The following is a 1,000,000-nucleotide window of genomic DNA, read 5'->3' on the forward strand; positions in this document are numbered from 1 at the left end:
TCGCATTTTTTTTAATTGATAGAAATGTTTAATTTATACTGTATATGTACCTTAGTAGGACTAAAAGTCGTTTTTTGTTGTACTTAATGTGAACTTGCTTAATGCATGGTGGCTATATAATAAATTAATACATTATTTCCAATATTAACTAAATTGTCAAATTTTAGTTATTAATGAATTAAAGATTAATATAATCTGCCAAACAATTTGTATCAACCAGTATCAGATTATAAAATATTTATATTAATATAATATTTATATAATATGTGACTGTAATAAAAAATATTAAATGTATGTTTTCAAAATAAGTACTGATTATATGATTTGATCAGATTTTATTTTATTTTATGATTAAGGTGATTTCAATGGAAACAACAATAGAAAAGATAGATTGCAAAGGAAAAGCAAAAACACATTACAGTATAGATGCATGCTATATAATGTTGCATTGTTATTTTATAAATTGCATTGCTTAGTTTAAAGACAAAAAACAAAACATTCATTAATGTTATGCAGTAAAATCTATCTTATCCATTTATTAAAACTAAAATTAAAAAAATTATTGGAAACAATAAAACACACCAGTACAGATGTGAAAACCTTTAATAGCTAAAAACAAAAGAACACTCTAAAAAACTACTAAAAAAATTGCTAAAGTAAAGATCATAAAATTTAAGTGCAGAAAATAATATTTTTGAATATTGTGGATGTTTTGAATGTTTAGATCATTTATTTAGTCCCTAAGTGCTTTCATTTTTCTTTTCAAATCTTCTCTTGAAAAGATATAGAGAGACAGCGACAAAATATACTCCGTTCTTCATGAGCATTATACCATATGCATAGAGAAACAGATACAGACTGGGTGCTTCATCCGTGGTTTCTATAATAGGAAAAAGCACATTTAAATCTGTTACACATACGGTATATGCCTGTTTTTATTGTTCATGTAACAACAGTTTTGGTTTTGTTTATTTAATTTTGAGCCATTAAGGCACCATGTGATTCAAATGAATGCAATTTAGACAATTTATGCATTTATTCACCTGATTTCTGTTTTTCCTCTGTGTTCTCCGTTGTTGTTGGACATGTTGGTTGGACAGGATCACCCCCATTCCCAGCTGAACTTGTACCTTCATTTAAAACATCAGAAAATTATTTTAATTATTTAATATGTAGGCTACACATGTACAGTATATATAGCCTAAAAAAAATCAATGTTAAATTATTTTACAGTTTTGTTCATCAATCTTCATATCACACTATACTTATGTTCAGCAAATAAGTGAAACAAGTAAATAAGAAAAGCTATAAAGACAACTTTAAGCAGTAGAAATGTATTTGTTTAATTAAGATGAATCGTTTCAGTCCTTGGCATGTTACAGTAATTGTGTAAAGTTTATTTATTATATTAGTGTTTTTTCAAATTACCTTCATTTATTTCAGCTGTTTTGGGTTCCTTGGTTCCTTCATGATCAACAGAACATTTGTATTTGTTGTTGTTGTTGATCATGTCTTTATCTACAGTAATCATACTTGTCACGAAAACCTTTGGATGTGTTTTATTGCCAACGTCGTCCCTCTGTTCAATGACTTGTTGATCTGGGACGTTAGACCATTCTCCTCCTGATGAGCTCTTTGTTTGCCATGAGAATTTCACCAGGTCAGGAAACATATTACTGGCTTGACATACCATTGTTCTTTTATCACCTTGGATTTTTGATGGTTTGTATGCATTCACAGTTGGCTCTATAACCTTGTCCTTTCCTGATACTTCAGAGAGAAACATTCACATTTTAGAAGATGCTTTTATTAAATATGACTTGCAAATAAGGTAACCATTTGTCTTAGGGACCAACAATAAGCATTATTAAATCGATAATCAACAGGCAAAACTAATTTGTGAACCCACCTGTAAAACCTCGGCTAAAGTCGCATAATCTAATTGTGAGATTATGGGGTGGTTTCCCGGACAGAGATTATTTTAAAACAGGACTATCCTTTGTTTAATTAGGAAATATAACTAGTTTTAACAAACATGCCTTACTAAAAACGTTACTTGTGTGCATTTTGAGGCAAAAAAAGGAACTGATGTATGTTAAGATATGTCAGTGCAAGTTGTTTTCAGTTTGAGCTCTTACATTTATTTTAGTCTATAGGACTCGTCTAATCCCTGATTTTGTTCATCTTTATTCACTTTACCTGCACTGTAAAAAATGCAGCATTTTTGTCAAATCAACATATGTTTTTATGTTACTTTAATTTAACAAATTATAACATATTTAATTAAATGAAACAATTTCAACTTGTTTTCATAAGTTATGTCAACTTATCACAAGTCAAAATTTAAAATAGTAGGTTGAATTGACTTATCAAAACCAAGTTGTTTTAACGTCATGCTGCATATTTTTACAGTGCTGATTATTGTATCATTCATTTCAGGAACCTCTTTTCTGTCATTAAAAACACTGACAGACATAATGATGGTACGTTAACAATCAAGTAAACATAACAAAATAATTAACATTTTGCTTTTTGGATCCATAAAATCTTAGTTTGTTTAACTTATTAAAATCAATAAACTTCAAAATTCAAGTAAAATTAGCTTTAAATTATCAGTACAAAATGCTGGAATACCCATAAACCCTTGCACCTGGAAATTGTGGATTATTTAATTTTGGTCAAAGAATAAAAGCTGATGGGACATACAAACTGTTGTTAATAAAATATCTTAGTTTTAATCTCTTTGTAATATTATTGATGTTGTTCTGTTGTAAATTATAGTTTAAAGTAACCTTTCAGGTAATGTTTGCTTTGGCATACATGCACCGCATTCAACTTATTGTATTTCTCTTCACTACAGTGACAATATATGTAAACAATCTAGTTTACTGTGTGCTCCACTGGAGAATTATTTTTAGTCAGTCATGAATTCCTTTCTACTCCAAGTTTGGTGAACTTAACAATTTAAGTTCAGTCTATATGACCACAAAATTAAGTGATCTTAACTTTACAAGTTTTGAGAGACCAATTACTCATTTTATTTGAGGGAACGAGTTTATTCAATCAACTCAGTTCACAAATTGCACAAGCGACAATCAGGTAGTGCCGCAAGACATTAAAATTGTGATATTAGCCGTTGGTTATTTTATTTTTTCATGTCATCACCGAAATTTCAGGAACAGCTTTTCAATTTTGTAGCTCAACTTCTGAAAAGATAATCATCCTATTTTAAATATGTTATTTAAAGCTTCTCTTATGGGAAAAAAAACTGGTGCCTGATGATCTTCAAATCTGAAATCTAAATAGGTTATATAACACATACAGCAAAGCGTAACTAACAGAAGATTATGTAGATAAAAGTTTTGATATATTTACGGTAGGACAATTCACAAAATATCTTCATGAAACATGATCTTTACATAATATCAGAATAATGTTTGGCATAAAAGAAAAATCTAGCATTTTTTGACCCATACAGTGTATTTTTGGCTTTTGCTACAAATATACCAGTGCTACTTATGCATGGTTTTGTGGTCCAGAGTCATTATCATTATCTAATTTTTGATGAAGGTGGCATTTAGCAACTTTTGCATCCGAGCCCTATATATATACAGTACTGTGCCAAAGTCTTAGGCCACCAGACTTGTTGTTTTAGAAGTTTTAATGTCCATATTTATTTTTCAATCTATTTTATTAAACAGAAAATACAGGGAAAAAAATTCAGGACTAAATGTCTTCTTTAGGCATCATAGGTGTTTAATGTGACCTCGTTTGGGACCAACTTGCATCTTGAGTAAAAAGAGTAATTTCTTTAAAATTAGAAATTTTATTTTATTTAGGTTTAAGAGATTCTGCAGTTTCCTGCTTTTGCTCAAATGGAAGGGGAGTTTACCCTAAAAACTTGACACATCAGTTTACATTTTTATACAGTTTTTATATACACATTTCCTGTATTTTGTGGATGTATTCCATTAAAGAGACTAAGAAACAATTATATATGATCACTATAACATTGCAAAAACAACAAATCTAATTCTGGCATGGTGGCCTAAGACTTTTGCACAATACTGTATATAAATATTTTTTAAAAAACTGCTTAATTTCTCAAAAACATGATTGAAATTCATCAAATCTTTGATATGGCCTTAGTCAATATTGGGGATAATTTCACCAAATATTCTTTACTTGAATGATTTCATGTTAAAAATGGTAAATTACAAAACATTACTTTAGGTTTTCACAGGGGCTCATTTCTCTACATATCTGACTATGGGACCAGACAGGGTTTAGATTAATCCAGGATTAGGCATTAGTTATTTTAGGACATTTAAGATGTTTTTACAAACAAACCTTACAAAAAAAACTATACTGGTGTGCATCTTGAGACAAGACAATGGCACTAATATATGCTAAAATATGTCAGTACAAGGTGTTTCGGAATTAAAGCAGCTCAAACATGCATTTTACTCTGGGACTACGATAAGCCCTGTCCGGGAAACCGCCCCATATGTTTAAAATTATAAAATTAAATAATTTTGTAAAGAAGAATGCAATATTGCTTTGTTTCCCTACCTGTCACAATCAGTTTTGTTCCAGCTCCAAAGCGTTTAATCCAGTTGCCCACTCAGATTAAATCTATTACAAATACTACTGAATAATGCAACACTTACTAACCATTAACTAGAATTAATAGTAATATACTATTTTAACTTTATTTTCTTATGTGAATAATCCAAACTGACTGTAATAAGGAACTACCTGGACTGGTTTAAATCTTTTTAGGTTACTCTCAGTATTGTTAACTAAATAATAAAATTATCTAAATTTCAAGGGCATTTTAAACTGTATATATCTTTATTGCTGAAATGTCTTTTTTAAAAATCTTTTTATTGAATTTAGGTAGTTGTTGTTACATTCAAACTCTTCTGGTACTGTATATTTATTTCAATGTTTTATACTTTTTTGACATGCGCATCATAATTAATAGACCTTTACGGGAATTTTCCCGTTAAATATGTCACATATCACTGAAACAGGATAATTTCAGCTTTAACGTGGTATTTGATACAGAGACAGGATAATTATACACAGGGTTCAATTGTGCTGGAGCTTTAAATATACGTTTGCTTTAAAGTAGAAATTTCACAAAAACATAATTTTTTGATACTAAAAGTCATCAAAATTTGACAAGACCTTGGTCAATGTTATAGATATCAAGGTATTTTCACAGAATGTTCTTTACTATATATTTATGATTTTATGTTAAAAAATTTGCTCAAGCAATAAATGACCAAAACAATTGACTTTAGCTGATTTTCTCAGGCAGGGTCACATTTCTGTACACATGACTTACACAATAGAACAATTAAAGGGAGTGCTCAACCAAAAATAAAAATTGTCAATATTAATTCACTCACGTTGTTGCAAACCTGAATAAATTTCTTTGTTCTGATGAACACGGAGGAAGATATTTTTAGAAATGTTTGCAACCAAACCCCCATTGGTCCCATTGATTTCCATAAAAAACAATTCTATGGAAGTCAATGGGGCTTCTGATCGGTTTGACTACAAACTTTTCTCAAAATATCTTCCTTCATGTTCATCAGAAGGTTTGTAACAACATGAGAGTGAGTAAATGATGAGAGAATTTTCATTTTTGGGTAAACTATCCCTTTAACATTTGTTTGTGACAGTGGTTTAAATTTCATGATAAAATTTGACATAATTTTACAAAGAAGAATGCAGTATTGCACCGTTTCCTACCTGTCACAATCAGTTTTGTTCCAGATCCAAAGCGTTTGATCACGTTGCCCACTTAGATTAAGTCTATTACAAATACTACAGAATAACACAACCCCTACTAACCTGCTAGACATAATGGTAATACACTACTTTTACACTACATTTTTCTTATGTGAATAAACAGACTGTGATTATTCAAGGACACGCCAGGTTTTAGATCTCCTTAGGTTACTCTCTCTCTATTGTTAACTAAAGTATCGTCTGGAAAAATAATCTCAAGGGCATTAAAAACACTTAAAAACGAACAAGCAAACAATAATTATACAAATTTTTCCTTACCTGTCACATACAGTCTGGTGCCTGAACCAAAGACTTTCCTGTCTCCCACAGTCATTTGTTGTTGAACAAAAACTCTTGTGCAAAGCAGATTGTGTGGTAGCCTCTATAGTACCCCGATGTACAGTTTCTCTGTAGGTTTGCAAACAATTTGCAAACAAAAACTGACCCTTAAAGTGCTTTAACATTTTTTTTTTATTAAACTCTGCAAAGAACAGATCCAGCAGCAGTTGTTCTGTATACACAATGTATTATCACACTGTTGCCAGTAGGGGCTGTAATCGTTTGTTTATTACACTAAAATAAAAGGCAAGCCATGATGTCTCAAAGCTATTGCAGGACAACTAGAGCTTTCTCACTGAGTATACTGGAGACAGACACACATAAATATGCTGTTACTAATCGCTCATCTGAGCAAGTGCTTTCTTAAATTAAAAATCCTGTTAATAATCCCAATAAAGCCTAATGGTGTTTCCTCCCCTCCTGATCAGTAGCAGGATTTCCGTAATTCATCTAAGGCTGGGTTCACTCTAAAAATGGCTGGGTTATTTTTGACTCATGTTGGGTAAAATGGACACAACACACCACTTGTTTATAATTCACACAACTGTTTTAACCCAATTGCTGGGTTATTATAACCCATGGTTGCATAACAACAACCCAACATTGGGTCATTTTTAACCGGTGCATGTGTTCTGTCCAATATTTACAAAACATGGGTTCAAGTAATCCAACATTTATAAGAGTATATGAATCCTATAAATAAATATTCCCTAATAAATCTCCATCAAATATAGGTGAAAACATTTTTGTTTTATGAAGTGTAAGTGTGGTTTGTGGTTCATGATTAAAGCAGGAAGCTTGCAAACTTTTTGAACAAGGTTTCAGTATTTTTAATTTATGTGTGCTACCTGAGATCCAACAAGCACAGTAATATATCCCAGAATGCTCTGTTTGCAATTTGAGTATTTTCAGAGCTATATTTGACGCTGACTTTATCTGGGTTTTAAATGAATCATCATTATTATTAGCATCTTTGTTTGCATTTCCATCACTGATTGATGAATATAAAATTCGCTTTAATGTTTCTCCCTTTTTTTGTTGATACCAGTGAATATAGCTCAGGCAGTTTGACGGGAATTGGCAGTCTATAGTAACTGTTTTATCCTCAGCTTTGACCTCTGACATTTTCTGTTCAAGCTTCTGATCTCCATCCACTATAAGCAAAAACACACATTAATCTAGAAAATATGCTAGAACCACAGGAAAGGTAAAAACCAACATAAAGGACAAAATATTGAATCACTAAATAAATTACTCATTATTCAATTTTAGTGTGTGTTAACCAAATATTTATAAGTATATAACAAATTAGTACATACCTCTAAATATAAGATAAATGAGAAAATATAACTGCAGTAATAGAGTCATGGTCACAGAAAGCGTCTGATTAACGTCTGTCTTGATTCTGGTTAGATTTAATTTCTGTGGGAGTTTTACGCTATTGAGTTTCCGTCCACGTGCTAATCTGACTTTCATAACACACAAAATATTATCACAATGTTACCAGTAGGGGCTACATTGGTTTCTCTTCAATGCTTGTAATTCTCAGACAACTGTAAATCTTTTCTGTTATGTAAGTAGTTCACCTGCTTTGGTTATACACATGCACATTTGTGGTTTTTTACCCTTACTGTATTTCTATTCCAGCAAGCACAGGTTTGAATCAGTGCTGCTTTAAACCTAACCTGCACAAAATATTATTAACAAAAATATCAAGTCAGTTCTTTTTAAATATTTTTTTTTTCAATTATTTTTAAAATAAACCACCATTTTAGTTTGATTTTATTTTGTCTGAAATCACATGAATTGGTTTATATGTGTTATGTTTACCTCTCTTCATTGCTCTTGGCCCCTCTGATCCCAGAGATAACAGACTAAGAGGCAGAAGTGTTGTGGTTTAGTGTTGAAGAATGAGTTTTTGTGCAAGCCTTCAGTATATTTACACGCTGTGCTGTCTGAGATCCAACAAGCACAATAATATGTTGCCGAATGTTGTTTGGTCAGATGATTGACTTTTAAAACAAAGCGATTTGGATTGATATTTTCTGATTTAAAGGATGAATCCCCAGATTCATTTTGTGTGACTCCGTCACTGATTCTTGAGTACAGAATTCTTTTAAGGGTTTCTCCCTCTTTTTTCTGATACCAGTGGATGTAATGTTCACACTCTTTTGGAAAATCACAGTTAATGATGGCTACTTTTTCCATTGATTTGGTCACTGAGATTTGCTGATGCATCTCCAAAACTCCATCCACTGAAAGAAACACAGACATAGCCTATTGTTAATGGTGGTTATCCTTCTTATAATGCTTTAATACATATACAGCTTTTTAAACTTTAAGTCTTACCTCTACATATCAGGTAAATAAGCAATAACAATGCTAACTGCAGTTGAAGACTCATGATGTCTGAGAGAAAATGGAGATCTTCTGTCGTTTCCCGTAATGATGAATGTATTTCTAGAGTTAACAAATTAGAGACCGCTTGAGTTTCCTATTTTTATGTTTATCTGAGTTTATCTCATGCAAGTCCACAGCAGGGTCAGAAATGAACCAGAGCTCAAATATTTGAAATTGATGTCAAACAAAGATATCCACAGTATGTATGGTGTCTCTGCAGACACTGTAATGACCTCTAGTTGTGAACTATATGTACTACTCTCAAAGGGAAGTGTTAACTAGTTAGCTTATGTGATTTTTTTGTATTATCACTAACACCCCTCAGCATGTTCACAACCAGTCCTACATGTATACAATCTATAATAATATATAATAGCCTCAGTAAGTTGTGGATTTTGTATAGCTGTTCTCGTGCATAGAAAAAACAACAACATAAAAGTCATGTTTGCAATTTATGTGACAGCATTTTTAGAACGTCTTCCGTTAATCTGGAATATAAGCATTTCTTTGGCTAATTTTATAAAAAAAAGTCATTATAGTTTTATATATCAGTTTTGGAGGAAGAGTTGTGGTTTATGCAGTTTTTGTGAAGGGTTTGGTTTTTTACAGTCACTGTGCTGCCAGAGTTGGGCCAGCATGCACAGAAATAAACTCCTGAATCTTCTTGTTTTAGTTGGGTGATTTTTAAAGCAAAGTGATTTGATGCTTCCTTTTCTGATTTTATTGACTCAAAATCAGCATCAAGCATTGTGGATCCATCACAGATTTCTCAGTACAGCATTCTCTTAAAGGTTTCTCCATCTTTTTGTTGATACAAGTATATGTATAGCAGTCTGAAGGGAAAATGCAGTCTATAATGGCTAACTTCTCTTCTGCTTTGTTCAGTAAGATTTTCTGCTGCAGCTCAATTGCTTCATTCACTGCAAAACCAAATGATCAAGATATTACTTCAATGAAACTGTATAGAAGAACATTATGTAGTGATATAAAAATGCTTTGATTTAAAAAAAATTTTTTTTAATACATAATACAATATATGACCACAAAAAACCCTTACCACTGATTATCAGATAAATAAAGAGAAAAACAAATAACTTTAGAAGGGCACTCATGTTGACAGACAGAGTCTAGATAGCTTTGTGTCTTTTCAAATCATTGCTATGTGTTACAAACAGGAAACGTTATCCCTCATGATAAACTGAGTTTGCGTTGTGGTTCATGGTACAGATGTGATTCCATTTTTTTCATCATTATTTAAAGAACTATCAGTGTTTCTCAACCACCCAGCAAACACAGTTATGTGGGGCTCACACATGGGGTTACACATGGGCTACAGGAGTACATGGACTCAGAGTGGACATTTTATCTGGGACCCATGTTAGGCCGGGCCCACTGGCAGGGCCGGTTCTAGATATTTGGAGGCCCTAGGCAAAATTTATGTTGGAGGCCCTATACACCCCTCTAATTTTCAGAATAATATGAGAATGTGTTTTTCTACCTTGTAAGAAATCATTTAAGCACTAAAGTTATTAAACATGTTTTTCCCCATTGCTTTTCCTTTTTATGTTTTTATCAACAAATTGATTCACTTTATGTTCAAATTTAATTAGAAATTATGCAAAACCACATGTATTAAACATTTTAAGGCAGTCAAATTTATTAAAAACACCACCTTTTTGGGATAATCTCCAAAGAGTAAAATTTAAAAGACAACAGTACATTGCAAAAACCCTAACCGTAAAAAACTACAGGTGAACAGCTCCTAGAAAACTTTTATTGTTTTTTATTTTAGCTGGGTATAAAAAAGAATTTCCCTCTTACTGAACCAATATACAGTATAAAGTTATCTATCAGACTATGTATATATTCATAGATTGCAATACCTTTTTATAGGCTACCTTAAATATCCATACAAATCAGCTGCCACTAGAAGTTAAACAAACAAACTACTTTCATGATTTCAAAACTAAAATAAAGTGTAGAGGACTTACAAGATATACAGACAGTTTACTTTAGGTAACGCCAGTTTTGTTTGCTGTTTGACTTTCAATACCACCATTTTTAACTTGACTATTTTGATTGTCAGCTCCCAATGCAATGCTATCGTGCGCACGCATTCAAAGTGTCTAAACAGAGTCAGCAACACTCAAGTTTGATCTGTCCTGAAATTACATTGATACACAGAACAAAGCCAAGTTTATTTTTAAAATGCATTATTTCAAAATACCTGCATCATGTACGTCTTTGCATGACGCTTTTGCGAAGCAGGAAACAAAAGACGTGATAGCCTCTTTCAGTCACTTAAAGTCGGTCAGCTGCAGCGATTTGAATGCTGTTTATCTAGGCTTCTTTAACTTGACGAGTCAACTGCCTGCGGTTCTTGCGGCGTCAGCGCCGCATAAAGTTGAACTCAACCTTAAAACTTTATTTAATGCTGTCAGTAGTGATTGTCGAACTAGCGCACATGGATTTAGCAGTTATGGAGGCCCCCCTTCCAAGCTTGAGGCCCTAGGCATTCCTACTCTGCCTATAGGTAGCGCCGGCCCTGCCCACTGGGGGCCTCAATAAACTTCCTAAAATTATTTAGAATAAGACAAAACAAATAAGCTAAAGCAATTAAAAATCAAGAAATTTCTTAGTATTTGGTTAGTTTTGTAATGAATATATGATCTGTCTAGTTATGCCAAGATCTAGTATATTTTATCGGGTAGAAATTATGAGTGGGAGGGCCTTCAAATTTTGTAGTGAACAATAGGGGGGCCTTAAATTTAAAAACATTGAGAACCCTTGATGTAGAACTATTGTTAATGCACAGTAACTATTAATACTACTATGATTTATACCACGGCCCTGTTGAATGCTTTATTCTGATTGGCTGAAAAATGTTGTTGATTATTTTTCTGTAAACCACATACCTAATTTTTTAAATGTCTTAAAAATAGGTACCAGAGCAATATTTGTGGTAAAAGTGGTATAAGAGGAATAATTGACTCCGATCCTTTGAATTATTTGAAAATAATGCACACCCGCGGTGTAATGGCACTCACACCACCTTGGGTGTGCATTATTTTCGAATACTTCAAAGGCCCGTCGTCAATTATTCCCTACTTATGTAATGCAGTCCAAAGCAACAAATATGGACATCTCTAAACAAATGAGTGTTATAAATCTTAAATTAAATGCACTTTTATTATGATGCCATTTTTTCATTAGGCCATACAGATTTTATGAGACTAAGCTTTTATTTCTCCATGCTATATACTGTACATTCACATTCGGACAGTTATGAGCAGGATTGCATGTGCAGGACTCCCACTGACCTCTTCAAACGAATGTTTGAAATGTTTTGTTTAAAAATGGTACGATGTAGTGAAAAAATGCCAAAAAGTTTAAGAGCTATTTAAAGAACCTTTAAATGTATTATTTTGTCGAGGATCCGAAAATGGTTCTTTTATGGCATCGTTGTGAACAACATAAGCACTTTTTTAAAAAGGGAAATAAGATATACAGTTGCAACAACAGCGGGAAGTATGTTTTTATAAAGTGTCAAGAAGAAACATCATTACTACATTACTTGCTTGCTTGTATTACACTTAAGTGACACTGCTAGTAATGTGTCTTACATTACCTTGGTTTTCTGGAAATTTCTTTATGAGGGAAATGCAATGACATGGCTGTGTCTGTGATTCATTTCTACCCTTCCTTTACTGTAAAAAATTATATCAAATCAACATGTTACTTTAACACAACAACTTAAGTTAATTTTAACTTGTTATTCTAAGTTATATCAACTTATCACAACTTAAACCTAGTCAAAACTTAGAAAAATATAGGTTAAATTAACTTATGCTTATGCTGCATTTTTTACAGTGTTCTAGTTTTCTAAGAGTAAACTGTAAGTATGTAACCAGGGTGAAACAGGTTGAAACTGTTTAGATTATACAGCAAATAATCTAGTTTTGTTTATGTTTTTATATTTCTACATCAGCCTTCACTTAACTGCTATACATTAAACTGCTCGTGGTTGCATTGCTCAGAGATGATCTGTCTTTACTGTAATAACAGTTTCATTCTGGTTTCCTGTTGTGAGTTTCTCTCAGGGTTTATGTATCAGATGTAATAGTTTTATCTCACTGTGGCTGCCATCCCAGGCTGCACAGTAAAAAACACCGGCATGCTCCTTCTTTATTACTCCAAGTTTTATGTTGTAGTTATTTCCAACTTTCTGACCTTCAAATTCATTTGCATCTTTTACGACGCTGCCAGTAGTAGCACTGATGTAAAGCAATCTTTTTAATGTTTCACCGTCTTTCTTTAGGTACCAGTGGACATAATTGTTATTGCCCAGGTCTGTTGCTTCACATTTTATATCTACAGTTTTTCCTTCTTGTTTTATCCAGAACGCCTGGGGTTGTTTAAATTTCAACCCTTCAGCACCTGTGATTTAATAAATTGAAAATAAGTAATTTAACTTTTATTAAATTGTATTTAATAAGTTGCTACATTCAGGTTTAATTACTATGATACTGAAGTGTACTTACCATAGATCATTAAGATGATAACTGTACACACATATATCAGCATCTTTCATTTAGTTATAATAAGAGACGGCAAAGTACTGTATGCTTTATGGGATTTCTTGTACTCCCTATGCTGTGTTGTAATAATTTCTGAAATTGTCCATTTACACTTTGTTGATGTCATTTCCTGAGGTGGAGTTATAATAAATGTCAATTTTTTTCATACATATTATTTATAAATCAAACAGGAAGCCAGTATAAAATGCTTTAATAAAATGGATTCCTCTTTACAACACCTGACTGTTATATCAGATGTTCATAATGCATTCTCTTAAAAATACTGCAAGTAAATTACAAATTCGTAAAAAACTTGGACAGAGTTTTAATCCTCTTTGACAGCTCAACAGCACCACACACTGCTGAAGATGATCTATGTGTCAAATAAACATTTATTTATTTACATAAAATCTGCTACAAAATGTTTCTCAGTGCAGTAAAATATAAACGTATAGAAACATATTTCATTTTGTTTAAATGACAAACTTACATTTACACCTTGAACAAGATTCAAATATAGTTTGCTAATGTTTTCCTGACACTGAGTAAACCTAATAACCATGTGTTTAGCACACACATACATTCATAAATATATGTAAAGTGATGGGAATAGTATATAATACATATTTTCTTTTCGTAACCGATTAAACCAACACATATAAAGTCTATGGTACAAAATGGAGAAATGAAACTTAAGGTGTTTTTTCAACATTAATTTGCAAAAATGCCAACTAAAGCACTATGCATGTGGTGTGTGACTTTATTTTTATTGTTTTTATTTTAATCATCACATTTCTGAATTATGGCCACTGTTACTTCAAGTAATCAATTCTTGAGTGACTGAGTTGATCCATCACCTTTATATTGTCACTTGCTACTGTTTTATTTATTTATTTGTACAAATGTTAATGAAAAACATTAAGTTACTGTTAACTGATATACTTACAGTAATAGACTATCATTGTATGCCTATCTAAAAACTGTGTAGGAATGTTTAAACTCATGGGGGGCTGTTGATGCCTCTATAAAATAATCCCCTAGGTGATGATGTTAAGCAGCAGGTTTTTGTAAAGATTTCCTCTCTTTATTAACACTGTGTGTTGTTGTCTGAACCCCAGAGCGCACAGTAATACATCCCCGAATCCTCCAGCGCGAGGGCTGAGACAGTGAGGGTCACTTCATTTTGCTTTATCGCTCCAGTGAATCTGCGGCCGAAAGCTTCCTCGGTTTTGGGTGTTGTAGTTCCAGCCTCGAAATACATGATCCTCTGGAGAGCTCCACCTGATTGAGCTCTGTACAAGTGAAGAGCTGTGGACTTAAGAGTCGACTGATCCACGATGCATTTGATTCTAACTGATCTACCTTTTGCTTTAAATGCCTGGCGTTCAGGATACTTGATCTCCTGATTCATACATTTATCTAAAATCAATAACAGATTCAGTCAACGTGTGTTTATAAACAAGAAATGCAGCAGAATAAAGAAAGGGTTGCAATCTCACCTATTAACACAACTAACAGACAACATTTCATCATCCAAGACATTGTGACATTAAACCCGGTCGTCCAGAAACTTGATGAATTATAAACGACATCGGACAATCTGACGCTGTCAAGAACACGAGCTGTCCTGTGCGCATATGACGTCATTACCACAAAAACGCCTTCACACGAAACAAAACGAAAAAGATCCAGGTTAGAGATTATAAACTTAACGGTGTAAACAATTTATAGATGTAAGAAAACCATAATAGGGTAAGAGTTTTAAACAAAAAGAAAAAATTATAAAGTCGAAGTAAGGCATAGCTTAAGAAGTGGTTTTGAAATCGGCTACTGCTAGAAAACCCCGGTTAAAATAAAACATTCTTACACTAGTACGACAAATAGGCATAAACATGGCAATTTTTGTAAGGGACCCTCATACGCTTGTATCTTGCAACCCACCGTCTGTCTTTTATTAAAATTGTATTAAACCTGCCTGTATATATTTTATTTTATATTTAAATTTGACTGTGTGGAAAATAAATATGTAAATAAATAATAAAAAATACGGAGCATACCAATAAAATAGGAAAACTTCTAAAAAATATCTCTTTGTAAGGCTTTGTCTAGGGATAAGTCTTTCTGTATTAAAACCTTGAAGTCATGCTTTTGTTTAGATGAGCAGTTTATATTCTTTATGCTAATGCAATACTTTATGCGGTGCAAGAGACGATGATTCACAAACAAAAAGTGTGAATAAACAACACACTGCTATTGTAGCTCTATTGCAGAAAGTAAAAGACAAATGTTGCCCCCTTGCGCAATCCAGGTGTTATTACAAATAAAGTCATATTTCATAAACTGTAACTTTTACAACCATTACATGTTGATAATGTGCCGTTCCTGTAGATGAACCCTAAAACTCTGAGTTCTTTTTTAACTTTACAGACAAATCAGCACAGATACATATAGCTACATTAAAGAAATGCTCTACAATACAAACACAAGAGTGAGGCTGTTTTTGTCTCAGAACCAATGTTTGTATTAAAATATCATCTGAGGAGATACAGATTCAAATGTTGACACTGAAACATATTGTGTAAATTTATGTGTCAGAATGTAATATTAGTATTGTCTCGAAAGAACTACAGGAGACATATTCTGACAGAACAGAGGAGGTTTCCCCAGTTTGCTTTCATGGGCAAAGGATACAAATATTTTAGTGCGTCATTTGGCCTAGCCATAATGCCCCCCTTTCACAAAATGTGTGGATGCAGCATTGTCTCCTTTGTGACTCCAGAGTATCCATATTCTCCATATCCAGTATTCTCCATATCTGGGGACATGTCCCCACCACTTTTGGAAATGGCTAATTTTGTCCCCACCACTTTTTGAAAGTATTTGGTAAAAATGTTCTGAAAAATCAAGCGAACAAGGAAATGTTAAAGGTTTATGTTAAAATGTTTAAATGTTAAAACATGCAATGGAGTTTAAAACAATGTACATTGTCTAAAAATAGTAACTTAAACAAAACATTTTACTGATTCTAAAATGACCAAAAAACATGTATGCGCCGATACACTTTTTTGCCCATTATTGATGCGCCGTTTTTCAATATTTTTCCTGTCCTGCCATAATGTTTTTTCATCTGATCTTTTGTCCCCACCACGTTTCAACACAAACTGATGCCCCTATCCTGATGCTGAGACTGAAGGCCAAAAGAAGTGTCCTTTCTTCTGCTCAGAGAACCTTGTTATGGCTAGTTATGGCTGAGAAGCAGAAACTTTCATCCCAAAAAACCATGGGTGGTAAGGGTTACATGTCAAAACTTTTGCTGCGTCTGAAACCGCCTACTTCATACTATATAGTACGCGAAAAGCAGTAGGCGAGGCGAGTAGTATGTCCGAATGCATAGTATTCGAAAAACAGTATGTGAAAAGTACCCGGATGGCCTACTACTTCCGGTTAGATTTTGCAGTGTACATACGATGGACACTTCACTATCCCATGATGCCCCGGGAGAGGAGTTATCCAACGAAGAAGAAGAGGCATGCGGCTGTTTTCGCGCTGGAATGACATGACATGAAGACGACGTATGTCACGTGATGTAGCAACATGACGGATGTAGTACGTCGTCCGAATCTCATTCATACTACCAAGATTCATACTATACAGTACCTACTGTTTTAACAGCAAGTAAGTAGGAACTTCATCTTATTCAGTACCTACTGTACAGTTTGCGGTTTCGGACGCAGCCTTAGTAAACTTTCTATTGAAAATAGACCCGGTTTCTCACTTTTGGTCCCACTATCGGGACGTGTCACCATTGCAGTGTTCTCATGATGGATGCCTAACCCTAACCTAGCTCTGAAGCACTTCTTTCCACATCTAAAGGGGCCAACACATTCTAGTACAACACTGTGGTGTCTTATTTAAACCACCAGGGTGATCTGAGTTTATGCTTCCCTTTTAAGCTGGTGTAGCAGACTCTGCTTTGGAAAGAGACCAAGCTTCTCTCCGTCAAAGCGATGTACGTCCCATGGCATACCAACAAGAGTGCAAAAATTCTGTTAAGGCACGGGCTGAGGCATATAGGGAGTAACGTTCATTCAGGTGCAGCCATGGGGATGTGGATCTGTTTGTGTCAGATGAGCCGACCCACTCTGTCTCCTTTGGTTCATCCTCACTCCTCCAGCTCCACTGAGGCTGAATGCAACAAATGTGGCCAAGACTCTATTTGTATGTTATTCTTCTGAGTCTGACTGTTGGCTAGGCTTTGTCAGGAACGTCTACTGGTGGTTGCACCATTCTGGCCAACAGGATGTGATTCTAGACAGAGTTCCTTGGGAACCAGTACACGTGAGACCTGCAACCTTTAAAGCTGACCAGAGATTTTGGGAACGGAGATGTTGCCCTCTGCAGGTCACCAGCTTAGGTGCTGGTCTCTCAGCTCAACTTATTGAGACAGCTCTCTCTACTAGAACTATGTATGCCAGTGAAGCCTCTTTTCTTGGTGATGTAAGCTACCTTTTCTTTTGGCTCTTGCAAACTCTGAGGGAGCAAGAGAGCAGCGCATAGCCCAGGCACACAACAGGGAGGTTGCAAGCCCAGGCAGGGCTGATGATAGTGGCAGGATTTCTAGGACCATCAGACTCAGGACCACTGGAACAGGCACCTCTGGGACCACCAAAACTGGCACATCTGCATCCCTTTAAAGTGCATGTGTGTCCTGAAATGCAACGTTACAATAACTGAGAAGATAAGTGAGTGGAGTCTGTGACGGCTTAAGATGTTGGAGTAGCATCGATAACGCCTGAAGGTTTTGAAGGTCCTACAGATGACCATCATGGATGAGACTTTATTTGTAGTGATCATTGATCTGTAAATCAAGATGAAATCCAGAAAATCTGTGAAATTGGCAATGTCCAAAAGTTTCTGAATGTGGTCCTTGAGGGTTTGAGTTCCCTGGCAAAAACGAATGACGGCAACTGCTGGATCCATGGTCGGTCAGTCATTCTGTTATGAATGGCAGGCAAACAGGCCGGCTAAGGGATGCGGATCCAGATATAGTTTAAGATTTATTACAAGTTAACAAGAAACCAGGTAATCCAACAAATAAAAGGGGAAGGAACAACAGGAAACAAGAACCACAAACAAGTACTTCTATAAATACATTCACTTGACTGACCAAGGGAAACACAGAATGAGACTTCTTTGACAGTCTTGAGGTTTATAATGTGAATGTGAGAAAAATGTTGTTGAATGTTTAGCTAAAGTGAAATAGTTTTGGGATGGTGAAGTATAAATAAGTATCATTATGACACCACTGAGCATGTTCAAAAAAGCCCTCTGTGTACACTCAGGTGTAAATATTCATTTTAATATCTGAGCCTCTGTATGTTCTGGTTTTAAAATTATTTCTGTGTTTCATAAACATTACAGCATTTTCAGAAGTTTGTTAACCTGCAAGAAGTATTAATGGATTCACACGTCTTATATCATGACAATATTACTACTGTTTGTTGCTGTGCTCACACAGCAGCTAATTTGTATAAAAAGTCATTGTAGTTATTTTCTTACAGTTTTGGAGGAAGAGTTGTGGTTTATTCAGTTTTTGTGAAGGGTTTGTTTTTTTATAGTCACTGTGCTGCCATAGCTGGGCCAGCATGCACAATAATAAACTCCTGAATCTTCTTGTTTTAGCTTTGTGATTTTTAAAACAAAGTGATTTGATGTTTTCTTTTCTGATTTTATTGACTCAAAACCAGTATCATGCTTTGTTAATCCATCACTGATATCTGAGTACATCATTCTCTTAAAAGTTTCTCCATCTTTTTGTTGATACCAGTGGATATAATACAAGCAGTCTGAAGGGAAATAACAGTCGATAATGGCTAACTTCTCTTCTGCTTTAGTCAGTGAGATTTTCTGTTGCAGCTCAATTCCCTCATTCCCTGCAAAACCGATACGTCAAGCTATTATTTCACAGAAAAAATATAATAAAACATTAGGTTAGGTGAAATTTAGTAAGTTTAATAAATATGTTTTGATTTCTTGGATCGATGTATGACCACATTAAAACACTTACCACTGATTATTAAATAAATAAAAAGAAAAACAAATAATTTCAGAAGAGCGCTCATAGTCACAGGGAGAGTATAGAGAGCTTGAAAGAAGGTGGAAAGAGAGAGAAGGTGAAATTCATTTCTACTGTATGTACATAAAACAGGAAGTTGTAATGATATTGAGTTCCCTGCCCACATGATAAACTACAGTTTGTATTGTGGTTCATGATACAGATGTTCTTCTAAAAATGTTTAGTAATGTTCAGCAGGTTCAATGTTGATCGAACATTTCAGGCATATAAAGATTATGTGCTCTTTAATTCATTTGCATTTATTTATAGTAGGAAATGATGCAGTTGTGTGAGAATAAATCTGCACTCAGTTCTCACTTTAATAGAAAAGTACCGGTTGCATGCATTTTATTATTTTAATAATAAAATTAACAAATATGAAATATTTACAATAAAAGAAAATTATACACTATATACAAAACATCATCTGATGAATTACCTTGGACACATCATGAGTGTTGTTTCCAGGAGTCACGGGGTGTTTCAGGTCTAGCAACAGACATTCTCTTCCTAGAAACCCAACCGAGGCTGATCAGACACCGGCCTGTGTCCAAGTGATGTTCTACTGCCCCCCACTGCTCTCCCCTCTGTAACCAGAGCCATCTATGGCTCTTTTTCGATAAGCACCTGTTATGCCCAGTGTGCCATAGGCCTTGCTCAGGAAGTGACTGGCAAATCCCTTGCTGCCCACCTCTACTGGCACCTACACCTGGTATTCCATCCGTTCCTCCGACAATCCTCAACCAGCTCTTGGTATTTCTCCCTCTTTCTCTCTTGAGCCTCCTCCTTCCTCTCCTCCCAGGACACTATCAGCTCTAACAAGATCAGTTTGGTAGCCTCAGAGACCAAGATGATATCAGGTCTCAATTTGGATTGGGTAATGTGTGTTGGGATTTTCAGCTACCTTTTCAAGTCGACTGCCATCGCCCAGTCCCGGGCCTTTGTCTGTAGCTTGAGTGTATCGGCAGTCCTTGACTTTCTTGCTGATTGCCTCAGTGATATATTTGAGGATCTGGTTGTGCCTCCATCAATGCCAGCCCTCACTTAAAGGCATTCCATGCAGTTTGATGTTTTTGTCAAACAGCGACCCCTAGAGTCACTGGGGAAAACTTGCAACTGTCGTAATTTCGCACGCCCACTCTGTACGTACCTTCAAGGATAGTGTTGGGCGTGAGATGGACTCCGAAGATAATGACCAGGGAATGTTTCACAATTTCATACAAATATTAGGCTACTGCATGTCTACTAAACTACAGATGTTGGTAATAGGATAATATGAAGTTTATGCCAAGTGTAGAGTAGGCATATAATAATAAAAGTAGCCTACCGCGTTTGCTGGCTTATTACGTTTACTTAATCACAAGTAAACAGTCTATAGTCTAACGTTATGTCTACTGTATAATTTCATTTGTTTTTTAATTGTAATGTAAACATTACAAAATGCATTGACAAAGTTAATTGTATACGTTGCATTATTTCATAACATTGGCCGTTATTCGTTGGCCATAAGAAATCGAAATTAGACAAATGACTACGTACACATCACAACACAACACTTGAGTTTAGATGGCCAAAAAAAAAAATGTAAGAGAAACGAGTGTTTGTTAGCAAGTCTGCTAAATGCTCTTATGATCGTAAGCTAGCTAGACCCTTGTTGAAGTTATTTTACTGGTCTAATTATCAACACTGGATGAATGAACAGCTTAGTAAAAAAATACATACTACAAGCAAGCGCAACCACATACAACATAGACCGCAAACAAATTTACAAATTAGAGATTTACTTACTTGTCCATCAACAAGATCGCCAGATCAGCATCCCTTTTGCATCCAGCGCTGTCTATTAGCTCACGCCAACGAGTAAAAACCTGACCGAGTGGGACTCTTGTCCGGTTCCTAACTCGGGTCAGATTCTCTTTTTCGCTTTCTACTCTCTTCCGAACGGGTTTTCTTAGCTGTTTCCCTCATCGAGCATCACGTCTCAAGTGCGCGCGTGCAGTTGTTGTTACAGGCTTGTTTGACTTCATGCAGCGCTGCAGGAACCGACAGCCGGATGACGTCAAAGTGCCGTCTCGGATCATTCTCGCGGTACTTTTACGTCATCCGACTGCCGGTTCTTGCAGCGCTGCACGAAGTCGAACAAGCCTAACGTGTGTGACGTCGTTGCCGTAAAGCAAGTCGTGATTCTCGCGAGATTTGTCAGGGGCGGTTCTCTCAAGCTTGCATTGCTGGTTTTGGTAGCGGCGTCCTTCCCGAGCTTCAACAGGGGGATGATTCGCCATACTATGACTTCGTTTACCATCGAAATGACTTTGAAGCTGTTATATTAAGGTAAAATAACTGCATAGTGTGTCTTTAACACCTTGGAGCAGCTGCTCAGGATGTGTTCTAATGTCCCTATTTTTGAGCAGAGGGGGCATTAAGGTGTTTCTATTTTGCCCCATGTGCACAGGTTGCATAGTCTTGGGAGTACATCATAGACCCCCTGAATCAGGAACTTGATTCTCTGGGGGTTCCACTTTCAGATGTCCTTCCAGGTGACACTCCGCTCCATCGACTGCTCCCACTTCAGGTGCCCTGTTGCCACAGGGCCACTGCTCTGTGTGTTTACTCTTCCTCGACTAAAGCTTGCACCTCCTCCTGTACCAGTCTCTGCCTTTCCTTTCTGCTTGCCGAGTGATATCAGGTCACTGTTAGGCTCCCAAGTCCTGATCTGTCTTGTGCCACTGTTCCAAGTATGGTCTGGGCGTAAGTCGAGTTTCTGCTTGCTGGACTGCATTGGCTGCACTCCACACCCTTACTGTCCATACAACTATCCCTGCGCCGGACACTTTGGCATCTCTGCATCCAGAGTACTGCAGGAGTTCTCGTGCCTGTGCAATGATGAACTCCTCTCTGACTGAGCTAAAAATGAATTCCAGTTTGCTTAGGCTATGAGGTAGACCCAGCCACCTGCGTAAATAGCTGCTCAAAACCTTCTACCACAGTCTTGGGGACTTCATAGATAAGCAGAGGCCAGAGGATTCTTCGGAGGATTCCATGCTGGTAGACCAAGGCCTTGAATTTTCCCAGAAGCCCACACTTATCAACTGTTTTCAGCCATCCCTTCAGGTCAGTACCTGCCTTGATGGATTCTCTGTCATTCATTCTGCAGTTGAAGACCTTCCCAAGGCTCTTCACTGGTCTTTCTGTGACTGACGGGATTTGATGTTCACCCAGTCTGAAGAAGAATCGGTCTGATAGCTTCTCCTTCTTCAGAACCAAAGACCTGGACTTTGCAGGTTTGAAGCTCATGCATGCCCACAACATAAGTCTCTCCAACCCCTAGAGGATCCACCTGGCTCCTGATACAGCTGTTGTTGTCACTGTTAGGTCATCTATGAAGGCTCTTTTTGGAGGTTGTCTTACTCCAGACTTGCTGAGGGGACCTCTGCACTCTGATTTAGCTGCCTTGACCAGCATGTTCATTGCCAGCACAAAGAAGGTTACTGAGATGGTACAGCCAGTGATTATCCCCACCTCCAGCTGGTGCCAATCAGATGTTAGTTGGCCAGTGGGGACTCTCAAGCTAAACTCGCGGTAATAGTCCAGGATGAGATCTCTTACCTTCTACGGTACATGGTGTTTCGCCAGTGTGACCTCCACCAACTTGTGGGATTTTGAGCCATAGGCGTTGGTGAGGTCCAGCCACAGTACAGTCAGGTCCCATCTGCCTTCTCTTGCTACTGTGATGAGCTGGGTTACCAGACAACCGGGAACTCCTGGTATACCTCACTTTTGGACAGACATGTCGATGTACAGTAGAATAAAGCTTTACAATTGTAAACAGTGAAGAAGACATGTGCAATATTATGGAATACAATGTATTGAAAGTGCAGATGCTTAAGTTGTACAGGAATTTGCTTGAGGTTTATTCAAAGAGTGTAGGTAGTGTAAACACAATAAGAATCTGCAGTCATATTAAAAGTGACATTACCTAGTCTGTGACATATGTATTTTGTTTACTTTGCCATTGTAAAGAATGCTCCCATGTTGATTAACTGATATTTGATTTATGTAACCATAATTTCTATGGTTGCATTGCTCAGAGATGATGTCTTTACAGTTTCATTCTGGTTTCCTGTTGTGAGTTTCTCTTTGGGTTTTTGTATCAGATGTAGTAGTTTTATCTCACTGTGGTTTTCCCAGGCTGCACAGTAATAAACGCCGGCATGCTCCTTCTTTATCTCTGCAAGTTTCAGCTCGTAAGAATTTTCAGTTTTCTGACCTTCAAATTCATTTGCTTCTTTTGTGGTGATGCCAGTAGCAGCACTAATGTAAAGCAATCTTTTTAATGTCTCACCGTCTTTCTTTAGGTACCAGTGGACATAATTATTATTGCTTAGGCCTGATACTTCACATTTGAAAACTACAGTTTTTTTAGCTTGTTTTGTCCAGGAAATCTGATTTTGTGTTAATGTCAAACCTTCAACACCTGTGAGAAAGTCAACTGAAAATATGAAATAAGTAATTTGTTGAATTTTTTATTAGTCGTTACATTCAGGTTTAATTACTCTGATACTGAAGTGTACTTACCATAGATCATTAAGATGATAACCGTACACATGTATATCAGCATCTTTTATTTAGTTATGTAAGAGACTATACAGAAAGCTTTATGAACTGTCTTGTACTCCCTATGATGTGTTGAAATAATTTCTGAAATTGTTCATTTACACTTTGCTGATGTCATTTCCTGAGGCGGAGTTATAATCCAGTTTTTCACAATTGCTAAAACACATTTTTTTAAAACAATGCCCACTTAAACACACAAACCAAATCTTCAAACACCATTCACAGAACCTCTCAAAATTATTTAATCTGTGCTCAAATCAAGCAATGCTTTCAGATGATACACACAATCAGTCAACATAAAACAGTGCAAAACATTCATTAGACACAAAATATAAAAAAACACAGCATCCAAGGCATACTGAAAAACACATGTTTATTCTGTATACCAATACACTTTACACAAAAATATGTAGTAATCACTAGTTACTGTAGTTTAGTGAATATAGTGTATACTCTAGTACTGCAAGTAAATTTATTGTAAGTTTCGAATGGTTGTGCAGCACTTGTATCCTGAAGAAATTCAGCATTCCAACTACAAAATAAGAAAAGAAAAGAAAGTCATCTTACAATACCAAAAAATGTGCAACTGCAAAATTAAAGTCAATGAGAAATTAATTCTGTCTCAGCATCCCAGTGTCTTTATGCTGGTCTGACCACAAACCTTCATCCACATTACCAACTCTTCCTCATACTCTTACTCTTTCTCTTCATCCATCACCTCTTCCTCTAACCTCATAAGTAGTGAATGAGTTTTGCAAATAGGGTTCAACTACCTAAACATCTTTATGACTTTGATAAAAGAGTGAATGATTGGACAAATGGGTTTAGGCCACTGAAAATTTAAATGGGTTTCAGTATTTTAGCAATTCAGAAAAAAATGGCAGTACCTTTTCAACAGTACAAAATAATTTTAAAGTTTTTTTATTCAAATTAATTCCTTTTTGACTTGAATCTTATATCAGATGTTTGAATTGGATTCTCTTGAAATTGAAGTTTACTGTTTTTGACAGCTCAACAGCACCACACCCTGCTGGAGATGATCTCTGTGTTAAACAAACAAACAAACAAGCATTATACCAATACTATAACTATTGCACAGCTCCTATTGAACTGTTTACCTTAAATGTTTTAATGAGTTAGCAAACAAGCAAACAAAAGTAATTTATTTAGTAAACAGACATATAAAAATGCCCTGTTTTAATTTTGTTCATGAAGTGTGAAGATCTTTAGGAATTTCATCCTAAATAACTAAAGGTTGAAACTGGGTATACAAAAGGATCAAGTCTATGTCCAAATGTGAAATCGAATTACAAACATACAACCGAAAATTACAATATCTTTCAGTTAATGTATAGTGTGTGAGTTCATTTTGTCACTGTGGTTGCTCGTGTCCCAGTAAGCACAGTAGTAAACTGCAGCATGGCTCAGTTTTGTGTTGCTTAGTTTAAGATTATAAAGTTGTGTTTTATCTACAGTGAAATCACTTGCTTGTGGATTATTTGGATCATAGTTGACATTACCAGATTCACTGATATACAGCACTCTTGACAGAGCTTCACCTTCTTTCTTTTGATACCAATGGATATAATTCCAGGATTGTAAATCAGTCACTTTGCATGGAAAATAGGAAGTTTTTCCCACTGCCTTAACCAAAGCTTGTTGATCTTGTCTCAAAGTCACCCCCAGGACAGCTGCTTTATTTAAATAAAACCCAGATGTCAATACAATAAAATCAATCTGTATCTCACTTTAGGTAAAAGTTGTAGTAAATGCTTAAATTAAAATTTTACAGTACCTGGGATCTCTGAGAGCAGGGAAAAATAAATGTACAGAAACATCATTCATCTGGTTCAAATGAGTTGTTTACAGTAAACATACTCAGCCTTGTATTTAATGTTTGCTGATGTCATTTCCTGAAAGGTCCTCAACCACTCCATACAACCAAGTGAGTGTATTGTTTTACCTCCTTCACAAAATGAATCAACGGTTGCTCATTTATTTTGTCCCTTGCTATCGTTTTATTAAATTATTTTTAGGCTAATCTTTGAACTATAATTTAAAGATTGACATATTTTAAAGGATATTTAAAGATTAAGATTGATTACTGTTTGTGATTTTATATTTTAAAAAGCTAAATTACTATTATTATATGGATACTTCAATTATTTCAATTGCATACAAGTCACTTGAAAGATACACTAGGTCTACTACAGTATATATTTTATTACTAATATGCTTGCACAAAGGTTACAACTAGTCATTGCGCAAACAATGCCTATATTTAAAAAAAGTCAGGAGACATGGATACACTTTGAAACAATGTTTAAAGTGATACTCATAAATGTAAATGTCGCTCATGAGGGACTGCTGATAAAATAAACCCGTATTTGGTGATGTCAGCAGGTTTTTGTATAGATTTCCTCTCTTTATTAACACTGTGTGTTGTTTGAACCCCAGCACGCGCAGTAATACATCCCCGAATCCTCTAACACGAGGTTTGAGATAGAGAGGCTCACTTGATCTCGAATCGATGCAGTGAATCTGCTTTGGAAAGCATTCTCGTTTTTGGGTTTTGTGTCTCCAGCTTCGAAATGCAGGATCCTCTGGAGAGCTCCACCTGACTGAGCTCTGTACAAGTGGAGAGCTGTGGACTTAAGAGTCGACTGATCCACGATGCATTTGATAATAGCTGTTCTACTTTTTGTTTTAAGAACAAAGCGTTCAGGATACTTGATCCCTTGATTCATACATTTATCTAAAAACAATAACAGATTCAGTCAACATGTGTTTTTACGCAGCTAATAATTAAGCAGAATAATAGTTGAGTTACCATCTCACCTATCAAAACCACTAACAGACAACATTTCATCATCCAACACATTTTGACGGTAAACCCGGTCGTCCAGAAACCTGATGAATTATGATTTATGAACGACAGCGGGCAATCTGACGCGAAACTGTCCTGTGCGCGTATGACGTCATCACCACAACAACGCCACCACACGAAACTAAACGCATGAAGAAAAGTCAGAATTTACTAAACTTAAAACTTGTTTATGATAAAGATGCTGCGTTTTTATATATATAAAAAACTCGTAATAGTGTTAAATCAGATAAATTATTATCAAATTTTAATTTAAATGTAAATAATTGTAATAATTTTCGAAGGCTTTTGAAACAAAATTCAAAATAATTAACAAAAGGCCTACTGATAGAGTAAACACATAGTTTTAGCCAGTTTTTCTATCAAATGCAGCCTTTGTCTTTAATACTAATTTCTTCTTTAAACATTCTCTTATTTTAATGTCTGGAAAAACAGGACATTTCTTAGCTAATCTATAAATAAATAAATAATATGCAAAACTAAAGCTATGGGATGACTTCTTGCCAGTAAGTCTTCTGTACACATAGAGACTGTACACATATTTGTTAAACAACAACAAAAACTATGAATAAACCACACACTGCTGGAATAATGAAAGAGGATCACAGAAAGTATAAGACAAATGTTGCCCCCTTGCTTAACCCTGATGTAATTACAAATAAACCCTTATATGAACATTGATCATAAACAACAAGTCATGATTTGTGAAGCTATTGTATGTTCAACACATTTATATTAATTTTAAAAAGTCACAAAATTATTTTAGCATTAGCTTACTTGTGTGCTTAGAGAACCATACAATTTGTTACATGTTGATAAGGTACTACAAAGATGAACCTTTAAACTTACAGTAGCCTATATGAACTCTATTCAGTTTACAGATAGATTAGGACAGGTCACAGAATTACATCAGACTAGTCGTCTCTGCACAATTTTAAGTTTTACGGTCTAGATCTGAACTCAACTACAGGCTGTCATAGTTTGTATATAAGGCTTACAATGCAAGGCAACCCTGAGTGTATTATTGTAGGACAACTAGGGCTATTTTCACAGGCCCTTTATGAGGGGGTCCACACTGAGTACCGTATCTTATATGGGCTTAAACACACAAATAGTTTGTTACATGTTCCATGATTTTAAGTTTTTCATGATTTTCCTGTTGATTCCCTGAGTTAACCCTGTTGGTGTTCTCTCTTTTTTAGCAGGAAGAGTTCCTTGATACATCTCTATAACTAATTCCCCCAATTAAAATGCATATGCACATCTTCACCAGCTGTAGTTGGAAACTAGTTATTATTTCATGAAATGTAAGTGTGGTTTGTGGTTTTTGATTAAAGCAGGAAGCTTTCAGAGTTTTTAAACAGGGTTTCAGTATTTTTAATTACTGTGCGGCCTGAGATCCAACAAGCGCAGTAATATAGCCCAGAATGCTCTGTCTTTAGACTGGATATTTTCAGAGCCATATTTGACCCTGACTTTTGTATTTTAAATGAATCATCAGTATTAGCATCTGGGGTAATAGTTCCACTACTGATTGATGAATATAAAATTCTCTTTAATGTTTCTCCCTGTTTTTGTTGATACCAGTGAATATAGTTCAGGCAGTTTGAAGGGAATTGGCAGTCTATAATAACTGTCTTAGTCTCGGCTTTGACCTCAAACATTTTCTGTTCCAGCTTCTGATCTCCATCCACTACAAGCAAAAATACACATTAAATTAGTTTGTACTGTATGTTAAAACCCAATGAAATGCATAATTGCCAACATAAATTACGAATTACTGAATCACTTCATGAATCACTCAAGAGTACAAAAATTATAAAGAAATATGTATTAAATATCAATACATACCTCTACATATAAGATAAGTAAAAAACACAAAGTATAGCTGCAGTAATAGAGTCATGGTTACAGAAAGTGTCTGAATAACGTCTGCCTTGATGTCTGGGTGGATTTAATTTCTGTGAGTAACAAATGGGAGGTTTACACTTTTGAGTTTCTGTCCTCCTCCTAATCTGAGTTACATAACAAAATATTATCACACTGTAACATTGGTTTATTTTCAATGCTTGTAATTCCCAGACAACTGTACATAATTCCTGCTATTTGAACATGTGGTTAGTTGTACACATGCATATTTATGGGATTTTACCCTTTCTATAAATATAATTCAGCTTGCACAGTGCTGCATAAAAATAAATTTTATAAACAGTCGGATTGGTTTTGTTTTCTTTCATTTATTTTTTAACATATTCAACCTACTATTTTAAGTTTGGGCTTGTGAAAAGTTGACATAACTTATAAAATCAAGTTGAAATTGTTTTACTTATATTTTTATGTTACTTTAACATAAAATTTGACAAAAATGCTGCATATTTTTTTACAGTGCACATGGGTTTTGTCAATTATATATATATACCTTTATTCATTGCTTTTTGTCACTTTTTGCCACTCTGATCACAAACATCCCAGACACTGCCTATCACTGAAAAAAAATTATTCATTACATTTACTTAAATTTTTTAAGGTAAGAGGTCGCAATCAATTTATTTAAGCTACATTTAAGCAAAAGTTTTTTATTTTGTTTGGTTTTTCTATTTTTTGTTTTGTTTAAATGTAGCTTAAATAAATTGATTGCGACCACTTACCTTAAAAAAATTAAGTAAATTGAATGAATCGTTTTTTTCAGTGTAAAGTAGAGTTGTGGTTTATTCAGTTTTTGTGAAGGGTTTGCTTTTTTATAGTCACTGTGCTGCCAGAGCTGGGCCAGCATGCACAATAATAAACTCCTGAATCTTGCTGTTTTAGCTTGGTGATTTTTAAAACAAAGTGATTTGATGTTTTCTTTTCTAATTTTATTGACTCAAAACCAGTTTCATGTGTTGTGGATCCATCACTGATTTTTGAGTACATCATTCTCTTAAAAGTTTCTCCATCTTTTTGTTGATACCAGTGGATGTAGCTATAGCAGTCTGAAGGGAAATAACAGTCGATAATGGCTAACTTCTCTTCTGCTTTAGTCAGTGAGATTTTCTGTTGCAGCTCAATTGCTTCATTCACTGCAAAACCAATATGTCAAGCTATTACTTCACAGAAATTAATAAAACTAAATAAATGTAAGATGAAACCAGGTTGAAATGATTCGATTACTTGGAACAATATAATGTCACATATTAAAACAATAACTTACCACTGATAATCAAATAAATAAAGAGAAAAACAAATAATTTCAGAAGAGCGCTCATAGTCACAGAGGGAGTCTAGAGAGTTTTGTGTCTTTTATTGGAAGAGAGTGAAATTTATTTCTATAAAACAGGAAGTTGTAATGCTGTTGAGCTCCCTGCCCTCATGATAGACTGAGTTTGTATTGTGGTTTATGATACTTAACTATGACAGAGATACTAAACAAACTGCAGGATGCTACTAAATACTTACACATTTTGGACAGTGACCTCGTGTCTAAAAGTTACAACAAAACCTAGAAATCAGCTGAATCTGTAGTCAGACAAAGTCAGACTGAGCATTGAGAACACAACTAAGATTATTCAGTGGTCATTTTGTTTCATTTCTGAATAAAATTCCCTGGTAAAGAAAGATCAATGGTGCAATCTGAAATGGATTCTGGAGTTTTCTCTCTGTAGCATTTTTAGTCTTTTGTTAAATTTTGCTTATTATTTCTGCCAAAGTTCAGCAGAACATATCCTGGTGACCAAACATTTTTTTGCAAAGCTTTATAGTTAGATCTATAAATTCTGTGACTGCACAGGAGAATCATCCTTGCTGATACTGTCTGTTGAAGACATCATTACATGTAAGGATAAATTGACGACAGGCCGTTGAATGAATCATTTATTCATTTAATTAAAATCTTATTATTAAATATAATTAATAAATATAATAATTAATATATATAATAATACAAATATTATTATTATTATTTTTAATTGGACTGGAGTACATTTTTTGCTTATATCACAAACATTGCTCTGGTGGTTATTTTAAGACATTAAAATAAAATAAAATAAAATTTTGGAACCAATCATAAAATAAAGCATTCAAAAGCCCCGTGGTAAGTGAACATAACCAACACTTAACATTTTCGCTTGGGTTTAGGGTTAGATTTGGGTTTTGCTTAAGGATGTCATTTAATATATAAGATTCTCCATATGTTTTGTCTATTTTTAAATCATGGTCGCTTGGAGTTGAGGTTAGAATCGGGGATTGTGTGTCATTTTATGTTACAAAAAGTTGTTCTAACCCAAAACCCAAGCGACAATGGTCAAAAAACAGAACACAAATGAGGAACCAATAAATAAAATGACACAAAAAGATGCCCCATATAAGTGAACAGGAAGGACTGGCGCATCATATGCACGCAAAATTGGAATTTGGCATATCTATTGCACAATAATAACACTGCGTGTTATTTGTACGCATTTTAGTGAGAATGGGCTGAAAACAACAACAGAAATGCTGTGTAAAATTTAAAATTACAGTTTTTTTAACAGTGCACTATTGTTTCCTCCTTTTTATGTAAACCTCGTGCATGCAAAAGACCACAAAAAAAGACTAATCTCAACATAACACCAACTGTGATGTTACAGAGATGTACGCCCCAACATTAAATTACACATTAAATTAAGTACAATGTTGTTACAATGCTACAAACAAAGTTGTGACTGCTGAGTTAGCGCCTTATGCTAGTTAATGGTATATGCTAGCGTTTAGGCAGCATGTAGAATTTAGCATATTATTTCAATGCATTCTTTGGCAGCTTTTAATATAAACCTCAACTTTAATATGAACAAAGTTGAAGAAACTTTTGTATTTGTATGTGTTTTATTTGTCTTCCTTCTACCTATTCTTATAGTTCCCAACAGGCAACTGAGAGTACTGTGGTGAAAAGGTTGAACCTTTCTGAATAAGTACAATCATTTAACAAATAGTTATTTTGATATTGTTTTCTATTTCCAAATTTTATGACCACCAGCCTATATTATATTGTTAACTATAAATGTAAACCATGTGTTAACCTGTGTTATATGTTTGCCTATTCTGATTTTATAATTTCTACACTAAACTTCTTGTGGTTGCATTGCTCAGAGATGATCTGTCTTTACTGTAATTACAGTTTCACTTTGGTTTCCTGTTGTGAGTTTCTCTCAGGGTTTATGTATCAGATGTAATAGTTTTATCTCACTGTGGCTGCCATCCCAGGCTGCACAGTAATAAACACCGGCATGCTCCTTCTTTATCTCTGCAAGTTTCAGGTCATAAGAATTTCCAGTTTTCTGGCCTTCAAATTCTTTTGCATCTTTGGTGGTGATGCCAGCTGTGGTCATGTAAAGCAATCTTTTTAATGCCTCACCGTCTTTCTTTAAGTACCAGTGGACATAATCGGTGTTCAGGTCTGATACTTCACATTTGAAAACTACAGTTTTTTGAGGTTGTTTTGTCCAGGACATCTGACTTTGTTTTAATGTCAAACCTTCAACATCTGTGATTCAATCAAGTGAAAATTAGTCATTTGTTGTTTTCAATGAGTTGTTATCTTCTGGTTTATTTATTCTAATACTAAAGTGTACTTACCATAGATCATTAAGATGATAACAGTACACACATATATCAGCATCTTTCATTTAGTTATGTAAGAGACTATACAGAAAACTTTATGAGATTTCTTGTACTCCCTATGCTGTGTTGTAATAATTTCTGAAATTGTTCATTTACATGTTGCTGATGTCGTTTCCTGAGGCGGAGTCATAATATATGTCAACACCTTTTCTATAAATGATATTATTTATACATCAATCAGAAAGCCAACATACAAAAGTATCAGATGCTTATAAAGGATTTTTTATGAAAATGGATTCCTCTTGACGACACCTGACTGTTATATCAGATGTTCAAACTGGATTCTCTTAAAATGATTGTAAGTAATTTACAATACAAATTCATGAACACCTGAATAGTGTTGTAACACTGAAATCCTCTTTGACAGCTCAACAGCACCACACACTGCTGGAGATGAATAAACAAACTGTATACAAATACTACAAATATTGCACTTGATTTTTATAAAAATAAAATAATAATAGTATTTATACACAAAGTCCCAGTAAGCACAGTAGTAAACTGCAGCATGTCTCAGTTTTGGGTTGCTTAGTTTGAAATTATAAAGTAGTGTTTAATCTACAGTGAAATCATTTGCTCGAGATCAGTGTTTGCATTTCATCAGCTCATTTGCATTATAAAGGACGCAGGCAAAAACGGCACCTTTTTGCTTGCATCTATATAAAGTGGCAATTTTAACATGCTATAAAAAATTATGTGTGGGGTATTTTAAGAATGAAACTTCACATATGCACTCATACACAAGTATAGTATTAGCTGACTTGTGTGCTGAGAGATTTGTTACATGTTGATATTGTGCTATAAATATGAACCTTTAAACTTACAGTAGCCTATATGAACTCTTTATTCAGTTTACAGATAGATCAGCACAGATCACAGAATTGCATCAGAGTAGTCGTCTCTGCACACATTTTAAGTTTTTGGGTCTAGATCTAGCTCAACTCCAGGTGGTAATAGTTTGTATATAATTACAATACAAGGCAACCCTGAGTGTATTAATCACAGGCCCTTTATGAGGTGGTCCACATTGAGTATATGAACCTAAACAATCAACAACTAAACACTAAAAAATTTTGTTAAATGCTGCATTAATTTTTGGTTGATGTTCCAACATCCACTCATCTGAGCAAGCTGTTTTCTTGCTTTCTGACAGTAAAGATCCTGTTGATTCCCTTAACCCTATTGGTGTTCCCTCTTTTTTAAATTCATCTCTATTAATAATACATTTATACCCCCAATTAAAATGCATATGCAAATCTTCACCAGCTGTAGTTGGAAACTAGTTATTATTTCATGAAGTGTAAGTGTGGTTTGTGGTTTTTGATTAAAGCAGGAAGCTTTCAGAGTTTTTGAACAGGGTTTCAGTATTTTTAATTACTGTGCCGCTTCCTGTGTCCCAACAAGCGCAGTAATATATTGCAGAATCCTCTGTACTGGATATTCTCAGAGCTATATTTGACCCTGGCTTCTTCAGGGTGTTAAATTGTTTTATATCAATATTAGCATCTGTGTTAGCAGTTCCACCACTGATTGGTGAATATAAAATTCTCTTTAATGTTTCTCCCTCTTTTTGTTGATACCAGTGAATGTAGGTGTCACAGTTTGAAGGGAATTGGCAGTCTATAATAACTGTCTTAGTCTTAGCTTTGACCTCAAACATGTTCTGTTTCAGCTTCTGATCTCCATCCGCTAGAAGCAAAAAGACACATCATTAAATCACTGTATGTTAAAACCCAATGAAAGAATTATGACAAATTATTGAATCACTGCATGAATCACTCAAGAGTCCAATAAAATGTTTGTGTGATAAAAAAGTATTAAAAATCAATACATACCTCTACATATAAGATAATTAAAAAACACAAAGTATAGCTGCAGTAATAGAGTCATGGTTACAGAAAGTGTCTGAATAACGTCTGCCTTGATGTCTGGGTGGATTTAATTTCTGTGAGTAACAAATGGGAGGTTTACACTTTTGAGTTTCTGTCTTCCTGCTAATCTGAGTTACATAACAAAATATAATCGCACTGTTACCAGATGGGGCTACACTGGTTTCTCTTCAATGCTTGTAATTCCCAGACAACTGTAAATCTTTTCTGTTATGTAAGTTCACTTTTGAACATGTGATTGGTTGTGCACATGAACATTTATGGGATTTTTTGTCTTATTTGTATTAATTGTAAAATCAGATCATGCAGCATGAAGTCAAAAGAACTTGGTTTTGTGAGTCAACCTACTATTTTAAGTATTGGCTTGTGAAAAATTAACATAACTTTTAAAATCAAGTTGAAATTGTTTAACTTATATTTGTATGTTACTTTAACTTAAACAGATATGTTGAATTGACCAAAATTCTGGATATTTTTTTACAGTGATGGTTTTGTCAAACATGTTGGCCTTTCTTCATTGCTCTTTTTTATCACAAACATCCCAGACAGAGTTGAACTCTTAAAGAAGAGTTGTGGTTTGGTTATTAAAAAATAGTTTTTATACACTGTAAAAATTCCTTGCTGCACATAAATTATTAAGTTTAATCATCTTGAAATCGTAAGTTATTTGAATTTTTTGAGTAGTTAGAATTCACCATGAATTATACAAATAAAGTTGTAAGAAATTAAGCCTATTCAAGTATATTTTTTATTTGAATTTATACCAACTACTCACTTCATCAGAAATAGCTAACCGATAATATTGTAACCAGTCTACAGTATATCCATTTCAAGTATAGCAAACATAACAACAAAAAACATGAATTTTATTCACTTTAACAATGTTTTTGGTTTATTTGTTCTCTTAGAAAAAAACAGCATAAAAATAAATTTAATAAGCTGTGTTTCATAAGCATGATCGCATTGAAAGAACTTCTTCTGTTGAACAATACCAATATTATGACAATATTACTTTGTTGGTCTCATACATTATATGATAAGATATGATAAAAAATTAATTACAGTTTTGTATATGGAGGAATAGTTGTGGTTTATGAAGTTTTTGTTAAGGGTTTGGGTTTTTTACAGTCACTGTGCTGCCATACCAGCATGCACAATAATAAACTCCTGAATCTTCTTGTTTTAGTTTGGTGATTTTTAAAACAAAGTGATTTGATGTTTTCTTTTCTGATTTTATTGACTCAAAACCAGTATCATGTGTTGTGGATCCATCACTGATTTTTGAGTACATCATTCTCTTAAAAGTTTCTCCATCTTTTTGTTGATACCAGTGGATGTAGCTCCAGCAGTCTGAAGGGAAATAACAGTCGATAATGGCTAACTTCTCTTCTGCTTTAGTCAGAGAGATTTTCTGTTGGAGCTCAATTGCTTCATTCACTGCAAAACCAATAAGCTATTATTTCACAGAAACTGTATAAAACATTAAGTAAATGTAAGATGAAATCAGGTCGAAATGATTCGATTACTATGAACAATATAATGTCACATATTAAAACACTGACTTACCACTGATAATCAAATAAATAAAGAGAAAAACAAATAATTTCGGAAGTGCGCTCATATTGAAAGAGGGAGTCTAGAGAGTTTTGTGTCTTTTATTGGAAGAGGGTGAAATTTTTTTCTTTAAAACAGGAAGTTATAATGCTGTTGAGCTCCCTGCCCTCATGATAGACTGAGTTTGTTGTGGTTTATGATACTAAAATATAATAGAGAGATACTCCAAAAACTGCAGGATGCTAATAAATATTAACAATAATACAGTTTGGACAGTGACCTCGTGTCTAAAAGTTACCACAAAACATAGATATCTGCTGAATCTGTATCTAGTCAGACAAATTCAGAATGAGCATTGAGAACACAGCTAAGATTTTTTATAAACTCTGCTTATTTTATTAATGTGTTGTAATAATTTCTGAAATGGTTCATTTACACATTGCTGATGTCATTTCCTGAGTTATAACACATGTTAATGCCTTTTCCATAAATGATATCAGAAAGTCAACATGAAAAAGACTCAGATGGTTATAAAATGATTTTTATGAAAATGGATTGCTCTTTATCACACCTGACTGTTATATCAGATGTTCAAACCGGATTCTCTTAAAATGATTGTAAGTAATTTACAATACAAATTTGAATAGTGTTGTAATACTGAAATCCAGCTCAACAGCACCACACACTGCTGAAGATGATCTGTCTGTCAAATAAACTGTATACAAATACTACAAATATTGTACTTGATTTTTATAAAAAGAAAATAATGATAGTATTTATACACAAAAGTTTTTCCCAAAGCTTATTGATCTTGTTTCAAAGTCTTTATATATGCTAAAACTACATACACAAGTATAGTATTAGCTGACTTGTGTGCTGAGAGAAGCAGACAATTTGTTACATGTTGATAATGTGCTATAAAGATGAACCTTTAAACTTATAGTAACCTATATGAACTCTTTATTCAGTTTACAGATAGATCAGATCACATTGCATCAGACTAGTCGTCTCTGCACACATTTTAAGTTTTACGGTCTAAATCTGAACTCAACTCCAGGTGGTAATAGTTTGTATATAAGGCTTACGATACAAGGCAACCCTGAGTGTATTAATCACAGGCCCTTTATGAGGCGGTCCACATTGAGTATATGAACCTAAACAATCAACAACTAAACACTAAAAAATTTTGTTAAATGCTGCATTAATTTTTGGTTGATGTTCCAACATCCACTCATCTGAGCAAGCTGTTTTCTTGCTTTCTGACAGTAAAGATCCTGTTGATTCCCTTAACCCTATTGGTGTTCCCTCTTTTTTAAATTCATCTCTATTAATAATACATTTATACCCCCAATTAAAATGCATATGCAAATCTTCACCAGCTGTAGTTGGAAACTAGTTATTATTTCATGAAGTGTAAGTGTGGTTTGTGGTTTTTGATTAAAGCAGGAAGCTTTCAGAGTTTTTGAACAGGGGTTCAGTATTTTTAATTACTGTGCCGCTTCCTGTGTCCCAACAAGCGCAGTAATATATTGCAGAATCCTCTGTACTGGATATTCTCAGAGCTATATTTGACCCTGGCTTCTTCAGGGTGTTAAATTGTTTTATATCAATATTAGCATCTGTGTTAGCAGTTCCACCACTGATTGGTGAATATAAAATTCTCTTTAATGTTTCTCCCTCTTTTTGTTGATACCAGTGAATGTAGGTGTCACAGTTTGAAGGGAATTGGCAGTCTATAATAACTGTCTTAGTCTTAGCTTTGACCTCAAACATGTTCTGTTCCAGCTTCTGATCTCCATCCGCTAGAAGCAAAAAGACACATCATTAAATCACTGTATGTTAAAACCCAATGAAAGAATTATGACAAATTATTGAATCACTGCATGAATCACTCAAGAGTCCAATAAAATGTTTGTGTGATAAAAAAGTATTAAAAATCAATACATACCTCTACATATAAGATAATTAAAAAACACAAAGTAAAACTGCAGTAATAGAGTCATGGTTACAGAAAGTGTCTGAATAACGTCTGCCTTGATGTCTGGGTGGATTTAATTTCTGTGAGTAACAAATGGGAGGTTTACACTTTTGAGTTTCTGTCTTCCTGCTAATCTGAGTTACATAACAAAATATAATCGCACTGTTACCAGTAGGGGCTACACTGGTTTCTCTTCAATGCTTGTAATTCCCAGACAACTGTAAATCTTTTCTGTTATGTAAGTTCACTTTTGAACATGTGATTGGTTGTGCACATGAACATTTATGGGATTTTTTGTCTTATTTAATTAATTGTAAAATCAGATCATGCAGAATGAAGTAAAAAAACCTTGGTTTTGTGAGTCAATTCAACCTACTATTTTAAGTTTTGGTTTGTGAACAGTTGACATAACTTATAAAATCAAGTTGAAATTGTTTAACTTATATTTGTATGTTACTTTAACTTAAACAAATATGTTGAATTGACCAAAATGTTGCATATTTTTTACAGTGCACGTGGTTTTGTCAAACATGTTGGCCTTTCTTCAGTGCTCTTTTTCTGATCACAAACATTCCAGACAGAGTTAAACTCTTAAAGAAGAGTTGTGGTTTGGTTATTGAGTTTTTATACACTGTAAAATTCCTTGCTGCACATAAATTATTAAGTTTAAACTTGAATTCATAAGTTATTAGAACTTTTTTGACTAGTTAGAATTCACTATGAATTATACAAATAAAGTTGTAAGAACTTAAGCCTATTCAAGTATATTTTTTATTTGAATTTATACCAACTCCTCACTTCATCAGAAATACCCGATAATATTGTCTATATCCATTTCAAGTATAGCAAACATAACAAAAAAACATGCATTTTATTCACTTTAACAATGTTTTTGATTTATTTGTTCTCTTGCATGGAACAAAAAACAGCATAAAAATAAATTAAATAAGCTGTGTTTCATAAGCATGATCACATTATCAGAACTTCTTCTGTTGGACAATACCGATCTTACATATTATAACAATATTACTTTGTTGGTCTCATACATTATATGATAAAAAATGATAAGAATTTAATTACAGTTTTGTATATGGAGGAATAGTTGTGGTTTATTCAGTTTTTGTGAAGGGTTTGGCTTTTTAAAGTCACTGTGCTGCTATAGAAGTGCCAGCATGCACACTAATAAACTCCTGAATCTTCTTGTTTTAGTTTGGTGATTTTTAAAACAAAGTGATTTGATGTTTTCTTTTCTGATTTTATTGACTCAAAACCATCATGTGTTGTGGATCCATCACTGATTTTTGAGTACATCATTCTCTTAAAAGTTTCTCCATCTTTTTGTTGATACCAGTGTATGTAGCTATAGCAGTCTGAAGGGAAATAACAGTCGATAATGGCTAACTTCTCTTCTGCTTTGGTCAGTGAGATTTTCTGTTGCAGCTCAATTGCTTCATTCACTGCAAAACCAATAAGCTATTATTTCACAGAAACTGTATAAAACATTAAGTAAATGTAAGATGAAATCAGGTCGAAATGATTCGACTAGGAACAATATGTCACATATTAAAACACTGACTTACCACTGATAATCAAATAAATAAAGAGAAAAACAAATAATTTCAGAAGTGCGCTCATAGTGACAGAGGGAGTCTAGAGAGTTTTGTGTCTTTTATTGGAAGAGGGTGAAATTTATTTCTATAAAACAGGAAGTTGTAATGCTGTTGAGCTCCCTGCCCTCATGATAGACTGAGTTTGATGTGGTTTATGATACTAAACTATAATAAAGATACTCCACAAACTGCAGAATGCTAATAAATACTTATAATAATACAGTTTGGACAGTGACCTCATGTCTAAAAATTACCACAAAACATAGAAATCTGCTGAATCTGTATCTAGTCAAAGTCAGAATGAGCATTGAGAACACAACTAAGATTATTTAATAAACTCTGATTATTTTATTCAGTGGTCACTTTGTCTCCTGTCTGAATATCTGTGCAATCTGAAATGGATCTTGGAGTTTTATCTCTGTAAAAAAAAATGTCTTTTATTGAATGTTGCTTCTCATTTCTGCCATACTGTAGTTTAGCAGGACATAATGGTGTTCGAACATTTTTTGCATAGCTGTATAATTACATCTACAGGATATAAATTCTGTGTCTGGACTGGAGGCATGCTTGCTGATACTGACTATGTTGTTAACACTTTACAATAAGGTTCATTAGTTAACATTAGTTAATGTATTACCTAACATGAACAAACCATGAGCAATACATTTGTTACACTATTTATGAATCTTTGTTAATGTTAGTTAATAGAAATAAAGCTTTAAATTCTTTGTTCATGTTAGTTCACAGTGCATTAGCTAACGTTAACAAGATATTAATAAACAAATATTAATAAAAGCTGTATAAGTGCAGTTCATTATTAGTTCATGTTAACTAATGTAGTTAACTAATGTTAACAAATGAACCTTTTTGTAAAGTGTTACCACTATGTTGAAAAGATCATTACATGGTGAACATATAACCTTAACACTCTTTACTTGTATGTATCATTGAATATATATATATATATATATATATATATATATATATATATATATATACCTCTCTTAAATATAAACGTTTGAAGAAACTTGAACATGAAGAAAGTAAAGAAACTTTTGTTTTATTTGTTTTCCCTCGGCTGCGTTTTCCTGAGCAAGAGGTAACTACTGGGGTGAAAAGGTTTATCCTTTCTAGATTAGTACAATAATTTAACAAATAGTTATTTTGTTATTATTTAATAGTTCCACATTATATGATCATCAACCTTTATTATATTGTTAACTTTGTAAACCATGAGTTAACCCGTGTTTAATGTTTGCATATTTTGTATTTGTAACTATAAACTGCTTGTGGTTGGATTGCTCAGAGATGATCTGTCTTTACTGTAATTACAGTTGCATTCTGGTTTCCTGTTGTGAGTTTCTCTCTGGGACACGAGCATGCTCCTTCTTTATCTCTGCAAGTTTCAGGTCATAAGAATTTCCATTTTTCTGGCCTTCAAATTCTTTTGTCATTTGTTGTTTTTAATGAGTCGTTATTTTCTGGTTTATTTACTCTGATACTAAAGTGTACTTACCATAGATCATTAAGATGATAACAGTACACACATATATCAGCATCTTTCATTTAGTTATGTAAGAGACTATACAGAAAGCTTCATAAGATTTCTTGTACTCCCTATGCTGTGTTGTAATAATTTCTGTAATTGTTCATTTACACGTTGCTGATGTCATTTCCTGAGGCGGATTCTTAATAAATGTCAACACCTTTTCTATAAATGATATCAGAAAGTCAACATAAAAAAAGACTCAGATGCTTATAAAGGATTTTTTATGAAAATGGATTCCTCTTTATCACACCTGACTGTTATATCAGATGTTCAAACTGGATTCTCTTAAAATTATTATGAGTAATTTACAATACAAATTCATGAACACCTGAATAGTGTTGTAACACTGAAATCCTCTTTGACAGCTCAACAGCACCACACACTGCTGAAGATGAATAAATAAACTGTATACAAATACTACAAATATTGCACTTGATTTTTATAAAAAGAAAATAATAATAGTATTTATACACAAAGTCCCAGTAAGCACAGTAGTAAACTGCAGCATGTCTCAGTTTTGTGTTGCTTAGTTTGAGATTATAAAGTTGTGTTTTATCTACAGTAAAATCATTTGCTCGAGATCAGTGTTTGCATTTCATCAGCTCATTTGCATTATAAAGGACGCACGCAAAAACGGCACCTTTTTGCTTGCATCTATATAAAGTGGCAATTTTAACATGCTATAATAAATTATGTGTTGGGTATTTTGAGATAAAACTTCACATGTGCACTCATACACAAGCTGACTTGTGTGCTGAGAGAACCAGACAATTTGTTACATGTTAATTTGCTATAAAAATGAACCTTTAAACTTATAGTAGCCTATATGAACTCTTTATTCAGTTTACAGAAAGATCAGCACAGATCACATTGCATCAGACTAGTCGTCTCTGCACACATTTTAAGTTTTTGGGTCTAGATCTGAACTCAACTCCAGGTGGTAATAGTTTGTATATAATTACAATACAAGGCAACCCTGAGTGTATTAATCACAGGCCATTTATGAGGCGGTCCACACTGAGTATAAAGGCCTAAACACTCAAAAAGTTTGTTAAATGCCACATTAATTTTTGGTTGATGTTCCAACATCCACTCATCTGAGCAAGCTGTTTTCCTGCTTTCTGACAGTAAAGATCCTGTTGATTCCTATTGGAGTTAACCCTATTGGTGTTCCCTCTTTTTTAGCAGGAAGAGTTCCTAAATTAATCTCTATTAATAATATATTTATACCCCCCAATTAAAATGCAAATGCACATCTTTACCAGCTATAGTTGGAACTAGTTATTATTTCATGAAGTGTAAGTGTGGTTTGTGGTTTTTGATTAAAGCAGGAAGCTTTCAGAGTTTTTGAACAGGGTTTCAGTATTTTTAATTACTGTGCCGCCTGAGATCCAACAAGCGCAGTAATATATTGCAGAATACGCTGTACTGGATATTTTCAGTTGCATATCTGAATCTGACTTCCTCCGGGTTTTAAATTGTTCTGAATCAATATTATCCTTAGCAATTCCATCACTGATTGATGAATATAAAATTCTCTTTAATGTTTCTCCCTCTTTTTGTTGATACCAGTGAATGTAGGTGTCACAGTTTGAAGGGAATTGGCAGTCTATATTAACTGTTTTACCCTTGGCTTTGACCTCAAACATGTTCTGTTCCAGCTTCTGATCTCCATCCACTACAAGCAAAAAGACACATTAAATTACTGTATGTTAAAACCCAATGAAAGAATTATGACAAATTATTGAATCACTGCATGAATCACTCAAGAGTCCAATAAAATGTTTGTGTGATAAAAAAGTATTAAAAATCAATACATACCTCTACATATAAGATAATTAAAAAACACAAAGTATAGCTGCAGTAATAGAGTCATGGTTACAGAAAGTGTCTGAATAACGTCTGCCTTGATGTCTGGGTGGATTTAATTTCTGTGAGTAACAAATGGGAGGTTTACACTTTTGAGTTTCTGTCTTCCTGCTAATCTGAGTTACATAACAAAATATAATCGCACTGTTACCAGATGGGGCTACACTGGTTTCTCTTCAATGCTTGTAATTCCCAGACAACTGTAAATCTTTTCTGTTATGTAAGTTCACTTTTGAACATGTGATTGGTTGTGCACATGAACATTTATGGGATTTTTTGTCTTATTTGTATTAATTGTAAAATCAGATCATGCAGCATGAAGTCAAAAGAACTTGGTTTTGTGAGTCAACCTACTATTTTAAGTATTGGCTTGTGAAAAATTAACATAACTTTTAAAATCAAGTTGAAATTGTTTAACTTATATTTGTATATTACTTTAACTTAAACAGATATGTTGAATTGACCAAAATTCTGGATATTTTTTTACAGTGATGGTTTTGTCAAACATGTTGGCCTTTCTTCATTGCTCTTTTTTATCACAAACATCCCAGACAGAGTTGAACTCTTAAAGAAGAGTTGTGGTTTGGTTATTAAAAAATAGTTTTTATACACTGTAAAAATTCCTTGCTGCACATAAATTATTAAGTTTAATCATCTTGAAATCGTAAGTTATTTGAATTTTTTGAGTAGTTAGAATTCACCATGAATTATACAAATAAAGTTGTAAGAAATTAAGCCTATTCAAGTATATTTTTTATTTGAATTTATACCAACTACTCACTTCATCAGAAATAGCTACACAATAATATTGTAACCAGTCTACAGTATATCCATTTCAAGTATAGCAAACATAATAAAAAAACATGCATTTTATTCACTTTAACAATGTTTTTGGTTTATTTCTTCTCTTGCATAAAAAACAGCATAAAAATAAATTAAATAAGCTGTGTTTCATAAGCATGATCGCATTATAAGAACTTCTTCTGTTGGACAATACCAATATTATGACAATATTACTTTGTTGGTCTCATACATTATATGATAAGATATGATAAAAAATTAATTATAGTTTTGTATATGGAGGAATAGTTGTGGTTTATGAAGTTTTTGTTAAGGGTTTGGGTTTTTTATAGTCACTGTGCTGCCATACCAGCATGCACAATAATAAACTCCTGAATCTTCTTGTTTTAGTTTGGTGATTTTTAAAACAAAGTGATATGATGTTTTCTTTTCTGATTTTATTGACTCAGAACCAGTATCATGCTTTGTTAATCCATCACTGATATCTGAGTACATCATTCTCTTAAAAGTTTCTCCATCTTTTTGTTGATACCAGTGGATGTAGTCCCAGCAGTCTGAAGGGAAATAACAGTCGATAATGGCTAACTTCTCTTCTGCTTTGGTCAGAGAGATTTTCTGTTGCAGCTCAATTGCTTCATTCACTGCAAAACCAATAAGCTATTATTTCACAGAAACTGTATAAAACATTAAGTAAATGTAAGATGAAATTAGGTCGAAATGATTCGATTACTTGGAACAATACAATATGGTCACATATTAAAACACTGACTTACCACTGATAATCAAATAAATAAAGAGAAAAACAAATAATTTCAGAAGGGCGCTCATAGTGACAGAGGGAGTCTAGAGAGATTTGTGTCTTTTATTGGAAGAGGGTGAAATTTATTTCTTTAAAACAGGAAGTTGTAATGCTGTTGAGCTCCCTGCCCTCATGATAGACTGAGTTTGTTGTGGTTTATGATACTAAACTATAATAGAGATACTTCACAAACTGCAGGATGTTAATAAATACTTATAATAATACAGTTTGGACAGTGACCTCGTGTCGAAAAGTTACCACAAAACATAGATATCTGTTGAATATCTAGTCAAAGTCAGAATGAGCATTGAGAACACAACTAAGATTATTTAATAAACTCTGCTTATTTTATTAATGTGTTGTAATAATTTCTGAAATTGTTCATTTACCCTTTGCTGATGTCATTTCCTGAGTAATAATACATGTTAATGCCTTTTCCATAAATGATATCAGAAAGTCAACATAAAAAAGACTCAGATGGTTATAAAAGGATTTTTATGAAAATGGATTCCTCTTTATCACACCTGACTGTTATATCAGATGTTCAAACCGGATTCTCTTAAAATGATTGTAAGTAATTTACAATACAAATTTGAATAGTGTTGTAATACTGAAATCCAGCTCAACAGCACCACACACTGCTGAAGATGATCTGTCTGTCAAATAAACTGTATACAAATACTACAAATATTGTACTTGATTTTTATAAAAAGAAAATAATAATAGTATTTATACACAAAAGTTTTTCCCAAAGCTTATTGATCTTGTTTCAAAGTCTTTATATATGCTAAAACTACATACACAAGTATAGTATTAGCTGACTTGTGTGCTGAGAGAAGCAGACAATTTGTTACATGTTGATAATGTGCTATAAAGATGAACCTTTAAACTTATAGTAGCCTATATGAACTCTTTATTCAGTTAACAGATAGATCAGCACAGATCACAGAATTACATCAGACTAGTCGTCTCTGCACACATTTTAAGTTTTACGGTCTAAATCTGAACTCAACTCCAGGTGGTAATAGTTTGTATATAATTACAATACAAGGCAACCCTGAGTGTATTAATCACAGGCCCTTTATGAGGCGGTCCACATTGAGTATATGAACCTAAACAATCAACAACTAAACACTAAAAAATTTTGTTAAATGCTGCATTAATTTTTGGTTGATGTTCCAACATCCACTCATCTGAGCAAGCTGTTTTCTTGCTTTCTGACAGTAAAGATCCTGTTGATTCCCTTAACCCTATTGGTGTTCCCTCTTTTTTAAATTCATCTCTATTAATAATACATTTATACCCCCAATTAAAATGCATATGCAAATCTTCACCAGCTGTAGTTGGAAACTAGTTATTATTTCATGAAGTGTAAGTGTGGTTTGTGGTTTTTGATTAAAGCAGGAAGCTTTCAGAGTTTTTGAACAGGGTTTCAGTATTTTTAATTACTGTGCGGCCTGAGATCCAACAAGCGCAGTAATATATTGCAGAATCCTCTGTACTGGATATTCTCAGAGCTATATTTGACCCTGGCTTCTTCAGGGTGTTAAATTGTTTTATATCAATATTAGCATCTGTGTTAGCAGTTCCACCACTGATTGGTGAATATAAAATTCTCTTTAATGTTTCTCCCTTTTTTTGTTGATACCAGTGAATGTAGGTGTCACAGTTTGAAGGGAATTGGCAGTCTATAATAACTGTCTTAGTCTTAGCTTTGACCTCAAACATGTTCTGTTTCAGCTTCTGATCTCCATCCGCTAGAAGCAAAAAGACACATCATTAAATCACTGTATGTTAAAACCCAATGAAAGAATTATGACAAATTATTGAATCACTGCATGAATCACTCAAGAGTCCAATAAAATGTTTGTGTGATAAAAAAGTATTAAAAATCAATACATACCTCTACATATAAGATAATTAAAAAACACAAAGTATAACTGCAGTAATAGAGTCATGGTTACAGAAAGTGTCTGAATAACGTCTGCCTTGATGTCTGGGTGGATTTAATTTCTGTGAGTAACAAATGGGAGGTTTACACTTTTGAGTTTCCGTCTTCCTGCTAATCTGAGTTACATAACAAAATATAATCGCACTGTTACCAGATGGGGCTACACTGGTTTCTCTTCAATGCTTGTAATTCCCAGACAACTGTAAATCTTTTCTGTTATGTAAGTTCACTTTTGAACATGTGATTGGTTGTGCACATGAACATTTATGGGATTTTTTTGTCTTATTTAATTAATTGTAAAATCAGATCATGCAGAATGAAGTAAAAAAAACCTTGGTTTTGTGAGTCAATTCAACCTACTATTTTAAGTTTTGGTTTGTGAACAGTTGACATAACTTATAAAATCAAGTTGAAATTGTTTAACTTATATTTGTATGTTACTTTAACTTAAACAAATATGTTGAATTGACCAAAATGTTGCATATTTTTTACAGTGCACGTGGTTTTGTCAAACATGTTGGCCTTTCTTCAGTGCTCTTTTTCTGATCACAAACATTCCAGACAGAGTTGAACTCTTAAAGAAGAGTTGTGGTTTGGTTATTGAGTTTTTATACACTGTAAAATTCCTTGCTGCACATAAATTATTAAGTTTAAACTTGAATTCATAAGTTATTAGAACTTTTTTGACTAGTTAGAATTCACTATGAATTATACAAATAAAGTTGTAAGAACTTAAGCCTATTCAAGTATATTTTTTATTTGAATTTACCAACTCCTCACTTCATCAGAAATACCCGATAATATTGTCTATATCCATTTCAAGTATAGCAAACATAACAAAAAAACATGCATTTTATTCACTTTAACAATGTTTTTGATTTATTTGTTCTCTTGCATGGAAAAAAACAGCATAAAAATAAATTAAATAAGCAGTGTTTCATAAGCATGACCACATTATCAGAACTTCTTCTGTTGGACAAAACCGATCTTACATATTATAACAATATTACTTTGTTGGTCTCATACATTATATGATAAAAATGATAAAAATTTAATTATAGTTTTGTATATGGAGGAATAGTTGTGGTTTATTCAGTTTTTGTTAAGGGTTTGGGTTTTTTATTGTCACTGTGCTGCCATACCAGCATGCACAATAATAAACTCCTGAATCTTCTTGTTTTAGTTGGGTGATTTTTAAAACAAAGTGATTTGATGTTTTCTTTTCTGATTTTATTGACTCAAAACCAGTATCATGTGTTATGGATCCATCACTGATTTTTGAGTACATCATTCTCTTAAAAGTTTCTCCATCTTTTTGTTGATACCAGTGTATGTAGCTATAGCAGTCTGAAGGGAAATAACAGTCGATAATGGCTAACTTCTCTTCTGCTTTGGTCAGTGAGATTTTCTGTTGCAGCTCAATTGCTTCATTCACTGCAAAACCAATAAGCTATTATTTCACAGAAACTGTATAAAACATTAAGTAAATGTAAGATGAAATCAGGTCGAAATGATTCGATTAATAGGAACAATATAATATGGTCACATATTAAAACACTGACTTACCACTGATAATCAAATAAATAAAGAGAAAAACAAATAATTTCAGAAGTGCGCTCATAGTGACAGAGGGAGTCTAGAGAGATTTGTGTCTTTTATTGGAAGAGGGTGAAATTTATTTCTATAAAACAGGAAGTTGTAATACCGTTGAGCTCCCTGCCCTCATGATAGACTGAGTTTGATGTGGTTTATGATACTAAACTATAATAAAGATACTCCACAAACTGCAGGATGTTAATAAATACTTATAATAATACAGTTTGGACAGTGACCTCATGTCTAAAAGTTACCACAAAACATAGAAATCTGCTGAATCTGTATCTAGTCAAAGTCAGAATGAGCATTGAGAACACAACTAAGATTATTTAATAAACTCTGATTATTTTATTCAGTGGTCACTTTGTCTCCTGTCTGAATATCTGTGCAATCTGAAATGGATCTTGGAGTTTGTCTCTGTAAAATATTCAGTCTTTTATTGAATGTTGCTTATCTTTTCTGTCATACTGTAGTTTAGCAGGACATAATGGTGATCGAACATTTTTTGCATGGCTGTATAGTTAGATTTACAGTATATAAATTCTGTGTCTGGACTGGAGGCATCTGAGACTATGTTGTTAACACTTTACAATAAGGTTCATTAGTTAACATATAACAAATTATTTTGTTATCGTTTAATATTTCCAAATTTTATGACCATCAGCCTATATTATATTGTTAACTTTGCATGTAAACCATGAGTTAACCTGTTTAATGTGTGCATATTTTTTATTTGTAACTATAAACTGCTTGTGGTTGCATTGCTCAGAGATGATCTGTCTTTACTGTAATAACAGTTGCATTCTGGTTTCCTGTTGTGAGTTTCTCTCAGGGTTTATATATCAGATGTAATAGCGTTATTTCACTGTGGTTGTTTTCCCAGGCTGAACAGTAATAAACACCGGCATGCTCCTTCTTTATCTCTGAAAGTATCAGGTGGTACGAATTTCCATTTTTCTGGCCTTCAAATTCTTTTGCTTCTTTTATGGTGATGCCAGATGTGGAAATGTAAAGCAAACCTTTTAATGTCTCACCATCTTTCTTTAAGTACCAGTGGACATAACCAGTGTTCAGGTCTGATACTTCACATTTGAAAATTACAGTTTTTCTAGAAAGTTTTGTCCAGGATATCTGACTTTGTTTTAATGTCAAACCTTCAACACCTGTGATTAAATAAACTGAAAATTAGTTATTTGTTGTTTGTAATGAGTTGTTATCTTCTGGTTTATTTACTCTAATACTGAAGTGTACTTACCATAGATCATTAAGATGATAACAGTACACACATATATCAGCATCTTTCATTTAGTTATGTAAGAGACTATACAGAAAGCTTTATGAGATTTCTTGTACTTCCTATGCTGTGTTAAATTAAAATAATTTCTGTAATTGTTCATTTACACATTGCTGATGTCATTTCCTGAGGCGGAGTTATAATAAATGTTAATGCCTTTTCCATAAATGATATCAGTAAGTCAACATAAAAAAGGCTCAGATGCTTAAAAATTATTTTTTATGAAAATGGATTCCTCTTGACGACACCTGACTGTTATATCAGATGTTCAAACTGGATTCTCTTAAAATTATTGTAAGTAATTTACAATACAAATTCATAAACACCTGAATAGTGTTGTAATCCTCTTTGACAGCTCAACAGCACCACACACTGCTGGAGATGAATAAACAAACTGTATACAAATACTACAAATATTGCATTTCATTGTTATAAAAAGAAAATAATAATAGTATTTATACATAAAAGTCCCAGTAAGCACAATAGTAAACTGCAGCATGTCTCAGTTTTGTGTTGCTTAGTTTGAGATTATAAAGTTGTGTTTTATCTACAGTGAAATGATTTGCTTGTGGATTATTGGGATCCGGGATCATAGTTGACATTACCAGATATACAGCAGTCTTGACAGAGCTTCACCTTCTCTCTTTTGATACCAATGGATATAATTCAAGGATTGTAAATCAGTCACTTTGAAGTTTTTCTTCCTTACACAAAGCTTGTTGATCTTGTTTCAAAGTCACTCCAACAGCTGTTTCATTTAAATAAAACCCAGATGTCAAGATAATAAAAACAATTTTAACGTTTGTAATAATCTTAAATTTAAATATCATCGAACTGTACCTCACTTTTGTAAGTCACTTTGGCAAAAAGTGTAAATAATTTAAACTAAAACTGCATGTGCTATGTGATTTTTCTTCATGTGCTCTGCAAGCTGTGCATTTGCGATTTATCATTTTATTTTAATCATCACACTTCTAAATTATGGCCACTATAACTATAAGTGAGCAGTGTATGATACTATTTTTTATTTGTTTGTTTATCAATCTTAAATTTATGATTTTTTTAAAAAAAAATGTTAATTTAAACCCTAAAACCCAAACTGAACCTTTAATTTTGTGATTTCATTTTTTTTTTAAAAGCAATTGTTATTAATTTTATCAATTGAATTATTACAGTATAAGTCACCTGAAAGAGGCATATACAGTATATTATACTGACATAGGTACAGCTAGTGTAGGTTACGGCATGTCTATCTAAAAAGTGCGCAGTGTTTCTTTTGAGATATGGATACACTTTAAAGCTGTTAAAAACAGTTTACAATGACACAATGTTCCCTGTATAAGCATACAATTCATTCATGTAGACTAAATGACGCTCATGGGGGGCTGTTAAAGTGTTGATTAAAATAAACTGGTATGTGATGATGTTAGCGGGTTTTTGTAAAGATTTCCTCTCTTTATTAACACTGTGTGCTGTTGTCTGAACTCCAGAGCGCACAGTAATACATCCCCGAATCCTCTAACTCGAGCCTTGAGATAGTGAGGGTCGCTGTATTTTGACGTATCCCTGCACTGACTCTGCCGCGGAAAGCTTCCTCGATTTTGGGTTTTCCAGCGTCGAAATACAGGATCCTTTGGAAAGCTTCGCCTGATTTAGCTCTGTACCAGTGGAGAGCAGAGGTCTGTTCCGCAGTGCATTTCACCATACCTGATCTACCTTTTGTTCTAATAACCTGCGGTTCAGGATACGTGATCTTTTGATTCACACATTTATCTAAAACAATAACAGATTCAGTCAACATGTGTTATAAACAACAAACACCAGCAGAATAATTAATATAAGGGGAAACTACAACCTTACCTATTAAAACAACTAACAGACAACATTTCATCATCCAAGACATTGTGACAACAAACCTTGTTGTCCAAAAACTTGAAGAATTATAAACGACAAAAGACAATCTGGCGCTATTGTTCGCGCGCTGCCCTGTGCGGCTTACGACGTCATCGCCACAACAACGCCTTCAAAAGCAAACCACGAAAGAAAATATCATTTGAGAGTTACCTACATAAACCATCTTTCTCTGGCTAATTGGCATATAATTTAACGCAGTTATTTACCTGATCCTGATCTATTATCAACATTATAGCCTAGTTAATTTATGTCAAAACAAGCCCTAGTATAAGACGCTGGGGCACTTTTATTTTGAACATGATTTGTGACCAATATGCATTTATATATTTAATTTGATTTTGATTTATTTTATGTGGAAAAGCAGTAACACATACAATAATAAACAAATGGAATAGGCCTACAACAAATAGGCCACAATAACAAAACTGATGGGATTTCTTGATTCCAAAAAATCTGAACAGTTTCTGGAACATATCTGTGATTAAACTTTAAAGATATACTTAAGTTCAGATGCGCAGTCCGGTTTCTTTGTGATAAATTACAGAATATTACTGCATTGCATAAAACATAACATGAACCTACTATTCCGACATTTTTAATGTTAATACTGCACACTGCTAATGTATAGCCGAGAGGAACAAACAGTATCACAGAAAGACAAATGTTGCCCCCTTGCGCAACTCGAGTGTCATTACAAATACAACCAGGCCTATATTATAAACTGCAACTAACGTTGTTAAACTGCACAAACACTGACCAGTAATTATCAAACAAGTATATATGATTTGTGGAGCTATCACACATTGTATTAGAATTTAAATAACTGTGAACAAAATGCAGTATTAAATTTGCTGTGTGCAGATAAAAGACTAATTTAAAACAACACTAAAGAGTTTTTGCTCTTTGCTCCCCCTACAGGTTGGAAACGGAGTTGTACATTACCACTGTCGTAAATAATTTAGCCTACTGCAGGAAAGCTGGCTCTAATTTGATTGTAGGTCTGCCGTAAAGCAAGTTTTTGTAGTTTCCACTAGAACTACAGGACCGTTTCGAGTGGATGAACGACTGAAACTTTTTTGGAAACGTTATTTGAAGGTAAAAAAAATCTTGCTTTAAACAACAGTGCTTTAATATTTAGAAAAACCTACTGTTACATGTTACTTTGCTTTTCATGAAAATGAACCTTAAAACTCATATGAACTATTCTTTATTCACTTTACAGATAAATTAGCACAGATATGTACATCACAGAAATGCTCTACAGTGAGGTTAACAATACAAACACAAGAGTGATGCTGTTTTTGTCTCAGAACCCAACAGTAATGACAATGGCTACTCTATCAAGCCATCACATATATTGCATATTTTTTAGATTCCCCACCCGTAAACTTTCCCACTTTTCATTGGCTTAAAAATATAAAGTTAAATAAATACAATTTCCTCGATCGTGAAACAGCATTCACAAATTAATCTTTCCACATCCGTTCAAGAATAAATTCTGAATAAATGTAACTGTGAATATAATACACATATTGTAGGGCGCTACATTTTGTGTTTTGCAAAGCTGAATTTGCCAGGTGCAATATTTCAGATTTCATCTCAGAACATTTTTTCATGCTATAAACTGAACAGATATCCATTTTCTTCAATGAATTTGGCATAAACACTAAAAGTCTTGTCCCAAAACAATATCAAGTATGCCAAATACCACCACCAGAGCCGCGCACGGCCAGCCGTGAAACTACAGAGAACACTAACAATGATGCAATGTAACATTTATATCCGAAAGAAAACACCTAAGTTTCGTGTAACACTTAGAATGGTTAAATAGATCATATCACTACAAATTCTGCTCAAATCCGCTGCAGGGCAACAAAGTCAATACAACACACTTGGTGCAGAGAGGATTAGGTATTTTTTGTCGTCAGAGGGGAAACTTTCACTTTAGATCAGACAGAGATTACATGTGGAGGTCACCAGAGATCCAACAAAGCACACATCAATTCATTGCTGTTCACAGCTAAACAAACAAAAACAAGGATATCTTGGTTTCGCGAGAAGGGTTGACCATACTATCACGTCATGCTTAGATATTTTCTGAGTAGTTATTTGTTATTTGTATCTCCACTTGCTTCATTATTTCCTTTTACGTGTTATTTCCAGGTCTGATTGACAGCTGTCATCAGTACGTCAGACTTCCCGTTGGGCAGGTCTGTCTGCAAATGTCCAGATCCGCATGCCGCTAAGGGTGTTTAATCCAGACGCTGTGTAAAGTTTTCAGGAAACAGTCCTTTGTGAGCCGAGGTACCCAGCTGTAACCATTCGCTCTCTTTCATACCAGTGAGCCAACCGGCATCCTAAAGACATTCAATACAATGACCAATAAAAGACATAATTAGTTATTATTAATTCTGTTTCCCCCCCAAAAAATGTTCCACTTTATCTTTGAGATCTTTTTATTTTCTGGCTACTACATTTGCAAAAAAGGAAATCTTGCACAGCTTGCAAAGCCAATTCATAAAATTTGACCTGCTGATTTTCTCTGAGAATAAACAAGTACTGCTAAACCATCAAGACGAATCGCACCTGATCTTCAGGATGTTCTGTGGGTACTACCAAAACAATGTCTCCTTTTTTCAGCTCCAGCTCATCTGGGTTTGCTGCTTCAAAATCATGCAATGTTTCCACCTACAGGACAATATCAAAGTGAGTAAATCTACATAAACATACAAGCTCAGATCTTTATAAGCTCTATAATGACCTTGTAAAGGAAGCCACGGGGCATTCCAGAGGGGACGTCTTCAGGTGTCGGGCATTCTGGTATCACTCCGTTACCGCTTGCTGTTATCGGAGATGTGAAATCACCATCACGATCATCATCACCCTCATTGCTAGAGGCAGGTTCAATAACAACTGAAGGGATGGGCATCTTCTCCTGAGATGACACAAATATATATGATCACATTTCAGTGGCAAATAAAATACAGATCTTGTTTACCCAACAGTATAACTTTGCCCAATGCTTTCACAAAAATATACGATACACAAAAAAGTGAATGTATAAAGGGGATATTAATTGAAAACCTAATTGGTTAAAATAAAAAATATTTAGATATTAACTCTCAAAAATGCTGCCAGTAAGGCTATAAGTTAACCTACTGTATGCTTGGATGTTTTAACCCATTAACCGTCTGGGTTAATGTAACTCAGCACTTAAGAGTGTTCGTCCCTTTTGAACAACGCCGGGGGTAAAAATAACAAAACAGATTTGTGTCCATGCATTTTAATTTTAAATATGATGTAGTGATTACATAGGAAACCCAAGTCTTGGTGTGCACAGCTGAATATCTACCTCCTCTTTCCCATTGTTTGCAGCACTTTCCTTACTGGTTTCATCCCCCGGTTGGGGCTCAACATTACCAGGGACATCTCCTGGTTCGGACTCAATATGATCAGGAACATCTCCTGGTTGGGTCTCAACATTATCTGGTTCATCTCCTGGTTCGGACTCAACACTATCAGGCTCTTCTTGTTTGACATCTACTGAACTGGCCTCTTCCTCCGGTTTGGCATCTATGGTCTAGAAGAGGTGCCCAGGAGTGAGAGCCAGTGTTTTAAAACACTCAACACAACCACTCATGTGGATGGATCGGTGCATACAGTAGCACCACACAGGGGGGCACTCGGAGTGTCACAATGGAGGGCTACAGGAGTCAGTTTAACAGCTGTGGTTAAAACTGTCCTGGGAAGTGAAAGGTGATGAGTCAGTTCTCCTAACAAACTGACTTGAGTTTCACCATCGGTAAAGGTAAAGTTCACCAGATGGTATGAAGGGCTGGGATATCATGATTCATAGTGGATGACCACTGTCTAATGGGTGAGGTTATATGGGTAAACATTCATTTATAATATAGATAAGAATGTATTTAAATATCGATGAACACCATTAGATGTTCGTAAAACCTTTAATACACTGTTCGAAAAAATGATCCACTAATATTAACTCTTTATGTGCAAAGGTGTACTTTCTGAAAGGGTAACGCCCCAGCATGGTACCTGTTTTTTGAATCAGTGTATATTTAACCATGTACTATAACTTTAATTCACAGTCCATACTATTGTGACACTGTATTTAAAAAGCTTAGTTTAACTCGATATACATACTGTAGTATAAGGACGTTGCAAAAAACAAAGATTCTCATTTAATTATGACTCAAGAATAAAATGAAAAACAATTTGTGCTCCATTACATTTCAAAACTATGCTATGCATTAACACAAGCGATATATAATGACAGCTGAACATGAACATTTGTAAAATCACTGCCCATTATGGTGATGTGAGAATGGGGTCACCATGGAAACCAAAAATGATCATTATTGGGTAAGAGGGGTAATAACAGTTATCAGCTAAGTCGCTATTTAAAGGTTCGGTAAGCAGGAGGAACTGTGTGCTTATATCATCTCTGTGTCATTGGTATTAATGTGCGCAACCTTAAAATGGTTCAAACGCTTGTAATAGAACAGAGCAGCAAAAAAAAAAAAAACATGAAATGAAAAGTAAACTTACTAGTACAATCTGATTTAGCTGAAACAGTGGCTCGAGTCTTCTCTGAATCTAACAACAAAACATTGTGTTTGAAGCTAATAAACTCTTATGTGTACAGTAATATCACTATTGCTTGTTTTAGTGCTGTAGTAAATGGACTGCCAACTGTTGCAACCTAGATTGTACCTTCACTAACTTAAAACACATACACATATACAAAAACATGGCTTGGAGGTTTTGATTAATGGCACAGCACATTTGTCCATCCACCAACAAACACTGTTCATGAGACAAAAATCTAATTAAATAGTAACAACTACTGTATAACTAATGTGACCACCATTCTGTTGCAAGGTTTTTCAGGCAACAATTTGGTAATCACAACAAGTCTGTTTCATATGAAGCCAGATGAAAATGGTTTCTAAACGCATTATAGATGTAAGAAATATATTGCTGTTACACAAAGACTGTGAACTAATTGTGAAGTTACACCATTTAACAGTTTTTCCACATTTCTGTGTTCAGGATTATTTGCTAACACAATCACGAGCATCCATTCAGGGGCCGATGTTTGAAAGTTGAGAGGGACTGCTCCATTTTGATAACTTGTTTTATTTATTTGCTGTTTTTTGCAACATGATCTCACGGAAAGTCGTGTTATAGTCACGCAAAATTTTATTGATATATTGTGTCCATGGCACGAAATTCAGCTTTTTTTGTGCCTTGAGCACGAATGTCTTTTCCGTGACACTCTTTCCCCTTTATAAATAAGTATTTATAAATAATTGTTGTTTGGGGTTGGGGTTAGATTTGGGGTTAGGGTGTCTAAAAATGCAACAGAAAGTGAAAAAACAATGAGAAAACAATACATAAACGAAAAAGAAAGTCGTACCATGGACACGAGAAACTATTTATAGAAATTCGAGTGACACGAAAAAGACGAAAAAAGCAAAATTTTGTGCCATGGACACAAATGAATTAATACAATTTTGCATGACTGTAACACGACTTTCCATGAGATCAGTCAAGTTTTTTTACCCATCAAATTTGGCTGGGTGGTTAATCACAAATTGTTCTGGGGTGTGACATACTCAAAACACATTTAATATCAGACTTTACATGGACTTTTTTGACCAGACTTAGTCTAGAAATAATTTATACTGAGGCTGCATTTTCTACCATGAACTAAATATTAGCTATATAGTTTTATAATGTTAATGTTAGTTAATACCAATAAAGTTGTTTATGTTACTTAATTGTGCACAACGTTTGGTTTTAAAAAGGTATTAACAATAAAATGAACATTAACTAAAAAATGTTTCGTGTTGTTTAGTTCATGTTAGGTAGTGCATTAACTAATGAAAACAAATATTGTAAAGTGTTTCTAATACATTTAGATATGGCTTCATGATGAAACAAAATAAAATAAAGTACAAATTAACATTTAAAAACTGTTTTACATAACATAACTAGTCTTGTTACCATGACAACACTGAAATAATTAATTTAATCAATTAGACTTATAGTTACCGGAGTCTCTTCAATGGGAGACTCTTTATCTTCTGCAGTAGCCTATAGACAAAGAAATGCTATTATCAACATTACACATTTATTTATTCATATTACACATATAATGTCTAGTGTCACTTGACTGAATTGTTTCTTATGTAAAGAAAAACTGAGCCCAGATCAGTTAAGAACTCATTCAATCATTAAACCTGGTGTGTAAAGTTGGTCTTTAGTGGTAGCCTTTATATGTATCTGTGTAAGAGTCTGGATTCATGTAAAAATCCTGTTTAACTAATAACATGTGATGCAGTTATAGGAGAAGTAAAACTGTGGGATTTGATAATAGACAGCAATAGTGACTTAATATTTGGAACGCATTGATTACCAGAATTGTCTCTGATGATGTCTCCTCTGTTTCTTGGATTGGAGGAGATTCCTACATGCGTATAATAAAAAACAATCATGCTATCTCCTTTTACTGACAAAAAGTTTTTCTCTTGTCATATCCTGGATCACATACATTAAAGGATGCATTTGGTCACTTTACTGTTACTTTATAGGTGCAGTAAAGGCACAAAACATTTCCTGATGATACAGAACAGTCAGTTTGTTAGATAAGAAACCAAGATCATATGTGACGATGCTGCATATGACTTGAGCTTCTCTTACTGTATGCCACTTATATGTGGCATGAATTATAATTACCGGGGATGCTTGATCAGGTTGCTCCTTTTGTATGTCTTCAGTTGGGAGCTACAGAATGATGGTTAAGATCATTTAATCAAAATTTTTTTATAATAATGATAATAATCTAAACAATGATGATATAGTGTTAAGATTAACATTAAAATTGTCTTAGGAGTCTGATGATAAAACGTTTAGTAATGTGTGTCTGCAATCTTAAGCATTCAATCTGAAGTAATGCAGAATAAAAAACCATTTCAAAATGAGATATTGGGACATAAAAGTGTCTTGGTTTACCTGAAATTACCAAGTTAAACAAAATAAAAGCAGAATAAAAACAACACATTGAAAAACAAAACAAAAAAACAAGTTATGTCTATAAATAAAATAAGCAATTACTGAAAATAAAAAAATAAAATATCACAGATAAAATCTGCATTGGGATTCAATGAAAAGCACACCAAATTAATTAAAGCAAAAAACAAAACAAAAAACTTGACAAAGATCCAATAATTCAGCCACTTTTCTTCCTATATTAAACTTATCAGGGGTATAAAAGCACATACCTCAGTCTGCTCAGCTGCTTCAGTCTCAGCAGACACTGGAGACTCCACAGGGCTCTTTATCAACAACACAATACACAGCGTATGATCAACAACTCCAGCTCTCATTAAAACAGTAGTAAAATAACAATGTTTTAAGCCCTGATGCAAGACGATAATGATGACAGTGATGGCGATGACGATGCTTTGTGATGCCGATTATAAAAAAAAATTTTTGACAAAAATGATGAGAATAATGATGACGATGTGATGATGATGACATCAGAAGTATGACACTTTACGGTCACTCACAGTGGCTGTTTCTGCAGGAGGGCTTGAAGCAGTGATCTCTGCTGGTTGGGTGTCTGTAGGGGGGGTGGTGACGGGGCTCTCAGACACCTCAGGGACCTCAGGTACTGAGGCTGGAGCCGCTTCAACTTCTTCTTCAGTTACATCAGCCTCTGGGGCCTCAGCCTCAGACTTAATACACATTTACAAGAAGATAATAAGACTTCCCAGTGGGACTTTCCACATTCGGGTAATGACCCTAAGGTTTAATTCAGTACACTCAAAAAAATTAGTGCTAAACAGAACTAAAAGCTCGTAAGTATAGGTGAACCATTTTAGTGCTATATAGCACCTATGAACTGAAGCACCTATGAAGAACCATCCGAGGGTTATATAGCACCACTATAGCACCAGATATGGTTCTATATAGCACAATATGGTGCTACACAGGTACTAAATGGCACTTAAAAATAGTTCCTCTATGATTACGAGCCAGTGAACCACTTTTAGTGCCATTTAGCACTGTTTGTTTTAAAGCGTATGTAAGGACAGATGCTCTTAGTACATTCATTGGAATAAATTGTTTTAACAAAAATACAAAAAGCAAACACAATACGTGACCCTGGACAACCAAACCAGTCTTCAGTAGCACAGGTATATTTGTAGCAATATAGCCAACATTACACTGTAATCACAATGATCGATTTTTCTTTTATGCCAAAAATTATTAGTATATTATCTAAAGATCATGTTCTAAAAACATATTTTGTAAATTTTCTACCATACATACATTTAAACTTTTTTTTTGTGAGTGGATGCAATGCTAAGGACTTTATTTTGACAACTTTAAAGGCGATTTCCTCAATATTTATATTTTTTGCAACCTCAGATTCCAGATTTTATATAGTTGTATCTCAACCAAATTGTATCCTATCCCAACAAATCACACATCACACGCAAGCTTATATACAGCTTTCAGAAGATTAAAAAAATTGACCCTAATGATTGGTTTTGTGGTCCAGAGTCACATATGTTCCTACATTTGAGAAACCAAAAACATAAAAAATAATGATACATAAATAATGATAATACAAAGATACATTTATGGTACTCATTGAACAGTTGATTTCTTTCAGGGATGAAAAAAGCACCGTTGTTAAAATCTACCATTACTATCTAAAGATTTCCAACTCACCATCTTATTGAAGTCAACTGCAAATGTTGGGAATGTTGCATCCGTCTAAACGAAAACAGACAATAAAGGAAAGGACATAAGCAAATTGAAATCTGAAACATGCAAACAGCTAGAATTATTGTTTGATAATAAATGTATCATGAATCTCTCATGGAACAGGAATTAGTTAGGGTCACACAAAAGGGCCAATATTACTTCTGAACACCAGGTATCAAATGCTTATTTTATTAATAAACATTTTCCTTAAAATGGATCATGCAGCTGAATGAAAATTGGCTAAGAAATTGTAAGGTTTATCAATAAATAAAAAAAGAAAATATTATGTTCCAAAGTTCCAATTTAAACAAAACCTCAATACTAATACAATCACATTAGCCAATGTAGCTTTTAAGTTTGGCCACAATTCATGATGCAATGACAGCATCAATTTTCTTATAATTTCTATTCTAAACTAAAAGTAAATTTTTACTGTCCTATTTACCTTAGAAAATCCATTAAAAGCCTTGTTGGACACCTAAACCAAATTAAAAGTAGTTAAAATATCATTTTGATTGTACAAACCTTCAACACTGAAAATATACTTCAAACTAGTAAAACTAACAAGCAGTCAAAGCAAGCAAAGGAGAGAGAGGAGAAAAGGGCTCGGGGCTGCAGACTATGGGATTGGTTCCAGGGTCCATGAGGTTTTTCATAGCAGGAAAATGGTACTTCATCTGTAGGCAGGAAAAGAGGGAAGTATTCCTGCTGTAATCTACTCTAAACACTAAACTAAGCAGTGGCAGGAAGTCAGGTACCTCTTCCAGCTCTGTATCTATCTCGTGGTATAACTTTCCGTATCTTCGGTTTGCGACTTCGTCTTCGGACAGGTCTGAGTTCTCGGGCTCTTTAAGACCACCAGAGGTACCTTTAGGATCAGATGTTTCATTCGGTCCAGGGAAAGATGCAAAGGGCTCCTGAGGTAGGCTGCTGGACTCACCAGGCCAGCTTGATGTGAAGTTTCCTTGTACATCCGAGGAGAAGAAGCCACCGCTATCGTTCACCTCTTGCCAGGAGCCCTTGCTGGAGGAGTCCAAGTCAGCAGCTGGTGCAGAAAAAGCTGCCCACCCGTTGGCCTGTCCGCTTTTGTCATCTTTTACTTCTCCACCTATCTCATTTGGTCCTGTGGTTTCCCAAGCACCTGCCCACCTGTGGTTGTCCACATTGGTAAATGGATCCTTACTACTTTCATTGGCAAAAGGATCACATGTGGTATCGATAACAAACTGGTCCTGGTTGCTCTCAACAGGAAAAGGGTCTGATAGGAATTGTGTGGCAAAGGGGTCTGCTGTCCACCCTGTTACACCTGCTGCTTGGGTCTCTGCAAAGGGATCAGAATCAAACCCACTTTTATCGCTCTCTGGAGCAAATGGATCACTCTCTGAAAAGCCCTTGGACTCTTGCTCCAAAGACTTTATTGAATCCGTCACGGATTGTCCAAAAGGATCTTTGTCTGAGTTAGCGAAAGGATCGTTACCTGTACCAAATGGGTCATCCCCTGTTGGGGCAAAAGGATCATTCCCTATACCAAACGGGTCAGTTCCTTCAGTGCTAAATGCATCTGAAAGTTGTCCAATGTCATCAACGCCCTGAGGACAGTCTGAATCTGGCTTCTCAGTGCTGTTTTGTTCCAGTTCTGACATACATGTTTTTTCCCCATCTGGCTTTACGTTCTCCATGGGATGATCCCAACTGCCGGCAAATGCATCACCACCGAACCCAGAGTCATCAGTGGTTATTTTCTTGAGAGCAGTGTCACCTGCACTCGAGTCTGCAAAAGACTCTTGGATCACAGGTTTAGATTGTTCTGGATTTTCGGTGTATGCAGATTCAAGCTCATCATCAGCACTTATCCACCCCCCATTTTGTCCTGGGCCATCTCCCCATTCTTCAGCAGTCTCATACTCTGACCCTGACCCATCTACATCAACCTGACCAGACAAGCCCCATTTGAAATCCTCTCCCCCATCCTGATCTAGGTGCAGCTCCTGCTCGGTGGCATCCTGAATCTCTTGACCAAACTCATTAGTAAAAATGATTCCAGGCATGGATTGCAAGCCCCCTGTCTCCTCTGCCCTTTTCTCCTCTGACCCACAAGCTGTCTTTTCTTCTGCCCACTCCACTTGATTTGTGGCCCAGTCTGATTCGTCTACCCCCTCCTGTCCCTGTCCTGGATGCTGCTTGGCCTCACCACCCCCCACAGCACAAGGATCACGGTCTGGGTTTGGCTCAGGGTTGTTTTCCGAATCCCAGGCTCTAACCTCATCTGTGGTTGCCTCTCCCTGAGGCTGTGGTGCTTCTGCTGGAGGCCAGCCATCTGCAGGTGGCCAACCCTGTCCATCCACGGCAGGCTGAACATTTGCAGATTCCTCGGCACCCGTGGTTGCAGGAGATCCAAAATCAGCTGCCCAGTTGGCAGTAAAGCCAGCATCTGCAGCCTGATCAAGAAAAACAGGTAGAAAGTAAAACAAAATCTTTCCTATGACAAACTCAGGGATCGGGAGCAAAAAGAAATAATGTTTAGACTTGAAAACAATGTCATACTAAAGAAATGGCAAACAGATTTAGTCTGTAACTAAAGTATTTTATCTTGTAATTTAGTCTTGTAATATGGCTGGTTAAATGACCATTTAGGAAGACGCTAACTGCTATTTCTCGAAAGTCTAATTCTGCCCTGTATTAAATACATTTGAAATTGCTTTTTAACCCAGACATTCATGACATGATTACTTACAGGCTGTGCAGGCTCAGCATTTTCCTAGAAATGAACAGAAGTATGTGATGTCAAATTCATGCTTGTCTTAGATGCATTTTATGAATGCTTAAAAGAACAGAAAATACTTTAAATCTAAACCATTTCAGGGGGATTAACTGTGACATTTACATTTAAGCAATTATCCATTTTATCCAAAGCTACTTACGAAAGTGAGAAATATGACTAATAGCAAGATTTTTCTCCTTTACATTCGTACATAATGGGGCCCTATCATACACCTGGTGCAATGCAGCGCAATGCAATGCAAGTTTGAGGCCAACGCAGTTCTTATTTTTACATCCAGTGTCACGTTGTTTAAATAGAAAATGCATTTGCGCCCATTTGTGCACTCATGGGTGTGCTGGCTTGAAAACGATGTGTGTTGAGATGCGTTGTTGGTGCGTTGCTATTTTGAGGCAACTAAAATAGAGTACGCTATTGACCAACTAAAACCTTGTTTAAAGTCTAAATCAATGGCGCAATACTGTTTTTGTTATTTAAAGAGCGTGTTAGTAATATGCGTCTATAAACGGGACGACAACATTTGTTTGCTTATTACACACGGATGCGCAGCAGTACACAAACGTTTTTAAATATAAAAAATTAAAGGAAGGTAAAATGTAAAAGATGCACTTTTATGCATGTTTGTAAATTATTCTTATAAATTTTTTTTTTTTTTTAGATTACAGTGATCATGCATCATACTTCATCAGCAATTAAAACACAGTTTATTTTACTAAGTACTCCATTACTGAAAAAACAACTTTTAAAGAGAACCAAAGCGTTAATTACAAAAAAATGTAACACAATTTTTTAACATCAATCTTAAACTGGTGGTCTTCTTCCTCTGCTTACAGTTTTTCTGCTTACAAACTCCGCCATGTAAATAGGGACTTCACCTTGGCGCGAGCGCAACTGACATTTAAATAGGATGGGAGATGAGATTTATCTCATTTGTTTATTGCACGTTACCCCCAAAACACACCCATTACTCATTACAAGAATAGGAACAACCCTTTTAGACTGTGTGCCAAGCGCATAGACCATTTTTCCTATCGTTAAACTAGAAAAAGTGGATTCGGACATGCCTGAAGTGCACTTGCATCGTGCAGTTTAGGGTGTTTTCACATCTGTAGTTCGGAACCCCGAAAGTAAACAAAAAGGAGGAAAATACAGCAGACAACGTGGACATACGACTGCGTGCTATAATTATGTCCGTGGTTGTTATACATAGGTATACCACGGGTCTGTTGAATGCTGTATTCTGATTGGCTGAGAAATGTTCTGTGAGTATGCATTAATTTCTGATAACCGCACACCTAAATTGTCAAATGTCTTAAAAATAGGCCCCAGAGCAATGTTTGGGGTAACCATGGTATAAGAGAAATAATTGACTCCGGTCCTTTGAATTATTTGAAAATAATGCACTCCGCTTCGCGTCATGCCGCATTGCATCTTGGGTGTGCATTATTTTCTTATAATTCAATGGCCTGTCGTCAATTATTCCTTATTTTGTATACAGCACTCTAGAAAAACTGTTCATTTCCAGAATGAATCACGGATGCGGCTTGAAAACAACGTTTTACTGCACTACAAACGGCGAAGACACCAAATTTCTGAGGCTCCGCCAGCACCGCCTCGCAATCTAGGTATGTCCGCGGTCTGTCATTGTGCTAATATTGCTAATGGAAACTGTCAATAAACAATTCCTCATCAGATAATGCACTGCGCAGCTGACTACGGCAGCTGGTTTAGTCCAAAATGCGCAGTACTTTTGCAGTTAGGTTGGTTCAATCTAGGATCGTGTTCTCACCACAAACAAACCGCTTTAGAGTTCGTTTGAAAGCGTACCGAGACCACCACTTCAAGGAGGTCTTGGTCTGCTTGTTTGGTCCACTTTTGGTGCGCACAAGAGTTCGATTGCTGCACTCTCACCTGCCCGAACGAACCGCACCAAGTGAGCAATCGATGATGATTTAACCGAACTAAATGAGGCAGGTGTGAAAACACCCTTAGACCATACGCTCATCCTACATAATGTAAAGTACATTTTGTGAAAATATAATCTTGATATCTTCAATATTGACTGAGTAAGATCATAACAAAGATTGAAATCAATGATTGAAATCATACTTTGAGGCTCCTAATTTCAAAATTAGATTATGAGACTTTAGCCTGGATTTCAAACAGGCTTACATATATTTTTGTTTTTGTGCTAAGAACACTTTACAGGAATTAAAACATGAAACAACAAGCAGCAAACTTACCGCCCAAAGGTCCCAAGATAATGCCTTTTGAGAAGAAATTAGTTGTTATTAATATTATATGAGAATTGTACAATTTAACAAGTCATGCAAGTTGTGCTTTTTGCTAAGGATTTTATCACATTAATTTGAATTTAATTCAAGATAGCAAACCAGAAATCACAGTGTGAAAAGGCACCTGAGACATGGGTGACTGGGTTTGCCCGATAGGTGCATTGGCATCAGGCTTGAATGGATCAAAATCCATGTCCAGGAGAGATTCTCCAGGTTTCTCGTTTGGCTAAAACAGGAACAAAAACAGACTTACTACTAATTATGTAATTATTTATCTAATTATGTGATTAAATATGGAAACAACTTTCTGGATATGTCATTCCCAAATAAAAAACATGCATAGCACTAATGAATGGTTGATCCCAAAAACCTTGCACTTTCTTGATGTTTTTGCAGTTTATGTTTCTTGTGGTCTCTTTAAAATAAGCAATAAGCTCTTTCTTTTTAACCTCAATTGTACATATCACTGTAAAATTACAGCTCAAATTAATTTGATTCACCTGTGGTGATGTAACGCTGATCTCAGGAAAGCCTCCATCGAAAAGGTCGATTATCTGCTCCTGGTGTAGCTCTCTGGTTGGAGTAACTTTTGGAGGAGGAGGTTTTGGAGGTCCCATCTTGAGCTGATCATAACAAATATAGACATATAGCGAAATTAATAAATACTGGAAAACTATCATTGACAACAACATCAATGCAACACTTCACATTTCACAAATACGATAAGCCTACAGTATGTGACCTCTTTAGCTGCTACTGATATAGATATATAAATATATGCTCTGTGATGTGTGTTCTTAAATCTTACATACAAACTAAGAGTCAAAGAGTCAAAGAGTTTCAGTGTACATCATCACTATACCTGAATGACAAACAATATGTTGATGAAAAATGATGACAATGCAGTCCGTGATTCTTCACAGACTACTATCAGTACTAGTTCAGTTCACTTCACAGATATAAATGAAGCATGCAGATCGTCGGGTTGTCGAATGGAGACGGTTCAAATTGGTGATTAGGTCAGGACATTTCTTACAAATATCTGGTGTATTTCGGGCCCTACTTGTGAAGGTGATTTGGGTCGAGGTGGGCCAGGGGATGTGGGCCTCAGTGTGTGGTTGGGGCTGGCAGCTGGGCTGCTGTCTGAACTGTCATCGTCAGGAGGGGTGGGAGTCCTGGCTAATCGCAGTGGTCCAGAGTCACTGTCAACACAAAACATTGACATCACCACAACTATTTAGTAAACATTCAGCACATTGTCTTTTATTCTGAATATGTTCTTTTTGTAAGATTAAAGCCAAAAATGCACATAACAGCTCATTATTGGCTATAATCGAGATATCAGCACCTACCATCGAGTATACATCACTGTCCTAGTTTAGTCATCTGCACAACAAATCACATTTTTCTATTTACAAAGGATTTTTACTTTTAAGTGTTCTTTCTCCAAGGAAATGCACTTAGAGGAAATAAACCTTAAAAGCAGTGGTTCTCAAACTGGGGGCGCAAGATGGTGCCAGGGGGGCTTCAGTTTTAGGACATTTTATAAAATGCATTAATCCATCATACATATTAGTCGATATATTGGGCCGATATTGGCAAATTTTATGTGTATCGGCATCGGCCGATATGTGGCTGCCGTGTTCGCCGTTTTTTTTTTTCGGCATTATTTACAGACAAAGTGCTGGAAGCCGCAAGCGATTGCAGGTCATGTGACTTAAGTTTTTTAAGTTCTATAAATGTTAATTTTTTAAAATTGAGACTTATAACATTTGGCATCATCACTGTGTCATTTTTATGATGTAAATTGAGTGAGCAAAAGCAGTATCGGCTCCAAATATTGGCAGCCTGTATTGGTCATCGGCTAAGGCTGATGAAACAAAAATCGGTATCGGCATCGGCACTGAAAGATCCATATCGGTCGATCCCTAATACATATTGTGTAATAAAACCTCAGACAATAAGGCAACTTACCAACAGCACTACATTGTATCATTTAATATGTTTTGTTTAATCCAAATTCTAAGTTTAAGATTGTTTTATGCCATTAATTTCTTTGGGGGGCAGCGAAGGGATGCCCCCTCCAAAGGGGCGAAAAGTTTGAGAACCACTGCTTTAAAGGAAGTGTACTCTGTCTACAAATACTACAATAGTCTATGCTTACCGTTTCATTCTGTAACCACAAGACACAAACAGAACCAAACCACATGAATGCTTGATCTTTAAATCTTGACAAAATTATGACTATTGCATGTTTCTAATATGTTGTCTTGTCAACATCTTTATTGTAAGTAATAAATAAAAAAAATCTGTCAAAAAATGACCCCTATAGCTGACACTGGGGCCGTTCCCCTTTAAAAGTACACATTTGCGCCTAAAGAGGTCATATTAGTACCAAAGGTACATATGGCGCTTTTCCATTGCATAGTACCCCACGGTTTGATTTGGGTCCGGTCGGGTCAGCTCCCCTCATTTTGGCTTGGTTAGCTTTTCCATCAAGTTTAGTAACACTTGGGAGGGGGAGGGATTATAGGCGTGTTGTTATATTTGCGCTGCCTAATGCTGTGACATCATACAAGTGAGATCATCATTGTAGATTCCCATACATTCATTTATTTCTCAGTCCGCCACAAATTTAAAATTGACCACAAATAGATGTTTGCACATTGTGTTTATCACTACCACTAAACACCCGTGGCGTCAGTTGACACGCTCTGCCGAGCCTCATTTATGTTGTATTTAAGCATATATGCGGACGTGCACGTCGCAAATGTGCCACCACAAACTGCAAGTCTGGATAAAAACTTGTATGGTGTTCCTGATTCTCAACATGTGGATGTTTTCACTTATAGCACAGCACAGATGACAACATGTTTGCTTGAGACAGCGCAAGCTAGCATGAAGGTAAAGCTAATCTTTTATATTATAGCGATGACGCTGGTAGTGACGATTCTCACAGACAATCAGTGATCTACAGTGTTTTCGCGTCACGTTTGGTATCAGCTCGGGTCGCTTGGAACCTGACCGAGGTCGTACTAAAAAAAGGATCGGGTACTACGTGCTGCACCCAGTGAAAAAGCCCCCAAAAGTAAGCTGACCCGACCCAAACCGTGGGGTACTATGCAATGGAAAAGCACCAATATTGATACTAAATGTATCCATATCTGTACCAGCTAGACTTTTATTTCATCTGTGAATATGAATATAGTGCGGTGAAATTAAGACCTTGACTTACCTGGGTGCGCCTTGAATGGTGAACATTTTATCAGAGTGCTGCTCAGCGAGTTTATTCATCACTTCATACAGCTTGTGACAGAGCTGAATCCAAAACAAATAGAAAATTAGAATTAGAAGGAAAAAAATAATGCCTCTGGCTGCTGTGTAACATTGCATTCAGTTACTGTGGTGCTATATACTATTAAGCTAAGATTATTCTGATGTCTTTTATAAGCATAAACTTGCAAAGCACTCACTGATGTTAACAGAATGTACATCATAACTGCCACCAGTATAATCACCATTACAGATATGTGATGCTCAAATTTCTAGATGATCAACAATAATCACGAAGGGAAACTAATCTGCTCTTTGCTTTTGCAATCACATCATAGCCTACAGCAGTGTGCACCGATCACATCAGAGCCAGTGGCAACAAGAATTCATGTTGGGAGAATTTAATATGTTTCTTTTTTATTTGCAATTACTGTAGTATTCTCAAGGCAAACATTCCTACAGTATCAACACTTTTGCATGCAGATGGCTTTCTGTACTTGAAAACAATGCATGTATCTGTAGCACGGCATATTTTGCCTCTCAGCTGATAATCCAAATAACTAAAAACTGTTTTGAGCTAAACTGCATTGCCCTTCTGGCTATTAAAGCATTTAGCAATGCACTGACGCCCACTGATGGGCACATGCTGTCTAATAATACATTTATATGTGTGAACATATAAATTGATTGAGGGGCAGATAAATTGTCCAAAGATCGACTTGATCCGAACAGGCACAAAGTTGCACCATGAATGGCTTTAAAAAAGTTTATTTGTATAGCACATTTCATGAGACAAACATCTAATTTTGGCTATATTTCTGAGATGCTAGTAAGCTGATTTGCTTATTGCTTTCACATGACTACTAAAATTAAGGTCAGACACCAAGATTTGTGACCTTTTTTGGGTCTTTAGACCCTTAGAGTCAAGATATGTGTTAACCTTGAGAGTTATTTCCAAATAGAATGACTTCAATTCTGTCTTTGTTTAACTGGAGGAAGTTTTGACGCATCTAACTGTTAATTTCATCAATGCACTGACGTAGGGAGTCAATAGGGCTGTAGTCATTGGGTGACAGGCTTAGTATATCTAAGTGTCATCTGCATAACTGTGGTAAGCAAATTCGGTTCTTTTTCATTATTTGACCAACTGGGAGCATATACAAATTAAACAGAAGCGGTGCAAGAATTGAGCCTTGTGGGACTCCACATGTCGAGCGCAATATGTTAGACTGCAATGTTACTTTAAACAACAAAATAAATGTTTTCATTTTTACCTGCATAAACCGCAGCTTGGTATGTTTATAATTATGACCTGTACTAAAATATATAGGAATCTTACCAGCATAAATAACCAAGCATTTCCTAACAGCTGCCGTATAGCATATACGTGCATATATTTTTTGAGCAGCATCACGATCAATATTCATCCCACACAAAAAATTCACAAGAGTTATTTGTCACTGGTTAAAAAGCCGGCAGTGATATTTTGTAAAGAAAAAAGTTTCTCTTCAACAATTGTGCATTCAGATGAGAATTGCAGCAGATGCACTGCATTGCCAAATAGTTAAATGGCCCCATAAATATCTCTCAGAGGCTCATAAGTGTCTCCTCTGTGATTTAGAAAATGCATACAAATACAAAGATGTCCATCCATCATAAGATATTGCTGTGGCAGAATCGATCAGCTGGACTCGGAAAATTAAGATTCAGATGATGCATGAGAGTCACAGGTTGCCTGCTTTAAAAACAAAGCTCATAATCTAACAAAACGTATGACAAATCACCATTAATAATTCATCTTTAAAACTCTTATGCAGCAGGCACTGTTCTCACAATATATATAAGTGCTGGTGTGGTTGATTTCACAGCAAGACTTTATAGTGTGTTGCCTGTTTTTTCCTGTAGCCATTAACAAATTCAAGAAAAAAATGTGTAGCATTTAAAAATGTGTTTAGATTTTAAATGCAAAGTAGTACAATCAACATCATGTTTTGGAGGTTTTTTTTATAAGCTTTATAAAATGAAATAGACTCACAAAAGAGATCTCCTTATGGAATCTGGCTTCCAGGCCTGAGACGTTCTTGAAGGTGCTTACATAGAACCCAACCCGACTGCAAAGAGAGAGCGAGACGAATACAGATTAGACTTTAGCCTTCAACAAGTGTGCAGTGAATTAATAAAGCATCTAGAGGAAAAAACTGAGAGTAGGAATATCCACAAAATATGAAAATTGCACTGCAGGTGTGTAAAGATGCAAATGTTAAGCCCTAAAACAAACCAAACAATAATTTAGCAGCACAAGTGAATCCTATCAAAAAATCATATCAGCACCACAATATTCTGAGGTCAACATGTAATCATCTGAGCACTAATCTGAATCTGGCATTGAGGGTGGGGATGTGTCTGTGCTGGTTACATCCCTGTATCTTCTTGGTTTAAGACCTGGAATAGTCAATACATAGATGTTACATTCTTTTATAATACAAACCTGAAGTAAAATAAGGTTATATCTTGTTCATCTGTCTTTGTATGTTTAAATGAAAGGAGCGTGGCTGCATGCCTGGCAGAGAGAGGAAGCTGTCGTTTGGATAGATTATGTAACCAGACTGCTTCTCCCGTAAGCATAAAGACTTCACTTAGCTCAATAAAACATACTGCTTACCACAGCATATTCCCCAAAACATATAACCACAAGCCGATTCTACGTACACATTTCTTGTGTTACTGCATTGGCCTGTAGCTCAGCAAGACGTTAACAATGCAAGGATGTGGATTCGATTAAAGACACTGAGTCTATACTACTACACAGTATTGCGCAACACAGCAAATATTTCTCCGTCTACACATAAATTATTACATAAACGGTTACTACAGAAAAGCACTGGTGCTGTAAATAAACTCTTAGGTAATGCTAGAGACGATATGCTGTACACTTACAACATAATCGTTTTTATGTGATACAGTAAACACAGACTCTCGGCCCATTACATTGCTCACTCATGTGTAATTTCCAGCAATTTAGTTTTGACAGCCTACCACATGCAGTATATCACATCAAACCTGTTATTATCATGAATGAGAATATTGTCCGGATCCTACACAAACCACTTCAGATTCAGTGATGCAACAAATCAAACACCACCCTCCAACCCATACTACACTCCATGTATCCATGTCCAATCTATACATGCAGATTAATTTCTATACTCTGCTATTGCATCCACAGTAAGTTTTGCTTGAGTTTAGTTCAATTTCCCTTGAAAGTGTTAATAAAATAAAACACCTCACCTCTTTTGTGTGCTGTAGCGATGACATGAGTGTTCACAACTACCATGCTGTGTTACCAATGGATAAAATACTGGGATGCAAATGTGAAGACCTTTGCTAAAATCAATATTCATTGGCTAAAGCCGAAAGCACATTACACTCGGCATGATACAACAAGCTTAAGTTATGTAAGACATTGACGGCTAATTATTGATCTCGGCTTGGAATTCTGTTCACAAGTTTTGCATTGTTGCAAGCGGTAAAGAAAACACATTGTGGAACAAACAAACAAGGATTTTATAGGATTTTAATCCATGCATGCAGAGTGTCAACAATGCAATCAAATTTGGAAGGTAAAAACGAGACATTTAGTTTGATAAATCATATTAAACCATTTATACTATTCCATCTTACATGGAAATTGGCAAAAATAGAAAGAATAATATAGATATGCAAACAAATACTGTGAACAAGAATATAAAGGGATTGTTCACACAAAACTGAAAATTGTGTCATCATGTTGTTACATGATGTAACTGTAAAACTTTCTTTGTTTTGCTAAACATAAAGGAAGATATTTTGAGCAATTTCTGTAACCAATCAGTTTTTGGGCACCATTGACTTAGTATTAGTATTTTTTCCTACTATGGAAGTCAGTGGTGCTCCTGCTAACAGCTTGATTACAAATATCTTCCATTGTTTTCAGCATAGCAAAAAAAGTTATACAGGACTGTAAAAAGTTGAAGGTGAGCAAACAATGACAGAATTTAGATTTTTTTGCTGAACTATCCCTTTAAGTAAAAAAACAGTAAACCAGAAAAAAAGCACTCCGTCTGCCTAACCCAAATGTAGGCTAACCAAATTAGATGATTCTTTATTTTATTTAAAGTCTAGCTAATAAAATAATAACTCTTCAACACATATTTTATTATATGTAAGTCAGACAAAAAGTATCTCACCTGTCCCAGAGTGTAGGCAGCTCATCCTGCAGACCAACGTTCAGATCATCAAAAACCCTTTGGGCCTTTTTCAAATCCTCCTCTGCCTAAGTGCACAGACATATACATTAAAGCTACATCTCAAATCACAGCATACCTTATTTACAAGGTCTGCATACTGTATATTGCAATCAAGATATATTTTAAAAATGAAATGCAATTCAAACACATTCAAGCTGAGAAGAATCGTGTACTTTAGCTATCTTCTTCTCGCTCCGCACTGTAGTAGCCTGCAGGGTCTCAAGATGGTGCCTCGCACTGTCATAGTCAATTAACTTTCTGCTTCTCTTTGCTACCCGCGTCTAAATGGGAAAGGAAAACACTTGCGGTTACTATGGTTACCATTCAGCCAGAAATACAGCTATTTATTTACAGCACTATAAATAATATGACCGATGAGAAGGAAATGAAAACAATCCACCCTTTCCAAACTTAAAGTTCATTCATGGGATGTACACAATATAATGAAATGGGCACCTTAAGATCTGGAAACTGTGTCAGGTACATTTCCAGTGCGTTTAGTGTAGAGTCGACAAGCTTCTCATGAAAGTCCTCCCATAGCGCATCACAGTTCTACAGAAAGAACAGAGCAGAGATCAACCGAACATTACAGCGCTGCATTGGAAGATCAATAGCACAATAGTGAATTTGCATAAATGTGATGCTGTAACTCCTGCGACATAAATCCATGACTAAACTCATCCTTTTATGATTCAGCCGGAGTTAAATTAAAACATAATTATGCTATTGTTCATTCAAAGATAAAGCTCAGCAAATCAGCATCAGAAAGCTGAGTTCATTTTGCTTAAGAGAAGTGTGAGTAAACAAAACATTTGTGAAAAATATATGAGTGACATCTTTGGATAAATGATTATGTTGAGTCACAGCCCTGCACTCTCATGACATACAGTATGTCATCATTCACTATTTATAGCACTAACCCACAAACGACAATCTCTGTGTGCAGTTGATAGAAAAAGATAAGATGTGATATTTTGATGAAAAATCATTTTAATGACATCACAATCACAGTGAAATGTCATTTATATGAGAAGAGCATTTTCACTCTGCTGTTATTAGCAACCGCACCGTATCAAAGCATATCATATTTATTTTGGTAACACTTTACAATAAGGTTATATTTATTAACATTAACAAATGCTTTAGCTAACATTAACTCATAATGAGCAATATAGTTTTGTTTATGCCAATACAATTGTTCGTGTTAGTTCATTGTGCATTTCAAGTTCAAGTTCTGTTCATTTTAATAACACCTGGAAGTCAACCAAAGTGCCGGGCAATGGCATCAAGACACATAAAACAAAATAGCATAAAAATATATGAATAGAGGTAATAACAAATTTAAATAACATCTTGTTTGAATAAAACAATATCAAGATAAAATCAATTAGGGGATAGCGGGGTAAGTTGTCACACTGTTCATAACTGACAACTTACCCTGCTCTCCCCTAATAAAAGCCAAATTAAAAAGGTGATTTTTTAAACATGTTTTAAACTCTGTTTCCTTTTATCTAGTGCGAGGAATTTGAAGAATAGCTTTTTCCTCTAAACGTAGTTGCCTCTTTGGGGTACAGTATATGGGTAAAGTAAGTTTGTAATATATAGCGGTGCTAAATTGTTCCAAGCTTTGTAAAGAAGTAGAAGGATTTTAAACTCAATTCTGTATTGGACAGAAGAGGTGTAATATGGTCGAATTAGAACGAATATGTTAAAAAATACAATCTTATTGTAAAGTGTTATCATAAGTTGTATATGATATGGTACATAGGCTGCATAAAAGAACCCTAATTGTACAGCAATTTGGATACACTAAAGTGATATTATTTTAGACTTTAAGGGGTGGTTTCCCGGACAGGGATTAGACTAGTCCTAGACTAAAATAAATGTAAGAGCTGTCCAAACTGAAAATAACTTACACTGACATACCTTTAAATACATCAGTGTCCTTTGTTTTGCCTCAAAATGCACACAAGTTATGTTTTTATTTAGGCATGTTTGTTAAAACTAGTTATATTTCCTAATTAAACTAAGGCCTAGTCCTGATTTAAGCTAATCTCTGTCCGGAAAACCAACCCTAAAAGTACAAATGCCCCAGGTGTAGTGTTTAAGTATTGCCAAGACCTCATGCTTGATCAACACGTCTCTATTTTGGGACAGGAATATTCTGATGTTTTTAATAATATTTTTAATTGATCTGTATTTAGATGAGCATGACACCCATCAATGGTTACTAGATGTCAAGTGTTTAATTGTCACTCACTTCCTAAACAGTATATTAAACATATAAAAACAGCACATGAGTATTCAACACCCTGCCCTGATCCTTCAGCAGCTACACGTGCAGATCCTCAACAGTACTCATGACCTTTGTTGTCACCACTATTTAATATATATTTTCCCCTGCAGACTAGGAGTAACTAACTTAATATAGCTTTTCAATCATAATGAATAAATATAGTAGCTATAATTTTGTGTACCTTTCCGATGGTCATGACGTCATCCTTGCCATACCATTCAGGCTCATATACTTCATGTAATGACTCTGTCAGGTTCATAGAAGCTTGCTGCATCGCTGCAATAATAACAAAACAACAAGTTTGTTTAATACTTACTAAACCTGTGCATGTGTGTGAGGTTTTTTTTTTACAGTAGTTTACCTTTCACAGCTGCTATGTAAGCCTTCATCTCCCTCTGTAGCCTCACACCTTCAGACTATGAATCAGAACACAACAAATATTTATTGTATTATTTATCACACCAGGTATAAAATCACACAATGACATTACATTCAATTTCATTATTTATCGACACCAGACTTTCTTTATAGAATGTTAGTAAATGTATACATTTGTAGAAGTGAATCATCAAAGATTTTCTCTTTGTGGTAAGTGGCTTGGATTAAAGCTTCAGCTAAATGCCAAAATGTAAATGTAATGATCATAGTAAAACCCCGTTATAAAGTTGTGTAACGGTTAATACTTCACTTTAAGTTCAGAGAAAATTTTCTCTCACTGTTTATATCATAAAACAAATCTTCAAGCAAAAGAAAACAATTGCTGTCCATGGTGCTGAAATGGCATCACATTGAAAACACACACAGCTATAAAATATGTGCAGGGCACCATCACAGTGAGCTTTCCAGATGGAGATCATTTCATTTTGCGACAGCAAGGAGCAGATAAGAGATTTCAAATGCACAAATGAAAACCTTACTCCCCTGAATGAAGTTACACAATGCATCTCTATTTTCTTTAGTCAAAAATGCGACAGCACAGTCCAAAATACTAACTTTGCATAAAAATACATCAGAACTTATGTCTGGAATACTACAGGTGTTTTGGCAAACAACTTTTTATGTATCAGCACAAGGGTAATTACTGTAAAACTGTAAAAAATATTTTTTTGAATTTATAAATAACTATGTTTTACAAACAAATAGTATTTTGTATTTATACTTCCAAATGTAACGTTTATTTCAATGACTTACAGTTTCTTTTTTATTATTTGTGCTCAAATACATTTGTAAATTTAAATGAAACTGCTCAAGTAATATTAACTTTGTGTTTTGTCTTCGAAATCACTTGACAAATTCAAGTAAAAGATACTTACTAACCCAGATAATAGATGCGCATGCAGTCTTTCCGAGTTCAAGAAAGAAGTGGCATAAGTAGACATAACTGACTAGGCAGTGGTAAGTTATGCTTTGCATGGGACGCCATATAAAGAGTAAAATTTGAAATCAAACACTATTTTATGTGTTTTAAGAAAGACTTGTTCGTGTTAAATGTTAAATTATCTTTAAAATATTTAAAAGAGTTTCTTCTTGGAGTTTTATCATCATTCAAAAGAGTGCTGCTAGTGTTTAGGTGACACATTGAATATCATGATGTGTATTAATTCACTTAATGATCATTAACTGTGCTTATGCCAGTACTGAAACCAGTCTCTTCTTACTTGCTCAACGTAATGTGGTATATAATAATAAATATGTAAAGAAAAGTAGAAATTTTACATGATTAAATCAGGAAGATTCCAAGTAAATCCTACTCTTTTTCAGTTTATTTGCAAGTATATTTGGTGTTTTTAATTAAATTAAATTAATTAAAATATAACCATTTAAAAAATACATGACTCTTGGCACCAAATGTGCCTGTAATTATATAATCACCCTCATAGCACTGTGCTTTTTCACTGGTTAAGATACTTTAATGCTCACCAATGCGAGTATAGTTAGCACAATCTTGCAGTGTATTTTGTGGACACAACTAATTGTTGTCATTATGATTAATAGGGATGCACTGATGTGTATTATCTTGACACTTCTGATGTGGCTCCATGGGTTGTTTTATAAGCAGTGGATGACTCAGATTGGCAGCATATGTTTTATGGTTTTGGTTTTGGCAGCACCTGGTATACACACTCCAGCTGTAATGCAGTGATTGACTCTGACTCAGCATATGTGATATTGGACCAATTCATTCTGCACGTACACCGTGGCGACCAAACCAACCCTTGGAGACTACAGAATGTACAAACTATAGCATTAAGACTGCACACCAGTTTAAAGGAACCCATAAATGAAGAAGAAATTACAGGAAAATAAATTAGGGGGAAGTTTTATTATTATTATTAATATTATTATTAAATAACCAATTAAAGAGAAATATTGAGAATAGTTTTCTGAAAGCAGTGGTGCACTGGCGTACCCACACATAAAGAAGACTAATAGGGATTAGTGAGGATGGTGTGTGGTGGGATTAGACTGCTGTTTTTCCTCAGTAAAAACACACTCTCTGAGATTTCTCTCACTACTATCGTCCATCAAAGCCTATTGAGGTCTATTTTTCTGACCATGTTAGTTTCCTCCATATACTCTAGGTCTATTGTTGCTATACATGTCAAATGAATTTACAATGTAAATGTAAAACTGTCATAAGATTGTGCTACATTAATGCACTGATTATGGAAAATCGTATCTATGCCGAACACCACAGCAGTGCCTTTTAGTATTATGGCATTAAATCTTTGTAGTGACGACACTTAAGTAAAATTATGCACGTGGCAAAAGAGATTTCATCCCATATGTACATAGCAATCTTCCAAAAATTTGTGAATAGACATTTTCTCAGCAATACTGATCTTTTATATTAAAACAATAAGAATATATTGGCAAATCTATGCTCGTGAAGAACATTGTGGTTCTCTGCTGCAGGTGGGAAAATAATGCAGCACAGGATTCAGCCAATGAGCCATTACCCATTCAAAACCAGAAGTCTTATCTTACCTCCTGTCTTTTGAAGTTCTGCACACACTGCTCAAACTGTTCATCTTTTGTCTCATCTGCCTTTCCCAACTTCTGCAGAACCTGAAAGCAGAGCAAAAGTAGTTACATTTCGTAAAGTATTAAGTGAGCATTGCAGGTTGAACTGACTGGAGGTTATTTAAAAAATGATCAGCGTTTAACTGATATAAAACAATCAACATATAAAATGAAAGCACACAGGTGTTATCTTAGCCTGGCTCCGCCCTCCTTCGTGCTTCCGCTTATTTTTCATTTCACTTCAGCAGTACGTCTGGGATGGCTCTATAGAGTTTCGTTTTCTCCTGCAAAAATCTGCAGGACCAATCAGCGAACAGATGGGGGTGGCTAAGAACGATGACGTTGAGGTCGTGCGTCAGTTTGAGTTGTAGTTCAGTAATGGCAGCGGAGAAAGACGTGAGAAAAGCTATTCGGTCCGTTGTTGCAAAACTGCCGAATATACAGAAGTTAAAGCCGAAGCAAGAACCAGGTTTGCTAACTTTTATTTGTCTGATTATTCTGACTTGTTGTTTCCGGGACGGTTTCGGTGCATGATATACGTCACGACCACATGTTAGCGATTGGCTTTGGCAGATCCTGAGTGACTCTGGGCATATCCAATAGTTTTAAACTTCAACAATGGACCCTCCTTAACGGAAGTAACGCTTTGCAATGGAGCGTGGCCAGACTCTCTGTACAAATGAAATGAATGTACGAGAGTCTGGTTGGACCAGGCTAGTGTTATCTGCCCCTTCAACCCAGTATCACAAAATTAAGTACCTATAGTCACATAAATTTGTGAGTCTTTTGCGTGACACTGACACTCATTTCTGTTTACGTGTCACTGTCATTTATTTGTTACTCAACTGTTTTCTCCTACATTGTCGCTTTAATTTAGGGTTAGATTTACATTAAATGACATCCTTACCCAAACCCAACTCTAAACCTAATTCCAGGCGACAATGGTTTAAAAATCATAAAATATAAAAAAAATTCATGAAAAATGGTATAATCCAATACTTAAAGTGACATCCTAACGTAAACACCAAATCTATCCCTAAAGCGAAGCGCAAATGGTTTGAAAATAGGACAAAACAGTTGAGTAACAAATACGTGACAGTGACACATAAACAGAAATTTGTGACATGTTCACGCAAAAAGGCGGAAAACCGTGTTAGTGTCATGCAAAAGACTCACAAATTTACGTGACTATAGGTACATAATTTTGTGATACTGGGTTGGACCCTTACATGTTTGCTTACCTGAGGTATAGTGTATATTACCCTGAGGTGATATGGTTTATACAGAAATACTAAATAATATTTGAATAAGCAAAAGCCACTTGCTGCTTTTAGAAACACAGGTATTGTATAATAAAACCGATGTTGTTGAGCACAACACATAATCTGTCATATCTTATAAAATATTACAAATGTCTATCTAAAGCATAGCTTAACCAGACGATGCAACGTTCTCACTATTCTTCCTTGAGGAAATCCACAAACAACTTCGGATCATGACGAAGAGGACAGGACTCCCTCTGGATGGTCCAGAATAAAACAAAAGCTGAGCAGGAGCGGGGGAGGAGGAACGGACATAAATTAGGATTTCTAGTATGTCAGGTTTCTTAGCCAAAAGAGGACATCACATGACCTACCCACAATGACTAACACATAAAAATGGTTGTCATCTGTTACTCAGCTGCAGCATTTGATGACAAGAAATTAAATGAAAATTCTGCCAGCATTTACTCAACCTCACGTTTCCATTCAATACATTTAAATAGTGACTGAAGCATTTAACATTAACATTCTTCTGAATATCGAATGCTTCCTGTTGACCGGGCCAAATGCATAAATGTAAAAATGCAACAAAACTGCAACTACTCTTTGATTCAATAAAGCAGTTCTACAGAGAACCACAATCTACATAATGACTGAATACATGCACTGAATATAATAGAAGTCTTTATGGCGTATTACAAAGGCAATTGGTGCTTTGGTTTGGCAAACAAACACATAGTGCTTTATCAACATAACTCTGGAAATTTCTATCTCTACAATCGGCCCAGATGTTGTATCAGTAGTATGTCTTTTCATACAGGCTACAAAGCAAACAACTTCAATACAACTTTGCTTTATGTGTTAATAACAATTAGCTTGTTTTAGAATCAACCTCACCCACTGCAAAAAATGACTCTTTTATTTAGTACTTTTGTCTTGTTTTCAGTACAAATATTTAAAAATTCTTAAATTAAGATGCATTTTCTTGATGAGCAAAATTACAAGTGAGAAAATAACTAGTGATGCACCGATGTATCGGCCGCCGATATTTATCGGCCGATTTTTTTATGAATTTGAAACCATTGGCATATCGGCAATAGCACGAGAAAGGCCGATACCGATTGTTTATTAATTAACTGCATAAAGAAATCCATTATATGTAAAAAATGAGTTAATGTTGTTAATAAAATAAATGCTGAATAGCAAAAACCACCTTTGAAGGTTGTCAAGTAACATGTTGTCTTATTATATTTGTTTTAGCTTAATTTGTGCCCCTCTTATTATGTTGGTCAGTTGAATGTTAATTAGATCCAATCCATGTTCAGTAAAAATAATTTGATGCAGAAATAAACTAGCTAATAGACCAACTGTATAGTATTGTATACAAGTGTTTAATATCGGTATCGGACAGAAGTTGTCTGTTTAAATCGGTATCGGTATTGGCCCAAAAAAATCCTATCGGTGCATCCCTTAAAATAACTCTATTTTTACACAAAAAATATATATAATTTAAGTGAATTTGTCCTTAAAACAAGCAAAAATATCTGCCAATGGGGTGAGAAAAAAATTCTTGAAATACGTTTACTTTTTGCTTGTTTTAGGCACAAATTCACTTACATTTTATATTTTTGTCTAAAAACTAGACTTATTTTCTTAGATAATTTTGCTTATCAAGAAAATACATCTTGATTTAAGACATTTTAGATATTTGTACTAAAAACAAGATAAAATACTACATAAGAAAGTCATTTTTTTGCAGTGCAATAATAGGTTATATAATCAAATCAGATTCAACAAAATAGTTGCATAAGTACATTATAAATTCAGTTTTTTTACTAATGCAAAGCTATATGCTAAGTATTTTGGATGATTTTTATGGTAATTTGTATAGAGCTTAATATCCCCAGACCTCATTTACTTTGTGTTTCACACAAAAAATAAATGATAGGAAAGGGTGCGTAAATGATAACAGAAATATCAAAATTATTAGAGGAATGAATGAGATATTCCTTTAAGGTAAAATTCATATACTGATAACCCTGTTTTATTATTTTACATAATCACATACATTTTCATGTAAATCAAAAGCAAAAGCCTTTAGTGACTGTTACTGTACCTCACACCACGTGTAAAAGCGTGCTGCACGAGTATGTTGCGTGAGGCTAGGTCCGAAAACCACCAATGTGGTCCCCTGGGTATATGAATAAGGTCACATACAAAGGCTTCACTATGCTGCTGGGTGATAATGACTAGCCATCTGTTTTCCTTTGTAACAAACTCACTCACACATGTTCATTGATAAAGGCTTTGATATGGATCAATATAGTTAGTGCTATCACAATACACATCAGAACATGATGTCACCAAAGGCAAGTGATTATAAAAGACATTGTTAAAACTTTAAAAGAAATGTTTCTGAATGATGTTTGCTCTAATAAGATAAATAATAAAGGCACATATAGCATTATTTGATAAAATCCTTTTACAGTTTTACAGCAGTCTGTATACACTGCTGAGGGAAAAGCTAAAGAAATATCCCTGGCTGTCACTGGGGAAGAACACCTATGCACCTAAAGACCTCATATTAGTACATCAGAGGTACCAAATGTATACAGATCTGTATTTAAATTGTACATGACAGTGTACTATTTATTATTTGACATTTGCTTATATTGAAATATACTGCTGTACTATAGCTATCTAAATATCTTGAAAAGGGCAAATTGGACAAATCTACTGTAAAGACGCAATGCCCAGCCTGGAAACACTATACAAAAGAAGCAGCCAGCCTATGAAATATTAACACAACTTTGGCCTCAAAAACAGACACTACATCATTCACTCTGTCTCATTCACATAGGTATCACATTCTACTTCATGTTAAAAAACCATCTTTGGAGTGTTGTTAGATAAATATTCAAACAAATCGATCATGCATCCACTTTATTGCGATGCAGACAAGAATATGCACAAAATATATAAAAAACATTAAGACACAATGCAGCATCCAATTCTTTTTAAATGCTGCAACAAAGACTGCATATTGTCACAACACTGCAATGCCACAGTCTTCATGTGACAGAAAGCAATAGGATTATGAGTGATCTCTGTTCATTCTGAGGTATTTTGTCCTTACAGGACTTGGATTAAAGGATCTCTTACACTCCTTATCATGTTATCTGCCCCTTGGCCGGATTCTTTCCATAGGGAGTAAACTGTATACCTGCTTATAAACGTACTCATCTAAGGAATCATGTTGCATAGATATTGTGAGCAGCAGAGTGCACATTCCTAAATTAAAGCATGTATGAAGCCAAAATATATAGTATTTGAATATTCATAGGCTATTTTATTTGAAAAGAAAATGGTTTGTTCCAACAACTTATGGTTGGGTGAAATACAGACTAACCCAACTGTTAAGATTGAAGTAACCTATGTGAGGTTCATTGGTTCAAAATATGGACATTTTCTGGGTTAATTTAAACTCAGCGGTTGGGTTTGTACATATTTTACCAACAAAAAGCACTTTTAGGTTTTCATCAAAGGTTGATACATACAAACATTGCAATTGTTGTGTATACACTAGACGTAGGATACTGTAATAAAAATGACATCAAATATTGCATTATTTTGGTAAGTGGCTATAGCTTTATCTATATTAGAGAAAATCATCCTCCTCATAAAATGTGACAAACGTAACAGAGAATTTGAAACACAAATGATGTTTTGTACTTTCAATGTCAATACTGCTGGCCCTGAGTATGTGAGTTAACTGTGGATATTAAAAGAAAAACAATCCTCTTACAGCAGCTCGGCTAGGGGTGGGAAAACCATTACTGCTCTGTGTTTAACAGGCACCTTTGGTTTACCAGCTGACAGACATTTCACATTCAAAAAATAAACTGCGCAAGCAACTCATCAGTAATGCCACCATCACATCCTAATAAATACAAAGGCGTTGGCAGATATTGTCAAACATGACAATCGGGATCAAAATGCACTTCCTATTCTATTTATAAATATCACGTTTGAAATAGGAAGACATCGTGACACGTCTCTCTACACGCAGCAGGCCTTTACTGATCTCGTGGCTACTCGGAAATCTCCCCCTGCTAGTATTCATACCGCAAAGACGAGGGCATCCCCCACTTCCCCTTCTTCTGACCTTGCAGGAAAATGACACTTTCTACCAATACCTGAGGTAAATTATGCAAGAAATGCAAAGAAAGGCGATGAAGAACAAAACATGTGATACTCAGATCCAATATGACAAGGAATGAATGGCAGCAGAATGGCAAACTGTAATGTGTCTCTTATCCTTGACACATTTTAAATCAGAAGAAGATTAAAGTAGATAAAGCGCTTTGATCGTATTCAACAGTTAAGACCATAAAGTACTACAATATCTTGCGATGCGGTTTTGAGTGGCACTACTATCATGGAGCATCTTTATTATATGCGCTTTTAAATGGCAGTGCTGGGTAAGATTGCAGTCTACCAACGAGCACCAACAACCGAACGCATTTTTGACGCAGATGCTTGTTAAATAAAGATGGAGAGCGAAAATGCAAAATCCGAAGAAAGAATAAAGAAACAAAATCAACATTTTAGGTTAAATCACACGCGTATATCTCCTACACGGAGGATCCCCGTTGACAGCTTCCTCTAGGCACCAAACTGTTTTCATTAAACGTCTTCTAACCATCAAATTTGTACAATTTTTAGATTCATACCTTTTCTTGCGCACGACTGATCCTTTTTTGGACGTTTTTGGCAAATATGCCCGTCTTTATTTCAGCCATAGTTGCTTGCGCTGAAACGAGAGAGGCGACGTTTCAGCACCTCGAGAGCAGAGGAAAGCAGAGGGGGAGGAGCGGCATTTAAAGACACAGTACACACAACTGAGCCATACACAAAATCAATGTACTTCATTTTAGTTATTATGCTGCGTACCAAATACTTTTGAGACTGATATAAAGTTGATCCAGCATCAGGGGAGGGCAAGCTTTAAAAAACAGCTGGTTTTGGTTTATAAAAAGGAAGTACTTTTAGGCAAATCACGCACCGCAGTTATGTTTGATACTGGTGAAGTATTTTGCTGTCCATTCTGTGTTAAACACGTGACATTTTAGAGATTTCATTTCTGTTTTGTTGCCGTGCTTGCATCCTCATTTTCTTTCATTTTTGTCCCTGCAGCAGCAGACAGTGAATACAACCGCACTGCACACTAGCGACATCTACTTGACTGTGATTGTATTGCGTCAAGTTACCAATTCTGGACCAAAATCCTAACTAAAAAACGCAATTTTTAATACATTAATACATAAACTGCTTTGCGGGCCGGATAAAAGTACTTTGTCCATATCTGGTATAAACGCTTAGTTTATAAAAAACATTAAATGTCAGATTAAAACTGAGCTTTAATACATATCATAGCAGTAGCATGTAGTAACTGGTAGAACGTTGCAAGTAAATGCTGCCATCTAGTGGACGGAAAACAACTTACATGAGCTGTACTGCTCAGGATGAATGCTATTTGGGCCTATTTTGGTCGGATTATTTTAAAATCAAAACACACGCAACTACTTGATCGAAGAAACCTTAAATGCTCATACTATTAACACAAAAACAATAGTAATACTAATAATACTAATACTAAACTTTAATACCCTTTATAAAACCCGTTGATTTCGCAAGCCTTAAAAAAACGAAAAAAAAAAAAAAATGTTGCGCAACGAATATATATAGTATAACGAATATATCAATGTAACGTTGAGTCGTTGTATTTCTTTGAGGGAAACAAGTTAACTATAGTAAAGTTAAGCGGTTGCGTTTCAGAAAACTACATTTCCCACAATTCCTCGGTTAACAGGAAGTATGTGTGTGTAGGTGTTCATGACGGTAATTTGATATACTTTGTAGTGAGTGTTCAGAAGGCCAGTAAAAACAGGTAATATAAATAACATGTATATAAACTCCTTGCACGATTTACTGCTTTTATCTAGATGTGGTTACCGTTTTGTTATCAGTTTAAACTTATGCTCGATGAAATATTAGGATGTGACAGTATGCGGAAGTGATTCTGCTTGTTACTTCTTCTGGCATCGTCTGTTTCAGGTAAATTATTACATCAAAGCTTTATACTCGGTAGTAAATGCATGTTTCTTCCCCTTTACATCAGCCCGTCATGCAGGCATGCAGGTTGGGCGTCTCTGCACGCGCGTCATGAGTGCAAAATATCCAAACTGGACTAATCAAAAACATGAACAAAAAAGTAAATTCTGGTTGTGATTCTGCTCTCCAGAGTCATTGCAAAAAAGCCAGAAAGGATCACGGGTATGACCAGAGCTCAAATTAATTAGTTTATTTACCCACATAAAAAAGAAATAAAAAAACAGAAGTATACTTTGGTACAGTATTTACTATAGTAAACTCCAGTAAAACACCTAGATAATATTTACCTAGTAAATATTAAAGTATGATATAGTATTTACTAAAGTTAATTAATACTAACATATTGTAAATAGTAATATTTACTAATATACACTAATATGTTGTAGTGTAGTAATTACTATAATACAGTACTACCGTTTATTATAGTAAAACTTAAGTATACTAAAGTTTTTCCTGTAAGTATTCATTGTATGTGTGTGTGTGTGTGCACATGTCATTTTATTTTGTATAACATGGTTGGTGTCCTCTGTTAGATCTTCTCGGGGCACACAAGGTCAGAATGTCGACGTGAAGGACCAGGCAGCTAAAAAAGATGACGGGAGCTCTGAGCTCAACCTCACTATGCATGAATGTAATGTTGACAATGAGCCATCCCAGCAACATCTGATGAGCACATCAGCTGATGAAGATGATAAGGGGTACTCTTGTCAACCTCTATGTTTTATTTGCCTTAAAGACAAATAAAATAGTCACACAGAACAGCATAACTTTTTCACATCAGCTCCGCTTGTAGTGAGTTTCACATAACCAATGTCTTATTATTTCGCAGTGAGTTGGACCTGTACAGAGGAGAAGAGGAATTAGAAAAGGAACTGCTGGAAAAGCACCTACCAAAGTCAGGTAGTGCTGTGTTTTATGGGAAACGCAATATACAGTAGTGTTGGATAGGTTCCTCCCTAATGTATCACTAAATTGCTTTGTCTGTTATGCTATTGTTGTCTTTAGTCTCCTCTGTAGCCGTTGCCGATAGCCAGAGCAGTGTTTCACCTCCCATTGATCTTCAAACTTACAGCGAGAGAGAGTGGAAAGGCAACACCTCAAAAAGTCGTCTTATACGAATGGTAAGCATCTAGGGATGCGTTTCTCTCACACACTATGTGATGTTGTTTTATTTGTGGAAAAATAAAGGCCTATGCATTTTTTAGGGATATGATGCTATAGCCGATAAGTTCAATCTATGCACTGTAAGAGGTGATAACTACTGTGCATTGAGGGCAACGCTCTTCCAGGTGCTCAGCCAGTCTAAGCAACTTCCTGTCTGCTTACAAGAACCAGACATAACTGAGGTAATTAAGGGGTGCTTATATTATTGCAGGCTCATTCAGATGGTTATATTTTTAATTATTTGAACAATTTGGTACTCATTGTCATGGATCACAAGATGTTACATGCCAGAACAATATAATATTTTCTGTATTAATTGTCTTATATAGTTGAAAATCATGATTTTTGTCATTAATATGGACATGTAATTTTATTATAAATGTTGGGTGCATTATTAATGTCCTCTGTCGTAGTGGCCAATGCAACTGGAGTCTGATGTGGATTTAATTAGGGAATGGCAATTTCCATTAGAAAGCAAGAAGAACAAAGTGGAACTATTGCAACATTGTTTGGAGCTGCTACAGAAAAGGGTAACTTGTTTTATTGTGTGTAAGAGAGGGCAGTCAAGATATTTTGAGGAATGTCCTTAACCTATCGTGAGCCCCATTCACTTCCATAGGATTCTTTTTTCCTACTATGGAATTGAATGGTGCCCACGGACGGTGACAGAATTTTCCCTTTAAAACCCAAAATAATAGGGCTGTCACAATAGGGCTGTCACAATGATTAAATAATCGTCTTATCGCGATTGTTTGACCACATCGCAATGATTTCAGATCACCGCAATGATTGCACTTCTCTCTAATAACACAAGGGGGAGCTGCAGCGCCTGTATAGACGAGACAGTATCAGATGGCGCTTCTTAACTAACAGTGCAATGCGATACATTGCATAACCATTCAATACAGTGGAAATGCTGCCAAACTTTGATAATGAACTGCCAGGTAAAACATACATTTCCAAAACAGCAATTCCAGATTTAAGGAAGTGAAGGATGCTATTCTTTAGGATCTGTAAGAAATTGAGCAGCCACTACAGACCAGTACCTTAGTATGATCGGCAAGTTTATTTTGATTACATTTTTATTTTCAGTTATTTTTTCAGACACTTTATTGTGTTTATTTCTTATGAAGAATTTTCAGTTTTTAAAATATATTTTCATTAAAGGAACAGTATGTAGGATTGTGGCCAAAACTGGTATTGCAATCACAAAACGTGTGGCTAAAACTGGTACTGCAATCACACAGCTGGTGGCCAATATACCAAACGACAACATAAACATCAGTTGAGGGCTGCAACTCCACTTTTTAAATGACAATATCCTGGCCGGACTGCTGTTGTCAGTGATATAAGTATTTTAAATGAAAAGGATTTCTTAATGTCTAGTGACATTTCAGGGCCATTTAATGATTAATTGATATAAATTTCTTACATACTGTTCCTTTAAATAACTACTTTTAAATATGTGTTATGTGTATTAATATTTACTGCCAGGTAAACCTTGCAAATTTATTTTAATATATTTAATTTAAATAATTACAACTTGTTAAAATTATTTTATGAACTAAAAAAGTATGAAAATTAAATGTCAAAGCAATAAAAAAACAATTAAGTCACAATTTATTAGACAATTAACCGTCAGCCAAATTTCATAATTGTGACAGCCCTACTAAATAATGAAAGCGGTTTCATTTAGCATCTTTAATATGGCCACCCTTTGTCTAGAATTGGTAAATTTGTATTCTTTATCAAGCATCTTCTTGAGGTCTTACTTACCATGAGATGCTTTTAAAACGGTATTGAAGGAATTCATATCTATACTGGCTTATTTGTTTCTATTATTTGTTTCAAGTCAAGACTTACATTTTAAAATTATAGTTTTTTTTATATACATTTTATTTTAGTTATTGCCAGAAAATATAAATTTCTTATCATAGAAATTATAATCATATTTTAATATGAACATACAATTTTACATTTCATGTAATATTGTCTCTAGTGGCAGGAGGCTGTCCAGTGTAAAAGTCCCCAGGAGAGGGAACGCTTTTGCCAGCAGGTGTTTAAAGGTCACGATGAGGAATATGAACTTCTGGAAGCTCTGAAGTTTTTGATGCTGAGGACTGCCATTCAGCTGCATTCAGATATGATGAAGGGCTCTGATGTACCAGAGTTCTGCTGGCTTCTCTTTGCTCGTGACTCTTCCAAAGGCCCCAAATCTCTCCTCACCAACCACGTCAGACACGTAGGCTTCAGTGGTGGGCTGGAACAGGTTGGAATGCTGATTTTAATGTTAATATCTATAAAAAAAAATATGCTTTTTGGTTGTGGTTTAAATTGTTGAAGCATGTTATGCTTTACTGAACGAACCTTTTTTTTGATAATTTTAAGGTGGAGATGTGCCTTTTAGGTCATTCCCTACAACACACGATCGAAGTTTATCGGCTGTACAAATATGACACAGAGGAGTTCATCACATACTACCCCAATGACCACAGAGAGGAATGGCCTACTCTGTGTTTGCTTACAGAGGATGACAGACACTACAATGCACTTGTGCCCAAAAGGTCCTCCAGATTTGATGAGCATGGTAGGCCAAAATGGAAACAACCATCAGATGGACAATCAGTCAAAACCACACAGCTGTAAAGACAGATCTCAGGAGTTGCAATGTTTTCCAAATGGCATTTGCTGGATTTTTCTTGTTTTCGTTTTAAAAAATTATTTAATTTCATGTTCTGTCATTTCAAATCTAAGAATGAAATGAAACGTTTCTTAACAAAAAATTGTGCAATTGTTTTATGCCTGCACATCTGGCTGGTATGGAAAAAAAGAATAACAAAGTTAATAAATACTTTGCATATTATAGTTAAAGTGTGACTTTTTTAAGCTCTTTATTATTGTCAAGTGCATTTTAAACAGGGTGGACAAAAAATTAGAAACAGACACAGCTTGATAGTTCATACATTGTATGATGCAGCTGACAATAACTCACATTAACTGTTCACTGAACTTTTTCTGGAATGTCAAAGCAAGAGGAAAAACGCGTTCAAACTTGTTCAGTGCTGTTCAAAAATGTGCAACATGAACCATGTTATAACATGTTATGGTTTGCATTAATTATATTATGAGTATAGGGGAAATGCATGAATGCTGCTGTAATCTTAGGTATACAATGCGTGTGTGCGTGCGTGTCAGATCGTGTTCTCTTCACAAATATATAAAAGTAACACATTTGAACTTGCATGCTCATCTTGTAAGTTCAAAACGGATCATTAAAACATGAAATGACGGATAATAATTTACAATGATGGAATTTTACATTGATGTCCTACTGAAAAATCCAGCTAAGACATGTAAGCCGTTTTAGCTGGTCTCCCAGCTTAGTTTTAGCTGGTATTGCTGGTGTAGCAAGCTGGTCAAGCTGTGTTTTGGTCACTTTTTAAGCTGGACTTAGCTGGTCAGGCTGGAAGACCGTGTGTGTGTGTGTGTGTGTGTGTGTGTGTGTGTGTGTGTGTGTGTGTGTGTGTGTGTGTGTGTGTGTGTGTGTGTGTGTGTGTGTGTGTGTGTGGGTTGGTCTATGTGGTTTACGAGGACATGAGTGTATAATGACATGTTTATTATGCTATAAAGGTGGTTTATGGGGACACAGAGAGTGTCCCCATAAACTGAAAAGCTAAAAAAAACATACAGTTGAAGGTTGATTTTGAGTTTGCCCCCACAAATTTTTTTGTGGGTGGGTAAATATTCCCTTAAAATTAAACAAAATTTTTTAGGTGAAATATTCGCGCGCTCTGCAGCGCCACCTGCTGGAGAACACAGGTTTTATGCCCCTATTTCATACTTGAGTGTGACCATTTCAGCTAATACATCAGCTAATAAATCTAAAATTTTCCACATATTTTTGCAACTTATTGTTAATTACTGATATTTTACGTGACGTAAAATGGCGTAAGATGGAGCAGAGGCGGCAATATAATATTACTTTTTTTTTTTGTTCAGACGTCACTGGCAGTCTTTTTATTACCAACCGTAAATACCTGATTGTTTTACAGTTGTGTTTTTTGTGTCCCGGAGATTTCTTTCTGGTGACGTAACAAAAGAGGCGTGGCCAGTATGCACCAAACGTCCCCCACGTGCTGTTGAGGAAGGATGATTGAAGTACAGTTAACCGAGTGGCCATCATAATCTCCAGCAGAATAACGGCAAGGCCTCCGGTTCCTCGTATCTGACTCAGCCGCTCCGTCACATCTAGTAATTCACGTACGCGACCGATCATACGCGTTTCTCTTCCTCGTCACCACTGATGGATAAACAATGGAGAAGCGGTCAGCAGAAATTTCTGGCGCCCCTATGTTCCCATGCACGGGATCATTGTTTATGATGCTGTTGTTGTGTAGGAGGGCAGGGACGGACCTGATCTCGTCGGATTTCTGTTAAAAAGCGCTCACAACACGACAGGCTGTGACCGGCCTCGCATCCCTTTCGCTCCGCGCAGCAGCAGCTGATGGTGCCGCTCTCCTCCCGAAGAAAACATGGTGAAATTCCCGACGCTCACGCACTACTGGCCTCTCATCCGATTCCTGGTGCCTCTGGCTATCACCAACATAGCCATCGACCTCGGCGAACAGGCAAGTGTAAAATACACATATGTATAAAGTGCACAGATGTATAAAATACAGATGTGCGTGTTGTTGCGACGTGACGTTTACGTTGCGTATCGGACGATGAAGCAATGGCTTCCTTAAATCTGTCACCTTTCGGTGTGTTCATTCATTGTACATAATAAAATAATCGTCTATATATGCAGTTTTCTGAGAGAATTATGTTGGGATGTCACGGTGGCTTTTTGTAAACAGGGCATCACAAACAACACGAGCCGATCAGCTGTGTGTTCATACTGCTTTAGCTACAATAATGTGTACACTGAACAATGTAAAGGCAATAATATGATAGAGATGAATGTGCGCTTTTAGGATATCACCTCTGCGTGAACTGGCCTTGTTTTTGTCAACCATTAACTAATGTAGGGTGGTTTAATAGTTTTATCTCGGTCAAAAAGCTTCTAATAGGCAATTGGTTTCGTTTATAACCAAAAAAGGCTTTGGATAACTGCTGGTTTTATTAATGTTATTCAAAACTCATTTTTCTTAGGGTGGTCGTGCTTTTGTGTCGTAATGAAACATTACTGGACTTTAATGCTATGAGCCTTTGCTTTTATTATTTTAATGCACCAATGGAAAATAAGCTAAATCCTGGTAAAAAAATATTATTATTGTCATATTTGTTATGTATTATTGTCATACATAACAATGCTAAGACAATTGTGTCCTTTGGCAATGGTTCTCCAACTTTTCAGTGTGCGGCCCCCCCCCCTTGTGTATGGTGCATCCTTTCATGCCCCCCCCAAAGAATGTATGACAAATATTACAAAACTTAAAATTTGAATGAAACAAAACATAATAAATTATACAATGTAGTGCTGTTGGTCAGTAGCCTTATTTTTCTGGGGTTTAAATACACAAAATTTATGATAAATTAATGTATTTTATAAAATGTGATTATACTGGGGTCCCCCTGGCACCATCTCAGGGCCCCTAAGGGTGCCATGGCTCCCAGTTTGAAAACTGTGTTATGGTCCCACTTTGCATCAGTTGTCTATAATTACTATATGGGTAGGATAAATGTACTGTGTACATGTGTAAAACCCACCCCTAAACCTACCCTGGGTTAATTTTTTTGATATTGAGATTTATTTATTACCATCATCTAAAATTTGAATAAATAAGCTTTTCATTGATGTATGGTTTGTTAGGATAGGGCATTATATTTTGCTGAGATACAATTATTTAGAGTCTGAGGGTGCGAAAAAATTTAAATATTATGAAAATCGCCTTTAAAGTCCAAATGAAGCTTTTAGAAACTGCATCCACTCCAAAAAACTTAAATTGTGAGATATTTACAGTAGGACATTTACAAAATATCTTAATGGAACATAATCTTTACTTAATATCCTAGGTTTTTGGCATACTTGCTAATTTTGACCCATACAATGTATTGTTGGCTATTGCTACAAATATATCCATGCAATTTAAGACTCAGGGCTCAACGCAAATATTTTTTTATACTGGCTCGGTCGGGCCAGTGGTTCATGTATTTACTTGTCCTGCCAAAATTTTCACTGGCCCCGGTAAAAAAAATGTCTGTGTCACATATTTAAAAATAATAATTCAAGTAAAATATAATTGTACACATATACAACAATCATGTTCCAACTAAAAAAGGTTCCCAACTTTTCTGTTTTACCTGTAAACTGACATTAAATTTTGCAAAATATTGCATCGTTTCTTTTTTACCCAAGTAAATGTCTGCTTCCCAGATGTTAAATAATATACATTGATGAAAATATATTTTAGTGACTGAGGGTGAAGCACTGGCCCGATCGGGCAAGTGACAATACTTTTTACTGGCCCGAACGTCTCTCACGCTTGCCCCGGGCAACCGGGCAGTCCTTTATGTTGAGCCCTGAGACTGGTTTTGTGGTCTACACTGTCAGAAAAAAATGTACAAAACTGTACCTTTTTTGTCGCTGGGGTGGTACACCAAGGTACCGTTTTGTACCTTTTGAGGTACATTACTGTTCCTTAAGGATCTATTGTGTACCTTTAAAGGTACAGTTAACTGTTTTGTACCCCTTAAATTTAACTGGTACAAAATTGTTCCTTAAGGTACACAAAAGGTCCTTGGAGTATAATATTGTACCCCATAAGGTACAACATTTCAATTTGTTCTTTTAATTTTAGTTTGTCTTTTCCAGACACAAATTCATCTGTATCAAAAATGTTAACACAAACTATAATAGTTCAACTGCCCACAGTAACAGACCGTTATTATCTCAGTGCACATTGTTGTAAGGCGTTGAGCAAAGAATTGGCAGACAGAGACACAGATAAGAAAAGAAGTTCACATTCTCACGAAGTTCACTTTCTCACATACACTTCTTGCTGCTTTCAACGAATTGTTTGCAGGTGCAAATGAAAGAAGAAACTATTTAGCAGTAAGTGTAGAGTAAATGCTGTTTTACACAGAGTTTTAATACACTGTTTGCATCCTTGGAAAATATGAGCAATAAATTGATTAATAAATTAATTGATACATTTTTTTGTCTTTTGTTTGAAGAAATATTATTTTGAATTAATAAAAAAAAAACTCTGATCTCCCAGTCAAACACGTGGAAAAAATACAGTGTTAACAAAAACAAATATTTGTTAAATATGTGTATTGCACAATAATTCCCACCCTTTTATACAACACTTTGGACTTTGTTTTTTCTGCTCGGAGTGTTTGAATAATATCTAATGATTTGTTAGACTCACTGATGCCACACTGTAAAAAATACTTTGCTGCCTTAAAATTTTTGTTGAATCAACTCAGATTTACAAGTCATGTCAACAGAGATGAGTTGTCACAACTTATAAAATATAGTTGAGAAAAGTCAACTTAATTTTATAAGTTATAACAACTCACCTGTAGTTATAACAACTAATCTCTAGTCAAGATAAATAATAGTAAGTTGAAATGACTTGTAAATCCAAGTTGATTCAACAAAGAATTTTAAGGCAGCAAAGTTTTTTTACAGTGCATGTATCCTTACAAGACAACATGATGTCATGAGAATACATGTGTTTTACGTAAAGTGTGGTTGTACCACACACTCAAACGTATAATATTGATGTGTTGACAGGACACATACATTAGATATTTACATATTAACAGCTTTACAGACGTACAGACTTAAAATAGCGTTAAAATAGCAAATAGGCATTGACGTTTCTTATTAATGGCATGTTTTCAGATGTATTTTTACTTTATTTAAGACAGTTTACTCATTTACCTAATGAAATGTTCATGACTTTCAGAGAATTATATTAAACAAGACTACACTTTAAAACTTTAAAATGGTTCTCCCTGGCTGCGTCCGAATCCACATACTCCCTGTACTTAACGAGCCAGTACATACATTCACGTTAGTATGGACCTCATCCGCCATGTTGACGTTATCATGTGACCTATGACGTAGTAGCCTTCAGGTGGATGACATCACAATATCACGTCTTCTCCGTATGATTTCTGGAATCGCTCTCACAATACTTTAATTTCATCCTCCTGTTGGTCCTTGCAGCGGTGCCCTCAAACAAACCTCATAACGGGCATAAAAATGTATGTGTTTGTATGAAGGACAGGTGAACTAACACCTGATTGCATCAGTAACTTGACAACTCTACTTTGTACAGTCTCTGTTAGTGTTTACAATGGTTGAAATGTCTTGACAAAGGAGAGTCAGGCAGCTGCTCAAAGATCTTGCCTTTGGAGAAGATTGTTGGTTTTATACTCGGGAAAAATAAGTAAGAATTAAGATCTTTCTAATCTTAAATCTTTCTCTAAGATATTACACCCCAGAATTACATTGCTAGCCCACCCCAAAAGTTATGCACAACCATGTGAATCTATAGACTTTTAGTGAAGCAATGATGTTATTTTATTTACCTAAAACTACAGGAAACATGAACAAAAAATGAATAAATAAAACCATCACAGTAAATTAAAACATATAGAACTGAATACCATATAAAAAACTTTATTCAAATGTATTTTTCTAACAAACCATTACATATTTACTGCCGTCACAACACAGCTGTGGCAATTCTGCAGCTTTATTTTGATGAATCAGTTGAGCACTTTGTGGGATATCCTGATGTCAGGGTGCTAAGTAACATCCCTGCGTATCACCGAAATCACCCCATTTTAGGGCCCTGTCCCAAATGGCACACTCCGGACTTGTGGACCTCCTCAGAGTCCACACTTTGATGACATCATGTAGTGCAGACCCTAGGGACCCTTGACGCGAGTCCAAGAGGGTGCACCAAAGTATTATTTTGGGACAGACTCGAGTGTCACGCCGGAAATATGAAGAGAAGTTGCCCATCAGTGTGACCTCCTCCCTTCCGTCGTCTGATTTCTCTTTCGCAAGGACTTCTGGTTTGGTAAAGTGCGCGAAGCCTGCTGCATCAAGAGTTCAAAGGGGGCGCTGATGAGCACACAAAAATGACAGATTCGTAGACTAAGCGAGCACGTGCAATTTAAGGCCACGAGACCGAAAGTCCACATAAAGTGCGCCATTTGGGACAGGGCCTATAAATACTGAGGATTCGGACATACTACTCTGTTCACGTACTGTTTCTCCTACTATATAGTTGATAAGTAAACGTTTTTTTTTGGACGGTATTTAGGAACACATACCTCTTAATCTCGCGAGAAATTGTCCAAAATCCCGGTAATTCTTGCCTACCGTTTTATGTATACTGAGGTTTCGGACATACTTTTCGTTCGCCTACTACTTTTTGCCTACTATATACTATGATCGTATGCGGTTTTTGGATGCAGCCCCTGTATCAGCGTGGGTTTACTCCTGGTACTTCGGTGTCCTCCCACAGGCCAAAAACATGCAAGTTAGGTAAAATTAGGGATACTTAATTACCCCTCCCCCAACTTGTGTATCTAATTTGTATGGATTAACCGGTTCTCACAATGAATATAGCCATAGATGCTGGTATGGTATAAAGAAAGAAAGAAAACTTTAAAATGAGCAACATTTAAACATTTTGCAGTATCTAGTTTGTTTCCCATGACACACAAAAGGTGTTTGTTTCTATACAGTCTTCTCCTATGCAACAATTATTACACCTTAACACAACATTAATTAACAAAATATGTTATTTTATTCAATTAAATATTCATATGATTGCGAGGAACAGATCCAAGTTCAGTCCAGTTCAGTTCTCAGCAAAACCATAAACATCAAATAACGCATTCGTAATGAATTCACATTCAAATATTGCCGCTCAAGAAGCTTTATGACACATTGCTTCATGGCAGTGATATCAAACGCACATTGGGTTATGCGTGCATGCGTGGATTAATAACTTTAATACTTCTCTGTACTTTATATACCACTGAGAGGACCACGGCTACAGCACATCGTCATTTTAACTCCTTTTGGTACTGCTTTTGAAAATTTGCCGTAAATAAATTATAGTGATTACACTGTCTGCTATGCTTTTTTATTTTAAACAATACTGTACATGATTTTAATAAACTGTTTTGGGTAGGACTATTAGCAAAATATTTTTAAAATGCTATATTGTTAATATTGTTACAAAACGCACACATGTCTATTATGTTGTATAATATAAAAAGAGTACAATTTATTTTACATTTTTGGTATAAAAACGTTTTGGGTTTAGAAGGTTTGTGGTAGGGTTAGGTTGGTGACATTATCGATAAAATGGTTAAATGACAATTATACAGCAATCTTAATGGTATGAAAGATTTGTAAATGTTTTCCGTTTCGTAGCCATAAAAGAGTAATAAAATACGTCTACATTGTGCAATTCAGCCTTTGTTTAAACAGCCAAAAAATATTTTTGTGTTTTTGAAAGTTACTTATTAATACTATTTATGAGACAAGGCTGTACAAGATGTTCAGGTCCTCAGAAAAACATCCCCAAAACATTATATTGATCTGTGGACAATAAACCTACTTGTTTTTTGCAAAAAGCTCTTTTAATTTTTTTGAACAGAGAACTTGATCCCACCTAAAGTTTAAGTCATTTTTGCAAACCTTTAAGTTTGTTTTTGAATGAGACTAGAGTCTTTTTTTCATTTAACTTAATCAACAGCGTTTGTATAATAGCCACTTTTTATAATAATTTTGAGTTTTGCTTTACAACTATATTTCTTGGTCTAACCCATCTAGATGAATAATGTTATAAAGGAAATGTTACCTTATTTATGGCCGTGATGCATGAAATCTGTTAATTGGGAATATATTGTACAGCAAATTTATTTTACTCATATGAATTCATAAGAGTGCCAATAATTGTGACAGACATATTAAATTAATATATTTGTTTTGACTGTTGTGTTTGTGATTGTTTGTTACTCACAAGAGCTGAACATTTCTGGTAATATTTTAAACAAATGATCAAAACCTTAAATACATTTTTCGTCACAACCCTCATTTCTCATGTTTACCAAAGCTGCCATCATTTGCTGAGTATGCTACACTATAGGAAGCTACTGTTTGGAGATGCAACAATCTTGTTTACAGTAAATGCAAATGGTGGTCAGTCACACAATGTAAAAATAGAAGTGATGTGCTATTTTTTGCAATGGTGGGATGATTTAGTGAAGATAGTCTTTTCTAATAAGTTTGTCTATTTTCAGTTTAAATAGACACTGCTATTTTGGGACAGGTTATTTTCTGTTATATTACACTGTATTCCTGAACAGTACAATGTAATCATTTAAAAGGAGTGAACTGTACTTAAACTTGTCAAAACATTTTTTAAACTTAAAGGTTTTATGTGTGTTTAACATGTAAAAAAAATTATCTACTTATTTTTAAGGTGAAAATGAGTAGATCATAGTGTGAAATAGTGTATAAATGTATATTTAAGTGTGCATGGCATTCTTAAATATCTTTTTTAAAATTTACCAAAAATATTAAGTAAAATATCTGTTACATTTTTAGCCATTTTATTTTGGTTTGTTACAAATGACATTTAGAGATTATAAGTAGTTACTTCAATCTTTTATTTAAGTGATATCTAAAGCCACTGAGTCTTTTATACATTGTTTCTCAAACATCCTATGTATTCCTTCCAAACAAAGTCATTTCAATAGCACAGCCTCATTTTAACAAACACTGCAAATAATTGCAGACTTTTGGTGGTTGTGATGAGATTTATGGCATTCAATTTGCCAGGTAATCTAAGAGTCTTGCACTGCAAATTTACTTTAGTTAAAAAAAAGTTAAATCAACACGATTGGTTGAGGAAGCTTTCCAGCATGCTTTTCATGAGCCTGCATTACGAGAGCATTTTTTATCAAGTATTTTATGTGGTTTTCAGTAAAACGAGAGACTCTATAGCGTTAAACATTCATTAAAGTTGGAGATTTAGAAAAATGAGCTTTTTTAGTTTTGTGGTTACCAGAGTACTTAAGTATTTTAATTATATTTTTCAAACATCTGTACTTTATCAGAGTGTTTGTCTTGGGAAAAAGTTAACTACATTATAAAGCATAAAATCATACTGTTTATTCCTTTTATATTGTATATTAAAATTTATTTAATACCTAATTACGTTAAAATTGTATCCTTTCATACTTTTACCAAAGTAAAAGTTAATACTTTTTAGTTAAGTAAAAGTAAGAATATGTTTTATGTACTGTACTTACATATTAAATGTAAAACAAACTTTTTTTTTTAGATTTTTCGCATTTATGAATTGTAGTTAAGTAAAAATTATGATATTTTGCTTTGGTATGTATGTTTTCCAAAGAAAAACGCTGATAAAAAACAAATACTTGAAAAAATTATTAAAATACTTCACTACCACCTCATGGTGGTCACCATAGTTCAGAAGTGTAGTGCCTGTGGGCTATATGTCAGATATGTGTTATCATATAAACAATAACTGTGTGAAAGTCTGCTGAGCTTAGTATCTTGACACTTACACTTTTCTTAATTTCATGATTCACATTATGCATTTCTGTGAATTGTGAACAAAAAGTATATGGGAAATCATTAAAGGCACACCATGGAACTTTTGGCCACTAGGGGGTGCTAGACATGTATTTTTTTACATCTAGCGCCTCTAGAGGCCACAAGCGCCGTAGCACTGTTGCAAAGGAAAAGAAGACAACTCTTTAGGTCACAAAATGTGCCTTCCAGCAAGTCATGTGTCAAAAAATTTTTAATTTAAGGGTTTTTATTTTTTTTAAAGATCGCGTAGTTCACGTTTACAAGCCAGTTGTAACGGTGGTGGCTTGGTTAAAGTTTATATAAAAACAAATTGCCTTAAATGGGAATCGAACCCCAATCGCCCATGTCGTAGGGCCATGATGCCACCACGGCGCCACAATGTCATGTGATATAATTCTCTCTTAACTCTCCAAGTAGCCTCCAGTAAAATTCACATAAAAAATAGTGTTCGGGTGCCAGACAGTACTTATATATGCAAGCATTTTAATATTATTTACTAGTACAAAAGTAAATAATGAGGGCCAAGTCAGCATCGGTCAAAAAACCCTCCTCCTTCTTAAGTTCACGCCAGCGAGCGAACACTGGCCCAATATAATTGATCCTCGTCCTTCTTTTTATTCTGTCACTCTCCCCTTTTCTCTTTCTGGTCTCCTCCGACAAAATCTCGGGTTTCTTTTTCTTAGTTGCTGCTTCGGCCATGACAAAAACATCAGGAAAATAAATAGTTGCGCTCTCACGTCCGAATTTGAGGAAGTGGAGAAACTGCCGTAGGCTATGCCGTAAAGCAGATTTTTGTAGTTTTTTGTTTTGTGCTCAGGTTACTACCCGAAACCCCAGGTTTAAAAGTACGAGTAAAAGCGATACAAACCCTGTCAGGCTATGGTGGACATGTCATTCAACCTATTTTAACTCGATGTACCATCACAAGGGTCTTGAAAATATATTATGAAGGTTGACAAACTACAAAGTGTCACTTTGAGGCTGTTTACACTTGGCATTAACATGCGTTTTCGTCGATCGGATCACAAGTGGACGACGTTAATGCCAGGTGTAAACGGTGTTCAAAACGTTTTGAACGCGTCCACTTTCGACCACTTTCAACCACATTCAGAGGTAGTCGAAACCACTTTCGATCGGATCGCTTTGGAGTTGCGGAACGCAATGTGGTTGAATGCGTTCGAACAGCCACATGCGACCGCCTTCTCTCCGCCCATTTATCTAATCTGAGGTATTAAACACTAATTTTACGTCTTTTTTGATTTCTGCCGTGAACATACGGTGAATAGCTCTATTTTTAGCCTTTCATTGATTAAACTACTGCGGGGTGTTCTCCGTAGTTTCGTTTTGAAAGCGTGAAAGTTGCGCGATCCTATTTCATCAATTGCGCTGAAAATTCAGAGAAAGCTAAACAAATAAACGTACAAAACACTGTGCAGCATGTATACTTGCTAAACAAGCAGCGGGCTCCGACATAATATAAGTTTGCGTCCATATAAACTCATAATTACTCCCGCTCGCGTTTGAATGACAGCAGAGAGACTCGCCCACCGTCTCACAGACCACCCCCTCACAGTATTCAGGACAGATTCGGTCGAAAGTGGACAAAAGAGACGGATTTAAATACCAGGTGTAAACGCAATGTGTCTCTCTCGTCCACTTGTGATCCGATCAATGAAAACACATCTTAATACCAAGTGTAAACAGCCCCTTTAAGTACAGAATACAAAGGATAAATGGTAAACAGTACTTATGGCAAACAGTGGCAAACAGTAGTTTTAAGAAGTGTACTTAAATATTACATAAAATGAAATTTAAACTTTTAAGTTTGGATTAATTGTAATTTATAAAAATTATTTACACAACAATTTGATTTGGTTTACCTAAAACTTTGTAGAAACCGATTACATCAAAAAAATTGAGTACTCCAGTTTTGCAGTGCATGCAAATGATATATTGAAATTTAATAATTGAATCAATAATAGTTTAGCTAAACATATCATCTATTCTTTTCTGGATAGAAACTTTTAAGAAGATCCAGTTTTTAGCAACATCCAGTTAAAGAAATTGTGCAGTCATTTGGAAAATCAGTACTTGAGATTTGAATATAAGTGTGTGTGTTGTCTTTCTGTCAGTACCGAAATCATTACAGAGATAAAAGAATATTGGTGCCATCGGTTTAAAATCTAGGACAGGCGATCAAAGGTTATTTAAATTACAAACATTTTTATTAGCTGTGACCTGACACATTTCCTAGTCATCATGTCATGTGTTTGATATATTCTGGCATAGTTTCAAATGAAGTGCAATGTTTACTGCTTTTATTATAACTATAGACCGTTTCAGCAGTAACAACATAAACAAGCGGCTGTCGCGGTCCGCACGTAACTTCCGGTAAACTCCGCTAAGAATAAATAACAACAAAGTTCTTTAAACATAGTTTATTTATATAACAAGCAAAAAAACAACACATAGATTACCTAGGAAACCAAAACATTTGTTATTTTCGACGAGGCATTCATTCAAGAGATCAGTTTAGTAACTAGTCAGACCATAAAAAAAACGAAACCGGAAGTAAGGTTCGGATCCAGACGTGTATCACGTGCGTCCGATGAAACCGTCTATACAATCGACTGTAACAGTTTATAGTACAACATGGTTGTATTTGTTAACATTACTAAAAACATTCTCTATGTCATGAATTCTTCAGCATTTAAAAGCTGTAACTCTTAACATTAATGCACAATGGACTAACATGGACAATTGTATTAACAAAGATCAAAAACCTATATTGCTCATTGTTAGTTCATGTTAGCTCATGCATTTATTAATATTAACAAATACAACCTTATTGTAGAGTGTTACCCAATCGACCATGTGACTCTTGAGACACGTGTTCATAAGCCATTCTTATTTATAATACAGTGTTGTTCATTAAAGCTGACAGTTTTATTCAGTACTGATGTTTAGCAGGCCAGGGTGCACTGAAAAAACGCAATATATGTCATGTGCTATGTTTTCATACTAATACAGTTTTTAAAAAGCAGTAATTTGCGGTTTTGGTCCAGTGGTTCAATTTATTCAGTTTAGTAAATAGTGCTTTTGGGAATTTTTTTTTTTTCTTTTTTAGGGAACCATTGCCATGAAAGGCATTTAGTCAATTGATACTACACAAGTGTTTTGTATCTTGGGGATAAAACCCTCTTTGTGTAGTAGAATCCCATGAGAACGATAGTCCATTGATAGTACATTCATCCTTTTACAAGATCTATCAACATAGATAATAGGGCTAAATCTAGATTTCAACCTTTATTTTGATCACTACACTCGGCTGGGTTTAAAATAACCCTACATTTTTTTTAAAAAATCAATGCTAAATATAAATCTATATAATATTTTGTTTTTCATTTGTAGGCTTTAAACAGGGGAATTGCAACAGTCAAAGAAAATGCGGTGGAAATGCTTGCCAGTTATGGCCTGGCTTACTCCCTCATGAAGTTCTTCACGGGTCCTATGAGCGACTTCAAGAATGTAGGGCTGGTGTTTGTGAACAGCAAACGGGACAGATCCAAGGCGGTCCTGTGCATGGTTGCTGCGGGAACTGTGGCCATCATTTTCCACACTCTTATTGGTCAGTCTACTCTATTATATGCATCTGTTCTTGCCTTTTGATTTCTCTGTGCACTTCTTTATGAAGAATGTTGCAGGTTTTATTATAATGAAATAGCATATCTTAAATTGCAAATAGTTTTTCGAACAAATCGGTCATTACTGAGAGTTTTAGAAAGCAGTTTTGTGCCTGGAGAAGGATGTCCCTAGCCTAGAAATCTAGACGCACCCTAGCGGCCGCAAAATATATTTGCTGCCAGGGTTTAGTCTAGGCACTCACAATACACTTAACCGGTCCAAAAACCAAAATTTGGTCAGGCCAATCACATCGTGTGTAGCGTCTGTGGGGCGGGCTTAACATGATGACGACAGAGCTGCAACGGTTCCTACTTGAAAACAGAGAATGGCTGCTGCTGCTGGCGAACAGCTTTCTTTTGAAGCGGCTTTGGCCGCGACTCTGGAGGACTGGAGACTTATGTTTTTCTTTGAGAGAAGAGCAAATAAACCCTACTGAAGTCCTTTTTAAGCAAGAAAGATGTGTTTGGAGTTTTGCCGACTGGTTACGGTAACTACGTCACCTTCTTCGTTGCTCTGATCCGTCATAGCGCTATCCTATTGCGTGCAGAGGCATTTTGAGGGACAACCTTATATCCCGCCCCTTGCATTGAGCCGTTTGTGTGAAGAGTTGCCAGACCTTACATCTTGATGTAGGTCTGGCTAACCAGGCTAGGATGTCCCACCAAAACTAAGGTGTCTTTAACAAATAATGTTTTTGGTTCTTTAAGCAGGTGGACCTCACTAATCTTACCAAATGTGTTTTGAGTTTATTTGTCACAAAAACATGACTCCACAAAGGATAAACATTATTTTGTCAAGGATAAATACATTTATTTTGTTGACTGAAGGTTTTTTATTAAAAAGCCTGCTTTTTTACGGTTATTACACGCCTGCTCTGTGTACCCTCTTTGAACAGACAGACCTCTCTCTTAAACAAACTGTCCAAACTTTACTTTACCTTACATTACCTTACATTACCACACGGCACATAACCTACATACGAGGTACGTTAACATACTTTATTTTTAGATCGTTGTTCATCCTACGTAATTATATTGTCATTAAACAAATTGTGCAAAATGCTGCCCTCCTACACTGCAGAAAATAAATGTAATTTTGGCAACCATACTTACTAACAAATAGGTCTTTACAAAAAGTTGAATGGGCTGTGGTTAAAAAAGACAAGTTATCTTAAGACAATCTACTTAAACAAATATTGATGTAAGAAAAGACGAAAGCTTTGTTGGCAAACTGAAAGATTATCATGTTTACTTCAGAATGTAAATATACTGTTGTTTGGTTCTAACATTATTATTTATATTATGTTGACTTGTGAAAGTCAACATGCTGTTGTTTGATTTAAATTAGTTTTATTATGCTGGCTTGACAAAGCCAACCGTTGTTTGGTTTGGACATCATTATTATTATGTTGATTTGATGAAACCAACTTATTGATCTGCTATTAAAGTCGGCATTAGTGTTGTCACGAACCAAAATTTTAGTAGTTGGTGAAAATGTTTACTGATGAACATCATCCTTAGTCTGCTGCTTTAAAAGACAAATACAATAAACTTCAGTAAGACAATGAATTGAACATAGATGCATATACAACATTAGATTACTGGCACTAAATAACTTTTAAATAACAAAACTAAGCAATTATATTACATTTACAAAAAACTGATTATAGTACCTGGCAGGGATGCTAAACAATTAATCGCGATTAATCGTTAGCAGAATAAAAGTTTTTGTTTACATCACATATGTGTGTAAACTGTGTATAATAAATATGTATATATATAAATATGAACACATTCATGTATAATTGTAAGAAAAAAAAATGTATATATTAAGTATTTATATTTATATATAAAATAATTTATACATAAATATACAAATGTATATACACATGTAAACATTTCTAAAACATATACATGCATGCGTGTACATTTATTTATACAAATTTATTATACATAGTTCACACACATATATGATGTAAACAAAAACTTTTATTCTGCTAACGATTAATCGCGATTAATTATTTAGCATCTCTACCTGCATATTAAAGATAAATGACATGCTAGCCATACATTTATTATTTTCTAAGACACAAATTTTGTATATATCATCAAAAACAATCTGCTAGGGGTGTGACGAGGACTTGTGTGATGAGAAATATGCATCGCGAAAATAATTATGTCACAAGATTTCTCGTAAAGGTGAAATGCTGGCCGTTTCTTTAACAAAAGGCTACATCCTTTGGAGGTCGCATTTGTAGACTGCATAAGTCATAAAGAGTGTTTTATTAGAGAATATTAATAATTATAAAGTTCAATATTATATTTAGTTAATCATAAATTGTTGTAATATGCTTATGACTTGTGAATGTAATGCTCAGTTAACTGAAATAAACCAGGCTTGATGATGTATGCAGTCTGCATGCGACCTCCGGAGGATGCAGCTTTCTGTTTGAGAAACGGCCACTGTCCTACTATCAGCATAAAGTTACATTTCTGGCTAAATCTTTTCCAGTGCAATGTGCATGCATTATATTCTGTCTTTTACTGCGTGTGCTTTATTGTTTGGGTTTCCAAATGTTCGTCTGAGACACGTTGTGTTTGCTGATCAGTGTCGGATGTGAAGCGTCTCAGTAGATTAAACCCTTACTCTGACTTTACATGATTTTATCTCTGCATGTTCTGCTCAAGAATAACAGTGGCTGTATCAATTCTGTTGTAAAGAATTGGACAGATATTACATTTAAACATTGTTTGCCTAAAAGTAAGCATCTAAAGTGAAAGTAACAGAAGCGTGTCCGTTAGCGCCCCCTGCAGGCATTTGTTATAATAAATAAAGGTGTTTTTTATTACAAAGGCTACCTAAATATTAATTATTGTAATGTATTTATTACTTACAATTATTATTGCATCTTCATTATTATGTAATTGTAAAAGTTATTGCTTACTTGGGTCTATTTTTATTACCAAAAAATATCTGCTGTGTAAAATTGTGTTTTTTCATTTATTTTGCCCCTGTACAAGTATTTAAAGCATTAAATAGTTAATAAGGACACCCGACAGCATGAGCATTAAGGGGGTTGCACACCGCACTCGCAACTAAGCGCCACGTTGAGTCACGTCTAGGACAACTCCGAGGTATCGTACACCGGAAGTCCACACTAAAAAGAGCTTACTTGTAGAGTTTTGCTTACTTGTATTTGTATATCGCCCTAAAACACTATGCTAACATGATTGTGCTATGTTAAAGATAGCGTCTACTTCAAAATGCAAATAATACGTTAGTGGCCAATGATAATCGCTAACGATTTGGGACAAATATGATGGTATTCAATGTTAAACTATGGGAGTGGCGCTCTGTGGCACAACAGGGATTTGAGCAGCGTCCTGAGTAAGGAGTGTGTGTACTCATAGAAAACAATGTGTTCTGTTTTTTTAGAACGCGAGCCGCTGAGCTGCGCGTCCGGTGTGCGACCTCCTTTAGCCCCGCTGGTACTGTACTACTACTAACCACAGGGTTTCCCGCAGCATATTTCAGTTAAGGAGGCCGCCTAAGCTTGAAAACCCTACCGCCTTAACTAACAAATTTTCTGCGGGAAACCCTGAACCATTAAGTTTACAAACGGGGGTTTATTTAGTCCAACATTAAAATGAAAATACGCCATAACACTCATAATGCAAATGCAAGCAAAGCTGAAGCTCACCTGCTTGGACTCCAATGAATCCAGATGTCTGCCTTTAATGCGTTTCCTCATTTCATCCCGACACTTTGCTCATTCTCTCAATGATCAGCCTTAAATCTAAAGTATTTCTGTACGCAATCTGCACATATTTAATGATTTTGTGGAGTGCTTATCGAATCTTTTTGTTGCGATCATGAAAAGTTTCTGACTGGCAAAAATAAGAATTTGATTTCATGGGGACTTTAAAGGGGAATTCCGCCCTAAAACGGAATTTAGGGTGTTTTTTCGTTGTTAACGAGTCAAACTTTCATTTAAAAGCATATTTATGACTAAAGAGCAACATTTAAGATATTTAAGATTTTCGTTTTCTGGTAAACTGGCCTTTGAATGGGAGTGAATAGGGCATGTCGATTGAGCGCACAAAATCTCTATTTTTACAACACTAAGGAGGCTCGACACAACGTGATACTTTACTCGAAGTATCACGTGGGTCTCTACACATGAACGCGAGCATTGAGAACATTGTTTGTGTACACAGATTTTAGTAAAAGCGAAAAGTTTGGAACAACTTACCGTGCTGTTAAACTGCGTCCCGCCGCCATCTTGCCAGTCATGAGAAATCGATCTCAGAATGCGACATAAGGAGGAAGGAGAGTAAAGATGGATAGCTCCTAAAGCATAGTTCCATATAAATGCACGGATAATTTGTTGTTTTGTCTCAAGTGAAAAACAATATTGACCCTGTAGTTGAAAAGTAGCGTCCTATGGAGTCCATTCAATCGCATTCTGAAATCGATTGCTCATGACTGGCAATATGGCGGCGGGACGCAGTTTAACAGCACGGTAAGTTGTTCCAAACTTTTCGCTTTTACTAAAATCTGTGTACACAAACAATGTTCTCAATGCTCGCGTTCATGTGTAGAGACCCACGTGATACTTCGAGTAAAGTATCACGTTGTGTCGAGCCTCCTTAGTGTTGTAAAAATAGAGATTTTGTGCGCTCAATCGACATGCCCTATTCACTCCCATTCAAAGGCCAGTTTACCAGAAAACGAAAATCTTAAATATCTTAAATGTTGCTCTTTAGTCATAAATATGCTTTTAAATGAAAGTTTGACTCGTTAACAACGAAAAAACACCCTAAATTCCGTTTTAGGGCGGAATTCCCCTTTAAGTTTAATAAGCTTAACATTATTCTTCCGCTGAGATCCCTTTGTTTTTTTATTTTAACTTCCAATTTCCCAAACAGGTCCAATTTCCCTTTGACTTATATTATTGTACTGTTGAAATGAGCCAACACCATTTTTTTGTCTTTATTTTTGTGTCCTTGAAGAGTACTTTGGGAACGGTATGCCATTTGTAGGGGCGTTTCAAACGTTTGTGATCACATGATCTTGGGTTATGAGTTCTCATGATGAATTTTGAAAGAAATGTGTTGAATGATTTTGGCATTACATCCAAATTTAGGTGAAATAATTTAGTTTGTCTTTATTTTAATGCCACACAATGCTTCATGACAGGGATAGAATGATTTAAAAGAGTTTAAAGCTAGTTTTTTTTCAATGGAAAATATGTTAATGGTAGCTACTGTTTATTTAAAGACTATATTTACTTACCACTAAAAAGAGCAAAAGAAGCATTAATTTATTATACTTATATTAAATTATGTTTATTTTAGGCCGTTTATATGGCTGTCTAATGACTATTATTCATGGAGATGAATTTTATCCCCACCGGGATGAAAAAATAATTAATCAGAGGCAGGGATATAAAGACCAGAGGTGGACATAATCCCCCCAACAAATCGCACCCTGGCCTTATACTTTCAATGAGCTCAATTCAACTGCTTTCCTTCGAAAGGAGTAGGGCATAGTCATGCTTACTTTAATTTGTATATCGCCCTAAAACATACTAAATTTATGCTAACATGATTGTGCAACAATGTGCTAGCTTCATGTTAAAATATGCTGGCATAATGTTAAAACGTGCTAGCTTCATACTATAATGGGCTAACATCTTGCTAAAACTTGGCATCCTATGAAAACATGTTTTAACATGATAGCATCCTGCTAAAAAATGTTAGCATAATACATGGTAGAATCATGTTAAATATTAAAATATTGAGTGTTAGCTTCATGCTCTTCATCTGTAAAATATGTTGAACTTGTTACCATCATGTTAGAAAATGTCAAACCTAAAAAATGTTTAAACCATTTTAAAAGACTTTGTCAAGCCTACATGTTACTTCATAAACTTTTTTATCGATAGATGTCAGTTTGCGTACCAGGGCCTAGTGCATTTGCATTTACCCAAATAACAGTATTTACATACAGAGCAACAAAATCTGATTTAGAGCTCATTGTGCCGTGGCTCATGAGCAATCCTGATTTGAGTGCTTGTCCATTAACAAAATAGTGTCAGGCACTGAGAGAACATTGCTATGGTAACCTGATGGATATAGGATATAAACCAACAACCACTTGGATGAGAGCATGAATTTTTAATCAAAGAGCCACCACCTGTCCACAGTGCTTAATGATGGGCTTTTAAATGAAGAAGAGAGTGTTGTTAGCATACCATGACTACTCTTCATCATCTTATTGTGTCGTCAAAGTGTATAATACACACAGTGAATAGCGGATAGATAGATGATTCCCACAGGCTTGGAAAACCCAGATATTTCAGAGGCGTTTATAATTATTATTTTCAGGCCCCAAATTATATTTGTGTTTATAAATTGTTATGTGTATATTACTGGCAGCAGTAATATATATTAATCATGCTGTATTTTTTCTTGTTTAGCCTACACAGATCTGGGCTATTACATCATCAACAAGCTGCATCACGTGGACGAGTCTGTGGGGAGTAATACCCGGAGGGCGTTCCTTTACCTGGCTGCTTTTCCTTTAATTGATGCCGTTGTAAGTGACATCACTACTTTATCTGTAGATATGCGGTTGTAAAAGATTATCTTCTGGCCGTGAAATTTGGCTTGACTGTCTGGCACAGATGGACGGAGAGAAAGTGTGTGTGTGTGTGCGTGAGTGCTTTTGTGTGTGTGTATGTGTATGTGTGTGTGTGAGGCAGGCAGGCAACGCAAGCTTTTTAGATCTGGAAAAACTATGTTGTGGAACTGCATTGGGTCCACCTTCCTTATTTGATATCAAATTAATATTTTTGAAAAAATGAATACATAAATGAAGTTAAGCTTGGCCTTCCTGCGTAAAAAGGTGTTAGGAACAATGAAATTATGTGATAATTACTATTTGAATCAATAATGTTTATTTAAATAGCTTGCAATGTAAGCATAATAAGATCATAAATATATTAATATGATAATATGTGCATTGCTATTTCAGGTGAGGCATAAAATGCTACCTTGAGTTTAATGTGACCTTATCTGTAATAAAGTCATAAGCTTAAGAGCATGAAAGTTTGATTTCAGTCACTGATTTCAATTAAATTTTAAAATGGCCTTACTCAGTCAATATTAAAGAAATCAAGATTATATTTTCACATAATGATCTTTACATTATGTTGGATGATTTTATGTAGAAAACAGTAAATAAAAAAGAGCATATTGGACTGATCCCCTTGAACTCTATTGTATTGGAATTGAATGTAGCTCTTGCTTGTATTTTTAGGCCTGGACTCATGCTGGAATCCTTTTGAAACACAAGCACAGTTTTCTGGTGGGATGTGCCTCTATTTCTGATGTTGTTGCACAGGTAAACATCAGATAACTGCATTTGTTAACTAAATAAATGTCCCTACTGGTAGCAGCCCATGCTGTAGAAATCTTGTCCTTGTAGCGTCATTGGATTTAATTTGCACGATAACCACCCATTTCTGTAGCTTAATTTGCATCTGTAGCTTGGTAGAGCATTGTGTTAAAGGTCCTGTTCTTTCTGTGTTTTTGAAGCTTTGATTGTGTTAAAAGTGTGTAATATAACATGTGTTCATGTTTCACGTGTAAAAAAACGCAGTACTTTTCACACAATTTACTTATCTGTATACCGCTGTTTTCACTGTCCTCAAAACAGGCTGATGTCTTCCTTCTTCTATGAAGTCCCTCCTTCAGAAATACGTATCGAGTTCTGATTGTGTAGTTTTTTTAGTGCATTGTTATTCGATAGCAGCTTAGCTTAGCAGAGCCGTTTGAGCTTAGCTGGCGACTGACGTATTCCTGTGGGCGGAGTTTAGTCAAAAACTCTTATATTGGCGTCAATAAATCGGGAAGTAGAGGGCTGTAGTCCAAACCGACCGTTCGCTGTAGGCTTTGAAAGGGGAATTCTGTTAAAGAAAATATATCGCCTGGTAGTGAACTTTGAGCTTTATCATTTTACATGTATTATTTATGCTCTAACAGCAACATTACACACTAACTTAAAGGTCCAGTGTGTAAATTTTAGTGGCATCTAGTGGTGAGGTTGGGAATTGCAACCAATGGCTTAATCCACTGCTCACCCCTCGCTTTTGAAACACATAGAAAAGCTAAGGTAGCTGCCACCGGACAAACATGTCACCGTCTGAGACAACTTTACAAAGTAAAAAAATTGTCCGTTAAGGGCTTCTGTAGAAAAATGGTGGCACAAAATGGTGACTTCCATGTAAGGGGACCCTCGGTATATGTAGATAAAAAGGTCTCGTTCTAAGGTAATAAACACATAACGGTTCATTATTAAAGGTCTTTATACACCCCTGATAATATAGTTTTGTATATTATTTTGCATTTCTGCCAAAAGATCCTTCTAAAAATTACACACTGCACCTTTAAGTTTGAAAAATTGGATCAGGAAAAACGGGACCTTTAATCATTTTAACTGTGCTTGCACAAACGATGTATAGGGTCGTTGCACTAGTCTTATAGTAGATTTTGTTATTAAGATAGTTGGGTTTGAATAGTAGACTCTGTATGTGACGACGAGAAAGGGCTAAATATCACTGCAGGTCACTTTTTACATTGTAGTCTCTCTTCCTCTCCCTTTCTGTAGATTGTGTTTGTGGCTATTTTGCTCCACAGTCGTCTGGCGTGTGTCGAGCCCTTGTTGATTCCAATCATCTCTCTGTATATGGGGGCCTTCGTACGCTTCACTGTTGTTGGTCTAGGGTACTACAGACACATACATGACAACATCCCAGACTCCAGCGGGCCTGAGGTTGGGGTAAGTACAGTTGCTCTTTCACAACTGACACAAAGTCAATGAACAAATGTCCACTGCATAAATGTTTTATTTGCTAAAGTATCACAGCTACATTGTTTAGTTTTTTCTCCATTTAATTCATAACTCATTGCTCTGCCCCCTAAAACCCATGTATTATCTCTTCTTTGTGTAATAGGGGGATGCCACTATTAAAAAGATGCTAAGCTTTTGGTGGCCACTGGCTCTAATTCTGGCTACGCAGAGGATTAGCAGACCCATCGTCAATCTGTTTGTATCGCGAGATCTGAAAGGAAGCATAGCTGCCACAGAGGTTAGTTTGTCCTATACAAACAAAACACATAATTGTGTCTCTACAATATTTACATACATTTTTAGGCAACACTTTATAAAACACTTTTTCATCAGCCCTACAGAGTTGGATATAGTGTGTCTGTATTTAATAATGCATTCAATTTGTATAGCTCAGCATCTTTGTATAGCTCAGATAATTGAGTTTTACTCAAACTGTTTTGTATTTAAAGGACATTTGCTTGTTCTTTTATCCGTTTGTTAAGTCATGACGAAAGGAATACGGTTTCCGGGTCAAGGACCCCACTCATTTTAATAGAGGATATTATTTAAACAGCTGTTTAAGAGCACTATTTATTCATATCACACATTTCTGCGAAAAAATTGTACACTGCAGTCTCCGAGCTCATAGAAACCCTGACAGCAATATATTAATAATTCATAAAAATCAATTTCCATGAGTCCATGTCTGTTCATCTCGGATTTTGTTATGGAGATAAAAATTAGGATTAGGTGTTTTTGAGAGTTTTGCATTATGATGCAACTGCGATTTTTCTGTTATTTCCCTATTGCATTTGAGAGAGTCCCAAAAGTGATGCATGACGTCAGATTTAACAAGCGGATTTTGTTCCCAAACCATACATAACAATTGTGATTCCAAAGCAACTACATTTTTAAAATCAACTTTTTTGTTGCTGTTTTTTACTTCAGATGATCTTGTGGTGTTCAATATGACTTAAATCTTGCTGTTATGCTGTTTTCCAGGCTGTTGCAGTTCTCACAGCAACATATCCAGTGGGTCATATGCCGTATGGTTGGCTAACTGAACTCAGAGCTGTTTACCCTGCATTTGATAAGGCAAGTTTTGCTGTTATAAACTAACTTAAAGGCGCTCTAAGCGAATTGACGCGTTTTAGACCATAAAACATTTTTTGTTACATACCGGAAACATCTCCTCACACTATCTGCTTGCTGCCTGTCCGCTGATCAAACTGTAAAAAAACGCGATCTCTGTAGACAGCCCAGGCTTCACAAACGGCAATATCAACATAGTGGCCAAACCTAGCAGCACAAAACAAAACAAAGTATTCCAGCCAATAAACGACAAAAAGGATTTGGGGGTGGGGGTTGGGCGCGTTCATGAAAGCACGGAAGGGATGGGGAGGGGGAGGAGTTAGCTACGCTGCGTCTGTTTGAAAACAGTTCAAACGTCAACAAAAACTAACGTCTCGCAGATTCGCTTAGAGAGCCTTTAAACACAAAGGGGTGGTTACTGGAGTTTAGATTAAGCCAGAACTAGGCTTTCTATATTTTTTATGACTTTTAAGTTCATCACAAAAGCACAATTCTGCTGTGCATCAGTGGCATTGATATATTCTAAGATAGGTCAGTGCAATCTGTTTTTAGTTAAGACAGCTCAAACATGCATTTTAGTCTTGGACTAGTCTTAAAGCGGAAGTCCACCCTAAAGCAACATTATGCTCCAACACTATATTTCATGCCATATATGTAGTTGATTGTGCTGCCATCAAATGTACTAACTCCATATAAAAAATTAAAGCTTTTAACTGCTACAGTAACGGTGATTTGACGCGTCATCAAATCACCGGAAGAAAAATGCACGACTACATTAATTCTGAATGTTCTAAATGGGGGCGGGTCTTGAGGCGAGATGATTGACAGTAGATGATAACGTTTTTGATTGACAGCTGCACAGGAGCTAACGTTAGCTTGCTTTGCTCGTGTTTATAATAACAAAAACATGATAATAACTTTCTACGTAGTATGTTTACCGTAGTTACACAAAACAAGCAACAACTAAGCCAAATGATGTTTTAGATATTTTAACAATTTTACATTACCTGAGTCCGCGGAAAAACTGGGCTGAAAACAGTACTCAAAATCTTCCTGACGAAAGTGCTGGCTGCATATTCAAAGTAGTGTAGTGGTGGCTCAGCTGAGGGTCGCGTTGATGTCAACAATAAAAACTCCCGGTGGCCTGAATTTGTTGTCCTTACATCCACATACTGCACAGGTTCTAGTCATCTTTTATCGAGGGCTTTGGTGATTTCCCCCTCAGAGACGGTTAAAGCGGAGTTACTCTTTGGATGCGTTCGTCTGCCGGCTAACTTCAAGTTGACTTGAGTTGATTTGAGAGCTAGTTGAGCGGTAAAAGAAGTTATTAGGCTTGTTCAACTTCATGTGGCGTTGCAAGAATCGACAGCGGGATGACGTCAAAGTACCGCGAGAGCGATTCGCGAAATCATACGGAGGAGTTTGCTTTTAAATCCCTTTCGCGGAACCTTGACGTCATCCAGCTGTCGGTTCCTGCGGCGCCACATGAAGTCAAACAAACCTGACGACTGCATCGAACAGTGGTTAGTGGGTGGAGCTAATAAATCAGTTTCGCGCAGTGCATTCTGGTTAATTGTGTCCATTAAAGACCGTTACGAAAATTCCGCTTCAACACACTATCAATCTAATAATAGAAATCGTGCAAATTTATTTATTTTTCCTCATGTATAATGCAAAGTGGACATAAATTACCCGTGATAAACAGGCTAAAATGTCTAGATTGGACTTCCCCTTTAAGCCCTATCTGGGAAACTGCATCAAAGAGTGTCAAATCTTTATCATCCTTTGCATGTATAATTATGGGGTGGTGTCCCGGACAGGGTTTAGATTAATCCAGGACTGGGTCTTAGTTATATTAGGCCATTTAAGTAGTTTTTCATGATAAGCTAAGTATGGGAAACCGCCCCTAAATCATTCTAATTACTCCTCTGCATCTTTTCTTCCTGATATCCTGTACCAAACCCATGGAAAGAAGAGTCATTTATTTATTCCAGACTGCCTGTCGCAAAACCTTTAGGGATGAGAAAATTTATTTGGGGGTAAACCGAGTGGGCTCATGGAAACAAACCTTCAACTAAAGTCCCTAAGACTGTAATTAAAACCGATACTGTGGTGCAGTGTTATTTATGGATTTACTTAACTACAGGACCCATATTTAGTGAATCTTCAGGATGTGTGGGAATGATCTCTAGCTGGGGCTGGGAGGTATATTGGGTTTTGATATCGTAAGCTTTCCAACCAGCTCACATGTTTTGCAGCTGTATATTTTTGAACAGGGAAGAAGCTGTTTTAATAAAAGTGACTGTGACATCTCACCCGAGGCTTTAACTTGCATGTAAAAATTGTTTACGCTTTGTAGAAAACATTGAGAACTTTTTTTTTTCATTTTTATTATTATAACGTGTACACTGTTTTCTTCTTATCTTCCCCTTTTTCTTTGTTTCATGTTTCAGAACCCAAGCAACAAGTTGACCAACAGTGGTACAATTGTGACAAAGTCCCACATCAAGCGCTTCACTTTTGTTTGTTTGGCTCTTTCTATAACAGTAAGTTTATCTACATAGTACATACTCAATTTCAGTTCTTCTGTCTGCTTTATTTTTAGATTTTGGTAAATTTGGTTGACAAATTGTTTTAGACCAATACTGTTTTATCTGCAATAATCATTTAGATGAATTAAATGAATTAAAAGGACAAACTTCCTTCAAAATCTTTTAAAGGGGTCATATTATGAGATTTTTTTAAAGATGTAAAATAAGTCTTTGGTGTCCCCAGAGTGCGTATGTGAAGTTTTAGCTTAAAATACCTCACAGATAATGTATTATAGCATGTTAAAATTCCCATTTAGGTGCGATAAAAAAATGTGCCATTTTTGGATGTGTCCTTTAAAATGCAGATGAGCTGATGAAATGCAAACACTGATCACGATGATGGTGGTTTGTTGCATTTGAAACTCAATTGTGCTTTCAATCCTTTTTTCTACCTTTTTCTCTCTGCGCTAAATGGCAGTGCTGTGGTTGGATAGTACAGATTAAGGGGTGGTATTATTGTAATTGGCTTTGCTACCTATCTTACAAAACAGGTGATATCTGAACAACCTAATTTTTCACATGCTTGCATAAAATGGTTTACCAAAACAAAGTTACTGGGTTGTTCTTTTCACGTTTTCTAGGTTGATCTCTAGCGGGACCCAATTATAGTACTGAAACATGGAAAAACTCACGCTATGACCCCTTTAAAAATAATCAGCATGGTGCTTCAGTGTGTGTGTTTGTCTTCCTATATAAAAGAAGTCACAGATGAGATACCTTTAATAATATATTCCTTAAAATAGATACCTTAAAATGAATAATCTCAATTATTTCTCCTGGACATCAATGATCACATGTCAGATATAATTGAAAACGAGACAATTTCAGCTTTCACGTGGTATATGACACATAGACAGGCAAAGTATGGTTCAGTTGTAATGCAGGGTTAATGCTTGTTTTCAAATCGGAAATTCTCCAAAACATCATTTTCCGAGAGCAAAATTAATCAAATCTTTGACATGGCCTTATACTCAGTCAGACGTATTAAGGTGATATTTTCACCAATTGTTCTTTACTTTCTATAGGATGATTTTTGTGAAAATGACTTAAGCCGAGGTTTTACAAGTGGGGTCACCCAGGGAAAAGACTCAAAAAACAAAAATATGTCTTCATTAGAGTTTCAGAAGAAATCTCAATTTCACAAACTGAGCTTAGATATCCCAAATCTACAATCAAAAGTCAATATTCCAAAGTCATAATTTTGACATTTCTCAATTTACCCAAATCCAGAGTATTTTACATTCAACCTGCATTAATTGTATAGCTCTTAATGTATTTTACTACTTTTTTTTTTCAGTTTTTCCATTACTTTATTTCTTAACTGACCGAACACCATTAAAGGCACACAAGGCAAGTCTGAGTATTATTTCTCTACTAGCTCCCCCTAGTGTCTGGGAGTAAATGCGTTCTATATCTAAAGACTATACGAGACTGAAGGATACCGGGTCGGATACAGCGAACTTGCAAGTGGGGTATTCTTCCTACAGACGGTTGGGGCGGGCGAGAGAGTCTTCATTCGTCATGTAATGAGTCATTTAAAGGAACAGTATGTAAGAAATTTATATCAATTAATCATTAAATGGCCCTGAAATGTCACTAGACATTAAGAAATCATTTTCATTTGAAATACTTATATCACTGACAACAGTGGTCCGGCCAGGATATTGTCATTTAAAAAGTGGAGTTGCAGCCCTCAACTGATGTTTATGTTGTCGTTTGGTATATTGGCCACCAGCTGTGTGATTGCAGTACCAGTTTTAGCCACACGTTTTGTGATTGCAATACCAGTTTTGGCCACAATCCTACATACTGTTCCTTTAACCATATACCGACTTACGAAGATGATTTATTAACATAAAAATGCTGCCTTGTGTCCCTTTAAATCCTCTGAGCTATGAAAGAGTAGCCTACACATGTGAGCAATACAATGTTTCTCTGGGAAACACTGTAAACATTATCTGTCCTTTTTTAAGATATTTCAATTTTAATATTTTCTTCATCCCCTCATTTCAAAATACATAGACAAAAAATCCACAGGGCTATTGTCTAACTACCAATATACTCATAGCTGTAAGCTCAAACCAAGCCAAACCTAAGGAGTGTGATCCTGTTGTAAGTCAGGCTAAATGTTTTATTAATGCTCTGTCTTTGCACCAACAGGGTCAGATCTTCTCTTCTGACCTAGATAAAAACATGTGTAGTATTACACGGCAGTCATCATGTTATCATGCTTTATTTTCACTTGTTTCTCAGTGATCTGAAGCGAGAATGTTGACCATATGAGTGTGTGTTACTTATAAAGTAGCTGTTCCCTTTAATCCTTAAAATAAGTACGGTTCTGTCTAGATTAAATGCTCCACAAATTCTCTGTTATGGAGGGGTACTGTAATTTTTTTTAGATTTCATGTAGTTTCTGTTTAGACATTTTTTTCTTAGTAATGGATGCATTTTCTCTTAGGACTTGACTGATGGTTGGTTTGTGTTGTTGATTGAACTGCCCATGAGTTTTGCTCTCATGTCAACATGTCTGCATATGCGTGTTTGTGCAGACATTTTCCATCCCAGTACTGTTTTATTTAAAGCTCTGCTGAAAATGCAGTGTGCTCAAATGGATGTAAACAGTGCAAAATAAATGTGTTCTTTAAACATGAGCTTTCAGCCAAATAGGTAAAAGGTTTTAGCAGACTGATATTAAGTGAAGAATACTTGCTTCCAGATGCATGCTAGCTTTACCTAATTAAAGACAACCTTTCAAACTTAATCAGTTCCCTCATGGACATTTACTTGAGAGTCCACTTTGCAAAAGATTTTGAGATTTGTTTTAACAATAGCAAATATTGTTAGCAAATATTATATAAATATACTAGCAAAATTTGGTGTGGTTCATGCTTGCAAAAGGGAATAACAATCTGCCAAATGGATAAGATTTATATATATTCTAGGATTTCTTACTAGAAAATAATTAAATAAATATTTTTATATATTTGTTTATATTTTCCTGGCTCTTGAGAAACCTTTAATTAATCCCATTATAATATTTATAAAAAAAAAATTTCAATGACATTAGACAATGTGAATGCCCTGATAATCAGATTTACCTCTCTTCTTCAGCTCTGCTTTATAGTGTTCTGGGCACCACACATTTCTGAGAAGATTCTGGTGGACATCATAGGAGTGGATCAAGCCTTTGCTGCGATGTGCATCGTCCCATTAAGGATTTTCTCATTCTTTCCTATTCCAGGTATAGCATTTACAACAATTTCCAGAGAAGCACAATTATTACACGATTTGTAAAACAAAAATGACCCTGTACTGGGGAAAACATTGTCCTCCATTTTCAAATGAAGCTAGCTTTGCATCTAAATCTTTGGTAATGCTTTAAAATAAGGTTGTAGTTGTTAACATTAATAAATGCATTAGCTAACATTAAGTAACAATAAGCAATATAGTTTTTAATCACTTATTAGCACATGCTGAAATTAAGATGAACTAAGATTAATAAATGCTGTAGAAGCATTGTTCATTGTTAGTTCATGTTAGCTAATTCATTAACTAATGTTAGCAAATACAATCTTATTGTTAAAGTATTACCAGAATCTCTTTAAGGGTTGCCCGCACAGAGTCTGTGGTTTGCCTGCCAAAGCACATTCTATTAATAGCCTCAATTTTAATATTAATAATTTTAATAATATTCATATTATTATTGCATATTATTTATATAAGCTTGTCATCTTTTATGCATGTTAACATTTTAAACAATGATAAAACATATCAACAAGTCCAATAAAATAAAATAAAGTAAAAAAGTAGCCCTCCCTCCAGATTGTTTTATCCCTTGTGGTAGCCCTTGCTTTACAAAAAGGGTCGGAGGTTCATCATCGAACAGATGATCAAATAGGGATTATCTGCTTTTTAAAAAGTGGTTTAAATGGTCTTAAAGGAAATGAAAGAGCAAATGAGCTAGAAAAATAAATAAAAGCCAATAAATGAATGTACAAATGTTATAATACTTTCATTTTTGCATTGTGCAGTACTATTGGCAGTTAAATCTAAAATATACTGTGGCCCTTAAAAGATTTGGATACTTGATATAAGTCCTATTTAACATGGATGATATAACAAATATGAAACTCTTTGTTTATTTTAAAGAAATATGTGTAAAAAAAAATACAATAAAAATACAATATTGAAAAATAAAAAGGATTAAAATAAGATTTACTTTATAATATAGACCAAATTGTTTAGAATCTAAATGATGGTGATTTCCATTTTCAATCCATGCACATAATACAATTTCTAAGCAGTTGGGTAATATTCTTGCCAATCATTGTAAAAAAAAATACTTAGTCAAGTCAGACATTTTCAAGTTTTTTTTTAAGTGTCGTCTTAAAGGAATATTCAATTTTCTTAAAAGAAAAAATCCAGATAATTTACTCACCACCATGTCATCCAAAATGTTGATGTCTTTCTTTGTTCAGTCGAGAAGAAATTATGTTTTTTGAGGAAAACATTGCAGGATTTTTCTAATTTTAATGGACTTTAATAGACACCAACAATTAACACTTAACTCAACACGTAACAGTTTTTTTCAACGGAGTTTCAAAGGACTCTAAACGATCCCAAACGAGGCATAAGGGTCTTATCTAGCAAAACGATTGTCATTTTTGACAAGAAAAATAACAAATATACACTTTTAGATCACAACTTCTCGTCCAGATCCGGTCGTGATGCTTCAGCGTGACCCCACGCAATACGTCATGACGTCAGGAGGTCACAGAGGACGAACGCGAAACTACGCCCCAGTGTTTACAAGTGTTGAGAAAGAGAACCGTTCCTACGTTGTCGTATGTCAACTGATACTAATTAATGTCTTTGTGTCAGTTTATTGTTTAAAATGGTCCGCAAATGTGCGTTTTATATATGTAACACGTGACCTCTCTACGTCACTACGCATTTACGTTAGGTCGCGCTGGACCGTATCTAGACAAGAAGATGTGCTTTAAAAGTGTGTATTTGTTATTTTTATTGTCAAAAATGACAATCGTTTTGCTAGATAAGACCCTTATGTCTCGTTTGGGATCGTTTAGAGTCCTTTAAAAACTCCATTGAAAAAAACTGTTAAGTGTTGAGTTAAGTGTTAATTGTTGGGCTCTATTAAAGTTCATTAAAATGAGAAAAATCCTGCAATGTTTTCCTCGAAAAACATAATTTCTTCTCAACTGAACAAAGAAAGACATCAAGATTTTGGATGACATGGTGGTGAGTAAATTATCTGGATTTTTCTTTTAAGAAAATTGAATATTCCTTTAAGCCCACCGCTATATGTTATCACATGATTTTCCCATGAGACTGAATTTACATAAGCTTATGACTTTGTTGTAATCCCAACAGTAACAATCCGTGCTCACCTGACTGGTTGGCTCATGACCCTAAAAAAGACTTTTGTCCTGGCACCCAGCTCTGTTCTCCGCATTATTGTTCTGATCACCAGTCTGATAGTACTGCCTTACATGGGGTAAGTGTATTACATAGACGTTAATCCATTTTGCAGACATTTTAACTTCACTCACAGTGCATTTAATGTATAACTCCCATAAGTATGTGAGTGAGCAAAGTGAAATATATCTCTCTCTCTACTGTTATTGTGTAACAGTGTGGGCTACAGACTTTAAATTGAAAAGTTTTTTCACCACTTACATTTTACAGGGTACACGGGGCCACACTTGGAGTAGGATCCCTGCTGGCCGGTTTCGTCGGGGAATCCGCTATGGTTGCCATTGCATCTTGCTATGTGTACCGAAAACAGGTAAAATAACAGAGAGGCCTATAGGTTTACTCCTATGTGACTATAATTACTAAACAGCTTGCCTGCTTTGTTAATGAATACTTTAACAAGCACTCCGTCTGCTGTGAATGCATAAACTTGCCCTTCTGTACTGTGACTATTACATTGTGATATATTGTACTTATAGCCTATACATTTACAAACATGAAAGTGATAAGTGGTGGTTAGGTATTTTATTTATACTGTAGTAGTGCATATATAAAATGTACATTTAGAGAAGACCAGGACAAGTTATCATATAAATACGATTTATACATCGGATAAATTTCAATAAATGTAAATCTGGGGCTAAAGTCTCATAATCTAATAAGCTTGATTTTAAATCATTGATTTGACATGACCTTTACAAAATTTGTCCCAAAGTCATTTATATTAATGTGTATTCTTTTTGTTCACATTAAAGAAAAATAAAGACTCTGATGAGGAACTGACCTTGGACGAGGAAGACTTAGCCCCCATGAATGAGGTCAGAACCGGGGACCACATGGATGACATTGTGGAGTTAAATGAGGATGAAGAAGAGTTAGAGGAATACTGAGCAGTGGATTCTGGGCTGAGCAGGATGCATTGTGGTAATCTGGAAGCCTCTGCATTTCTGGGCAGTGTTGTAATGCTTACTGTACCCCGCTGCTCTTTCCCTTCTGCCACAGTGGGATAATGTCCAGTTTACCTTTTCAGTGTGCGCACAGTTTAAAAAAACACAGAAAGAGAGAGAGATTTTGCTCTCATATTATAATGATCTGAGAGCAGCATATCCTTGTTGAAAAGCCGTTACAGTAAATCCGCAGACATACAAACGTGTTCATGTCTTCCAGATCCCATCCGGAGAATCCCGATGCGGGACAGTGAAGATATCTATTTGTACCAAAGCAATGTTGTGATCAAACTCTTATTTTCCTGAATGCTGATCTTTATTTTGCTGCCGTCCCACTTGTTTTGAATTTTAAAGGAAGGACGAACAACATGTATCCGCTTGGAATGTATTTTTTCTTTTTTACTTCTGATATTTAACAGAAATAACTGACTTGAAAGACTTTAGAGGTCCAGTGGCAGAACTTGTTGCTGCAGTTTTGGGCCAACTGACATTTTTTGACAGGAAATTAATATCAACAGAGGATATACATATAAATATATATATATATATACAGATTTTTATTGAAATTAAGAATGATTTTAATGGATGTCATAGTAAACAACAGTTTCAGAGTGACTAATGTTTGGAGTTTATGGGTCATGAGGGACTATTTTTTAAATACACAGATGTTGTAGTTGTTTAAAGTATGATACATTTTGTATGGGTGATGTTGTGAAATGTGTATATTGTAGGAAAAGAAAGAATTGGACTGTGTGTTTTCATAAGTGTCTATTGCAGTATTTTTTATTATTTATATTTAATTTTAATTTAATTTGGACACTTTTGTATCTCAGGATGTTTGTGATGGGAAATACACTTGATAAGTACAAAGTCCTGGTATTGATCCCTCCCCAATGAGCTGTGTTTTTTTTCTCTCTCTATGAACAACAATGCACAACTAGTAAGGATGTCATAAGTTTGTGTTTGTTTAATTTAGATTGTTGTAGTGAAGTCTGCTTAAGCTTGTTCTGTATTTACAACTTTTTGGACAACGCAAAGCAGAAAAAATGACATGATAGAGCAAAGCATTACAGCTTGGAAAAGAAAGTGTGCAATCCTCTGTCATTAAACAGTAAAAATGTGGTATAAAGTGGTCTTTGGTGAGGTTCTTATGCTGTGTTCTGTAAAAAAATTGTTTTGCAGCTGAACAATCTTGAAGTGACTTGATGGATAAATGAAGGGAAATGTACTGTAACAATAAATTATACTGACACATTCACATACTGACAATGACATCAAATCCAAACGTTTTAATGGGTGTTAAATGAGCGCACATTCATTTTAAAATGGTGCAAGGACTCACCCTAGCGGGGAGAGCTGGCACTGCAGTGGTGTCTGAACACTGATCATAAGATCAAAGAGCCGCAGTGTAGTTACACATTCACTCACATGTTTAGAGGATCACATTTATTTTTGCTTAAACATTTTTTAAAGGATCAAGGCAAACATAAGTAATGTTGCACATGTTGGTCGATAGAATTAAGATGGTAGTGGTTTAGTTTGGATGTTGTAATGTTTCTTTAACCTCTTAAGACATACGTGGACATTACATTTTTTATTGTTGTTGTTGTTTGCACCATAATACTTAATTCTGTGTAACTGGAACCTGTTGTACACAAACATGTACAATTACACTGCTTCTTGTTCTAAGTCAGAAAAATATTTGGTTATTATATTTATTGGTTCTTCCTAAAATAGCTGGAAGAAATCTGAAAAAAGACAAACCAAACCAAAGGAGGTTAATTAAATTGTTTGTTGTAAATGTGCTAAATAAACAATTACTAAAAATTTCTATGATTAAGTCATTTGTTAATTTTGTAATAAAGCTCAGCAGTATTTTACATTGAATAGAAAGTTTTCATTATTGATTTAATGTTTTTTATATATAAAAACCTCTACTTAAGTATAGTCAACAATGTGCAATGTTACTTATTTACAGAATGTCCAATATTATTTACTTTCACTGCCATTGATAATGTATATACTCTACAAAAGGCCACAACCACCAGCTTTGTTGATTAAGCAAAATTTTTATGTCCATCCATATTTATTTTTCAAGACACAAACAGAAAGTACAAGAAAATATGTGCATAATATTAAAAACAAAACAATTTTCAGAACTAAACGTCTTCAGGGCAGGCATCAGTTGGTATTTAGTGTGACCTCTCCTGGCACTAAACACATCTTGAGCTTTTTTAGGGAGACTGGAGTCCTAAAGTAATTCAATTAGAATTAGAAATTAGGATTTAATTTCACTTAAAGTGGACATTTTACAAGACTTTTTTATGATGTAAAATAAATCTTTCGTGTCCCCAGAGCACATAATGTGAAGTTCTAGCTCAAAATACCATGTAGATAATTTATTAGCATGTTAAAATTAACACTTTAGGTGTGAGCAAAAATTTGACGTTTTGGGGTGTGTCCTGTTAAATGCAAATGAGCTGATCTCTGCACTAAATGGCAGTGGCAGATTATGGGGCTGTATTATCCCCTTCTGACATCACAAGGGGAGCAAAATTTCAATTACCTGTTTTTTCACATGCTTGCAGAGAATTGTTTACCAAAACTAAGTTACTGGGTTGATCTTTTCACATTTAAAAAGATCATAAACATCATAAACATGGAAAGTCAGATTTTCATGATATTTCCCCTTTAAGAGATCCTGCCGGTGCCGGCTAGTGCTCAAGTGGAATGGGAGTTTACCCTAAATACTTGACACTTCAGCATTTACTTCAATACTGTTTTAATACTACATACAAATTTCCCGTATTTTCGTGTTGTATTCTAATAAAGAGACTAAGAAATAATTATATATGATCACTATAACATTGCAAAAACAACTAATTTAATGATGCATGGGTGGTGGCCTAAGACTTTTGCACAGTATGTAGAAAGTCTGATGTGTAAACTTTCTTACTGTGACTAAAGCTGATTTGAGAAACGCACAAGAATTCCAATGTACATGTAATGAAATGTACCTGTGCAAATGCCAATAAAAGTTGAACTTGAAATTTGAACCAAAAACTCAAAATAACGAAAAATTCCAATCAAAGTAAACAACAACGCTTTAATTAAACAAAAATCTCATACATTTACTTTGCTAAATCTGCTGTGGGAATCTGATGAGCTGTTAAAAAAATGCTTCTCCTCGATTCATGATAATAAGACACCGAAGGTCCAACACTATGTACAGTGCTATGCATTCCTATGGGGTCAGGCTTCAAATAGGGTCCAAGCTGCAGGCTTTCCCTGCACAACCTGGCACTGAGACAAAAACCTAGTAACCTAAAAACATAGGTCCCAGGACAAATCTCCCCTGTCCCCTTGCTCTCAATAAGTCTTCACAAACATTTGACAGCCCTTTGTGTAATTAAAAATCCACACGTGACCTGTAAGGAAATTATTTATTATTTTATTATTCAAATTATTTTGTATTTTTATTACATAACATAAATAAAAAATACATTTAGATGCAGCTACGATAAAATCAAAGTTTTTCTCATTGTCTTTTTGAGAGGCAATAGGCTTGCTCAATGATTTTACTAAAGCCCTAAGCATTTTAAGACATATGGCCACTAGAGTGCAGTACTATCCACTTCTTGACAAAATATTTCCCTATTAGAACAAGATGACAAACTATATTTGGTATTTTTTTATTTAGTATTGCACTTCCTCTATTCTGGATTTTAAATATTTGTGGTTATCCTTACGATGACGATAATCTAAATGAATGCTGATGACACTATTACTGTATTGCAAAAAATATATATAATTAAAATAATTCTAAATATGACACCTGAATATGATGCTTAAATAATTACATAATGTTCAATACTTTAGCAAAGATCTGGGTCAGTTATTATGGTCAGATTAATCAATTATTAATCAGTATGATTAAAAAGTGTACCGTTTCAGTGGTTACATTTCAGTTGTCTGTGTTAAGTGTACAATTTTACATTTTGACACAAAACATTTAGAGCTACAGACAGCTGTGATGGGACCTTGTAAACTGTGTAAATAAAAGGTGTTGCCCTACTACTTTCTACTCTTCACAGATTCTGAGCGGTGTTTTCATAATAACTCCGCCCCCGGGAAACGCACCATCATAATCACTCCGCCATATAATATAGCTCCACATATGACTCGTTTAAATTAAGCAAAGACGACTTTTCAATGCCTTTATTCATTCCCGCATATATTGCGATTGCGTTATGTGTTAGTCAAACTGCCAAAAGGCGACATTTGTCTTTTGTACATTGTACTACGTCACGTGCATTTGGCGGGAAGGCGCAAGAATATCTAGAGTAAGGAAAGAAAAAAACAATCGCTAGTATTAAAGCCCGCGGGAGCAGCTGTTGGAAATCCTGCAGTAAATGACAAGCAGGCGCAGGGTTTGATCACAGAAGAGAGCAGACGCCGGTACTACCCACTCCCACTTTGGACTTACTTTCACTTGATAGTTCACATACTGACATTTGACTGTTGTCAGTTTTCATTCAGTTTAACCACGGCTACGGTAAGTTTATTTGAATTGCGCTTCATTTCCCTTTTTGTGGGGTTTGAGTATTTTTATTTGGTGAATTGTTGGTCATTAAATATGTATTCGTTATTAAATACATAATAATTCACTGTTAGCAGCTATGCTTTTAAATGAATTTGTTAAAAATGTGAATGGTAAAGTCGTGGTGTACATATATGTAGTTTTATAATAATTACTGATCTTGATAAATTTAATACGTTTTGTGCACTAAGTTTACTTGCTGGCTCATTGTCTTTATAACCTGTGGTTTTATAACTGTGAATTAAGTCAGTATTGGGTCAGTAAACATAAGTTACAGTACTGGGTCTGAAAACTTTAGCTTAAAATGGATGTGCGGTGTCATCGTTTAAAGGGCGAGATAGTAACCATGCTTGCTTTTTTTTTACAGGCGCTCACCATGCCGCTGAGTTCAAGTATGGCGAGTAAAAATTACGATTACGACTACGACTCCTATCAGCCTTATTTTTATTGCGACAACGAGGACGAGGATTTTTATAACCAACAGCACGGTCAACCTCCGGCGCCCAGTGAGGATATATGGAAGAAATTTGAATTGCTTCCCACACCCCCACTTTCCCCTAGCCGGCGACCCTCTCTGACGGACCCGTTTCCCTCTACTGCCGATCAGCTGGAGATGGTGTCGGAATTTTTGGGGGACGACGTAGTGAACCACAGTTTCATTTGCGATGCGGACTACTCCCAATCTTTCTTAAAGTCTATTATCATTCAGGACTGCATGTGGAGCGGATTTTCAGCCGCAGCCAAACTGGAGAAGGTGGTGTCGGAGAGATTAGCGTCGCTCCAGGCAGCGAGAAAAGAGTCATCCAGGAGTGACTCGACAGACAGCTGTCAGTCCAGTCCAAACGTTGGTTACATTCAGGATGTGAGCAGTCCTGCCTCGCAGTGCATTGACCCGTCGGTAGTATTTCCCTTTCCGTTGACTGACAGCTCAAAAACCTGCAATCAGTCCACGCCGGTTCCCACGCCACTGCCACTGGATACCCCGCCAAACAGCGGTAGCAGCAGCAGTAGTGACAGTGATTCTGGTAAGTACCATTTACCGTTTGGACTTTTAAACTATTGGCTTTTAAAATGGCTTATTTGGATGTTTTGTGGTTAAAGCGAGTGTAGGAACTCCCTCCCCTCCCACTACGACAGTGAATAAGTGCAATGCTATGTATCATTTATCTGAGCGCTGCTCTGAATGTTAAACTAACTGTTTAACTCTCTCCCCCCAAACAGATGACGAGGAAGAGGAAGAAGAAGAAGAAATCGACGTCGTCACGGTGGAAAAGAGAAAGTCTGTGAAGAAGTCCGATTCAAACGCGACGCATCAGAGCCCCGTCGTCCTCAAACGGTGTCACGTTAACATTCACCAACACAACTACGCTGCCCACCCATCCACGCGGCACGAGCAGCCCGCAGTCAAAAGGATTAGATTCGAGAGTAGCAGCCGGGTGCTCAAACAAATCAGCCATAACCGAAAATGCACGAGTCCGAGGACGTCGGACTCGGAGGATAACGATAAGCGCAGGACTCATAACGTGCTCGAGCGGCAGCGGCGGAACGAGCTCAAGCTGAGTTTCTTCGCGTTGAGAGACGAAATTCCCGACGTGGCCAACAACGATAAGGCAGCCAAAGTAGTGATACTAAAAAAAGCAACGGAATGCATCATAAGCATGCAAGAGGATGAACACAAGCTCATCTCGCTAAAGGATCATTTAAGGAGGAAATGTGAACGTTTAAAACAGAGACTCGAGCAATTGAGCAATTCTTAAGTTGCTTGGACTTTTATTTATGGACTTAACTTGTTTTAAGCATTTGAGAGGTCTTTGTATGCTTGTGGCGTTCATACGAAGGTCTCAAGGGTGTGGCAAGTAATGACAGCACCTGAACGTTGCAGCACTCTGACGTTGATTTATACGATTACACTGCCTCAATTGAATATGTAATGGAGGTTTGACTATTTGTATTTAATTTTATTTTTAAGTATGAAATGGTCTGCGGTTTCACTTCGCTGTTGGCCTTAACTTAAACATTTTTGTTTTTTGTATGTTTGTACATATTGCACATATGTATTCAAGATGCTGTTGATTTCTCAATTATAAAATGCATTTCTCTATAAAATTGTGTGTTTTTGCTAATTTTGTCTTTTTGGTCTTACATGATGACCCTCATACTGTCAATTAGGTAATTTAAGGACATGCATCCACGTGCATTTTGATCTCTATTGGATTTGGCACTCTTTCAATGCATCAAGATCCAGTGTTGCACTTAACATTGACATTGGCATTTGTCACTTGTTTTTAGGATGACTAATGCTCTTCAGGATTCTGTCTACTATTTACAGGCATAAAAGCCAGTGTATTACATAAGACACTTAGACTGAATCACACATCTACTCTGTCAGCAATCTTTTAGGGCTCTTGGCAATATTGAATCAAATCCAAATGTATTTTGAAAGTAGGGTGAGCTTTAGTCAATCACACATTATCTTACCACAAAACAAGATTATCTTTAATTGACTAGCCATTTTGTAATACTTTTTCCAGTGTAGGTTTCCTTTCAATATGAAGCACAATATCTATGGGTTAAAACCTATGTTTGTTTATTGTGAAACTTCATACAACACTAGCCAACATTTAAAGTGGATCAAAACCTTTCCTAAAAGTTTTAGTCTTAACCAATTCCTAATACTTGTCGTCTTAACACAATTTTGATTAATGTTTTGGATTCACTTCAATTGTTGAGGTGTATATGTAGTCTGTGCAGTAGAGCAGTCACTTTGATTTTGAAGCTCCATAGGAGTGTCTAGGAAAGCCAGCTTGGTCTTGTGGGTTGGTGTAAATTAAATCGCTAGGCAGAATGGATTAATCCGCATACAATGCTGAGACCTTAATGCACTTGTACACTTGGGAAGATATCAGCATCAGTAAGAAAGAAATTGCAAAGACAACCTCCGTGCCGTATATGTTTGCTCTTACTAAAATAACCTGATGATGACTCAATCAAACAACTACAAATGAACCTCTTGCCCCTTGGTGCATTAATGTACAAAGGCAAAAGATGTCATGTCAGCCTTGAAAGATCTAGTAATTAAATGCACACAAGTTTTGTCTTCACACATACACACGCCCATAAATGCTTTCTTATCATGTGTTGCAAATACACAATAAGTGTGGGAGATAAGCATTGTCATAAACAGCCATGGATTAAAGTGGCTAAGCAGAAAATGATTAAGAGCTCACAATATGTGAAATTTATCATAGTGTCTTCTATCTAAAGCTGTTAATAGTTTTAATGTGCCAAACACTTCGGCGTTTACAATCAATCACTATGAACATTAAACTCAATATATATGATATATGACCTCGATTAAAATTTACAAGGTAATCCGTGATAATGGATGAAGCTGGTGCGCGGTGACGTCAAGCCTTGATCTGACTATGCAGAGCGGAGCGCGCGTGCTGTTGCTGCTGCTGAGAGAGAGCACATGGAGGAGAGAGCACGAGCACTTAGCAGCATTGCTAATGTAGCCTGAGTCGCAAAAATATTCAGAGATGAGGAACGTTTATATGTGACATTCATATGGACTGATTTGTTTGAGGCGTCTAACACGGTAAGTTTCTGCTGCATTTAAGATGTATCAAGGAGTTGTGAAACAAAACCTTAGCTTTAGCAATGTGCTCAGACTTATGCCACAGGTGCAGGGATTTCATTTCGCTTCAGATGCACAAATCAATATCAGTCTGGATGGGAAACTCGAAACGTTATTCTCCACTAATTTTTATTAATAATACGACCTTATATTGCGCAGCGAACCTGAGCAGTGATTTATTTGTTTTGATTTATCTGTGGCAAGTACTTCACGTCTTTTCCTCTTTCTGTATACTGCTATTTGCTGTGGTTATGCTTAATCACATGGTATTATTGGCTCATATAAGTTTTTTTTTATGTTATATACCGAAATACATTAAATTTAGAGTTGTTTGGTCTTGGGTCCAATGGATATGAAAGCTAATACAGTCTTCTGTAGGGAAAAAAATCTGGCTGTCACTCAACATAGTTTATGTGCTTTGCAAAAACGTCACAGTTGCTTTCATCTTTCCAGAATAAAAGCTTTTCTTTCAGTCCATTGAAAACGTACAATATTTACTTTACACAAGTCAGGCAAACAGATTTATTAACAATTTTATGATACAACAAACTATTAAACAATGTCATGAAGTAAAGTTAACTGTGGTTAAATTTGTAAGCAATGGCTGTCTTCCCATTACAATGTTTTCGTTTGTACAATGTGTTTACGGAGTTTGCAAATAAGTTTCCAAGACACTCTGTCTATCATTGGATTTAGGCCTATCCTGTAAAAGATTTACGATCCATGGTGAGTCGCCAAGAGGAGGTCACTTCAACAGTGTGATGATATCAATGGTGGTATATCAAGTAACAAAGTCCATTTAGTGGACATGTTCACATACATCTCATTTTATATTATAAAGAAACATTGTACTAATCCATAAATTTAAAGCCCTAAAGTTGACCCTTTAGCGTCACTTAACTATTCTCTCTTGTGCAAAGCTGTTCCTAACATGTCCCACGAGAGCAGACCTGACTCAATTTCAGTCTGTTACGTTGTTGTAGATCTGTCACTATGATGTATTGTGGGCCGGCCGTTTACCCTGAGCCCATTTCAGTTTGGATTTGATGCCTACAGGATATCCTGTGGTAAAGGAGGTCATCTGTGTTGACCCAGGGTCTGGGGGATGACCATTTTATTCAGAGATGGCTAAGTAGTACAGCATTGTTGACATATCATTTGTCTTTCATATGCAGCTACTGCTGACTTCATTATTTATTGATCATGAAGCATGGACTCAGATGCACCTTGGGAGATGTAGCAGCTGTTGGAGCAGACAGAAGTGATTGCTGCAGCAACATGGTTGGATTAGTTTTGATTTGATGAGCACGAATGTTGAACTGAATATGTTGGATTACACTTTGTGGAAGTTAATGATCCAGAAACAGTGCTGGCAGGTTCTGCTCCCTTATGGGACACAAGTTTAGTGTTTACTGTGTGGTTTAGAGGGCATTACAAATTTCATCTGATCATAAAATATAGAGGCAGTTAAGTGTTCCAGCAGAGTTGAATAATATTGTGAATGTTTGTGGCATTTAATGGCTGCATTTGGATATCTGGTTTAAAAGGATAGAGTGATTTTCGGATTCACCTCGAAAAGACGAAAATACAGTCAGTCAGGTGCAAAATATACAGGGCCGTCACAAGTTCCCTCATATTTAAACACCAAATGTCCAGAGATACCAGAGAGCCATACGAGCATTACATCTTGACTGAGAACAGGTGAGAGGACGACATGACACAGCTAATTGCTCAAATCATAGCAAACGACTTAAAGGGTTAGTTCATCCAAAAATAAAATTGTCATTAATGACTCGCCCTCATGTCTTTCCTAACCCGTAAGATCTCTGTTCATCTTCGGCACACAGTTTAAGATGTTTTAGATATAGTCTGAGATAGGGCTGGGTATCGATTCAGATTTTCCAGATCGATTCGATTTCGATTCACAAGCTACCAAATCGATTTCGATTCTCGATTATATTTTCGATTCTGGTTCTCGGACCGGTTTTTATATTCTATTCAACTCAATGAATATAGATTTAATACAAATACTATATTAATAAAAAGAACAATGAACAGCAGGTTACAAGTGAGTAATTAATAAAATCGACGAAGCACCTGAAACCACCATTTTAAGCACTGAATGAATGAATGACAGGCTTGCCTCTTGCTCCTTGGTAACATGCGCTAGGCAAAAAAGAGGGTGACATCTAGTGAAGAAGACTAGTAATTTGATTAATGTTAATATTTCGTTCAATGTTTGAAGAAATAAATATGAAAGAAAAAATCAATTCTGCTATTTGAGAATCGATTCTGAATCGACCACGTTTTAAAAAACGATTAATCGAAGAATCGATTTTTTTGCCCAGCCCTAGTCTGAGAGCTTTCTGACCCTCCACTGAACATGTATGTACTACTGTCCATGTCCAGAAAGGTAATAAAAACATCATCATCATGGGGCTTCTGTCGTGTTATTAGGTGCGTCCAAGCTTCATTTTGGCGTGCATCTGAGGGAGATACATGCTGTATTCAAGCTATTCTAGATTGTATGTATTTTGGTATTGCTATATATTTTTAAATGGTGCGTAAGTCTGCATGTCCTAATCCAGGGGTGTCCAATGTCAGCAGTCACCCAGTAAGCAAGCCAAATGGGCGATAGTGGCAAGAAAACACCCCCTAAAATGTGGTGGGGGTGTAAGAAAATATCGATACACGTGTGTATCGGGATATTTTGTTTGCAGATACTGTGTTGTTTTCCAAAAACACATTATCGTGTTTTTTGTTGTTGTTGTTAAATATTCATTCCAGTTGTTTCATTTTCAGTGTAAATCTCGACTAATAAATAGCAGTCTACTTATCTTTAAACTTCAGGAGTGACTGAGGACCTAGGACCTGTACAGGACCTGTTTTAAATGGTCAGTCGGGTCAAGTCCTAGTTTAATTACTTTGGGTCCCAGTTAAGATAAACACTCTTGCTGCGTCTTAAACCGCCTACTTCGCGAAAAGCAGTAGGTGAGGCGAGTAGTATGTCCGAATAGTATTAAAAAAAACAGTATGCGAAAAATACCCGGATGACCTGCTACTTCCGGTTGGATTTTGCAGTGTGCATACGATGGACACTTCACTATCCCATGATGCTCCGGAGAAGAATTATATCCAACCAACTCGTCACGGCTGTATTCGCGCCGAAATGACATGACGTGATGACAACGTATGTCACGTGATGTAGCAACATTGCGGATGTAGTATGTCCGAATCTCATTCATACTACCAGGATTCATACTACACAGTACCTACTGTTTTAACGGTAAGTAAGTAGGTACTTCATCTCATTCAGTACCTACTGTACAGTATGCGGTTTCGGATGCAGCCTCTGTGTAAATCCCAAATCAATCGGAGAACATTTGGCCATGATCAGAGTCAGTGAGCTCTAACGCGCTACAGTGCATGTCCAGTCTCATGATCTCCTACGGTTTCTGTAGCGACTGACTAACAACTGGCTTCTGTTTCAAAAGTCACGACCATGCACTACACTTTTTCTCTCCCCCTTTTTTATGAATGAAACGTCTTTTAATTTCTAAAATGTTTGCTTAGGCCGCCGCCGTGTCTTTCTCATATGCTGCATGGTCTTCAGGATGTCTTGATTTTAAATGGTAAATGATAACTTGTGGTGCTATATGTTTTCCCGTCTTTCTCTGACACTTTAAAATGCTTTTACCAACATGTCTGATGCATTTTTGCGCGCCTCTCACTCTGCGATGGTTAATTTGATCACGTCATGAAAGACCTCATTGTAATTTATTCAGCCTTTTCACTTGTTCGGCCAAACACCGAAAATTAGTTTTTTGCTATTTTCGGTCGAATAATGTCGGTTGCCGAACATTCGGTGCATCTTTAGTAATGGCAGAAAGTTTTAAATTATAAGTAATAAGTTATTATTACATTTTGGAATAAAATGAATCTTTTGAGGCAATTTCATTTATTATATGTACTACACAGTTGTTCCTATTTTTGATTTTCTCTTTAAATAAGTTGACCCAATGCATAGATTTTCACATGCGTAGTAAGGGTGTCACGATTTCGATTTTAAATCGAAATCGATCGAAATTAAGTCACAACCTCAAACTTTGAACTAAAAAATGGGATCGTCGATGCTGCCACGCCCCCATGTCACGTCCAGCCGGCTTGCCAATCGGGAAAAATAAACCTCTCAGAAGTGCCGTCCAGCGGAAGGCGATTTATATTTTAAACACGAGGGATGTATTGCTACAACTCCTTAAAATGCATATCATAAACAGGATTACTACCTAGTGATCTGCCTTCGGACAGAGCGCAGCTCTCTGCACGTGCACGAGAAAGCCGCCAAGATGCAGTGGTTTATATATTAAACAAAAGGTATAGTTTGCCTCAGCTCGCATGAAACGCATAAAACTGCACAAAGACATAAGGATTACTACTTTAGTTTATGTTTAGACTTTGGACAGATGCGAGAGCGTGTGCACGTGAGACAGAGAGAAGCGCAGCTGCTTATGACGCACCAGATTTTATTTCAGATAATAGGAGTCCAAGTCGCGCGCATTAAGTCTATCTGCGTGCAAGAAGGAATCCTCTCTCTACAAGTTCTCTCGCGTAAAGTACAGCCCACAAACCCCCATGCGAGGAAAAGCATGCAATGTGCATGTTAATGTGAAACTATAATAATAAAAATAATAATAATAAAGGCAAATCATTTTTTGTCTTTAAAAAAAATTCATTTAAAAATTGAGAATCGAATTGAATTGTGACATCAGAATCGAAAATGTAATCGAATCGAGGATTTGGAGAATCGTGACACCCCTAATGCGTAGTGTTACAATACTTGGCTCTGACTCAAAGATGAAACGTGTGTGCGCAAAAAAATGAGTTGCATTAAAATTAAACCATAAATTATTTAACAATCAAATATTTTCACTTTTTTCTTTTAAACACACATTATTCTTCGAAAACTGACCTAAATCAACACCTAGGTGATCTCATAACAGTTCACTGTGACGTTCTTCGGTCAAGCCGCTTAACCACAGCCAAAACTGTGTCTCTTTCATTTCCATGACCAGACAGTGTGTGTTTGTCTCGATAACAAAGTATAGTGAAATCTTTATTTAAACTTTGCATGCTCCTGCTGAGTAAGTTATAATTGCCTGTTGCAGTGGTTTTCGCGGTTGAGCCAGGCTTGGCTCTTTGTACCCAGGGTTCAATCGATGGGTGCGAGGTTGGCGTGGTGCTAATGCCAGTGAGTCTTATCCTGTCCTCGCTCTGGGGGTCAGCATGGCCACTGGCGGCCTCCCAAATACTGAGAGAGAAGCAGCACATTCTCCATGTGCTACTGTCGTATTCGCAGTAGCTTTTTAGGGATTGATATGAAACTCAATCTTTGGTAACGGTAGGCGTCCATAAGAGGCTGTTAAGTGCTCAGCTGTTATCTGTTGCATGGTTTGTAAAACTTGTCAGAGACCCGATTTGTCCTGTCCTGGTGCTCTAGCTCATCACCTTTTACTTGGTTATCACCGTAACACAAACCTAGAAACATCTGGAAAAAAGATTTTTACTTTGCTCATGACACACACGCATTTAAATCAAAATATTGTTTTAGTGTATTACTCTTGAATCAACAAGTTGCTTAAGCTTTAAAGAGGGTGGGAACATATCACATGGCACATGTTTTATCTACCAGCCTCTTATGGATCGGATTGCAATTCCTCAAGTTCATGTTTAGCTGCGGCAAAGTGAGCGGTCTTCCCTTTCATGTTTAGGATGAGTAGTTGAGGTCTCAATGGCCTGGACTCTCCCGCACAAGCCCTGTGTGTCCCCAGGGAGGCTTGAATTGCCCTGGCCGGTCCCTGTGTAAAGGAGAGGAGATAGCCGGCCATCTGGAGAACATGATACGATCACTACTGGTTCCTGCCGTTTTAAAGTGCCTCATCATCCCCCACTACCACATCTTGCTTGGCCTTAAGACATTTTTAATGGCAAGTTATCAGCTGTCATTTAGTTTATATCTCGTATTTCCATTATTTTGTATGTGGCTCTGATAAACTCTACTAAAACATAGAATAAGGAGGGTTTTTCAAATTGTCCTTGGTGTGTATTGTATGTTTGTGTTTTTCGCATGTGATGATTGGTCTGTGTGTTTTTAGGCATTAGAGGAGTATCATGTTCTTCTGCATGCACACAACGTATAGACATATCGCAGTCAAACAAACACAATGAATAATTTAACCTGGCTCATATGGAGCGCCAAATGGACGAACAGAACCACCATGGGAACTTTATACTGAAAAATAACATTTCTATATATAATTGTCTTATATCATCTGAAAAAAATAAGTGATATGTTTCCTTTGTCTACTGTATTTGAATGCATTGCTGTAACATTGGGATTAAAGTTATTTTTAGCCTTTATTGACATTTGCAGCACTGATAGTCGCATGGTGGACGTCCAGAAAAGAGAATAAATGTGTCTGAGCCTAATTTGGCGAGATGTCCTGTTGTGAATTGAGGAATGGTTTTAAAGGTGTTAGTTTTACTGGCAGGGGGCTCTCCAAAATAGATGGCAAAGTACTTGGAGATGACAAGTAGTGCTTTAGCTGTATTGATGCCCTCTTGAGTCATATGATGTAATGGTGCCTTGCAATAGATCTTGCTGTAGAAAAGAGTCATATGAAGTATGTTCCCAGCAGCTAAAGGTCAAGAGCTTATAGATGGTTTCATCGGACGCACGCGTGTTGCCGCTAAAACCGTCTATAGTGAGTGAGAACAGGCCCTTAGTTCTCTTGAGTGATATGTTGGCACATGACCAGATGAGTTCATCTTTTCTTGTGTTTTGTGATGCATAAATCTCTGTAATTAGGCTTTTCTTTATTGTGACACAAAGGCGACACTATGGGGGTATTAAAACAACAAACTGTACTTGAAGATGCACATACAACAGTTAAGGCTGTAGGAAGACAGCTGGACAAACAGTTTCATCTATTTCCCCTTATCCTTCCCTGGAGGGAGCATCAGGTAATAACCCCTTGAAGGTAGAATGCAGTAAAAGTTTTGCACAATATACCGAAATAACAGAAATACCACAGATGTGCATGGCATATCGCATTTTTCTTCAATACCATGTAGACATATATTGATGATATTTGAATAATGCACCATATTATGTTGACTAAAATAAAGACAATTGATTGGTGAAGGCTGCACAGTTAATAGCTATGTGTGCTTTGACTGCAGTAATAAGTAAGTAATGAATAATTGACGACTGACTGGCCATTTAAAATATAAAAAAAATTATGCACACCCAAGGTGGTAATGTGGCACAATAAGATGCAGACACCACGGGTGTACATTTTCAAATAATTCAAATGGCCGGAGTCAATTATTTTGCTTATACCATGGTAACTACAGACATAGTTATAATTATTTTAAGACATTAAGACAGGTCATGTGTGCATGTATTGAAAAAATAATGCATACTCCTGTAACATTTCTGAACCAATCAGAATAAAGCATTCATCAGCCCCGTGGTATAATACTTAGTATTAAATGAGGTTTCATATACAGCATGCCTACATGTATAGATATGTAAGAAAAATTGCAATATTAGAAAGATATGCACTGATTTTCATGACATTCTGATTTCGAGCCGTTCCTTTTGTTTATAGTTGCGCAAGCAATAACGGCCACATTAGAAATAGCTCCTAACCGGTTATTCATCAGCTGCAATTTAATTCCTTCCAATAAATGTGATCCGTTTTATAGAAAGGCTGGGGCCCGAACTGCCCATGCCTATATTGATTCCTGCCTTGCATCCGCAAATGACAAGTTTATGATATTCCACTGTGTGCAGGACTTTGCTCGAATACGTTTCCTGACCAACTACCTAACCCCCTGCTGAACCACCATAGTATTATGCATACGTATAGTTGGAGAAACTAACTGGCTTGTCATGACTGTTTCCCGAAAACAGAGTAAGTTTGTTGCACATCTTTCGTTTGAACCATGTTGGTTTAACAATATAGTTGATGATGTCAAGTAGGGGGTGGATTACTAATGAATCTGTTTAGATTGATTTAATGTCAAATTATTGTGGTAATTAATGTACATTGCATCATTGCGTCTGCTTTTGTTGTCGTCTCAACAAAAATGTAATTGGGACTCTCAACTTTTTTTGAAAAGCCTGAAAGTATTCCCCTTGGTAACGTTCAATAGCTGGGGACTATTTTCGGGCACTGCGTAATATCATTGCGCTTGCTGCAGCCATGTTACGGCAGCAAAGTCCTTGGTTATTACGCCAGAATGAGAGTATAGTTCCTAGCCATATCTGCCTAGAAAATCTTCCCTAATTTTCCCTGAATCTTACTACACCATGTAACTACAGATGAGTCAAGTTTTAAATAGGAAAAATATCGAAACTATTTGGTTATTTTTTTTTAGGTGCGATGCTAATGGACTAATCGGATTCAATGGGTTGTGCTAAGCTATGCTAATAGTGGAAGCACCAGACCAGAGATCAGCTGAATGGATTCCAAAACGGTAAGAATCGAATGTTTAACTCTAGGGAAGCTGAAAATCGCAAAAAAATAATTTTCGGTGTTCGGCTGAACAAGTGAAAAATCTGAATATATTTTACTAAACAATGAGGTGTTTGATGACCAATAGCAACCAGCGCAGAGTAAGAGGCGCGCAAATGCAGCAAACATTTTGGTGAAAGCATTTTTAAGTGTCCGAGAGAGACGTGAAAACATACAGCAGCACTGCATGTTTTATCTATCATTTAAAATCAAGACATTCTGAACACCATGCAACGTATGTGAAAGACACAGCGGCGATCCTGTGTATCTGCTTAATGCACAAGCACGGAGAATGAGAGACTTGAGCTCTTCATCTCATGTCATATGAGAAGAGGAACGACGAAGAGCAACTGCAGTATCTAATAAAACCTTCCTAGAATCAGTAAAGTCCTACAATGACAAACACGCTTATTTTAAACGAGAAAACAATACCTTTGCTGAGACTGATTCGGATGAGTCAGCAAAAACAGATCAGTTATGGTGGAGTGCTTCACAAATGGATTTAAACTGATAAGGAAGCCTCTTGTGTGTGCTTTGATTTACACACTGTGTGTGTTTGTATGTTTTTCTTGGTGATTTGTACATTTGCTTCCCCTTTCTGTTTCTCCTTAGTGTGTGATCTTTTTTAGACAAATCAGGGAGACCCCCTTCACCAACCGAATCTCATGAGTGCATTTTATTTGAATGTTGTGTGTAAGCTGCGCATACTTGTGGGCCGGGTATACTTCTAGCATCGCATTTGTGCAGGGCTCCCACGGGTCCTTGAAATCCTTGAAAGTTTGTGAATCTGGGGGAATTCAAGGCCTGGGAAGTTTTTGAAAATATACATACATAAATACAGGTCATTGAACGTGCTTGAATCTATTTTATGCAAGAAGTTGTCTGGATATATTATCCTAACCCTTTTTGAATAGTTGTATTTGACACATGAAAACGTCTCAGGTTACTTATGTTGTTCCCTGAGAAGGAAACGAGACGCTGCGTCTCCCTTGCCATACTTACTGCGTCCCTGTAACGCGGTTTTCTGCAATATTTCAGATAGCGATATACTTCCTGGCTCCCGCATCACCCTGTCTTTGTCATAAGCCTCACCATTGGTTGAATTTGATATACACATTCAGATGCACCTGGAGGCTTCCCCAAAGTGTCACCTCAGTGATGTGTCCCTACATTTAGTCCTTGAATTTGAGGGTATTGGACCTGAAAAGTCCTTGAAAGGTCCTTGAATTTGAAGTTAACTAAGGTATGGGGAACCCTGTTTGTGATTCAGACAGGTGTTTTTAGTAGGGTTGGTACCAAAACCCAGTGCCTATATGGCGTTTATCTACCGGACAGAATCAGAACACAGATTCCAATGCATTCAACTGAAACATTTAGCTGTATGTGGCGCAAAAAGCACAATCAAACTAGCACCGCACTAGCCTGGGTGCCAGCCGATCTTAGCCCCGCCCACAACATTTTGAGGAACGGGAAGATCGGTCTGGAGTTTCACCGTTGAGTTGCTACTATGCTCGACCCAAAGCTGGTCGAACCAATCAAATTGTCAGGGCGGGCTTTATATGATGATGGACAGATGATCAGTAACGTAAATCAACCACGTCACCAAAGAGCGCGTGTGTTGAATCTGTTGTTTACAACGAAATGGCTGCCGCGGTAGAAATCAGATGTGTGGACTCTGACATTGAGTCTGTTCTAAAAGATATCGACAGAGCATTGATTTTAAAAGAGGAACAGAGAAACGCGAGCAAGGCATTTGTTGATGTTTTTGCCGTCCTACGGGATTCGACAAAAGTTGTCGCACTTATGAAAGATCAAGTTAAAGAAGCAACTAAAATGGGTATCACGGCGATGCAACTCGGTGTGCACGACGAGATGGATATAACAAGCAAACGTAATGGGTATCGTCGTGGATGAAGTTCAACTAATGTACAAATGGTAAGAGATAGTCTTACTGTATGACTTAATGTGATATAAATGAAATGTTGTAAACATAGTAGGTGTTGATGTACGTTCGCAAACTCAGACTTGTAGTGTGTGTCGTAGCGAAATAACTAGCAGTTCGGTCAAGCTGCAAATACGTCATTTCAACATACGTCTCACACCCCGTTGCTCTGATTGGTCGTAGGTCTATCCAATTGAGTGCAGAGGCATTTTTCGGTTGAGACACGCCTCATAATTATAGCTCAATGGAGCGGTATCAGACTCAAATTCTGACTAGAATTGAGTATGACAACGTCAGGCTAGCACCGCACATGATCGCCAGTTGAATGATACTGCACTGATATGGTGTAAATAATTTTCTGACTTACAAAATTTATGTGAATGTAAAAGTTGGAAAGCTTTGATAATAGGATTCAAGTTTCATTTCTTTGCTTAACTTAAATGAGTTTGAACACATTTTATATTGTTGCATGTTGTAGTTTTATATTGATAAAAAACCTGAGAACCAATCATGTAAGGATCTTTAGATTTACTTCAATTTTTGTTGCTGCAATTAGAGAAAGCTAATATGGTAACGTTTCTACAGAAGAATTGCTGAAACGTATTACTTTACTGATGTTTTTTATTAGTACTAAAACTGTTGATATAGGAGGCGGCAGTCAAGTTCATGTGGAAAGCGGCAAAATGTGGGTGGTTTCACGGGTGGATAAAAAAAATGTGAGGTAAATTCCAAATGCCGTTTTTGCGCCCTTGAAGGGCACTTTGGGAAGGGGATGTCACATAAGCAGTCTATCCAAATAAAGAGAATAAAAGTGTATTTTAATTGGCCACACTATGAGACACAATTGTGCAACTTTCTCTAGAGTTTATACATCAAGAGTTCTGATCTTCGAAAGGATTAGTGAATAGGCTTGATCGCTTTCTAGAAATACCAATGTGTTCGCGTATAATTTTAAGCCTGCTCATAGCAGCTTTAGCGTGGCTGTGTAAAAAAAGCTTTAAGTTATTAAATCCATGTATGCCATATCCTTTTTTTTTTTGATTGAGGAGTAATTTGTGGAGCTACTTACTTTTTAGGGCCATGTCTTGATTTGTCGTGTGAAGATCCTGTGGTCATGCTGTGGTCATGCTGCCCATGTACGATTTTACAGGCCAAACTTCCTCGGCTGCACCATACAGACTTTTCCTGGAATCTTGAGGAAACTTATGGATTTCTTCCATGCCGAGTCTTCTTGGAATCAAGTTTTTTATTCTTAGAGATGCTTTTGGGAGTCTTGTTTCAGCCACATGTCACCGACCATAAGTCCTTGTGGAATATTCAGCACTTGAGAGTTCATCTCTGGGCATCCTTACAACTGGTATTAGTGTTGCGTTGGCCTCTGACCAGCTTTTTGCGTTATGTCAAAGTTGAGCGAGATGTTTCTGCATTTAAACAGACCAGGGTGGTTAAGGAGTCCATGGAGGTTTCCTCTTCCTAGTAGAGGACATTTTAAAATCCGTATGTATCCTTTAATAACTTCAGCGTAAGCCTTCTTGGAAATAGAGGGGGTGGTAGGATAAGAGTTAATTTTACAGATTATCAGAGAAAACTGGAACAAAGATCTTAATTGCGCATAGTGTTCTGTATAACGTCTTGTTTCTTTTATTATGGCCATATCATGATATTTAGGAGTTTAGGTGGAAATAATCAGCTGCTACTTTCAGTCCCACTTGAATACTTTTCCCTTTACATTTGTGGTGTTTTGGGTGGAAAGCCTGATCATAGGCCCTCAAACAATGAGCCAATATTCTGTGGAAAGAAAATTATCTTAAAGTTTGGCTTGACTCCATTGTATTTCCAGTAAACTCTTCACTTTAAAGGCTTCTTGTACTTGTGACTGTTGGCCACCCAAAGCATACAGTAATTGTATAATGGCTTTGAATCTCTTTCCTTAATAACAGGAAAAAAGTCAGAAGTATTGTGTCAGATTTTTTCCAGTAAGTTTAGTGTAGGGGTGGGCGGTACCAGGACGTGCTGTGGTGCCTTGGGAGTAGCGGCCCAACTGTTTAAGTAGATTTTTAATAAAGCAGTGTTGATTTTGTTCGCTTCTGGATCCTCTATGTTTCAGAACCTGGCACTGCTTAAGTAAGCCACGGGCTTGTTTTCGCCACTGTATACAGATCACAACTCCTGGAATATAGCCTTTGGCAGGATTGCATTATGCATTATGATAGCCTACATGTGCATCATCTTAAAGGCTCTCTAAGCGAATCTGCGAGACGTTAGTTATTGTTGACGTTTGAAACTGTTTTCAAACAGACGGAGCGTAGCTAACTCCTCCCCCTCCCTTCCGTGCTTTCATGAACGCGCCCAACCCCCACCCCCAAATCCTTTTTGTTGTTTATTGGCTGGAATACTTTGTTTTGTTTTGTGATGCTAGGTTTGGCCACTTGTTGATATTGCCGTTTGTGAAGCCTGGGCTGTCTACAGAGATCGCGTTTTTTTACAGTTTGATCAGCGGACAGGCAGCAAGCAGATAGTGAGGAGATGTTTCCGGTATGTAACAAAAAATGTTTTATGGTCTAAAACGCTTCAATTCGCTTAGAGCGCCTTTAAAAAAAAGCTGATTAAAAATGGATTGAAGTGCGATCTGAGCTTTTCGTTTTGTGTTTCTGTGGACAGCGCATCTCGGGAACGGAGGTAGCTATGACTTTTAAGACTTGGGTAAACACCCGTGGGGTCTTAAAAAAACCCTAACATTCAGAAAGTTAAATTTAAGTCCTAGGATAAAAATATGGGCATTTTAAGGCCTTAAATATAACTTTCTGAAGGTTAGTTTTTTTCTAAAGGACAAGTTCGGTATTTTACACTTAAAGCCCTGTTTTCAGATTGTTTATGATGAAATAGAACGGTTTTGACTGAAATTTGGACATATGATGCTGACCCGAGAATTTTCGGTTTCTGTTGTATCAGCCCCCACTTCTACAATGGCTGCATAGGTGCACTGGAACAATCCTTCCTAAAATGCATTAAACTTTCGTTTACAAAGACGTGAAACTCACAGAGTGATCAGGGGTGTTCACTGATATGCTGACACAAAAATCGCTGCAAAAGATGCTTTATAACCAACATATAAATAACTCAAATGCACAGGCCGCTAAACACCCCCTGCGTCAAGAATGAGATAATAATATTAAGCCAATGCTCTCAGTACATATTATTCATTCATCAAACACTTTCACTTCAAATCCCTAATCCTGCCCTTAGGCCTTTCAGAAATACCGGTTTATTGGAAGAGTCCATTAAAGACTGATAAAAAGTGCTTATTTACAAAAATACATGTCAGATGCAGTTAGAGGGTTTTGCATCTAAGCTCCTTATATATTTCATGTTTCTGGGAAAAGAAAGTACATCACAACATCTTCTGAAAGTGAACAGCCATGTTTTACTGTTGTATAAAAAAATCGGACATTTAAACAGCTGTGTTTTCAGTGTTTCCTCTAGGATTTTTTTCAGCTGTGGCGGCAGGGGGCGCCCATGATGATTATAAATGTAAAAAAAATGTTTAATGTAGAATATAGGCTACAGTAAACTAACATGTATTTTTTTATAATTTTCACGCTGTCATTTACTTTTCCTTATATTTATAGCATATTGCTTTTCTATGTTTGATCTAAACTGTATTTTCTTAAAAAAAAAACGTTACACAGCTACGTACGTAGTTCGGATATTTCATTGTAGTTTTAATGTAGTGTGCATTGCAAGTTCGTCCTCGTGTTTAGCGTACAGAGCTGTTACAAAGTCATGCTGTCCTGTTTGATAATCCGCACCGCTGTGATTGACAGAACAACCGACCAATTATCCGACATCAGCAGCAATTTTATTTCACACCCGTACCATTTGACATAAAGACTGTGACTCCGAGCCGGTCACACCGCAAATCGCGCAGTTAAATATAAACCTTTACCGGTCTTCAGACAGATCTTAAACACAAATAAGCACGGGACATTTAAAAACGAGTCGAATTTTGGTCTTTGATGTTAGACCCGCATTTTACTCTTGTCTAGTCCCGACCTGCATCTACAACACAAATGACACGCGAATAGCCTATTACACCCGTTAGATCAAATATTATGCGGTTCATCCGCGGGTACCCCGACCCTGCTGTTTCGTCTGAAAACCGATAAAACAGTCTCACCGTCTGCCTCAAGTTTCTATTACCAACGTTCTTCTCTTCCACGGGAATAATGTAAGTTTCCTTACAAACAGGTTCGACTATTAATGTCTTGCAGTCGCATATAAGTAGTATTCAGTATTTAGCCTTTTGTTTTTGGACAAATATCTTATCATTTAATGTGAAACTTTGTGAGTGTAGATCTAAAGCACAGACGATTGACTGACAGCTGAGCGGTCACTAGCGCGCTGCGCTTATAGCCTATACTGAATAACTAATGGCCAGATAAGTTGATAATATGAGTACAGTGATTCCAAATGAATGTCCAAAAAACTCGTTATATGTTAAATCAAAAGTTTAATAATGTCTTTTCTCGCAGCCCTGAGCTGTGTTGGTGTAGATATGCGCCGGTGAACATAATATGCGTGATGACCTTGCAGCTTAAATTACCCTAAATTTATAGTCATAAAGATAAAAGTAAAACAACATTCGAAACTGCAAATTATGTATTTTTATTTGTGTAAACTCACAATAAGGAGAAAACCTTGTGCTTATTTATAATCATTAAAAACATGACGTGCTTTCTGCTGGTTTGGTTTTAGAGCGCGTCACAAAAAAAGAACAGAAACTCAAATACTTTTTTATTCGTTTTGTCAAATTAATAATTATTTAAATTATTTTATTATTATTTCTCAAAACAGAAACGTGATAATCCTCTGTTGATTTAAATCTATTTGTGCATGAAACTAAACCCATGGAGGAAATTATGATATTTTAGGAGATTTATTTATAAATGAGTGAACAACGCAAATCCAGAAAGGAATTTATTTCTAGACAGCCAGTCTCGCAGAGCGGACATTTCGGTAGCTTTTTTGCGAGCTGCCGCTGTGGGTTTTGTCTAGAAGGGATACAGCAAATGCCGAAAAGTTAAGGATTAGATTTGGAGGTAGGATTATTAGGATGAAAACAGCGGTTCTGGCTAAATTAGATACAAATACATCCTACAATTGTGTGAAATTTTGTGTTTAGAGTTGGGTTTGGTTAAAGGATTAGGATAAAACAGTGCTCATCCAACGAGATTTCGTTTGCTGTATCCCTTCTATCCACAACCGCAGGCGTGGCGGGGATGTTTTAGGAGTGGCGGGCCGCCACGGTTGAATGTATATAGCGGAAACACTGGTTTTATTGTTGCATATAATCAACAACCTAAACAAATAAACATTAATAAATAAGATGAATATAACTGCTGTCATCCACAGTTGCACATGCACTTTGAATATCCTGCTCACATCCATCTGCCAAATACTGTTTTATCCGCATGGACCTAAAACTTTGACCATACATGTCAAAAATAAAATTAAACCTCTCATTTACCGCAAACCATTGGGATACGTATATTGTAATATGTGCGTTTGTGGTATTTCAACCAATTCCGGATATTGCACAGCCACAACTACTTGTCCATGCTTTGGTCTGATTGGTTCTGGGTTACGTAGCATTTTTGCTTTCATTGTCCACAGAAAAGTAGTTAGTAAAGTCTCTGGACCCAATGTGCACACAATGTGACTTGCGCTATAGACACAGCACCCTCTTAGTTTGTAAGATCAAGGATTGAGATGTTCAGAAAATCCACTTGTCCTGCACCGCCTGTCATGCTGTGTTATATAATCTAATTGAAACCAGTTAGTTCTTAAAAAGCCACAAGCCAAAATAAGAGAAACGCCCTACAGCCAGAGAAAAATCAAGACACTTAAAAGTTATGGCACTGCTTTTTTCTCTAGTGATGGTCTTGGATTCCTCATAGTTGCCAGTTTAGAGTTTCTCAAGCTTCGTCCCAGTCTGTATTCTCTTTTGTATCTGTTGATTACGAATGAGGTGTCAGTCTATGTCAGTTTGTCTTTCCAACCATGACAAAGTGATTTACTAATTTAGCCCTTCTATCCATCTGTGTCTCCTTCCCTCTCATGTTCCCTCTTTTGCTGAGTCACGACGTGTATTTTAAGAGCTGATGCTCGAGATCGCAGTGGTATACTGGGATTCGCTTACACCTCGTGGAAGAAGGCACAGCAGTCGTGTTACAAGAGGAATATCTAAAGCAGGACAAACGATGCGGTTAACTGTGTGTACTCTTATTAGCATGTAGCAAAAACCCAGGAGTCCAAACTAGGACAGAGTTGAGAGGCCGGCGGTTTCTATTTTAGATCTTCAGTCTGTAATGTACACACTTAAGATGCCAGATGTCTTAATATATTCCTTCTGCGCTCAATCCAGTACATGGATCAGCTCTGTTTCTTGACCAGAGCGAGCGGCAAGCCCACGCACTGTTTCTGGTGCAGAACCGCTAAAAGCGAATGCTTTCTTTCTCCTCTGCCATTTCATTTTTTTTTGTCCTTTTAGTCTCTAGCTTCAGGTATGTTTTAATTCTTGGCCAGCTTCCTGGAAGACATTGCTTGTGCCAAGAAGAGAAAGCGAAGGGAGGAATGCCGAGACAAATGTGTAACCCTTTTTATAAACCGATATCTTGTGTCTTCAGTAAAAAAGAAATAAGACAATCAAGGACTTGAAGATTCCCGTCCTTCTAGTGGAAAAAAAACTCAAAACTATGCCACGTCCCAACCCAGAAGGCCTTGTGCCAGCGCGGCTAAACACGCTTTTACCGAAAACAGGCTGGAATTATGATGTCTGTGTGAACAATGCACCGGCTCAGCTGCCAAAACCTTAGACCTATGACCAAACACACATCAGAAGTGAGACTGTATTGTGTAACAGCATGACTGGTTTTACAGATGAGTAATTTTAGCATCACTTAGATACATTTTAACATAGTGGTCGTCAAATGATTTACTGTAGATGTAGAATTATTAGAATTGTTGTATGTTATGTGTACTGTATGAAGTGGCCAGTGAGGGCAGTTTGTATCGATGTAGGATAGGTGAGATTGTCTACGGATGCCATAATTCTCAATATAATATTGAACCGTTGGTACGACCTCCACGGGCAAATCCACGCATATGAATTGCGGCCTTTTGGTTTATGCGCCAAATCAGTTAGTTTTATTATTCCCTCCGCATCTGTTTGTGTGTCTGCAAATCCACGCACCTCCCTCGAGTAAATATCAAGTCACTATGGACTACAAGTGGCTAATGGTGCTTTCCCCATTGCATAGTACGCCATGGTTTAAGGTCGGGTCAGCTCACCTCACGCTTGGTTAGCTTTTCCATTGAGTTTAGTTACACTTTGGAGTGGGAGGGATATATATGTTGTTATATTTGCGCTGCCTAACTCACTGCTGTGACATCATACAAGTGAAAGTGTTGTTGGAATGCTATACATCTCCATACATTCATTTATCACTCATAGGGCTGAAACGATTCATCGAGTTACTCGATTCAAAAAATTCCTCGAGGCAAAAATTCTGCCTCGAAGCCTCGTTAAATTCCTATGACGCGCACTACACGCGCCGAGATCTGATTCACACGGACCGTTGTTCAATGTTCAGGAAGCACATCATAGCGCGTGATACATTTTGAATTTAGTTGGCGCGATGACGGAGAGTAAATATGTCCATAAACGGCAGAGAGAGAATGTCTAAAGTTTGGGATCATTACATTCTTATCATTACATTCAGCATCTGAACCGAAAACATCCACTGCTCATCACCAAGGGTCGCTAAAACAAGGAAACGTAACTTTCGCTGATTTTAATCCCATACTGTATTTGTAGCGATGTCGTTATGCGGTTTGACTAGATATGATAATTTCAGCTGCATGCATTCACTGTATAAAGCTGGACGTGATGTTGTGATTTTTCGAACGGATTCTTAACCTAAAATGCACCGCAATGCAAGTGATGCAAACCAAATGCAGCGTTCTATTGAAAATTAATGTATGTATTTCTGCCGTACCAAAATGCAATGAAGCAACTGAACGTCTGACCGCACACGCACAGGTTGTTACCATAGCAAATAAGCTCACCCCAGAAATTATATATTATTTGTTAGTAGCCTAATGGGAAATGCTGCAGGTGTAGAAATGTACATAAACCAGATATTTACTTTGATGTCAGGGCTAGATTACAGTATGAAACCTGTTGTGCATAAATTAAAGTGCTTAATTGTTGGCACTGACACTTATAAACACTAAATGGGTAAAAATTGAAATAAATAGGCTTATTTTTTGGAGCTAAATGTCAATACCTCTGTTTTTTTTTTAGAAATAAAAGCCAAATGCTTGAACATTTTACAGCCACGTCATTTTCGTTATGCATTATTTGTTTTGGTTGTTTAAAAACACACATAAATTTTTTATCCGATTACTCGATTGATTCAGTGCTAGATTAATCGATTAAAAAAAGAATCGATAGCTGCAGCCCTAATCACTCAGTCCACCACAAAATAAAAATTGACCACTACAAATAGATGTATGCACATCGCGTTTATCCCTACCTCTGTCTCACATGACAGTTTCTGTACAAACACTCATTGCATCAGTCGACGCGCTCCGCTGAGCCACATTTAAGTTGCATTTAAGCATATATGCGGACGTGCGCGAATGTGCCGCCACCAACTGCAAGTCTGGAAAAAAACTACAGTGCTCCTAGTAAAAAATGAGTAAAGGGGTAAAGGGGTCTGGAGAATGGGAGGCACCGTTTCATGTGGCCCAGAAATAATAAAGGTTATTTGTGTAGATAACGGTCTCCATATAGATTAACCTTTATTATGAGATCCTATAAGGAACCTTGTCTGTAGGATATCCTGATGTTATTTAATGAATGGTTATTGTATTATGTGCTTTAATATTTCTGTTCTTTATTTAGCTCATGGCCATGTAAAAATGAACACAAGGTTGGGGCTCCGGCCTTTATGTTACCTTATGTGCACCAACATGTTCAGTCACGGCGCTCATGCCAGCAACCAGTCTCCACTCTGTGACATCATGCTATAACATAAAGCACATGATGAATGAGAGTTCAAAGCTTTTACCACAGAGTTAAAGGGAAACTATAACTGGGACTGCCCAGCAAAGGGTCACCGGGGTCCCGGAGACTGGAAAAATCATGGCGTGCTCATCTTGAGACATTGGTCATCGTTGAAGGGTTGCACCATCTGCGTCAACCAATAGGAAAATAGTTCAATTGCTTAAGGGCTAATTTTGTTATTTGTATCTCAGCATGTGAGCGATCAAGACCAAAGTAAAGAGCACACCCCTAAAGCAGAGGGGACACCTGTTGTGCTGGCAGTCTATCAAGGTTTAATTTATGAAGCGCAGCTGTAGCCCGGAGTCACTGACTTGCGTTGACCTCTCGATAGCTGTGTGATCTAGACTCTTCTGGCCTGGGGTAAAAGGGCTTTACGGTTCACTTGCTTCCTCTGTCATGTTACTTGTATTACATGTCTTGTGTTACTAATATTCCTACCATATTTTATGCCACGTCATGTGTTTGAAAGGTCTCTCTCCCTAACAACAGAATAATTATGGTAAATGCTTTCATTAATTCACAGCTCTAAACATAACCTATAACCATGTGATTTAGTTGCTCAACTGGTATCAACAGTGCCAAGGTCATGGCTTCGATTCCCAAAGTAACTTTGGATGACAGCATATGCTAAATCAATAAATGTAGCAAAATTTGATTTCAGCCAGGATATTCAGATGTTTATGTTTTGACCATTTAACACGAAACCACAGATATAAGACCAGCGGACACAGGAAAGGTTTTGTGACGGAAGTGTGGGTAATTGAGTTTCCTTCCACTAAGAGCTGTTTATAGAGAGCTTTCTCTCTTTCATTTTTTTTAAAAAGAAGTCTGTGTGGATTTGCGAGACGCGGTGAGACAGAGACGTGATTGTATAGACGAAGGTTCGAACGTCGTTTCTCCGCTAATGCCAGCTAAGATGAATATTGGTGTCCAGGAGCCAACACACATCGAGTCTGTTTATATAAACTTTGTGTTCTCCTTCTGTTCTCTCTCTGTTCTCTTGCAAACTCGCACACAGAGTCTATTCATAAAAGCCCTCACACATACACACACACAGGCGCTATTTATACGATTTCTCTCACACTTATGGCGCGCACATGCCTTTTTAAACTCCACGGTAGTTCTAGATATGTCTCTGCTGCATCAGGGAACCAAAGGTTTGAAGGTGTGTGTAAGTTAGTGGCCTGTAAGTGGATTGAGTTTCATGAGTGAAAGGCCAGCGGTCTACTGCAGGGCTGTATAGTTCAGCTGCAGTGATATGTCAGTGGCGTTCTGTCAGATTGGACCCTTCCTCTCCTTATTGGCGCCAGCCTGCCCTGCCTGACTTTATAGACCTGCTCACTGGGGAATTGGCATGTTTAAATATTTGTAAGGGGAATGTATAAGCTTATCGTCAATATCTCATTGTGCATTGTGAACTGGCTGCCATGTCTTATTAGTATTACTTTATCAGTCTGGATGAAGTAAATCGGAATTAAAGTTATTGTTCACGTGAGCTTTCATTGTGGTGTATTGTCATGGATCAGCCATTAATACTGTAGCCATTAATAATAGTAGATTGTGTTGCTGTTGTTTTTTCCTATTGTTATGCAAAGCAGAAAATTTGGCTATTATTCATATCAATAGTCTGATCTCTAATTTATAAATTTCCCTGATATAACACTTTTGTGTAATACTGTTAATAAAAATAATAACATTTTGTTATGGCTGTAATATTAGAGTTACAACAACTAATCATATATTTGATAAAAGCTGAAAATATTTAGTAATGAAAATGTTATCATCGATTAGGTAAGTCTGTGACGTCACTTGCCCGCCTCTTTAAACATTTTTGAGATAATTTAAGTGAGATAATTTAAGTTGAAAAAATAATTAAACCAATTAAAGTATTTTCTTAAGTTGATCCAACTTTTACTTTTTACAGTGTACAGCGCAATCTCCTTGTTAATACAGCATGCCTCACTGAGTGTTGCAATGCTGCGTTCACACCAGACGCGGTAGAGGCGTCAAGCGCAAGTGATTTCAAAGTTAAGTCAATGGCTATGTTTACATGCACAAAATTTTAAACCACTGAAGGTTACGACGATACAGTTTACTTAGGGCTGAATGATACATCGAATTTTCATCGTCAACACGATATGAACTCACACGATGAACACATTGCAACAGACAGCCTTGACGCGATGAATGAAGGGAAACGGTAAGCGCATGTAATAAACATTTGACCTGTCACGTTTAGTCCTGAAGACATGGTTTGCGCGTTCATGCTATTAGACCAATCAGGGAAACCCCCAAGTCAGCTACGCTCAGATTGATTTGTGAGGTGTCAGTTGCGACGCTGTGCCTGTTAGCAAAAACGATGGCGGAGGAAGGAGAAAAGAGTGAGGAAAATGTGTTGTCAGACGAAGACCTCGTTGTGAAAAGGAACAGCACTTCAGCTATATGATGGAATTATTTTGGATTTAGGAGAGATGACGCCGCAAACACAGGTACTGTGGAAGCGGTGATTCACATATTGCGTCTATTGCGCGCTCAAGTTCATTATTTCAAATGTATGTGCGCTCTGGAAGCGCCGCGGTCGCGACTCTCACGCAGTGCGACACGCTCGTTTTTTCCAGGTATTTCAAAAACATTTTAACTTTTCAGAATGACACAAGCGCAGCGTGCAGGTCATGTGACAATGACCTACGTGTCTAGCGTTTTCCACGCGTTTTTAGGTGCGACATGTGAATGGCCCCTAAAACATGAAAAAATATAAAATATTTATCGCAACTCATCGTCATCGCAACATTAAACAATGTCATCGCACATCGCAACTTTTCCTCACATCGTGCAGCCCTAGTTTACATGCACCCTTAACATTGCAATCTGATTAAAATGTTCGTTTACATGTACATTCTATAGAATCCGAACCGAACGTCTGCGCAAGCGCACAGCCAGGGTTGCCAGATGCGCATATCAGAACCATCCCAAATGGATATTAAAAACTAGCCCAAAAGCATCCCAATGACTATTCACAGTCCAAATACCAATAAATAATGAATGAAATACTTTCATCTGTTACCCGCAGAAAAAAACAACTCTTGGAAACCGTTTAAACAGTAGCTCAAATCTAAACTCTTAAAAAGCAGAGGACTTGGCAACGCCTCGCTGCGGACAGCATCTCTCGTCGAGTTTAGGCTTTATCTCTGGATTAAAGTCAAAGCGGAGTTGGAGAAAGTTGTTCTGAAGAAGTTTTCAGATATAGGTGATGAAAACACACTTTTCAAAAGTCACAATGCTATTTTAGTGCTTTAAGTAGCCTAAAGGGCACCTTAACACCGCAGCATGTACATCGCGTGACCCCAGTAACCTTACCTTAATAATGCGTGATGCCACTGCATTGCTATTGTGTGTTTCTGTGACGAGAATCATGTGATATAAGAGTTTAATATAAGACGTGAACTTGGGCACACATGTTCTGCAAATGTGCACAAATGTATTTTTGCATCCGATTGAGAAAATAATACGATTCCCGCGTTTACATGCATACTTTTCTCCTGCGGATCGGATCACAGATCGGAGTACACCACCCCCTTCAATACGATAAAAATTTGCATCCGATTGTCCTCAATCGTATTGATTAAGGTGTTTACATGAAGGCTTTTCAATACGATTGAGCCATCAATACAATTACAAATGGATTGTTTGGTTGCATGTAAACGTACCTAATGTAAAGACGCATTTACGCACGTCTGGAGGTCTCACAGCGCGAATGAGGCGTTTGGCGCGGTAGACTCGAATCCGCCTCATTTGCGCGTCTAGTTAGCGCGAATGACGTGAATTGAGCTATGCCTTGAGAAACATGCGAGTTACAAAAACTGATCTTTTGCAGAAAATTGCACCGCATTAACCAATCAGGAGCTTGCTATAGAAGTGACGTGATTACAGGAAGAATCGCAGAAGCCCCTCCCATGACACAAATGCCATTACGTGTAAATGTCTCAAATGACTAGAGTTCATGCGTGGCTTTCATGTGCGAAAACTCAAAACGTTCACGTGTCCAACTACGTGCGACTACCGCGTTTTTGCCGCCTCTACCATTTTGCTGTGAATCTAGCATAAGTTGCACGATAATGCGACACAACATGGAGATTGACAGGGGCGAAGGCAATAGCGCATTTGTTAATAAAAGTTTAATTTCTTAGATTAAGTTTCTTTGTTTGGAGGAGATGCGCCTGACTTTGATGTCACAGACCAAACTAATCGATAATGCCATTCGTTGCCATAAATGAATTTTTTTAATATAAAGAGAATTTAATGTGTTACATTTATGCATTTGGCAGACACTTTGACATACAATGCATTTAATCTAGGCCTACATTTTATTTATCAGTAATATTTGTGTTTCCTGGGTGTCGAATCAGGAACTGTGCGATGCATGTTGCTATACCAATTGAGCTACAGGAACACTACAATATATTGAATATGTGATCCTGCAGCCTATTGCTGATTCTGCCCATCTTTAGCCAACATGAAAGGACTCTGTATGTGATGTTATCTCTCCAGTGAACTCAAGAAACAGGAACTTACTGCAACACTTGTATGCTTTAGCTTTATCCCATAGTGCAGCTTTGATCTCTGTTATACGAGCATGAGGTCCCAGCTGCATGCACAAGCACATTGTCTTAATGATGTCAGCGTTCATGCCGAATTCCTGCGTACCCACGATAGAAGCTGTGGATTTAACCCTGTGGCGTTACTTTTGTCTCCCCAGCATCCCATGTACCTCCATTTACATATTGTTCCTGGAATGGGGCCCATGGGAATAACTCTGCCCATGTTGTAGATCTGATAGCAAAGCTGTTTTTTGTCGCAATGGAGATTTGTTTCCATTAGCCAGAGGTTCCGCTCAGCTGAGAGGGTTAGCAGAGTACACACAGACAGGAAGATGTCACATTCATCCCCATTATAGATAGCAAAGTCAGCTGAGCACAGAGAGTAGGGGGAGGGCAGAGAGAGAGGATGGGCGGGGCCTATTGAAGGGGGCTGATCTCTTTCCAATATGGGTTTGAGAAGGTTCATTGAGTTCAGAGTGAGTCATCACACCACAGACCTCTCGGGTGGGCAGATCAGCAAACCCTCCAGTGTAAGGGAAATATTGTATACGGTAGCATTTTCCCTATAGGTTTTAGCTTGGGTTTCTGTGTGGGGAATTTGCTGCTGACAAAAATGTATTAGTTTATTGGTGAGTAGTACACATGGGTAGGCAAATGAGGCTGTTTACTTGTTGGCAATTTTTGATAAATGCTAAATATTGTGTGATTTCATTTGGACTTTCTAATTCGCTTTACAGTTCTGCTTTTGTGCCATAAACATGAATGGAGACACATTGTGTCATTTATTCATTGAAAATTTTTATTTGCACAGTTATACTTGCATTGATATAGAATTGGTTATTGTTAAAGTCCTTATAAAGTCATATAGATCTTAGTATGTGTTAATCCAACCAAATTTGAATGATGGAAAAAACACCAAGTAAATAAAATAAGTTATAAAGTTCTTGGGAAAAATGGGCAGCTTTTTCTACTCTCAAGCTGTGGGGCGTGTCCGCTGTCAGCGCTAAACCACGCCCACTCGCGGGAAAGCTGCCAAATACCGCTACAACCTTAATGGATGCTCGCGATTGTGTTAAGGGCGGGGCCGTGCTCTGTGGCTCAAGTGCTTAAAACAATCCTGAACTCAGAAATGATGATAAATGGCACATGCAATTATTACTGTAGGATTCATGTATATTGCTTCACGTTCACAGCTCATCTAAGAGATAAGATTTACTTTACACTTTTGGGTTTCTCTATTTAAGTATTTAACTAGCCAGATTAGTTGATCATGTATATTAATCTTGACATCCTGACAACATTTCTGATTTATTAGAGTTTCAGTTGTATTCAAAGTCATTTGCATTTCCCTGCACATTTCCAGAAATCTTTCGAAATAGTTGCGTTCAAGTCTCTGCATGTTTTATTGTAGGTTAAATAGTTACAACAACGCTCAGACCGTTAACATTTGCATTGCAAATCTCTTTACTGTCATCTGATATTGATGTCTTCTATGGATTTTCATAACCGTTTTAAGTTTACAGGCTTATCAACAACTGTTTGTGGTTTCCTTGAGTTCTGCATATGGGTTAACATAGGTAGTAACTGAGACAACTATTTTCAACATTGTTTTAAGCCTGAACATAAAATTAACATTTGTGAAATATACTGTTTGTTGTGTATACTGGGAATGTCTTCTATCTTATATCCATTAACATTGGTTCAATTATTTTATATAATTATATCATCGTACAGTATTTCAAATAATATTTTGTATGCTAATCATGAATACATGTTTGTTTAAGCTCATTTTTTTTACTGAAAATATTATCAGCTTTTTGATATTATAGAAATAAGCAGGCATAAATCCATTCCTGATCACTTGCCAGGTGTGGATTGTGAGTGTATTGTATTCATAATTTTTCCACAACAATGTACCATGTTCATATTTTCCTGAATGAACAGGACCCAACACTCTGACTCAAACGTTGAGGCATCACGGATTTCCTCTTATTCACTTGTTTTGGCATTTGGACACTTCCTTTTCTATCTATTTGTTGTCACATCCCATTGTCCAAAGTTAGGAGACAGGAAAACAACACTTTGGTGTTTTATTTAAAGAACAAAGCAAGATTTTTGTACATCTTCCTAATGTAATTGCATAAAAGGTTGGATATTTTTTTCTACGGAAACCAGTTTTTTAACCTGGTGACAGGTGCAGTTTTATTTGCATTGAAATAAATTGAATGATATAAAGATAGTATCTCTAGCAGAAGCCTGTGGCAATATAAGTGGTTGTCACTCTCAGACTGTAGTTTTACAAAGTCTGTAAAAGTTTAGCTGCTGGGCTGAAGCACATAAGTGTCCTCCAATGTGAATTTTTTTTTTTTTTACGGCATACACATCTGAATAAGGCACTTTTCCCCAAGCTGATATATTTGAGGAGATCAATGCCTTCCTTTTCGACACTAAGATGCAAACAATGGCATACTGTTTGCTTATATCTGATCAATTAAAATTAGGAGAGCGGAACTAAATGTTGCGTAATTGACAGCCACCAGAAGGAACTTGAGATATATTTGAACGTCTAAGTGTCTTATAATGGGGAACATCCTCTTTTTATATAGGCTACAGTCTTCCATTCTAGACACCGGTCTGAATGATTAATCATTTTATTATGCAGTACAGATGAGTCTGTTTAAACATTTTAGCTGTGACAAATCGTGTGGTTCATCTTTATAAAGCTTCCTCATTTTTCCGCTCACAGTAGAGAGGTTTGAATAAAGCACTGTGCACTATGTAAGTTAGTTTATGTGGTTGAAAACACCGGATCTAGTTTGCAGGTAAATAACAACCTCACCAACCTTGAGTAAATTCTAGATCGACTGTAGACTTGAGGATTAATGGGAAGGAAAATTGAATGGCTGCTAATTCAATATTGTGCACAGGCAACCGAAATTCTCTTTTCTTTTATCCATTTGAGCTCGAGGACAGAATTTCTGCAAAAATGTCCTTTTGACACAAATCAAGGCAGTATTTTATCATTTAAATTCTGAAATTGTTTTCTGTCACAAATTTTCCCTACTCAAGGAGTGGCCAAAGAGTTTGAGAACCATTGCGTTAGGGGATTTTAGTTTTTATTTGGTTCCTCTTTTCTGGTTTCAGCTCCTTTAAAATTTGTTGCGAGACTCTTAGTTTAAATAGGTCACAGAGGTAAACATCAGTGGTGTCAGATGTTAACACCTAATACAATGCAAGCATGCATATGTAATGGAACCCAAGCAAAAGTTTCTTTTGTGGGAGTCAGACGACTACAAGATGGTCTTTGTCCTACAGTGGTTTAATTATGACTGATCTGACTTTTAAAGTGATTGGTTGAATATAAAGGTGAAGCTTGTAATTTTGTCTAATTAAATTATTTTTCAAGTGTGCAATTTTTCAATGCCAGTTGTGCGAGTTAATGTAAATGTAAAAGCCTAATGTAGTACTACTCCCAAAGTAATTATGTGCCACTTTTTATACATTGCGCTGTCTTTTTTTTATCTTTAAATGAAGACTGCACAACCATTGCTAAATTGAGCCTTTGCAGAAACTCTTATCTTAAAGGATTAGTCCATTTTCTTGGAAAAATCCACATAATTTACTCGCCACCATGTCATCCAAAATGTTGATGTCTTTCTTTGTTCAGTCAAGAAGAAATTATGTTTTTTGAGGAAAACATTCCAGGATTTTTCTCATTTTAATGGACTTTAATGGACAGGAACACTTAACACTTAACTCAACACTTAACAGTTTTTTTCAACGGAGTTTCAAAGGACTCTAAACAATCCCAAACGAGGCATAAGGGTCTTATCTAGCGAAAAGATTGTCATTTTTGACAATAAAAAGAAAAATATGCAATTTTAAACAACAACTTCTCTTCTTCCTCCGGCTGTGTGCTGCGTCAGGCGACCTCACGTTATTGCGTAGTGACGTAGAAAGTTCACATGTTACATATATGAAACACACATTTGCGGACCATTTTAAACAATAAACTGACACAAAGACATTATTTAGTATCATTCCACATACAACAACGTCGGAATGGTCCTCTTTCTCCACACTTGTAAACACTGGGGCGGAGTTTTGCATACGTCATCCGCAACCTCTTGATGTCATGATGTATTGCGTGGGGTCAGCTGGCGCATCACAGGACCGGAGCAAGATGAGAAGTTGTGCTTTAAAAGTGCATATTTTTTTTTATTTTTCTTGTCAAAAATGACAATCGTTTCGCTAAATAAGACCCTTATGCCTTGGTTGGGATCCTTTAGAGTCCTTTGAAAAAACTGTTAAGTGTTAAGTGTTGGTGTCCATTAAAGTCCTTTAAAATGAGAAAAATCCTGGAATGTTTGGACTAATGGACTAATCCTTTAAATAAAAAATAACTATAAACCAAGAAATACAGTTTTTTTTTTTAATTGAAATTCTTTATAATGTAGATTTGTCTGTAAGTGTGCCAGCTCTAGTAAAAATATGCAAACCTAATATGCTAGTGTAGACCTTGGGCTGTATGTGATGTTAATAAATTACAATGTTAATAAAATCTTTTCAAGTAAGAAACACTTGAAAAAATATTATCTTTTCATTAAAAATCCTTTATCATCTCATGGCTACATACATAAAGTTTTTTTTTACTTTTTGTATGTAGTTATGGGAAATTAAAGACATTTTAATGGACAGGAGTGCCATGGTCACCCAGTGATTTGTTGAGGTACTTTGATAAACCCTACAATAGAGCAACCTTTACATTACATTTCTCCAATACTATACACATCTGCCAAACTACTAAAGAAATCTGTACATGTGATTCATTGTCGTGAGACAGGTTAGTTTTACCCTACTGATGATGTGTTGTTGCAATAGTAATCCTGCTCAGTACGAGAGGAACCGCAGGTTCAGACATTTGGTGCGTGTGCTTGGCTGAGGAGCCACTGGTGCGAAGCTACCATCTGTGGGATTATGACTGAACGCCTCTAAGTCAGAATCCCCCCTTAATGTAACGATACCGCAGCGCCGCGGGAACCCGATTGGCCTGGGATAGCCGGCCCGCGAGGGCCCGGCGAAGAGAGCCGTTTGCGACGGGGCCGGGGCGCGGCCGAACGAGTGCCGTCCCTCTCTCGACACGCACCGCAAGTTTGTGGGTGACCTGGTGCTAAAGGACTCGTAGACGACAACAACAATTTGAATCACACAGTCGATGTGTTCAAAGGATTATACACATTTACAATATTGGAAAAGTTCTGTATCTTCTGAACGTATTGGTTACATATGAGTGAAGCAGGCCTCTTAAAATGGTCAATCAATGACGTAGGATCGTTTTAAGCTTGGCATCGATTTGCTTTGAAGCCCATCTCATGTTTGTGGTTTTAAGTCATGGTTTTTTGTTGTTTTTCTTTACTCAAGTTACCATATTGGAATGGTAAATTCAGACGATAGCTGTGAATTACTCACTCTTTCCCCGAGCGTGTGTAGGGACCCCCCCTTTCAGTGGACCATGGCCAAGTATGTACTACACAGGCAGGCCTGCATCATTTAAATACAGCACAGTAGTTTCCAAGCACACGCACAACTCTGACCGCATGGAGTGAGACACCTGATCTGAGCTCTCTCTCAACGGAAAGAGAAACCAAACCTTACTATCAGACACAAATAGTATGTAACAAAACCCCAGACAATCGCTAGTGTTTCTTTTTTTATAACACTTTAAAAGGAAGTTTCTTACGTCAAGTTTAGAAGACATTCATTTATTTTGTCACCCCACCTGGATTTTTTTTCTCCACTTTGCATGAGGTTAAAAAGCTGTCACTGGGACGGTACCCTTTCAAAAAGTACCCATTTGTACCTAAAGACTGAATATTAGTACTGCTAATGTATATATTGCTACCAAGTATAAACATATCTATAGCTAAAAATGGTACATAATAGGACTGTTTAAAATATACAGCATTTGTACCGTAATTGACTTATAGAGCTAAATTAAGAGCTGTCATCCATGTACTGTTCCAGGCTGTTATACATGAATACATTTATCTATAGCTATGCATTTTCTATTAATGTATTTAACAAACCAGCAATCTAATATTAAGATCATCATTTGCGATGATGCACTGTATCACATTCATGTTCTTCGATAGTATGCGGTCAGTCATAGTTTCACCGTAGGGTAAAAGTCGACCGCAGATGGAGCGGAAATGAATCAGATAGACACAGCCTTTAAGGTTTGGTTCTTGATCAGATGACTCTGATTCTTTACAGCCCTCATTTGGAATCTGATCATGACTCCAGCTGACGGAGATGGGATCTCATGTGAGTGCTGTGTGCTAATGCGCGTGACGTGCGGCTGCTGTGCTTCTTGAGCAGATCATCGCTGGAAGCCAGCTGAGGAGTCACAGCCAGTCCCAAAATGGAATTGGAGTGAAGCAGCACTCTGCTGTTGGACATGACACAGCAGGTGGCCCTCCCAACATAGCGATCACAGAGGGGAAAAATCACACGTGAAGGTGCCGTAATGTTTTCGCCTTCTGCTATCAGGTCATCTGAGCCCGTATGGTTACGAAATACTTCTCATCTTGGTCGTGTCCTTATATAGTTTAAAGAATTACGACTTGGCCCGCACAAGACCTCGAGATCTGTGCCAGCAGAAACTTGAATCCTGTTGGACGTCATCATTTGCAAAGTTTTATACATTCCCCACTTTTGCATGTTTAAAATGTTTTGACTTAAAGCAATACCTTACACGGCTGTGACATTTCCTTGCACTAGAGAGGTTTTTAGGCGCACAGGAATTGAAAACCAGCGATTCTGTTTTTCCCATGGCACGCAGGACATTTCAGAGCGCCTGTGCTTTAATGACGCACTCAGATTTATGTCATTAGATTTAAGAAGGTTGCGGTCATGACCGTGTTGCACTTCGTAATCAGCCTCTTTTTTTGTCCACCAATCATGCGGCTTGTTATAAATGAGTAAAAATAAATAAATAAATCAGTAAACTATTGCCCGCCGATGATGCTATCATGTATCTGCGATGTCACAGGCTGGCATGACGATCTCAAAATGGGGAATATCGGCCAACACTAGGGCTGTAATCACGTGTCCCATTTAAAAAGGCCTGTCTAAAATCGATTCTACATTGTAAGGTTGTGATTTTGTTTCATGCGCAGCTTGTGCATGTACTATGGCGTTTTGGTCAGTAAGAAGTCCTTATCAATCTAAAATCATTATGAGTCGGAGTCGTTTATAACGTGCATTTAAAAAAGCAACACTCGTTAAACAAAATCATTCAAAATATTCTTAATTATCATGAAAATACCTGAAACAATCTGAAGAACGGCGATATAAATATTCTTTTATTTTCTGGAAAAGGGTTTGTAATGCTACTTCTGTGGCACATTGGAGTTTCTGCACGAGAGCGCCCTCTGGCTTTTGGATGTGGCGGCATTTCACCGTAATTCATTCAAATTCATTCATTGAGAAAACGCGCATTTGCACGATAAATTGTTACAGCCCTACCCAACACACCTCTGGCAATGACTGCTCACTGCGTTAAAACTCTTCCGTGAATCGCTAGAGTCCATAGCAGAAGCTAGTTATTACAGTTTATAAAGTTTGAATAATGAATATTTTTTTACACAATTACATCGATTACCCGCAGAAGACCTTTATTAAGCCATGTGGATTACATCTGTGAAGGATGAATGCACTTTTGGGGGGTTTAAAGTCAGAAATTGTTCCCTGTTTTCTACCATTAAAAAGCTTGGTCAAGAGTAAGGACATTTAGTAGGGATACTCGATCGATCGGCATCGGACAATAATTGCATTAAATGACTCGATCGGTAATCGCTAAATTTGCCAATCTCGTAAACCGATTTTTCTGTTTACTTTTGTCATCATAGGGATCCTGAATGCGGCTGCAGTTAGAGAGCATTTTTTTTACGTAGTGCGAGCATTTTTATATTGCGTTGTTCATGTGCGACATGCAGATTTGGATTTCTCTCTCTGCCTTTACAGAGACAGTGTATTTTCTACGAGCATGCCCTCCGGTCCTAGCGCGACGCGTTTTCACATCCCCATCAAACAGCGTATACAACACACATCTATCGCGGACAATTGCATCCTTGTGCCAAAAGTTTATTATTTGCATTCGTTTTAAAGTTTTGACCATTTAAACTTTCTTTTTCCTCACAGCTGCTCTTGTCTGCGTACACCCACCGCACGCACACACAGCGGCCTGTCATCAGTGCACGTGAACAGAACGATCTCTCTCACGTCTTAAAGCTGCAGTAACCTAATTCATCTCTCAATAAAATCACTCTTTGTTCTTTACTTAAGAACTGTTATACTTCATACGAATGCGTGGGTATTTAATTCATACAGTTAAGACTGTGAAGTGTTTAATTTTCATTACTTTTAATAGACATAAGCCTTTTTAAAGGCTTTTTAAATTTCTCTCTGCAGAATAAATATTTGTTGTGCTTATATATTTGATTCTCTATTAAAACAATAATATACCTAATTACTGCAAGTAATATAACAAAGGCAACATCTGTGGTATTACTTTATCTAGAAAAAAATGTTAATAGTTATAGTCATTAAAGAGATTGCATATCAACTTGAAAAAATTAGATAACAAATCGGTAATCGGTATCGGCTGCAAAAATCCTGAACGGAGCATCCCTAACATTTACTAAACTCTGAATGTGCTTGTCTGAAAGATGATGGATATGTGTATCCCAGATTGCTTGAGGGTGAATAAATCATGGGGTACAGGGTTTTTAGCAGAAAATTTGTAAGTTAAGGTGATAGGGTTGGGCAGGTGGACACGGTCAGGGGGACGTGGCAATCAAATGGGCGGGGCTTACTGAAATGAAAATATTTTTTATTTAAAACACTCAAATAAAACTTAATTTTGAAAAAACTATGACAGAAAATGAACACATACTAGACTATTAATGAATTAAATGTTTTTAACAGAGACCTCTAACGAAAATAGAAGTGAAACTAAAGGGTTAATAAACACAAACTGTAGCATTTTGTCTGGCGAACAATGATAGATAGCACGAAGATTGTAAAAACTGATTATTTCCCACTATTAATTACATTAACTTAAAGGAGTGTAAGGAGTGTAGCATGTAATTAATGCACATAAATAAGGTGAGCAAGAGCGCTCAACAATTATATTGACTCAACAGGTACGTGCAGGTTGCTCAAACAACAAAAATCACCTGCTAACTTACTTTAAATTTGCAAGAACTATACACTAATACAATTACAGGCTTAAATAAACCCACAACATAAGTCCACTTACAGTTCTCACGGACACACACGTTTTATCAACTACTATTCTCCGAGATGCACTTGACGGCCTTTTGTGCAGCAATTTTTTTTTTTGACGACCTAGTTAAGGCGGTAGGGTTTCCCAGCTTAGGTGGGCTGCCCGAACTGCAAAGTGCTGCTGGAAACCCTGGGGTAATTTTGATATTTGCCTTGAGTATCTCTTTTTAAGGTAACTTGAATATAGAAAATGAAAAACAAAATATCAAATCGTGTGCCATCAGATTATATGTGGATTCTGTGTGGGCCAATTTGACAGCATGGGATCTCTATTATCAGTGAACACAATGTGCAGATGTTAGTTTATTATGTGTTTGATGGGAAGGTTTATTCTGAGAGGGTGTGAAAGTGTTGCATTGAAACAGAAGGGAGTGTCGGAGGTCAGTCCAGGTGAGCATGTTCTCATGTGTCACTGTGTATAGCTTTATTGACTTTCCCTTTGACACAATAAATATTATAAACACTAACAGCTCATTGTCCTTTTCACTTCACTTCCATATATTGGTCTGAAGGCGTTAACTTTTTTTATTATCCAAGTCAAACAATCTTTGTTGCCTTGTGGATTTGTGAATAAATAAGTTGAATAAACACCTTTTTACACATAAGGTCAGTTAGTTAGACTTAAACCACCGTGGTTAACCAAAGCAAACAAGGCATCTTTTTTCAATACTTGAGTACAGTACATTCACAAGGACCATCTATATAACCTGTTTGTGTGTCAAATCACCATTTTGCTGTTGCTCCTCCATGTCTGTTATTGTAATGTTGTGACATATTATGTGTGAAACTTCTTTAAAGACAATGAGACTATTAAGGACGTAAAAATGGTATCTTTCTCACGGCTACAATGCTGAAGAAAGGTCTTTGTTGTTTAGTGGTTTCTTAAAGGCTTAGTCCGTTTTCTAAGCCTTTAAAAAAATCCAGATAATTTACTCACCACCATGTCATCCAAAAAGTTTGTCTTTCTTTGTTCAGTCGAGAAGAAATTATATTTTTGGAGAAAAACATTCCAGGATTTTTCTCATTTTAATGAATCTTAATGGACCCCAACACTTAACATTTTTAATGCAGTTTAAAATTGCAGTTTCAAAGGACTTTAAACGTTCCCAAACGAGGCATAGGGGTCTTATCTAGCAAAGCGATTGTCATTTTTGGCAAGAAAAATAAAAATGTGCACTTTTAAACCACAACTTCTCGTCTTCCTCCGGTCCTGTGACGCGCCAGCGCGACTTTACGTAATTGCGTAATGACGTGGAAATGTCACGTGTTACATATATGAAACGCACATTTGCTGACCATTTTAAACAATAAAGTGACACAAAGACATTAATTAGTGTCATTCAACATACAACAACGTTGGAACGGTCCTTCACACTTATAAACACTGGGGTGTAGTTTTGCATACGTCATCCGTGACCTCTTGACGTGATGACATATTACGTGAGGTCGTGCTGTCGCGTCACAGGACTGGAGGAAGATGAGAAGCTGTGGTTTAAAACTGCATATTTTTGAAACAATCATTTTCCTAGATAAGACCCTTATGCCTCGTTTGAGATCATTTAGAATCTTTTGAAACTGCAATTTTAAACTGCGTTAAAAGTGTTAAGTGTTGGGGTCCATTAACGTCCATTAAAATGAGAAAAATCCTACAATGTTTTCCTCAAAAAACATAATTTCTTCTCGACTGAACAAAGAAAGACATCAACATTTTGGATGACATGGTGGTGAGTAAATTATCTGGATTTTTTTAAAGAAAATTAACTAATCCTTTAAAGCAGTGCCTCTTCCACATAGGAGGTGTTCCTAGACGTTTGTGTCTCCAGTGGGTGTCACTGAAACTTTACAGCAGCTTGAGGGTCTTTACCCTTCTGACCCCCAGCTTTTCTCATGACCACCAGCAACCTCTTCTGTTTTTAACATGCAATTCGCAGTGCAAGACTCCCTGTCGAATTCACCTAGAGGTATGGGATATTCTTGGAGTGGATTCTGGGACGAATCCAAGAACAGACAGTTTTCGTGCTTTTCTTTGTTCTCTTGTATGATACTGGCACCTTACCGTAAGCACCACATATAATTCTGATCCCGATGTGTGCAATTGTCCTGTCAAGTTGCTCTTGTGCAGTGGGGGAATTAAATACGTTACAGGGATTAGGCATTTTCACAGGGTGTGCATGCAGCTGCGACAGTAAAACCTTTGCTGTCAGCAGCTGATAGTGATCTGTGTTTGCAATGCAGCATCTGCATAATCAGTATGCATGTCTGTATTCTCAGGGTAGGCAAGTTCTCTTGTTCATACAAGGTGGAATTTTCTCTCTGATTTTACATCAACCAAATAGACCCTTTTTCAGTTAGTAAACATTGTGAATTTTTTGTGGGTGGAGTTTAGGTGGAAGCAGAAAGATTGTTGTCCGCTTCACTAACGCTAACTAGCTACATTTTGTTAATTTGTTTGTAAACGATGACTGGACAAAATCCAATTTAATCTGTCTATGTAAGGTCACACACTGTCCAGGACCGCTTATACTATTTGAATAAGTTAACTTTATTTGACAGAACCAGGTTTTGCTGACCTGCACACATTCACTCAATGGAGGGACGATATGACGGGATTATCTCCAGTTGAGTGTCCTGACATCTGCATATTTCGGGCATGTATATTTAAGAGAAATTGAGGTAGTATTAATCATTATGGAGCAGTTTCCCCAGACAGGGCTTAGTCTAGTCCCAAACTAAAATGCATGTTGGAGCTGCCTTAATTTAAAAACATTTTGCCCTGACACATCCATCATAACATATATCAGTGCCTTTGTATTGTCTCAATATGAATATCAGTATTGGTTTTTGGTAAGGTATGTTTGAGTATTTTTTTTAATGTCCAGTCCTTTCGTTTTATTGTTCAACCACAACTGATGCAGTGTTGATCCAGGTAAAAAAATCACTTTACGAATTTCCGTATTTTCTGAACTCGACTGGATGACCCGTGTTTTGTTGAGAGAGAGAAAGAGAGAGAGGTGTTGAGAGAGAGAGAGAAAGCGAGAGAGAAAGAGAGAGAGAGGTGGGGGTCGGGTGACCGTGAAGATGATGTACGCGTCATAAACTCATCATACATCCAGCGCGGCAAACTGGATGAACTGCAGCACATACGGAGCAGCCAGGGAACTACACTGTGACCAAAATGGTCGCATATGCTTATAGCACACTGTAAAAAAATTCCGTAGAAATTGCAGCTGGGTTGCCGGTAATTTACCGTAGATTTACATTTATGTTATTTACTGGCAAGAGTTTGTTCAAAGTTAAATGAACATTAAACATTTACAAGTCTTTGTCTTAACAGAATAAAACTAAAAAAACAGCATCAAGCAAAACATTCTGGGAAACAAAATCTGAAGCAAAAAACAGAAAAAGGTTGATGATGATTTCTGGTTCCCAGAATGCTTTGCATGAGGCTGTAATTGTATAGTTTTATTCTGTAAAGATAAAGACTTGTTAATATTTAAAATTTATTTAACTTTGAACAAACTCTTGCCAGTAAATAACATAAATGTAAATCTACGGTAAATTACCGGCAACCCAGCTGCAATAACATTGTAATTTCTACGGAATTTTTTTACAGTGCATCCAAGTTGGCTTCATTTTGCGTGCAAGCACGTTGTGTCTCTCCCGTTGAGTGTCCGTTCACGTGCTCTCTGTTTCTCAATGAATTTGGGTGCGACGCGAAGCAAGCTCAGTGTCACATTGTATCCTTTCATGTTTCTGAACTTGAGCAGAGTTTTACCATTAGAGGTCTTTCTTCACTGAGTACGCGGGACCCGTACGGTTCCGGGTTTATATTTTAAATGGTCAGTGGGGTCCGGGTCGGTCCTAGTTCATTACTTCGGGTCCCAAGTCTGATTAATATTGTGTGTAAAACCCGAGTCCATCGGAGAACGGCCGCGAGCGCTACTGCGCTAAAGCTCGAGTGCTGTTTCAGACCACGCGCCGCTTCATTTTCTTTATCCCATTTTTTTATAATCTCACTAGTAATAGACCATATCTTTACTAAAATCTAAACAGTTTGCACAGAGATTGTAGCAAAAAGCAGTGCTGAACGAGCAAAGCTCTAGCTCACTCAGGATATAAAAAACGCAAAGCTGTAATGTAAAGTCTGTCATCGGGACAGCAAGTAGACTTTTAAATCTGAAATAATGAGTGGATTAAGCTTTTTTAATCGGCAAAAGAGAAATAGAAAGCAGAAGCAGTAAAAGTGTCTAATATAAATTATTACCATTATAACATCAGTCACATTTATAATCTATAGACCTGCACTGTCTATTAATAGGCTATACATAGTATTGTATATTGAGTTTGATAAAAGGGGTCATCAAATTACTTAATATATCAGTGCAAAAACATTAAGTGTTTTCGTGGTGCTTTGACAAACAGTGTCAGCTTTGTTTATGGCAAAGAAAGTTTGTGGTGGTTAGATTAATGAACTATAATGTGAAATTAATATTAATGTTTAATAAATCAAAGTATTGTGTTGTGTCACACATTATTAGTTCTTTGTCACATGTATAGTATACCATTTTTTGTCGGTGGATAATGATTGCCCTTTTCACCAGCTACCACCACAAGTAAATTTCAGATGGGAAACATTGACTGATGTTAGGGTTTTTGCGAGATTTTGTGGCATCAGGTATGCAATAAAATTTTAATTAGAGCCTGTACTAAAACATGATTATGATATTTATCACAAGATGATGATGTATTTGCTGCCTCCAGTTTTCATTTTGTTTTGCCTCTAGCTAGCGCAGTGATGTACAGTAATCATGACGTAGGCTCCTAAAGGGTCTATAGACTTGGGTAAGCTTGGTAGACCTTCAAAGCGTTTGGGCTACTAATGGCAAATGAGAAATTTGGAGAGCCATGCATATTGATTTTAAAAATGTTGTAAAAGTGAACCTAATCAGTTCTTGTCATGGTTTTGTGTTATGCACACTTGCAGTGCACACACGTGATATTGGCATTGTGTTTACTGATGACAGATATGGCTAACTTAAAAGAAATCCAAATCCACTTTATTTATATAGCACATTTTATAAACACAAAGTTTCCAAAGTGCTGCACACAAAAATCAGAATATACGAAACAATTTATAAATATAAAATACAGAAGATAAAAATAACAAATACCACAAAAAGGACCACATGACTCAAACGCAGTTAAAAGCTAACGAATAAAAGTGAGTCTTTAGACGAGACTTAAAACACTCAACTGTAGGAGCAGTTCGGACATGGAGGGGCAGAGCATTCCATAGTTTAGGTCCTATGACAGAAAAAGCCCTGTCCCCCCGAGTTTTAAGTCTTGTCTTAGGGACTGCAAGCTGTAGCTGGCCTTCTGACCTCAGTGTCCGGCGTATAAATTTATGCGTAAAAAGAAATGTGTTCGGACAAAGCAAATAAATCAATCTGAGCAAACAACTGAAACTGGTGCACACAAATCTAATGTGAATGTAGTTTCAGTAATATTTTCTTTGTTGTATTTTTATATAATTAAACTGGCTATTTTAATCCTAATATAATAGACATCGGAGATATGTTTATAACAAAAGGTATGTTTGTATTAGGGATCGATGTTTATACAACAATTTTGTAACTAACTAGTCTAAAAGATAAAATGCCCTGCGAAGACAGTTCAAACACCTGTGTGTTAAACATGCATCTTGTATAAATGCAATCCATTCATTTAGTAATATACCGCAATCCCATCATTATGGCATCTAAATAAAGCTTATAAATATGTGGTGCGCTGTGGTAATGTTTAACATGTTCTGATGCGCCAGCTCCAAATTTAATTATGATAATTTTCCTCCCTGGTATTATCTATTCAGTATCGTAAACCCTCTCTCTCAACATTACTGACAAAAGCGAGGAATGTGCTGCTACACTAAGATGATAAAAATAAAATCTTAATAAATGCAACACCATGTCACAGTTCTCTTAATAGCTCAGGTATTTATTAAGAGCGAATGGGATCACAGCAGCGGAAAACTGAAGCAAATGGCGCGATGGACTTTTGCTTGCTTCAGGCAGCTTTATTATCTCCTCTGTTAGCTACTGTACATGCTTTTGCTGATTATGGTTCAGTGTAATTATGAGCTTATGCCAGTTTCGTAATGTGAAATCAAATTAAACCGAGTTTATTTTCTAGCGCATATCTCACAAAATTTGGCATATTGCCAGTTACAAATGCCAGTTATTTTTCATAGTTTCATTGACCATCAAATAAAATGACAGAAATACGAGGAAACTGACAAAACATGAAGCTTCAGCAGGTTTTATTTCAACAGCCTGAAAGAAACCTCCCTTTCACTCCTAACATGAAAATATCTGTTTTTCATTAATAAAAACTTGCAGAATAATAGGTTGTAACCTAGATTATCAAGCCCTTGTTGGGCGCTATAGCAAAATCAGCTGCGTTTCATAGGAATTGAAACCATGTTAGTGCGGCACTACTATGATTTTGCTCCCTGCACAATGGATATGTATTTGCGGATTGGTTGATATGCGATTTTCTTAGTTTTTAAATTATCGAAAATGTGAAATGGAATTTAGGAAATACGGATTGTAAAGGGGATCGCACACCGGCCGCGCAGCTCAGCGCCGCGCCGTTCGGAAAAAATCGAACACATTGTTTTCTATGAGTATACGCACACCGGCGCCGCCAGGTGGCGCCTGTCCGCGCCACCCAGCTGTGACTCAGTAAGTTGCTGAAATCCCCATCGCGTTACACAGCGCCACTCACATAGTTTAACATTAAATAACATCATATTTGTCCCAAATCATTAAGGATTAACATTGGCTGCTAACGTATATTTTGCATTTTGAAGTAGACGCTATCCGACTTTACTCGGTTTACAATACCTCCGAGTTGTCCTAGACGCGACGCGACGCTAAGCTGCGCGGCCGGTGTGCGATCCCCTTAAGGCCTCAGACAGAACTTTTTAGTTTTCTTCCAAATACTCCACACCTTGCTCGTCTTCCAGTGGTAATTTTTGAGCCATGTGCAAATGCGCCACTGACATGAAGAAAACCCACATGAAATCTAAGGTAAAATGTTTTTGTTTCCATTTAGATCATAGACTGTACAAAAATATGGACGTAGTGTCAGTCATTGGTTTATGAAGGTCAATTTTAAAGCTTAAAGTAGGCGTTGCCTGCGTCGCCATCTTGACTGTGTGTCAATGTGAATCACTCGTGGATAAGCGAAAATGGGTAAAGGGGCGGGACATGGGTGAAGCTGAGGTGTCTGGTTGCTGAACCACGCCCGCCTAGCTCGATTCTAGTGACAGCAGTGGCTGTTCAACCGTCACTCAAGTGGCCACGCCCTTAATTATGCAGAACTTTAAGGCTTAATATAATTTAAACGGATGACTTGTATTTGCCGTATCCGTCTTGTCCGTATTTGCTTCATCAGAGAGATCGGAACATTGTCCCTGGGTTCAGATGCATTTTTTAAAAACAATTTTATTGTTTGTTTCAAACATTTCACTTTAATCTGTTACTTTATGTTTTCAATCGAAATTAAAATGACAGTAATTTGAACAATAGAATATTTGTACTTTTTCGTGTAGTCGGTTGGATATCGAGAACCTGTTCCATTTTAGAACCGGTTCCAAAAAAACATCATCCAGGAATCTATACATGAATATCAGCTGACGTCACTCACTTGTCTTCCGCCATTTTGAGGACCTGAAGTGGTCGCAAAAGAACTAGAAGTTATGCCTTCAATATGCTGTGAGCATCAATATCGCTATTTTAACAACACTAAGAAGACTCAACACAACATGATATTTTGCTCGAAGTATCGCCTGTGTCTCTACACGTGAACTCGAGCATTGAGAACATTGTTTGTGTACACAGAGTTAACTAAAAAGAAGGTTTTGAACAACTGACTTTGGATGGTTTGGTGTCCGCTCGCCACCTTCTTCCCAGTCAGATGTATCGATCTCCAATTGCGACGTAAGTAAGGGAGGAGAGTAAAGATTGATATCTCTTAAAGCATAGTTTCATAAAAATGCACGGATAATTTGTTGTTTTGTCGCAAGTGAAAAACAATATTGACCTTCTAGTTGAAAAAGGAGCCTCATATGAGATTCATTCATTCACATTCGGAAATCGATTATTTACATCTGGCAGAGATGACGAGCGGACACCATAACAGCCAAAGTCAGTTGTACAAAACCTTTCTTTTTAGTAAACTCTGTGTACACAAACAATGTTCTCAATGTTCGCGTTCATGAGTAGAGATCCAGGTGATACTTCGAGCAAAGTTTCATGTTGTGTTGCGCCGCCTTAGTGTTGTAAAATAGTGGTAGTTCGGTAGCAGCGGACAGCGGCTGGAAGAACGCATCAGGGATCGAGTAGGCATCACACCCTAATCAACATATTTTTTTAAAGTAGCGTTTATTTTCATGACAGTCGAGATGCGACATGTTGTCTTTTGTAGCCCTTTACTGTATCCGTAAGAATCATAGACAGTAAAAGATAAGAAATCCTTGAATTGTAGCAAGGTAGCCAATGCTTGTCAATAGCCTACTGGTATTCGGTAGGTCCTCAAGATGGCGGCATGACGTAAAAGGTCACATGACTGAAATCCATCTATATAATACGCACATTTCGATTCTGTTATTGATTCCTGACTTTTACAGTCATTCTCGCACGGCGAACAGAAGTGAGCGTTTTGTATTTGTATCTTATCCGCCAGGACATAACGTTATGACGAACCTTCTCATATTACGCATATGTGCAGTACATTACACTCTGCACTTTGACTGCAGCAAATGTTCAATAGTCTGGTTAAACTATTATGGTATGTTAAGGATATTTAGTGTAAGGGAGGCAATACCTCTAATTTGATGAAACATTTGCTTCAACACAGCGCTAAACTGAAGAAAAAATTTAAATGTCCCAGTCCTCTACAGTGCACCAGATACAGCATCTCACACTTGGGTACAAAACACAGATTCACCTTTGAATAAAAGCTGCATACTTCTGGATAAACTGACATCTCTTTTGTAAGACAAAGATGATAAAAATTAGGCAGCTAACTGTTACTTGACAAAATATTTAAAAAAAATATTTAAAATGATATAATTTGTATCATTCATTCTGGCACTTTTTTAAAATGTATTTTTTAGATGAACAGTTTCAGCAAAAAGAATAAAATGAAAAAATCTTGAAAATATTTGCTCTTTTCTCTAGCAGAAATTGAAGAGAACCGGATTTTATAAGCGGAATTGGTATCGGAATCACTCAAATTTAAACAATACCCAAACCTAATCCCTTTGAGTTTGTATTGCTTGTTTAGTGTTTGGTCTTTAGAGTACAGAATGAACCCTGAATGTTATGTTCCAACTGATAACCGTGTGTTTATCTGAACAGTTCAGTAGGTTATTGATTCACCTGGGTTATTTGAATATTGCGGTTGAATTTGCTTAATGTCAACCTGTTCATGTCAGTGTTTGCAAATACTACGTAATTGCTATGAATGATGAGAGACCATAAAGTTGTCCAAGCTTGCCTACTGCAGAACTCGACACCCTTATTTGTTGAAAAAATTCATAGCGCAAGGTCCACAAGTCTTGGCAGGGAAAGCTGTTTAAATTACGCTCACTTTCAGGATAAATTATGCAGTGAGAACAGAAGAAGATTCACAGATCTTTCCATTGAAGGATAATTGTTTAAAAGGTAATCTCACAAATTGAGCCATTACAGTATTGCAAATCCCACAAGAAAGCATTTTCATGAATCGGTTCTGGAAAACAAAAAAGGCAATGAATAGTTATTTAAATATTTACTGACCTATATTTCATGACCTCTTACTAGAAAACAAGTCATACCCTTAGCAGTGAATCCGGGAAGGCAGGATTTTCATGGCTTTGTTAGATGAGTGTGACATTCTCAGATTTCATGCAGTTATTCAACAGCTGGTGGGTCGATGCCATCTTCACATGAGTCACGTGGAGCTACAGTCACCTGACCCGTGTGGCGGTATTGTTGTCGGTGATTGACATTTAACTGAAGAATTACTTCCAGACTAAATCATCTGTTTGTAGATGCCCAGAACAATAAGATCTCTGTGGGTTTTATTTGCTTGGAATAAACTGTTAGTCACGTGAATGTTTTCATGTTTGGCAGTGTCTTATATTTAATGCCTCAGACTGTGGAAGTGCCTTGTAAATAATATAACAAGCTTTGGACTTTGTCATCAATGGGAAATAAAATATAGTGCTCTTTTTCAAAGGAGTTGTGGCGACAAGAGTAACAGTGCTGATTGCAGTTTTCTCCAGGCTGTTTTTTGCCCGCAGGACATGTTATAACCTACACATTGCCTTGACCCCTGTTAAAAGATGAAAGAGATGTTTAACTCTCCACAGCACTGCAACAAATTCCTCGAGATCAGTACAGACTGACAGTAAACTCTTAGCAATATTTCATCTCTCATTGCTTTCTGATTGTAATGTGGTAACCAGGGTGTTACAGTACCTAGCCTGTTTGTAATGTGTTTGAACATAATTCAATTTAAATTACCATATTTGTGTACTAGAAATGGCACATTTGTACTGTCTGCTTGTAAAGACAGGTGTCTCGTTGGATTGTTTTAGTATGCTAGTGCAGTGGTCTGGTAAATACAAAGTAACATTTGTTTACGGAGTGACGTTGTGTATTATCTTATCACTGCACTGATAGCGGGCTGAACATGACTCTTGCTGATGGATTTAAAGGATGCCGGCGGAAATTAGAAATGATACGGACAGGAGCTCCAGAACGTTGGTAAATGAACCTTGACAGCCTGCATGAAAACACCAGACGTGATTGGCAGTGTAATGATACCGATGTGATGTTTCAGCGATACGTCAATGTTATGATGATGATGTTGCATTATCTCGAAACGGCAGACTATTTTGATGTGAAAGTGCTGAGATTAGACTCTCACTCATACACAGTCTAACATCATGTGCCAGACTTGCACTATGGGGGCATTATGGATGCGATGGGAACCAACCAGTCCCATTGTGGTACAAACAAGGAGCCTTAGTGCATGAGTGCTGTTAAAATACTCCTCACTGCTCCTAGTTACTCCTTCTGTTTTAGGTTTTCAACCCAAACACTTCTCTTGCATTTTTGTGATGGTGTAATGACGGTGATACACCAAACAGATGGATTTACCCACACTGTAAAAAATAAATTGTTGGCTCAATGAATTATTTCCACAGAAATTTTACTTTCACTCAATTTCTGACTCCAAAGTGTTTCCTGGATTGATGTTTTTTAGTTGGCCCAAACTTGACTCAAATATAAAAAAGTATGTTTGCTCAACTAGCTTTATAGTTCATTCAACTAAAATGTTTTAATCAGTTGAATCTTTCAAAAACTTACAGCATAGACTCTGTCAATTCAAATTTAAGTATTTAGTCAATGTTTTATGTGTTACTTCAATTAATATTTATTATTTGGGAATTTTTAATAAACTTTTTAAAATTATTTATCAAATAATTTATGCTGGTGTTGTTAACAAATAATTATCTTCAGTCACATAAAAACAAAAGCTTTATTCACTTATCATACATTCTGAACATACAGAATTAAGTCTTCTCTAAATAGAAGGTATAAAACAGTCCAAAAGCACTCCAAAGTCAGTCAAAACATCTGAAGGGCCATTTAGGAGAACTTCTTTCGCCATGTATCCCTCTGGTCTGCCTCTCCACATCATCACCGCTCTGGTTTGATAAACAGAGGAATATAAATACACACACACATAGGTGCACTTTAATGTTAAGGAATCTGAGCAGCATCCAGAGTCACAGTGTACAGCCGCAATCAGATACCGCCAGTGTGTTTACATTCATAGAAAATAATGTGTTTGATTTTTAGATACATGGCGCTTCTCGCCTGTTGTAAGACCCCATTAACAGTCAAGTTTTAGTTTTGCTCCCAACTCTGTATACTCATAAATAATAACAGAGATGAGTTACGGGATTACAGTTGTTTTAATGAAAAAACAACTGTGCTGACTGATCAACAAAGTCATGTCGTTTTGATAAGATCAACCTGTATCACGTATGATGGTTTGTCATGTTTGTGGGAAAGGAACATTTTGATCAGATGCGGCTGAACTTCGATAATAAAGTCCTCTGTTCCGACCAAAATGTGTTTCCCCGGTGCTCTTTTAAAAACCCACAGCACTTCTTAGCTCCAGTTCTTTTATTAAGAAACCCCGAGCAGTTAATGGCTGCTCTGCAGATTTCATTTTATTATCACTAATAAAACTTTATGGCGGCAGTGTTTTTCTTTTTTTATTGCGGTTGCAGATTTTACAGAGAGTTAAGTGATGCTGTTTTTGTAAATATAATGACAGTATCCTTCGATTAGTTGTGCCTGCTTAAGCGAGCAGTGCTTGTGTTAAATACATGGTTCATATTTTAAACCTTATGACATTTTTCCAGGAGATGTCAAGGATTTCTGTCCTGTCCTGTACTTCCGACATGGGCATGTAACCACTAAGCATCCACTTATTACAGCTAATACATTTACATTCACGCATTTATTCCAAATGAAATACCTTTTAGTCAGTAGTATGTATGTACCTTGCGCTGATATTACCAATTGAGCTATAGAATTGGTACAACATATAGCAACACGCTAGAAAAAAAACCCATGACACCCATAGCAAGGAAAATGTACACATTTAGTTTACGGTTCTTAAGACGTCACGTTATGTAAAGATGTTTACATTTAGTACTGGGAAATCCAGAGGGGGGCGGAGCATTTCTCATCTCCTCCCACAAGAAAAAGTCCAGTGAGAGACATTGAGATTAAAATTCACCTCTTTGCTACTGACTCATCTGCTCCTCTTCTCACTCTCTGAAGTGAGTCTGGTGTGGGCGTCCTGTACTTGCCCGTGATCTTTCTGGCTACGCTGCTTCGGTGCTGGCATTAGCGAGACCTCTTTGGCAGGGTTTTGTTGTTGGCAGAGCCAGGCGTGGTTGGCTGTGTGTGTTTGGTTGCCAGAAGGTTGCAAGTAGTCTGCCCTGGCTCCAACTGCTTGTTCTCACAGGACTCAGTGTTTGTTTTTGACTGCTCCACCAGTGCGTAGTCTGCTACCGGTGTGTTTTCTTGTATACAGTATGTGAATGTGTGCCCATGCATGCCTATATGTTTAGTGTTGTTGTAAATAATCTGTTTAAACTGAAGTGTTTAATGTCTGCACCATTAGTGCTAAATGGTAATGAAAAAAATAAATTCAAGTGCCTGACAGTTCAGACACCACTCTTTTTGGAGTCATCCTATAAATGCCTTTGCCATCAAGTTAAATATGCATGCAGAGACAAGAAAGTATTATAAAGGTGAGATGGCGATGTTTCACCTTTATGGTTTTGATCCAAATAGTGTAATCCCCAGACAGAGTCCAGTTTTTTTTAAACCACCACCTTTTCGTCTCCTCTCTCGTCACCTCTAGCTGTGAAACAACCTGCTGAGATTTCAATTTTCATTTGATGATGCATTGACCTCATTACATAGATCATGCAAGCCTGAAATAGCATCATAAAACCACTCGCGTACAAGTCCTTAAAGCATGTAATGATAGGGATCTGATATCTTCAGCTTTAAATCACAAGGTTTGATTTATGCTAGTGCATCAGTCATAGTACACATCCTGTCCTTGATATGTAGACTGCACAGATTGGAGAACCTCTCTAAATATATTATGAATAACAAAAGATTCTGAGTCACACATCTATGTTTTCTGCTATTGTTCATGGCCTATAAATGGACAACTTGTAATCAGGGTACACAAACAGCTTTAAGACGGAAAATATTAAAAACAGTAGCTTTCACTTAGAATTTTAAGGGCAACATCGCTTCTAGATAACTCCAGATTTAACTTGTGTCATGATAATTTTCCGCTTAAGTCGAAATCGTTTAACTTGTAGAGATGACGCGTTTGAGTCAAATAGTGCGCGTTTGCATAATTCCTCCGCTATTTGCCTTAAATGTGTCATCCCCGCAAGTAGAAAAACCTATTTACTTTCGGTTGTAAGATGAAACAAGATGTTTAGATGTCATGCATACTATTTGGTTTAATCATTTGTAAATATAATGTCACATGTCAGAGCTCAACCAACGCAAATAATTTTTTGTACTGGGCCAGTGGTTTAGGTTTTTACTTGCCCTGCCAAAATATGGATACAATATAATTGTATCCATATGCATTTTATTCATCATTTGTTAAGACAATTTGCAATTTTATATGTAAACTGTAATTTTACAATACTCTTATCAGGATCAATAGTTGCAAGTATATTAGGATTTAACTGTTGCGTCAACTTGTAGAGCAAAAAGACATTAAGTTAAAGGGGCGGTGAATTTGTCGATTTTATTGTTTTATACTGTTGCCTGATGTCTACTTATAATGTCCGCATGGTTTTTTACATTCAAAAACATCAAAAACAATAAGTAATAGGCTATTTTGTAACATGGATTAGTGGCTCTCTGGAGAAATGGTTCGTTTGAAGAGGCGGGCCGCATTGAAGACCTGGACGTAAACACCCAGTGCTATGATTGGACGGCTTCATTCCCCGTCATTACATGTGGGGAAATGTTTTAAAAACATTAATGTGATAAAAATAGCAGCCGAACACAAATATGTTTGAGCCACAAAAGATTCTGGGTGCTAAATATGATACACATAAATGACAATACGTATATTAAAGTAGAAACAAAACTCGACGTGACTAAATTACCGTATACAACACAGTAAGCGCGCATCAGAATCTAAACTACAGCTAATAAATCCTTATCAATAACTTTGTATATTTCGATTGTGCTTGTGAAGTTGCTTTTACATTCACGTAATGTTAAATACCACAGTTATATGATAAAAAATAAGCTTTGTTGAGTGTTTGACCTTTCAAACGTAACTCGCCTAAATTACCGTATACAACACAGTAAACGGGCATCAGAATCTAAACTGCGGCTGATAAATCCTTCCTTATAACTATTTTTGTATATTTCTACCTTTAAATTACAGTCGTATTGTTAAGTGTTGTACCTTTATTAATCGTTTAATGTTTTTAGTAAATTAAAACAGTCAAACAAACGTGTTTAGACACGGATGTTACAACAGGACATATCAAGTGATCTCTTCTAACAAAGCAATAGTGAAATGCAGTAACTTAAATAAAGTAAAATGTCTTACTGTGTATAATGCTGTGTCATTGTTGTCAGATCCAATATAAGTGGTGCTTTTAATCACAGTCTCTCTGCAAATCCAGCATCGACTTCTTTACAAATAAATCCGTGTACACAAAGTTAACAAACACTCCCCACACGAGCTGGAACTTCTTAAAAAGCAAACTTTTTCCATGCATTTAATGTTATGTTCCAAGCCTCCGAATTAAAGTATTTAGCTTCTGTGTTGTTCCCACGCGGTTCTTCCACAACCGAAAATGCGTTTCCAGTCTATCATAACAGATCACCGCGTCAAAATAAAAGTCTCTCAGAAAAAATGTATTTAAAAGTCATTTTGGTTACATTTGTCAATCTTTAAAGACATATTTACTTGTTGAGACACAGCGAAGCTGTGGGCGGGGCTACAAAAGTGGTCCTTGTATTTGGCTATGGGGCGGTGCTTCAATTCTACTTTGACGTCATAGATTTCCAAATTCCACACTGGCTTGTTTTACTGGCTTGGTGCCAAAAACTGTTATATTTCAGTAGCACGGACGTTTTCAGTTCTGAAACTTGCAGGATGTTCATTTAAGTATGATGACCTCTTATATAACAAATTATCAAGTTAAAATTGAGTATTTGATTCACCGCTCCTTTAATGAACCAATATTAATAAAAAAGTGCTATCAAAATACTGTGTTGATATGTCTCTCGATGCGCTTAAAATAGTTTTCATTCAAACGTCTCGCCATTAAGTTCAGTGGACCAGATGAAGGGTTATCGGCAACCCTTTTAGACACCATGCACACTATGTTTTGTTTACGTTAGTTGCTTGTTCCAGCCAAAAAGCCTCCCAACTTGTCTGCTTTACCTTGAAACTGATTGCAAACTGCAAAACATTTTACCATAGTAAATGTCGCTTCCAAGATGTAAAAAAAATATATGGCGCTGTCATCTTAACGTCTTTTTGCTCTACCAGTTGAGGTAACACAACACACGCAATAGCGTCCAGAACAACCAATAAGGTAGGACAAACCTCATGACATTGCCGAGAAGTTAATGTTCATTGTATAAGAATACATACAGAAAAATGGCCACAGGCGAAAATATATTTTAGTGACTGAGGGTGAAGCACTGGCCCGATCGGGAAAGTGACAACACCTACTAGGGCTGTCAGTTTTGTGAAAAAATCATTTTTGATTTTTTATATATAAGTGTATAAAAATCTAAAAAGACGTTTCCATTTTCAACGCCAAATAATGGACAAACATAGAGCGCTGGAAACGCACAAGTCAGCAATATTTCTTTTTTATTGTCATTAAGTTTCGTGCAGAATAACAAACAGCAACAGCGGAACATAGTGTAGTGGAACATTCTCGAAAAAAGTATGCAGAGTGGACTGCTGCCATAAATGAAAAATATTAATGCAGGCTTCAAACCGGCTGCATTTATGATTTTATGAATTATTTTAAATAATGATTTGATCCATTTCAAACAACTGTTCAAAAATGAAACTTTAAATAGACTTACTTGAAGTTGAGAACATGCTGTGTGTTTTTTTTATTAAACGTAACCGACACTTAGGCGGCACTAGGCAGGCATAATGAAATGCGCAAAAAGGCTAGGGCCATTACAAATTATTGGTCAGGAAAACAAGTCGATCAACATTGTAGGGGTCCAGAGCAGAGCGCTGTTCATTCACTATATATGTCCATCTGTTGAGAAGACGCACTCCGACCGCACTGATGTCCCAGGGAAACTTGTGTACTTCGTTGCCAGCAGGCAAGGTGGGGGTATTTCGTACTGCCAATCTTCTATCACAAAAGCGGGTCGCTGTCAGCTCGCAAGGGTGGCTCCTTGTCATAACTCATCATCTCCTGTAAGGTCATAATTTCGACGCTCTCTCGTTTTGCACAGGTTTATTGACTTTGTCCTCCATTTTCTTTGCAAAACACTCGATGCAGCGATTAAAAGCGTGAAACTATAGGTGCGTAAAATTGCTGGGTATTTTCTGTCTAGCTTTCGCACACCTACTGCACTTTTGGAATTCTTTATTTTCTTTTTCTGCTTGTTTGTGAGTTCTGTTAAATCTATATTTTTATTGTTTTATTCTTTTAAAATTAATAGTGTCCATATTTGTTTAAAATCGATTACCTATTTTCGTTTTCGAAACTTTTTTTGGTTGGTCCGATCGATTGTGCACCGATTTTCGAACGAAAATAGACCGCTCTAACACTTACTGGCCCGAGCGTCTCTCACACTGACCCCGGGCCACCGGCCAGTCCTTTATGCTGAGCCCTCCATGTTATGAAAAAAGATTTATATTTAATTTTTGTGTAATATAACAATACCTGTCTAAATGATTTGCAGTATCCAGGTTACTATTGTGTTATTAGTTTTGATTGGTTGTTATCTGGAAATATCACGACTGGCCAATCAGAATCAAGCATTTCAATGAGCCTTGTAATTAACCTAAATATAAAGTAGACTTTAAAAAATAGCATAGTTAAATGAACATTCCATTTTTTTTGAAAATATGCTCATTTTCCAACTCCCCTAGAGGTCAACATTTGATTCTTACCGTTTTGGAACCCATTCAGCTGATCTCCGGGTCTGGCGTTAGCACTTTTAGCATAGCTTAGCACAATCCATTGAATCTGATTAGACCATTTGCATCGCGCTTAAAAATAACCAAAATTTGTGCTAAGCTGTGCTAAAAGTGCTAGCACCAGACCCGGAGATCAGCTGAATGGATTCCAAAACTGTAAGAATCGAATGTTTAACTCTAGAAGAGCTCATTTTGAAATGCATATTTTCAAAAAAGTAGAGTGTCCCTTAAATGAAATAAGAGTTTGGTGACTTCTTTTGAATCATTTAAATTGATTCATCTCCAGATGATGAGAATGATAGTGTTGTTCACACCGAGGGGGGGTAATAATTTGTTTAATACTGTGTGGTATTGACCAATAACCTAGAGGATATAATAATGTAGACACTTGTTGTGTGACACAAAGGTCCTTAAAAAAAGAAACTGTAGGGTTTAAATGACAGTCTGAAACCCAACTAGCCTATTTGTTAACAGGTTTCTTTTCCTGTGCGAGTTCACTGTGTTACATCCGCCAGGTTAATGAGTTCAAAGCTATTATCTTCCTGCATGAAAGCTTGAATAATAATGCTGGAATACCAATTCTGGTCACCCTAAACACCTGTAAAACACATTTTTTTTGTCTTTTATAGGTCTAAAGGAAGATGCTCAGGATGTAAGCAGCTTCGCAAATAAGAGACCTCTTCAGCATCTGGGGGCTTGTTGTTTGAGTCTGAGGTAAATGGCCCTTTGCAGTGACACATATCACCCTGGAAGAAACATTCACACCTCTTCTATACGTTTTTCTCAATTCGGTGTTCGATTACAAGAAACCTCAGGTATCTCAGCGTAGAGTGAAGAAACTAAGAGTGAAAGTGTGAGGCACAACACATGAATGGGGCACTCGATGGGGCCCAGCTCTCACAAAAATACCCTGTGCTTCCTGTGCATGTGAGTAATTCTGAGAATTACCACCCTGCTGTCACATTCAGTTTACAAGGAATTAACCCCTCAGATACATTGAGACACATTGAACTTCATCTTTGATCTAAAAATTGACATTTTTTTCAAGTGTTCGTCATATCATTTGTTTAAACAGTCTAGTCAATATTAAGTGCATCTGGTAAGGTAAGTATAGAAATGACTTGAGCGTGACTTAACATGGGGGAGCACCTGTCATTATGGAAAGATTGTGACTTCTCACAGCAGATGGTCCGATGAACTTTCGGAAGTAATACTGTTCATACACACTCGCTTTATGCAGAAATAAGTTTTTTGTTTCAAAGGAAATTCTACTATAAGCAACTTAAAGCGTTACTTAAAGTGAGTAGAGCATTTATAATCCTCTGTATACAGTAAGTGTGTCTCTTTAAGACGCAGAACAGAGCGATGGATGTTCTGTTCTCCGTTGACAGATAAAAGCAGGAAGTTCTCCCCACCCAGATATGAACAGTAATGAGTTGACAGAGATAGGTGATGCAGAAGTGTTTTGTAAGGTTCGGTGTGGAGTTATCTCGCCAACAGCAAATACTTGTCTTTATGATAGAGCTGGCAGGTCTGTAGTAATCTCAGCCTGACTGAGCCACGGCTCTTTCCTGAGAAGCCAATCTCAGTGCTCCTCCTGCGCAGACCAAACCAAACACCGGCGTTATCACTCGCCTCATGCAGGAATCTGTTGGGAAATAACGGGCAGACGTTAACAAATACCTTTTTTAGAGTAATGTTTTGTTTTTGAGAGCTGATGGATTTGCGTTTAGATGGAAGTCTGTGGTGACTTGAACAAAACAGATCCTCACGTGCTTTCGTACACAAGTACTAATGTGACAGTAAAGGCCAAAACTGCTAATTGTTGGGGTGCATCTGCTGTTCAAATGACAGGCAAGGTCAGATTCAGTTTAGTGGTCCTGTTCCCAATGCAAGCCAAGAACTGAAGACAAGGTCAAATTCCATCTTGAGATTAAACACAACATCAACATTACAGGGTGGATGGGAAAAAACGTATTGTTAGACTTCATGCCTGTTGGGCTGAAAAAAGCTGGAGACTAAACATAAACTTGAAGATTCAGCCTTTAAAATGAATCATGCGACTTAAAATATTTAACCAGTTTTAAAGAAGAGGGAGAAGTGAAACTTTTTGTTTCACAATCCTTGTTGCCAAAGTTAAACTTAGTACACACTGTAAAAAAATCCTTGTATTTACAACTTTAATTGTAAATTCTTGAATGTTGAGGATGAAGAGTTGCTATACATTTTTAAAGTTATTTCAACTTTATTTTTACATTTATAGCAACTCTTCACTGGTCAACAGAGTGCTGCAAAGATGATGGCTGTGTCTCAATCAGCTCCCTTGTTCAGTAGACAGCACTCATCAGGGATTCGGCCATTTTAAAAGAAAGTTTTAAAACTTTTATAAAGATAAACATTTGTTTTAGTTTTTAATATAAGCACACATCACTAGACAGGAAGGGGTCTACTTAATATTTAAATGTAATATTCCTCTTAATTTATGCACGGATATGTAAGAAAATAATCAAAGTGTTTTTATAATATACTTGAACACATGAATTTAAAAATTAAGTCAGAGAGATGTTGGTTTTGCCGGTTGTTGATGAATAACAGCTGTGAATTTTCACAACGCACTTAAGCAGACGCGTCACCAGGAAAATAAGTGAACAGTGTCCCAATGTGCCCGGACCTGCATACATGATATACTGATTCATGACCTCTGGAACTTGGGAGCGGATTGAGATACAGCCGGCGTATTTTTATAGGCCACCCGGAAGTTAGCGCATTAAAGGGATAGTTCGGCCAAAAATGATATTAAACCCATGATTTACTCACCCCCAAGCTGTCCGAGTTGCATATGTCCATCGTTTTTCAGACAAACATATTTTCGGATATTTTAGAAAATGTTTTAGATCTTTCAGTTGATTAAATGTAATGTTACGGGGTCCACCCATAGTCCACAACCTTCAAGTCCAAACAATTGCGTCCATCCTTCACAAAATAAATCCAAACGGCTCCAGGATGATAAACAAAGGTCTTCTGAGGGTAATCTACGCGTGTTGTTGTAGAAATATCCATATTTAAAACTTTATTAACGAAAATAAATACCTTCCGGTAGCGCCGCCATCTTAGACTCCTCTGTATTCAGGAGAGAGTATCAGCGTAGTGTACGCACTTTTCTTAGTGACGTATGACAAATTCTGAGGGCGGGGGCACAGAGCAGCAGCAGAGTAGCCTCCGTAAGTTGCGTAAGCTCTCATCCTGAATGCGGACGCGACTAAGATGGCGGCGCTTCCGGAAGGTATTTATTTTGTTAATACAGTTTTAAATATGGATATTTCTACAACAACACAACAACAGGTCGTGGACTATGGGTGGACCCCGTACCATTACATTTAATCAACTGAAAGATCTAAAACATTTTATAAAATATCCGAAAATGTGTTTGTCTGAAAAACGATGGACATATGCAACTCGGACAGCTTGGGGGTGAGTAAATCATGGGTTTAATATCATTTTTTGCCGAACTATCCCTTTCATTTTTTCCATAAACTTATTACAAAAAATAAGATCTGTGTTTAGCAAAACATTTTGTCCAACAAGTTAATCTTTACATATGAATACAATCTTTATGAATTTTGAAATGTAAATGCGTTTCCTGGAAATACAAAATGCTGAATTTTGACTTCAACATTTATAAAAAATTGTGTTTATCTGTGAAGACTATTTTGTTGGAGTGTAAGTGTCATAAGCTTTTGTTAAAGACACAGCTTATTTTTTGCACTAATCCAAAAGTTTATGGGGAAAATGAATGGGCTTTTTAGTGAGGGAACCAGTGTCCCACTAACTTCTGGGTTAGCCTACAAAATATGTCACCCCCGCGGCACTCTATAAAGTTGAATTTAATTGTAATTTCATATTGATTCAACTTAAAAAATGTGCAACAGGGAATTTTTTCAGGAACATTAAAGCAGTTTTTAAACAATAGTTCACCCAAAATGTACAGTACTGTGCAAAAGTCTTAGGGCACCATGCTACCATTAGATTTGTTGTTTTTGCAATTGTATAGTGATCATACTGTATATAATTATTTCTCAGTCTCTTTATTAGAATACATCCAGACAATACAGGAAATGTGTATGTAGTTTTAAAAACAGTATAAAAGTATAAGCTGAAGTGTCAACTATTTAGGGTAAATTTCCCTTTCACTTGAGCAATAGCAGGAAACTGCAGGATCTCTTAAACCTACAGGTATATGATATTAAATCCTTATTTCTAATTCTAATCAAATGACTTCAGGACTTCAGTCTCCTCAAAAAAGCTCAAGATGTGTTTTGTGCCAAGAGAGGTCACACTGAATACTGACCGATGCCTGAAGAAGACATTTAGTTTTGAAAATTTTGTTTTTAATTTTGTGTACATATTTCTTGTATTTTCTGTTTGTATCTTAAAAAAGAGTGAAAAATAAATGTGGATGGACATTAAAACTTTGCTAAAACAACAAAGCTGGTGATGGTGGCCCAAGACTTTTGCACAGTACTGTATTTTTCATATTTTATATTGGTCTTTGTTTTGATATGTTAAATAAAATTTGTCTAACATTTCTGCCCAGCATCTCATTGGAAGGTGAAAAATATAGGTTTAGATTAACATGGTGGGCGTAATAAAGACATCATTGATTTTTAGGCCAACACTTCATTTTTAATATTTTTTTGCATGGGCTCTTTATACATAATGACGCACGCTTAACTAAGACTAAACACAAATTCCTCTTTTAGTCTAAACCTCTCGCTCGCTCGCGTTCTCTGTGTTTATTAGGAACAACTGAGATGAAGTCAATGTTATGATAAAGGTTGTGTTTGGGTGTTGGGGTTTGGATGTGGTCAGACCTTTGTTGTTGTTATTCGCTCTCTGTGGGAAATCTGCTCTTGCGACGGACATGGGTCTCAATATGTTGTTGTTTCTGCTACCTAGAAACAACACTTTCTCTTTTAAGTGAGATGTAGGGTGTTATGTAATCCTTGATAAACCGCTGGGTTTCAAATTCCTGAGTAGCTGGAATGCTGAGAAGGACCAGATCTTTCCTGTAGAGTCACCATGACCCTGTTTGTCTAACTTCATTTAAAAAGAATGCTAAAAGCCGCTAAACAACAGACACTTTGAAGTGTCTGCTGTGCTGACAGACTTTTGTTAGAAAGAAACTGAAGACAGGAATTTTTAGATCACACCTCCTTCAATTCAGTAGATCGCTTTCCCATCATGAATTGTTGTTATGGGAACAACTACAAATCCAGTCATGGAAGCGATAGCAGAGGTGTGTGAGGTTGTGAATTTTAATGATGTAAGACAATCTTTTGCACATCATGACAGTTTTTATTTAGCCAGATTGAAATCTTGTATTTGAAGGCTCTAGTTTTGTAATAAAGATATATGTGTGCCGTGGAGGTGTAGTCATCCAGAAGCTGCTAAATCCATGTGAATTGTCTGATGTTACTAAAGGTGGGATTTTCCAGGAGTAGGGAATTCTCCTGCCTACGTTTAGTGTGAAACCTGAGCTGTGGTGTGTCTGCGCTACAGCTGGTCAGGTTGCACTGTAATAGACTGTAAAATATTCTGCGGTGCTGGAGCATTTCAGGTCAGCCCTGCTATTAGCAAACAAATGTGGAGTAACGTCTGAAAGGCTAAAATGAACATAAACAGATGATCGGGATGAATTACAGTAGGAGCACATCTCTGCTGTCTCCTGTTAAAACACAGACTCTGTTAAGCAGATGCTGTGGTCGATTGCCATTTCTCAGTACATTTTGTCCGATGACAGTGAGGCATTCTAGGAAAAATCCTTCTAGGAAAAAATGCAAACGCCATAGATCTCCACTGCAAGTGAACTTTGTCGTCTCCTGTTTCTTTACTCCTGACTGTATGTCTGCCTGTTTTCTTTATGTCTGGTTTTTTTTTTGGTTGGTTTGCGGGATAAAGGTGATAATAGGGTTTTAAACTAGTTGAAGTTTTGCCATTTTAGTCAATAAAATGGTGGTCTTGCATACTTAAAAGAACACAGATGACGCGCTTACCTTATGTGTCGTTTACGGAGGTTTCTCTCAACACGCTACTTGACATGAAACGCATGTAGAGTGCTAAAAAGGCCAAATCTCTTCACCAGAGTTGTTTAAAACGGTTTACGATCTATTTGCCGAATTGTTTTAGATGCGGATTGCAACTCTTAGCGCACATTCAAAATTCGGTTTATTTAGATCCCGTGACCCGCACCCAGCCCATAAAGATGTGTCGGGTGTATGATTCTTGGGGACTTCGATACGGTTAGCTGATGTTATAAACGCAATTGTACTTAATCGTGGAAGTGCATGTGCGCTTTTGTGCTCATTTAAGGTAGATTCACATTATAAGCGGCTTTGTCGCTGTGTGTCGCTCGTCCGTTTCAAAAGAGTCGTTTCTTAATCTGGTTGTCATAAACAAATGAGTATCGTCCACTCTAGTAACTGACGAGTGACGGATGACCCGATATCCACTGCTTCGTTCTCATTAGTAGTCACCCCGGAAGTCGCTCATAATTTGCATAAATTTAAACATTTCTCAACTTTGTTGCAAGCCTGGACAGGCCCCATACAGTCGCCAACGATCACTTCGCTCGTGTCCCCGGAAGTCACCAAGCTTCTGTTGAAATCAATGAGATCGCTTCGCTCTGCAACTGCTAGTCGCTGCTAGTCTGAATGCAGCTTTACCCCTCAGTCACATTAGCTACAAGAGACAGAGCGACAGGCTACCATCCATTTTCAAGGGAGGGGCCGTTTGCCAGCGACGAGCTCGCCGCTGCGCAGAGCAAGGTGGGGCCAAAATAGACAAGGCGGCTATTTTATGCAAATGCTGAGCCATGCAACAAAGCGACTGCCAATCAAAGTGAAGGGGCAGCGTGACGTATCTAATAAGTTTGGCATTTTATCTCATAGATTTTGTTACTTTTATCAAGAAATAAATACTTTGAAATCCAAAAATGTTAACGTAACATAATCGTTCTTGTCACTTAACAATACCTCTGAAGTGAATTTTAAATACCGCTTTTAGATACTAGCCAAGGAACCCCCCTCAAGCAAGTGCGTAGCTAATGTGACTCTAGGGTTAAACTGATGACAAGCATGAATGACGCACTTTAAGTGTTGATGCTGATCATTTCTGCTATCCTCTGCAAACTTTGTTGGTACATTTTACGTATTTTTGCAGAAGACATGCCCAAGTGGGTTTCTGTATTTATTCTTTGATAACAAAACCAAAAGTTTAAATTAAAAAAACTAAGATGAAGCAAACAACTCCATTTTGTCGCCTTCTCATTTAAAGCCGCTACATAGCAACATAGCCCTGCTGCAGCTTGATGACATAAGTGTACCGCAGTTCAAAACCAAATAATATTATGCAAACAGAGATCGACGGGGGAGTAATTGAACTCTGGTTTGGACCAGGCAATTGAACGAAATATGAAAACACCCAAGTGTACTGTTTAAGCTCCAACGAGATCCTGACCTCACGCTCCAGGACTTGATTATTCTCACAGGGTTGCTCGATCCTTTAACACGAGTAGACGTTTGGATGGATGGGTGCCTTTCTGAATAAGGACGAGATGATCATATTACTGTCACCTGAGATGGAAGGAATTCATTCCTTAGATCCTTAATGCTTCATTTACTCAGCAGTGAGCTGAAGGTGGAATGATGGGAGCAGAGACTGAGAGATTTGGAATGGGAAATAAGCAGTAAATTTATCGCACACAGCGTCTGTGTAAGAGTGAAACCTCTTTCACCTGTTCATTTTTTCCCATAGAGATCTTGAGAGAATGAGGAATAGGAAAGAGGGGCTTTTATTTTAAAATAGTTTCTTTGCTTTTGAGTTGGAGCCAAAATGTCACAGATTGATTTTAGGTGGAGTGGAAATGTTAAGCATCCCTGAAGAAGCTATTGGATAGATTTTTTGGAATAAGTTGCACTACAGTTTTCCTAGACAGATGGAGAAATGTGGTGTCGCGGTGAGGGAAATTCCCTTGTTTTGATTTTGTGTGGCTCACTAGCAGGGTATGCAGTTTTACTGCCTTTATTTATTAAAATCATTCAAATAAAATTATTATTTAAATCCAGAACAATGAGGTGCATTGAGGTAAACTGTAAGGTGCGACATGTTTTTCCCTTTATGAGAAAAAGATTAACATAAGCTATACTACAAGTGAACTATAATGTATGGCGGAAGAGCACTTAAGGGCTCGCTATAGTCGTGCGTAGGTCCTACGGCGTAGCAGCAACGGCGTAGGTTCCGCGTCGGTTTTCATTTCACTTTTGCGTCGTCGGCCGCGTCGACGTGCAAACACAAGCGCGACCGCTGGTGGGCAGTATCCACGCGTGTAACCACAGTAGCAGCGCAATTGTCAGAGAAGAAGAAGCTTGGCAATTTAACCCACAAACGAAGAAGAAACAGCAACTTGTTGTGTATAATTTGAGAAGACCAGCAATGCTGGAAATAAATAAACAGCGAATTTTGTTGCAGTTTGAGTTAAATCACTCCTCAACTTGGCTCATCTTTGTTTTCACCGTCACAAACGGAAATACCTATGACGCAGTTTTTTTTACCTCACGGGAGGGGTTCTGGTGGACCAATCACAGCGCTTGCGGTCCGCGCAGATCTGACGCGCTGTTAAAATTTTTGCGAGGAGCGCGTCAGGCTACGCAGAGCTACGCACGCACGACTATACATCGCCCTTTAGTTTGCACCACTTTGACCCTTTGGCGCAGTGACATCATCAGTCCTCTTTTCACTGAGTCTGAACAAGAGGGGGGAGTTCACAGGAGTGATGATGTTACTGCGCCAGAGGTCGAAGCGCTGCAAACTAAGTGCTCTTCCGCCATACAATGTAGTTCTCATTTTTTATCCACTTAACAAAATCGCCAGATTTATTTTGTGCCACCATACTTACTCATGTAACTACTCATGTAACAGTCTTTAAATAGAGAAAACATGGAAGTGTTTGGTGGCTTCTAAATTGATCCCTGTTTGGATCCTAAGGAATGAATGGGGCTAGGCTAAATGCTAACACATTCATGACGCGCTGTACAAAGATTAAGTGCACACATTGAAAAAAACAGGGATGTATAATTTGATGTAAGAACATAGTAAAATATTGAAAAACGGTGTAGTTTTCCTTTAATGTTGCTATTAGCAATCAATTGTATTATGGCGCTTTGTATTTGTGTTGATCAGTTAAAGTAATTTTAAACTTTAAAACTGCATTTACATGCAGACAACGCTAATTCTGTCATCTCAGTTTCACTTTGCGTGTTCAGGGCTATTCACACATTCATTGTATGATGTAACGAAATATGAAAAACCTAGTATTACATCTTGAATTGAAAAATGTACGAAAAAACTAATTTCTCTTAAATCCTGACTTTTTTGCCTTTATACATTTATAATGTGTAAAACAAGAAAGGCATAGCTTCATGAATTTAACATTATAATCGCGGTTGCTTGTCATCATGCGGTTGGCTTGTCAGTGGTGCAGTAAAACTGCATTGCAGTTACCGCGACAGCCCTAATGTGGTGTTTTTTTCTGTAAATCTATCATATAAGCTGATAATAAAGCTTTTAAGGTTAGGAACATCAGTATTATTGGATACATTTCTCATGAAGTTGATATTGTAAAGACAGCAAATTGTTTACAAACTTAAATAATTGGCTACACAGTAGACAGTTTTTATTTGGCTTTGAACTTTTATCTGGGGACCCCTTAGAACATTATGGGGGTCCCCCCCCCCCCGGTGTGAAAATCCCTGCTTTAGACTACAGTAAATGCACTGACTTCAACATTTTCAGTATGACTCATTTTGTGATGTTGATAAACATCCAGATTCTCTATAAAAATGTATTACAATGGTTGTGTGAAAATTCCTTTTGTTGGCCTTTAGCCAGTTTACTTCATCTTCTTTCATTTTAATTAAGCTTCTTTCAACTGCTAAATGATGAATGGAGAAAATCTGATTCAATTTCACACATCTTAATTTATCTCTGTTATGTCTTTCTATCTCATTTTTGTTTTTCTTCCTTATTGTGTAAATGTACAGTACTGTGCAAAAGTCTTAGCCAACATGCCAGAATTAAATTTGTTGTTTTTGCAATGTTTTATGGTGATCATATATAATTGTTGATCAGTCTCTTTAATGTAATACATCCAGAAAATACAGGAAATGTGTATGTAGTATTAAAAACTGTATAAAATTATAAACTGATGTGTCAAGTTTTTAGGGTAAACTCCCCTTCAGCTTGAGCAATAGCAGGAAACTGCAGGATCTCTTAAACCTAAATTAAATTAAATCCTAATTTTTTATCTGAAAGAATTTTTTTTTTTACTTCATTCTGCTCAAAAACGCTCAATATGTATTTAGTGCCAACTTGAGGTCACACTAAACACTGGCGATGCTAAAAAAAAGACATTTAGTCCTGAAAAATTATTTTTTGTACATAATTCCTGTATTTTCTGTTTGTATTTTAATAAAATGGATTGAAAAATAAATATGGATGGACATTAAAACTTCAAAAACAAGTCTGGTGGTGGTGGCCTAAGACTTTTGCACAGTACTGTACATGTGACTGTCCAATTTACAGATTAAAAATGGCAACATTCATCATACTTGATCTTTATTTTTGTGTATGTTTTTGCCCTTTCCTTAATCTGATATATTTTGTTCTGTTGGCTTTAAAAGTAATCACTCTTACAGCTGGTTGCCCGTCACTTCTACAATGAATGACTCTGTTTGCTGAATGATTCAGCATTAGTGAATACAGGATTTTGTTTTCCCGCAATCCTGTTTACAGATCATGTACTTTCAGTTCACGTGCACACATACGCATACATGTTTACTTGTTTTCTAGAAAGCACCCTGGTATCAGTCGCTTACCCTGCCATTGAAGAATACGGTGAAAAGGTTGTGATAAGACCCTACTGTGGGACGGCCTGACCTTCAGAGGATTGGACTGAACTTGGACAGCAGTGAGGCAGGGAACATGAGGCACTTACCTGGGTACGTTGCCCTGCCAAACATCAGGAGTCATACCGGCATTGGTGACATCAAACTATGATGTCACTCAGACTGTTTCATTGGACAGAAGCATGTGCAACCTGATCCTAAAGGGTGATTGTATTGAATGTAGTTGTTTTATTAAAAAGGTGTGTTTTAACTGAGCCTGCCAATTTATTGTTTAATTTCATAGTAATTGGAGAACGAAAATATTTATTAAACAAACAAGCAGTGTTAACTTTAACTTTAAGTTAAGCTTAATGTCTATTGATCCATCCCACATTAAAATATTATGCAACAAAAAAATGAAGTAACATAAAATAAGGGTGTAAGTAAATATTGTTACATGCAAGCATTGTGATATTTTGTTTGGCAGTACTGCATCGGTACTCTATTTATTTTTTTGCATAAAAATCTTTTTATGGTAGTTGTTTCCTTTTTCATCCTGACCACTAGATAGCATTTGTCTTATCTCGAACCCTAAACAGTGACAGAAAGAACTAGCATAGGGGTGCACCACAAATGTTTTTGCTATGGTTTGCATTTGGTGGTGTGTTCTCAATGACAGCTTTCCTAAAATTATATCCTATAATACTCCTAAAATAGAAAATATCCCAAAATATTGCCCAGCTTTACAGCAGCGCAACATATCGCATTGCAATCCTAATATAAAAGTATGACTCCATACTTCATAATGCTGTTTAACACCAATCTCTGTCTCTCCATACTGTACACCAAGTTTCTTGGCTTAATAAAGGTTGAAGACCCCTGGCACAAGCGCAATATGTTAAAACCCAGAGTGACCCAATAAACTATAATACCTAACATGCATCTTAATCTGCATCAGATTTCAAATATATTTACAGTGTATTGTGATGATGCCTTTACTGTATGTTGTAATTGTAATGAGATGGTTTGATTTAATCCAGAGCTATCTGTTCATCTATAGAGCAGCGGATTGTTTGGAGCCCAGGTTAATGGGATTGCTTCAGATCTGCTGTTAGGGATTAAGACACCTCCCCTTTAGATTAATGCCCATGCCAGGAATGATGGGAGTGCGGGATTCTTCCAGTAGTAATAGCGGGAGGGGGCGTGGTCAGCGGATGACACGCCCACTCTGGCTAGACTGTTTTGTCTGTGGATTCTCATAATCCTCTTTCTCTTACCATGACCATGTGATCACCTCTAACAAAATCCATGAATTTTAGGCACCAGACCTGTTGAGGGTATTATGTGATGCAAACTGAAAAATCCAGATGCAAGGACACAAGTCTTAGTTTGTGCATTTGGTAGTACACCCAAGAGATCACAAGCTTGGCAAATTTGTTGTTAACAATAGCTCAGTGGTCAAGGAATGTGTTTGCGATTCAGTTCGACTGCAAAACATCTCGATCGGATATTTTCCATCCTACACTCAAAATGCTTCCTCTTTGCAGTGGAGAGGTTGTGTATCCGTTATCCCAGACTGTCAGCGCTTACAAACTAGACCAGATTCCTTTGTAAAGTGGTCTCTCGTCTCTATCACGGGACATTGTTACTGGGTGGTCCTGTCACAGAAGTGTAGTGCATAACTTGCCAGCTTTTCCTCAGGTACTTTTCAGCATTACACACAGTAGCACAAGTTATTTGCACTTGAAAGGGAGCCTCATATCTGTTTTAATATAACATTTGCAATATGCCGCTCTCAACATTTTCATTCATTCAAAAGCGACTTACAGTGCATTCAAGTTATACATTTAATCAGAATTGTGTGATCCTGCACATTAACTGCAGATTTAGTCAGTTTTTCAACGACAGAAAAATGCTATTTAACACTTATCACTTTCTCTTACCCCCTCCTCTGACTCCGTTTTTATCTAAGGGCAGCAGGCCAGGCACACGTGTAACAGCGCTCAGAAGAAGGCCAGTTCAGTGGAAACCAGCATGCAAACACTCAGTAAAGGACACACAGACCCAATGTCAGCAAATATTTGGTCACCGCTTCAAAGGGAAGCGACAGGCAATTTGAAACTGAGGAACGGACGCATTCTGAGTGCATTGAGAGCTAATTGGATGCAGAAGGTTTATGGTTTTATAGTGATTGTATGAATGCTTTAGTTTGTGAATCTGCTGTATATTTTTAGAGGCAAACTGTGCTGCTGAGAGGTGGACTAATGAAGGGCCTGAAGTGAATGTGATGTTTCGAATGCCGTGTAATTAGATGGATTGTTGAAGCATTTATAGTTTCCGCTCGGCTCTTTCTGTGCTCACTGTGTACTGAATCCAGCCCTGTAGATCAGCAACTGTGGTCAACGGCTTCAGTGGGTCACAAATAGATAATGAAGGGTGTACACGCTGTTCCCACAAGGGGTATAGTTAAGAGAAAACAGTGTACCAGGCATGTTTATTTGGGTGATCAGTTTCGTGTTGGACAGTAATTGAGGTTTTGTATGCAGCCTATTTTTTTTTTTATAGAATAGTTTATTCATTGTTCTGTCATTATTTACTCACTCTTTGTGTCTTTCCTGTGTGTTATTATTTTTCCATTTAGTATGACAGGGGACTTTTGTTATGTAAAAAATGTATCCAATACAGCAGTTTGTCAAACTCCAAAAATGGCACTCTGACCTTACTGATGATAAAATGTTATCGGTCATTTGTTTTATTCATGGAAACGATTGCACTTTTCATACACAAATATCCGCTTAAGTGGCGCAAATACCCTTTGAGTGTGTGGGGGGGGATTTTGATACAACTCTTACTATACAACAGGTGAAAATATTAAATAAATAAATTGTTATAGCAGTTTAAATTTATTTGAATAAATAAAAATAATTCCAAAACACATTAATTTTAAAAATACAATTATAAAATGTAAATATTTTACAAAAGTAATAATGCAAACATGAAGCCATAAGTCTCAAGTAGCTCTGATCCAAATTTCCAAGTTAAAATCCCCAAAAGTTTTGGTTTGTGTCACACTTTTAGTGGTTTTACCAACAACGGCCACTAGGTATCAACGGTTTGCTGCATACTCTTGTCACAAATTAATAAATTACCGTCACTGCATTATTATTACTGCAGAGTGGTTTTGAAATATGAAAACAACATTCTTAGAGCTTTCCAATAATATATAGTTTGTCATGATTGTTTAGGTTTAGAACAGGGTATATTAGTGCTATACATATGTAAAAACAAATTGTGTCCACGTGACATTTTAGAAACTGATTCTCGCTACATCATAATTATCCCAAAACAGTGATGCAATATGAAAACTACACTCTTAGAGCTTTCAAACAATATATAGTTTGTCAGGATTGGATAAGAATTTACATGCAAAACACTAAAGTAAATGTAGGCGTCCCGCTGGCGGGACAATGACATTTCGTAGGATATAAAAGTTTTGAGGCACACTCTCATCATAAATGAATCAATTACTCTCCCTACATAATTTATTTTATAAAACGCTGTTAAAATATGTATTTTAGAGGCTTAGACCTTTCCAACAATATATAGTTTGTTGTGATATACATAAAATTTACATGGAAAATATTGAAGTAAACTTAGGTGTCCTGCTTATGTATTTTTTAAAGTGTTTTTCACACTGCAATGTTTCAGATCATGAAACCAATTTAAATATTAATCAAATAAAACGCAAGTAAACACAACATGCCCTCAAAATCTAATAACTGGTTGTGCCACCCTTAGCCGCAACAACTGCAATCAGGCGTTTCTGATAACTTGCAATGAGTCTGTTACAGCACTGTGGAGGAATTTTGACCCACTCATCTTTGCAGAATTGTTGGGAGTAGGGAGGGTTTTTCGAGCATGAAGCACCTTTTTAAGGATTGACAGTCAGGACTTTGACTAGGCCACACCAAAGTCTTCATTTTGTTTTTCTTCAGCCATTCAGAGGTGGACTTGCTGGTGTGTTTTTGATCATTGTCCTGCTGCAGAACCCAGGTTCGCTTCAGCTCGAGCCGAGGTCATAAACAGATGGCCAGACATTGTCCTTCAGGATTTTTTGGTAGACTGCAGAATTCATGGTTTCATTTATCACAGCAAGTCTTCCAGGTACTGAAGCAACAAAACAGCCCCAGACCATCACACTACCACCACCATATTTTACTGTTGGAATGATGTTCTTTTTCTGAAATGCGGTGTTACTTTTACGCCAGACATAATGGGGGACACACCTTCCAAAAAGTTCAACTTTTGTCTCGTTAGTCCACAGAGTATTTTCCCCAAAAGTCTTTGAATCATCAAGATGTTTTCTGGCAAAACTGAGACCTTTATGAGCCTTTATGTTCTTTTCGCTCAGCAGCTGTTTTTGGCCCACTCTGCCATGCAGGTCATGAACACTTTCCTTACACTAGCACTTTTTCATGGGGGTTTTGTCTTGTCTTTGATGACTTTTTTTATTTGTTTCATGATCTGAAACATTAAAGTGTGACAAACATGCAAAAAAAATCAGGAAGGGGGCCCATTTTTACACTGCTGTATGTGTATGTGTATATATATATCAAGTTTATAGAGTTCATGCATGTGAATCTGAAAACGAACATCTGCGCACAAAAACCATTCTCATAATGTTTCAGTCTGAGGCAAGACACTGTAAAACATTCACAATCCGTGCTTAAAATCATAAAAAAGAGATTTTGCTGAATGAGGGTTCATCACGGGGTTAACTCCTGGCAACAGTCACAACAGCCTTGATCCATGTGGATTGCTTGACATTGCATCATTTATCTGTTCCTGTATTATTGCAGTTAATGTGCGTCAGAGTGAGGGAGAGGATAAGGAAATCCCCCTCTGCCACGTGGGATTTGAACCGGTGACTGCAGTTTGGCTCAGACTCTCTCTTTTGCCTTTTAATGCGAGAGGTCTCGGCACGCTTGGCTGCTGGCTTTTATCCCTGTGTCTCTCTCACTACACACCTTCCCGTGAAGTCTGGCTCCCTTTATTTCCTTTAAGATGAATGTCCCTGTGGAGCTCTTGTGGCATTTGAGTAAACTACAGCTACGTTACGGGTTCAAGCCCTGCGATGATTCATGGAATGGGAAATATGCTGGAATCTCATGCTGTACACTGTTTGGCTTGTACATTTCATATTTTACACAATGCATTCCTTTTACGGGACTGTAAAGCGGTCGTCTGTGGATGGATAAATGATGATCATCTCTTGAGAGGGATCTGTTATCTTATTCTCATTTAATGTTTCTGATTTATCGTCTTCATTTTCATCAGCTCAGTCATCTTTCTTTCTTCTATCAAATTCAGTTCACAGAAATAACATTTCACATTGCTTAACTGTCATTAAAGGTGACCTTGGTTAATTATTGATCGGGTCAGATGATTACAGTTCTGACCTCTGTATTGCAATGTGTTTTTGTCTCGGATCAGATTTAAGTCCTGCATTCTTCCTTTCAAAGTCCATAATTATTGTTGAGAGAATGTTGATGCCTAATATTGTAAATGGAACCCACCCACCCACGCACCCCAATCGCCAATAAATATCACTATGACATCTATTATCTTTATTGCTAGTTATCAAGATGACAAATAAACATTATTACTACAAATAAACATGAAGCGAGGCTTTGTTTTACTCTATTGGGGGTTATTTTGTAATTATGGTCAGCTTATTGCACCCCTGCTTACCAAATAAATGGACATGTAATATTGGGGTTGAAATTATATTATTCTGTGGGAATAAAGAGGGCTACGAGAGACGTAAAACTAGAAAATTGCTTCCTTTGATCAACAATGGCTCATTAAAAATGTTGGGTTGTTTCAACTCATGCTTGGGTAAAATATGGATAAACTCAGCAGTTTGTTTAAAATAAGTTTGTTTAATATCCATATGTTATTTAGCTATGGTTTGACCCAGTTAAAGTTCAACCTAACAGTTTTTTTACTTTTATCAACACTGAATCTAATGACACACATTTTACTATTCAGAATGGTTATTGGGCAATCTCAGGTACTGTAACTACTGTAGTTTAATATTTTTAAATGGTTTATTAATCGAAGATAGACACATTTTGATAACAAGGCTGAAAGTAGCAGGGCTGACTGTTTAGCATATATTTTAAAAAATACATGAAATATAGCTGAATGTAATATGGTGTTTATACCTGGTATTTAGAGGTGTTTTGGTCGATCGGATCACAAGTGGAGGAGAGAGACACATTCTTGTTTAGACCGCTATATTATATCAGAGTCCATTTGTATGTGTTGTTAGTAAACATGTTGCACAACGTTTTGTATATGTAAGTGCTTTTAATATTACAGCAGTCGCTTAAATAATCTTGCTCGCAAAATCAAAACAAAAATCAATGAGGTGGAGAGCATTCCCAGTTTATCAATGAAAGCCTAAAGATCGCACTGAACACAGTGGGTTTGTGCTTGAAGTCAGGACCAAAACCTAAAAACATTGTACTCTGGAAATCACATTAGATCAATAGGCGGAGATAGGCGTCTCTTATAGTTGCTTTAACACGTTCGACCACAAGAGCGTCTACACCACACTTGCAATCCAGTCGAATGCGTTTTTAACTATGTGTTAAAAACAACACATTAGTGTTGATTCTTCAGAATCCACCCATCTCTCTGATATTATCAAAACAACACATTTTTTGTTACTTTTAACACAACTTGTGTTTTATTTTAAAACAAAATGACACACAATGTGTTAAAAGTACACATAATGTGTTCAAAGCTTAACACAAAAACGTGTAAAAAATTAACACAGAGTGTAACTGTGAATGGGGTCGAAAGTGGACAAGCTAAAAAATTTTCACACCTGTATTTAGCCTCGTCCACTTGTGACCCAATCAACCAAAACACATCTTAACACCAGGTGTAAACAGTCTCAAATATGTGCTAATAGAAGTACGCTGATCAAATTCTAGTGATTTGCCAAATTTTTTTATTTTAAAATAAATAGATAACATCAAAAAAATAATACTATGGTAACAGGACAACACGTTGAGATCCCAATGTATTGAAATATACAGAAAAGTAATTCATGCATAAAACATTGTAAAATGTAAGTTGGGTCACGTATTGAATACTGTAAATTTTATTGACCCTTTTTATATATTTTTATTTATTTTTTGTGTTGTATGTGTTTTTATTCATCAATTATTATTGTAAATGTAATATTTCCTTTATGGTATGACTTTCTATTATGACTTATTGTCACTATTAGTAGAATCACTATTTAATTATTTATCCAATATTTGTTGGTCGCTTTTATGTTTTGTCTTGTTGGTTGTAAGATGTATGTAAATGTTAAAAATCTATGAAAAACGATTAAAAGAAAGAAATCTACAGAAAAGAACATGAGAAAATTATTATTTTTTTAAACTTCTCAACTTCAATCTCAAGGCCTTAAAGGTCACGTTCTTCCTGATACCATTTTTTAAACCCTAGTTACATGTAGTGTGTAATCTTGCTATAATATCATAAATAATACCTGTAAAATGATAAAGCTCAAAGTTCACTGCCAGGCGATATATTTTCTTCAATAGAATTCCTCTTTAAAAGCCTACAACGAACGGCCGGTTTGGACTACAGCTCTCTATTTCCTGCTTTAATGACGTCAGTTCGTTGACTAAACTCCGCCCACATGAATACGTCAGTCACCAGCTTTGGCTATAAACACAATCAAAGCTTCAAAATCACAGACAGAACGGGAGCTTTAAGAAGATTCAGATGTTGCAATCTCCTGTTGAAAATGTGTCTTTTGAAATAAGGCGAATGTGTTCCTGTAAAGGACTGAGTGAAACAAAAATGTGTAAATATTATGATTTTTTTTATTGATATGAGAGCAGAGATGATATATGGAGCCACACAAAAATGCCAAAAAATAAAAAGAAGGACTTTATGCTTTACATTTAAAGAAAAAGTAAGATAACAAATGCCATTTTTTAGTGTTTTATGCACTTTTCATAAATTTTTTAAATTTAAATAGTGTAAATTTGGTGTAAGATTACTTTGCTTAAAAATAACATTTATTTTAGGGTTGGTTTTCTTGATTTTTAGGCATATAATGTGATGTCCTGGAGACAAAACTATTAGCGATTCCTGGAATGGCTCCCATATTTTACCCATGGGTTGAAACAACCCAGCATTTTTTTAATGCAGTGTTACAGGCATTTGATAACATTATTTGTTTTGTTTGTTTTTTTTTATATTGCATGTACAATATTAAAATAAATTGATAAAATGAATTACATCATGACATCAACATACAGTACAGACATTTAAAACAATATTTGATTTTGACTGACCAACCTTAAAGGTGCAGTGTGTAAATTTTAGCGGCATCTAGTGGTGAGGTTTCAAATTGCAACCAACAGCTTAGTCCCCTGCTTACCCCTCGCTTTTGAAACACATAGAGAAGCTACGGTAGCTGCCACTGGACAAACATGTCATCGTCGGAGACAACTTAGTAAAACAATTTGTCCGTTAAGGGCTTCTGTAGAAAATGGCGGCACAAAATGGTGACTTCCATGAAAGGGGACCCTCTGTGTATGTAGATAAAAAGGTCTCGTTCTAAGGTAATAAACACATAATGGTTCATTATGTAAAGGTTTTGTATATTATTTTGCATGTCTTTCAAGAGATCCTTCTAAAAATTACACACTGCACCTTTAAACAAAATCTCCAGAAAGCTATGAAAAGCCTATATCAAATACATAAACGCATTTGGCCGATGCTTTTATCCAAAGCGACTAACGGTGCAATACAGAAAAACATTTCTTATCAGTATCTGTGTTTGAACCCACAACCTTTAGCGCTGCTAACGCAATGCTCTACCACTGAGCTATACAGGAACACAGATTCATCCGTTGCTGTATCAGACATGCAAATTGACACTATCAGACTGATGACCTGGTCAACTGTGGCCTCCCTGAATGAGAAGCATGTGAGGAACATCAGTCCTCCATCACCTTGACCTTTCCGTGGCATTTTCCCATTAGCCCGAGACCCCTGACCTAAATGCTTTCGTAAACACTCATGAAATGAACCCTTCATGTGTGTGAGTGTGCTGACTCGGCAGCAGTCGCTCCATGTCAGTATCAGTTTGATTAGTCTGTCTTATCCGTCCAAAGCCAAGAGCCAAGGTTGAGTGAGGTGACACCTGTCACTTGTTTGTAGTTTGTGAGAGAATGATGAATGATGGTGTAATGGTTAAACCCCATTGTAGACAGGTACAGAATTAGCTTCAATGATGACCTTATGATTTACAATCGTTGCATTACATAACCGTGCTTGTTTCAGCTTCCTGAACCTTTAAAGTTCACACGTTGGATGAACTGAAGCATCCCAGTCCTTGTAAAAGCAATTGGGTATTTCCAGGAGCTTTATGAAGTGTGTATGTCTGTCATAGTCCACAGGCATGCTGCTGGTGCTGTGCAGTGTTGGCAATGAGAATGTGCTGACATTCAGTGGCACGCTGCATCTCTCGGGTGGCCAGACGGCTCCTGCTGACTCAGCGCCAATAAATGGCCTCTTCTCACTCACTATTTATGGATGTCTAACTAATGTGGTGAATGAAACTCGTTCATTTTAATGCTCCATTATTTTGATATAGTGGATTTAAATGGCATTCTTAAAAATGTTTGCAACCCCGCTTTATTCTGTAAAATGAATAGTTTGCCCAGAGTGCTGTATACAACTATGTAGTATACAGGTATAACAACCATACTGAAAAAACAACTTCTAAATGTACTTAAAAAAATCCTTGTAACAATTTGCACAAACTTATTTTTAGTCAAATTTACTGCTTTTTTAAAATACAACTTGCCTACTAAAATTAAATAAAATCTACTTAATAATGCATGAAAAACATTTGTTAAATAATTTAAGGTATAGCGGAGGATTTTCTTTTTCCAGGTGGATCATCAAGACTATTGGTCATCCAAGTTGTCAATCATTCTGGTGATATGTTTACGTAAGGCCGTCGTACGTGCTCGTCCCTAGGTTCACTTTCTGCACATGCGCACTTTCAGGTGTATATGTGTGGTTAGCTACGGTTTCAGCCATTCATTGAAGCTCGCATTCTCATCGAGTGTTTTTCAAAATGTCTGAGGGTCGCAATGAAAAAGTGCCTACGAATTGTATGAGAAAGGCCTCTAAAGAAAGAAACAAGACCAGAGTTATTTTGGGAGAATTTTTTTACACAGGTTGGGCTTCCCACTGATGCCTCGGTAACAAAGTTTCTACTCGACAGGTAAAGTTTGGCATGCTATTTGGAGAAATCCATTTAAAATCACTGCTAGTAAAAGTTGATGTAAGTTATTAGCGGTGCTAGCCCTGGCACAAGTCACGAACCACGCAGACACGGTAAACAGAGCATGCATGAGAAGAACTAGGCTCGTGCATGCTCTCTCGTGCACACGTTTAATAGGCGTTCCCTCTCAGGAGCAGGTGGAGTGTTGTGCAGTTGCATTTTTTTTAAAAGCCGAGAGTGCTTTTCCTTTCTAAAATTCAGGAAAATCTTCTGCTATACCTTTAAGTAAATATCACTTAATTATTTTTATTTTATAATTTAGATTTATTTTAATCGTTTATGTAAAGTCTATTACTTTTTGGAATATTGAAGCATTGCTGTCCTAAAAATATTAAATAAATCTTATTTATGGTTGTAAGGTAGATTGTATTTACTGTTTGTTATTTTCTTTAACATAGTACAATGGACTTAGTTACTTGTTGTGTTAAAAATGGCATTACAAAGTCACTCATTGAATAAACTTTATTCTCCACAGAAACACATACAAAACTGTGTTTTTGACGTGCATTGTCAGCACTGTGAAGAAAAATACAATAAAATGTACTAAACAGGGTTAATGTAAAGAAACACTGATTACCTGAATGGTCACTTCACAAAATTATAATTTACAACAAAACAACATCAACAATATAAGAGCTTAAACAACATTTTACTAACAAATATTTAAGTTAAGTTCTTATTCTGGGATAAAGCTTAAAAAATCTAAATATTCAGGCACAAATTATTGTGGGTATTCCGCAAATACATTTAAGTTCATTTTACTTCAATATTTTAGTTTAATGGATTTTATACGCTTAAGTTAAATGACTCGAACACGCTAAAGTTTTTGATTAAAATGTACTTCATTATTTTGGACTATGTGCAGTGACTATAAAACAGTTAAATAATACAAGAAAATATATAATATGACTTACTATTCACACAGTTCATTTTCTACATGAATTAATTGTGTATTCATCATCATTTTACTTAGAAAAATCTAGTTCTAAATAAATGTTAATATTACTATGTAAAAAATGAGGGTTGATCTATATATTTAACTACACTAAAACGTTTACGTGCACAAAGTTTCAGTGCACGAACATAATTACAGCACACAGTTTGCTGTATTTTCCTCCTTATTGGTTACCTCCAGGGTTTCGTTGGAATTTCCTGCAAGTTGATTCTGACCAATCGAGAAGCAGTTAAGGAAATGCAATCAAAGACATGTGGCCAATGAGTGATGTGGATGTTACCACATGACTGCATTTTGGTTCGTTTCAACTGGTGCGGACCAGAGCAATTGGTGTGGTGTGAAAAGGAACCAAAATTGCCCAAAAGCTACAATGTATAATTTTTTGCCTTTGGTTCGGACCAAATAAATCGAACCACAGATGTTAAAGCACCCTTAGAAGAACCGTTTCTTTCATGTCTTTTTAGAAAAGTGCAGTATAAGTTAAGTCAGCACAGCAAAGTTCTAAAAATTAAGATTTGTTTAATAAAAGACTTTTGCATGGTGTGTGACATTTCGAACATGCAGGATCTTCATTGGACAGTACTGATTTGCGAAACGTCACACGCCATGCAAAAGTCTTTATTAAATAAATCTTAATTTTTGGATCTTTGTTGTGCCGACTTTACTAACACTTTCCTGGTAAGATTTTTAGTCAGGCACCCATGTGAGGTTGATGTGCATGCTTTTTGTTCTTCAGATGTAAAAGTTTGTTTATGGAACCATTCAGCCAAAAATGTTTCTTCTATGGCATTGTGACGCACCTTTACTTTTAAGAGTGCAGAAATATGGAGAGGAGTATAGATGTAAATATACACTTTTAAAAAAAGGTTCCTTATTCACACTATTCGTACGCCCCATGACGCTTTGCGCGAATTATAGGTGCGACTTCCAGTGAGTACTTTCACTGACCCGGCGTTTTCCATGATGATTACGGTCATAATATTTCATGTATGAGCCAGTGTGAGAATGAAATTAAGAAGTGTCCTGATACATCACATGAAGATATATTCAATCGTTTCATGTTGTTCCTCGGGGGTGAGGGGTCTTCAATGAGCAAATATAAAAGCACAGAGACATGCCGGTGGGACAGTCAGTCGAGTGTTTAATACATGGAATATACAGAGACTTCTTGTTTTTAACCTTTTCAGGTGATGCTTTAAAATGTCACAACTGACCCTGCTGTGAGTTTTTTGTTAAACCGCAATTTTTAATCGACTGAGTTTTTATGGCGACACATCAAGTTTCACGCGATCCGACAGCAGCAATATGCTTCTCATTCAACACATTGCAAGTTATTGAAACAAACCATAAGTAACATATAAAACTACTATTACATGTTTTCAGTATTGTTTTCGTTTTATGGAAATATTATTATGCAGTAGATAAGACATGAGCTTATGAAATGATTAGCTTATTCTTAAAAAAATCATTTAAAACATAACAAATGGAACGTTACGCATAAACACACTATTATAAACATTAACTAATAAGCAATTAATGTCTATATATTATGTACTGTAATCTCATTTTTGTAATAATATATATTGTAGCAGAATAAATAAATCAGCATATTTTTATCAGCATAATATGATGTTTCTGAATAATTATTGTATTTATTGTTCCCTATCAGTTTCTATGAAATGTTTTACTGGATGGATGTGTGGATACAGTTAATAGATGCACGTGCGCCACATACACATTCAGTTCTTTTGCGTGAATTATGGTTAAAACAATTTTTTTGTAGAGATTTACTGCGTTTGTATCATCTATTATGGCGACCCATAACTGCACAAGTTATGCCGGTCTTCCTGGATTTCATAATAAGCATTAAAATGCCAGTCAAAACGGCAGACTCGTATCCCCTCGCAATAGGACTACCATTAGCTGTAATGGCTCACCGGAAGTTTTACCCATATGAGCTCAAAGATGGCGTCGCCCGCATTTATGTCAGGAATAGTGTGGACAGGTTCTTTGTGGGGCTGTATGGTTACATAAAGAAAACCAAAAATGGCATTACTTAGAAGAACCATATTCAGAACTGTTATTTTTATGTGTGTATCCAAGTACATGGTTGGTTAATGACACATAATGATGACTTTGTGTTCAAGCTATTTTATGTAATAATACCAAATCATAAAACAATAATACACGACTTGTTTAATGTTTAACCACTGGTTCAATCCTCAGTACACTGTTAAAAACCCCAATAAAGATCAACCATAATACCCAAACCCCCGCTGAGGCCGTGCCATGCCTAAAAACGAAAATGCTCTCGAGAGTTTACCTTTTTATTTCTCTTTGTTCAAGAGACAATTGGTCCTTGGAGGGGTCTGCAGAGAGAATACTGATGTAACACAGAGATCAACCAATAAAATAGAGGTCATGCAATACACGCTTAAAAATTAATGGTTCTATAAAGGATTCTTCACAGCTATGACATAAAAGAACCTTTCTTGATTCCCTAAATAACCATTTAGTCAGCAGTTTACAAAATAATAATTTCTGTCTTACCTTTTTTTGTAGATGCGTTTTTGCGCAATGTATCGGTTTCGCATCTGGCCCGAAGTTAACTTCCAGTCTGTGTTTGTTTAATGGTCTGGCTAGTGGCTAAACTATATACCTTGTGGAAGATAAATATGTTTTGGTTTCCTAAAAAAAGTGAAACCAAAAGTTTCTTTGAATGTTGTTGGGCTATAAAGAACAAACATGTTAGGAATCTTTATTTAAAAGAGTGTAATTGATATTCAATGGTGACTCTTGAGGATTAAAAGTGATCAATAGCCGTGTCGACCTCCAGACCAAACGCTGCATGTTAAAAAGTAAAAAATAGGTCCAGTTTTATTTTTTGTGGAGGTCTTTAGGACACAAGGAGGTGAGTGTTGTCAAATGAGCTCTTGCATCCCCGTGAGATGGGTAAGGAGGATTTATTAGCCTTTATTTATGTACAGAGGAGCATACAAACTGGTTCACCATCCTCAAGGTCATTTTTCCAGTGATTTGTGTGCAGATCAGCTAAATTAAAAGTGCAGTATGGGCAGTATTGTAGACATCATTCATTTAAATTTCTCTAAATGCTCCCAAAATATTTAAAAGGTCAACAATGGCTTGGCACATGGCGGTATAAATCTATAGAGACGCAGACTCCGGTTTCTAAGCCCCTTTAGCCCCAAGAGCTCATCATTTATCTAACATGTCCAGCAGGATGTGGAGCACCTGAGCCAGTTAGTCAGGATGTGATGGATCACCGTACCTTCTGCCTCAGCTGTTTCCTGCTGATCCTCTAACCCAAACCCTCTTCCTCCCCCTCATACTGCTCTCACACTCTGCCTATCTCTGTTACTTTTGCCTACCGATCTCCCCATCTCTGCTTATCTCCTCATCTCGCCGCTATCCCTGCACCCAGCTGGGACCAGTTCTTCCATCAAACCCAATTGTCTTTTCGAGCTGACAGTTCCCTCCACACACCCGCAGTTGACCTGCTCTTTATTTATGTTGCCTAAAATAGCTGGGCTGTCAGGGTATCTGTGCCACTGTAGCACGGTATGAAGTATTAACTTTATCAAAGTCACTGGCAATGTCTCAGTGCTGCTCGAGTCTGTCACCAGGCATTTCTCTGTGTGATGCTTCTAAAGTCTCTCTTGAACACTAAAAATATCAGCAGTTTCCTCAAAAAACTCTCACACAGGTAAATGATGAAGATGAGAACATATGTCAATTTATTATTATTTATTAAACAAAGAGTTTTTTATTACAAAAGCATTCGTGTTGTGGGTTTAAATGCTTAACAATTTCTCATAACATTTAACTTTGTAAATATTAAAATTTAGGACTCTTGGAATTGGCATTTTATATTTACATTTTTTCTATTTTTTAGTTTGTTATTATCAAAACGAATGATAATCATTAGCCAGTTTGTGAATGTTGTAGCATTCTTTGGCATTTATAATCTAGCTTGTGTATAGGGTTAGCTGTTCGCTCTGACATTTCTTACAGATTTTCTGGATAAATTCCACACAATGGTTCATGCAGTGAATCCAGTGGACAGCTGTGAAAAATCAAGATTAAACAGATAGACACACACACACACACACACACAGAGAGAGAGAGAGAGAGAGAGAGAGAGACAGACAGACTGAAAGTCAGATAGATTGATAGACAGGCAGAGAGTCAGACAGACTGACTAAGAGTCAGACAGACAGACAGATAGATGGATAGAGGAAAAGTCAAACAGACAGATGGATAGAGGGACAGACAGACGGACTGAAAGTCAGATAGAAGGATAGACTGACTGAGAGTCAGATAGATGGATAGACAGACAGACTGACTGAGAGTCAGATAGATTGAGAGATGGATAGACTGAAAGGTAGATAGATAGACAGACAGATAGATAGATGGAGAGACGGATAGACAGACAGACAGACTGGAAGTAATATAGATAGACAGACAGATAGATAGATGAATAGACGGATAGACAGACTGAGAGTCAGACAGACAGATAGACTGAGAGTCAGATAGATGGATAGACAGACGGATAGATAAATAGACTGACTGAAAGTCAGAGATGGAAAGACTGATAGACAGACAGACAGACAAAAAGTCAGACAGACAGAGAGATAGACAGACAGACAGAGAGATAGACAGACAGACAGACAGACAGACTGACTAAGAGTCAGATAGAAAGGTAGGTAGGTAGGTAGGTAGGTAGTAGACAGACAGACAGACTGAAAGATAGATAGACAGACAGACAAGATAGATGAAGAGACTGATAGACTGACTGAGAGTCAGATAGGTAGGTAGTAGACAGACAGACAGACTGAAAGATAGATAGATAGACAGACAGACAAGATAGATGGAGAGACTGATAGACAGACTGACTGAGAGTCAGATAGACAGACAGACAGACAGACTGAGATAGACAGACAGACAGGCTGAGAGTCGGATGGATGGATGGATGGATGGATGGACGGATAGACAGACTGACTGAGAGTCAGATAGACAGACAGACTGGAAGTCAGATAGATAGACAGACAGATAGATAGATGGAGATACGGATAGACAGACTGACTGAGAGTCAGATAGACAGACAGACAGACTTGAAGTCAGATAGATAGACAGACAGATAGATGAATAGACTGATAGACAGACTGAGAGTCAGACAGACAAATAGACTGAGAGTCAGTCAGATGAATAGACGGATAGATAGATGGATAGACTGACTGACTGAAAGTCAGATAGATGGATAGACTGATAGACAGACAGACAGAAAGTCAGACAGACAGAGAGATAGATAGACAGACAGACAGATAGACATAGATAGATAGACAGACAGACAGACTTGGAGTCAGATAGACAGACAGACAGACAGACAGACTGAGATAGACAGACAGACAGGCTGAGAGTCGGATGGATGGATGGATGGATGGATGGATGGATGGATGGATGGACGGATAGACAGACTGACTGAGAGTCAGATAGACAGACAGACTGGAAGTCAGATAGATAGACAGACAGATAGATAGATGGAGATACGGATAGACAGACTGACTGAGAGTCAGATAGACAGACAGACAGACTTGAAGTCAGATAGATAGACAGACAGATAGATGAATAGACTGATAGACAGACTGAGAGTCAGACAGACAAATAGACTGAGAGTCAGTCAGATGAATAGACGGATAGATAGATGGATAGACTGACTGACTGAAAGTCAGATAGATGGATAGACTGATAGACAGACAGACAGAAAGTCAGACAGACAGAGAGATAGATAGACAGACAGACAGATAGACATAGATAGATAGACAGACAGACAGACTTTGAGTCAGATAGATAGATAGGTAGGTAGGTAGTAGACAGACAGACAGACAGACAAGATAGATGGAGAGACTGATAGACAGACTGACTGAGAGTCAGATAGACAGACAGACAAAGATAGACAGACAGACAGGCTGAGAGTCAGATAGATAGACAGACAGATAGATAGAGAGACGGATAGACAGACTGACTGAGAGACAGATAGACTGAAAGGTAGATAGATAGACAGACAGATAGATGGAGAGACGGATAGACAGACTGACTTATAGTCGGATAGATAGACAGACAGACAGACTGGAAGTCAGATAGATAGATAGACAGACAGATAGATTAATAGACGGATAGACAGACTGACTGAGAGTCAGATAGACAGACAGATAGACAGACAGACAGACAGGCTGAGAGTCAGATAGACAGACAGGCTGAGAGTCAGATAGACAGACATATAGATGGAGAGACAGATAGACAGACTGACTGAGAGTCAGATAGACAGACTGAGAGAGACAGACAGACAGAGATTCATATAAGTAGTTAGGTAGACAGATAGATGTGTTGTGGTTGGCTAGAGTCATGGTGATACTACATCAGTTTCACTACAGATACAGCTCTGACTGAAGTTCATTCACTGAAGGGCAGTGGGCAAGCCAACAATATGATGATGTGCTGTGTCTTTCTCTGGGGCAGGTCATATGAAAATGAATCAATGTGTCTGCGTCATGTATCCATCCAGCTATTTTACTTTTTACGGAAAACTGATATAAATGCTTTCATAATTGAACAGTAAGACGTTTTAAACTATGAAACTTGCTGGATGTATTAATGATACCAAGTCCTGCTTTAAGGTAATCAAGGCAAATTTGACCTAATGCAATAACTTTTTTAAAAATGCTAAGATGCAAAGTTTCAACAATTTATACATTTCAATTATTCAAAAATGTAATGCAATCGATTATACAAAATACAAATTCATACTCATCTAATTGCCGTCTTCAGCAAATTATGGTCCTCCTCATAGCATTTGACTTTGGTTCCAGTTATAACAATTCCCATAGAGATATCAACACTTGAGCTAGTCGGGTTTTAATTAGCCCATTGGATAAAATTGGTGTAAGTGCCAATTAACATCAGCGTTTGAGGCAAATTAATGTTATAATCCACGCCAATTCTCTTCATATAATTAGGTTTGTGGTTAGGAAGAAAAGAAGAAATCAAGGTTATGTAAAACTGAGCAGTACACAAAACAGTTACAGAAACACAATCTGAAGTATTTGAGTATTTTAAACATTAATTTTTCAACGATCAACAGTTTGTGGAATGGAAAGAATGATCTGTGCCACACATGGGCCCTCAGCATCCCCCAAAAAACACTTTTTACTTGCATAAAGGCGGTTAGGCTAAAAAGGCTCTTGTTCTCTATGCATCAAATAGTCCTCTATTTCTATTTGGATCGAGATTCAGTCTGTTTAGAAAGACGTTATTTCTTAGATTCTGAAGCTGTCCTGTTCACGACCGCTAAGCAGGTGCGCGTCAGCTGGACTCGGCCTGTCCTGCGGCCAAGAGTGGGATAACAAATGGCTTGGGGGCAGTTGGATAGAGAGAGAGGCTTAAAAGGAGGAAAACAAGAAAGGGGCACAATTCTTGCCCAGAGACCCTCATTAGGGGCAGAAAGGCATGTGAGGGAGTCAGCTGCTGGGTGATAAAGGCAGCTGGAGGCAGCCAGAAGAAAGCGGCACAGTGAGGCTTGTGTGGGACTGGACATCGGCCAAGCCCAGAGGCCCTCGCTAACATTATATAACCCTACTGTGGAAAGAAAACATAGCTGCAGTACAGCTAGACGATATATGACCAGGAGAAGGGTATGCTTTGAATTATAAACAGCCAATTTAGTGAGGGGAAAGTGCTTTTTCGCTCCGAGAAAGTTGTAAAGGCAATAATGGTTCTCCCTGTTGCAGCCTGTGAAATACGAATTTTCTATATAAGACATTTTTTAAATGTACTGAGAGGGCTTTAAATTATTTTGTTATGTTAACATAATGCACACATATTTGCGTGGTAGTTGTGCATGGGGATTTTTATTTTGCTTTATAGGTTTGCCTTGAATTTAACCATGAGGATATTGTTGCTTCATACCGGCCTTGACAAAGAATTTAGTTACAGTGAGGCTGTGGCCAAGGTTACATTTTTGCTTGTATACACTGAATAGCAGTGTTTTCCATTTACTATGCATGTGATGGATTTAATCCATTTATTATTAGATTTTTACTGTTTTCTTTGGAAAAGAAAAACTACATTTTGTCCATGTTTAGGAGTACCCTAGCATATATAGATGTAAACTAACGGTAACGGACACACAACTTCCATTTTAATCTCTTTAGACATCAATTAGACAACCTTTGAACTTGCCTTTCACAACAGCCGTGTACCTCTCAATAAACAGAGCGTCTGTTAAAAAGAGGAATTCACATGCATATCTAAGGTGACATTTCTGCTGAGCACATTCAGCCAGCCGTAAAATGACAATAGCAGGCTTAGCATTAACTCCAACCCCCTTGTCACATCTCTCTCTGTTAAAATGCTGCTCTCATCACTTATCCAGCGCTCATCCACCCGACATGTACAGACATATCCCATCCCTTTACTATTCCCAGTATGAAAAACCCTAGTTTAGGTCCCACAAGATGAAATTCTGTATGAAATTTGATATTCAGTCAATGAAAGAGGCATTATAGGTCCACACACTTTCTGTGGCTATCCTTCTCAAACTTGGGGGTGTGAAATTGTGCCAGGGGGCACTTAGTTTTATGACTTTTTTATAATAATTATCATAAATTCTGTTTATTTAAACCTCAAATAAAGCTACTATCCAACAACACTACATTGTATAGTTTAATATGCTTTGTTTAATTAAAATTGTACGTTTATGTCATGACGTTTCTATGGGGGGCCATGAAGGGCTGCACCCTACACAAGGGGGGTGCATGCCAAAAAGTTTCAAAAGGTAGTAATATATCAAATGAAACGCTTTTGAGAAGTGTTTTTACTGTACAGGCAAGTGTTGGTGCTGTCTCCTAGTTTTAGTGTTAATGGCTTTGTTCACCAACCTTTATTTTCATACATTTTATTGTCAGGCCTAGGGATGTTAACAATTAATCGATCTTCGATTAATTGACGATAAGAATAAAATCGATAAAACTTAACGATTGTCGAAAAAGCAAGCACATGTTTTCGGCGCCTGCGCAAAGCACATACACAACTTATGGAAAAAATTAAGCAAGCGCGAAGAAGTTAAACTAGTCATGATCCCAACGATGCTCGATGCCAAACACACACCTGGGCTTTTTAACCAGCATTTGAGACAAAGCTGGCTGCTAAAGCAACGAAACGGCATCCGCAGTGGATCTGAGAGGGTCCGATGCCGAAAATGCAAACAAGGATACTGAAAGCAAAGACCCTTTTCAGGGAAGCCTACAAGATTAGCATAGCAACGCTGCTAATGGTGCTATACACAGGGAAGGAGACCAGAAGCCGTTTTTAATAAACAGATTAAAATGTAAAACTTAAATTCTGGCAAGAAACTAAAATGTAAACTGTAACTGACTGTCGTTACACTCTGAACGCCCGCAACATACATCATTGATCATCATCATTATTGACTGGCTGAGGCGCTACACGTTAAACACTGTTGTGGGTTTTCTAATGGAAGCTTGAAATCGTCATAGTATAAGCATCTTTGCTGAAAGTACGCCGCAGGTCTAAAGCGGTCTGAGGTGACGATGGGAAAAGTGCCCTTCGTGTGCTTCTTGGATATAATTACAACAAGCGGTGTATCAACGACTCCGAAAGTTAGGTGAACAACTAGAAAAATAACATTTGATTATAATGAAACTTTTATTTTGTCATGGACTCGCTGACTTTCATCCGACTGTGAGGTGGGGTTTAATGTGTCTATTAGTCATTATAATTCATTACGAGATTAAATAGATGATTTTTGTAAAAACACCAACCACACTGACTCCTTTTACAATCCCACTAGCATGTTATTTACACAAAATAAAATCTTTTAATTTGCATGAAGCATTTTTATGCACACTTATGTCATTTACTATATGCCACTGATTACTGTTAACGATTATTGGATTGATTGATTGTTAATTTAAATGATCATTGAATATTTTGACATCCCTAGTCAGGCTAGCCCTCCACTTGTGCTACAGTAGTGTAGTGTTTTTTTTTAAGACAGTATCTGCAGTTGCACTTGACAAAATGTTGCATAAAAAATTATGTAGGATACTCGTCAATCAAGAGAAAATGCTTCCCTGTCCATGACGAGTTTTTCCGGCAATCCGTATTTCCTCTTCAACTTATAAAACCCGGAAGCAACCCCTTGGGGCAAATAGTAAGATCTCTGTGCAGGTTTTGATCATGCTCTGAATCTGATCTCTATCAAAAGTTCTTCACAAAAATGCAATTATCTCAGCTTTTTGCTCAAAATTTGATGTTTTTGAAGAAACCTGGTGATTAAAGAGAACAAATGAAGGTGGGATGAAAAGTAGACGGTCTGTCCTTTCATTTGATATATTGTATGTTTATATATTTAAAGAAGAACATTTCCCTTCTGGAAGGCATTCAACTTTTGTGAAAACCATAAAAATCCTGGCACTGGCTGGCCTTTTTTTAGAAACGTTGGCGGGAAAAGAGTTAAAATATTGCTGTCGGTAATTCCATGAGCCTGGAGACTGCAGTGTGTACATTGTGAGTTTATAAAATTTGGGTCAAAAAGGGACAAACCCAACCTGTTAGGTGGTAATTTAACCTTTTCTGGGTTGTTTTAACCCAAAATGCTTGGTTGATTTAACCCTTTTGGGGTTCAATATAAACATTTACTGGGTTAAGTTAATTTAACCCAACAGCTGGGTTTAAAATAAACCTGCATTTATTAGAGTGAATTTTAAACCTTTTTCCAGTCTTGAGTCAGTATTTGTCTGTTTGTATTGTCAGAAATCTGCCACTCTCTGCTGACGCTGTGTTAATCTGGACTGGCTTGTCTTGAATCAAACATCAGAGACTGTACACTAGGTGTCAAATTCAATCTTTGCCTTCCCTGTAGATCTGAGACAAGCGCTCTCCACCACAGGACACACAGCACAGGTTTAGCTGAGTGTTAACACATTTCTCCTCAGGTTATCTTTGGGGTTTTCTGCACACTTCCCAATTCCCAATCTTGTGTTTTTTCACTGTACTTCACTAAGCATGCATTAGCAGTTAAAAAAAGCTAGTTATTCATAATATTTAGCTTCATATTAATTGAGAATTTATATGGTGTGCCCGCCAAAGCACATTCTATGAATGGTCTCAATTGCAATATTCATTTATTACATATTTTTATATTAGCTTGGCTTCTTTTATGTACTGTTTGTTAACATTTTAAACAATGATAAAACATATCAACAAATAAAACAAATCAAAAAGTAGCCCTCCAGATTGTTTTATCCATTGTGGTAGCCCTTTCTCACAAAAAGGTTGGAGACCCCTGCTATAGACAGCTGCAGGGATGACATTTTTGTCAGGAAAACCTGAAAATGAGTTTGCATTTCTCTCATCCCAAAGTCATTGGGTTTGTGAATGGGGTTTTGGTTCAACTCCTTAAATAAGATCTGTAGTTAACACAAGCTTAAAATAATGTAACATATTGTTCTATGACATAAAACCCATCAAATTGTACCTCAATTTTTTATTTTTTTTTATTTTTGCTTGTTTTTACGTGTCTTTGAAAGGACAGTTGCAACAAATGTTGTCAGGAACTTTAAGCATCATCAGTCATAAAAAATCTTACAATAAATCCAAACAATTAAACATGGGCATAATTCCCTAAAAAAACGATTCATCTACAGAGTATTTCCTTATCATGTTTTTTAAATGATTTAATAAAGTTTGAAAGCTTGAGCCTTACAAAAATTAACTATGGTTTACATGGTTACTGTAGTAAAACCATGGTAACCACAAAATAGCCATGACAACCATGGTTTTCAAAAACCGTGGTTAAACCATGGTAAGTGTAGTAAAACCATAGTTTTGCTGATAGTAATCAATACACCAAAAACCATGGTTACTACACTTTTACCACAGTAAAACCATGGTTAATTTTCGTAAGGGGAAGCTTGTTGGAGTTAAGCAACAATTGTGTAGTTAAAGTCTTTAGTAAATACATTTTTTGGTTTCACAGATAAGGCTTCGCTAAAGCCTGGACTATGTTTAAGCATCTTTAATAAACACGCCTTAGAAAAAGACGTTTCTGGTGTTGTGTATCTTGAGACTAATTTTAAGATCTGTCAGTGCAAGCTTGTCTCAGTTGCGACAGCTCAAACATGTGTCTTGGTCTAGCCTTTTATTTTTGATACTCCAAAACCCTACGAAAAAAAATCCCATTGACTTTTGCAGAGGGAACCCATGTGAAACTAACTTCTAGTAGTGCTGCACAATTAATCGCATCGCAATCGCAATGTCAGCCTGTGCAATTATATGACAGCAAAATGTTGCAATTATATTTAATAAATAAATGTGTGGACTTGTTACTCAAACTTTCTGATAACAGTTTGATGATTTTCCTTGCTGTTTAAAAAAATAAAGAAAAATGAACAAAAAAGGCAGTGCACGTGTGGCATGCACGTGTGTGGGGTGCGTCGTCACTTATACCAGAGCGAAGATAGATGCAGAGGAGATTGACAGTGATCTGGTAGCTGAAAAAAATCTACGTCTGTTGTATGGCAGTATTTTGGATTTAGGATTACTGACACTGAGCAGTTGCTACATCACGTGGCAATACGAAAACATTTCTAGTTTTACAAATACAAATTTTAGCTAAACTGTGTGTGGATTTTCCTTAAAACCCATCAAGTTGACTCATGATACCATTAAGTATAATCGCAATCGCACATCGCAATTTTAGCATCAATAACCGCAATGGGAAAAATTACCCAAATCGTGCAGCCCTAACTTCTAGGTTGGTCTACAAAAGAAAGTCATCCCTAAAGCTCTCTATTAATATGGCAGAGATGCAGGATTTATAAATACACAAACCTACAAAGCCAAACACAACATCAGTATCACATTTTTACATTGGTACTGTCTTATAAAAGCACTGCTATTCAATCATTTCATGCCCTATAGCCTGGAGTGTTGGTCTGTGATTTGTGATGGAAGAAGATCAAGAATGTTCTGTTAATGGACCGTGAAGACTTGCTGATAGTCTGTTGGCCGTTATAGCTTGTGATGGTGTCAACGGGTTCCTCGTGCCCGCAATTGGTCTCGTTTCTTGGGGGCTCAGTCAAAGGCCATAGAGAAGAGTCTGTGTAATCTCTCTGTTAAAATGAAGAGATTTGGCACATGATGACTCTTTCATTGCGTTTACGGAGGGCGCAATTCATTGATTAACACATAGCCATCATTCAACAATGCCATATATTTAACTGTTGTAGTCCATCTTAAAAACATATGGCACTGCAGGGATCAGTGGTACGTGGGTTTATTTCCTCTTAGATGGCACTTTGAGTTTGACCCTCAATTAGTTTTTTACACTCTTAAGTCCTTAAGGGAGAGGATTTTCTGAAGAACAAAGAGAGTCTTATCTGCAGTAAAACTCAACACAAAAAAACGCCTCTTCACCTCTCAGCTGCAATATGAAGGACCCCTGGAGGACAACAGGGATTTTATTAGGGCAGCCATATTATTTAAATGTGGCTGGTTTGTTTGTTCACATGCTGATGAAAGAAGTGAACATCTGGTAATTACACTTAAACAAGGTTTACTTTCATCTTCCTTTAAGGAATCAATCCACCCAAATATGTAATTTCTCACTTTATAGTACATGTTTTCCTGTATACAGTAGCTCATTGCATTAGCTGCGCAAAAGGTCATGGATGTGAACCCAAGGATTACACATACGGATACATAAATGTATATGCTTACCTTAAAATGGAAAACAGTTTTGGATAAAGCATCTGCAAATGTAAATGACTCTTCCTTAGCTGAACAGTCAAAGGTATTTGAAATAATATCCTTGCTCTTCTTGAGTGGGATCAACATTTAGAAGCTTCAAAAGCACATCCATCAATCATGAAAGAAACCCAAATGACTGTTGGATAAATAAATGTCTTCTGAAGCAAATCAGTGCTTTTTGATAGAAAACAATTAATTTTTTATTTACTACAATCATGGCGAACAATATGCCTGTTTTGTCACATGAAACGTAACGGGAAAACACTGTAGATCACTGAATGGTCTGAGAGAATCGTCACTACCAGCGCCATCGCTATAACTTAAAAGATTAGCTTTACCTTCGTGCTAGCTTGCGCTGTCTCGAGTAAACCTGTTGTCATCTGTGCTTTGCTGTACGTAAGTTCGCAAACTCCCTTTTAGCAATGAAAAACATCCACAGATTGAGAATCAAGAACACCATACCAGTTTCTTCCAGACTTAAAGTTTGTAGCGGCATGTATGTGATGCGCACATCCACATTTATGTTTAAATGCAACTTAAACTATGCAATGGAAAAGCTCCATTATTCACCCTCCCATTCTTTCTTTCTTTTTCAAGTTAGACCTCCAGCTTCATAGGATCACTCAATCTATGTCATATAAAAAATTAACAAGAGAAAAGACACAATACTTTAAAATTATAAATAATTGAAAAAATATTATTTTAATAAATAGATATGTAATAGTGTACATTTATTTTTATTTTTTATTAATTATTTAAAGGGGACATATCATGAAAATCTGACTTTTTCCATGTTTAAGTGCTATAATTGTGTTTCCCATGCTTCTATCAACCTATAAAATGTGTAAAAGATCAACCCAGTAACTTAGTTTTGGTAAATCATTCTCTGCAAGCATGTGTAAAAACGGTCATTGAAATTTGGCCCCACTTGTGATGTCAGAAGGGGATAATACCGTCCCTTAATCTGCACTATCCAACCACGACACTGCCATTTAGTGCAGAGATCAGCTCATTTGCATTTAAAAGTGAACACCCAAAAACGGGACATTTTTGCTCACACCTACAAAGTGGCAATTTTAACAAGCTATAATAAATTATCCATATGGTATTTTGAGTTAAAACTTCACATATGTATTCTGGGGACACCAAAGATTTATTTTACATCTTAAAAAAGTATTGTGAAATGTCCTCTTAAAATTATTACCTTTTTTTCATGCTTTTATCTCCTGGTATGGGGACTAAAATGATGGGCACCCCAGTGGTTCAGTGTTTGGCATTGGCACCGTTGTCTCACAGCAAGTTGGTTTCTGGGTTGTGCCTGTCCAAACCAGGGAGCCTTTCTATATGCTATATATTTCCCCCTAGTCTAAAAACATGCAGATGAGTTAAATCAGAGTCACTAAATTGCCCTTAGATACGTGGGTGTAAGTATGTTTTTTCTGTGAATGTGCGTGCATGTACAGAGTGTACCCTGACTGCGGCCTAAGATGCTGGGATAGTCTCCTTATATAGGATGAGTGGGTTTGGAAAATTTAAGATCTTTTAGAAGAGTTTTGCTACTTCGCACCACACTGAAAACACATTCCCTGAATGTCTGCTGCTGTGATCTTCTTCTGAGTCTCTCGTGACTTGACCACAAAGGAAATGAAATTCAAGGTTTACACTGAAACTAGAAATAGAGTCTGGATTTATCCTGATCTGACATCTGCCACATCCGAGTTGTTTAAATAACAGAGGGTTCTTTCTATTAAAGACATGTTGACAATCTTGTTGTTGAAGGAATTATAAGCAGAGGAATGACTAAACATCTGACAGCTGCAGGCCAAGCCTGGCATCACTGAGGAGGGAGGAAAGCAAAACGGGAATCTCTAATTTGGCGCCAATGTTTCCAAACCCAAAGCAGCAGTGAAGAACAGCATTGAGAGTGAATGAAAGTCATTTTATCCCTGCTCTCCGGCTGTGGCAGATTGTCTTTTGTTCATTCTTTGCAGCGGAGTCACAGCGCTCGACTCTGTGTAAGTCTGTTTGCTTAAACTGCTTCCCATGTACCAGCTGCTCCTCTGGCAGACCGGCGTTGCGATCACCATGGCAATGCCCAGTCATGCCTGTGATGGGATTGGCTTGGCACGGTGCCAGGATAATGAGGTAGCGCAGTCTCATTCGTTTTCTGTGCGTTCTTTATCTTTGGTGATGGATTGGAGCGCCAGAGGCCTTGAATTGATGAAGGACACATTTAAGGTGTAAAAGTCATGTGCCAAAGCCAGTTAACTGCCCTCACCAGCTGTTTGTGAATCTGTGCCAGACTTTGACAGAGGCCAAACGTGTGCGTGTGTTTCAGGAACAAGACCCTACTATTGTGTCTTACCGGGAAGGGTTTCAACTACTAACTACAGTAGTTGGGGCATATGGCAACATCTTTGGCACTCAGTCTCAAAACTTCATCTCTTGTTTGAGCGAAATGGACGCTTTTGGTCACGCCGTGAATTAATCAAATAGAGAGGGTGTCCGGGTGGAATTGAATGTCTCGTATAATAAAGCGTGATATCAGTTGTCATAGTTCTTCAAAGTCAAAGTGTCTTCATCATAGATCACAGCTGAATCATTATGGCTCATTCATTAGTGCCATTCACTTAAGCATCACAGTGCTGGAATATCTTATTACTCTACTGTAGTAAAAGGTTTATACATATTAAAATTTCTTCACAAGGCCTTAGAAGAACCATTTTTGGTTTCACAACGAACCCGTAAGTCAGCGTTTTATAAAATGATTTCTCTCTTACATTTTTGTGGTCTGTAAAACAAAAAACCTTGTTCTGTGGATGTTAAAGGTTCCTTATGGAACCATACACACAAAAAAAATGCTGGGTTATTTTCAACCCAGCGTTGGGTCAAAAGGAGACAAACCCAGCCAATGGGATTAAATTAACTCAGAAAATGTCAAACATTTTGCTTTGAAACAACCCAGCATAGGAGAAATTACACCCCATCAGGTTGGGTTCATCCTTTTTTGACCCACTACATTTTAAGAATGTAGTGATCAGAGGTACTTGTTTAGTATGCACATTGTGCCTATTAAAGGATTATTAGGAACACCTGTTCAATTTCGCATTAATGCAAATATCTAATCAACCAATCACATGGCAGTTGCATCAATGCATTAGGGGGTGTGGTCCTGGTCAAGACAATCTCCTGAACTCCAAACTGAATGTTAGAATGGGAAAGAAAGGTGATTTAAGCAATTTTGAGTGTGGCATGGTTGTTGGTGCCAGACGGGCCGGTCTGAATATTTAACAATCTGCTCAGTTACTGGGATTTTCACGCACAACCATTTCTAGGGTTTACAAAGAATGGTGTGAAAAGAGAAAAACATCCAGTATGTGTCAGTCCTGTGGGTGAAAATGCCTTGTTGATGCTAGAGGTCAGAGGAGAATGGGCCGACTGATTCAAGCTGATAAAAGAGCAACTTTGACTGAAATAACCACACGTTACAACTGAGGTATGCAGCAAAGCATTCGTGAAGCCACAACACGCACAACCTTGAGATGGATGGGCTACAACAGCAGAAGACCCCACCGGGTACCACTCATCTCCACTAAAAATAGGAAAAGAGGCTACAATTTGCACAAGCTCACCAAAATTGAACAGTTGAAGACTGGAAAAATGTTGCCTGGTCTGATGAGTCTCGATTTCTGTTGAGACATTCAGATGGTAGAGTCAGAATCTGGCGTAAACAGAATAAGAACATGGATCCATCATGCCTTGTTAACACTATGCAGGCTGATGGTGTAATGGTGTGGGAAATGTTTTCTTGGCACACTTTAGGCCCCTTAGTGCCATTTGGGCATCATTTAAATGCCACGGCCTACCTGAGCATTGTTTCTGACCATGTCCGTCCCTTTATGTCCACCATGTATCCATCCTCTGATGGCTACTTCCAGATGGAATATAGCACCATGTCACAAAGCTTGAATCATTTCAAATAGGTTTCTTGAACATGACAATGAGTTCACTGTACTAAAATGGCCCTCACAGTCACCAAATCTCAACCCAATAGAGCATCTTTGGGATGTGGTGGAATGGGAGCTTCGTGCCCTGGATGTGCATCCCACAAATGGAACTCCAAGATGTTATCCTATCAATATGGGCCAACATTTCTTAAGAATGCTTTCAGCATCTTGTTGAATCAATGCCATGTAGAACTGAGGCAGTTCTGAAGGCGAAAAAGGGTCAAACACAGTATTAGTATGGTGTTCCTAATAATCCTTTAGGTGAGTATAGAATTGATAGTGCACACTAAATCCACTCTTGAGTATTTTGGATAAAAGCATTCGCCATATGCAAAACTATCTTTAAAGAGTTCTTTAAAATATTGCAGGTGACACCTGATGGTGTTGGTTGAGATAATGCTGTGGGTGCAGAGCTGCAATCTTAATGCTATTTATAGGTGTTAAAATCTTAAAAATACAAAGCAAAAAAATAAATGTTTAGTCACTAATTCTTAAGAGTGTATAGTTGTGCGTAGGTCATGGCAAATTGAACGCAATACTTTACCAACTGAACTACATGAACACTACTTATAGATATTCGTAGAAGCAACTTTCTTGTATGTACTGTACCTCACAGCATTATTGGTAATGAGCCCACGACTATTCTTGAGCTGATGTGTATTCTCGGATCAGGCCGTTCTGTACTCACTGCTAGATGTGACAGAAAATAGCACCGTGTGATTGGCTGCACTCCCTTAAAATTCCTCATGGGGGATATATGGGGCACCAAGTGGCCCTTTATAGGACAGTAAAGGCGACACGTCTTGCAGATGAATGAATGTAGAGGGGTTGGCCGAACAAAGCACAATAGCAATATTTCTTTGTTTCACAGCTCACATCTGCGCATTAAACTGGCATTGCTTAGATGTAATATCAGACAAGAAGTTCATGGACTTAAAATGTTTGTTTTTTCTACAATATAAATAGCAACAGAAGGGGAAACCTCAATATAGTTAGTGAAAGACGCGTGGTTTTATTGGCGAGCGCAAACAACCATATCCCGGTTTAAAGCAGCTCTCTGAAGTGTAACTAGAAACAGGCAAAAGCTTTTGTTGCTCGACTGCAGACAGCAAGCAGACCGAAGCGACAGCGTGAGCTGTCAGATAAGGAAACCTGCGAGGGAATTGAGAAGAGTTTTGAAGCGCCTGCCAACACCTGAATACTATAAATAAGAGTGCTTTTTATTTTAATCTTTTGGTATGTATTAAAGTTAGTTCCCACCTGATTTGTTCAAAGGCAGACATGTGAGAGATCTAGGAATAAGACTGTACTGCACCTGTCATATGCCTGTTTTACTGAGAATCACAAGACGATTCTTTCTCTGAATCAAGGTCAGTGGCATAACAGTCTCTTTGCAATGCGACTACATGTTTCAAGCAAAACATAAAGAGAGATATAAATAGACATACAGTAAGCATTCATACAACGTGACCATCCAGCAAATGGTGGGGGTTTTATATCCCCACGTAGAATACTGTTATCTTTTTGCACTACTAAGGACATTTTGAATGCTTGCTTCTCATTAGGTACATCAGTTTGTAATAGTATTGATGGATCAATCAGATTGAGAGCCTCCATGTAAACATCTTAATCAATACGGTTGATGTCGCAAATTTCGATCGTAAAGGGGTGGTGTAGTACGATCTGTGATTCGATCATTTGGAAAACTGTATGCATGTGAACGCGTGAATGGTAGTATTTTCTCAATCAGATCAACTTTCTCCAACTTAACTTTGACATTGCACACTTATCCAGAGATAAAGCGTGAAATCGACCAGAGATGCTGTGCGTTGCGTTGCCAGGTCCTTTGCTTTTTGCGGACTCCATATTTGTGCTACTTTGAAACTGTTTCAGCAAGTAGATTTTTTTTTCTTCGGGTTAAAGATGAAATTATTTTGTTTATTTTTGGTATCTGGGATCATTGGGATGCTTTTGGGCTAGTTTTGAACGTCCATTGGGATGGTTTTAATATGCGAATCCGGCCACCCTGGCTGGGTGCTTACGCATACCTTTGGTTTGGATTATATTAGGGCTGGGCATAGATTAATCTAGAGATTGATCTCATACAAATAAAAGTAATTTTTGCATAATATATGAGTTTGTGGTGTGTAAATATTATGTATATTTAAACACACATACATGAAAATACATTTGAGAAATGTTTTATTTATATATTGTTTTTTATTTATATATAATATAGAATATATAAAAATATAAATACATGTATATAAACATGTAAATGTTTCTTAAATACAAACATGAATGTGTGTGTATTTATATATACATAATAATTACACACAGCACAAATGTTATATGTTATGCAAAAAAAGACTTTTATTTTGTATGAGATTAATCTAGATTAATCTATGCCCAGCACTAGATTATATAGAATATATATGAAGAGTTTGGTTCCAAAACGAGAGAACCTGTTTTTTAATTGTGCATTCCAATTACTATTAATCACACTGCTGTTGATTTTTTTTTATTTAAGCCTTTAAAACTTAAAAATACAGCAAAGTAGCACAATAAAACACAATAAAAACATGATGGCATAATAATGAACATGTTTCGACAAAAATTGGAACCAAACTCTTTATATTTTGTGCATGTAAACATAACCAATGAAATCCTTTAAAAAAAAAGAATAATTGCCATTATAAATGCATAGATGGTATTGCATACAGTTATTTGGTTGCTATTGTACTGTTTTTAAAGCATCTTTGCTGGCCACATACCTGTACTTCCTAAAGAAGTGTTTTAAAATTGTGTCTATGAATTTTTTGTGATTTACATAAAATCATCCTACATAATGTAAAGAACATTCTGTGAAAATATAACTTTGATATCTTTATTATTGACTTAGTAAGACTATGTCAAAGATTGAAATCAATGTTTTAAATCAAACGTTAACCTGATTAAGATCAAATTTCCACCTTGTGAGGTACCCTGCATTATTTGACAGAAAACTTCATCGAATACAACAACTCAAAAACAAAAAGCTAAACATTTCACATATCTTTGGAAAGCTGGAATTCTTGTGATTCAGATCATGTAACCATTTTAAGATGCAATCAACACAGCAGGTACAAGTTGTGTCCTTTTTAGGCATTTTTTAGCCTTTTTCAGGAATTTTAAGGGGTTACGAGATATTAATTAACTAGACCCTTTAGGAACGTTTCAGTATGTACCATTAGGTAGGTACAAATATGTATACATTTGGTACCAATATGTACCTCTGAGGTACTAATATGAACATTTAGGTCCTTTTTGAAAGGTTACCAATTACAGCTGGGGTACATATTTGACTATTGTTTCTGAGATTGTATACACACTCTGTAACATCTCTTAAATCATCCATTTAAAGTGTTTGTTTGTAGCGATGTACCAGTGATCTCTAAAGTGAAAGGTTATCTGATAAAACTGTTGTACCCTGCAGCTATTTACTAAAGGCCTTGCACAATGTGCTCTGAAAACACTTTCATTAGAGCACTATTATAATTAAAGCAAACAGCAAACTGTATGTCACCGCATTGTGCGGTATTTTGATTCGCTGTTTACAGATCGTGTTGCTCTAAAAATAACGCCTGCCAAAAACAGAAATTCAAAGAATATTACTAAGAGTATTTACACTGGCAGGTATCCAGTATATCATCATATTATTCATGCCACACCGAAAAGCATTCATTACACACATGCACATCTAGCCATTTGTTTTAGATGAAAGAGCCTCATTTGAAAGAATGCTGCCTACTGGCATGATTATGCATATGGCATTGCCTCTTCAGCACTTTAACGTGTGAAAGATTGTGCCAAGCAAGAAGACGTTACCTCTTAGTGAATGCACACAGGAGAAAAAATCCCATCATGTTAGCGGTGTGAACGTTAAAGTTTACTCAGGGTGTGCCTGACTCAGAGTAACACAATGTACCTGTCCCAGTGATCTAACAAAAGCTGGTAAGTCTCTCCTCCCAGGTCAGTGTGCCAAAACAAAGAAATTCGTAGGGTCGTTCCCAGGCCAGATTTAACTGCTGTCATTTATCAAAAAAAAGCTATGTAATTCTGAAAGCATGTTCTTATCAATACAGATCACTTAAAATCTCATGTCCATATCTGGACAGTAAGTATCAGGTGCCTTATATTTAATCTTATGACTATTTATGAACTAAATGTAAACTTTGTAACATACATTAGTTATCTTACATTCAATTTATTTCATTGTATGTATGGGGCTCTTGAAGAAATCAAAATGCAACATGAATGAAAAGACATTTGTATTCAGTAAAAAACTACACCTTTGTTTTAATGACCCTTGTAAGGATGACAATTATATAGCTATTGATCAGGTTGACATGACTCAATTGACTTTTAGCTTACAAGATGGTGACAATCTATTTAGTTGAATATTAGTTAAAGAGCAACTATGGTCCAATTTACGTTTTTACATTTGTTGTGTAAGTGTGTATTAGTACATGTTAACGAAATGCAAAAGGTACAACCCACAAAGAAAATGATGACGCGAGTTATCGTCTCCAACGTAAATCTCTTTTCTTGGACTCCAATAAACACACGGATTGTAGGCAACAGTTTACTTCCTGGGATTGGTGATGTAGTAAAGACCGACATTATCATAATTCCTCCCGCTTCGGACTCACAGCCTGTAAGTTAACTCCTGTTAGCATTGCATTGTGAGCGAATCTTTCAAACATGGTAAGGAGCGTCACATTTCCGGCTGATGTCAGAGGTATTCAGGCCAATCACAATGTAAAGATTAGCTGGCCAATCAGGGACACAGAGCTTTTCAAATCAATGAGTTTTGTACAAAATCGGTGCATTTCAGGATGAAAGGGAAATCTGGAGCTACTAAAATGTACCGTATGTTAAAAGTAATGTTTTTTCACGTAATAAACCAAATACACAAAATAAGGTTGTTTTTAGCAATGAAATAGGTGCACATATTGACAATCAACAGGCAGTTTCTGTAACAACACTTAAAATGCACTTTATTGTCAACAGGCAGTTAGTTGAGTGTTTGTTACTGGTTTGTTGAGCCACTGTTGTTGAATGTCAACTAATGCACTGTTGACATGCTACAGAAAAATAGCAGATAAGCAAAAGAGTGTCAACAGATGGACTATCAAAATAAATGTTATCAAACTGTCTATTTTTTATCAAGCCTACGCCCACTTTGTTACACAACAGAGAGTTTTTGTGTGTTTTGATTAGGACTAAAGTAACTGGAATTTGAATGTGTTAATTTTTCAATTACTGCAGAATATTTATTTTACACATCAAGTCTTTGCGAGTCCAAGCGTAACCAATAAAGTTAAAGTGACAAAGAACATAATGGTTAAAACAGGAATAGAGGTATAAAAACAGGAATGATAAAATCCTTTAACGTGGTGTCAAGTCCTGTTTATATAACTGTCATTGTGGCAGAAAAAAGCTTTGTCACTCAGACTGTGCATCTTTCATCACATGATGTAATCGGATCCTGTGCAGATCTGCTTGAATAAGCCGTTGTGTTGTTTAATGTCTGCATGTTTTCCACCATAATATTTAGGGATCCTATTGGGGTTCCATAAGAAAAAGAACGTTTGGTTTTTGTTCAGAAATACTATTACTATCCGATATAAGACTTATTAAACCTACAGCCCTGTAGTAATCAGATTCCCTAACAAATTACTCTGATGAACTAAGTAAGGAATAATTGACGACGGGCCATTGAATTATAAGAAAATAATGCACACCCAAGGTGCAATGCGGCACGACACGAAGCGGAGTGTGCATTATTTTCAAATAATTTAAAGGACCAGAGTCAATTATTCCTCTTATTCCATGGTTACCACAAACATTGCTCTTGACCTCAACAAATATAATTTGTCATTAAGTGTTAATACTCTGTTAAATAGTTTTAAAACAAGATCATGAATATAAGTTTCCTCCATGTGTTTAACAAATAATCATTCAATAATAATTTAATAATTAAAATTGATAAAATTATATTTTATTGCATCTGGAGACCGATTCACCTAAAATGCAGCATTGGGTCCATATCACTGCAAAGTTAATTACATTAAATTAAATTGATTAAATTTTTTCTTTTATGTCAGAAAATATCAGAACCCTCTGTGTGAGGACGTTCTGTTAGTTGTCAGTTTTTTGTGTATTGTGTACATACATAAATTTAAGCATAATCTTTTTACGTGTCTGTTGCATTTTGTTAAGGTATTTAAAATTATTTGACAGAGTATTAACACTTAATGACATTTAAATGACAGTTAGTTTAATGTAATGGTAACCCATAAAGCTAGGTTCTTAAGTTTGATGTTTACTCTGCTATGTCATGTTTATGATTTATGACATAAGTTATGATATATTGGTTTATGTCAAGTTGTCCTAACAAAGACAATTCAAACAATGTCATCTTTGCATTAAAAATGACATAATTCAACAAATGACACTTAATGACAGTTGTCATAAAATCTCCTTCATGTTCATGACACGTGTCATGTCATGATTATGAAGGTGTCATGTCAGCCTTATGAACACCCCTTCAAGTAAAGTTTTACCTATTCTTTTCACACAAATGCAAACAATGAAACAACTGGACGTGTCAATAAGCTCTTCACTTAACTGCTTGCACAGCAATGCATCATGCACAATTTTACTCATGTTTTTTACTTGTATTGTCACACCCAATGTTTTTGCCGTTTGCTACATTCCAAACAACTCGGATTTAGGATATTTACCACTTCAACCCAGAAATGGCGCTCTTTTAATGTAACTACACACTTTAAACTTTTTGGTGCTACTAAATCATTTGTGACAACGTTTTAATGTTACTTAATAATTCAGATGTTATCTCCGGTTTTGAGGTGGGAAATTTCCTAAATGCCAGTTGATTGAAACATAGCATTTGTATTTAATCTACCCACGCAAATAACAAAATTCACCTCTGTCGTGCACACACCATAAGACGTTGCCAAGGTGGACTGCATTGAATGCAATAAGGATTTCAATTCTTACGGTTAAATATTTTTTCTACAAAAGTGCTAAAAGAGTATTATGTATTATTCTCAAGAAATCCTAAATAAAGTGAACAAAATTGCTCAATTTTCATACCTAGTAATTAATTTAAGTTGATTTAATTACAGTATGACTTTAATCCACACATTTCTTTAATGTACACTTAAATCAGTCTCACTACACCCAGAGATGAGTTATGGTGAAGCCTAACAAGTTTAAAAATGAAGTCAAGTGAAAACGCTCCTTATAAATTAAATAACTGAACCATATATGAGGTTATGGTTCAGCTTATAAGGAAGTCACCAATCGATGGGTTTTCTGTTTCCTAAAAATAAAAGCTATCACAGCTTCACATCAGCTGGATGGTGGGCTGAGTTACAGGAAACCGACTGGGGCATCTGTTCACTCCAGAGTACGGCGTAATGAGAACCAGCGCGTGTACTGTAAAGCACCACCCTCATCCTTAAGTAAGCATTGTTTAGCGGACTCTAAATGATGTGGTTGGTTGTGAATAATTCACTTCGTGGTAGGATGTTTTCAGTGACAGCAGATGGTCGACGCTAAGCCCGAAAAGCCACAAAAAAGGAGCAATGTAAACTATTATACAGTGGTCTCCCGCTATAGTTAAACCTCCTTTTTATTTTTACGGATGGAGGGGTTCAAATCACAGCGTTGTAATTGGTGGTTGCTCAGCTCTATCACTCGCGATTGCCACACAAACGTTAGCTGTTAACTATCTTGTCTTTCTTTGAGAGGGAGTTGAACTTGGGCCGAGAAACCGCAGTGACTATTGTAATTATGTGTCGCATGTGACACAGCAGTTAGCTGACTTGGGGGCTCGCTAATTTGCACGAATGCATTAGATGTCATTCCTCGCCACCCTTTATTCTGCCTGGACACAGAGTCCTCTTTCAGGCATTGGTATGTCAGAGAGACTCAAACAGTCGACCTTTCCATCTCCCCAAACTGCCTCCAGACGCTACAACAATAAAGGAAACATGGAGACTATAAAGGTTTTTATAGTATCCGGTTCAAACGTAGAGATGTGTCACAGTTAGTGATGTATTAAAGGGCTTGGCAGAAGTTGTGAGGTCTCCAAATGTTAGTGGTGATATATATGCTCAAAAGCATGCCGGTTCAGATTTGGATCACAGGGAGGTACTACAGTAGGATCCTGCTGAGGTGTCCCATTAGATAATGGACTCTAGTGTGCTACCACTGTACTGTAAATAGGCAGCATTTTAAGATGTTGTGCTCTTGAAGTGAAGGTTGCTTCAACTCATGGTTGGGTAAAATATGGAGAAACCTAATTGTTGGTTCAAATTAATCTATCAAAAGTCCATACTTACCTCAACCATGGGTTGAAGCAACCCAGCATATGTTAATTTGTAATGTTTGGGTTTGTCCATATATGACCCACCGAATCATGGGTTAAAACAACCCAGCATGTACCAAAAATGGGTACAGTATTGTTGTTGGGTTATAATGTGTTGTGACCTTCACATTAGAAAGTAACACAGCTTTTTATATGATATTTTTTAAAGCCTGAGTAAGCCACACAGTGCACACAACTTCTTGGGTGTTTTCAGGATGCTGTTGCAGATTGGGAGGTCGTGAAAATGAAATTACTCAACACAGTCCTGACATCATGCTCACAGGGCCTCTGTTGATGAAAATGGGGCACCTCTGCGCTCTCAGACCCGTGTGAAGCATTTGCTTATGAGGACAGAAATGCTTCTCTGTCTTACTTTCCTAAGACACTGTTGGCTCCAGATGATGGTTGTATGCTCGGCACATGTATTTGAGCTTCAGTGCATGAGGGGTGTGTGCTCCTTGTGGCTTTCAAAGAGTGCGGGTGGGGGCTTGAGATTTGAATCATACGAAATTCGTGTGTATCATATGTTCCATAGCTAGTAATGCTACACAGATAGAGGCTGTTTACACTTGGCATTAACATGCGTTTTCGTCGATCGAATCACAAGTGGACGACGTTAATGTCAGGTGTAAACGGTGTTCAAAACGTTTTGAACGCGTCCACTTTCGACCACTTTCAACCACATCCAGAGGTAGTCAAAACCACTTTCGATCGGATCGCTTTGGAGTTGCAGAACGCGTGAAAGTTGCGCAATCCTATTTCATCAATTGCGCTGAAAATTCAGAGAAAGCTCCAACATATAAACATACAAAACATTGTGCAGTATGTTTACTTGCTAAACAAGCAGTGGACTATGACATAATATTAGTTTGCGTCCATATAAACTCATAATTTCTCCCGCTCGCGCTTGAATGACAGCAGGTTGTTAAACAACGGCGTAGCTTGATGATGCTGTGAAAGAGCGTGGAACAATGGGAGCTGTAGTCTTCACTTTCGATAGGAATCGATCTTACAGGACTTACAAATCATGTTCATGGTCATGGATAACTATTACATTGTATTGTAACCCCACAGTGTGGCTTGATATGCTGTAAAATATGCAGCATTGATGTCAAATCAACATATATTTTTGTGTTACTTTAACTTAACAAATTAAAGGGGACAGAGAATGAAAAACCATTTTTACCTTGTCTTTGTTGAATAATGGTAGTCTACCCGCATTCACGAACATACAAAAAGTGCTAGACATGCTAAACATCTCAGTCTCATAGAAATTCCTCTTTTAGAAATGTCAGCCAGAAAACGGCCCAATCTGAAAAACTGATGCTTATGACATCACAGGCATCTCATTGCCCCTTCACTTTAAAATAATTGGCTACATTTTTTGAGTGGCAGCAAAGTCAGCCAATCAGTAATGAGATTGCAAGTCAAGCCAGTAGGGGGAGCCAAATAGGTGCAAAACCACTTGTTTAAAATCCCCCACCCTAATAGAGCTATCTGAGAGATGTTTTTAGGAAGCTTCTAAGGCATTACAGACCCAAACAAAAAAAACTTTGTCTACATGACACATCACAGAATAAGGATAAATACCCCGTTCAATCATTCTATGTCACCTTTAAGTTCAACGAAACTTAAAATAGTAGGTTGAATTGACTTGCAAAACCAAGTTGTTTTAAAGACGGGGTGCATGATTTTTTAAAAACACTTTGTAGCCAATCAGCAGTAAGAGGTGTGTCTACTACCAACATCATTGCCTGGGTTACGTATGTGTGGGGCGGGTCTATCAAAAGAAGGTCCAGATTCTATTAGGGTTGGGGCGTGTTTGTTTAGGTGATTTTAAATATCAGCATTGGCTTTCAGAGATCATGCACCCCGCCTTTAACTTCATGCTTCATTTTTTTCAGTGTAGAGCATCAACAGATTAACATGCTAGACGTTAAGGGAGAACTGGGGCGAAAGTAACGCTGGGCGAAAGTAACAAAGCGATTTTCTCAGAGCCGTGATTTGCATTTAAACTATGACAGCATCTTTAGCATGCAACCCTTGACAGAGCTGACAAATATCGCGTTAATTCCTTACCGTTTTGCGCGTGTAGGTCCGGAAAGCTGTTTTTGATCATGATAAATAAATTCTTGAAGGGTTAATGTTTTTCTTATAGTGTGTTGTATTTCTCGTTTCATGTGTGACAATAATGATCAATCTACAAGTTATTAAGTGCTTTAACACATCTTGAAGTTTGACTTCTCAGAGTTTTTCAAAATAAAAAGGAATTGGGTTTAAATGTCAGAAGTTCCTGTCGGGATGAAAGTAACACTTGTTTCTTTTGTCCCGGTGTTAATACTGTTGCATTGTGTTGAAAATGTATAATATTTTAATCTGATTTAATTACATTTTTGTAGTGTGTATACTGTTGAAATGTTTTTATTCTCAGCAATTCAAGTTTGTACTGTCGGGTTGATTTTAAAGGATTTGATCGAACTGAAATTTAAAAAGGAAATGGAATTGAATGATTTTTTTGCACAGATAAAAGAAAAAATATGTTTGCAGTTACATATTAACAATGTTATAGTCACGTTTATTTACTAAAAACAAGTGTAACACAAAAATCTGTCTTGTTCTGTTGTGTTACTTTTGACCCATCTGTGTGTTATTTTTGTCCCTGCTTATATAATTGGGTCAAAAGTAACAATGCACTACTTCGGTTCAAATTGATATTATACTTAAGTCATTTTACATTTGTTCAAAATCCCACCTGGTATTGATAGACCACACTTGTGAGTTATTGACTACAACAAAAATATTTCTCTGTCTTTAAAATTAAGTTTTTCTGAAAAACGGTACTTCTTAGTCCTGTTGAACTGTTGCTTTAAGCAATGTGTCATTTGTAGCTCACCAGGCCAACTAATTCCCTTCAGCTGCTCTCTTCTGCACAATGAGCAATTTGTGACACATCTTGTTATGTGAGTAAAAACCAGAAGAGGGAAGGAAGAGGAGCAAAAAGCAGCGGAGAAAGACGTCAGGATGGTAAAAAGTGGAACCAGAGGAGATAAAGACAGAGGAAAAGAAAGAGAGATATTTTTAGGAGTCTCCTCTCTGACCACTTCAGTGGCTGGGGCTTGATGCCTGGAGCTTCTGGTTTCATTGTACAACCCATCATCCACACAGACGCCATTTATCCGAGTGGAGACAGGGCTCACTTTGTCTGTGTGCACCACAGTGAGGGTACCTAAAGACAACTTTAGCCTCAACTACTGCTGCTCAATAAAAGGGAAAAGCTGTATCGAGGCCACGCTCCTAAAAATAACGTTCCCAGTTTAATTAGGCAACCTCAGGATTCCTCTGGATCCTGCCAAGAGACCGTAACGTGGAGGGGAATCAGGGTCAGCTGTGACATTCGGAATGAGCGCATAACCAAAAGTCATCTTTGATGGGCTATGTGCTTTCTTTTTCATTCATTTGATGTGTTATTGTTGCGATACAGAACGCCCGGGACTCAATTTTAGATGGATTTATAGAATAGTCTTCATTTTAAAGAGTCACCGAGGTTGACCCGCTTGGCTCATATGGGTCTTGTGTTTCACTGTACACATGAGAAATGGTGCCTGTGGGAATTACAATTAACAGGCCGGTCTGGAGAACCCTGGGACAGTTTAACTCCGACTCGGCCCTGACCAATGTTAATAAATGATGAGGAACACATTACCTTTGTCTAATGATTCCATAGGCTTCTTATTAATAATGTAAAACTCTATATCCTCCGTGCTTATGTGTAGTTCCTGTGGGAACTGTACAAGAAAAAAATCCTGCAGGCGTGTTGAGGTGACATTATACGCTATTAAATGTCAGTTTGCGACAGTGATTGCTTGGTTGACATCGCAGCTCTTTTGTTATTTATTTGTGTGTAACTGCAACAACATTCCTAAAATATTCATTCATCAGTAACTTCCACTTTTATGACCATGACCTTTATCTTAATTCGGTTAATGCGATTACACTCTTATGTTTCTTATTTTTCAAGGTCTATGACTAAGGTAATGATTTCCCACAAACTAGCCATGCATTTAAACCATGCATTTTATGTTTCGCTGATAGTGGAAACTTCTTTTAAGCATTGTATCTATGTAACACAGCCTCTTTCTCTCTCACACATACTTATTCCCATGCATAGTCCAAATTGTAGATGCATAATATGGGTGATTCTCACGAAAACTTGGTTTTAAAAATGTCAAGCATGAAAATTTAAAAATTGCTTACATTTACTTTTTTTCCCACCAGACATTGAAAAACAAAGTCTGGAGTAAATGGGAACATTAATTTAAACACTTTTACTTATCATTTAACACTTTTTGTAACATAATTTAAATCTCATTACCGCAACAGTCAGAAAACATCAACACTGACATATTTTCAAAATGACATGACAAACCTGAAAGAACATAATTTGGAGATTCTGCACATGCATTTAAAAAAAAAATATTATGCTTCTATTAATTAAATTAACATTTAATAAGCATATGTCGCGGTAATGATAATCAAAATGTCGTGTAAGCATTCTGACAAGACAATATTTCAAATTAACTGTAAAAAAATGATCTTACCTGGTAGCCATCTTGAAGTAACTGGTCCATGTGCTTGGTCACTCAAAATCAAACTTTATTAAAATTCTGTATGTGTGCTTAAACTGTTCTCAAAAAGTGTTGCGGAGGATGAGAACATCAGGCATGGACACATCATTTTCCTAATTTTTCTTCATTATTATTATACATGAATATTCAGTAAATATTTTTTCTGTCATCTAAAGTAGTCTAGCAAAACATCCATTTATTTTTTTCTAAATATTTTTGTGTTAATTTGATTAAATTACAACATAACGCATGTTCAAACACAGCCGGACACATTGCGGTAATGAGAATTTCAGCAGAAAATGAGATAAAATTGACAAATTATAAATTCTTATGTTGAAATCACACATTGTGCAAGGTAGAACACAGTATTGTGTTAATTTTGATAATTTTTAATATTACTATATTACACATTTTATAGCTAAAATCATTAGTGCCGTGGTGTTTCAATGGTTTCGTGAGAATCACCCATATACTGAATCAATAGCCATTGCTGTAGTGTAATGGGTTTTTGGATGATATGGGTTAATGAAAGTCTCGTCTTTAGTTACTGCCCCATGTGTTGATCTCCTATTTTGAGCATGTCAACAATTAGCATTGATAGGAAGCAATTACAGGGGTCAGAGGTCAGGTGATTAGGAGTAATTATGGAAAGAGGATTCGTTGAATATCTGAACATGCTTACACGAGGTCACTGCTCAACATCTAATGTGACAGTCGAACGGCTCAGCGACTTTTTGAGAAGCTGATTCATCTGTTCCTTCTGCACTTTGAGAAATGACTAAATCATTGTAATAAATATTCACATCAGGGCTCCCGCTGTGATGCTTTTGTTTGTAATCATTAAACTTCACTCGATGCTAACAGGATTTCACCAAAGCAATCGAGCGTGAGATCATTTCTGTGTCCTGCTTTTAACTTGTGTAAAAATAATGAGTAATGATTGGCTGATGTTAATTAAGCTCTTGACTGAAAGTGCTGGGGTGTGTCGATGTTGTTTTGATCAGTCGTCTGTAAGGCACCGAGCTACAGTAGTGTAGTTTCCACAGTTGTTGTTACAGGCATTGTTAAACCATCATGAATTTATACAGGATCTCCTTTAAGGGATAGTTCACCCAAAAACTCCAAGGACCCCTTAATGGATAGAAAGAAGGAGCAGGGACCCCCAGTAGTACATGTCGCAAATTAAGACTGGATTAACATACTTTGTTATGATGGTTACATTACCAAAATATTTATAATATATACAAATCATTTTTGGTATATACAGTCACACGCTGTTACCTATGTTACATTTATTGAAGATTTTAAAATGGTAATTTTATGCTTTTCATTTCATTCAAGTTTTATTATAGCATATAAAAATAATGCATTTTTGTTTGATGGCTAATTTCATTTTTCCCAATTTGTTTTATTTAACCAATTTTTGGAGGAAACACAGTAACACATCTGTGGACCCCCTTTAGAAGACCCATGTGTTAAACACAACAGAAGATATTTTTTATAAATGATGGTATGCTCACAGTTGACAGTACCCATTGACTTCCATAGTAGGAAAAGCAAATACCATGACAGTCAATGGGTAGCGTCAACTGTATGTTTACCATTATTTATCAAAATATCAACATATGGAGAGCAGTGTTCGAAATGAGAGGGGACTGGGGTGGTCCCGGACCTCCTATAAGCATTGAGGGACCCCCTAAATAAATTGGGGGGTCCCCTGGTTTCTATTCAAATTAAAATACTACATGAATTTAAAATGCAAGCCCTGCGCCGCCACAAAGCGATACTGTCCATTATTTTCCCAATTTTGCAATAAACGAATCAACAAGATTTTTTTCTGTATGAAATAAATGTAAACTCTCAAGTGCGCCTCACACTGTTTTCTGAAGGAATTGACAAATGAGTCAATGTCTCTATTTTCACCTTGTTTATGTAAGAATCTTTAGTTATTATCTTTAGTAATCTTTAGGGTCAGGGGCTTTTAAAAAATTCTTCTCAAACTCTTAATTCACACTAATCTTTGACATAATTCGAACACTGAGGAAGAGTCAATGATGACATCATTTTCATTTTTTGTGAACTATCCCTTTAACAATAAGAGGCTGTTTACACTTGGCATTAACATGCGTTTTTGTCGAACGGATCACAAGTGGACGACGTTAATGCCAGGTGTAAACGGTGTTCAAAACGTTTTGAACGCATCCACTTTCGACCACATTCAGAGGTGGCCCCTTTCGATCGGATTGCTTTTGTAGTGTAAACGCATATGTGGTTGAATGTGTTTGAACAGCCACACGCGACCGCCTTCTCTCCGTCCATTTATCTAATCTGAGGTTCTGAACACAAGTTTTACATCTTTTCTGACTTCTGGCGTGAACATACGGTGAACAGCGCTATTTTTAGCCTTTCATTGATAAAACTAAAGCGTCTGATCTCCGTAGTTTCGTTTTGAAAGCGTGTGAAAGTTGTGCGATCCTATTTCATCAGTTGCACTGAAAATTCAGAGAAAGCTCTAACATACACACGTACAAAACACTGTGCAGCATGTTTACTTGCTAAACAAGAAGTGGACTCCGACATAATATTAGTTTGCGTCCATATAAACTCATAATTACTCCCGCTCGCGTTTGAATGACAGCAGAGAGACTCGCCCACGGTCTCACAGACCACCCCCTCACAGTATTCCAGACAGAAGCGGTCGAAAGTGGACAAAAGAGACGGATTTAAATACCAGGTGTAAACGTAATGTGTCTCTCTCATCCACTTGTGATCCAATCGATGAAAACACATCTTAGTGTAAACAGCCCCTAAGAAACGTTCCTAATGTCTGAATATTTTTGTGCATTTGCGTATTTTTGGGTGGGCACTATTTAGTTTTATGGATTTACCTTATGTACATTTACAGTTTCCACTGTAAATGTACATAAGGTAAATCCATATTATATATACACTCACCTACACTGAAAAAATGATTCATTCAATTTACTCAATTTTTTAAGGTAGATGGTTGCGATCAAGTTATTTAAGCTACATTTAAACAAAAGTTTTTTTTTTAAAGGTAGCTTAAATAAATTGATTGCGACCACTTCCCTAAAGTTAATTGAGTTAATTGAATGAATCATTTTTTTCAGTGTGAAGGATTATTAGGAACACCATACTAATACTGTGTTTACCCCTTTCGCCTTCAGAACTGGCTTTATTCTACATGGCATTGATTCAACAAGGTGCTGAAAGCATTCTTTAGAAATGTTGGACCATATTGATAGGATAGCATCATAGCATCCAGGCCACGAAGCTCCCATTCCACCACACCCCAAAGATGCTCTATTGGGTTGAGATTTGGTGACTGTGGAGGCCATTTTAGTACAGTGAACTCATTGTCATGTTCAAGAAACCAATTTGAAATGATTTGAGCTTTGTGACATGGTGCATTGCCCTGCTGGAAGTAGCCATCAGAGGACATGGTGGTCATAAAGGGATGGACATGGTCAGAAACAATGCTCAGGTAGGCCGTGGCATTTAAACGATGCCCAATTGGCACTAAGGGGCCTAAAGTGTGCCAAGAAAACATCCCCCACACCATTACACCACCACCAGCAGTCTGGACAGTGGTAACAAGGCATGATGGATCCATGTTTTCATTCTGTTTACGCCCAAATTCTACCATCTGAATGTCTCAACAGAAATCGAGACTCATCAGACCAGGCAACATTTTTCCAGTCTTCAAATGTCCAGTTTGGGTGAGCTTTGTGCAAATTGTAGCCTCTTTTTCCTATTTGTAGTGGAGATGAGTGGTACCCGGTGGGGTCTTCTGCTGTTGTAGTCCATCCGCCTCAAGGTTTTGCGTGTTGTGGCTTCACAAATGCTTTGCTGCATACCTCGGTTGTAACGAGTGGTTATTTCAGTCAAAGTTGCTCTTCTATCAGCTTGAATCAGTCGTCCCATTCTCCTCTGACCTCTAGCATCAACAAGACATTTTTGCCCACAGGACTGCAGCATACTGGATGTTTTTCTCTTTTCACACCATTCTTTGTAAACCCTAGAAATGGTTGTGCGTGAAAATCCCAGTAACTGAGCAGATTGGGAGCACTAAACAACCATACCACGCTCAAAATTGCTTAAATCACCTTTCTTTCCCATTCTGACATTCAGTTTGGAGTTCAGGAGATTGTCTTGACCAGGACCACATCCCTAAATGCATTGAAGCAACTGCCATGTGATTGGTTGATTAGATAATTGCATTAATGAGAAATTGAACAGGTGTTCCTAATAATCTTTTAGGTGAGTGTATATAGACAATATTTTTACATTAAGATGTTTTTATTTTAATACAGTACAACTGTTTATTGTTTGTTCATGTTACTAAAAACTAATGTTAAAGGAATATTTCGACCTAATATAAAAATTGTCTCATAATTTATACATCATCTTGCCATCCCAGATGTATACAACTTCCATTTTTGAGATGAACACAAACTAATAATATTAATTAATATATTAAAATGCTGTGCTCACAAATTCAAATATGACTGTTAAATATGACTGAGTGTTAAAAAGTACCTAGTCCTAGTCACTGAAACAGCATCGAAAAAGCCTAGACATCCAGTCAAGACCAAATAACCTTTGTAAATGCCACCCCATTAGTTTAAAGACCTAAAAGTTCAATTTTCTCGTGAAGCAAACATTACATTTAAAAGGTTTATTTCTAGCATTGGTAAATAAATGTTGCTTTAGTGAGAGATCAGATTTGTCAGGGAAATACCGTGGAGGGAAATATTGGAGGACTTGTTTGTGATCATGGAAATGTAAAATGAGCGCTGCTGTTGACAGAGTAAAACTCCCCCTCAGGACTTTCTCATAAATCAACAAGGTGCGCTGACCAACGTCTCCATGGATATTTCTGCTTCCAAGAAGCAGGCAACACATTCATTTCCGATAATCTCCCGGGCCTGATGCTTTACAGAAAGCCATATCTATCACGTGTTAAGTGCTTAATTATTGGACTTAATTACCAGATTTACATTAATGCCTTTGGCACCTTTATTCAAAGCTACACATTGTATCAGTATGTGTGTTCACTGGGGATTGAACCCATGACCTTTTGTGCTGTTAACGCAAAGCTCTACCAACTGAGCTACAGCAACAGTTGCACTATAGCAACAGTTACAACAACCAGATGCAGTAATGCGTACAAATATGTATACACTGTATACACAACTGTAGTGCATTTGAACACATAACACAGCACAGTAGTTTTCATGATGCATACTTTCCACACGCGCACATTCCTCAGCTTCAGGCAAACCAGCGCCGGCCCCGCATTCCTGCTCTCACATGGATGCCGTATGTGTTCTCCACTTTCTCAGAAGAGGCTCTTCACTCTGCTTGCTATAAATCATACTTTGTAGCCTTGTGGACCACACAGCAATGATCTCAGCCCATGTAGGCCACAGGCGCTGAAGATGGGCCATTGAACGTAGAGACGATATACACGACAGGAAATGAAGTTAATAGGGACTCTCCCAAATTCTTTAGAGAAATAAGTGCCCTCTGTTGTGGCAAGCTCTGGAAGTTGTCCAGAATTACTAAAGATCAGAAGCAAGTGACACACTGATTATTATTCAAGTAATATTGTAAAAGAGTATCAATCAAGCTTTATTTGAAGTCTAATAGGTGTACTTGTCTTGAAGCAGGCCAAAGTGTAAGCCAAAAGTAGAAAAGCAAGTATCTTCATGTTCCTCTTATGGTGTGTTATGACAGGTTATCCCATCATCATCATTCTCTGAATGAAAAACATCCTTCAATGACCTTCTGTAACTCTACACTGAAATCCTGAGGCTTACATTAATAACTGGTTGTAAGTAGCTACTGCTTAGATGTTTCATGCATGAAACTTGGCATATCACACAGAGTCTATATTAATCCAGATGAAGGGCATGTTTTTAAGAAATGCGGTATTTTGGAGGACCACAACCAACCACTTTATTAAATCAATTTGAAAAGAGGCAAGTCATTTAAAACAAGTTGCCTACAAAACAAATGCAAAATTTTATAACGCTAAAATATATCTAACCTACTGACAGCTTTTGTTTAAGTCCCACCTGTGAATCTATCGAACTCATGGCTTATAAACAGAATAGGGGTTCAGTTCAACAAGGGCCTCTAACATGTAGTTTCGGCAACGGGTCGGCATGAACCTTGCCAAATTAAGAACAGGAGCATCATCATGGACAGCAATCATTATCTTTATGTATCCGTTGCAATATAAGTGTCTGCATTTGCTGCAGAAGAGGAAGCTGCAAATATAATAGGCATACTTTTTGTTATAGGTAGTTGATGTCAGAAAAAAAATAGTCCCTATTTGTAACTGGGGTGATACCCTTTCAAATCTTTGTACCTAATGAGTTCCTAATAGTACCTTAGAAGTACTTATACAACGGGCATGTTGAATGCTTTATTGTGATTGGCTGTGCAGTCTTCCACAAGTATGCGTTATTTTTCGATAAACACACACCTGACCTGTCAAATGTCTTCCAGATCAATGTTGTTACCGTGGTATAAGCAGAAAAATTGACTCCGGTTCTTTGCGTCGTGCGGCATTACCACCTTGGGTGTGGATTATTTTCGAATAACTCAATGGCCTGTCCTTAAAGGGGTCATATCATGAAAATCTGAATTTTTACATGTTTAAAGGAATATTCCATTTTCTTAAAAGAAAAATCCAGATAATTTACTCACCACCATGTCATCCAAAATCTTGATGTCTTTCTTTGTTCAGTCAAGAAGAAATTATGTTTTTTGAGGAAAACATTGCAGGATTTTTCTCATTTTAATGGACTTTAATAGACACCAACAATTAACACTTAACTCAACACGTAACAGTTTTTTTTTAACAGAGTTTCAAAGGACTCTAAACCAGGGGTTCCCAAACTTTTTTTCCTGCGCCCCCTTCTATGTCCCAACCGGGTTGGCGCACCCCCAATCCCCACTTCAAAAAAAAAAAAAAAAAAACACCGCTAAAAAGATTTGTTTTTAAAGACTCATGTTTAATCATGCGCAAATAACCAGGGGCCGGTTGCAACAGCCGGACATTAAGAAGTTGGGTTTAAGTCCTACATCGAGCTTAGCTACGTCTGACATTGTGAAAATATTTACGCGTGTTGCACCATCTGAAACTACGACCAGACGCAGCTACGCTCAGCGTAGATTAATGCGCGCCCCCGTGTATGCGTTTAACCACTGTGATATTTAAATGCCATTCGAGTTTACTATGGTAAAAAACTTACACTTACTGCCGTCAGCTAATAGATGATATATGAGAGTTTCCTCATGTTTACCAGTGCGCTCTCCTTCTAGATGCATGCGTAACGTGCAGACCCATCATTCACGAAAGCCTTTACTGTTCGCACAAAAGGTGTATAATAGTTTGCAGATTCATTATAACAGCTCAAGTTTAAAACAAAATAAAATGAAAGCTTTTAATAAGTTCCCTACAGTGTCTTTTTAAGTATGTATGTATTTTATTATATAATTCATTGGCGGTCTCTTTACCATGCATGAAAACACATTGCTCGCGTATCCTGTGCATTAGACATGCCCATGATTCGTCACATTTCATTGTTTCTATTTGTGCCATAAAAAGTCTCTCTCTCTTGGTCCCCCTCCTCCTTCGTGACTAACAACTTTATCATAAGATGTCCCACACTTGACAGTTTCCTTGATTTCAGCCAGTTAAGCATATTTATAATATATATGGAATGAATGAAACGAGTTGGCACGCATATAGCGGCTGCAGTGCATAACAGAAGAGCAGTGCGTAGAAAAAGACAGCAGCTGTCTTCTACGTTTCTATCAAAAACTAATTAAGTATAGTTTTTTATTTAAAATAAAAGCGATTACAAAGGAAATGTTTACTGTTCATTTATTTATTGTATGGAAAAATCCCACTTAAAGAAACAGACCGCCATTACATTTTTCCTCTCGCGCACCCCCTGGTGGCAGCTCGCGTACCCCTGGGGGTGCGCGCACCACACTTTGGGAATCCCTGCTCTAAACGATCCCAAACGAGGCATAAGGGTCTTATCTAGCGAAACAATTGTCATTTTTGACAAGAAAAATAAAAAATATGCTCTTTTAAACCACAACTTTTCGTCTAGGTCCGGTCCTGCGTGACCTAACGTAAATGCGTAGTGACGTAGGGAGGTCACGTGTTACATATATAAAACGCACATTTGCGGACCCTTGTAAACAATAAACTGACACAAAGACATTAATTAGTATCAGTTGACATACAACAACGTAGGAACGGTCCTCGTTCTCAACACTTGTAAACACTGAGGCGTAGTTTCGCGTTCGTCCTCTGTGACCTCTTGACGTCATGACGTATTGCGTGGGGTCACGCTGGCGCATTACGACCAGATCTAGACTAAAAGTTGTGGTTTAAAAGTGCATATTTTTTATTTCTCTTGTCAAAAATGACAATCGTTTCGCTAGATAAGACCCTTATGCCTCGTTTGGGATCGTTTATAGTCCTTTGAAACTCCGTTGAAAAAAACAGTTAAGTGTTGAGTTAAGTATTAAGTGTTGGGCTCTATTAAAGTCCATTAAAATGAGAAAAATCCTGCAATGTTTTCCTCAAAAAACATAATTTCTTCTCGACTGAACAAAGAAAGACATCAAGATTTTGGATGACATGGTGGTGAGTAAATTATCTGGATTTTTCTTTTAAGAAAATGGAATATTCCTTTAAGTGTTATAATTTGGTCCCCAGTGCTTCTATCAACGTAGAAAACGTGAAAAAACAGCCCAGTAACTTTGTTTTGGTAAACTATTTTTTGCAAGCATGTGAAAAATGAGGTTGTTCAGATTTCGCCTGTTTTGTGAGGAAGGTAGCAAGGCCAATTACAATAATACTGCCCCATAATCTGCACTATTCAACCACGGTACTGTCATTTAGTGCAGAGAGAAAGAGAGAGAGAAAAAATAATCGAAAGCACAATTGAGTTTCAATTGCAAAAAACCACCATCATTGCAATCAGTGTTTGGATTTCATCAGCTCATTTGCATTTTAAAGGATACGCCCAAAACCGGCACATTTTTGCTCGGACCTACAAAATGAGCATTAACATGCTATAATAAATTATCAGTGGGGTATTTTAAGCTAAAACTTCATAAACATAAATGTCACCTACACCTTTAGAAAGAAAATGGCACAAAAATGATCTGTGCCTAAATTGCATATTAGGACCTTTTAAAAGGGTCCTGCCACAGTTACAGTTTGGGACCATTGTTTGACATTTTTCCGGACTGTGGATACACTACAGGTGTTTCTAAATGTCCCGGGAGGATCCTCGGAAGCCAGAATTTCGAGGACGCTATGTCATCGACATCCGTTGAAGGACTGTTCCAATGTCGAAGATCCTCGGAAAGTCCTTCGTTTGAGAAATATCCCATAAACAGGAAAGGATGCAGCATATGTGTAGCCTTCGCATTCTGAAATTACCCACAATCCTATGCGCGCAGCGCCAAAAGCGCAACTTTTCACTGACGTAATGACGCAATGACGTGCACTTGCTAGCCTGTTCCACTTACGTGTTCTCCGAATGCTAAAGAGGAGCCTCGCCTAGCCTCTGAAGGAAGTGACTTGTAAAGACCAGTCCTGGAAGTATTGTTGACATTGAGAAACACCTTCTTTCAGACTTGTACCACCATGTGCCGTTGTTCCTCACTGTAATGAAACCGTGTCGAGTGCAACCCAGCAGTGTAATACCCGTAATGGCAGCAGACTTTAGGTGTTGGCATTGAGTGCAGAGTGCTAAGTAGGGTATCTGATAGCTTTATCTGGACCACTTTAATTAAAGTGACTGAGGTTTTTTGGTCGATCCAGAATGTGGTTGAATGTCATTGTTACAGTCAATTCTCAGAGCTCACATTTACCATATGCCACACACAGAGCATATTGTGAGTTCTTCAATAAGTAAAGCTCACATGTAAAATGTGATTTTATGCTTATTTATTTTTTTCTTATTATTATAGGAAAGAACATATTGATTTATAAGCACTTTTTCATACTGTAGTCGTCCTGTACTGGATGTTCCTTGAGCTCTAATCCCTGCTGACTTGACAATTCCAGTAATCTCCAGATGAATTTATTCATTTTTAATTTCACAGCACTGACTTATTCATCACCCAGACGTCTGTGTAATCCATTTTTTTTTACATATGTAATGTTGTAACGTCTGTGAAGTCCCAGTGACAAAACATTGTTTGTTTTGAGGACACTGGACATCTGCCCTACCAATAAAACACTTGAGCAGGATCAAAACAGTAGCTGGCATAAGTGCTATTTAAAAAACTGTATTTGTGATGACCCAAAGTCCTTGTCCCCTTTTTAGTAGAGAGGGGGAAAATCGCGCTCCAACACTATTTAGTTGGGTTAGGTATGATATGCGTGCACCCTGTGTTGTACATCGATTCAATGACCTCTGTTTTCCAGTAAAGCTGCGGTTTGGGGTTACCTGTGCTCTTCGGTTGTACAGCACACTGCGGTTACACAGGAGGGGGGGTTAATTCACTCTGAATGAAATGAAATTTGTGGCGCTGAGAGCCCCTGTGCTCCAGCAGCAGTCATGCTGTGCCGATGACAATGTCAGAGTCGATTACACCCAATGTGGGATGAGCATCTTTTTTAAAAGGAGCAATTATGAAAGACACCTGCTGCTTTTGTAACCATTATAAAGGGACACATTGACCAACAACAGTAAAGGGTCTGTGTGTAAGCACATGTTCATGTTTTTCTATACTGTACCATTACTCCTTTGTGACACATTTAATATCACACTGCAAAAAAATCTGAAAATATTTCTCAAACCTTTTTTACGGGAAAGGGAAGTCTGTATATTTTAAATAATAGATTGCCTAATGGTTTTAGTCGGTGATTTAGTCAACGTTCAGGAGAATAGAAGATGGCTGCAAAGTTAATACCCGATGAATGAACACCACAAAAATCATGTGAAATTTTATTTTATTCGACATTATTTTTATAAAAGCAAGTATTAATATCTTATCTTTATCCTGGGATACAGCATTTTCAACCCAGTGTTGGGTCAAAAAGCGATGACCCCTGGCGGTTTGGTTCTAATTCAACCTATCCTGGGTTGTTTCAACCCAAAACGTGGGTTGCTTTCTGGGTTAATTGTAATCTAATTTTAAAACATACAGATAATTTTCCTGACAAACAACAAAAAAACTATATTTTTGCAATGCATGTGATAAAAACAGTATTTTGTTCAACACAGATAAATCCACATTTCTCATACTGCAAGGCCTGACTTGCCTCCGTGTATAAAGACATTGGTTGCAAACTCAAGAAAACCACATGTGATAGCTTTAGATTACACCTAAAAGCGTCTGTGATGGCAGCATGCTGTGGTGTTGACCGGCTCTGGCGGAGGTCATGATGAATGCTCCTTTCACAACCGAACCTGCAAACTATTACGGATTGTGAATGGAGGGTGGTCTGAATGAGAGCTGACCACAAGAGGATAAAGAATAAAACATGTGGCACACAGTAGCTAGACGAATCCCAGAGTTCACAAGAATCCAGTGTGGTCACAACAAGGTCTCTTCATCATTACAGTGTTTACAGTGTTAACACATATTTACTTAGATGCAGTTCAAGCACAACAAACTGTGCCTCAAGGGCCTGTTCTAGGCCCTTTATTGTTCCGACCCATTGTTTACGGCATGATATGGTTGTAAATAACAAGTGTTGTATTGCTTCTCAGTTCCTTATCTTAAAGGAGCACAGTTTAGATGAATGTTCAAAGAGCATTTATGCGTGGGCTGTTATGTGCTGATATGCTCTTAATGTATAACTTTATTATTTTGTTTTTAAATACAAGGTTTTACTTTTGTTCCGCCATTTTGAAGTACAATTTATTGTTCATTCAAACGACTATTATGACATGAAAGCTCTTTTAAACCAATTGATCAACCTGCAAGTGTGATATACAGTAAGTACAATTTTACAACCCAGTACGGTAAAGCTGGTTGATAATGTATACTTGACAACAGGAGATAAGGATATTAGAGAGCAATAGCAGGGGATATACACAGGAAACAGACATGGCAGCTGTGCTTTGTTCTCTGTGTACATAAAATGCCGACCATTTCTTATCTGAAAGATATATGAGTGGGTTCCTGCTTTCTCTTGGCACACATTTACAGACTGTTATGTGCCTGGCATAGATTCAGCATTTGCTGAGGAAGGAAATGCCATATATGGTCCCACGAATTTGGCGCCTTCTGACACATTACAACATATATAGCTGATGCTCTGTATGTTTTTAACTATTTGTGATCCTGTCTGTGAAATCCAGGTTAGAGTATCATAATCTAATCCTGGGATTAGAAACATCAAAGTTGGATTTTGTATTGATTTTAATATTTTTTATCTACATTATGTTCTTTACATTATGTAGGATGATTATATAGAAAACAGTAAATCACAACAAAATGACTTTAGCTGGGTTTTATACTGGGTCAAATATATCTGTCTGTTTTGGAGAGTAAAATTGAATGCAATTTTACAGTTCACACTTTCACATAGGTTCCCTAGCAAATTAATAAATTTTGTAATTTATGCCAGAGGCAGGTTTTTTTGGTTATGCAAATTATTGGCATTACTTCACAGTATTTTAAACTGAAAAAGCCACACAAGCAAACTTTTAAGAAACCACAAAACCATAAATGATCGATGAGTCCAAAAATATTTGAATAACATCAAATGATTCGGAGCACAATGCACATTTCACATTAAATGCAAATAAAAGCGTTATTGCAGCAGAGGACGCCACCCACACTGAAAGTTTTAATTCATTCAGTTCATTGCTGTATATCACATTTCACTACATGTAGTAAGGAAGTATCAGCACTGAATATCTGTCGCATGCTGTTTCACTGCTTTGATATCTAAACACTTTTAACCGACAGCTGTTGAAAAGCCTCTTTACACTTTATCCTTGAGGTCAGTCCTGTGTAACGTCTTTAAATGGCGTACTCTTCTCATTATTACCGCTGTAGACTTGTTATGTCTGACTGCGGATAACCTGATACTAGACTTCTGTCGCTGCTGACTCATAGATATTTGTCGCTGTCACTCAGAAGTCATTGTAGTGAGAAAAAAAAAAAGAAATAATCTGGGCTTTGACTCATGAACTTGCTATTTTTATAATAAGAGGTAACAATGAAGTTGAATTAATAGTGGATGCATTAGCAATGAACATTTTTTACAGCATTTATACTTTGCAATAAGGTTGTAACTGTTAACATTACTTAATACACAATAAAATAACAGAAATGTTTGTGTTGCTATTACCTAACAATGACAAAGATTAATAAATGCTCATTGTTCATTAATATATACATTAAATACTATGCAATAATGTGAATTAGTTGTATTATCATTAAATGCTGTTAAAGTGTTGTTTATCGTGAATTTATTGCATGCCACCGAGTTTATAATCAGTTGTAATAGAGACTTGAGTCTTAACACAAGTCTTAAAGGCTTTTGGCGTTGTAGGGTTAGGGTTTAGTGTTTTTCTGGCCTGCAGCTCCAAACACCAGCACACTGATGTTTCCTGTCATTGGAAGAGCTGGATTTTTCCAGCTGTTATCAGTGTGACATTTGAAGTGGGACTGGCTGAATAAAGGCATCCTGCCAGTGAACAACAAGCTAAAACTGGGTCAGGTAGTTTTGCCAAGCAGCTGGAGCAGCAGGCACACATGTGGGTTACATCTGAACCCTACGGCAGTCGCTTCATCACTGGCTAAACAGGCAGTGTTTTGTGTATAAATGCACCTACTATGGAAACTGTTTTCAGACGGCCTTCCATAGCGCAGTTTAGGTGTAATACCTTGAAATAAATTCAGGTGAGCTTTCACCAAGCAAATGTTTAGTCCAACAATGCAATTTCTTAGTAGAAGTGAAGTTATATGAAACACAAATATCGTTGTTTATAAACAAAAAATGAACTCTTATAACTTTCCATCGGATGCTATTTTTTATTCTTTCCACCATTCGAAGAACTGGATGCACAGAATTATAGAATATTTTAAGAAGCAAAGCATACATTCAGTCTTTTAAAATCTGAACAAATAAAAGTATTTGTTACCTAGTGTGTAAAAACCCATCTAAAGTCTTTAACAATAGTTGCGTTTCCATTACCCTTCAAATTGCGTAAATTGATACAGCAAATTGAAAATTTGCCCAATGGAAACACATAAATTTTCCAAAAACCTTTATATTGCAAAATGTTTTATGCCTGAGTTGGGTGCTCTTTTTTTAGTAAAAGTGAAAAAGAAATGTATTGCAAAAATTTTAATATGGGACTGCGCAGACTGAAAGGTCGATGACATTAAAAAGTGACAGTGATTTGTAAGCATACAGAGCAGTTGACACTCGAATCACTCTTGTGCCTGTCCCAAATGACACACTCCGGACTTATGGATTTCCTCAGAGTCCACACTTTGATGTTATCATGTAGTGCAGACCCTAGGGATCTTTGACGCGAGTCCACAAGATGCACCAGAGTCGTACTGTATTTTGGGACAGACTCGGGCGTCATGCCGGAAATAGGAAGAGAAGTTGCTCTTTCCTAAGGACAGTGCGGGCTTCGCCAAAGACCATGGCTGCATCCGAAAACTTAGGCAGCTGACTTGTTGCCTCGCTTCCTCATGAGGCAATGACTTTGGAGGCATGAAGGCAGCTAAGAGAAACGCTTTCGGACACACTTTAAAGGCAACTTGTTTGAAATCTAAACAGAAAGCGCCTTTGTGATATAACTAAACACATATTTGAAAACTACAATACTAATTTCTCGCTAGAAATGCAATTAAAAGGTGTAAAAAGTGAAAATATAAATTTATTTACACTAAATTGGTGCTCCTTTCTCGACCAATCACATGCCCCATGCGCGCAAACTTAATTTTGGGACAAGATCTCAGGAGTCAGGAAGTAAACCTAACACTGGATTTGGATAAACATTTGCTTGGTGAAAGTTCACCTGGATTTATTTTAAGGTATTACATTATTTTTTTATTACAGATAGAGTCACATGTTAGCAGACAGTATGTTGGTTGCATTCTTATCTTCATACCTTTGTGTATTTCCTATATACAAGGCCGATTTTTCACTTTCTTGCACATGCTTTCGATAATATTGTTTTAAATATGTTTAAATGTATGCATTTTGCATTTGAGATAAATGATTTAATGCCTTTAAGGTGTGCCGTTTTTCATGTGTTAAATGCTATATTACAGAATACTACAACAATATTAAAGGAATAGTCCATTTTCTTAAAAGAAAAATCCAGATAATTTACTCACCACCATGTCATCCAAAATCTTGATGTCTTTCTTTGTTCAGTCGAGAAGAAATTATGTTTTTTGAGGAAAACATTGCAGGATTTTTCTCATTTTAATGGACTTTAATAAAGCCCAACATTTAATACTTAACTCAACACTTAACAGTTTTTTTCAACAGAGTTTCAAAGGACTCTAAACGATCCCAAACGAGGCATATGGGTCTTATCTAGCAAAACGATTGTATTTTTTGACAAGAAAAATAACAAATACACACTTTTAAACCACAACTTCTCGTCTAGATCCGGTCCAGCGCGACCTAACGTAAATGCGTAGTGACATAGGGAGGTCACGTGTTACATATATAAAACGCACATTTGCGGACCCTTGTAAACAATAAACTGACACAAAGACATTAATTAGTATCAGTTGACATACAACAACTTCGGAACGGTCCTCTTTCTCAACACTTGTAAACACTGGGGCGGAGTTTCGCGTTTGTCCTCTGTGACGTCATGACGTATTGCGTGGGGTCACGTTGGCGCATCACGACCGGATATAAACGAGAAGTTGTGCTTTAAAAGTGTAGATTTTTTATTTTTATTGTCAAAAATGACAATCGTTTAAATAGATAAGACCCTTATGCCCGTTTGGGATCGTTTAGAGTCCTTTGAAACTCCGTTGAAAAAAACTGTTAAGTGTTGAGTTAAGTATTAAATGTTGGGCTCTATTAAAGTCCATTAAAATGAGTAAAATCCTGCAATGTTTTCCTCAAAAAACATAATTTTTTCTGGACTGAACAAAGAAAGACATCAACATTTTGGATGACATGGTGGTGAGTAAATTATCTGGATTTTTCTTTTAAGAAAATGGAATATTCCTTTAAATATTACAACATACTACTAAATATTACAAAATGGGCTACAATAAAAGTATGTGAGACGCCATCAAAGCAGCTCCTGTCTGTCTGAAAACATGCAAGGGTTGCAGTGCAGACACCACAGACTACACTATAGGAGCTTGTTGTCTGTAAAGGTCCTAACAGCTGATCGCAGTTTCCTAAAACGCCAGACACATAAAGCCAAGCTTTCATAGTTCAACTGACTAGTACCAAAACGGCAGACTCTTTATGTCCTTAACCCCCAAAACCATAAAATCCTGTCGTTTGTCACCCTGAGGTGTAAACAAGGCTGTGTCTGGGCAGAAGCGGCCTTGGGCGAGCTGTGTCATTTAGACACTGATCTGTGAACTCCAAGCATCTGTCATTGAACATGGGTGGTAATGGGATTTACTCCAGTATACGGAATTGCAAAGAGATCGAATTCTGGGCCAGGTGCTTGCTCACACAAAAAGATCATCATTCGAGACATGAATAGAAGTTAACACAGTATTGGATGTACTGTACATCAGATGCAGTGATAAGCTTGTGTTTATAGCTATAAGGGGTCGTGTTTATTGAGATGCTTTGTGGTAAGGGTGAACACTTTGGTATTATAAAGATATATAGAGTGTGGTTACACTGGGCTGGTAACCATGTAGGCTCTCTCTCTCTCTCTTTCTCTCTCTTTCAGTGTTCAACTTCATCTCTTTCTCTCTCTAACAGGGTGTGCGGGCGATCGTGGCCAGCTGCTCTGTCTGCTGTAAACAGTGTGGAGCAGATTACTCTAATGCCCCATAATCATGGTTACATAACTAACACACTCATCCTTTGTTTTGATTTCAGATTTTCTCCACTCGCATCTCAGCTTTCCCATCAAACAATGTAGCATTGTAGTAAAAGCAGCGCTTGCTTTTAGCTTTCATCAGCTTTCAGTAACAAAGTCGTATCTCGAATCTCGTATTTCAATCTAATATCTTTAAACATCATCCTAAGATCATGTGCATACATGAAAATCAATTGTTTCGTTTTTCCAAAGCTCAGTTGACAGCAGATGTCAATAAATGTCATACAGTTTTTGAGTACAATGGAGGGCAAGTTATTAAAGTAACAGGATGGTAAAACAGCATGTGGCTTTTGTCAGCAAGCTAATAAATAGCTTTCGTGATCATTTAGGAGGTGATTTAAGGTGGAAAGGGGATGCAGGGTGAAGTTATTAGGCCATATGGAGTTTTGGGATGTCTGCTTCATCTTCTTAAAGGGCAAGTTCATTCCTGTTTATCCTCCATCAAGGTTTTGGTTCATATACATTTGTATTGAATTAACACATTTATTTAGTCTCTCTGTGACCTTTAATAGTTAGGTATTTTCACATGCGCTTAAACAAGTGCTATTTTATCTAGACTTTAGACTTAACTCTCAAACAAGCTCAAAAAATTAATAAATACATAATTATTTACATTAAATGAGGCATACATGGGGTTCACATTATGGAATTCTAAACAAAATAATGAAAGTAAAGCAATCTGACATTTGTACAAAACATCTCAATGTTACAAATATACTCAATATTAGTATATTAGTCAGTTGTCACCCTGTCTGTGTAATCCAGGTTAAAGTCTAATAGTCTAGTTATGAGATTAGGACCATCAATGTTTGATTTAACTCATGGATTTGACATGACCTTACTCAGTCAATTTAAAAGATATCAAGGTTATATTTTGTTTTATTTTATTTTTTCACTAAATGCTCTTAACATTATATTGGATGATTTTATGTAGAAAACAGTAAATGACAAAATGATATGATGTTACTTTTATTAAAAAAAACCTCTAAAATTCTTTCCGTTTCTTTTTTCAAGATTTAAATTAGATTTAGCATCTTAGATGGATCGGACATGTGGCCTCACATACAGTATGTTTATACCATACACATTTAGAGTATATGTGACATGTGTTGTAGTCATATATGTTATAATGTGACAGCACAGAATAGTTTCCCAGACCCCGCGGCCCCTCACATCCTGTCAGACTTATAGAAAAAGGGTTTCAAAGTGAGCCGTTACCCATATAGCATGACTGCGGCACACCTGTCACGCTGGCAGTTAAGTTTCAAAATGAGCACAATTCCTGGAATCCCACCGTTTGAGCGCCAAAGGGAAATGGACAAGATGAAGCCTCCCCCTCCCTCTGTCCTTCGCTGTGGGCAAAGGGAGAAAAAATGCAGTTGCAATACTCAATAAAACAAAATCATATGGAGTTGTATACATATACTGTAGTGCAAATCTACAGCATTCATGCAGAACAATATTTTCAGGATTTTACATTAACCTCACAATATGTGATGTCTGCTTAATGGAATGCGTTGCACAAGCCAATTATTTATTTTTTATTAGATGACTTTTAGTTCATTTTTTTCCTTCATAAGCCTCACTCATAAAGTTTGAACTTTTGCAGTGGGTTCGAACCCAGGGCTCAGACATGCTGATAAAAAATGTGTACCTTGTTATGCACTGTAAGTCGCTTTGGATAAAAGTTCATGCGTAAATGTGATGATTTTGTGTGAATTGCCTTCATTGTCATTCTGAAACTAAATCCGCTTAAACCAGTTACTCTTCCCATAAAACAATAATCTTACACATTTCTCCACAACACTTTATCTTTTTATTGTACTAGCGGCACTTTGATGACAATTTCATTGCTCTGCTTTGAAGATACAGTATATATACCATACTGTATCTTCAAAGAAGAGCAATTATTATTACACAACTAATGGATCACACTGTTGACACTTCAGTTCTGAGATTTGAAGTCTGACAGTACACTTGGTGTGTTTAATCAGTTAAGATGACAAACATTATTTTTTATGGATAATAGTAAAAGTGAAAGCACAGTACTTTATATACGTAGACGTTTGCTATTTCTTTGTGCCATTTCAGTTATTTTAATCCCAGATTTTGGCAAAAAAAGGGATAAATTCAACCTGTTGGGTTGCAATTTAAAGGAACACACAATATGCTCATTTTCCAGGTCCCCTAGAGTTAAACATTTGATTTTTATATTTTTGAAATCCATTCAGCCGATCTCTGGGTCTGTTGGTACCACTTTTAGCATAGCTTGGCACAATCCATTGAATCTGATTAGACCATTAGCATCGCGCTAAAAAATAACCAAAGAGTTTCGATATTTTTTCTATTTAAAACTTGACTCGTATGTAGTTATACCATGTACTTAGACAAATGATATTACACAGTGCCCGAAAATAGTCCCCTGCTATTGACAGTTACCAAGGGGACTATTTTCGGGCGCTGCGTAATATCATTGCGCCTGCTGCAGCCATGGTATGGCAGAATGAGAAAATAGTTCCTGGCCATATCAGAAAATCACAACTTTTAATTTTCTGTTGGACTTATGCTGCGTTTACACCAGCCGCGGTAGAGGCGGCCAAAACGCGGTATTTGCGAGTAGTTGGACGCTTAAACATTTGAGTTTACTTGCTTCATTCGCGTGTGAAATTCTAGACATTCATGTGGAAATTCGCGTCATGGGAGGGGCTTGCGACTCTGCTGAGACTCTGCCACTCCGCTTGCTTCCTGTAATCACGTCACTACTACAGCAAGGTCCTGATTGGTTAACCCGGCGCGGAAATCCGCCATAGTTCAGATTTTTCAACTCGCGTGTTTCCCGCGGCAACGCTCAATTCGCCCGGAACGCCCAATTCGCGCTGCGCCTTCCGCGCCATTCGTGGCGCGCCTACAGTGTGTACCGTGTCGCAGATTGCATAATCGCGTCTTTGCATTGACTTAACATGTAAATCACCCGTGCTTGCCGCCTCTACCGCGGCTGGTGTAAACGCAGCATTAGTACACGATGTAACTACAGAAGAGTCAAGTTTAAAGTTCTAAGCTATGCTAAAAGTGGTAGCGCCTGACCCGGAGATCAGCTGAATGGATTCCATAACGGTAAGAATCAAATGTTTAACTCTAGGAGAGCTGATAAATTAGCATATTTACAAAAAAAGTTGAATGTCCCTTTAACCTATGCTGGGTTGCTTTAATCCATTGTTTGGTAAAATTAACATTTCTGGATCCGTTTTACCCAACGGCTGGGTTTGTCCCATTTTGGTGACCGCAGATCATTTTAAGTGTGTATGGTGTAGTAAAATGTGATGTTTCTTAGCATGTTTAAGAGTTTACATGTTTTGTTCATTCATCCTTAATGACAATTAACTATAAAACCTTTAAAAAGCTTTGTGCGTTGTGTAATATCAATGGCATTCTACTTATTTATAATGGCAGAAAATGTATCGTATGTCGTGTAAACTTCACATCACAGTAGTTTTGCGTAAAAATCGCATTATAGGTTTGGCCCGTGGACAACTAACAAAATTTCTTCAATTATTTCATGCTATTAAATTATTTTCCACCTTACAAGTGACTCACCAAAGCCAAGACATCTAAAGAGTCGCTGGCATCAGATCAACTCTCTGTGATAGGATTAGATTAGAGTATAGATTCTCACATGAGCCGCACATATTGCTCTCTTCTTTCATTGTATTAATTTCAGTCAAACATGAGGAGGTCATGATCTCTTCCGCCTGTAATGGGCCGATTTGATTTGTTTCTGTGAAAGACGGCTCTTGTTTCAAAAGCAGCGCTGAAATCGAATCTCTCCTAAAGAGAGTTAAGAGCGCAATAAAAGCTTATAATTATTCAACAAAACTGTGACTGAGATCTGAAGGGTGAAGCTTGTGGTGTAGAGTTACAGCAGAAAGGTGTACGGTTATTTATTTCTTTTAAAAGCCAATTATGGGAACCAACATTATGTAGGACCCAAATTGTTTGTATGTTCCTATGTTCTGACCATTTCCATTTGTTCACCCAATATGAACATTTTCGAAGGTACTTTTATCTCATATCTGCTTTATTTAAAACCCACCCATCATATTTCACGACAATCCAGGCCAGTGAGTCAGCGAACCTTTTATCTATTACCTTTGTGTAATAGTATTAGTTACTGATGGTTTTATCCAAAGCAAAACACAATACGTAAAGTGACAGGTTCCTCTGTAATGCTTCATTGTGACTGAACTGAATCACTCAAGCAAGAAGTATGTGATGTGAAACTAAACTCAAGTGCAGATGTTTGTACTATAATGTGACTGAGGGATCTTTTGTGTCAGACTAAGTGAGTTTAACTCGCCGTCGACTGAGATCTTTCGGGAGAAATGGCACAAGTCCAGCACTGTGTGCTATTTATCATCAAATGAGCGAATGAGAGGAGGATGTTATGGAAACCTTATAAAAAAGCCCCTGTTGAGTTCGAAGTCACCTCACACGGAGGTGAAGAATTGATGACCCTCGCTCGGCCTCTTAACACATCCTGGGAAGTGAACGCATGGTAGCCTTGAGAGTTCAAACTCGGTGCACGTGCCCAAGTGCCTCTATTTTCATTTCCACTCATGTGGATAAAGAGAGAAAAAAACAAATTCAGTGCCGGTCCAGGCGGTGCGGTCCTTCTCTGAAGATCCGACTATATATCCTTATCAGCCACACTCACCCTCTGTTGTCCCGTTCAACATAATACTTCCTTTGTTGGCAATGTTTACTGTGCAGTTCCTTATTGCACAAGAGTAACTGTCACAGACTTCAACTGAACAGAACAGAAGTGTGAGTGTGTGTACATATCAGCAGGGAAGTATTGTTTATTTACACTGGTGCTAAATCGGCAGCCTGCAGGAGTCATGGACCAAAGCCATGGGAGATCCCCAAAGACAAAAACTTTCCCTCTAAATACATCTGATTTATAGCTGGTACAATGAGAAAAGAGCACCTCTGTGGTTTGCTGGTGTAATGCTCTATTGTATTACAGAGGATTGTTTATTACAGAAATTATTATTTACTGTTAAAGGTGCACTAAACTAATTTTTGTTTAAAGGGGGAATTTCACAAGACTTTTTAAGATGTAAAATAAGTCTTTGGTGTCCTCAGAGTACGTATGTGAAGTTCTAGCTCAAAATACCATATAGATCATTTATTATAGCATGTTAAAATTGATACTTTGTAGATGTAAGCAAAAATGTGGCATTTTGGGGTGTGTCCTTTAAAATGGGCGATTAAAGGGGCGATTAAGGGGCGGTATTATACATATCCATCCATCCATCTATCAATATATTCATATATCTATCATCCATCCATCTATCATCCACCTATCCATATATCCATCCATAAATCCATCCATCTATCCATCCGTCTATTCACATATACATCCATATATCCATCCATCCATTCATCCATCTGTCATCCACCTATCTATCCATCCATCTATCCATCTATCCATACATATATCCATCCATCTATTCATATATCCATCCATTCATCCATCTGTCATCCACCTATCTATCCATCCATCTATCCATAAATACATCCATCCATATATCCATCTATCCATATATCCATCCATTTATTCATATATCCATCCATCTATCATAAATCAATCCATATATCCATCCATCCATCCATTAATCCATCTATCCTCCACCTATCTATCCATATATCCATCCATCCATCCATCCATCCATCCACATATCCATTCCATTCATCCATCTATCATCCACCTATCTATACATAGTGTATATCCATCCATCTATCCATATATCAATCCACCTATTCATATATCCATCCATTTATCCATCCATCCAATTATCCTCCACCTATCTATCCATATATCTATCCATCCATCCATTCATCCATCTATCATCCACCTATCTTTACATATATCCATCCATATATCCATCCATCTATCCATATATCCATCCACCTATTCATCTATCCATATATCCATCCATCTATCTATATATTCATCGATCTAAACATATATCCATCCATCCATATATCCATCCATCTATCATAAATCAATACATATATCCATCCATCCATTAATCCATCTATCCTCCACCTATCTATCCATCCATCCATCCATCCATACATCCATCCACATATCCATTCCATTCATCCATCTATCATCCACCTATCTATACATATATACATCCATCTATGCATATATCAATCCACCTATTCATATATCCAACCATTTATCCATCAATCCATCCATATATCCATCCATCCATTAATCCATCTATCCTCCACCTATCTATCCATATATCCATCCATCTATCCATATATCCATCCATTCATCCACCTATCTTTACATATATCCATCCATATATCCATCCATCTATCCATATATCCATCCTTCTATCCATATATACATCCATCTATCCATATATCCATCCATCTAAACATATATCCATCCATCTAAACATATATCCATCCATCCATATATCCATCCATTCATATATTCATCCATCTATGCATATATCCATACATACATCCATCCATATATCCATCCATTTATTCATATATCCATCCATCTATCATAAATCAATCCATATATCTATCCATATATCCATCCATATATCCATCCATTCATATATTCATCCATCTATGCATATATCCATACATATATCCATACATATATCCATAAATACATCCATCCATATATCCATCCATTTATTCATATATCCATCCATCTATCATAAATCAATCCATATATCTATCCATATATCCATCCATCCATCCATCCATTAATCCATCTATCCTCCACCTATCTATCCATCCATCCATCCATATATCCATCCACATATCCATTCCATTCATCCATCTATCATCCACCTATCTATACATAGTGTATATCCATCCATCTATCCATATATCCATCCATCTATTCATCTATCCATATATCCATCCATCTATTCATATATCCATACATATATCCATATATCCATCCATAAATCCATCCATTCATATATCCATCCATCTATTCATATATCCATACATATATCCATATATCCATCCATAAATCCATCCATCCATTCATATATATATGTCACAAGGTGACGATCTTTTTTTTTTTAAGGGCGGAACCAAAGTTTGGGAAGTTTTGGTTCCGCCGGAAAGTTTCCCCATCGGGCCATATATGAGGACGGACCTTCTTACTTCCTGGTTGCCAGGACGACGGAATCAGGGCTTGACGAGCCGCAGGTGAGAGAGATTAAGGTAGCGAAATATGGTTGGAGGCTGTTTGAAATAAAAGGGCTCTGCTGAAACACAAGGAGGGTAGTTGTTGTTGGGCACAAGCTCCATTTGCTGCCTAGGGCAGAGAGAATTCACACGCTCCGTCCTTGGAGGAGCCGGAGGGCGCCGTTGATCCACGGAGTGCTTATAGCCAGAGGAAAGAGTGCGGCAGCCAAGAGAGGCGAAAAGGACGGAGCTGTGGTATTTAAAGGAGCACTGCACCACGAGGACGCTTTGTGGATACTACTGTAAGAGGAAACCCTGTGGGTAGAAGAAAACAATGGAGATTGTGACACGCTTGGAGTAACCAAGGAGGAAGTAAACGAAGCAGTGTGTGAATTATTTACCAAGAGGACTGCTGTGAGTATTGGCTCTGGATTTAACTGAAGCAATAACTACTAACCTGTGTATTATCGAACGCCTCCAGGAAGGCGGCCCTACCCCTGATCTAGCGTGGTAGGTGAGCCGCAGGAATAAGTGGATTGAGCAGCCGTAGCAGCAGAACCAAAAGCTCCGACCGTAGTACCATCGCCCCCATCCAACCTTAGTGAAGTGGAGGACGTCGGGCGTCTCGTGTGTACACTTGTAGTGTGGTGGGTGAGGCTATGTCATTTTGAAAAACCTTTCACGTTGAAGTGGTGCTGTGTATTTGCTGTGGGTTGCTGTGCAAGTGCTGTGTGTCTTGTCAGACGTACCCCGCATCATCCTTCTACTGAGGAGGAGACGGAGAGGCTGACGGTTGTGAGTAACCTTAATTATTGTGTGCTGGGTGCGATTCAAGTGTAAAGTGACGGCGTGGGTTTTGGAAGGCGCCCCGTCTGTGTGTCGACAGTTACAGAGTGTGGCGGTGAAGACTTGGAAGCTGGCAGTGCATGTGTGAGTACCACCTCGAACCTGTATATTGCTATTTTACCTGTGTGTTCTATCTTGTGGCAGAGCGAGAGGCGAAGCAGTCCCGCCGCCCGTGGCCTCTACAAAGGGGCGCCCCTGTCCGGTATTCGATCGGCCTACGGGCATTGAGGATAGGGCAGCGCTCGGCCCGGTGAGACGGTGTGACAGTTCGCCCCCTGCTGATCAGTGCATCCGCCGAGAGGGTTTTGCCCCCGGCGACCCCTAGGAAAACAATCGTCGTTTGCCTTTCTGTGCAGGCCAGCTGTCGTAAGCCCGCCCTCGTATATTGTCGAACAGAACGTCAGTAGAACGAACTGTGAACAGTCATACCTGCCCCGAGCTGTAAACAGCAGAGAGGTGAGAAGTATCCAAGTTGCACTAACTGTGTTATTGTGTCCAAGCTGCCTGTAAAGGAAGAGAGAACGAGAGTGAACGTCAGTAGAACGAACTGTGAACAGTCATACCTGCCCCGAGCTGTAAACAGCAGAGAGGTGAGAAGTATCCAAGTTGCACTAACTGTGTTATTGTGTCCAAGCCGCCTGCAAAGGAAGAGAGAACGAGAGTGAACGTCAGTAGAACGAACTGTGAACAGTCATACCTGCCCCGAGCTGTAAACAGCAGAGAGGTGAGAAGTATCCAAGTTGCACTAACTGTGTTATTGTGTCCAAGCTGCCTGTAAAGGAAGAGAGAACGAGAGTGAACGTCAGTAGAACGAACTGTGAACAGTCATACCTGCCCCGAGCTGTAAACAGCAGAGAGGTGAGAAGTATCCAAGTTGCACTAACTGTGTTATTGTGTCCAAGCCGCCTGCAAAGGAAGAGAGAACGAGAGTGAACGTCAGTAGAACGAACTGTGAACAGTCATACCTGCCCCGAGCTGTAAACAGCAGAGAGGTGAGAAGTATCCAAGTTGCACTAACTGTGTTATTGTGTCCAAGCTGCCTGTAAAGGAAGAGAGAACGAGAGTGAACGTCAGTAGAACGAACTGTGAACAGTCATACATGCCCTGAGCTATAAACAGCAGAGAGGTGAGACGTATCCAAGTTGCACTAACTATGTTATTGTGTCTGCCTGTAAAGGAAGAGAGAACGAGAGTGAACGTCAGTAGAACGAACTGTGGACAGTCACATATACCCGAGCTGCAAACAGAGGGGTGAGAAGTATCCAAGTTGCACTAGCTGTGCTATGGTGTCCAAGCTGCCGGCAAAGGAAGGGAGAACGAGAGTGAACGTCAGGAGAATGAACTGTGTAAAGACTCACTTGGTGATGAAGGAGGAGAGCCTGGAGTGGCCGTCATTTTAAGTTCCCCCTTTTTCCCTTCCCTATTTATCATTTTTAATTAAATTAAATAAAGTACATTTTAATTTATGCTTACCTTGTGTGTCTGGTCATTGGGGTGGCTTTGGGAATCTCCTCGAGGTGGAGAAAGGGGCGTGACCTTATTTACATCTGGGTCCACCCCTACCTGTGACAGATTTGGCGTAGTCGGCAGTCCACCTCGGGTCGAGACCAAGGTCCCCCAATGGCCCACCACGTTTTTAAAAAAAAAGCTCCCATCAACCCTTTACCGGTCCCCAAACAACGCGTTCTCGGGACGAGAACGGATTGGCGGGGGGGGATGTCACAAGGTGACGATCTTTTTTTTTTTAAGGGCGGAACCAAAGTTCGGGAAGTTTTGGTTCCGCCGGAAAGTTTCCCCATCGGGCCATATATGAGGACGGACCTTCTTACTTCCTGGTTGCCAGGACGACGGAATCAGGGCTTGACGAGCCGCAGGTGAGAGAGATTAAGGTAGCGAAATATGGTTGGAGGCTGTTTGAAATAAAAGGGCTCTGCTGAAACACAAGGAGGGTAGTTGTTGTTGGGCACAAGCTCCATTTGCTGCCTAGGGCAGAGAGAATTCACACGCTCCGTCCTTGGAGGAGCCGGAGGGCGCCGTTGATCCACGGAGTGCTTATAGCCAGAGGAAAGAGTGCGGCAGCCAAGAGAGGCGAAAAGGACGGAGCTGTGGTATTTAAAGGAGCACTGCACCACGAGGACGCTTTGTGGATACTACTGTAAGAGGAAACCCTGTGGGTAGAAGAAAACAATGGAGATTGTGACACGCTTGGAGTAACCAAGGAGGAAGTAAACGAAGCAGTGTGTGAATTATTTACCAAGAGGACTGCTGTGAGTATTGGCTCTGGATTTAACTGAAGCAATAACTACTAACCTGTGTATTATCGAACGCCTCCAGGAAGGCGGCCCTACCCCTGATCTAGCGTGGTAGGTGAGCCGCAGGAATAAGTGGATTGAGCAGCCGTAGCAGCAGAACCAAAAGCTCCGACCGTAGTACCATCGCCCCCATCCAACCTTAGTGAAGTGGAGGACGTCGGGCGTCTCGTGTGTACACTTGTAGTGTGGTGGGTGAGGCTATGTCATTTTGAAAAACCTTTCACGTTGAAGTGGTGCTGTGTATTTGCTGTGGGTTGCTGTGCAAGTGCTGTGTGTCTTGTCAGACGTACCCCGCATCATCCTTCTACTGAGGAGGAGACGGAGAGGCTGACGGTTGTGAGTAACCTTAATTATTGTGTGCTGGGTGCGATTCAAGTGTAAAGTGACGGCGTGGGTTTTGGAAGGCGACCCGTCTGTGTGTCGACAGTTACAGAGTGTGGCGGTGAAGACTTGGAAGCTGGCAGTGCATGTGTGAGTACCACCTCGAACCTGTATATTGCTATTTTACCTGTGTGTTCTATCTTGTGGCAGAGCGAGAGGCGAAGCAGTCCCGCCGCCCGTGGCCTCTACAAAGGGGCGCCCCTGTCCGGTATTCGATCGGCCTACGGGCATTGAGGATAGGGCAGCGCTCGGCCCGGTGAGACGGTGTGACAGTTCGCCCCCTGCTGATCAGTGCATCCGCCGAGAGGGTTTTGCCCCCGGCGACCCCTAGGAAAACAATCGTCGTTTGCCTTTCTGTGCAGGCCAGCTGTCGTAAGCCCGCCCTCGTATATTGTCGAACAGAACGTCAGTAGAACGAACTGTGAACAGTCATACCTGCCCCGAGCTGTAAACAGCAGAGAGGTGAGAAGTATCCAAGTTGCACTAACTGTGTTATTGTGTCCAAGCTGCCTGTAAAGGAAGAGAGAACGAGAGTGAACGTCAGTAGAACGAACTGTGAACAGTCATACCTGCCCCGAGCTGTAAACAGCAGAGAGGTGAGAAGTATCCAAGTTGCACTAACTGTGTTATTGTGTCCAAGCCGCCTGCAAAGGAAGAGAGAACGAGAGTGAACGTCAGTAGAACGAACTGTGAACAGTCATACCTGCCCCGAGCTGTAAACAGCAGAGAGGTGAGAAGTATCCAAGTTGCACTAACTGTGTTATTGTGTCCAAGCTGCCTGTAAAGGAAGAGAGAACGAGAGTGAACGTCAGTAGAACGAACTGTGAACAGTCATACCTGCCCCGAGCTGTAAACAGCAGAGAGGTGAGAAGTATCCAAGTTGCACTAACTGTGTTATTGTGTCCAAGCCGCCTGCAAAGGAAGAGAGAACGAGAGTGAACGTCAGTAGAACGAACTGTGAACAGTCATACCTGCCCCGAGCTGTAAACAGCAGAGAGGTGAGAAGTATCCAAGTTGCACTAACTGTGTTATTGTGTCCAAGCTGCCTGTAAAGGAAGAGAGAACGAGAGTGAACGTCAGTAGAACGAACTGTGAACAGTCATACATGCCCTGAGCTATAAACAGCAGAGAGGTGAGACGTATCCAAGTTGCACTAACTATGTTATTGTGTCTGCCTGTAAAGGAAGAGAGAACGAGAGTGAACGTCAGTAGAACGAACTGTGGACAGTCACATATACCCGAGCTGCAAACAGAGGGGTGAGAAGTATCCAAGTTGCACTAGCTGTGCTATGGTGTCCAAGCTGCCGGCAAAGGAAGGGAGAACGAGAGTGAACGTCAGGAGAATGAACTGTGTAAAGACTCACTTGGTGATGAAGGAGGAGAGCCTGGAGTGGCCGTCATTTTAAGTTCCCCCTTTTTCCCTTCCCTATTTATCATTTTTAATTAAATTAAATAAAGTACATTTTAATTTATGCTTACCTTGTGTGTCTGGTCATTGGGGTGGCTTTGGGAATCTCCTCGAGGTGGAGAAAGGGGCGTGACCTTATTTACATCTGGGTCCACCCCTACCTGTGACATATATATCCACCTTTCTGACATCACAAGGGGAGCCAAATTCTATGTTTTCACATGCTTGCAGAGAATGTTTTACCAAAACTAAATTACTGGGTTGATCTTTTTCATATTTTCTAGGTTGATAGAAGCACTGGGGACCCAATTATAGCACAAAAAAGTCAGATTTTCATGAAAAGGACTAAATGGGTGCAAACGCCAAAAGCTTTATAACCAGTTGTGACCACAATGTTTGCTTGCTGGAACATGGTCAATTGTACAGCATTTACACTGTAAAAAGTTAAAAGTTGGTTCAACTTAAAATATTTCAATTGGTAGCTCTTAAAAAATTTAGTTTTTTTAACTTAAAATTATGTTGATCCAACTTTTCACTTTTTATAGTCTAAGAGCCATTATCTCGCAATAAATGGCCTGTTGAAGTTTTTGCTGAAGAAATACACCTCTAAAGCAGATTTGTTAGCTCATAAAAATGACTTAATCTCAAAGTCATGATCGGAAATCTATCCAAAAAGACTTGGGGTTATCAAAAAAGAAGAGAGGGTTAATGTTTAAAGTGGCAATTTGAGTTGCACATGAATTCGACTTGAGCTTTTTTCATAAAGTCTTTAAAACCGATCAGTGCTAAAACATTTCCTTAAAATTTCAACAACAGTAAGTCATTTCTGCGCAGTTCTAGATGTGTAATATTATGAGTCCAGGCAGTCAGACACAAACAGATCTGCTGTCTGCTATGATATGAGATTATGCACAGGTGTGTGAAGCCAGCATACTTTCTGCCCTTTAACTGTATAAAATATAAACATGGATTATGGTGGCTCATGTGCTGAGGGCATAGTTCATCAAACTCCTAAAAAAATCCAGCTTTTTTCACCCTCATGAAGTTCTAAACCCGTATAACTTACTTTTGTCAAACAAAAGAGGAGGAGTTTGAATAGTCCTGCATGCTTTTACATAATCAATCCCAATCACCCAAAACTTCTCTCATTTATTTACTCACCATCATGTTATCCCGGATGTACAAAGGTGGCAATCAACAATTGACATCTTCAGTCTTTATTCCAATATTTTATCAAAGATGCATTAAAATGTTTGTATGCATGTTGCATTGATGAGTTTGGAGTATACTGAAGATTAGCTTTGAGAAAAAGTAAATGTATTATGTATATATTTTAATAAAACTATTAGTTTCCTTTTAGTTTAATGTTTTGTTCATTTTGTACTGTATATATTTTGATGATTTAATCTATTGAGCATTAAAGTAAATATTATAGAAATGTTCCCATACACCCGGATATTAATTTTGGCCACCACTGTATATGACTTTATTTCTTTTGTTAAATACAAACAAATAAATTTGTATTAAAATGTCATCATGTTATCTTACAAAATACACATAATAAAGTAATAATTTATTGCATCATGTCGGTAACATGAAATCTCAGTGGGTCTTGCGCAACACACAAAAATGTATTTATTGATCCTCAGTAAAACGATGGCATTTAACTATAAAATGATGTGCCCAAATGAAGTAAGGAAGTCATAGGATGGCATGAGGGTGAGAGTAATGTTTGGAAAACTATTTTATTAATGAGGAATAAGATACATTTTAATCTTTTAAACGGATGCATAAGCACCATAAAACTATTGTAATAATTGTTTGAATGATTTTTGCACTACAGACTGAAGTCATTGTTTGCTGCCTTCCATCAATCTTTTGAGTTAGATTCAATGAATTATTTGTTCGTGAGTCAACACAGTTCAACTTACAAACTTAATCATTTGTAGTGGTTAACACATCGGGAAATGTTATAAGTGATACAGATAGGGGTTTGAGGGTGAGATAATAATAATCCAGTTTAATGGATGTGTAAACTTGAAAACTGTACAGCTTGTAAACCTCACTCCTTCATCTCAAGAGCTGCTTTATTTAGAGCGCCCAACTCCCATACTGGACTGACTGACTGACCGTGCAGGACCAGAGTGATGTTGTGACCCGGATGGGAGGGTTAGGGGGTTAAGTGTAACCACATGAAAAAAAGTGATGTTTTTACAGTTTGCTGGATTGTTGCCACGCTCCGTGTGAGGAGAGAAACCCGTTTGCACCTCTTTGATATTTAAGAGTTAGAGTTGAACCAAAGTGAAGATAGACCTGACCCAGGGTCATGGAGCAAGGCCAGCCACTGGTAATAGTAACTGAACTGTGATCACTGAAGTCCAAATGTCTTCCGTGTGCAAATATGGAAAAGAAAGATAGAAATACCAGAGGTAATGAGGCCATTTGTTGATATAAGGGCTGCACACATGTCAGAATGTTGCTCAAAGGGAAACTATTGTTTGCCTGGTTATTTCAAGTTAAATCATTCACAAAAATCTGTTATTGAGTGTATAAAGGGAAGTGCTGCTTCCTGGTAGTAAAAATAATGTATTAATCAGACATTACTTGTCTGATGAATCATATAAAGAGCTCTGGTCCAAAAGCCGCAAAACGCCACACTGAGAAAAGTGGATCAACTTAAAAAATTACTTGAAAAAAATGTTTTTTCAACTTAAATATTTCACCTTAATGAAACTAAAGTGTAATTTTAAATTGGAAACACCAATAAAAAAAGTAATTTTTTTAAGTTGATCCAACTTTTTACAGTGCACCTCCACCAAAAATTATATTAACCAAATGTTCTCATTACATATTATACATTTTTTAAATACTTTCTCTTTAAATTCACTTAATCCCAGCCTCAGGTTAATGCACTTGCATCTGAGCACTTCATATCTGCTTCTCAGCATATATTTTTTTCACATTTAATGTTTATGTGATGGACTGTTAGCAAACTCAAAATGTAACTAAAAATCGAGAGAGTATATGTACATATGTAAATTAAAGTCAGAGACATCAGAAGTTAAGTCATTAAGTCAGAAGTTATTTAAAATATAAGCATAACATTTAAAATGAGTTCATTAACTTTAATGTACTGTATTCAGTGTTTGGTTAATATCTTGTATTTTTGCTTTAATGATTTCACAAGTTTGTTCAAAACCTGATGAGTCATGTTTTTTCAGCATGATTTGGCCTCTTTTGTGCATCTTTTATTAAAGTACAAAGTATTCATATTTAAGATTTTTCACCATTATTTTTCTTTTTCTTAAAAAATATTTATAAAACAAAATGTACATGTTTAAACTAGCTCTTTGATCTTTTTTAGATCTCAGTATTGATAAATAATCATATTAGGCATAACACACTGTAGATGTTTTTTTATTATTATTATTTGTCATTTTTTTAGATAGAGTACAAATATAAATGTCTCCCCATTTATTCTGCTGTAAACAAGCACAAATAGAAAATGCTGTGCATCATCCTCATGGTCTATGATAACACTCTCTGACATCAATATTTTAGCAGGTTTCAATTGATCTTTACAGCATTCGTTTTATCCCACCCCCCTTTTATATACACCAGTAAACAGAAATCAATACTGCGCCTGTTGTGAAATTGTTTGATACTATTAAAGATTATTGATCATAAAAGAGATCTGATACAGGATGAATTTTATCTCATGTAATCCTTCCCTCGCCGTGGCAAGGACTTTAAAAGTTATGATTGCCTCTCAAACCACAATGCAACTATATGAGTCTTGGGTTTGTGAAGTGGCCATGGAGATATTAGATACATAAATAGTGCCTGACGTGAGATTTACCCATAGGGCATAAGCTGGTGCTGTTGCTCCACCTGCAGGTCTTATACATTGAACCTAGTTATTGGATAGTCAACAAGTAAATGACTCCCAGCACTGCTAGAATAGAAAACATATTCAAGATTCAATGTATTGTTTGTTTTTGTTGTATTGTTGACAGACAGACAGACCTTAAGATTGACATTTACAACAAAAAAAAAAATGTTGCATTGTTTGACAAGATTGGCTTGATACATGGACCATAAATTAAACTTTTAGATTCAGCTTTTGCTCCAGATGACACAAGCACATCATTCATGACTTCAATCTGATAAACAGAATTTGTCCTCTTTGTAACTGTGATGACGGGGGTATAAGGGTGAATCAGACACAGATACAGTATTTTGACTAAAGTGGATTAGGGTGTACACTACCTAATTACAATAATACGATTACACATTGACAGCTGGACAACTGCCACAGTCCACACAGAGTGCACTACAGCTCACCCTAATACACACACACACACAACATAATACTGAGATATTTTAAGTATACAAACTGAGTATACTACTATTGTTGCCACACAGCAAGAAGGTCCCCGGTTCCAGCCCAGGTGGAGTTTCTGTGTCTCTGAAAACTCCAGTTTCCTCCAAAAACATACAACTTAGTTAAACTGGAGATACCAAATTGCCCCAGCCCCTGGATTAACTTGTGTAGATCATCTTGAATGAATCAGCTATGAATATAGCCATAGATGCTAAAATGGCATGAAGAAAGGATAAAAAAACTCTTAACAATATACAGTATAGCCTACTTGCTGTATTGCTTTCCTCACTGTTGGAGATATTGGACTCACTTTACTTAAAATGCCTACATATATAACTGTACTGTTCTCGAGGGGTTAATACTGCTTTTTATTTCATGCTGAAGCGTCTTACTATACTTTAGTTTACAGATGAGAGAAGACATCCCTTCAGGAGCAGTGTAGTGCTTTCATGCAGGTCTTCCCATATGTATACATAGTGTGTTCGGGCACTGTATGGATTTACAATACACTGTCTTACAAGTTACTGCTGCCATCTACAGATGTACGGCTGCACTCTTTCATGTCATGTCTGTTACGTATGTACAACACACAGAGAGACCACACGGGGAAACAAGAGTGTGTCAGAGGGTTCGATACAGTTATGAGGACAAAGCGGAGATCAATCAATCTAAAAACATGCTTCCCATAACAGGATGTGGGAGTGTGCCGAAATACACCAGATCCAGCTCAAATCTGACTCACAGCCCAAACATTACAGTGCTGTTACAGTGCATCACCATTTCGATAAAAAGGAAAAGTCATACATTCTTGTGTAGGCTTTCACAGCCATTAAAAGTCAGAAACATTCCTCCTCATGTGATGTACTTAACACACATTTGATTTTAATATATATGTGACCTTGTCTGTGAAAGCTCATAAGTGTCAAAGTTTCATTGATTTCACATTGATTGCAATCTTTAACATAACTTTACTCATTGCATTAGCATTGTAAAGGTTGTTTGGTTTGAAACCTAGAAAACACATATGGCTAAAAATGTGTAATTTAGATGCACCGTAATTCACTTTAGATGAAAGCAGCTGCTAAACGCATACATTTCATTCAAATATAATTTTGCCACATCTTGCAAACTTGCTGTTGTAGTTTTACAACTAATTGTTAATGGTATTAAACTACTTTTAAAATAATCAACTCTTCTGGCACTTTAGAAAATGTGACAATCAAATACATATCTAACAGAAAAAGGTACAAGAAGGTACAAAAGTGGTACCTTTTCAAAAAGTTCATATTGATACCTCAAATGTACTCATTTGCTGTACCAAAATTCTACACTGAAAGAAATTATTCATTCAATTTACTAATTTTTTTAAGGTAAGTGGTTGCAATCAATTTATTTAAGCTACATTTAAACAAAAGTTTTTTATTTTATTTTACTTTACTAATTTTTTTTGTTTAAATGTAGCTTAAATAAATTGATTACAACCACTAACCTTAAATAAATTGAGTAAATTGAATGAAACTTTTGTACCTTTTTTCTGAGAGTGTGGGTTGTTATTTTGAATTCTCTAACATACTGTGAGTGCATTCAAATGTTTCTGTGCTTCTGCACTTACACTAAAAAAATTTTTAAAATTGAATGTTGGGTTTAATTAAAAATATTATGTCAACAGGTTCCACACAATTTGTTTAAGTAATCTCAACAAACAATAATTAAGTTTTACAAAACAAGTTTAAGTAAACTTAACAAACTTTTGTAGAAACAAACAACAATTTAGTTAATTGAACATGAAAAATGTAATTAGTGTTGACAAAAATTTTGAGTAGTGCCATTTTATGAACTTCAACCCCTTTAATTGGGTTTTAATAAATCCATAACATCCAATCAATCAATCAAAGTGTAGCTGCTCAATACAACTTATCATATAAACCTTTATTTAATAACAGTTTATCAAATATTTCACAAAAATATTTTACATGCAATGTTACAATTTCAAACTGTTTGTTTGTTTGTTTTGTTTTAAAATATATCAGAACAAGTTCATTTACTTATACTTGGTCATTTATTACTCAGGTATTTATCTATCCCTGCGTTCCAGTTCGTTTTTTTATGAACTTCCCTCGCTAACTTCCCTCAGTCTCGTTCACTCGGATGTACGTCATTGCTCACGTCTTACGAGTGCCCACTACTGCTGAAACACTTGAAGTAGGTTCAAATGGATCGCCCTAATCCCTTGATCACATGTAAAGTGGGGACAGCCCCTCCATGTGCAAAGCGCGAGTTGCTGAAGTGACGTCACAATCGTGATGCATTGTGGGACATGGAGCTGCCTGAAGTGTACATATGAAGTAGACTCGCTCCCTCGGTCAAAATCGAAGGAGCGAGGGTATGTCCATACAAACTTCCCTAGTCCACTTGACAAAGTGGAACGCACTTCAAAATGGCGACAGGGATTCACCTGAGGGGAAGCGTTTAGGGAAGTTCGCGAGTGCGTGTCTAAAACTGGAGTGGAACGCACCCCATGTCTGTATTGGTCTTATTAATCTGTTACTTTTATGCAACAATGTTATGTTGGCTGAACAAATACATTTTAAATAAAGCTGACATGAAAAGACATACTTTTTTGTTGAATGAACTAGATTAAATTAAGTTCACATTGTTAAATTGATTTTTTAAGTAATCACAACGTGAAAGGGTTAAGTCAAATTGGCGAAAGTGAAAGTTTTTTTAGTGTAGTTTGCTAGAATTAAAAGCAGAAGTTGTGATCTAATGAACATATGGTGTTTGGTCTACATTATGAAGCCCATGCTGCGAGGCAGTGCATTGGAATTATGGGTCACACCCAGGGATATTGTCAGGAAGTCATTGCAAGTGTCTCGTTCACAGAGACAGCGAATAGACAGGGATTTGGCCCCACAACGGCCTCCTGGGAAAACCGTCCAAGCTCATCAGGAAAGCCATTAAAAAAACAGCGTGCTTCCGACTAGGAGAGAGAGAACAGTGGGAGCAAGAATCACACATGCTACAGGAGGGAAAATATGTGCTTGTTGATGACACACGCTGAGACAACCAAACAGAACGAAAGTGTGTGTGTGACCTCAACCCAGAGCTGATGACTGAGACAATAACACTGCAGAGGACGCAGATACTGAACAGACTGAATGACAATAGAAACCAGGAGGAGCGCAGTGCTAGAGTAACGGATATCAATACTCCAAGCAGAGCAGGGAATGCATTACTCATACTTCTCTATAACAAACTCCCACTTCCTGAGCAGGAATTATGTTTCATTCGGATTAACCAGTTGACCATCAAAGGCCAATGGACAGCCTGGATTTTCCAAATGTTGTGGGAGATGTTAACGTAACAGTTGGACTTGAGCAGGATTACACCGAAATCCACAGTACCAAACGGTCCTAATATGTACCATTTAGGTACAGATATGTATGTGTGATGTACTATGCATTCTTTAGGTAAAATACAAATATGCACTTTTTTTAGGGTTAACACCCCAGTGACAGCTTTTGTATCTATTTCTGAGCGTGGTATAATCGAAACTGCATTTAAATGTATTGTTTATTGCTCCAGCTGTTCCCAATCCTTCAGTAATCCATTGGGATTTAAAGAGTGAGTTCACTAGAATACAGCCTGGTGACTGGACTTCATTATACTTTTCAAGACAGCAGACGACTCAGGACCAGATCCGCACCGGATCTGTCGACTTCGGACCAAATCCAGTACGTATCCAGCCCGGAATCATCTGCTGTCTGGGATAAGTTGCTGGAATAGACACTGGAAAGAACGATTCATAATCCTGATATTCAATGAAAAGGACGAGTACAGGGAATCAAATTCGTTTTAAGAGAACCGTGCACTTTTAGAAACAACGGTATCAAAGCTGTCACTGGGGCAGCACCCTTTCAAAAAGTACACCTACATTGGTACTTTAAAGGCTCTCTAAGCGAATCTGCGAGACATTAGTTATTGTTGACGTTTGAAACTGTTTTCAAACAGACGGAGCGTAGCTAACTCCTCCCCCTCCCCCTCCCTTCCGTGCTTTCATGAACGCGCCCAACCCCCACCCCCAAATCCTTTTTGTCGTTTATTGGCTGGAATACTTTGTTTTGTTTTGTGATGCTAGGTTTGGCCACTTGTTGATATTGCCGTTTGTGAAGCCTGGGCTGTCTACAGAGATCGCGTTTTTTTACAGTTTGATCAGCGGACAGGCAGCAAGCAGATAGTGAGGAGATGTTTCCGGTATGTAACAAAAAATGTTTTATGGTCTAAAACGCTTCAATTCGCTTAGAGCGCCTTTAAAGGTACATATAGGACCTTCTTAAAGGGTACCGTCCCAGTTGTTGAATGATTTTTTCGGACATGTGTGATAGTTTAAAATGTTGGCCATTCAGGGTCCACTCATTAGGTTAAAATAACTTTATTCAGTTCAGTTGTTAATAAAAGTCACAGTAAAATTTCTCATTAAAAAGCAAACAGTCAAAATACATTAAAAATGTTCCCGTCTGGCTGCTCAGTCAGCCGTAAAGAACACAGAGATGAATTCAGCTCATCTTCGTCAGGCGGCACCACATCAAAGCGGCTTTATTGAAATCCAAAGGTCACACAATTTGAATTCTAACAGAATAAGATGTAAAAAAAACCCAAACTACAACAATTCAAATAAAAACAGACAGTTAACAGTAGCTGCCACATGTTAAATGGCTTACTCTCGTACTACAAAAATTGCGCAAGCGTCTCGTCGAATGTATTTCAGTGGTAACACTTTTAGTAGATACTGTCAAGCTTGTAACATGTTTTTAATTTGCTTGGAGGTAGTCTCATCATTCAAATGTTTAGTTGTGTACCTGTGAAAGTCAAGAGACAATAAGCAGCTTATAAAAAGTCATTTGTGAATCAGACTGAACTTGCTGCCGTATAAGTCATTAATAATGCAATAAAAAAGTCAAATGCATACTGATATTCACCAACCTGAGTGCATTGAGAAGGCCCTCCACGCTGTTAGGCGGCTGAAATCGCAGTACCTTAATGCATCCTTTCATCTATATCATCATACAAACAAAGGTTAACACATGGTGTCATATAAACAGTATAATTCACATGATAATAATAATAACAATGCAATAAAGGGCATACATCGATTTTGGAGGATTTGACGAAGGCTCCGGCCGGATGGACGTAGTCGTACAGAATGATCACACCCACCATCACACGCAGACAGAATAAAACTGTGTCCTCGCTAGCGAAACGAGTGCGGTACTCCCTGATCAATACACACAGGGAATGGATCAATTACAACTGTTACAAGACGAAACAGGAGAAGGATTAAACATAAACGTGTCAACTTACGGTGTCTCTAACATGACTTTACACACACTTGCCATTGTACTTAGACAATCTGTTGTGTTCTCGACAGGCAGCTCTGCATGCTGATCAAAGGGAGAGAGAGAGAGAGAGAGAGAGAGAGAGAGAGAGAGAGAGAGAGAGAGAGAGAGAGAGAGAGAGAGAGAGAGAGAGAGAGAGAGAGAGAGAGAGAGAGAGAGAGAGAGAGAGAGAGAGAGAGAGAGAGAGAGAGAGAGAGAGCAAAACTTTCATTGGTTACAATAGTTTAGACTGAGGAAACTGACAGTGCTTCAGATTTTTATTAGCTAAAAGTGTATTTCATTTAATATAGTGGCCACTTACCTTTGATACGAATTTAGTCGTGGCATCGCTTAACGTTTTGAGCATGGGCGTGGCATTGGCGTAAAAGAGAGACATGCGATTGGCCAGTTCGTTGTCAACCTCATTGTGCTCTTCTGCCTTTAGAAAGAAAGAAGGCAACACGGTTCATTTCATTAATGCTTGAAATGTGAAATATATCCAACTTTTAGATTTAAACAAAGGGGGTCAAGTAGGGCCACCTGGCTTTTTAGAGATTATGTATGAGCTTTTCCTTGGTCAGCTTTCTTCAAGTAGTAAATCAGGAAAATGAAAGTGGAAATCGGGCATTCGCATGTGCTGAAAAAGCACAAAATATTTCATTCATTACCGTATGCGAAAACCAAATGTAAATCCTGCTTTAATCCGCAGACACGTCCAGAATTCCTAATACGCATGTTTCATGAGATGAAATGTGGCATCATAATTATTCTTCGTAGAGAGCGCGCTTTTAATTGCTGAGGCGAGGTTAAGCATCCTTGGTGTCAGAGCCTCCCTGATGAAGCAGCAGCCGCTAATGAGACTTAAGCCATCTTAACACGTGTCAGCTGAATGATAAAAGTACCCAAATAGGGGAGAGGACAAACGTAAGAGACGTTTGCCTGAGTCAGGACTTCTGCCGTTACCTAATGATCCAGACCATTAGAGAACAGAAGAGCTCTTATTAACCTCTATGACACAGGGGAAGGGGGCATTACTAAAACATAAGCCCTGTGATAATGAGAAGGATTTGCATAGGAGCATGGAGATTTAGGCACACTTACTGCTTGATTATTGATACGCATGCGACTCAGGGTTCTTCTGTAGTAGCTGAAGTCATTCTGAATGGCCGGGTTGGTCATCTGACAGAAGAGAAGCTGAGAGTTTAAATACAGAACTGGCACATGAATGTTGCTGAATATGGGCATATCAAATGGACATTATGATACACTGAAAATTTTATCTACTGCCGGTTTTGCTGGCAGACATCATCGGTAAAGTAATGTAGATTGTAATAGATTCTCTATAGATTTTTAACTTGGATTGGCTTTCTAATTAGTTTTAACCAAACTTGGTGTTCCATTAGTTAAACTAATTAGTGAATCATGTCCAATAAATCCTATCGAAAGGTTTTCTTTTATAAAACTACAAAAAAAATTGTTACCGAATGGTGTTTCAGTGCATTTCCTGCATATAGAAAAACTTAAAGGTACACTCCACTTTTTTTGAAAATATGCTAATTTTCCAGCTCCCCTAGAGTTAAACATTTGATTTTGGCCATTTTGCAATCCATTTTTTTTTATATTTTTCCTGTTTAAAACTTGACTCTTCTGTAGTTACATCGTGTACTAAGACCGACGGAAAATTAAAAGTTGTAATTTTTTAGGCTGATATGGCTAGGAACTATACTCTCATTCTGGCGTAATAATCAAGGACTTTGCTGCCGTAACATGACTGCAGGAGGCGCAATGACATGACGCAGTGCCCGAAAATAGTGTCCTGCTATTGAAAGTTACCAGTCGGTTTTAGTACACGATATAAACACGACTGCAGAAGAGTCAAGTTTTAAAAAGGTAAAATTTTGAAACTGGTTATTTTTGAGTGCGATGCTAATGGTCTAATCAGATTCAATGGATTGTGCTAAGCTATGCTAAAAGTGCTAGCGCCAGAACCGAAGATCAGCTGAATGGATTCCAAAATGGTCAAAATCAAATGTTTAACTCTACGGGAGCTGGAAAATTAGCATATTTTCAAAAAGGTGGAGTGTCCCTTTCAGGGTCTCAATTAAAAAGGTGCAGTGTCACGTGGTTAGTGCAAAGAAAGTGAACAAATAGGTCATTGAAATTTGGCTCCCCTTATTATGTCAGAAGGGGATTACACCCCCTTAGTCGCACGTAGGTCCTACGGCGTAGCCGCGACGGCATAGGTTCCGCGTCGGTTTTCATTTATACTTTTGCGTCACCGTCCACGTCAACGTGCAAACACACCCGCAGACCGCTGGTAGGCAGTAACCACGCGTGTAACCACAGTAGCAGCGCAAACGTCATAGAAGAAGAAGCTTAGCAAGTTAACCCACAAACGAAGAAGAAACATTAACTTGTTGTGTATAATTTGAGAAGACCGGCAATGATGGAAGTAAATAAACAGCGACTTTTGATGCAGTTTGAGTTAAATCACTCCTCAACTTTGCTCATCTTTGTTTTCAACGTCACAAACGGAAATACCTATGACGCAGTTTTTTTTACCTGACGGGAGGGGTTCTGGTGGACCAATCACAGCGCTTGCGGTCCGCGTAGATCTGACGCGCTGTTAACATTTTTGTGAGGTGCGCGTCAGGCTACGCAGAGCTACGGCGTAGGACCTACGCACGACTATAAATCGCCCTTTAATCTGCACTATCCAACCACTGCTCTTCCATTTGGTGCAGAGATCAGCTCATTTGCATTTAAAAGGACACACCCAAAATGGCACATTTTTGCTCACATCTACAAAGTGGCAATTTTAAACCTACAGAAAAGACACAGCTGTGGAATGATCTCTTTTTATCCTCCACACAGATCCCATACTATCAATATACTCTCTCTCTCTCTCTCTCTCTGTCTCTGTCTCTCTCTCTGTCTCTGTCTCTCTCTCTGTCTCTGTCTCTGTCTCTGTCTCTGTCTCTGTCTCTGTCTCTGTCTCTGTCTCTGTCTCTGTCTCTGTCTCTCTCATATCATGTTCTATTTGCTTGACTGCTGTGATTTTTTCAGCCTCTTCTACTGATCTACAATTCACACTTCCTTCTTGTCTTTGCTATCTCACAGTCTTCTCTTTTTTTTATCATTTCTGGACTTGAAGGCTTCACTCCAGCAGTACGGATGAAGCAGATTAGAAAGGATTAGACCTAAATGCTGCAGACGCACAGGTGCAGGTGTGAGGAACACAGCGTGACACGAGGTTGCCTGGTTACCTTTAGTTCATCAAAGCGCAGCGTAAAATGCAGGATCTCAGCGAACTGTCGAGCCAGAGCCTGCTCCTGCTCCAGATGTTGGGTTGGGCTGCAGCGTGAGCTGGTGAGAAATTCAAGCAGGCCTTGCAGAGCATCTTCTACAAGACAAATAGAGACAGAAGTATATGATTAAACTGACTGATATCATAAATACAACACAGGACGAGTTCACGTTCACATTGCCATCTGCACTGACGTTAGGTCAGCCTAAAGCTTTGATGTTTCACCAGAGCCTCTCCAGCAACTGGCTGCTGTTTATGTCTGATTAAGGGCCATGACACGTTTAATGAGGCCATGATCTATTTTTCAACATCAGTCCTTCCATCTGAATTACGTCAACCCACTGTCTAACAAAACCACACAGACACCACAATTTAGTGAATGAAAGTACTTTTTTACCTGACTGGACGGCAGATGTCATGTGACTGAGATTAGAAAAGGGTAATCGAGTTAAAATTTCCTATTGCTGCTCCACATATGATTCACTGGATTTTTATGGACAGTTCATCAATATATTTACAGACAAAAATATTTATTAAAGGTGCATTGTGTAACTTTCAAAAGGATTTCTTGACAGAAATGCAATATAATATATATAACTATATTATCAGTGGAGTGTAAAGACCTTACATAATGAACTGTATTGTTTTTATTACATAATGCTATGTACACAAAAAATGCGGGGCATTGTGTTACTCGCTCTAGATTACTTGCGTAATTAAACTTCATGTCGTGAATTTTTCGCTTGATATGAATATTTTCAACTTTGAGGCGAATATCAAGTTTTTTTGGTGCAAACGCGGCGCCCATATCGCATCATTCGCATCGCCCCAAGCGAGGACGCGTCGATCGCATCTTTGCATTGACTTTGTATGCAATCTACTTGCGCAAATTGTTGAACTCGCGTCTAGTGTGAACTCACAGTTAGAATGAGCCGTTTTTATTTACATACACCGCAGGTCTCCTTATATTGGAAGTTGCTGCCATGTTTCTACAGTAGCCCTAAACGGACAAACTGATCAACAGAGCGTGTTTCGCCCCTATGTTGTTTTAGACGACGACATGTTTGTCCAGTGGCGACTACTGTATGCGTTTTGAAATTGAGGGGTGAGCTGCTGATTGCAATTCACAATCTCACCACTAGATGCCGCTGACATTTACACACACCACCTTGTAAATATGCATTTTGATAACAATGAAATTAATAACCTTGGCTTGACAGACTTTGAAATACATTTGTGTTAAGATTTTTAAAAACTATGAAAAAAACAACACGGATACAATGTGGAAACTAACAGTGGGATTTTCCAGAATCACTGTAAAATCCACCCAAAGAATCAACACGAGCGTCACATACAGTACTGAGGTCTAGGTTTAATGAATTTGTTACTATGTTACGGTAGATCTGCGCTGTTTTGCTAGACACGGGAAAAGAAATTGGCCTTGCCAGAGGAGCAAACTAATCTGATTATGATGGACCGCTGCTCTGTGTCAGGCTGGTTTCCTACGAACATGCAATAAATCTAATCTGAAAGACACATTGAAGTATTTTAAAAACCAAAACACAACTCACAGTTCATGCATTTTATAACTTGTCTAACTAGGATAAATTCAGGAACATGCATGTACAGTAATATGAAATTGAAAAACCAAATACATGCAGTAAGAAAACTAAACCAGCTTGAGGTAGAAACCGTGAGTAGCGTAATTTCGGTTCTCTCATTACATGTTGAATTGAGAAATGCATAAATAAGATAATATATAATATGATACTGAATGAAAGACAGCTACTCTGAGCATAGTTTTATAACCTCACTATTACTATACGTATATTATATGAATCATTTGGGGATGAATAGCTATTTACGATAAATATCCTGGTATTTTTTTTATAAAGTGGAATTAATGTTTCCATGCTAGTCAGAGCCTCATGTAAGACAATCACCTTGTTTTCACATTTGATCATTTGACAAACGGTTTGTTGGGTCTTTGGCCCATATATAAACACGTCAAATGGTCTCAGGCCCTAAAAGTGTAAAATTCTTTATAAAGAGGTCTGGGACCCTATTAAAGCTTAAGTGAACCAAAAATGGATCCTCTTCTGGGGACAGAGACAGTGTGAACGCTTAGAGAGCTCAGGCATTTTTGACATAGTTCACCACTTTGTCCACTTTAAGGGGTCTGAGTTTGGTTCTCTTAAAGAGGTCCCTAAATCAGCATATAATGAAAATAACATTTAAAGACAAAGTTACTAATGCAAAGGATAGTCATATCAGACCATATACAGATGACCTTGTTTCATCCTGTATCCCATTGGGAAAAATACAGATATATTACCAAAACTTGATATACCTCCCAGCCCTACTCACAAATACTTGATTCTGATTGGTCATTTGCTACTGCAGTCCGATATTTTTTTGTGGTGACTGTTAGTTAAACTATTTGTTTATTCAACCGCAACCCATTTCCTACATGTTTTATGACTCTCTTTGCATCTTTATCACATAATATATTACAATAGGTTAAATCAATACTTCCATTTATGTATCTGGTAAGCAGACATAAAAATTCCTTCAGCTTATATAAAACCACCTTCTCAGTATTTATTTTACCATACTGAGCCGACTCTACTGTACATTATCCTTTCTATAGCGGGACAGCTGACGTAAGTGTGTACAGTAATGTGTCATACTTTGAGCTACATAGCTCAGAGCAGCTGATAATCTACACATTAAAATGGTAAGTGGGTCAGTAGACCATATATCATCATTCAAGAAAAGCATCTTTTAAGAGGACGTTTATTTATCACCTGTACCTTTAGGTAAGTATTGCTATTTATAGTTGTGCTATGCACTTTAAATGATAAAAAACATACCCAATTTTAGTGAGAACTCATAAAACTTCTTTAGTTTGCCCACTAGTGGGACCACAGCGGTCCACGCTCCCTCTTGCACACGCTCATCATTCGGATGCTGAATGGCCTGCGGGGACAACGTACACAGTCAAACACAGCTGGGGATGTGAAAACATTTTTTACAATATTAGTAGGAATAAAAAATGAATTAGGGAACTGTTTCACACCACAAGCACGCGCAGCGGGTATTTATTTGCATGCCCATATAAGCAGGTCAAAGCTGTGCACATGAGCAGACTAATTTTTCTAAACGGTTCTCAATCGCTCACTGCTAATATCCATTTTAATGGCGTTATTAAAGGAAGTACTTGATGCTTATAATGGGCGCTATATGTAATGTACTGCGTGCCTGTACACATGCTGATGTCTGAGGAATTAATAGATTAATGCATTATGGAGACTGTACTTGCCTGTCTGATGGCTTCACCTGCTCCGCTATAAGACTGCAGATCCTGTAGTATGGTTACAGACTCTTTTAGCACCTTATTGACCTCCTCCCATACTCTCCTCTCAGCGTCTGTGGGCTTGGCATCTGCAGAGCAGAGAGAATGCAGAGGAGAGATCAGACCTGATGCTGGTATCGTCATAGCATTCTAGTAATTTGGGGTTAAGTGTACTTTGGGATAAAAGGTCTTTGGATAAATTATTATTTACTTGATCTGTGAAACCCAGCTACATGTAAAGTCATTTTTTTGTGATGTAAATAATGTAAACCATTCAGGAAATATAACCTTGATATCTTTACTATTGACTGAGTAAGGTGAAATCAGTGACTTAAATCAAACTTTGATGCTTCAAATCTCAAAATTTCACAGACAGGGTCACATTAGTTTAAATTAAATGAATAGTTCACCAAAATAATGAAAATTATGTCATTATCTACTGACCATCTTAGAAAGGATGTGTTAAATTTGTACACATCTTTTTGCATTAAGCTTTTAACACATTATGTGTAATTATAACACATTATGTGTCATTTCGTGTTGATTTTGTGTTAAATATAACACAAGTTGTGTTAAAAGTAACACAAAATGTGTTGTTTCAATAACAACACAGAGATGGATGGATTCTCGGACACATTTATTCTAAGAGTGTACAAACCTGTATAAATTTCTTTGTTTTGCTAAACACAAAGGAATATATATATATATATATATATATATATATATATATATATATATATATATATATATATAAATAATAATAAAAATAATAATAATAATAATATTAACTCCTTGAAGAACAATAGGGTCCTTGGTGCTCGGGCCCTGAAAACAGGAAACAGGAGCACCATTGTCTTCAATAGTAGGACAAAAAAATACTATGAAAGTCAATGGTGCTCAAAAACGGTTTGGTAAGAAACATTGTTTATTTTCATTTGTGTTCAGAGAACAAAGAAATGTATACAAATTTGTAACAACTTGAGGGTGAGTAAATGATGACATAATTTTTTTTGGGGGGGGGGGTAAGCTATCCATTTAAAACGCGTATGACTGCATAATAAGATGGTAAAATCTTGCAACAAATCACATTAAATACATTTTAAGATGTACAGTACTGTGCAAAAGCCACCACCACCAGACTTGTTGTTTTAGAAGTTTTAATGTCCATCCATATTTATTTTTTCAATCTATTTTATTAAGATACAAACAGAAAATATAGGAAATATGTACACAAAAAAATAAATTCAGAACTAAATGTCTTTAGGCATCGTCTGTGTTCAGTGTGACCTCTCTTGGCACTAAACACATCTTGAGCGTTTTTGATCAAAATGAAGTAAAAAGAAATTAGGATTTAATTTTATTTAAGTTTAAGAGATACTGCAGTTTCCTGCTATTGCTCAAGTGGAAGGGGAGTTTACCGTAAAAACTTCACACATCAGTTTACATTTTTATAGGTTTTTAATACTACGTACACATTTCCTGTATTTTCTGGATTTATTCTATTTAAGAGACTGAGAAACAATCATATATGATATGACCACTATAACACTGCAAAAACAACAAATCTAATTGTGGCATGATGGCCTAAGACTTTGGCTGTACTTTTTTACAAGTACAGTACTGTGTGTACTTGTGACACAACAACTCAAAAGGCACAAAAAATACACTGAAAACAATTCAGTAAAGTAAAGAATGATTTGGCAAATTGCACAAATTCATTCATATTGTGGAAAAAACACTTACTTTCAAAGTCTATGAAAAAGTTTCCTGTATTGTTATCAATGTCTCGTGTGAGAACCTTTATCAGATTCCCCATCCTTAACCTAAAGGAGATGGGAAAATAAAAAAATTACTTTAATAGTTCAATTTTTGCAATTGACAGACAGGTCTTTGCAACAACTGTAATTCTTCCTGAAAGTTCTGAATCAGTAAGTCATTGAGAATTAAATAGTATTGCTGCATCTTCTCTTTCAATAATATTAGTATGCATTAGTGATGCGCGGGTCGTCTCGTAACCGACGGGCCCCGCGGGTTGTGTTGGGGCGGGTAAAGAAATTGTGACTTTGCGGGGAAGGTCATTAAAAAAAAACAAAAAAGCATGTATGTTGCGTCCAATTCCTTGTAGAATATATTAAATATTTGTGAATATTTTCATATTTTATTAGGTTTTTTGATAAGGTTAAATTACATAACTTCCCCAACTTAACTTGCACAACGTAACTTGATATCCCAAAACCTTTGGCGTCATGTCACAGAAGCGCCAAGTAGCTCCCGTCGCCAGCCACAACAACAAAACAAACGGAGAATTAAAAGATGAAAGACGATCTGCGGGAAAAATTAAGGTAGGGAATCTCTGAATAGATAATACAAACGCTGCTTTGTAAATGTTGAAAATGTTTATCATTTATATTAATATGACCATGCTGGTTTCTATGGTTCATTCGCGTATGTTGTTGCCAGTTTACAGGGCGATGTAATCTAATGGCTGTTTCCAAGCACTTTTAGGCTGAAATAAAGCCTCTTTTTATTTACATTACAAATGCCTAGTATGTCTATTTTAATGGTCGCGGGTGCGGGGCCGGTTGTAAAAATAGATACAGTGCTGCGGGGCGGGTTGGGGCGGGCAAATATTTCATAAAAGCGGGACCTGGGGGTTGGAAAAAACGCTGACCCGCGCATCACTAGTATGCATGTGCAGTGTGAGATGCGTGTAAAGAAAGTGCATTCTCAATATTTCTGAACTTGGAGCACTGCATACCTGTTTTAAAAGCTGTAAAGAGATAAATCAACACACTAATGGCATCCACACTTTAACCAAAAGTATCCACTTCAGCTGAAAAATATACACAAGGTGTCTCTCACAAGACATTTTGTGCAAAAGCAAGCTTCTTTAGTTCATTTTCTATTTGCTATGAGCGGCATTGGGTGGACTTCTTCAATCAATAGAGTATTGAATTGAGCAAAGCCGCTCCCACTGAAATGCGTAGATTTTATTTTACATCTTACAGTTTTAATAAATTAGTCCTATTTTCAACCAAGAACTTCAGGCCCTGTATAGAAACAGTACATTACAATTTTTTTTTTATGCATATTTTAGTTTTTGCGTGTGTTAAATGCAGTAGCAGAATGTATTGTAAGCCGCATAGTAATCACAATTAAAACCGACTTCCTTCTTGCCCTTCAATATGCATATATCAATAACCGTGACACCAGCACATGTGACAGCAGCAGCATCTGGCCACACTAATGAGTATGGCAGTGAACATCTGTTACGGGCAGTATAGTGAACCCTGCTGTATTTTCCTCCATACATGGTGGATTCCTCCATACTACTGCAGGTGAAAGATGCTGAGAGTGTCAAACAGTCATGGGTGGATCCTACTGCAGGATCATGCCGCCCCCTAGCAGTCAAAGCATTTCCAGAGTTCAACCGTGACAATCCGACCGGATCCCCTCCCTGTGTGCCAAATCTTCAAATCATATGTTCCCTATAAAGAGTGCGATCTCATTCTGATTCACCCGCTCTGACTGTTCCTGAGTCAAAGCCCCCGCGGTGACTTCAAGTGAATCATTACATGCAATAGATGAAATAACATGCAACATAAACAGCGTGTCATTCGGAGATCAAAGGCAGACTTCAAACAGAGATGCGTCGCTGCACCGTCTCGCTCTGTATGTTGAAAGTGGGTAAATAGGTCGATGCTGCGGCTTACTGACCTACAGTACGACGCACACTGCCGGGTACACGGGGGTGTGCTGCCTATACATCTCGGCATAATCGTGTTTATATGGCATTTAGGGATAAGCCAGAAGGGCTGGGGTAACTGTCTTGAAGCCCCCTGTCAGCTTTACACCCCTCACGTGAGGGGGGGTGGATGGTACCATCTAAACTGAGGTTTCTCATTTGACTACAACAAAACCACCCTGGAATCCCATTGGCTAAGGGGAGAGTGAATACTCTGCTGTTTCCATGGAGCCTAAAAATATTTTTCAACCCAAAATGTGCCGCCGTCCAATAGGAGACGAGCACAGGCGAACAGTAGTACTCTGAAAGGGTACTACTAAAAAGATTCAAATAAATGAATCATGAGTGTAGTATTTGGAAAGACAAGATTCATTCATTCAAGAGTGCAATAATTTTGTATTTTGTACTTTAATTTCAATTTTTGACATTGACATTTTTCACTGACTGTTCTTTATATTATGTAGGATGATTTTAATTACAAAAAATTACTTAAATTCGGATCCGCTGTGTCTGCAATGCATTATGGTCTGACGTTCTGGGTGTGGATGCAGTTTTCTGTCCACTGCAGCACTTGTGTGTCAGTGTGCGACGGCATGTGCATCCACGTGCTCTCGTCTCTACTATTACTACTACTACCGCCCAACCACAGAGTAATCCGACCCTCACCCCCCCCCCCCCCCCCACCCCCCTCACACGACACACAGTGGGAAGGGAAGTCACGTGTGTTCAGAGGAGGCGAGGCTCTGCGGTTTCAGGCAGTCTGCGGCAGTGCGGAGAACAGATCCAGTGCGTCTCCTGACCCAGATTTCTCCCGTGACACGTCACACCGGGTTAACATTAACCCCAGAATGACAGGACACGAACGGATTTGCTGCAAGACGCCTTTGGGAGTCAAGGCTGTCGACACAGCACAGGCACGCAGAAGCTCTGTGTCTTTCATTATGAGCAAATTAGTTACGCAAATATTGCTGGGAAAATCTTTATCTGAATAAGACTTTAAATCTGAATCTCACTTGCATATTAATATCGGTTTATCCGACTAATGGATGACAACAGAGTCTTACAATCTATAATGTTATTATCAAACGTGACTCAAACAGTACATGTTAACAGTGTGTGTGTTGCATGGGATTGAACCCATGACCTCTGCGAGCGAACTCAGTGCTCTATCAGCTGAGCTCCAGAAACGTATTCATGTATTGGACAAATTAAACATTTTAATAGATTTATATAAAAAAATTGTTTCCTATTAAAAATAAATACAAGTCAAAATGACTTGAAATTAATTCCTAAGCTCAGAATAAAAACATCACTAAAGTGTGAGTTTTAGTTTGACTGACCAATAGGGAAGTGCTAAATAATTTTGCAATTGCGACTCTATAGGCACAAAAATGACACCCTCTAAATAAAATAACAGCACGACTGCAGAAATGCTACCCCTCTTAAAGGTCAAGGTGACCCTTTCTACCAGCATCATTACTCAAGCAAACAAGATATTTGCTTACGCCGTCAGCCCAAAACCAGAGTTCGATGTCCTACCATCAAAAGGGAAAGCGCCACTGGCACGTGTCCTGAATAAACAGACAGTCTACACATGGACAAGGCATGCAGGGCTGAACTTGTCAGCAATGAGTAAGAGCGGTCACTTCTCTTTTGGAAATTCTGACATCCGTTTCCTTCCTCAGATTTTATTATTTGTTATCAACAAATAGATGTAATGACACAAATGCTAGGTTTAATTAGCAATGACACGTTTGTTAAGAATTTGTCTGTTGTGAAATAATATTTCTGAGCCATTGTGCATTTTTCTTGAGATTTGTCTGTTATAAACTCATAATGCTTTAGGGCCGGCGGTGTTCTTATTTTCAGCTGTGGCTACAAAAACCAAATGTAGCTGATGATGAACCTTTGCAAGGAGCGCAGCTGAACTTTGGATGAACTTGAGATTGAACCCCATCTTCCCTCGCAAAACACATCGTCCTACTGCTTCACCTCTGTGTGAACATACATAGATGAGAACTACATTGAGTCCTTCTGGCCAGAGATACAACAACCACCCACAAACCCTGGAGGACAACACTGGAGGTGTCACTAATAAGATCTGACAGAAAACTTTTAATTCAGATATTTAATAAATGTTATGCTAACATGCTTTGTATAATATTAAAAGATATTGTGGCTTTAAAGAAGACATTAAAAAAGCTGGTATGACCTTGAAATAATATGGGTGTAATGTTTCACATCTACTACATAATATGGAGTTGTGTTTGGGGGTAATTGCTGAGGAAGGTTTTTATTGCCTCCTGGTGGATATCAGATGTTATTGCATTAAATTAACCTGCAGGATGACAAACTTTTGACATTTAAACTAGTGCAATTCGTTAATGTATATGAAACCTATATTATATATAACGTATTGTAGTATAGTACTATATTAATATAATTTATATATTATAATATTTTGGTAAAATGGCAAAAAATGAAACAAATAGTGTTTGGAGTTTGTGCTGATCTGTAACAACATAAAATTGTCTTGACATAAGAACAAACCTTTTCATATAAAGATTAAATAGTGAGGTGGACAGATAGAAATAACATAATGAATGAAATTAGCGTTCAGACTTAGGATGTGACTGGTTAAAGGGATAGTTCACCCAAAAATTAAAAATCTGTAATGATAGAATCCAAAAACACTGAGACGAACAGACCCAGTTCCTGCTGCAGTGAAGCTCTTCAAACCACTGATCTACTATGGAGGACCACAAGAGTCATGCAAAATGTAATAAAGAACTTCAATATTTAATAACTACCTGAACAATAAAAATAGCATTTGTTTAAAAATTCATTAATTGATCTATAAATAAATAGACAAAGTTACAAAAAAATCATTATGTAACATTTTATTAGGCAATAAAAAGTGAGATTATAAAAATAATGTAGAAATTAAATATTAATCCATTAATAAATAGTTTTGTCACGGAAAAGCTAAATAGAGAGTTTAAAATGAAAAGCAAATCGAATAGCGAAAAGAATAAGGAGAATTGTCGAGAAAATGAAAACAGAAATGTTTCAATGTTCAATTTATAAATCCAGTTATTTATTTCTCTTTTTAAAACGCTTTTTGAAATACATTTTGAATTTCCATTATTTAATTAAGAATTTGTAAATGCAATTTAAAATGATGAACTTATTGAGTGTTTTATGTTGTTTTTGTAAATTGTTATATTAATTTGAACTATTTATTAATGGATTAATATTTCATTTCTACATTATTTTTATAATCTCACTTTTTATTGCCTGATAAAATGTTACATAATGATTTTTTTGTAACTATGTCTATTTATTTATAGATTAATTAACTATTTTTTAAACAAATGTATTAATTGCTATTTTTATTGTCCAGGTAGTTATTAAATATTGAAGTTCTTTATTACATTTTGCATGACCCTTGTGGTCCTCCATAATCTACTGGCATCCATCATCGTTGTGACCAGCCGATGTCTGACCAGCGACCACAGAGCACTTCCCATTATTTCTAAATTTTAAATTCTTAAAGTTTATCATTTTCTTTTGTTAATTGATCACCCAGGCACAACCAACGCTTCCTTTAACTTTTATTTAAAAGTATTACAATTTTTAATTCACATACATTTTTATAATATAGTACTCAGTATATAGTATATTTTATATAGCATCAGCTATGTCTGACTCTCTTTCAAGAGGTTTTTTCTCCCAATGAGTTTTCCCCATAGGGTTTTTCTTCTAGGAGTTTTTTGTCAACCCCTTGGGCATGGGCGTCGGAACCATTATACGTGGGTGGGACAGGACCCACCCACTTTTTAAGACCAATGATAATGGACCCACCCACTTTTTCTCTACTTAAGCGCATTTGTCTGTTCCCTTATCAATGCAAAATCCATTCCACTAAAGCAGGAATCCCCAACCTTTGCTTTTTACACCGCGGACCGTTTCAGCTTTTTAAAAAAAGTCGCGGAGGGAGGTGCTGCTGAGTTGCTGTTCAAACAAAGTGCTGAAAAACCTCCTTTGCGAAATGAATAACGTTAAAAACGGAGGTAAAGGTCAAACATCCATGCATTAGGAAAATCAATAACTGCTTTATTTATAGTATATTTTCTATAGACGTGTAAAACCATATTATGGCGAATTATTTTACTTTCACTGTTTCACGAGTTTGCCTGCCTATTTAGTCTTAATAATTAACGGTAAACGAACTCTTGCTGTTTTTAAAGGCAGCTCGAACATTAGGTCGACTCGAGCCCCAAGTTCAAGAAACAGAAGAAAAAAAACGGAGGAGATGAGGAGGACAGATATGAATTGCGGAGGCACGGAGACGTTAAGTTTAGCATATGCTTTTATTGATAATAATTGACACACTAAATGTGGTCCCTTTCAAACCGTTAAAAGTATAGACTACTCGTTAAAATATTATTACTGCAGTAAAATAGTTTATTTTGATTAAAATTATCCAGCGATCGTGGCACCATAAAGTTTTTTTTTTTTTTTACAGAAGCCTGCAATTACTTTTCATGCGATTATAACGTCTTCACGTATTAACATTATTTGCGAGGTACATTTGCAAATGATTCATAAAGTCATACCTCTGCAATTGTTTAATCGATTGTGTTTTAGAAGTACATATATGCTCAAACTCTTATGACAGCATGTTCCCGACGGATACCATTAAATATATTGATCTCATTTCCAGAACTCACATTTATATTTCTCTAAGAGAGAGAAAGAGAGACTGGGTATAACAAATAAAAAGGGTATACAAAAATTGTAACAGTTACCTTCATTCGTTTTTCTTACCTTTTATTTCCTCAAAATAAAAAAGAAACATTGTAGCCTACTGTCAGCAGAGAAAAAAAATGTCACACAAAAAAATAAATGAAATATGACAGCTGCCATTATTTGCAAAATTTTCAAAGGGCTATTACCAGAATTCTGACCGCAATACTGTCTTTTATTTAAACGCAAATGTTCAGGTTAATTAAAAGGAAACATGAAAATTGCATTTATTGCAGTAAATGTATTTTCGGGGGGGGGGGGGGGGGGTGTTGACGTGGGGACCCACCCACTTTTCATTTGCTTCCGACGCCCATGCCCTTGGGAGTCAGCTGACATTAGAAGTACATAACGTAACATATGCATTACATTATTACTCCCCTCACTAGTACGGATTAACTTTAGCCACTGTACTTTGCTACCTTGTTGACCATCCTATGTTTTTTTCCTGTTTTTATTAATGTAAAGCTGCTTTGGAACAATTAAGCAATTGTGAAAAGCGATATTTAAAAAAAACCGAATTGAATATTTATGTGCTGAACAAAAGAAGAAATCTAATAAATGATGTTAAGCACACACAGTTAACGGAACCCATTCACTTCCATAGTATTTGTTTTCCCTACTATGGAAGTCAACGGGTACGTCAAATGTCTGCGTACCATCATTCATCAAAATATCCTTGTTTGTGTTCAACAGAATAAAGGAACTCGTGCAGTCATTTGTATGACTGTATGAGTCATTCAACTCATTTTCATTTTTGGGTGAACTATTTTAAGCACCGTGCTTCAGTGTGTTGAAGTTTGTGCATTACAGGAATTAAAATACTTGCAGTATAACACACAAATCTGAGTACTTTACATTTACATTTTTATTTGGCAGACACTTTTATTCAAAGCAACCTACAGTGCATTACAAGGTATGCATTTGTTTATCAATATATCTGTTCCTTGGATTTGAATCGATGAGGTTTTGCGCTGCTAATGCAATTCTCTACCACTGACCTATACAGGAGTACTTTTGTATTCACTAGTCCCCAAACAATTTGGTTGGATAAGAAAGACGCACTAATTCATAGGCACTGTAAGTACAGTAAAAAAGAGATGCAAAAATATGACACCTTTAGTTTTAGCAACAACAATGTTTTTCACCAACAGCGAGATGTGAATCCATTATTTTCTATCTCTATAGTGCATTTATTATGTGTAAAAAAAATAAAGTCAAATATACAGCAAGTCTACAGCCATTTTGAACAACTTTACAACTTGCTCTTTGCACCGACACTTCACATAGCTGAACAACTAATAATATCATCATCTCACACTTAAACTAAGATTAGCTCAAAGCATGAGTTAGTTTCCTCTCTCTGAACGCTTTCTTGTGCTCATTAGCATGACTTCTGCATGCACTGGCTACAGAAATGCTTTCGGGTTCACTTCTCTGTTCCTCAAACCAACTAAGCAGCATGGAAAAACGCCACAGGCAGAAACAGGAGAAAGCTAATGTGAGCGGCAGCTATTGGGCCTGTAGTAACATGCTTTTTCTGGCATGACAGCACAGGTGTTTCTCTTCTCTCCTGTGCTTTTACGCAAGCACTGCTGCAAAAACACACATGCTGGGGATTCTTAGACTGTGTTTAAATGTTGTTGCGCCTTCAACACAGAATGCCCTAAGGGAACCATCAATGTTTGAAATGTGAAAATGTACTGTAATGATCACATGCCCGTCTTAGGTATAAAAATGAGAATGTTAATTTTGCATACACTGGGTGCATCTGTGGCAGTACAGCAAACAAAAAAAAAGTGTTTAACCACAAAATGGTGGCGACTTTCGGTTAAAGACTGATAAAGCGAGCCTCTCCTGCCACAAAGCATAACCAGGAAGTTGAACAAATATCTTAAAAAAAGAAGTCTGCCACCTACAAAATTCAAATCGAAAGGAAGATAAACTCGCAGACAGCAGTATGCATACCTAAACATGAGAGTACATCACCTTATATTTAGTTTCTTATCTTCAGAGATCTTTATGTGCGCACTGCAAAACGAAAGCAACGCAACACAACAAAAGACTAAAATATAAAGACTAATATAGCATAGACTGTAATCTCACAGACGGTCTTTCCTCTGATTCCTGCAGCTAAGACAAAAAACCTAGCATAGAAACTCATGTTGTGTAGTGTGTACTGCTTCAGTAAGTCACACATGCCTTAAGGGCATGTAAAGTGCCTTCATAGCCTGCAGTGCACAGGAATGTCAACTAATGCCAGAAATACAATCACATTTTTCGGCACCAAAGTTAATACAGCGAAAGCAGATGCTAATTAACATCTTAAAGTTATTGCATGTTTTTGCTTTCTATTACTGTTGTTTGCAAGCACATTCAAAGTGTTTTCAATAAAACTCTACCGGATAAGCAAATATGATTATATTTCATGTCAAATATTTGGTCATGATGACAATCAGTACATAAAACATGTGGCTCATGCTATTTATTATACATCTACTGACCTTAAGCATATATTAAACATGCTATATTCCACTGCACTTATCAGAAATTATTGACAATGGGCCGTTGAATTATTTGAAAATAATGCACACCCAAGGTGGTAGTGTGGCACGAAGCGGCATTGTTCTGGTGGTTATTTTATGACATTTGACAGGTCAGAAAAATAATGCACACCCGTTGAACATGGGTATCAACCAATCAGAATAAAGCATTTAACAGCCCCCGTGGTATAATTTCAAATAATTCAAAGGACCGGAGTCCGGACTCAATTATTCTGCTTATACCACGGTTACCACAAACATTGCTCTGGTGGTTATTTTAAGACATTTGACAGGTCAGTTGTGCAGTTATTAAAAAATAATGCATTACATATCCGTGGAACATTTCTCAACCAATCAGAATAAAGCATTCAACAGCCCCGACGTATAATAATGTCTGCAACAATATACGCTCATTAAAGTTTATAATAAGGTTATAATAAACTATTATATTTAACATTTCCCATCACTACAATAATTTGGTGTGCATATCTGACACACCCCGGTTGATAAATGCTGACCATCAGAGATCATAATGAAGGGGATGATGTGTCAATATTTTGAGTTCACGTGCTTAATTAAAACCTTTAGCACTCCACAGCACAGAAAGTGTAGGGGTCACGAGGGGAGTGCAATGCCTTAGTCAACAACATGCACAAAAAACTGGTTGCAAAGAAAAAATGAATGAAGATAGGCCTATGGTGCTATGAAATCAGATTAACCTTATTTTAACTATTAGTTGTTAATATAAAAAAATTATGAATGATGGTTACGTGTGAGAATCTATTTGTTTAAACTAGATGTGGCGGTATGACCAACTTTCTATACTTGCTGTGCATTGAAATGCGTGTTTTGAATAAACAAAATCAGGAAGTGGCATGATCTATTTGAACAGAGAGGAAGTCTGACAACCATTGCTTTTGTTAATCTCCCTTGTTTCTTAAAACCAACTTTTCTTCTTTACAGACAAACACAAAAAACCTACATGCTAATACATACACATATAACACAAGAACACTCATCTATAGGCTAATTTCCGTCCATCATAATGATCACAGGAAACTCTCGTCAAACGTGAATAAACTCAAACGCGCTCACACAAACGTCACGCGACGCTGAACTTCAATATTTTTCCTTAAAACAACGTAACGTTATCTTAAATGTAAAGTATCATTCACGTTTCTTTCAGTTTAGTTCTAAGGTCTATCGTAAAGATTTTTAGCCCGAGGTTACCTTTACCTCTCACCTGTGTTACAAAAAACATTAAAGCACCGCACGCATCACATCGCAGTGGAAAAGCATCACACATATCGATTCGTGACTCTTACCTTAATTTCCAGTCAATTCAGTAAAAAGTAAATAAAGGGAAACGCTGAAGATCTCTCTGCTCAGCGGATCATTGTAAAGATCGTGGCGTGTGTCTACATTTTCCGGATTGGCCAATCAGAAGTGTTGCGCTCGCAGTCACACGCGCAGGTTGTGCCCGCGACGCTACTGTGGGAGCGCTAGAAAGGCGCGAGCGCTAGAGAGTCAGTGCACACACTACTATAAAAGGCAATAGGTGTGTTTGACTTTATGCGGCCCTGCGCAGAACGATTAGCCTATGACATCAAAGTACCGCGAGAGCAAATCAAACCTGAAACGCACTCGCGTTATTTTAATGTCATACGTCGCACAGTCTGCGCAGCGCCACGTTAAGTCGGACACACACACTCAGTTTATGACAGAAAGAGGAAGCTAGGAAGCTACAGTAAATACGTTGTCTGCGGTTTTTAGTGTCGCCTTTTCATCACTTCGGTCGTTTAAACACTAAGAGTTGGACCATTAAGTGTAACGGACGGCTTACTACTAAAAGGTGAAACTTTATAATTTCATAAACACTGTGACGGTCATTTATAGGGATGATGCATAAACATAACTTTAAAACTATTATTAATACATAATGGCAACATATAAAGTAAATTGAGCTAATTATCCTAGATTAATCTAGTTAGGCTACCCCAGCACTTGGGTCTAAAGTTAAAGGTGCCATAGAATAAAAAAAATTTTTTTACCTAGGCATGAATTATAAGAGCTCTGTACATGGTAATGACACATTATGAGCCTCAAAAACTATTGTTTCCTCCTTCCACCTCGTGCATGCAAAAGACTGCTGGAAAACAGGCCAATCTCAACATAACACTAGGTATGATGACAGAATTTTCAAAAACCCCAAAGCTCAAAAAGTATCACATGACTAGACAGATCAGACATTCCCATTTACAAAGATACCAGGATTGTAAAAATCCGTTAAGGATTGAGAAAGTTATGATATTTTTAATATTAGAAATCAGAGGAAAAAGTTATATATGGATGTCTATGGAATGTGTGTGACCGAAATGCTGCCTATTCACATGTTTTTGCTAATAACTTTCTCATTTTAGCAGATATTTGTATGAAATTTTAACAGAAGGTAGAATTTTGTTAGTACTTTTAAATTAAATTATAAACATTTACTGTTTTAGTTGGAATGGGCATCGGACCCATGGTAACCATGGTTTTTAGAACGATGCCTGCAGTAGACGTTCTGACATGACGCGCACTGTAGTCTATTATCATAAACGTAATATTCAAATTTCCGCTATTTATTTAAATACAATCTTCTTCATAGATTTAGATTACCATGTTTCAGTATCAAGATAAAAGATATATATTTTGGTCCATCTACCTTTTATTAGTGTCCAGAGTTTAGAGGAAGCACACAGACCGGTTGAAAGTGACACAAATATTTAAACAGTTGCTGTGAACTAAAAACACCTCCCGGTTGAAAGTTTTAAATATCAAACGCTTTCGGTGGTCGGACTTGACGTATTTATTGTCGTATTTAGTAATAACATACTACAACCTTGTGGCGAGAAGTGGATATTGCATGACATACAATGTAACAGTCCCATCCAGGCGGAAACAGAATTTATGCCACAGAAATTCGACGCGCGTGCCCGCAATGTCAGCATTGCTAATAACACTGACTGTGACGTCACAGTCGAGATGTATTCCCCCAACATAAAATTACACATTAAATTCATTACAAAGTTGTTAAAATGCTAAAAACACTAAAAACAAAGATGTGACTGCTGACTTAGCGCTGTATGCTAGTGTTTAGGCTGAAGTTCTACTATTGACTTTACAGCTACGTTTTGCAGGTCCATACTGAAAGAAAAAACACTAACTTGCCACTCAGAAACATCTACTAACAATCTCCAAACAATTAGTTGTTCCTCAAAATCTGTATTTTTGTCTGAAACGGGCTCAAACGTATAAGGTGTGTTTACTAATGTGAGCTACCGACATGAGCCTCAGAGCAGAGCAATCAGAGCAGAGCTCAATATTATTATTCATGACCCTTCCAAATAGGGCAAAATTAGACCATTTCATTCAAAGGACAAATCCTAGGGTTGTAAATGGACACGTAAAAACATTTTTGGATAATTTTTGCACTGAATGAAGTTACACCTTCTATGTAAATATCAAATAACATATTATTTCAATGCATTCTTTGGCACCTTTAACCACAAACAGAAGTTTTTAGAGCAAGGGAAAGATTGGAAAATGGGCTATAAATACATCCCTTCACATGACATAAAAAAACAAAAATATTTTACAGGATTTTACTTTTGTCCTAAATGTCTATACAGTATTATTACAAAATTTTTATGTATATATAAATGTGTAATTATAAATATAATGGGCACATATGGTACCCATTTTGTAGAATGACCCTACTGTACATCTGCTTTGAAAACCATAAGAGAAGGTTGGTGGTGTATATGCATGACAAGAAATAACGAAGACTAAAGCGTTTCAACATAGTCTTTATTTAAAGATCTTAAACTTGATAGCCAATTGTGGATTCTTTCTGACTGAACGTACAGTGCAGCAAACACAGACAAAACAAACAATAAGAATGACAAAATACATCCTAAAAGTTACATTAGGACTTAATCCAGTTTATTTATTCATATGTGTTGTTGGCCGTTTCCAAACATCAGCTGATATGTAACAATACTCGCCCAATCAGAATCCCACTGGAGATTGATCTGGACAGAAACACCTGCTCCTACACCTTTATTGAGTTTCTTGTGCTAAATACCTGTTATGAATCCTTAAGTTGTTATTAATTAACATAAATGTCCTAAACAAACAAAAGGAAATAATAAACTTGAAGGGAAAAGGTACACCCCTCTCCATGCTAAAACACTTTAGCCCTATAAATGTCAAATACTATCATCATCAAATATAGTACAGGTGGCATTCATTAATACATAATCTTTTGTTAATACAATAATAGTTAAAAACCAAGTGAATGCTGGTCTCCCTGATAGGGTAAAGAGAAAGTAGCGTTAGTTCATTCTGAATCGTACAGAGTCAGTCACTCACTGCTATGTTCCCTCGGAGTTCAATTCAAACCCAAAAACAAAACCACAAGAAATCACATTCCACAGTCACTGTAAGCGAAACTAAAAATCTCATCCTAACCAATCTTAAACAGATTGTGTTCTTGATCAGTTTTTATACAAAGCCAACAACTTTTGACTGATCATATTCATGTGTGAATGAAAGGTCAGAGCATGTAAACTTATTTATGCATGACTTCCAGAGACCGGGTAAACTGTATGATCTAATAAAACAAGATTGACAAGGACACTTTCCCAGAGCTGAGGCATCAATTTTGGCATTAACCAACAATGGGAGAGGAACAATCAGTCCTCCCATATATGCATAACATTAGATGCATATTAAGAGAATACGGGTATGAAGAGGTAACATTTCAAGAAGCACTTTCTTAAAACAAGTCTTTATCTCATTGAGGCCTTCAGAATAAAGATGACGTCTGGCTTTGTCCTGTCGCACCAATAATTCAAAGCGATGCAAACTTAACAAATGCATATTTTGATTGTACAGGAGATGAGAAGATGTATGCCGAAAACCTTTACATTTTGGTTTGATCCCTGATCAGCATGCCACTATGCTGGGAATTTCAACACCATTATAGCATTTAAGGAACTCGATTGTTTTCTAATATCATTTACTCCTTCCAAAAATTCAAGAGATGATTTTCTTTTAAACAGTACACTAAAATGTCACTCCATAAGCAAGCAGGGTTAACATACATTTGCACACTTGTACATTATACATACGTACATAAATATACACTTACATCTGTGCATATGTATGTACAAAGAAGACACACTTAAAATGGACATACATATTATTCTATATGTGTACACATACACAAAGTTACAGCATACATGTTAAGTGCTAGATTCCAAGTATAGCTACTGCAAACCCAGTTTGGCATGCTGGGTTGCCATGGCTACGATAATACTGGTAGGCAGGATAACACAGTTTATGAACAACACACAGTTTACACATTTCACCCTTGAGGATTAAGGGCGCATGGGTTTCATACTTCATGTTTTGTTTGTCTATAGACTGTTTGGATTTCAGCAGCTATGTACAGAGGCAATGCCCGCAGTTCAGTGTGTGAGGACAGAAAGAGCGGAGCTTGTGCTAGTTAGAGAGCCTCCCGATTGCCTCTTATATACTGTCAGTCTGACAGAATGTGCACAAAGGACATTGGGAAGACCCCTTTCCGGTCAGGCTGCCCCTCTATGTGCCCGATCTGTAAAAAGACACAAAACATTTATAAATAAAGGCAGCTTGTATTATTAGCCTTAATAAAGTAATTTATAACTGTTTACTTAAGCTAAACACAAATTAAAAAGTTACTATGTGACTTGTGTTTTGTACCAAGAAGAACAAATGAGATGTTATGTGACACCATATTTGATTTTACCACGATAATCTGTATGTGACATATCAATCACTAGATACGCTCAAAATATTATCCGTTTTCTTTGACAAATACATTTTTTTTTAGAATGCATCTATAAACACACTGGAGTTTTTTTTGGATTAATGTCTACGCCATGTTAATCCCTATATACTTTTAAGAAGATTACATGGTGGCATTTCAATGTAAAATTATTTGTTTGTGCTTTTTGAAGAAAGAAATATACTAGGTAGTATTCAATGTAAAGTGTGCACATTTTGAATGTTAAAATGCTGTTTACCATCTTATGTGTGAGAGTTTAAGCTTGTGAAACCCCACTTGGCAGTTATGAGTCTGAAACTACCGAAATTAGCATCTATTTTCACATACGAAAGGTGGAGGCAGGGCCAGATTTGCATATTCATATCTATGGTCCGAGCTGTGCGATTGAGTAGAGGCGGTGACTAATTTGCATATTCATAGAGCCATGTATAGCAATTAAGGGAATTATATTCAAGCAGTTCTAAAGCATGTACAAATTACTTTTACATGTAGGAAAAACTTTTATACATGCTATTAAGATGCTAAAAGATCAGGTTTAAGCGTTACAATTATCGACTACAGGGAGACTTTAAGAGTTACTTATTTGTAAAAAAAAACGTGGTTTACTACAGAATCCATCTACTCGTTCTCGGAATAAAATATTGCCTTGTCCAAAACCACATAAGAAATATTAAAAAGTCGTGAGACAAATTAGTATCCACCTATTCCCCATCTGAGTTGAGTCAAAGCCCTAAACTGTTTTACTCCAGGGATCGGTTATTGAATTGACTTGCGCATTTTGTTTTGGTGGTAGAAAATCATATGCAGTACATCTGGGATGGTATGAGAGTGAGAAAATAATGAACTTAACTAGACACAAGATGTGTTATTTTAACACATTCGTTTTAAGAGTGTAGTAGAAATAGCCCATAGAGGTTCAGGGTCCTCATTTATAAGATGCTGCGTAGAAACCATAATACATTTGATCTTACGATCATTTATCAAAAATGCGTACGTGTGATTCATAAAACGAACGTACGCACAGAAAACACGCGTACCCCTTTCTTTCAGATGTGAAATCAATAAATCGCAAATGAACTTTAACTTGTGCGCAGCTGAGCAGATGCCTAATAAATGTCATCGACATATAAAAGAGCGCTTGTCAAACCCTTTTCGAGCAGCAAGAATGGCTAATATGTACAAAAGCAAAAGTGCGTATGTCTGCTCAGACCCTGACGTGGTGCTAAACACTTTCCCATGTCAAAGACAGTTTTTATAAATAAGGATTTTTGTGTTTTTACGTGTAAACGAACGTCCGTGGACGACGAACGCAGCGTTTGCAAAGTATAGTTTTTTTGACGTTCGACACACGCGCATTGCGACAAAATGCAAGACATCTTCTGGGCTACATACTAAATTCTCCTGTACACTTGTATGCGACCTAGGCGTACCATATACACAAGTTTTAAAAAATCTGGACCACGTACGCGTAAAAAATGGACCATACTTCGGCCTTTAAGGAAAAAAAGGGGAGTGTCACTTTAAGAGACTGTATGGATTCACAATATGATATAAAGCATTTTTATGCCTTAAGACAACTTACTGTTACTAATGTTAACATTTTCAATTTAAGGTTAACTTTATAAAAAACTGTATGAAATGAAGTGCTGGCAAATTTGTACTTACCCACCACTCCTGATCCTCTTCTCCTGTAACAATTATAACCTCTCCCTCCACAAACGTCAACTCATCATCATTGTCTGCTTGACAGTCGTAGATGGTTTTCACACGCTTGACTTTGTTTTTTCCCTGTAAAAAAGGTTTTTGGTGGTAAACCTGTTTGTTTTCATTTTAAATGACAGCTTACAATATTTATAGAATAACATAAAATGTCTTTCATAAACTTATTCAATTAAAATTGGTTTTTTTAAATGTTGCACAAAGCAGCATGAAATTTTTGACTGCTGCGACTTATAGTCCGGAAAATATGGTAAACAAAAATAAACATAAATTTCTAGCATGGAAAAGATCAATAAAAAGATTAGAAGACTATAAGAACAGGAATGTCGTACATAGAAAATATGCAATAATACAGGAATGCAAAATGCATAGAGAAAACACAGTTAGGCATGGGCTGGTTATCGTTTTCAATAAATACCGAGGTTTTAAATAGTTTAAGAGAAATCACAAACATCTTCTGTGATACCATTTTCAAGGTATGAGTTGTGTTTACATAAAATGTATTGAATCATTAACTCACGTAATTTATTTGATGTTTACATTTAATATATATTACAAAAAGAATTTTATGAAAAAATATTATAATTGTAAATCTTTTGTTGTATGTTGCTTAAAAATAAAATTTATTGTGTGCAGTTTAAAAAATTTGTTGCTTGCATACGCAGGCATTTGAAAATAACATATTTTAGTGTTGCAACGGAAATACCGCAACACTGTGAAATCGTAGTATTTTTGCTTAAAGGGACACTTTACTTTTTTGGAAAATATGCACATTTTCCAGCTCCCCTAGAGTAAAACATTTCATTTTTACTGTTTTGGAATCCATTCAGCTGATCTGATATTGTGATCTGAAAAGTGATATTAAGCACTGCCTGAAAGTAGTCCTTTAAGGTTAAAAAAGTTGAGTGTCCCTTTAAGGTTATCATACCGCCAAAATCTCATACTGGCCCATGCCTAATGGCAGTAGTACCATGAAATGTATTGTGAAGTAATAAAATGAGCTAATAATAAAATTTACAAATGACTTACTACTATGTTTATTTTTCGTGGCATAGGTACCGGCATCTCCACAGCTCCCGCAGGTGTGCCGTTTGTATCCTCACTTGCTTGTCTCGGTGAGAGCTCCTCCTGTTGGCTGGAGGACTGCACCTCTGTCAGCTGGGGCTTGGGACTCGTTTCCTCCTGCGTCAGTTGCCTCTGTGCGGGTTCAGTCGCAGCAGACACCGCAGGCTTGGCTGGAAGATCTGAGAGCTGCGGCTTAGGGGGAAGATCCTTAAGCTGTGGTTTTGGGGGTAAGTCAGAAAGCTGAGGTTTTGGTGGTAAATCCGATAGTTGGGGTTTCGGGGGAAGATCCGACAGCTGCGGTTTAGGGGGAAGGTCGGAGACGTGCGGTTTCTGTGGCACCTCGAGTGGCAGCGAGCGCTCTGCAGGTTGGGGAATTTTAGGAGGGGGTTCTGTGGGTCTAGTTATTGAATCTGAAGCTCTGATGGGGGGCGCGTCCTGGGCCTGCGGGGTCTTCGGTAGCACATCGGGTCCTGGACTGGTCTTGTCCACTGAAGGGAGGTGGATTGTGTCGATCTTTCGTAGTGCCACTGAAAGAGTATGCCCATCAAAACTCTTAGATTACATCATTTAGAAATATTAATATATCGAAAATAGATAAATACTTTCTTAGTAGTTGATAGCAGTTAAAATGTACCTTTTTGAGGTAGTTTGGGAAGAACTCGTGGGCCAAATGCTGCTTTTGTGTTCACAGAAGTAGTGCTAAAATAAAACGGTTCAAGTGAATAACACATCATTGTATTTTAATAACTAATTACATAAATATCAAAGATCCATTATACATAAAAGAGACAGAGCAGCTCTATAAAAATATATTTATGAATTTGCCAGATGCTTTTAATACAAAGCAACTTACAGTGCCATCAATCTTTGCATTTTATCGGTATGTGTGTTTAACTACAGGAACATGCAAACCTGTAATAGGATTCTATGATCTACCTTTAGCATTACAAAATAAAAGCAATTAAAAAAATTCAGGTTTCCAATGTCAGTTTAGTTTCTAATCTATTTAGCTAAAAGTCAGTGTGGTTCAGCACCTCTGCTGCTGCTGAATTCCCTCAAACTTATTGGCAGGGGACGTCCGGTTTGCAGAAGAAGGTGTGGACTCACTTCCTGCGAGGTTCAAAACAAAAAGATGGAAGAGGTTTAAAAGTGATACGACAGAGATGAGAAGATCCTTAACAAGACTTTGTCACACTTCCCCATGACCTTTATTGATGTTACTAATATATTGTAAAGGTGATTTGTGTAATGAGTCTGGCTCGCATGGTGACACAAGCGCTGCAGAAACACATTACATTTAAACTTTTTATCGTGTTAAAATAGTATCAGTTTATAACCATTTAATAATAAAACATTTAATGTGCATTATCTACATAGGCCACTAGCAAAAACACAACATAAAAAATGTGCTATTTTAATTAATTAATGCAAAGCTCAAAATGTCAAAACGAAAAAGAAAGCAGCCACAATTGTAATTTTTTTAACTCTCATTGTGGGGTGAGGAAATACATCTTATTGTATTAACATCCTAGAAATTCTCATTATCCAAGAGGCATTTGAGGTCAGGACACCCAAATTCATACCTACCCATTTCACACCAACACCACCAATAGTAACTGAATAACAAAATTGCAAGTATTATCCTCCTATTGTTCAACAGATGTGCTGGCGTTTCTTAATTAAGTCTTCAGCATAAAGACCACAAAACGGAGGTGTTGCCACCTGGACGCACCTTTGCTTTGGGGGCCATGCAGCACGGGGCTGGGGGGGTCAGAGAGGGCACGCTTGTGTCCAGGAGGTGGAGGAGGAGCTCTCTTCTTAGATAGAGTGGAGCTCCCTCCTACACTTGATTGAGAAGCCAGAGGCAGGGAAGTTGGCGGTCCGGTGGGCGGAGCTGAAAGAGAGACGAGCTGACGTTGTGATTGGGTTTGAGGCAGAGCCTGAATACGCCCGAACATAAGGAACAGCTACGCTCACTTCATAGATAATGGAGTGTACAGTTATTTTCATAAGCCTAAATACAGGGATGCAAACTCATCAGGAGTAAAAACGTGCGCGCCATGGACTCCTTCAAGCACCTGAACTTGTAATGCGCATGACTCTGACTCTTCCTCGCATCTGAGCTTGTAATACGTGCAGCTCTGCAATTTTCTTTGCACTGGAGAGGTTGTTATGTGCGCAGGGGTTTAAAACCAGTGTGTTGTTGCCTGCAATTTCAGATCGCCTGGACTTTAATGACGCACTCAGATTAATGACATCAGTTTTTTGAAGGTTGCAGTCATGACAGTGTTGCCCTTAGAGTAAGTCAGCTTCTTTTTTTTGCCTATCAATCAAGTGACTTGTCATAAATGAGTAAAAAAATGAACTAATAAATAAATGAGTAAACTACTGCCGATAGTATTCTGTATCGGCGATCTCACATGCTGATGATAGGACGATCTCAAAATGGGGCATATCGCCCAACACTTGTCTGCGCCTTTCCTTCAAGGCCAACAAACCACCGCGCCTTTCTTTGTTGCTTAGTGATGACTGTTTAGATGTAAGCCAGAAATGCGCAGTTGCTGGGCAATTCGATTATATCTAACACTGATTTCGTAAACTTCGCCAGCAAATGAAGGGACTAAAAATCTAGATGAATTACAATGATCTATTTTGTATCCAAAAACGTGGAGTTTCACTGAAAGGTGACAAGTTTGCATCCCTGCAAATAAACAAGAAAATGACACAAAAACACTCGCTTGAGATTAGATGAAACCAGAGTCGTATAAAGAGAGACTTACGACACGCTTTGACAGGGGCGCCGTAAGGGGGGGAAAAGTTAGGACGATTCTAAGGGCCCATGAACTTTTGAGGGCCCCAGCCAAGGACTGTGCCGCACACGCAACCCCCTTAAGCTGAGCCCTCTTAGCTCCGCCCCGTCTTTACTCTGCGTTTTAGCGCCGTCTTCAATCCACGGTCTCACAGTGCGCGTGAACTTCAGAAGAGAACAAGATGTGTGTATTTACTGCTATTTGCTATGATATCTGCATATGTGCACTTCCTTACTATAAATGCAGTTTACACAATGTGACGCTGGAGCAATACAATGTTTTTTGTCTTTCCACTGTAAAGTCTTTGCTCTGTTCACCTCAGTTTAAAAAAACACAAGGTGATTTACGTTCCCTGTTTTGTGTTATGATTCTAACGCGAAGTCAGCCCTTATAAGCTGTTTAAATTAACGTAGCCCGTATAAGCTAATTAACATTGACTAGAAATGCGATCGGTTACACACTGTTTTGTTTTGTAACGCAATATGCCAAGGAAGGATTTTTAAATCGAGTTGGTTGTGATAAAATCGAGTTGGTTGTGATAAAACTGAAATGCAACTAGGCTAAACTAGTCAAATTATGTATATTAAAGCTTCTCAACTTGCAACAGGGTTAAGAAATCAATGGAAATCTATGTCGTAATCTGCTATAGTTGTCATTCATTTCATTTTAGAGCCCCGTTGATTAAAAAACAGTCTGAAGAATCATTTAATAACAGTATAGCTGTTTTCTTAAAGAGTAACTAAACCCTAAACCAACCTTTTTTAGTTAATGATCTGTAAGAATGGGGTTTTATTAGTGCTGTTCATTGATTTTAGTAAGTTTTTTGACATTTGGATATAAAGTGTTTCAATACTACAATATATGGTGTAAAAACGTCTGAGTGCTGCCCTCTTCAGGTTAAACGGTGGCTACTGCAGTTGAATTTTCCTATTGAATGTTGGGTCCAAAAAATGCCTCGTGATGTAAGCAGGTTCAAGCTCACCACGCTGCTTTGGTCAAGCATTGTTGACCCAGTCTTATTTCAGGCAGAATGTACATAGAAAAGATGCATTGTTGTTGTTCGCCATTTTTAAATGTTACAATGTCGTGTGTGTAACAGCTCAAGTATACAGTATGTCACTGAGACTGTCTCTGAAAATCAGACTAAAGCCTCAAATCTTATTGTGAGATAAAAGGCATCACAGTTTAATTTCAAGCATTAATTTCACTATGATTTCACATGACATTACTCAGTCAACATTAAAGATATCAAGTTTATATTTTCACAAATGTTCTTTACATTTTATAGGATGATTTTATGTGGAAAACAGTAAATCACAAAGAAATACTTCAGCTGGGTTTTCACAGGCATGGTCACATTTATCTTTAATCTTTAAGAATGTTGCATTTTCTCTGAATATTTGATTTAATGTACTGTATTTTTCAATTAAATTTGCATTGCACAATAAATTATCTTAGCTGCAGACATTTTAGGTATCTATAAATACTGATAACTGTGGTCAAAACAATAGCAAAATAAATAGTTCTGTATTATTAAATTACAGACAAAGATTTTGAATAGCTACAGTAGGTTGGATTGTATGTTTGGTACGAAATGGGTATGGGGGGGCCTGACCCCCTATTTTTTCATAGGGCCCAAAATAGCTAGCGGCGCCCCTGCGCTTTGATCTCGCCGCCGCGCGGTCACGTGATTCATGTAACGTTCTACAGTTTCAAACCAAGCCCGGGCTGTCAATCTGTTTGCATAGGTTTTCAGCTATTTTAGGAAAATATTAGCTTGTAATGTGAATTGATTACTATACTTACTATGTTTATAACTTTTTTTTACTAGGGAGTGATGGAAATACAGTAAATCGGTTAATAAAGATAAACAGTTAATGGTGTCCCAAAGATAACTGTGGTTATCTATAGCCCCTACAGCAACATAGTTCATCTTAAATAAATAAAATATATAAATGGCTATCAATCTTTTACTATATTAAAACACAAAAAAGATCGCTGACATGGTTATTTGTAACACTGAAACATAACAGAAACACTAAATTCATATTTAATTTTATTTATAGTACACATTAAACGTTAATATAATTATACATGATTTTCGAGGATACATCACTCGTATTACCTACCAAACACAATGAAACACATAGCAGCATTGTGAAGCAGTGTGACTTTCTTATGAGGCATTTAGCTACTCGCTATTACCCCCTAGTGTTACTCGTAATAGATATAAAAGATATAATAAGTATATATTAAAGTAGCTGGCCACCAGTAATAAAGTATTAAACAATTAAATCTATATTAGTCAATCAACTCATTAAAATATCAGAATTTAACTAGTTATTATTAATGATAATTATTACCTACAGCTGAGTTCATAAAATACCACTGTTGACTATATTCATGAAAGGTCCGAAAATGTAAAGAGAAAAATTAATTTCATCTATTTACCAGCAGGTGCCATTGAAATGAATGGGCTTCAGTGCTGCGTTTTGAACTATGGGTCACTACATGACACCATTTTACTTCCGCATTCAATTCTTCCAACGGACGTCTATGTGAGTGTCGTAACTCTCTCTTTATACGACTCTGGATGAAACCATACAGCCAAAGGTAACACATTCCAATTTAGTTCAAGCAAACAGTGGTCTTGGTGTGAGAGGATTTCTGTAGATTTTCAAGACCTAGAGTAGCTGCTGAAAAAGTACCGTCCCTTATCGAAACGATCAGCCCAGCGTTAGCCTCCATTCATCACGTACAGATGCAACATCACACCTCCCCCGCAATTAGAGTTAATGCAAAGCTGTTAAATACATGCAAACTATCAAGATCTTTCTGCATGCTTGGGTTGCTCTATTTGTTATCTTCACTGTAACAGTGGTTCATGCGCTCTTATCTGATCTGGTGAGGTACCTTTTGCCGTCGTCTTGCTGGCTATTGTGGGGCCTTCTGATACGGGAGATGCAGGCGTTTCGGTGGAGGTGCTGTAGACGGGATTGGCAAACGCTCCGTAGGAGAGTCTCTGTTTGTCCCTGTGTCCTATATACCCTGGCAACGTCAGTTTCTCCTGAGGAGACACACTTGAGGAATGACAGAAACTCTGAGGTCGGGGAGATCGCTCCTTCTTCACCGGACTGGGCTGTGAAAAATAACACGTTTAAGTTTCAAACGCATTTTAGGAACATTAACTCAATGACAGTATGTGCAAACATCTATGAAAAAAAAAGAGGAACCAACTTGTATTTAGTATAATAATTTTTGTTAAGCATACAGACCTTGTCATCCAAGTCATCATCACTCTCGTCGATTTCCTCCAGTCGTAGGTTCCACTCATACTCCACATTCAAGTGAGGATTAAACCTGCCAGCCGCTGCCTCCACCAGCTGCACATTTAATCACAAAACCATTATGTCCTCTTTGACATTAATGCCATAAAGCAGCATGTTTTTTAGTACATCTGGGTGTATGGTTTTTGGAAATTTAAAAAATGAATGACAGAAAAAGGTTCACACTTACTAGCTCTTCACACTGTGTATTTTTTAATCGTCTGGCTATGTCCAAAGCTGTCTCCCCATTTTGATTTACTGAAACAGACCACACGACAGTCTTACTATAGCATTCAAATCATTCAGATTCAGTCACCACTTACTGTATGTATGCATGAATTACGAGTGTGGGTAATTGATACATTTGAGCAAACTGCAAAAACCAAAGCCTGCGGTTAAGGTGTGGAGGATACACCTGTGAGATATTACAGTGCAATAGAAAAGAATGTGAAGTATGAGAATACGCCTCAAAGCATTCACACAGCATACAAGTAATTCAGCTTTTTACTAGTCTATATGTACAGCTTAATGCGGTATTGAAAGAAAATGCGATATGCAAAAGCATGCTAAATAATGTGATATTTGATTTGCAATACAGTTAACAATTTTTTTTTATAAATTTGAATTGTGTTAAAGTATATTGGTGTATATTATTTAGACCAAGGCAGTCTAAAGATAACACAGCAATGATGTTTGCACTTACCTAGATCAATAGATGGCTTTCCCCTGAGCAGCAGTTTGAGACACTCTGGCTTTTCATATGTGCAGCAGTAATGCAGAGCAGCATTTCCACTCTCTGTCTGTCTATCTGGAGCTCCACTGTACACATTATCATCTCATTATCATTCCTCCTTAATCACTGTTAGCCATCTAATGCACACTACGCAATATTCTGTCTGCTACCTGTTTTGGACGAGGAAGTCCACCAGATGCAGTGAGGTTTGGTCTGCTGTCCGCACGGCAAAATGCAGAGCGGTCTCTCCTGGGTCCTGTTGGCAGTAATAGTCAAAACCAGGACTGCTTGATATAACACCACTCAGTCCTTACTATTGATGCTGTAAAAAGCCTTTCATATACTTGAAGGTGTGAATGCACAGATACAGATACAGGAAGCCCCTTACTAGTTTCACTAGATGTCTATTCTATTATTACCAAATTAGTAACACATAATTCAATTCTTCCATGATGAACAGAGAGAAAAATCTTTACATAGTTCAATACCTGTCCTGCCTCTAAAAATGGGTCCATTAGCTCCACTCCATCCGCATAGAGCTGAATAAGGGCCATCAGGTCTCGGGTCCTCACGGCCTCGTACAGATCGCCCTGTCTGGCTGTGGCTGTAGTTGCTGTCCGCCGGGCAAATCTGTGCTCCACGTACTTAGCGTTTATGTACTCCTTCCTTTCGGTCCTGAAGGGATTTGTTTCAAAGCACAAGCCTTTTATCTATAAATGTCTACTTTTATTTAGAAAACCAAAAACATCATAATAGCAAAGGTCAGTGGGACTGTACATGTGCTTACATATCACTTGATGGTGTTGGTTTCGGTGATGGACTCGGCAGATTACCTTCCAATATTTCATTAAAACTACTGTTACCCACATTTTTGGCCAGCTGTGGAGAGATCCAGACAGGATTATATAGCAAAACTATAAATTATTGTTTGTGTATTACTTGCTCAATGACACCAAGTTCAAATATAGCGAATGCAATATAGTCTAAATTATATAACAATGATATAGTTTTAGACTTTCTTAATAAACTATCTAATTCACTAATAGCTGACATATAAAATAAAATGACAAAAAAAGCAAGATTTTTGCTTAAATTACCAAGAGTTCAGAGGTCCCGAGTTTATCGAGCTCCATGGATTGAATGCGTGAAATATGAACTCCCATTTCCCTGTGGATCCCTGAACACTCGATGCAGGTCAGGATGCCGAGGTTAGTGGATAACCATTTAGGCTCTACAGCAGAATGAAAAAAAAATATTAAACTTCCTGCAATTCATTTTAAAGCCACAGGGTGGTGCATGAATCTATGAAACTTGGTTTGGATACTTTGCTTCACAGATCGGGTCTAAGTGTCGGATGCAGCAGATAAATCTGTATCTGTAAAGAGACTTTGCTCACCTGGTGCTCCACAGTCACAGCAGACTTCATTTCCAGGCATGCGTAATACATCTTCAATGATGGCTTTGGTCAAGTCTTCCAGGCTGTCGTCTCCAGCGCTCTGTTCCCCACGAAAAGCCATGTTCAGAGCCTCTTCTTTACTGTTAGTCAGCACTGAGATCCATCTGCACATCACACATGCACGTACATATGGATTAGTCACATGCACACTGCCAAATGCAATGTTATTTGAAAATCATCACTTATCGGTATTTATACACAAACACTGATTTATATTCTGTAAACAGAATATATAGAAGGTGTCATTGGATGCATGCCATTGTTGCGTTTATGCGTTTAACACATGAGCCGAAGTGAGCTTCCAGTCTATATTTATTAATCAGTCTGGTTAGTGGCTAAACTGATCTCTAAGAACAAATACCTTGTCCAAAATAAAATGTTTTGGTTTGCTAAAGACGAGGGGAGACGATGAGCATGGATCACAACTGTATGGAGAGGTTTGGCAGCCAGGCAGAAATTCAAGGACATGCTGCTAACTAACATTACAATACATGAATTTTACACAGTAACGTTATTTCATTATAATAGTTGAGACGCGTTAGACATAATATATGAACAAAGGTAATTTACTTGTCATTTATTTCTCTTGTTATCAAAAATAAACTACTCTAAAAGGACTCTGTTAGTGTTTTCTATGTGGAAATCTACCAGAAGCTGCATTTAGTCCACAAAAGCCGTTTGTTTATGTTGTTGCTACTGAAATCGTCTACATAATATATTATACACTAGATGTGGGTGTTCATTCAACTAAAAATTTGCACCACAAAACATATTTTCAGTATATCTAAATTCTAAAACAAAAATCATGATATATTTACTTGATAAGCAAAATAACAATATAATATAATAATATATTATATAACAATATAATATAAAATAATATATTAAATTTTTTAAGTAAAAATAAAGAGAGTTTATGCTTAAAACAATAAAAATATCTTCCAGTGGGTTAAGAAAATGAACTTGAATTCAAGGGATAGTTCACCCAAAAATTTAAATAAATTTAATATTCCCCAAATTTAATATTCTAAACCTGAATGTTATTTTGTTATCATGCTGAACACAAAAGCAGATATTTTGATCATAGATGGTAAGCACACAGTTGAAGGCAGTATTTGACTTCCATAGTAATTGTTTTTCCTACTATAGAAGTCAATGGGTTCCATAAATCAGTGCTTCCCAATCCTTGTCCTCAAGGACCCCCTTCCAAAAAGTTTTAGATGTTTCCTTATTTAAAACACCTGATTCAACTAATCAGCCTCCTTCAAAAATGATAAACATGTCTCCCTAACAAGTTAGATTAGGTGTGTTAAATAAGGGGAAATCTAGAACGTTTTGGGAGGGGGTCCTCAAGGACCAGGATTGGGAAGCACTGCACATAAATGATGACAGAATTTTTTTTTGGGGGGTTAACTGTCCCCAAAAAGTTTATTGAATTAAGTTGAATTTAATTATGATTTATTAATTAAACCTGTTTTAAGCATTAACTTAATATTCAAGCAGTGGCGGCTCGTGACTGCTCATTCGAGGGGCACAAATTCAAAATAAGTGTCGGGTGTGTCGCTTGTGTTTTCAAAATATGTGTTTGTTGCGTCATGTGAACCATGTGCATCACGTGTTTTGTCAAAATAAGTGCCTGCTGCACACGCATCAAAACCGTTTATGACAAAATGATGCTTACGTTCACAAAATACACGCAAGACACTCCCTTAACAGTAAACTCTGATTACGCATGAGATTATCTGGCAAACGCGAGCAGCTTTTTTATCATAAACCCTTTAGACGCGTCTGCAGCAGGCACTTATTTTGACAAGACACGTGATGCACATAGATTCACTCAATGCGCAGAACACATATTTTTAAATTATGAACTACACACACGACGGGTTACATACATGTTGTGACGAACATTGCATCAAGCGCCCTCGAAAAAAAAAAGTCACCGACCGCCACTGTATTCAATACTTAATCGTTTACGTCATTTTGCTTCTCAAGTAAATAAAAATTGATTTAAGGGTTTTTAGATATTTATACTATAAAACAATAGACAAAAAATAAGACATTAATTTTCCGCAGAGCGCAGACAGGGTGAAAAACGTTACGTTTCACACACTTACATTACAAACTCCTGTTCATCCTCTGCCTGGAAATGATAAGTTCTATTATCTGAAGAGAGAAAGAGATGGTGTTATTATAGGAGAAGTGCATTATGTTATCAGTCACTGTACACTGCACTTAGAGCGCTCTGTCTGTGTAATGGAGTCCTGCTAGCACTTGGCATGGATGAAAGTACTGTGTACTATAGTTTGGTGGGGCAAATCGGTGCTGCGTGGCCACTCACGAGAGATCAGGTCAAAGCATTTCTTATCCTCTCCGCTGGGTTTAACCTGGCAGGTCAGCAGATTCAGTCTCACTGGCTGCCTGTTGGACTGGACACAGAGGAAAATGGACAATTACTGAAGTTACCCGCAGTTTAACAGACATATCAGTGTGACAGATAATTTAATAAGTATACAATTTTACCAAACATAAAACAAAAATAGAGGGTTGATCTAATTTCTAATCATTAATAGAAACAATCATGTACTTTATATAACATCTTATTGTAACAACCCTGTCTGTAATAAAATGCTTGCTATCAGTTTTAAGATGGATTACATTGTAAAAAACAGAGCTTGTGCAAACTGCAGCACATTTAAACACCATCAGGATTAATATGAGCATACTGAGTGCAAAATGCAATCGTTCAACACAGTGTCTGCTGAGCAAAAATTACAAAATGATCCTCATAGACCACCTGCAGCAGGAGCATGCTGGGTCCTGTTCACATTAATATCATTAGTCTATGAGTCAAACTGCACCGACTGAATGTTTCTATGGTAACTGGACAGCCCTAATTCACCCTCCCCACCTCGCATTTATACTGCAACTGAGATATCTAAATGCTAAAGTGAAATCATTTGTTAACACGACATTAACAAAGTAACTCACAAAGTAAAGAAATATTTGTCTAGTATGTATATGTAGGCTCTGAACACTGAATTTAAAGTTACAAACATAAATGTGTAAAACTACATTTGAGTTTCTGACAAGGGCCCATTATAGATGTGCGTAGGTCCTACGGTTTATCCGCGGCGGCATAGGTTACGCCACGGTTTTCATTTATACTTTTGCGTCGACGTTCATTCAGACCGCTGGTGGGCAGTATCCACGTGTGTTACAAGAGTAGCAGTGCGACCTTCAATGAAGAAGCAGCTTGGCAAGTTTAACCCACAAACGTAGGAGACTTGTTCCATCTTTTTTCTCACGGTCGCAGACGAAAATACCTATAACAGTTTTTTAACTGACGTGAGGGGTTCTAGTGGACCAATCACAGCACGTGCGGTCTGCGTAGAACTGACACACTGTTAAAAAATTGGTGAGGTGCACGTCAGGCTACGCAGAGACGGATAACCTACGGTGAAGCTACGGTGTAGACCTTACGCACGAATAAATTGGACTTTAGTGTCTGCCATCGATTAGTGTTGGCGGGGCTTGTGTGTTGGACAGACAATTTTTCAGAGCTCAGAGACAGATTTATAGACTTCAAGGGTTATTTTTCAGTAGTAGCTCTCCACATTGCTCTTCAGACTGCTCACCAGCAGGTAAACGCCAACCTCAGATTCACTATGCTTAAACAACGTGCTTTGTCTGCCTGACATTTTGCGTCAGTTAATTGTGTTTTTTGTGCCGTATTCAAAACGCTATTTACATCTGGTCATTGTGATTGTAATAAGACCATCAACTGCACATTATCACTCATTATTGGCTAGTCCAGCACACCCACTGGCCAAAGGTTACCTTTCCAACAAGCACATGTACATTTTAGTATTTGGAGGACACTTATCCAAAGCAAATTTTGGACAGTGAATTACAAGATATACTAAGACACGAAGCCAAATAAGTGGAAAGCTGTAAAGTCAGCCAGGCATATCACAAAATAAATCCCCTTAAAATTATACCCCTCGATCCAACCGTACCGAGCATCTTTTCAATGTAAAAATCTGTGATCTGTATGCTACTCACAAAGCGTGAATTCTGGGTAGTGTAGTGTTGTGTAGTACTCACTGTAGCATGGGAGATTGTGAGGATGCCATTTTTCACTGAACACTTCCTCCTCTGCCATACCTTACGGATCCTACAAGAGAAGAGAAAAACCCTTTATTCACATCTCAAATATAATTGGAGCAGAAGAGAAAAAGTTTGAATAATTTAAAATTGATAGGTTTATAGGTATTTTAGTAGTTTCGAAATTAGTGATCACAATCAGCATCTTAAAGGCGGAGTGCACAATGTTTAAAAAACACTTTGGAAAAGGGAGTCAGGCCAACTACCAAAACACACATGTAGCCAATCAGCAGTAAGGGGCGTGTCTACTAACCGACATCCTTGCCGGGGTTGCGTATATGTGGGTCGAGTCTATCAAAAGAAGGTCCAGATTCTATTGGGGTAGGGGCGTGTAAGTTTAGGTGATTTCAAATATCAACATTGGCTTTCAAACATTGTGCAATCCGCATTTAATGTTTAATCGATCAGTTAAAGTGTTGCCAGCCCCATTAGGCTCTATTAACAGGCAATTAAGCACACTATACAATATGTCTTTAAAACAAAAATTTTTGACTGCATTCCTCTTGGATTAGTATGCAAACCCACCCATCACTCTTCTTAAAGAGATAGCCTTTCTTCTCACTGCCAAACTCTTTATTGCCCTGCAGCTGGTGCATACTGTAACCACTCTGCTTGCTCTGAGAATCCTGTATATCACAAGAAACACGGTCATGATCTGATTCACTGCCACGTTTCACACAGTATTGAACAAATATGAATGTCATGACATGATTATAAAATGAGTGAACATAACTTTTTCATATGGAAAACATCTTATGATGATGTTACTGTTACAAACATCCACAGTCGTATACAAACGTCTGAGACCACTAAAATAGTTTGAGCATTAAAATAAATTGAGAAATATTTAAGTCATTTGTACTTCTAGTATTTAAAAATGCTAGAGACACAACCTATTCTCAAATATATTGGATATAACAAAATTGTGCACTGCTGTTACTATGAATGGGGCACAATGCACCGCTTAATTTGGCCTCTCTGGTGACGTAAGTTCTGCCTTCCAGTTAAAACAACCAATAGTCAATGAATCGATTAAGACTGATGATGCATTAGGGCAGGGGTCGGCAAGTAACTTTGGCTGCGTGCCAATATTTTTTATGGCGGGCCAGCTGCTGTTGGCACACTTACGTGTCTTATTTTGAATAAGCCTAGTATAGGCTATCTGATCTTTTGTCAAGAAAATTTGTCTTTATTTTCTATTTAAAATAGGAAAGACGGCATTAAAAATTGCTAAAAACATAGTTATGGGTCTGTGTATCATCCGTTCAATCGTTTTTTTTTTTTTTTTCAAATTAAAAACAAAAATAAAGATAAAATAACGACTTAGTTTTTCCATTATTTATTTCCTGAACTAAAATGAAAAAATTAAAAACGACGGGTTTTCTGATTGTGTGCTCAGATCAAAAAAATTATTACTGTATTAGACAAATTTTTTATTTAACACCTTTATAGGCATAATATATCAATAAAATCATTTTAAACAGATCAAGTAGGCTACTATAGTGGTAACATTTTACAGGCATTTATGCTCTCATGAAAGACTCTTACGGCGCATTCACACGGGGCGTAAGCGTTGATGCTTCCCATTCAATTTTAATGGGTGACGTCAAGCGTTGGCGAACTGAATTGTGGATCCGTCTGCGCCGCGTCAGTGACGTTGCTAGCGCCAGAAGTTGAACATTTCTCAACTTTTCAAGCGGCAACGCGTGCATCAGCCAATCATATTGCCTCATGCAAATAACCTAGGCAGAGCCAGCCAATTACGTTTATGGAAGACCGGAGCTTGTGATTGGCTGTTGGCCACGCTTCAGACAAGCCTTCCGTTAAGCGTTAACGGTTACGCCCCGTGTGAATGTACCGTTACAGTCCGACTTTTGAACTTTATTACTTCTTTTATTATTATTTATCCGGGAAACACACATACACACCTAAGGTTTAAGGAGGTCTATGCTGGACTGTTTTTTTTGTCCAGCTCCCACAAGGTTCTATTCAGTAAACCGCTTATCTGTGTTTGTATCTGTATGTGTATCTGTTACCGCAAAAAAACAAAAAACAAAAAAAAAACAAGTAAACCGCTTAATGATAATGATACACGGGGCCATTAACTGTTATTGTAAAATAAAAATAGTCTGAATTAAAAAAAAACAGACTTCCAAAATAATCCGGCGGGCCAGAATATATTGCTGTTGCCGACCCCTGCTTTAGAGGATGGGCTCGTGAGGCGCTTGAAAACCTGTGCACATGCGCAGTAGCTGACGCGACCTCGAAAAAAGGTGTTTTAGCGCAAATTGAGCTTAATTTAAAACAAAAGTGGATGTCAGATTTAATTGTTGGTTTTAGCACGTATTTTTCGAGATTTCATTAGACTTGCATGACTGAAATAACTGCTTAGAGGCGTTGCAAACATGTCCACCTAGTAGCGTGACTTTCCTAAAGGGTCTTTGCTATGCCTCCATGATTACCTTGAAAGAAGGCCTCAATTCATACATTTGAAACAAAGCATGCTGTAATAGCACAATCATCAAAGGTTTTGCACAAGCGTGTGATGTCCATGCCAACTCAAATCCATGATGTCATCAAAACAAAAAAGGGACATCCCAGTCATCAAGAAACATTTTATCCTGACAATACAGTGATCTCAGACGTTTAGACCCGACTTCACGTATGATAAATTCAAATGGCAAACAAGCAGCTTGGCAACATTACACGTGTCTTTTATGGACTTACTCTCCTAGACTTCAGTTGGAAAGCAGTGAAAGAGAAAGAGTCAGAAATGCAGATGTCAGATTATTATTGCAATGTGCGTAGAATAAAAATAAGAGACAACGTAAGTGTACAGTCATCACAGCCCCGTCTGATGATAACAAAACACAGGGCATTGTTATTCAATGTAGCCCAGAAACGTCTGGTTCAAATGGACATCGACTCCAAACAAAACACATAAAAGATCAAACGTTGGGCTCCACAAAAGAGCTTGTGTTGTACTGTCTGACCTCAATGTCCACATTTCCTCTCTTTCATGAGAACGCTCAAATACATCCACTAAAAACCCACTTTACATCTCTCGCAGATGTTTTCTGAGTGTCATGACAAATCGACATCTGGACTATTTGGGCTTTTCACACCTAAAACTTAAGGTCATTCTTTCTTTGGGTAAATATAATTCTGGGTTATCTTATTTATTCTTTGCTGTAGGATAATAATTATGCATGATCCTGCAGTGTGGGGTTAATGCTGCTAAAGCAGGATTTTATAATCCAGGGTCACTTTTCTGATTTTAAAGCAGGGTCACCCTGAGTAAGAGCAGTGTACGTTCTCTCTGGGATTAGAAATCAAAGTCAAAAGTCTTAACATGTCATTGTGGATTAAAGACAGGGGTCAAATCCTTGAGGAAAACCACCTGCAAATCCCTATGGTGTATCTACCTCTTTCTGGTCCAGCTGTAAAGATGACTTGATGAGATCTCGGAGAGCAGTGAGCTGTTTTTTCTCCTCATCCTGGGTCTGTTTTATCTGACAGCACAGAATTACAGTGTTATTATATTATTTGGTGAACTAAACAATTTCTTCGTTTCTAGAGGTTTTCATGAGATACTAAAAGCTCTCTAGATGAAACAGATATTGAACTGACCTGTCAGGACCTTTGTCTGAATATAAGATATTTTCCCATCATATATATTATTCATGTTTACATCCCTAAATATAATATCCAATACTCTCCCAATGTTCTTATAGGTGCAGCTGCATAATAACAAGTACATAAGATAAAGTAAAGAAATGCAAAATGGGTAACTAACGTTATAGAGATCAGCAGCTAACTTCTCGATGTACTGCTTCAACTTATCAGCCGTTTTCAAACCGTCCTGGAAAAAACTGAAAGAGTACACATCAACTCTGTTAAGACACATACTGTATCAAAGTCTACTGGTCAACATATCCATACTAGACAACATGTATTAAGGCCGGGGTATGGTTTGTTTTTTTACGTGTACGTGAATGTATGCGTATGCTCGAACGCACAGCCTTGCAAAGCATAGTTTATTTGACCCATGTACACAGACATTCGACGCATGTGCATTGTGGCATAATGCAATGCATCTCTTGAATTGCATACTACTGTACATTTTCCTGTAGGCGCATGTGTGACCTATGCATATTAAGTGTGTACCGTTTTTACGCATAAATGAGGGTCCATGTACAGTGGATTTTTGTGTGCATGTGTGTACAGGAGAATGTAGTAGAAAATTCAGGAGATGCATTGCATTTTGTCTAGAGGTTGACCGATTCATCAGATTTGCAGATTAATCAGCACCGATAACGATAACAATAACTATCGTTCATCTGCAAAAATTTGTACACGTATGAACCAAATAAACTATGCTTAGCAAAGCTGGCGTGTGGCAGTGCGGAAACATTTGCATACATGTATAAAACGGAATATAATCGGGGCTTTCCAAAAATCCGACGGTGCATGTACAGACGAAATCTGAATCACACACACTGTATGCAGACCCTCGCGTATGTGTAACAACTGAACTGTACTTCTAGCTTTAGCCTTGTTTTTTGGCAAATTAAATGCCATTGGCAAAACCATGGTTATTTTGGCTTACCTATATGGTTCCCCTTCGAGGGAACTCGAGCTGCGTCGCCGAAGCTACGCTATGGGAACGCCCTCTGCGTGATTGTGTCTGAAGCACGTATGTCAAATCAGTCCAATGGTCAAGTGACACGTCATAGGCAGGTGACGTGGGAACCAGGAAGCTATAAAAAGAGCACCCAGCAAGCCAACTTCAGCTCTTTGTGCCTCAGCAAGCGAGTGTGTGTCATTATCATGTCTAAGTCCAAACAAAGTTTTAAGGAGTGTGCTTCCCCGTGTCCTCGTTTCATTACGAGCGAGGACTCGCATCATCTCTGTGTTATGTGCCTCGGGGCACAACACGCACGATCATCTCTTGAGAGGGGTGGTTGTGCACATTGTGATAGGATGCCGCTCCGTACGTTGCGCTCGCGGCTCGCACTCTTCGAGGAGGGTGGGGAGCCGCGTGTTCCCCACGGTTCTGGCCCCGCTGCTGCCGAGGCAGAGCGGAAGCTGCGATCGTGGGGATCACAACTAGATCTCGCAGACGAGCTTGAGACGGGTCTCCCCCTTTCTCAGCCTTCACCCGCGGGATCTAGTGCCCCGTCTCTGGATTCGGAAGCACGCGCTGCGGTTTCTTCCGCCCAGGGTGGGAGCCCAGATTTGCATTTATCGTCGTCCGAGGAAGTCGATATTATGTCTGTCGACGTGGTGGACGCTGAGGAGCCTTCTCATTCGTCCCCCGCGTTCGATGATTTGATGGAGGTTGTTACTAATGCCGTGGCTCGCTTAAAATTAGACTGGCCGGCGGAGACTCAGAGCGCGCGTCCTCAGAGTATGTTAGATGAGCGCTTTTTAAAACAGAAACCTCAACCTTCGCGGCGCAACATGCCTTTCTTTCCTGATCTCCACAGCGAGCTGTCGAGATCATGGAAAGCTCCGTATTCAGCCCGTGTTCATACCCCTCACGCCACCATGTATTCCAACATTGTGGGGATGGGTGAGCACGGATATTTAACGATGCCCCGGGTGGAGCAGACGCTTGCGAGCTATCTCTCCCCCGCTGCGGCGTCATCATTAAAATCGCCTTCGCTTCCCACGAAACCGGTTAGGTTAACCTCATCTTTAGTGGGTAAAGCTTATAAGTCTGCAGGGCAGGCTGGGGCTTCACTGCATACCTTAGCTGTCTTACAGGCGTACCAAGCAGAACTGCTTAAAGATTTAGATGCCGAGGCGGGGGGTACATCTGATTTATTTAAAGAGCTTCGTCGAGTCACTGATGTGTCACTCAGGGCGATTAAAGAAACTGCGAAAGCCGTGGGTAGATCGATGGGAGCTCTCGTAGCCACGGAACGCCATTTATGGCTTAATCTGTCCGAGCTTAAAACCTCAGATAGGGCTTTTCTCTTAGACGCGCCCGTTGCGCCCTCCGGTCTCTTCGGCGATGCCGTTAATACTGTCGTCGAGAGATTTGCGGAGGCTCGTAAGCAGTCGGCGGCGTTCGAACGCTATCTCCCCCGCCGTGCTCTTGATTATAGGGCTGCTGGGCGGGAGCAGCCATCGACATCATATAGAGCATCGCAAAAGCATAGTGTTGCCACTCGTGGTCCCCCTCAAAAAAAACTGGGGTTCGGGCGGTCGCGCTCAGACATCATCCAAGCAGAAAACAGACCTGAGGGCTGTTATTATGGCGAGGAAGGCGTCGGCTAAAAAGAAGTCCTGAGGGACGTAGTGTCATATTTCCGAGGGCAGCCCCCAATCGGGGAGAGCCGGCAGTCACCTCACAACACGGTGCCCGTCTCTCCTCGATGCCCTCGGGATGCCAGTGTGTTAACCCCGCCGCAGTGTGTGTTTCGGGGCACAGCGGCTTCATATTCTTGTGTGCCTCGTGCGCGGGGCACGCAACACCTCTCTCCGAGGAGGGAGGCATTAATATCACCCAGGTTGAACCCTGCCAGTTTGGTTCAGGGCACCGGGAAAAGTTTAAGCAGTACACAAAAAGCCAGTCTCGAGAGGCTGGTCCCCCTTATAGAAAATTTGGCAGCGTGGAAACTCCTGCCAAACGTGTCTCAGTGGGTTCTGCAAATAATAGAAAAGGGCTACAAAATTCAGTTTTGCAACCAGCCACCCCAATTCAACGGCGTGTTATCTACCATAGTGGGTGCTGGGCAGACTCTAACAATGGAACAAGAAGTAAAAACTCTCTTGTGCAAGGAAGCCATAGAATGTGTTCCTCCTCACAACAGGGAGTCAGGGTTTTACAGCCGCTATTTCATAGTTCCAAAGAAAGACGGGGGGTTACGTCCGATTTTAGATCTACGTCATCTGAACCGGTCTGTTGCAAAACTAAAGTTCAAGATGTTAACTATAAAGCAGATCGTCACACAAATCAGATCCGAGGACTGGTTTGTGACGATAGATCTAAAAGACGCGTATTTTCACATATCTATCCTCCCGCAACACAGGAGATTCCTGAGGTTCGCCTTCGGGGGCGTGGCTTACCAATATCGGGTTCTCCCTTTCGGTCTATCTCTGTCACCCCGTACATTTACAAAGTGCATGGATGCAGCGCTGGCTCCATTACGACTCCGGGGCATCCGTGTCTTAAACTACATAGACGATTGGCTAATTTTAGCCCAATCAGAGAGTATGGCAGCGCAGCATCGAGATGCTGTGCTGACCCACATGAGAGAACTGGGGTTAAGGCTAAATGCAAAGAAAAGCATGCTCTCTCCAGTACAGAGGACAGCTTTTCTTGGCGTTATATGGGATTCAACGACAATGCAGGCACATCTGTCCCCTGCTCGTGTGGAATCCATTCTTTTGGCTGTAGGCAGAGTGAAGTTAGGCCAGTCACACACTGTAAAACAATTTCAGAGGTTGTTGGGGCTCATGGCAGCAGCGTCCAATGTGATACCCCTTGGGCTGCTTCACATGAGACCGCTACAGTGGTGGCTCAAAACCAAAGGGTTTTCCCCGAGGGGCAACCCGTTCCGTCGGATCAAGGTCACGCGCAGATGTCTTCGTGCCTTAGATCTTTGGAAGAGACCATGGTTTCTCTCCCAAGGACTGATGTTGGGGGCTCAGTTCCGTCGAGTTACGCTGACAACGGATGCTTCCCTCACAGGCTGGGGAGCAACTATGGGGAGCCATCTGGCTCATGGATTATGGGGGGCCAGACAGCTCAGCTGGCACATAAATTGCCTAGAGATGATGGCAGTGTTCTACGCCCTGAGATGTTTCATCCCTCACCTGCGGGGCCATCACGTGTTAGTCCGGACAGACAACACGTCGGTAGTCGCGTACGTCAACCACCAGGGGGGTTTGCGTTCACGCCCTTTGTACAAATTGGCGCGGCATATCCTTCTGTGGACACAGGGGAAGTTGCTGTCCCTCAGAGCAGTGTACATTCCCGGGTGTCTGAATCAGGGAGCAGACGTCCTGTCGAGACAGGGGCTGAGGCCCGGGGAGTGGAGGCTCCACCCTCAGGTGGTGGAGTCCATCTGGACGAGATTTTACCAGGCGGAAGTGGATCTGTTTGCGTCCAGAGAGACGACACACTGTCCGCTATGGTTTTCTCTCACACATCCAGCACCGCTGGGTCTGGATGCCATGGTTCAGCCATGGCCGAGGCTACGGCGGTACGCTTTTCCCCCGATCGCTCTGCTCCCGGGAGTTCTGGAAAGGGTTCGTCGCAACAACGTCCGCTTGTTGTTGGTTGCCCCACTCTGGCCGAACCGAATATGGTTCTCGGACCTGGTGTCCCTCCTCGACGGCTCACCTTGGGAAATACCCGTCAGGAGGGATCTCCTCTCTCTGGCGGGTGGCTCGATTCTTCACCCCCGCCCAGAGTTATGGAAACTGTGGGTCTGGCCACTGAGGGGGCCAGACTCATAGAATCTGGTCTCTCAGCTGAGGCTGCTGAGACCATTCTTCACTCCAGAGCTCCCTCCACGAGGAAGCTTTATGCCTTTAAATGGAGAGTCTTTACTTCCTGGTGCAGCAAACACCTGCATGACCCTGTGAACTGCCCAATTGGTACAGTCTTGGAGTTTCTGCAGGAAAAGTTCACCGCAGGGTTATCTCCTTCTACACTGAAGGTGTATGTGGCGGCCATCTCGGCTTACCATGTTCCTTTGGTCGGGCAATCCCTTGGGAGAGACCCGCTGGTGGTTCGCTTCCTTCGTGGCACTCGGAGGCTGAGGCCTGTAGTCCGACCCAGGGTCCCAGCTTGGGACCTGGCCGTTGTGCTGGAAGGTCTGTCCATGGCTCCGTTTGAGCCCATTGAGACCGTTCCAGTCAAGTTTGTGGCACTTAAGACAGTACTTCTGTTGGCAGTCACTTCTCTGAGGAGAGTGGGTGACCTTCAGGCCCTGTCGGTTTCCCCTACGTGCCTTGAATTCGCACCGGGGATGGTTAAGGCTTTCTTGTACCCAAGGCCCAGGTATGTGCCTAAGGTACCGTCTAATGTGCCACGACCTGTCGTACTTCAGGCCCTCTGTCCTCCCCCATTTAGGGATAGGAATCAGGAAAAGCTTAACTTGGTGTGTCCAGTGCGAGCACTGGATGCCTATGTTCACAGATCTTCTTTGTGGAGGAGGTCTGAGCAACTGTTTGTGTGCTTTGGCTCGCCCAAGAAAGGCCTGCCGGCGACCAAGCAGACACTCAGTAAGTGGATAGTTGAGACTATCTCTCTGGCTTATGAGACCACTGGACGGCCTTCACCTATCGCCGTCAGGGCTCATTCTACCCGGGGTATGGCAGCCTCTAAGGCCTTGTGGCTAGGGGCTTCAATGCAGGATGTCTGTGATGCGGCAGGCTGGTCCTCTCCGCTCACATTCGTTCGGTTTTACGAGTTAGATGTTGGTGCTACGCCTGGAGCCCAGGTGCTCATGTCTTAAGCTGTGCGCGTTTTTACACACAGACAGGCATTTGGTAGTATGGTGTTTTGGTACATCGTTCCCATAGCGTAGCTTCGGCGACGCAGCTCGAGTTCCCTCGAAGGGGAACGTCTCGGGTTACGAATGTAACCATTGTTCCCCGAGAAGGGAACGAGACGCTGCGTCTCCCTGCCATACTCCCTGCATCCCTGTCTCGCCTTGCTTCGGCACAATTTAGCTGAAGTTGGCTTGCTGGGTGCTCTTTTTATAGCTTCCTGGTTCCCACGTCACCCGCCTATGACGTGTCACTTGACCATTGGACTGATTTGACATACGTGCTTCAGACACAATCACGCAGAGGGCGTTCCCATAGCGTAGCTTCGGCGACGCAGCGTCTCGTTCCCTTCTCGGGGAACAATGGTTACATTCGTAACCCGAGACGTTTGGTTATAGAAAACCATTGTTAAAGTCATTTAGTCATTTAACCATATACCGACTTACGAAGATGATTTATTAACATAAAAATGCTGCCTTGTGTCCCTTTAATTTTCAAAAGAGTTGTCATACACAATGCAAAAAAAGATTTTCAAGAAAAAAAATTCTTAGTATTTTTTTCTTGTTTTCAGGAAAAATATCAAAAAATTCTTAAATTAAGATGCTTTTTCTTGATGAGCAAAACGACCCAAGAAAATATGTTTAGTTTTTAGATAGTTTTTAAATTTAAGTGATTTTGTGCATAAAATAAGCAAAAAATCTGCCAATGGGGTAAGCAAAAAATCTTGAAAAGTTTTCTTAAACACTAAATTTATGAAAAATTACCCCATTGGCAGATGTTTTGCTAGTTTTATGCACAAAATCATTTAAATTTGATATTTTCACTCTAAAACCTACACTTATTTTCTTGGGTTGTTTTGCTCATCAAGACAAAGCATCTTAATTTGAGAATTTTTTGATATTTTTACTGAAAACAAGACAAACATACTAAGAAAATATTTTCTTGAAAATCATTTTTTGCAGTGCAGTATTTACACTGAAGTATTTTTGTCTTGTTTTCAGTAATAATATCTAAAATTTCTTAAATTAAGATGTATTTTCTTGACGAGCAAAATGACCTAGGAAAATAAGACAAAAATATATCAAATTTAAGCAAATTTGTGCTTAAAACAAGCAAAAAAACTGCCAATGGAATAAGAAAAAATTTCTTGAATTAATTGTTTATGAAAAAAGTAAACTTTTGTTCTTATCCCATTGGCAGATAATTTACTTAGTTTATATTTTTGTCTAAAAACTAGAGTTATTTCCCTAGGTAATTTTGCTCATCAAGAAAAAAACATCTTAATTTAAGAATTTTTAGATACTTTAACTGAAAACAAGACAAAAATACTAAGTAAGAAAGTCATTTTTTGCAGTGTATGTCTACTAAGCTGGACTTATATAGCATTTCACACCCTACTTACAACAGACATATAATAAAACGGTAACACCATTGAAAAAATGGTTTGGTTTGAGAAAATTCTGGGATACCTACTTGCACTGTGCATGATAATACTTGATGAGATTCTGGAGAAGATCCACTCCCTTCTTGGTTTTAATCTCATTGACTTTGATCAGGTACTGTTGGGAAGTGTGGACAATACAACACACATAAAATGCTGAACTTGCATTTGTGTGTTAGCAAATTACATCTGAGACACTACACCCTTAACATAGTTTGAAGTGGTTAAGTTTACTATAAGAAGCGTTATTAAATAGTCCACCCTAACACATCTGGTGTGACACGATAGATTAAGTACAATACTACTAAAGACACAAGTAATATTTTTAATTGTGACTTTGAGAACTACACTGGACAGATCTTGATGTTATAATGGCTAATGTGTACACTGTGCTGTTAACTGTTAACAACCTTAACTTTTTAAAGTGAACAAAACTAAATAGAGAAAAATACACAAAGTTTTAATTTGTGAAGTACACACCTCGCACATCTGTAGCTGAAAGATTCGTCGTTCCTTCTCCATCTCCTCTGCGATTTCTGCACCGGTGATCTCCGTACGGATCATACCGTGCTGCTTGGCATGTTCCCTCTTCTCCTTCTCGATTTTTGTGCTATAGCGAAAAGAAAATTCATCATTATAACATAGAGAAACGAGCTGCAGTTGGTTCAGCTTGAGGTAACCACCGTCCTGCTGTAATACTGATATGCTGTGTTGTTTGAGCATAGCAATAAACAGCTGTACATCACCGCATTACATTAAACAACCATTTACTATAAAGTGTGATGAATACAAACACAGTTACACTATAAAGATACTTACAACTTGGTCTCATAGTCTTTCCAGGCCTTGTCGAATGGCTTTTTAAGATCCTGTGGTGTGGGAAAATAAAATAAATAGTGCGGGAAACAATTAGGTTTACTGTGCAGAGTTACAGACATTTTCACAGCTGTTAAACTAAATGCATTATTATTATACAGTATAAAGCACCAGAGAGAAAAAAAAAGAGATAAAATGTTGCAAACGCTCAAAGTGTGTCAGACATGTTTTTTTTTGTAAATAAGCTTAATGGACGACATTTCTGAATAAACATTATATCATTGTGGGGGGAGGGGCCATTTGTTTGTATCCCAAATGTGCAATAGTGGGAAAAATATGGACTTTTGGTGGTAATGCAATTGCTTTATCAGATTTGTCAGTCTCTGTAAACTATTCTCGTAATTACATTATTCACATGTTACTTTACCTAAAGTGTACCAACTTCATAGCTTTATACAGTATATTTTCACTATCGTTTAGAGCAGAGGTCCCCAACAAGTCGTGGACAAGCTGCCACTGGGTCGCAAGGACGTCCTGAAAAAAAATTTGTATAATAGCATCGTAATAGTTTAATCTTTTGTCCTTTAAGCTTCAACTTTTCTTCCGGTCCGCTCTCTCTCTTTTTCTCTCTCTCTCTGCCAGTGCATCGGTGATCACATAACCAGTAATATTGAGCATACTTCTAAAACACAATCAATCAAATAATTGCAGAGGTATGACTTCATGAATTATTTGCAAATGTACCTCGCAAATCATGTCAATGCATGAAGACGTTCAACTCTGTGACATCGCAAAGGACTGAAAAGTAATATAGTTTTATATATATAAAATATTGCATTTCTATCAAGAGATCCTTCTAAAAGTTGATCATCTTTATTACTTGGGTTGTAAACAGTGGAAAGCTTCATTTAAAAAGAAAACGTGACAGCGTTAAGAGTTAACATTTATCAACAGTGCGTAAAATTTGTTCTATATAAGTAAAAAAATCTATATTTATCAAACTCTTTCCCCAGCATTGACAAGTTAACTCATCAATTAAGAGATAACGCTTCCCTGCCAATGACGAGTATTTCCGGCTTTCTGCAATACCGCTTTTATCCACCGGGTAGCGCTTTTCCGCAACTTATAAAACCTGGAAGTATTCCCTTAGGACAAACAGCTGTATGTCCGTGTATGTTTTGAGGATCGCTCTGAATCTGATCTCTATCAAAAGTCCTTCACAAAAATGGAATTATCTCATATATAAATTTGGTGTTTCTTAAGAAACCTAGCAATATTTGAGAGGTGATAAAAGAGAACTTATAAAGGTAGAATGAAAAGGTTTTTTTCTGTTTGAAAGCAGAGGGTCTGTTCTTTTATTTGATATATAGTATGTTTATATATTTAAAGAAGAACATTTTCTGGAAGGCATTCAACTTTTATGAAAATCATGAAAAATGCTGGCACTGGCTGGCAACTTTTTTTTTAAAATGCTGGCGGGGAAAGAGTTAAGCACCATGCTCGTGCACGTTCATGGTCATTTGCATTCCGAAACGCCTCCAATGAACCATATATGGTGACAACACTTCCCTTTATAGGTCACATGGTTGTGCTTTTTGCTCACTGCAATAATGGCAAAGAGAGCAAAAAAGAGGAACTTTACAGACACAGAAGTGGAGGTGCTTTTGGAGATACATTTCCCTGCCAATGACGCTTCCCTGATGAGTTTTTATGGTAATCTATAATTCCGCTATTATCCACCAGATGGCGGTCTTATAAACAACTGAGGCATCAGCTAATTCTACAATGTTGTAAACTCCATGTATGTTTTGATCATCGTTCTGAATCTGGTCTGTTTCAAAAGTCCTTTAGAAAAATGCAATTATTTCAGCTTTTTGCTCAAAATTTTGTATTTTTGAAGAAACCTATCCATATTTGAGCGGTTATAAAAAAAAAACAAATGAAGATAGGATGAATTTTTTTTCAGTTTTGTTTATTTGTTTAAAAGCAGTGAGTCTGTTCCTCCATTTAAATATATTTGTATGTTAATTTATTTATGGAAGAACATTTTCCTGGAAGGAATTTTGCTAAAATCACAAAAAAATGCTGGCGGCCAGCTTAAAAAAAGGCTGGCAGGAATGAGTTAATTCCACTGGGTCTGAGAAGAGAACACTTCCAGAAATAAAAAATCGTTTGACATTAAATTATCGGTCAAGCGTCACATCACACCGATGTAAAATCAGTGCAAATGGAGAACAGACAACGACAGAACTTAGCGCATGGTTTGCCAAGTCTTCGAATAACGCAAGATAAGCCATTGCACTGTGTCATGCATTTGTCGCAGCTTTCTTTTATAGGGTTAGACACCAATTTGGCATCTAACAATTTGCTGTTACTTTTTTAACACAAATCAGTTTAACACCTGGGTGTGAATAATAAATACACAAAGTGTTCATTAGAGACTGGGGATAGTCCTCTGTAGTATCGCTATTCTACCACTAGATTCTCTGTGTAAGCCCCCCAGAGGTGTGCGTATATTTACACACATTTCAACGTATAACCGCAAGTTGCTAAATTCCACACTTTGTGTAAAAATGTTTTTATGCACTCTTTACGCACAGATCTGTTCGTAAGCGCGGTTGATAAATGAGGCCCCAGGACTTTTCAACATTTAAAAAAAATAAATGCAGGCGCAAAGATGACTTTATCCTCTGAAAAGGTAAGACATCAGCAAAGTGACTTTTAAGTGAAATTTAGTCGAAACAAACTCAGCAGATATATTACTTTTTCAGATGACAGATAACTTTTAGGATGTACTTCAAACTGTCATGTCAATGTATAATGACAGATCCGCTCTGAAGCTTCAGATTCACCTGCACTGAGTAACGGAGCAATAGAGGCACAAGTTACAAACTGCAGCTTTAATTAAAACAACTAGAATTACAGAAATATTTGCACAATCTAGAAACTAGAAATGTTTGAAACAATCATCTACAAAAAGTCAAAGATTAAGATATATGTCAGCAGGACAAAAGGTTTGTTTCGGTGACTAAACATTTGACATTAATATATTATTCTTTATTCTTAAATTATTTATAAAACAAATCTAGATGAAAATGCAAAAAACAGGTAAATGTAAAATATTTGTAATAATACGCAGTCTTGTTTCAGTGTATTTTGGCATTTTGTGCTCTGCTGTAATGCTGACGCAACTGAATATAAAACCTGATTTTTGTTTTCTCTCATTTCCTCAAACAATTTAAGAGTCCAGCTCTGAGCGAGTCCTGGTTACACGTACAGGAGCATTAGCGTGGGCGAACGCTTTATGAAGCATCTGTTCCTGCGCAGGAAAGATTTTCGAGAGAGCTGATAATGTCCTCATGGGACGTCACTTATTCCCTTCAGCTGCTTATGCCTCTGTCAATAAGGGCATCAGAGAACGTTACATTTCCGCTGAGTAAGAGGCCAAATGAAAGAGAGATATGCACAATGTAAGAGATAAGAGTGAGAGGGGGCTGGTAGGTGGGTATTTTCAGTCTACTGAGCAAAAAAGTGAAGCCTCATCACTTCCACTCAGAAATTCAGCTGATGCTGCAAAGGCTCTTAGCTCGGGTCACGATAATGTGAAAACAATCAGGCGGCACTTTCAAAACAGCTCGACGCGTCAGACGCCCCTTCACTTAGTTGAAGTAATTTTCACTATGGATACATGTTTGGCTTTAGGCTGACGCCTGAGCTTTTTACCGCAGTCAGCCGGTAAACATTTTGAAACACTCCCACACCGTTTACTAGCGGTAACAGCGGCTGTTCCTTTAGCATCACGTTTTTATAAAGGACAGCAGCGCGAAGGAACCCTTAATTTAACTTTGGCGAGATTTACGGTGAGCGCTTTTTGGTCCGAAGAGGCGGGAATGAGGCAATAAATCAGTGTGCTCTTCAGAGACTGCCCTTTCTAATTAGTGCAGTCTGACGACGGGGTTTTAAATCTTACCCCCTTCACTCCCTTCAGATCTCCTTTCAGCAAAGAGTCCAGGGTGAAGATGACATTGTGACTGAGGCTCTGAAGCTGTGGAGAAGAAAAACTAAAATCAGACACATAAAGCCAGAGGCTCATATCACATACATATATAATCTAAATAAAGCAACATTGACTTCATGTCTATTCACACCATATGTTTACATAGTTTTCACTGTGCTGTCTGCTAGGCTTCCAGTGTAAATGTATTAGAATAAACAAACCAACTGTGGCTACAGTTCATAGACATGAAGTTGCAAGGAATTGCAAATATTTCTTTAAAGCAGTGAAACATGATAAATACAAAACAAACACTGTAAAAAAAATGCAGCATAAAGTACATACAACTTGGGCAAGTCAAGTCAACCTACAATTTTAAGTTTTGGCTTGTAAAAAAGTTGATATAACTTATAGGGGTGTAACAATACATCGATATGTATCGATTTTATTACTAACGATCTGATGCATCTATGCCACACGTAAAAAATCGTTTTGAGGTACCTTTATTTTGACACTCTCCATTTCCTTATTCCTTGACGTAACGTCCATCTACACATTTCCTCCAAAGCATGCTTTTTTTTATTTTCATCTGACTGTTAGATCTGATGTTGTGTGACAGATCAAATGCTTAAGTTTAACAGCTTTATTTTTATATATTAATTTATTTTTCAATGTACAAATACCTGAGTGACTGTCACTACTGCACATTTTGGCACAAAATACAGTCTTCCAGAAAAAAGCAGTTTTTTTGTGATTGTTGCGGGCAAAAATCCTTGATCTTGTGGCACGTTTTCTTTAAAAATGCGGGATATTTATGCAATTTTATGCAATGAAATTCTGGGAACTGTGAGGATTTTTGGAGAGATGAACCCAAATGCAGGCGATGTCGGGGGTGAACAAAAAACACTTTTATTAACACTGAAAAAACAAAAGCCCACATGGGAACAAAACATACACGAAACACGAAATACTAACACTTGCCAACGGTACAAACACTATACAAGATAACACATGAGTGATACAAAACGAACGTGCACAGGACTGAGAACACGAGGGCATTAAATCTGAAAGACTAAACAGGATAACAAGGGGAAAACAGGTGAGGGTAATGAACTAATGATTAAATGATGAACTGGGAGAACAGGGGGCGGAGACAAGAGACGAGACACCAGAGGCACATGACCCAATATACAAGGCCATGAGCCTCCGCATAGAACATGAGGCTGTCAGAACCCTGCCATCATAATAAAACATAAATATAAAACAAGACTCTATGGCAGGATCCTGACAGGAAATTGCAAAAATTGCGGGAACTTGCAAATATTGCGTGAACTTGCAAACACTGTGGGAACTTGCAAAAACAGTTTGCAGCTTTTGCAGCTTTTCATTGAGTGCGTTTACATGCACAGTCTTACGCCGATTATGCTTAATAAACTGATTACACGTGGGGTCATGTAAACGCATAAAGCGGTTTTCTTTAATCGGGGAAAGCCCATAAACAGCGTAAGCAAAAACCGATCGGCACAGGTAGTTTTTTGCTCATTACGCCGATTTCGCGTGGCATGTAAACACCTTAACCCGCTTTCTCACGGTTTTGTCCATGTGCGCATGTCTCCGCGTATGAAAGATAAATGTCACACGCGGAAGTAAGCGCAAGGTAACGTATAAAAGTCTCCGCTCGACTAAAGCAGTTGGCAGGGAAACTGTTAAAATAGAAGTTTATGTTACATTTACAGGTTCTGCAGACACGAGGAGAGATACAACAGTACAGCTTAAGACAGACATGTCGTTGACTTTTTGATCGACTCTTGTGTACTATAGGTGGTGACGTCACTGCCTGCAAGAAAACCGATAATTCTTCAAGTCCCATGTAAACGCAGTTGTCTGCATAGCCGGCTTATTGATTTGCATGTAAACGCATGAAAACAGTTTTCTGTAATAAGCAGATTTTTGATAGTTTTCCGCTTATTCTGTGCATGTAAACGCACTCATTGACGTTCACGTCACATAATCACATAAAGGCAACAGGGGACATGGCTGCGCTTCTGTAAGGTAAATGCAACAGTTTTCAACTAAGATATGTGATTTTTGCTACGAAAATGCGGGGATAATGAAATCATGCAAGCCCCGCATATTTTGCGCACGGAAATCTGAAATTTATGCTGAGAAAGTGCAGCGTATTTGAAAAAATGCGTCCCCTGCATAAATATGCAGACTTTGGCTGATTATGCGTTAAATCATGCGATGGCATAATCACGTTTTTCTGGAGGGACTGAAAATACTGTACGAATTTGACTGTTGCCATCATAAGCTTGATTTTATGTGACATTTTGCCCCTCATTATTCATTTTTATTTATTTTAAAAAAAATGTATTTTTGTTAAGCTTGTTGTTGTAATTGTTTTAATTGGGACAGATTATATATTTTGGTTGCATTTGTAAGTAAAAATGTAACTGGTTAACTAGGCACGTAATATAAAAATATCGAAAAATTAATCTAATTGGATCTAATTGTAATCGCATCGAAGAAAGGTTTGATGTATCTGCAAAAAAAGGTTTGGGTCCAAGCAAGAATTCAAGGACATGTAGCTAACATTGTTTACAATAATTTTACACAGTAACGTTAGTTCAGTGAAATATTTGATACGTGTTAGATATGGTATATGAACAAAGGTAATTTTCTTGTCATTTATTTCCCTTGTTTTTGGAAATAGACTCTGTTGTTACTGATTTATGTGGAAGTGTACCGGAAGTTGCTTTTAGTCCACAAAAGCCGTTTAGTTATGCTGTTGCTGCTGAAACCGTTTATATAATACCGCGAATACAAGTAAATTGATAAGCTCAAACCTTATTAAATCCCATTGTGTGATTTAAATAATCTCCTCCCATAAATTTTCTGTAAACTCCTAAAATAGTCCTAGAAGTCAGTGGCTTTAAGTTTTTCTGCGTGTCTTTGGTAAATCCTGACTGTAGTTTCTTAACGGCAAAAGAGGCGCATGATCTGGTGCAAGCTGTTAGTAAATCTAGCCCATAGTTTCAGACAGATAACCTACATTTAAATAAACAATAGATGCAAAAAGAGCAATGTTTTGTATGTTTAAAATAAACAGACAGAACGGATTCAGTAAGGAATAATTGACTACAGGTCGTTGAATTATTTGACAATAATGCACACCCAAGGTGGTAATGCGGCATGACACATTATTTTCAAATAATTCAAAAGACCGAAGTAAATTATTCAGCTTAGACCAGCATTATTTTAAGACATTTGACAGGTCAGGTGTGCCTTTTACAGAAAAATAATCAACACCTGTGGAACATTTCTTAACCAATCAGAATGAAGCATTCAACAGCCCTGTGGTATAAATAAAATATACACTACTGGTGAAAAGTTTGGAAACACTCATTCTTTATTGATATATTTTCCACATTTTGGGGTGGTGATGGTGCAGTGGATAAGACACACGCCTTTGGTGTGAAAGACCCGGGTTCGAAATCCACTGTGACACACCACTGTGTCCCTGAGCAAGACACTTAACCCCTAGTTATTCCAGAGGCGTGCGACCTCTGACATATATAGCAATTGTAAGTCGCTTTGGATAAAAGCGTCAGATAAATGTAATGTAAATGTATGGAATAACAGTCAACGGTGGGCATGATTTTGTGACTAAAAGCATCCAAAATAGTTTGCCTATAATTTGCAAAATCGTACTCATGGCTCATTTTACCAATCAACTTCCCTTAGATTAATTTTATAATACAATTATAGTTTTGAAAATTAAAATGAAGTTGATATGTTTGGCAAGTATATTTTCGTCTACAAAAGTAATTTCAAGCATAAAAACCTTCAGAATAATAGATTTTTAAGATCATGTTAAGCATTTCAGTGAAGTATTTCTAAACTTTTGACAGGAACTATTATATTGTCTTCTTCATAGAGGCAAAGTCTTTAAAACCTCACCAGGTTCTTGAGCAGGGCAGCCAGTTCTTTGATGAGGCCTGAAAACTTGATGAAGGCTGTTCCCAGATCAGAGTTATCTCGGCTGATAAAGTTGCTGCCAAACTTGTCCAGCGCCTGACCATAATTCTCCTCGTTCTGCACATGCTCTGTGGGAACAAACGAAGAGACCTTACACATCAGCTATAATGATAAAATAATATTTAATTTCAATTAAATATTGACCGATACTGCGTACAGTATATGTTTAATGTATCACTCCGGTGTCTCTTTCTCATTCTAGGTTTGAATTCGTTACAGATTGAGCGAATAAAACATTTCATTCGAATCGATATGTCATGTCCAATTACTTGCTGGTGGCAAGCAGCCATGCATTAATTAAAATAATGTACATCCAGCTGGTTGTTATCGCAAAATACACCCTTTCATCACCCTGTCAGGTTTTATTTTGCGATAACAACATGCTGAAAATACATTATCCCTTACTTGAAAGTGTTTCTAAAGAAATTTTAATTGCATTCCATGAGGACGCAGACAAAAAATCCCCCAACTCCCTACTCATTCCTCAATTAGGAGAGCATCCTGTGTGAATCCCAGGCCACAGGATGATAAATAAACCAGTAAAAGCTCTTTCAATATGCATATGTGCTAAAGCTTTCATCCCACTGAGAGAATGGCAGCAAGGTCGTCAAACCTGCTGGAAAAAACTGACCTGCGGCCAATTTCCAATTTGTACACGAGGAAAACGTAAAAGCAGTCTCATGTTACATGAAAAGACAGGGAAAGTGGTGTACAGTGTGTATGTTCCCTATACTAATTATTCATTTGAAAACCAACTCATCCATAATATGAATTACCGTCATCTGGGATTAATACCGATCTTCCTGTCCCCCCAATCTGGGACCCCAGCCCCTGACAGAGGCATTATGCTTTGCTGAGGGTAGCTTTGAGAGCCAGTGCCCTAAATCAGGGTGCCGTCACCTTCCCTAAATGACCAGCTGGGAGAGTTTAGTGCAGACTTTCTGAACTCAGAGTAATGGGGAAATCACAGCATGTAAAAGCTGCTCGTTCAGGATATTACGCTAACAGGGCACAAAACAAGAAATGAGTTGAGCTCATTTCTAAATGTTTATATCTAGGTTATGAGCTCATGTCTAACTGTGCGTTTTAATATGAGCCTCACCCACAACCCCCTGATGTCTGGAGAAAAGAAAAGCAGATCAAACCAGCAGATCAACGTTAGTTACCTAACCAAGGTTCCCACACTTTCTGACCGATTAATTTCTATGACTTTCCAAGACTTTCCAGTCATTTGTGATTGTTGGATAAGGACTTTAAAAGTAATTTTGATGCTAATGAAACGTTTGCACTGTTTTGGGACCAACTGCACCCAAGTTTACATAAGTTTAACTCTAAACAATTGTAATATTAGAGCGGTGCACAATTTAGGCAACATTTACACGACCAAAAACGGGGATCCTGAAAACGCAAACCTTTGAAAACGTTTCCGTGTAAACTATAAAATGCAAATTGTCGTTATGCAAATGCGTATTGCACGTTTAAGGGCCGGTCACATTATAACGATAACTATAAAATATATATGTTAGGGATGCTCTGATCGATCGGCCGCAGATTGGTATCGGCCAATAACGGCAATAAATGAATTGATCGGTACTCGCTACATCTCATAAACCGATCTTTGTGTTTACTTTTGTCATCATAGGGCTCCTGAATGCGGCTGCAGTTAGAAAGCATTTTTAAAACCCGTTGCTCATGTGCGACGTGGAGATTTGGATTTCTCGCTTTGCCTTTACAGAGATATGGGTATTTTCTATGAGGACGCGTTCCGGTCCTAATGCTGCGTTCAGACCAGCCGCGGTAGAGGCATCAAGTTCGAGTGATTTCAATGTTAAGTCAATATGAAGATGTGTTGACGCGCGTCTGGAGGTCTCGCAGTACGAATAAGGTATTTAGCCCGGCACAGTAGACGCGATTCTGCCTCACCCCCTTACATTCTCTTACTTATAGAGCCTTATGTACCCCCTTGATTCCTGCGCTCTGCCACCGAGCAACGGCTTGTGGTGCCATCTCAAAAAGGGAAAAAAACACTAGCGCGTACCTTCTTAGGAGCTGTTCCACAACTGTGGAATGATCTGCCGGTCGTGACACAATCTGCTGACACTGTGCTACCTTTCAGACTCGGCTAAAAACCAATCTCTTCCGCCATTACCTCACTTTCTGATAATGGACTTACTATCTTTCTGTAGTTACCTTTCTCTTTATCTCTACATTTAAAAAAATAATAATAAATTACTAACAAACCCTTGGCTACCTATATTGTGTTGGACTAGATGATTTCCAGTGCATTCATGTGCATTCTTGTGTTGCTATAATTGCTTCTATTGTTTACCTCACTTGTAAGTCGCTTTGGACAAAAGCGTCTGCTAAATGACAATGACTAAATGTCATTTGCCCCTTTAGTTCGCGCGAATGGCACGAATTGAGTGTTGCCACGGCAAACGCGCGAGTTGGAAAATTCAAAACTCATCACGTTAACCAATCAGGAGCTTGCTCTAGTAGTGACATGATTACAGGAAGCGAGCGAGGTCGCAGAAGCCCCTCCCATGACGCAAATTTCTGCGTGAATGTCTCGATGACTAGAATTTCACATGCCGCTTTCATGCGCGAATTAAGCAAGTCAACTTAAAATGTTCAAGCGGCAAACTATAAGCAGGAGACGCAAATTTGACGTCTTAAGCGCGGCTGGTGTGAACCCGCGGTAATGCTGTGTTCAGACCAGCCTTGGTAAAGGCACGAAGCGCAAGTGATTTCAATGTTAAGTCAATGTAAAGACGAGTTGAAGCGCGTCTGGAGGTCTCTCTCTGCGCGAATAAGGCGTTTAGCACGCCATGGTAGATGCAATTCCGCCTAATTCGCGTGTCTAGTTCGCGCGAATGGTGCAAATTGAGCATTACAACGGCAAATGCGCGAGTTGGAAAATTTGAACTTTGGCGGAAAAACGCACCACGTTAATCAATCAGGAGCTTGCTCTAGTAGTGACGTGATGACAGGAAGCGAGCGAGTCGCAGAAGCCCCTCCCATGACGCGAATTTCTCGATGACTAGAATTTCACGCACGGTTTTCACGAGCGAATGAAGCAAGTAAACTCAAAATGTTCAAGCAGCCAAAAAGACGGTGTAAACGCAAATTTGAAGCTGGTGTGAACCCACGGTAACACTGCGACAGGTCTTTACATCCCCATCAAACAGCGTATACAACACATATCTATTGCGGACAATTGCATCCTCATGCCGAAAATTTATTATTTCAATGTGTTTTAAAGTTTTGATAGTTTAAACTTTAATTTTTCTCACAGCTGCTCTTGCCCACGTAAACCTGACACGTGCACACACAGCTGCCTGTCATCAGTGCGTTGGATAAACAAAACTGCTTCGGTGCGTCGCATAGACATCGTCTCCCCATTCTGTGATTGGTTCCCTATTTCAGGGGCAAAAAAGGTCCATACTGTAGTTTCAATGCTAGACTTGCAGCGTGAATAAATTTGCACACAAGGTTTGCACACTGGGGAAACCCAGGCTAATTCTTTATATGAATGCGTGTATATTTAATTCATACAGTAAAGACTGTGAAGTGTTATTTTCAGTACTTTTAACAGACATAAGCCTTTTTAAAAGGCATATTACATTTCTCTTTGCAAAAGAAATATTTGTGCAAACTTTTTATTAAAACAATAATATACCTAATTACTGCAAGAAATATAACAAAAACAGGAGCTGAGAATTTGACCTGGGAAACCTGCCATTATAAAATGTCAGATAGATTTACAAAAGACTGTAAGCAAAATTATATAAGCAAACCTTTGCAAAGGAATTCAGCGGGGAACAAGAGACCCATGCCATGTGTCAGGAATGGTGCTGATTGAATGGTGCATTTGGAGCTGATTAAAGTGCTTACTACACAATCACATCTGATTAAGCAGGCTTGTGAGATTCGTGATGCTGTGGCCACATGCAATGCACGCAGCAGAGAGTCGATAGCACAGCGTGAGCTGCTTTACATCTCTGCCTGCTGTCCACAGCAGGAATGCCCACACCTCCCATTGCAGCAGGAAGACATCAGACAGCGTACCGATGAGCAGCTACATTCAACCTCCTGTGATTTCATTCACAAACAGAACAGGTGATGTTTCTGCGGGCTTTTGCTGACTCATGTTGGAGATGTCTCTGCATTGCTGAAGAGACACAGAGGACAAGTGCTCTCTAACTGTGCGTTCACACCGCCACCGGTAAGAGCGTCAAAGTGCCCGGAAGTTTTTAAAGGGACACAAGGCAGCATTTTTATGTTAATAAATCATCTTCGTAAGTCGGTATATGGTTAAATGACTCATTACATGACGAATGAAGACTCTCTCGCCCGCCCCTACCGTCTGTAGAAAGAATACCCCACTTGCAAGTTCGCTGTATCCGACCCGGTGTCCTTCAGTCTCGTATAGTCTTAGATATAGAACGCATTTACTCCCAGACACTAGGGGGAGCTAGTAGAGAAATAATACTCAGACTTGCCTTGTGTGCCTTTAATAAGAGCCGGTGGGAAAGTTCCTGGCGAGTAGTGGCGCATCTTTGACGGTTTGAGGAACATGAAGAGTTGAAATCAACTCAACTTTATGGTAATGAGCAATGAAGAGGTTCGGCGGCAACCAATCGGATGGCAGAAACGTTTGGCGGCAACCTCATTTTCTTTTTCACTTGCAAGATAAATGTGAAGCATTATATTTGCTTATCTCCTGAATTTATTGTTAAGCATGAGACATTTTGTCATGTTGCCTGTCTAAAACCTTACATTTGTTAGAAGCTGCCTTCATATAAACATATGTCTTTGTCTTTGAATGACTTGGCAGCTATCGTAGATTTCAAACACAGCCTTTGTCCATCTGTGATCAGGTCTACATTTCCTAAGCCCTAATCCAACAGCTGCTGGCGTCTGGAAAGGGTAGTTGGACAATGGGCAATGCAAAGCCTGGGTAAACCAGAAACCAAATACACTCATGATATACTAAGACACGGTCTGAAAGATTTTTCGGGATAAATGCTTTGCACTTCCTGACCTTTTCATTGGGCACAGAGGCCATATAAGCATGCTTTCCTAGACAGACGTAGAGGAGTTGGAAAAAGTCTAGCAGCGTCCAATCAAGAATCCAGTGCAAAATGTCACATTTAATAGAGAAACCAGTGCAAAATGTCAAAAGATATCATGACAGGCACTGTAAATCCCATAATGTTTCTTATATTACCTGGACAACCAGTGAAACACATAGCAAAATACATTATTGTAATATCCTGTCTGTTGTTAACTCTTTCCCCGCCATTGACGAGTTAACTCGTCAATTAAGAGAAAATGCTTCCCTGCCAATGACAAGTATTTCCGGCAATCCGTAACACTGCTATTATCCACCAGGTCGCGCTCTTCCGCAACTTATAAAACCTGGAAGTATTGCCCTAGGGCAAACAGCAGTAAGTCAAAAATGAAATTATCTCTGGTGCTTTTGAAGAGACCTACCCATATTTGAGAGGTGATAGAAAGAGAACTAATGATTTTTTTTTTAAAGCAGAGGGTCTGATATTTCATTTGATTTATTGTATGTTTACATATTTAAAGAAGAACATTTTCTGGAAGGCATTAAACTTTTGTGAAAATCATAATAAAAAATGCTGGCACTGGCTGGCAACTTTTTAAAAAAACACTGGCGGGGAAAGAGTTAATAAGTGACCTATCACTAAAGAACATAGCTGTAACTATCCACTTTTCAGCAGAAAATGTTTTTTATATGCAAGTATAATTCCCTTTCATGCCTATTCAGCTTTTCATCAAACCAACCAGCTCCAACAGATATCCAAAAATTTGAGATAACCTAGCCTGCACTGACATGCAAAAACGCAGCTGTGGAGATTACAGCAATGCTTGTTTCCATAGTAACAGTGACTTCTCTGATTGACTGTTCTTGTTTCAGGATCATAGGTAGTGGTGTACTCATTTGTAGGCATGAATAAATGTTGTTTCATTTTACTATGTACACGCTGTACTATGTACGCTCTGACTTATTTTTTTAAAGGGCCCATATTATGCAAAATCATTTTTACAAAGTGTTTGGACACACATGTGTGTTGGCAGTGTGTAAAAGTATTCACTTCCATAGTATTATTTTTCCTACTATGGAGGTGAATAGGGATTACTAACGAATGTTTGGTTACAAACATTCCTCAAAATATCTTCCTTCCAGTTCATCAGAACAAAGAAATTTATACAGGTTTGTAACAACATGAGAGTAAGTAAATAATGATATAATTTTTAGTTTTGGGTGAACTATCCTTATAAGCTAAGAATCACTTCCTCTATGGAGCTTTTTAATGGGATTTTATTTCCAGAACCCTACAGGAAATATTTTATATGGGTCTCACCTTGACCGGAGTTGTAGATAGCTTTGACAGATTTCTTGACCTTTTGTAAAGCTGTTCGGTCCTGGTCCAAAGCCTGGAAAAACAGACAAAAAGAAGTTAAGAGGATGGTTATAAAACAGCTAAAGTAAGTTTGTGATTCATGTATGATTCATGACTACATCAGTCTTTGAATTCCACAGGAATGACATGGTTTTCCACATTTTCCAGGGAATTCCCAAACATTGGGAATTCCATAATCACACAGTAACTATGACAAAACAGACACTTCAGAGGCTGGAAAAGCATTTCTACACTCAGCCAGGATAAGAGATGGAGAAATTGACTGATATTTATTCCTCAATAAGACTTACAAAACAAACCAGCCTCCTTACACACTTACAAACCGCTACATTTAAAGACTCAATGAATTCAGAAAATGTTGACGTGTGTTAGCCTTGGGGCTTATAGTGACAAACATTTAGCTTTGAAAATGTACTCTTGTAGTAAAACAGACCAAAATACAAAGATTTCTGTCTAATAAAATACAACCTGTAACTTATTTAAAAGCCTATTGGACCTTAAAAAATGAAACCTAACCTCTGAAGAATCAGATCTTATTGGTTCTCACATCTTCTGAATAGCTGTTATTTCCATGTTTTGTCGTGTGATTTGCAAGAACCAATAGAATTTAATGTTATCAACATGTTAGCATATTGGTGCAGATCTGCATGAAGCTATGGATATGCTACGGATCAATCGCTAAATAAGCTAAAAGAAATTATAATTTTCTCTATAAACGTATCACATTACCCACATTTGGGATGGCATGAGGGTGAGAAAATTATAAAAAATGTCAGATTTACTATTTTTTTTTTTTTTTAAAGCCGCCAAAGAGAAGAAAACTATAGCATTGTGTTGTTGAATGAGACAACATTTGTAAATCTGTACACAACTCGACATAGCAGCTCTGGACCCTTGACATGCAGTTTCCTAGCAACCGCAGCACAAGGGCAGGAAGAACCTCTCGACTACACTTCAGTCTTTAGAAAGCTTTACTATCAGGTGTGGATATCATTGTATAAACTAAAACCACTGTGAAATTAAGACCTCAGAGAACCGGACATGCCCTCGAGGGTCAGAGCCCTCAGCTCATGGATTTGCTTTAAAATATTTTGATGCACGACAGTAAACAACAGGTAAACAAACAGAATGTCTTCAAGAAGCCCACTGCCCTTATATGTATTTGTTTCTGTCTTCAAAAGAGAAAAGCCAAATATAGACAGAGAAAAAAAACATGCATTTCCTGATGAGTTCACATGCAGGAAATGCAACCCATTTTCTGACGCATGTCGTCCTGGATGTTATAAAATTGGGCAGACGCCGTGCAAAAACAGGTTGACTCTATGCCATAACCTTGGAAAAAGAAGAATTATAGGAATATTCAATTTTCTTAAAAGAAAAATCCAGATAATTTACTCACCACCATGTCATCCAAAATGTTGATGTCTTTCTTTGTTTGGTCGAGAAGAAATTATGTTTTTGAGGAAAACATTCCAGGATTTTTCTCATTTTAATGGACTTTATAGAGCCCAACATTTAATACTAAACTCAACACTTAACAGTTTTTTTCAACAGAGTTTCAAAGGACTATAAACGATCCCAAACGAGGCATAAGGGTCTTATCTAGCAAAATGATTGTCACTTTTGACAATAAAAATAACAAATATACACTTTTAAAGCACAACTTCTCGTTTAAATCCGGTCGTGATGCGCCAGCGCGACCTCACGCAATACATCATGACGTCAAGAGGTCACAGAGGACGAACGCGAAACTCCGCCCCAGTGTTTACAAGTGTTGAGAACGAGGACCGTTCCTACGTTGTTGTATGTCAACTGATACTAATAAATGTCTTTGTGTCAGTTTATTGTTTACAATGGTCCGCAAATGTGCGTTTTATATATGTAACACGTGACCTCCCTACGTCACTACGCATTTACGTTAGGTCGCGCTGGACCGGATTTAGACGAGAAGTTGTGCTTTAAAAGTGTATATTTGTTATTTTTCTTGTCAAAAATGACAATCGTTTTGCTAGATAAGACCCTTATGCCTCGTTTGGGATCGTTTAGAGTCCTTTGAAACTCTGTTGAAAAAAACTGTTAAGTGTTGAGTTAAGTATTAAGTGTTGGGCTCTATTAAAGTCCATTAAAATGAGAAAAATCCTGCAATGTTTTCCTCAAAAAACATAATTTCTTCTCGACTGAACAAAGAAAGACATCAACATTTTGGATGACATGGTGGTGAGTAAATTATCTGGATTTTTCTTTTAAGAAAATGGACTATTCCTTTAAGACAACTGTTGGCAAAAATTACAGATGCACTGATATAAAAATTCCTGTGTCGATACTGACATTCGATTATAGTTGTGTGCCATGATTCGCCAAATCCTCGATTCAATTACACGATTCTATTCGATTCACGATTTTTTCAACTTTTATTTGAAAGCACATAACATGCTATGCCATTTTTAGACTAGACTTTTATGAAATATAATATCTGACCTTGAACCCGGAGATGCCCTGCCATGTTAGTCGTGCTGCCAGTGGAAAAATATGGTACACGCACATACCTGATAAAACGAAACTTCCTGTCAGATGAACATTCCTGTCAGTTCTTTGCACCTTAGAAATGTGCTTTTATTACCGATTGTGAGACTATACCCCAATAAGTCATGTTTAAATGCTTTTTTCATAACTCTTAAGCAACTGAAATAAGTTTTTGTGAAACTTAAACAGATCTCAGTTCAGAGAAACGACCGCTACTGGCACCGACGCCGTTCTGCTGTGCATGCCATTTTTTTATTCGAAGTTCGATGTTGTGACTTAATTTCAATCGATTTTGATTTCGATTATATATTATATATGTATATTATATATGTTGATTATAGGCCAATACAGTGGTATAGATGCTTTCACCAGCTGCATGCACAAACTTAAAGGAACAGTATGTAAGAAATTTATATCAATTAATCATAAAATGGCCCTGATATGTCACTAGACATTAAGAAATAATTTTCATTTCAAATACTTATATCACTGACAACAGTGGTCTGGCCAGGATATTGTCATTTTAAAAAGTGGAGTTGCAGCCCTCAACTGATGTTTATGTTGTCATTTTGTGTATTGTCCACCAGTTGTGTGATTGCAGTACCAGTTTTAGCCACAAGTTTTGTGATTGCAATACCAGTTTTGGCCACAATCCTACATACTATTCCTTTAACTTCCGGTCTCTGTTTGTTTAATGGTCTGACTAAACTGACCTCTAAAACAAATATCTCATTGGATATAATGAAAATATAATTTGTGCAGAGAGCATTCGGTTAATATTATTATCATCTTGTTTTTGAGATGCCAATCAATCACAAGAAATGTGAATCACAAAAATATGCTGGTTGTGACTGGGTTGCCATGGAAACCCTGACAGGAAACAGGTCATCAGCTGATAAAAGACTCTGGCCTCTGTAGCATGTGGACTGCATTATATTCCAGTCTGTCCTAGATTGACGTCCTGCTATATGTGTATAGATAAATTGTGTTTTCAAAAACATCTATTGTGTTTATGTGCCTCCTACTACAATGATCACAAGACTTGTGCTGAGGCAGGACGAGGAAGGGACGACTCTGATCAAGAACTTGTGGTAATGAAAGTCATAGTTTTGTAGCACAAAGGATTTCCTCTGCGGCATTTCTCTCATTCTTCTACTGCTATGTTTGGACATTGGTACACCATAATGGACTGGCCACTGCAATACAGAGACAGACTTATCAGGATGAGACTTTTTCAGAATATTGTTTTGTCCTTGTTCATTTAAGACATCCATCTTGTTACATCATTGTTCTTAAAGACACGTCATGTAGTTGAATCAAGGCCTGAATGAAAATTTAACGGACTATTCAACAAAATTTATGGCGCACTGTCAATGTTTTATAGACAATAACAGTTCAATGGAACAAACAAAAAAATGGCTTTTTCAGTGATGAAAGGCAAGAAGACAGCACATCAAATATAAGTTATTATTATTTTTTGATAGCAAGATAAGGGATCTCAGACAGGGTATAATTCCCTCCTCTTTAAATACATTTAACTTTGCTAACCATTACTCGAATCAATTTCTGTTTCAGATTTGCTAGATATAGTTAAGCAGCTTAAGCCGTCTGGCTCATCACTGGACAGTCTTCCCCCTTTTTTATTATTTAAACAAGTTTTTACGGATGTGGCTCCACATCTATTGATCATAATAAATCACAGTCTAGAATCTGGCATTATGCCTGACTGTTTAAAGCATACAGTAGTCCATCCACTGCTTAAAGGGATAGTTCACTTTAAAATGAAAATTTTGTCATAATTTACTCATCCTCATTTTGTTCTAAACCTGTATGAATCAATTTTTTTCTGATGAACACAAAAGAAGGTATTTTGAGAAACACACAGAAGTGACCATAGACTTCCATAGTAGGAATAAAAAAATATAATGGAATTTAATGGGTACCGTCAGCAGTTTGCTTACCATCATTTATCAAAATATTTTCTTCTTCATTTATCACAATACTTCCAAACAAAAAAATTTCCTACTATGGAAGTCTAAGGTCACTTACTGCTGTGTGTTTACCATCATTTCTCAAAATATCTTCTTTTGTGCTCATCAGAAAAAAGGAATTCATACAGGTTTAGAACAACACGAGGACAGAATTTTCATTTTAAAGTGAACTATACTTGGAACTCATCTGTTTTGAGAAACTTTAGGCCTATTTCTAAGTTCTAACCTGCCTTTTATTCCCAAAAAATTGTGTTTTCACAGTTACAGCACTTTTAAGTCGAGAACTCAATGTTTGAAACATTTCAGTCTGTTTTTCCAAAATGTCATTCCACTGAGACTGCGCTGGTTCAAGTTCTTAATGATATTTTAATTTCATGTGATTTTGCACTTCTTGTGCACTATTAATCATTATGTTCTTACTGAACGTCTTAAACACTTTGTTGGTGTAAGAGGTATAGATTTAGAATGGTTGAAATCATATCTTACAAATAGAAACTTCTCAGTCAAGATGGGTGAACATTACTTAAGTAAAGCCCATTTTTTTATGGAGTTCCCCAGGGCTCTATTCTGGCTCCATTGTTATTTTCCCTGTATACCATAAAACTTCAAATAATAGCCGAGTCCCAAATAGACGCCTGTCTCTTTTAGACGCCTGGTGTGACAACAGGTTTGGGTAAATAAACGCCTGTCTCAAATAAAGGCCTGGTCTGTTTTTTTAGTTTCGGGTTGTATTTAATCTTCTAAAATCCTGTTTAAGCCAGTTCTATGGTGCAGATTGCACACGCTAAAGTTTTGATTAGCGGTATATGTCACGTGACAGACGTAGTCGTTCCATTACTCATCACTATGAAAACACAACAAGGTTCGTTTTTTCAGGACTGAAGTGATGATGACAGTAGCGAAGTGGCAATCGGGAGAGTCAGGACTTTTCCTGGTGGTCCGGTAGTGTTTTGAGGCCGGTGTTGTATCTGGCCGCACTATCAAGCCCGTCTCACCTGGAGTTCTAGTCAAGGGAGCCAATCCAAAAAAAAAAAAAGAGGCTACCCAATAGCAAATCAGAAAATAGCACTGTTGTATCTGGGTAAGATTTCACGCAACAACCAATAAAAAGCATATCCTCGTTTGGTTTATTTATGCTGCCAATAATTTAAATGCCTTACTTACCAATTAGCATAAGACAAGCGCCATCTCTTAGTCCAGACTAAAAACATTTTTATTTTTTAAAAAGCTTTGGATTGACATTGGGACATGTGTATTAATGATGGGATTTTATGTTCATTTATGTTTTTTTTGTTTGCCAATTTTAGTATGAATTTGATTATGTTGTGGAAAGCACATTGGTCAACGGCCATAGATTTTTTTGCTATACAAATAAATTGTTATTGTGAAATATATGCTTAAAATGTGCAACAATCACATATTTCACTAGTATAACCATAATAATAAACAATGAATCTGTGTTAGCAAGAGACTAGACTTGACACTGGAGACTGCAATGTTGCTGAATACCTCCTAAATCATACAGCATGGGTCTTTAAGAGGCGGCCCGGGGACCCTTGAGGGTCCTTGGTGGTATTAATGGGGGTCCTTCAAAACATTTTTTATTAAAACAGAAATGCAATAATAGGCTAATAATAAACATTAAAACATGAAAGTAAAGAGCATAAATATCCCACGTTAGAATCTATTCAGTAAAATTAACAGTATGTGTATATCACATGTGTATACCAAAAATTATTATTTTAATATCTTTGTAACATTACCATTTTAACAATGTATTTAAATACAGTCTTAATTTGATACATGTACTGTGGGTCCCTGCTTCTCCCTTATATAATGGGTCCTTGGCTTGAAAAGGTTGAAGACCTGTGTCATACAAGTTTATGCAAATAAATGGCAGAATTTACATTTTTTACAGTCAACCATCCCTTTGTTGTTTAGTTTTGATAAAGTACTGCTTTAAAAATAACTACATTGTAAATAAAACAGAACATTCATTGAAAGTATCTTTACGTCTTATACAATACTAAACACAGAAACTGGACCTATAGGAGTTCTGACGTTGGACTGCTCAGTTATCACTTATTCCAGCTAAAATTTATAGCATTTTTTGCTTATAGAAAAAACAGAACAACAAAAGACCAACCATCTTGTCAAATTTGTAAGTTTGAAAAACTATACACCACACATTTTACCTCCTTTCAAACCCCAGTCCATTAGATTCACACTAAGAACAAGCAGATCAATAGTGGACTTTATCAAGACAGCCAATCATGAATGTGAATCAAAACCAACACACGCCTGCCAAGTGAGGAAATGGAGCATTCTCCACAGCCTGCCAGAAATATCTTTTACTAGATAACATTTCCAAGACCTCATCACAGTGCCATGTGCACATGTAGGTGAGAAGAGACCTACATCAGCTATCAGGCACAAAAAACATCACCGCCTTAAGGAATCGCTTCTCTTTGCCAAACCAAAGCCAGCGCACATGTGGGCCGACTGGAGTTTACAGCATAGGGAAAAAACCTCCGGCCAAAGTTTTACAAAGTTTATGCATCCAGGATGATGACAGTTTTTATTACAATAAATCTGAAAAAATTAAGTGGAAACAATCAAGAGAATTTGATAAACGCAATGGAAAACATTGCATGAAGTCAACGCCCCAAACATTGATGAAGCCAATGAACAACCACAAGCCTGGCAATCATCCTTCCAGCATTGACAACAAAAAATGAATATGTAGGACTAGATTAAGGATGAACAGGCCACTGTCCGATTATCATCACTTTGGTACATATCCATGATGGCAGACCCAATGAAACCGAACCGGAATGTTAGGTATGTGTTTGGTTCTAAGGATTTGAGAACCTTAGCTATGTTCTGTCAAAGTCTGATGAATAACACACAACACAGTCAAACACACACACAAACCAGGCAGATATTCCTCAGGGATGTTAAAGAAACACTGCGTTGGACAAAAATCCAGGTAGAAAACTCAATGAATCTGTCAGACAGTCGGTGTAGTGTGTGACGTGCCTACTTTCTACTCAGGAACGGGATATCACTTCATACTGTTCCCTTTTGACTTAAACCACATGATTTGTGATTGTGGAAAAAGTTACATCAAAAGACTAGGAATAAGATATGAAGAAGTCATGTTTTGCTGTTTCCAGATACCTAGCCATGTCCTAGATTTCATACACATTATATTCCAATGGAACTCAACTTTTGAAACACCAAACTTTTACTTTTGCTTAAAGATCAGGGTTCATATTTTGAAAGCTTCTTATGATCTTCTCAGAGATCTACTAATTTAGCTTAAAAACTTCTAGGTGGGAGTCTTAGCTTAAGAGCGATTCAGGACCAATCCGAGAGCAACTTTGAGCAGGGAACAGACAAAAACTTTTAAACTACTGTGGAGGCAGGACTGACCGTACACAGTGATTGGTTGTTTGTCCAAGAAGGAAAAAAGAGTATAGGGTATAGGGTCTATTATAATCAGTTTGAAATTACAGGTGTAATTTTTCGTATTTACCATACTCACACACACTCTATAGACCGTTTCATCGGGTGCAACTCTTTAACAAATACCTCGTCAAAAATAACAAATGTTTTGGGTTCCTATGTAATCTACGTGTTGTTTATTTTGCTTGTCATATAAATAAACTACTTTAAAATAACTTTGTTGTTATTTATTCTTCGCAGAGTTTACCGGAAGTTACGTGATGACCACGAAAGCCGCGTGTTAATGTTGTTACTGCTGAAACCGTCTATATTGAGTATATGTATATTAGGGATGGGAAGATTCCCTGATTGGCTCAGTGCATCTGCATAAAGAGTTAACAATGCAATGCATCGGTTTAAAAACTGTGCACTGGATTCAAATTAGATTTTTGCATCAGTAAAAATCAGATTTAATTATGTATAATTATTAGTAGATACATTATACTATTATTATTTAGAAAGTAACCAATATTTTAAAGAGCACCAATGGTTTGATTAACGATTTCCTTTGGTGTGTAGGTGTGTATTAGTACATGTTAACAATATACAAAAGGTACATACCCCAAAGTAAATGATGACGGGAGTTATCGTTTCCAACGTAAATCTCTGTCTTGGACTACAACACACACACGGATTGTAGGCAACAGTTTACTTCCTGGGTTGGTGACAGGGTTTCCCGCAGCACTTTTCAGTTCGGGCAGCCCACCTAAGCTGGGAAACCCTACCGCCTTAAAGCAAACCTTAAGACTTATTGCTCTTTGCTCCCCCTACAGGTTAGAAGCGTAATTGTTCATTACCACTGTCGTAAATACTGCAGCATAGCTGGCTCTGATTGGATTGTAGGTCTGCCGTAAAGCAAGTTTTTGTAGTTTTCACTCCAACTACAGGACCACTACCCGACGGCTGGAAACTTCTTTAGTGCGGTTTTGGCCGATAGAGGGCTGCAAAGCGAATGTGAAAGTGCCATTCACCCTGATTTGAGTGGATGAACCACTGAAACTTTTTTGGAAACGTTATTTTAAGGTGAAAAAAACTCTTTGGTGTTGCTTTAACTAGGTCGTTAAAAAAATATATTTGCCAAAAAAAAAGGCCGTCAAGTGCATCTCAAAGAATAGCGCGGGACCCTCTTCACTCCGCGAGCAGGCACACGCGTCACATGGCTGAAATGAGAAAGACTTGGTCCGGACAGTCACCGTCTGGAGGATAACTAGCCAGTTGATAAAACATCTCAGAGAATCGGAAGCAAAACAAATGTGGGTGGGGCCAAAGCATTTACTGGTAGTAGATGCCATTTTCATTCCATTTGTATTCTGGTGCCGTTTAATAAAAACATTGCTTTTATAGCCTAAGAGCTTTGCTTACCTTATTGTGTCGCAGAAGTACAGTTGGCGAAAGTAGTAAAAACATTAAATGGAGTTTAAATTATATGGACTCTAAATGAGTCAAGTGGAATGAATTTGATGAAGCAGCAGCGGGAAAGTCACTTTCTGATTTTTTGACCTCTACTTCCAGATTGAATGACGTCAATAAAACAGTTTTTGACTAAACCCACAGGAATACGTCAGTCACCAGCTTTGGCGTAAACGGCTCTGCTAAGCTAAGCTGCTATCGAATCACAACACACTAAACAAACTACACAAACAGAACTCGTTACGTATTTCTGAAGGAGGGACTTTATAGAACAAGGAAGCCTATTTTTAGAAGAGTGGAAACGGAATAGAGATAAGTAAATTGTGTGAAAAATACCTCGTTTTTTTACACTTGAAACATAAACACATGTTATATTGCGCACTGTGTAAACACATTCATACCTTCAAAAAACAGAAAAAACTGGACCTTTAATACCAGGTGTAAACAGGGCCTAAGCAAAGACAATGCTGTTCTGAAACAAACAATATGGTATATTTTTAGCATCAGCTGTTTTAGCCAGAGCAGAGGAAGTGAATGCAAAGGTGCCGGTCAGCCCTGAAGGCCGTTCCTAAGTGTACGTCTGTTGACCTCAACGCAAGGACAGGGGACGCCGGGCACGGTTTCTCCGTCAGCCACAGCATGTGCTTTTATAAGCATACAGCTGAGCTTAGCTTGGACCGTTCTCAAATGACCAACACACAGCACAATCACACATCAGCAAAGATTTAGCCAAGACCTCAAGCATTATTATTCTGCTGACTAACACTAAGCAGCCACTGTTCAGTCATCACAGTCCGCTACAGAGACTGCTGCTTCTGATGGATGATGACACAAAGCAAATACATCCTAGGTGAGCAGGCAAAGATTAGTGTAGGTGTAGACTAATATATAATGTACAGTCATTCATTATCACCAAATAAACCTTGACAGGGTGATAAAGACCCTGATGTATAGCCTAGACCCTGGCTGCTTATACACCTGGTTATACACAAAACATTATCTAGCATAAAGAACATAAAATATTGATCTGAGAAGAAAGAGGAAGTGATATGATAAAGCAACACGGTACTAGAGGACAAACTGTAGTAAATATAGTCACAACTGAAGGGTTGCAATGTTAAGCCCAAAGTATAGTATGTTTTTTTACGTGTGTGCGAACGCATGTGCACGGTCGAACGCGCAGCCTTGCAAAGTATCATTTATTTGACTCGTACGTATACACAGACGTCCAACGCATGCACATTGAGACAAAATGCAATGCATCTCCTGGGCTACATACTACATTCTTATGTACGCACATAAGCAACCTACACAAACAAAGTACACACTTTTACAAAACACTTACACTTTGATGACGAAATTTGCGCAATGCGGACCCACATGTATGCGTAAAAACTATACTTTTAGCTCTATGCACAATGCAGGGACACAAAGATACCTGCAATCCCTTCAGCAATGACAATATTCACAGTAAGACATATACACAAATACAAAATATTTAAAAAGTATATTAAAGGCACACCACAGAACTTTTTGGCAACTAGGTGGTGCTAGACATGTATTTTTCACGTCTAGCGCCCCTAGACGCCACAAGCGCCGCCCCCGCACTGCCACAAAGGAAAAGAAGACAACTCTTTATGTCGCAAAGTGTGCCTTCCAGCATCTCATATGAATATAATTTCATGGGTTTTATTTTTTCAAATGTCAAAAGATCCCGTAGCTCACGTTTACAAGCCAGTTGTAACGGTGGTCGCTTGGTTAAAGTTTATATAAAAAATATATTTCCTTAAAGGGAAATCGAACACGGATCGCCTGTGTCGTAGGTCCATGACGCTACCACGGCGCCATAGTGTCACATGATATATGTCTCTCTCTCTAAATTCACGTTAAAAAAAAAAAAAGTGTTCGGCGCCAGACAGGACTTACATATGCAAGCAATATAACATTACTTACTAGTCCAAAAGCATGACGGACAAGTCAGCATCGGTCAGAAACCCCTCCTGCTTCTTTAGTTCACGCCGGCCCAATATAATTGATCCTCGTCCTTCTTTTTATTCTGTCACTCTCCCGTTTACTCTTTCTGGTCTCCTCCGACAAAACCTTGGGTTTCTTTTTCTTACTTGCTGCTTCGGCAATGACAAAATCATCAGGAAAATAAATAGTTGCGCTCTCACGTACGAAATTGAGGAAGTGGAGGAAGTGACATTTGCCGTAAGGCAGATTTTTGTAGTTCTTTTTGTGCTCGGGTTACTATCTGAAAGTTTAAAAGAATGAGTAAAAGTGATACAGATCCCGTCAGGCTATGGTAGACATGCCATTCAACCTATTTTAAGTTGATGTACCATCACAATTATATTATGAAAGTTGAAAAACTACAAAGTGTCACTTTAAGTAAACCAAATATTATTAGTGTTGGCCGATCTTCTCTATAATAAGTCCTGTGATCATTGTGTGAGATCGCCAATACAAAATATCATTGAAGGGCAGGGCAATAGTTTACGTATTTACGTATTTGCTCATTTATCTATGACAAGCCACTGAATTGGTTAAAAAAAACGAAGAGGTTTTACTTTAATGGCAAACATAGCTAGAAAATACCCATGTGACCACAACCAACACTCCATCAGACCACGTGTCCAGGACAACCCTTATGAAAATGAACCATAGCTTTTTTTGGAAGTAACCATGGTGTTTTTTGTGTTATCTTGTGTTAACCATGGACCATAGTAACCATGTTTTTTTGTTTTGACTGTAGTAAAACCATGATTAATTTCCGTAAGGGAACTGGCAACAGAGTTACTCCTGACCAAAACCTTTTGAAACTAGAGAAAGCAGATATTGCTGCAAATCAATCTCATTAATACGAATGAGTCACTGACACCCACACGCACTATACATGACTTTTGTGCAAAGAAACTGGAACAATTCTCGCGCACAAGCTCTCTCGCTTGGGAAAAAGCACATTATGCATGGCAGATCACCGATATCATTGTCTATCAGCACAATAATTATATTAATTCATAATTCATTCATTTTCCGATGGAAGATATGGTCCCTAACATGAATACCGTACAACTGTATCAACATCTAGAGTTGGAAATGTCCAATTACTAAATAAAAAATATGACTCCAAGTGTAATCAAATCATTTTGACAGCTCAATCTCCTCCCTACCAGATGAAACATCATTTTGTAAAAATGAAAATGTAGTCGGCAGTGACAGTCGAACGGTACAATCCCATAGATCTCATGCACCAGGAATTTCAAGGCATCCAAATGTGGTGAAAATCCTCTGATTTTCCATCTGGCCACAAATCAATGGCTGCAAATCAGCTTCTGCCGTAAAATAGGTCACTAGAACAATTTATCGTTGTTCCCATGACTGCTGCGCAGAGGCCACCCTGCCTGAACGGAGAAAAGAAGTGTCAAAATAAGTTTGTGTAAGGCTAACAAAGCACACAGATCCCAAACCTGTTTCAACTCCTGTGGTCAAAAACAGAATCACAATAGGACTACTTGACTTTTACTGATGCTACATATATTAATTGTTTCCAGAGCTATGATGAGATTCCTTAATACTTTTACTATTTGCATAAAATCGAAACTACACAAAATGGTACTCATAATCATAATATAATGATGAAATAATATATTTACACATAATATTGAAAGAGCACACAACTTGAATACCATGAGTCAGGCAGTGCTTATGCCTTCTGTGAACCTGAAGTGCCAAACAATGAAGCATATTTCAATGAAATGACGGAGATGTTTGATCTGGCACTTCAGACAGAAATGAGTCAGCAATGAATGCACTGCAGTATGAATGTGAATGTCATTCAGTTTTAAAGAGAATTCCACTGACATATACAGCTGGACTACTACAGATAAGTTTAAGTTACACTTTATTTTACAGTGTCCCTGTTACAGTAATTATACATTTAAGTCCTTACTATAGGGTTAGGGTTTGGTTTAGGGTAAGTTGCATGCATTACTATAATAATCCCATGTAACGTGTAAACAGTGACAGTTTTTTGTGCACTTAAAGCTTCACATCAGACACTGTGAATTTGGTCTATGTTGGAAAGATTTTGGTGCATTGCAGAATATTCCAGCACGTCTCTGTGCAGGGGCTTTATTCTATGCCCATGTAAATGAAGCACTAACTGCAGTATTATTTACTGGATTTTTTCCTTTAACACTCACAGATTATCAGTTCTGGCAGTGCTACTTCATGCTGGGGTAAAACCGAAAATCCTTTGTCTTTCATGCTACTGTGTTGCATGGAATAGGATGTGTAAAATGTAGATGAGCCAAATGTAAACAAGTGTTGCCAGGCGAGCCCTTGTGAGAAAGCTACAGAATTCTGATCACTACTTGTTGAAATTTATACAAATATTGTTTGGCAAAATCAAAATTTGAGTATAGTTATTGAGGGAAAAAAACACGTCCATGAGTATGCATAAAAAAGTACAAATGCACCATCATGAAAACTGTAACTTTGATGAAGAAGGTTTGTATGGAATGCAAAATGAATGTAAAGTTTTTTGGGGGCAAAATTACTGGACAGATAACTTATACAGTTAATAAATAGACATAGTCCTTAGTTTATTTAGGAAATATAACTAGTTTTAACAAACATGCCTTACTAAAAACTAGGGCTGGGTATCGATTAAGATGTTTCAGATCGATTCAATTTCGATTCACAAGCTATCAAATCGATTCGATATCGATTTGCGATTCCAGATCTCGGGTCGGTTTTTACTCAATTCTCAATTCAACTCAATGAATATAGATTTAATACTATATTAATAAAAAAAACAGTGAACATAAGTTTACAAGTGGGTAATTAATAAAAAGAAATTAAAAGCCACAACACTATCGTCGTCGTCTTGCAAGCGAAATCTAAAATGCCTCCATAACTCTTACTTTTTATGTGAAGGTGGCATCAATGTCGATGAAGCACCCAAAACCGCCATTTTAAGGACTAAATGAAAGAATGACAGGCTCACCTCTCGCTCCTTGGTAACATCGCACAAGGCAAAAAAGAGGGTGACATCTAGTGAAGAAGACTAGTAATTTGGTTAATGTTAATCTTACGTTCAATGCTTGCAGAAAAACATGAATAAAAAAAAAATCGATTCTGCTCTTCGAGAATCGATTCTAAATCGACCACGTAAAAAAACCTGATTAATCGAAAAATCTATTTTTTTGCCCAGCCCTACTAAAAACCTTACTTGTGTGCATTTTGAGGCAAAACAAAGGGCATTAATGTATTTTAAGATATATCAGTGCAAGTTGTTTTCAGTTGAGACTAGGGATGCTTAACGATTAATCGTGATTAATCGTTAGCAGAATAAAAGTTTTTGTTTACATCATATATGTGTGTGAACTGTGTATAATAACTTTGTATAAATAAATGTACACACATGCATGTATATGTTTTAGAAATGTTTACATGTGTATATGCATTTGTATATTTATGTATAATTTATATTATATATAAATATAAATACTTAATATATACATCTTAAAATTATACATGAATGTGTTCATATTTATATATATACATATTTATTATACACAGTTTACACACATATGTGAAACTTTTATTCTGCTAACGATTAATCGCGATTAATTGTTTAGCATCCCTAGTTGAGACAGCTCTTAAATTTATTTTATGCTAGGACTAGTCTAATCCCTGTCTGGGAAACCGCCCCTTAAGGTCATAGTAGTCTTTTTTTTTTTTTAGATCAAACTGGACTATGGTTAAAACACAGATATATGGCAACGAGAGAAACTCATATTTATATGGCACAAATTTGTATTTTTAATACGCATTGGTACTACAAGGCATATGCTACCTACCTATACACCAAGTATACAGGCCGGGCATATGCAAATTCATCTCTGCTACCGTAAAACATTTTAACAGTAATTTGAATGACAAACAACACACTGTTGAATGACTGAAGGGCGAGAAAAATTTTTACTGTACACAGTGACTCACTAAAACAACATTCCTTCACCTGTTTCTTAAGTTTCTGACACCTGTTAAACTCCAAGTAGATCAAACTCAGGCTAAACTAAGTCTTATAGGCCAAGATTGACACCAAATTTATTTTTTACTACAGATGAACAAACAAAACATGGTTACTAGGTTAAACCATGGTTGCCACAAATTAACCTGTGATGCAAAATGCTCAAATTTAGACAGGTTTCAAGGTGAAGCTGTCAAAACAGTTGCCAAAACTGTGGCAGATAGTGCGAATGATCTCATGTTCACTGGAAACAAAACATCTTTAGGTAAAACCACTAATGCACTCTATGTACTCGCTAACCGAGACATTGGTAAGTCATAGTGGTAACATTTCCGTCTCCTGGGGTCATTTAAGGATCACTGTTGCTATTTTGACCATTAAACAAAAAACTGAGCTGTGCAGCATAGCAAGAGGAAACCCCTTCATCCGCCTGCAGAGCTCTGTGTCGTCTTGGCAAGTCAGGTGTTTACTGGCCCATGTGTAAGTAGGTTAATCCTCTCTCTCTCTCTCTCTCTCTCTCTCTCTCTCTCTCTCTCTCTCTCTCTCTCTCTCTCTCTCTCTCTCTCTCTCTCTCTCTCTCTCTCTCTCTCTCTCTCTCTCTCTCTCTCTCTCTCTCTCTCTCTCTCTCTCTCTCTCTCTCTCTCTCTCTCTCTCTCTCTCTCTCTCTCTCTCTCTCTCTCTCTCTCTCTCTCTCTCTCAGCTCCTGGAAGCACTGCTCAGGAGAATAACCTCGATTTTACATGAACTATTCTTAGCACATCACAAATCTCAGCTCATCGAAGATGAGAGATGTTGGCATGACTTGTGGGATTTCTGTTCTTTAAGATTTATGGAAGCACAACTGGCTGTTTCTTATGTTTCTGTATCCAAAACATCAAAAAGCGCAAATAATATAAGCAAATGCACACATGAATTCAAACTGTATAAATGATATAGATCAGTCATTCGATCTATCTCAAAATATATCTCAAAATGGAAATATGTGGGGGAATACTTCTAAAACACTTTTAGTATTTTTATTTTCATTGTTGTATGAATGAAACATATACTTAATTGCAATATCAAAATCAAAACTATCGTCACTGAAGGTCATTTACTAAAATCAACTGTATGACTTTTTTGTCATTCACCACAACAGCCTACTGACTTTGCCTGACCCACAAGTGGGTCCCAAGCAACAGTTTGGAAACCTCTGGGCTAGATTATGTGATTAAAAAAGCATTAAAGATGACAACACAAACATTATAACAATCTATAACCTCATTATAGAAAAATTCATGCATATTTGTGTAAAAATGAGTGTGCAATTTCTTTATTCCCCTGATATTTTGATGTTAATACACTACATCTAAAAACATGATCATGCGCAGGTCATTGGTACCATTAGCCCATCTGTCTCCCCTTATGTTCTCACTGCATTTGTTGCTCTTTACTAATTAACTGAGGTTGATCTAATTACAGTTACACGTGTATAACAGCTAGTGTAAAGTCTCTGAATAAATATCCTCACATCATATTCATCTCACAGATGAGGATTGTCCTCAATGTTGTTCTTGGATGTTGATAATAAAATTAATTTTAATTTATCATACAGTTGAAGTTGTCTGTAGGCATCACAGAGTTTATCACCAGACCAATTTGTCTAACACGCGATGTCATTCATTTTTTTAATGCAGGGAAACGGCAAGCTGCCAGACAACAAAATCAATTCGCATTTACATTTATGCATTTGGCAGACAGTTTTTAAAAGTGCCTTACAGTAAACGCAAGGGCATAAATTTGATCAATAATAATAATATGGCTGTTCCCTGGGAATCAAACCTCTTACTTTTGGGAATGCCCTACCATTTAAATTAAATAGGAAAATTGATAAAATCAATAAAAAAAATCCAGCTGACATGACTGTACTCTTACATAGACAAATCACACTTTTATCAACCCATGTACACAGTAGATTCCCAAAAGAGATGCGCTCCATATAGTTGTTCTTGACTTACAGTACTATAGGGTAGTATTACTACACAATAGTATACAATGGTAACACTTTACAATAAGGTTTTATTTATTAACATTAGTAAATATATTAGTTAAAACATAGGTTTTCAGCATTATTTATTGTAAATATATAATAATATAATATAATGTTACTTAATGCCAATACAGTTAAGTTAATAATGAAAAATTTTTACCTTAAAAATCTATTTGTCAATGCTGAAATTAAGATGAACATAGATTAATAAACGCTGTAGATGGATTGCTTAGTTTTAGTTAACTATACTTAACTAAACTATACTTAATACTTAATGTATTAACAAATACAACCTTATTGTGAAGTGTTACCTATACATTAACGTGCAGTAATTACTAATATACAGAACAGTGTACTATAATGTGCTATAGCGTACTATATTAAAAATGTGAATATTATAAATTAAAAAATAAATAAAAACCAGATGCCTTTAATACAGTTCACCTGAATGTCGATTATTACAAATATGACATAACAACCCCAAAAGATGTGATGTGTAATTGTTAACAACAGACAATTTATATGACTGTTATTCCGCATGCCAACCCTCATCTTGTGTAATGTAAATCTACACTGAGCAACATGCAGCTGAGGACCTTCACAACAACGACCCAAGGTGAATAATATAAGGTTTATATGGTACAGATAATCGTTCAGTATACCCACAGGGGCTGTGTACCGTTATGTTTGCCTTGCACAATGCCAGATCCTCCCTAACATAGCAGTAATTCAGCGGGCCTTACCTCCTCCAGGACATTGACCGTGTTCCGACAGCTCTGCAGGCGGGTGGTGAAGCTCGATGTCGTGGGGGAATTGTAATCCTCCGTCGTTTCCGAGAGAAACTCAGACACGGAGATCTGATCCGGCATCCTTAACAACACAAACGCCCAATAAAAATGGAGGGGAGAGAAATCACAATAGCACCATTAATTGGACAGGGCTGGTCAAGAACGCAGCGATGTCTGTACTGCTGGGTTGAATGGTGAAATTAAACTAAACGTTGCCAATAGCGTAGCAGTGCCGTTTTCTTCACTGCCTATGCGATTCCTGTCCCTAGAGATGATCGTCGCGTGTAATTTCCACGTCTTCCCTCTTTTCTTGTCTAAATGATCCACTTGCATCTACATAAAAACGGGCTCCCCTTGTTCTCCCAAATATAAGATGCGAGGTTATTTTAAAATGCCTTTCTCCAAAATTCAGCTTAAAATGATTCTATTTTAGGTATTTCCTTGAATTATTGTTGTTCCGGTATGGAAAGCGGTTTCATTCTGTTTTCCTTTTCTCTTTCATCCGTTTTTCCCCCGTCCTGACGGTCTGTGCGCTCCCTGACACCAGCGCGTGCACGCACGCTCATCTCCTCCCACCACTGATGACGGGATAAACGAGAGTAAAAACTGCGCATGCGTCAGAACGCGATGGCGAGTTTTAACTTTTGCAGCTATTTTATTTGCAGTTATGTATGAACACCGCTAGAAATGAATGTTACATGCACCCGAGATAGAAATCAGAATGTAATATTATAAATTTAGTTCCTTTAATAACATAAAAACGCCTTAATAGATATGTAACGTTAGGTTTTGACATGCATGTGTATTAAGCTGCAATCTTAAAGTAAACACTTCAAATTGTATAACATATTTGAACTATTTAGTTTCTAATGGTCCAATTTACCCGTTTGGAGCAATATTTGCAAAATAAGCTAAGGAGTTACTTTGCAGAAGTTAAACGTAAATGTAAGAGCTCTTATTGCTGAACGTATTATATTACAAAGTTATAACACTAAAAATACCTAAAATAACAGAGATTTTAAAGCATGGGATGTTGCTTTTTGATTATCATTTGTTCCAATGACTTTGAAAGTCAGAAAAATGTGGTTTGCAAAGAGCCCACTTTGTAAAGAAAGAAGCACATATGATATGCAGATGGACTTGATGTGTAATACACATAAAAGCAGTGTATTGAGTAACTCACCGGCTCCATAGAGAATCCCTGGAGGAAAAACTCGACAAACGCGAGGATGAGGACCTCATGGCTCTGTAGTCACCTCAATAAAATAGCCTTGAGTTGAGACAATGCAAATGTATTATCATCCATTCGTGGAGACAGATAACATCTAATATTAACAAAGTGAACAAACCATCAATTATCACACGTGATTGCGCAAACAACCCACAGAGCCCTGTGGCTTTCATGGAGTTTATAATTATTTGCTCCTGACATCACAGTCGTCACGAGACATGAAACCAATTTTGCTATTCAGGGAAAAAAAGCCACGCCTTACAACTTACCGACACCGCTGCGGTTTCACCCCGTATTAGCAGTTTCAAAAGTAATTGCAAAGTTAATTGTGCGGAAAGCTCCGTGTTTCCAGGTGGCACCATATTCACTGCATTGTGCTGTTATCCACCGGCGCTGGGACTGAATCGCATGCCGCTAAAGTCGCACTGAGGCTGGAATGCGCGCATTGATCTGCCCCATCTGGAGCTGCTGGACAGGAAGCGAACATCAAGCATGTGGGCAAGAGGGGGGCCGGAGGAGGGAATCCAGCACATAACCTCACAGCTAATGGCAGGAACTGGGAATGCTTAACAACTTTTAAATGGAAATCTGACACCGGCAGAAAATGAGGGCTGTATTGCATTCAGGTTCATTTATAAACGCACGACAGTCGTTTTCTTTCAAAATATCATTATGCTGATGCACAGAAATGATGTACAACCTTGGTGCACAGATATGACACTGAAAGTAATGCTCATGGTCTTTCAGCTTACAAGAGAAACTTATGTTAAGAGGACCTATCATGAAAATGCATGACTTTTTCCATGTTTAAGTGCTATAATTGGGTCCCCAGTGCTTTTATCAAGAAAATATGAAAAAGATCAACCCAGTAACTTAGTTTTAGTAAACCATTCTTTGCAAACATGTGGAAAAATAGCTAATTGAAATTTGGCTCCCCTTGTGATGTCAGAAGAGGATAATATTGCCCCTTAATTTGCACTATGCAACCACCTACTGCCATTTAGTGCAGAGAGAGAAAGAGAGAAAATAATTGACAACAATAATTTTAACAAACCACCATTATGGCGATCAGTGTTTGCATTTCATCAGCTCATTTGCATTTTAAATGACAAACACAAAACTGCACATTTTTCCTCACATCTACAAAGTGGCAATTTTAACATGTTATAATAATAAATTATCTATATGGTACTCTGGGGACACCAAAGAGAACATGTTTATTTTACATATAAAAAAAGTCTTGTGTCCCTTTAAATTTCAAAGCATGTTATGATTTTCTATTGTCTTTTCCAAATCAGCAAAAGATAAAATAATCAGGATTTGTTTTTAAATCTTAAAGTTTCCTATACAAGTGAAAAAAGTACAAATGTTACGCATTGTACGCAAGTGTCTTTGATACACTTTACATGAAATTACTATAGTAATAAGTGTAAATTATGCGTAATTACATTCAACTCACACTAAACCAAACCTTAAGTGCATGTTGTATTATTATTACTTAATGTATTATTACACTGTAAGGACACAATAAAAAAAAAGTTTAATGATGTTTAATTAATAACATTTACAAAGCTACATATAAGTTAAATTTGATGTTTATTTGGGTCTGTAACGGTTGAAAATTCCTAACATTTAATACATTTTAGCATGTGATCCTACCCAAATACTAGAAGTCCTGTAAAAGAGTATGTAAATATCACTTTCCTCAAGGTATCTGAAAATATACAAATAAGTACAAGAGAAAAAAAGTGCATTTATTATGGAGGATCTGCAACAGAACGATCCAAACAAGACTGGAGCAGCTCGTATAGCCCTCATACCGCAGACCCAGCAACTGTCCGAGTCAAACAAATATAAACAGAAGGATCCATCACCTCCGTTTCAAAGTCTCTCACCCCTAACAACCAGCTCTGAACAACCCTGATGTTTTCAAAATGTTTAAAAGCTCAACCGGCTGAATCAAATTAATTATTTTCAAGTTAAAATAAAAAAAGAACAAAAAACAAACAAGTCAACACAGATTTTAATAACACACCTATATAAAGGCGATAAAAATTGTTGCAATTACCACACAAGTAACACAGCTCCTTTAAAAGAAAAAAAATCTGACTGACTTTTGAGTCTGTCATAATAGAGAGAGAAAAAGATGGGTCCTCATCTTCTCTCCTGCCCTGTTCAAATAGGGAGCCAGTTTGCTGCTAGCTCACAGCTGTTGTCCCTCCTCTTGTTTTATAGGAGGGGTGTTGTATAGGGGGTGTGTCCGGCACAGCCCCCTCTATGAGGGGGTGCCATTGGTTAATCTGAATCAGAGTCACTACTGTCTTCTGTTGATGAGCTGCTGGAAGCATCTGATTGGTCTTCGTCATCTTCATCATCTTCTTCATTCTGTAACGTATCGAATTTAAAGTTAAAATGAAAAATTCTGCTTTGTCGTGCAAAACTCAAAATAATGTCATTACAACATTAACCTCATCATCATCATCTTCATCATCACTATCTGTGCTGCCAGACGATTCATCATCATCGTCACTGTCTGAAGTGTCCGTTTTATCATCTTCATCTGATTCCGATGTTTCCTGCTGGAAATCAAAGTAGCACTTCTTTCTACTTTGCACATTATCGCATTTGTATACTCACAGATTAAGTACTTAATCTTGTGAACGTATAGTTAATATACGTAATGGTAAACATTTAAGCCTTTATATAGAGTACACAGCATTTCGCCGAGACTGAGGTTTCAGTGTGGGTGAGTCGCCCAGAGAGAGCGGGCGTTACCTTGCCCCGGTACGCCATGGAACGCTTGCCCCCCCCGACACCCACCGTCGTGGATCTGGCACCTACCGCCTTCCCCTTGGTGACTCGGACTTTTGCCCCAGGACCCTGTGCTTTTGTTGTGCTTCGCCTTTTCTGTGAGGGCAGAGAAAGGGACGGTGGGGGAGCAAGGACAGAACAGCAAAGAAAAACATGTTCAGGCTTAAAGCGATGATTAGTAGCCCCATAGTGCAGTCCTAGCAAAATTATTTTCTAGTCAGACTTATATTAACTGATGTTAGTTTGATACAAGTTATGCATGTGTAAGAAATGAAGAAATAAAGCCATATGTGAAGGCAACTATATACAGTACTGTGCAAAAGTCTTAGGCCAACACTACCAGACTTGTTGTTTTAGAAGTTTTAATGTCCATCCATATTTATTTTTCAATCAGTTTTATTAAGATACATACAGAAAATACAGGACATATGTACAAAAAAATTAAAAAAAAAAAAAATTCGGGACTAAATGTTTTCTTTTTAAATACATCTTGTGCGTTTTTGAGCAGAATTAAGTCAAATTAATAATTTCTTTAAAATTAGAAATTAGGATTTAATTTCATTTAGGTTTAAGAGATCCTGCAGTTTCCTGCTATTGCTCAAGTGGAAGGGGAGTTTACCCTAAAAACTTGACACATCTGTTTACATTTTTATTCAGTTTAATACATTTCCTTTATTTTCTGGATGTATTTTATTAAAGAGACTGAGAAACAATTATATATGATCACTATAAAATTGCAAAAACAACAAATCTAATTCTGGCATGTTGGCCTAAGACTTTTGCACATTACTGTATATTCTGTAAAAACAGCCTCTACAAGCAAAGTCAACTAGATAAATTAAAGCTGTAACATTAACTATCTTGCCATGCAGTGCAAAGTGGATCAGTATACAGAATATACGGCTATATGTATGTTATGTTGTGAAAGAAAGTCCACTAACATGCAGAGTTTTTGCATTATAGAGCGTGTGCTACAATCTGAAATATGAAGTGGTGACTTACTGTAGTGGAGAACTCTTTATAAACTGCACGCTCCTGAGGAGAAAGTGACTAGGAAAGAGCAAAACGACAAGAAAATTGTATAAGAGTTTTAAAAAACCCCACATACATTTAAAGTCTATTTGTTTCGAAGCACAGAATGCCTTACCTTCACCCAGGCTTCAAGTTCGGCTTTATACTCGAGCTGTTGCTCTTCCACCTGTTTCTTATATTTGTCCTTATGAATCTGATTAAGTTTTTGCCACCGTTTGCCGATCTCCACCATGCGCTCCTTTAGGCTGAAGTGATTCAGCTCGCCATTGGTCAGAAGTTCCTGAGAGAACATTTGATAGCCACTCCTAAGGTTGAAATGACAAACTTCAGATTAATTTAGATTTTGTTGCAAAAAGGTTTCTTAGGAAGCAACAAGCTATAAATGGAGAACTCACACAGGGGGTTTCTTGGGTTCTCCATCAAATTTTGGTTTTCTTTGGCCCTGTCCTGATAGAACAGTTCTCATCTCTAACAGCTCTCTCTGCAGTACAAAGACAAGAAGGGTAATGAGCAAAAAAGAGCCTCTTTCTTTCAATCCTAAACACAAGACATGGACAAATCTTGCTGAAATACTCACGAGCAGACTAATCAAACAAAATCTACATATTCACACCCAATATATACGCGCAAACAAGATGTCACCAAACATCAAGATTCATGAGAATATGTAAAAATATTTACTAAAATAGGAAATTTAAAACATGTAAAGGGGACATATGATGAATATTTTACTTTTAAGTGCTATAATTGGGTCCCCAGTGCTTCCATTAACCTAGAAAATGTGAAAAAGATCAACCCAGTAACTTAGTTTTGGTAAACCATTCTCTGCAAGCATGTGCAAATATAGAAATTTGACTCCCCTTGTGATGTCAGAAGGGGATAATACAACACTATCTAATCACCGCACTGCCATTTAGTGCAGAAATCAGCTCATTTGCACACCTAAAACGGCACATTTTTGCTCACACCTACAAAGTGTCCATTTTAACATTCTATAATAAATTATCTATAGGATATTTTGAGCTAAAACTTCACATATGTATTCTGAGGACACCAAAGATTTATTTTACATCTTTAAAAAAAGTCTTGTGAAATGTCCCCTTTAATGAACAACGTTTCTCTAAAGTACTCATTTCAATTTAGCTAAAAAAGCGCCACAAACTGATCATATACAGGGACACATTGAGATACAAGTGTATCCGTTGCAGACCCCTCCACCTCAGCTTTAGAGAGGAGCAATGCGAGGGGTGACCAACATTTTGACATTTCTTCAGCACAGGTGAGAAGACAGTGGTCAAAACGTCTGGTCACTGACCACGGTCCGGTACTGAACCTCGTATCGCTTCTGGTCCTCAGCAGCCTTCTTGATCCAGGGAATCTTCTCCTTTTTTTCCATGGCCTTCCAAGCGGCCTCCATTGCGTTTTGAGCTTTCTTCCGATCATTCTAAAACGAAAAGAAGTTTATATGTTATGAATAATTTTGTTTGTATTTATGAAGTCACTTTGGATAGAAACAAATAAATGAATTAAAATTTGTTTGTTTGTGTGACGTCAAAACATATTTGATGGTTAACTCTTTCCCTGCCAGCGTTTTTAAAAAGTCCTACGCTGACACTCTCTTGTGAATTTGCATTGGACGCTAGATTTTTTTAGTTTATAAAGTTTTAAGTATGGATGTTTTTTAACCTCAGAAGGCCTTTATTAACCCACTTGAGCCGTGTGGAATACCTCTTTGAAGGATGGATGTACTTTTTTGGGCTAAAAATGTCCGGCCCTGTTTCTTACTATTACAAAGCTCGGAAGAGCCAGGACATTTTCTAATATAACTTTGATTGTGTTCATCTGAAAGTAAATGGTCATATGTATCTCGGATAGCTTGAGGGTGAGTAAATCATGGGGTAATTTTCATTTTTCGGTGAACTATCCCTTCAAGAGATTGGAAAATGTAATGCATAAGTCATTGTCCTGTTTGATCACCATATGCTTTAATTGTATGGTAAAGAAAAGTAAACACGTTACTCTTACCCTGTATTTAGCTAGATAGTCTCCTATAACACTCTGTTGCCACATCTCCTCCGGAGTCTTGGGAGTTTCAGGAAGCCGTGTTTTCTTCTTATTGTCTCGCTTTTCTTTGGGGGATTGATGCACCCATTGATCTAGCTCAGGGTCACGACACCGATCCTACAACACACCAAAACTCTGATTTAGACATAGCTTGAGAGATAAACAGCATGCATAAATGGAAATCTTGCAACCTTACCACCTTTACAGATGGGGACTTGGCCCTCAGGGGGCTGCCGGCACCCCCTATGTTTAGCCTGGTGTGTCCTAGCTTCTCCTCCGATAACACACGGTCCCTCTCCTCTTCTGGAAGACTCTGCAGAGAGACAGAAATTGAGGCGAAGGGTTGTCTGCAACGCTGTCTACAAGTCCTGGCGAAACGGCTTGACATACTCAGTTGGGGAGGGATATATATCGAAAGGCCCTTACCTCAATAAATCTTTGAAGGTCAATCTCATACTGTTTCTTTTTCTAAAGACACAGAAAAACATTCTGTCTTTAAGTTATACATAAATCAGGGTACATGTTAAAAATATATTTGGTAATTTATTTTTCTGGCCAAAACAAGTTTCAAATATATGCCAAATAAATATTTATAGAAAGTAAAGTTTAATTACATGTATTTTTTTATTTGAAAATATATTTAGTTTTAGCATTCATATATTAACATATATTAAAAAATTATTTATTAACCCATACGGCAAAAAAATATATTTTTCCTGGCCAAAATATAAGTTTTTATTAAAGTATCAAATTAAAATATAAATTATAAAATTATACGTTTATTTTTGCTGTTGAGCAGATTACATTTAATTTAAACTTTTTCAAACCTGTTTTTCTTCCATGCGATGTTAAAATAAATGCTTTAAAAAATTATTTTTGCAAATATATCTTTCAGTACATATATTTTTGGCCATTTTTTATTTTAAAATATATTTAAAATTATATCTGAAAATATATTTTTGCTATATGGGATAAAAAACACAAAAATATTTTAATTAGGGATTCATCAATATATCGGCCTATAATCGTAGAGGCAGAAAAAAAGGCTTTTTTTCCCACTATAGCAAATTCCTAAGTTTAATCATTATAATGTGAAGAGTTTGGTTCCAAAACATGTCATGGGTTTATTGCATTTTGTGAAAAAAAAATCAGTTTTATAATAAATCTTTGAAAATCAAATTATTGATTTAAAATGTTAATGTTATTATAACCTAAAATGATATGTGAAAGTTTGTTACAGAAAATAGTGGTTTTCATCTTGTCACTTTCTTGGTATAGAAAACACATTTTTACCAAAATAAGTCAAAATGAATTTATTGCATTTTGGAACCAACCTCTTAATTTGTTACTTTTAGATCGGATGGATGGATGGACAAACCTGTTCACATCGTTTCTGGAACATGTCCTTCTCTTTCTGGGTCATCATCTTCCACTGTTTACTGCACAAAACCATTCGCTCTGTACTTGGCACATCCTTCATGTTCACCATTAGCTCAGCACAGTAAAGAGAATAACCGTTCCTAAAAAAAATAAGTAAGGAATAACTGACGATAGGCTGCTGAATATATACAAATAATGCACACCCAAGGTAGTAACACTGTTGCTGTGCATTATTTTCAAATAATTAAATGATCATATCACGGTTACCACACCATAAAACAATGTTCATATGTTTGATTTTAAGACATTCGACAGGTTTTGTCCTTAAAATGCTATTGTGAGTACGACTACTTTCTAATGTAATTGCCATATCTAAAGCCTCCGTTGCTAAATCCAAAACATCTTTTTACAGCGAGCGAGTGAGAGAGACTGTAGCACTACTCACCCGCGCACGTTGCTTTTGATGTAAAGTGATTGTACTTATGTTTGCAGTATTAGCAACAATGTGAACAACTTGGCCTATAAATATTTATATATTAATTCGTTTTAGTTTTTTGCTCAGGAATGAAGCATTCAACAGCCCTGTGGTATAACCATACATAATAATACACTTAAAAACACTTCAACTACTGCAACTCTATGCACAAGAGAAATTGTTTTCAATACTTATAAAAAATAAAATTTAACCTGTAGCATTCAATGATTGAGGTACGGCTATATGTAAGCCCCACGAAACAGTTAAATGAATAGATGCATCCAGTCCTAAAAGAAAGAAATGTTACTTACGGTGGTGGTTTGGTTGGCCGGCCATCAAACTTGTCTTTGAGTTGTCGTTCAGCCTTGGTCAGGACAGACTTAACATGTTCGTCTGAGTTTGCTTCTGGATGAGCTTCAAAATACACTCTCATGCTGTCCTGTATGATGAAGCAATAGGATCAATCTTAAAATGTCCTTTTTCCAGTCCAATCAAAGGCTTCATTGCCTTAGACCGAGTTAGGATGAAGCCATACCTCATAGTGTTTCTGTAGTTCAAGAGCTTTGCTGATCCATTTCAGCCTCTTCTTGTCCGGGAGCTGGGACCACTGTCTGCGTAATGCTTCCTTCAGCTCCTTCTGACTAACCTACAAGCATTCAACATGGAAGCGTAAATGCAGGGACATTCACTCACACTAGCTAAGGTTTAGGATACGTTTACACGACAACGATGTCTTTTATTTGTTTGAAAAAACTTTACATACACACTTACATCTGGGTGAATTTTCATGTAGGTCTTCTTCTCATGGTTGTACCACAGCTGCTGAGGGGTCTTGGGTTTCTCTGGAAGGTCTGATTTTTTTCTTTCCTCTATTAAATCTGGATGGTCCTCCCTAAAAAGAATAGAAGGTTCTCGTCAATAAAGAAAACGACTCTTGCGTAAGATAATGTTGAGAAAAGGAAAGTGGACACTAACTTGAATCTTGCCATGTTCTTCTCGAAAGACTCCTTCTCTTTCTGAAACTCCTGAATGTACTTGAGCTGACAGAGAAACAGTACACATTGAATATGCTATACGTCAACAGCAATATTAATATTAAGGCATTCACTGAAACCACACCTATTTACATCTATGTAAAAAAAACAAATATTTAACTTTGAGATTACATTAAACAGCACATCATTGACAAACACGCTTACCTTTTTCTTTTCAGGCAGTTCTTTGTATTTTTTGGACAGAATCTTGGTGAGATCCAAGTTGCTCATCTCAGGGTGTATTTTTGCATATTTGGCACGCTTCTCCATGAAGAAGCGAAAGTATGGCGTGAGAGGTTTCTTTGGGAAGTCTGGGTGTGTCTAAAATTAATAATAAATAAATGCATAAATAAATTAGGTAAATATTTAAAAAAACATGACACTTTGCAATCATACCTTTAATTTTTTCCCCTTGTAAGGGTTCTTCACGAATTCGATTGCATCAACAATAATCTCCGTCATTGTTCTGTATTTACGGACCTGCAAAGGAAACAACTGCATCAGAACAGTCCTAACATTTACTTAAAATAGGCACAAACTTAATCTTAGGATACGACCCTACAGTACAAAGCCAACATCCGGTGCTCCAACTTACCTTCAAGCTACATTTCCTCTTTAACATAAGATATAAAGCCACTAAATAACATTTTTTAATTATAAACTTTTCTCAGTGTTTTCTTGATTACGTAAGCTTGCTCACCTCTGTTGAAACCTTCTGCCATTTCTGCTTACACATGTCTCCACTGAAAGGCCCAAAGCCCACCTTCTCCCAGTCAAAATGAGACTCTGTAGTTTTATATTTCATACCATCTCCATCAGGCAGCTGACTGCGAATCCTCTCCAACAGTGTCAGACATTCCTCTTTGCTCCATGTATCTACAACTAACACACAGAGAGAGCAGAACTAGTTTGAATGCAGTGAAGATTATTTTTGCATATGGGCAAAACAAAAGCTGTCCCAACAGTGCCCGAGACAAACTGTTGTATGTGTGTGTGTGTGTGTGTGTGTGGATGTGCAAAGAAATTCACCATCAGCAACACGGGACCTTACCCGGCTCAGTTTTGATTCGTGCAGTCTGGGTGCCAGACACGCTGGTGCTGCCATTCATGATGACAGTTGGGTAAACTCCAACTTGACACCTCAGTGGCCAAGTGGCTGCATGGAGAGACATCATTCAGGATGTTAAAGAAAACAGTTTGTGTAAATTAAAAAAAAAAAAAATCTCAGTTTACTAACCCTTATGTTATCACAGAGGTACATGACTTGAATTATTTTATGCAGTCACTTTATAAAAGACTCAACTAGTCACGAGACACATGAGAACCAATAAGATTCATCGTTACTGACGTGACGAGCTGATTTGGACACGCAGCATATTAACTCTAAATAACCTCAAAATATAAATAATTTTGTAGTTAAAAGGAGCTTATAAATTAAGAATGAATTCAATTTTGTATGAATGGTCGTCTGATTTTGATACGCGGTTTGGATCTCATCATTCAGTGCCACCCAGAAGTGAATGTATGTGTCCACGCCCCGCCTCTGGTGCACCTCGGCAGAGACATCATCGCGCCGTGGCCATACCAGTGCATCGGCGGAGGATGTAACGAAACCGTAAACAGGACGATAAACCTAAATGGTCGTTACTTATCTATAACTAAGCCCTGCTTTTCAATTGTGTTAAGATTTATCTGTCGATTTATTCATCTGATGCCAGAGTAAGTACACGAAGATGGTCAGCTTTGAAAGGAAGGACAGAAAGACTTTTCGGGACCATCGACAGCGGGATAAGGAGGAAAGGACCGCCGCAGATGAACATCTGTGCCTACGGAAACCTCGCCGGGTCTTGTATCATGGCAGCCCGTTCGGCTCCTCTACTGCTCAGTGTATTCATGCTAACAGCACTGCACTTTCATAGGCGAGTACTTCATGGATAATAAAAAATATTACTGTTCTTTCACTTTTTAACAACTTTAAAGTGTAATCGGGACATGCCTTAAGTAAACACTTGCTTATACGTATTTATGTAGTATCAATCGAGTATTTTGCTAATTGTATTTATTTCAATAAGCCCATAATTGCATCAGTATCTGCTGCTCTTGGAAAGCCGCGTGCTCGCGACCCTCTCGCGCGGTGGCGTAGCAACGCGCCCGCACAAGGCACGGGCTTCTCGGCACGGTCTCGTACCCGCCCGCGCGCAAGGTCACCCGAGTAAAAAATAAACGAAAAACGCAAAAATCCATTTTCTGTGCAACATCAATGTTTATCTATTAACATTTATCAATTTTATTACAATTAATTTAGTTTTACAAGTCATACGCTAACTACTTATGACAGACTTTTGACACAAAAGTAAACTTAATACGTCTACTGCGTTACAATAATCACTTTAAATATCAATGTTTCCACATACCTACTTAAATCACGTGAAGCCCACTCTGGCTTATCTATTTATTGCGCTTAAAAAGAAGTTTTCTGTAACGCACCGACCGTTACTCTGCTCAGAGCCCAGTAATGGCGTCTTTATTCCGGCAGGAGTCACCACGCAGCTTCCGCTGGCACGAATGCCTAAGCTAGTGCGCGAGCTATTGGCGAAAGTACGACAAATATTGCTTACACCACTAAAATATGAAAACTGATATCTTATTCTAAACATGACAACAATATATTTACTTCCGTTTTATATACACAAAAAATGAAGCGACATGCATAATTGGACAATTTTGCAGGGAGTATGGAAAATCCAAAAAATGAATTATATAGCTTTAGATGAATTCTGACATAAATATATATGCTTAAATGTCTAATTTCGCTCACATGTCAAATTTAAGTAAAAGCACATCGTGTCTAGCTGAATCCGAATTAAAAACAGAGGTATGAGCGGACGGTTGTGCCTTCCCTCGCCCCAGAGCCCTCACTGCAGAGCCGCCATGAATGTTACAAAGACTCGGGGACGAGCAATTTGAAAATCGCTCGAAACGGGTCCAAAAATCATCAATTGACTCACCTTTTTCAATATCCAGGTGCGGATGATCCTATAGATTTGCGATGTGCTCGTGTTAAGCGATTGTATTGTATTTAAGTATCTGTTTTTTAGCCGTAAACCCCGGGGAGTCAGGTCGAAACGAATCCGACAAAAGGAGCGTCTGGTTCGGTATGAAACTCCGCCCAGCGCCGCAGGGGGAGGAACTCCGAGGGAAAACATGCGAGAAAAAAAGGACACAAAGGCGGAGGCTTAAACTTAAATAACTATAAAGTTAAATATACATTTTTGATTGCCATTATTTATTTATTTATTTTTACTTTAAAGCATTTTGAATTGTCACTGTCAAACTTACTTGGACCTAAGCAGAAATTTAGTTTTTTACCACTATGCAACTACGTAAATAAAGGTTTATAATTGCTAGTAAACTGTGTATTTTAACATTTAAAAAAGTGCCTCAGGTAGACGTGCAGGACTGTCAGCCAAACCCTTCAGCATAGTTGAAGTGCTAAGGCGATTAAAGCTCATTGTGCTACCGCCGAGACTACAGCGGCCTCTGGGCTCCAAAATCTCGCCTATGCCCCAAAACTGCTGTGTTTGGCTCCATCGTGCTGTTTGACGTTACACTGATGTGTTGATATGAACCATGCATACTGCTTGTGCTTAAAGTCCCCAGCATTTTAAACTACTATCACTATCAGTGAGTCAGCGCTCCATTGACTCTCACGCTTTCTGATTGTACACATCGTCACGTTGTGAGAGATTTCTTTATGTGAAACTGACCAATGGCACAGGGAAAGGAGGAGACAGATTCACTGACTCAACCCCCTTTCATTCTGCCCAAACACGAGAGAGATGCTTCATTCACACCATGAAGGTGACACTACACAGAAACCCAAGATATATGATATGATATGAGAAATTATACTCAAACACTAGTTTTGCATGATATTTTTAGTATAAACGTCTTGTTTTCCTGCACATCTGTCCTATTATATACCTAAAATATATGACTGTAACAAAACAATGCTGATATTCTTAATCAAATGAATAATAAATGTTTGTGCTTTACCTCATGTTTATTTCAGTCATATTATAGATATGGGTTAACTCTTAAAGGGATAGTTCTCCCAAAAATGAAAATTCTGTCATCATTTACTCACTCTCATGTTGTTACAAACCCGTATAAATTTCTTTGTTCTGATGAACACAAAGGAAGATATTTTAAGAAATGTTTGTAACCCAACCGTTCGTGGACCCCATTGACTTCCATAGTAGGAAAAAGAATACTATGGAAGTGAATAGGGTCTATTAATGGTTTGGTTACAAACTTTTCTCAAAATATCGACTTTGTGTTGATCAGAACAAAGAAATTCATACTAGAGTGAGTAAATCATGACAAAATGTTCATTTTTGGGTGAACTATCCCTTTAAATGGCTTATAAGTTTTTTATAGAAAATATTGTTGCTTTTATTATTGAGTAGCCATGAGATGGCAGCATAACACCAGATTATGTCATTGCCAAAATTTATAAAGACTCTAATATTGGTTTTATGGTTCATCATTTTTTTGTACAAATGACTAGATGATGGGGTTCACCTAGTTAAGATAACTTGAAATTTGTCAGTGTAATAAAAAATGAAAGATAACGTGTAATGTAAAATCAATTATGTTCTTTTATTGGGCCTGCTTTTTAAATATATACAGAGATTAATATATATGCCCACATCATTTGCATTCAATAATTAATCACACAATTTGTTCTTGAATAAATTTTCTCTTTAGTGCTTAACAATTTCACTTTTTTACTTTTCTAAGTTAAAAATACTACCGGTATGCAATGAAAGCAACACTGTATTTGAAAAAAAAAAACACTCACATGAAATAGAGGCACTGCAATCTGAACTTATTATAACTCCTTGTCAGTTTTAACAAGAACACATAACTGATTCAGTAATATCTATGAGATGTATTTAAGTCCCTATCTTTATAAAAAAATATTCTTAAGATCATTTGTCAACTGGAATGTACATAAGATTTGCACATTTAAGCAAATGGATTACAATATTATACCAAATCTACACTTATTCACAATTTCTTCACTTGATGCCCTGCACAATTTATCAAATGTTCACTACTGAAATAAGAGGAAAATGTGCTTTATAAAAATAAACGTAGTGTATTGAACGACAAGTGTTTTAAATCATATGAAACATATATATTTATCATAAAACTAATCCTTTTGAACTAAATACACATTTATACACCTTTAGACATTACCTAAACCATAACAACAGTAAAACATAAATGATCATTTTTGTATCCATAGCTATGAAAACTATGTCTGATCTGTTTAGTGTTATAAACACATAGGCAACTTTGGTGCTCTTGAGACAAAAATATTGTTTCAGCAAAGCTATGATTGACAGTTTCCAAAAGACACAATATATATTCTTAACTTATCAGAACCCAACAACATATTTTCTTCCAGATAAACTGGTGAATGCACCCATTGCATTATTATTTAGTGGCAATGCCTAGATATTTCTAACAAAACTGTATATATTATGAAGCTGTGTATTATTATTATTAATATTAAAGTTACAAAGATATCAAACATATATATATGCATTAATTCTGTACACTATTTTTAATTTCTAAATTTTATATCACCTTGCAATGGAGTAAATGATTCATTTTTAATTTCCCTTAAAGTGCTTCCTGTATCATTTTTTGAACTGACTGGGGATTGTACATTCATTTTCGTCTCTCCAAAACGCATACGGCACAAAAACATTTATACTCTAATAAATATACGAAATAGTGCAGGTGATATAAAGACAGGTTTTTGATGCAACAGATGCAAGTGACATTCAAGCAACTATTTAACACTTTAACATTTATAAATATAATTTCTCCACCATGTAAGAAAAAACAATAAAATGAAGAAACTCGCCTGGACAAAACTTAGATAAAAATAGATAAATGGACAAAATAACAAAAGGCAGCACAAATCAAGCCAGTCCAGGTAGGGAAGTGAGAGGAATGAGGTCATACTGGCATGTGCATCTCTGAATATTCATCCTGGCCTTCCTTCTCATCAAACGACGGCTCTGTCTCATCTGCATCAAGCTGTCACACAGACACAATAAACAGTGTTAAAGACAAAACAAGAACCTATAGACTTTAAGTTGAGAACAAGACTGCAATATTTTAGCCAAGTTTCTAGTTGGTCCAGGACAATGACATTCAAACCTTTTGTCACATTTTATTTGAAGGCCCACCAAAGAAGCACTTACATATTGTATCTCACGAGGAGTAAATATCCGAGCCAGCAGGAATCTCCTGAAAGGCACAGTAAGGACAAGGACAAATGGGAAGGCTAATGATGCCGCGGTCGACATTACGGTCCACAGCACAGCAAGACACACCAGCTGTAAGCATGTGAACAGGTGCATGCGCAAAGTTTGCACCTAAAAAAGACATGTCAAAAGTTAAAGCTCACTGACATTTATGTTGTTTTAGACCTAGGTATTGATTTAATGAGGTAGAAGATATGACGTAGAAGACGAACCTTGCGGACATAGGTGTGGTCGGGATGATATTTAGTGGGCATAAATAGCAGCATCATACGTTCTGTTAGCTGCATCCCATTTAAAGACATCACGCCCATATAGAGGAATATGCCGAACAACACAGCAATAGGAATTTGTCGCAAAAGGTCTCCAATCACAATGGAGAGGCCTGCAGGGGTTTAGAAGTTTCAAAGCTTTTAGTAAAAACATTTAAAAACTGTTAAAAATGATTATTCATAAACACAACCACTCACCTACAAACAGAGCCACCAGAAATCCTGTTATCCTCTGCTCTTTCACTTCCTGTATGCGTGGTTTGTCACCAGGTGCGACTGCTTTGCTCATCACTGTAAGGCTGTTTGCATGGGTCACAGAGCGTACAGTAGCACCGGTCAGCCATGGGAGTCCAAACAATGCTGAAATCCCACCCGCCGCCACGATAATCAACAGGTCCAAATGAAATCCTGAACCTTTGACCAGCATCCTCTCCTTCTTACTCACAATAAGACTGTAAAGAAAACAAAATGCATGCAAATGTGGATGATGGGTAAGGTGAGGGATAAAGTTTAATGTGAGGAAGAGGAAGGTGTGACTAACGTGGTGATCTGAGTTTCCATGAAAATAAGGATGTAGACCAGCATGGCGGGTAGGATGCTGGCAGCCATCATCCAGATGGGGAATTGACCATCAGAGCCCAGTGGGTTTATAATCCAGCCACGTTTCTCTGGGCTGGTCACAGAGAAGCCATCAGGCACACTTAGTTTCTATATAACCAAAAAAAACAATGAGTTCAAAAAAATGTTCTCCGGCATAAACACATGGTAACTCCATGGTACTCTATTGTAAGTGACATTTAATACAATTTCACATTTTAGTATTCCTGAATCTAAAATATGATCATCGTCTTAAGTACTAAATATTAGTGGCGGCTGGTGACTGGCTGGTGACACAACCCTGGACAACTTGGGGTTGGTGCTAACTTAATGTCTTAAATTACAAATTTTTGTAAAAGTGAAGAAGCAAGCGATGCTTTCCATCCCTCATTTTAATACGGTACTATTTTAAAAAGATATGGAAAATATATCACAATTCCATCTCTGGCGAGCGAGGTTAGTGTAAGACAGGTAAGTGAGCACTGCTTTGTTTATGTCATTGCAGTCACTTGCTCTTCCGATTTCCATTTGGAGTAATAGTACTACAGTCACCTGCAGGTACGGAAAGTTATCCCATCTCACAAAGGCCCAAAACGGACATGCTAATAGGCCGCCGTCCATTTGTTGTGTCGGAGCAACATAAGACCCAGACGCAGCTAGCATGCGGGCAACGTGAGCCGACATCACAGTCGATTTGGAGGGTCCCTACCCTAAAAGTCTGGTCATATCAAAACAACAATAAAAACGTCTTGCAAGTCAAACTGATATTAATACACAGTGTATTCAACTGATAGAAAAATGTAAATGTTTTTCAATTTTCCGATTTTAAACTACACACTGAAATTAACACATGAGACCTTTTATTTAAGGGGACATATCATGAAAATCTGACTTTTCCTATGTTTAAGTGCTATAATTGGGTCCCCAGTGCTTCTATTAACCTAGAAAATGTGAAAAAAAAACAACCCAGTAACTTAGTTTTGGTAAACCATTCTCTGCAAGCATGTGAAATAACAGGTAATTTGGCTCCCCTTGTGAGGTCAGAAGGGGATAACACCGCCCCATAATCTGCACTATCCAACCACAGCACTGCCATTTAGTGCAGAGATCAGCTCATTTGCATTTTAAAGGACACACCTAAAACGGCACATTTTTGCTCACACCTACAAAGTGGCCATTTTAACATGATATAATACATTATTTGCAGAGTATTTTCAGCTAAAACTTCACATACGTACTCTGGGGAGACCAAAGATTTATTTGACATCTTAAAATGGTCTTGTGAAATGTCCCCTTTAAGTTTGTGTCGCATACCCCCTAGATAAATGGGCAGTTGCCCCCCTGACAGTTATTTATGTCTCACCTGGGTATAAGTGTCCTTTATGCTGTGGTCCATCAGAACCATGATGGAAATTGCAATGGGAACACCGAAATCTCCAATCATCCTTCGGAGCTGTGCCACATATAAGACATCATTTTATTATGGTCAATCATGTAGAAATCACTCAGAAAGTTGTTTATTAAAACATCATTTGTGACTCAACCTTTGAAATCAAGGCTTAAGTCTTAATTTAATTTTAAGGAGCATCAAAGTTTGATTCCAGTGATTGATTTCAATCTTTGACATGGCCTTACTCAGTTAGTATTAAAGATATCTAGCATATATTTTTACAGAACGTTCTTTACATTATGGGAGGTTTTATGTAAATCACAAAAAATGACATTGGCTGGGTTTCACAGGTAAGGTAAAATTGATCAAATTCCATAATATGTTAGCAGGAAAACGGGAATGCTGGCTTACCCTTCCAGGGAAGAAAGCACTGTTTTTGAATTTCCGCAAATAGAAGGCAATGAAGAAGGTCCCTGACATGAGCACCAGAGAAAGTAGAGCTGTGTTCGGTTGGTTTAGAGTTTTAGTGCCAACTGGAGATTCAGTGGTGTTGTTGGGTAAAGCAGTGTCATTTTCTTCTTTACCATAGCAGCCCTGGAGCGGATGATCCATGAAGATCTGCAAAAGTGACAACACAGACTGAAAATCTGAACATCTGCAAACTGAGATCATTGTAAACCTAAGAGATATCCGTACTTTGCCCAGCTTAAAGAAGGTCTCGTATATAAAGATAAGAGAGATGAGGATGGAAAAGATCTCTTGGGTGAAGCGTGTCACAAATTTCACCAGGAAGCTTCCTTCAAAGGCCACCGTGAGAACCACAATGACGATCAACCAGAATCCGATCCACACGCGGCCTGTTAAATACTCTAGTTCGCTGGACCTGCAGAACTGAAAGTAGATTGATTCATGGTTTATTTCATCCAGGTTATAAAAATGAAACAAATGCTAAAACTAATTTGAAAAAAAAAACTTACTGAATAGAAAGACTCTTCAAACACTAGAAGGGGTCCAGAAAAGCCCACCACCAGAAGAGGTTGAGCCCCAAGCAGGCAGAACAACATTCCCTGCATGGCAGTGGCAATAATCAGCTCTGATACACCTATCAAGCCACCTGTCTTCTCACCTGTGGAGGAGGAAAACCCCATAAGATACATCACCATTGAAAGACCTCCAGTAGACAGCAATGAGATTAAAAGAAGAACAAATGGAAACTTTTGCTCTCCTGGGAATCTCAACAATGTTACAAAGTGGTCTCTGATTTGCCAAGTCTGCAACCATTTTCACTTTTAATGAAAATGTAAATACTAACATTTATACGTTTCGTAAGCGCTTTTATTAAAAGTTACTTACAATGCATTTAAAGGGACACTCCACTTTATTTGAAAATATGCTCATTTTCCAGCTTCTCTAGAGTTAAACATTTGATTTTTACCATTTTGGAATCCATTCAGCCGATCTCCGGGTCTGGCGCTACCACTTTTAGCATAGCTTAGCATAATCCATTGAATCTGATTAGACCATTAGCATTGCGCTAAAAAATGACCAAAGAGTTTCGATATTTTTCCTATTTAAAACTTGACTGTTTTGTTAGTTACAAGTTTTAAATAGGAAAAATATCGAAACTCTTCGGTTATTTTTGAGTGATGCTAATGGTCTAATCAGATTCAATGGATTATGCTAAGCTATGTTAAAAGTGGTACCGCCAGACCCGGAGATCGGCTTAATGGATTCCAAATGGCAACAATCAAATGTTTAACTCTAGGAGAAATGGAAAATAAGCATATTTTCAAAAAAGTGGTATGTCCCTTTAAGTTATACCTTTTTAACCAGTGTTTGTGTTCCCTGGGAATCATACCCACATCATTGGCGTTGCTAACACAATGCTCTACCAATTGAGCTACATGAACACTACTTAGAAAATGTTTGTTAGATATAAAATCTACATTTATATACAATACCTAATGTTTTTAACAATATTCACGCACATTTGAGAAATCTGAAACATCTCAGACTTGATGTTTGAGCTTAATAAAAAGAAACACAATTGGGAACTCGACAAATCAAATCCCCTGAGCAACAACAAAGCAATAATATTTCCCATATTACAACAAATTTAACAACAACAAATAGTACTTTAAACACTAATAAACAACTTTGACTAACCCAACAGTCCTCCAAAGGTGACGGCAGGAGAAAGGGCAGCGAAGTAAATAAATATAACTGCAGCCATGCATTGTGGATTTAGGGCATCTTTAAAATCACTGATGTATTTGGGGTAGCGGCGCCGTGCATCTCGGATCACCCCACCAAACAGCCGACCCGTCCTCCGAAGAGGATCATCGTCTGGTTTAAACGGTGGATAAAGAGCTGAGAAAACCAAAATAAATACATATAAACAGATATTAATGTGAAATTGAATACTATTATATTTGGACAAACAACGCAACATACACCGGATCTGTGTATAAATGTATTGAGTGTATGAAAGGAAGTTTCATACCTATGTCCTCTGGGCTCTTGGGTTCCTTGGCCTGTAGTTTGGCCTCTAGTTCATGTCTTTTGTGCAGCATTTCTCTCTGAAAGCGAGCGACAGAGTGTAACAGCTCATCTCCGCCAACCTCGGATGGAGGAAGCACAATGCTGCAGTCCAGGAAACTGTTGATGGCCGTCAGCAGGTCCCGGCGTTCATCTGCCAAATAAGCCGCTTCGTGGAAGTGCTGAAAGGGATATTTAAAATTCCAAGTTGGCATGAAAAAAACTCAAGATTTAATTATTTCACACTAAAAATGCTAGATTGTTTAAACCCATGGTTGTGTCAAATTAACAGTTTCTAGGTTAATTTAAAGGGGACCTATTATGCCTATTTTTACAAAATGTAATATACATTTTCTGGTGTTCCCAGAATGTGTCTGTAAAGTTTTAGCTCAAAATACCTCACATATTATGCCCAAAATGCCCCTTTTTGGGAATGAGCAAAAAATGCGCTGTTTTCGTGTGTATACCTTTAAATGCAAATGAGCTACTGCTCCTCACTCCCTTACCAAACGAGACATTTAGCGCTATCAGTTGACAAAGATCTGATTTCTGTTAATACAGTCTGAGACAATAGTATCTCACTATTTAGATATGGCAGACAGCGTACAACTTGACAATGATATTTTTCATTGTAGGATGGTTGTGTTCTAACACTGCCAGCACAAAAAAGTGGATTTTGCATAATATGTGGCCTTTAAACCCAACAGTTGGGTTTGTCCATATTTTACCCAACCATTGGTTGAAACAACCCATCATTTTTAAGAGCATATACTGTACAGACTATGGCATTGGTTACTGTAACACTTGATAGACTCTTACTAACTCCCTACTTACTTTATCAGACATTAGCGTGGATATGGAACGTCCAATTTGGTGGTAGTCAATGTTGGCAGTGGGTGGACCGAGGAGCACAAAAAGGAACCGCACTGGAACTGGCACTTCTAGAACCGACTCTAACAGAACTGCTTCCTGCAGTCTCACAAAAGCCATGGTGGGTTGATCCAAAAAATCAACGCTACCTGTTTAAGATTGAGACCATCAGCATTAGGACTTTAAGATAAGCAGTATGTCACATGCATACTGTTTCTGGTACTATAGAGTTTTGCGGTTGTGGAAAACTGACCCACAAGAACCACAGTGGCTTCTGCATTCTCTGGGATCTTCTCAAGCAATCGCGATTTGGTCTTGTGCAGACTAAAAAATTGCGGTGTGTCTCTCTGTGGGAACACAAACAACCACATAAATGTTACTTTCTTATGTTTCTTAAAAATGCAAAAAACTTTAATGAACACGCTACCTCATTCCTATCTAGATCAACACTTCTGCGTGAATTAAAGACAGGCAGTCCTCCAATGAGCGGGTCTGTGGCAGGAGGCTCTGGTCCAGCGATATGATTATTGCTATGATGATGAGATATCAGAGAGGCGAGGCTGGTCGTTGAGATGTTCCGGTGAAACAAGTTGAGCTCCTTACCATCACTTGGATGACTGACGCACAGACAAAACAGCACAAGTTTCAGTTGCATGAATCATATAACCTCAGTTTTTCAAGGGGATGTTAGGTTTATTAACCTGTGTTTGAGGAGCAGTGCTCTGAGCACATTGGCTCTGTCTTCTGCTCTGATCTGGTCTGAGATGATCATTTGCTCCACAACCTGATGAGCAATACCAGGCAAAGTCTTCTGCTCCAGATCCAACAACACTGCGCCTGTTCATTTACACCACAAATACATCAGGCACACCATCCAGTACACGGATCATTACATTAATAATGATATTTATCATCAAAATCATTATTATTTATGTAAAAAATATTAATGTTGTTATTTATAAAGGTAAATTGCATTTGTGTACAACATAAATGTCTTAGTAAGTTTATATAACATAATACAAATATAAAAAAAACATATTAAGACGTCACACATGAAATAATACCAGTAGTATACCAGGTTGCCCGCACGGAGTCTGTGAGTTGCCTGCTAAAGCACACTTTACTAATAGCCTAAATTTTAATATTTATTAATTAAATATTTGTTTTACATTAGCTTGGCTTCTTTTGTATATTTTAACATTTTAAATAATGATAAAACATAACAATATTGACTGTAAATCCTCTCTTAAAATGCTAAAAGAAAATAAAGTCAAATGTTCTTATTCGGCACATTTTTAATGTCTGCATCCACTTGGGGTACACCACCAGACTGAGGTTAGATCAAGGATAAAAATGTCTCTTTTAAGTTCGATGGACTTATTATTATTATTATGTAAAATATATTTGTTCTTTTCAACATCAGTCTCTTGTCTCCTCTCTCACCGTGTGAAATGGTCCTGCGGAGCTCCAGCAGGCTGCGGAATGAGAGTGAAGCAACGTGAGGTTTTCCCCAGCGGTCTGTCCCCTCCTCGACATCCTCCTCAAACTTTATCCAACGAGCTGTTTCTCTCCACTGCATCTCCTGGTTCTTATCCATCAGAAGCTCATTCAGCTCGACAAACACCTGTGAGGACGTACAAATCTTTCAAGCTTTCCTTTAAATGTCTTACATTTGCAGATCCAAAGAATTGGAATTTCCAATGGAATTGAAAGCTGTTTAAGACCCTGTTTACACCTGGTATTAAAGGCGGGGTGCATGACTTTTGAAAAACACTTTGGAAAAGGGAGTCGGGCTGACTGCCAAAACACACTTGTAGCCAATCAGCAGCAAGGGGCGTGTCTACTAACTGACATCGTTGCCTGGGTTGCGTATGTGTGGGGCGGGTCTATCAAAAGAAGGTCTAGATTCTATTGGGGTAGGGTCGTGTTTGTTTAGATGATTTCAAATGTCAACGTTGGCTTTTAGAGATCATGCACCCCGCCTTTAAGATGCAGTAAATCTATAAAACAGAAAATGTCTTATTAACTGTAAAGTTCAACCTTTGTTAATGCATCAGGATCATGCATTCAGGATGGATCTCCAAGTTATGTTTGTTAAAGGAAAACACCACGATTTTTTATAATATTTTACTATGTTCTTATCTCAATCTAGACAAATTAAGACATACCTATCTTTTTTCAAAGCGTGCACTTAAAGCAACACTATGTAGTTTCCATGTAAAAATGACTTACAGCTCCCCCATGTGGTTGAAAAGCGCAACAGTGCCTGGTATCAGACACTCTTCCAGTAGCGCCTCACTGCAGAACACGACATCCAGGGGGCGGGGTTGGATTTAGATCCAGGGGCGGAGCTGGATCCCGATCCAGAGATCCCATTGGTCGGCAGTTTTACCACAAGACACGTAATACACGTGTTGCTGCGTTACCATTTCCGCATTAAGTCGTAACTAAATTAAGTTATTATTTTGACATAAAAACTTTACTTATGACTACAATAAAAGTAGTGCCTTTAGGGTGAAATGTAAGTTTTTTGCTATAATGTTTTGGAGTAAAACATTTCGGGTAAGCCTACTACGAGTAATCTTATCACATGCAGTTTAAAACCTATTAATGGATACAGTATAAATATGCATAATTATTAAAATATATAGGCTATGGCATGTTATTTAGAAATTAATAAATTGAATGTTTATCTTAGGGACTTTGAACTTGTTTTAACGCGTCTTTGCTTACAGCCATTAGGAAACAGGTTTCCCTCGTAGATGGTTTACTTTTGTAAAAATGTCCTAATAAAAGATATCAAATAAATTTGTTTTTATATTTACTCATGTACAAATAAATCTCTTCAGTGATATCAAACTGTCGGGAACGTGTCCTTACCTCCCCTTACACCTAACTGTGATACTTGAATCTTTCTCAACTATATTATTAATCAAACGTACACTTAAATTGATAACAGCAAACTTTGGCGACCAAAGGTTGCAACTAATTGCGGGCTGCAACAACGCAAATATACTAGTTCATTTGGGGGAACACAGTATATAAAGTGGGAGGAGTTGGATCTGGATCCAACCCCGCCCCCTGGATGTTGTGTTCCGCAGTGAGGACCATCTCCACTCTTCTGCAGGCAGGGGGAGGGGCGGGGCTGTGTTTCCTACCCTCCAACGCCACTTTCAGAGTGTGCTTGTAGCAGCTAGGAGGCTGCTCAGGTTGCAGCAACAGTACAATTTGTCCAGTTAAAAGTTGTTCTATCACTGAAATAATTTAAGAGACATTATTTAAAGGTAAAAAAACTACATAGTGTTGCTTTAATCTTTGTACAGCTCCTTGTAAATGTGTTAGCATTTAGCCTAGCCCCATTCATTCCTATGGCTCTAAACAGGGATGAATTTAGAAGCCACCAAACACTTCCATGTTTTCCCTATTTAAAGACTGTAACATAAGGGGGAGGTTTCCCTGACTGGGATTAGACAAGTCCTAGACTAAAATAAATGTAAAAGCTGTCCAAACCAAACAAATACTTACACTGACTTATCTTAAAATACATCAGTGCAGTTCATTTTGCCTCAAAATGCACACAAGTAATGTTTTTAGTAAGGCATTTTTGTTAAAACTGGTTATATTTCCTTATTAAACTAAGGCTTAGTCCTGACTTAAGCTAATTCCTGTCCGGAAAACCACCCCAAGAAGTTACACCAGTAAGTATGGTGCCACAAAATCACATTTTTGTTTGGAGCCATAGGAATGAATGGGGCTAGGCTAAATGCTAACACATTCAAGAAGCACTGTACAAAGATTAAAAGTGCACACATTGAAAAAAGATGGGTATGGATTAATCTAAGTTGAGGTAAGAACAAAGTAAAATATTGAAAAACTGTGTTGTTTTCCTTTAAGTTTAAGAGTTGTTAGATCCAGAGATTATATTATTTACAAAAAATACAGGGTTGTTTTCAACCCAGCAGTTGGTCAAAAAGGGAAGAGCCCAGCTGTTGGGTAAAATTAACCCGGAAAATGTTTGCGTTAAACAACCCAGCATAGGTTAAATTACAACCCACTGGAATGTGTTCATCCCTTTTTGACCCAGCGCTGGGCTGAAAAATCTGCACATATTAAATGCTGAACCTTAAAACCTTATTGGATATAATCATGCTGAGATTGTCAATAGGTCAATATGTATATTTAATGCGGTTTGTGACCATCACACAATGCTGTTATTGGGACAATTCACTTCCATCCAGCATCTTGAGCTGTGTACAAATGTGTTATTAGAAAAGTGATGAGTGAAAATCGCACACAATCTTCCTCAAACCAACCACAGCAGCTTCATGCAGCCGTACCTTCAGCTGTCGGGCACGATGAACCCTTTGGTCCACGTAACAGGGCCATGATCTTCTCTAATAAAAAATATCAGGCTCAGTGAGCCAATGGATAACTCTCCTCTGTACTGTATTTCCTCTCTTGTATAAGGAAATATGGAATAGCATGTGTATTGATATTTGATGTTAAGGCCATACTATTTGTTTATCCTACATCACAGATCTGCTGATCATCTCATTTGAACCAATTAGGTGAGGTCTTACCTCATGTGGGGTGCGATCCAGCTTACACTTGACGCGACTGCTGAGCTCTTTGTGGTCCTTGCCGATGTGAACCACCTGACCTTTAGCGCTCTTCGTAACAAGGTGCCGCCGCACACCGGGGACATCTTCAAACCTGTGACCTGTTAGAAAGAGATCAAGAACATTAAATCAAATCTAATGTATTAATTGTAACGCGTGTTATAATAAATAACAGTAACTATTCATTACAGTGAATATAATCCTCAGCATCCAGAGTTTCAATCTTAAAGTGCCCAAAAGCAACTGAACAGCCACAAAAGCATGTCGGTCTCAAAGTGACCTATTGTTCAGTGTAATTATCTGTATTTACAGCAGTCTCTCTCTCTCTCTCAGACGCGTGCACACACAGAAAAGAAGTCAAAGGCACAGTTGTTGTGGGCAGTTGTGCACCCTTACAGAATGTCCACATTCCTGGATCACAGCCATAGATTATCAGACATACAGACTGAAAACATGATTCATGCCCGCAAGAACAAGAACAGAAAGGTGCACAAGAAAGTCCTTTGTTGCATTTGAAAAGACCAAATAGACATTGGATAAGCAAATAACTCTTCTTGAACAACATTAACAATATTTGATCTAACGTAAACTTGCCACTGAACTGTGACTTCTGAAATCCAGGTTAAAGTCTCATAATCTAATGGTGAGATTAGGAGCACCAACATTTGATTGTGTAGACGACGTGCATGTCACTTGTGAAAAAACACAAACTCACTCTTGATTCCATCAAGGTCGACAGTAGCAAGTGTCTTGGCCTCGCTCTCATCAGTGGGCATGTGTTGGTAGTGTGCTTGCGTAATTCCCGTCAGATTTCCCGTGCGGCGGCGCTCCTGCAGGTCATAGCTACGCCCGAGTTTGGAGTTTCCATCTGGTGAACTCATTGGAAACAGACATGGGGCAGACACGCGCCTGCCATTGGGCAGAATACGTACCGAAGTCCTGCCTCTGAAGAGGTAGAGGAAAAATTTTAATACATGAAAAACTAATTTCATCCAATTTTTTCTATATGTGTGTGTGCACTTACTCGGTTACTGCAGCATCTTCTGGGATGCTGATGCTGGTGTGAAGAGCTGAAGGGGTTATGATTGGCAGCTTTAGATGTGGTGCCACCTCACCGTTTTTCTTTACACTGGAGCTGGGATCATCAATAGGTACAATAAACTGTGGACCAAACACAGAGTGTGTGTTTGAAGCATAAAACTCCAACTAAACTGTGCTTATCTTGTTTAAGGATGTTTATAAATGCAAAAAATAAACAAAAGATTTTGTCTTGTATGTTAACTACCTCCGTCTGCTCACTATCTGGGGTGGGTGTGGTGGTGACATTGCCTTCTTTCTCCTGTTGGCTGCAGGAATCTTCATCTGCCTCTTCATCTTCCTCATCCTCGTCTATAGGGGGAGCCGCACCGGTGGACAAACTCCTCATCCGTCCCGTGCTCCGTTTTCTCGCTGGCTTTTTCCTCCGGCCGTCGCTGGGGAGGTGTTTGGACAGAGGGTGGTGAATGTGTAGTGAGGTATGACGGTGGTCTGCAAATGGCACATACAACACCGATTTACAATTAATACTGATCTCATTGATTTTATTAAAGGGGACATTTCACAAGACATTTTTATGATGTTAAATAAATATTTGGTGTCCCCAGAGTACATATGTGCAGTTTAAGCTCAAAGCACCATATAGATAATTTATTATAGCATGTTAAAATGTCACTTTGTAGGTGTGAGCAAAAATTTGCCGTTTTTGGGTGTGCTTAAAAATGCAAATGAGCTGATCTCTGCACTAAAATAGCAGTGCTGTGGTTGGATAGTGCAGATTAAGAGGCACTATTATCCCCTTCTGACATCACAAGAGGAGCCAGATTTCAATGAACTATTTTTTCACATGCTTGCATGTTACTGGGTTGATCTTTTACACATTTTTTAGGTTGATAGAATCACCGGGGACCAAATTATAGCACTAAAACATGAAAAGTCAAATTTCATAATGTGTCCCCTTTAACATCTTTTTTTTAAAGGGTTAATACACAGAAATAAGGATTTGCCGACCTAAAGGTGCATTGTGTAAATTTTTGAAGGATCTCTTAACAGAAATGCAATATAATCAACAAAACTATATTATCAGTGTTGTATGAAGACCTTACATAATGAACTATATTGTTTTTATTACCTTGAATGAGCCACTGTGGGTCACTTACATGAAAGTCGACGTCTTGTTTCTACAGTAGCCCTAAACGGACAAACTGATCTATAGTGCGCGTTTCGTCCCTACGTTGTTTTAGACAACGACATGTTTGTCCCGTGGGGGCTACCGTATGCGTTTTGAAATTGAGGGGTGAGCTGTTGGTTGCAATTTGCAATCTCACCACTAGTTGCCGCTAAAATTTACACACACCACCTTTATATCAGCCTTGTATATTTGTTCACAGTAATTCAAGTTTTTATCAGTTTATAGAAACTAACTGGGCATGTTTAATGTCACGGAGAATAAGAGACTGTGGTAAAGTTCTTACACTCAAAGTCCTCCTCATTGAAGGTGCGGTGTTGTTCGGCGGGCATGCGCTGGGCAGTGCTGAGGATATGCTGAAAGCGATGCACTCCCAAAGTCTTGTTCAAGTCCCCTTCATCATCTTCATCATCACATGGTTGAGGGGGAGCTTGCACGGCGATAGGCTACATCACAACAGAAAAAAGACAAACCTTAATTTCTGTTTAGATTGATCCTAATGCAGATGTATGTTCCTAATCTCAAAATTTGTTTATGAGAGGATTTCACAGACAAAGATTTTATTTTCAGGAATAACATTCTCTTATGAATGAAACCCCCACCTAAACTATGATATCTAAACAAGTTATATTATAACTACCAAATTTAAAATGAATTTAAACTAGACATAGGGAAAGTTACGGTATCAATATGTAAAACAATGAGCTGGTAAACAAGAGATTAGATTTTAACTGATTAAAGCCAGCTCGCCCCTGCTGGTAAGATGGCGTAACTACAACATCTAAAACGCATTTCTCTACTGACAATCATCCAGATGTAACCCAGCAGCATTCTGACTAAATTAAATTTTTACAAGCAACATACAAATCACAAATATGTATTTTTTTATTACAGTGAATGTTTTACTTGCACCTGAGGGCTCTTAAAAGTATGAAATGGAATGTGCCTCCGGTTTCAGATGAATATCAGACGTCGAAGTTAAAAAAAAACCTGAACGCAGAAACCAGATCCCATGAGGGGCAGATTTCAAATAGCTAATATTCACGGGGTCCTGCCCTAGCTGAACACCTGGTTCGGAGGATATACCACTGGAGGTACGTGACATCTGTATAAACAATATGTTTAAGGCTTATTGTGTCTCTCTTTCACCCTCTCACTATTTTCTCTCCTGCTGTCTGTGGTATGTTATCCCGAGGATAAACACACGAGGCTCTCTGTGGGTAAACATGGAGCGACCAAGCTTTGGCACGCATTACCTAACCAGAGAGCATTCCACATTTGCCAAAGAGAGTTATCACACCTACAGACACTTATTGTTTGAAGTATCAAAGAGACAAACAACACTTGATTTTTAATTAAAATAGCGAGTAGTGGTCACCGTTCTGAATATCAATAAATCAAAACCCTCGCTGCTGTATGTATCCATGGCAACCGCATACTAGGGCTGTGTCCGAAATGTCCTCCTATTCCCTCATTTACTATTCCATACATTATTTATAATTCGCTTGAATGAGTTAATGAAAAAAGTGAGTGCATTTTGGACACTTAAGCTTGCCGGAAGCGGAGCACGCGTGGTGGGCGGAAGACGCGATAATACAGTCGGCGCGAGGTCAGCTCAGTGGACTCAAGAGAGCGTGCATCGGTTGTTCAGTTATTATTGCGGTGCTAAATGAGTGAACTTGATGATTTCGGACACCAAAGAAACTGCAAATTTGTGCTTGAAATGCTGCCTTCACCACTAGATGTTAACTTAAACCATAAAACGACTGAAATATAACAAAACATATTATTATCTGTTTTTTTATTATGTAACAAAGATTTTATCTGATTCACCTGATTGAAATATATCTCATACAAAGGAAAAGTTTTGTTTCGAATACTGAATCATCCTGACTGTGCTTTCCAAAAGTTGAAATGTGACGCTTCTTTCATCTCCACCTTTCACCCTTCATCCAAACAGCGCGAGACTCATATTGACTTACATTTTCCCACAAACGTCTCACTGTCTCTGTGAGATCTGAGTGCTATTTAAATATCCAGAACAATGATGCACAGGCCAAAGGAGAGGAGATCCTGCAGATTTACCTGATCATTTTACAAGACAGAAAATTACTTGGCTGAAAAATCTGCTGTGACCTTTGTTGAACCTTTTATTATCTCATCATAATCAACCACCACCACCATGCAATCAGGTACTGATGCTACCCGTCAGGATGTTTCATTCCACCCACTTTGAATTCATATATTTATATCAATAATTTCCTATTTCCACCTCATGTAGGATGTATTACATTATAAACAGAAATATTTTCTAGGGGATTTTCATTACTTTAGCAAGTGAATGTGACTCAACCATGTCTGCTCTGTATCTAGACTGTAACAATGGACGTAGTGTCCGTGGCATCACCCGTAGTAGGTCTCTGAAGAGTATGTCCGTTTCTTAAACAAAAGGGTGCATCCTCCATAGGTCGCATTTGGAGGCTGCATACGTCATAAAGGTGGTTTATTTCAGAATGTTAACATTGATACGGTTGACTATTATTCCTAGTTAATCGTACATTTTTGTAATATGCATGACTTGTGAAAATAAACCAGGCTTGATGACGTGTGCACCCGGCATATGCGACCTCCGGAGGATGCAACCTCCCGTTTCAGAAACGGCCCATGTTTGAAGCCCAAAGTGGGTGGAGCCTGCCATAGTCATCTTGGGAAGATTTCACCTTACGCCATTCCCAGATAACCGAAAATGGGCAAAGAGGTGGAATGTGGGTGGAGCTGAGGTGCCTGGTTGCTACTTCAACTTGTTTTCATGAGTTGCTGTAACTTAAAAAATAAAGTTGAATTAGCTTAAGTTATTTCAACTTTATTTTTTATAATTTATAGCAACTCCTCACTAGTCAAGAAAGTCTAAATTAATTGTATGTTCAAATTAATTAAACTTAAAACATTTAAGTGCAACAAGGAATTTTTTATTTTTTTGAATTCAATTATGCAGAACTTTAAGGCTTAATATAATTTAAACGGATGAGGTAAAAGATCCCCTCCTTCACAGTTGTCATGAAGCGGAAAATTATCTATGTAGACCAAAACCACTTTTTGTCGTATTCAAGAGAGAGAACGGAAGGTCGCCGCTTGCTGTAAACTTTACTGACAGTTTGTGGTTTTACACATTTTAGAGATATGTTAGACTACTGTCTGGATCCATAACCACACTGATCAACATCCATCAGCAGATCAAATGCTTATTTAAGGATATACTGTGGAGAAAAACAATATTTTAATAAGTAGGAGCTGTTGGCTATTTGTGCTTTGGTCTGTCAGTTATTGGCAGTAACAGTGGGATTTAAGTAGGCATAGACAACTTGCAGTGGACTTGCATCATACCAAAACAGGCTAAAATTGACATGTTTATAGAATTTGTTCTATTCTATCTTAAGATGCGAAATAGAAAATGCCCACTCACATAATTACAAACAAGCCAGATGGGAAATACCCAAACCCAGTTGTTTAAACCTTAACCCAAGTCTCTGTGCTAATCATGGACTGCTTTAAACAATGGATACAGGCATTGTTATTTCCTAAACTATTTATTGTTTGCATGCATCGACTAGTTCAGAAATGAGTCACTGCATAATGTCATTTTTACCATGACAAATTATCATAGGGCTCTTTTAAGAAAACCACATAGGTGACAGCTAATTAAAAATGCGATTTTTTCCCGTGTACATATTTAAAAACCATTTGCAGAATGAGACACCAGGTGCAGAGTAAGACATCATCTCAGCTGGCACAACAGTTTTCTTAGAAGTAAATTGATTTCTGGGTATGGCACATTAACCATCCCTGTCTCTGTGGTTACTCAAACTGTTTTAAACCTTATTCTGGTTAATTGGCATGGGGTCCGTGGAAAGGATAGTCAGAGAGATTAAACCACTTCGTAATGAAAATTGGACTTAATTTAGTGCCTATACATAAATACTACACTATCATTCAACCATCACCTCCAACTGAAAATAAACCAAATCAATGCCTAGATAACCACCTTAGACCAACTATTTATGCCAAACAGCTCCTCTGTGCCAAAGAGAACACAACCCAAGACCCAAACTCATCCCTCTCACTTCCTTTTAAAAACACCTCAAATGATTAAGCAAACATCAAGGCTTTATTCAGTAAGGAAGTGCTCCAGTCCGGCGAGGGTAATTTTTGGTCACTAAAAACCCAGATCATTAACAATACGGTTACTGTAGTGAAACCCAGTAGTGGCTGGTGACTGCTCTTCCGAGAGGCGCAAATTAAAAATATGTGTTCGGAATGTCATGTGAACCATGAGCATCACGTGTTTTGTCAAAGTAAGTGCCGCTGCACACGCGTCAAAAATGTTTATGACAAAAGAGACGTTCACAAAATAAACGCAAGACACTCCCTTAACAGTAAACTCTGATTACGCATGAGATTATGTGAGTATCTGGCAAACGTGACCGTCTCTTTTATCATAAACCCTTTAGACGCGTCTGCAGCAGGCACTTATTTTGACAAGACACGTGATGCACATAGATTCACTTGACGCACCGAACACATATTTTGAAATTATGAACCACACACATGACGGGCTACATACATGTTGTGACGAACTTCTCATAGTGCACCCTCGAAAAAAGAAGTCACTGATCTCCACTGGTAAAACCATGCCAATTTAGCCAATGTTAATCAATGCGCCCAAAAATAACACTTTTTCTACATTTATGCATTTGGCCGATGTTTATATATCGAATGCAACTTACATTGGAGAAGGTAATGATGAATAAATACTGCTGAGGCTTACCTCCAATGTACAGGCACATCTCTTCATAATCCTTATAGCTTAAGAAATAAAAAAACTAAACAAACATTCAGTGAACAAGTTAAAGATTACTTACCAGATGTCTAGTCAAGCCTGATGCAGAAGTGACATCACCGACGTCCTGAGAGTCACTCATTGCTTATGGTAAAATTTGTGGGTGGAGCTTTAAAGTGCGTTGGCTTTAGCCCTTTTCTCTTTCACTCAGACTCAACTGGGAACTTTTGGGCAGCATAACCTGATGTGACACATTGATAAAGAGAATATCTGCTTGGTTAAAGGTTCAACCACAGATTCGTATAGCCTACATAATATACGTAAATGTTATAGACATGACCTTTAACTTTCATGCTTTTTAAGTTTCCATTCACTCTTGATACTGAGGACATGTCTTGGCTTTAATGGCTGTTAAAACCTGTTCATTAATGGCCTTTAAAGCCCTTAAGTAAAGATCCATATAGTTAAAAAGTAACAAACATAAATATGTATTCTTAAATAGAGGTACTTAAGGTCTGCCGAAAGCAGTTTTTAGGACCCATTATTTTCAAAGACCCACAATATCTTATTTTGCATACAAAATATATTCAAAATATAAAAATATTCATACTCAGATAAACAATTGGTACAACAGTATAAACATTCTTATAATTTGTTAAAAATGTATTCTTAAGGCAAAAGATTGAATTAAATGTTTTTGTCATGTCTTTCCTCTAAAAGCTACTGTAATAAGGGAGTAACTATAAAAAGTGGCAGATTTATTCCTCTGCCTTCTTGTCGTTTGTTGTTGTTTTATTAGAAAGATGTTCAGACAGTCCCTACATCAATAACAAGGTCAAAGCTATTATGCAATATCAACATCACAATGTCTCATATGAACAGATGAAACAAAAAGAAAGATTCACCATATAAAAATACCAAAATCAGACACAAAATTCATTATAAACACACATCAAATCCTGACATATTATCAATGAAATGTCTCAGGTTTTCTCTTTTTTCCCAATTAATACTGTGTAGTTTGTGTAATCATGGTTTGTAATACATCAGTCTTTCATTATAGCTGAAAAAAATATGAAGAAAGTTAAAATGTTGGCACTGAAGTGTTCCTGTTCTCTCAAAGCTTATCGACTTCCCTGACTCTTTTGTCAGTTTCCTGTGTAGCACGCTCTACATTCAAAGGTTAAGTTAAATGTGTGATGTCGGTAAAGCATGTACTTGCTTAGACAGAGAACACCATTTTCAAGGCTGAGTAGTTATAATAGTTGAATTCACGTGCACTGTTTCCATTACTACTAGGACATACAGTGTCTTCAAAGCTTTGACACAAAAAATATTTTGTGTAATTAAAGTACATCAGTAAAATATAGATATATATAAATGTACATATGAGACCCTGGACCACAAAACCAGTCATCATTTAAAAGTTGAAGCTTTTCATTGATGTATGGTTTGTTAGGATAGGACCATTTTTGGCAGAGATACAACAATTTAAACATCTGGAATCTGAGGGTGCAAAAAAATCTAAATATTGACAAAATCGCCTTTAGAGTTGTCCAAATAAAGTCATTAGCAACTGCACCCGTTTACAAAAATAAAGTGTTGATATACATTATATTGTAGGAAACTTACAAAATATCCTCAAGGAACATGAGCTTAACTTAATATCCTAATAATTTTTGGCATAAAAGAAAATGTGATCATTTTAATACACAGAAGTTGAACCTCAGTGTGGTGAAGGAGCACTGTGCTCATCTTCTGTGCCCAACATAACCTCCCAAGTTTCCTTGAAATAGTCACACAATTTTTGCGTGTTATTGTCATGTATTTCAACTAGGGATGCTAAACAATTAATCGCGATTAATCCTTAGCAGAATAAAAGTTTTTGTTTACATCACGTTACATCATATGTGTGTAAACTGTGTATAATAAATATGTATATATATATAAATATGAACACATTCATGTTAGGGATGCTAAACAATTAATCGCGATTAATCGTTAGCAGAATAAAAGTTTTTGTTTAAATCACATATGTGTGTTAACTGTGAATAATAAATATGTATATATATATAAATATGAACACATTCATGTATAATTTTAAGAAAAAAAATGTATATATTAAGTATTTATATTTATATATAATATAAATTATACATAAATATACAAATGTATATACACATGTAAACATTTCTAAAACATATACATGCATGTGTGTACATTTATTTATACAAATTTATTATACACAGTTCACACACATATATGATGTAAACAAAAACTTTTATTCTGCTAACGATTAATCGCGATTAATTGTTTAGCATCCCTAATTCATGTATAATTTTAAGAAAAAAATGTATATATTAAGTATTTATATTTATAGATAATATAAATTATACATAAATATACAAATGTATATACACATGTATACATTTCTAAAACATATACATGCATGTGTGTACATTTATTTATACAAAGTTATTATACACAGTTCACACACATATATGATGTAAACAAAAACTTTTATTCTGCTAACGATTAATCGCGATTAATCGTTAAGCATCCCTAATTTCAACCATTTTACGTGCCTGTGACACAACTTTCTTTTTTTGTGTCATTTTCACATATAGGTTACTCAACTGTTTTTCCTATTTTTAAACCATTGTCGCTACTGTTTGGGGTTCAATTTGCTGTTTGCGTTAGAATGTCACTATTGATTTATACATTTTTTTCGTATGCTTTTTAAACCATTGTCGCCTGACGTTAGGGTTAGAGTTGGGTTTGGTTAAGGATGTCATTTTATTTAACAGAAAGTAATTCTAACACTGCAAAAAATGACTTTCTAAATTAGTATTTTTGTCTTGTTTTCAGTAGAAATATCTAAAAATTCTTAAATCAAGATGTATTTTCTTGATGAGAAAATAATACTAGTTTTTAGACAAAAAAAATATACAAATTATTTGAATTTGTGCTTAAAACAAACAAAAATATCTGCCAATGGGTAGAGAAAATTTTACTTGAATTAACTGTTTAAGAAAAAAGAAATCTTATTTCACAATTTTTTCTCTCACCCCATTGGCGAATAATTTTGCTTGTTTTAAGGACAATTTCACTAAAATTGTATGTTATTTGTCTTAAAACTCGACTTATTTACTTAGGTCATTTTGCTCATCAAGAAAAAGCATCTTAATTTAAGAATTTTTAGATATTTCTACTGAAAACAAGACAAAAATACTAAGTAAGAAAGTCATTTTTTGCAGTGAACCCCAAACCGAAGCAACAATGGTAAGAAAAAAGGAAAAACAATTAAGTAACCAATACGTAAAACTGATACGAAAAAGACACAGGCACGTAAAATGGTGAAAATCCGTGACAATGACACGCAAAAATGAGAAAAATAATGCGTGACTATTTCACAGATCAGAGATCAGGTTGTCTGTGCCTGTGATTTAGTTTGGGCACTAAAGGAGACAAACAACAGTGATTTGGCAGAGATGCTCCCTTGAGACTATGAACAGGTGGATTGATAAGTTGACAAACGTATATATAGACATACTCTTACACTGCTTAATTACTGCTATTATGTAAAAGCTAAAATAACTTTTTTTATAATAATATTGAATTTAAACAAAACCCTCTTGTTATAATCGTACAGATTTACATTGTAGACACAGCCTATGGACCCATAAATCTAAATCTGCTGACTTTTTAAACTTTTTAAAAACAAAACGTTTACCATGTACAAAATCTGTTGCTGGGATGCTATATAGTACTGTAGAAGTCTGTTCAAGACTCATGAGATTTCAAAAATCTTGCATTTCTTCCTATTCCTAGTCGTAAGTACAGACAATTATTTATTCTACTATATAAGAAAATGTAACAAAAGTTGCCAGAGTACAACATTCACAATTCAAGTCCAATAAAAGAATGACCGAGTCATCAGATAATCTTGGCTGATATCATCATCATCACTGGACTGGATACAGTGAATGGAGGACTAAAGAGTCATTCAACACACTCACAATAGCAGGCAATAAACCACATCACATTCAAGCACATTACAGTTCTCATCCTTATATTTTGAGTAAAATTTTAAGTCAAAAAGGAAACATTTTGTAGACAGGAAGGGTTGCTGTGACCATTATTAAGTGCCTCATGTGTCACAACAAATATAATATTACACACCATAATATCAAACCTCAGTTGCAAAGACAACAAAACTAAGAGTATCCAACAATTAAAACTTAGAAGAATCTGATAGACAGTGACAGAAAATGACAACGTGAAACAGTGACTTACCTCAGAATGCTTACAGCAGAGAGACTACAGCTACAGCAGTCATTGTAGTGCACTGGCAGAGACCCACTGAAGCCAGACAGCCACCAAAAGACAGAAAAAGACAGGGGAACACAGGAGGAGGAGGAACTGGAGGTGAACAGAAAGGCAGTGATTGGAGAACAGAATAGCAGTTTTGCCAGTATCAGCACACCACCATTTTACCTAAACCTCTCTCTCTCTCTCTCTCTCTCTCTCACACACACACTGATACACTGTTCACTTCCAACCTTGAGGCACCCGCTGATAGCCGTCCCTCCCCCTCGATAAAGTTTCCTCCTTTAGCCCTCCGACAAACATGTGACCAAGGGGACATGACTCAACAATACTCCTTTATGGCCTAAATTCCCAAAATCTTATGAAAACAGGCACACAGATGCACACAGCATCATGTATTTTCATAAAAACTGATACTGATAGATGTCTGCAAATGTGAATTGTGTATATGTCTGCATTTATGCATTTAATCCAAAGTAAACATTTTGATCAGTATCTGGGTTCGAAACCATGACGTTTGTGCCGCTAACACAATGCTCTACAACGGAGCACCTGCAAAAAGGTTGATGACCAGTTTTGGCCATGAAAGACGAGCCAGCACTTGGGAAAGCTATAAACTCGAATATACTTTAACTTGAGGATCATAATGTGACACGATAGATGTATAACTTACACCGTATTTAGAGTAGTAAATAATATAAAAATGTAAGAGGTACAGTATCCATACTAGACATAACAAGTACGCACACTTGTGATGTATAAATGCTTGCTCTATCAGAGGAGATATGCTTTATCCTGCTTATGACCTTAGGCGTCCACTGGATGTCCTTTGTGCCTTGGTGGCATACAGAAAAAATTAAACACTGTTTGTGTTCAACTGATAATATGCCAGTTATTGTTCTAAGAAAATGGTATCTTAAACAATGCGTAATTGTAATTGCAAAATGACGTTTCATAACACGTCCAGCAGAGAAAGTAACGTCCTGTACATTACGATATAACGGGTCACTGAGATTGTCCCTGTGATGACGTAAAGTCACAGCTGCAAGATTCTGATCGTGTAACTCAACCACTTGTAGTTTTATTGAGAGACTGTCATTTCCTGTTTGATGTTTTTACAGTATATCCACTGGCATTTTCAGTAAACAACATCTGAAAAATTCTTGTTTATGTAACTTTGTTAATACAATAAATGGAAACTCTATGAACATTTAATAGTACAAGCAACTGGTGACCTAAAAAAATGAATGTGACTGTTTGGATAATTATTGCATTGGTAGCTCTATAACCATAACCCTCCCAAAACATTTTCAGAGCCAGCAGCTGTGATGGGAGCAGTCAGAGAGAGGGGTGCGGAGTGTTGGGAAGAGTTATTTTTACAGCGACACATATTTGTTGTTAAGGACTTCATTTATAAATGGAGACGTTCCAGACAAACACGCCTGACAAAACCCCAGCACTTATCCAAAATGACAAACTTTGATTCAGAATGTCATATAGCCTAAGTTGAAATCAATGATCTGGAAACACACTGCATTCACATTGCCTGTTTAGTCAGATAACCTAATAACAACTCTTTCATGTCACGAGAATCATGTTAACAATGAACAGATCTCGTTTAATGTAGTGGCTCATACATACAACATGTAGTACATTGGCAAGTATTAGAGCTTGCAGAAGCCAGTACATTTTAAATATCGACCATTATCATTTTTTAAAAAATAAAAATAATTTTTAATAATTCTGAAACTGTTTTTAATAGCAAATGACTAATAATGTATTTAAAGATTAACCGTTTTTAATATTCTCTTTTATGAAAAATTGGCGGAAACTAAGATGACCATATTTGTATCTCACATAATCGCGCCTGCTCACAGAGTTTTTTAAACCATGCTTTCCGATATCTCAATGAAATAACATTCATTTCATAAACATGAAACGCAAACAGATAAGCAAAAGACGCTAAATATCTAGCTGTAAGTAACTGTATAACCGAACATTCGTATTTACCGTCAAATGCACTGGCAAAACGCACGAGCACCTCGCTTCGTGCTCAGATATCTCGCCTTGCGCGTGCAGTTGACAGTGCGCGCGTGCCTAGTGGCATAAATCGAACATCAACTTATCATTTATCTGAAAGGTGGCTGGTCTCAGAACAGTCAACTTCAAAGTTAAATTCATTCTGAAACGTTAAATAAAGCGCAGCAGATTTGTATGCATGACACCTCATCTAGCGACGCGACAAATCAACAATGAATGAAAGCGTGTAATAAAAGCGCATGGTGAAGACGAATAACTGACTAAAAGGTAGATGTGATAAAGAAGGCATAGACGATTACAAGACAAATACCGACCTCATCACCTGTTAACTCAAGATAAAGCTGGAAGAAAACGTATTAAATGTAAGCTCCAGGAATGACATAAGCTGTCCGTCAATTTCAGGCAAATATTGACTACGCGACTACAATTCACAAGTTAATGAATCGACCAGTTAAAGGGTTTGAGCTTCAAACACCTCACACTACATTCAAAGTTAAAAGACATCAACAACAACAAATGTAGCCTATCTATAAAACTATACCGCAAAAAGTCTCAACAAAAAAACGAAAAGAAAAAAATCAATAACAACTCACCTGTAAATGAGTACACAAAATGTCTCCAGTTTTCCTAATGCCAAATGCTATGTGCTGTGTTATAACCTGCACAAAAGATGAACTAGCAGTCAGTTGTGTAGGTCAGATGTAGAGGGAGGTGTTTGCATGCCCTCTCGTAAACTTTCTCAGAGGACACTCGAGACTCACTTTATATACAAGAAGTGATGCGTGGTGTGTGCGTGATTAATTGGTCAGCTTTTAAATCCCTAGGGAAAAAGTGAAGAATGGCGCAGTCACATTACAGACGAGCAGCACAAATATTAACCCACAAACTAACACAGCATTGTGCATCTCTGTGTCTGCTCGTGAGTTTATGCAAGGCACTCATAGAGAGGTTTTTGAGCAAACACAAATAATTCAACCTCTACACTGTCGGAAAAATGCTAATGGTCTCAAGCTGTCACTTGGGCAGTACCCTACCATTAATGTATACATTTTGGTACCAATGTGTACCTATGAGTTACTAATATGGACAATTTAAGGTTTACTTTTTAAAAATAAACAGCTATTGGCCATTCTTCTGACAGGGTGTGTGCGTGTGTTTGTTTTTTACTGCAAGTCTGTTTTAAATGCTTTAAAGGAATGAATTAAAGTTAATGATGTGCTCCTGTACAGCTCAGAGGTAGAGCATTGTGTTAGCAGCGCAAAAGGTCATGGATTAACACACATACTGATAAAAATGTTTACCTTGTAAGTTGCTTTGCTAATGCATGTAAATGTAATGAAATACTCAACACTTATTTTCATTTTATGTTTTAGAAAGCTGTACATTACACACTTTTAACTTGAACCCTTCTTGCTGTTTGTTAATGACATTTTGCTGAAGCCTTGACAATTTTGTTTGGTTGCAGTCCCCCCCCCCAAAAAAAAAAACCTTAAGAGTGCCCTCCATGTCTGATCTATTGCTTATACTGGTAACTAATTGCCCTGGCCAACAAAAATGCACATGTACCTTATAACTACAGAAGTCACCTTTGTGAACTTTAGTCAAAAAATGCCAGGGGTTACTATCAGGTGGTGCCCTCTCAGAATGATCTGTTACGATCAGGTTTTTATGCATGAAATCAAAGCTTTTCTTTTGATCACATCTCTACGGCAATAACACAATAGCCTACAGGTGTCTTTCGTGACAAATACACAATCAGCTCTTTTTCAACACAGAACAATCCTGAAAACATACGAATGTATGTCGAATCGAATTAGGGTTTACGTAAGTGCAGAATATTAATGAGAGAGTAAACGGAGGGGTGAATACCCCCCCTCCTGCTGCAGGTGTACTGTGGGAACAATAATCTCTCTGTCAGTGTTGTTAATAATTAGGGACACAGCAGTGTTATGCAAACCTTCCTCACAAATATTAAGACAATTACAGGCTGCTTCAGCATAAATAATGGCTTTTGTCATTGAAGGATGGGGAAAATAAAACATTTCTGGGAAGCAGAGTGGTATAATTATATTCAGTGCATTTATGATTTAAAAAAGCAGAGAAGCGTGTGATATTTTCTAAAATATCATAATAAAGGTTACCTTAGGAGCTTAAAATGCACAATGACAAATGTCATACTTTTATTTAAGTGCCGTCTTATTTTTTTAATTCAGCAAGCCAGCAGGTTACTGTGGCGTAGTTCAGAGGATGCACATGTTACATAACAAAATAACACGGTGATTAGAACGATTTAAGCATATTATTAGCCCTTAAGACCTGTAAATAATCTATTTAGTTTAAAATGTCAATTTATTAATATTTTATTATTGAGAGAAAGACATTGTGCAGAAAGCATAAATAACACGGTTAAATGCACATCTGGAATGTGTTTGTTCCATAAGAGAGAAACCTGAATCTAACAGTAGTACAGTTTTTATCAAAATTAACCCTGGCTTCACTTTATTCATAATATAAATGCAAATACAGACGATTCAGTACCTTCACATAAACAGAATCAGATGGGCCTTTGGAAAAATGACCTACAAATGCACCATGGATTTTAACTTGAGCTTTGCCTGAAGCTACACAATAACCTTATGAGTATTCTGTAGGAATTCAATAAGCCAGTAGAAGACATTATTGTTATAAACTTTTATTGAGAGAGTTCACATTGTATTGCACACCTGGTAGTTATTTTGCAAGAACTCAGAGAAATATTTAAAGTAGGACTGTCAAAAGATTTATTGTTATTAATCACATATAAAATAACATTTTGGGTTTGCATAATATATGTATGTGCGTACTGTGTATATTTTATGTAGCTATATATGAATATAAATATATGAATTTTATATTTTTATTTATATTTATAATATAAAATATATCAAAATCTATATAAACATACATGTAAATGTTTATTAAATACAAACATTAATGTGTGTGTTTATATAAATAAAATAATTACACACAGAGCATGCACATAAATGATGCAAAAACTTTTATTTTGTATGCAATTAATCGCAATTAATCCCCAATTTAAACCAGAATTTTGCTCTTCAAAGCTGCAAAATTGTTTTAATATCTTTAAAACATAAAAAAAAATTTATAGTGAGCATTATTTGCTCACTATTCATTTATTTTGTATGTCCCTTTTCCTAATCTTTTGCCGTTTTCCATTTTTAGTTGTTTTTGACATGTCTGTAATTTATAAATAAATCATTAAGAAATCCTGACTTCGTCATGACTACTTCAGTTTAGTAATTCGAGGAATAATGCATAGTCAGCTGGGCATTACAACAGAAAGATCGGGACTCTGACGCAAAACGGATACCACTTAATACACCCTACGGGGTAGTCGAACTGGTTTTTAGAACATTGACCAGCTAATAACCAGCTTAGACCAGCTATAAGCCAGCTCCAAACACGTTTTCCCAGAGTGAGTCTGATCTAAATTAAGTATATCAGAGAGCTGCTTAATGAATAATATCTTACTAGTACATTCATAAGCACACATCATGCATATTAACATACGAACATGTTGTGAACAACTTGCAAACAGTAAAGGTGAGTCACAATGAGGACAAATAACATTAAGAGTCATTCCAGCACGATGCTGCTATAAATCTTCCATCAGACTTAAATGGCTATTATTCACATGACTGATTCAAAGTGCAATGAAAGAGAGAAACTATTATTGTCATACCAAATGAATAAATACAAATCAGTATATTTGCATAACACTGTATTTTATAATGGTTACTAAATAAATAATACTAAATATTCATTAGTTTTCTCATTTCCATTACACTTTATTAGAGGGATTATTGGGATCCAAGGCATTGCACAAAAGCAATGTTGCCAATATACTATTTGTTCTCAAACTGATATTAGATTGGTATGAAAACATGAGCTGGCCTTTTTGGATACACAATATCACGTTAACTTAAGCCATGTTGATCTCAGTCTTATCCATTCACTGTCCCACTTACCACCCAGACATTATGACTAGACCACACTCAGAGCAACTCCAGTCTTTTATTAAGGCAGCACTTGCCGTTCCCACTATTAATAATAACAGGTTTAAAAATATCATGTCTGGATTCTGTGTAATGGATTGGGAACATGATGACACAGCTTTTCTAGAAAGACTTTTTCAAGACATCTCTCAATGATGCTGATGAAGACAAAACACAGCAGAGCTGTTGATTAAAACCTTTTGGGTGTCTTTGCCAAGTAAAAGAGAGAAAATGTTTAACTTCTTATTGAGAAATGGAGCATCTTCACCGAATGACCGACACTTGACTAATGACTCAAAGAGTGCAAAGGATACAAGGCCAGTTACTAAGTAACTGACTAAATCTAGTCATTACAAATCAAAGAAATCTCTAGAACGCTCTAAACCATTGCACATTTTCAACAACAAAGCACTGGATTATAAAAATGTGACCTTGTCTGTGAAATTCAGGTTCAAGTCTCAAATCTAATAATAAGATTAGGAGCATAGAGCAAGGTTATATGTGAAGAGTTTGGTTCCTAAACGCAATAAACGCCATTTTTGAAAAAAATGAGTTACTGCCAAAATCAGTATTGTATCAGGTCAGTATTTAAAAGTAAATTCTTAATTTTACGTGTTATTCTGTCATCTTTTTCCCCAAACGCAATAAACGCCACTCCCCCTTATGCAATTAATCTGCTCCACAAATTACAGCGCACCCATTACACGCAATGCAAACAAACAATGGCGGCGAGTTGAGTACACAGAATCCTAGTTTTCCTCATCTACTTTGTACTTCGTGATCAACAATAAAAAAAAAAAAAATACTTTAATAGCATTGATAAACCTGTGATTTTCTGTGGCGGGGAAGAAACGTAAGCCATCAACATCTAATAATTTACGCGAGAGGCACTCGGGAGACGATGGCTTGTTCTCCTGACAGCATCAAGTTTCTCTCGTGCTAACACATTGACCCCAGGGGATCTTATGAAAAACTTTTCATTATTTTACTCAAAGTCAACGAGAATCACAGCTGATCGCTATGAAAAATGTTAAGCGACGACGTCAAGTATAACCGTGCAGCAATGACAGTGTTCCTAATATGACAAAGTAAGTGATTCATGCAATTAATGTTTTTTTATCAGTGTGTACAACAACTGTTCAACTAAATGAATATAAAATGGCAAAGATGAATGCACATTAATACGTTGATTGAATAGATTTATAGAATTTTGAAAAAAAAACTTTTCATGGATTTATTGCATTTTTTGGAAAAAATAATTCGTTTTTATAATAAATCTTTGAAAATCAAGTTATGGATTTGAATTTTTTATGTTTTTATAACCTAAAGATGCTATGTGAAAGTTTGTAACAGAAAATAGTGGTTTTCATCTCGTCACTTTCTTGGTATAGAAAACACGTTTTTACCAAAATTTGTCAAAATGGATTTATTGCATTTTGGAACCAAACTCTTCATTTACATTATGTAGGATGATTTTATGTAGAAAATAGTAAAATCAAAAATAACTTTAACTGGGTTTTCACAGGCAGGGTCACAGATAGTTGCATCTTAATAATGAAAGGTTTGATCCCATTTTTAATTCTGAAAATACAGCTTTTTAATTAAAATCAAAATTTTAATTTAGATTTTTCCAACTTGACCAATGAATATTCATCACTTTTCCTTATTTTTATAATTACTGTATAAGATTTTTGATATTATAAAATCTTTTTTATAGATATGGCATGAAAGAACAGATCCAATAGATCTAGAGAATAAAAACTTTTAGTTTGTTTCGGTATAGGAGCTTTTGCATCCTTATTACTGTATTACATTGTATTGCATTCAATGTTTTACGTTCTAATAAACTTACAGGTCTGAAGTTTGGCTATCTTTAAAGGGCACCTATTTCATTGCTAAAAACAATGTTATTTTGTGTATTTGGTATAATGGAAAAAAAAAAACTTTCCACATACGGTGCATTTTTGTAGCTCCACATATACTGCTTTCCTCAAAAGCATTGATTTTGTACAAAACTTGACGATCAGCAAAGCGCTGTGTCTCTGATTGGCCAGCTAATCTGTACGTTGATTGGCCTGAATACCTCTGACATCAGCCGGAAATGTGACACTTTTTTCCATGTTTGAAAGATTCGCTCACAATGCAATGCTGACAGGAGTTAACTTACAGGCCAATTTTCTCTACATCACCAATCCCAGGAAGTAAACTGTTGCCTGCAATCCGTGTGTTTGTTGTTGTCCAAGACAAGAGATTTACGTTGAGACGACAACTCGCGTCATCGTTTATTTTGAGGTATATACCATTTGCATATCGTTAACATGTACTAATACACACTTACACACCAAAGGAAATGTAAAATCGCGAATCGGATCATAGTTGCCGTTTAAAAAAAGTGAACAGAGCAAATTCACACACAAAAAGTTTATCAATTTACAACACACATCCACTACATTATACAACAAGATGGCTTTATAAATAAGATTATTACATATTCATGAAAAAACGTATCATATTGCATATTAATTCAACATGCGTTACCCTGATAAACACAATTTCTGTCCTTATTATCTGCCCCGATTCAGTTTTACATAGGAACCGTTTATCAGATCAAAAGCAAAAATGTCTGATAAAAGAGAGAAGATATAAAAAGGCACAGATATTGTACATTGTGCACTGTTGCAAAACACGTGAAACGTCAACCAGTGAATAGTACAGGTTATGCTTGGAGCTTAAAGTCTTGCAAGCATTCCAAGACTGACTAATCTTTCCTATTGTTGCCTTACAGTATATAATATACTTCCAGACAGGTAGTGTTTGGATCATTGCTTAGGCTCCTCAGTCTCTTTCTCTTTTTGCCCACCTTTCCTGTTGGCCAACTCCCTCAGACCCTCCTGAAGCTGTTCAATCGCCTCCGTGTCTCCAGCTGCATGCGCCAAGGCCAGAGCCTCCTGGTACACTTTACCAGACTCTTCCAACTCCCCTGATAAACATAAAAACAAGACAAAATCAAAGATATCAAGGACAGGTTATATTTTTACAGAATATCTTTTACATAATGGAGAATGATTAATGTAGAAAACTGTAAATCATAAAAAAATGACTTTAGTAGAGTTTGACAGGCAAGGTCACAGATAACCAAACCAGAAATACTGGGTGCAAAAATCACAATGACTGTAAATAAAGGAAGGAGTTTAAACCTTTGTGCATTAGAATTCCTGCCATATTTCCTAACAATACATGTTGGTCAGGGTGACCCGCTGCTTGTCCAAGATCAACCGCCCTCTTAACATAAACCAGCGCCTCATCATGCTTTCCCTGCAGGTCCAAAACGGTTGCCAGGTCACTCATCAGGACCAAAGACTGAAACAGATCACAAAACCACATTTGTAGCATGTACAATTGTGCATTTTGGAGACATTTGTGACACAGCGTGCATTCAAGTATACATTTGATTAGTTATTTAGTTAGTTGTTAGGGGCGGGACACCAAAGCTTTTTTACGCGGCTGGAGGACGCCGAATGTTATTCTTCAGCTGAGCGCTTTGGTAGCTGTGATACTTGAGCTATGAGCCGGTTGGTTGTTGTGATTCTTCTCCCGCCCCTCTTCCACGGTGATTGGACGGCCGTGTGAGAACTGACATTGACAAGCGGAGCCTTTCACCCAAAGTTAAATCTTTTTTAACTCTCGATGCTAAGCGGGGAAAAAACGCAGAGCGCTGGCTTTCAGCACGGAAAAAATTCGCCATCTTCTGGCTGTTTTTAAAAAGAAAACATGCGCCGGCTGCGGGCGTTAAAGCTTTGGTGTGCACGCCCCCTTAGTGCCATGCTGTACCAACTGAGCTACGGGAACACTCAGTGTGGCAAGTCATAAAAAAACATTTTTGATTCCATAAAGAACCTTAAACATCTGATTATAAGCACACAGTTGACGGTACCCATTGACTTCCATAGTACTTGTTTTTCCTACTATGGAAGTCAATGGATGCCGTCAACTGTGTGCTTTCCATCATTCATCAAAATATCTTCTTTTGAATAAAGAAACTCGTACAGGTTAGAGTGAATGATGACAGCATTTATATTTTTTGGTGAACTATACCTTTACATAGTGCAAGGTTAATCTAAACCCTCTCCCATAAAAGACATAATTCACTTAATCTGACACACAGAACATGAAAAGACCTTTAAATGTCCCCAGACAGGGAACATTTGTTAATCGATGAATGATTATGACTGTAGTGCATGTATCAGTAGGTGCACACTCGCGGTGTATTGTTCTAGAAAGAGAACCAAGCCTATTACCTGTGGGTGGGACTCTCCCTGCTCCTCCTGGCAAATCTGCAGGGCATGTCTGTAATCCCTGCAGGCCACCGTGAAACGGTGATGAGACGCCAAATAACGCGCTCTCGCATCTAGGCTGAGACCTAAAAGCAACCTGGTGTCTTTACGCTCCTCATCTAGGCACAAAAGACACAAACATTCAGGACCAATTCCGACAGACGCACTGACATCACATGTGTTGTTGTAATACCTGACAGGCTTTCTGGTGGAAGGTCTTTGTGTTTCTCAATCTTGGCCTCTAAAGACTCTGTGCAGAACTGGAAGCCATGCTCCGCCAATTCGTTCCTGGAAGCGAAAGATATAAGTTACTGAACAGAAAAGAGGTTAAAAGGTCAACCGACTCAAGCGTTTCTTTTCTTATATGATTGGTTTAATGGAGAGCAGAACTCACTTGTTTTGAGTTGCATATATGCTGGCCAGCTTCAGTGACATTTCAATGACTGCGTTGTCATCCTTTCCAGACAGGGAGAGATGTGATTAGACTCTTCTTTTTTGTTTTTACATACTTTTATTGTAATACTTTCCATGTTTTTTTACCTGTGGTGTGCCACCTGACAGCATGAAACTCATGGCTGCTTTGAAAAGCTTCTCAGCCTGCAACAACAAATGACATCAAGTGTCAAATGCTCACATGCACCCCAGATGTATGCATTTATACACAGAGAGAGGGACAGTCACACCCTTACTCACATTATCAAGTTGACCTTGAATAAAAGCAAGATTCGCCATCTGCGGAGAGAGAGAGAAAGAGAGAGAGACATATTATGTTTATAGATCTCTAATGTGCACTGCATCGTATATAATTGTATGTTTTGACAAGAGGAACTCTGGGAAAACAGAATTGGGCTGGATGAAAAAAACAACATACCAGGCTGTATGTGTATATGATGGCATCGTTATTGTGCGTCTGATGTGCCAGTCGGACAGCTTTGTGTAAGAAAACATTTGCTGCGTCCAGTTCCCCAGTCATCATACTATACTGCGAGAGTGACAGACAGCGTTAGGACATTTTATGAAATGCTTAGTTCTGATTGGTCAATAGTTATGATAAAACACATCTATGGATGGCTGCTGCATATGTGTTTTCAGCGGAAGGAAAGTTTTTTGTGATTTCACATAATAAAAGTTGCACTGATACAGCCTTGAGTGAGTACCTTTATTGCTTAATTAATTAAAAAGGCATTTTTTAGTTTTATTTTGTGTTTCTGTATCTCAACTGGTAGAGCACCAAGGTCATCATGGGACACCCACACATACTTATAAAACAAAGCGCTGTCTGTAAGTCACTTTGATGTATCTGCCTAATTCTTGAATGAAAGAAGAAACAAGTAAATAAAAAATTTGGGTCAATGGCGTGACGTGAATTATTTTGTGTCCGTATGGTTCAATTAAATGTAAAAGGGTTAAAATTTCAAAATAAATTTGCAGATTACTTGCGTACATTCTCTTTTTTGAAGACCTAGTCTAAAATATTCTGGTTTTATTTAATTTTGAAAGAATATTTGGGGGATAATTGCAAAGATGTCAATGTGGTGTAACAGTGGACAGTGGCCAGAGATTCACTGTTTTCAGTAATGCTCTTCCTAAACTAAATTTGGTCTGTGTCAATTGGTGTAACTAGTATTTTTTTAAATGAAAATATAAATAAATTCTTTAAAAAATGTGGAATAATATAATCATCTAGTTTTGTGTAATATGATATTTTTATATACATTTTGACATCATTTGTAAAGGATTATTTATAAAGCAGAGCTGTTTTCAGCATTTGTCAGGAAAAATATTACAAAAATTTTTTGATGATTAAGCTTACATGCCATCAAGGTGGATAAATTATTTAATATTTCTCATTCTTTGGCACAATTGGCGGTTACACCATTTGACATTTTCAGGTCCATTCAGTCTTAACTTTCATATAAATGGTGCAAATGTAATTTTTTATTGCATAAAATCAACATAAATACACTATGTGCATTGAAATAAACCCGATGCGTGCTTTTAAAACAAGTTTTTTTAAAAGATTTTTGAATTTCTCATCTTGCCAATCATTTTTGTCACTGACCCATTTACTGTAGTAAAATGTGGTATACTGTATTATGTTATAGCAATTACTACTGTAATGGAAATTTATTCTTTATGCATTTATATTATTTTTGTATTCTTCATTGTATGATTTATGTCAGTCATGACATTTTCATCTGCGTGGGGTGAAGTCTAGGACAGGAAGTCTAGCTCGATAGAGCTCGGGATAGGAAGTATGGCAAGGTGCAAGTGTGGTTTTTGTTTGGGTGATGATGTGCTTAAAAAACATATGTATCGTCTGCCTGGATACAAGTAGAGTAAATATAACCACCCAGAAGTGTCTAAACTACACCTAATAAGGAGTTGTTTTGATCGAATAGCATGGGGGGGTGGTACAAACTCAATGTCAGTATATAATGAAGGAAGGATTTGAGATTCTTCACTTCTTCACATATCGTTTCACTGTCGTTATGTGTTGAGTCCTTGTACAAGTAAATAAATCATCTCTGATGGACAGATCCTACGTATTAGTATTATTTTTCCACGACAATTTGGCGACGAGGATGGCATTCCAATAACCTGAGGGCAGGTCAACGGTCTGATCAACTCACCATAGATAGGAGGTGACCCAAACCCCCAACTGAAGGGACGCGGGCGTTGGCTCTGATCCTAAGGTGACGGAATCCAGACGAACCAGTGGCTATAATACGGTAAATACCAATTATTATCTAAAGTGACGTAAACAGTTTGAGAGTGGGTCTCTCCTGAAATTGAAGAGTGGGTCTCTTCCGAAATTACAGTAAAGTGACGTAAACAGTTTGAGAGTGGGTCTCTCCTGAAATTGAAGAGTGGGTCTCTTCCGAAATTACAGTAAAGTGACGTAAACAGTTTGAGAGTGGGTCTCTCCTGAAATTGAAGAGTGGGTCTCTTCCGAAATTACAGTAAAGTGACGTAAACAGTTTGAGAGTGGGTCTCTCCTGAAATTGAAGAGTGGGTCTCTTCTAAAATTACTTACGGAATTGTATCCGCCTGTAGATAATGGAAAATACGGGAAGTAGCGCTCCCCGTCCGAAATGGAACACGGAAAGTGGATTGTCTGTCGGAGATGAAACCGGTTTAATAAGAACTTATGGGAGAGGATGGATAGAAACCATACCTCTGATACAAAAATATGGGGAAATAAGTTTCAGTGTAACTAAAAATAAAGAGCTCAGAGACAAAATAATACAGAAAGATCATTCTAAGAATAAAGGTAGATTGTTAACAGTAATGGATATGTTCATTAGAGAATCTGAGGAAAGATTGAATAAGCAGTATTTTAAAATAATGCCTTATAGTGACTCTTCTTCTTTTTCCTCCTGTGATGTATGTGACCTGAGTGGACCTGGCAATGTGGGTCGCACTTCCAGTCTCCTGTACACCCAAACCCTCTCCGAAAACAATCAATTACCTCCGAAGCCGGCATCACCCCCATACGATGAACAGCAAAATGGAGCAGTCGGAGGAGCCCCGTGCTGCCAACTACACCGATACCCCCTGCCGATCTCTATGTCAACGCTGTGGCTGCACGGGACTCCTACGTGCAAACAACAAGATGGAGAGACCGTGAGTAATTTCCTGGCAAGATTAGAAAAAGACTTTGAGAGACATTCTGGCATAACTGCAAAAATGCCCAATAATGAACCCCACCCAGCGTACAGTATGCACTTACCAATGTACTTCATGAGAAATCTAGATATTGAACTGTCTGAACCTATCAAAGCTACCCTGGACGGGGGGAAAACGGCCACATTGGAGGAAGTGGTGAGACATGCGGAACACCACGAGAAGAGACTTAAACAAGAACGCCTCAAAAAGAACAGGGAGGCACAAGATATGAATTTCACCATGATGCAATGCACCCTTAACGATCGACAACAACAGGATCGTAACTCCGGTTTTCCAACACTTAACCCGCAGGGGAGAGGCGGCCACAGAGGAAGGGGCAGGGGTAAAGGCAGAGGACGGGGACGAGGGAACGGCCGGTGGAAACAACGCGGATGTTTCAACTGTGATTCAATGGATCATTGGAAAGATCAATGCCCCGAACTAAAAGTTCAAAAACCTCATGCAGACTGAAATGTGCTAAATAGCGGGGAGGGGGCCGGTGGAGAGGAGACTGAAGTAGGTTCTTTTATGCTCTGTCGCAATGAAGAATGCTTGGCCGGGGTAAGAAGTATTTTTCCTACTTTACTCTGTGATACTAAATAATCTTTCGCAAGAAAACCATTTGAAAGTTTACAATATGTTTTATTGTCTATCTCAGGCAAAAAGATTCTTTTTATTGTAGATTCAGGGGCCCCCACTTCAATATTGCTGATTATATGCCCAAATCTGTACAGATGATAAAAAAAAAAAAAAAAAATGAAAAATGTTCCCTCAGTGCCGCAGGGCATGTTGTTAAAGAAACTTTTTCTCAACCTTTACAATGTATATATGAACATAACCAAACTTCTTTTTTTTACCTCTTTTCTAATTAGCAGAACTTGCCCATATAACTTGCGCGGTAGAGACATCATGTGTAAACTGCACATGACGGTATGGTGTGATGAAGTGACTGGGTTGAATGTGACTCTGTGTAAGGAAGTGTGCCTCAGTGTGTTTGTGGGGGAGAGGCCTGAGAGTGATGCTGGTTTGAGTGTGAGAGTGATGCTGGTTTGAAAACACACTAATGTACACGCCCATCCTCAGATTTTATGTCACCAGAAGATTTGCACTGCACAGCTCATGTCACCTGGGAAATCAAAGCAGATTACCAAGCGGCGTGGGCACAGCAGTCTGGTGATCAGTTGACCACAAATTGGTTGTACTGGAATGGGGCCTGGGCTGCATTGAGTGTGATGCTTCCTAAATGTGCTTCTATGTTGTATGATGTTGCAAATGCTGGTCCTTACATATCACTGGCCAAAGCTACTGATATGAAAGGGAGTATGTGGGCCCTATAGTAAGTGCATGCACAAATGCCGCAAATTGGCATATGTAAAATGATGACATGTCTTATTTTCCATCCTTAGGTGTGCGGAGAACCGCATACCAGAGCTATTCTCTGCGAAAGCGCAGGGAATAGCAGCGCAGCGACAGTTGGCAGCACACATGGGGTGGATCGGTCCACGATGCCACTCCATCAGTGGGCCACAGATAAGTATAATGTGGGTCTCATTAAATCATGTGCGTCCGTAAAGATCACACCAAAGAGTGATTTTCGCCAGTGAAAACCATAAGATCCTCTCAAAAAAGAAGCAGAGGACTGTATCAAACCTGTTTTTGATTCGTTGTTCGCAAAAGGAATTATTATTCCATGCTCGTAGTAACCGGAAAATACACCAATATTTCCGGTAAAGAAAATTAGAGGAAAAGTTGAGCCCACTGAGTGGAGATTTGTACAAGATCTACAGGCAGTAAATGCGGCTGTAGAAGCAAGGGCTCCGAGCGTGCCCAACCTTTATACCATCCTGTTACCAATATCACAGAGCACCGCATTTTACATGACCGTGGACATTTCCAATGTGTTTTATTCAGTGCCAGTGCATCTGGACAGCCAGTTTTGGGTTGCGTTTATGTTTTGGGTTGCGTTTATGTTCGCCAGCCGCAGATTCATGTTCACTAACCTTTGCCGGGGCTATCGTGAGTACTATAATATACCACTAAGCCCTGGCAAAAAGCCTGTCCACCCTAAACCTCCCAGATGGGTTGACTTTGCTACAATATGTTGGTAAAGGTAAAGCTCAGAACACAATCTGTAAAATCAAAAAGTATACCTTACTATGAAAATGCTGTTTACTTATTTTTAATTAAAATGTTGAGTTTGCTTAAAATAGCTACTTGTTGTTTATAGGTTAAAACGTAAAGTTCACACAACTGAACCAATTTAAGTAAAATGACACAAAATAGCCAAAATGTTCTATTGAGCATGCGCATTCGAGGGCAATTCCCTTCCTCCACACCTGTTTCTAATTTTTTTATTTCTATGAGTATTTTCCTGGAGGGCGTGGAACTGTATGTAGATCATCCTTTCAATTCCATGTTAAAAAGGTGATTCCGTAAATGGAGTGTGTAGATTTCATCTGTGTTGTTGTCAATAGGTGTAATGATTGCTATTTTGAATTGGTGTGGATGTTGTTGCATACCATTTATTAAGAGGTCTCATCGAGAAAACAATTGATAAAGGTATGACTAAAATGATGTACCAACGGGTCGAACAGGAGGAAAATGAGGATGATAGTTGTGGGAGGGCTCTGCAAATGAGGAGGTGCTAGTGGAACCTCGCCCCTCACACGACCCTCTACGGCTAAAGGGGGCTGCCTGGGTCGAAGAGGATCTGCATGCTTACACAATTTTACACATACACATATAGGAATGTAATTAACTATGTTTAGCTCACTAGTGATTTGCATAACATACTCACAGTGAGATTGCTCAAATGCTGATTCATGATATAGAAATGTTTACACTGGCCAGCCTGTAAGCTTTGGTGTGTTGATGTTTCATTTTATCTTTACTGTTGTTTTTTAGAAATCTATGTTTTTTTGATGTGTCGTTTGTCACTTGTGTTATTGCATTAATAATGTGTTGAAAACCTAAGGCAAGCTCACAAGGGATGAGTAAATTGCTACTTTAAAAATGTTGTTTTAAAGTGCATTAACAATCTAATAACAACCAAGGTGATCGCTTTTTATGGTAATTATGACTGTAAATTAGAGGAAGAGGATCAAATGGGGAAGGATGATTTTGAACTGGCTGAGTTCCTTAAGGTATTACAATCAATGTTTAAACAAAGGGCTTCTGAGAGCAGCGTAAAAGCCTGCAGGGAAGTCTGGATAAAAATGTCATTTGGACATTGGGGTGGAATTGTAATGGAAATTTATTCTTTATGCATTTATATTATTTTTGTATTCTTCATTGTATGATTTATGTCAGTCATGACATTTTCATCTGCGTGGGGTGAAGTCTAGGACAGGAAGTCTAGCTCGATAGAGCTCGGGATAGGAAGTATGGCAAGGTGCAAGTGTGGTTTTTGTTTGGGTGATGATGTGCTTAAAAAACATATGTATCGTCTGCCTGGATACAAGTAGAGTAAATATAACCACCCAGAAGTGTCTAAACTACACCTAATAAGGAGTTGTTTTGATCGAATAGCATGGGGGGGTGGTACAAACTCAATGTCAGTATATAATGAAGGAAGGATTTGAGATTCTTCACTTCTTCACATATCGTTTCACTGTCGTTATGTGTTGAGTCCTTGTACAAGTAAATAAATCATCTCTGATGGACAGATCCTACGTATTAGTATTATTTTTCCACGACACTACACTGTGTTAAATGTATACCATGCTGTACTATTACTAGTCAATTGATACACTGTTATACTTTAAATAACACTACAGTATGTTACTACAGTTTACTATAGAAAAAATAAATAAGTATATAAGTAAATACAACAGTATTTTTCATATGACCCTACTGTGAAAAACCATCTAGTCATTTTTTTTTACATAATGTAAAGAACATATAACCTTGATATATCAATATTAACTGAGTAAGATGGTGCCAACGATTGAATTCAATGTGAAATCAAACTTTGATGCTTCTAATCTCAGAATTAGATCAAACTTCAGTCTGGATATCACAGACAAGGTCACATAAAGTAATATATGTGCATCAGTATACCTTGGCTTTCTTTAGGAGCAGAATTAGTTCATCCTCAAGCTTCTGTTCCTCAGTCCGCTCATCAGAGCTTCCAAAAATGGAAAAAGCTGAAGCAAATCCTAGAGTCAATTCGAGAATTGATATACAATGTACATTGTGAAATAAATGTACATGTAACAGCTCGTGTCGAGATGTCAACATCACGCACGTTACACAGCTACCAATGTTTATGCCAGATCTAAAATAAAAAACAAATGCCAAACTTACCCATGGCACCCCATCCTGCAAGAGTCCACTCGTTGAACCCGGTTTTCTTGTCACTGGTTCGTGCGGCAACAGAGAGATGCCGTGACCTTCTGCGCCAGCTGCTCGACTGAACAAATGAGCCAACCGTCTGATGCAACGGTTTGATTCTTGCACGTGATAAACTAGACGCTGATATATTTGCCGTACAGTCAGTTACACAATGCTTCGTTCGAGCTATCTGTGAAGCGAGCTGTCGACAGTATGAGCGCAGCGCCATTTTCCGGTGTTTGTGTTATCACGACGTCAGCCGTGATAGTCATGTGATCAGTGTGTTCGACTTCATACGGTGCCGCGCAGACCGATCAAAGTATGACATCAAAATACCGCGAGAGCATTCGAAACGAATCGCTCTCGCGGTACTTCGTTGTCATATGCCGGTCGGTCTGCGTGCGAGGCGCCTGTATAAAGTAAACACAATGAGAAACTGACTTTATTGTGTTTTGTATCTCTTCACAAATTAGAGTTGTACTTTGACTCAAATATTAAGCGGAAACCAACATTTTTATTCACTGTTCTTTTTATTAATTTTACTAAAGGACTGTTAAAGTTTTTCTACACATCTCGTGATCACTTTTCAGTTCCAAGTTAACACACAGTCGGTGACACCACAATAGTCTCTGTTTTACAGATCATGCAGTATTTACAGATTAAACGTATTCACTTTGTAGACACACAAGTGCACACAGCAATAGGAAAGGCATTGGGTGATCCACATGTACACAAAAAGTCACTCACACTTAATATGCACATAATTATTATTAACTGCACAAAAATAGACAGATCATCAAAAATTCAATCCTTCTTTAAAAAAAAATCTTCTGTTAAAGGTCACCTAATATGACAACTTTTCCAGATGTAATATTAGTCTCCGGTGTCCCAAGAATGTACCTGTAAAGTTTTTGGTCCAAATACCCTATAGAACGTATTAGACCATGTTAAAGGGTAAAAATGCTGTTTATGTATGTGTCCCTTTAAATGCAAATGAGCTGCTGCTTCCCTTACGATTGACCTTTATCTAAACTGAAAATGACTTATTTAAAAAGGTGTATAATCACCTTACTTCATTGTTCATAATGACCATGCAGTAACAAATTATGTAAAGAAAATTTAAAATAGAAATGATGACCTAAGTGTGGTCTTTGAATGGTTGTGGGCGGAGTCTGTGCAAAGTGACAACAGAACACAGCAACAGCTTTCCCATGAGGTTTTAAGGGATTTAAAAAAAGCGGGCAGGTTTTTATCATTACAGGGTGGTTGCGCGCATACACAAGCGACCCAAAATGATGTGCAACATATAAAAGTACTTTTTTATATTAGGTGACCTTTAATAAACCAAGGTCACATCATGACAGAAAAATAGCTTTCAATGTCTGTTAAAGGAACAGTATGTAAGAAATTTATATCAATTGATCATTAAATAGACCTGATATGTCACTAGACATTAAGAAATTATTTTCATTTCAAATACTTAAATCACTGACAACAGTGGTCTGGCCAGGATATTATAATTTAAAAAGTGGAGTTGCAGCCCTCAACTGATGTTTATGTTGTCATTTTGTGTATTGGCCACCAGTTGTGTGATTGCAGTACCAGTTTTAGCCACAAGTTTTGTGATTGCAATACCAGTTTTGGCCACAATCCTACATACTGTTCCTTTAAACCTGTGAACATTTTTTCAACAAAAAAAAATCTGATGTCTGAAAAAATATGTACATTTTTCTTCAAACTGCCACTTATTGTATTAATAACGTTATTAATATTAAATTAGGAAAATGTGTATTGGTATGTTTTCTATTCCTGGAAAAAAAGACACTTATGCAGAAGAAGAATGTTTAGCTTAAAGAAACATTATTAAAATGCAAGCAAAGAGGAATGTTAATACAGGTGTAAGTTACAGAAGAAAGACTCATACTATCTCTACATATACGTTTTTAGGAGACAGATGTATTGTAGAAATTTAGCCTCATCTCATGGTAAATAAAAGATGCATCCACCCACCTTCTTTTGTAATTATTTCTGATTTTTTTTACCAAGTCTCTTTTTAAAATTCATATTTAAAACATTTTACTCAAATGTGAAAAATAATACAATTTTTAAAAGCGACAAAGTCTTGAAAATTAACACCCAAGCATCACACACACGTACAAATCAGGCAATTGATAGACATATACAGTATTGCAGACCTTACCACCTACCTGTTGGACTAAACGGAAATCTTTGCCATCATCACGTGACAGGAATAAATTTTGGCACACAGCATATTTTATGGATTTGGCTGCACATATAAGCAACCATAAAACTGTGCATACAACAACAATACCTCATTATCAACCGGCATTCAAAGGAGGCACAAAATACTGCAACAACTATCTTTAGGTATATCTGCTATCCTTATTGCACAAGAAAAACAAACGTTCACACATGGACCTCTCTGGCTCAGCTATAATTTCACAGCAGATGCGAAGCCTAAGATTTAGATATTTTTAATAATCATCAGCAAAGATCTGCCTGTCCGATGTTAAGATTAATTTCGACTATACAACGTGCAAACGAATAGATAATACCTTTGTCAAATACTGTCCCTATGTTCCCCACTAAATCACACCCAAATACACATTTAACTTTTTCTATGCTGGAATTTGAAACATTATTTTATGCAGATGATTCAGGGCATTTCAAATCAAGTTGACTGGGGGACACAAAAGTTACGTTCCCATTCGATCACCCTCCTCAATAGCCACTTGCAGTGATTGTCTACCCTAAACGGCATGTGTTTATCTGAATGGTAGTGTGGTTATCTCACAGCTCAGGTGCATACCAGTCGTGCAAAGGGCCACATAACCATGATCAGTACATAAAAACATCACACATCAAACTTCAACTGCCACACAGAATGAAGGAAGACTGCTTGCTCCTCGCCAAACCTTGGAGTAATTGAGAAGGGTGTATTTATGTTTTTAACAGAGGATAAGGCTGAAGTCCAGCCCGGTCTTAAGGGGGGTGCCGCCTGACCAAACTCACTCACGACTTCCAAAGAGCTGAAGGAAAAAGAGGAATATGTAGACGACATCCATGTAGAGGCAGATCGCTCCGAACACGTGCTCCTCTGGGTTCAGAGAGTACCGTCTGTTGCCAATCAACAGCTGCATATCGAACGCCAAAAACTAAATGTGCGACAAAAAGGAGAACATTACTTTCTCTTTCTAAGAATATAAACAGAACAACATCCCATAGTCAAAACCAAGCTTGCCAAGCGTGTGACCCTGTGCAAATAGTCTCATCTGGTCTCCTTTTGGCAATGATGTGTATTTTAATTAGCATATTTTTGTCTATTTGCAACACATCGCTCTTTCATTGGATGTCTCTTAGTGCCACTCTCTCGTTTGTCGGGATGGTCAGCACACAATTAGTTAAAAAGTACTAACCAGGGTGAAAACCAAAGCACCAAATCCAGCATAAGCAGTGTGCATCCATGGTATCTGTAAAGACACAGGCAGATGTCTTAGCATACAACACTGTTGTATAAACCAGGGGTTTTCAAACTTTATGATGCCATGGCCTCCCAAATATAAGTGCCCCACTATATATAAGCTAATTTACATATTTTTATGTACAACAAATATTTTAATGGCTACAATAAGCGTAAAGCTGGATGTATAAACTGGATTTATAAAGACATTTTTTAAACATTTTCAATTCAGATTTATTTGTACTGCAGCAAGAATTGTCTGACAAACCCCAGTAAGATAAACGGGACACTAAGAAGTAAAACACACTAGAAAGATACAAACCAAATAAGTATGTAACAAGAAAAGAGATTTTAATACCTTATTAATTTTTTTTCCCTGAATTTTTTTGGGGACCCCCTAAACCCCCCCCCCCCAGGGAGTTTGAAAACCCCTAGTATAGACTATCAAGCACAATAGTGAGAACTTCATAGCGATGTACACCTAAACATCTAATAAAGGTTTTGCAAGCAGCTTACATATCCAAACGGTGCAGTGAAGAATAGCAGAAGACCAGTTATCATTAACACCATCATGAGGGAGAAAAGCAATCCGTGACGGCTGGTGAAGTCAACCTAGATCATATAACACAATGCTAGAACAGATGTCAAAAAATGTGAAAATAAGCAGTTTTTCAAGGACAAAATGAATTCACCCTGGACTGGAAACAGAAGAGCGTGATGGCCAGACACACCAGAGCTGTGATACCTATACACATCATCACCACTTTGGTATTATGGTAGCTGTTAATAAAAATAGAATAAATTATTGACATCATATACATATGGTTAAAGGAATAGTTCACCCAAAAATGAAAATTCTGTCATCATTTACTCACCCTCATGTTGGTACAAACCTGTATAATTTACTTTTTTCTAATGAACACAAAGGAAGATATTTTGAGAAATGTTTGTAACCAAACCGTTCGTGGACCCCATTTACTTCCATAGTATTCTTTATCCTACTTTGGAAGTGAATGGGGCCCACAAACGGTTTGGTTACAAACATTTCTCAAAATATCTTACTTTGTGTTCATCAGAACAAAGAAATTTATGCGGGTTTGTACCAACATGAGGGTGAGTAATTGATGACAGATTTTTCATTTATGGGTGAACTATCCCTTCAATGTCTTCCTAGATGTATATCATTTTCAGTCTTGGGTGAACGATTCCTTTAATTGAAGTGCTGTTACAATTTATATTATTTATAGTACCTTACTTATCATTACAAATATCTTCCCTAAACGTTTTCACCTACAGTAAAAAGTAAGTAAAACATCTTACCTGGCAAGCATGCCTGCCATATACGACATTGCCAAAGTCTGCAAGGAAATAATGCCTTCACTCAATTTCCTTATTTATTTTGTAAATTAATGATGCAATAAGAAAGCATTACTTACAAAAATTCCAAGAAGAATCATGTTGGTAGGAAATCTTCGTCTGTACATGTAAGACATACAGTAAGACATGGATAAACAACCAAACAAACAAACAGCTGCTAACACTGCAAGGTGATGGAACTAAAAAAAATCAAGAAGAAAGTATCCCGTTACCGTGCATTTGAGCTGCATACAAGCATCAGGTAGGTTCCCATAAAAGTCATGCTGGACAAAATAAAGCATCATTTCATTCACAGGTTAAAAGACAAAATCAACAAGCAATGTGTTTTAGAGGAGGAAATAATGTAGCATGAATACCACTTACTATGAGGTAAGATAAAACACCCTATTGTATTGAACAAACTTTCGGACAGGCTCGCTGCAGAAGTGAAAGACAGAACGATAATCTATGTCAGTGTGGATCTTTACACAGGCCGAAATGACCTAAAGCATACATTTAGCATCTCTTTTATGTAGGTAAAACCTACCAAAATGTGAAGAGTGACACCACACTAAACGTAACCATGAGCTGAACCATGAGGATACAGAAGACCTTAGAGAAAAATATCAACACAATTAATCGTTGGCCTTACTCAGACAATATTAAAAACATCAAGACAGAATTTTCTTTACATTATGTAGGAGGATTTTATATAGACAACAGTAAAATCATAAAAAATGACTTTATATGGGTTTTCAAAAACTGCACTACAATCCCATCAAAAGATACAGAGTGTCCAAAGATGCAGTTTCCACAGCAGTATTTTCATAATGCTTGACAGCAGAACATTGAACACAAACATTTTTATGAATGCATTCTTACTAGGGATGCACCGATAGGATTTTTTTGGGCCGATACCGATTTAAACAGACAACCTCTGGCCGATACCGATATTAAACACTTGTATACAATACTATACAGTTGGTCTGTTAGCTAGTTTATTTCTGCATCAAATTATTTTTACTGAACATGGATTGGATCTGATTAACATTCAACTGACCAACATAATAAAAGAGGCACAAATTAAGCTAAAACAAATATAATAAGACAGCATGACAACCTTCAAAGGTGGTTTTTGCTATTCAGCATTTATTTTATTAACAACATTAACTAATTTTTTACATATAATGAATTTCTTTATGCAGTTAATTAATAAACAATCGGTATCGGCCTTTCTCGTGCTATTGCCGATATGCCGATGCTTTCAAATTCATGAAAAATCGGCTGATTAATATCGGCGGCCGATACATCGGTGCATCACTAATTCTTACCTTTCTGATGAACATGCGCCGGATATTCTTGTCTTCCCAGTTGCTCCCATTAAGACCATCAAAGCTACTGCTGGAGCTCGGATCAGAGAAGGGTGAGGACATGTCTGCAGCGTAAGAATTCGAATATCCAGGACCTAAAGAACAGACAGCATGAGGTTGTGCACTATTTACAGAATGAATGAATTAATATTTAATAATGCAGCACACTAAGGTATGACATTTGCATCTATATCCAAACTCTGCCATATAAAGTGACTCACTGGGACCGGGATGCACATAAGCCCAGCTGGGATGCATGGGCATGGCTGTAGGGGGCATTGGGGGTGGCTGACTGGCATAATTCAAGTTTCCAGCTCTTAGTTCTTTATCTCCTGCTGTAGCTTCAGCATAGCTAGGTGGTGCGGCCGGCAGACTCATGGTCTACTGTAAAATAAATCATTGGTAAGATATACAATCTGACTAATTATATCGGAGGACAGACCAAGTGAAATTGTTATTTGAGTACACTGATAATTAACAGTCACGAATTCCTTATAAACCTGTAACTTTTTTACATTGAAGCATTACTACAGAAAAGTTGGCTTTAAATGATTCCCTATCACTGGGGTCACGGGTTAATGCATTGTCTTGGGTTTTAAATGTAAGGTACTGTAAACAGTGTAAGCCACAATGTGGCTAATCTGACTAAGAACTGCCAAAACGCACGTGACATTTAACATTGTGTTATCATAAACTATAGACCTATAAGACTGAAGTAAACTGTCAGGTAAATTCAGCGCAGAGATACATCGTTTAGTCAATACTGATGTATGCTGAAAGCCGTTAGCTTAACGTTAGCTAGCTCGTCGATTATACTTTATGAAGCCCTTATGGCATGCAGGAAATCAACATGCATTTATTAAAACAGAATTAACGTTGTTAAAATTCACGATAAAAATCTGACTGACACAAATTGCTTGTAGACTAAGCACTGTTACAATTTACCTTACTGTAACAATCGCGGTCTCAAGTAAAAACAATGAACTCAACAGCGCACTGACGTACATCCGGTGTTCCCGGAAATGACGACAACGAATGATAAAAACCGAACTGCTGTGATTTAAAAATAGATTTAAATGTTCTTAAAGGTTGCTTTACTACTTAAAGTCCGTTAAGCATTGATATTCTAAAGTTTGTGGGATTATATAAAGTGTATATCACGTAAGTAACATGCACTTTACCATAAAGTAAACTATAAGCAAACGCAATGCATCAACCTCCCCATTACATGATGAATGAAGCATGTGTATCAGTTTAGGTCTAATTTAGGTCAAAATATATACAAAAGGTTTTATTTACGTATAACAGTTATGACACCGGTATCTTCCCTCACACGTGAGAACCAGAATTTTTCAGGACATTTAAGGAATCAATAGGATTGTTCGACTTCATGCGGCGCCTCAAGAATCGACAGCCGGATGACGTCAAAGTACCGCGAGACGAAATGTATCTTAAATCATTCCCGCGGTACTTTGACGTCATCCGGCTGTCGGTTCTTGCGGCGCCGCATGAAGTGGAACAAGGCTTTTACATGTTAACTAAACCATTCTTTAAGATATTGCATTTTCCTTCAGATTTTGAAACATTAAGATGACAAAGCATAGGCCATATCAATAATGTACCTTTTTATTCATACATTTCACTTCAAATACAGCTTTAAACATATTTTGATAAAATAAAAAATTCATCAAGAGTCCTTGATGTTAACGTTTATATTTCAGCCTTTGTCGAACATATACGTCTGGTCTTATAACAGAGGAGGGTTCCAACAAAAATATGAAGTGCACAACCATGATCTTAATAGGTATTTCAAAAGATAAGTCCAAATACTATAATGCTTATTAACATACATAAGTGTAACAAAGGTGGTGCTTTGACTGCAGTCTATCTAACATGCTTGTATTTATTTATAGAGCGATACTCTGCTTGGCAGGGGTGTTGGAATTGCATTTTACGGGACTTTACTGACTATAAATCATGCATCTGTTTGTCAATTTTACATTTCAGATGTTCCTTGTAGGCCTGAATGCCCTTGTTCCATTTAGTGATGGTCTGCTTTTCACAAACCCAGATCTCCTGAGCAACCTAAAAGGAAACAAGGTAAGATTAAGTCAAGACTTCAATGTCAAACAGATTTAGGCAGTACCCTTTACACAAAAAAAAAAAAAAAAAAAAAAGAGTGCGAGTGACTAAAATCTACACAGTACCTGCTGAATAAGCCTAAAGTCGTGGCTGACCAGCATCATTCCACCCTCAAATTCATTGATCGCTTCGGCCAGAGCATCAATGGTTTCAATGTCAAGGTGATTGGTCGGTTCGTCAAGAAACAGCATGTGTGGGTTTTGCCAGGCCAGCCAGGCAAAGCAGACACGGCACTTCTGCCCATCAGAAAGATTCCTTATGGGGCTCACCTAATCAAAGCAAACAGATCATAATCATCAAATCAATAAATTCATCAGTAGTTCAATCATATCTCCATTACAAGCAATTTCAAAATACACACCTGCTGTTTGCCAGTGAGCCCATAGCGGCCGATGATCTTCCTCATCTCTTCTTTCTCCTTTATGTCAGGGTAGCATTTCATCATGTACTCCAGAGGTGAAAGGTCAAGCTCCAATTGCTCTGTCAGATGCTATATAAAGAATACCCATATGCAAATAGTAAATTTAATATCGATCTAAAAATGAACATGCCATTATACAAGCAGTAAAGCCAACACACCTGATGATACCTGCCAATCTTGACATGGGAGTGCTTTCTAATCATACCATCTGAAGGCAGGACCTAAAAATACATACTTCATTACATTCAAGTTCAACATACAGAAAAAACTGTAAAATGTAGCAATAGTACCCTACCCTACCTCTCCAGTAAGAAGCTTTAGCAAAGTAGACTTCCCAGCACCATTTGGCCCCACAAGGGCCACCCGTGTATCCAGATCAATTCCAAACTCCAGTTTCTTATAAATAAATGGCTGTAAAAAACAAAGATACATTAAAACTTGATCATCAAAACCATAAAGGATCTCCGTAGAAAGGGTACAGAAAGCAGAAATATTGTTCGTACCGTATCGTCTGAATACCTAAAGCTGACATTTTGAACCATAATGACAGGAGGGGGGATCTTCCCACAGGGATGAAAATAAAATGACAGGGTCTGAAAGAAATGAGCACATGGTCATCAATTATAGGCTTTTGGGTAAGCATATTAAAATGAATTCTCTGAGAGCATGTACTTCTTTGCAAAAAAACCACAAAACAACAAATACTAAATTTACAAAAGTAACAAAATAGATGCATTTCTTACTTTGTCATTCACAACACGCTCAGTCAGGCCTGAGGCGACCATCTTCTGTAAGGTTTTCTCTTTGCTCTGGGCCTGTCTGGCCAGCTTGGCAGAGCCGTGACCAAACCGTGCAATGTAGTTCTGAGGACCAACATGGGAAATGTTATGACCACGTGTCATTTTAAGCTTGGAGACGCTCATAAGATAGAAACCCATTTAGTCTTATGCTTATAAAATACTTGCTTTCATGTGCGTTATCTGGTCCTGCTCCCAATTAAACCGTTTCATCTGATTCTCTTCCAGTTCTTCTCTGGTCTTCACATATTGGTCATAATTACCCTTTAATGCCAAAGAGATGAAGATTTTAAAAATATATAATAAAAAGGGAAAACAAAGACTTGCAAGGTTACTTGTTCCAAAAATACAAATGGGGGGACTGGTGCCCATACCGTGTAATATTTCAGCTTGCGTTGGTGCAAGTGAATAATGTTGGTACAAACGCCATTGAGGAAGTCCTGAGAATGGGATATTAAAACCAGAATTCTTTTGAACCTAAAAGACAACAAAAACTATGATGTAAACCATTTATGCCCACATAGATTTGCAAATAACTGCACCTGTGTTAACACTACCAAACGTAAAACTGAAAAAAGGGTTGCGCTGATTGATCAGCTGTACGCTTCGGTCTAGTTTTTGTCAACGCTCCATCCGTACAAAGAACAAACTGCTCGACGGAAGAGCTACAATTCGGCCTTTTGTTTACATCATGTCATCAGCAACAACCCACAGTAAACATACAAAAAAAAGATGTTATGCTAATAAAATATATATAACTTACTGACTAAGCTCTTCCTCCAGCCACACACAAGCATCCAAGTCCAGGTGGTTAGTCGGCTCATCCAACAGCAACATGAAAGGCTTCAGAAACAATGCACTGATAAAACAAAAATATCAATGATTCTCTAATAATCACAATAGCCAAGAACACACTGACACAAAGCTACAGGGATCAGATAAAACGCTTCAGACTGTTTTTGTCATTGCACAGTTACAACAAGGCAACTGTGCTATCATTCGGCCTTTTGTTACATCATCTCCCAAAAGCAATGAGCAGATGAGACTTAACAACACTTACCGAGACAGCGCGACACGCATCCTCCAGCCACCGCTGAAGTCTTTGAGTTTCTTCTGCTGCATGGCGGCAGTGAAGCCCAGACCGTGGAGGATTCGTGAGGCCCTCACCTGTGCTTTATCAGCATCCAGCTCCTCCAAACGCTCATACAACTCCATCAGCTTCTCACATTCAGCTTAAGAGGGGGGAAGGGGGCAAGTTAAACAACGCATGATTCTGACATGCAATCACACAAATGTAAAATGTGCATCAAATTTGTGCCTTAGCCAAGAAATTCCTTAAAAACTGCATTGCATTAAGGAGTCTTCTGAAGCCAAGATGCTCAATGTACCACGGCTAGGAAAGGAAGCTGTTACAAAGCAGTTCCTATGAAAACGTGGTGATGTTTCGAGTAGACCTGACAATTACGTTCTTATAGTTTGTTCACCAGTTGGTTAGGAAAGAAAGACATCTCCACTAAACTTACAGTCCTCATGAGCGAGTCTCTCTGCCTCTTTCTCCAGCTTAATCCTCTCCTCATCTACCTCCATAACACACTGCAGGGCGGTCTTCTCACTGGGTGCCATCTCACGGGTAAGGTGGTAAATATCAATGTGCTCTGGAATGGGTACCTCTCTGTGGCCAATCGCTGACAATAGCATGGACTTTCCTGTACAAAAAAAAAAAAAACTCAGAATTACCAATGTCACTACCACATATCAAATTTATACAGCCACCTAAAGGACACGATCCAGAAGACAAAGGAATTTCTATATTTTAGGTGCATTACCTGTTCCATTGAGACCAATAAGGCCATAGCGACGCCCAGAGTTGAGCTCCAAACTAGTGTCACTGAGCAGCTCTTGTCCGTGAAAGGTGAGAGACAAACTGCTGATGTGCACGTCGGTGCTGTTGGGATGAGATGCCAGCACACCAGTCACTGCCCGTGCCTCAGTTTTCTTCAATTCGAACTCATCCAACTCCTTTGCTAAACTGTCAACCCCTGCAATATAGAGGAAAAATTTGATTTTTCCAAGTATCATGCCTTGTTAGAAATAGTGCACATAAAGGCCTCGCAGTCATTGCTAGGGTGGCCATTCGTGCCAGTTCCGCCGGACACCTCCCGAACATGTTTTCGGTGCGTTCTCCGGAAGTCGCGTTGCTCGACCGCATACGTCATCGAGGTTCTCACATTTCAGTTAAAATACATTAGAAAATTAAGATTTATTTCTTTTAAGACATACAATCATTGTAGTTTCATTATTTCATTATTACCTTGAAATGTAATGGTTGCTTTTCTGAAATTGAACCCGAAATATTAAACCTTGATGATGTATGCGGTCGCACAACGCGACTTCCGGAGAACGCACCCGAAAACATGTTCGGGATGTGTCTGGCGGAACTGGCACGAATGGCCACCCTAGTCATTGCCAACTGGTGAGAAAACTAACCAAATTCACTTTGTTTGAAAACCAGGCTAGTGCAAAATGTAACAGAAATTACGATCTTTAAAGTTGATTTCAATCTTTGACATGCCCCTACTCGGTCAATATTAAATATATCATGGTTATTTTTCACACAATGTTCTTTACATTATGTAGGACGATTTTAGCTAGAAAAAAATGAATGTGGGTTTTCACAGGCAGGGTCAAAAAAAGTAGTTCAAGATTGACTTGTTGAATGTGGACTTGTTTATTTTACCATTGACTTCAGATGACCCGTTCTCCTGAACTTCAGGTTTCTCCTCTCCATTTACTTCATCTCCTTTCTTTGTGCGCTGACGGGCTTTGGCTGCTTCCTTCTTCTTTGCCGCCTTCTTTTTGGCTAAGTCTGACGGCATTGCTGAACTGCAGATCCCAGGAACACCACAACGCTTAAAATCTAGAGGAATAAAGAGATTTGGGTTTGCCAGTGGGAAAATTGTCTTATGCCACATTTAACTTTCCCAATTAAATGATGAAAATGCACTGATGTACAGTTGGAGCTGAAACACGGTGTCATTTAGGAAGGATTATTTCTTGAGAAGTCAGCCTGACAATGCGCGTATAACGCACTTGTGTGCTGTGAAGATTCAACACAAAGTACATAATGTTCCTAAACATACAAATCAGCCAAAGCCAGAATTGTCTAGCCAACGTTTGTCGGCTTGTTTAAAGGTCTAACATCAATCGAGCTGTAAACAGCAGAGGGCAGTGAATGGGCTCACGTGGACTTCTGTACTTTTCCCTGACGCAGCGCAGACGATAGCAATGATGATGGCGGTACAATAAAAGATGCATTAAAAATTTATTTTACATAATAGCGTTACAAATCTATTATTATATGGCGATTAAAACACAAAGTACACGAACACTGTTGATTTACCTCTAAAAAAAATCAACAGACGCTGCGGCTATCCAGCGAATTATCCGGATCGGTTTATTCTAAAGGCCCGAGAAATGTGCCCCATGCTAAGTTTAGCCATTTAACAGCCATGATTCGCAGATTCCTAGTAAATCTTCTAACTAGGACATGGATCAACATCCGCTAACAAAAAAATATGTGATAACACAGCGTATCTAAATATTTAAAACGACACTGACAGTAAAAAAGTAGTTTAGCGCACGCGAGGTTCATTGTGTCCCCACGAGCTAGCTCATATGCTAACAACCGGCAAAATTAGATTGATCGAAAAGATGTCCGACAAACAAAACTAACCGCGTAACGAAGGATAATATATTTTATAAACACTAAAATAAGTTTAAACTGACAAAAAGTTAACATCAAACTTATTAGACCAGTCTGTTATTTTACCTGGTTTCTTTTCCTGGTGAGTGATGGAGTGCTAGCAGCAAAGCGGCAATCTCATGGCTCGCGCTACAAGCGGCACTGGGCGCGTGTCGCCAATACCGGCTCACCAGCCAACCAGATGTCGACACGTCATGACGCTCCACCTATTTATCAGCATGTGGGATGTCAGGCAGTTTGCTCAATGCAGTTTACTCATCAGACATAGGCCGTTTCTTTATCCCAAAGCTGCAGCCTCCGGAGGTTGCATTTGCAGGCTGTATACGTCACCAATCTTGGTTTATTTAAGTAAACTGAGCATTACATTCGCAAGTCACAAATCACATTGCAACAATTTACGATCAATTTAGAATAACTGTCAACTTTATAATTGTTAATGATCTGAAATAAGACATTGTCGATGACGTATGCAGCCTACAAATGCGACCTTTGGAGACTGCAGCCTTCGGATTAAGAAACGGCCGTTATGTTTCTCTTATTAGTCACCAATATCGACTAACATTTAATGACTCACATAGCAGTAATTCCGATAAAGAGATTATATGTTGTCATTAAATCTACAATTTTTTTCTACACGTAGAATCTACTTTGGAAAAATTAAAAAGAGTTATAAAGGGTTCATTTGCATATTTCCTTTATAAACTTATTTGAATAAAATGCATAAATAAAAATAATTTCTATTGAAAGCTGCAGTGTTTTTACATTTAAATAACACTTGCCTATATTTATGCATCATTTAATACTCACTCGTGGTACTGTAGTTTATATTCATTACACTCGGCACACCTCAGGACAAAGATATGCAAAAGCGCTTAACATAAGCAAAGGAAAATCCATTAGAATGAAGTCATTTATTGGCATTCAAAAGGATAATGCAATTGTATTTAACCTTTGGTTAATGCTTCATGTGAATCCTCAGTGCTTTATTTAAGGCATTAAGATCATGCTTAACACTAAAGTCAACACAAAATTACAATCATGCAACAAGCATTATTGTATCCTACAAACACATTTTCAATAAAATTGCTTTACTGGAGTGTAGAGATGATGACATATTCAAACATCATTTATAAACACTTCTTATTAGCAAAACCAGAATGATTTAGTTAATCATAGCCTGAATTTTAATTGCTAACTTCTATACACAGTCAGTGTTTCGGAAATGATGACAATAGATGTCACTCTTATTGCAAATAAAGGTTTCCAGTGGATTTCTTGATGATCTCTTTTGAACAATGCAAGTTCACAAGCAATAACAGACAAAAGAAAAGCTGCAAGCAGAACGTGACATAATATTCAAACATGTCCTGTGACAAAAAAACAACATTTGTACAGTCAACATCTACAGTACAGTTTAACAATTAGCATGTCATGTTTTTCGGTAAAAAATGTTTCTCAGTCTTTAAAAAGTTTTATTCATTTCATTTTTACCTTTCCAACAGCAAGTGAAAAAACGCACAAAATCAGTAGCATGTCGGCACTTTATGTGCATCAAAACATAGATCTAAAAACAATTACAAAAGCTGCTGTGTGACTGGTTAACAAATTGTAACATTCCTTTCAAGCCACATTTTAAGGTCATTTTGACAGTATATACAATCATCTGTACATTAAACATACCTTTAAAAAAGAACAATGACAACTTTATACAGCCTCCAACATCACATATCTTCCAATGTCGCAACTCAACGGGTTAAAATCAGTCCATGGATTAAAACCAAAGAAGTTTTCCAGGGAGGTGGTCTGTTTAAATGACATCAGATTCATAGACCAAACCACATAAAAAGAAAGAAATCAACTGTCGATCCATTCTCAGAACGGTTTAGTATTTAAGTATTTCGCATTGCCAAAACTTGTTCAAGCTCTTGTCTTCGTTGTTGAATCTATGTGAAGGAAAAAAATTGTTAATGAATCTTAATTTGTTGATTTTGCAAGCACATTTATACATTAAGCGAATTATCAATTCATAAGTTTTGCAACATGTGTATTGCATCATTCTTTCCATTTATTTTTATGTCCCTCTCACCTTGCAATAAAAGTAGCGACTAACTGCTTCTTGAGACCAGGGCTGGTTATAAAACTCGGCTCTCCTTTCTTCCTCCGGATTTCCAGCTGTATCTGTCATCAGCTGTATCACAAAATGAAAAAGAAAAAAAATCGTAACTAAAATGACTTCAATTATAAGACATTGTCATATTAATATAGTAGTTACATCCTTTGGCCACTAGGTAGTGACATTGTTGCAAAAGTGACTTACACAATATAAGCCTTATTTTGGCTGGGAGGGACACTCCACTTTTTGAAAATAGGCTTATTTTCCAGCTTGCCTAGGGTTAAACGTTTTGGAATCCATTTAGCCGATCTCTGGTGGTATCACTTTTAGCATAGCTTAGCACAATTAATTAAATCTGATTAGACCATTAGCATCGCGCTAAAAAATGACCAAAGAGTTTTGATATTTTCCCTATTTAAAGCTTGACTCTTCTGTAGTTACCTCATGTACTAAGACTGACGGAAAATGGAAAGTTGTGATTTTCTAGGCCGATAAGGCTAGGAACTATACTCTTATTCTGGCGTAATAATGATGAAGGACTTTGCTGCTTTAACATGACTGCAGCAGGCGCAATGATATTACGCAGTGCCCGAAAATAGTCCCCATGGTAACTTTCAATAGTCTCCCTTTAAGCCTGTTTAGGCTTGATATAAAATACATATTGATAAATAATAAGTTCACATAAGTGATATTTATTATAGTATGTACGACTGTTAATGACTATAGGTTTAAAATCACCTTGAGGTCCCGATTTTGGGAGCAGATCCAGTCTTGGATGTAGCCCTTAGGGTCCCTGGAGAAGCTGAGCATGAAGTCTCTTTGAATCTTCAGCTGGTTTATGGACTCAATCGTTTCATGGATCTAAAGAATGAGATGTGATGTTTAAAGAGGATGAGGAAGGCACAATCATAGCATTATGTTCTTCTGTGGATCCTTTTAACCCTTGTGCCTTGTTCCAATTCACTACCCTTTCGTGTTGTTAGCGGCCAAAAAAGGCCACTAAATTAAACGGCTGTAAAAATGTATCAGATTAATATTTTTTTCAAATTTTTTTGCATAAATCTGTTAATCAACCTCAGAACTGATCAAAACTACCAAATGTTTCCAAAAATTTCATGATTTTAACTCTTTAATTGCCAAGCTCATAAGTGATGCCACTGATTTGAGAAAAAAAAAAACACAAAATCACTGATTTTCAATATAAAAAGTGATTGTGGACTGAATTTTTTTTCACCCTTTTCACAGTCTTGGGCATGCCAAAAATTGGTAAAAACATTGGCTTTGATGCATTTTTAGTTTTTGTGCAGCATCAGATTAAATTTTTTTCTCCCTCATTTATTGTTTGTGGCCATTTTTTCCCCATTGACTTCCATTATAACAACATTTTTTGATTGCAGAGCCATGACACCTTATTACCATGCATTTTTGATTCTTTGTGGTTTTAGTTTTTGCAAAGAGGTAAAATTTGTGATTTTTACTGTTGATCACCATGTGGCACAATTAACCCTTTAGTAGCCTGTGCAAAAAAAGAGCTTGAATTCTGGATTGTACATTGAGTTATATGGACTATAACAGCATATTAGAGAGAGAGAGAGAGAGAGAGAGAGAGAGAGAGAGAGAGAGAGAGAGAGAGAGAGAGAGTGTGTGTGTGTGTGTGTGTGTGTGTGTGTGTGCATGCTTGCATGTGTGTGCGTCTGTGTGGAAAAATCTGTAAAAAATCTTCTCTTCATCAGATTTATTAACAACATTTATTATGAACCAAAATGCAAAAACAACTTCAAATAAACTGAACAATGAAGCAAGAGTAGAGGATGGATGGAGAACTAAATAATCAAACTAATTTTTGGTGTGTATATGTGTACGTGTGTGTGTTCAGTCTTTTTAGCAGGACTTGCAGCATATTACTTGGTGCTCTCTGCAAGTGTGTCTACCACAACGGATACAAATGCTGACTGTTCTTTTTTTGGTTCTGTACACCACTTGCATGTTCCCCTCTTCACTCCTGAGCTGCTGGTGCCTGCTGGTGTCTGTGGATTTGTGTCTAGAGGGACAGCTACAGGAGACTAAATCCCTCTCACCAGTGCAGCACTAACTGGTGCGCGAGGGAGGTGCTCTCTCCTCAATACTAACACTAACCCTACACACACACACACACACACACACACACACACACACACACACACACACACTCGTACACACACACACTCGTACACACACACTCGTACACACACAATGGTTTTATAGTCCATATAAATCAATGTACAGACCAGAATTTATGCTCTGTTTTTTTGCTTAGGCTACTAAAGGGTTAATGGTGCCACATGGTGATCAACAGTAAAAATGACAAATTTTACCTCTTTGCAAAAGGAAAAGGCACAAAGAATCAAGAATGCATGGTAATAAGGTGTCATGGCTCAGCAATCAAAAAATGTTGTTATAATGGAAGTCAATGGGGGAAAAAATGGCCACAAACAATAAATGAGGGAGAAAAAATTTTAATCTGATGCTGCACAAAAACTAAACATGCATCAAAGCCAATGTTTTTACCAATCTTTGGCATGCCCAAGACTGTAAAAAAGGTAAAAGAAAATCCAGTCCACAGACACGTTTTATATTGAAAATCTGTCATTTTGTGTGTTTTTTTTCCCCCAAATCAGTGACACTACTTATAAACTTGGCAATGAAAGAGTTAAATCATGGAATTTTTGCAAACATTTGGTAGTTTTGATCAGTACTGAGGTTGATTAACAGATTTATGCAAAAAAAATGTGAAAAAAATTTCATCCGATAAATTTTTACAGCAGTTTAATTTAATGGCCTTTTTTGGCCGCTAACAACACGTAAGGGTAGTAAATTTGCCCACGGTATATTGTTAAGTTTTTGAAAAATTTCAAAGCATTTTCTTAAAATATGTGTAAATATAAGATTTGTCACCAAAAATCATTCCATTTGCTGAAACACAGAGAAAGTTGTGGCCAAATTAAGACAAAAAAATTGCAAAAATGGCCAAAAATGGCCCCAACAACACATAAGGGTTAAACAGCATGTAGTTTATATGCAGTTAAACAAAACAGCAAGATCTCTTTTACACTTGAATGATGAAGCTGTTTATCTGACCTTGTTGTCTAGAGATGCAATCTCTTGGTGATTGGCTGTGGACAGCAGGAATCCACTCATTTGACTCTTAAGAGGATCATCGACTTCAACATCAATGTCATAGCAGGCTGTCTTTTTTTGGTCATTTGAATCAACACTGATAAAAGAGAAAATTTGGGTTAACTTTTTAAGACAAGGAGGCCTACTAAAGGTTCATTCAGTTTTTAAATGATACCTGAAATGAAACATCTTTAAGCTAGATCTCACAACAGACATATAAATAAAAACATAAAAAAAGATATTATAAAATATGTACAACAAATACAGTTTCTGCACAAATTTAAAATAGATGCAAAATCTTTCACCAATGGTCTGAGACTTCCCGATCTTAATTTCCATTCTGAATTAACGAGTAAATACCTTATAATGTGATTGATCACAATGGGATCAGGTGGCAGCAGGAGGTTGGTCAGTCGCTGTGGGATCTCACAGAACTTCAGACGAGGACAGTCAAAGATCTTTTGCAAAATAAGTAACTTACAGTGAATACATCTGCTATCAGGTAACGCATTAAAACAAATGCCTATGACATGATGAAAGTCTTTAACAAGACAGATGCCCGTACCTGCTGGAAGTATTTGTCACAGTTGATGTACTCTTTCTCATGAGGGTCCTGCAGTTTGTTGGTTTTGACGTACTGCCATAATGCCTGAATGATGCAGGAGCGGGTTTGAGTGTGGATGCCCAAAAGACGTGCAAGGCGTGGGTCCAATTTAAACTGGGGAGGCTGATATGGACACAAACACAAGAGAATTAAAATTTTATAGTCACCATGAAAATAAAATGGAAAAACTGTCATTTGTTTTGGAATATTGTGGTATTTTTTATAAATTACTTCTCTGTGAGCTTCATTATTTAAAAAAAAATTATGTCCCCTTATAATCTTTAATCAAAAACACAAATCTCCTCCCCTCCTAAAACAATATCTCTTTACTTCCGGTCATATGGTATATGGCAGGTGGGCGGAGTCCGGGAGAAGATCACTGTGATTAGCAATTAGCAACACAACACAACTTCAAACGATCCAATCAGATCTCGATGGACAAATCCAGCCCTGCCTTATTTCATTTCAGAAGCCGTTTCACTCGGATACACGTCACCACATGGAAAATATTGCAATCGCTACTTCTGTTTCATGGCGACTTTAAAGGAAGAAGGGAAGACGTCAGATACAAAAGCCACCTTTGTTAAAAATTTCGATAATGAAATCATCCAAGCACTCTCGGCATGTATTGTATGCTCTTTAAATACTTTCGCTTCAAATCTGCTTAATCCTGGCCTCAGGCCATTTAGAAAAAAATGTTTATTGGCAGAATACGCCACATCAATTTTTCAGCAAAGTGCACAGAAGATGAATGTGAAACGACCATGGATCGCATTCAAACAAGGATCCCTTGTGAGTACTTGGACCTGAATACAACACGAATGTGGCAGCCACATGCATCACAGCTTCCCCTAGTGTGTGCTTCTTCAATTTATTCATTTTTACCTTTCTGAATTCTGACTTTCATCATTTGCAATTTTTATTTGCAATCTCTTGCATCTTTAGTGAATTTGCAACTGTTTACGATGTCTGGTCCAAAGAAGTGATTTTTTCTAGAAGTGAAAGCTTTTGCCAAAAACATTGCGTGCACTTAGAGGGTTTTGCAGTGAAAGACAGTCAAATTTGTTAAAGGTGTAATGTGTTTTTAGCAGCATCTAGTCGTGAGATTGCGAATCGGAACCAACCTTAATTTCGAAACGCAAAGAGAAGCTACGGTAGCTGCCACAGAACAAACACGTCGTCGTCTGAGACAATGCAGTGTTGTTAACCTTTTTAGCAAAGACCAGGAGACTTGGATTTCCTCGAGCAGACGTTTTTATTGCAGAAAGTGTTCTTTAAATCAGAACATAGAGCTTGGGAGCTGCAGTAACCAAGTCTCACTTACAATAACCCTATATTGCATTTATACACATTTTTAGGGGGCAGTGCCCTAAATGGAAAATAAAGCACTCAACTTTAAACAAAGCATTGGAAAGAAGTAATCCTGAGTTTCACCAACCCTTAATCCCATCAACATTACACTGTTGTCTCACTCAGACCATTTAATTATCATAGAAATGGGTTCACACCTTAGGCTTGCCATTCACCTCTGACACTTCGTCCAAGCATAAGCAAAGAGCACCAACTCAAACAATGGAACAAAAGGTAACAAGGCCACAGTTACCTGCCTAATTTCTTTCATATTAAGATGAGACAGGAACTTGCCGGATCCCCCTTACATGATCATTTAGAGGACAGTGTTACTTGGTTTTGCTCTCAAACATGATAAACATATATTTGCAATAAGATAAAGCCAATGACTTAAATTATTTTCCAACAGCAGGAATGAAACACACTCTGTAGAACAGTTGGTCCATTTAGGGCTACTGTAAAAATGACGGTGACTTCCATGTAAGGGGATCTGCGGTGTATGGAGATAAAAACAGCTTGTTCCAAGGTAATAAAAACAATACAGTTATCTAGGTATGTGACAAAAAAGTATAAATACTAGAAAATTCATATATAATCATAAAATCGGATAATTATTGAGAAAGTTATGGAATTTTGAAACTTGAAAATTAGGGGTCATTTTTGTACCCAATTAAAACAATAAAACTATGAAAAACTGTGACCTCTTCTGCTTGACCAAACACTTTAAAATATCATAACTTCCTTATTTCTTGGTCTATTTGCATAATTCAAACACCACACATGTTATTAAAAGCCCAAGATTAAGATGACATCTTTTTAAAAGGTATATAAAAATGTTATTTCTGATTAACCACTAATTAATGAAACCAAGAGCATCAATCCACGCATATCTTTCCATATGAAATCAAAACCCTCTCAAATTTTCATTGTTTCTTTAATATTTCTTAATTGACTAATAATGCTGGCGAGCAATTTAAATTGTCAGATATTATTAATACATTAATTGATGATTATGTTATTTATCATTTATAAATCAATAAATGCATGCATATTTATTTATATGTTTGACAAAATCATGCCAATAATGTAATCTAGAGATTCTAATCCTTCGTTCTGTATGATTACTTTAAAAAATACTGCACGGATTGATGAAAACTGAGAAGTTTTGGAAGCCGATATGATTGAATGGCCGATTCTGCTTTTGACAACAACGTCACTTGCGGATCGTAAAAAAACACATGCATGAATGTTACAATCAATCCCAATTCACCTAATTCAAGTTAAATGTATATTCTATCAAAAGTATTTGGTTTGAACCAAAAAATACTTGTCTTCATAGAGGATTTTGATGCCAAATGGATTTTGCTTCGCTTATAACTTTCTTCTTACGGCAGCGATCTTGGAAATTTGAACGTGAGAATCAACGTGAGGAAGTAATTCATGTCACTAGTATATGGGCTTTAAAGGTATTCACAAAGCAAAGATATGACAGATTTCCTAAGTCACCAACGCGTCTGGCGCTGAATACCCGCTGGGAACACAGCCGTGGGAACAAAGCGCTCGTGCGTATTACGTAATTTTGTCACATACCTAGATTATGTAAGGTCTTTATACACCACTGATAATATAGTTATTTAAATTATATTGCATTTATATCAAGAGATCCTTCTAAAAGTTACACAATGCACCTTTAAATACCAATGAAATGACATTTCTGAAATTAAGGTATTTCAATTACTGACTAATGACCTCATTTCATTGCCATTAAAATGAAATAACTTATTTTGCATCTTAAGTCTTTAAACGTTTCATAAAGTCTCAAATAAAACTATTATATTATGCAAAGTACCAGAAAACATCCTGAGTGCTTCATTAAAGGCTGACAAATCCTTAAAAGTGACCAAGCTTAGTGTCACAATTTTGCTCATTTGATTTATGACTCAGGACCCCCCAAAACATTGTATTTATTTCTGGATTTGAATTCCCAGAATTTCAATGCAGTCACTCAATGCAGCGTAAAACCCCAACAACTCTCCACCAGTAAACCATCATCTGTAATCTCAAACTATAATCTGGCAATTCAGCACACACCTGATAATCTAACATGAGGAGCAGAGTACAGCGAACATTCACATCACCGGGCCTCTTCACCTGGAACCCATCTGTCTCTTGAGTCGTAGGGGTGCGATGCCACTGTAAGGACAAAATACATAAAATTAAGAACATACATATTTATGTTTACACAAATAATATACAAGTTTCTCATAAAACATTCAATCGAATTAAACTGACAAGATCCAAAAAGTGGTAGGATGAATAAAATAAGGCTCTGTAAATGCATTCGCTTCTTCTTTTCCAAAACCCCAGCCTGTTTTTGAGTGGTCACACTACTATTTAAAAGACACAACATAATGGCAATGACTCACAGCTCAACTAAATTAGCTTTCCTTGACATTGGAGGCTTTTTCAATGCTGTCTTTCTACACAGGTAAATCATTCTTTTATCACATGCTGCAATCTGCCGTGATGAAAACCGACAACCACCAAGGACAGTTTAAAGAGCCACCAATTGAATAAACCCGAATGTGCCGCGCGCACGTTCCTTGCCAGGAGGGAAACGGGCGTCGAATGAATGGGCCGAAGACACGAGGTTCACTCCTTGAGATTCGGGGGCCGCCGCTGTGAATCTGGCCTCTCTAGATGTGAATGTCCCTAACAAAGCCCATAAATATTAAGTGCGTGAGACAGCTGGAAAGGTTCCCTTGTGTAATGTAAATGCCTGCGTCTGCCTGAATAGCACCTGTGCACAATAGCTTCTTTACTGATGGAGTAAAATGCTCTCTTGGAGAACAAAGACTCAGCATTCGGTCCTCAGTAAGAGGTTTTGGGTTCACATATGCATTTCTTTTTTCCTGCAATTGGCTGCAATGTCATCACTCCACAGTGTCACGGGCAACTTCCATATATGTAACACGTTGCTATTGCGACCATAAAAACATGCTTTTGGCTTGGTTATCTGAACTTTTCATTATGATTTTCTCTTGCATTCCACACTGTGGACGGACACAAAACAAAGACCAAGGAATGCTTAAAGATGTGTTAAGAAATGTGACATCTTTGTGCCCTTTCTTATTTCCAGCCACGATTGGAGTGTAACGGGAGATTCTTGCATGTTAATCGCTTTTAGCGTTGGTTTGTTGCAAATATCAAACATTTTTAAAATGGTTGTGAGTAAATTCATTCTCACCTCCACTAAATGGTTGTCAGGGCCGTACAGATCCTTATCCAGCTCAATAACCAGGCTCTTGAAGAAGGAAGAAAACTTCCTCTTTTGTTTCCCGGGCTAAATGTACATAGCGTGTAACAAAACATAAAAATGAAAAATATATTATAAAACAGATGTGAATATATTCACATACACACAATATGGTATAATAATATAAAATGACATTTAGGGTTAAAGTACAATCCAACGGGTTGGGTTCGTCCCTTTTTGACCCAATTTTGTTTTTTTAAAGTGTACCTAAATGTCCAAGAATTGTGTTGTATTAAATCATTTAAGTAAGTTAAAGGGGACATGTCATGAAAATCGGACTTTTTCATGTTTAAATGCTATAATTGGGTCCCCAGTGCTTCTATCAAGTTAGAAAATGTGAAGAAGATCAACCCAGCAACTTAGTTTTGGTAAACCATTCTCTGCAAGCATGTGGAAAATAGGTAATAAAAATTTGGCACCCCTTTTGATGTCAGAAGGGGATAGTACCACCCCTTAATGTGCACTATCCAACCATTTAGGGGCTGGACACACCAAAACTTTTAAACGCGGCTGAAAACGCCTTGAGGACGCCGAATGCCAGCTGTTTTTCAGCTGAGTGCCAGCTTTCTTCAGCTGAGCGCTTTGGTAGCTGTGATACTTCAGCTGCGAGCCGGTTGGTTGCTGTGGTAATGTCCCGCCCCTCCTCCACTGTGATTGGGCGGCCGTGTGAGAACTGACATTGACGAGCAGAGCTTTTCTCCCAAAGTTGAATCTCTTTCAACTCTCGACGCTCAGCGCCGAGCGCGGAAAAACCGCCGAGCGCCGGTTTTCAGCGCGAGAAAAACCGCCGAGCGCCGGTTTTCAGCGCGAGAAAAACCGCCGAGCGCCGGTTTTAAGCGTGGAAAAACGCCGAGCGCCGGTTTTCAGCGCGGAAAAAACCCGCTAGCTGCTGGCTTATTTGAAAAACGCAGAGCTTCCATTGGAAACAATTGAAAACATGCGCCGGCCGCGGGCGTAAAAGTTTTGGTGTACACAACCCCTTAGTGCAGAGATCAGCTCATTTGCATTTAAAAGGACACACCCAAAAACTGCACATTTTTGCTCACGGTCAACATGTTAACATGCTATAATAAATTATCTATATGATATTTTGAGCTAGAATTTCACATATGTGAAAAGATTTATTTGACATCTTAAAGAAGTCTTCTGAAATGTCCTCTTTAAACAAAGATCAAAAATCAATGTATTCAGTTTAACAGATTGAAAATAATAACACTATGGTACATCAAGTACAGGACAGATGGTAAGATTATAAATGCAAACTCAATGCTTACATCATCCAACAGTTTGCCCTCTACACGCAACTCCCAGGATGCAATGGTGGCCTCTGAGTCCTCTGCGTCAGGCTTGGCAGGGTTGTATGTGTTTGAAATGTACAATCTGAGCTTGCGCTTTTGCTACAAGAGAACACAGTTTACCTTTAAAAGCCCATTGAAGTAAAGTCGAAGTCGCGTCACTATGCCGCTATATTTGCTATATATGTAGATTCTGCGCATGCACAAAGTCCCTCTCTCAGAGGAATCTATTCTTAACGGTTGGCGATTGGCTATTTTTACTGGGAGGCGGGACGAGAGTGGCAATTCTGACTCTTCCCGATTTATATCAATACCAGTGATACATCTTGTTAATAATCTTTGACTGTGGTGACATCAGTTTAACTTAAACCGGAAGTCAGAACAGAACTATCCAGAAGACCCTCCCTCTTTTTTGAATAGTGTTTCATTTATGGCACAGTCCAGCAAAGACATACTGTAACAAAACATGGAAGGCAGGGTGCTTCAGCATCTGAAGAGCATTTTGATTGGACAGAAAATTTGATGAGAAGCTGAAGTGTAGGGTGATGTCATAAAATTATAAAATTTTAAACTGTAGGTTTTGAATGCTTATATCTTCTGTAAGAGAATTTTGGACCATACCAGTTCATATTTATTCTGAAGCCTAACGCATTTATACTAATGTGGAAAAAGTTTAATTTAATCATTGATTAATCATTTTGTTCCTCTTGGTCTTTAATTGTCAGTACCTTATTACTATTTGGCTTAACAAGATAACATAACTTGGCACAACGCTGTTTTTAATTATCATTCAGTACAAGTTAGTAAAATAAAAACGTAAAATGTGTACTCATAACAGAAACCACCACTGTTCAAACTTATACAGGTAATGCATGTATACACACCTTCATTGGTCTTTTAAGTGCTTCCTGTATGTCCACCCTCTTCCTCATAATGGTTTGATCAAGTTTGCGTTCAAATGCCAGGAGGTCCATGTATGCCTGAGACTCGGGCACCAACTCACGAATCTAATATAAAAAGGCAACAATTAAATTCCAGTTGCATTTGGAATATTGTGAGTTATTCATACCCTGACAAATAGAGACATCCAGAACATCCAGAGTTTTTGAAGACTGAGGCTGATGCAAAATAGAGAGGCAGTGTAGTCAATTTCCCACAAAATCTTGTTGTTGTTTTTAAAAATAACTGCATCAACAAATGTCTTTTTACATTAATTAAAAACAAGATCTGATATTTTCAAAAGCATTGAACTGCCTTTAAACAAACCTTAAACTGAAAATTTTACACCATTTTAAAAATTTTATTTAAAAAAGGCCTTGAGAAATCTCATTACCGTTACCATTTAAAACTGTTTTGCTAAAATAAACATAGGCCACGATGCATAAGCAAGTTGCTATTATTCATACATAATTATGAAATGTGACACTTTATTCTATTACACTTATTAATAAAAAATACAAATTTTGTTTGGTATCTCAAACTTGTAAAATAGCAGGCGGTGCTGTTAAAAATGGTGTTTAAATAATTTAAAATTTAAAATGGCATTATTTTATGTTCGAAACCATTCCTATAAACAAATTTCATGAATATCAGCATGTGTTGGGATGTTAGATTCATTGAAAACTTTTGTCCAACAATAAGGATGTTCTCAAATGTCAAGTGGTGCAACCACAATCATGGGCCTTCTATGAAGAAGTCTAACAAGTATAAACAGTAAACATGATATTACATCATCCGATGAACTCCAGGTGGTCTTTACCAGTTTATAAAAAGGTACCCGCAAAAATCCTCCTGCAAAAATAGCTACTTTAATGTAATGGGTAGGCTAGTACACTTTCCGTGTCAGGTGGTACAACCAATTTTATCAAACACATTTTAATTGTATTTATAAATATTTATTACATTTAAAATTATTAGGGATATTTATAAATGTGATATCACAGGCAAAGCTTATAGCATCCAAGTAGAGGTCTGTTAAATGTAAATTCATTGCATAGGTCAGGTGGTGCAACCAAAGTTAAAAGGTGCAACTGCTATGAATGCTCCTAAGAAATAAAAAAACATTAAGTTAAATGATTTTAATAAGCTAATAATTTTAGTTTAAATAAATGCAAAGTAAGGTCTATAATTGTTATGATACATTTTAAATTATTGTTCTTAAATGTATAGTGCTTAAATGTTAATTTAATGGTAAAGTTGTATTTTCAAACTTTTTTAAGGATTATAATTTTAAATTTTAAATCAACCTATTTCTTCTATTTTATTATATATGAATATTCTGTCAAAAAAAATTGTCATTTGGGAATATCTAGTAGATCATACAATTATTTTCAGGATATTACATTTTTTTAATTACAGTAATGAGATTGTCAACAGAAAAAGCAATAAAATACAGAAATATTTTTTTAGTTTGTTACAATAATTTTTGTGTTATTAATGATATGTTTTATAAATAAAATCTTTACTGCCATGATGTTTCAGTTGTTTCTTGAGAATGACTCAATAGCAACCTTTTAAGTCAATGACAGTTTAACATTTTGTCTCTTGTTTACGACTTTTTACTGAAACAAATCATGTTTGTCCTTGTGTGATACACAAAAAACTGTAACTTGACTTGCTCCTGATTTTCACTATATTGCATCATTCTCTATTTCCCATGTGACTTCCAGCATTTATAAACCCCATCACAATAAATTAACATCTTCAGTGTCACCTGTTACCAAAGACACTGGGAGGATAATAGTGGTGTGTGTCGTACCCTTTGGTATTCTAGAACCCACTACCACTAATACACACATCAACTCCCATCTCCAATTCCTCTGTGGCGTGTCACATCCCAACGGAGGCGTATTACCAAATCAGTCTAGTGCCTCCACACATCCCTTTTCTCCATGCAACACACGGCAACACACACTCCGGGAATTAAACCACCAAACAGAACACCAAATAAAAAAGATTTTTGTGACTGTCCTGTTCACCCCCTTTCACTTTCTGCCCCCCTCCCCAAGATAATTACCTGCACAATCACACTTTTGGCTTGGCACATAAAATACACACATGCATAAACAAATACAGACAAAGATAAAAAGCATAGTGATGGACCTCACCCTTTGAGGGAGAATCTTGTCTGCCATTTTTCTTCTCTTGGCACTACGAATGGGGGAAAGAGAGAAAAAGAAAGAGAGAGAGAGAGAGAGAGAGAGCATGTTACTATGGTGACTGATAGCAGAGTCCACAGGCCATCTGCTAAATAACTGGGACCCATCCAGACGTTTTTCCAGCTGTGTGTGTGTTACTGTGTACAGTATGTGCGTGATTAGTGAGAGAGTTTAATGCGAGTTAAACACATACTGGTAATGGTCTTTTTGGTTGTTTATTCAACTACCGGCACTTTGTATCCTTGAGACTGATTCGAGTTAAAAAAATTCTCTTTATTATAGACTGCATTATTTATTACATTTTCACCATTCATCCATTCATTCATTTTTCACACTTTCAAATGGGTTTTACGTATCGATTTTATAACACTTGCAGTTACAATATAAAAATCTATCATAAAAATGATTATATTTAAAACTATGGTGACCTAAACAAAGTGTAAAATGTTTATAAACCATATAAACATTGTTTGAAAATGATTCATTTCAATCTATCCTCCAAAACATACAACTGTTTAGGTCATTTGTCAACTCCCCAAATACGACCCAAAAATGTGTGCCGTTTACTAAAATGGTGCCTCTATTGGCAGCAGATGAAACTTAGTATACTGGGGTATGAAATTATATATTGGGGTATAATTATGCAATGACGACGTCGACTTGTATTAGGATATGCTTTTCTGTTTAAACTTCTGGGGTTAATTGTATTTAAATTACACATTTTATTTTGAGCAAACAACGTACCAATTTATTTATTATATAATATAAAAGACAGCAAACAAAACTGTCACAATTTTCTTAACCCTAATAAGTCCGTTGGGGTCATTCTTTCCCCCAAGCCACTTTTATTTAGTTAAAAAACATGCTTCCCTTCATCTCAGTGGAATAAGATTTTGTGACTTTAGCAGATTATCTGTCAAGATTCATATAAAAAAACTGGGCTTGATTCGGTCGTTCTAAAGAGGTGTAAAAAAATTCACCATAAGAGGCCCTTTAGGGGTAAAAATGACCCCAATTGAAATAAATGGGAAATGCAGAAAAAAATATTTTTTTCTTGTTAATTCTTTAAATAAAATCAATGCATCCAGAATAAATCTGAAAATTTTGACACAGAAAGGTAGGCCTGGTACTAGAGCACAAATGCAATATAAAAAAGACGCTCAATCACACACACAAACAAACACACACAAACACACAAAGGTATGACCGCCACAGTGAGCATTTTTTACATAATTTGGCAAAAAACAGCCACAGATGCAAAACAAAGATGTAAAATGCTCACACACACACAAACACAGACTCACACACGCACAAAGACACAGTAAAACTTACACACACATAAAGACACAGACACACACAAAAAGACAAATTCACAAACACGCATGCACGTGCGCGCGCACACACACACACACAAATTTCAAAATGCATAAAAAAACTACAAAAATTCTACTATTTGAAATAATATTGATTTTTAATGACCTTTCTAATGTTTATATAAACATAAATTCACAAAATGTATCACTAAAGTACTGATGTTGAGCAGTTGGCCAAATCCAGTAAAATGAATGGGTCTCTATGGGCATCTACTGGTCAAAAGGATTTATTTTCTAAACTGTAACCATAAAACTGTTTTTTTCTAAACACCAAATGGTCGAATTCAATACATAACATCTAGATCAATATCTAAAAACAATTTAAATCAAATTTAGATAATAATTTATGTGAATTTTTTTATAAAAAATTGATATTTTACAGGCAAGCGAATGGTGTAGTTGAGGAATTGAGTGGTAAACAGGTACAAAAGTACTTCATGTCTCCCAAAACACGGCATTATTGTATAGATGGGAAGTAAACAAAAAAAAAGATATATTATTTGTATAATTAAAAATGTATATATTTTTTATAATCACCCTTTTAATTTCTGGGGTCATTTTTACCCCCAGGGAACTCTAACGTATACAGGAAAATAGGGGCTTATGAGGGTTAAAATCAATTACAGCCAAAGATGTCCGACCATGGGCGCTGCCATGTTATTTAAAAACATCAGTTTGGAGCCAGGGCATGTGCAGAAGGAATCGTTCGTGGAGCCAGATGCGGAGCCGCATTATCAAACTTCTGCCCAAATGCCCAAATTATGTTCCAATTCAACCGTGCCAAACATAAGACACGCTCCGTTTCTATAGCATCAAATTACAGGCTTAAATGAAACTTATCACAAAAATTAACTATTTAAGATATATATCAGCGTGATAAAAACTACCTTAAAGGACCAAAACCATCTTACAGAAAATTTCATTGGAAGTGTTTATTTATTTATTTTTAGAGCTGAGTACTGTTTGTTTGCATGGAGAGGGCAGGGTTTATGACTTGTACCGAAGCCAGCAACCAGGGGGCGATCAAAGAGCCAGCCGTTTCACTTTTTAAGACGAATGAGGCACACCCGCTGTACACTCGTTCAAAAACTGCCACCAGAAGAAGCGAAACGTCATCTTAGATTGTGAAAAAGCATAGGCTCTCGTTTGTCTCAGTTTGACGTCAGATTGCAGTGTGAAATGCTATTGGCTCTTTATGTTTGAATGAGATCTGACTGCGTGCGATGAGTTTTTGGAGTCGTTCATATACAGTGAGGAAAATAAGTATTTGAACACCCTGTTATTTTGCAAATTCTCCCACTTAGAAATCATGGAGGGGTCTGAAATTGTCATCGTAGGAAAATGTCCACTGTGAGAGACATAATCGGAAAAAAAATCTAGAAATCACAATGTAAGATTTTTAACTGTTTATTTGTATGATACAGCTGCAAAAAAGTATTTGAACACCTGAGAAAATCAATATTAATATTTGGTACAGTAGCCTTTGTTTGAGGTCAAATGTTTCATGTAGTTTTTCACCAGGTTTGCACACACTGCAGGAGGGATTTTGGCCCAATCCTCCACACAGATCTTCTCTAGATCAGTCAGGTTTCTGGCCTGTCGCTGAGAAACACGGAGTTTGAGCTCCCTCCAAAGATTCTCTATTGGGTTAAGGTCTGGAGACTGGCTAGGCCAGTGGTTCCCAAACTTTTTCAGTGTGTGGCCCCTCTTGTGTAGGGTGCATTAGTTCGCGGCCCCCCAAAGAAAATTTTGTGACAAAAAACTGTTCTAAAACTCAACATTTTAATAAAAAAACATTAAATTATACAAAAAAGTAGTGCTTTTGGTTAGTAGCCTTATTTTTTTTAAGTTTAATTACACAGAATTCATCATAAATAAATGTATTTCATAAAATGTCAAAAAACTGGGGCCCCCTGGCACCATCTCGCGGACCCCCTGGGGGCCCCGGCCCCCAATTTGAAAACCACTGGGCTAGGCCACGCCAGAACTTTGAAATGCTTCTTACACAGCCACTCCTTTGTTATCCTGGCTGTGTGCTTTGGGTCATTTTCATGTTGGAAAACCCAGCCTTGACCCATCTTCAATGCTTTAACTGAGTGAAGGAGGTTGTTCTCCAAAATCTTGCAATACATGGCCCCGGTCATCCTCTCCTTAACACAGTGCAGTCGCCCAGTCCCATGTGCAGAAAAACACCCCCAAAGCATGATGCTACCACCCCCATGCTTCACAGTAGGGATGGTGTTTTTGGGATGGTACTCATCATTCTTCTTCCTCCAAACACGTTTAGTGGAATTATGACCAACAAGTTCTACTTTGGTCTCATCTGACCACATGACTTTCTCCCATGACTCCTCTGGATCATCCAAATGGTCATTGGCAAACTTAAGACGGGCCTGCACATGTGCTGGTTTAAGCAGGGGAACCTTGCGTGCCATGCATGATTTCAAACCATGGAGGCTTAGTGTATTACCAACAGTAACCTTGGAAACGGTGGTCCCAGCTCTTTTCAGGTCATTGACCAGCTCCTCCCATGAAGTTCTGGGCTGATTTCTCACCTTTCTTAGGATCATTGAGACCCCATGAGGTGAGATCTTGCATGGAGCCCCAGTCCGAGGGAGATTGACAGTCCTGTTTAGCTTCTTCCATTTTCTAATGATTTCTCCAACAGTGGACCTTTTTTCACCAAGCTGCTTGGCAATTTCCCCGTAGCCCTTTCCAGTTTTGTGGAGGTGTACAATTTTGACTCTAGTGTCTTTGGACAGCTCTGTGGTCTCGGTCATGTTAGTAGTTGGATTATTGCTGATTGTATGGGGTGGACAGGTGTCTTTATGCAGCTAACGACCTCAAACAGGTGCATCTAATTTAGGATAATAAATGGAGTGCAGGTGGACATTTTAATGGAAGACTAACATGTCTTTGAGGGTCAGAATTCCAGCTGATAGACAGGTTTTCAAATACTTATTTGCAGCTGTATCATACAAATAAATAGTAAAAAAAAACATATATTGTGATTTCTGGATATTTTTACATTATGTCTCTTACAGTGGACATGCACATACGATGACAATTTCAGACCCCTCCATGATTTCTAAGTGGGAGAACTTGGGAGAAATAGCGGGGTGTTCAAATACTTATTTTCCTCACTGTAAGTGATCTTATATAAGGTTTGCAACACAAGTTGTTTGTAATCCTTTTATACTGTTGTTTATTGGCGAATTTACTGTTGGGTTTAGGGTAGGGGTGGGGTTAGATGCTGCAAATTGTTTTTAAACCATAATGTTTATAAAACCATTTTTTTCAAATGCAGAAAATGAAATGCAACTAAAGCAGACAACCTTGAAATATAACCACTGGCTGTAATAAGCTGCTGGCCACTAGAGGGCGCTAATCCCTGAAACATTACTGTACATCATAATAAGCAGCTTGCACAAACTATAAGGTTGTTATATTATGGAGGACAGTCTTGCCGGTGAAAACTAATTTAATATACATTACAATTTATGAACAGGCTGTTTTAGTGTGTTTCAAACTTTTAAAACTTAAATAATAATTCCGGTATTTAACACTTTAAGTCTCATTTCTGGTTTGTTTTGGATGAACTACAGTGATGGACACTGACATTTTGACAATGGGTCGTGTCTTGAGTTTTTGACTTGTTTAGAAGCCTCTTTTGACTGCTTCAGAATTGAAGTCAATGACCATGCACAAACATGTCATTAAAACAACACTTAACGTTCATTTTCAAAACTCTGCTACTCACCGAGTGGTTCGTGGTGTTCGTTGATGATTAAAAACAAGTCGTGTAGCGAAATACAGTTTCTGTCGTGTTTTATTTGGCATTTTGTAAAATTCCATTGACTTCTCTTGGAAGACTCATTGCTCGCTGATATATCACTCCACCGCTGGAAACGGAAAAGGGTCTGTTTACATGTGGTTGTAGTTTTTTCGCTCGGTTTCTCTCAGAATAAAATTTTTCCCATATTTGATGGCTCAGTGACCAGCTTTAGGTTTGAAGTTGAGCTCAATTGTGACTGTCTATTCGCTAGACACGAGCGTACTTGTATGGCAAAGTGTTTGTCGACATCAAGTGGTCGGGAGTGTGCTAACACTTCAGACGCAAATATAGAGCGGAAGTATATACGCGGTTGTGAGGTATCTGAAAAAATAGATCCACTATAGCAAATAACACGGATTGAAATCATACATTGCGCCAATATATTTGTTTTTAATCATCAACGAACACCACAAACCACTCGGTGAATAGCAGAGTTTTGAAAATGAACGTTAAGTGTTGTTTTAATGACATGTTTGTGCATGGTCATTGACTTCCATTCTAAAGCAGTCAAGAGACGCTTCTAAATGAGTCAAAAACTCAAGACACGACCCATTGTCAAAATTTCTGTGTCCATCACTGTAGTTCATCCAAAACAAACCAGAAATGAGACTCAAAGTGTTAAAGAGCACCTATTATGGGATACACGTTTTTAAACATCCTTTTGTGTGTAAGTGTGCATTAGTACATGCTAACGATATTCAAAAAGTACATACCTCAAAGAAAACGATGACGCGAGTTATCGTCTCTAACGTTCGAGGACTACAAAAAACACTCGGATTGTAGGCAACAGTTTACTTCCTGGGATTAGTGACGTAGATAAGACCAACATTATCATAGTTCAGCCCTCTCTGCTTTGCTTGGGTACGCCCTCAAAGACGAGGGTGGGGAGCGCCGAGTCAGAAGAGAGCTAAAATGGCGGAGGTTGGGAGTCCCTGCTTTTACTCTGTTTGCAAACTCTTGTTTCATTGTTTAAGCGATTAAATCTCTCGAGTAGACGCTGTCTCTTTAGATGCGAGGGCAAAATAGCACTTTATGGACTTACACAGAGGACATCATGTTTAATACGGTTCCGGAAAAATCCAGTCAGAAGTTGTTCACGGAGTTTTCACAATAACTGCTTCTCATGAACCAAAGCTGGATTTGCGCGAGGTCTCCTCTTGAAAGTTGGATTACTGTGCACTTCTGGATCACAGGCTGTAAGTATTCACGTTTATTATTTGCCTTTTACTGTACGTTACGTAACCGGAGATTAACATAATGTGCGTGTAGAGCTAAGCTTGCAAGCTAATTGTCTTGTGTTGTAATACTGTATTTCATAAACAACGTACCATATTTACACACGTGTATGTTGAATTATGCAGACTATCGTTTTTTTTATCGATGTTGGTTTAGACATGTTTACAAACTTGCTAAGTTGCTAAGCTAAATACAAATACAAATGCCAGCTAAACTGTTACCAGTAAAATTTGTTCTCATGATCAAACTCAAGAAACTCTAAGTACAGATGATTTGTTTAAAGTTATATGTATTTTACTGTTGTTTTTACTTGAAGCTTTCTTAGATTTTGAAACGAAGTAAACACGTAATGTGTGTTGCTAATGTTGGGCCATGGAATATGTAATACATTAACGTTTTAATGAATAGTCTAACGATTTACAGTCATGGTACTCTATTGTTATAATATGTCTTTTTGACTGAATACATGTTTGTTTTATTTGTCTATATCTTAGATTCGCAGCTGTACACATCCTTCTACACTGTATGCAAACATGCAACATCATAACACACAGTACAAGGAGTCAGACTGGCATATGAGGAGCAAAGGTGTGTAACACACATGATGTATTTAGCTAGTGAAACCACTACCAGTCTTAGATGTATAACTGATGATGACAAAGTTTTTTTTCTCTGCATAATCATAGGAACCCAGGCAGTAGCATCGTTTCACAATGTTTCCATCACCATCATCAGTGGATGCCTTTGCCGTCCGTAGCCTGAGATTTCAGATTTGCAGCAAATTTTTTTTGATTTTCTCATTTATTGGAATGCTGTGCAGGTATATAAGTATTTTAGTAACTTTGTTAAATAAAGTAGTATTTACTTTTACAATAAATTAATTGCTTGTTTATATTTTACAGGTATTTGTACCTTGCAGCCATCCATTACAATGTCACCAAGCCGTAACAAAAGCAGGAGGGAAAGTACAAGGCTATGTTCCCAAAACACACAAGTGACATACCGTAAGCAGTAATGTTTTATTTCAAATACATTCATAATTAAAAACTTAATGTATGAAGCAGGGAAATAAATGATCAAAACAAAAGATTTATTGACTGCAATATTTCTACAGTTATGTGGAGGATGTGATCAGGCTTGTGTTTGATGAGGTATTTGAAGATAAGCTGAAGGAAACCCCGATTCCAATGGACCTGGCATCACAGTTTGAGAGACCTTCAAAGGAGGACGTGATTGCATGCCATCTTCAGTGCAGGGGTCATCGAAAGCCAAAATTGTGACCGATCTGATCAGGAAGCTCCAAGCGTATCTGGAGAACAACACACGACAGGATGATAACCTTATAGTGTCGTCTTAAATAGCACCAGCTGACAAAGCTTTGATATGCCATTTATCTGAATAGATAGCTGTAAGAAATGAATTGAAAAATTTTTGAAAGAAGAGCACAATATGGTTACTAAAGTATGTTTATTTGTATATTGTTTAACATTTAAATATATATTTGTAATAAATAAATAAAACTTTTGACTGACTATTATATTTTCTTTAAAGTTACATCTTTTGTTCTTTTGGGTATTTTGTTACTATAATGATACTTTAGTGTTATTGGTTTAAAAATGTAATAAAACTTAATCTAGTCCTGCACCTCAAAGGCTTATAGTCGGTACAATAAATGTTCTGTGTGTAGGGATTTAGACAATTTGTGCAAAACCTGGATGATGAATCACGCAGGTAAGAGGCCCTGGAACATGTTGCATTCTCCTTAAAACCTAATAAGTAAAAACATAGCACTTATAAGTAAGCAGTTTTTCATAATAAAGTTTCCCATAGTGAAATAATGTAGAACATTCATTTCAATTAATACTTTCTTTGTGCTACATTTGGTGTTTCCATATAGTTTGCACAGTGATATAGTATGTAAACAGTCTTTTATAATACAGTTTACTATAGTAAAATAATGTTAACAAATGAAATAGTTTTATAATCATTTCAACAAATACTTTCTATGTGCTACATTTGGTGTTTCCATATAGTTTGCACAGTAATATAGTATGTAAGCAGGCTTTTTTAATAAAGTTTACTATAGTAAATAATGTTAATAAGTGAAATAGTTTTATAATCATTTCAAAAAATACTTTCTATGTGCTACATTTGGTGTTTCCATATAGTTTGCAAAGTAATGTAGTACGTTATAATTACCTTTTGGATGTCTTTGCAACACATTTTCGTCTTCGTTTAGCATTCTGGCAGAGCTAAGGACACCTAAAAAAGTTAAATCCAATCGCGTTAATTGACGGAGATCGTTTATATCGTAACGCCGTCTGAACTCTCTGGATCGAGCTTGAAGTGGTAAGGCAGTACAGACACCATCGTTTATAGAGAAATATAGCGCTTGTTTACGTTGCCTGTGACTCTCAGTCAGAACCGGAAAACCCACGCGTAGTCAGGGGCGTAACCTTTCAAACACACGCCGAACCCAGTTGACCAATAACAGTTGAGTAGTCATCTGACCAATCCGAATACACTAGACATTTTGGGAGGCGGAGACAGGAACTAAACCGAGCGTTTTCCAGACAGTGGGAAATCGGTGAGGTATGTAAGCAATTTATAAGACTCACAGTGCATTAGTTCAAGTTTTAATAACATGTATGTACTATGGGATATTACAATAACGTGCTAACGTGCTCATTTATTAGCATAATTGGTGCTCTTTAAATACCGGAATTATCCTTTAATAAAAAAATATATATACGTCATTTCCACAACGTATGCAGTACAATTAATACATTGTGTAATGGAAATTACAAATTAGGGGAAAAAAATTTAATAAAAGCCCAAAACAAAGATTTAATCTTTGATACATGTAGATACACAGTTAAAAAACAGAAAAGAGAATTCATAGTACCCATAGTTTATAGGAACATCCCTTTATGTTTCACCATGTGTGATTCTGTGTATGCACGACTAAGAGTGTTGGCCTGCTGCTTACACATCTGGCTGTCTTAGTTATTGTGTCTTATTTGTTAACCAGATCTTTGTCATCCACATTATTGAAAATACACCAACGTTGTCATCTGTGCATCAAAATACGCACATTTAAGTCTCACACAATGGCTTCCTTTTTCAGAAAGATGTTCACTTCCGTTCCTCCTCTACCCCAATCATGGTTCCTATGATTCATTATTGAAGCAAATGTTTTTCAATGACAGACACCCTGATGGCTCCTTGAGACCAGAGCTGAGGAACACAAGAGGCCATCAGAACAGGAAATGTCTGTCCACATTCACATCCACACCCCCTCTGGAGTATAAACTTTCTCATGGCCCCACTCGTCCACCCCAAGCCACAATGTTCCTCCGGGAGAAGTTGAGAAGAGGAGATGTGGTGCTAGAGGAGGCACGAGGTTGAATGCCTCAAGCAATCCATGTAGCTTTTCATTGAATTGGAGTCGTAGTTCACAGAAAGAACATTAATGATAAGGAGTGAAAGAAGATACGGGATGTCATCAGAACGGGTGTCTGATGGATCTGATGTTCTGTCACTAGGGTCATGCATCCTGCACACACATCTATCTGGCCTTAACTCCATGTTCTGGCATGCATGACACTCAACACTCAGGTCGTGTTGACCTTTTACAACCATTTCAGTGAATGCTTGTTTTACTTTAATCTGTTACATTAAGTGCACACATGCATTGGGCAAATAGAGACCAGTGAAGTGTGATGCCGTAAACGGGAACAAGCCAGTTTAGCAGGGACATGTCCATCACAGACTATCAAGCTAACATGCAGCAGAATAAACAGCCTACTTGGATCCAATCGGAGGATCTGACTGGGCTTCTCTCATGTCCATCTGTCTTGCAGATATCTCATTTGTTGCTGGAAATCCAAGTGGCTTCCTATAGGTTAATGGGATTTGGGGTACCTCTAGTTAGTCACTTTTATACAGTGTTGCAAGTTCAAGAAACTATGGCCCAGAAAGCATTAACGAAGTACAGTCTAGACACTTTTTTGATAACATGAAGCTTAATAATTTAAGCAACAACAAAAAAAATGTATTCTTTGAATCTTCATCGGAAACAGCAGACCATCCGGGAACTTTATGGATACTCTTTTCAAACAAACTACGATTTAGGACATACTTCTTTATAATTTTTAAACTCTATTTAGGATGGATAGTATGCGAATTGGGGCGCAAGGTGAGTAACACTGGAAAAAGTGTGCAACAAATGGGCACATGAGACAGTAAGCCTTTCAGAATATTCATTTAAAATTCTCCACACTCTTGTGTTGATGTCTTGTGTTTATTCCACTGTTTGATTTATAATTATTAGATTATTTTCACAAATTTGACTCACCCTGCTGTGCATGAACAAAGCTGTTCCTCAATTTATGTGCTTTCCATTTGAATGGTCAGCGTATGAGGCGGCTGCTGCTTGCGCTGAGAACTAACATGATAGGCTTTAGCTTTAATTTTGATAAATCAATTTCTAATCAGTTGCATATTATTTCCTTTTGTCTTGCTCTCTCAGATATTTCACCTGTTTGCCAAAAATGACTAATTATCTCCCTGGGAATGTCTGAAACCGGTGCGTACATACTGTAATAAACTTGTCAGGAGCAAAAGCTTGACAGGCATAGCAACAGTAACTAAGGAGGGCGGGGCTTAGCGAAGGGTCAATTCACACAACGTTAGCCTTTTTAACAGGTTTTATGTAGTACAAATGAAACAATAATATAGTCCATTCACTTCCGCAATTGAAATATCCACAGGAAAAGCTCTGGAATGTTGTTAATTTTCCTTTTATGTCATTGCATTTTTGTATCCACTGATCTACACTTTTAAAAATAAAGGTTTCCACAGCAATGCCTAAAAGAACCATATTTGGTTCCTCAAATAACTATTTAAGGTTCTTTAAAGAACCTTTTCTTTCTTCCCCTTTTATAATCTAAAGAACCTTTTTTACCACAAAGGAACTTTTGTGAAACAGAAAGGATCTTTGCTATTAAACGTTCTTTACAAAACCACAAGGTTCCTCTATACATCTTAAAACACTTTTATATTTAAGAGTGTAAAGTGAGTTGAAAAGATCAGAATATTTTTTTTACATTGACTCACTTTCTAGGACGATTCTGGATGGGGGGAGCATGCACAGGCTGGGTTGAGGCGGGCCGTTTTCGGTTGGGGTCCAGGGCTGGGTTAGGCATTCCTGGCCGAATAGGTGGCGTTCCTCCATATGGAGGTCCGGGAGGCCCCATGGGAGCTCCTTGATGGGGCATTCGTGCCCCTGAGGTCATCCCTGGACGCTGTGGAGACAAGAGCAATCTTATAGTGAAAAGTCACATGGCAATAATAATATCTGCCAACAAAGCGATATTTCTGAATGGATGGAGGGCGGGATTAAGCCGATTTGAAGCAAATGTATTTGATGAACGTATAAAATGTGCTATTAATATCATTTTTGACAGTAGCTTTTGCTCCGAGCTCCTCATATGTTAGTGTATCTAATACAACTGTGCAGTAAATATAAATAATTACAATGTCATTATACTGTGAGCCAGATTTTTCTTAAAACTATTGTATTGCCTAAAATGACTATTTCTATTATTTTGTGAAATAAACTGTTCAATCTAAACGTGTTGTTGTGCAAAATATGTATCATATTGATGTATTGGTAATATTAATATTCCATATTTAACATTGTTTTATAGGTTTACAGTTAATGCGAACTTATGAGTACTTTAATACCCTCTTGGTTCAGTATGTGAAGCTGAACTAGGCCAGCGTCTCTTGCACCTGTGCCTGTCACTTCAGAATCGACAGCTGCTTTGGCCCTTAACTGAAACATGGAGGTGCTATATAAGACTAATGTTTAAAGACAGCTGAGAAAACTGTGATGTTAAACTGCTTTCTATTTTATCTAGTCCGCATTCACTTTCCTTCGTGTTATTAGTAACATTTTATTGAACGTCTTTTTAATTTTGTCAATTTCTATTCTTTATAAAACCCCTAAAACATCTTAATGCTATAATATTATAATGGAATTCATTAATCGAATAATCAATGCACCGGCATCTTCTAGATCAAAACGGTAAAACTAAACAAAAACTGTAGCTTAATTGGTAGAGGATTGCATTAGCAGGGCAAAAAGTCACGTGTTTTTGTTCCCAGGGAACATACATACTGATAAAATGTATACCTTGTAATGCACTGTAAGTCTCTTTAGTATCTACCAAGTGCATAAATAAAATGAATGTGCATGAGTTGTGCATGACATTCGAGGTCTACTGTTCCTGACTCATAATGACAAAGTCACAAAGTCACTGTGAAGTTCACTGAACTTCCAGAATCTGAGCCAAAGTCCCCAGCTTCAATCCTCCCTGCAGTGTGAGCACAGTGCACCTCTGCCAGAGAAGCTCCTGCATTGTTCTCCGACCCTCATGACCCACTCATCACTTCTCAAACTAGGCCAAGCTCCAGGGGTGTCAGGACCCGGTCCAATCTCAGAACATCCGAGATATAGTGGGACGTGAACATGTGGACGCAGCTGGAAATGGGAAGCGGTGTCGATACACGTCTCTGCGTGCCTCTGCCAATCCATGGCTCTCAAGGTCGCAATGGACGCGCAGGGGGAAGTCGGTTTGGGGCTGCAGCATTGCACATCATAGAGGACAGCTTTATAGAAAAAACACTTTCCTAATTTTAAAGTGACAGACTATAACACATCTGTTGGAATATACAGTAGTTGTCTTTGAAACTGCTGTTCCTGTAGAGCATCAGCTGGTAGATCATGTGTTTGTAGCACAAAGGTCATGGGTTTGATCCCAAGGATCACACATACTGATGAAATGTATATGTTAAAATGCACTGTAAGTCACTTTGGATAAAAGCGCCTCTCACAGTGAGAAAATTATAAAACTGGTCTACCAGCAAAAGACCAGCCCAGACCAATTAAAACCAGTTACCTATAAGATTAAGATGAAAGTGAAAAATGTATACACTTCCAAAACACCTACTTCCATACTATATAGTAGGTGGGCGAGTGGTATTTCGAATTCATAGTATTCCAAAAACAGTACCGGGATGACCAACTACTTCCAGCAGGATCCCAATGTGTTTATTCGATGGACCCTTTACTATCCCGTGAGCTTTTGGAAGAGGAGTAATCCATCAAAGAAGAGGCGTTGTTTTATTCCAAAATATCCAAAGAGGTAACAAGGCTCTATTCAATGCGAGTACATATATTAAACAGCTGTCCCTTGTGGTTAAAGTCATTCGAGTTAAAGACTAACTTGTTATGATGACTTATGTCAAATAATATATAAACATGGCAAATGTAGTACGTCCAAATAAATTCATACTATCAATATTGATACTATAGAGACCGCTGTTTCAATGGTCGATGACTTTATCTAATTCGGTACTGACTGTGACAGTATATGCGATTTCAGACACAGCCTTACTATTTAAATAACTTTTTTTTACTATAATAAACAAGGAAAAGAGCTACCAGTACACTTCGCAAATGTATACTTCTGCTTTCCACTGATAAAAACGAAGTTATGCGATGACATCATTTTAATTTTTAAGACATCAACTACATATTGTTAAAGTAAAGACAACAGAAACCTTAGAATACTCTTTACAGTCCACTTATTTATGTAAAACAATAGTTGCAGTAGATAGCAGCTATATGTCTCTCAAAAGTTTTCAAAAGTCTTCATTAACTTAATTAATTCTTCAACATAGTTGTACATTAAACATCTTGACACCAATTTAATTACATCCAAGTATTCGTCCACTGCATGCTCACTGGCGAATAAAATAACACAGCAAAATTTTAATGTGCGGTTTTCCCTCAGGGTCTTCTTCACACACCCTTCTTCGCCTCCACACACATACGCACGCACACACACACACACACACACAAGCATCTTCTGTTCCTCACTAGCATCTCTCTCCCACCATAGTCCAAGTCTGCACAGTTTCGTCTTATACTTCGGCAGGTTGATGATCCAGCACCTTCATGCTATAACTTGTCACCACTTCCCATACCCCTCTCCTTCCAAACAACTGCTATTCATTTTTAAAATTGATTTTAAAATGAACAGCAGCACCCATAGCATCCCACAGACCCTGGACAGATCCACATGCAGACACAAACACGCTCGCTCGCTCACTCACTCACCACTCCATGGACGAGAAACTCAAACAGTTTACTCTTGGTGGCTTTACGAGCTCCTCCAGCAGAATCCTCCATGTCAATTTATAAAAATCCTCTCTCTTCTGATTCCTTTATTCCTGCAACCACTGCCTCTCTATGTCCTTCCCTGACTACTTTCCCTCTCCTCTCCAAAAGAGAGTGCTCCCTCCCTCCTTCTCGGCACTCTGACGTTCCTTTTCTCCACTCTCTCTCTCTTTTTCGAGCGTATCAGTGTGTGGCCGAGAGAGTCAAATCTCTCCCTCTCTCTCTTTCTGTTGTAGTGTTTCTTCCCTTGCAGATTCTAGGTTGGGAAGGATAGGGCTCTGAGAAGGGGGCTGTCGCTGGACCACCAATGCGTAGAGGAATTCTAGTGAACGTCGGAAGGTTAAGTAATATGATAGGACTGCCAAAATACAGCCATGGAGATGCACTCCAGTCACTGCTTTTGTGAAATTAACAGTTGTGTGTCTATGAATTACATCATGGTGAGGGGTTAAATTACTAACTTTGCCCAAACAAAAACCTCAATAAAGATTTTTTTACTTTTATTGTAATAATGGATAAACTCTGACAGCAAAAAAAATTAATTGCATATTTGGATTTTTATACATTTGATACATTGTGGATTTGATTGGCTGGTAACACATACTCATAAAAATTTATATGATGGAAATGTGTTTGAATATACTTTAAAATGCAGAGAAAATTGTTAAAAAAAATTAAAATTTGATACGAGCATCTCAGAAAATCCTAAGGGAAAGAAAATGATATAATGCAAACGAGATTGGTTCAGCTCTCTTCCTGCAGTAGAAGACCCCCTTGATGGGCCCCTATAAATGCAATATCCCATTCAATCAGAGAAAAAAGGGGTGCTGGAGGGGGGCAAACACGTTTTGGGAAGAAATGAATTTGGTTGCCCATGTGCAGAAGAAAAAAAGAGAGAGATTCAGTAGTGCTTCAAAGACGACAATTTTGCTTCCAATGAACGCAAAATGCTGAAGTTAATTTTTTTAATAATGTTACGTCTATGTATGGGAATTCACCACATGTCCCCTGAGATTATATGTCACATGCCCATTGAATTAATCCAGTCGTTAATGCCACAATTCAAAAACGTAAATGCTGATGCACACCATGGTTTCAGGTGAAAATCCTGCCCACGGATGTAAAGACATGCACATATTTACTGAAGTGTATTTAAAAGCGCGCTCCTGTAGGCTACATAGGCCGCCTCCATTGACAATTCAAACTTCAGTGTTACTTCTGTACCACATAGACACAATGAAGAGCAGATGTTGTATTAAACAATGAGGTTTACCAGTTAGTCCGACATGTTGCACGCGGACTCGCTTATAAAGTTACAAGAACAGCAGCATTATCAAACAAGTTTTGTTACACACAGTTTCTATTTGTAACCTTAATCATGACACATGGTATTCCTTTGTGTACGCCTATTGATTATCAATAAATTCATCAGATATAAATACCTTATTAATAATTTAGAAATGAGAAAAGGAGCGCAGTTTAATTTGACAGGTGTCATGCAAGTGCAGGATTGTTTATAGTATTAGTATCAATGCAAGAGATGGCACATTTATTCCATAAATCTTTAAATAGGTAATTTGTGTCAGGACTATTTACAGTACCACACCGGTGGGTACACAAAAACCGTTTAAAATTATTTTAAACCCATTTTCTTTAAAGAGGTAGGAAGCAGTTAATGACGCTACGCGATGCGACGCAGACGTTGCGCTCCTACCTTTCTTTCCATCGCTTGTAATTTTGCTGCTCACAGTTCAGTTGTTGAGGTAAAAACAGTGAAATACACGCGCTGAATATCCGGCAACTACTTCGTTGTTGCAGACGGATTGTCGGTTACTCCCCCCTCCCCCGGGAATGAGAGCTGGATGGAGGGATGCTGGAGAGGAAGGCCCGTGTCTGTGATTTCAGTCGGGCTCGAGCTGCGGTGAGTGCGGCAGACGGAGGTGCGCAGGCGCAGGGATTCAACGATGAGTTGAGGGAACGTCGTCAAACTACAGTAAACCTTTGACTGGAGGCAATCTGTACATTTTTCAATAACTTCTTTGACACACAGCTACAAGCGTTGTTTACAATTGTACCATGTAGGAAATTAGGCACTTTATTAAATTATTGTAATAAAAGTGCATACTGAAACAAAGTGGCAAAAAAATCACACTCATCAAAACGCTCTTTTATCATTTTGACCGCTATTAAATGTGTTTAAAGTCCCCATGAAATAAAATCAGACGATTCTTTTATTTTATGGAATATTGCTGTGTTGGAAAAAAATTATAATGCTTTTCTGCTGCAACAGAAGTCATGCCCACTATTATACTTATGTGATTTCCTTTCACACGGAAATAAGTCACAATACAAAATAAAATCGATTCCTGTTCACAAGAATTTTTGTGAATCATCCCACTTTTTTACAGATTTGAATTTGTTACAAATAAGCGAATAAAATTTTGTGTCCAAATATTGACCACTTTGATAAGTATATTATTCCTTACACATAAGGGATGATGACCGTTATTGAATGAAAATAAAAATATGCCTACTCAGCGAAACATTTATTTAGCTACAGTATACTTGCCTATCCCAAACGCATATACATGTACATACATACAACTTCTGTACAATTTCTGTGCCATTTATGACGAGTGCCCCGTTTAGGGGCACAAAATTAGATTTTGAAAATCATCGATTGCACGGTTGCATGTAAACTGAGACAAATTGATGTTTAGGCAGCCAACATCACTGTATGCGAAAGAGCTCGCAACTATGTCAAAAGTGCGACCTTGTTCAAAAGAGGAACAGTAAGTGATTTTTTGCTGTTTTCGGGATTCTGATTGGTTTACGTGGGCTTAAGCTTCTCGTTACACCATATATACACGGGTACGTGTCAATGAACACTTTCTGAAAACTGCCATGTGTGCACAAAGTTATTTTTGAAACCGGAGAGGTTGAAACGTCAGTTTATGAAAATAGCGGCCCACGTGTAAACATAGTAAAAGACTCACAGGTTAAATCAGGGGACAAATCTGACTTTTTCCATGTGTAGGTGTTATAACTGGGTCCCAGTGGGTCTATCAACCTAAAAAAATGTCAAAAAGAACAACCCAGTAACTTAGTTTTAATAAACCATTTTATGCAAGCATAAATAATTGAAATTTGGCCCCCTTGTGATGTCAAAAGGGGATCTTATTATAACAATACCACCCCTTAATCCGCACTATCCAACCACGGCACTGCTATTTAGTGCAGAGATAAAATAATTGACAGCACAAATACGTTTAAATTTTTAACAAACCACCATTATGGCGATCAGTGTTTGCATTTCATTAGCTCATTTGCATTTAAAGGGATACACCCTAATCGGCACATGATATAATAAATGATCTATGGGGTATTTTGAGCAAAAAAACTTGAAACACGGACTTTGGGGACGTCAAAGACTCATTTTACAGCTTAAATAAGTCTGATATAATGTCCCATTTAAAACATATGCATAAACCGTCAAGCATTTTAAAAATAACACCAGTCATCATTAAATAAAAGAATGATTTAATAGATTATTTCTCTGTTTCAAAAGCCATATTGTACACAATTTATTTTTAAATGTCCCAAGATATTAGAGCAGTTCTGCCTGCCTTGCTTTACTACAGTACAGTTTGAGCCTGACAGCCAGCCAGGTGAGCCCCTGCTTGAAACTTGGACAGCCAAAACACCATTTCATATACCCCTCTTATCAGCAAGCCCCAGTTTTACACTGGCAGCATGCACATGAAAAATAAGTGAAAGATGACAGGCACAATAAGCATATCTATTTTAAAATCAAAATCAAACATATAGCATATTCCTATCTGTGACAAGCGTAAACTTGGTGCAGATGAAAATGGCAAAAACGGTGAACAAAAAATTCGACAAAAACTTTAATCAAACAAATACCTCAGAGATGTACCTCTGAAATCACAGTCTTCAGCAAACCTGCAGAGTTCAGAAATCCCAGACGATTTTGCCACTGGCACTGGTAAGTGAACAAGTGCAAAGAATATTTATCTGTATGTGTGCAAACTTGTATATGCTGAACGTGATTGGACAAAAACGGCCATCAACGGCGATATACCCCAAACGCGACAAAACTGAAGAAAATGGTGAAGCCCACAAGTAAGGCTGTGGCAGGTGCTGTGAAGAACTGCCTGTACTGGATTTGGAAATACCAGAGCACAGACAGCATAAGAACAAACAGAGGCACCATGAGGCTGCCAATGTTGAGTGCCACATGCACCTGATCAGCAGCACGAGCACCCGCGGGCATCGCTCGGGTAGCATGCTGAGAGATGTGGCAATGAAGAACGCTGTTGTCGGCCAGGTTGAGAGACGACAGCGTCTGCCCATCGTCCTGAAGAAGCTGGCCCTGGTAAATCAGACGAACCTGGTGTTCCTGTCCAGCAAAGTAAGTCCTAAAAATGCAATCAAACACATGTTTATGTATACACATAAATAAACTGATTTGCCTGCATGTGCAACACAACCACAACAAACCATCTCATGGTTGTCAATAATATGCACAAAACATTTCTATAGATGTATCTATCTTTCAAATTAAAATTAAACTTCAATGTAGGTAAATTTTGGAAACACTTTCCTTGACTAAAGCAACAAACTAGCAAATTGTCCTTCAAAATACAAGCAATATGAAAAGCCTCAGAAGAATCTCAAATATGTTTACTCCTAAAATGAAGCCCATGATGAATCAGTGAATATTTTGTGCAATGTTTTCCTCAATCAAACAAAACAAAATATTCACTATGAATTCCATGATTTAGACTTTCTAATATGACCTTTTGCTTAACACAAAGGTGCATTAAGCTACTCGAGGCATGTTGACACCCACTCAAATGGCAAATGCACCCTATTTCCAGCAGATGTTAAATACCTCTCCTATAATTTTTTCGGTAACACTTTATTTTACGGTGACTTTGTTACACATGTAACATGTAATTATTATAGTAATAACAGTTCATTATGCATAATTACTTGCAACTAACCCTAAACCAAACGTTAATCCTAACCCCAACCCTATAGTAAGTACATGTTATTAAAGATTATTACTTAGTACTTAAATGTATAATTACACTGTAACAGTGATACCGTAAAATAAAGTGTGACCTTTTTTTGTTTCTGCTAGGAGTTTCACGTCATGAAAAAAGATAAATGTCCTTGAAAAAAAATCAACATAGTACCTATGGTAGGCATTGGCCGAAATCAGATTTTGGTGCTATTGCCGGTGTTGTGGAATTGCCATTGCAACAATAAAATGTGTTATTTTCAAATGTCTGTGTATGCAAACAACTAAATTTAGACACAATACATTTTATTTTTAAGCAACAAACAACATGTATGCTGGATAAAAATAATAAAGCCTTTAAATTATAATATTCTTTCAAAAATATTATTGTAATATATATTAAATCAAAACATTGTGGGGTGGTTTCCCAGACAGGGTTTAGATTAATCCAGGACTTATTTATAATAGGTCATTTAAGTAGTTTTTACAAACATACCTTACAAAAAAACACTACAGTAGGGGTGGCACGGTTCACAAAACCCTCGGTTCGGTTCGTATCACGGTTCTATGGTCCCGGTTCTCGGTTCAGTACGGTTCTTGTTGTTATTTTTTCTTTTAATTTTTAAAACTCCAGAAATGTATTATCTTATTAATGTATTAATTATCCATAATTTAGGATACAGTATTAAAAAAAAAGTTATATCATGTAATCATGCACAAACTGAATTTGACTTTAAGCACATTATTGGGACCATCCCTGAGGAAAGCCAGGTGAGATTTTGAAACAGCAAGAGGGAAGACATTGATGATTTCAACATGCTTTTCATTTATTTGGCAAAAAAGAGAATGTGTATTGCAATCTACATGAACTTATGTGCTTTTTTAGCACACAAAGATAACTTGCATTTATTAAAATGCCAACTTCAGTGTAGCTCTTAGATTTATCACTGACTACGTTTACATGCTGTAAATATTCGGGTTATGATCAGGTTAAGGTCGGGTTTCGGGTTTCTGAAACATTCGGAATAATCCGTTTACATGCGTGAGCAGAGAGAGTTACCCCTGTATACATGGAATTGGCAATATCCCGATGTAAACTGTGATTAAAAGGTAAATGCGGTGATTTTGCGTGGCTCACTATTGCGCAATGCGGTTTTACCGCCTTCATTTACTAAAATAAAATTATTATTTAAATCCAGAACAAGCTGCACCGATGTAGAAGCAGGGTAGGCTAAGTTACATGTCTTTCCTTTTATGAGAAAAAGATTAACAAGCTATACTAGGCTTCAGCTAAATATACTTTTGAAAAAAACAATTAATTGAGGAACGATTTTCTAACAAGAAGGTTTTTTAAGTGCATATTTACAGAGCATCGGTAAATACAGAACACAACAGTGTCTTAAAGAAATTAAAATTAGACAGTATTCATGCAACTATAAATGTACAAAACGAATGCAATAGCTTACAGAAGGCAATTAATATTTATTTATGGCATTTTCAATAATATATTAGTAGATAAATTAACATCTATAAAGTATGAAAACGAATAAATCATTATTTTGGCTAAATTAAGCTGGATGGATAATTTTTATAATTGTCATCCTTTCAGAACAAGCTTATATGCTATCTATAATAACTTACATTATATTCTGAGTGTTACTTGGCCGAAAATATGTAGAAATACACGCAAGTAAAAAAGTACAGAACAAAAATGTTTACCTCACGCGGATAGAATGAAAAGCTGTTAATTAAGCGGACTGAGAACGTGCAGAAACAGTCGAGTCGGCAGATGATCACCAATGTTCATATTGTTTCACGCAGGTACTGTTGATGATAAACTTTCATATCTAAATGTCAGGTATATTCAGTCAGTTAATAATAAAGCCGCCGGCGTTATTGCAACATCCTTATCCACGGAGCGGACGCTGTGTACAAAGAAAAAAACTAAGGTTTTTATTTTAAGTGGTTTTAATGCTGGTAAGCAATCAGTTATATTATGCCACTTTGTATTTGTGTTGATCAGTTAAATTAAAGTAATTTTAATCTTAGAAACTGCATCAAGATGCAGACGACGCTACAGTTATTCTGTCATCTTTAACTTTTTCACACATTCACTGTATTTAACGAAATATGAATAGCATAGTATTACATTTTGAATTCAAATTCACGCAAAAAAAAAAACAAGTTACTCTCATAACTATTGCCAATCTATTTGGCCTTATTATACATGTATGCTTTGAAAAACAAGAATAGCTATATAATAATTTAACGTGAAAACCGCGGTTGTTGCAATTGGTTTCCTCCTCGCTCTAAAAGTGTGGCGCATCTCTCTCGCCATGCTTACCTCTACTCCCTGCGGGTTTTTTTGGCGCATACAAGAAGTTTCTCTACTCAAAAGACCAAGATTCCTTGCGAATAGAACATGCGCAGTACACAAATCAATGTTCCTTTTGATGGGAATATCCCGATGCGCGTTTACATGACCAAAATGTCGGGTTAGAAAAGAGGTAACCCAGGGGTAATATTCGGGATTTTAAAAACAGGAATATGAGCATATTCGGGTTTTTGCCGGTGTTTACATGGACGTCCGCGACCGGGTTATTGCTAATATTCCGGATTTGAACGGGTTATTGGCTGCATGTAAACGCAGTCACTGAGAGGCTGCTTAAATACTGCAGAGAGTATATGTGGACGAGAGAGAAACATAACCTTTACACCTGTAATATTTAAATCCGTCTCTTTTGTCCACTTCTGTCCTGATTACTTTGAGGGGCAATTTATGAAATAAGATCGCGCAACTTTCACACGCTAGCAAAATGAAACTACGCAGAAATCAGCCGCTTTAATTTTATCAATGAAAGGCTAAAAATAGCGCTAAAGACGTAAAACAGTACCTCAGATTACATAAATGGTCGGAGAGAAGGCGGTCTCCTGTGGCTGTTTGAGCACATTCAACCCATAGACTGCAGTTCAATCTATTGTTTTATTTCCGCTGTCATCATAGGTAACATGAAATAAAAATATGTTTCCACACACCAAACTTATACGACGCTGGCGCATCCTCCAACTGCGGGCAGACTTACTTTTCTCTCCCACTTGCCATTTCTATACGTAACATAACCTGCAGTACTTATACTCAGTGTTTCCCATACATAGGCTCTACTTGGGCGCTGCGCCCAGGTAAATTGCGACCCGCCCAAGTAAAAAAAAAATCACTTTACGAATTTCCGTATTTCTGAACTCGACTGGATGACCCGTGTTTTGGAGAGAGAGAGAGAGAGAGAGAGAGAGAGAGAGAGAGAGAGAGAGAGAGAGAGAGAGAGAGAGAGAGAGAGAGAGAGAGAGAGAGAGAGAGAGAGAGAGAGAGAGAGAGAGAGAGAGAGAGAGAGAGAGAGAGAGAGAGAGAGAGAGAGAGAGAGAGAGAGAGAGAGAGAGAGAGCGCGAGAGAGAGGTGGGGGGGGACCGTGAAGATGATGCACGCGTCATAAACTCATCATCCAGCGCGGCAAACTGGATCAACTGCAGCAGCACATACGGAGCAGCCAGGGAACACACTGCGACCAAAATGGTCGCATATGCTTATGTGCATATGTGTTTATAGCATCTAAGTTGGCTTCATTTTGCGTGCAAGCACGTTGTGTCTCTCCGGTTGAGTGTCCGTTCACGTGCTCTCTGTTTCTCAATGAATTGGGCGCGACGCGAAGCAACCTCAGTGTCACATTGTATCCTTTCATGTTTCTGAACTTGAGCAGAGTTTTACCATTAGAGGTCTTTCTTCACTGAGGACGCGGGACCCGTACGGTTCCGGGTTTATATTTTAAATGGTCAGATGGGTCCGGGTCGGTCCTAGTTCATTACTTCGGGTCCAAGTCTGATTAATATTGTGTGTAAAACCCGAGTCGATCGGAGAACGGCCGTGAGCGCTACCGCGCTAAAGCTCGAGTGCTGTTTTAGCGTGCCTCCGGTTTCTATGGCGATAGCAACTGGCTCTTGTCACGACCACGCGCCGCTTCATTTTCTTTATCCCATTTTTTAATAGTCTTACTATTAATAGACAATATCTTTACTAAAATCTAAACAGTTTGCACAGAGATTGTAGCAAAAAGCAGTGCTAATACTGAATGAGCAAAGCTCTAGCTGACTCAGGATATAAAAAACGCAAAGCTGTAATGTAAAGTCTGTCATCGGGACAGCACAGCAAGTAGACTTTTAAATCTGAAATAATTAGTGGATTAAGCTTTTTTTAATCGGCAAAAGAGAAATAGAAAGCAGTAAAAGTGCCTATCTTATAGAAGTTATTACCATTATAACATCAGTCACATTTATAATCTATAGACCTGCACTGTCTATATAGGCTATAGTATACATAGTATTGTATATAATTGAGTTTGATAAAAGGGGTCATCAAATTGCTTCATATATCAGTGCAAAAACATCAAGTTTTTTCGTGGTGCTTTGACAAACAGTGTCAGCTTTGTTTATGGCAAAAAAAGTTTGGGGTGGTTAGATTAATGAACTATAATGTGAAATTAATATGAATGTTTTATAAATCAAAGTATTGTGTTGTGTCACACATTATTAGTTCTTTGTTACATGTATAGTAGACCATTTTTTGTCGGTGGATAATAATGATTGCCCTTTTCACCAGCTACCACCACAAGTAAATTTCAGATCTGTGGGAAACACTGCTTATACTCCAAACCAGACCCCTCTTCTTTCGCGCGAAAGGGAAACACGCTATCTGAGGTCACATACAGGGCATGAGACTACATTGCGCATGCCATGAACCGTTGAACCGTGCGGTACACACGCGCCCCGAACCGAGACAAGCGAACCGAACGGTTCGGATTTTTTTCATGGACCGTGCCACCCCTACACTACAGGTGTGCATCTTAAGACAAAACGATGTCACCGATATATGTTAAATTTAACAGGACAAGGTGTTTTTAAATTAAAGCAGCTCAAAGTGCATTTTAGTCTGGGACTAGGATAAGCCCTGTCCGGGAAACAGCTCCAAAATCAATTACATGACTTAATGATTTTATTAATTTTTCATAATAGGCATGGGCGGGTTACCGGTTTCAAGGTATACCAAGGTTTTAAACAGTCAAGGTTCCAAAACCTCTAAAATGTTCTGTGATCCCGTCTCCAAAGTATGAGCTGTGTTTATACAAAATTCATTAATTAAAATTACGATAATATTATATATTTTTTTGAAAGCATATTATAATTTAAAGGCTTTATTTTTACCAGGCATTAGACAATAACACATTTTAGTGTTACAATGACAATACTATAACACCGTGAAACCGTGGTATTTTTGCCAAAGGTTATCGTCCTGCCAGAATCTAAAGCCCGATTTATAGTCGTGCGTAAGTTCTACGCCGTAGGCTATCCGTAGCCAGACGTGCACCTCGCAAAAATTTTAACAGCGTGTCAGTTCTACGCGGAACGCAAGCGCTGTGATTGGTCCACCAGAACCCCTCCAGTCAGGTAGAAAAAACTGCGTCATAGGTATTTCCGTTTGCGACGGCAACAAAAGTCACTGTTTATTTACTTCCATCACTGCCGGTCTTCTCAAATCATACACAACAAGTTGCTGTTTCTTCTTTGTTTGTGGGTTAACTTGCCAAGCTTCTTCTTTTTTTACGTTGTGCTGCTACTGTGGTTATACGCGTGGATACTGCCTACCAGGGGTCTGCGCGCGTGTTTGCACGTCGACGCGGACAATGACGCAAAAGTATAAATGAAAACCGATGCGGAACCTACGCACAACTATAACGAGCCCTTTATACCGGCCCATGTGTAAACACATCTCAAACACAGAACATTTTAGAGGTTTTAAAACCTTAGTATACCTAGAAACCAGCCTATGTCTAACCAAGGGATAAGTGTACATATGTGTCTGGTGTTACATTGTGTCTCTCTGTTACCAGAAGCGTGTTGACGTAAATTGCTGTGTGATGAACTGCGAGTAACCATCAAAAATAACGCAACCAGTGTATTAAACTGTTCATGGGTGTTGTTGTCATCATCAAACGTTGTTACTTCTGAGCATTCTTGCACTTCATTTCACTTTTCTGATTGAATTCATAGAGCTAGACATTGAATAGAAAGAACTGATGTAAGAGCAAAAGGTCTCTGGCTGGCAACAGTATGTGGGCAGAAAATTTCTTGGAAAAGCTTTCTTACTGATTGACAAAAATGTGTATGTTGCCTAGAGACAAATAATTCAGTATGAAATGAAGGATGCAACAAATCTTAACTCAAAACCAATAAAAACGATTTCACATACGTGAGCCAGACTTAAAATAATCCTACATTATGTAATGAACATTCAGTGAAAATATAACCTTGATATATTTAATGCTGACTGAGTAAGGTCATAACAAAGATTTAAATTAATGTGAAATTAACTATTGAATTCAAACTTTGATGCTCCCAAAAAGAACATAAGGGCTTTGGGTTGGATTTCATAGACAGGGTCACATACATGCTCAATTAAAAGATACATTTGGTTAAAAAGAAACATTTAGTTACTGTTTGCTTACCTTTTAATATATCCAATCGTGTCTTGAGGATTAACTTGCGCTGTCCTTTCCGTATCATTCAAGAACTTCAGCCTGAGCACCATGTTCCTTTGAGTGTCGTTCAGTGCCTCTTCGGCCGAAGGCTGTGTGGCATTTGGGTCGCTGGCTGTAGTAGATGAGGGACCAGCTGCCCCTCGATGTCTCAAACCATCGCTCCCAATCTCTTCTTCCTCCAAGATCCCTCCCTCACCTCCTCCAGCCGTAATGCCATCCAGGGCCTGCCCCTCCGCTCCCGCTACAGTTCCAGGTTCACTCTTATTAGTTTCCCTGACATCACCGGGCGACGAGTCCGTGTTACCTGGGGGGAGTGGCTCTTGGCTGTCAGTCTCTGTGGAGGGGGCGGCACCTGGGCTAGGTGAGAGCAGGTGTTCGGGGGGTTCAACAGTGTGAGTGGAGGCCCAGGCCAGAACCAGGACGAGCACCAGGAACACCACTCCAAAGAGCAGGGTGACCTCATCACCCACCCCCTCTATTAGAGCCATCCTGGTCCACTGTGTCCTGGACTAAGGCAACTTCAAACTTGGCACCTGCGGCACATGTTTACAATTATTGGTTTTGATAAGGGTGATTAATGAATATATTGCAGGGAAGATAACATGTGAATCATGTTTTTGACACTTGTATGTATGGATATGCTCATTTTAGCATTCACTATGTGACTGCGTCTGACATGTTTTCTTGTAAATGAGCATCTTTTATCAAAACTCTTATTGGATTCTGCCAACAAAGCGGTATTTCTTAATGTCCTCAGGCTGGGATTAAGCAGATTTCTTTGTTTAATGATTTATTCATCATGCCATTTATTCATGCCATTCCAGCATCTATGGTTATATTCATGGCGAGTAGGGCTGGGCAAAAATCTATTTTTCGTTTAACCATTTTTAAAATCGTGGTCGATTCAAAATCGATTCTCAAAAATCCGAATCGGTTTTTTGTTATATTTATTTCCGCAAACATTGAACGTAAGATTAACGTTAATCTAATTACTAGTAGGGATGCACCGAAATGAAAATTCTTGGCCGAAACCGAAAAAGAGGAAACCAAGGCCGAAAAACCGAAACCGAAACACCGAAATAAATCATTATGCCAATTATTAGTACAAATGCATTTATGGCTATCACTGTGTACTAACTTTACTAGGGGTGTGTGACGGATCACAAAACTCACGGTTCGGATCACATTACAGTTTTTGAGGCACAGATCGGATTATTTTTAAGATCAGTGAAAAGGGGGTGTAGAAAATCTAATAACAAATAAAGAAATTGAAAAAAAAAAAAAACGAAATATAGAAATTTATAAAAAATAAAACAAAGACATTTATAAAAAAGAACAAAGTTGCACATTAATAAGGGCTAACATTAGGTAAAGAAATCAAATTAAATGAGTTATAACACTGTCTTTATTGTATAAATTAAATATATTACTATTTTTAGATCTACAGAAGTGATTTTCTCTTTGTCTTGGGTTGTTTGATTAACATTAATGACACAGACTTAAGTAGGTTAACTGAGGCTACTGCCTCTTTAAATAAGCAGAGACTGGTTTCTGACTGTAATCTATACATACACTTAAGACATATACAAATGTTTTTATGAGAAAAAGAATACTGTGGAGATAATTTTGTTTATATGTGCCCTGTCAATAACACAAAGATTTTATGTTCGCTTGTTTGCGTCTCACTCGTGTGTGCACTATTGAGGGGACTTACGCGCGCGCACACAGAGTCCGAGGGCAAATCCCAAACAGCGCAGCATGCAAACGTTACGTTGTTTTTCATTGCTTTATTCGGCAAATGTATGCTAATGGACTACAGTATGAGACACATTTGCGCGACTCTCTCTAAAGTTTACACACCAAGAGTTCTGAATCTTTGAAGGGCGTACTCACTGTGATGATCACGTCTGGACCGGACTTCCAGCATGTGCCTCTGTGCGTACAGACAACTGCTCTCTTTAGCGGCTTTCTTGCAGTTAAATACATCCCCACCGCATACATGTTGCTTTAGACAAGCACGTGCAGGTCGCGGCTTCTGTTTGCATCATCATTTCGGCCGTATTGTTTCGGTGATAAAAGTCTTTCGGCCCTTTTTGCTCTTTTGGGCCATTTTCGGCCGAAAATTTTCGGTGGCCGAATATTCGGTACATCCCTAATTACTAGTCTTCTTCACTAGATGTCACGCTCTTTTTTGCCGTGCGCGATGTTACTTAGGAGCGAAGGGTGAGCCTGTCATTCATTCATTCATTCAGTGCTTAACATGGCGGTTTGAGGTGCTTCTTCGACGTTGATGCCACCTTCACATTAAAAGTCAGAGGTATGGAAGCATTTTAGATTTCGCAAGCAAGACGACGATAATAGTGTTGTGGCTTTTAATTTTTTTTATTAATTACCCACTTGTAAACTGCTGTTCACTGTTCTTTTTATTAATACAGTATTTGTATTAGATCTATATTCACTGAGTTGAATCGAGAATCGAGTATAAAAAGTGACACAAGAACCGTAATCGAAAATTGAACCGAGAATCGTAATCAAATCGATTTGATAACTTGTATACCGAAATCAAATCGATCTGGAACAGCTGAATCGATACCCAGCCCTAATGGCGAGCACTGGTTAATCCATACACAAATTGATCCACACAAGTTAATCCATACACGAGTTGGGTAGCAGACATTTAGTATCTCCAATTCACCTAACTTGCATGTTTTTGGCCTGTGGGAGGAAATCTGAGTACCTGAAGTAAACCCACACTGACACAGGGAGAGATGAAGCAGATTTAAAGCCAATTAGATGAATATGTGCCGAGAGAGTCAAGTTAATATAATTTTTGATAGAGGGGGTGTTAGAGGCCTTTTGCATCTGAGCTTCGCATTTATTGTCACACTGGAGTCATTTGGATTACTTTAATGATGAATTTATGTGCGTCTGTAGCATTAATACATTCAAAACATTAGAAAGCCTTGAAAAGCAAAAATATAACTGTATGAAAATAAGTGTGAAAATAGGCATATAAATTTAGGATGGCATGAGGAAGTTGATCCCTGCTTGCCGATAACCAATTAATCGACCAATAGTTTTATAGTGGATTCAAAAAACATAAGAATAAAACTGAAAATGAAAAGTATTACAAAAGTAATAAAACAACAGTACAGAACCATGAAAATGTGCTAAATGAAATAAATATATTAAATACAACTTAAAAAATGTATATATAATGGATAAAAGTAGCCAGCTGCATATAAACTAATGCAAATCAATGGTAATAATCATGATATTAAACATTTGGGTTGAATTTATCTGTGTGTATTTTTGTGTAACTATTTGAGGTACTACTAATATTAGCGTCCTGTCAGCCTTGATGACAAACTTAGGTTCCTGCTGTTGTTTTTCTGCTGAAGCATTATCTATTCAGAAAATTAATTACTTCATAAATGGTAAATGGACTGCATTTATATAGCGCTTTCATAGACCAATGGCCATCCAAAGCGCTTTACAATTCATAATGATTTAAAGCAACTAGGGCTGCACGATTTGGGTAATTTTTCCCATTGCGGTTATTCGTGGTAATATTGCGATGTGCGGTTGCGATTATAATACATGGTATCATGAGTCAACTTGATGGGTTTTAAGAAAAATACACACACAGTTTAGTGATAATGCTAAAATGTGTATTTGTAAAACTAGTGTCAGTAATCTTAAATCCAAAATACCGCCATACAACAGACATAGAGTTTTTTTTTTAGCTACCAGATCACTGTCAACCTCCTCTGCATCCATCTTTGCTCTGGTATTTCTACGCTGCGCACACACAAGTGACGACGCACACCACACACGTGCATGCCACACATGCACTGCCTTTTTTGTTAGTTTTTCTTTTTAGTTTTTCTTTTTAAACAGCAAGGAAAATCTTCAAACTGTTATCAGAAAGTTTGTGTTAACAAGTCCACACATTTATTTATTTAATATAATTGCAACATTTTGCTGTCATATAATTGCACAGGCTGACATTGCGATTGCGATGCGATTAATTGTGCAGCACTAAAAGCAACGGACTCAGAAAAACTATCGGCATGGAATTTTTTCCGATACCACCAATAAACTATCGGCACCGATTAATATGCAAAACAATTAATCAGTCTACCTCTAGTTAGGATGTCTGAAATGTAACAGAAAGTTGTTCTAACCCCAACCAACAATGGTAAAAAAAGAATCCATAAAATAATACAAAACAGAAAGTTGCGCCACAGACAGATAAAATATTTATAGAAATCCATGCTGAGTGACACGAAAAAGACATTCATGTTGGCATGAAAAAAATTTGTGTTCATGAACACAAATAAATAAATCAAATATTTTGTGACTATAACATGACTTGCCTTGAGATTGGGTTGTATGAGTATAATAGGACATTTTCATTTTCCAATAAACTCTTCATCCAATCTTACATACAGTTATTTTACAATCAATAACATAATTGTTCATATACATTTTTTTTATAGGTGTCCTGTTTTCTCTCCATCTATTTCTACCCTGTTTTCCTCCACTGTCTGTAATGTCTCTACAGTCTGCTTTAAAATAAATTCTATTTTCTGTAAAGCTGTTCTGCAACAATGCAAAATAGAAATAAAATTAAATAAAAGGTTTTTAATGCATGAATGATCACCTAGCAATGTTTATGTAAATATTTGCTGACATAGTAAATGGGTATGTAAATACACATGAACTGTGTAAGCAAAATGGTTTCTGTGTAATCTTTTAAACTGTTAGGTGCACGAACCTTTGAACACAGAGGCACAGTGAAGTGATCCCACAGATACTGATGACAGCTACTATACTGTATTGCACACAGTATAAAATAATGCTCTCTCTGCAACATTTTACCCAAGTTACTCTTGACTATAAACAGACTTTATCAACGTCTGTCGATATAGTAACATATCATGTAAAGTACAGATTTATACAGGACAAACCAATTAAATACACTTTCTTAACTGCGGACAGGTGTAAACGGATAGACAAACTACACGTGAAAGTCCTCAAACTCAATGTAAGTTACAATATATAACGACTAACAGGAAACGAAAACAAACGTCTGCAGCCACGTATACAGTACACAACAAAAGTTATAACCGATAAGACGCAACCATTTAAAAACCTAAACAAGTTTTGTACAGTTATATGTGTGTGTTGAAGATCATCAGGTGTTTGTTGTAAATGATGATGATTTGTGTGTGACTGTAAGACGCACTGCTCACTGCTACAGCCTCGAGGCAGCTAACACGAGCTCGAGACAGCTGCTAATGCTCGCACGTCTTAACTAAACGCGTCCCCGAGATAAGTGGTATAAAAAGTTAAACCAGTCCGAGGATACGACAAAATAACTTACCGTTGACATATCACATCATATGACGGTCCATGATTTGCACCGTTTTACGTCTGCGCTTCCTGATCACTGACAGAACAGAACGATGCATAAAAGGCTACTTCCGGTTAAAAGCAAGACGTCAAAATAAAAGTCCAATGGTTTCAAATTCTAAACCAGTTGATCTGTGTTTTCAAGGCTTCACCTCGTTGTCAACAACAATTGAAGGAAACCACACTTATAATTTCTACCCAATAATTTTTTTTATAACTTGGTATAACAAGAAAAATGTGTTATAAAATAAAAAATTTAATTAATGTTTTTTATAAATAAAAGAGAGATCTTGTAATTGCGAGGAAGTTTTTAAGGGCCCCAGTAAACACGGCTTATCTTTCTATGCAAAATCTCAAGATGAATTATGAATTATATAAAAGTAATAAAATTATTAACAAAAAGCCTTCTAGTGGAAATGTGCTGAGATGTTTAATTGTTGTGGAAGTGTCATACATCTAAAAATAGGCAGAGTTCTTTAGTGACTTAATGATGGTTCAGATGTATTTTCCATTTAGTTTCAATATATTGTCTTAGGTGTCCATCCTTCATACACAGTTGCCTCGAAGTGACGGACACAAAATGAAAACTATTCAGAGCTGCCACTAGCACCTGATCAGACTCTGTTAATCAAAAGGCTCAAACCAGGGGTCCCATTATGTTTAAGCGGACAGCATTAAGCTCATTGCAGATGCTTTTGGTAAGTCAAAGCTCAGTCATCTTAAGAGATTTGCATATTTTACGTTTAAATTAGGACTGTGCTGGAATATATCCTTACTTGCCTTAAAGTGATAAAGTAAACAATACAAGACAAACAAGATTTTCTGCTTTTCATTTTTAATAATCCTTTTTATATAGACATTTTACTATGTATATATAAACAGACATTTGATCCATTTCCCACCTGCTAGGTGACACACAGACATCCACTCACACAATCCGCTTCCATTCACTTCCCATAATAAATTATGTTTCCCTCTAAAGAGCAAAGCAAATGCACTCAGAGAAAGTGGCACATGGGTGACTCACACAAATTAAGTCTTCCATATGAATAAGATCTCAGATCTCTAAGCTTTTCATTATTCCTTAATTTAAGTGGATTTAAGCAAGGGCTAGTTCACCCAATAATTAAATTTCTGTCATCATTTACTCACTCTTACGTTGTTACACAAACCTGTATAAATTTCTTTTTTTGTAGAAACATTTGTAACCAAATCAATTAAATTTTTCCTATCATGGACTTCAATGGGTTTAAACAGGATAAAAGTAAATGATGACAGAATTTTCATTTTTGGGTGAACAGACCCTTTAAGAGGTTTTGTAAGCCTTTATTGTTTTAGTTGAAAACAACTATGCATGTTTTGTATGATAATACTTTAATTTTATGACTGGATTGTTGCCTTCCATCCTTCACTATAACAATGTTGGTTAATGTTGGCCTATTAATTCTTTAGAATTATTATAATTTAACTGAAGTTTGGAGAGGAAATCCATTTTGTAAAGGCACAATCTAAAACCGTAACATTCTTCAACATGGGAGAGATGAAAACATTATTTAACAATTATTCTACAGTCAACTGGGTGCAATGCTTTCCCCCACAACACCAAAGCCGATAAACTTCTTGAGAAAATAAAATATATAGTTATAACCCTTTCCTGTATATAATAATTCATTTTCCTTTTTCCAACTATGTATAGTTCACTTTCAATAAGCGCATAAGACTCTACTCAACAGGTATAAATACCCCATGTATTTTAACATACATCCATATTTACTCTTAAACCCACCAATTCTTTCAGGTTTAAAATCAAAGAGCAGCAATGATCTTGGTGGCTGAATCTAAAATTACAACTCATTACCAGACCACTCCACACTTGCGTTTACACCAGGTGAATCTCGACAAAATATATTATATTTCATACCTGCCCCCAATAACAAACTTTGTGTCCACACTCCCAAACTTGCACCTTAACACATCATAATAACAGTGAGGACAAAGAGAGATGTGGGACCACCATTGAAAACAAAAACACGTAATTGCTGGGGAACATATAATAATAATAATAATAAACCACTAACATCTCCTATCCCTTAGTGATCACACTAATTACCCAAATATAACAAAACACTCTGGACAAGATAAAAATATTTCAGAAGTGCTACTGAAGTATATTGAGAACAGATCCCTCACAGAGAATGAAATGGCCCTTCGTCATTGGCTAAGTATTGTATGATCGATAAAGCAAATGATGCATCATCCAAACATCCTGGCACATTTAAAATGACTACATATACCACTTAATTTTGCCAAGAGGAGACCTCTCTATAATTAAAGAACTAATGTAACACCCACCCAGATTCCTCCTGTCGACAGATGTTGTCCTGAAAACAAGGACTGTTCACATCCTGTGTGTAACAGCACGCATTCAGATGCTCGCATACACACACGTACACACCAGTCTTTCTGAAAGCAAACTGTTGCACATGCTCTCGAGGCACACAAACACACTCCCTCTCCATTGATGATGTCATAAAGGAACTTCCAGCAACTTTTTGTGTAGATACTGCTTCACTTCCTCGATCCCATTCAGCTTCTCCAACTCCAAATAGGGCAGCTACAATAAAACATAAGGGTAATTTTGATGATAACATCGTGTTGTTTACATTGCCATGGCATTCTCTAATGATTGCATTAATTGCATCAATCATCTATTAATGTGGTATCACTGTTTGATACTTTGACTGTAAGCATTTGTCACGCATATAAATTATTAAAGGGCAGAAACATTATGCTTAATCTTCAACCTGGAAGACTACAAATGACGACTGAGTGTAAAAAATAATACAAATAAAATTGTTTCATGCTCACCTGTAGTATAATGTAGCCCAGTAACTGCAAGTGGCGGTCTCTCATTGCCCTGGATCCAACCAGCACGTCAGAATTATGGCAATAATGCCATTTATCATTCACAGACATTATAACTCTGCACAAGAGGAAGGGCAAAAAAAGTGTTAAAAAACATTAAACTAGGGATGCATCCAATGTTCAGCAACAGAAACATTTTCGCATTTAGCCAAATACATTTTACCTAACAATAACATTTTTGTTGACGTTTCCATGATCAAATAGCAACCAGCATCAAGTGAGAGATGCGCATGGTTTATAAATGCCACAAACATATCGGCAGGGTGGAAGCATTATTAAGGGGGCGTGTACACCAAAGCGATTAAACGCAGCCGAAATATACTTCTGCTTTGTTGTGATTTTTGTTCCGCCCCTCCTCCAATGTGATTGGATGGTTAAGTAAGGGGGCGTGCACACCAAAGCTTTTATGCCGAGGCCGGCGCATGTTTTCAATTGTTTCCAATGGAAGCTCGCCGTTTTTCAAATAGGCCAGCAGCTAGCGTTTTTTTTCTGCGCTGAAAACCAGCAATATCAGTTCTCATACGGCTGTCCAATCACAGCAGAGGAAGGGCGGGACAAGAAGTATCACAACAGCCAAGCGGCTCACAGCTCAAGAATCACAGCTACCAAAGCGCTTAGCTGAAGAAAGCTGGCGCTCAGTGGAAAAAACAGCTGGCAATCGTTGTCCTCCAAGCATTTTCAGCCGTGTTTAAAAGTTTTGGTGTGCACAACCCTTAAGAAGTGACAGAAGCTGAGTGTTTCACCCATAGACTGTAAAACATATCTGGAAGTAGTGTCTGTGATGTCACCCATAGCTCTGTGAAGAACTTTTTTGAAGCTTAAAGTAGGCGGTGCCTGTCGGCTTAAATCTTGAGATGGTTCTCAATGCGTAATACAACATCCAGGGGGCGGGGTTGGATCTAGATCCAACTCCTCCCACTTTATATACTTTCCGCCAAATGAACCAGTATATTTGCGTTGTTGCAGCCCGCAACCTGTAGTCGCTGACGTTTGCCCTTACCAATTTAAGTTTGATTAATAGTATAGTTGAGAAAGATTCATAATTTAGAAAGTATCACAGTTAGGTGTAAGGGGAGGTAAGGACACGTTCCCGACATTGTGATATCACTGAAGGGATTTATTTGTACAATATCCCACTTATTACACAGCTATTCCTATACAAGTAAATATATAAACTAATCTATTTGATATCTTTTATAAGCAAATAAAAAAAGTAAACCATCTAACTTACGAGGGAAACCTGTTTCCTAATGGCTGTAAGCAACGCGTAAAACAAGTTCAAAGTCCATACAAGATAAACATTCAATTTATTAATTTCTAAATAACCTGCCATAGCCTATATATTTTAATAATTATGCATATTTATACTGTATCCATTAATAGGTCTTAAACTGCATGTGGTAAGATTACTCATAGTAGGCTTACCCGAAATGTTTTACTCCAAACATTATAGCAAAAAGCTTACATTTCACCCTAAAGGCACTAATTTTATTGTAGTCATAAGTAAAGTTAGTTTTTATGTCTAAAGAATAACTTAATTTAGTTACGACTTTAATGCGGAAATGGTAACGCAGCAACACGTGTTTGACGTGTCTTGTGGTAAAACTGCCGACCAATGGAATTTTTCGCTATTTTCAGCCAAACAGTTTTGGTTGCCGAACATTCCCTACATTTAATCACTTTCAGACATCTATAATCTTTCTTTAATGTATTCTTTTGGCAGGGCTTTTCTCAACACTGACTTTCATTGCATTCAAACTAAACATTTTACCAGTATGTGTGTTCCCTAAGAATCCAACCCACAACCTTTGCAGTGCTAATGCATACTTTACCAGTATGGCTACAGGTAGAGTATGTACTAGACTAAATTTGCCTTAAATATTGATTTTAATCTTTATGAAGATGAACCTTTTAACTTGCTCTCCCGTGGTCCGATCTGCTTCTGGGTTGTCTGTGTTATGAAGCTGCAATGGAGAAGTGGCCACTACATCGCTCTCACCACCCTCTGGATACGACACACCTTCATAAAACGTAGCGATCTCACAATCCTGCCCTGGGTTTGCTCCCGTTGAAATAGCGGCACCCCCTTCATCCTCCAGAATTTTGCCAATGGAGAACTGAAAGAGGGAGTCTTGCGGTGCACCTGTCCCTTGAACGGAAGGCCCTGCCTGGGTCAGGCAGTCTGATGGACTACTTAGAGTTGAGCTGTCCTGGCTCTCTAGAGAGTGCTCCTTGGCCAATGTAGAGTAGTAATCTGAAGATGTGTAATATGGGTTATAGTCTAGAGTTACAGCTCCATTAGGACCGACTCTCTGAGCGCCCGCTGTTGTCGCCGTGGGGCGTATGTGAGCGGAGAGGAAGTCAGGTTCCTCCACTGATCGTTTCTCACCCTCTTCCTCTAATGATGGGACGAAGGGAGAAAACTTCTGGAAGTCGGTGGTGAGAGCCGCGACGGAACTCGAACCTTCAGGAGATTTAAGGTCCAGCAATACGCAAGGGGTCGAACCTGCAGCTAATGATGCTGCCGTCGTCCCAGTTCTGATGGAAAGAACACGGCCCGTGCTATCGATCCACAGTAGGAAATCTGGAGAAAGAATTTTTTTTTTAACTTTGATATAACGTACCAACATGTGAAGAACATCTGCATGCGAAGTGGGATTGAGAAAATGAAAGAACCTGTGTAATATCCTGGTGCAAGAACTTCATCTTGTTTGTAGCCGTGTTCGCCGACAAGCTGTCGGAGCGCCTCTGCAACCAGACCTTTATAACTGTAACACAAACATTGCACTTTTTTCCAATACGAGTACGTTTACCAATAGCCTATATGCTGCCCCCTCCTGTGCACTGACTTAAAGCCACTTGGGCACAATGTTGGCAGATGACTGCAGTTTCTCACCTGTATTTGCGGTTCACCTCATCTGCAGTTAATGCATGGTCAAACATGAGCACTTTATGGGTGTCTTGAAGGCGAGGTCCGGTATAGTCGCTGTACTCCAACTCTACAGCTGCATCCAGCAGTGAAAGATAGCGACGTACAATCAGGGCGTATGGGCTGTCTACATAGCAAGACACAAAAGAGACTCGATATTACAGGGAAATAAAAAATCAGAGCAGTGCATTCAATAAAATAAAACACAGCTCACTCAAAATACTCTTACACGGCTTTAAAATCTTATAGTGAACAATGCACATAAGGAAGAAATTGTGTTACACTTTATATGATGTAAATCACTTTATATGAACCCCTGGTGGTTGACGAGGGAATTGCAGGGGGTTCGTGAGTTGATGGAAAACTTTGATTAATTGAAATTAAATCATAAAATGTAAATAAATAATACTCTAAATAAAACTCTTACTAACAATTTTTTTATAATTTATTTGTTTAATATGCATGCAATGTGACCATTGCAGAACACTATAATACAGTGGTTCTCAAAGTTTTTCTGCCTGTATACGGTGCACCCCTTCGTGGCCCACCAAAGAAAATTTATGACATAAAACATTTTAAAACTTAAAATTTGAATGAAACAAAACATTAAATAGGTAGCCTTATTTTTGAATTACACTTTAATGTATGATAAATTAATGTATTTTATAAAATGTCATAAAACTGGGGCACCCTGGCACCAACACAGCCCCCCCAGGTAGCCACGCCCCCAAGTTTGAGAACCACTGCTTAAATATATCAAAAATGTTTATGTCAGGGCCAGGGGGTGCTTCGAGTAAATAGTTTAGGTCGGCTGACCAAAAAGTTGGAAAACCCCTGCTGTAATGGAATTAATCATACAGCAGAGGTCACCGTTGCTATCAGTACCTGAAAGCTGTAAATGCCACATTTGTAAGTAGGAAGGCATCAAGGCAAATTGAATGAATGTTTGCTTTATTTTCTGTCAGTTTAGGTTTGTTCTAGCTTTATAGAAGCACTCTTCACTGCATTTGGTATCCCAATTTTGTGCATCTGTGAGGAAGTGATTGGTCGAACAGGGTTGTGCTTGGAAAAACTAAAATGGCATCAGAGAAATTTTTACTTTCTCTAACTTCTGACTGCATTTCTATTTGGAAATGAGTATTCCAGTTTTAAAATATTTGCTTGGTTATCACCATCATGATCTCTATTTATATTTCAAACATCATTTCTTTCCACCGTCTATAAAGCTTGTGTTAAACTGCTTCTCTTGTGCAAACACTGCCTTGGTATTGCCTGAGGGCAGAGAGGCACCAGGTCAGTTTTCTAAGCTTTCGGACGTGCTGTTTGCAAGATAGCACATCAGTTTCAGTGTTTACTTATAGGCAACAGGGATATAATAAATAAAGCTCATTAAACACAAAAAAGTGGCCTAGAACTATGAACCATTTGGAAACAAGAGTCACTTTAAAGCTGCAATCCATAACAGTCATTGAGCAAGAACATAAACTTACTCTTTACGCTTGCACAGTTACACAAAGCACTAAGCTTATAATAATGATTTATAATTTAAAGGGATAGTTCACCCAAAAATGAAAATTCTGTTATCATTTACTCACTCTCATGTTGTTACAAACCTGTATACATTTCATTGTGTTAATGAACACAAAAGAAGATATTTTGAGAAATGTTTGTCACCAAACAGTATTCTCTTTTCAAACTATAGAAGTGAATGGGGTCCACGAAAGGTTTGGTACAAACATTTCTCAAACTATCTTCCTTTGTGTTCATCAAAACAATGAAATTTATTCAGGTTGTTTGTAACAACATGAGGCTGAGTAAATGATTACAGAATTTTCATTTTTGGATGAACTATCTCTTTAACCTGAAAAGAAAGATTTTGTTAACAAAGGCAAAGGTAAGAACTTAAGGGAAGGTAAAGAGAGGGCAATAGAGAAGCAAAAGTTACAGATCATAGCTTTGAAGGTGTATTGTGTAACTTTTAGGAGGATCTTTTGACAGAAATGCAATATAATATACATAACTATATTATCAGGGGTGTATAAAGACCTTACATAATGAACTGTAATGTTTTTATTACCTAAAAATTAGTTTTTATATCCATTCACCACGGGTCCCCTTACAGGGAAGTCGCCGTCATGTTTCTACAGTAGCCCTAAACGGACAAACTGCTCTACAGAGCACGTTTCAACCCTAAATTGTCTCAGACGGTGGCGGCTACCGTATGCGTTTTGAAATTGAGGGGTAAGCTGTTGGTTGCAATTCGCAATATCACCACTAGATGCAGCTAAAATTAACACACACCAACTTTAAGGGCTGATTAATTTTAAAGGTCACGTTCTTTCTGATCCCATTTTTTTAAACCCTAGTTAGTGTGTAATGTTGCTATAATAGCATAAATAATACCTGTAAAATGATAAAGCTCAAAGTTCACTGCCAGGCGATATATTTTTTTTTAACAGAATTCGCCTTTCAAACCCTACAGCCAACCGGTTTGGACTACAGCCCTCTACTTCCTGCATTAATAACATCACTAGAACAATTGGTTGACTAAACTCCGCCCACAGGAATATGTCAGATGCCAGCAAAGCTAACGGTAAGTTAAGCTGCTATCGAATCACAACACACTAAACAAACTACACAATCAGAACTAGTTACGTATATCTGAAGGAGGGACTTCACAGAACAAGGAAGACATCAGCCCATTTTGAGGACAGTGAAAACAGCGGTTTACAGATAAGTCAATTGTGTGAAAAATACAAGAAACATGAACACATGAACACAATCAAAGCTTCAAAAACACTGAAAGAATGGGAGCTTTAAACATATGAGCAGTTGAGCACTGGTCTCACTGCATTTGTGGAGCGCTTATATTATAATAAATCTCGAGTAGTGACTCACTGGTGACGTTACTGATGAACGATGGGGAGAAGACACGGTGCAGCACGAGCCCTGGAAAATGACCCAGCTGGAACAAAGACATGAGGATGTTAACGGTGGCCAACGGAGAGCTCAAAGCTTTTAGTTCCAGCACCATCTCCAGCTTAGAGAAGAACTGAGCCTCGTTTGCAGGCCGATAACTCATACGACTGAATGGAAAAACAAGCTTCTGGATCACCTGGAAAGAACAACAGATGTTGAATTTAATAAATATCGAACACATTGCAAAAAAAGCAAAGTGCCCCCATTAGTAATAAAATCCCACAATTATAATCGTGTCACACTACAAGTTGTCTATCTATATCGTGTCTAACCTTGCTGTCCAGGTATTCGCCCTTCTTGACTAAAAATTCAGCGATAGTGTCCAGCAGCCGTGTCTCTCTGAGACGATGGCGAGCGATGTACTTCGCAATGAGGGCCATGGTGTAAGGTGTGATGCTGTCAACCTTTTTAGGCAACTCCTCTGGAAAGATATAAAGAGGAGCCAAACAGACCACTTTAAATAAACGGTGCAAATGCCTTTTGATAGCAACTAAATGACAACAAAACCTACCTGCGAGGCTGCTCACAAACTTCTCCTGCCTGTTCTGGTAGAAGAGATGGGAGCTGAAGATAAGCTCAAGGCTCTTGTTGCTTGCCTCTCTGGCACATGCTGACAACATCTCATCCAGCAGTGCCATCTCATGGTCCCTCACGCTGCTGACGCTGGCCAGCGTGTGCTTAACCAGCCTAAGGATCTTCCGGTTCACCACCAGCTGCTCCGGAGAGGATCCGTCGGCCACCCGCAGTGCTCTCCATTTGGTGCGGTAGTAAGAGAGGAGGAGGAAGAGCGTCTGGGGGTGTCGCTCCCGCTCGATGTTCTTCTCTAGCCCGGCGAGACAAGACTCAATCAAAGGGTGCTGGCTGGACGGATGGAGCTTCATGCTGCTGCTGAACACCATGGAGATGTCCTTCTGGTTAAACTGGGACAGGCGAGCTTGAGACTCTTCCTCCAGAACCTGCACGATCTGAGAGTCACTGGGCAGCCCTGAGCGACATGGAGAATACATTTGAAATATTTTATTATTCAAATATAAGAGATGTAGAGAATGTAAGTTAAGTGAGGTTTGAAATCTCAATGACTCACCAAGGGCAGCAACAGCATAAAGGCAGTTAACAATGCTGAAGTTGTCGAACTTAGAGCAGTCATTGACTATCGCATCACAGAGCGTCTGAAAATCTTGATTGTCCAGAATTTGTCGTATGGCGTTCTCCCCTTCCAGAGCTCCCTCACCCGTTCCTCCACCGCCGGCTCCGCTCCCAACCTGCTGTAGAACCAGAAGCTGACCGATCTTCTGTAGAGCAATGGGGTAATGATTGTGCGAGATCTTTCCCGGATTCTGCGTCACCCAGCGAAGAACTTCATCCACGGTGCGCGATCGATCGATCAGCCGCTTCATGGTAAAGAAAGTGTCGTAGCTCATCTTCTCGTGGATGAAGTTCCAGGTTTTCTTCTTGCTGTGGTGCAAATGCGCATGGGGCTGATAATGCGGAGCAGGGAGGTGGGCGACCTGCGGGTGCGTGTGGTAGTGTTGGTGGGTCTGGAAATGTGGCCGGTGGGCATCTAGGCGGGCTTGATAAACAGCTGGGTAATTCTGAGGCTGGTGGACATGAGGATGATGGGGAGGGAGCGGATGATGGTGGTTCTCCAGCATGGGCGGCCCTCCTCCGATCAGGCCAATGCGGCGAGCCGGCTTGCCTCCACCACCACTGTACATGCGTGTGGTGTACATACTAGTGACAGCACCTGGACTCAATAGGCGAGAAGGCTGATGGGGGGAGGAGAATCTCCTGCAGGTTAAGAGGCCAAAGCGAACTGGCAGCACCAGCATGGTATATGGGGTGGTACGACAGTGAAGCTAAAGACAAGACTCCTATAAACAGAATCAATATTTTTATATTAAAACACTTGTGAGTTACACATTTTCTATCTTATGACTAACTGCAGCTTTAAGTGCTGGATCACAGTGAGATGCTTAAAGAAACTCATGTTTACACTAATGAAACATGCAAGAGGTGCTCTAGAAATAGACGGTAACTTGAGAATTGTCAGGCTGATGTGCCCTTTCCGTCAGGAGCTGTGTGGCGAAACGGGTTTTCCTAACCTTACATCACATCAGATCTCATTTCTGAATTAAGCTACTTATTACAAACAATCATATACTTATCTGACTCACTACATTACAGCTAATGGATTAACTATTTGTGACCGTGTCTGTAAAATCCAGTCTCAAACTAATTTCGAGATTAGGAGCATCAAAGTTTGATTTCACTCACTGATATTAGAACTGTCATGAATATGAAATATGACTGCAAAAAAATCTATTTCTCACAGATCTGTAAGAATAGCATCCTTCACTTCCCTAAATTTGGAATTGCTGTTTTAGAAATGTATGTTTTACATGGCAGTTTATACTAATCAAAGTTTTGCAGCATTTCTTTACATTTCTTTCCACTGTATTAAATGGCTTTGCAATGTATTGCATTACACTGTCAGTTAAGGAGCGCCATCAAAAACTGTCTCGATTATACAGGTGCTGCAGCTGCCCCTTGTGTTTTTTGAAGAAATGTGCAATCATTGTGATCTGAAATTATCACGATGAGGTCAAACAATCGTTATGAGATAATAATTTAGTCATTGTGACAGCCCTAGTCAATATTAAATATATCAAGGTTATATTTACACACAATGGCCCTCATTTATCAAAAGTATGTACACCAAATTTCCAGCGTACACCTGGCGTACACCCAAAACCACGGTGACTTTGAGATTTATCAATATGGACGTTGGCGTCCGGCACGCTCAAATCCTACGCCAGCTCAGGAGGTGGTGTACGCACATTCTGAGTTAGTGCAGAAATGCGCAAACAATTCCTAACACCACAAAACGCACTGACAAATGAAAATATATGATATATTATGACCCACTGTAAAAAAACAAAAACATAGTAATTATAAACTTCAGTGTTTATTTTTATGCAACATGTACTTCAATGTTTAATTTGTGAGACTTTACCGAAGCATTTGATTTGTAGGCATATGTATTCCTTCAGTTGAGAGCATGGGCGCTTTACCTGACGTTTCAGGGCAAAGCATGTGAGCGGATCGGAGCGGAGCCTTGAGCGGTGCGGTAATATTCCATCAAAGCGCCTCTCTAAAAATTCCGCTCGCTCAGCACCGCTCGTTGAACCCAGAACGCCCTTTAATAATTTGCTAGTTCGAGAATCTGTAAAAACGTCTAGCAATAAGTTATGGAATTCAAGCCTTCTACATAAATGTAAAGTAAAAATCAAAGTTAAGATTGGACAGGAAGAAAACATTGAAAAGAAGTGCGGAGAGACTGTAAAAGTCAGCAAATATTCATCCTGGAATCTGAAGCTGCACATTGAAAGAAAGCACAAGGATGTGCTACGAAAACATGGTAATAATGCATCAAAAGGTAAGCTAGTTACATACTATTCGATGATAAATAAATAGCTACACATGAATAGGTAAGGTAAAATGCTTGTGTTGAATGGAGCCATAAATCCGATCATGATGACATGCGGACAAAATCATGGCCACGAAATATCTTTTATGCTACATTATGGACACTTCTTTTTCTTATTTAGTTTAAAGTATGGCCATAAATATAAAATTCGTTCCCAATATTCAACAGTTTGTTCCTTGGAATTAATTATTATAATATTTCGTCATTACTATTACAATTATTACTACTTCAAATTATGAATTAGTCTAGTAAAACATGTGGATGTCGTGGAAACAAATTGTTAATTTGAATTATATCCGGAGCTCCGTATCAAACTGGATCTTAGCTAACAAACAACTGTATGTAAATACAGAAAAACACACTACAAAAGTTACTACATCATTTTAAATTTTATTTTAAAAAAAACTTAACCGAACCATTAAGCAGACATATAATTTAGATGTAGGCAACATTAAATAATAATAATACTAACTAATTATTCTTCTAAATATCAATTAAGCGTCATTAATAATAAAAATAATAATACAAATATTACAAAACGTCATGCAATTATTAATGTGTTTTTAATCCCGCTCTTTAAACTCCCAAATAAAACAATTTTGTTTCTTTCCACTTCCCTGGTTTCTCGTCTTTGCCGTCTTCCATGTGTCAATGTCGTAAAATGAGGGCGTGGGGGAGGTGGAGACTTGAATTTATATGGGCGTGTTATTCTAATGACGATCGTTTTCAGCCGCCGCATTTATGAAGGGCAGATATTGCGTACACCTGAATTTCAGAGGTACGCACAGCTTCATAAATCAGGCGGTGAGAGGAGTGTAAGCATAATCGTACGCCAACATATACGCCCGTTTCTACGCAAGAATGATAAATAAGGGCCAGTGTTCTTTACATTATGCAGGATGATTTTATGTAGTAAATAAAAAAAATGACTTCAGCTGAGTTTTCACAGGCAGGGTCACATTTTTCAAAAATATCTAGGCTCTCGTTCTAATGTTGTGAACATGCATCATCGGTCTCATTTTAGGTAGATTTTTAATGCACTTGCAAAACTGTAATATCAGTTCTTGCCATTCTGTTTTAATAACGTAAAAATGGATCGGTGGCTAAACCAAAGAGGAGTCAAAAGAAAAGATCAAGCTTCAACTGAAAGCAGCTAAAATCCACAGATCTATTAGTTTTGTAATGTACTAGTTTTTGTTTCATGTGTAAAATCCCTCTAATTTCAGTGATTTTGGACATGAAGGGGAAAATTTTCTTTCAGCATTTTATTGTTACCATTGTTACAACCATAGACTTCATATACCCACCACCTCAGTTTTAAATTAATCGCTCTTTGGAATGACATTAAGTGGGACCTAGGCTGCTACAGTATGTTTAATTGCAGTTTTTTCATATGTGCAGTTTGTTGTTCATATTAAGCTGTAACTCCTTTCAAATTTACTTTTTCAAATGAACTAAAATTCATACAATAATTTCTGAATATAGCATTGCATTTGTGTTTAAAAAATTAGTTTTTGACTTGAAACAGATTGCATATTAAACTTAAATTAAGTAAGTATAAATATTTTGTTGTTTTTGGGGGGCATGTTAGAGTGGGATTCTGTTAGGTGGTCCTCAGAAAAAAATTGGAAGATAAAGTGGTCCTTGGGCTGAAAAAGTTTGAGAAACACTGCTCTAGATCAGTGGTTTTCAATCTTGTCCTAGGGGACCCACTGTCCTGCACGTTTTGCATGTCTCCCTTATCTAACACACCTGATTCAGATCATCAGCTCATTAAGGGAGAGATCCGTGAACAGAACTGGGTGTGTCAGTTAAGGGAGACATACAAAATATGCAGAGCTGTGGGTCCCCTAGGACAAGATTGAAAACCACTGCTCTAGATTACTCGCAGGATTTAGATTTGTGAAAATGTTTAGCTTAAGTTGAAGATTTTTTAATGGGTGGTACACAGCAAACATGAATTCAACGTTTTACGTGAGTAGATTCATACAAAGTCAATGCATAGACGCGCGGAGCAATCCATATCTACTTACGCAAAACACTGAATTCGCGTTTTGTGTGTACGCCCCATTAGTCATGAAAGCGGTCACATCAGAGATCAAGAACAATCTTGGATGATTTTAATTCCATTTTCTAACGTTTGGAAATATTTACCCTAAAATGAAAATCATATCATCTCCTCACCCTCGTAATGTTAAAGGATTTCTTTATATACGGTTTCGGAAGCACGTGCGCTGTCGCAGTTAGCGTCTGGGCGGAACTTAATTTCCGGTCTCTTAGTTTAATGGTATGACTACTGGCTAAACTGAACCCTGGAACAAATAGTTTGTCGAAAACAAATATTTTGGTTTCTTAAATACGAGGAGAGAGGGTGATTATGGATTATTGCTATATGAAGGGAGATTAGGCAGCCAATCTGTAGTTAACATTGTATACATTTATTTTAAACAGTAACATTAGCTCAATGTAGTTTTCAATGCACTTTATCTATGATTTGAACTAAAGTAATCTATTCTTTATATTTGCTCGTTATCAGAAATAAATTAATAAACTACTCTAAAAGGACTCTATTGTTATTGATTCCTTGCATAAGTTTACCGAAAGTTACGCTTGTTCCACGAAAGCCGTTTGTTTATGTTATTACTGCTAAAACAGTCTATAGCAGCATGTTTATATTTTTCATATAATGAATGTTACTGCTGACCAATATAATAAAATATTAATTACGAAATAACCAATATCTTATTTCTTAGTTGTTTTAGTTCATTTTCCTGCTTGTTTTGTCATGTTTTTACCATTTTAAGTCATCTTGAGAAGACTTAGAAGTGTGTTGAGGGGCACCGGGCCCCTGGTTGAGAAGCCCTAAGCTAGGCTGTCAGTCAACAACAACCTAAATTTCAGTCTGTTCTTGACACTAAACTACTGTATTGATTCAAAATACAGAGCATTGACTGTACTGTATTTCTTATCCACTTGGAAGAAAGCAGCTCAGAATTTCTGCTATATTATAATCTGGTGTTTAACAGTCATTAAGGTTTGAAACAACAGGATAAACTAGATAGTAAAGTTTGAAGACAAACTTTATGTTGGCTTGAGAAAGCGTAGCCTGAACGTTTAAAACGGTTTGACATAAGTTTAGTTTAGTAGGCTATCTGGCTGTTAGTATGTTTAAGTATGAAGGTAGCATGATTTACCATGAAGCTAGCATGATGTTAGCATGATTAGCATGAAGCTAGCATGATGCTAGCATGATTTACCATGAAGCTAGCATGATGTTAGCATGATTAGCATGAAGCTAGCATGATGCTAGCATGATTAGCATGAAGCTAGCATGATGCTAGCATGATTAGCATGAAGCTAGCATGATGCTAGCATGATTAGCATGAAGCTAGCATAATGCTAGCATGATTAGCATGAAGCTAGCATGATTAGCATGAAGCTAGTATGATGCTAGCATGATTAGCATGAAGCTAGCATGATGCTAGCCTGATTAGCATGAAGCTAGCATGATGCTAGCATGATTAGCATGAAGCTAGCATGATGTTAGCATGATTAGCATGAAGCTAGCATGAAGCTAGCATGATTAGCATGAAGCTAGCATGATGCTAACATGATTAGCATGAAGCTAGCATGATGCTAGCATGATAAGCATGAAGCTAGCATGATGTTAGCATGATTAGCATGAAGCTAGCATGAAGTTAGCATAATTAGCATGAAGCTAGCATGAAGTTAGCATGATTAGCATGAAGCTAGCATGATGTTAGCATGATTAGCATGAAGCTAGCATGAAGCTAGCATTATTAGCAGGAAGCTAGCATGAAGCTAACATTTATTGCGTTGCTAGGGTACTAAGTTTGGTTGCTAGGGAGAAAATTGGCATCCCATAATGATCACCCTTCAAGCCACAAGTAAAACGGTCCAACCCCCGTGTCTCTACAATGTTCTGATGCGGAGATATAAGGCTTTGTTTATTCCGTTGCTAGGGTACTAAGTTTGGTTGCTAGGGAGAAAATTGGCATCCCATAATGATCACCCTTCAAGCCACAAGTAAAACGGTCCAACCCCCGTGTCTCTACAATGTTCTGATGCGGAGATATAAGGCTTTGTTTATTCCGTTGCTAGGGTACTAAGTTTGGTTGCTAGGGAGAAAATTGGCATCCCATAATGATCACCCTTCAAGCCACAAGTAAAACGGTCCAACCCCCGTGTCTCTACAATGTTCTGATGCGGAGATATAAGGCTTTGTTTATTCCGTTGCTAGGGTACTAAGTTTGGTTGCTAGGGAGAAAATTGGCATCCCATAATGATCACCCTTCAAGCCACAAGTAAAACGGTCCAACCCCCGTGTCTCTACAATGTTCTGATGCGGAGATATAAGGCTTTGTTTATTCCGTTGCTAGGGTACTAAGTTTGGTTGCTAGGGAGAAAATTGGCATCCCATAATGATCACCCTTCAAGCCACAAGTAAAACGGTCCAACCCCCGTGTCTCTACAATGTTCTGATGCGGAGATATAAGGCTTTGTTTATTCCGTTGCTAGGGTACTAAGTTTGGTTGCTAGGGAGAAAATTGGCATCCCATAATGATCACACTTCAAGCCACAAGTAAAACGGTCCAACCCCCGTGTCTCTATGATGTTCTTAAGCGGAGATATAAGGCTTTGTTTTTTTTCCGTTGCTAGGGTACTAAGTTTGGTTGCTAGGGAGAAAATTGGCATCCCATAATGATTACACGTCAAACCACAAGAAAAACGGTCCAACCCCTGTGTCTCTACGATGTTCAGATCCAGAGATATAAGGCTTTGTTTATTATGTTGCTAGGGTCTTCATATTTTGTTGCTAGGGGCGTGGCTTAATACCTCAATAAGAATCCTAAGAGACTGATTGGATGCCTGAGTAAAATGAGCCCACCCCTATGTCTCTATGACACTCTGGTGCAAAGATATCCATCTGGGCTTTTTATAATGGTAGTCTATGGGAGATGTTGCTAGGGTACCCAAAATTGTTGCTAGGGGCGTGGCTTAATAGCTCTGGGGTGATCCTAAGAGACTGATTGGATGCTTGAGTAAAATGAGCCCACCCCCATGTCTCTAAGACCCTCTAAAGTGAAGATATTCCATCTGGGACGCTTTTATTCCCTTTTATGGGCATGTTTCCTGCCCCATTATAAGTCAATGGGAAATTTTGGGGGCCTCTTACACCCCAGGGGTACAGCTTACACCCCATTGTGAGGTATGTTCTTACACAGCCTGTCAGCCTCCTTAAATGTGGTAAGCCACAAGTTTCTACAAGTTTCTCACTCGCAGCTTTGACCCGTCAAAGTTTGTCTCAATGTTAAGTCAATGGAAATTTTGGGGTGTTTCAGCGCCCCGTTTAGGAATTCGGAAGGTCCCATCAGTTAGAAAAGATATAGCACACCTCGTCAGATCAGACCGAAAGTCTGTCCAAAGTTTGATGGCTGTAGCTTGAAAGCTCTAGGACGAGTTAGAGTTAGAAATTTTAGTCTCAGAAGAAAAGAAGAGGGAATAATAATAAGTTTAAGTGCAACAACAGTATGTTGGCTTTCTCAAGCCAACATAATAATAACAGTTAAAAAATATGCGATGAATCCCTTTATATGTTAATAATCAACATTTACCTGAAATTATCACACAGACTTAATAAAACTACAAGACACTACACAACCAGCAAATACACAATAAACACTTGCAAACCAGTATTACAAACATAAACTAAATATGACGTAATAGTGTTAATAAAAGTAAGCTTACATGTTTATCTGAGAGGATGGCGCATGGATGGATGTCAGGAAGATGAACTCTGTGACATTGGAAAGATTATTGCAAACAATTCAAATCGATTCAGCTAGTCGTGCTGAAAGGGTGTACAATAAAAAAACTCCTTTAATAAAGCCTGAACAGAGTCTGACATATCGCAAAAGAAATATTTATAGAGCATCTAACAAGGCCCCGGAAGAAAAGCAGATTTGTGCGCTAGCTAGCACGCTACTGTACTGAACATTTCACAGGATCTGACTGCTAAAGCCGCATGTGTGTCATAAAACTGTCTTTTATAAAACCCAACTAATACTGTCCGTGAATAAAGCGCGATTGGAAGAGAAACCAGCACGACATGGTTTGATCAAGGTCCAGGTCTCTTTCCTAAGCTGCTAATGTTTGACAGTGTATGTAAAGCTGTCTGACCGGAACTATTTTAGTCTACGATGTTGATACTGATTCACATATAAGACTGAAATACGGTCACCGCGGCGGACACGTTTGTCAGAGCCTGTAACCTCTAGGGTTCACTACACTCCCCTCGCATTTCGCCAGTGATCGTCCGCAGCCCCGGTGTCCGCCATGTTTCCGGAAGTCAACAGTGACAGACCGGAAACACGTTCTTTTCGGATGTGAAGAGTTTGGGGAGATTGGATCTTTGTTTTTTTAACTTTTGCTATTATTTATGTTGTATCTATTTTTGTATTTAGTATGTGAGTTTTAATCAAACCTAAAAAAAAGCCAAACAGCTTGAAAGACCCGCATATTATTTACATGACCAATCAGATATTGCAATGACGCAATTTCATATCAATAATGTTGTTAGAATTTAAAGGTTGTTCCCTCAGATCCCACATTTATATATTTGATATCTTTTCATATAACCCTATAGGCTCTTTATTGTTATCCTCGTATGACTGATGAAGCAATAATAAATTTCATTTGTCTTAGCTTGCATTTACTAAGTTGAGACGGAGTTGTGACATTTCCCTTGACTATGCCCAAAAGCTCCACATGGGCCGGTCAGTCACCGCGGTCGTGAAAGTTAGTGATGGGCAGAGCGAGGCTTCGTGAAACACTGAAACAGTTGAATCAATTGTGTCGAGGCTTCGAAACATGGATCGAAACCGCCTCCACAGTGACACCTAGTGGTCATTTGCACGTATTGCCATAGAGCAGCCTTGACAAGGTTTTAGACGAGCACTGACAAATTGTATCCCACATGTTGTGTAATTGATATAAGTGATCAGGTGGGAGAGTGGATAGTGTCCTGGACTCTCATGCAAAAGCCCTTTGGATCGAACCCCGGGAAACGCATTGTTATTACCGTCGTCACAATTAAGTTACATATTTTTTGTTGTTGTTTTAACATCTGTTTGACAACTACATGAGCTTTTAGGCTCATCATTGTCAATAACTATAAGCTGGTCTATTTAATAAATAAATTGAATAGAGATAAATACCACATAAACAATAAGAAATTAATAAAATATATCAAGCCACCATGTCACATATAAATATCTGCTGTGTGTGGAAGGACTTAGCCTACTTCTTTTTTACAGATAATTTCTCCAGCCTTTGAAAAACTCCTCTCACAAAAACCCACAAGGTCAATATGCGTTTATTTCACTTTTATACAGATGTGCGATTGTGTTGTCTGTTCCCGACCGTGCCAATCAAACGCTGATTCGGCAGACCACACCTGATGAAACATTTAATGAAACACTTCGAGGCTTCGTTTGGTCATAGTCACGTGACATGGGTGTTTTGAATCACGCTTCGGATCAGTGTTTCGACACATCTGCGCTTCGGGATCTCGCAAAGCTTCGGAACGACTGTTTCGCGTCAGCCATCCCTAGTGAAAGTTCGATCAGACTTCCCTGTTCCAATCTCCACTTCCTCGTTCGCAACATACAACTGTCTATGATTATTTATATCCAGACATGTTTGCTCAATAGCTTCTCACGGGATTATTCTAGACATTACCTTACCTAAACGTCTATCAGGTGACTATTTCCTTTATGTAACCTAACGTGAAGTCTGTTTAATAAACTCTGGTCTATGTTTGAACAGCATTTGGTGTCAGTGTCTTTTAATAGCCCCTGATATCAGAACGCTCTGCTGCTCAACCCAGACCTGTGAGGGAGAGCTCCCTCACTACCTCCCAAATTACGTGTACTAAGTACGTCTGAACTATGTACGTCGCCTTACAACACGCCTGATACATACGTCGCCACTAAGCCAGGGGGGCAGGGTTTCATATTTTATTGAAGCTTCCCTGGACGCCGCCATTGCTTAGCGAACACCCATCTGCTGTTAGCATCCCATTGACTCCCATTCATTTTGGCGTCACTTTGACAGCGAATAACTTTACATCTAAGGCGTTTAAAGACTCCATTTGTCCATTAATTATTTCTAAAGAAACACGAAACTGTATAAAAGGCTCCATTACCATGTATCTTACGTTATGTCCCAGTAGAAGCAGTTTTTGTAAAAATAGGCTAACGATTGCGTCATAACCTGCGACTTTCTGTCGCACAGTAGAGAAATTACGGACACGCGTCCGCTGCGTGTTCCGGTCCTTTCGCGTGCTCTGTAGAGGAGTCGCGTGTGCCGTAATCATGGCTCTCTATAACTTTAAAAAGATTATGGTGGTTCCCACCGCTAAGGACTTCATAGATTTGACTTTATCCAAAACCCAACGAAAAACTCCCACTGTCGTACACAAACACTATCAGATCCACCGAATTAGACATTTCTATATGCGTAAAGTCAAGTTTACCCAGCAGAACTACCACGACCGGCTGTCTCAGATCCTCACAGACTTCCCCAAACTGGACGACATCCATCCCTTCTACGCTGATTTGATGAATGTCTTGTATGATAAAGATCATTATAAACTGGCTCTGGGTCAGATCAACATCGCCAAGAACCTTATTGACAATGTTGCTAAAGATTATGTGCGGCTTATGAAATATGGTGATTCACTGTATCGCTGCAAACAGCTGAAGCGGGCAGCATTGGGTCGCATGTGCACCATCTTAAAAAGACAGAAACAAAGCCTGGAGTATTTGGAACAAGTGCGGCAGCATTTATCCCGTTTACCCACTATTGACCCGAACACCAGAACCCTGCTGCTGTGTGGATACCCCAATGTTGGAAAGTCCAGCTTCATCAACAAGGTAACCCGTGCTGATGTGGAGGTCCAGCCATACGCCTTCACCACTAAATCTTTGTTTGTGGGTCACATGGATTACAAATACCTGCGCTGGCAAGTTGTTGATACCCCTGGAATTCTGGATCATCCTTTGGAGGAAAGGAATACTATTGAAATGCAGGCCATCACCGCTCTGGCTCACCTGCGCGCCGCTGTGCTTTACGTCATGGATCTGTCTGAGCAGTGCGGACACTCACTTTCCCAACAGTTGGAGCTGTTCAACAATATACGACCACTGTTTGCCAACAAGCCTCTGATCGTGATGGCTAATAAGTGTGATGTGAAGAAGATCAGCGAACTCTCTGAAGAGAATCAGAAAATCCTTGCAGATCTCAATACTGATGGGATCACAGTGATTGAGACGAGTTCCTTGACAGAAGAGGGAGTGATGCAGGTGAAGACTGAGGCATGTGATCGGCTGTTGGCACACCGTGTGGACACAAAGATGAAGGGTAAAAAGGTCCATGATGTTCTTAACAGACTCCACCTGGCAATGCCCACCAAGAGAGATGAAAAGGTAAGACCTCCATTTATTCCAGAGGGGGCACTGATCCGCAAGAAGGCGATGGAGACTGATGCTCCCAAACGCAGACTGGAAAGAGACCTGGAAGTTGAGCTTGGAGATGATTACACATTGGACTTACAGAAATACTGGGATTTGATGAATCCAGAAGAAAAGCAGGATAAGATTCCTGAAATTTGGGAGGGACACAATATTGCGGACTATATCGACCCAGATATCATGAGGAGACTGGAGGATTTGGAAAGGGAAGAGGAACTGCGCGAGAAGGCCGGAGAGTACGACTCTGATGAAGAAAGTGAGGACGAGGAGATGAAGGAGATTCGACAGCTGGCCAGTCAGATTCGAGAAAAGCGGAAACTGAAGATTCTCGCGTCCAGAGAGAAAGATACACAGGGACCCAGAATGCCCCGTACAGCCAAGAAGGTGGAAAGAGTAACTCTGGAGAAGGAGATGTCTGATCTGGGATTGGACATGACTCAAAAAGATGATAGTCACTATGCTCAGAGGTCTCGCTCTCTGGTGCGAAAAAGGAAGAGGGAAGTGTCAGCCCCACCAACATCACGTACCCGCAGTCAGAGTGCCTCAAAACCTCCAAGGGACCAATCCGGAGTCAGAGATCCGAAGATGTTGAAGAAGGTGAAGACCATGATGAAGAGCTCACAGAAGGATATGAACAAACAGGGCAGGAAGGGAGAATCTGACCGACATGTCTTTGACCTCAAGCCTAAACATCTCTTTTCCGGGAAGAGGAAATCTGGTTCCACCAGTCGCAGATAAATGCAGCCTTGCTCGATCATTACGACTCTGATTTACACCTGAACCTATATCTTTAATAAATATGTTATAACCTGTACCCTTCATTCATTCTTTCTGATACGGATGGCAGCATATCCTGTAAAAATGAAAGAATGATTAGTTATTGACATGGATGGCATCGTCCTAAGTATCGGATATCATACTGGGGAATGATTTTGAACAGAAAAAACTGATCTGAGTACAGATTTATAAAAAATACTGTTGTTTTGCAACTGAAGCTAATGTATGCAGATGGAGTTAAATAAACCAAATAATTCAACCTCAAAAAAAAAAAAAAAAAAAAAAAAAAAAAAAAAACAGTAGAGAAATTACCGTATGGACAGGAGGAGAAGCTCGGAGGCAATCTTTTACTGTCTATGAGGCAATCGGGTGGACGTGAAGGCATAAAGTCAAGGGAGATTACTAATCAGAATACTAACCAAAATGTGCTCCTGTTCACACTCGCCGTCTCTGCAAGATTCAGTAGGTGATTCAGATTTCCCGTGGCACGGCTATTAGAAGACTTACAATTGCCAGACAGGTTGCTCACGTGACATCCACGTCATTGAGCTCAGTTTGAGTCTGCGCAGTACGCTCGACACCCAGGAAGTGCGTGCTTCTAATTGACTTCACTTGTCTCCGTTGAATCCAATGGGGTCGCTGTGTCCATTTCTTTTACTGTCTATGCACTAAGCACGTCTGATAACCACGTCGTCTCTAAGCACGTGTGAAAATACGTCGTCGCCAAATAACTACATGTGGTTTTATGTGGTCCTGATGCTGCAGTCCTACAAAACGAGTTTTACTGTTATAGGCCAAACTGATTGAACTTCATTTCCAGCAACAAAAGGACAATACAAGGTGGACAACAATTTTATCTTTTCTGTTATAATTTTTTTATACTACTTTACTCTAAACGATTGGCTAAACCAACACAAATATATATATATATATATATATATATATATATATATATATATATATATATATATATATTGAGTCATATGCACTTATAATTTAAAGTTTATAGTACTTAGATTACTAGATTACTTTATTTACTGGTAAATTGCAGTTAACATGTCATGTGTGAACAGAACCTTTACGGTAAATCAGTGCTCCCAATTTGGTTATAAGATTACCAGTAATTTACCGGTAAGCGCTATGTGTGAACGAAAAATATAGGATTACCGGCATTTAGAACGGACGACGTCAGACGACGCTGACAGATTCGGCCAATCAGAACGTTTTTAAACAGATGACGCGTTTACCACCGCACTGTTTACGTTCGTTTCCACACCCATGCTGCTTAAAAGTCGAGCACAACTGAAGTTAACATCCACATTTCTTCAAAGTTGTTTAAAACAGCTTACCATATATTTGCCAAATTGCTGACATCCTTAGCACACCCTTGGTGAAGCCTAATGTGCACTTAATATCGTCTGTCCGTATTTTGTTGTTTTCACATCTGTGGCAAACGGTCGCGAAGTTGCTCGTGACCGAACAACATTGCGTAAGGTGGCGTCAAAGGGAACCTGTGTTTGCACACAAGGATGTCGGCAATTTGGCAAATATATGGTAAGCTGCTTTAAACAACTTTGAAGAAATGTGGATGTTAACTTCAGTTGTGCTCGACTTTTAAGCAGCATGGGTGTGGAAACGAACGTAAACAGTGCGGTGGTAAACGCGTCATCTGTTTTAAAACGTTCTGATTGGCCCGATCTGTCAACGCGGTCTGACGTCGTCCGTTCTAAATGCCGGTAATCCTATATTTTTCATTCACACATAGCGCTTACCGGTACTGGTAATCTTACAACCTGTCTTAAACCCCATTCACACAGACCTCTGGTCCCAGAAAATACCCGTAAAATTGCCAGACAAGCGTCTGTGTGAACAAAAACTCGTTCCGTTAATCTTCTGGGATCATTGCCGGAAAGAGGACCTAGTAAGATACGCGGGTAACCCTCTGTGTGAACAAGAAGTCCGGACGAATGCCGTAATGGGCGTGTCGAAGTGAGGATGCGCGCCTCATCACAACACAAGTTATGGTTTAGTTCCTTACAACGAGAGATAACATGCATATAAACATTCACCACGAGAAATGTTGCAAACTAGATTGAAGCAGTAATCAGGAAATTATATATGAGACGCATAAACAATGACGCATGTGCCGCAGTGAGGAGGCGCGTGTCATGGCAACATGAAGTTGGTTCAACTCTTTAAAATGAGGGATTTACAACATTCACTACGAGAAATGTCAGCAAACTGGACTGAAGCAGATATCAGGTAAGTTAGCTCGTTACTTACTGCGTTGAAACAGAGATCATTCAGCAGCATAAAAGAATATCGCGTCACGTGCTCATTTGAGCTATAATAAACGAAAATACCCGCGCGTCATCCCAACAAGATATATCGTTCAGCTCCTCAAAATGCGGGTTTTAAATGCATATAAACAATCACGATGAGAAATGTCTGAAAACTGTATCAAAGCAGAAATCAGGGAGCTCGTTAAATATCCACTCAGACGCTGAGATCATTCACCAGCACAGAACTGTGCGTTCACGCGCTCCTTTGTAGTCTTATTATAAACAAAAATGCACGTGAGTTTTTTCTGGAGAGAGAAATAATAAATAATATGCAAACTTCAGATTATGCGTAGAAGAAAGGGGGGGACTTTCAACAGGTCACGTGTCTTTCCGGGACCGGGTAATCATGTCAGTGTGAATGAATAAAATATCAAACGGTCCCGGAAAATTCCAGGATGCCTGTCCCGTGTATCTTACGGAATATCTGTGTGAAAAGGGCTTTACTGGTCAATTGGGAGCACTGATTTACCGGAAAGGTTCTGTTCACACATGACATGTTAACCGCAATTTACCAGTAAATTACCAGTAAAGACTGTATGTGTGAAAGGGACTATGTGTACAAATACGACACGGAGCTCGCGGACACGCACCACAGGTAACTTCCGCTTTATCTCAGAGTTTACCGGTATTTTGATACTAATGTGTGAATGATGTCTTACTGGTAAAAAGACAGAACGTCACTGCATGTGTGAACAGCACATTTTTGTATTTACTGGTAAATTCATTCTGGTAAATTCATGGTAATTTACTAGAATTACTGTGTGAAAGAGGCTATCGAGTGTACCCTGTCAAAGCCAATTTTGTACCCTTTTTGAAGGGTCCATATTTGTACTGTTAAATAAAGGTACAAAATTGGAACCAGAGGTACAAAACTGGTCCCTTAAGGTACAAATCACAAGGGTACAAAAACTGTACCCTTAAGGGTACAGCCCCAGTGACAAGCCATTGTACCCCTAAAGGTACAATTATGTACTTTCTTTTCTGAGAGTGTAGTTAAAGCCACTATCAGCTTCTGATAGCTTTTTGAAATAGCAACTGTTAATCTATCTTTGAAACTGTAGTGCAACCACAACTGCGTTAATAATTTATTCTATTAAATTTAACAGATCTGCTGTCTTTAGTATTAAAGTTAATAAGTTTTAATATATTTTTTGTTTTTATTTATAAAGCCTAATCAAAGTAATTTAACTGGTGCAGTTATATTGTTCTACTGGCTACTGTGGTAGATTTAGTCTGTAATCATTCAATGTGTTGTATGTACTATAAAGTCTTCCTCTTTGGCCCAGTTTACAATCACCAGAAAGTGTTAAAAAGTTTTTTTCATGACTGGTGTACCCCTTTCATGTGTTTCAACTATTTATCTTTTCAGTGATTGTTTTCTGTTTATTAATTCAGTGAAGTGCAGGGATTTGAAAGAGGGTTTACTAGTTCACCTGGCCATTTAGTCTTAATAATTATTGGTAAATTAACTTGGCTTTCTGTTCTCAAAGGGAGTTGTGAACCTTCAAAGAGAGTGAACCTGGGGCCAGGGCTTGAGCCCAAACTTCAACCCCCCTTTAATTGAACTGCAGAGAGGAAGAAAGCAAACAGTGAAGGAGATGGGAAGGAGCTAGGCTTGGAGGCGCAGAGACTGAATGATTAGGCTCCTCCAGAACCTACATTTAGAACTTCATATACCTCAAACAATTGAAAAAAAAGAGAGGGGGAAATCTTAACAATCAGATCTTTGAATATTCAAAGGTAAGTTGACATGTGTCAATAACGCTATTTATTTAGATGATACTAAGTTATTCAAGTAGGCTATATTCAGACAGTGCACAGTAACAGCAACATAAACATTAATTAACACTCAACAGTAATAATATTATTTATTATGATACTGTTTATCAGGCGTGTGTGTGTGTGTGTGTGTGTGTGTGTGTGTGTGTGTGTGTGTGTGTGTGTGTGTTTGTGCGCGTGTGCGTGTGCGCGTGTGCGTGTGCGCGTGTGCGTGTGCGTGCGCGTGTGCGTGTGCGTGTGTGTAATTAGCCTATTTAATTTACGTGTTGAATATTAAACACATTAACCGTAGTGTTTTAAACTATTAAATATGACTGCGTAACATAAAGCCAAGTGTGCACATTTGCAATGTTATTAATACATTTGCATTTTGCAATATAACTGTTTATAAGTTTGCAGTGGCAACTATAACAAGTGTACAACAGCCCCACACTTAATTGGGCACATACTGTATGTTTGCCTTTGGAATTTTCTAGTAGAAAGGTGGTTAAAATTGGTCTATTCTAAACCTAAAATAAAAGTCAAAGCTAACTAATAATACAAAAACATTCCTGTCTCCTAAATCAAATAAAAATATAACACGTTTAGCTTTTAAAGGAATAGTCTACTCATTTTCAATATTAAAATATGTTATTACCTTAACTAAGAATAGTTGATGCATCCCTCTATCATCTGTGTGCGTGCACGTAATCGCTGGGGCGCGCTGCTACACTTCGATAGCATGCATTTAGCTCAGAGATAAAGTTAGAAGTGACCAGACACATCAACGTTTTTCCTATTTAAGACGAGTAGTTATACGAGCAAGTTTGGTGGTACAAAATAAAACGTAGCGCTTTTCTAAGCGGATTTAAAAGAGGAACTATATTGTATGGCGTAATAGCACTTTTGGGAGTACTTCAACTCGCCTGAAAAATCCGCTCCCCTTCTCCCTCTCATAATGGGAGAGGGAGAGTGTTACTGCGCCGAGTCTAAGTACTCCCAAAAGTGCCCCAGCGCTTACGTGCACGCAAGATGATAGAAGGATGTATCAACTCTTCTTAGTTAAGGTAATAACATAGTTTAATATTGAAAATGAGTAGACTATTCCTTTAAGATCTAGCTATAATGTAGTAGCCGAAACACACAATACAATAAAACATTTAAACGGTTGAGATCACTCATATTCTGTTCAAATAATGTAAAGAGCAGTCTCCTTTTTTCTAGACATTTTTTTAATTGTAACTGTAATATGATTTTAAAAAGTGTCATAAGTTAGACTACTAGTTACCAGGAAAGTAATGTTATCACAGGAGTAATTAGTTACTGCCCGACACTGCTTACAAAGCATGTGATTCTGACACAATTAGTCAAATTAGTGTAGTACATCATGTTAAAAAGTGTGTCAAATATTTAGGAGTTAACATTTGCAGATCAAATTTAGACCGTCTTCATTACAACTTTCAACCAAGGTTAGATAACATTAAAAATGTTCTATGTTGCTGGCTGCAGAGAGACTTAACAATCTATGGGAGGGTTCTGCTGACTAAGGCTGAAGGTATTTCACGCCTAGTTTATCCTGCTCTCTCCTTATATATTGATCAAAAAACTATTAAATCTATTGACTCTCTGCTTTTCCGCTTCATTTGGAAAAATAAAACAGAAAGAGTTCCGAGGAAATCTCTGGTAATTAGCTACAAGGAGGGTGGTCTTAATGCTTTAAATTTTCAGAACATTAACCAAACATTCAAAATTAATTGGATTAAAAAGTGTTTATCCAGCACGGATTTGCCCTGGTTTTGGATACCCAATCTAATCTTTAAGCATTGTGGTGGTCTTAAATTTTTATTGTCATGTAATTTCAAATGTAATAAATTGCCTATCAAACTCTCAAATTTCCATAAACAGGCTCTAGAATCCTGGAAAATGGCCTTTAAACATAATTTCTCCCCACACACTTGTATTATTTGGAATAATGTAAATATACTGTCTGGTAACAAATCTCTCTTCTTCAAAGAATGGGTTAATCAAAATATTCTTTTTGTTTCTGATTTATTTAATGCTCAAGGGAACCTTTTTTCTTTTCCTGACTTTGTGACTTTGAAAGGTGCAACAATTTCCCAAAAAGATTTTAACAAAGTAATTAAAAGTATCCCTGTTGGTTTAAAAACTTTGTTGAAAGCACATTTAAGTTATGGTGTTTTAAATAATTATATTCCCACCCTTGCAATAAATGGTGTTAATATTTTAGATAAAAAATGCAATAATTTCTTTATTAGAAATGTTCTTTCTTCATCTTCAAGTAGCGGGTGCAAAGCTCAATCTAAATGGAGTTTCTGTTATCCAAATTCTGATGTCAAAAACTTATGGAATTTTTCATACAAGCTTGTTATACCAAACAAAATTAAGGAACTCCAGTTCAAGATTGTACACCGATATTACCCTTGCAATTTACTCTTAAGCAAATTTTTTAACAATGTATCTTCTTTATGTTCATTTTGTAATATAGAGGATGAATCTATTTTACACTTGTTTTTTCATTGCCCATTCTCAAAATCCTTTTGGTCAGATGTTACTTTTTTGGTTTTTCTATGCTGTAAAAAAATTGTTGAATTTTCAGAGACTATTATCTTTCTTTCAGACTTTTATTCTAAGGACATTAATCTTGATAACACTATTTTTCTGATTTCTCTTCTTGGAAATTTTCATATTCATAAAGCCAGATCCATTCATTCTAAACCTAATTTTAGGATGTTTGCTACAGACATTAAGTCCCTATACAAAACTTTTGACAATATGACAAAGCCGTTAAATTCAAAAGCTCAAAAAACTTTTAATATACTTAATTCTGTTATAAAGTATATTTGATTGTATTGTATGTTTTGTAAATTGTGATGTCCGTCTACCCCATGTTATCTGTTCATTTTTGTCTTAATTCTGTTAAAAAAAAAAAAAAAAAAAAAAAAAAATAGTTTAGTACATCATATTTCTTTTTCCCTCTCTTCACTCACAGTAGCAGCTGTGGCAGCCAGTGACAAAATATGTGTTCTGTGTGTTGAGTGAGTGTATGTGCAGCCTAGTGTTTGTATTACTTTAGAGTTATTCACATTTATACTTTTTTACAAAATTAAAATAAGAATAAGGCTAAATGAATAAAGATACATTTTGTAATTTTTTTTACGCTCTAATAAATAATGGGTTATTTTTTAACCCAGTGTTTGATCAAAAAGGGATGAACCCAATCTCCTGGGTTGTTATCGATCTTATGTTGGGTTGTTTTAACCCATTATTGGGCCAAAAATAAAAAAAATGTGGGTCCATTTAACCCAATGACTGGGTTTGTCCCTTAATAAGCATGTTTATGGATGTATTATGCCTATATGTCTTAATTCAGAGAACAAAAATGAAGTTTTGACAACACAACAATTTTACATGCTTTATTTGAATTAACCCCCTCCAAAAAAAAAATTTTATTACAATTTTTTGAGTAAGAAACATTGAGAGGTGATAGATAGATAGATAGATAGATAGATAGATAGATAGATAGATAGATAGATAGATAGATAGATAGATAGATAGATAGATAGATTCGGTAATGTTTAAAATTTTACTGTTTTTGAATTAATATTCTATAATTATAACTTGTAATTTCACAGTGAAGATGGATTTCTAAATATTAACTGTTGGGTAAATGGTTGGAAAGATTTCTGCTTTTCAGATGCATCCAAGACATCCAAATTCTTTACTCTCCTTCTTTAAAAAACTCAAATGTCCTAGTCCATCCATATAGGGAGGATAACATTCTGAGCCACATTTTTTTATAAGTTCCTTTATCTGCAATGAGAAAGTAAACCTTTAAGTACAAAAATATTTCTGTGGATGTAGTAAGTTAAATAATATATGACGTACCTTCTCTTTGTCTTTTTCTTTGTATCCACAGGTCACATTATTATCACATACCACACAGGAAATCATAAACTGTAAAAAAAAGACAACTGCGTGAAACTGTCAGCAGGGGACTTTTGTTTGTTTTAAAGTGTTTCCTCCTATAGCTCCTATTTGTTGGCATTTAAACAACCACAATCCTTTTATGAAAGCCAATACTTACTTTAGTTTTCTTTGGAAAGGGACATTCATTTTGATGAACTCCTGCACCCTTGTTAACGTTACATGAGGTGGGTTTTAACAGGATATGAAACAACCTTGAATTACCCTGTCATACATGGAAATAAGAAGTAATGTAATTTTGCAAAGTATTAAGTTAAATCTAACCATACAAATATAAATGTAAGAGACTGTATTCTTATGTTAAAATCAAAGACAGGTCTATGTAAAGAAACACAAAATAACACAAATAAACTGACAAAGTCGATATAAGTTCACTGAAATATAAACATGTATAACTCACAGAACAGTTGATTGAATGGAAATCAATGTGTGTTTTTTGTCCATATTTCTCATTGGCTTTGATTATTGCCTGGTCAACGATGTTCCTTGTATTAGTATCAAGTTTTTCGTATGTGTCGCCTCCATCTATTGACCCCAGCAGTAAAACTGCACCAACCAACCACAGAAAACCTCTCATCCTGCACAGATAAACTGATCTGATCTGATGTGCCGTCTGCTTGCCGAATATCACAGAGAACTGGTAAATCATTAGCTCATTGGTCTCACAAATATTTATATAAGCATTTTAAAAAACTAGAATTTTTTTCTAATATTTAAAAAAATTACCTTAAACTATTACAAATTAAAGGTAAATCACATTTCTAATTACAAAAAGTCAGACTATTATAAGTAATCAACAAGAACAAGCATAATCTTCACTACTTGTTTTTCTGCACAACAACTGAAGTTTTCAAACATAACCCCTGGTACAAAATTCAATGTTCAACTTCAAATCAAACACTGACATGCACACAAGTTACCCTTATGCTAGTGCCTGCATTAATGTAATACCATCAAACAGCCACACATTACACTTACACTGAGATCTTTTAATCAATCTTTGATTCATTAAAATATTGGTTTACTCCAAATAAACAAAACTAATTCAAATGACTAGCTGTATTTCCCATATTACCTGTATGGGCATTCATAAACAGTAAACATAGCACAGGACTTAAAAGTCATCGTTGAATTTATTGTTCTGGCATTTGAAACCAAAAGCATCATAACAGGCTAATGAGAATACTTTAGGAATAAAAGACAAAGCAACTGAATTTTAACTTTATCTGATGGGTTGGTGGGGTTCCAAAGGAGTTTAATTATAACAAAAAAAAAGGTGAAATCCAGTAATTCAAATTAGGGAACAGCAACAATAAAAATACTTATAAGCGTTTCCTTGCCTCTGTCCCATAAAGGGATAAAATTAATAACATTAATATCAACATTGATAAAAAATAATTACAAGTTATAAAGAGAAGCCAATGCCACTGGGAATAGCGGTCGGCAACTGTGTCTGTGTGAGAGAGGAAATGATGAAGAAAGAGGTTATGATTGACAGTCTATGCAGAGAGGTCACTGTTTTCAAATCACTCCTGATCATAAACTTCAGCGATGACCTTCCAACCCCTGAACCAGTGGTTGTTAAGGGCCTGAATGGCCTTGTTCATCTCTGACGCCGCTGAAAACTCAACAAGGATCTTAACAATTATTTCAGCATCCTCCTCCTAACCCTGCTTCTCCCTCCAGATCATCATTGATGTCCTCAGGACCAACCATGTTACTGAGCACCTTCACCATAGACTGTGGAAAGAGCGAACAAGAGGACTGTTTTATGATGACCATATTCCACTACACCACTGTCAAAGCAACTTTATTCAAGTTTTCTATACACACACACAGAAAGACTTGCAATTGTGCATTGCACTTTTGTTTCTAGTTTCTGCATGACCATATTATGTCTGGCACTGCTGCCCGAGATGCTCATGTGTTCCTGTTCACTAAACATCTCCTGACCCGTGCCGTCTTGAGCAGATTTCTCCTCTTGCTTTTCTTTTATGACCTCTTGGGCCGCAGCCACAGCTGCTGACAGCGATGGAGGAGAGGCTAACACCGGGGGCCTCATTTATAAAAGTGCGACGTATGAACTATCCTACATTTCATCTATGCAGGATGGTTCTGGCAGGGCAGGAGCAGGATAGGAGGCCGGAATCCACGGGGGTGCTGGAGGCAACAGGAACCTGGATAGAGAGAGAAATAGAGAGGCAAGACATACAGAAGGCCTCACGGCCAGGTTAGATAGTTCAGTATTGTCCAACTCGAGAAAGGGAGCGAGTCCAGAATCAGCCATCTTCGACCAGCCAGGGGGTTCAAAGAGTTCGAGATCCATCTTAGGTGAGGAAGAAAGTTTAGGAGTTTGAGATCGGCCATCTTAGGTGAGGCAGAAAGTTTGGAGAGTTCGAGATAAGCTATCTTGGGTGAAGCAGAGCATTTGAGTTCCAGATCAGCCATCTCATGAACAGACTCAGACGATTCAGTCATATAGTGAACAAATTCAGACGATTTGGCCATCTCGTGAACAGACTTGAACGATTCAGCCATCTTGTGGACAGACTCAGACGATTCGGCCATCTCGTGGACAGTCTCAGAAGATTTGGCCATCTCGTGAACTGGATCAGGCATGGCAGCAGCCAGGATGCAACCCTCTGGTATCCCTGGCAGAGGGGCAAATGGTGAAGCCCCAGAGCTTCTCTTGACAAAGATGATCCACCAGCTCACTAAATGGGCGGCGGATCAGCCCCGCCCGTTCCGGTAGAGATGGAGGGACATTGAGACCAGGAATGAAGTGGGAGTTGAGAAGGATCTCCAGTAAGAGAGACCTCCTCTCCTCATAATGATGTGGTAATGAGGTCAGGTGATAACAATCAGCAAAGGAACACAGACATATACAGAACACAGTTAGACAATGACAGTCCCTTTTTACTCAACGTTGGGTTGAAAATACCTATTGTGTTCATGAGTGTATTATGGCTTATCATGAGATTTCGTCTTAATTTAGAGAACAAAAAATGAAGTTTTGACAACCCAACAAATTTACTTGCTTTTTATTTGAACTAACCCAAAAACAGTTTTACAATTTTGGAGTAAGAAACATCAAACATTTAAACAGGTTAAACATTAATATTGCACAATGGCATTACATAAAGACATTTCATTTTTACCCAGTAGACTATTCAAAACCGTAAAATAACAGCTGTATATGAGGATTTTAAAGTAAATGCAGTTTGAGTCAAAACAATATTCAGATCAGAATGCATTATGTGATGTGTAGTATATACAGTAACACTTTACAATAAGATTCATTCGTTAACATTAGTTAAAATGTATTAACTAACATAAACAAACCATGAGCAACACATGTGTTACAGTATTTATTCATCTTTGTTAATGTTAGTTAATAGAAATAAAGCTTTTAATTGTTTGTTCATGTTAGTTCACAGTGCATTAACTAAAGTTAACAAGATTTTAATAAAGTATTAGTAATTGTTGAAATTAACATTAACAAAGATCATGTTAACTTATGTAGTTAACTAATGTTAACTAATGAACCTTATTATAAAATGTTACCTTATATACACTATATATATATATATATTTGCTAATGTTTAGGATTTTACTGTAATTTAATCAGTACATTATACATTTCACATTGGAGATGGATTTCTAAATATCAACTGTTGGGTAAATTGTTGCACAGATTTCTGCTTCTCAGATGCATCCAAGACATCCAAATTCTTTTCCTTCCACCTTTAAAGACAACATATCTCCACCTCCAGTAAAATACTTAGAACGACATTCTGAGCCACATTTTTTTATAAGTTCCTTTATCTGCAATGAGAAAGTACAACCCTTAAGTACAAAAATACTTCTGTGGATGTAGGAAGTTTAAATAATATGGCATACCTTCTCTTTGTGTCTTTCTTTAAATCCACAGGTCATCTCATTATTATCACACACCGCACAGGATATCATAAACTGTAAAAAAGACTAACTGTGTGAAACTGCCAGCAGAGGACTTTTATTTTGTTTTAAAGTGTATGCTGCAATAGCTCCTATTTGTTGGCATTTAACCAAGCACAATCCTTTTATGGAAGCCGATACTTACTTTAGTTTTCTTTGGAAATGAACATTCCTTTTGATGAACTCCCGCTCCCTTGGTAACGTTACATGAGGTGGGTTTTAATAGGACATGAAACAACCCTGAATTACCCTGTCATACATGGAGATTAGAAGTAATGTAATTAAGGTAAATCTAACATAAGCATGAACCAACCAAATATAAATGTAAGAGACTGTATTCTTATGTTAAAATCAAAGAAATGTCTATGTAAAAAAACACAAAATAACACGAATAAACTGACAAAGACAGTTAAATGATATAAGTTCACTGAAATATAAACATGTATAACTCACAGAACAGTTGATTGAATGAAAATCAATGTGTGTTTTTTGTCCATATTTCTCGTTGGCTTTGATTATTGCCTGGTCAACGATGTTCCTTGTATTATCATCAAGTTGTTCATATGCGTCGCCTCCATCTATTGACCCCAGCAGTAAAACTGCACCAACCAACCACAGAAAACCTCTCATCCTGCACAGATAAACTGATCTGATCTGATGTGCCGTCTGCTCGCAGATCTCATCCAGGGCCGTCGCAAATGTGGTGAAAGGTGTTGACAATTATAGGGGCCCCCACTGCCCAGAGTGCCCCACAACATCCAGAAATTATAATATACTGCTCTTTTCTTTAATAATATGTAGTATATATTAGTTTTATGGCTGAGATTTTAATGAAAACCGTGGATAAAAGCAATTTTGTGACAAAAAGTTTTCCAAAAATCTCTTTCTGTCCCCTCTATTAAAATGGTTTAATCTGATGCGACAGTTTTTTAATTATTCAGTTCAGTCAGTGACAAACAAACATCAGAGGTAGCCAATAATAATGAAAGTCCCACCTTCAGAATGTAAACAGAACCAATCAGAGCGAGGCTGCCGCTAAACTTTGTGGTTCAAGTTCACAGTGGAAAAGCAGAAGACTGACTGACTGAGGGATGTTAAAAGAGCTGTTGTAGGGGTGTGCGGGGCACAAACTAATGCAGTGGTAATTGTAACACAGGCTGTTTGCATTATATGACAAAAGATACTTAGAAAAATATGCAAAATATGCTGTTCTAAATTATATCTCAATACACTTTCTGCTATGCTATAGAGGTTTTCGAGCTGGTCATGGCTGTACCTCTGCTACACTTAAGGTCTTAAATGACATTACAACTGCCATTGATAAAAGACATTACTGCACAGCTGTATTTTTTGACCTGGCCAAAGCTTTCGATTTGGTCTACCATCACATCCTTATTGGCAGGCTTGGTAGCCTTGGTTTCTCGAAAAACTGCTTTGATTGGTTCACCAACTACTTCTCTGACAGGGTTCAACATGTTAAATCGGAGGGTCTTCTGTCTGGACCTATAGATGTTTCGATGGGGGTGCCACAAGGTTCGATTCTTGGGCCAACACTATTCTCTGTGTATATCAATGATGTTGCTCTTGCAGCTGGTATCTCTTAAATCCACCTTTATGCAGACGATACCATTTTATACACATCTGGTCCTTCCTTCAACAATATGCTATCCAATCTTCAAAAAAGCTTTGATGCTATTCAACATGCATTCTGGGGACTTAAGTTGATCCTTGACAATCAACTTGACTAGTATTTGGGTGGATCTAGGCTAGATTAAAATTTATATTTGGTGGACCTAAACAGAAATCATTGAACTATTATAAGATTCATGAGTGATTTACAGTACAGAAAGATTTGACTATATAAAGTTTTTTAGGAAATTTTAGGAAAAGGCAGCAATAAAAAAGCCACAGTTAAGAAGCAAACATGTATTTAAACCTGCTGGTGTTTCTATAATCCAAAAATCAGTAGCGGATTTAGGAAATTAGGGGCCCAAAGCGAAGGTGTGTATGAGGCCCCCCTATCTGATCTTTACAAGAGAACGAAAATGTTTTGTTATTCCAAAATGAAGATGAAAAGCAGAGAACACACAAAGTGTAGCACTACACAAACTAATAGTTACAATGGATCCCAATAGAGAATAACGTCGCTGCCCGGTGAAACTCACGTATGTCCAAAACGGTTACTTTTCAGAAAGTGAAAAAACGCTGTATTTTAAAAGCAGTTGAATGTAGCGTTGTCATACTTGGTACGGCTACTTTACATGTAACCATATTCTTGCCAGTGTAATGATATAATCCACATTTGACCAAAATTGAGTTTAAATGGACATACGTGCATATCTTACAGTAACAGTGGTCCATACGCGTTCTTCCGATCATTAATTAAAATGGCCAAGTCGCGTTTTATATTGACAAATGAATACGCTCAGTTTATTAAATAGCCGTCTTAGTTTATTAAATACGCTTAGTTTATTTAATATTAATTAAACATTTATTAAATGTCTCTTGCAAACTATAAAGGGACAATGAATCAATACACTGACATGGTGATGTGACCAGACTTTTATGTGTGGTGATCTACTTTTAAAATGATAAAGCCGACAAGATCTACCTGCTAAAAAACACAGTTTATTATTTTTATAACACTTTAAATGCTTGTAGGACTATACTGCATACATCTCTTCATTGAATTTAGGGCTGTCACCATTACTCTATTCTTTTTGAGGTGTTTTAAAAAAATCCTTGAGTACATGTCGAGTACTCCTTAAATAGCGGAGATGCGGTTTAGTGAAACAAAGTAGAAAATGACAACAGTATCACAGGCATACAAATCAGCGCTACGCTGCCCTCTCTCTCTCTCTCTCTCTCTCTCTCTCTCTCTCTCTCTCTCTCTCTCTTTCTCTCTCTCTCTCTCTCTCTCTTTCTCTCTCTCTCTCTCTCTCTCTCTCTCTCTCTCTCACATACTGCGCGTGGATCAGCTCCTGCGTAAAGGCATCCTGGTAAATGTTGGAAGTAAAAGACGACTGAGCTGCAGCGGCCTGGCATATGTTTTATAAAAACACATTTGAGAAGAAAGGCGCAGCAACTCAAAAATACTTGCGTGTTTCACAGACCATAATGCCTATTTCGCATGTGGAGCAGCAGTTAACTTATGTGCGATCTACCGGCATTGCCTTTGCGATCAATCGCGATCGACGTATTGGACACCCCTGTAAGCTAGACAGATACTTTGTTTGCACAGTCCTACCATAATTTTGTCACTACTAGACGTAGGTCTGGTGTCAGGGGGGAAACGTTCACCTCGATGAAGGAAAGTCATACCAGGCTATGTTAATTCGGCTATTCAGTGCTCGATGAAACTTCACAAGACCGGCGAGATGCTTCCACAGGGCGGGAGATACGTGGCGTGATTGACAGCTTTTACACCAAATAGATATACTTGAAAATCAGATTACATGATTTCACATCTTTCATTGGCCTTTTAGATACGTGAAGCATACTGTATACGGAAATGAACCTGGACATTCAATCCTTCGAAAAATTTAAAAATCGGCAAAATGGACATACGTGGTTTTCATCGGACAGTGACGATAGGTCAATGGGGCAATTGTGCCCACAAAGACAGGAATACCAGTATTTTTTTTACCTTGTGGGGACATTTTGAGGTTTAATGAATGGGAAAGTCATTTCAAAGATATGCTCATATATTATTATGTTACTTGGATAACTACATTATTTATTTTACATTGTGTTTGTTTTTCGTAAAAAAATATCGGTGCATGCAGCACATTTGACAGATATTTGTTTTTGGATCATTTAAATCTATTATATCATTATAAATTTGGTCAAAGTACACTCTGCATAATAATTTGGAACAGCATATTTAGCATATTTTTCAAAGTATTAAAGGGGACAGAGAATGAAAAACCATTTTTACCTTGTCTTTGTTGAATAATGGTAGTCTACCCACATTCACGAACATACAAAAAGTTCTAGACATGCTAAACAGAAATTCCTCCTTTAGAAATGTCAGCCAGAAAACGGCCCAATCTGAAAAACTGATGCTTATGACATCACAGGCATCCCTGCCCCTCCACTTTAAAATAATTGGCTACATTTTTTGAGTGGCAGCAAAGTCAGCCAATCAGTAATGAGATTGCAAGTTAAGCCAGTAGGGGGAGCCAAATAGGTGCAAAAACACTTGTTTAAAATCCCCCACCCTAATAGAGCTATCTGAGAGAGGTTTTTAGGAAGCTTCTAAGGCATTACAGACCCAAACAAAACTTTTTTTGTCTACATGTCAAATCACAGAACAAGGATAAATACCCCGTTCAATCATTCTATGTCACCTTTAAAGATTTTTTAAAAACATTTTAATTTATTTTAAGTAGTATAACATCCACACTGTCTTATAACTGTTAATGGAAAAAAAATGTGTAAACTTACTGACTGTATTGGAAAAATAAACAAAAATGGCATGTGCATAATAATTTGGAACGTGGTGTAAATGACTGGATTGCGCGTAATGGCACAATTGTGAAGCCACCGCGCCGCCATGTTGGTATGCCCAAACATAGGACGTTATCAGATTTTAATGATCAAACACTACTTTATCAGTCTACTACGCTTTTATATCTGGAGTCTCCCTGTAAATTATTACAATGCAAACATCCTAAGCATGTACATAGTTATTTATTGAAAGTTACAAATTTTACATGTTATTATACATTCATCTTCATTACAGTATCAAATCAGATAGACCGCAGCATATTTATTATTAATCACAGACGTGCTCATTCTGAAATCTTAATAAAAATCATTCTTTGTACTGTTTGTAATTGCTTTGCTGGTTTTGTAATGCTGTTATGTATTGTTCATACAGTAAAAAAACGTTAACGATGTTAATGGCATGTATTTTGAAACAGTTACAATTGGTCCTCACAACGTCATAATTACCAGCTACACACACATACACACACACGCACACACACACGCAGAATCGTGTATTGCTATAGAGTTAATCAGATTTGATGGGTTATTTTTCACCCAGCGTTGGATCAAAAAGGGACTAACCGAATCCCCTGGGTTTTAATCTAATTTATGGTTGTTTTAACTCAGGGGTGGGGAACCCTGGGTCCTGGAGGGCCACTGTCCTGCACAGTTTAGTTCCAACCCTGATCAAACACACCTGCATTTCATTACCAAGTAATCCTGAAGACTTTGATTGGATTTTCAGGTGTTTGATTAGGGTTGGAACTAAACTGTGCAGGACAGTGGCCCTCCAGGACCCAGGGTTCCCCACCCCTGTTTTAACTCATTATTCGGTCAAAAATAAAAATGTTCAGGGGTAATTTAACCCAATGGCTGGGTTTGTCCATTTTCACCCAACGTTGTGTTAAAAATAATCTAATGTGTTTATGAGTGTATTATGCCTATTCAGAGAACAAAAATAAAGTTTTAACAACCCAAAAAGTTCACTAACTTTTTATTTGAACTGACCCATAAACAGTTTTATTACAATTTTGAAGTGAGAAACATTAAAAGGTTAATCTTGCATAATGGCATTACATAAAGACATTTCATTTTTGCCCAGTGGACTAGAAAAAGCTTAAAATAATAGCCAAATTAAGATTTTAAAGTGAATCCATTTTAAATAGAATTTAAGTCAAAATATTCAGATCAGAATACATGTATGTGTGTGGAAAGTATGTTTATTATTAAACAGAAACTAAAGGTAAAAATGAAAGAGATTAATATGTGATAAATATAGGATATTATATACACTATATAAACGTTACATTCGGTAATGTTAAAATTTTTTTAAAGTTTTTGAATCAGTACATTATAACTTGTAATTTCACAGTGAAGATGGATTTCTAAATATCAACTGTTGGGTAAATGGTTGGAAAGATTTCTGCTTCTCAGATGCATCCAAGACATCCAAATTCTTTTCCCTCCACCTAAGCCAAGATATTTGGTCCTTTACCATAATAATGACTCTGAGGACGACATTCTGAGCCACATTTTTTTATAAGTTGATTTATCTGCAATGAGAAAGTAAACCCTTCAGTACAAAAATACTTCTATGGATGTAGGAAGTTAAATAATATATGGCATACCTTCTCTTTGTCTTTTTCTTTGTATCCACAGGTCATCTCATTATTATCACATGCCACACAGGAAATCATAAACTGTAAAAAAAGACTAACTGTGTGAAACTGTCAGCAGAGGACTTTTGTTTTGTTTTAAAGTGTATCCTGCAATAGCTCCTATTTGTTGGCATTTAAACAACCGTAATCCTTTCATGGAAGAAGATACTTACTTTAGTTTTTTCTGGAAATGTACATTCCTTTTGATGAACTCCCGCTCCCTTGTTACATAACGTTGGTTTTAACAGGACATGAAACAACCCTGAATTACCCTGTCATACATGGAAAATAAAAGTAATGTCATTTTGCAAACTATTAAGGTAAATCTAACATAAGTATGAACCAACCAAATATAAATGTAAGAGACTGTATTCTTATGTTAAAATCAAAGAAATGTCTATGTAAAGAAATACAAAGTCACACAAATAAACTGACAAAGTTGATATAAGTTCACTGAAATATAAACTTGTATAACTCACAGAACACTTGATTGAATCGAAATCAATGTGTGTGTTTTTTCCATATTGCTTGTTGGCTTTGATTATTGCCTGGTCAACGATGTTCCTTGTTTTATAATCAAGTTGTTCATATGTGTCGCCTCCATCTATTGACCCCAGCAGTAATCCTGCACCAACCAACCACAGTAAACCTCTCATCCTGCACAGATAAACTGATCTGATCTGATGTGCCGTCTGCTCGCCGATCTTATAAAGAACTGGTAAATCATTAACCTACTGGTCTTACAAATATTTATATAAGCATTTTAAAAAACTAGAAATTTGTTCTAATATTTTAACAATTTACCCAAAACTATTACAGATTAAAGGTTAATCACATTTCTAATTGCAAAAAGTGTGAGTCAGACTATTATGAGTAATCAACAAGAACAAAAATAATCTTTACTACTTGTTTTTCTGCACAGCAAAATACGCTTTCAAACATAACCTTGGTACAAAATTCAACGTTCAACTTCAAATCAAACACTGACATGCACAAAAGTTACCCTTATGCTAGTGCCTGCATTAATGTAATACCATCAAACAGCCACACATCTGTGATTGATTAAAATATCAGTGTACTCAAAATAAACTAAACTAATTTTCTACAAACTAGCTGTATTTCCCATATTATCTATATTGGAGTAAAAGTAAAGATAGCACAGGTCTCAAATGTCATCGTTGAATTTATTGTTCTGGCATTTAAAACCAAAAGCATCATAAGAGGCTAATGAGAATACTTTAGGAATAAAAGACCCTATATATTTAAAATATTAAAGTCCTCTCTATGAATGCGAGATGGGCTTTTGTGGTGATTTTAGGGTCTTTAAAGAACCATTTAATTTAATTTTCCCTAAAGCAAACATCTAAAGATGAAACTGTTTTGTCTTTTACCTCAACAGGGCCAGAAAATAAAAAATCAGCAATCATATAAATGATCCTTAAAAGCAAAGGAAAAGGGAAACAGGAAAGGATAAATAATAAATCTAAATTAAGCTAGACAGTGGCACTAATATTTGACCAACTTCCTATGTAACTGCTTGTTACTTGCCTCTGAGAGCACAATGCTCAGCATTTATTAAAACTAAATAGCAGAAAGAAGGTAATACGATGGGGGGGTTACCCCATCCTCCCTTCCTTTGGCTTCATCAGCCCCCCTCATGTCAGTTTGGTTGATGATGCATATTAAGATGTATTCCACAAGAAACACACAGAGACTCACTGGCAAATAGCACTGAGATGAGGGGAGGGGCTAGAAACAGTCCTCTTCAAATGTGTTTTTTTGGGGGGGTTTATTTAGACAGTATAGTGGAGCATAAACAGGAAAGTGTTGGGTGGAGATAGGGAGCAGGATCTGCAAAGCACCTCAGAGACAGGAATCCAACTCGGGTCGCCGTAAGCAAACTGGTGCTATGTGTCAGTGCACTTACCACAGGGCTATTGGTGCCGACCTCTTTAAACTTGGTTGATCAGTGTGCAGCAAAGGGGAAGGATTAAGAGGCCACGGTCAGGGCGAATGTGGAGAATAAAGACAGGGAGGGGAAGAGAAGAGAGAGAAAAAGAGGAGAGAGACAAGGAGAGAAGAGAAAATAAAAGAGAAATCTATTAGTGGACAGAATCCCACGATAGGCCATGTTAAACTGAGCACTGTGTAGGAGACAACAGAAACCTACAGGAAGAGAAACTGTACAAATAACAGCTAACCTGAGACATTGAAAATTAAGATGATCAGAATCAGTTTAAGCTTAACACAAGACAACCAAGACTGATCGCAGGCACTTAAAATTAGGGACGCAATATAAACCACATAGACTGAAGCAATGTGTATTATCAGATGCACAAAAAACGCAAATCTGTCAAAACAGTCACGTCATGGGATGGGTCAAAATTGGGTTACTATTCATTCATGACTACTAAAAATGTTTGGGTAATTTAAACCTAATGGCTGGGTTTGTCCCTGTTTTGTTGAAAATACCTAACATGTTCGTGAGTGTATTATGCCTAAAATTTCGTCTTAATTTAGAAAACAAAAATGAGGTTTGACAACCTAACTATTTTACTTGCTTTTTATTTGAACTAACCCAAAAACAGTTTTATTACATTTTACATACTATAATGGCATTACATAAAGACATTATTTCATTTTCACCCAGTGGACTAGAACAGGCAAAATCTTAAAATAACAGCCGTATGAGGATTTTATAGTGAATGCAGTTTGAGTCAAGACAATATTCATATCAGAATGCATTATGTGATGTGTGGAAAGCATGTTTATTGTTAAACAGAAACTAAATTCACACGCAAGATAAAAATTAAAGAGATAAGTGTGTGTTCACTAGTTCACCTGCGCATTCAGGTCTTAATGATTAATGGTAAACAAACTTGGCTTGCTGTCCTCGAAGGGAGCTCTGAACCTTCAGAGAGCGAACCTGAGGCTTAGGTTCAAAACCCTGCAACAGAACTGCAAGGAGGAAGAAAGAGAGAATGAAGGAGGAGATGGGGAGGAGGAGGGATGCCGGAAAAAATTGCAGCTGGACATGGAGGCCTGAAGGCTGCCTTATATACGCCCATGATGATGATGATGATTGACAGGCCTGAATGTTTAGGCTCCTCCCGAACCTACGTTTAGAACTACATATAAATATAGGATAGTATTATATACACTAAACGTAAAAGTTCGGTAATGTTTAAGATTTTACTGTTTCTAAATCAGTACATTATAACTTGTAATTTCAGTGAAGATGGATTTCTAAATATCAACTGTTGGGTAAATAGTTGCAGATTTCTCAGTTCCATCCAAGACATCCATAGTTTTTTTCTCCATCATTATAGCCATTACATGTCCTCCTCCATGTTGATACGGCATATGAAAGTCTGAGCCACATTTTTTTATAAGTTCATATATCTGCAATGAAAAGATACAACCCTTAAGTACAAAAAACTTCTGTTGATTTAGGAGGTTCAAAAGTATATGGCATACCTTCTCTTGGTTTCTGTGGTCTACAGGCCATGTTTTCACCGCATGCCACACAGGAAACCCAAGGCTGTGAAAAAAATTTGTTGTGTGAAACTGTCAGCAGAGGACTTATGTTTTATTTTAGGGTTCATCCTGCAACGGCTCCTATTTGTCGGCATTTAAACATCCACAATCAGAAGCCAATACTTACTTTAAGTTTATCTTGTAATGTACATTCCTTTCGATGGACTCTCTGTCCCTTGGTACATGAGGTGGGTTTTAATAGGACATTGAACAACCTGAAATTACCCTGTCATACATGGAAATTAAAAGTAATGTAATTTTGCTATTAAAGTAAATCTAACATAAGCACATAAGTATTCTTATGTTAAAATCAAAGACTGGTCTATTTAGAGAAAAAAACTAAAATCAACAAAGAGTTAAATTATATAAATTCCAGGAAATATAAACATGTATAACTCACAGAATCTGTGATTGAATGAAAATCAATGTGATATTTCTTTCCATATTTCTCATTGGCTTTGATTATTGCCTTGTCAACGATGTCCCTTGTTTTAGCATCAAGTTGTTCATATGTGTCGCCTCCATCTATTGACCCCAGCAGTAATCCTGCACCAACCAACCACAGTAAACCTCTCATCCTGCACAGATAAACAGATCTGATCTGATGTGCCGTCTGCTCACTGATCTTATCCAAAACTTTATATATCATTAACTTATTGGACTAATAAATATTTACATAAGCATTTAAAAACCTAGAAATTTGTTCTAATATTTTAACAATTAACCCTAAACTATTACAGATTTTGGGTTAATTACATTTCTAATTGCAAAAGGTGTGAGTCAGACTATTATTATAAGCAAGCAACAAGAACAAGCATAAACTTTACTACTTGTTTTTCTGCACAACAAATGACGTTTTCAAACATAACCCCTGATACAAAATTCAATGTCCAACTTCAAATCAAACACTGACATGCACAAAAGTTACCCTTATGGTAGTGCCTGCATTAATACCATCCAACAGCCACACATTACACTTAGGCCTTATTTGCAATCACTTTTTTTTTACAAAGATACACTATATTGCCAAATGTTTTGGGACACCTGCCTTTACCTAAATGATATTTCATTCTCAATCCATAGGGTTTAATATGGAGTTGGCCCACCCTTTGCAGCTACAGGTGCTGGTCATATAGTTAGAATATCCTCAAAAAGTCGATTTATTTCACTAATTCCAATCATAAAGTGAACCTTGTATATTTTATCCATACATTCCACACAAACTGATATATTTCAAATATTTATGGCTTTTAATTTTGATGATTATAACTGACAACTAAGAAAAAATCCCAAATTCAGTATTTCAGAAAAATAGAATACTGTGAAAAGGTTCAATTTTGTAGACACCCGCTGCTACACTGTAATCAGCTAATTAACTCAAAACACCTCCAAAGGCCTCTAAATGGTCTCTGTCTAGTTCTGTAGGCTACACAATCATGGGGAAGACTGCTGACTTGACAGTTGTCCAAAAGACGACCATTGACACCTTGCACAAGATACAAAAAGTCATTGCAAAAGAGGCTGGCTGTTCACAGCGCTCTGTGCCAAGCACATTAATAGAGAGGCGAAGGGAAGGAAAAGATGTGGTAGAAAAAAGTGTACAAGCAATAGAGATAACCGCACCCTGGAGAGGATTGTGAAACAAAAAAACCATTCAAAAATGTAGGGGAGATTCAAAAAGAGTGGACTGCAGCTGGAGTCAGTGCTTCAAGAACCACTATGCACAGACGCATGCAAGACACGGGTTTCAGCTGTCGCATTCCTTGTGTCAAGCCACTCTTGAACAACAGACAGCGTCAGAAGCGTCTCACTTCTGAACTGATGCTGATTGGTCCAAAGTTATGATCTCTGATGAAAGTACATTTAGCATTTCCTTTGAAAATCAGGGTCCTAGAGTCTAGATGAATAGAGGAGAGGCACACAATCCACGTTGCTTGAGGTCCAAGCTTCGAATTCATATTCATAATCCCAAAACTTTTGGCAAGATAGTGCTCAATCTTTGATTGATTAAAATATCAGTGTACTCAAAATGGAAAACTAATTCAAGCCTACATACTAGCTGTATTTCCCATATTACCTGTATGAGAGTTCATAAACAGTAAACATAGCACAGGACTCAAATGTCATAGTTGAATTTATTGTTCTGGCATTTGAAACCAAAAGCATCATAACAGGCTAATGAGAATACTTTAGGAATAAAAGACAAAGCAACTGAATTTTAACTTTATCTGATGGGTTGGAGGGCTTCCAGAGGAGTTTAACCAATAACCAAAAAAAAAGAAGGGTGGAATCCAGTCATTCACATTAGGGTACAGCAACAATAAAAAAAATACTCATAAGCGTTTCCTTGCCTCTGTCCCATGAAGGGATAACATTAATAACATTAATATCAACATTGATAAAAAATAATTACAAGTTATAAAGAGAAGCCAATGCCACTGGGAATAGCGGTCGGCAACTGTGTCTGTGTGAGAGAGGAAATGATGGAGAGATGGAGAAAGAGGTTACGGTGGGCAAAATGTACTTTTGACAGTCTATGCGGAGAGGTCACTGTTTTCAAATCGCTCCTGATCGTAAACTTCAGCGATGACCTTCCGACCTCCGAACCAGCGGTTGTTAAGGGCATGAATGGCCTTGTTCATCTCTGACGCCGCTGAAAACTCAACAAAGATCTTGACAATGACTTCAGCATCCTCCTCCTCACCCTGCTTCTCCTGGTAGATTATAACTCTATTAACAGCACCAAACTTCCCACATTCTTCCGTTACTTCTCCTTCCAGATCATCATCGATGTCCTCAGGGCCAACCATGTTTCTGAGCACCATAACCGTTGACTGTGAAAAGAGCGAATGAGAGCAATGTTTTAAGATCACCGTATTCCACTACACCACTGTCAATGTTTTTTGATACACACATACACACGCGTAACTGACCTCTTGTTTCCTCAGCAGTTTCTGCATGACCATATGTCTGGCACTGCTTCCCGAGATGCTCATGTGTTCCTGTTCACTAAGCATCTCCTGACCCGTGCCGTCTTGAGCAGATTCCTCCTCTTGCTTCTCTTTTATGGCCTCTTGGGCCGCAGCCACAGCTGCTGACAGCGATGGAGGGGAGGCTAAAACCGGGTTTACGAGACCCACCTGTGGCACAACAGGTAAAGAGGGCCGGGCTGGTGTCACTCCTGCAAATAAAAACGCACGAGCCAGTGTTTTAAATGTGGTCTTGAAGAGATGCTAAATCCCTATTAAAATCCTCTCTATGAATGCGAGATGGGCTTTTGTGCAGATTTTAGGGGCTTTACAGGACCATCTTTTGTCATTTTCCCTAACAAACATCTAAAGATGATTTTTTTGTCTTTTACCTCAAAAGTACCAAAACAAAATGCAGTAATCAAATATTCATGTAAATGATCCTTAAAAGCAAAGGAAAAGAAAAGGGAAACAGGAAAGGATAAACAAAAAATTTATATAAAGCCAGACAGATGGTGGCACTAATATTTGACCAACTTCTTATGTAACTGCTTGTAACTTGCCTCTGAGAGCACAATGCTCAGCATTTATTAAAACTAAATAGCAGAAAGAAGTTAATACAATGGGGGTCACCCCATCCTCCCTTGCTTTGGCTTCCTCAGCCCCCCTCATGTCAGTTTGGATGATGGCGCATATTAAGATGTATTCCACAAGAAACACACAGAGACTCACTGGCAAATAGCAATGAGAGATATGTTTATGAGGGGAGGGGCTAGAAACAGTCCTCTTCAAACTTGGTTGATCAGTGTGCAGCAAAGGGGAAGGGTTAAGAGGCCACGGTCAGGGCGAATGTGGAGAATAAAGACAGGGAGGGGAAGAGAAGAGAGAGAAAAAGAGGAGAGAGACAAGGAGAGAAGAGAAAATAAAAAAGAAATCTATTAGTGGACAGAATCCCACGACAGGCCATGTTAAACTGAGCACTGTGTAGGAGACAACAGAAACCTGTACAGGAAGAGAAACTGTACAAATAACAGCTAACCTGAGACATTGAAAATTAAGATGATCAGAATCAGTATGAGCTTAACACAAGACAACCAAGACTGATCGAAGGCACTTAAAATTAGGGACGCAATATAAACCACAGCTGAAGCAATGTGTATTATTAGATGCACATGGTAAATTATTTCTGTGTAAACGACAAAAAGGAAATCACGTCACAGGATGGGTCAGAATTGTGTACTTATTATCCATGACTACCAAGGCACTGTTTACAGAACAACATAAAAAAAACCCCCGAAAACGTGTTAAATGTTTTGGCTGTTGGCTTAAACGACAACAAAGTCCTGAAAATGCAAAATTTTGAAAATGCGATTTAAAGGGACACTCCACTTTTTTGAAAATAGGCTCATTTTCCAGCTCCCCTACACTCAAAAAAACGATTCCTGGCAATATTTACTTTTAAGTATTTGGATCATTTAGATTTTATTTAAATACTCGTTTTTTAAAATATATGTAATCCGATTTATTAGAATATATATAAATCTTTTCAATTTAAAAACTATTAGATTTAATCAGTTAAAATGTATGAATATGAATTAAATAAAGCTACCCGTGAAACAAACCGGATAAATTCTATGAGATTGATTTACATACAAGTGTCAGGAAACTGACTTTAGCAGAAGCGGAAATGACGTCTATTCACACTCCAGTCAGGAGGTGGCGCCAAAATCAAAAACAGACGCTACAGCACATGGACTTCGCCATTTTGCATTGGACTGGATCGTCATCTCACTAGTTTACGATCGCCAAATTGTAGGTGAGTAAAGTTAACAAGTTTGATGTGATTATCTAAAATATAATTGTCTGTTGTTTAATTACATGTGTGACGCGTTGCATGTTTCAGAGTAAAATACGCCTCACTACACAGATGGTCTGTTGGAATGTAAGTTACCCTGCAGTGTCTGTTGCTTTTATTGGTTATTTTTTGTGGTTTAATGTTTGAAACCTAAGAAATAAATAAAGTCATAGGCTACTGGAGACTTATCAGAATAAAATAATCATATAATCTCTGTGACTTTATTAACAAAAAAATGTTACAATTATACTATGTTGTTGAGTGCATTGTGTGTCTAACTAAAACTTTTTTTTTTACAGATACAGCATCATTTCATCGTCTATATGGTGGGATTTAATGAAAGAAAATCATTAAGTATTGTGTTTTTTAGTCTTGTTCTAGTTGAAGACATCTGTATCTACCTCAAAGAAGGCAAGGAGAGACACATTAAAGAATATGTGGTAAGTGTATGTCAACCTACTCTATTTTTATATCTATCTATTTATATGTATGTGTATGGGTATGTGTGTGTATATAAATATCTTATGGATAACTAGATGTTTAAACAAGGTGATTATCTGTTTTCAGGTCTTTTGATGGTTTTGTGACTAATGTTCTATTATTTTACACATTTAAATCAGTCTACATATTTTAAATATCAGAGTTTGTAAAACAATTTGCCTGCACATTTTTGAAAATTTCACTTTGACTGCTATTGGGACTGATTTTTTTGTTGTTCTTCTCCAGAATTGTGAAATTGGTGAGTTGGGGATTGCACAGACAGTGGAAGTTTTGCAAAACCTACTTGGTGTCACACATGGGTGTGAAATTACTTTTTGGACTCATTTATGCACTTAAACTGAACTACCAGAAGAACCTCAGGTGCACCTTTGACCTTTCAAAAAATCCTAATGGAACTGGACTTGATACAACCAAGCAATCACTGAAAGATGCTTCAGTGAATACCTGACAGACACGCTGATACATCCCCCTCAAAGTGGGTACATTTTTGTACATTTACAAGTGAACTTTTTAACATTAAAGGAATATTGCACTTTCATTAAACAAAAATACTGATAATTTACTGTCTGTCATCCAAGATGCTTGTCTTTTTTTGTTCAGTCGAGAAGAAATTATGTTTTTTGAGAAAAACATTCCAGGATTTTTCTTAATTTAATAGACCTTATTGGACCTCAACAGTTAAGTTTCAAAGCAGCTTTAAAGGGCTCTAAACGATCCCAACCAACCGAGGCATAAGGGTTTAATCTATCCAAAAGATTATCATTTTTGGCGAGAAAACTTTTAAAACACAACAACTTGTCTTGCATTATCCATGTGACACACAGTGCGACATTGTGTACTACGTAATAAATGTTAACACATCACAAATGTGAAACGCACATTTGTTGACCATTTTAAATAATAAACGGACCCAAAGACATTAATTAGTATCATTCCACATACAACAACATCTGAACGCTCCTCTTTCTCCTCGCTTGTAAACACTGGAACGGTAGTTTCAGTTATGTCATGCTAGTGTGTCAAACAGCTAGTGCAAAACGTTGTGATTTAAAAGTCCTCTTTTATTTTTATTTTTGAAAATGACAATCGTTTAGCTAGATAAGACCCTTATGCCTTATTTGGGATAATTTAGAGCCCTTTTAAATCTGCATTGAAACCGTAAACTTGAGGTCGAATAAAGTCTTAAATTGAGAAAAATCCTGGAATCTTTAACTCAAACTTTATTTCTTCTTGACTGAACAAAGAAAAACATAAACATATGGGGTTAGAAAATTATCTGGATTTTTGTTTTATTAAATTGGAATATTGCTTTAACAATTTTAAAAGTTGAAAAGTTTTTGAAAAATGTAATTGATGTATATCTAACATGTAATTAGAGATGCATGAAAATTGTTAATGGCACACAGCCACTCAAAACACTAAGCCATGTGCCATTTTTTTTTCTTACCACCCAATCATTCTAAATTATTATTATTACATCATGTCACAGATTTCTGAAAATCTTAAAGTAATGTTGTTGTCACTGATTTATGTCTACCTCGAGTTTTACAGGGTTTTTTGTATTTCTGCAGCCTGTTTGCTCAAAATGTTTGCTCTTATTTTTGGAATGAGGTTGATTGTGGCTGAAATTTCTGAAACACACTTATTTATTTATTTTTGCACACAATACGAGGTGTATAAGCCATGGCTGTCATGCTAGTTGTTAGCTGCTCTTTTTTTGCTGTCTTATGAGTAATGCCTTGAAGTATTAAATAAATTGATTGAATGCAAAACCAAGTGGTCTGGCTCTTCTTCTTTTTTGTGTTTTTTTGTTATAGCATATTGTGATTTAGGGTGAATGGAGGAGGAATATATAAATGTATAAATGGTTTATTAGTAAGATACTTAAATGTAATGCATTTTAAGTGAATTGGGTTTATTAATAAAGAATACATAATCCATTTTTTTAATGCATTTAAAACACATTGGATTAAGTAAAACTATTACATAAATTTTACTGGTTTCATTTACATATATCTAAAAAATATCTATCATATAAAGTTTATTTGTTTTTTTTAGATTAGAAGTATGTAATCCAAATGGATGGAAATGTTACATGTAATCAAAATACATAAATCTTATGAATTAGGCCTAAATATTTTTTTGAGTGTAGAGTAAAACATTTGATTTTTACCGTTTTGAAATCCATTCAGCCGGTACCACTTTTAGCATAGCTTAGCATAATCCATTGAATCTGATTAGACCATTAGCATCGCGCTCAAAAATAACCAAAGAGTTTCAATATTTATCCTATTTAAAACTTAACTCTTCTGTAGTTACATCGTGTACAAAGACAGACAGAAAATTAAAAGTTGCAATTTTCTAGGCCAATATTTTAAGGAACTATACTCTCATTCCGGTGTAATAATCAAGGACTTTGCTGCCGTACATTGGCTGCAGCAGACGCAATGATATTTTGTAGTACCCAAAAATAGTCCCCTGCTATTGAAAGTTACCAAGTAGGAAAAAAAAAAAAAAAAGGGAAAATATCGGAACTCTTTGGTTATTTTTGAGTGTGATGCTAATGGTTTAATCAGTTTTAATGGATTATGCTAAGCTATGCTAAAAGTGGTACCGCCAGACCAGGAGATCGGCTGAATGGATTCCAAAATGTTAAAAATCAAATGTTTAACTCTAGGGGAGCTGGAAATAAGCCTATTTTCCCTTAGTGTTCCTTTAAAGTGCAAGTTTTTCAAAAAAGGCATATTACTTGTCACGTTTACAGGCATGCGTGAGTACTAGGTGTGTGAACTGGTCTTGACTCGATTATGATTATTAGGTCTATGTTTCGATCTGATATCTTGATGAAAATGGGTTTCATTTAATCAGTCTCCTAAAAAAGAGACGCAAGCGAGAGAAAGGTGTGCATGATGTGAGAGGGAGAAAAACAAAAGAGGGAGACACAAAAAACCAGAGGAGGATGAGAGATGGAAGAGAGACGTGTGTGAACACTGTTTTTAATAATCGATTACTATATTAGTTTTTATGCAATAGTCGTTCACATTAGCATCACAATGCATCCATAAAATGATTATATTCAACAGCCCTAGTGAGTACTTGACAAACATAACAACGGTGGCCTACAGGACTGTGTTTATGCTACTCAAGATATGGATTTTATTAATGCTTTTCCAACAAAGTTTTTAGTACAATCGCTGTCGTGTAATTGTACTCTAAATTAGGGATGCATAACAATTAATTGCAATTAATCTATAATAGAATAAAAGTTTGTTTACATCGTGTGTGTATAATATCTTTGTATAGATAAATGCACACGCATGCATGTATATATTTAAGAAATGTTTACATGTGCATATACATTTGTATATTTATGTATAATTTATATTATATATAAATACAAATACTTATATTTTTTATTATACATGCTTGTTTGCATGTTTATATATGCATAATTATTATACACAGTTCACACACATACATACATACAAAAAACAAAAACTTTTATTCTGCTATAGATTAATCGTGATGAATTGTTATGCATACCTACCCAAAATGTTTTTGCCTTAATACCTGCACTTTGAGGGGGCTGAATTAAGAGACTTTCTACAGGGCAGCGGTTCCTAACCCTTTGGGATGAGGAGAGCGTTGCAGATAAACTTGAGAACTGAATGACATGGTATTGAATAATCTCCCATTCACATCGGCCTCTCTGTGAGACCCATCTCAGTGTTTATGCAGTGCTTAAGCCAAAATAAAGCACTAACAGACAGTTTTCATCTTTTTCACAGTTCAGTTTAAAAAGCTGTTTTGACAGATGTGTGTGTGAGGGGTGTGGAGAGTTGCCGCGAAATGCTGTCATGTTGTTATACTTGCAAAAAGGTTAAGAACCGCTGCGTTAGAGAGTTTTAACAGCCTTGTTGTTCGAAAAACCGTTTAAAGAGTCACATCCTTAATTATACAAAGCTAACTAATAAGACTAAATGAATGATAAAACTTAGTGTTGCACATCACCAGTGTGTTAGTCATTATTTTTAAATCATGATTCGGTTTGTAATGTCTCGAAAATCTTGTTTTTGCTAAAATTGGTAAAACTTTATTATTCATCCAAATTACAACTAAAATGCACCCCCCATTATACAACACATCAAGTCAGCCACATGCAAAACAAGTCCACATATATATCAAGTCTAAGCAAGGTAAAAACACTGCTTTTAGGGGGGCACAGTAATGGTACTATAAACCCCATTAAAGCATGTCTGTGTGTACCTGTAATGACCCCTGGTGCCTGAGCTGCCATGACGGCCTGAGGGAGCTGAGGCATGTTCAGGCCCGTCCCCGCGGTCATCGCTCCCAGGATAGATGCTCCCGCTACCGCTTCCTGGAAGAACAGAGTGGGACATATAGGAACACCGCCTGGACAGCGCCCGTTAAAAGCACACACAACACCAACGAGTGGACAGACACGAGACGGGACAGACAACACGAGACAAACACAGACCTTCACACACAGACAAGCCTTGGGCCAGCTGCATAAAAATGGGCTGTTTGTTTTTAATGGACTATTGGGAAATTAGATTTGAAACACAATACATTGACTACCATCACCAAATCTTGAAAAAAAACTATGTGAAAAAGCAGAAAGATAAACTCTTAGCCTCCTTTGATCAAAGTTCTTAAAGACACGCTGTATGCTAAACTGCCTCTAATGGCTTTGAAAGAAATTATCTACATAGGGATGTGCGATATTGGCACACAAAAAAAAGAGAGAGAAAAAAACCCACTTAAATCTAGGTACTTGATTTTTGCGGATAAGCATAAACTGACAATATTTTGCATCCCTCAATCTTATATTGTTATAGCTTCATCTTGCAAAACATGTCAATAGGACAGTCTGTAAAGGGGGTCGCACACCGGACGCACCGCATCGAGTCGCACCTAGGTCAACTCGGAGGTATCGTAAACTGGAAGTGCACATTAAATAGCGCAAACTTAGTCAGATAGTGTCCACTCAGAGATAAAGTTAGAAGTGACCAAACACATCAACGTTTTTCCTATTTAAGACGAGTAGTTACACGAGCAAATTTGGTGGTACAAAATAAAACGTAGCGCTTTTCTAAGCGGATTTAATAGAGGAACTATATTGTATGGCGGAACAGCACTTTTGGGAGTACTTAGACTCGCCTGAAAAATCCGCTCCCCTTCTCCCTCTCATAATGGGAGAGGGAGGGTGTTACTGCGCCAAGTCGAAGTACTCCCAAAAGTGCTATTACGCCATACAATATTGTTCCTCTTTTAAATCCGCTTAGAAAAGCGCTACGTTTTATTTTGTACCACCAAACTTGCTCGTATAACTACTCGTCTTAAATAGGAAAAACGTTGATGTGTTTGGTCACTTCTAACTTTATCTCTGAGTGGTACCATTGAATAAATGGGGATAAGCTAAATGCTATCGAAGTGTCGCAGCGCGCCCCAGCGCTTACGTGCACGCACTAAGATGATAGAGGAATGTATCAACTCTTCTTAGTTAAGGTAATAATATATTTTAATATTGAAAATTAGTAGACTATTCCTTTAATATAACCACCAAACAATTGTTATCAGCAGATAATTAATATGGGTCACCAATAGACAGAATTTTCGGCTATCGGTGGAAAACTTTAAAGCAAAACTCCACTGTTTTTTAATATTTTACTATGTTCTTACCTCAACTCATTGTCTAAGTCGTGAAAAAATACAAAGATATCATCCTATTACTGAAATATAGCAAAATCGCATTACAAAGGTTTGCAATAACTAGATGAGTTTAATACTTCCAAAATATATGCACGGTCCAGATTTTAGGTTGAGGTTTTCTAATAATGCTTGCTTTTCCCAGATAAAATGTGAAACATCTATGTTGGTTATATAGTTTTCAGATTTTAAATATATTTTATAAGAATTAAAATCTATTTTACAAACTAAAAACATTATATTGCATACTGCGTTATGTAGCAAGTTAACAAAGTTTTGCCTTAACAGAAAAATCTCAGCACATTTAGTACTTCTGCAAAGAGAATTATCCAGGTAATCTAGACTATCAATGTTAAGGGATTTAAAGTAGACACTGCTCAACCAGAAAGTTTTTCGAGAAATAATCAGGTAAGCAGCTAACATCTAAGTGAAATATAAACATGCGTACAATCTGATGAAGAAACGTTTACAGTAAAGCATCTAGCCTTGTTTATAATTGACGCATCCACATAAGCGCACTGGGCAGCATCGCAGTGTGGGCAGTCAGTTTTTTGTAACTTTGAAAACGACTCTGTATCCGAAAATGACCTCCCTTGAGGCTATTCTGGCTATTTTTGATCGCTTTGATCAATACGTGGAAAACAATGCATAGTCTTTACTTGAAAATACTATTTCCATACTGATCAGATAAAGTATGAAAAGTTTACTTTTTTTGGAAATTATGGAATTATTTGTAATAATTGTACTGCAGGATAAGGAATAAAACAAACCTTAAGATTTCAGATGTATTGTTTGTTTAATTAAAACGTAAATGAAATTATAATGTTTAATGAAGACATACAGATTGTTGTTTGTTGATTTCTCCTATTTTGATGTGTGAGGGTTGTTGCGCAACAGCCTCAAGTATAGTATAGTATAGCACGTCAAGTATAAACGCCTCGTCGTGCGAAGTGAGGCGCGAATATAAACAAAGCTTCAGGCATTTCATGCAACTGGGCCCAAGACCAGAAATAAAGTTCAAGAATATAACGAAATCTAAATTGATCATTAGAAATTGATTTTAAATAGAATCAACAATTACATTATTAACACACTGCTGCATAAGTATGAATTTAACTGCTTACAAATCATGTTAAATCATCTATGAATGACAAGAATGGGACAACATGGAACTAAGAATTAGATCACTAACCATACATTTTAAAAGTACATGGTACAGCAAGTTGTAAAATCTATGCAATAGCACAGATGTAATAAAGGTCACTAAAATTGAGGTATTTAAAAAATAAATTAAAGTCACACCCTTTAACAAAGTGCATATAAGGAAAGCCTTAAAGCTTACGAGACATCATGAATGTCCACTTAAATTCAGCATTTACAATTTTTTGGGGAAGAGGTGCTACTTAAAGTCACCTGAAAATAATGGGCCTGTCTTATAAACATTCTCCACCTAGCACACTATTTCAAACAGACAGCATCAATGTTACTGGGAGGTCCTGAAGACAAGACTCTCCCCACACTCATATTCTACACAAAACAAAAAGGCACCAGCGTGCTTTGAACAGAATTTCCTGAAAAATTTACCAGACAGTTGAGGAAGTCTTCTGTCCGATTCTCCGGCTGGGACAGATTCCATGCCATCTGTTTTTGGAGTTTACACGCTATGTTATCTTTCTGCATGTAAAAGCTCTGTCTCAAATAAGTAATTCTGTGTCATAACTAAGTCTTCATGCCAGTCAAAGCCTATGCTGACTAAAATCAAGCCCTTACATACAGCACCAAGTGTCTGCTGTAGCCTTGCTAAGCCAATTAAATCACTCTGCCTTACTTTACAAAAGGAAGAAATTTAATGCCAAAGGAAGCAGCCGCTCACACGCACTCACACACACTCCCTGACTAACAATAGATGGCAGAAGTGTCAATGCGCTCACCTGTGCGGTGATTTTGGCTGTGGCGGCAGCTGCCGCTACGGCCGCGGCAGGAGGCAGGCCGCCCGGCGTCGTCGGCGTCAGAAGGGGCATTGGAGGCGTGACGGCCTTGCCCACGCGCAGATACTGCCCTCCCAAGTCGAAGAGGTTCATGGAGGACACGGCGTCCTGCGAGGATTGGGCCTTATCATACTCTACAGGGGAAACAGGAAAGACTAAGACTCAACAGCATCCAAGAAGAATCAGCATAAATCTACCAGAGCTCTGAGACAGTTACTGTGTAATTACCAGCGGGCACTTATGGCACAAATGTCCGTTACAGAGCCTAAGAAAACAACGACAACAGAAATAAAAAACTTACTATGAAAGCATGTGAGGAACCTGCCCCCACCCTTCTCTATCCCCTGTGAGACATGTAGAGAACAGCATTCTGCCATGACCGACTGCTCTCAGTCAGATACATTTATATTCAACCGAAGCCTTGAAGTAGCCGCCCGCTCACCTATGAAACCGTATCCTTTGTGTTTTCCCGTGGTGGGGTCTCGTGCCAGCATGCAAGACTTGATTCTTCCGAAGGCCTCGAATACGCTCTTAATGTCATCGTCTGACAAGTCGGGATGCACGGACGCCACGTATATTCGGTTGAAGGCGCGCGCTTCTTCGGCTAACTGGTCTATGATTGGTTGAGCTTGGCCGATGTTGCTTGGTCGGCCCACCTATAAACGAGTGTTGAAACAACATAGTAACCGAATACTACAAGTACATTAAGGTTATACAAGTTATTATAGTCCAAGTGCTCACCTTAATGTTTCTACCGCCCAGCATGACGGAGTTCATCTGTTCTAAAGCGAGCTGTGCTGCTTCTGGTACTTCGTACTCTACAAATGCAAAACCCTGCAAAGAAATCATCTCATCGTTAATAAAGATGCCACAATTGTCAAAAACAATTTGTTAGCTTACAGGCAAGTTATTCTGACCTTGTGTTTCAATGTAACAGAGTCCCAAGACATATCAATACTCTTGATGGGACCAAAAGGAGCAAAGGCCTGTCGAATGGTGTCCTCTCCAAGTTCATAGTAGATGGACCCGACATAAACCCGGCACATTATGGCTAACGCTCGTTGCCTCTGGGCTGCAACCTGTGGCGGACAATTAAATCCATCAGATAGGGTCAGACATCATAAATAATACTGATTTATAAAACTTGATTGTTCCAATGACTGAGGATAGAACCAGCAGACCGTGAACATGCTGGCACCGAAGACATTACACTGGCTTTTATTTACCTCCGTACATTACACACATGAGTACCAAACAACTACATGTATGCCAAGAAATGGAGGGGAGCACGAGCATTCATCTTTGACTAATAATATCTTTACAAACAGTGCAAAAAGCAATAAAAGTTGGACTTACAGACTGTAGTGGTGAGAGGGGATCTCCAAAACCCATTGTTAATGAGGCCATCTGAAGAGAATTAGGGAGCTGTCAGCAAAAAACATCAATCACTGTTATTAAAAACAAATCGCTGATGTAACTAACTGCTTTAGACCAAGAATTGTGACAGTCTGGCTGTAATAAAGTAAATAACAGTGTTGCTAAAATGGGTTAAGCTTTGAATGACAACTGTGTAACAAAGTGTAAACGTACTATATCAACTTTCGAGCTGTTTTACCTGTAGGTTACTGAGCTGTTGCTGCTGATGAGCGAGGGTCTGCTTGACCAGGACGCTCTTGATGCTTTGTTCCATGGCATACTTCTTCGCCTAAAGTACAAAGCAGAAAAAACACAAATTTAAAATTACACAATGGCAAAGAAATTAAAGCCTGGTTTCACAGACAATGTTTAGCTAAAGCCAGGACTAGGCCTTAGTTAAATTAAGATGTTTAAGCATCTTTTATAAACATGTTAGCACAGATAATTTAACTGGGTGCATGTAGTGCAATACGAATGTTCGCCTACTTTACATACGAGTGTACCAGCAATTGAGAATAGTACTAGCAGATGGTCACATGCCACTAGTACCGAAGGCATAGCACTGGCACTGATCTTGTCCACTGCTTAAACACATGTGCACTGAACAAACACATGCTTATTAAGCTCAAGGACATTAAAAGGGCTTTCACATTATCTGGTTTATAGCCTGGTCCAAACCAGAGTTCTCATTTCCATTCACATTATATAACTGAGGTCCAAACTATGGCATGCTTGCATCACCAAGGTGCAGCTACGTACCCATGTTCCTAGGTAATGACTATGAAGGGACAAAAAGTACTCCTGCTTGCATCAAAGTTTTTAAAAAAAAAAAAATACATAAATCTGCATCTTTTTAGCAATGACGCTGGGAGTGACAATTTTTTCTGACCAATCAGTGATCTGCAGTGTTACACGTCACGTTTTTGGAATCAGTATGGCTCGCTTGGAACACCAACCGAGGTAGTACTAAAATAGGATCAGGTAATAGGTACAGTACACAGTGGAACCCAACCCAAAAGTGATTCTATAGAAATTCTTGTAGGTCTCTGAAATTTCTTACCTTCTGCAGTGCCTCCTGCTGTTCAGGGGTGAGGGGTGGCAGGCCAAGCTTCGAGGCCGTGCTCTGTCCATTCTCCATCATCAGAGCCTCGCCTCCCTGCACAAAGCACACGCACCTGTCAGAGCTGATGATGCAACACACACACAAACACACACACTCATTCACACACACACACAGGACAACTTACTTTCAGCTTTTATCTTTTAGTTTAAGAGCAAACTCAAAATAAGAGGCACATAAAATTTGTTGAACACAAATTATGATATTTTGAAAAATGATAATAACATAAGAGATGTGAGGTACCATTTACTTCCATAGTATTATTCTTTCCTACAATGGAAGTCAATGGTACCCCAGATCTTGTTGGTTACAAGCATTCTTCAAAATAACTTCCTTTGTATTAAACCAGAAGAATTTTTTTTTACAACTTAAGCGTAAGTAAATAATGAAAGAATTTTACTTTTGTTGGTGAACTATCCCTTTAACAACAGTGTATGATTTACATTTATTTCATCCTAATAAATGCAATGTCATCACTTAAAGGGACACTCCACTTTTTTGAAAATAGGCTTACTTTCCAGCTCCCCTAGAGTAAAAAAAAAAAAAAAGATTTTTACTGTTTTGGAATCCATTCAACCAAGTTCCAGGTTTTTTGCATAGCTTAGCATAATTCATTGAATCTGATTAGACCATTAGCATCGCACTCAAAAATGACCAAAGAGTTTCGATAATTTTCCTATTTAAAACTAAGACTCTTCTGTAGTTACATCGTGTACCAAGACCAACGGAAAATGAAAAGTTGCGATTTTCTAGGCCGATATGGCATAAAAATAAAGGACTTTGCTGCCATAACATGGGTGCAGCAGGCGTAGTGATATTACGCAGAGCCGAAAATAGTCCTCTTGGTAACTTTCAACTTTCCGCCGTTTTTAGTACATGATGTAAATACAGAAGAGTCAAGTTTTAAATAGGAAAAATATCAAACTCCTTGTTTTTTTTTTGGGCACGATGCTAATGGTCTAATCAGATTCAATGAATTATGCTAAGCTATGCTAACAGTGGTAGCGCCAGACCCGGAGATTGGCTAAATGGATTGCAAAACGGTAAAACTCAATTGTTTAACTTTAGGGGAGCTGGAAAATGAGCCTATTTTTATTTTTTAAAGTGGAGTGTCCCTTTAAGGTTATGGCTGAAAAGACCTGAAATTTTTATATCCGCATGCCAGAATGATTTTCAAAAGTTTGAGCTTGCTCTAAAACTGGTTTCTAAAACATTTCAGGACATGTTTGAGTCTAGCGTTTAACATTAGACTCTGAAAGGCTGTAATTCTGTGCAGCTGATAATGAATAAAGCCTTCTGTATACATTTACACAAGGGGAACCATGCCTTCATAGCACATGGCAACCTTCCCCCTTATTGGAAACAAACTGATATTGTTCATAACAGGGGGACCTTATGTCCTTAGAGTGCATATGCCAAAGTATGTGAACCCTCTTATTTAATACTACACAAGAGAAAACTTAAGTACCTTTGCTCAAATGAACTCCAGAGTGGTGCACTGCCCCCCCTTAAGGAGGTTTGAACCCAAAAAGTTCTGCCATTGGCTTTGGATATATAGTACAGTCAAGAGATATGTTCTACAGCACAGACGACACAGAGAGAAACGACAAAAAAGAAAAAAAGAAAAGAAAAAACACAAACCTACTTAGAACAAGAGAACTGGATAGGGAGACAACAATTTGAGATCACTGACATCCAAATCCAGGGAAAAACGGCATTTACGACAAGTAACCCTGGGTGACAAGCCTTAAGGCAATATATGACGTACTTATTGTAAAGCCACCAAAAATCATGTTCAATGATTCTTAATGGGATGACAACAAACAAATCAATTATTTTTTTTCATTGCATTGATATTAGTGCAAGAAACGTGCACATTGCTCAAACAAATTTGGGGACACCGGGTTGAATGACTATTTTAAATGACAAATAATGATCAACAAGATAATGAATGCGTCTATGACGCTGTATTAAAAAATCTCCTTATAATCTACTTACTATTTAAAGTGCCTTTATGGTGAATAGCTTACTGCTTTCAAAGCCCTTATGCAAAAAGAAATGTAGTTGTCTGGTGCTTTATGTAATAATCCAACTATTTAAAGGACATCTGACACCTCAAATACTTTGCAAACCCCTTTCATAACAAGGAGCATTGCAGTGTCAGGGTGAGCAGTGGAAACGGCCCTTACCTAGCACCTGCTCTCCGTTGGGGTGTCTTGTTGTGAGGTTACTCGTGAGATTATATATGGGGAGCTTTTACTGTTCAAAACACAGTCTATAAGGAAAGAAAGATGATTCAGTAAACTCATTTGCACTGCAATACTGCGTCCATTCCCAAGTTAAGGGTGAACGTCCAACAAAAGTTATTCAACGTTACATAGAATGGGCTTCGAGATATCTGCAAAACGTTGTAGCGGGGGCCACTTATGTGCCCAGCCCTGATAAAGGGTTGGGCTCTGAGACTGACCCGTCTATGTGGCCTGCTCTGATATACTTTGATTTCAGAAAACCCTTCGTATAAGCATTTGCTGGACATGGCTCTTGCCATCTGTTTACTATTCCCCCTCCCAACGTTCTCTCAGGCCATAAATCTTTATCGAGTAATGTTAAACCTAACATAAAATAAAAAATGGGGAGTAAACACAACTTGTTATTGTTATCTGAACATTAAAAAAATACATCAGCCCAAGCACTTGGGTTTTTCCTGTGCCATGTATTAGCTGCAGCAAAGTTGATTTGGCTTGTGGATGACAATGTGAATGGATTAAAGCATTAGTTGATGTAACGCGGAAAGAACGGGTTTATGTTCCCGGTTTAAGAAAATACAAACAAAGACGAATATTTTTGTAAAATACTAACACTTTAAAACGACATTAACACTTGAAAATTATTATGAATCACTGGGATCTCTGGAAGACAGGCAGCAGCAGGCCGTTGAGGAAAATCCCGCTCGCGGTGAGCTAGGCTATTTAGCCAAGCCTCTGCTCATCTATTTTAAGCAGTTTCAAACAACACCTTTGTCATGATACGTAAACTTATGTCGCTAAACATGTAAATGTTTGCATATCTGACGAAATTTTCAAGTAAAAATGTCAAATGCATTACATTTACCGCTGAAACAGCCACCGCCATAGAGCACACTTTCCTGCAGCACCAACGTCCACAAGGCGAGGAAGACTATGAAATCTCGCGGGATAGGGCGAGAGTTACGTACGAGTCCTCGCGCAGCTGCAATGTCGGGCCGTGCAGTGTCTAAAAAAATCTGTGTATAAATCCCGAGGTAGCAATACTGGTTCATTGTTGCCAACTTAGCAAGTTTGTTGCTAGATTTTGCAACATTTTTTAAAAGCACCTACCAACAAATTTAGCATTTAAAACAAATATCAACTTTAAAAAGATTTACATCATAAAAATACATGTTTTCATTTTAAATTAGGCCTATACAAACTATTTTCTCTGTAAAACTCATACACACATACAAGCTGTCATACAATATTTATTAAAGCAACACTAATGTAACTTCTCATAAGATTAAAGTGATATAGCGTAAAATAATTGTAAATTGTCTAGTACAATGGTACTAATACAGAAGAAACAAAATCAGACATTAATATAGTATTAGATGGTTTAATTATATAGTACATTTCATGTCACCATATAGAGTTTAAACAAAAATGAAAAATTAAACTCCCCAAAAGCAAAAGACATAACATATTTGATAAAAAGGACACCAGGAATAAAGAGTACATTTATAAAACGTTATGAACAGCACATTCATATTTCTAACATGTACTTACATAAAAGTTGATCACACTGCAAGTACATGTGTCTTACACTTAAAGGATAGTGACCGTTTAAATTGCTAGAATAAAATGAGAGTCCACCATGTATCCACCATATACATGGCAATGTAATAAACATGTAAAATAATTATTTTACTAGCATGCATTTTGATATATTGGTGAGTCAAAAGCCTGAAAGCACCCCATATAGTTAGCATACGATTGCTCTGGCCAACATGTGAAAATAGGCATTTAATCTTTTAATACTGCTTTATATATTAATATTAAATACTGGAGGTGATAGTTGCAATGTATTTTCCCCTTTTTTCAGTTGTAAGCATCGCACCCAGATACAGCTCTGGCAATGATATGTATCTGTTCAGTAAAGTAGTGATTGAAATTCAGAGCCAAAACGAAAATTCTGGATGCACTTTGCCGAAAACAGAAAAGGACACAAAAAGTATTTTTTAAAGTTTGTATTGTATTATTATTATTAATAAACTTTTCAATTTCATTAATTTAATGAATCGGAGTTGGACTACAAACCGATAAAAACAATCAAACTTCTTTGAAAGTAGCACACCAAAATTGAATAAATAATAAATTTCTTCATTTAGTGATGCAACATAATCAAATTAAACAGATGTTTATATAAATGGTGTAACATTTAAGAACTATTGCATGCAAAACAGTTGTGAAGCAGCTATTCAGCAGCCTACGTTTAATTAAGATACACAATCAATCATTATAATGAAAACAGCAGACAAGACACCTCCGTTCCGCTTATGTCAACGGGCTTAAAATGAGCTTCAGTGACATCAGCACCTGCACCATCACAGTTCCGCATTATTTACTGAAACCTGTGCACTTTATCCTCAGCTACTGACAAACCCAAACGTTAACAACTAGATTTAATAACCTGTTGCGTTTGAGAGTACTTGAACTTGACTTTAAAACCACGTGAGTCAATGCGCGTGATCTCAGACGCCAGAAGACGCATAAAAGCGCGTCATGGCGCATCACACAGAACTTGTGTGGCATTTGCACTCGATAACGCAATTCCGTCCAAAAATTTTCAGCAGCCACAATTTCGGTGCATCCCGAATATAAAGTGATTCACCATTTTCATATGACATAAATATAGGCTACACATATTTGTTGTAAAATGCAGATGGCATGAAAATAAGATCATAGACTCCCCCTCCCACAAAGGATTTATTAAAGTAAACCCGTTTTTTCTTCTAGTTCAGTCACTGGTCAGTTTATTCTATGCATTCATTGGTGTAAGGAACATGAGGGTTGTAAACATCTTTAAAACAATAACAAAAACAAAACACAAAGAACATAGAAAACGTAAACTGGGCACATGTTAAACACCTCAGAGCAGCTGATCAAGTATTAGCTCCTATTCACATATGTGCTGCTCATATCAACACATTTGCACTTGGACATTGAATGGACTTAAGCCTTAGTGTGTCAACTTGTGTTAGTATGCATTATCTGCTGCTTCGTTATTTGCTTTTGTTTGTATTTTACACATTTGTTCCTTTGGTTGAAAAACATTTGCTGAAGATTAAAAAAAAATCTCTCTTGGTCCAGTACCTTAGTATGCAGTGCCCTTCTGTTTTATTGCTACAAACAATTGAGGCAACAACACGCATTGATCACCAATACCAAAGCAAAAAAAAAAAAAATGTGTTAAACACAAAGGCACTTGGTCTTTGTAAAATTCACCCCTGATCTAAAACGGAGAGTGTTAAAAGAGATATATTAGTATAACGGATGCCAAGAGCACTTTTATCATTGTCAATTAATTTGCCCACTATCAGGCAAACAAAGAAATTACACTTGATTAAATTTGTATTTTATTATTTAAAAAAATGTTTACCTTGCTTAGAGTATTAAACACGTGTCTCTATCAAGACCATGTATTAATAGTTTAAAATAATAAATAATACATTAAAGTCTGGAATACGCAGACACTGATAAAAGAATCCAGTTCTGTTGATCACTGGGAAGCCATGATTTATTTATTGGACTTTTAGCCTTCTCTCTCAGGTTCCCAAAGCATCCTAAATGTCTGTTTGTGCAAGATTTTTCTCCTGGCAGATGTCTTTTGGAAGATGGGTGGAGGACGGATGATGTCATAGACAGCTTGACTTTGAAGGATGTTTATGATTAAAAATCCCCATTCAACTCGTATTTCAAGAAAAAACCCTAAAATGTTGGCACTGAAGCAGAATCCCTCTGTGTGTTTCATCATCATCATCATTATGCGATGACAGAATCAACCATCCACTTTAAAGCCAACAGTCTGCGCTCACTGTACTCCATGAATGAACACTGCCGTTTGCTGCGTGCCTCGCTTTTTCAAAAGCCACCTTAGATTGAACTTCACTTATTAAACGTTGAGTTTTGCTCTTGTCAGTCTGGATCGCTCTCTTTTCCTCAAGCTCAGGCCCACTTTGCAGGCTCTGTTCGTCTGTTTGAAGACTTCAGTTTAGACCAGCTGGACTTAGTACATCACAGCCATGGCAGTAGGAGAGCAAGACGTCCCTGACCGGTGCTTACATAATGCATCCTCAAGAAAACCTGCCAACTTTTCACAGTCCTCCTGCAAAACACAAAAATAGGATAATTAGACTTCTCCAGCAAAACCATATTCTACTAAAATCTATAGATATGTAACTTTAAAAGTAAGCTGGTTAGACCTGTTTAGCTTGATAAATAATAAAAGCTTTTGTTTATAAGAGCTTATGCTTACCTCGCTAATAAAAGCATGATGAACCAATTCACTAGCCAAGTCCTTGGGACTGTCAGCTGAGAAAAAAGTAAACACAGTTTAATTCATAAACAACTCACACATGGTCTTTCTTGGTGAAGAAAAATCTAAAAAGACATTAACATCTCATTCATCATGCGCACTGATAAAACATTAAGTGATGGATATGCCTGGCAATTTTATAGTGCAACGTAATAACTGCATAAAGTACTTTAACTTCCATTGACGTGCCCTTGGCACATTTCTTGGCTAATGTTTACTTACATGGCAGAACATCACAGCTTAGTTGGCGGTGAAGCCGGTCATCCATCTTTAAAAAGAGAGAGAGCTACAGGGAAAGAAAAGATAGATGATGCAGAATATTCACAGCTTTACATGTGAAGATGCCAAACAAAATAAACTCACATGACTCCTTGTGCCTTCTTCGTTCGCTTCCAAATTACACTGGATCTGGACAACCTGTTTGTAAAAATAGAGCAAGATTTTGATTTTATAAATCTTTTCGGCTTAAGTTTCACAGATAATACTTAGCCTTAGTTAAATTATGACATTAAAAAGTAGCTTTTTAAATGCCACTTGGAAAAAAACATGACTGGTGTCAACAATTGTTAACGAAACAAAACAATGCACGGATATATTTTTTATTTGCCAGGGCAAGTTGTTTCCAGATATGATGCCTCAAACATGCACTTTAATCTGGGACTAGGCTTAAACCTTTTCTGTGAAACCCTGCCATTATGTAAACTTTCGTAACTTTAACGTTTTTGTGTGATAAATTCCAAAGATTTTATTTATGGTTTTAAGTAAGTTTAATGTCTCACAAAAGAGGATAGTTATAAAAGGACAGTGTTTTAAAAATACCCCATAACTAATTGAAGATAAAAAACGAAGTAGTAAGAAAATTTTGTTTTTACATGGGCAACAGGGATTGATGACCATTTTTCTTTCTTTCCTTTTAAATGCCATGCCAGCTTCTAAGGATATATTTATGGCGTATAACTAAGTCGTAGAACTATGTTTGAATAACCTTGATAAAAAACATTTAAAAAAAGTATCGATCACCATTTCAGAGAAATGTTTAGATAGACGTCAGCTTTTTCCAAAATGACCCTTGATCATCACCAGTATCAGATGTGAATCCTTTCCAGATAGGGAACTGGCATTAGAAATTAAACTGTCACTAGATGCATCCGAAATGTCTAGTAGGCCAGCTGAGTAGTATGTCCAAATTCATAGTATTCAAAAAACAGTAGGCGAAAAGTACCCGGATGACCAACTACTTCCGGCAAGATTTTGAAGAGTGCATTCGATGGACACTTTACTATCCCGTGAGCCCCCAGGAGAAGCCCAAAGAACAAAAAGAAAAATGAGAACGTCATCATATTAAAAAATGGCTCTATTCAAATGTAAATACATTTAAGGTTAAATCGCGCTTGTTTAACATCATTTAAGTTAACACCTCCTTGTTATGATGACGTACGTTCTGTGATGTATCAACATGGCAGATGTAGTACATCCCAGTAAATTAACCCAGATAATGTTTATATTTGAGCCAAAAATGGGTTAAAACAACTCAGCATTTTGGGTTGAAACAACTCAGCATAGGTTCAATTAAAACCCAGCGGGCTGGGCTCGTCCCATTGTCCCTCCCAATAACACAAAATTTTTAGTGTTCGTCTGAATTTCTCTCACACTACCCATATTCAAACTTTATAATTAGAACGGACTGTTTTAACGGTCAATGAGTAGGTACTTCATTTAATTCATCATGTACTGTCGCAGTATGCGATTTCAGACGCAGAGATTCTTTATATCCAAGAAAAAATTGCTCCGTTTTTTTTACCTTCCTGGTTTCAGTCTCTTGTGGTTCCGGCGTTGGAGACTTCACGGTCTCTGTCTGTTCCTGGGACAAAGAAAGAGCGCGGGGAATAGGATGCGGTCGGTGGGAAGCAAAGTTCATCAGGGGGTATATGCCATTCCTGGTCATGCAAAAAAAGGTTGCAGTGTCAAAATACACAAGCACTAAAATTAAAATTACTTAAATCTTAGATCAGCAGATCTTTTCTATGGCCCGGTTTACACCTGGTATTAAGATCATCGGATCGCAAGTGGATGACGCTAAATACAGGTGTAAAAGGGGTGTATAACGTTTTGTGCTTGTCCACTTTTCAACACATTCAGAGGTAGTCGAAAACACATTTAACCGGATTGCTTTTGCTCATGTGGTCGAATGTGTGATGTATCGAACACAATGTTTTTACATTGGTCCTGAACCCACAGTGTTCAGTGCTGTATTTAGTGTATAGCTGATAAAACTAAAGCGGCTGCTCTCCGCTTTTCATTTTGCGTGAAAGTTGCGCAAGCCCTTACATATACAAAACATTGTGCTGCATGTTTACTAACAACACAAGCAGCGTTTACTGAAACCGGTCATTGGACAAAAGAGACCAGGTGTGAGCGGGAATGTGTCTCTTATCGCTTGTGATCTGACTGACCAAAACGCACCTTAATAACAGGTGTGCTCTGTGACTTACTTAACATCCTCAAGGAATTTGTCCAGCTCAAGAGGAGAAACGTGAGAATACCTTAAAAACAAAAGCAAAATTAAAACTTAGAAATGGAAACACCTGCCGAAGAACAATGTTACCCATTTCAGAAACCCACTTTAGATGAACTCCAGGTCGGTCTTGATGATTAATCTCTGCCATAATGCCATTAGGATCATAAGATTTGGTCTTCTCTTCCACACAATTCTCAGGAAGAAGATCTAGAAAAAAATGAAAAGGTTTATTGAAGACCACAGATACAATTCATTAATTTCATTTACCATTACTAGGCCATTCATAATGTTTCTGTTTATGTTAAGTATACAGTATCACACTTAGTCTAGGAGGTATAAACAAAAGTGTTTTCCAAATTTCCCTTACACTGGTTATTGATAAAGCAGTGCGCAGCAAGCAGTTTTAAGGAGTGGACCTCAAATAAGACTCTATGAAACAGCAGGTCATGAGCCGTGGGTCTTGTCTTGGCCTCTGTTCGTACACACGACTGGATGAATTCCTGTCAATGTAAAGCAAGATTAAACCAAACCAGTTTAACTGTGATGTATTAGTTACAGATATAAACATACAGGTACGCTTGATATCTTTTACCCTCATGAGTGGATCCTCAAGTAAGTGTCCAGCATGATCTATGGCCTCTTTTGAAACCGCTGTGTCTCCATTGGCTTGAATTTCCAATACTGCCATCTTAAGGTGAATGGGAAATAAACAGGTTAAGGTTTAGTTTCTGATCTTACAAAGTAACAATTGTATTCTAAATTTGATCATATGTAATTTCAGACCTCCAAGGCACAGATTCCAAACGAAAATATATCAATGGCATGGTCATCTTCAGCAACTGGAAAAAGAGATACACAATTAAATAAAGGTGCAAAAAGTGTGCAAAAGTGTGTTGGATATTACTGCTTTGGTTTTGTGCATTTTAAATGAATTTCTGCAAAGCAAATTGAGCAATTCCAGCGTTATGGATGTGACATTTGCAGGGAAAATTTTAAATAGAAAAAGTCAGAATGTATTTATTACCAATATATTGAACCATATGTTTATGATCAGAAAATAGGAGTCTATACTTTCTTTTTCCATTTAAGATGTGGGAAATGTGCATGTGTTATGGATGTGACAAAACAGGACACATGTTTTTGGGAGACGACATACTCTGAAGGAATTTTGTGATTCAAAATGCACAAACAAGAAGCAATAATACACAACAAATGGAGAAGGTATGGCTCTTCAAAGAACATAAAATATTTATTTTATTTTATTCTGTTTTGTTTGTGCATTTATAAGGAAGAAACAATGTTATGGAGGTGACATCTCTATTATGGGTGTCACAATTCTGAAATTTGCACTCAAAGGCACAATATCTAGGATTTTCACCACTAGAAGTCGCTATTTCACAATAACAAAGGTAAAAGGGACACAAGTTTTACAGTTTTGGAATCCATTCAGCTGGCGCTAGCACTTTTAGCATAGCTTAGCATAATCCATTGAATCTGATTAGACCATTAGCATCGCGCTCAAAAATAACCAAAGAGTTTCAATATTTTTCCTGTTTAAAACTTGACTCTTCTGTTGTTACATGTACTAAGACAGACGGAAAATATAAAGTTGCGATTTTCTAGGCCGATATGGCTAGGACTATACTCTCATTTTGGCATAATAATGATGCCGGGGACTATTTTCGGGCACTGCGTAATATCATTGATGCTAATGGTCTAATCAGATTCAATGAATTATGTTAAACTATGCTAAAAGTGGTACCGCCAGACACGGAGATTGGCTTAATGGATTCCAAAACGGTAAAATTCAATTGTTTAACTCTAGGGGAGCTGGAAAATAAGCCCATATTAACAAAAAGTGGAGTGTCCCTTTAATAAAGCTATGCAATTTGCTATTCATGTTCATGGATGAGGTAATGAATTCATGTTTTTTTACTTGTACGTTTGATCAAATTATTTTATGCCATTGTAATGAATTCGTGGCAAGGCACAACAGCTGCGCTTTAGATGCTGTATAACCGGCACTTTAGCATACGACCAGTCATGTTGCCATAGTTTCTACAATCAGGAACGGAGGATAGCGTAGATATTAAGTTACTAAAAGGGCGACAATTACAAGAGAGACAAGGGACGAGCCAGTATTTAAAATGAGGATAATAGGGAACATTTGGGATAATGCAAGTACACAACTCCATGAAAAAAATAAAAAAAATAAAAAAAAAATCACACTACAAGTGGTTTATATTTTATAACAAAAATCTTAAATATTGTAGCCTCAAAATATCTGCCAGTGCAGTAGGAAAAAATAAACTTAATTCCAGTTTCAACTTTATTCAGTAAACTTAATTTAAGTTGATTTTTCGTACTGCACTGGCAGATATTTTGACTTGTTTTAAACAAAACAAAAAAAACCTCTTGATTTTCATCATTTATTTAAATAAACAAGACTTAATATCTTAAGTCACTTGCTTGCCAAGTAAATGTATCTCAATTTAAGAATTTTTAGTATTTTTGTCTTGTTTTCTAATATAACTTTCTAAGTCGGTCATTAATTTTTTGCAGTGTAACGCCGAAACTGCTCACAGAGGATTACACATACTGGACAAGGAGGACAAGCCGGAAAAACTATATGAAACCGGTAGTCATCAAGATGTTTAGACTAAAAAAGTCAAAATAAGATTGGGCACCCGAACAGAGATAGTTACAAAGGCATCAGAAACTTACTGCCATATTCTGGAGCAAAAAAGTGCTGATTTCGCACTTCATCTCGATGCTGGTGCACGTTCCCATGAATAGCCTCAGCAAACACTAAAGGATAAAGAGGGACTCAAAACATTAACCAAACTTTATACCGGAGATTGTTTAAACAATATACACACACAAGTACATGTTAATAAACTTATGTATAAACTGGGTCTTATTTAATTCTTTTGTAATGTTTTAATTTGTGAAAACTGACAAGGAATGTTACGATTAGATAACTGCTTGGATTTCAGGCCAGTATATGCAAAGCATTGTTCAAAAGGAAGGAAAAGAAACCGAAAAGTATGTGCAAATCTTTCCACATTTCACATGGCATTCAAATCTAAGAATGAACTCACCATTTACAAACAGCCTGTGCCAAACTGTAAAAGCAAAGATAGATACCTAAACATCTCATATAAATATATTGATGTTGTTTTATTTGGAGTTAAAGCTTATAAAAATCCCTATTAGGATTAAAAGACTCTTTCAAACCTGAGCCAATCTTTATAAGGCCGTTGTGCTGGATAAAGATAGTGTCACAGGTCAGGTTACCGTGGATAATGGGCGGATCACAGGAATGTAAGTAACTGAGAACAAAAAGAACAAAGCATGAGTACAAAGCATACCAGTTACAGTGTTTAAAATCACCCATGCTGCTGATGAAACAACTTACAAAACATATTAGGTTATATAAAATGATACTTTTTCCATGTAAAAAAAAAAAATGAGTTTAGAAGCAAAACCCTCCAAATGTGTCTAACATGCTTTTTTGTAAATAAGCATTACATGCCAAGAGCATTCGGTTAATATCATCATCTAATTTTTGATGGAGGTGGCATTAAGCAGCTTTTGCATTTAATTTTGGTTTTTTATCATTACCCTCTTCTGTCATTGGTAAGTCAAGAGTCCCGCTCTAAGACCAATACCCATCATGTTGCCTTGGATTTTTAAGCTGCAATACAATATTTTTAACACCAAAATATACACAAATACCTTAAATACCTGATTTGTTATAAAGACAGACAGACATTATAGAGATATATTATTATTAAATACACAAAATCCTACCTGAGCGCAGAGAGGATCTGTGTACACCAACGTTTCCATGCCTGAGACATACAGAAAGTATACATATAAGTGATTTTGCCCTATATCTGCCAGAAGGTGGCGTTGCCCTCCAACTTTTCCTGTGTGTGGGGGCAACTGAAATGACTGACGAAATGTCAAACCTTTACATTCATAGTTTTGTGGTTTTTCTTGGTCTTCTTCAAAAACTGTTTGAGACTTCCAGATGACATGTATTCGGTTATGAAAATCACCTGCGTGACAAGAATTGTGACAAACAAGTGAATTTAGAGCAAAGATCATTGAGACGCTTGTTATTTCGGGTGTGTTTCGTATCTCACCCTCGCTCGGCTCTCTCTCATGTCCAGCCAGTACTTGTGAAACTTTACAATGTTTGGATGTTCAACTTGCATCAGGTTCTCAAACATCTCCTTTATCCTGTCCTGCATAAATACATTGATACAAAGATGTGTTCAGTTTGTCCTAAAACCCAGAAAAGAAGAACATGAAATTTCAAGGGTACTCTTAGAAAAATTTCTAATAAGCTGTAGAAAAAACAAAACAATTTATTTTCTATTGCAATGTTGATGCTAACACGATATATTGTCTAGCCCTAGTTTTTTTTAAATCAAATTTTCTGTCATTGTGCATTCATCACGATTGTTCAATACAGTAACACATCATAGGTGGTAGGTCTGCGACGATTTAATCGCGTTTCCCATTAAAAAATATCTGTCCGAAATCGATTCTGAATCACAAGGCTGCGATTCTGTGTTTCATGCACAGATTGTGCGTGTACTACGCCATTTTGGTCAGTAGGAAGTACTAATCAATCTAAAATCATTGGGTGTCATTTTTAACGTGCATTTAAAAAAGCAACACTCGTTAAACAAAATCATTAAAAATATTATTTATTATCATTAAAAAATACCTGAAACAATTTAAAGAACAGCGATATAAATATTCTTATAGACATTTCCTGGAATAGCATTTGTAATGCTACTTCTTCTGTGGAAACTCCACAAATGGAGTTTCGCATGAGAGCGCCCTCTGGCTTTTGGATGTTCCGGTAATTCATTAAAATTCATTCATTGAGAAAACGCGCCTTTGCGCGATTAATCGTCACAGCCCTAATAGATGGTTTTGATTCAACAAAATTGGCCACAACCAAATATACAAGTCAGCAAGTGCCCGGATTTAAACCTGTTTTTTATGTAAGTGATGGTACACGCAACAAAATGCAATGCATCTCCTGGGCTACATACAGTGTTCTCCTGTAGGCGGGCACAAGACCTATGCGTACAATGTAAAAAAAACACAATGTAAAAAACCCCTGCAATGCAAGTACAGTAAACATGTACTATTTTAAGCTGGAAATTGCATAAAACTCAATGTACGCAGACCCTCGCATACGCATAAAAATGGACCATATTTCGGCCTTAAAGCCCGAAGTATAGTCTGCTTTTCACATGTACGCGAACGTATGCGCACGGTTGAACGCACAGCCTTGCAAAGTATAGTTTGTTTGACTCGTACGTATACACAGACGTTTGGCGCATTTCGACAAAATGCAATGCATCTCCTGAGCTACACACTACATTTTCCTGAAGGCGCATGCGTGACCTACGGACTGTACATCTATTGTACACGTCTACTTTTGTAAATTGCGTCAGGCACACTGTAGATGGACCCTTGCGTACACTTAAAAAAAACACCATACTTTGGCCTTATAGGGATAGTTCACCCCAAAAATGATAATTTTTTCATAAATCATATTTTTGATCAAAACCAGGAGGCTTCTTCGGTCTGACTTCAGTTCCCCATAAAAGAATGAAAGGCATCGCCAAAAAGGTCCATGTTCCATCAGTAGTTCAATAATAACATTATGAACCGACAAGAACACTATTGTGTTCAAAGAAAACAAAACAAAATTTTATTCAACAATTTGTTCTCCTCCTTGGTTGTTCAGTGCGCGTTTACAAACGGACTACAGTGCATGCTGCTGACATCACCTGCTAATGTAGTTGCCAATGTTTTTTCCCCGCTTTGTTATTTAAGCCATTATGCAAACATTGTAAACAATAATTAAACAGCCCGTATAAATGCGCAAATTACTTACCAGCGTATTCAGTGTCTGTACGCACGCAACTACGTCAGCATATTAAAGAGTAACTAAACCCCAAACCAACTTTTTTTAGTTAATGATCTGTAAGAATGACGCTTTATTAGTGCTGTTCATTGATTTTAGTAAGTTTTTTGACATTTGGATATAAAGTGTTTCAATACTACAATATATGGTGTAAAAACGTCTGAGTGCTGCCCTCTTGAGGTTGAACGGTGGCTACTGCAGTTGAATTTTCCTATTGGATGTTGGGTCCAAGAAATGACTCGTGACGTAAGCAGGTTCAAGCTCACCACGCCCTTGTTACGATCTCACCACACACTTGATACGAGCTTAGTTCGTCCCCTCTATCTCCGTTGGGATCTGCCCACTTTTCTTGCATTTTTCAAATATTGCAGTGGGTGGAGTCAGCCTCTGACCAGGGGTTTAGTTACGCTTTAAGTCAGCAGCATGCGCCCAAGTCTGCTTGTAAAACGTGCACTGAACAACCAATTGTTGAATAAAATCGTTTGTTTTGTTATCTTTAGACACAAAAGTGTTCTCGTTGGTTCATAGTATTATTATTGAACTACTGATGGACCTTTTTGCCAATGTTTTTCATTCTTTTACTGAAGTCAATGGGACAGACAGAAGCCTCCCAGTTTTCATCAAAAATATCTTTAAAAAAAGTGTTCAAGACAATCGTAGCACTTGGTGGTTTAGAACAACACAGGGGTTAGTGATTTATGTTAAATTTGTCATTTTGGAGTGAACTATCCCTTTAGGCCTCCCAGCCAAGTTATTTATGTCATTTATGTGACCTTACCTCAAAAGACTTGAAAACCTTCTTGTCAGAAAACTGCACTTCATTCCACACAACCTCCACCCCCTCCTCAGTGTCCATGGCCAGGTATGCACTCTCAATGCCTGGGACATTTCCCTGACTGACCTAAACCAAGAGGAAAGTGTGGTAAGAAGTTTTTAGGTGTGACACACAGCATTAAGGTTTATACAAAGTACCATTTATGAAGCAAATGAGGCAATATTTACTTCATGTTGCACAAGGCTTTACAGTGTTTGGAAACCTGGTCATTTAGTATCAAATTCCTGGGATTGGCAACACAGGAAATGTGTATTTCTGTAAGAAAGAGAAGCAGCTGCGACACGCCCCCTTCTTCTCCCCCGTTTCACATCGATCTCATAGAGCCTGTTGTAACTTGGACTGAACAGTCTTTGAATTTTTGTTTGTCGTTTCTGTTGTAATGCTGTAAATACAGAAGTGGGCATATGGATGTTTGCTCCAAAAACATTTCCCAAAACTGGTCTATTGTTTCTTAACAGGTCCTGTATTATCAAAACTGGGGAAAAGCAAACAAACCAACCAACCAACCAACCAACCGTTTGTTCATTTCACCATTTAAAGGCTAAATTTGCACTCCTCACAATGATCAGTCAGTTTAAGCGATGTGTTTTGGAAATGAACACAGCATGATCCAGTCACACTGAGACACAGCTGCGCTATATACGGCCATGAATGACTTTAACTGTACGGCTGGATTTAAAGTGCATGCTGTAACTTTAGTTAGGGTGACTTTACCAAAAATAATGTGTGTAAGTGATTTTAATGGACCAAAGCCATGCGGCAGCCACAGGATATAGAAGTTAAAGCGGTGACGAACTGAGATTGGTTGATCTTTAAAATAAGGATGTACAAACAGCTTCTTGTGAAATTTCAAGCAGTGATTCATAACTTTGAGTCTGATCAGAGCCTGACAATTAGCAGTCAGCACTGGGGTTAAAACAAGTCATCAAAAAGACCGAATGATCATAAATCAGCTTCGTGACTAGAAAAACGTCAAACAGGTTTCATCACACTCAACATTTACTACCGTTCGCAAAGCAAGTGCATTTGTTTCCTCATATCAGTAAAATGACTTTAGGGATATGTCAAATGTGTTGCGTCTCTCTGTATTTCCAATGTTTTTGTTAATGTATATGCAAATATACATTTACATTTATTCATGTAGCAGACACTTATCCAAAGACTAACAAATGAGAACGCATTTAACGTTGTGTGTGAATACATGATTTGCATGAAAATTTAAGTTTTTTTAAAGCACCTTTATGTAGGCAAATTATTTAAGTTGTACCCCTAGGTTATGTGTCAACTCATAAATAAACCATAAAGCTGTCAACCCGGTTATCTTTCTATAACATATAACTATAAAACCCTAACATTTATAATGTTATTAATTTCATGTTGCTCTAGAGTACTTATAGAGCAGTAGTATATCCTTCATATATGCAAAGAGTTTTTAGTTTTATCAGATTTATAAACGACAGATCAGCAGTACAGATTCTTTCTGAATAAACCCAAGCTCCTGGAGGCGGACCGAGTCACGAGCAAACAACGCACAAAAAACATTATCCCACTATTTCTGGATAACTTATAATGTAAATGACACAGACATGTGGTAAATAATATGCACTTACGTGCCGACTGCCAAAAAAACACAGACATTTGATGCAATTTTACGTACCGCCTGCGACTCATGACCTTGTTGGGACCGCCTCATTTCAACAGCGTTAAATAAACTGCTACTATGAATAAACAACCAAATCAATTGTTTCCATAAAGCTGGGTTTACAAGTTGAAAAAGCTTACATTTCTTTAACAAACTACAACACACTTCTTTGGTGACATTGATTTTGTGTCAGCTCTTGGTTGGTCTGCACGCTATTCCGGTTAAAGTTAGGGATGCACCGAATCCAGGATTCGGATTCGGCCGAATACTGGGCTTTTTGATGGGGTTCGGGTTCGGCCGAATCTTAGATTTTTTTTCCACCGAACCGAACCCTAAGCTTGCGCTACGCTGGTCGACGTCAGGCGGCCGTTGATTACACACATCAGGTGCTGACGTGGAGATAAGTGGGGGTTTTTTTTCGGTGAGCCTTGAGGCGTTTCACATTTCGTGGACCCACCTGGAAAAACGAACGCATCGGCCGAACCCAAAAAAATCTGGATTCGGTGCATCCCAAGTTAAAGTGCCCATATAAGGACTTCCACTGTACATCCTGCACTGAAATTGCCCATAACAGAAATAAAAATATTGCTTTATGTATAAATCTTTCATGTTCAACTTTCCGAAACATGTACAAGGAGTATTCTGCACAGAAATATTCCGTCATACGTCCAACAGTGTTTTTGACACTTTGCCTGTTTATCATGAGGAATCCAATGCTTAAACTGTTTTAAAAATTCAGAATCATAGACTGTAAAAAATATGGACGTAGTGTCTGTGACGTCACCCATTGGTTTGTGAAGATCGTTTTTGAAGCTTAAAGTAGGCGTTGCCTGCCATCACCATCATGGCCGTGGGTGAAGCTGAGGTGGCTGGAAGCTGAAACCACGCCTGCCTAGTTCGATTCTAGTGACAGCAGTGCCAGTTCACCTGTCACTCAAGTGTCCACACCTTTAATTTTGCAGTACTTTAAGGATTAATATAATTTAAACGGATGAGTTACAAAAATTCACCCCCCTTACAGTTGTCATGAATGGCAAAATTAGCTATACAGACCAAAAACACTTTGTGCCAGGCTGTAAACATTATTTTCTATTGTACAGTTGGGCATTTTAACATGGAGCTCTATGGGAATTGACTCCTTTCAAGCGTCAAGTCGATGAATTGCAGTTTAAGTCACTTCCGTATTGGCTTCAACAAGGAGATCGGAAGGTTGCCCCTCGGTCAGAATGCATGAAATAGCTTTAAACCCCCCACCTTTAAATCGTATTTTGTTCACTTGAAATGGCACAATGCAAGTTATTAAAAGTTACGTCCATTATTTGTCCAAATAATGAAGGTCGGACAAATAATGAAGGTCATTACTTATTATTTTTTAGAAATTGCAATAATAATCAACCTATAAAATTGTAAAAAGCATTCATTGAATGACCCCACCCATTCGGAGCGTTATGTAAGACCCACAAGGACAAGCATGTCCAATTAAATTTGGAGTTAATTAATTCCTTAGATCCCGCACAGGCCGACAAGGAATGTCTTTGAAAACAAGACAAGTTTCCTCTGTAAGCCAGTGAATGTCCTTCTGCTCAACTGCTGTCTGCATATTATGGCCATTCAAGACTGTTTGTTCAATGCACTCAAATGACGCACATACAATATGGTACTAGAATTTATTATATTATTGTCTTTTAGTTTCAGTGTTATAATAGCATATAAAGTTTAAATTCAGTTGTACACCAATTGCATGGTCCTGCCCATCCATATAAGTTTTTATTTAATAACGCTAAAACCTTTTGAATACCAGTTGTTTATAAAACTAGCTGATATCATCTCACACTCACATGAACCCACTTAACGGCTCTCCTAAAGAAAACAAACATTATGATTTTTATTTCCTGACTCTTTGTTTATACCCAAAATTCTTTCTCATTCTTGATTCTTACAGTATAATGTATAATCTCAAATAAGTTGCTTTTCTCTGGAATGACATTCATCATTGCGCAATCACCACATGCATACATTTTCATAATGAAATTTGTTTAAGGATTATAAAAAGTATGATTTGCCTGCATATTTGCATAAATCTGAGGATTACTAAACCTTTATCCATATAGCCTTTCAATACCCAACTATGCTTATGAATGGTCCTTCTGTTCAACATACTAACCCCCCACCCATAAATACATTACATTTACACTTATGCATTAGGCAGATGCTTTTATCCAAAGCGAATTACAGTGCATTACAAGCTATACATTTATGACCCTGCCTGCCTGTGAAATCCAGTATCAAATAATGAGCAGATAATATAATAAGCATCAAAATTTGATTTCAGCTATCAATTTCATTATGATGTAAATCTTTGACGTGACCTTACTCAAGGTTATATTTTCACAGAAAGATCGTTACATTGTGTAGGAGGATGATTTTTGGTAGAAAACAGTAAAATTAAAGACTTTAACTGCTAATGCAAAAATACCACTAAGCACCCAGATGTGTACTGCATTCCCTATACCGGAGCACTCAAACGTATACCACCGTGCCCCCTAGAAAGGGTTTGTTTGGGGACAAATACTTAGCCTATCTCTGCGGGGTGGCTATCATTGTTATGGAGAAAGGTGACCCGTTTCACTGCTGCAGACACAACTGGTTTAAACCGACATATGGGGGACATTCATGTCAATTTGCTGCTGGTCTTGCATTAGAACAAAACAGGTTGTGTAACTGCATCTAGCTGGGTCAAGACCCAAATCCAGATGTGAAAACAAGCAAGCCTTGTAAAAGAAAGTGCCAGTGTCACTTATTTAAGACCACCGAAACAGCTATGGGCCTCCTACCCAGGACGGAGATAAACACAAAGACATGAAAGTGATCTAAACATGCTCGTCGGCATTCTTGCTGTAAAATTTCCCAAGCATGAAAGCGCCGCTGAGCAGAAAGCTGTTATTCCTATTTGAAGCTCACAGCCCAAATGTTCGAACACAAGACATTTTAATCTAAAGTGTGGGTCAGTATGGAAAGTGCTTTATTTTGTTAAGGCCAAGGCTTAGGAGTTAAAGTTAATCCCTGGAACTCAAGTCATTCGTTTACTATTGATGGGTGGAAAAAGCAATGCTTCACATTAGCATGGAAACAAACACCCTATAAAGACTGGAGGATTAAATAACACACTAAAATTGCTCAACCCCACGTTAACTTTTTAAAACCAGGTTAAGGATACTTTAAGCCCTGGATAAAGCCAGCAATGCTTCACAATTCTGAACACACTTTGCATTGCTAATCTTAAAAAAAGATACCAAATATATACAATGTACAGTAGTTTACGCATATATCTGTTTTTTAAACCTACTATTACTAACCCAGGGTGTGAAGTACGCACAATACGCACGACTTTCCTTGAGATTCGCACACACTTGGCAGTTAACCATAGGGAGTTAGCGTCAACAAACCCTGTCACCCTCAACATGCTTTTATTACATTCACTAATATCTTAAGCTGTATTGTGCAATTTCAATCACGCTCACAAACAGCGCTGACAGAAGTGACGTACTTCCAGCTTCTGCCTCGAGGGCATTCATCTCCCGAAGCGCTCAACCTTTTATCTCGCATTCACATTTGAAATAAAGACTTGGCAATATAAGCAGTCAGTGATGAATGACGCTGCTTTCGGGGAAAACTGAGTGAAATAGGTGTGCGTTTTAGTGGATAAGCGTAAGCCAAGAATTCAGGGAGATCTCTTTATTGAAAGCAGGTCTATTGTAGATAAAATGTTTGAGGGCTTTGTGTGCGATTGACTAAGACCGGCAAAAAAGGTATTATTTTGTAAACCAGGCAACAGAGGGAATTAAGCGCACATTCGGGCCAGCTGTGCAGCTATTACATAATCCTGAACATTAATGAATACCAGGACAGCGCAAACCGGGTCTGAATGTGACTGGACAAAAAAAGTCTCCTCAAAAATGACAATCAAGATTTATGCTCTCTGGAATAAAAGTTTTTAATAAAAATCTTTTCATACAGAGATTACGGAAATACACGGAAAACGGGTCCGGTATCGATTGATTTTTGGTTTGTTCACACCGATAATGATTTTCCGGAAACTGTGCATTGATTTTACACACAAACCATAAAGATCCCATAGACACGTATTGTAATGTATTAAAAGTCCTGCACTTTGTAGGTTTTTTCCACAGCATCTGAAGTTTACTAGTAGTCTGTGATTTCTACCTCTAGAAACCTTGCACGTTCATTTTTGTTTATGACAAGATCATAAGGAGTGTGTGATGTGCTGTTCTGTCATGCTTGTGAATGATCTCAGCTTCGGCGTGGATAGTGACGAGCTCCTTGATCGGTTTCAGTCCAGTTTGCCAACATTTCTCGTTGTGAATGTTGACCTGCGTTTAAATCCCTGTGTAAAAGAGCTAAACCAGAACTTCTGGTTGCGATGACACATGCGCCCTCACTACGGCAGGACCCTTTCACCATCTTGTTCACACAAAATGCTCTCCCACAATGTAACTAGATCCTCTTTCAGGAGCAATCCCAGAACATTTACGAGATGTGTGTGTTCATACAGAAGCCTCTGCCAATTTTATGGGAATTATCTGGGACCAAAGTGATGTGTGAATGGGGTTTTAGTAAGAATATGCTGGAAAACCAAAGACGTTATTGTACCTGGATGCGTTTTGTGTCAAAGGGCCGGTTTACACCGGGTATTAAGATGCTTTTGGGTCACAAGTGGACAACGCTGAATATAGGTGTAAAATGTTTTAAAGGTGGGGTGCATGATCTCTGACAGCCAATTTTGCATTTGAAATCACCTAAACAAACACGACCCTACCCCAATAGAATCTGGACCTTCTTTTGATAGACCCACCCCACACATGCACAACCCATGCAATGATGTCGGTTAGTAGACACGCCCCTTACTGCTGATTGGCTACAAGTGTGTTTTGATACTCGGCACGACTCTCATTTCCAAAGTGTTTTAAAAAAATCATGCATCCCGCCTTTAAGCTTGTCTACTTTTAACCACATTCAAAAGGTAGTCGAAAATGCCACCTACTCTCCATCTCAAGTACAGAGCGCAATGTTTTTCCATCGGTCCTGACTTCTAGCACGAACCCAAAGTGTCGAAGAAAGTGGACAAAAGAGACTCTGATCCACTTCCAAACCAAGCATTTTATTACCAGGTGTAAACTAAACAGGGCCAAAGAGTGTGCATCTTCACAACACAGGACAGATCGGAGACTCCTGCAACTATAATGAAAGGAAATAAATGAAAAGATCTGTCCCATTTCAGAAGTTCTTGCTTCGATACTGCAGCTGCTTCAACTACACTGGTGGAATTGAAAGGATCGTAAACTATGGATGGTAAAATATGCGGTGGGCAAAATCAGATGACACAAAAAAAGCAAAGAACAACAATCAGGATAAGTAAACAAAGAGCATCATGGAATGAAAGAGCATGATGTGATGTGTTAGTCACGGCGCTCGCGACACATGAATGCGGAGCATTGTGACAGTAAAGATGTGGGAAGGCATGGTGTGAATAGACTGAAAGCACATCTCCGCTTCCTGTAGTTGTTTCCTGCTTTCTTTCATGTGAAAGTTCATGTGAAACTAAAACCTGTATTTTTCAAGTATTTGGGAACCAGCTTTCATATGAGAAAGGAAACTATATTTATAACAATCTGAGGGTCACAGTTAGGTTATGAACTTTTAATACAGCAAGGGAAGACATTATGAATGCATAATAATCACTATATAAAGATCAAACTTGAAGTCCACAAGTCATAAAAGTGTGCCATATGGGACAGGGCTTATCAGGTTAACAACTGGCTCTTTTTTTGAAAGTCACGACCACGCGCTGCACTTTCTTCCTCACATTTTTTATAATAATATTATTAATGTAGATTAATCTTTTTATATCTAAAATGTTTGCTCAGAAAGCAGAAATGGTAGCAAATAAGCAATGCAAATGTCAAGCCTATTGCACTGATCAAGCAATTATAGCTCAAACTGGCAAACAGTCCTTATTATGTAAGCTGACTCAAGATATAAAAAACACAAAGCTGTAAAGTCACCCATCACCGGGAAATAAAATGGATTATGCTCTTTTAATAGTCAAGAGAGGAATAGAAAGAGACATTTACAGCTTCTGCTCTTTTTAATAGAAAGTGAAGAAAGCAAAACAAACTATTATAACACCAGTCACATTTATAATCTCTAGACCCATGTATAATCTATAGACCTACATTGTCTATCAATTATAGACTATACATATTGTATTCAAAAGAGTTTGAGTCTTTCTACATTTCAAAGGGGTCATCTTTACAAGTATTGCTTCATATATCAGTGAAAAAACAATAAAGTGTTTTTGTGGTGCTTTGACAAACAGTGTCAGCTTTGTTCATGGCAAAGAGAGATTGTGGTGGTTGGATTTATGAAATATAATGTGAAATTAATATAAATATTCAATAAAGCTAAGTATTGTGTCACATATTACTAGTTAAATAGTAGACATATGTCAGTGGGTAATGATTGCCTTTTTCACCAGCTACCACCACAAGCACAGGTGCTGGTCATATAATTAGAATTTCATCAAAAAGTTGATTTATTCCAAAAAAATTGATTCAAAAAGTGAAACTTGTATATTATATTCATTCATTACACACAGATTGATATATTTCAAATGTTTATTTCTTTTAATTTTGATGATGATGATTACAACTGACAAACAAGGAAAATCCCAAATTCAGTATCTCAGAAAATTAGAATAATACTTAAGACTAATACAAAGAAAGGATTTTTAGAAATCTCGGCCAACTGAAAAGTAGGAACATGAAAAGTATGAACATGCACAGCACTCAATATTTCCTGAATTACTGCAGCAATGCGGTGTGTGGCATGGAGTTGATCAGTCTGTGGCACTGCTCAGGTGTTATGAGAGCCCAGGTTGCTCTGATAGTGGCCTTCAGCTCTTCTGCATTGTTGGGTCTGGCATATAGTCCTGTTGGAAAATGAAATCTCCAGCTCCATAAAGTTGGTCAGCAGCAGGAAGCATGAAGTGCTTTAAAAGTTCCTGGTATACATCTGTGTTGACCTTGGAGCTCAGAAAACACAGTGGACCAACACCAGCAGATGATATGGCACCCCAAACCATCACTGACTGTGGAAACTTTACACTGGACCTCAAGCAACGTGGACTGTGTGTCTCTATTCTATAGACTCTGGGACCCTGATTTCCAAAGGAAATGCAAAAATTTACTTTCATCAGAGAACATAACTTTGGACCACTTAACAGCAGTCCAGTCCAAGATGCTTCTGATGCTGTCTATTGTTTAAGAGTGGCTTGACACAAGGAATGCGACAGCTGAAACCCATGTCTTGCATACGTCTGTGCGAAGTGGTTCTTGAAGCACAGACTCCAGCTGCAGTCCACTTTTTCTGAATCTCCCCCACATTTGGGACTGGGTTTTGTTTCACAATCCTCTCCAGGGTGCAGTTATCCCTACTGCTTGTACACATTTTTTCTACCACATCTTTTCCTTCCCTTTGCATCTCTATTAATGTGCTTGGAAACAGAGCTCTGTGAACAGCCAGCCTCTTTTGCAATTACCTTCCGTTTCTTACCCTCCTTGTGCAAGGTGTCACTGGTCGTCTTTTGGACAATTGTCAAGTCAGCAGTCTTCCCCATGATTGTGTAGTCTACAGAACTAGGCTGTTTCTCAATTCCAAGAACGCAAAGAACGGATGTGCGTTCTCGTGGAGATTGGTCTTGCCAGGCGCCCTTGGATGAACAAACTCAGAAGGTCGCGAGAACACAGAACGCACTTGTGAGAATTGAGATGTGTGCAATCTTCCTGTTGGTCACCTGACCTCCCCAGATTTCAGCGCGCAAGTCTGCACTTGATGCATCCTCGATATCAGGAACACATCCGTGTATTTTCATGCGTCCTCTGTACTTGACTTCTTGAGAATTGGAATTGAAATTGAACTTCGACGGTTAATGATGATGTAGAGCGAGAACACAAGGACGCTGAAGAACGCATATTGAGAAAAAGCCCTAGATAGAGAGACCATTTAAAGGCCTTTGCAGGTGTTTTGAGTTTATTAGCTGATAAGCATGTGGCACCAGGTGTCTTCAATATTGAACCTTTTCACAATATTCTAATTTTCTGAGATACTGAATTAACAGAACAATTTGAATTGTCAGTTAATCATCAAAATTAAAAGGATTAAACATTTGAAACATATCAGTCTGTGTGTAATGAATGAATATAATATTCAAGTTTCACCTTTTGAAAGGAATTAGTGAAATAAATCAACTTTTTGATGATATTCTAATTATATGACCGGCACCTGTATATTTCAGATCTGTGGGAAACATGGGGTGTTGAATGATGAATTTGCACATACATTTGTCTTAAAACATATTAAAAACACCACATAAACAACAATAAAAACCTGATTTTTTACCACAGAGGGAAAAAAAAAAGAAAAAAAAAAAAAAAAAGAGTTCACATACATTTTGTTGTTGACATCAAAGACTCAAGGGGATCGCACACCAGCCGCGCAGCTCAGCGTCGCGTCGCGCCATGTCGAGTCGCGTCTAGGACAACTAGGAGGTATTGTAAACCAGAAGTGCACATTAAATAGCGCAAGTTTCTTCAGATAGCGTCTACTTCAAAATGCAAAATGATGATGTTATTTAATGTTAAACTATGTGAGTGGCGCGACAGGGATTTGAGCAACTTCCTGAGTCACAGCTGGGCGGCGCGGACAGGGGCCACCTGGTGGCGCCGGTGTGCATATACTAATAGATAACAATGTGTTCGATTTTTTAGAATGGCACGGGGCTGAGCGGCGCGGTAGAGCCTTGCCAAAGACAGATCAGTATAAACATGCTATGTTATACCCATAGTTGAAAACAAAACCACCGAAGGTTGAAAAAACCCATAAAACCCAGACAACATTACATATAAATTTACTTCAAGCAGTCAGCCAAGATAAATATGGCTTGTTCCATGGTTTTTTTTTGTGCAGTGAATTATTGCTGGCCAGAGAGCATGAGTTAAATCATTTTAATAATTTTTTTTTTTAAAGTCAACTTATGTTAATAATTTTGCATTTTGTTGAGTTTGGGCAGTTCATTGTACAGGGCTCCAGACTGCCACCAAAATTTGAGTGTGCGACCAGTAGATTTGACCATTTTTTGTGATGTGACATTGAATTTGAAACAGTACATTGTACTTTCTGCATCAATCATTAAAATATTTATTAGTAATACAGTGGAAATTAGTAGAAATGTGAATATTTTGCCCCTAAATTTTCTGGTTGCACCCCCAAAAATTTTCAGTTGGGGGCCACAGTGCTCCTAGTGAAAAAAGTTAGTCTGGAGCCCTGCTGTAATAATGTAATTGATATAAAATATGATCTTGATATGGTATCTATGATGATATGAAGCAAATCCAGCAGAGAACAAGAGTTTTACATGTATCTATGACTATACTCATCTAATGCAAATCCTCACAGGTAAACTTAAATTTCTGGCTTCATTCAAATATTGACAGGGACCATAACGTATGAACGCACAACTGAAGTTACTGAACAAAATTCTCCAAGATTAGACAAGTGAGGACCATACAGCCATGCCCCCATCATATCATTCATAAGATATGGGAGGCTAAATAAAAGTCATAATGTGTGACATTAACAACTAACAAGTTAAAATAGAACACAGTGTGGGTGTTTTTAAGACAAAGATTGCAATTCATGGGGTTCAGATTTAAATTTTAAAATGAAAAAAATGGCCTGGAAAACATTCTCTTTAAGTTCCCTGATATTTCCATGCTTTCAATCACTGTGCGAACTGTGTAAATTATTAATCTAGGAAGTACTACGGTCTATTATTGATGATGATCTACAGTCTATTATTGACCTCTGGTCCAGCTGAATGCTGATGTCATTCCAGGTATATACAGTATGTGAGTCAACGGTTACAGAAAGTCAGTCTCATGAGATTCATAGCGCATGAGTGAGCTGAAACAAGCTTTCATCAAATACTCATTCTGCAGATTCACACAAGTTCCAACAACCCATCACTGTCACGAAGCGGTAAAAATGCAGTCCTGTGATATATTTGTACACATATGCATGACTGCTATCTTAAAATCCACTAAAAGTTCATGTAAAGTGATATTAAAAGTGTTCTGAGTTTATTACACCCCAGAAAAATTAGCTATTAACCACACAGCCAAATTTGAATGATACAAATACTATAAAATAAGTTAACAAAACCTGGGAAAAATAAGCAGCATTCTTTGCTAGGGGCGTGTCCACTTTCTGCACTAAAACACGCCCACTCAAATGTCAAAGCTGCCCTCTCTCTCAACTTTCAAACATAGCTACAACTTGAATGGATGCTCGCGGTACAAAAATAAACCTTTGATGGTACCACCCCAGCAACATAAGAGATAGAGTTTTGCACCTTTTTTTGACAGTGTATCCAAGCGAGTAAATTCACACAAAAAGTTCATACAGAACGGCAAGATGTGTGTGTTATATCAAAATAATATTTCCTTTACTAACCACTGGTTGTCAATGGGAGCAAACACTGCCTTTTATACAGTGTCATTATTATTTTAGTCTGATTAAAATCAAACATGTGCAAGTAAACACACTTGCTTCACAGTATTACTGTTTCCAAGAACATGGGCAAATCATCATGCAGCATGCAGGAGAAACGTAGTCCAGATGCGTAAACTTAATGTGGTAAGACAGATGGCGCTTACTGGTTTTTCTTTACACTGGCTGTTAGCCAAAGCTCACTCACTCTCACTCTCTCTCCCGCCGACCGATGGGAGGGGGAATATGAGTTCCCCTCAACTAGGTTAATAAGGGCAAATGCATTACCATCACCCCTTCAGTAAGTGAGAGTGCCTGTTACCCGTGCTAGTCTGTTAATGGCTATACTAAGGCATAACAATTATTAGGTTCACACAACAGTAAAACACAGCTGTGTCAGGTCATACAGTGTGATCAATGATAATAAAAATAATCTCAATTTTATGGATATTCTGCAAATTTGTAAGATTAAGGTCACCCAATAAAAAGCTGTTGCCGTTTTCTGAGCAATCTGATGTCACTTGCACAGGCCTACCCACAACTGTCCAAAGACCACAGTTAGGTCATTATTTCTATTTTAAGTCTTATAACCTAATACATTTTTGCATGTTTATTATAAACAATGACGTAAGGTGATTGACTTATTAAAAACAGTATATGTTTTCAGTACAGATAACAATAAATAGGGAGGGAAGCAGCAGCTGTGTGACCTGTGAAACATCTTTAGTCACAGTGAAGGCCAGATAAAGAAAACCACATTGTATTCTGAAGAATGAATTGTGGTACATGCAAAATATCCACTTAGTTTGCTAAGTGGGTAAAGGCTTATTTACATTTAAAACCTCAAGCAGACTGTTTGCATTTTCACAAATGGTTGCGGAATCTTTTATCACCGTGCGGACTGAATCGAAAAGATAAATTAAAAAGGATTGCACTAATGCACTTTATGACTTGGACCTAAATTGGGTTCTTGTGCAACAACACAATAATAGATAATAAATCTATAACGGTTCTTTATTGGGGAGGCAAAAACAGGCCACATCTTTGATCAAGTTTGAAATGTCTTAGACCTTACTTACATTAGGTACCCAACCAAAACATGCCCCGACGCGATTGCCCCCTCCCTACTCCCCCAGAAGCATGCATGTTCTCTTAAAGAGCTCCTATGGTCCGATTCACGAATTTAAATTTCCTTTGGTGTGTAAGTGTATTTGTACATGTTAACAAAATGCAAAAGGTACAACCCACAAAGTAAACGATGATGCAAGTTATCGTCTCCAACGTAAATCTCTTTTCTTGGACTACAACAAACACACGGACTGTAGGCAACAGTTTACTTCCTGGGATTGATGATGTAGTAAAGACCGACATTATCATAATTCCTCCCGCTTGGACTCACAATGTGTAAGTTAACTCCTGTAAGCATTGCATTGTGAGCAAATCTTTCAAACATGGTAAGGAGCGTCAAATTTTCTGGCTGACATCAGAGGTATTCAGGCCAATCACAACGTACAGATTAGCTGACCAATCAGGGACACAGCGCTATTCTAATCGATAAGTTTGACAAAATTAGTGCTTTTCAGGAAACCAGTATATCTGGAGCTACAAAAATGTACGGTATGTGGAAAAATAATGTGTTTTTTGAACCATAAACATGATATTATACCAAATACACAAAATAACGTTGTTTTTTAGCAATAAAATATGTCCTATTTAACAGTGGAGCCTACCATATTGTTGTCTGTGGTATTCGTTGTTTTGTGCGTCATGACACACTGCCCTCTCACATGCCATCATATTGGTAGATAAAGGATGCGCAATTGGCGTCTCTCATTTTGAACCGAATTCTGGCGCAATTTGCGATCACATTGCGCATTCCACACCTGAGCACAAGTAAACCGCGCTCGACCACACCTCTGCAAGCCGTCCAGGGCGCAAATCTTTACATTTCTATTGTTTGTTTAGTAAAAACTTCAATTAAATGATATTGTTTAATAAAGACACATTGATGTTTTATTCATGTTTTTGATGTTTATATATCAAGCTCTGATGGTACAAGTACCTAGCCTGGCTCCGCCCTCCTACGTGCTTCCGCTTAATTTTCATTTCGCTTCAGCAGTACGTCTGGGACTGCTCTGTAGAGTTTCGTTTTCTCCTGCAAAAATCTGCAGGTCCAATCAGCGAACAGAGGGGGTGGCTAAAAATGATGACGTTGAGGTCGTGCGTCAATTTTGAGTTGTAGTTCAGTAATGGCAGTGGAGAAAAACGTGAGAAAAGCTATTCGGTTCGTTGTTGCAAAGCTGCCGAATATACAGAGGTTAAAGCCGGAGAAAGAAACAAGTTTGCTAAGTTTTGTTTGTCTGATTATTCGTACTTGTTGTTTCCGGACGGTTTCGGCGCATGATATACGTCACGACCACACGTTAGCGACTGCGTATGGCAGATCCTGAGTGACTCTGCGCAGATCCAATAGTTTTAAACATCAACAGAGGACCCTCCTTAACGGAAGTAACGCTTTGCAATGGAGTGTGGCCAGACTCTCTGTACAACTGAAATGAATGTACGAGAGTCTGGCTGGACCAGGCTAACAAGTACCAGGGTTGTTCCAGCGAACGATAACTTCTATCCTCTTCTTGGTGTTGGTTTTAGACTCAATTACTCGAGTTGCCCCCTGTCGTTTCACAGATTAGTGCAACAGTGAACGCGTCCACTATAAACGCCTCGTTCGTTTGTTGAGACACGTGCGTGATCAGTGGAGACTCGCGGTGTGGACCAAAGTATAAATAAAGCTTTAGATTTAATGCTATGAGGGTTAATACATCAGACACACTTATTTCCTATTATATTGTTGTTTAAAAATAGAGTTTTTCCTGGTAAAGCATGGATATTGAAGAGCAACAGTTAAAGTTTAAATTTGCTACATCCTGTAAATGTGCTTTAATTTGCGTTAGTGTGTGAGAGACAGAGAGAGGAAGCGAGAGGTATAGACAGATCGATGTTCTGTCTGCTGTGTCGATTTAACCGCGTGTATGTAGATGTCTGTCTATGAGGCTGTCTGTATCTTTAGGTAATACTGTAAATGAAAACACAATAGCGTGGATAGCCAGGAAATGTACTTTCCTCTGGAAATGTTTAACAGTTACAGATGTACAGTAACTGTAAGAAGATTTAATTAGCATTGATTATTAAACACAGACTAGATGATCGTTTTAGCTTCTAATTATTATGTAATGTCCTTAAGAAAACGATAAGAACTGGACAGTTTCATCTCTGTGATGTGAATCAACTGGGTTTTAGTTAAAAAACAAACCCTGCAATCTGCTGGGTTTACATCAAAGCCCTGATGCAACAGAGGTGTTAATGCTGCACATTTACACATTTTTTTTCCTGAAATCTTACGGGTGTGAAACAACATGAGTAACATGAATAATTAATGACATACTGAATAATAAAGCATTGTGCTAGCAACACCTATGGGTCATGGGTTTGAACCAATGCCACTTAAGGATAAAAACATTTGTTGAATGCATAAAAGGTAAAAGTACTATACCCCTACTTTTAAGTCTAGTTGTGTAACTCAGCTTGTTTGTATTCACAGTAAGTTGGCAGTATGAAACAAAGCTGGGAAAGAGAGTGATCTCAGAATAGTTTAAGCGCATTGCTGTCACTCCACTCGCATTCTCTGTTCCAGTCTGAGGTTGCTTGGTGACACATGAAGAATGATGCTTTTGCCTGTTTTGTAACTACTTCTACTGGAAACAAAACAACACATGAACAAACTGGCAAACTGCCTAAAACATTATTATGCAATATTAACTTCTTGTATACACCGTAGATTGTGTTGATTATAACTGAAAATCCCAAATTCAGTATTTCGAAGAATTAGAATATTACAAAACCAATACAAAGAAAGGATTTTTTTTAATGTTGACCAACTGGAAAGTATGAAACATGAAAAGAATGAGCATATACAGCACTCAATACTTAGTTGGGGCTCCTTTTGCCTGAATTACTGCAGCAATGCGGCGTGGCATGGAGTCGATCAGTCTGTGGCACTGCTCAGGTGTTATGAGAGCCCAGGTTGCTCTGATAGTGGCCTTCAGCTCTTCTGCATTGTTGGGTCTGGCATACTCTTCACAATACCCCATAGATTTTCTCTGGGGTTAAGGTCAGGCGAGTTTGCTGGCCAATTAAGAACAGGGATACCATGGTCCTTAAACCAGGTATTGGTAGCTTTGGCACTGTGGCCAGGTGCCAAGTCCTGTAGGAAAATGAAATCTGCATCTCCATAAAGTTGGTCAGCAGTAGGAAGCATTAAGTGCTCTAAAACTTCCTAGTATACGGCCGCATTGACCTTGTACCTCAGAAAACACAGTGGACCAACACCAACAGATGACATGGCACCTCAAACCATCACTGACTGTGGAAACTTTACACAGGACTTCAAGCAACGTGGATTGTGTGCCTCTCCTCTCTTGCTCCAGACTCTGAGAGCCTGATTTCCAAATCCAGCAGTCCAGAACGAGACGCTGTCTGTTGTTTAAGAGTGGCTTGACACAAGGAATGCGACAGCTGAAAACCATGTCTTGCATACGTCTGGGTGTAGTGGTTCTTGAAGCACGGACTCCAGCTGCAGACCACTCTTTGTGAATCTCCCCCACATTTTTGAATGGGTTTTGTTTCACAATCCTCTCCAGGGTGCGGTTATCCCTATTGCTTGTACACTTTTTTCTACCACATCTTTTCCTTCCCTTCGCCTCTCTATTAATGTGCTTGGAAACAGAGCTCTGTGAACTGCCAGCCTCTTTTGCAAAGAAATTTTGTGTCTTGCCCTACTTGTGCAAGGTGTCAATGGTCGTCTTTTGGACAACTGTCAAGTCAGCAGTCTTCCCCATGATTGTGTAGCCTACAGAACTAGACAGAGAGACCATTTAAAGACCTTTGGAGGTGTTTTGAGTTAAATTAGCCGATTAGAGTGTGGCACCAGGTGTCTTCAATATTTAACCGTTCCACAATATTCTAATTTTCCGAGATACTGAATTTGGGATTTTCCTTCGTTGTCAGTTATAATCATCAAAATTAAAAGAAAGAAAGAAACATTTGAAATATCAGTCTGTGTGTAATGAATGAATATAACATACAAGTTTCACTTTTTGAATGGAATTGGTGAAATAAAATCTACTTTTTGATCATATTCTAATTATATGACCAGCACCGGTAACGAGGTCGCCCGTTTCATCGGCCGGGCCGATAATTTGGCAGATTTTTGGCATATTTTTAAAAATCAGCTTTGGCCGATTTTGCTGCAAAATTAGGTCGATTAATAAACAGGCGCATCTGCGGGAACTAAGCGTTGTTGTAGAACTCGTGACGCCGCGGCTTGCTGAGGCTGTGTGTGTGAGACTCTGCAGCCGTGGCTTGTTAACAAACAGTTGTAGTAAACGATGGCGGGATCACGCGAATTAAACAGCCAGTACAACAGCACGACAGGCTTATGTCTCGCGGTACACCGTCCGTGCGGCACAAAGATGAGGAAAATAATGTTTTTTTTTTTACCATAAACCACGCTAAGACATTACATCATTACATCAAATACACAATGTACTAGGGGCTCTTTAAAACACCCATATCGGCAGACCACTAGTATTCAGTACAACAACACTCTTGCCCTTGTAAAATATAGCAGTTCTTTAGGGAAGAACTGGTAGCTAAAACTCGAGGAAACATCAAAATCTTATTAACTTAGGACAAGTGATTAATTTGTCAAATAAAGAAAAGAAAGGTTTATTAGAAACTCTTGTGGCAAATGGTTCTTTAAAAAAAAAGCAAGGTGATGGAAAACGGTTGCATAACAACATAAGTGTTTAACAGCTATGCCAAACTGGCTGCGATCACAGAACTCTCTCCAATAACGACTCCATTATACTGCCTCAATGACAGCATCACTCAAAAATGTGTTAATTCATAGTTGCAGCTTTACATAACACAGCAAACTAGAGATAAGAGAGATATAGTATACCAGATCATTTGAACCAAGCCCAATTTAAACTAACAAGAAGACAGTTTTTGGGCTTGCTCAATGTTATGGAGTGTCAAAGCCATGTGAAAAATGCCAAGCCACTGCCAGAAAACGTCATCGTTTTCCCATTGGTCTGCGGAGTCATTTTCACCTGGAGTTTCTCATTCACACACACATGTGCTTGGTGATAATAAAGCGCATAGTGAATACACACATTATGAGAGGACAACTCTGTTGATGTGGTGCCCCAGAGGTACGCAGTGCATTTTTAGTTTGGTGGACTAAGGAGCTCATTTGTTATGTTTGCCTGTGAATTTATTTCTCAAATCAATAATCCTGTAAACATATAAGGAAAATTTGGAAACATGGTTGAGGAAGTTTGGCAACCACCTATTTTCCAGCATTAACACCTGCAGAACGGACACAACGGACCCATTTAAACCTTAAAGCGGTCAATGAGAAAGTAAATGAATCAATGGAAACAAAACTTTCACTCTTGTTGTACAAACACTCCTATCCCACACTATTAGCCAACACTTGGGGCTTTGGCACACTTTTAAAACACTGACGCAATACAAATGTGAGCCACACACTACTAACAGTCTTGCACTTACTTCATACGTGTAAGGAATAATTGATGACGGGCCGTTGAATAAGAAAATAATGCACAACCAAGGTGCAATGCGGCACGACGCGAAGCGTGTTTTGTTACCACAAACATTGTTCTGGGGCCTCATTTATAAAGCGTGCGTACGCACAGATTTGATCGTAAAGTGTGCGTAGGCAAAAATCCACGGCAAAGTCCATATTTATAAAAACTGTCTTTGACATGGAAAAGTGCTTAGCGCCAAGTCAGGGTCTGAGCAGACGTACGCACTTTTGCTTGTCCAATTGCTGCAGGTTTTTAGAAATATAAGTCATTCTTGCTGTTTGAAATTGGGTTTAAACATTGATAAGCGCTTTATATATGTCTGACATTAATTACGCATCGTTTAAAGGCGGAGATCTGAAACTGCTCGGCTGCACGCACAAGTTCAAGTTCATTTGCGATTTATAGATTTGAAACGGGTACGCGCGTTTTCTGCGCATACGTTCGGTTTATAAATGACACATACGCATTTTTGTTAAATGATCGTAAGATCAAATGTAGGATGTTTTTTACGCAGCATTTTATAAATGAGGCCCCTGGTGCCAATTTTTAAGACATTTGACAAGTTAGGTGTGCGGTTATCAGAAATTAATGCATACCACTGAACATTTCTCAGCCAATCAGAATACAGCATTAAACAGACCCGTGGTATAAGAAAGAAATAACACATTTTAGCCACTCTTTTCCACTGTTTTTTATCAAATTTTAAATCTTTCCAGCTTTGCAATGAGGTGTTAAGACAAAATAAATCTGCTTAAACACTGCACACTTTTGAGACTAACCCCTGAACCCTGAGACTTCGGTGGGCCTGTGAACAGATGTGCACATAACATGCATAAGTAAACTATTAGTAACTAACAGTTTCACAGCTCATACTACAAATGGCACATAGTTGAAGGAGTGTCTACGATACAACGTCCTGTTAGATATGCTGAATGTGTTCTGGGAGTGATAAGGTTTAAGTACAGTGTAACTGACTTATCTTAAAAAACATCTCTTTATGATTTAACTAGGGGCAACACATTATCGCAAATAAAAACACAACGGAGTAAATGACGCCCTTAATAGTACTAATTGATAACGTGTACGTGCATGTACGTGCGCAGAGGGTGAGGGGCTGGACGCGAGCGCCAATGTTTACATTACATGTGCTCGACTTCATGCAGTTCTGCTCAGACAAAACGGCATATGACATCAAAGTACCGCGAGAGCGCAGCTTTCGAATCGCTCTCGCGGTACTTTAATGTCATTCGTACATTGGTATGCGCAACATTGCATAAAGTCGAACACAGCAATTAAATTCTTCACAAAAAAAGTTGCTGTAGTACTTGTAAAACGTTCTTAACGTTATTTAAAAAAGTGCTGCTTGTCACTAAACGAACTGTTCTTCGACTTACATATACTACTTCTCAAAACTGGCGATTCATTTATGTGCAGACAGGAATGCAGCAGTTTGAAATCACTGTAACCAACAGGACCTCAGCGTGCTTAGTCAAACGCCAAGAAACCCACAGCTGATCTCAGTTAACAGTGCATTGTCATTCCCAGATTCTTTAAGACATTTCACACACGTGCAGTCTTTAACAGAAAACATGCATGTTGCATGACACCACTTACCTGCTCGCGTCTCTTCTGCCAGCGGCCGCACGGGCTTTCCTCCAGGATTTCGCTCTCGTCTTCACTTTCTTCCTCTTTACCCTCGGACCCTGATAGCTTTTCCGGGACGGACATAGTCATTTTAACCGTGTGTGCTCCCTATAATGGCTCCTTTAAAGATGAACTGTTCACACTGAGCTTTGCAGCGATACCGTAGCTGCAAATGTCTATCATAGACTAAAAGCAAAGAGTGCTGATCACTTCACAAGTTATACATTAAAAACGTTAAGCGTATATAATGAGGTAAAAGATTCGTGAACGGCGTTTCATACGAGATAAAACAATTAGTGTTTAAGTAAATGTAACCGCATCCTTTACGATTGCTGGAAACAAGATATCAGTCTCGTGCGTGAGAAACGCCGATGTCTGGACGGTTCAGTCGCGGTCCACCCGACGCATATATTCATATTCCTGCAAGCATCATTTCATCTCCGTTCAGCTTTCACGACTGCCTGCTGGAGCTCTGTGAATTTCCCCTTTTTTAACATGCTACCGTAAACCTTAGACAATTTGCACAGTCACGCATAAGGGCCAGTGAATATCAACCTATTTGACTTCAAGCCAACCCTTTATGTCTATAACAAGGATTGAAGGCCCTCCCACTCACAGTTTTAACCCAATAAATTGGAACTCGTCATATCTAGCGGAAAGATTTATATTTGTTATAAAAGTAAATAAATAGTAAGAAATATATTTCGATTATTTTAATGCTTGTTTTGTTTTATTGTAATAATTTTAAGTAATCTTAAGACCCCTTGAAAGTCTGCTGGGGCCCCCGGTGGACCCTGGCCCGTGGTTTAAAAACACTGATAAATGGGGTTGTGTCTCAAAGACAGGCATTTTACTGTTTTGTGCTGTAAAGTAATATCAGTGTACGTCCAATTACTAGACCTCAGTCATAATTTACACACTGAATGCATTTCATGATTACATAGCAAAAATATGCTGAGGATAATGTGATTATAAATGATGAAGTTCACACATACTTATAAAAAAACTTTTCAAACAAGTCAAATATTCTTCCAAGCATAAGTTTGCACAGTCTTCTTACAGTAAATGACAAACATGAGCAATTTATGCAATGACTGGGTGTTAGAAAAATGAAGTTGACTGTGTGTTATTTCAAGTTAAGGCTTGCAGAGTTGTAGTGTGTAATTGCTGTAACTAGTAGTATTTAAAAAGGGGTGTAGGCATGCTTGCAAACCTAACAGAGCCTCTTTAAGCACCCTTTAACACAGATCACATACTGTATATGTGATATATATCTCACTCTTACTTACACTTTCTGCAATTCACTCTATTTCAGGTGAAATCCTATGGATTGTTGTTGCATTAAAACTAGATAAAATTTATAGATTTGTAGTCAAGGTTTTAAATTATTCCTGTGTAATAATCCAATTGCTCTATATAGAGATGGCATATAGGCTCATGTGTTCACTACTGATTTTGACTTTTGAACAGATAAACAATTGCATTATTTTTAATTGGTTATTCATTTATTGCTCCAGTATATTTCCACCCATTTGGTTTAGTAGAGCAAACAGAGCTGCCGAAAGCAACTTCTCGTACAACTGCACTTTACAAAAGCAATGATTTGAATAAAGCAACAGCAATGTCTGTCCAATGATGTTCTGCCTTTATAAAGGTGTATTACTGGTGATAGTGCTTTGAAATAATCAAACAAATAGCTCTTATTATTATTATTTACACCTCCCCTTACACCTTAACTTGTTTTCCTGTCATGTCTGTTCACTGTATTATTAGAACATTTAGTTTTATTTTAGAATAGTTTCGTTTATTCATTTATAATGACATGGACAGTCCTTTTTAATAAACAGAGCAGCTTTAGTCTCTACGGCTAATTTCCAGCTCTAATCCCCGGCCAGTTAATAGGCATACATCAAATAAAATACTTTACAATTATATTTACAGCAGGGCTAAACAAGACGTACAAACGGTGTGGAACACGATAGAGACAAGCACAATCAAAAAAGCACTAACTGCAAAAGCATAAAAGCAGTTCATACATTAAAACAAATTTCACATATAGTCATACAGAGGCCACATTGAAACACATACATAACCTAACATTGAGGCAGGCAACAAAGATCTCATGGCAGCAGCATGACCATGTCACATCAAATGCACATCACATCTGTCTGATAAATGTGTGCATTAATAATTGACGGACAGCCAGCTTTTAAGGTGTGTAGTAAAAATTGAAAACGTTCAGAAATGTGTTATTGGTTATTTTGTGCCCTCTGCTGGTAAAGCTAAAGCGTTACAAAGAAAATGGACGAATTCTGTTTGACAACTATGCAAAGTTTACCTTTTAACAGTGCACTGTTACTTACACAGTTTTTTCCTATGTAATACTGTATGCTTACATCTTTACACTACATACACTTTAAACATGTCAACATCCCATCCACAATTGCACATTTGCAATTGGCTAATAGCCTACTTTTGTGGTTTGTGTCCTCATTTTAAAATATTTGGCTGGGGGATTCACATTGCATAGTGCAACAGTGTTTCCTGTATGGCAATAACCTTTTGATTCTTGAATCCTCCTAATTATGACACTGTGGGGTTTCCTTAGAGGTCATAGTTATCAGTAACAATCCCTTTCCCACAAACCTGAATAAGCCACAAAAATAGGTTTCAGTTAATTATTTAGGAATCAGAAAAGATGAAAGTAGAAGTATAATAAAAAGCTTAGAATAATAAAGTTCCCTGCTGGGAACAGGCTGGGAGACCAGCTTAAAGCAGTCTTGGGCAGTTTATTTCAGCAAAGAAATTACAAAAACATTTTCATATACTCTTAAAACGAATAACACATCTTGTGTCTAGTTAAGGAAAACACATCTATTGTGTTGTCCTTAACTTAACACATCTCTGTGTTATTTTTGGAACAACACACTTTGTATTGCTTTAACACATCTTGTGCTGTCCCTTTCATTTCTATGAACGCAAAATCAACACGAAATGACACATAATGTGTTAAAAACCACACATAATGTGTTAAATAGTTTAACACAAAACAATGTGTTAAAATGAACACATTAATATGTGTTAAAGCAACACAAAGTGTGTTGTTCCAAAAATAACACAGAGATGTGTTAAGTTATCTAGACACAAGATGTGTTATTTTAACACATTCGTTTTAAGAGTGCAACAATCTCATGTTGTAATGGGTGCTTTCAATATACACTTATACAATCTCACAACAAAGCTACAAAAACTGTCACTGGAATGGTACCCCCTTTTTAAAGGTCCTAATATGTACCATTTTGGTACCGATATGTACATTTGAGGTACTAATATGCACCTTTTAGGTACAAAGTGCAACGTAGTTTTTGAAAGGGTACCACCCCATTGACAGCTTTTGGACATCTTTCTGAGAGTGCACTACAATGAGTATATTTTTCATATCTTATTTTAATGCTGCTAGCTTTTATTTTGAATATTAGACATTGCCTATACAAAGTAATACAATAATTTTTCTGTGGACTTCCTATAGTAGTTATCGCAATGTGTAATGTGTTCCTCTTAGATAAACACTTTTATCTACACTTTTAGGGAAATTTGTCTTTAAATTGTTAAAATGTGGTTTAAAATAAAACACAAATTTAATTTATATTAGAAATTGACTAATATATATATATATATATATATATATATATATATATGTGTATATATATGTATATATGTATATATATATGTATATATATGTATATATGTATATATATGTATATATATATAGTCAATGGGATACACAATAAAATCGACCCACACAATAATATAATATTTTTAAATCCACGTAAAAATACAAAAATAAAGATGACATTTGGGATCTTAGATTTTGTGATTTAATGGGATTATGCATTAGGGATGAGATATATTTACTCTCAATACCCTCAATTCAATGCATAATGGAGATTTACCTCTTTCTTACAAATCTGTTTCATTTGCTTTATAACAGTACTATATTCTCGTATAAAACCTGCCAAACTGTTTACTCATTCAAAGACACCAAAGCCATGAGTCACACCAATAATGCTAAATACTCAATAAATCTACTTTAAGCGGTGCATGACCCCTGCATGATCTGCCAGTGGAGGGCACTCGGTTTAACTAATACAACTCCAGCTACGGCGTCTCCGTTTGGACAAAAAGTATCGTTTGAAGTCCATCAATGACGATGGGGGACGCGATTTTTGAAGAATTAGAAGATTTGATGCATTTTTCTGTCGCCGATTTACCCGCTCGTGGATATGCAGTCATGGGGGAGATCCGGCGACAAGGCAAACTCTGCGATGTGACATTAAAAGTACGCTTACTTCCTTTGCTAAGTTTCTAGTGCAATGCTAGCCAGGTAGCAATGGTCTGTCAGCATGGGAGAGGCTAGTGAAGTACTGTTTGTAAAGATAAGAGCTGTAATGTTAAAGGTTGTCAGTCGTACACGTACTGCGTCTCTGATGTCTCTAAATGCAAACCGGTCGTGATTTTGATCGCTGTACTTGTTGCATCAGCTTAGCAGAGTTCTAGGGTTATGTAGTTAGCCATAGATAGCTAACATCCTCTTCACCAGCACAATACGCGCTGCTGGTGACGGTGTAGGTTAAACTACAAAAGCACGGAAGAGGATAATGGCATGCTGTTGTTATCATTACTAGACATTAAAATCTGTAGAAATACTGTGTGTAAATATTACGCCGTGGTCTGCTAGGAAGGTATTATCTCAACATTAATATGTGAACTGAATTATCAAGCTGAAACACCAAGTGATTCAAGATTGTTTTCAAGTTCTGCATTTTTTTTTTTACTAAATGCCAGCATGAAAACTGTAGTATTATTTAGCATTTATGAGTAGCTTATGTGTGACCTGTGATCACTGTCTCTGGTTTGCTGGTGTACTCTTCCTGTTGCTTCGTCAGGTCTTTATGTGGGTCAAAAGAGGATGATCTGACCTGCGTGCAATACCTTATACTCATGTGGTGTTGCTTGCTGAGGATTATGGGATATATTTAATTTATCAAGTGTCTTCATGGCACATTGGTTTTGTACGAAGGTTATTTAAATCATAGTTATATAAATCTTTGGTGCTCTCATTCTCCATTTGCGCAAATGAGTTGCAAGAAAGATATTGGATATAACAAGGACAATATAACCATAGATATGTATACATACCTACATATGAATGCAACACTTTTTTATTGCAAAAATGTGCAGAACATACATACAAAAAGTAGACATACAGTATCCACAAATACAATAAACTCAGTATGGCCACTCTTTAGCACATCGACTCACAAATGTGATGCCGCCGCACCTAAACATTGTACTAAACTAATAAGAGGATTTTAATGATAAAACATAAAAAAAAATTTGTCCAAACAATAAAATAAGTTAACAATGTTAATGGCATCTATTTTATTTTAAAACCGTTAAAGGGATAGTTCGGCCAAAAATGATTAAACCCATGATTTACTCACCCCCAAGCTGTCCGAGTTGCACATGTCCATCGTTTTTCAGACAAACACATTTTCGGATATTTTAGAAAATGTTTTAGATCTTTCAGTTGATTAAATGTAATGTTACAGGGTCCACGACCTTCAAGTCCAAAAAAGTGCGTTCATCCTTCACAAAATAAATCCAAACGGCTCCAGGATGATAAACAAAGGTCTTCTGAGGGTAATCCGCGCGGTGTTGTTGTAGAAATATCCATATTTAAAACTTTATTAACGTAAATAACTACCTTCCGGTAGTGCCGCCATCTTGGACTCCTCTGTATTCAGGAGAGAGTATTAGCGTAGTGTACGCACTTTACGTGACAAAGATGGCGGCGCTACCGGAAGGTAGTTATTTTAGTTTATAAAGTTTTAAATATGGATATTTCTACAACAACACCGCGCGGATTACCCTCAGAAGACCTTTGTTTATCATCCTGGAGCCGTTTGGATTTCTTTTGTGAAGGATGGACGCACTTTTTTGGACTTGAAGGTTGTGGACCCCGTAACATTACTTTAATTAACTGAAAGATCTAAAATATCCGAAAATGTGTTTGTCTGAAAAATGATGGACATATGCAACTCGGACAGCTTGGGGGTGATTAATCATGGGTTTAATATCATTTTTGGCTGAACTATCCCTTTAAGATAGCGTTTTAAACCATGGTTAAACTAACATTTGATTCAACAATACAACACATAATTTCGACGCAAACTGTCTTACTTGTAAATAACACTGAACGTGTAGGCTCTTAATGTAATAAAGCGTTCTATCTATGCATTTAAACTTGTGCCATTACAACAGAATGCAGCAGACACACAACGCTTTCTAATCCCTTATTCTGCCCGAATAAAACATAAACAATGCAAATAACATCAAAAGCAACAATTCATTTACGTATAGGACAGGTATTTTAAAATTAAATTTTGTCTGACTGATACCCTTTGATTCGTGTGAATTTAGATCAGTGGTCTTCAACATGGTGCCCACAAAGAGTCTGTGGGTTGCCCACCCAAGCACATTCTATTAATAGTCTCAGTTTTAAAGTGGCCGTTTTTCGTGATCCATTTTTCAAACTTTAGTTGGTGTGTAAGGTTGCTGTTAGAGCATAAATAATGCCTGCACAATTACAAAGCTGAAAGTTCAATATGTTTTCTTTCAGTTTTCAAGGACTACATGGAATGGCTTGTTTGGGCTACAGCCCTCTACTTCCCGTATATATGACGTAAATATTAGAGTTTTTGATTATCCTCCACTACGCTCAAACGCCACTGGCTAGCTAAGCTGCTGTCGAATCACAACACCCTAAACAAACTACACAATCAGAACTCGATACGTATTTCGGAAGGAGGGAGTTCATAGAACAAGGAAGACATCAGCCCGTTTTTAGGACAGCAGTATAGAGAAATGTAAATTTGTCGGAAAATACTGTTTTTTTTTTATAGACACCAAACATGAACGCACCTATATTGGGCACCATAATCACAATCAGCAAAAATTGATTTAAAATGCTTTAAAATTGATGTGTTACATTAGCTTGGCTTCTTTTATGTATGTTAACATTTAAGTAATGATAAAAACATATCAATAAATAAAATAAAAAAAATCAACAGGTAATAAAAGGATTTTGCATGTACTGTTATCAAATTAACAGTAATTTTTCGATATATCTTGCAGCCCTAGAGTAGTCTACATAAAAAAGTAGCCCGGCTCCAGCCCTGTTTTATCCATTGTGGTAGTCCATAGGTTGGAGACCCCTGGTTTAGATCATAATTTTAAATGCAAGTCAAAGGGACTTTGGTTGTAATAAGTTATAATAAGATCATATGATATAATGTTCACTGAACTACTATCTGTTTCTATGTGTATGCAGGTAGGAGAGCATAAGTTCAGTGCTCATAGGATCGTCCTGGCTGCGTCTATCCCATATTTCCATGCCATGTTTACCAATGACATGGTGGAATGCAAACAGGATGAGATCATCATGCAGGGCATGGACCCCAGGTAAAGATGCAGATCTTAAAGGAGCCCTTGTTGTTGTTTGATGTGCATGTAATGTATTTGTGTGATAATGTCATTTTTGTGCTGTCTTTATACAGTGCACTTGAAGCCCTTATAAACTTTGCCTACAATGGACACATAGCCATAGACCAACAGAACGTCCAGGCTCTGCTGATAGGAGCCAGTTTCCTGCAGCTTCAAAATGTCAAAGATGCCTGCTGCTCGTTTTTACAACAGAGGTACAAATCTTTACAATGCGACAAGTGCAAATCGTTGATAAAAAAATCACATTCAAGGCCCAGCTTATGAAACACCAGTGCATTGTTGGATGTTTAACATCCCTGACAAATTCTTCATTTACAGGTTGCATCCGAAGAACTGCCTTGGTGTGCGTCAGTTTGCAGAAACCATGATGTGCACGACGCTTTATGATGCAGCCAACAGCTTCGTTCACCAGCACTTTGTGGAAGTGTCCATGTCGGAGGAGTTCCTGGCGCTCAGGTCTGAGGAAGTCCTTGAGCTTGTGGGCTGTGATGAGCTAAATGTCCAAGCAGAGGAGCAGGTCAGGGTCATGCTTACGCAATTAAACAATATTATGGAGCTTTTCCATTGCATAGTACCCCACTGGTCAGGTCGTGTCAGCTCACTTTACTTTGGCTTGGTTAGCTTTTCCATCGAGTTTATTACCACTTCAGAGTGGGAGGGATTATAGGCTTGCCGTTATATTTGCACTACCTACTGCTGTGACATCATACAAAAAGTGGAAGCAAGCAACAGGGAGTGCGATGTTTCCCATACATTCATTTATTTGTCAGTCCGTCCCAAAATCAAAATTGGACAATTGCGCTGCTAGTGACGATTGTCTCAGACCAATCAGTGATCTACAGTGTTTTCGTGTCACAATTTAGTATCAGCTCAGCTCACCTGGATCACCAAGTATCAGGTACTTCGTACTGTACCCAGTGGAAAAGCCCCCAAAAGTGAGCTGACCCGACCTGTGGGGTACTATGTATTGGAAAAGCACCATTATTGGATAGAATCAGGAAACGGTTTTCAGTATGTAATTATGTTTGTATGAGATTACATAATTTTGTTGGTGGTAGGTCTTTGACGCTGTTCTCGCATGGGTGAGGCATGCACTTGACGAACGAGAGTCTCGATTGCCCGAGTTATTGTCTAAAACGCGCCTGCCCCTGTGCCGACCCCAGTTCCTGGCTGACCGAGTCCAACAAGATGAGCTTGTGCGCTGCTGCCACAAATGCAGGCAAGTTTATTTTCCTTATAAATAGATTCCTATCAGAAAACCTTGGAAATATGAATTAAATTGGCTGACTGTACATATACATTACATTTATGTATTAAGCATTTGGCAGCCACTTTTATCCAAAAAGACTTACAAGTTATACATTATTTTTGTATCAGTACAGTGGGAATCAAACCCACAACCTACCAGTTGAGCTGCAGGAACTTTTTTTAGCATTGTGTGGCCTACGTTTGAGTATATCAAAGGAATATTCCACTTTTATAAAAAAATCCCGATAATTTACTCCCGATGTTTATGTCTTTCTTTTTGTTTAGTCGAGAAGAAATTACGTTTTTTGAGGAAAACATTCCAGGAGTTTTCTCCATATAGTTGACTTTAGTGGGACAGTTTACCATTTCAATGCAGTTCTAAACAATCCCAACCGAGGCATAAGGGTCTTATTTAGCAAAACTATCGCCATTTTCGCCCCCCCCCCCAAAAAAAGTTATTTTTAACCAATTTCTCGTCTTGCACTAGCCATGTGATGCACCAGTGTGACCTTACGTATTACATTATCACGTCAAAAGGTCACACATATTTGAAACACACACTATTTAAACAATAAACTGACACAAAGACATTAATTAGTATTCCTCATTCAACAACGACAGAACGGTCTTCTTTCTCCACACTTGTAAACACGTAGAGGTAGTTTTGCATACATCATGACCTTTTCAAGTAATTGTTAATTGTAGCAAAACAATGTCTAAGTTAAAGGGACTCTCCACTTTTTTTGAAAATATGCTCATTTTCCAGCTCCCCTAGAGTTAAACATTAGATTTTTACCGGTTTGGAATCCATTCAGCTGATCTCCGGGTCTGGCGGGACTACTTTTAGCATAGCTTACCACAATCCATTGAATCTGATTAGACCATTAGCATTGTGCTAAAAAATAAGCAAAGAGTTTTAATATTTTTCCTATTTAAAACTTGACTCTTCTGTAGTTACATTGTGTACTAAGACCGACAGAAAATTAAAAGTTGTGATTTTCTAGGCAGATATGGCTAGGAACTATACTCTCATTCTGGCGTAATAATCAAGGACTTTGCTGCTGTAACATGGCTGCAGCAGGCGTAGTGATATTAGGCACTGCCCAAAAATAGTCCCCTTGGTTACTTTCAATAGCAGGGGACAATTTAGGCGCTGCATAATATCATTGTTTTTAAGCTGAATTGATTCAAAAACGGTAAAAATCAAATGTAACGAGCATATGGAAAACAAGCATATTTTCAAAAAAAAGTAGAGTGTCCCTTTAAGCTGTGAACTTGCCTGTGATCCAAACAGGGACCTTGTCGATGAGGCGAAAGATTACCATCTCATGCCGGAGCGAAGACCCCACCTCCCAGCTTACAAAACACGGCAAAGATGTTGCACATCTATAGCAGGCTTAATCTATGCAGTCGGTGGTCTCAACAGTGCTGGTAACCTCGGGCTCATAAACCTCTCAAGATATTTGAAATATCTGTATTTTGAAACAATCAAGTAAATGTTTTATTTCCAGGTGACTCCTTAAACGTTGTGGAAGTATACGATCCAATTGGAAACTGCTGGGAGCGATGCCAACCGATGAGCACAACCCGAAGTCGAGTGGGTGTTGCCGTTGTAAATGGACTGCTTTATGCCATCGGTGGATACGACGGCCAGTCGCGCCTCAGAACCGTAGAAGTTTACAACCCGGATACTGACTCGTGGACCAAAGTTGCCAGCATGAATACTCAGCGCAGGTGAGAAGTCGTAAGAAATAGACATCTGGTTAGGATAATCTGTGAAAACCAAGCTAAGGTCATTTATCGGCCTAGAAAATGGCCACTTTTAATTTTCCGTCGGTCTTAGTACACGATGTAACTACAGAAGAGTCAAGTTTTAAATAGGAAAAATAATGAAACTCTTTGGTTATTTTTGAGCGCGATGCTAATGGTCTAATCAGATGTTTAACTCCTACACTGCAAAAAATGATTTAAAAAAAAAAAAGTCTTGTTTTCAGTAAAAATATCTAAAAATTCTTAAATTAAGATGCTTTTTCTAGTTTTTAGACCAAAAATATTAAATTTAAGTCATTTTGTGCATAAAACAAGCAAAAAAAAATCTGCCATTGGGTAAGCAAAAAAATCTTGAACTTTTTTCTTAAACACTAAATTCAAGAAAAATTTTCTTACCCCATTGGCAGATTCTTTTGCTTGTTTTATGCACAAAATCACTTAAATTTGATATTTTTGGTCTAAAAACTAGACTTATTTTCTTGGGTTGTTTTGTTGATCAAGAAAAAGCATCTTAATTTAAGAATTTTTAGATACCTTTACTGAAAACAAGACAAAAATACTAAGAATTTTTTTTCTTGAAAATCATTTTTGCAGTGTAGCTGAAAAATGAGCTTATTTTAAAAAAAAGTGAAGTGTCCCTATAAATATTAACTGAGTAAGGTCATGTCAAAGTTTGAAATCAATGACTAAAATCAAACTTTGATGCTCCTACTCTTTTTACACAAGCAGACATATTATGTATTTATTTTATAACTGAGAGTTTTAGGTACATAATATACAAATAAAAATATCATATGTTATGTCTCTCTATTTCATCTGCATTAGTGCAATGGGAACAGTTGTGGTTGATGGACACATATATGTCTGTGGTGGATATGATGGCAAATCCTCTCTAAATTCAGTCGAGTGTTATTCCCCAGACACTGACAGGTAAGTAATATCTAATATAACTAATTGTAACCTTTCAAATCTAAATTAATATCCTCTGTTATTTTGCATATTTTTATTAGATGGACAGTAGTTACAGAAATGAGCGCGAGCCGCAGCGCTGCCGGTGTTACTTTGTTTGAAGGCAGAATATTTGTATCAGGTGGTCACGATGGTCTGCAGATATTTAACACGGTTAGTGAACATCATTCATCTTACACTTTTCTCTGAAGTGCCTTTTATATGTATTAAAGAGCAAGTGTTTAAGAATAGACAGTGGATGTTTAATGTCGTTTCTGCCACTAGGTGGAGTACTACAACCACCATACATCCTTGTGGCACCCTGTTGCTCCCATGATGAACAAGCGGTGTCGGCATGGCGCTGCAGCTTTGGGCAGCAATCTTTATGTGGCTGGAGGTTACGACGGCTCTGCGTTCCTCAGTGGAGCGGAGGTATATAGCTCGGTGGCCGATCAGTGGAGCCACCTAGTGGCCATGAACACTCGGCGCAGCCGCGTTTCTCTGGTGGCCAACTGCGGGCGACTCTATGCGGTGGGAGGTTACGATGGACAGTCTAACCTTAGCTCTGTGGAGATGTATGATCCAGAAACGAACCGCTGGACGTTTATGGCACCGATGGTGTGCCACGAAGGTGGGGTAGGGATGGGCTGTATACCCCTACAGCCTTCTTAACGCCACAAACCTCCTCAGCCCAAAAGGACATTAAAAAAGAAAAACGGTTTTTGTACCATCAAAATGCATTTATGATCATGATGTCATGACCTTACTTGACATGTTTGCATCAGGTACTATACAGGCTTTGTAAAGAGCCTCAAGCAGATATGCCAGTATACCTTTAACGGTGATGTCATAAAATCCTGTTTTTGTTCTTTTGGCAACCAAACGAAGAATTTGTGCACATATTTTGCAATGTCTTTTTAAAATACACGCAAGAAGACTTCCCAGAATTGGGTTGCATGATTGCAAAAACACATTTGGTGGTTATAAAGAATATAACGGGAAGAAACTAAATGTGCTTACTAGGGGAAAAACTAATTCTCATGTTGTACTGTAGTAAGATGACAGATGGTGTTAACAGCATGTAAGTGTGGACGTATAAAAGCATCATGTTTTGGGATATAATCGTGTACATGTTTTTCCACTAAGAAAGATATTCTAGACGGGTAAAAGTTGACAACTGTTAACCCATACCATAATTGGGAGAGTATAATCAAATAGGTTTGATTAATAAGGAAAAGTTTATTATATTTAGGTTGATTTGGGATATCGCTCATATGAATGTCGCTGTTTTGCAGGACATTGTGGCAGCAAGCTGCTTATCTGTCCTGTATCTGCAAAACATCTGCTAGATGTGCCATGATGACCCATTTCTATTTCACATAAAAATCAATACTTGATTCACTTGCGACTATAAAAGAAAGCATTAACACGTTACAATAAGGTTGCATCTGTTAACATTAGTAAATACATGACACGTATTAACATTGAGCAGTTTAGTGTTTTAGTATTTATATCAACACAGTTATTCACGTTAGTTCATTGTGCATTAACTAGTATCAACTTTTGATTTTTAAATGTATTAGTAAATGCTAAAATTAACATGAACTAAGATTAATAAATTCTGTTGAAGTATTGTTCATTGTTAGTTCATGTCAGCTAATGCATTAACTCATGTTAACAAATACAACTTTATTGTAAAGTGATTTTTCCATCAGGGTTAGGTGTTTGGGAGATCTGTATTTCCTTTATGTTTGGACCAATTATGTAATGGATGGTTGTGATGTACCTGCCCTATGTAATTTTAGGGTTTTTAATTGCGAGAATCAGCACACATACCAAAAACCAGGCATATTGAGATTAACTGACAAAGTCCAGAGCGAACCCTACAGCTCAGATACAGTCTGTGCTTTCAGGTTTACTTACTATTGTGGCATCAGGTTCTCTTAGAAAAGTTATGGGTGTGGACATTCCCTAGTGTTTTGTGAAAAGATATTGTTTTGTCGAAATCATGTGTCATGACTGTAAGGTATTGACTGTATGGAAGTGTATGCTTTCATTTTTTTTATGTTCTTTGCTTGCTTTTAATTTGAAATAACACAAAGCTATATTTGGGATTACTGACTGTGAATTTTTAACACGGTTTATATTTTCTTTACCTGCACTGCATCTCTGCTGATTTCATTTCGTGATTACTTTGTATTAACTTCCAATCGCGGTGCAGTATGTACTATTTTCATTTTTTTAAGACTTTAATTTATTAATAGCTGTAGGTTTTCTTTTCGTTTCATAGCATTGCACATAGTAGTTTATCTGTCAAATGAGAATCAAGTTTACGTTTTACAGAATTCTAATATATGTATGTATGTATGTATGTGTATATATATTTGGATTAGTGAATTTCTTTGTGTTGAATATACTTCTGCTACCTCTGTGTGAGATGGGAGAGCTCAACAGGGACAGGAGGCAGTCGCCCTGTGACTTTAAAAAAAAAAACATTTAAAGGAAAACACCACCATTTTTCAATATTTTACTATGTTCTTACCTCAACTTAGACAAATTAATACATACCTATCTTTATTTAATGTGTGCACTTAATCTTTGTACAGCTTGTCGTGAATGTGTAAGCACTTAGCCTAGCCCCATTCATTCCTTAGGATCCAAACAGGGATGAATTTAGAAGCCACCAAACACTTCCATGTTTTCCCTATTTATTAGTAGTTACACGAGTAAGTATTGTGGCACAAAATAAAACGTGGTGATTTTTAATCTATAAATAGATAACTATTGTATGGCAGAAGAGCCAGGCGCAGCAATATTGACGGAAGTTTGAGCGAGAGGGGGAGTAGTCAGGAGTGATGATGTTACGGCGCATCGAGGTGGAAGTGCTGCAAACTAAGTGCTCTTCCGCCATACAATATAGTTCTCATTTTTTATCTGTTTTAAAAAAAAATTATGTTTTTTTTGTGGCACCATACTTACTCGTGTAACTACTCGTGTAACAGTCTTTAAATAAAGAAAACATGGAAGTGTTTGGTGGCTTCTAAATTCATCCCTGTTTGGATCCTAAGGAATTAATTGGGCTAGGCTAAATGCTAACACATTCACAACAAGCTGAACAAAGATTAAGTGCATGCATTGAATAAAAATAGGTTTGTATTAATTTATCTAAGTTGAGGTAAGAACATAGTAAAATATTAAAAAACGGTGGTGTTTTCCTTTAACCTGAAGGAACTTTACGGCATTAACTGAACTCTTTTGTGTGGGACTAAAATAATCTTTTTTCACATCTTTAATGTCTTGAATAAACATTGATTTTATGGACACAGTGCAGCCCGGTGCCATCATTTTCTCTGTGACGCACAACTGTAGGTCACACCCTTTGTCTGACTGGTGTTAAAATTGAGCGACCCGCGTCTGTGTGCTGTTAGTGCGCGAGATTGAAGGATGACTGGAAACATGAATGCAGTACTGGTGGTCTTGTTGCTCATCTCTGCGTTGAGCACTTCAGCTGCCTTACCTGTGGATATGCTTCAGAAGGTATTTTTATCATTATTCTTGAGAGAGTGAATAAATGTACTAAAAATAATGCATGCATTCATTTCCATATGTTAAAAAATACATGCTTTTCTATGTTTTAAATATTTGGGTGTTGGTATCAGTAAAAAGGTAAAAATGCAGTAAAAGTACACTTTTGTTCTACCTAAGTGGTGCATATTAGTATCTAAATGGTAAGGTACTGTACCATTCCAGTGCTTTATATCTGATATATACTGTTTGTTTTTCATTTTTTAGACACTTTTGATCCAGCCCTCAGATGTGCACCCTACAGACAGCGTTGCACTTGGAAAATCGCAGGTGAGAATCATGAATATATTGTGACACATACACGCTCAAAAAAGTAGAAAAGTTGTCACTGGGATGGTACCTTTTAATAAGATCCTAATTTTGATACACATATGTACCTTTGAGGTACCAATGACGTGACATTAATTATTTTGTGTCCGTATGAATAAATAAAATGTAAACGGGTTCAAATTTCAAAATAAATTTGCAGATTACTTCCATACATTCTCCTTTTTAAGGACCAAGGATAACATTTCTGGTTTTATTTCATTTTGAAAGAATATTTGGGGGATAACTGCAAAAAATGTAAATGTGGTGTATCCGGTCTGTGTCAACTAGTATTTTTTAAAATTTAAATATATTCATTAAAAAGTGAAATAAAATATATCTAGTTTAGTGTAATATGTTTTTTACATACATTTTTACATCATTTGTCAAAGATTATTTAGAAAACAGAGCTGTTTTTAGCATATGTCAGGACAAATATTACAAAAACGCATTAAAATTTACATCAAGAAATAACTAATAAAATGATATTTTAAAATTATATTTTTATGATTATGCTTACATGCCATCAAGGTGGATAAAATATTTAATATTTTTCTTTCTTTGGCACAATTGGCAATTATACACATTTTCAGGTCCATTCAGTCTTAACTTTCATAAAAATGGTGCAAATGTCATTTTTATGGCATAAAATTTACATAAATACACTATGTGCATTGAAATAAACCTGATGCATGGTTTTAAAACAAGTAAAAAAAATAATTATCATATCGCCAAACCGTTTTTTTTTACCTTTTTTAAAAGGTACAACCCCAGTGACAACTTTTGCACCGTACTGTACCTTTTTATATGTATGAGGAATATTAAAGCTATGTTGTGCTATGCTGACAGGACGTGAGGCTCGGCAGCTTTGGGTTTCGTCAAAAAAGAGGATCTGCTAACACAGGGAAACCGGTCCAGTACTGTGCAGGATGCTTCTCTGTTATAGGCGATCCGACAAAACCACAGCAGTGAGATCTCCTGTATGTCCAAATGTAAAGAAATAATTATGTATACCTGCATAATATCTTTTGTATTGAAACTGATTAACTATATACCAAAAAGGTTTTATTATCTGTTAATGTGATTAGATTTTTTATACTTCCTATTATGATTTTTTTACACTAGTTTGTAAATGCAGGTTTGACGAACAGGACATCAAGTACATTTCTTGCACGCATGCAGTAAAGTTGCAATTAGTGGATTTCCTGGATTAGAATAATAACATGGGTTTGGAAGTAATGTCTAGGTAAACCTGTCATTATAACCACAAGGTGTCATTATTGTGTTAAAAAGCTGACCATTGTCAATTCTTCATATACCAAATCCTGTCATTAAAGGTTTTTTTTACACATGGGAGTGTAAAGTGGGATCATGGTGGCTAACATAAAGTCAATTCAGCATATGAATAAGTTGAATAATAAGTACATCTTCAAATTATGCAATGAAACTTGTTTAATTGCTAATTTATAAATGTTGCACTGTACACCTCAAACAGATTACAAGTGAAGAAACATAATATCAATGTGAATTAAGCAAAATAGTTCATTCCTTGCTTTCCTCTGCAGTGTCAGGGGCATCACAACCTGGTGGAAGAAATCAAAATACATAATTTATTTTATAACAGACACTTTTATTCAACTTGGAGTATATTACAAAGTATACAAATTTTTATCAATATGTGTGTTATAGGGGTCAGAACCCATTTCTATAACTGAGCTATAAAGTAAGCTTTATTTTTAAGAGTGTATGTAGATAAGATAATGTTACATTTCAACTGAGGACGGCTCTGTGCTCCACAGATGTCAGGTATGGGAGAAGGTCGTCCCTTGGGTACTGAAGAGCCACCAGGGCACCTAAGGGTACATTACAGTTTACATAACACTGTGGTTATATACTGTATTTCCTAGTCACATCTGGGTTTAAAGGAACTGTAGAAATTGAAACCAGAGATGGTTTCTAATAATAACAAGCCTCTGGGGAGCAATAGATGAAACATGTTGAGTTTGACTTGATACACAAACATTATCAGTTGAAAAATTCAGATCAGACTCACGCTGAAGCGCCAAATCTGCTCTCCTCTCCGTCCAGGATACCGTGATACGATCCGATTTCCATCTCTAGCTTCATCTTGTTGTTAAGCAAAGTTTCGTAGTCGCGCTTCTGCTGCTCGATGTCTCCCCGGACATCACCGAGCTCCGCTTCCAGCTTTCTAATAACCGAGCCCAGATTCTGAAGCTCAATGCCATGCCAGTGCTTGGCATCATTGAGGGCATTCTCCAGGCCACGTTTCTGCAAGGGGCATGTTGTCACAACAGTATATGTGTCATTGTCAAATGCAACTGTATAAGGGCTAACACATAGATCAGTAGTGAATTGAATATTGTTGTGCTTTTACATTTATATGGCTTACAGTGCATTTAAGGTATGTTGTATTAGTATGTAATGCAAAGGTCAATCAAGTTATCTACAGTACATAATATACAGAGTGTTTTACCAGAGTTCTGATAGATTCAGTCTCAGCTTGTAGACTCTGAATCTTGCAGCCGGCATCATTGCACTCTGTCTTTAGGCCCTCAAGCTCCGCCTCTTCTTGACTCAGTTTAATTTTCACACCCTCAGCCTGTTGCACGCACACATATATCATGATATATTGTAGGTACTTTCAAACAGGTCCCCAGAATCTAAGACAACCCAGACATCCCACCAATATCATGAATAATAATTTAAAGAGTAACTAAACCCAAAACCAACTTTTTTTAGTTAATGATCTGTAAGAATGGGGCTTAATGAGTGCTGTTCGTTGATTTTAGTAAGTTTTTTTGACATTCGGATGTAAAGTGTTTCAATACTACAATATATGGGTTAAAAACGTCTGAGTGCTGCCCTCTTCAGGTTGAACGGTGGCTACTGCAGTTGAATTTTCCTATTGGATGGTGGGTCCAAAAAATGACTCGTGACGTAAGCAGGTTCAAGATCACCACGCCCTTATTACGATCTCACCACACACTTAGTTCGTCCCCTCTATCTCCTTGGGATCTGCCCACTTTTCTTGCATTTTTCAAATATGTGGGCGGAGTCAGGCTCTGACCAGGGGTTTATTTACGCTTTAATGTATTAGTGATTTATTCTTGATGCTCGATCTACCTTGCACTCAAAGTAGGCATCAGTTTCGACACGATTCTTCTCGATGACCTTTTCCCAGTGGGAACGAATGAAATCAAGAATCTGGTCCAGACTGGTTTCAGTGGGAGCATCTGGATCATCACGGCCACCCATCTGCTTATAAAGCATTCTGACATCCTGAAGAAGAGCAACATTAGATTATTATTTAACGTGTGATGGTTTATTTACAACCCTAAAACAATTTCTTGTTTTATCTCACGTCTGTGTGGATTTGCTCCAGATTCATCAGTTCGTTGTTCATGCTTTCAATTTGATTTTCAAGGTCCGTCCTGGTCAGGTTTGCATCATCGATGATCTTGTACAGTGAATTAATCTCATCCTCCACCGCCTTACGGAACGGCTGTTCATTTTCATACCTAAAAAAATCATGCACAGAAACCATTATTGAAAAGTCCTCCTCATACAAATGTTATGTTATGACATTCTAGTTAATAAGCAGGGGTTTATTTCCTGTGTTGTTGTATTTCCTACTGAAACATGAAAGTTGGAGTGGCACATATTAAAATGCTATACTGTATATGAGGTATGTCACAGCCATGAATCATGATTTTCTAATAGCTAGTTGGTGGTGGGTGGCATAAGGGGGAGGGATATTGTCATGATAGAGAGTATTCGATTGGACAAAAATCTGTCTAGTGCAGGCTGAGTCATCAATATTTTTGTTGTGGTTTCTGATAGAGAAAAACACTTTAAATAAAATTATAAATGGCTGTGAAAAGTAAGTAAATTAGCATTTAAATGGACAGAAAGGAAGATATTTTAAGAAATGTTTTAACCAAACAGTTCATGGACTCCATTTAATTCCAGAGTTTTCTTTATACTATAGAAGTGAATGGGGTCCACGAACAGTGAACTATCCCGTTAACCTATATATTTTGATGGTCATTATGTTGACTTCCAGAATGTTGCACAGTCACGTTAACAAACTCTCAGTATAGTTTAAGTAGACAGTGTGTTTAACATTTTATTGTAATGATTCCTCAACAAACACTTAACTAACCCCATTCACACAGGAAGCTGGTCTCGGAAATTTTTCATAAAATTGGCAGGTGGCTTCTGTGTGAACACAAAATTACTATGCACTTACGTGTCAACTTTCTACTAAACTTAAAGGACAAGTTCGGTATTTTACACTTAATGCCCTGTTTTCAGATTGTTTATGATGAAATAGAACGGTTTTGACTAAAATTTCGACATATGCGGCTGCCCCAAGAATTTTCGGGTGTTTGTTTTTCACCTCCCACTTCTACAATGGGTTTATAGGTGCACTGGAACAATCATTTCTAAAATGCATTAAACTTTTGTTTACAAAGGCGTGAAACTCACCGAGTGGTCAGGGGTGTTCAGTGATATGCTCACACAAAAATCGCTGCAAAAGGTGCTTTCCAACAGGTGTTTTAGCATTCGTTGTAAACTTGTGGACCTATTTTTCCAAACGCCTCACACCCGTACATTCTTCCGTTGAGAGCTTTAATAATAGACACTCCAGCCCAGGTCGTGGCGCTAATCCGCCTTTGCCAATTGCAAGAATACAAACAACGTTCCCGGCGCAGAGTAATACCGTACCTCACAGCACATCTAATACAAGTCAATGGAGTTGGACAAAAACTACGATAAAACCTGTTGGAAAGCATCTTTTGCAGCGATTTTTGTGTGAGCATATCAGTGAACACCCCTGACCACTCGGTGAGTTTCACGTCTTTGTAAACGAAAGTTTAATGTATTTTAGGAAGGATTGTTGTAGAGGTGGGAGTTGGTATAACAAACACCCCAAAATTCTCGGGCCAGCATCATATGTTCAAATTTCAGTCAAAACCGTTCTATTTCATCATAAACAATATGAAAACAGGGCTTTAAGTTTAAAATAGCGAACTTGTCCTTAAACCCTATACAGTCTACTTATACTCGACTCTAATGAGGTGTAGTGTTACTAGTCATCAAAATAGTCTGAATGGGGATCATTAAAATAAAGTGTAACCCAAATATTTTTGCTGAAACCATGGTTCATGGCACAGCTTCACTTTTGTGTTTATTAATTGAATGTTTCAATATTTTCAAATGTTTTCTTTTTTTAAGTTTTGTTTATGCAGGTTAGTAACATCAAACTTGATGTTATCTCTTAAACACACACACCTGTCCTTGAAGTCCTCTGCATTGGCTTGGACGTTCTCAGTCTGTAGCATTAATCGAGCGTTGTCCAGGATGGCTTCACTGACCTGAAAGACAGCAGGAACAGTTAGTGTGTACACCAATGAGAAAACAAAGACTCTTCTTACTCTCAGAGGCATCATTCCCATACAAACTGAGGGGCGCAAAGGCGAAAATGGTGAGGGGGGGCTTGGGGGTGGATTGTCCCCCCTAAGATGATCATTAAAAACATGTGTATTATAAAAATTGAGGATATATTCTTTAAATAATTGTGTAAGTAGTAAAACAATACAAATGCAAATAGGGCAGAAAAGTGTGTTTAAAGTTAAAAAACTTTAAAGGTGCCAAAGAATGCATTAAAACAATATGTTAAAATTATTCTCTGATATCTACATAGAAGGTATGTGGCGGTTTTACATGTCCAGAGACGGTTTTACATGTCCATTTACAACCCCAGGAATTGCCTTTAGAATAAAATGGTCTATGATTAACTTATTTGAAAGGGTCATGAATAATAATGTTGAAATTGGCTGTTTCTCAGAGGAGTTCAGTAGCACTGTGTGTGTACACAGACCTTATGTTTGAGCCTGTACCAGATGAAAATACAGATTTTGAGGAATAATCAATTGTTTGGAGATTGTTAATGGACGTTTCTGAGTGGTACGTTTTGTTTTCAGTATGCTATGAACCTGTAAAGTAACTGTGAAGTCAATAGTAGAACTTCATCCAAAACACTAGCATATAGCATTAATTAGCATATAACGCAAACATTAGCATTTTAACAACATTGTACTTAATTTTATGTGTAATTTAATGTTGGGGCATACATCTCGACTGTATCACAGTTGATGTTATGTTGAGATTGGCCTGTTTTCCAGCAGTCTTTTGCATGCATGAGGTTAACATCGGAAACAATCGAGTTTGAGGATTATGATATGTCATTACCATGCACAGAACTCCTATTATTCATCTATGCCTAGGTAAATACAGTTTTACATTCTAGGGCACCTTTAATGTCTGTTTGTGAACATATTTCTGTGAGCATGTGCACACTGTGCCCCCTTAAAAGAATTGGTGCATGACGCCCCTGCTTACTCTTTATACTTGGATTTTAGGGCCACCCCCCACCCAGAGCTTTTCTCAGTTAAAATTGTCAACTATATGGGCCAAATCTTCAGTATTTGTTTCACTCTTAAAATGTTGGGTTGTTTCAACCCATTGTTGAGTAAAATATAGATCAAGTTTTTAATCAGTGGTTGGGTCAAATAAAATTTTTTTGGGGTTACTTTAACTCAGCGGTTGGGTTTGTCCCTTTTTAACCCAATTCTGGGTTGAAAATAACCCAACACCTAACATAACCTTATCTATGAGTGAAGACGATGTCCATATTTGACCCAACCATTGAAACAACCCAGCATAGAATAATTTAAACCCAACAAACAGATGGGTTTATCCATATTTTACCCTATACCATGTATTGTAACAACCCAACCTTTTTATTGTTAATTATGATTTTTTTTCCGTATTTTACTTTTAAGGAAAATATGTACTACACCAACCCCGGCCTACCTCTATATAAACATCCTCCCAGGCTTGCTTCAGTACGCTCCATGTCCCGTCGCTAGATGCTTTACGATCCAAGAAGTGTCTGATCTGTTCCTCCAGCTGCTGGTTGAGCTCCTCTAGAGCGTGAACTTTCTCTCGATACTCCAGCAGGCATGTGTTGAGACTGTCAAAGCCAAGCTGATGGCCTCTATCACCATAATTGGTCACAACAGGGACGGTGGAACTCCTGAGACCTTGCAGAAATACGCTGCTGATGCCCAGAGCTCTGCGGGACACACGTGTGCCCAGGCTACTTGCACCGCCGGTGGGAGCCATGCCTACAAACACCCCGCGGGGTGCAGAGGTCCCTTCGGCTCCCATGCGACCCACACCGCCCGGCCACTCATTCGTTGCCTGGCCTAGAAAGGACGATCGACGTCGTGGCAAAGGCATTTTTGTTCCTGATGCTTTTTTTAGGTGGCTGGCCACTACTTGCCCGCATACATTGCTACAGTGCAAACTCAAATATTTTTTCTTCAGCTAAACGGCACAGACAGCGACGCGTGCCCCTTTATGGTGGCCCGGCCTTCTGGAAAGGGTCTTTGTTTAAGCTCTCTTGTTTCTCTACCATTGTGATGTTGGTCACCGCTCTTTGTTCATCTCTTCTAGGCAGTTTTCCGCTGCCTCAGCACAATGGTCTTCTCAGGAAAGCTCTACACAGCCCCTGACCAATCCAGGACCCCTCCCTTGATATGTATGGCCATCCTATGTCAATGGCTTTGACAATGAAAGTATGAAAACTAAACTGTGCTATCACCACATCACAGCAAACACGTCTGTTTATGTGCTCTCATGTATAACAGATATGCAGAGCGTTACTTCCTTTCACCAGAGAAAGAAAAAGATTAAGCGCTTTACAACATGTTTTTGTTTTTAATATAGTCTTTATCAAAGCCACATGTTCCTGTCTGGAGGGGGTTATCAAAACAGGGAAGTCAAATATTGATTTCCCGTGAGAAAGCAATGAAGTTTTCTGTGTCTGCTTTTAACATAAGGAATCAGCCAGCTTTACATTTACACCAAACGTGGTTAACATGGGTAACAAGTCTAGGGACACCATGCGGAAGAAGAGCCTCAACCATGCTGCATTTAATGTATTGGTAATGAGCTGGATCAATTCTCTTTCCATGCTTTTCTACCCTTTAATGTCTTTTTGAATAAAAAATCTTTAAAAGACTGCATGATGACCTGCAGTAAGATGATCAGGTTGTGCTAAGAATACAGCATTATTAATCTCAATGCTGTTCTGTACATGAACAGATCTGCCGAAAACGGCTGCTGTAGGGTAGAGTGAGAGACAGATGCATAACTGACTGTCATTCATCCTGTAGAGACCTGAGGCTCAAAACTACAGCTGCAACCTTACATAACAGATCATTGACTTATTTTCTGCCTGCCCGTCTGTCTTTCTCTTCATCTAACTTTATTTATTTAGAGGAAATTCACTCTTTTCTTCTCTATCTGTCTGTCTGTCTGTCTGTCTGTCTGTCTGTCTGTCTGTCTGTCTGTCTGTCTGTCTATCGGTTAGTGTCTGTCTGTCTGTCTGTCTGTCTATCGGTTAGTGTCTGTCTGTCTGTCTGTCTGTCTGTCTGTCTGTCTGTCTGTCTGTCTACAGTATCTATCGGTTAGTGTCTGTCTATCTATCTATCTATCTATCTATCTATCTATCTATCTGTCTGTCTGTCTGTCTGTCTGTCTGTCTGTCTGTCTGTCTGTCGGTTAGTGTCTGTCTGTCTACAGTATCTATCGGTTAGTGTCTGTCTATCTGTCTATCGGTTAGTATTTGTCCGTCTGTCTGCCTGCCAGTCAGTCAGTCAGTCAGTCAGTCTGTCTGTCTGTCTGTCTATCTATCTATCGGTTAGTGTCTGTCTGCCTGTCTGTCTATCTATCTATCGGTTGGTGTCTGTCTGTCTGTTCATCTGTCTGTCTATCTATCGGTTGGTGTATGTCTGTCTGTCTGTCTGCCTGCCTGCCTGTCTGTCTACAGTATCTATCGGTTAGTGTCTGTCTATCTATCTGTCTGTCTGTCTATCGGTTAGTATTTGTCCGTCTGTCTGCATGCCTGCCAGTCAGTCAGTCAGTCTGTCTATCTATCTATCTATCGGTTAGTGTCTGTCTGTCTGTCTGTCTGCCTGTCTGTCTATCTATCTATCTATCGGTTGGTGTCTGTCTGTCTGTTCATCTGTCTGTCTGTCTGTCTGTCTGTCTGTCTGTCTGTCTGTCTGTCTATCTATCTATCTATCTATCTATCTATCTATCTATCTATCTATCGGTTGGTGTCTGCCTGTCTGTCTATCTATCGTTTAAACATTGTCTGTCTGTCTGCCTATTTATATATCTATCGGTTAGTGTCTGTCTGTGTGTCAGTCTGTCTGTCTGTCTATCTATTTATCGGTTAGTGTCTGTCTATAACTTTGATATAAATAAAATGTCTATCTATCTATCTATCTATCTATCCATCCATCCATCCATCCATCCATCCATCCATCCCTGTCTGTCTGTCTGACTGTCCATCCATCCATCCATCCATCCATCCATCCATCCATCCCTGTCTGTCTGTCTATCCATCCATCCATCCATCCATCCATCCATCCCTGTCTGTCTGTCTGTCTGTCTATCTATCTATCTGTCTGTCTGTCTGTGTCTGTAAGTCTGTCTATCTATCTATCTATCTATCTGCTATCTACTTATTTATCTATACATCTCTGTCTGTTAGTCTATCTATCTATCCATCTATCTATCTATTCGTGTCTATATGTCTGTCTGCTATCTACTTATTTATCTATATATCTCTGTCTGTAAGTCAGTCAGTCAGTCTGTCTGCCTATTTATCTATCTATCAGTTAGTGCCGTTCTGTTTGTCTGTCTATCTATCTATCTATGGCTGTAAGTCAGTCTGTCTGTCTACCTATTTATATATCTATCTATCTATCTATCTATCTATCTATCTATCGGTTAGTGTCTGTCTATCTGTCGGTGTCTGTCTGTCTGTCTGCCTATTTATATATCTATCTATCGGTTAGTGTTTATATCTACTACAGCTATCTGTGTGCGTCTTTTGGTCTGCCTGTCCTATCATCATCTGTTTGCCTGTCTTTCTGTCTGTCTATCTTGTCATTTTATTTAGAGGAAATTCATACTTTTCTTCTCCACCGACTTTTGCAGTGTTTAACTTTTATGTGCATTATGGGGTTTTCTGTACGAAACTGAAACTGGCACAAGCGCATAAAAACAAAGCAAAAACATTTGAGCACATAAACCCAAAAAACAACTTTGGTTTCACATTATTTGTTTCTCAGAACAGAGAGCTCTGAGAATGTGTTGTTCAGGGGTCTTTCACACCATTAAAGTAGCTAACAGAAATACTGATGTGGTTTTTGCCTTCAAGTAAACTTCTCACCATAGATTTGCTGGTTATTTCTGCATCATAAGTAAGGTAATAATCATTGCTGATGAATGAATTCCAAATAATCAGCCATATAAACAACCCAGGGAGAAGTGTGAAGAGCACATCAGACATTGCTGACGTTCAAAGCAACCAGTAGAGAGTCCCAATATTCCAATTAACTTGACAATGTTGTTGTTTCCTCTTTCCCCACCCACTTGATCTTAAGGGGATTTTTGTAACTTGTGTTGATATTCCTCATATTGTCTGGGTCTTTGAAATCAGGTTTTTTTTATAGAATATTGAATCATTTCCACAAACGTCACATTGTTTGGTTTCTGTTGCTTTACAACAGTCGATGATACTGTTAACAAATTCTATTGAATTACATTTAAATTTATCTATGGGTAATCTCAGTTCAGGAAAAAACACAAAAACTACATAATTCTCTTTATCCACTGATTAAACATGTGCTTTAACATATTTCAATCTTGAAAAAAATGCTGTGCACAAGCCCAAAAATGCCAATAAAAAGAAACGCCCATTTATGCCATGATCATGTCATGAGGTTTAAAACAAGAGTTAAAAGTATGTTTCACCTGTCACCAGAACAGGCACAGACCCATCAGTAGAGTCTGCCCTTAAGACTTACAAGAACAAGCATATGACTGTCAGATTCACATTTATTACTCTCACCAATGCCAGCATTCACCCTATGACCTAAACGAAGACCAAAATCAATTCTTCTAGAGTCTGTTTAAACTGAATTTCATAAATCGGGTAAAGACTTTGTATTGTTAGACAATGCAACCATAGCCACATTCTCCTTCAGCATTGCCTTCAAGTGGACAACATTTCCAATAGAAAATAAAGAAGATCATTTAAAAATGTTTAAGGTTAAAGTGCATGATAACAAAATGATTGAAGTGCTATTCATCATTTAGCTTACAGTGCAAAAATAAAACCTATCCTGCACAAAAATGTGCCTGCAGGTAAGAATACTCTGACATTTAATAGACAACCGACGCCATACCTTTACACTAAAACAAGTTATAGCTTATTCATACCCCACAGTGTCCTTTTTCACATTGCCCTGCCTCTAAGCAGACCCTATTTAAACACATCCCATTCGACGTTCACCCTACCTGCACTCTTTGGTCTTTTCAGTCCTTCAGCAGAGACCCATAGCTGTTTACCATGTCTGTGTCCCTGTCGTTGTCCTCTTCCAGAATGTCTGGGGGATACGGAGGTCTCGGCCTGGCTCGAGGTGGTGGAGGAGCAAGACTGGGTCTGGGGCTAGGGGGTGGAGCGGGCTTCGGTGGAGGAATCGGCTACGGAGGGGGACTGGGCTTCGGTTCCGGTGCTGGTGCAGGTGGAGGTCTGGGTTTTGGCTATGGTGGAGGTGCAGGAGCCGGTGCAGGATTTGCCCTGGGTGGCGGTGGTGGTGGAGGAGCTCTGGTTGCCAGTCCTGCATTCTCTATGGGTCGTGCCATTGCTGCAGGAGGGCTCGGTGCAAGCTCCGCTTTCATGGCCGGTCCGGGGGCAGGTGCCTCATTGGCCCCGATTCTTTCCAGAGCTGCTGAGAAGCACACGCTTTCCAGCCTTAATGACCGCTTCTCTGCGTACATGGGCAAAGTGCGAGCGCTACAGCAAGAGAACGCGGCTCTGGAGGCCAAGCTGTCCCAGTTGACTGGAGGAACAGATATGTCCCCAGACTCATCCGGCACCACCACCGTGGAGTACGAGTCTCAGCTGAGCGAATATCGTAGCACGCTGGAAACGCTCACCATTGACACCGTCAAGCTGGAGATCGAGTTGGACAACGTCCGTGGCACTGCTCATGAACTCAAGGCTAAGTGAGTTTTTCTGTTTTGGGAAGAATGCTGGGTTATTTTCAACCTAGTGTTAGGTCAAAAGTTGAGTTGTAAATGAACCCACGCTGGGTTGTTTCAAACCCAAATGCTGGGCTGTTTTAAATGATTGTGGGGCCAAATATAAATATTTATTGAGTAATTTAACACAATGGCTGGTTTTGACCCAATACTGGGTAAAAATGACTCTGCTGGTTTAAAATGTTAAAGTCCATTATTTGACCCAAAATGGTTGAACAAAACCAACCTTCTGGGTTAAAAACAAGCAGCATAGGTTAATTTAAACCCAACAGTTGAGTTTTTTTCACATATACCCAACCATGGGTTGAAATAACCCTATTTTTGATTAACTAAATGTCGTTTTGCTTTTCAATAAGGCTTGACTTTGAACAAGGAGTGAAGTTTCAGCTCGAGTCAGACATTGCAGCTATGAAAAAGGTAACATTATTCTTTTATAATTATAATTTATTGGTTTTAAAATGAATTACTTCAACATTACAGTAAACAAAAACATTCCTTCATTTCCTTTTAAGGACATTGAAATGGCCTCTGACCTCCGAATCGATTTGGATGCCAAATTCTCCAGCCTGAAAAATGAACTGGACTTCATCACCAAGACGCAGGAGGAGGTACTGACATAAGTAGCCTATACATCTATTTCAAAATCTATATGCTTTTTTATGCAAATATTTATCCTGCTTTATTGTATCCATCACTTTAGGAGCTGTCTTCATTGCAATCTAAACTGGGCACGACATCAAAGGACACTTCAGTTTCAATGATTGAAGTGGACACCGTCAAGTCATTCGACATCTCTTCGGCGCTCAATAAAATACGTATGGAGTATGAGAAGTCTGTGGTGCAGCACAGAGAAGAAGCTGAGGCTTACTACAAACTCAAGGTGTGCACACCATAAGTTTATATGTTTGAAATATTCGAGTCATTATTAAGGTGATAGATCATGTTCTGCTTTTCACTACAGATGGATGAGATGCAATCGGTCAACGTCAAAAACACAGAGGCGGTGTCATCGACTAAAGCTGAGATCACAGCATCCAGGAAAGAACTGCAGACGCTGAATTTAGAGCTGCAGTCTCTTATCGCAACAGTAAGAGAAACATTTTGATAGATATGACATGGGTGATGTTATCTATAAGGTTATTCCAAACCAGCAGACGTTTGATAAATGTGTTATATTTACAATCTTTGGTTTGGCTGAGAAACAGTGAGTAAAATCCTGCAGCAGAGGTTCTCACCAGGAATGCAAAATGTTTTGAATAAATCACAGCTGTGAGACAGGAAGCAGAGAACATCGGAAGTGGTTTATTGATCTCAGCCGTTTCATATTGACAGTAAAAGCCCCAATGCCACACGATAAGTTAAACTGTTGCAGAAAACACTGTTTCCCAGGCAACAATTCTCACACTTCACACACTTGAGGGTTTTTTTCTGACATCATTTACAATAACCCGTCTGTGAATATGAGATACTATAGAAGGGATGAAATGTTAGGTGGATTTCTTTGGCGCTGTGTACATGCTTTTAAGGAGGCAGTACTGTACATTTAATTTAGATGCATTTGTCCAAAGCGACTTACAAATTACTTAACAATTGTGACCCTTTCTGTGAAACCCAGGTTAAAGTTTCATTATTTAATGATGAGACTAGAAGCATCAAAGTTTGATGTCACTCATTGATTTCAATCTTTACTCAGTCATTAAGATATCTTCATTATGTCTAACCGAAAAAAATATTGACTGTTTGGTGAAATGATCACAGACATTAAAAACATCTGAGTTACACTGTACAATATAGTTATTAGCATAGCATAAAACATGAACTAACAATAAACATTTTAGTTTTTCAGCATTTTTTTAGCCTAGTTTATGTTAGTTAAAGGTGCAGTGTGTAATTTTTAGAAGGATCATTTGACAGAAATGCAAAATAATTTACAAAACTATATTAACAGGGGTGTATAAAGACCTTTCATAATGCACCGTTATGTTTTTATTACCTTAGAATGAGACGTTTCTTATCTATATACACCGAGGGTCCCCTTACATGGAAGTCGCCATTTTGGGCCGCCATGTTTCTACAGAAGCCCTTAACGGACAAACTTTTTTTACTAAGTTGTCTCCGACGATGACATGTTTGTCCGGTGGTGGCAACAGTAGCTTCTCTATGTGTTTCAAAAGCAAGGGGTGAGCAGTGGACTGTTGCAATTCACAACCTCACCACTAGATGCAACTAAAATTTACACACTGCACCTTTAATGCAAATACAGTTGTTTGTGTCAGTTTATTGTGCATTAACTAATGGTACATTTTTTAATTAACATGAGATTTATCTAATGTACTGGTTATATTTCTTTGTCTCTTTTCAGAACATGAGTCTGGAGCAAAGTCTAGCAGAAGCCCAGGCTCAGTCCAGTGTGGGTGTGGCCGAGTACCAGGCACAAATTGCAAGCCTCACATCAGCCATAGAGGTCGCTAAAACAGACCTTCACAAACAGATCCTGGCCTACCAAGAGCTACTGGACATCAAACTTGCTCTGGATGTGGAAATCTCCACCTACAGAAAACTGCTGGAAGGAGATGACTTCAAGTAAATATGTCACACACTACAGACTACACTGGTTTATGGGTAGAACTTGAACTGATCAAAAAAATACCCACAAAGTTTTTTTCACTATTTTTGTCATCACTACATGGTCAGATAAATTGGTAAAATTCTGAAAAAAAAAAACTTAAATTTTTAAGTTGAATCAACTTGGATTTACAATTAATTAAAACTTTTTTTAACTATAATGGGGAGTTGCTATAAAGTTAATAGAGCTATAAAGTTATTTAAACTTTTTATTTATTTATAGCAACTCCTCACTGGTCAAGAAATGTGAAATTAATTGTAAATTCAAGTTGATTAAACTTAAAAATTTAAGTGCAACAAGGAATTTTTACAGTTGAGCTATCAATGGGGCACCAGTTCACTTTTGCAAGGTCCTAATACGTACAGTTTAGGCATAGATACATGTATACATTTGGTACCGATATGTACCTTTGAGGTACTCATATGAACTCTAGGTACAAAATGAACTACACTTTAATGGTCTGTAGCAATGGGGGCCGGTGACTTGTTTTTTCGAGGGCGCACGATTCGAAGGTCGTCACAACATGTATGTAGCCCGTCATGTGTGTGGTTTGAAATTTCAAAATATGTGTTCTGCGCATCGAGAGAGTCTTGTCAAAATAAGTGCCTGCTGCAGACGCGTCTAAAGGGTTTATGATAAAAAAGCCACTCGCGTTTGCCAGATAATCTCATAATCTCGTGCGTAATCAGAGTTTATTGTTAAGGGAGTGTCTTGCGTGTATTTTGTGAACATGAGCGTCTCTTTTATCATAAACGATTTTGACGCGTGTGCAGCAGGCACTTATTTTGACAAAACACGTGATGCACATGGTTCACATGACGCAAAAACACATATTTTGAACACACTAGCAAAACACAACACTCCAAACACATATTTTGAATTTGCGACCCTCGGAAGAGCAATCACGAGCCACCAATGGTCTCTAGCTGTCAGGGTGGCATGGAGTCCATTACAGTGTAGTTCATTTTTAAATCTCCAGCAGTGTGAATAAATATTAGTACAAATATTTAGTGCAATCCTTTACGTCATCAAATATGACAATTATATAAGAAAATCTGTTTAAAATTGTTAATTTTAACATTATGCACACGTTAAAAACACTTTAGCAAGGCTGGAAAGATACATCATATACCTTTACCCTTACCTGTACCCTAAAATATCATTGAATGCCTTCATATTAAATTTTTGTCATTTTTTGCTTTATGACTTTCAGAATGCCAGAGTTCTCTGACTCCTCCTACACCTTTTCAGGTAAGAATGGTCTTTGTATGTTTCAGTGTGTTTAATTTATTAGAAGCTGGTATATCAAAGTAATGGGAGTACCACAGTCAGTGGGGAGTTTCCTGAATGCACTGGAAAACTTCTGTGGTCAGACTTGTATCCTATTGGTTTTATCAGGTTGTCTCTCGTTGAGTATTTACTTTACTGTTAATCACTGTTGGGGTTATCCTATCATAGTTATGACGCACATCGCATGGCCCTTTAAACCAACATAATGTATTATTATTACTATAGTTATGAGTCTGAGTATTGTGACAAAATAACTGAGAAAGATCAACCTGCCATGGGAAGTATCAAACACCCCATGTGTTACCCAGTCTGTGAAAAACCCAGCTAAAGTAATTTTTTGTGATTAACATATTACATCACACATAATGTAAAGAAACATATAATCTTGATATATTTAATAGTGACTGAATAAGATTGAAATCAATGACTAAATTCAATATTTGATGCTAATCTCATAAAAATTTATTATTACACTTTAGCCTGGATTTCACAGACAGGATCACAAATGTGTCAACTTGCCCTTTGCCATACCAATGATCCAGACATTAACGTGCGAGGCTGAAGCTATTCTTTGGTTTGAAAGCTGATTCATTTGTTTTTCACACGCCCAGCGCATGATTGCCAGCGAATCAGTTGACATGTGTCAATAGTTCAGCAAAAGTGCACATCTGTGGTTTTATGAGGAAAACGGTGTTCATAAACAATCAAGGAATCTCAATCGTGTAAATAGATAAAGTCCTATTTTACTTTAACAAAATGATGGTCAAAAGTCCAGGGGCATGGGAAGGGCTCATCTGCGCTTTTCCATCCCGTAGGGAGGGATGTACCCCAAACCAGTACCCCCCAGGACACCCCTTAACCCAGCCCCAAAGGACATACAAACTAGATCCGTCCTGACAGGCAAGTTTCACTCTAACATGCAAGGGCAGCATAGTAAAGCAATGAATATTATTTTCTATGATAAATAAATTAACCCAAAGTGTACTTTCATTGTCCATCTACCTCTACATCTCACATTAGCTTTATTGAACGCAATAATAGAATAGACTTAAATGAGACTATTTCACTGCTAGATAGTTCGTTGCAAGAACCATGGTTTTTGTAGACATCACTGTGAAAAACAATTTAAGCACCCTTTACATTTAAAAGTGTATAAAACCATGATTCATTTTTATTAGGGGGAGTACATTCAGCAAAGCCTCCGTGCTTGACTTTGCCATAATTGACATTGTGGCAGACATGAAGAAATATACAATAGCCTCACTAATTCTCTTTTTCTTATCCCTTCTACCCACTGTCCTCGACCGACAGCCGGTTCAATAAAGGTCAAAGAAATTATTACAGGTATGTGGACAAATCATTTCCATCATGTGAACTAGGGATGCACCGATACCGATACTGGTATCGGCCTCGGTACTCGTTAAAGTCCCCCGATACCTGGAATCGATACAGCGGTCTGAGAAATGTCTATGTTTGAGCGGCGTGTAAGGGGTTAATGCCTCTTGTGTTGTCCAAAGAGGCAGGGTTTACAACAAACTGGAAAACTAGTCCTTTGTTTTTTTGTTAAATTATATGACTAAAGCTGTTACCTGTAAATTTAAATCATGTTTTTTTATTAAGTACTCTGTATCGGTATCGGCAAGTACTGAAATGCAAGCACTCGTACTCGTATTCCAAAAAAGTGGTATCGGTGCATCCCTAATGTGAACTGAAGTATTTTTATTTGTGAAAGCATCTGACTGCTATATTAAAAAAAGACGGCATGTGACTCTTCGTAATCATCTTTCCTACACAGAGACATCCGTCATCTCTGACGCCGATGATACTGAATCCTCCTAAATTTTGCAAGGCGTGCGCTTCATGAATGCAGACCCCCTTGAAAACCTTCAGCCCAAATATGTGGAGCTCCACCCCCAGTTTTTTTTCAATAAAGCTGCACTTCATGGTTTCCAACCAATTTTTGATACTTGTGCAATATTTCATCATACACTCTCAGAAAAAAGGTACAAGGTACACCTTAAAAAGGTGCATATCGGTACCTTAAAATGGTACATATTAGGACCTTAATAAAAGGTACCATACCAGTGACAACTTTTGTACCTTTATTTCTAAGAGCGTACAGCACGTATTCATAGAGAAATATTTTATCATGCATGCATACATTGTTATATTACCTAGTAAGGCACCAATATTTGCTAAAATGACATTATATGCAAACGTTTAGGATTTTAGAGTTTGTTTTTGTGTGAACTATTAAGAGCCGCTAAAACTGGAACAGGTGCACCTGTATCAGCTCATATCTATTACACGATCTCTGTTATGATTATCTCTATATCCTCTAAACCCAATGCTGCTGTTTTTGCAAATTATAAACTGATTCCCTCATATCTCTTGTTTTTCCTCAGATGTTTTTTTTCGTATCTGCTGACAAAATTGAGGAAGTCACGCTTTGTGTAATCACGCTCCCATCGTGTCATTTTGTTTTTCAAACTTTTTCCATTTTGATACCAAACCACCGTGATGCCACAGGGCTCATGACACTTTCAAAAACATCATGTGACAAAAGGTCATGGTGGCAGTGTAAGCACTCAAACTAACCTAAAGCGATGTACAGGTACATTCAACATTGTTTAAAAGATAGTCTTAAAATTATCCTTAGCTGACACTGGGGTGCCACCCTTTTAAAAAGTACAACTTTGCATCTAAAGAGTTAATATAACGTATAGGAGTACATATTGGTACCAAAGAATGCATATTGGTACCTCACATGTATACAAAACAAATGGTACATATTAGGACATTTTTAAAGGGTACTGTTCCTGTGACAGCTTGGTGACAACAATGTAAATAAAACAAATAAATAAAATAAAGCATAAAGTCAGATTCATATTAGCTTCAGGGCCTACATATAGACTTACATATCTGAATCATTTCAACAAAAATGTTTACTCGCATGTAAAAGTGAGTTGATGAACACACAAAGTGACAGTTATGAGGGGGCATGACATTATCTGTAGTTTGGTTCCTGTATGTAGACTTGTGGTTCTAGCTGTCGTGCAAATGTTTACCGCAGAATGTTCTTAGTAGTGAATAACTTCTCATGGCCTTGTCACCGTTGCAGTCTTGTCACGCAAACTTCTGTAGTGAGTGGGACACCACCTAAATCAAGTTTCATATCAGTCTGCACTGATTTAAAACGAGAGTAAATTGCATCTTCTTTTTGGTTTTTACAATCTTTTACAACACTACGAGAATAGCTGCATGTGTGAACGACATTAATCATTTAAAATAAATGCTAAAGTTTAGCGCAACAGGAGATGTTGCATACTGAAAGACTGTCAAACACGTGTTAACTCTTCAACAGTTTTTCAAGTTTGAGGAAATGAAGCCTTCAGTGTTTTTGTTTGACCAGGTCACTGTAAACACAGAGGGTAGAAAGGGAACATTTTGTGGTTTGTTTGCGTAAAAGACACCTATAGAGGGCGGATAGGTTTAATTTTAGAGGCAGTGGAATATGACCCCCCACCACCACCACCATTTGTGACACATTTCCACTATTCACTTTGTTTTGTTATGTTTAACTTTGAACACGGTGGGTATACTGAACCCATTGACACACTTATGCATACAGTTTTACAGCACATTGGATTTGTAGACTACAACTTTTTGGTATTATTATATGTTAGTTGGGCATCAAACCCACGACCTTGGGATTTCATACATTTTTTTTGGTCTTGTAACAGCAAATCATCTCTGCATATGCGTGATAAGACGAATCTTGAATTATGAATGTTGAAATCAGCAAATGGCGTGATAGATCTAAGATAATACCAACTGCAATGCATGCCTAGTGCTGACACCAACTCTGACTAAAATGCTAACTTGAACGATAAGCTTACCTACAAAATTGTTTTTATGTCATGGGGAAGGTGTTGTTATGTGTTTGCCGTATTATAAAGAGGAAACGTCTCAGGATATGGCGTAAAAGTGCATAAAATTAAGCAAAATAAGTGTCTGGTGATACAATATTTCTAAGATAAACAGGATGTCTGGCGTGCAAAGATTCACACTTGAGCAAGGAACCATACATGCAACGATGAAGTGTAGACAACTTCAGCGTTAAGACGAAGATCATTTACCTAAGTGTTGTTTCTGGCGCCAGTGGACAGTGGAGTAAAAGTGAGAAGTACTGACACATAATGTGAGATTTCTCATGCATTGGCTAGCAGGCTAAACATTTTCATTTGTTTCTATTTGTGCTGGATAGGATTGTGTATCATCACGTCACTTGCAATGTGACTGACCACAATGACAGACTTTAGAAAACACAAAAAAGGGAAGACAATGCAACATTTACAGGTGCTTCCTTGTTTTTTCCAATGAGTTACTTAACTATGTTAAAAACAAAAATTCATGGTTAAAGGGATAGATCACCCAAAAAATAAAATTTTGGCATTATTTACTCACCCTCATGTAGTTTTTTTGGAGTTCTTTTGAACATGACGATATTTGATAAATGATAACCACGCATACGTTACCCATTGACTTCCATAGTAAAACAAATAAAAACAATACTATGGAAGTTAATGGGTACCGTCAATTGTGTGCTTACCATGATTTATCAAAATATCTTTATGTTTCTTCAGAGCCGATGGTGTAGTGGGCAGCGCTCCGACATGTGGTGCTTTCACACTTTCGGTGACCCGAGTTTGATTTCTGGCTCGTCCAATCCCATACCGCTCTCTCCACCCTGTCCTCTCCGTATTAACTGTTACAAATAAAGGCAAATGGCCAAAAAAATATAAATTTTAAAACATATTTTCATGTTCAACAGAATAAAGAAACTCACACAAGTTTTAAAAACAACATGAGGGTGCAGCAAATAATGACAGAAATTTCATTTTTAGGTAAACTATTCCTTTAATCTGTCAACGGAGAAGCAGATGATTTGTGATAACTTGTACTGACTTTCAAGCTTTGTGTAGTCAAATATGAACCCCATGTCTTAGTTTTGAAACTTATTATAGCATTTTCTCGATGTGACAAATCATCTTGCATTTGGCTTGGATAAACAGACACAATATGTTTAGTAAAAGAATCAGACATCTAATGGGCGTTAGAAGTCAATATCTGTCCTAATGATGACTGTGTTGATACAGGTAATAAATGAAATGACCAATCACAGGTGAAGAAACAAATTGAATATCCATTCAAAGACAAAACATAAGCATTCTGTTCATGGAAAGTGTAATTCTGTATGGCACAGGTCAACAAAAAAAAAAAAGAGGAAGAGTGTTGATTTCACTTAGCATAAACAATATATCAGACAAGAATGTTGCTGAAAGTATTGGTGGAGGTCTCAGTTTTCAAGGGGGGATGAAGTTACAGATAAAAAATTTACCAAGTAAGGGCCATTTAAAGCAACGCATATTGCATACACAAATACAGTGGGATTTTCTGCATCTGACGTGCATGCTCTCATAAACCATATCAGATAATAGTGTATGATAGTTTTGTTATATCAGGCACTATTTTTAAACAGGTATTAAATTGGCTTGTAAACATTTCTTGTCTGGCCGTTGTGTTTTTAGGCGAGACTCAAGTGAAAAAAAGTGCGAATGAGTTCATGTCACTCGTGCGTCATTGTGGTTTACTCTGCTATAAAGCTTCTGCAAAACAGACGTGCCGCCACAAACAACGTGAGAGTGATTTTTGTTACCGAGAGGACACTGTAGTGGACTGACTTTTCTTTAATCATACAGTTCTTTCTTCCAGAAAGCAGAGTAAGTACATAAACTGACTATTTTTAAGAGTATGTCAATAAACAGCTTGCACAATGCAAAGTTCACTAAGAATTGTTGTTAATATAAATATTTTTTGTCTGTTTAGATGAATGTGACTGAGCTTGTGACTGTATTTGGGGGGCTAACTTCAGATAATGTAAGTATGCTAATATTTACTAAAAAAAACCATCCTGTTATTGTGCATTTCTTACTTAAACAAGTTGTGTCATTTTAAGGGGTTAATAATAATGATTTGTTTTATATCACAGGATTACAACGAGGATTTCTCCACGCCTACAGGTGATTATGAAGATGGTGCATCATTATGTGACAAGGCACTGGTCAGACAATTTCGTATGTATTACGAGCCTGCCCTCTATTGGATCATCGTGATTCTGGGAGCCATTGGCAACTCCATGGTGGTCTGGATATATACCCACTTTAAGAACCGTCTGAAGACTATGACGGATGTCTATCTACTGAACCTGGCTCTGGCAGATCTGTTCTTTCTGTGCACGCTACCGTTCTGGGCCGCCGATTCCATCTACGGCTGGACCTTCGGCTCCGCCCTCTGCAAAACCGTTTCAGCCATTTACAAAATCAACTTCTTCAGCAGCGTATTTCTTCTCACCTGCATCAGCGTTGACCGCTACATAGTCATCGTCAAGACTACTAAGGCGCAGAACACCAAGAGGAGTCGATTGCTGTACAGCAAGCTCATTTGTGTCGTAGTCTGGTTCCTTGCTGTTTTGTTGGCAATTCCAGAATTTCTTTTTGCCAGCAGCAAAGAGGACATGGATGGCAATCATTTTTGCTCCCTGATCTACTGGAACAACGAAAACAACCGTACCAAAATTCTGGTGCTGAGCCTCCAAATCTGCATGGGTTTCTGCATTCCCCTCATAGTCATGATCTTCTGCTATTCCGTCATCATCCGCACCTTACTCAAGACGAGGAACTTCGAGAAGCATAAGGCCATGCGTGTCATTTTGGCAGTTGTTGCCGTGTTCATCTTCTCTCAGCTCCCGTACAACAGCATGTTAGTCTTCGAAGCCACCCAGGCGGCCAACACCACCATCACAAACTGCAATGAGGTCCAACAATTTGATATCACCACCCAAGTCATGAAGAGTCTCGCCTACATGCACAGCTGCCTAAACCCATTCCTTTACGCTTTCGTCGGGGTGCGTTTCCGAAAGGACGTGGCCCGTATGTTCCAAGCCTACGGCTGCGTTTCATCCCAAAATAAGTCTAAGTTGCTGCAGGCAGGCCCGCACCGTTCCTCTGTCATGTCGGACACAGAAACCACCAACGCACTCTCGCTGTGAACTGTCTCTGGAGACTGTCAGTGAGGTTTGCTTAGCTTAAGCAGGTGCTTGGCATCTGAATTTTGAAACAGATGTTGGCCATGTTTCCACGTGAGCATTATGCATGCTTGAAAACGCACACTGTGGGGCGATGCCTGCAACCTTGGACGCAGAACAGAGTTCTCTTTGTTTGACTGGGCTTTTAATGTGAATGTCAAGTATTGTGCCCTGTATGAATATGGATATTATAGAGGGTGTTGTCACAGGGGGAATCATGGTTACCTATTTAATGGTACCTTCCATCACTTGTTCAGCATTAAATATTTTTCTACACGTTGTATATAACGAGATTTATCATGTATGACCACTGAATTTGACATGTTGTTTTCTTCTGTAAATATTATGGATTTTTTACTAATGTATAATGGGAAGACTTTGGTTTTTCATCTTTACACAGCTGCAAACGTTAAACTGTGAATGTTTTTGTGTTATTCATGCAAGTTTTTTATACCCACTGTTGTCTATGTGGTTTTAGTGTGATGTGAAAAAATAACAGTGTTTATAACTATTTGCTGCTCATTTTGTATATCTTGTATCACAAACAAATAATGAAATACAATATATATCAATAAAGACATTATCAATAAAACAGTGTGCACTGATTGTGTCACTTTGAATAACTACCCTACTGAAAAATCCAGCAAAGACCAGCATAAGCTGGTAGCTGGTTTTATCTGGTTTAAGGTGGCAGTAGCTGGTGTAAGCTGGGCCTCCCAGCCTGGCAAAGCTGGTGGGTCAGCTGGTCTTTCAGCATGACCAGCTTAGTCCAGCTAGACCAGCTTAAAAAGGGACCAAAACACAGCTAGACCAGCTTAAAAGGTGACCAAAACACAGCTAGACCAGCTTAAAAAGTGACCGAAACACTGCTAGACCAGCTTGCTACACCAGCAATACCAGCTTAAACCTACCTGGGAGACCAGTTAAAACCAGCTCACCAGCTTATGCTGGTCTTAGCTGGATTTTTCAGTAGGGTAGGCTGAATTTTAGTCCCATCAACCTACAACCAGACACATACAGTTAATTTATAAACACCAAAGAGTTGCATCGAAAGAATGTCATTTACAGAGATATTAGTAAGGTGGCAATCATTCAAGCATTATGCCTATTAATAATAAAAGAGTATGTTTTTATGATGCTTGTCATTGAAACCTGGCAGACTGCCATACATCGAACACACGCATTGTGGTAAGAGCCGTTGGGACTATGACGTACGTATGTCTAGTTTACACACACTGTGGGTCTTGTGGGAAGACACCTATACTCAAAACAAAACAAAACACACACACACACACGTTTGTTTTACTATGTTTGTGAGGTAATTTCATTGACTTCCAGATTATTTTCTATCAGGCTACTGATATTTTCTATCTCCTATCGCTAAACCCAACCTTCACAAAAACATGTGCATGTTATTGAATTGAAATTTGAACAGGTTTTTAGTGAAGTTGGTTGTCATATTATTGTGGATGACATTTGGGCCTTACAAATATAGCTATATAGCTAAACCTGTACACACATAAACACCCAAAGCAAGCACATACTATTTTTACATAGTAGCTGTTAGAAATATTGTAAACATGTTGAGGTGCAGACAAGGTCAAACAACCACATGGTACAAACAACGCATATGGTTGCCAGATACTCACACGACAGGAAGTGGGTGACAAGACGACATAATGTTCTTTCAAACGTTTGCTCTTTGAAGGTACACGTGACTGCTGCTCGCTTGGTTGGTAATCAAAAATAATCACACGGAATAATATGATTAAGTAACTGTATCAAACTATGTATAGCTTTTTACAGCAACTTTTTATTGTCTATCTGGCGCCTACTAGTGCTGTACAGTAACAGTAACGTACGACATGTGCTTAAAGCTTTGAGCATAGATATATATACACATGAAAGTTGGGAACAAAATTATTAAAATTATCGAATGCAAGACTCACAGGTGACATTTTAAGAATAAATAAACGTTGAGCAATGGCCAAGGTGATGACAAAACTCACGAGAGTGGAGTGTTGGGTTACCATGGTTACAGTGGTTCATCATTCCTGTGTACGAGAAGGAAGTCGCCTGCCTGAACTCAAACTCAACTCGTTCGCTTAAACGTCTTTTGTCAGTATAACCAGGTACAAATTATGGAGTACCTGCGAAAAGTTGTTTTGGATCAGTAGATATACGTTACATGTAGTCAGCCACCCATAAATGTGTGGGGTTCTAAAATCTTATGTTGGTGACATGACCATCGTACACACATTATGTTCTTACCGCATGCGGCTGAAATTATGTATAAATATTTAAAGGAGAACTCTGGAACAGCTGGATAATGGCTCTCGGTACATCTGCAGAAAACTGAACTGTAAGTTTTATGCCATTTTAACAGACGAACATAAAAGACGGAGCATTGCCAATATACAAATAGATGAGCGCTAAACCAATCACAGTCCAGTATGCAAATACGACACAATCGTCGGTTGATTTGAAATGTCGGTTTGTATTTGAAGGGTAATTGACAAGGGGACACAAAAATTGAAATTTTTTTTAACATAAGGCTGGAACAATGGAAGATGCATGGAGATTAATGAAAATAAATGAGGAATTTTATATTATAGGCTTTAATTAGATGTGTTGAACTTGATGCTGTACTGCGCAGACCGATCGGAGTATGACATCACGAATCTCTCTCGCGGTACATTGATGTCATACGTTGATCGATCTGCGCAGCGCTGTAGGAAGTCGAACACATCTTGGCTACAGTATAATGAAACTCTCAACTTGAGAATGACGGCAAATGCTACACCACCACCTGCAGGTGAGTGCAGGTCCACGTAACACTTGATGCTTTCTTGTATAGCTGAAAGGATGTTTTACCTTGACGTCTTGTTTCAACACAGGTATCTGTTCGTCGGCTGAAAGTGAAAAGGTATGAGTTCCTTCTTATGAGCATGACTCTTGTATGGCTTACAAAAGAAATTAATTTGTGTAGATAGTAGACATATAAGATGTACTTTAAATTGCATGTCAGATTGTCTATTGATACTTTTGAATTGTGTACTCACAGGACATCTACATTACTCAGTTGATACACCGTCTTGAAACTCTCCACATGTCTACAGTAGTAAGCACACAACAGGTAGCTTATCATGATAGTATTTCTGCACATGAATATACTGGTTGTCAGTTTTAGTTAAACATGTCCAGTTTTTTACATTGCTAATGCGTCTGTGTAAACTTTATGACAACTGAGATCCATTAAAAAGTAAAGTACCTTAAAATGAGCTGGTTAAAAGTCAATAAGGTTTCTTTTGATAGAAGATCTAACATCATTTATTAGGATATGACACAATTTTAAGTGTGAAATGTAGTGCAATTGAATGTAAGAGTGAATATATATACTTTGAAAAGAATCACAAAGATTGAAATGCATTTCATTGTGCAGGTGTCTTTACAAGCCAGCATTCCTAATGCCCAGGAACAGGAACCAACCACCTGTTGCAGCCAAACAAAATCATCTGAGGTGTAAGTAGATACTGACTGCTTTGACCCATCAGACATTGACAGCCAGCACCATGCTAGGGTCATGTAAGTCTAGAAAGCTTTTGAATATTGATCCAAATTTAATTTAACGGGGACAGTGTTACATGTACACACACATATAGGCTAGGTGGTACTATATTACCTCCCGGTTTGTTTTCAGTGCATCATGTACTGAATATATTAGAAATGCAGATTATTTCCAGACAGCACTTGGCACTGGAACTCGCTGCTTCTGCCAGCAATCTTAAAGTCCATGTAAAGTGATATTAAAGGTGCATTGTTTAACTTTTAGAAGGATCTCTTGGCAGAAATGCAATATAATTTACATAACTATATTATTAGTGGGGTATAAAAACCTTACAAAATGAACTGAGATATAAGAGACCAATGCAGATTTGTCTTTTATCATAATTTCTAGATTTATTGTGACCCAACAGCAAATGTAAAAGACTGAGAGCATGACAAGACACATGAAAGATTGACTAAAAATCTGTTTAAAAAATGTTTAATCTTTTTTTTAATCTTTTCTATAATACATGTAAAAACATTAGTAAATTGTTGTTGATATAAGAATTTCTCTGCAGTATTGAAAACACTAAATCTTTTTATTATTATGACCACATTTACCCTTTAACTCACTCCCCGCCAGCCATTTTTTTTAAAGTTGCCCACCAGCATTTTTTGTGATTTTCACAAACGTTTCACAAAATGCCTGCCAGGAAAATTTTCTGCTTTAAATATATAAACAAAAAGTTTGGTTCCAAAATGAGATCTTGTTTTTGATTGTGCATTCCAGTTAATGTCAATCAAACTGCAGTTGGTTTGTTTTGATTTAAACCTTCATAACTAATAAAATACAGCGAAGTATCACAATAAAGCACAATAAAAACAGGTTAACATGATAATAAACATGTTTTGACAAAAATAAGTTATCTCGTTTTGGAACCAAACTCTTCAAATATACCTAATGAAAGAACAAACCCTCGGTTTTCAAACAAACAATAAACAATCAAACAAACAAAACAGGGAAAAACGTTTAATCCTATCTATAAATCTATATTTTTTTCTTAAATATTGGTATTTTTCCTTTAAAATTATTATTTTTTTGTGCAAAAAGCTGAAATAATTGCATTTTTGTAAAGGAATTTTGTTATAGATAAGATTTTAGAACGATTATCAAAACATACAGTGCTTAAAATTAGTAAATAACGTTTTGGCTTCAGTTTTTTCATAAATTTGATAATCGCAGTATTACAGATTAACTTAAAAAAGTCTTTAAAAACTTTTTATGCAAATATTTTTCTTAATTGATGAGACAACTCTTCAATGGAGAGAAAAGAGTACAATTTTCAGTAAAAAATGCAAATAAAAATATTATTTTTTATTATGAATTAGGCAGAAATGTTGTTGGTAGTTGACAGAATGAAACAAAAAAATATAATTTTACTTAAACACATACCTATAAATTATAAATCTTAAAAAAAAAACTAAAACAGTCTCAATTTTTTTGCAGCTGAACACTGTTTCCGCCATGTTTCTACAGTAGCCCTATAGCTTTGTATACTGCTGTAATATTAGACATCACACACTTGCCAACCTAAAACTAATACTCAATGTAACAGTACTTGGATATTTGAGGTTAAATCTGGAGAAAGATTAATCTTATTTTTAATTTTTATTTTAATCAGTGTCAAGCAACTTAATACAACCCAGTTAAGGATGCTTTCGCATAGATGGCACAGCCTTGGTCTTCAGCCTCCAATCCTCCGGAGCAAACAAGAACAAGTATCTGACCATCATAAATCTGCAGCTGAAACCAGACCACCACAGGAAAACATACAGGTCACCCATGTTATGTCTTCTTCAAGGGATGAAAGTACAGATGAGACAAAGGGAATGAGCGATTCACATTCCAGCAGTTCAGACACCTGCAACCGTGGACTTCTCGATGGTAATGTAATCGAGCAGTGCTCTTTAAATAACTCTAACCGGATGTCAGTTGAGTGTGAAGACAGTGACCTCTCCGACCAAGAGAAAGACAATATTCCTCTCTCAAAGTGGACAACTCCCGTCGAACTGGACCTGAGGCCAGACTCATCAGAATTAACAGAGACTGGAGAAGAAAAGCAAGTTTACCCTGAGGTTCTCCCAGTTTTATTAGAGAGTCAGCAAAAGCTGCATGTAAGCGACCCTTGTTTTACAGCTATGGTGGCACGCTTGCTAGAGCTGGAGAAACTTCAGGCTGCAACTATACAAAGGGAGCAAGCAAAAGCAGTCAGATCACGCCCGACAACTGCCATAATACAAAATGCCAATCGTCCGAGACAGATGGAAAGCCCATCCAATCAGGTTTCAGCCGATTTAACAAAACTCACCCTTTCGTCATGCTCTCATTCACGGTCTAGGCAGCGTACTTGTTCCTTACCCAGTTCTGAAGTGCGGCAACAATCTATTTTACATAAGAAAGCAAACTCCAGTGCAGTCAAATTAAGACAGACTGTAGCCTATGCTCACACTATTATGAACGCATCACCAAAATGCAAAAGTCCAAATAGTTTCAAGACACGCAAATGCACAAAGAAACATAGGCCGAAGTTAAATAAGACTAAAATCCCTATTGAATCTCTGTGTGGTAAAACGTATAAATGTGCTTAAATTGTTCTCATTGATGCTGTTTGTTAGTTTTGTATGCAAGTAAGTGTGTAATATTTTATTTTATGTGTGAACTCCTGATAAAAACAAGAAAGCACTTGAATATCAAGTTGGTTAAAAGTGAAGCAAAGAAATCACTATACACGTCAGACCAAATATAAACCTGCACTTCCTGCACTAGCACCAATGGCCAGCATGTCTGAAGTATGTGCTACACCACTAAACCACAGGTTTTGACTGTGATACTGCATTTGTGTGCACAAGGACTGTTATGCTATATGTATTTGTCACATGATTTTAAACAGACAATTTAACAGTTTGTATCATCAATTTATTTAAAAGAAAAACAGACAATTTTGCAAGCCACTATTCATTATATATTTTGATGTGATCCTGCTAAACTAACAATATTGGTCTTATGAATTTACATTTCACACAAAATAAACACATTGTTATGCTGTGCATGGGTGTTGTGTTTTTTTTTTATCAAAAGTGGATGAGGAGATACTTGGAAGGAACTTCGATAAAATAATAGGACAGCCGGCGACAGTCACGATATCTCTCACACTTGGTGTCACGTGTGCTCATGGCAGTCAGGGGAAATTTTAAGACTTACCCTGCAATAGAATTTACAAAGCATTAGTTTAATTAAACAACTGTAGAAAAGGTGTAATTTTAAAATGGTGTAGATTTATTATAAACAAAGGAAAAGTATTACCTTTTTATTGAAATTTTGGGCATGTGTTAGGCCAAATTACAATCGCTTGAAACATTCATTTTACTGCCCCACATTAACTGCTTAGAATTTTAGGTTGCACGTTTTGGAAGCATTTATCAGGTTAAGCTGAGGTTATATGGTAATGCAACATAAAGTTTGCTTTAAGTAATAGTTCACCCCAAAATGAAAATTAGCCCACCCTCAAGCCATCCTAGGTGTATATGACTTCCTTCTTTCAGTCAAACATGGTCAGAGTTCTGTTAATATCTTGGATCTTTTCAGATTTATAATGGTTTTGGATAGTGCCCCATTTTAAAAGCTCCACAAAACACATCCATCCATTAAAAAAAAACAATGCATACAGTTATTAACTGTCTTCTATGGTAAAGTGATGGGTTTTTAAGGAAACATTTGAAGAGCTCAGATGATAAACCCTTTAAGTGCATCTAACATGATTTCTTGTAAACAAGCATTTATTTTATCAGACTCAATGGAATCTCCCAACAAACCAGTATTTCTGAATGGTCTGAGGTTTGGATTAAGTGATTTTGAAGGTAAAGTATTTGATGGCCGTGTTATATGTGCCAAGTGCATTCAGTAAATATCATCATCATCGCATTTTTGATGGAGGCGGTGTTAGCGGCTTGCATCTGAGCTCCTCATTTATATGTCCAACTTTACAAAATACACCTGTACGTGTGGTCACAAAAGGTGGAGAATGATCACTGACCTAACATTACAAAATCCCATCCCTTTACTTCAAAAGACATTTAATAACTGTATGGAAAGACCTTTTTGGAGTTGGGGCACTATCCAATGCCATTATAAAGGTGAAAGGAACCAGGATATTATTTAGTATAACTCAAGCCAAAGCTGTGACAATGCACATGCATCTAATGAAACCATCTGAGGGTGAGGAAAATATGGGGATTTTGAGGTGAACTATTTCTTTTACATTAAACGGCAAACATATCAGAACCAGTCACTCAAATCAAACTTTATAAAGACTGCCACAGGGATGACGTATTTTTGTTGGGTAACCCGGATATTAGCGGGATACTGGTTTCCATGCAAAAAAGGTTTCCATTCATTTTTCCCATAGACTTTTGGATTATCGAAAAAAATATAAACTTTGTATTTAACAAACGTTTTACATGTTTTGTCCAACAAGTTAGTCTTCACAGATGAACATAACTTTTATGAATTTTAAATGCATTTACACTTCAAAATTCATAAAATTTGTATTCATCTGTGAAGATTACCTTGTTAGACAAAATGTGCAAGTGTCTTTTGTTAAACAGAGCTTAGTTTTTGTGGTAATCCAAAAGTCCAAAATGAATGGGCTTTTTTGCAAGGGAACCAGTGTGCTGCTAACTTCCGGGTTAGCCTGCAAAAATACGTCATCCCTGCAGCACTCGATAAGAGAAAGAACTTTAAAATAAAAACTTCCAAGTTTAAAGCGCTTTCTAAAACAGAAACCTTTTTCTGGATGGGATTTCCTTAAAGAATCTTCTCTAATGGACAGCACCTAAAATACAGAAAATAAATACACCAGTATCTTGGTACAGCAACATTCTGGGGAATTTTTTGTTTTGAATACACAGTTTTTCCCACAATAAACCTATGTGGGTCATTCCAAAGGACAAAATCAACGATGTGTGGTTTTCATGAAGTTTTTCTGTGAAATCTGACCAGACAAACTGGACTTAAACTGGCAAACCAAATCATAAAAACTACTACAAACATATTGTAGTTATATCAAACTTAACTACTTAGCTATCTGGCTGTTATCTTCTACATCAGAGCATCAGCTTTGTGTTAGAGCTAAACATGCCTTTAGGAGTGACCTTGAAGATGTCTTGTTCCATTGAAAGCGGAGGACGGCAGGAGGCTGTGTCTCCATTGGCCAGAGATTATACTCGAACACAAAGAACAATGGGAAAAACAGCACAAACAGCAGTTAGTGTTGATAAAGTCACCCGTTATAAGACGCAGTATCATTACGAATAACTTGTATAAAATGTATGAAAAACAGACTTGTGGAAGGTCTAAAATCAGATTTTCTGGATATCTCTTTGTTTTCCACCACAGAACATCTTTATTGTATATTTTATTGTATAGGACGGACATTGCAAAACAGGCAGTAAATTCTTCCAGCGTGTATGTTTTTGAAATATGAAACAAAATGATGAAGTAAAGAAGCAAATTACCGCTTAAAACAAGCAGATTCATAGATCGGAGCAGGAAAACCCCTGTATCAAAAGACAACATGATCACAAACATAAGAACAATTACAAAAAACATCTAAATTTCCTATTTTGTATAGCGTAACACCGCAGGGTTTGTACAGTAGTGCATTGGAAAGCCATACATATTACATATTCTCATGCATGCATGTTCAAAAAACACTCGATAGGCATTACAAAAACCCCCAACTATGATGCTTATGAGTTTGGAAACACAATGTTATATATATGTATATATATATAAAAAAAAAAGGAGTAGCATGTCTAGCAGATGCAGTACACTGAAGGTGCTTGACCAATATTTGGATTTTCCTTCACCCTTACCCTTAATGTCAACCATAACCGGTTTGCCCAAGGGAGTCTGACTTGTCTCTGCACACAGGGTGACAAAGAGTTTCAATGCATTTCAATTTATCCAATTCCCCTTATGTAAATGTGCAGAAACTTTAAGCCGATTGGTTCGGAGGGGTAAGCTTACCTTCAGTGTACTCATAGAGATGCACAACCTGCCTTTACAGAAGAGCTTTTCCCTGCAGACCAGGTCAAGCAGGACCCAAGACCTCAGGTTCAGCAGAAACACACCTGTGGCAAGGGTATGACGTGGACCTGCGCGCCAGGTTACCTTCTCACACCTGAGGGAGGGTGGATATAGACAGCATTTATGCTGGCCTAATACTCTCAACTGTATAAGTCCTTGGTGACATTTGGTCGACAGTGACTAGAATATTAAACCTAGCACATTTACATTCTGCACCTTCACCGTAATATTAACGATAATTAACATTTTAACTGCTGTTCCCAAATACAGCGGTGTATTTGCATGCAATCTGAACAATATAGATTATATTTTCCGTTTACAGCTTTTATGGTATCTCTTAGGGTAATCTATAAAATAAATTAAAACTTGAAGAGTGTCCTTTTCTGAAAAAACTAGAAATTTTATCAAACGCCGCTACAGCCGGTAAAACATTCAGGTGTCTTTTGTTGACCGAGTCATACACTAACTCATGATATCTGATGATACATAACAGATATAAACCATCACGTGCTGGCAGTCCCTCTGACGTATGTTTACAATATCCTCTCTTGGATGAATGAGTGCTGTAATGCCTGGTTGATGGTGATCCGCTTGGCCGGGTCCAGCATTAGGATCTGGTCCAACAGCTCTTTGAGCTGAATGACCTTCTTTCGTTGGTCCTCTGGCAGTGCCTGGCGACCCACCATGTCCCTCAGCAGGTCCTTAGTGGGGTTAATGGTGCTCATGACTGTGACCTTTTCCTGTTGAGAAACAGATGTGGAAAGAAAGAAAAGGGTATTGGGAAAGACATAAGGGTAAAGGGTAATAGATTATTTAATAACCGAAAACAGATGCAATGAATGGAAACATAATGCTTACCCTCTCAGTGACCTTATCAACCTCTGTGTACAAAAAGTTCAAGTTTTGGTCAAAGTGCTGGTCCTTGCACATACCTTTCCTGATCATCTGTGAATACAAATAATATTTAGTATGCGGTTTTGGAGGTGTTCATTTTAAAGTAGTAACTAATGGTTAAAGTTTAAAATCAAACTAATTCTTACTTTATTAGGCAATTTCCCTTTCAGGTCCATGGCAAGCTTTAGCATGTGATTATTGGTCTTTCCGGGAAAAAGGATTTTTCCTGTGTATAGCTCGTAGAGAGTGCAGCCCACGGACCACATATCAATTCCATAATCGTATGACTTTCCGATGACTGCATATAAAGAATCCATTATCAACTCTTTTATACAATTTATATCCCTAATGAAAGCTAAAAACATATCTAAACATCCCACACTACAACATTTATTGTCAATACTTGTTATTGTCAATAACTGTTTGTTTTCCAGCTTCACTAGAGTTAAACGTATTTTTTACCGTTTTGGAATTTATTCAGCTGATCTCCAGGTCTGGCGGTACCACTTTTAGCATAGCTAAGCATAATCCATTAAATCTGATTAGACCATTAGCATCGAGGTCAAATGTCCAAAGAGTTGATATTTTTCCTTTTTAAAACTAGACTTGACAATGATATTAGGCAGCGCCCGAACATAGTGCTCTTGTTAACTTTCAATAGGAGAGGACTATTTTGAGGCATTGCATAATATCATTGCGCCTGCTGCAGCCATGTTACGGCAACAAAGTCCTTGAGAGTATAGTTTCTAGCCATAACGGCCTAGAAAATCGCAACTTTTATTTTTTTCCGCCGGTCTTAATACACCATGTAACTACAAAAGAGTCAAGTTTTAAATAGGAAAAATATCAAAACTCTTTGGTTATTTTTGAGCGTGATGCTAATGGTCTAATCAGATTTAATGGATAATGCTAAGCTATGCTAAAAGTAATACCACCAGACCCCGAGATCGGCTGAATGGATTCCAAAACGATACAAATCAAATGTTTCACTCTAGGGGAGCTGATAAATGTGTCAAAAAAGTGGAGTGTCCCTTTAACAAGTGTAATTAAAAGACTTACTGATCTCAGGCGCCCTATAAAAGCGGCTGACCAGATACGGTGTTATGTCATTATCAGCAACGTGTGATGCTGAGCCAAAGTCACATAGTTTCAGAATGGTTTTAGACTCATTCACCTTAAAGGAAAATGAAAGAATTCATTTAGAAGATACATAGATCCACCCATGAACTGATGCTTATAGAGAAGAGCACTTAAGACTGACCAGGATGTTGTCGGGTTTGATGTCAGCATGCAGTATGTTGCATCGCTTCAGGAGTTTGAGGGCCAAGAAAAGCTGCTGGCTGTAAGAGCGCACGGCCTTGATGTGAAGTCCCACATCCTTGCCGTACTTCCTTAACACCTCCCGCAGGTTCATGCTAAATCCAAAAAAAAGCAGGGTGTGATTTGCAGGGGGGATATCCCCCTCGGGTCTTTATAACCCTACCTTTTTTATCTACGGCTGACGCTAGAGAAACCGACTCTCATGCCAGACCAGGGGTGCGTTTCCCAAAAGCAACTATGGTCGCAAATTCTGTCGTTACCAATAGAGTTCAATGGTAACAATGACCATAATTAGCTAACAATGCTTTTGGGAAATGCACCCCAGAGCGGATTAAATCTAGCTTAGGGTGGGTTTGAGTAGGACTGGTTACATATCCATACATATTTTATTTCAACAGTTACAAGAAATAACTTAATAGCCTGAATAATCAATAAAAAAGTCTGTGGTTCATTATTTATCTCTATAAAAATTTTTTTTTTAAAAACTCCCCTCTCCCCACTGATTTTTTTTTTCACAAATTGCACCCTACATATATATGTCATGCAATAATATATAGTATGCATCAGAATGTGTTGACTGCAATATACCTGAGAGGTTCAAACACCAGACACAGATGTTGCTTGTGGTAAAAGTGTCTATAGAGCCTCAAACAATGAAACTTATCATCTGCATCTGCATCATTCAGTTTCCTGAGAAACTCCAGCTCTTTAAGGCCCGTTTTTTGCCTGCAAGACAAAACATTTTCATATCCACATGTTATTATAAAAAGAAAAACAAGACATGCTTTGTCGCGCACATAATCAAAACCGTATAGTTTGGTTTGATAAAAGCTTATTCACACTGATCTGACGAACACCAACAAATGCTAACTAAAGTCATGGCCACACTAGACTTTGAGCATGGGAATATTATCTGCGGGGAGCAGATTGTCAATATGATCTTTTGGCTTAGTCCATTCACGTGAAACGAATTTGTAGGTCAGAGTTCACCAGACTTGAACTTTGCTACACAGCGACCTGTTAATTATCGTCACACGAGCTTGTGTTTCCGGTATGGCGCATTCGCACGAGTATGAATGGAAGTCAATGGAACGAAAAGTCTAGTGTGACCGCCCCTTAACTCGAATATCAGTGTTTGTTGGCGTTTGTCAGATCAGTGTAAATTAACCCCAAGTAATCAACACATGGAGCTAACTGGCCGTGTTTAGGATTTTGAAGTGGCTTACATCATCTCATTGTTTCGTATTATTTTTATTGCCACTTCCTGATTGGCTCGGCCCAGGTCTCTGGCTCGGATCACGTTGCTGAAGACACCTTGTCCTGTGTAGCCGTATACCCCGTACCGCTTGTCCAACACCTCGCCAATGTTCACACCTGAACAAATGATAAGAAGAGACATAATCTGAAGTTCCTCCTTTTAAAGTTGTCCATCATATAAATGCAGATATAAATGCAGTATCATCTTACGGTAATAGCCCTCTGCATCCGTCCAGTTATCTTTGAGACTTGGGTTCTCCTTAAAGTCCTTGCCAACGCCTGCTGAGCGTAACCTGGCACTCTGCAGGGTGATTACAACACAAAACATGTACATTTTTGCAATGTTATCACGACCAAATTCAGACTAAGAGAATAAAAATAAACTCAGTGACTGAAACCATAAACGGTCTCTTTAACATCTAAGGGGCCTCAAGATCTACTGAGCACTACAGACAGAGTCAGATTACTCACTTGGTTAAAGCTTTGAGTTTCCAATAAAGAAACAACAGCTTGCATAGGACTATGCAACTCTACCTGTACAGATCCTCTTACATGGTCAAATTCAAATTCTTGTGCTTGTAAAGTCATTCACGTATGCAACGGACAGCAAGAACTTTCCAAGCTACTCACGTCAAAGTGCGCGGTGAACATGTCATCCGACTCCGTGAACATATCAGGGGCTTGTGGCTTTTTCAGATTAGCACCTGAAGAAGAAACAATGAAAAATGTAGACTGATAACATATCAGACCCCTTTTGCATTACCTCACACGCGTGTCATGTTGCACAAAGATGCCCAGGTTGTGCCTGACAGGCAGATTCGCCTTACACTCGATAAGGTCAGGATTAGGGGCGGGTTAGGTCCTTATCAGCCTGCCAGGCACAAAGTGGGCACCTAACTGCAACAAGAATCTTCTATTGACTCTCATTCATCCACCTAAACAACTGGTCCTTAATTTTTTACTGACACCTATCTGCACGGAGGGTTTGATCTTTAACTAGTTATTTTGCAGATAACATACCATCCTTTTCTTGAGAGAGAAGGTTATGCTTGGCCTTCATATTGTCCTCAAACGTGTCCAGGTTCTCTTGCTCGTAGGCTTTAACATCAGCAGCCACGCGCTCGAGGATGTCATCCGGGGAAGGAGATCGGCTCTGTCTGCTACTCTGAGGACTGCCATGCTCTGAGAGCCCTGACATGTTACTGTCTTCATTCACCGACTTATATTTCTATACAGCACAAAGACAGGGACATATTACATACAGTATTTCAAAAGCAAAACGGACCCATAACAGTGATAAAAATATATTCTGACCTGCACAATAGCCAATCGCTGAAGTCTCCTCTGCTCTATCAAAGCCTCCTCATCTTCTTCATCAATATCATAGTCTTCCAGCCTGAAAACAGATCGTTATTTGATTCCAATAGGCTAAACAACATCAATACGAAACATTATCCTAAATACTCACACTTCATCATCCGAGTCTTCCTGCTCGGCCTTCATGCCTTCAGACAGACTTCCCTTAAACATGTCTTCTCTTTCCTTGTTTCGTCTCCTCCGCCGTTCTTGTGATCCAGAACGTAACTGCTGTCTGTGATCCGCCCTGTCCCACTCCCTGGATCTACGTGATAGTAAATGCAATTTAAATGCCGTTGCAATGCCCTCAATTGCAAAAAAAAAAAAAGGGGGAAAACTATATGTATATGTACATCTATATTATCTATGTATAGCACATGTATTGTTTATTCTGCAACAAAAGCAAATCACAATCACCTGTGTCTGATAGGAGACCTGCTGGTGCGTCTCCTGGGAGAACGGGACCTACGTCTGAGAGGTGAATGGTTTATTCTCCGCCTGGAGCTCAGAGATGGGCTTTCCTCTCTACGGCCTCCTGCCTCATCACGAAATCGCATTCTGTTAGCATAACAGAAAAAAAAATTGGGGGAAAAGAAATAGTGGCTTAAGGAAACCTTTACCAGAACAAATGCTAAGTGCTTTTATTATCAATTATTAAAAAAAGACTCTCTCTTCATCAGGGGTGGGTCAACTTTTTTGACTCAAGGAGGTTTTGAAATACAGGTGAAGGACGGCATACCATGTGAATGACGAATTAAAGGGATAGTTCACGCAAAAATTAAAATTCTGTCATTATTTATTCATCTTCATGTTGTTCTAAACCTGTATGAATTTTTTTTTTTCTGATGAACACAAAAGAAAATATTTTGATAAATGATGGTAAGCACACAGCTGATTGTAACCATTGACTTCCGTAGTTTACATACATTTACATAAATGATGAAGAAGATATTTTGATCATTGATGGTAAGCACAAAATTGGCGGTCACATCAAGGGATGGCATGCATAACGTTTAAATGCGATTAATCTATAGCAGACTAAAAGTTTTTGTTTAAATCATATAGATGGTTTCATCGGACGCACGTGATACACGTCTGGATCCGAACCTTACTTCCGGTTTCGTTTCTTTAATGGTCTGACTAGTTGCTAAACTGATCTCTTGAACAAATGCCTCGTCGAAAATAACAAATGTTTTGCTTTCCTAGGTAATCTACGTGTTGTTTTTTTGCTTGTTATATAAATAAACTACGTTTAAAGTACTTTGTTGTTATTTATTATTAGCGGAGTTTACCGGAAGTTACGTGCGGACCGCTGCTTGTTTATGTTGTTACTGCTGAAACAGTCTATATGTGTGTGTGAACTAGGGATGCTTAACGATTAATCGCGATTAATTGTTAGCAGAATAAAAGTTTTTGTTTACATCATATATGTGTGTGTGAACTGGGTATAATAACTTTGTATAAATTAATGTACACACATGCATGTATATGTTTTAGAAATGTTTACATGTGTATATACATTTGTATATTTATGGATAATTTATATTATATATAAATATTTAATATATAATTTTTTTTCTTACAATTATACATGAATCTGTTCATATTTATATATATGCATATTTATTATACACAGTTTACACAGATATGTGATGTAAACAAAAACTTTTATTCTGTTAACGATTAATCGCGATTAATTGTTTAGCATCCCTAGTGTGAACTGTGTATAACAACTTTGAATAGATAAATGCACACACATGCATGTATATATTTAAGAAAGGTTAACATGTGTATATTCATTTGTATATTTATGTATAATGTATATTATTTATAAATATAAACACTTAACATGTAAATATATATTTTTTCTTAAAATTATACATGCATGTGTGCATATTTATATATACACAATTATTATACACAGTTCACACATATATGATGTAAACAAAAACTTTTATTCTACTATAGATTAATCTCGATTAATCGTTATGCATCCCGTTTTTTTCCTACTATGGAAGTTAATGATTATGATCAGCTGTGTGCTTACATCATTTACATCATTAAAATATCATCTTTTTTGTTTATAAAAATAAAATAATAATTCATACAGATTTAGAACAACATAAGGGTGGGAAAAACATCAATTTAAGCATTTTATTTTATTCCAAATGAACACTTAATTATTACTTTGCCGAGTGGTACATTTGGCATAGTAGGACACAACTCTTGTTTCATATCATTTGTGTGGACCATATTTACGATCATCACACTTAGGAAAATTAATTGTGGTTTTATTTAGTACCCATCTTTATAGCAAAAAATTACTATTTGCATAACCATAGTTTACCTACAAATGCCACGGTTATTGTAGTGACAGAACCAATAAAACAAAAAAAATAATGCTTACTATAGTAACCATGGTTCAAGTGCATGGTTAGTTAATTATTACTAGGTAGAAAAGCATTGTAGTCTTTTAAAATGGAAATACTTTTTGGCAAATCAAACATTCTGCTTTGTGTCTGTAGGTGGTTAAGAATTTTGCTGTCTTTTCTGTGTTAAACACGCGACAAAGTTTACCTTTCTGTTTTAGAAGTTTACCTCAAAAGAGAAGCAGTCAGTGAATTAACCGCACAGAAGACTCATGACATCTACTGGACTTTGATCGTATTGGATCAAATTAGTCATTCTGGACCAAAATCCTAACTTAAATGCAATGATATTTCATTTAATTATAAACTGCTTCACAGGCTGAACGGATATGGCCCCTAAACCGTAGTTTGCCCACATCTGCTCTATATAGCCAAGTTGCAAAGAAAAGACAACTGTTTCTATCAAGACCTGAAACAATAGAGCTCAAACCTGTCATTGGAAAGTCTCGGACGGTCAGCTTCTCTCCATTTCCTTTCTGCAGATCGAGATCGACCTCTCCTGGAAGGGGATCTGTTGGGATATGAAGATCTGTCTTGCCTGGATGCTGTCTCTGTGCTATGTTCAGGGGAACGGCGGCCCTTTGCATGCACACCGGGGCTGTGCTGTTCTGAAACTTGCTTTCTGATGGGCGATCGATTTTCTTTTCCAGATGAATTTTCTTTTGAGGCTGTTTTAACCGGTTTCTTTTCTCTATCTGTGTCTTTGTCAACTTCTGCCAGGTTTGTGTTTCTCTCTTTAGATCTTGATTTGCTCCTCCTTTCTGGGGATTTGGGGATTCGGTGTTCAACAATTTGCTGATCTTGCTGTGCGTTCGATGGTGAAGGGAGTCTTTTAGCGTTGGTAGTTTTTCGCTCCATTTCTGTGTCCGGCTTTGATGACCTTCTCCTTTGACCTCCATCTTTTGATCTCTCGATGCTCCGCGATCGTCTTCTCTCCCTCGATTGGCTGGGACCCCAAATATCTAACCCAGTTTTACTTGATTGTTTTTCATACTTTTGATCCTGGATTGCCATCTCACCAGACGTTCTTCCGTCTCCTCGCCAGAAAACAACTTTAGCTTCATCTGAGAGATCTTTTTGGGATCTTTTGGGATCCCTTGTTATCTGATGGTCTCCACGCTCCTTGGAAATGACATGCTCATTGAGATCCTGCTCACAGTTCTGCACAGAGTCCTTGATCTCATTATCTGAGTCTGAGTTATAACCCTGCAAAATCAATCCCATACCGGATTGCACAGCACCTTCCATCAATTCATTATCAAGTTCTGCTTGAATCAAAGCCCTTTGTTTCTCTAGATCCTCTAAAGCGACCAGATCATCGAGTCTGGATTTCTTTGGAGAGATGATTCCACTATCATAGCTTGTGGAAAAGTCTCTATCGTTCCTGAATGAGTCTCTGTGTTTTCGCTTATGTTTGTGCTTGTGTTTGTGATCCCTATCATCTGGTGATGGATGTTTATGTTTTCTGTGTTTGCTTCGATGTTTGTGTTTTCTTCTCTTCTGTCTTTCCACTGTGGCAAAGTCCAAGTTCTCTGCTTTTCCAGCTTCATCTGGACCACGTGCATATTCATTTTCATCCACACTGTCAGAGCTCTCCACATTATACCTGCCATGCATAAAACAGCTGTATGTGATACATATATTTACTGTTTTAAACCACCTTAACAATGATTATCTAGATTGTTATGTTGACTTAAGATAAACTTTAACATCACAATTTATTTAAACTTACTGGTCAAAACCTACTGGTTTGTTTATTTGAAGTATTTACAAAACCATACAAACGGCTTACGTTGAGTCTTTACTGGTATCGATGTAAACTGCTTATTAAACCAGTAACGTTAGTCACAAAACACAATGCGCAAAGAAATATAGTTTTGTATTTATCAAAATACACAAATATTCGACATAAAATAGGTAAAAATATCGCTTACGTGTAATCCTTTTCGATTGTTTTGGCCAATGCGTCCATATTCGCCATTTTGATTAATCCTGTTGAGTCGGTTCGGTTGGTAGTCCTAAAGAGTTGATTTGGAATCGGATCATTTGAATCATACAGTTCGGACTTAAGTGAATCTAATCGTCAAAAACATGGTTAACTAATTAAAGTTTTCTATCTTTATTTTCGCTGTTCATCTCATAACGTATATGCCGCGGGTAACCACAAACGCGCCACGATTTAAAATCAGCAGAAATTTAGGTGAATTGAATAAAGCTTGGAAACGACTCACTTCACATCCATTCAATTCTTCGGGTTGATTTTAAAGCTCCACGCATGCGCAAAATGTATCAACAGAAGCACAAGGAACAAGAGGGCAAGGAACCGTCAGTATTCGGGATTAGCTGTTTCATAAATTTCAACTATTAGGTATTTTCACAACACACTTCGTGTTAGAACATTATAAATCATAATTTGGAAAAGCAGACTCGCGTTTATCTACGTCTATGCAAGGGAAATGTACATTTTACGCTTACTGTGTGGACTGTAACAATGCTGTGGTCCCTAAACCGCACGTTGATGACGTCCATAGACACAGCCATAAAACGTAAAGACAACGCAAAGTATGTGTAATTTAGGTACGCGCATCATTTAACACACTTATGTTTTGTAACGTTGCATTATGAAAATGTCACGAGTTAATATACAAATACAAATGCATCTTGCGTTCTGAGCGAATAGTTAATCTACTATGGCTAGCCACTGCGCACTTTGTTTTAAATGTATATGTATATATATTGCTGTACCACAATGTCCTCTGTCTAGAACTTTATTATTATTCCTACAGAGTGAAGTGGGCTGTTAGGCCCAATAAAACTACATTATTGTTTAACTTTAGGCCAAATGCATTAACTCTTACTGTAGAATGGATGGTACTATTCACTTAATAACTGATTGGGTCCAGGATTGTCTAAACACTGGTCTGCTTCCCTTTTTTGTTATTTCCAAGCATGGGCAGATTTAAAGATGTATATCAAGATGTCCAGCCTGTAATCCTTCGACTTGAAGACGAGAGCGTCACCTCCAGCCTTTACTGCAGCTCAGCAGAGGGAATTGAAGCCCACGTTTCCGCTTTGGTGGAAGCTTTCTTGGTTGAAGTTTACCGATGTAGAATCTGCCAGTTTACCAGCAGCCAAAAAGCCAGGATCAGCCATCATGTTATGGAAAGACATGACCCAAGTTCTCCATGTCCCCATCTGCCATGTCTGGAAAAAGAAGATGATGAGAGTTTGAATGTAGAAATGAGGGTTGACGATGAGGTCGACCCCAACAACTCACCCTATGACTTGGAGAGCGACCTTCATTCTGGCTCAAAAAACAATGAGGATCAATTGGACATGGATCGCATGCCTTTTCTTCTTCCGATGTATGGTATGTTTCAGAACATCAGCCCGCGGTCATGTGACATCAGCCTGGGATCAAACTCAGATGGCAACTTGCATGTGGCGCAGACTTGCGAGGTGAGTATAAACCTGGCAGGATTCAGGAATGTATGCCCACATGCCTGTACATTCCAGTTTGACATCTAAGATTTTGTTTTATCAAGGTAAGCACGCTCTTTGAAGAGGAGAGGCATGGTGAGGACAGTGAGGAGGAACCTGCGTTTCAACTGGAGGATGCTAGCACCGGTTTGAACGGTGAAATCGACACTGATGTCCAGGATGAAGAGATGGCCCAGTCAGCACATCTGATGACTCTTGGACTATGTCGAATCTCCAGCACTAAATGTCCCCCTCACACTGCAAGTTCAGTGAAAAGACTTTCACATACGCCAGGTGAGCAGGATGCTGGAAATAACATCATGGATGACAGACAGCCTTTGCTGTCGGCTGGTGAATTGCAGAAGATGTCTGAGGAGAATGGCGGACTGGCCTGCATCCTCTGTCAGACAGTGACATCCAGTCGTGGTATGCTGGAAGTGCATCTGAAATGCCACAGTGGAGATCAAGGCTTCAGGTGCCCGCGCTGTGACTGGGAGTCAGAGGACTGGCTTGATATGGAGCAACACTGGAAGGGGCATGAAAAGAGAAAAGGTTCTAAGCCACATAAATGTAGTGTTTGCCCCAGGGCATTTAGGAGAGCTGATTCACGTGACGCTCATGAAAAAAGGCATAATCAACGACATCGCTGTCGATCTGAGACGACACCTCTCGCACAGTGTTCTCTTTGCTTGGAATGGTGTCATACGGGGAAGGAGTGGGAGATACACCAACAGTGTCACTTTCAAGGAGAATTTAAATGTTTGCACTGTGATTTTACAGGTATACATGATGACATAATGACAATCCAATGCCATCTGAAAATGCCACCAATTTCCTTTGTTATGCAGTGTCTTTTATCTGTCTTCTAGAGAACTCATGGAAGAAGACCTTGAAGCATATTCGCACTCAACACAAGCAGGGAGATACAAATCAAAAGAAGCAGATTGTTCACAGCATGTAACTATCTCATACATTCAGTAAATAGAATGTATCAAACCCACTTTTTTTAATCTCTTGTTTAAAATGACTCTGATTAAAAGAAACTCTTCTAAATAAAATATGCACCCCCCCTTGTCTGTACACAGAGAACGCCCGCAGCTTAGCATGCAAAGATCCACCAAGTACCCAGAATGCCTAAAAAAAATGAAGCCAGAGTCATGGTGCCAAGTTAGGAAGAAGAACGTGATAAACAGGGTGGTGGGAGTGGAAATTAAAAATAAAGGAGTGAGACGATCGATGGATGAGATGTCAGTAGGAGTCGCTGCTTCAAGGCGGAGAGAGTTTTGCTGCAACCTTTGTGACAAGTAAATAAATAATTTTATTCCATTTTGAGCTCTAAATTCATCTGAAACTGTTATTAAAGGGGACATATCATGGAAATCTGAGTTTTTTCATGTGTTATAATTGGGTCTCCAGTAGGGGTGGGCGATAACTTGCCTCCTATAGTGACTTAGTATCTTATATGACTTTGTATCTCATAATAACAACTTAGTATATCATAATAATGACTTAGTATCTCATAATAATGACTTAGTATCTCATAAAAACGACTTAGTACAGGGGTGTCCACTCCTGCTCCTGGAGGGCCGGTGTCTCTGCAGAGTTTTATTCCAACCCTAATCAAACACACCTGATCCAGCTAATCAAGGTCTTACTAGGCAGACTAGATACTTTGAGGCAGGTGTGTTGAGGGAAGTTTTAGCTAAACTCTGCAGGACACCGGCCCTCCAGGACCAACTTTGGACACCCCTGACTTAGTATATCATAATAATGACTTAGCATCTCATAATTATGTCATTATTCTGACTTAGGAAATCAAAAAAATTTTTACCAAATGTGGCGGAAATAGGCTTCCATACGTGTTAATAACGAGTTTCGTTATTCTGTTGAACAAAAAAAGATGTTTTGATGTATGATGGTAACCACACAGTTAACTGTAATATTGAAATCACTTGGTACCGTTAACTGTTACCATAATTTATCAATCAAAATATTTTTTGGGCTGGTGAACTAACCCAGTATTTATATATATCTTTAAGTATAATGAGTTTAGAATGATCTTAAAGGGACACTCCACTTTTTTGAAAATAGGCTCATTTTCCAGCTCCCCTAGAGTTAAACATTTGATTTTTACAGTTTTGGAATCAATTCAGCCGATCTCTGGGTCTGGCGCTACCACTTTTAGCATAGCTTAGCATAATCCATTGAATCTGATTAGACCAATAGCATCACGCTGAAAAATAACCAAAGGGTTTTAATATTTTCCTATTTAAAATTTTCCTATTTTCCCCTTGGTAACTTTCAATAGCAGAGGACTATTTTCGGGCACTGCGTAATATCATTGCGCCTGCTGCAGCCATGTTATGGCAGCAAAGTCCTTGATTATTACGCCAGAATGAGTTTCTAGCCATATCGGCCTAGAAAATCACAACTTTTATTTTTTTCATCAGTCATAGAACTCTTAGTAACTACAGAAGAGTCAAGTTTTAAATAGGAAAAATATTTAAACTCTTTGGTTATTTTTTTGCGCAATGCTAATGGTCTAATAAGATTTAATTTATTATGCTAAGCTATGCTAAAAGTGATAGCGTCAGACCCGGAGATCAGCTGAATGGATTCCAAAATGGTAAAAATCAAATGTTTAACTAAGGGGAGCTGGAAAATGAGAATATTTTTTTAAAAAGTGGAGTGTCTCTGAAGGTGATCTCATTTGTGCCATAACTGAAATATTTCCTTGATATCTAGAATAATGCTGTACTGTTGGAAAGTGTCTGCTTAAGAATTTTATAATATCTGATGTCCCTTAACTTCCCATTTTCTGTAATCGTCTCTATACAGGAAGTTTTCAACCAAGCTGACTATGCGTCGTCATATGGGCATCCATCAGGGGGAAAAGCCATTTAAGTGCCCACATTGTCACTACTGCACACGTCTTAAAGCTTCACTTATCCAGCACCTCCGTGTCCATACAGGTGTAGTTCCAGCACATCATAGTGCTTCTCATTAGTTAGCCTATTTTGATGTACAGTATACTCTTTGTATTAAACAGCCGATAAATCTATAAGCACAAAGCAGTAACAATTCATCATTGTTCTGAGACATGTTCACCACCTTTTTTTTTGAATAAACATGACAAATGACAATCTAGACTGGGCCACTGAACGACTTTCCCATGGTACTTAAATGAGAAAAGTAGCAAATATGCTCCCCTGTGGTTGAGACAGATGTAGATTTACTTTTACATCTTGGAAACCTTTTCAAGGCGCATTGTTCTCGGTAAAGCGTTACCATGGACTCGCACCGCTTGAGCGCAAGAATTTCATGAGATGTTTTTCTCCCACTTGCTTTTAGGTGAGAAGCCGTACAAGTGTTCCCAGTGCTCTTATGCTTCCATTGACAGAAGCTCTCTGCGGCGACACTCAAGGACACACACACAAGAAAGGCCTTACTGCTGCCAGTACTGTCCTTACAGCAGGTACACGCACACACCTGCCACGATGTTGATGGCCTAAAGTTGTTTTCGTGCTGCTTCTGTAACTAAGGATAATGCCTTTCATCTTTAGCATCCAGAAGAAGAGCTTAGACCTCCACTCACGGCGCCATCACACCGGAGAATCCTTTCCTTGTCACCTGTGCCAGTATTCCACAGCCGACCGCCAACTGCTGGTACGACACATAAAGAAACATCATAGTACAGAACAGCCTGTTGTACTGGGACTGAGAAACAGCTTCTGTTCTGGATCCCAAACCGTACCTTCCCAAAGAGCACGGACGTCCAAATAGTATTTATGAATAATAAAAAAAAAATCTGTTTTTATTGTTTTCTAAAAATTTTGTCTTGGAGAGTTTTCTTTTATGCACTTTAGATGTATATAATGACAAAGCAGGCTTATGTCATTAATGTGTGGGTCTAATAAAATGTTTTACCCCTGGCCTGTAGTTCAGTTGGTAGAGCAATGCATTATCAATAATAATTAGATTATGACATTTTAAGCTGGATTTCACAGACAGGGTCATGTAGATTGGTTGTCTTTTTTCACAATTAAGTAAACATACAAGTGAATTGAAAATAATTTATTTTATTTGACTAGTGTTAGTTAAGTTTAAAATAAGAATCTTCTCAGCACTGAGAAGGGGTTAAGGTTTAATGAGTTTTACCCCTTCAGACCCTGCATCCACTGGAAAGGGCATCACATGTTTTGTGGTTCAAACCAATAAAAATACAGATCAACCAATCAAAATAAGGCACACTGATTAAACACCTGAAAAATCAGGTCTAAAGGGGTTAATTTAATTCAATTTGATCTATATAGCGCTTTTCACAATTGGTAATGGTTTCGAAGCAGCTTTACATTAATAGAAGCAGGGGAAAACACAGAAAAATCGACAGACAATATAAGTAGCAAAATATACAGCGGCTATGAATAAACTTTACAAGCGAGCATATTAATAATGTAACGTATAGGAGAGGGTGCTAAGTTAAGCCAATGTCGGCTGACTCCCTGGAAAAAAACCCTTGGAAGATATATATATATTGACTGTAAATATATATACAGGATAAATGGATAAGGAGATAAAACAGGTTCCATCAGTGGTCGTTGGTCAGGCATCGGCTGGGCTTCACGTTGAAGGACAGCCAGTAGATCAGTGGTATGTTGACCTCCACGGCAGCCGGAACTGGGTCTGTTTGTCTCAATGTCCTCGGGTTCGAGGACGAGACAGGGAAAGAGAAACAAAATCCTATTAGCGTAGGGGCCATTCGCATGTAATGCAAGTGTCACACAGTGTTATGTTTTAATATATGCTCGGTTCCAGACAGGCTAGCTATTGCGGCATTAGTAAATTACCCAGATGAGTTATGTGAATGCTTTGTTTCATACAGGCTAACTATTGCGAGATAAGTATATTTACTAGACAAATTATGTGAATGGTTTGTTAAAGAGAAAAGTCTTAAGTTTACATTTAAAGTAAGTTTAAAGTCACAATGAAACGGAAATAGCGATTGTCTTATTTTTCCCATCCCGACATATATCTGAGAGAATTGTCTTCTGAAATGAGAAAGTACAAAAAGTCCCCAAAACGTCATTTTGAACGTACGGAAGACGTTTTTGTGGACATTCGCAGGACGTCAAAAGAACCCTACATGGTAACGTCAGGGGGACGTTCGCAGATGTCATTTAGGGGACGTCCTGGTGACCTTTTTTGTTAGCTGGGAAGGTAGGGCGGGATTTGAATTCGTTCATCGAGAAATTATTGGTCATGTTGCTATTTGCTAATCCCGCCCTTCTGACATTCCTCGTGACCATAAGAGGTCGTTTTGAGGAGGGGAGGAGATTTGCATTTTTGATTAAAAGTTTTGAGGGTACACGAATAAAAAAATAGAAGTTCACAGATATGTAATTTGTCAAATTGACCACAATTTGAAAAAAAAATCAAGTTTATAATTTCAATTTCATTGTGGTTTTATGTACACTCTCAGAAATAAAGGTACAAAACTGTACCTTTTCTGTCACTGGGGCTGTACCCTTTCAAAAAGTACAGCTTTGCACCTAAGGATTTCATTTTAGTACATCAGAAGTACATACTGGGACCAAAGAGAGCTTATTAGTACCTCAAAAATACATATTAGTATCTCAAAGGTACATATTGGTACTAAATGTTTACATATCTGTACCTAATGGTCCATATAATTACCTTTTTAAAGGGTGCTGCCCCACTGACAGCTAGAGATATTTTGCTTTTTTCTAACAATGTAGGTCCTTAAGGTACGGTAATCTACCCAAAATTGTATTCTGTTTTGTATTTTTGTAAATGTACCAAACGGAAACTTAGGGTACAGCCCCAGTGACAGAAAAGGTACAGTTTTGTACCTTTATTTCTGACAGGCTATTTCCCTCACTTTTGGTGGGCTGTTAGTTACAGTTCTAAAATAGTAACCGATTAAAGGATTGACACTATGATGCATTAGGCACTTAAACTGACAAACAAATCCCACTACCAATCCAATAGAAACAGGATTTTCCCACCTCTTGCTTAACACAATTAACAGGGAAAAAGTTAAAGCTTTAGTCTGCTGTATGAAATAATTACTTAAAGTAATTTTTTTCCTATTATTATATCTCTATTGAGTTTTACGCGTGTTTAAATCCAGCTTTGAGAGTAGAGAGAGTGAGAAACAGCAGGTCGAGAAATATGATGGGAGTGGAGAGACTTCAGCGAGAGAGAGAGAGAGAGAGAGAGAGAGAGAGAGAGAGAGAGAGAGAGAGAGAGAGAGAGAGAGAGAGAGACGAAGAGAAAGTCAGAACAGTGGAATTTGTATGACTTTGGATAAGTTTTACGAACTTAATTATATCAGAAAATACATGAATATCTACATGACTTGCTCATAAAATAAGTCGCTTCCTTTTGTTCTGCGCGTTATATTAGATCGCGAAACAGACGTGTTACATTGATACCCGTCGCGTGTCCTTATAAGCAGATGGCAGGTGTCGATCTCACGAGCCTTTCTGTTCGGAAAGTAACCGACTGTTGGGTGATCGGACTCGAGCACTTCGCTGTCGGAGAAGAGGAGTTTTTCCAGATCAGGACTGAATGGTCTGATAAAAGCATAACGTACTTGCGAAGGCGTTTTCTCGATCTGGTAAAACTTGCGAATAGTTTGGAGAAGTTATTTTCAGAGGACAGTGGGAGTTTGACTCAATCCCTGACGCTTAAGGGTATGCAATTAATTTATACTATAGGCATTTGTTTCAGGACTTGTGACCATTTCACTGCTTGCTAATTCTTATTTTATCAGCATTGCAGAAGATAACAGAAGCAGAGCAGCATTGTGACATTGAAAACAAGCTGGATGAAGTGGAAACATTATTAAAAAATATCATCAAAATGCCACCAAAGGTGATTATTTATTCTGAGATGCTTACTTGTTGCTTTATGTCAACTTGGTGCCCTTACAGTTTACTTTCTGCTTTCCAGTACTCTCAGTGTAAAGCAATTCTTACATTTTTCAAGACTACCCCTCTGGACTACACTTTAAAAAACATGTTTGATCCAATCCAGCCCTTCTACCAGAGTCCTGTAACTGTAGCTGGTTTGTCTTCGTCATTATATTTAATGAAAGATGACATGTGATTAAACTCTGTAATTTATTAGTTAATGTGTTATATATCTACAGATGTCAGGAGGGCCAATGGGTTTTGTTTGGCAAATACAGAGACTGTGCTTTTTGATCCATATATGAAGAAAGGAGTCGAACCATCTAAATCTTGCATGTAAATATCTGAACAGTTTTATATTGATACTATTTTAAACTATTAATCGCCATGTCCTAAAGTTGACCAAATCAGCAATGTGTGTGTTATATATTATCACATCCAGCTCTGAGACAGCGGCCCAGATATGGACAGGAACAACATGTCAAAATGGGATCAGACCTGACAAAGAATTTGTGCACACACCTCACTTCATTAGCACAGTTCTGACTACTGGTGCCACTGAAAATAAAGAAGCTGACTATCACCCTAAAAAAACAGAGTTTACCCTCAACAACATCGACAACTTCCACTTACATGCCTGTGAGACTGACATCCTTGAATGACTTGAACTGATAATATGACATTAAGGACCCTGATATATCTGAAAGCCCTGTAAAAAAATACTTTAAGTTTATGCCTAACTTTCCTGCCCTGAATTAGACTGACTTTAAGAATAAGCTCATTCAATATTAAAAAATAAAGGATTTATAACGATTTAATAATATGTATGATTTATTAAAAAAATATTATTTTTTTAAAGATCAGAATTACATATTAAATATGTAAAGAAAACAATCGGAGGCTGTTTTATATTAATTCACTTAAAAAAGTAAGTAAACTGGGTGCCTTAAAATAAGTTTATTCAACTTAAAAATATCAGTTGTCCGAACATGCATTACACAACTTTAAGGCAATCATGTAACTTACTTTTTTAAGTTGAACCAACAAATCATTTTTATATTGCAATTTTTTTTGTTTTATTATAAATATTTGTAGGTTTTAAACAAGTTTTGTTTTTTTCATTTTCATATGTTCTAATTTAGTTACTGATAACATTATAAGTCACGTGGAAAATTCCCTATGCACTGTAAAAATTTCAATCAAATCAACATTTATTTTTTGTTAGTTAAACAATTGAAACTTATTTTTATAAGTTAAGTCAACTTATCACAAGTCAACACTTAAAATACTAGCTTGAGTTGACTTGCAAAACAAAGTTGTTTTAACTTCATGCATTTTTTACAGGTTGTTAAAGTTTACAATGTTTTTAGTTCACTCAATACAAATTTAGCTTTAAGTCAATACTACAATAAACATTTGAATTTCAATAATGACAGATACATATATCTATGTCTATAGCCCAAATCTCTGTTACAGCAGTCTGTCTGCCTGCCTGCCTCTCCATGTTTCCCTGTTCATCATCCATTGGGGCCCTGTCCCAAATGGCACACTCCGGACTTGTGGACTTCCTCAGAGTCCACACTTTGATGGCATCATGTAGTGCAGACTTTAGGGACCCTTGAAGTAGAGGTCTTCACGGGTCCACTTAGATCCGAAAACCCGAGGTCCGACCCGAGACCCGATCGGGTTCAGGTCTAAAAGTTTCACATGTGCTTCGGACACGGGTCGGGTACAATAATAGCGGCATCGGGTCTCGGGTAATTTAAAAATGAATGTGTTTTTTCTGAACAACCCGAGAAGACCCGAACTCTATCGCCAGTGTGCGTCAATGTCCTTTTCAAACCTCTCATCTGTTTGACAAGAGCGCTTGCGACATTGTGTGGTTGTCGGAAGGTTCATTTTCGTTGAGACAAACATGTCAGTCAATTATAAATGTACATTTTAGCGGTTACATTGGTGTCGTCGTCAGATAACAAAGTAAAACGAATGGAGCAGCTCGCCAAATTGGTTGCAAGGCCACCGGAGTTTCTTTCTGTCTGACTGCTGCGTGTGGGTCTGCAGAATGCACACTCAGTGCCGTTTACATTTGGTTCCAGTCGGGTTAAAAAATTTTTTTCACTAGTTCGGGTCGGACTCGGGTCTAATTTTCTCGGGTTTGTCTCGGGTCGGGTCTTTCTTTAAAAATTTTTTATTTATGCACGTCGGGTTCGGGTATGAAGTGATTCGGGTCATTTCGGGTCGGGTACATTTCTTTGGACCCAAGACGACCTCTACCTTGAAGCAAGCCCACAAGGGTGCATGGAAGTCATACATACATGTGGGACAGACTCAGCGTCACGCCCGAAATAGGAAGAGATCGATCTGATTGGTCTGGTTGCTCTTTTGCAAAAACTTCTGGGTTGATAAAGTACGTGGAGCCTGCAGCAGTGCGGGCTCCACCGAAGACCGGGTGCAAAGGGGGCGCTAATGAGCATGCTTCAGAGCGTAAAAATGACATATGGGACACTTGAAGTGCACCATTTGGGACAGGGCCTTGGACTTAAATTCCTCTTCACTCCCTCACCTGAACTGTGTTTGCCATTATCCTCATCTTGTCATTATCCTCGCCATCAATCATCATGTCTATATATGCTTTGTCTGTTCTTCCCATTGTTGTCCGTAATTGTAATGTTGCTGTAGTGTTGATCAGTCATTTGTTTATTAAAAATAATTGTTTAATGTTATTCGTCATTGTCACCTTCGTCCTTCACCTTTATACCATAAAATATACACTGTAAAAAAGATTTACGTGGTAAGGTAATTTACGTGGTTGTCTTAAAATTTTGAGGACACTACTAGTTGACCCAAAAAAGTTGATGTAAAAATTGTTGTGTCAAAAATATATATATTTTTAATTGAATTAGCTCTATTTTAAGGTAACTTACTTTATCCAACTTTTTATAGCGAAATGACACAGACTGTGATGTGATTGGTTGATCATTATTTCAGTTCGGGTCAGTGAGCAGTTCTCATGATGTGGAACAGTAATCAGTCTTTATTGGATCAGTCATTCTGCTCCACTTTCACACTGCATATATTGATTCGGGTCACTGAATGCACTCAAACAATCCATACACCCTTATTTTGGGTCAAAAAGAGTTTTTTTCCATCAGTCAGTGCATTTTTTATGGCTAATTTGCCGTTTAACAACAAACATTGGTTGCATTTACTTAGTTAATGAGTTCAGAAAATCGAAAGAGATCTACATTTCCTCCTCCCGATGACCTATATTACTCAGACAGGAATGTCCTGCTCATTTCTCTGGTGCTTGCCAAACATTTAAACTTCAAATAAAGTTATTAAAATGGGGCCAATCAAGTGGAGGGGAATATCTATTGCTATTTAATATAATGATCATCAATCAGAATTTTAGCTCTGCTTTCGAAGGCCAAAGTATTCAAATATATTTGAATAAAATAAAAACGCACATCCATGGACACTGCATACAATCTTTTCTCTCAGATTCACAGTTTAATTGTAGTTAGATTACCAAATTAATCTGGAATATTTTCTGAATAATTTAAAAACGTTTTCTTTTTATTATTATTTTTAAAATATTTTTGAACCATATTCCTTAAAGTCTATGTTAGGGATATGATATCAAGTGCGCCATAATTATGTAAATGTGCTCATATTATATTCTTAAATTAGTCGCAGTTACCAGAAGTGATGTGCAAATCTAAACAATTCATATCTTTGGTCATTATTCAATTTTTTTTGAAAGATACATTAAACATGCTTGTTTTATTGATGGGATCAGTAAATATTTTATATAAAACTGCACTCAGTGTAGTCAATGCATTCAAGATTTTCTGTGGATTTTGTTTTATATATTCAAATAAAACCCAGATTCCCCAAATACTCTCCATTTTGTCAAACTATTTTGTCTGTTAAATACTTTAGAAGTTAAGTGATTGGTCCATTCGGTACCCTTCACTTAAAATTTTGTTGGTTCAATCTAACCTGTAAATTAAAGTAAATATTGTACAAATGCTCCCCAAACATCACTACTGTGTACAGTTAAATATTGTATAGGCCTTATTGACATGTCTGTATAATATATTTTAGATACTATAGTACTAAAACATTTAATGAAAACTGTTGGATAACACAGTGTTATGCTAAATAGTCCGGAAACAGCAACAGGTTCAATACGATTTTAACAAGGTCAGAAGAGTTCTCCAGATCAATAATAACTTGTTGTTACATTGATCAGTGTATAAAAAGCTAATGTTGTGAATCACCATTCACACACAGACTGGGAGGAGGAGAGGTTTATTTCACATAAGATCTCCATATGTCCTCCTTTTTCAATAATTAAGTTCAGTTTTACAATTGTACACCGATTCTAACAAAAGCTCAATATGAGTCATCATCACTCTTCATGGCGAGAGCACCACTGTGTCCCTGGAGACACCAACTGCACCGCAAGCTTTAAGGAATCCTTAAGCAGCAGAAACTACCAGTTACACCATGTGCCTTTCCATGGACCGACACATAGTCACCACCACGAGCCTCCACACCCTTTCCCCACTGTGAATGTTCCTGATCATGCCCACTACATCATCGGCTCTGTCATCTTAATAGTTGGCATCACCGGAGTGATGGGGAACGCACTGGTGATCTACGTGTTCTGCCGAAGCAACAGTCTTCGCACTGCGGGAAACATGTTTGTGGTGAACCTGGCTGTGGCTGACTTCTTCATGTCTCTCACCCAAGCCCCTATGTTCTTTGTGGCCAGCCTGCACAAGCGCTGGGTGTTCGGTGAGCGTGTTTGCGAGCTCTACGCGTTCTGTGGTGCCCTCTTCGGGATCTGTTCCATGATGACTTTGACTGCAATTGCTGCCGATCGCTGCCTTGCTATAACTCAGCCGCTTGCGCTTGTGAGCAAAGTCAGCCGACGCAAAGCCGGCGCAGTTCTGGCTGTTGTGTGGCTCTATTCCCTGGGCTGGAGCCTTCCACCCTTTTTTGGCTGGAGTGCCTATGTTCCTGAAGGCCTTCAGACCTCTTGTTCTTGGGACTACATGACCTTCACTCCATCGGTACGTGCATACACCATCCTTCTCTTCATTTTTGTGTTCTTTATCCCCTTAGGGATCATTGGTAGTTGCTACTTTGCCATTTTCCAAGCAATCCGAACAGCAGGGAGAGAGATAAGGGAGCTGAATTGTGGAGAAACCCATAAGGTCTATAAACGTATGCAGAATGAATGGAAGATGGCTAAGGTTGCCCTTTTGGTGATTTTGCTCTTTGTAATATCCTGGTCACCGTACTCCGTGGTGGCTCTTACCGCAACGGCTGGTTATTCCCATCTCCTCACCCCTTACATGAATTCAGTACCTGCTGTTATTGCCAAAGCCTCAGCCATCCACAATCCCATCATCTATGCAATCACACATCCTAAATATCGGGCAGCTATTGCGCGTTACATTCCAATACTCCGCCATATTCTCCGCGTAAAGGAGAAGGACCTACGTTCTTCTATCAGTTCCAGCAGTGCCCTCTGCTCCCGTCGTCCGACCCTCACCAGCCAATGTTCAACGGAGGTCAGTGTCGGAAATGCAGCACGGGTCAACGGCCGCTGGGGAAAGACCCGCTTGTCTTCTGCTTCAGACACTGATTCGTACTGGACTGAGAGCGAGGCTGAAGGTTCCAGTGTGAATTCCACCACCTTTGGTCGTCGTGTGTCCACAGAGATTTCTACAGATACAGCCATTCCTTCGACAGAGTCAAGCACTACCACCACGAGAGGGCACAGAGGCGAAAAATCAGACAAGGTTTTAAGCATACCTGTGCCCTTTATTGCTTTCGTAACAGATTCATCAGACAGGGAGCCTGTATCTGATGGAAAGACGTTCCTCCTCGAGGGGGACCTTAGGGAATAATGTAGTGCTTTAGAAGACTAGTTTAATGTTTGTTACCATAGTAGCAGTCGCATTAAATATGGCTAAATATATATTTTTATGAATAAGCTACAGTGGCGGCTGGTGAATTCTTTTTCGAGGGCACACGATGTGAAGCTTGTCACAACATGTATTTAGCTCGTGATGTGTGTGGCTCCACATGTCAAAATATGTGTTTGGCGTGTCATGTGAATCTATGTGCATCACACATCATGTCAAAATACGTGCCTGCTGCCAATCCTTCGAAGGGGTTTATGATAAAAGAAACTCATTTTTGCCAGATACTCGCATAATCTCATGTGTAATCAGAATTTAGTAGTGAGTGTTTTGCAAGTATTTTGTGAATTGAGCGTCTCTTTTATCATAAATCCTTTCGACGCGTGTGCAGCAGGCACATATTTTGACATGACGCATGATGCACGTGGTTCACATGATGCAATAAACAGAAATTTTGACATGATGAGCAACACACATGACACTCTGAACACATATTTTGAATTTGCACCCCTTCCCTTACGAAAATGAACCATGGTTTTACTACAGTTAAAACAAACAAAAAACATGGTTAATGTAGTAAAACCACGGTAACCTCAAAATAACCATGGTTTTGACAACTATGGTATCCAAAAACCATAGTTAAACCATAGTTAGTGAAGTAACACCATAGATAGTAATCAATACACCAAAAAATCAATACCATGCGGTTAATTTTCGTAAGGGTTGGAAAAGAAGTCACTGGTCGGCACTGGCTATATACCTATTTTTATGTCTTGTTAATTTTGAATAAAAAAAAATATACAGGTTATGTGTGAATTTAACACGTGTCTAGCTTATTTGAATTATTTAGCTTAAAAATGTATTCTTAGAAAAATGTTTCATAGTAATTTTCTATTTGAATATTCTGGGGAATGTAGTAAATAAATGCATGTAAATTGTGTTTGGTGTAACATACATTAAATATCATCAGCAGTCTGTTTGTATTTATTTGCATAATAGTTACTCACAATAAAAATACAATTTAACAAAACCAAAAAGACAGTTGTCATGTGGGAACTGCCACAGTAATGTTCAAAGGACCTTAGCACATGAATTTTTTTTTAATTATTCACTTTTTTATCTTTCATTTGTTTATTCATGGAGACCTAAACAGATAATGCAACAGACTGATTCACTTAAGACTTTTATTATCCTTTATCAATATTTTGAATCATAGTACATTTAGGGGTACATTTTATAGTACATAAATCATGATACATTTCCTGGCCAGGGATTATCTTAAGACAAGACTAGGCCTGAGTTTAATTAGAAAATATAACTAGTTTTAACAAAATTACTTAAAGTCGCAATGAAATTGAAATAAAAAACTATATATGTATTTTTAATATTGTGGTATTATTAACAAATGACTTATCTGTGAGCTTCATTATTTTTTAAAAATTCGTGTGTGCTCATAATCTTTAATCAAAAATGCAAATCTCCTCCCCTCCTCAAAACGATCTCTCTTCACTTCCGGTCAAAAGTATGGCAGGTGGGCGGGGTCCGGGAGAAGATCGCAGTGATTAGCAATTAGCAACACGACCCAACTTCAAACGATCCAATCAGATCTCGATGGACAAATTCAAATCCAGCCCTGCCTTATTTCATCTCAAAAGCCGTTTCATTCGGATATACGTCACCACGGGGAAAATAAGGCAATCGCTACTTCCGTTTCATGGCGACTTTAACTAAAACCATTTGTGTGCATTTTGAGGCAAACAAAGGGCACTAATGTATTTTAAAGGGATAGTTCACCAAGAAATTGAAATTCTGTCATCATTTACTCACTCTTATGTTGTTACAAACCTGCATACATTTCTTTGTTCTGATGTTTTTAACCAAACCGTTTGTGGACCCCACTGACTTCCATAGTAGGGAAAAGAATACAATGGAAGTAAATGGGGTCAAGAACGGTTTGGTTACAAACATTTTTCAAAATATCTTTCTATGTGTTCATCAGAACAAAGAAATTTATGCGAGTTTGTTACAACATGAGAGTGAGTAAATGATGACAGAATTTTCATTTTTAGGCGAACTATCCCTTTAAGAAATGTCAGTGCAAGTTGGTTTAGACAGCTTATTTTACATTTATTTTAAACTAATTATTTTTCCGGGAAACCGCCCAATAAAGTTTTAACCTTACAATGGAATGTTATGACACGCAACACCTAACTTGTATGTGTCATATGGCTCATCTGAACTTTTATTATAGATTTCCCGTGACTTTTAAATCGTAACCCGGAAGTTGTTTTTAACAATGGCGCGGTTATGTTGCCGACTTCACAGCGTATCGCGTGAACGCCCCTGAATCTGTCTGACTGTATCTTAAGCAACACAACAAAAGAAGCGAAACTCGAGACACCCTTGAAGTGTTTTATTAATGGAAGACAGAAGACAGGAAAAATAATATTCATTATGGGGGATGAGGGCATAGACTACAACATTGTTTTTCCAGAAGCACCAATCTCAGGTGAGTGTTAACCTGAATTGAGTCTGAAAGCAACACCACTGGTCTGCCTTTTACTGTAATATAATTCATTCATACCGATCTCTCAAAAATATTTATTTATTTACGTACGTACGTGCAAATGAGTGCCAGATTACAGTCTACGATATAACGTTGTGAAATGTAGAGGCGCTGTGTAAATTAATAAATTATATAGTTTTTAATTATAGTGTCAGGTAGGCTACTATTTGTGTATGTGTTGTATTGTATTGTGTTGTATTGGCGTTGGACAGTAGGTGCGTTTGACTTCATGCTGAGTTGCGGCCTATGACATCAAAACATCGCGAGGGTTATGCTTTCAAATCGCTCTCGCGGTACTTCTCTGTCATAGACCGATCGGTGCGCGCAGCACTGTTTAAAGTCAAACACATACATTCTTCTTTTGGCAGAGAAACACTGGCGCGGATCAAAGGAGCCAGTCGTGATTCTTTTAGGCTGGGCTGGCTGCAGAGACAAACATCTTGCAAAATACAGCTCGATATACAATCAACAGGTGACGTCTACATTTTTATAAAGGATTTGCAAAAATAAATGTGTAGGAAAGCCCCTAAAGATAATTTCTGACATGGGTATCTCTCTGTTTATGATAAATTAAGGAGGCAACATTTCCTCCCTGATTTTCATCATTTTACCAAAATCATATTTTTCGAACCTACTTTTTATGTGATAAATGAGTTAAAATTAATTAATTATTGTATAGAATATTATGAAATTAAATCTTTGTATTTTATTTATTCCCTTTAATCCTGTATAATTTCTTAACCTGTATGATAGCAATAACAGCTTCTTGTTTACATCCAGGGATGCGTGACTGTGTGCTACACAGCTCCTTTGAAGACAGTGTTTATTTCCGAATCATTCGGATATGAAGAGCTAAGAAGCACTGCTCACAAATTACTTGAACTTCTGTATGACTATGAGGTAGAGAACAACCCAATTTTCTTCCATGTTTTCAGCAACGGGGGCTTCGTGCTGTACCGCTACATGGTTGAGTTATTGCAAAGTCACCCTCAGTTTAGCACTCTATGTGTGGTGGGCACAGTTGTGGACAGTGCGCCTGACAGTCAAAATGTTATAGGCGCCCTCAGAGCTCTCAAAACCACCTTAGGGCCCAAAGTCAACTTGGTACTGCAGTACGTCCTCCTGGCACTGTTTGCAGTGGCAGTTGTGCTTCTGAGGGTTGTCTTGTATTCGGTGACCAAATACTTTCACAAGAACCACTACGATGCTATGATGGAGAAACCTGCACCTTGGCCTCAGATGTACCTCTATTCCAGATCAGACAGGGTGATCAGGTACAAGGATGTGGAGAAGATGGTTAAGGTGTTGAAGGAGAAGGGGCTGACCGTTGAAAGCTTTGATTTTATCACCCCTGCACATGTGAGTTTATACAGAGACTGTCCAGAAGACTATTCCAGCAGGTGCAGGATTTTTCTGACAGGCTGCATGACTGCTTCAGTGGAGACCTCGGCAAAGAAACGTCTTTAGGTGCACTAGTGATTAATCGGTTTTTGATCAGCCTTTAAAATGTATACACACACTCGGTACATTTATGTGTGCACTAACCATCTTATTTGTGAAATGTAAACTACTGTTTAATAACCTTAACTGAACTTAAACCCTAAATGAAGTTTTAACAGGGGTTAACTTTGCACACTGATCTTTTCTGTATTTGTCTTATGCTGTGAATTAAACTGTAATTTAAGGCTTGATTTGTTACATTGGTGGACGCTGTGAATGGGTCGATTTGTGTATTTGGACATTGTGAATAAATAAATGTATGTATTTGACCAATGTGCCTTTCTTTAAATGAAAGCTTCTGGTAAATTAAAGCCATTTCAAAATAAATACAAAAACACAAACCAGGAACTGATACTGACATCACTATTGCACATACAATACCTACACGTTAATCTTTTTGTTTAAACTGTAACTGTGTATGAAAGGCAAACATTCTACCAGTTCAGTCTTTAGTTTCTTAGTTGTTTTTATTTTGCGCATCTCTTTTTCCTACACTTTTTCGATAGAAAATCACAAAATAGTGATGACACCTTCAAGAGATTTCTCTGCCAGGCAGGTAAAATTGGCCTTTGTCATAGCCGACAAGTCAGTCGGTTTGTGGTCAGAGATCTTTCTGAATGGTCAGACAAAGAGTCTCGTGCCATGTCTCCGACTGTCACATCTGACATTTCAGAGCGAGTCGCTGGCATTTGTTTTTCCAGAAAGCCCTCGGTGACACTATCATTTAGAGCCACTGATAGGGAAGAAAGTACAAGTGAAGTTTATATATCTGTTTAGACAGATGAACATCGCTTATTGGAGTGCATTAGGAATGAATTGCTTTGTTTTTATCTGGTTGGTCAGATTGCCTACAGCGTGCTTTCCTAAAATGATTTCTGAGGAATGAAATTAACCTTAATAGCTACACAACACCATCAGCAATAAAAAATGTATATGTAAGAGATAATGTATATTGTTATCGCAGAAATAGACATTTCACAAGACTTTTACAAGATCTAAAATAAATCCCCAGAGTACAAATGTGAAGTTTTAGCTCTAAATAGCATATAGATAATTTATTATAACATGTTAAAATTGCCACTTTGTAGGTGTGAGCAAATATGTGCTGTTTTTGGGTGTGTCCTTTTAAATGCAAATGGGCTGATCTCTGCACTAAATGGCAGTGCTGTGATTGGATAGTGCAGATTTAGGGATTATATTATCCTCTTCTGACATCACAACATCACATATATGCTTTATTCTGATTGGTTGAGAAATGTTTCACGGGTTACTTTTCTATAAAACGCATACCTAACCTGTCAAATGTCTTTAAATTACCACCAAAGCAATGTTTGTGGTTACTGTGGTGTAAGCAGAATAATTGACTCCGGTCCTTTGAATTATTTGAAAATAATGCGCAACGCTTCGTGTCGTGCGGTATTACCACCTTGGGTGTGCATTATTTCTGAATAATTCAACAGCCCGTCGTCAATAAATTCTTGCATAGCAACCTTGAAATGTCGCAACTGGCCAATTAGAATCAATAATTTTAGAGTGTCATGTAATAAAAAATATTAATGTTTAAATGTAGCCATTCTAAATATAATGTTTATTATAGGATAGTCTTGTAGTTCAATCAATCAATCAATCAATCAATCAAAATGTTATTTATTTAACAATTTCCCAAACAAATGAATGCAGTTCAAAGTGCTTTGACAGGTAAGAAAAAACCCAAGTACGTAACAATGGAAATGCATAAAATACACAAACACATAATAAAATACTTATTTCATATTAGTTGACAGGTTAAGCATATCTTTAGGGTAAGCATTAATAACCCGTAAGGAAAAAACTTGTATCTAAAATGACTTGTAGTGAACATTTTATCTCAAGGTGGTTTTATAATGTGGTTTGAAACTGTGGTTTTATATTAGCTTACATCACTAAAAACCAAAACAGTGACCAAATAAATGCATTATTGTATAATTTTTTTGTTATGTCTTTGCTCTGCTGTAAACCACTAAAGGTTTGCTGAAGGCCATTGGTAACCATTCTGTCCAATTTTAACCAGCTATAGCACATAGATTTCAATGGAGGGCAGCATTTCTCCATGATCCACTGACAGTGCTTTTTTAACAAGTCTGGTGTCTGTCTTTTCATTCTAGTAATCTTTAAAAAAACACTTTTTTTACAAATCTAACAATAGATTTTTGCTTTTTTTAACACTTTGCTAATTAAGTGTTGTATAATGCACTAACATGTGCTGCGCTGCATGCAACTTTTTGTCAAAACATGGTTATTATTAAGTTATTATGTTTTTATTTTGCAACTCAGCGATTTTTTAGTTATGAAGGCCTAAATCAAAACAAACCAACTGCAGTTTGATTGATAATTATTGGAATACACAATAAAAAACAAGATTTTTTATTAAAAATAAATAAATAAAAATGGAACCAAACTCTTCATATGTTCAGTTATAAAGTGGTTGAATCAAAGTAAAGCAACATTTTATATGCTACTTGGGCCTGTAAGAAAACACACTCAATCTGGAGAAAATGATGCTCGTTTGGCTTTTAAAGAACTTTTGTCATTGAGTTTAACAGCAGCTTGCGTAATTGACAGCACACTGTATAATGGCAATGCCTGATAAAAGTCCTGAAATTGCCCTGGGAGTTAATGAAGTCGCACTGTGTAATGAGGGAAGATTGTGGTGGAAAGGGGTCAACAGGCCTCTTCAGCCCTCTCGTCCATGGAAAATGGCTGCTGTCAGCCGCTGAACATTATGGGAATCTGAATGCCCACACAGCAAGCTCGCCCAGAGATTAATGATTTAAAATAGTAGCGTTTGGCAGAGACCCATTTCTCTGTTCGCTCTTATAGGGACAAGAGACTGCGGCAGAGAATTTAGCTCTTTAAAAAGTCAAGTACTTAAATATGTTTTCATAATTTACATTTTTGCCCTTGGTCATTCTGCTATGAACTGCATCCAAACTTTCTATAATATTTAACATATTCCACACAATGACGATGAATCCTTACTTGCTGCCTAAAAGACAAACAATAAGTAAAATAATGACATGGGTGAGTAACATATCCTGCATTGTTACATTCCATACTAAACGGTTTTTATGCACGTCACTTTTCCTTTTTCTCAAAATGACTAAGATTCATTAAAAGACTTGCACATTTCTAAAACAATCTGTGCTATCTTAGGGACAACACACACTAAATGTGTTGTTCCTAACTACACACATCTCTGTGTTATTATTGGAACAACACATTTTGTGTTACTTTTAAAATTACTTGTGTTGTCTTAATACAAAATTAACTTAAAATGACAAATTATGTGTAACAAATTTACACATCCTTTTTTAGAGTGACCTATTATTTACTTCTGTGAACCAAGCTTTTTTCCTAATCCAACCCAATATCTTGATAACATTATGTGTTAACTAACCACATGCATACAAGTAAATACCAGTTACAAGCTCAGAAATAAAAATATATTTTTCACATTTTATTCTAATTTTGACATACAATATTACAATCCAAAAATGAAGAAAGCAGGGGATAAAAAAGTAAATGCACATCACATTTTCTGAAAAATGTAGTATAGTGCATATAGAAAATTTGCTAATTGTTTTTATATGTTTTTTATGTAGCACACTGTAAAAAAATCCGTAGAAATTGCAGCTGGGTTGCCGGTAATTTACCGTAGATTTAAATTTATGTTATTTACTGGCAACATTTTCTTCAAAGTTGAATGAACATTTTACATTTACAAGGCTTTGTCTTTACAGAGTAAAACTAAAAAAAAACAGCATCAAGCAAAACGTTCTGGGAAACAAAATCTGAAGCAAAAAACAGAAAAAGGTTGATGATGATTTCTGGTTCCCAGAATGCTTTGCATGAAACTGTTATTGTATAGTTTTATTCTGTAAAGATAAAGACTTGTTAATATTTAAAATTTATTTAACTTTGAACAAACTCTTGCCAGTAAACAACATAAATTTAAATCTACGGTAAATTACCGGGAACCCAGCTGCAATAACATTGTAATTTCTACGGATTTTTTTTACAGTTTGTAACTTGCTTGTATACCGTCTTGCTTGTTTCAGTGTAGGTCTGTGCGTAATTTCGGCATCTTAGACAACAGAGGGCAGTGTCAGCCAAAGCAGCTGTAACGCTAAAGCCTGAAGAAAAATCTCCATTAGCAAACAGGGCAGTAAATCACAGAAAAGCTCTAATTTTGGTATCTAACAAAACCTCTTAGAATGCACTTTCCTTAACACATAAACGTGAAAGTCCTTTGGCTTGGCTTTAACTTCTATTCAGTATGAATAAGCCGCTAGACATATCTGTTTAACTTGAGTTCGCTATAAAGGAAATTATTTAACAGCTTAATGCACAGATATTTCAGATAGTAATTTTTACTACTTAGTTTGTTTTGTCCAGCTAAGCTTGTATTGCTTTTAAAACACTACTTTTATGTTTCATTTTAGTTTTAGAATTTAAAATATATGACAAAAGATAACCTGCAGCATTGGCATTTACAGTCAATAGCCATTAAACGCAGAGGGGGATGTCTGTGAATGTTTAAAGTCTGTTGGAGATTTTCAGACTGTCACCCTCTTTTACTTTGAGTTTAATGTCAAATCGTACATCTGTTTTTACATGCACCGCCTTTCGGATAACCGAGATAGGCTGCTTGTGAAGATAGACTGCCATATACAATCGCCGTGCACTCAGTTAAGTTCATGCTCCATTTCTGAAGAGTTATATCTGATATGATATTGTTGCCCTTATCCAAGGGGAAATGGGTAAATCTGTCATGACTGCAAGTTCAGATCAGATCCCGAAGGAAATCCAATATTTCACAGGCTTTAAAAAAATTATCTTCATAAATAAACAGATAAATGTACATGCGTTTTTAAATGATGTGACCTTTATTGTTAAATGTTAAATTTGCATTTAACTGATACTTTGAACACCTCTCTATGACACTAGCCATAAGACAACAAGATATTTTTAGTCCATTATGAGTCATTGTTGCCCATGCCTGCATGAATTTCGACCTATCCTTCCTAACGCTGGTGTACTACGCACATAGTGGTGTGCTTTATTATGTGCTGTATAAGGTTTAGAGGTCAAACATAAGCTCATGTCTCCGTTTGCTCCTTCCTCTTCCATCTGCTATGTTTGTCTCATCTTTTGTTTTCCAGCTTTGAATGTCTGGTGTCAGGAAATAGGTTCATCACATCGGTCCATGTTTGTCCTTTCGTCTCCTTCGCTCGCCCACTTGTTTGGCGCACAAATCCAGAGCGCTTACAGTAAGCCTGCATGAGCCAATCCGGCCCACCGACCCTTTCCACCACACCTGTTTCGGGCGCACTGGAGCTTTAAGTCGCTCCCTCTTCCGCTAATGAGCAAAGCATCCCGCCGAAACGAACACGGACCGTCGGGCCCCCTCCCACTCTGGATGAAAGCACGGGAGAGACATGACCAAAGTCGTCTCCTCTTTGACAAACTTGAAAAGCTTCCCTGGTGTGTAAGTTGAGGATTTGGACACTGAGGAATTGGACTAACCCTGCAACCAACCCTGTCTCCGAGCCCCCTTCTAGGTTTCCACTTATGAAACGAAGAAGAAAGAGAGACAGGCCCTCAGCGTGTGAACGGCACCTCTCGGAGAACGGGTTGGGCAGGATTGTTCAAAGTGACTGCGCTTCACAAAGCTCCTTCAGGAGAACATCTCCGGCTCTTCACAGCCGTGGCATCTGACAAGCAGCGGGCTCCGGTTAAAAGCACTGTCGAATTAGACGTACAAAACAAACCATGTGACATCACATAGGCAACCGTGCCGCACTAGCGCTGCACTCGGCGAAGAGCATGTGTGCGGAGTATAGTTTGAAAGATATGAAAGTGCCACAATGCTGGTCTCCAAGCATGCGTGGGGTGGGTTTAATTTGACTGAGGGGGTAAGGCAAATATAGGGTGAGGCAAAAGAAAGTATGTCTAATGAAGAGGAGACGTGCTCTTGTGTGACAGCCCTCCAGAAGCAAGGGCTCACAAAAGCTCTACAGAGGCGCAGAGAAAAAGCAGCAGGCTTTTGATTCGGCTGTACAACTGACACTTTGGCTTCTCTTGTTCTTGTGCAGCAAAAGTCCCTTTGTTAGACATTCTGTGTTATTGGATAATGATTTTCAACTATATACTGTATTTATGACTTTAACTTGGATTTCACAGAAAGGTCTTTTCAAAGTCTCATAATCTAATTATATCTATAGTTTCATTTCACATTAAAGGAATAGTCTACTCATTTTCAATATTAAAATATGTTATTACCTTAACTAAGAAGAGTTGATACATCCCTCTATCATCATGGGGTGCGCTGCGACACTTCGATAGCATTTAGCTTAGCCCCATTCATTCAATGGTACCACTCAGAGATAAAGTTAGAAGTGACCAAACACATCAACGTTTTTCCTATTTAAGACGAGTAGTTATATGAGCAAGTTTGGTGGTACAAAATAAAACGTAGCGCTTTTCTAAGCAGATTTAAAAGAGAAACTATATTGTATGGCGGAACAGCACTTTTGGGAGTACTTCGACTCGGCGCAGTAACACCCTCCCTCTCCCATTATGAGAGGGAGAAGGGGAGCGGATTTTTCAGGCGAGTTGAAGTACTCCAAAAAGTGCTGTTCCGCCATACAATATAGTATATTAATGTATCCCAGAACCCACCAACATATTTTTAAATGGAAACATTATATATTTTTATTAAATATATAATTGAGTATGAATGTATTATTTTATTAAAGAATGTATGTTTAAATTAAACAGTTTAAATAAAATATAAAAATAATTTATGGTACATCATATCAAAATCATTGTCATTGCTAGTCATTTATTGGACTAAACTGTTTTTTTTCACAACAACAACAACAACAACAACAGTGATTTTGTGCGACCCACAAATGAGTACCAGTTTAAAGGAAAACCCCACCGTTTTTCAACATTTTACTATGTTCTTACCTCAACTTAGACAAATTAATACATACTTTTTTCAATGCATGCCGTTCTTTGTACAGTGCGTCGTGAATGTGTTAGCATAGCCTAGCCCCATTCATTCCTTAGGATCCAAACAGGGATGAATTTAGAAGCCAACAAACACTTTCATGTTTTCCCTATTCAAAGACTGTTACATGAGTAGCTACGTCCACGAGTAAGTATGGTGGCACAAAATAAAATGTTTTTAAGCGGATACAAATGAGAACTTTATTGTATGGCAGAAGAGCACTTAGTTTGCAGCATTTCGACATCTGTCGCAGTAACATCATCACTCCTATGTCAGAGGTTGAAGTGCTGCAAACTAAGTGCTCTTCCTCTTTGAAAAAAATCTCCACGTTTTATTTTGTGCCACCATACTTACTTGTGTAACTACTCATGTAACAGTCTTTAAATGGGAAAAACATGGAAGTGTTTGGTAAAGTCATCCCTATTTGGATCCTAAGGAATGAATGGAGCTAGGCTAAATGCTAACACATTCACGACGCGCTGTACAAAGATTAAGTGCACGCTTTGAATAAAGATAGGTATTTATTAATTCGTACAAGTTGAGGTAAGAACATCGTACAATTGTGGTGTTTACCTTTAAAACCCCTGCCATAGAAGAACCATTTTGGCTGAATGGTTCCATAAAGAACCTTTAACATCTGAAGAACCTTTATAAAATTATAAAAGGTTATGAAAGAAATGGTTCATCTATGGCATCGCTGTGAGGAACATTTTCAGCACCTTAATTTTTAAGAGGGTAGCCAATGTGTTTTATTTTATGGTACATACTGTATATCAACCCTGCAAAAATATTAGATTTTTTTTAAAACGTGTATAGAAATGTATAAATCCATTTTAATTATAAAGAGTTAAATATAAAATGATTATGTACCCTCTACCAAATTACATTTTAGAGTTGATGTTTTTTATATTAAAAGAGTGATATCGCTGCAATGTAAATAATGGAGGTTCCTGGGGAGCAACAACCTTGACATCATTTTAATAATCTTCTTTGTGTGCTTAAGAGGGTGGGATTGTGTTTAGCTTTGGTCCCATTAGTAAAAATCTTATGATTTATGCAGTTGCCGGTAGACTAATATCTTTAAAATTTTGCCTGGGACAACAATTCATCTTAAAGAATGATGAGAGGAGGTTGCTCTCTATGCAAAACGCATTAAGGCTAAATGAGGAGTCTATTACTCAAATCTGGCTGATAATCTGTTAGGCCCCGCCAACTAAGCAGATTTAGATATGTCACCATTACAATGGGCTCCACCTTTTCATAACATCACACCAGCCTGGCTTTTTAAAAGACAACAATTTCCCCTAGACACACATCACTTATCAGCATATCTGTTATCATTATAGAAATGATCTGTTCTTCCTCATTCACACACATGGTTCATTGTGTGCAAGAAAACACTCAGGAGACATGTTTGTGTGCGAAAAGCCTGTTTATCATGGGTTAATTAAAACACAGAGGTTTATTTCTCTCACTATACATGTGACTAACCTGTTCACTGTGGTCATGGCTCTCTCTGATGTTCTTTTTTGTCTCAGTCAAATGGGTGTAATTTATAACATTGTTGTTTACAGGGAAGTGCGAGACTTAAAGAAGAAACTGTATTAATTGAATTTGTTTGGGCTGCAGAATTTTAGATTAAAGAGAAGCGTATAAAAATATATGTTATGAAACGTTAGTGTTTTTGTAAGTTATATTCATGATCTACATCAATTTCAGTTTATACTGATATGGAGTGTTACACAGACACACAAAGTAACTGTATGAATGTGAGTTATTACACAGCTCTCTGAAATACTTGATTCAGATTGGTCAGTCGTGATATTCAACAACTGCGAGAAGTGGTACACGCTGCGAGTGATCTTGACCGCTACTTATTTGTTTAATGTATCATTCTGCTGTCGCTGTTCATGCCAGGTTTGCATTTGCTACAAATGATCTAATAAAATACTTCAAATCAATTATTCATGTGCAATTATTTACTCATGTGGAAGTAGCCGTGTAATAAATGGGATAGTACTGTACAGCCAACCAGTTGTTTTGTAAGCATAAGGTATGAGGGGCTGTGCTGTATCAATAATCTATCATCTAGTACCGTATTGCTTTTATAATATGGTTACCACATAAAACAAATATTAATGGAAAAAATATGTATCGACTCAACTTTCATAAAGTAAAATCACTAAAAGTCTTCCTTTCGCTGGAAAAAAGTGACTGAACAGCAACAGCAAATGTTTCTTCACATGTTTACCTCTGCAATGATAAACAAAATTGTTGGGTGCAGCGGTCTTTGCTGTGTTTTACTTATGATAATAAGGAATTTCAATTACTGACTAATAACATTTTCATTGCCATCAAAGTGAAATTTCTAAACCTAAACATAAGAGTCTGATAAAAACACTTAGCTTACAAGAAAACATGTCAGATACACTTAAGAGAGTTTTGCATCTGAAGTCCTCATATAGTATGTCGAATGTATTCAGCATTAACAAATATTTGTATTCACTATGTTTGTACACTAGGGGGTGCAAATTGTGGGTGCACCCCCAGTGTACAAACAGCACAATGCCAGTGTCAATAATAAGTCTGTGGGAGCACACGTTTTTCTTTTGCCTGTGAGAAATACAAGAACTCGGTTTAAATGTTATTTTTATCTTTAAAATATAAAGCCTGCAAATTTGCCTCAGTTTGGGAAGCATTGTTTTAGACTGACTGCAGAGTTTTGCGGACGACGTGAGGTAATAAGCGATTTCTTGGCACAAAACACAGACTAATTATCACACAGAACCACATCTTTATGATAAAATGACATAAGACAGATCAATTTGGCTTTTGTCCTGAGAGAAAGTAGAGTATGGTCGGTCCTGTGCTATTAATTTTGTCTGCTGCCATCCTTTTTTCTTTTTTAATTGGATTGTTGATCAACGCTTAGCAGAACGCAATTGCCATATATGGGCATATATTCATTTTCACTTCCTGCATCCTTGTTTTCTCTGTGGTAGCCACCATACAATACACAGTCTATAATGCAAGTTTTGTTAGTGTTTTTATGTACCGTGTCTGTGCCTAAACCTAAAGTACAATGTTAGCTTCCCTCATATATAAAATGAATTATTGTCCAGATTTTAAGTTTTAAGTGAGAGTATGCATTTGCATGTGTCGTTGACAGTCACTGTGTAACAGTATGGTTCTCTATTCTGCCATCATCAGACTTTGCAAATCTTAGGTACTAGGCCTACTGTGTTGTAAAATTTAAATTTAGTCTTTTAAAACATTATAATTATATTTATTAATCAGGGTAGTGTAGCTATTTGCCTGTGTTTGGTCATCACAAACTTTTTTATGTCTCTTTAAAGGTGACTGACCAAGTGCTATCATGATCAAATCTAAGGTAAGAGTTGATAAGTTCAAATGCAAAACCCTCTAAGTGCGCCTGACTTTTTTCTTGTAAATGAGCATTTTTATCAGGCTTCATCTTTAGCTTCAATAATTTAACTGTAATGGCAAATAAAAATTCAGTAATTGAAATGCCTTATTTTCACAAATGTCACTTTAGTCATTTCATTGTAATATAACAAATTTGACTGTCTTTCACTGCAAAACTCTAAGTGCATTAAAGCTTTTTTGCAAAAAAAAAAAACTCCACTACAAAATATCCACTTCCTTTGGACAAGACTCAGTAAACAGTTGCAAATTCACTAAAGATACAACTAGAAACATTGCAAATAATGAAAGTCAGAATGTAAAAATTGAAGAAAGTGAACCACACATTAGGGGGCGCTGCCACATACGGGTTTTATTCAGGTCCAAGTACTCTTACAAGGAAGGGACTCAAGTTTTTAGTTTTGAGTGATCCAATTAATCTTTCATGCATTTACAGGACTTTGCTGAAAATTCGATGTGGGTTTAGTGGATTCTGTCAACAAACCAGTATTTCTCAACAGCTTGGGGCCGGGATTATTCGGATTTGAAGCAAAGGTATTTGATGAATTTAAAATACGTGCTGAGAGCATTTGGATAATATCATTATCTAATTTTTGATGAAGGTAGTTAGTGGCTTTTGCATCTGAGCTCCTCATCTTTGTTTACATCACTTTAATTAATGTAAAAGGATATATTGTCTTTATTTGCTCAAAACGGACATTTAGATGTAGTTTGGCAAGTGTAGTAACAAACACAATGAGTAAATAAGATTTTGTTCTGATTCTGTACATATACCTGTGCACAAATCTGCACAGTCAAGGTGGTTGGCAGGCGATGGAGGTAAAACCGCAGCCATGTCTCAAACCTGGGAAAATGGGCGACCCGTACAAGGCAGATCTTGTTTTGAATGGCCGTTTGGTGCTAATTAATGGACTACGGCCCATTCCTGGCCCGAAGTTAAACATAACGGCGTGAATTAAACATGCGCATCCCTCATTTTGGCACTACTTAAACTCTAGGAGACAAAACCCAATGGAATGGCTGTGACCGCGACTGCCATCGGTTGCTAAATGCATGCCGATGTGCACTTCACTTCACCCCACCCCCTGTGCGTAAATTGCCACCTTCAGCGGCTGCCAACGGCATTAGCACCCAACAAGATCACCTCGGCTGACAATTGTTAATTTGCGCTAATGACGCTTTATTCCACCCATTACATTAAATCATTTCCCTCTGCCGCTCAACCTTTCTGCGTGCCGGTGTGATTCCCTCTTTTGCGCGATGTCATTTAAATAATAGAAACATGATCTACAAAATATTACAGCCACATTACGTGATCTAATCAGTATTTACCTGACCCCTAGATGAGAGCGATCCCATTAAACTCGTCATTACAGAAGCTTTTTAGAGGTAACATTTTGCTAAACTTTTGCGTGACTGCTTTTCCCTTGAGAAATAGTGAAAGTTTACGGCACTCAAAATCCTCGACTTGGTAATAGATTGAGGCCGGTCATCCCTGCAGCACTCTGTAGCTTTCATTTAAATGACAGTACTCTGAAAGAATAGTCATCATAAGTAGTACAGAAGCAAGGGGATTTTCAGCAACGTTACATCAGTTTTAATCAGATAGAGGCATGTAATTGGTACCCTATGAGCATGAATAAGTTTTAAGAATATTACACATATTACGCTACAGGAGAGAGTGTGCTCTAATATTGCTTTAAGATAAAGTACACCAATGGGGAGCATTACCTTTTTAATGCTAATTTGTACCACTTGTCTCACTGGGAATTATCTCCTTGTACTGCTTTCATCCAGTATTTAATTAAGTTTACTAAAAAGACTTAGGCGATGGAAACTACCAGAGGAATTTTCTACCGCACAGACTAAGTACTTTCTTTTCTTGGTTTGTTCTGCATTATTTTAGTTTACCGTGTTAGCTGATAATCTAAATAAAGTTAAAACAAACCACACGTGTAAAATGCATCTCTATAAAAATAATACTGTAACTTTGCTAGTATGCGTGATGCTGTAATCCAGCAATCTTTCCTTTATAATCTTGATATTTTTGTAAGTATCAGTAGACTGAAGATCTGTGCATCTCTACATGTTTTGAATAGTATCAACAGTAGTATGTTTTTGTTTGTGTGTTTAAATGCTTTCTTGCATACTTAAATATTTAAATATTTACTTTCTTTCTTTTACGCAAGGCCATGGTAAATAAAAAACTCCCTTCTTTGCAAAAATGGCTCGCAGAACCTGAGTAAGCAGGACTTAGCCCTGGTCAACGGTAAGGCTTCAATCTCATTAGCGGCTGATTAATGAAAGAGACTGTAACATCATATTAAACGTAGCAGCACATTCGCAAAGAGGCAATTTTACAATTGGTCCAGAGTTATGGGTGCATATGTGGAGGGATCAGTTTGAATAAGGCAACGTTCATTCGTTATCTTTAATTGTTCCTGAGGAAGCTTTTAGTCTGGGTGAAATATGATTCTATTAGAAAACGATGCTTTCCCATTTAGAGCAAACAGACATGAATTATCTCATTTGGACCCTTTTCAGGATTGTGCTGTGTTAAAGTGTGGGGTTTTAAGAGCCTTTACAGTGTGTGTGGTGGATAGAGGAGATTACTCCCCTGCAGTGGAAACAGAAAGGGAACCTGAAGGACAGTGCTGAAGTCTTTTAATAAGGGTGTGTAGGAAGGCACCCGATGTCTTAAAAGTTTTATAGCATGTAAGATTTGATAAAGCTCAGATAATAGTGTAGCACATTTAGTTTTCAAATTGTAAATAAAAGCATGACTTCAGGTTAAAGAATAATGCATCATTTTACAAATTCAGTGTCCGGTTTGATATTATATAGACTAGGGCTTTACAGATGGTCCACATTTAATAGACGTCTAAAAATAGCCCAAAAATAAAATAAAATAAATAGAGTCATGAAACCAAACACTCACTGTTGTGAGTTACTAAGTTCAAGTTTATTTTGGCTAGAAGTGGGTTACTGAAAGCCGGACTATATCAGGTAACTTGCCCCTGGTTTCACAGACAAGGGTTAAGGCTAGTCCTAGACCAGTGGCTGCTAGTTAGGGGGCGCTGGGGCGCCGCCCCCTAAAGTTGGCCAGAGAAGAAAGCTACCTTACGGAAGAGGATTAGGACCACTGGTGAAAAAAATATTTGAATTCTGACTTTTATCTCAGAATTCTGACTTTTATCTCAGAATTCTGACTTTTAACTCAGAATTCTGAGATTAAAGCCAGAATTCAAATTCTGAGATTAAAGTCAAAATTCAAATTCTGAGATTAAAGTCAGAATTCTGAGAATAAAGTCAGAATTCAAATATTTTTTTTCACCAGTGGCCCTAATCCTCTTCCGTACTACTTTAACAAGTTACCAGAGAGTTAAATATATAGTGCAAATGAATACAAAAGTTAGTGAATTAGTTAAAAGCATGTGACTTGAGGCTGAGCTCTGGTTTGTTTCAGATCCACCTTGGGGCGCAGCACAATGCGTCCCAAACCCTCCCATTTTTGTTGTTAGCAAATCAATATTGTTTTTTATGTTTTTGACGTCATGTAATTGGATCGTTCTCAGAGTCTCATAACCGGGTTGCAGATTGTCATGTAACTTGTTACAGTACTAATCGGTGGAAACAAGTGAAATATCTCGAGATTAAAGAAAATATGATTTTATCCTTACAAAATCACCCTTTACAAGGCGTTCAGTTGAAGAATAAATAAAGGATTAAGGAGCTTTTAACAGATTGAGCAGCAGGAAATGATCGTGGTCGAGCTTACATTGTGTGCTTTTACAGCACTTGTGGCAAACAGTGTTGGCTAACGTTAGCTGGATGCTATGTAAGTCATGCCTTTTATTGTTTTCCTTGTTTGCGGTTTCAAAGTCTGCGTGATAGACTGTGTAAAATGTTGTGGCACATTTGGGCTGCCTTTGTGTGGACATGATGCTCAGATAATTTGGTATATTCTGTGGGCCTAAAGTAAAGACACAAAATCTATTGACAATAGAGTCTGCATTAATCTGCCTTCATGCGTTTATTACACAAGATGGTTTCAAAAACACTGTGTCATGAGTTTAATTCACTTCAGATTTGTACACATTGTTGACATTTTAACGATTTGTATATTGTGATTTGATTTGTTTTCCTGTTCAGTACAAAGTTTGCGAGTTTTATCGCCTCCACTGTCACTATGAGGGAAAAGCATTTTTTTGGAGACGCAACTTTGGTGTGTGTGTGAATGATTTACCTTGATTTGTTCATTACTAATAATACACCCACATTATACTCAAATTCACAGATTCATATTACATTTATTTCATGCTTTAACAGTTGACTTCAACAGTAACATTTTCAACATTTTAGCTTAGCAGTAAAGATTTTCATCGCCTGATAAATGGCTGTATACAGTCCTGCATTACTACAGTAAAAGATTTTTAGTTAGTTTGCCCCCCCCCCCCCCAGATTTTTTTAGGTGAAAATAACTTGCACATAACAGATTTTAAAATAAGCCAATGTTTGAGACAGCTCAAACATTGATTTGTCTAGAGATACACACCAGTAACGTCTTTTACTAAGGCATGTTTAAAAAATGCTTAAATGTCTTAACTCTTTACCCCACCATTGACAAGTTATCTCATCAATTAAGAGAATTTTTTTTTTTTGCCAATGACGTCGTGACAAGTTTTTGTAATTCCGCTATTATCCACTACATTTAGAAAAACTGAAGCCAAAATTTATTTAATTAATTTTAAACTCTGTGTATGTTTTTAAAGTCAACAAAATTCCTTTACAAAAATGCAATTACTTCAGCTTTTTGCTCAAAATTTTGTATTTTTGAAGAAACCTACCCATATTTAAGGTTATAAAAAGAGAACAAATAAGGATGAAAATCTTGGTTGTTTGAAAGCAGATAGTCCGTTCTTTTTGTTTGATATATTTGTATGTTTATATATTTACAGAAGAAAAATTTTCCTGGAAGGCATTTTGTGCTTAAATTTAAATGCGGAAAGGGATGGTACCATTTGAATAGACACTGGCAAGCTGTTCCATAGTTTGGGGACAGCCTTTGCAAAGGCTCTGTCCCCTTCATGTTTTAGCTTAGTCCTGCACACAGAGAGTAGTCCAGGATCACCAGACCTAAGTGACTCAGGTTATGAGGGCGCACTAGAACAGAAAGGTAGTTTGAAGCAAGGCCATGTAGACATAAATACACAAAAACTAATATTTTGTATTCTATTCTGAATTTAATCGGAAGCCAACACAGAGACGTCAATATGGGAGTAATGTGATCGTCTTGCTGCCGCATGAACAAGTTGTAAACGTCCACAGCTGAACTATCAGCTCCATAATAAATTTAATTGCAGTAGTCAAGACGTGTGGTAATAAAGTCATGAATACCAGTTTCAAAATTCTTAAGAGAAAGAAAAGTTTTAACTTTAGCTAGGCGTGGTATATGAAAAAGCATGATTTGACCACGGAATTGATCTGTTTATCTTCACCTACACTGTGAAATTATGGCTATTACTTGCTGCGTGTAATCCCATACAAAATTATCTATGGTTTTACTTTAATTAAATAATGTTCCTGTAGCTCAGTGCTACAACATTGCATTAGCAGCACAAAATGGTTGTGGGTTTAAGTCACCTGGTTGCCCTAAAATTCTGCATTAATTCAACTTAAAAAGATATTATTGACACAATCTATTTTACACATTTTATTTTGAGTTAACTAATAATTTTAAGTTGAATTAACTCAAAATATTAATAAAGCAACCAAGTAACTTACTTTTTTTTTTAAGTTGAATCAACAAATATTTTTTACAGCATACAAACACAATTGGTGTTAAATAGCACTAAAAGCTCGTAATCCCAGGGGAACCATTTTTAGTGCTATATAGCACCTATAAAGCACCTATGAAGAACCATCCGGGGGTGATATAGCACCACTATAGCACCAGATACTATATAGCAGTGGTTCCCAAACTTTTTCAGCGTGCGGCCCCCCTTGTGTACGGTGCATTCCTTCACGGCCCCCAAAGAAAATTTGTGACAAAAACTGTTCTAAAACCCAACATTTTAATAAAAAAACATTAAATTATACAAAAACGTAGTGCTTTTGGTTAGTAGCCTTATTTTTTTAGGTTTAATTACACAGAATTCATGATAAATTAATGTATTTCATAAAATGTCATAAAACTGTCACAATCTCGCGGCCCCCCTGGGGGCCCTGGCCCCAGTTTGAAAACCACTGCTATATAGCACAATGTGGTTCTACACAGGTGCTACATAGGTGCTCTATGGCACTTACAATGGTTCCCCTATGATTACGAGCCAGTGAACCACTTTTAGTGCTATTTAGCACCGTTTGTTTTTAGAGTGTACTGGTAAATATGTATGGCTTGTAATGCATTTTAAGTCGCTTCAGATAAAAGCATCTGCTAAATGCAAAAATGTAATCAAATTTAAATGTAACACTACAGTAACCATAGTTTTATCATGACAGTAATTTTACAAATAGTAATCAATGCAGAAAAAACATGGCCACTTCACTTTTACTATAATGAAACCATGGTTAATTTTTAAATGGATACCATATATTTGTGTGTGAGCATTTTCTGTTTCTCGTCCCTCTTCAGCAGAGTAAATGCTTATATTAAGGATTCTCTGACATAATTGACTCATATTTATAAACAACTGTCAGAATGAGGAACATTGGCCATATTTTGGCAATTTAGAAAAAATGCAAATTTAATGACAAATCCATCATTTCTCTAGACTGACATTGCCCTAAACTAAATGTCATACTGAGCCTGACATTTTTTACTGTCATATCTATATATCTGACAGTCCTCCACGTATTTGATATGAATCTACACTTTGCTTCAGCTCCACAATAATAAATATCGACACATACTATGATCAGCTTCCTTAAAGTATTTTGCCATGGGAAACCTTGTCATCCAAGAGTTGCATTACCTGTATGGTTCCCAAAATAACCTTTTAGTAATACACAATATGCCGAGGTGTCTTAACAGGAGCCATTAAAATTGCTCGACCGGTCATTCTCGCTTACCTGTGAGTTCGAGTACCAGTCATGTAAAAACCGTGTCACTTCATTACATTTACCGATATATCAAATGATTTACCCTCGAATGGGACAGTGTTACAGTAACGATTAACCATTAACATTATCGCTTGTAAGACTCTTGACACCCAAGGAGTTAAGCAGCTTTTTGCATGGGTGACATGTGAGTGAAACATAATAAAGGTAATTTACTGCAAGGCAAATTCCATAGCTAAAGGGTTCCCATGTTAAATAGCTCTGTGACCTTTAGCGGCTGATTACATAAAGGAGGCACAATCAGATTAGAGCAGGGAGGGAAAGGTCAAGCGCATTCGCCACGGTGGCCATTTCGGTCTACCTGGAGAAGCACCGTCTCGAAGCGCCGTCCGAAAAAGCAGCCGTCGGCTGGGGGCGACGAGGTACTTAGCCTTTGTGCCCCGAGAGCCGTTTACGTAAAGGCCAGCATCTGACATGCTCGTGCGTCCCCTTGCTTTTATGTCCCGACGGACAGGACCGTACGTGAGAGCGTCTTCAACCTGAATGATCCGCTGAGGGACCCTCGTTGAGGGATGGTAAATTTTGCTGTGGTGAAGTCATGTGAAAATCTGAATGTCAGCCGTGAGTGATTTTGAAATTGTCGTTCTTTTTTGATCCGACTGTTATCCTCCCTGTGAGTTTCTTTGCTTATACTATTAGCTTGTTCATAAACCGAATCACACTAACACAATAATCAGTAGAAATACATTTAGCCTTATGTACACTGTCAGAAAAAGCGGTACCTTTTTCTGTCGCTGAAGTGGTACCCTAAGGTTCCATTTTGTACTTTTCCAGGTATATGTAGGTAATGTAGTACCTTTTTGAGTACATTACTGTACCTTAAGGATATACTGTTAAAGGTATAGTTAAAGTGCACCTATTTCATTGCTATAAAACAACGTTATTTTGTGTATTTGGTATAATACAATATGTTAGCGTGTTTAATGGTTAAAAAACACATTATTTTCCACATACCGTACATTTTTTGTAGCTCCAGATTTCACTCTCTTCCTGAAATGCACGGATTTGAAAAGCTCTGTGTCCCTGATTGGCCAGCTAATCTGTACATTGTGATTAACGTCAGAGGGAAATGTGACGCTCCTTACCATGTTTGAACGATTCGGTCAGAATGCAATGCTGACAGGAGTTAATTTAAAGGCTGTGGGTCCGAAGCGGGAGGAATTATGATAATGTCGGTCTTGTCTACATCACCAATACCAGGAAGTAAACTGTTGCCTACAATCTGTGTGTTTGTTGTAGTCCAAGAAAAGAGATTTACGTTGGAGATGATAATTCGCGTCATCATTTACTTTGGGGTTTGTACCTTTTGCGTATTGTTAACATGTAATAATACACACTTACACACCAAAGGAAATGTAAAAGCGTGAATCGGACAATAGGTGCTCTTTAACTGTTTGGTACCCCTAAAATTCAACTGGTACTAAATTGTTCCTTAAAGGAATAGTCCATTTTCTTAAAAGAAAAATCCAGATAATTTACTCACCACCATGTCATCCAAAACGTTGATGTCTTTCTTTGGTCAGTCGAGAAGAAATTATGTTTTTTGAGGAAAACATTGCAGGATTTTTCTCATTTTAATGGACTTTAATAGAGCCCAACATTTAATACTTAACTCAACACTTAACAGTTTTTTTCAACGGAGTTTCAAAGGACTATAAACGATCCCAAACGAGGCATAAGGGTCTTATCTAGCGAAACAATTGTCATTTTTGACAAGAAAAATAAAAAATATGCTCTTTTAAACCACAACTTTTCATCTAGATCCGGTCGTGATGCGTCAGCGTGACCCCACGCAATACGTCATGACGTCAAGAGGTCACAGAGGACAAACGCGAAACTCCGCCCCAGTGTTTACAAGTGTGTTGAAAGAGGACCGTTCCTACGTTGTTGTATGTAAACTGATACTAATTAATGTCTTTGTGTCAGTTTATTGTTTACAATGGTCTGCAAATGTGCGTTTTATATATGTAACACGTGACCTCCCTACCTCACTACGCATTTATGTTAGGTCTTGCTGGACCGGACCTAGACGAAAAGTTGTGGTTTAAAAGAGCATTTTTTTTTCTTGTCAAAACTGACAATCGTTTCGCTTGATAAGACCCTTATGCCTCGTTTGGGATCGTTTATAGTCCTTTGAAACACTGTTGAAAAAAACTGTTAAGTGTTGAGTTAAGTATTAAATGTTGGGCTCTATTAAAGTCCATTAAAATGAGAAAAATCCTGCAATGTTTTTCTCAAAAATCATAATTTCTTCTCGACTGAACAAAGAAAGACATCAACATTTTGGATGACATGGTGGTGAGTAAATTATCTGGATTTTTCTTTTAAGAAAATGAAATATTCCTTTAAGGTACACAATAGGTTCTTAGGGTATAATATTTTACCCCAAAAGGTACAACATTTAAATGTTTTTTATACCCATAAGGGTGCAAAATTGAATTTTTGAGGGCCCACCCCAGTGACAGAAAAGGTACAGTTTTGTACGTTATCACTTTTTTTGTGTAAAACACTGATTCTTAAGTTTAAAAAGAATGACAGAGTTGAATAGCATAATCAGAAAAAGCATTTTTTTAATAATAGTAGAGTTAAACAATTTAAGAGAGTGCATTATAAGTTGTGAGTTAAGTGATCACAGCTTTTCATCTTCGATTGAGCTCAATCTTGCAAAAAGCACTCTTGTGTTATTTTCACCAACATGCAATCTGTATTTACACAGAACCAATATGTGAAATGTGCTGTGTGCAAGTCACCTTGCATAAAAAGCCCCTTCAAGGTACAAGCCACCAATTTGTATAATAACCACACATTGCTTGACTAGTATCCAACTATCAGTCATTTAATATACCAGGCCATTTCATTTTTCTCACGTATGCATACGCAAGTACATATCACTTACATGAACTGTAAAACAAACAAATACCAAGTAAAAGCTCTCGCGTTTCGGTCTCGATGAGATAATGACATCAGCTAGCACTATACGGCAGAGCTAGCACTCGCTGTGTATAAAAAAAACAGAAGAAAAGGAAAGACAGCCTGTGTGTTGACAAAAAACGGCTCAGTTTTATAGATATGATAGAGTATTATTTTGCAGAGTGCAGTTACAGACCCAGCAGAGGGTCAGTGAATGCTAGAAAAATGGCAGCTTGGAAAGAGCGGCGTTATCAAGTGGCTTTCCTCCACTTGTTGACAGCAGAATGGATCTGGGTGGCCCTGTTATTGTTATTATAATCTCGTAGCACAACCTCCATCGCGCTAGTGAGCCTGGCAGGCTGGCGAGTGATGAGATGCTATCCATGTGTGTGTGTGTGTGTATGTGTGAGCTAACTAGAGTGCGTACGTTTCCCCGTGTCTACAGTATGTGTAAATGTGTATGTGGGCATGTGTGCGCTCTCGGAGGGCGGGAAGGCAGTTTGTCTTAGGCGCAGATCGACGCTGGCTGGCCTGTCAGCTGGTTTTATGGCGGGCCCATTAAGGGGCTGACATGGTTAATGCTGATTGCGGCAGGCGCAGCGAGGACCTGACAGTAACGGTGTGCTGAGGGACGCAGATGATGTTAACAAGCTGGGGGAAGCGACTAGGGCCTGTGTTTACAATGTGGGGGTGCTAAAGCTGTCGCGATAACCACCAGCCTTCTCGGCACACGTGCAAACACACACTCACACACACACAAGCAGAGGTTGGCACAAACTACACCGGCGGATAATTAGGCAGGCTACAAACAAAAGAGCCGGGCTTCATTTCTTAGCCTTCCAGACAGTGGAGAGCTGCAGTGGCCCGTCACTTACATGGTGAAGAGAGCTCTGTATCTCAGACAATTTCACCGGCTTGCTGCTCTGCCACAGACTTTTTATCTTGACTGCTCTATCTTGTTCAGCTTTGATTAATTTGTATACAAACTCTGTGGCAAGGTAATGCAGTGTACTTTGTACGTTTAAAAAAGAAGTATTACCATGATGTTTGGACATTAAGTTATTCCATAAAGTACCATCAATATCACATAAATACAGTTATAGTCAGTACGCACACAGAAATTGAAATATTGATATGTATTTAAAGTAAGTGAGCGTGTTAATAACGCATTAACGTTAATTCTTTTTAACAACAAACATTTTATTAATGTTTGATTAATGCAACGCACAATTTCTGTTTGACCCCTATCCTAGCTTGTTGTTGGATAAATTGAGACTCAGCTTTAGACAGTAAATAGTCATCAAATGTCTTAAATGTACATTTTCTGGTAATAATTTTGGTATTGGTTTAAAAACATGCAGGAATTAGAAAATAAAGTGCAGGACTTGCTTGATGTTCAAATAGTTATTAAGAGAGATACAATTCGGGACCTGATTGATGTTTAAAGAGTTATTAAGAGTGACAAGACTCGAAAACGATCTTCCTCCTGCTGACTGACACATCTGAAGCATGCACACAGGCGTGCGTCCCCGGTATATGCACAAAAAAAAAAAACTGAATATAATTGTTATTCAACAAAGTTTAAAGAAAAGGACTTGGCGTTTAAAACAATGCAATGTAATACAATTGTGATTGCAGTATTGTTTTAGCTTGTGAAATACACAATAAACAAATATGCCAATGAATAGGCATAAAAAGAAGGAAAAAACACAATACACAAATCTGCCAATGAATAAGCATAAAAAAGAAGAAAAATACACAATACACAAATCTGCCAATGAATATGCATAAAAAAGAGGAAAAATACACAAATATGGCAATGAATAAGCATAAAAAAAGAAAAATACACAATACACAAATATGGCAAGGAATATGTATAAAAAAAGAAAAATACACAATACACAAATATGCCAATTAATAAGCATAAAAAACACAATACACAAATATGCCAATGAATAAGCATAAAAAAACACAATACACAAATCTGCCAATGAATAAGCATAAAAAATAAGAAAAATACACAAATCTGCCAATGAATAAGCATAAAAAGAAGAAAAATACACAATTCACAAATATGCCAATGAATAAGCATAAAAAATAAGAAAAATACACAAATCTGCCAATGAATAAGCATAAAAAGAAGAAAAATACACAATACACACATATGCCAATGAATAAGCATAAAAAACACAATAAACAAATACGCCAATGAATAAGCATTAAAAAGAAAAATACACAATACACAAATATGCCAATTAATAAGCTTAAAAAACACAATACACAAATATGCCAATGAATAAGCATAAAAAACACAATACACAAATCTGCCAATGAATAAGCATAAAAAATAAGAAAAATACACAAATCTGTCAATGAATATGCATAAAAAGAAGAAAAATACACAATACACAAATATGGCAATGAATAAGCATAAAAAGAAGAAAAATACACAATACACACATATGCCAATGAATAAGCATAAAAAACACAATACACAAATACGCCAATGAATAAGCATAAAAAAGAAAAATACACAATACACAAATATGCCAATGAATAAGCATAAAAAATAAGAAAAATACACAAATCTGCCAATGAATAAGCATAAAAAGAAGAAAAATACACAATACACACATATGCCAATGAATAAGCATAAAAAACACAATAAACAAATACGCCAATGAATAAGCATTAAAAAGAAAAATACACAATACACAAATATGCCAATTAATAAGCTTAAAAAACACAATACACAAATATGCCAATGAATAAGCATAAAAAACACAATACACAAATCTGCCAATGAATAAGCATAAAAAATAAGAAAAATACACAAATCTGTCAATGAATATGCATAAAAAGAAGAAAAATACACAATACACAAATATGGCAATGAATAAGCATAAAAAGAAGAAAAATACACAATACACACATATGCCAATGAATAAGCATAAAAAACACAATACACAAATACGCCAATGAATAAGCATAAAAAAGAAAAATACACAATACACAAATATGCCAATGAATAAGCATAAAAAATAAGAAAAATACACAAATCTGCCAATGAATAAGCATAAAAAGAAGAAAAATACACAATACACACATATGCCAATGAATAAGTATAAAAAAACACAATACACAAATACGCCAATGAATAAGCATAAAAAAGAAGAAAAATACACAATACACAAATATGGCAATGAATAAGCATAACAAAAGAAAAAAATACCAGAAAAAAAATGAATGACTTGAAAAATAAATGTATAAATTTTATTTCAGGTCTTATTTTAATAATTATAAATCATTATGAATAATTATTATAAACAAACTAAGGTATATAATTAAAGGGAAACTTAACCCATTTGCATTAAGCTTTGTATAGTTAGAACCCCAGTCATGTTTTTGAATGGTTGTGCATCATTTCCTCAGTTGCCGCTGAGACAGGAGAAATACAGATTTCAGTGTTGCACTTCCTTCTTCCAATGATGTAAAAATGATTATTTTGCATCATTGAAAGCAGGAAGTCCAATATCTTTGTTGAGGGGGTGAGACTACAAACACCCCTTTTCTCGGTCAAATATAGGCACTGAATTCGAAATGTTTGCAATGTGGGGGTTTGTGCTTGAAATTTTCGACCAAGACAGACAAATCTTTGGTTTGCACAGATTACATACTAACATGTAAACTTTATGGTTTGTTTCTTTAAGAGACATGAGCAAATATGGCCATGGGCAATTAATCTCTACATCTTCAGATTCTGCTGTCTTTCGCTCTATACTCGATATGAGTGTGTCTGTCGGGTTTACCCCTGCATGTTCTGTACGTAATCATTAGACGATCTCTGCATGACAGAACAATGAAGTTTGTGATCTAAGAAGAGAAGAAACTTTCGGCATATTGTGTGTTAAGAGGTGGTATTCTGCATACCATACCCTTGTTATGAGTGGTTATTTTAGTTACTGTTGCCTTTCTATCATCTCAAACTAGTCTGCATATTCTCCTTTGACCTCAACATGCCATTTTCGTGCACACAACTGCTGCTCACTTAGGCCTGCAAGATATTGGGTGGAATGTTTTGTTTTTCTGCAACGTATAATGAGATGTGAGAAGTACTGGATGACTTCACCAGATGACTTATAAAAGCTCTGTTTAGGGGGAATTAACTTTTGCTAGTAATGACTTCTGACATTTTGATTTCCCTGCTGCCATCTGAAATCTTTTTTTATATAGTGTACCCCAAAATAGTGTTTCTTAAAAAAACTATATGTTCTGCGATGTGACTATTGAAGATGCAATCATTGCGATGTCGATGCTGAAACTATATATTGTGTAGCCCTATGCTCACTAAATATTTTCTCTTTTATGACCATTTTCAGAAAACCCTAGAGATGGTTGTGTGTAAACAAGTCCCAGTAGATCAACAGTTTTTGAAATACTTAAACCAGCCCATCTGGCACCAACAACTATGCCAAGTTCAGTCAGTTAAATCCCCTTTCTTCCACATTCTGATGCTCGGTTTAAGCTTCAGCAAGTTGTCTTCACCATTTCTACATGCCTAAATGCATTAAGTTGCTGCATGTGATTGGTTGATTAGCAATTTGTGTTAACAAGCAATTGGACAGGTGTACTTAATAAAGTGACTGGTGAGTTTATAGCTGTGTCCAAATTCAAAAGTTACGCCCTCCGAAGACTGATAATTTACTCACCCTCATGTCATCCAAAATGTTGATGTCTTTCTTTGTTCAGTCAAGAAGAAATTAAGTTTTTTGAGGAAAACATTTTATCAATTTAATAGACTTTATTGGACCTCAGCAGTTTACAGTTTCACACAGCTTCAAATGGGTCTTAATGATCCCAAACGAGTCATAAGGGTTTTATCATTTTTGGCAAGAATAATTTAAAATATGCACTTTTAAACTGCAACTTTTTGTCTTGCACTAGCCTTGTCACGTGCAGCGCGACCTTGCATATTGCGTAAGCATGTTGAAAGGTCACGCATGACATATGCGAAAGTACCGCCCCAGTGTTTACAAGTATGGAGAAAGAGGACCATTCCAACGTTGTTGTATGTGAATTGATGCTAATTAATCTATTTTTGTCAGTTTATTGTTTAAAATGGTCTGCAAATGTCTGTTTCACATATGTGATGCGTGATCTTTCGACATGCTTAATGGAATAGTCAATTTTCTTAAAAGAATAATCCAGATAATTTACTCACCACCATGTCATCCAAAATGTTGATGTCTTTCTTTGTTCAGTCCAGAAGAAATTATGTTTTTTGAGGAAAACATTGCAGGATTTTTCTCATTTTAATGGACTTTAATAGAGCCCAACATTTAACACTTAAATCAACACGTAACAGTTTTTTTCAACGGAGTTTCAAAGGACTCTAAACGACCCCAACGAGGCATAAGGGTCTTATCTAGCGAAACGATTGTCAGTTTTGACAAGAAAAATAAAAAATATGCTCTTTTAAACCACAACTTTTCTTAGGAGAAATAAAAAAAACTGGATTTGGGTAAATTTGATGAAAAATGTTTGGGTTTAATTCGAAATCTTCAATGATAGCAACTTGTAAACTTGGAAAATATGAGCTCAGTTTGTAACATTGTTGAAATCTCTTCTGAAACTCTAATTTGTGAGATTTCTCTTAGGAGAAATATCTCATCTCATTCACACAGCACTTTGGTCCCAGAAAATTTCCGTAAAATTGACAGGTCTGTGTGAACATATCTTGTAAATTCTCTTCCGGAAACAGGACCTTAGTAACATTGCCGTAACATACACAGTTTTATGTATTATATGTCCATGTTTTTTTATTATGCTGCTTGAAGTGTGTGTTGTGAGTTTTTGTATTGTCTGTTACATTGTATTGTCTGTTACATTTTTTGTTCCAAGGAACAGACAATAAAGTGAAGTGAAAGTGTTATGTGTGAACAAAATGCAGAAACAATGCCATAAGGGGTGTGCCGTAGTAAGGACGTGCGTGTCATTGCAACCAGAAGTTATGGTTCAGCTCTTTGACACTGGGATTTAAACAGGTCAACATTCATGACAAGAAATGTCGGCAAACTGGACTGAAGCAGAGATCACGGTGCTCGTCACAACAGCATGAATGAACAGCGCATCACGCGCTCCTTATGATCTTGTCATGAACTAAAATGCACGCGTGTGGTTTTTCGAGAGAGAAATCACGGATAAAAAGCAAACTTCAAATGCTGTGGGAAAAATCATGTGCAATTATTAAAGGTGACAGAATGATTGAACGGGGTATTTATCCTTGTTCTGTGATGTGACATGTAGACAAAAATTTTTTTGTTTGGGTCTGTAATGCCTTAGAAGCTTCCTAAAAACCTCTCTCAGATAGCTCTATTAGGGTGGTGGATTTTAAACAAGTGGTTTTGCACCTATTTGTCTCCCCCTACTGGCTTAACTTGCAATCTCATTACTGATTGGCTGACTTTGCTGCCACTCAAAAAATGTAGCCAATTATTTGAAAGTGGAGGGGCAGTGAGATGCCTGTGATGTCATAAGCATCAGTTTTTCAGATTGGGCCGTTTTCTGGCTGACATTTCTAAAAGAGGAATTTCTATGAGACTGAGATGTTTAGCATGTTTAACACTTTTTTGTATGTTTGTGAATGCGGGTAGACTACCATTATTCAACAAAGACAAGATACAAATGATTTTTCATTCTCTGTCCCCTTTATCTTTATATACGCCACTTGTCTTTACACAATTTTTATGGTATGTGTGTGAAAGCACGCACAGATTCTGGAAAATCCCGGACGCAATTTTCGTGTTTTTTTTCGTAATCTCTGTGTGAAAAGGACTTGAAAGCAAATGTTTCTATCTCTTTTTTAATTTCATTGATGTCTAGGAGAAATAATTAACATATCTAAGAGATCTCATCTGTGATTTTTCTTTCTTTTCTTTTTAATTTTATCAATATGGTAGCACGATTTAAAAATGAAGGTGCTTCACGATGCCATAGAAGAACCATTTCTGGCATTTAATAACCTTTCTGTTTCACAAAAGGTTATTTGTGGTAAATAAAGGTTCTTTAGACTATAAAAATGTATGAACGAAATGGTTCTTTAAGTAACCAAACATTTAAGCACATTTATTTTTAAAAGTGTGGTTTGGATCCCTCTGTTTCATTATTTTGCACGCATGTACAGTGTATAACCGCTCATATTTTGTCATCTGTTTCCATGCCTCGGCCTCCGCGTCTGAATGCCAATTGAATTAAAGAAGCACGCCGATATTAGTTTTGAAATGTGCGGTCTATATCCCCCGCAGTGTTCTTCGACGGATGACAAAATGACACAGTTTCCGCAGCGATCTAAAGAAACATGCTCAAAAACAATTAGTGTTGAGAACTCACATTTCAAATTAAGCTGTGGGCCCATTGCATATATAAGTCCTCTTGTCAGCTCAGTGAAGTGACAGCTAATGAGCTTCATTAATATGCTAAACAGGCCTTTTTCCCCTCATTCTGCGTCTGCTCTGTCCACTGCGAAGTGACCAGCGCAGGAATATTTCTAATTGCAAGTCAATTATGTCATTGAGCCCATTTAGAACTTCATTTGTATGCAAATTTAGGGTTGTGGGGCTGGGAGAGGGTTCACCACTCGACTACAGTAAGTGTATAAATAGTACCCGATCTTAGCATGGGCCGACGGAGATAGAGACGTTTTGCGCCAATGCAAATAGACTTTATGTCTGACTTTAGTCGCACTTAGGTTTGTTTGCGAAATTCCTGACCGTTCCGCTCGCCGGAAATTAATCGCAAGCTCCTCGGCTCATGGAACGATCATTAATTGAACTTACAAGGGAGAGTTGCACCCAGTAAATGATTTCTCAATACATCATCTGTCTTTGATCTCGATCTAGTCAATAGGTGTAGTGGGGTGTAAAACAGCCATCAATAAAAGCTGATGAAGACGTACTGTAAGTAAATGATTAAGGGAAGTCAGAGCCTCCTGTTTTGACAGTTGTGGGTCTGCAGAGTTGTGTGTGAACCTAATAAGCTGCTGTGTGTTGCAAGCAGACAGCGAGATGGCTGCCCGATATGGAAATGACAACGAGCGTCTCTCTCTCTCTACCCCGAGTGCAACCTGACTGTCAGCTACTGCGACTGTACAGAGTAAACCCAAGTGCCTACACATGATAATAGGCGCATATGCATTTTGTTTATACACCAGCCAGGATGTTTGGGACCGTGTTGTGCCAGGCAGGTTTGTTGAGTCACGCCGCTGTCCGGCAGGCCCTTGAATGATTATCAAGCTTCATTTTATTAGTGCAGACTACGACTCTGCACAAGAAGAGGTGAGGTTGTAAATTAGCTGCCAGGCTGGCATCAATACCAGGGAAAATCCAGTGACATTGTGAAGTCTGCCACCCATCAGCAGTTAATGAATGGATGAAGTGAAGACCATTTTTAGTAAATTCATTACTGTATTGGACTTGACAGGGCAGATTAATAATTGGTTTGTCACATTTTTTTCCTCCAAATGATTAATATGCCTATTGATTAGCGACTCGGCCAGTGTGCAGATGATATGGAGAAAAATGCACGCACAAGCACTTGGATACAGAAATCCAATGGGCACTGAAAGAGTGAACTGCGGTCCAAAACACTGCATCAACTTAATCAAATGCTCCTATAGCTATCTGTACACGTGCCACTGTGGTAGTATAAGCTATTGGTGTGGCGGTTTGCTGCAGTCTTACCAACTAATCCCAAATTTGTACTTTATTTTTGGCAAGTTTTAATAGAAAAAGTGAGAGATGGGACAGGAAATGTCCATGGAAATTTCTGACATGAACTCATAGTGTATCAGAGTGGCTCTGATTGTAATTTTATTGAAAAAAAGCTTAACATTAAACATATTTTGCTTAGAAAAATGTCCACAATGGTTATAATTTGATATTTTGACATGGCATTAAGAATAGCATGAAGCTTAAGGAGTAGTCCATTTTCTCACCACCATGTCATCCAAAATAATGATGTCTTTCTTTGTTCGGTCGAGAAGAAATTATGTTTTTTGAGGAAAACATTCCAGGATTTTTCTCATTTTAATGGACTTTAATGGACCCCAACACTTAAAAGTTTTAATGCAGTTTAAAATTGCAGTTTCAACGCAGCTAATTGAGTAGTGACGTAGAAAGGTCACGTTGTGTTACATATTTGAAACGCACATTTGCGGACCATTTTAAACAATAAACTGACACAAAGACAATAATTAGTATCATTCCACATACAACAATGTCAGAATGGTTCTCTTTCTCCACACTTGTAAACACTGTGGCGTAGTTTCGCATTCGTCATCTGTGACCTCCTGACGTAATGACGTATTGTGTGAGGTCGCGCTGGCGCGTCACAGGACCAGAGGAAGAAGAGAAATTGTGGTTTAAAAGTGCATATTTTGTATTTTTCTTTTCAAAAATGACAATCATTTCGCTAGATAAGACCCTTATGCCTCGTTTGGGATTGTTTAGAGTCCTTTGAAACTCAGTTTAAAAAAATGTTAAGTGTATTGTTAAGTGTCAGGTGTTGGGGTCCATTAAAGTCCATTAAAATAAGAAAAATCATGGAATGTTTTCCTCAAAAAAAAAAAAAAAAAACATAATTCCTTCTCGACTGAACAAAGAAAGACATCAACATTTGGGATGTCATGGTGGTGAGTAAATTATCTGGATTTTTTTTTTAAAAATTGACTAATCCTTTAAGAAAAGTGGTAGTACTAAGATGCCTTTATACTGTATGCCAGTCAAAACCATTTTGACATAATCAGTAGATCGTGGATGAAGTCTAAAGAGCAGACAAATACATTAAACCAGTTATTAAAACTCAATGTTATTAGTCATGAGCATATGAGGAATAGTCTGACATTTACACTTGCACAATATTATATGGATATTATCTGCTCTGTTAAACATTTATGGTTGATAGATTTCAAAAAAAGGACACAGAAAGATAATACCCAGGGTGTTATCTGTAAGACAGGCATCGCTTTAAAAACCTTTATTAGGCTAGCATGTTTTGTGTCCATCCATATTTTTAAAATATCTGTCGTTTCACTGGAATTCATTCTTTTAAGAAAAAACACACTAAACAGTTCAACAACGGAGTGAGATATCATTTCACTTCTCAGATTTCCACCGCAAATAATCCGTGTTCTACAAAAACACGTTTAATTCTGAACACACGTCGCTTTGTGGCTTCTCCCGTCACATCGTCGCGGCCCACGATGAAGCGCTCGGCTCAATTTCGCAGTAGCCGAGATTAAGAAAACCGTGCTCTGCTTGTGACAATGGGGCATTACCATATGAATATGACCATCGCATCTCAGTCTCTTTAGCCCATCAATCTTTGCTGGCTCTCGTAGGGGAGTCAGATAACCTCCAGGAGATCCCCTCTTAACCTCAATTCTGCAGGATGGATTAAGAAATACCCGTGAGCGGAGTGTTTGAGAAGCACGGCGGCCGTGCCATTATTCTTCCCCGAAACGAGTTATAATACAATTAATCTTGTCCAGGAGGAAAAATATGGCACCTAAGTGAATTTTACATGAAGCCCCTCCCACTGCTTATCGCCGGGCCGCTTTCCTGGATGGGGAGTAATTGTGTTCTGACAGATACTATGACTGTAGGTGAACTTCAGTGGAGACAGCTTTGAGGACACTTGTCACGTCTACAAAGAGACACCGGGGGGTTCGCGTACAGCCGAGGGGGGAAATATGTACTGATTGAATATGGAGAATGTGACTAAAAAAAGCAAGCTTTTATGCTCTTTAATGCACATCATCTAAGCTACTAAGAAAATACATCATTTAGGGACAGTTTTCCGGACAGGGTTTAGATTGTTCCAGGACTAGGCCTTAGTTATATTAGGACATTTACAGTAGGTAGTTTTTATAAACAAAGCTTGCAAAAAAACAATACTGCTGTGCATCTTGAGACAAAATAATGGCATAAATATATATTTAGATATGTCACTGCAAGGTGTTTTTAAATTAAGGCAGCTCAAACATTCATTTTAGTCTGGGATTAGGATAAGTCCTATTTGGGAAACCGCCCCAAAGTAAATAAAGATATTTATCACTCTTTTAAGCACTTTGGTGATACTGATTATGTACTCAACCATAGACTCGTTTTGACAGAATTGCACAGTGATATTTTAACCACAGAAGATTTTTTTTCATCTTATGCATATAATGGCAAAATCCTTTACACCTTCCTTGAAATACTTTGAGTTTATTGGAGAATATGTATTTTAACTTTTTTATTCTTTTTCAAAATGTATGCACTGAAGGTGCTAAACGGTTCTTGGCAGTCAAAGGTCCTCTACTTTTATAGTCTGCAGAATCTGCTACAAGTATTTTTGTGCAACAGAAAGGTTTTGCAAATGTTAAAGGTTCTTTAGGGAACCATAAAGTGTCCAAAAATACAATATGCACCCTAGCTGTCACTGAGGCAGTACCGTTTCACAAAATACAGCTTAGTTTGCACTCAAAGAGTACCTGAGTGGTGCACACCGAGTATATTAATACCTCAAAGGTACATATTGGTAGCAAATGCATGCATATCCGTACCTAGTAATGGTACATATTAGGTTTTTAAAGGGTACTGTCCCAGTTGGGGAACAACCAGACAAATACTATTTTCGAAACTTTATGTTGACAGAACCTTGCACAAAAGGTTCTAATGGAATAAGGTTCTGCAGATTATGTAAGGAATCAACTATCCTGCTAATACCATGGTAACCACAGACATTGCTCTGGTGGTTATTTTGAGACATTTGACAGGTCAGGTGTGTGTTTTACAGAAAAATTATCAACACCCATGAGACATTTCTCAACCAATCAGAATAAAGCATTCAACAGGCTCGTGGTATAACAAAAAGGAAGGGATTGTTTTTTAAGGAGCTTTGACTTAGAACCAGAAATGGTTTTTGCTAAGAACCCTTTCCGAACCTCATTTTTAAGAGTGCAAGATGATTGTCACAATCTAGTTTGTCTGCTCTATATCAGTTAGTCGTATAGAACAGTATCTATTTCACACTGGACATCCGCTGTATGTATTTCTTGCAAAGCGGAAGTGTGCCGGATGAGTCGCTTCCTGTAGTCCAGGTGCAGATCACACAGCTGTATAAGCATCTTGCAGCGTTCGTGAAGCTGTGGGCGAGCGTTAAAAGCATTACCACATGTTGTAAACTCTACCCCCGCATAAACAACAGACAAGGAGAATAATCTCACTGATAATGTCTGGATATGCGCCGGGAGTGCCTTAATTAACTTTCCCACTGGGAAGAGGAATTTCGGCTCGTATGACGCAGCAGCGTTATTTATAAACGCCTGTGTACGGGGGATTATTTTGTTTATGCAAATTGTGCCAATTTTCAAATGATAAAAAAATCGAATCGTATGTATTTTTATTTTTGCTCCATTTACTTTTTCTATTTTTGCTTATATTCTGGCAATACTGGAAATCTGTACCGTATAAACCCAGTAAAAGGGCAAAAAGAGAGTTTTTACCCGATGTAAAATGCGTGATTTATTTAAATAAGTACTTATATTTTACATGCATTTGTAAAATGCATTTGTAGAGGTATTGGCCAGTGTGTGGGTAAGGTGGGGACATAAAGCATGGTCTGATCCAAGGGTCCAGGAGAGCAGGGGACGTCGGTGTTGAGAAAAGAAAGGGGAGAGAACACAGGTGAAATTGATTCTTGGTGTCTATATTTCATGTTGAAAATTGGCTCGTACATCCAGTGGTTTGATCTATGGGGGCCGTCGTCCTATGAAAAAACCTTAGTAAATGTGTAATTTCTCCCTTGATGGAACACAGACGAAAGGCGATCCTTCTTATTCCTCTGCTTCTTTCTCCCTCTCTCCGTTTCTCTCTCTCTCTCTCTCTCGCTCCCCTGTTCTTTTGCCTGTTTCTGCAGACAGTTGTGCTCCTGCAGGATTACTGCGCACCCCTCCTTCCTTCTTTTCTCCTCCTTTTCATGCTCTTTGATGTCTCCATTTCATTACGGCCCCTCCATTTATCAACTCTTTTCGGGTGACTTTCCCCAACGCCTGTGTTTTTTTGGTAGGGGGCTGCCTGTGATTGTACTTGTGTATCCGGGGTTCATATCTGTGCGGATGACACGGGAGGCTCTCGGCTGACGGAGCTGTGTAATATTCTCTGCAGGTGTCTTGTTTGTTTGGCACCGGAGAAGTGGCCTCAGGCAGATGGGCAACCCTGCATACTCGCTGATAGATGTGAATAAAGATAGAGTGCTATAGGTATACATAGAAAAGAAAGGCAAAATAAATGGGGCAGACAGCGGAGCAATGCACGGCCACTGATGTGTAAATGATAAAGAGCCCCCCAGCATCTATCTAGGGTTGGATGAAAGACGGCGATAGAGAGAGTGTGAGATGAAAAAATGGGTGAGTGCATTACAATCAAGGGATGGTAATGTTAATAATAATAATGTGGAATTAGTTCTCTCTATCAGTGGCTGAGTGGGCAGGCCTTTTAATCATTGCGTAAAAGGTGCGAATGCGCTTTATCATCATTGAACTGTGTCGAGGGCTAATTGTGGCCATATTTCACTGTCCGGGAGCCCGGGGTGGCCAACGATCTGGCCTGCTGGAGCTCCGCCGTGATTGAACGCAGATAAAGTCCCAGTCACGGGAGGGCTCAGCTGCGAGCCAGCCCGGGAGACAGACACTAAGTGATACAGAGAGCTCCCTCGTACTCGACCCCACCCCCACGTCGCACTTTCTGCTGCACCCCGCGCTCTCCCCTTGGACCGTGTTGTTTTTGCTGAACTTGAGGGGAGTCCTGGATGCCCCGTAGGATGAGCTCAGGGAGGTGTAACATAGTGCCACGTCCTCAAAGTCTGATTCTCAATTATCATTTGTAAGGGGAAGTGTTACCAGACAGATGCTTGCTGTCTGATAATCATGACTCAGACAAATGATTTATGATCGGCACTTACCTAGTGTTTGAGCACTTACTGATGAAAGAATAGTAGAAATCTGTCCTCTGTAACAGCTTTATATGAACCCATTTCTTCTGAGATATGACTTTGTCTATCAAGACATGATTGATGAACAAGACAACGAAAAAACTTGAGAAAGGAAATCAGGTTTTATCAGCATTACTGTTGGATTTGGAGGCATTGACTTTAGTTGGCGTGTTTTGAATTACTCTAGATCTGACGTGCATTGAATCTTGGGCCAGAACTTTCCAACAACTTTACACGCCAAACGTAACAATTGCACTGATAAACATAATTTTAAAAATAATATCAGAAAAGTAAATTAATTATTAGGGCTGTAAAAACATTATTCGTGATTAATCGCATACAAAATAAAAGTATGTGTGTGCAATGTGTGTAATTTAAGAAACATTTACATATTTATTTATTTATTTAGATTTTTATATATTTTATATTAAAATATATACATAAATAACATGTTTCTTAAATTTCTGAAATGTATGTGTTAAATGTATGTGTTTATATATTCATAATAATTGCACACAATACACACACAAATATCTAAACACAAACTTTTATGTTGTATGTGATTAATCGCGATTAATCTTTCGACAGCCCTATTAATAATTAAAACATTTATTAAACTTAAAAAAACAGAAATAGAAATATGAAATTTTTTTTATTAAAAAGTTACATTTTTAAATCAAGCTCTCATAGAAGAGGTTTCCTCTTCCAATACTAAAATGCATGTTTGATCTCCCTTAATTTATTAACACCTTGCACTGACATATCTGAACATATATCAGTGCCATTGTTTTGTCTCAAGATGCACACCTGTATTAATTTTTGTAAGATATGTTTGTAAAAACTACTTGTCCTAATATATAAGGCGTAGTCCTGGATTAATCTAAACCCTGTTCGGGAAACCGCCCCATAAGGTTTCAAGGGTATGTCCTCTCTTTTTGTGTATAGGCAGCTAGTTGATAAGCCCTGACAGTGTGATCAGCAGTGTTGGGGGTAACGCATTATAAGTAACGTGCATTACGTAAAAATATTACTTTTAAAGTAACGCATTACTTTTTAAATGTACATATTAATATTTGAGTTACTTTTAAAAAAAAGTAATGCAAGTTACTTTTTTTGTTTAATTATTCGATAAAAAAAATTATTTACTGAATTAAACTAAACGTAGTTACATTATGCACTCTATGTGTGCGCGCTTGAGCGGGAACAGTTTGAGTCAGAAACTAAGATGGCAGGCCAGAGCTCGACATTTTTGTGATGAAATATGCAATTTCTGAATGCAGAACTTTTCAGTCAAAAAAACACCTGCAAGGCGTTAAAGAGATCAAGCCTCACCCAAGAAAAAGTAACGCAAAAGTAACTAAAAAGTAACGTAAGCATTACTTTCCATGAAAAGTAACTAAGTAACGCAATTAGTTACTGTTTTGGGGAGTGACTTAATATTGTAATGCATTACTTTTAAAACTTTCCCCAACAATGGTGATCAGTACACTGTAAAAAGATTCCGTAGAAATTACAGTATTACTGGCAGCTGGATGCCAGTAATTTACTGTAAATTTAAATTTATGTTATTTACTGACAACAGTTTGTTCAAAGTTAAATGAACATTAAACATTAACAAGTCTTTGTCTTCAGGAATAAAAATATAAAATAACAGCCTCATGTAAAGCATTCTGGGAACCAAAAATCCTCATCAACCTTTTTTTGGGTTTTTCCTTCAGATTTTGTTTCCCAGAATGCTTTGCTTGAGGCTGTTATTTTAGTTTTATTCTGTAAAGATACAGACTTGCTAATGTTTAATTTTCATTTAACTTTGAACAAACTGTTGCAGGTAATTAACATAAATTTAAATGTACAGTAAGTTACTGGCATCCAGCTGCCAGTAATACTGTAAATTCTACGGAATCTTTTTACAGTGTACCCAACGCTAAACGGAGGGTCTTGTATCACACTAAAGGGGCTTTTATCACGATAACAACCAGCTGCCTGTACACTCTTAGAACTGATGTTTAAAAAACACATTAGTGTTGATTCTGGGACAACACACTACATGCGTTGTCCCAGAATCCACCCATATCTGTGTTATTATTGAAACAACACATATTGTGTTACTTTTAACATAACTTGTGTTTTATTTTAACACAAAATCAACAGAAAATGACACATAATGTGTTAAAATTACACATAATGTGTTAAAAGCTTAACACAAAAAGATGTGTAAAAAACTAACACATCCTTTCAAAATGATTTGCAGCATCTGGATTACCATGTATTATTGTTTTAAACAGAAATAACAAATCTGCAAATGTTGCGACTGGCCAATCAGAATAAAGCATTCCAACAAGCCGTGTAAAAACATCAGTAAATGCAAACATGAACTAACACTAAACAATACTTCAATCTTAGTTCATATTAATTTCAGCATTTACTAATACATTTATAAAATCAGAAGTGTAAAATGGACAGTGGACTAACTTGAATGAACGTATTGGCATTAACAAACATTATGAAAAACTATATTGCTCATTGTTGCATTTACTAATGTTAACAAATACACCTCATTGTAAAGTGTTGCTCTTTATAAAATTTCTCTTTTTAGGACACAACAGATTGAACCCAATGTTAGGTGAACAGATTAATCCTATTAAATGATTTTTTAGTACATCATATTTTTAAGTTTTATAGTCTGTTTTTTGTCCTAGTCCTCAAGAAGCTGTGACTGTTGAATGTCAGCTTTATTTCTGCAGGTGTCATATCTTCCCTCCGTGGCTTTTAGCTCCCTCACGCTTCCATCATTTATTCCCACTTCTCTTTTTTCATAATCGGTTCCTTCTCTTTCTCAGTCACCTTGAAGAGGCATGTAGGGCACCTACAGAGAAGAAACTTTTAATTAAAGTTAAAGCTTCACCAGCAGAGCAGACAGAGACACGGGGAGGTGGGGTTTTGAGATCCCTCCACACTGGTCCGACCCCTACCTCGATGTCAGGGATGCATGGAAACTTACTTTGGAATTTGACTTAATAGACAAGCTTTTTGCTTTAATACCAAAAAATGGATTGACAGTAAAAGTGCTTTTCTCCTGCTTCAAGATGTGAGCTTCATTTTTAGCGTTCTTCAGAATATCTTTAATGCTTTGAAATTTGGTCTTAATTCAGAAAAATATGTGCTTCACAAAATGACTTCTCACGATTCAGTATTTCTTTTAAAGTTTCATTATGGGTTTTGCATACACTCATAACATTTACATTTATTCATTTGGCAGACACTTTTACACAGCAACTTACAAATGAGAACGTGTCTTCATAAAGCCCAGGGTGCATTCATCATCATGTAAATTTTTCTCATATTATTCTTTCAAAGGAATATACCCGTTCATACAGTGAGTGATGGGACACTTTTAATATTAAGCCATCAGTTCAGACAGAAGTATGCAAGCGGTGTCTGTCCCCACAAGCGTGTGTTCTGGTTTTTCTGCACCCGTGTCCCTGAGGAGGATCTGGTTACGCACACAAACTGAAAGAGTGGCACCTGATATGGCAAACATTGCATCCCAAAGTAAAACGGATCATCCAAAGAGCCGCTAACATAATTAGGAGTGAGGCCGTCATAGGTGCCGAGCACCAATGAAACGCTCATCCATTGGCAGCCTAAAGTGCCGAAGCTGTTTAGGGGAGAAACAGTTTGGAGAGGGACATTTATCCTTCGGAGGAGTCCAATCTCATTTGGGTGATGGGCGCGTCACTCAAGCAGAATGGAAGTGCAAATGTTTGGATTTAATTGCAAGATTGAATCAGAGACGAATATACAAAAGTGGAGAAATTGTCAAGATTAAATGGCGACAAAATTGATAATGCATTTTGGAAATTACATTATAATTAACTATTAAGTTTTTGTTTTGTTTTCTAGTTGAATGCAACATACCTTTTACATTTTGCTAAAATCTTATTTTAGCAATAATTGGGAAATGTAACTAAAGACTTGTAAAACTAAAGTCTTTCAACGTATACAACGCATTTGGCAGACATGTTTATCTAACGCAACTTGCATTTTATTATTGTGCAAGGGAATCAAACCTATGACCTTTGCACTGAACATGCAATGCTCTACCAGCTGAGCTACACATAACATAATAAACACTAAACATTACAAATACTATAATATACCATTTAGTATTATTGTGACAATAATGCCTTTCTGTTATTATTGCAAGAAATGAAAAGCGAAATGGTAGATATATTAAAAAATGTTACAGTAGGAAACAGAATGACAAGAAAAGCTAGATAGATAGCTATAAAGAAAGTGAGAGAAAGCATCTGGCACGGGCGCTGGAAGCTTCCTATATAGAGATAAATGATGGCACTCTATGTGAAGCATCAACTATCCTATTAAACATGCTCCATAAATGTGACTCATCAACAGGAGCTGTCATAACTCACTTTACAACATTGATTTTAATCATGCGAAATGTAAACATACATATTATCAATATCAATGCAGAAATAACGCTGTAATATGCAATTACAGGCTGCCATTGATTTTTTTATCCGCCGTAATCATACCCAATTGATTTAATAAGGCTGTTATGGGCAGGGCTGTAGGAATATTAGAAACACAATTTTCATAAATTTAATGCATGTTTTCTGCAAGAGACAAAAGATGAACAAAGAGGGTGAAGTCAAGCTTTGTTGGAATTAATGTGAATTAATGTGCTTGCGTCTGTGTTTAATTTGATCTCTATGTAAAAGTGCACATTTAAAACGATTGCCAATGGCAGGCAACAGATTACGTCTAATATAACCATGTATCAGACTATATATCTGATCTGCCCTGACTAACATATGTGACCCTGTCTGTAGAATCCATCTAATGATGAGATTAGGTGCATCAAAGTTTCATTTCAATTATTGATTTCACTGTAAAAAGTTGGATCAAATTACTTCAAATGCTAACACCTAAAAATGTTCTATTTAGTTTCACTTTAGTTGAAAAATGTATGTTGAAAAACATTTTTTAGGTATCACCAATTGAAGTCATTTCTTTATAACATATTAAAGATATAATATAATATTAAAGATATGAAGATTATATTTTCACAGAATGTTCTTTACATGATATAGACGAGTGTTCAAAACGGAAACTTTTGAACAAATACCTCATCAAAAATAACAAATGTTTTGGTTTCCTAAAGATGAGGGGAGACGGCGATCATGGATCACCGCTATGTGAAGGAAGGTTTGGCAGCCGGTTTGTAGTTAACATTGTATACATTATAATTAGGGATGCACCGAATCCAGATTTTTTGGGTTCGGTCGAATACCGAATCCACTGTTTAAGATTCGGAAACCGAATACCGAATCCTACTCGCATCCTTATTCCATTACATGGCTCTCAAAATTTCAAAATCCCTGGTAGCCCTTCGGGCAGGCACTCTTCAGTTTTTGGTAGCCTGAAATTTTGCCAATACAAAGCCAATAGGTCCTCTAACCACAGTGTTTAATCTGCTATTCTTGTTGTTGTTTTGATGCTGTTGGTTTTTTAACAAACAAAAAAATTGGATTTCCATGTAAACCAACTGTTCCTGCTCATCCCCACACCAGATATACCCACCATTTAAAAGTGGTTCGGTCACAAAACTCACAATTTGGATCATCCAGTTAGAGATTGGATCATTTGTTCGATCAGAAAAACAGGGCCTACTGTCGCTTTAAGAGCGATTCTGCACAGAGTCACTCTCTTCACTGCCCGTACAATCTATATCACTTTAAAGCTTGCTGCGAGAGATTTAATTTTCTTACGTGAGGATAGTAATGACTGACAAGACGAAGTTGGAGGATTTGCACAAAAATCAATGACAAATCAGTACGGATTGCTTCCTGTACTGCGGCTTCGCCCGATCGCGAAAGTGAAAGTAAAACTCGAGCGCGTGCTCAAACGCAATTTAAATACCCAATGCCTGAATTTCATGCACCACAATTACCCATCCAAATCTGTGAGAGGATAGTATACATAAGCATTTAAGCATATTTTTCCTCCCTATAAGTCAAGATAGCCCGACGGGCAGGGCGGGGATGCATTTTGATAGCCCGACTGCAAAGCACAATGAAAGCGATGCGGTGCGATGCGTTAGTTTTTCCAGGTGTGTCCACGAAATGTGAACCGCCCCTAAGGCTCACCGAAAAAAAACCCCACTTATCTCCACGTCAGCACCTGATGTGTGTAATCAACGGCCGCGTGACGTCGACCAGTGTAGCGCAAGCTTAGGGTTCGGTTCGGTGGAAAAAAAATCTAAGATTCGGCTGAACCCGAACCCCGTCAAAAAGCCCAGTATTCGGCCGAATCCGAATCCTGGATTCGGTGCATCCCTAATTATAATAGATATTTAACACAGTAACGTTAGCCCAGTGTCGTTTTTGATACGCTTTAGCTATTAAATATGAACTAAGGTAATCTACTTGTTATTTATTTTGCTTGTTATCAGCAGTGTTGGGGAAAGTTACTTTAAAAAGTAATGCATTACAAAATTAAGTTACTCCCCGAATTGCATTACTTAGTTACTTTTCATGAAAAGTAATACTTACGTTACTTTTAAGTTACTTTTGCGTTACTTTTTCTTACTTGGCTGAGGCTTAATCTCGTTTTTAATGACTTAAAAGTTCTGCATTCAGAAATTGCATATTTCCATCGCAAAAAATGTCAAGCTCTGGCCTGCCATCTCAGTTTCTTACTCAAACTGTTTCTGCTCAGGCGTGCATGCATAGAGTTTGCGTAATTCTTGATGACCACGTTCAGTTTTATTTAGTACATAATTTTTTTTAATCGAATGAATTAAACTGAAAAGTAACTCACATTACTTTTTAAAAAAATCATCTTAAATTTTAATGTGTTACTTTACTCGTTACTTCAGAAAAGTAATATTATTGCGTAATGCACGTTACTTGTAATGCGTTACCCCCAACACTGGTTATCAGAAATAAACTACTCTAAAAGGACTTTGTTGTTATTGATTCTTTGCGGAGTTTACTGGAAGTTATGTGTGTTCCACGAAAACCTTTGTTAATGTTGTTACTGCTGAAATGGTTTGAGCAGTAACAACATAAACAAACATAACTTACGCAAATATATCAATAAGAATGAGTAGTTTATTTCTAATAACAAGCAAACAAATAACAAGTAGATTACCTTAGTTCAAATCATAGCTACAGCATATAAAAAACGACACTGGGCTAACGTAACTGTGTAAAATGTGTACTATATAATGTATACAATCTTATCTACATATTGGCTGTCAAACCTCCCTTCACATAGCGGTGATCTATGATCGCCATCTCCCTTGTCTTTAGGAAACCAAAACATTCTATTTGTTATATATCTATATAAGGTATTTGTTCCAGAGTTCAGTTCACAAACAGAGACCGGAAGTTAGAGAGCACCTGTTTTGTTTATGTAAACTTTGGAAAATTTTTGGCAACCACTTTAAATACTTGGTTAAAGTAAAGCATTCTGAGAAATAAAGTCATGTTCCATCGTGTTCCATAAAATTACAATTACAAAAAAAATCTAACTTAATTATTTGTTATGTGACTAGAGCTTTTAACATTAATTGCTGGGGGAAAACATTTCCTGTTAATGTAATCTGTACAAGTAGTTCAAACTAATATCTAATATCTGACATATACTGAAAGCTTGATTTTTAACACTTCACTTACTGTATATGTATATGAAGTTCTTTGAATTTCTATTGAATTGCAATTCTGCTTCCTTTAATTCAAATTCGAATTGTAATTCTAAATCCTGTTTTTGACAACAATTCAAATTCAATTCAAATTCAAGAATTGAATTGGAATTCAGGAGTCATTCTTTATTCAATTCTGAATTGTGCACAAGGCTGATCCCTGCCTTCCTCAAATGCTCTGATTTGTTATAAAGCTCATCGATCTGAAAAGCGCTGTGTCCCTGATTGGCCAGCTTACCAGTATGTTGTGATTGGCCTGAATACCTCTGATGTCAGCCGGAAAAGGGATGCTTCTTACCATGTTTTGAAGATTAGCTCACAATGCAATACCAACAAGAGTTAATATCGTCTTTACTATCTTATTAATACAAGCCAAATCTGATCCAGCAAATGCAGATGACGAAGCTGATCAACTTTACCAGCACGGCTTGATCAGAACATAACAGATCGGTAAGATAAGGATATTAAAACATTAAAACCTTGTCTGCATTTGTGATTGTAGAAACAACAAACAACAAGCGCTACTCTGCACTGCACAAAACTCATGTTTGAGTCAGTAGTAAATTCTTTAAATATGAAAACGAGCTGTATTTCAGAAGTGGGCGGAATAATGATAATGACCTTCGATTCAACGTCAACCGGCAGAGGAAGTAAATTGTTGCCTACAATCTGTGTGTTTGTTGCAGTCCAAGAAAGGAGATTTACGTTGGAAACGATAACTCGCGTCATTGTTTACCTTGGGATTTGTACCTTTTGCTATCGTTTACATGTACTAATACACACTTACACACCAAAAGAAATGTGAATCGAATAATGCTTCTCTTTAAGTTCCGTCCAGATGCGAAAACGCGCGTGCGTCCCGATGAATCTGTCTATAGGTATAATATATATGATAGTAAATCACAAAAAAGACTTGGGTTTTTACATACTTGGTCACATATATAGACTATATGATCAGTTCTGATTTATGAATTTATCAGACTCTGATACATTTTTATCTTTAAAAATACAGTTTATGAGACTCTAAATCTGAACATTTCTGATCCTTGAATATTTCAGACTGAATATCTGATTAGTTCTAAAAGAAAAAGAGAGACGCAGAAAGTAAGTGAAAAGAAATAAGAGCAGAAAGATGGAGAGGAAATAAAACACTCCAAAATGTAACTACTCATAAGATCATCTTAAAAAACGAGGTCATGATGACTTCGAATGATAAACTTAACTGTGGATCTTCCAATTTATCCACCCTCTTTATTCACTCCGCATTTAGATGAAATATCACAGTGAATTGTGCAATGACAGCGATGTGTATGTCTGCTGTGCTGCATATGTTAATCTTTAAAGTGTCACGTTCCTCGCTTAAAATCATCATCGCTTTAGCTCAAGTGCCAACAACATGACTCATCGTCCCCATCACTTAAACCACGCTTTTCCGACCCCTCTCGTCTCGTGACACGGAAGCCATCTCTCCTCATGGTTCCTCTCGTCACACTGACAACGGATTGATTTTCCTCACTCCTCGGCCGTGTTATCAGATTGTGTCGGACACACGCCTGCGCTGCGCTCCCGTTCAGAGCCTCTCTAATGAGGACAAACTACCCCCTGAGCCACCATGGATCCTCACGACACGAAACAAAATGGCCGCATTGAAATGAGAGGACAGGAAGGTCAGCTCGCCGTGCTCATTCTCATATTACTGCGGTCTCTCCAAATGACTTTTTTGCTATTGTAATTGCGTGTTGCGGCCCACCGGCACATAAAAGTCGTCTAGTGTCCATCTCTCACGCTATCGGGGCTCTAATGTAATCACTTTAATAGCCCGGCCCTGATGGGAAAGAGCCCGATGTATAGCATTATAGAAATATTTATTTGCCAGCAGAAATAACTGGATGCTAACTTGATTAAGATATGCAGTAATACATTTGTAGGGCAGGCTTTATGTCCGCATTAGAGGAGCTGGGATTGGCGCTGACTCTTACTGTGAGCCAGGATTTTTGCTGTCCCCGCAACACCAGGAGCCTCTCTGAGGAAACGTAAATTCCACATTATGCACGTTCAAATGGGTAAAATAGCCAATAGCTTCATTATTCTTGTTCTGCTCCTATATCTGTGTAAGATACTAAAGGAGGAAAAGTTAAGGAAACAAATTTTAGTGGCCCTGGTCATGCTGTGATGAAAATGACAGATGCTATTTGCATAGTTTTACTTTTTGCATTTGGGAGTATTATTTAAGTAAACATGGACAGTAGTGTATGCTATTTGTTCGGTCCGCTGGAAGTGTTTTGCTCTGGTATAAATAACAATATGCTTGTATGTAGATCAATATTTAAAACATTAATTGTATAAACATCAAAACTATACCCTGGACTATTGGTGTGCACTCTGTCCTATTGTTCTCCCACTTAGAAATCATGGAGGGGTCTGAAATTGTCATCGTATGTGCATGTCCACTGTGAGAGACATAATCTAAAAATATCCAGAAATCACAATATATGATTTTTTAACTATTTATTTGTATGATACAGCTGCAAATAAGTATTTGAACACCTGTCTATCAGCTAGAATTCTGACCCTCAAAGACATGTTAGTCTGCCTTTAAAATGTCCACCTTCACTCCATTTATTAACCTAAATTAGATGGACCTGTTTGAGGTCGTTAGCTGCATAAAGACACCTGTCCACCCCATACAATCAGTAAGAATCCAACTACTAACATGACCGAGACCACAGAGCTGTCCAAAGACACTAGAGTCAAAATTGTACACCTCCACAAAACTGGAAAGGGCTAAGGGAAATTGCCAAGCAGCTTGGTGAAAAAAGGTCCACTGTTGGAGCAATCATTAGAAAATGGAAGAAGCTAAACATGACTGTCAATCTCCCTCGGACTGGGGCTCCATGCAAGATCTCACCTCCTGGGGTCTCAATGATCCTAAGAAAGGTGAGAAATCAGCCCAGAACTTCATGGGAGGAGCTGGTCAATGACCTGAAAAGAGCTGGGACCACCGTTTCCAAGGTTACTGTTGGTAATACACTAAGACTCCATGGTTTGAAATCATGCATGGCACGCAAGGTTCCCCTGCTTAAACCAGCACATGTCCAGGCCCGTCTTAAGTTTGCCAATGACCATTTGGATGATCCAGAAAGTCATGTGGTCAGATGAGACCAAAATAGAACTTTTTGGTCATAATTCCACTAAACGTGTTTGGAGGAAGAAGAATGATGAGTACCATACCAAGAACACCATCCCTACTGTGAAGCATGGGGGTGGTAGCATCATGCTTTGGGGGTGTTTTTCTTCACATGGGACAGGGCGACTGCACTGTATTAAGGAGAGGATGACCGGGGCCATGTATTGCGAGATTTTGGGGAACAACCTCCTTCCCTTAGTTAAAGCATTGAAGATGGGTCGAGGCTGGGTCTTCCAACGTGACAATGAGCCGCCAGGATAACCAAGGAGTGGCTCTGTAAGCAGATCAAGGTTCTGGTGTGGCCTAGCCAGTCTCCAGACCTAAACTCAATAGAGAATCTTTAGAGGGAGATCAAACTCCGTGTTTCTCAGCGACAGGCCAGAAACCTGACTGATCTAGAGAAGATCTGTGTGAAGGAGTGGGCCAAAATCCCTCCTGCAGTGTGTGCAAACCTGGTGAAAAACTACAGGAAACGTTTGACCTCTGTAATTGCAAACAAAGGCTACTGTACCAAATATTAACATTGACTTTCTTACGTGTTCAAATACTTATTTGCAGCTGTATCATACAAATAAATACTAAAAAAATCATACATTGTGATTTCTGGATTTTTTTATTTTTTATTATTATTTTTTTTAGATTATGTCTCTTACAGTGGACATGCACCTACGATGACAATTTCAGACCCCTCCATGATTTCTAAGTGGGAGAACTTGCAAAATAGCAGGGTGTTCAAATACTTATTTTCCTCACTGTATTTCCTGTACTTTCTGTTTGTATCTTAATAAAATAGATTGAAAAATAAATATGGACGGACATTAAAACTTCTAAAACAACAAATCTGGTGGTAGTGGCCTAAGACTTTTGCACAGTATCTAAATACCAAAATTGGCATACTGAATTCATACCCACCTTGCTGTTTAATGATTCATATAGCATTGGTTAATTTTGTATTGGGCATTCACTGAGCAGTGAAAAAACTTTAAACTGTACTGTGACATGCTGTGCAATTTTGAGTACTCAACCACAGTGGCTCAATAATATTGAGGTCTAGCTTTGCCACTGTGACAGAATTATTGATGCCCTGCATGCACAATATTGGGCAGATCATTTCTAGGTAATATTTGAAGAGTTCAGATGCAATCTGACATGTTTTCTTGTAAATGATTTTTTTTGCAGAGCAAAAACAATATCAATATGTTAAATATATGTTTTTCTTTTATTGTTTCATTTTGACATTGAGACAGACCGCTTTAAGATACTGTAGGCCAGGGTTCACCAAACTTTTTCTCTGGTGGCCACATTATCATTCCTGACTGTGATGGGGGGCCAGCTATGTAACATAATTGTATGACCCAGACCAAAATGACCACCAGCAGGCCTCATTGTGTAGTAGATATTACTAGCCTGGCACAGCCAAAGTCCCCATCAGGAAACGGCTTTCAATGGGTAGCTAGTAGGTGTGCTACCTTATAGCTAGCTCGGACAGCAGCCAGGAATACATTCTTTTGTGCAGCCAGTACGCCTTTCATCCTTCGATTCCTGTCTACTCTTTGTGGCAGGTTCCTAATGACGACACAGATTATATTCTTTGAAAACTGCCACACTTTCTTTACATATAATACAAACTGCACGGTCCTTACACTGAACAAAAAAATAATCGTTGGTCCACTGTTTCTTAGAAACTCTCTTATCAACTTTTCGTTTAACGCTAGCCATTTTGCTGTCCTGAACACTGCCAGTTCTGTGACAGTTATCTGCACGTGCGTTGTCTGTCACTGCTTGATCATGTCGGGTGACGAAAATTCGGCAAATATAGTTAATTTTATAACTAAATATAATTTTTTAACTAAAAAAAATCAACAAAATACCAGATGCGAACATGTTATAACTTTCAAAAAAACAATTAAAAAAATAAAATTGCCTCATAGTAGTGGGGAGCACTTAATATATCTTAATATATTTAAAAATATCTTCAATAAACTTGTTAAGTAAATTCAGTAAATTTTAGAAATGTATTTCTAAAACAAATTACAAGACTGTGAACTATGTTGTAGGCTACTGAAATGTGGAGTTAAACAATTTTCACCATTACTGAGTTCAGGATTTTTTGAAATCATCACTTGATGACACACTTGAGACACCGAGCATGGTAATGGACATACAGATATCATTTATACATCATTTAAAACGTTAAAGTGTCTTGTTTTTTGTGTCCACTCCCAATAAAAACAGAATTTTGTGCTTTTCGCAAAATGAAGAAAATAAACATAATGCGCGTTCTGTTCTCTCTCCCTCAGTGAAGTCCTTTCAGAAACACATCAGATAAATAAACTGTAAATTAGCGAATACTTGTCTTAAAAACATAAGATAAATGTCTACATAATGCTTAAAATGTCTGCTTTTAAATGATGTAAGGTGTTAACTGTATAAGAAGAGGGAGACACACTGTCTGTCTTCTGTTACCTCATTATCTAAAATGAGCTGAGATCGCCACACCCACGCGGCATTAAAGTAAAAAAGCAGAGACGATTCATATGCATTGCTCATGCTCACAGTCAATGGACACACAATCTCTGATCCAGTCTCTCCATTCAATGCTTTATTAAGTTGTTTTATCCAAGTGCAGCAAACATGACATCTAAATCCTTATTTACTTGTGTATGTGTGTCTCTGAAAGGCTCTCCAGGCGCGAGTCTTTTTTTTGTGCTTCTGTCAGACAGTATGCACAATGGCCACCAGCATACATAAACACACGAGGCGTCATATTTGATGTGCTTTGTGGTATTCCTTATTAAAGATGTGATTGCAAACTGGACATCTAAAACCTTGTTTATTCATTACACGCACAATCCCATGCCTGGCCATCATTTGTGCTTCTTTCTAACAAACACGCATTTTTGGTAAGTTGACCAGGCTCATCCCTTGTTGTGTTTGTACTATAATGATTACAAAAACACAAATAAGAGTCAGGACAATGATGAGCAGTTCTTCTTTTGTGCTTTTTACTGCTTAGGGATGCACCGAATCCAGATTTTTTGGGTCCGAAACCGAATACCGAATCCTACTTGCATCCTTATTCCATTAACACAGTAAAACACATTAATGAAGTAAACAACGTCCACAGCAGTGTATTTTTCATTTTATTTAATTTTAACTGTACATTATGCCAGGATGACAAGTTGGAAAAACTATTTTGACAATTACCATAAGCCTATGCATAATGAAAGCGATGCGTTGCGACACGCTCGTTTTTCCAATAAGCAAGCAGCTCCGCGAGTTCAAAAATATTCAACTTTGAGTGAGAAGCTCCGCTCGTCAATGTCAGTTTTCACACTGCCGTCCAATTACAGTGGAGGAGGGGCGGGACATTACCACAGCAACCAACCGGCTCACAGCTGAAGCATCACAGCTACCAAGCGCTCGGCTGAAAAACAGCTGGCATTTGGTGTCCTCAAGGCGTTTTCAGCCGTGTTTAAAAGTTTTGGTGTGTCCAGCCCCTAAAGCTCACCGAAAGAAAAAGCTCATCTCCACGTCAGCACCCGATGTGTGTAATCAACGGCCGCGTGACGTCAACCAGCGTAGCGCAAGCCTAGGGTTCGGTTCGGTGGAAAAAATTTATTGATTTACTATAGTATTTATAGCCAAAAATATGGTTGCACTTTTTCAGTAGTAAAACCCTGTTTTTTATAAGGTATACTTGTGAAACCAATTGAAATATTTTGTTATAAATTCACCTATAAGTACACCTTATAGAAACAATGCTTTTACTACAAAAAAAGTTTCCTCCCACATTTCTGCCTAAAAGGCTCATTATGCGGCTCATTATGTGAGTCTTTGTTTCCTCAGGTGTCAATCACAGATCATTCAGGAGCTTTCACGCCTTTCTCAGCAAAAAGTATCTAAGAAATTCTAAATCAATATATTGCTTAATGTGAATGAGTAGGCAGAATGTTTTGAAAAGTTTTTTGAAAATATGTTTAGTACGGATTTTGTGGACTTATATCAGTGCCAAAAACCATGCATGATAATTTTTCTCTCAAAAATAAAAAAATGCATTTTTCTCTCACATAATATTGTAGCCCAGTTTGTGCTGAAAACATTGTTATGAGACTTTTGCCATTATTATGTTTTTAAGCAACTGAAAAAACCCCCGCAAATGTCAGTGCAGGTCAAAACTGCAAAATCAGTCTTAATTTAAAAATGCATTAAAAAACACTTTGAATTTTTTTGGAGTTACGTCATTCAATTACATGATTGAAATAAGTTTTCTTAAAATAAACATAACATACTCTACCGTTACATTTTAAGAGGAACTGGTGTCCATATATGAATTACATAGATTTAACCATTCTTTTTTTAGTGAATTAAAAAAATGACTCTCCAAATGCAGTTGCTTGCAAAGCATGCTGGGAAATACAGATCCACTGCCCATGAGTAATATAAACAAAATCATTAATGTATTCCCAACACAAAATGATTAAGTTAACAAAGTTTTACAAATGTAATGATAAACATGATCAAATTAAGACAAATAAAAAATCTTGTTGTATTTTCTTGTTTCAATTTAGTAAATTGATGACTTTTTTATGACATACATTCAAAATAATGTTTTTATCAGTATGTGTGTTCCCTGGAATCAAATCCACAACCTTTGCACTACCAACACAGTGTTCGGCCAGTTGAGCAGGAACACCTTCTTAGTCTTATGGAAAAAATTATTTAATTATTTTAGCTATATCGTAGGCAAATTTATTTAAAAATCTGCATTTATGCATAAGCGCAACTCATATTTACTAATAAGTGCAGGGCTGTTTTCTTAAAAAGTAAATGCACTGCACTGCTGGCTGCGTCTTTTTAAAGCAGACGGCTCTAGGATGGCTTTTTTCTCTCTGTTTGCAAGCTATCTCTCCAGCTGTTGACCTGTCAGAAATCATAGAGCCATCAGAGGTGCTGGTCGCTGGAAATGTGTTCATTTGCGGAGCGATGGTGCGGCACCTGAGCTCTGCTGGAGGAAAGGATGAGAGGATGAAGGGAGTAAGAGTGGGAGGGAGAGAGAGACGGATAGCCAGTCATCCCTGGACCAGCAGGTCCATATTTAAACTGTCCCTGTGTTTTATAGCCAGGCATGTGAACCAGTGGCTTGGTGTTTTGGGACCATATATCAGTGTTAAAATGGCAGATTACTGTTAATGAATGATATTTGTGTTCAGCTGCTATGTCAGAAAGGCGGAGTGACCAGGAAAAACAATCTACCCCCCCCTCTCTTTTTCTCTCTCTCTCTCCTCTCTTGTGCTTTTGTTCACCTTCTCTAACGTCTAATGCAGCCATATCTCCTCTCGCTTCCTCTCATTTTATTTAGTGGCTGATATTTAACTGTCCTTAATTCTTCTTGGGCTTAGGAGAGCTCCATGTGTAATCCACTCCCCGCAAGTTCTTATGGAGCCAGACTCCACTGACTGCCTCGCAGGACCGAACTGCTTACGTTAGGGATTATAACAAATTAGGAAATTTAGTGCCGTAACGTTATCTTACTGATGCAGCTTTTGTGGGGATATTTTCGGTTGTTTTTGTTTTTTGATTTTGGTGTTCGTTTGTTCCACATGGCTTTGAAGATTGCAGTTTTTGTTATTATTTCCCATGATGACACTCAAAGAAGGATATGATGAATTGGAGTAGACTGTACCAGAACACGTTCCCAGAATGCAATGTGCACTGTCTACGACAAACAGTGGATGAAAAACCATTCGAAATCATCTCTACGTGTTCTGGTCAGAGCATTTGAAGTGAGAAATCTTAAAGGGGACATTTCACAAGACTTATTTAAGATGTAAAATAAATCTTTGGTGTCTCCAGAGTACATATGTGAAGTTTTAGCTCAAAATAGCACATAGATTATTTTGTTAAAAATGTTATGTTACAATTGCCACTTTGAAGCTGTTAGCAAAAATTTGCCATTTTGGGTGTGTCCTTGTAAATGCAAATAAGCTGATCTCTGAACTAAATTGCAGTGTTAGTATTATCCCTTTCTGACATCACAGGGGGAGCCAAACTTCAATTACTTATTTTTTCACATGCTTGCAGAGAATGGTTTACCAAAACTAAGTTACTGGGTCTATCCTTTTCACATTTTCTAGGATAATAGAAGCACTGGGGACCCAATTATAGCATTTAAACATGGAAAAAGTCAGATGTTCATGATATGTTCCCTTTAAAGATGTAGGGTCTACTTTACTTCAAACTGGAAATATACTTTGATTAAATAGCAACTAAATGAATGCTTATTGAATTTGCTGTGGCAATATAATCTCAAACATTGCCACATTGTGTGTTTAATTGAAATACACTCACATAAAGGATTATAAGGGACACCTGTTCAATTTCTCATTAATGCAATTATCTAATCAACAATCACATGGCAGTTGCTTCAATGCATTTAGGGGTGTGGTCCTGGTCAAGACAATCTCCTGAACTCCAAACTGAATGTCAGAATGGGAAAGAAAGGTGATATAAGAAATTTTGAGCGTGGCATGGTTGTTGATGCCAGACGGGCCGGTTTGAGTATTTTACAATCTGCTCAGTTACTGGGATTTTCACGCACAACTATTTCTAGGGTTAACAAAGAATGGTGTGAAAAGGGAAAAACATCCAGTATCCGGCAGTCCTGTAGGTGAAAATGCCTTGTTGATGCTAAAGATCAGAGGAGAATGGGCCGACTGATTTAAGCTGATAGAAGAGCAACTTTGACTGAAATAACCACTCGTTACAACCAAGGTATGCAGCAAAGCATTTGTGAAGCCACAACACGCACAACCTTTAGGTGGATGGGCTACAACAGCAGAGGACCCCACCGGGTACCACTCATCTCCACAAATAGAAAAAAGAGGCTAGATTTTGCACGAGCTCAGCAAAATTGGACTGTTAAAGACTGGAAAAATGTTGCCTGGTCTAATGAGTGTCGATTTCTGTTGAGACATTCAGATGGTAGAGTCAGAATTTGGCGTAAACAGAATGAGAACATGGATCCATCATGCCTTGTTAGCACTGTGCAGGCTGCTGCTGGTGGTGTAATGGTGAGGGGGATGTTTTCTTGGCACACTTTAGGGCCCTTGGTGCCAATTGGGCATTGTTTAAATGCCACGGCCTACCTGAGCATTGTTTCTGACCATGTCCATCCTTTTATGACCACCATGTACCCATCATCTGATGGCTACTTCCAGCAGGATAATGCACCATGTCACAAAGCTCAAATCATTTCAAATTGGTTTCTTGAACATGACAATGAGTTCACTGTACTAAAATGGCCCCCACAGTCCCCAGATCTCCACCCAATAGAGCATCTTTGGGATGTGGTGGAATAGGAGCTTCGTGCCCTGGATGTGCATCCCACAAATCTCCATCAACTGCAAGATGCTATCCTATCAATATGGGCCAACATTTCTAAAGAATGCTTTCAGCACCTCGTTGAATCAATGCCACATAGAATTAAGGCAGTTCTGTAGGCGAAAGGGGGTCAAACACAGTATTAGTATGGTGTTCCTATTAATACTTTAGGTGAGTGTATATCACTTGCATTATGTTTTCTTTGCGCTGTTTGGTCAGAACCATAAAAATATGTAAATATGCAATAAATGGGCCTTTTTATAGTTGATGTAGTTCTTGGATGTACATTTGAGAGTTACTAGGTAACATAGACAAATTGCGTTTCAAAATTAATCACACAGATGTGCTTTCCATGCTGTCAGATTTTTTTTTTTAAATGGTCTGTCACTTGGGGGGGGTACCCTCTAAAAAAGTACACCTTTGTACCTCAAAGTACATTTTGGTACCAAACATAAACGTACCTAAATAGTTAACCATAAGGCCTTTTAAAAAGTGTACTGCCTCAGTGACAGCTTGGGACCATTCTTTTCTGAAAGGGCCGGGCCATGTGATCATAAACAACACCAAAATTACTTCCTTGAAGCGTTCATTGTATGTGCACTTGGTTAACCTCTTCAACCCTGAGGACCCTGTCCCGGGTCCAGAATTTCGTATTTTGACTTAATATAAAATATTCTTTTAATCTTTGATACTCCGTCATGGACCCCAGTAACACATATGAGATACTGTTTGAAAGCTTAGAGTCTCTACTTTCTGCAGATATGCATCACTTTGACACATCTTTTACTGTAAGAAAGTTATTTACACTTAATTTACACTATCACCCCCCCAATATTTTATTATATCATTTAATATTTACATATTACATATTTTTCAAAAATTACAAACATGGGCAACTCTTATATCAAATGAAAGCTCTCACTCTCAGGAATAAGGCTACAGCGTTATTTTTGTTCTAATATCAACACTTATCCAACAATCGCTGAATGAATAATAAGGTAAAAAATGGTCTTTTGTAAACATATATGAAACTTGAGTGTGGACTGCCTCAGATAGCACATATAGCCACAAATGATACACCATCTTTTATCTTAGGTCCTACTCTAAACAATGAGTCCATTCACAGCATTTTCTTTGGTTGTGTGCATATATAATCCCTTGCTATTTATTATATGTGCAAAACAAAAAATTAATATTTATATGAAAAATGTATTTTCTCACCCTTCAGTAAAATGAGAATAACTTTTGAATGCGACATGCTAAAGAGTTCATTCTTTTTTTTGTTGTTTACTGTCTGCTGCTGGTAACAACCAGAACTGTCTGCAGTCTGCTAGAGCACCCAGAACCAGAGTTATACACTATCAAAGACAGTGTTTACAACATAAAAAAGAAAATTTGGTGTTTCATCATATGAAAAACAACATAAATAACAATATTTGTCACAAACAGCAGCTTTTTATGTAACTTCAAAGGGTTTTCTTTAAAATGATATAAAGAAATTGCATTTATTCTACTGTATGTGGTTATGGGGACACTTCAAATGTTCTTAGGCAGAAATTGTATACAAAAAGGGTATTATTCCTCCCTTCAGTTGGAGTAAAATAACTTTTGCATAGATTATGATAGAGAAAAAATTCCTTTTTCCTCTGTGAGCTGACAATTGCTGGAATCAAACAAAACTGTCTGCAGGGACCTGAGATACCCAGGGCCAGAGTTATATACTTTCAAATAAAAACTTTAGAAAAAAACAAAAAAAAGCGCCTATTTATTTTTGTGTTTATTAGAGGACTGATATCACATACAACCATGTTTACCACTTTTAACAGTGTTTTATGTAATTTCAAAGGGTTACCTGTAAAATGATACCAAACTTTTGTATGTAAACCTCTGCATGTGGGTATGGGATGCTTTTGAAATTGGGTAGGCCAAATCCAGGCGAAAATCCCCAAAATAGCTTCAGGGTGTAAGAAGTTAACGGCCCTGTGGAAGGGTGCTTGAGGATGTGTACTCGTGTTTGAAATGACCCTTCTAATCGCCTGCCCTTCCCGCAGTGCCCTTCAAGAGTGCAAAAGTGCCATTTGGAATTCTCCCAGTGGCTGAAATGTTCCCCATGGCCTTGTGTTACCTCTGTGCAAAGGGTGTGAAGATGCTTTTGATGCCTTGCTTAAGATAACCACCAGCAGGTGTCACTCATCCATAACTAAATGTTACAAGCAATCAGCAGCTCGGTAAGCACAGGCTTATAAATAGAGCAGGGGAGGATCAGGGAAGTAAAGGAATAGGATATGAATTAACTCCATTAAACGGCTAACTATAACAAGATAAATATTATTGTTGATGTTGCATCAACTCTCATCAACATTGTTGTGCACCCTTCGCCTCGTTGCATAACAGTTGTTTTAAATCGGGATGAAGTGTGATTTGCACGATTTTGAATCAGAGTAATGCTCTGTCCCGGCTATTTTGGTTATCTATTTTCATTGAGAGGAAATAAGTTATGACTTAGCTGTGAAGGAATTTCCCATGAGGGCATTTTTTAATGAGACGAAAGGGAGATAGAAACGATTTTCTGAATTGCAAACATCCTCTTGTTTCTGGTCAAAGACAATACGACCGCTGACGTAGAGCCCCATCCTCACCTGCTGCCCTTTGCCTGCATGTTGGAGGCTGTTATTGTAGGCATGGTTCCACATGGCCCTGTGGGTGGGTCTATCAGGCAGGACGCACCAGGCCACGGGAAGAGGAAACCATTACCTACACGAACGCTGAGTCACCTTACTGCACTTTCACCCTCTGACATTGGACTGACAATTGACTGGATCCTCCCCCTGTTTTCACTTGCCTGCCAATGAAATCACTTGCCCCGGGTGGCAACATTACCTCACTGTTAAGATCCCTCTGACTGGATGCAGGCTATTTCAGTCCACCTGGTTGAAACGTCCAAATCCGTTTATTTGACAGAGAGTAAACTCATTTGCATATGATATAGTATTGTTTAAATAAAATTAAAATGGCTTTAGCAGTACCATTTGCTGTTGTGATACCCAGCACACGTTTTGTTTTTAGTCTGCTGCGCATTTGAATTGCAATGGTGGCTATAAATGGTTGAATGCATGCAAGCTTGACTAGACCAATCACAATTCAATATAGAAGTACTGTACTGTATTACAATGATGTCATCCCTTTCAAATAAATGTGAAACATCTTAAATCTGCTTTTTTTATGAAGCATTAACATTCAAAATAATTCCTTTGTGGTCATCAGAACAAAAAACATGTAAAGGTTTGGAACAACATGAGTAAATTGTTTAAATGAAGATTAATTATTTAGGACAAAATCAATTGCAGAAGTTTAATACTTAGTGTTAAAATTAGTGATAGAGTTTAAAACAAACCTAACCCCAGAATATTGAGGAATATCAATACAGTGCTGTCTTGCATGTAATTCTCAGACATCTCTGACCAGTGTGATCTGAATTGAAGGCAGCTAGAGTAGTTTGCTTGCTTGTTTGTGCTGGCAGCATGAGTGTCTGTTGGTGTGTTGGCCGTGAGACCCGGATGCATCTGCTTGATGAGCAGCTGATTGGAAGATCCAAACAGCAACAGATACAAACCTACAGCACCTGCTTCCTCTGGAACATGAGTGTTTGTGTTTCCCACTTCCTGCTGTCTCGTGCCGGCCACATGCAGCTCACCGATGCAATTAAACTTCCTCTCCTCTCCTCTCCTCTCCTCTCCTCTCCTCTCCTCTCCTGTTTGTATTTTCACAGTACTCTGTTATCCATTTTTCCCCTATTTTCTCCTGTCTTCTTTACTTTTTCCTACCTAGTTTAGTTGGCTCTCATTTTTTCTCTCCTATTCTTTGTATCCTCTTTTCTCTTCTCAATTCTATCTTTTTTATCATATTTTCCACTGTGTCCTCTTTCCTCCTGTTTCCTTTCCTCATGTCTCTACTTCTCCTCTCCTCTTTTCTGTTCTCTCCTTTGTCTTGTCTTCTCTTCTCGTCTCTTTTCTTCCATCCTCTTTGCATTTTTTTGGTCATCTTTTTTTCTTTTGTTGTTTCTTTTCTCCTCTCTTATGTTTACTTTTCTTCTTTACTTTTGTTGGCTCTCCTTTTCTCTGTCCTCTTTTTTTCTCTTCTCTTCTTTGTCGCCTCTTTTCTCTTCTCGGTTCTCTCTTTCTTTCCTATCTTCTCTTGCCTCCTCTGCTCTTTCCTCTTCTCTATTTTGTCCTCTTTTCCTCTCTCATCTTGTCTCCTTACACCTTGTCCCTATTCCTCTTCTCCTCTCCTCTTTTCTATTTTCTTCCACCCTGTTTGCATTTTTTGGTCATCTTTCCTTTTCTTGCTTATCTTTTTTCTTTTGTTGTTTCTCCTCTCCTCTCCTCTCCTCTCCTCTTTTTTTTGTGTTCTCAACCCCCCCTTTAGTTATCTCCTTTCTGTTATCTTTTCTATTATTTTCTCCTCCTCTCCTCTCTGCACTTTTTTTTCTTGGTCATCTTTTTTTCTTTTGTTGTTTCTTTTCTTTTCTCTTGTCCTGTTTTGTACTTCTCTACTTCCTTTAGTTTCCTGCTTTCTTTTGCCTTTCTCTCTCCTCTCCTCTCATCTCATCTCATCTATTTACTTTTCCTCTCTACTTTTGTTGGCTCTCCTTTTTGCTCGGCCTCTCTTTTTTCTCTCCTCTTCTTTGTCTCTTCGTTTTTCCGTTCTCTCTTTCTTTCCTATCTTCTCTTGCCTCCTCTGCTCTTTCCTCTTCTCTATTTTGTCCTCCTACCTCTCTCCCCTTGTTTCCTTTCATCTTGTCCCTTTTCCTTGTCTTGTTTTCCTCTGCTTTTTTTCTCCTCTTTCTCCTCTCTTCTGGACTTATTTTTCTTCTCTCATCTCTATTCTTCCATTCTCTTTGCATTTTTTCTTGGTAATCTTGATTTCCTTTTGTTGTTTCTTTTCTCTGTTACTCTTTTCTCCTTTTTTGTTCTCTACTCCTCTAGCCCCTTTTAGGTCTCCCCTTTCTGTTACCTTTTCTTATTTTCTCCTCCGTTCCCCCCTTCTTTACTTTCTCCCTTTTTCTCCTCTCCTCTGTCTACTTTCCTTTCTTCTCGTGTCTGTCTCCTCTTTTCTCTTGGTTTTCTCCTATATCTCTACCTCTTGTTTTGTTTTCCTCTGCTCTTTTCTCCTTTCATCTTCTATTTTTCCTCTCCTCTGGTCTTATATTTTCTTCTATCATTTTCACTTCTCTCCTCTTTTCTTTTTTCCTTTTGTCTCCTCTGCTTCTCTACTCTACCTCTTTGTTCTCTCTTTCATATCTCATCTCCTCTTTTCTCTTCTTCTGTCCTCTTTTCTCTTGTCCTGTTTTCCCCCATTGATCCTATAAGCTTGATCGTTTTAATTGAAAGTCAGAGGAGGGCACTTTTGTGGTTTCATTATTAATTTAAACACTCAGGGTAACTTAAAGTGCAATTTTCACCCACATGTGAAACAAAAAAATCAATGGAAACAACAGCAGTAAGCATCAAGGTTAATTACAGTTGCTGGAGACACAAGTGTGCACAATGTTTTTTCACTGTTCCTCTGCTGTCTCACTTAGTGTTTTGACACCGTTCTCTGTAACAAGAGTTGGAGGGAAAATATTCATGAGTTGGAAACACCAACGATTGAAGATGATTGTTATGCAGTATCATTTGGGACATTTTTTCTTCTCCCAAGTTAGGATTAAAGAGATGTGTATTTTTCTGTGGCGCAGTTAAAGGTCTGCTGAAGAGAAATAACAAGCTTGTCCTCTCAGCTAAACATAGATCAGATTGTTTAGGAGGACCGGCCCAAGTTTTTTCCTTTTTCTTAATGAAACCTTCTTCTTTCCAAAATAAATAAAGAGAGAGAATGAGATCACTTCTCCTAACTGTAAACCTATAAATATATATATAACATTCAGATGAATTATATTTCAGTATAAATTATATTTCAAAGAAGATTAGGATTTACTTGTTTTAAGCATCATTAAAATATGGGTTTTACAAAAAACAATCCAGGCAAAGCTTTTTTACATGGATTTTTTGGTTATCAGTTTAGATTAGAAGTTTATTCACGTAATGGCATTGATTAATACAATTTTTACAGCTAATTTTAAAAAGTTATATTTTTATCAGATTCCTGCTGAATAACAAATGTATTTAAGTATCACAAGTTACGTATTTCTCATTATGCTGTGACATTCTGGACGGAAGGCAAGCAGGATGTCAACAGCGTGATCTGCTGAATACACTGTGATCAACACACACATGCGCATACACGCACACAAACACAGTAAAACATGTAAAAAATCTTGGTATCCCTTTACATTGTAAACATGCTTAGCTAACATAAACTATCAATGATTAACTATCAATTAATTTATTCTACAACATTAATTAATCTCTAATTCATGTTAATTTCAGCATTTACTAATACATATTAAATATGAAAAGGTGTACCTGTAACATTATTTAATTCACAAAGAACTAATAGTATTTATTAATAAACAATGAAAAAATGCTGAAAACTATATTGCTCTGTGTAAGTTCATGTTAGCTAATGCATTTACTAATGTTATCAAATGTAACCTTATTGTTAAGTGTTACCAAGATCATTTTGGTGAATTAAATTGAATGTTGCAACAAACATAAATGCTGTCTGGTCCTAAAGCAATTAACATTGTAGAAAAACTAAATATTTCTATTTATAATCCATGCATTTTTGTTGTCCATTATATCTATAAATGTATTTCTTTATTTTCTCTACCTTTTTACCCGTAGCAAAAGCTTCCCTTGCGTAATGACTTTAGCCGATAATGATGGCATGCAACGGCATACACTAAAGTATATCTATTTTGCAGTTTACATTTTGCGCACTCCTTAAGAGCAGTAGTGTGTTTACATAAGCTCTGGTTGACCACTGTGTTTCTAATTACTGCAGCATTTCAACAGAGTTATAACCACACTCTCAACCAATTAGTGTGCTCCATGCCATAATAAAATTATGGAAATGGAGGACACTTATTCAAACAGGTTCTGCATTACCATATTTTGAAATTTGACTTAATTATGACCGGCGACTTGGCGAAACAAGAGAGAAGCCAAAAATAAAAGGGAAAAAAGGCAGGAGTTTAAAAGCAGCCTCGTAAAGTTGTTATTAAGAGGCCAGAGATGGCCCTAATGATGTGTTTGGAAATTAGGCCGATCAAACATTTAATGCAAAGTTCTCCTGTAGGCAAAAGGCCCCTAAATGAGTCAATTAGACAGCCATTATTCTCACCGCAAGGCCACAAGTGGAAGCTGATATGCATAAAGTGTTTATCAAGACAGACGTCTACTTAAAAGGATCCACTAAAATACAAAGACGGTTAACTACAAGGAGTGCAGCTACTGTGTGTACGATAATATTTTTTGGGTGCGCGTGAGGGGGGTAGGGGTTTGCTAGTGGTCCTCAATCAAGAAGTAATTCAGTATTATCTGCATAATGGTGTATCATAAATTAGAATAACCCGATTAACATGCAAAACTCTAAAATAATGCACACGCATATATTAAGACCTCTGTGCAAATTAGAAGAATTACACGGGTGGAGGATGGAGGAGGTGGTCTTCCGAAATTACAACAATGACTTTTCTTTAGCTGTCCGATTGTTTCCTCTTCAGCGAGAATTAAAGGCACAGTCTTAACTGAGCCGGGGAAATTTTGGTAGCTGCATGAGTACAGTTGACACGATCGAGTGAAGTTATCGCGCCATGCTAGATTTGCATTAATTAACACAGCGCCCTGCCACGTCTTCATTTCTCCCGCCTGTCCGTTCAGTGCCAGCGTACCTATTCTCTAATCCACATGCATGCGTGTGTGTGCGAGAAAGAAGATGCAGGAAGATGGAGACAAGGAGGGTTGTTACATGCCTGCCATTTGCAAATGGTTATTAATTGCGTGCGGCGATGAGGTGCAGGGTTGTACGCGGGGGCTCGCGGCGGCTGCACGGGGGCGATCGGGCCGGCCAGCGGCGTCGGCCTGCTCTTCTGCGCACATAGCTCTTCATCAAGCCATAGCCGTCACCGCTCCACAGACAATTACAGTCCTCTGATTGCTATCAGACAGGGAGGGGATTTTTACAAATTAGGGGATAAATAGAGTTTTCCACATGCCTAATGGCAGAGGCTGGGGAGCAGTAATGAAAAACTATACATCACAATCAGGCAGACAATCCTATTCATGGCAACGCATTATGCTCACTATTCATAATAATGGTATGCTGACAGAGACAGGCCCGGCCAGGACAGCACAATAGAGTAATGGGGAAGATGCTGCCAGCCCAGGGCACTGGAACCCCATCCCCTAACCGAACTCCATCCCGGCGTCGCCCTATGGAAATGTTACCTCGCTGTTTTTTCATTACGCTCATATGGAGATGTTTCTCTTTGATTCGAGGATGATTTATCATTTCGCAGCTGTGTGGCATGTGTAGGCTGCTTAATAATTTAGGGGAAAAGTCCCGCTTACGTGATTCATCCAGTTTTATGCAATCTACTGTACTAAAAATGTTGCCGTTTATCGATGTGCCTTAAGGTTCACGTGTAATTTTGGTTAGCTGCACTCTTAAAAATAATACCAGGTGCTTTGCAATGCCATAGAAGAAATATTTTTGGCTGAATGGTTCCATAAAGAACCATTAACACCTGAAGAACCTTTCTGTTTCACAAAAGCGTCTTTGTAGTTAATAAAGAATAAATAAATTGATTATTAAACGTTATGAAAGAATTGGGTCTTTGAGGAACCAAAAAATGGTTTTCAATGGCATCACTGTGAAGACCCTTTCAAGAACCTTTTATATCTAATAATGTATGTCTGGTATGTATGAGTTATGTATGTAAAAAAGACATTATGTCATTTCAAAAGCTTTTTCAAAAGATATAAATAGAAAGAGACTAATTCAGTCAAACTTGAGCACACACATACAGACACAGACAAAAAGTCACATACGGCTTCATTGACCAACACAATCAAGCTTGCAAGAACCAATTTTCAAGTGATTTAAACCTACAGTATAGCAGGTCTAGGCTTTTTATCTGAGAGGCATCTCTAAAACAACACACCACCCCTGCTCTACAATTACAGAATAAAACTCACAAGGTAAACCAAACTCATCTGCAGTGAGTTTTTGCCATTTTTCTTTGTTTAAATTATATGGAAAAACATGTCAAATGTCATAGATCTTTTTCATAATATTAGAAAACGTGACTATTTTCAGATGTCTGATTTTTGCGTTATTTAAGCTTTTTTATGAATACTTACTCAACTAACGTGTTTTTTGTGTTTAAATTCTTCATTATCTTGACACAAAAATGCTGGCTTTTTCCAACCCAGCTCTGGGTCAAAAAGGGACGTACCCACCAGTTAGGTTGCACTTTAACTTATGCTGGGTTGTTTTAACCCCTTGTTGAGTCAAATATAAACATTTTATGGGTCATTTTGTCAATTTTTGACCTAACCTTGGGTTGAAAATAAACCAGAATTTTTTAGACAGTAGTTTGAAAAAATTTTAAATACATTTTTGTCCGTTATGATATAACACTTTGGGCCCTATCTTGCACCCAGCGCAATTGATTTTGTCAGTGACGCATGTATCATTCGTATTTTGCACCGGCGCACAGCGGGCTTTTCCCTCCACAGACGCACGCGGCAAACTAGGGAATGAACTTGCGCTCCCTGGGCGGTTCAGCGCAAAAAAGGAGGCGTGTTCCGGCGCAAACCATCCCTGATGCTATTTTGCAGTTTCAAAAAACAATTGCGCCATTGACCAGAAAAAACTAGTCTAAAGTCAGTGGCGTGTTGCACGTGGTTCATTATGCTATTTTAAGGGCGCATGCTTGACCATAATGTATAGCGTGCACAACGCGCACACACTTTGCTTATCTAATCTACACAGATGCAACAGTTATTTTTGCAAATCATAAATTGTTACACTAAAAAATATTAACAAATCATTTTGGTGAGCATTGTGGTGATAGTTTTTATTTATTTTGTGTTGCTGCGTTAAAAAATGATCATGCAAATAACGATTAAAATATTTTCATAAGTTTGTTTTGTGGCTGTATTACGTTTATTTTATGTAAATAATAATTAAAATGTTTTTATAAGAAACCTTAATGTATATGAACTTGATTTGTAAGTGTACTTTGGGGTTGGACTGCTTGCGTTTCTTGGCTTTCAGCAGTGAACGCAGCGATGTCCTCTGCTGGCGTCAGGTCCTGTGTAGAGGCACATCCACCTCCCGTTACATGGCGTGCCAGATTTATGCTGGCAAGCTTGGGATTCCCCCGTCTCCTGACATCATTGTAGCGCTTGCGGCGCAACGTCCTGAGGATGCCAGCCGATGAGAAAATTGTGGCTTTTTCCTCCCACTCCTGTTTAACCGACGCTCTTCTCTGTCTTTGACTGCTCTTACAAGAACGTTGATCTCCTCGGCTGTGAACCGCTCCTGGCGTGCGCCTGGTAAATCCGTCATAATGATAGCAACCCGCCATGGAACTTGCGCACTTGCGTTTAAAGGGAATGTTGGATGACGTTCTGATTGGTTTATTTGACGTTACGCCCAAACCACACATATGAATAATGAACCTACTTCAGACCAACCCCTTATTGATTTGCGCCTGGCGCAAGAGTTATTTCTCCCGCCGGGAAAATAGCAACAGCGCCCAAGATCCGCCTACAAAGTCACTTGCGCTTTGCGCTTCGCACTTGTGTTTCAGATCTTTAAAATAGGGCCCATTTTGTCACTTTCACTACACTACAGCATCCTCTGCACATCCATAATAATCGACAGAGAGATAGAGAGGGAGAGAGAGAAATTACATACACAGACATTACAGAAAATACACCGAAAATGGATCTGGTATTTGTCCGGGATCGTTTGATTTTTGGTTCATTTACACTGCCAATGATTTTCCGAAATCTGTGTGTGCGTTCACACAGATGTCGTAAAAATCCCCTAAAGACCAGCCTGATCTCACGAAAAATTTTGTACATATTTTACGAGTTGGCTAATTCATATGAATTCATATGGAGTTAATTGTGCTAAAACAACAACAACGAAACCGAACCCCTAACCCCAACGTCACAGTGGTCAAGGCAAATCGTACAAAAACTTACGAATGTGGTCGTATGAATTAATACGAATTAGCCAACTCGTAAAATATGTTCGAATTCTCATGAGATAGCGTTGGTAGAGACACGTGACGTATTTAAAGTCTTGCACTTGGTAGTTTTTTCTCCGCAGCTTTTGAAGTTTGCTTATTATTGGTTATTTCCCTCTCCAGAAACCAATCGCATGCATTTTTGTTTATGATAAGACTATAAATCTCTGATCTCTGCTTCAGTCCAGTTTGCAGACATATCTCATCATGAATGTTAAAGGCGGAGTCCATGATGTTTGAAAGCCAATGTTGATATTTGAAATCACCTAAACAAACACGCCCCTACCCCAATAGAATCTGGACCTTCTGTTGATAGACCCGCCCCACACATACGCAACCCGGCATTTGATTTGATTTGATTGGCTATAAGTGTGTTTTGGTAGTCGGCCCGTCTCCTTATCCAAACCGTTTTTCAAACATCGTGGACTCCGCCTTTAATGTGCATTTTAAACCTCGTTTTAAAGAGCTGAACAATATATCTTGTTGCGATGACGCGCATGCATTTTTGTTTATTGTAAGCTCATATAAGCGTGATGCTCTATTCTTTTATGCTGCTGAATGATGCAGCTTCAGCATGGATAGTGACGAGCTCCCTGATATCTACTACAGTCCAGTTTGCCGACATTTCTCGTTGTAAATGTTAATCTGTACGGCAATGTTACTAGGTCCTCTTTCCGGGAGCGATCCCAGAACATGTACGGGACGTGTTTGCTTTCACACAGAAGCCTGTCTGCCAATTTTACTGAGATTTTCTGCGACCAAAGTGCTGTGTGAATGAAGTTAAAGAGAGAGAGAAAGAGAGCTGAACTGAGATCTAGTTAACGTGTTTAGTAGGAATCTCCACGTCGGGTCCATTCTGTGATAAAGACACCACCGTGATGGTCTGACGATGACTGCGCTAACAAACTTTTGTAGAAGCGTTTCATTACCATCTCTATTATCACTCTCACTACAGATGAAAACAAGACGGTGAGCATCTTTCCCCGGGGAAATGAGGGACCTTCAGACGGTTTCGAAACACTAATACGCATATATACACAGTCATGTGCAAACATACGCGAGCGGTCCGGCGTCTCATTCTCTCTCTCTTTTTTTCTGACACACCTACGCGCTCTCACGACTGTGTATCGCTGCCTCATTAGTCCAGATGTACCAGGTTTAACAGCAGCTGTGACATTTGTTCGCTTGTAAGGGACCAGTCTATCAAAACAAGCAAACGAGAGGATCTGGAACCCTAACTCCTTCCCCACCTCCTTCTTGCACCTTTCATTTTAGCTCATTAAATATGTATATCTCATCTCCGTGCCCTCCGTACATCTTGGCTTCATTTGCATGCAGTAAATTCCTGCTGATGACATGGCTGAGGAATGTGCGTGAGGGCGACGCCGGCTTGCTAATAGACCCACATGACCCGAGAGCTCAGCACAGGCAGCATGGCACAGATAACCTCCGAATCTGACATTACAGGCAGTTATGGAACCTTTGGGAGGTACCTATAAGACCTAGTAAACATCTGGGCAATTATATTACAGATGCTAAATATGAGTCCACAACATTTGTGATTAAATTGCTTTCAGAGGTCTTGTAGATACAGTAACATTGCAAATTTGTATCTTGAGAATTAAGCTTAAAACCGTTTCATTTCACGTTTAAGGTGAGATTAAAATATAAAAATATATTTGAAAACAACATTGATATGATATGTGTAAGAAGTGATGCATGTAGTCATGAAATCACCTTTCCTTTGAAATGGTCACCGAAGACACATTTGAGATGAATGGTTCTACCAGGTGTAAACAGCGATTTGTCCCGGCTGCCCATTTGTTATCGGGTCACTCAAGACAAAATTTAATACCAGGTGTAAACAGTCCCAAATAGAAATACTGTTGGCTGGAAGCAGTACAAAAAATATGCAAGATGATCCAGCTGACCAGAGATGTAGAAAGTGCCTATAGGTCAGCAAGATCAATTTAGTGGAGGGTGTGCCAATATTCCCTTTTTTCCCATTAATTTACATGTTCTGAATTTACCCTAGCATATAACAAATGTAGCTTTTGTATATAAAAATAAACGTGTTGTAATACTACGTGTAAAACTTCTCCTAACCCCAGCACAGAGAGACAGAAGCTTCTCCATTTGGGATCGGTTGTAGCCGTGTTGATACCCCAGACAGGTGTTGTAGTGAAGCCAGTAAAGGAGAGAGTTATTAATGGATTGTGCAGTAAGCTGGCGGGTTAACATCACCACTTCCCCACTTGAGGTTCAATCCCAACAGTCTGATCCCAGTTAAAGTACATTAAGCAAAGTGGAGTGTGTAAGTCCATTGCAGAGCGTATAGCAGGAACTGCTGGCTCTGGTGCGATCCAATAAGGGGCACAGGTAACCCCTGTAATTGAGCCTCATTGCAGAAGCACATTGTGCTTCTCTGGCAGGCCTTCTTGTCTGCCTTTGTTCACTAGACCCAGAGATCAATCACTTTGTATCAAGTTTAAAGGAAGCGTTGGAGGTGAGCATTAAGACACTTGTGCACACACGCACACACACTTGCATACTGACACCCCACACCAAGGTGACGAGGAACCAGGCGAAGCATCGATCGATGGCAGACAGTGGAATCAGCAACAGGGAGACGGAAAAAAAACAATCACCTTTCAGATTGAAACTGACTTCTCCTTGTATCTTTAGGGTCCTGCTACAATAGATTGGACAGGAAATCCAATGGCAAGCAGAAACAAAAAAAATGTAAAAGAAAAAGTGATTGCTAATACGCTTCAGCCAGGGACGTTTTAATCTGCGACAGTGGAGGGATCTGGTGAAAGCCATTATCACGTACTCTCCGCCTCAGATAAGAAGCCTCTAATCTGTTTGCTAGAGGTATTGAACAAATGCATTTGTAGAGCCAAGAAACGAAGGGGTGATGGAAGGAAGGTTGGTGTGTGTGTGTGTGTGTGTGTGTGTGAGCTGATGAAAAAATAAGATGAGGATATTGGTAAAACTTTACTCAAAAATAATACTTCAGTTCAGTGTAATTCAATTGGGGACAGTGGTTCCACACACTGAAAGGGTTTTCTTAACATTCAAATTAGGTACATCAAACTAGCCCAACTTTTGTAGAAATAGCACACTCTGATTTTTCAAATAACAAATATAACATTTTCTGTAACAAAAGGTAATTTATGGTGTTTTTAGAAAGCTCGGTGCAGTTATCTATCCTCCAACCCATATGATAGTTCTGGTCGTTTGTCCATTTCCCCAAATATGACCAACAGATGCATTTATACAGTATATATATTTGCAATGATGATGTACTGGGATATGATTTTTTATTTAAACGGCCAGGATTCATTGTATTTTATTACACTATTCAGGCATTTAGGGCAAATAGCGTAACCATTTTTTTATGATAGGGGAGAAAATAATGTGGGAAGAAAGTAACAAAGTGATTTTCTCAGAGCCCTGACTAAATTTGCATTCCAAACTATAGCCCTATTTGGACGGGATTAGTTTTACAGGGGGACCTCTGAGAAAATCGTGCTTCTCAGATGTCCTCTGTGTTTTTAATCCCGTCCGAATCGGCCATGTCTGTGTTTTTCTCTGACGACCTCCGTAAGAATTCCAGAGCAATTTACCTACTGTTTTTCGCCGAACTCAGAGGTCCTCTGAGACATTTAATCCCGACCGTATGCAAATGTCTGTGTTTGCCCGCAATATCTTTGGAAAACGCGGTTCATTTCGTGTTTTGGCCAACGTGATCTGCCGTAAGGTCTTACTAACGTGCTTATATTGTATTTCCTGAGTCCCATTCATTCAGATATGGATGTTTTTTCCCATTCGGAGAAATATAATTACATAAAAAAATAATTAAATCAATATCAAACACTGTTAAGACTAAACACTGTAATATCAGTAATGTTTATAAGGTAATAAACTCCATTCAAACTCCGTTCAACTCCGGAATGGTAATGTTAATTAATAAAGATAATAAATTGAAGAAATAATGATTTCCTTGGGTTTATTATAGGCAGCCAGTTATATAAAACACGTAGGCTAATGTTACTTTAGTAGGATTTGTTAAAATTAAATTAATAAATTACATGTTCTGTAATAATTTTACATTTAAAGCAAAGTAATAGACATTACAAACACGCGTATCCAGAGCACGTGACCTTGACGTGCATCATTCGCTCATCTAGGTCCAGAAAGCTGTTTTTGATCATGATGTAAATTCCTAAAGCAGGTTTCATACTGATCAATATACAGGTTATTTAGTGCTCTAACACATCCTGAAGTTTGCCTTCTCAGAGTTTTTCAAAATAAAAGTAAATAGGGTTTTAATGTCAGAAGTTCCTGTAGGGGACGAAAGTAACACTTTTTACAACCGCTGCTAATACTGTTGCATTACAGTATGTTGAAAGTTTATATTATTCTAATTGGATTTAATTTCCTTTTCATAGTGTTCACATTGTTGAAAACATTTTTTATTCTCAACAATTCAAGTTTGTACCGTCGGGTTTTGCTATCGAAACATTTGATGAAACTGAAATTTTTAATGAAAATGTATTTAAATGATTTTTTGCAAAGATAAACAACAAAATATGTTTGCAGTTACATATTTACAAGGTCATAGTCACGTTTATTTACTAAAAACAAGTGTAACACAAAAATCTATCTTGTTTTGTTGTGTTACTTTTGACCCACCTGTGTGTTACTTCATCCCAGCTGCAGTCAAAAGTAACAATGCGCTACTTCTGTTTAAAGTGAAATTATACTAAAGTCGTTTTACATTTGTTCAAAATTTCACCTGGTATTGATAGACCACATTTGTGAGTTATTGACCACAGCAAAAATATTTCTCTGTCTAAAACATTATCTTTTAAAATTAATTTTTTTCTGAAAAATTTTACTTTCATCCTTGTTCTCTTCTATAATATAAAACAAAGCATACAAAACATACACAATTTTGAACATTTGAATAATTTAAATTATATTTAAATATTTGCAGTGTACCGAGGTCAAAGGATCGATTTATATGAAGAATAGATGCAAAAGTGATCACAATCCGCTGTAAATATCCTGTGAACACTCATTACGCCAGCTAAGAATATGAAGCGCTATTGGCTGTCCTGAACGAACTATGAGGACGTCATGTTTGGAGAACAGTCTCACATATAAAGTGCTAAACACATTTTTGAGATCACCATTTAATGTGCTGTAAGGTTTGTTTGTGCCACAGTTTTTCTAAACTAACAGTATTAGTGATTACCAAAATCTGCCAGTGTGAGCTCTTTAATCCACCAGTATGTGTTAGATCTTTATGAATTTTTGAATTTACTGTTTTACAAGAAAGACAAAAAAAAAAAACAGTAAAGCATTTATTATTTTTTATTATATGCCCAATAACAGTTTTTACTTGCAGTACTAAATATGATAAACAATTGTAAAAATTGCTATATAAATAAATTTAATTTAATAGAAAAATAAGGTTTAACGGTTTAACCCTTGATTCATTTCTGACTTTGACTTCTAGTATGTGCCATCTGGATAAAAACTTGAATTCAATTTGACATTCCTCACTCGTGTTCAACATGGTGCTCAAAATGAATCCACTTAAAAGCACCTCATGATCCTGGATGCTCTTTGAGACAAATAGACAGGTTGTCTTATAGATTTGTTAAGCACTGTTTATGGCTACGTTCACACGGTCAATATTCAGGAATAACAACTACATTTTCTTATAGGTGTGAGTCTGGAAATGTCGCAGTCGCAGCTGTAATACTGTCTCTATGAATGAGCAACCGAAGTCAAGCCTGTATTTTATTTGCATATAACACTTGTAACCATAGTGAAAGATGTAAATGTCAAAGAATAGCGCCTTTCTTGTCAACAGAAAGTATTATTTTTGCATTGGACTTAGCGTTGTAGAACGACAAGGCATGAATCTAAATGCGCAATGTACTTAGTACAAATGCAGCACTTGGATGCGTGCAGTTTCTCTACACAAGAGAGTTGGCATTGCACCATGATGTCTATGAAATGTTATAAAATATCACATTGCAGCGCAGATGTGTGGTGGCGGTAGATCGACTGTGCATAACATTACCAATATATTTTGCACCACAGTTTACAACGACAGAGAGTGTCATGTCACGTCACAGACAACTTGTCCAGTTCGGTTCTGTTCACACAGCAAGGCTTCTCTATAAATGCACTCGTGAGTCCCAAATATTTTTGGGTGTGAGTTTGGTTATGCGGTTGTTGTGAACGCAACCGTATTTAGGACTCAAAAACAGGTGTGATAACTGCTATCCAAAATGCATCTTTACTTTGCCAGACCACAGTTTTTTTTACCAAGTTGATTTGAACTCTTCTCCAATATATGAGTCTGATACAAGATTTATGCCATATGGGTTTTTTTTGTCTGTTGCGTTGGGCACCACAATATGGCACAACAGCACATGGGCATATCGGCTGAAAAAGGTATCAAACATTGCATTAATTGGATAGCATGCAACGAAAACAAAAATGATGAAGTTAAGACAAATGTTTTTTTATATCAAGTGAGCATGCAAGGAACATCACTTTCTGGAGTGTTGTCTGCTGATAGGAATATAGAAAGAAGAATCTTGTAGTCATGTATTTTAACAGAGACTTTTAACAGGGCTGTTAAATGTGCTCAATTTAGTAAAAGGGCAAATTTCAAGAGATTCTTTAAAGGTTCCTCATTGTGACATTATAAATGAACTACAAAATGAAGTTTCACATCAGTGCCTTAAACAAATGATTGACATTTAAGGAAACGTGACTAAACTCTTGGCCATATTCCCTTGATAAAAGTGTGCCGTGCTAAAACATTGTGCAGTCTGTAAACAGTGTTGAACATCGTAAAAAGACAGACCTCTGCTGATTCCCCTCATGGACCCTTACAATCTCCGGCTTTTGACCTCTGACCCTGAGCACGGACTCGAGCCCCGAACCTCGATCAAGCCATCACAGTCTGATTTATCGGAACCCCCCAGAAACCCTCGTAACCACAACCACAGATCAGCCCACCAGTCTGCCGTAACCCCTTAAACCCCACCCCGCTTGCCTCATTCCCCATTGCAATTGACTGTTTCATTTGTCACACAGAATCCTTTAGCCCCTGGCTACTAGTTAACCTGCACTCGGAAACCCTTCTGTGAAATGCTAAAGATTGCAGAACCGTAAAAGAGGGGCGACATGATGTGCAATATGTCAAACAGAAGGACATTTTCAGTCTTTCACTCCCTCGCTGCCAGTGCACAGCAGAGGCCCAAGGGCATCATCCACCTCCAGTCGCTAACCCTTGTATAAGTTTCCAATTCTAGCTGGCTGAGATTACGGTCCTTTTTATTATTTATTTTATTTTATCGTCAAATTATTACAACGCTGATAAGATGGAGATGATGATGATGTCCCGGTATGTCAGACCTTGACCTCACTGCTGGTAATGAAGCTCACTGTGGATATTCCTGCACACACACTTCCATCTCTGTCTGTGTGAGTCACTTTTTGGCCCTGTCAACTGTTTGACAATGGACTCTCTTAAAATGATTTTACACACTCAGTAGTTGATTTCATTTGTCCACTAGCAATGTGTTTATAAACACATCACTAAAGAATGATCATTGCTTTGTCACAAACGTTTTAATAGCAATAGGCTAATTTTATAGCTGTAGCATTATACCCAAAATAAACAGATACACTGTCAGAAAAAGATAGGGCAGTACCCTTTAAAAAGGTCCTAAAGTACATTAAAGTTCATACTCACATATTTAATCATAACATGTACGTCCTTAAATCATAAACAACACACAGTAAATGCAATCAAGAGTGATATTTTAAATATAAAGTAATGCTAATTGTCACATTTTCTTCATAATCTCTCTCAATGTCTTATCCTAAGGGTCCGAGCCAGAGCTCATAGAGATGGAGATTGGGTTTTAGTTAAATGTCATTGGAGGTTAAAGGATAGCTCAGGGCTAGTGCTCTCTCTGCTGCCTGTCACTTCTACACTTCAGAGTCAATATGAAGCTCTAGGGTCAGCGGGAGGGTCCTAATAAGGAAACCCCTCTGAAACCAGCTGATCACCGGAGGCCATGAGCTCATGCAGAGCCACCTTTTCACAAAGTGTCACGACTTTGATTTTAGGTGTTGAGAGTAACAATTGATTCATCTTTAATTTGAACCTGATGTAAAACTCACATTAAGGCATTCTTTAGTCTAGTGTGAGACCAAGACTCAGCTTGAATGCATGTCCACGCGAATGTCCTTACGTATGAATGAATATGAATGACATGGGTTGGCTGTCCGTCTCATGCTGTTCTGCTGTCACTCAGCCTCAGGTGAGATTTCTCTGGCTGGTATCAGGAGCCGCAGTGGGCCCCGGGCCCCTTCTGCTATCAGATCACGCGGATCACTAATTCAGCACCGCTGACAGATATGCCCTCTGTGAAAGCACGCCGGACGTGGAGGATGGCAGGTGCCATTAAACGAGTGCTGACTGAGGGCTGGGCTGCTGGACAGAGGAAAGGTCAATGTTTTGCATTCCAAACATCCAGCTGAATCATGGACATGAGAAAGAGTTTAATACCAGAGGCTTGGAGAAGCTCAATCGGAGTCCCGGTAAGAGATTGTGGTAAACTCTCTTTGATGCTTTGTCAAGGGAATAGCTACACATGCAAATGTTTAGTGACCTGAAACACTTTCTGGTTAACATGGCCATTTTAACCATTCAAAAATTATATTTTATTTAGATTTACGCATTTGGCAGATGCTTTTATCCAGAGTGACTTACAAAACCTGCATGACTTTTAGGGGAGCTCTGCTTGTGGCAGCATTAGGAATCCGTCACTCGATTTTAGCCAATCAGGTAAAAATGTGAAATAACATCTGTTCGGATTTGGGAACATCCATTATTTAGGGAATGCCCCTTTTTTGTTCTTCAGTCACCTCAGTCTAAGTTTTTTGGAGGTCTTTTTAAAGCATAAACAGACAATTTGTTAAAATAGTGCCATGTTGATGTCAAAGGACAGAGGTTATTGAAGGGCTGTTTGTGTTTCTTTGGTGCCATCATATCAGCATTCTTCAAAATGACCAATCACATGTTTCTAAGTATTTCTGTGGTCCCATGAGCGACCCTGTCAGATTTCAACCCACGTCTTTCTGGGGAGTCCTGCGGCAGCCGTGTAAATGCCACAGAGATGAATCACAATGCTTGTGGCTAGCTGTCTCCAGATATGGAAGCCGTCCTCGTCGTCTCTTATTGAGCATGTTGATCCATGAGGATCAACATATATGGGTGATTCTCACGAAATCCAGACTTAGGTGTCCAGCATCAGATTTTTTTAAAAAGCCCTTGAAGCCATTTTTTGCACATATAAGATTAAGGTCTGAACTTACTATAACTATTATTTTTAGAGGATTTTAAAAATATTTCCCATATTTTTTAGATTATCATTATAAGAAAATTACCATTACCGCAAGATGATATTACATTAAATACTTGCATTTATAAACTCATGTTTCGGTAATGAGAACTAAAAAGTTGTCAAATTACCAAGACAAACAAAATTTCAACTTTTATCTGGAAAGAAAAAATAAGAAATGCTAACCTGGTAGCCATCTTGAGTGTCACAGTCAATTATGTCCCTTCCAACAATTTGTTTGAAAATGTTAGTTCCTTGAGGGCTTAAACAATGATTGAAAATTGTTGCGGAGGATGAGAAAATTGGTCTTGGACACATTTATATTCCTTATTATTGTCTCTACATTTACCAATGATCACCAAATACCACATGTTTCTTTACTGTAAATGTTTATAGTATAACATGCACTAAAGCTTTTTATTTTTTAATTATAAATATTTCCATGTCAAAGAACCCAAATACAATCCTGGACACATTGCGGTTATGAAAAATTTCCCCTTAAATGTGGGAAAAACAACAAAATTGGTTTGTGTGTCATTTGAAATCATGTGAAAATAGTACATGAAGAGATGTTTGTAACTGTATGCTTCTTATTTTGATAGCATTTACTTTCATATGAAAATGTTTCATGACACCTCATAAGTCTAATTTCGCAAGAATCACCCATTTGCATTAAGAGTTTACTAACTTTCCTTCAATTCAGAAGTATTTACTAGAAAAATGTCCTCCTTAGGCATCAGCATCACCTCCACAAGTGGCCTGCTAGAGACAAAAAAACAGACAGGAGGAATGTACCGACGTGCACACACTTTATAGTCTCAGTGCTCTAGCCCTCACCACATGGCAGCGAACACTGCGAGAGATAAATGAATATCCCCGTACACATAAACAACATCACACAGGGCCTGACTCCACTCCTCCCCACTAATTCCTATTCATTTAACCGCCACATGGGCAGGCCACACAGCCAGAGAGACATTCATTATTTAGCTGCTTTTGTTTATGAATAGCTTACTGGTTCAGGCCCAAGCCTGCTCGCAACGGGCCTCGTAAATCACAACCGCGACGTCGTTTCTCCACGAGCGCGTGCTGGTGTGTGTTTACGCTCGCCTGTTTGTGTGTTTGAGCTCGAGGACGGTTTGTCGTCAATTTACCTTTGTGCTTCTCTTCCCCCTGTTTAATTAATAATGAGGACAAATATTTGTTTGTTCCGGGGGCGAGAGAGAAAGAGATCGAGGGATAGGTGGAGAGAGAGCGGCTTGATCCCCCTCTGGACAAAATTAAAGTCAGCGCTCTCTGTCAGGTTTCTCGCTGGCTGTTTCCCACAACGCCTCCCTCCGCAGGGCCAGAGAGGAGATGAGGAAGAGGAAGGTGGGGAGAGGAGCGATGGAACAGCCTGGGGTTGAGGGTAAACATGAACGAGCATCAACAACGTTCGTGCCGCCCGCCCGGCACACCAGCGGTGACTCCCTCTGTCCTTATTTATCACTGCCCGCCCAGAAGAAGATTTAGCCCAGTCGTTTTTTCCAAACGAAGTAAAAGTACACAGAGCAAACCCGGGCTGTTTAACATAGTCTCGGCTATAAATAATATCTCGCCATCTACATTTGTCAACGTGACACTTTTGCCTTTATTGAGTTACACTCAGGGGATTTGTCTTGTTTCCTCCCCCGTTCACCCGCACTTTCACGCTCTCGTCCTGCTGACTGAAGCAGCTGGTCTTGAACAGCCAAGTCGAGGAAAATCATTTGGTTGCACACTTGTGTTGTTTGCTTAGTCTGTTTCTTAATGAAGAGCGGGAAACACACAGAAGCTTGTTCCTTCATCTTGCTTTTAATGACTGCTGCTTTGATGTTTAGCTCCTATCTTCAAAGTGATTTCACCTTATGTGAAAACCTGGTGTGTGATTAGCCAGCAGATGTAATTGACTGCATGCAAATTACAAAGTAGATGTTCAAGAAACATAAATATGTGGCTGACCAACCAAAATGATCTGCATGCGAATGGATGAAAACAGTTGCTGTCCTTGGTGCTGAACTCTTCTACATAGAGTAGAGGCCTTCAACCTTTTTCAGGCCAAGGACCCCTCAATCTATAAATAGGAGTAGCAAGGACCCCCAGTGCATGTAGCCTATCAAATTAAGACTGGATTTACATACTTTGTTATGACGATTATGTTCAAAGATATTAAAATAATCATTTTTGGTATATACAGTCACATACTGTTGACTACATACTGTACTACATACGGTAACAGTTTAAATTTATTGTATAGATTTTAATGTCCATCTGATGCCTAAATAAAAATATTTCCTCACAAAATTATTTTGAATTCAAACTATGTATGAAAGAACCCCCGGTAATACAAACACGGACCCCCAATGGACCCTGGACCCCATGTTGAAGCTCCCGTAACACACACTGTTTCTGCATATCTTGGGCCCTATCTTGCACCCAGCGCAATTGACTTTGTCAGTGACGCATGTATCATTCGTATTTTGCGCCGGCGCACAGCGGGGTTTTTCCCTCCACAGATGCACGTCAGCAAACTAGGGAATGAACTTGCGCTCCCTGGGCGGTTCAGCGCAAAAAGGAGGCGTGTTCCGGCGCAAACCATCTCTTATGCTATTTTGCAGTTTCAAAAAACAATTGCGCTACTAACCAAAAAAAACTAGTCTAAAGTCAGTGGCGCGTTGCGCGTGGTTCATTATGCTATTTTAAGGGCGCATGCTTGACCATAATGTATAGCGTGCACAACGCGCATACACTTTGCTTATCTAATATACACAGATGCAACAGTTATTTTTGCAAATCATAAATTGTTACACTTAAAAATATTAATACACGAGATAAGGGGAATCATAGTGGTGAGCATTGTGGTGATATTTTTTATTTATTCTCATGCAAATAACGATTAAAATATTTTCATAACTTTGTTGTGTGGCTGTATTACGTTTATTTTATGTAAATAATAGTTAAAATGTTTTCATAAGAAACCTTAATGTATATGAACTTGATTTGTAAGAGTACTTTGGGGTTGGACCTTGCTTGCGTTTCTTGGGTCCGATTTCAAAGCCCCCAAACCCTTTCAGCGGTGAGGGTGGACGCAGCGATGTCCTCTGCTGGCGTCAAGTCCTGAGGCAGATCCACCTCCCGTTACACGGCGTGCCCGATTTATGCTGGCAAGCGTGGGATTCCCCCGTACAAGAACGTGGGTCTCCTCGGCTGTAAACCGCTCCTGGCGTGCGCCTGGTAAATCCGTCATAATAATAGCAACCCGCCATGGAACTTGCGCCCTTGCGTTTAAAGGGAATGTTGGCTAGCGTTCTGATTGGTTTATTTGACGTCACGCCCAAACCACACCTATGAATAATGATCCTACTTCAGACCAACCCCTTATTGATTTGCGCCCGGCGCAAGAGTTATTTCTCACGCCGGGAAAATAGCAACAGCGCCCAAGATCCGCCCACAAACTCACTTGCGCGTTGCGCTTCGCACTTGCGTTTCAGATCGTTAAAATAGAGCCCCTTATGTTCATCTGGAGTACCTATAGGGTAGTAATACATCCTTCATATAAGAGTCTTTAGTTTTAACAGATTCATAAAAGACAGATCAGCTTTAGCGAATGTTTCCGGAAAAGTGCGACCACCTTGGGTCGTGCCGCGGAAGGAGTGGGTCAGGAGCAAGCAACACTGCATAACTTATGATTCACTACATGTTCGTGTCGTTTATATAATATGCACTTACGCACCGATTTCTAAACATAACACAGAAGTCTTACTTCTACCACATGCAACTCATGACTAGGACTTTTTAATGAAATCCAGCGTTAAACAAACACACACGCAAAACTCATCTGCAACCCCAGGTAAAGAAACTTTATCCAGCTGTCGCGTGAAGTGATGCCTGTGACTTAGCGTCCTCGATTCTCGCTCTCCTGCTGATTGACGTATGGGCGTGCTTTTCCGGGGGAAGTGCAAATACTCTGTCATACGTCCAACTGCATTTTTGACACTTGTTTGACACTATGTTTAGCATGAGGAATCCATCTCTTAAACTGTGTTAATATGCAGTGGGGGCCGGTGACCCCTTTTTTTCGAGGGTGCTCGATGCGAAGTTCATCACAACATGTATGTAGCCCGTCATGTGTGTGGTTCCTAATTTCAAAGAATCTGTTCTGCGCGTCGAGTGATCCTATTTGCATCAAGTGTCTTGTCAAAAAAAGTGCCTGCTGCAGACGCGTCTAATGGGTTTATGAAAAAGAGACGCTCGCGTTTGCCAGATACTCGCTTAATCTCATGCGGAATCAGAGTTTAAATACCATTAAATAAAAAAAATCTTGTTTACAGTTAAAAAAAGATGTCATATACATCTGGGTGAGTAAATGATAAGAAAATATTCATATTTTTGTAAACTGATCCTTTAAGGTTGCCCACAGTGAGCAGCACATAAAGGGTGAACAATGGTGCCCTGATCTCTATGTTTTTTTTTATTTAATTTGCACTCATTTATTATAAGGGGATATCAACATGTATAATTTAGCAGGCCAGAAGTTTTAGAATGTTTCTGGATCTTTATCCTGGAGGGAAAACAATCTTGCACCTTTTATTCTCCTGCACATCTTTGCGCCTTTTTAATCATACTTTGCATCAGAGATCTTATGCATAACCTATGTGGCATGATGCACAACCCAGGGCCTAACTTTCTGACACAAGTGGAATATAAAAACCACAATTCATGCCTTGCTTTTATTCCTTTCAATTTGTTTTGCTTAAAAAACAAATAGGCCGTGAGCGGATGAATAAATAAAACTAGCAGAATAAATGGAGGCGTGCAGGGATCTGGGGGCTCTTTGGAGCAGAGGCCTGTAAAGGGGGGGCTCTCAGGCATGGTTTGTCTCCAGGCGTAGTGTTCATCATGGTGTCTACCCTGGAAAGGGGACCATCCATCAGGCCGCATGCATCACATAACATGGGGGTGGAAAGGCCCTGTCAGTGCGCCGCACGATCGGTGGGGTTGTTGCATTTAGTTTGACACAGAGATGGACTGATTTATACTGGACTTTGACACTTCTTGGACTATGAGTTCCAGTCACTAGTTTCTCACACTGGATGTGAAGGATATCAGAGATGTGAGCACAACCCCAGTCTCCTGCTTTAATCCTGAAAAGCCAATTGTAGCTAAAGTGCAATACTTGTTTAGAGTAATTTAGTAATGCCTATTCTTTACAAAATATAGTTTGCATGCATATATATATATATATATATATATATATATATATATATATATATATATATATATATATATATATATATATATATATATATATATATATATATATATATAATATACAAATATATACAAAGCATTTGTCAAATGCTAAAATGTTAAAATAAATTTTTGCAAAATAAATATTGTAAATATGATGGATAAGGGATCGCCAAAAGTTCTCCCACCATGTTAACTGTAAAAGTCACAGCACAGGGTGACGTACTAAAATAATTGCAGATTGATTTGGATTAAATTTAACAATCTGCTAAACATGTGGCCTGTTATGTTTTTAACACGACTTACCATAGTTTGTGCAATAAAAAAATAGTCTACTTTTTAAAAAAAATCAGTATTGGGTTGAATATGGGAAAAAAATCAAATGGTTGCAACAGGACCCATACAGTAAATCAGACCCCTTGTTTAGACAGCCAGCGACGTTATCGTCTTTTTCAATGAGGCGTTTCTAAATCTGCTCGTCATAAACAAATGAGTACCATCCACGCAAGTAACTGACGAGAGAAGGATGACGTGAACTCCACTGCTTCGTTCTCATTGGTTGTCGCTCCCGAAATTCGCTCGACATTTGCATAAAGTTAAACCATACGGTCGCCAACGGTCACTTTCGCTCGTGTCGCCGGAAGTCGCCCGGTTTCCATTGAAATTAATGAGATTGCGTTGCTCTGCTACTGCTGGTCGCTGGCTGTCTGAATGGGGCGATAGCTAAATAACTACAAATGATTTTTAACATATCCTAATGAAGCTTTATGGAGTGTTACAGAGGGCTCTACGACAGGGGTGTACTGAAGTTCTAGTTTACTAGGACAAATTTTTCAGGGTCATGAATTTTAAGAGTGTCGGTGAAATGCTCTCAGGTGAATATGAAGAATCAGATTAAAGTATATCCTTTTAGCTTGCTGAAACAGCTTCTCAAAAAACCTAAAAAAGTAATTATAACAGTGGGAAGACAAAAACCCAAATTTCAATATTACAGGAATTTCCATAAAATGCAATAAAATATATGAAGAGTTGGGTTCCTAAATACTATAAACAAAAATTAGTTATCACAAAAATCAGTATTGGATCAGGTCAGTATTAAAAAGTAAATTCTTAATTTTACGAAAAATCAGATATCCGTCGTGTTATTCTGTCATTTTTTTCCCAAAACGCAATAAACGCCAGTGGTCCTTCTCTGCAGAATGCAATAAATTCGCTTAACCAATCACAGCGCACCATTCCATGCATTGTAAACAATAATGGTGGCACACGGAATCCTAGTTTTTCTCATCTACTTTGTACTTCGTGATCAACAAACAAACAAAAACAAAATAATACTTCAATGGCATTGATAAACCTGTGGTGGTTTTCTGTGACGGGGAAGAAACGTTAAACCACTCGGGCGACGTAAAAATGGCGGCTGTTGCTTGTTCTTACACGACTGCATCCATATTCTGTCATGCTAACACATTGACCCCAGGGGATCTTATGAAAAACTTTCCATTATTTTACTCAAAGTCAATGACAATCGAGCAGGACCAAAACATTTTACAGCTGTTCGCTGTCAAAAAAATTCTGCGACGACATCCCGAGGATGACATCAGCAATGACAGTGTTTTGATTAATGCCATTAATGTTTATTTTTTTTAATCAGTGTATACCACTAGTCAACTAAATGAATATAACATGGCAAAGACGAATGCACATTTATATATTGATTCAATAGATTTATAGCATTTTGAAAAAAAAAACTTGTCATGGATTTTTTTTGCATTTTGCCAAAATAATAATAATTTTTATTCTTCTTAAAAAATCAAATTATGGATTTGAATTTTTTAATGTTATTGTAACCTTAAGATGCTATGTGAAAGTTTGTAACAGAAAATAGTGGTTTTCATCTTGTCACTTTCTTGGTATAGAAAACACATTTTTAGCCAAATCAGTAAAAATGGATTTATTGCGTTTTGGAACCAAACTCTTCATATACATTTATGTTTTTTATTACACGGCTCTCTGGAATGCTTGATTCTGATTGGTCAGTTGAGACATTTGCAGGTTCGTTCTTTTCAAATAATAACCGCTCCAAAGTAATAACGCATAGCCGGTACTACTTGTACGAGTAAAATCGTTCCACGCCAATAAAGATCAATAAAGATTACTGTTTGGCGCCATCTCGTGACAAACACTGGACAACCACGACAAGACACAGACAGCTTACTGAGACTGAACTTGACAAAATAGAGCATGACAGCTACGAAGCCAACACACAAAAAAATACAGAATGGGCATTAAAACTTCTCAAAGACTGGCTAAAAGAGAAAAAATGGAGACAGACAAGTATGAAGCAGAGGATCTTAATAAGGTATTACGATCATTTTATGCATCTGTGCAAAGTTTCGCGGAAGGATAAAAATGTTAATTTAAAACAAATATGCCAATAAAATGTTTCAAATTCATATTCGTGTCCAGTTTTTTTTCTTATGTGGCAAGTAGCCATGTAATAAGCGGGATAATGTAGAGGCAGCCGGTAGTTATCGGGAAATAAGCCCCTTCAGTGTGATACAAGACCCTCCGCTTCGCGTCGGGTCCTGATCACACTGTCGGGGCTTATTTCCCGATAACTACCGGCTGCCTCTACATTATCCCTTACATAACAATTGGCTTCCAAGTTTAAGTTATATTTATTATAATATAATTTATTATATAATATAATTTAATATATAAGTGATAATATAATTTAAGAAAAGTGAAAAGTACAGTGTCAACTGACTTCTTCTTAACAAGTATGATTTTATTTTTACACTTATCTCTATAGTTATATATATGGCTATACGTTTGAGCATTTTGACAAGCCCTTATTAAAATAAAAATAGTTTTAATTCTAAGCCTTGTGTCTAGTTAACACATTCCATCAAATCTCTGTACAGTATGCACCCTCATTACAGTATCTCAGTATTTTGTATTTCATTCTGTACTGTTCTGCTGTCAGTTTTATCATCCAGTTGTGTGGCCTCTCCTGTCACTCCTTTAGCATCTTTCTCTACCTTTGTGCTTCACATTACAGCCAGGACACATCCTGCCACTTCACATGATGAAAATCAAGACCTTTCTTTATTTAAAGTTTTTTTTTTTGTATACTGCAGAGTAACTGTATCTTTGTTATTGTGTCACAACACTGTGTTCTGGCCTATCAGTTGTCTAGTTTCCTAAAAAAAAGGACAGTGTGCCGTACACCAGATCTAGAAAATATCTGTGATTTAATGTCTTATTGCACCTTAATACCGAAGAAAGCCAATAAAAGCAGCATACTCAACAGTTAAAATACATCTGTTTAATATATTTATCACTTTGTTGTGTAAACATTGTTTCTTTGACAGTTTAGATCCAATAGAAAAGTAGGCAGCTCTTGTATATCATAGTGTGGCATCCATAGGACCAAAGCTCAGGCAGGGTTGTTTTTTTATATTTCATTTGTATTTTTATTATGCAATTTAACCATATACCACACAACCTTATTCCTAAATCCTGTCTCTTGTAGATCGCTTGTAAATTCTCATCAGTGCTGAACATTAATGCATGTGTAAATTTATCTTATGGTTTTGTTGAACAGGCAACATAATCGTAGGCATCACTTCTACAACCAACGCTACAACCTCTGAAAAAGATGAAGTGTAATGAGGGTGAGTGTAAGAGAGATTTGTAATATACTGTCCACAATACCTCATATACAGTAGTGCCTGTGTTAGTCGAACCCGATCCATCTTTACAGCTTCAGGCACATACTGCACAGGCACGGTAACATATCACTGTGAATAAACACACAAGGCCAATGGCACCGGTCCTTATTATCAGCACCTCTGACTGATTATTCTCAAAGGAAAGATTTTATAATGTGATCAATTCATTTAGACGTGCGTATATCCTCCACCGCCATGGCACAGTAATGCATCTGTAATTCCAATATGCTGCTTTATCTCCAAACCTCTTTATTTGCTAGTTAAGCCACCTTTCATCCCTGTCCTGTCATAATGCTCACCCATAAAAATTAATGCTGACTCACGGGTTATCTGCAGTCAATACCTAACATTTTTCCCACCCATTGAGCGGTTATAGAGAAAAACGTACCGTGGAATATGTGGCTAGATTCTGAGCTGGGACTGTATGTCGTACCCCGAAAGTATCGGAGCATGTATGACAATCCTGCTCTGCACTCCTTGTACTTGTAAATACACCCGGGCTCTCTCGAGGAGCATTGATCAGTGGTCTTCTTTACATGGAGACTGTATGGAGACCCATGAGAGAGCTTTTAGCACTGGATTATAGAGCAGTGGACAGCGGTGGCCTGGAGAACCATCCCAATAAAGAAGACATGCTTTATGACGGGCTAAACGTGCCGCGGGCACAATTTAACCGCTCAATACCCCATCTCACACAAATTACTCTGTGTTGACGAGCAGAAGAGAGCAATAATCACACACAACAACACAAATATCACTGTCATACTGAAGAGGAGATAGAAGCAGATGGGTTGGTTTGAGAACTAGAGATTGGTTACAAAATCAACTAATCATCTTGTCCAACAATAAACAATTCTACACTGTCAGAAAAAAAAAACGGTCTAGAAATGGTCCCTTGCTGTCACCTTTAATAATGTCCTAATATGTACCGTTTAGGTACAAATATGTGTACATTTGATACCAATATATACCATTGAGGTATCAATATGAATTCTTTAAGTGCAAAGGTGTTTTTTTCTGAGGTACCACCTCATTGACAGCTAGGGAGCATTCTATGACCATTTTACTTATTTATTTCATATTTATTTAACATAAACCTCTAAAAAAAATACTGGGTTGTTTTAGCTCATGGTTGGTTCAAGTATGAACAAACGCAATCATCTATATTTGACCCAACCAGCATTTTTCATCATCTATATTTAATAATCCAATACGTATTTGCATTAAATTGTTGTCTATGACCTGCACTTTGGATGGCGTGTATTTGCTTACGTGTTGTTTATGTATATTCAACAAACACACAATTGAGGAGCTCAAAACCCTCTAAGGCTATGTTCACACTGCAGGCAAAAGTGGCCCAAATGTGACCCATATCTGGTTTTCGTGTGTATCACGATTTTTCTCCATGAGAAAGAAGATTCTCTCAATTGTGAGACATTTTTTTAAACCCCCTAAGATTAGTAAAATGTAAAAAAATTAAAATGTGTTAAGTGTTCAGACGAACAAACTTACCATAAAAAAGCGAGTGGCCCAACAGACGCTATTACTTCCGCATTGGTCCACGACACTATTGTCATGTGGTTTTTATGTCAGTAAAGGCGGTAACAAAGGGTAACATAGATATTAACGTCATTTACAGGCGACTGCACTGCCCCGTGTCACTGTTTAGGGCAGCAATTTTCTCATAATTTACAAGTAATTGAAAACATTATAGATATTGTTAGTAATCAGCTGGACAAAATATATAACACCAGACTGGTGGTTTTTGGATATTTTACTGCAAATATTTTACAAATTGTACCTTTAATGGTGCAGTCCATATCAGTTCTGGTATGTAATAATATGCACACAATTTTAGTGCATGCATCTGAACACTCATTGTGCACCCTTCACCTTACATGATGGCTTTATTTGAGTAGAGTTGACAGACTGTAAGCCTGTCTGTTTAGCCTGTAATTAAACATTACAAAGAGCTGTGACTCCAGAGACAGGCTTGCCAATTAAGAGCTTGAATACAACGCCTACCCTTTGTCTCACAGATTTAGATTTTACACAACATGCCTTAACTGCCCTCAAAGCCAGGATTATTTATCTATAATGTGATATTGTTGACGCGACATGCTAGTTGACAGGCTGTGTTACGCTGAATGCGCCGCTCTGCATTATGCTTTCTCACTGATGGACTAGACTGCATTTTCTCAGTATTCAGACACATATTACTCTAAAAGCTTACAGGCGTGAGAAAACATGAAGGCCTTTGCCTCCGCAATTAGGCCGGTGGTGGTGTTGTGGCCTGGCCTGATGGCTCGGCCGTCTAAAACAACATGCTCCAATTAACACCCCCATAACGCGGCTGCATCGGACCCCTTTCCCTCCCTTGCCCCCTTAGAAGTGCAGAATCAAAGAGCCAGGAGGCGCCCTCGCCAAGGACATAATTGGGCTGGCCTTTGACCTCCGTACCTTAAATCAGCCTGTTCGGTGTTGCCCAAACACTCCCCCGTGCTAACTAGCTCTCGCTCTAAACCACTCATTAGACACAAATAACCCAAGACGGCGAAAGATGGACACACATCCTACCATGCGAAAGGTTCGTCATCATCTTTTGCTATCATTTTTCAAAATCAACTGTGAAATAATTAATAACCGTATGGTAATACCTACAACTGTACATTTAGGTGTTGGTACCTTACTGTAGCATGCAATTATTAGACAGTCTTTTCCTGGCATATAGGGACAGTCGGTCATTAAAAAAGTAATATGTGTGGCTACTATATGGATACTCGGATACTGGAACTGCAATAAGAGATTATATCATTATATATACATATCATTCTGTTCTGGATTTTTCTCTTAGAGGATGGGCTCTGGAGTGGGAACATCCCACTATATCATTAAATTCCAGGACACAGCAGGCACTTATTGAGACATCCTTATTTGCATTGACACCAACTGTGCAAAAAACTATGATTTTGATTTCTGCGATGCCTGGGCGCAGGCATCTGAATGAGGAATAAATAGATAAAACTATGCAACTAAGCATAGCCAGAGGCTTTATTTCCGCTGCGATAAGAACAAGCTTATTTATTGCCTCACCATGCATAGGAATGGCTCTTTATTTTATGAGAATGACTTCCATAAAAAAGATGTTGGTCGGTCTCGAGGGAAGCAGCACGGCACATACGATCATCGTTATGTGCTGCCGGTGAAGACATTCATACCGCTGTCATTTACATAGAGTATAATTATTACATCATACCGCAACAAGAACGAAAGAATTAGAGAGTCGTAAAACAGCTCGGGTTGTTTTTCGCAGAGCCTGCTTTTGATTGGTTAATTCTGAATATCCGAAAATGTCAGAGGGGTGCCGCACGGAGCCAAAGATCATTTAGTGGCGTCGTCCACTGCCCAAGAACATGGAATAAAGCCAATGTCTGATCCCACAGGGCCTGTACAGTAGGAGGGTTTATTTATGGTGACATTTAATTTCCCCCGTCTGGACGTTTTCTTTAAATTTTGCAGGGAAAGCAGTGCGACGGGGGACGATGACAGCATGGGGTTCTCGCACCCGGCGTGGCGGGACTTGAAAGAGGCGGAATTAGCAGAAATGAATTATTCCAAAGGCCAGTGAAGTTATCCAAAGTGTAATCGAGCCGTGCCGGCTGGGGATGCCGAGGGGCCATGCAAAAGCGTTCCATCAAACGACAGTGGCAGGTGCTTCACTGCGGCAGGCATGTTAATGAACAGAGGCCCTTTACTTTTTAACACTGAAGTAGCTCTCTTCAGCATCACTAACTTCGCTCTTGTGAAATTACCCTAAATGGGCTCAGCCTCTCAGTTTGAAGTAGGACCGTGTATTGACCTTCCACAAGTTACCCTTCTGCACCCGTATTTTCTGCTCTGGTGTGCGGCTTTACCCGTGAGGCCACCGTGGGGTGGGCCATCAGAGTCACAGCAATGGGTTGTCTTGAACAAGGCTCCAAACAGTGGATGCTCTCCTGCTTGCCATTCTCAGCTAAAATTAACTACTGTAGCCCACTGTCACGCTAGTAGAAGAGCTGCTTCAATGACATCTACTTGTATGAAGGTCTGGAAGTGACCTGTTGTGGTCTGACATTGGAAATAGGAGCTGGTTACGGTTGAAATATGCCAGCGGATCGTTGGCAGAAGAGTCAGTTTTAAACCATGTGGACATTGCACCTTCTAGAAAATGTGTCATGATTAAGTTGCATGCAAATGAAATTGTAATTCTCCAACATACAATTTTAGTTTACTGGTAAAGAAATTAATATGTTAGTACAAAATTTGTTAAAACTTTTAAGAGTATGTCAGATAAACAGATACGGTATGTAACTTTATGAGAAACATGACAAGTAGTGTACTCAATAAATAATTAATTTATGATATCAACCAGCTGGCTGTACTGGCTGTTTGCTATGAGTAAATAAAGAGACATGAAATATTGATTTGGTATATTATTTGCTTATTTGTAAGAAATGCAAATCTTTCACAAGGAATAACTTTTTCGCTTAGAGACAAGTTAAAACAATTAAAAGATTAAACAAGATGAACAAGCATTTGGTTTAATTATTTGTAAATAAAATCATATATACTTTATCATTTCACCCTATTTCTGGACTACTGCCTCTGCACATTATTTGGTGCTGGCCTCAACACTGCCACCCGAGAGCAGTTATCCCGTCCAGCTCACCCTTGTCTCCACTGGTCCCACCCAGCCTCTCTCCCTCCTCCTCTGCCTATGTTAGCCACAACGTCAGCTGTGGGACAGCTGTCAGCAGGAGATCCCTCAGCTAACCCTCAGCATGCCATAGTTGTTGGGTTGGCGGTGCTTTGAGATCTCCAGCTGCCAGCTACCTCGGGGTTGGAGGATCCCTTGTCTCCCCCTCCAGCTGTCGAGAATGACTCCAACTCGGCCCGTTGACCCATCAGCTTCACTTTGGCTTCAAGGTCTCTCAACTCCGCTGTGGCCTGTCCTCCCACCAGCTCCACCAGACTCCTTTGTCCCTCCAGCTCCACCTTGTTTAGTCATCAACCATCCGCTGCTTCTGGGCTCCAGTCCTCCGGCTGTCCCTTGTTACTCCAGCAGTATGACTCTGCCAGGCTCCTACTTAACTCCAGTTCCACCTTCATCCTCAGTCGCTCTGACTCCACTGCGGGCTTTCAGACCTCCACCTCTGTCTCGCCCGCCGAAGCCATTGGCTCCCCCTTGGCCCTCCGGCACCTTGTGTGCACCTGGGCTCTCTATCTGTCCGGCTACAACTCTGGGTCATCCTCCATCATCTGCAGCTTCATATCCATTAGTCAGCATTCTGGTTTCCCCCCTGTCTTCTCCACCATGGCTCCTGCCTCTTTCCACTTCTCCATGAGGTCTGGGTTGCCCTGCTCAAAGCCCCATACCAGACTGCATCTGTCTTCTTTCTCCATGTAATCCGTCTGCTTCCAGAATCCCCTACTAACTTTCAATCATCGGCTTCACCTTGGCATCTAGCTCCCTCAACTCTGCCGTGGTTTGTCCTCCCACCAGCTCCACAAGACTCCCTTGTTCCTCCGGCTCCACCTTGGTCAGTCCTTGGTCAGTCGTCAACCATCTCCAATCCTCCAGCTGTCCCTCGTCACTCCGCCCCTACAACTCTGTCAGGCTCCTTCTTCCCTCCAGTTCCATCCTCATCCTCGGTCGCTCTGGCTCCACCGCGGGCTTCCGGACCCTTGCCTCTGTCTCGGTCGCCGAAGCCATTGGCTTCGCCTTGACCCTCCGGGACCTTGTGTCCACCTGGGCTTTCCATCTGTCCGGCTACATCTCTGGCTCCTCCTCCATCATCTGCAGCTCCGTGTCAATCAGTCAGCATCCTGGTATTCCTCATCTCCTCCACCATGGCTCCTGCCTCCTTCCACTCCTCCATGGCTCCTTATGCTGGCTGAGGTCTGGGTCTCCCTGCTCAAGGCCCCATACTGGACTGCATCCGTCTTTTTCCTCCCTGTAATCCGTCTGCCTCCAGAATCCCCTCCTACTCTCCATCATCGGCTTCACCTTGGCTTCTAGCTCAACTCTGCCGAGGCCCGTACTCCCACCAGCTCCACCAGACTCCCTTGTCCCCGTCTCCACCTTGGTCAGTTGTCAACCATTCGCTGCTTCTGGGCTCCAATCCTTTAGCTGTCCCTCATCACTCTACTCCTACAACTCTGTCAGGCTCCTTCTTCCCTCCAGTTCCACCTTCATCCTCTGCCGCTCTGGCTCCTCCTCCATCATCTGCAGCTCTTTGTACATCAGTCAGCATCCTGGTTTTCCCCCGTCTCCTCCACCATGGCTCCTGCCTCCTTCCACTCCTCCATGGCTCCTCACACTGGCTGAGTTCTGGGTTGCCCTGCTCAAGGCCCCATATTGGACTGCGTCTGTCTCCATGGCGCGAGGTCGCACCTTGCCAGGGGTGGGAGTTCCTGTGATATATGCCACCTCACGTATCCAGACTACATTGACCATAATTCTTTGCACCCCATCATCCACCATCTTTGATTATAGTCTTCACCTGTTCACCATAACCCGGAGTCTATTTATACTCACCATTGTCTTTATTCATTGTTGGTTCTCGTTTGATGTATATGTGTATTTACTTGCCTTTTGATTAAAGTTATGTTTATTGTTACTTGCCCTCCTCCTCATCTCTCTCCTTTTGTCCAAGTTTGTCAGGACTGCCATTCACACACCCTTAAAATACTGTGCATGATGCCAGCCTTTATTATCTGATATATTTTAGCTCTATACCCTGTTTCTGCCAGTTGTGATGTAAAAAAGTTAATTGATTATGATAAGAAGGAGCAAGACGGTGTCAAACGTTTTCTCCCAGCAGAGAGTCTGATAGGCATCCATTGCCCTGTCAGCTGTACCTGAGAGCAGTTAAGTGCAAATACACACACATCATGAAACCTGACCTTCTCATTTGCCTGTCATATTTCCTCTATGGTTTAGGTCTTCATGTACAGTTTTTCAGCCAGAGGTGATGCATGAATTTCAAAAGGGCACATCAGAGAAAGATTCGTGAAATGCAGCGCCCATATCCCGCTCATTAATGGAGCCATCATCTCTATTTTTTGCCCCAGAACCGACTTAGCAGTGATTTTAATTTGCCTTTTCCATTATTGTCTCATAGCCACAGCCTTTATCTTTCCTCGCTGACTTTCTGTTTAACCTTGAGCTGACCACCTGAGCCGCTAATGACTCAAGCTTGTTGAATAGGGAGAGAGGGTTGGGAAAGAGGACATGGCACATGTACAAATTAAAAGAGAGGGAGAGAGAAAGGGGGGAAAGCTTTAAACAGGGTTCAATTGTCTTCTATCTTCAGCCTATGTCCTCTTAATCCTCATGGCCAAGCACAAATGAATCTGGAAACATCACCTTATCAGGCATGCCTTTCAAATACCCCCATCGACTGTCTATCACGCGCACTAAACAAATACCGACAAATGCACACACATACACAGGCGTACGCCCATGCACACAATTATGCCTTGCGCTGGTGTATCTGGGCAGAGATTGATTTGCATAATGTGGCCAGAGCTGTGTTTGAGCGAAGTAGACGGGTCAGGCTATCGGCCGCCGATCCTGACAGCATTCATGTGACCCGTACTGTGATCTTTCCTCTTATTTTGCCTGCCATTATGCCTGCCGAGCTCTTGATCATGGCCAGCGAGAGTGAAAGAGTGGCCTGTGATTATGGTTTATACCAATCATAACAGTGTTGTTATGATAGCAATATATGTATACACTATACTTTATCATAGTTGCCCATTTGTCTGTTTTGTTTTCTCACTAGGATTGTACTGTCAGAGATATATTTTATCATTTATTACTTTATTACAGTTTACTGATGACCAATATATAGTTTTTATATTTATTTTAATTGCCAGATTTTTAAGTGCCATATCATGTCTTTTTATTGTATACTCATTAAATTAGACAACATTTATCTGCTATATAATCTTGTGCAATACATTATAATCTGTAATATATATATATATATATATATATATATATATATATATATATATATATATATATATATATATATATATATATATATATATATATATATATATATATATATATATATATATATATATATATATATATTTTTTTTTTAAATGGTAAAATTATCAATTTAAATGGCACATGGAGGCTGGACAGGATCATTTAGAAGATAACTGGTTTTCAACTGGACTTGGGTCTTTTCTACTGTAGCTCCATTACATGAAGTCTTTTCTAGCTCCATGAAGGTCTTTTCTAGCTCCATGTAATGCAAACACTGGGTATGGCACGAGAAACTGCATGAATTTGAGGAGTGTGCACTATGTCAGTAACTGGGTCTTTGTGCATTCACTAATTTTGAGTCATCAAATGCAATCATTTCAATAACCTGTCTAAAGGAAGTGCAATATCCCTCTTAAGCACTGCAATGAAAATGTGCACCATATAGCAGTGTCTTTAAGCAAATTATTTCTTCATAATCGCTTCATAAATTTTGTTTTACTTGTCGTATATGGAGATCATCAAGAGACAAAGAATTACTCAATTGTTTAAAGTGCCACCTTACACAGGTGGCAAAGCAGTCAAAATAGACATAATGGGAAAAAATTTCTTCAGTCGATCAACCTTACAAGACTAAAGAGTTTCATTTTAAGCATTTTCCTTACCTGCTGCATTTTACAGAAACTAAAGCATTGTGTGTGTCTATGGGTGTGTGTCTTGTCTGCACAATGCAGTGACACAGCAGTAGCTGGTTAATTAGAATTGTGTCACTGAGTAAATGCGCTGTGACCTAGACCCCTCACATGCAATCTCCATCGGCCCCCTCGACCCTTTCAGCTTCACTGGCAGAGACCCCCGACAGGCCTGCCAGTCTCCACAGGCGCATGATGGGGGTCAAAGTCAAAGATGAAGAAGGGGGGCCAGGGACAGAAAGGGCCCTTGTTGGCTATCTTCTTAGAGGGCCCTCGAGCTTCTGATGCGTAGGCCAGCCAGGTGTCGACATTCCACTCCTGAGCTATGGTAATGGGGCCTGGATGAACTCTTCAAGGGCCTTGAAAGCCTCTCACTCAGGAGGCATTTTACTGTGGAGAGCACGGGAGACAATGCCCACTCATCTCGGTCTGCTCTATCTGGAGTTACAGGTGTTGCAGGGCGTTCCCTTGAGCTTCACTCATCACTGCCTCTAGTTATTAGTGCACTCTTTCACATCTCTATGGTTGCTTCAAGTGCTCCTAACTGTTGGCTTTACAATTTAACAGTGTTTCTCAGGAAGAATGCATTTATAGGTGCATTTGGTCTTGTGACCCCTGATGTTACAAATGTTGTTGTTGCCATGCTTGCATTTGTGAAGCAGGGCAAATTATCTCCATATTTTTTGCTTTTCTATATTCTACCCATTGAGGATTTGCTTTGTTTAAGTTACCTCATTGGGGTTATGTGAAATAAAGGTTCTTTAGACTAAAAAAGGAAAGAAAAATGTTTCTTTTAAGAACCTCTGACTGAAAGGTTCTTTGGGGACCTAAAATGGTTTTTTTATGGTACCCAAACTCTGTCCTGGAGGGCCGATGTACTGCAAAGTTTAGCTCCAATTTGCCTCAGCACACGGGCCTGGAAGTTCCTAGTATGCTTAGTAAGGCTGTAATTGGTTGCTTCTGGATCTAAACTCTGCAGGACACTGGCCCTCCATGACCAAGTTTGGGTATCCCTGTTGTATGGCATCACTGCGAAGACACTTTATAGTGCCTTTGTTTTTATCCAAAGCTTTATCCAAAGCTTTATTTTTGACAAAAAAAATCTGAACAGGACATGATGTGACCAGATTGAAAGTCTTGGAGGAGCCATGCTAGCAAATATGTCAGTATTTACAGTTACGCTTTTATGCAATTTTATTCAAAGTGACTTACGGTGCAAAGTTGTGCCCTCCCTAAAATGTCTGTTGTTTATTACCTTTAAATAGTTTATGTCAAACTGTGAATTAATTCAAAGGGCAACTAACAAACAATGTTTGACAAACTTTAGAAGAAAACAATAATAAAGAGATTGTAAGACACATGACAGATTGAAAAGAGAAAGTCCCATGAGCAGTGTAAAAAAATTACAGCATTTTTATTAAATCAACAGATTTTCATGCTACTTTTTAACTTAAAAAATGAAGTTAAACAATTTTAACGTGAATTTATAAGTTATGTCAACTTTTTAAGCCAAAACTTAATGGGCCCTATTTTAACGATCTAAGCGCATTGTCTAAAGCGCACAATCTAAACGGGCGTGTCCGAACCCACTTTTGCTAATTAACGACGGTAAAAATAGTTTGTGCGCAGAGCGCACGGTCGAAAAGGGTTCTTCCTATTCTCCTAATGAGTAATGGCTGTGTTTTGGGCGTAACGTGAAATAAACCAATGAGAGGTTCAGCTCTCATCCCCTTTAACTCTTTCACCGCCAGCGTTTAAAAAAAAAAGTTGCCAGCCAGCGCCAGCATTTTTCATGATTTTCACAAAAGTTTAATGTCTTCCAGAAAATTTTCTTCTTTAAATATATAAACATACAATATACCAAATGAAAGAACAGACTCTCTGCTTTCAAACAAAAAAAACCCGTTTCATCCTACCTTCAGTGCTTCTTTTGTAATCAGCTTTTGAATATGGGTAGGTTTCTGCAAAAACACCACATTTTGAGCAAAAAGCTGAGATAATTTCATTTTTGTGACGGACTTTACATAGAGATCCCATTCAGAGCGATCTTAAAAACAAACACGGACATGCAGCCGCTTGCCATAGGGCAATACTTCCGGGTTTAAAAAGTTGCGGAACCTAGTGGATAATAGCGGTTTTGCGGAAAGACGAAAAAACTCCTCATTGGCGGGGAAGTGTTTTCTCTTGATTGACGAGATATCTCGTCAATGGCGGGGAAGGAGTTAAAAGCCAGGTGTGTATTTTAGTTGCCTCAAAATAGCAACGCGCCAACAATGCGCCTGAACACACCTCGTTTTCAGACCAGAATGCCAATGGGCGCAAAATTGGTTGCAAATGCATTTGCTATTTAAACAACGTGGCGCTAAATGTGAAAATGATAATTGCGGCGGGTTGAAACTAGCAAAAGACATTTGCGTTGTGCATTGGTGTATGATAGAGCCCAATGTCACGAGAACTCACTGAGGCGAAGACGAAGTGTGGACCCAAGTGCAGTTTATTAAACAAAACAATGTAACAAGAACAAACATAAACATGGCATGGCATGAAAACAGGAACCTACAGTAAATACATGTAACATTAAACAAAGCTTGACAAAGACAATGCAACACAAAAAGGCTTTTATACAGACAGGGAACCAATCAGAACACGACACATCAGGGAATGGGGAAGCAAGACACAACCATGACAACGAACATTTCAAAATTAAAGACATGAACATGAAAGACAGAACTTCATAATAAAAGGCTACAACAAAACACAAACACAACCCTTACATTAAAAATAGTAGGTTGAATTGAATATGCAAAAACAAGTATTTTTCACACTGTGGGTAATAAGTTGTATTAGAATTGGTAATATGGCGAGTAAGGGATAATGTAGGCAGTGTGATCAGGACTCAGGAAATATTTGATTTGCTCATTTAGGAACAACCTTTTTTTAACGAAAGCATACCTCGCGAGGAAAACCCATTTTACTTTTGGTTTTACATTTTACATTTAGGCATTTAGCAGATTTTATCCAAAGCAACTTACAAAGATAAGGAAACAATCAATCGATTTGTCATAGGGAGGCAATAAACCAAGAAGTGCTTATACCAAGTTACAGGTTTTCACAATTTCGAAACAATACCTGTTGAAAGAGAAAGAGAGTTAGTTAAAAAAATTAGATAAAGGTGTGTCTACAGTCAGTATTTACTTTTTCCACAATATTTGGAAATGATTTGTTTTAAGTTGTTTTTGAATGTAGCGAGAAATGTGGCTGATCAGACTCCTATAGGAAGATCAGCAGGGAGTAGTGAAGGAAAATTAGCGGGAGCATTGTTACTTTTTCTCTATAACATTTAATGAGTTAAAAATGTTTTTTTCACACTTGAAGCAAATATGATTCTCAGATAAAGGTGAACAGAACATTATATGGATGATGGTTCAGTGCTGTCACTGTTTATGAACAGTAAAGCAGATACAAACCATACTTTATTACTTGATACTTGATTTTTCACCATGTCATCTTCTTACACATCGCAATATAATTTTTTCTTGTATCGCACAGGTTATTTGATGCTATAGGTGCGCAGGAACTCCTATATGGAAAACTAGTAAACATAAAATTCTCAGTAAGATTCAAATATGAAACACAGACCGCCGTGTTTGGTGAACAGCACCACATTGACCGAGTGGATTTGGCTTGTGGACCGCAGTAGACTGTTTCTTTTGTGTGTGAATCCTATCTAAAGCTTTATCTGACACTTTAGTGGCTTTAGAATTAGAGTCTCTAATTTAGTCCCGAGAGCACAAACTGCCAAAATACGTGAACGTTGGAGTGTGTTTGCATCCACCACTGTGTTACTTCATCCCATACCTTCTTTATCCTCTCAGACCGACTCTCCCCTCCCTCTCCGGCTCTCCATCTCGCCTCTTCTCAGTCTAGTGACACCACCTCGCCGACTAATTAGAATTCTGTCACTAAGTAAATGCATTGTGACCAGTGGGTGACAGCTGTGCCTCCCTGCCATTTGGTTTGAGAGAGGGGAGAGAGAGAGTGGGAGAGAGAGACAATCAGTCGCGTAGCAGGCTAGCGAAGGCAATGGCAGCCTCCCTTTTAGTGGAAGAGGTGCTGCTCTCGCCACTGACCTGACAGTCATTTAAATTACAGCCAGTGAAGGGAAGCCCAGCCAAGCCGGTGGAATAATGCACTGACTGACTGACTGACTGACTAGTGTTTGCCCTGACAACCAAGCGCAGTCTCTTCCTTTTCAATTAAGAAAGCGAGTCGGGACGAGGGGAGCGCCGGGGCCCGTGTCTCCCCTGCTCAACCTTCACTCATCCTCAGAACAGCGTGTCCCGTTCTCGCCCGCTTCTGCCCCGGTCCCGGTATGTCTTTGCAGTTCTGTCTTGCTCTGTCTCTCTTCCACTCGGAACAGGAAGTTGTTGATCCAGTAATACACAAATGAGGGTTCATATGACAGGCGCATTACCTACTACAGACTGCTGCACGAACGCTGAGCCTGGATACGCCTTATTAGCTTACAGCAGGGAACCGGCATGTTGTCGTCTTGATGTTTTGTCTTTTAACCTGCCAAATATTGTAGGAAAGATGAAGCCAAAAACATTTTATTTATGAAACGTTTGGTACATACTCTCCTATACAGCTTAGTAACTTCTAAACAATGAATGAATCACTCTTTTAAAATCTTTTTTAAAAAAGATTTTGTAAATCACTTACCTGTAAAGGCACTTTTGACCATAAACCGACCAACTGTACAATAACAACACTTGTATTAAATGCTTCAATGTAAGTAAACAGTAGTTAAGGACACCCAATATAAAGCGTGACCTTCATGCTGTATGCCTGCAGTATTATTTTTTATGAAGAGTTTTATCTCGTATTTATTTATGCTGATGGTACGCATAATGGCTTTTGGACACAAACAAGGCAAACAGAAATGAATAGAAATGATGGGTTGGCCTTTCTTAATAAAAAACTGACTCGTGTGAGTAGTCTGAATAGGTTGTAAGTGTGTGATCTGTATTTCTCCACAGGTTTTTCTACCGCTGTATGCCTGGGTCATTATTCAGAGCTGCCTGGTGTAGAGCTGGCCCTAATGCCGCCTGATTGGCCCAGTGGTGGTCTGTGCCAGGGTTTGGCATGGCTGACAGCTTGCGACATGGCAGTGGATTACAGAGTGTCAGTGGCTGGCTGCCATGCAGATGTCCCTACTAAAACCTGTCATTAGGATGGAGAAGCCTACAGAGACATGGGATACAAAGGATACGGCTGTATCTCCAGCCCAAAGAGGTAGGGAGAGAGAGAGAGAGAGAGAGAGAGAGAGAGCCAGCACCATTTTGGACATGCAAAACATATTGGTGAAAATGTATATAGGTACGAGTAATAAAGAAAATTTTAAATAATGATTTTTGATTGGATTGGGCTAGTATTGGAAGCAGTTAATATCAGATTAAATGTTTCTGGTTTAAACAGTATGCTTTTTCTGTGGGGGGTTTAGTGGTACTAAGTAGCTATTCTTTATTTGTATATTTTAAACGTTAAATAAGTGACATGAACCTTGCAATTCCATGTAGAGGGTGAGTTTTTTTTGTGTGCATTTTTTGTACTTTACAATGGAGGACAGAAAACTCAAACTTTAAAAATATGATTTAAGTTTTGCATTTTTAAAATAATTTACTACAAAAGTGTATATTTGTGAAAACAGTGATGTTATGCGCATATGTATTACATGTACAGACATCATATGACATTGGCAAATACTGGCCTGGTATTGCTAATATTGCGATTTTTTTACATTTTTGTGGATCTGTGCGAATGGGAATTATATTGACATTGTTATAATTTCTATGTAAAACGTAAAAATGCAAAGGAAATTTTAAGAATAATTTTAAAGGGACACTTCACTTTTTTTTGAAAATATGCTCATTTTCCAGCTCTCCTAGACGTAAACATTTGATTTTTACTGTTTTGGAATCCATTCAGCCAATCTTTTAAACATAGCTTACCATAATCCATTGAATCTGATTAGTCCATTAGTTTCGATATTTTTCCTATTTAAAACTTTACTCTTCTGTAGTTACATCGTGTACTAAGACCGACGGAAAATTAAAAGTTGCAATTTTCTATGCAGATATGGCTAGGAACTATACTCTCATTCCAGCGTAATAATCAAAGAGTTTGCTGCTGTAACATGACTGCAGGAGGCGCAATGATATTACGCAGTGCCCGAAAATAGTGCCCTGCTATTGAATGTAGGGGATACTTCCAGGCACTGCCTAATATTATTGCGCCTCCTGCAACCATGGCACATATCTGCCTAGAAAATCACAACTTTAATTTTCTGTTGGTCTTAGTACATGATGTAACTACAGAAGAGTCAATATATCGAAACTCTTTGGTTATTTTTTTGCGCGATGCTAATGGTCTAATCAGATTCAATGGATTGTGCTAAGCTATGCTAAAAGTGGTACCGCCAGACCTGGAGATTGGCTGAATGGATTCCAAAACTGTAAAAATCAAATGTTTGACTCTAGGGGAGCTGGAAAATGAGCATATTTTCAAAAAAAGTGGAGTGTCTCTTTAATGTAAACGTGTTAAAAAGTGTCAAGCAAACATAATGTATAGCGTATAACACAACATAATACAGTGCAACGTAATGTAACATTATATGCAGCATTATATTGTCTATCATATCAGCCAATTTTTTTATATTAATTCATCCATACATACAGAAGCATTCTTACAGGGTAATCAGTGCAATACACTGAATTTTGTTTCTTGTTTCTTTCTGCATTAACATTAATATACACCAGCATGCGCTCTCGAGTACACCAGATGACAGCTCTTTTCATGTTTGCCACTGAGCGCAGTGTGTTGACCAGAGAGTGGAAGATGTGTAAGATAAGACAAGAGCAGGACTGAATCTGAGTGACAAACAGTGGGGGCTCGTCCCTCTGAAATATTCATGGCTATTTCAGGGGAGATGGGAGTTAATTTAGGCCTCTTGGTACACTGGGGGTAATTAAAAGAGATGATCAATAGTCTGCCCTCCCACCACCCCTTGTGTCTGATAACAACTCCCTACCAAACAAAGGATAGAAGAGATGTTAGGAAACACACAGAGGAGAAAAGACACTGAAGAAGAGATAAATTGGTATGCAGTTTTTATTTTTTGGCTACGATGAAGAGGTCTGCACTAAAATGTATTTTATTATCAAGAGAGAAATAGTTTGCTGGATGGGTCCTGCTGCAATTATCAGATACAAATAGTTAAAATGTAAAAAAAAAATCACACAGCAAGGAAATCACACGCACACACACACACACCAAATTGTAATTGTGATTTTAATTTTTAAAAATGTAAGATGTTTGTTGTATCTTTATCTCATTTGAATTACCTCATTGTTCTCCTCACTGTTGCAAGTCACTTTACAAATAAACCGTTTGCTAAATGGCTAAATGTAAATTGCAATTAACTATCAATTTATAGCCATTAACTTTTAATAATAATTTTTACCAAGAGTCCCACAACAGGATCAGTATGGTCAGAGATCCCACCATTATCAAAGCTTATCTATATCTTGCCTATGTATATTAAAGCAGCTTTGTTTATGGATCAATACAAGCTCAGAAGGTTTTAAGTGTACACAAACCCCAATACACCAAAAATCCACTTTATGTTCAATATTACTCACTATTCATAAGTTTTTTAACGCTAAGGCCTTTTGGAGGACCAGATGGTTTTTGCATCTAAATCTTTATATTAAGAACACTCTTAATAATCACTTATCCGCGTGTGATCCTCTGAAGGTGTGGAGAAATTGAGTTCTAAGCGGGAGTCAGAACAAGTACCTGCCATTCTGTAAACTGGACTCCATCATCAATATTGTAGAGGAATCTATAGCATGGGAATAGCTAACTAATTAGAGTTGGCTTTAAATAATTTATCTCCTTAACTTTTATTGATTTGTCAGGTCTGTGGTAGGAGTTGAGCTGTAAAATTGACTATCCTCAAACAGACATGGCCGTCTGTGGCTTTACGGGCACGTCTCTCTCTCTCTCCTTGTGTTCGTCTCATCATCTATCTCACACACACACATACAGTATAGTTGCACACAGGTACACTCTTACCGTATCACTGACCTCTACACCAATGCCTCACTTGCCGTGAAATCAACACTAGTTTTCATAATTATCAATTTCAGTAATCATTATAATTTGGTTTTAAAAGTCATTTTATTATAGCCTACACTTTTTAAAAAAATTTGCTAAATAGCATTGTAATCTTGTAGGAAACCATATGTAGAACCATATGGTGCTATGTACTGTAGAACCATACAGTAAGTGGGGCATGCTTTTAGTGCTATTTAGTGCCATTTTTTTTGTGATTTGAACAAAAATAAATTATAGCTCTGATACACAACACCAAAGTATTATTTGGCTTTTACTGTACAAAACTGAAATTGTGAGTTTCTGTTCTATGTGAGTTTCCAGCATTATCAGTTATGAGTACATGCCAATAATTCTGTCTGGTGTGAGCAATTGACCGAATAATCTGATATTTGGTGGAAGGAAATTGTTCAATTGTTTAATTGTGGCTGAATTATTTTCAGATCAGTTGAAGTCAGTCATGCAGTCGTGCAAGGTTTTGCTCATTTAGCAGACTGGAGGGATTTTAGGTTTCTAGAAGGTTTTTTGCTGTATGGTTCCATAAAGAACCTTCAATGTCCACATAGTCTTCAATTTCACAAAAGCTTCTTCAAAGAAAAGGTTTTGTAGACTATAAATAAAGGTAAGAAATACATTTTTATTTTAAGAATTTTGAAAGGTTCTTTGGTGGACCAAAAGTGGGTTTCTGTGGCATTTCTGTGATGAACCCTTTTCAGCACTTTTATTTTTAAGCCTTCCATTTAAAAGAACCAATCGTCAACCGTTAAAGAATGACATCCGCTGGGGAAGGAGTTCTGTACAGACTCGCCTGTTCTTTGTAACAGTCACTGTTGATTTTAAGCCTGTGTTTCAGATAGCCACGGTAGATTTGGGCTGTATTACAGAAGTGTAGGTATCCTCAATCCCTGCCCTAAATTGTTAAAAAAGTGTGGATTAATTTACATTACCTTGTGTCATTTATTGGGAATTCAAAAAACAATTGACCACATCCAACCCTTTTCTTGCAGGTATACCGAGGCATATTTGACCAAAACTTTTGCCCATTTTCTTTTGTCTTGTGAAGTGTGCAGCATATTGGCTTCCATGGCAATTATGTATATTTGCATTTTACTATCATGCCTGTAATCGTGTACTTTTAACATTACATTTTTAAAAACATTTAATATAATTGATACTAAATATAGCTAACTTACCACAAAGGTCCAGTCTTGCTTAAAATAATTAGAGAATAATTTGGTTATTTTTCATAATACATTTTATGAATAACATTGGTAATATGAATAAAAATAAAAGTATATATAAAAACAAACAGTGAATTTCAACAGTTTTTTTATTATACACATTGTAAGTGAAAGGTGGGCTTACTTTAATTGGTAACATTTAAAAAATGACGTTTTATCAACTTAAATTTTCTCAAAGTGAAGAATTTTAGCTAAAAAAAAAAAAGATTTGCAAGTACTAGTCATTAAACTTTACGCATAGGCAGTATCTGACAAATTTAAATTGCACCTATTTTATTGCTAAAAAACCAACATTATTTTGTGTATTTGGTAAAATGTGTTTGTAAAAAAACCCTCTTTGCTAAAAAAAACCGCTGTCCAAAGTGCTGAAATGGGATAGAGCCGTTTGTAAATTCTTTATCTCCTGTTTGTTACAAATAAAGTATTTTTAGAGTACAAACCTTATCTTACATGCTTGTAAATTATTTTTTGATGATATTGGATAGCCATACATTTAAAGCAATTAAAAGCCTGCTTTTTTACTTCCATGACTAAAAGAAAACGGGTTTTAAAGGTTTTGATAAAAAAATAACAATTTCAATACAAGTGAAAAACAACACAATTATTTAACATTAATCTTAAACTGGGGATCTTCTTCCTCTGCTTAGTTTTTCAGTTTACAAAGTCCGTCATCTAAATAGGGATTAGACATAGCGCCAGCGCAACTTGCTTTTTGAAGGGGATGAGAGCTGAGACTCTCATTGGTTTACTGCACGTTACGCCCAAAATACTCCCATTACAATAGGACCTACCCTTTTCGACCATGCGCTCGGCGCACAAACCATTTTTCCCGTCGTTAAATTAGCAAAAGTGGATTCGGACACGCCCATTTACACGTTGCGCTGTGCGCTTTAGACAATGCGCTTAGATCGTTAAAATAGGGCCCATTGACTTGAAAAGTGCTGTGTTCCTGATTGACCAGTTAATCTGTTGTGATTGGTCTGAATACCTCTGACGTCGGCCGAAAATGTGACGCTCTTTACAATGTTTGAAAGATTCACTCACAATTAAATGCTAACAGGAGTTAACTTACAGGCTGCGAGTCAAAGCGAGAGGAATTATGATAATGTCGGTCTTGGATGTAAACTTTTGCCTACAATCTGTGTGTTTGTTGTAGGCCAAGAAAAGAGATTAACATTGGAGACGATAAATTGCGTCATCGTTTAATTCGGGGTATGTACTTTTGCATATGGTTAACATGTACTAATACACACACTAATACACACCAAAGGAAATGAAAAATCATGAATCGGATAATTGGTGCTCTTTAAATGTATGCATCTGGAGGGCTATTTTTAATATAGTCTACTCAAAACTTTTTTGCTTTACTTGTTGTTCTTACTTTATTTTACTACTTGATATGTTTTATCATTTTTTTTTAATGTTAACATACAAAAAAGCCAAGCTAATATAAAAGATATGTAATTAAATACATATTAAAATTGAGGCTATGAATAGAATGTGCTCTGGCGGGCAACTAACAGACTTTGGCGGGCACCATGTTGGAGACCACTGTGCCAAAGGCTTTTATCCAACTTGTTTTCTAGTGCATTCAAGGTATGCATTTTAACAGTGTATACATTTCCTGGAAATCAACCCCTTGACCTTTGCACTGCTAACACAATGCTCTTCCGAGCACATCAGGGTAGGGACACACCAACCGAGACAAAAATTCAATTGCACAAATTGACTCGGCTCTATAACACTTTCCTGATGAGACCCAATCTCACATTTTAAAACAATAGGAAATCACATCTCTAAAATTCTGTGACGGAGACTTGAGCATGTTTGGCCTCTCCAGACATGTGCAGGAGAGGGAGTCTGAGAGCTGCATCTGAGAACGACCATCGATGTTGGTTTGGGAAACAGTTCCTGTGATGTGTTCAATATGTGTACATTTCCAGAGATATTGAATGGTGCAGCTGTCTGGCCAGGCCTGGTATGGTGTGGAATAAGAATGGCCTGACCTATGGCACTTCAAATGAAATTGCTTCACAATGAGTGCTGGCCTACATTGATTATAGCCTTAGTGTTTACTGCCACACTGGCCACTCTGGCTTTAAACAAGTGTCTGGATGTGAACTGGACCGGCCACTGATAGCTGCCCCCATTATGATGGCCAATGCTCAAAAGAAATTGGGCAATTGACATGTCATGTCCAAGCAGTGACGGTGTGGCAGGCTATAATTCATCTAAAAGTATTTTAAACTACATTTTCTAATTCTTTTATAATTGCTGAAGCAGAATGATTCTATTTATATAAATGATTTAGTCTTTAATTTATGTCTCTTATGCAAATAACCTAGGCAGAGCCAGCCAATTACGTTTATGGAAGACCGGAGCTTGTGTTGCGGCCACAGTGATTGGCTGTTGGCCACGCTTCAGACAAGCCTTCCGTTAAGCGTTAACGGTGACGGACCGTGTGAATGCGCCGTAATGCTACTGTAGCAATGTCAAAGTCACGGTCAGGACTGGGTATTTGGGTTGGTTAAAAGGATCGTTTGCACAAAAATTCTGTCATAGAACGAGATGTTTTTATCTACATACACTGCGTGTCCCTTTATGTGGAAGATGCCATTTTGTGCTGTCATATTTCTACAGTAACCCTAAACAGACAAACTAGTCTAGAACGCGTTTTGTCGCTTCTATATTTTGTCTTAGACAACAACATGTTTGTCCTGTGGTGATTACAATAGCTTCTTTATGTGTTTCGGTAAACGTTGGTCTAAGTGGTTGGTTGCAATTCACAATCTCACTCCTAGATGCTGCTGAAATCTACACACTACACGTTTAAAATTGTTACGTTTTGGGGTCCATTAAAGTCCATTAAAATGAGAAAAATCCTCAAATGTTTTCTTCAAAAAATATAATTTATTCTTGACTGAACAAAGAAAGATATCAAAATTTTGGATGACATGGTTGTGAGAAAATTATCTGGATTTTTTTAAGAAAATGACCTAATCTTTTAAAAGCAGCTAGATGAATCGAAGTTAAGTGATACACACAATTATTTGATTAAGATGTTTGATTGACAGCCTAACTGTTCACTAAAGTGTATTTGATTTATTACTATATTTACGATTTTGTGTATCAAATCACATTATTTACATTATGCTACAAATTAACCGTCAAAAATAACAAGAACTTAGAAACAGAAACAGACGTGGGCAACCAAAGAATTTCATCAAATTCCTTGTCAATCACGCGTGATGGAAACACTACACTTTATCTTATTTTTCAAGAGACCGTGGTCAGGGTTCGATAAGCTCATATTAGTGTTGGTGTGGCAGACTAGGGTGGAGTGTGAAACGTTCTCTATCCCCTCTCTCCTCTCTCTCTCTCTCTCTCTCTCTCTCTCTCTCTCTCTCTCTCTCTCTCTCTCTTTCTGTCTGTGTCTTCTTTCTCTTCGCATGTCAGGTGACGTGGGGCCGGCAGACACAATGGATGTGTTGGGGGCAGCCAGGCTGAAGAGATGCTAAGAAAAGCTGATAAATAGCAGCTTGAACCTCTTGAGCTGCACCCATGCAGCACTTCGGTTCACAGTGGGAGAACACGCCAGCCTGAACGGACACCCTGTCGCTTTAGCTTAGAGAGAGAGAGAGAAGGAGAGAGAGAGAGATCCACACTGACACCCGCCATTTACACCCACTCATACAAAAAAAGCACACAGAACACATGTGCACACATAAACTCACATCACATCATCTGTTGCCTGTCTGATCCCAGCAAAGCAGCAGCTCAATAAAAGAGGACTTATTGAATTCAGCTCTACATAATCAGTGCCATCAAAGACAGTGAATCAAGGACACTTGTGTTGTGTTGTTTTGCATTGTATTTTATTTCCCTTTATTTACATTCATTTGGCTTCTTGGATAAAATGTCTGAAATCAAGTAAAAATGTTTATTTACAGCTGATTCAATTTATGTAGCCCAAATTAGTAATACTAAAAAAAAATTCTTTACGCTATAAACATGCTGGGTTATTTTCAAACCAGTGTTGGGTCAAAAGGGACAAATCCAGAACATTAAAAAATGTATTTATGCCAAGTTGACATTTTAAAGAACCTTTATCATTTTTTAAATAACTTTGATTAGTTTTAAGTCATGAATAAGTAATTGTGTCCAAACCTTTGACTAGTAATGTGTTCATATATACTCTACAATGACATAAGATCAAGGGGTTTGACCTGACCAAACCTTTTTAGCAAACTCGATATAAATGTTTTTATTGACCACACACACACACTCCAATCAAAACCTTTTGCCGAAGAACGCACATTACACATATTGTTTTTGCATAATTGATCTGTTGGTAATCAAAGAGTTTTATGTTGAACATGTGCAGTCAGACTCTTAATATTTAACACCCGTCTTCAGCCCAGCAATAATTAGCATGTCATCTGTAAGCACAACAGACATCGGCGATCGGCGTGTTATACAAGAGACACGCTCCGCTAATGTGACAACATGACAAAGAAACACAATAAAAGCTGATCGAGCATCGCGTTACATCGGGAGAGATTTAATACCGCTGGAGAAGTCCACATATGGTCATAAAACATAAGAATGCTGGGACTAGCCTTCGCATTAAGAATGAAGTTACCTGGCTTTCCTCGAGCTTTGAAGGTCAAGGAGAAGCTACTGCATATTCATGGCTCGGACCGGCGCAGGATCGATGGCTTTTAATTGTTTTTTCCCGGCTGGGGAAGGAAGTGCCACCAGCCATCGATCTGCTGGAGACGGGGCCACTTACATGTCAGTCGAGCGCCCAGCTGTGTGGCAGACAAGAGGGAAATGTGACAAGACATTGTGACGACATGAAACAGAACAGCCATGTTTACTCGTAGGGCTGCGGGACAGAGTGTGTGCGTGTGCTCAGCACCCTAATCTGATGTCATGAGGGTGATGGAGGAGAGAGTGTGGGATGGGTGCATTATGGAGTGTGCCTGGTTCATTATGTGGCAGTGTATGATCTCACTCAATTCCTCAGTAGGCCTCAATGCAACTAAAATAAACTACATAAATATTTATGGGAATAAAGCACATACTGTGAGCATTTAACACAGTTAAACTTACATTAAAGTAACAAAGAATTACTTCCCTATTAATAATACAGTGTCACTGTTATACAAATGTTTACTTTTAAATGTTACACCTTAAAAAATGCTGGATTATTTTCATCCCAGCATTGGGTCAAAATGGGACAAACCCAACCAGCTGGGTTGTAATTTAACCTATGCTGGGACACGCAACGATGTGACTGCACTTGACCGGGCGGCTTCCTTTGTTTTTCTGTTATTATTTGTGTTAACATTCATGCAGACCTTCAGCTTACAGTCCTCTTCCATGCATTCTTCACTACTGACATCCATAGACTGATTATTTGGTTATCTTATGTTACATATAATATTTTGTTAAATAAAACTTCTCTTTTTCCTACCTGCCCATCTGTGTTGTCTCTCAAGCCGGTTGTAACAAATGGGGGCTCGTCCATTTCAAATATAATATTTTTTGGGCTACTTTTACCCAACGGCTGGATTTCCCTTACGAAAAAGAAGTTTATTCAAGTGTGCTATAAGTATACTTTCTTTAAACTTAAAATAAAAAAGTATACTTTCAGTTTACTTTTTATGTACCTCTCTAAAATGTACTTTAGGTACTTCTCAGAAATATACTTAAATTGTACTAAAGTATACTTGACCTATACTGACCGAAATGTCTAAGTATATTTGGCCTATACTTGTTTACTGACATATACTTAAAAGTATTAAGTAAAAATGCAACAACGAAAGCTACATCAAGAAAGCTGCAAAAAGCCATATGAATAGCCCTGGTAAAAAATAAATATACTTTATTGTATTTCAAGTATATTTAACTTAGCATGTACCAACTTTTAAAATATTGAAAGTATGCTTACAACATATTTGCTTACAATTAAACTTTTAATATATTTCAAAATAACTATAATTTAATATATTTTCTAAAAGTATACTTTAAAAAAATATACTTGGAGTTAAAGTTCTGTGCAATTTTTAAAGTATACTAATTTGAACTTATTTTAAAGTTTATTTTAGGTATACTTTATCTGTTAAAGTTATCATTATAATAATGCACTGACAGCATATTTATAAAATACATTATTTAGCATCCTTTAGAAACAGTATATTTTAAGTGAATTTTGAAAGTATATGTAGTGTACAGTACAAATGTGTATTATCTTCATGGAGAATCTTTAGTGTTAGTAAACTAGTAGGTTATTAATTTGGTGCTGCAGGTATACTTGCAAGTATTCTTTTACTATACTTTTAGTTAACTAGTGTATTCATACTGAAAGTGTACATGCAAGTGTTCTGTTAGTGTACTCTTATTAAACTAGTAAGTTACTAATTGTGTGCTGCAGGTATACTTGCAAGTATTCTTTTACTATACTTTTAGTTAACTAGTGTACTCATACTGAAAGTGTACATGCAAGTGTTCTGTTAGTGTACTCTTAGTAAACTAGTAAGTTACTAATTGTGTGCTGCAGGTATACTTGCAAGTATTCTTTTACTATACTTTTAGTTAACTAGTAGTTTACTACTCAACTTTACTTTAAGTGAACTTAACATCATACTATAAATATATATATATATATATATATATATATATATATATATATATATATATATATATATATATATATATATATATATATATATATATATATTGCACTTAAAGTACAATACATTGTTCCTGTGTATTAATTTTTATACCTGACATATACCTTAATTGTACTTTCAATTTGAAGCTAAATCTTTCGTATGCTATCAGTGAGATAATCAAACAATAAAAAAAGAAAAATATATATATATATAATGGGACACTACAGTGGACACTGTAGAAATTGTGAGTAAAAAAAGGAATGGAATAATTTGCAAATCTCATAAATTTATATTTTATTCACAATAGAATATAGGCTATCTCTGCCCATCTTGACTTCTGAGAGGCACTGCCACACTTTTTATACCCAATCATGTTGCCAATTAAGTTGCAAATTGGTCCTTTAGTTGTTCCTTATCAGTGTTGGGTGTAACTAGTTACAAAGTAACTAGTTACTGTAATAATATTACTTTTTTCAGTAACTAGTAGTGTAAGGCATTACCCGTCTGAAAATGGTAATATTATTACAGTTTTCCCGAGCTAGTTACTTAAGTTACATTCGCCAGTAGCACCTTCATCACACAAGGCACAAAACACAGAGAACAAAAGGGAAGGGGAGGAGGGCGTGAATGGAACAGTGATTGGTCTAAGTTTGGCACGAGGTATCATTTACCATCACCGATTGGTCGACACCCGGCAGCCAGCAGCACAGAGCGGCAGCGGCACACTCAAAGACAGATCGGGTAAATGGAAGCGTCAACAACGGCAAGCTCTTTTTCAGAGTAAGGTTCCCAGCAACAGAAAGCTAGTTTCGACGGGTGGAGATTCAGTCATATTTTATTATGTTCAACGGAAGGAAAATAACTTGACGGTGAAGTGCACACTCTTTAATGTTTCTCCAAACGCTGTGCCCCACGTCCAGTAGCGGGTAAGGAAGCCAGCATTTTCTATGCTGTGGCTTGCCCAAATAAACATTCTTGTCCAGAAAAAAAATGTAACTAGTAATATAACTAGTAATATAACTAGTTACTTTCTCCAGGGAGTAATAAAGTAAAGTAAGGCATTACTATTTTTGAGAGTAATATGTAATACGTAATATATTACTTTTTTGAGTAACTAGCCCCAACACTGTTCCTTATGTACATTTAACTTTTATACTCTTATTGCTACCTGTCCCAACTTTTTTTGGAATGTGTAGCTCTCATAAAATCCAAATTGAGCCAATATTTGGAATGACATTTCAAAATGTCTCACTTCAACATTTGATATGTTATCTATATTCTATTGTGAATAAAATATACGTTTATGAGATTTGTAAATTATTCCATTCCTTTTTTTACTCACAATTTCTACAGTGTCCCAACTTTTTCTGATTTGAGGTTGTATATATATCTATATATATGGCTGAACCCCCTGAATATTAACTTTCGTTCTGGACTCCATTTCCCATAATCCCGCATGCCTGGACTAATTAATCTGCACCTGAAACTCATTGGACAGCCTATATAAACTCTCTGGAAACATTCAGTCAGTGCAAAGTCTTGATTTGTACCAGCTGTCATTGCTGAGTGGTTTGCCTGCCTGCTTATCTTTCTGTATTTGTTGATCTTTATTTGTTTTACCCGGTTTATGAGTATGTTGCCTGCCCTGACCCTTTTGCCTGTTTCACGACTACGAGATTTGCCTGCCTTACATTGCTGTGTTTGCTGTTGTTTGACCTTGCCTGTTGGAATATGAGTGTGTTTAATAAAAACCTGCAGATGGATCCTCAGTGTCAAAGTGCTTTGTTACACAAGCAGTATACAATAAGTTACATACTAGTTTACTAAGAGTACACTAACAGAACACTTCTGCATGTACACTTGAAGTATATGACTAATAAACTACTAGTTAACTAAAAGTATATTAAAAGAACACTTGGAAGTATACCTGCAGCACATAATAAGTAACCTACTAGTTAACTAAGAGTACACTAACAGAACACTTGCATGTACACTTTCAGTATATGACTAGTAAACTACTAGTTAACTAAAAGTATATTAAAAGAACACTTGGAAGTATACCTGCAGCACACAATAAGTAACTTCTAGTTTACTAAGAGTACACTAACAGAATATTTGCATGTACACTTGAAGTATAAGTCTAGAAAACTACTAGTATACTCATGAGTTCACTTGCATTACAAATGAAGAACTAATTGTGCACTAGTTGTACACTTAAAGTTGACTACTTTTACACTTATAGTACACTTAGAAGTATACTTTTATATACTAAAAGTGGGCCAATTTAGTCCCAAGCGGTATTCAAGCAGTACACTTACAAGTATACTACTAGAACATAAATGTTAGTACACTTACTACATAAAGTATACTTAAAACTATACTCCAACATTACTTAAGTATACTTAATAAAATTAACTTGAAGTGTACTTCTTTTTCGTAAGGGTTGTTTCTTTTTGACCCAACACTGCCCAGTAAAATTTTTTGCTGTGATTTATGCAGCTGTTTGCCAGGAACTAACTGCGTACCTGTCAACATTGGGATTTGAAAATAAACGAAATTCCCCAAACCCTAACACTACAACCCCCTTCCCCCACAAATATCTAACAATTCCGAAAACAATATATATTTTCTTAATGAAAATAAGTCTCGTTTTTAGACAAAAAAAATCACATTTGAGTGAATTTGGACTTAAAACAATAAAAAAATATAGAAATAAGTTATTTTTTTTAAACACTTAATAAAAAAAATGAATGTAAAATTTTCATACTCCATTGGCAGATTTTATTTGCTTGCTTTAATCACAAATTCACTTAACTTTGATATTTTTGTCTAAAAACGAGACTTATTTTCTTAGGTCATTTTGGTCATCAAGAAAATGCAAGATTTTTTTATTTAATGATGATTTATTGATGACATGTCAAAATCTTGAATTAACAGATAAGTATATCATATTTTTATGATTTTTTTATTTTATTTCAGAATCAAACAAAACATGAATCCACAAACAACACCATGGATTGTATATACAAAACCCATTTATTTCATATCAGTTGATTTTTGCATTAGAGACATACTTTTAAGTTGACTTCACAGATAACATGTATGCATTTCACATGTGCAAATTCACTTCAACACATCCAGCAATATCTGGCAACACAGAAATATTCAGTTTGAATCACAGCAACACATAAGAATTTTCAATTTGAATCACTCCTGTCAAAAAGTGTAAGTAGTCAAAAAACTGCCAGGTTTTGTCTAGGGGAAGTCCATGTAGATGAAAGGAGAAATTGAAGCCAGTGACATTATTCAGCTTCAGACCTTACAGGGGCAATGGCTATTTGGCGTGAAGTCGCACCTCCAATCTGTAGAACACTGATCTCATTTTGTCAGGCTAAAGGTTGGCCATAAGCTTACAGTATATCAATCTCATGCCAGACCAGGGCCTGGTCTCAATCAGGATTGGGTTAAAAGGGAAATGCAATGTTTTGCTTGCTGTCAGAGGTCATGGAGAACTGCACTTGGTAGAGAGACCAAAATTATTACCAAATATTTAACACTAACATCTTAGTTAGGAGATGGAAAGTTATATATATATATAAGGGTCAGTGACAAAAACGGTTTGGCAAGATGAGAAATTCAAAAATCTTTGAAAAAAACTTCTTTTAAAAGCATGCATATCAATGCACATAGTGTATTTATGTAAATTTTATGAAATAATTTTTTTTATTTGCACCATTTTTATGAAACTGAATGGAAAGACTGAATGGACCTGGAAATGTCAAATGGTCTAACCGCCAATTGCGCCAAAGAATGAAAAATATTAAATATTTTTTCCACCTTGATGGCATGTAAGCGTAATCATCAAAAAACAAATATAATAATTTTATTAGTTATTTCTAAATGTAAATTTTAATGCGTTTTTGTAATATTTGTCCTGACATATGCTGAAAACAGCTCTGCTTTATAAATAATCTTTGACAAATGATGTAAAAATGTATTTAAAAAAATCATAGTACACTAAACTAGATAATTATATCTTATTCCGCATTTTTATGAATATATTTATAGTTTCATTAAGAAAAAATACTAGTTACACCAATTGACACAGACCGGTTACAACACATTGACATTTTTGCAATCATTCCCCAAATATTCTTTCAAAATTAAAATAAAACCAGAAATTAGACTTTGGTCCTCAAAAAATACAATATATGTAAGTAATCTTCAAATTTTGAAAAAATTATTTTAACCCTTTTACATTTAATTGAACCATACAGACACAAAATAATTAATGTCACGTCATTGAACCATAAACATTTCATCTCTAGGAATTTTTCTTCTAAGCCTAATCCAATCTAATGTAATTTTTTATATTCTTGAAGAAACTGTAATATTTTATTTTTGTTCAAAAATTTATAAATAAAGAAATTGATATACACTCTCAGAAAAAAAGCTGTCACTGGGACGGTACCCGAAAGGACACCTTTGTACCTAAACAGTGCATACCAGTACCTGAAAGGTACGTATTGTTATCAAATGTAAACACGTCTGTGCCAAAATGGTTCGGACCCTTTAAAGGGTACTGTCCAAGTGACAACTTTTGTACCATGCACTTTTACTGAGAGTGTATTTTTAAGATCACAAAAAAGATTTAAGTTTACACAAAGAAAAAATGCTGCAAAATGCTGCCTTACTTTACATTAAGGAGGATGCATCAGCATGACCAGCTGAATAGTTCTCAGTTCCCAAATAAATAAGAATTTCTTCAATAGCATCCATGTCCAAGAACAAAATATGTCTGATTGCACCCTTAATAAAAAAATAAAACAGTTACAGTACAGTTACGTTTCCCCAAACAACTCCAGAGGCAATGACCCCTGGTTAAACGTGACTATTTCTCAGTCTTATTCTGTCTCTTGCCATCAGCTCCTATGATCCTGCTTCACCCACAAAAGTGATAATCAGCAGCTAGTGAAGCACGGCAGAGAAACATTAAAGCCAAGAGAGGAGAGGGAGATTGCTGGAACTACTGAGGAATAACATACCAGGCCGCTGTGCTGCTGTCAAATCACAGCAGATTTTCACTAATAGATTCTCCCCCAGACACTCAATACCGTTCAAAGGCGATCCTCCTTTATCCCAAAGCATCAAATATTTAAACACTCGTATTAGTGCTGGTGTCATCTCCTCAACCTGGAGCTTATGCCACCAATCTCTTTAGCACCTTTTCTCTCTCTCTCCTTCCCATTCCTCTTATGATATCCACAATGTTATCTCCACCAGCCTCCACATATCCTTCTTATCATTTTTTATTTGCAATACTTAAATCGTTTCTCCCCCCTCTGCCTTCTTTTTCCTTTTTGGTTGGGGGGGTATGCTTTTCCCCCATACCTTCTATTTTCTTTTCATTCTTTTTGTCAGCCACCGGGCCTTTCAATTTTCGAAGTCGAGGCTTACAGATTGCCGGGGAAAAAGAGGAGAGCCGGCGGGAGAAGGGAGGGAGAGAAAAGCCAGGGCGACAGCGCCGCGCTTGACTGATGCCTTTCAAGAGGGGCAGTCTAGCTTGTCAAATCGCTGGCTGTGAGAAAAAAAAATGAATTGGCATATCTATTCAGCTTACCGCGAGATGTCATGCAACACAGTTTCATATTCCTTGATAAGACGCAATAAAGCAATTGTCAGAGAGAGTGCCGGTGGCTTTTTACACAGGTATTCTGTTTGCTTGGCGAGGAGAAGGGGTCGGATGAGAGAAATCGACCAGAGGTGGAGGAAGAGTTGTAGTAGTGTGACACTTTTTTGTGTGTGTGTGTGGTGTTGGAGTCCGGTGGGGACAGAATGCCCTCTTTTGTTACCTTTGATGAATTTCTGAAATGCTGTGTTGGTGGTGGCGGTTTCAGACTTTGTAAACCTGGCAGGTTTCTCAGGTGCAGGCAGGGGAGAGCGAAGCTGTGCTAGGTGTAGGATCTGGACACAGCCACCTATGCGGCCAGTTTCTACAGATGGCTGTGGTTGATAAAGACCGTTAGTTGTCACCATGACTACTATCTAATGGGAATGGCAAAAGTCCTTGTGGTGATCCCTGTGGAATGCAAAACGATCTAATTATGTCAACAGAATAAAAAAATAATAAAAGAATAAACTACATCCATTTTGTTTTGTTTTTGGAAACATCACAACAGGCCTTTGATATTCCGACCCTATCCGTTGAGGTTCCCGCGGAATGCCTCGGCTTCGTTTCAAAGAAGAGTCACAGATGCGGTTTTCCCAGACACAGCCTGTGTACCTGCTGATTTGACAGGGCTCGGGTGACATCCTCTTGGTTGCGTTCACCTAAAACAAGTCGAACAAACTTTCGCTATTTACATGTGTCCGGATTTGGACACATGGTGTCCTCTTTGGCACATATTGCAAAACAAAATACATATTTACATGCAGGGATGAGAGCGGGGATGATAATGCCTTGCTGTACCGTCGGCTGTCCGGCTTGTCTGGTTTCTGTGCCACGCGATGGTGTCAGGAGCTGCCACGCAGTGAAGGCCCGTGTGTCTTTTCCCCCAGGGGATGGCTTGTTTTCTCCCAGATTGGAGGAAGAGGTGGCAGGCGTGCATTCTGACTGGGCGTCCCTGCCAACATGGCATAATGCTCATCATGGCTCTGCCACGTCACTCACAACTAATAATGAGTCTCTCTCTCGCTCTCTCTCTCTCGCTCTATCTCTCCCACTCTCCGGCTTTCCTAATTTGAATGCTGCTTCTTTCTATCTTTGCCATACTTCTTTACTGTTAGCCTCTTTCTCTCTTCAATCAGAGTCTTTCACAGCAAAACTATTTTCCTGCTGTTACTCTCTCTTTCTTGGTCTCTTTGTTGCTGCACCATTAGTTTAGTGTCCAGCCAAGTGTGACAGGCTGCAGTAATGTTGCCCTCATATGAACATTGCAGCTTGGCTGTATACGTGTGTATGTGCAGGGAAGCTTTTCCATTAGCACATGTAATGTTCTGACAAGCTGGCACAACCTCCCGAAACATTCACACACTGATCGCCGTCCCCCCAAATCACACAAGAGACTGAAACGGTGTCATAATCAGGTCGGTCCATGCACTGTCACTCCCGGCTGATGCAGACTCTGATGGGGCCGCCGCATGCCGCCAGACACGCTGCATTCCCCGCTCACATTTATTGCTCACTGATGGAGAAGGGCCAGCGGATGATGGATTGGCCATTTTGACCGGACTGTGAAACACTGAGCCATGAGTGTCTATTTGTCATAAGCGTCACCTCTCTTTGTGTTTCCCTTATCGTTTCTCTGGTGTTTAAAGGACAGAGAAATACTTACATGATATCGGGAAATAGTTGGGAACACTGTACTTAAAGTAAAAGTAGATGCAAATAATGTAAGTTGCAAATAATGTAGATTGCAATAATGCAAAAAATAAGCAGTTCTGTTAAAGTATTATAAATATTTTTTATCACAATGTAATGCATTATGTTTGCATGGCTTTTGCTTTAAAACATGCTCACTATTAGCAGATTGCGTCTCTCACACACACATGCAGCTGGAAATGAAGCTGAAAATATACTGTGGAAAGTTCATTTACACCAAGACTGAAATGAAAAGTAAAAGAAATCGACTACTAACAATATAATAATAGTAATAAACTAAATTGTGTTATGTGACTTTAAAGCTCACATAACACACGCTGTTTCTGCATTTCTGATGTTAATCTGGAGTACCGATATAGTAGTATAAAATTTTATATCTCAGAAGCTTTACCGAATCTTTCCGATAACGTACGAAAAAATGAAGTAGTTACTACCGCGGGAGGAGCGAGTACGAGTCATGCAACACTGTTTAACTTATGATTCACTACATGTTCGTGTCATTTATATAAAATGCACGCGCCTATTTCCAACATAACACAGAAGTCTTACTTACTGCATGTAACTCATGACCTGGTTGGGAAAATCCAGCGCATCAAACAAACACACAAAACTCCACTGCTACCCCGGATAATAAACTATGTCCATTGTTTCCATAAGGCTGGCTTTCTTTTCCTTACATCCAAAAACACACTTCTTCTTTCGTGCCATTCTTGAGTCTTGATATTAAACAACACTGTGTCGCGTGAAGTGATGTTTGTAAGTTCTAGCGTCTCCCACTGATTGACGGGTGGGCGGGGTTTTTCGGAGGAAGTGCCCATAAAAGGAAGTGATACGTATAGAAACCCATGAAACGTCAGCTGGACCTGTAATCGGAAAAAAAACTTTCCGAAACTTGTACGAACCCTGGCGAAGTGTATTCGGCACAGAAATACTGTTTAACACGCCCAACTGCTTTTTTGACACTTTGCCTATGTTTAGCATGAGGAAACAACTCTATAACTGTGTTAATAAGTCAGAATGCATGAAATACCATTGAACCTCCCCCTTAAGTTTACAATTTATTTTGGGATGCCAAATTGGTATGGGGTATTAAGAGATGTAGAATATGGTCATGTGCCTTATAGGCATAGGCAGAAGTCCATCTGAGTGTTGTCCCCCCAAATATCAAAGCACACTGTGTATTGTAATAATATAATCATTTACATAGTTAATTTAATTGTGTAAGTAGTAAAGCAATACAAATGCAAGAAATGCATTTGAGTCCCCCCTCCCTTGCTTCAGAGTGCTTTGGTCCACTGCCTTTCCCCTTTATCTCGCACGCACACACACACACACACACGCACACACATTATTGTACATTCTAAAAATATTGCTAAATAGCACTAAAAGTGGTTCACTGACTGTAATAATAGGGGAACCATTTTTAGGGCTAAACATCGCCTATGTAGAACCTGCATAGAACCATATTGTGCCATGTTGAACCATAAATGGTGCTATAGACCGTTTCATCGGACGCACGTGTGGTGACGTGATACGCGTCTGGTCCGAACTTTACTTCCGGTTTCAGTTTGTTTAATGGTCTGACTAGTTGCTAAACTGAACTCTTGAACAAATACCTCATCGAAAATAACAAATGTTTTGATTTCCTAGGTAATCTACGTGTTGTTCATTTTACTTGTTATATAAATAAATACGTTTAAAATACTACGTTTGTTGTAATTTATTCTTAGCAGAGATTACCGGAAGTTACGTGTTGACCACGGACGCCGCTTGTTTATGTTGTTACTGCTGAAACCACCTATACAGGTGTTCTGTAGGGCTAAAATGGTTCCTCTATTACATGCATTTTTTGTGTATTTTGTTGGCATGTGTGTTAACAACTTTATAACAGTACAACATTTTCAGTAACACTTTACAATAAGGTTGTATTAGTAAACATTAATAAATGCATTAACTAACATGAAGAAACAATAAACAATATAATTTTTCAGCATGTATTAATTCTTGTTAATGTACACTGTTATTTATGTTAGTTTATGGTGCATTAACTATGTTAACAGTTACAATGCTTGATTTTATAAATGTATTAGTAAATGCAGAAATGAAAATGAACTAAGATTAATAAATTCTGTAGAAGTATTTTTTTTTGTAAGTTCATGTTAGCTAATGCATTAACAAATACAACCTTATTGTAAAAGTGTTACCAAATATTGCATTAAATAAATGGTTTTGAAGAAAAATTGTTAGGCCTTCATTTGTGTACTTATACATATCCTTACATTTTTTTGGGGGGGGGGGAAGGGCTGTATATTTGTTCCCCTTCAAAAACTCTTGCTCTTGGGAAATTTGCTTCAGTCCCCCTACTGTTAGATTAAATTTTTCCCATATTATAGGGACTAATAAACAGTCAGTATGTTAGTAATATGCATGCTAATAAGCAGCTAGTTAATAGTGAGAATTGGTCCCCAAACTAAAGTGTTACTGTTTTTAATTGTTACTTCTCATGGTAATATACAGTAGGAGAGGTTTCTGGAGGCATTCAACTGATTGTCATTAAAACACGAAATAGACACATTACTTGTGTAATAAATCACCTCAGGTATTACCGTGTGAAATAATTTGTAATTTGATTACATAACGCATGTTATTTGTAACACATTTACCCCAACGCCGATATTTCGCACAGATGGAGTTTTTCTTTTTTCATTTGTTAAATCAGGTTATCTGAACAACAAGAAAAAAAGAGAGAAATAAAATCAGTATTCAAACATTTGATCAGCGTAAGTTCAAGCAGAGACCTTTGAAACTGGATCAAATAACGCCTTGTTTGCTGTGATCAGAGGCCACGTTCAGGATTTCTCTCTTTTTTCTTTTTTCTTTACGGTGAGCGCCGTCTTTAATTTGACACGGAGAATGCTTGTTAGGTAAGATCACAGCGGTCGATTCGGAGGTTGTCAGCATCGCTCAGACTAGGTGCTCCGGGATGCGCCATGCAAAAAAAATCAGTTCCAGAGACCGTTAATGGACAATGTGACGGATACGCAGTGTATAAAATAACTTTTTTGCCAGTGAAATATTGCCTACTTAATGAAATGGCCGGCCACTTCCACAGATAGTGCTTTCACCGTGATGGAGCGCGGGTCATGGATAAAACAGCATGACACCTTAAGTCCCGAACAGCCCAATTTCTCAAAATAATTATTATGCCCCAGTTACTTAAAAAGCATCAGCACATTGGTGGCCTCCCATTTGAAGAGCGGAACAGAAAGACATATTGCGTCTTAAGTAAGAGGAGAATCGGATAAATGTACATCAGGACAGCCGGAGGCACAAACACACGTAGCCAAAAGGTAAAATATTACCAACACAGCTCTGCAGAACATGACAGACATAAGCAGAAAAAGGACACTGGTAATGATAGTTTTAAACTGTCTGTGAGCTCTCCAGTTAACATTTTAGCCTCTCAAGCAATGGAAATGATTGATATGATGTGCTGCTTTTAAGTGAATTGGTACCAGATGATAACATACTAGATGTTTTTTAACAGGAAGGACAGAAATGGGAATTAAGGGCCGACTTGTAGCACAAATCACAGATGAGATCTCTGGAATATCTCGACTATTTCTCCTAGACATCAATTAGATTAAACGGAGAACAAATGTAAACATTTGTTTAGGTCTTTAGTGTCTCGGATGATTCTTCTTTGAAAAAGACCCAGAAATTTAACATCATCTCACGGAAAGTCGCGTTATAGTCCAGCCCAGTCATACGAAATGACTTACCGGTTTCATCGTATGCACGTGATACACGTCTGGATCCGAACCTTACTTCCGGTTTCGTTTTTTTAATGGTCTGACTAGTTGCTAAACTGATCTCTTGAACAAATGCCTCGTCGAAAATAACAAATGTTTTGGTTTCCTAGGTAATCTATGTGTTGTTTTTTGCTTGTTATATGAATAAACTACGTTTTAAAGAACTTTGTTGTTATTTATTCTTAGCGGAGTTTAACGGAAGTTACGTGCGGACCGCGACAGCCGCTTGTTTATGTTGTTACTGCTGAAACGGTCTATAGTCGTGATACTGTCACTAATTTCTCTTTTTTTTTGTAGTCGTATCACGTAATTCTGTTTATGTGTCACTGTCACGTATTGGTTAATCAACTCCTTTGTCCTATTTTCTTACCATTGCCACTATGGTTTAGGGTTAGATTTACATAAAATGACATTCCTACCCAAACAGCCCAGTCTCACAAAATTTCTTTATATAGTCACGTAATTTTTTTATTCTTTATTCGTGATATTATCATGAATTTCCGTGTTTTTTGTGATCGTATAATGAATTCCTGTTTTCGTGTGATTATCACGTATTGTTTACTCAACTGTTTTGTCCTATTTTCTTACCATTGTTGCTTTGGTTTAGGGTTAGATTTACATAAAATGACATCCCTACCCAAACCCAACTCTAACCCTAACGCCAGGCGACATATAAAAAAATAAATCTGAATAAATTGTATAAACCAATATATAAAGTGACATTCTAATGCAAGCACCAGATCTAACCCTAAACCGAAGCGAAAATGGTTTAAAAATACGAAAAAGCAGTTGAGTAACTAATTCGTGATAATCACACGAAAACAGGAATTCGTTATACGATCCCCAAAAATTTGTGATAATAAAAAAGAATATCTTTTTTTATTTGTGAAAAAAGAATAAAAAATTATGTGACTATATCACAAAAACCCCATGAGACTGAGTAGAATTCGTGATACGAGCATGAAAAAACTTGATATTGAAATTCGTGACAGTATCATGAAAAAAAAAAAATTACATGACTATAGATACATAATGCTGTGAGACTGGGTAGCAGCATCACGAAAAATGTGATTCATTTATTTGTGTCCATGGCATGAAATTCAGCTTTTTTACGTCACTTGAGCACAACTTTCTATAAATAGTTTATTTCGTGGCCATGGCTCGACTTTCTTTTTTGTGTCATTTTATGTAGTTTTCTCATTTTTTTTTTACTATTTTTAAGTCATTGTGGCTTGAGGTTGGGGTTAGATTTGGGGTTTGGGTTAGGATTTACTTTTATGTAAAAGTGTAACAGAAAGTGACTCTAACCCCAGCCCCAAGCGACAATGGTAAAAAAATAGGAAAAACAATAAGAAAACAAAACATAAAATGACACGAAAAAGAAAGTCGTGCATGAAAAACTATTTATAGAAATTTGTGCGAAAAAGACATTCGTGCTCAAGGCACTTAAAAAAAAGTTGAATTTCGACGCATGGACATGAATAAATTAATTACATTTTTTGTGACTATAACATTAATTTCCGTGAACTCAGTCTGCAGAAACCTCACAAATATCTCAATATTCACAAGAGATGTCACGAGCAATCAAATGTCAATAATATTGAAGGTTTCAATATAAAGTCAAACATCTCTCATCCAATTTACTCAAATCCCTATACAATCTGCATCAGTATTACAGCTCCATAATGCATTTTAACACGCAGTTGCGTCAACACAAACACAAACTCCATCTAATCTCCTGAGCTATCAAAGAGCAACATCTGAGCGATAAAATGTTCCTCTGGGAAGCTGTAAAAGAATGAATCCTCAAGAAATGTTAACAGGCTGATATTTATCATCAGACTATACACAAAACCTGAAGGAAATAAAGTTAAGGCACAAGATTTGAAGTTCACCTGCATTTATCCTTTGGTGTCACGCAATTGGTTGTGATGTATGATGTGACTGTTTCTCTGCTCTAGGGTTTGGTGTTGAATAAAACAGCCCCCACGGCCTTAATGAGTGTTTTTCAATTACATCTGTCATGAGGCAATAATACTATGATATATAGTCTGATATTAAATTCATGCTAATCTATTATTGTTTCCAGAGTAGAGGGAGGTAATGATTCGTACTGTATTGTTTTTTTGATCTTACCGCTTGTAGTTAATTACAGACGGTGAGGGCCGGCGCTGGTCAACCGACCTCACGATCATAAAAAAGGTTCACAATTACCCCACATTTTCATATTTCGAGATCGGTATTAGTTTTTGCAAGATCTGTTGCAAGGAAACATAACAATATGCTTTTATATGTGCCTGTGAAAACCCAGCTAAAGTCATTTTTTGTGATTTACTGTTTTCTACATATAATCGTCCTAAAGAACATTATGTGAAAAGAAAGATGCTTAATACTGACTGTTTAGGCTTAAATTTGGCCATCACACACTTTTGTGAGCCACAGCTAGAGATGGTAAGGTTGAGGTATGACGATATTGTGTCCTGTAGACGGGACAGGAGGCGAGATGTAGCGTCAGCTCTCCACAGACATGACACTTAGAGTAATAGAGATGGCTTGATTGGCTTGTTGCATTGTCAGAGCTGTCATGCCAGTGTGTTTAAAAGGGCAACGTGTGAAAGCATCATGTTCGCTCCTGCTGAAAATACATCAAGTGACTTCACGTCAACGCAGCCGAGCTTTGACAATAAGAATCCGATGCAAAACACATCGAAAGATCTCCGCATAGATATTATTGCACAGGCTAATGCCTTTAAATCCTGTCTTATTTGCTGTCCGACGCATGAATACAAATTTGCATATATTTCGGTTTCATGATCTGTTTTGCTTTTACTTTTTGTTGATTTGATTTGCATAATTGCTCATGTTTTGATTATGCTGATGGTTTATGCTAAATAGCGCCCTGGCCCAATGAACACATTTTAATGGCACTTTTATTATTTTTAACTGTTAAATCAAACGGTTACTATTTCGTGTAAAATGTTTTTAAAAAATAGCAGGACGCTAGCTTATTTGTTTTATATAAAAGTTATCTGTTTTTTTGTTATAGTGAACCAGTGTCACTTAAAAATTATTTCTACTTAAATCAGAATGAACGAGTTTGTGTGTGAAAACAGAATGAAGGACGGTTCGAATCTAGCATGTCTCCCTATGTAAAAATGTGACCAAGCTAAAGTCATTTTTTGTGATATACTGTTTTCTACATAAAATCATCCTACGTAATGTAATGAACATTTTGTAAAAATATAACCGAGATATTTTAAATATTGACTTAGTAAGGTCAATGTGAAATCAATAATTGAAATCAAACTTTGATGCTCCTAATCTCATCATGGACATTGTTGAAATCCTTGACCTCTAAAATGCTTTATGATTGGCTCAAACTATTTGAGGGTGTGGTTTATGTGTGATGTTCATTATTTACAATTATTACTTTCACCCTAAACAAACCGATGTTAAAGCAACAGCATTAACACCGTGTACTTTGTACTTTTTATGAGAGAGACGTTCGGCTCATTCCATTGTATACATTAGACTTCAGTGTGTCTATAAGCGCTAGTACATATACGTAGATGTTTATAGCTTCCCCTTTTTCCCCTCGTCCCAATGCAGATCTGTAAAAGAGTGGCAGGTGGGTGGGTGGGGGTTTTGCATGGCCCAACGGCCCGCCACCCAGCTTCAGTCGCTCTGCCCCTGCTCCCCATTCATCAAGCCCTCACAGACCACTGGCCAAGCACGTCTTCCTATCATTACCCCTCTCACAATGCGATCCATGCCGCTAACCCTGCCTTCATTCCCCAGGATTAATAATATCTCTTTCAACCTTCACACAGTGATAAATAGGCACAATGAGAACAAAAGGAGCCAAAGGAGTGTGAGAGAAAAGAGAGAGACAGAGTGAGACGGAGATGGAAAAAGTGAAATGTTCGTAAAGAATAATTAAAGGCCGCTGCGTTGTTGAAGTGCGGCCAGGTAGGGGTGTGAAGTAACTTATCATGTTAATTTCATGTGCCATGCACATCACGTTTTTTTCACGTTTTAACATTAAAGAAAGTGAGTTAAGTACACTGTAAGAAATGTGTTGAGGTCTTAAGTTTTAATATGTCATTATTTTAAAATATCACTGGTTGCTGTAACTTACAAAAATTGCTTATTTTGATGAGTTAAAGCAAGTTGTCATGACTTATGATCACCTATATATATATATATATATATATATATATATATATATATATATATATATATATATATATATATATAAAGGTAAAAAAGAAATTGTCGCTGGAAATATATATATGAATTGTAATTGTTTCCTTGTCTGGACATTGTGATGGTGCGTATGTAATCCAGCTGCGGCACAATGTTATATATTCCTTGAAATGCCATTTAACAGAAGAGTTCAGCACTTTCAGCTTTTTATAAATTGAATGAATTACATATGAAATAAAAGACAATATTTTGTGATTTATTAGCATTGCATTAGATAGAGCAGGAACTTAACAGTAGGGCTTTATTAAACCATTATGCTAATTCATAGAATCATATATGAGTTTGATATTTGTGTAATTAAAAACTGTCACTTGTATTTTCTCCCTGTACATCAGTGGAGTTTGTTATGATTTATTAAACGCATTTTCATTTTTTTCCCGTTTCATATGTACAGTATAACTTGGCTGGCTCTTTTTTCTTTTTAATATTACCAAAAACCATTTTTTTACATTAAAATGTGTATGCTTTGCATTCTGTAAAACTCACGATTAGGGCTGGGCAGGATATTGTGTTTGGTAGTATATCGGTATGGTCTGACATGACCCTCATTTGCAAGAAAAGCTCTGCCAGAAATGTACACTGAAGTCCGACGTAAGCTTTTCGATAAGCTTGCATGTTTTGCAGCTGTATATTTTCAAACAGGGAGGATAACACTTTCCTCTAATTTTATTTTCATCATAAACTCCCGGACTCGGATCATTAAAAAGTACAGTGTGAGTGCGTGCACCTAAGGGAGTAGGGAGGGGTGACAATCGCGCTGGGGCATGGTTTGGTTTGGTTTGGATAATGTGAGTGTGCCCTAACCCAGCACTGTCAGAAAAAGGTAAAAAAGAAATTGTTGCTGGGAAGGTAGGCTCAAACTGGGGGCCCTGATATTAGGGGCCCTATTTAGTGACATTTTATAAAAAAAAAAACATTTTATAATTTATCATAAATTCTGTGTAATTAGACCTCAAAAAATAAGGCTACTAACCAACACCAATACATTGTATAATTTAATATGTTTTGTTTATTTCAAATGTAAAGTTTTGGAATGTTTAATGTCTTTGAAGGGGCCACAAAGGGATGCACCATACACAGGGGGGCCACACGCCGAAAACGTTTGAGAACCACTGCCTTAAGGATTTATTGTGTACCTAATATTGTACCCCAAAAGGTACAACATTTCAATGTGTTAAACCTCTAAGGGGAACCAGTTACAGTTTTGTACCTTTTATTCTGACAGTGAGCTTATGTAAAATAATCTTAAGAGCTAAATCCCAAAATTAATCAGTGAGTTTCATCGACATGACAACGAGCTCTCTCTAAATGAAATTGCTCATCTTAGCCTTTGCTCTGATCACGATTGCCTGTTGATTTTTTTTTGAAAATTATGAAATTGTCATTGTGGAAACTGACCCTGAACATTCCACTTAAGTATAATTTAGCACGTTTAAGAAATGAAATATGAAAAGGACGCAATGACAGGAGGCACGCGAGTGCGCTAATGAAAGTTTGAGCAGAAAGTGCAATGTTGGGAGCCTTTGGCCTGACTGTGTCTCCTCACCCACCTCTTCCTGCTTCTCTTCCTCAGCGTGATTTAAGAGTTGCTCTCTTGACTGTGACAGTGCGGTATTTCTGTCACCCGGATTATAACTCGCTGTGATTATTCAACTCCAATAGCGCTGGCCCCCCAACTGCATTTAGCCCAAACGTAATATCCCTCTTGCATACATTATCCATCTTCCTTATTATCCCAAATCATTTCAGAATTAAATTCCAGCCCTTCCAATATGGACACTGGGAGTTGACTGCTTTATAGTGTAGTCAAAGGTTAAGATACCAATCAAAGTAACCTCAGCTATGTAGCCAGACACTTTAATATTTGCAATGCTGATAATTGTGAAAGGACATAATATTTTTCCCTTTGCCCTTATTACCCCAAAGGCAAGGCGCATTTCGACAACAGAGAGAGGAGAGCCGGTAGAGTGCAGATATATTGAAGATCTTGGTAAAATGAACATATGTGTTGATATTGATATATACGTCTCAAAGACGGAGAAATGAAGCTTTGTGGAAAAACGTTTGCTGGATTGTTGTTATTAACACATAAAATCTTTATCTTTCAATTTGTGTTGTCCATATGCCAGACGTCATTTACCCTAGGCATTTTATGTGTAAGAATACGAAACGTATTTTTTTGTAAATAAAACGGATATATAAAACAATCTTTTCCATTCTATTTCTTAAAGTGTTTGGAAAACATTGCAAGCTGATTGATCATTTAACGGACAAATGCGGCAGAGTGCATTGCAAAGTGATGTTTAAACTTAACCCATCGTGAAAACGAAACATCACCGGCTTACATTCAAATTAAGACACACCAGGGCTTTAAAGGGAATTGACGTTGCTGATTGTTGGGACTGCGTGTGTGCTGAGAGCTGTTATGCATCAATCTATCAGAGGATCTCATCTGTATTCAGATTTGCCTTGAGGCCCGGGGAACTTCTGTGCGAAACAGTTGCGTTTCCGACCTTTAAAATGCACCACGGACACTGCGGTGCGCAATAAATCCGTCGTTTTTTAGTCCTCTTGATATGTAATTCCTGAGCTGTCAGCCGCACTTGAAATCCTTCAAAGGCCACTGAAATGTATGTAGATTAGGTTTGTTGTCCGGGAAGAAAGGCCCCAGGCCTGACTTACCTGTTTCATACAAGACCAGTCTAAAGACACAGAGAATGAAGGATGATGTACAATTTATCAAAATGTAATTGATTAAAATGTTACATGTTGTTAAAAAATGTACCTTTTCAAAAATGTTGACATCAGTCCTGAAGCAATATCACTCATCAACTCTCATTGGTATGCACAATATCACAATATCCTGTCTGATCTTTATTGCATAACTCAAAATCATATATATAAAACAAACAAAAAATTGTATTGTATTTTATCAAAAATAGTAACCCCTAGAGGTTGTGTGGTGTCCTAAATGATTTTTACATATTATACATATATAAATATTTAGTTAACAGTATTAGGGGCAGTTTCCCCCGACAGGGTTTAAATTAAACCCTGCACTTGGCCTTAATTATATTAGGAAATTTAAGTAATTTTAACAAACTCACACATCAAAAACATTACTGGTGTGCATCCGGAGAAAAAAACAAAGCCACTGATATATATTAAGATATGTTAGTGCTAGGTGTTTTCAGTTAAGACGGCTCAGACAAGCACTTTAGTCTTGTCCAGGAAACAACCCCCCTAAAGGTCACCTACTGTATTATGCAAAATCCACTTTTACAAGGTGTTTGGAGAATTAATGTCTGTCCGTATGCAGTGTGTAAACACAACCGCCCTACAATTTAAAAATCCATCTACTCTTTTAAACCAGAGGCATGCTGTTTTGAGTCTCTCGTTAATGTGATGTCACACTGATAAAACCCCACCCATGGCCACTGACTGACAGTCCTGCATTACCATAGTTTCTTCCCTCATCGGACTCTGGGCGCAATGCAGCACAAGGCGTGACGCAAGTGTATTTGCTAGTTTCAGTCCGAAGCAGTTAACATTTTGTTAGTCCAACGTCACGTTGTTTAAATAGCAAATGAATTTGCATTTTTGTGTCCATGGGCGTGCTGGCTTGAAAACAAGGTGTGTTGCTATTTTGAGGCAACTAAAATAGAGTACGCCATTGACAAAATAAAACTTGGTCTAATGTCTAAAGTCAATGGTACAATATTGCTTTTGTTTTTTAATGGGCACGCTAGTAATATGCGCCTATAAACTGGACAACAATGCACGTTTGCTTAATACACACATGGATGTGTAGCAGCACACAAACGTTTTTAAATATGACAAATTAAAATGTAAAAGATTATTATTGAGTCTCTTTGACATAAATTAGGACAGCTTACAGGACTCCGCCATGTAAATAGGCAATTCACCTTGGCGCTACAAAGGGGATGAGAGATGAGACTCTCATTGGTATGTTGCATGTTACGCCCATTACTCATTACGAGAATAGGAAAAACCCTTTTAGACCATTTTTCACGTCGTTAAACTAGCAAAGGTGGATTCAGACATGCCCTAAGTGCACTTGTGCCATGCACTTTAAACTATTAAAATAGGGACCAGCGAGTTGTACACTATCCGCTACATATCAATAGTGAGAAACAATTGTCTGTATTCAGAGGAATCAGGGGCCGGATTCACGAAAACATTCTTAAGACAAAAAATAAGAAAGTTCTTAAGATAAATTATAAGAAGTTCGTAAGAATGTTCCTAAGTGCAATTCTCAAACATTTCTTAAGAAGTTCTCAAATTTTTTCTTAAGAATATCTTAAATTTGTGTCTTAAGAATAAAATGACAAGCTTTGGAATGAATTATGATACCCTGCTAATGATGTAATAAACTTATTAATCTTTTGACTAACGTTACCTTGCGATCATTAACGCGATACAAACGAGTGATACATTAAGACTATAGAGAATGTTATTCGCTGTTGTAACAGAGGCCAGCTAGTATTAAGGCGGTGCGGTGAGTAAATATCATTTCCTAACGTCGCAATCGGTCCGTCGTTCGGGTCGAGCGCACTGGGCGTGCGTGCTTCACTCTCCGTGCTCACGGCTTCGTCTCCCGCGCTCGCGCGTCAAGAGACGGACGCGGAGGGTGCAGCGTGCCCGCGGTTTCAGATCCCCTCGACTCACATGACAAAGCGATTACCGGTTCGCCTCCCGCTTAGAGCGACTTTTAGCTGTTAAGTAATTTCACAATGAATGTAGACTATTACTGAGGAAGTTAAATGTTTGCTAATATTATCACTAATACTTATTTGTTTTTCATGACATATTACTGAGTAAGCCATTAAACTTCATTATATGAGTGTGAAATTCCTCTTTAAACTAATCTTTGTTAAGTAAATTGATTAAATTGCCATTTCAGACTACAAAATAGCCTACAACATGTCACATTTAAAACAATCACATTAACTTATAAAACATCTTACATTTTGAGATTTAGGACTACTGTAAGGTTGTCCTAACTTTAAGATGTTATTTAAGACAGTTTATTTTTCGAGAATTGGAATTCTTCCTAAATTTTTTCTTAAGAACATACTTAAGGAAAAAAATAAGAACTTTCTTAAGAAGCTTTTTTGAGAATACAAAATATTCTTAATTTTTTTCTTAAGCTTGAATTTAAGATAAAAATGTCAGTTAAGAAGATTTTTCTTCTTAAGAATGTTTTGTGAATCCGGCCCCAGATTTGTTTTAACTAAAAATGCTCACTGTCTGTAGGTAAGGGAGTGAGCGCAATGGCTCTCCTAATTTTGCCAAGTGGTTGATGTCCTCAGGGCAACATTATGTTGACCCTGGGACAACATTTCAATCAACAAATCAGATTTCAGAAATAAGTTTAGAGTTTGTTTTAAGTTTAAGCTTAAAACCAGGATTAGCTGTTTCTAGACCATTGTTTTTCACTTATCATGTCCCTCTGATTTTAGGGTTTGGTTAGGGTTGGGGTTTGGGGTGGGTTTAGGTTTTATTTAGAAAAATGTTGTCCTTGGGTCAACACAATATGTTGCCCTGAGGACATCAACCACTTGGCAAAATCATTCCAAGCTGAGCGCAGTAGCTCATTTGCACTTAAAGGTACACACAAAAAAAGACTTGTTTTTGCTTCCACCCAAATAGGGCCATTTTTTATTGTTTTATTGTCTAAATGTATAGAAAAGTTCATTTAAATGTTTTATTCTCTAATTGTATAAAACATATAAAATAAATCACCATTATGAGGAAAGTGAACATACAATTATGAGGAAAAAGCATTAATAAAGCCCTGCCCCTAAAAAAAGCAAATCACAGAAAACAGGAACGAGATATTCAAACCAATTAACCACCTTGTATGTGTTGCCATAAGATTGTGTTGTACATGGATGTAAATGCAAAACCTTCCCCTGTTTTAAGACCTGTGTTACCTTTCAGAAAAGTGCTAAAACAAAAAGTCTCATTGTAAAAACTTGAATTAAAGATTTAACCTGAATTATGCTCATAGGTTGTTTTATGCGTGCAAATATGTTTGTGTTAAAATCTCTCATAACCACACAGCTATGATTCTCAGAAGTCCGTCTCTGATTATCAGACAAAGCAGAATACACTTCACCCTCCTCGCCGGCTGCTCCCTCACGCGTGTAAATACAGCTTTGCTTAATTACTCACACCATTAGTTTATTGCTTTTATATATTTGTTGGCTATTAGCTGGTGAGGCTCAGTTAAAGTCCATCCAGTGAGTGCCTAATTACTTCAATCAACACACACACACACACACACACACACACACACACACACACACACACACGCACACAAAGGCAGGTGGTAATAGCAGCGCTCAGCACATATACAGCTGTGACAGTCAACGGCCGGGATAATGTATTTACAAGCTCATAAAACTATGGCAAGTTTACTGTCAGCCTGCTCTGATAGGGTTGCTACAAATAATGATTTGTTGGGGGATGTTTTTTTGGAAGATGTCAGTGACTAATGGGCTCGTGGCGCGAGGTGTAATTCGACATGTAGTTATTAGAAGAATGCTGAGGACTGTTTAATACGAGACAGAATATGAAATATGGTTGTAAACGCCTGGACGGAAGTGTTTATGAAAAATACGATACACCAACTAGGAGGATACACTGTGAAATTGACGTTTTGGAATAGATATGTACCCACTTTCCTTGTTGTACTGAAACTAGTTTGTGTTTGATTTTGTTCATTTTGATAAGCTTGTTTGAAATCATAATGCCAACTATAAAGCCAAAATCTAGCATGTAAGAGTTAATTAGAGTTTAAAAAAATCCAAATTGTACTTAGGGCTCAAATTATTTATGAAATAAAAGTTAATGTGGCCAAAAAGAGTAAATCATAGCATCAGTTATTAATTTATTCTGACACATACAGTATGTACAGTATATGCAGCCTGATCTCACAGGATGATGTGTGTTTGTGTGTGTGTGTGTGTGTGTGTGTGTGTGTGTGTGTGTGTGTGTGTGTGTGTGTGTGTGTGTGTGTGTGTGTGTGTGTGTGTGTGTGTGTGTGTGTGTGTGTGCGTGCGTGTGTGGTTGTGATTCACTGTGGAGTGGACTGGTCACCCCGAGCTGTGACCTTCCTGCATGTGTGTGATGTTATCGTATATTGAGGAGCTGTGCGGCAGTCTTTTCGCTTGTTAAGTGGATTGTCCGGCCTCTGTGTTGATCAGCAGAATGCTAATATGTCACTGGGCTCAATTGAATTTCTCCTGGAAGCTGTGGAGGAGGCAAACCAGGTCATTTAGTGAGAGACTTACTCTCTCTCAGACTCACTCCTCTACTGAAACTCTCCACTACCGACTAAACTGCCAACACCAGGACACAAGCTTGCGCACAAGTTTCCTTTGTTACGACATTTTTCAATTTACTTCTTATTCTGTCTGCATAAATTAATACTCTTATACATAAATATATAATCTCAAAAAAAGAGTCATCGACAGGACAACGATGGACTAGAACTTTGGACAGGTGCGAAATCAATGCCTGGCAATGTGGTTTGAACAATTGACAGACTGTTATAAACGGGTTGGGTTCAGGTAACGGAGACAGATTGGTTATATTCTTTGCTGTCCACCTCACAATGGGCGTGTAAAGACGCAGGGAGTAGAAAACAAGAGGGAGAGAGAAATAAAAACTGTTTTTATTATGTAGCTATAACTTTAACCGAATGTGATTTAAAAAGTTTTGTTTATAGGTGTTTCTTGGACATGAGCATTAATAGCCCTTTCCATTTGAAATGAAACTCCCTTTAGACACACACTTTTCCCACTACTTTGTACAATATCTAAGAGTGGATATGCATGCATATACAAGACATTAAAATATATATTTTTTTAGAATAAACTGACTGAACATTTATTTTTCCTAAGGTTTACTTAATAGCTACTATTTTATAATTTTGTAAAAAAAATATTAAATTTACACAATATCGCATAAATTAAAGCTTGATTGGAAAAGATGTATAGCAAAAATATTCTCCTGATTTTTTACACATAACATCACTCCGACATGCTATTTACTGAGCTGTTTGTGTTTCAACACTGTAAAAATTAATGTTAAATCAATATTTTTTTATATATATTTAAAAAAAAATCATCCTGTTTCTATAAGTTATGTCAACTTATCACAAGTCAAAACTTAAAATAGTATTTTAAACTGACCTGCAAAACCAAGTTGTTTTAACTTCATGCTGCATTTTATTCATAAAAATAAATAAAAATTAATCCTTTTCACACAACAAATGGTTCATGTTTATTTCACACCCTGATAAAATTAAATTATCATTACATTTTATAAATGTTTTTTTTATGATATATTTTCGGAGAGTAAGCCTACACATAAAATACATTTGAGATGTAGGAAATACTGTATAAGTGACGTAAACATGGTGAAAAGTTTCCAAGACAGTTTTAAATTGTGACCTTCATATTACGAAACAGAAAAAAGCTGAAACCATGTTAGTTTTAATCAAAATCACCCCCTGGGACATAAAAAGTGCTCATTGTTGAAGACACAGCATTAAAAAATCTGTAATTTTAGAAAATGGGGGACAAGTTTTTTTCTCCATACTAAGACTAGTAAGAACTTATGATTGGAGCCCACACAAATCAACTTTATGCTGAAGCGTGGCCAACAGCCAATCACAGTGGCCGCAACACATGCTCTGGTCTTGCATAAACGTAATTGGCTGGCTCGCACTAGGTTATGATTGGCTGACGCACGCGTTGCCGCATGAAAAGTTGAGAAATGTTAAACTTCTGCCGCGAGCAACGGCAGTGACATGACGTTGACAGATCCCCAATTCAGTTTGGCAATGCATGACGTCACCCATTCAAAGTTAATGAGAAGCGTTAAAGCTTACGCCCCGTGTGAATGTACCATAAGAGTACATTTATAAGAGGGTACTTGCTCTTACTTGAGTATATATATATATATATATTTTTTTTTTTACTTTTACTTTGTTACACTGTGCAGCGTTCCTTTATTATTGTATTTTAATTCACTACTAAATGTGTATTTTATTATAAAATTGCCGTCTAGTGTTTCTGGGACATTCGCAAATTAATAACTTGTTTAAGTCGATTCTTTACAAAATATTGCAAATAAATGAGTCTTTTGAGTCGATTCTTTACAAAGCAAATGGGCCAAACGTTTTGAATAGGTTTGTGCGAATCAGTTTAATTTAATTGTTTAGTTCGCTGCAAAAACTGAATTATCTAAAAACAAGCAGAGTATAAAAAGTGGAGTTGGATGATATTACATCGATATGAATCTATTATATCTATTTACTAAAAGCAAAACTTTACACTTGTACCCGCCATCTTATACACGCAACCTGTTCGTCGTCAGAAAAAAAAAGCTAACAGCTTGTATACACTTGAAGCACAGAATGAATAAAATCCATCAATGATTGACGTCTGATTCGCTGTATACTGTATGTTCAGATGGAATTGCTTCTCACAACATGTATGTGACAGATTCAAAACATAAGCAAACATGAATTGTGTCTAAAATCAGTTTGTATTTGTGTACACTGGTAATGTCTATGCATACAGTAGTGAATACAAAAATCGGGCTGTCTGATATTTCATGCATCAACATTGAGACTAGAGATAATTTCATAGAAATGCTTTTCTATTCTGTGTTTGTCTGAAGTATTCTTTAATTTCTACTGTTTGTGTATGTTGCAATTGTACACATACATACTGTATAAGTGCCCCCCATAAGTATTGGGACAATACAGACAAAATTCCTCTGTTTGCTGTGGAGTCAAGAAATGTCTAAACATTAAAAAGTGATTATAAGCCAAAGTACAGAATTTCATATTACATTTTTTCACCTGTTTTAATATACGCAATATTCCAACTCAATGGAACAACACATTTGTATTTTAATACTTCTATCTAATGTGGGCATATTGGGACTTAAAAGTTTTTAAGTGATGAGCTGTGTCTTGATTAACTACTAAGTGTTCACACATGGAAAGCATAAGATGTAGGATTAGTTTGATCCATTTCTTCTGAGTCTTGCGTATGGGGACAACACACATAAGTGAGCATTTAAGGTTCTTGTTCTTTGTTGGTGTATGTGTTGAAACTATAGACTGTAAAAATATGGATGTAGTGTCCGTGATTTCACCCATAGGTTTGTAAAGAGCTTTTTTGAAGCCAATACTTGCCGTCGCCATTTTAGCATCACCCCGCCTCACTCGCGGATTACTGAAAATGGGTATAGATGCGGTGGTGAGTGCAGCTGAAGTGGCTGGTTGCTGAAACCATGCCCGCCTAGCTCGATGGTAGTGACAGCAGTGGCTGTTCACCCATCACTCAAGTGGCCACGCCCTTAATTATGCAGAACTTTAAAGCATAATATAATTTAAACGGATGAGTTATTAAAAAATTCACCCCTTCACAGTTGTCATGACGGGTGAAATTAGCTATATATGTCACGGTTAGTCCGTGTCAAGTTTTGTTTCTGTTCTGATCGTCGTCACCTGGACATTCATTGATTTATCACCTGATTCATTCCACCTGTTTGTCATTTAGTCTGTTTTTATTTATACCTGTGTTTGTGCAATACTCACTGCCGGATCATTGTCGCTGATTCCATGTCTGTACCTGTTTCATGTATTGAGTGTTCCTGTTTTTACTTACCTGCCCGTTGTTTTACTCCTCGGGTTTTTGTTTCTCGTTTGTTATTAAATGTTATTTATTCAACGTGAACTTGCACTTGTGTCCTTACTCCTGTTCCCAGTCGTGACAATATAGACCAAAATCACTTTTTGTACCAGGCTGTAAACATAAAGTTGAGCATTTTAACATGGGGGTCTATGGGAATTGACTTTTAGAGCCAGCCAGCGGCCCGTCGATGTATTGCAGTTCCCCTTCGAGGGAACTCGAGCTGCGTCGCCGAAGCTACGCTATGGGAACGCCCTCTGCGTGATTGCGTCTGAAGCACGTATGTCAAATCAGTCCAATGGTCAAGTGACACGTCATAGGCGGGTGACGTGGGAACCAGGAAGCTATAAAAAGAGCACCCAGCAAGCCAACTTCAGCTCTTTGTGCCTCAGCAAGCGAGTGTGTGTCATTATCATGTCTAAGTCCAAACAAAGTTTTAAGGAGTGTGCTTCCCCGTGTCCTCGTTTCATTACGAGCGAGGACTCGCATCATCTCTGTGTTATGTGCCTCGGGGCACAACACGCACGATCATCTCTTGAGAGGGGTGGTTGTGCACATTGTGATAGGATGCCGCTCCGTACGTTGCGCTCGCGGCTCGCACTCTTCGAGGAGGGTGGGGAGCCGCGTGTTCCCCACGGTTCTGGCCCCGCTGCTGCCGAGGCAGAGCGGAAGCTGCGATCGTGGGGATCACAACTAGATCTCGCGGACGAGCTTGAGACGGGTCTCCCCCTTTCTCAGCCTTCACCCGCGGGATCTAGTGCCCCGTCTCTGGATTCGGAAGCACGCGCTGCGGTTTCTTCCGCCCAGGGTGGGAGCCCAGATTTGCATTTATCGTCGTCCGAGGAAGTCGATATTATGTCTGTCGACGTGGTGGACGCTGAGGAGCCTTCTCATTCGTCCCCCGCGTTCGATGATTTGATGGAGGTTGTTACTAATGCCGTGGCTCGCTTAAAATTAGACTGGCCGGCGGAGACTCAGAGCGCGCGTCCTCAGAGTATGTTAGATGAGCGCTTTTTAAAACAGAAACCTCAACCTTCGCGGCGCAACATGCCTTTCTTTCCTGATCTCCACAGCGAGCTGTCGAGATCATGGAAAGCTCCGTATTCAGCCCGTGTTCATACCCCTCACGCCACCATGTATTCCAACATTGTGGGGATGGGTGAGCACGGATATTTAACGATGCCCCGGGTGGAGCAGACGCTTGCGAGCTATCTCTCCCCCGCTGCGGCGTCATCATTAAAATCGCCTTCGCTTCCCACGAAACCGGTTAGGTTAACCTCATCTTTAGTGGGTAAAGCTTATAAGTCTGCAGGGCAGGCTGGGGCTTCACTGCATACCTTAGCTGTCTTACAGGCGTACCAAGCAGAACTGCTTAAAGATTTAGATGCCGAGGCGGGGGGTACATCTGATTTATTTAAAGAGCTTCGTCGAGTCACTGATGTGTCACTCAGGGCGATTAAAGAAACTGCGAAAGCCGTGGGTAGATCGATGGGAGCTCTCGTAGCCACGGAACGCCATTTATGGCTTAATCTGTCCGAGCTTAAAACCTCAGATAGGGCTTTTCTCTTAGACGCGCCCGTTGCGCCCTCCGGTCTCTTCGGCGATGCCGTTAATACTGTCGTCGAGAGATTTGCGGAGGCTCGTAAGCAGTCGGCGGCGTTCGAACGCTATCTCCCCCGCCGTGCTCTTGATTATAGGGCTGCTGGGCGGGAGCAGCCATCGACATCATATAGAGCATCGCAAAAGCATAGTGTTGCCACTCGTGGTCCCCCTAAAAAAAACTGGGGTTCGGGCGGTCGCGCTCAGACATCATCCAAGCAGAAAACAGACCTGAGGGCTGTTATTATGGCGAGGAAGGCGTCGGCTAAAAAGAAGTCCTGAGGGACGTAGTGTCATATTTCCGAGGGCAGCCCCCAATCGGGGAGAGCCGGCAGTCACCTCACAACACGGTGCCCGTCTCTCCTCGATGCCCTCGGGATGCCAGTGTGTTAACCCCGCCGCGGTGTGTGTTTCGGGGCACAGCGGCTTCATATTCTTGTGTGACTCGTGCGCGGGGCACGCAACACCTCTCTCCGAGGAGGGAGGCATTAATATCACCCAGGTTGAACCCTGCCAGTTTGGTTCAGGGCACCGGGAAAAGTTTAAGCAGTACACAAAAAGCCAGTCTCGAGAGGCTGGTCCCCCTTATAGAAAATTTGGCAGCGTGGAAACTCCTGCCAAACGTGTCTCTGTGGGTTCTGCAAATAATAGAAAAGGGCTACAAAATTCAGTTTTGCAACCAGCCACCCCAATTCAACGGCGTGTTATCTACCATAGTGGGTGCTGGGCAGACTCTAACAATGGAACAAGAAGTAAAAACTCTCTTGTGCAAGGAAGCCATAGAATGTGTTCCTCCTCACAACAGGGAGTCAGGGTTTTACAGCCGCTATTTCATAGTTCCAAAGAAAGACGGGGGGTTACGTCCGATTTTAGATCTATGTCATCTGAACCGGTCTGTTGCAAAACTAAAGTTCAAGATGTTAACTATAAAGCAGATCGTCACACAAATCAGATCCGAGGACTGGTTTGTGACGATAGATCTAAAAGACGCGTATTTTCACATATCTATCCTCCCGCAACACAGGAGATTCCTGAGGTTCGCCTTCGGGGGCGTGGCTTACCAATATCGGGTTCTCCCTTTCGGTCTATCTCTGTCACCCCGTACATTTACAAAGTGCATGGATGCAGCGCTGGCTCCATTACGACTCCGGGGCATCCGTGTCTTAAACTACATAGACGATTGGCTAATTTTAGCCCAATCAGAGAGTATGGCAGCGCAGCATCGAGATGCTGTGCTGACCCACATGAGAGAACTGGGGTTAAGGCTAAATGCAAAGAAAAGCATGCTCTCTCCAGTACAGAGGACAGCTTTTCTTGGCGTTATATGGGATTCAACGACAATGCAGGCACATCTGTCCCCTGCTCGTGTGGAATCCATTCTTTTGGCTGTAGGCAGAGTGAAGTTAGGCCAGTCACACACTGTAAAACAATTTCAGAGGTTGTTGGGGCTCATGGCAGCAGCGTCCAATGTGATACCCCTTGGGCTGCTTCACATGAGACCGCTACAGTGGTGGCTCAAAACCAAAGGGTTTTCCCCGGGGGGCAACCCGTTCCGTCTGATCAAGGTCACGCGCAGATGTCTTCGTGCCTTAGATCTTTGGAAGAGACCATGGTTTCTCTCCCAAGGACTGATGTTGGGGGCTCAGTTCCGTCGAGTTACGCTGACAACGGATGCTTCCCTCACAGGCTGGGGAGCAACTATGGGGAGCCATCTGACTCATGGATTATGGGGGGCCAGACAGCTCAGCTGGCACATAAATTGCCTAGAGATGATGGCAGTGTTCTACGCCCTGAGATGTTTCATCCCTCACCTGCGGGGCCATCACGTGTTAGTCCGGACAGACAACACGTCGGTAGTCGCGTACATCAACCACCAGGGGGGTTTGCGTTCACGCCCTTTGTACAAATTGGCGCGGCATATCCTTCTGTGGACACAGGGGAAGTTGCTGTCCCTCAGAGCAGTGTACATTCCCGGGTGTCTGAATCAGGGAGCAGACGTCCTGTCGAGACAGGGGCTGAGGCCCGGGGAGTGGAGGCTCCACCCTCAGGTGGTGGAGTCCATCTGGACGAGATTTTACCAGGCGGAAGTGGATCTGTTTGCGTCCAGAGAGACGACACACTGTCCGCTATGGTTTTCTCTCACACATCCAGCACCGCTGGGTCTGGATGCCATGGTTCAGCCATGGCCGAGGCTACGGCTGTACGCTTTTCCCCCGATCGCTCTGCTCCCGGGAGTTCTGGAAAGGGTTCGTCGCAACAACGTCCGCTTGTTGTTGGTTGCCCCACTCTGGCCGAACCGAATATGGTTCTCGGACCTGGTGTCCCTCCTCGACGGCTCACCTTGGGAAATACCCGTCAGGAGGGATCTCCTCTCTCTGGCGGGTGGCTCGATTCTTCACCCCCGCCCAGAGTTATGGAAACTGTGGGTCTGGCCACTGAGGGGGCCAGACTCATAGAATCTGGTCTCTCAGCTGAGGCTGCTGAGACCATTCTTCACTCCAGAGCTCCCTCCACGAGGAAGCTTTATGCCTTTAAATGGAGAGTCTTTACTTCCTGGTGCAGCAAACACCTGCATGACCCTGTGAACTGCCCAATTGGTACAGTCTTGGAGTTTCTGCAGGAAAAGTTCACCGCAGGGTTATCTCCTTCTACACTGAAGGTGTATGTGGCGGCCATCTCGGCTTACCATGTTCCTTTGGTCGGGCAATCCCTTGGGAGAGACCCGCTGGTGGTTCGCTTCCTTCGTGGCACTCGGAGGCTGAGGCCTGTAGTCCGACCCAGGGTCCCAGCTTGGGACCTGGCCGTTGTGCTGGAAGGTCTGTCCATGGCTCCGTTTGAGCCCATTGAGACCGTTCCAGTCAAGTTTGTGGCACTTAAGACAGTACTTCTGTTGGCAGTCACTTCTCTGAGGAGAGTGGGTGACCTTCAGGCCCTGTCGGTTTCCCCTACGTGCCTTGAATTCGCACCGGGGATGGTTAAGGCTTTCTTGTACCCAAGGCCCAGCTATGTGCCTAAGCTACCGACTAATGTGCCACGACCTGTCGTACTTCAGGCCCTCTGTCCTCCCCCATTTAGGGATAGGAATCAGGAAAAGCTTAACTTGGTGTGTCCAGTGCGAGCACTGGATGCCTATGTTCACAGATCTTCTTTGTGGAGGAGATCTGAGCAACTGTTTGTGTGCTTTGGCTCGCCCAAGAAAGGCCTGCCGGTGACCAAGCAGACACTCAGTAAGTGGATAGTTGAGGCTATCTCTCTGGCTTATGAGACCACTGGACGGCCTTCACCCATCGCCGTCAGGGCTCATTCTACTCGGGGTATGGCAGCCTCCAAGGCCTTGTGGCTAGGGGCTTCAATGCAGGATGTCTGTGATGCGGCAGGCTGGTCCTCTCCGCTCACATTCGTTCGGTTTTACGAGTTAGATGTTGGTGCTACGCCTGGAGCCCAGGTGCTCATGTCTTAAGCTGTGCGCGTTTTTACACACAGACAGGCATTTGGTAGTATGGTGTTTTGGTACATCGTTCCCATAGCGTAGCTTCGGCGACGCAGCTCGAGTTCCCTCGAAGGGGAACGTCTCGGGTTACGAATGTAACCATTGTTCCCCGAGAAGGGAACGAGACGCTGCGTCTCCCTGCCATACTCCCTGCATCCCTGTCTCGCCTTGCTTCGGCACAATTTAGCTGAAGTTGGCTTGCTGGGTGCTCTTTTTATAGCTTCCTGGTTCCCACGTCACCCGCCTATGACGTGTCACTTGACCATTGGACTGATTTGACATACGTGCTTCAGACGCAATCACGCAGAGGGCGTTCCCATAGCGTAGCTTCGGCGACGCAGCGTCTCGTTCCCTTCTCGGGGAACAATGGTTACATTCGTAACCCGAGACGTTTTAGTCACTTCCACTTTACTTTAGTAAAGTTTTTGGCTATTCTTTCCGCCTCTGCTGGCTAGTGACTTTAGTGTCCTCTGAAACAAATACCTTGTGGAGAATAAAAAAATTTTGGTTTCCAAAAGAAGAGAGGAGACGGTGAGTTTGAATCACCGCTGTGTGGAGTAGCGAGGCAAGAATTGAATTATCTGTAGCTAACATTGTATACATTCTTTTACACAGAAACGTTTTTTAGTTTAGTGGTTGAAATGCTTTAGCTATGATTTTGAACTAAGGTAATTAACTGGTTATTCATTTTGCTTGTTATTAAAAATAATCTTCTTTAGAGGGACTCTATTGTTATTAATTCTTTGTGGAAATTTACCGGAAGTTTTTGCCACAAAAGCCGTCTGGTTATGTTGTTGCCGCCGAAACGGTCTATATGTGACAAAGAGGTCCTTTTAGGCATACAAAATTTAGTAGAACGAGTCTTAAAACTCCCACATCTGCTCCCTGAGTATGAGTTGTTTTAAATGGGCTTTTGTGCATTTATTAGCATAATTGATCTCTGATAAAAACACTCCCTGCATTTAAATGACCATTATGAATGTGTGCAATTAATTGTCAATCTTATGAGTGTGTTTGAGATTAAGACAAGGACTAAATATGCTTAAACAGTGTTTGCCTCATGCAATCCCCACAAGTATAAATTCACAGACACACATTACAGTGGCACTGATGGCAAAGAAAGAGAGCAGAGAGATTGATCTTAAAAACATGACAGGGTTGTGATTCAAATGAGAGTGTTTAACTATTACAAAATGTAACAGTTCTTTCCATTAACTTTGACAGTTGTCAACATCATGATGTCCTGATCAACAAATAGGTTTAATCTGCGGTAACTGTAAGAAGAGTGCGGCTGATATCAGTCATCCGCATGTGCTGGAAAAGAGATATGTGAACAACAGTGCGAAATCTGAGGTGTAGGGGAGAGATACTGATATAGGGATGCTTTTTGTGAGAGCTGATAAGAGCACAATCACCACATTTACAACTCGATTCATAGCGCTTAGCCTAACCATCACCCCTTATTGAACCCTTTATTACATCCAGATAAAGATACTGAATTGTGAATAGAGACTGTAATCGGTTTACAGTGAATAGCATTTCTAAACTCTTTTTTTCTCCCGCATTGTCGTACAAAAGAACAAAAATCACTTTTCCATAATTTAGTTATGGGGTTTTTTTTTAGCTGAGGTGCCTGTGTATGCAATGCAGGTTAACCCTAATGCTACGGACACACCAAACGCGGGGCATCGCGTTACTTCGTTTTAGATTCTCTAGATCGCGGGATTTAACTTTGTGTCGTCGTGAATTTTTCGCTTGAGTAATATATTTTTACCGCATTTGATACGAATAGCGTGTGTTTATTGCTTCATTCACATCACCCTGTGCAAGGACGCGTCTGATCGCGTCTTTGCACTGACTTTGTATGCAAATCGTTGAATTCGCGTTTGGTGTGTATGCACCATTAGGCAGTCTTTGTCCAAGTATTACAATAACAACTCAATTTTTTAAGCAATTAATAACAAATATGGGTTAACAACTATATAACCACTATGAAAAATTATAATTTTTGATCAAGTTAAGCAAGAAAATATTCTGAGTCTCCCAGAAAGCAAAATTCACAAAACATTTTAAATATTTGTTTTGTCTATGTATATTTTACATTGTGACTTCTGTTAAGCTGCTTTGCAAAAGTGTAAACTGTAGCGCTATAAAAATACACTTGAATTAAATTCCAAATCTATAACTGAATCAAATTCAGCAATCTTCCAAATTTCTTTTTTAAAACCATCCCCCACTTTTTCTAACACTGGGTCTTTAATATTCAGACAGGTCTTTATTTTGATAGTCCACTTTAGACATTCTACTAACTATAAATAATTAAATAACTATATCAGCGTATGACTGAGGAGATGATCATTGTTCTCGACAGAACCACACACACCACATCTTGAGTCCGGGTGGCACGGCGCACATTCCTAATCCAAAAAAAGGTTAACTGACTGCATGGTGTCATTAAACAAGCAATAAATGCATTCCGTTTTATGCCACGTTGCCCATGCCTAAATACCCGACTGCTTATAACAGTGTTGTAGTGAAGTCCAGATCATTCAATCCAGACCAAGAACAAAAAAAACCCTGTAGAGTCCAGTCCATAATAAGACAGAGTCCAGATACAGCTTGATACAGATACATCTGAACTTTTCTTTGATTCAGACTCGAACTTGACTTGTACTCGACAGTTTTTGGTATTTGTCTGGACTTGAATAAGCTGGACTTTAAATATGAATTTCTACACTCTAAAAAATGCTGATTTTTTAACCCAGTGTTGGGTCAAAAAGGGACAAACTCATCCCATTGTCCTGTAATGTAACCAATGTTGTTTTTTCCTTCATTGTTGTTTAAAATATAATCATATTTATATGATTACCAAATGACCCCACTTGGGGGGGGGGGATAGGACAATTCTAAGGGCCTACACACTATTAGGGCCCCCAAAGATAATTTTTATTAATTAAAACACATGGGTGTGATAGAGGGCCCAACCTCATATTCTTTCATAGGGCCCAAAATTACTATTTGTGCCCCTGCCAGTGTGGGTTGAAAATAACCCAGCATTTTTAGAGTGAAGAAATAATACAATATCAATATTGACACATGGGTCTCTAAGGGTTAAATATGACAACATTTCACAACCTTGTCCATTCCTTCCGTTTGTCTATTTCTTAAGTCAAAAAGGCCAAGAACCGATTAGCGGGTGAGAACTGTGTGTTGAGCACTGCCTGGTCCAAATCCGATGGGAACTCTATTTGTTATATTCATCAGCGGAGCCAATACTACAGGACCACTCAATTAATTTCAAGCAAATTAAAAAGTACAACAGTACATTAGCTTTTTACAGCCACGCATCACTGCAACACAGTGCACTTCATTGTAAGTTCCTGAGAGAGACGAATCGAGGGACTAGAAGAAAAGATGAGCTGCGATAGTCTGGTGTCTATCAGCATGTGCGCGTATGAAAGAAACACACACACACTGATGTCAGAAAGGAGGCATGGTGCCGACTGTACAGAACGTACACACTGGAAATGGGAGTGTGTTCCAGTTAATTGGGTGACCCCTGGGGCCAGGCTAGTGATTCTCCCTCGTGGACATTAATATTGCATGAACCTTTCAAAGCAGACGTGTCACCGTGTGTCTCTCTCTTTCTCTCTCTCTCACCGTGCCACCCTTCAACCAACCGGCCTTCCCACCGCTATCCCCCCACCCTGCTACAGACAGCGGATAGAGTATACAAACACCCTATGTACATGGACTCTGGCCTTCATTTTCAAAGCCTGTCCCACATGCTAGTCTAGACTAGACTGAGGTACAACAAAGCCGTCTTGTCAATTTAACGCCCTTCACTGTCCTGTACAGTGCCATAAAACACTAATGGTATCAGATAGTAATACCAGAGTACTAAATAAATACCACACTGTGTATACTCCATGGAAGCAGGCTATTGCATGCACTGGGTTGCTTAGTTGGACAAACCCAACAAATGCTGAGTTATTGCAACCTATAATTGGGTTCATTTAAACAGTTTGGTTTGTCTATATTTTACCCACAATGTCAGACAAAATGGTCCAGAAATGTGGTCACTGGGGCAGTACACTTTCAAAGAGTGCATATTAGGACTTATAAGGTAAATATTGGTAACAAATGTATACATATCTGTACCTAAACGGTACATATTAAGGCATTTTAAAAAGGGTACTGATACAGTGACAGCTTGCTTGGGACCATGTTTGGACCATTTTGTCTGACGGCAACCATGGGTTGAAACAACCTCGCATTTTTAAAGCGTGGCTTAATTTCTAGATACATGTTGTATACCCTTATAGGCCAATAAGTGTGACCTCAGAATCATATAGAAGAAAGAAAGCCTGGCACAATAGAGATAATAAAATGTTTTGGGATGTCCATTTATAAACCAGCTTTTATTTGTGTTTTTGTGTCTCGTCGACATTTTGCAGCTCTTTGAAACTCTCGGTTCTATAAATCCGGTGTTTTTCCAGCTTTGGACGGGGTGAGTGTTTCATGGTTGATCATCCTAGATTTATTTCCAAATATACTGAGGTGAAATGTACTGTCCCCTCAGACGGCAAGTTGTTTTACCGGGATTTACTCTCTGTTAAGAAGAGTTATGTACATTCAGCATTTTATACCTCTAGTCATGGAAACAAAGCTGCTTTCCTCAGAGTTCTGAAGGGCTTTGTGAATCCACCTATCAATCTCGGTGCCATCGCACAAATTCACTCTGGCACCGGAGAGATGCTGCCTGCTTTTTTAAACGGCTTCAAAGAGCCTGATGGATTTCACTTCCTCCCATAGGACAAACAAACAAAATGAGATCACTTTAATGTCTCTATTGTTTCTCCTTAACAAGATTCAAGTCTCCTGTTTCTCACATTTTTCTCTCGGGAAATGGAGAAACATCTAAGACTGAGTTGATACCTAGAACATAACTGAGATGTCTAGTAAAGCTGCATGCACACCACCAGCAACTTTGTTGATGTGTGTCGCCAGTCTATTTAATGAGGTCGTTACTAGGCGTTACTAATTCTGGTTATTATAAACAAATGAGTTACCATGCTCTCAGTAACTGACCTGAACTCAACTGCTTCACATCCATTGGTAGTCCCTCCTGAAAGTCGCTCCTCATTTGCATAAAGTCAAACTTTGTTGCATGGCTGGACACACCCACTTCCTGTTGCACTGCCACTCATGACGCCGGAAGTCTGCACGATTCCATTGAAATGAATGAGATTGTATTAGGGGCCAATCACACCAAAAGCGTTTATGGCAGTTGCAGGTGCCTTTTTTGAATGATATTCTATGGGCAGGGAGCGTTTGCGCGCTGTTTATGCGCGCTGAGCGCCTTGCGGTTTTTGCCACCGGCCGCGGCACGCGCCTTTGAAGGAACGCTGAGAATGGAGAAGCGCCCGACGTCATTCGCATCTTTCCATTGTCCAATCGAATGAGGGGAGAGGCGGGCCTTATGTTGTGGTGAGGAAAGTTTACAGTTGCTTTGAAGAACCGGACTCCAGTCGTTCACTCTCTCCTGTGTGTTTGTGCACCTCTCACCCTAAAAAAAGGTCAGAGCAAGTGCCCTCTTTTAAAAGTTTCTGCTAATATGACAGTTAACAGCAAAATAGCGCTCACGTTTCAATATTTGATTGACAAGACAGCTGACTCAGTGGTTGCCTAGCAATATAAAAAGCCGCATCGCACTGCTCTTTTTTTTTTTTTAAAGAGCAGCGCTTTGTGTTTCCAAGCGTTTAAAGCGCTTTTGGTGTGATTAGCCCCTTAGTCTGCCTTTGCTAGTTGCTGGTGGTATGCACGCAGTTTAAGGGAGCGTGTACACTAAAGAGTTTAAACGTGACTGAAAAGGCCATGGGGACGTTTTGTTTATCAGCAGTTGAATGATGCACTGGTTGTTGTGGTTTTTATCCCGCCCCGGTAACACTTTATTTTACGACCCGCAAAGTACCGCGTAATTAAACCGAATTTACAGCGTACCTATTTGTAACAACAGGGTAGGTAACCTGTAGGTATAAGGGAATAATATTTTAAGTTTGGGGTAATAAGGGGGTAAGAATATGAAGAATTATAAATTATTTATACTCTAAGTATTTTATAACAACAGGGTACCTATTGTAATATTACGTGGTATGTATGACTTAGTCAAGTCTATGGGGAAATTATGTTTTATTTATTTTTTATTGTGAATTTTTCATATTGACTACTGAATGTTGTATACAGTCAATGTCTACGAGCCACATCGGCAAATAAATATAACAGCATATCACTTTTATTTTAGTAGCCTATATTACTTGCTTTTAATAACAAAAGTCAAGCTGATTTAATGTGGTTATCTTTTTTTTAAGGTAAGTACAATAAAAATAGCAACTTATTCCCTATTTACCAGGAAACTCCTACATTTGCGGACATATTTGAAGTGGTGCTTTGCAATTTATTTACTGTAAAGTATTTTAGCCAAATATAATTTATGCAATGGCAAACCAGAATGAAACAACAGCAGATATCAGCTCCCGCTAAAGCAAAAGACGACTACATGCGTAGACTACTGCGCAGGTGTAGAGCGCGCGGTCGTCTGCAGGAGGTTTGCTGGAACGCGATCCTGAGGTGAAATTTCTTTAAGAGGTTTTAAAAACGTTCTACACTGTGCAGTACAGCTGCGAGTGATGTTAGCAGGTTCCGCATGCTGGATAAGGTGACTGGTTTTGTTAATACATGACTCACGCATTTCAAACAATGTTTTTCAAGAAAGTTGCTAGCTAACGGTAGCAGGTTAGCTAGCACATAAGTAAGCCTAAAATTTATAAACGTAACTGGCTTAGAAAACTCTGTTTCTGTCAAGGCACAGTGAAGAAACATTTACTGAAGGCTTTCATTTATGTTTTTTATATGTAATGCAGAACAGCATTTGTGAGACGACATCAACTCATCATCCGAGTGGACAAGAACACCAACAGAGGAAGCCAAGCCGCAAAAACAATGAAAAATTGTCATGACTTTTTATTTTAAATAAAAGTTATGTGATAATAAACATAAGTGTTGGCTTAATTATAGTGTTATTGTTTTAAAGATGTTTTGAAATAAGTTGTTTTAAAATAAAAATAACAATATTCTGTATGTTTATGGTATTTACCCTATAACATTTATTAACAAGAGGTGAACAAAGCACCACTTTAGTTTACAGCCCGCAAATATGAGAGTTACCTGGTACATACACAGAACAAGCGGGGAATAAGCCCCACTTCAATTTACAGCCCGCAAATATAAGAGTTACCTGGTACATACACAGAACAATCGGGGAATAAGCCCCACTTCAATTTACAGCCCGCAAATATAAGAGTTACCTGGTAACTCCTGTATACATATACAGATCAAAGAGGTACAAGTTGCTATTATCTTTATTGTGTGTTATATTTTATTTGCCGACGTGGCTTGTAGACATCAACTGTAGGCTATACAAAACACTTCATCAGGTAAGTAGCAAATATGAAAAAAAAAAAAACATATTACACATAGACCATATTACCCATAGACGTAAGTCATACATACCACGTAATATTACAATAGGTACCCTGTAGTTATGAAATACTTAGAGAATAATTTTCCATATATTCTTACCCCCTTATTACCCCAAACTTAAAATATTATTCCCTTATAACTACAAGTACGTACTTTAGAGGTACTCTGTTGTTACAAATAGGTACGCTGTAAATTCGGTTTAATTACGCGGTACTTTGCGGGTCGTAAAATAAAGTGTTACCCCCGCCCCTTCTCCAATGTGATTTGACGGCTTAGTGAAAAGTGACATTTATGAGCCAACGCTATCTCATGGCAATTCGTATGTATTTTGCGAGGTGGCTAATTCATATTAGTTAGTACGACCACATTCGTACATTACCTTCACCCCTTTGACCTTGGGGTTAGGGACTGGGTTAGGGGTGGGGTTTCGTTATTGTTTTTTTTTATGATAATCATACGTTTTTGCACGACTCACTTTGTACAAATTCATACAAATGAGCCAACTCAAAAAATATGTACGAATTCTCGTGAGATCAGGCTGGATGAGCTGAGCATTTCACCCTAAAGTTCAACTCTGGGTGAACATAATAACGTTAAGCGTTTTTTAAAAGCGCGGCGCTTCCATTGGACACAACTGAAAATACACGCCGACAACAGGAAAAGTCTTGATCTTTAACGTCTGAGCAATTAAAGTTAACTTGCTTGCGTCATACGTTTCACATGAACATCCAGTCACACAACATCTTCCTTACACGCACACACATATGCTCGCATGTACATAGTGACCTTTGGTATTTAACAGGCAAAGGCCTCGAACCGCATATCAGTATGTGGAGCTGCTGGTGCTGATCTGTGGTGGCCTGAAGCAAGGCATATGTCTTCTAACAGCGTACGACAGATACAGGTGTCAGTATCCAGGGTTTATTCCCTATGGCCGTAGGCTACAAATGAAGCATCTACCCCACCCAACCACACATACACACCCTCATATCACTCATTTCATTTAGCGGCTCTGTTGGTTATTCCTGTTCATTTTTCTATATTTAATTTGTGCATTTTTATACTTAGATCTTTCCTTTGTCCATCTTGCTGCTATATTCTACACTACCCTTGCAACCCCCCGCTTTCTCTCCCGCCCGCAGGCTGCTGTGAGGATGCCAGGACCCATGCTAATCATGGGTGACACATCATTGAGGGGAGCGGGCTGTTTGCTGTCAGCAGTGTTTTTGGTTCATAATTATTTCACGAGTGTCACGTCAGTGTCAGGCTCTGGGCGAGCGGAGAGAGACAGCCGGCCTGCGGAGGGGAGGAGTGGGTAGAGGGGGGAGTGTCACAAGACCTCACTGTTAGCCACTTTGTGCCCAACACCTCCACTCATCCATTGCCTGGACTGGGAGTGAAAGAATGAGAGCAAGAAAACTGAACTTAATATCAGATCTTTGCTATTATAAATTAATTGTGAAGTAAAACATTTTCCCGCATGTCAGATAACCCCAATCAACTCAAAGATATCTCTGTGTCTGAAACTGCTCACTATTCCCTACAGTATGTGCACTATATGTTTCAGTTTTGTGCTATAGGGTGCATTAAATAATGTTGCTACAATTTTCTTGGAGTTTCTTTGCGTCTTGGAGTTTCTTTGCGTCATGTGAACCTATGTGCATCATGCATCTTGTCAAAATATGTGCCTGCTGCACACGTGTCGAAAGGATTTATGATTAAAGAGACGCTCATGTTCACAAAATACCACAAGACACTAAATTAACAGTAAACTCTGAGCATCACTTTTATCATAAGCCCTCAAAAAAGATGTGATGTTTCTTTACATCTATAAAAAAATCTACAAAAATCTAAAAAGTTATTACAATCTATTTATGAGAGCAATACATTTCGCAATAATACTATATTCTTTTACTGTAATTTCCCAATTTTTTGAGTTGTTTTCTCCATCTCTCTTAAGCTGCTCTGAAACAATGAAACATGAAGTACTATACAGATAAATGTTGATAGATGACTTGACCTGGCTATATGCTGACAAATATTCAAGCAACTTTTTTTAATACAGTGATTTTACAGTAACAATACCTTAACTATAATAAACTAGGTAAGATCCATTAAAAGAACTAATTGAACTTAACCATGTTATTCTATATTCTTTGAAAATATTCAATAATTTTATTTGATGAACATACCAAAATATAAGCCATTTTTTACTCTCAAGTCAAATCCAGTATGGGGCCATACATTTTAGGGCCCAAAGATGAAAGAGGGCCCACACCAATAAAGTGGTATTGATTTCATGATCATGAAAAAATCCTGATAATTTATTCACCCCCATGTCATCCATTATGTTTGTCTTTCTTTGTTCAGTCGAAAAGAAATTAAGATTTTTGAGGAAAACATTCCAGACTTTAGTGGACCTCGACAGTTTACAGTTTAAATGCAGTTTAAAAATGCAGTTTCAAAATGGCTCTAAATGATCCCAACCGAGCCATAAGGGTCTTAAAACAATTGTCATTTTCACAAAAATATTTTTAAATCACAATTTTTTGTCTTGCACTAGCCTTGTAATGCACCAGCGCGACCTTAAGTATTACGTAATCACGTCGAAAGGTCACACGTTACGTATGTGAAACGCACACTTGCGGACCATTTTAAACAATAAACTGACACAAAAAATTAATTAGTAGGGGTGTAAATCGGACAGTTCATTACGATTTGATACAAAATCGATTTTCTCTGCCAGCGATGCGTTTTTTTGCTGATACGTCAAATACTTCTACGATGCGATTACAATTCGATCCAGTCCGATTGATTTATCAATATTTTTATATTTTTACTTATAAATGCAACCAAAATATAAAACACGAACATTTCATTAAACTCTTTGAAAATGGCACAATCTCTGTCCTAATTGGAACATTTACAACATCAAACTAACAAAGATACACTTTTTTAAATAAAGAAAAATGAATAATGAGGGGCAAAATGTCACATAAAATCAAGCTTATGATGGCAACAGTCAAAGTCTTTCAGTATTTTGTGCCAAAATGTGCAATAGTGACAATCTATTGAGGTAGTTTTAGAAAAAATATATTAAATTGAAAACTTCAGATCTAACAGTCAAACAAGTGCTGCAGTGGTCTCTTTTGAGAGATTTTTCTTAAAAAAAATCAACTAATCAACATGTCAAGGGAGAGAACACTGCATTTTGCATGGACAGTATCACCTGCAGTGCTAAACACATGCTTGTCTTCTGTCTCTTTCGCTGTGTTTTCACTGCTACAACCACTTTATTGCTGCATCACATTCACTTGCTGACGCTAGCAGATGAAAATAAACAAAAATGCGCGCTTTGGTCGTGGACGTCAAGTCAAGGAATGAAGACTTGGAGAGTGTCAAAATAAAGGTATATCAAATCGATGTTTTACATGTGTCATTGATGCATCGGATCGTTAGACATTAAATCGATGTATTGATCCATATCGATGTATTGTTACACCCTGTTTAATTAGTAAAATTCCACATACAACAACGTTGGAACGGTCCTCTTTCTCCACCCTTGTAAACACTGGCATGGTGGTTTTGCATACATCATGCGTGACCTTTCAACGTAATACGTAAGGTCACGTTGGCGCATCACAAGGCTAGTGCAAGATGAGAAGTTGTGGTTTAAAAGTGCTTGTTTGTTTGTATGTTGTTGTTGTTTTTTTGGCTCGGTTGGGATGATTTAGAGCCCTTTGAAGCAGCATTGAAACTGCAGCTTTAAACTGCATTAAAACTGTAAACCGTTTCACTGAAGTCCCCTATATGGAGAAAAATCCTGCAATGTTTTCCTTAAATAACTTTTTTTACATTTCTTCTGGACTGAACAAAGAAAGACATAAACATCTTGGATGACATAGGGGTGAGTAAAAATCAGATTTTTAATGAAAGTGCAATATTCCTTTAATATAATGGACCCAGAATAACATTCACTCAAATACTCCCGAATTCTTAGCTAAAGCTCTGGACACTACGTCTATAACATCAACCAGTCTTGCATGTCATGTGACAAAACATGGTAGTGTCAAACCACTGTTTTGTTTCCTTTTTGGAGCTTGACAACCTGTGGTCACTATCAACTGTTTTTGAGTGACAAAGAAGTGTGGAGATTTCTTTAAAACCTCTCCAGTGCTCCCCTCAAAAAAAAAAAAAAACAGCATACAGGTTTTGAACAACACGAGTGGAAGCAAATAATGACAGAATTTGTGAATGCGATTCAAACAGCAGTGGAATGGTAAAGGAGGAAAGACAAACCCCTGCTGATGGTTAGGACAAAGACGGCAGGTATGTGGTGCATCCAGTGGAAATGAGGAAGAACAAAGGGGAAGAGGAGGAGATGTTGCACCCTGTTTTTCAGTCTTCTCTCTGGTGTCAAAGACGTCAGTGGCTGAGGAGGAGGGAAGCAATCAATGATTTAAACAATAATGCAGCTCTCTGTATTCCCTGTCACACTCTCGCCTGCTTGCCGCTTCGAGGACTGTCACACACTGTCTCCGGCTCGACAGCTTATCTCCCGCATGCTGCTACTCCATCTTGTAGCTGTCCGCCAGTGCCCTCACTCACTCGCTCTCTCTCTCCAATCCCTCTCTCCCTCTCTCTCTCTCTCTCTTTCTCTCTCTCCACCATTCTCACTTTCTCTCTCCCGTGCAGACTCTGTTACTCGCATGATGCCTTCACTCCTGGTTAATACACTGTGTGTCCCTTTCTCACACTGTCTCTCCATTCATGGAGTGGCAGGACCAGAAGCCCAGACTGTCTTCAGAAGGTGAATGAAGAAGATGTGTGGCTGAAGCAGCTGGCCTATGTATATGTCAAACAGGTCTACTGTATAAAGTATCTGATTTAAATTCAATCTATGAATATCAATTTCCTTCATACTTTTGGGGAGCAAAAACTTAGTTTTGTAAACTATTTCATGGATTTCTTTCAGCCTCCTACAATTTCGTGCCAAAAAATGTATTATAAGAAGTTCAGAAATTATGCTGGGCTCATATGAATTATTGTACTAAGATATTTAATTTTAAGTAAGGTATAATTTTTTTCTCATTTTGAGGCACTCATTTGACACCTTGTTTGTTTGTTGTGTATAGCATTTGAAATTGTGCATTTTCTGCACATTGGTTTGTAACTGTATGACATTATGAACAATATGAAATTTTAGAAAACACTTTTTTGACAGACCAAATACTTTGCTGCAATTTGTGGTAAACATATTAATAAAAGTTTAAAATATATACAAATATTATTTAAGATAACCCTATGACTGAGTCGCTTAAACTACAACACTTTTAGGGCATGGCTATATTTTTGTAGACATTAAGATTCTTTATACTTGCAGAAAAAAATGTTTCCAAGCTGTCACTGGGCCAGTACCCTTTAAAGAGGTCCTATAGGCTATACCATTTATGTACATATATGTATACATTTTATACCAATATGTACATCTGAGGTACTAATATTAACTCTTTTGGTGCAAAGGGGTGATTCTCACAGAATCCAGATTTAGGTGTCCAGCATCAGAATTTTTAAAAAGCCCTTGAAGTACATTTTTGCACATATAAGATTTAGGTCTGAACTTACAATAACCATTATTTTTAGAGGATTTAAAAAATATTTCCTACATTTTTAGCTTATCATTATCAAAAATTATCATTATCACAACATGATATTACATGAAATATATGCATTTACAAACTCATGTTTCAGTAATGAGAACTAAAAAGTTGTCTAGGTACTATGACAGGTACTGGAGAGATAAAATAGGAACTGCTTACCTGGTAGCCATCTTGAGTATCACAATCAATTATTTCCTTTCCAACCAATTTTTTTTTTTTTTTTGAAAATGTTCCTTCCACAGTGATTGAAAATTGTTGCGGAGGATGAGAAAATTGGTCTTGGACACATTTATACTCCTTATTATTTCTCTACATTTACCAATGATCACCAAATACCACATGTTTCTTTACTGTAAATGTTTATAGTATAACATGCACTGAAGTTTTTTATTTTTTAGATTTTTTTATTTATAAATTTTCCATGTTAAAGAACCCAAATCCAATCCTGGACACGTTGCGGTAATGAACATTTTCCCCTTAAATGTGGAAAAAACATATATATTTGGGTGTCTCTTTTGGGCCACTCACCTGAGTAAAAAAAATTCCAGTTAAAACCTGTATGTTGTCTGGAAAAGCATTTTTAACCATCAATTAAAAATATTATTTTGGCAGCCATGCGTTGTAGTACTGGTATGTACCAGTAGGGGCTAACAGGTCCACGCTTACCAGACAAACCTTGATCCCTTTATTATATACAGTAATAAGAAGCACATAAGACCTTCAGAAACATAGACTGTAAAAAATATGGATGTAGTGTCTGTGATGTCTCCCATAGGTTTGTGAAGAGCTTTTTTGAAGCTTAAAGTAGGCTGTGCCTGCCGTCGCCATCTTGACCGTGCGTCACCGAGCATCACTCGTGGATAACCGAAAATGGGTAAAGAGAAGGGACGTGGGTGAAGGGGAGGTGGCTGGTTGCTCAATCCACGCTTGCCTAGCTTGATTATAGTGACAGCTGTGGCAGTTCACCTGTCACTCAAGTGCCACGCCCTTAATTATGCAGAACTTTGAGGCTTAATATAATTTAAATGGATTGTTACAAATCAATTCACCCTTCTCACAGTTATCATTAAGGGCAAAAATAGCTATATAAACCAAAAACACTTTTTGTTGCAGGCTGTAAACATTTTAACACGGAGGTCTATGGGAATTGACTGCCTTTTGGAGTCAGCCTCTAGTGGCCAGTTGTTTAATTGCAGTTTAAGTCACTTCCGTATTGGCTTCAACAGAAAGATCGGAAGGTTTCCCCTCGTACAGAACTGAAGACAGAACTGAGTGAAAAACTCCTTCCCCCCTCTCTCTCTCTTGTTTTCCATAGATGCTCCATTTTCCCCATACCCATTTCCCTTTGCCATTTCACAGACCCTGGCTCTGGCTTAAAGGTATCAGCTTAAATTAAACCAACGGGACAAACAAATTACATCTGTCACCTCTGGTTTGCATGGACTTGACAGGAATTCAATAAAGTCCGCCATGTTTGTTCGGTGGAGTTCTAATCACACTTCAGCGATGGCTTCTCCAATCAGGGACTTGGATAACAGACCCCATTCCTCTGACAAACCACCGGAGTCACTGTTAAAGTTCAAAGGTTACAAAGGAGCCCTGTCTGTAACCTACATGCGTGTGGAAAAAGGAAATCCTATGAATCAATGTTTCAATAGCCAAGCCTCAAACGTGTGGCGGTGAATCTCTGGGGAGCGCTAATCTCAGTGTCATCAGTCAGAGCGCTGAAGTTCGGCTAAGGTAGGGGTCAAGGGTCAAGCCCATCGGCCTGCCGACAGCCCATCCCTGCAGCTCCCAGCATGCAGCTGGTTTAAGGCTATCAGGGGGACAGCTGGAGTAAGAGGAGCTCATTATGGGCTTTTGACCACAAACACAAGAACCACTGGGAGCAGATGCGCAGAATAGCACCAAAGCCACGGCAGGTCCGTAATGGAGCCGCGACGCTGAGCGCAGGTGATACCGGTCCTGTGAACTAAGGGGAGCAGAGGGCTATTGAAAGTCTTCCGTTGGTGTTGTAGAGATCGCCCCACATCACAGGCTTCTTTTTAATGTAACCCCCACTCGACAGGGAAGCGCAAATCTCTTCACTAATTGGCATAGTGATTCATTTGAAATTCATTTTGTTGTTTTACTGCACTGGTATTCCTAACATAGATCTAAAAAGCATGAGAGTTGGACCTGAAAGTATCCATTGTCCAGTGAGGACCTTGAGGCTTATGTCATTAGGAAATGGGTCTGTCATGGCCGCTGTGAGCTATAATGACATAGATCGCCGCACTGGGCCGACAGGTGCTACAGATTGTTTCTCTTTAATCTTGCGCAAACAGCGCCGATTCAGAGCAATTCAGAGCTCCCTGCATTGTTCTGCGCCATACTCAGGTCATGGGTCAAAAGGTTACTGGTTTATATAAATAATTGTTTTAGCATTGCCCATCTTTGACGCGCTGATTATCCTGTTTATTTAAACATAATGGAATGATAAATACTGATTTCGCTCTCGACCTGTCCTAACTCGAATGGAAACGTTAGACAAAAGAGCAAATTAAAATGGATTAAAATAAAGATGGACTTGAATGCAGTTAAAGCAGTTAGAATTGATTATTGAAGAATGGTAATAGGCGATCAATAGTTAATATGCAATTTTATGCCGTAATAAGGGGCATTAATAACCCGGGAGAAAGGTCCGTGTCAGAGTTAATGAAGCTGAATGGCCGACATTGACTATTCCGATTTGGCCATTTCTTACCCAGAGATCCACTCTCTCGCCACTACTTCCAGCTTTCTAGGGTCATGTTTGCGCATCCAGCGCTGCAGATGCCCTCTTTAAAAATACATGGACAATAAACATCCCTTTTCCTCCCTCTTTTCCCTCAGCCTTTAACATACACGCATGCTGCCTCATCCATAATGTCCCTCCCATCTGCCCTTGTTTGATGAAGCCAGTTTAATGATGGGACAGGAAATGGAAATTCGGGGCAAAGCCCCCTGTTTTTCCACGGGCACTAATATGTTGTGTGTCAACATCAAGGTTCCGTCCACAGCCTTGTCTCGATCCGAGCTCTATCTCAAGCAGTAGGACCCATGGCAGAGGGACTGATAACAGGGCTCTGTGACACAGCTCCATAATGAAGCCCATTTTGACCACTCGGCCTAAATAGCTGTATGTTTGTGATGGCGATCAGTCCAGGCTTTGTTTGCACTTGTCAACATTTATCGTCTGCATTCAGAAGAGAGTCCTCGGGTTTATTCCATTATCTAGAAGAAATGGCATTCAGTTTCCTGGCTTTCCAGGTTTTGAAGTCTGCTGTTTGTGCAAAATGTATTTATTTAATAAACCGATCTTTGTAAAGGTCATATCCGCGTAAGGCTGGTTTATACATCTGCGCTGGACCCACGTCGAACTCCTTATGCCATAGTCTACATGTACATTTTTATTAATACACTGTTAGTCAAAATATGTACTGTCAACTGTCACTGGGGCAGTACCCTTTAAAAAAGTCAAAATATTTACCATTAGGTACAAATATGTATACATTTGGTACCAATATGTACCTTTGAGATACTAATATGAACTTTTTAGGTACAAAGCTGTACTTTTTGAAAGGGTACAGCACCAGTGACAGCTGGGGTACACATTTTGACAATTTTTTCTGACAGTCTCAACATGCAGACCGTTATGCTACGTTTACACCAGCCGCGGTAGAGGCTGCAAGCGCAGGATTTACATGTTAAGTCAATGCAAAGACGCGATTAGGCATCCTGCGGCGCGGTACGAATTGAGCGTTGCCGCGGGAAACGCGCGAGTTGAAAAATTTGAACTTCGGCGGATTTCCGCGCTGCGTTAACCAATCAGGACCTTGCTGTGGTAGTGACGTGATTACAGGAAGCGAGCGGAGTCTCAGCAGAGTCGCAGAAGCCCCTCCCATGATGCGGATTTCCACGTGAATGTCTCAAATGACTAGAATTTTGCGTGGCTTTCATGTGCGAATGAAGCAAGTAAAAGTCAAATGTTCAAGCGTCCAACTATGCGCGAATAGCGCATTTTGGCTGCCTCTACCGCGGCTGGTGTAAACGCAGCATTAGTGTCCACAAGCATGCTACTGGTTTTTGGGCAACAAAGCCCAAAGAAGCGTTGTGTACATTGTTGGAGAAGCATCAGCAGTGATAGCAGCAAATAGACAACAACTTTTGTTACAGCCCAAATTTTTTAATATATTTCCTCTACTTGGCCAATTTTTGTTTTTACCATTGTGAGCGGAAAAGCGTACGAGGAAATGCAACGCTACATGTCGCTGATTTATTTTACCAGAGGGAGTGGTTTTAGCAGACAAATCACACCGCTTGCGGCCCATGCATGAATTGAGAGGTTGTTATATTTTTGGCAAGGTGTGCGTCAGGGTATAGTGTACAAGATTCTGCATAGTCTACGCTGTGCACTCAACTTTAGCATTGAGCTTTAGCTTGTAGGTCACAGGTCAAGATTCTTCATATCTACCGGTACCTATAACAGCCAACCTTATTTCTAATATTCAGTCCAAACGTTTTCTTTAGGTTTAATTAAATCCATACTTATATATCTTGGAGTTTGTTCAATGTGACATTACACAGAAGTGACAAAATGAGATACAATTGCATCATTAAACAAACGAGCCCTCAGGATTACAGCAAAAACACTGGCACAAGGACAAACCTTTAAACAGGACATCCATCAATCTAACAAGATCAATTTTCCAAAGGTCTCCGGATCATGGATAAAAGAACGAGGGGTTAATTTCTAGAAATCATGTCCTTATTAATAACAATTTTTCAAATATCCAATGCCTGTGAAAGAGTAACTCAAAAATTAATCAAAAGTGATGGCAGATTTTGCCAGCTTCTGCCTGTCTCCAAATGAAAGTATAAAATCTCGGTTGCCTTGAGTGGTATTTTTGTGTTTTGACTTGATCTAGTAATAATATTTCTTTACACGTCTGTCGCGATGCAATTTCCACACATCCGTGATCAACAAATTACACGGCACGACCGCATGATAAAAATCCCTTGCTTTGTACATCAAACTCGGAAAGCAACAGCATCTGATATTTCTGGAACAATTCAATGTGCAATTACTGTTAATTTGTCCTGACGAAATCATGTGAAAGCACTTGTCTCCTGAACTTAACGCCGTGCGAGAATATTCATGTCTTTGACTTTCCACACTTAGAAGATAATTATTGTTATTACCGTCACGGTTGAGATCACTCCACAAGGACATGTCAAGACGGCTAAAATTCACACACGCGAGCTACGCGACGAAAAATGTCTCCTTCAAAATGCTAATCAATTATGTCTCGGTGCGATTCCTGCTGGGAACGCCGTGTTTTATTTGTATAATTACTCCGCCTCCGCTGTCTCTCAGATTAATATATTTATGAGCCATGTGACTTTATTGATTTTGCCATAAGGCTGTATCATTTCTGCACCATAAACAGATCTAACAGAACAACAGGCTTTAGTGTAAAACATAGCTGTGCTGACAGCATGTATGATTGGCTGTGCAGGGGTTGGGAAAAGGCCGCTTGGCAGACATAAAAGACAAGCTTTTCCTTTCAGAGGCAAATAAAGGGACACAAAGTGGACATCACATTGAATCATGCTCACAGTCAGAGGTGGCAGCTCTGCGTGCAGTAGAGCAATCTCGCTCGCTCAGGGCGCGCTTATAATCCTAAAGCGGATGGAGGAAACCGTAGAGCTGATGCCACACAAAGCCCCTTGTTTCGCTCTTGGATGTACAGGCTTGGGTTTAAAAAGATATAAGAGGGCTGGAAAATCACCGGCCGCGTAAACACTTGAAGCCCCTTTGTAGTTATTTTAGCAGACTGGATAGAGTTATTCGAGGATGGCCCTGTGCTCCACACCCTTTGCAAGGGACCTTAAAGCATTAAAGACATCTGATAAGGCAATTAGTGTAATATATTGTCTTGATTTGATTCATATTAGCCATACTTGATTTACTGTGTACGGTCTCCAGAAGAGCTAAGACCCAGACAGCATGTTACACGCCAGAGTTGATTTAAATGTCTCTCTATATGGGTGCTGGAAGTATATCCCAGAGTACTGTCAGAAGGTGTGGTGTAGCTATTGGCGCTGGGGCGGTGCCGTAAACAGCCATCCAAAGTGGCAGCTGATAATCCAAATGGGATTTGACTGCCATGAAGACCATAGAAATGTCTCATCAGATAAAGTCTCACCTTACTATCCATTATTGCTCTTTTTAACTCTGAGTCACTCAATTAGTGTATGAAAAACATATTAGTTTTGCCGCCTACTTCATTATTTTTAGAGTGTATTTAGATTTTAGGCTAATATTCGCAAAATGGTGACGTAAACCTCAGCCCTTAAGCAAACAGGGCTGATTCAGGTTAACATCGCACTGTCATATTAATTATTTATGGAAGGATGAATTTATGGCCCTTTCTGGGCAAGCTGCTAAATCTGAATGGCCAAATATTGAGATTTTAGAGCTGTGCTTATAAATCACCCCTTGATTTGTCTCTGCTTGTTTGTCAGTGTCTCTGTGCTTCGGGTCATGAGTGGCATTTGCTTGTGTGGCCCCTAATTGCTGAGTCCCAGTCAGACAGATGAGTGTTGATGCCTGGCACTGAGAATAGGGTTAGAATGTGTGCGTGTGTGTCTGACAACACCCATGATAATATAATGTTAGCTGTGCCATTGTATGCTAAACATTATCAGTCTAGTTATGAACAGAAATTAGTGGACCCCTATACAGTAGCATGGTTGTCATTTTGCATCAAAATTATATTCTTATGAATTATATTTCATTATAAATTGTGCCTGTACAATTTGTTGCCCACCTAAAAATGATTTATTTATTCAGATAAACATTACATTCTCGCCAGATGGACTTTAAATAGTTCATATAGCAGTGGCAGCCGGTGACTTCTTTTTTCGAGGGCACACGATGTGAAGTTCGTGTGTAGCCCGTCATGTGTGTGGTTCATCATTTCAAAATATGTGTTCTGCACGTGGAGTGAACCTGTGTGCATCACGTGTCTTGTCAAAATAAGTGCCTGCTGCAGACGCGTCTAAAGGGTTTATGATAAAAGAGACGCTCGTGTTTGCCAGATACTCGCATAATCTCATGCATAATCAGAGTTTACTGTTAAGGGTGTGTCTTGCGTGTATTTTGTGAGTGTCTCTTTTATCATAAACGGTTTTGACGCGTGTGCAGCAGGCACTTATTTTGACAAAACACATGATGCACATGGTTCACATGACGCAACAAACACATATTTTGAAAACACGAGCAACACACATGACACTCCGAACACATATTTTGAATTTTCGCCCCTCGGTAGAGCAGTCACGAGCCGCCACTGATATCACGCCTACAGATGTAGACACACTGTCAGACAAAATATTTAAAAAATGGCCCCCTGCTGTCACTGGGGCAGTATCCTTCAAAAAAATTCTAATGTACCACTTATATATGTATACATTTGTATACGGTATGTATACATTTGGTACTTATATGTATCTTTGATGTAGTAGTATCTTTGATACCTCTAAAGTACTATTATGAACTCTTTGGGGTGATTTCGGGATTAGCTAAAATGAGGACTATGACTTATAACTACTTTTAACAAACATGTTTTACTAAAAAAACATTACTTGTGTGCATTTTGTAGTGTATGTAAATACAAGTGATGTATTTTAAGATATGTAAGTGCAAGTTGTTTTCAGTTTGGACAGCTCTTACATTTATTTTAGTCTAGGACTCATCTAATCCCTGTCCGGGAAACCGTCCCTTTATGCTCAAAGATGTACTTTTTTTCGAAAGGGTACTGCTCCAGTGAGAGCTAGGGAGCATTTTAAAAAACTTTTTATGACTGTACAAACATTTTGTTTGCTGCACATCTACTTTTCACAAATATAATATATAGTAGACTATAATCTAGACTAAAAGTCTTTAAACATCTTTAAAATCTTTAAAAATCTTTAATAATTCTATTTCTATATTTATTCATTTTAATCCTATTCTTGTGGCTTAATAGATATAGCATTGTATTGGCAATGAAAAGGTTCTGGGTTTGATCCCATGGAACACATGCTGACAAAATAAGTGTATAAATTAAGCGCACTTTAAGTCGCTTGGGAAATGCAAAAATGAACATGTAAGAAAAATTGTATTAGATATTTTACTCACTGTTGTTCACAAAATAGAAAACACGGCATAGAAAACAAACATTTAATAATTAAAAAAAAAATTCCGTAGAATTTGCAGCTGGGTTGCCAGTAACTTACCGTAGATTTAAATTTATGTTATTTACAGGCAAGAGTTTTTTCAAAGTTAAATAAATTTGAAATATTGACAAGTCTTTATCTTTACAGAATAAAACTATACAATAACAGCCTCATGCAAAGCATTCTGGGAACCAGAAATCATCCTAAACCTTTTTCTGTTTTTTGCTTCAGATTTTGTTTCCCAGAATGTTTTGCTTGATTCTGTTTTTTTAGTTTTACTCTGTAAAGACAAAGATTTGTAAATGTTTAATGTTCATTTAACTTTGAACAAAATGTTGCCAGTAAATACCATGAATTTAAATCTACGGTAAGTTACCGGCAACCCAGCTACAATATCACTATAATTTCTACGGAATTTTTTACAGTGTAAGACTGTTTTAAAATCAGTCAAGTGTTAAAGGAAATATATGAACTTGTTATTATTGTCAATAAAAGAATAAGACGTAGATAACAAATTTGTGTCCACGTCACTTATTTCCTCTTTTGCACGGATAGAGCCAACGTTCGGTTTCTTAAGAACGCTGGCTGTATCATTTCCCAACTAATGGAGCAGCAAATGGGATAACAAGGCCCTCTAGATTTGTGGGCTGTCTCTGAAATTAGCACATTTACGAGCTCTGTCTAAATTAAACAAATCATTGATTTTATGTAAGGGAGTTATAGCACCATATTCTAGAGCTGAGTCTTGGAGCAGCAGTCGGGTTTGCCTCCTCGCATCTTCTCGTCATACCTGATGCTGATGCCTGTAGAGAAGAGAAGAAAGTAACAACCCACCCCCCAGGTACTCCGCACCACACCAACAAGGGGAAACAAAGCCGAATCTCCTCAAACGAGCAAGAGCTATGTGTCCCCGTGTTGGAGTACGACACACGCCGGGCCCTGCCTTTAGTTAAATATGAAAGCGTTGTGCTTGTGTGTGTGTGTTTGGATAAAGTGTCTACCAGGACTCACAAAATCAGCTGCAGAGCCATTTTTAGAGCTCTCGTTTCTTTTTCTTTCCCGGTTGCCTTTGATCACGTAGCACTGTCTACAGTATGAATGCTTATACTCTCTCTCCCCCCTTCTGTTCTTTTGTGTTCATGTGTGTGTGTGTGTGTGTGTATAGAGACATCGCAGTAGATGCTGGTGATCCGTTGAGCGTGATGGCTGTCCTCCGGTTCAGATTTAGATAAGAAGAAGTGGGGCCTTGCGCAGTTCCAGTTAAAACAAGAAGACCGGCTTGGTTCAGCTCCCGTGCTGGGGAGAGTTGAGAAGAGTACGAGAAATTTAATGAGTATCTTTTTTTGCACCTCACTGTGATTTTTTTTCAGCTGCCCTTTCTGTCTTTCTTGTTCTCTTCAACATTTGTCAATGGGTACATGTCAATGCATCATCCTATCAGCAATCCTGATACGGCTGTTTCAAGGGTTGCAATTTCATATCAGACTGTGTGTAGTAACATTTGTTTTTGTCAGGTGGTGAGAAGTTTGAGCCACTTGCTCTTATTGGTTTTCTGTTATTTTATATCTGTCCATCATTGCAACAGTGGTCTTGTTGTGTCTTTTTTGTCATGCTTTTTAAAAATGTGTTTATTTTTACAGCCTAGGTGTAATCTTGGGTTAAGAATACAGCATTTAATTTACCAGCGCTTAGCACGAGCACTTCCAAAGCTAAGTGACAGAAATGAATAGCCATCTGAAGCACATGGCTGACATATGCTAATGAGGAATGTGTGCTGAGGCTTCACTGTGTGGGACATCTCACTATAAGACCTCTGCTACGCGTTTCACTGCAACCACAGATGTACAGGTAATAATTAAGACCTGACTGATGTGTCGAAAAGACGTCTCTGTTATTACAGCGGTCATCCTCCTTCAAACACCAGGCCCCCCAATTATTCTCTTGCCCTGCTTTAAAGGAACAGTCAAAATCACTCAAAATAAATGTGACGTTTGACAGAGGATTTTTGGTGATTTCTTCACACCGTGTTCACACTGACAAACAAAAAAATATAAAATGGTATTATTCATCAAATACATCATGTGATTTTTTTTTTTTTAAATAAAATATAAATTGACTATTGAAAAAATTGTACTTTTTATCAAATACTCTCCTATATAAACTGGCAAAGTAGGATGCTTTTTAAACATGCATTAAACAGATAATCTCTCCATCAGCAAGAGACTGCAGATCATTTACACTTGGATGAAGCTCTCTGGTTTCCTCAACTTTTATATCAACTCCTGTGTACACTTATAAATGTCCCGGCTTTACTTATAATGGATTCAAACAAGCCATAGTAATATGTTTTGTTATCCGATACAGTCCAGAAAGAATGTAAAATAATTTCAATTGAATCAGGGGGCTCTGGAAATGGAGGAGAGGATTTCTGCTTAAGCCCTGTAAAAGAGCTGTCATCAAAGCACTTCACCAATCCACACCAGTCCATTTAGAGACATGTTAAGAGACTGAGGCCTGAAATTTGATTTTGAATGGAAAGGGACCTTGGACATGGATGGGTCTTTTCCTCTGTTTCACTGATGTTTTAACGGAGGTCATTAGCAATACAAGAGAGTGCTAATGTGATGCAGTAATGCACATATGTATGGCTACTCCCTTCCCATCACCCCAAAACTCTCCCACTCGAGTATATCATTTACTGAGCAAGACTAAGAGATTGTTTTGTATATGTTAAATGTTTAATATCATACTTTAATACGTTTATATGTGAAGTTGCGCTTTATTTTTGCTTTATTGTGGTGTTGTGTAATTCTAGCTTTGACCAGCAGGTGGACTTGATTTTCTGCATATTGTGTCAGGTTGACCCCTCAAGTCATATGATATTACTCTTGTACATTTCTTTCCATCTTAGTTATTTTCAAAACAGCTACAAAAAATGGCATAGCATTTAAGTTTAAATTTATTTCGTTTATTAAAATGTGTTCAAAATCAGTAGATACGCAAAAATGATAATACGACAAGACGTTCTTAAAGTAGGCAACATTAAAGAGATATTTTCCATTAGCAACGCATTAGCAACAAGTAAAGTATTGCTACTTTACTACAGTACAAATAAAAAATATGTATAATGTAAATTATTACGTAAGGAGAAATAAATGTAAACTCTTCACATATCAGTAGCAGTGGTGGGACACTCGAGACTTGCCTATTTCTGTAAAGACCTCGCACATTGTTACCACATCTTTTGTTTTGCCGTGGACTTCATTTCCCAAGTCTTCTAAATGGTGAAGAGAGAGGATAATTCATTCCGTGCTCACAAAACAGCCCATGAGATCCCCCACGGGAGCGTGGAAAGGGGGGTCAGGGTCTCCGCGCGAGGACAGAGAATGAATGTCAGTCAATGAGCGAACCTGGCGCTGAGCGGCAGCACTGCACCTCCAACACTGTTTCCACCTCTGATCAAATCTCTGCCTATCGTCTCTAGTTTGCCACTGAACGCAGATTGGTTCTCATCGGTACATGCAACCGATACAACTCTCAACACGCGACACGACCCGGGAACTGTGTCTCGCGCGCGCGGCCACCGTCTCGCGTTCTTCGCTTCTCATGAGGTGATCGCCGGTGCTTTCGCTCTCCTGTTTCCAAAAGTTTCGCTTGTGGGCACAAAAGGACGACTTAAACCTTCCCGAGGATTTTAAACAACGTAAGTGCTCCGCATGTCTTGAGAGAGATTGTTTTTGTGGTCGGATGGGAACTTGTCCGCGTCTTATGTTTACATTTAGCCTAACTGTGGGGAAATCTAGTTTTATCCGTTTAATGAGTGACCGCGAGTCTGATTTAACGCGACTGACTCTTTCTTCAGAAAATTGCTGCTTTGTTTTTATTGTTTGTCATGTTTTTGTACGGGAATAGAGTTAAGCGCAAGGTGCGGATGCGCAAGTTTGTGAATCCCTGCGGCTTATCTCTAAATCTCGTATCTCAGATGTTCGCGATGACTTGATTGCGGCAATTATTTTAGGGACTGTCTTTATGGAGCGCTGTCGCTTTTACTGTGGATGAGTTGCTGAACTCCTGAAATATTTTAGAAACGCACTTTGGCTTGACTTTCACGACAGTTCTTCGTGTTAAAGTTTGCTGAAATTGTACATTTGACCTCTACTAACTGCAATGTACGTAACAATTTGTATAAGAGTGTTTAAAAGTCACAAAATTGTGTGTAGCCGTATAAATATTTATTGTAAATAAATCATATGGCAACAGACAATCTTGTTTGTTGTTTGAGGATCATATGTGACTATTGCGTAACCTTAAAAAGATGCCGGTAAAAAACTAAGTGTGTAAAATAAAGGCAGCTATTTTCCAGCTATTTTGAGTTGAACTTAAGTTACTCTCTGTTTTATATATTGTGTAGTGTCGTAGGAAATTGTATAAGTTATTTTAATTCTGCAATTTTTGTTGAAATTTAGAGACGTATTGGTAAATTTGATATAATGATACCCGTGATGATGTACGCATGCCTGCGTTCAACACCCAATATATACAAAAATATGCGTCTGCTGTTTAGTGTAATATTTAAAAAGTAACAGCAAATGAGGCTTACTTGTGTATTAACACTTAACACAGCTGTAGTTTAGCTGCTACGGTCTCCCAAGTAATTTGTGACTGGCAGTGGACGTGAGAACTACTCCTGTGAGTGGAGATTTTACTATTGCATTTATAGTCCTCTCCATTTATAGTCTGTAATCAGACCGGGAATTAATGCGCACGAGACCAATCTTTCGGATCATTTATATTTTGTTCTGAAGCCACAATAGACTGCTGGCCTGCGCAACACTCACTATTTTTCCTCTTTTAATGTGCATGTGTGTTCATAGAAAAATAAATGTTTAGATTTAAATCTGTCAGCAATCCTTCCTATATAAGAAAACTATAGGCGTACACAAAGCAATTAGTTAGACAGCACTTATGGAGAGGAATGTTGATCAAATCCTTGCAGTAAGGAAATGAAGTGCAAGGAAACACCTGTTTGTTATGGGTCACTACAATTTACACAACACAAACTGTACTGTTTCCGCTTTACTCATAAGTTAAATAAAATTTCCAAGGAAGAATTAAGGCAAAAATACGGGCAAGATTTATTCTCTTATCTGTATGTGCGCAAATTATAGGCCGCATTGCTTAATCAGATTTTCTAATTTTGATAGTCTGAAATGATTTAACATTTTAACAAATTGGAAACTGGGTTTGTTCAGTATATATTTTCAACAAATTAAATATTTTTTATTTGAAAATAAAAAAGACAAGCAAAGGCAATTAAACACTTCAATTCTTGATTCTTTTGCGTAATAGTTGGCTATGTTTACATTTTATAGATGTATTAAATCTGTTTTATAATTTCAATGTTAGGGTAGAGGTACACAATAGGCTACCTAGTGGTTCTTCAAGACTTTTTAGTACTTACAACAATTATTTAGATTTGGAATAAAAATATAGTTATAGCTTTATTAAGTTAACATCTTTCATTTGTAAACCTTAGATTTTTACATTGCCCTTATATTTAAAGGTTTTGTTTAATTAGATTGAAATACTTCATAATTGTAAAAAATGTGTTATGCCACTGTATTATCTATAACCTTACATTTTTGCATGTAGTTTCCACATAAAACAAATCCAGTGTTCCCGATTGTACACCTTAAGTTTTATTCGTTTAATATGTTTTTTTTTATTTTTGCAGAGGAACTAATTTATTTACGCGCTTTCTTTTAGTGATAAAGTCCGAATAATTATTTTACTATTACACGCTTAATTTACTGGATTTTTAATTACGGATATTCTGTTCTAATTTCAATTATTAAATTTTTGTTAAATTATAAGTATTACATTTTTTTTACCATGTCAGTACTCAGATATTTAAATAATAGCATCAAGTTTTATATGTTCTTAATCTTGGAAATTTAAATAATGAAATATGGTCCCTAAAGGTTAAGATGTCGTCTTAGATAAATGCGTTAATTGATACTTCAACTGGAACGAAAAGAGCTAAACCCGTATTAAATTATCTTATGTGAAGGAAGAGTATCCATATATTTTGTATTAATATTTACTTGTGTGTGTGTGTGTATATATATATATACACACAATGTGGTGCATATTGTTAATGTAGTGTAATTAATTAAAATTTTGTTTATAATGAAGCTCTTATACAAAACCTTTATATAAATATTTAGATTTTAGAAATATCTTAAACAAATGAAACTCTTATTTTAGTTAAGTCTTATTTCTTTCGATAATCTTTAAAACATTTTTTTTATGCTAAACTATTGATAAATATTGATAAATTATAAAATAAAAACACCGCACTGTTGTTCTTTTGCATCTAAACTTTTAAAGCGCACTTTATAAATTCACATGTTTTAATCTCATGTAGGCTAAGGTTTTTCTTGAGCCGTATTTTTATTTAATACAAGATACAGACAGTTCGAGGGGCAGTAGCTGGTGAGAGACAGACAGCACTTGACTAGAGGACAGAAGAAAAGTAACAGATGATTTATTCGTCAGCGTTTCGATTTTCAGCCCTGCTTTTTTCTTTTCTATCCTTTCAGAGCCGATGTCAGTTGTTATTGCTTCTCATTGATCCCCTTGCAAAGTGAGAAGTGAACTAAAATTAATGTCGATTCCAGTGGCCGGATCAATGGCCAGAGTTATTTTAATCTGGATTTGTGCGCTGCGTGGAATTAAACAAAATCGGAGAGCGAGCAAAGCGGAATCAAACATTTTCATTGCTTGTTAACTATCAGAAGTTAGAACAGCATCCTTTTTAAAGAGAGAGAGAGGGGGGGGGTGCAGACGGCAACACTAAACGTTAAACAGCCGTGTGAAAGTGCTGCGGCTCCAACTTAAATTATTACTGCGTGCAGAAGTGAATGTGAAAGTCTTACTGTTCTGTGCTTCAAAGACAAATCCATCCGACACAGTGCGCTATAGTAGGCTAAATGAAGCATACATTTCTCAAACGCACCGGCTCGATTAGCCCTTTGTCTATTCTGTTATCGACAAGCGTGCTGTTTCCCAACGAATTAAACTAGAATTAACCCCGTTAACTCTCACCCGCCCGCCCTAGCGCATGTTTATGTTTTCACGTGCTAATAAACACTTCACTGAAAACTCATTTGTCATGCAGATGGCGGCGGGTTATGGTAATTAAAATCATCTACACATAATAACACCGAGCATAACGAAGGGCCGTGTTGTTTTAAGGGTTTTTTTGAAAGTATGAATATATTCATGATATATTTGCAAAGTTTTTGGGCGGTTGTATAAAGATGAAAATGATCAGGTGTCGTCCTTGGATTGCTTAACTTCACCATGTCCCTTTCCATTATGTTTTGAAGCGTGCAGACACGCCTATTCATGTACCTTTTTATTTAGTGTCGAGGCGGAACATTTGAAATTTTATGGTGAGTGAGATACTTTGTTAGGTAAAGCGCCCCAGCCGCAGTAGCAAATGCCTTTGTATCAAATCTTGTGATGCACCGAGGCTTTGAATATTTATGATCGCTTTAGTCCTCTCTCATCATTAAATTCTGTTACATATCTGTTATATAAATATATTAATTATAATATAGAGTATAATGGTATAGTTTTACTATTAAGAGCTATATTGCTATTCTATTATGTTGATTTATTATTTTTATGTCTTACTGCTTGTAATGTTTATTTTCCGTTGGTTAAATTAATACATTTGTTGCATTTACGCGAGTGGAATATAACAATATGTAAAAAAAATATTTTTAAAGTTCGTCTTTGCTGTTTTATTTATTTGGGCGTTGGCTTTGAGCGATCTTTTTATTTTTTTGTGCAAAAGACAATCACGATTTTCCACTTTTAGAGCTTAGTAGACTGAAAATATTTGATAAAAAATTATAAATTTGGTTAAACATAAAACAACATTAATTTATGGCTATTGAATGCCTATAAATGTCTGTTTACCCGTATTATAAACTTACTGCAATGTTACTGCACTTGTGAGTCCCAAAAGGCCGAGCTGAGTGAAGATACTGGAACTGCAGCTTTTTGTAATTTGTCTCTTTTTGATTTACCTTCCTGTCCATGTTTGGGGTGTGTTTTTTTTGTGCTGTTGAATAAGTTAATTTTACACCCTCTCCCACAAGACATTAGCAGTGCATTTGCTTGAAATCAATAAGAGGCATATATCTATCTGCTTGTCTGAATGCTGCTTGTTTTTTTCCAGCAGAACAATATAGAAGAGAGAAATGACTCATCTTACTAGTAAAGATATTAGCAATGTTGTCTACTTTTATTTGCAATTATTCTTAGTTAGAGCTATTTACTGGAATGCATTACATTTAACATATTGGTTTGTTTAACAAAACGAAACATCACAAGATGAGCATGAAATAATTTTTTTCATCTATAGAAGCTGTAATAATACCACCATCATATATGTTATGAAAATCATCTTCTGAATTAAGAGGCTAACCATGCTAGTAAAAATTAATCTTGTGTTTTATAAATCAACAAGTTGTTGTCATTGTAGCCCTGTCATTACCTAATGCATTATTTATTGTAAATCCTCTGGTTGACCAGCAGTGTTCAAACCCGATGAAATCAAACCATTGTAAGTCTCTGTCTCTCAGTATACAGTGGCAGGCAGCAGTGGACGTTTTATGGGCGGAGGGGAGGGGTGGCGTGGCTTCTTTGCAGTCCATTGGTGGCTCTGAGCACAGAGGATCCAGACACCTTGCAAATAATCTGGGCTTAGTGAGGAATTAGTTGGCTCAGGTGGGTGGGATGAGACAAACAGTCCATCAGCCCCTGAAATGAATAGGGCAGGCAGGACAGGAAACTTTGAAATAATTTTGTTCACAATGAATCAATGTTCCCCAGCGCCCGCTGCAAAGCTTTATTTGAAAAGCAAATCCTCACGTATTCCGACAGCTCGTGCTGGGTGGCGCGTTTTGTACACCGAGAGTAAATTGTGCAAATTTTGTCTGGGGGAAAAAAAGTTGCGAAAGTTTGGAGGCAGGCCCTCGGTACACTTATGCAGACGATAAGATCCAATAAAGCAGTGATTGATTACCGCTATTTATTGCAGGGTTTTATTGTGTGTCATACACTGTGGGGAATTTATTTGTTGATAGTGAACTGGAGTGTTGAGGCACAGCTTGTACTATCATTATTGATTTAGTTAGCTGTATGTCCAAGTGTCATTATGCCTCACTGTGTTCTAACTCTGTCATTAAATCTCACTTTCGTGTCTCCAGAATGCGGGCGTTCATTTTTTTATGTCTCATACTGCAGCTGCTGCACATTATTGAATTGTTCCCTGCTAGATTTCATATTGCGAGGGCTTTGATTCTAATTCGGCAGGATATATTATCTGTGTGGTCCTAAGTCGCAGGCCAGCCGACGGTGAATGACTGTATTTTCAATAATATCGACTGTCCTTCGGTCCAAAAGCATTTCCTGCGGAATACTAAGTGAGCTGTCCACTGTCGTCCAAGCGCAGCCCGGACGATACAAGGGGCGTTTTTACCCTCCTCGTGCGACACACCGCAAATATTTAACACTGGCCCCTGATCGACAAGCTGAGGAGGGGCCAGAGCACAGCTTTGGCAGCCATTTCAAGTGGACGCTGGAGAACCTGGTTGTGGATAAATATAAGTTTACATTGCAGGGTGATTAAAAAACGCTATGAGCTGGAGTGCTCCTTAGATCCTTAGGGGGAAGTTTTCAAGAGCAAAGTAGCTTAAACACACTTCATGCAAACTTCTATGCCATCATTTCCTGCGACGTCGTCTAAGGGCTCTCCATTTTAGCAGCTGCCTTCATACCGCATCATGCTATGTGACAGCGTTGGAAGCATTTCAGTGAAAGTTAAAAAAGCATGTGAAAACATTGGCACGGCTTAATTTGGAACGGCAATTAGCACGAAATCCTTTAGTCATGCACATTCTTGTAACCGTTGCCCTTTTTGTCTGCTCAGATGGTTTTAGCTCAGAGCTGGAGATGTGTGGCTTTGCTGTCTGAGGATACTGAATGACAGTTTCTGTCCTGTCCCGTAATAAAATGTAAGAGTGGCACTTTCACGGTTGTCAACAATCTCTAAATATACTGACAGACAGGCAGAGGAGCTGCGGTTTGAGTGACACGCTCCTCCGAAACTTTTGCATTTTCTCCTGCAACGTGAGCCGGCAGTCACATTTGACAGTGGGTTGTTTGCTTTGAGATTGGATTCATTTGCGCTGTTCCCCAGTGCTGCGGAGAGAAAATGTTTTGTTTGACAACTTCTTATTTGTCTTTGTTATATCCGCAGATTTCTTTTTTGTTACCTTACATCACTAAGTTTCTGAAAGGGAAGATGCCACACATAACTATAATTGACACTGGAATATCATAACAGTTTAATTTATAAATAAAATGCAATGTTAAATGTATGCCGGACGACTAACAATTGAGTAACAGATTTATTTATTTTTCAAACAGGTGACTAATGCATCATAACATAAATAAAATATACATTGTCTTGAGAATTAATTTATTATTCCCACAATAAAAAAAAAAAACTTTTCACACATTCATCTTCTAAGTGATGAAAAGTACTGATTTGTAAATGAATATAAAAATGCACCAGGGATAAGAATTAGGGTGGCCGTTGTGTTACCGCCCCCCCTTCACCCCCTCTCTTTGTCACTTTTCCTAGCTCACTCGCACTCTTTGGCGTGTCAGTGTGAGTCAGTGTCAGCCTCCTCTCCGGTTGCTCTGGGACACTGGGTTCTCAGTTCGTGCGTGCTTTCGTGCTTATGTAGCCGGGGCACCAGGCAGACCGGCCGCAGCCACAGCAATGATTAGCACGTCTGTACAACACTCAGCCTAGTTCTGCCCCCTCTCGTGTGCGCCATTGGGGGGATATCCTGTGTCCTTTTATTGGATTGTCAGTTTCACACTGCCTGAGTGCGCTGATGGTAATGATAATAAAATTGAAATATCCAGGTACTTATCACTGTATTACCTCGCTATCAAGACACGGCCGCACTCATTTTTTAGAGGTTATCCGAGGGGAGAGATTCGATACGGAGACAAATCTCCGATGAGCGGCGGCAGGGTTTTTTGATAGTGGTGCGTTTTAAGGTGCTATTTTCCCAGATTTACTGGGAGAAAAGACAAAACGTAATGTGATTCTTGGGCATCACGCCAGCGTCAAGCGGTGTAGTGTAACCCATTTTCCACAGACAGGAAACGGGACACATTCCCTTACCATGTATGTGATAATGTAAAGCTTTTTTTACTAGGCCGCAGTGTGCAGATCGAGTTTTAAAATTGATTCGAATGAGTGTTCTGGACAGCTGATATCTTTAAAAATGCCCCGATAAATTCGCCAGGAGTTTCTTTGATGCAGTCTGATATTCTGTGTGGCATTTGAAATGGCCCTACCGTGACATCAGGATAAAGGCCCATCCATTTGAATTACTCTGAATTGTGGGGCCCGTTCTCCACATGCATGGATTAAATAAATTTTTTTCTGTACGTGCATGGTATCTGACCTACGTTTAAATAGTATTCACTCTAATAATAAAAAAGATTTGGTTTAAAATAGTCAGTGTGATCTGTTGATGGTGTACATCCAAAAACGCAGAACATAAATATATGAATTTCATGTAAGTTAAGTGTCCGTTTAACTTGTAATAAAAGATCACATATAGGTCACCCACAAGGGATGGAGAGTGACAGACAGACACGCGTGCACACAAATAGACACAGATTCCCTAAAACGCTCTCATTAAATCTACTCACACTTTTGCCAATCTGTGAATGTTATCCTCTAGGGCTGTTTGGCTGCAGCAGGGGTCAATGGGTGAAGTGCGGCTAATTTATTCATTCAGTCAAATTTCCTGTGCAGATGGCAGGCCGATACGATATCAGTATGAGAATCCCATCGGAGGCAGAGGACCAGGGTGTTCACACGAGCAGGGCTGCGTTCTTATCTGATCAGCGCTGTGCTCTTATCTGCCTCAGACGCCGTTCTGCTCCGCAGACAGGGAGATGGAGTAAGAGGCTTATATGTGATCTGAACCTCAGATCTGTGGAAGGAAACTTTCTGTTTTGGAGAGAGAAAAGTAGGCAGGAGTTTCCGAGTGAGTTTTCATTTCAATTTGTATTGTAACTTCTTCTCTCTTTCGACTTTCTTTAGGCAGAGGACCATTGAGGATGAGCCACCAGTGACCCGATTCCAAGAGAGAGTTGACCACAGAACAGTTTGCACCATTCTGCCCATACCCTTTACCCCCTCTCTCTTCTCTCCGCCCCTTCCCCACACCCCTCTGCTCTCACCCCTAACCCCCCCTCCGCCCAACCCCAGCCCAGTCACCAAAATGGACTTGCATCGGGCGGCTTTCAAAATGGAGACTTCCTCCTACCTGCCCAACCCATTGGCATCCCCGGCACTTATGGTGTTGGCGTCGACAGCGGAGGCCAGCCGCGACGCCTCCATCCCCTGCCAGCAACCTCGCCCATTTGGCGTGCCAGTGTCCGTGGAGAAGGACATTCACCTCCCCTTCAACAACGGCTCCTACACGTTCGCTTCCATGTACCACCGGCAGGGCGCCGTACCGCCTGGCTTCCCCAACAGGGACTTCCCTCCTTCCCTCCTACACCTCCATCACCAATTCGCCCCACCCAATCTAGACTGCTCACCCATAAGCATGCTCAACCACAGCGGCGTTGGGGCCTTCAGACCCTTCGCCTCCCCTCAAGATGACCGTGATGGAGCAGGAGGGGGATATCAGTCCGCCTTCACCCCCGCCAAGCGGCTAAAGGGTTGCCTGGAGGCCGATGCCTCTCCCCACCTGCGCTATTCAGACGCGGATGGAAAAGAGTATGACTTTGGTGGCACTCATATTCCCTCCAGCTCGCCAAGTGCTCTCAAAGCCGTGGAAGATGCCGGGAAGAAGATCTTCGCGGTGTCAGGCCTGCTGTCGGACCGGGAGACCTCGTCCAGTCCAGAAGATCGCATTGAGCGCTGTAAGTACACTTTCACTTTCAAACAAAGTGTGCCATTAACGTACACTGACTGGAGTAGATAATAACATTAGGTACTTAAGCAAAGGGGTATTTACATTCGGTCACTTCATGGATTTTAAGTGCTCGGATAGCTGTTAAAGACAGACAGCAGTCCCATCACTTAAACCACTTCAGGAGGTCAAGATGCGAAAGGTACCACTTTTAATTCCCAAAACCTTTTTTGTTTTGGTTAGCTAGATTATTTTTGTTTATTTTACTTTCTAAAATGGGTCTTTATGAGCAAAAAAATATTTGATGATATGAATGTAATTTATTCCTTATTTATAAACAAATAAAGTTAACTGCCCCGAAACAAAAGGCTCAAAGCAACGTGTTTCCCAGAACTTATCCCATAAATATCCTGCAGTGATATATTATCCCTGTAACATAGAAAGCGTGTCCCACGTCACGTCAAACTGTTGGGGAGTGTTTAGAGAGTGTGCCCTACTGGTCCGGCCGAGCAGATAAATTCCATAGATAAAACTCATAAATGAAATGGAGGTTTCTCTCAGGCAACAGTGTCTGCGTGTGTGCGTATGTAGGTGAGGAAATGTGAAATGTGTGCACAGATTCATAAGACCTCTGCAGAGCGGAAGCCCAGTGGTATTACTGTAGTAATCCAACCATACCACTCTTACTCAAACACATTACAAGTCCTAGTGAAAACATAGCGCACACTGTTCATCACTGCCGACCCTTTCATCACTTATTGCAGCTCTTATTCACTGAATGTGCGACATTTTAAGTAAATCTTATTTGAACACAGGCACATGCACATATTTTCTTTTCACATACACTGTATATATAACTTCAGTTGGTAGCACTTAAAAAATAATAATAATTCAACTCACCTAAAGTGAAATTTTAAGTAGAAAAAAATGTAAGTTTAATTTAAGTTTTACCATTTGAAGTTATATTTTAAGTTGATCCAACTTTTCACTTTTTACAGTGTACACACCCACAAAATTCTGCTGGGTTATTTTTAACCCAATGCTGGGTAAACATTGGATAGAATAAATGTTGGGTTATTAATAAACCCAACATTTATGGTTGGGTTAACAACAACAACCCACAAAGGTTTATTTATTTGGGTTATTAACCCAAAATTTGTTCTTTCCAATATTTAAAAATAAAATAACCCAGCAGAATTTACCATGCAAATTATTGTGTTTTATGTCGATAATTGATATTTATTAATAAACTGTTTTGTTGAATCAACTCAGATTTACAAGTCATTTCAACTTACTATTATTTATCTTGACTAGAGATGAGTTGTTATAACTACAGATGAGTTGTTATAACTTATAAAATTAAGTTGACTTTTCAACTATATTTTATAAGTTGTGACAACTCATCTTTATTGACATGACTTGAGTTGATTTAACAACAAATTTTAAGGCACCAAAGTATTTTTTACAGTCTATATAGTAAATAATTTTTTTTTACTGTAGACTAATCCTAACCCCGCCCATAAATAATTTCTTGAATTATGGTAGATTATGGCATGCAAGATTGTTTTATTCTTGAATCGTTATTTCAATTAAATGTCCCCAAAAGGAATTTTTGTCAGATTTAGGCAAACAATGTACACTTTTAGATGAACTGCCTCTTAGTAGAGACTTTGTGTGATGCCTCATTTTGTGTCGTGCTGGATACTACTGCCTCTATTTTTTAAATCTTATGTTCACCCACGCATTCTTATTTTCTGAATTTCTTTTCTGTTTCTTGATTTTGGTCTTTCTATGCTGTCTTTCTTTAATCTCACTGTTTCTTAGCTGCAAATTTAGAAAAATTGAATGCTTTATTTAATGTTTGTCAAATGTAATCTTTTTTTAAATAATTTATTTATTATGATTTATAATTGTTTTAATTCTTTAAAAATTATTATTTTTTAAATTCTCTCTCACTCAATCCCCAACTCGTTTACTCTCTCTCTTTATGAGAGAGCCTCAGTGTGATACAGAGGCCCAAAAGCAGGAAAAGCGAAAACAGAGAGGTAGAAATGGAAGCACCCTTGATCGAACAGATGAGAGACAAGGGCGGCGAGCTGAGACTGATCCGATAAAAACAGCAGCGCGCAGGCTGGGAGGAGCGTGAATGACACCCGCCAAGAAACGAGAGAGGAAGGCGAGAGCGAGGCATAGGAAGAGAGTCAGACTAGAGGAAACTGTGTGCAGTATCTCATCTAGAATTTCTCCTCCAAAGGGGCTCTCATTTGAGAACACACTTTAGGACTTCCACCGACGCACTTTGAACCGCCAGCCGTACAGGAAGCGGCGACACAGTCCGTTCTGGTAGAGGAATTATAACACCTTCACCCACGGCTCAGATTAAGCACAGATAGTGGCTTTCGTGGGCCAATCCAGGTATAATCCAAGTCTCTCAATGGGCTGTAATCTGACATTCATACTATCAGATAAGAACGACGGGTTCTCTTGCTGAAATGAGAGGGGATTAGGGTGGCGGAAAGGATGGGAAAGCCTTAGCCTCCTCTTTGGGGAGAACAGAGAGAGAGAGAGAGAGAGTTTTAAAATACAATGATTTAGAGGCAGTTTTGCCTTCTCAGTCTCTGACTCTCTCTCTCTCTTTCTCTCTTTTGAAGCTGAATCTAATTAGATTAAACCTTAGGCCCACCAAGGGCTCTAATGCAATTGAATTTCCAGCAGTGTTGTAGAAGAGACTTAAATTGGGTTCCCCTTGACTGGGTATCATGCTGCTGGTTGTCAGGAACTCTGTCCTCTCTCCGGGTGTTAAGCTCCAAATCTGCACTGTACTGCAGTCGGTGTGAGTCTCAGCCCATATGGTGATGAGCAGTACACCGCAACATGAAGTCATGACATAGACTATCTTTGTAGTTATATACTATATATAGCTCAAATCTTGTTCATAGAGTCACATTATCACAGTTATCCATGGTGCTGACTTACAGGACGTTGCTTACAAATTATAATGAATATACAATAGTAAGCTATGGTGACCATTTTATTACTTTTTATCATACTGTATGTGTTATAAGGTGTGTTAAAGTGTTCATTTTCCAGTGTGAGCTTGTTTGTTTCTTCTCTCGCACACATTAGCAGGATGAAATCGAGCACTGAACCTGACCCAACACAAGATGCATGAGATAAACAGAGAAAGACAATGTAGCCAGTGTCTTCCAAACTAACCGTGATAGGTAGAAAAAACAAGACTGTAGAGAGAGAGAGAAAGTCTTGGACGGTTTGGAAAGACAAGAACGAGATGAAGGAAAGATAAAAAAAACTTATGAAAGGCAAGGGATGAGCAATCAGGAGCGCCGTGAGCTGAAATGCAGACCGCAGCTGCCTTCCTGAGCAGCTGAAATAAAGGGAAAAAAATCCTTAAGACAACACAGCGCACGGGCTTCCTTCCTGACGTGACCGGCTCGTGAGCCGTGTGGGCCTGTCTCCATAAATCCCCACTGATTTACGGGCAACTGGGTGGCTGGCAGCTCCCCGCTTAACCCCGGACGCCCCAGCAGCGAGCCGCCCGGATTCGAGCGGGCCACCGTCCGCCCGTCTTTCACCTGTACATCTCCTTCTGAACTTCAAATGATTTCTGCTCTGGTCGATATAGTGCACCGATTACAGTGCGCATCAACACATGTTAAAAGATTCTCCTTTCCGAACGCGTCAGTCGTGAGGATATATTGTTACAGCGGCAAACCTGGCAGGGCTCGTCCTCTAATTTACACGGCTGCTGAGCAGTAGCACGGAGATGCATTGTGTTAGCTTGCATAGTTATTTTTGCCTTGCGTCTCACTGTCTCTGCCTAGCTTTGTTGTTGCCAGTCAGCCATCGGATTCGAGCCTTTAATTATTTGCTCTTTCTCTGTTGCTTTTTCTTTCTACGGCTTTCTCCTCACTCCCTACACCATCTGCGTGATTGATTCTTGTTTTCATGTTTTCGATTGGGCCGCACAGATCTGTCAGAGTGTGTAGTTATTCCGCCGTCTTTTCCCTTTCAAAAGCTTTAAAGAGCCGTGCGCACTGACAGCTGTTAAAACACACAGTCGTTGTTGTTTTTTTTCGTTTTTTTTTTTTTTTTGGCAGAGAGCAGATGTCAGTTGCGTGTTTGTGTGTGTGTGCTTTTCTTTCGGATGTATCGAAAACTTTGGGAAACAGTCGCTGTAGAAGTGGCAAATCGCAAGTGCGTCGAGAGACATCATAATAGACAAAACTGGTATTCGCAAAAATAAATAGATAAATAAATAAATTACATGCACACCATTTGGTCACATATTCACTATTTCTATGTTCTTAGTCATACTTTCTAAAATTATATTTTCTCAGAGTACATTTTTTATTAGCATACAATGCTAATTCATGCCCCTGTGCTTGCTGGGAAGAGGATGAATAATGCTAAACCAACTTTATTTAGTTAAAGACTATTTTAACATTGTAAATAAATGATTAAAGTAACTACAAAAATCAATCAAGTATAACTGTTTTGATATTGGATTATTTACTTGACTTTGCTAGTAAATCATGGTCTCAAACAGACAGGCACTGTTGTCGCTTATTTCCGGCATGTGAAGAGTTAAGGAGGATCAACATTGTCATTCCAGCAAAAATCCCCCCATCCTCCTGTTCTGGTTTCTGCTCTCTGTCTCTCTCTCTTTCTCTTTCTCTCTCTCTCTCTCTCTCTCTCTCTCTCTCTCTCTCTCTCTCTCTCTCTCTGTCACGGTCTAGTGGTGAGGTTAAGTTAAGTAAGAGTGTTCTAATAATTAGATGGCTGCTCGTCTGTGCTTACCCAGATGTTAAAAGGCTTGTCCTCTCATGTTGCCTCCCTGCCAGTACCCCCACCACCCTCCATCCATCCCTGTCTTACCGTCTCTTGCTACTGATCTTTTTTGCTTCCCTTAGCTGTAGCCATTTTAATCTGCTTTTTAGAATGACATTATAACATATAAGACCAAGAAATCACATATGAAGCTGATATCATAATAAGTGAGATTAAAGGGAGATGTTTTGTAAATGATAAAAAACTGAGCAATACAGTTTAGAATAAAGCAGAGAAGTCTTGTACCTTTTTGCCAGTTCGCCCTCCCCCCTTGGCAAAGGACAGCAGGTGTCAGTGCAGCAGGCCATGGCTGTGTGTAGTTGCGGTGTAAGGGAGCGCTGGGCTGGTCCATTGTTGCGGCATGATGCAGATCAAGGATTAGCGCTTCCTGCCTGAGCTTTGTTGGCAGGCCCACTTGAATTGGACACAGGCTGGTGTGTACGGATCCACTGTAAGGGAAATGATCGGGAAATAAAATTAGACACCTGGATTCGGAGAGAACTAGTATGTTGATGTAGAACGTGATGATGTCATACGCTACCACGCAATATTCGTGAACGTACTATTGCATGGCAAAAATAGCACTTGTTTGGTATGAAATTGTTTATTGCTCTTGTTTATATGTAGTAAGAATCGAACTCATATTATTTCCATTCAAGGATGCAAGCTTTTGGCAGATGTGCGCGTGCAGCTGCATGGGTGTTCTGTCATACAAACATACGCACCAGACTCCCAGGCTCTAGGTCAGACGCGTTCCCATGGCCTGGATGTGGGCCTTGTGATGATGTCACAATTTGCTATAAAAGCCGTCCTCTGAGTCCCGTAGAACCGCGCAGCTGGCACTTGTTCCGTTCTAGAGACGCCCCGGGGTCATGGTACCACAGCAGGCCATCCATCAGCGCATCCGAGTTTGGTTCTGGGCCACCAGAAACCACCTTGTATCAAGCTTGAACCTCTCCTTTATATCCCCGACTAATGCAGATGTGCTGAAAACATCTTCCCCCGAGTCCTTTAAAGAGGCAGGGGATGAAACTTCACTCTCGCTAACAGGTTCACCACCCAGATCACAGCACACCCACCCCAGCCAGCCTGCTCGAACCACCATCTCTTGATCCTTCTCTCGCTCTCTTTCACTTCCTCGCTCATCCCCGTAATCTAATCTTCTCTCCGTGTGCGAGTGCAGTCTTCTGTGACAGACTTGTTTCCAAAAAGCAGGCTTGGCTAAAGGACACACACGCCGTATATATTTATTGCTTTCCTTAAATGTGAATTATTGAACAGAAGTGATTACGGGCTTCTGGCAGCACTGGGAGTTTAGCGAAGGCTGACATGGTGCTCAAAGATTAAAACAAAGGTTTGCATGAGCAATGCCTTTAATGGAAGAGCTACTGCTCTCTAAATATTAGCAACCGGCTTGGCCTAGGTTTGGAAAACCAGCTAACCACCTCAGGCTGGTTTAGGTTGTTTCTTTCAACTGGGATGTTGTTTGTTTTTACGTGCTAACAAACCTCCAAGCTCTGCTTTATTACTTCTGAGGGGCCGCGTACGTGTTATCATCGCTCATTACCAATCGGTGAGACCCGGGGCGGAAAAGGCAGCTTGGGAGAATCTGCATGGAGACACGCGCGCCCCTCCGGAATGCCAATAGCCGGCACACATTAGAAAGTGTTGCCATTTTGTTCCTTCTTCCCGTCACTCTCTGTCCAGGCGCTCGTGAAGGCCCGATTAATTATTTAGCAGCATGTATCATCTATTTACCTTAGTAATCCATCTGTCAGCACGCCTATTGATCCAATCCTGCATTCTAATTGTGCATCCTCCCGCAGCAGCTAGCTCATATTTAAATTCAATGGCTGTCACTGCGCCTGACTGTCTGCGACTGACTATCGCGTCTGTCGCTGTGGTTACGTTTCAGAGACGTGTTAAGCCACAGCTGGGATGGCGAAAATGAGAGTGTATCACTCGCCCCCTCTCAGGTGTGACCACACTGAGGGATTTTTATTCGGAAAGAAAGTGTGAGAGGAACATGGTATGAGAAGTGAGAGCTTGAAAGAAAGCGTAAAAGTTCTTGTGTTCGATTACTGCCGTATTTTGATCTCTCCTTAGTTTCATTTCCATTTCCTCTTACTTTCTCTGGCTCAGTATGAAACTTAAGACACCTGCACAGTCAGTCAGTGACTAAATAGACAACAGTGCGTGAAGGTACCTTCTGAGTTGACGTGACATCTAAAGATCAAGAATGAATTAAAGTAAGATAACCAAGCAAATATTAAATGTTTATTTCAGTTTACTAATTGAGTATTTAAAAGCCACCCAATGGCACATTTAGGATTGTCGAAAATCACATCCAGCAAAAGATGCCTTCAAAATCCATCCAGGCATCTTGGATTGGACAAGGTGTCACAATGCAAGCGTTACATTTTGAAAGGCCTTCCATATACACCCTACAAAGGCAGTATGTTTTCGCCTTTGCTGTCACCTATTGTCTCTCTCAACCTCTCTATGTTTCTGTGGGTGGTTGTGTGGTAGATGTAGGGGGCTTGTTTGTTGTGGTGACTGAGAGGCGGTCCTCCGATAAGAGCACAGTGGCAGCTGGTTGTCGTGGCGGGGTGAGGTTAGTGAAAGGTCTGTAAGGAAGCTGAAACCCTGGTGCAGTTGTCAGTCTGGACTCTCTGGCCAGACCCTGAAGCTGGTCTTTTACATGCCAATAAAGCAGGCCGTTCGGGGTGGGCCAGTAGCCAGGCTGCCTGGGAGAAACCAGTTAAAGTAGGCACTTCAGAAATCCCCCCTCCCTTGATGTGGTTCGCAGTTTTGTCCTAACAAGGCTTTTGACATAATGAAATATATGAGTAGATAAGTGTCCCGTATGCCAGCCAGTGTGGGTATGTGCATTTTAGCTTGCGTTTTATTAATCTGTGCTTTGAAAACTGTGCGCGCGCTCTAACTCTAGATTCATTCTGCGTGTGTGCCAGCTGGAAGTGTGCGAGCTAAACCTTACTTTGATGGCCTTCTCTTCAGGGCTACACAGAACAGATGCGCCAGCTCCCAGCATGAGTGATCGTGCAAATGCAGCAATCAGTAAACACTCACTGAGTTAATGACACCAATCAATGGCCTTTTAAAACAGCTATTTGATAATTGCGATCATCAATGCCTCCTGTAGTATACATTACAAATGGGCCTGTCCTGATCTTCTCCACTCCCTCCCTCTTTCATCGTCTCTCGTTCCTTTCTCCTTTTTACTATTCCTTTCGTTTTGCGAGCATAGATCCATGGTCATATTATCCTGTCAATTGGTGCGATGCTGTAATTGAACCATGTGCTTTGAAACAGAGTCAGGGCCGCTTGTAGTATTGTAGCATCATCTTTCGAGATATTAATTGTTTTATGAATGGTGCATTGAAAAGAATTAACAAAGATAATGCTCAATTTATATATTAATATTATTTGAATTACAACATGGTTAGAGTTATTTTAGTCTGTATTAAAATTCTTACTTTATAAAATAATTTAAAGGGTGCATATTAGTACATCAGAGGTACATACTGCCATTTCAAAAATACATATTGGTACCTCAATGGTACATATCTATACCTTAATTGTACATATTACGACCTTTTTAAAGAACTTTTAAACTTTTATTTTTGACTGTGTATAAGAAAGCAATATGGGTTGATTTCATCGTAAATGTTGTTTTTATTGTTGCATTAGTTCGAGCATTTCAACTAGCTTGACACATTAACAATGCCTCCACCAATGGCGTTTTTTGGGTTGGAGCATCGGTTTGATTCAGCCAATGACAGAATAGACAGTGTTCAGAAATCATTATTGTTGTGATTCTGTTTGGTGGCACAACACCTGAGACAATCTTTAGTTTTTGCTTATTTGGTCACTATTGATTTACCGATTTCCTTTATTGTTCTTTGTTCCTTTTCGTGTCTACTCATTGTGAATGATACAGTATTGGACAGCGGACGAAACAGGGATAGTGTGATGTCATGCACCGAGCGCTCTATCCGTGTATTTGTGCAAGTCGCGTGTGCGAGCACGTTTATTTTTTGTGACACATCAAAGAGCACAGACGCTCTTTGAGCCCTTCTCCTCCGGGGGGTCAGAAATCTTCTTAACCAGAGACCCCCTCCACTTCACCCCTATCAAAGCTCCTAACCGCCCCCCTTCAGTTGGCCATTTTCAGCCTGTGCGCCTACAGACCCGGGCCCGACAATTTCAACACTGCAGAGCTGAAAATTGTCGCCATTGAAAATGGCACCTAAAAGTGGCGATCGGGGGCTAATCTGAACTCTTACTTTATTGAATGTCCCCCAAACCCTCCCGCCCCATCTGAAATAAGCTAAGTGTGTGTGTGTATATAGCTTTTGTGAGTTAAGCTGTGTTTCACACCTGCTGCTGTGTAATCCTGCAGTCATGTCGGCCCCTGGCTCCGTTGCTCGCGCGGCTCTGCGGGTGCCATTTGGATACGGGCCGTCTAATACCACATCCCCACGGCAGAATGTGCGGCATCCATTGCTCTGGGGAAATGGGGGGGGGGCGCAGTCAAGCCTACGAATGGGGTCTGGGCAGGGAGGGGGGATCTTAGAGAGCAAAAGAGAGCAAATCTGTCACTTCTCCCAAAGCAGCCAACCCTCTGACCTCCATTCAAAGTTATATTGATTTTTTTGAGCTCTGTCTAACAAGCGGCAGGCTGAGTGGGGTTTAGCGATAGTGGCTGTATAGCCTGGACACAGCATGATGCTCTCTTCTAGAAGTTAAACACATCTCCTTTCTGTCCTTCTTACGGGGACATCAAACAAGTGCAAATAATCAAAAGGCACCAGCCCCCTCCGCTCCCCCCGTACAGATAGAAGAGGGCCGTCTCTGCAGGTCGCTCAATACCAGACCATTTTTCTGCACATGTATGACAGCGTGTTTGCTCCTCTTGTGGGGCCTTGGCTTTAAATGTGCTCATTTTTTGGGATTGCATGTGTGTCCGGATTGCTTTGTGGGGCTTTGCAGGGTGGATCCGGGCCCTCTATGCATGACTCCTTTTATTTATTGGTCCCCACAAATACGCAGGGAGCCTCGAAATGCAAAGACCTTTTGTGCAAACAAACAGTATCAAGGGAGCGTGGCCTGTGCCTCTGTGTGTGAGTCTGTCCTTCAGTTCACCAGATTATGTGTGGAGAGAGACAGACATGCAGACAGTCTTTCATTCATGTTCATGCTCACATGTGTGTAAAAATAATTTGAGGTTTTAATGCAGAAGCCATAACATTTAACATAAGGAGACTTGTATGCAGTTTTTTGGTTAGTAGGACCCAAAGAAGCGAGAGAAAGACCAAGGTTTGTTTTTTAAACAAGACTGTTTGTTTAGTCAGGCTTCAACAGACCTACCACCAATGACTTGCCGAGCTGGGGTGAACACGGAGGAATGTTTCGCTTTGTTTTCTCAGATGTATTTGTATTTCACGGATTAATGCACAAAGAAATACAAGATTTGTTTTTTGCCTCGCCAGAATGCGAGTTTTATTTTTCCTCTTTTTTCCCTGGGTGGATTTTCAAGCAATCTGTTTCAAACTGTTACGACTCCAACCGAATTCTCATAATGACAGTAAGAGGCCGTTTGCATCAGCATTGGAAGCAGACAATGAAACATACCGTGTGAATAGCAGAAGGGCCTGTAAAGTGGAGCTTTAAAACTGCCTGTCTTTGCAGCAATGTCACAGTAACAACTGGAGAGATGTTATGAGCCCGAACCAGTGGCAGGTGTCTGGGGAGAAACGGCCTTACATGGCAACCTGGTGTTATATCCGTAGTAACAGGGCAATTGGCGGGGTGTCTGCGTTCCTCAGGCAGCGTGCATGGTGGGACATTTTTGGGTCGGGCTCAGGTTTTGTGGTGCGGTGTAATGGCAGGGCGTGCAATACTAGGAGGGGTTTACCTGACCCTCAACTTCAGCCCTGAGCTGCTGAGAGATGTTACACAAAAAGTAAAAGACATAAAAAACTGTTTGCCCTATAAGTGTCTTAGTTTTACTTCATAAATGGTGTAAAGTAATATCAGGTTGTCGATGTGGCAAGAGATTATGGTGCTCAAAAATAGCAAAATGCTAAAAAAAATACAAAATCAACACTGGCAGATATAAATTAACATTTCGCTCTTAAAGAAACATGATGAGAATTGGCTATTATGTTAGGCTTGTAAGTACATAATCAGCTTTGTGCATGTGTGTATGAGTATCAATGTATGTGTCCACCCTCAGGGATTTTTTCTTGCCTTTATACCTGTTGTAGCAGCTCTGGCGCTGTGTTAATAATATTCTGTCGATACAGCGACGTGATGAGCCGGCTGTCTGGTTTGGGCTGTTATGCATCCATCATCTGCTCCTCCAGCCTCCAGCCGTCAATATCGGGGCCCGATGCTAATGGTGGCATTTAACCAGCGGACCTGACAAATTAACCACCACCCGTCTACAAGGGTTAAATATTCATCATCTGAGCTTTAACCAGTCCTAGCCTCCCTCGCCGGCCCTGTGCTTGCAGAGCGGTCACGTGAGCTCCAGGCGCTCGGCACTACATCACTCACACGTGCCCTGAACAAGACCCAGCGCACCGTAAGGGAACTGAGGTTAAATATACTGTCTGCTTATGGCCAGGAACTGTGAAAAATGGTGACAGTTCTCTTATTTATTTTTTTAACCTGGTAGATTCCCCCTGGTGAAATTCATGCAGGCAGATTTTAGGACAGCCGAGACATGGGCATACGCTCACACACGTCCTTGTGATCTCCGATGCCCCTCTGGTTTGTAAGAATCAAAGTGTGCATTCACCCACCATACTACCTCGCTGGCCAGCTTGTGTGTTTCTGTATGTGTGTATATTTGTGTGCACAGCATGAAAGAGTGGTTTCTACTGTCCACCCCTCCCCTACTGATCCTTATGTCCCCCTTTTTCTCTCTCTCTTGTATTCAGCCTGTCCATCAGTGGCCTTATAAATAATTCATTGCCCTCTCCCTGATGTCTTGTCACCTTCCCTTCTCATTCGCCACCTTGGCTCCCTCCTTTCACTTCCCTTGTGCTGTCCTCGGCGTAGTGGAACCCCAGACCACACAATCTTTTCATTCTTGTTCTTTTTTCTTATCTTTGGGTCCTCCCTCTTTCCCCATTCCAGTTAATGGGCATTCAATCAGAGATGGGTTCCTTGGTATGTTTCATTTATAGCCCAGCAATTAATAGTTTGTGCTTTAAAAATCATGTAGTCTTTACTTAAGCCTGTTTAACCTGTAGCCCAGGCTTGTGTAGTTTAGTATGGGCGTGAAATATCTTCCCTTCTACTTCTCCCCCTTCATATTTTATAGTTGTGGTTTTGTTAAAAATGTATTAAAAATGTCATTGAAAATATCTCTGGCAGGGTACATTTGATTGGTTAATCCACCACCAGTAGCGTAGCGTGTAACCACAAACGTCTTTAACAGAGCCGTCACTTACCCATACAACCCAACTCTGATGTACCATAACCACAATAGCAATTCCCTCCGCCTGAAAATTCCGTGCCTTACGATTCTTCCTGTGGTTACCTCGTTGTTATTCCTGCCCGCGTCCCTCTACAATTAAGAATCGAATTGTATGTGTCCCAAAAAAAGGAAAAAGACAAGCAGATGGGAAACGTGAAATAATACTGCCATTATAACGTATTAATCACGTAGCTTTGAGGGCAATACAAATAACATAAAGAGGGAAGTGAAAACATAACTATGACAAATTGGTTTTCCTTCGCAGAGCTTGTTTCACGTTCGGGGAATTGCTGATATCGAAGCCCGATTACGATTAGCCGTGTGCTGCTATGCATGCCGCCTGCGTGTGTATATTGTTTGGAAATACAGGGATTCAGCTATGCTTGTAGGAGTGAGTAGCAGCCCTTCCGAGACTCCAAAGCCTCACTTGGTCCTACAGACCCTCTCCGTCTCTCTCTCCCCCTTTGACAGGACCTGTCTGCAGCATTCAGGGTCTGATCAGGCAGGGCGATTAATACGTTTTAAAAAATGTCCCCTCCACTCTCACAGCCAGCCACACAACTGCTACTCTTTATTCTGCCAGACATCCACATGCGCTCTGCAGCATCAGCAGCGGCCCATGAGAAGAAGATCAATCAGGCGGCCTGCTGATGAATTAAAGCCTTCAGCAGCGGGAAGGAGGGGGGAAACACACTTATGTACCCAACTTTAGATGCACATCTATTAAAACACACATTTGTGTGGATGAGAACATGGCTATTAGACACAAAAAAGTTTGACCAATTAGGACCTACACTGTCAGAAAAAAGGTACAAAATCTAATGCTGGCGACATTAAAATGTCGTACCTTTTAGGGTACAATATTATACCCTAAGGACCTATCTTAGGAACAACTTTGTACCAGTTAAATTTTAGCGGTGCAAAACTGTTAATCGTACCTTTAAAGGTACACAATAGATCCTTAATGTACAGAACTGTACCCAAAAGGTATACATTGTATTAGGTACAAAACGGATCCTTAGGGTACCACCCCAGCGACAGAAAAGGTACAGTTTTCGAATGCCTCGAAATCCTACCATGTTCTTACTTATTTTTAATTCCAGTTATTCTGTGCCTTTTCGAATTTAAATTGTTACAGCCACTGGCCTTTCCCTGCCAAATTATCTCACCGCTCTTTCTCACCCTCCTTTTTAACCAAATCCCATGATAAATTAATTTTAACAGTGACAGCTTGGTTACAGAGCCACCCGCCTTGTTTCAGGGTAATTCTGGCGACAGCTTTAAGACTTGTTGTATTTAAGGTGGTCTGTAATTACATGGCTTTAGCATATGTAGGGAGAGAGATATGATTCATCTGCCAAGTGGGAGCTGGCGAGAGCGGGAGGGAGAGAGAGAGAGAAAAAGGCAGATACGCTTCAGCAAATAAAAAAGAGCCGTGTGTTGCTACAAAATGTCCCCCTTATTATGTCTCATTAAAACCAAGACCGCGATAAGGCAATACAGGCCATGAATAAGATCTATGATCGGTGTGCTAAAAGCTAAAGAAAGAAGGAAGGCTGATATCTCCCAGGCCGTGAGGGGCTTTTGTGTGCGCGTGGGTGTGCTGGCCATAGAAACCGAAAGGACAAATGTCTTCGTTTTTTTCCGGCGTAACCCCGTTGTGTGTCTGAGCGATAGCAGATAGCAGTGAAGCCCCTCTGCGCTAATTAGAGGAGCTTTTAACAAGGACAAAAAGATCTCTAGTGTGGGGGAAACTGACAGGCCCCGTTAATCCCAGGCCTATTGTCAGAGCTACAGGAAAGCCGTGTTGGACAATCACCCGGGGAGAGCGTGATAAATCCAACGCAGGGCCAGCTACCTCCCCACATTCGGGCTAATGGGTTATGAGCTACTGCGCCGCACACTGCCGCTGAACGGCCCTGATGACTGATGCCGACACACACACACAAATCAACAGCGGTCAGACTGTAACGCAAACATGCTGCGTGAATACACATAATCACGCGCGCCCGGGCCCCTGACGCAGACACCGATGTGATCATTAGTGGTAATTATCTTGAGTGCTAAATTACTACCTGCAGTTAGTGTTTGATTATTGTAAAGGAGAGCGCTAATCTATAAGCCCGGAGTTAGCGGCGATATGGAGTGCCACAGCTAGCCCTTCAAACACCTATATCTGTAAATTAGAGTAATAAGATGCTATTAGAGCTTAATGAGAGCGCAATGTAATTTACAGTGTGTTGAGGGGTAATCAGTACTCCACGCATGATATTAGGAGATTGGAAGGGGAATTCCGTGATCTGCTTCTTTAGCAGCTACCTTCATCCGACGTTCATCCGAAAGCGACAGCAACAAATAAACTGGTTAGTTAGAGCAGTCATTCACAATACATATTGGAGAAAATGTTGTTTGTGCTATGTTAGTTAATTTAAATACAAACTTACTTACTTTGAAAATATTACAACTTTTAGTTTATATATATATAATATAGTATAATATAATATAATATAATAATAATATTATATAGAATAATGTTATAAAATATAGATGAATTAAGGTTGCACGGTTATCACGTATTTTAGCAAATAAAAAATAATGCTGTCAAATTTGAATTTATGAGAGTCAAATTCATAATCCGTCAAATTTATCTTTAGTGTTGTTTACTTAGTTCTTTCTCTTTTTTGGCCGGTGAATTATGCTCAAGTATTAGGGGGGCAGAAGGAGTTTTTGTGACCATTAAATTTCATTATGTGCTGAATTATTATATTACACGATTTTATACAGTATTATCATATGTGTAAAATTAACACAATATTAATAATCATAGTTTTTTAATATCACAGTTATTCTCAATACCGGTATATTGTGACACTCCTAAAATGAATACATATTAAGTTTGGTGTAGATAGAGTACTTTTGACCTTACTGATGGGACTATGAGTATTTCTAAGATTTAATTATGTGAAACACTGTTATACATACATATGTCATATTGAGAGGCAAATAGATTAAAGTCGCCATGAAACGGAAGTAGCGATTGCCTTATTTTCCCCGTGGTGACATATATCCGAATGAAACGGCTTTTGAGATGAAATAAGGCAGGGCTGGATTTGATTTTGTCCATCGAGATCTGATTGAAGTTGGGTCGTGTTGCTAATTGCTAATCGCTGCGATCTTCTCCCGGACCCCGCCCACCTGCCATACTTTTGACCGGAAGTGAAGAGAGATCGTTTTTAGGAGGGGAGGAGATTTGCATTTTTGATTAAAAATTATGAGCACACACGAATTTTAAAAAAATAATGAAGCTCACAGATAAGTCATTTGTTAATAATACCACAATATTAAAAATATATATATAGTTTTTCATTTCAATTTCATTGCGACTTTACAAACTATTATTAACTATTATTAAAACTTATTTACCCCACAGTATATCAGAGTAAAACGACTTTTGAAATTAGATAGAAAGGTAGGGAGGCACTTGAATTCATACATTGTGAATTGATTGGATTGTTGGAAATTGACCCATGTTGCTATTTGGTAATCTTTTTCATGGCCCCATGTAGGAAATTTTCGTTTTTTGATTAAAAATTAAGATGAACGTTTTTTTTTTTAAATAATTCAGTTCACAGATAAGTAAAAACAGATTATAGATTTGTAAAAAAAAAAAAACCACAATATAAAAAATAGTTTTAATTTCAATTTCATTGGGACTTTAATTTCAGAAGTGTATGTAAACACACATTTACAGGTAACAAGCACACATTGCAACAGGATCCTCCAGCGTCTTTCTCCAATTCCCATTAGCTCTACTTAACCTTCTGCCCCAAAGCCACCACACCTGTAATGACTCCTTTACCTGTGACCGGGTACAGGTGAACGCCTCTGCCACAAAAACAGGTGCAGTCCCGCTTGAGTGAGTAAATGACTAGTGGTGGCCTATTGACTGTTTGCACAATGAAGTCCAGGTCAGTGTCCAGTAGATTAGAGCATGGGGAGCAGTAAAGTATCCACACCTCCTCAGCACTGATAAATAACTCGCCAGCCATATGATTCACCAGGGTGGCCTCCTGCCGATTGGTAATTTGCTGAAATTAAAACTTAATCAAGCATACTGCAGGACTGCTTGTGAATAATTTAAAAGGGATGTGAGGAAGATCCAAGCGTAAGGGATGGAGAGAGAGAAAAGGAGAGAGTAGTACATAAAGCGGAAAATGTTTAAGTTCACCTAAGGTTTAAGAAAAACACTTGTTTTGTGTGGTCATTTTTTCTCATAAAAAATATATACCTCAATCATTGATTTCATAAGTAGCGATTGGGTACAGTAACAAGAGGTTTTATTTAAGCTTTTGAATTTTTTGGGACTCATCATCTGCCTTAGCTCTAGGAATCATCTTAGTCAAACAATTTCAGACGCAATTACTGTACCTCGATAACTTTTAATACCTTATTTCACTTGTCTCTTCTTTGATTAATTTCTTAGCTCTGCAAGTGTTTCATTAATGCAAAAGCCATTAGTCATGTGTAATGAAATACATATTTGTGCAATTTTAACAAATGGAATTTTTAATTAGGTGATGATGGGATAGTTTAAGTAAACACTATTTGTCTTTTAGTCCTGGACAGGCTGAGGCAGGTTGACTTAACCCTAAATTGACCCCAAGTTAACTTATAAAGTTTAGAAAGGAAAGAATGTGTTCAATTTTTTTCTTACATATGGAAAATGTATAGATTTATAGATTGAGATTCTAGATCCATACATGGCCACTGAACTGGGGTTCTTAATATATATTTATACCACGGGTCTGTTGAATGCTGTATTTTGATTGGCTTAGAAATGTTCCATGGGTGTTGATTTTTTTGTTTCTGTAAAACGCACACCTAACCTGTCAAATGTCTTAAAGGATTAGTCCAGAAAATCCAGATAATTTACTCACCACCATGTCATCCAAAATGTTAATGTCTTTCTTATTCCGTCTAGAAGAAATTATGTTTTTGAGGAAAACATTTCAGGAAGTTGAATGGACTTTAATGGGCCCCAACACTTAACATTTTTAATGTAGTTTAAAATTACAGTTTCAAAGGACTTTAAACGTTCCCAAACGAGGCATAAGGGTCTTATCTAGCGAAACGTCATTTTTGGCAAGAAAAATACAAAATATGCACTTTTAAACCACAACTTCTCTCCTTCATCCGGCTGTGTGACAAGCCAGCGCGACCTCACGTAATTGCGTAAGGACGTAGAATAAGGAATAAGGATAAATGAAACGCACATTTGCAGACCATTTTAAACAATTAACTGACATAAAGACATTAATTAGTATCATTCGACATACAACAACGTTGGAACGGTCCTCTTTCTCCACACTTGTAAACAGCGTAGTTTCGCATACGTCATCCGTGACCTCTTAAACTTGATGACGTATTACGTGAGGTTGCGCTGGGGCGTCACACGACCGGAGGAAGATGAGAAGTTGTGGTTTAATTGTGGTGCATATTTTTTATTTTTCTTGCCAAAAATGACAATCGTTTCACTAGATAAGACCCTTATGCCTCATTTGGGATCGTTTAGAGTCCTTTGAAACTGCAATTTTAAACTGCATTTAACTGTTAAGTGTTGGGGTCCATTAAAGTCCATTAAAATTTGAAAAATCCTGCAATGTTTTCCTCAATAAACATAATTTCTTCTCAACTGAACAAAGAAAGACATCAACATTTTGGATGACATGGTGGTGAGTAAATTATCTGGATTTTTTTATTAAAGAAAATTTACTAATCCTTTAAAAAAAGGCACCAGAGCAATGTTTGTGGTAACCGTGGTGTACGTGGTATAATTGACTCCGGTCCTTTATAATGCACATTATATGAAAATAATTCACGCTTTGCGGCGTACCGCATTCCCACCTTGGGTGTGCATTATTTTTTTTAGAATTCAACGAATTATATATATGTATGTTGCTTAAAATGTATAAAAGAACTGGTTCTTTCAGAAACCTTTGACTGAAAGGTTACAGTTCTTTTTTGGCATCACTGCGAAGAACAGTTTACAGCACCTTTATTTTCAAAGTTGAGACTAAAGTTAGAGAAAATGTTTAGTTGTTTTTTCCACATTCAAACTTTTCTGGTAAATCTATGTCAACACAGCCTACATGCAACACACGTTTGCTTGAGTCATTCTCTGTCTGTGTATTTCCGACCTGTTGTCGGGCCGATCTGCGAGAATGAACTCCAGGTCCAGACGTTAGTGTGAGAGCCAGGAGGCCTCTCTAATGGAAATGAAGCCGCTCTGAGGCGCTGCGCCTTTGTTGCGTTCCGCAGACTCACATTTTATTAAGTACCCTTTAGAGAGAGAGAGAAACACAAGAGGGTAAAAGTCACCCTGCTGCATGTTAATTAGCCTGCTGGAAGTCTGAGAGAAGAGAGGCGAGTTTGTTAAAGGAGAGAAGGGAGACTTTTTTCGCCAGCCCACTCAAAGAGGAGGAGAAACTTTACTTGCAAACAAAAAACAGCTTTTCTCAGCTTTCAGAAGAGAGGGAGAGAATGGGGCAAAATGTCTGAGAAAGTAAGTTAGTTCACTGTGCTGTTACCTCACTGGCCCCACTAAGACGCCTGTGATTCACACACACACACCATGTGAATTATGTCACAGTCTTATTGCATGACGAACAACACGGTTAAAGATGCAACGAGATGAGTGGTAGCCGAAAGCGTTGTCGAATTAGCCAAAATGTGTAATAAATGAACACACAAAAAGCAGGGAAAGTGTTGACTTTTAACAACAACTCAGTTCCACTGAGCCTGCACTGCAAGATTACATAAAGGTGTTTCTTAACCAAATTTCTATTTTTTTTATGTAAATATCCCAAATCTTGGAAATCGCTGTGAGATCTTTGTAAGGTGCCACATCAGTGCGAGTGTTGGAACGTGTATGTGACCGTGTATGCGTGTGTGTGTGTATGTGGAGGGGTAGGTTACCGGGTGGGGGGTTTGTAGTCTAAAAGGCTGAAAGAGAGCATGATGACTGCTCAATGGCACCACCCAGCCTGCCGTGAAATCAGAGAGCCCTGCCAACAACCAGCTCTAACCCTGTCACTGTGTGTGTGCTGGGGGGGTTGTAAAAGGAGGGGGGCACTCATGCAGGTCAGATCCGAACCCCATCTTGTCTATTTTGTTTTTTGTCTGCTTAAAATTCCTGGACTGTCCGCTATTAAAATGTGTCAGAAATATGGCAGCGATGTTTCAGAACAGTTCGCTAGTAGTTAAAAGTAGTTTGCAAACATGCTTTACTGATCAGGCCAAAAGGGTGCTTTAATCTGTTAATGGCTACTGTAGACTGCTTTTAAAGCCCCCTACACTCCCATCCATTAGGGAATGTTTGTTTATCTCTCTTCTTCGCTGTTTATTTCTCTCTCACACTTTATTTTCCTTCCTGTGGCCCCACAATGTACTAATGTGTGAGGGCCAGCAATTTGTTATGTTTATAAGGTTTGAAATTTCAGGAGCATCTTCCTCTAACTGTTTTGACCTATTTTTATGACGTATGAAGATGTCTGCTTGTGGTGTGCGTGATAATGCTCATAGTAAAAAGGAGAAATTGGTGGTCCTGTCATTTTGGCATTGCACCCGGGCGAACGGAGATCCCGGGAGGTCAAGAGACTAACCGCCAACCCTGTACACCCCGCCTTCTTTTCCCTTTCTCCCCGAACCCAGGCCACCCGATCCTGGGTCACACCGCAGGTTGATCTCTGCTCTGCTTTCTTTCTCACCCATTCACTACATTGTTTTCGCTGAGAATTTAGTGCTAGGCAAACTCCCTCTGGTCAATAAGAGTCCTCTGCTTCTGCCTAACTGACTTCATAATGCAGCTCATCCTAGCAGTTAGAGACAGACCACTGCATCATTACATTTACAGCCAATGTCATGCGTTCAGTATCCGCTCCTGACATCAGCTCATTCCAGCCAAGCGAAGGGTTAATCACCATCCGGAAATTCTGCTTTAGTTTATTAGCCTGCTTCACCTATAGGTTAGATTTAACTCAACAGATTCATTGTGCCAAGCACTGTAATCTTTTAAGCTTTGAAATGAGTGCATTATGAATTTTCGGTTTAGATGTATTTCGATGGCGGATGTGGGATCATTTAATACATTTTATTTGCCATTCTTACTTGGATACTATAAGTAGTTTTAAATGTATATTTATATTACATTCATTTATTGTGTGTGTTAAAGGCGTGGTAGCAGAATAGACATTTCAAACTGTCTTACATTCAATGATTTTTGTCCCTTTCATTCTGTTTTTCTCTGTAATTACTTTTCACTTTTTAACTTTAAATATATTGCTTTTATCATTTCTATTTACCTTTTAAGAAATTATAAATTGATACTGTGTATAAAGCAAAAAGTGCACCCGACAAATCCTAATTTAAACCCGTATGAAAAGTTCATTCATGTTTCATATACTTAAAGGATGATTTTTTTGTCCTTTAGTGCAGTTGTCTCAGTCTACCCTGTGATTTAGTGCCATCCACAAACCTCTTAGCTGCAAAATAGGTGTCTTGAATTTAGCTTTACACAATAAAATACTGTCCGCAGTGTCCATCTGCAATTAAGCTCCTTACGCCCCACTTTCAGTCATTAACCTTCTATGATGCTTTTTCGAATGGAGCCATAAAATTGTATTTTTAATGGGTACAAATCAAAGATGTACCGTGAGTTAATTTAATTAAACTGCCATGAATGTGTTCGGCACCCGTCCAAAATTTGAGGATAGCAATACTTTTGAAGTTGATTAAAATATGCGATATTTCACATTATTTTACTTTATGGATCGAAGAGTAAGAAGAGTAATTCAGTGTCTTTCTTGAGCTCCATGAACACACACTTATTAAGTAATGCTTTTAAAGATTTATTTATTTATTAATTTTGGGTGTGAATGTTTTTAAAATCTGGCTAACAAATCTGTGATCTCATTGACCAAATTGTCTAAGTCTTTGCAGGAGTTATAATTACAGTACTGTCAGATAATAATAGCAATAACAATTAATAATAGTGATATTAATTATTGTTGAAGTTTTTAAATATATATTTGTTTTTTAAGCAAATTAATATTTTTAAGAACTGGGAACAAGTTTGGTATTTACAGTGTACAATAGCTTTTTTCCTCTCTTACCTCATAAGTAAATTATTTTATTTACATAAAATTATGGTCAATCAGGTGGTCTCTTTATTCACAGTCATTAGTATTAGATAATTATGCATTAGTCATTTTGTATCACAGGTCGTTTTAATTTTCGTTAAAGGTTGTCTGGTAACATTAAATTAGTATGAGTGCGCAGGACGATTATCATTAATAACAATCATAAAATATGTATGTTTCTAATATGAGGAACAATAAAAACAGTCATGATAATCTGCGTTAGTTTATTATCAGTTTATTTCACATGTATTTCAGTCTGTATAATAACTGTATAATCATTTTACGCATGTTGAAGATTGGCATTGTTTAATCCATTCATTATTCATATTTCCTCCGAGGTTAATTCCCGATTTCGTAGTGTTTTTGTTTTTTAAATACTGTGTCGTGCTAGCGTGTAATTTGTCCCGTGAAAGGCTCTTTCTACATTTATTTGTTTATGGCCTTTTTAAGTTACTGATTGGTTTCTATCCATTCAGTGGTGGATGCGGAGAAACGCAGCGCGCGGGACCCTCATCACCACAGATGGTCTTTACAATGGACCGGCGCTCTTTTCTCCCCGTCCCGCATTTTGCTTCTCGTTGTTTCTTTGTGTCTAACTTTCTCTTTCCATCGCCTTTGTAAAAGTCCCCCTCCTGCTCATCTGCCCCTCTTTTCACCTCCTCCGCCTCCTCCACGCCTTTATTCCTCCTCTCTCTCTCGCTCGCTCTGCTGCATGTTTATCCGTGGACAGATGGATATCACTCTGGACCCTGCGTGTCGGTATCAGAAAAACCGGAAGCGAACTAGCCGCATCAAGCTGCGCAAACTTTACTTTCGGTTTCAAATTTGCGGTTGAATAATTTTACTTCCAACCGATTTACTTTCCATTAAACAATGTATCTGAATCGTATGGTTTTTACTAGCTGATATATTTTATTTGATTGACACTTGATTCGTTCTTGACCCATTTTATTGGTTGGAATTTTATTTGCATTATTATCTGCAAATTATTTGTTTTTAAGCTTCCTTTAACAGTTGTGCATTTAATTTTGTGAGCATTATTCCACAATTTTAAATTGGCAAAATAAATAAAAAATTAATTTAGAGAAACAAACGTGAAAAAGTAAACATTTTTGTCAATGCATTATCAATAAGATAAAATGCTTGGGTCTCTCTCTCTCTCTTTCTCTCTGAAGGTGTAATAAACTCACAGACTGTCTTTCTCAGTGGCAGGTTGTGGCTTAAGTGGGCGAAGCCACCTCTCCTTTTTAAGTCCTATTGAATGTGGGCATTGTTGGGGAGTGTAGCCATGTTAATGTCTTGTACCGTAAAAATCGCTGCTTCCATGGCTATTAGGTGCGCTGGTGAAGTACAGGGCAACAGAGAAGAGCAGGAGCCACACTACAAAAGCCAGCAGTGGCGGCCGCCGGCATCAAATGCTGCGATAATTGCATTGCTGTGAAGGGCTGCCCTTTTCTCCTCTCTCCATTTTTCCCCCCTTTTTTTGTGTGTGCGATTTGTTTCTTAAGCCGGCGTAACGTCTCGGACGGGCCTGCAGAATGTGGAAAGCAAATTGGAGGCAGAGCGTGAACAATGCAACATGGGACACTGCTGGGGTGTTCTTTAGTGAAAATCACCCCCGCAGGATGAAGAGAAAGTGAGAACGGGATAGATTTAGTGAGAGGGAAACAAGGAGAAAATAAAAACACATTAAATACGAAAGAAAGAAAGTAAGGTAAAACATACCAGGGAAAAAATATTTAAGCACTGCAGTATTTAGGCTCCCAAGAGTTTCCCCTCAGAAGTGATCATTTTAAAGCACTTCAGACTAAACCACACAGACTTGCCTTGCCCTGTCGCCCTGTATTTGTGTGGACGCCATTACAGTCCCTAAAGTTTTCCAAGGGACAGTAACAGACTTGCTTTTCAGTGCCAAGCTTGTGGAGAAACAGGTTGTGATTCTGAATATATAGTTGACTGAAAGTAAACAGATTAGAAGAGAGGAAGCTTAACTGTTCAAGGCCTCTTTTTGATGTTTAAGAGCCTAATTTGATTTTTCACCTCCCATTGTTTCAGTGTTTTGCTCCTCTAATCCACTTTAAAGTGGAGGCAGCTTTCATCCTAGCGGGGGGGTTCGAGGAGGAGGAGGAAAAGGGGGCTAGGGAAATAGTCACCAGCTACTGCTTCCCTTCTCCTCTCCCTCCCTTCTTCGTACACTGTAGCAGAAAAAAGAGCAAGAGTTTTTTGCGGGGAAAAGGTAGCTAACCGACCCCCTCCCCACCACCTTCGTCTCTTGTTTTTAAACACTTCAGTGTCTCAATAAAGCCCCCATGGCCACACAGCAATTGAGGCCTATTAGACCCTGGTGCTGTATTAGAAAGGAAAGTAAGGGACGAAGGGGGGAGCAGAAACTGAGAAAGGGAGAGAGGGAGGTGGAAATTGCCAGCAGAAGTAGCAGTGAAATGACCAGCTTGGCGATGCTGGCTTAATATGCCCTCCTCTGTGACCCTGAAAACGCGCACACAAAACAGAGGACGGACATTATCCTGCCGCAGACCTGAAAAGAACCGTGATGGAACCCACCCTTTGTGTTCCACGGCCCTATCCACACCATTGACCGCTGTGTTTTCCTTAAGTCTGTTTAGGGAAGAGAAAGAGTGAAGAGCATTTGTGTCCCAATTCTTATGAACCATCTGTGACTAAGTTTGTATTTGTTGGAGCAGCCCAACTGCTTTGTACATGGGTAGGTTTGTTTTGACTTGGTTAAAAAAGTCTTGTTTCCCGAAAGGCATTTTTTATGCTGTTGGTTCTAACTGACCTGAAAATTGAAAGGATGTTGTTGGATTTGGAACAAGAGAGGTCACAGATCCTAATGCAAGCATTTCACTATTAGCGTTATTAGATGTTAATCAAAACATATTTGTGAATTGAATTAATATTGACAAATAAAAATAAATAAAATTAAGTTGTGGATTTTTTATTTAATATGATTGAATCAGCCTTACTACTTTTGGACTGCTCTGATAAAAGTCATTTTTTAACAACTGCATGTTTTAACATTTTACAGATTTTTTTTATCGAAATTGCAATTGAAACAAGCAAAATAAGTAATTTGGTGCCAAAGAGCTTAGTATGTAACCCTTTAACTCTTGAATTCACCCTCTCTTCTTTTTTCTGTCACCTCACTATGCATTGGTGTCTGTTCATTTTTGCCCATGTAAGCACACATTTGTATTAAACCAAGCTCAGCATTACTCAGATAATATGGTGCAATGCTTTCAGGAAGCTCTATGTCAATTTTTTACTATGCATTAATTAGCAAGCAAGCATGCAACAATATTTATATAGCAAATTTTTTAACAACAGCCGTTGCTCCAAAGTGAAAACATTAAAAGAAAACAACATTTAATGTTGCATAAACCTAAACTCAACATCGGACATAATTATAAAACTCAACATAAGTATAAAAAAGACAGACAGTCGGACAGTCAGAAAAAAGAAATAATGAAAGAATGAGAATATACTAGACAGAAATAGCCCAAAGAAAAGAGAAATGGATAGTGGTAGTCCAGCATCAGTGAAACGGTATCAGTCTGCTTGGCTGGGCAGACATTGCAGTGCCAGAGACCTTATTGCTTTTAAGTGGCCACCAGGCAGTGTCTGCGGCTTGAGCCTGCTACCTTTCAGAGTCACTTAATCCCACTCCAGTGCCTCCGATAGCCCTAATGATCCACACAGGAGACTCTCCACACTGCGCACCTGAACGCTTACTGCTCTGCAGCCATGCGCATTGACTTCACTGTCACTCTGTGTGTGTGTGTGTGTGTGTGTGTGCGCGCACAAAGCTCTCCTTTCCTGATTTTTGGCCAAACAGCCTTAGGCCCACAGGAGACCCCTGTTAGCCAGCTGGCTCAAGATTTCACTTTTACAAAAGTAAGTTCTGGAAAGACACTCCTATCTTAATTCATATCCGACTGGACGATAACAACTGCCTTCCTTGAACAATCCTGGGTATACTTGTAACAGTTTCGTAATTATGTTATAAAAGTGACAGAATGTTGCTTTTGGTGGTTTAACTATTTTAATCATTGTTTTGAGAGGCCATTTGTTTTGGAGATAGAGAAGTGTAACAGGTGGTGGTTCTCTTGCCCCCCTGCATCAGGCCCAGCTGGAGCGGTGCGTGTGTGTAAGGGCGGCTGACTGGATTTGGGGTGTGCATTGGGGTACTGATGCGGACAGACGGGAGAAGGAGGGAGAACTGGGCGTCAGTCGGGAAACAAGGCCTTTCGGGCAGAGGGGCGTTAGGGGAAAGGGTGGAGGATGACATCATCCGGAAGGGGAATTCTTTGCGCTTTCATCTCTCTGGGTGACCATGGAGGACTTACAAATTTAATACACAAGACAATTCATCCAGTATCTGTGAACTGCTACGGCGTGCTAGTGAAGCATGTTAAAATGCAGTCTGGGCATCGCTAAAGAATACTTGGACGGAAACTGCTTCACCGAAGCTAACATAGACAGCGACACACAATTTCTGTTCACAAAACGCACACACATCAACGCTCATCCTCCTACCCGCTCACATACCACCATCTCCCATACTTTAATGGCTATTTCCTTTTCAATTCAGTGCACACAATACAAACATCAGTCAGGTCCCCAACCGCCTGTCAGAGCTGCTGAAGGGCCAGGAACGAATGGAGGCAAATGAAAAAGAAAAGAACGACCGATGGTGACTTAGCACCCAGCTCTCACCTCCTGTCTGACGGATAGAAAGAGAGGGAGATGGGCACTGGTTTAACAATCTGCCTGCTTCGGGCTGTCCTGATGGAGCAAAAGTGTGTTCAGATTATAGGGCTTGGAGAAAGGGGGCGGGTCGCTGGAGAGGCACAGCCACTGACATGATGGAAGCCTAATGGCAATAATTGCCGGTGCTTTGACAGGGCCTATATGATAGCACACAATAAACACCCTGTGTTTTTCAGGTCAAATTTACACCAAATTGCAGCACTGCGCTGAAACCGGCTGTTTCGCTGCCCTCTGTTCGGCTGCCGACATCTCACTCTCTGATTTACTCAATCAAAGCTGTCTTTTTTTATCCCAGATAAACAGAGCAGCACCGCGGCTTTGGAAGGCTTGACAGGTGTAAAATAGGGGTAGTTAAACAGGATATCCTCCCCCCACTTTCTCTTCTTTTTCCTCTTTTCATATTATTATTTCTGTTCGTTTTCATTTGTCAAAAAAAAAACCCATCAAAGTTTTACATGTCTCAAAATGTCAGCTTGGCACATTAATTGAAGGCAAAAAAATCACACGGCAGGCACTATTCAATTACACGGCAGAATCATCCTCCTTTTCTTCCATCTGTCTTACGTCTGAACCCTTAAGATGCAGTAAAGTTGTTATTTCAGAGAATCTACGACATGTTACCGCTCTGAAAATCTGTTCCCCGAGTTTTTACGAGGTCACTTCTCAAGCCATCGACTTTTACTTCCTGATAAGTAAGAGACACTTGGCTTCAAGCGCCAGTAAGGGGGAAAGAGATCTCAGGCGTCCAGGGATTAATCCCCCGAAAGAGGTTCCACTCATGTGTTCCCAGGCAAGGCTTGGGGTTAGTGTGGACCCTGACCCCTCCCTCAGTGCTCTCTGGACCCATGTTCCCAAACTGCCCTTACTTTGTTCTCTTTGTCCAAGTAGTAATTGCATGGCGTGAGGTAAAAGAAATCCGAGGGGGCTGTAATGATTTTAAACAGGGGAAGAGAGACGAATGGGTAGGAAGGGGTGCAAGGATAGCTGTGTAAGGAGAATATTCGGTGGAGGGGGGGTTACGTTATTAAAACAACAGACTGCTCAAAAGACGGCAATCCCTGCACCTGATCGACCAGCATCATGTGTGCCAAAATGTTTCTCTCTGATCTCAGTTCAAAGACAGCAGGGAAGAGACTCAAAGCATTCAGAAGAGGGAGGGAAGGGGGGTTCGGATTGTTGGCTTACTACAAAAAGGCACATCTCTAGTCCCTGGAGTCCACAAATCATTCAAGCAAATACTGAGTAGTGGACATGCGGCGCTAAAGCTGGTCTTAAAGGGAAGAAGCCCTGCTATTTAGCACGGGTCCCCGCTTGGCTTGCTGCTATCTTTGCACATGTGCGACCAGGGGAAGTCCTCTTATGTCAGACACCCTTTGTCTGTGCAGAAGATAAAGTTGCTTTCGTGTGCACATCTGTCAGTTTGATTGTGCTTGGGCTGATATCACAGCCCAAAACTGCCGTTCTTTACCAAAGTTTGGAAGTGTTAGTTCGTGCGTACCCATTTAAACCTGCGCAGTGTCCACATGCGTGTGTGTGTGCCAGGTTGCTGGTGGCCTGTCCTTGGGCTCCATGCTTTATAGTATTGGAAACTTCTGTAGGGCTGCTGAACAAAGCCTCCAGGGCTGATTGCCTTACCAGTAAAACTAATAGTAGAGGAGTTCATACTCGGCTTCTGTCCTCCAGTGAGAAGCCAGCTGCTTTCAAAGGCTCAGCCGACAGGCCTCGCTGAAGCTCCCACAAGCCTAAGAAACTCTCAGAGTTCAGCGAAAGGAATCTCAGAGGCTAGCGCTGTTGAAAAGCTAAAAAGGTTGATGTACAATCGCGATGAAAATAATGGAATGAAGACTGAAACTCCACTCCGTTGAAAATAAGTGTTTTCCCCATCTCTTTTTCTATCTTTCGGTCTCCAGCAGTCCCTGGATGCTTCAAGATTTGTTTAGCCAAAAGGGGAAAATAGCTGCATTTGTACAAATTTATGTCCTGGTTTGGCTGAAGATACAGTAATGGAATGTTTTATGGCACTCTCTCAACCTCAATTTCCCTTTGCAGTATAGCAGGCTCGCTGTAGAGAATGCCCGGACCGAACTGCAGCCATGTTTCCAATAAGATCTTGTGATGTGGCCACTGTGTAATTGTAGTTTCGTGGTGACGCCACCACCACAACTTGACAGCACCTCTCCAAACATTATGATCTGTAGTTTTTGAGTGAAGGGATGCAGTGAACTTTCCACCAACACTTTTGGCGGACTGAAACAAAAGCTTAGGTCATCTCTCACAACGGCCCTGGTCATAGCGTTTAATATATTTCTAGTTAATAAATCCCACTTATTTATGTGTTTTATAAGGTCCCGTCAAGTTTCCGAAAACAACCTAAAGAACTTCCTTATTGTCAGATGTCTCAGTAAGATTTTGCTTTTCAAGGTATGTTTGTTTATATACGGGTTCGACTTTTTTAACCCCTTGTGCACTTCCCGTTTGACCTGTCCCATGTGGGGAAGTCGTTTTAGCCCTTCCTTCCTCTTGCCCATTCTAATGAGTCGTGATGCCGTAGTGAATGTTTAGCCCCTTATGACCCATCTAGCTTGAGTCAGGCAACAGACGGCACCACAACCCCACAGATCAGCATCTTTCTATTTCTGTGTGTTGGCCATCTTTTCTCTCTGTCTCACTTCCTCTCTTTTTCCTCTCATTCCTCATCATCCTGTTCTCCCTATGCTCTCTCTCTCTCTCTCAAAGGCATTGTTTATAAAGAGGGATTTATTAGCCTGTGTAGGGCTGTTAGGTGTTGGTGGGCTGCGGTGCTCAAGTGGTCTGATGGGGGTAAGCTCAGGGACTGCTTGAATACACTTCAGTGGTCCGCAAATTCTCTTTGCTTCCTCCTGAGTTGCCTTGTCTGGTAAAGGTCAGCATGAGGTCAAACAAAAGGTGTCCCTCGTTTTTGTGGAAATATCTGTAAATGTAATTGTTTGGGATAGACATATGTTAGCCTGTCTTTGTTATTGAGTTATTTCTTTAGGAATAAACTATTCATTATTTAAATATTCTCTTTTATTTTTTATATATAATTAATTTTAAATGAATAATTAGTATTTTGTATATAAACCATTCTGCTGCGTGTTTGTTTTATATTCACATTTTTTGTGTCTTCTTAAGATTTCAGTTTAATTTCTATGAAAAAGTATTTTTATTGACTGCATCTTTAAAATATTTGCATCATAAGTTTATGCAGACATAGCTGTCGGTTTTACAGAGACTTCTGTTTTCCTCAGCATTGTTTAAACTGAGTTGTGTGTCTCAGGCCCGGTCAGGCAGACAGGTGTCTGGGATTGGTAGTTAGTCCGGGTAATTAGCAGGCTGTGCTGAGCTGTAAACTTTCATTACCATCCGGAAGAGTCGCAACTTTTATGACAGACTGACGAGAGGACAGGGAAGTGGGTGGGCTGGGATAAGATAGACCTTCCCATCCCTGGAGCATGTCTGGAAATCTACACCATTCAATGTGTTATACAATGAACTCTCAATCTTGTCATTGATAAAAACGTTCTGTAAAGAAAATCTATATTTACATGTTTATTATTAGCAGTATTAGTTGTGTAGCCTTGTTTTTAGTGCTAGATTGCAAAAATGTTTAAGATTGAAAGACCATCAATTTAATTTAAAGACATCAGGACAAAAAAGTTATTTTGCTTTTTGTAAAAAAATTATTTTGCTTTGCCATTGCTAAACAAATGCATTCAACATATATGTTTATGCACACATGCATATGCACGTCACGCACACACATCTATTCATTACCTCAGTCGGAGGCCTTCGATATTTCATTTGAGCATGCTAATCATATTACCTGCCTTGATGCTCTGCAGATAGGGAGTAATGGGCACAGATTTGTGGAATAACTGGTTGATGATAATGTATGGGATTAGGATATTAAACAAACATTGTAAAAGCAACAGCATAGCCACATGCACTAAAACACATGGTGACCTCATAGGCTATTTAAATACAAGTCATTTTTAGGGTCACTGTATGTGCGTAACATATAGGGATTGTGTTTTTCTCTTTCAACATGTGTTTGAGAGCCAGAGAATGTGTATAATGCATCAGAGGAATATTGGAGGCAAACTGTGTGTGTAGGAGAGATAGTCGCTGTGCCGGCAAAGGAGAGAGATTGCTGATAAAGATCCGTGTTAACTCTGCGTAGCAGCAGACTGAATGGAGGGGAAAATTAGGCCTGATATAATACTCATGCATGAGGCTCATGCGGAGAGGGAGATGTGTGTCACCAGCGGTGCGCAAAGAACGTTTGAGAACTTGAAACAAAAATCCCTGCACTCGCATTTTTGTCTATTAGCCATTGCGCAGCCCTCTGTGAGGTTGAGTGTGATGAGATATATATTTCGCACTGACATACACTCGGCGCGCTGCGTGTTATTAAAAACCATGTTCATTTTGGAGGAGAGCTTAATCCTTATTTTGGAGTCGAGCAACAGCCAGCCAAAGTGTTCTGCGCTACAGATGATTCCTGCAGATCATTTGACGTGAAAGTAATGTAATTTTATTCTTGTAGTTCAGATAGCATCCTTCACGTCTAGTGAAATTCCAGTGGAACAGAAGCATTACTGTATTTAGAAAATGTTAGAGCGGCCTAACTTGGTAAAGTGTTCATCTTAGGCTTTGTTTACATATAGAATCAATATGTTTAATTCATATAAATGTACAGAAAAGTCTGTTTTTGTGCATATCTATTGTGTGTACCTCTAATGTGTGTGTGTGTATGTGTTTGGCTGTGGCAGACCTTGCTTGTGTGTGAGGGTTTGGCCACAGAAGACATTGTGGGGATTAAATGCAGGTTAATGGCCTGTTTGGAATGGTTAAGACTGAGCAAGAGTGAGAATGGTTGGAAATGGCTGCCCCAATGTGATTGATTCCCCAGTTAAAGAAGGCCTGGGGACAGGATACATTAGCACTGCTGAGAGGTGAAAGAAGATAGTGAACTAGCAAGGTGCTTTGGCCTTTTCAATCTCTCCTAATAAAACGAGAAGACAGGGAATGGTTAGCTATTTTACATTTATGCATGTGACTGACCCTTTTATCCAAAGCAACTTACAGTGCATTCAAATTATACACTTTTTATATCAATGTGTGCATTGTCTGGGAATCAAACCAGCAGCCTTTGGGTTGCTTATGCAGTGTTTCCCCAATTGAGCTTGAGCTATGGGAACACACATTTTGTTGTATTAATATTTAAATTGACATTTGGATGTTGCATGCATAGGTGGAACTCTTAAGCTGGTGTAGCACCTTTATCACAAGTTAAGAATAAAGACCCCGCTGCTTTTTGCAGGTAAACCAGCAAAGCTGTGAAAGAGATCTATAAAATAGGACCCCAGTGGCAGACTAGAATGGTAAAAAAAAGAAACATGGCTGAACACACACATCGCCACTGACTGGCTGACCCACACCATCCATCTGACTGAGCTATGACATACACAATCACCTCATCCTTTTTTATGCCAACAAAAGTGTAAGCAATGACAAAAACAAAGGGCTGTTTAGAAAGAAACAAAAATAAATGGTGTGATAGTGTCAGGTGAACAAGAGACACTGGGGTTATGTGTGTGTGTGGCTTGTTACATCGGTTAACAGCGCAGAATAACACAATGATGAGTCTGGCTGTTCTATGGTTCTCCCGTTAACAAGAAACCTGTGTGATGAGGGAAGGTCTATTGTGTTACCTTGTAGTTCAAACACTGCTTTGAGTCTAGTGTGTTTTTGTAAGTACGTGTGGATGTGTGTTGATGTGTCATCCCTTTTATGCTCGTGTGAGAGAAATGTTCCTGGGTTCCTCTGAGATCTCCAGTCCTCTCTTATAGTAAATCAGTAGCTGTGTTAATTGGTACGAAAACAACACTTTGGCAGTATATAATGTTTTATGTGTCTTTCATGTCCTTAATTGTAATACTAATGAGGGGTTGTATATCAGGGGAGGGCCCTTCCCTGCTCGGCTTGCTGTGTTGGATAAGCTCCTTAGTGGCATCACCGGAATATTCTGCCGCCACGGCGACTCAGGCAGAACACAATCGGCACCCCCTCTCATTTGCAATCGGTAATTAGTATGCAAATGAGCCCAGGGGACCACACAAGTACTAGTGTATTACAAGGGTCTGATTATGACTCCTCAGGGTCCTTGGGGAAGACAGTGGAGTACTAAGGAGCACTTCTCCTCCCTCTGCTCCACCGAATTCATAGCGTTGCCTGTTTATAGTTCCCTCTCATTGGTGCCTGTGCCCATCTGTCATTGTGTCTGCCCAATCTGTGCCATTTCCTGTCAATTAGGTTGAGCATGACAGAATATGGATGACATTACAACCTCCTGTTTATGTTTTTTGGCATTTTTGTTGCACATTCATTCGCAAACGACTGAAGGTGTCTATGGCAGTAATCCTTGTAAGCTACCTTGTGAATAAGCATGGTTATTCATGGCATGAATATATCACACTGAGAATAAATTTGGTTAGATTCATTTGCGTGGTACCTCTTGAACATGTGCAGGAATATTTACTGCGCTTCACAACTTGCCAATAAACCCAGCAGACTGTTGACGAAGAGATTGGTTGTCCATAATAGACAGGCTGCCCTTTGACCTCACAGCCTAGAAGTGTCAGTCCGAATCAAGTTCCTGGCTAAACGTTGCCCTTGTGCCTGATTTTCCACATGACCTGACTTAAGGCGAACAGTGCGATGCAGGATCTATAACACCTTGGCCGCACTCCTCCTCTGTTCATTTGCACAGGCAGGCTGAGATATTGGCTAGAGAGATTATTGGCATATTGATGGCTTCAGATGAGGCACAAGAGAGGGCTGTGCCCAGTCGTAGTCACTGTGAGAAGAGCCAATGGGTAGTCAGTTGGTGCAAGGTTGGGTGTGCACGAGGGCAATTTTTGGTCAGCCAAACCACACCACTCTCTGGAGAAGAAAGCATTAAAGAAGTATGGAGAGCAGCCAGTGTTGGTGTAAAGAGGCTGGTCTGTGCGATTAAAGATGCGTTCCTTTTTTCATCCTCATCATGACAGTGTAGATGCCCCAGCAGTCCAAATGCTACACTGGGGGCCCGTTCCACAAAGCAAATATTATTGCACACCCAAATAATTTATGAGAAGCATTCACCCCCCTCCGCCAGTCTCCCCGCTACCCCTCCTGTGATGAAGCTGCTCTCTGATGGCTCTCATAGAGAGGGTATTTATGACAGAAGGTTTGTTCCCTGCCTCCATATTTCACACACTGAAAGGGAAAGGGAGGGTGGTAATGAAACGAACTGCGCTGAGGCTTGTGCTGTGACAGCTGTAATTGTGGAGCACATTAAAAGGAGAGTAACGAACACCTACTCCACCTTATATTTGTGTGTCAAGGGAGAAGGTGGGGAAAAGTTGACAGGCCACGGTGTCAGATGGGCCGACTCATTTAATAAGCCTTGTTGTGCCCACTATAAGATTTTTTGATGCTTTGATTATAGGTGTTGTCCTTTAATGGGCAAAGATGGCGCTTTGCAAAATGGTGTGGGGGGCTTGATTATTGCACTTATGCTCTGAATTTGGGTTGAGAGGTTTTTCAAGACTAGGTTTGAGGGGGTCAACCTATGTCACATGAATATCAATTAATCATCTCCTAAATTGGTTGCAGGTGCCATTAGTTTCAAGGGGTCAAGCAAGCACCAATTTTTTACTCAATTAGCAGTGAATGGCGTACCCAAGGGTAGCCCATGGAGACGGTTCGGGGAGGGTGAACTCACTGGAGTTTATTATAAGTTCTTCATTAGGTGGTTCCTAGGACTCTCAACTTCCTTGCCCTGCTTGTATTGTTTCTCCTCTCCTATTTGACTCCTCATCTCCTCATTCCTAGTCTCTTTGGGGAGCGAGAACAAACCCACTATCCAGCCGTAAATCCATGTGAGGCATTACCGCTATCAGTACCCATATTCACAGTGAGGTTAGTGAAGCTTAATGATGCTATTCTGCCACCCAGCAGCAGCTCAATGGCGAGCCACATACCCCCCTGGGAGACCTCCCCACCATCCCGCCCTGTTGAGGTGGCATTGTTTCCTTGGACAAACATTCCCACAGAAAAAGGAAAAAACCATTTGGCTCCCCCAGCTTGTGCTTCTTTCACTGGTTGAGGGGTCTTTCCAGTCAACAGCTGGACATGACGTGACAAATTGGGGCTTTTGTCTTTGTCTCGAGGAGGTTGGGGGAATGGAAGAGAAAGTGTTGTGAGAGGGTGGGGGGCCTCTGACATTGAAAGGATGTGGGAGCTATAGAATGCATTGTGAATTGCACAGTTTAAAGGGAAAATATGTTCAAGCCTTGTTTCAAATTGAAACACTCGCCGTCATCGAGAAAGGAGTGGAAGAACGATTTTCTGCAGGTCAACCCAGCTTCTTGCTAGAGTTTTTCTGACCACAGGTAATCTGAAATGCTGATGTGCAGGAAAAAAGGTCTAACTCAGACTGGTTTTATGGAAGCGGATTTGGTTACAAATGAATCTCAGCAAACCTTGTAAACCAACTCAAAATAGCTAAACATCTAACCACTGTAATTATTTTCTGGATTCTTTAAGGCTGTAAAAGCATCTGAATACAGCTTTTGTAAGCACTAGTTAGATTATATAAACTGAATTGCCTTTAAAACATTTAAAGAAACGAGGTGTATTCATGTCTCAACGTCATGGTGGGCTCAGGAACTCCTCAGTAGCCATTTTGTAATGTGCCCCTCCCAAAATAGGGAAAGTGATCCCCCCACTGATGACCCTGGGGTGAAAAAGCTCTGCATTTGACAGAGTCCACCTCTTAACTTGTTAACTTGCTAATTGGCCGGCAGTCACTTCATGAGCTGAACAATGGACTGCTAGCTGAGCGATGAGGCTCTCTCTTTGAGAGGCTGGGCGAAGGGGGCCAGGTGGCAGTACTGGGGAACAGAAAAGGGGGTGGCTACCCTGGAGTGTTGTGTGTGAGGTCTGGCTGCGTTGCCAAGGGGACGGCAGCCTGATATATTATCTAGAAGAGTATCGGGCTGACCCATGAAGGTGGGGGGCAGGTGGGGCACGACTGGCTGCATAGTCCTAGTTACCACCCCCATCCATCCCTTTTTGCCCTCTCTTCTCACTGTCTTTGACCCCCGCTTGCATTGGAAAGTGGGGCTTGTTTGCCCAGCGCAGGCCTGGCAGTGTGAAACCCTGAAAAGGGGACTAAACGCAGGGCTTCTTAGACACAGAATATGTTAGGTAATTACGAAGAGCTTACAGGCCCATTTCACTGACAGCTGCTCCTAGTGCAAACACAGGGCTGGCCGGAAGAAGCCAGTGTATTGTGATCTGTTTGTGGGAACAAGGTTGCCAAGTACAATAGGACAGCATGTGCAGTGAGCAGCAGCCGGGATGCCAGGCGCCCAAAGTGTGTCTGTCTGTGGCAATGGTGGCACAACAATCATTACAACAGGAAGCAACAGAGACTAGTAGATTTGAAAAATCTGTCATACAAATGCAGCACAATGTCTCTCAAAGCAGAAGGGAAGGGGACAATGCAGGGTCTCTCGTATGCAACATGGCTTTTTGTCACATCACATACTTTCATGGTGGGGAACACTAGCGGCACAATGCAAAAATGAGCTATTTTTAAAAATATTGGAATAAAAACAACACTATCTGTCCGTTTTGTGTGATAGAGACGCTCCTTTTGGTTTCTTAGTGCTATATGAGGCTTAGTTGGAGAACTGGAATTAAATAAATGGCTATGGAGCACTTGCATGTGTTCACCATGTTACAATAACAACATCAATGTGGCCTGACCCATTTGTCCTTGGTCTGGCACTTTAGGGCCAGGTCAGGTGAACTCATGTCTAACCAAGTGCTCTTCCTATGGCCTGGCTCCTCAGGCGAGACCCAGGCCTTACCCCTGGCCTTGTATATTTTCTTGGCTCCTTTCTGTTTATCCACAGCTACTCCATCTGGAATACCATCAAAGGAGAAACATCCCTCGCTTTATTCTACCGAAAACCACCAAGGTTGCAAGAAAACAGGGCCAAGTCTTTTCCTCTGGCATGTTTACCTCTGGTTCTCCAACTTTCATAATTTACCATTCCAGACTCTGTGTCGGTGTGTGAGTGTTTGTTTGTCTGTGTGCATCACTTCGTTTCTGAGTAATTGAAGTGTGAACAGTGTCTATACGTGTCTGCCTGGAGTTACAAAAAGTTTTGTCAGCTCTAATGCTATATAGGGGTAATTACTGTGTAGTAACATAGTTGTCATAGTCCCTTGTTTTTGTGAGTTTTTGTTTTATCCTTGCAGGTTGGCAAGTAGCCAAACTGGATCTGAGAACCGACTCAAATTTCCCATTATACCAGTGGCTAACAGACATTTACATTTATGTTGTCCTACACTGAGCTACAGCCCAAACACAGCCGATCATTTGAGCGTTCCTGCTCCTCATTACAAGCCCGTGTGCTTCCACTAAGTAATGTGAATGCTGTGTAACAAGCTGCCATTGTTAAACTGTACCTCCTCAACCGCACCATGAGTAAACCATTACATCAATAATCCGGCATCGTTCAAAAAGGGCACAATTAAATCCACTGCAGCACGATTCCCCCTTTAAAAAATGCTGCTTTTAGCAGTCTGGCACACATAAACAGCGAAATCTGCGTGCACGTGCGCAGGCACGCTTGCGAACGCACATATACACGCAGACACATACGCACCTCTCGTTGAATGCACTTTGGTTCCCCCCATGCTTGGACTGATGCTTTTATGTGGGTCCCTTCTTTTCCTAAAAGCCCTCCTCGTCTGAAGCCAGAACTATGTGTTTTTTACTCCGAGCTGCTGTGGGGAGGGGGGCCGTGTACATGCAGGAAGGGGTTACCCATGTAGGCAGGAACAGAATAACCACTCCATCAGGCCCTAGTGTCAAACAATACAAACATGATCTCTATATTTGGAGAGAAGCTGTGCTTTGCTTAACTCACGCTTAAAAGTGTGGTGACCGCCACGCTATCATTTAAAACCATTGGCACACAATGATAAATAAAACCACATCCGTGAGCTTCATGGTCATGGTCGCTAGAGTGCGTGGCCACAGGAACCTCATTTCTCCCCCTTTTGTCTCTACCTCGTGGGTGCTTGTGTGCGAAGAGGGCTTGCCCTAGATGGGTGTGCCCCCCTCCACGTGTGCACCCCCTCGTGAGCTACCCCCCTGCCTGGCATCTGTTAAGCTGCTAAAGAGAAAGTTGTGTGCTGAGACCGGTGCGTCTTGCTGGGTGGATTTGAACAAGCACATGTCTGTTCTACCCCGGTGGCCTATGAAATGAGAAAATCAGCCACTGTGATGCCGACGGGAGCAGGGCTTGGGTGATAAATCTGTGAGAAGGGGCTTTTTTGCGTGTGTGCGTGTTTGAACGTTAGTACTTGTGCACTTGCATATTAGAGACAGAGCAGGTCCAAGATTTGGGGATTTGATTTCACACTGGCAAAGATCTGTGTGTGTGGAAAGCCATCAGCCTAAATGCACATCACATTAAAACATGTATGAGTTCATTCTTCGCTCTCAGTCATCTGCTTTTCTGCCTTCTATCAAATATTCATAGGCTCACACCGAACACAGATTGTCAAGTTACAAATTCTGAAATCATCACCCAGATAAAAGCGAAATTATTTACATCTGGAATGAGTACAAGTGTCAGCAAATGTGTTCAGTATTGGGTGAATTTCACAAAGCTTGTCAAGAACATGCCCAGCTCATATTTTACACCAAAAATAAAATCATTAAAAATAATATAAAAACATTTTACATGAAGTAAACAAGTTATTTATAAACATATATATCATATATAATATTTTTAGTTCATATGTTCATGATTCATAAAATTATTGTTTAACAGTATTATACTGTAAAATGATAATTTTATAATTTATTATGTTAAAGTTTTCTTCATGCAAAAATATATTTTTGTTCTGATGTTTTGACATTCTTGTCTGCATTCTTGACAGGCTTTGCAAGAGTCTTCCTATTATTGTCAAGCCTAAGTGATGTTTCTGTTTCATCTTTGACATTGTTGTGCTGAAGACCAGAACATTCCTTTGGTGAATGTTACCCAGATAGCTACAGATTTCGATGCAGCTGGGCGGTTGCTCTTGGGAAACCAAAACATGGTATCAGACCTCTCATATGCCACCATGCTTTTAGAGATGGTTACTGTCAAATGTCATGGAGTAGCTGATAGCATCTGCTCAGGGGATATGGAAAGAGATAAAGAGAATGTTTCATCTCTTTTAATCTTCTTTCATCCTCAAAAGAAAACCACCAGTGGGTATGTGGGACTGAAGAGCAGACACATTCGCACCTGTACTGTGAGCTGTTTCCGCACCGTTCACCTGTATCATCAGGGCACTTGAAGGACAGGCGTGTACATGAAATAATACATTAAGATTTCCAGAGGAAGACGATATTGTGTATTTATTTCTGATTAATACACATGATTCTCTCGTATATGTGATCGTCTAGGGATCATGCTTAGGTTGTAGTTCATGTCAGCCGCTGTGGTTTGACAGGCAGCTCCATCACACGGCAGCAGAATTTCTGGAGCAGATGTCAGTGTGATGTTACTCTGTTCTGTGACAGAGAGGAGCTCACAGGTGTGTGTGTGTGTGTGTGTGTTTGTGTGTGTATGTGAGGTGGACCAGTTTATGAGATGTCACCGGCCTCTCATTACTCCTCCTGCTCTCTGCACTGTTAACCCTCGGCAGGCTCACAAATAGAGTTGTCTCGAGGGGGAAATGGGCCAGCACCTCTCATACTGTCGGCACCTGGTTTAGAGAGAGAAATGTGAAAACAGATTTACTTTACAAATGCTGATTTGGTTTTATGAAACACAAATGTTTCAATACTTGTGTAAAAGTGGAGACATATTGAAAAACGTTCGGAAAGAAAAATCACAAATCTCTGCAATATCTAAGTTGTTTCCACTATATGCAGCGACGAGAATCAATGGAGAATTGCACTTCTGCTTTCGGATATTTCCTGACCTCAGCAATGTCACAAACTTTGCCAGTATGCAAACGTCTGCAATCGAATTTCGGCGACTGGGTACTTATCCGAGGGGCGCATATTCAAAAAAAGTATTCGGAGTGTCATGTGTGTTGCTCGTCATGTGAACCATGTGCATCACTTATTTTGTCAAAATAAGTGCACACGTGTCAAAACCGTTTATGATAAAAGAGACGCTCACATTCACAAAATAAACGCAAGACACTCCCTTAACAGTAAACTTTGATTATGCATGAGATTATGTGAGTATCTGGCAAACGCGAGCGTCTCTTTTATCATAAACCCTTTAGACGCGTCTGCAGCAGGAACTTATTTTGACAAGACACGTGATGCACATAGGATCACTCGACACGCCAAACACATATTTTAAAATTACAAACCACACACGACAGGCTACATACATGTTGTGACGAACTTCGCATCGAGCACCCTCGAAAAAAGAAGTCACCGGCCGCCACTGCATTGAATGCATGTCCACATTATGGATATCCAGCATAGCATCATTTTATAGTAATATCGCAACTTTTGCTTGTTTATTTCTCTTTAGTAATTTAGAAGAAACATCTAAGACCAAGTAAATTTTTTCATTTAAGCATATTACTTTATTACCTATATGAAAGACTAACCTCAGAGCAATAATGTTTTCATCTGAGTAATTGAATTACTCAGTCGCTGTATAAATAAGCATTAGTGACATTACCTGAGTTAAGGATTTTTGCGCTCCTCAAAGCTATAAGACCCCACATGAACAGGAATCAGGGGTTCATTTAACAAGCGTGCCCTTCCTGCCGACCTCTGTCAATACGTGTTAGTCAGAGAGCTAAGGAAGCAAGTACTCTTTATGTGGCATATTTACACACCCAGTGGGAACTTCTGAACTGGTTTGTACTAAGCCAGGACTGCAGTCTTGTTTCCTCAGTGCCAAAGTGTATATATATATATGTATAACTCATTCATAATTGTTTTAAGTCTCTGCTACAGCTGCAACATGATGTTGTGTTTAGTTTTTAGTGTTTGCTTTTCCCTGTCATTAATAAAGCCTACAAGCTTACAACCACCACAGACTGTGAACACTGGAACCACGAAATATTAAGACCTTGGCACAAAAATGAAAAGAGATGTCGCTCTATCAGCAAAGCCGCTTCACAGTTGGAATAGAAAAATCTAAATTTCTATTACATTGTATAAATCATAGATTTAAAGACATTTTATCTCAATAATATTTGTAGGATTGTTCTTAGTATGAGAAATGAAAAAGTTTTAAAAAAAGATTTTAAACAAAAAGCAAAACTGCCTTGCTGGCTCTTTTAAAGTTCTTTGGTCCTTTACTGTTTATACCGCGGTGGATCTCTTAAAACCTGATCCTGGCTGATTTTCAGGCCTTCCTGATCGATTTTCCTGGGTGAAAATAAAGGGATACAAAAGCATGTTAGACGCTCTGGAATCAGATCCAATCCATTAGAGAGATCAATACACTGAAGGGAAAAGGGAGAAAAAAGAGCCCTGAGTGTTGACAAAACCAAATAAATATAGATGCGCAAGAGAGGAGAAATTAGATTACTGTCAAAGAATCTAAGCACAACACTTTTAACCTCTAACCTAACAATGTGTGTTTACACCACAGTGCAAGGGCGCGGGAGGGGACGCGGTCGTTGATACATGAACTGCTGGCAGTATCCGTGATGAAAACACGACTAAATTCTTTATAGATAAAATGTCTTTATTTATGGAAAATAAAACTGAATGTACCTCTTTGGGATGTTTTAAATGTTAAATAACACATTTTTATGGATGTTTTTTAATATGATCTTTCTTTTTCTCTTCTGCATGTTTCAACACCATTGCCTGCACACTTCAGGTAAGTCCTTTTCATATTAATTCAGACTTCTAACATCAGAAATACTTTAGTAAATTTCAACACAGCACTAAAAAGAAAAATCAGTTCTAGTATGTACATATCCAATGCCTGGCAGCAAAGACACCATTCGCTTAGTATTTACCAAAAGTGTAACCAAAGCAATGGATGGCGACATTATGGAATGCAGACACCCCATACCCACCCGCCGCCAAACGCACTCACACACAAACAAACACCCTCCATTTGAATGCGCTCATATAATGTAACGACTGGAGTTTCTAAAGTCTGCTCTCCAGATGGCATCATCTCATGGTAAGAAACAGGCACCTGTCAAGTCCAAAACTCTAGCATTCAAGCACTTTCAAACAGACATGGGTGCTCAATAAAAAGGGGAATATGACATTCTTATTACTTTAATTTATAAACTACTGACAATAATGTTCACAGTCAAACATCACTAAGAATTTGGTTGTTTGACATTTAACTCTGAGAGAAAGAGAGAGCGAGAGTGTGTGTGTTTGTTGAAGTGGCTTTTTGTTGGACCGGTCTGTCCCCCCTCTTCAATGTCCAAGGTGCCACTCAGGTGATTCCCATTGATTTCCACTATAGAGCCGTGTCCTCTCCAGGTGTAAACAAGCTGGGTCATATTGATGGCACTTGACTGATCGGGCCTTTCTGGCAGCAGGGCTGTTCGATAGCCCTCTACTACGAGAAAGACCTCTGCATTAGAAAATCAGGGCGTAAGAGGATCTGAAACAGGCTTTAAATGGGTAATTCATGAATCATTTTGAATTATTGCAAGGCTTTACGTTTCACACTGAAGGCAGAACACACTATATGTGAGAGAAACACGTTATTGTGAGAACAGAAATGAAATACTGAATTTTACAAATAATGCAAATTTTAGGATAAATATTTGTATAATGAATATGAGCTGTGTAACTGCATGAGATAAAATGAAATGGCATATCCTGTAACTTTAGTATGTCTTAATGATGGGCTATAATTTCACAAAAATATCAAATAATGTTGTAGGTTTCCACAAGAATTATTTTAGGTGATTCATAGTTTATAAAGTTCCTAACCACCATGTTGAAGGGTCACTGCCCCCATTATTTGGATATGTTTTTTAACAGCAGATATTTCAATTTTTTAATACAACGTACTTATCAACCCAGTATCACGAAATTATGTGAGTCTTTTCCGTGACACTGACATGTTTTTCCACCTTTTTGCGTGAACATGTCGCGTATTTCTGTTTACGTGTCATTGTCATGTATTTGTTACTCAGCTGTTTTGTCCTATTTTCTTACCATAAAATTACATCCTTACCCAAGCCCAACTCTAACCCTAACGGCAGACGACAATTGTTTTAAATTTAGAAAAGATAAAAAATAATCAGAAAAAAATGTATAAACCTTAGGGCTATGAAAAGATTCATCGCGATTAATCACATACAAAATAAAAGTTATATTTTGCATAATATATGTGTGTGTACTGTGTTTAAGTATTGTGTATTTTTAACCACACACACATACATATATTCATGTCAGATTGTTTTTATTTATATATCAATTTTTTTAATTTATATATAATATTGAATATATAAAAATATAAATAAATATATATATACAAATGTAAATGTTTCTTAAATACAGACAAGAATGTGTGTGTATTTATGTGTACATAATAATTACACACAGCACAAACTCATCTATTATGCCAGAAATCACTTTTATTTTGTATGCAATAATCGCGATTAATCTTTTCCCAAGCCCTAAAACCAATACTTAAAGTGACTTCCTAACGCAAACACCAAATCTAACCCTAAACCGAAGCAAAAATGGTTTAAACATAGGAAAAAGCAGTTGAGTAACCACACTGAAAAAATTATTCATTGAATTTAATAAAACATTTTAAGGTAAGTGGTTGCAATCAATTTATTTAAGCTACATTTAAACAAAAAAGATTAGTAACGTAAAATAAAATATAAAACTTTTGTTTAAATGTAGCTTAAATAAATTGATTGCAACCACTTACCTTAAAAAAATTGATTAAATTCAATGAATCATTTTTTTTCAGTGAATACGTGACAATTACACATAAACAGAAATTCGTCACGAAAACAACAAATACACGATCACGAAAAAACGCGGAAATTCGTGATACGATCACGAAAAAATGCGGAAATTCGTGACAGTACATAATTTCGTGAGACTGGGTAGCAAATACAAACAAATTTTTGGGTAAATATTTGTATAATGAGTATGAGTTGTGTATACTGCATGAGATAAGATAAAATGGCATATCCTGTAACTACAGTATGTCCTGATAATGGGCTATATAATTTTACAAAAACATAAAATACTGTAGTAGGTTCATAGGTGATTCATAGTTTATAAAGTTCCTTAAGTCCATCAAAGGCCATAACCACCATGTTGAAGGGTCACGCCCCCAATTTTAGGATTAATGGTTAACCAATATGTTTTTGAACAGCATATACTTCACCTTTTTAATACAACGTACTGTCTTGTTCATTGGACTTCCGTACGCTGTCATGTGTTACGGTGGTAGCCAGGCAGTGACAGGCTTTTATTTCTTTCATCTAACTGCTAATTGGCAGGCGAGCTGGTGAAAGCGAGACAGAGGGTGAGAAAAAAGTGAAAGCCATTAATGTTCAGTAATCATTGGGCCAAGTAATAGTTATCAGTGTTTTAGGGGCAATATTATTACCATGTAACGAAGGGCTTGATTACTTTATTAGCCTCTTTAAGTCATTCTGCTATCGCTTACCAAGTCGACCCAGAAGACCCAACATCCCCCCATATAACGCTGACGTTCACCGTACCGCACCCCGTGAAGAAATCAAATTATGGCGACTGTGTCTTTAAATCACAGACCCTGTACCCGATGTGACATAAAAAATGACCACGGGGGGTTATTCAGAGTTCAGGCTGGATAATGAAACGGGTAGGAAGGTAATAGAGGCAGAAGAGGTGTTCTGAATATGGGGAGTGTAGTGGGTGGGAGGGGTTAATAAAAGGGGTTCATTTAGAGGGTATCTCCTCAGACTGACCTGACTCGCTTTGCTCTCTTCACTGTATACTCACTGTCTCTCTTTCGCTTTTCTTGTGATGCGATGCGAGGTCAAGGGGTCATTGTTTGTTGTTTAAAAGATCTTTACAGATGAGAGAGTAAGTTTTAGTGTAATAGTATAGTGGACATAGACTGTGTGAGTCTGGGAGACTTTTTGTTTTTTGCTCTGTCAAAAATAAAGGTACAAAGCTGTCACTGGGGCAGTACCCTTTAAAAAAGGTCATAATATGTACCATTTAGGTACAAATATGTATCTTTGAACTGCCAATATGTACCTTTGAAGTACTAATATGCACTCTTTGGGTACAAAGGTGTACCTTTTTTGAAAGGGTACTGTCCCAGTGACAACTTTTGTACCTTTATTTCTGAGTATGTGCCTTTTGATCAAAGATTTGACTTTTAAACATTGATTTCAGTCATAACAAGCTTACAAAGTTAACTGTGTTTCAGTTATGTTGTGAGAAACCCAAAGGCTGTGCATTTCTGCAGGTGTGCTTTCCCATCAAACACCTGTCATTGTTTGCAGTTTAATACCGCATGTTTGGAGGTCCCTCGCTAACCTCTCATTACTCTGGACTGTTTTCACAAACAAAAACAACATTCCACTTTTGACCTCAAATACGCCACCCCATGACCTCTTTAAGACCCCCTAACCCTCAACTTGCCCCATAGTGTGGTAATGAGCTGTGTCAGTTGTAGGTGTTTTTTTTTCTCTTCTTGTATGTTGTTTAAAAATCCAATTTTTTATTGAAAGGTTTATTCCAAAGTTCATATCAAAATGTCCAAATAGTCATTACAAAAATACAGACAAATCGTCCTATGTTTTCTTCTGTGTTTTTTTCTTGTGACCTTGATGTCCCCCAAATACTAAAATTGGGGTTTAATTTCCCCCATCACCATGACCAAGCTGAAATAAAAAGCCCATTACAGGGCCCTGTCGGCAAGGTGTTGTTGACTGTCTTTTATGATGGCTGGCGAAGGAAAGTAGATGCAGCTGATGTCTTCATTTGGAACTGGTCCCTCTGGCGCAGCTCCGCCTGTGAGCCTAAAGCACACGTGGCCCAGGCGGCGGGCCTGCCAGCCGTGTGATTAGTAGTAAAATTTTAATGGGGATCCATACATATGTCTAGCTGTCATTTTTACGAGGACGTTTATACAGGCACGGTTTCGATCATCATTCCCCCCTAGCCCAGCCAAGGACCGGGAGCAAAAACTCAACGTTGAGATGCAGATCTTGCTGTTTAACCTCAGCCTGCAGGGTGGGCAGCGGAGCTTTATGGCATTAAAGACCGATGCTCCTCTTAGTGTAATGAAGCAGCCAGCCTGTAGTGAGGTTTGGGTGGTGTTTGAGGCAGAACCTGATATGATATTTATTGGCCTACATCCCCTGGAGACACAGGGCTTTATGTGTCTCTCATAAGAGGGGTCCAAGGTTCTTCTCCGGACATATTTACAGTAGGCCATATTTACAGGCTGCTGCAATTAATGTGTTCAATCATGTTTCATGTTCTTAGCCAGCCAGCAGATCTTTGATTATTGCCATCAATTTTGATCCGCATTAAATTGACGTTGGACGAGTGCATCTGATCCATTATGAAAGAGCACAGGTGTTATAATTTGGAAAGGCTTTGTAAGGTTATGCATGTTTCTGCTAATACTATATAAAAGCTATTAATCTCAGTGCTTATAGAGAATTCATTCTATAGATGGCCCGAATAAAGGAACAATTTGCTCTCCGTGTATGTGCGTTGGTACATCCCATCCACTACAAGGTAAATTCGAGGTCAAATAGCCAAAGGTTGAGGAGAGGTGAACTAGAGGTGAAAATCTATGTTAGAAGAAACTTAGGGGGTGCGCGAGAACATTAATGTCATCTAACAAGTGCGCTAACAGAGTTACAAAACTATCACACCTACATGGACCCAACCCAGGACTGATGGAGGGAGTTGACTAATGCTGTGTAATGGGAGAGGATGAGTCCTTTAAATTGCGCTGGGATGGGGGCGATGTGAAGGAGTGAGGTAAGCAACACGCAGCCTTGCCTGCGAGGTGACCCCTTACAAGGCTTACATTGTAGCCCTAATGCAATTAACACCGGGGAGTGTGGGGTTAAGACAAGGTTGCCGCTGGTGTGGCCACGGCCTGGGGCTTGCAACATGAGAATGAAATCGGCCTGGAATTGAATCTGAGAAAGAGAGGCGATAGCTCCCCGGGGAGGGCTGACACCAGGTACATGAAAAGCACAGAGGAGCCCAACCGAGGCGAGCCAGGTCACCGTGACCAACATTGCCCGCTTCTCTGTAGAAACACAACGGCAACAACGTTGTCATGAGTGGGCTGCCGGAAAAGTCAACCGATTCGCTGTGTATTTCCAGTAAAGACAATGTGCAGCTCTCATGTGAAATATATGCTTGACAGGGCTTGACATTTGAAAGCTAGTACAAGGGTTACAAAAATGGCTTGAAGTAAATGCATTACAGCCAAAATAGTGTAATAGCTGGAATACAATATTAGATATTTGCTTCCCCGCAGCTCGGCTATAACCCAATATATCTTATCTGAGCATTTCTCAAGCGCAGTCTTCATTCCGATAAGTGAACGCAGCTCTGCCTTATGGTAGATAATCTCAGGGAGTGAGATATGATCGCCGCTGACCACTTAAACCGTGCAAGGCCCTTTCACTGCCATAATAACCAGCAATTTTGTGGCTCACATCTATCAGTGTGTATATCGACCTGCCACCGCTTTGGACACAGATGCTGGGGCTATTAGCCCCTTTTGTTTGTTTTGAATGAGAATAGAAAAGGAATTGGCTCATTTTGATCTTATTGTCGGTAACTCTACCTCCCTTGTGGCCGGGACAAAAACCAATCCTAATCTGGTTAGAGAGACAACATCAGCTTTTCTAATGCTTTTGAGGGACAAAAAAGCTGGTGACAGATAATAATGTAAACGGAGGAAAGGTTTAGAAGGGCCAGCCGCAACTATAGATTCTACCGCTGCGACTCCAGCCAACGCATTAGAGAGTCTTATGATTGCTTTCAAATATATGGCGGATATAAGTGTATTTGATTGATAGGGATGTTTAAGAGCGACCTACACAGCCATTTATTTTGTTGGTAAAGAGCGGAGGAAAAGATCTTACAACTGACTGAACATGTCAAGAAATGGTCCCTAGCTGTCACTGTGGAATACCCTTTAAACGCTCCTAATATGTATTATTTAGGTCCCGATATGTATACATTTGGTACCATACTCTATGTATTTTTGAGGTACTAATATGAACTCTTTACATGCAAAGATGTTTTTTTTTTGAAAGGTTACCACCTCAGTGACAACTTTGGACCATTTCTTCTGGCAGTAAGGGAATTTTTGAAGACCACCATGTAGAATTGTATTCCCATCAGCCATCTATTTTTTTTTTAACTTTTATGCTTATTATTATTATTAGTTGTTGTGTAGATGTAGTGGCAGTTTCCTGGACAGGGTTTAGATTAATTCAGGACTAGGCCTTAGTTATATTAGGATATTTAAGTCGTTTTTACAAACAAACCTTAAAAATAAAACTATAATGGTGTGCATCTTGAGACAAAACAATGTCACCTAAATATGTTAAAGGATTAGTCCAAAAAAATCCAGTTAATTTACTCACCACAATGTCATCCAAAATGTTGATGTCTTTCTTTGTTGAGTCGAGAAGAAATTATGTTTTTTGAGGAAAACATTCCAGGATTTTTCTCATTTTAATGGACTTTAATGGACCCCAACAATTAACAGTTTTAATGCAGTTTAAAATTGCAGTTTCAAAGGACTCTAAATGATCCCAAACGAGGCATAAGGGTCTTGTCTAGCAAAATTTTTTAAATTTTTGGCAAGAAAAATAAAAAATATACACTTTTAAACCACAACTTCTCTTCTTCCTCCGGCTGTGTTACGCGCCAGCGCGACCTCACGTAATTGCCTAATGCCGTGTAAAGGTCACGTGTTACATACATGAAACGCACATTTGCGGACCATTTTAAACAATAAACTGACACAAAGACATTAATTAGTATCATTCAACATACAACAACATCGGAACGGTCCTCTTTCTCCACACTTGTAAACACTGGGGCATAGTTTCGCATACGTCATCCGTGACCTCTATTGACGTGTTGATGTATTACGTGAGGTCGCGCTGGCGCGTCACACGACTGGAGGAAGATAAGAAGTGTTTTAAAAGTGCATATTTTTTAATTTTCTTGCCAAAAATGACAATCGTTTCGCAAGATAAGACCCTTATGCCTCGTTTGAGATCGTTTAGAGTCCTTTGAAACTGCAATTTTAAACTGCATTAAAACTGTTACGTGTTGGGGTCCATTAAAGTCTATTAAAATTAGAAAAATCCTGGAATGTTTTCCTTAAAAAACATAATTTGTTTTCGACTGAACAAAGAAAGCCATCAACATTTTGGATGACATGGTGGTAAGTTTTTTTATTTTTTTTTTAATATGACTAATATTTTAACATTATGTCAGTGCAAATTTTTAAATTAAAGATGTAGCGGAGGATTTTTTTTTCGAATTTTACAAATCGAATTCAACTAGGAGGACCAATAGTCTTAATGATCCACCTGGAAAAAGAAAATCCTCCGCAATACCTTTTAGTCACCTACATAGACGGCTATCTTTTAAGCATCATAACCAGTCCACACAGAATTGGATGTATTTTGCAATCGACATTTTTTGTCCACTCAGCGCAATGCATTCTGGGATTGCCAACTCAGCACTGGATCCATGAGATGCTCCTGTGGAGTTCGGCTTAAATGAGGTGTCTGTGTGTATTTGTGTGTGGCCGGCTCATGAGCTGTGTCCAGCCTCCAGCCCGGTTAGAGGGAAACCCAATCCGCTCATTGCCACATCCTGTGTCCTCTGCAGCCCGTCTGTAACAAGGTGATCTGACCTCTATCATATCATTTCGCTCAGATGATGTGTACATGTGTGTATTTGTGGTTGTGTGTAATATTCCCGCAGCACTGAACTCAGTTACATTGGTGGTTTTTGAGACTCCTTTGCTTCGCAGTTCAAATAAATGTATATTCCCACCCTTGAATACACACACACACACTTACACTCCCAGTCAGTGTTAAGTAGCTGTGAGTAATAGTCATGCTTTGGCAGGCAGCTGCTGGCTCTTGTTTACATGATAACTGATTACCCTAATTTTTCGAGGAAGCTGATAAATAGCGTTCCCCTCTGACAGCCTCTTTCACATCCAGAGCGATAATACCTTTTTGATTATTCAATAAATAACCCATAATTCGACATTGATTTGACTGTGAATGTGCCGTTTGGGGAGGGAGGGGTCGCTATTGACCCTTAGTGGTGAGTTTCATACCGAGCACTGGTCACTAAAGGTCACAGCCCCGCACCCTGTGTCCACTTCATCCCTCGCTGATCTGATTAGTATAGGGTCCATCCTATTGCCTCCCATCTTATTAGAAAATCTTACTCCTTGCCTAATGGCTTCCACTTAATAACTTTTAAAATTATCCCATAGCTTGTGATGAGTGCATTATAGTGACAGGTTTACTATTAGGTATATTGAAATCTGGCGCTGGCGATGGCTCTTTCAGCCTAATGAAAAATGGTTTGTTTTTGGAAGATGTCCTCGCAGGGCCGAGCGCTGATTCACTTAGTCTGTCATTTGGATTGTGTATCATTTTGCCCCTGTGTAGCCATCGGTGGTCACTGATGCAGTTATTGGAGTCTTCCTGCTCCAGATATTGGAGTATTGATCAGTGAATGTTTTGTCTTCTGTCCATTCCCTTTTCATTTATATGCAGAGCAGATGCCCCGGTCTTCGCATTCCCTCCGGTCTGTCAAACTCATGCCCCTCCTGTTTTTATGACATCACTAAGGCTGTCAATCACTGCCTTGGGTATCTATGGATGTATCTTGGCTAAAAATGGCCACTTACTTTTAGAAGTGCACCGGAATGGCTTTTCGCAGCAGATGCAATGCTATGTTGGATTTTTGCCTATTAAATACCTTCTCTCAATTGCCTATTATTTCCCCCAATAAAACCGCTGCAGACTGCATGATTTCGTTTTCCCTGAAAGTCTTTTTGTTTCGGAAAACATGCTTCAAATGCAACCGAAAGGAGCCTAATGAAGTGAAACGTTTGATCTTCTAAATAAAAAACAGACCGGGCGATGGGGTACAGCGCTCAACGAACGCAGCGGTTCATCGTAGGTGTGGAAGCCAGTCTTATAAAAGAAATCGTCATAGCGCTTGCCAAAAAACCCAAGTTGCCTCCCTACCCCCAGGCTATCGGCAGCACTCCTATTATGTAATTACTAAAAGCTAAATTCACTACAGTGCCGGACCCCTGTCCAAACAGCACAGAGTCTGATCAGCACCAGATGAGGACAGCATGCAAACTCATGCTATATGTTGTTTTGAGAAGTCATTTTGAGGAAAAAATAACCAAAAAGTTTGTCAAATTCAGTACTGTCTATCAGTAGGTACGCTGCCTCCCTGTTTTCTCGCAGAAGCATGTTAGAAATAGTGATAGATGAAATGGGCCATAGCAGAAAGATGATTAAGAATTATGGTCATTATGCCTCACTTTTGTGTGTTGGGAGAAAATCGTTCCATTTATAATTTATACCCTCAATTACTATTAATAAAGAGATATTTCAGTCAGAGAGAATGGCCGGGGACAATTACATGTAAAGTGGTATTAACATTCCTGTTTGAACATTTCCAACCTCCGTTTCTCACTAAAACTAATAAGACTCCCTTGACTTCACCATGAAATGATTGTATTGGTGTGATATTCTAATCTATTAGCCTCTGTGTAATATATTGGCACAGATAATTGAGCCCATGCTGAAGACGAAACTCCAAGCTTAGATGGGAAGACGGAATTGGAAGTTCTACAGGGAAATAGGGTCAGAAGATAAGGTGATGAGATTAAGATTGGAGAAAAATGCGTTAGTGATTACTGTAAGGGATTTGGATAGGCGAAAGGATAGGCACACATTTTCATTTGGGGGTACATGTTGTCCAGGGGGAAATTTAAGTAAGATTCTCATTTTGCTCTTATAAAAAGATTCAAATAACAAATAGGATTGATAGTGAGTGACTTAATAGCATTAATGATGAATCTAAATGATATTTTGTGTGAGAAAGGCTGTGTGTGTATGATTTCATAGAAAAAAAAAAAACTTAAGCTATATTTAAGGCAGTCTGGTTCCATGACATCATGGTGCAATTTTTTTATAAAGCTTAAATTCAAGACCCTTAATAATCACTATTATTTCCATTTGTTGGAAATGTGTATCTACTTGTGCACGTGTGGATCATTAAGTTCTGTTGAACTGACTGGTTCTGTTTAGTGCACCAGTCAATGCGCTGGTCCCTGTTGGCAATGGGACTGGCACACTTGGCACACCTCCTGGAGCTCCATTAGACACTCACTTACAATCGCGTACACTCCTGGCCGACAGTTCTCGCACCTGGGCATTAGATCTATGGGGAGCCACTTCATTACCTGCGTTCCAGGTGTCCAAATCCATTGTGCAGAACGCATTGGGAGGCCCCACCCTCCCTTACACGGAGTAATCATTGATTAAAGAAAAAGACGAGGAGACGGAGATCGTAAAGAGCTTGTAAAGCGTTCGGCATTCTAACCACCGCTGAGTCTATCAGGTATGGCGCCACGTGCCTTTTCCCAAGGCTACAAATATAATAGGCGGTTTACTCTTGCTTTTCCTCTTCTAGGAAATGTTTAATGGCTGGCTTCATATAAAAAGCATTCGGTACTCATAAAAGGTTCCAGATTGACAGCTTTGCGGCCGCAGCGTTCTCCTTTGGGCTTTTGTTTGTCGGCGGTGGTGGCACTTTAACTGAGCATCGGGCTCTGGAGGTAACATTGTGTGTTTCTGACATGACTTAAGGGCATCGGATGCACCCCCCACCTCGCCCGCTATGCCACACAATCATTTGTGGGGCATCCCCCTCAGCATGAGGCAACCTTTCTGCCAGCTGTGCTTTTCCACTTCAAACGGTGGACATCTCATTGCCACCTCACTTAAAAGGCATGATGTAACTGCCATTGAATTTCATTTACTGCGTCCGCACTTCACAAAACACACTACCCACACCGTAATGCTTTTTACCCACTTACGGGCAACCATTTTCAATTCTGAAAAGTTGCCCCGCACCCCCTCCTCCTTCAATTGCAGCGTTTAGACTGCCAGGCGCAGGGGCTTATAAAAGCAAACTTCAATGAATGAACCCCACTGCGGGGTGCCTTTCGGCACACCCGCATATCTGGTTTGATTTTGGAGAAATGACTGAATTCCTGTCGTTGGAAAACCGAATGGAACATGCTAAACGCTCTATTAAAGACTGGGTGGGGAAGAGTTGGGGTTAAGAGATGGATGGGTAGCTGTGTATTTAGTACAGCTTATTTACATTTACGTTTATGCATCTGGAAGATCATTTTATCCAACCTGACTTACAATGCATTTAAAGCCTAAATTACTCATCCATGTGTGTGTTCTTTGGGAATCAAACCCATCACTTCAGTGTAGTTAAGGTACAGGAATAGTCAGGAATTCCCTCCTCAAGACAAAATGATGGTGGAAGAAATATAACACAAACTGAATGCTGTGGGTAAACAGGCGTGTCATCTCTTTGCCCTTCCTGTCTCTGACCGCCAGCGTTTGTCTGATGGAGAATAAATGAGGCAGTCAGGTCAACAGTGAAGACACGCAAAAAAAAATCCTCTATCCAGACATACATTATTCTTCACATTCTTAGCGTATTTATAGCCAGAGCACAAAACAAATTCAATTAAGTCATTTAGTTGAATAAATAATGTTTTTATACAATGTTCCCAAAACGTATTTCAATGCCACACTTATGATACTGCATGTTATATTCATCCATGTGTATCCACTAAAATTGCGTAATTGTACAAATCTTATACACTTTAAGTGTCCACATACATTGTAGTTTTCATGTAGATTAGATGCAATAATGCCCAATAAGTGCGCGTCAAATTTAAGTCTGCCTCCACCATTAAGACTGACGCATGTCTCACTCATTTATTGTGTGTGACTCAGTCTCTTGTCCAGAAACTCAGCACAAGCATTTTCCTTCATTACGTACAGGGCCAAAGTTCTCTTCAATTTTGTCCAACATTATTTTGAGTCAAACACAATATTTTTAAGTGAGGCTTTACAAGGCTCTCATGTTCACCCAGCTGGCAAAGACAGATGAAGAAAGCGGGAAAAGAAGGAGAAATGAAATGAAATAAATCTGAAGTGCTATGACAAATTGACGGAGTTTGATTGTTTTTTTAAGCAAATTACTGAAGCAGCGCTGCTAATTTTTGCACTTGTAAGCTCGGGCTATTCATCCACTCCTGACGTGTTTCATAGGGATTTTGCTGCTTTGACCATGATATAAAGCTGTCATAATTTATTTGAAACACTAAAGGAGAAGACCAACATTAATCACCCTTTCTTGTTTATTAAAGCAATAAAGATTTCACAGAGTGCTTTATTACCAGTGCCAGATTGGGAAAAGGCAGCCTTTTGTAGGGGACTAACAAAGACAAGGGACCATTACACCATCAGAGAGCGAGTGAGGGAGAGAAAGAGAGATGGAGGATGAGTATCACAAGCCGGACTTGTTGAGACAGAATCTTTATTGTGTTGTCAAAATGTATGACATCATCCTGACCTTTCATCCCAAGCATTGCATAGTGCTGATTGGACATGTCCATCCGTATTGACTTCCTTTATATTGCTGATCTAAAGAAGTGAAACACCTGAGCTTGAACACTCAAGTGTTTAGGATCAGTGAGAAGGTTCAAGACTGATTCTCCTCTGTTATCTCCAGACAACAGCTCCATCCGTTGATCAATAATGCGATTAATAATATCCGCAGTCTCCTGTGAACATCTCACTGGTCGGTTCATGCAAATATTTACACAGTGGCCGATAGATTCAAGGACACATGAATAAGTCACCTGCCTAAACCTGTGTAAACTTATAAGCCTTACCTTTGACCTTGAAGAGAGTCGTAGTTAGTGTTAGAGTGCTGTTATATTTAGAGCATTGGACAGATGCAACCAGATAAAAGCTAATGTAGGAAGCATTGTAATGTAATGTGGGAATATTCCACACTAACGCTCCCATCGCTCATAAATTCCCCAGATCTCCATTTGGCTTCGAATAATATAATCTTAATTATTATTTTTGGCCCTGTATAACATAATTTTTGGGTGTAATGATTTTTTACACCCCTGACATATTGTTTGGAGGGTGACATAAAACTCTGATGACATGTGACATTTGGAAAAGGTCACCCCGCCCATCCCTGCTCACGTCTGTCTTCATAACACTGGCACTTGTCATATTGAAGCTGGCATTGGCAATCATTGTCTCACAGGAAACCCTCAGCACTGTTCTTTTGGCTGGCTGTGGCTGTCCCCATCTTTTGTGTATGTGTGTGTGTGTGGTAGAAGGGAGGGTAAGGGGAAAGAGGAACCAGATCAGTCCCCCTCGGGGTTCCTGAGGGGTCACAAACAGCATGTCTGAGCCAGACCTGTGAGCACAGTATGACGGGAGATTAACTAATACTAATGTGGTAAATACATCAGATGTGACTCGGGAAGAGAGGGGTACAACAAAGTGGTGGTCAGGTACTCTGATTTAAATTATAGAAATGGTACGATTTGACAAGATTTAAAGGCGGGGTGCATGATCTCTGAAAGCCAATGTTGATATTTGAAATTACCTAAACAAACACGCCTTCTTTTGCTAGACCCGCCCCACACATCTCTTGACAGAAATGCAAAATTATATACAAACCGATATTATCAGGGGTGTATAAAGACCTTTTACAATGAACCGTTAATTTTATTACCTTTGAATGAGACGTTTTTATCTACATACACTGAGGGTCCCTTTACGTGGAAGTCGGCATTTTGTTTCTACAGAAGCCCTTAACGGACAAACTTATTTTTACAAAGTTGTCTCCTACGATGACATGTTTTTTTCAGTTGCGGCTACCGTAGCTTCTCTATGCATTTCAAAAGCTAGGGGTGAGCAGTGGACTGAGCCATTGGTTGCAATCGCAACCTCACCACTATATGGCGCTAAAATTTACACACTGCACCTTTAAAGGGATAGTTCACCCAAAAATGAAAATTACCTTATCCTGAAGCCATCTGAGATGTATATGACTCTTCTTTTAGACTAACACAATCAGAATTATATTGGAAATGTCCTGGCTCTTTCAAGCTTTATAATGGTAGTAAATGGTGCTATTGCTATTTTGAAGCCCAAGTCCATTCTTTAACTGCATAAAATATTAAAAGTACTTTGCAAGATGCAATTTGATTAATTTATTTACTTGGCTCTGTAACTTGGAAAAAAATTATTTTTAATGAAAACATTTTTTGTCTTGCACTATTTTTGTACATGTGTCAACACTGGAAAAATCTGCTTTCATTATGCATTTTTATAAGAGCCTTTAAAAATGTAGATATTTTAACTTTTCCATCTTGCTGTAGATATTTCCAGTCATCATTCACCTTTGTCATTTTTTATCCTTACTGTCATTTTTTATCATTTCCATCTGCCTTTCCCCAATTCCCTTTCTCTTTAATTTCTATTTACACGGTTGTTGCATCATCCTGTAATGTTATGCCTTCAACACTGTCCTCTTACTGACAACTGTATTCTATGGTTTTAAAATGGGTGACCTCCGATCCCAGTCTGTTAAGTGATGTTTTTTGAGTAGGGCATTGCTTCACAGAGGACATAAAGCGTACATTTTTATGCACATAGGGGTCCCAGCTTTATGGTCGTAAATTGTTGTAGGGCTGTCCTCCCACCGCTATCCCATAGTGCAGTGGGTCAACCTTAAGGAAGGTGGAGCTATGACATGGGCAGACAGGACGCAACAGGGTAAAAAGCAGAACTCAGGGTTGCTGATATGATGTTGTCAGCTGTGAAAGGTGGAAGGCCACCAACTATATGTGTGTAATGTATGGGCTATAACACTTGTGCTTATACCCTGACAGATTTAATGGTGATGGCCATATTATAGAGCGTGTGCAGGGAGTAAAAAGCCTGCTTTATGGCAAGTGCCTGTGACAGATAGCAAGGACAGCTTGTGTCTCTTCCTGTATCAGTATAGTTTTTTCTCTTTCAGCTCATGTGTGTGTAGTATATAATAGACACAGATGCTGTATACCAAAAGCTTGCTGCCCATTGCCTTTCTATACAGCTGGATAAAATGGACTACATATGGCGCTTCGTGTCAGCTCACCTTACTTTGGCTTTGTTAGCTTTTTCATTGAGTTTAGTACCACTTCAGATTGTGAGGGATTATACGCGTGTGGTTATATTTGCGCTGCCTCTTGCTGCGGCATCATACAAAATTGTGAGCGAGCATCGTTGGAATGCAGTATTTCCCATATATTATTCATTTATTTTTCAGTCCACCACAAAATCAAAATTGACCCCCACAAATAGATTTTTGCACATCGCGTTTATCACTACTTCTGTCTTAGTTTATGTACAAACACCCGCGGCGCCAGTCGACGGATTGCGTTGCGGATGTGTCGGCACAAATTGCAAGGAAAACACTAGTATGGTGTTCCTGATTCTCAGCTTGTGGATGTTTTCACCGCTAAAAGGGAGTTTGGGAATTTACAACAAAGCACAGATGCTAGAGACAGCGCAAGCACGAAGGTAAAGCTAATCTTGCGTTTAGCATGACGCTAGTAGTGAAGATTTTCTCAGACCAATCAGTGATCTACAGTGTTTTCATGTCACGTTTTAGTATTAGCGTAGCTCACTTGGAACCCCAACTGGGGTGGTACTAAAAAAAAGTAGTGGGGACGATGTACTTTATCCACTGGAAAAGCCCCCAAATGTAAGCTGAGCCGACGCAACCCGTGGGGGAATTATGCAATGGAAAAGCGCCAATAGACAACAGCTCAGCAGCTTTCATTTTTTTATGTTACAGTAGATACGTTTTTAAAGTTGAATTGATTTGCACAGCCAGTGCATTGCATTGCATTCTGGGATTCAGGGGTGCACCCATGACGCCTTAAAATGCTACCTCTGCAGGTATCGTACTGAGTTTTGGAGCAAAGCATATGTTTGTGTGTGAGAGAGATTGTGGGCCGTATGTTTGAGCTAATGAGGAGCAGCTGCAGTCTAATGAATCAGGATGGGTTTAATGACTGCTGCTTAAAGTCAATGCTTCACCTGAGGAAACTCCAGCAGCAGAAGCTGTGCGGCCCGGGAAATGCGATGATTTCTGCGGCGGAGCAGTTTGAGATTGAGTGTCTGTTTGTCGTCTGCACCTCTAGACTTCACGGTCGTGTGGCGTGGCTTCTGGGCTTGACACTCTCACTGTTATTTAATCCCGGTTTCGGTGCGGATGCCGATTTCAAAGCGGCACTGTGAGAACCATCTCATAAGCGCGTCTGCGGCACCATAACCTTGGTTTCCTGTAAGGAGACCCCGCGGCTGTTCTCTCTCACCCTCCTGAGCGGGGCAAAGAACCCAGACTAGAGCAGCACCTGGCTGGCCGTTAGCCTGAGGAAGAGGCCCTTTGGTAATGTGGTTTTAAGGGAGCTAACGGCATGAGCCTACCACAGGTACGCCCTCTTCCTCCTATTGCTTAAGACATCTCCTGTAGTACTAATGATGTACTGCGTTAAAGTTTGATTGAGTTCATCAAAGCTACATTTAGTGTGTCTAGTTAGCCATTGCTTTCATCCAAAGCAACTTACAGTGTTTTGTAAGCTATACATTTTATCAGTAAATCCATCAAAGTCCCCCGGTCTTGGCCTTTCACTTATACTTGACAGTTGGTGGTGAGTCCAAGCAGTCTAATATTTCCGTGGCCTTTTCTCCCATTATCCCTGACCTTCAGTGGCGCTATGCACCAGTTGTTGACGCAGATGTCACAAAGCATTGTGGAGAAATGTCACCAGGAAAATGTCCCGTAGACAGATGAAACTGGAGACGTGCCGTGCGGCTTTCAAATAAATTCACAGGAAGAACAAGCAAAATGAGACATTTAATAGATGTACCTTTGTGAGGAACTTCAGACAGGGGAACCTAAGTTGGGAAGTTTGTTTTGTAGTTTTTAACCAAATTTTAAAACGTGAAAATTTAGTTCTATTGTGGCATCCCACACCCTTCGAAAAAAGGTACAAGAAGGTACAAAAGTTGTCACGATGGTGGTACCTTTTCAAAAAGTATTTTTTGGTATCTAAAAAGTGCATATTGGTACCTCAAAGGTAAATAATGGTAACTCAGTGGTACATATTAGGACCTTTTAGCAGGCGACTCCGGGCCTGATCCGCACCGGAGCTTCCGATTTTGGTGTAGATACGGTGCGGATCTGGCCCGGCGTCTTCTGCTATCCGGGTTAGCTGTAGGCTAAACTGTGACTCAAATTAAACAGGCATCTCAGTGGTGCTTAAGTGCCCCAGCCTCAGGGTTTGCCCCATTAAACCCTGCAGTGTGGCCCAATGGTGCTGTTAATATGCAGTGATTGAGGGCGTAAGAGAGTTTAGCCCAAAAAGTCTCCCACTGTCAACAATCTGAACACTCGAGTCTGGACTAGAGTACATTCATCTCTCTCTGCAAATAAGAGTGGCGTGGGATTTCTGTTTCACAGGGTTGAGGCCTCCAACTCTCGGAGTGCCACATTTTACACTACTGGAAAACATTCCACTGTCTGTTACCGATCTAACACTTAGGTTAGAGATCAGAACTGATTTTGTCTGTTTGCTTGATTTATATTGATACTTTATGTCTACATTTGTTTCATGTAGCAATATTATTACATATTTTACCCACCCTTGTGTCACTTTTTTTTAAATACATATTAGACTGGGATATACAACCATGTCCACTTGTTCGCAAATTAAAAGAAATCCTTAGGAACAGTTATTAAATGAAATCATTAAAGTTATTATATTTTTAAGTTTTGCTTAGAGTGGTTGTCAAACTTTTTCGGCGCGCGGCCCCCGCTTGTATATGGTGCACACTTTTGCGGCCCCCCCAAAGAAAATGTGTTACATAAAAATATTTCAAAACTTAAAAAAAACATACAATTATACAAAACATGGCTGTTGGTAGGTAGCCATATTTATTCTGAGGTTTAATTACACAGAATTTATAATAAATTAATGTATTTGATAAAATGTCAAACTGGGGCCCCCTGGCACCCTAGAACCACTGGCTTAGGATTGCATGTTAACTTCAGTGGACGTATGTTGCAAATTGTCTGTGTTTTGTAAATGGTGTATAGGGATTAAACAGCATTGCTCTTGACTTTTTTCAGGAGAGCTGTCTGCTTGTCTGATATGTCGTAGTCTCTGTTCCTGATAAGCAGCATGAGATTGATTTTTTGATTGTCTTTTGCCGTCTCGTATCCCTGCACCGCTTCTCCTTTAATCGAAGATAGAAAAGGCTTTTGTTTGAAGTTGGACTGTACGTCGTATTTGGAAATGGTAGATTTTTTGCATTCGGTCATTAAGGCAAACCATATTATGATTAAATGACATATCCCTTAAAAAAATCTGCATAGCTAGCTGCACACTTTCCTCCCTTCATCTCATTGGTTTTGATCTTTAGGTGTTTATAAGATATAAGACAAACAGGTACAAATAACCAATGCCTGCTGATTTTAAGAAGATCAGACAGTTTTGCGTTTTAAGTCACATTTTACAATCTCAACCATACACAGAAATCGTCTTCAGATCACCTCCCAACTCCCATCTCATTTATTGCACTGGCTCGCTTGAAATGGCCTACTCGCATTGAAAATCACTTTGTTGCTGCAGTGTGAACGCTCCTTAAAGATACACGCACACACACGTTTGATTTATTAGGGCGCCCCAGCTCGCACGCATGCCTGTGTGTAGCAAAAAAACAGGAGGTGGGAGGGCGATCTAAACACTCTTATCGGGTGACAGGAGTTCGAGGGAAGACCAACCCTCGCTCCTGTACTAATCTTGTTTGTCATTGCTAAATGAGCTGGCCCTGCTAGGTGTGTAAGCGTCTAATGAATTTACAACCTGATATCAGGAGGCCCTAAGACTGGCAGGGGTCATAAAACAGGAAGGGAAAAAGTAGTAATTACCATTTATTAGCAGGCTTGTCAACCGTGTTGGTTGGTAAAAGAGTATGGATAATATAGCCGTGATCAATTAATTTTTAATCATCTCTGGAGAGATTATGGAGACTCCCTATGAACTCCAGACTGGTTGGAGTCTGTCAATAAACAGGGCATGGGTCATTCTGCAATGCGTCAAATGTGTAAACCACACTACTTAGTCACTACACACACTATAAGCAGCTCCCTCTTGGCAACACGTGGACTTTTCCTATAGGATAACTTAAACCAGCAATTGGGTTTGTCCATGTTTAACCCAACACCCCTGCATTTTTATATCGAGTACATACTGGACACAATCACACCCTTTGGATTTTATATGTCCCATTTTAATCACTTTCAAGTCGCCACAAAACCCCTTTATAAAAAATACCCCGAAGCCAGCAAGACATTGATTGAAACATGCTTTTTCAATTGTGACAACACCCTTTTTGAGTTTTACGGAGCCACTCTCAGCCCCCATGTACTGTACTTTGATAGCAGGAAATGACTGTTGTTGAACATGGAGGCAGCTTTGGACCTTTCCCCTGCATTTAGTCTCCTGTGGCGTGTGAAGAAAGAGGCTAATGGGTAATAGATACCTGACTAATGCCCTGCTGAAGAAATAGAGATAGATGGGCAAAACGAAGGGGAGAGAAAACTTGCTCCTGAGTTATGGTGGTGCACCCGGGGGGTTAATTCATCGCCGACGCGTCTCCATGCCAAGCAGTAGCTGATAGTTAAAAGTTAATACATTTATTGCCAGTGAAGTGGTCATCCATCAGCAGCGGTTTGTTTCTGCGGCTTGGTGATGGCACGCTGTGGGCAGGGCTGGATTTCCGCTGATAAATGGAGATAGGAGGAAAGAGGTTCTGCATGTTTGTTTTGATGCGAGGCAGACCGGGTGTCTGCTCTCTTGTAGGTGATAGTGACGTTTTGAGGAAGTGATTACGTCGAAAATATGTTGTTTTTATCAGATAGCTGTGTAATTCATGACCATTATATATGCTGTCATATTGATCTTAATCTTTTTAATCTAAAAACTATTTTTAGCCCTGAAATGTTTGTTACTCTCATAAAAGCACTTTTTTAATCGAATGAATTACGTGCCCATAAAATTAAATCACTGCAGCATCAGATCTTGTTTTATGATATAATACCGTTACAAATAATATTTAAAAAATCATTACATTCATTACCTTTTAAAGGCACTTTGACACTTTTGTTGGCAATTTTTGCCATAAGCCCCCCATTAATTTTTGACCCGGTCTCTAGCATTCTCAAGTCTCCCCGTCTGTCCTGGTGCTGTAAAGTATCTGATTCGTCTTGAGGTTTGTAGTGTTAATAGCTCAAGGTCAGGGCCATAAACTGGGAAAGTGAGAGAGACAGGGAGAGGCTCTGTGCTTCTTGGGTCGTCTACGAAATGTCTTAACGTAAGCCCTCATTCACAGGGTGAACAGGGCTTAACCCCAGATTCAGCTGTCAACAGCCTGCCACCAGTAGACCTCAACTATCAGCCTTCAAACCGTGTTGTAACTTTGTTTCACAGAAGTGTTCATTCACTACGAGTGTTTTCTTTGAAAAATATATCTCTCGCCTCCCGAGATCAGTCAAGTGTTGACACGAACATGAAGATGAAGACCGAGTCTAAATTACATTTCCACCAGATGTCTTTAATTTTCAAGCAGGGGTGACGTTCTCTCACCGCTGGCGCTCCCTACAGGTGAGAGGCTGTAACTGCAACTTCCACAGTGTCAGGTCTCCGTGTGGGCTGTGGGGGGAAAGGGGTTGCTCACCCAGCTTTGGACCAGCCACCACCCTCCACCGGTCCGCAGCTGTGGATCGAGCCGTGCCACCTTCCACGGCACAATGGGCCTTTTGACCGCAAGCGCAGATTGACACAAAGAGCTCGGCTTGCTGTACTGTGCGGCACAATGCTATTGTTAGTTTATACCACTGAAAGAAAAGACTCACTCCACTATTTGTCATTCTCAAGTGTGGGATGATTGCATAAAACACGCTTTATGAAGACTTAGGGAATGCATGTGTTTTATGACATGCATTCTCTGTGAGATACAGTTAAAACATCCTATTATGTTATGCCTAGAGGAATTGACACCTTTCCAAAGATTTGTTGTTTACACCTCTCCAAAGATTTTTTTTTATAAAATATCTCTCATACTGAAACAGCATTTTTTGGATAGGATGTGGTAAAAAAGCTTTTAGTGCTTTTAGTGCAAATAAATACAGCTAGAAAGAAATATAAAAGTAACATATTCACAAAATTTACAGTTATGCATTTGGCAGATGCTTTTATCCAAAGCAACTTACAGTTCATTCAACCCATGCATTTCTTTTATCAGCATATGTACCTTGGATTCAAACCCATGACTTTAATGCTTGATCTACAGAAAGGAATACAAAATCATATAAACATACGAATGAATGTAAAATCATCCTGTGTTGTGCATCATATCTCAGTTTTTACAGTATGTGTATACAGTATGATTGCGTATCTATGTATGTGCGTGTGTGATAAACGTATTGTTATGTGTTTGAGAGTGCTGTGTAATTCAGGCTCAGTGAACCTCCTCTTCCCGCTCGTGCCTCACCGGCCCCGGTAGACCTGTTGATGGGGCCCTCTGTCAGCGCGCCACAGGAGTGATAAATGTCCCTTATCGGCATTGTCATTGTAATAGCCCCACAACAGGCCCGAGATGGGCGACTGGGCCAGAGTTATCGCCACGCTCCTGCAGGGGAAGAATACACATCAAGCTGCCAATCACCCGGCCCGAAAATTGCTCTGAGATTTGAGTCCCCAGACAGCCAGCAGACTGCAAAAGCTCCCCCCTCCCTTGCTCTGCTATTACGCTGTTCTATTGCTTTATTTCACCCCTTTTTTTAATGCTTAAACTCTTAAACACCACCATCACCTGTCAGTGCCTCACAAGGGTTTTTCCCCCTTCTCTCGTTCCCATGCCGACCCGAGATGAAACTGAGCCGGTGCAAAAAAGCTTGACAGGGTCCAAAATTAGCACTCAGTAAAAATAAAAAAGTAAGAAAAAAGTTATTTTAACAGTTGGTCTGTAACTTTATAAGCAACAGCAGCAGCACAGTTGAAAGTGAATCATAGGAGTGAAATGTCACCTTTTCTAATGTAAGTGATGAGAGAGATTGAAATCATAGACATGCAACTTTTTAATAAAATTTTGAAGCAGATTTTTTTAAGGGTTTAAAGGGATAGTTCAGCCATTTACTCACCCTATTATATTTAACACAAAAAAAGATATTGTGATAAATGATGGTAACTGCACAATTGATGGTACACACTGACTTCCATAGTAGGAAAAACAAATACATAAGGGTGAGTAAATGAATGACAGAATTTTCATTTTTGGGAAAACTATTCCTTTAAACTCTAGAAAAATATCTGCTGCAAAGTTTAATTAAAGGGGCCATGGCATGAAAATGAGACTTTTTCCATGTTTAGGTGCTATAATTGGGTCCCCAGTGCTTCTATCAATCTAGAAAATGTGAAAAAGATCAACCCAGTAACTTAATTTTGGTAAACCATTCTCTGCAAGCATGTGTAAAAATAGGTAATTGAAATTTGGCTCTCCTTATGATGTCATAAGGAGATCTTATTATAATAATACCGCGCCTTAATCTGCACTATCCAACCACGGCAATGCCATTTAGTGCAGAGAGAAAGAGAGAGAAAAAAAATTCACAGCACAATTGAGTTTCAATTTCAACAAACCACCATCAGCTCATTTGCATTTTAAAGGACACACCCAAAACAGCACATTTTTGCACACACCTACAAAGTGTCAATTTTAAAATGTTATAATAAATTAAATATATGGTATTTTAAGCTAAAACTTCATATGTGTACTCTGGGGACACCAAAGATTTATTTTACATCTTTAAAAAGTCTTGTGACATGGCCCCTTTAAAATGTATTTAAAAAACTATCCCTTTAAGGGTCTTTTTTATGTTAATATTTATTTCATATGCATAACAAAACTGATTCACATAGCAATATATTTACATTTTCGATACAGGTGCAGTTTTACTGTGAAATTAGCTCATATTTGATGCACAATGATCTGCACTTATTGTCATTATGTGCTTGAAAAATATTAGTTATTCAAATTGTGCATTGCATTTCAATAAAAAAAATAAAAATGCAAAAAAATAATTTTAGGGGCTTTAAAAACATGTACATCTATTAAATTTCATTGGCAGCAAAAGTTTTCTTTGCACCCTGCTTGTACGACTCGCCAGAGTTTTGGAGAAAAAGCTAAAAATAGGAGAAAGTGTATGTGTTTGTGTGTGTGCGTGTGTGTCAGGAAGTATGTGAGATCGAGAAAAAAGTAGATGATGAAGGAGCGAAGAGGTTAGAGAGTGATCGGCTGCAGAACCATTCCAGTCTCTTAATTTTATATTGATTGCTTTAAGTTGAGGATGAAACCGGCTGGGTACCAAGCCTCCCTTCTCACCTGTTCGCTCTGGGCTCTCGTGGGAGAGATCCCCATTTCTTTCCTCAGCCTCATGGGCAAGCAGGTGCCGAGTGAGTAATGTCCATAAGGTGAGGGGTTAAACAGTCAGCTAACTGCGCACACGCGGACTCGCACCACCGCAGCCGAGGGGTAACATCCCCCTCTGCTGTTAGAACTCATAACACACGCGTTATGAAAGCAGATGGAGAGGTTGGTGATGTTGGACCCTGGAGACGGAGATGGATACGATCATCTCTGCTGTGTGTCCACTGGTGGTCCGCTCATGTTTCTGATTGAACAGTTCTTGGGAGCGCCTCCAAAAGACCCTCGGGGGCCCTGTGTTATTTTTTTATAGGGAGGTCTGCTCTAAAACCCATTCCACCTGATAACAGATCAGTTCTCAATATGGCCTTTATTAAACTCTTCTCCCAGCTCTGCTTTCCTACTGGAGAGACTCTTAGACAAGGTAAATGAGAAAGTGAAAGAGTTATGCCAGCTATTGATACAGATATAGATTAGTTGAGTGGTTTCCGTTGGTGACAAGTCCTGAGAGGTGTAATATGCTGCAGCCTCACATGAAGGTGAGCTGTCAATCCATCATACTAACTTCCTAAAGAGACTGACACCAGATCTGTTCCTGTACTCGATCTGTCAGTGTTGCAGTCCTTGTTTGCATAATTTAACACCAGAAGCATCCTGCCTATTGAAACTCAGAGGGCACCTGTACCAAAACCATAAATACAAATGACTATGAATACTAAGTAGTACTTTTGTCCGTCGGCTGTATGTTAAATTTCTCAGTGTACTAGGCAAGTAAGCCAGACCCTTACAAACAACAGGTGCATAGTTTTGAAAGCTGGGAAATATATCGGGAGTGAGCGAGAAGTTTGGGTGACTGACAGCGCCTTTAAAGATGTGACAGGATAGAGTGATACAGGCCTGCAGATGTCAGACGGTTCGCAGTCTGTGTTGAGGATAAATCACAGCCCATTTGTACTGAGAGACGTCTAACTAGCAGAGCTCCTGTTAGCCTTCTGCTCCGCTGCGTGACCCCTGTGCCGTATATCTGCCTCTGACAGATGAGTACACAAGCATAGAAATGCATGCTGGGAGCCTGCGTGTGTAGAAAAACTAAATAAAGTAAAATAAAGTTGAATGGTTCAAAACAACAATTACATATATAATAAATGAAATGCTTCAAATAACGGATATTGAAATCATAAACAAAACTAAAAACTAAATCAAGGTTGCATTAGTGAGTTTGCTTTTGTATTTAGGGCAGCATGATAGATTTATTTCTCCCAATCCTTTCTCTGAAACACATACAGATGCTGTGTTTACTACCCTCAGAGAGAGAGAGAGAGAGAGAAAGAGAGAGAGAGAGGCTTAGCCTCTAAATGGTTTGTGGAATGGAGGTGTTAGCTCGTGTCAGCTCTTTGCTGTTGCTGACAGATGAGCAGGTCTAGGAACAGGAAATCCCTGGCCCTAACACCCAGAAGGGTGTGTGTATGTGTGGCAGAGAGAGAGAGAGAGATGACTGTGTTTCAGGGCAGCACAGTTAGGCACACAGCTTCCGCTTTGGGCATGAGGTGCAGACAGGCATACACAGGAGAGACTCGGATGACAAATCAATCCATGCCTCTCTTTCCCTTCTCAAAAAAACTCTGTGCACATCAGAGCTGCTGCAGCAGGAGACAGAGTGCTCGAGCCCTGCATGCGGCACCCAGGACTTAAGGCAGGAACCTAGACATAAACTTCCTTTAAGACTGCCAGGTACATGAGAAAAGTGGCTTTTCGAACCGAAAATCAATTTAGAGTGACTCAATACACCGAGCTGTCACGGGTGAGATTACTGCATGTTCTTTCCGTTCCATATCCCAATCGCAGCCTGGGAGCCGATGTGTGGAAACCGGCTCCATCGATCTGATCTACTGCGTAGGAGGCCGGCGGGTTAACACGTGTAAAAAGGAATATGTCTCAGGCGTTGTGGGGGGAAGAGGTTAACCGTCGCACGCGCTCGCAGAATCTCCCCAGGAGCGTTGACGGCGCACGCAGAGAGGGAGCTCGATAGCCAGGCCGCTTGACGTATGTGGCTGGCTAGTCTAGATATGATTGACGGTGAAGGCCGGCAGCACTTTCTCTTGTAACTTTCAAATCATTAAGCCTTTAGTGGATCAGGCGGCTCTTTTACGGCTTTGCCGGAAAGCTTTTTTTCTCCTGGCTGGTCTAAATTGCTGAAGCAGGATGTATTCAGATGTATTCATTATTCCAACATGTGAACTCAGAGAGAGGGCAGCAGGGAAGCAGAAGGTCACAATGTAAGGTTACTGTTACACACAATAAGATGTCCAACACTATCTTACTACTATTTTGAGAGATTTCTATTATTTAAATGATTTTTATGAATTAGTACAGTCTCATTTGTAAGTTTTGGTACCATCTGCTTTCACCCCAGTTTAGGGGTGGGGTTTAATTATTGATTTTTCTTCAACCTGATCCCACGAATGTTCATGTTATAGTCACAGAATATTTTGCTCATTTATCCACGTCATTGTCACGAATCTCAGCATTTTTCCGTGTCCGTACCACAGACTTTCTTTTCCGTGTCAGTTTCACGTATTTGTTACTCAATAGTTTTTCCTATTTTCTTACCATTTTCGCGTGGGTTTGGGGTTAGAACGACTTTCTGTAACATAAAATGACATCCAAACCCAACTCTAACCCTAACGTCAGGCGACAAATCAGGAAAAAATAGTATAAACCAATAGTTAAAGTGACATCCTAACCTAAACCCCAAATCTGGAGATGAGTGGTACCCGGGTGGGGTCTTCTGCTGTTGTAGCCCATCCGCCTCAAGGTTGTGCGTGTTGTGGCTTCACAAATGCTTTGCTGCATACCTCGGTTGTAACGAGTGGTTATTTCAGTCAAAGTTGCTCTTCTATCAGCTTGAATCAGTCGGCCCATTCTTCTCTGACTTATAGCATCAACAAGGCATTTTCGCCCACAGGACTACTACATACTGGATGTTTTTCCCTTTTCACATCATTCTTTGTAAACCCTAGAAATGGTTGTGCGTGAAAATCCCAGTAACTGAGCAGATACTCAGACCGGCCCGTCTGGCACCAACAACCATGCCACGCTAAAAATTGCTTAAATCACCTTTCTTTCATTCTGACGTTCAGTTTGGAGTTCAGGAGATTGTCTTGACCAGGACCACACCCCTAAATGCATTGAAGCAACTGCCATGCGATTGGTTGATTAGATAATTGCATTAATGAGAAATTGAACAGGTGTTCCTTATAATCCTTTAGGGGAGTGTATTTGCAGTTCCACCCTATAAAATACCACACATTCGATTCCTTCGTTTTAAATTTTTGGTGTCACATTTAGTTTCGTTGTAGATTGTTGGGTCACCCCGTCCACAGTCAAATCCCATTGCTCCGAAATCTTGCAATAAAACCCCAAATATTGTTCTGATTGGTTGTGACTGCTCCAACAAAGCTTACCTCATTGGTCTTTGTTGAAACACGTGTCAGCCTGATATGCTAATAAGATATAATCTATATACATCTATAATATGAGGTTATGCAAGCATGAAAGAGAGCTGACATGGACCGGACAGGTGCATTGTGTGAATTCGAGGTGTATTTGTTTATGCGTGTTCCTCAGACAGTAAGCAATGTGCGTGTGAGCGATGATTGGTAGGGGTGTTAACGCGGTCAGATGTGGGGGCGGGTCGGTTATGACAGTTCCTGAGACGCGCTATTCAGACGGACCTGCAGCCCGGCCGCCTAAATTCAATTAACTCCACTGGCTGCTGTTCTGTCACCATTAGTGGTAATTAGTTAAAACATCAGAGTATAAACAGTAAATTGGCTCTGGTAATTAATTCCCCCTCACTAACATATGAGAGCGAGGGGAGAGAGGCGCACCAACGGCTGTGTGCTGATGAAAAGCGACCTGTAGAGGTTATTGGTGGCTTTGTGCTATCAATTATGGTTAGGCATTATTTAGGAAACACTGCTTGTGTGTATGTGTGCAAGCCCACTAATGGACAGGCATAAAGTAGGCAGCACATGGCATCAGTTACAAGCCCGAGCACTCAGCGCAATATCTGCCATCTGGCGAAGCCTTTGTCTTTGTTTGTTAAACCTTTTTAATATAATTATAGTCTACCTTTGTTCTTTTTATTACTTGGTGAAAACAAATCTAAATCTGCATTTTTAAAGGCTTTTTATGCCATTCGGTTTTTGTGTTATAATCAAGGACCTGTATTGCTTTACACTCTTAAAAATAAATGTGCTAATAACAGTAAAGTACCAAACTCTTTTCCATGTACAAAGGACCTTTTGTGCAACAGAAACCTTCTGTGGATGTTAAAGGTTCATACCGCCTTTACCAAGACCCTTTATGTTAAAGAGTTAAATGCAGACTTATGTTTTGTAGCGCATTAGCATTCCTGCTTACTCAGGACTGGATGTGCTGAGCTCACACAAGCACGGACCGCCTCCGCACTGCAGGACAACTCTATAGGGACGTCTGAAATGACCTCTGACCTCTTGGTCAGACCATTTCGGTCAGGTTCCAGGGTCGCCCTATTCAGCCATGGGGTTGGTGTGTGTTAGCTCTCGCTGCACATATTATTGGACGCTGGCCGTTGATGAATGGCCCTCTGCCTACACGTCCAAAGCCCAGAAGGGACGTCTTCCTCAGGGACACAACCCCGATCTAGCTGCCCACTCAACAAACACAGCCCACCTGTTCAGACACAGACACAATTCCATAAAGCCGCACAAATCCATCCATATTTAAGTAGAGATGTGCCCTTCCCTGCCTCACAGTCGTAATGGTTCTTACCCCTAGGGAGGACCAGGGGATGTTGGGACCGAGGTTTCGAGGCTTGTGCAAGGGCTGTGGAGAGATAGAAACTGAGTGAGAGAGAGAAAGCGAGATAGGCAGGCAAGCTGGCAGATCTAACCCTGCAGTGTCACCCTCATTTCCTGGGTCAGCGCCTGGGTAATGGTCTATTAATTTGCTCCATTTTCCCATGTGAGGCAAAACTCAATCTCCAGCCGTTTCACTCTGCTGTGCCATCCACAAGGTGATTGATTGAATAAACAGCTGTCACTACCGTGAGTGCTCACACCCACCAACACAAGTCTCCTATCTTGAACAACATACACTTAAACCAAACGCACACAAATACATCTCAACTCCATTCCCTTAAAGGAGACCAACATTAAATGAAGCCATGCTGTACTATACTCTCAACATAAACACACAAACAAACCAACTGTTTATTTTTTGCTAAAAAGACTTAAAGAAGTAGTTCACCCAAAAATGGTCCCCATTGACTTAAAGGGACACTCCACTTTTTTTTGAAAATATTCTCATTTTTCAGCTTCTTAGCATAGATCATTGAATCTGATTAGACCATTAGCCTCACGCTAAAAAATAACCAGAGTTTCTATATTTTTCATATTTAAAACTTGACTCTTCTGTAGTGACACTGTGTACTAAGACCGACAGAAAATTAAAAGTTGCAATTTTTTAGGCAAAAATGGCTAGGAACTGAACTATACTCTCATTCTGGCGTAATAATCAAGAACTTTCCTGCTGTAACATGGCTGCAGGAGGCGCAATGATATTACGCAGCAAAAAAATCGCAACTTTTAATTTTCTGTCGGTCTTAGTACACAATGTCACTACAGAAGAGTCAAGTTTTAAATAGGAAAAATATCGAAACTGTTTGGTTATTTTGAGCGCGAAGCTAATGGTCTAATCAGATTCAATGGATTATGCTAAGCTATGCTAAAAGTGGTAGCGCCAGACCCGGAGATCGACTGAATTGATTCCACAACGATAAAAATCAAATGTTTAACTCTAGGGGAGCTGGAAAATTTGCATATTTTCAAAAAAAGTGGAGTGTCCCGCTAAGTAATTTTTAATCATACTATAAAAAGTTAATGGGCCCCATTTTTTGGGTGGACTACTAATTAAAACCACAGTAAGCTTTCTAATTGATCTCCCAGTCTGATCTTAAGGTGATCTCCCAGCAGTGGCATAGCAAGTCAGTCCCGGGCCCATATGCAAAAAAAGTATATGGGCCCCCTTAAGCCAAAGCCCCCAAACCTTGCCCGTTGGCACTGTTAACTGTGGCATGCAGGTCTGTTAACAACATAAACTTTTAATAAGGTAGTCAAATATTTTTACTTTACTTTACTTTTTTACTTTAAAGGGTAGATTTAAATAAATAAAGAAAAACGAAATGTTTTGGGTAGTTTTTGACTCGTGACTAACTTCTCCGCCTTCTCTTTTCTCTTTAAGGCCCCACTTTTATGTTTATATTTGTCCATCCTTAATCTTCATGTAGATAGCCGCTATAGTAACCTCTCACACTGTGTTTTCTTTTTTTTTGGCGTGGCAATGCGTCATAAAAAAAAAATGATGCCGTAGTGGTTTACAGCAGCCGCAAAAAAAATAAATAAACGCAAACAAGAAATGACGGAGAAATTAGACATTATGGAGAAATAAGAAATCACTACGCATGATATGCATACAAAAATATATTTATTGCGCCCACAAATAAAAATTAAATTGAAAAAATATTTTTAATTTAAAAGCTGGGGTGGGCCCAGGGACGTGCCCCCTATTGGCCCAGGCCCATTTGCACGTGCATACCCTGCATGCCCAGACACTATGCCACTGTCTCCCAGTCTGATCAATGGAAAATTCCCTAAACCAAAAAGATGGGAGACCAGTTGCAAACCAGTCTAGGCTGTTTTAAGCTATATTTTTTAGCATCACATATTTACATTAACATTAAACAGATGCTTTATCCAAAGCGACTTACATTAAAGTGAATTAAAAGCTATGTGTGTTTATTGGGATCGAACCCATGACCTTTTGCGCTGCTAATGCAATGCTCTACCAAGTGAGCTCCAGGAACACTTCTTCTTGTCATTTTCTTTCATGCCCTTTAAAAAGTCCTCAAAGTTGTTTGTATTTACATAAGGGTGTCTCCTCCCATTTGATGAACGTAGATATAAATTTGAACCTAATAATCACAGTTTCCGCACGGTTGCCAGCGTGTGTTTGCACGCCCTGCACATATGCCGGTTATACGCATCAAATCGACATCATAGCCAAACACTCCTCCCCACTGATCCAGCTACTGAGACAGAATGACAGAGCGATTCAGACAGACAAGCACTCCCCTCTTCCCTCTCCTCTCTCAGGTACTGATTGCATTTGCCTTTTTAACACGACACCCCGCATGTGTGTGTGTGCGCGCGTGTGATCAGGAGCGTGTGGAGCTGCTGTTTAACAGCACAATGCATCACTGTCAACGCTGATCGCCCTCTGCATACGCGGTTAGCGCCGTACGCCAACGCCGCCGCTCGTCAGGTCCCAAACCGAGGATGACCTCGTTCCATTTCATCAGACGTCCTCTCGAATGAGGCGTGATGCCTCATTCGCCTCCTCTCTCATCGCCTAGCCTCTTTTTATCACCTAACCCTGAGTAATCGGCACAGCGACTGTCCAGCCTGCTTAGGTTCTCCTCTGCTCACTTACATTAAAGTAAAAAAGCTCACACGCTCGCACACACGTAGTCCGGGCCGGACCCATTATGAGTCTAATTCTCTTCTTTTTGCGTATAAAGCATATATTTTCCATTATGGAGATGACTGCTGGCAGCTCACCTTGCTCTGATTTAGGAAGGAGGAGAGGCAAAAAATGAAGGCTGACAGGCTCGCTGGATTTATTTGATTGCACATACAAGGCGGTGTCATTTTATAAGATTCAGAGTATAAAGAGAGGTGTGTGTGTGTGTGTGAGGCCTTAAGGCAAGGAGATGGGAAGCCTTTAAAACAGAGAGAAAAAAGCGGTCCGAATCAAATCAAATTCCTCTTATCGGGCGTTATTTGACGACGTTATCAGGAGGCGTAATGTAGTTACATGCGGTAAGAGGCTGAGAGATTTCACTGTTTACTGATGTTGGCGTGTTTAAGGACAGGAGGCAGAGGCGATTCTAGGGTCTATGGGGGCTCCAAGCAGAAAATTCCCTGTGTACAAGAAGTGTGCAATACTTCTATACAATATCCTTTGCCACTATTCTACAGTGCAATAGTTACTGCGAAAGATACATATAATCCTCATCATACCTAACATTATTAACATGTTTGGATGCATAAATGGCATAACATGTTTGGAAATAATGACAGCAGAGAAATATTTTCTACATTATACAATGATAGCAATTTCATTGTTTATACAAGAATATTTTAAGAAACCAGTCATTTTATGACTGCTACTAAATAATCTCAGTCATAGTTACTGCTAACTGTTATGTAAGTTAGTGTCCTAGAGTTAAATATCAGTAAACTTAATATTAATTTCATATCTGAAAATACAGAACAGTATAACACATACATCTGTTGATTTTCTCAGCAACAATGCAATTCTACAGACTTGACAAAAGGTTTTCCTGAGATTTGTTTGATAATGTTTGAGACCTGACAGGGTGGGGATGTAATTTGTCTTACCTCCCTTAATGAACTCATCATCTCTCATTTCTTCTTCCCTTTCCCTGCTTTGCACAAAACATTTCTGATGTATATCTACAGAAGCCAATAATGATCGAGTCAAAATAAAATTAGCATTGTTATTTAGAAACTTCCTTTAGTCTCGTCATGTTTTCATAAGCTAACTCACTCGCGTGGCGTCTTTTGAATGCGGTTGTGCGCGAATGAACGCACGCGTCATTGCGACTGCTTCGTTGCTTTTACAAGCGTAAATTGGGTAACTACATTGCATACAGATCCGTTTTTGCCGCGATTGTCTTTGTAAAGGATTGCACTCGTTAACTGTTAAAATTTAAACTTGAGATTTACACCAGAAGATTTACACTTGGGCACGTGCCTGACTGGAGCTGGACCGGGCACATTAAACCACATGTGGGTACAGAGGGCTGCTCACTTTAGCGCCTTTTATATGCGGTTAAATTGTTTTAAATCACTTGAGTGTTATCATTTGCAAGCCTTTGAAACACGTGCAAATGATAAACTTTTCCTTTTTAAATTTGCGGATTAATCTGGCAATCACATGCGAGCCAAACCGTGGGTTGTGATCCATACGGATCAACTGCGACATTACGACTGAACGATACAACATCACCCATTCGCTATGTTCATTTTCAAAACTGGCAAGTTATCCACCTGGGTTGGATTTTGACTGGGCTAAGCCAATGTCAATCAACATTCCATCCAATCGGAATTTTGATATGCAGTCAAGTTGTTCATCTACCGGGTGTAGCTGGCCATCCGAGAAACAAACTCGGGGGCCCTCTAGTGGCTCGGGGCTCCAAGCAGTTGCCTGCCTTGCCTGTTGACAAGGTGCGCCTCTGACAGGAGGGGAGAGGGAATGAGGCAGGCGTAAACACTTGATGCATGCTGGGAAAACCTGTTTAAATCTGTGCTCCAGTATGAAATGGAGAAAGTGGTATTCATAGAGCAAAAAGCAGATATTTCAAAATTTGTGATCAGATTTGTGAAAATATTAGTACAGTTATATTGATGACTTATATTGTAACTCCAGTCTCATTATGAGACATTTACATTTATTTATTTATGTATTTATTTATTTATTTATTTGGGAGGCAATTTTATTCACAGGGACTTATGTTGCGTTTACACCAGCCGCGTTTGAGGCGTCAAAATCGTGTCTAGCACGCCTAGTTTGCCGCTTGAACAGTCTAGAGCGAAGTAGGCGCGCAGAAAAAGCAAGCATTTGATGCGCGTCAGAGGCAAAATCCACTTCTTGTGGGAGGGGCAAGTGCTATGCGGTTGTCTGTTTGCAAGATGGCTGATGTTGATTGTGCATTTATCGAGAAAGTGAACGGTTTGTATTTGGTCACCTTACTATAGGGGAAAAATATTTTAAAAAACGGTGGGAATGCCGCGGGTCGATTAACGTCACATGACTCAAAAGTGAAATGTGTATTACAACTTACCAGGTTGCCCAGTGTCCTCACTGACACTCTTCCAACGCGGCGCAAAATGCACAAAAAGCACCATTCGAGGATACCGCGCCAGACGCTCAATTCGCGCGAGACCTCCGGACGCGCGCCAACGTGTCTTCACATTCACTTAACATTGAAATCACACGTGCTTGACGCCTCTACCGCGGCTGGTATAAATGCAACATTAGTGTATTTACGCTATACATTTTATCATTATTGGTGTCACCTGGGAATCAAACACACAATATTTTGCACTGCTAACACAACGCTGTACCAACTGATCTACAGAAACATCAGAAATTATATATATACACGATTTCATCGGATGCACGTGCGGTGACGCGATATGTGTCTGGTCCGAACTTTACTTCCGGTTTTAGTTTTTTTAATGGTCTGACCAGGTCTCTCTTGAAAAAGAGATTCTGGATCTCAATGAGACTAACCTGTTTAAATAAAGGTTAAAAAAAGTTGCTAAACTGAACTCTTGAACAAATACGTCGTCGAAAATAAAGTCACCCAACGGCAAATGTAAACCACTGAGAGCATGACAAGACCCATGAAAGATGTGACTAAAAATCAGGGTTTTTCCCAAAAAATATTTTTTTTAAATGTACCTTAGATACATGTAAAAACATTAGTATTTTGTTGTTGTGAAATGAATTTGAACTTATTTCCTCTGCATTATTTAAGATCGGAAAACACAATGCATATTTTTTGTTATTTTGACCATTTTCCCCATTTCAATTTTTAGTAAATATATCCAAATGAAAAATATTATTACAAAATAAATAAATAAAGGTTTTTCAGAATTTGGCAGAAATGTTGTCTGTAGTTGAAGGAATGAAACTAAAGTTTTTTTTAAATCATTTTAATTAAAGGAACAGTATGTAGGATTGTGGCCAAAACTGGTATTGCAAAAACAAAACTTGTGGCTAAAACTGGTACTGCAATCACCCAACTGGTGGCCAATACACAAAATGACAACATAAACATCAGTTGAGGGCTGCAACTCCACTTTTTAAATGACAATATCCTGGCCGGACCACTGTTGTCAGTAATATAAGTATTTGAAATGAAAATGATTTCTTAATGTCTAGTGACATATCAGGGCCATTTTATGATTATTAATTGATATAAATTTCTTACATACTGTTCCTTTAAAAACATACCTATAAATAATAAATCTAGAAAAATGCGTGGTACAGTACGTATATAACTATTCAGATAAGAAATAAATTATTATGTACTTATTTCATATATTATATATGGCATCTTTTAATACCCAGGGTTCTGTTTGGTGTAGTTTTGTAATCCGATTTACAGAAGGCATCATTCCCTTTGTATTCAGCCACTGCCAGGTGAACCTGGCAGGGTGTGTATGTGTTTCTCTATCACCTTCTTCTCCGGCTCAGCTCAGCATGGGTACGCTGTTAGCGAGGGGAGATTTCAAAAGGCACAAGCCCTTTCCTTGTGCCCATTAGTGGCAGCTTTGTTCTCTCGCCAGTACGTTAAGAGCTCTCTGTTGTGTTTAGCGATCACACACACGTGGCACACACTGAACGCACTCCTTCCTCCAAGCAAACCAGACCAGACGTTGACTATTAAAACCACTGAACGAGTGAATTTGCTGCAATTATGAGGGTAATGTTTAAAAGGTCAACTTGGAACTCGCCTAAACAGGGATGCGAGGTGTTGCTACCATTTTAAGCCAAGAAATACCTATACGGGCCACTATGTGATATTTTATACAGTGTTTTGGACGCTTTATTAGGTTTTAGTTCAATAGGTTTAAAAAAATTTAGGTCCTGATATATACCATTTAGGTACCAATTTGATATGTTACAATATGTACCTCTGAGGTGTATGAACTTTTTAGGTACAAAGGTGTTCTTTTTGAAATGATAACGTCCCAGTGCCAGCTAGGGACTTTTTTCATCATTGTAGTTAATGTGACAAACTACACCTGTGGTTACTTTGCAAGGGGACTTTAACAAGGGGAACCAACTTTATACATCAACTAAAAATCACCATGGGACCATTTAAAAAAGAATAAAAGAAAAATCTTGCTTCAATACAGACTAATTTGCTTGCAGATTAATAACCAGTGGATGTAATGCCATTGAAATGCATGGATTTTCACTGCAAGTGCCCAAATACATTCAAGCATCAACTTATGTCACTTACGTCTCACAGTATCATTTGTGCGGTTTGACACTGATATGTAAGCATTGACGTTACTTTTTGCATTTGGAAGCAGTTAAAGAAATAGGCGCATGCTGTTTGAGTTATGCTGCGTGAGGCTAAATGAGAGGAGAGACAGACAGCTTACAGCCTGAGTCGAAGCAACCGGTGGCTGGATGCCAGCTACCAGGGGTGAGCGTGTTTGAGTCGACTTCTGTGGAGCTCTTTTTCTCAACGTGGCGGCTTGTAAAACAACATGTAAGGGGTGTCAGAGGCAGCCACAGGCGAACACTACATCACCGCACAGACAACAGCCAAGCAAACTCAATTCTGCCATCTCCGAGGCAGAGAAAGCACAGTTTCCTCCCTCTCTCTGATCAGGACCGGTCAGGGATATTATCATGCGCCAACTCAACCGCTCAGTGTGTAATTGTGCTATCAGTGGGTTATGAAGAGGTTACGTGTGATGAAAGGGCTTTTAATAATTAGCGAACGTCTTGCGGCGAGAGACTGAGTTGTGCTATCAGACTGGAGGTCCGGGTGAATGAGTGTACCATGGTATAAAGACGAGAAAAAATAACATTGTTGAAGATAGAGAGACAGAGAGATAGTGAAAGGGGAACCATCCATCTTAGCAAATTAGAGACCGCCCGGCCGGCACTCAGTCAGAGCTGTCAGACAGATCTCTCTCTCTCTCACACACACACACAGCATGGCATTTAGGTGAGAAATCTGAGCACTAAAAAGTTCTGTCAGTCCTATTTCCCCATTATTGCCCCTCTCCGCGCGCCGGTCTAGTCGGCCCTTCAGATTAAACGGAGTCCCCACCTTTCTCAGCGCAGGGGTCCGGCACAGGGGGGCATCCCACATTAATCATCTTTAACGCGCTGACAAGCAGCATGCGCCGAACCCCCTCCATACCTCAGGATTTATCTCTCCGTCTCCTGCTAGCCATCACTCATTCCCTTAGAGAGAGAAAGAGGGAGATGGAGGGAATAAGATAAAGGAAAGGGCCCACTTGTGGTAACCGCTCAGGTGCATGTTGCTTTTGTGATGTTGTTCTTATGCGAGTTGTGTTTGCGTGAGGGTGTGTCCAGGGCCGGAGGACTGTGTGTGTGTCCGTACAGACCTCACAAGGGAGAAATGATTAATCACTGGCTGTCTCTATTAGTCAATCCTCTCTGGGGAGCTTGTGGACACCAACACTACACTGCATGCACACATAATGGGGCGGTCTATAGGAAAAACATTAGCGTGCGCGCACGCACACACACACTGATATATGGATGTTTTTTCAACTCTGGGCACTTTTATGTCAAAGGTTTTCTTTAAAATAAAATACTTTTTGTTATATAAAAGTAAGGTTAAAGTTGTCACAGAAACATCTTACAATGCCTTTTTGTGCGTCATTTTCAGTCATGGTGTACACTCTCAAAAAAAAGAAACAAGGTACAAAAGCTGTCACTGCATCCTTATATGTGCTTCTAAGGCAGTGTTTCTCAACCAGGGGGTCGGGGCCAAAAACAGATTTTCAAGGGGGCCTTACAATGACTTAAAGTTATTTAAAATAGGACAAAACAAGGATTATAATTATCTAAAACAACAAAAAATCAAAATAATTCTTATTGCTTGGTTATTTTTTTAACAAATTTACATTGTCTACTCTTGCCAAGCTGTAGTATTTTTTATCTGGTAGAAATTGCGAGAGTGGGGGGCTTCAAATATTGTTCTGGACAATAGGGGTGCCCTGAAATACCACTGCTCTAAGGTATTAATGTGCACCCTTAAGGTACAAAAGTGTATTCTTTGAAAAGGTTTGTACCGTCCTAATGTCAGCTTTTGCCCCTTTTTTCTGAAAATGTAATTTTGTATAATTATGCAAAATGTGTAAAAATATATATTTTAAAATATTATTTTATATATTGCTATATTATAGATTTTTTACAATTATATTTACTTCATATATATATATATATATATATATATATATATTAATAGTTTATATATACATATAATATAATCTATTAATGTGTGTGTGTATATATATATATATACATATACACAGTACTGTGCAAAAGAAAATATGTACAAAAAAAATATTACTAAATGTCTTCTTTAGGCATCATTGGTGTTTAGTGTGACCTCTCTTGGCACTAAATACATCTTGAGCATTTTTGAGCAGAATGAAGTAAAAAGAGTAATTTCTTTAAAATTAGAAATTATGATTTAATTTTATTTAGGTTTAAGAGATCCTACAGTTTCCTGCTAATGCTCAAGTGGAAGGGGAGTTTACCCTAAAAACTTGACACATCAGTTTACATTTTTATACAGTTTTTAATACTATATACACATTTCTTGTATTTTTGTGCATGTATTCTATTAAATAGACTGATAAATAATTTTATATGATCACTATAACATTGCAAAAACAACAAATCTACTTCTGGCATGGTGGCCTAAGAATTCCTCTCTCATAGTACAAAAAATATTTTTACTACAAAAATGTATTGGATGTTAAAGGTTTCATTATGGTTTACAACCAAAAGCCGTTTCTATATTTTTAGTAGGGTGGTAGACTAAATAAATAAATAAGTAAGGCTGAAGAGATTTTTTGTGGGCCAAAAGTGTCCACAGTCGAAGAAACACTTATATGTGAACCATTGACACACTCGGGTATTTCCAAACCCGCGTCTGCTTTGACGCACACCCCTTTGCTCTATAGGTTCATCTGTTAGACAGCGCTGACAGACAGATGATTTAGTGCGCATTCTATTGTGTGAATGCTCTCCATCTCGTGTTAACCTGCCAAATGACCAGCTCTCTCTCTACGCGAGCGTGTGTGTTTTCACAGAGACGAGTGACAGGGAGGTGGTTTAGGTCCCGACAAGCGCTTGACCAAACCATCATGACTCCATTACTGAGCCCATTGATTGTGTACGGATGAATTAAAGAGCCAGTTTCAAGAGGCACACACTCATTTTCTCCTCGCACACAGACAGAGACACACAATCACACGCCCAGTTAACAGATCCCATCATGCACACATAACAGAGTCAGAGTAACACTCCGTCCTGCCACGTCAGGAAATAAAAAATACAGTAAATCAATTAATACATCACAATTTACTGTGCATTTGTTGTGTTGTTACATTTATATGTATATTTATATAAGAGACATTTCAGAGCAGTGTTTCAGGTAATGGCTACTCTGTGTTATAGCTCCACAAACTCAAATGTCAGGTGGCCTGATTTCATATTGCAAATGGCCAGTAAGAGCAAGTAACATAAAGAGCAAGAGTTAAATCGGAGAGATTTATCTGTGGTAAAATGGCTTTGGACCTCTCTTTGTTTACTCTTGCAGACGGTGATTGCTTTGGCACGACTCAAATTATCTTGTCAGGGCAATAAAGCTGACCGGTGCTGAGGAGAGAGAGAAAGAGAGAGGGCGAGGCAGAAAGGGAGATGTAGGGGTGATAGGTTTAGTGTTGATGAATAGAAATTACAATTATGTAGTTTGTTATAGGCTATATATGGCAGGTGATGTAATACTTTGATATCATCAGTTATATCATGACTACCAAACATTATTATTTATTATACACTATTAATACCTGATTCTGCTGGTCACAGCACTTAAATCAATATTCACATCCATTCTTGGGATTCATTCTTAAACACCCCCTCTATTGCCAGGGTAATTTCTGAGAATGAAAAAACTGAAATAGAAGAGATAAGACAGAACAGTGCTGAAAACAAATAAAGTAGAGGGCCTGAAAATGAGAAAGAGATGTGCAAGATGTTGCTAGACCGAGATGGGGGAGGTAGCGAGAGGGGGGCGAGCGAGAAAAGGGTGCTGAGAGAAACAGAGACACACGGAATTGTAATCGATTACCTATTTTTCAAAGTCACTTAAAGTGTCCAGAGTGTGGGGCTGTTAAGTAGTGGTGCCGGAGAATAGTGGAAGGGTATGCGCAGGCACGCTTGACTGGGGACAGGAGAGGATGGGGCGGGGGGCAGGTGGAGAAATGTATGGGGGGGAGGGGGAGTTTTGGGATGCTAACATTGACCCTGCTAGCTCCTCACTGATGAATCTGTGCTCTTGCAGGAAATACTTCTGACAGGCCAATATGCGAGGAGAGGATTTGTGCCCCCACGGGGACTTTGCCGCATGTATGCGCGTCAGCGTCCGTGCGTGCGTGTGTGTGTGTTTACATGCGCATGTTTGTCTGCGCGAGTGTGCGTGGGCATTGCCGATCCATCGCTCTCTCAAACGGTACACACATCATGAGAAGACAAACACGACGTTGCCCGCTGAAGTCAAGGACGAGCTCATGCTGAGCCCAGGGCTTTATGTAGAGAGAGGAACCAGGATTACAGCCCCACTGTGTATGTGCGTGTGTGTGTGTTTGTACATCTGCGTGCAACCTGCCCCCAAGTTACCTCATCATCTCGAGAAAAGATGCTCACTAACCTTCGCTACAACAGATCAATACCTGCCTCCCGGACACTTGAAAAAACTGCCAGAGATCAGATGCTTGGCCTGCTTTGATAATTGAACACAATGGATCTGATGTTTTCTCTGTGCGAAATGAAACCAGTTTAATGCCTATATGTCCAAATCGATTAATTTTAACATGATCATAGAGGTGACGAAAGGGGCAGGTGGTTGCCGGATATACTTTGGCTATTATTAGTATTAGTGTTAAACTGATTGTTCCAGTTCTGAATGCTGATTGGTCAATACAACTTTTCAGCTATGATGCAAAACACCTGTTCACTTGCATTACCCAAAGAGGCTTTCCAATGCATCGTTTAAAATATTGCATACTTATAAAATACATATCTTTTAGTGGTAGGGTAACCTTAAACGTTTTCAAGATTGTTTAGATTTCCGTTTTATAAAAGTAATAAGGCACTCGAGGCTGTGTTATATTGTGAATAAACCGTATAATCCTGCTGTTATAGGATGCATGCCCTATAGATTTAGCCCTTTTGTTGCTTAAGTGAATTAAAGTAGTTAATAATATTTTGCGTGCACAAATTTTCCTAAGGCTGATAGGGAAAAGTGTGATTTCCTTGCGTCCTGTTTGTGAACACTACTTGTATATATTTGCGCTTTGAATTGGGGTAAACAGACTCACCATGTGGCTACAGCTGTAGTCTTTTGGTAACGGTTAGTTCATCCAGGATATCCTGTTTGGGGGAGGGTCTATTGTCCCATGGGCTAAAAATAGTTGCTTTGATTGGCTCGTTTCAGATCTGAGAGATGTTTGGGTGAAACAGGAAGTCTCGTCCCTGAGTATTTTTGCCCGTTTATGAACGCACAGAGTTCTAGTTAATTCCCATGCAAAAGATCTGTTGGTGCACTCGCAATCCATCAGGGTACACACACGTACCCAAACACGCTTGCTCCTAAACAGACACATAAACTATTTTGGCTATACTGCAAAAAGCAGCAAATGGAGATCGTCTTTCTTGGCATGCTATAGTAGATATCTATTTTGTGCTTTTATTTATAGTTATATATACACTTTCCCTGGTTTGAGCCCTGTCTAGGGCAGGTGTCCTTTCTGTGTGGAGTCTGCATGTTCCCCCTGTGTCAGTGTGGGTTTACTCCGGTTTCCTCACAGGCTAAAACATGAATGTTGCCAAAATTGTCCCTACCCCAACCTGTGTAAGGATCAACTTGTCTAAATAAAACTTGTGTATGGATTAACTGGTTCTCGACGTCAATATAGCCGTGGATGCTGGAATGGCGTAAAGAAATAAAGGAAGGAGAAGAAGATATATACACTTTTGTTTGTACATCCCTGCATTACACCGTGTGATGCAATGATGTCATTTATTGGTTTCTGCATACTGTAAGTGAGTCTGTGTGTTAGCAAGTGTCTCGAATTGTCACAGGCTCAGTGGCGTAACTGTCTGTGCGGAGCTGTGGATCTGGTTTAATGAGGGAACAGGAGACAGGAGGCCGAGGGTGACGGATTCTCCTCCTGCAGAAATCTGAGCCACTTAATCCACACAGTCTAGAGAAAAAAAAAACAGACAGCAGTGAGGACTGATATGACCCATGCTCATCTCTACTTTTACTAAACAAAATGTGGATCCTTTTTGGCTTTCTTTGCTGTATTTTATTTTAGGGATTATGCATCAACCTCAAATCAAATTTGAGCGAATTGGCTTTATGTATGCATGCTCTGCATTGGTGCTGTTTTACGTTTTGTCACATTTGGTTGCTAAAGTTTCATGTTCACTGATAAATAACCAAACAATTTCCTCTCTTCCCATTCTCTGTCTCAGGTAAGAAGAAAGTGTCACTCTATGACAGTCAGGCTCCGATATGTCCCATCTGTCAGGTGTTGTTGCGTCCTGGAGAACTTCAGGAGCACATGGAGCAGGAGATGGAGAGGCTCACCCACATGCACATCAGGTACACTCGCACATCCTGTGTGTCACACTTACCCAAATGATTTCTGTAATGAAGCACATTGGCTTCGTTTAGTGTTTGGAAACCAACAAGAGATCAGCAGGCGAAAGATCGAATGAATAGATGATATAAACAGTGTATTCTTTCCTATCATCTATCAGCCCACATTGGCAGGCTTTTTATGTGGCTGTGTTAAGCGTGGTAAGAACATCACAGTGATTTTACACAGCATCAGTCTTTTATCCTTTGCCTGAGGCCTTTACACAGGGCAGGGCAGCCTGAAGCAATGAACCAGAGGATCCTGCTGGTTATCCATCCAGGTTAAAGTGCTGCGTGTGTTCTCCTACAATCCTTCGCCCTAACCATGTCCTTCAACAAAAAAGTCACACCGTGAGACCAATGAAACATTATCCATAACAAGAAACAATGTACTGTCAACCTATAGGTCACAGACGTGCTATATGCATCGTGTTGAGAGAAACCAGAAAATATTTCCCTTCAAGCATCTCTCTGTCCACTTTTACCTTTTAATAGATTATGCCGTCAGGCTGCAGATGGTGAAATAGGGAGAAAGAGAGAGAGAGAGAGAGAGAGAGAGAGAAAGATATTAGTTCTCAGCAGGATGTCGTTTCTGAACGAGTGTTATCCATCACGCGGCACTGAGAAGTTATCTTTTAATAATTAATAAAGGGCAGCGGGCCGCCCTCCCCTGCGGGCAGCGGCTGTGGACACTGACGTGTCTCTGGGCGTCTGCCGCCCCTGCCTGTTTGATGGTGGCGGTTATTTAAGGCAATAGCGCCATCGCTCCTGGCCTGTCAGGGTTGGATCCCGCTCGGCATTACGGGCCCGTGATTTAGCCTCTATTTCGCTCCTTTTAACCCCTGTTTATAGCCGAGAGAGTTATTTTCGTGCTACAGGCCACATGCAGCCCGGTCTCTTAACACTGATTTAAGATGCAGAGAAAGAGAGGGATGGATGAAAAGAAAAATAGAGCAATTGTGATTTTCACTTTCAGGGGTGGTGGTACCTTTTGTAAAGTACACATAAAGCAATGCATATTGGAACCTCAAAGGTACATATTGGTACCAACTTTGGTACCTTTCTTTCTGTGTAGGAGAATTTAGGTGTTGAACTGGGATATTTACAAACTAAATGGATAAAGAGAATAAGGAATTTGCAGAATATTTATGGATTGAAATCATGTAAATGATTATAGACCAGGGGTCTTTAACTACTTCTTCGAGGGACAGATTTAAAAAATGTAAATATGATGCGGACCAAACTTTTACCCGTATTTTTACCTTTTATATATTTTTTCATATACCTATTGTATGTGAAAAAATGTAGTTACTGCTATTCACTGCCTTACAAACAGACAGTGATCGCATTCAGTTAAAATAGATCTGATTAATACGGTCTGAGACAATAGTATCTAGCCGACAGAGTACAACTCGCTGAGGGTGGAAACTATGGTAATGCAGGACTTTATCAGTGTGACCTCACATTGATAAGAGAATCAAAATGAGTCTGCTTTGGTTTAATGAGGATTAATAAAGAATGAGCAAATTTTTTTCATTGTATGGTTGTTGTGTTCACACATTTGATTATGTACAAACACCTTGTAAAAGTGGATTTTCATAATAAACTGGTTAACTTTCTTAAATTATTACATTTTAACATTTTCTCCTAACAACTAAAATTGCACTTCATATTTTCTGTTAATATTTTAAAGATATAACGGCTAAACCATCTTTCCATTACACTACATTCAGACACAACTGTCAGAGTTTGCCCCCTACTGGCAGTCAACTAAAATTTTGAGTTTAAAGTCGCCATGAAACGGAAGTAGCGATTGCCTTATTTTCCCCGTGGTGACGTATATCCGAATGAAACGGCTTTTGAGATGAAATAAGGCAGGGCTGGATTTGAATTTGTCCATCGAGATCTGATTGGATCGTTTGAAGTTGGGTCGTGTTGCTAATTGCTAATCACTGCGATCTTCTCCCGGACCCCGCCCACCTGCCATACTTTTGACCGGAAGTGAAGAGAGATCGTTTTGAGGAGGGGAGGAGATTTGCATTTTTGATTAAAGATTATGAGCACACACGAATTTTTAAAAAATAATGAAGCTCACAGATAAGTCATTTGTTAATAATACCACACTATTAAAAATACATATATAGTTTTTCATTTCAATTTCATTGCGACTTTAATCGTAAATCCGTGTCAACATAGGAAAGAGGTTAATTCCTTAATCTACGAATATATTTATACTTAATAATTTACTTAATAATGAATCATTTTTGTTGCTGATGAATTAAACTAAAAGATTAATAATTTTCAATCACACACAGTGTTTTCATTGGAACACATTGAAATGCATCACTTCCGGTTAGCGTGTCACATGTGGCAAAGACGCACAATTTTTTAAGGCATCCAAAGCTCAAATTGCATCTGCAAAATTATGCACCTGCAGATGGTTGGCACCCCACGCAGCCCCTTTCGAGCTCTCCTTCCGGTTTACCTAAAAATAAAAAATAATAATTTACTCATTTTTCATGTACAGTGGAAAGGTGGCTTTAAATTTGACCGGCGGGCCTGATCAAGATGATTGGAGGGCCGCTTTGGGCACGTGGGATGTCAGTTGACTAGCTTTGTCATAGACTGTATTTATATGGCATGCTCGTAAGGTAGGATTTTAAACCAATGAGATTTCAAAAAACTCCCCAAATCCCATTATGATTTGTTAGCAAGAAGAGCACAAAGCAGTACAAACAAGTCTACACTGATACTGAAGGTAACGCTGTGGAACTCTGGGAAACCGCCACATCGTCTTCCTTCTCAGCTCACTTCCTCCCAGGCAAGGCTTCGCTCAACACACACTAGCACACACAGATCATTGGAAGTGACATGGCAAATTTGTGGCAATTTGTAGTAAATCTCCCTTTAATGATAGCGTTTCATTCTGCACCAAATGAGACTTGAGTGCATGTAAAATGGGGAAAGCTATTTAAGATGTAGCATTAGGCAGATGTCTGAGTGGATTCGGGTGAGTGTGTGTGAGATTGGGACCCGATGCCGTGCTCTCTCTCTCCCTCGTGGCCGTATTGCCTTACCCCCTCCCTTGACTCGTCCTCCGCTCTTCATGTATGGAAATGGAAATCCATCATGCCCTTTACCCGGCTGCCTGCTACTAGGGCCACGGCAATCTACATATTCCCCCGCCCTTCCCCGGCATCTCCACGTAATCAATTTGCCTCCAGCGGAGCGAGGGAGAGCTGGGTGGCAAACGACACGAAAAGCAATCTTTATCTCCGGCTTACAACCCCCCAACTGTCGACTGGCATTTATTCAATTTTCACCAGCTCTTTTTCGTTTCTGCGTACCTGAATTTGCCCGTGAAACGGGAATGAGAAAGCTCGGTTTGTTTCAGTGTGCCGTTCGTGTGGGATTTTTAAAGTCAGGTGTACATAATAAATGGTTTTACGCTGAACATCGAGAGATAAAAATTGTTTCATTGGTCAGTCAATGAAGGTTGAAGAATAGTTTAGCCAAAATTGAAATTCTGGATGTTTTGCAGAAAATTTGAGCTGATGCTCTTCAAAGAAACACCATATATAAGTGTTTTTAAATTTTGTTTGTGATTTTTAACATGTATATAATATATTGCTCATTATATTATCTTAAAGAAGCATGTCTCACCTCTTATGTTTATGTTTTTCAACATATGTGGCCAGAAGATACTTACAAGGCTTACATTCAGCTTCCGTTTAAATTTTCAGTGCAAAAAGCCAACATGATTAAACCTCAATGTCAACACACACTAGTCCTATATTAACTCATGCTCCATACACAGACTATTACATAATATCCCCCAGGTCCCATATCTCAGGTGCTGTGTGACATCACTAAACCGGTAAGGAGTGTTTTTCTGCCGATGACATCCTTTGTCTGTCCTGCAGGCTCAAGGAAAGCAGTTTTAGGGGTGTAGGTGTCTAATGAGCGCAGGGGGGACAATTAGAGTCCTCCTGGGTATGAAGTGTATCCTAGTGTTGTTTTCTGACAAGAGGAGATGTGCGAGATTCGCCGTGCCACACTGGCGGATTTATGATTCTGTGGAGTCCGTTTATTATCTCACAAACAGCGGACTGCCACCGATGGGGCAATTTATCCCCTCTCAAGGCCTGGTCCTGATTTGTGTTGTCTCTTTCTTCTCTTATGTCTCATTCTTTCTTTCCTCCCCTGGCTGTCAGATCAATCACGCTGACTGTGGAAAAGAAGGGCATGAGGCTTATTACCTGAGTTGAGGGGCGGGACAAAGCACGAAACCACGCCCACCTTTCAGTTATTGTAGACTCTGTAGACCAGTGAGTTGCATGGCTCACATATTTGCAGAAAGTGCGAACATGTGAAAGTTAGTTGAGACCACAATAATTCTGTTTTTGTGTGAAAAAAATACCAAAAATTTTAATTCCCCCCAAAATAACCCATGTTTCAAACCTGACATACTTTCTTATGACAAGAGACATTTTGCAGAATGCCAGACTTAAAGGCGGGGTGCATGATTTTTGAAAAACATTTTGGAAATGAGGGTCGGGCAGAGTACCAAAACATACTTGTAGCCAATCAGCAGTAAGGGGCGTGTCTACTAACCGACATCGTTACCTGGGTTGCGTATGTGTGGGGCGGGTCTATCAAAAAAATTCCAGATTTTATTGGGGTTTAGGTGATTTCAAATATCAACATTGGCTTTCAGAGATCATGCACCCCACCTTTAAATGAAGATGCCTAAAGTTACACGTTTTGAAACAAAATGCAGGAGAGTAAATGATGATTTTTAGGTCATTAGGTTTTTTTTGCCGTCTTTTGTTTCATTTATTTCCTTCAAATCTAAATGAGTACAAAAACGGTCCATGCTTCCCTTTTTCTTTCTTACCTGCTATTTTGCTCCACGCTCCATTTCATTCCTTGTTTCATTTGTCCGATCCGGTGACACGGGTGCCTACTGGATCAGACTTTCAGATTAGGGTGCAGGCTAATTCACTTTCAGTGCCAGACTGGAGCAACCATTTCTCCGGGTGTGAATGCATGATTCAAATTGAACATGACAAGGGTGACAATAGCCTCGTCATTGTTCCTCGGGTCATCATCACGCTGATTCATAAACACCCAGAAGTGACCCGAATATAGAAAAGAGATTTGGGCATGGTGACATAAAAGACGAGAAAGTGAGACAGAAGTGATGTGTGTGTCTCCGTGTTGGAGTATAAAAGAGAAAAGAAAGAAATACACAGCGTGCAGAAGAAAAAGCGAGAGATGGCAGGAAGGATATTAATGTTTCTGAGAGAGATCTGATTTGATATGTCTCTCCCTATTGTCGGCGGACGCTTTAGTCGTTCCGTTTAATAATTCCTGCCTTACAATCAGTCATCCTCAATCCGCAATGTCCACGAGGCAGAGATTCGATGTACAATCCACCAGCCATGCTCGAGAGGAACCCCCCCCACACCTATCCACCATATTCTCCGCCTCTTTAATACAATGTTTACAAGCCAAAGCATTGTCCTCAACATATTTCAAAGTCCTAAGTGCCCGAGGCGTTTCACTGACAAATCAAATAACCGCAAAATCATTTATTTCATACTGCCTTAGTCTAACTGCAAAGGGTTGGGGTGGAGGGATCAGGTCTGGATGGAAGCATCCAGGAGAATGATTACTTCAATAAAAAAATTATAACCCAAATCTGCTTAGCAGTCGTACTTTTGGACAGTAATTGTTTCAAATACAGCATGACCCAGGGCTGCCCGGATTGAGTGGCGTGGAAGATGGGTTCGGATTTTTTTCATTTTCATTTCTTTCCATCTCTAGATGATTAAAAGTGTGATTTGTGTGGCTTTGTTCTCTTTTGTCTCGGCTGTCCTCTCCGAGGCCAGATCGAGTCCTAAGTGAAGCCAGCAGGGGAGCGCTCAATGTGACTGAGCTAAAGTGAGTGTTGATTGAGGAGACACGTGTAGTCCAGCTCCTTAGGGGACAGAAGTTACATATCACACACAGTTATGCTGAACACACACATGCCACAAAATGACAGATTACAGTCTGTTCAGTCAAAAGGTGATGCGGTTTATAGCCAGTGCAATGACACGAGATCACAGCAGATCAGCCATCATGTCCTTCTCACACATCACATTATATTTGAATGAACATCAGGGCATGTCTGATGTGAGCTTCTGTTGTTCCAGAACGGACATTCGGAGTCATATCAATTTACATTTATGAATTTGGCACACGCTTTGATCCAAATCCATTTTTATCAGCACAAGTGTATTCCTTGGGTATTAAAGGTCCATTTTCTTAAAAGTCCATTTTCTTAAAAAAAATCCATTTAATTTACTCACCACCATGTCATTCAAAATGTTGTTCAGTCAAGAAGAAATTATGTTTTTTGAGGAAAACATTCTAGGATTTTTCTAATTTTAATGGACTTTAATGGACCCCAACACTTAACAGTTTTAATGCAGTTTAAAATTGCAGTTTCAAAGGACTCTAAACGATCTCAAACGAGGCATAAGGGTCTTATTTATCAAAACAATTGTCATTTTTGGCAAGGAAAATAAAAAATATGCAATTTTAAACCACAACTTCTCGTCTTCCTCCGGTCCTGTGAAATTGCGTAATGCCGTTGAAAGGTCACGTGTTGCATAATGAAATGCACATTTGTGGACCATTTAAACAATAAACTGACACAAGGACATTAATTAGTATCATTTGACATACAACAACGTCGGAACGGTCCTCTTTCTCCACACTTGTAAACACTGGGGCGTAGTGTCGCATACATCATCCGTGACCTCTTGACGTGATGACGTATTGCGTGAGGTCGTGCTGGCACGTCACAGGACCGGAGGAAGACGAGAAGTTGTGGTTTAAAAGTGCATATTTTTTATTTATTTTTGAATAAATGACAATAGTTTCACTAGATAAGACCCTTGTGCCTCGTTTAGGATCGTTTAGAGTCCTTTGAAACTGCAATTTTAAACCGCATTAAAACTGTTAAGTGTTGGGGTCCATTAAAGTCCATTAAAATAAGAAAAATCCTGAAATGTTTTCCTCAAAAAACATAATTTCTTCTGGAATGAACAAAGTAAGACATTAACATTTTGGATGACATGGTGGTGAGTAAATTATCTGGATTTTGTTTATTTATTTACTAATCCTTAAAACCTATGATCCATCATTGACCATCTACTATTGTTTACCATAGCCACTTAAAGCATGCTGTATGTATGTATTGAGTTTTGTTTGTTTCTTTTCTTCACAGCAAGAACCCATCACATAAGGACATCAACGCAGCTCCGGGCACACCAAAGGTAAGATGGCCACTGCCGTGGAGCCATTTTAAATCATTATGTGCACTGATAGGCTCAACCACAATTAATGGTAATTACAGTTCAGTTTCATAGAGAGGAAAAGAGTCTCGCTTAGCTATAAAGTAAAGGGAGAAAGGACACAAATTTCTGTCTTTATGCCCCGCAGTAATTTACTTATGGAAAAGTGAGAGCTCTAAATGCTTCCTGACTGGGTTATGCGACAAACCTGGACATGGAAAGTGATCCTAAATGTTTTGAAGTCTCATTGTCTTAAAAGGAGGAAGAGGCAAAGTGTATTTCCCTAATTAAATTCGCGTCCACATCAATCGAATTATGTTGTTGATGTGTATTATGCGAAAAATGATAATGCCGCTTGCAGTCACCACGAGGTTTACCAGAGAGCTTTTCATGAGATATAAACAGTTGTGTTTTATTTTAAACAAGGATGTTCAGCATGAACAGGCCAGGATTTAGGAGGATAAAGAATGATATGGACTTCACATTGAATATATTGAAAAATCAAGATTTTAATATTAAATTTATAGACAAACTGCCTCACGTTCACTTCAAGACAGCGGTTTTTTATACTGGGATGGGTTCAGGGGGGCCCCAGTTTTTGTATTTTATGAAATACATTAATTTATCATAAATTCTGTAATTGTAATTAAACATAAAATGTAATTAAACATAAAAAATAAGGCTACTGACCAACCGTGTTATATTGTATAATTTAATATTTAATTTTGTTAGAAAAGGTATTTTCTTTGGGGGCGCGAAGGGATGCACCCTAAACAATGAGGGCCAAAAAGTTTGAGAACCACTGACTTTCTAGCTCACCAAAGACATGGCATTTAATATTTTATTTTATACCTTATCTCCATTTAAACTTTGTCACAGGAGACATTTCTTGGTTGTTCAAGTTAAGAATATGACAAAATCGTGATTAAACCGTAAGTTCCTCATATGATTAGGTTTAAGCCTGGGGGCAAACCCTTTGGTTCCGATATGCAATCAGTGAGAAACTTAGCGTATGGAAAAGTATGGAAGTGATAAGACACAGAAACGGGTTAGAGAACAGGCCATGTGAGACGTGACTGAGCATCCTATACCGCACACTTAGTATTCCGTAGAAGAGTGTGGAAAATGAAGAGGCTAGCTGGAATGGTGAAGGGGTCCGTGATTCTTTTAAAAGGCGTCTAGCAGGCAGATCAGGCCCATCTCGCTAGTTCTAAAGGGGATTAACCCGGGGCCGAGTTGGCTCGTCTTCGCCCCTCTCTCAAACCACCATTTCCATAGCGACTTCATGCCAGTCTGCACGTCTCCTAATCTGATGGAGCAAAGGCCAACGGCGATAGGAAGCGTGATTATTGCGTTGGCATCTGCTTCAATAATGATACTGAACATTAGATTGTTCATTTTTTGTTTTTATACTTTTTTTGAAAAAAAGTCATGGCTGTTATAAATGAAACAGTTAAACCTTGCATACCGTAGATTATACGTAAATGCTAAGCACACATTCTCTCTCTCTCCAGCACACGCCAGATTCCCAGAGCTCCAACGGTTTTGAGATCACAAATAAATTGTTTCCTGACCTTGCAATTCAAAAGCATAAGGAGCCATGCATAATGTCTAATTTACTGTCCCTGTAGAGGGAGGCTGCCATTTTTCACATATTAATATTAGATTACAGTTGTCAGCCACTAAAGCCGCTACCCCTTCTCTCACTCTGATTAATCAGCGCAGATTGTAAATACAAATATTTTATAGCCGGCTCATAAAAAGCAGGACGGAGATCAAGACTCGCTGTAAAGTAAGCGTTTTTCCCCCTTCTCCCTTTCACCGGTCATTTGAGAAATTAAGTCAATTAGGTTTTCGAAAGCACGGGCCTGTTACGTCTCCTAGTGCATGGAGGTGGTTTTATCAAAGTATCCCGTCATTCTTTCTTGATGTCCTGGTTTGTGCAAAGCCTCCATTAGTCCAAACATTGATGGTCTGTCAACACACACAGTTTGATGCCGAAACGGCAGTTAATGGCTATCTGTCAACATTTGTTCACATCAGTCACATTGTTTCAGCACTCTGGAGTTCTTCTTCTTTATATCAGTTTTACAATATCAGTTCTGTGCATGACACGTTTGTCTAGCGGATGACTGCTCACCTCTTTCTGTCGCCTTGTGTTTCTCTCCTCCGCTAGTCTCTCCTGTTGTCAGTGCACATCAAACGCGAGGGCGAGTCTCCAGTCGTGTCCCCGCTTTCTTCTGATGAAGCACACCATTCTGACAGATACCAGGTGAGACGGGACGCCTCAGACACAGCGAGGCTGTCACGGGCACAGAGTGACACGCAGACTGCGCAATTCTGACACTCTGAACACAATTGAACACACAGACCACTGGAACCCTGCGCTATGATGCAGCCATGCATTTCAGCGGGCTTCAGCTTGTTAAGACTGTCTCACTGTGAAAGGGTTTCATGTTGAAGGGGATGTCCGTGCGGCGTGTCACAAAATGTTGGTGGTGTCTATGAGATGTAATATTTAGGATGGTATCTGAGAAAAGTGAAAAGAAATACAGTAGGAAAAATTACGTAGTGTACCCATAAACACTTACAAAATATGTGACCCTGTCCAGGCTACAATCTCATAATCTATTTTGTATCAAATCATTGATTTTAATCTTTGACACGACCTTATATTTTACTGTATATATATTAGCTACAGAACATTGTCAGAGAAATTGTTAGACAAATGGTCCCTGGGGCAGTACCCTTTCAAATAATACACCTTTGCATCTAAAGAGTTCTTTTTAGTTACTCAGAGGTACATATTAGTAACAAAAAGTGCATATTAGTGCCTAAATGGTAAATGGTACCTTTTTAAAGGGTACTGCCCAGTGAAAGCTTGGAACCATTTTTTTTTTTGGACAATTTCTCTCAAAGTGTGCCAGCCTAAATAACAATAAACTATTACAAACTATTACAGTGAAAAAATAAATGATTATAATGCAAAAACACTTTAACAATTTTAAGTAAATCATGTCTTATGGGCAAATAAACACTAACTAAAAGACAAAATAACAAGAAGTCAAAAATGTGCATTGAAGGATGTGTGTGTATCCATCTTTTTCCTCCACAATATCCTCCATCTTATCCCATACTGCATCTGACTGCTGGATGTATTAATATAGGCTGAGATCTGTTCACCTAATCTCCAGCCCCAGGTTTACTCAGGTTGTAATGTGTGTTCTGCTCTGATATGTAATCATCCATAGTTTAACCCAGGGCTAATCTACGCTGCCCCCGAGCCCAGGATACCATCTCTGTGCTCCAGTGTCCTTGACATGTTTGTTTTCTTCCTAAAGCTGTCGGTGTGTGGGACATCTTGTCCATCTTTCTCTATTTTTCCCTAAACCCAGAAATGAGAGAATTTCTTAATTAAAAATGTCCAGATAGATCTTTTCACATTTGAAAATGCAAACCTGTCCTACACACTCTTTTAAATGTACTTTTTAATTAAAACATTTTAATTTACTACACTATACAATGATTTTATCAAAAGCATTTAAAATAAATGGCACTGTTTTAAGCAAATATTTTTTTTAGAACATTTTATTAATGAAGTTGCTTAAATTAACTCATTCAAAAGCCAATGATGATATTTTCCACTAAAATTCATGATTATTCTCTTAACACGAATTTTCTGGTGTAGACAAGTAGAGCTGTTAACATAGTTTGTCATAAGAAAATAGACTGACTTTCAGCAACAATGGCATAGAAGCTCCTGTAAACATGATACTTGCATTTTAGGGCAATTTGAACCTCTGCCAGTGTGCCCACATCTGGAAGAGGGAATCTATCTGCGTCATGTACTGTATAACTCTATGATGGGGGCTTATTGATGATGACTAGGTGAAGTTATTTAGGTCCTCATATGGAAATATTATTATTAATTTTACATATTGTTATAAACAAAAGATTAAATAGTTATAGTTCAAACTATCAACAAAGGCCTCTAAAAGGTTGATATAAATGGCTTAAAGATTTGTTTTTATGTTTCTTCATTTAAAATTAAAATATGATGTTATTAAATGTGTATCTTTAGGAAGTTTATAATGTAAGCATCTCTGTGTCATTCGCACATAAGTAGGCTTCAGTACACCTCTTAAAATATGAAGTGAATGTAACAGATTTGCATACTGCTGCACCCCAGCGGCAGAAGACGCAACTACATTACTGATGATGACGCACAGTAGCGATCACATGACCGGTAGCAACATGGCGACGGAGGCGCGCTGAAATGAACTGCTTTAGTGAGCCTGCATTTTCAATCCTTTCGCATCCGTCATAAATACATTATTTAGACATATATCGACGTTTTTGCGGACAATTATTCCGGCTTCGTGGTTTAGTTAACCAAATGAGTTTGGGTAGTTGTGTCGTTTTGCAATGGAAGAGGAGCTGCAGAGCAATGGCACGATAGAAGTAGGGTTTGTTTACATCACAATCCAGCGCAATCCAGCAATACGCGCTTCTCTCAGGTCATCATGAATGATTGAGAAATAAACTCACATGACTGACAGATCTTTCTTTTTTGTCTTTTTTTACCTGCAGACATTTTTACGAGTGCGGGCGAACAGGCAAACACGATTGAATGGTATGTATTGTGTCGTCAATGTGAAGTGATGTATCTGAATGTTTTTCTTTGCATCTTTTGTCATTTTCCTTTTGAAAACTGATTTTTCTTTGTTGATTAGCATAATATTTCAACACTATTGTTTACACTAAACATACAGGGACCTTTTCTGTACCCACTGTGCACTGCAATGCACAGAAATATTTTAGCATATGACATCATGTCACTAATATTACTTCATAACTGCTTTGGTGTCAGCTGGTTAAGTTTGACTCACAGTTTATTATAGAGTATGTATAAATGCTATATTTATTATTTTAAATTATTCCTTTAAATTCATAATTTTAATTTATTTGACTCTTTGTCATTTAATTTTGGAGGTCATTGTTAATGTACCATTATTAAAGCAGATTAATCAGTTAGCATTACTTCATACATGTGCAGTGCCCTCAAAACATTCCTCCCAATGTTTTCCTCCCAATTCACAAACTACCGGTTTAAATATTATTCAAAATTAAAAATAGTATGCTGAAATGAGTTTCTTAAAATATCCAGATGATGTATTTCTGTTCAAAATTGTTGATCAGTGCTCACTCCAGCAGTTGATATTACCCACAATTCATTGTGATAAGGAGGAAGAAATTGATGATGCTACAATTAATTAATAAATGTAATAATCCAAACAACATTACATCGGAAATAAATAATAAAATATTGTGTGATTGTCAACAACTGTCACTCTCCTATATGTTAATACCTGCATATTCTTTTTATAGAAACTAAAAACAATAAACTTCCCATCATAAAACACCACACACTTTATCATGTACTATGAATTGGTGAATTGGAAGACATCCATTGTCTTTTTTGGGGAACATGCATTAGTGGTTAACTTCAGTGATTGGTTAGTGGGTGTGATGGAGCTGCCACACTCCTGGGTAGGGTTGGCGTGAGCCCGGTGCTCTCGGACCCGAAGGCAGTTGTTACACTTTGGTTATGAATAAGGCGATCATCACCTCTCAACCTCTTAGACTGCATCAGCCACATGCTCATCATCAGCAGTGGTGTTTGTCATGTGACCTTGCCAGAATCTTGGCATCCATCTCAGCATCTGTGCCCATGTTAATGCCAGTAGTGCAAGTTTGGGCATTAATGGAAACAATAAGCCATTTGTACAAACGTGAGAAATATAAAGATATTTTAGTATAAACATGGCAATAAGATTGTTGTTGTGTATTACATTGTGTCTGCCCTATGGTTTTGCACTTCCCTTGACTGTAGCGCCTGCCCAAGCAGAGAATCGCCTTAACCCTTCGTTTTTTCATGTGTCAACAGTCGATGACCTTTGCTGGTGCAGGCGCTACACCAAGGAAAGTTTCAAAAGCCCCCCAACCCCTGTGCCCAGAGGAGTGCCCATAGCCCCTTGCTGCCTGCGGCATGGTAAGATCCCCATCCCAACCCCCTACTTCATCACAGCCGCAGGCACCGTAAGGGTAAATGGGGCTGACTTTGTTAAAACCCTAGCCGATATTAATGTACATCACCTCTCATCTGAGACATTGTGATTTCAGAGTGAGGGTTGGCTAGAAAAACCCCTGCCGTGCCTAATTAATCTGCCACTTTTTCCTATTTAATGGTGCCCGTCTCACCCTCCCCCACATTACCTTCAATGTGGCCGACAAGAGATGAGACGGTGTCCCTTCTTCTCTCTCTCACTTTCCTCTCTCCTCCTTTCTGGATGTAATAGCAGAACCTCCCACCTTTCAGCCAGCCCCCCTCGGCGCCATTCGCAATCACAGCCACCTAAAAATTAATGTCCCCGCACGCCATTTGCAGTTAAGAAAAAGCGACAGAGACTTACGGCGCGATGGGCGCTGTTCTGCTGTGTTAAATTTCTAATTATGTGCTCTGGAAAGGGAGGGGGACAACCTGAGATATCAGAAACCTGATGTAGCCTGGAGGAATTGGTCTCTGGATGCAAAGGTCTAATGGACAGAGTTCACCTTTGAGACCTATCACGTCACTGTCGTATTTTGCCACCACCTTCTTTCCCCCAGTAAAATTCTAGAGTAGGACGCCCACCAGCTTGAGGCTAGTCCCGTAAAGCGGTGGGCTGAATAACTTTTATGGGATTAATACTGCCCAATATTTCTGAACGCTCAATTTGCTTTTACCTCCGTTCTTGTATGGATCTCTCAAGTCTCCAGAGTCCTCTGGGCTTTACTTGTTGGCTGTCTTTATTAAGGTGTTGTGGAGTAAATGAAAATGTCACATTTGTTGCATTGTGGTTAGCTTATGTGTTTCAGACACAATGAGTCGTAAGGTGGTGCAGGTTTGAATTAGGCCAGCAACATGTTCTGATCCTATTTTTTGCTCACTTTTAAAATAATTTCCTATCAATTTAACTTAAAATGCAATTCTAACAAAACACAAAGATGCAGTGGACAAGTTCTATACAATAATGCTTTGGTTAAAAATTTTATTGTACATATTATGCCAAAAGTTATCATTCTCTAGCAGTACATTTTGGGCAGAAATGCTAAATACAATGTAAACCACTGCAAACCACACTCTTTGTTAAAATGTTTGTCTTTTCTTTACTTTTCTGCTGCAGCCCGGATTGGGAAGATGAAGCGCCGGAAGCCAGAGGATGGACAGGTATGTCCACTGTGCAGCGCTCCGCTGGCAGGGACAGAGGAGGAAATGAGTAGGCATGTGGAACAATGTCTATTCAAGGTAGCTTATCAAACCCAGACCAATGGGCCTGCAACCTCCTCTAGAAGTGTTGGCCTTTCTGCCTTCACCTTTCCCTGGACATGAGCCTTTGTTTTCAAATCAATAACATTCACGCACAGTGCTGTCTTTTCTTCCTTCTCAATACTAACACCGGTCACTTCTGAGTGTCCAGGGAAGAGTTGATGGATTTGCCCCTTTCTAAAAAGGGTTCATCCTCTTCTTTTGATCAAATTTGGTTGACAGTTCTTGGCAGTTTCCTGAATTTACTTTAGAGAAATTCTCCTATATAGGCTAGTCATGAGATGTTGGTTTTATAAATGGGATTGATGGTCAGCCTGGCTTCATTTTTTAGCCATATTAGTGGTTCAGGATCCAGCCCTTGCCATTTATTATATGACTGGTTCCTCTTAACCTGTCTAATCCAGTAGTTCATGTGATACTAATGCACTCTCGGTGGTTGGATTCGGTGTTGTGTTGCATGTGGTCTGATAGCTTCTAAGATTAGACATCATTAGAAGTTAGAGTATTTCAAACCCCTGCTTTGATTTCCTCTGATGTAGTCACACTTTGTGGTTTTGTCTTTTTATATTAAATAGACAAACTGAGGCATGTTGAAGTGTGTTTGATAAGCGGTTTTGTTCTCGCAGAGGGAAGGTGCAACAGAGGACGATTCCGCTGATATTGAAGGAGAGAACGGGACGCGGTTTGAAGAGTACGAGTGGTGTGGACAGAAACGGGTCCGAGCAACCACTTTACTAGAAGGTGGATTCAGAGGTGAGAGATCTTCACATTCTCTGCTGCAAAATATATACTAATATTTGTGATTTTTAAGGTAAATGTATATTTTGTCAAAAAGGATATCAGGGTTCAACAGCAGCTAAGCTCTTAAATGAGGCTACACCCATTTCATTCATTGTGTGTACAGTAGCTGTAGTCCAGATGAGGTGAGTTTTGGCAGGCCCTGCACGGCCTTTAAGGAGTCAAAGGAAAACACATTTAGCTGTGCAATTGACCCAGCTCACCCAGTACAGAGATGTGTGCGAGAGAAATGGGCCGCTGACCCCTGGGCTTCCCCCGCTGCAGGAATGCAATTATAGCTCCCAACCTAAATCTGATCACTTGGGACATTCTCCATCACACACACATACTCGCACACACGCTCCTTAAGACCCTTTTTGATGTGCTGCCACACTCATTGAAAGACTTTCATGGGAATTCGAGTTGGTTCATAAATAATTTACTAACTCAGATTATTTTTACACTCAGGAAGAAGTGCCAGTCAGTCTTGAATTTTTATCTTGAAACTTTTGGCAGTGCTGATCAGTTACTTTGATGCACTGTTTATATATGAAGAGACATCAAAAATAACAATGTATTCTGCCAACAAACCTGGAGGCCAGGATCAAGCGGACTGAATATAGGGACAGAGCATTTCACAAACATTAAGGGTGCTTTCACATCTATAATTCGGTACATTTGGTCTGGACCAAAGGCAAAAAATTATACATTCTAGCTTTTTATAGAAGTTTTGGTTTCTTTTCACACCACACTGATTGCTTTGGTCTGGACCAGTTGAAACGACTCCAAAATGCAGTCATGTGATAACTCGGGTGAGATCACATTCTCACCACAAACTAACCACTCCAGAGTTCATTTGAAAGTGTACTGAGACCCACCTCTTCAAGGAGGCCTCGGTCTGCTTGTTTGGTCCGCTTTTGGTGCGCACCCGAGTTTGAATAATGCATTCTCCCCTGCCCAAACGAACCGCAAGAAAGTGAGCTATTGAACTCTGGTACAATTCAGTCGAACTAAATAAAGCAGGTGAGAAATGCACCCTAAGAGTTTGGGGGAAAAACTGTCAGATGCACTAAGATGGTTTTGCATCTGAGCCCCTTATATATATATATACCTTATAAGTTTGTAAAGTTAGCACTTTAGAAGAAGTACTAAGCAAACGCCTGTCAAAATGTAAGAGTTTTCCTTTTACCACCAACGCTGTTTTATATTTTTTTTTTAATGAGTTATTCTCCTCCCTCAGCGTTCTTCTGTAAACTTCTTTGCTCTTAAATGGAAAGGCTGTTCGATCCTTAGGAGAAAACGGATCGCAAAGCTGTGTAGATTAAGAAAAAAAATAGAGTTGTTCATCTAAAGCCTGGCTAGACAGACGGTGCCCAGATCAATTCTGCATGTGAACAGAGCTGTGTGTCTGTACAGAAGATCTCCAGCCCTTTATCTTTAGCACAGACAAACCCTCCTGCACACAGTGGTGTAATGACGATAGACGCCGACCCAGTAAGAAGTGACTCTGTTGCCCAGGGGGCCACTTGAAAGATCCCCCCAGGATGCTCAGAAGGTGGATTTTGCCTTGAAAGCTCAGCTGAAGTCCACCAGCTTTCAATCGGCCCTGCATTGCAGAATCCCTCCAGCCCAGGGGGAGCTAGCTAAGGCTATGGGGAGGAGGGGGCTTAAAGGGGTCTTCAATGGGATAAGAGGGCTATCGTCTCTGAAGCACCAGCCCTTCTCTCTCTTTGAGGACAAGGAAAGAAATGCTTTAAAGTGAACTATAAGAGCATGATAAGGAAAAGGGAGAAAGAGAGGAAGAGAGAAATCGAAGAGGATCAGTTTGTGATGGAGACCCGCAAGGCCTCCTGTGTCCGTGGCTTAGTAAGGCTGTTGTGCTGATGAAGAGATAGCAATGGTAGAAAGAACAGAGACCCACCACTCATCTTTGTAAAGCGCATTGAAAAAATGGTCGCTTTGAACTCCCATCCCGACAGGCATACATGGTAAATGCCATCCTGATTGGATGAACTCTGACCTGCGACACATGCTGCGAAAGTCTGATAAGTGTCATGGCAACGGGGTGGAAGAGAGGCCATGTTTCATATCCTGTTTCTCTGGGATCTTTGCGACATGACACACCTGTCTCAGGTGACATATGCAGATTAGCACTTAACATCAACCACGGCATATGCAAATCAGCTCGCAAAATGTGACCCAACAAGTAAAGGATGTGCCATACGCATGTACAGATGTAACATTTAAAAGGAGCCCATCAGTGATACAAGACCTTGCACACATGCTCCTTTGAACAAACCAGGCAATAAGTGTCTTGTCATACAAAGTCTTAGATCTGGATTGCAGAGCTGTACAATTACATACAAGGAGACAAGTGATGAGAGGCAGTGGATTTTTGTATTGATCCAGCATGTGCACCGTGGAGGAGTAAACTTGTGTCCCTGAGGCTGCCGAACTGAATGGCGGTGCAACAGCGTGCATAATTTGACTGTGAGGCGGTTAGTGTGGCACTGACCTTTTCGGCACAGATTAGATTGCCTGCCAAGACCGCTTAACAGTATCCACAGCAGTCACAATCAAACACGCTTACACTGCTCGGGTAGTTATGCACCGTTTTAAAGTTGTGTTTTGCCTTCGTAGGTGTGGGCTGCTATTTTTATCCAGCTAGATTTCATCAGTGTCTGCACTGAAGTAGACAGTCCTCCTCTATTGGTTATGGAAGCAAGTCCCTGCTGAATCAATGGTACATGACATCCTTCCTGCCACTAGCTTTAGCAATGCATTAGTAAGAATCCATGGCCTGATCAATTGATTGAATTAACAGTGATTTTTTTTTGCCTGCCACATCTTTCTCAGCCCCGGCTGCCATTAGTGGTCACAACACTGTGGTCACATCTGTTTATTAGGTTTTGCCTTTTTTTTTCTTGCTCTGCAGTACTTTAATGAAATGTTTACCATCATTGGCTGATTATGGCCTATTTTGGGCTGACTGTACCCCCACCTTTCATCCACTTGTGGATTTATTTCTTTTTCAGGCTGGAAGGAGGTAACAGTAAATTGTATGGGTTGTATAGAGTTGATCAGTTTATGTTGGTGATTTTAAGTTTGGCTTCCCAAAAATGGAGCAATTCCACCCCCTCATAGTTGTCATGAAGGGTAAAATTAGCTACATAGACCAAAATCACTTTTTGTACCAGGCTGTATAGCTATTATTTTCTGCTGTAAAGTTTGGCTTTTTAACATGCGTGTTTATGGGAATTTCGGCCCGTTGATAAATTGCAGTTTAAGTCATTTACGTGTTTGGCTTCATCAACGAGATCAGAAGGTTGCCCCTTGGGTTGGACACACCTGGTCTCTGATATCACCAGATCTTTCTGCATGAGCAGCTCGGATTTATGTAGCTCTGCTATTGTTCACATATGCCTCTGCTGCTACAGGGACCAAATAAAACTTAAAAGGTCCCTTTTATTTGATTGCTAAAAACCTTCGGCTCATTGTAAAAAACTGGGGAGCGTTTGTGACGCATTTTATGCCTTCTCTGCCTCCCTTTACAGAGAAGAGGAGAGATTGCACACATCCCCTCTTTCAGTTATCCTATGCTACATCAGCATCTTCTAGTCTTTTGCTTTTCCTGACAGTTGTCGCTGTATTCATCACACTGTGCAGTAGTCCTCTCGTGTCATAGAAGTCAGAGGAAAAATAAGCAGCACTGTTTCTTTCTTTCATTACCAACCTGGGCTTCCCGTCTGTGACAAACTTGTTCCCCAGCAGTGCCCTGACATCCTTCCATCAGCCCCTGAGAGGCTTGGCTCACTTCACCCTCTGTGGCTCAATCAGGCTCCAGTCTCTGTGGGCCTCTCCCAACCTTCAGGCTGATGCCGATCCAACCTCTCCCTAACCAGAACTGAAGGACCCAGTCAGCCGGTGGCTGGAGTTTGTCTTTGCGCTTATCACTGGATTTATAGAAGTGCCACTCAGGTTATACGCCCCAGTGCTTGGGGGCCCACACCCTGACAGGCACCTGACACAACTCCTATTCAGGCTTTCTTTGATGCCTCCATCTGGGCCCACAGAACCAGACTCCAGGCCTGTCTGCAGTAAACTGGTCTTACTGCCAGAATAGGCCTTTCTTAATTGCTGTTTCTCTAGCATGACAGAGCTGTGGTGGATTGGGGCCATTTTAGTGGAAAAGAGTTGTTCGTAGCAGACAGTTTGTTCTAACATATAAATCTGTATTATTATTTGAAATAGTGTATACACATACCAATGTTTGATTTTGAAATAAGTTTTGTTAAACATGTTTGCCTCTAAATTCTCAGTTGGGTGACCCATATTTGAAACTATTGCCAAGTCCTTAAGGCACACCAGTGACCACACAGTCAATAATTTTTGAGCATTGTTTACTTTGTGCCGTGCCTAATAATATCCCTTTACTTGTAAAATCACTACTAATGCACATCCTCTTGTGCATTGTTCATTCTTTTAGGAACAGGCTTTGCTATGTGCAGCACAAAAGAGAGCCATGACAGTGATGCAGACCTTGACGTGGACGGAGATGACACTCTGGAATATGGCAAAGCCCAGTATCCTTCCTTAACACTTCTCAGTAATTGTTGGTGTCTTGGCGTGTTGGTAAAGCATCAGGTGCTACAATAAGATTTTGAGTTGCTCCTTAACTCAAGGTTTCAGGTACACTGAAGCAGACATTATTCCCTGTTCTGGTGAAGACCAGGGCGAGGCCAAAGAACGCGAGGCACTGCGTGGAGCTGTTTTGAAGTAAGCTTGCTTTTGCTTGACTTTAAAATTGCAAACTGTATAGGCTTGGCACTGAAACTCAACTTATCTATTTCTTTTTTGTAGCGGTGGTGTGCCATCCAATAGAATAACACCTGAATTCTCCAAATGGGCAAGTGATGGTGAGTTGGAGTTTTTTTCTTCTCTGTACAGTTATTTGCAACTTCTAATACAGCTGGAAAAAAGTAAAAAAAAAAACTTTTCAATATTTTTGATATTACTAATAATGGGAAGATGAGATTTGAAATGAATGTCACAATTGTTAGTATTTTCTTAGTTTTGCTTTGTCCCCTTTTTGTTTAACGAAATCATGTCAAGCATAATATGAGAATGTCTCAGTGAGCATATTGTGTGCCATAAAATATGAGCTTTTGTGCAATGTATCACACATTTTTTTTAAGTGATTCCTAATTCTTCCTCAAAGCCATAATATTGGTTAACTTTGTTAAACAGATTTTGTATCCCAGATTTATTTCAGATTTTTGCACCTCACTGTATATTTGAATTAGATTATTGTAGATTGATCATCACTCACTTCATGCACCTGTGTGTCTGTTTATCCAGAAATGCCCTCGACCAGTAATGGTGAAAGCAGCAAACAGGAACCCAGCTCTTCTTCTGCGTCCTCCACACCTAGAACCTGTAAAAACAGCGAGATCGAAAAGTGAGTACAAACACACGCCTGCCGTCAGAGTGTTTGCTGGTGTATTGGGGTGAGATTAGTTTGTGTAGGGACTGCAAGATCATAAATGATGCATTTAGTGTGCTCATCTCTCCGGAGCATGCTTGATCACAGGGAGTGGCTCTGAGTATTGATCCCAGGCAGCTGAGCCTTGTCTGGGGTTGGCTAGCAGCACGGCCTGGGAATGCTAATATCTCTCCACGTATCTCCATACTACAACTTTACACTGCAGATGATGCTGAAACATAGGGGAGTGTATCCCTACACTCCACAGAGACTGAGCAATAGGCATGGAGTTTTGCGGCAGTCTCTTGCCGCAGATAAATTTGAATAACCCGAGTGGGTGAAAGGCCGGCCCCTGTAATTCCCTCATCTCTACGTCCTCATCCATATTCCCAGACAAGTGCTTCTGCAAAACTCTCCTCCCATCCACGCGTGTGGGGGCCCGGCCCCTCTGAATGGGTAATTGGGGTCAGAGCGCAGCTCCTGGTAGAGAGGAGCTGATTGCCTCTTCGCACATGATGGCACTACAACTGTCCTCTTGCTGGTTCTGCCTCCCTTTACTATCCAGGGTCAAGACGCTAGCTGCAGATGACCCATGTTCTGCCACGATTGCATGTCTAAATCACAACCCATTTTTAAGGGTGCTTACAGTATTGTCAAATTTCATGCTTTTTAATAAAACTCAAAGCTCAATAGTAAGACAGCCGTTGTATCTCCGAACAAGTATTGATGCACCTTGAGGTTTAATGCGTGAAACGTGTAATTACTTTGAATTCTTTGCACGCCACAAATAAGATTCCTGACCACTACTTTCAGTGCCCCCCCTCCTCTACCCCTCTCTTTCTCTCGCTCTTCTCTTGGGAGAGGATTCTAGTATAGGCAAATCAATCTTGTGCGAGTGGCCATCACCGAGCCCCATATTAAATATCAGGGAGGATAACTGGTGAATAAGCACGGCAAACCCGGCGCAATTGATTTTCCTCGTCAGCACGTCACGAGTGCGTTCTCCAGTCGAGTGTGTGTCTGCGTCAGATGACTTCATCTGCAGGACGAGCTTGATGTCAGTTCCAGTCTGCAATTTAAATCGTGTTTGTTAACCGTGTTTACGGAGAGGAAGCGGAAACATTTAAAGGCGTGACTTCGTGTAAAGAATTGCCGGCGTGCCGTTGTTTGAAAGGTTTGACTGAGTGCGTGGAAATGAATGTTAGTGGATGGTGTTATGAACGCTGTCAGTGTGCGCGAGCGTGTGTCTATCTGAGCGTGGGTGTGCGAGGAGGAGGATGAAAATGGACAGAACACTATTCCTAAGTGGAGCTGCAGAAGCGTGACAGCTTAGATTGATTCATTGCTTTCCTCCGGAGAGACCCTCTCGCTTTCACCTCACCCCCCCCCCCCCCTCAACCACACGCGGAGCGTCAGGCAGCCGTTTAGACTAGCTGTAGCGTTGTATCGGGGGCATTAAGTGTTTTAGTCTGCCCGGGTATGAATCACAGCAGCTGTTTGATGTCATGGAGAAGCGGGAGCAATGAGCGCAGCCCACCCGCACCCGCTTTATTAGCTTAGCGCTTAGCTCCAGACGTGACACACACTCGTTTATTTAATATTGCCCGCAATATTTCTCCCAGTCTGTGCAGTTCTCGTTCGGCCCTCCGCTCGAATCTATCCATCTCTCCGCGACAGTACACTCCTCGCTCTCATCCGAGGAGCACCTCTCCTTTATCCGTCTGCTGATTTGATCAGGTATCACAGGATGTTACGCGATATTGTCTTATGGAAGGGGCCGGGGAGATAAATCTCAATGATGATATCATTAATCAAATCCTGAGGGGTCATGAGAAGGGGGAGGAGGGAGTCGTTCCTCCTCTTTCCTGGGAGTTTTTGTAATCGCACTTCGTAATATTGTCTGCCAAATCGCTGAGTTGAACATGACGTATTGAGGAAGGAGTAAAGTTTTACCTTCTTATGGTTCGCTTGTTGTATTGTGTGCCAAAGATTTTCATTTAAATGAGTGAAGCATACACACTTCAATGTTCCATTGTTTTATTTTCAATTTCCTGAATTGAAGGGTCTTATTTGGAGTGAGCTTTAAAGAGGCCACATAAGGAGCTGAATCACATCATTACATCTCCGGTCTGAAAACAATTCCAAGGCCACAGTTTGCGAAACGTGTATTTCAATCTGCAATGAAAATGAGACTTGTCTACTTTAGTTACATTGATTTATTGTGGATGATGCGTTTTGGAGTAAGAGGGTGAGCGTATTGTTGCATCGCTAGTTGTGTAAATCGTATGCAGGTGTATCGAAGCATGTTCTTTAGGGGTCATCTCTTGTTTATTTTACTCATGACACACGAGGACTCCTTTGAAACCCATGTGGATGCTACATTATTTTAAACTGGCAAATAGTGTTGCAGGATTCTTTTTCACAATTTTATATCCCTCTCCCTTTACTTATTCCAATCGGTCCTACAGCAACCAGCCTTTTAGTTTGTCATGCACTTGTTTAAAGCAAGTGTCAGGCCATGTAGAGTTGTGCATGGGACCTCCATCTACAGTTAGGGTCGGTTCTGATAGAGATTGATGGTTAAGGGGCAGGATAATGAAATGAGAAATAGCACCCAGAGCTGAAGCCGTAATAGAGCCGTGACAACGGTTCAGGCCTTATCCGCTTCCTGTTTAAACTTTAGCACGCCTGAGAGAACCACTTTGAATTGTAATGGAGTGCAGTGCCTGAATAAAGCATTGGGTCTGCTTGGCCTTCGTTGGGTTTTTAATATAAAGGGTGTGCCATTATGGAGCAGAATTATAGGTAAATGGCATGATTACTTTGGATGGTAGTTCTCAATGTGGTTAGTTTCTGATAGAAATTGTATTATTTTTTTACTAGATTGCGTCATGGCATTATAAAGTTTAATGTCTTTAAATCTCAATTCCAAGCATTCGTCATGACCTTGATGATTTTCTGCTCACCCAGTCACACTTCTCCAGATTTTACACCTGCTTTTTTATTCAAATACTTCTCGCATATCTCTATATGTACATGCTCAAAGACATAATAAAACCTCATTTTATTATCCTGAGGAATTAAATAACTTTAAGAATGTGGCTTTCTATAAATCACCACACAATGAATATTCACACTGGAGCTGGTTGGACTTGGGAATAATCGCATTCTTTGTGGGACCTGATGACGGCATGCAGGCAAATGAACCGCAACGATTTATGAAGCTGTTAAAGAAAAACAGGCATGGAGCATGGTACATCTACTCTCCTGTCTGCTTTATAAGCATGCACGCTAATCAAGACTAAATGCTTTTTTACAAGACGACCACTAATAAGTAGATATTTTAAAACTTTATAGTCCCAGTGCTGATTGCGGGGTGCAGAAAATGGACCGACCGGACTGCCCAATCTCCTTGGTCAAGGTCGGTGTCTCGTGGCCTTGCCAGAACTGACATGAAATGTTTACATTTTATTTAATATTGCCTTGCGTTCACTAAATATACTACCACACCATTTGTGTAACATCCAGTTCAGTACATATCAACCCGAGTCAATAAATAGGACATTAAATACTATTTTAGTTCTTAAGCCACCCTATGATTCTCCGGTTCACTGTCATTGCTCTTCCTTTATGTTCGCCTTATAGGAGAGATCGAGTCCATAAATGGTGCTTTCTCTTTTTAATGGCCCATCCTTGATTTACATCCCAATACTACCTGATTACGAGTGGTCCTGCGTGTCTTTGGTGAGCCTGTACTCATTGTGGAGTCACACAGGCATGTAATAAATGAAGCTATTGGAAAAGGCAGAGGAACGGCAGGCACTAATCGGGGGGATTGTGCCTAGGAGAACGCTGGCGCAACGTTAAATCAATACTGTAGATCAGTGCTCCATCTGGCTGGAAAATGAGCGGATCACCATAAACATCTCGCCAAGCGCCTCCTCGCACAATCAATGGCGGCCATATTGATTTAGTTATTGCGAGTTCATATGCTGTGGACAGTGTTAAATGTACATTCACCAGCCGAGAGGCATTTATCTGAGGATATTTAGTGGTCTGAGAGGTGGGAAGTTGGAGATTTAATGGAAACTGGTGAGACCGAGGAGGCTAATGAGAAGTGCAATTGAAATCATAGTACAATAAAGTGAAAACGCATTGACGTCACAGCAAAGAATGCATTTTTATTTTCAGTTCTGGGGTGTTTTTAATTTTGGAGTGGCGTTAGCAATGACCAGAGCTGAAGCTTTGCGAACACAAAATGCAAAAACAACTTTTTAGTGTGAACAGCATTGATTATAAGAGAAGAGCCAACTGGTTTACAATGCTCTGAACTTCGTTTTCTCTTCTATTTTTTTTTTTACCAGGATCACAGAGGACTCCACAGCGACCACACTGGAGGCACTAAAGGCCCGCATCAGAGAGCTTGAGAAGCAGATCCTCAGAGGGGACCGATACAAGTGTCTCATATGCATGGTGAGAACTCATTGCTTGTCAATATCATGCGTGCGTGTGGGTGTATGTGCTTGTAACCCATCCTTAATAAGATTGACATGGTTATATAACCTAACACCCACAACCATGCACCCAGCTGGCTGAAGCTTTGTGATGGTTTAAACCAATCCAGCATGGCCTAAAAAATTTCCCCCGCTGTGATTTTCCTCAGAGGGGAAAACCACAGGATTTCTTTTAGCAACAAGATTAATTGATATCATTTACATTTATGCATTTGTGAGACACTTTTATCCAAAAAGCGACTAGGGCTATCACAATGATTAAATAATTGTTTCATCACGATTGTCTGACCTCATCGCGATGATTTCAGATCACCGAAATGATTGCACATCTCTTTAAAAAACACAAGGGGGAGCTGCAGCACCGGTATAAATGAGACAGTATCTGATGGCGCTCCCCTGAAAGGAATAGTCTACTCTTTTGCCATATTAAACTATGTTATTACCTCAACCTAGACTAATTAATACATACCTATCTTTTTTCAATGCGTGCGCTGTACAGCGCGTTATGAATGTGTTTGCATTTAGCCTAGCCCCATTCATTCCTATGGTACCAAAAAAAGTTTTATTTCGTGGCATCATACTTACTGGTATAACTCCTCATGTAACAGTCTTTAAATAGGGAAAACACGGAAGTTTTTGGTGGCTTCCCTGTTTGGTACCATAGGAATGAATGGGTCTAGGCTAAATGCTAACACATTCATAACGCGCTGTACAGTGCACGCATTGAAAAAAGATAGATATGTATTAATTCGTCTAAGTTGAGGTAATAACATAGTTTAATATGGCAAAAGGGTAGACTATTCCTTTAACTTAAAGTGTAACGCGATATATTGCAAATCCATTTGATACAGTGGAAAAAACAGCATTTAAACAAATGTTGCAAAACTTTGATTAGTAGTATGAACTGTCAGGTTAAACATACATTTCCAAAACAGCAATTCCAAATTTAGGGAAGTGAAGGATGGTATTCTTAAGGATCTGGTAGGAATAGATTTTTTGCGGCAAAGATATATGCATTAAATAATTACTTTTAAATATGTGTTGTGTGTATTAATATTTACTGCCAGGTAAACCTGGCAAAATATTTAATTTAAATAATCACACCAATGTGTGAAAATTATTTCATTAACAAACAAAAACAGCCAATTAATTGTCATAATCGTCACAATTTATTAGACAATTAACCGTCAGCCAAATGTCATAATCGTGACAACCCTAAAAGCGATTTACTGTGCATTACAAATAACTGTTTTTCGAATCTGTTAATGCAATGCTGAGTAAGCTATGAAAGAGCACTGGGATACATCAATGCCATGTTATTTAAGACTGAAAGACTTATTTGAGCCTGGAGATCAATTAGCACTTAAACTCTTCCGTTTACTTTTAAGTTTCAGTAAAACTAAATGGTCACAGTCTCACCATCTGAAAGTCACACAGCCTGAATGGGCTGCCGGAGATTGATTAGTGTAGGCCTTGTAGAGAACAAATCTTATTGCCTTAAATAAAGAGGCTTGTAAATGTTGTGATGATTTAACTGGAGTGAATTGAGACAATTCTGTCTTTGTATGCACCCGCGACGCACCTTCAATATTTGTAAACTGCAGTTAAGCATTTCCCAGTGGTGGTGGTGGTCTACTGCCACCTACTGTTTATGTGATGTATAGCAGCCATGTTCTCCAAAAATGAATTCCCACTGGATGCATTGACATCCGTTTCTGTCAGTTATCACACACTTAGCATGATTGAATAAATGCATGCGCAAAATCCAAGCCACCCACCTTTTTGTCCAAGAGCTTCTGTCCATCCATTGCTCAGATGTGTGTGTGTGTGAGTGTCTGCCGCAGCGGCTACGTATTTGTTCTCAGTGCCGCTTTTGAATATCCCTGCAGCGGAAGCCGACCCAAACTGGGAATGACGGCAAGAATCAGGTGGCCGAGAGGCACGGGAGCGCAGAGGCCCTGCAGCTCGGCGTGTACTGTTTGTACAGAAGCTACGTAACGGGCTGCAGCACTGCCGCTGCGGGCAGCAGTGGGATTAAGAGACTGCTGCCGCTCCGGAGGGTAAGGCTCTCTGTGCTCCCACCGGCCTGACCCATGCACTGCCCCTCACTGCGACCCACCTGCTTGCTCCCCTCCGTGGCCACACGCTGTGTTGTCTGGTGCCGTCTTATGTCGTGTTTGTGTGATGTTGGATATGTGATATATTTTCCTTTTGATGTGCTTAAATAATAATTTTTTGTTTTGCTCTCTTTCTCAGGATTCATATACGATGCCCCTCACCTCAATCCAGTGTTGGCACGTTCACTGTGAAGAATGCTGGCTTAGGACTCTGGTGAGAATCACACATTTGCTCACAAAACGCATACATCACAGTTCCATTGGTGTTACAGCAGCTTAAGTATTGGAGCATTGCTTTTGCAAAGCCAAGGTTGTGGGGGAAACCCACACGGTGTACTTTTAAATGCACTGATGTGAATAAATTCATGAATGTTATAGTGCGCTTAAGTGCCTATAGTTAAGGTATATATTACATTTCAATTCTGTGCAGACCACACGAGCGCCCAGACCTTTCTGGTTGAGTCGTTCGTTGTCTAGGTCAGTGTATAATGCCGATAATGGAGTCGTTTATTTTGATAATGCTTTGGTATTTGGCCACAGAATAGGTTGAAGAGTTCATCTCTCCTCAAGACCTGTGAGGTTCCTCACATCGCACTTGAGTTTATAATCCCTTTAGACAATGGCGCATATTCAGCTAAGCTCTTATCATCGGCCTTATGATTGCCTCTACATGTGTTTATAATGGCCGCACTTGGGATCTCCCTCTTGTACCTAAGCTGTTTTAGCCAGACTTCCTCTGGGAGCCCACTCGCATTAGCCACTAACACATCGTGTCACCACACACGGAAACAATTAATAAGGAAATGTTTCCCAGCCTCAGCCTTTCTCCAATATGCTATATATTAAATCAGCTCTTTCCCTCTCCGCATATCACGGGACCGTCTGTGTGTACAACTACAGCCGATGAGGGGCAGATCAGAGATGTGTGTGCTGCCACGGCGGCTTGTTACTAATGCAGGCATTAAAATTGTTGCCTGAAGACAGCAATAAAAGTAGCGCGACGGGGCTCCTTGCGTCTTGATCAAAGTAAATGCGTGTAATTTGGTTAGCGTCAGCCTTGTTTTATGAAGCTAATGGAGCGCAGCAGCAGCTCGCTGCTGATGTGAGGAGCCCACGTTTAGTCCACGACCTGCACACGCTTATTAAAACCTGTGTCCCAGAACAAAGGAACCAGAACACGGTTCCTTTTTGTGTCTGACGAGGATGGGTTTAGAAGTTAAACAACAGTTGACGCAATGTCCCAGAGTTCATAATGTAACATGGAGAATCAGACTTTGCTTTAAAGTTGACTTGCACCTTTTACCCATTTTAGCCAGCCAGTTCAAAATAAACCACTCATATTTAGATCATGATGTCGGTTTTGAAACAGTGGAAGTTTTGTGTGTTCGCCATTGACGCACGATGGACTAATGAAGGAGCCCGATGCAAGTTACAGCGTGACACAATCCAAATAGAGTGTTGCTGGACGTCTTTCTTTCAGTCGGATCAGTGAGACCGGGTTCTGGTGCTATGTGTTGTAGACGTAAACCTCAAATCCTCTTTACAGATGAACGTGAAAGCACACTTGCAGTTCACATTCTGACACTTTTTCATCTCCCAGACTATTTGCTGACAGCTTCGTACAGGGTTCCCACGGGTCCTTGAAATTTTGTGAATTTTAGGGAAAAAATTCAAGGCCCTGGGAAGTTTTTGAAAATCTACATACATAGATACAGGTCATTGAAAGTGTAGGATAATAATAAATTCTAGACTTTGTAAGCATACTTGCTAAACTTTTCGCTTTTAATGCTTATATCTTATGTATGTGAATGTTGATTTATACCAAAGTGCTTTTTTGCATAGTTGGGTTTGACACATGAAAACATCTCGGGTTACGTATGTAACTGTTGTTCTCTGAGAAGGGAACAAGACGCTGCGTCTCCCTTGCCATACTTCCTGTGTCCCTGTAACGCCGTCTTTGGCAATATTTCAGATAGCGATTTACTTCCTGGCTCCTGTGTCACCCTGTTTTTGTCGTTAAGTTTCATCATTGGTTGAATTTGATATACACATTCAGACGCACTTACCCCTGGAGGCGTCCCCAAAGTGTCACCGCAGTGACGCAGTGCGAGTTCCCTCGAAAGGGAACTGTAACACTGTATCTTAAAAGGTAACACAATGTAACCTTGCTCTCACTTGAAATGTGTCCCCACATTTAGTCCTTGAATTTGAGTGTATTGGACCGGGAAAGTCTTAAAAGGGTCTTGGATTTGAAGTTAACTAAGGTGTGGGTACCCTGTTTGTAGTCTTGGGTGTCTTTCTTATCCCATTTAAACTGGCCATTCAGTTCATATAGGTGCATTAGCAGTGTATATGTGAAAGTTACACAAGGACATAATCATCACTAGTAGCAAAATCCCTCACTTCAGCACGACCCCGGTTGAACTCTGCCATCAGGTCTGTTTCTCATGGGCAGCATACAAACACAAGGATTTTATATGTCTCGTGCTTTGGAATATACTGTAGTTATCCTATACAGACCGTGCCGTTTTATGATGCTGACTATATATAGTTACCAGATCCTGTTGTGTTAGTCAGTCACCGTGCGTAGGGTGTCTATGGGACCACACAACTCACCTTCCTCCTGTACTTCTCCCTGCTGTTCTCTTGGCTTTTATGGTGCAGGATTTATTGGGCACTGGCTGAACATCAGAGTGGTAGCGAGAAAGACAAGCATGCTTTTCCAACAGGGTGGGCCATCTAGCATACAAGACCCTGACGTGCACGTTTTCCAATGCGCTAAACATTTTTTCTCTCTCTTTCAACAGGGAAACAAGAAACTCTGCCCACAATGCAACACCATCACATCACCAGGGGACCTCAGGCGTGTCTATTTGTGAAGAAAGTCTGGATTATTCCTCTTTGTTTTGTGTTTTTGAATTTACTTTTCCATTAGTGTATTTTGGTTTCCTCCTGAGGGGGTGAAGAATTGTCCAGCCTCGTATCCATGAGAGGCAAAGACTCAGATTGACCTTAAATGGGGACTGTCTTAACAAGCATAGGACTATGAGGACTGTATATAAATCTCTTGTGTTAAGAGCCCCCCTCCTCGCTTCCCCCCAGGGGCAGATGTGTGCCCTCTTGTGTTAGTTCATGGTCCATCCTCTCCACAGTTTCTGAACCGCTACTGTTCAACTAAGGAAATAAGAAAACCGCTCATTCTTTCCCCACACCAACGCTGCTCTACATCGACCTCTTTAACCCTTTGATGACTGCTTTAAGGTTGCTGAGGTCAGCCCCAACTGGAAAAAAGCATTAGATCTTCATGGTCTCCCACCCAAGGATCGCCCCTGTGATTTTTTTTATTCTCCACCGTGTCCTCTTTTCACCCCAAATCATTACTTCTTTTGTGGTGTTCTAGTGATGTCAACCAAATTCGATGATGATCAGTGCAAGCACATGTATTATAGTCTCTGTATGTTTACAGTGTTGTGAGTAAATGGCCTAGAGAACAAAACACACATGTATACAAACACGAACACACAGACACGCATACACACAGAAGTATATATTGATTAAAAGTCCAGTATTAGTTGGGGGTGGTTGGGGTTGAGACGGGTGGGGATGTGTTGCAATCTTGGTGATTATTAAAAAAAAAGAAAACCCTCTGTATTTTTAAACAGATGTTGTTGTCTTGAAGTCGAAGTTGTATTTCATTGTACAGGAAGAAATTTAAGTAATAATAATAATAATAATAATAAACTACTCAAACTAGGACTTTAAAGATTTAGGTGTACATTTTTCATTGAATTATACAGTCAAAACTGTAAGCAAAGGAGAGTGTTTTTGGTTTTCTTTGCTTTTTCTTGAGAAGTGGGAACATTTGCTCTTGTAGTCACCCTCAACTGGACAATTTTTACATTTGAGTAGTAATATGGTCACGTCCCAGCTTGCAGAATGTTTTTGGTCTGTTACAAATTTATTGCTTGTTCATTCCTTGTGCATATTAACAGCCCTTACCAGTTCCTCTAAAAATGGACATACGAAATGGGTTAAAATTAGGGTGGTCTCATTTATAAGTAATGTTCAGATCTCCTCTCTCCAACATGAAGATGTAATCATGATGATTTTCATTTCAATAACCGAGAGTCAAGAATCTCATTTCCCCGCAGGCTGACGTCTCGCGTTTTCAACTGGGACTTTATATTTCTACATCTATGTATTCTGTGATTTCTGTATTGATGTAAGCGCCAAAAAAAGGAAGAATGAAAGGTCATTGCTGATCTCAACACCACAATAAACAGTCAAATGTGGCAACTTTAAATTTCACTTTAAATCATTATTACAAGTTGGGTCACAGGTCATGATTTCGTGAAGCAATATGATTTCCATAAAAGATGGTTCAAACAATTAAACCTTTAACCTCAAGATGTACACAATTTTGGAATACATGTTCCTACTCTACACAGGTTTTCGCAACTGTTGTTAAATACAGGAAATAAATACGCATTGCAGTTTACTCTTTTTATGTTTTCTGTACAATTCATTCCTGCCCCAAAGATGACAAGTTGCACAATGTGTTTGTGTGATATGAATGGTGTCCTTGTATATTCTTAAAAATGCTATGTGTCTTTCCCCTTTGTAAGCTACATTTGACTTCAATTAAATGACTGTAAATATGAACTGGTCACTATGTGCTGGCTTCATTTCCAGTTATGCCAGGCAATATATTCAGTCGTGCAGAATTCTGTTGAAAATAGAATATTTTTTATTTTTAAAGAATGTCCCACAGACTACACTCCTAAAAAGGTGCACTGTAAAAAAATCCTGTATGCCTGAAACTTACTGTAAACTTAAATGTATGTTTAATTACTGACAACAGTAAACATTTTCAAAGTTAAATGAACAATAACAAGTCTTTGTCTTTACAGAATAAAACTATAAAATAACAGCCTCATGCAAAGCATTCTGGGAGCAAGATACCCTCATTAACCCTTTTCTGTTATTTTTCTTCAGATTTTGGTTCCCAGAATGCTTTGCATGAGGCCGTTAATTTAGTTTTATTCTGTAAAGATTATAGGGTGGTTTCCCGGACAGGGTTTAGATTAATCCAAGACTAGGCTTTAGTTATTTTAGGACATTTAAGAAATTTTCACAAACACACCTTACAAAAACGATACTGTGGCCGGTTGCATAAAACTTTAAGACTAGTCTTAAAAGTTAGTCATGATTTTTTTCTTCAAGACAGATCATAACATGCATGTTACATAGAAAGGTAGATTGGTCTAATTTAAATCCAAATAATAAGACTGATTAGCTCTGGCAGTAAAATTCCATTGACTTCTCTTGGAAGACTCATTGCTCGCTGATATATCACTCCGCCGCTGGAAAAAGGAAAAGGGTTCTGTTTACATGTGGTTTTAGTTTTTTCGCTCGGTTTAAATAAATTTTTCCCATATTTGATGGCTCAGGGACCAGCCAGGTTTGAAGTTGAGCTCAATTGTGACTGTCTATACGCTAGACACCGAGCGTACTTGTATGGCAAAGTGTTTGTCGCCATCAAGTGGTCGGGAGTGTGCTAACGCTTCAGACTCAAATATAGAGCGGAAGTATATACGCGGTTGTAAGGTATCTGAAAAATAGTTCCATTCCTTAGCAAATAACACGGATTGAAATCATACATTGCACCAATATATTTGTTTTTAATCATCAACGAACATCACAAACCACTCGGTGAGTAGTACAGTTTTGAAAATGAACGTTAAGTGTTGTTTTAATGACATGTTTGTGCATGGTCATTTACTTTCATTCTGAAGCAGTCAAAAAGTCAAGACACGACCCATTGTCAAAATTTCAGTGTCCATCAATGCAGTTCATCCAAAACAAACCAGAAATGAGACTCAAAGTATTAAATACCGGAATTATCCTTTAAGTGTTTTTAGTCACGTTGACACCACTGTGTAGTGTCTGGAAGCGAAACAATTTCCTAAAGGTGTTTTAATGTACACAGTCGTTATGCACTACACTGCATCTGGTAACTATAATGAACTTTTAAAACTACTCCATTGATTTTACCCCATCACTGATACTGAGTGCTTCAAATTAGATCCTAGATGATAAAAGCAAACTCTATTACTCCGTTCTGCCATCTACAGGTTAAATACCCTGGTGATGTTTTACCTGCACAGCAGTATTAAAGCACAAACAGCTTGCACTTTAAAGATTAAGGACCGTGATGAAAATTTCATGAAATTACAAGATGTTGACTGTAACTAAGAAGTCCTCTACCTCCCCAGTGGCTCCTCTGATCTGAGGCCAAACTCAGTAGCAGTAGCGGGGACATTAAACACTTTCAGATGCGCATAAAGATAAGCTGGAGAAACAGCAGGAGCGTCTGTTACAGTCTTACATCTTGTTGGAAGTGTTTTGGGGTTGATACAAACTTGGATACACAACTGCTTGTCGTTTGCTCATTTGTAAAACATAAACATTGAGGTTAAGCCAGATATGATAAGCTGACACGCAGTATACTTATATGCAATGCCTTGCGTTTCTGACACTTTTTAGGGATAGATTACCAGACTTCAATATGGGGGTCACTGTAATGTGGTTTTAAGAGAATGTAGCTGTGGTTGGGATCATCTCACCTCTCTACCATTTAACCCAAGTCTTTACTTACCGTGAAGGCTGTTGTGTGTTGCAGACGGCAGCGCGATCCATAGAGTGCATTAGGCAGGCTGCGGGCCAGGCTCCGGTTACCTCTCGCCCCGCGGCCGGAGTGCCACAGGAACCAGGAAGAAGATGGCCGAGTGAAAGCAGATCTATAGAAATTGCTTTTGGAGGTCAAAGCCATCCCTGATGGGGAGTATAAAGTGTGTGAGCCATTATAGTCAGTTTACAAACATCTCCACAGACCAATCAATAGGACAGGCCTTCTCTGCCATGTTGGCTAATTCCTCGATCGCATTGGTTGTCTGCGTGGCTGGTAATTTACACCTTCACGTGGGAATTTGACTTGAGCCCCCCTCCATACCTCCTCATATATGGTGTCCACTACTTCCTTTAGCAAGTGCTTGTACAACTCATTCAATTAGATGCCTCTTCTTTTCTCAGCCTCTTTATGAGATCGATTCACTCGAGGTGCTTGACAGAATAAAGGCTTATGCACTAGACGAGGAAATTGAGGTTTTTTGAAATGTGTGGATATATTTTAAATCACTTATTCAGCCTCGGTGTACTTGTAACATCACCTCTCAAGTATACTCAAATATCATCATATTTTCAGGAAAGCATTACATATTGCATTGTTTGTGCATTACTTGACTATAACTGGAGAGACACTCTGATTTCATTTATTTAACTTAAAAAAAAGAGAATTTCTCGGATTTTTAAATAATTATATTTCATGTTTAAAAGCTCGGTTCTGTAACTAATGTCATGGTTACAGTTTTTGCAATTGCTGTTATTGTCAGTGCTTACGAGATTTCTTTGTGACATTATGAGGATTTAGCAGGGACGCTCGCTTAATAACAAGATAAGGTGAAATGGTTTGCGTGTTTGTGTCGGTGATTTTCTACATGTATGTGCATGCTTGTCTGTGTGTGTTATCGTTGACAGGATTACCATAAACCTCCTTGCATGAAAGATGAGATATTAAGACTACGCTGCTCTTAATAGGGCAGCGTGGGAGCTGTGCTCCTCAGGCTCAGTAATCTCTCCCAATACCTATTACTAAAGAAAATCTGCTGTAGCATTCATATCCGTGGCTCCCCTGAGATTACACATATCAATCACAAGTATTACATATTACGACCCCTGCGACAAGATGCAGCCACATTTATACAGCCAAGGATTCTCAACTTTGACTGTAGTTGACTGAATATGAATATGATCAGCACTACTAATGCATTTTGACCTCAAGCTTCACAAGACTTTTTTAAGATGTGAAATAAATCTTTGGTGTCCCCAGAGTACATATGTTAACATGTTTTATCTCAAAATATCATATAGATCATTTATTACAGAATGTTAAAATTGCCACTTTGTAGGTGTGAGCAAAAATGTGCTGTTTTGGGGTGTGTCCTTTTAAATGCAAATTAGCTGATCTCTGCACTAAATTGCAGTGCGGTGGTTGAATAGTGCAGGTTATCAGGCGGTATTGTCCCCTTCTGACATCACAAGGGGAGCAAAATTTCAATAAGCTATTTTTTCACATGATTGCAGAGAATGGTTTACCAAAACTAAGTTACTTGGTTGATCTTTTTCACATTTTCTAGGATGATAAAAGCACTGGGGACCCAATTATAGCACTTATACATGAAAAACAAAAACACATTTTCATGATATGTCCCCTTTAAGATACATAGCACACGCACACACTCAAAGTAACATGAATAGCTCCTGTACAGTGCTTTGCAAAGTTAAAAAGCTTCCCATACAGCAGAAAATATTTATAATAATAAAAATAAAAAATATATATAACTATATTCATTAAATTAAATAAATATATCTTTATTTTTCATTACAAACCAACCAAATTTATTTAAAATCATCCCAGGAAGCTTACTGAAACCACCAAGCACCAACTTCAAGGTAAAGGATGACTAATTTAAAGTGAATAACATAAAAAACTAAAATGTATTAGAAAAATATTTAACAGCATTAATGTATTGTCGGAAATATAAAATTATGTCACGTAATAATGATAATAAGATACATCCCCGGTCCATATGTTTCATGTCTGCAGGTATCTTGTACACTGTAAAAACTTAAATTGTAAACTTTTACGTTTAATAAACTTAAAATTACAATTAATTTAAACTATCTTGACTAGTGAGGAGTTGCTATAAGAAATAAAAATAAAGTAGGAATAACTTTTTTATACTTTTTATAATTTATAGCAACTTCTTACTAATAAAGAAAATTAATGAGTCGTAAATTCAGGTTGATTAAACTTAAAAATCTAAGTGCAACAAGGAATTTTTACAGTGTATTTTAAGACAGGTACCACATGAGGTCGCAAAACAGCTTGGAAGCAGCAGCAAGGCAAAGGTAAGTGCTAAATTCCATTGCCACACCTGCTTAGTTTTGCTGTAATAACACTGATTCAACGATTCAAAAGATTTTGGAGCCATATCACATTTGTTTTGGAACAAACAGCAAATGTGTGCAGGCTGGCTGGGTACATGGATCAGTGAGCAAGGCAAGCGCGATATATATAAGAAAACAATTTAGCAACTATAAAAGGCAGAGGAAATTCAAGAGAATAGTCAGCCACCATTTTAAACAAAGATAACAAGGAGTCACTAAAGATTTTGATCACTTTGTGAAGGACTTGTGACTCATGCTTATGGATTGCAAATATGCTGATCCAGATATGTTGATTGACGTGATAAGGGCGTTACAAAGGAGAAGATTAACCCTACCCATAGCAACTGAAATTGCGCCGCTGACTGAATTGCAAATTTAATAATCATCGAAGAATCTCAGGTGAAAGAGGCAAATAGGTGAAAGCAAAATACCAAACTGCAAACAGGAATAAAAAGTCTAACCAAATATATAAAGTAAAATGCATACAAACTGGTTAAGTTGCGGAAAAGACCCACAGCATCAGTGGAATCAAGAAAATGTCCAGCTTAGGCTCTGTCTGTTCCTACTGTCTCAAACCAAACCACTAGGTGGCAGTATGTTACAAAAGTCCAGTAAACACAGTCAATGTGTACAGAAGCAGCAGAACATGAGGAGATGCTGAGCATAAATCTGACACATATTTACACAGTGATGATAAACGGTGAGCTGGCGATTGATAAAGAGATGCTCTCAACAGTTCATGCATGTCATGTTCCACAATTACACATTTGTAAATCATGTAGTGGACAAGGAACATAAACCTTTGGAAGATTTTTTTGTCACTACTTCACCCCCATGTGCATAAGACTGGGAAGAATTTTACCGTAAACCTATTCATTATCAATTATTCTTAGCTGTTCTTATACTTCCACACCAGGATCCAGCCTCCCACAAGGACGTCAAGGACCTCATATGATGCCATCCAAGATGTCAGATGACCCAACAAAAGTGAAAAATGAAACCAGCCCATGGAAGGACTTCAAAGGACTTCAAACAACGCCATTCTGCTTGCAAAGTAATCAGGTGAAAGATGAAGTTTTTAACACGTGTATATTTAATGATGAGAAATAATTAATATTTAATATTTAAAATTCATAAATGAATTAGCAGTATAGGGAAAAGTTTATCACATGCTAGTATAAACTTAAAAAATGTGAAGGAATACATTTTCATAATACTATGACAGTTTATTACAGTTTCACACCCATCCATTGCATTTAATGGAAGCATGCAAAGTACATTTTAAGTAAAGAAGACATATAGTTTCAGATAAGCCGGCACAAGGTTGCCCAGAGTCTGTGAGTTGCCCGCCAAAGCACATTCTTTTAATAGCCTTAATTTTAATATTTATTTATTACATATTTTTGGCCTCTTTAATGCATGTTAACATTTGAATAAATGATAAAACATGTAAAATAAAATAAAATCAACCAGTAAGGCCAAGCAAAAAGTTTTAGACTGCATCAAAAAAGTAGCCATCCAGATTGCTTAATCCATTGTGGTAGCCCAGGTTGGAGACCACATCTTTAACCCTTTTAGTTGAAATATAATTTTTTGCTATGTGGTTGCTGAATTTTTGTTTTGTAAAAATATTATCATATTTTATTTATTTCTTTAGAAACGCACATTTTTATTTAAAAAAAGGTTTTTTAAATAAATGACTTGGACCAAATAATGAAGAAAACGCAGCAAATAAAGGTCCAGAATAGATGGGAACTCATTCAGTAATGTTGTAAACGCATTTTAGGGTGAGACTTCACCATTATATCACTGATAGAAAAAGTAAAAAGGTTGATAATATGTACATTTCGGTAAATTCTAGACAAAGTGTGCTGAAATATAACAGTTTTATGATTTTAAGATTATAAACAGAAAATATCAAACCTTAAACTGTATAGGAAATATTTTAATGTTAATGAATTAAAACATTTTTTAAACCCAAAGTACTTTTTGTATATTTGAATACTATATTCCCTGTAGCTTATTCCCCGTTTTTTATAAATTTCCTTCAGTAATAAAACACTATTAAACATTATTCTCTCTTATACCAAAAAGTATCACATCCCTATAATCCTCACACAGGCACGAGCAGTTGAAACTTTAGATCCCCAGTTGCCCCCTCACAGTCCACACACAAGAGAAGTCTTTACTAAGATGCTCTCCCCATTAGCCGCTGTTTCATCTGCCCCGCTCATCACCTTACCTTTCATCTTTCGTCTGCCCCGAGGGCAAACACTGTCCCTTTGTCTCGGTGTTGGGGGGTTGGGGTGTCTGATTTGTGGCTTTGCTATCTGCATGTCTCTTTACAGTATCTGTCTACCTGAATAGTAAGTAAATGACAGGTGTTTGCATTGCCTCACATTATAGTGCTACTGTAGTGGGGACTCATTGCTGTTAGCTGAAATGAGTTTTCAACCCACAAATACATCGTAGAGTACCATGTTCTCAGATGCTAACATCAATAGTTGTAAATGGTTCAGAGCTGTTGCTACAGTTTGTGTTTATTCTTGAATATAATTAGCTGTTTTCTTGTGTGAACTTAACAGATTTGTGGTGCACGCAGTCTTACCTGAGAGCACGGCTTTGTTTGGTTATCTCACTCTTTCAGGAACAGTGCTTACAGCTCGTCCCACTCTGTTAATTTGTTTGAGTTAGCAAGGATCTGCTCAGCTAACTGTGTAATAATACCACTAATTGTGTATGTTAAACCATGTCATAAGCCTGCGACTGTACTTCAGTGTGTTTAATGGGAAGAGCCTCTAATGAGGGGATTTTGACAACAGTAAGCAAACGTTGCACTTACTCTTAAACCAGCACCAACACAATGTAAACTTAAAGTCTGCTTTGGTGTGTATTGATCAGATACAAATGACTATACGAAGTAGTTGTTCTTTATGTAGGGATGTACTGTAAAAGAGATTTATGTCATCCTTAACTCACCCTTTTGTACTTCCAAACCCATATTATTTACATAGGAGCCATGTTTTACATTCATAGAAATGTGTATGCATTATGTGTATATATGCAAAAATGCTGGGGTACTTCGGTCAAAAGGGACGAACTCAACTCAATGGGTTGTTTTAATTCAATCTAAAATGCTGGGTTGTTTTAACCCATTGTTGGGTCAAATAAACATTTTCTGTGTTAATTTAACTCAACGGCTGAGTTTTTCCCTTTTTGACCCAACGATGGGTAAAAGTAACCCAGTTTTTTGGTGTGTATAAGACAATGGGGAAAAGGTCATATGCGTTTTGACAACGTGTGAGTAAATCATTTTGATGTGCGATATGTGGTTGTGGATTCAGTGCATGGTTTTAAATTGGTCATTTCTTTACAGACTGATCTCATGGAAAGTCATGTTATATTCACGAAAAATTTGATGAATTTATTCGCATCCAAGGCACAAAATCCAGCTTTTTCGTACATTGAGCACGTATGTCTTTTTTGTGTCACTAGCAGAAATTTCTATAAATAGTTTTTCATGCCCGTTGCACGACTTTCTTTTTCGTGTCAGTTTATTTATTGTTTTCTCATATTTTTTTTTACCATTGTCACTTGGGGTTAGAATCACTTTCTGTTCAATTTTTAGACATCCTAGCCCAAACCCCAACTCCAAGCGAAAATAGTTTTAAAAGCGGAAGAGAAACATGTAGAAACCAATACAAAAAAGTACATCCTATCCCAAACCTTAAATCTAACCCCAAACGGAAGCGACAATGATTTAAAAAGAAAAAAAAAGAAAACTATATTTTAAAGGACATGAAAAAGAAAGTCATGCCACAACAAAGACATTCGTGGTCAAGGCACAAAAAAAAGATGAATTTCGTGCCATGGACACAAATAAATAAATAAAAATTTCTGTGAATATAACAAGACTTTCTGTGAGATCATGTTGTTTCTGTTTTAATATGACCAAACTCAGTTCTTGGTTTGTATACTCAAAAAAAAAAAAAAAAAATAAGGAAAAATGGTTGTTTATATGGCTGGGTAAATAATGGACAAAACTGTGGGTAAAATGGTGTCAAATCAACAAATATTTTTGTTACTTTAACTTAGCAAATTAAGTTAAACGATTTAAATTTGTTTTTAAAAGTGATGTCAACTAAACACAAGCCAAAACTTAAAATAGTAGGTTGAATTGAGTTGCAAAACTAAGTTGTTTTATTGTTTCTACAGTGTAGAAAATATCAATATTTGACCCAAAGATGGGTTGAAAAGTCCTGCATAGATTAGTTTATACCCAAGATTTGGGTTTGTCCATATTTTACTCAAGCATGGGTTAAAACAACCCTGGATATTTTAAGAGTGTACTGCCTGAAGAAATAGTATGTTGAGCTGACTTGAAGCTGATGGAGCAAACTGATCAGATTTACTCCTGACTGACTCTTAATATGAATCCAACTCACCTGTAATAATTGATGATTTGGCAGCTCTATAATAACAGAAAGCAGGCATGCATGAGGCCAAACTGTTTTGCCTGTGAAAGATAAGAACAGAAGGTTGTTGGATCGTGCAATCTGTTATCTGTGCAGGAGAATGTTGACAACCTTGTTCATCATTCCTGCTCTGAAGACCATTGTTACTTTGGTTACATATCTGCCACGTTGCCTAATCTCTAGACATCATGCGCTGTCCACTTTCAGTGCATGCATATAAAAAATAAATGTGCTAAAACGGTTCTTTGCAGTGATGCCATATAGAACCATTTTTGGCTCTCCAGAAAAAAACATTTGAGGCACTTGCATTTTTAAACTTTCTAAAAAGGCATTTTAAAATGAAAATGATCCTTGTCTATACTGGCATTTCAAAAAATATCTTCATCAACACTATACACGTCATAAACACATGAAACAAGACCATTCAAGCATAAAAGTTTAAAATAACTTATTAGTCGAATAATAGCATACCTTCAGTCAGGTTCTTAAAAGAAGTATTTTTATAGTCTAAACCTTTTTGTGCATTGCAATGAAGCTTTTGTGCAAGGAAAGGTTTGTGGGTTTTAAAGGGTTGACGATGTTGACAGACTGATCTCATGGAAAGTCGTGTTATAGTCATGAAAATTTTGATTAATTTATTTGTGTCCATGGCACGAAATTCAGCTTTTTGTCGTGCCTTGAGCACGAATGTCTTTTTCGTGTCACTTGCAGAAATTTAAATAGTTTTTTTCATGTCTGTTGCATGACTTTCTTTTTTGTTTCATTTTATGAATTGTTTTCTCATAGTTTTTTTTCTATTTTCTTACCATTGTCGCTTGAGGTTGGGGTTAGAATCACTTTCTGTTATATTTTTAGACATCCAAACCCCAACTCTAATCCCAATTCCAGGCGAGAATAGTTTTAAAAGCGGAAGAAAAACATGTACATATCAATACATAAAAGTACATCCTAACCAAAACCCCAAATCTAACCCCAACCCCAAGCAACAAAGATTTAAAAATAGACAAAAAGAGAAAACAATACATAAAATGACAGGGAAAAGAAAATCGTGCCACGTACACGAAAACTATTTATAGAAATTCATGCGAGTGACACTACAAAGACATTCGAATTTCATGAATATAACACGACTTTCCGTGAGATCATGTTGCATGTTGAACATGGTCATTTGTGGCTGAAATAAATGTTTTTGTGTGTGTCTCTTTAAATGCAAAGAACGCTTCGGTTCCCCTCCCTGTATGCAAAAAAGGGGGTAGAGCGCTTAAACATGTAACTTGTACTTTGGGTCAAAACATTTGTCTCTGGCAGAAGATTGAACTACGCTTACTAGTCGGAGTCTGTGAGCGGTTATGGTTGGGGTGTAATCAATGTGACATCACATTGATAGGGGATCCCTAACAGCCTGTTTTTGTGTGACTGTTGCAGTTTTAAGAAGATTACACGATAGTTTAATAACAGGATGTTTCTGCACACACACTGGGGACTCATTTTCTGATAGAAACACATTTAAAAGTGCATTTTTTAGGTTACACTGTAAAACCTAAAAGTTAACTCAACTCAAACCATTTAAGTAAACCAGTTGCATTAGTTTTAAAACACATACATTTGAGTACTGTGAACTTAAACAAATTGAGTCATATGCAGTTATGCACTTATATTTAAGTTCACACTACTTAAATATAGGTGCATAATTGCACATGACTCAAGTTCACAGTACTTAAATTTATGTGTTTTAAAACTTAAATGGTCTAATGCAACTGGTTTATTTTAATGGTTTGAGTAAAGTTAACTATTAGGTTTTACAGTGTAGGGGGGGCTCTAAAGACTCTTTAAAGGTAAAAGAAATGGAGCAATATAGCTTGACAAAAAAACTTTTAGGACCCCTTATTTCCAAAGGGTGCATTATGTACCAAGTACTCATGCTGTGGTTTTTCATTGGTTTGTCCTGTACTTTGTTCTCTGTCGTGCACTATGAAATCCACTAGAGGGCAGCAGATGAATTCACAACATGTGTAGGCTCCTTCATGAAATAACATTCATTTATTTTGTGTAGGGGATAATTATAGCTTTTTCTCATTCATAGACTACTTTTATAAAATTAGCCGTGCTTGTTAAAGCTTTGTTTTTTTCATTTGCTGCAAATTAGTATTTGCATTGAGCAACAATAATGGCCAGAAATGTAATTATGCTTAATTTAATCTTGTTTTTTCTCTGCTATACTTTCTATCGCTCTCTATCCATATAAAGGTAGAGTATGTTGGCCTGAGGCGGCCGTGACTCACCTGTGCAAATAGAGGGTTGGAAAGACTGGTTTTAAATCCGCCAAATCCACTGTGTTCTGTAACTGACTGCCACCTTTTATTTCTTTTCTTCTAATAATACACTAATAGTTATCGACTTTGTATGTACGTGTCACAATAGTCATCTAAACTTCTGTTAATTGCGGTTCTCATAAGCTTCTCATCACAGTTGACATTAGGAATGCTGTTCTCTTTCACTATTGGTAGTTAACAGCGCTCCGTGAATGTAAACATCCCAAGAGTGTGCCGTAGCAATTTTCTAAGTAAGAGACAGTAGGCTTTCAAATGTTTTTATTTCTTGCAAGAAAGATCATGAATGTGACAAAAGCATTTTCCTTTATTACCTTCCCTAACCATCATTTAATATGTTCACCACCATGTACAGGTTGTTTTTGTTGTAATCACTGTACGGTCCTTCCCCTCCTACTGTACTGTATGTTCTAACAAGGTGTCATTTTTAAGCAAAAAAAATATTTTTTTAAGCTCAAAACACAACAAACCAATGAAACTTAAGCTAAAATGAACTCAAATTTTTTTACAAGTGTAAACAACCCTATCACTTTTTCCTATTAAGTCACCTGTGTAAATATTGAAGCTGCTTTAAATATGAAAATCAAGTGTGTTTCTCTACCAGGATGTTAGCCCGCAGTATGTATTTCCCATGGTAAAGTCAGTTGTTACTTTTGGAAATATATATTTTTCCTTAATCAGAAATGAAATCTAACAGTATTTGTCTGTCAATTTTTTTTGTGTTGTGTGCATGCCAGGATATATTTGACTGTAAGTCACACTTTGGGGCAGTTTTCCAGACAGGATTTATCCCAGTCCCGGATTAAAATGCATGTTTGAGCTGCCTTAATTTAAAACACCTTACACCAACATATTTTAACAAATATACATATCTTATTTTGTCACACCAGTATTGTTTATTTTGTAAGGTATGTTTGTATAACTTATTAAATGTCCTAAAATAACTGGATTAATCTAAACATAGTCCAGGAATGTTTGATGTCCTTGTTGTTGAACCATCACTGTCCAATTATATTTTGTATTTGTTTATTGGCTTGTGGGTATGATCATCTCAATATAATTGATATGTAAATATACACTGGCAGAACTGGTGGCACATATAAACGCCAAATGCCAATTCAAACTTATTTGATGCGTGGCTTCAGTGCTCTTTTAAGTCCTTTTACAGTATATCCCCTGTCAAAAAAAAAAAAAAAAAAGAGGACCAGATCGGCCCTCCCCCAGCCTTCGTGTGTGCATGGAGGGTTTTGATGTGGTGTCGGACAATGGGCGATTTAGAGATTTCCTGTTTGAGAGTGTCGTATGATTTGTCCTCAGGCAATGATGTTTAAGAAACCTTTGTTGCAGAATAGGACCAGTGGAAACTATACTTCCCAAAAGGTCCTTTATGGCACCTGTTGAATACCGGGATTGCAAGTCATTGTGCAGTGATTTACACGGCTAACGTTGGCTCCAGTGACCTCTGCTTGACATGCGCACAGGTAACGGCGTATTTGATATGGCCGCCTTTACTTTTACCAGATCTTTCTGTCGGGAGAGCGGGCATTGTAGCGGACAATACCTTTTGTTTGCCATCACAAAGAAAAGGTTTCAAACATCTATTCATGTTTCCACTGTGATTAAGGCACATAAATGATCTTTTTCCATCCATACACCATTTGAGACTATATAAAAGACTGTACCTCTAAAGCCAATAAGACATCAGTCAGATGTGCTCATTCGCAGGTGATGGATCAACAGGTGTGAAATGCGCTGTATATTATAATGTGGCGCTCAGGCATTTTGTTTACTTCCTGCATGTCAACTGCACGAGATGTGGCAAAACAGGGCTGACAGGCAGAAAGTGCTTCACGGCACAGCCGAACACAACTACGCTCTGTTTGTTTCTGCATGTTGCGGCCTGAAAATGCTCGTTCTCCAGGCTAAATGTTCGAGACCTAATAAGCATGTGTGCGTGTGTGTGAAGTGTGTGCGTGGAGTGAGGGGGGATTTGGGGTTGGGGGCTCAGAAAATGTGTGTGAACACGAGAGAGAAAGAGAAGAAAGAGATTATGACAAAAGGGAGAAGTCGCTTATTGAGAGAAGATCAAACGGCTCTCTTGGGGCTCTCTTCTTGCGGGACAGGTTTTGCTCATCTGCCAGGTTCATTCAGGACAAGATCATCCAAAACCCACATGCGCATCATTGTTCCTTTACTTTCTCTGCCATATTTCTATTGCGGCATCTGTACAAACACATTAAAATTGAGGTTTGTTGTTTTAATGTGCCGTAGAGAGTGAGTCAGTTCATTCCCTCACTCCTTCTGGCCCGTGAGAACCTAGATTTGTGCTGGTGAATACACAGGTTGTCTATTTAAACTTTATATAGTTCATCCCCCTCAAAACACACTTTGACATCATTTATTCACCCTTATGTCGGACAAAACAATTGTTTTGGTATTTTTAGTGGAACACAAAAGGAAATTGTTAAGCTGTTTATATTTTTCATTGAAAGTAAGATGGTGGCTTTCAAACTCCAAAAAGACAAAACAGTATTTTAAGATTAAAGACATACAATTTTGTTGTCAAACGGACCAAAAGGTGAAATATATATATATATATGTTTTTTATAATAAGTGTCTACAATATTATCTTCACGTCATGTTAGATCTATCATTGTGTGGTCGAGGCTCGATGCCTTTCAACCCTCCTAGATTAGTCTTTCCTCTGTCTACAAAGCCCACAAAGCCTCTTGCTCTTCAGAGGCAAGTCTATGGATTCGACCGGGTAATCTGAACCCACTATGTCTGCGAAATCTATTTCAGTCGAACCAATGATCACGCCTTACGGCACTAACAGTTTCATTGAACCGGACATCTGAGCACTTATTTTCGGGTCCTGGTATAGAGTGCTAAGATCTTTGTGCCACACATCTTTGTGCCCTCTAACCTCATTCTGTAAGCTGTAAACTTTAAGCTATAAAAAATTAAACGTGTCATGTCGTTCGAACCCCAAAAGTCTTTTTTTGTTGTTCAGAACCCAAACGCAGACTTTGTTTTGAGTTTTATGATTGCTGTGGATGAGGATGGTGACTTCCAAATGACCCAAAAGAGTTAGATAAATACCTCTACTTGACTTGTGTCATATATTTGAAGTGTCCTGAAGACATTTACTCTACTTTCTTTTTGTGGATATATCGCTGTTGTTTCAGTTGTTACTCATTATTTAAAAGTAAACATCCTAAAACTGACTAAACAACAGTTCAGACAGAGAGAAAGTGAACTGAAAGAAAGGAGCGGGTCATGTTATGGATTATATTTTTTTATATAAGTTTTTCACCTGACCCGTTTGTATGCCTTCAGGAAACTCAAAATATACAGTATACGGCATGAGTTGAGTTATTTGTTTAACACTTTTAGATCCCTTTGACGCTTAAAGAGGTGGGCACCATCCACTCCCATGCACTGTAAAAAAATGCAGAATGAAGTTAAAACAACTTGGTTATGCACGTCAATTCAACCTATTATTTTAAGTTTTAACTGTGACAAGTTGAAATTGTTTAACTTAATTTGTTAAAGGTATAGCGGAAGATTTTCCCGAATTATTTAAAAGAACCGCCCCTCCACTTTTTTGTGAGCATGAAGGAGCCTAATTCGCTTTGTTTAAAAGTTTCTGTCGGCATGTTTACTGTGTCTGCGTGGTTCGTGACTTGTGCCAGGGCTAGCATCACTACTCATTGCTTACATCAACTTTTACTAGCATTGATTTTAAATGGATTTCTCCAAATAGCATGCCAAACTTTACCTGTCGAGTAGAAACTTTGCGTGGGAAGCCCAACCTGTGCTTTTAGCGCATGCCAGCATTTGAAATATTTTCCCCAAAACACTCTTGTTTCTTACTTCAGAGGCCTTCCTCTTCTTGTCATACAATTCGTATACACTTTTTCTCTTGCGACCCTCAGACATTTAAAAAAAAACACGATGAGAATGCGAGCTTCAACAAATGTTTGAAACCATAGCCCACCACAAATTTACACCTGAAAGTGCACATGTGCAGAAGGCGAACCTAGGGACAAGCACGTACGACGGCCTTACGTAAACATATCATCAGCATGATTTACAACTGGGATGACCAATAGTCTTGATGATCCACCCGGAAAAAGAAAATCTTCTGCCGTACCTTTAAGTTAAAGTAAAATTTGTGATGCACCAATGTATCGGCCGAATTTGAAACCATCGGCATATCGGCAATAGCACGAGAAAGGCCGATACCGATTGTTATTAATTAACTGCATAAAGAAATCAATTATATGTAAAAAAAAATGAGTTAATGTTGTTAATAAAATAAATGCTGAATAGAAAAAAACACCTTTTAAGGTTGTCATGCTGTCTTATTATATTTGTTTTAGCTTAATTTGTGCCTCTTTTATTATGTTGGTCAGTTGAATGTTAATCAGATCCAATCCATGTTCAGTAAAAATAATTTGATGCAGAAATAAACTAGCTAATAGACCAACTGTATAGTATTGTATACAAGTGTTTAATATCGGTATCGGTATCGGCCAGAAGTTGTCTGTTTAAATCCGTATCGGCCCAAAAAAAATCCTATCGGTGCATCCTTAAGTAAAATATGTTTTTATTATATTTTTCACAGTGTGGTAACCCAAAAACAACACTTATGCATTTGGGGAAGACATTATGGGGGTCACTTGACATGAGGGTGAGTAAATAATGACAAAAATGTTGCGTTTTCCTTTTAAAGAGGACATTTCACAAGTCTTTTTTAAGATGTAAATTAAATCGATGGGGTCCCCATAGTACTTACATACAGTTTTAGCTCAAAATACCCCATAGATAATTTATTATAGCATGTTAAAATTGCCAATTTTTAGGTGTGAGCAAAAATGTGCCATTTTTGGGTGTGTCCTTTAAAATGCAAATGAGCTGATCTCTGCAATAAATGGCAGTGCCGTGGTTGGATAGTGCAGATTAAGTTGCGGTATTATCCCCTTCTGACATCCCCTTCTGACATCCCCTTCTTGCAGAGAATGGTTTATCAAAACTAAGTTACTGTGTTGATTTTTTCACATTTTCTAGGTTGATAGAAGCATTGTGCCAATTATAGGACTTAAAAATGAAAAAAGTCACATTTTCATGATATGTCCCCTTTAAGTGTAAACATACCAGACTTCCAGTGTGGGTGGTGTTGTGGAGTGAGGGTGCTGTCAAAAAGGAGATAACTAAAGTGTTAGATAAGAATCAGATATGAGAGAACCAAGATTTTCACTTTCGGCATGTAGATACCTGTCATTAAAATATTTTTCATTATTGGCCATTAGGGCTGGGCAAAAACAATAAAGTTTTCGTTTAATCGTTTTTTTTATGTGGTTGATTAAAAATCAATTCTCAAAGGTCACAAATAGGTTTTTTTTTATGAAATAACCTGATCCTGTTTGATCAAGGAATGTGACTGTTTTGACTTTTTTCAGCATACTTTTTTCATCTTGCATCAAAATTGTATTGTATTTAACATAATTGTATGCATTTGAAAATTAGATATGGGTTCTGTTTTAATAGTGTACCTATATAAAAAAGTGTAATATTAATTACACACTTGAAAACTTATGTTCACTGTTTTTTTTAAGAAATAAAGTATTTGTATTAAATCTATATTCATTGAGTTGAAATGAGAATTCAAATCGAATCGATCCGGAACATCTGAATCGATAACCGGCCCTATTGGTCATCTGATGTGCATTCTAGTGAATCTCATTGAAGTAATGATAAAATAAATATAAAATATTGGCTGACAAAATCATAATTTTAGTTGCTATATTATTACTTTTAAGTCCAATTTCTCTGTAATGTATTCTAGATAATAATGTAATATGTAATAATAGTAGAGATAGTGAACCCTGAAGGACTGCCATGAACAACAACTGTTATTTAACACTTAACCTATAGCTCCTTGCATAACAATGTTATATAATGAGACTTGTCAAAACATTAAAGCATTCTTTGAGAAACATTATAAGACAACTATTACCCCTGGTATGCAAAATTTGAACTCAGCCAATGACAATACTGTGTTGCGTACGCACTGTAAACAGATAACTTTCAGCTTTGTTAACATTATCCTTTATATTATATATCACTTGATACTGTTTGTTATTTTATTGGTTTGTTGTTAGGTGTATAAAAGCGAGTTATTCTGGATCTGATTCAATTTTAATACCGTCTTTTTCTGATGTGCCAAGCGACGCCAAGCTCGAGCTCTGTTGATGTGAGAATTTCATTTAGCATTATGTTCCATGAGATCCACCTGACTTTGTACGGGACATTTTGATCCAAATGTGTATTCATTTTGGTGATGAAGGTGTGGTCTGCTGTTCATTATCTAAAGATGGTAGGTGTGGAATGCAAGCTAGAGTTCCTGTCCATGTCCTTGTAATTGATTCGATTTGCTTTGTTGTCACACCTCGCTGGGGAATATCTGCAAATTGTTTTGTTTTTTTCTAGGAGCATTTACGGGTCCTATTGGATGTTTAATGCATTCATGAGCTAGATAAAACAATCCTCCCCTTATGATTCTCCATGTAAAACAAGTCGTACCTGTGTGTTTTAACCGAGTGTGAATCCTAGGTTGACCTGTTGACAGAAAGATGGCTCAGAGAAGGCACTTGAGGGCAATTATCAGTGAGATGATGATGTAGTCAGGCTGAAAACAAGAAGGGCATCTGTCTCATCAGTGAAGGCGTCAGTAGTACAGACAGGCAGATCACTGCTCCTCAGGCATAGACCGACACATACCTGGCCCTTATCCAGATCATCTCTCTTCTTATCTATCTGCCTATCTATTGATCAAACAGTATTTGCATAATCTTTATCACATATGGATTTGTAGTATGTAATATGTAGTGTGAACAGTGTATGCATTTATTTATTTTACATGACAGAGTTTAAGCATGTAACTCCTTAAGATGGCTTAAGAATTTGTCAGATTCCTATCTCAAAGACTGTCAGATGTGATCAGTCAGCTCATTTGAACCTTGCGAATAACACTTAATAAGGCATAAGTATGTAAAGCCTTAAGTGTTATTCATCTCCCTCATCTACGGAGTCTTAAATGCCTATGCACACATTTATGAAATGTCAGTGGACGTTATTTAGTGTCAAATAGTCCTTTCAAAACAACGATAGAAAACTTTAAAGGGAAAGTGAGTAGGATTTACCCCCATCTAGTGGTGAAATTGTATTTTGCATTCAAACGAACAGTGCTCTCTAGCGCCTCGCTTTTCCAAATGTGTTTTGCGACTACGTTAGCCCTTATGTACTCACGAATCTCCTTGTCCGTTTCAGAAGGTTCACGTGTTCTGAATGAACGCGTTGGTAGGCAAGTGCTTTTGTCCCTCTCTGCTATTATAGTTTATCAATACGGCGGAACGACATGGAAGCCTTCTTGGACTTACCCGTTCAATGTAAAGAAAGTAAAGAAAAGAAATTCTAAGCTTACAAACAAACGTCAGATCACTTGCAGAGGTCTTTTGACACCAATGAGGACATATTTATGAATAAAGACATTGATTTTGATTATTAAAACACTTAAAATCCTACTTACTGTCCCTTTAAAGTTCAAGTCTATTGCCGTTTGACAATAACTTAGGTAATGAAGAAAGTCTGTGTGGGCTACTGAGGGCTACTGCTTTTTTGTCAATCACCACATGCACCTTGAAAACAGGTGTGTTCTTTTTACTACCACCAAGTGTACTGTTATGGTACAATTATGCTTTATTCAGTCATCCCGCCAATTACGTCTACGTAAAGAATGAGGAGTAAGAAGTTTAAGGGGCGGCTATCTTTATGTGAGGCTTTTGTGTTTGTTACCGTATCGGGAAAATACGCGTGATGTGAGTGCCATTATTCTTTTGAAGTTCTCTGATGTTTCGCTGGATCAGTGCCAACTGTCACCCATTTTCAAGTTTACCCCAATTTAACTCACATGTCCATGAAGTTTCAAGTACGTCCAGTTGGAAAACCATCTGTCAGATCATGCAAGCGCCATTGTGGAGTGCAGTCACCGTTATCTGGAATTTGATTTATTTACGCTGACAGCCTAACTGATGTTGTGAGAAATATCTGGATGTGTTGACAGATTTATCCATTGTAAAAACACTGGAAAACAATGCTGTCTTGATATGATAGCTATGATTTATCATTAAGACAAGCTAAATCAAATAGATTACAATGTTGACAGTCAACATGCTTGTTAGTTTAAATAAAATTGATGCTAATAAAGATTGCTGATTCTTCTTGTAAAACATGGATTAGTGGTTTCTTCATGGATATTAAAGGTAAATATTTCTTCATAAATAGAATTGTATTGTGATGTTTATGATTGTGCATGATGCATATTATTTCACTGCAAAAAAAATGGCTTTCTAACTTAGTATTTTTGTCTTGTTTTCAGTAGAAATATCAAAAAATTCTTAAATCAAGATGTATTTTCTTGATGAGCAAAATGACCTAAGAAAATAATACTACTTTTTTGACAAAAAAATATACAATTTAAGTGAATTTGTGCAAAAATATCTGCCAATGGGGTGAGAAAATTTTACTTGAATTAAGTGTTAAAGAAAAAAGAAATATTATTTCACTTTTTTTTCTCACCCCATTGGCAGATAATTTTGCTTGTTTTAATGACAATTTCACTGAAATTGTATATTATTTGTCCTAAAACTAGACTTAGGCCTATTTACTAAGGTCATTTGTCATTTTGAATTTTTAGATATTTCTACTGAAAACAAGACAAAAATACTAAGTAAGAAAGTCATTTTTTTGCAGTATTCTTACAGATCCAAGTGTATAATTAAGGGAAAATTTAAAGGTAATGTTTTGTTTCATGCAGTATGCATGATATGTAACTAACAATATGCTATCTATATAAAATATAAGTGTGCCACTTTCCCTTTAATTTGCATTTTTGAACAATTCAGTTTTTTTAAAGTGCAATTTTCATACAATGCAAATTAAGCATTCTTACATTTTTTTATAAAACAGATACATTTCCAGTCAGTCTTACATGCACTGCTGAGACCACTGGGGGGTGCTGTGCTTACTTTTCATGCAAACCCACCAATATGCATATTGAGGCAAATGTTGTTGTTTTTTTTCTGACTTATGACATTAGTTGCCTCACACTCACTTTTAGTAGCCAACATTTACACAATAGGACTTAATTTAAAAATGACCATCTACCTTCATGTTTTTATTGTTTATCTGCATAACACTGATAGACTTAAAAAAAGAAGTTTATTCAGACAATATAATGTGTTGTCATCTTTTGATTTAAAAAAAACTAACAGAAAAAATAGCATTATAGCCAAAATCCCATACTCCATCCATGTCACATGCTGTAACCACCACTAATTAGACGGCGTAATCAAATACCTGATCATTGTCGCCAGCTTGTTTGAACACAAGACGTTTCTGTTTCGCACAGTCTGTGACGATTTTGATAGTACTCCCTTGGGCACCACAGTCACGTCTACCACCTCGACTGCGCTTCCTTATCAACCGCTCACTTATTAGTTCATGAACTGTACTGATGCCAAAGCCACGGCTGTTGCTCTGCGCAAGAGGAGAAGATTGCAGAGGGCTTTTAACAACTAACGGCATAGATGTGTATCAAAGTCCAGCACAAACAAACCATTAATCAGATTCAGAGAGCTCACACAAAACGTAAATTCCATTTGATGTTTGGAGTCTTAATCAAGAATGACGGAGTTTCATTTGGTGCCAAGCGTCACAGCGGGCAAACCACCCAAACTTCCCATTCAAAACGTGTGACTGCGCCACAAATGTCTTTCGAAGTGCTGGTGCCACTATTTCAATAACATCTAAATAGAAAATCTCAAGTGGAAATTGACGCTCTATCTCAGGCCTTTGATGTCGCGCAGAAGCAAATCCGCTGAATTTCCTCTTTTCATTTTGGAAGCTGCTGGTTGTGGACAATCCCCCGGGCCTTTGATACGTGCCGTGGCCCATGCCGGAGATGATCTGGAGAAGAGCCACATACCTCTATGCCCCCTGGATTTGGACCCACACTAATCATCTTTCATCCCCAAATTCTGATAATTATTTATAAAGAAACAACTTTTTTGATTGATTAGGTTTAGATTCTATTTTTGTATTTTTATGATCCTTTCTAAGGTTTCAGGTGCCTTACGAATGCATCACTGAATTGATTGATTATGCAGCTTTAAAACTCCTTGTTAAGTGATTTTTCAGAATTTTTATTTATTGGTGAACTTTAAGTACTTCTTTTAAGTAGTTCACAACATTCCTGATGCTTATAAGTCAAAAATTAGCCCTGAGCACGTTGTCTGAACCTCAGTTGCCTGAAGGACAAGGCTGCTTTCCAAATTTCTTTTAAGGAAGTAATAACTCCATTGTTACTGTCGTTTAATCCTGTTCCTATTTCACAATATGGGAAGGAAATGCAAATCTCATCCTTACAAGCTTGCAACAAAAATCTTAATTCAAGATCTCTCTCGATCTCGTTTAGTGATTCTGCCCCACAGAAACAAAATTCAAGTCAGGTTCTTTGTACTTGTTTAGTCTTGCCAATAATATTGCCTGGGTGCATTTCAGTTATGGCACAAGTATACACCCATTTCTTTAAATTACACTCCTTTTGTCTTTTGTCTTCACCTAAATTTGGTAATAATTTACTCAAACACTTGGCAACTGAACATTAAAATTCCCATAGATTACACAGAATCAGGGCAAACTGACATGTAGTGCTAGTAAATGTGGGTTTGCACTTAAAGTGCATGAACAACATTTTGATGTTGGCAGCCTGCCAGTATGCAAACCTGATTTATTTGTTAACATTTACCTTTTAAGTTTGATCTTAGACCATATGTTGTTTTGAAATTATCTTTAGTTTATTTGATACAAGCTTTAGTAGCATAATAATAGGTCCTCTAACTCTTTTACATAAATAACTACATTAAAGGGGATATGTCACAAGACTTTTTAAGATGTCAAATAAATCTTTGGTGTGCCCAGAGTGCATATGTGAAGTTTTAGCTCAAAATACCATATAGATAATTTATTATAGCATGTTAAAATTGCCACTTTGTAGGTGTGAGCAAAAATGTGCCATTTTTGGGTGTGTCTTTCAAAATGCTTATGAGATGATCTCTGCACTAAATGGAAGTGTTGTGGTTGGATAGTGCAGATTAAGGGGCGGTATAATCCCCTTCTGACATCACAAGGGGAGCCACATTCCAATGACCTATTTTTTCACATGCTTGCAAAGAATGGTTTACCAAAACTAATTTGTGTTTTTTTTTACATTTTCTAGGTTGATAGAAGCACTGGGGACCCAATTATAGCACTTAAACATAGAAAAAGTCAGATTTTCATGATATGTCCCCTTTAACTTTTTCACCGCCAGCGTTTTTTTTTTTAAAGTTGCCAGCCAGCGCCAGCGTTTTTCATGATTTTCACCAAAGTTGAATGCCTTCCAGAAAATGTTCTTCTTTAAATATATAAACATGCAATATACCAAATGAAAGAACAGACTCTCTGCTTTCAAAAAAAAAAAAAAAAAAAAAAAAAAAACGTTTTATCCTACCTTCAGTGGTTCTTTTGTAATCAGCTTTTGAATATGGGTAGGTTTCTGCAAAAACACCACATTTTGTGCAAAAAGCAGAGATAATTCAATTTTTGTGACGGACTTTTCATAGAGTTCCCATTCAGAGCGATCTTTAAAACAGACACGGACATCAGGGGCGGCGTTTGCGTATGGCAGGGTATGGCAGTTGCCATACCCTAGCATTCAGACAAAACACCAGAAATCAACAGGCAATAATGATGCTCATTAAAGATTATTTAATATCGTTATAATCTTTATTTTCGCAAGTAAAATCTTTTTGTTTTAACAATCAAACAGACTCACGGGTCATCCCCACACTCGCGCTATGCCTATTGCATACATTATTTCAGAAGTAATATGATTTGTTCTCTATGAATAAAAAAATAGTTCTGTTCCACTGGGAAAGTGTAGCGCAGTCGAAGTCAATTGTATTAATTATTTGCGCGCATTTTTGAATATGGTCACTTGTGGAATAAAAACTGCACGACGACAAAGGTAAGACTTGTTTTTACATTTAGCCCTGTTTTACTGAGAGTTTTATTTAGTGTTTTAGTCGGTAACTACGTGTGCTCTGTCACATCATTTAAAAGTCTTTATTGTGTGTTTATTAAGTGTTTATTGGTGGTTGTCATGACAAGATTTGTGAAGGGATGTTACAGTATGTTTTGATATTATCTTGTTTTAGTGTATCTGTTGCTGAGTTGCACTTAGTTAAGAATTACAACATTTGAAAAGCATTTTAAACAACCATGATTTCTATTTTTGTTTTTCATTTGTATTGCTTCCGTATTGTTTTCAGTAAGTGTAAAGTTACATTAGAGCAATCGTAGTATGATTTTGTACAGGTTGGTGGAGTATGTAGTACACATATTATGTGGTTTCATAGATTCGTTATTTGAGAATGGCCTTCTTGTACGAATATTTTTTGCCATACCCTAGGTTTTCGTGAAACGCCGCCACTGACGGACATGCAGCCGCTTGCCATAGGGCAATACTTCCGGGTTTAAAAAGTTGCCACCTGGTGGATAACAGCGGTATTGCGGAAAGACGGAAAATCTCGTCATTGGCAGGGAAGCGTTTTCTCTTGATTGACGAGATATCTCGTCAATGGCGGCGAAAGAGTTAAAATGCTTTAGTGACACAAAAAATTATTTTGTTAAAATTCTTACTGTGGGTTCACTGCAAAAAAAAAATATTTTCAAGAAAAAAAATCTTCTTGATGAGCAAAACGACCCAAGAAAGTAAGTAAAAACAAGCAAAAATATCTGCCAATAGGGTACGCAAATTTTCCTAAAATTTTTCTTGAATTTAGTGTTAAAGAAAAATGTACACGATTTTTTGCTTACCCCATTGGCAGATATTTTTGCTTGTTTTATGCACAAAATCACTTAAATGTAATATTTTTGGTCTAAAAACTAGACTTATTTTATTGGGTCATTTTGCTCATCAAGAAAAAGCATCTTAATTCAAGAATGTTCAGAAATTTTTACTGTAAAAAAATACAAAAAATAAAACATTTTTTCTTGAAAATATTTTTGCAGTGTTATAGCCGATGATGTAGTGGGCATTGCTCTGACATAAGGCACAATCATGCTTTCCGCAACTATAGTTTGGTAAGGACGAACTTAGAAAAAGTTGACCCAACTTTGCATGGAAACAACCCAGCATACTGTAGGTAAATTTAAGCCCAACATTCAAACAAAAAATGCTTGGTTGTTTCAACCAATAGTACATTGGGGCAGGCACTTATGTAACTATTTTAACCATATTGCCCAATACAATTTTCCCCTTAATAAAGAATAATAACGTATTATTATTATTATTATAGTTTGGTCAAATATGGACAACTGTTAGGTTTGATGGGTTTAAACAATTCATTTTTTAGAGTGATTTTTCTTAACCATGCTTGTTTTTTTTCCTGTGAAATATGAGTAATAAGCAAATCATTTTGGAAGATCTTATCATAGCATCTAATAAACTAATGGAAATGTTGACCTAAAGTCAATCATGGCCGATGCATGGAAGTTGACTGATGGATGTGCTACTGTGATGAATAAGTGTTGGATGTCTTGGTGTTATATTTACATTCAAAGTTCAGTTTGCTGACAGTATGAATGATGGAGATGACTCACAGATAGATCTTATCAGGTTTGTACAGCTGGTGCGCTGTAGACCTGCACAGTTTTTTTTTTCTTGACATCTTATGTCTTTGGCTATGAGCATTAATTAACAAGCGTCTTTCTCTGGTATTTTTCAGTGTTTTGTGACAACATTTCTAGAGTTATTTTGCCCAGGGAGATATTTCAGTCTGTCAGCATGATGCACATAACAGAGCTTGATACCACAGATTGTGAGAGTGAAGCTGAAATGACTCTGACTCATCCTAGGAATTCCACCTATTTTTCTATTTTTTCTGCTCTTGTTTAGGTTCCCATGATATGATTCATAGCAATCTAAATGAATGATCTGAATGCCCTGTATGGGAACATATATATTATCTCTGCTATGTTACCATAGTGCAATTATGTTATGTTTATCTGTAGTTACATAAATCTAGAAGATGATAATGATTTTTCCCTTAGCACAGTATAATAGAGAAAGGTGTGGAGATAATGATGTATGTAGTTGATTATTTTTCATTTAGTCATGTGAATTTTGAACCAGCTTTTGTGACTTTTGAACGAGTATACCTCGCCCTACCTTTGTGAGTATTGTCAGTTGTTAAATCTTAAATGACCGGTATCTTAAACAATAACAGAGGCCAGACTGGCTCACATTCAAGCTTTTCCTAATTGTCTTTAATAGGCACTACTTGGGCATGAGGTGCTTCCTCTGTGTGCGCTATAGAGGGACCAGTCTACTTCCGTGAGCCGCGTCTCCATCAGTTAACCGACAGATCCTTAACTGCGCAGTCCTACGCAGTCTTGCAGCAGGGGGCCTGTTAGTGGTCATGGCCTGAACCGCCGTGTCCCTCATCGGGGCTTTCGTGGCTCCACAAGGGGGGACAGAAACACTGGGGTTTTCCCCTTCACCATGTTCCCTTCTTTCCCATATCCAGGACTGTTTGATGTGAATAGGCAGAGTGTGAAAGGTGGGAAAGTAGGAAGGTACACAGGCAATTGCTTAAATGTCACAAATTGCCCGGAAAAACAGAAATCCCCAAACTTTTCTGTGTCTCCATAGAGGGTATGATCTGAAATGTGGCGGGGTTCGGCAAATGCTGATTACCTCATTCCTACTGGATTGGTGAAATAATGTTATTTTTTTCTAGCGTTCTATTTTGAAAAGCATTTTAATTTTGTAAAGAAACTCCTTTCGTATCGATTCATATGAAGTTAATCGTGCAAAATCGTTGGTTTACACTCAACACTCAATACTTTCTTTAGTAATTAGAGAAATCAAAATAAAAGTAGCTTGCTATAAAATCAGGGAAGGTATCAGAAACAAATGTGGAAATACATGAAATACATAAAAGCTTTTACTGAGAATATTGAATGGTTCCCCCATACGTTTTATGTCATTTACTTCCTTGCATTAAGTGAAATCAGACCACACTGCAAAAACATGACTTACTTACTTAGTATTTTTGCCTTGTTTTCAGTAAAAATATCTACAAAATTCTTAAATTAATATGTATTTTCTTGATGAGAAAAATAAATAAGCCTAGTTTTTAAAAAAAAATATATAAAATTTTAGTAAATTAGTGCTTAAAACAAGCAAAAAAATCTGCCAATGGAATAAGAAACATTTTCATGAAATAAGTTAACTTTTTTCATAAACACTTAATTCAAGAAAATTTGTCTTATTCCATATTCAGATTTTTTTGCTTGTTTTAAGCACAAATTTGCTTAAATGTTATATTTTTTGTAGTGATGCACCGATGTATCGGCCGCTGATATTTATCGGCCGATTTTTGATTATCTTGAAACCATCTGCATATCGGCAATAGCATGAGAAAGGCCGATACCGATTGTTTATTGATTGAAAATGAATTGCATGTCTGTTGTTCATTTAAAATGATTTAATGTTCTGTTGTGCACTATACTTAAGCACCGACAGAATACCTTTGTTGAGCTGGCTCAAATGTCTTAGACAATAAAAGAAACAGACTGCACTTTAGTGGGTAAAAAGAAGTTCAACTTTTTTTGAAGTAGCAATATTTATACTCTAATATTATTTATGTTTATTAAAGAAATCCATTATATGTAAAAAAAAATAGTTAATGTTGTTAATAAAAGAAATGCTGAATAGCAAAAACCAGAGTCGTATAATAAGAGAGTTACGAAACGCTTTGATCTCGCCGCCGCGCGGTCACGTGATTCGTGTAACGTTCTACAGTTCCAAACCAAGCAGGGCTGTCAATCTGTTTGCATAGGTTTTCAGCTATTTTAGGTAAATATAAGCTTGTAATGTGAATTGATCACTATACTTACTATGTTTATAACGTTTTTTTACTAGGGAGTGATGGAAATACAGTAAATCAGTTAATAAAGATAAACAGTTAATGGTGACCCAAAGATAACTGTGGTTATCTATACCAACTACAGCAACTCAGTTTATCTTTTATTTTTGTAGCAAAAATATGGCTATATAAATGGCTATCAATCTGCTAAAAACATAATTCCTACACTTTTAATATATTAAAATCACAAAAAAGATCGCCAACGCGGTTATTTGTAGCAGTGAAGCATAACAGAAACACACTAAATTCATATTTAATTGTATTTATAGTACACAATAAATGTTAATATAATTATACATGATTTTTGAGGATACATCACTCGTATTACCAAACACAATGAAACACATAGCAGCATTGTGAAGCAGTGTGACTTTCTTATAAGGCATTTAGCTTGTCACTGTTTCCCCCTAGTGTTACTCGTAATATATAAAAAAAGATAAGTATAAAGTAGATGGCCACCAGTAATAAAATATTAAACCATTAAATCTATATTATTCACACATTATACACAACTCATTAAAATATAAAAATTTTCCTAGTTATTATTAACGATAATCATTACCTACAGCAGAGTTCATAAAATATCACTGTTGACTATATTCATAAAATGTCTGAAAATGTAAAGAGAAACGGTAATTTCATCGATTTACCAGCAAGTGCCATTGAAATGAATGGGCTTCAGTGCTGCATTTGTAACTATGCGTCACTCCATGACACGCTGTTACTTCCGCATTCCATTCTTACAACGGACGTCTATGTGATTGTCGTAACTCTCTTATTATACGACTCTGGCAAAAACCACCTTTAAAGGTTGTCATGTTGTCTTATTATATTTGTTTTAGCTTAATTTGTGCCTCTCTTATTATGTTGGTCAGTTGAATGTTAATTAGATCCAATCCATGTTCATTAAAAATTATTTGATGCAGAAATAAACTAGCTAATAGACCAACTGTATAGAAATGTATACAAGTGTTTAATATCGGTATCGGCTTCGGTATCGGCCAGAAGTCGGCCCAAAAAAAATCCTATCGGTGCATCCCTAATTTTTTGTCTAAAAACTAGACTTATTTTCTTAGGTCATGTTGCTCATCAAGAAAATTCATCTTAATTTAAGAATTTTTTAGATATTTGTACTTTAAACAAGTAAAAAAATACTAAGTTAGAAAGTCATTTTTTGCAGTGCAGAGGTGCTCCACTTTTAAGCAATTAAATTTAGACGAAACGAAAAGATAATTTTGGATAAAACAGTCTGCCAAATGCATAAATGTAATACAAAAATCTAGATCAGTTCAGTCATTATATGTGCATTCACAATATTAAAGTTCCTTATTACAAAGACGTCGATTTTTTTATATATCTGACATCACATATTCATTATTTAAGAGTCTAAGTCTCATGGTCTTTAACTAACAAAAGTGGTCTTTTCTAGACTTTACATTGAAAGTGTTACAAAGTGGGAGAGGCTGATAGACTGTCCAGCAATGAAAGCTTCCAGAGGCCTCCTTTTCCTCTTTGCTAAAGACCTTTGGACTTCATTTAACCATCAACAGTTTTCAGCCTCTCCTTTACTTGCCCTTGTTTCCTGGACTTCCTGTCTCATCGTATGTGCAGTTAATAATCAGAGCACAGTGTCAGTCTCCATGCTGAACAAGCCCAAGTCCACACAGTCACATCAAAAGATTGCTGTTTGCATTGGGACCGGTTCAACATAAACATAAACCAACGGCCGCATCACAGTTAATCTAGTGTTTACTCTTATCATTTCTTGTAGCATTCCTATGTTTAACTTGCTGACTTACAAAGTTTTTCTACTTGAAAAAATACACTAGAACTAGAACGCTACAAACTACAAAGATCTTGGCTGGCCACCAGAAACACTATTAACAATATTGTTCTTTATAGTGTTATTAACATAATATTAACATTAGCGTCAAAACAAGATTTACATGAGATGCACAGTTTTAAAAGTTGTTCTTTAAGAAAATACAGTGTAGCTGTAACCACAATAGACATCGAGGGGGACATGTCCCCCAAATAATCCGATACTTTGATATTTTTATATATACATACTGTACCTGTACACATACCCCTGAATGTTTTGGTCCCCCCTCCCAAATTCAAGATGTGGTTAAAGCCTGGATACACAGTAGGACACCACCAGCTTTGTTGTTTTAGCAAAGTTTTATTGACCTTTATTAAGATACAGACAAACAATTCAGGAAATGTACATACATGTAAAAAAACACACATTATTAGAGACTGCGTCCGAAACTTTATGCTGCATTCACACCAAACATGCAAGAGGCGGCAAACTCTTAGTTGGGCGCTTGAACATTTTGAGTTTACTCGCTTTATTCATGCATGAAATTCAAGTCATAAAAAAAACAATCACGCGGAAATTCACATCATGGGAGGGGCTTCTGCAACGCCGCTCGCTTCCTGTAATCACGTCACTACTAGCGCAAGCTCCTGATTGGTTAACGCGGCACGGTGTTCGCCAAAGTTCAGATTTTTCAACTCACGTGTTTCCCGGGGAAACGCTCAATTCGCGTCATTTGCACATCAATTCACGTCATTTGCGCGAACTAGACGTGTGAATGAGGCGGATTCGCGGCCAACTGTGCACTGTAAAAAAGTTCTGTAGAAATTACAGTATTACTGGCAACTAGCTGCCAGTAACTTACTGTAGCTTTTACATTTATGTTATTTACTGGCAACAGTTTGTTCAAAGTTAAATGATCATAAAACATTTTCAGTCTTTATCTTCTACAGTAAGTTACTGCCAACCAGCTGCATAATTACAGCACATTTTTTACAGTGTGGGTTCACAACAAACGTGATTTCAACGATTTGCGCGAGTAGATTGCATACAAAGTCAATCGCAAAGACGTAATCAGATGCGTCCTTGCGTGGGGTGATGCGAATGTCGTGATATATTCACCTCAAACCCATCTTCGCCCAAGTTTAAAATATTCAACTCGAGCGAAAAATGTGCATGACACAAAGTTAAATCCCGCGAGTAATCTAGAGTGAGTAACGCGATGCCCCGCATTTGGTGTGTATGTAGCAAAACACGCCGCGCTAAACACATCATCCGCGGCACAAGACCTCCAGACGCGCGTAAACCCATCTTTACATTGACTAAACATTGAAATAACTGGCGTTTGATGCCTCTTCCGTGGCTGGTGTGAACGCAGCATTAGGTAGCTGAGTTGTTTCCTCGCTGCCTCATGAGGCAATGACATCGGAGGCATGAAGGCAGCTCCGAGAAACACATTCGGACAGCCTTTATAGACAGCGTAAAGGAATTCTGTTTAAAATCTAAACAGAGAGTGCCTTTGCGATAACTAATCCCATATTTGAAAACTGCAATACTAATTTCTCGCTAGAAATGCAATCAAAAGGTGTAAAAACTGAAAATATAACTTTGTTCACACAAAATTTGTGTGTATTTCCAGCCGCTTTCTTGGCCGCCATTTTATTTTTTCTAACTCGACCAGGCTCAACCAATCACATTACCTGTGCATGCCCACGCATATTGTGGGACAAGACGATGAAGGTATCTCAGGATTTAAGAAGCAAAGCAAACATTGGATTCGGACATGCCCTGATGCTTTCCTACCTTGGAATGCTGTCTCCGAAGGGATTACGGAGACAGCCAGAATAAAATTACGATTTCTGATTAAGGTCAATATTATTATGACCAAATACTTAACGTTATTACTAAATACTTGACACTTTCGCTGTAGCTTTATTATATTTTCTGGTTGTATTCTAACAAAGAGACTTAGAAAAAAATATATGGTAATTAAACCATTGCAAAAAAAGTAAAATAGTGGCATGGTGGCCTAAGACTTTTGCACAGTATTGCATATCGCACATTACGTTCTAACATTAATTTTGTTTGTGTGCTTTAACAAATCTAAAAAAAGATTCAACTTTTTCTGCAAGTAAATTAACTTGTAAATATAAAGTAGAAAAAATGATTAATACTGTGTCATCATTGAGGGCCTTAATCCCATGTTGATACAGGAGGTATGTCCCTGTAATAAACCTACTATAAATTGCTTTGGATAAACGTGTCCGGTAAATGTCAACTTACAACTCTCACCATCTGTTATGCTTTTATTGACACTGCTCTAACTATGTACCTAACATTAAAATAAGCACTGTTGTAATCCCACGGATTAGACGACAAGATGGACCTCACCTATAATAATATTTATCACAACGAAGGAACGACTAAAGGTGGAGAAATAATGTTCATCCTGGTGAGGGAATGTCACTGTGCCATAGCTCCTCTCTATAATTAGAGTGGGGACGGATGGGTGCTGATGTGGTAAAGATCCAAATCTCATTGTCCCAGCAGGGGTTCGAGCTTTCATCCAGATCATACAGCGGGCAGTAAAACAGTTCTCTACATGCACGGCTGCATTCACATCTCACTAACAGTGCGTCTTCTTATCAAAACATCCTATTTGGTAATCATTTGAAAGTGAATAACATCTCTCCCTCAAGTCTATTTATAGTATGTAAACAGCATTTGAATGTTTCAAACTGTTGGCTTGATGCGAACTGCGCTTTGTGAGCAGGTGGGCTTCATTTACATTCAGCGCTTTACATTCCTGAAGTGAAGTCTGTTATGTTGAAGAACAGGAGAGACGGGTTTATCTGATGGCACATATTTACTCATCCTACTGTCTTGCCCTGGAGCAGCAGCAATGTCCAGGCCAGACCAGATCTTTATCAGGTCCTCTTGACTAGTGCAGTTGTTCCTTAAGGCTTCTTCCTTCTTCTCTTTTGTCATTCTCTTGCCTTTATTCTTCTCAAACTCTGAAATGCAGCTATGCTTTGTTATTTCTGACAGTTTGGGGTTGTTTAAAGCATGATCTGTTAATCCATTATAGCCCAAATAAATTGCATGGCTTTTCTAGAATAATAAGTCTCATGGGTGATTTTCTGGAATCCAGGACTATCTAAGCACCATAGCTTACAAAAAGCAATACAGGTGTGCATCTTGAGACAAAACAATGGCACTGATGTTGGTTAAGATATGTCAGTGCAAGGTGTTTTTTAAATGAAGGCAGCTCAAACATGCATTTAAGGATAAGCCCTTAGAGCATGTTATAGCATTCAGTTTGATTTGGTTGGGGGTAGAAAAATGGCCAAATAAAGTTTTTTATGTAGTTTACAATTTAAATGAAATGATTCTATAATTATATAATGCAAATCAAATCAGCAATCTTTTTAAGAGCTCTGTTGTTTCCCACTGGTCGCAGATCATTGAACTGTTTACATGTTCTGTCATTATGATTAATGGTCATGCTTCCTTTTATGGAGCTTTGAGATCGGCATCTTTAAATGACTCTGGTTATGTTACAACATACAAGTAAAAATGTTTGCATTACATTCAGTCACGAATAGTTGATAACAGTGTAAAATGCATCAACAACTCTTCTTAGACACTTTAGACAGATGGGACTACATAGTGCATGCGCTGCCTGTTATAAACTTTATAAACTATTTGTTTTAAACATGGTGATGTGATTTTTTTTATTATTAAAGGGACATTCCACTTTTTTATGAAAATATGCTCATTTTCCAGCTCCTCTAGAGTTAAACATTTGATTCTTACCGTTTTGAAATCCATTCAGCCAATCTCCGGGTCTGGTGCTACCACTTTTAGCATAGCTTCGCATAATCCATTGAATCTGATTAGACCATTAGCATCGCGAAAAAAAAATAACCAAAGAGTTTTGATATTTTTCCTATTTAAAACTTGACACTTCTGTAGTTAAATTGTGTACTAAGATCAAGAGAAAATTTAAGTTGCGATTTTCTATGCAGATTTGGCTAGGAACTATACTCTCATTCTGGCGTAATAATCAAGGACTTTGCTGTTGTAACATGAATGCAGGAGGCGTAGGGATATTTTGCAATGCCCGAAAATAGTCCCCTGCCAATAAAAGTTACTAAGGGGTTGGTTGCTGCGTAATATCATTGCATCTCCTGCAGCCATACGGCAGCAAAGTCCTTGATTATTACACCAGAATGAGAGTATAGTTCCTAGTCATATCTGCCAAGAAAATCACAACTTAAAATTTTCCGTCGGTCTTAGTACACAATGTATCTACAGAAGTGTCAAGTTTTAAACATGAAAAATATCAAAACTCTTTGTTCATTTTTAGCGCGATGCTAATGGTCTAATCAGATTCAATGGATTATGCTAAGCTACGCTAAAAGTGGTTGAACCAGACCCAGAGATCAGCTGAATGGATTCCAAAATGGTGAAAATGAGATTGTTAACTTTAGGGGAGATGCAAATGACTATATTTAAAAAAAAATGGAATGTCCCTTTAAGTTAATGATTATAAACAATCTTCATTAAAGTTATTTCCAGGTAATACAGAAAAATACATAAAAAACTGCATGATTGTTTCCTGAATTCACCCAAGAGAGGATATGCTCTGTGTACCAAAAGTTCCTCAAAGCACCATGAAGAACATTATGGCACATCGGCCAACATGGTTTCCTTAATTCTCCCCAAAGAACAACGAGTGCTTTACGACTCTTATGACTAAGGTGTAAAAATGTGGGTGGAGGAAATACACTTTGTGCCCTTGTATGGGCCTTGTTGGATGAGTAGCGTGGCATTGTTAGATGTGACTGCCTTGCCTCAGTTCAGCAGAACTGACCCAGGGCAGGTGATGACGTGGGCTGTCCACCTTTTCCTTCAGTCGCTCGCTGTAATGCTTTTACTTCTGCCTGAAACAACTGCCAACAGGCACCTGTAAAAACAGAGGAAAGAGCAAAGAGGTGCTGAAGAGTTTAGCCACATATCACCTTGAATGTCAAACACTGCAGGGACATGCCCACTTCAGCTGTTTCCCTTTCTGGGTTCTCCTCGTGCTGTCTGTCAACATAAAAATACACCGTGTGTATACAGTATGCGGAGATGATGAATGAATAATTAAAATGTATGTGTGAGCTAAAGTCATTTTGGTAAAATATAATCTTGATATCTTTAATATTGACAGAGTAAGGTAATTTCAAATATTGAAATCAATGTTTAATGCCAAACTTTGATGCTCTTTATCTCCTAAAATTTGATTATGAGACTTTAACTGACATGGTCACAAATATATCTTTATTTAAAATGAATGCAAAGTTGCTGAACATTAATTTATGCTATGCAACTTTATGAAGACATCTGTAGATGTGCATTGTTACGCATATGCTATTGACCAATCGTCTGATTTATATATACATTTTAAATATTTGAGGATTTTTTAAAATATTATTTTGGAAAATTTTCCGTTGCTGTAATTTATCAAAATGTTGAAGTGTTTCACTGAGTTTAATGAAGCAGTTAACGCCCAAGGACATTTACAGCAAACGAATCTGTCATCCAAAAAACCCAAAATCTGAACATTTCACCTTTCCAGTCTCACCCTCAGTGTCCTGTAGCTCCAAGGCTGGCCCATTTGGGATTACACCAGCTATTCATTGTTATTTTTTGTGATTTCTTAGGCCGGGGAAGTACTCTGTCTCGCCTCTTCCTTTAGCACTGTGTGTGTTTAAAGTGACAGAACGGATGTGAAGCGCTGTGTTTATCATCCCCTTGTAAAAGCGTGGGATTGAAGCTGTCAGGGTGGAGGCCTATATATCTACTTGGTGCAACTCCACCTGTGGGAATGAAGCAACGTCTTTTTGTTCACGGCATTTTAACACATTCATTTTACGTGGATGTATGTGTCAAAATAAAAAAGTGCAAAAAAATTGACTAATGCAAGTTTCATGCAGGAATGTTTATTGATTTAGCCAAACCTATACAGTAGGGCCGATTTGGCACTTGATCCGTGTAACTGGGATAGCGTGTCCTGCTGAGGAGTCTTTAGCTGCAAACAGGGCAGCCCAAAGGCTAGGGCAGGCCTGCGATTGTAGCCCCCCACTGGGCCTGAATGAGGGTCCTGCCTTCCATCAATTTATCCCGGGACCAGCCCCGTGCAACATAAGACTTTACAGCTCCAATCCAATCGAATCCCCAGGCAATAGAGGCCCGAGTGAAAGAGAGCCAGCAGGTAGTAATAGTCACTTAAAACAGCAACAACATTCCTCTGTGGGCAACCTCGCCCTGCCTGCTGGAATCTTAAAGAATCCCACCAGGTACCACTCATAAAGAGACATGATACTAGCTGACCATCACGTCTGCCCAACTGTACATCAGACAAGCCCTCTATTGGATAACTGGATATTGTACAATCATGTTAGGCAAATTTGTACTTTTAATTATTAGTTTCCATGATTGTGTAGGTAAAAAATAATATGCATACATCACCTATTAAAAAATGCATGTGCACATTTGGTTAGTCCAAACTAGACATATTTTCTTCATAACATTTGTTTTATACTAAACATTGTGTTATCATCTGCATACACTACTAAAAACTGTCACTGGTGCAGTAGGCTTTCAAAGAGTCCTAATATGAACTTTTCGAAAGGGGTACATATTTTAGCCATTATTTTTAACAGTGTAACTACACTTTTAAATATAAAGGTGCTTTAAACAGACACTCCACAGTTTTTTTAAAATATGCAAATTTTCCAGATCCTCAAGAGTTAAGTATTTGATTTTTACCGTTTTGGAATCCATTCAGCTGATCTCTGGGTCTGGCGCTACCACTTTTAGCATAGCTTAGCATAATTCGTTGAATCTGATTAGACCATTAGCATCGTGCTCAAAAATAACCAAAGAGTTTCGATATTTTTCCTATTTATAAATAAATAGAGGCTATTTTCAAAAAAAGTGGAGTGTCCCTTTAAAGGGTGCCATTTTTGGTTCTCCAAAGAAGCTTTTATGTCTTTAAAAAGGTTCTGTATAGCCCCATACAGCCTGACAAGGAACGTTTCAGGAAATTTTATTTATAAGAGTGTATATGGCTGCCAGGTTCTGGCTGTTGCAATTTTGATAGTTTTATTAAAAAAATTATAGGCTACATTTCATTACAGATTTCCTTGCACACTTCACTAAAGGCAGAGGATCTGTTACACCACCAAGTTAAAAATTGGTTGATGTAATTGTATGTAACTTTAATTTAAATATCTGCTTTAGTTTGTATAAAACAATATTTAAGTTGTAGTAACTCAATGTAATTAGCTAAATAACTATTTTTTTTCCATATCAACTGACTAGGGTTTGCATGGGACAGTAAATGTATGTAGAAAGCATGTAGCATTATAAGACTGAGCACTGTTTAATAAAAATATGTCATTTTTGTTCATTTTTAGCATTAAACTCTAAATTTAATCTTTACAGAATAAAACCAAAATAACAGCCTCATGCAAAGCATTCTGGGAACCTTATTCTGAAGGAAATAAAAGAAAAAGGTTCCCAGAATGCTTTGCATGAGGCTGTTATTTTAGTTTTATTCTGTAAAAACAAAAGACTGTCGCCAGTTAATAACATAAATTTAAATCTACAATAAGTCACTGGCAAACAGTTGCATAACTGCTGCAATTTTTTTACAGTGATGCCAAAATTAGATTTTTCCTTTGTTCATGTTTTATCCTACCTACTGTACATAGGTCACAACGTGAGCCAGTACTACACCGTTCTTCCTTACAAAATAAATGAATAGGTGCATTCTGACAAAAGAAATTGTAAAAATCAATAGGCGCATCACACCCATGTGTAATATTGTGTATATATATGTTACCTTCCAAAAAAACATGGTTGTTCAACGTGCCAAACAAAACATCTCAACTTGTATCCCAACATGTCTTTGGCAGCAGTATACAGGCTGACTAAGCCCTAAACTAGCTGAGCTAGAACTAGTGAAACCGCACCCATGCACGATGTGAATGAGTGTATAGAGTCAGTTACTTCTTGGCCAGTTAGACTTAAACCAAACCTGAATGTGCATGCCATGGTCTGCGTGACAGGCGTGTATTACAAGGCCTGTACAAACCAGTGGCACCACTTTGCACCACAGTAGCTATGACTGTCTTAAAGGCCTCTGAACTTACTCACCTGGACGCCACACCACCCAAGACTTTTCTATACGCTCAGTTTCATTCACAGTGCTTTTCTTTATAATAGGCGTTTTGTATGTCAAACTGCTGTCAGTTAGGTATTTTCTCTTACCATGCAGGCAATGAGCATTGATGTGATTTTTGCTTAATATATTTATAGAAGGTCTGAGTATTGCTCGGATTGCATTTGTAATATTTATGCATTTCATTCCAAACATATTTGACTATTGTTTGGAAAATGATACCCTGTGTAGTATAACTCATTTCTCTGTTTATTTATAAATGGCTCCTATTGTCTGATGACTAATAGTGCAGGTAGTGGCATCCAGCTGAGTTCTGACAGTTCTTCTGCCCTCTTCCTCAGGCTTAGGTGGGTTTGGTTTTGACTTGTGATTAGCCTTACTCACAACACGCATCCACCCATAAGTTGTATATCTTTAGACTTGTACACATGCACTCAAGCTGTGAGAATCGAGTTTCTTTTGACCACTGGTTCTCACAATTTTTCAGCCATAGCGTCGACCAACTAACACCCTAAAACTAGGGGAAGATCCACCAATAAAAATAATTACAGTTAAGACCTGCATAAATTATCCTTGGTTTATGCGCTTTGTCGTCGAATAGCCTCACTTAAATTCTTAAGCCATCATTTTGCTAGACAAATATTTTGTTTGTGATTCATGATATAACATTTATAAATATACTTGTGCTCCCTGGGTCTGAACCCATGACCTTTGGTGCTGCCAACACAATGCTCTACCATTGAGCTATACAGAAACACATAAATTAAATATCATTAATAAACAATAAACTAACTTAAATACATTTAAATAAATGTAAAAAGTCATGGTTGCGGTACTACGGAACCCCTAAGGGGAAATGGGGCAAAAATTAAATAAAGTTTAGTTTCGTGTGGGCACGTGAAACTATTGCGTGCAGACGTGAAACTAAACTTTTTTTAAAAATTCTGCACATGAAAGTTTCACGTGAGCACGCACGAAAATCGTGCAATATGATACTCCAGTCCATCCCATTCACTTAAACAGGGCATCTTTAGTTGTTGTATTATTTATTGGTTTCTCAATTTTTTATGTTTTTTAAACCATTTTCGCTTGGGTTTAGGGTTAGATTTGAGATATGCTGAAGGAGGTTATTTAATATACAGCTTTGTCCATGTTTTTGTCTATATTTAAGCCATGGTCGCTTGGAGATAGAATTGTGGTTTGGGTTAAGATGTCATTTTTTTTGTAACAAAAAATTATTCTAACCCTAAACCCAAGTGAAAATGATAAAAATAGCAAAAAAAATGAGAAATCAAAAAATAAAACGTCAAAAAAAGATGCGCCGTTTAAGTGAATGGGAAGCACTGAAGTATCATATATCATAATTGGAATTTGGCGTAACACTGAAAAAAATTATTAAAGGAACAGTATGTAAGAAATGTATATCAATTAATCATAAAATGGCCCTGATATGTCACTAGACATTAAGAAATCTTTTTAATTTCAAATACTTATATCACTCACACAACAGTGGTCTGGCCAGGATATTGTCATTTAAAAAGTGGAGTTGCAGCCCTCAACTGATGTTTATGTTGTCATTTTGTGTATTGGCCACTAGTTGTGTGATTGCAGTACCAGTTTTAGCCACAAGTTTTGTGATTGCAATACCAGTTTTGGCCACAAACCTACATACTGTTCCTTTAATTCAATTTACTCAATTTTTTAAGGTAAGTGGTCACAATCAATTTATTTAGGCTACATTTAAACAAAAAAATTTAAATACAAAACAAAACAAAAAACTTTTGTTTAAATGTAGCTAAAATAAATTGCTTGCAACCACTTACCTTAAAAAAAATTGTAAATTGAATGAATAAATTTTTTTCAGTGTTTTGCACGATTTGCACGACTTGATTTGAAATTTTGTACATTGTACAATAGAGGCACCAGCCCTGAACCTAATCCTAATCCTAACTCACATTAAGTACATAGATTTTCCAGCATTTTGTTGGGTAAATTCATTGTAAATACACTGTAAGTGCACGTTTTTAAAATAAAGTGCAACAGATTTGATAATAACCACTGCTTTAGTCTTTTATATACACTGTAAAAAATGCAGCATGAAGTTAATACAACTTGGTCTTGCAAGTCAAATACTATTTTAAGTGATAAGTTGACATAACTTATAAAAACAAGTTGGATTTGTTTAACTTAATTTAAAGTAATATAAAATATATGTTGATTTGATACTATATCATTTTTACAGTGTACCTGTCCGGACCAATTATGTAAGACAGTCGTAAACCTATTAATGATAATGTGGCACGATACTGTAAGTCGTGTGGCATGTCAGCAGGTGCCAATGCTGGCTATTACAGGGAATTACCACTGCCCTTTCCTTTTTGGATCCCCTGGAAAATGTGCAGTTATTTTGGAAAATCTATCAAAAGGGTCACAGTCATGGAAACATCCCGACCCCCTGCTAAAATTATAGAGGTTTTGCAAGCTGCTCGCTGCACATTAGTCAGAAGCAGAACTGATTTGGATACGCAATGTAGCTCAGAAGTTTGTTTTAGCTGAAATGCATAAACACTTTCACAGTTCAGGCTGACTTCCAAGACAACATCAGGATTAAATGCAACACGCATGGCTACTTTACACATGACTGCTTGGAAAATGCACTTCAAACTTAAAGTGTTTTTCGAATTATGGCATTTTATTCTTAACCCACACAGCACCTGATGATTAAAACTTATACATTGTCAACAACATCATAACTTTACAACCATATCTAATTTATGCTTTTCCCCAAATTCAAGCTATACATTTTATCAGTATGTGTGTTCGTGGATCGAACCCATGACCTTTGCACTGCTAACTCAATGCTCTATGAACTTACAGAAACAATGCAACATTCATACAAAACTAGTATTTCAGATCAAACACAATGCAATCTCTCTAAAAAGATTCTCAGCTATAGCCAATTAATCCATCATCCATCAAAGTTGTCTTCCTTTGAGAACATTAGACAGTATTATATCTAAGCCCCCACGCAGAGATCCTTCCTCTCCCTTACACTTACCTGTGTGTTCTCTATGCTGTGTCCTGGCAGGTCTGTGGGCTACAGGGGGCAAGCGCTGACTGACAGAGACCCTGCCGTGAGAGGCGGAGAGCTCCTCATGAGCCCCAGCATGCAGCTCCTTTCCCAGGCCCGCCTTGAGGCCTCCGGCAGCCCCGCAGGAGGCCAATGCTCCACTCGCAGACCTCATGGACGAACCTGTGGGGCAGGTGAGTCTGAACCACACCAAGACCCAACCTTTAATTCAACCTGTCCCACATCTAGACACACACTGTCTGTCAGGAAGGACTAATGCATCCCAAGTCAATGCATATTTCAAAAGAAATGACTTGATGATGCCAAATCAATGTTCTTCTCCATCACGTTAAATATCATCCTACACCTCACATGTGAAACTCTTCTGGCTGTCAGGTGTGAAGATGTAAAGAGGAAACTTGACTTACCGCAGATGTGTTTATAATCCTTAACAGCAGGATTTAAGATAGATGAAGTACTCGGTTGATATCAGCTCTCAGATCATTAGGTACTACAATTGTGATAATGTTAAATAATGTTAAGTGTTCTGTACTTGATAAATCAGTATCTTAAAACTATATTTGCTATATAAATTAAGTAATTAATTTCTTCATTTAAAATAATAACTGTTCGGGTGGATGTAATGAGATCTTAAAAGTAATTTTGTAATCATGTCTCAGTAAAAGATGGTATGAGTATTGGGTATAATTTATATAATTTTATCGCACGATTAGCTTTGCCGGTGGTAATTACAGGGGATTTTAAGTAACCTTAGGGGTGTCTCTTTAGCTGTGTCTCATGTTACAACAAGAATTATAGATCCAAGTGTTGTTGACAAATTCTTGCATAGTTTGCAAGAAAAATGTTAAATATTCAAGTCGCTCTAAAAGGATTTAATGGTCCTGGAGGTTTTTCGCTTGTCAATGGCAGCGGTTTTGGGACAGGGTGGTGCGCGTGTCTTCTGCAGAATCTTACCAGATATGGTTAGACATGGGCTGGGTCCTCTCATCTCCATAGGGGGTTAAAGACTGGGCCAGCCTGGACGAACCATGCCCAGGATACTAACCTCAGGTCTTCCGTATTTGAAAGCAGGTATATTAGAGCCACGCCAAAAATCTAAGCAGGCTGTTATTTGCCCCTGCCTTTGAGAACCTCACATCTCTCAGGAAAGTGGCGTGAAATAAGATTATTGCTGTAGGGTGTTTGTGAAGTATTTACTGCCTAAATTAGAGATGTGGAAGGACACTGACATGATGTCTTGAAATAATGAAGACCCAGGGTATGTCACGCTTTAAATCACTCTCAGGAAAATGGTACAAAAGTTGTCACGACGATCATTTTTTTAAAAAGGTCCTAATAGTACCATTTTGGTACAGATATGAGGAACCAGTATGTACCTCTAAGGTACCAATGTGTACCTTTGAGGTACCAGTATGCACCTTTTAAGTACCTTCTAAATGAAAATGTACCGCCCCAGTGATAAATTTTGTACCTTCTTGTACCTTTTTTCTGAAAGTGTGGTATAAATTTCCATTGTCAGAAAAAGTGGTCATAAAATGGTCCATAGCTGTCAATATGGTGGTGGTACCCTTTTAAAAAGTGCACATTCAGACCTAAAGCGTTCATATTTGTACCTCTAAGGTACATTATGGTACCCAGGGCCGTACGCATGATTTTATAAATACCGAGGTCCATATATGTATTTTTCTAGTCCATGCACCCCAGGAAAAAATATTATTTCCCTGCTCTACAGGGAATGTTAATACATCAGAAACCAAAGAATCAGATAACTATAGATTTCAAACCATGTCAGAATGCAGAAGACGTGTGTTGGTTATTACATTGTAATAATTATTTTACCATCCTGGGCACACCACTGTGTTAGTAAAGTAAACATAGGCTGACTGAATATAGGATAAATTGGGGTTTTTCCTTACCAAAACCCAACTCTAACTCTAAAGTCAGGCGACAATGGTTTAAAAAGCATATGAATTTTTTTTATAAACCAATACTTTAAGTGACATCCTAACGCAAATAGCAAATCTAACCCCATACAGTACCGACAATGGTTTAAAAATATAAAAAACAGTTGAGTAATCTACTGACACGAAAAAAAAGTCGTGGCACGAGCAAACAGCTTTCTTAAAAACATCAATGTAAATGTTGGTAGATTCAGTATGTGCCAGCAATAGTAATAGCAACAATGAAACAGCATTTGGTGAAATAGCACTGTTGTACTTGTAATACAAATGATAAAAAAGCAAGTTAACAAAAGCAATGTTTAGTAAGTTTAGATATACAATTTTCCTATTTCTGTATCATTAATTTGATACATCATATTTCTTTTAATAACAAGACTATGGGCCCTTTCTGAAATGCAAGTGCGAAGCGCAAAGCGCAAGTGACTTTGTGGGCGGATCTTGGGCGCTGTTGCTATTTATCCGGTGCAAGAAATAACTCTCGCGCCAGGCGCAAATCAATAAGGGGTTGGTCTGAAGTAGGATCATTATTCATAGGTGTGGTTTGGGCGTAACGTCAAATAAACCAATCAGAACGTCATCCAACATTCCCTTTAAACGCAAGGGCGCAAGTTCCATGGCGGGTTGCTATTATTATGACGGATTTACCAGGCGCACGCCAGGAGCGGTTCACAGTCGAGGAGTCCGACGTTCTTGTAAGAGCAGTTAAAGACAGAGAAGTTGTTTTGAATGGGGATGGGAGAAATCCGCCCAAATCACTGTCGGTACCCCAAAGTACACTTACAAATCAAGTTCACATACATTAAGGTTTTTTTATGAAAACATTTTAATTATTATTTACATAAAATAAACGTAATACAGCCACACAACAAACTTATGAAAATATTTTAATCGTTATTTGCATGAGAATTTTTTAACGCAGCCACACAATAAACAAAAACTATCAGCACAATGCTCACCACTATGATGCCCCTTATCTCGTGTATTAATATTTTTTAGTGTAACAATTTATGATTTGCAAAAATAACTGTTGCATCTGTGTAGATTAGATAAGCAAAGTGTGTGCGGGTTGTGCACGCTATACATTATGGTCAAGCATGCGGCCTTAAAATAGCATAATGAACAATGCGCAACGCGCCACTGACTTTAGACTAGTTTTTTTCTGGTCAGTGGCGCAATAGTTTTTTGAAACTGCAAAATAGCATCAGGGATGGTTTGCGCCGTAACACGCCTCCTTTTTTGCGTTGAACCGCCCAGGGAACGCGAGTTCATTCCCTAATTTGCCGAGGTGCGTCTGTGGAGGGAAAAACCCGCTGTGCGCCGGTGCAAAATAGGAATGATACATGAATCACTTACAAAGTCAATTGCGCTGGGTGCAAGATAGGGCCCTATGTGTTAAATGTTTTTGTAAATCTGTTTTGTAAAAATGCACAATATGAAAGATGCTATAAAACTTTTTTTGTGGCAAACATGCTTTTAGTTAAAAATAGTTGTCTGTTTATGTCATTGTGATGTGGCTGTTGTGGTCCAGAGGGATGTTTATGTGTCCCTGTGTACTGTATATGTGTAAGTGAAATGACCTAAGCCAGGTGCAGGTGGCCTAGGTTTTGCTCCATATTGGAAAGTCTCCTGACCTTTTCCATGATTTCACAGAAAAACTATCTGGGTCTTCCTGTTTCCAAGTGACCAGACTAAAGCTGGTTCAGAGAGATATCACAATACAACACACACTATACAATACAAGCACAAGCTCTACAGTCTATCTTTTCAATCCTGACACTTTGGAAACGTTTCACAAATATAGATGATTCCATTAGGTTTGCACAGATATTGTACAAATAATCATAACAAAAAAAAGGCATTAGCTCTTCCTACAAAGTTATTCTTGTATCACATTAAGGTTAGTGCATTACAGACCATCACGAGGGTTTTACCATAAACAATACTCCTTACTGGCTGAAAAAGCAGTCATGGTGGAGAAGCCGCTCACCATTACAAAGTAATCACGCCTCATTGTATGCACAAATTATTATACAATATACAAAATTATTAGAGGGATTTATTGTGAGACAGAAAACTCTCATGTCTGTGGGAAATAATTACAAAATGGTTTTCTAACAAGAGGGGTTTCATACAAAACACAAAATATCTGCAAACCTCTACTGGAGTTCAGGCTAAATGAGACGCACTTGAGCCCCGCACTTATGTACATAATATGAACGAGGGTTTGAAAACACCGCTGTTGTCTTCTCATGCCTCTCTCCAGATTTTTCCATTTTGAAATGGCACAAATAGTCGATGAAGTGGACTGCTTTCATTGGTTTCTGTGTTGTACTATACAGAAAGAAATGGGAGTGTAATTTAGACAACACACTTTTGTAAAGCTCTTAAAATACCATTATGCTTCTAAACTTATCCACATTTGGTGGAAAGCGTCATGTTTATGTGAATGTCCGCGAAAATAACCTTTCAAATTTCCTGTTTGTTTGATCAGAGAACAACATGACACATTTTTTATTAAAGTAATGACGCTACAATCTATCTCTAGATCATTTCTATTTTAAAGCTTTAAATCAGAAAGATAGCGCCAACTTGCATGAATCAGAAATGACTTGGACATACTGTCCCATAGCTTTGCAGTTCTCACCACTTCCGTTGGAAATGTCAACTGGGAAGAGTTTGTTTGATCTTAGAGTTTCCTGGAGATCACAGCTTGAGAGACGATGACACCGGCACAAGGAAAACTAGAGAGCGAAAGAAAGACAGGGAGAGAGTTTGAAAAGGTTTCGATTACAGTGAACACAATATGTTAAAAATGGAGATGGGGGATGGATGATTCCTTCAATATTTCCAGAAGAGTGTCACTTTAAGATAGGGAGCAGGGAGAGAGGACAACTGGAGGAAGGGAGGCAGGATCACGAGAAGGTGATACCGCCCTCCGGCAATGAGACAAATTACCTTCTTTTCTTTTAGCTCTCTTGTTTTGAGAGGTGGTCAAAGCTCATGCCTGTTTATAAATGTTTCCCTCAGGCCTCGGTAGCAGGTGTAGATGGATAGGAATAGATTGTGTAACGTTATCAAGATATCATCTATGCAAATGATATCCGGTGCATTGTAAATAACTCATTATCACATGGCTTTCTGTAAACACTTTCTGAGATTCTGATTGGTCAAATGTGACCCTACGCTCTCAGAAAAAAAAACGCTACAAAAGTTGTCACTAGGCCGGTATCTTTTATAAAGTCTTGTATGTACCATTTCGCTATAGATCAGAGGCCAAAACTTTTAAACTGAGTGGACCTTGGTGAAAATGGTAAACCTCAATGCCTTCTCTTAAAATACACAATTTTGCAATATAGTGGTTATATGGATTATATTATGTGTTTTGAGTCATTGATCGAATAATTTCAGATCAGCAAAAAAAAAAATGGAAATAAGGAAAATAAAATAAGTGTTTGCCCAATTGAAAACACAGAAAACAGCTCACTTTAACATCTTCTTATGCCCAAATTGTTTAAAATGGCCCGAATGTAGGACTGGCTCATGATTAATCATGACTATTCGTTTGAAAAATAAAAGTTTTAGTTTACATAATTATTATACACAGTACATCAACAAATATTATGTATATATAAATACAAACATGTGTATGTATATTTTTAAGAAAAATATATTGATATAATAAATATTTATATATGATATAAATTATATGTAAATATACAAATGTTTATACACATGCAAATATTTCTTAAATATATACATGCATTTATATATAATTATTATACACATTACACACACATTTAATATGTAAACCAAAACTTTTATTCTGCAAACGATTAGTCGCGACTAATCGTTAGGCAGCTCTACTCGAAAGTTGACATTTGCAAGGTTTAGAAACACATACACATTATAAACTTTCTTTATAAATAGTTATTTATTTCTGAATTATGCGTATTTGATAGGGTTGGGCAAAAAAATAGATTTTTCGATTAATCGTTTTTTTACGTGGTCGATTAAAAATCGATTCTCAAAGGCCACGAATCAGGTTTTTATGAAATAACCTGATCCTGTTTGATCAAGGAATGCGACTGTTTTGACTTTTTTTTAGCATACTTTTTTCATCTTGCATCAAAATTGTATTGTATTTAACATAATTGTATGCATTTGAAAATAATAGATGCGTTCTGTTTTTAATGTACCCAAGTGTACCTAAAATAAAAAAAATGTAATATACAGTTTGGTGGTTTTTAATAGTATTTATTAATCTATATTCATTGAGTTGAATTGAGAATCCGAATCGAACCGAGAATCGAAATTGTATCGATCTGATAGCTTATGAATCGAATCGATCCGGAACATCTGAATCGATACCCGGACCTAGTATTTGAGCGATTATTACGAAAGAGATTATTATCATTTATGCGTGATTTCTTTTGCTTTTATTTTGTGTCTCTTCTGACTGCACTGCAAAAAATTACTTTTGTTACTTAGTATTTTAGTCTTGTTTTTTGTACACATATATAAAAAAAATCTTAAATCAAGATACATTTTCTTGATGAGCAAAATGACCTAAGAAAATAAGTCTACTTTTAAGACAAAAATATCAAATTTAAGTGAATTTGTGCAAAAAGCAAAAAAAAAAAAATAAATAAATAAATTCTGCCAATGGGTAAGCAAAAAATCTTGAACTTTTTTCTTAAACACTTAATTCAATTTGCTTCATCATTATCATCTTTATTTATTTGAGCATCTAAGTTACACAAAGTTCAACATAATAACAAGTTTCAATATAATAGAAATATACAAAAAAGACAAAAGGAAGAAAGAAAGAAAAAAAGAACATGGATATGATGCTTAAAAGATGCTTACCCCATTTTATCTGAAAACTAGACTTATTTTCTTGCTTCTTGAAATGCATATTGATTTAATAATGTTTTAGATATTTGTACTAAAACAAAATTAAAATATTAAGTAAGAAAGGCATTTTTTGCAGGGTGGGTTGGCCAGCCATTAATTTGAGTGGGCCAGTGCCACCCAGCGCCTCGCCATTTGTACAGATATAATTGAATGTTTTCCCGGGCAACCAATTTCCTTACATAGCTGTGATTTTTTTTGTCACATACTTAAATCAATATTTTATTTCAAAATATTTTTAAATCCATGGGTGGGTAAAGTATTGAGAAACCCAACCTCAACCATCTAACCTATAGAAAATGATTTTTTTTTTGGGGGGGGGTACATTTATGTATTTGACCTTATAAAAATTGTACAAGGCCAAATCATTGTTTTTTTCTCATACCCGTGGGAGCGATAGCTTATGAATTTCGTGTTACATTATGAACTCTTAGTGGCTGCCCTGCAAGCCCGTATAAAGACAATAAGCTGTGGGAGCAGGTAACCGTGCTCCGTAGACAGAGAGGGTGGGGTGTCGCCATGGCATAGCTCTTAGATTTTCTCACAGTGAGAGGAATCATCCTCACCTGGTTATCCTGCTTCATGCCTGGAAGGCATCCATGATCACCCCCCCTCCATGCTATCAGCCAGGCCACCGCAGATCCGCTTACCCCATGACAGCAGTTACAAAACAGGCTTCTGAAAAGAGAGGACTTGCATTACAGTTTCTGTGTGCATGCTTTTGCTCTTTTTAATTACCTTTTGTAAGATGCACTATATGGTTTCAGGCACCTGGGAGACCTTCATATAGAAAAAAAATACTATGGCGGTCTTTGCCTCAAGGCACTGGCAGGGAGGCTGTACGTGAAGACAAACAGTCTGTACTTCAGAAGGTCCTCCAGGGATGGAGAAGAGCCTTCTAGCGGCCTTTGCTTCCCGCCACTGGATACCGACTGCCTACAGCGGGTTAATGCTGGATGGATCCGTATAACAGAGAGCCAAGTGTAACTTTAGATGTGGATGTAATATCAGTCCAAATGTTACAGTTTGTGTCATTACTTTTGCAGAGGGACACTTTTTCAGTTATGCTAATGTTCTTCTGTGATTGCACGCAATGCAAGTACTTGTGAATCGAACGCATACGGTTTATCAGCGAAGTTAAACAAGGAAGGAACTTTTGTTTACCTGTCAATTTACGTATCCTTTATTTGTCATTGAAGCAGTATTTTATTATATAAGTTCATAATATTATAAACTTTTTACTTTCTATACTCTAGGTTTGTCAATTTTAGGCTTTAATATAGAAATCATAGAAAAAAAACATTTGATATGATAACTTTAAAAAAAACTTAAGACAACTTTGTATAACTAAAATAAACATGCATTTTACGAGACAATTATTACATGTGCTAGTTATATTAAACATATGTTTCATAAAGTTGTCAATATCCTGCAAGATTCAGAGGTCTATTTGCACAGTTTTAATACTGTAAAATGATAATACGGTAGTACAGTGAGCAACTTTGTGCGTGACATGATGACTACTGTTTTGATAAGACTTGTCTGAACACTTGAAAGCCGACGATAAGATCACAGACTCATTGATACAGAATGAGTCAACAATTCTGAGAAAGACATGAATAATCAGTAAACAGACAACTATAATGACGTCGGATTATTTAAAAAATGTTTAGCCCTCCTCTTATGCCAATAATAAGGACCATTCAATATAAACATACTCCACAATTGTTCATAACGTCACTTTATATAAAACTTAAATTTTGTTTTTCCAGAATTTTGGGTGCAATGAAGACTTGCATATTTATGTCTTCTTACATTTTCAACCTTGGTTTTATGACTACCGTCAACACTATGCATTATAAAAGTATATTTCTATTTATTAAGAGCTAACATGCCCATGACAGGATGTTTGCAGTGAGCAGGATGCCAGCATGTGCCACATTTAAGGGGGAAAAAAGAGAGGAAAAAGAAAAGAAAACATTTATTTTTGCCAGTGGCTGTGAACATTTGCGACTGGGACCTTTATCACAACCTGCAGCAATAATAGTATAATTAGTTGTTGGTTTTTTCTCTTCATGTGGTCCTGCTCGATCTTTATCACAGGCGCCATTTCGGGGACCTGTGGAAAATGGCGATGTGCAGTGAGCTGGGTCCGGTCAAGCTGTGTGGTCTGCGATGGGAACTGGCACGCCGTGGCTCCTGCTCTGTTTGTTTAGGAGGTTGCTTGAGCTCCCGGTTGTGTCATATGCTTGTCACAACTCATTTGCAACACACCAGGGACCTGAAGGGGCAAGTCAGGCATGGCTCCTGTACGCCGCTGTCTGCCATCGGCCTACGCTTTCTTGTGTTCAAAGCATTAAGGAGAAAAAAGACTTTTAGGTCGACATCAAAATTTAAGTCTGCTGGATAAAACATGTAATAATGAGAAAAGATGAGAAAGATGAAACTACTCTTAGAAATAAATGTTCGTAAAAGTTTTTTGTATGATTCCATTAAGATCCACCAAAGCTTTATGTTGCACAAAAGTTTTTTTTAGCTTCCCAAAAAAGGTTTTTAAAGGGACACTCCACTTTTTTTGAAAATATGCTCATTTTCCAGCTCCCCTAGAGTTAAACATTTGATTCCTACCGTTTTGGAATCCATTCAGCCAATCTGATGGTATCACTTTTAGCATAGCTTAGCATAATCCATTGAATCTGATTATACCATTAGCATCGCGCAAAAAAAATAACCAACAGAGTTTCAATATTTTTCCTATTTAACACTTGATTCTTCTGTAGTTACGATGTGTACTAAGAACGGCGGAAAATTAAAAGTTGCGAACTATACTCTCATTCTGGTGTAAGACTTTGCTGCCATACTATGGCTACAACAGGCACAATGATATTACACAGTGCGCAAAAATAGTCCCCTGCTATTAAGAGTTACCAAGGGGACTATTTTCGGGTGCTGCGTAATATCATTGCCTCAAGAAGAGTCAAGTTTTAAATAGGAAAAATATTGAACATTTTTGGTTATTTTTGAGCGCGATGCTAATGGTCTAATTAGTGTTAGCGCCAAACCCGGAGATCGGCTGAATGGATTTCAAAACGGTAAAACTGAGAACTCTAAGGGAGCTGAAAATGTGCCCGTTTTTTTTTTTTAAACGTGTAGTGTCCCTTTAAATTCTAAATAAATGTTTCAGAAGAACGTATAACTAAAAACCTTTTTTCTGAAACCTTGAAAATCCTTTATACCCCTTTAATTTGCAAGAGTGTATTGTTGCCTATGGCTGAAACTACTTCCAAATTCCCCAAAAAATATACCTACCAAATGTTTAATCTTACTGTTCACGTCTGCAAAACAATTGCAATAATGCTTCATTTCTCCCAGTTAGTATTATTAGACCACACTTTGCCATTAGTCTTGGTTACTATGGTAAAAAGTTATTTGCACGCTGTTTTATGGATTTAAGATCAAATGACCATCAGGTCTCTCTTGTGACATCCTGACGCCCAGTCCAGGGTATTTTTCTGTTAAGGTTTAATCAGCAATAATCACTTCACTACAGACCAGAGTGACCAAAAGCAGGCAGCGATATAGTCCCGACTCTAACGGAAACACAAGAGGGACCAGAGAGATAACAGCACAGACTGCTCTCATCTCTGCCACTGGACGTGTGAAATGCACCCTCTCTTTTCTGAGAATGGGCTGAGGCATGGCACCCTTAAACGCTGATAAAACGTCATCTTGTTTCCTGTTCTTTTGTGGACTGGACACTCTGCTGACCCATTGGTGTGGAGCGGAGATACTCATTTTGCCTGCTTTTTAGATCCCCCACACATCCAAACGTGGTTAAGACTGGCCACCAGTTACATAGCAGTATTGTGTCATCTGACACTTGTGCTTTTACCTTTGGACGCATTACTTTTTCCCAATCACATTTTACTGTTGAGCTTTACTTACTGTTTGTCCTATACTGACATATGAGATTAAAAATGAATATTTAGAACCAAAAAAGAGTCTATGTGCCATCATGCAGTAACACATGTGATTAACAAGCTCCACTGCTGATCCTACCAAGGGCGAAACTTCCTCTTCTTTATTATTGAAAGACCTGAGGCTTGTGAAATGCTGTTATCTGACTACTGAAGAAGATCTAAGACAAGGACTCACTCAGAGACTCTTATCTTTGATGGACCTATTACACTCATATCCTGGGTAAAACAAACTACTGTGCTGTAGTATCAGTGTATCACACTGTGAACATATAAGTTATGTTAGTGGTCTTTGTAAGTTAAGTTAATGTGTTATTAATTTGCTTGAACTTTTTTGTTTTTTAGTCTGTCTAAAAAAGTGACAATGCAATTTGTTTATGAAACTCAGTTCATTGTTCATACTGTGTCTAATTGTACTTAAACTGTCCACTGTATGGATTAACCGGTTCTCGCCATTAATATAGCTATAGATGCTGAAGAATAAGAAAAAATAAACTTTCCACTACATGCAATGCTAACATAGTTTAGTCTTAGTTACCTTAATGCAGTTTTTATAAAAGTTTTTTTTATAAGTTTATAGTCACTTATTCTTTAATAATATTTTCCATGTTTTAATGCAACATGATCTCACGGAAAGTTATAGTCACGAAAAATTTTATTAATTTATTTGTGTCAATGGCACAAAATTCAAATTTTTTTTCAGCACGAATGTCTTTTTCGTGTCACTTGCACAAATTTCCATAAATATTTTTTTTTCTTTTTCTTTGTGTCATTTTATTTATTGTTTTCTCTTTTTTTTCTATATTTAAATCATTGTCACTTAGGGTTTGGGTTAGATTTGGGGTTTGGGTTAGGTTGCACTTTTATGTATTGGTTTCTACATGTTTTTCTTCTGCTTTTAAAACTTTTCTCGCCTGGAGTCGGGGTTAGAGTTGGGGTTTGGGTTAGGATGTCTGAAAATGTAACAGAAAGCAATTCTAACCCCAACTCCAAGTGACAATGGTAAGAAAATAGGATAAAAATATGAGTAAATCATACATAAAATGACACGCAAAAGAAAGTCGTGCCACGGACACAAAAAACTGTTTATAGAAATTTGTGTGACTGACAAGAAAAACACATTCATGCTCAAGGTACGAAAAAAGCTGAATTTTGTGCCATAGACACAAATAAAATAATACATTTTTCTGTGACTATAACACGATTTTTACGTGAGATCTGTCTGTTTTAGTGTGTTATGCATTTAAAAAATATTATATTATATCATATCATATCATATCATATCATATCATATCATATTATAATAATAATTTAATAATTATAAATACTATTGCTTTTCTATTCATTTTGTGTCTACAAAACTAATTTCAAACATTTTTGCTGATGCTTTCAGATTTTTAAGATTATGAGAAACATTTCAGTCAAGTGACTGTAAAAATTTAACTTGTAGTGTCCATATTGTGTGACTTTGGTGATCTTCAGTGATTTTTCAGTGAAACAACACTGTCTAACACGGTTCAAAACAATATTTCTTAAATTTTTTAAATGATGTGGTATTGTACATTACTGGGCAAAAGTCTTAGGCCCCCATGCTATCATTAGGTGTGTTGTTTTTGCAATGCATTATGTGTTTTGTTTTGTTTTGCAATGGTATAGTGAGCATATACTGGTATAATTATTTATTATTCACTTTATTAGAATAAAAGCAGAAAATGAAATTTGTGCAGTATTATTTTTTTTAAGTATTTAGTGTGAGCTCTTCTTACACTTAAGCAATACCAGGAACTTGTAGGCTCTCTTAAAACTATAATTCAAATAAAATCCTAATTTCTAATTTATTGTACTTCAGTTTCATCAAAAGACTTCAAGATGTGTTTAGTGGCAAGAGAGATCACACCAAATATTGACTTTTGCCAGAAAAAGCCATTTTGTTCTGATTTTTTTCTTTTACATTTTGTGTACATTTTCCTTTTGTATTTTCTGTTTATATCTTAATAAAAAAATTGAAAATATATATGAATGATATAGAAGCAAAGTGGTTGTGGCCTTTTGTACAACGATGTATATTTTTCAAATCTCTCTTAAAAGTGCTGTAAAACATGTTTCTAACATAAATCTAATATAAATGCTGTCAATAACATATTTCAACAATTCGTTTAATTAGCATAAACCTTTAAATGTCTCTTGAAATAAATGTATCTTTCCTGCTCTGTCACATGTTCTTAACACATGCGACAGACTATAATTTTCCCTTTTCTATTTCATTTTCCTTTATATATCATTGTACTGACAGAAGATTGCTTTAGGCAATGTACGGTGGATCAATTTATGTGCCTGCCACGTGAGAGGGCACACTGCCAAGCTATATGTCTGCCTCCAGAAACAAACACTTGGCCCTCTCTGTATTTCCCTCACCAGACAAATTGCATGTAGATTATTGTTGGTGTGGCTCCTGGCTGACCTGGCATTATTCCACATCAGGAATTCCTGAGATGAGTGTGTCAGGAAGACCACCCTTTGCCCCTTTGAATAATAGTCCCAGAAACTTCTCTGTAGTTTTCGCCTGCGTGTCCTGCTGGGCTGTACTGAGATCAGCACAGGGAAAAGCCAAGTTGACTAGTGTCAAACAGAAACTCACATCAGAGCATACTGTATGTGCGCAATGACTGTTGCTCTTTTGGTTTCGGTGCACCTACTGTATAGAGTGAATTATTGGAGTTGTTTGCATATGAATAAAGGCACGGATCATTACTTGTCTTCATTAGCATTTGACACCTGAGATCTGTGAAAATTGTAGAGCAAGGTGCATGAAGCGTGTTACCGAGCAAGTGTGCATGTGCTCGGAAGTGTCCAGTCAGGTGTGAACGGGCACGTGGCAAGTGTGAATCAACCGTTAGGCTCCCTGGAGTCTCTCGGGGTTATTAGCAGCTCAAAGACCTGTCTGCAGGACTAGTTCCACCTGTTTAACTTAGAAAACACCCAGGACTGCTCAGAGGACTGAATTAACCGTCAGAGGGCTTTACCTGGATGTCTCTATGTCATAAGAAAGCAGGGTTCAATACAAATAAGCATTTCCACAAAGGAGGAAACTGTACGGAACAAAATGTTTACTAACATGACACGAGGAAGTTAAATCTGTTTATATTGATGATGAAATATAACATCGTTTATTTTTCAAAATGCTTACACAGTTCTTTACAGCGATGCCATAGAAGAATAAATTTTGTTTCCTAAAATAAATTTTTAACAAAAATTCTTAGGTGAACAATTTCTTTCTTATATTTTTTTATAGTGCTGGGAAAAGATTAATCGCGATTAATCGCATACAAAATAAGTGATTTTTTTTTGCATAATATATGAGTGTGCGCTGTGTGTAATTATTATGTATATATAAATACACACACATTTATGTATGTATTTAAGAAACATTTACATGTGTATATATATTTATTTATATATTTGTATATATTGTTAATTATATATTATCAATAAAAATTAATATATCAATAAAAATATGTATGTTTGGGTGTTTAAATATACATAATAATTACACACAGTACAGACATATATATTAGGCAAAAATGCACTTTTATTTTGTATGCGATTAATCGCGATTAATCTTTTCCCAGCACTAATTTTTTTATAATCTAATTTACTACGAAAAAAGTTTTGTGAAACAGAAAGGTTATTGGGATGTTAGATGTTCTTGGTTCTTATATGACATTGTGAAGCATCAGGTAAATGAGTCTGATCCTGCTCACAGAGTCTTTATGTCTTGTTCACAGCATGAACCTTCTTTTCACCCTTTTTTGCATAATATATGAGTGGGCGCTGTGTGTAATTATTATGTATATATAAACACACACACATTCATGTATGTATTTAAGAAGCATTTACATGTGTGTATATATTTATTTATATTTTTATTTATTGTTTATTATATATTATCAATAAAAATTAATATATCAATAAAAATGTTCTGAAATGTATATATGTATGTGTGGGTGTTTAAATATACATAATAATTACACACAGTACACACATATATATTAGGCAAAAATGCACTTTTATTTTGTATGCGATTAATCGCGATTAATCGCAATTAATCTTTTCCCAGCACTAATTTTTTATAATCTAATTTATTACGAAAAAAGTTTTGTATAACAGAAAGGTTATTTGGATGTTAGATGTTCTTGGTTCTAACGTGAAGCATCAGGTAAATGAGTCTGATCCTGCTCACAGAGTCTTTATGTCTTGTTCACAGCATGAACCTTCTTTTCAGTGTTTTTTTGCTTGTAGTCATCATTAGTTTTCATGTAACTCCAGCCCGGGACTACACTAAACCCAAGTGTTAAAATCCCACAGCAACTATTTGCTTTAAATATTTGGCTGTGAAATATGCTAATGGCCATGCTCTTATCAGACTGAAACCAGTCAATTAGTTCTACTTAATGAACCTGGTAATTCTGATTAATATCTCCATAATCTCATTAGGCAAAAAACGTTTGCGGTCTGAACCCACAAATCATTTGCGAAGAGCCCTCCATCGTAAACAAAGGATGATTTAATGAATGTGGACTCATGCTGGTGTGCATGGGACGCTTAATTGGTGTAAAGATGTTTAGGTACACAGTCCTTAAACGAAACTTGTGTGCGTGAAGGCATTATGCTAAAGTACAGATTATGATTGGTTCTTGATACAGTTTAGGATTTGGTATCATCTCTGGATGACTGATGAGTACAAAACACATCTCCCAACAATCCTCCAGGGTGCTAACTGATAAAACCTACTTCAACTGCCCCAATTGGGTCACCTTACGGAGACTGTGCCATACACATTGTGCGGGAAACTCAAGTAGTGTGTCTCACAATAGCAGTGCGCTACGTTTTCTGTTGTGCTTATTTAGGCTGAAAGCCTGCAGGTACTGACGCTATGTTTTGGTTATACAATACACAACATTGTTTTTCTCCTGCATGGGAGATTATGTGTAATGTCATGGCTTGTTGAGGTCACCCTGTCACAATAAGAGAAAGTGCAAGAGGTGTAATCACGCAGGCAGCTGATCGATATCTGACACTGACATACCTGCTGAATACTGAATTTATTTACGTTATGCATGGACTGTGGGTGAGCTGTTGTGCTTTAATCACAGGTTCTCTCTTCGCCAAACACAGATCGCCTTCTTTCAATTTATTCTCATTTTCGCGTTTATTTTCCCTCAGTGGCTGAATAGACCGACAGAGGCAGTGACAATGGCGGAGTGCAGGTCTGTCAGAAATGAAAGGCATTACCCAGACAGGTGAGCTCATAACATGGGTTTGCTTCCAATGCCTTTTCTACATTCTTTACAGTAGAAGTCACCCCTGATGAATGAAAACAAGACCCGCAGTCTGCAGACGGACAAAGGCTGTCGCTATTGGGCAGGTGTTATTTTTTTAGCTTTCTATTTTATTTGAGTGTCAAACCTACTGCAGCTTGGCAAAACAACCACTTAAACACATAAAGGCATGTGATTTATCAACATTTGCTAATTGTATAATGGAATGCATGACGAATAGCTGCTTTTGGGTCTAAACATTTTTAACTCGTCCAGATTGAGTGTTTTGTAAACATGTCGTTTCAGGAAACAAATCGAACATGGAGATGTTTCTATTTTTACATCTCCAATAGAATGGACATATATCTGAGATAGAGTTGATACTGTTAACTTAACTAATAACTCAAAAACTCAATCTCCCACACGCCCATAGTCATGATGACAAAGTACAACGAAGTTTCGGAGTGTAAATAGTCACTTTTCTCCAGTGCATCACTCATGTCTGGCATCTGGGAGCAGAAAGGTGTACGCTTGTAAGAAAGACTTCGCTCGTGGACTTTTGACCTCAGACATATGCAGTCATTCACAGAGACAAGTTTTGTGTCCCCAGACAAGAGCTGGCAAAGGCAATTACACTTGGAGACAAAGAGGCCTCCAGGGGAGATGAGAGACATGGAGCAACGCTCAGTCGGAGGACTTATGAGCTTCTGGAAGCTAGAAAGATCCACCGTGTTCACTTTCATGATTTGTAATGTTGATGCAATGATATCTATATTATATGAAACATAATAACGGTAAATTCATCATGTTAACGTGAACAAATATTAAAAGTAAATGTACATCTGTACAGTATAATACAGTAATTGTGTCATTTCCTCAACAGGGTTAGCACAAATACCAATAACAATTGTTTTTCCCATATATTCCCATGATTTTCCATATCCCTGACCCACACCCTTAGATTATGTGCTGTTTATTTCTTTGATGAATCAGCAAAGGTACAGTTTCTGTGTTCTTTTACTCAGATCATTTATAGGAGAGTATTTACAGTATGTTAGATAGCACCCCCCTGCTCGGGTGATGGGGGATAATTACTATTCTGGAGACTCTAGATTAGATTGTAATTGAAATTCGGAGTGCCTGAATGAAAAGCCAGTATAACAGGAAGACAAACACAAGGAAAAAGCGATTGAGGCCATCAATTACAGTAAATATAGTGCATGCAGGGCACATTCATGGTGTGCACAGCAATGCAACTACACTCTTTAAAAATGAAGGTGCTTCATGATTTCATAGAAGTACCTTTTATCTAAATGGTTCTATAGAGAAAAGAAAGAACCTTAGTAAAAGGTTAGTAGAAAGTCTTATATAGTTTTCCCAATCTGCTGTGTATGGTTACACTGGCCCCTGGCCATTCGGAGACCACCTCTGTGCCGATAAAGGTTTTGTCTTTACCTGCACCTTGTCTTGTCTGAAAACCTGTAATGGGTCTCAGGTCTTTAGCATGGTCCGATGGAAGTGAAAGGACTAGTCCTTTTGTCAGGTTTGTGTACTAGACAAGCATAGGAAGATGGAGTGGAGGGCTCTGCTGGTGGTCGGTCACTGGACACAAATATTTGCTCCTATGTCCACACAAATTTGTCTAGGTGGTTGTGTCACTGAGGGATCGGTAATTACCTGCACTTAGACAACACAGAACAATGAAAGGGAAAGGGGCAGATCCTCAAAATTCAAATAAATAAATACAATTATTTTAGTATTTTGCCATAAAAATGACGTACAATTTACACTTTTAATCTACCGCATGCAATGTAAGTTTATAAGAGACAGCACGATATGCTTTTTATGGACGTGAACTTCAGTTCAAGGGTTAAATCCAGCAGCAGCCATAGCGCAGGCAGATGATCCAGATTTACATAAAAAACTCTGATTGTGGGTGTGCACGACTGACTCATCCATTAGTCACTACATTAACCAAATCTTGAAAAGATAAATTGAGACATTGCAAGTATTGAAGGGACTTGTGTACCCTGCAGTGCACTACTTCCCAACGGGTTTAAGGAGTGCTGCTACAACTTGCCTGTCTAGCTTTAATACCAAGTGATAAATAGATGTTGAATCTGCTCGGTCAATGTATTCGATTATCAATCTTTGTGTGGGAGAGGTGCTGAGTAACGTTAAATACTCAAATTTTGTTTATAGCATTAATATCCTCCAGTCTGATTTGAAGTTCCCAGTTTCGGTTGTTTAAGTTCATTTCATGTCAACTTCAGAAAAACAGAAACTAAAGGAAACCATTATAAAATTGTGTGCACAAATACATAGCATGCTATGTCTGTGAATGTAAACAGATATAAACATTTGTTATCATGCACACATATACTTGACAAGGCTCACGTATCTTTTAGAAGCCATAAGCGTGTTAGGGTGGAGACACGAGGATTGTGTTCCTTCATAAAATCAACATTTTCCTTATCTGATCTCCCTACTAAAATCCAGCAGAAAAGATATGCATGCCTTTGCAGACTAATTGCTCCTTAATATGATACTCATTCTATTTCTTAGACAGCTAAGGTTATATGAAACATTTATATATCCGTGAGAGCTCAGATAGCTTCAGTCCATTATGGCTAATGGGAATAATTATGGTTAAATATATCATCAAAACCCAATTACTGCATGTTTGTTTGTTTGTTTGTTTGTTCTAAATATAAGTGTTAACTTTTTTAATCCTGTCACAGAGGTGCTCAGTGTTTTGAATGATTAATCAATGTGTTAAAGTCATAATGCAATTAAAATAAACTGCTGTACATGTCATGTAAAAAAAATTAATCATATATTGTGTTATATTTACAGGACTATGTTGTAAAACAGGAGCAAAAAATAGCACGTCTCATTTTAACTTTTGGAACAACAAACAGGAGGATACTTTATTTATGCAATATTTTAAATATATTTTTAAAGATTTAAAGAAATATTTTAAACCACTTTTAAATTAATAAAAACTAATAAATAAATGAAATGCACATTATATGAAAAAAAATATATATATATAAATAAATATATTATTTGTAAAATATGTCAGCATGTATTATGTAATCTAAAGAAAATTATCTGCTTTTGTGTGATTAAATTGGACATAATAAAATAATTTCTCTGCTCAAATTAGGCATCTTGTAATCAACTTGTATTCAACTGTATGTCTCCAGGAAGATTGTGTCTTGTCTGCCAATCTGCAATCTTTCTAATTGTGTTTAGAAAACAGCAAAGAAAAAAGAAACAAAACTTCCTTTCTCTCTCTCTCTCAAAGGCAAGATACAAGATAGAAGTGCGTGTATAGCTAGAAAGTACCGAAAATATATGTTATATTTTACTAAAATAACAAAATGTAATTTATAGAGGTAATTAGAAATTAAAGATATTTACCAATTATTATTACTATTTTTTTTTAAATATAATTAATGCTGATAAATTAGCTTTGGCGCTATTATTTAAATTATTAATCACTAATTAACGATTAATCAATGTTTTTGAAAAACATTGTGTACACTGCAACCTTAAATTGGTAGATACAATTCAAATAAATAGTCTGTGCTCTCTGTGTTTTTCAGGAAACTCATTCCAGACAATGCTATTGTACCGGAATCTGCGTGGAGTGGATAAAAATAACTGTGCTATATAAACTAACACAATGAACGAAACCTCTCAGAGATACACTACACGCAGTCGCACTTAGATATCCACAGATTTCAAGTGTAGTGTACTAGATATTTTAAGCTATTTAAGGAAAAGTAATGTTGCCTGTTGTCCACATTTAGGCTAATGTTACACTTTAATTTGTTTTGGTTGCGATTTCATTCCTCGTCCTGAAGGCATCAGGTGGACCACAGAATACCTGTAGTAGGCTATTTTGGTTTAAGCGTGTCCACCTTGTCTCTAAACATGAGCCCAAGAGCATTAGGCCAATAATTTGCATTTTAATCAACTGAAAGAGGAGGTCTATTGACTTAGAGATCATTAACTAACATGTACCTGCATTGTTTAACATTGAGATTATCATGTTGTTTCGATTGCTCCGAGATTATACAGCCGCTTGTTCAAATGCAAATTCAGCAGGAGTTGAATCTGGATAAATTAATACCTATCAGACACATACTGTAGGATCGGGCAAATTGCTTGGTGAAACTCACAACAATAAAAATTGTACTGGTACTGTAACTGTTTTTATAGCCAAATTATTTGTTTTAAGCTTGATTTATTATTTTACACGTGATTCTAGTTTTATTTGATCGTATGTGAGCATTAGATTTTTCAGAATGTTTGCACATTTATTGGATTCATTAAAAAAAAAAAAAATTGGGATAAATTTAAATATCCAATATAGGTGACCAAAAGTTTTTGTTTGAGTGTCCCGTAATAAAATGTAATAGTTCTGCGGGCGGGGGTTTCGTGGCGCCCCCTTCAGCAGTCAAATTATGCACTCATAATAAAAACCAAAATAAAGTTTGGAGTATCTCCAAAAACATTCAATAAATAACTCTTGAAATAGTGTACCTTTTTTTCGAAAGATCGAAAGTCCATAAAATAAATAAATAAATACTAAATGACTACGCAATAAATAAATGAATATACGTGAAAATAAAATAATGGCAATATAATAACAATTCGATTTTCTGTGTTGGAATATAGTGACGGTTTATTAAACCAAGCAAAATCAAGTAATTTAATGACCTAATGAGTAATGCGTAATTAAACTGAGACCAAATCGTTGATTGGGTTTTAACAATATTTACATGTTGTCAAGGATGGCACCAGTAAACACGTGATAGGCTACAACTAGAGTTACACGTCACGAGTGCACGCCCACAAGATATTCAGATCCTCCTTATAATGAGACAGGTAGACAGACAGGCAAGCGCATTAGAGACGCATCCACTGTATCGGACTGAATGAGAACCAGCATTTATTGAATTGTCTAACATTTGCAACATGGCTCTTGCCGATGCAATGTTGCCTTCGATAAATACATTTTCAAACAACCAGATTATAGACGAAAAGCAGGCTGAAATTGTTCGGGTGAGTAACTTTTTATTGCATCAAGTTTTAGACTGTATTGGTTATTTAGCACGCAATGATATTTGTATGGGCAAAAACTGTTATATTAGTGTTTAATGAGTCCGTCTAACCCAAAACATGTTTGTTGTCCAGGACTGGAAGACCGACCCCAGTAAAAGCAGCTCGACAACAGTTGGCGACATGAGACCTCTGATCGAGGTGGAGTTCAGCATCGTGGAGTCGCCACCTTTGGCTAAAGACGAGGACGATCTTTCCAAGTTTCTGGATCTAGAGTTCATCCTGTCCAACTCTGTCACGTCTGACAATGACAACAACGCCGCGCAACAGCAGCCGCCCGCCTATTCCTTACCGGAGTCACCGGAGAGCTGCAGTACAGTTTACGACAGCGATGGATGTCACCCGACGCCAAACGCGTTTTGTGGCAACAACTTTAGCGCACGTTCTGGTCACAGTCTGGTAGCAGAGCTGTTTACACCAGACATGAATTATCATGGCGACTCATCGCATGAATATAGTTTGAAAGGACATTTAGACAGACTGGAATACACTGAACTAAGGGCTCTGAACTCTAGAAACCAGGCGCACTTACAGGTGCCCAACTCTAACAATGTGGGATACAAAATAAAAACGGAAAACCACGAACAACCGTGCATGATGGCAAACGACTACGTGGGAAATTATTATGGACATGATCACCAGCGCGCAATGCATCACCAGGCTTACGGGCATCACGGTATGCAACAAGATGTTGCTCGGGACATGTTAGGAAGAAAAGACTGCATCCTGACAGAGATGAGCTCACATCAGCACATTAACATTGCACATCAACAGCAATACATGAACAGCGCGCCTTATCCACCTCAGTACGGTCAGCATCAGTATCACGGACATTATAACGTGTTCAGCGAACCCTTGCGATCCAATCACCCGGCTATGCCAGGTGTGATGTTGACCCCACCATCCTCACCTCTTCTGGGATTTTTAAATCCTGAAGACAAGCCGAAACGAGGCCGTCGGACATGGGCACGAAAACGGACCGCGACGCACAGCTGTGAATTCCCGGGGTGCGGGAAAACTTACACTAAAAGTTCTCATTTGAAAGCGCACATGCGGACGCATACAGGTAGGCGGACTTGTTTTGTTATGGTTGTTGGTTTTATTTAATTGTTTATTGATGTCTCTGTAAATAGCATCCACATTGGACAACATAATAAATGTATTTCCGTTTGTTTTACAGGTGAAAAGCCTTATCATTGCAGTTGGGAAGGTTGTGGCTGGAAGTTCGCCAGGTCGGATGAGTTAACGCGTCACTACAGGAAACACACCGGACACAGGCCGTTTCAGTGCCACCTGTGCGAGAGAGCCTTTTCCCGATCTGATCATCTGGCCCTGCACATGAAGAGACATATGTAAACAAAAGACTGTATTTTAAACCACCAGAGGACTTTATATTGCCAAGACAATTCCTATTTTGGGATAGCAGTTATGTTAATAGCAGTAAAATGTCATTTGTTTTAAATTATGACAGTATTTAATAGAAGGAGATTCTCATTTAGAAGATAAATTATGTAGTATTTTCCCAGATGTATAGAAAAGGGGCAGGACCCATGCTTTGTATATATGTATTTTTAACTTTGTTTATACATTTGTATTATGCCAGGGAATATTTTTTTCATGGATTTACAGAAGAATAAAAATGCATTTTTCAAGCTTTTGTCTAAGGTTCTCATTTGATGTTCCTCATCTTGTGACTAGTGTAAATAATAGAAATAAAGTAAAAAAAAAAAAAGTAAAAGGCAAATGTAATTTTTTATTAGAAAACGAAAATGATTGAAAATACAAAATAATCTGTTGGCCAGTGCTCTTTGTCTTCTTATAAAACACATTTAAAATGCCATCTATTGCAACTGTAATTAGACTTTTGTTACTAATTATCTATTTAACTCTATACTACTACTACATATAATCATAAATATTGTGAATATTAATTGTAGATGTCAGATAATCACACACGTTGTGAATGTTAGTAGATGGCAGTTAACCAGTAAAACCAGAACACGTTTAATCTTCTCAGGAAAGTTACATTAATGTCGCCCTCTCCTGTCCAAAAAAGGTTTAGACAGTAAAACCACAAAACCTGACTCTCACGTGTGCAATAAAAAACTTTTAATCTCCAACTTGTACAAACAAAATATTCTAAGATTCTGAATGACACAACACACATCTTGAATTGTAGCCTTACGATGTTACCAGGTGAAGGTTTATTATGGAAGGTATTTTCTGCCAGTTTGAACATTGAAACCAGATTTAAAGTTTCATTTTAGAAAAATTGTACGTAAAATATGTGCTAAAAAATGAATTTCATGCTGATAATAATTGGACATTCTGGCTTTGTAAAGCATACTTTAAGCAAAGTAAATACAATTACTTTAATTCGTGGTAAAAAAAATCCTAATTAAAAACAAAATTCTTGAATTACACAATGTTAAAAAAATATTGCATCACTTGGAATTTGCATACCGAGGTCTAAAAATACAAATTAGTCAGCAGTTAAAAGAGAAAGCTTGTGGACGTTTACGAGCAGTACTTCTATGAAGAAAAAACTGTCAAAGTATGGTGAAAAGTGTGCATAATTTTTGTTAGGGGTTGTACTTTTGCGACTCATTAATAATTCGTTGTTATATAGTCTCCATCTGCTGGCAGCAAGGCATGCATGCATCTAAACAACACAGTTATTCTATTGGTCATTAAAAACATTTTACAGTGGGCCTTTAATTAGTTAATAACTATATTTTTAATATGAAGAGTTTCGTTGCAAAACGAGATAACTCCATTTTTAACGTTTTTGTCAAAACATGTTTATTGTTATGTTATTATTTTGTTTTATGATGCTACTTAGCTGTATTTTTTAAGTTATGAAGGTTTAAATCAAAC

The 1,000,000-nt window shown here is 38.1% G+C and overlaps 31 protein-coding genes, 4 long non-coding RNA genes and 3 other non-coding genes across 84 annotated transcripts; 16 read left to right on the plus strand and 22 right to left on the minus strand.

Annotated features, from left to right (window-relative positions):
* Positions 1-2: 2 nt before the first annotated feature.
* On the minus strand, positions 3-14,734 carry LOC135767270 (uncharacterized). Its single transcript, XM_065276922.2, has 8 exons — positions 14,618-14,734; positions 14,211-14,537; positions 12,676-12,978; positions 9,304-9,461; positions 6,082-6,184; positions 1,429-1,770; positions 1,044-1,130; positions 3-880 (listed from the first exon to the last, which is right to left on the minus strand). Exons 1-8 carry the CDS (start codon positions 14,658-14,660, stop codon positions 741-743), a joined length of 1,503 nt encoding a protein of 500 aa, XP_065132994.1. The 5' UTR covers positions 14,661-14,734; the 3' UTR covers positions 3-740.
* Positions 14,735-52,360: 37,626 nt separating this feature from the next.
* On the minus strand, positions 52,361-84,056 carry amph (amphiphysin). 7 transcript variants are annotated; one of them, XM_065276519.1, is made up of 26 exons: positions 83,919-84,056; positions 77,888-77,968; positions 75,261-75,315; positions 75,081-75,175; positions 73,060-73,155; positions 72,777-72,884; positions 72,544-72,629; positions 70,353-70,428; positions 68,280-68,362; positions 66,108-66,246; positions 65,545-65,667; positions 65,169-65,270; positions 64,994-65,017; positions 62,706-62,729; positions 62,233-62,409; positions 60,417-60,449; positions 59,936-59,980; positions 58,765-58,932; positions 58,477-58,530; positions 57,932-57,979; positions 57,612-57,662; positions 57,248-57,289; positions 54,522-54,749; positions 53,931-54,104; positions 53,756-53,857; positions 52,361-53,526 (listed from the first exon to the last, which is right to left on the minus strand). In XM_065276519.1, the coding sequence occupies exons 1-26, from the start codon at positions 83,985-83,987 to the stop codon at positions 53,422-53,424; spliced, it is 2,388 nt and encodes a 795-aa protein (XP_065132591.1). In that variant the 5' UTR covers positions 83,988-84,056; the 3' UTR covers positions 52,361-53,421. The 7 variants fall into 7 exon arrangements, with proteins under 7 accessions (XP_065132591.1, XP_065132590.1, XP_065132593.1 ...); XM_065276518.1 differs by having other exon boundaries at positions 66,081-66,246; XM_065276521.1 differs by lacking the exon at positions 54,522-54,749 and adding an exon at positions 55,739-55,786 and having other exon boundaries at positions 66,081-66,246.
* Positions 84,057-85,049: 993 nt separating this feature from the next.
* Positions 85,050-89,388, plus strand: otulinb (OTU deubiquitinase with linear linkage specificity b). Of its 2 annotated transcripts, none has more exons than XM_065276525.1 (9): positions 85,050-85,135; positions 85,367-85,521; positions 85,893-86,057; positions 86,189-86,259; positions 86,365-86,480; positions 86,565-86,705; positions 86,937-87,053; positions 88,523-88,792; positions 88,912-89,388. In XM_065276525.1, the coding sequence occupies exons 2-9, from the start codon at positions 85,448-85,450 to the stop codon at positions 89,167-89,169; spliced, it is 1,212 nt and encodes a 403-aa protein (XP_065132597.1). In that variant the 5' UTR covers positions 85,050-85,135; positions 85,367-85,447; the 3' UTR covers positions 89,170-89,388. The 2 variants fall into 2 exon arrangements, with proteins under 2 accessions (XP_065132597.1, XP_065132598.1); XM_065276526.2 differs by lacking the exon at positions 85,367-85,521 and adding an exon at positions 85,243-85,302 and having other exon boundaries at positions 85,080-85,135.
* A 966-nt stretch (positions 89,389-90,354) lies between these two features.
* ankhb (ANKH inorganic pyrophosphate transport regulator b) lies at positions 90,355-123,654 on the plus strand. 2 transcript variants are annotated; one of them, XM_065276528.2, is made up of 13 exons: positions 90,355-91,151; positions 102,539-102,755; positions 109,293-109,411; positions 110,135-110,218; positions 111,485-111,655; positions 111,831-111,965; positions 112,709-112,801; positions 115,252-115,344; positions 118,501-118,630; positions 120,781-120,904; positions 121,096-121,195; positions 121,638-121,806; positions 122,050-123,654. In XM_065276528.2, the coding sequence occupies exons 1-12, from the start codon at positions 91,056-91,058 to the stop codon at positions 121,770-121,772; spliced, it is 1,497 nt and encodes a 498-aa protein (XP_065132600.1). In that variant the 5' UTR covers positions 90,355-91,055; the 3' UTR covers positions 121,773-121,806; positions 122,050-123,654. The 2 variants fall into 2 exon arrangements, with proteins under 2 accessions (XP_065132600.1, XP_065132599.1); XM_065276527.2 differs by having other exon boundaries at positions 90,356-91,151; positions 121,638-123,654.
* A 2,547-nt stretch (positions 123,655-126,201) lies between these two features.
* On the plus strand, positions 126,202-128,552 carry mycb (MYC proto-oncogene, bHLH transcription factor b). The gene is made up of 3 exons (XM_065276529.2): positions 126,202-126,384; positions 126,797-127,454; positions 127,651-128,552. The coding sequence occupies exons 2-3, from the start codon at positions 126,806-126,808 to the stop codon at positions 128,184-128,186; spliced, it is 1,185 nt and encodes a 394-aa protein (XP_065132601.1). The 5' UTR covers positions 126,202-126,384; positions 126,797-126,805; the 3' UTR covers positions 128,187-128,552.
* Positions 128,553-129,872: 1,320 nt separating this feature from the next.
* Positions 129,873-195,121, plus strand: LOC135766983 (uncharacterized). The gene is made up of 3 exons (XR_010541853.2): positions 129,873-130,027; positions 182,113-182,197; positions 192,389-195,121. It is a non-coding gene; the product is annotated as an uncharacterized lncRNA (long non-coding RNA).
* Positions 195,122-272,758: 77,637 nt separating this feature from the next.
* On the minus strand, positions 272,759-292,970 carry fam49ba (family with sequence similarity 49 member Ba). Its single transcript, XM_065276530.2, has 11 exons — positions 292,799-292,970; positions 282,123-282,202; positions 280,347-280,468; positions 279,898-280,003; positions 276,984-277,120; positions 274,819-274,896; positions 274,040-274,156; positions 273,704-273,783; positions 273,491-273,617; positions 273,326-273,396; positions 272,759-273,201 (listed from the first exon to the last, which is right to left on the minus strand). The coding sequence occupies exons 2-11, from the start codon at positions 282,193-282,195 to the stop codon at positions 273,135-273,137; spliced, it is 978 nt and encodes a 325-aa protein (XP_065132602.1). The 5' UTR covers positions 282,196-282,202; positions 292,799-292,970; the 3' UTR covers positions 272,759-273,134.
* Positions 292,971-295,311: 2,341 nt separating this feature from the next.
* Positions 295,312-358,815, minus strand: asap1a (ArfGAP with SH3 domain, ankyrin repeat and PH domain 1a). 2 transcript variants are annotated; one of them, XM_065276531.2, is made up of 30 exons: positions 358,664-358,815; positions 358,347-358,433; positions 357,119-357,245; positions 338,816-338,888; positions 332,343-332,488; positions 328,359-328,433; positions 324,392-324,441; positions 324,053-324,182; positions 323,605-323,690; positions 316,418-316,493; positions 316,047-316,133; positions 313,147-313,247; positions 312,562-312,631; positions 310,796-310,883; positions 310,572-310,620; positions 308,395-308,558; positions 308,096-308,229; positions 307,786-307,877; positions 307,487-307,673; positions 307,169-307,254; positions 306,969-307,084; positions 306,456-306,523; positions 306,215-306,322; positions 305,853-306,078; positions 301,862-302,023; positions 301,164-301,239; positions 300,764-300,828; positions 300,094-300,656; positions 299,011-299,133; positions 295,312-297,132 (listed from the first exon to the last, which is right to left on the minus strand). In XM_065276531.2, exons 2-30 carry the CDS (start codon positions 358,403-358,405, stop codon positions 297,058-297,060), a joined length of 3,462 nt encoding a protein of 1,153 aa, XP_065132603.1. In that variant the 5' UTR covers positions 358,406-358,433; positions 358,664-358,815; the 3' UTR covers positions 295,312-297,057. The 2 variants fall into 2 exon arrangements, with proteins under 2 accessions (XP_065132603.1, XP_065132604.1); XM_065276532.2 differs by lacking the exon at positions 301,862-302,023 and having other exon boundaries at positions 358,664-358,814.
* Positions 358,816-360,127: 1,312 nt separating this feature from the next.
* ubtfl (upstream binding transcription factor, like) lies at positions 360,128-370,363 on the minus strand. 6 transcript variants are annotated; one of them, XM_065276539.2, is made up of 20 exons: positions 370,199-370,363; positions 368,242-368,346; positions 367,891-368,072; positions 367,587-367,670; positions 367,356-367,511; positions 367,132-367,196; positions 366,928-367,048; positions 366,692-366,802; positions 366,468-366,595; positions 365,680-365,821; positions 364,728-364,769; positions 364,498-364,614; positions 364,263-364,418; positions 363,553-363,681; positions 362,633-362,718; positions 362,353-362,542; positions 362,208-362,255; positions 361,170-361,301; positions 360,863-360,970; positions 360,128-360,779 (listed from the first exon to the last, which is right to left on the minus strand). In XM_065276539.2, the coding sequence occupies exons 2-20, from the start codon at positions 368,297-368,299 to the stop codon at positions 360,690-360,692; spliced, it is 2,145 nt and encodes a 714-aa protein (XP_065132611.1). In that variant the 5' UTR covers positions 368,300-368,346; positions 370,199-370,363; the 3' UTR covers positions 360,128-360,689. The 6 variants fall into 6 exon arrangements, with proteins under 6 accessions (XP_065132611.1, XP_065132608.1, XP_065132610.1 ...); XM_065276536.2 differs by having other exon boundaries at positions 360,863-360,973; positions 370,199-370,361; XM_065276538.2 differs by having other exon boundaries at positions 360,863-360,973; positions 364,501-364,614; positions 370,199-370,360.
* A 1,465-nt stretch (positions 370,364-371,828) lies between these two features.
* On the minus strand, positions 371,829-397,974 carry slc4a2a (solute carrier family 4 member 2a). 3 transcript variants are annotated; one of them, XM_065276533.1, is made up of 25 exons: positions 397,844-397,974; positions 395,178-395,303; positions 390,964-391,122; positions 386,331-386,490; positions 385,106-385,347; positions 384,845-384,981; positions 384,536-384,765; positions 383,782-383,921; positions 383,539-383,595; positions 380,645-380,825; positions 379,903-380,038; positions 379,629-379,818; positions 379,455-379,548; positions 379,166-379,350; positions 378,297-378,513; positions 377,960-378,163; positions 376,771-376,919; positions 376,490-376,684; positions 376,205-376,411; positions 375,767-375,856; positions 374,348-374,514; positions 374,005-374,258; positions 373,750-373,919; positions 373,475-373,648; positions 371,829-373,307 (listed from the first exon to the last, which is right to left on the minus strand). In XM_065276533.1, the coding sequence occupies exons 3-25, from the start codon at positions 391,021-391,023 to the stop codon at positions 373,227-373,229; spliced, it is 3,720 nt and encodes a 1,239-aa protein (XP_065132605.1). In that variant the 5' UTR covers positions 391,024-391,122; positions 395,178-395,303; positions 397,844-397,974; the 3' UTR covers positions 371,829-373,226. The 3 variants fall into 3 exon arrangements, with proteins under 3 accessions (XP_065132605.1, XP_065132607.1, XP_065132606.1); XM_065276535.1 differs by lacking the exon at positions 383,539-383,595; XM_065276534.2 differs by lacking the exon at positions 397,844-397,974 and having other exon boundaries at positions 395,178-395,405.
* Positions 397,975-403,711: 5,737 nt separating this feature from the next.
* Positions 403,712-413,919, minus strand: ttc19 (tetratricopeptide repeat domain 19). Of its 3 annotated transcripts, none has more exons than XM_065276543.1 (10): positions 413,614-413,919; positions 413,368-413,453; positions 406,511-406,621; positions 406,333-406,371; positions 406,180-406,236; positions 406,034-406,095; positions 405,833-405,927; positions 405,604-405,758; positions 404,503-404,665; positions 403,712-404,285 (listed from the first exon to the last, which is right to left on the minus strand). In XM_065276543.1, the coding sequence occupies exons 1-10, from the start codon at positions 413,867-413,869 to the stop codon at positions 404,125-404,127; spliced, it is 1,185 nt and encodes a 394-aa protein (XP_065132615.1). In that variant the 5' UTR covers positions 413,870-413,919; the 3' UTR covers positions 403,712-404,124. The 3 variants fall into 3 exon arrangements, with proteins under 3 accessions (XP_065132615.1, XP_065132614.1, XP_065132616.1); XM_065276542.1 differs by having other exon boundaries at positions 413,368-413,465; XM_065276544.1 differs by lacking the exon at positions 413,614-413,919 and having other exon boundaries at positions 406,511-406,616; positions 413,368-413,464.
* A 743-nt stretch (positions 413,920-414,662) lies between these two features.
* faim2a (Fas apoptotic inhibitory molecule 2a) lies at positions 414,663-420,874 on the minus strand. 3 transcript variants are annotated; one of them, XM_065276545.1, is made up of 12 exons: positions 420,793-420,874; positions 420,069-420,231; positions 419,809-419,942; positions 419,025-419,089; positions 418,862-418,915; positions 418,711-418,761; positions 418,558-418,597; positions 418,442-418,479; positions 417,814-417,901; positions 417,638-417,733; positions 417,078-417,131; positions 414,663-416,816 (listed from the first exon to the last, which is right to left on the minus strand). In XM_065276545.1, the coding sequence occupies exons 2-12, from the start codon at positions 420,223-420,225 to the stop codon at positions 416,670-416,672; spliced, it is 924 nt and encodes a 307-aa protein (XP_065132617.1). In that variant the 5' UTR covers positions 420,226-420,231; positions 420,793-420,874; the 3' UTR covers positions 414,663-416,669. The 3 variants fall into 3 exon arrangements, with proteins under 3 accessions (XP_065132617.1, XP_065132618.1, XP_065132619.1); XM_065276546.1 differs by having other exon boundaries at positions 420,798-420,871; XM_065276547.1 differs by having other exon boundaries at positions 420,756-420,866.
* Positions 420,875-421,452: 578 nt separating this feature from the next.
* Positions 421,453-427,169, minus strand: abcf2a (ATP-binding cassette, sub-family F (GCN20), member 2a). The gene is made up of 15 exons (XM_065276548.1): positions 427,037-427,169; positions 425,945-426,124; positions 425,034-425,246; positions 424,731-424,913; positions 424,268-424,439; positions 423,971-424,066; positions 423,582-423,684; positions 423,376-423,471; positions 423,154-423,273; positions 422,914-423,003; positions 422,711-422,821; positions 422,569-422,631; positions 422,351-422,479; positions 422,055-422,258; positions 421,453-421,932 (listed from the first exon to the last, which is right to left on the minus strand). The coding sequence occupies exons 2-15, from the start codon at positions 426,081-426,083 to the stop codon at positions 421,816-421,818; spliced, it is 1,836 nt and encodes a 611-aa protein (XP_065132620.1). The 5' UTR covers positions 426,084-426,124; positions 427,037-427,169; the 3' UTR covers positions 421,453-421,815.
* On the minus strand, positions 423,792-423,909 carry LOC135767534 (small nucleolar RNA SNORD89). The gene has a single exon (XR_010542069.1). It is a non-coding gene; the product is annotated as a small nucleolar RNA SNORD89 (small nucleolar RNA).
* Positions 427,170-427,868: 699 nt separating the features above from the next.
* Positions 427,869-458,570, minus strand: smarcd3a (SWI/SNF related BAF chromatin remodeling complex subunit D3a). 3 transcript variants are annotated; one of them, XM_065276550.2, is made up of 14 exons: positions 458,369-458,570; positions 453,525-453,712; positions 452,215-452,304; positions 441,912-441,954; positions 439,689-439,811; positions 438,784-438,906; positions 437,441-437,536; positions 436,285-436,386; positions 432,805-432,966; positions 432,600-432,697; positions 432,201-432,336; positions 429,822-429,944; positions 429,057-429,158; positions 427,869-428,913 (listed from the first exon to the last, which is right to left on the minus strand). In XM_065276550.2, exons 1-14 carry the CDS (start codon positions 458,378-458,380, stop codon positions 428,860-428,862), a joined length of 1,452 nt encoding a protein of 483 aa, XP_065132622.1. In that variant the 5' UTR covers positions 458,381-458,570; the 3' UTR covers positions 427,869-428,859. The 3 variants fall into 3 exon arrangements, with proteins under 3 accessions (XP_065132622.1, XP_065132621.1, XP_065132623.1); XM_065276549.2 differs by lacking the exon at positions 458,369-458,570 and adding an exon at positions 456,595-456,803; XM_065276551.2 differs by lacking the exons at positions 452,215-452,304; positions 458,369-458,570 and adding an exon at positions 456,595-456,801.
* On the plus strand, positions 447,828-449,660 carry LOC135766994 (uncharacterized). The gene is made up of 5 exons (XR_010541854.2): positions 447,828-448,366; positions 448,901-448,994; positions 449,093-449,226; positions 449,309-449,410; positions 449,521-449,660. It is a non-coding gene; the product is annotated as an uncharacterized lncRNA (long non-coding RNA).
* Positions 458,571-460,177: 1,607 nt separating the features above from the next.
* Positions 460,178-473,788, minus strand: tmub1 (transmembrane and ubiquitin-like domain containing 1). Its single transcript, XM_065276552.1, has 3 exons — positions 473,675-473,788; positions 468,253-468,818; positions 460,178-461,093 (listed from the first exon to the last, which is right to left on the minus strand). The coding sequence occupies exons 2-3, from the start codon at positions 468,771-468,773 to the stop codon at positions 460,742-460,744; spliced, it is 873 nt and encodes a 290-aa protein (XP_065132624.1). The 5' UTR covers positions 468,774-468,818; positions 473,675-473,788; the 3' UTR covers positions 460,178-460,741.
* A 716-nt stretch (positions 473,789-474,504) lies between these two features.
* Positions 474,505-492,397, minus strand: fastk (Fas-activated serine/threonine kinase). Its single transcript, XM_065276553.1, has 10 exons — positions 491,793-492,397; positions 483,621-484,407; positions 483,048-483,521; positions 482,809-482,957; positions 482,456-482,672; positions 479,525-479,684; positions 479,305-479,396; positions 478,537-479,212; positions 476,572-476,686; positions 474,505-476,317 (listed from the first exon to the last, which is right to left on the minus strand). The coding sequence occupies exons 2-10, from the start codon at positions 484,363-484,365 to the stop codon at positions 476,231-476,233; spliced, it is 2,715 nt and encodes a 904-aa protein (XP_065132625.1). The 5' UTR covers positions 484,366-484,407; positions 491,793-492,397; the 3' UTR covers positions 474,505-476,230.
* A 1,972-nt stretch (positions 492,398-494,369) lies between these two features.
* LOC135767009 (GTP-binding protein 4-like) lies at positions 494,370-820,683 on the plus strand. The gene is made up of 2 exons (XM_065276587.2): positions 494,370-496,378; positions 820,674-820,683. The coding sequence occupies exon 1, from the start codon at positions 494,420-494,422 to the stop codon at positions 496,313-496,315; it is 1,896 nt and encodes a 631-aa protein (XP_065132659.1). The 5' UTR covers positions 494,370-494,419; the 3' UTR covers positions 496,316-496,378; positions 820,674-820,683.
* Positions 503,874-509,098, minus strand: LOC135767000 (uncharacterized). Its single transcript, XR_010541860.2, has 7 exons — positions 508,870-509,098; positions 508,562-508,666; positions 508,360-508,431; positions 504,860-508,284; positions 504,560-504,664; positions 504,361-504,429; positions 503,874-504,285 (listed from the first exon to the last, which is right to left on the minus strand). It is a non-coding gene; the product is annotated as an uncharacterized lncRNA (long non-coding RNA).
* LOC141279812 (uncharacterized) lies at positions 513,886-515,251 on the minus strand. Its single transcript, XR_010541859.2, has 4 exons — positions 515,045-515,251; positions 514,739-514,837; positions 514,536-514,607; positions 513,886-514,460 (listed from the first exon to the last, which is right to left on the minus strand). It is a non-coding gene; the product is annotated as an uncharacterized lncRNA (long non-coding RNA).
* Positions 517,115-518,730, minus strand: LOC135766999 (cystatin-like protein). Of its 2 annotated transcripts, XR_012336856.1 has the most exons (5): positions 518,503-518,730; positions 518,230-518,328; positions 518,043-518,106; positions 517,779-517,967; positions 517,115-517,681 (listed from the first exon to the last, which is right to left on the minus strand). XR_012336856.1 is itself a non-coding variant. In XM_065276570.2 (4 exons), exons 1-4 carry the CDS (start codon positions 518,677-518,679, stop codon positions 517,960-517,962), a joined length of 348 nt encoding a protein of 115 aa, XP_065132642.1. In that variant the 5' UTR covers positions 518,680-518,730; the 3' UTR covers positions 517,115-517,959. The 2 variants fall into 2 exon arrangements, 1 of the variants encoding a protein (XP_065132642.1); XM_065276570.2 differs by having other exon boundaries at positions 517,115-517,967.
* Positions 520,219-536,866, minus strand: puf60a (poly-U binding splicing factor a). 12 transcript variants are annotated; one of them, XM_065276559.2, is made up of 14 exons: positions 536,793-536,866; positions 535,871-535,956; positions 535,150-535,258; positions 533,622-533,717; positions 532,761-532,850; positions 532,502-532,570; positions 532,063-532,224; positions 531,887-531,979; positions 531,588-531,801; positions 531,089-531,279; positions 530,742-530,831; positions 527,694-527,805; positions 521,036-521,283; positions 520,219-520,936 (listed from the first exon to the last, which is right to left on the minus strand). In XM_065276559.2, the coding sequence occupies exons 4-14, from the start codon at positions 533,700-533,702 to the stop codon at positions 520,637-520,639; spliced, it is 1,650 nt and encodes a 549-aa protein (XP_065132631.1). In that variant the 5' UTR covers positions 533,703-533,717; positions 535,150-535,258; positions 535,871-535,956; positions 536,793-536,866; the 3' UTR covers positions 520,219-520,636. The 12 variants fall into 12 exon arrangements, with proteins under 12 accessions (XP_065132631.1, XP_065132632.1, XP_065132633.1 ...); XM_065276560.1 differs by having other exon boundaries at positions 536,787-536,866; XM_065276561.2 differs by lacking the exon at positions 535,150-535,258.
* On the minus strand, positions 532,292-532,428 carry LOC135767520 (small nucleolar RNA SNORA57). The gene has a single exon (XR_010542058.1). It is a non-coding gene; the product is annotated as a small nucleolar RNA SNORA57 (small nucleolar RNA).
* Positions 533,057-533,194, minus strand: LOC135767522 (small nucleolar RNA SNORA57). Its single transcript, XR_010542059.1, has one exon. It is a non-coding gene; the product is annotated as a small nucleolar RNA SNORA57 (small nucleolar RNA).
* nrbp2a (nuclear receptor binding protein 2a) lies at positions 537,293-570,732 on the minus strand. Of its 4 annotated transcripts, XM_065276568.2 has the most exons (19): positions 570,153-570,732; positions 549,767-549,981; positions 549,543-549,665; positions 546,957-547,058; positions 546,780-546,869; positions 546,619-546,659; positions 546,043-546,137; positions 545,907-545,930; positions 545,530-545,613; positions 543,589-543,644; positions 543,398-543,493; positions 543,173-543,305; positions 542,910-543,012; positions 542,780-542,830; positions 542,089-542,224; positions 540,651-540,704; positions 540,510-540,573; positions 540,228-540,283; positions 537,293-540,077 (listed from the first exon to the last, which is right to left on the minus strand). In XM_065276568.2, exons 3-19 carry the CDS (start codon positions 549,618-549,620, stop codon positions 539,979-539,981), a joined length of 1,362 nt encoding a protein of 453 aa, XP_065132640.1. In that variant the 5' UTR covers positions 549,621-549,665; positions 549,767-549,981; positions 570,153-570,732; the 3' UTR covers positions 537,293-539,978. The 4 variants fall into 4 exon arrangements, with proteins under 4 accessions (XP_065132640.1, XP_065132638.1, XP_065132639.1 ...); XM_065276566.2 differs by lacking the exon at positions 549,767-549,981; XM_065276567.2 differs by lacking the exon at positions 549,767-549,981 and having other exon boundaries at positions 546,786-546,869; positions 570,153-570,731.
* klhl18 (kelch-like family member 18) lies at positions 574,138-584,312 on the plus strand. Its single transcript, XM_065276571.2, has 10 exons — positions 574,138-574,521; positions 577,576-577,706; positions 577,802-577,942; positions 578,067-578,265; positions 578,807-578,967; positions 580,291-580,427; positions 580,508-580,730; positions 581,592-581,696; positions 581,777-581,888; positions 582,000-584,312. The coding sequence occupies exons 1-10, from the start codon at positions 574,387-574,389 to the stop codon at positions 582,384-582,386; spliced, it is 1,731 nt and encodes a 576-aa protein (XP_065132643.1). The 5' UTR covers positions 574,138-574,386; the 3' UTR covers positions 582,387-584,312.
* On the minus strand, positions 587,050-594,034 carry bfsp2 (beaded filament structural protein 2, phakinin). The gene is made up of 8 exons (XM_065276572.2): positions 592,506-594,034; positions 590,922-591,004; positions 588,988-589,144; positions 588,750-588,905; positions 588,100-588,225; positions 587,659-587,894; positions 587,373-587,458; positions 587,050-587,188 (listed from the first exon to the last, which is right to left on the minus strand). The coding sequence occupies exons 1-8, from the start codon at positions 592,932-592,934 to the stop codon at positions 587,148-587,150; spliced, it is 1,314 nt and encodes a 437-aa protein (XP_065132644.1). The 5' UTR covers positions 592,935-594,034; the 3' UTR covers positions 587,050-587,147.
* Positions 596,922-604,190, plus strand: LOC135767003 (thread biopolymer filament subunit gamma). 2 transcript variants are annotated; one of them, XM_073815091.1, is made up of 9 exons: positions 596,923-597,782; positions 598,175-598,235; positions 598,331-598,426; positions 598,519-598,698; positions 598,780-598,905; positions 600,181-600,401; positions 601,658-601,695; positions 603,046-603,078; positions 603,530-604,190. In XM_073815091.1, exons 1-9 carry the CDS (start codon positions 597,124-597,126, stop codon positions 603,571-603,573), a joined length of 1,458 nt encoding a protein of 485 aa, XP_073671192.1. In that variant the 5' UTR covers positions 596,923-597,123; the 3' UTR covers positions 603,574-604,190. The 2 variants fall into 2 exon arrangements, with proteins under 2 accessions (XP_073671193.1, XP_073671192.1); XM_073815092.1 differs by lacking the exons at positions 603,046-603,078; positions 603,530-604,190 and adding an exon at positions 602,550-603,015 and having other exon boundaries at positions 596,922-597,782.
* On the plus strand, positions 607,405-609,475 carry ccr9a (chemokine (C-C motif) receptor 9a). The gene is made up of 3 exons (XM_065276575.2): positions 607,405-607,517; positions 607,624-607,674; positions 607,787-609,475. The coding sequence occupies exons 2-3, from the start codon at positions 607,624-607,626 to the stop codon at positions 608,843-608,845; spliced, it is 1,110 nt and encodes a 369-aa protein (XP_065132647.1). The 5' UTR covers positions 607,405-607,517; the 3' UTR covers positions 608,846-609,475.
* On the plus strand, positions 611,490-617,801 carry LOC135767286 (uncharacterized). Its single transcript, XM_065276933.2, has 6 exons — positions 611,490-611,696; positions 611,779-611,807; positions 611,946-612,017; positions 612,324-612,403; positions 614,110-614,770; positions 617,595-617,801. Exons 1-6 carry the CDS (start codon positions 611,522-611,524, stop codon positions 617,799-617,801), a joined length of 1,224 nt encoding a protein of 407 aa, XP_065133005.1. The 5' UTR covers positions 611,490-611,521.
* prpf4ba (pre-mRNA processing factor 4Ba) lies at positions 615,946-627,888 on the minus strand. The gene is made up of 15 exons (XM_065276576.2): positions 627,766-627,888; positions 626,262-627,437; positions 623,820-623,960; positions 623,515-623,667; positions 623,361-623,442; positions 623,067-623,274; positions 622,677-622,750; positions 622,257-622,347; positions 622,016-622,163; positions 621,378-621,515; positions 620,731-620,884; positions 620,529-620,643; positions 619,616-619,767; positions 619,434-619,520; positions 615,946-619,315 (listed from the first exon to the last, which is right to left on the minus strand). Exons 1-15 carry the CDS (start codon positions 627,810-627,812, stop codon positions 619,109-619,111), a joined length of 2,973 nt encoding a protein of 990 aa, XP_065132648.1. The 5' UTR covers positions 627,813-627,888; the 3' UTR covers positions 615,946-619,108.
* Positions 627,984-633,137, plus strand: LOC135767007 (uncharacterized). Of its 2 annotated transcripts, none has more exons than XM_065276577.2 (8): positions 627,984-628,199; positions 628,780-629,290; positions 629,377-630,091; positions 630,181-630,268; positions 630,397-630,615; positions 632,150-632,283; positions 632,663-632,786; positions 632,875-633,135. In XM_065276577.2, the coding sequence occupies exons 2-8, from the start codon at positions 628,781-628,783 to the stop codon at positions 633,092-633,094; spliced, it is 2,010 nt and encodes a 669-aa protein (XP_065132649.1). In that variant the 5' UTR covers positions 627,984-628,199; position 628,780; the 3' UTR covers positions 633,095-633,135. The 2 variants fall into 2 exon arrangements, with proteins under 2 accessions (XP_065132649.1, XP_065132650.1); XM_065276578.2 differs by lacking the exon at positions 627,984-628,199 and adding an exon at positions 628,226-628,408 and having other exon boundaries at positions 632,875-633,137.
* pxdc1a (PX domain containing 1a) lies at positions 635,758-639,033 on the plus strand. The gene is made up of 5 exons (XM_065275473.1): positions 635,758-636,027; positions 636,108-636,208; positions 636,287-636,401; positions 636,486-636,582; positions 636,689-639,033. The coding sequence occupies exons 1-5, from the start codon at positions 635,790-635,792 to the stop codon at positions 636,906-636,908; spliced, it is 771 nt and encodes a 256-aa protein (XP_065131545.1). The 5' UTR covers positions 635,758-635,789; the 3' UTR covers positions 636,909-639,033.
* Positions 640,650-642,170, plus strand: opn4.1 (opsin 4.1). Its single transcript, XM_065275484.1, has one exon. The coding sequence runs from the start codon at positions 640,650-640,652 to the stop codon at positions 642,168-642,170; it is 1,521 nt and encodes a 506-aa protein (XP_065131556.1).
* Positions 644,488-646,520, plus strand: tmem53 (transmembrane protein 53). The gene is made up of 3 exons (XM_065275495.1): positions 644,488-644,694; positions 645,120-645,223; positions 645,532-646,520. The coding sequence occupies exons 1-3, from the start codon at positions 644,640-644,642 to the stop codon at positions 646,216-646,218; spliced, it is 846 nt and encodes a 281-aa protein (XP_065131567.1). The 5' UTR covers positions 644,488-644,639; the 3' UTR covers positions 646,219-646,520.
* Positions 809,722-935,201, plus strand: rnf220a (ring finger protein 220a). 8 transcript variants are annotated; one of them, XM_065276580.2, is made up of 17 exons: positions 809,722-810,024; positions 818,533-819,362; positions 902,933-903,062; positions 910,378-910,426; positions 912,621-912,716; positions 915,035-915,077; positions 916,392-916,496; positions 917,671-917,714; positions 918,440-918,566; positions 923,077-923,173; positions 923,280-923,366; positions 923,451-923,506; positions 923,949-924,048; positions 928,437-928,545; positions 930,476-930,646; positions 930,843-930,917; positions 933,511-935,201. In XM_065276580.2, the coding sequence occupies exons 2-17, from the start codon at positions 818,714-818,716 to the stop codon at positions 933,580-933,582; spliced, it is 2,010 nt and encodes a 669-aa protein (XP_065132652.1). In that variant the 5' UTR covers positions 809,722-810,024; positions 818,533-818,713; the 3' UTR covers positions 933,583-935,201. The 8 variants fall into 8 exon arrangements, with proteins under 8 accessions (XP_065132652.1, XP_065132655.1, XP_065132651.1 ...); XM_065276579.2 differs by having other exon boundaries at positions 809,723-810,024; positions 917,671-917,792; XM_065276583.2 differs by lacking the exon at positions 916,392-916,496.
* A 61,769-nt stretch (positions 935,202-996,970) lies between these two features.
* On the plus strand, positions 996,971-998,762 carry klf17 (Kruppel like factor 17). The gene is made up of 3 exons (XM_065275504.2): positions 996,971-997,066; positions 997,199-998,189; positions 998,304-998,762. The coding sequence occupies exons 1-3, from the start codon at positions 996,980-996,982 to the stop codon at positions 998,477-998,479; spliced, it is 1,254 nt and encodes a 417-aa protein (XP_065131576.1). The 5' UTR covers positions 996,971-996,979; the 3' UTR covers positions 998,480-998,762.
* The last annotated feature ends 1,238 nt before the right edge of the window (positions 998,763-1,000,000 follow it).

This window comes from Paramisgurnus dabryanus, chromosome 6 (genome assembly GCF_030506205.2).
Source record: "Paramisgurnus dabryanus chromosome 6, PD_genome_1.1, whole genome shotgun sequence".
Classification (NCBI taxonomy): domain Eukaryota; kingdom Metazoa; phylum Chordata; class Actinopteri; order Cypriniformes; family Cobitidae; genus Paramisgurnus; species Paramisgurnus dabryanus.

Coding starts and splice junctions, on each gene's coding strand:
- amph (XM_065276518.1), bottom strand. CDS start 83,987: ATGGCTGAAATAAAGACGGGCATATTTGCCAAAAACGTCCAAAAAAGG. Junction 68,363..70,352: donor TCCATAAGGAGATCTCTTTT/GTGAGTCTATTT, acceptor TTTTGGATTCAG/CTCTGTCACAAGCTGTATGA. Junction 53,858..53,930: donor CCCGTGGCTTCCTTTACAAG/GTCATTATAGAG, acceptor ATTGTCCTGTAG/GTGGAAACATTGCATGATTT.
- klhl18 (XM_065276571.2), top strand. CDS start 574,387: ATGACGATGGGGGACGCGATTTTTGAAGAATTAGAAGATTTGATGCAT. Junction 577,943..578,066: donor TGCTCGTTTTTACAACAGAG/GTACAAATCTTT, acceptor CTTCATTTACAG/GTTGCATCCGAAGAACTGCC. Junction 581,697..581,776: donor TATTCCCCAGACACTGACAG/GTAAGTAATATC, acceptor TATTTTTATTAG/ATGGACAGTAGTTACAGAAA.
- bfsp2 (XM_065276572.2), bottom strand. CDS start 592,934: ATGCCTTTGCCACGACGTCGATCGTCCTTTCTAGGCCAGGCAACGAAT. Junction 588,906..588,987: donor TGGAGCAAATCCACACAGAC/GTGAGATAAAAC, acceptor GCTCTTCTTCAG/GATGTCAGAATGCTTTATAA. Junction 587,895..588,099: donor CTGAATCTATCAGAACTCTG/GTAAAACACTCT, acceptor TGCCCCTTGCAG/AAACGTGGCCTGGAGAATGC.
- LOC135767270 (XM_065276922.2), bottom strand. CDS start 14,660: ATGTCTTGGATGATGAAATGTTGTCTGTTAGTTGTGTTAATAG. Junction 14,538..14,617: donor TCTGTTAGTTGTGTTAATAG/GTGAGATTGCAA, acceptor TATTGATTTTAG/ATAAATGTATGAATCAGGAG. Junction 1,771..6,081: donor CACCAGACTGTATGTGACAG/GTAAGGAAAAAT, acceptor TTCTCTCTGAAG/TATCAGGAAAGGACAAGGTT.
- prpf4ba (XM_065276576.2), bottom strand. CDS start 627,812: ATGGCGAATATGGACGCATTGGCCAAAACAATCGAAAAGGATTACAC. Junction 623,275..623,360: donor AGCGATTGGCTATTGTGCAG/GTCAGAATATAT, acceptor TGTGCTGTATAG/AAATATAAGTCGGTGAATGA. Junction 621,516..622,015: donor ATACGAAACAATGAGATGAT/GTAAGCCACTTC, acceptor TTTGTCTTGCAG/GCAAAAAACGGGCCTTAAAG.
- asap1a (XM_065276531.2), bottom strand. CDS start 358,405: ATGAGGTCCTCATCCTCGCGTTTGTCGAGTTTTTCCTCCAGGGATTCT. Junction 313,248..316,046: donor TACAGCTGGACCAGAAAGAG/GTAGATACACCA, acceptor TGTGATATACAG/GATTCTCAGAGCAAGCAGAG. Junction 308,230..308,394: donor CTGTGACTGTGGAGCACCAG/GTGAGCAAAGTC, acceptor ATTCTGCTGTAG/AGCCTAAATGGTTATCCACT.
- nrbp2a (XM_065276566.2), bottom strand. CDS start 570,272: ATGACTATGTCCGTCCCGGAAAAGCTATCAGGGTCCGAGGGTAAAGAG. Junction 545,614..545,906: donor GCACAGGCTGTTTGTAAATG/GTGAGTTCATTC, acceptor TTTATCCTTTAG/TGTTTGCTGAGGCTATTCAT. Junction 540,705..542,088: donor AAGAGACTGAAACCAGGAAG/GTAAAAAAAACG, acceptor TTTTACAAACAG/GTTGTCCAGATCCAGTGTAA.
- LOC135767007 (XM_065276577.2), top strand. CDS start 628,781: ATGGGCAGATTTAAAGATGTATATCAAGATGTCCAGCCTGTAATCCTT. Junction 630,092..630,180: donor TTTGCACTGTGATTTTACAG/GTATACATGATG, acceptor TCTGTCTTCTAG/AGAACTCATGGAAGAAGACC. Junction 632,787..632,874: donor CAGTACTGTCCTTACAGCAG/GTACACGCACAC, acceptor TTTCATCTTTAG/CATCCAGAAGAAGAGCTTAG.
- slc4a2a (XM_065276533.1), bottom strand. CDS start 391,023: ATGAGTGACTCTCAGGACGTCGGTGATGTCACTTCTGCATCAGGCTTG. Junction 379,351..379,454: donor AGCCACTGTGGTTCTTGTGG/GTCAGTTTTCCA, acceptor AATCTTAAACAG/GTAGCGTTGATTTTTTGGAT. Junction 376,412..376,489: donor CCTTCTTTAAGCTGGGCAAA/GTACGGATATCT, acceptor TCACTTTTGCAG/ATCTTCATGGATCATCCGCT.
- opn4.1 (XM_065275484.1), top strand. CDS start 640,650: ATGAGTCATCATCACTCTTCATGGCGAGAGCACCACTGTGTCCCTGGA.
- ankhb (XM_065276528.2), top strand. CDS start 91,056: ATGGTGAAATTCCCGACGCTCACGCACTACTGGCCTCTCATCCGATTC. Junction 118,631..120,780: donor CTCATTCTTTCCTATTCCAG/GTATAGCATTTA, acceptor TAATCCCAACAG/TAACAATCCGTGCTCACCTG. Junction 120,905..121,095: donor ATAGTACTGCCTTACATGGG/GTAAGTGTATTA, acceptor TACATTTTACAG/GGTACACGGGGCCACACTTG.
- faim2a (XM_065276545.1), bottom strand. CDS start 420,225: ATGAGTCTGCCGGCCGCACCACCTAGCTATGCTGAAGCTACAGCAGGA. Junction 418,916..419,024: donor GTGTCACTCTTCACATTTTG/GTAGGTTTTACC, acceptor TCACTTCTGCAG/CGAGCCTGTCCGAAAGTTTG. Junction 417,132..417,637: donor TCACTGCACCGTTTGGATAT/GTAAGCTGCTTG, acceptor GTGTCTTTACAG/ATACCATGGATGCACACTGC.
- tmub1 (XM_065276552.1), bottom strand. CDS start 468,773: ATGGCTCTAATAGAGGGGGTGGGTGATGAGGTCACCCTGCTCTTTGGA. Junction 461,094..468,252: donor ACGATTGGATATATTAAAAG/GTAAGCAAACAG, acceptor TTGCATTTTTAG/GACTTACTTTGCTGGACAGG.
- mycb (XM_065276529.2), top strand. CDS start 126,806: ATGCCGCTGAGTTCAAGTATGGCGAGTAAAAATTACGATTACGACTAC. Junction 127,455..127,650: donor CAGTAGTGACAGTGATTCTG/GTAAGTACCATT, acceptor CCCCCCAAACAG/ATGACGAGGAAGAGGAAGAA.
- klf17 (XM_065275504.2), top strand. CDS start 996,980: ATGGCTCTTGCCGATGCAATGTTGCCTTCGATAAATACATTTTCAAAC. Junction 997,067..997,198: donor AGCAGGCTGAAATTGTTCGG/GTGAGTAACTTT, acceptor TTTGTTGTCCAG/GACTGGAAGACCGACCCCAG. Junction 998,190..998,303: donor GCACATGCGGACGCATACAG/GTAGGCGGACTT, acceptor TTTGTTTTACAG/GTGAAAAGCCTTATCATTGC.
- LOC135767286 (XM_065276933.2), top strand. CDS start 611,522: ATGCTGTACTGCGCAGACCGATCGGAGTATGACATCACGAATCTCTCT. Junction 611,808..611,945: donor CGTCGGCTGAAAGTGAAAAG/GTATGAGTTCCT, acceptor GTGTACTCACAG/GACATCTACATTACTCAGTT. Junction 612,018..612,323: donor CAGTAGTAAGCACACAACAG/GTAGCTTATCAT, acceptor TTCATTGTGCAG/GTGTCTTTACAAGCCAGCAT.
- ttc19 (XM_065276542.1), bottom strand. CDS start 413,869: ATGGCGCTGCGCTCATACTGTCGACAGCTCGCTTCACAGATAGCTCGA. Junction 406,096..406,179: donor TGTCAGGTGGCACACCACAG/GTAAAAAAACAT, acceptor CTGTCTGGAAAG/GATGACAACGCAGTCATTGA. Junction 405,928..406,033: donor ATATATGCAACTCAAAACAA/GTGAGTTCTGCT, acceptor TTTCGCTTCCAG/GAACGAATTGGCGGAGCATG.
- otulinb (XM_065276525.1), top strand. CDS start 85,448: ATGAACAAAAAAGTAAATTCTGGTTGTGATTCTGCTCTCCAGAGTCAT. Junction 86,481..86,564: donor AAAGTCGTCTTATACGAATG/GTAAGCATCTAG, acceptor TGCATTTTTTAG/GGATATGATGCTATAGCCGA. Junction 86,706..86,936: donor AAGAACCAGACATAACTGAG/GTAATTAAGGGG, acceptor CCTCTGTCGTAG/TGGCCAATGCAACTGGAGTC.
- LOC135766999 (XM_065276570.2), bottom strand. CDS start 518,679: ATGAGAGGTTTACTGTGGTTGGTTGGTGCAGGATTACTGCTGGGGTCA. Junction 518,329..518,502: donor TTCATTCAATCACAGATTCT/GTGAGTTATACA, acceptor CATGTATGACAG/GGTAATTTCAGGTTGTTCAA. Junction 518,107..518,229: donor CATTACAAGATAAACTTAAA/GTAAGTATTGGC, acceptor TTTTTTTCACAG/CCTTGGGTTTCCTGTGTGGC.
- ccr9a (XM_065276575.2), top strand. CDS start 607,624: ATGAATGTGACTGAGCTTGTGACTGTATTTGGGGGGCTAACTTCAGAT. Junction 607,675..607,786: donor GGGGGCTAACTTCAGATAAT/GTAAGTATGCTA, acceptor TTTATATCACAG/GATTACAACGAGGATTTCTC.
- LOC135767003 (XM_073815091.1), top strand. CDS start 597,124: ATGTCTGTGTCCCTGTCGTTGTCCTCTTCCAGAATGTCTGGGGGATAC. Junction 601,696..603,045: donor CTCCTCCTACACCTTTTCAG/GTAAGAATGGTC, acceptor CTCGACCGACAG/CCGGTTCAATAAAGGTCAAA. Junction 603,079..603,529: donor GGTCAAAGAAATTATTACAG/GTATGTGGACAA, acceptor TTTCCTACACAG/AGACATCCGTCATCTCTGAC.
- ubtfl (XM_065276536.2), bottom strand. CDS start 368,299: ATGAATGGCAGCACCAGCGTGTCTGGCACCCAGACTGCACGAATCAAA. Junction 367,049..367,131: donor AAGAACATGGCAAGATTCAA/GTTAGTGTCCAC, acceptor TATTCTTTTTAG/GGAGGACCATCCAGATTTAA. Junction 361,302..362,207: donor ATAAAGAGTTCTCCACTACA/GTAAGTCACCAC, acceptor CTGCCCTCACAG/AAAAGGCGAAGCACAACAAA.
- abcf2a (XM_065276548.1), bottom strand. CDS start 426,083: ATGCCGTCAGACTTAGCCAAAAAGAAGGCGGCAAAGAAGAAGGAAGCA. Junction 424,914..425,033: donor TATTGGTCTCAATGGAACAG/GTAATGCACCTA, acceptor TTTTTTGTACAG/GAAAGTCCATGCTATTGTCA. Junction 422,480..422,568: donor AGATTGGCAGGTATCATCAG/GTGTGTTGGCTT, acceptor TTCTTTATATAG/CATCTGACAGAGCAATTGGA.
- tmem53 (XM_065275495.1), top strand. CDS start 644,640: ATGGGGGATGAGGGCATAGACTACAACATTGTTTTTCCAGAAGCACCA. Junction 644,695..645,119: donor TCCAGAAGCACCAATCTCAG/GTGAGTGTTAAC, acceptor TTCTTTTGGCAG/AGAAACACTGGCGCGGATCA. Junction 645,224..645,531: donor GCTCGATATACAATCAACAG/GTGACGTCTACA, acceptor GTTTACATCCAG/GGATGCGTGACTGTGTGCTA.
- fam49ba (XM_065276530.2), bottom strand. CDS start 282,195: ATGGGGAATCTGATAAAGGTTCTCACACGAGACATTGATAACAATACA. Junction 280,469..282,122: donor CTTTTTCATAGACTTTGAAA/GTAAGTGTTTTT, acceptor TCTGCTCTGCAG/ATGCCAAGCCCACAGACGCT. Junction 273,202..273,325: donor GGCCTTCTCAATGCACTCAG/GTTGGTGAATAT, acceptor TGACTTTCACAG/GTACACAACTAAACATTTGA.
- fastk (XM_065276553.1), bottom strand. CDS start 484,365: ATGCTGGTGCTGCCAGTTCGCTTTGGCCTCTTAACCTGCAGGAGATTC. Junction 483,522..483,620: donor TTATGCTGTTGCTGCCCTTG/GTGAGTCATTGA, acceptor CATGTCGCTCAG/GGCTGCCCAGTGACTCTCAG. Junction 476,318..476,571: donor TGGGCTACATTATACTACAG/GTGAGCATGAAA, acceptor GTTTTATTGTAG/CTGCCCTATTTGGAGTTGGA.
- rnf220a (XM_065276579.2), top strand. CDS start 818,714: ATGGACTTGCATCGGGCGGCTTTCAAAATGGAGACTTCCTCCTACCTG. Junction 918,567..923,076: donor ACTAGAAGGTGGATTCAGAG/GTGAGAGATCTT, acceptor TCATTCTTTTAG/GAACAGGCTTTGCTATGTGC. Junction 923,367..923,450: donor CTGCGTGGAGCTGTTTTGAA/GTAAGCTTGCTT, acceptor TCTTTTTTGTAG/CGGTGGTGTGCCATCCAATA.
- puf60a (XM_065276554.1), bottom strand. CDS start 536,813: ATGGCGGTGGCTGTTTCAGCGGTAAAT. Junction 532,571..532,760: donor AACAGCTCAGTAACCTACAG/GTAAAACAGCTC, acceptor TTTTGCTGACAG/CTCCCTAATTCTCTTCAGAT. Junction 527,806..530,741: donor AAGACTTCCTCAACTGTCTG/GTAAATTTTTCA, acceptor CTGTTCTTCCAG/GAAGCGGTAGCGGGAGCATC.
- pxdc1a (XM_065275473.1), top strand. CDS start 635,790: ATGGCAGGTGTCGATCTCACGAGCCTTTCTGTTCGGAAAGTAACCGAC. Junction 636,028..636,107: donor TCAATCCCTGACGCTTAAGG/GTATGCAATTAA, acceptor TTATTTTATCAG/CATTGCAGAAGATAACAGAA. Junction 636,209..636,286: donor TCATCAAAATGCCACCAAAG/GTGATTATTTAT, acceptor TCTGCTTTCCAG/TACTCTCAGTGTAAAGCAAT.
- smarcd3a (XM_065276549.2), bottom strand. CDS start 456,666: ATGGAGGATTCTGCTGGAGGAGCTCGTAAAGCCACCAAGAGTAAACTG. Junction 453,713..456,594: donor AGTTTCTCGTCCATGGAGTG/GTGAGTGAGTGA, acceptor TTGTCTCCACAG/CGTCCAGGGATGACCTCAGG. Junction 437,537..438,783: donor AGGGCAAACTGTTGGATGAT/GTAAGCATTGAG, acceptor ATGTACATTTAG/CCCGGGAAACAAAAGAGGAA.
- LOC135767009 (XM_065276587.2), top strand. CDS start 494,420: ATGGCTCTCTATAACTTTAAAAAGATTATGGTGGTTCCCACCGCTAAG.